The sequence below is a fragment of the Typopeltis vanoorti genome, chromosome 14 (genome assembly GCF_054136105.1).
Source record: "Typopeltis vanoorti isolate ZY-2024b chromosome 14, IOZ_Tvanoo_1.0, whole genome shotgun sequence".
In the NCBI taxonomy this organism is placed as follows: domain Eukaryota; kingdom Metazoa; phylum Arthropoda; class Arachnida; order Uropygi; family Thelyphonidae; genus Typopeltis; species Typopeltis vanoorti.
In genome coordinates this window covers 121454929-122399898 of record NC_143562.1, presented here as the reverse complement: position 1 = coordinate 122399898, position 944970 = coordinate 121454929, and the positions used below count along the sequence as shown (strand labels likewise).

General features: G+C 36.1%; 5 protein-coding genes across 14 annotated transcripts; all 5 read left to right on the top strand.

Moving 5' to 3' along the window:
* Positions 1-52421: 52421 nt before the first annotated feature.
* On the top strand, positions 52422-595077 carry LOC150099873 (protein hu-li tai shao-like). Of its 8 annotated transcripts, none has more exons than XM_090404245.1 (20): positions 52422-52563; positions 89562-89662; positions 117057-117250; positions 132651-132945; positions 172866-173096; positions 195289-195432; positions 234890-234988; positions 252417-252644; positions 281337-281467; positions 281609-281735; positions 312897-312932; positions 313458-313568; positions 349395-349487; positions 380960-381155; positions 421897-422037; positions 475380-475436; positions 488832-488897; positions 501703-501782; positions 533615-533763; positions 591107-595077. In XM_090404245.1, exons 3-19 carry the CDS (start codon positions 117078-117080, stop codon positions 533753-533755), a joined length of 2349 nt encoding a protein of 782 aa, XP_090260371.1. In that variant the 5' UTR covers positions 52422-52563; positions 89562-89662; positions 117057-117077; the 3' UTR covers positions 533756-533763; positions 591107-595077. The 8 variants fall into 8 exon arrangements, with proteins under 8 accessions (XP_090260371.1, XP_090260374.1, XP_090260373.1 ...); XM_090404248.1 differs by having other exon boundaries at positions 52422-52612; positions 117069-117250; XM_090404247.1 differs by having other exon boundaries at positions 52422-52612; positions 592251-595077.
* On the top strand, positions 54683-55267 carry LOC150099874 (zinc finger MYM-type protein 6-like). The gene has a single exon (XM_090403506.1). It carries the CDS (start codon positions 54683-54685, stop codon positions 55265-55267), a length of 585 nt encoding a protein of 194 aa, XP_090259632.1.
* A 34308-nt stretch (positions 595078-629385) lies between the features above and the next one.
* LOC150099871 (RCC1 domain-containing protein 1-like) lies at positions 629386-794641 on the top strand. Of its 3 annotated transcripts, none has more exons than XM_090403863.1 (7): positions 629386-629504; positions 679634-679903; positions 726318-726468; positions 731525-731646; positions 759619-759825; positions 783743-783927; positions 794160-794641. In XM_090403863.1, the coding sequence occupies exons 1-6, from the start codon at positions 629444-629446 to the stop codon at positions 783907-783909; spliced, it is 978 nt and encodes a 325-aa protein (XP_090259989.1). In that variant the 5' UTR covers positions 629386-629443; the 3' UTR covers positions 783910-783927; positions 794160-794641. The 3 variants fall into 3 exon arrangements, with proteins under 3 accessions (XP_090259989.1, XP_090259987.1, XP_090259988.1); XM_090403861.1 differs by lacking the exon at positions 629386-629504 and adding an exon at positions 630638-631072; XM_090403862.1 differs by lacking the exons at positions 629386-629504; positions 759619-759825 and adding an exon at positions 630639-631072.
* Positions 629970-630771, top strand: LOC150099872 (dynein regulatory complex protein 8-like). The gene has a single exon (XM_090403864.1). It carries the CDS (start codon positions 630066-630068, stop codon positions 630606-630608), a length of 543 nt encoding a protein of 180 aa, XP_090259990.1. The 5' UTR covers positions 629970-630065; the 3' UTR covers positions 630609-630771.
* Positions 794642-879694: 85053 nt separating the features above from the next.
* On the top strand, positions 879695-917549 carry LOC150099870 (MORN repeat-containing protein 4 homolog). Its single transcript, XM_090403505.1, has 4 exons — positions 879695-879770; positions 898079-898289; positions 902330-902439; positions 917401-917549. Exons 1-4 carry the CDS (start codon positions 879695-879697, stop codon positions 917547-917549), a joined length of 546 nt encoding a protein of 181 aa, XP_090259631.1.
* Positions 917550-944970: the final 27421 nt, after the last annotated feature.

The window sequence follows — 944970 nt, the reverse complement described above, 5'->3', positions numbered from 1 at the left end:
CGCTACGATCTTATTTCGCTTACTATAACAACAATAGTTGGTTGTAAAATTATATACATATATTTTTCTAAAAAAAAAAATCAGCTAACGCCTTTATTCCTGCATACGGGGAGTAGGCGAGGCCATTTAGCCCTGTCTAACTTTGGAGACAGAGTGGGTAGTTTAATTTCCACTGGTACCCAATCAGAGATAGATGGCCCAAGGCTATCACTAATTAAGCGGCACACAGTGAAGAGAGACGGCTCAACATTGTGCAGCCATCTCATGGTCCCTAACCCTAACACAATATATTTCATGTCTGAAATAATATGGGTTCTACGGTCGATTTTCTTGCGTTTACGGGACGAAAAACCTGAGTTTCCGAAAAAAAAAAACCCCGCTTGCCCGTGCCAGAGATCGACTAACTCGGGAACCGGTCGAAAAAAGGCTTAAAAAAATTTCCTGTAGTCGCCGACTAGAATCGAAAGCAAATCTTCCTTCGTGCGGTTAAGCGCCGTGGTGTGCAAACGCCACATCCACTGAGTATATTTTTATTAACACTAAAGCATCTATGTACAATCAAAATAAATATATATATACAACTTTTTACAATATATACATTTGTACATAGAATGCTTATTCTAATTGACATTTTGATTTACATTTCTTGAGGCTACTTCTACTGAGGTTATTTGTATCAACAACAGCAGCTGTATACATTTAAAAATAAATATATATACAGCTATTTACAATTTGTACATAGGCTGCTAATTCTATTAGGCATTTTCATTTACTCGTTACAATATACTTATGACACCTGTTTTACAATCACTGTTTAAATAAGATACAACATCACATGCTCAATTTCTATTTTCCTTATTGTCCTATTGAATTGCTTGAGCTGTTATTTTTGTTGGTATATGTTACACATAGTGATTTCAGTCTATTTATAGGTTCCATTATCAGATCAGTCTATTCTCGTTTATATATATATATATATATATATATATATATATATATATATATATATATATACATACATACATATACATATATACATACATATACATATATACATACATATACATATATACATACATATACATATATACATACATATACATACATATACATATATATACACATATACATACATATATACATACATACATACATACACACATATACATACATATATACATATACACCCACCCACCCACCCACCCACACACACACATATACAAACATATATATGTTAGCATTGACATTTTCCATATGTACAATTCGTTTTACATATATCTTCATTTTATATCTTTGTTCACATATTTTGGATGACTATTTTATTAACTTAATTTAAATGCACATCTTATTCTTAAAATACATACATTGCTTATGTTTTTATTTACATTTATATATGCATATATTTTGGTAGTATCTCTATATCTCATGCAGCTTTTATTTTTTTGTAGGCACTCTTATTTTTAGAAAAAATAATTCCATCTTGCTTTAACATTATATCGTTTGCTTAACTTAAGAGGTAAATCTGTAATTTCTTATATAGAAAGTTTTCGGAATTGCAGAATTAGTTACAGGTCTATAAATGGATAATATATCCTATTAACATTTTGCGTTATTATCATGTTATGAACTTATGTTATCTACATTTCTTACAATTCACATTTCTACCGTCCTTGTGTCTGTATATACAAGAACATATACATATTTCTGGTAGTATATCTTAATCTACATATTTATTACTAGAGTAGTATTGACTTATCTTACGGAGTAATTTGCTATTTACTTTTCTTTTTTTTTTTCTTACACAATTAGATATACATATATATATATATAACATTCTTATCCCTTATATATAGGCGTACTTATATATTATTATTAATATTTTTATTATTTTTTTAAACTTTTACTTATTTATTTATTTTAATTATTTTATATACATATATACTTTTTTTAATTTTTTTAATTTTAATTTTATTTTTTTATTACATTTGATATCTTGTTGTCATTATTCCTCTCTTTGTGGCGAATGAGCCTACGTTAACAGCACCTTTGTCTGGGATTATGCTTTTTGTTCAGATAGTGGGTTATCATTTTTGTTTACCACTAACTACGGGGGTTCCATTATCGGTATAAGTTTTATTTTTCCTTCTTCTTCTCCTTCTTCAATTAGGCAGAGTTTCCTCCATTGCTGTGTTGTTATGCTTTTGGTTCGTGTGGTGTTTATGATAATTTCCTTTAAATAATTGTTAATTTTTGCTAGTACGTCTGGTCTGGTGTCTCTTCCGTGTATTTTGTCACATCTGTGGGACCATATTGCATACATTGTTATTATTATGATTATTAGTTCTGTTTTTTTTTTCATTTTTTGGTCTTCCAACCAAAATAATGTGTTTTCAGAGAATGGTTGTGTCTTATGTAGGAATTTTTGTATGGTGTTCCATACTGTGGACGTTTTGCTACAGAACATCATAATATGATATATTGTTTCTGGGTCGGGACAGAAATGACACTTCGCTGGGCCTTGTAGTGGGATTTTTTTTGCTACACACCACATTTTTGTGGGGAGACAGGCATGGTGTACTTTATAGAAGAATGTTTTGTATTTTGGTGATATTGGAAGTCGGAAAACTTTGCTAAGAACTGGACTTAGCCTAATTTCTCCTTTTCTTATTTCCCTGTGTTGGGGAGGTGGGAATGTCACTTGACTTAATGTTTTATATAGTTTTCTTGGTTTAATTGTCAGTAAGGTTTCGGTATCTGAGTGATTCATTATATATGTGTACCCTTCGGCTATTTCTTTGAACATTCTCGAGCTTGGTTTTTTTATATCTGGAAGTGAGCTTATAAACCTATGCGGCAAACACTTTTGTAAGAATGTTGCCGCATAGGCATGATAGGTTTTTGTGTGTGCTCGGGCTGCTGTTATTGCCCTGCCGATGAGAGTTTTCAGATGGATGTTTAGCAATGCTAAACCTCCAGCTTCAACTTCATGGAAGAGTGTTGATCTGCGCATGGGTTCATACTGAGAGCCCCAGATGTATGTAGCGCATAGCCTGTGTATTTTTTCGGCCCACCTTCCGTGATACGGGGTGTTGTGTATCTTGTACCACAGGCGAGATGTTAGGTAGATGTTGCAAACCCGGGCCCTTCCTCTGACGGACAGCTGTCTAGGGCGTATTGCATTAATTTTCTTCTTTATGCCGTCATGGAGTTCTTTCCACTGTTCTTCGTGTGATTCTGAGCTTCCGATGTTGATGCCCAGAACTGGTATGTAATTATTCACCTGTATTCCTGAAGGAATCCTTGGTTGGTTTTTTCCCACTTGCCAATTATTTTGCAGTGGGATTTTGCCAGATTCACATTCAGTGCTGAGGCTTTGCTGAAGTCTTTTATTATTTTGAGTGTTGTGTCCAAGGATTTTTGTGTTCCTAGTGTTAAAGTGACGTCATCAGCATATGCCAAAATTTTGGCGTCACATTCTCCGTGTATATGTGTTCCTTTGATATTGTTGTTTGTGTTAATGGCTATAATGAGTGGTTCTAGGGCTAGAACAAATAGAGCCATGGATAGTGGGGTCTCCTTGCCGGATGGAACATTTTATTGGGAAAGAGGCTGAGAGATTTTTATTAATGATCAGCCTACTTTCTGCGTTTCTGTACAAAAGCTTAATCGTTTCTTTCCAGTTTACTCCAACTCCTATTCGGTCTAGTGTTTCAAACAGGTATTGGTGGCTAACTGTGTCAAATGCCTTTTGAATATCTAGACCCATTACAATACATGGATTTTCTGTGAGACTGTAATAATCGCAAATGCATTGGAGGTGCATTATTGTGTCAAGAATATTTCTTCCTTTCACTGCACATGATTGTGCTGGTGAGATAAGTTTATTGAGGTGCTTTTGTATTCGGTTTGTAAGTATTTTAGATATTATTTTGTAATCAGTATTCAGTAGGGTTATGCCTCTCCAGTTTTTTATGTCTTCTAACTTCTGTTGATCCCCAACCTTTGGTAGTAGTACAATGTGTCCTGTGTTGAATTTTGCTGGCGTTGTCTGTGTTGTAATCATCGTGTTGATCATTTTAATAAAAATATGTTCAAATTTTGGGAAGTATTCTTTATAGAATTCGCCTGTTAGTCCGTCTTCACCTGGTGATTTGTTATCCGGGAGCTGTTTCACTATAAGACGGCATTCTGCTACGGTGATTGGTGCGTCGATCTCCTTAGCCTCCTGCTGGGTGATTTTGGGGAGGAGTGAAAGGAATCTTTCTCTTCCTGACTGCTGGGTTTTTCTTGAAATAGTGAAGAAAAGTATTTTTGAACACCACGAATTATTTCGGAGTCTTTATTTAGGGTTTGGCCTTCGTATGTTATGGTTTTTATTCTCTGTTTTGCGTTCCGTTGTTTCTCAAACAGCCATGCTGTCGAGGTCTTCCCTTCATCATTTTCAATTATTTTGAGACCAGCACGTAGCCACGCTTCTTCTATTTCCTGAAACTGTTTCGCTGTTATGCGGTTTTAATTTCTTCTATTTCTGTTCTGATGTTTTCATTATTTCTCTCATGCTGGTGATACAATTTTGATAATTTCTTCGTGTCAGCGTTCTGTTTGTTCCTTTGTTGCTGCTTTTTTATTCTACTAATTTTGATTGCTGTTTGTTTTGCATGTGTTTAAATTTCTCCCAGGCTGTTACAGCATTTTCTATGGATTCTATTTCCTCAACTATTTTCTCTATGTTATTGTTGAATTCATCGTCATCTTTAAGGTGTTTATTAAATTTCCATAGGGGGAAATTTCTGTTTGTAAACTTATCAGCTGTTTCTGTTTGTTGATATTGTAGTTCAGCCATCACCATATGGTGATCGCTGAACATGACAGGTGTGTGTTGTACAGTTTTGACCTTTATATTTCTGAATGTTTGGATGTATATGCGGTCTATTCTAGAGGCGTTTCCAGGTGCAAAATATGTGAATTCTTTCTTTTGGGGATGCAAGATTCTGAAGGCATCTGATAGGCCAGAGTGGGTGAAAACTCTTGTGAAATTTTTTTGCGGAATTAAGTTTGGGTGTTCTTGATCCTTTTGTGGTTGTTCTGTAAAGTTCATATCTCCTGCTATTATTGAGTTATTTTTTTGTTGAATATAGTGTCGCACTTCCTCCCAGAAGGTGGTCTTATGATTATGTGTGGCTGGTCCATATATGTTAATTATGTTGTGTATTTTTTTCTGCCAAAGGAGCTCGACCTCCAGAACTCTATGCCTGATTACGACATTATGGAATAATATTTAGAGGTTACCCGATTTTTTTATTAGTGTAGTAACTCCACCTATTCCATTGGTCTGAGCCTCTTCGGCAACGATATGGTACATTGTTTGTAACTTGTATTTGAAGCTGTTTGATGGGTCAGTGTTGTTGTGTAGTCTAGTGTCTTGTATCATAAGTATATCGGGTCTGTGTTGAAAGATTAAATTAACTGTTAGTTGAATCGATGTTTTATTATTTAGCCCGTTTACATTTAGTGTGATGATTTTTAGATTGTGTGTCATAGTTAGAAAGTTGAAAGTTTTCTAGAGCCTTTCTTTCCGGACACTTAGCTATTTTTTTTTTCCCTTTGGGTTTTGACTTCCGGCTTTTGGTGATGTTAGGCGTAAAATTCATTTTTGCTCTCTTTACTGGGGTCTGTTTAGTATTCCATTCTGATTTCTATACTTCGTTTTCTAAATTCGTTTTACTTTTTTCTGTAATTTGTGTTACCGAGATGGTTTGAATTATTTCACTGTTTGGAAGTTCTTCATCTTCAACCGGGCAATTATTATTTAATTCTTCATTTGTGTTATTCGGAGTAATTTTTTTTTTCTCTGTAGTTTCAGGTTTTGTTACTTTTTCTGAATTTGAAACTGACCTTTGGCTGTTAGTCTCCTCACCCACCCGGATAATCCCTTCCTTTGCCTTTAGCGGAGAGTTATTCTCATTACATTCCTCGTGCCCATGGGTGTTAAGCCCTGGGGTGCTCCTCTCATTGACCCGATTCTCTGCCTCATATTCAATACTTGAGGTTATTTCCTGGAAGTCTTCTGCTTTTTCAAGCTCATCGCATGTGTTCGGTGGACTGCCCGAAGGGCACGCGGCCAACATGGAGGCATATGTCTGCCCTGGACATTGTTTAATATCGTGTCCGATTCTCTTGAATCGCTCACATTTAGATGCTGTACATTCTCTTCTTAGATGACCTACCTGCCTGCATCTGAAGCATACAGGAGGTCTTCCTGGAATGATTACTAAGCCTGGCATTTTAGAAACTTTTATAATGTACGGGATATTTTCTATTCTGGCATCGTCATTCAATGTAATAGTCAATCTTTTTTTGTTGGATAATACATGTGCCCATTCTTTATCTTTTATATTGGATACATTTTCAATACATTCTATTTTACCAAATGATTCAAAAATGATGCCAACTAATCTATTAGATATTTGGGGGGGGCAACCAATGAATTAAAATATCTAATTTTCTAGATCTCACAATGGCGATAATTTCACATGTATGGTTATTAACATTAAGCGATTTTAATTTAGCAAATTTTTCTTTCAAAGAAACATGTTTAAATGAAATTATGAAAACATAACCGAACTTTAAGGAGCCAAGGTGACATACATCGGAACCTCTTACCTTGCCTTTCAAACTTTCGATGATATCCAGTTCTGTATATGGGGCGCCAGAAGGATCACACTTTAGGATGCAGGCCTTGCTCCAATCTAGTTCATCTGGGAGATTCAACGATGAGAGAACATCTGAATTGAAATTCTTCGTTGTACTGGCAGCAGGTGACTGAAAGACGGTCGCTGATGCCTGTTCCATTGTGTTATGTAGATTTGTTACTGTAGAGACTGGGGATGTATCCTTCAGAGATCCAGTAGCCTTGGTACTTGAAGAGGTATTGCCAGATGAAACATTTCCTTCCGGTAGTTGTTGAAAGCTAGTAGCCTTAATAGGTGAGCTTGTATTAGCAAGTGAAGATTTTTCCGCGATCGACGACATGCTGTATGAAAGCAGACGGTACGTTAAGGGCAGCGTGCCCGCACTGGTAAGGCTTAGCAGCACTAATCCTCTTACGCTCGAACACTAAGGAGCACACAAAAACACGTCTGCTCTGGCCACATCCACTGAGCTGCACAGGCTCTATAATAATATTTTTTATATAATAATTACAACATTAATTTATATAATAATTAAAAAAATTAATTGATTTTCTTTTTTCATTTTTTTTCGCTTTGCGGGGCCCTGTGCCACCGCAAACCCATGTTTGCACACCCATGAAAAAATCAAGTGATGCTAGTAGCATCACTTGGTTTTTTCACCAGTTTATCTTGTCTGTAGTCGATGGTCCAACTGTTGTCACCATTTTGACGTTTTTCTTCGAAGCGTCTTTGTTCCCTTTGTGCAAATGATAAGTCTCGTTGTGCACGTATGCACTATTGGGGACAGGTGTCTTTGAACTTGTTGTTGATCGCTGTTATTATTTTTGATATGCTTGTCGGCGTGTCGCAAGTCACTTTTACAAGGCGCGAAAGTTCGTTCCATCCTTCCTTTTATTTATAGGCCCAAAACGATGGCACCTGATGATATTCTCAGGATCGATGTTGCATTCTTCAGCTAGTTTGTTGATGTCCTCTTGTAATGAATTTCCGTTTTCCGTCGGGAAGTTCAAAATGATGGCATTGAGTTTTTTGTGTTTTGCCTCCAAGTCGTTTACCGTTGATGCGATTAGGTTCTTTTACTGGCGAAGTGGAGCTTGCGTTGCGCTGATTTTTAATTTATTCTAGCTTAGCTTCGACTGGATGTATTTTGGAGGTAAAAGTTTCATTTAAAGCAATGATGTGCTGTTCGAGGTTTTCAAAACGTTTACCTATGTTCAGAAGTTGTTTTACCGAAGGGAGCACACAGCGAACGGCTGGTTAATTTCGATAAGTAAATTTTGCGCAGCTTCGTCTATCTTCGGGCAGGAAGCGTGCAGCCAGTGGCAACACCAGAACTCGCAGAATATGCCGTTTTTTTCTGTCTGTGACACCAGTTTTGCAGCTGCGGCACATAATAGGTTTGTCGGCGGCGATCGACGGCACTGTGCTGGCTAGACACGTGGTGCTCGTTCGCTGTTGGCTTTTGATGCCGCCATCTTTGCTGCGTACGGTAGGCATTGTGAGCGCTTACACGTGGCTGATTTTGAATTGGCCACGTGTAAGCGCTAATCCAAACTTGTTCTCCCCAGCACAAGTTTGGATTAGCTGATTCACCGCCTGACGGAGATGTTAATGTCAGCTCTTTGCTTTATGCAGATGATGTTATACTTCTAAATAAATCCGATACAAGTCTGCAAGATTCCCTGACTAAATTGAATAGCTGTTGTAATAGATATGGTGTGAAGGTAGCAATAACAAGACGAAGACAATGAAAATAGGTAGAATCGTTGAAAATATCAAGTGAATTGTGAACGGAGAACCTACAGAACAAGTAAAACATTTCAGCTACATAGGCAAGATTTTTACTGAAGATGGTAAATTAAATATGGAAATAGACAACAAAATCAACAAAGCTGGTATGGCAGGAAGTCAATTGAATAAACTCATATGGAAAAACAGAGAAATTAGTCAAAACACTAAATTAGCTGTACATAAGACAGTGTTCAAACCCAGTTTTAATTTATGGATCTGAGAGCTGGGTCAGAAGTAAAACACTTGACCAAAGAATAGACACCGCAGATATGAGAGTCCTGAGAAAGATTAGGGGTGCGAACAGATGGCATCAATGGCAATATCATATTAAAAATGAGGATATTAGGAAGGAACTTGACCTTATCAGCATCGAGGAATGCGTTAGCAGAGCTAATCTCAGGTCACTTAATGGGCGAGGAAAGATTAGCAAAACAAGTGTTCTCTGCCAAAACGACCCAGAGGAAGACCAAGATATAGGTGGATTGATACGGTATTAAGCGCTTTAGACGATAGAAATATATGATCTGATAATGTTGGAGTCTTGACAAGTAACAGACTGATTTGGAGGAAAATTGTAGATAGGAAGTTAGTAATGATGTAACTTGTGTGTGCGTACTATCATATCCTGTACACCCCTTGCGGGTACATGGCAGGAATTTCATGATGATGATGTTGATGAATTTTACTTCTCATAATCATCTTAAGAATACTCTCATTTTTTTCTATGAAAAACACGTCCTGTCCACTGCAAATTTTTGAACATCATTAAATTAAATAGTGCAGGTTTTTTTATAGCGTTGATGTAACTCGTGTTGTTTTCTGATCCTCGAGAAATCATTCGTTCAGTTGGTCAAATATTTTCGTAAAGCTTTTCCTTTCGAAAGCTGAACACCAAATTTCAACTCTGGCCGTAAATATCCAAGTGCTTTTTGTTGATTAGCTCCACCTCGTATGCTAATTTCTCCAATACCAAATATCTTTCTTCTGGTTTGTTTGGTTTTTGAGATGATGTTAATGTTGTCAGCATATGTTGCAGTCTGTAGTGATTGGTTTATTAGAGCGTCTTTAGTATCTATTGGCAATGACTGAACGACGTATTCCAGAGTTAAATTAAAACGTTTTGGAGCTGGACTATCGCCTTTTCATACTCCGAGTTATCAGAAAACACAAACAATGGAAATTGAAATTTGCCATGTTAGTCTTTTAAGCATTAGTAGCGTATCAAATAGTCCAAATTGCATTATAATCTGATATTTTTTTTCTCTATTAATGCTGCCATATGCTTGGCGGCAATCAACAAAAAGCTGACGAGTATTTATATCAAATTTCCAAATATATAAAAATAACCATAAACACCCCATTCTAATTCTTCGAGTATTCCTGTTTCATCTTTCCTATCTCACACTTTATTTTATTTTATTTCGTATAATTTTATGTTCTTCACATGTTGACGTGCTTGTTTTGTCTTTCGATCTCTGTTCAGTTCATTTTTCTGTTTACTTCTTTACACTTTAATTGGTTTTTGTACCAAATGTTTTTTGTTTTGTTTTTTTTCTGCTTTTGTTGTATTTTGTATAATATATTTTTAAACTTTTTTTTTCTTCTATTGTTCATCTTTTTTCTTTTATTATTTATAATTGATCTTATCTCATCGAAATTCTAGTCGGTATTTTTTTTCTCTGTATCTTGTGTTCAAATTTATTTTAGAATGTCTCTTCTAGTTTTATATTTACTTATTTTTCCCCCAAGTACTAATTTATGGCCATTTCCTATAAATGGATGTTAGAACTTTTATACCATTTTTTCCCTCGTATTTTATGATTTTTAAATAAGGATGCATTATTTATTCTTAATTCATTATTCATACAAAATTGGAGTAGATTTATTCCGTTTTCACTAATTATTTCTTCATTAAATCCTTAGCATAAACTCCGATAATACCTTCACAATTCTCGTATTTTAGTCACACTGTATATTCTTTTCCTCAATTCCCATTTATTCTTTGAGTGTTAGGTTCTGCGGTCTGCTACTGCCAAGTAATCTGGCATCTTTGAAACCGGATTAATGCTCTGATAGGGCGGTTAATCCAATTGGCGAGCGCGCGCGTGTGTCTTCTGTTCCTATAAAACGACCCCAACACGAAATGCTCATTTTGTGCTACACTCGCCGTATAAAGGATGAGGAGAAATTTTTCACTAACTGTTAACAGCTTCTTACTTTAATACAATGTAGGCATAGAAATCACAGCAAGTATTTGCTTTACTATAATTTATGAACGACGTCCTCTAGCACCAGGCGATCTGTAAAATTGTTTATTACCAGTCTAGTTTCATGTATTGTAATTCATGTGATTGTCATGCCAGTGAGGTTTCATTTAGGATTAAAAAAAAAAAAAACATGCTTATCATAATGAACAGATGTATTAAATACAAATATTTATATAAAATATATTAAATACTAATATATCAGTATTAATATTTTAGTTGATTATAATACAGAAGCGAAAGCTTATTAGAACACGGCACACCTGTCTAACCTAAAATCGCTGTCTGTCTCCTGCGGTATACATTAACGTAAGAGGTAGACAACCGCTTGATGACGTTTTCTATCTCCCGAATTCAAAAGTTCAGATTTCATCCATGAAGTATAAGAAGACTTCCAGCATTTTTTAAAACTTTAAATATCGTCTTATACGCCGACATATATGTAGTAATTATATTCATGTTCTCTGATATATCATTATTCCAACTTCTTAATTGCTCTTTCATGTTTTTCTACGACGTTCTCCATCAATTGCATTTAATTACACGATTTCATTTATTTAAAAGGACGGGCCCTTGTATGCAATGGTTATGAGTTAATACTGCCGTGAAAGTTCTCAATTTATTATTAATGATAAATGGCTTAAAGACCAAATCGGTGATGTTTTTTTTTTATTGCTGTTTTAGTTTATTTGCCTTTTTGTTTTCTTTCAAGATATTCGAGTGTGTTCCTAAACATCCCCTAGTGTACATGAAGTACATCAGTCACGCAGTTTGAATAATGTTGGTTGAAAAACATTATTCAGGCAGTTTCAATGCAATGTTTCTGCTGTTGCTCTCAAAATCACTTACCGAAATTTTAAAATATTAAGAATGATTTCGTCTCCGTTCCAGCTCGTATATAGAAGTTGGCTTTCTTTCGATCGAGAAAACTGGAGAACCAGCATTTTGGCAAAATCAATTTGTCTTTAAACCGTTCTTGACAACCGACTTGCTCCTTAACAAATAGAGATTTCAGTTCGTTTATTGCACCTTCTTCCATGTGGCGTACTTCGACTGCAACAATTAACAATAAGAAACAGCAATTGTAACTACGCTACTGGCCAGGACGTATGTATATATACGTCCAAGTTACCATGGATGCGAAGTGCATATTAAAATTGTAATACCATTGACATTACATTGAAATATATGATGGAGCGTATGAGGATGCGTATTTCATTCATAATGGCAGGTATTAAGTTTGGTGCTTTTCGAAAGAAGGCATTAAATCCTTAAAAATAAATTGAACACGATTTTCATTCGAACCATATGTTGTCATTCCGTTTATTAGGTGGCCCCTCATTCCAGTTCAAACTCTAATCTTGCGTAACAGAATAATTAATTTTCGGATTGGCTTTCATTGCACGATTGTGAGTGCGTCTATAAGTCAACTGATCTTCCATTTAAAAGAATGCTTTCTTTAGAATTAGCGCTATATACTGGGCATCTTTCAGCTGTCACAAGTTTCGTTCCTTCTGCTTTCACAATGATCATATTTGACTGAATGTAAATTATATTATCGTGGCCCGCTTGCTTACGAAAAACACACTAGTTCGGGGGGTTCCCGAAACGATCATCGATTCTTCTGTTAATCATCGGCATGCTATTGGTAGTCGGGTCATTTCCGATCTGTTTTTATTGATCTTTGGCCCACCTGCCACGCACATGCACAATTCCCAAATTGCACCCATAAGTAATCAAATAGCAAATGCACATGCGCAGTACATTATGAGTAAGCCACACGAGGGCTCAAATATTCCTAATTGATCAGTAGATATGAATGAGTTCGGTTATTTTTTTTCTGGTGACGCCACTGCGAAAATTTGTTATCGAAATAAATCGTTAAAGAAATATTCCGAATATATTTATTTCACGATGCTGTACCTTTGATAATCTTGACGTGGGTTTAGGAAATGTTTTCAGAACATTTTTTTCCACTTTTAAACCCGGGTTTTGAGTAGGGAGAGGAAGATGACAGTTCAGTTTTCAGTGTATAAAACCGATGTCGAACCTGGGCAAGAATATGAGAGGAGGGGGAAGGGGCGTAAGCCCCTTTATACGAGTATATAAAGTAGCACTGCTACAAGTTTAAGTTTGTTTTTTTTTTGTATTAAGCTATTTTTCTACGAAAATAAGATGTTTTTGTGTTTCTGGCATAAACTTTATTGAACCAAAAACACGTGCTTTGAAGCAAAACGGTAATTTGTAATTAAATGAATTGCTTTTCCATTGAGTGCAATGCTTTCCGAAACAAAGAAATTTTCTAAGCAAATGATTAAAAAATCGATTTCCACAAAAGGAATCCAATCTTTGAAGAAATACAAATAAAAACCAGCAGTTCTGTGTTAAAACGCCCACCCATAATTAAAACGTATTAATGATTCGTGTTTTTTATGTTAATCCTACTCTGAATTGTAGTAAATCTCGACTACACCAATTCTCATAGCGTGTGCAGAGGGTCACAATATGGAATTGCTGCTGAAATTTCTAACGCGGATCTTCTTCCGGCCTTCATTCTACGTGAAGTAGAGGGGTGAGCTCGCACAGAGTGACGAATTTCATCTCCTCCCAAAGTCATCCGTGCCTATTCCAACCCACATCCTGTCGGTTGGAGAGTGGATACGCGAATCACTCGAGAAAGCAGACCAACGAATGCATTTTGTTTCTTTCGGCCTACACAAGTTTCCCAAATAGATCATCATTAAGAGCATCTCCTTTTGGAGAACTGATGGATTGACAAAGAAATAACCGCTCCACGGATGCAAAGGGATATAGATTTGTGTCGAATCTGCATTCCGCTGTAAATCTCTCAGACCGATCCTTTTGTCTTCCGAGTACCGCAAATTTCTTGATGGTAGTTCTTTTTCTGTGAATGCAGCTAAGCTACTTTTACAGCTACATATTTCTGTCGACATTTTTAATGTACTACCTTCACATGTAGGTAGAACTTATTTATTTTATTTTTTGTTTCAAACAGCTGTCTAGCTTTGCCAGTGCCATATATACCAAGTGCAGTTTAATTACTTTAGGAGTCCTTCAAACCTTCTGCTTTTGTTGGCATTCTACCTGTGTATCAGCTGGTAAAGAATTCTTCGTGTTTTGGATTTCCTGCTTTTTTTTTTTTTTTTTTTTTTTTCTTAGTTACTACTTTTTCGTCCTGAATCCAACACTACTTGATCTGACCAACTGAAATAATCCATTCCGTTAGTCTACTTCTTCCCCCGGTAAGCACTTGACGGTGGCATTTAGCTTACTTTGGAACCTTAATTTTGCAAGTAGATAGAAATTCCAGATTTATTTCAAGTGTTTTCAAAAACAAAAATCTTGACGTGTTTTCTGAAAAGGCTTTGTTTGTTTTGGCAATAACTCGAGAAAGAATGAGCGGATTTCATTTTATTTTTATTATTGATTTTTATGCTGTTGTTTAAAGAAGAAGACTGAATAAATAGCATTCTCTGTATTACGATAACAGATTTCATCGTTTTCCAGATATATTACCAGAACGCTTTAGAAATTGTACTTAAAACTGTAACAGTTAGCTGCATGCCCTCTCGTAAATCAAATCTCTAATTTTATGATAGCGTTTATGATTATTACGAACAACCAAAGATTTACTGCTTTTATATATTCAAAAGTTGTATGACATTTAATTTGCATTTCATCGTAAGCGTTGTGTTGCGATGGTGATGAGATGGGGAAATGCGATATAACAACAATTAAAAAAAAAAAAAAAACTTCCTCTCATTCTAAATATGGATTTGTACTTTGGTCGGGAAGTAGCCCTTTTCAGTGGGATTAATATTGTGATGAGACGGTCATTTTTAAGTGACCGTTTCAGGGCTTCTCTGTCTCCGCAGTTGCATTTAGTCACATAACGACCGACTCCCTGTGTACTGCATTGCAACAGTACACATGAGGGTACACAAACACTGCACAGTTTTGAATTCGTCAAAGGGGGAAGGAGGCCCAGGGATTTGGTAGAATTACTTTAGCACGTTCAAAATGGAAGAGAAAAGATATCCGAGATTTGGTGCGCAGGGGATGAAGTTCCATAATGCGGTTAAAAATAAAGCCGCTTTTTGACTGGCATTTTCTCAATTTAAACATTTTGCAAAGATTTTGTTTCCTGAAATATAATTACAACCAATTAGTCGCAATCATGCACAAATTCATCGGGTAGGCATCAATGCAAATCATGTGTATAAGGTATATGCGTTCTCAAAAGACATTGTTTAACATAAATAATAATAATAATAATAATAATAATAATAATAATAAACATTGCTACTACACATCAGTCCTTGTCGAAGTGCAGAATTCATATATTTACATTTCAATTAATATTTATTGCTCGTGTTATTTTTAATCGGTGGCTTCTATTCCTGCTTATACAGCTTTTTTTTTTTTTTTACTAGAATGACACAATTTTTATATTACTATTATTAAGACAAGAAATAGTACAAATAATAACAGAAGATACGAAAAGTAATCCTACATATATCATAATATAACACAATTATTGTTCAATTCTGAATAAAGACCAGAAAATGAAATGGTCTGGAAGGAACTGTACAACGTGTGTAGCCAAAGGCCATAGCCACACTGGTTGCTAAACCATGGATGGATGGATGTGGCCGATATAATCACTCCAAAACGAAACGACTGTATCAGAGGACAAACGTACAACATATGCCTGAGATATAATGTGTAAAAGAGTAAATATGCTATACATTTAAAATAAAAGTCAACATTATTTAATCCCATAAGTTATTATTGTTTTATTCACACAAGTGAAACACAAAGCCAAACAAGATTTAAGCAATTTGCTGGTTATGTGGCACAGTTTCAATTCTACCAGAATCTAAAAATAATCGGTCAGGTCCTATAAAATATAGACTGTTCCAAGTAATGCCGTTTTTTTGTAGATCATACGTGGTTAATGCGTCGATATTTAATTCTTGTCAATAGTTGGAGAACTTCTTTGAAGTTGCATTTAGTCCACTGACTGGGATAACTTTGGTGAGTTCAAGCTGCAGCTGAACAACTTCTGTTGCCAGATCTCGATATTTAGTATTCCCGCCTCCTCTTTTTTTTTTTGTTTGATGTTATTACTGGGTATTGCGATGCCAATAATACAAACTTTATTATTATTAAACCTCAAGGTGTCAAGAATTCATAGAGGAAGGCTATACATCGCCACTTCAGCTGCCATACCTTCTCTTAAACTCATTCATAAACTAGATGCACTTTTGTTACTTCAAGAGGAAAGCTGTTCCACGGTTCACGGTTGGTGAGAAAGAAATGTAGCTCTTCTTCCTTTCTTAACTGCACACAAACTTAAATTCCAACGGATGCCTTTGTCCTCTCTCCGCCTTCCATATAATAGAAAATTTTATCAACCAATATCCTATAACTCCCTCTCAAAAAGTTCATAGCTCTTTAACATATCACCCCTTTTTTTTTCTGTAACCAGTCCACATACTCTCATCTATCCTTGTAATCTACATTCCATAAGCCGGATATAATCTTTGTAACATCTTCTTTGCAGCCTTTCCAAGGGTTCTTTATCCCTTTTTAGAACCCAGAATATCAAATCTGCTCACAATATCTCAAGAGCGATCTTATTAACGCCTTGTAAAGAGGTAAACTGACTTCCATATCCTTACCCATGTTATTATCTTCTGAGTTGTATTTACATTTTTGTAATGTCATCTTTTGAACTTTCCGATCCTACCCACCATAACTCCAATATCATTTAGCATCGTCAGTTACTCCAAGTATAATCCCCTAGTGGTTACTAGAATACTATAAAACTCAATTTTATTCCTCCAATACAATATGATGTTGGATATCACATCACATCAAAGTGCATAACTTTTTACATTTATTAACACTGATTTATAACCATTATTGTTTGCCCACACTTCCAGCCTATTCGCATCGCACTTAAATGTTGTATATCGGTAGCATCTCTGACTGCCCTACCTATTTTTCCATCATCAGCAAGCAACACAAGAACCCCCTGTTAGCTTCTTTCTAATATCATTAATGTAGAGATTAAACAGCAATGGTCCAAGTACCGATCCCTGGAGCACACCACTGGTTGCGTTCAATCTGGCAGATTCACAGCTGCCTGTCCATCACATACCCTCTTATCCAAGCTATTAGTTTCTATTCTAATCCCATATTCTCTAGTTGATGTAACAATCTCTCATGTGGCATCTTATCAAATGCCTAGCAAAGTCCAACGGTATCAGCGTAACATTATTATAGAATATGAGCAAATTGCTCACACATGACCTCCCTTAGTAAACGCATACTGTTCCTTGAAAAGTATATCTTGTTTCTTCGCCCATTTCTGTATGCGATTGCTCTAAAATCTTTACAATTACTCCAGAGTACAAGTACTTTACAATTACTACAGCAGTCTTTGCACCACCCTTGTGCAATGGAATCATCATACATACTTTCCATTTATGTGTGATCTTTCCTGAGTTAAAACTTAAATTATACAAACACGTGAAGGGCCTAGCCAATTCAGCTCAGCATTCCTTTAGCACATGTGCCAAATTCTTATCAAGGTTATGCAATAGCTCCAGGCCTCTTTCTTGTGCTCCTCTATCCCTTCATTTAATGTAGTGGTATCACTCTGCACTATGTTACATTCACCAGGTTGATAGATCTTGGTGAAGTGAGTACTCATTATTTGAACTACCTCATCTTCTGATACTAAGATACTGACTGCACTCAGTAAAGTTGCATTCATTCTTTTACTTGCAGCATAACTAATTTTGGAAACCGGAGTGCGGCCAAATCCATCATTAGCCAATCACAGATGGTAAGCCCAAGACTATGAATGATTTCAAACGGCATTCGGAGACGAGAGAGAGAGAGAGAGAGAGTGAGAGTACGGCAGATAACCGTTGCCAGAGTTAAAAAATTATCTTCCTGTAATATTTTTGTTGAAACATCATGACAGCAACATATAAAAGTTCAGGAGTACTCCAGCATTATGTACTACCCATTCTCTTCCTCCTTTATATGAAGGAAATGCTCTCGCAAACATCAAATTCTATCTATAGCTTTTACAGATAATGATCCTCCATTCCTACGTTTTATTTGACAGATCTCTAGTAGCCAATTGTTAGAATCCTCAAGATTCATAATAATCAATGTCCCGAAATTATGGGCGTGTGAAAATCGCTGTCAGTTTACTGTTAGCAGATGCAAGGCCCTTCACTTCAATGCCATTACCTATCCAACATCATATTATTATATGGGTAGGATTATGCTACACATAACGGCACTTAACTTAGAAGCTTTCATTTAAAACCATGTTGGACCTCCTTTAGCCCGAATTCCAGCAATATGCGGTTTGGCATAGATTCAACAAGGAGTTTTATTGCAACTACGTCTACAACATACCAGGCATTCATCACACAGTCCTTTAACTGATCAAGATTTGATTGAAGAGGACTATGCTTCCGGATCTGTTTTTCTAACATGTTCCATACATTCTCAGTGGGTTCAATCCGGGCTTTGTGGTGGGCAGGGAGGATGATGGAAGTCGCTGTCATGCTCTCTGAACCCTGATGAACAATTCTTGCGCAGTGGACAGTAGCAGTGTCACACAAGAAACAACCGTCAACTGCTGGTTAAAAAGTCGTCATTGCAGAATGGACTTGAACGGCAACAATGTTTAAATATTCTTTGGAGGACACCCTAAAATCCAGCAATCACAGTGGCACCACGCCATTACACTACCTCCAGAAACTTGAGTTGTTGTTACAAGGCAAGCAGGATTCATTGCCTCATGTAGCTTCTTCCAAACTGTCTGCTTATCATCGAAACAGAAGAAGCTATAATGTGATTCGTCGGACCCCACTAATCCTGTGTCAAGTGATGGTGTTCCTGACACCACTATAGATGATCGTTCTGCTTCTTTGAAGAAATCAGTAGGGTTCCGCACAGGCATACGACTGCCAGTACCGATCCTCTTCAATTTCCTGCACATAGTTCAGTGAGATATTGGTCGGGAACTGCCTTCATTAAATGTTTCGGTCAAGTGCTGTGCACAGCAAGTTCTGTTCGTTCATACAAGTCTTCGGATGGCGATCTCGTTCCTGAGAGGCTATCTTAGAACTACAGGTAGGCTTCTTAGACAAGCAAAGTGGGACATTTTTCGATTAAATACCTGGGATATCTTGCCCTTTAAGAAACCAGTCCGCATTCTTAAATGAGTGCCTAGAACAGGTGGCCAAATATTTTACATACAAGCTGCGTAAGTTATCAGGATTGTGGAATACTGATTATGAAGACAGATTGAGAATTTGTAGATTGCAGACACTAGCAAACAGGAGAAAGACGGTTGATATGATTGAGACCTAAAAACTTCTGAAAGGGTCATACAGGATTTCAATTGATGGAATTTTTCTTTTTATGGAGAGCAGAGAAAGAACGAAAGTCATCCTTCGAAACTGAGTTTGAATTCCTTCAAGAAGGGAGTTAGAGCAAAATGTTTCTCTCATAGAATGGCTCTATGAGAGAAAATTCACGTTTCTTGCGTGTGCAAGTAGTGAATGGATTGAAGAACAGGTATGATAACTGGTGCGGGTAGAATGTGGCCTCCCTCGATGAGTCCGACTCTGGTGCTTTATGTTAATATTGATGTTATTATTATTCAATACTTATTCAATATTTACAAATTAACACAATTATACATGGTGGTTCTTTTAGTAATATTTTCGTGCATCTTTTTCCTGGCAAAGAACACTTGTTTTGCTAATCTTTCCTCTCCCATTCTGTTTAAGTCACCATACCACCTGAGATACGAATGCTATGCGTGAGGCATGCTAACAATAGCAAGTTCTCTCCTAATATTTTTGATGTGATACAGCCATTGATGGCATATGTTCACTCCACTAATCTTTCCCAGAACTATCATGTCAGAGGTTTCTAGTCTTTGATTAAGTGTTTTATTTCTATCCCAGCTTTTGGATCCATAAGTTAAAATTGGTTTGAACACTGTCTTGTATACAGCTAATTTAGTGTTTTGATTAATTTCTTTCTTATTCCGTATAAGTTTATTCAGCTGACTTTCTTCCATACTAGCTTTACTAATTCTGTTTGTTGTCTATTTTCATTTTTAATTTACCATCTTCCCTAAATATTGTGCTTAAATAGCTGAAACGTTGTACTTGTTATATAGGTTCATCAATCAGGATACAGTTGTTGTTGTCAACGTCTCTGTCTTTTTATTGCTGATTTTCATACCAAATTTATTACAACAGTTATTCAATTTACTCAGGGAATCTTACAGATTTGTTGGATTTATTCAACTAAGATTAATATCACCTGTGGTTGCGGGTTCGAATCCCACCGTGAGCATGGATGTTTGTGATTGTCTGTGGAAATACTAATGGTGGCAGTTGGTGTAGATGATGCCGTTTGCTATAGTTGGTGGATTAAGCTGTGGAGACGGAGAGCTGTAGAGTAGATCCCTCCCTCAATGAGTCTTTGGACTCCTTGGAGGTGTCACGTAATAATAATAATAATAATAATAATAATTTTATCAACGAACAGTTAAAACAAAATAATACAGAAGATAACAGAAAGAAGTTAATAGAATTTACTCAAACCATAGAAGATGAAATTTCTAACTGCAAACAAAAAAAGTTGGAAGAATTCTGCAATAGACTAGATCCAAGAAAAGACTCACAACACTGGAACATCATCAGATTATTAAACAACGCAATGCTTCCGGATACTGATCACTCTTCAAACACAGTCTTCTCAGGAACTAATACGGCAGCAACAAACAAACAGATGGCAAAGTTACTATCTAAACATTACTCTAATGCAAATAAGCAGCAATACAACAAAGAAGACAAAAAAAAAGTGCAGGAAATTTACAAAACAGCTCTTAATGCAATCCAGAACCTATTCATCTGAAGACATCTTTACTCAGGACCTCACAATGACAGAATTAGATACAGCAATTAGCCAAATTGACTCTGACAAATCACCCGGAATTGATCTTATCTTTGGACATATTATTAAAAACATGGAGAAATAGTCAAAAACTTCCTTCTGAAGATATTTACCACCTCTTGGAATGCAGTTAATCTACAAAAATCTGGAAAACATCAGTCATTATACCCTTACTAAAACCTAACAAAAATCCAAACTGCATACAAGTCTCAACATAGTACAGAAGATCAATTATTTTATTTTTGCCAATCAGTCATAGATGGCTTTCAAGAAAAACCACCAAAGAAGACAACAGCAATATTCTTGGATCTCACAGCTGCCTGCGATTGCGTCTGGAGACAAAAGTTAATAAAAATTGCATGCAATACTGGAATAACGGGGAATGCATTAATCTGGGTTTCAGATTTCATGAAAGGAAGAAAAATGAAAGAATATTTAATGGAATTTATTCCAACATGGATCGAACTTGTGTTGGAGTCCTACAAGGTTCTGTTTTAAGCCCACTCCTATTTCTCATCTATATGAACAATATCCATCCTCACATAATAAATGACACAAAAATAGCATGCTATGCAGATGATATAGCAATCTGGCACACAAGCAGTAATCCTCAACAATCTGAAAAGGTTCTAAATAATTCAATAAAAGGCTTAGAAAGATGGGCAAAGGAACTTAAACTACAGATAAACCCCCCTCCAAAAAAAAAAAAAAACTGAAAATCTTCACTAATAGAAAAAACAGACACAATTACAACCCTCAAATCAAAATATATAATACCAAAATAGAAAAAACAGAGTCTCCGAAATACTTAGTTCTAACCCTGAACTGAGATTTACAACTCATATTACAAATATATCAAATAAAGTTCTTTAAAAGCTTAATATCATCGAAAGGCTTTGTGGAACAAAGCGGGGTGCAAAACCGAAGACACTGAAAACTACATATACAGCACTCGTATGGCCCACTATGGAATATGCTTCATCAATCTGGGCTCCAGCTTCTACTAGCTCAAAAGAAAAACTTCACAGAGTACAATCAAGGGCAGCAAAAATGATCAAAAGTGCAGTCTCATCCACAAATAATTTAAAAGATCAACGAGAGTGTAAGATTCACATATTACTATTCACACACTCGCTGAAGAATGAGACATCGATCCTAAGAATATCGCCAGGTGCTGCCGTTTCGGGCCTATAAATAAAAGGAAGGAGGGTACGAACTTCCGCGCCTAGTAAAAGTGACTTGTGACACGCCGACAACCTCATTAAAAATAATAGCAGCCATCAACAAGTTCAAAGACACCTACCCCCAATCGCGCATACGTACACAACCAGACCTATCTTTTGCACTAAGGGAACAAAGATGCCAGCTTCGAAGAAAAACGTCAAAACGGTGACAACAACTGGACCATCGACTACAGACAAGATAAACTGGAGAAAAAAACCAAGTGATGCCACTAACAGCCACCAATGGGATCAGCATATGAAATACAGGCACCGCATATGAAATGTGAAAGACACATGCGGTCCAACAGAGGACACACAAAACCCTACACATCCACTTCACCAACATCCGTGGCCTAAACCCCTACAGTCTACCAAACCCCACCAACTCTTCTTGGCAGAAACACAAATCTCACCTCCCCGCAACACCACTTATCTCAACCTTGCAAACTACTCACTCTTCAACACCTTTCGTCCAAAGGGTGGTGTCTGCGTACATCCGCTCTGACATACTTTGCCAGAGAGCACCCAACTTTGACCTCCTTTGGTTGAAAATGTCCCTTCCCCACTCAGTCCAATTCATCAGCTGTCTCTATCGCTCCTCCAACATTACCAACCGCCCTGACCTCTTTATTTCCTCTCCCTAAAAATTGCCTTCCTCCAATCCCACTTTCCCAACAGCGAAATCATCCTCCTAGGAGATTTTAACATACACAACACTAGCTGACTTTTCTCTTCCAGCTGTACAGATCTTGCAGACAGAGATGCCGAAACATTTGCCATCGCTAACGACCTTACACAACTTGTCCAGATGGCAACCAGAATACCAGATAACCCAAACCACTCCACAAACACCCTAGTTCTCTTCCTCACTAATCACCCCTCCAAATACACAGTGAGCGTAGTGATTCCCCTGGGCAATTCTGACCACAACCTAGTGCTCATCTCCTGCCCATGCAACAACGTTTACACAAATACCCCATACAAGAGTAGTTAGGCACTATAACAGTGCCAAGTGGGACAGCCTACGCAACTTCCATGCCGCATTCCAATGGTTGGACTACTGCTTCCGGCCTTCCAACCCAAAAATATGCACCGAGCGTACTTTCGATTACTTTCGATACCAAAGTAATCTTCACCAGCATGAATACATACATTCCACACAGCACCCTGAACTGCCATTCCCTAACGAAACCCTTGTTATCCAAAAGCTGTGCCAAGGCTGTAGAGATGAAACACCAGACATACCACAACTGTCTGAAATCAAAAAACCCATCCACCTTCAAAGCTTACACTGAAGCCCGTAATAAATGCAAAAAAACAATAAACACTGCCAAAACAAAGTTCGAAAGACCAAAAAGCAGGAAACTAGCAGCCTGTCCAAACGGCAGCCGAGCCTTTTGGTCTCTCAACAAAGCAATTGGCGCCGTAATTACTGCCCAACTATTCCCTCCCCTATCTCACCCCAATGGCTCTTCTGCATCATCACCCACAGGAAAAGCTAATCTTCTGGCCTCATACTTTGCTTCAAATTCATGCATAACTGACAATGGTAAATGTCCCCCAACCATTCCAGACACCCAACATACAATTCTCCCTATATCCTTTTGCGAGGATGAGATGAGAAAAATACTGTCCAAATTAGACACAAAAAAGTATCCTGGCATCAATGGCATTCCCCCAATTGTTCTGAAAGTTTGCACTCCAGAACTGACCCTATCCTATGTCACCTATATATACTCTCTTACTCCATTGGAATCTATCCCACAAATTGGAAATTGGCCTATATTCAGCCCATTCCCAAGAAGGGTGACAAAGTCACTGCAACCCAATTACTGTCCTTTCCGCTTACCTCAGTTCTGTTGAAGGTAATGGAAAAAATCATCAATTCCCAACTCCTACACTATCTTGAAGACACTCGCCAAATAAATGACCGCCAGTATGGATTCTGCAACTGCCGATCAACAGGAGATCTACTCACGTACGTCACCCATCTCTGGACGAGGGCTATGGAGAGGTTTTGCGAATCTCAAGTGGTTGCACTAGATATCTCCAAAGCCTTTGACTGGGTCTGGCACAAAGGCCTTCTAGGCAAACCGCCATCATTTGGTCTGACTCATGACTTCTGTAGGTGGATCGCTAGTTTTGTATCGGGACGCACACTCTTTGTGATGGTGGATGGCTCCCTATCCTCTCACCACTCAATTAAGGCTGGGGTCCCACGAGGTTCTGTTCTTTCACCAACCCTCTTCCTGCTATATATCAACCTACTGCAATTGACCACCAACCCAATACACAGTTTTGCAGATGACAGCACACTTCACTCCTCGCTTCCATTTGATAAGCCTTACCCTTCACAACTCACCTCAACCTACAGAACTTCAACCACCACGACCCTCAACTCCGATCTCCAAGCCATCCTCCAATGGGTTCAGATAACCTCACAAATTTCAATGCCAATAAAACCCAGTTTGTACTATTTCCCATAAAAAAGAACCATTTTTTCCCAATATCTTTTTTAGTGATACCCAAATCTCCAGACAGTTTGAGACCTCACTCTTTGGAATCACCCTCACATCAAACCTCTCCTGGCATAAACATATCTCAAACATTGCATCCTCAGCCTCAAAAAAACTAGGATTTCTCTTTCGCTCAAGACATTACTTCACCCCCGATCAGCTATCAACATTATACAAGTCACAAATACGCCCAATTATTGAATACTGCTCTCACATATATGGTGGTCTCCAAAAAGCTCTCTCAAAATGCTCGACTTAATCAATCATCATTCCTTAACAACTCCCTCCACCCCTCTTTCACACAGACGTATGGTCTCTGCAGTTTGTATATTCTAGAAATATTTCCATGGGAAATGCTCATCGGAAATATCATCAATAATTCCTCCGCTCAGTACTAAGCTCCGTGGAACACGTACAGCTGCGAACAACATCCCTTCACAGTTCACCTAGAAACAAACAGAACAAGTTCCTTTTCCTCTTCCTTTATCCCTGCAACCGCTGCACTGTGGAACACTCTCCCACCTGATGTGTTTCCCAAGGAATATAATTTAAAGTCATTCATATCAAATGTAAACAAATTCATCCTTCCCCAAACCACTACCCATACACGGTACTAATGTATTATAGGTTGACCAACCAACCTCCTATGTATGGGCTCAAAATAAAAAAAAAAAAAATACTAGAAGACAGAAGAAAACTCTCCACAGTTAAATTCACTAACAGAATCAGGAGCCACCAAAAGGATCACATCTCACTCAAGACTTCCGATGCCTCGACAAAAAAATCTAGACTGAGATAATCTACGTTACAATATGATCATAACATTAGAAAATAGTTTGACTTAGAGCACCTATCCTTTGAAATAAGCAAAGAGCCATTCTTTTCCCCTATTCTACCAAAAATCACAATGATAAGCTTAAATCTCCTCGAACCTTGTCCAAATAAAAAGGATTCACAGCAAGAAAATAAAAGAAAAGGACTTGACACTATTCATCACTTAAATAATCCAAACCATGTCATTGCCTACACCAGGGTTTCTCAAACTTTTTCTACGACGGAAAACTTCACAAATCCTGAAATGTTTACGGAACACCTTGGTTATTTTGTAATGTATTAATTAATAATTAATTGGTAATTTATCTTTTTATTGTTAATTAATAATTGTTAATTAATAATTAATGGTTGGCAATTAATTATTAATTATTAATTAATTACATATCAAGTAAACCATTACTGAATTAATTTGTGCTGATTTTCATTGACGTATCCCATTCTGATCACCAAAAATGTATATTATTATAAGTACTTACGAGTGAATGCAGACTTTTTCTCCTGTGTGCTGGTTTTGTAGGTTAGGTAAATATAAATAAAATAAATGAGTAAATCTAAGCGTTAAGAAAAAACAATCATTTATTGTCAAATGTTAGTTAGTAAAAACAAAACGCATAAAAATAGTAAAACGTATATTGCAAATTAAGCTTTCTTAATGATGCTTTTGGGTCTTTGAATTACAAATTCTTTTGATATCAGGCACAATATTAGAAAGTTGGATTCTCATATTTGGTGTAGCGTCGAATCTGTTCCTGGACTTTCATTTGGTTGTAGCATAATATGAAAATCCTGCCTCGCATAAATATGTCGTTGTAAAAGGAAGTAAAACAAGAACAGCTCGTTTTGACACGCTTGTACAAAAATCATTTATTGGCAGTTCCTTGTATTTTTGTTTTAAATCAGAGTCACTAATTAAGTCAATTAGATTTTCATAGTCACTTGCTCTGAAGCCTGCTCGCTTAGCTGTCACTGTAAATGGATTCAAAACCCAGGAATTATCCTCACTGGATTTTGGGAAATATTGCAAAAGGGTTAATTGCAAGTCATGCAAGTGTTCTAAAATTACGTTAGATACTTCTTCATTTACTTTAGAATTTATTTCAGTCAAAAATTCATGCAAGGTGGGAAAACAATCCAAATTATTCTGTTCAACTATAGAAATCCAGAATTGCAACTTCCTATCAAAAGATGCAATTTTATCTATTGTATTAAAAATTGTAATATTCTTTCCTTGTAATGATAAGTTAATTTCATTGCACTTTATAAAAATATCTGCCAGATACGCAAGACTCATCAACCATGAATAATTTCTTAATAATTCAATAAAATTTTGTCCTAAATAATGTGACATCAAGAAGACCAATAACTCACTACGAAGTTCAAAAAGCCTCAATAATGCTTTTCCTCTGGATAGCCATCTCACTTCAGTATGTAATAAAAGTGCGTTATGTGCACTACCCATTTCATCGCACAAAATTTTAAATAATCTGGATTGAAGTGGTCGAGATTTTACATAGTCATCCAAAATAGTTTTTAAATATGTAGGAATTCTTTTTGTTACTAGTGCTTGTCTATGCAAAACACAATGACTTTTGGTGGCTCTTGTAGCTACTTGCAGGATACGTGTTACAACTCCCTTCATTTTTCCTACCATTGCTTGAGCAGCATCTGTACAAATATCAATACGCTTTTCCCAACCGATTTCCTGTTTTGTAATATAATTATTAATACAGTTGATATCTTCCCCGGTAGTTTTTTCTTGTAGATATTCGCACATGAGTAAATCTTCTTCAATACTTTTATCAAATATGTAACGAACAAACACTAGTAATACAGCGAGTCGTGTGGCATCTGTAGATTTATCCATTTGCAATGAATATTCACTGCAATCTAAGTCGATGAATTAGCTCTTTTTCTATGTCAGCAGAAAGATCTTTAATGCGGCGTGAAACAGTATCATTTGATAATTGTACTGCATCTATTTTTTTAGCAACCTGCTCGTTTAACATGCATGCATGATACAATGTCTTTCACACAAGGCTTAATGAGCGTCTCACCAATTGTATGAGCTTCATCATGAAGTGCAACTCACGCGAAAAGACGCCTCTGTTGCATTTTCAGTTGTAGCAATTGTAGCCATTTAAAGTTTAGATTTTTCTAGCGAGTCACGTCGTCTCTTAAAAATATGTATATCTTTCCCTTTGTAATCAGTGTGATTCGTTTAGAAGTGCCTACGAAATTTAGCTGGAGCCAAAGAACTGTTTACTAGTATTTTATTACACAAAACATCAGGAGCATGTGTATTGCCAATACACGTAAATCCATAATTTAAATAACTTTCATGGTACTTCCGTTTTGGTCTGTTCTTAGATGACTCTTGTTCTTTAATATTAGCGTTTGAAGAAACCACAGTTTGCAATTCCATATCTTCTCCAATCATACGAATGGATGTGTCAGCAGAAGTACTTGCTCCTCCTTGTGTTAAAGTTCCTGTCTTTAAAGAAGAATCCATGGGTATTTTTACAATAATATTCAAATTCCAATATTTGTCAGAGCTATAATAAAAAGAAATAGAACTGTGTTGTAAAAGTAACTTTAGTATGAAAAACAATAAGATTATAAATAAGAAATGTCGAATAATATAAAAGTAAATGAATAATGCAAAATAGTAAAAAAAGACTGCAATACACAAAAGTAAATATGAATTGTAACAATACTTGTAAGAAAAGTACTAAACCGTATCAAATAATATAAAAACAATTGTAATAAAAATTATTTGATAAAATGTTCAGTAACAAAAATTAAACAGTTTTAAATAAATCAGATATTAATTATAAAATTAGTTAAAAGAGTAAGAAGAATTCTTTTTTTTTTTTTTTAAAAAAAAAAAGTCGCCTCGCCTGTTCCCTATATACAGGAATAAAAAGGCGTTAGCTGATTTTTTTTTTCCCCCGAGGGCCCGGTCCAAAGAAATTTACTCGTAAATACCTTTCCAAATTTTTTTAAAGTTCATATATTAACATAAGTATTAATAGTTAATTATGGAATAATCATAAAGAGTATTAGTACACTTATGTATACGGTGTGGCATGTTGACAAATATAAATTACATTTAAATTAGTTATCAATCACTTGACTAATGAAATGTTGTAGCCTGTCGTAGTTTCTTCAGGCAAACATCATTAAATTAATTTGTGCTGATTTTCATTTAGATATCCCATTCTGATCACCAAATATATTTATAATATTATTATAAGTACTTACGAGTGAATGCAGACTTTTTCTCCTGTGTGCTGGTAGTTTTCCCCCTCCTTTTGTACATTCTGAAGATCGCTTTGTAGGCTTCAGGTGGATGACTCACTATCTGTTGCGTCACAAACACCTTCAATAAGAGATTTCTTAATACCAAAATTAAACAAAGTGCCTTGTCTCTTATTCATATCAGATTTTAACTCTGTATTCCTATTACTTTTAAAAAAATCACGGCACTTCGGTTTCAGAACAAGCACTTACACACTGCAATACGAACTTGTGAAGAAAGTATTGAGTAGTAATAGATTTGAGAACCGGATACAGACTACCTTGATCTTCAATTTCAGTGGTAAAATTTTCTTTTACTTCCTTGCTGATTGGTCACTGATATTTGCAACGCAGATTCGCAGATTTCGTTCAGTTTTGAGAACACGCCATCCATTGTTGTAATGGGCTTGCAGGCAATTTTTATGACCCGTCATAAACAGCCTTTCCCAAATGTTGAAAGGTTTCGATGTGTAAAAATTAACGATACACAGATGTCATTAGATGTTCTGGGTCTGAGCCTTTCGACATATTCACGAATATTATTCTCCTCAGAATATTTTTACTATAAAATATTTATTCATGAAAAATGCTTAGAAAACTAAAATGACAAATTTCAGAACTTCTCGCGTAATACATATTCACCATCCGCGGAACACTAGTGTTCTGCGGAACACAGTTTGAGAAACCCTGGCCTACAGTGATGGATCATCTGATGAAGCACTCAAGCCAAGGAGTTTTTCTAACTCTGCTTGGAGGCGAGGAAATGCAAATCAAAACCACAGCTGACAAAATAGTTTCAAACTTCATTTGTAAATTAACAGCCATTCAAACAGATCTTATGTTCTATCTCTCAAATCCAGTAATAAACATTACAGAAGGAATAACTATCTACAGCAACTTAAAATCTGCACTTGAGGCATTAAAAAATGGAACAACAAAACTCACACAGGAAGTTTATGAACAACCTTATATTTGAAAAATAAGAACTGCACACTGCAATGGATACCAGACCATGTAAATATTGAAGGCAATGAAAGAGCAGACATACTAGCCAAAGAAGCAAGTTGCTTAACTCAAAAATTACACACACTATTACTAACTGATGCTAACGCTGTGGCCAAACTAAGATTGGTAAAACAAACTATCAAGAAGAAGAATGAAATCAGCGGTATTAATGAAAATAGAGAAATAACCACAATCATCACTAGACTAAGGACGGAACATTTTAAAGGCATGAAAATACAGCCAGACAGTAGTAGAAGCTATGAAACATGCAAGAATCGTCCAGGAGTTGAACTAACATCTGCCCATATCTATTCGTGTCCAGCAATTGCTGCTCTACAGAAAATTGACAATAACCCTAGAGAAAAGCTCTACTCCACCAAAGTTCAACAGATTGCCAAAGCAGTTCTACAGATCCACAGTCATATCTAGAAGCTCTTCAATGGAGTCCACAACAACATATGATGCTCTTAAGTCAGTGCAACTGGGTCCAGGTGAAATGGCTGCGAGAAGGCAACTGAAAGTCAGGATGCTGATCTGTTCGGCAAATTGTTGACAAATTGGGCCATCCCAAGTCAACAATTATGCGATACCATACTCAGATGGAAGCGCACCGTACGTGACCGTAGGGTGTTATGAAGGATAATATGTAAAAACCGCATTCGTCGAGTGACACGTTGAAGGCGGAGTTTTTAGCATAGACTGGGACATGAATTTGAACAAAAGCATTCGAAAACCGAGGCTCACAACATGGATTTCCATAGTAGGATCGCAATTATTCGAACCAACCTGCAGCGTCGTCTTCAGTGGTACAAAAACGTGTGCAATTGGAAGTGGAATCTTGGAAAACTGTGTTATAGAGCGACGAATCACTCTACATCCTCTAACAGGCAATTCATTCCTGCGTTACAATGTGATCTACGAGCAGAAGGACTAGTTTCGTGTGGCGGATATCCGGTGAACGATTCTTACCAGGTTGTAACCCCATCTATGAAATTCGGAGACGGCAGTGTGATGGTATGATCCTGTTTTTACTGGTTTGACCTCGGACCTCTGTTTCTGGTGTCGGGAACATTGAAATCTGAAAGGTATTTGAACATTGAACAATGCAATGCTTCCTAATTTGTGGCTTTTCTACCCAACTGACTATGTGCCCCCCCCTCTCTCTCACTCAGCGAAAGTTGCTGTCCAAACTGCATGGTTTGTGGACATGAATATCGCCACATATGCTTGGCCTTCAGAGAGCTTGATCTCAAGGCTGTTGAGAATGGGTGAGATTAAACTGGAACGTCGATATCAAGGGGCGCCCGCTCCACAGCAGTCCAGGAAGGATTACATGCCTACAGGAAGAATGGTCCAAAATTCCCATTGATCGTTATCGTGCGCCTGTGGAAAGTATGCCCTGTAGGATTGCTGCAGTCATTGCAACGAATGGAGGTCCTACATCTTATTAACGTGGGCTCCATGGCTGTTTGCTTCTCACCCCATGGTGTCCGTTGATTTCTTTCCAAGTACACGTGTATGTAATCTCCCGTCAGAAGTAAAAGCATCATCGAAAAGAAAATTTTAGAACAAATTAACTGCCTCTAATACCTTAGATGTGCTGTATCATATACAAAAGAGACAGACATTGATATAAAAATTACGAACTTCTTAAAGATAACAAGGATGATCAATTATATTTCCAAACCTAACCAAGTTCTGAAACGTATAAGTAGAATACTTTATAAAGTATTCTACTTTAAAAAGAAGGTTTTATCAAGACCTTCTGTACTGTACTAAGTGAATTTTAGACCATAAAACAGCAGAAGAAAAGAATAGAAATTGCAGAAATGAAATTCCTATGAAGGACATCGGGCTATATAATCTGTGGGACAAAAAAAAAAAAAAAATTAGAAATATGTAAAGAACTAAAAATAGACTCAGCATTGGGCAAAGTTTGTGAATACCGAAAGAAGTTAATTGATAATGTGGAAAGAATTAATAGTTCGAGACTACCCCAAAAGATTTTTCGATATCACCCAATTGGAGGACGTGGAAGTCAGGGATGACTAAGGAAGGAATGGAATGACACAGGAACAGCCATTGGGACTACATTCCATACAGGAGGATGATGAGATTAAACTCGACGTTTCGTCATTTTCAAGTGTAAACATGTAAACTAGTAGACAAACAGAATGGAATAACAAGGTGACAATTACTATGTATTTATACAAGAGTGATGTTTCTAAAATACTTTATTTCTAATTGTGCGTTGCTTTTGCGTACACGCGTTTGGCTCACGACAGCTAGGATGCATTCCGACAAGTTTATACATGGGTTTTATTTAGATGTTTTGGGTCTAATGCGATTTCTAAGGATTCCCAAATTCTTATGTCATAGAAACCGCGTAAGAGTTCAGAATTTTCCCATAACACTTGATATCCCATTGCCAAATCGTCTTGTGGGTCAACTGAATACAATACATGTGCTGACAAAGCTGAGGCCTCACTTGATTGGTATTCAATATCATGGATGCCTTCTTCAATGCGTTTCTCTGTAGATTTTTCTGTATGACCATAGTAAGATGACTGCATTCACACAAAACGTGTGAATCGAAACTCGGATATTTAAGTGGTCCATGTCGAGGTTTTGGGCATCTGAGTACCGAACTTATCTTGATAAATGGGTGAATACCGTTTTGATTTTATGTTTTCTAAGTATCTTTGCACGTTTTTAGACATAGAGGTAACAAACTGCTTGGAAAGAAGTCAACGAACCGCATAGTGTGAGGAACAAACAGCCCTGGCACCCACGTTAATAAGATGTAGTGTAAAAACTCGATGTAGCTTAAAAATACCAAAGCGCTTTACATCGATTTTTTACAGAGGTCAAGCCCCATGAGAATATTGTAAAAATAACCTTGTTTGTCTCTGTATATTTTATGCTAGATATATAGCAAATAACCCTTTGGAAATTAACTGTATATACTCCTTTAACAAGAATATTTTAGAGTGTTAAAAACAGAGGGCAATGTTTTGCCGCCGGAACGTTGTGTAATAGCTCTTTGTGACGGCATAAAAAATGTTGTTTACGAATTTTGTGTATGTGAAAATGCTTATAAGCTGTGCGCATAAACACCTCCAAAGTCAGTGCCTGAGAGACCAGAAAGGTTCAAACAACTTTCCGCTGGCCGGCAACTTACGATTAAAAGATTACACGGGCGAAAACAAAGAGCGGGTTGAACTTAAAAGAAAATGAAAGAGCAATGCCGAATTCTTAAGGGGTTACAACCCTTCGTGCAAGGTCTGAGAGTAGGCATAATAAAAAGAGGCAGGCCCGAGCAGGGAGGGCTTCCAGTCGCTGCCAGAGAAGACTTCCAGTTGTCGGCAGAGAGAGAGAGAACGTAGTTGTCAGTCAAGACAGAGTTGGCGGCAGTTTCAGATTTCTAATTTGATATCTAATAACAAATTAGATATCAAATTAGAAGGTGATATCTAATTTGTTATTGGAAGGGCTTCCAGTCGTCAGCAGAGAGTCATCAGAAGTCGGAATCAGAGTGGAAGCGAGCTGCAAACTATAAGCGGAGTCCGAACCAGAGCAGTGGCTGCAGAGAAAAAACAGGCAAGAACCCAGTTACTAAAGAGGAGAGCCGAGATCCAGGTGCCAAGAGAGAGCAAAGGCGAAGTGCTGTTACCGAAAAGAGCCAGAACCAGTTGGCGGCAGTTACAGTCATCGGCAATTAGTAGCAGAAGTGGCGGCAATTAGTAGCAGAAGTTCCCGAAGTAAGGATCCAGAGGAGAATTTGCCCGTATGCTGAAACCTCTTGTATATGTGCTATTCGAGTACCGCAGATTGCAGTCAAAAAGCCCGCTAATATCCCGAAGTGATACCGCTGTAGCAAGACACTCCTGAAGGAAGCCTGAAACTCGAGATGAAAGAAAAGCCATAAAGACATTAGTAAAAGACTCCTGACTGAATGTGCGATACAGAGCCTCTTCAAGTTACTTCCCTTTGCATATTTTCTCATAATCTAGGAGATATGTTGTATACGGACTGTTAAGAATTAGTTTAATAGTAATAAGAAGCGTCCATAAGAGAGTCAATTGGCATGCTAGAAGCTGATATCTGATTTGTTGAAATAACCACTTTGCGAGTAAACTAGAAGTTTAATAAATTGAATTTGTAAGCAGAGAGTAAATCAGCTTTAGAATTAAGGAGATTATTTAGTGTTGAAGTGAAAGGGTTCAAATTTTATGCTGAAGATTTTATAGATGGGTAGAGAAAGCAATCTCCCTGTCGTTTGATTCATGTATATTTCATATTAATGTAAATAAATGTATTTTAATTATTTCTTAAAAGAGTGTTGCCTGATCCTTTATTTTACAACTGCACTGTTCCTAAATAAAAGGACTTGTGAGCGGGAAACAACTAAGGCATTAAAAGCGCAGTTTTATTACTTAAAAACCACGACACTGTTTATGTAAACTTTGTTGAAGGAAGTTACGCTAGTAAGAGAGACAGAGAGAGAGAGAGAGAGAGAGAAATATCTACCCGAAGTTTTTATTGGGTCACATGCCGAATACTTGATATACTGATGGCGCAGTCTGACAAATAAATTTTTCAGTGTTCATAGGTATACGACTAATTAATACTGAAGGTGGATAACATAATACGCAGTAGTAGAGTGAGTGAGAAAGGTCAGGAGAGGAAAAGCCCCACTGCTAATTATAAAGACAAAACTAAAGAATAAAAATATAAGAGAATAAAGATATTACACTACAAGCATAGGAGAACAAACAAGTATTGGAAAACAACACATATTATTACAGTAGGACCTCCATTCGCTGTGATGACCAATCCTACAGGGCATATTTTCCACAAGCGTATGATAGAGATCAATGGGAATATTGGACCATTCTTCCTGTAAGCATGTAATGAGGTCCTGAATGGTTGTGGGGCAGATCCCTCGAACTCACCAGACGCCCTAGTTCATCCCACAGGTTCAATTTTTAAGATCAGGGATCTATGGAGGTTAGTCAGTTATGGTTACGTTCATGTCCACAAAAACCATGAAGTTAGCGTAGCAGCCTTATTACACGGGGCATTATCTTGCTTAGAGAGAGACAATGGTCAGTTCTATAGAAACGCCACAAATTAGGAAGCATTGCATGGTCCAGAATGTTCCGATATCTTTCGGAGTTCAGTCGTCGTGACGCCACAAATAGAGGTCAGAGGCCAAAGTAGGAAAAACAGGACCGTACCTTCACACCGCCGCCTCCGAATTTCATAGTTGCGTTTACACAGTCTGGTATGAGATGTTCACCGGGTATCCGCATTAGCCGTCCATCTGCTCGGTAGAGGGTGTAGCGTGATTCGTCGCTCGCTCCATAACACAGCTTTGCTAGCGTCCACGACCCAAGAATTTCCTACCATGGAAATTCTTGTTATGAGTCTCGGTTCTAAATGCTTTTGTTCAGATTCGTGTTTCATTCGATACCCAGAATCTGTGCATTCAGCGTGTCGATCAATGAATGCTGGTTTTTACATATTATCCTTCATATTATCGATTCGATAATATGAAGGATAATACGAGATAACAATAAGACGGTAGGATAATATATACATATTATCCTACCGTCTCGTTCTCTGAGTGTAATGCTGCGGCTAGCACTTGCAGTTGAACTCGCAGCGTTTCCATCTCAGTATGGTATCACTAACTGTTGAACTGATATGGCCCAGTTTGTCAACGACTTGTCCAACAGATAAGCAGCATCACAACGCTTATTTCAAATTCCGTCAGTTGTCTTCTCGCAGACATTTCATGCGGACCCAGTTGCAGTGACATGGGAGGATGACATTCCTCCAATTTATACTAGCTACTAACAAGTGACTCGTTATAGTGCACCCCTTGCCCATGGGGTGTGTTAACATCTTTCAAAGTGGTGGGTATGGAAAGGTGATGATGATGCTCTGTTTTCATTAGAAATATGTAATCTCGTCTTGGAGAAGTGGTCTGGTGATAATGCGCCGTTTTGAAGAAATGTGTTTTAATACAGTAGAATCCCTGTATTTTGATCGCGGATAATATTATCAATCTAGTGTTATCAAAATCAGTCGGTCCCAAAATACACCATTTAAAATGAATTAAAAATAATCCGTTTATTATATTCACATTTTCCGTTATTGTTATCAAAATCCTTAGACTTTTGGGCCTCCGAATTCTAAGAAATATGGTTAATCAGGAGAAAATTTGACGAAGACCATTTGTCGAAATCTGACTTTTTTTGTTAATCTTCCTTTAATCTTATTCTTCCGTAAATCTTAAATCTTCCAGGCAAATGCAGGAGTGGGGTATAAATACAGTATAATTGTTATTTTTCGAGTTTATTTTCTTGCTCTCCTTCAGTAAGTGAATTTAACTTTAAGTGCTCTTTTAAACAGCCCTTAGCATTTACTAAAATAAAGAGCCAAAAGGCGATCCAGAATTACATAAATTAGTGGATATTAAATCTAACATAATTTCTGAGCCGAATACAGAAACTATAAAAGTTTTTCGTGCGAAAATTGACCAGAGTGCTTGCAGAAATACACTCGCCGCCATACTAGGAGACACGCACGCTCAAAACGCCCGTATATTCGCCTCCTATTGGTCCATTTTGATAAGGTTTCAATGGTCTGACAGCTGTTTCAAACTCATTGGTTTTCGTCAGAGACCAGGTAGAAACCTAAGAGAGCAAAAACTCTCAGTACTAAGTAACTCGAAGCGTCGGAGAGGTGTATTTTCAGTAAGAGAACTCTCGGTCGGTGCGTAAAGTATTTACTAAAATGAAGAGCCAAAAGGCTTCATTTCGGCGATGCAGAATTATATGGTGGCGAGTGTATTCCCGCAAGATCGCTGGTCAATTTTCGCACTAAACTTTTATAGTTTCTGTATTCGGCTTGGAAATGATGTTGGATTTAATATCCATTTAATGTATATAATTTTGCATCGCCGATGTGAAGCATTTGGCTGTTTATTTTAGTAAATACGAGGGTGGTCTGAAAAGTTCTCGGCCTAACAATGAAAAAACAAATTTATGTTTTCAAAATTAATTTTATTTTTGAACACAATCTCCCTTAAGACTAATACATTTATTTCAGGTACTTAATCAACGATTTCTGGTGTTCTTACACTTTTTGGACGTCTTTCGCGTGGATCTTCAAGGTTGGTACGGCCAGGTTTAAACTCGGCAGTCCATTTCTTAATTGTTGAAAACGAAGGAGAAGAGTGCCCATAAACTTTTATGAACTTCAAATAAATTTCGTTTGGCGTGGATTAAGACCGAGTGGCCAAGGTGTCGGAAATATGTCAAGCTGCTTCCGATGAGAACTTAAAACTGATATAAGAAAGTGAATCTAATACAAGTATATAGGAACAAATTTTAGGAGCTCCTCCAATCAATGTCCAGGTGCAAGAATCTCTATGAATATTTCGTCGCGGTGTGCAACACAGAGCAACAAACTTCGAAAGGCATGAGTATGAGCAATTTATTCATGATCTAATATATTCAAAATCACGACAGACAACACTAGATAAATTTTTTAAATAAATTTTATGTTGTTGCTTATTAAAAAGTTGTTTATAACAATAAATTAAATTAAATAATGTTCATAACAATAAACTGAAATAAGGCGGAAAAAATGAAGAGTCAGGGGTAAAGCTTAAAAATACTCTCTTCTGTTTATATACCAATGCGATAAGTATAAGGAATAAGTCAGAACAGTTTATCGCATTTGTTATTACAGCCCAGCCTCAGAAAACAGGAATATCGGAAACGTGGTTGACCGAAAATGATATCTTGACTGGCATCGATGTTGATGAGTATACAGTATTTTTAGAGAGGGCAGAAATTATAAAAAAGGAGGGGGTGTATTACTGATGACAGCAAATGAGTTGTGTCCATGTAGGTCTGTGGAAGTAGGGGGATAAAAATGAGAGTGATTTTGAAAGTTTCTGGTGTGAGATAAGTGTTACGAGAGAGAGAGAGATTTAGTCGGGGTGTGTTACAGACCTGGAAATAATGAAAGAGATGAGAAAGAAATGTATAGGCAAATTAGTTTAGCTAATGAAAAAAAATGGGTTATATTAATCGGGGATTTCAATTTTCGAAATATATATTTGGAAGAAGAAATAACTTATGGGAGAAATGAAAAAGATTTTATTGAATTCTTGAGGGATCGCTATCTCATACAGTTGATAATGGAAGGAACCCGTGGGCAAAATGTACTGGATTTAGTGATAACATCGGATAACGTTGTTGTTAACAGCATATTAACATTGCCACCAGTTGGTGAGCGTGATCATGTAGTCCTGACCTGGGAGGTGCGAAAGCAAGCAGAAGCACCTAGAGAAAAAGGGCGCATGTGGAACTATGGGGCAGGAGATTATGGAAAAACTCAGAAAACAACTTGAAGGAGTTCTATGGGAAAAATAACTTAAAGGAAAAGAAATTAATATGGCGTGGTTAAGAAAGTCTAGTGTCCTCGATAATCCCTAATGAGTGGAAAGAGGGCACGATTGTTCCATTGCATAAAGGTGAAAGCAAAACGGATGTTTCAATTTATAGACCAGTTTGCATTTCTGGGGTGGTTGTTAAGATCTTGGAGAGATTGGGAAGTCTTGTTTACAAATTTACTTACATTTTGTAATGAGATGACTACCGTTCTGGATATGGGTGATTCATATATAGTGATTCTTCTGGATTTTACAAATGCATTTGACAGGCTACCACATAATAAACTGTTATATAAGTTAAGGCAAATGGGATTGGAAAATCACTTGGTTGATTGGATAGCAGAGTGGCTTTCTAATTGATATAAAACGGTTGCGTACAGAGGTGCCACGTCTCACAGGAGGAGAATTACCAGTGGAGTCCCGCAGGGTTCTGTTCTAGGGCCGCTGCTGTTCAATTTCTTTTTAATCATGTTGCCAGTGGTCTGCAAGCCGATATTCAGCCGTTTGCAGACGATGCTAAACTAGGAAAAGTAATTAGGAATGATGCAGATATACTGGTGCTTCAGAGCGATTTCAATAAAGTGGCTATGTGGGCAGACAAGCAGGGATGTCAATTTAGTAAATGTAAGGTTTTTGCATTTTGGTTCTCAAAAAAGTAGAGCTGCGTGTCATAATGGAGACGTTGTATTACAGGAGGTGGAGGAAGCGTGTGATCTCGGGATACTAGTGGATAAAGAATTGAAGTTCAAGGGACAGATTGAAAAAATAATAAAAACAGCACAATAAAAAATTGAAAAAATAATAAAAACTGACAAGTAGAGATCGTATACTGGCATTTCTTTGGTCACCTGCGTTCCTAGGTAAGAAGCAAGCAGAAAGCAACATCAAGGTTGTGGAATACTGACTATGAAGACAGGCTAAGAAAACATGGATTACAGACGCTAGTCAATAGGCGGACGAGGGGAGATATGAATGAGACATATAAATTGCTAATGGGTGCTTATCAAATAGATACCGAGGATATTTTTCGAATGGTTGAAGGAGGGAAGGGGATAGAGACAAGAGGTGATTCTTGAAAATTGTATGAATGGTGCTGAGTAAAAGAGTGCAGCATGACTTTTTTGCATGGAAAGTGGTTGGTGAGTGGAATTTATTGCCAAATGAGATGTTGACTGTGGAAACATTGAACCAATTTAAGCTGAGGCATGATAAACATTATCTCTGTTAGAATGCATCTTACTATAGCCTCCCTCGATGAGTCTTGACTACAGGGGTTTTTTGTATGATACTAATAACAATAATAATGTTATCAGCCGGTTATTGTTATCGAAAAGCGACTGTCCCAAAGTGATCAAAATAAGCGGCGTCTACTGTATTGGAATTCTTTAGCTAGTTCATCCTTCTCAATAATAAGCCGGTGGGCACTTGCTTCTAGTGGGCACTTGCTTCTAGTCTTTTTGCATAATTTTAGTTTATGACGTTATTCTTCTAGTATTTTTTTTTTCGAATACTTCAATATAAAGATTTGCTAAAACTGATGAAAGAACTACTGCTCATAGCTAGACCAGAGTTCTGTTTATATGTTGCGTTATGGCACATGAAATATCCAGGGAATATACAAAACTTAAGAGTGTAATAACCTTCCTTGAGAATTTATCTTGTAGCAAGATGAGATCATCGATAGGAATGTTTAGTAATTAAATGTACTATATGAAAACTTGCTAAAATGTATTGTTCATCAAGAACAATAATGCTGATGCTGGAAACAAAATGCTCGGAGTTTAACCATAACGGTGCATAGTGCAGGCACCTTTATTAAGAGACATGTGTGACATATGATGCAATATTAATTTTGAAATCTGTGAGATTCGTTAATTTTTTTATACGGTTACTTAGTACAAATAAGCTTACTTTATCCTGAAACTACAATTCATGTTATTTTTGTAATAATAGTAATTATGGAAATAGCAAATGCTGTGATGTGATGAAGATAGCCCATTACAAAATTATGTTTCCTATTCCCCCCCCCATTACCTAGCTTAGTTTAATTTAAGCTTGTGTTTCGTATAAATACTCTTTTTAGTTAAGCTTAAACTAATTTAAATAAAGTTGCATTTTCAACTACTCTATTGTTAAGATATATGCTATATGAAACCTTTTTAAAAAAATAATAATAATAATTACTTTTTTAAATTTTATATAAACAAAATCAGCTAACGCATTTTTCTTCCCGTATAGGAAGTAGGCGGTGACGTTTTTTTAGCCATATCTAACTTTTGGAGACTGAATGGGCAGTTCACTCTCCACTGGTAGCGAATCTGAGATAGCTGGCCCAAGGCTATCACTAATTAATCGGCACGCAATGAAGAAGGAAGCTAGTAAGTGCCACCATCTGGTGGTCCCTAACCCTAACACAATATTTTTAATGTCTGAAAATAGTGTGGGTTCGACGGCCGATTTTCTTAAGTTTAGGGGAAAAAGAGGTTGGGTTTTTCCTCCCGAGTTTCCGGGAGGAAAAACCCGCTAGCCCATGCCAGAGATCGACTAACTCTGGAACCGGTCGAGAAAAGGCTTAGAAAAAGTTGATCTGGTCCTTTAAATTTAAAAAAAAATTTAAACTTAAAATTTATTATTATTATTCCACAGCTAAGTGGAAGTGGCCCTGCATTCTCTGCGATAGCTCGCCAGAGCGATGGTTTTCATTTCAGTCGTTTTCGACCATAAGTGACTTTGTAGGCATTGCCCATAAAGTGTTCTTGGTGAGATTTTTTACAGGGTAGTTCGCCATTGCTTTCCCCAACCTCTACAATTTTATTCGGGCTGGGACTGGCATATGGCTGGGACGTATTCATGACTGTAATCAATGTGTGTTCACGGGGCCAGTTTGCCTGTTCTGAGGGACGAAAAACCCGAGTTTCCGGTGAAACCCTCCCTACCTCCGTATGAGACCGGCTAACTCACCATTCGTCGAAAGAGACCAGATAAAGGTTCCTAACATCACTGACGGCATTCGACTCCAGGTCTTTCTGACCAAAGGGCGTCGTCTATATTGACTGAGCTGCAGAGGCTCAGTTCATCCGAAGATAGACTTAAGTTCAAGTCTAGTTACCTACTGGAGGAACTTTTTCTAAGCCTTTCTTCAACCAGTTCCTGAGTTAATCGATATCGGGGTTGCGCAAGTGGATGTTTTATCCTGGAAACTGAAGAAAATCGACCGTATAACGCATATTATTTCAGACAATAAGATATCCTGTTAGGATTATGTGTCAAGAGATGGCAGCACATGTTTTCCCGTCTCTTCATCGATTGTGGCTTATAAATCTATCTATGGTTGGCTACCGGTGGAGATTAAACTGCCCACTTTGCTTTTCTGCAATTTCCAATACATCTTCATCTTTTTGAAAATCAGGTTGACTAAATGCGTGCTCAGTCTTCAAAAGCTAAATAGAGTTAAAAGGCCTCATTTACTCAGTATATGGGAATAAAAGGCATTAGATGATTTGATCTGGTTATTATTGTTAAACCCTCATAGAGTCAAAAAGACTCATCGCTGGAAGTCCCACTGTCACACACACACACACACACACACACACACACACACACACACACACACACACACACACACACACACACACACACACACACACACAGTTTATCTTATCATACCGTAAAATATGTTTGTTGTCTTTGTCTCACCACACTCTCGGGAAATGTATTCCAGTCATTCACCATTCTCCATGCAAAAAAATCTGCTCCTCACCCCCTTGCTTGCACTCTTGTTATACTGCTTCCAAGGATAACCTCATGTTCTCTCCCTATGTTCACCTATTCTATGCAAAACATCCTGCATATTTATCTGGTAATAATCCCTTAACATCTTATGTCTTGATCATGTCTCCTCCCTCCTTCCTCCTATCCACCAATTGCTGTGTATTGCATTTTCGCAATCCGTCTTCGTAGTCAACATGCCATAGACCAAAACCACCTGACTAAGGTGGTTTTGGTCTATGGAATATTGTCTATGAATTATCTATGAATATTCTATGAATTGTCTATGAATAGTCTATGAATTGTCTCTGGTTCTTTTCCAATACATCTTCATCTTTTTGAAAACCAGTTGACCAAATGTGTGCACAGTATAAAATCTCGCGATAAATTAATTTTTTAGGGAATTTTCGCTAAAGATTTTACAATTGTTTTTGTCTGAATTTCTTAAAAAAATGTACTCAGTAAGATATAAAAATGTAAAATAATAATTTGCTGTTAGAATGCACCTGGACTTTAGACTTGTTTAAGAGCTTAATAAGAATTATGCCGGATTAGTGCCGAATACCACATAAAAATCATACGGTCAAGCGGCCAGTGATGACGTCAGTTCTTTCGTTGCTTCTGGATAATCCGGGAATAAATACTTAAGAACAAAGGAAGGAAAATAGAATAAAAGGTAATGCAGCACGTGGTTCTAGGCTTTGTTTTTGGCGCATAGATTACGATGTTTATGGATTAGATGAGTCGTATAAAGCCTAGTGAATGTAATATCGTTTAGTTTGACGAATACTGTTTGTTGAGTTTTGGTTTAGATTCGGAATCAAGTAGCAAAATTATGTATAAATGAAGTTTTTTGGTAAGTAGTTTTGTTCAGAAAACTTTTAAGTGCAAAATTTTGCTACCTCTGCTGGTAGATCGATTTGATCTAGGATATTTACATTTGGCTGTAGGACCCATTTCTCGAACTTTATTTTAACAGAGTTATACCCCCTACAGACATGTCAAATCCTCTCAATGAAAGCATATTCGAAGAAGTTCACAGAGAATTTCTAAGATTAGGAAAACTATTGAGCGACAACTGGCCAGGGAAAGTAAAGCTGTTAGATACATTCCCCCCTACAGCAGTCACAGAGGATAGGATGGATGATTTAAATGATGGAAGTATGTTGATTTAGGACACTCCACGAATATAGAGAATGCTGCATCCCTAGATAATACTCAGCAGTTTTTGGAAACCAACACAGAATTCCAAACGGTCAAAAAGAAAATGAAAATCTCCTCTACTGCAGATACACCCAAAACAGTGGAGATAGAACCAGATAATGAACTTAAAGAAAGGGTACCCCCCCCCCCCAGTCGTCCTAAGGGCCAAGGAGCACTGGACGTCCGTTGTATCTACACTGAAATCTTCAGATATCGCCTTCATGAAAGCCACAAACACAGAAGAAGGGATATGTATACAACCTAAAACGTTGTCAGACTACAGAAAAATAACCAAACTTTTAGACAACAACAACCTGCCATACTACACTTTTGCACTCAACAGTGAGAAAAATCTAAAAGTGGTATTAAGGGGAGTAACTGAAACATTACAAATAGAAGACCTCACTGCAGACCTCTAATTTAAGGAATTTAGCCCAATTAAAGTCAGCCGAATGCAGAGAGCAGATAAAACACCCCTATCCCCTAATTCTGGTGGAAATAAGTAAACACCAAAAACATATATGCAATCTCCAAACCATCTAGTCATAAACGTTGAGTCGTTGAAACATAAATCAACTACAGCCCAGTGTCGTCGATGCCAGAAGATTGGGCACGCACAACAAGGCTGAATTTCGTTGCGTGAAATGTGGTGGCAAACATGCATCAAATGAATGCCAAAAACCCCGCACACTTCCAGCAAAGTGTGCAACCTGCGGAGGACCACACCCTGCAAACTATGGGGTTGTATAGCATTTCCACAAAACCAAAATATACAACTCAAAACCAGTAAACCTCTTCAAGAACGCACGTCCTCCCATCAAACCGTAGTCTCCACAACGGATGGAAGATCGTATGCTGAAGTTAAAAATCAACTTTCCAAATAGACCCAAAACCAAATCAGTCACAGCAAACCAACAAACTTATTATACTGAACATAACATGCCACTTAGGTGAAATGCTTGCTGAACTCTGACAAACCAACCCAACTCAAGAAGCCAAGGATATCATCTTAAGGCACACACAATCACTCCTTTTGGAAATTCTTAATGGATAAGTCTAAAAGAAAACCGAAATTTTTACAAATTGTTTCAAGAAATGCAGATGATTTATCTATCAAATTACAGGAGCTGCAGGAGTTCAGCAGAAACCCAAGCAGACATCCTCATAAATGAATCACATCTTTGTCCAAGTGGCAAAATCAGAATCAACGGTTATAGCACTTACCGTACAAACAGATGTTTTACTAAAGGTGGAGGCACTGCCATCTTTGTGAAAAGAAACATAACACATAATTCAATAGCCGAACCCCAAACAGATGGTTTTTGGTCTTTATATGGAAACTACAGGAATAGAAATTCATATGGAAAACACAAGGCATTACGATATATGCAGCTTACAACCTCCCAAATAAAAAACTCCTTGAATCTGACTTAGATGTGATACTAAATACAGGCAGAGCAGTGATTATAGCCGGAGATTTTAATGCCAAATATTCAGTCTGGAACAGCAGAAACTCAAATATTAACGGAAGAATACTCAACTCTTACACCACTTCAAGAAATATAACAGTAATAGGACCCACTGAACTCACACATTACTGAGCAACCAGACATCCTGATGTACTAGATATAGCTATATTAAAAAACACAGCGCACAGCTATCAGATGCAAGCAATCAACGACTTAAGTTCTGATCATAACCCCATCATATTACAACTAGGCACCATACAAGATTAAACGGAAAACACCATTTATAAATTGGAAACAACTTCTCTCAGCTTTCAAGGAAAACCTTGTTCCAATACCGCATATAACATCCACCGAAGATATAGAAAAAGCAGTGAAAACTCTTGAAAAACAGCTACTGACAGCTATAACACAGGTAACAAATATAACCAAATGTGCACCATCAAATAAACTCCCAGAGGATATAAAACGTCTTATCCAAAAGAAAAACAGATTAAGAAGACAATATCAGAGAACAATGGACCGAATGTATAAACAAGCAGTCAATAGAGCAACAAACCAGGTACAATATGCCCTAAAGGACCACCGTAACCAACTCTGGAATAACAAAATTCACCAATTAAACACAGAGGATCAATCAATATAGAAAATGATGAAATCACTCCGTTCAAAGCGTTTTACACTTCCTGCAATCCAAGGTGAACCTAGTGTTGTCTACAACGACAAGAAAAAAGCTGAAGCATTTGCTGACACCTTAGAAAAGCAATGTAACCCCAATTATATCAATACAGATATAAATTTCATAAGTAAAATTCACACGCAAGCGCGTAAAATAACTCAAAATGCCTCACTCCAATCCAACAACAAATCTGTGTCACCAACAGAAATATATGAGATTTTAAGAAAACTAAATAAGGCTCCGGGTCCAGATGGAATAACAAACAAGGTGCTCAAGCTACTTCCCTGCAAAGGGGTTATGCATCTGGTAGACATCATTAATGCCATTCTCCGGCTAAATTATTTCCCAGAGCGATGGAAAATTGCCGCCGTTTTCCTAATTCCCAAACCTGGAAAAAATATATTGTTTCCTGAAAATTACAGACCAATCAGCCTTTCATGCATAGGTAAGATAGCAGAACGTGCTATTTTCACACGGGTTCAAGAGGCAACAGATATCGACCATGTCATTCAAGATGAACAATTCGGCTTTAGGAAATATCACTCCACAACGCTACAAATTTATAGAGTTGTTGAACATATAACCCAAGGGTATGAATGGCACCAACACTCTGGGGCAGTTTTCCTGGACATCACTCAGGCATTTTATAGAGTATGGCATCACGGACTAATTTTTAAACTACACGAAGTTGGCATTCCATTACCACTAGTTCTACTTATCAAATCATATCTAAATAACAGAAAATATAAAATAAAACTCAATGGTATCAGATCCACAGAGAGGAGAATCACGACTGGAGTCCCTCAAGGCTCTCTGCTATCTACCTTGCTCTTCTCCATATACATGGCAGATCTCCCCAAATTGTCCCCATCTATCACCACTCTATATACCGATAACACAATCATTATAGCCAGATCTCTCCGTCCACACCTGGCCACAATCAAGCTACAGAGAACAGTCAATGAATTGGAGGATTGGTATACCAAATGGCGTATCGCAATCAATCCAAACAAAAGCTCTCCAGTACTTTTCACCAGACGTAAAGCAGAACAGAATACAAGCATACAAATGTTTGGTAAAATGATCCCTTGGCACAATTCTACCAAATATCTGGGAGTTCATCTTGATAGACGTCTAAACTTTAAGTCACATATGGATAGTGTCGCCACTAAGGCAAGTCAGACCATAGCACAGCTATATCCACTTTTGAATAGGAACAGCTTCCTAAGCGTAAGCAACAATATTCTCCTTTACAAATCGGTAATCAGATTGCAATAAACTTACGCCTCTCCAACCTGGGGTCACACAACTAAAAGCAACATCAACAGACTTCAGATAAATGCCTAAGAATGGCATTTAATGCCTCATGGTTCATCAGAACCATCCAGTTACATCAAGAAGTCAATATTCCAGATATTAAGACCTACATGACAATAATTGCAGAGAAATTCTTCACAATCACGGATAATCACCCAAATCAGCTAATTTGACAAACAGGGGACTACAAACCCTCAGATCGTTTCAAACATGAAAAACCGAAATTGTCCATCGCAAGAGAAAGCAGATACAGCCTCAATGTCACAATGAGCGGCTAAATTACCCACAATAATCTCATCACCCACAAACTAAAATCCAGATGAAGGGATAAAGAGTCTAGGGCTCAGTCCATCAACCAATTAAGTTCAAAGTTCAAAGTTCTAGGCTTTTTGGTCCTTGGCTCTTCACCTATGCGGTCTGCGGAAGCTCCTTCCCGCAATCCAGGAGATTCGTTTTCTCGCCGTCGTCTCCCGCTGTTTTACCGCTGCCAGCTCGCTTTAGGTTTCCTGTAGCTACGGCAGAACCCCAGCGCGTTCGACGAAGAAAAGTTCTCGAGGATCGACTGGATGAAGGACGTTCCAGTTCCAATGTGTATAACGGAATGTATGTCGGACTTTCCTCTCGAGATTGTTAGCAAGTAAGCAATTAATTCGTTGCAGTATTTTCTGTGTATGTAACTCGAAATCGTAAAGGATTGAGAGAGGTTACTTGTTAACTAGCGGGAAAAGTGAAAGTGAAATAACGGAAAAATATGTATTGTTAAGTATGTCTAATTCACAGGTTGATTGTGATAGTGTCTGAATTAGTGTCATTTAAGTTTTGAATATATTGGAAGAAAGTTGAATATAATCCCTCCTGGAATACTAATGCATACTTGTAAGCCAAGTTGTGTCATAGAGGGCACTTTTATATCAAGGAAGAAAACAGGTTTTTCTGATAGTGAAAGCACTATAGTTTCTGTTGCTCAGATGGCAAGTAAATTTGTGTGTTAAAGTGCTTTTGATTAAGTTAATCTTTAATTAACTTTTATGTGCTCTGTATCACATCTTTTAGTTTGATAATAAATATGTTTTTGTTTTGTAACTACCTGGTTCTCATTCCTTAGCCAATGCACTATCCCGAAAATGTTAACGAGCCTGCAGGAATAGAATATAGTAACGAACCACGACTTGCATATAAAAATATTATATAGAGGTATTAACTTAACTTTTGTCATCTTCTTGCCCTGACTTTCAAACATAAAAAAGATTAATTAAGTGGCGCAGTCGTTAAGAAAAAATAAATTTCTTAATTATTATTGTGCGATTGCTCAGGGACTGTCACGTTAGATGGACTTACAACATGATGTCTAACTAACAACAAAAAAAAAGGGGGAGAGGCAAGAATAAGTTTAAGTACGCAGATAAATAAACTGATAAACGAAAAAGACAAAGAAAGTAAATATTTTACACACGTAATCTATACGTGGCCTGATCAAAGCTTTATACAAAGGAACCATAACATCCTTACTTCTACAAGTCAGTCCTCTCCACATCATTCCCATTATCCGCTGTACTGAGTGTACAGTTTTAGGCAATGTGTCACCGAAAGTTTAGGCCTTTTTCCACAATCACTCCCAGATCTGTGATCTGCTTTTCCTCTTCTAAGATATTTCCACCGATTGTGTACTCTACATCCCATCTTTGCTTCCCAAATTCCAAAACCTCACACTTTACAACTTTTAATTGATATCCCCTCTAATTTACCAATTCAGCCACTGTATTCAAGTCCTCTTGTAAAACAACGTTATCTGCTTTGCTCCTCATAGCTCTTCCCAACCTTTTATCTTCTGCAAACAACTGCATACCAGTATTCAAATCTCTCCCAATATCATTTACATACAAATTAAAAAGCGATGGACCCAAAGTAGACCCTTGGGATACACTACTATCAACTTTCCTTTTATGCAATATCGCTCCTCTATGGACAACTCACTGATACTTATCAGATAGCTAATTTCCAATCCATTTAGTCTATAATTCAAAGCCTTAGTCTTAAATCTCCCTAATGAATTGAAACAATTTTGCCCTCTTCCCACTCCTTTGGAATTTGGTTGAGTGCAAAACTTGTGTTAAAAAGATATGTAAAACTTTTGCTAACTCCTCCCTGAAATATTCCCTCAAAACACATGATGAAATAGCGTGAAAAGGTCCTACAGCCTTATTTACATCAAGTTTATTCAATTCCTCATATACCTCTGCTTACCTACTAACAGTTCCTCCTCCTTTCACAAGCATTCATGTTCTGCATGATGTGACATTCAGAATGAAATACTTTTCTATTGCTTATTAAATATCTCTATTATATCCACTGAAGGGATCATCATTCCTCCATTTTCACCAATGAGTGTCACCCTTCCATAATCATTCTTTCTTCTACTGGCCACACATCGAAAACATTCTTAGGATGTTTAAACCGCATTAGCTAACTGGTACTCATTCCTCACTTTTTCTACCCTTATGAAACAAGTGGCCTTCTTTACCTGCCCTTTGTTCTTCTTATACAACTGGTGTTAAACTACTTATCTTGTGCTTCTTCAATAATACCTTCTTCCAGATTGTATACATTGCCTCTTGAAACATCCCTTTCACACCTGCTCTATTTACCTTCTTGATCTTGGGAATACATTCTGATAGTGCCTCCACCAAATATTTCTTGAGTAGGGTCCAAGCAGCATTGATATCCATTCCATCAGTTCCCTTTTTCAAGATATTGCCACATGCTGTTTCCTGAGCTTTTCATAATTACTAGCCTTATAATTTCACACATATCCCTTTTTAACAGAAGTCCTTAAATGACTGGCCACCCTACAAGTGATTACCTCATGGTCATTCCCACCAAATAGTGGAAGATTTGACACTCCATTTTTAATATCATCTGATGAAATGATCAAATCCAATAACCATGATCCTCGTGTACCCTCTGTTACATACCGTATTCACTCAAATATAACTCGCTCTTGCCTATATCTCGCACTCCTGATTTTACATGACGAAGAAAGAAATTTAAACGTATCACATATAGTTCGCACACGAAAACAGTTTGAAATCCTTAAGAAATAGGTAGTGGGTGTTGCTATGGCAGTTTCAGATATTTTGAAATTCGGTGGAAGAGAATCAGCATTTCAACTCAACAATCGCTGGCTTGCCTTTGAGTCGCTCGCTCTTTTGTTAATACCGCACCAATCATATGCACAGAGATGGAGGCAACTTGTAGAGGAAATGTGGGAGTGAGAGCATTGTATTCTATTGATCTTAGATTGCACAGGAAGATTAAGAGACCCATATTAGAACTTTTGTGAAACTGGATTTTGAGAGCTTGGGACTTGATTTCGCCAGAAATAATTAATTTTATTTACAGGAGCATTTTTACAAAAGATTCAAATACATCCTGGGATGCAGTTGATCGCCTAAATAAATTTGATAATTAAAATTTAAATGCATTCATTTTATAAATAATGTGAGCAAGTATAACTTATAATGAATGCTGAGGATTTCAATATAAACGTCAATTTATCCTGAAACTCTTTAGCTAAGCTAACGCCTTTTTTGTTTTCGTATAGGGAGTAGTCGAGGCCGTTTTAGTCTTATCTGACATTTGGAGACTGAGTGGACAGTTTAATCTCAACTGGTAGCCAATCGGAGATTGCTGGCCCAAGTCCAGTGGCGTAGCTAGGGGGTGCGGAGGGTGCGGTCCTCCCCGGGCGCACTTTTCATGTGAGACGAGTTTATTATTCTATTTATGTTAACTTAGTAATTTTATTACTTAATTAATAATTAGTTTTCAACAACTATACTTATAACTAAAAGAAACATAAACGTAGTGTTTTAATTTCTTTCCCTATGTCATTTTGACTTTTTTGTAGTATTTTGTATTGAGAGGGGCAGCAAAAGCGCTAGCTATGCCACTGCCCAAGGCTATCACCAATTAATCGGTACGCAATGAAGAAGGCGGCTGACAAGTGCCGGCATCTTGTGGTCCCTAACACAATATTTTTAATATCTGAAAATAGTGTGGGTTTGACGGCCGATTTTCTTCAGTTTACTGACGAAAAACCTGAGTTTCTGGGAGAAAAAACCCCTCTCTTGCCCATGCTAGAAATCTACTAACTCGGGAACCATTTTAAAAAGGATTAGAAAGTGTTCCTCTAGTCGGCGACCAGACTTCATGCGGTCAAGTGTCGTAGAATGCAAATGCCACTTCTACTGGCTACACAGGCTCCTGAAAGACTTTAGTTTCCGAAAATCCCTGCATATATCTCGCACCACGATTTTTTAACTTTAATGTTAGAGAAAAAAGTGAGAGTTTTATTCAAGTAAATATGGTACTGCCTAAGGTAATTGCCTCTTAAAAACTCCAGAAATTCATTTTCTTTGTCCCCAGATGTAGTCTGTTGATTCCGGTCTAGATTTTCATGATCAAGTCTCCCAATAATGATTAGTAGTTTTTTTGCTAACCAGTCTAATTTGCCTATATATTTCTTTCTCATTACACTCCATATTATCAGTTCTATAGCAACACCAAACTAAATATTTCGTGCTATTCACCACTGTTTCCCACCATACTGCCTCATAACCCAGCCACTATTTTGTAACTTGCAAATCCATCTGCTATCGTCAGCAGTACTCCTGCTTTCTTTCATCCCTGTCTCTCTTCATGAAAAATATCATATCCGTCCATCTCTATTCCTGTCAAGATGTCATCCTCATTTACCCATGCCTCGCTTATATCAACAATTTTGGTGCGAATAAACTCAATGTAACCATTTCGTTCTACTTATATCGAATACGTCAAACATAAAAAATCATTTCTGGTTCTACAAGTCCTACGAACATCACTTCTCCTATGTGACTCTTCAATACCTGTCCCAGTCTCTTCCTCTATACATCTCTATATTATCACAAATTTTACCCGTATACATTTTCAGGAGTTACGTGATTGATTATCTCCGAGAGTTGTTGATTTTTGTTGTTTTAGCATTCTTTGCTTGGTGTTGCTATTTTTTAGATGTTGTGTATTAACTAATGTTAATGTATCGAGTGGACCTTTTAATAATAATTTTACTACTGAGATATTTCTGAAATTTGCCAGAATAGTTTCTTCTTCTTTATTTTTATTTTTTATACAACTGTAAATAATTTTACTTATTTGTAATGTGCTGGTATAATACATTTAAACTGTTTGTCATATAATGTGCTTTGTTTGCTGTTCTTATTACTAAAACTTTATCACACTATTTAGTAAATATATGACTAATAATTTTTTAGTTTTCTTTTCATATCCTTTTCCATTATCCATTTTCTTTTCACTTTCCATATCCATTTTCTTTTCTTTTCATTATTTGTTTATTAAGTTTCATATCCTTTCTAATTTTTAATTTTTTCCCTAGCAAAGAATGCATACCAGAACCTATTCTTTTACAAAAAAAAAAAAAAAGAAGAAGAAAAAAGAAAAAAAAAAGATATATAAAATTGCAGTGTGTGTGTGTGTGTGTACACACATTGATAAAATATATATATACTCTCTGAAAACACTCACGCACACACACAATATTTTTCAGTTATGTTTTTTCTTAATTTTTCTTTTAATATAGAAAAATTTACCTATGAATCATGTGGCTGTTGGATTTGTTGCTATCCCTCCCCATCTTGTTGAAGGGAGAATTCCATTATTTGTTTATTAAGTATTATTATTAAGGACAAGGACATTAATTATGAAGATGCCATTTTTTTTATCAGCTATTGCTTTTAATTTTATTCTACAATCTGTTTATTATATATAAGGTACTATTTCGGTTGCCATTTAATGAATTGGTTTGGAAAAGATACCGTGACGACTAGGTTGCCGCGCCCTGCGAAAGGATCGAAACGCTACATCGAAATATACCATTGGATTTTGTGAGGATAGTTGAATGATAGCTGTTGAATTATTAGCAATAAAATTTGAGTCCAGTCTTTTTTTTTTTTGGTAAGTGTGCTTGCTTTATATGTATTCCTTTGGTGCATTCCTACGTGAGGTATGCTATTGTTTAGTTGTGGTGGAATCAACAATTTTTTTTTTTCTCTTTCTTTATTCTATTTATTTATATAGCTGTTTTTTTTATTGTCGACATTTCTTGTCTTTATTCATATTTATTTCACTTTAGATTTTAATTATTGTATAATCGTTATAAAATAGCTCATTCAGTGAAATTCATATTTTGTCTTTCTTATTTAGCATCTTTACTTTTCACAAAATTTTCCATCATTTGAACTTTATTTGACACATGGAATCCCTGACGCTACGGTTGATTCACCGAGTACTAACGCAGAGGATATGAATAAGAAGGGTATCACATCCGTTGATGTTACTTAGAATGCATCCTGTTTTGTCACTGTGGGTGCATCGTTTAAAAGTAATCTTCGTATACTGACTTTTTTTCTCGTGTAGAATAGCTTTCGAAAATTAGAATACTACGATCGATCATTACGCCTTATTGCAGAACTAAAAATATAAAGTTATGTGTATTTCTTTCAGGCTCTAAATTCATGTTACTTAAAGGTGGGCAAATGGGTAACAAACTATAGCCCAAATAAGTATTATATAGTATATGCTTCGTGATGATTTTATGTAGAATATTATCGATGGTTGTTGCATGTGATATTTTGTTATCTGCTAACAATTTAAGCTATAACATGTCATCCAGAGTTTCGAACACACATGCATAATGATCCCCATAAAACTTTGTAGACTAAATTTAATATTACCCATATTATTTAGTCTAAAAAAACAGTTCATTCGATTTTGAAGCAATCCGCTAAAACGTTGGCATATTGATGCGTGATTATTAATAATCTATATGTCTCTCACTGATATAATTTCAGTCTTGTTAGTGATGGCAAAAAATGACATTTAACAAGAATCAAGTAATGATTTCGTGTGTGCTTCATGTGATTATGACATATGCAGTTGCATAAAATTTTGATTTTATTCTCTGCCACTGGTTCTATTTATTGGAAAACTGGAAATTTAAATTAAAATGGAAAATTTAATTCAGTATTGAATATCCTGTTGCGAATTTGCAGAACAAATTTTTTATTTTCACTTCTTTTTTTTATTTTTACAAGGATCACTTTATTTCTTATTCAAGAAGTAATTAATGAATTCAAATATTTATTTTTGTAAGACTTTTAATGTTAGAAAATTTGCTAATATTAAACGTTGCATTTAAAGACCTGAATAGTTTTGGCTTTAAAAAAAAAAAAATCTCACCAATCCTTAGCAAATTGACTTACCTAAATATTACATAACACGGCCACAAATGAAAATTTTCAAAAATATGATTTAATTATTCAGTTGGAAGTCTCTTTGGAAAATTTATTGTTTTCCACATCGTGCTTTGTATTTGCACAGTACATAGTCCCAAAATTCATCTTATTCTATGTATTTCATGCTAATTTATTGTTTGCTTATTTTTTTCTTTTTATATTAACCACTCAGTTGACTGAGTGGTTAATATGCCCTCTTCAATGAACAAGCTGAGAGTTCAGATAACACTGTGGATATCATGTTCATAATTGTCATTTAGTGGTAGGTGAATTTTATCACTTGGTGGAAGACTACTTCCCTGCTTATCGGAGGTCTGAAGTGGCTGGTAGACTAAGGATACTAAAATAGTATCCTTAGTCTACCCATATAGTACATTAATACTAATATACTATGTTTTCAACTTGTTATGGTTGGGTTCCATCCAGAATTGTCCAAAGCATTTAAGATATCTCTATAACACTCTGACCAAATTTTTCATTTTCTCAGCTGTTCTCTTAATGAGTCTTTTGTTTTAACCACCCACCTGTTTCTATGGATATAGCCTATCTTAGGCTTCATGTCATTTCAGTTTTGATGGACATTGCATCTTTTTGATCTGTAAACATTTCATGTTTAAACATCATTGATGCATAAAAATGCCATGCCTGGCATAGTTTAAGAGTAGTAGCATAGCGTCGCAAAAATTCTTTTTATCGCAGTCGTTCGTATTGTTTTCTAATATTGTGTTGTGGTATTTCGAAAAAAAAGTTTTCTTTTGTAAAATTTGAAACCCTACAAAATGGAGACAAAAGAAGTCAAACAGCAAAATCTTTGCCTCTTCTTTAGTAGAGGCAAGGACAATATTCAGGAGAAAAGTAGTGATGGTACTGAAAGTATGCCAACTACTAGTGCTTCAAGTTTAGAAGAAATAAAGAAAAATAAATATGTTGATACTTCAGAATGTGCAATGCAAACCAAAAAAAGAAAAGGAAACTTTGTTAGGTGTTTCAACAAGGACTATTTAAAGCTTGGTTTCATTGTAGCCCCTGGCAGTGAACTATCGCCACAGCCTTTGTGTGTAGTATGTTCCGAAATTCTATCAAATGATGCTATGAAACCTTCCAAACTTGCTCTTCATTTGCATTCAAAGCATAGAGATTTTATTGATAAGCTACTGGACTTTTTTCAAAGATTACATGACCAGATGAATAGTCAGAAAAGTGAAATGAAAATGATGACGACTAGTGACAAATCGCTGCTTCGAGCATCTTATTTAGTTGCTCTTAGAATAGCTAAAACGAAAAAAACATTTGCTTTTGGAGGAGTTAATGAAGCCTTGCATCTTAGATTTCATAAGAGAAATTTTGGGTCCTCAAACCACTAAAAAACTGGAGGCTATGTTGCTTTCGGACCCCACCATTCAGAGGAGAATAATGATGATAATTATGATATTGATGTGGCCACAGATATTGAAAAGCAAGTTGTAGAGGGGATAAAGAAATCGATGTTTCATGATTTAACTTGATGAATCAACTGACGCGAGTAACCATGCTATCCTACTTTGCTTTGTGAGGTATAGTGAAGATGAAGACTCAAGGGAAGAACTTCTTTGTTGCCTTGACTTACCTGGATGGACCGCTAGTTCAGATATGTGAATGCTCTTGATGGGTATTTTCAAGCACAGGGCTTAGACTGAAGCAAATGCATCAGAGTGTGTACTGACAGTGCTGCGAGCGTGACTGGACTTTGCTCAGGAGTAGTTGCGAAAATAAAGGAAGTCGCACACCTAGAAGTTTTGTCCACCCACTGTATGATCCACCAGGAGAACCTAGCTGCAAAGAAGCTTTCAAGTGAAGTAAACATTGTGATGAATGACGCAGTGAAGATCGTTAATGAAATTTGTAGTCGAGCTATGAATTCCAGGCTGTTCACGACACTGTGTGAGCGTATGGACTCGCACCACCAACATCTCCTTCTCCATGCAGAAGTGAGGTGGTTATCAAGAGGAAGGGTTCTTGCACGCCTTTTCAAACTGAGGGGAGAAGTAAAGCAGTTTCTGCGAGAGCGAAAATTCTGACCTAGTAGAGCCTTTGTTGAATGAGGAATGGATGGCGAAGCTTGCATATGGCAGACATATTTAGCCTTAACGAACTTAATATTTCTCTTCAGGAGCCTTGTACAAATATTTTTACACTGGGAAATAAAATGGATGCATTCAAAAAGAAGCTGGCTCTTTGGGATAGTCATGTACAAGAGAAAGATATAGAAATGTTTCCACTTTTAGAAGAATTTTTGATTGCTGCTGATGCCAACAAGAAAGTCATAGTCAACATTTAAGGCTGTTAGCTGGAAACTTTAATAATTATTTCCCTGAAAATGAGGATCCTTGTAAAGGTAACCTCTGGATTAATAATTCCTTCTTGGAAGATATAAAATTGTGCGCACTTGAACCTCGTGAAAAAAAAGCTGATCGAGTTGTGTTATGGTGTCCAGACATAAAATGCAATAATTGTCTCAATTTTGAATATCACTCGAAAAAGAATATCCATCACTGAGCTATAAAGATATCAAATTGTTGGTTGTTTTTTCGACTTCCTATTTGTGTGAAAAGACTTTTTCAGCCATGTCGGTAATAGAAACCAAACAGAGAAATCGAATGGATGTTATTGCAGCACTTTGTCTCTCAGAAACAACGTCCCAGCAACATACATCAAATTTTCTAACCTCTAAGCAGCAGCAGATGTCGCAGTAACTAAAAATTGTAATTTTATAACATTGGATTTAATAAATAAAATACTATCTACATTGGTTTATGTTTCTGTCTTAGCTTTCAGCTGGTCTGCGAAATATTTCTCCTATTTTCCCCGGTCTGCAGGCGTAAAATGGTTGAAGAACCCTGTTCTAAAGCAGGATTTCCAGTATGTAAAAGAATAAAAAATACAAAAAATTATTTTAAAAAAAATAATAAAAATAGGATGAAAAAAATCCATAGACCACTTGCACTACTAATGTACTATAGGCATACTGCCTATCATGAGTGGGAACCACATTAGGAAAAAAAAATCCCATCTAGTGTTTGCACTGAATGATGAAATTCATCTGCTCCATAAAGTTCTCATAGATCCATGCTCAAACTGTTGGTTGAAGTGCACAGACCTATATCAAATAAAGCATTTAGCCAATCAGACCAGCAAAAGTGTATAAACTTTCTTGTACATCGAGCAACTTCCTTATTACAGAAAATCTTAATATTATATATATATATATATATATATATATATATATATACACACACACACACACACACACACACACACACACACATACATGCACACACAGTTGTTTATTACTAGCTGAAGTGGATTGAATATTTTTCATATAGAGAATATGAAAAGTACTCTGTTTGCAATTTCTTCATTATGAGATGTATGATTGAAGTAACTTATTAGCTACTCCATGGAGTCCTTAGACTCATTGAGGGAGACCCTAAACATCGTACCAAGTACTATTCAACATTTATACACGGTATCTTATCATACTTTGGTTTGAACTCTTTCTCAGTCTTGGCATTCACAACAGACTCTGGCAACTCATTCACCACTCCCCAAGCAAAAAAAAAAAAATCTAGTTCTAACACCCTTGCTAACCACACTAATCCAAAAAATTTCCTCTGTATTGATCTTGTAAAAATCTTTAGTAATTTGTGTCAATCATATCATCACTTTTCTGCCTGTCAACCAATATCTGTAACCCACAAATCTTGAATCTGTTTTCATAAGATTCATTCCATAGACCAGCTCCCATCTTGGTCACTCACCTCTGGATCCCCTCCACTTTCTCATTGCCAAGAAACCCAGGTGACCAGATCTGCATGCTATAGTCAAGATGGGATATTATCAAGGCTTGATAAAAAGGAATAATAACCTGCTCGTCAAAATTTGGAAAACAAAGTAACCAAGTAATCTGAGCTGCTTTAGCCACTTTTGCTATGTGTCCTCTAAACTTTAACTCCCTATCCATTAACACTAGTAAATTTCTGGCTTTGTCAATTTCCTGAAGTACAGTTCCATCAGTGTGGTATACAGCTGGTAATCTTTTCACCCACAAAATGCATAACCTTACACTTTGCCACATTGAATTGATGTCCATTTTCCTTTGCCCAAACTGCTAGTCTATTCAAATGATCTTGCAAAATTTTAACATTATCTATTTTAATTATTACTCTACCCAATTTTGCATCATTGACAAACAACTGAAAAGTTCCTCTCAGATCCTTTCTTAGCTGGCAAAGGTTGGTCGATTGGTAGAGCCTCTGCTACTAATGGCTCAGTTAAGTAAGTTTGAGCGTGGTTAGTAGTTGGAAGGGGCCAATCGTTCGATGCTGTTGGCACACTCTCCCTCGATGAGTCTTTGGACTCCCTGGAGGTGTCTAATAATAATATCATTTATGTACAAATTAAATAGTAGCAGCCTAAGAAAAGAACCCTGTGGCACACCATTAGTCACAGTCCTTCTTCTAGACTACTCAGAGTAAACTACTCTCTCTCTCTCTTCAACTACACTATTTATCCACCTCAGCAACCCTGTATCCATCCCAATGTGCTGTAGTTTATTGGTTGGAATTCCATGTGGCATCCTGTCGAAGGCTTTTGTAAAGTTCAGCAGTATCCTGTCAACCCATTATCTTTATCCAACTCAGCTGTCACTGTATTATAAAACATTAGTAAGTTACTGGAGGCATGATCTACCCTTCACAAAACCCACGTTGCTCCCCCCCCTCTCATACAGTATCCCTATACCTGTATTTTGCACTTGATTTACATCTCCTTCTCCCGTACCTTGACAGCAACTCCATATGCTGATTAGTCAGTAATTTGCTGTGTCTTGGTGTCTCTTTTATGCAATATGAGTATTCCCCCCCAGACTAACCCACAGCCAAGGCTGAGATTAAACAGTGTTGTCCAAGTCGCTGACAATTCCTTAGCACCACGTAAAACTCGAGCTAGTATGTGATCTAATATCATAGCTGTATTCATATCAAGGTTCTGTAATATGCTGTGCACCTCCATTTCATTTACCTCACTTCCCATATGTCTTTGCCTCTCTTGTTACTGCAATACTTGCAGATGATGCAAAGTTGGGACGAAACATAAAGAGTGGTGAAGATGTTGTGGCCTGGCAAGAAGACTTGAATAAATTGAACGATTGGGCACGGAAATGGGGATGCGAGTTCAATGTTGCAAAATGTAAGGTTTTAAAATTTGGAAAACAAAGATGGGATGCAGAATTTATGCTTGGTGAGAATATATTGTTGGAGGTAGAGGAAATAAGAGATCTGGGGGTGATAGTGGATAAGGATCTAAAATTTAGGGGATGCACAGCCAAAATTGTGAAGACAACACAAAGGCTTCTGGGAATGATGCGGAGGACCTTGTTGGTGTAGAAGTAGGGAGATTCTTGTTCCGTTGTATAAGGCTTTGATTAGGCCACACACGTGGATTATTGTGTCCAGATTTGGTCACCGGGTTTTCAGAAGGATGAAGAGATGTTGGAAAGGGTCCAACATCTCTTCATCATGACTAAGGTAGTTTCTGACCTGGATTGTTGAGTATGAGGAAAGATTGAGAAGATGTAATTTGCAGACTCTGGTGGACAGGAGGAAGAGGGGGAGATATGATAGAGACCTAAAAGTTGGTAAGGGGTTGTTATAGGATCAGTGGTGGAGAAGTTCTACAGAGAATAGTGGGAGATCAGGGGATAACCAGAGGGCATCCCTGGAAACTGTATAAAGAGGGTCTGAGTAGGGGAGTGAGAGGCAGGTTTTTTCATGCAGAGTTGTGAATGATCGGAATGCCTTGCCTGAGAGTGTGCTGTCTGCAAGGAGTTTGAGTGTGTTTAAGACACAGTATGATGAGATGTGTGATAAAAGGACCTCCCAGATGAGTCTTTGACTCCATGAGGTCTTGGGATAATAATAATATCTCCACCTGATCCTTAGTAATTCTGCTATTTCAACTGGTTCAGTTACCTCCCTACCATCAGCATTTATTAATATCATTCTGCCATAAATATTCTTCTTTTACTTGCAACATATCAAAAGAACTGTTTGGGATTATCTTTGGCCTGCACTGCTAAATTCCTTTCATACTCTACTTTTGCCCTACTTACCACACCGGTTACACTTCTTGCCTTTACTTTGTTCTGTTCATGTGCCTGCTGGTTGACTTGCTCTTTGAATTCCTACAGAATTTTTTTTTTTTTTTTTAAAAAAAATGTTGTGGGACATCAGTTCAAAAGAATGTTTTAAAAAATATTTGCCCAGCAAATAGCCAAATGCACTGGTGTTATTACGGCAATTAGAGGATTATATGCTATTATTTGCTAACTGTGAAATGATGTTGGGTGGTAGCTGCATGTGTTTCAGTAGATTTGGTAGAGAGGGAATTATCGATGATAGTTCTAAGAAACATTTACCATGGAAATATTTATAGAAAATGCATGCCGTAGGTATTAAATGCCTGTGTGGTAGTGACTGGCAATAATATATTAGTTGAATACTTTCAAGGTAGCACAGAAGATGGCTGATGGTTCTCTCCATTACTTTGGAGAGGACTAAGGTAAGAGAGTTGGCTGATTAGTTTGATGGTAAGAATTTGTCAACATTCTTGGAAATAAATGGGTTTGACATGGACTAATTACCAGCACGTAATAGATGGCAGTGGAATAAGAGAACATAGAGACAACACAGTATAGGAGTAATCTGTGGAGCACAGATTTTCAGGACAATTGGAGGAATGCTGTCATGGCCAGGGGACTTCTTGGTATCTAATTTGGATAGGATAAAGATCAGGGGAAGCATTGGGTGTTTGGAATGTTTGGGGGGGGGGGCTTGGTTAAAATCAAAATCATCTATACAGGAATTTTATATATAAATCCAGGAGATTGGCTTTCTCTGCAGGTGACAATGCATTGGACCCACCTGGGTGCAGTAGTGGTGGTTACAGTGTTGGATCAGAGTTGTCAACTACTTTGGCCAGATACCAAAAAGAATGGCTGCCATTTGAGCACAATACAAGTTTCCTGCTTGTGGCTCTTTGGAGATTGGTTTTTGATGCATTGGTAATTTTCTTGTAACTATTTCAGGCTTTGGTGTAAGTGGTGAGAGAAGGCACAGTTCTTGATAACAAATGTTGATAAAGTTTTTCCACTTGGCTATGTTATCAAATATATATATATTTGGTTTAATCCTTTATCCAACTGTAAGCAAACAAAGTTTGTACCTGAAGTATTTTCAGGACTGGAGCAACTCATAAATGTGGAATAAGTTCTGATCATTTGCCTTAGTATCTCCCATAATGCAAAGCACATATCCTTGCAGACATGAATAATGCTATGCATTAAGGGAAGGGCTACTACCCAGACTGGTTCCGACCTTTATTGAGGTCGCATCAGTGGAAGCCAGACCCAGAGGTGGTGATACTAAGGTGTAAGTAATGCAGAAGTCGCACCATATTCCAGTTGCCAAAAGGTGTCAACACCTTATTATTAAGATTCTCTGGATTAGAGATAGTCGATGGGAGTTTTTACTGCATTACTTCCACCCTAGTATCACCACCTCTGGGTCTGGCTCCCACTGATGAGACCTCAATAAAGGTCGAAACCAGTCTGGGTAGTCGCCATTCCTGTAATGCATAGCATTATACATGTCTGCAAGGAGATGTGCTTTTGCATTTTGGGAGATACCAAGGCAAGTGATCAGAACTTACTCCACCTTTACCAAGAGTTGTCCCAATCCTGAAAATACTTCAGGTGCAAACTTTGTTTGGATAAAGGATTAAACCAAATATATAATTGATAACAAATGTCATATGCTTGGTCTTCATTTATTTAGCCTTGGTGCATCTTTTAGAGAACTAGGTCTTGCTTAGTTGATGGGAATTTATCCTATCCTATGTCGTCTGTACACACTATCTTACTCCACTGGTATATATCCCAAAGCCAAGAAATTGGCCTATATTCAACCCATTCCCAAAAAGTGAGACAAATCGCCACCATCTAACTACTGCCCTATCTCACTCACCTCAATCCTATCTAAAGTGATGAAAAAAACCAATTCTCAACTACTACTCTACCTTTGAAGGTTCCCAGCTATTAAACTACCACCAGTACGGATTCTGCCGATGCCGATCAACAGGTGACCTGCTCTCATATATCATCCATCTCTGGACATATACCATGGAAAAATTTGGCAAATCCCAAGTAGTTGCACTCGATATCTCTAAAGCCTTTGACTGGGTCTGGCACAAAGGCTTAATAAGCAAACTTCCATCATTTGGACTGTCTCAGGACTTCTGCAGATGGATTGCCAGCTTCCTGTCTGGAAGCAAACTATGTGTAATGATAGATGGCTCCCTATTCTCCCACTATCCAAATAATGTTGGGGTCCCTCAAGTTCAGTTCTCTCACCGACCCTCTTCCTTCTATACATCAATGATCTACTTCAGTTGACCTCCAACCCAATACAGTTTTGCCGATGACAGCACATTGCACTCCTCCCTTTCATTTGATAAACCTTACCCTACACAACTCACTTCAACTCACAGAACATCAACCACAACTTCCCTTAACGCAGACCTCCAAAACATCCTCCGATGGGGCTCAGATAACCTCGCGAACTTCAAAGCTAGTAAAACCCAGTTCTGTCTTATATCCCACAAAAAAAAAGAACCATTTTCTCCAATATTATTTTTGATAACACTCAATCCCCAGACAAGATGAAATTTCTCTTCTCGGAATTACCATGACATCAGGCCTCTCCTGGCATAAACACATTGCATCCTCAGCTTCCAAAAAACTAAGTTTTCTCTTTCGCTTTAGACGTTACTTCACTTCAAAACAGCTGTTAACCTTATACAAATCACAAATCCACCCAGCTATCGAATGCTGTTCTCACATTTGGATTGGGGCTCCTAAAAACTCCCTCAAAATGCTTGACTCAATACAGAGGAGAGCAATTAGACTGATAAATGATCCATCTCTTACCGACTCACCCCCCACTTTCACATAGACGTGAAATTGGAATTATTGATCTGTACTAAACCCATTAGAACACGTACAGTACACCTTGAAACCCACAGAACAAGTTTCTTTCCCTCCTCCTTCATCCTAGCTACTGCTGTACTGTGGAACAGTCTTCCTCCTGAGGTATTTCCCAGGGAATACAATATACAGGCTTTCAAATCAAATGTTAACGAGTTCCTCCTTTCCCATCTCACTACCCATATACGATACTATAATGTGACCAGCCAACCTCTCGTATATGGATCCAACATAAAAAAAACATTCACCACTACACTTGATATAAATGTCAAAACTATACATAATTTTGACACCACTGAATTGGATTTTCCTTTATATGGTGGCATATTTTCTTCTTTGCATTCTTCTAGGACTGTTCCCGTTGTCAGACTTTTGTTGAACAACCTAGTCAGGGATACAACTGCTCTTTTTGCATTCCCTTAATATATGTGATGATATTCCATCCAATCCCACAGCCTTATTAACATCAGAATTACTTAAAATTCTAAACACTCCCCATTCTTTAACTGTCAGTTGTCTGTCCTTCTTCCTATTGCTATTACACTACTCTTTCCCATCACATGAAATACACTAACAAGATACTCATTAAACATTTCCATCATATCTTCAGCAGATGTGACTCTTGTTCCATCTCTAGCAACTGAAGTCAGCCTTCTGCATTCACCCTTTCTTCTACTAGCAACATAACTATAGCATTATCTAGGTTTTTTTTTTTTGTTTGTTTGCTGCTTTAGCCTTTTCTTTTCATATGCCAATTTCTTTTTCCTTGCTGTACTTGTCACCTGCCTAGGTTGCACCTTATACTCCTCAAGCTACTGATGGTGACTGTTCTTTATATCTCCTCCATAACATCCACTTTCTCAGAAGTTCCTGCAAAATTCTATTTCACTTGTTTTGCTTTTTTATTTATCCTCCGAACCTTAGAGGAGTACAATGTAATATTTGCATAAGTAATTTATTCTTTACCAATTCCAGGAACTATTGATTTCTTTCCCTTTCAACTTATCGAGCCACTGCACATCATTAACATCTGTTTCCTTAATCGTAAATTATTTTTAACAGTATTAACAACACCAATTTATCATTAGATGTTTCATCTCATCTCATCTTCCTTATATCCTCTTTTACCTTGCGGTGCCGAGGGTCCATTGATCATCGGACCTCACTCTGTTTACAGGATAAGGTGGTCAGCCTTATGCCCCGGTGTATTCTATGGCCTGTAGTGTTGAGTTCTCAAGGCCAGCTTGCCTGCTTTGTGGGATGAAATCAACTGCTTATATTTTGCTGAATTTCAAATCAGTATCATCAGAGCACAACACAGCTTGTATATGCGACAGTGAGTAACTACACTTACTGTGTCGTATATAAGCTGTGTTGGACTCTGATGACACTGATTTGAAATTCGGTGAAATATAAGCAGTTAATAAAACATCTTTTGATAAAATTGTTTGGTGTTGTTGATATCATTTTTTAAAAATGAGTCATGAATAAGTCAGCACCTAAGCTTATCTGTTTAGATTCCTTAATCATAGTCCCCGGCTTGTAATTCCACTCATCTCTTCTTCCATGAAGATTATACCTAGCTAGCCACTTTCCATATGAAAACAACAGGATCATTCTCCACAACTGGTGGCATCATGGTGACATTTTCTATCATCACTGTGAGATATTATTAAATCTTACACTAGAATCCCATATGTTGCTTCAACTACATACTGCATAGAATAATTGTCCCTGAGCAGTTCAAGAAATTCATTCTCCTTATTTACACATTATTATAACCCTTCTGTAGTACCATCCCACTGAATATCTAAAATTTGCTGTAACCTCAACCTCACACCAGATGGCCTTAAGGCCACTGTTAATTGCTTCAAGTTCCACCTTGAGAGGACATTACTGTTCTGAAATCAGTAATGCCTCACCTCCTCATTTATCTTGTCTTTTAGAAAAATGCTATAGCCATCATTCTGTTCATGCTCTCCCCATAAGCATGTGATCCTCTGTTTACCATGTCTCACTGACACCAGTGATTTATGGGGTGATTATTTGTATCAAAGCCAAAACTTTGCATCCTTAAACTCCCTTGCAATGGTATCTAAGCATAGCTGCCTTCTCCTGGTTCCCCTTTTCTTCCCATAATTCCAATAATTTAACTCGGATCCCACTTAGGCCATTCCTGCATCCCTATCTTGTAGTCTTTTGTTCCTTATTTCACAATTTTGGTATCTTGGACTCATGGTGTTCAAATTTATTCCATACAACAAACTCAAGTCCTTTCTTCTTGCACATTCTAGCTATCATACTATTCATGATCATTGGTCTTATCCTCAGCTCTCCACTATTATACCTTGGTAGCACACTCACAATTCTACCACTCATGCTCTTTCACTTCACTGTCTCTAGCAACACTTACAAATCTTGTGGTAATTCATTCACACATCCTTGCAAGTCATTTGTCATAATCAACTCCTTTGCATTCTATCTCCTCTCCACAGCCTCAGTCACTCTTCCTATTTCTGATTCCCTCACATGTACTTTTAACACCTGCACCATTTTCACATCTTTCGCTATAGAATCCTTATACAGCACTGTACTACATTCAACTACAATCATTCATCTCTGACTCATATGCCACTTTCCTTTTTACACCTCCAGCTACCAATCTGTTCTTTAATTGCTCTTTCTCACTCTGCACATGCCTTAATTTTCCTCAACCTTACCAATTCTTTTCTGATATCCTCACTTGTATTCATATCTTTTGTGCTATCTTCTCTACCATTCCTCATTTGTTTTTCTTCCATTCTACCATCTTTCCCATCTTCCTCTGTCTTGCTACATTTTTTATTGCTTTTGTCATTCTTGCTACCATCAATTGTTTTTGTTAAGTAGATCTCTTTTTCACTTTTTTTTAAAAAAAACTATTACACATTCACTGCTCTTTTACATTGTCTCTCTTAGATATCAGACAGATATCTCTTAGATATTGATAGAAACCTGAGGTTCAGGGGACATATTGTGAAGGTAACCCAGAGGATTGTTGCACGGTACTGGGAAGGATACTGACTGGCAGAAATGGAGTTGATTCCATTGTATGAAACACTGATCAGATCACACCTGGACTATTGTGCTCAGATTTGGTCCCCAGGATTTGAAGAGGATAAATTAACTTCAAAGAGTACAGAGGCAGATTACAAAAATTATCAGTACTATACACTGTTAATTATGAGGATAGACTGAGGGTCTATTCTCATAGTAATGGAAATATTTATAGAATATGCATATTGCTGAAACCAAATGTCTGTGCGAAAGTGGAGGAGTGAGTTGGTAAGAGATGAGTCATTGTTTGCCTGTTTAACCAAGTGGTTAAGAATAACTATCTGTGATGGTTTAATTCATATTTGACTTGCTCATTTCTTTTGTATTCTGACCAGTGAGTCTTATTTTTCTTAAGCATTTAATTTCGAATGCTCTGATTTTCTGTATTTCTTTCTGATTGAGCCTCTCCATGTTTCTGCTCCACATGTTGCCATAGATATAATAATGATTTTATAGAAGTTTAGTTTGAGGCTTTTTGAAATGCTGTTACTCCATATTTTGCGTAATTTATTAATAGACCATTCTGTGTTGTTGAGGTTATGGATAATGAGTCTGCCAAGATAGTAAAATGCTTTAACATGTTCAAGTTCATCCAGATATTCAATTCAGATTTAGAATATATACCCTAAGTGAACTACATTGATGTAACAATGGGATTAAATATATTAATGGTAAAAATCTAATTCATTTATATGCTGATGATATTGTAGTAACAGCAGACAACAAAATAGAGCTAGAACAACTGATGAAAGAATTAAATACAGTATCAAATAAGATATATATATTATTTTATATAAGGGGGAATCTGAAATAATAATTATTATGTATCACCTCCAGGGAATCCAAAGACTCGTCGAGGGAGGACACCTACTCTTATGTTTTCCCCAGGACCTTTTGAATGGGAAAACCGCCTGGCTAATTAATGTTGTGAATTGACATTGCTAAATAATGAGCAAGAATGGAAAAATAATTTACGACTTTTTTTTTTAATTAATAGTGATGAGAAATCAAACTTCATTGATACTTGTGAAACCAGCTCAATTTCTTGCATTGCAAGCCAATCTCGAGAGCTTTGGATATTCACTTTGATGCATACCAATCTGTATGCGGAAGAAGACAAAAATTGGGATCTCGAATACAACAGTATCGGTTGCAAAGATCTTTTACGAACGAGACATAATTTTGATGTTTGAAAGAAATAAATTGTGAACATTGAGCGAATTCTAATCGAAGGCAAAAAAAATCGCTGTTAAAAATTTACATTTATTTTTCTTAATGGTTTTTGTCTGAAGATTGTGAATAAAGTATTTCATCTTTTATTTTATAAAAGAAAATAGGCCTACACATCAAATATAGTTATGATCTCGGAGAATTCTCGAAACTCTTGAGGACTATGATGTCACTCTCGAGATACCAATTCCCATTCCTAGTAATTATTACTTATAAATAGTGAAATTGTGACATAACGTGCATTATGTTATGTCACAATTTCACTATTTATAAGTGTTACTGTCAGTGCACAATTCAGTGATTTGTTCTGATTATTTTAATAACCGATATTTTGTATTTATTAAATTACCCAATAATGAGTAAAAAGTCAAGTCAGAAAACTACACTTTTGAGTTCTTTTAGGATGAAACCGATAAGCATAGTAGCAAAGACACCAGACCAATAACATAATCGTAGATTTCTGCAGAGTCTTTCAAATGTAAAATGTGCATCTAAACACCGCTTATCAGGTATTAACAGTGAGTGGTTTAAAACATTCCATTGGTTAGTGGTGAAAGATAATGGAATGATGTGTTCCACATATATGAAATACAGAAAGAGACGACCCACAAACAAGGAAGTGACTTGGGTAACTATGACATGCACAAGACTGAAAAGAAAGCTTGGTTGACCATGAACAAAGCAAGTTACACACTGATTCTTGTTCAGATATAATTGAAAAATGTATATTAGAAGAAACCGGAATAGGGCAAATTGAAAAATCAATTTCAATTTTGTATAACTTGTAAAGAGATGCTTTTCTGGGAGTTTTAAGATCTGTGTATTGGTTAGCAAAACATTATTTGAAAAATTGCTTGAGCATTGCAAGGCTATGGGCTGTTCTTACTTAGAACATTTTAACATTGGTAAAAATGCACATTATACCTCAGAAAGAATAATGCACCAGTTGATATTTTAGCATCAGAAATTAGATCTGAAATACTGAAAAATATACATTCTGCAGTTTATTTCTGTGTTTTATGTGATGAAACCACAGACATCTCAGTTTTAAAACAGCTGAGTGTGTACATTAAATATGTTTGTCAACTTAGAAAAGAGGTCACGGTTAGTTTTGTATCAACTTGTAATATCATTGATGGCAAAGCTGAGACTATAATTAACAAAGTAATTGAAACCCTTGACAGTCTAGGCTTAAAAACTTGTAAACTGGTGGGCCTAGGATCTGATGGAGCAGCTCTCATGATTGGAAAGCAAAAGGGAGTTGCAAAACTGCTGAAAGATAAAACAGATGGACTCATGGTCAACTGTCATTGTGTAAACCACTGACTGGCTCTTGCTAGTGTCCAAGCAGCTGCTGAAGTGCCTTATTTAGTCATGTTTAATGATATCTTAAGGCCATTGTTTTTCTTCCAAAATTCCTCAATCAAGATGGTTGGTTTAACCCAAATATACTGAACATTCCTCAGATTAAACTTAAAATGGCTAGTGACACTAGATGGCTGTCTCATGATTCTGCAATACATTTTCTAATGCATGGTGACTGTTATAGATGCATTGGAAAGAGAGGCCACTGAACGAAATGATATCACAGCTGAAGGTTTAAGTAAATATATCAGAACATACAATTACGTAGCTTCACTAATGATGCTTTCAGATGTGTTACCACATTTATCTAACTTGTCTAGATCATGGCAAAAGCAAGATGTTGACTTAACTGAAATTGAATTTCAGTTAAATATTTCTATTTAATTTTCATTAAATTGTAATTTTAAGCAGTCATTTTCAAAATCTTCATCTTTCAGGTGAATGGTCAGACCTTCACATTGATTATTCAGATTCTAATGTTATTATGTTTAAGACTACAATATATGATAAATACATAAGCACAGTTATTAAACACCTAGAAGCAAGATTTCCAGATATGCCAATCATTTCCTGCTTTTCAGTGCAGAAAGTCATGATCAACGTGAGGCTTCTGAGATTCTTCTTGATTATTCTAGAAATAGAAGTCCTGCAGTTTTAAACTATGAAAGTACTAAACTAGAATGGGCAGTTGCATCAAAAATTATTAATGGACAGTCATACAAAAATCTAGATCCAAGACAAATACTGTTGAAATTAGCCACATCTGAGCTCAAAGAGTCTTTTCCATGTTTAGCAAAACTAGCTGCTGTTGGACTGGCCCATACCTGTGAGCACAGCTGAATGTGAAAGGGATTTCTCTGCATTAAAAAGGATAAAAACTTGTACGAGGAATCGCATCAGTCAGAACACTCTAAATAATCTGATGTTGATTTCACTGGAGGGACCAGCTCCAACAGATTTTAATTACAAAAAAGCTGTTGACAACTGGGCTTCTGAGAAGAAAATTAATGTATAGAATTTTAAGCTGTGAGCATTACAAGGTTTTTCATTACTTAATGAGAAAATAAGAAAAATCCTAGTCTTGTTTGTTATAATTGCTATATAAAATATTATCCTTGTTTGAAGTAATTTCTAATAAAATTACTTTTTTAAGTAACAAATTTTAATTTGTTATGAAAAAGGGTCTTTCTTAATTCATTCAAAATTTTTGTATGCCTGGCTATGCTTCATTCCACTCGGCTGATAAAAATTTCTGGGAAGAACACTGTACTCTACAACTCTTCACCAACTACAACTATTATTATTATTATTTGACACCTCCAGGGAGTCTAAAGACTCGTCGAGGGAGAGTGTGCCAACAGCATCGAATGATTGGTCCCCTTCCAACTATTAACTGAGCCATTAGTAGCAGAGGCTCTACACAACTAAACCAACGCCATCTACCACCACCACTAGTATTTCCACAGACAATCACAATAATACATAGAGCAAATACAAGAATATGTCTACCTATTTTTTTTTTAGGAGCCTTTACATTACGGTTATATATTTCTATATAATCCACACATGAAAGGCCACAAGACCTTCAGCACATTAGTGGCATGTGTGGGCAAGAGGAATAGAAGAATCTGTTCGTATTTTGCTGCTTAAACAGCTGAGGATTCATCTTTGGAGAGGGCAGAGTAGGGGAGACTGTTCCAAAGGACAGAAGTAGATGGAATGAAGGAGGCAATAAAGTTGGTTTGGTGTTTTAAGACTGTAAAAGGATGTTGGTTAGCAGTGGCTCTTTTTTTAATGATGTTGGAGGAGAGTGGAGAAAGAAGCATTTATGAAGAAATAAAAAGAATTCAATTAATTTGAATGGTTTTAGCAAACTAAAAAAAATTGTCTAAAGTAAAACCTGAAAATTGTCATACAAGTTGGAAACATAACCAGTAACAAAAGAAATTCTAGACAGAATAAGGAATGAGCATAAAATGGTGGGGGGGGGAGATGCTAAACATCCGACCACAAGACTGGATGAAGATATAAGAAAAGAAATGATGTTTGGTTATAAGAATTTTTAAGATTAAAAGAAATGGGTAGGACATGTTGAAAAGTGATTGATAGACATTCACCCAGTGGCATAGATGGGAAAGAAGACGAATCCTTGGATGACCAGAGAGAAGATAGAAGAATGACCTAATGGAGATGGTTGGACTACTTAATTTGTCTAAACATTTTACAATCAGTGCTTTCCACATTACTTTGCTTATGTAAACAACCTATTACATATACTGTTCTGTCAATCTCAACTTCACACAAAACAGCTTCATTTCCCACTTGCACTCTTAAAGAATACAATTCCTCTATCATTAACAGCACTCCCCCTTCCTAAAATTCTATATCACTCTGTTTCTATTCCTGACAGTATATCATCCTCAGATAACCAAGTTTCACACACAGTTTTCACTTTGTGCATGCAGAATTAATGCCAAAAACTGGTCCCTTTTATTTCTGATACTCCTTATATTACCATACAAACATAATTCCAAATTCTCATCCCACCATCGCTTCACTCTTGCTGCTATAGTACAACTCTCTTCAATCTAGCTATTCTTGTTTCCCCAATCCTGACTCTGATTTCTGTTTGTATTCCTTTTTATATCCGCCTTTATGCATTGCATCTTGTCATTTGGTATCATTTCCCTTTTTCAATTCACTATTATCATAGTAGTGAATTCACTATATCCTTCACCTCTTGCAATAACTTTTTCATATTGCTTTTCACCTTCCTTATTTAAGTCTTGTTTACTACTACTATTAATTCTGATGCCTCTTCGTTCCTTGTAAAGCAAGAGATTTTTTCTGTTGTACCACCTGAAAATCATGTCTTATGGACCCTGTTGAATCTCCATACAAAACCATCCTTTGATGCTTGCTTCTTAACTTCCTTCTAATTCACATTTGTCAGTTGTCTTTTTTCATATGGTCAGTTTCCTCCATGCGTTTAACTTTACTTCTGATACACCTGAACCTCCAACATCTGTAAAAGCTGGGTGTCTCAACTGTCTTGTTAGGCTGGCTGTACATCTCTAATCAACTGAGTTTTTTTTTTTTTTTTTTTTTTTTTTCCCCCTCTCATGTGGTTTCCACCTGTGAAAGGTTATTAGTAAACCTATAGTACATTTGTAGGGTGGGCTAAGGATCCCCCCTCCCCCATTTTTTATCAGTTTTTTTATTTTATTTTATTTTTATTTTTTTGAATTTTTTATTTATTTTTAGATAGTCTTGGAAACCTTGCTCTAGAGACCAAACATGGAACTTTTTCAGGCCTCTATTAAGTATGGAGGTTGTCTTACATTGAACAATGAAATTCATCTCCAACCTAAAGATAATCCCAAATATCCAAGTTCACGGCATTGGGATTCCAACCCATGAACTTTTCGTTGGAGAGAGCAGATAAGGTAGGCATGCTTTAGATGTTTTGAATGTCAGAAATATAGGCATGCCCAAACTGCCTGTTGTGGCACTGACCTGTGTTCAGTGTGGTAGTAAAGAACATGATAGAAAATTTTTCTCTTCAAAGAAAGCTAAATGTGTCAACTATCAAGGGGATAGTTGACACATTTAGTAAAATTAACTAAATATTAAGATGCAAACAGGAAGCTATCCAACTCCACCCCACCTATCCTGAATCCTTGTATGCTGACAAGGTGGTGGTTAAGAAAACATCAATAGCAGCTGGAACTTGTCTATTCCAACATCTAATAAATTCAGCATACCTGAACTTAATGATTGTGAGTGCTTCTCTGTGGAGCACATCGGTCGCATCACCTGTGGTCTTACTTCTGAAACAACTCCAAAAATGATTCTAGTTGATAACTCACTTGTCAAGAAAATTATGGCAACAATATCACCTAAAGATAAATCGCCAGACACCCCCATTGAAAACAAAAAAATAAATACTTCTATATTCACTGGATGTAAAATTAAACTTCCCAAGTGATCCAGACGCATGAGACGATGGATTAAACATTTTCCAAAGGAAGAGATGGACACTGTCTGTCCATACTTCCTTAAATCAATAGATGAATATAAGTTTGACCTGAGTATAGATGAATATAAGTAAGCCCTCAACATCTGAAATTGGATAGGTCTACAAAGCCAAAACAGTAAGAACATTTTTTACAGTGGAACTGTTGTGGCATTCTCCAAAATAATCGATCTAAGTTCTACTGCAGCAACAAGAATCCTTTTGTCCAGTCCGCCACCTTAAGGAATTTCGCTGTTAGGACAGAACTGAAGATAGTCCCAATTGTGGACTAACTATCCTAGTAGGCAATCCTACTGCATTCCATGATGTCCAAATTAATACTGCTCTGGAAGCGGTAGCGATTTGCTGTTCATGAGATTTCTTATTACAGTATGTTCGATTTGAAATTTATTTATCAAGTAATGAGTTAAATGAGATTGAACTTAATCTTCTATTGCAATTGCATCAGCCCATACTTCTCATCGGTGACGTTAATGGACATAACACACTATGGGATAGTGCCTACACAAATGGATGAGGTTGTATCATCAAGTCAATTCTTGACAGTTAATAATAGTCAGTACCTTCTTTTGTGTGCCTACATGCTCATATTCTGCAGTAGATCTTACAATCTGCACTCCTGCCATTTTTTTTCCATTGCTCATGTGGGATGCCAATGAGAACATCTAGAAGCAATCATGTTCTTGTGATTTGCACTATCCTTATAGGAACTATGTTCTCCTACATAGATGCCATTTAGAAAATGTATCAGACTGACTGGGATACCTTTTTCCCATCATGCAAAATTTAATGCTGTAGTAATTGGTCAAACACCTATCAGTGAAGTATGTAACAAATTGCATTGTCCAGGCAGCAGCAGCCATAATTCTGAAGACATCTCGGTTTCCATTCTATCCAAAGCTTTAGTGGAATCAAAAGTGTCAAAAGGCCATATTATACCACATCATATCTAATAGCTTTTAAACATGCTCAAACAAACCACATTATATGAGATGTCACAGTCAAACAATTTTGGATTCAAACCCAGTACAAAAATTGTATGGGATAAAATCCTGAAAATGAAAGGTAGATATAGAATATATGATTTTTCTACCCTGGAACGTAATGGATGTGTTGTTGCTAATCTCAAAGCTATTGCAAATACTTTGGGAAAAAATTTTATTAGAATCTCCACAGCAGCTTCATATCCTCCTGAATTTTTAATATTGAAAGAGCAGCAAGAAAAACTGTGGTTAAACTTTTCTACCAGTGGTCTAGAACCTTGTAATCAGCCATTTAAGGTAGAACTAAAAAAAGAGCTCTTTTGCTGTTTCATCCCAATGCAGTAGGTCCTGTGACATCATTATGAGATAATAAAACATCCTTTATTGGTCTCCTTCTATTACTTAGAGGAAGACTTCTGGATTTTTGGCATAAGTCTGTTGTCATTTCCATTCCGGAACTGGGAAAGGATCCAACAACTACTTACTGAATGCTCTGACCAGTTGTGTAAGGTATTGGAGAAAATGCTTAATGCCAGACTTCTGGTATTTAGGAACTATGATCTCTCCAACATGCAATGTGGCTTTAGTAAACATTGTTCAACTTTAGACTATTTGGTCTGTTTTTAGAAATGTATAAGAGACATTTGTGAAATGAGAACATCTGGTTCAGTGTTCTTTGACATGGATAAAGTTTGACATTAAAAAAACCTCTAACTTTGATCTCAGAGGACACTCTGTATTTATTAAACTTTCTATTTAGTAGTCTTCCAATTCTGAGTGGGAAGTATGTTATTTTTTTCAGCTACCTTTAAGAAGGGGATGTTCCCCAAGACTAAAGTCTGATACTCTTTGCCATCAGTTAACTGCCACTGAACAGCTTCCTCCCACTGTAGGCCATAGTCTATATGTTGATGACTTCACAATTTATTGTAACATGGATTCTTGTAACATGAGGGTAATTGAAAGACAACTTTAACAAGCAGTTGAAGTTGTCTTTCAGTTACATTCTATGGGCTCTTAGTAATAGATTCAGGTTTTAAGCAGAAAAGGATTTCTGTACATTTCTGCCAAAAATGTACTTGTTTACTCAGATCCAGAGTTAATAATAGGATAGACTATTATTCCTGTAGCAGCAGAAGCTAAGTTCTTAGGACTTATCTTTGACAGAAAGCTTACATACTTTGCACACTTATCAACAAAGGAAAAGTGAAAGAGTATTGACTCCCCCTTTGCACACTATCCTTTACTGAATAGGATACATATCTTCTTTGCTTGATTTTTATCATGCACTGATATGTTCAAGGCTGGATACAGGTCTCAGAAGTCTACAGTTTTGCAAGGCAGACAGCCTGTGATGGCTACTCTCATATGGTACAAAAGCAGATCCTTGGGGGAATTGAATAAATTCTTTAATTTTGCAGGATGTTTAAAAGTAGCATTTCCTGTAGTTTTTTTCTTCCCTTCTCCCTTTTTTAATGTATGGAATGAATAAAGTTTTATTCTAACCTTTATTTTTAGGTGTGATGTTATGAAGAATTTTGTTGATAGCATTTTTGCTGTAACCACTACTTTTAAGAAAGTATTGCTGGTAATTTTTAATTCATGCTTAAGCACATGCTCATTACAACAAATCTTTATAGCACTGCTTTTTTAGCATGTTACTGACACCTAGTTTTTGATATTGGTATAGTTTTTGTGCTTCAAGTATATATTGGCTGGTATGTGTATGCTTATGGTAAACTTACTGTAAACTGCCTTGTTTCCAATCACTAGGCTGCAGGTTCAAATCCTGCTTTGTGCATGGATATTTGTTGGTCTTTAGATAAGGTTCATTGTAAAGTGTGAGGCCACCTCCTTGCTTATTGGAGGCCTGAAGTGACTCAGAAAAGTTCCATGTTTGGTCTCTAGAACAGGGTTTCCAGACTATGTGAAAATATATAATTAATAATACAGTAAAACTTGTTCAAAACAGAATTGCAAGGTACCGAATATATTTTCCACATTGGCCAAGTTTCTGCGTTATACAAAATTGCAAAAAAATTTAAAATCATATTACATGGTATACCTGTTTATGAGAGAATCAGTGGCGCTGCTCTTGTAAATAAGTGATACTTGTAACCTATGTTAATAAAATAATAACACATTATTGAAGTATTAGTGCTCTATTACACAGCACATGTTTCCAATATACAACTCATTGAGATTTCTTCCACAGATCCAACAAAGAAACTTGTTTCCACTTTTTTGTAATCATGTCTTTTTGAATGCAGTCCTTATCTGTATTCAATAGTTCAAGAAGGCTGGAAGAGTTTTTGAATCAATTGCAAACTGCATTACTTCACTAATGCAATGAAGTGCCTGTTCATGTGTATGAATGATATATGCACGTAAACACAAAGATATTTAATTAAAATTTCGGTCTGGAAATAGCAGACCATCCTCAGTGGTATTAAAAGAACAGTTTTAAATAATACAAGGTAGAATACTAACAATAGATTGTTAAAAATAGAACACGTCGCAAGATGTTATATCGCTAAGTATGGAACGGAATATTTTGAAGTAGACATGATTGAAAAAAAAAATTAATGAGTAATCTTGATTAGACTTCCCAGATTTTTGATATAGTTATACAACAGTCATTACGATTTATGTTGGGATGATGGAGCAAGGCCTCTACGCTTTCCTTGAACAAACGTTCAAACCTATAACGGGATCTATGCAAGAGGTGAGTCCTGGACCAAAAGATGCTGTGGTCAGTTTCAATCCAGTGTTGAGCCAATCCAGACTTTTCAGGTTTGTTGTGAAGAATGGAGGATTGATATTCTTGGATTCTTTTTTCAAGAGAATGTCCAGTCTGTCCAAAATAGGAGAGATCACAGTTGCAAGGAATTTGATAAACTCCAGGAAACAAACACAAACAAACACCAAAAAAATAAAGATAAACGCTCTTCTTTAGGAGAAGGAAAATGAGAAGACAATTTGTTAATAGGAGAATACATAGCTGTTAAATCATATTTCTTTAAAATACTTGTGATAGGTTCTGAAATACCGGAGATATAAGGAATAGGCACTCGACGTATTGAAACTTTGTTGTTTTATGGAGGATTATAAGAATTGAGATGTCGAGTACTTTTTTCAGAAAAGCCATTAAGTTTCCTGTGTTGTTGGATAGTAGAAAGTTCTTTCTGTAGATAATCAAAAGCAGAACAATTAGTTTTGGCTCTTCTGATGTGGCATTTTATAATTCCTGTTTTTTGACATGAGTGATAGGCTGATTCTTTAAGATTATAACAACCTGTGAACGTTGGTTTCCTGTATACTGTAGTTGTAAGAGTATTTGAAGGAGAACGTCTAAAAAAAAAGCTAACTGGTTGTTTTCTTCTATTTCCATAGTAAACTTTATATGATGATGCAAGTAATTGATACTGTTTAAAAAAGAAGGTAAACAGTTTTTGCTGTGTGACCAAATAGTAAAGATGTCATCTATATATCTTACCCAAAAGGATGGTTGAGGGAAAATAGATGAATACTTTTTCTAAATAAAAGTTGGTTAAATCAGGAGAGAGGACTTCCCATGGCTGTTCCTTCTGCTTGGCTGTAAAATTTATTTTGACATACGAAATATCCAGAATGTATTACGGAATTGAATAGTTTTATAATGTCTTGAGGAAAGATGTCAGCAAGTAATTTTAAAGTTTCCTTGAGAGGTACATTGGCATATAAAGATTCTATATCAAAGCTAACCATAAGATCTGTAGGTTGTAATGAGACATTTTTTAATTTTTCTAAGAAATCTGAGGAATTTTTTAAAAAATAATTAGAGTTGCCAATGTAAGATTTCAATAATTTAGCTAGATATTTGACTATACGGTAAGTAGGAAAATCAGTACAGTCTACTATTGGATGAAGAGGAAAGTCAATCTTATGTATTTTAGACCATAAAATCTAGGAGGTCTTGCAAAATGAGTTTTTTATGTATTTCAATTGTCTTTATCTAAACTGATGACTTCATCTGAGAGAGAGAATTTAATTTCTTAAGTTGTCTGTTGGTTGGATTATAATCAATTTCTTGATATGTGGAGCGATCTCGAAGCAAAAGACAAAGTTTTCTTCTGTAATTTGCTGAGTCCATAGCTACTGTTGCTTTTCCCTTGTCAGCTTTGGTGATAATGAGGTGATTATTTTTTCTCAAGGACTGTAAAGATTTCATTTCAGAAGGAGATATGTTGGAAGGAGGAAGTTTGGCCTTAAGTAGAGAAGCGACTTTTAGGCGAAGAACATTAGCTTTATCACTAGTTAGATGATTGAGATTATTTTCAATGTTAACTAGGAAATCTAGATATGGTATCTTATTAGGAACAATAGAAAAATCGTGTCCTTTTGACAGGATGAGGGTTTCGCTTTCAGTTAAAGGACGTCCGGATATATTGACAGTCCAATTATCTGGAGTTATGAAGGGCTTGGATTGTCTAGACCAGTGCTTCCCAAACTTCTGGATGTCAGGGCCCCCTTTGCAAAAATTAAAATATTTCACGGGCCCCCCTCGAAAAAAAAATCATAATAGAGAGATGTTATTATAATATTTATTGTATTTGTATTCAATACAAAACATACACAGTGGATATTGCAAAAATCAAATGCATATATTACATTTTTTTTTGCCTCTTACCGTTTGGTTCTGAAGACGATGCAGGCTGTTCTGGTAAAATATGAAATACTGTCTTTTTTTTTTTTTTTTTTTTTGAGTCTGTTTCTACTTCTGATTGTTCGCAGGATTTTTTTTTTTGATTTTTTATCAACCACTTATCCATCTCAGGGTTAAATTTTTTAACGTAGAATAGATCAAATAATATCACCACTTACCAATACTGGCACACCACAGACTGATAACATGAAATTAGTGAATATTACCTGAATAAGGGAATCCCCGGACCAGGAACATTTTTCACTTTTGTGACTTTTCTCCTTTTACGGTAATTAAGCTTAACGCAAAACAGACAGCAAAGGCAGTCTGTTTATTAAAACGTGCATATGATTGGTGTAGTATTAACAAAAGATCGCGCAACCGAAAGATAAAAGCATAGCTGACAATTGAGTTGAAATGCTAACTCTCTTCAACCGAATTCCATATGTGAAACTGCCATAACATTCATTATATATATATTACTTAGTTTTAACACTTTTAAGAATTTTAACACGTTCAGTTGAATTTTATTGCTGCCTTGGGAAATTGAACTCGCATACATCTAATTAATAACAATAGTTTTTAGTTAGATACTGTGTTTGCCCATGCAACATATGGTTTTGTTTTAGTCTATACAGCATAGTTTCTGTATGAGGAGACATGCGATTCATTAATTAGTGTGTTTTTATCCCAGTTGTCTGTAATTGCACTATTTGTTGAGAAATATTACACAGACTCCTCATACCTTATTCACTGGCATAATAAAAGTACTTGTTTTTATTGCCTCTGCAGTATAGTGGCTCTTAGGGAGGGCATGTTGTTTACCACTGCAAGCGAGTTACTATCTCCCCACATGAAATTGTTTAAGCTTTTTTTCATGTGTGAAGTATATGCGAAACTTTCATTGGTAACAGAAAACTAGCTCAGATGACAGTGATAATATAAAACTAGTTTTGATATGTACATAAAGTCAATATCAACAGTCCCTGATTACGAACGCGTTATGAAAGGGACAGGAAGATTTAGAACTTCCCTGGAGAACATTCGAAGTAAATACAATTAACCACTGCTTTGAAATGAAACATATGAATAAGCAATATTTACTAATATTCGTTAAGTGCCGAAATACGCAGGAAGCAAAGTTTGTGAACCAACACTAATGTGTGAATTTTTCCATTAAAATATAAAAAAATAACAAAAAAGAAATAATAAAAGTTAAATACTTTTCTTTTAAAATAAAAAAAAATATACTTAGTCTTAAAACATTTTAAATTTGTTTTCATTATTTCACGGCCCCCCTCAACAAAACCTATGGCCCCCAAGGGGGCCACGGCCCACAGTTTGGGAAGCGCTGGTCTAGACGAAAGAGCTTCATATTTGCAGTTTAGATGTTCACTTAGTTTATTATAAGCACGTTGAGTAGAACATTTAGCCACATTTAGAACTATGTAAGAAAGATGTGGATCCAAATTTGTGGAAATATATAGGTGCATCGATCAGAAATATGATGACTGTGAATAGCAAGGTCACATTTAGCAGCTTTAAGTTGGTTACGGATTAGAGATAAACTGGTGTTCCAGTAAATATTATGAGCTCCAGGAGATTTTATCTTAGCAAAATTGGGAATCTTGTTGTTGCAGCATTTTTTTAAGAAATTGATCTTTGCTCGTAACCTACCTTGTATAACTGGAAGTTTTCCTAATTTACCGGTTATTTTGGTAGCATTTTCCTCGTGAAGGATAAGAATTTGCTGTTTTAAGGATACTTGTGACATAAGACTGAATGATATATGCACGTAAACACAAGAAAGATATATTTAATTAATCAAATATTTCGGTCTGGAAATAGCAGACCATCCTCAGTGGTATTACAAGAACAGTTTTAAATAACACAAGCTAGAATACTAATAATAGATCATTAAAAATAGAACATGCCATGTGATGTTATATCACTAAGTATGAAACGGAATATTTTGAAGTAGAGACATGATTGAAAAAAAAAAAAATTAATGAGTAATCCTGATTAGACTTTCCCAGATTTTTCATATAGATATACAGTCATTACGATTTAGGTTGGGATGATGGAGCAAGGCCGCTACACTTTCCTTGAACAAACATTCAAACCTATAATGGGATCTATGCAAGAGGTGAGTCCTGGAATGATAAAGCTAATGCTCTTTGCCTAGAAGTCGCTTCTTCTCTACTTCAGGCCAAACTTCCTCCTTCCAACATATCTCCTTCTGAAATGAAATCTTTACAGTCCTTGAGAAAAAATAATCACCTCATTATCACCAAAGCTGACAAGGGAAAAGCAGCAGTAGTTATGGACTCAGCAAATTACAGAAGAAAACTGCTTCCAGATCGCTCCACATATCAAGAAATTGATTATAATCCAACCAACAGACAACTTAAGAAATTAAATTCTCTCTTAGATGAAGTCATCAGTTTAGATAAAGACACAATTGAAAGACTTAAACTCATTTTGCAAGACCTCCTAGATTTTATGGTCTTCGTAAAATACACAAGATTGACTTTCCTCTTCGTCCTATAGTAGATTGTATTGATTCTCCTACTTACCGTATAGTCAAATATCTAGCTAAATTATTGAAATCTTACATTGGCAACTCTAATTCTTTTTTAAAAAACTCCTCAGATTTCTTAAAAAAATTAAATGTCTCATTACAACCTACAGATCTTATGGTTAGCTTTGATATAGAATCTTTATATACCAATGTACCTCTCAAGGAAACTTTAAAATTACTTGCTGACATCTTTCCTGAAGACAAAACTATTAGATTCCATAATACATTCTGGATATTTCGTATGTCAAAATAAATTTTACAGCCAAGTAGAAGGAACGGCCATTGGAAGTCCTCTTCTCATCTATTTTTCCCTCAACCATCTGTTTGGGTAAGATATATAGATGACATCTTTACTATTTGGCCACATAGCAAAAACTGTTTACCTTCTTTTTTAAACAGTATCAATTCCTTGCATCATCGTATAAAGTTTACTATGGAAATAGAAGAAAACAACCAGTTGGCTTTTTTTAGACTTTCTCCTTCAAATACTCTTACAACTACAGTATACAGGAAACCAACATTCACAGGTTATATTCTTAAAGAATCAGCCCATCATCCATGTCAAAAAACAGGAATTATAAAATGCCTCATCAGAAGAGCCAAAACTAATTGTTCTACTTTTGATTATCTACAGAAAGAACTTTCTACTATCCAACAACACAAGAAACTTAATGGCTTTTCTGAATAAAGTACTCAACATCTCCTCAATTCTTATCCTCCATAAAACAAAGTTTCAATACGTTGAGTGCCTATTCCTTATATCTCCGGTATTTCAGAACCTATCACAAGTATTTTAAAGAAATATGATTTAACAGCTACGTATGCTCTTATTAACAAATTGTCTTCTCATTTTCCTTCTCCTAAAGACAAACGCTCAACTCTATCTCTTCCTGGAGTTTATCAAATTCCTTGCAACTGTGATCTGTCCTATTTTGGACAGACTGGACGTTCTCTTGAAAAAAAGAATCCAAGAATATCAATCCTCCATTCTTCACAACAAACCTGAAAAGTCTGGATTGGCTTAACACTGGATTGAAACTGACCACAGCATCTTTTGGTCCAGGACTCACCTCTTGCATAGATCCCGTTATAGGTTTGAACGTTTGTTCAAGGAAAGCGTAGAGGTCTTGCTCCATTCTCCCAACCTAAATCGTAATGACTATATATATCAAAAATCTGGGAAAGTCTAATCAAGATTACTCATTAATTTTTTTTATTTTTATTTTTTTTTATTTTTTAAATCATGTCTACTTGAAAATATTCCATTTCATACTTAGTGATATAACATCATGCAGCATGTTCTATTTTTAATGATCTATTGTTAGTATTCTAGCTTGTGTTATTTAAAACTGTTCTTGTAATACGAATGAGGATGGTCTGCTATTTGCAGACTGAAATATTTGGTTGATTAAATATCTTTCTTGTGTTTACGTGCATATATCACTCAGTCTTATGTCACAAGTATCCTTAAAACAGCATGTGGATGAATTTTCATTGAAATATCCTGTTCTCCGGCTGCTTCTTCTCCTTCACATCTTAGTTTTGTGTGTTTCTTACCGCTAGTAGAGCTGTAGCAGATTCAAAACTGTAATGTGTGGCTAGATGATCATCACTACAAACAAAGTTCTTTTCCTTGGCAGAGATTGGATATTGCAGCAATGTTTTCACTCGCCTCCTCCAAATTATCTGCTACATCGCTTTCCCGAAACCCAGCTTTAGTAAAACAATTTTACTGTTTCTGCTTTAATTTTCTTCACTGCCAACCTGATCCAGTTCATAGCATCCAGAACCGATACAGACCTTGCTAATGCGTGAGAGCTATCGGCTCCATCTCCATTCGAAATCAAAATTGCATTAGAAATTGTCTGAAGTGCAATTTGAATATGTAAATAACACCCATATCCAATGCAACACTTGTTGCATTTTCTGGGAACCATGCGATTTTTACATTGAAAGTGTTAACTTTTCGGTGGCAGATAGCATTGTCAAGAAAAAGAATAACATTTCTATCTTCCTCCTTCATTTTTGCATTAAAGTCATTTAACCACTCTTTCCTTGTAGTTGCAGTCATCCAAGCTTTTTTATTGTTTCTCCAAATCACTGGTAAATTATTAATTTTCAGGTTCCTGAAACATCTTGGTTTTTGCTGCTTTTCCATTCACGAGAGGGTTTTCTCCCACCATATTCCCACACAATAACACTGTAAATCTTTCTTTGCACATTTTGCCCCAGTACACTTTTCTCTCTTAAGTGCAGGTGATTTTGTTGGTAATGCCCGAAAAAACAATCCTATTTTGTCTGCATTGTAAATGTTTTTAGGTTCATATGGTAAAAAGTTTTGGTTTCCACTCGCTCACTACACTTTCATCCACATCTTTAGATTTCCCACAGACTTTGTTCCACACAATATTGTGCCTCTTCTTAAAACTATCCAACCATCCTGCAGATGCCTTAAACTGATCATTTTCAAGAGATTTGGCTACTGCGAAAGCTTCACTTTGGACCAGTTATATGAATGATTTTTGATCTTTCATTTGTGAACCACTCCCACACTATTTCATTGCCGGTTACCTTTTGCGTTCCTCTTCATTCGACCGTTTCCTTGCAGCCACTCATTCATTATTTTATCCTTTTGTTTAAGTGTGTTGTATACTTGTGTTTTGCCACGCTTAAACCACATCATTATTTCCCCTACCAAGAGTTTATCCTTTTCTTTAGCTTCGATTTTTAAATTTGTTGCTAATTCTAAAAAAAAGTTTTTCAAATTTATATTTTATTTTTTCATGTTTATCTGTTGATGTTCCAGAGATGATTAAACGGTCATTAAATGTTTTAATAACAAAATACTGTCAGTTAGCATATTGAAAAGAATTATAGTACCAAAGGAAAAACCGCATGAAATACTTTATTAGCATAGAATTTTTGCCTAGTATCATAGGCATCATCAGTATAACATCACAAAATGGCAATTAAACATCAGACAATTGTAAAGTGCCACCTAAGTAGCTAATGCAAGATAGTAAAGTTCTTATTTAAAAAAAAATAAAAAAATTATTTATTTAGACCATATAAAGTTAAGAAAGATTTGCTGATTTAAGAAGTACTATCTTCCACAAAGGGGGATAGACGTAGACCATCGGATCTGTTTAAGTTAGGACAGTGAAATAGAGTTGCACATGTTTCTTTATAAAGCTGTTCTATGAGGAAACTACATTTATGAAGAACCTCTTGTCTTGTTCCATGAACTCTGTTTAGTGTTGATAGCTTGCTTTGCAAGTCCAGAGTGTTCAGGTCATGGTATTTAATAAGACTTTTTCTTCTATCCAAATAAAAGCACATCTTCCTTTTCTTCAAAATAAGATAATCCACAACAGCAAGTAATCTGGATAATTAAGAGAGGTGGTAGGTTATCCTTAGGAGAATCAAGAAATATGGAGATTTTTCTGATGGGGAGAAAGGCAACAAAAATATTCAATGGTTTTAAAACGTTGCTATGCATTCACTAATGCTTTGCACATAAGGGATGGGAACGAGTTACTTCTTCAGTATTTGAAGAGGTAGAGATACCATAACTGTTAAAATCTTTTTTGATGAAAGAATCCTTAAAACCATTAGATGAAAAGGTGGAATTAATATCATAATTCTTTCTGTAACAGTGTCTGAAGAACAAAGAATAGGTATGATATGCTAATATTTTAATAATTCCAGCCTCTTCATTGGGATGGTAATGAGATTCAGCATGGACTAATGACCTGTAATCTTCTTCTGAAAAACTAAAAAATTCATGCTACCATCTGGTTAACAAAAAATTAAAAGATCTAATAAGGCTAACTGCTTATTTAATTCTTTTAAGGTGAATTGGATCCTGGGATGAAGTGCAGTGAATTTAGAAAGAAACTGCTGTAACTCAGGAAGTCATTCCAAATTGCAAAAATATCATCCACATATCTGAACCATTGAGTAGGTCATGGTGAAATGTTATCAAAAATATGTTATTCAAAGTGTTCTATGAAATACATCATGAAAATTATGGAAACAAATATCATCTTAGAGTAAAACTTTAATTTAATATAACCCAAAATAAACACTGGATGTTTCGACCTTCACATTAAGGTCATCATCTGGAGTATACACATAGGAAAAGAAAGGTGTTCCATGAAGAAGTTGGCAATAGCAGGAGAAATAGATTGCCAATGGCTGTTCCTTCGATTTGTTGATATAACTGCTTTTTAAAAGAGAAATAACCAGAATGTAATACAAAATCCAATAGTTTAACTATATCTGAAAGCAAATCTTGAAGTAATTCAATGCTGTCAGATAAAGAAACATTAGTAAACAAGGATACATCCAAACTAATCATAATATTTGAAGTGCCCAAATGAAGATCTGAAATTTTATTTAAAAAAAAAAAAGTTAGGAAATTTACTTACCATTTTTAGTTATTACACAAGTGGCATTTTTTAGAATTGTATATTAATATTTAATTGCCATTTTGTGATCTTGTATGGACGATGCTTATGATACTTAGGCAAAAATTCTATACTAATAAAGTATTTTACATGAGTGTTATAATTGTTTTCAGTGATTAAACATGTTTAATTATTTATGTGCTGTATTTATTCCATTAAACTTTAAAATAACTTCAAGTATACCTCTTTCAAACTGAAGAGTACCAGGTGCTGTTTTGCTCCTTCGATTTTACTTCACTTTTACGCAAGTGAAATGACAACTTAGAGAAGTGAAGAGATTATAAAAAAAAACTTATTTTTATCCTGCAGACCTATTTCCTCCTGACATTGTTCATCTCTTCCATCATTGCCTCTAATCCTTTACTTGGGAAGGAAGATTTTACTAGCAATAGGCTCACCTCTGTTCCCCCCCCCCCCCCATCGCTAATTTATATATGGAAAAATTTGAGGAAGCTATAGCACAGATGACCTTTAAACCCTAAAACCTGGTGGAGATATGTTGATGATATCCTTATTATATGGAAGTACTGTTATACCTTGATAAGTTGGAACATAAGGTATTTCATCTTACCATTGTATAATAGAGCGAACACACAATAAGAAACATTATAACATGCTCGTCTCTAGGTATTAAAATACAGTACTGCTTTGTAGATATATCAAATATTTCAAAATAAAAGAAAACAAATAGTTATTTATATAATATTTTAACAAGGGACCACTCACTAGTTAGTATAAATAATAGTGGAAGTGTAAACATTTAACATTTTGTTAGAGCAATAAGTACTAGAAGTTATAGAATGATTTGCACAAATTGTAAGGGGGGATGCAAGTCCAAAGGTCAGGAAGCAGTAACACGAGGGGAGTGGTTTGCCCCAGGCATTCACGTGCTGACAGTGTACGAAAAACGTAGCGGAGAAGGCTGGATGCTATAACGTTGACCTACGTGACAGCACTAGGTGGACATCGCAGTGGGCGAGAATTGCCGGGAACCAAGGCGAAATATAAGGGTCAAGCACCCCCCCTCCTACATGAGGCTTTTTTATTCCTGATCTCCTGGTGTTAGTGTCGTGAGCGGGTGAAGGGTGGCAGCGCCTCCACTCCGGAGGGTTTTGATAGAGGCATCGCCGGAACTAGAAGGTCAAGGTCATATCTCTGCGGAAAGAGTAAGTCCGGCTGCCAACAGAAAGTCAGATAGGAACCCATGGATATTTCGATTAAGGAGAGACAGATTCCTGAGGACCTCTTAATGTGATGCAGTTCAAGATAGATAAGTAGGCTTTATAGTATTTGTTAACTATGAATGGAAGGATTTGTACCATGCTGTGAATCTAAGGAAGGAACACTAATAATATTATATAGAACTGAACTGTAGTGATCCTGAGAAAATTACCGTATATTTACTGTCTCCTACTGTGATCGAATTATGTTATGTTTAAAGAGGTTCTGATAAAGTTCAGAGTAAAGAATTGCTATTAATGACAAGCTTGTAAAAGATAGATGCTATTTTGAGTGGTTTGATTGAAACTGAATTAGAAAAGAATTATTGAGATTGTTATGGATAATTTAGGTGTTTTAATGTTGATAAGATTTATACTGAAAAAATTAACAGTAGTCAGTCTGAATATCCTTGTGATATTGGAATGTTTTAATGTTAACCTGACTGTCAGGAACTCTCTTAGATTGAGATTTAAGTTTACATGTACTGTATGTATATAATTATAGTATCTAATAAACCTTGCTTTTGAATACAATTAAGTCTATCTATGATTTTGGAATCCGATGCATCGCTTATAAAAACTAACATAAACCTATGCGGGAAATTAGAAGGAAGAGATTTTGGCCATGTCTGCAAAGGTCAAGGTATCACTTAAACACTATCTAGAGATCGCCTCTTGATTGATATTATTATTTAATCTAAAAGTGCTAAGTGGCGCAGCGAAAAAATAAATTTCTTAGTGTTTTATGAGAGGTTGATCTCAGATACTCTGGTATTGGCTCGATCCTGGGACAATTCCATTGTTATACAGGGGTACCACGTGATACCTGAGAAAGGTATCACGAGAATTTGAATAAAAGACTAAAAGAGTAATTATATTAGAGATAGGGACACAACAGTACACTTAGAAAGACCTTGAAGATTTTGTATGTTTCTTGAATAGTTGCCATTCCTAGATATCCTTGCCAACAAAAACATAACTGGAGAATTAACATTAGAAATTTACAGGAAACATACTCATACAGATATTTACATGCAATCTTTCCCTCAACAAACATTGGGTATCATCCAAACCTTAAATAGCATTTTTTATTTAAATTACTCAAAAATGATGAAATTAAAAGAACTTTAAAACTTATTTAACCATTTATTCTAGAAAGGCTACTCAAATAATTTCTTTGGTAACTTGTAATAAACCATCCCATAACCCAGAAATTAGTTACAAAGGCACAGTCTCCCTACCGCTTTACATTGGCACTACATCAAGAAAAATAACAGTTATTAAAATCGGTCAACATCAGAACAACTTTCAAACTAGTTAACACTTTATAAAGTTTTCTGTTGAGAATTAGCTTTCAACTCAACTGTAGGCTTGCCTTTGTCTTTGGTTCACGTGATCTTTTGTTAATACCGCACCAATCATATGCACTTCTTCATAGCTGCTCTATCTCTACTGGCCTACCACTGCTGTCTGTTTTGTGCTCTTTTACTTCTCACTAGTCATTTGTGAAGGATTGTTCATTACATATCTCAAGTATTGTAAATTACTGCCAATTTTTGCTTGAAATAATGGGAAATAAGATGAAGATATTTGGGTAGATGACTGACGATGCACACAAGGAAACTGTTCTCGATGCCAAAAGTAGCGAGAGCGAATAGGAGCTTTTGGTGAGCACACAATTTTCAGATTTTTTCTAAAAACTTTAGTTTCCGAAAATCCCCGCATATATCTTGCACCATGATTTTTTAGCTTTAATTTTGGATAAAAAGTGAGGTTATATTCGAGTAAATATATAATAATTTTTTTAGCTTTCAAATCCTTAAGTATTGTTCAGTGGGTAAAGACTGGATTTAAAAATGCACAAAAGAGAGCAATATAGCAAATACAAGTAGCTGTAAGCAACAAGAAAACATTGATATTATATCTGAATCAAATGAAATTGATAAGGGTGTGTTGTCTGATATCTCTAGAGAACCAACTAGGAAGAAGATGAAAAATCTTAAGTGTGATATGAATTACTTGAAATGTGGATTTTCATGGATGGGAAATGAAGAGGAACTTATTCCAAATTTTGTTCTATTAAAAATAAATCTTATTTTTTTTTTTTTATAAGAACATAGAAATTCAAATAAAATAGTCATTTACAATGAAATATACTTTATTCATTTATTATTATTTTGATAAGAGGGATACTTGGTAATAATCAAAATTTAAGAAGGGGTTACGCGGATATCTGAAGTTTGAGAAACACCGAATTAATATATATAACATTCACAACCTCTTCTATGCCAGCAATCACACACACAGAGCTTGCACAACAATGCATGATGTGCCTAATGATACATGTGGTTAAACTATCAATCCAGTATTTCTCAATTTATAAAAATAACCATTGTTGAGAATCATTTTGCATTTTTTGTTTAGGTCTTGGCTGACAGCATCTTCCTGAAGATGCAGTCAGCCATATATGAAACATGGCTGACAGTGAAACATGTCAGAGAAACATTCAATTTTAATGAATAAAAAAAAAGTAAGAGTCAAACCTGGTTAATTATTAAAGTTGAAGAAATTCATTACTAATAGATTTATATCAATTTTATCCCACACTTAACTAAGTGCTCTGACTATTTTTCTTATATTTAGTCAACTCGAGTACACACACAAACTTCACGCTAAGACATCTAACAGGCTGGACAAATGGGAGGGGGAGGTGAGGAGTGGATATGATGGTAAACAACATTGAATCACGTCTGAACCTTCTTCAGTAGCAGAAGAGTCAAAGATACTTGTAGCCATACAAGTAAGTTTGAACATAAGTTCTGCAGCCTCCAATTATGTTTAGACAAGAGAATTTTAGTGTTACATATAATTCCTGTTTATATCCTGCTCTTGTAATGAAAATTTTTTACTTGTAGGTTTATTCAAATGATGATTCCAACCATACCTAGGAGAAAGATTCATCTTGTGCATATGCAGTAGCACCAGCAAGTAGCCTGTAATTTAGAGCACAGACTAGGTGAGGTTTTACTTTTGTATATTTGAACATAAGCATATTAGTAACTTTAGTAACTAAAATGTTTGGCAGCTGAAATTGCAAGGTCTCAAAATACTGAGCTCGGCATTTTCTAATTTTTCATTGGAAGCCTATAATCCTTACAGAAATTGAATGGAAGACATTTATAAAACTAAAGATTCCACTTTATATCTAGCCCCAAATCTCTTTTTTCCATGTTCTTCTCATCAGTGGTTAGATATCTTGTTCCAGTTTCATTGGTCTTTGTCTTGCAATTGGTCTCTCTCTTAGTCTATATTTAGCCACTTCTTCAGGCAGTATCTTTCCATTTTATATTCTAATTTTTTTCTATATTTTCATTGATCTGTTTTATTTATATTTTCTTTTAATATCTTTATTTTATATGATCTACTTTTGTACATCCTTTAATTGATTTTAATATCATTTCTTCTGCCTGTATTTTACTTTGATGTTTATTTTTAATAGTTTATATTCTTGAACCATATAATATTGCTTGATAATTGTTGCCATTATTTCATAAATTTTTAAGCTGGGTTTCTTGTCTTATTTTATTTTTTTTTTATTCAATGATCAGATTTTTTGAAATTTATTTTTTCATCTAACTTCTCAGCCTAAATAACTTTCAAATGTTCTATGATTTTTGATTTCTTTCTTTTTTTGAGATTTTTACAATGTATTGTTGGCTTATTTTATTTAATCAATCAACTGATTTGAGTCATGTTCGTTATCTTGTAATTGAACATTTTGCATATAGAGAATGGTATCAACAGTTCATCTTGAGTGAAACATGTTACATATTATTATTGAAAATTAACAAACAAATACTTTATACCACTGTTATATATCATCAGTGTAGAACAAGCTGTTCAAAGAGAGACAGCCTCTGATAAATATCTGGTAAACATTGCTTAGAGACAGAGGCAGAAATATGTGTTTTATGGTTGGTAAGAGATCAGAAATTTTATTGATTGGAAAATGTCGATATTTATTAGGTGACACCTTCAAGGACTTTTCACAGAAGGGCACTCCATTCTCCACAAACCATCATCCACACTACCTAAACCTCCATTATCCTTAATGGTATTTTTTATAAATTGCATGTGTACTAGAGCTGATTTGCCTGTATGTGGGATGAAGACTATACAGATTATGAGAGAAAAAAAAACCTTGCTAACTCATCATGACAATATCTCTTCTTTTCCAGTCAAAGAGCATAATGTGCAGTCGTTCTTTTATTAGCAGAATCCATTTTTTAGGATTCTGCCAGTAGATTCAGAAACGCCCAAGGTGTATGGGATTAGAAACCTGTCTGTTGCAACATTCTTTTATTCTTTTATTATCTGATCTCCATAGAGTCGAATTACTCATCACAGTGTTGTGTCCCATTTCCTTTTAATCATATATTTTATGTGTTTCCTTAAAGCCTTGCCTATGTGAGGCACGTTGTATCTCTGGGTCACAAAGGAATAGCCCTAGGGTCGAGCCAAAACCTATGTAACGGACCCTTCGTTACCAACTTCTCGTTTTGTCCTAAGAAAATTTATTTATTGAAGCTGCGCCACTTAGAACTATTAGATTAATTAGAATGTTAATTAAGAAGTGAACAAAGATAACATGAGATATGCAATCGTGACCGTATATTATTTTCTATAAATTTCCCGCCCAGATTCGTAACTAATTTTACAAGTGGTGCATCGAATTCCATAAAGAGACAAAGTAGGTTAAAGAATAGCAAGGTTTATTTAACAAAATGTACATACTACTAATAATACAAAATAAAAGGTTTCATTCAAACCTAGTTAAAGAATGTATCGATTCTGATAACTCCAACACTTTCCACAGAAAAGCACATTAAATTTTTATCAACTTAACTTAACTACCATACACAAAGCATAAATCTCACACCATAATCTTAAATTTTTGGAATCTGTCAACAATCACTCCTTGGATCAAATCCTCTTAAACATATTTTAGACATACTCAATTTTCAAACTTGTATTTTACTTATTCCACTCATAATCTTCTACACAATAACTCTCATTCCTATAGTCCTTTCTAAGAAATCTCTCTGAGTCTTTTGTTTTTAAGTTTACATAACACTAATTCCATGGAGTACACACAAGATAAAATAACAAATTATCTATTCACGACGGTTCCGTTCCTTTGTTGCACTAAACTCCTTCACTGCCTTGTTTCTATAGCACAATTTAGACTTCCAATCATCAATATGCTAACGTGATCTTCTATATGACCTCTTTTGTTACATCTTTCCGGACACGTACGTTCCATGCGGCATAGCCTGCTGCAGTATCTCGGGATTAGACTTCCCGCCGAAAACTGTCCAATCATATGCCAGCAATGGACCTCGCACCACAGAGCTTCGATCGTCATGAGGTGAAAACTAAGAAACAAGAGAGGGAGGGAAGGGGTTTCTAACCCTTTTATACTTCCTCCCTAACGGCCATCGGCATAACTTTGGCCGTTCACACGGCAACTAGAATTTGCCGTTACGAGTGCATGACGTCATATTGTTCGATCGTCTCCCGCTGCTTCTAAGCACGTTCCGCGAGCACGAGACCGCTTGGGGCAACTGTCTGCTTTGTCCCCCCCGAACTTTGAGCTTACGTTTACACAGATTATGTTGGTCTGGCCTTGCATGTTATTTCACAATAAAGTTTATTTTACACTAAAGGTAATGTTAATCTTAACTCAGTATTAAATTATACAATTAATATTGGCACTCTTTTCTGACATTCCTTTTTTACAAGTAAGTAACATCTCATTATTCTAAAATTCTTTCTTTTCTTTTCTTATTAATGCATTCATAACTACTCATATCTAGATAACAGGCATAATCATATGTTTCTTATTGGGTGGTCTCTGTTAGACACTGATAAGATAGATTTCAATATTCTAACTTATCAGGGTATAACAACAGCAAGTCTCTCTCTCATGCCTAAAGATAATTGAGTCATGCCTTGAACTCGTTCGGTTTCCACACTCGCCACTCTTTCAGGCAATAAATTTCACTCTCCATGCAAAGAACCTACTTCTCACTCCCCTGCTCACATCCTCCTTATACAGTTTCCATGGATCCTTCTACTCTGACATATCTTCTTGACATTAATCTGGTAACAACCCCTCATCAACTTATGTCTCAATCACATGCCCCTCCTTGTTTTCTATTCACAAGGCTTTAAGTTGCGTTGTGGTAGAACACTCGTGCTATGTTGGAACCTCTAGATTAAGGCAATCATGACACTATTGCTTTGGGCACACTTACAGAAATGACGAAAAAAACTGCTCATAAACATGTTGTAGGCTTGGACATTAGCTCTGCTAACTCTGTAATGAACAAAAAATAATTCTCAACAGTAAGTCTTTTCTTCAAATGCAAGAATTTTGATTCAACATAAAAAAAAAAATAAAAAAAAAAAACCTTGCCCTCATTCACATTCTCTTGTATAGCTTCCAGTGAGATGGCATAGACTCTACATGTACTCTTCTGTTAATGTCGAACAGCATATGAGAAATACTGTAAAATATCGCGAGAAATTAATTTTTTTAGAGAATTTTTGCTAAATATTTTACAATATTTTTTTATCTTAAATTATAAGAAAAAAAATGTACTTAGTTGTAATAATATAAAAATGTAAAAGTATAAATTGCTGTTAAAATGCACCTGCACTTTAGACTTCTTGTTAAGAGCTTAATAAGAATTAAGCCGGATTAGTGCCGAATGCCACCAAAATCGTAAGCTCAAGCGGCCAGCAATGACGTCAATTCGTTCATTGCTTTTGGCTAATCCTGGAATACTCTTAAGTACAAACAAAGGACTGAGAATAGAATAAAAGGCAATACAGCACGTACTGCCTTTTATGGTTCTTGGCTTTTTGGTCCTTGGCACTTCACCTACGAGGGCTCCTTCCCTAGTTCTGAAATGATCATCCTGATCGTGCTTCCTGCTGCCGATGCTAGATGTTTGTCTGCCGCCAGCCCGCTCTAGGCTTCAGATAGCTACAGCAGAACTGCAGTGCATACGACGATGGAAAACTATCGAGGATTGACCTGATGGAAGTATCTACGTGTGTTACGGATTAAATCTGACTTTCCTCTCAAGATTGTTGGCAAGTAAGCCATTATTTTGTTTGTAGTATGTAATACGATTGTAACTCGAAATCGTAACGGATTGAGAGAGATTACTTGTTAACTGGCGGTTATATTGAATTTTGAATAAGGGTAGAAGTTGTATTGTTAAGTATATCTAATTCATAAGTTGCTTGTGATAATGTATGAATTAGTATTATTTAAGTTTTGAATGTGTTGGAAGAAAGTTAAATGTAATCCTTCCTGAAATACTTATGTATACTTGTAAGCCAAGTTATGTCATAGAAGACACTTTTATATCAAGGCAAAACGGGTTTTTCTGATAGTGAAAGCACTATAGTTTCTGTTGCTCAGATAGCAAGTAAATTTGTGTGTTAAAGTGTTTTTGATTAAGTTAATCTTAAATTAACTTTTGTGCTCTGTATCACATCTTTTAGTTTGATAATAAATGTTTTTGTTTTGTAACTACCTGGTTCTCATTCCTTAGCCAATGCACTATCCCAAAAATATTAACGAGCCTGCTGCGGGAATAGAATATAGTAACGAGCCAGGACTTGCATATAAAGAATTTGTGTAGAAGTGTTAAATTAATTTTGTCATCTTCTTGCCCTGACTTTCAATCATAAAAAGGTCAATTAAGTGGTGCAGTCGTTAAGATAAATTTCTTATTTGACATTGTGCGATTGCTCAGGGACTGTTAAGTTAGATAGACTTATAACACGAGGTCTGACTAACAGCAGAAAGAGGGGGCGGGCAAGAAATAATGTTAGGTAAGGAAGTAGATAGACGGATAAAAGAAAAGATAAAAGTAAAACAAAGTAAATATTTTACAAAGAAGCAACCGACAAGGATTTAATAAAAATAATATAAAAGTAAAATAATAAAGAAAAGATATAAAAATTTCAATATCTCCATGCCTATATCCCTTCTTTATTGAAGTTCTCTTGTGATTGGCTTCTTCCATTCACATGAGTACTTTATTTGGGTAAAAGTATTATCTGTTGAATGTGATGAGGGTTGTAGCCATTTGATTCCATTACAGCTTTGAGAAGTTTTTTGCTGTAAAGATGAAAGAAAACTAATGTTATGCTTTCTGTTTAATTTGGAACAATTGCATTTCTATCCCAAATATTTGTCTTGTGTAAATTTCATAAATGATTGAAAGGATAAATTAAGGGTGATTTTAATTATGGAAGTGTAGATTGGAATGAAGAGCTAGTATTTGGGAATAAGAAAAATAAATTTCTTGAGTTAAGAGACAACCATCTTTAGGCAGTATGTAAAAGAGGACACACAAGGATCGAGAGTTCATTCCTATTTGCACATGGTATTGACCCCCACTCACAATCTGATAATTTCATTAGATTGTGAGTGGGGATTTTGCACTTCTCTCCAGTTAGTGAGTGATCATCGGGGTTATGGCTAGCCATAAGAAGACTTCTGTGAGAAAAGTATATATATGGAGTTACAAGGCAATGGTGATTATGAAAAGCTTAGGAGATGGCCTTGGAGCTAAAGCATGGAATGAGATGCAAAGCAGGAAAGAGATAAATGCTGTATGGGAACTGACCAAAAGATATTTAACATCGATGTATGTAGCTGTATTTGGAAAGTCAAAAGACCAAATAAAGTTGTCAAATGGATGAATGAAAGGATTAAACATGAAATTTGAAAGAAAATACTGTGGGGGGGGGCAGCAGAAGATGAATAATAATAGCAGTCAATTGCATGAGGAGTATAAAGAGTAGACTTGGAAGGTGACTCAGTTGGTAAGAACAGCAAAATTACAATATGAGCAGAAATTAGCAAATCAGACCAAGGAAACCCTAAAAAGCCTTTTTAAATATCCGGCAAGTAGCAGGAAGAATGATTATGGTAAGATGTTAATGGATGAAGATGGTGGAATAGTACGCTACAGAGGATATAGTTGAGATATTCGGTGAACAATTTATAAACGGATTTCATCCTTATCAGGGCAAAATTATGATATCAAGCATAGAGGAAATTGAAAAGGATGGCTTAATTATGAGTGAGCTGAGCAGCATTCATTACTAAACATTATGGAAACACCTACTGTGTTATAGTAAAACTTCAGTTTAATATAAACCAAAATAGTCGCTGTTTTGACATTCATGTCCTGGGTCATCTGGAGTATGCACATATACAAAGAAATAAGCTACATTATAATATACATGGTATGCTAAAGTAATTTGGTCAACCATTAAAACTACTGATCTGACTTTTGGAGGAAAAAAAATACAATGTACTATTGAAACTGAAAATCAAAACTCGCTTCCTTTCCTGGATACATTGGTCTCACATCTTCCCTCAGGCAGTCTATCCTTTACTGTCCTCTGCAAGCTTACACAAACTGGCCAATACATACATGCTAACTCCTATCACTACCTCACAAAAATTTGGAGTCATTAACAAACCCTTGAAAACAGCTATAACAATTTGCTCTAATGAAAAAGTATTACAAATAATTAGCAATACATTAATAAATGGCTATAGCAAAATTACCATGAAAAAAGTTCTTTATAAAATTTCATAAAAAATACATATCATGTAGATTACAGTAAGACTATAGCTATCCTATACATGAAAGGGTTATTAGCTAAAATAAATAGAATTCTATACCATTACAATCTTAATGCTACTATTAAACCACCTATAAAATTGGGTGCAATGGATGGAGGTGTCGGTTTAATGCAGCAAAATGTAAAGTCTTGAAGTTTGGGATATGTCGATGGGAGGTTGCATACTTTATTGGAGCTGTACTGGAGGAAGTAATAGGGGAGACGAGATCTGGGGATGATGATTGATAGAAAACTGAAATTCAGGGAACATATTGCAAAGGTGGTGAAGGTAACCCAGAGGATTGCTGCAATACTGAGAAGGATGCTGACCTGCAGAGATGAGCGTTATCATTCCTTTGTATAAGAACCTGATCAGACCATACTTGTACTGTTTTCAGATTTGGTCTCCCCAAGATTTGAAGGGATAAACTAACTTTGGAAGGATACAGAGGCAGATAACAAAGATGGTTTCTGGACTGTACAATGTTCATTATGAGGATCAGCTGGTGGAATGTGGAATGAAGAGTTTCATAGATAGGAGAGGTGATATGATTGAGAGGTAGTTACAGGGTTGACACTAGGGAATTATTTTGCTTGGTGGAACAGGGAAAGGAGTGATTACAAGGAGCCATCCCTGGAAGTCGAAAAGGAAGCCGTGTGCAAGAGTGTGAGGAGTGGTTTCTTTGCATGGAGGGTGGTTAAACTGCAGAATGCATTGCCTGATAGTGGTGAGAGCAAGAATGGTCTGAGTTCAGAGTGGCATGATAGACTTAGCATTTCCTAGGAAAGACCTCCCACAATGAGTTTAGACTCCATGGAGGCCTGAATAATAATTATAATAAAAATTAAAAAAACATGTTGGACTCATCTAAGGATTCTCTTGTCCCCATTGGACAAGAGAATTCCCATCGTGGAGTATATTGTATTCATTGCACTTGTAACTTACTTTGTATTGGTGAAACTGGATGTACAATTCCTATTTGTTTAAAAAAAAAAAAAAAAAAAAAAAAAAAAATTGAAGTAGGCCTAGTATGTCCATATACGGTAGACATGAAAGAGGAAACTAGTGGCAATGGTTATGAGTCAGTGTAGAAGTTGACAGGAAGACATTTAGTTGGATGTTGCTATAGGGCAGAAAGTGTATAAATAACTTAGGTTAGTGAATCAAGTTAGTGGCCCTCTTAAACATCCTACACCAAATTGATTGGAAAAGTACATCTTTACATCATATACAAACCTGATATGAATGCAAATTTAAAGAAGCCTGTGAAATTTTGATCAACTATCATAATCTTAACAATAACGGTGTCCTAAAAATCCTAAGATGGCACACATTCAGCCCGCTTAAGTTCAAGTTTTCCAGCTTACCTTATCGTGTGATGATACAGTGCAAGTTCCCTTTTTACGGGAAAGCACAGCACCATCTAATTCCCCAAAATTTTATCTGGGCTCTGACGAATCAGACCTATGGCTGGGTCAGTATTCCTGACTGTAGTCTGTGTGTGTCCACGACCGGTTTGCCTGCTTGTGGAATGAAAACCCCCAGATAAACTGCAGGAAAAAACCCTGCAGTTTATCTAGGGGTTTTCCTGCAGTTTCCCATGCCCAAGACCGGCAACTTGGCTATGGCTGAGGAAGATCCTTAAGCTTCTCACGTCATCGACGGGAATCGAACCTAGGACATTCCTTTCCCAGGCATATGGTTGCAAAGCGCAAAGCCACTAGGCTAACCGTGCAGACAGCAGACCCTTGTTTAGGACTCTAAGCAATAATTTCAGCTCTTATTGGCCATTATCTATACTAATTGTTGCTTTCTAGCTTAATATATCTTTTAATGATTTGTAACCAAATAGATAATAATCGGACTCTAGCTTTGATGTAGTAAAGTTTATTCCACCAGAGGTCAGGTCAGTAATTTTACAGTTAACCAAATTACTATAACTTTAGCATACCATGTAGATTGCAATGTAGCTTGTTTCTTTGTATATGTGTATACTCTAGATGATGACTTTCATATGAAGGTTGAAATGTAGAGTGATTATTTTGGTTTATATTAAACAGAAATTTTACTATAACAGTAGTTGTTTCCATAATTTTTTTTAATGAGTGCAGGTGTCTCAAGAGAGCAGAAAGAAGGTAAAATGTACCACTGCTTAAAAGTGGTGATATGGCTGTGGCTACAAATTGTATGGCAATATGGAATTAAGGTATTGGAGAAATTAATGAGAACTAACCAGGATAGAGAAATGGGTTGATAACAGCAGTATTCTCTGTGATTGTCAGCATGGATTTCTTAAATGGAGGTCATTTCTGACAAATTATGGAGACAACCGTGTTAGAAATTACTTTAATTTCGTGACGTTTCGACCTTCATGTTAAGGTCATCTGGAGTATATACACACTTCAGCAAAAGAAAAACCTGTATAATAATTGTAATACTAAATTTTATAGCCATCAAGGGATGAATACAAGTTACCTTTTGACTACAATTACACAAGGTACTCAAAGTGGTTACCATTAGCCTCTAGACACTTATTATTACAACGAACTACTGCTTGGGCAACGTTAGCCAAAGTGTCCGGTGGGATTGTTGCGCAACGTGTTTCAATTTCTTTCTGAACTTCCCCATTGGTGGAAGTCCAAGGGTGTTAAATCAGGAGAACATGGGGGAAACTCAACTGTACTTGTTCATCCTATCGGTTGTCCCAGCAAACAGATCGAGATAAGCTCTCACGTCTGGGTCGCGCGTCATCTTGTTGGAAGAGAACGTGATCATTCCCATGAAGTGCACGAGTGGGGTAAAATGGATGTGCGTAGCATGTCTTGGTACACTTGACCAGTAACAGTACCATTCAAAGAAGAATGGTCCTGTTAAACCCCTAGATGACAATCCACACCAGACATTGAACCCCAATAAATTGACTGCCTTGTCCACATGAATGTCTGGATTTTCTGGAGCCCAGTAAACACAATTAAGCTTAAATTGTGCTTTATCAGACTAAACCATCTTCCTCACAAACTCCTCATCATTCCTATTTGCACACTAGCAATACTGCATTCATCAATCAGGATTGTCTTCATTCATTGCATGTAATAATCTTGGGATGTAAACTTTCTATTTAGCTGCTTTAAGAATGTGCTGTATGCTTGCACTGCTAACTTGTATCTCACATGCACGTTGTGGTAGACTCTGTGGCGAGCGTGTAAACTGTTTCAACCATAGCAGAGGAAGCAGGACTTGTTGCTGTTCGAGGCCTCCCAGCTCTTCCCTTTTGCACATCACATGGTACCATGGGTTTCAAACTTGTCACGAATACAAGCAATTGTCAGGAGTGTTGGAGGTTGTGTTGCAAACTGATGCCTCCATTGTCATTGAACTTCAACAATATTCTCAAATTTGAAATACCACTTTAAAATGGTCTGGCATTCCTTGAACGACAATTCTGCCTTGGCCATTTTGTTCGATTGTCCTACCGGTCACATGTTGATGCTAGTATTCATGCTAGTAACATCTTTTGAGAGAACATCATACTACGCATTGCTACCGTAATTCGATCTAACTTTGAGAAAAGTCCGTAGACTTTTCTAATCCAACATCTCGGATGCACAAGTTAAAATATAGTTTGAACACAGTCTTGTACTATAGCCGATTTAGTGCTTTGACTAATTTCTTTCTTATTCCATATTAAATTCATTCATTTGACTTCTCACCATACCAGTGTTGCTAACTCTGTCTATTACCATATTTAATTTTCAATCTTCACTAAAAATAGTGCTTAAATAGCTGAAATGATTTACTTGTTCTATAGATTCTCCATTCTGGATGCAGTTAATGCTTTAAATGTTTTTGCCTATTTTCGTTGTCTTTCTTTTTATTGCTGATTTTCACACCAAATTTATTACAGCAGTTATTTAGTTTAGTCAAGGAACCTTTGCTGACTTCTACTGGATTTATTTAGGAATATAACATCATTTGCATAAAGATTGCACAAAGAGCTGAGATGAACATATTTCTAATTTTTACATGTTCATTTCCACTTTACTTCATAATGTGATCCATATAAATGATGAATAATAGTGGAGATAATATACACCCTTGTCTCGCATCTGATTTTACATCAAACCATCATCCTGTATCTAACTGCTGACTTACAACTTAAATATAGACTAAGTATGGCTTGATATAACGTCGCATTTACACCATATAACTGTAATGTTTCGAACAGCTTTTCTCTTGACATTGTCACGTGGCTTTGCCAGATCTACAAAACATAGAGAGCCATGTTATATTCTTATTTCTCAACTGTTTGTCTCAAAGTGAAAATCTGATCCTTACAACCTGTTTAGCATGAATCCAGCTTGTTCTTCTCCATGCTTCCCTTTCTCAATTTCTCTTAGCTATTTTTCAAGTATATTTGCATAAATCATACCAAGCACACTTATTATTGAAATTCTTCTAATCTCACGTTCAGTTTTATTTCCCTATTATAGATAGGTACCTTGAAAGTTATGTTCCAGTCATCTGAAATTTGACCTTCTCACCAGACTTGCTGAATTATGCAGTGTAGCTACTGTAAAACTTTTAAACCTCCATTTGAGCATTTCTGGTCAAATATCTACTCCAGCTGCCTTTTTCACATTTCAGGTTTTTGATATGCTTTTTCTACATAAAATGCTGATAAGTATTCCTGATTGCATTCCTGTCAACCTTTTTCTACCACCATGCAGTCACTGCCTATTTCATTTAGCAAGCTTTCAAAGTAATTACTGCAGACATCCAACATATCTTCAGTTTTCACGTCGCCTCGGTCATCTGATTCCTTTAATTTTTTAGCCACCTTCCTGATATTTATTTTCTAGGTTCTTACCAAAGTCTTTCTATGACTTGTTCGGCTAGTTTTGCATAGCGTTTCACTTTCTTACATTTTTCTCTGTATTCTGTAAGAGCACAAGCTGATATCCTTCCAGGAACTTTTGATATGCTTTCCTTTTTTCCTTCACTGCCTCTTTAACATCCTTATTCCACCATGGGATTTGCCATTGAATCTCCAGTGTTTGGTTCTTGTTTTCAAATTGATTTTTTCTTGAATAATGTTTGGGTATTGTAATCTACAGTTCATCTGGAGTACACACACACACACACACACACACACACACACACACACACACACACACACACACACACACACACACACACACACACACACACACATATATTGAAACGAGCTATATCACATTTCAAACAGTATGCCAAAGAGAAATGAGTTGATCAACCATTATTCTACTGGCCTGACCTCAAGTGGAATAAAACAAACATCAAAGCTATATTCTATTTATGACATCATCAGAAAACAAATTCATATAGTTTTATTAGCAAAAGTGGTGTCCTAATTTAACATGAGAGTTCTTATATTAGAGTTAAGATGATGGATTACTTAGTCCTATTTATCTAGCCAAGAAACTAGCATCAACTCTCAAGGAGTTGGGTCATTCCCTGTCCTATATTAAAAACATATAACACTTTGTAAACAAAATGAAAGACATCAAATCAGTTTTGCTGGCTCTGCCCTTTTTACAAATGTTCCAATCAATAACGCAATTCTTCTTTTACAGGACAAATTCTCACCCGATATCACAGCGCTCTTTGCACGTATACTACATTCTGGGTATTTTGCATGGCAAAACATTTTCAACCTACAAAAAGAAGTCACAGCCATGGGCTCTGTTATCTTCCCCAACTGCTACCTTTTATATGGAAGCTTTTGAGCAACATGCTCTAGATTCCTTTACTTTAAAACTCAAAGTCTGCCTTAGATACATTGACGATGCTTTTGCTATCTGGTCTCATGGCCGCCAGACATCAAACACTTCTCTAAGCCACCTAAACAAACAACACAAACGCATGCAATTTGCAATTGAGAAGTCAGAATACACTGCCTTTTTGTAGACATACCTGTCACATGTCTTCCTTCCAGAGGTCTTTCCTTCACTATTTACCGGAACCCTACACATACTAGCCAATATATACATATAAATTCTTACCACCACCCAACACAAAAACTAGGTGTCATTAATACACTAAAAAAAAAAAAAAAACTGCTGTAAAGATTTGCTCCAGTGAACAAAGATGAATTAAAAGTTATCAGCAATACCTTCCTGAAAAATGGCTACAGCCAAAATACTATCAATAAAATTCTTCAAGACATCACTTAAAAACAAACTAGATTACAATAAAATTGTAACCATTCGATACATTAAAGGGATATCAGATAAAATAAACAGAACACTACAGAAATACAACCTTAATGCCACCTTTAAACCTCCTGCAAGATTAAAGAACTTATTCAACTCATCCAAGGATCCACTTCCTTCCTCTGCTGGCCCACCTGGAGTATACCGTATTCATTGCACCTGTAATTTGCCATGTATAAGTGAAACAGGATGCACAGTTCCTATTCGAAAAAAGGAACATAAACTGCACATTAACACAGAGTCCTATCGATGTAAATATACATTGATCACACATGAACCCAGAATCTCATTGATGTATATTTACATCACTGAATTAAAAATTCTGAAAATAATAAAAATATATGCTTGAAATTCATTATCAGGCTGTACTGTAGTTAAATTTGAACCATCAGCTTCATTATCCATGAGGATGGTTGATTTTATCAATAAAAAATGTAATTTATATTAGTATATTGTAACGCCTGCCCATCGGCTGCATCATGTATGATTGCAAGTGGGCATGTTTGTATTACATTGTGCCGTCATAACTCTGGCTGCTCCAATCTAAACAGTATAAGGGATTCATAACTCTTCTTGTGACCTGAGAGATCAGTTTGAATTTCTGTCACATTGGACAGACCAGGACCTGGTGGTGCCCAAAGCAGGGGTGTAAAACAGTTCTTGAGTGAACGTGAATTAGAACAAATGCTCGAGGAAATACTCGATAACGAAGGATCTGAATTAGATGATTGGGCAGACTGATCCAGAACAAGAGGAAGCAGATCTCCCCACAAATGTGAGCCCCAGGTCAAACAAAAGTGACGCAGAACTTCGAATGAGGGATGACCAAATTTGAGGGCTGTCCAGTGAGTCGTTTGCGATCCACATGAGTTTGTGGCATTTCAAAAACTGAATGGCCTAATTCAATTACCACTTGACTGTTGTAGCCAATAGTGGATATTTATAGTGATGCACATGACTATGTAAAATGATATTTTCATCATAATAACACACATAAATTTTATTTATAATTTTTAGCATCTAAGCAATATTTAGACTGAATTTTGAAGAAGTAAATATAAGTAGAAGGCCTTAGTAATAAGGAACTCTCAGACGTTTCAAGTTCCTTAGTACTGAGAGTTTTTGCTCTCTTAGGTCTCTGACGAAAACCAATCAGTTTGAAACAGCTGTCAGACCAGTGAAACCTTATCGAGATGGACCAATAGGAGGCGAATATACGAGTGCTTTGAGCATGCATGTCTCCTATAAGGTTTGGCTAGGGCAACCGATAGTATGGTGACAATGGCAAATGCCCTCCAGTCATTCCAACTGCCCAACATACAATGCTCCCTGTATCCTTTTGCCAAAAATGCATCGCAAACCTGCTGTCTAAATTAGACACTAAAAAGTCTCTTGGCCCAGACGGAATTCCTCCAATTATCCTGAAGGTCTGTGCATCTGAACAGACTCCTATCCTATGCCACCTGTACACACTCTCTTATTCCACTGGTATATATTCCAAAACCTGGAAACTGGCCTATATTCAACCCATTCCTAAAAAGGGTGACAAATTACTGCCATCTAACTACCGTTCCACCTCAGTCCTATCAAAAGTAATGGAGAAAATCATCAACTCTCAACTCTTAATCTACCTTGAAAGTACACGACTATTAAGCGACCACCAGTATGGATTCTGTCAAAGCCGTTCAACAGGAGATCTACTCTCATACATCACCCATCACTGGAGAAACGCTATGGAAAAATTTGGTGAATCTCAAGTAATTGCATTCTATCTCCAAAGCCTTTGACCGAGTCTGGCACAAAGGCTTACTAAGCAAACTCCCATCATTTGGATTGCCTCAGGACTTCTGCAGATGGATTGCCAGCTTCCTGTCTGGACGCACACTATGTGTGATGGTAGATGGCTCCCTATCCTCTCACTATCCAACTACTGCCGGAGTCTCTCAAGGTTCAGTTCTCTCACCGACCCTCTTCCTTCTATTTATCAATGACCTATTTCAGTTGACCTCTAACCCAATACACAGTTTTGCAGATGACAGCACATTACATTCCTCACTTTCATTTGACAAACCCTACTCTACACAACTCGCTTTAACCCACAGAACATCAACCACTGCTGCCCTTAATTCCGACCTCCAAGCCATCTGCCAACGGGACTCAGACAACCTTGTCAACTTCAACGCTAGTAAAACCCAGTTCTGTCTTATTTCTCACAAAAATGAACCATTTTCCCCCAGCATTGTTTTCGATGAAACTCAAATTCACAGACAAGATGAAATTTCTCTTCTCGGAATTACCTTGACATCAAGCCTCTCCTGGCATAAAGACATCGCAACCATTGCATCCTCAGCTTCCAAAAAACTAGGTTTTCTCTTTTGCTCAAGACGTTACTTCACCCCTAAACAGCTGTTAACACTATACAAGTCGCAAAACACATTGGACTAAACACATTGGAACATGTACAGCTACCACCCAACATCCTTTTACAGTACACCTCGAAACCCACAGAACAAGTTTCTTTTCCTTCCTCATTCATCCCTGCTACTGCAGTACTGTGTGGAACAGTCTTCCCCCTGACATATTTCCCAAGGAATACAATATGCAGCGTTTAAATCAAATGTAACCAAGTTTCTCCTTTCACAACCCATCACCCATATATAGTACTAATGTACTATAGGTTGACCAGCCAACCTCTTGTGTATTGGGCCCAACCTAAAAAAGAAAAAAAAGGAGTATTCCCAAATGCTCTCACATCAGTTTTAGCAGGAAACTTTTATAGTTTCTGTATTCGGCTTTGAAATAATGTTGGATTTAATATCTACTTAATTTATGTAATTTTTCATCGCCAAAGTGAAGCCTTTTGGCTCTTTATTTCAGTAAATTAACTTTTTATTTTTTTCAAAAACCTAGATTTCTTGCAACCAGTTTCTGGAGCTCATACCACATGTATAACTAAAATTTTTGTTCCAATTAATTGCCAAAGATGCTGACTAAAAGTCAAAAATTAATTATTTTACATATTCCATAGAAATACTTCACAGCAATTTTTTAAATAGAACTAAAAATGGTCAGGACACAGGGTTCTTTAAGTCCCAGTAGGTCTAGGACTCAGTGTTAAATTTAATAACTATGGTAAATCCAGCCTTTCTGATCATGCCATGAATACTCAACATAGAATTAACTGGAAAGGCACCTGTTTACATCACGCCAAAATGTTTTGTATGAACGTAAAATTAAGGAGGCATGTGAAATTCTTATCAACCACCCTAATTTTAATAACGATGGTCTAAAAATCCCAAGAACATGGAAGGCACGTATTCTACCCACATACTGAGATCGCACGATTGAGCAGAGCGATATATATAGGGCAAAGCAGCAGCTGGAGCATATGCACAAATGTCTAGTGAGTGTATCAGCCAATAAAAAAAAAGTATGATAGGAAAAATAAGAGTGTGATTGTGAATGCAAACAAAATGAAGGAGCGAGTGCTTATGGAGATTCTTTAGTACGAAGTGTGATAGTAGAGAATTTGACAAAATCGTACCAACCTGGTGTGACCATTAAGGACATGAGTCTATTAGGGAGTAAAAGCAAAGGGTGAAAGAAATGATAGTGGTGGTAGGTATGAATGATTTGAAAGGAGATAAAATGGAAATGATAGAGGACCTGAAGGAATTGTTAGAGGTAGCAAAAGAGAAGAGTGAGAGAGAGTGAGGATGATTAGTCTTTTTCCACGGTATGACAGTGAAGAGTTTAGGAGGGCCATAATTGCAAATGACTTTATGCATGGGTTATGCAGGATGAGTGGTGTGGATGTGTGGAGTGAGTTAGATGTGCGAAAGGATCTATATATAAGATGGACGGTTTGCATTTGAATGGATTTGGTGTAAGGAGACTTGAAAAAGTGTTGTTGAATGAAGTGGATGTGCAGAATCAGGGAGGGGGGGGGGAGTAGATATTAAGACCTTTAGGAAGGCAGTTGAGTGTATGAATGAGTATAATATGCCCGAGCGAATAAGGATAACAAATCAGAATGGGATAGTAGTATAAGGCATCACGGTAGGGATGGGGCTAACGGGGGTCTGCAATTAATGTATACTAATGCTAGGAGTATTAGGAACAAGGAAGAATTTTTGGCCTTGCTTGGCACTTGCAGACCACAGGTTATTGGCATTAGTGAAACATGGCTGACTGAAGATGATATAGCTAGTGGGATTGAATGCGAGGGGTATAGTCTGTTCAGGAATGACAGGGAGAATAAAATGGGGGGGGGGAGGAGTATTATTGATGATAGCTGAAATGAGCTGCAGCCAAGGAGAATAGAAGTTGAATTGCAGGATAGAGAAAAGAGCACGTTTGAGGCCATTTGGTGTGAGATTGAGGCTAGCAGAACAAAATATACAATTGGGTGCTGCTATAGACCAGGTGATGGAAAAGATGGTGGAGTATAGAAGTGGTGATATAGAAGATGGTGAAGTATAATAGAAGTATAATGGTGGAGATAAGCAAATAGAAGAAATGAGTGGAAGGAGGGTAATTATTATGGGATATTTCAACTATGGTAGCATTGATTGGAGGGAAGAGAGGACACATGGGAGGAAGGAATTGGATTTTATGCAGTTATTAAGGGATAACTGTCTGCGACAGCATGTAATGGAAAATACTAGGGGTTAGAGAGTGCTTGACCTAGTAATTGCATCTGAGGATTTGACTGTAACGAATATGACCATATTGCTACCAATTGTTGAGTGATTATAGAGTCTTGACTTGGGAGGTGGCTAAAGGTGTGAAATTTACAATTAAGACAGTACATGTGGAATTATCGGGCTGGTAAGTATGACAAGTTTAGGAGTTTGATTGGTTCAGTGCCATGGCATGTACAACTGCAAGGGCTGGATGTTGATAGTGCATGGGAGGTGGTTAAGAAGTGTTTGCAGGAGGCAATGGCTGACTGTATACCTAGAGTCTGAATAATAAATCAGGTAGGGATTAAATGGATGAATAACACCATTAAACTTGATCTGCAAAAAAAGAAACAACTGTGGAGGGAATTTAAGGAGAAAGGTGACCTGCAGGCACATGAACGGTGTAAAGCCCAGGCCAGAAGGGTAATAAGTGTGGTAAGAAAAGCAAAAGCGGATTATGAAAGAACATTAGCCATGCAGGCTAAAGAGAATCCCAAACAGTTTTTTCGATATGTTGCAAGTAAAAGAAAAAATGTATATGGCAGATTGATTTTAAAGAATGCCGATGGTAGAGATGTAACCGAATCAGTTGATATAGTAGAATTACCGAGTGAGCACTTTGCAAGAGTATATCATCCAGGTGGTGACATAAGATAGATCATGCCTCAGTAACTTGCTCACTTTGTATAACACAGTGACGGCTGAACTGGATAAGGGTAACGGGTTTACAGTGATTCTACTGGACCTTGCTAAAGCCTTTGATAGGATACTACATGGAATTCTAATCAGTAAACTGCAGCATATGAGAAAGGATATAGGGTTGGTGAGATGGATAGGTGGGTGGTTGATGGAGAGATATCAGAGATTAGTTTATTCAGGAGTAGAGTCCAGAAAAAGGCTTGTGACTAGTGGCATGCTGCAGGGTTCTGTTCTGGGACTGCTATTTAATGCTCATTAACGATATAGGAAAGGATCTGAGAGGAACTGTGCATCTGTTTGCGGATGATGCAAAGTTAGGTAGAGCAATAGTGAATGCTCAGTATGTCAAAATTTTGCAGGATAGTTTGGAGGACTGGGCTAAAGAAAATGGATATCAATTTAATGTGGAAAAAAGTAAGGTTTTGCATTTTGGGGTGAAAAGATTAGCAGCTGTATGTCACATTGGAACTGTACTCCAGGAGATTGATGAGGCCAGGGATTTGGGAGTGTTGGTGGATAAGGATTTGAAGTTTAGGGGACACGTTGCAAAAGTGGCAAAATCAGCTCATCAAATCACTTGGTTGCTGAAAAACACTTTAACGAGCAGAGACAAACAGGTTATTGTTCCTCTGTATTGAGCCTTGATAAGACCCCATCTAGACTACTGTGCCCAGATATGGGCACCAGGGTTTCTTCTCGATTGGGAGGAGGTGGAGTGGATTCAGTGACAAGTGACCATGATAATAGCAGGACTATGGAATGAACCTTATGAGAACAGGTTGAAGATTTGTGGGCTGCAGAAATTGGTTGATAGGCGGAAAAGGGGTGATATGATTGAGACATTCAAATTACTGAAGGGTTTCTATAAGATTAATTCAGAAGATATTTTTGAGAATAGGACTGGTAGTAAGAGGACTAGGGCCCATCCATGGAAGCTTGGTAAGAGTGTGGTTGGCAATGGTGTTAGAGCTAGGTTTTTACTTGGAGAGTGGTAAATGAGTGGAATAAGCTGCCAGAGTCTGTTGTGGGTGCCATGACTGTAAATGAGTTCAAGGTGAAATATGATAGATACTGTGTGAATGTTGAATAGTTGTTCTTGACATGATGTTGGGCTTCCCTCGATGAGTCTAAGGAATCCTTGGACTCATTGAACAGCCTGTAATATTAATAATACTCTTTTAGTCTAAGAGTTAATTATAAATTGGACTGTACATAACCAAGGATCTTAACTCTAATATAACAGCCCATGTTAAATTAGGACACCACTTTTGCTGTAATAAAGCTATCCACATGAATTTGTTCTCTGATGATGTTATAAATAGAATATACTTTGATCTAGTTTTTTTTTCACTAGACGTCAGGCCAGTAGAATAACCGTTGATCAAATAATTTACTCTTTTTTTTTTGCATACTGTTTGAAATGTAATATAGCTTGTCCATGATGACCTTAATATGAAGGTCAAAATTTCGGGAATTAAAATAATTATTTCTAACGTGGTTGTAGTCTATAATTTGTCTGAAACAAATGCTGATCACTAAAGGACTCCAGCAATGAATATTCACTCCAGATTTGTTATAGCAGTTTTTTTTTAGTAATTATTCATCTGCCTAAACAGCAGATAATTTAGATTTATAGAGTATTTATTTAAGCTGATATGTCTCTTCTTTCTCGGCCATTTTCGATCCACTTCTGAATGAAGGCCTCCCTGATAATCTTCCAATTTTCCTGGTCTTCTGCCTCCACTGTCCATCTCTTTCCAGCCAATTTTTCAATTTCATCTGACCATCTTCTTTTTGGGTGTTCTAGCCTTCTCTTTCCAGGTGTCTTGCCAGTCTCCATTTGGATGCTTTTACAATTTCTATTGCTCCAAGACTTTTGCCTGCGATCTGATCCATTCCTTCCTCTTTTTACTCATTAGTGTTATTCCTAAGATGATTCTCTCAATTCTTCTTTCCTTCACCATTATTTGTTTTTCCATTTGTTCAGTTAGTGCCCAGGTTTCAGCCATAGGAGAGTACTGGTAATGTGAGTACATGATTGAATACTTTACTTTTCAAGCAGATGGGTAAGTTATTTTTGAAGGTGTAGCTCAATTTCACAAATGATTACTAGGCTAACTGTATTCTTCTTTTAATTTCACTCTGTAATCCATTTTCAGTGTCAAAAAGTTATTTTATTATTTCGTGATGCCTCCAAAGAGTCGCTCATCAAAGGAGGATACCTATTCTACACGTTGTTCCAAGTGCATAAGTGGAGACTATTTCTATTGACTCATGAAATTTTATTGTTTAACTTTTGTTTTTTCTCTATTTATTTTAAGACCTTATCTTCTTTCTTTCTATGTTCAATATATTTATCATTTTCTGTAGGTTTTGTGCTGATTTTGCAATTAATATAATATCATTTGCATATCTTAAATTGGTTAATTTTTCACTTTTTTTATTGTTATGCCTTTGGAACTCCAGTTAATTTTTGGATCATTTCCTGAAGTGCTGCTGTAAAAATTTTAGGGGATATAGAAACTTCGTCTTATCCCCTGTTGTTTAAGGATCTTGTTGCTTTCTCTTTGTTGTCTTATAGTTGAAGTTCCATTTTTGTATATTTCTTTTAGCTGTTCCATATATTCACTTGGTATGGATTGATTTTCTAGAGTTTTTCTTATTTCAGGAGTTTTGATGCTGTCAGCTTTTTCATAATCTATAAATGCTAAACAGGCTTTTTGATCTGTTGTTTTTCCACGATTTGCCTCAGTGCATGTATATGGTTGATTGTACTATATTCTTTTAGGAATCTATCCTGCTCTACTGGTTGTTTTAAATCCAGATTATCTTTTTAGTAATTATTTTATACAGAACCAATAATTTGCATTATTTCAGACTGTAGCTATTTTCCCTTTATCAATATATAAGTTGATAAGGTTTGTTAGATGTTTTATTAATTCTTCACCAGCAATCTTTATTAATTTAATTTGCATTTCATCTTCTCCTGGAACTTTTCCATTTTTCATTTGGTATATAGCTTCATGTACTTGTTTCTAGGTTATCGGTAGTTCAAAATTATTTTTAATATTGGAGTTACATTATTCTGTATAGTTTTATCTGATTTATCTTTATAAAGTTCTTTGTAAAGTTCTTCCAGTCTTTTGATAATTCCTTTTTTGGATTTTTTGTTATTGTACCGTCTTTTATTTTGCTGCTGCTAAGTGTTTGTTTCCAATTAAGAGATATCAGAGATTAGTTTATTCAGGAGTAGAGTCCAGAAAAAGGCCTGTGACTAGTGGCATGCTGCAGGGTTCTGTTCTGGGACTGCTATTTAATGCTCATTAACGATATAGGAAAGGATCTGAGAGGAACTGTTCAGTTATTTGCTGATGATGCAGAGTTGGATAGAGCAATAGTTAATCAGATGTCAAAATTTTGCAGGATGATTTGGTTAGATTGGCAGACTGGGCAAAGGAGAATGGATGTCACTTTAATGTGGCAAAGTGTAAAGTTATGTATTTTGGAGTGAAATGATTATCAGCTATATACTACATTGGTGGAATACAGCTACAGGAAATTGACTTTCTAACACTCCTTAGCAACTAGGGAGTATTAGTAGATAGGGAGTTATTAAAGTTTGGGGGGGAACATAACAAAATGGCTAAAGCAGTCATCAGATCACTTGGTTACTGAATAATATTTTGATGAGCAGACACGAGCAGGTTATTGCTCCTTTTTATTGAGCCTTGATAAGACTTGATCTTGACTACTGCACTCAGATCTGGGTGCCAGGGTTTCTTGGTGATGAGGAGGTAGAGAGGATCCAGAGGCAAGTGACCAAGAGGGTAGGGCTATGGAATGAACCTTACTAGAACAGGTTGAAGATTTGGGAGTTACAGAAACTGATTGATAGGCAAAAAAGGGGGTGATATGATAGAGATATACAAATAGCTGAAAGGTTTTACAAGATTAGTTCAGATGAAATGTTTCAGAACAGGTCTGGTGAGTTGGAGAACTCGAGTAAGAGTGGTTAGCAAGGGTGTTTAGAACTAGGTTTTTTGCTTGGAGAATAGTGAATGAGTGAAATAGGTTTCCAGAGCCTGTTATTGAGTACCATGACTGTGAATGAGTTCAAAGCAAAGTATGATAGAAACTGCACAAATGTTGGATAGTTCTTGACATGATGTTTAGGGCCTCTCTCAATGAGTCTAAGGACTCCTTGGAGTTGCCAGTAATAGTAATGATAATCATCAGGCTTCTTAGAATTTTCATATTTTTGTTATCTTCTGTTATTTGTTTGAGTTTTCTAGTGTTCTGATTTCATATCTTACTCTTTTCCTTATAGTTTTGTATAATTCTGGATAATGTATTTTTGAAGTAGTTTTTGTATCTCTTCTCTTTTTCATCATGTTTATGGTTTCCTGTTTTCTTTATTCTTTGCAGATGTTATGATATCTATTATTGCTTGATTTAGTTTATCAACATCCTCTTCAAAAATATTAATAAAAATTTTTTATTTATTGTGTTTCTACATTCTTTTTGCTTTTCAATTATTCTCTTAGGGTCAAGTTTTTTGGTTGTATTTACTAATTTCTTCTTTCTGACTTGCTGAGTGTTCTATAATAACTTTAGCTCTTACTAGTCTAGGATCACTTCCTGTTCTGAACTGATATGACTTGTATCATATATCTCCTGTTACATATATTTCCTGATGATATAAGTAAAGAACTACTTTTGCCACATATCAAAATAGAGTATATTAAATACATCCTATATTTCGATATATTATTAACGGTAATTATGAACTAAGCTGGAAATTATGATCAACTTAGGAAAATACTCTTTCGTCCCATGGTATCAGTTACTGAATGGGAAAAATGTCATCAATGCATGGGATTCTTTAAAAAAAGTGCTTAAATCAGGTGGTATCTAAATGTATCCCAAGTATTCGAAGAATAAATAGGTTGGGAGTGAAATGGATGTGCAATTTTATTAAGCAAGAGATTCACAAGAAGATGATGTGGAAAGAATATCTTGAGAATAAGAATGAGAGGAGTTATGAAATATATAAAGCTCAGGCGAGAAAAGTAATGAGTACTGCCTGGAAAGCTAAATTAGAGTAGGAAAAGAAATGAGGCATGCAAGCTAAAGGCAATCCAGAATAATTTTATCGTTATGCCACAAGCAAAAGAAAGAATGAATGTAGAAAAATGACTTTATTGAATGCAGGTGGTACTTAAGTGTCAGAAGCTAATGAGTTTTCAGCTAATGAGTCATCACTTTGCTATGATATATAAACCAGGTGTATGTAGCATGGTACACAGTGCTACTGCTACATTGGATGAAGAGTTAGAGATGCATGAAAATGATGTTGAAGAGCTGTTGATAACAATTACTCGGATAACAATTTGTCTGTAGGGACAGATAGAATATCAGCCCATTTGCTAAAGGAATGTTCAGCTGAATTGGCTAGGCCTTTCACATGGGTGTATAACTTGAGTCTCGGCCCAGGAATGGAAGGAATGTATGATAGTTCCATTGTACAAGGGTAATACAAAAACTGATGTCTAATTACCAACCTATCAGTATCTCTGGTGTGGTAGTGAAGATTTTAGAGAAGTTGGTAAGAAGTCACATACAGAAATGAGTAGACAAAAAAGTTATACTCTGCAAGGAGCAGCATGGGTGTACTAAAGGAAGGTCATGTTTTAGCAATTTGCTCATATTTTATATTGTTATGTTGTTGGCCGAGTTGGATAAAGGGAATGGATAGACTATGATAATGTTGGATTTTTCTAAGGCATTTGATAGGATACACAAAAATGTATTGCATAAGCTGGGGAATATGGGATTGGAATATAAACTCTTGACTTGGATCAGGGGATGGTTGACAGACAGATATCAAAAAGCGGTGTACAGTGGGTGTGAATCTGCCAGGTTTAAGGTGATCAGTGATGCACCTCAGGGTTCAGTCCTTGAGCCATTATTGTTCACTCTGCACATTATTATTATTTGTGACACCTCCAAGGAGTCCGAAGACTCATTGCAGGAAGACACCTACTATACAACTGTCTCCTCTACTACCAATCAACACCATCTACCGCCCACCACCACCACCACCACAACTAGTATTTTTTGTCTGTAAATTGTGTGTGTTCTGAAGGGATGATTTGTCTGTATGTGGGATGAAAAACCAGAGTTTCCAGGAGAAAAAGCCCTGCTACCTCTGTATGAGATCGGCTAACTCACCTTTGATTGAAAAAGCCCATATAAAGATTCTTCCCGTTCACGACGAGAATCGAACTTAGGTCTATTCCAACCGAAGGGCACAATGTACCGTCGTTCTTCAAATTGCGCTACAGAGGCGTTAGTTAAGTAAATATTGCTTAATCCCACTGCCTCGGATAAAGCTTGGCATTCTACTCATTTTTGAAAATTTTTTACCTTTTGAAGACGTCATCCAACTAGCAACTTCTATATATCTCGGGAAAATGATAAAAGTATTTTACAGAACAAATTAAGACTCAGACCTCAAACAGGTAATCCAGACCAGTGAATGACACCAGGCAGGGTCTAACATCAGATGTGCAATTGTTTGCCGATGATGTGAAGATAAGCAGGCAAATCAGGAATGCTATTGATATTCAGCACTTACAATATGATTATGAATAGGCTGGAAATTTGGGCAAACGAAAATGGCTGTCAGTTTCATGTTAGTAAGTGTAAAGTTATGCACTTTGGCACGATTAGAGTTCCAGCGGCATATTATATTAGCGGGGGGTTATGCTACAAGAAACCGAGGAGGCAAGGGATCTTGGTGGAGAGGAATTAGAAGTTCAAAGGTCATATAGGCAAAGTTGTAAATAAAATGCTGAGGATAATTATGATGTTGAAGCAAACCTGACATGTAAGGATAAGGAAGTCATTTTGCCTCTTTATAAGGCTTCGATAAGACTCCCACCTGGATTATTGTGCGAGATTTGGTTTCCTGGGTTCCAAGGGGATAAAGAAGCTCTGGAAAGGGTGTAAAAGAAGAGTTATAAAGATTATACCTGGATTATAGGATTTAGATCCCATAATCCGGATCCTTTAGAGGTAGTGAGGGCATCTAGTGTGAACTGAGGACAGATTGCAAGTATGTGGATTGCAGACTCTGGTTAACAGGAAAAAGAGGAGTATTATGATACAGGTGTATAAACTTTTGAATGAATGTTACAGGATATCTGAAATTTTTCGTTATATGAAAGGTGGGGAGGGAACATGGGGACATCCATGGAAGTTACATTTATTTGCAGTCAAAGAGGGTAAAGCTAGGTTTTTCTCCCAGAGAGCAGTGAGCGAGTGGAATAGTTTGCCTTTAGGGGTAGTGAGGGCAACTAGTGTGAATGAATTTAAGGGAAGGTATGACAGCTGGTTTGGGTGATTTATAGCCTCCCTTGATGAGTCCGTGACCTCTTTGGAGATTTCAGATAATAATAATGATAATAATTTCTCTTCCTTTTTAAAATCTATACGATATACACAATCTATAATCTTAAACTAGATTTTTAGTGTAGTTTGGTATCTGTCTATTTCTTGAATGCTTATACACATAAATACAGAACTTTAATTATGTCTAAAAATCTATTTTAACATAATATAAAAAACAGCAAGAATATAATTAATCAGAGCAATATTTGTGAATAGTGTTAGTGCTTACTGTGTTGTCATTGTCACAGAACAAACCAGAACTAAATTCCTTTATTAAGGGTGCACAGGAATATATTAAAAAGTGCTTTCTTCCAGCATTATCGACATTTCCTGCACATAAATTGTGCTAGAGATTAACAACTTAAATGCTAATAACAGCTAGGAGTAGACACAGAAAAAGGATGAGTAATTCAAGCATTTTGGCTTAACTTTCTTTAAAATTAATCAAGGAATAAAATAGAAGTTTTATTAACAAGTACATAGATGTACAGTCAGAATAAATATAATTGATATGCTGCCATTTTCAAAGTACTTCTCACAGAATTTTTTTGCTCTAAGTAATGCAAAGTAATTTTTGATGTTTCCTTTTTTTTTCTTTCTTTTTTTTTTTTTGTAACTCCCTTCTGCAAAATTATAAATGTATTAATTTTTGTTTTATGTGAGGAATCAAAAGTGAGGATTTTTTTGCCCTCAGTAGTAGCAAGTCTATGCAAACTATTCCTTAAATAATAAAGCTTTAAGACAACAGCTAATAAAAGCACAAATGGCTGAAAGTCACATATTTGTAGGTTGAGGACTTGGCTGATTGGTTAAACCCTGCAAAATGCAGCAACTGGTATAAGTAAATGTGTTACCTTTCATCATAAATTTGCAAAATAGTTACAAAAATTAGCTATTCATATTCTGCTCTTGTATACAAACACATGATGTTCATAAAAGTTAACTTATATCTATTTTTGGTGGACTGAGAGTAATTGTCACAAGTTAATTTTTATCCAAGGGAAAGAACATTTCTTTTAGAGAGCATTCATTGCCTTTCATTATATTTAAGATTATCGTCTAGACTTGTTTCAGGCTTTATTAACCACACTACCGGCCAAGACGTCTATAGACGTCAAAATTATCATGGATACGAAGTGCATGTTAAAATTTTAATACCATTGATATTACATTGAAATATGTGATGGATACGAAGCGTATGAGGATGTGTATTTGATCCATAATGGCTGGTAAGGTGGTTAAGATCAATTTTAGTGGGTAAATCCACTAAAATGCAACAGCTGGAATATTGAGTAGATTAGGTGCCTTATTTATTTTTTATAAATTTGTATATATATTCAAAGAAATGAGTGAATTATTCAATATTATTAATGCATTAGGTCCATTTTGCTAATATAAAATTCTCTCAGTTGGAAATCTTCAAGTGAGAATTATCTAAAATTGAATCAGTATCCATTAACGTTAATAGTTTTTTTTTTAACCCAGGAAAGCATCTTAAGTGCATTACACAGTATTAATAATTTAATATTTTATGGATTATGCTACAATAACAGTAACATAGGTGCAAAAGTGCAGTGATACTGCATGTCTTTAATTTTGCAGGAATTTATTTAGATTTCAAGGATGTCAGATACAGAAGAAAAGATGAATGGTTCTATTGAAAATGAATCCAAACTAATTGAAACATATGATCCAGATGATCCAGAAAGTCAACGTCAGATGTGGCGTCCTCCTGATATTGAACAAGATATGAAAGAAATGGAACGACGCAAGAGAGTTGAAATGATTATGAACAGGTATTTATTTTTATTACATACATTATGTTCATTTTCAATGTAAAGGTTATTTTTAAGTGTGTGTGGTATGCACTTTGCGCATTTCTCTTAATTTTCAAATTTCAGCTGTGCATACTAATTTCTTAAAATTTCTTTTAGTAATGATATTTTAGACAGAAGGTAACAGCATATTACCAGATAAGTAAAATACAGGGCGTTCCAAAAGTATGCATACAACTTTGCAGGAAAAAGAATAACTCGGAAGATGTACAAAAGCTGAGTGTCATAATATAGTGAAACACATAAATTTTTAGTCATGTAACTTTACCAAATGACAACACTAGATGGTGTGATATGTCACACTATTTGAAAATGGCAAATTTCGATGGTGCAGAGAGAGCACATCGTGTGTTTTGGTTTGAGAAAAAGAAGTCTGCAACACAAGTTCAGTGGAATTTCTGCATGCAATATGGCAAAGAACCTCCTAGTAGACGCACAATCTATACGTGGCACAAGAATGTTGTTGAAACAGGCTGTTCTCTATGTCATCCAAGGTCATTCAGAAGGCTGCATGCTGAATAGATGGGCATCTCAACAGATTGAAATTCCATATGTGACTCTGTGTCATGTTTTATGACAGCATCTTAAGGCCCTAGAAATTTACCCTTGTACTACATTTGAAGAAAGACAATAAGAAGATACGCCAGGATTTCTGTATGGAAATGATCAGTAGGATAGAATAAAATGAGAACTTTTTGGACATGATCGTTTTCAGTGATGAGTGCACTTTTTTCATGTAAGTGGGCAAGTAAGCATTCACAACTGGAAAAGTGAAAATCCGCATGGCATCATAGAACATGTTCGTGGCATTCCAAAGGCTAATGTTTTTTTGTGCCATAAGCAAGAAGAAAGTGTGTGGATTCTTCTTTTTTTTTTTTTTGGAGTCTACCATTACTGGTGGTGTGTATCTGGACATGCTACAAATGTACCTAATACCACAATTAATTAAACGATGATGACCATGATGGACACATTTCCAGCAAGATGGAGTACCTCCCCATTACCTGAAAGATGTAAGATTGTACCTTGACATCCATTTTCCAGGCAGATGGATTGGTAGAGAGGCACCTGTAGCATTGCCACCACGTTCCACCGACCTTACACAGTTAGATTTTTTTCTTGTGGGGCTTTGCGAAAGATGGTGTTTTTACAATTTGGATGAGCTGCATTCTAGAATTACCTCCGGTATTGCTAAAATTTATGCCAGATATGCTCTGCCACGTGTGGCAGGAAATTGATTTATGGATGGGACATCTGCAGAATTACTGGAGGCAGTCATGTGTTGAAAAATTCAAGTGTTATGCTATATTTGCACAGTAATAAAAATTGTTCATCTATTGCTATTTACCTTCTATTGTCATTCAAAGCTGTAACCCCCTTTTTGAAATACCTTGTACTTTAATTACTATTTGATACTTTGTTAATCAAATTAACATCAGGTAAAGATACTACTATGATATATATGATGGGGACTAATGTGGGAACAGAGGTGGATGAATTGGAGGTTCTTAGGATATTCAAGAATCTTCATGTAAATATGGCCATGGATGGGATTAGATGGAATATCAGCTCATGTTTTATGAGAATGTTCAAGGGAACTGGCAATGTCTCAGTTCTGGCACTAGGTGAGTAGAAAGAGAGCAAAATAATTCCCTCAAATTGTACACTAATAATTATCTCAGGAGTGGTGGTATTGGTCACAGAGGGAATTCAGGAACAGGTGTGTAAGAATGACACTATAAGGATTAGCATGGCTTTGTGAAGTGTTGTCATGCTTTAGTAATTTATAAACTTATATAATGGTGGCAGCTGAGTTGGATAAAAGGAATGGTTACATGATCATATTGCTTAATTTTGCAAAGGCATTTGAGAGAATATCACTTGGAACTCAATTTCATATCCAATATGTAACCAGTTTCATATTGGATATGAAACTGGTTTACCGTATTTACTCGAATATAACTCGCACTTTTTTTCCCCAACGTTAAACTTAAAAAATGTGGTGTGAGATATATATGGAGATTTTCAGAAACTAAATTTTTCAGGAAAAAATTAAATTGACATTTATAATTGCTTACATTATTTATAAAATGAATGCATTTAAATTTTAATTATCAACATTATTTACGTGATCAGCCACTCGCCTTCATCACGAGACATATTTGAATCTTTAGCAACATGCTTTTGCAACAGAAATAGTCAAAAATGTATCATTAGATATCTAGCTTATTTGCATACCTGGTAAATGTGTAAAAAAATTTACTAAATATTACAAATTTCTAAATGTGCCATATCTTATGTCACACATCACTGTTAATAAAGATGCCAGTATGCCAAAGCACTGCATACTTTCCCAAAAAAATGCACTGCACTAATGTATTGACCAAGTGTATGCTAATACCCTATGCTTATTTGAAGTGTGGGAGATAATGCTCAAGGGAGAACATGTGGAAATTGCATACTTAAAGAAATAAAGTGTTCTGGTTTTCAAATTCAGTGGCAAACTATATGAAAGTATCATGTTGGAGGCTTAATGGATTTTTTACAACACTCAAAAAGAATTAAAATAGAATTTAATGCTTCCTATATTTCGTCCTAGTCACTAGGACATCTATGGGGATTACAAAAACAATTAATGTAACATGCACACAAATATCATACAATACTAAGCCCAACCACGTGGGTGACACTAAAGTCCTATCTAGGTGGAGCGCCCTCTAAGGGCAGTAGTAGGTGGCCTGGAATGTAAGGTGGGACCTCTGGTGATGAGTGTTTCCCAAATCTTCGGAAGCTTAATGCAACCTTTTTAGGAAACACTCATCACCAGAGGTCCCACCTTGCATTCCAGGCCACCTACTACCGCCCTTAGAGGGCGCTCCACTTAGATAGGACTTTAGTGTCACCCACGTGGTTGGGCTTAGTATTGTATGATATTTGTGTGCATGTTACATTAATTGTTTTTGTAATCCCCATAGATGTCCTAGTGACTAGGATGAAATATAGGGAGTATTAAATTCTATTTTAATTCTTTTTGAGTGTTGTAAAAAAATCCATTAAGCTTCCAACTTGATGTCCTCACAGCACTTAACTCTACACATGTATATGAAAGTATCAACATACACTATGTTGACAAAAGTACTTGGATGTTTAATGTGCCATGCAAATTTTGGATCCTACCACATGCAAATATTCTGGAGTGTCTGTGTAAGTTTGATAATAAAAGATAGTACAGTGCAAAACATGCTGCATATACCATGTCGAGATACCAGGTTCAGCTAAACTTGACAGACTTCCAACATGGGATGGTAGTTGGATGTCACATCAGTGGTCTTTCTAACTGTGACATTGCTACCCATCTCAGTATACCAAAATCCACTGGTATTTGTATATGGAAAGCACAGCAGGAAAATGTCCTGGGAGGGTGTTTTCCAACACTCAGACTAAGAATGACTAGCTCTTCCTCAGAATGTTCGAGCATTCTGCACATCATCAGCAGTAGACCTCAGTCAACCTGGAAAATGCTGAAGGGACATCAAACAAGCCACACACATCACCTTCCCTCTCAGTATCAAGCGATGTTTGGAGTCTTTCACACTGTTCCTGGACTATAGATGACTGGTAAAGGGTTCTGGTCATGTTTAGATCTGGAGATTACCCAGGGAACAGTTCTGGCAGGATTTTTTTTTTTTTTATATATTTTATTTATTTTATTTTTTTATGCTGAGCTCATACATGAGAAGTTGGTTGGTCAACCTATAGTACATTAGTACTGTATACGAATAGTGATTTGGGAAAGGAAGAACTTGTTTACATTTGATTTAAAATATTATATATTGTCTTATTATTCTTATAAAAGAATAATTTATTATTCTTATATATACGAAGGTGGTCGGAAAAGTTTTCGGCCTAACAATGAAAATGCAAATTTATAATTTCAAAATAATTTTTTATTTTTCAACATAATCTCCTTTCAGAATAATACATTTATTCCAGGCGTCATTATCCTGTCCTTTTAGTGGTACTAAGTAAGATTTGCAAAATACCCCTCAACAGCTGCAATCCCCTCTTCATTCGAAGAAAAATTTTGACCAGTGAGGAAGAGTCTTAGTTTTGGGAAGAGAGAGAAGTCAGAGGGAGCCAAATCTGGGAAATAGGGTGGATGTTCCAACAATTCATAGTGCAGATCCCTTAATTTTCCTATTGCCAAAACACCTTTGTGGGCAGGTGCATTGTCCTGTTGAAAGATTTTTTTTCTTCTGCAAACTGGGTCTTTTCTCATGACTATTTTCATCTAGTCTGGTTAAAAGATCAGAATAATATTCCCCGGTTATTGTTTTATCCTTTTCAAGATAATTATAAACAAAATGCCTTTTAACATCCCAAAACACTGATGCCATGACCTTTCCTGCTGATGGAACTGACTTTGTCTTCTTTGGTGCTGAACAACCGGTTTTTGTCCACTGTTGACTGCTGTTTGGATTCTTGTGTGTAATTGTGAATCCAAGTCTCATCCATAGTAATAAATCGACACACAAAATCAGTTTTATTCTTGTTAAAATGCTCCAAGCACTATTCAGAGATTTTCATGCGAGTGCATTTTTGATCTGCTGTGAGCTAGCACAGCACCCATCTTGCACACAGCTTTTTCATTTGTAATTCTTCGTGCAAAATATATCCTACACGTTCTTTTGAAATGCCTATAGTCTCAGCAATTTCATGCACTTTGACTCGCCGGTCATCCAACACCACATCGTGCACTTGATCAATGATTTCTGGTGTTGTTACACTGCTTGGACGTCCTTCACATGGATCATCTTCAAGGCTGTATAGCCACATTTAAACTTAGCAGCCCATTTCTTAATTGTCAAAAACAAAGGAGAAGAGTGCCCATAAACTTTTATGAACTTCGAACGAATTTCTTTTGCTGTTAAACCTTCTTTTACAAAGAATTTTATAGCCGCACAATACTCAATTTTATGCTTTTCAAGGGATACAGACACTTTGGACTACTGTATAAAGCAAACTACTTGATAGAATGACTTGCAATTTCACATAGATGCTTATGACAGATGTACCAACTTAGGGAAAAAAAAATTTGCCGATAGTTTTGTCATCTATGGTCGATGCCCAGAACTTTTCAGACCACATATTATATGTGTTTCCCAGTAATAAATGACATTTTATTATTGAGAAACACATTAGGGGAAGATTGTACTGCAATTCAGCAATAGCAGGTAAGGAGGAGGAAAAGAAACTCATTCTGGGAGGTTTCAAGGCAGCACTGTGAAGGGATGTTGAGCAGACCTGCACCGGTTCTAACGGGCTTAGTACTAAGTGGGGGAATTATTGATGCTATTTCAGATAAACATTTGCAAGAAATATTCATAGAATACACATTGCCGAAACCAAATGTCTGTGTGAAAGTGGGAGGAGTGAGTTGGTAAGAGATGGGCCATTAATAAGTCTAATTCCTCTTCTCTGTATTGAGTCGAGCATTTTGAGGGAGCTCGTAGGGCACCACTCGAAATGTGAGAGCAGTATTCAATAGCTGGGTGGCTTTGTGATTTGTATAAGGTTAATAGCTGTTAAGTAATGTATTGAGTGAAAGAGAAATCCTAGTTTTATTGAAAGCTGAGGATGCAATGGTTGTAATGTGTTTATGCCAGGAGAGGCTTGGTGTCAGGGTAATTCCAAGAAGGGAGATCTTATGTTGTCTGGAAATTTGGGTGTTGTAAAGAATAATACTGGGAGAAAGTGGTTCTTTTTTGTGAGAAATAAGACAGAACTAGGTTTTACAAGTACTGAAATTGACAAGGTTATCTGAACCCCATTGGAGGATGGCTTGGAGATCAGAATTGAGGGCAGTGATGATTGTTCTGTAGGTTGAGGTGAGTTGTGTAGAATAAGGCTTATCAAATGAAAGGGAGGAGTGCAATGTGCTGTCATCTGCAGAACTGTGTATTGAGTTTGTCAACTGAAGTAGGTTATTGATATATAGCAGAAAGAGGGTTGGTAAGAGAACAGATCCTTGTGGAACCCCAGCATTAGTTGAATGGTGAGAGGATAAGGAACTATCCACCATCACACAGTGTGTGTGTATACAGAAAGTTGGCAATCCAACTACAGAAGTCCCGAGACAGACCAAACGATGGAAGTTTGTTCAGTAAGCCTTTGTGGCAGACCCAGTCAAAAGCTTTGGACATATCATGTGCAACCCCTTGAGATTCACCAAACTTTTCCATGGCATTTGTCCAAAGATGGGTGATATATGTGAGCAGATTTCCTGTTGATCGGCAGCAACAGAATCCATACTGGTGGTTGTTTATTAGATGGGTGCTTCATGGTAGTGTAGGATTTGGGAATTGATGATTTTCTACATTACTTTAGACAGGACTAAAATGTGAGTGAGGTAGGGCGGTAGTTAGACAGTGATTTGTTGCCCTCCTTGGGATGGGTTGAATATAGGTCAATTTCCAGACTGTGGAATAGATACCAGTGGAGTAAGAGAGTATATACAGGTGATATAGGTTAGGAGACAGGACCGCATCATTCCAATTGTCAAGTTTGGTGGTGGCTTGGTCCATTGGTGGATGTGCCCAAAACCATAACATCTGATGGAAACCTGGATAACTTCATGCTTCTGATGCTGTGGAAGTACTTCAGCAGTGACCCCTACATGTTTTGCAACAATGCTCCATGCCATACTGCCCTGTATGTCTGAAACTGATTTCCACAAATCAACATTGAAGTGTTGGACTGGCTAGCTTGTAGTCCAGACTCAAACCCCATCAAACATCTCTAGGACAAATCAGAATAAATTTCCTTCAGACCACAGTAGCAGTTATCAGCATTGTGGGTAGTTTTGTGTGAGAAATGGAAGAATATTCCTGTTGTGACATATCAAAAATTGGTTGAAAGCCTGCCCCAAAAGGCAGTTGCTGTCATTCAGGCCAAAGATAGTCCCACTCGGTACTAGAAATGTCATTAAAACTCCATTTTTTTTGTCCACAGCTAGGTGTCCAAATAGTTTTGTCAACATAGTGTATTTGAGCCACACTTTGGATTTTAAAGTAGAGGAATCTAGAGCATGTTGCTCAAAATCTTCCATTGAAAGTTGCCAATAGGAGAAGATAGTGGTCAGCCAATTTGCTGTAGCTTCTCTTTGCAGTAGAAGCTATTTTGCCAAATGAAATAACCAGATCATAGAATGTGGGCAAAAAAAGGCTTTATCAGAAAATTTTTTTTAAAAGGGCAGAAATATTAAAACTAACTAATAAATAATCTTTGAAGAAGATGATGTTCTTAATATTGTTTATGAAGTGTTGTGTGGTTTTTATATAGGAAGGGCAATCACCCACCACATCTTTACTAAAAAAAAAAAAAAAAAATCTTCCAACTCCTTGAGTGTCGTCAATGCTAGTTTCTTGGCTAAGTGATCATTAGGGCTGTTAATACCTTCAACAACTAATTGCATACTCTGTGGATGCATACATTAGTATGATAATTACTTTTTAAAAGTATCTGATAGGAATTATCTACACCTACTACATGAAATTGTGTGTTTTTGGCCATTAGTGATGTTTTGCCATAGTGCGTGGGTACCATATGTTGACTTTCATGTGGTCAAATGTTAGAATTTAAAGCAGGTTGCTCAAATTCTTCCAAATAATTCTTTATGCTAGTCCTTTAAACTTTCACTTTCCTTTCACTGTGTATCCTCCAGATACACAGTGAAAGCAGTGATCCCCCCTAGCTAATTCTGACCACAATCTAGTGCTCATCTCCTCCCCATGCAACAACGCTTACACAGACACTCCCATAAAAGAGCAGTTTGGCATTATAACAGTGCCAAGTGGGACAGCCTCTGCAACTTTTATGTCACATTCCTATGGTTTGACTATTACTTCTGGCCTTCCAACCCAAATATATGCAGCAAACTTATCAATAAAGTAATCCTCACTGGCATGGAAACATACATTCCACACACCACTCTGAACTGCCATTCCCTAACTAAATTCTGGTTTTCCAAAAGTTGTGCCAAGACTGTTCATCCACCATTAGAGCTTATACCGAAGCCTGAAATAGATGCAAAAAAAAAAAAAAAAAAACGATGCTTCCAAAACAAAGTTCGAAAGAGCAAAAAGCAGGAAACTAGCAGCCTGTCCAAATGGCAGCCGAGCCTTTTGGTCTCTCGCCAAAGTAATTGGCCATAACTTCTGCCAACACTACTTATCATACCCAGATGGTGCTATTGCATCATCACAAACAGAAAAAGCCAATTTTCTGGCTTCACACTTTGCTTCCAATGCATGCATAACTAACAATGGTAAATGTTCCCAAAAACCATTCCAGACACTCAACATACAATGTCCCTTTTTCCAGGATGAGATCAGAAAAATACTGTCCAAATTATACAAAAAAGCCTCCTGGCCCTGAGCTTTCCCCCAGTTCAGAAAGTTTGTGCACCAGAACAGACTCCTATCCTATGTCTCACACACACACTCTCACTCACACTCTCACTCACTCACTCACTCCACTGGAATCTATCTCACAAACTGGAAATTGCCCTATATTCAACATATTCTCAAGAAGGGCAACAAGTCACTGCTATCCAACTATCCCTTGTTATTTTACAGCCAGTATGTGAAACTCTAAGATCGACAACTACGATCTACGTGTTTCATGCCGAAGAACTATCAGCGAATCCAAGTGTAAGTGACCACTTGGTTGTACATCACCAAGGCAACTCGAAGCAAAGGTGGAGCAAGCTCCCTCACTATCATTTATATTTTCTCATAATGTGAAAACACAGCTCCTAGGAGATGTAATACTGCTTTACATTATGAGGAGAGGTCACTACCCAGACTGGTTTCAACCTTTTTTGAGGTCTCATCAGTGAGTAGGTAGACCTGAATGATATCAAAGTTTAAGTGAAAAGAACTTGCATACCTTCACTATATGAATGCCAGAGTGGTATGCCTATATATATTATATTATAATTAAGATGAAAAGCCACACGGCTATATTTTCTGGCAACCTTAATTTAATTAAGGGGATAAAAATCCCTTGTTATTTTACAGCCAGTATGCAAAACTCTAAGATCGAAAACTACGATCTACGAGTTTCATGCCGAAGAACTATTGGCGAATCCAAGCATAAGTGACCACTTGGTAGTACATCACCAAGGCAACTTGAAGCAAAGGTGGAGCAAGCTCCCTCACTATCAATGATATTTTCTCATAATGTGAAAACACAGCTCCTAGGAGATGTAAAATCACCTTTTTGATCTTAGAGTTTCGCATACTGGCTGTAAAATAACAAGGGATTTTTATCCCCTTAATTTAATTAACTTTTAACTTTGCCAGAAAATATAGCTGTGTGGCTTTTCATCTTAATTAAAATTTATAGTCATTTAAGTCAAATGTAAACAAGTTCCTCCTTTCTCAATCCACTACCCATACATGGTACTAATGTACTATTTATTTATTGTATGGCATGTACACATGGTTAAAAGACAATAAGATAAGATACACATGTATCTTACCTATATTCACATATAGGTAAGATACACATATATGATAATATAAATAAAAAGTAAAACATCTACATTTAGGCAAATACAAACACGAAATTTATAACAAGCATCAGACAGAAGATTAATCATATTTTAACATTTAGGTTTTTAATCCAATTGATCACCTCTGCAGATAGGTCAAAGATATCCTTAAAGTTACCTGGATATGCTGTCAGCTCACATTCCTATACTATGTACTATATGGCGAATGGTTTGGGTCTCCACTCCACAGGGACATTGGGGATTTGGTATCTTACCCCACTTTGAGAGTAAGTCTCCACATACATACACATACCATGGCCTGTGCAAATCCTGTTAGCCCTCATCCATATATTCCTGGGCAGGTAAAATCCAGATAGTTTTTGGAAGATGTTTATGTAATTATGAACTTCAGGTGATATTGCTTGGGGCCACAGTACATCCCACTACTCAGTATACTGTCATTCTGGCTAAGAAGATTACAGGCGATTTTTATGGCAGGTCTTCTGGATTTTAGTCTATTAGATAAAGCATCTGGAATAAATTCATTTATTAGGAGGTTTTAGTTATTTAAAATTTTTGTATATTCACAAAGCAAGGTTTTCTGTCGTCGCAGTTCCAGAGGAGCAATATGGTTCAAAGTGGAGAGCCATTGTAAGGGTGTACTCGTAATGCAACCTGTTATTAAATGCAGAGTAGAGTAAGTTGAGCATCTAGTTTATTGACATGGTAACTATTGAGCCAGACAGGTGCACCATACTCTGCTGCACTGTAAACTAAACCAATGGTGGTGCACCGCAGAGTTGTAGCACTTGAGTCGCATATAGTACCACAATGCTTCTGAGCTATGTTATTTCTGCTGCAAAGTTTAGCAGCTATATTAATCATATGCTGTTTATATGAGAGTTATTCCGAGATATTTAGGTGTTGGATTAAACGAAATTAATGTTCCATCAGCATATATCTCTGGTTTTTGATTTACAAGTCTGTTATTGAGGTGAAGCAAGAACATTCGGTTTTACCAGAATTTGGTGTTAATCTCCATTTTTTTTTTTTTTTTATAGAACTGCCATAAAGCCGACAAATCATTTGTCAATATTTCTTCAGATCTTTTTACAGACTTGTCGCTGATTGCCAAAGCTGGATCATCTGCATAAGCAAACTTCCTGCTGGCTGTTTCAGGAATATCTGCGATGTAAAGGCTAAAAAGCAGTGGTGCGAGCACCGAGCACGGTGACTATCCTGAAATATTGATCACATAGTAATTTGTTTAGGAGATGACCCAATATTTTACATTGGATGACCTTAAGAAATTTATATACGAGTCCCTCCCTCCACACAGTATCGTAAGCCATTGTTAAGTCAATAAAGACTGCAGTAGTCTTCAGGAATCTTTGAAATCCTGCTTCAATATAAGTTAAGCTGAGAACTTGATCTGTGCAGCTGCGATCTCTTCTGAACCCTGCTTGTTCTATTGGAACACGTTACAAAATTTTCTCACTGATCCTATTGAATAGGATCAGTGAGAAAATTTTGATAGAGGATAGGATCAGTGAGAAAATTTCTCACTGACCCTATCCTCTCCAACAATTTATAGGTTGCACTTAAAAGGGCTATGGGGCGATAGCTTTTAGTTCTGTCTGCTGGCTTTCCTGGTTTTAACACAGCAGTGATTTTTGTCCTTTTAAATTCTTTAGGAACGCAGCCACTTTCATTCCATATTGTTAAATAACTTAGCCAGCCACAATCTTGCATGAGGTCCACAGTGTATCAGGAATTCATTATGAATATTGTCAAATCCAGGAGCCTTCCCCATTTTGATATTTTGAAATGCCGAGGATATATCCTCACGGGAAAAAGGCAAAGAAAATTATTGATTCTTTTGAGGTACAGACTTCATAGCCTTTCATTTGCGTTTTACCTCTTTAGTATGTTTTTTATCTGTCAGAGCTCTAGAAAGCGAAACAACACAAGCAGCTATCTGATTTGGATCGACAAAAGGAGACCTCTTTGGTACAGAGGGGCTTGAACCAAGCTTTTTAAGTAGCAACCAGGCTTTTCTACTAGAGTGTTTGAAATCTAAGCTTTCAGTTATTTGAGTCCACTTTCCCTACGAGCAGCATTGAGACTATGGAGCAGTTCTCCTATCTCGGGATCTTTACTTTCATGGAATTCCCAATACAGGGATTTGCTTTCATTGGTCCATCCAGGCATGTGTTCTTTTCGGTAGACTCGTGGAATGTGTATTTTTGCCACCGGTATAAACTCCAGTGAACCATGTATAGTTTTTGTAAGATGGTGGAATTCTTCTAACCCAGATTTGACATTCTGAAGACGAATGTCAAATCTGGGTTATATTCCTTATTCCAGGCTCTTGACTTATAGGTGCCTTTCTCTTTGGCATCAAAAACCAAGTGGAGATGAGATGGTGTTAATCTGCCCATTCAGCTAATATTTCCCTGTTTTGATCAGGGAAATATTAGCTGAATGGGCAGATTATTAGCTTTTTCGACTGTATTTCCAAGAAGTATGATGACTGAAATCCCCAGAGTACATGGTTGGGTGGAAGTAGAACATCATTTGGCCAAACAGTTGCAGGTGGTTTATATATATATGACAATTGTAATGTCCACTATTTTAACAGCAATCCTATGGATTTTGTCATCAGTAGAAGATATCAGCACAGCATTCTCAATATCATTTCGGACATATGTTATGTTAACGTAGCTACAACTGTAAGTAATCCCAAGAATGTCGTAGCCAGGGATTATTCCTCAAGATTTAACTTCTTCAGTTTCGATATGTGATTCTTGAATGAGAAGTAGATACAAGTTTTTTCTTGTAGAAGGTTAAGACTGACATTTTGATGCACCAATACCCTCAACATTTAACTGACAGATATGGATATTATGTCCAATATTCCTTATCAACTGGTTCGAAGAAGAACCGTTGTGAAGGTTTTGAGTTTCCATGTGTAAATATGGTCAGGAGATTGCACAATTGTCTGGCTGCCAGTTGCTCTAGCTCTTATTGTGACCCAAGGTGCACCACGAGGAAGCAAGCTAGAATTGCGCCCGAAGTACTAATGTACTATAGGTTGATCAACCATTTGTGTATGGGCTCAACATAAAAAAAAGTTGTTTCTTTTAGATCAGAATTTTTTTATATATGCAAATCAGCTTTTCTCACCCCACATAAGCAAGGCTTGCAGATTTGACCATACCTTAATGTTATGGCACATTCCACAGACACATAAGTGATTCAAAGGTGATTTATTCATGAATGATATGAGATTAGAGAATGATTAGTTTCATATTCAAATATCGTAGTTTCTGAGGCTGTCAGAATAGATGTGTTTTAATTATTCCCATCGCTAAAGACTGATTTCCTTTTTTTTTCTTTTCTTTTTATAGTACATCATTTGTTCATGAAATATTAAACATTACTCAAGAATTCCACACCAAAACAAAGCAGCCTATTTTCATTAAAGGAGCTCTGGCATATTCACTGAGTATTCCATTGCAAAGGGATGTTTTCCAACTTTGCAGGAAATGCTCCCTCTATTTGGTGGCATGTAACTGAAGTAGCTGTTATATTTGGTCTCCAAGCAGTAATTCTGTGTCCTCCCCTCTCTTTAACATGCAATGTAATTGATATATGTAAGTGATCCTCTTCAAGAACATGCCAAACACTATAGAGATTGAGAGCATCCTGTATTCAAGAATACATCAATAAAGCTGTTCTGAAGGCCAGCTGCTAGATATTATATGGACCAAACCTCAATGCAGTGCATCAAGACTGCTTAATATTTTGATGTTCTACTGCCAGATCATGTCTGGAAATAGCTAGGTAGTGTGATTTACAGAGGAGCTTTTAGAGTTGTATAGCATGAAGACAAGACTGTATGCTGTCGATAGGCTTCGGGTTTGAATCCCATCATGGATGTTTGTGATTGTCCTACAAACTGTGTGTGGAAATCCTTCTTTTAGTGGAGAACTGTGTGGAAAGGAAATCTATGACTCTACCACTGCCTCTCCCAAAACCCAGGGAGGTATGGGAGTGACCATATGGCATTTACAGGAATCAAATGAGGTTTTTTTTTTTTTTTTTTTTTTTTTTTTTTTTTTATATATAAATAAAACATAAAATTAATGAATTGACTAAAATTACAGTCATGATTAGTGATATCTTTCAACCAAAATTTAGTAAAAAAAAAAAAAAACTGAATAAAAGATTAAGGGTTTTAGCTAAATTATACAGAAGTGAAATATGAACAGTGAAAAAAATAGACCAATAAAAAATAACATCATCAGGATACATTAAAATAGATATACATAAATTGCAAGAACTATAACACAAATCAGCTTTACAACAATACATAATTGTAGAAGTAAATTAATTTAACATATGAAGAGAATGTCATTGAACCAAGAAGAGTTCTGAAATATAAATCAAGAGGAAGACCCTTAAAGATGAGTCTAATCTTTAAAGGCATCTGTGGCATAAAGATTAAGAGAAAAAAAATGTTAATAATAATAAAAAAAAAAAAAAAAAACTAATGAAAATGGCACAACTAGTTTGAACTGAAATTAACAGTACATTGTCAGTATGTGGAACAACAAGAATTTATAGAGACAGGAATACAAGGTAAATGAAACAATTTGGTTGACCATTGAAACGGTTGCCACTTCAGAACTTTTTTTGAAGAGACATATTTAAAACTGCTTCTTTGGAGAAGACAAGCCTCATTCTATATTTTATCAAGATTTTTCAGGTTTAAGATATTCAATGCAGTATTGATGTTTGCCAGTTCTCTTTTTTCCCACAAAACAATATCTGCCCAAAATATGTTAAATTGCATTCACAATGAATCTGGTAAACCCCAGCTAAAGATAGAGGGAACAGTTTATCTGTTGTTAGATGGTAAGAGAGGAGAAATTTTGTTGGTAGGAAAATGTGTGCGGTTGATGTTCAACTTCAAAATTTTGCCAATAGTTTCAGATATGACAGGAATATATGGGATTGGCACCCTGCATTCTAGTGAAGAATGTTTAGGTAGTGGAACATAAAGTTACATTAACCATTGGAATAAAGCTCATATTTTTTTTCTTCTCTGTATACCAACCTTTCATTATCTGAGCACTATCAGTTTTCTATATGATGATTTCTTTTGTGATGTGGTGAAGATATTTGATTTTCTTATACAATCAGGATATTTCAGCTGGAGAAAAGAGATTTATAAATGATAATGAGGATGATAATGACTGAGAGAACAGCATTTCACTTGAGATGAAAGTTGCACGAGATTATGGTCTGTGTTACCGAGAGAGAGGAGGTGATTTCAGCAGTGTATATAGGCTAAGAACATCAAAATCTCTCCATTATCCAGACACAGGGAAACAAGTATCAAGGCAGTCAAACAAGAAAAAAAACAAACAGCATATTGCAAGTAGCTTGAGAAAAAAACTCCAGCTTCATTCTCAGTATATACCAAAGCCATCAAAAACAGAAAAATAACTAATAAATCTGTCTGACTGACTCAAGAAACTCATTTCCTTACATCTGGTTGCTATCTTGTCCCAATCTTTTAAGAGCAAAAATGCTGTGTTCTGTTTTAATTGGATTGAAACAGTCTCTGATAGAGTGCAAGACATGATATTGCTTTTCCAAAAAGTACTTAAAAGATCCAGCAGTTTAGTTATGGTTTACCGTTTTTCTTTTCTAAATAACATATGCATTCATTTTGGGCAGAAAAGAGTTACTTTTTTTTACCTTACGTGTAATGCAATGTTTTTTATTTTTTTACAGTCAAGTATTTCGAGAAGAATTAGAACGAATAATCGAAACACAGATGGGCGAGGGCAGTGTTCCTGAAAACTTGGCAGCTCTACAACAAGTAACAGAACTTTTATTGCCACATAATGCCCGTAGTTCTTCTGTGGTACGTGCTGGTAGGTGTGCAATACCCATTAATGATATTCGTGGTGTAGATGGCTTACGCTATGCAAAAGGCGAGAAACTTCTACGATGCAAATTGGCCTCTGTGTACAGGCTTATTGACGTGTATGGGTGGGCTGATGAAACCATGTTTAATCACATCACGGTAAGGATAACCTTATTATATAATTCTATAATTATTATATCTATTATATTCAGTGATGAACAATGACTTATGAGATTTGCTATTGAATTCTAAAAACCTTATATCCCTATTAATATAATTAACGGCTATTTTAGCCTGTTTTTTTTTAGGAGTGTCCCTTATATTTAATACATTGGCTAACATAACTCAAAAGGGGTATATATATATTTTAGGGCATTATGGGCAAGTATAGAAGGCAATTATGGTAGAATAAAAATGTGGAAAAATTATGTACATACCTTGATTTTGGTTTAAAGATGCCTTCTAAATCCAAGCTCTTGTTGAAAGGTTGTATGTAAACAGGGTGGGGGGAGAACATGGGGATGTGCTTGAGACATGGGAAGTAAGTTTGGGAACCCAGGTTACTGTTAATAATATATATATATATCATCATCATCATCATCATCAAATTCCTACCATGTACCCTCAAGGGGTGTACAGGATATGACAGTACTACATGAAAAAATTACATCATTACTAACTTCCTATCTACAATTTTCCTCCAAATCAGTCTGTTACTTGTCAAGACTCCAACATTATCAGATCTTATATTTCTATCGTCTAAGGCACTTTGTACCGTATCAATCCACCTATATCTTGGTCTTCCTCTGGGTCGTTTTCCTGCCAACCTGGCAGAGAACACTTGTTTTGCTAATCTTTCCTCTCCCATTCTATTTAAGTGACCATACCATCTGAGATTAGCTCTGCTAACGCATTCCTGGATGCTGACAATGTCAAGTTCTTTCCTAATATCCTCATTTTTAATATGATATTGCCATTGATGCCATCTGTTCACTCCTCTAATCTTTCTCAGGACTCTCATATCTGCGGTCTCTAGTCTTTGGTCAAGTGTTTTACTTCTGACCCAGCTCTCAGATCCATAAGTTAAAATTGGTTTGAACACAGTCTTGTATACAGCTAATTTAGTGTTCCGACTAATTTCTTTCTTATTCCATATCAATTTATTCAATTGACTTCCCACGATACCAGCTTTGCTGATTCTGTTGTCTATTTCTATATTTAGTTTACCATCTTCAGTAAAAATTGTGCCTAAGTAGCTGAAATGTGTTACTTGTTCCACAGGTTCTCCATTCACAACACAGTTGACATTTTCAATGATTCTGCCTATTTTCATTGTCTTTGTCTTTTTATTGCTGACCTTCATACCATATCTATTACAACAGCTATTCAATTTAGTCAGAGAATCTTGCAGACTTGTAGCGGATTTATTTAGAAGTATAACATCATCCGCATAAAGCAAAGAGCTGATATTAACATCTCCAATTTTGATATCAGGTTTAATACCGCATTCCTTCATAATGTGATCCATATAGATAATGAATAACAGAGGGGATAATGTACATCCTTTTCTCACACCAGATTTAACATTAAACCATCTTCCTGTACTTCCTTCAATTCTAACTGCTGACTCACAACTCAAATAAAAACTAAGTATTGCTTGATATAATGCCCCATTGACACCATATAACTGCAGCGTATTGAATAGCTTCTCTCTTGGCACCTTGTCCTATGCCTTTTCCAAATCGACAAAACTTAAATACAGATCTTTGTTATATTCCCATGCTTTCTCGACTATTTGTCGTAAAGTGAAGATCTGATCCTGACAGCCTCTATTTGGACTGAATCCAGCTTGTTCTTCACCAAGCTTATCTTCCACAATTCTTCTCAACCGTTTCTCAAGTATACTTGCATAGATCTTGCCAGGAACACTCAGTAGGGAAATACCTCTGTAATTCTCACATTCAGTTTTATTTCCCTTTTTATATATGGGTACTATGAGAGGTCTACTCCAATCATCAGGAATTCGTCCCTCTGTCCAGGCTTTCTGAACTATGCAGTGCAGCCACTGTAAGACTCTTATACCACCATACTTCAGCATTTCTGGTCGAATATCATCTACTCCTGCTGCCTTTCCACATTTCAAGCCTTTGATGGCTTTTTCTACTTCAAGTATGGATATGTATTCCTGACTGCATGCCTGGTCAGTGTTTTTTATCACTGTGCTGTCATCACTGCTTGTTTCATTTAGCAGTTTTTCAAAGTAATTACTCCATACTTCAAGGATATCTTTTTCTCCTGTTTTCATTTCACCTTTATCATCTCTAATTCCTTTTACAGCACTCTTTCCTCCGTTCCTAAGCTTCTTCAACAACCTCCAGAATATTTTGCCACCTTCTTGATATTTATTTTCTATATTCTTGCCAAAGTCCTCCCATGACTTTTGTTTAGCTAGTTTTACACACTGTTTAGCTTTCTTACATTTGTCTCTGTATTCTGTAAGAGTAAAAGCTGACTTATTTGCCAGGAACTTTTGATATGCTTTCTTCTTTTCCTTCACTGCCTCTTTAACTTCCTGTGTCCACCAGGGAGTTCTGATTTTTTTATCCTTGCACACAACCTCACCACATGCCTCTCTGGCAGAATCAATCAATGTTTCCTTCAGAGTTTGCCACTGAATCTCCAAGGTTTGATTCCTGTTCTCAAACTCTTTCATTTTCTTTTCAATAATCTTTCTGTATTTTAATCTACAGTTAACATCTGAGAGCTGCTCAACTTTTATTCGCTTTAAAACTTTCTTACATGTTATTCTTTTCAATATGAAATTCAATTTTATCCTGCTCAAGACTAAATAGTGATCACTTCCAGTTTTAAATCCTCTGTACACTCTGGTGTCCTGCACCACGGAGAAAACATCACTATCAACAATAACATAGTCAATGAGACTTTTCTTATTCCTACCCTCTTCTCTCCATGTGAATTTGTGCACATTTTTATGTTGGAACATGGTGTTAGTAATAACCAGTCCATGTCCTGAGCAGAAATCCAACAGATATTTGCCATTATTATTAGCTTTGCTCTTTTCTCCAAATTTTCCCAAAATATTTTTGTATGTCTCACAATCATTTCCTACTCTGCTATTTAGATCCCCAACAAGGACCAACTTTTCCTTTTTCATTGTGTCAGTTGCTTTTTCTAAAGCCTCAAAAAATTCCTCCACTTCTACCTTAGTAGAACCTTCTGTGGGACCATAGGCACAAATAAGTCTCATTGTCCAGTTCCCCATTCTCATATTTGCCCACATTACTCTACTTGAGACTGACTGCCATTCAAGAAGATTAGCCTCGTATTTTGTGTTGAATACTATGGCTACTCCTTCTTTTCCTTGATTGTCATTGCCTGAATATAACATTTTGTATTTATTGCTCAGAAAGATCTCGCCAGTTTTGGTCTTTTTTGTTTCAGTCACCCCTATTATGTCAATCCCTATTATGGTACTTATCTAATTCCTCAGCTAGCTCCATTTCTTTGCCATTCAGGCTTCTTACGTTGATAGTACCGATCTTTAACTCTGGTGATGTTGAGTTGGGGTATGCTTTCAGCTTTGTTCCAGTAGCTGACTTTTCGCTGTTTGCCCTGGTTCCCTGGCGAAAACAACGGGGGCCTTGTTTAACCGGGCGACGCCCCAGCTGGCATGAAATTTTGTCATGTTGTACCATCATTTTTTATTTTGGTTTAACCAATAAGAATACAATTTGGTCGGCTAAATCCCAAATTGCCAGCCCATCCTCGTTCGTTCAGTATCAAAGTAGATACCCAACAGGGTGCACCATGAGAAGGTGAGGATTGGACATTAGGTCAGAAGCCCTGGTCGGTTCTCCGCATTCCTTTAAAGGCTATGTGGAGGTCTCCTCTCAGTTATATAGCTTTGACCCTTAAGCACCCCTAATATATATATATATATATATATATATATATTTATTTATTTATTTATTTATTTATTATTATTTTGTTGTGGGGAGAGGGGGGGGGAGGAAAAGAAGGGGAAGGGTATCCTTATGTGGAAACTGGGGCAATGATCAAAAATACAGATGACCTATTCTGGAAATTAATCAACACTACTCCATCCCAGGATGACATCCTCTCCTCACTAGATGCAACTTCATTATACACCAACGTGGATGTTCCCAAAACTTTAGACATCATTCACACACTACTCTCCGAGGACCACACCCTACACACATGCACAAAATTAATACCAAATGACATCATTAGTTTGATTAAACTCACAATATCCGCCAACTTCTTTAAATTCAACAACTCCTTATATGTTCAAATTTTCGGTCTCCCAATGGGCCAAAACATCAGTGGACAATTAGCAGAGTTATTCCTGGCACACATTGAATCACTTCTACTCCACCCCAGGCATCACCTTCTATGGCAGATACGTAGACGATATTCTATGCATTGGCAAACCCTAACACATCTCTGCCTTACAAACGTCCCTCAACGATTTTAGCAACAGACTACAATTCACCATGGAAACAGAACAAATCCATCAATTTCTTAAATCTTACATTAATCAGAAGCCATAACTGAATTGCCACGAAGATATTTCACAAACCCACACATGTCGGAAACTACCTCCATTTCAATTCATACCACCCATATTCCGTTAAAAAATCAGTCATCCTATCACAATTTATCATTGCTTACAAATTCTCCACCAACAGCAATTTTCTTAACACTGAACTCAAGTATTTAACACAGGTTTTCAAAAATCGCAACTACCCCACGCATCTAATAAATTACGCGAACTATACGGCAAAATCCCATCTCAACAATAATACAACAAAAGCAGACTTCCCGACACGTATGGTCATCAAATTGCCATACATCCAAAACACATACAAGGCTTACAAATACATTTTCAAAAACACGGACTATAAGCTAGTATTCACCACAAACCATAAATTAGCAACTCTCCTAAAACCTACTAAATCTCTCACTCACAAAGAATTATTCGAACACCACAACATAGTCTACAAATTTTCTTGTCAAAAAGACTGTGACGTCACCTACACGGGCTCTACAATCCCTGAAGTGCTCTTGTAGTCGTTATGGACTAGACTACAAGAGCACTTCAGGGATTGCAATATTCCCATTCCAGAATATCTGAATGCGAAAAAACATCGCAACATCAAAAAGAAAAACAAACCACAGAATACAGGGAAGACAGAAATTGCAGCTCACGCCCTTGAACTAAAACACATCCCCCAAATTGACAAAGCCATAATCATTGACAACAAGAAAACGAAACGATGCTTAGAATATCTGAAACTATTGCCATAAAATGCGATGGAAATTCTATCAACGTCCACCGCCCCTACCTAATTTCCGAATGTTGGACGTTCGAAAACTTACAAATTAAGCCACGCCTCCGGCCATTTAGCGACAACAAATGCCCAAATTTGGCAGATACATCTTGCAGCCTTCACATAGCCCTACAGTCTTTCCCACAAAGTTCCGATAATGGTCAGACGATGACCGAAACGGTCCACACCCCGTAAACCCTTGCCCCAGTTTCCACATAACGATACCCTTCCCCTTCTTTTCCTCCCCCCCTCTCCCCACAACAAAATGATATATATATTTTTATATATATATTATTAACAGTAACCTGGGTTCCCAAACTTATTTCCTGTGTCTCAAGCACATCCCCATGTTCTCCCCCCCCCACCCTATTTACATACAACCTTTCAACAAGAGCTTGGATTTAGAAGGCATCTTTAAACCAAAAACAAGGTATGTACATAATTTTTCCACATTTTTATTCTGCCATAATTGCCTTCTATACTCCCCCATAATGCCCTAAAATATATATATACCCCTTTTGAGTTATGTTAGCCAATGTATAAGGGACAATTAAATATAAGGGACACTCCTAAACAAAAACAGGCTAAAATAGCCGTTAATTATATTAATAGTGTTTAAGAGGAGTAGCATGGGAATTTCCCCGAAATTATACTTATATCCCTTTCTGGGTAAAAATAATAAATTTCTTTTTCATTAATCATATATGCGAGAGAGAGCAAGAGGTGTATGGGGAACTGAGCAAACTTGATGTTAAGGCTGTGGGACTTGATGATTTATGACCACATATTTTGAAGGAATGTGCTGGGAAGTTGACATCTTCCTTGACATATTTGTTTAATGAGTCTTGTATTGGGTCAAGTTCCAAAAGAGCAGAAGGAAGGTGAGATTGTATTGTTTCATAAGAGAGGTAACAGAACTCAATAATCAAATTATAGACCAGTCTGTATGTCAGATGTGGTTAAAGTGTTGGAGAGGCTGGTGAAAACCAGGATCCAGAATTGGGTTGACAACAGTGGTACTTTCTTTGATGGCAACATGGATTTGCTAAAGGGAGGTCATGTTTTAGTAATATGTTTACTTTTTACAATAAGGTGAAAGCAGCATTAGACCAGGGAGGTGAATACACAGTAGTATAATATACTTAGACTTTACAAAGGATTTTGATAGATTACTGCATGATAAGTTGATAGTCAAACTAGAGCAGGTGGGATTGGATATTAGACTAGTGCATTGGATTGGAGATTGTCTGTCTGATAGGTATCAAGAAGTTATATATAGGGGAGCAATATCCCAGAACAGGAAGGTCACTACTGGTGTGCCTGAGGTGTTTGTTTTAGGGCCATTGCTGTGTAACCTGTATGTTAAATATATTAGGGAAGATTTGAATGGGGTATTCAATTGTTTGCTGATGATGCAAAGTTGGTGTGAACTATGAGGAATAGAGCAGATGTAGCCTTACAAGGTGACTTGAATAGACCTAGTGAATGGACAAGGGAGTGGGGATGCCATTTCAGTGTTGCAAAATGTAAGGAATTTGGGAAACAAAGATGGGATGTAGAATTTATGCTTGATGCAGATATATTGTTGGAAATGGAGGAAATAAGAGATCGTGGGGTGATGGTGGGTAAGGAGCTGAAATTTAGAGGACTCATTGCCAAAATTGTGAGGACAACATGATGAATTCTGGCAATGATGCAGAGGATGCTGACAAGCAGAAGTAAGGAGATTCTGGTTTCATTGTATGGAGTTCTGATTAGGCCACATATGGACTACTGTGCACACAGATTTGGTCACCTGGTTTTCAAAAGGATAGAGCTGTTGGAGAGGATCCAGAGGCAATTAACTAAAATAGTTTCTGATCTCTGGAAGAATGTTGAATATGAAGAAAGGTTGAGATGATGCAATTTACATAGTCTGGTGAATAGGAGGAAGGGGGTTGGGTTGATGTGATAGAGACTTAGGATAATGTACACCTCACAATATTTTACCCAGTGGCTGAATTAAGTATTCAAGAAGATAGGCGGGACTCCTTGCGTGACATCTTGGCGAATGTTTTTTTCATTATTATTGGTAGAATTTTTGAGTAGATCATCTTGCTTTTGAACTTAGTAATTTTGAACTAGTTCTCTCCCATTCTGTTAAAATGACCATACTACCTAAGATTAGTTCTCTTCACACATTCTCAGTTCTTTTCTGATACCTTCATGTTTAATATTTCTACAATTAAGGCCTCTTTTTTTTACTCCTGATTTTTCTTGGAACTCATATCTGTAGTTCTCTAGTTTGACTAACTTTATATTTCAAATGAAACTCTCATATCCACAAGTTTAAATTGGTTTAACCATTGTCTCTTATACTAATGTATTGACTAATTGCTCTGTTGTTCTGCATAAATTGTGCAGCTGATTCTTATCATTCCAGCTTTGCTTATTTTGTTATCTAAATTTCCATCTTCACTAAAAATTGTGCCTAAATACTGAAATACATGATAGTGTGCTCTATAGATGCTCCACCTTTATATATATATATATATGTTCATATTTGTTATTGCAGTTACTCGGTTTAGTTTATGAATTCTGAAAACTTGTATTGAACTTATTGAGGAGTATAACTTCTGCATAAGTCAAGAGTGAGTTGGATGTCTCCAATTTTGACATCAGGTTTAATGCACTTTCCTTAATAATGTAATCAAAATAGATGATGAATTATAGGAGAGATAGTGTCATGATATATGCTTTTAGTACCTGAGTGCAGATCAAATCGTATTCTTATACCCCCACCCACTTCCCTACCTCGTTCTAACTGTTGACAACTTAAATGTATATAAATATGGCCCATCACCCCCATATAATTAGTGTTTTGTATAGATTTTTCTCTTGCACCTTGTCTTGTGTTTTCAGATTTACAAAACTTACATGTAGATCCGTTTATATATCCATGTTTCTTGACTGTTCATATTAAAGTAAAAACCTGAAGTCCTATTTAACTGAATCAGTATATTCAAGTTTCTCTTTCACAGTATTTTTTAGTCTCATAGAAAACCATCAGCAAGTAGGGTTAAATTAGGAGAAGAAAAAATGTGGGAGAAAATATGGATGATATGCATTGGCAGATTAGCACAATGAGTGCAGACTGAGTGGTTATCATGGGAGTCTTCAATTATTGGGATATAGATTAGGAGCAGGAAAGGGCACATGGCAAAATGGAATTTATACAATTATTAAGGGCTAATTACCTGAAACGACATGTGATGAAAGGGATCATGGGGTTTGAGTGTGTTGGATCCGGTAATAGCATCAGAAGATCTATCTATAACTGCAGTTGTAATTCTACTCCGATCGGGGAAAAGTGACCATGCAGTTTTGTCCTGGGAGGTTGCTAAACATGTGGAAATTTCAGTCAAGAAAGGGTTTATGCAGAAATACAAAGCCGGTGATTACGACAAGCTTGAAGCAGTGCTATGGCATAAGAAACTATGTGGAATTAATGTTATTAGTTCATGGGAAGGTCAAGGATTGTTTGTGTGAGGCAGTATCAGAGTGCATACCTTCTAAATCATATTTAGCCTTCTAAATATGATTTAGAAGGCTAAATCATATTTTGAGAGAATATCAGCACTAAGCAGGCCAAAGTGAATCCAAAAGATTTTTTTTTTTTTTTTTTGCTGTGTAGAAAGTAAGAGAAAGAATGATTATGGAAAGTTACTTTACTCAGTGCATCAGCACTGAGTAAAGTAATCTTTCCATAATCATGACAGGAAAGTGATAGAAGCAAAAGAAATGGTGCAGTTACTAAGTGATTACTTTGCAAGATGTCATCCAGGTGATGGCTTTGCAGTTACTGATGCGAGAATTATGGTAGATGAACTGGATGTACTAAGTATATTGAAAAATATCAATATGAATACAGCAATGGGTTTGGATGGAATGTCAGCTTATTATTACTATTTCTTATTATTATTTGACACCTCCAGGGAGGCTAAAGACTCATCGAGGGAGGGCACTTGCTCTACAACTCTGTCTTCACCAATGCCATCTACCGCCGACCACCACCACTAGTTTTTCCACAAACAATCGCAAACATCCATGCCCACGGCGGGATTTGAACCCGCAGCCTTTTGGCTGGAGAGCGGATACACTAACCACTCTGCCAACCAGGCTGGCTGGCCGGCTTGGTTGCTGTGAGAATATTCAAGTGTTTGTGTGTATGGTAGTGAAGAATGTGCCATGGCCTCTGACAAAATTGTTTAATCTAATTCTCAGCTATGGCAAGGTTTCCAAGGGAGAGGAATTAGTATCCTTCGAGTCATGGCTAAATTATTGGGAAAGTTGGTTAAAAGTAAAATTCAGTAATGGGTGGATAGGAATGGGATACTCAATAGGGGTTTTTGTAAAAGGTGGATCCTGCCTCAGTAAGTCATTCACATTTCATAATAAGGTGATAGTGGAATTAGATAAAGGAAATGGCTGAGCGATATTACTGCCAGACTTTGCAAAGCATTTGACAGAATTCTGCAATGAAAACTATTGCATAAGTTGGAGCAAATAGGAATGAATATGTCTGATTGAATTGAAAGGGGAGTGTGGCTAATTGGCAGATATCATAGGTTGGTGTATGGTGGAGTGGAATCTAGGCAAATGATGTAACTAGTAGTGCCCTAGGACTCTGTAATAAGACAACTGCTCTTTAATTTGTACATTAATCATACAGTTGAGGTGGGTGGGGATATTCATTTGTTTGCTGATGATGCAAAACTCAGGAAGGCATAGTTGATAAAGGTATTATAGCTATCTTACAGGATGATTTAAATAAATTGGCAGTGTGGGCCAAGGACAGTTGGTGTCAATTTAATGTTGTAAAATGTAAGGTAATATACTTCAGGTTGAAAAGATTACATGCTTCATATCATATTGAGTTCAAGGTTATATCGTGAGTGGTCGTGTAATTTAGTGCTTGTGTAAAATTGGTGATTTTTAATTGTTTTATTGTGTTTTGTCATTAGAAAATTTGTGCTAGATTTTCTTGTTACTAGAGCATTTAGTGTATTTATAACATTTTTATTGTGATATTTTCAGCATGGCACCAGTGTGACGAATATTGGCTGCAAAGACCATGTTGTCCGGTGATTTGAATTTGTGTGATTTTATTCAGTGCGGTTTATGTGAAATGTATTCGTTGAAAAAATTAAAGAATATGTGGAAGGAAATTGAAACTGGAGAGAGTATGTATTAAGTGTTTTGAAAAGTGAGTGTCTCTTAGGTGATGAGAATGCAGCAAATACTGATGATAATGTTGAACATGCAGCTGAGGAAATGGAGGAGAATGAAATGGACATTAATAAAGATATAGCATTATTAAATGTTATCCTTCATAAGACAAAGTGCAAAATTGAAAAATTGCACAAGTGGCAAGAGAAGCAGGTGGTCCAAAGGAATAATACCGACAAACAAGAAAAACAAGTTGAGGAAAAAAATTATGTAAGGAGACACAGTGATCAGAGGAGTACTTAACAAAAGTGTGATAAAATCCTGTTTCCCAGGTGCAAAAATACACTATGTTAGCCACACTATCTGGATACAAAAAAAAAAGGTAGGTCGAAGGAAGTGATTGTCTTGGTTGGTACAAATGATTTGATAGGGGAAGTATTCTATGAGGGGAGGATGTAAAGGAGTTATTATAAGGAACAAAACTGAAAAGCAAGAAGATGAAAATTGTAAGTCTCCTACTACGCTATGGTGGAGGCAAACTGAGGAGGTGGATGTTGGTAGCCAATGAATCTATATGTAGATTGTGCAGAAGGAATGGTGTAGGATTTGTTGATCTGTGGTCTGTGTTTGATGGAAAGAAGGATTTGTACAATGCTGTTGGACTGCATCTAAATGGTTTTTGTTTAGGTCTGGAGAGAGCTTTGTTCACTATGCATGCTGAAGCACAAATTCAGGAAAACTTAAATAATTAGGTTGGAAGCAAGTGAATTTGTGTGAAGGCACCCATGAAGCAAGTGAGTATGCGAATGACCAAGTGTGGAATCTAGTCTCTCGAGCAAAAATATTGAATAGGGTAATCAATTCAGAAAGTAAAGGTGGGTGGGGACTAAAGGAATGCTGCAGTTTCTATTTACTAATGGCAGAAGTATCAGGAACAAGAGGGAGGAGTTTTTGGCATTGGTTAGTGCAACCTTTCCGAAAGTTATAGGCATTAGTGAGACTTGGTTAACAGCAGATGATGTAGTTACGGGGATTGAATGCGAAGGGCTTAGTATTTTCAGGGAAGATAGAGAGAATAGGAGGCAGGCAGGAGGGTGACTGTTCATTTGAAACAATCTGGTGTGAGAATAAGGCCAGTAACACAAAATATGCAGTCGGTTTTTGCTATAGGACAGGGAGTTCCACAGATGATCTGGAAAATATGCATCGCTACTTTAGTACAATGAGTACAGATTGAGTGATTATTATGGGGGGTTTCAACTATGAAGAAATAGACTGGAAGGAAGAAAGATCACCATGTGGCAGGAAGGAAATAGAATTTTTATATGCCTGCTAAGAGATAATTACCTAAGGCAGCATGTGATGGAGGGGACTAGGGGTGGAATGGTATGGGACCTGGTCATGGGATCAGAAGAGCTATCCATAACCAAGATAACTACATTGCCTCCTATTGGGAAAAGTGACCATGCAGTCTTCACTTGGAAGATTGTAAAACATGAGGTATTTCTATCAAAAAGGGATATATGTGGAACTAAAAGGCAGGTGTTATGACAAGCTTAGGAAGGAGCTTAAATCTGTGGCATGGCATGAAACATTACAGGATAAGGATGTTAGTAGTGCATGAGATATAGTTAAGGGTCATCTAGAGCAGCGCTTCCCAAACTGTGGGCCGTGGCCCCTTGGGGGCCATAGGTTTTGTTGAGGGGGGCGTGAAATAATGAAAACAAATTTAAAATGTTTTAAGACTAAGTATATTTTTTTTATTTTAAAAGAAACGTATTTAACTTATTATTTCTTTTTTTGTTATTTTTTATATTTTAATGGAAAAATTCACACATTGGTGTTGGTTCACAAACTTTGCTTCCTGCGTATTTCAGCACTTAATGAATATTAGTAAATATTGCTTATTCATATGTTTCATTTCAAAGCAGTGGTTAATTGTATTTGCTTTGAATGCTCTCCAGGGAAGCTCCAAATCTTCCTGTCCCTTTCATCACGCGTTCGTAATCAGGGACTGTTGATATTGACTTTATATACATATCAAAACTCGTTTTATATTATCACTGTCATCTGAGCTAGTTTTCTGTTACCAATAAAAGTTTCGCATATACTTCACACATGAAAAAAAACTTAAACAAGTTCATGTGGGGAGATAGTAACTCCCTTGCAGTGGTAAACAACATGCCCTCCCTAACAGCCACTATACTGCAGAGGCAATAAAAACAAGTACTTTTATTATGCCAGTGAATAAGGTATGAGGAGTCTGTGTAATATATTTCTCAACAAATAGTGCAATTAGAGACAACTGGGATAAAATCACACTAATTAATGAATTGCATGTCTCCTCATACAGAAACTATGCTGTATAGACTGAAACAAAACCATGTTGCATGGGCAAACACAGTATCTAACTAAAAACTATTGTTATTAATTAGATGTGTCTGAGTTCGATTTCCCAAGGCAGCAATAAAATTCAACCGAACGTGTTAAAATTCGTAAGTGTTAAAACTAAGTAATATATATATATATAAAATGAATGTTATGGCATTTTCACATATGGAATTCGATTGAAGAGAGTTAGCATTTCAACTCAATCGTCAGCTATGCTTTTATCTTTTGGGTGCACGATCTTTTGTTAATACCGCACCAATCATATGCACGTTTTAATAATCTGCTTTTGCTGTCTGTTTCGCGTTAGGCTTAATTACCGTAAAGGGAGAAAAGTCACAAAAGAGAAAAATGTTCCTTGTCCGGGATTCCCTTATTCAGGTAATATTCACTAATTTCATGTTATCAGTCTGTGGTGTGTCAGTATCCGTAAGTGGTGATATTATTTGATCTATTCTACGTTAAAAAATTTAACCCTAAGATGGATAAGTGGCTGATAAAAAAATTTTAAAAAATCCTGCAAACAATAGAAGTAGCAGAAACAGACTCAAAAAAAAAAAAAAAAAAGGATAGTATTTCATATTTTACCAGAACAGCCCGCATAGTCTTCAGAACCAAACGGTAAGAGGCAAAAATGTAATATATGCATTTGATTTTTGCAATATTCGCTGTGTATGTTTTGTATTGAATAAAAATACAATAAATATTATAATAATATATCTCTCTATTACGATTTTTTTTTGAGGGGGGCCGTGAAATATTTTAATTTTTGCAAAGGGGGCCCTGATATCCAGAAGTTTGGGAAGCACTGATCTAGAGGAAGCAGTATTAAATTGTATACCTAAGGTAAGGAGGATTAATATGGGTAAGGGTATACCTAGGGTAAGTAGGAGTTAGATGGATGAGTAATATCATTAAGCATGAGCTGCAAAAGAAGAAAATGCTGTGGAGGGTATATAAAAGAGAAACATGCACAGTACAAGATTCAGGCAAGAAAGGTAACCAACATGGCAAGGAAGGCAAAATCAGTTATAAGAAAAATCTAGCTGAGCAGGCCAAAGGAAATCCCAAAAAGTTCTTTCATTATGTGGCAAGTAAGAGGAAAAATGACTATGAAAGATTAACCTTATTGAGTGATGATGGTCACGAGGAGCCAGAAGCAGATAAAATAGTTGCATTACTGAGTGACTATTTTGCATGGGTATATCATCCTAATGAGGTTACTGCTTTAATATACGTGAAAGACACTGATGTAGGAACAGAGGCTGATGAATTGGAGATTCTCAGGATATTGTAGAATCTCGGTGTAAATATAGCTGTGGGATTAGATGGGATATCAGCTAGGGTTTTGAGAGAATGTGCAAGGGAACTGCCGGTGCTTTTTGAGCCTAAGTCTCACCTATGGTAAAGTTCCAAGAGAGTGGAAAGAGGGCAAAATAATTCCTTTTGCATAAGGGAGGTTCTAAGACTACAGTAGCAAATTATAGACCAATCAGTATCTCAGTCGTTGTGGTAGAAGTTCTAGAAAAGTTGGTAAAAAAAAAAAAAAAAAAATTCAAGAATGAGTAAATAAGAATGTGATGCTGTATGGGGGGTTAGCATGACTGTGAAGGATCAGTCATGCCTGAATAATTTACTGATCTTTTATAATAGAACAGCTGAGTTGGATAAAGTAAATGGCTACATGATGATTTTGCAAAGGCATTTGACAGAATACTTCATGGAACTCTTTATGCACATTAGAACAAATGAGAATAGACATGTCAAGTGTTTTACTTCTGACCCAGCTCTCAGATCCATAAGCTAAAACTGGTTTGAACACTGTCTTGTATACAGCTAATTTAGTGTTCAGACTAATTTCTCTCTTATTCCATATGAATTTATTCAATTGACTTCCTACCATACCAGCTTTGTTGATTCTGTTGTCTATTTCCATATTTAATTTACCATCTTCAGTTAAAATCGTGCCTAAGTAGCTGAAATGTTTCACTTGTTGAACAGGTTCTCCATTCACAACACAGTTGACATTTTCAATGATTCTACCTATTTTCATTGTCTTTGTCTTTTTATTACTGACCTTCATACCATATTTATTACAACAGTTATTCAATTTAGTCAGAGAATCTTACAGACTTGTAGCGGATTTATTTAGAAGTATAACATCGTCTGCATAAAGCGCCAAGCACGGTGACTACCCTGAAATATTGATCACATAGTATGGGGGTTAGCATGACTGTGAAGGATCAGTCATGCCTTAATAATTTACTAACCTTTTATAATAGAACAGCTGAGTTAGATAAAGTAAATGGCTACATGATGATTTTGCAAAGGCATTTGACAGAATACCTCATGGAACTCTTTATGCACATTAGAACAAATGAGAATGGACATGACACTGGTTAAGTGAATAAGAGAATGGCTGCTGGACAGATCAAAAGTGTATATACAGGGGCAGAATCGAGGCGAAGACAGGTGACCATTGGTGTGCTGCAAGGTTTAGTGCTGGGATCATTGCTGCATTAATTTGTACATAAATGATGTGCGAAATAACCTGAAAGGAAATATTCAGTCGTTTGCTGATGATTCAAAATTAGGTAAAGTAATAGTTAATCAAGGTGATGTGGAGAGATTGCAGAAAAATTTAAATAGGTAGTTAGTATGGGCAAAAGATAATGGGCGTCAGTTTGATGTGGAGAATGTGAAGTTGTGCATTTTGAGAAAATTAGATTACAAGCCCTGTATCACATTGATGGCACTGTACTCCAGGAAATAGACAACTAGAGATTTAGGGGTGGTGGTGGTGGTAGACAGAGTTTAAGTTTAGAGGACATATTGCTAAGGTTGCTAATGTGGTCCATAAGATTACTTGGCTATTGAAGTACACATTAACATGTAGAGATAAGGAAGTTGTTATTCCTCTTTATAAGGCCTTGATATACCAAATCTGAATTAGTGCTCAAGTCTGGTCCCTGGGTTTCTTGGGGATGAAGAAGCAGTGGAGAGGATTCAGAGGTGAGTGGTCTGTTGAATGTACCTTATGAGGATAGATTGAAGGTGTGTGGATTGCAGAAGTTGGTTGATAGGAAAAAGAGAGGATATGATAGAAAACCTTCAAGTTGCTTAAAGGATTTTATAGGATAGATCTTCTTCCTTTTTACGTATTAGGCCTAGTGGCCTATTACAGAGCTGTCCTTTTCCCTTCCAAACCATACCCGTCCCAAGGATAAGATGGTTAGCCCTATGCCTCCCGGTATGTCTGTAGATGCTTGTGTTCATGGGTCTGGTTTGCCTGTTGTAGGGGATGAAAAACCTGAGTTTCCAGGTGAAAAACCCCCTACCTTCATATGAGACCGGCTAACTCGCCTTTCATCGAAAGAGACCAGGTAAAGGTTCCTCATGTCTGATGGGAATCGAACTCAGGTCTTTCTGACCAAAGGGCTTAGTCTATACTGACTAATTTTGCTCATAGGATAGGATAGATGCAGAGGAAATGTTTCAGCACTTGGCTATAGGGACCAGAACAAGGGGTCACCCTGGAAGTTGAATGAAGTTGTGGTTAGTAAGGACTATATTTTTTGCTTGGAGAGTTATGAACGAGTGGAATGGGTTGTCAAAGTCATTTGTTGAGTGCTTTGTCTTTTAATGGGTTCAAGGAGAGGTATGGTAGTATGGTAGATTGTGTGGATAGATTGGGTCTCCTGCAATGAGTGTTCAGACTCCATGGAAGTGCTCATATAAAAAAAAAGTTACTAAAGGGATTATATAAGATTGGCACAAAAGAAATTTTAAATACTTGAGGATTAAGCAAAAAACAAGGGGGGGCCACACTTGGAAGTTGTCTAAGATTGTGGTTAGTAAACTTGTGCAGACTAGGTTCTTTACTTGGAGAGTGGACAATGAGTGAAATGGATTGCTAGAGGTTTTTGCATGCTGTATAGTAAGAGTACTATTTAATAATTATAGTAAATGGTCTACACATAATTTTTTTTCCTATTTTTATATATTGGTTTCAAATGTTGATGTTAAATTGAGATCTAGCTTATTCTTGCTATCCTTCTTTGTTATTGTTCTTTATTACTTTTATAAACATTTTTTTAACCCAAGAATGTTATAAATGGGTTGCTAAAAACAAGATTAGAGATTATGTATGATTTTTGTGACTATCTTGGAAATAAAATTCCCAATAGGATACTGAACTATCCATTTACTGAATCTTTGAATATTTATTTTGGTATTGAATTTGTTTTTATTTAACTTTTTTCTACCTTAAACTCTGCATTCATTCACACATGATTCTTGAATGAATTTATAGGTAATTCTGTTCACTGTTTATTGATTTATTGACCCACTCAAATATGGAAATTCTCATAATTATTGGATAATTATATCTTGAAACCAGTATGTTCTCTTCCCCCTCTACATGGCTTCAGATTCCATTGAAAGGCCACAAAAGTTTTGGTTTTATATGTAATATGTAAAAGAAAATGTAAAAAAAAAATATGTAAAGAGAAAAAACAGAATTTCTAGTCTTGACTTTTGAGTATATGCAAAACAAGAGAGTTGATACATGCCTAGTGTGAATGAGTTACATAAAATCTGCAAGAGCTGAGTTTTTTTAATTCTGGCAATACCATGTGAACTCTTGCATGGATCTGAGTGTAATACTTATTTACTACAGATGTATCTTGGAAGGGCAACAGAAATCTTTTAGCTTTTATAATATAGATGAAATATTCAAGAGTTTAGTTTGGACTACTGGGTATAAAGTGGCCATTCGATCTTCAAGAGTTAGTGGCAATTTTCTGGGTATAAGGTGACCAATAAATCAGCAAAAGTGTTTTTATTTGGAATTTTTTGTGTAGCATGTCCTTGGCTCTACCATAAAATTTATAGGTGTTTAATTGAAGTCACTCAGGTAGGAGAGCCCAACCAAACATTACATTGCTTTATTGGATAATAAGTGCAAGTTATATATCATAATTGATATATAACTTGCACTTATTAAGTTTTTGCTCTTAACATTTAAATAAAATCTTCAAATTTTTGTTAGTAAAATTGAATTAAAGACTTAACTTTGCTTTGTAGAATTGATACTAAACCTGTAGGATTCTCAGAACTCTTTACCTAAAATATCACATAAGTCAAATGTTGAAGTAGCTTAATGTCATTTAACTCAATCTTCATAATTGACCGAATATGTGCAGACTGGACCATTAAAAAATTTTGAGGACAAAAACTTAAATTCTAAATCAAACTTAGAATCTTTTAGACACAAAATGACGTTATTTAATTTATACTTCTAAGAGAACAGTATCAATTTATGCCAACTGTACAGTATTAGGTCTTTGTCCAGTTAGGAAGCTGACATTCACAGCAACACGGTTAATCACTTTTCCCTTCCCCTCAGACTGATTAATGTTCATCACTTGTATCCTCTTCCTCTTTGTAATTGGAGGTGACCAATTATAAAGTTAAGTGCCTGCTGAAGTTTACAGGCTATTTTTAATTTTAAGTACAGATTGCACATATTTAATTTATTATGAAGATTTCAGGTTAAATAACATTAATATAAGTTAACATTTTGAAATTTAAACATTATTTCTGGATTTTCGTGTTTATAATTTGTCTTCTGGTTCTTTTTTAGGTTTCCCATTGTTATTTGTACTTGTACTTTTTCATGTTGTCATTTCATGTGCTTCATGTATGGTTCCTACCAGTTCTTAGTGTTCTGTCGTCAATGTACAATTTTCATTTCTCATGATTTTTCCTGTGATTTTTTAAAAAATTTTTTTTTTATTTTCTGTGATTTCTTTTTGTTTCTCACAATTTTTTTGTTTGTTTTCCAACAATTTCCTTTGTTTCATGGGAATGGAATAGGGTGTTCAGTATTTTATTTTATTTTAATTTTTTTTTTTACGCTTGTATAATTCATTGTAGCACTATAACAAACTGTCTTTGGTCCCACTATAACAAGCGTCTTTTGTACTGTGCCCATGGAATTTGAAAATAAATTATTTAAACATTATTTAAATTTAGGGGATATTAAATCCCGCATTTTTTTAACAATGTGGGATTTAATATCCTCTTAATTTAAATGTTTATATCGCCAAAATGAAGCTTATTAGCTCTTTATATTTAAGTAAATTATTTAAATCTTATTCATTTTACACAAATTATGGACTCTACAACTGTGTTATAAATAACTATTTTAATTTCCCGACGTTTCGAACTTCATATTAAGGTCATCATCTAGAGCAGGGATTCTCAACCTATGGTATGCGTACCACTGGTGGTACGTGAGCCACTGCCAGGTGGTACGATAACAGATTTGCTTACTGGTACATCTAATATCTTGAATTAAATATAGTGGTATGCCACTGGAAAAGGTTGAGAACTCCTGATCTAGAGTATACAGATACCAAGTTATTTTAAATATAAACCTGGTTTATATTTCAAATAACTTAGTATCTTTAATATATATTATACCCAAGGTAAAAAACTTTCTACATCCCTCTCTCATCCTGAGATTTTTATTTAATGAGGTCAAAGCACCTTATGGTAACTTGTGTTGGTAAAATATTTATAAGCTCTGTATTACTTAAAACTTAGTATTTCTTAGCCTGGCTCCCACTGATGAGACCTCAATAAAGGTCGAAACCGGTCTGGGTAGTGGCCCCTTGCCTTTAATGCATAGCATCATACGTCTCCTCCAGGGGATGTGCTTTGCATTAAGGGTAAATATTAAGAATAGTGATCAGAGCTTATTCTACCTTTACCACGAGTTGCCTTGGACTTGCACTACGTGCAGGGTCAGCTAGACTTGCAACACTTGCAGCCACAAACTTGACTGACTTGTCTGTTTGCTTACTTGGGAAATGGAGTAAAATACCAGGTTTATATTTAAAATAACTTGGTATCTTTAACATATATTATGCCCAAGGTAAAAGACTTTCTATATGTACACACACAGAGACAAGCTACATTACATTTCACACAGTATGCTGAAGAGACAGATTCGATCAACAATTATTCTACTGGCCTGACCTCTGGTGAAAATAAAATAATTTTATTCAATTGGTAAGGTCATAATTAACTAGTTGATATGTGCTGTTGACTGAGATTATTAGATTCATTTTTTTTTTCAAATAAGTAGTTAGATTTAGAATTTTATCCCTACCACCATAGCAGATAAAGTACTTTTGGAAACCTCTAACATTTTAAATTTAAATTTATACTGAAACAATAACCAGCATCCTAACAAAATCGGAATTAACAGCGGTAAAATCATTAAAATTATTAAAATCATTAAAATCCGAACATCGTAATTACGAGAGCTGATAAAGGCAGTGCCACATTTATTCTAAATCGAACTACTTATTTGGAAAAAATTAATCTAATAGTCTCGGACAACAGCACATATCAACTAATTAACTATGATCCTACCAATCGAATAAAAAAGAAAACTGAGAAACTACTTAAATCACTCGCCACATGCCCCGAAGATATCGTTAAAAAATTAATTCCGTACAACGCTTGTTCCCCGAGAATTTACGGTCTGCTGAAGAATCACAAATAAAACACACCACTCCTGTTGAAGGTATAGACAGCTCCAATTATCACCTATCTAAGAAACTAGTGTCAACACTCAAGGAGTTGGTAGGTCATTCCTCCTCCTATATTAAAAATGCACAACACTTTGTAAACAAAATCAAAGACATTTCACTGGAAAAAGATGATTTATTAGTCAGTTTTGATGTCTCTGCTCTCTTCACAAATGTCCCAATCAATGACACAATCCTTCTATTACAGGACAGATTCCCTCCCGATATCACAGCGCTCTTTGTTCATGTACTACATTCTGGCTATTTTGTGTGGCAAAACACTTTCGACTTACAAAAAGAAGGCACAGCCATGGGCTCACCATTATACCCTCTCCCATTGCTAACTTTTACATGGAACATTTTGAGCAACGTGTCCTAAATTCCTCTCCTTTAAAACCCAAAGTCTGGCTTAGATATGTTGAAGATGTTTTCACTATCTTCCCTACGGCCACCAGACACTAGACACTTTCCTCGGTCACCTAAACAAACAACACAAACGCATACAATTCACAATCGAGATTGAAAACCAGACCACACTTCCATTTCTAGATACACTTGTCACACGTCTTTCTTCTGGCAGTCTTTCCTTCGCTGTCTACCGGAAACTGACACAAACGTGCCAATATATACACAGACTCCTACCACCACCCAACACAAAAACTAGGGGTCATTAATACGCTTAAAAACAGGGCTTTGAAGATTTGCTCCACTTAAAGATAAATTAAAATATATCAACAATACCTTCCTGCAAAATGGTTACAGCCAAAATACTATCAACAAAATTCTGTACATGACCTCACTTAAAAGCAAAATTAAACAAGACTACAATAAAACTGTAACCATTCCATACATTAAAGCGATATCAGACAAAATAAACAGAATATTACAAAAATACAACCTTTAAACTGCCTGCAAAATTAAAGAACTTACTCAACTCATCCAAGGATCCACTCCCTCCACTGGCCCACTCTGGTGTGTACCGTATTCGTTGCACCTGTAATTTGTCCTATATAGAGGAAACAGGATGCACAATTTCTATCAGAAAAAGGAAGATAAACGACACGTTAAATATAACTATGGTCATGCTGGTGTTTCTGATCATACCCTGAACACTTTATATAGAATTGACTGGAAAAGCACCTATTGTTTATATCACACCAAAACATGGTATGAATGCAAATTTAATGAGGCCTGTGAGACTTATCAATCACCCTAATCTTAACAATAATGATGGTCTAGAAATCTCAAGCATATGGAAGGCACATATTCTACCCACTTAACCTTTCTCCGTAAGAGTTAATTTTAAATAGAACAATAGGTAATCCAGGATCATAAATCTAATATAACAATTGTCATGTTAAATTAGGACATCATTTTCACTGTAACAAAACTATCTGTATGCTTCTCTGATGATGTATTAAATAGAATATAGCTTTAATGTAGTTAATTTATTTCATTTATTTATTGTAATTTTATTTTCACTTTTTTGATTAGAGGTCAGGCCAGTAGAATAATCGTTGATCAGATCACTGTCTCTTCAGCATACTATGCGAAATGTAGTTGTTGAAAGTTTTTCTACTTGGTTTTAATATAAATTAAAGATGCCAAGAATTTATATCCAGTCCTATCCAGAGTTATGGAGAAAAACCATAAACTCTCGGCTCCTATTCTACCTTGAAGGTACCAGCTATTAAGCGACCACCAGTACGGATTCTGTCGATGCCGATCAGCAGGAGATCTACTCTGATACATTATCCATCGCTGGACAAATGCTATGGAGAAATTTGGTGAATCCTAAGTAGTAGCACTTGATATCTCTTAAGTCTTTGACCAGGTCTGGTACAAAGGCTTACTAAGTAAACTCCCATCATTTGGACTGTCTGAGGACTTCTACAGATGGATTGCCAGCTTCCTGTCTGGACACACTGTGTGGTGGTAGACTGCTCCCTATCCTCTCACCATCCAACTAATGCTGGGGTCCCACAAGGTTCAGTTCTTTCACCGACCCCCTTCCTTCTGTATATCAATGACCTACTTCAGTTGATCTCCAACCCAATACACAGTTTTGCAGACAATAGCACATTGCACTCCTCTCTTTCATTTGACAAACCCTACTCTATATAATTCACTCCAACCCACAGAGCATCAACCACCAGTGCCCTTAATTCTGATCTCCAAGCCATCCTCCAATGGGGCTCAGATAACCTCGTAACTTCAATGCAGGTAAAACCCACGTTCTGTCTTATTTCTCACAAAAAAAAAGAACCATTTTCCCCAGCATTATTTTTGATAACACTCAAATTCCCAGACAAGATGAGATTTCTCTTCTCAGAATTACTCTGACATCAAGCCTTTCCTGGCATTAACACATCACAACCATTGCATCCTCAGCTTCCAAAAAACTAGGTTTTTTCTTTCGCTCAAGACGTTACTTCATCTCTAAACAGCTGTTTTATACAAATCGCAAATCTGCAAAACTATCAAATACTGCTCTCACATTTGGAGTGGGGCTCCTAATAGCTCCCTTATAACTTGACTCAATACAGAGGAGAGCAATTAGACTGATAAATGACCCATCTCTTACCAACTTGCTATTCTCACTCTGACATAGACATTTGGTCTCTGCAATTTGTATATTCTATTTTTTTATTATTTTCTATTATTATATTTTCTTCCATGGGAAATGTTCATCTGAAACAGCATCAATAATTCACCCACTCTGTACTAAGCCCATTAGAGCATGTACAGCTGCTGCCCAACATCCTTTCACAGTACACCTTGAAACCCACAGAACATGTTTCTTTTCCTCCTCTTTCATCCCTGCTATTGCTCTACTGTCGAACAGTCTTCTCCCGACATATTTCCCAAGGAATGCAGCATGCAGGCTTTTAAATCAAATGTAAACAAGTTTTTTCTTTCCCAACCCACTACTCATATACGTTACTAACGTACTATAGCTTGACCAGCCAACCTCTCATCTATGGGCTCAACATAAAATATATATATATACACACTTGGTTTAATCCTGTATCCAAATGTAAGCAAACACAGTTTGCACCTGAAATATCTTCAGGACTGGGGAAACTCGTGATAAAGGTGGTAGGACTTCACATCGCTTGCCTTAGTATCTCATAATGCAAAGCACATCTCCTTGTGGATATGTATAATGCTATTCATTATGGCACCTTTTGGCAACTCATATATGAGAATATAACTTCTGCATTACTTCAACTTTGGTATCACGTCTGGGTCTGGCTCCCACTGATGAGACCTCAATAAAGGTCGAAACTGGTCTGGGTAGTGACCCTTCCCATAATGCATAGCATTATACATCTCCACAGTGAGATGTGCTTTGCCTTATAGGATACTAAGGCAAGTGATGGGAAGTCATACCACCTTTACCACGAGTTGCCTCAGTCCTGAAGATACTTCAGGTACAAACTTTGTTTGCTTACACTTCGATAAAGGATTAAACCAGGTATATAAATTCTTGATATCTTTAATTTATGTGAAATGTGATTTAGCTTGTGTGTGTGTGTGTGTGTGTGTGTGTGTGTGTGTGTGTGTGTATATGTATGTATATATATATGTATGTATGTATACTCAGATGATGACCTTAAAATGAAGGTCATCATCTGAGCAATTAGTTATTTATAACACGGTTGTATAATTCATAATTTGTGTAAAATGAATGCTGATTACAGTGTAACACTAAAGGAAAGGATTTAAATCTTATATTTTATCTTATTTAAATTACATCTTATATCAGAAAGTTATTCCTCAGTGACAGTGTAGCTGGTTGTTTATTAAAAGATTCAGAGAAAATTTCCTTCTAATTCTATCATTAAGTTGTTCGCGCCATTTTCTTAGATGCCATGTAGGCATCTAAGCATCAATTAACAGCAATGAGGGGATGCAACAAAATTTGTTCTTCTGGTTTGCCATCTGTTGGGACACATGACAAATTATTACATGTGCTTTGTAGAGAAGTTTTAGCTGTAGTAGGGAAATAATTTGTTGCTTTTAGGATATACAAGTAACTGACAATTAAGAGAATTGCTATAATTAGTTGAGGTCTCATTAATTATATTTCACCCTGCATTAATCAGATATAAAGCAGTTACATATGACTAATACATCTAAGGAAAAGAAGAGGCATGAAAACACACACGGATTTGTTACAGCTAAACAAATATCCAGTTTAAAGTTGTTGTATTATGAGTAGTGCAGTAAACTATTATGATAAGGAATGAATTACACGTCATTCTATAATCCATTTCATAAATGCCTGCATTTATGAACAGCTTTGGTTAGGAAAAAAATAGAGGAGGATTTGTGAATATATCATAAAGTGAATACCCCCCCCCCCCTCCACACACACACACACACACGCGCGCACGCAGACTACTGCATTACACAGGTGCATGCAAAACAAAAAAGTTTTACTCTAGCAGAAAATACAGTAGAATACCCTGAATTTGTTGCTACATAATAGGGAACGGAAATTTTTTTCTGAGAATTTTTGATGATCTGATCCATTCTTTCTGTTCTTTAACTCCAAGAAAGAAAATACCTTGTTTTCAGTGTTTATTTCCAAAAAATACATGAAAAGCTTGGCTAATTCTAAAGTATTAGCAAGGTTCATCTTTTTGAAATAAACTGAAGTAAAAATTTAAATAAAGAATTGTGAGACTTTATGCAAAGTTTGCATTTTTAAACTTAGTCTTTAGACTTTGATACTGAAATATATAAGAAATTTTATAGTACAGGATTTTGAATTTTCTTCCATAAATGATATAAAGTGATTCTTTTATGAAAGGAATGACTGGAGTTTTCTGTTTATTTTGATGATTGAACTGAAGAGAAATAAGAATGGAAACAATTCATTCAGTAAACAGTAATATTGCACCAGTATATCAAATAATTGCAAGTTTATACAGAGAGAATCATCTAGAATTCTTTATATATCGATGAAGAATTTGTTATTATTATTTGTGATACCTCCAAGGAGTCTGAAGACTCATTGCAGGAGAATTATAGATTATTAGATTATTAGTACTAATTATAGATTACTAATTATAGAGTATTAATTATTATTACAAATTATAGAGTACTAATTATTATTATGAATTATAGATTATTAGTACTGTTCAATCAACTGGAGACACATGACTAATAGTAATTCTTCCATGCAGCTGCTTTATTAATTACATGATTCATTGGAAGAAGCAGGGGAAGATAATCAACAAATTCTTCAAATTAAGGAATTGCAACAGTGTTCTGAGGATGGGTCACCAGTTGACAAATGGAGTGGGCTTCTTTTGAAACATGTACCTTACATCCAACTTAGTCTGCACAGGTTTCCTTTTCTTTTCTACATAAATTTCTCTGTAGCAAGCAGTTGCAGCTTGTTAGTCTTTTACTTTGCTGAATCTCTGTTGGGATTCATATCCTCAAACAACCAGGAATTTCAGCTTCAAACCCTTGTATATTCATACTCTGCTGTCACTTCATTCTGCATCTACAAGCAGTTATATTCCTTCCAAAACTTTGAGGTTTTCCTTACCCTCAGTTACTTTAAAAGCCACCACCTGTTCATCTACCTCAATGTTGATATGCATTTCTAATATCAACAACTCCAAAATCACCACCTGGATGATACACCTTTGCGAAATGATTACTCAGCAACTCGACTATTTCTTTTATTTCAGTCACCTTTCTACCATTAGTATTTTTTAAAGCCATTCTACCATAGTCATTTTTCCTCTGGCTACATAACGAAAAAACTTTTGGGTTTACTTTGGCCTGTTTGGCTAATTCTTTCTCATAGTCTGATTTGGTCTTCCTTGCCATACTAGTCACTCTTCTTGTTTGCACTTGTTCATGAATATGCTGATCACTCTTTCTTTATTTCCTCCACAATGTTTTTTGCAGCTCTTGCTATATATCACTATCCATCCACTTAATTCCAACTTGATTTATACTCCTTACCTTGGGTATGCAGTCTGGTACTTCTACTCAAGCAATCTCTGACCACTTGTCATGCACTGAAATTCTTCCTTGTAGCTTCTCAAGCCATGGTACTGTTTCAAGACAACTCCTGAGTCTCCCATAATCACCAGCCTTATAGTTGAACATAAACTCCCTTTTTGACAGAGAGCTCCACATGTTAGGCAACTTCCCAGAACAAGATTGCATGGTCACTCTCCCCGAATCGGAGGTAGTGTTTACCGTGGTTATGAGTATATCTTCTGAAGCTATTATCAGATCCAACATTCTCAAACACTTTGTCCCTCTATAAGATGTTTCATGTAATTATCCCTTAGCAACTGTATAAATCCCACTTCCATCTTGACAAGCCCGCTTTGCTCCCTCCAGTTGATTTTTCCCCCCATAGTTAATCTCCCATAATAATTGTTTGGCCTACACTCATTTTGTTAATCTGCCAATACATGGAATCTACATCTTTCTGTGGAACCGCTGGTCTATAGCAGCACCCTACAATGTATTTTGTCCTATTTGCCTTTATTGTTTCGTAAGTCCTAAGACTTACATCATCAGGGGTACTGGGACATAAAGTTTTACACAACAAAAGCCTATTAACAATTAATTACACATATTAGATGTTTTTGATAACTTCACAACTGTTACATATAATTGATAAACCAGAATTCAGATGGTAAATTCATTACTGTATTGTGTTGAAACATTACTAGTTGTTGTTGCTATCATGTTCTTATAGCATCGCATGTATTATATCCTAGGTCTGTGACAGTTAAATTTTTGATGAAAGTAGACCATACTTGATGTAAAATTAAGCCTTGATTTTTATTTTATTGTGTAGTGATCCTAAGCATTTGCAAGGCTTCTTTAAATTTTCTTGTAAACCAGTTATGATGAATATATGCCAAAGTACAAGTACTTGAAGTCCTGTAGTGGTTGTGTGGAATGTGAGGCCTGATGTATGCTCTCTTCTTTTTTTGACGTCTTTTATGTTCAGACATATGGATCTCTCCCAACCTTCCTGTCTAGCCTACATAACAAATGCCACAAGTTCAATGAATCTCATAAACGCCTGGTTTTTTCATGGGTTGATGTCTAGGTTTTGGTAGATGCAAGAATCTTGATATTTTATGTAAAGGTAAAAAAGCCACTTTTCATTTCTACTTGCAGAGCAACACAGCCACTTTGTGACATTCTGGATGTTAGGCCGCATGATTGCATTTTTGAAATCTTGTTTAAGTAAGGGCGTTGCAGGAGATGTATTAAGAATTTTTTTTTTTTTGATAGTCTTAGGTTCATAACCATTAAGTGTGATATTCTGTTTGAGGTACTGCAGTTCTTCATTTCTTTTAATTGTATACCCTGTCTCGTAAAGTTTTAATTATGCCTATCTTTTGTAATGGATAGTGGTGTGAAGTAGCATTTAAAAATCTTCCCATTGTTGGTGGGTTTTCTGTATGTATGGAAAAGGATAACCTTTTTTCCTCTTCGTTTACTTCGACAAGGATATCAAGGAATGACAATTCCTTGATATCCTTGAAAAAGAAAAGCAAAAAATTATTTTTATGCTTTTCTAGTTCAAGAGTGAATTTTATATTGATATACAGGTTTGTTCAGATAATCTTTTGAAAGCAATCAACTCATCCACTGATATCCCGACTAAATGACGAAAATATCGTTAATGTAACATGACTAAATTTTTGGTTTCTTGTGATAGTTTTTTTATATATTAGTTTTGCAATTTTCCATGAACAGTTTGAAATGGAAGAACTTGCCCACAGCATATCCTTCTTTTTGTTCCCAATATTTGTCTTGAAATATGAAAAACTGTTTTCCATACAGTGTTTGAATAGTCCTACTTTTAAATCTTTTCCAACAGGAAAAGATTTAAAAGTAGATCCAGAGTGTCATTTCTGGGTACATTGGTGAAGAGACTGACTGCATCTAATCTTGCTAAGATGTCTGAAGGTTCTATATTTATATCTTTTTCAATTAAATGTAAAGTATTTTTTATAAATGATTTTTTTTTGTAATTCTTCAACTATCATCAGCAATACCCCACTTCCTATCCTGTTCTCTCTATCCTCCCTGAAAATACTATACAATACACTTTACATTCTATCCCTGTATCTATAATTTTCAATCAACCAGGTCTCACTGGTGCCTATAATTTTTGGCCAAATCGAGCTGACTAATGCCAAAATCTCCTCACCCTTATTCCTGATACTTGCATTTGTGTATATGCATTCCTTTGTACCCATAGTTACATCTTACGTAATGTCGTTACCAACCCATTAAAATTGAAACATGAAATCCCATTCGGCATTGCATATACATTACTGTACACATGCTCATTTATCACAGGGGTGGCCAGACATGCTTGATTTCATCCTCCCTAATATCTATAGTTTCCCTGGTTTTGCACAATCACACCCTCACTAAACAGTTTCTCCAAACATCTAACTCTAAAACCATTTAAATGTCTGTTGGGCATATATAAGTCCTTTTTGTTCATCAAATTCATTCCGTACATCAATAAAATATAATAAATTTAGTTTAATCCTTTATCCAAGTGTGAGCAAACAAAGTTGCGCCTAAAAATATCTTCAGAACTGAGGCAAGGTGGTGTCTCTGTTGGCAACTCGCAGCAAAGGTGGACCAAGCTCTCATCACTCCTTGTCTCAGTATTTCCCACCATGCAAAGCATATCTCCTTGCAGACATGTATAATGCTATGCATTAAGGGAAGGGCCATTACCCAGACCGGTTTCGACCTTTATTGAGGTCTCGTCAGTGGGAGGCAGACCCAGAAGTGGTGGTACTAAGGCAGAAGCAATGGAGAGGTCATATTTACCTATGAGTTGCCAACTGGTGTACCACCTTATTAAGATATTTTCATTATATATTAATATTCAAGATATAGTAATAAGATATTTTCAGGGTCGAACTTTGTTTGCTCACACTTGGATAAAGGATTAAACTAAATTTATTATAGTCTAACCAAGTGCAAAATAAACTTCCAACCGTACATCAATAAACTGCACACCATTCCTCTACACAAACTTCTCATTGGCAATCATGGCCCTTCTCAGTTCTGTATCATACCAATGCCTTATCATACTGAGACAGCAGACTCAAAATCTTGACTTTCTTACTCTTCATTTTTGCTTCCACTAACAACACTCTTTCATATCGTCTCATTGCATATTTCTCACCTTTCAAATCATTTATGCCTTTGAAAACATTTAAGTTGTTCGTTTCATTCTTCTGCATACTTACATCTTCACTAACATCCTTTATCTTCTCATCTGGAAAAAATTCTTTTGTCACTTTCTCATTAAGCATACCTCTTATCATTGAATTCCCATACAATACTATCCCTTTTATGCTTTTCCCATTCACTTTTTCTTTCATTCTCCATCCTTCTGTACCACTCGTCAATCATTTCTTCAGTTGATTGAGCTCTCGTTTTGTCCTGCAAAGGAGTCTGTGTTAGCATGCAGTTTCTTTCTGTCCCAGCATCTCATCGACATTATTACTTTCAACACTTCCTTCAAGCTCTCATTTGCATTTTGTACATCATCATTCACGTCTTCCGCTACATTCTCCACAACACTTCGACAATCATGCCTTATATTCTTATCATTCACTTCATTCTTTCATGACTCGTATTTCTTGTACTTGCTTATGAAAGATATCTGACAAATATTTTCACCATTCACTTTCATACCACAAACTATTCGCCCTCGCCAACAAATACATTAAACAACATATGCACTAAATTCCCCATGTTGATATGTCATTGATGTCTTGATCGCCATTTTTCTCATACTTATCGGTGCCATAATGAAAAACAGTTCTGAAAATTAGATCACTTAAGTCGAGTTTTTTAGTCAACTATTATTAACTAAACAGTCAAAATTATACAATAAAACAAGTAGAAAAAAAAAGTGTAGATATTTAGTCTGTTTTAATATTTTAACCGAGATTCTGGTTACCCAGCATACAGCCAGGAACTGTGTTTCTTGCTATAGGTAACTGAGATGCAGCTATGAATGTGAGTTAATCTGTTTTCTTTAGCACTGAAGAATTATCACACCTAGTAATGGAGATGACAGCTGACTTGTACTTCTTATTCCTGTTCTTTTAACAGATAGTATTCATCGTATTCAGGTTTTGTATGTATGTATTTCATTTTGAGAGCATTTTTATAGAAGACAATTTTTTTTTTAGAAGTCAAGAAGACAATTATTATCTAATACCAATTAATTTTTTTTCATGAAATACTGGTATTGAGAAATGAGGTGAAGATTAGTGTTTATCACAGATAAGAATTTTGCCTTAGTTGATTTACACCATGAAAGGATTTGTGTAATTTCACCATTTTCTTTCATATGATTATGCAGAGGTTCACATATGGTCCTACACTATCCCTGTAAAACAATAATAGCCTTCAAAATTTTTTACTATGCAGTAAAAGTGGAGTCATTTCCAAATTACAAAGGGATCCTGTAATTGAAAGCACCTTATCTTCTGAATTAGCTCAGTTTAAAAAAAAAATCAAATATGAATTGAGTGTCTTAAGTGTGTAGGAAAATAGTGACAGGTTACAGAAATAAACATTTTTAAATTTGGTGCTCTTCCTCCCTAAAGAACCCTATGATACTTTTGTATATTAATATTAAATATATAGGGTCTGTAACATCTAAGAAAAAAACATTTTAAGAAATAAACAGAAATTAGGGAACTCGTTGATCATTAAAATACAAAATATTAACTCCACTTTATACAGAATAACAATATAATTTAAAAAACACAAGCAAATAAAATTTTACTAAATAAATAAATAAAGAAATAAGCTATATTTTCTAAAATGATTTGTTTCGGATTTGTTTTCATCTGTGTATCGTTACCATGTTTCATTTTCTTGCCAAGAACTTTCACTGTGATGAATTTATCCACAAAGAATTGTGTGGACATGTCTGGTGAATGTATCCACCTACAGGGTGTTCGGGATAAATTTGACAGTTTCGTAAGGAAAAAGAAAATCTTCTTTGTATCTATTAAATTTAATGAATTGACAAAAAAACATTACAGGCAGAGTTAATTACAATACTATCAACAAGATTTACTCAAAATAACCACCATTAGCATCGATCACAGCTTCAATTCTGCTTCGGAACCTCGAACAAGCTGATGCTACAGTCTCCCTGGGAAGGGCCGCAAAAACTGTTTTAATTTTATCCATTAACTGGGCTTTTGTATTACTGGAAGTGTGATTGGTGTCTTTTTCAACTGTGCCCCATACAAAATAATCCATGGGGTTAAGGTCTGGGGAGTTTGGAGGCCAAACATTTGGACTGGTGAAGTCGTAGAAATTTTCAGACAACCATTTTTGACTTTTCCCAGAGGTGTGGCAAGGGGCCGAATCCTGCTGCCATACATACGGCCTACCATTGGCTACCCTTGTTATCTCCACGAACAAAGCCCGAATTCCAATGCCAGGGTTCTTCAACACCTGTTCCTGCAAATTTGCGAGGAATTCTGCTGTACGAACGCAATCAGATCGTCTGCTAGGGATCTTTCTTCTTGCTACATCCTCGTAGTCACCATTGCAAGTCTCTAGTTCATGCCTGATTGTTTTTACTGTATTCAGGGAGCATTGGGCAGCAGTCGTAATATCCTTATTTTGATGGCGGGCACGAATCATCATGATACAAGTTATTCTCTTCCATGATTCAGGTGGGTTCCAGCTATCCATCCTTTCTGACATCTTGTATATGAATGAAGAAGGGTCCAAACTTTTAAATGAAGAGAAGTGTGTGTTAATACATGTAACTTACGGAAAAATATAATTAATTATAAATATGTCAAATTTATCCCGAACACCCTGTATATATGAGTTTTCTGTAAACTGAGAATGTTCCTCTCTCATCAGTATGGCATTATTAAAATGTACAACGGGGCAAAATTGATTATCTTTGATAATGCCTTCATCACTGAACTTAAACATTTTTAAAACACTTTTTAGCTGATGGCTACAATCTCCATCAAATCAAAAAAATAAAATAAAAATATTTAAAAAAAAAAAAAAAAACTCCCCCCCCCCCCAGAACAGGCTACACTAAATCTCTCACCATTCCATATATCATAGGCATATCTGAAAAACTAGCAGAAATCCTCAAAAAATACAACCTTGTAACTATTTACAGTGCGTGTGCGTATATAATATAAATTAATTGACATCTCTTATCAATCTCTTAAAGACCAGCTACAGTTGCTAGACCTGCAGAATATCTATCATATAACATGCAGCTGTAAGCTGTCCTGCTATGACCAGTCAGGCATTACAACCAGCATCAGCACAGCATTACCAAACACAAGAACTGCATCCCCCCCCCGTAGCAAATTTAAATATGAAAGGCTTTTCCTGGAATCTGCCTCAGCTTTAAGGAACTATCCAAATCTCAATGGAATTGTTTGTATGAAACTGCCTCAAATCTGGGAAGCGCTCATCTTTAGAACTTCTGCCCATCAGCCAAGAACACCTAGCTCACTAAGGAACACTATTAAAACTTTAGACTTGTCTTTATTCTGCTTCTGTCACACTTACCCCATGCAGTGCTTGCATGCATATATCAATTTGTTCCTTGATGACAGCAGTTTGACTTTGCCAAAATACTGGAGATAATTTAGATAATCAGGAGTTGCATTCTTGAGAATTGCTGTATATATTGAATGTCTATGGGATAATAGATGCTGCATTCCCAAACGAGCGAGATTCCAATCTTTCGGCATTAATTTAATTTAATTTAAATTTTCATACATATTAAGGCATAAGAGTAGTAAACAAAATTGTCAGTACTTATAAAACATAACTATTAAAGTAGTTCTTTAATTTCAAGTTTAATACATCTTAATCATATCTTTAGCTGGCTTGCTAAGTTTGAAGGCTGCTTTTCCAAGAATCTCAATAGAAACCTGACTTGCAGTTTTCAACTTAAGATTGTAGTCATTCTTGTAGCACTTTTCTTCCCTTTTCACTTTAGAAATCTTTGTGTGGTCAGTCCTCTTCTTTGAAGAGGATGATGGCACTTAAAAAGCTTCACTTCATTGTGAAAGTTTTCACAGGCTCATCCTTTACAGGACTCAACTCAGATTCCTTAGTGATGTGCTGTTTCATAGCCAGAAGATCTTCATTGCTCAAGTCCTCCTGGTGCAATCCAAGCAATTCTTCCATATTTTCCTCATAGACTTCAAATTCCAACCTGATGATCCATGTTGACAATGATTTTCTCTGGTGTTTATAACATCCTCCAACATTAAACCTCTAACAACATTTACAGCCTCAGGCCAGACTTTTTCCACATACCATTCATATAATAAAGAGTGAGTTCATTATAGGCATCACGAATGATATTAGTTACCATCTTGACTTTAAATTGCAGCCAGAATTCCTCAATGCTAAGTTTATCACATGCATTGCATTCTTTGATAAGCCTGAGAAGGTTGGTTTGTCACAGATAATAGGCTTTACAAGTTGCAATGGTTCATGAGTTGTGGAGGACTGATGTTGTGCTGGGTGAGAGAAACACATGAATGTTTTCAACGAAATCTGCAACATTTCATGGATGACCAGGAGCATTAACAAGAATAAAAGGAAATGTTCAAGATTGTGGCAACTATAGAGGGATCAAGCTGATGTCACACACGTTGAAGATATGGGAAAGAGTAATTGAAGGAAGGATACGGCGGGAAACAAAATTGGTGAGGATTGGTGAGAGGGACAACGGATGCAATATTTGCGCTAAGGCGATTGATGGAGAAAGATGCAGGCAGAGCTACGTATGGTGTTTATAGACCTGGAAAAGGCGTACGACAGAGTGGCCAGACAGGAGATATGGAGGTGTATGAAGAAGAAGGGGGTGTCGGAAAAGTACGTGAGGTTAATGAAGGAGATGTATGAGGGAGCGAAAACTCGGATCAGGTCTAGTGTCGGCATGACAAAGGGGTTCCCAATTGTCGTAGGGCTCCATCAGGGATCAGCTCTGAGCCCCTACCTCTTTGATCTGGTCATGGATGTACTAGTGGAGGATGTCAAGAAGGAGGCGCCAGGGAGCATGATGTTTGCCGATGATATTGTTCTCTGCAAATTATCCTGAGAGAAGCTTGAAAAGACCCTGGAAGAGTGGAGAAAGGTATTGGAGGAGAGAGGCATGAAAATTAACTGGGTAAAAACCGAATATATGCCAACGGGGAGTGACGAGGATATGCTCATATGACTCCAGGGTGAAAGGTTAACTTCAGGGAAGAAATTCAAGTACCCTGGGTCAGTCGGCGAGAGGAATGGTGACCTGGATGAGGAAATACAGCACCGAATAACATGCGGCTGGATGAACTGTAAGAAGATGAGCGGGGTCCTGTGCGATAAGAGAGTGAGTTGTAAGATGGTGGTGAGGCTGGCGATGCTCCATGGCATGGAGACATGGCATATAACAAAGGCACAGGAGAGGAAGATGGAGGTGGTGGAGATGCTGATGTTGAGATGGATGAGTGATGTGACAAAGGAGGACAGGATAAGGAATGACTACATCAGAGGGAACGATCAAGGTGGGACTGATTGGTAAGAAAGTACAAGAAAGCAGGCTGAGGTGGTTCGGTCATGTAGAGAGGAGTGAAGAGTATGTTGGTAAACGAGTGGAGCGTATGGAGGTAGTGAAGGAGGAAAAGAGGTAGGACCAAACTCAGATGGAGGGATAAGGTGGCAGAGGATCTTAGGGAGAAAGGATGGAGTCGGGAAGATGCCCTGGACCAGAGAATCTGGAAGAAGAAGATTAAAGATGGGAACGCCGACCCCGTTTAACATGGGATAAGGCATAGCAAAAGAAGAAGTCTGATTTTCACAATAGGCTTTAGATTCTTCTTGCCTCCCAAAAAAATATATTCATGAAAATCTATATATATATAATGTTATCCTTATTCACTCTCCAAACAAGGCAATTTTTTGCTTGTTGTAACCCTTCAGTGACAGTGGGTTTTCTGAGTGATACACCATGAAAGGTCTTAATTTTGGTAGTTTCTAGAAGCATTGTTTCCAAGCTAAAGACTACTCTACACCTAAAGCAGTGTAGAGTGGTCTTTAGCTTGGGTATATAGGACTGACTGAGCATAATACTTCCAAAATGGGCCAGTTTCATATAGATTAACCACCTGCTTTGGTGTATAACCTCCTACTCTCTTTGCTTTTAAGAGATCATGAAATTCTTCAGCAGCAACATGATCTGCAGCCTTGTTGAGATTGTGGAATGCATAGTGAATCTTGTACTTGAACTGCCCAAAACTTGTAGCAAAAGGTATCAGTTTCTTTCATCAGATCGTAAAATTGTTTTGTTTTCTTTTGTGTGACTGCCCCAGAATAAAGACTTGTTCTGATGCTCAATCTGTATAGCCAGCATCCGTTGCATTTTCTCAATTGCATGAGATCAAGATTTCGTTACTCTGGTCATTCTTAGATTTGTTGACAATTGAGCACTCTTATGAATTGTACTGAATATAGCATTATGAATATCTCTCGCTGTAAATTATTATCTCATGGCCCTTTGAATATTCACCTCTATCAAACAATTTAGGATTTCCAATTTCACCTCTGAAGAATGAGATTTCCTTGTTCTTTCTTTATTCACTTAGTCTTTATTCACGTTCTTTTCACTCTTAATTTCCTTTGCGTTTCTCTTGCCAGACATCTTGTTCAAACAGCACAGAAGTTATTTACAAATATAGTACCACATAGACCAATAAGGCAGTAGAGATACAAAATGGACACTGAGCCATGAGTGGTGGACAGAGGTAGGATAGAAAACAGCAGTAGTCCTTTTGTACCAAAATGAAACGGCATATATGCGAAAATGTGGATAACAAATCTGCATATAACAAGAATTACCTGTGATGAAAACATAACTTTCTGTGGTTTATCAGTTCTGTGGGAAGTTTTTGGTATTGAGACCACATTATTATGTAATTAAAGAGTTTAATAAAATAAACAATTAAAACCTGAAGTTTTTGTAAGTCGTAACACTTACATCATCAGGAATACTGGTACATAAAAGTTTTACACAACAAAAGCCTATTAACAAATAATTACACAGATGTTTTTGATGACTTCATAACTCTAGCGTATAATTGATAAACCAGAATACAACTGGTAAATTCGTTATTGTATGCATGCTGGAACATTGCTAGTTCTTGCTATCACGTTCTGTGGTATCCTAGGGCCATGGCTGTTAAATTTTTGAAAGCAGGCCATACTTGATGCAAAATTAAGCCTTGATTCTTATTGCCTTATTAGGGATCCTAAGTATTTGTGAGTCTTCTTTAAATTTTCTTGTCATATATAGCAGTTTTTTTTTTTTTTTCTTGGAAACTGGGGTTTTTCATCTTGTGTACAGACAACTCTACCTTCAGAACACACACAATTTATAGACAAAATATACTGTTGTTGGTGATGATGGGCGATAGATAGTGTTGATGGCAGTAGTGGAGAGGATGAGATGTATTTAGTGAAGTAGAGTAGTGTGCCCTCTCACAATGAGTCCTTGGACTCCCTGGAGGCATCGCATAATAATAATAATATTGATCATAACTGTTTTACATTTTTGTTTGTTATCAAAGTACTTGATGGCCAGTAGTGGTTGTGTGGAATGCCAGGCCTGATTTATTCTCTTCTGTTTTCAATGCCTTTCACATGTTGGACATGTGGATCTCTCCTGCCCTTCCTGTCTGCCCTACATAATAAATGCCACAAGTGTAACAAATCTCATAAACACCTGGTTTTTTCATAGGATGATGTGGAGATTTTGGTGGATGTAGGAATCTTAAGGTAAAAAAGCCACTTTTACGTTGTACTTGTGGAGCAATGTAGCCACTTTGTCTGGGACATTCTTGATGTAAGGCAACGTGATTGCATTCTTGAAATCTTGTTTAAGTAAGGGAGTTGCAGGAGATGTAGTAAGAATTTTTCTGATCATCTTGAGTTTAAAACCATTAAATACAGGTTCTGTTTGAAGTAGTGCAGTTCTTCATTCCTTTTAATTCTTGTAGATAAACTTATACATTGGTAGTACGTAACTGGCAGATTTTAACTGACCATCCCAAAATAACAACTGTTATTTTGGGACAGCCAGCTTCTTTATGTAGGCCTTTGAAGAAAAAGCCTTAAACTCGGCCCTACTGTTTGGCTATGCTACATAGATGTGTTTGCTATTTGGCCATATGGCTTGGATACACTCCACAATTTCTTAACACACTTAACCACTCCCCAACCGGCCACAACGTCTATAGACGTTCAGCTAAATCTGGATATGAAGCTCTAACACCCATTGAATAACATGGATAAGAAGTGCAATTTGGTTTCACTATTTCATCCACATTGGCCGGATGAAAAGGGAGGTTAAACAATCAACACCCCAGGATCCAGTTTATCTTGGAAAAGGAAAAAACAATAACAGTCTCCCTTTCTTAGACACTGATTACTTGCCAGCCTGATGGATTCCTGGCTTTTCCGTTTACAGAAAACCTATACATACAGCTGGATGCATTCACCAGCAATCACCATCCCTCCCCCTCCCCATCCCAACAATATGGGATTATAAAAACCCTATTTAACAGGTCAAAATTAATCAGTTCAAATAACAATGCCCTAAGTACTGAACTTAACCATATTCTTAACATCTTCATAGCCAATGGCTACAACCCCCAAATAATGTTAAAACCAATTAACCACAACCTCCCCTCCCTTCATAACAAATATTACTCTAATTACTAATCTATCACTGTTCCTTATATCCAGGGTACTTCTGAAAAGCTACTAAAAATCCTAAAAAAATGACCTGACAACTTGCTACAAACCATATAAAAAAATTGGCATCTCTTATCCGCTCCACCAAAGACCAGCCACTTCCTCTAGACCTGCCTGGAGTATAACACATTCCTTGTAGTTGCAAACTGTCCTACTATGGCCAAACAGGCAGGACAGCTAATATCAGGATATCTGAACATATCCACCAGTACAGCCACTCAAGACTTGCTGACCATGCTTTGGACACCCACAAAATACACTGGAAGAAAGCCACTTGACTACTGCAGCAACCACAAATATGAGAGATTATTCCTGGAATCAGCCTCAGCTCTTTAAAAAAAAAAAAAAAAAAAAACCTCCCCAAACCACAACATATTTGGATGCATGAGACTGCCCCAAATATGGGAAGCTTGCATTCTAAGAACATCAGCCCAACAGCCAAGACGATCCAATTTAGCCTACTAGGGGGACACCTTTAGGACTCTAGGACTGACTTCAGTTGTTTTCTTCAGCCATATTTGCCTAGTGTTAGTGCCTACATGCACATATCATTTACGAGACGGGCATACAATATACATTGTATGCCCTGTCTCGTAAAGTTTTAATTATGCTTATCTTTTGCAATGGATGGTGGTGAAGTGGCATTTAAAAAATTTCCTGTTGTTGGTAGATTTACTGTATGCTTTTTTCCTCTTCATTTACTTTGACAAGGATATCAAGGAATGGTAATTTTGTGTTTTTCTAGTTCAAGAAATAGAAATAGTTTTTCTTTAATTGCATAATAATGTGATCTCAGAACTCAAAACTTCCCAAAGAGTTGCCTGTATTTTAATTGATATATAGCGTACATTGTAATTTCCTTAAATAATATCATTATCTTACAGTTTAGACATAGATGAGATTTTATAACTCATGGCAAGTGGTTGATAAAGAACTCATGATCATCCTTGAAAACTTACCAAGGGCATGGTTTTCCAAGCATGTAGTCTTGTTATATCTCATGGTGCAGAGCATATGGAATGGGCAGCAAGTTGATGTGAGTACATCTTTGAAAGATGTGAAGATATTTGGGTTATGTAATATTAAAGAGGCCCTCTCTTGAGTTCTTGATTCAAGGGTAGTCTCTATAAATAGGTTGTACAATCTCATCAGGTTTGTTGATTTCAATCCCCCCCCCCAAAAAAAAAGAAAAAGGGAAAAAAAAAAACACTAGAAAATTTTCCAAAAGTCTTTTCCTGATTAAAATTCATTGTTTTGTTTGTGTTGTCACGTCTTCCATATTACTTATGGATTATATGTCACATAAGGTGGGAAAACCCTATACCCCTCAGGAATCATGGCTGCTGTTAACACAAGGCGAACGAAGTAGTGCCCGGGCGGACTGAGTGCTATGCTACTTTGTTTGCCTGAACCGGGCCAGAGGAGATTACGGGTATATTGGCAATCACTGCAGATGTTCAGTAATAGCAATGTGTAGTGTGTATTCTCACATCGTCTACTCAACTCGTCCCCCTTCCCAAGATTAAATCATGAGTGCACCACTGACCTGATTTATCTAATCACTGAAGTCTCAGTTTTTTTTTTTTTATGTATAGTGTACTCTTTTTTTTTTATGGATGATTATACTCTATCAAAATTATTTTTTCTTTAATAGGTTCGTGTGAGCCAAGATCAAGAGCATTTTCTCTTAAATCCATATGGTCTTCAGTATCACGAAATAACAGCTTCATCTCTGTTGAAAGCTGATATGCAAGGAAATGTTATTGACCCTGGTACTACCAACTATTCTTTCAACCGTTCAGCATTTGTTTTGCATTCTACAATTCATGCAGGTCGTCCAGATATTAAATGTATAATACACATTCACCATCCTTCATGCATTGCAGTAAGTATAAATACACCCAAATGTTTTATGTTGTTAAATTTTTTAAATTTTTGAAGGATAGAAGTTTAATTGGGATATACTCTTTAGAATATAATCTAATATTACTTGAATTTCTGGAGTAAGGTGGTTCAGAAACATCAATAAATCATCTTATTCCATAAAGGTGGTTTAGAAACATCCATAAAAACAGCTAGGTGTGTGAGAGAGAGATCATAGGTTAATATAAACAACATTTTCCTAACTATAATTAAAGAATAATTATTTTTTTTTAAATAAAGGTAAATCATTGTTTCCTGCTTTGCTTAATTATAGATAAGGTTTGAAGACAGCTGTTCAGATGAGACCTCTTTGATTATCAGTTAGCACAGAAAAAATGTTGTGAAGACTGAAGTTGTATGATGTATAGACGTAAATCTGCATCTTATTGCATGTATACTTTTTTCAGCAGATTGAAGAGGATAATAGCAAGAAAGATCTTACAATGTCAAGTGAATAGTTAGGATAAAGTGGGACAGAATGAATTGTATGATACCAGATTGCAAACACTGATATAATGAAAGGTTAAATTGGCAATAGTCAGATCAGTTATTTCTTCCAAACATATTGCTTAATGGAGAGAAACAAAGTTTAAGAAAGATTCTGGCTGCCACAGAACTCTTAAAGGAAGTACAAAGGACTTCCAAAGAAAAACAAACAGAATGAAATGGAGTAATATTTGAACTAGGATTAGAGTCTCCTGGCTGAGACTCACATGAAGGAAGAAAAAAAAAAAGTGTATTCTGATGATTGCCCTTTATGGGGGGGAACTCACCATTACTGCAATTTGTCTTGCCACTCTGTGATATATCATGGACATTCAGAAAGTGGGTAGGGTACCAGGTGATGTGTGCAAAGACTTGTGTGCAGGGAGGACATATAGAGGTTCAATGGAGTAGATACCTCACTGGGGAAGGATTGAAAAACTATTTTAATTCTTCCAATATTTCATCTGTCACTGAGACATCTTCAGGGAGTACAAACTAACATTTGTAAACCACACATACACATCCATACAGATGCCCTTAATGCAACATGTCTTTACTTCTGGAGACAAGTGGCCAATGTTAAAACAGAGACTTATCGAAAAGTATCACTCAGAACTAATTAAATTTGCCAATAAGATCAACTACCAGTCATTGTAAAGTAACATAAATTACTGATATTGTATGAATTATATAGTATAAATATATGTATATATAAAAATATAAATATGGATGTAAGTCGGAATATGTACATATCATCATCAAATTCCTGATATCTACCCTCAAGGGGTGTACAGGATATGATAGTACTACATGAAAAATTTGCATCATTACTAACTTCCTATCTACAATTTTCCTCCAAATCAGTCTGTTACTTGTCAAGACTCCAACATTATCAGATGTTATATTTCTATCGTCTGAGGTACTTTGTACCATATCAATCCACCTATATCTTGGTCTTCCTCTGGGTCATTTTCCTGCCAACCTAGCAGACAACACTTGTTTTGCTAATCTTTCCTCGCCCATTCTGTTTAGTTGACCATACTACCTAGGATTAGCTCTGCTAACGCATTCCTGTATGCTAACAATGTCAAGTTCTTTCCTAATATCCTCATTTTTAATATGATATTACCATTGATGCCGTCTGTTCACACCTCTAATCTTTCTCAGGACTCTCATATCTGCGGTCTCTAGTCTTTGGTCAAGTGTTTTACTTCTGACCCAGCTCTCAGATCCATAAGTTAAAACTGGTTTGAACACAGTCTTGCATACAGCTAATTTAGTGTTCCGACTAATTTCTTTCTTATTCCATATGAATTTATTCAATTGACTTCCTACCATACCAGCTTTGTTGATTCTGTTGTCTATTTCTATATTTAATTTACCATCTTCAGTAATAATCGTACCTAAGTAGCTGAAATGTTTTACTTGTTCCACAGGTTCCCTGTTCATAACACAGTTGACATTTTCAACAATTCTATCTATTTTCATTGTCTTTGTCTTTTTAATGCTGACCTTCATACCATATCTATTACAACAGTTATTCAATTTAGTCAGGGAATCTTGCAAACTTGTAGCGGATTTATTTAGAAGTATAACATCGTCTGCGTAAAGCAAAGAGCTGACATTAACATCTCCAATTCTGATATCATGTTTAATACCACTTCCCTTCATAATGTGATCCATATAGATAACGAATAACAGAGGGGATAATGTACATCCTTGTCTCACACCAGATTTAACATTAAACCACCTTCCTGTATTTCCTTCAATTCTAACTGCTGACTTACAACTCAAATGAAGACTAAGTATTGCTTAATATAATGCCCCATTGACACCATATAACTGTAGCGTATTGAATAGCTTCTCTCTTGGCACTTTGTCATATGCCTTTTCCAGATCGACAAAACTTAAGTACAGATCTTTGTTATATTCCCATGCTTTCTTAACTATTTGTTGTAAAGTGAAGATCTGATCCTGACAGCCTCTATTTGGCCTGAATCCAGCTTGTTCTTCACCAAGCTTTTCTTCCTCAATTCTTCTCAACTGTTTCTCAAGTATACTTGCATAGATCTTGCCAGGAACACTCAGTAGGGAAATACCTCTAATTCTCACATTCAGTTTTATTTCCCTTTTTAGATATGGGTACTATTAGAGCTCTACTCCAATCATCGGGAATTCGTCCCTTTGTCCAGGCTTTCTGAACTATGCAGTGTAGCCACTGTAAGACTTTTATACCACCATACTCCAGCATTTCTGGTCGAATATCATCTACTCCTGCTGCCTTTCCACATTTCAAGCCTTTGATGGCTTCAAGTATGGATATGTATTCCTGACTGCATGCATGGCCAGTGTTTTTTACCACTGCGCTATCATCACTGCTTGTTTCTTTTAGCAGTTTTACAAAGTAATTACTCCATACTTCAAGGATATTTTTTTCTACTGTTTTCATGTCACCTTTATCATCTCTAACTCCTTTTACAGCACTCTTTCCTTCATTTCTAAGCTTCTTCAACAACCTCCAGAATATCTTACCACCTTCTTGATATTTATTTTCTGTGTTCTTGCCAAAGTCCTCCCATGACTTTTGTTTAGTAGTTTTACATAGTGTTTAGCTTTCTTACATTTATCTCTGTATTCTGTAAGAACACAAGCTGAGTTATTTGCCAGGAACGTTTCATATGCTCTGTTCTTTTCCTTCAGTGCCTCTTTAACTTCCTGTGTCCACCATGGAGTTCTGATTTTTCTATCCATGTAGACAACTTCACCACATGCCTCTCTGGCTGAATCAATCAGGGTTTTCTTCAAGGCTTGCCACTGAATCACCAAGGTTTGGTTCCTGTTCTCAAACTCTTTCATTTTTTCTTCAATAATCTTTGTGCATTTTAGTCTACAGTTCACATCTGAGAGCTGCTCGACTTTTATTTGCTTTAAAACTTTCTTACATGTTAATTTTTTTTCAAAATGAAATTCAATTTTATCCTGCTCGAGACTAAATAATGATCACTTCCAATTTCAAATCCTCTGTACACTCTGGTGTCCTGCACCAGGAAAAAAACATCACTATCAACAATAACATAGTCAATGAGACTTTTCTTATTCCTTGCTTCTTCTCTCCATGTGAATTTGTGCACATTTTTATGTTGGAACACGGTGTTAGTAATAATGTCCATGTCCTGAGCAGAAATCCAACAGGTATTTGCCATTATTATTAGCTTTGCTCTTTTCTCCAAATTTTCCCAAAATATTTTTGTATGTCTGACAATCATTTCCTACTCTGCTATTTAGATCCCCAACAAGGACCAGCTTTTCCTTTTTCATTGTATCAGTTGCTTTTTCTAAATCATCAAAAAATTCTTCTTCTACCTTAGTAGAACTTTCTGTGGGACCATAGGCACAAATAAGTCTAATTGTCCAATTCCCCATTCTGATATTTGCCTCATCACTCTACTTGAGCAGGAAGATTAGCCTCGTATTTTATGTTGAATACTGTGGCTACTCCTTCTTTTCCTTGATTGTCATTTCCTGAATGTAACATTTTCTATTTATTGCTCAGAAAACTCTCACCAGTTTTTGTCTTTTTTGTTTCAGTCACCCCTATTATGTCGATCTGGTACTTATCTAATTCTTCAGCTAGCTCCATTTCTTTGCCATTCAGGCTTCTTATGTTGATAGTACCGATCTTTAACTCTGGTGATGTTGAGTTGGGGTATGCTTTCAGCTTTGTTCCAGTAGCTGACTTTTCGCTGTTTGCTCTGGTTCCCTGGCGAATACAGCTGATGCCTTGTTTAATCAGGCGATGCCCCAGCCTGCATGAAATGTTGTCATGTTGTACCATCATTTTGTATATTGGTGTTAGCCAATAAGAATACAATTTGGTCGACTAAATCCCAAATTGCCAGCCCATCCTCGTTCGTTCAGTATCCAGGTAGACACCCAACAGGGTGCACCACGAGAAGGTGAGGATTGGACATTAGGTCAGAAGACCTGGTCGGTTCTCCGCATTCCTTTAAAGGCTATGTGGAGGTCTCGTTATACAGCTTTGACCCTTAAGCACCCCAAATATGTATATTGTTAAATTGTGAATGAAACTATGTTGTGAAATTTTTTTTTTTTTCATTCACATTTAACATTGCTTATTATGTATTAATCATAATTTGTATAAAGATTATTTATTGTTCCTTAATTAAGGATTACTATTTAAATATTTATTCTAAACTTAACCTACTATTAATTTATTAAATAATAATATGTGTAGAAATTTATGATAACTAAAATATATATGTAAAGTAACGAAAATTGTTATTATAAATAATTGTATACGTAATGAAAGAGCTGATTAAGTAGCTCAAATATTCTGTTTATTCTTATTTGTGAAAATTTAACGTTATATAATCACTTATGTAGTAGTAGAGCGTTGTATTACATTAGCGAAATGTTTTCGTTCATGCGTTGTCATGGAGACGCATGAAATAAACAAGCACGAGTCGAAGAGTGCGTGACCTTCGGACGGAAAGGAGAGGAAGGATATTTATATAATTAGAGAGAAGATTTTTAATTAGAGAGAAGAGAGGAAGTTTTTGCGGAGCGGGAAGGAAGGTAGAATACAAGCAAAGGAAGTGGAAGAAAATTATAAGTTCGCTAGGGCAGAAATTCATGAGAATAGTGCTTAGAAGTGAGCCAAAACATAGTGAATCATATACTTAGCTGCAAGTGAAGTCAGCTGTGTTGTATAGGAAAATTAATGCCGTATCCGGATAAATAAAGAACTGGACATTCAATGAAAAATTCTGATTAGTTCCAGTTAATCTAGGATTACGTCTTAATTCTATGTTGCCCTGAGAAGAATCATATTGAAATTAACTAGTTTGAGAAAAGTAAACAAGGAAAGATATCAGTGCCTTATTGATGTGTTTTTTTTTGAGTAGTGAAGCGCAACTAAAAATAGTTCAGTCAAGTCGTTGGAGAATTTTTATTAATGTGTTCCGCTAACGTGAATAAGTTAATTCATAAGTGTGCTCACAATTAATTGATGTTTTGAAGATTGTATCTGGTAAGAGTAGTCATATTTGTCTGTTTATTCTAACATTAACATATCTTGGAAGTTCAAAGTCCGAAATAAGATTGCTTGGAATACTGTCTACCTTGATTAGTGCTTCCTGTGAATTTAAACATTAAGTACAGCTGATGGATATGTGGAGACTGATTAAATAGGAAGTTTCATTTTATTAACTTGAGTTAAGAAAGCTTATGATTTTAAAGCTGTGAATTGTATGTGAAAGTTTAGAACATTGAATTAGCATGAGTGATTTAGCAAGATGTATTAAGTTGATTGTATTGTTTCATTTTAAAGCAGAATTCTTATATTTGTTATATATATCATATATTAAATGTTTTATTTTGTTAATCTAAATATTGTGTTTGCCTGAATCCCTTTTATTGCACCGTTCATAAATATTCGAATCTTGCAGGAACCCCAAGTGGAATAGTAAATAATTCGGCCTAAATAAAATGAAGAGACTGCTAACTTAATTAAGAATTGATCCTACTATTTTATATAGACTAATCTAAAAAAATAGGGTGGCGCAGTTTAATTATAAATTTCCCTACTTTTGGATCGGTGATCAATTCGCAATTATTTTATTTATAAGAGTGACTTGAAACTAGATAGTAAATTAGAACACAACATGAAAATAGAACGTCACGACATACAGCTTTGACCCTTAAGCACCCCAAATATGTATATATAGATGTAAAAATATGAATGTAAATATGAATATTAATACAAAATTTGGAAATGTAAATGTTAATCAGTACTTGGAAGCTACATGTAATATATGCATTGTATGCAACGGAGCATGTAGGAATAAATTACTTCCTGGTAGGATTACTATTAGGAGGAAAATGCAAAAAAAAAAAAAAAAAAAACCTAAATGAAACACTAGTCCTATCTAGTTGGGATATCCTCTGTGGGCATTTGTAGGAGTTCTACATTTGTAATTTGGGATCTCTGAGGATTAATAAATTAAAGATGCCAAGAAATTATATTCTTGGTTTAATCCTTTATCCAAGTGTAAGCAAGCAAAGTTTATGCCTGAAGTATTTTCATGACATGGCAACTCGTATATAGAGGCTAATGATTTCACATCACTTGCTTTAGTATCCCATAATGCAAAGCACATATCCTTACAGACATGTATAATGGCTGTAAGTGCAATGCCATTCCTAAATGTCATGGATATTGTCATGGTTTGGGAGGAATGATTTATTTATTTTTATTTTTTAATTTTTTTAAAAATTCTCTATGAACTGTAGCCATTGGATAGGAAGGTGTATATATGGTTGAGTTCTGTTGAAAGAGAAGCCACTGGAACGAAGATTGTAGATTCTGTTGGTTAGTTTTACTATTTCCATATTATTGGAGGGTTTAATATAGATGATGGGGAAGTTTGTGATTTCACATCACTTGCTTTTGTATCCAATAATGCAAAGCACATATCCTTACAGACATGTATAATGGCTGTAAGGGCAATGCCATTCCTAAATTTCTTCTGAAGATATTGTCATGGATTGGGAGGAATGATTTATTTATTTTTTAATTTTTTTAAAAATTCTGTATGAACTGTAGCCATTGGATAGGAAGGTGTTGTATATATGGTTGAGTTCTGTTGAAAGAGAAGCCACTGGAACAATGATTGTAGATTCTGTTGGTTAGCTTTACTATTTCCATATTATTGGAGGGTTTAATATGGATGATTGGGAAGTTTGTGAATATATTTGCCTGTGTGAGTGTGTTTTCTCTATATAGTGAAGGAGATTACCATTCAGAAGGTGTATAACTAAAGTATCTAGGAAAGGTGGGCTATTATTAGTTCCCTTTGTAAACTGGATTCTTGGATGCAGACTGTGACAGAGGAATGAGTCTAATGTATCTAGGCCATGAGACCAAATAGAGAGCACATTGTCTACATATCTTAGCTAGATAGAATTTTTTTTTTTTTGGGGGGGAGGGGGTTGAGTCTATGGCTTGTTTTTCAAATTCCATGCAAAAATTTGCAAAATTATATTATATTTATTATAATATTTATTATAATATAATGAAATAATATTGTAAACATCAAATCTGACGTTGGCTATTTTAGAGCTAAGTTACAGATTCCACATTCTGCATTGAACATTGTCTAGCACTGGTACATCCTTAGGTGCTATGGCAAAATTGTGGCTAAGGCTTAGGCTGATGTCATTGTCTTTGAGCCTTTTTGAAGACAGATTTAGTACAATATGAAGGGGTTGAATTTGCGGCTAGGATTTAGAATTGCACAGACTGTTGTACTTTTTTTTTATGTGCATATTTCTTACTTTTAAGAACTCTTTGGGTAGATGCTTCTGAAATATTAGAGATTCAGTTAGGGCAAAACAAATGGGAATATTTGTATATATGGAGGGCTTTTTGCTAATAGAACTTGATTTTTAGTTTGATGCAGTTCGGTATTATTTTTGTATCTCAACATTTTTTCTGAAAAGACGATTGATTTAATTGCCTAGATAAACATAATTTTAGCTTACCATATTGTCTTGCCTTGCATGATATCTGTTCACTATGAATAATTATTATTTGTGTGATGTGGCTTAAATAAATACACATGCAAGAACTTCCAAAATTTGGAAAACACTAATCCTCAGAGATCCTGGTATATGACCTAGGTTTATTACAAACATCCATAAAGGCATCTCACCTAGATATCACTCTAGTGTTATACTCATGTTTCATTTAATATTGTTTTGCCTTTGTGTATATATTATAAGTGTTAGTTTCTACTCTTTGAAGATTTCTCAGTGACTGAGATGAAATATTGAAAGAATTCAAATAGGTTTTTAATCTTTTCTCAGTGTTGTGCGTATACCATTAAACCTTCACTATGTGTTCCTGTTTTGGCAAAATGGGCAATCCTTGGATGGCTTGGTCAGGATCAATCATCTAGTTAGTGTGTTCTACCTCCTGAGTTAACAATGTTGTAGTCACTCCTTCCTCATAATTTGGGGAGGACTTATGGCTTACTATAGTGCTAATCTGGTTTTTTGGGATAACCTTAGTGTTTTATTCCCAGGCATATATAAATTCTTATTGCTTTCCAGATAATGGATGTTCATGTGCGTGGCTCCAATAGTAGGATCTTTAGCACTGAATCTAACTGCAAGTGTAAATCCTTCATCCTCAAATTTAACGAGGGCTTTCACAACCCTAACCAAATAGAGAAACCAAAGGAGCATTTGTTAACAAAAGTAAAAAATAGAAAACAAACTTTGCTTGTAAACATCTGACGGAGAATTTTTTGGTACTGATATCATAGAGAATGTCTAAAATATGTACACATAGAATTATGTATTAATCAAATATTTATTAAAATAAAACAAAAGTTGTCTCAATTATTTATGTTAAAAAAATTATTGTAATATATATTTGTATTGTGAAATACTGATAATATAAAAGTGGCCAGTATAGCATCATCTATCATTCCCATGGTTTTCTGTATGATGTAATAGTTGCTGCTATTGTGTCAAAATGTTTTATGCCATAAATAGACGGCAAGAGCTAGTTTTCGCATTTTCATGTTAAAATCACTACGGCTAGTTATATGCAGTTAACACTTTGCAGAAAAAGTATGATTCATGTTTTGAATAGAAAAGGCTATTCCTCTCATGAAATAGCTAGAAGTATATAGTCAATCTACTGTAGTATGACTGCTGTCAAAAGTGAAGGAAACTGAATCTGCTGAAATGATCTGCTAAGATAGAGTTCTAAAGCAGCTCTGCCTCAAAAATCTCTGTGCATCATCAACTGAAACAGGACTGGGAAGAACAAACAGGAGTTGTGGCAAGCTATGTAGGTGTCAGGAAAAGACTCATTCGACAGAGACTAATAGTCAGGCACCCTAAAAAGAAGCCCTTTTTAACCAAAAAAAATGAGATTGGTGCAGAGAGCACTCCAAATGGACTCCTGATTAGTGAAAAAGAGTAATTTTTTCTGATGAGAAAAAATTTTACTTGTGGGGTGCCAACAGCAGACTGACAGTTCAAAGACAATCGGGAAAAATTCAACCCTGGTTTGTTGTATCATGGTGTTGGTTGCTTGCATTTCATGCAAGGTTCAGTGAATGCACAAGTATACCAGAAAATTTTAGAAAAATTTCTGCCTACCATCAGAGACCACTTTATTGTAATGACGAACTACAGCTTTCATTATGACTCTCCCTTGTCATAGGGCAAAAAGTGTAAATTATAACCCTAAAATGTATGATACAAATTGAGTTTAGTACTTGAAAATGCTTTAATTTTTATTGCAGGTTAATAAATAGCTCAATGAACGCTCGATTCAGAGACTACCGTGGCCAGGAAACAGCCTGGATCTTAACCCCCATTGAGAATTTGTCGTAGCAAATGAATACCGAAATACACGAGAAGCCAAAAACATTTCATGAGCTCCAAGAACTATTATAAGAGTATGGAACCATGAATTGACAGTTGCATCCATCAGGAAATTGAATTTATCGAACATAGAATAAAACAGAAGTTTTATTCCTTGTTTGTGTATATATATTCACAATGGTAATTGTGAATATAAAGAATATAAAGCCAGTCTAACTCGTATTGATGTATTTTCTTTTATAATTTAAATTGAAAAAAAGAAAACTGTAAAACTTTTGGCTATTTTTTAAATTCAAGTTAACCAAAATTGGGACACAAATTATGTTTAATTGAAAATCATGCTTTGTATTTTTATACAATACTGAACATTCTGCACCTTCACCATACTTTCAAATCAGGCCTAGCCATTATGACATTTTTCAAAACAAGGGATAGTTGCATAGGGTACCTAACGTTTGTCATGCATCTGTGATGTGCATGTGTTGTGGGGATCATCACAAGCTGGTGACACAGTCCCATTTTAGTGGTGGTTCTCATTGTATGGAAGATTTGAAAAATTTCATACGAGAGTCAGTTGAAAATCTGTAAATATTGTGTTTTCTAATTGCTTGTAGTATCTGAGAGCTTAGAATTTATGTGCAAAAGGTGGAAGAACTTTCTTACTGTTTCAAGTGTTCTGCAAACATTCAGCAGAACTACTTATCATTCTTGACCTGTCAACTGTGCATGTTTTTGTATTTATTACACATTGGGGCTTCATTATTGGCTGATTGGTCTCTCTGTTTCCTAATGATTTCGTGCAGTTTTCATAACTCATGGTTACAATGCACACACTTCTCACTATTTTTTACTAGCACAGGCTATGTGACATATCTGCCAGATTTCTTCTGCTATGGGGGGGGGAAAAAGTATAAATATTTTATACTTTTATAATAGATGTCTTCACATGCCCATGAAATTCAACTGTGTTTAAAAGTTGTTTTGGCAGAGATTTTTTAATGCGAATGTGTGCTTGAGAATACTTGAACTCAGCAAGGACACTGTTTTTAACTGATGGAGATAACCTGAACTTAGCAGTAAAAAGGTTAAAGAAAGTGAAGCAACGGTTGTTGATATTTTGACTTTAATGACTGGAATAAAAGAAACTATTGTTTCTTTTATTCCTGTGTTGTGTAAGTTCTGTTATTCTCATATTACAAGATACAGTGAGTGGTTTTATTAGTGAATGTTTCTCTCTCTCTACTCTGGAAGACAGTACTATTTTGTTTGTTCAATTAAAATTTCTTCAGCTGGAAAAAAAATACATAATTAAGAACACAAATTATCTTAATTCCTCTACTGAATTATCTGTTCTGATTATTCTATGCATAAAACTGAGTGTTGAAATGACTTAAATTTTTTATAGAATGCAGTTTAGGATGGATCAGTGTGCTGTTATTTATAGACTGTATTTCTCATAAGTTTAGTTTTGTTATGTACCATCCAGTTGTTTTTGACTCATGGTGATCTTTGTGAACAAAGGCTCTCCATCCCACTCAGCTCTTGCCCTTTCTTTGAGCAGTTGTAAGTTCTTTTGTGTTGTCCATCCAGCTCTTTTGTGGTCTTCTTCTCATTCCCTCAATTTTCTTCTCCAACATAACGCCTTTTTTAATGATTCATCAGCTTGCATTAATATGTCTAAAGTACATCCACTTCTGTTTAGCGATAATCTCCACTATTGCAGTCCTTGGGTTTCTTAATAGTTTCTTCCACACCCATAATTCAAATGAATCAATTCACTTTCTGTCTTCTTAATAATCCAACTTTTACATCCATACATCACTACTCGAAATACCATTGCTTTGATAATACTAACTTTCGTGATCTTGTTCACATCTCTGTCTGTCATAATTTTTGTCATTTTAACATAGCTTCTTTTCCCATGACTCTCCTTTTAATTTCATTTTCACATTTACCATGATTTCTGATTCTGGACCCCAGTAAATCATAACTTTCAACGATTTCTATTTTATCTCCCTCTATTATAAATTCATTTAAATTGTCAGAGGCTATCACTTTTGTTTTGCTGATGTTTAAATGAAGCCTGGCTTTGTTACTTTCTCTCTTAACCAATAGAATCAAATGCTCCAGATCTTCCTTAGTTTCTGCTATGAGGGTTGTATTATCTGCATATTTTAAATTATTTATTTTTCTGCCACCAGTCTTAATTCCAGCTGGAATTAAGATAGGGCAACAGCATACAACCCTGCTGCATTCTTTTTCCCACTCGAACATTGTTTCTCCACTCCTTCCTTCCATCTAACCATAAGTGAACCAATAATGAAGCATACAAATTCATGTTGGAGGCTTAATGGAAAATATTATCATGCCAGCCTTGCTACAACAAACGCCACCTTTGGCTCGTTACAATCAGAGCTCTCCACTATACTCAATCCTGAACTTTGGTCCATTCTCTTTGGCATCTTGGAAGCTTCCTCTCAGAAAGAATTCCAAAAAATAAAAAATAAGCACATCAAAAAGTTTAATAACCTTTATAAATCTAAACCGCTACCCCAAGTTCAACCGCGCCATACAGTAGTCAACCTATCGTCTAAAAGACTCGGCGAAGACGCTGTTAGTGCCCTAAGCCTCGGACACAATTTTGCCGTCGCACCTAAAGAAGTTCCGGTATTGGATATTATGTACAACATCGAACGTGGAATCTGTCACTTAGCTCCAGAAACATCCAATAACATCCATTTTTGAAATTATGGATTCTACAACAGTGTTAATATAACTCTTTTTATTATCCTGGTGTGTTGATCTTCATATCAAGATCATCATCTGGAGCATAAATAAATATACTTATATATATAGATATATTTTAAAACATAGATTTAATGACTTAAAAACCGATAACTTATAAAGATTTTAATGAGAATACTACAACTAATTTCGGCTTATAACAACCTTCCTCAGGTATTCATAAAGGAAAAGAATAGTAATAAACATTGAAACTGAACTAAAAAAACTGGAAATTGCAGGTAATATTTGCCACACATAATTGATACATAAAAAAACGTATTTTTTCAAGTTGTTCTAACATGCGTGCCATTATTTATTGCAAGTGTGTGTGTGCAGGCTCACATGAACGCCAGTATTGAATAACTGCAGCATGGCTATCTGGGAAGGCTGTTATAAGCCGAAACTAGTTGTATTATTCTCATTAAAATCTTTATAAGTTATCTCGGTTTTTAATTTATTAAATCTATGTTTTAAATTTTAAAATGTATCACAACAACCGAGTAAAAGTCTATGATCACACACACACACACACATACATATATATACGTGTGTGTGTGTGTGTGTGTGTGTGTGTGTGTGTGTGTGTGTGTGTGTGTGTGTGTGTGTGTGTGTGCCGATCAGCTTTTACTCGGTTGTTATACATTTGAAAAAAATAGATTTAATGACTCCAAGACCGAGATAACATATAAAGATTTTAATGATAAATATTACTAGTTTCGGCATATAGCAGCCTTCTTCAGGTATTTGTAAAGGAAAGGAATACTTATAAACATTGAATTATTTAAACAAACTGTAAATTACAGGTACAAATTGCCTCACATAATCGATACATAAAAACGTTGTATTTTTCAAGTTGTTCCAACTGGTGTGCCATTGTTTGTTGCAATTGTGCGTGCAAGTTCACGTGAACGCCAATATTGAATAACTGCAGCATGGCTATCTGGGATGTTATAACTTAAATTATTATTTAAGTGGACCGGGTTCAGCAGGATTTCCCTTGATTCTACGATTTTCCTTTCAAACTCATCTTCACAGCGAAAAATATTTTCTGATCTATTCCAGCATACAGAGTGGCTTTGTTGGTCATCATTAGGATTATTTGAAAAAAGAACATGACTGGATAACGCAGTTGCATGAGAATTTTTTTGTATGAGATGTCTCTCTTATGCTCTTCTATGCGTTGTTCAATAGATTTGTTAGTTTGACCAAAGTATGGGATATTGCAATCACACCACAATTTATGTACTCCAGGGTACTTAAGGTTGTGATGAGTAGGTTTTGGATGGCTGATTAGAGAGCGGATTTTTGGAAGTGTGGTGAAGAAGATCCTGATATTATATTTTTTAAGGACTTTAGCTATTTTCTTAGAGACTGTGCTAATGTATGGAATGGAGATGCTACCTTTAAAATTAATAGTCTCTGTTGTGCACTGCTTAGGAGGGTTCAGAAGAAATTTCTTAATTGTTTTTTCAGAGTATCCATTTTGTTTAAAAATAAGAGTGAGGTGATTCATTTCTTTTTGTAATTCATCTTGTTCATTTAAGAGAGAACGTGCTCTGTGTCCTAAGGTAGATATAATTCCAAGTTTTTGTGGTGGAAAATGATGAGAAAGATTATGCAGATATCTATTGGTATGCGTAGGTTTTCTGTACATAGAGATTTTTAATCTTTCAGAGCATCGTGTAAGCATAACATCCAAAAAAGGTAAAGAGTTATTATTTTCTATATCAGCAGTAAATTTTATATTAGGATGTTGGATGTTTAGATGACGAAGAAAATCTGTGAGAGCTGTGTGCCCGTGATTCCAAATAATGAATATATCATCAACATATCTTTTCCAAACTTTTGGTTTAAATGAGAAGGAAGATTATGGCTTTCTTTTCAAAGTCTTCAAGGAAGATGTTAGCTAGCACTGGGGACAAAGCGTTGCCCATTGCCAGGCCTTGTTTTTGTTGGTAAATGGAGTCCTTATATCTGAAGTAACCAGAATGAATGCAATGCTTTAATAAAGTGAACATTTTTTTGGATAATTTGTCCTGTAGTAATGTAAGTACCTCGTCCGTAGGAACGTTAGTAAATAAAGATATAATGTCAAAACTAGCTAGAATATCATTATCATCGATGGAAATATCTTTAATATGAGAAACAAAATGAATCACCTCACTCTTATTTTTAAACAAAATGGATACTCTGAAAAAACAATTAAGAAATTTCTTCTGAACCCTCCTAAGCAGTGCACAACAGAGACTATTAATTTTAAAGGTAGCATCTCCATTCCATACATTAGCACAGTCTCTAAGAAAATAGCTAAAGTCCTTAAAAAAATATAATATCAGGACCTTCTTCACCACACTTCCAAAAATCCGCTCTCTAATCAGCCATCCAAAACCTACTCATCACAACCTTAAGTACCCTGGAGTATATAAATTGTGGTGTGATTGCAATATCCCATACTTTGGTCAAACTAACAAATCTATTGAACAACGCATAGAAGAGCATAAGAGAGACATCTCATACAAAAAAATTCTCATGCAACTGCGTTATCCAGTCATGTTCTTTTTTCAAATAATCCTAATGATGACCAACAAAGCCACTCTGTATGCTGGAATAGATCAGAAAATATTTTTCGCTGTGAAGATGAGTTTGAAAGGAAAATCGTAGAATCAAGGGAAATCCTGCTGAACCCGGTCCACTTAAATAATAATTTAAGTTATAACATCCCAGATAGCCATGCTGCAGTTATTCAATATTGGCGTTCACGTGAACTTGCACGCACAATTGCAACAAACAATGGCACGCCAGTTGGAACAACTTGAAAAATACAACATTTTTATGTATCGATTATGTGAGGCAATTTGTACCTGTAATTTCCAGTTTGTTTAAATAATTCAATGTTTATTAGTATTCCTTTCCTTTATAAATACCTGAAGAAGGCTGCTATATGCCGAAAGTAGTATTTATCATTAAAATTTTTATGTTATCTCGGTCTTGGAGTCATTAAATCTATTTTTTTCAAATATATATATATATATATGACTACTACTATTAACTCGGAAGTTGGATATGTCCATTTTAATATAAACTGACTAAAAATCTGAGAATTATAACAAATTGAGATTTATTTGAAAAACTCAACATGTTTCGTCGTGATTAACTTCATCAGGCGTTAAGAACATAGAAAGCTATTAAAAGACACTGAAAAAAACATTGAGACATTAAAGCTATAATATTTGACTGTAAATTACAGTTATTATGAACTTGAGCTATAGTCCGTGTTAAAGTTCTATTGTTGTACATTTGTGCGTGTGTGGAATCACGCGGTCTCCAGTATCTGATAGTAGAGCTGAAAGAGTTAGGCAAATAATAGCTGAGATTATTGTTCATATGAAGAGGGTCCAAGGTTAATATACAGGGTGTTCGGGATAAATTTGACAGTTTCGTAAGGAAAAAGAAAATCTTCTTTGTATCTATTAAATTTAATGAATTGACAAAAAAACATTACAGGCAGAGTTAATTACAATACTATCAACAAGATTTACTCAAAATAACCACCATTAGCATCGATCACAGCTTCAATTCTGCTTCGGAACCTCGAACAAGCTGATGCTACAGTCTCCCTGGGAAGGGCCGCAAAAACTGTTTTAATTTTATCCATTAACTGGGCTTTTGTATTACTGTAAGTGCGATTGGTGTCTTTTTCAACTGCGCCCCATACAAAATAATCCATGGGGTTAAGGTCTGGGGAGTTTGGAGGCCAAACATTTGGACTGGTGAAGTCGTAGAAATTTTCAGACAACCATTTTTGACTTTTCTCAGAGGTGTGGCAAGGGGCCGAATCCTGCTGCCATACATACGGCCTACCATTGGCTACCCTTGTTATCCAGGGCTTGACTACAGTTAGCAACTCCACGAACAAAGCCCGAATTCCAATGCCAGGGTTCTTCAACACCTGTTCCTGCAGATTTGCGAGGAATTCTGCTGTACGAACGCAATCAGATCGTCTACTAGGGATCTTTCTTCTTGCTACATCCTCGTAGTCACCATTGCAAGTCTCTAGTTCATGCCTGATTGTTTTTTACTGTATTCAGGGAGCATTGGGCAGCAGTCGTAATATCCTTATTTTGATGGCGGGCACGAATCATCATGATACAAGTTATTCTCTTCCATGATTCAGGTGGGTTCCAGCTATCCATCCTTTCTGACATCTTGTATATGAATGAAGAAGGGTCCAAACTTTTAAATGAAGAGAAGTGTGTGTTAATACATGTAACTTACGGAAAAATATAATTAATTATAAATATGTCAAATTTATCCCGAACACCCTGTATATATATATATATTTATGTATGCTCCAGATGATGATCTTGATATGAAGATAGAAACGTTGGGATAATAAAAAGTGTTATTTTAACACGGTTGTAGAATCCATAATTTCAAAAATGAATGCTGATCACCGTGTAACACTAAAAGAAAGGATCCAATAACATCAGACTTGACATAGCTAACATCCTCTCCTGGTCGTCACCTCCAAAAATTAATTTATCTTGCAGACAACTCTCTGCACTCAGAAAATTACGGAAATAAAAAAGTATTGTCATCACCAGAGCTGATAAGGGTAATGCCACAGTCATTCTTAACGCCTCAGAATATAATTGGAAAATGGATATTATTCTCTGTGATCATGCTATCTACATACCACTTGAACATGATCCTACAAAAATTCAAGTTTAAAAAATTAAAAAAACCTACTTAAAAAAAAAGTATCCTCCTGACATTACAAAAAAACCTCAAAACCATTTGGTTCTCCCCCCCCCCTGTATATATGGTTTACTTAAAATCCACAAACCTAATTCCCTCCTAAGACCTATAGTAGATGCCACCAATGCACCTTGCTACAAAATTGTCAAAGCAGCTAGCTAACTCTTTTATCCCCCTCACTGGTCTTACCACATTGTTGCGTCCCATTTTATGATTTTTATTCTATCTAGTGAAATTCTGCATATCTATGTTCTACTATTATCTATGCACGAGATACCACCCAAAAATACAAATATTTAAGTTATTTCTCCCCTTAGTGTCCCTAATATTTATATTATACTGCGCCTTTTGGGACCTTTACTTTGAGATATTAAATACAAAAACAAGGAGCAATTACTAAAATATGTCTGAATGTGAAACAATATTGCAGTCATGACACTATCTCGTTTTTTAATACATTAATTTCCCGTGTGATTAGGTTCGTACGTTTTTCAAGTGGTGCATTGGGCAGCAATTTCAGACAACTGTTTTATCACCGAACAAAGGTTTATTAAACTCATTAGCATGGTACAATTTCTAATATAATTCAATTCAATACTCAGAAAATATTTACAAAGTAACATTAGCTTATCACAAGTAATTTGGCTATGATCCTATATGAGTAATGGGATCATGCTGCCATGACAAATTCGACTCATACAATCATATGTATAATCCCTTATCTAATTAACACTTTAGCTAACCCTATATTAGTCTGAATACGCTATATGCTGTAGCACATGGACATATGTAATCAATTCACTCTATTTAACTATCCAAAACTATGTAGATTAAATTATCCTTTCACTGTACTAACACATAACTTTGACATTTAAAACTTTCCTATAAGTTACAATATACGTGCATAAATTTTAGGACACATAATTATTTATATAATATTAATATTAACAAGCATACTTTCATTATAATCAGTCATGCACTAATGTCCTAGTATAACTTTCCTTAGTCTCTTCAACAGTTCAGTAATAGAATAATGATAACAATTACAGACGATTTTCAGTTAACATGAGATTTTTACAGTACCTTTTTCTCTTGAGTTTTCTATATTGGCCTCTACCTTTATCCAATTATTCTATCCTAGTATGATCTCTCTAATAATCTGTTACTCCTAAGTTCTTTTGGCACTAAACTGTGCTTACACGATCTTAACTTCTTGTACTTGAATTACGGACACTTTTAGAATCATGTATACAATGGCTGTGAAACTCGCCATGTGGACACCGACTTCTTTACAGATTTCCCCTTTTTCGTAGTTGTCACTGGATGATGAAACACATAAATAGTACTTTCTTTCCTTTTACTAAATGGCATTCCTCGTTTCTTACCATAGGAAATACGGAATCGAAATCCTGCTCACTTTTGTTTCTGTGTTGTGATGACGGAGATTAACTCCAATCCCGCCACTCAGGAAAACCACATGAAACCTATATGAAGGACCTCGCGAAGAAACTATCCGGGAAAAAGCCCTTTGGGGGGGGGGGGTTTCTAACCCTTTTATACCTTGACCCCTAACGGTACCCACTTTAATTTCTTTTTTCCACCCCTTACTCGATTCGACTTCACCAACCAATTAGGGTGGCGTTTTTCTGCCAAACATCCTTTGGTCGGCGAGCACGTGACGATGTCTGAAATCCGGGAATTGACCCTGAGCGAAAGTCTATTGTTTTTCTTTTGCTAGCCTCTAAATTAATCCCCCTTCCAAATTTTTAAGAATTTACTTAATATTTTAATCTCTAGCCCCCTCCACATACAATTTCTTATTACTAATCTTTTCTGTTTTACTTAGCTAATTGTTTTATATCACAACTGTAATATTTTCCTTCTTTTATTATTTAGTTCTTCAAACACTTTTTTGTTATATATTTTACTTGGATGCAAGAATATTTTTCTTTCTTTTAAATAATTCATCTATTAGCTTTTATACAGGGATTTTATTTTATTTTCTCTTCATGTTACACCATGATAGCTGGGAATTCTACATTCTTAAGGTATCAGGGTGTAACAACATCTCATGTATAAAAAAAACTCTACCTACTTTAAAAACTTAATTGAAAATCTTACTTTTAATAATACAGACATATTGGTCACATCATCTCATTGTTTACCAATATTCCCCTAATTGACACCTTGACACTCTTAAGAAACGTTTTTCCTTCTGATATCTTAGATCTCTTTTCCTTTGCCATCAACTCTGGTTATTTTTCTTGGAAGAACAAAATCTACAAACAGATAGAGGGAACTGCCGTGGGTTCACCCCTCTTGCCAATTTTTACATGGAAAATTTTGAAAAACTAGCCCTAGACTCTTCCCCTCTAAAACCTTCTATCTGGCTAAGATATGTAGATGATGTGTTCTCTTTTGGCCTCATGGCCCAGACATATTAGATTCCTTCTTCAGTCACCTCAATAGTGTACATCCAAGAATCCAGTTTACGATGGAAAAGGAAAATAACAATAGTTTACACTTCCTAGACACCTCAGTAACACGCCTTCCTAATGGTAACCTTTCTTTCTCTGTATATAGAAAACCTACTCATACAAGTAGATACATCCACAAACTCTCCCACCAATGCCCATCTCAGCATTATGGCATTATTAAAACTCCCATTAATAGAGCCCACAATCTTTGTTCCAGTTAAACTGCCCTTTCAACCGAATTCAAACACATACACAACATCTTCCTTTCCAATGGCTGCAGTGACTACAGAATTAAAAAAAAATAACCAAGTCCTTCCCCATTCCCTGACGATCTCTTCAGAAGAATTTCAGAAATGCCATCACCATACCTTACATCCATGGTACATCAGAAAAAATAGCCAGATCATTAAAAAAGTACAACCTCCATACAGGTTTAAGCCCACTGTAAACTTGCTACCCTTATCCGTTCCACCAAAGACCAGCTCCCTCCTCGCTCAGTGTGGAGTATATAGAGTACCTTGTGCCAGTAAACTGGCTTACTTCGGACAGACAGATCAGCAACCATCCGGTTAGAAGAACACAAGTCATACATCTACAATCACGATTATTGTCAATCTGGCCTTGAAGACCATGTTTTGGATACAACCCATAGGATCTTCTGGGGAAAAAAAAAAAAAAACACCATCCTCCACCATAGTAAATTCAAAAAAGAAAGACTATTCTTTGAATCTGCATCTGCACTCAGGAATCAACTGAATTTAAACAAATACGGTTGCATTAAATTTCCCAAATTTTGGGAAACATTAATTATCAGAGATCCTTCTTTACATCCTAGGCTACCTGCAAATGCCCATAGAGGACACACCTAGATAGGACTTTAGTTTCACTCATTATTGTATTATATTTGTGTGTGTTGTTACAAAGTTTTTTGTAATATGTCTGTGACGGAAACAAAATATTGGAAGTATTAAAATTAGTTTTAATCCTTTCTCAGTGCTGATAATATTCCATTAAACTTCCAACATGAATTCTTCACATTTCTTAAGCCTCAACACACCAAAACATACAGATAGTGACAGTCTCAACAGAAAAGACAGACCAGGTATAGTATACAAATTATATCAGGATCCTCACTAAAAAATGCTCATCTATGGTACTAGTATGCTATAGGTTGACCAACCTCTCATGGATGGTTTCCCCTATAAAAAAAAATTAAAAAAAACTTTCACATCCACTTTACCAATATCTGTGACATTAACACTTAATAAATGATCATCATGTAGTCCAGACCTCTTACTCTTGAAAGAAACCCAAACTGTAGCTACCTCCACTACTGTCCACCTTCAGTGTCCATATCACAACTTTTCAAATCACACTTCACCAGGCTGGCACTTGTGTGTTTGTGAGATCTTACATGTTTGCCAGAGAATGGCTAATATAGAATCCCTTGCCCCTCAGCATCTAGAGATCTAAAGGAATATATATCTTAATAAAGAGAACACTCAATGACTTGGATATATAGAGTTTGTCTAATACTTCGCTATCATATGCATTTAATGGGACTTTTCTTTTATGGATCTTTCTTTTACTTGCCATGCTGGCCAGGTTGGCTGAGTGGTTAGCGTATCTGCTCTCCAGCCAAAGGCTGCGGGTTCGAATCCCGCCGTAGGTATGGATGTTTGTGATTGTCTTTGAAAGCACTAGTGGTGGTAGTCAGTGGTAGATGGCATTGGTGTTAGATGATGAAGGTTGGTGGAGTAGTGAGACAAAGAGTTGTAGACTTGATGCCCTCTCTCAATGAGTCTTTGGACTCCCTGGAGGTGTGATATAATAATAATGCAAGGGCAAAAATTCTGATTTCTCTGCCTGTTTTGGCTAAGTTCTTTTCATAATCTGATTTTTCTTTCATGGTTGGTGCTCTCATCACTCTGCTTTCTATACTGCTGTCATCAACCTCTCAATACTTGCTCCAACATTTTCTTTTTATGCACTCTTGCTGTAAAGTGTTATTGACCTATTTAATTTCCATGCAATTCATTCTCATTCTGGATTTCTAATTTCCTTGCACTGCTTATTCTTCTACTATGCAGTTTCTCATGCAAGGTTTCAAGCTGCCTTTTTCATTTTATTATAATCTTATAGTTAAATATATGCCACATCTAACTCAAAACCCTTGCATGAATTAAATGCATAACTTTATATATGTGTTTTATTATTATTAAATAGGTATCTGCTACAAAGTGTGGTCTTCTCCCAATTAGTCAAGAAGCTGCAGTATTAGGAGATATTAGTTATCATGAATATCATGGTATACCAGTTGAGCAAGAAGAAAGAGAGCAGATTTCACGAAGTTTGGGACCTTTCAGTAAGGTAATATCTGTATATGCTTGTACAGTTGTACAAGAAAGTTCTTTTTAAAAGTTATTATTATTACGGGCAACTCCAAGGAGTCCTTAGACTCATCGAGGGAGGCCCTAAACATAAGTTCCTTAGCTTTATTTAATTGTAGGTTGAACTTGTAGGAATTCTGATTGCTTTATATGTTTTCCTTTTCTGAGAAAAATAATTTTTTTGTCACCTAGACTTGTAAAGAAAATTAGATAAATAACAAATAAAACATTCTCTGAAAATTTTAATTGATTTCTTGTCCATAATTTGTCCTAATGTGTTTTTTTATATATACGAGGGTATTATGCTGAAAGGTTGTAATAATCACCATGAAAGAATTGAGGTAAAAACCATGTTTTAGGTGTTTATCAGAGCTTTTCACCCCCCCCTCCTTTGTGTGTGCATGCACCCGTGCACATCTCCAAATAAAAAAAATTAGAATAATCAAAGAAAATGTGTTGAATTATTTACAATTCTAATTTATTGCATAGAAAATAATTATTACCAAATATGAATTAGCATCATCTAAATCTATATACTTTGTGGATTATATAACCATGTAAACACATAAATGTGATAAATTATAAGAAAACTAATTTAATAAAAAAATAACTAACACTGGGTTTATAGGTCATAATAATTATTTAATAAACCTATTAGTTTTGCCACTTAAGCTAGTGGCTTCGTCTGGGTTAGAGTTAACACACAAATATACAGAGCATGTTGGAGACATCAATAACAACAGAGAAGATAGCTCAGGTCTGGCATTCTATTTCTCACCACAACATTGAATGGGACAAGGGCTCCATGCCGTACATAAAAGACAACTTCAGCACCTGCAATATGAAAGCGGCTACAATGGTAATCCACTCACAAGGCACTCTCAACAGAAATGAAGGGATGATTTTGTGTGACATTAGATCTTTAAACACATTGGACTTCAATTTTTCTGCAAACTATCGGACGCACTTGCTGAATAATGACTGACCATGTGCTATTCATATTTAAATATGAATCATTACATAACTAAAAACGTGAAATGTGTATGAACCATTACACAAAAATACAAGTAAAATAGAGCAGAATCAGAGCATAACTGTAGGTGGGATTTGAGTTAGTGAAAAAAATCTGTTCACCTACAGGAGAAAGAAAGAACAGCACTCTAGGATACCACAACCACAGCACAGAAATATTAACCACTTAGCCAACCAGATGGCATATCTGCTCTCCATCCAACATGATGCCCTGGGAATTAATGTTTGTGGTCAGGTGAAGATGAATCTCATTGCCCAGTGTGAGACCATCACCCCACTTACCGGAGGCCTCAAGTGACTTGTGAAAGATTCATGTTTGGTCACTAAAACAGGATTTCCTGATTATTTGGAAAAAAATAAATAAATACAGAAAAATATATAAAATAAAAATTAAAAAAATTAGAGAAAAAAATTCTTAGCCCACCCAGGGTACTAATTGGTATTAAAGGTTGTAAACCTTTAATACTAAGGTATTAAAGGTTTACAATCTTTAATACATTAGAACTGTATGGGTGGAAATCACATGAAAAAATTACCACAGTGATTGACCAGAGATGCAACTGCTGAGCTAGTGATAAAACACAGAAAGAAAACAAGAAATGTAGCTTTGCAATAAGCATTCTCTGCTGCACTTGCTCCCATGTCCTGGAAATGTTGACAGAGTAACTATACAAACAAATCCAATACAGCAGTATCTCAATTAATGCACCTCTGATTAGTGCGTCTTTTTTTTTCTACTCCCAAATTCGATTAGTGCACCTATATGCATCTTAAAAATAAATGTTACAGATTTGAAAAATTTTCTATCTATACATTTTTCATAGCTGACTTTCAAAAAATCACTCGCTAGGATGAAATATTTTAGTGACCTATTTAAAACATTTTACAGAGTTATTTTTAATAGCATAGTATACTATTTCCATGTACACTGTTCCAAATTTACTGCCAAAATTTGTCTACTAATTGCATAGCATTTTGATGATCTTATGTCATGCCACCTTTGCAGTTGTCTTCCTTACTTTTTATTTTTATTTTAAAGTATTTTCCCAACCTTTCATCATGAATAAAAGAATTATGGAGCAAAAAAGTGGAAGTGTGACAATGATTAAAACTAATCTCATTGGAAGAAAAACTTGAAATAATAAAGAAAAATGAACAAGGCAAGTGAAGAGCAAAGATATGACAAGAACACAAACATGGGTGAATCAACTATATGAGCAATTTTAAGCAAAGCTGTTGAATACAAAGAAAAAGATAAGGCTGCTTCAAGTTCATCATGCATACAGTTGAAATCAAAGTATTATAATGATTGAATTAGAGAGACTTCTTTCTACATGGATCGAAGATTGTAACCAAAAACAGATCCTGCTAAGCACTGACTTTATTAAATCAAAAGCATTAAGTTTCTTTGCAACCTTGAAAGAAAGGGCTATCAATGATGGAAAAAAAATCTATGCTAGTGCTGGGTAGTTTGAGTGTTTCAAAAAGAGAAATAGTCTACATAATGTTCTAATCACGGGCAAAGCTGTAAGTGCAGATAAGGAGTAGCCACAAATTATCCAGAGATTTTGAAGAAAATTGTGGAAGAAGGGGGACTATTCTGACCAACAAATATTTAATGTCAATGAAACCAGCCTTTTTTGGAAGCGTGAATGCCTTCCAAGACTTTTCCTACCAAATCAGAGAAATCTCAGCCTAGTTATAAACTTCCAAAGTTGAATGAAATTACTTCTAGCAATATACAAGCCATTTGAAAGCACATTTTTCCACATTGTGGAAATGATTTATTTCCACAATGAAATATTTTTGTCAATTAATGTCAATGAAACCAGCCTTTTTTGGAAGCGTGAATGCCTTCCAAGACTTTTCCTACCAAATCAGAGAAATCTCAGCCTAGTTATAAACTTCCAAAGTTGAATGAAATTACTTCTAGCAATATACAAGCCATTTGAAAGCACATTTTTCCACATTGTGGAAATGATTTTGGAGGCTTTTCAAATGAATCTAAGTTAATTAAATCTCATTCTGAGAAATTGAGTGATTCTGACCTGCAAGATTTAGATGCACAGCGGGAAGATCCTGAAGAATACGAAGAAAATAATCACTGACAAGCCCAAAGAGATTTCACTGTAACAATTTGAAAATATTTTTTGCATAATTAAATTTTTAACTAGCAATTCTTAGAGGCTGACCCTGATAAAGAGAGAAGCAGTAAAATTTGCAGAAGACTAGAAGAGGCAATAGGGCCATGCCATCAGTTATATAAAAAAAGAAACAGGATTCCGTCAAACTATGTTAGCTGAATATGTTTTGTTATCTTTTGGCTTCACGGTTTTCCTTTAACTAGGCCTTGAGATATACCCTAATTCGTTTATTTAAAAAAAAACAAAAAAAACTAAGGGTCAAAAAAGAAATTTGAGGAATGAATTATACTTTTCCCATGGGTTATTATATTTGATTAGTGCAATTTCGATTAATGTGCCCATTTTAAACAACACATTAGGTGCATAATTCGAGGGATTGCTGTATTTCAAATGTCCATATCTATCTATAACTGAGAGGAGACCTCCACATAGCCTTTAAAGGAATGCAGAGAACTGGCCAGGGCTTCTGACCTAATGTCCACTCACCTTCTCATGGTGCACCCTGTTGGATATCTACCTGGATACTGAATGAACGAGGATGGGCTTGCAATTTGGGATTTAGCCGACCAAATTGTATTCTTATTGGCTTAAACCAATACACAAAATGATGGTACAACATGACAACATTTCATGCAGGCTGGGGGATCGCCCGGTTAAACAAGGCACCCGTTGTATTCGCCAGGGAACCAGAGCGAACAGCGAAAAGTCAGCTACTGGAACAAAGCTGAAAGCATACCCCAACTCAACATCACCAGAGTTAAAGATCGGTACTATCAACATAAGAAGCCTGAATGGCAAAGAAATGGAGCTAGCTGAAGAATTAGATAAGTACCAGATTGGCATAATAGGGGTGACTGAAACAAAAAAAAGACAAAAACTGGTGAGATCTTTCTGAACAATAAATACAAAATATTATAGTCAAGCAATGACAATCAAAGACAAGGAGTAGCCACAGTATTCAACACTAATTACGAGGCTAATCTTCTTGAATGACAGGCAGTTTCAAGTAGAGTGATGTGGGCAGATATGAGAATGGGGAACCGAACAATGAGACTTATTTGTGCCTATGGTCCCACAGAAGGTTCTACTAAGGTAGAAGTGGAGGAATTTTTTGATGCTTTAGAGAAAGCATCTGACACAATGAAAAAGGAAAAGTTGGTCCTTGTTAGGGATCTAAATAGCAGAGTAGGAAATGATTGTCAGAATACAAAAATATTTTGGGAAAATTTGGAGAAAAGAGCAAAGCTAATAATAATGGCAAATACCTGTTGGATTTCTACTCAGGACATGGACGTTATTACTAACACCATGTTCCAACATAAAAATGTGCACAAATTCACATGGAGAGAAGCAAGGAATAAGAAAAGTCTGATTGACTATGTTATTATTGATAGTGATGTTTTCTCCCTGGTGCAGGACACCAGAGTGTACAGAGGATTTTAAATTGGAAGTGATCATTATTTAGTCTTGAGCAGGATAAAATTGAATTTCATATTGAAAAGAATAACATGTAAGAAAGTTTTAAAGCGAATAAAAGTTGAGCAGCTCTCAGATGTGAACTGTAGACTAAAATACAGAAAGATTATTGAAAAAACACTGAAAGAGTTTGAGAACAGGAACCAAACCTTGGAGATTCAGTGGCAAGCCTTGTAAATAAGTCAGCTTGCGCTCTTAGAGAATACAGAGACAAATGTAAGAAAGCAAAACACTGTAAAACTAGCTAAACAAAAGTCATTGGAGGACTTTGGCAAGAACATAGAAAATAAATATCAAGGTGCAGCAAAATATTCTGGAGGTTGTTGAAGAAGCTTAGAAATGGAGGAAAGAGTGCTGTAAAAAGGAGTTAGAGATGATAAAGTTGATATGAAAATGGGAGAAAAAGATATCCTTGAAGTATGGAGTACTTTGAAAAATTGCTAAATGAAACAAGCAGTGATAGCACAGTGTTAAAAACACTCAACAGGCATACAGTCAGGAATACATATCCATACTTGAAGTAGAAAAAGCTATCAAAGGCTTGAAATGTGGAAAGGCAGCAGGAGTAGATATTCGACCAGAAATGCTGAAGTATGGGTATAAAATTCTTACAGTGGCTGCACTACATTGTTTAGAAAGCCTGGACAGAAGGACGAATTCCTGATGATTGGAGTAGAGCTCTCATAGTACCCATATATAAAAAGAGAAATAAAACTGAATGTGAGAATTACAGAGGTATTTCATTACTGAGTGTTCCTGGTAAGATATATGCAAGTATACTTGAGAAATGGTTGAGAAGAATTGTGGAAGAAAAGCTTTTTGAAGAACAAGCTGTCAGGCGAAATAGAGGATGTCAGGATCAGATCTTCACTTTACGACAAATAGTTGAGAAAACATGGGAACATAACAAAGATCTGTATTTAAGTTTTCTCGATCTGGAAAAGGCATATGACAAGGTGCCAAGAGAGAAGCTTTTCAATACGCTTCAGTTATATGGTGTTAATGGGGAATTATATCGAGCAATACTTAGTCTTTATTTGAGTTATAAATCAGCAGTTAGAATTGAAGGAAGTACAGGAAGATGGTTTAATGTTAAATCTGGTGTCAGACAAGGATGTATATTATCCTCTCTGTTATTCATTATCTATATGGATCACATTATGAAGGAAAGTGGTATTAAACATGATATCAAAATTGGAGATGTTAATGTCAGCTCTTTGCTTTATGCGGACGATGTTATACTTCTAAATAAATCTACTGCAAGATTCCCTGACTAAATTGAATAACTGTTGTAGTAGATATGGTATGAAGGTCAACAATAAAAAGACGATGAACATAGGCAGAATTGTTGAAAATGTCAACTGCGTTGTGAACGGAGAACCTGTGGAACAAGGTTCTCCGTCCAATATCTAGATAAAATAAAACAAAATGAAGAAATAGAATGGCTTAATATAAAAACTATACTAAATGCAGCAGCAAATGAAAGCTTAGGAAAGACCAAAAAATTCAATAAAAGGAAAAAACTGAAGATATGGGATGATACAATCAAAGAAATAATCAAAAAATAAAAAGAAGCCTATCACAAATGGTTAAGCAGTAAAAGATTAGAAGATGAAATAGAATATAAAAGAATAAGAGCCATAGCTAAAAGAGAAGTCAGAAAAGACTTAGAGAATCATGGAACAAATTTGTTTCTAATTTAGAACGTGATATATATAAAATAAGACCCAATGTATATAAGATTTTGAAACACTTAAATGCAGATACCGAAGAAAACATAAAATTAAACACCGAATTGAAATTAGAAGAATTTCTAAATTACTACACAGAATTGTACAGACAAATATTTTAAAAAAGACAATTGGCAAACAGTTAACAAAAATGAAAAGAAAATAACTAAAGAAGAATTAGAAATCAGCCTGAAAGAAACAAGAAATGGAAAATCAGCTGGAGAAGATAAGCTAGGTTCAGAACTATATAAATACGCAGGAACAAGATTCAAAGAAAGACTCTTGTTATTTTTAAATAAATTTATTCAACTGGTATCCCCCCCAATAGAATGCAAAATAGCAATTGTGATTCCTATCTTTAAATAAGGTAATAGAAATGACCCTAAAAACTATAGAGTTATCAGTATACCAAATTCCTGTTACAAAATATATAGCAGAATCTTAAATAGCAAACTAATAAAATATTCCAAAAACTTTAGAAGTACAGAATGGATTTAGAAAAGGACGATTATGTATAGACCTGGGCTTTTGCCTAAAATTAATAATAGAGAAAAGAAGAGAATACAATTTAGAAATGCATATTAAATTGCACTGAAAGAAAAGAAGAACGCATATCAAAAGTTCCTGGAAAATATGTCAGCTTGTGCTCTTAGAGAATACAGAGACAAATGTAAGAAAGTTAAACGCTGTGTAAAACTCTCTAAACAAAAGTCATAAGAGGACTTTGGCAAGAACATACAAAATAAATAAATAGAATGTGGCAAGATATTCTGGGGGTTGTTGAAGAAACTCAGAAATGGAGGAAAGACTGCTGTAAAAGGAATTAGAGATGAAAAAGATATCCTTGATGTATGGAGCAATTAATTCAAAAAATTGCTAAATGAAACAAGCAGTGATCTCAGTACAGTGGTAAAAAAAACACTGACCAGGCATGCAGTCAAGAATACACATCATTACTTGAAGTAGAAAAAGCCATCAAAAGCCTGAAATGTGGAAAGACAGCAGGAGTAAATGATATTCGACCAGCTCAACTATGGAGGTATAAAAGTCTTACAATGGCTGCGCTGCATAGTTTAGAAAGCCTGAACAGAGGGACGAATTCCAGATGATTGGAGTAGAGTTCTCATAGTATCCATATATAAAAAGGGAAATATAACTGAATATGAGAATTACAGAGGTATTCCATTACTGAGTGTTCCTGGTAAGATATATGCAAGTATACTTGAGAAACGGTTGAGAAAGACTGTGGAAGAGAAGCTTTGAATAACAAGCTGGATTCAGGCCAGATAAATAGAGGCTGTCAGGATCAGATATTCACTTTACAACAGATAGTTGAGAAATCATGGGAATATGACAAAGATCTGTAATTAAGTTTTGTAGATCTGGAAAAGGCGTATGACAAGGTGCCAAGAGAGAAGGTATTCAAAAAACTACAGTTATGGTGTTAATGGGCATTATATCAAGCAATACTTAGTTTTTATTTGAGTTGTAAGTCAGCAGTTAGAATTGAAGGAAGTACAGGAAGAAGATGGTTTAATGTTAAATCTGGTGTGAGACTACGATGTACATTATTCATTATCTATATGGATCACATTATGAAGGAAAGTGGTATTAAACCTGATGTCAAAATTGGAGGTGTTAATGTCAGCTCTTTGCTTTATGCAGATGATGTTATACTTCTAAATAAATCCACTACAAGTCTGCAAGATTCACTGACTAAATTGAATAACTGTCGTAATAGATATGGTATGAAAGTCAGCAATAAAAAGACAAAGACAATGAACATAGGCAGAATTGTTGAAAATGTCAACTGCATTGTGAACGGAGAACTGTGGAACAAGTAAAACATTTCAGCTACTTTGGCACGATTTTTAGTGAAGATGGTAAATTAAATATGGAAATAGACAACAGAATCAACAAAGCTGGTATGGTAGAAAGTCAACTGAATAAATTTATAAGGAATAAGAGAGAAATTAGCTAAAACACTAAATTACCTGTATACAAGACAGTGTTCAAACCAATTTTAACTTATGGATCTGAGAGCTGGGTTAGAAGTAAAACACTTGACCAAAGACTAGAGACTGCAGATATGAGAGTCCTGAGAAAGATTAGGGGAATGAACAGATGGCATCAATGGCAATAGCATATTAAAAACGAGGCTATTAGGAAAGAACTTGATATTGTCAGCATCCAGGAATGCATTAGCAGAACTAATCTCAGGTGGTATGGTCACTTAAGCAGAATGGGAGAGGAAAGATTAGCAAAACAAGTGTTCTCTACCAGGTTGACTGGAAAAAGACCCAGAGGAAGACCAAGATATTGGTGAATTGATACAGTAAAAAGTCTTAGAAGACAGAAATATAAGACCTGATAATATTGGAGTCTTGACATTTAATGGAGTGATTTGGAAGAAAATTGTAGATAGGAAGTTAATAATGATGTAAATTTTTCATGTAGTACTATCATATCCTGTACACCACTTGAGGGTATATATCAGGAATTCGATGATGAATCTTGAAAAGGCATATATCAAGGTACCAAGAGACAATCTTTTCAAAACACTACAGTTATATGGAGTATAACTGTTGTTTTCAATTATATCGAGCAATATATAGTCTTTATTATTTAAGGTGTAAGTCAGCAGTTAGGATTGAAAGAAGCAAAGGAAGATGGTTTCATGTTAAATCATGTGAGATAAAGATGTACATAACCTTCACTGTTATTCATCATCTATATGGCTTACCATATGAAGGAAAGTGGTATTAATCCTGATACAAGATGAGAGGTGCTAATCTCAGCTCAAATAAAAAATTAGGCATACTGTTATACTTTATCCACACAAGGCACCTGTCATGCAATAGGCGTTGGGATCTCATGTGTGTTGGGCTGATAAAAACTTTTTAAATGACTACAGTATAAGGCAACAGTATTTTAAATTTATTTAGTAATTAATTTATTTTAGTAATTCAGTATTTTAGTAATAAGGTGTGACACATAGTAGTCCAGTAGTAATGATGTAATTTTTGTCATGTAGTACTATCATATCCTGTACACCCCTTGAGGGTACATGGCAGGAATTTGATGATGATGAGGTGTGACACCTTTTACTACTACTTGTATATGGGAAATATATGGCTTTTGCATTACTTGAACCGTGGTATTTCTTCTGGGTCTGGCTCCCGCTGATGAAACCTCAATAAAGGTCGAAACCAGTCTGGGTATTGGCCCTTCCTATAATGCATAGCTTTATACATGTCTGTAAGGATATGTGCCATGCATTATGGGATACTAAGGAAATTGGTGTGAAGTCATAAGCCTCTATATACAAGTAGTCTAGTTGTGAAGTTAATTCACGTGCAGACTTTGTTTGCTTACACAATTGGATAAATGATGAAACCAAGAATATCATTTCTTGTTATCTTTTAGTACAAGTCTGTATGATTCCCAGACTAAAATGAATAACTGTTGTGATAAATGTCATACAAAAATCACCAATAAAAATATCAAAACTACCAAAATGGGCAGCAATATAAATACTTCTTAGAACACAGAATCAATGTGTAACATAGATGGCAAATTAAATATGGAAAAAGACAACACAGTTAGCTAAACTGGTATGGTAGGAAGTCAATGAATGAATTTATATGGAATAAGAGGGAAATTAGTCAAAGCTCTAAATTAGCTGTAGTACAAGACAGTGTTCAAACCACCTTTTAACTTATGGATCTGAGAGCCGAGTTAGAAATAAAACATTTGATCAAAGACTGGAGACCACAAATATGAGAGCTCTAAGGTAGATTAGGGGAGTGAACAGATGACATCATTGGCAGCATTGTTAAAAATGAAGATATTAGGAAAGAACTTGCTGTTATTAGATTTCAGGAATGTGTTAGCAGCTTATCTCTGATGGTATTGTCACCCACAACAGAATGGGAGAGGAAAGATCTTTGATATAGTAATAAGTGCCTTAGAAAGGAGAAATAATATATGAAAATATTGGAATCTCAACTGATAAAAGAAAACATCACTATCAACAATAACATAGTCAATGAGACTTTTCTTATTCCTTGCCTCTTCTCTCCATGTGAATTTGCCACATGGAGAGATTTTTGCCAGCATAAAATGTGAAATTTTATTTCACATTTTTATGCTGGAACATTGTGTTAATAATAACCAGTCCATGTCCTGAGCAGAAATCCAACAGGTATTTGCCATTATTATTAGCTTTGCTATTTTCTCCAAATTTTCCCAAAATATTTTTGTATGTCTGACAATCATTTCCTACTCTGCTATTTAGATCCCCAACAAGGACCAACTTTTCCTTTTTCATTGTGTCAGATGCTTTCTCTAAAACATTAAAAAATTCCTCCACTTCTACCTTAGTAGAACCTTCTGTGGGACCATAGGCACAAATAAGTCTCATTGTCCAATTCCCCATTCTGATATTTGCCCACATCACTCTACCTGAGAACTGCCTGCCATTCAAGAAGATTACCTTCGTATTTTGTGTTGAATACTATGTCTGCTCCTTCTTTTCCTTGATTGTCATTTCCTGAATATAACATTTTGTATTTATTGCTCAAAGATCTCACCAGTTTTTCTAGATCTATGAAACTTAAATACAAATCCTTGTTATATTTCCATGATTTTGCAGCTATTTCTCTTAGAGTGAACATCTGATCCTGACAACCTATTTGGAATGAATCCAGCTTATTCTTCACCAAGCTTCCCATCCACAATTTTTACCCAATCATTTCTCAGGTATACTTGCATTAATCTTACTAGGAATGCTCAATAGCGAAATACCTTTTGTAATTCTCACATGCAATTTTATTTCACTTTTTAAAAATAGGTACTATGTGAGAGCTTGACTCCTATCATCCAGAATTCGGCCTTCTTACCAGGCTTTCTAAATTATGCACTGTAACCTCTGTAAAATGATGACATTTCCATATTTGAACATGGTTCAACATGGCAGAATCTCATGCTGACTGGGGCATTGCAAAGTTAAACAAGGCCCCATTGATTTTACATGGGAACCAGGGCAAACAGTAAAAAGTCAGCTACTGGAACAAATCCCTAACTCAACATTACCAGAGTTCAAGATCAGTACTATCACCATAAGAAACCTGAATGGCAAAGAAATGGAGCTAACTGAGGAATTGGATAAGTACCAGATCGACATAATAGAGGGCGACTGCAACAAAAGAACAAAAGCTGGTGAGAGCTTTCTGAGCAATAAATACAAAATGTTATATTCAGGCAATAACAATCAGGGAAAAGGAGTAGCTATAGTATTCAACACTAAATCTGAGTCTAATCTTCTTGAATGGAAGGCAATATCCAGTAGAGTGATGTGAGCAAATATCAGAATGGGGAACTGGACAATGAGACTTATTTGGGCCTATGGTCCCACAGAAGGTTCTACTAAGGTAGAAGTGGAGGAATTTTTTTTTGAGCCTTTAGAGAAAGCAACTGACACAATGAAAAAAGTTAGTCATTGTTAGGGATCTAAATAGCAGAGTAGGAAATGATTGCCAGACATACAAAAATATTTTGGGAAAATTTGGAGAAAAGAGCAAAGCCAATAATAATGACAAATACCTGTAGGATTTCTGCTCATGGGCTGGTTATTACTAACATAATGTTCCAACATAAAAATGTGCACAAATTCACATGGAGAAGAGGCAAGGAATAAGAAAAGTCTCATTGAATGTTATTGTTGATAGTGATGTTTTCTCTGATAATAAATTTAGTTTAATCCTTTATCCAAGTGTAAGCAAACAAAGTTTGCACCTGAAGTATCTTCAGGACTGAGGCAACTTGTGGTAAAGGTGGACTAAGCTCTCATCACTTGTCTTAGTATCTCCCATAATGCAAAGAACATCTCCTTACATACATGTGTAATTATTATTATTACTACATGACACCTTCAGGGAGGGCACTTGCTCTACAACGAACCGCATCGACACCAACGCCATCTATTGCCGACCATCAACAATTTTTCATAGACAATACAAACATCCATACTCACGTGGGATTCGAACCTGCAGCCATTTGGAGAGCAGATACCCTAACCACTCAGCCAGCTAGGTCGGCAATAATGCTGTTAAAGGAAGGGCCACTACCCAGACCCGTTTTGACCTTTATTGAGGTCTCGTCAGTGGAGCAAGACCCAGAAGTGGTGATACTAACGTGGAAGTAATGAAGTCATATTTACCTATACGAGTTGCCAAAACGTGTCTCATCTGATTATTAAATTTCTCTGGATTTAGAGAAAGATGTTGGAAGTTTTTTCCACTTGATTAGACTATAATAAATTTAGTTTGATCCTTTATGGAAGTGTAAGCAAACAAAGTTTGCACCTGAAGTATATTCAGGACTGAGGCATCTTGTGGTAAAGGTGGACTAATCTGTCATCATTTGTCTTAGTATCTCCAATAATGCAAAGCATATCTCCTTGCGGACATGTATAGTGCTATTCATGAAAGGAAGGTCTACTACGCAGACCAGTTTAGAACTTTATTGAGGTCTTGCAAGTGGGACCCAGAAGTGGTGATACTAGGGTGGAAGTAATGGAAAAGTCATATTTACCTATACGAGTTGCCAAAAGGTGTCTCACCTTATTATTAAATTATTTTGGATTTAGACTGTAAAACACTGTAAAACTAGCTAAATAAAAGTCATGGAGAGATTTTCCTAAGAACATAGAAAACAAATATCAGGAAAGTGGCAAAATATTCTGCAGATTGTTGAAAGAGCTCAATAATGGAAGAAAAGGAATTAGAGATGATAAAGGTGACAAAAAAAAAACTGGAGAAAAATATATCCTTGATGTATGGAGTAATTACTTTGAAAAATTGCTAAATGAAACAAAGCATTGAAAATATCAGTTGCACTGTGAATGGAAAACCTATAGAACAATAAAAACATTTCAGCTACTTAGGAACAATTTTTAATAAGTTTGTAAATTAAATATGAAATAGACAACAGAATCAACAAAGCTGGTATGTTAGGAAGTCAACTGAATAAATTTATGTGGAATAAGCAGGAAATTAGTCAAAACACTAAATTAGCTGTATATACAAGACAGTGTTCAAACCAATTTTAACTTAATGGATCTTAAAGCTGGATTAGAAATAAAACACTTGATTAAAGACTAGAGACTGCAGGTATGAGAGTCCTGAGAAAGATTACGGGCATGAACAGATGGCAATAGCATATAAAAATGGAGGATATTAGGATAGAACTTGATATTTTAACATCCAGGATTGTGCTAGGCAGAGATAATCTCAGATGGTATGGTCACTTATACAGAATGGGAGAGGAAAGATTAGCAAAAGAAGTGTTCTCTGAGAGTTTAGCAGGAAAAAGACCCAGAGGAAGACCAAGATATAGGTGGATTGATACATTAAAAAGTGCGTTAAAAGACAGAAATATAAGATCCGATAATGTTGGAGTCTTGACAGGTAACACATTGATTTGGAGGAAAATTGTAAATAGGAAGTTAGTAATGATGAGAGTTTCATGTAGTACTGTCATGTCCTTTACACCCTTAGAGGATAACATATCAGGAATTCGATATTTGAGCATATCAATCAGGTTTAGTATCATCCACTCCACCTGCCTTTCCACTTATTAGGTTTTTGATGACTTTCTCCATTCATGTATTGATATGTATTCCTCATAGCATATTAATGTATATTGCTCATTGCATTCCTATTGAGTGTTTTCCACCCCAATCATGTTTCATCTATCAGTCTTTCAAAGTAATTACTGTAGATGTTTAGAATGTCATCAGTTTTCATGTTTGTAACCTTAATCATCCCTGATTCCTCTTTCCTCCATTTCTAAGCTTTTCAATAATGTTTTGCCACCTTCCCAATATTTATTTTCTATGTGTTTTCTAAAGTTTTCCCTTGGTTTAGCTAGTTTTACACAGTGCTTCACTTTCTTACATTTTTCTTTGTATTCTTGAAGGGCACAAGCTGATGTTCTTTCAGGAACTTTTGATATGCTTTCTTCTTTTCCTTCACTGTCTCTTTAACTTCCTTATTACACCATGTGCTTTTGATTTTTCTATCCTTGCAGACAGCCTCATCACATTCCTCTATGGCTGAACAATTTGTGTTTTCATCGTGGTTTGCCACAAAATCTCGAATATTTGGTTCTTGTTTTCAGATACTTTCATTTTTCCTTGAAAAATGTTTGTGCATTTTAGTCTACTGTTCACCTCAGAAAGCTGATTAAGTTTCATTTTAAATATTTCTTATACATTATTCTTTTCAGTATGAAATTCAGTTTTATCCTGCTCAAAACTAAGTGATGATCGCTTTGTTTCAGATCTTCTGTATATGCTTGAGTTTTGGATCAGTGGGAAGACATTGGTATCAGTAATAACATAGTCAATGAGACTTTTCTTATTTCTCGCATCTTCTCTCCATGTTTATTTGTGCAGAACTTTGTTGTCATGGTGTTTAGCAATAAGTAGTCCTTGTCCTGACCAGATACATAGCTTTGCTCTTTTCTCTAAATTTTACCCAAACATTTCTATATGTCTGATGATTATATATTTTTCTCTGCTGTTGATCTCCAGCAAGGACTAACTTTTCATTTCTTGTTGTGTCAGCTGCCTAATCTTGATGGCTTGAAAAATTTTTCTGCTTTTTTAAAATTTTTTTTATTAGAATATTATGTGGGACTAGAAGCACAAATCAGCATGGGGAACTGGACAACTAGATTTATAATTGCCCACATCGCTACTTGATATTGCTTGCCATTCAAGATTATCCTTATATTTAGTGTTGAATATTATAGTGAGGCTTTCTTTTTCATGATTGTTATTGCCTGAATATAACATTCAGAAAGATCTCACCTGTTTTCGTCTTCTTTGTTTCTATTCCACCTGTTATATCGATCTGGTACTTATCTAGTTCGTCTAGTTAATATTCCCCCCCCCCCCCATCAGATGTTGAGTTAGGATTTGTTCCAGTAGCTGATTTTTTGCTGTTCATCCCAGTTCCTTGATGAAAACAGTGGGGTGGGGGAAAATATTTAATCGGGCAACTCAGCCAGCGCCAGCCAGCATTAAATTTTTTTCACATTGTGTCATTTTGCATTATGATTTTAGCCAATAAGAATGCAATTTGGTTGGCTAAATCCCATGTTGCTAGCCCATTCTCATTCATTCAGTATCCAGATAGATACCTAACAGGGTGTACCATGAGAAGGTAAAGATTGGACATTAGGTCAAAATCTGTGGTTGGTTCTCTGCATTTCTTAAAAGGCACAAATTGCAATTTACTACAATTATTAGTAAATTGTAATATAAAATAATAAAACTTTTTTATTATTTTATTTATATATTTTTTTGTTGTAATAATTTATTATTACAATTTATTATAATTCATTAATTACAATTGCACAAATTTAGTAGTCATCATAACATTCATCCCTACTTAAAGTTCACTGTCAAATTAGAAAACAACAGATTATTCATGCTTTTTTTTTTTTTTAGATCTTCTCCAGAAGGTCTCAGAGTAGAAAATACTTAACTGTGTAGTCTGAAAAAAACCAATGTACTTAGAAAGATGCCTCAATGCAATTTCTCTCCACCTTTCATCACAAAAAAACTGGTATTATAAAATCTTTATAAGACAGAGCATATAACAGTTTTATCAGTAATGGAAAAAAGAAGCCAAGAACTCAAACACCTGAATTTTACCTTTCCAAAAAATTGTGAGAATCCGAAAAGAGCCCCTAAGTGAAAGAGATGGAAAGAAAAACAGGAATATAGAGGAGCAGTAGTTACAGAGTAACTACAGCAGCTACATCTAGAAATGTTCGAGATTGCATATGCATATGCTTCTCAACAGCTGAAGTGAACATTGAACTCATATTGAATTTGTTCCCTTCAAGTAAAAAAAAAAAATTCCAGCTGTCATTCACAAAACTTATTACTGCTCTATCTTAATTTTTTCAGTACATTTCTGCATTTAAAATATTAGTTATATGTGAAGGTTGGGAGGGGGGGGAGCAGGTTCACATCTAAAAATTTCCCTGAAAGATTCACATGAACTTCATACCTGCACCCAGTGAACTATGATATATATAGTCCCCATATGTTTGCATGGTTCTCTTAGTTAATAGGATAACCAACAGATTGGATTTGAATTGCATTATATGCATGTTTATCTTTAAATGGCAGATTTTTCATTGGTCAATATGAGACCACATCCACCATGCCTATTAGAGGCCTAAAGTTACTTTAAAAAAAAAAGTCATTCGGTTCCCAGAGTATCTATCCTTTAGCCCAGCATTTCCCAAACTGTTTCATGGAACACTGCTGTTCCATGTAATATGAAGAAGTGTTCTGTGAAAAGTCATAATTAATAATTATAAAATACAATTAATAAATTTTGCATATTTGTAGAATGCAAACTTGAGTATCATTATAATTTTAGACATTTTTTGGGGGGAGGAGGGGATTATTAATATACTGGCATAGGCTGTGGAACACTTCATTTTGGGAGGCTTTGCATAGATAATTATATTTAGAAGTAATGACATCTATGAAAAAAAAGCAAGTGTAGTGATCATATGCCATTCATATGATTAGACTACACGGGTTGAGGGAGGGTGGAAATGAACTAATATCATGCATTGTTTGGGTGTACGAAACAAAGTAGCCTTCTGATGACATGTTCTTGAATGTTTACATAGTGCTGGTGGTGTGGTGCAGGCTGTAAGCCACAGTAGATCATAAGTGTTTTGCAAATATATTGTAAGATGAAAAGTGTTCCATACCTAAAAATAGTTTAGGAAATGCTATCTTAGTGCATGGTATTAATATGGTATTGTAGGTTTCAATACAACAAATCGATAATTAATCTTTAGTTATTCATCACTGGCATGGTAGACAATATTGCAATGAATGGATCTTATGAGATAAATTGTAGAAAAGTTTATTTGCTTGGTTACCAAGCAAATAAACTTTGCTTGGTAACCAAGCAATAAACTTGCAAGAAATGATGCACTTGTTGTATATGGAGGCTGTTGACTTCACACTAATTGCCTCAGTATCCCATAATGCAAAACATGCTTCCTTTTGGATGTGTATGTTGCTCTGCATTATGAGATAGGTCACTACCAAGATTGTTTTTGCCCTTTATAGAGAATTTCATTGATTAATTATGCTCAGGATTTCAAAAATTCAAGAAAAGGCCACTTTCTCATATAGCTCAGAAAAGCTCTTAAAAATCTCAGTGTCTCTTAACTCTACCTGAAGCAGTGTATCAAACCTTGATCCTGCACAGGCAAGCTTGTTGCCATGCAAGCCTCTGGTCTATGCAGCAGTAGGCGGAAACCTACTACATGCCAAGCATTGGCTCCCAGCAGCAGTAGACAAGTCCACAGTGTGCAAAGGCTTGGTGGGAGGAGTTTACAGTCTGGAGCAGGGGGTGGCCAACTATGTGTCCTTTTGGAGCCAAAATAATTCCGGTAAGACTTATAAGAGCTACCTTTGACTGATGCGATGGTACAGGAGTGAGTGTGCACATGGCGAGGTTGTAAACAAGCCTATAAGAACCGCTTTGACTAATTACACACTTAAATTTTAAAGAGCTTACTAAGAAAATGGATACAAGGCCTCTAGTAGTAAATAAGTAACTTTTCGACTTTAAAAATTGTTCAAAGTAAACTTCATTTAATGTTTTGAATTAAACTTTTTTTATTGCAGTAATATTTATTAATCCTGTTTTTCTCTCTCTCTCTTCTCTTTTTTATTTTGTTCCTCTTTTTTTTTTTGTTGTCTCCTCTTCTCTTTTTGTTTATTTCATCTGGTAGTTCGTGAAGAGCTGCATGTGGCTTGTGAGCCACATTGTAGCCACCCCTGGTCTAGAGTTTTGGTCATTTTCCAGAGTGCCTGGTCTTCTGTGTTTAAGGATTGAAGTTTTGTCTCTCACTGTTGATTTAGATGGTTTTTAAATGCATATCAAACTTTTTAGCCCTGTTGAGTGCTAGTCAGTACTTTGTGGTAACTGGCATCTTGCTCTGTTTTCATGGATTAAGTTTTTAATCACATCTGGAAGTCAGTTGGAGTTTGTGTGTGGCAATACTGTTATCTGCTTTTTCAAGTTTGAAATTGAATTGTTGATTTTTTTTCCTTTGAGTTGATTGAAACGAGATCAACAGATTTGTGTAGAGCGGTCATTAGTTTTGTCCCAGTTGACCTGATCTTGGATATTTTCATGTTGTGAGCCCATTTGGAGTAAAACTGGGTTGTGCTCAGAGCTGAGGTCACCTATCATGATTATTTGGTATTGATGTGCGATATTTTGTAGTATCACTGTGTCAAGGACATCACGGGATCCTATAATTGCTATGTTTCTTGTGGCAGCAAATTCATTGAGGAATCTTCCATTTCAATTTGTAGTCTGCTGTTTCAGGCTGTGTGCTTTGCATCATATCTCCTGCTACTAATGCTGCTTGAGCTGTTTCTAGAATTTCCATTAGGTCTGTCTCTAGTAACTTTTTATTTGCAAAGTTATATACAGAGTATATTTCATGGAACTCCCCCCCCCCCATTTGCAGTTTGGACCTCCATCCTTGTGATTTTTATGTTGGTATTGGTGGGATTTACAACTTCATTGTTCTGTGTTCAGCTTCACAAAGATGGCCATGAACCCATATGTTGACTTCCATAATTTTTCTCAGAAAACTAATTCAGTCTTTGATCAAGTGTTTTGTTTCTAACTCAGCTCTCAGAACCATGAGTAAAAATCAGTTTAAATGCCGTCTTGAATACAGCTAGTTGAGTGTTTTGACTAATTTCTCTCTTATTCCATATATACTTATTTACTTTCAGGTTAATAAATTACCTCCTTTTCTTCATAGTTACATGGTGATCAGCATTCATTATTAAAAATTATGGAAACAATTATTGTGTTATAGTAAAACTTTGGTATAAACCGAAATATCACTCAATGTTTCAACCTCTACGGGTATACGAGTGGTGTCACATGGCCATTTCAGTTGGGTGTGCTGTCGTATGAATTATGCAACCCAGACTACAAATTTCACATCGATTTGACCGTATGCATGGATGTGTGCCTGTCAGAAAATGTTTTTTTTTTTTTTGGGGGGGGGGGGCAAAGCTTGGAGACAAATAATTACATCGATAAACGTCTTTTGGCTTTTTCTTATTATTTGTCGATGTAAACTATAAATACATTATATTTTCATTTTGCATCGATTTTAATGATCTTTAATCCTTGGGAAAAAAATATATTCAGAATTAATAGTTTTTAGCACAATTTCATATATAAAAAAAATTGGCTGGCATTTTTTATTAAAAATCAACTAATTAATTAATCCTAAATTAAATTATTTCAGTTTAAAATCAAAAAATATCATAAGACTAATAAGTAAAATAATAGTAAATTACATACACTTACCTTATAAAAATGTATTTTTCTGTTTAAATTTGTTTCACTATAAATTTACACTTCACTCAGTGACTCACTAGACACAGAGGGCAAACTAAACAGTTACTATTCACAAATCAGAAAAAGATGAACCAAAAATAGGAAGAAGTGTTTTATTCCTGCAATAAAACACTCATTCTATTACCCTGCCGTGGGCCGAAACAGGCCAATCCATAAAAAAATTTTAAGACAAAGCGTCTCAGTGTCGAGGGTGTAAGATTACATATCTCAATCAATTTTACGATTATAATTTGTTGAATTTTTTAATAGTTTCTGGGGGGGGGGGAATGCCCATGACTGTGTGATTGCATTTTTATTGATGTATGAAAGCTTTGAGAGGGCATTGCGCATCAGCGCTCGTTTTAATTTGTCCAATGCAATTAATTGCAGGATAACTTTGAATACTTCTGCGTAGAGTTGGGAGCAATCTGTTTTAGGATTTATTAGAAAATGGCAATGAAGGAGATTGATATATTTGAAATACTCAAAGATGAAAATATGTGAACCATCATTTATAAAACATGTAAGAATAGGAAAGAATAGGTGTGAGTAGAAACACTTTCATTAATGGTAAACGAATTATTAATAATTATCATTTGTGATATGTGTGTCCTATAAGTTTCTGGGTAGAGTAAATAGCACGATCCTATAAAGTCTAAACATGAATAAGTGAATTTATGATGGCATAATTTAAAAAAAAAGAAAAAACTTATGGAGAGAGAGGGAGAGAGAGTATTGCAGGAATAAATATGGTTTGATGGAGCAGCAAATCATCTCGTGAAATTTGTTGTAGATGTTGTGTATTTCTCTGGTTTGTGTATATTTCACTCCATTTTCCAAGAATTTTATTTATATTTTACTGAGACTTAGTATACATAACACCCAATCATTATCGGAATTTCGTTCGTTTCGGGAATCCTGCATTCGTAAGTTTTTTCAGTATCAGCAGTTCTTCTGCCTTATCAATCTCACATATGCTGGTATTTTGTTGTAGATCAACATCTTATGATACACAGAATATTCATTTTTATTCAGGAATAGATTTTTTTACTGTCTGTTGTTTCCGAAGACTACAATAAAAATGTTTCTATATACCGTTAAAAACTTTGCAACCTCAACAGATGCTATACTGCACAAGCAAAAGAAAAAAACAATTAGCTTTTTTCTCCTAATATCCACTTTCAAATTTTCAGTGCCAGAAAACATATAACAGCTGTTTGTAATACAGCCATTGGATACAGAAAGCGCTCAACTCATAATAGAGTAATCCTATGTAGCTGTTATGGGACGATCAGTGTATAATGCAGTCTGCTACAATTGATAATGATTTTTCTGAACTGAACATTGACCAATAATAAATCACCACTCCTATGAACGGTGTCAAAAAGTCTGGGGATGATGACAATAATCGAATCCGTCCTATGTCCTCGACACAAAGGATCCAAATAACTGTTTGCAACATGCTTACTTGTATTATTATTTTTTCGTCTATAGAAATTGATACAGTTGCTGTAAGACATCAAGAACGAGCACACAGGGACTCTAGCTAAAGAAACCATGACAATGGACAACGTTCAATTGGATTGATTGACACATTAACCAATCACAGGTGCTGGGTGAGCTCAAAATGTTAGCTTGCCCAGCCTTGCCTTCTCAGCGGTTAAAAAATACTAGAAAGCTAAGAATTTGACCTGCTGCACCCTCTTTAAATCTTTTCGAAGGGCTCAAAGGTGTATGCATTTTGAAAGCACACCCAGGCTATTATTATTATTATTATTACGAGATGCCTCCAGGGAGTCCAAAGACTCATCGAAGGAGGGCACCTACTCTACTACTGTCTCCACCACTCAATCCACCAACTACAACTAACCGCAACTACACTAATGGCATCTACTGCTCGCCACCACCACTAGCACTTCCTCAAACAATCGCAAACATCCATGCCCATGGTGGGATTCGAACCCACAGCCTTTTGACTGGAGAGCAGATACGCTAACCGCTTGGCCAACCAGGCCGGCAATTAACACGAATGCGACGCAATGTTTACCCATTGAAAAGTGCCCTCTTCATGAAGCACTAATGCTTTATTACCTTTGTGAAGAGGACAATGAAGCATTGGTATATTGTGTTCAATTTTAAGTCTGCTTACAATTGGGAGAGTCTTTAATGGGAATAAATGCAAAAATATAATATCAGTAATACTCATTTTGTGGATGAGCACTGCACACCTGGAATATTCGCCCTTGGTGCATACATATGGACACACAACATGTATATGTGTGTGTATATATATATATATATATATATATATATATTTTTTTTTTTTTCTATATATATATATATATATATATAGAAAACCCACACATACCAACAGATATCTGCACAGTCAGTCCCATCATTTCCCTTCTCATAAGCTTGGAATAATTTCCACCTTGGGACATAGAGCCCGTTCTCTTCTTGATGATCCAAATGAACTGAACTGCTTACAGAAATAAACAATCTGAAAACTTCTTTCGAAGTTAATGAATATTCCAAGAAAATCATTAACAATTCCTTCTTAATCCTCCTAGACATTACTCAGAAGAAACAAATAGATTCAAAAGCAATATATCTATTCCTTACATAAGTACTGTTTCACATAAATTAGCAAAAGTTCTAAAAAAATACAATATCAGAACCTTGTTCACTCCACTTCCAAAGATCCGTTCCTTAATTAGCCACCCAAAACCTTGTCATCATCAACTCAAATACCCTGGCGTATATAAAATATTATGTGACTGCGATATTCCTTATTTCGGGCAGACAGACAAATCTGTCGAAATGCGAATGGAAGAACACATGAGAGACATTACTTACAAGAGACAGCGAGCAAGTGCATTATCAAGTCATATCCTTTTCTCAGCTAATCCTAATGATGATAACCAAAGTCACAAAGTCTGCTGGGAAAAATCTACAAACATCTTCCGTTGCAGTGACGAAATAGAGAGAAAAATTGTGGAATCGAGAGAAATCATCTTCAATCCTGTTCATCTAAATAACAACTTAAGCTGCAACCTCCCAGATAGTCATTCAGCTGTAATCATGTACTGGCGTTCACGCGATGCAGCAAGCACGCACTCTCCCAACAATGCAACAAATGAAAGAACAGCTTCAAATACAACTACAACGTTTTCATGCTAATTATGTATAAAGACTGTCTGTGTTGTTCATAGTCTTTTAACCCTCAATGTTTAGTGTTTTTTCTTTTATCATGTCACCTGAAGAAGGCTGTTACAGGCCGAAACTAGTAGTGTGTTTATATTAAAACATTTTTAATTAAATCTCTGTTCTAGTCATTCAATTTTTTTCATAAAACTATGTATGTTAACCGAGTCAGTGATCATTCTGTCATATACACACACACACACACACACACACACACACACACACACGTGTGTATATATACACACGTGTGTATATGTGTGTGTCTGTGTGTGTGTGTATATATATATATATATATACATACATACATACATACATGTTGTGTGTCCATTTTTTTATTTATTTTTTTAAATCTCTGAACTACACATGAAAGGCCACAAGACCTGTAGCATGTTAGTGCCATGTATGGGCAAGAGGAATAGAAGAAAGGAGGAATCTGTTCATATTTTGCTTGAATAGCTGAGGGTTGTAATGTTTGGGGAAGGCAGAGTGAGGGAGACTGTTCCAAAGGCCAGAAATAGATGGGATGAAGGAGAAGTGGTGAAGTTGGTTCAGTGAGTTTCAAGATGAACTCAAGGATTGTTGGCTAGCATTGGCCAATTCAGCAAAGCACTGTCCATGAAAGTATTTGTAGAAGAGGTACAAGGCAGAAACTGAATGTCTCTGAGAGAGGGATTGAAATCGGTATGTGAGAGAGGAATCATTAATTAGTTGGATTGCCTTCTTCTGGATAGAATTTAGCAATCTTAGAGAGGATTTTGGTGCTCCATCCCAAATATGGGAGCAATATTCCATGGCTGGGCAGATTTTGGCTTCGTATAGGGTTAGCATCTGTGAAGGTGTGAAGTAGTCTTGTGTGAAAAAAGTACACCAAGTTTTTTGGCAGCTGCAGAATCAATAGTTAAAATGTGTTTGTGCCAGGAAAGATTCGAGGTGGAGGTCAGTTTAGGAAGAGAAATCTGATTGTGTTTGAATATCTCAGTATACTGAAGGTAAGAAGAAGGGAAACGAGCTCTTTCTTGTGGGACATAAGACAGAATTGAGTTTTGCTGGCAGTGAAGTTGACTAGGTTGTCCTTGCCCCACTGGGATATCGCTAGGAGATCCGATTTCAGGTCATTGTAGATCTTGAGGATTCTAATACTTGAGCACTACAAGGTTTGTTGAATAAATAGGAGGAATGGAGTTTACTGTCATTGGCAAAGCTATAATAGATAAGATTGGAAGTCTGAGAGAGCATGTCATTTTTATACAAGAGGAAAAGAGAGCTGGAAACTACAGAATCCTTGGGTACTCTTGCGTTGGTGGGGAAGTGCGTGCATACTCCAGATGATGATCTTGAGATGAAGGTCAACCCGTTGAGGGATTATTTTGGTTTATATTAAACTGAAGTTTTACTATAACGTGGTAGTTGTTTCTGTAATTTTTAATGAAAAAATTACTTAAGTACTCCTTACCATACCATCTTTTCTAATTCTGTTATCTATTTTCATAATTGGTTTGGTATCTTCATAAAAATACTGCTAGGTGAAATGCTTTTTTTTGTTTTATAAGTTCACCATTCAGGAAGCAATTAATGTTTTTAGTGTACCTGCCTGTTTCCATAGTCTGACTTTTTATTGCTGATTTTCATACCAAATTTATTATAGCTGTAATATTATAGTATAATATTATTCAATTTACAGAATCCTGCAGATTTTAACTGAATTAAAATACTCTGGATCAGAGATAGATGCAGAAAGTTTTTCACTTGGTTATACTGTAAATTGAATATTCCAAGAAATTATATTCTTGGTTTAATCCTTTATCCAGGTGTAAGCAAATTCTGTGCATCAAGCATTGTTATGACTGGGCTACTTGTATATACAGGCTAATGACTCCACATCAATATCTTCATATTAATTTCAATATGTGTGTGTATATATGTATGATCCAGAGTATTTTAATAATAAGGTGACACATCTTTTCACTACTTTTTTATGGGAAATATGACTTGCATTACTTCAACCTTGTTGAAAGATTTTTCCTTTGGTTATACTATTATTATTATTATTATTATTATTATTATTATTATTATTATTATTTGACACCTCCAGGGAGTCCAAAGACTCATCGAGGGAGAGTGTGCCAACAGCATCGAACGATTGTCCCCTTCCAACTACTAACCGCGCTCAAACTTACTTAACTGAGCCATTAGTAGCAGAGGCTCTACCAATCGACCAACCTTTGCTGGCTAATACGATAAATTAAAGATGCAAAAATTATATTCTTGGTTTCATCCTTTATCCAAGTGTAAGCAAACAAAGTTTGTGCATAAAGTAACTTCACTACTAGGCTTCTTGTATATGTGGGCTAATGATGTCACATCAATTGCCTTAGCATCCCATAATGGAAAGAACATATCCTTCTGGACAAGTATAATGCTATGCGTTATGGGAAGGGCCACTACACAGACTTGTTTCAATCTTTATTGAGGTGAAAAAGTAAAGGGGTGCTCATCATAGGCCTAGAGCATAGATGGCGAACCTATGGCATGTGTGCCAGAGGTGGCACGTCCGAGAATTTTGCTGGCACGTCAACGATTTACAGGTGATATCCTTTTATGTGCTTATAAATTATTCAACTTTTTTTTTAATTATTACAATATGTACAAGCTAAATTTTGTTTTATGCGAGAGAGCAGCTATGAAGACATGAATATGATTGGTGTGGTATTAACAAAAGATCATGCGACCCAAAGACATAGGCAACCGACAAGTGTTGCGTTGAAATGCTAATTCTTTTCAACCGAATTCCATAACATCTGAAACTGTCATAACAACATTCACTCTATATTTCCTAGTTTTAACACACGTTCACGACAGGGTGTCGTTTATCGTTCCAACAGAACTTCTGATTACCAGTGGGCTGAACTCGCACGAAGTTCCAACCCTTGGTTGAAGTTTACTCCTACTTGTTTGGGTTGAGTTGGCAGGTGAACTCACACACACACATTATATGTACATTGCCCATATTTTTTTGGAGAAAATAAAGGATAAATCAGAAATTGTTTCATAATAAATAAATAAAAAACAGGTTGCGTTTATTTGTTTCACTAAAACTAAAGTTTTATAATGTTTATTGTAAAATATAAGCATTACATAGCATTTTAAACAATCATATTATTACTTTAAAAAAATTAATTTTGATACTTTACACAAGAATGAACTTTTTTTTAATAAAAATCAGGTTTGTGTTTTAAAAATTCATAAAACTGTATTCAATTCATGTCAAAGTTCCATTTGGTATAAATGCATACTTTCAATGTTTCGAATTTTAATTGGGTTTTTTTCGCTGTCCACATATTTTTCACAAATGAAAATACTTGTTCAGTGGGGCATTAGATCCAGGGAGATACATAAGCAAAATCCAACGATTTTTAAAATGTTTTTCAAAGATACGTGTTTATCTGTGAAATACTTAAAACATTCAACCCTACTACGTTATTTTGTTGTCATTCTTTGATCTTTTCACTGGTGACATAACTTTTAATACATGAAACTTCGTCAAATAGTTTGCCGTCATTTATTTAAGTTCCAGTGACTGTAAATGAACAAAACACTTTCCTTGATTTTCGCCTGCAGAGCGATTTCTCGTAGTAGGACCCATTCAAATACTTCCATTTCCATGAAACAGCTGTCCCAGTTATTTAAATAATCAATGCAGGTTTGATAAAATTTATGAATTGCATCTTTAAATATGTTGGCATTAATATTCAGTTTACTATTTCAATTCACATACCAAAGGACAAAATGGCCATTTTAGAAAAGAAAAAAAATCTAAAGGACAGAGCAGTGAAATAAAGGACTGTCCTCTTAAATAAAGGACGTATCGTCACCGTAATTATATGACATGTTTCAATTCGTGGTAGAATTTTATTTGAAGCTAGTCTTTGTGATGTCATAATGACATCGAGAATTTCAAATGCAATAAAACAAACATTTATTTCATGTAATTGAAAAATTGTACAATAGTTTTTAGTTAGATACCGTGTTCCAGTGCAACATATGGTTGCACTGAAACACAGTTGTTGACTTGAGTCCATACAGCGTAGTTTCTGTGGGAGGGGACAATAATAGTGCAATTAGAGACAGCTGGAATAAAAATGGCGCTATCTAATGAATCACACTATTTGTTGAGAGATATATTACACAGACTGCAAAAGCCTCTGTACCTTATTCAGGGATTCAATAAAACTACACTTGTTTTTCTTGCATCTGCAGTATTTAAAATATTCAACCCTACTACGTCATTTTGTTGCCATTCTTCTATCTTTGGGGAGGGCATGTTTTTAACCGAGGGGGGAAGCGAGTTACTATCGCTTCGACATGAACATGTTTAAACATTTTTCGTGTGCGATATAATATGCGAAACTTTTTTGATGTCTTTTTTCGTAAAGTAAAATCAGAGGTGCAAGTTATATTCGAGTAAATACGATAAGCATTTCACGACAAGTTGAGCTTCCCCTGCCCAGCTGACTTCTATGGTGAGTTTCAATGCATAAATAATTTTCTCACTACCGTTCTTTTTTTTTTTTTAAACCAACATTAAAATCAATTTAATTTAATAATACAATAATCAATTTTACACTGAATAATAATATAAATTTATATATAAATAAGTTTTCAAATCCAGGTTTTTTTCTAAACTTCAATAAATGGTATTTTAATTCATTAATTATAAAAATCAAAATATTCTTCCCATTGCTGATAGGTAGTGGGCATTGTAAAAAAAAAATAATCTTTTCTGTTGTAAGTAATGGAATGCCCAACACATTACGAGGTGGTGTCAAAAAGTTGAGAGACTAGTTTTGTAACATGCCAACAGATGGCAGCACAAGACTGCACACACAGTCACAGGGAGCACCGACCTTCATAAGTCAGTGTGCCAAAAGAAATTGTCCTGTGTACATCGGGAGCTGTGCATCTGGCGCTATTCTGACCACGTGCGTTACCACGTCTGCGATTTCATCATGGACAGCAAGTTAGAAGAAAGAGCAAACATGAAATTCTGCGTGTAACTGGGCAAATCTGCCACAGAGATGTTTGACATGATTCGGCAAGTTTATGGCAATGTTGCGATGAGTCATTAGAGGTGTTTTGAGTGGCACGTGCGCTTCAAGAGCGGAAGAACATCACTGGAAGACAACGAAGAGATCAGGAAGACCTTCAACGAGCTCAACCCCCAAAAATGTCGAAACCGTTTGGCAACTTGTGCATGAGGATTGTCGGAGAACACTCCACAACATTGCTGCCATTGTCAGTGTGTCATACAGAACAGTCCAGGCAATCCTCAAATGTGATGTGAACATGCGGTGTGTTGCTGCCAAGTTCGTCCCCAGGCTGCTGACCCAGGAGCAGAAGGAACACCGCATCAAAGTCTGCCAAGAACTCTGTCAGCTTGCCGTGGATGACCGTCCTTCATGTCGAGAATCAGTACACAAAACTTGGGTATACGGGTACAGATGAAGCAACAGTCTTCACAGTGGAAGAGCTCATCATCTCAATGACCGAAAAAGGCAAGGCAGGTCCACAGCTTAACCAAGTGCATGCTCATAGACTTTTTCGACATTCGTGGCATTGTGCATCGAGAATTCATCCCTAGGGGCCAGATTTTCAGTAGCAAGTTCTAAGCTATTGCCAGGTTTTAAGGGGTCTGAGGGAGGACATTTGGCGAAAGTGACCGGATCTGTGTTGTGCGAAAAACTGGATGCTCTACGACGACAATGCACCCTGTCACCGAGCTCTCCTCACATGTAAGTTTCTCGCCGGAAACAACATGATCTCACTTCCGCACCTGTCCTACTCGCCAGATTTGGCTCCTGCGGACTTTGCCCTCTTCCCGAAGATGAAGATCCAGCTCAAAGGTCACTGTTTTGACGCTATTGCGGAGATCCAGTGCGAATCGCAGAAGGTGCTTGACACTCTTCGAAAAGAAGACTACTTCCAGGACACATTCCAGAAGTGGCAGGAATGCTGTATTGCTATGCAATGGGGACTATTTTGAAGGCGATAGTGTGTAAATGTAGATAAATAAAGTAATTTCTCGTAAACAGAGCTAGTCTCGAAACTTTTTGATACCACCTCATACATAATCTGGAACACAATTTTGAATTTCCAAATATGCAGGGAAAGAGGGTAGCTGTAGAAATGCATGTTCTGTTGTTTCCAATCTGTAACAGATGTCACAGATTTGGATCTCCGATGTTAAAGTATCTCCATTTGATGGTATTGCACATGACTGGAAGGCAGCCATGTGCAATTCTCCAAGCAAGATCCCTCCTGTTTGGGTATCCTTGGAATGTCAATAAGTTATGAAACAGTGTTGTTGTCAGTTCCCAACTGCATAAGTTCATGGCGAATTAAAGATTTCTTTATACCAAATTTTACTTTTTTCTTAATGTCATGCCAGAATGTTGTGGCAATCTTAGAGTTAAGCACAGCATGTTGTAGTATTCAAGAATAATCTCAGCTTTTGGACCTTTCATTAACTCCAAACAGGGGAAGATGAAAACCCTGAGAAACAAAAACCTGATATTATGGCGTTGCAGAGAACCATATAGGTTCTTGTTTAACTTGTCTGTGGAATCCTTGTCCATCTAATGAGGCAATGCAGAAAGGAGATGCTATGATTAGTGAAGTGTCATTGATAAGTCTTTAACTTCTAGATTTTGGATGAATCTATGAAGGAGTAAATTTTATTTATTAACAAATATGTTGTCAATTTCCTTAAAGAATATACGATGCTGGAGAATCAGCTTATAAGCTTAAACACTAGTTCTTACAGAAGTTTTTCCATGACTTTTTTATCCTTTTTTACTTACACATTGCTTTGCTTTCTAACATTTTTCTCTGTATTATCTCCAAGCACATGCTGATTTACTTGCTAGGATTAGTATACTTTCTTTTTTTTCATTACTGCCTCTTCCTGATTGCACCAATGTCTGCTTCCCTGGCTAATCAGTTTTTTTGGCAAACTCCAGAGTTTGCCAAGGTTTCATTCTTGTCTTTTTTCCATTTCATTTTTTCTTGAATAATTTTTATATATTTGAATTTACACTTCACCTCTGAAAGCAGCTTGATTTTCATTATTTTTAAAATGCAAACTTTTTTATTTCAATATGATATTCAGGTTAATCCTGCACAAAACTAAATGGTGATAATTTCCTGTTTCAAATTCCCTGTTTTGTCTTATGACCTGAACCAGAATGTTATCATTATCAACAATACCATTGAGTGAGACTTCTTTTTGATTCTCTCCATATGGTGTGTGCATTTTTATGCTGAAACATAATGTTAGTAATGGCTAGTCATATCCAGAACAGAAATTCAATGTTTTTTCTATTATTTATTTAACATAATTATTAGCTTTGCATTTAAAATTTTCATTAATCATTTCTGTATGTGTGGTATCTATTTCTTACTCTGCTGTTATGACCTGAATGGTGATAATTTCCTATTTCAAATTCCCTGTATTGTCTTATATCCTGAACCAGCATGTTATGTTATCTAACAAAGATCCTTTTTGTATTAGTTTAATGAAAATTAAAGAACAAAGAAAAATCCCAATAACTTACACTATAATGAATGTTTATACAATTTAGTTAAAAGCAGTATGATATGACTTGTGAAAGAAACACTCTACAAAAATTGTGATTTAATTCAGTAACAAATGAAGACAGTGGTCTCATTTACAAGAGGTTAAAATGAGATTGTCGAAATGACTCAGTAAAAAATGTGATCACCCCTCACAGCAATACAGTGCTCACACATTGAAGTTTCATACTATTTATAATGTATCCCAGAGTTCATTTTGTAATAACGACCACTGCTTCTGCAAAGCTCTGAGTCCCTCACGATTTTTAGGGATGGGATGGGTCAAAAGTAGCAAAACATCTACCTAGAACATTACTAACAAGCTCACTAGGATTAAGTCAGGCAACCTAGCTGGCCAGTCCATACTTATACTTCTCATAGATATTGGTTTATGTGCTTTCACTTGATGAGGATGAATATTATTTATCCTGTAGGATAAATATCTCCCCTGTACTTAACATACCTAATGATACATGTGATTAAACTTTCATTCCATTTTTTTTTTTTCATTGTATAAAAATGACTGTTGAGAAACGTTAGGTCATTTTTTACTTATGTTAAATAATTTCCTGAAGATGCTACAGATGCATAGATAGCAAAACATGTACAAGAAATACATCTTGTATTAATTAAAAAAAAAAAAAGTGTACAAGTTTAGACATGGTTATTCATTAATTATTGTCCTTGCATATGGACGAACATGGGGTCCAGGGCTTTGACTATAAATCGAAGCATTCGTGATTGCACAAGGAAGCACATAGTTGGTGTTTCCAGTGCTTCCAGCCAATAAGATGCCTCCTCAATCCATCACACTACCTCCACCATAAGTGTCCCTTTCATGGATATTAGAGGAATGATAACATGCCCCTGGTTTTCTCTCCAGTTTAGAGCACCTGGGATCACTTTGTAGAGTAAATTGGGACTTGTCTATAAACGATACCAGTACCATTGGTCTTTGGTTCAGTTGATATGGAACTTGGCCCATTTCAAATGATCTTTCCTGTTTTTGTGTGGGTATAAAGTATACTCTAATTAAAGATGCCAAGAAATTATACACAGTGGAACCTCAGTTGTCAAACGTCTCTGTTCTCGAATAATTTGGTTCCCGAACATATTTTCCGAACAAAAAAAACTCCCCGGTTCCCGGATAGGCAAACGGCAACCACGTGCTCTGCGTGCCAAGCGGGAAAGCGTCAGTTACGTGGCAGCCTTCGTTTTGTGCAGACACCTGCTCGAATTTGCAGTGAGTTTTCTTGATTTTCTTTTTGTTTTGTTGTTTTTTTTTCATAAATTATTAATTAAGCCACCATGGGGCTGCAGAAAGTGATAGCAGCAAAGCGAAAAGAAAAGTTGTTAGAACCACGATAGAGATGAAAAAAGAAATCGTATCCAAACATGAAAATGGCGTTCGTGTCTCGAATCTTGCTATGCAGTTCAGTATGGCGAAATCAACAATATGTACAATACTCAAAAATAAAGAGGCAATCAAGAGAGCTGATGTTGCAAGAGGAGTGAAAGTTCTTACTAAACAAAGATTGCAGACAATTGAAGAAGTGGAAAAATTGTTGCTGATTTGGATAAACAAGAAACAGCTGGTGATTGTGTTTCTGAGGCTATAATTTGTGAAAAAGCAAGGCTTTTTCACAAATTATATAATATACATATGTATACATGTAGAAAGTATTTTACCTTGGGTATAATAAATGTTAAAAATACCAAGCAATTTTAAACCTGGTTTAAAATTGCTTGGTATTTTTAACATATGTATACATATGTATATATATATATACATATATATACATAATGACCTGTTAAAGAAAAGTTGAAAATTAAAAAAAAAAACTGGTACAAGTGCTGATACTGATGTGTTCAAAGCTAGTAGAGGGTGGTTTGAGAAATTTAAGAGAAGCAGTATATACCTAGTGTGGTTAGGCATGGGGAGGCTGCGAGTTTGAACCGATAAGATGATGAGAAATATGTGCAAGAATTTAGTGACTATGTAAAGGCTGAGGGTTTTCTTACCCAAGAAGTGTTCAACTATGATGAAACCGGCCTATTTTGGAAAAAAATGCCAAAGAGAACTTACATCACTCAGGAGGAAAAAGCATTGCCAGGACACAAGCCAATGAAGGACAGGCTGACTCTTTTGCTATGCGGAAACGCAAGTGGGGACTTCAAGGTCAAGCCATTGCTTGTGTACCACTCTGAGAATCCGAGAGAGTTTAAGAAACATAACGTGCTGAAAAGTAAATTGCCTGTTATGTGGAGGGCTAATAGTTGGGCTTGGGTAACCAGGCAATTGTTTATTGAATGGATCAATGAAGTCTTTGCCCCAAGGAATCAAACTCCCCTTACTCACCTCCTTCCACTTACGCCATCAACCCTCCTCCATATGTATAGTTAAAGTGAAGTTAAATTTTCGTTTTCATTTTATCTATTTATTGTGTTTATTCTTTTTATGTAAGATTTTATGCATTTTCATTATGTTTGTATACGATCTTATGCATGAAGTACTGTTGTAAAGGTTTAAATAAACAATCATCTGGGGTTCAGGAACGGATTAATCCATTTTACATTAATTCTTATGGAAAAATTGTTTCAATTTTTGAACAATTTGGTTTCTGAACAGCCTTCGGGAACGAACTAAGTTCGACAACTGAGGTTACACTGTACTATGTTTAATCCTTTATCCAAGTGTAAGCAAGCAAAGTTTGCACCTGAAGTATAATCAGGACTGGGGAAACTCATATATAGAAGCTAATGACTTCACATCACCAAGTATATAATTTCTTGGTATCTTTAATTTATAGTATAACCAAGTGGAAAAACTTCCGACAATAGGGTACACTAATTTGTATATGATAATCAGACTAGTATCACATTTTTACATAATGCACCCGACTTTCATGTTCCCCAAGGATTATCATGATTTTTCTATTTGTTCCTTAATTGATAAAAACTAATTCTTATTGTCCAATTGCTCTTTTGATGTTTGTCCACCTCACTGTTAGATGTTATTTGCCATTCAAAAAATCTATCCTTTTGTTTAGTCAAATATGTAGCTACTATTGATTTCTTTTTCCAATCATTATTTCTTGAATGTATAACGTCTTATAATAATTATTTAGAAGAATCTTGCTTGTTTCTGTGTTCTTCGTTTCAATAACAGAGTATCTGGTATTTCTCTAGTTCTGCCCATTTCACTACTTTCAATTGATGGTGGCAATCTTGAATGCTGCTAGTTTTGATGTAGAATTTGTACTGGTAGTAGACTATCGTTTGTCCTGTTTTCCTAATGAAAGTAATGAGCCTTGTTCAACTGGGCAATACCTAACTTGCATGAAATTCGATCATTTTGTATTTGGTTTAAGCCAATAAGAATTCAATTTAGATTAACTGAACAAAGGTCAGTCCAATTGTATATAGTATTGTATATCTTTGATCTTAAGCAACACCTCCTTATGCATTTTCAAACGTGAAAAATAGTTGAATGAAATGCATTCTTAAAAGATATTTTTGAAAATTTTAAACATGCATTGAAGCATTAAAGAAAACATACTTATAGTAATTATGGCACTTTTAAATGTAAATTTATTAAAAAAAAAGCAGGTGAGATATAAATAGGAGGTTATTGGTGTTGTGCAGGAGGTTAATAAAAATGAATTAAACTCCAAAATAACAAAATTGAAATACAACAACAGAGACGACGTGGGAATTAGAAAAAGTTGAGAGGCACTTAAATGAGCATAGGGAGAAAATGAACAGCAAAATAAGAAACAAAGCATGGAAACAGGTAAGTCAGGAAGTAACAGAAATCAAGTAAGTGACGTTTTTAGTAAAAAGAAAAGTTATTTGGTATGGTGACTATAATAAAATGTGCTATTGATGAGCGAGTTATAACTTAGTTTTCCCGGAGCGAAAATTGAGAATATAAAGGAAGCAATTCGAAAACAGAAAAGTAAATGAAATCATAATTGTAGTAGGTACTAACGACTTAACTAGCGATAAGTACAGTAAAAGAGAGGATATGAAAGGGTTGTTGGAAGAGGCAAGAGTGAGAAGTGAAAATCGTCAGTATTTTACCTCCATATGATAAAATAAAAATGAATTATGAAGGGCTATGATGGCAAACAGTTCAATGCATGGGCTATGTAGAAGGAATGGATGTGTGGAGTGAGTTTGAGTGAAGATTGGATTTGTATAAGAGGGACGGCCTACAGCTGAATGCATTTGATATCAGGAGTCTAGAAAAACTTATAACTGGTATCGGACCTAACACAGAAAGTCAGGGAAACTAAATTATAAACGGAGGAATGGTGAGAATGTGAGTTTAAGAGCGACAAGGTTATATAACTGTGTTAATGACAGGAATGGGCTTTGTCGTGAAAATGTTGATGAGGAGAGAACAATTTCGACTTGGTATTCATCTTGTTCGAACCCATCAAACGTGCAAATATGTACATGTTTAATGTATAAGGCACTAGAGAAGAATAGAGATCTTCAAGTTGTCCAACTGTGTCATGCAGATAAGAGTATACAAAAGAACATTCAGGTAGATTATTATCTGTACACGAATGCTAGGAGTATCAGACACAGCCGGGTAGAGTTTGTCTTATTCAATATGTTGGGACCTCAGATTGTAGACATTAGTGAGACCTCGCTATCAGAATCAGACATACTAACTGGTATCGAGTGTAAAGGGTACACTATTTTTAGGGAGGATAGGGGAAGAGGGGCATTCTGCTTATGGTATCGTATGACTTGAATCAGTTAGAGTTGAGATCTATGATTGTAATACTACTATTAACAGTATTTCATGTAGCAGTGAGTTTGAAGCTATCTAGTGTCCGGTGGAATCTAACAAGATCAATTACATAGTAGGTGTTGTTACAGACCTGGTTGATCAGTTGCTAGTGATGAAGAAATGCATCACCAAATAGACAAGATGAGCATGAAAAGAGTAATCATAATGGAAGACTAGAATTATCCAAATATTGATTGGGCAGCAGTAGAATCTCATGAGAAGAATGAAAATGCATTTGTTGAGCTGTTGTGGGACAACTTCCTCAAGCAGCATGTGACAGAAGGAACTCGAGGTCAAAGAGTGTTAGATTTGATTATAGTGTCAGTGGTTGTTTCAGTTAAAGATTCTGCCTCCAGTTGGTGATGGTGATCATGTGGTACTTACTTGGGAAGTGACTAAGTTTATGAATGTTCCATTCAGAAAAGGTTTCATGCTGAACTACAAAGCAGGAAATTATGACCAACTAAGGATTATACTAAGTTCAGTGGAGTGGGATTGGTTGATGGATGGGAAGAATATTGACCGTGCATGGGAAACATTTAAACAATACTTAAATGATGCGATATCAGAGTGTGTCCCGAGAGTTCAAAGAATAAATAGGGTAGGAGTCAAATAGATGCTTAATTTTATTAGCAAGAGATTCGTAAGAAAAGGATGATGTGGAAGGAATACAGTGTGCATAAGGATGATGTGCATTATGAAAATTATAATCAGCAGGCTAGAATAGTCACAATGTTGTACAGAAAGTAAAGTCTGAGTATGTATGAAAAGAAACTGACTGTGTGCTAAAGACAGCCCACAAGAATTCTATCTATATACTGAAGAGGTTGTTCAACTGATGAGTGCCCATTTTATTGAAAGCTATCAACCTGGTGTACGTGACATTGAGCTTACTGTTACCTCTTCACTGGATGAAGAAATTCAGGTGTGTGAGGATGAAGTATTAGAGCTGTTGCACAATCTAAATAAGAATTCATCAATAGGGACTGATGGAATATCAGCGTGTGCTAAGAGTGTTCAGCTGAACTGGCTATTCCTTTGACCAGGCTGTTTAATATGAGTCTTAGAACAGGGAAGATTCTGCAGGAATGGAAAGAATGTATGGTAATTCCATTGCACAAGGGTGGTGCAAAGATTGATGTATCCAGTATCCAACTATCAACCAGTTAGTATCTCAGAAGTGGTGGTGAAAATTTTGATAAAATTGGATAGGGCTCACATTCAGAAATGGGTTGACAGTGAATCTCTACTTTGCAATGAGCACCATGGGTTTACTAAGGGAAGGTCATGTTTTAGCAACTTGCTCACATTCTCTAACAATGTTACATTGAACTAGACAAGGGGAATGAATACCCCGTGATACTTTTGGATTTTGCTAAGGCTATTGACAGAATACAGCATGGTAGGCTGTTGCATAAATTATAGAATATGGGTTTGGATTATAGAATGTTAGCGCGTGGGTAGGAGGGTAGGTGACTGATTGATATCAAAAAGTGGTACATGGGGGAGATGAGTCTGCAAGATTTAAGGTAACAAGTGGTGTACCAGGAGGATCAGTGCTTGGTCCACTGTTATTCAATCTATACATTAATGATGTTTATTATTTTAACGGTATAATAGAACACAAAAACTAAGTAAATAATTAATTTATTAACTTGATGCTGATATTTCGCTGGTATTATAACCAGCATCTTCAGAGCACAAAAACACTATTTGTCACAATACGCGAGAACCTCTCAAACCAACACTTTGGCCACATGGCCCTGAGACATTGAAAACATTCTTAGCACATTTAAATAGCCAACACCCAAAAATCCACTTTACTATGGAACTGGAAGCCAACAACTGTCTGCCCTTCCTGGATACACTCATCACATGTCTCCCAGATGGTTCCTTATCATTTTCAGTTTTCAGAAAACCCACACATACAGGCAGATACTTACACAAACAATCACACCATCATCCTTCTCAACAATATGGCATATTAAAAACGCTAACCCATAGAGCGAGAGCAATCTGTTCAAATGACAAGGCTCTTACTGCTGAACTGACTCACTTACGCCACACCTTCTTGGACATCGGCTACAATCCACAAAAAATAAACAAAATACTAAACACTCCTAAGAAACCCCTCCCACCATCCACCACAGAGAACTACAACAAAACAGTCACCATCCCTTACATTAAAGGCACATCCGAAAAGATCTCAAGAATTCTCAATAAACATAAACTACGCACTACATTCAGACCATGTAGCAAATTAGCCACCCTCATCCGCTCACCCAAGGACAGCATTCCTCCTTTATCACATCCAGGAGTCTACCAAGTACCCTGCTCATGCAATCAAGCCTACTATGGTCAAACAGGAAGAACTGTGAATATCCGCATCAGCGAACATAAACGATACGTCCGGAAATATCATTATGGGAAGTCGGGCCTAGCAGACTATGCTCTGGATACCCCTGCACACAGGATCAACTGGATAAACACAAAAGTACTACACAGAAACCCATATAAATCAGAGAGATTGTATCTAGAGGCGACAGAAGCCCTAAAACACACTCCAAATCTCAACAAATATGGCTGTATTAACTTGCCGAAGATCTGGGAGACAGTCATATTAAGAAAAAACTAGCACTTTTCTAGGACTCTAGTAATATATGATAGCGTTTTTTTTTTTTTTTTTTCTTTTTCTTTTTTTTTTTTCAGATAGAGGGCGCCAAAATCAGGACTTTAGTCTTTGTGTTGCTGCTACCATGTTGTTTTAGTCTCGCGTATTGTGACAAACAGTGTTTTTGTGCTCTGAAGATGCTGGTTATAATACCAGCGAAATATCAGCATCAAGTTAATAAATTAATTATTTACTTAGTTTCTGTGTTCTATTATACCGTTAAAATAATAAACAACATGTTCGACGAACACATAAGTCTATCCACACCTATACATTAATGATATTAGGAAGGATCTAACAAGCGAAATACAGCTATTTCTGATGATGCAAAGATAGGTAGGGTAATCAGGAATGCTGCTGATATGTAGTACTTGCAGAATGATTTGAATAGGTTGGAATTGCGGACATGGGAAAATGGATGTCAGTTCACTGTTAGTAAATGCAAAGTCGCGTACTTTGGTGTGATTAGATATCTAATATCATATTATATTGGTGGGATTATGCTTGAAAAAAATGAGGCTAGAGATATTGGAATGTTAGTAGACAGGAAGTTGAAGTTCATGGGCCATGTAGCAAAGATTGCAAATACAACTCAAAAGATAATTGCAATGCTTCAGCATTGCAGTCATTTTTGCCTCTTTACAAGGTGTTGATAAGACCTCACTGGGACTGTTGTGTGCAGTCTGGTTTTCTTTGTGATTCTGATATATTGGAGGGTGCAAAGGAGAATGTTAAAAATGATATCAGGATTGTGAAATAATGATTATGAAAACAGATTTGGAATTTGTAGGCTGCAAGCACTAGCAAACAGGATAAAGAGGGGTGATATGATTAAGACTTACAAACTTCTGAAAGGGTCATACAGGATTTTGATTGGTGGAATTTTTCATTTTTTGGAGGATGACGAAAAGACAAGAGGGTATCCTTGGAAGCTGAAAATAATTGCTGCTAAGAAGGGAGTGACGGCTAGATTTTTCTCTCATAGGGTGGTGCATGATTGGAATTGATTGCCATTGGATGTTATGAGTGCAAGCAGTCTGAATTAATTCAAAAATAAGTATGATAGCTAGTGTGTGTGTGTGTGTGTGTGTGTAGTATGTGGCCTCTCTCAATGAGTCCCTGGAAGTCTCTCTTACAAAAAATTATATCAATTTATTGAATTTTATTGATTTTTGCTTCATTTGCAAAGGATAAAATGTCTATTTACAGTATTCTGTTCCTTTTAAAAAGTGATATAAAATTTTGTAATCTTCATTTTTACAGATTTTAGTGCTAAGAAACAGAGGAATTCTGACATGTGGAGAATCTGTCGAAGAAGCAGTATTTTTATTGCATAATGTAGTTGCTGCTTGTGAGACACAGGTAAGATTTTCTTCCAGAATACAAAGTTAAGGTCCATTGGCAGCCTGAATAAATCATTTCAGGCTGTCACCGTTCTTTTCCATTTATTGTGCTTTTCATTCAGTCTGTAATCCAGAAATTGACTTTCAGTTGGCATATGCCCACATGTGTTATAGATATTCCCTTTGCCATTACTGTTTACACTTTTATAAAAATTAAAGTTTTGGTTTTATTTAAGATAGATGGCTCCTTGAATTGGTAACACATCTTCGTTTAGCATAAGCCAGAATAGTTTTGATAAAATCACTTGTATAATTTGTGATACAGTATTATGTAGCAAATTATGGTTATGAGCAGTGGTTGACAAATTATGCAAAATTCTATTTAAACACACACAAAAAAAAAAAAAACATTTTTAATAATTTTCCACTAAGACAATGGTCTCATAGTAGTACTGCATCACTGTTTGGAGAACATTTTCCTTTGTTTGAGAACCATTCCAAAAAGAATAATAATAGGTTGAAGAGTAAAAAAAATTGAACTTTTTTTTTTTTTTGGAAAATATAATTTTTGATATTAATATAATACATTAACATAATTAGCCTTTTATATTTTACATATTGTTCTGTGTTTTCTTCAAGTTAAAAAAAATATTCGTTTTGCCTAGTCTCCTTCTACTTGCCACAGGTAAGTGGGTGAGCATATTTGTGAAGACCTGGTAATGAGAAATGAGAACATTCTTTGGTGTCTGATATTTATTAACTTGAGTCCTTTCATACATTGTATGCTGTGATATTAATATAATCCAGTATGACCACACAAATTTTTATTCAACTGATTTCCTACACACTATGGCATATTTTTTCAGATGTGTGAAAGATGTCAACAAATTGATTACATATAAAAGCAGAATAAATGTTATATCATGAAAAAAAACATCAGTGTATTTAGTGTTAAAATAGTAATTGATATCTTGTTTCATATATCATATGTGCACTTCATTGTTGATCTGGGCTGCAAAATGTTCACCATAACCTAGTTCTGAATTTTCTATACTTGCTAAAAGCAGTCCATAGCATGAAACTGATTTTTTAAAGCATTGAGTTGGTCTCCACACTGTGATTACTCTTCTCTGTGTTGCTATAGTTGTTTTAGAGTTGGTCTCCACACTGTGATTACTCTTCTCTGTGTTGCTATAGTTGTTTTAGTGTTTAAATTATTCCAATTTTTTTGTGGGTGAGATGATGAAGCGTGTATTTTTCAGTATAGGTAGGCTCTCTGTATACCTAATAACTGAGTTTGTTCTCTTTGGAAATATCTCTCTGGGAGTATATCCAGAAATTTGAATTCCTTTTGTTTTCAAGAGTGTAATGCATGGATGAAAGCTGTTCAGGTAGTTTATGAATTCTTTTACTTGTCCCATCAAACCTCACCAGATGACACATGTAATGTAACCAAATTCATGATGGTAGTTTTCTATGGCTGAATTTTTTCAAATGATTCAAAAAAATGTTGATGAAAAATTGCAGCTTCAAATGATGCATAAATAAACTGGCTAGAAGTGGAGATATAGGAAAGCCCACTTGGTCATAAAGTCTTATCTGTTCAAATCCAACTGTTCAAATGATGTTTTACATCATATGGTATCTGGTGCAATAAACTGAAGCTCCCCCCCCCCCCACAGCAGGGCCATAGTTATGCACAGATGCATGAGGCTCTAGCTGAGTGCCCCAAAACAATGGATGGATCCTGGAGCATTCTAGCACCTTGGCTCTGCCTGTTTCAGGAAAAGTATAAGTATGGCTCTGCCCCTTTGGGGTTGGGGGGGGGGGTTTCATCCATGCATTTTTAAACAGATTTGTGACATCTAGACTTGCTAGGTCTCCAATGGTTCTGTCACCAATTCTCTCATTTTTTGTTTCAATGAAATGTGAATGGTTTATATCTACTCTATATATATAAAAAGATAAGCTGAAATGTTAAACGTTTTTTATGTCATGTTTTTTGTCTTACCTGCTTACCAGCCCAGAACTCGGGGGGGTGCCAGGGGGGAGCCCCTCCTAGTATATATAGATATATATGAGACTTTCTCCTATGTGTTGTGCTACTAGCTGTAATAGATGGTTGGAAAAATTGGAGCTCACAGTGAATATCTCTAGTGTGTATGATTTATGTGGATTAAACTATCAGCTGGAGAATGGAGAAATTAAGTCACATTTTGTAGGGATTTCAGAGGCTCGATGATATCTGTGATATTGAAGTGCATAATGATAACGTTGTCAGAAGAGACTGAATAAATAAGAGAGGAATTGGTATTGTTTGTCAAGTATGATTGACTGTCTGATAATACACGTGCAGGCCACTGAATTAGAGACCTCTATGCAGACGTATGTAAGTGTCCTTTACACAGCTTTTGTGTAAAATACTTGTCACTACATCTTTTAGGAAGCTCTTTAAGAATGCTACTGTCAGTAATCTTCCATCGTGTTGATTACAGTGGGAAAAAGAAATGATCTTTTAGAGTTTGATACAGGGCTGTGCTTTTTGGTGTGTGTCTATCTGAAGCCATGATTTTGGAAACAACCGACTAGTTTCTCAATAGGTGAGATGTCCTGGGTGTTTAATGAGTGAAAAAATAACCCATGTTGCTTGTCTAAGAGGCATAACTATGATCTTAAGACAGTCTGTCAGGAACAAGATCACCATTGTATGAAAAGGCTTGCATGTACAAACAAAACTTCCTGACAAATGACTGGAAAATTTAATGACAGCTGTTCCTGAACTCATATCTCACTGAATTATATGCAGGAAATTGAAGAGGATTGATATTGGCAGCCACATGCCTATATAGAAATCATTGATTTCTGCAAAAGAACTGGAAAGTTCTTGTACATTGGAACAGACTGGAAAAAAAGTCATGTAGTCTAATGAGTCATGATACCTGGTTCTATACTGATACTAGATAGTTTGGTGGGATTCCCATGGAGTAATGAATGCACAGTTATCCCATGGTGCTTTGACACTCTCCTCCTCAGAAAAAGGTAAGTCAAAATACCAAGCGATTCTCGGTCCTTAAAATACCGTTTTTGGCACGTCAAAATTCCCCTCCAGTCTCCAGCTACCGTTCTCTATACTCCCCTGTTCGATTCTGTTTTTACTTACATTTTCGTATCTACTCCTTCCTTTTTCCTGCCAAAAACTGGTTCTCACCCATTTAGCTCACATCAACTTCGCCTTGTGCATAGTATAGAGTAAACATGCGCTAACTAAAAATAACATAATTTCTCATAGTAACCAATCAAGTGATACCACAAAGAATCTTCTGGATATATCAAAATTACATATATTACAGTTTAAAGGAATTAAATTCACAAATTATTTGCTATGAACAGTAGCACTGTTGCACCTTCGTAGTGCAATAATTGTTCAGCGTGCATGACAGACTTCTACCATCTTCCCTGGCTACCCCAAACCTGGATCTGAACCTCATTAAAAATGTATGGGACATGTTAAAAAAACAGATATGGGAGCAAAGTCCTATTCTTTTAAATCTGAACCAGTTTAAAGGACTGTCTGGCAAATGCCTGGTATATTGTAGTTGAAATCCAACATCTTGTGGACTCTATGTGAAACCGTATATGTGCTGTAATTTGGACTAAAGGTTCAACATGGTATTAAATAAATTTCTAATTCAGTGGCTGGTATGTGCTCACTGAATTAGAGTGTAAAGTGTGGTGTATAAGGATTTTATTTTATTTTTTTCCATTACTAAAAAAGAAGAACGAAGGAGCTGGTAATGCAACTAGTTGGGAGTGGGTTCTTCTGGAGATCAATGGGTATTTCATTCATCCTGTGGAAAGGACCTCTACAACCCTACCACTTTTTTTTTCCAGTGACTTCACTCCAAAATCCTAATATGATGGTGCTTTATAATGATATCTATGCTCCATCTGCTGTCAAGAAGTATATTACAGTCTCCAATACAGGTTAGTGTTACTGAGAATGAGGAAAACAGAAGATACAGGATTAACCTCTCTTCTTTGTAAAGTTCTTTTCTTGGGAGACCTTTTATAGGCACATAGAATGGTGGGGAAGGGGGACTACAGTTGGATATGCTTGACATTGTTTGGAGAGAGAGAGAGAGATGAAGAGGTACACAAATGACATCCTTGGAATTATAGAAACTAAATAGAAATGAGAGGGTCTTCTTGAAAGGTGAGGTGGAATGAGAGGGTTGTCTGTTGTCTTTTTATTAGATTTAAGGCTCATCATACTATTGTAACAAATTACTTTTTGTTATTTATGCATTTGACACATAAGCCAATGAAGAGAGTGAGGAGTTCTGTGAAAATCTATTGACCGATTATGAATCAGTGAGTAGATTTTTATGTATAAAAATCTACAGTATAATCAAAACCAAGAGGGAAGAAAAATTTATTAAACTCTCTAATTTCCCTGGTTTTTTCCTAACTAGTATCTTCTGAGTACAGTTATAACTGTGATAGGCACGTAGTTTAGTACTATGTCATCGAAGAAAACAATTTAAATTGTTTAAACAATTCATTTAAACAACTTAGTTATCTGGCACCATCTATGGGCAGGATAACCACAGAGTTAATTTAAAGAAGTCAGGCTATCAGGTCTTATAGTCTCCCAGATCTTTGGTAAATTATCATTTTACTAATTTCATATCTTCCATCTTTTACTGCAAAAACTGCTATATCCTCACTTCAAAATGAAATTAGTCATTAGTCCAATTTGTTACATAGCAGCTTATGTGGACAGTGGGGGCAGGTGATTTTTAGCTAATGATTCAAGTCATTATCTAGCTGTTTTGATACTTGTAGCTGACTTTTTCATGTAGCTAGTGTTATATAAGATTCATTTTATGTTTAAGTTCTCTGTTTTGGGAGCTAAATAAATTGCAATTAGTTTAGTAATAACTCATTTCATGAAATTAATCTTTTTGAGTAAAGCTTTGCTTGGAACAAATATGCTCTGTTTTTTGTCTTCTACTTGCCTGGTTAGCCAAGTGGATACTGTATTTGCTCATCTACCAACTGATGGATTTGAATGCCATGATGCACCAGATGTTTGAAGTTTTAAGGTGGTACAGTTTATTACTCAGTGTGAAACCACTAATTTCCATGTTTGTTTGTTTAGAGAACAAATTTTTCATGTTAAATGCTTCATATTATTTTCAGTTTTAAAAGTTCTATATTGTTTTGCCTTGCATGCTTTTCCGTACGAAGAATTATCATTTGTGTCTTTAAGCTTGGTGCTAGTTGAAGCCCATGTAAAGCTTAATGGAGTGAAAACAGTACCAAGAAAGATTTAAACCACTGGTTTAATGATTCCAGTTGGTCTATCACAGAGACATCTGGGATACAATATGAGAATTGTAATGAGGCACACAAACAACACAAAAAATAACTAGAACTTAAACTCCCTCCTCTCTGTTTCAGTGTATACAAGGTCCTTTAAAAAAAAAAAAAAAACCATCTGGATCTTACTAAGATCTGTATGTTTTTTTAATAAATTGAGTGAAACTTCCCAACATTTGGGAAACAATAATTCTTATATCTTTCACCCAGTAGCTAAGGTTGCCTACCCAATGCCCACAGAGGCTCCTCCTCTTAGGACTTTAGGCGTATCTAATATTTTCAACTTAATTTTTGTGTTGTATTGTGTCATTACATCCTCAGTTATATATCCCAGTGAAGTCTTTGTGAGAGATGTGTTATTGGAACCATTAAACCTGTTTAATTTTTTTTTAAATTCTGTTTTCACTCCATTAAACTTTAACAGAAGCTTCAACCAGCACCTAAATCTAATTACATCATTGCATTTTCTCAATTATATTTCATGTGGATTGACAGAGGCCATTTGATTGCCACTGGGGTCTTTACTTGCCCACTAGTGTTCACTGTGTTTTGTTATTTTTTTTTTTTTTAATGTGGATTGATATAAGATATTCAACTGTTTGATGATTTAAATACTTTTTATGCGTGGATAGGTGAGATGTTTTCATGTAAATGAAAAGTTTTTACACTTTAGAGTATGAAAGTGTAGCACTGTATTGGCAGGACTTTGACTAGGAGATGGATGATATCTGGGTATTGTAGCTGATGGAGATATGAAATTCAAAGAGCATTCTGCAAAAGTTTGGAAGGGTAGTGGACCAACAGCGATAAGGAGACAGTTGCGCTACTTTACAAAGCCTTGAAGAGACCACATCCTTGAAATATTGTATTTAAGTTTTATAACCTTGGGTCTATCTCTTGTGATGAAACATGGGGGTGAGGGAATCCAGAGTAAGTAATTAACGCATCATCAGGACTCATAGCAGAGAGGTAGATAGCGGGAAAAGAGGTGATATGATACTTAAGTTAGTGAACAGGTTTTACTGGATTAATGCAGAGAGTTATATATAAAATGAAGGAAACAAATAAAAAGTCATCCTCAGAGGTTTGAGTTTGGAAGAGAACAAGAGAGTTGGGAGTTGAATTTTTACATTGAGAGAGAGAGAGAGAGAGAGAGTGGGTAATTTGAATGAGTTGACAGATGCTAACATTGTGAATTGTTGGGATATGTTGCTAGTTGAGAGAGACCTTTCATAATGAGTCTCTTGACTTCATAGATATTAGTCATTAATAAATTGAGATCATTATTATGTTATAGCCAGCCTTGAATGGCCAAGTGAATACTATACCTGTATTCACTTAGTCCAGCCAGTAGACTATGGGTTCAAACTCCATAATGGATGTTGGTGCTTTGTGGATTTCTTTAGGTGGCAGATGAATTTCATCACCTAGTGTGAGACTGCTACCATGCTTATTGGAGGGTTGAAGCAACTTGAAATGGTTCTGTTTTTTCTCTGGATTATCTGACGCGCTTTAACCTACCCAAGCTACTAATAACATAGGTTTACAACTCTTCATAGGGTGGGATTCACATAAAAATATATATACAGTCATACCCCAGCTTACGCGAATCCGGAGTTATGCAGTTTCTTATATGTACGTATCACGTCCCTCTCCATGCCTCTAGTCGTATCTTTCTGGCGCCAGTCGCCTTCGCCAATGCTGCACATGCTGTGAACAACCACTGACGTGTTTCTTGTGGTCTCCATTCAAACACGATTTTTATAGTCTACAAACCTTGCGATTGTTTAATGTTATGTTCTTGATCAAAAAAAAATTTATCACATAAAAAATAATAATGTCGTCCAAAAGAAGCAAGTCCGATTCTTCTACAGCTAGCAAGTAAAGAAAAACATTGACTTTGGAAACAAGACTCAACATTATTAAGGATTTTGAAGGCGGAATGAAAATTTGTGAGCTAGCAAAGAAGTTTGATCTACAGGAATCCACAGTAAGAACAATCATAAAAGAAAGGTTTGAAGATTTTGGAGGGCATAGATTCTAACCTAGGAACGAATTGTAGCCACAAGGCAAGGAATAAAAAAATCATTGGCTTGCTATGAAGAAATTTTGCATGACAAGAAAAAGACATTATACCGTCAGACGAATCTATTAGATTTCATGAAACATCGAAATAACTTTCTTTCTTTTATGTACAAAAAACTACAATTATGATTATATCTCTTAAAAAATATAGGTGTTTTTGTAAACCTTTGGTCCCAATTAACTAATGTTTTGTATATTTAAATTACATGCAAAATTATACCCCGAGTTACGCGAATTCGACTTACGTGCTTTTTGTTGGTCCCACCTACCGCGTTACTTTGGGGTATGACTGTATATGTAATATTCAAATTAAGTGGATATTGAATCCAACATTATTTCAAAGCCAAATAGAGAAACTACGTAGGCTGTTCAATAAGTAATAAGACTATATTTATACAGAAAACAGATTACCTTTAATTGTCATCATTTACATGGTCTTTTTCGAAGTAACTACCGTGAGACGCGATGCATTTGTCCCAACGTTGCGTCCACTTCTTAAACACATGTGAAAGTCCATTTTTTGAGAGTTCTTTCAAAACTGCCTCCGCAGCTTTTACACATACTTTGTTGCTTTTGAAATGGCAGCCTCTTAGTGGTTTCTTGAGCCGAGGAAACAGCCAGAAATCGCACGGTACGAGATCAGGACTGTATGGAGGGTGTGATAGGATATCTATGTTGTTTTTCTGCAAAACGTCCACTACACAACCAGCAATATGTGGCCTTGCATTATTGTGGTGCAATAAGAAGCCATTCCTCAGCAATGGATGCTTCCTTTTGACCTGCTGTACTGTAATTCTGCGATCCTCCCTGATGATAATTGCTGCTGTGTTGATCATTGTCTCTGTGATGGACGTTGAAGTCTTCCCTCACGTTCAAGTTCTTCCACATTTTGCCTTCCTTCCTTAAAAGTTTTATGCCAGCGAAAAACACTTGCCCTCGACATTGCTTCATCGTGGAAAGCTTTGCCTATCATGTTAAAAGTGTCCGATGCCAATTTTTGCAAACGCACACAAAATTTAATCGTATAATGCTGTTTCAAGGACGCTTCCATTTCGAAGACTGGTCGTGCCTCGTAGGCCAGCTGAAACAAGTTTGCGTTTAGTCACGTGACACTCTGGCACATCAGCCCGTATATGCCATCTATCAACCTCTTTTGTTAATACAGACAGCAACATTTCTTTATTCAACAGAAATTAATATTGTGATGAGTGGTTTTGCGACAGCAAAATTAGTCTTATTACTTATTGAACAGCCCTCGTACAAGAGTTTCATGCCGAATATAGAAACTATAAAAATTTCGGTGCATCCAAGCTTAAGCAAACCTTTCACGACAAGGGGCAACTCGTAGTAAATGTGGAGTAAGCTCTGATCACTATCCTTAGTATTTGCCATAATGTAAAACACATCTCCTAGCGGATATGTGTGTATGATGTTATACATTATGAGGGTGGGTCACTACCTAGACCGGTTTCGACCTATTTTGAGGTCTCATCAGTGGGAGCCAGACCAGGTATATGTAAATCATCAGATTGTAGTGATGCAGAAATTGTACTTTACCATACGAGTTGCTAAAAAAAGGTGTTCCATCACAAAAGGCACCAAGAATTACAGAAAAAGAGAGCCAGAAGACTTCACTTTGGCGATGCAAAATTATTCAAATTAAGTGGATATTGAATCCAGCATTATTTCAAAACCGAATAGAGAAACTACAAGAGTTTCATGCTGAATATAGAAACTATATGTTTCGGTGGATCCAAGCATAGGCAAACCTTTCATGACAGGGGCAACTCGTAGTAAAGGTGGTATAAGCTCTGATCACTATCCTTAGCATTTCCCATAATGTAAAACATGGTGTGGGTAGCGATTTCCCCCCCCATAATGTGTAACATCATACATCTCCACTAGGCGATGTGTTTTACATTATGGGAAATACTAAGGATAGTGATCAGAGCTTACTCCACTTTTACTACGAGTTACCTATGTCATGAAAGGTACGCTTGGATCTGCTGAAACTTATAGTTTCTATATTCTCTCTTATTTTATGGAGTCTTATTTAGCTAAAACAAACCCATATTGTTTTTTATTAAGTAATATGGCTTTCAGTTGATTTTTGTAAGTATATTTTGCCCACTCAGCACATAACTGAAAAAGCTGAGTTTGAGGATTTCTGTTTTTACTTTTCTGATAACCTTTTTTAACATTACAGGATTTTTGCTCTTCTTGTTCTTTTATGTGATATTGAGCAACAGTTGGTTTTAATTGTCATATGTTGACTAGAGTTAATAGTTGCTATATGTAAAATTTAGAGAGAATAAGGTAAGATTTTTAAGTTGATCTATTCCTACTTTGAAAGTGATACCATCTCTTTCATTAGCCACTTTTCACTATCATTACATGTTCTGTATAATGTGTTACTAATTGTCTAAGGCATATGTACAAAATGAATTTAAAGGAAAATCATTTTGTAGCATCTTTTAAAATTAAGTTCTATACCAAAACATACTGAAAGGATTTACTAAATTCACTTACGAAATATACACCTCTCTGACACTTCAAGTTCCTTAGTACTGCACGAGAGTTTTTGTTCTCTTAGGTTTCTGCCTAGTCTCTGAGGAGAACCAACCAGTTCGAAACAGCTGTCAGCCCAGTGAAACCTTATCAAAATGGACCAATAGAAGGCATCCATATATTTGCCTTGGGAAAGTGATCATGTTTTCTATAAGGTCCGCACTAGGGCAACTCGCAAATGCAGGCGAGTGTATTTCTGTAAGCTCTCTGGTTAAATTTCGTACAAAACTTTCATAGTTTCTGCATTCGGCTTGGAAATAATGCTGGATTTAATATCCACTTGATTTATATAATCCTGAAAGGATGTTTTGGTATAGAACTTAAAATAGCCTACAATAAGGATAAAAGTGAAAACATATAGTAAGAGAAGAAACAAAAACGTATGAAGGAATAAAAATATAAGTTAGAAACAAGGAATGCTAAAAGAATTATAGTATAGACATAATATGGAAACAAGTGAGATTTTGCAGATGATGGAGGCAGAATTCAAAGTCATATGTAGAAACTGGCTAAGGATGAGTGTGTTAGGAAGCATGTGATGTCCATGTTCCTCTTGTGGCATATAGCGAGTATGTTAAATGGGCTACCATTTAGATGTGTGTGTCTTCGGTAAATGGGTAAATGTATTCAAGAAGAGGTATTTAAGTGCGAGTATCTAAACAGACCCTCCATTGATGGGTCTTGGAACTCCCTAGGGGTGCATTCAAAATAGTAATTCAAATATAAGCATAAAAACTAGTTGAACTAGCCAACATGCTAAAATTGCTAAAACATGCTAAAATTGATGGTCTTATCCACTTAGCAAAATAAATAAAATAAGTTGCTCTTCCTTGCTCTCAAGCCAATAAAATCTCACCTTGTTTTCTAATAAACTTCACGTCTAGCTGTTCTCATCATGAATTGAAATGACCATCATTAATTTTGCAGACTTATTACAAGTTTTTTGTTCCAAGACTTATGCGAAGTCTGACACAGCAAAAATGAGACTGTGCCTGTATCTCTTTAACATTTGATTTGATTTGATCTTTCAGAAGAGGTAGAAGTAGTCACAGGGAGCCAGGTCTGGCGAATAGGGTAGGTGCTCAAGTAAAGTGTTGTTGTAATTAGCTAAAAACTGCTTCACAGACAAAGCGTTGTGAGCTGGCACATTGTCTTGGTGCGAAATCCAACCGTTTCTTCACAATTCTGGTCATTCTCATGTGTTTGTGCAATTTTGTCTTCAAGGTAATACTGCTGATTTACTGTCTAGCCACTGGGAACTCACTCTGCCATTACAGTACCCTTTATATCGAAGAAAACAATCTACGTGGCTTTGCACTTCGAACGACTCGTGTACTATTTTTGGTTATGGAGATGTTACTGACTTCTCCTCATTGATTGTTGCTTGGTTTCCAGATCATATGTAAATATCCAAGTTTCATCTCAAGTAATTACCGAATTCAACAACTCTGGTTCATCTTTAATGCGTTGCAAAAGGTCCAACCACAGTTCCTTGCCACGTTCTTTTTGTTGATCTGACAACATTTTTGGAACCATTTTTGCACAAACCTTTTTCATTTTCAATTCTTCCGTTAAAATGTATCAAACACTTTCTCAGCTACAGCTGGAACACCCACCCAACCTTCTGTCCTTTCGAATCACATCTTGCACTTTTTTAATGTTGTCATTGGTAACTGCAGTGCATGGATGGCCTGGGCAATCATCATCTGTCACGCTTTCTCTGCCTTCCTAAAATCGTTTGTGCCATTCAAAAATGCATGCACGAGACATGCACTCTTCACTGTAAGTCTCAGTCAATAATTGAAAAGTTTCTGTCACAGATTTCTTCAGTTTCACAAGAAACTTGATGTTTACTCGCTGTTCACTCTTGCACTCCAACATTTTCTGACCGAGGGTAAGAAAATGTCTATATTTGAACATGTCCACTCGTACTGAGTAAAGCGATGGAGTTGAGCCTTGTCTTATGCTGACAGATTAGAACATGTTCTATAACCATCTCTTTCTCTCTCTCCTCCCACTCTCTAATACCAAGCTATAGGATTTGTCTCATTTTTTTTTTTTTTTGTGTCAGACCTTGTACATTCTTACGCATATTTATCTCATAAATCTCTCTCTCACACACACACACACCCCCTCTTTCAGTAATTTTAGAAAATTCTGCAAAATGATTATCTTCTTTCCTTTCAAGGATGTTCAGGTATCTCTCCATATTAATATATCTTTCAAAAAAGAAAAATTTAACGAGTAACATTTTTAACACATGAGATCTTATTAGCCTTACAGGGCTGTTATGTTGAGGTAGCTAAATATCAAATAAGCCTTGCTAAGCAAATATTAATTTTATTAAAAGGAGCTATGTGTGAACCTTACAGGAATCCTAAACTATTTTATGTGCATTTTTCAGTGCTGTAATGCAATGAAATAGAAATATTATTATAAGAAATATTTTCCTTTCTTGAAATATAATTAAACTGAAATTGTGTATTGTTTTTATATGATGATAATAAAAAAAAAAATAAATAACTTGGAGTGTGTCACTTTCAGATATGCATGTGAGAAGCCCTTTAGCAAAATATTGTCAGAATTTAGTATATAGGATTTTCTGAAATGTACTTCTTATATTAGATAATTAAATAGATTTTGGGTAGAGGGATAATTCTTTTGACTGGCTTATTGTTTCAATAGTTTTAAGTTTTTATTCTGAAGGAACATATTGCTATTATACAAGTATTTCCATGGAGTCAGATGACTCATTGCTGAAGATCCATTATTCACAGATAATAGCAATGATTCGTGCAGTTCCTATTATATTTCTTACACTTATTTACTTATGAAGTAACACCACCACCTCTGGCAACCCATTCCACCCATCACTACCTCCAAGCAAAAAAATCTAGCATCCTTACTAACCACACTGTTACATAATTTCCTTGTTCTCTCCTTTCCTGTCATTGTACTGAAAAATATTTTCAGTATTAATACTATAAAATCCCTAAGTATGAGAAATTTTCTTTTGGATTTATTACTGGACCATAGTTCTTTATAAATATATACAATCGTCGACAAGTTTACAAATATTGTAAACTTGTCAACGATGCAGACATCGTCACACATGCTTGATAGGTCCAGATGAACACAGAATTGTTCTCTCTTCATTATCATTTCCATAATAATAATAATAATAATCATTCCCATCATTAACAGTTACCTAACATTTTCCATCTTACACATAGATTCTCATGATTCCTCCCATCAGAATTCAGTTTCCCAGACTGTGTTAGTTCTTATATCAGTTATTAATTTTTCAAGACTCCTGATGCCAAACACATTCAAGTGTAGGCCATCTCTCTTATACAAATCCAATCTTCCCTCAAACTCACTCCACACATTTAAAATCTTACATCCATTCCTTCAACATAGCCCACACATTGAAGCATTTGCCAACATAGCCCTTCTTTTCCATCATATCTAGGTAATATACTAACAATTTTTACTTTCTCACTCTTCATATGTATGAAGAGTGAGAAAAGTAATCCAGGCTTTATTTAGGGGAACAGTAACTTCTCTATCCCTGCTTGTATTCTTCAACAACTGCATAATCTAAACTTCAACTTCCTATCTGCAATCATCCCCCCCCCCCCTTCACCCAAGTCCCTGTCGTCGTCATTTTTCTGCAGTTCAGTTCCATCAATATAGTACACAGCTTTCTTACCAAAGTGCCATAACCTTACTTACACTTGGCCATGTTAAATTGGCAGCTATTTACCTTTGTGAATACTGCTTGTCTTTGTGCAGGATCTCTACATCACGTTCATTTACTATCACTCTTCCTAGTTTTGCATTTCCTGTCAAATGATTTCCTATATCGCTGATGTACAAATTAAACAATGGAGGACTGAGTACTAAGCCCTGTGGTGCACCACTGTTCACCTACTTTCTCCTGGATTCAACTCCTCCATAAACCACTCCAAAAAGTCTTTGTCTATCAGCCACCTGCTAATCCATATCACCAGAGTTCTATTTGAAATCCTGTCAAATGCCTTTGCAAAGTCTAGCAGTATGACTGAGTAGCCATTTTCCTTATCTAACTCCATTGTCATTTATTATTTAAAAAAAAAAAAAAAAGTAAGGCAAATTACTAAGGCAAGACTAACTTGCAAAAAAAAAAACCATGTTGTCCCTTATGGAGTTTGGGTACATTATTTCATACATAGGGAAGCTCCAAAGGAATGCCACCAGAATTTAAAACTGTGATATACAACTGTAAAGCTAGTTAACTTTTATTAAAGCCTCGACCATTAAATAACAGGTTATTTTCAGTACTCTGCAATGAAATGGGCAGTGAATATATACAACTTTTGCTTCATTCTGAAATTCGCTGGCTTTCCAGTGACAAAGTACTAACAAGGTTATTTCAATTAAGGCACGAAGTTTTATTATTTGTAAATGAACGCATTTCTGATTTTGCATCACTCCTTGTTGACGAAGCATTGTTATCAACACTATCCTATCTTTCAGACATTTTTTCGAAATTAGATGAACTAAATCTCTCCCTTCAGGGAAATTCTTTAATTGGTCTTGATGCCTATGACAAAATAAAGGCATTCGAGAAAAAAACTGGTTTTATGGATTAATTATGTAAAAGACAGACAGTTTGCACCTTTTCCAACATTGGAATCCTTTTTAGTGGAAAATATTTTTGTTGATTCTGAGTTTCTGGAAAAAGTTTGTGACCACCTCAAAAATCTGAAATGGAATTTTGAAACATATTTTTCGAATAACTTTTATAAGAAATTTCTGTGGGTTTGCGATCCATTTCAGGCTTACAGTCACGAGAACGAACCGTTCCATATCGAAAAAGAACAGTTAATTGAGCTTTCAAGTGACAGTGGACTTAAAATGCAATTCCGTGATCTTGCTTTGGCTCAATTTTGGATCTCGCCTTCAGTGAGAAGTGAATTTCCCGAATTATCTAAAGATGCATTGAAAATAGTCATGCAGTTTTCTATAACCTATCTTTGTGAGAAAGGATTTTCATCTCTCCTTCAAATAAAAACAAAATACAGAAATCGTCTTAGTGTGTGTGCCGATCTTCGACTGAAGTTGACCAATATTGAGCCAGATATCCAGCAACTCTGCAAGTGCCGAGAAGTTCAACCATCTCATTAAAAGTAAGTAGTAACATAATTATATCATTTTATTTATTCAGTAATAAAAATTAAAACTTTGTTCAATGATGATACACTTTTAATCGTTTACTTCGAATTTGTTTCCATATGTATTCAAAACATGTTTTTAGATTTATTATGTTATAAATGACAGTTTTTCCGAAATGTTGGTAATTGCTACATAGGTGTTTAAAAAAAATTACAAAAAGTCAAAATGAAATATAGGGAAATAAATTAAAAATTGAAGTAAAACTTTAATTCCAACATTATAAAATGTTATTTTTCTTGCTTTTCTGTTCGCAAAATTGTCGATGACATTGTCGAAGTCTATTTCATCACTCATTTGCTGTTTTATAGACAGTATGGAAAAATTTCTTGAATGCCAAAAAAGTGCCCCCCCCCCCCATGCCTCTGTAACTTAGTGGTCCGTAGAATTGTTTTAGGCATTTTACTGGTCCTTGGGTTTAGAAAGGTTGAGAAATGCTGTACTGGACATATTAATAACAATTGACACATACAGAAAAATAGAATTTACTAACTCATAATTTCTTCATTATTACCCAGACATTGTCAGGAAGAGAGAAGGGATCACTTGACAACATTCAAAAAAACAAGAAAAAAGAAAACTGTGGTTTTAAAAATGAAGAATTAAAAATACAGAACTAAAAACCTGAAACCAATATACACACAAGCCAGCAACACAAATGACTGCTACTGTTCCATTGCACAAATCTACTCTAAAGGGCTTACTTGCTTTATTAATTTTTTTATTGATTAATTTTATTCATGTCTTATTTATTTCATGGTTTTATTTATGTTTTATTTCCGCTATTTGATATATTTCTTTGCCCATTTATTGGTTCTTCACCATCAGCATTATTTACAATCTCATAATTCTGCACTAAATATTGTGGTATCTTTGCCTTCAAAATATCATATGTCTGATTAGTACTCTTTCAAAGAAAATAAATTTTAATTAGTAAATAAACTATTAATTTTAGCTTACCCTTTGGAATAAGGAGAAGAAGCATATCATCCTAAAAGCCTTGCTATTTTCACTATGCTTAAAATTACTTTGTTTCAGAATATAACTTTCCATTTCAAAATAAAAATCCTGCATTATGCATTTCCTGGCATGATTGTCTGAGTGGATATCATCTCCACTTCTAGCCAAGAGATGTGATTTCATATCTTACTGTAGCATGAATATCTGAGTTTTTAGGTAGATGATTTTCATTTCTTGGGATGCAACTATTAACTTGCTTAGTGGAATCCTGAAATGACTCAGGAAAGAGTTCTTCGTGTTTGAACTTTAGAATAGGGATTCCAGATTATTTTACTCAGTCCATCAACATTGGTGGTTTTTTCCTTCAGTCGTTTCCAACCCTGCGTGACTTAACTTAGTAGATTGCTTTGTAGGTTGCAGACAAAGTGTTCCTGGTGAGATTTTTACATGGTAGTTCACCATTACTCCCCCCCCCCCCCCAATTTTTATCCTGGCTTGGAACTGGCATATGGCTGGGATGTATTCATGACTGTAATCCATCTGTGTTCACTGGGCCAGTTTGCCTGTTCTGAGGGATGAATCCCCCCCACACACACACTTCCAAAGGAGACCAGCTAATTTACTGTTCATTGAAATAGACCTACGTCACTGATGGAAATCGAACCCAGGTCTTTCAGACCAAAGGGCTTCATCTATATCAGTGTGTCTCAACGTGGGCAATTTGAATATTTGGGGGCAATTAGAAAATGTACATATTTATATTATACTTTTTCAGAACTTGGCTGACTATTATGCTAGGGGGGGCATCAAAATCTTTGAGACGTTGAGGTGGGCTTCAAGATCTTTAAGACGTTGAGAAACACTAATCTATACTGACTGCGGAAGCTCTCCATCCAATTGCTAATATGCAATACATAACCTTTTGTGAGTAGGATGCACATTGAGAGGAGAGAATAATTCTTTTGACTGGCTTATTGTTTTGATAGCTTAAATTTTATTCTAGTGTTTTTGATATTAATAATGCTTAACAACTTCTCATCAGATGCAAAATAAGTCGACAAACTGGTATATTAAACAAATTTTCTTATTACCTTAAAATATATTTAGTGTAATTTTTAATCTGTAAGATGAACAGCAGGTATCAGCCTAACCCTTTTTATGGAAATTTGACATTTTGTTTTATAATTCTGTTTCTTAATTTTATAAATGCTGACACTAATAAATGGTGTTATTATTAGGTCAGATTAATGCCCATTGGATTAGAAAATATTCAGCTGATGTCAAAGGAAACAGTGGAGAAGGTCCGTGAAATAGTGAAAAACATTGGACAACAAACTCAGGGAAAAGGTGACGAGCCACCAGGTGGTGATGAAGATAAAGAAAAGGCTGAACCAAAAGAGAAACCCAAAAAGTGGAAAGTGTGGGATTTGGAATTTGAATCTCTGATGCGAACATTAGATAATGCAGTGAGTATTTAAGATTGGTTTCACTTTTGTTAAAATTACCATTTTAACTTTTTATTTTTAATGTGACCTAGCACATTAGTGGAGTAAGAGTGGATAACATTGGATAATAAATTAAATTTATATTTTTTCTTCATAATGTGTTTTTAATAAAAATATAAGTTTAACAAAAAAAAAAAACAAGATTTTGTTATAATGTTAGCCTTTATTGAATCTTTTTTTGATGTAAAGGAATTATGTTAAGTTTAAAGAAACGGTTCTTTAAAGAACATTTCAATTTTATTGATAGTTTTGCTCAGTGTTTATGGACATGTCTGGAGCATATCCATATTCCATTTTCCTTGGTAACATTAATAATGTTTAGCTGGATATTTTTGTCATGCTTGTCACTAATATTATCCATAAGGACAAGAGCCTGAAGGACATGCTACCTAGTACGATACTTAGATGTTGATTATCACTGTTTTTTTTTTTTTTTTTTTTTGCTTCAAGGAAGAAACTCATTAAATGGATATTAAATTGCCTTGGCCAGCACCAAAAGGCATTTTCATAGGCACAAAGATATGATATGCAAATACAAACAGGTACAGCCATAAAATGGCAAACATAGACTGGATTTAAAATGGTGTAATCGTAATGTCCTAATGGCACCTCTGTATATTTGATTTTGATTATGGATACACTGTGGGATCTTGATCTTTCGGCTAATAGTTTCATGATAATAGTCCTCCAGAGATAGTGGGACAGCCAAATTACTTTAGATTTGGAAAGTGTTGTCATAGCTTATTTTGTAGCTCAGTCAGTATAGATGAAGCCCTTTGGTCGGGAAAGACCTGGGTTCGATTATCTGGTCTCTGGTCTCTTTCAACTAAATTTGAGTTAGCCGGTCTCATGTGGAGATAGAGGTTTTTTTCATCTGGAAACTGGTTTTTCATCCCTCAGAACAGGCAAACCAGCCCCATGAACACACACACACACAGATTTACATTCATAAAATACATTAGGAGGGCTCAAACCCATCCTAAGGGGTGGGGGAGGAAAGGGGGAACCTCCTTAGGAAATAAATTGTAGAGTATTATCACAAAGGGATCTTGATGACATCAGGATTATGTAATTTGGAATCCAGTTCATCTTTGCTTACCTATATTTGTGACTGCATGCTTATGCATATCATGTCCTTCTGCCTATGAGAATGCTTTGGTCAAAGTGAAATATCAATTAATAATTTAATAAAAAGTTGTTATAATTATTATCCCTTGATGTGCTGTGGTTTTCTTCCTCAAAGCAAAAACATATGTATATATTACATTCTATTGCCAAGTAAGCTTTTGTCAAGAATGTTTTGAAAACATTCCAGACTAGCTCACCGATGGTACTAACTATACCATGAGTGAGTTAGCTTGAAATTTTGTGCTCTTCGAAATTATTACTAATCTCTAATGAACATCTTTCATTTTGTATTTAATTTTGGTTAAAGTTAATTTGTTAATCAAAGATATGTCTTTAATTCTGGTATTTATTAAATCATTCAATGTAGAAAATAACATAACTAGTATAATTAGTATAGTATAATGGAAGAATCTATAAGTACGGACTTAAACATTACATTAGAACTAGTATCTAAAAATGAAATAATGAACATACTATACTATCTGACCACAGATCCGAGACCCTAGTCTGGCAACGTGCCAAGAAGAGTCAATTCATGCTAAAGGGGAGAAAGAAATAAAGGATGTACGAATTGGTCACCAACACCCAAAATCATGTGCTTTATACATAAAATTTTCCAACTGTTATACAAGCAAAATAGTTACCACTTTAAAAAACTACAGTGTTCATAAAATAAAAGTTAATTTTTCGACGTGTAATAATAAACAACTCATCCACAAGACTGATTACCCTATTATCAGAATGGATTCTCCTTCTTCTGACATGCACAGAAGTGTCGAAGGGTCTCGCATCTCTGGGCATACAGTATACTAAAGAAGAAAAATGGTAAGGCAAGTGACATGGATAATGCTGCTGATCAAAGTGAGTAATCTTAATAAAGTGTTTAGAGAGCAAAATAGTGTGTCGGTACTGCTAAATATTTTTGTAAGGTTTGATAAATAAAATTAAAACTGAAATAAAAAAAATATATATATATATATTAAGGCACAAGAAAACGGGTTTTGTAACAAGAGAATGTCACATTTTTACAGTTTGCTGCATCATCATAATAAATTTCTTAATATGTACTCTTAAGTGGTATACAGGCTACTCTGCCAGTACTACATGATAAGTTTACATTATTACTAATCTCCAATGAACAATTTTCATCCAGATAGTCTGGATGAAAATCATTTGATCCACCTAGATCATCTTTTTCCTGCCATCTGGGCACCAAACATGTGTTTGATGCCAATTCCCTTCCTTTGCTACTCTTTCCTCTCCTATTCTGTTTAGCAATTTGCTGTATAGTGTTGGATCTTGAATGAAAAGATTTCCTTAAAGAAATAATTTATTCAGGATTCAACAAGTTTTAGCTAGACAACAACGAAAATGCTTCTACATAGGTAGAGATACAAATTGTTCAATGAATCATATGCTAGTACTATTTTATGTAATATTACTAAAAGGTAAACGATGTCATTTTTTTGGTAAGAATTTATATTGGAAGAAGTATTCTTTATAAGATATATGTTAAGGCATGTAACAGAAGTTCAAAGTCCACTAATGAAAACCTCAGGTGAATTGCATAGCCTACGGCAAATTGTCTACGTGCAGGGCAGCAAGCGCTCAGTGTTTTCCAGGAAGACGTGAATAGAAAAAACGACATGCACAAAAAGAGGGTGCCGGGCAGAAAGGTATGGGAGTGAAGAGGGCGCCAAAGGTAGTGTATATAAAAGGGGTTTGTCCCCCTTTCACGGGTCTTTTTGTCTTTTGCCTGTTTTGCTTTGGATTTGCTTCTGAAGTCGGGGCGAATTACAGTTCGGGATCTTATTCGATAGCGTGTAGTTATACACAGCCATTGTTTTGAGATGTTGTATAGAAGGAATCGACAAGGATATTATTGGCAGCATTCCGAGCAAGCTTGAAGGAACTGACCGCCATATGTCCACATGGATCGATCCGAGCCATGCTGTTTCTAGTCCACAATGGGAAAGAAAGGCAGAGCAATGAGGTCCAAGTCTAGCCTGTGAGACAATCGTCTAGAAGAAGACCTGACATTCCGTGGGACAAAGTAAGGATAAGATGACAGAATGAATATGCTTCCTGGAATATGGTAATGTTAAAACCTTTTGTAATTCTTTGTTAAGAAAGAGAGGAATATGGTGATATAGAAAAAAAGAGATGTTATGTTTTAGAACTCTGTACTTGTAGGAAAAGGACTATAGCAGTGGATAGCAGTGTTTAAGTCTTAGGGCTATTTCTCAAGTAATTAATTGAATGAATTGTAGTTTGAATTGCTATGATAATGATCTATAAAGTTACTGATGTGATTGAATTAATTTGAGAGAATGTGTAGACTAGTAGGGATATTTGGAGGATGCTAACAAAATTTTGTGCTATGGAATTAATCTATGCTTAAATTGTTGAATAAAATACAGTTGATATGCTTTACCTTTTTACTTAGGATGCCTATATTCCAATTGAGTTTATTCTTGTGCATGTGTTACCTTAGGAATTTAATAAATGTATCTTGAATATCTTAACCTGGTTTGTGCCTTGAATTGAATCCGCTTGCTAATATCTGAATCTGAGCGGGATAGAATTATTTGACAGAGGCCATGACAGCAAACTAAAGTAAATTAAGTGACATAGATGAAACTGAGATAAGAAACTATTAGTAAATTGATTAGCTTAGTATATTCTCTGAGGGTTACTCCTTGGTTAAGAGGAATTTCTAACCTAGGGATCTGGCTGGTGCAGCTTGATCAAATAAATATTGCCAGAACTTGATTGAGGAGGTGACTCCAGACCATTATTACTACTGAGGATAGGGCTCTATTCAGAGGTCTACCCTTTGTTAATTATTTAATATACTTGATCATTCTAAAAATTGGCTAATTACTGTAAAATCTGGATAGATTTTACAGTAAATGCGAGAGTGCAGTGTTATGTTAGTTTCATGAGTATAGACCATAGAAGTACATAGTTAAAGTGATAACACTACACACTGATAATCTGAGACTAATAAAATAGGAAGAAAAAGAACACTAATAAAAGTAAGGAAATGTCACGACATAACAATAGCAATAAAATTGTCTTAGATGTCTTTGACTTGATCAGATAACTTTGTAATTTGGTTCTTCTTCATCGCTATTGACTGTCACTCATTTGGCTTTGTGCTTCTCACCTTATTACTTTTCTCACAATATCAGGTCTTTAACATTCTATTTTATGTCTAATTCTGAGGTGCTTCCTTCAGATATCCTGGTCTTAATTCCCAATGCTGATTCCTCTATCATTCAGTTCAAGCTGTCTTCTCAGTTTATTATAATCACCTCTTTATATCTCCACATCTTCCCCTTCATGTATGCATTATCACCTCTTGTCAAAATTGCATGCTTATTCTTACCATTTGGAGTCATAACTGTCACCTAATTTATACCCTTCCATGTGGAGCACCTGTTCGTGGTGGAGGGGACCTCCCAGTGATGGTACTGGCCTTTTTCATTCTTCCTCTTTTTCTTTGCTTTTCTTCCCATATTCTTTGCTCTACTTCTCCTGAGTCTTTTTCACTATCCTTTTTCCAGACCACCATCACTGGGATCCAACGGCGTGCCACCGTGTTTGCCATGCGGTGCGACCTGTGGACATCCGGAAAGGGGAATCCTGTTAGTCTTGCACTACTTTGGCCCCTGCTTTGGCAAGATGGGTGGTCCTGGATGGCGCAGCCAGGATCAATCGGCTAGTGGGTTTGCCTGCAAGGGTCAACGGTGTTGCAGTAAGTCTCTCACCCCATGGTCTGGGGGTCTGGATACTAGACCTGATGCAGTGCCGATATAGCGTCCAGGGTAGCCCTGGCGTTCCATTCATTCCTGAGCGCAGTCTTTGCTTGCTGGGTAGTGGGCGTCCATGTGTGGCTCCGTGGTGGGTGGGGAGCTCTGGCGCCGAATTAAAAATTCCTTAAATATGAATTCTTCATCCTCAAATGTTTCAGGGACCCTAACAAAGTCCCAACCAAGTACTGATAATATGGACACAGCATATGGAAACAGAAGTAAGAAACAAAAAATATCGAATACTAACATAAATGTACCAACCTTTTTTTAATCATTCATGTAACAAGTGAAAAACCAATTGGGAAAATGTCACCCTTCTTTATCCAAAAAGGTTTAGGACTGGCAGGACCTCCCAAAACTGTCAAGAAATTGCGTTCTGGTGATTTCTAGTGGAAACAATGTGCAAACAACATTCCGAGAAACTACTGAGAGTAACGACAATGGGTGGAATACAAATTGCAGTAACACCTCATAGAACACTCGATTCCAGTAGAGGAGTGATATCAGAATGGGATCTCCTTGATGTTCCTGATGAGGAGATATGTTCAGAGTTTTAAAGATCAAGGAGTGACAGGTGTGAAGCACATCCTGATACACATGGATGGTCACCTGGTCTCAACCAAGAACATCATCCTTACTTTTGATACACCTAGGCCTCCGACATCTGTAAAAGCAGGGTATCTCAGCTGTCCTGTTAGAATGCGCATTCCTAACCTGCTAAGATGCTTTAAATGTCAAAGATATGGACATGCCCAAACTGCCTGTCATGGTTCTACTGCTTGTGCCCGATGTAGTAGTAAAGAACATGATAATAAATATTGCTGTGAAAAAAAAGCTAAATGTGTCAACTGTCAGGGAGATCATCTAGCATGCTCTCGTGTATGTCAGAAATGGAAAGATCAAAAAGAGATACAAAAAATTAAAACAGAACAAAACATATCAGGATGCAAAAAGAAAGCTGGGCACCATTACACCTGTTCTACGATCCTCTTATGCTGAAAAAGTAACAATTAAAAAAGTGCCAACAGCAACTCAAACATGTATGTCTATTCCACCATTAGATAATTTCACCATACCTGAACTTTACGATTGCAAGTGCTTCTCTGTTGAGTGCATTAATCACAAGCCCTATGGTCTTACTCCAGAGACGACTTGAAAAATGGTCCCATTGGATGAAAACTCACCTGTCAAAAAAATTATGGAGACTTCACCCAAAGATAAACCACCAGACATTTACACAGAAAAAATGGATACCTCTATACCCACTGAAAGCAAACTAAACATACCAACTGACCCTAACACATTTGATGTTTTGAGCACTCTACCAGAGGAAGAGATGGACACTGGGCATCCATACTTCCCTAAAACAGTGGATAAATATAAATCTGACAAAGGTAAACCCTCAACCTATCGAAAACCAGACAAGTCAATAAAATCAAAACAATAGGAAAATTTTTACAATGGAACTGTCGTGGGATCCGCCAGAATATTGACAATATCAAGATGTTGCAGAAACACAAACCTTTTTATTTCTGTCTGCAGGAAACTTAAGACCCAGTGAGGACCATACCTTTAGGAATTTCACTGTTGTATGTAAGGATAGAACTGGTGATGGTCCTGCTCATGGAGGAGTAGCTATCCTAGTGGGCAGTCATATTCCTTTCCATCAGGTCCAAATTAATACTTCTCTGGAAGCAGTAGCGATTTGCTTCTCTGTGGGATTTCTTATTACAGAGAAGCAAATCGCTACTGCTTCCAGAGAAGTATTAATTTAGACCAAGTATTTACCACCAAGTATTAATTTGGTGGTAAATAAATTGTTCAATTTATTTACCACCAAATGCTGATTTAAATGAAATTGATCTTGATAACCTTATCTTGCAACTGCCTGAACCTATACTTTTGATGGGTGACTTTAACGGTCACAATATACTCTATAAGGTAGTGCCAACACTAATAGACGAGGTCAAATCATTGAAAAAATTCTTGATAATAATAACCTTTCCCTTGTAAATAATAAACTCAATACTTTCTTCCATATGCCTACCCACTCATATTCTGCAATTGATCTTACAATCTGTTCCCCTTCCATTCTTCCACTGCTCGTATGGGACGTTGAAGAGAAGATATATGAAAGTGATCATTTCCTGTCCTTTGTACAATGTCTTCACAGGAACCATGTTCACCCACATGGATACCTATGTTGAAAATGGACCAGGCTGACTGGAACACTTTCTCTCATCTTGCAAAATTTAATGCTGATGCCACCAGTCAAACACCTATCAATGAAGCTGTAAAATATATAACAGAATGCATTGTCCAGGCAGCAACAAATATCATCATAATCAATTTCCTGACATGTACCCTCAAGTGGTGTACAGGATATGATAGTACTACATGAAAAATTTACATCATTACTGACTTCCTATCTACAATTTTACTCCAAATCAGTCTGTTACTTGTAAAGACTCCAACATTATCAGATTTTATATTTCTATTGTCTAAGGCACTTTGTACCATATCAATTCACCTATATCGTGGTCTTCCTGTGTCGTTTTCCTGCCAACCTGGCAGAGAATACTTGTTTTGCTAATCTTTCATCGCCCATTCTGTTTAAGTGACCATACCACCTGAGATTAGCTCTGCTAACGCATTCCTGGATGCTGACAATGTCAAGTTCTTTCCTAATGTCATAATTTTTAATATGATATTGCCATTGATGCCATCTGTTCACGCCTCTAATCTTTCTCAGGACTCTAGGCCTATTTAAATATGCAGATAAAATCTAATTTCTGATTTTTAGTGGAACCTTTGGCATAGTAATTAAATAATAAAGCAACACGAAATATCTGTCCTTTTACTAATTAAAGATATCACTGTGGTTTTTACGTGTTCTTTGGTCAAGTGGTTTACTTCTGACCCAGCTCTCAGATCCATAAATTAAAACTGGTTTGAACACTGTCTTGTATACAGATAATTTAGTGTTTCGACTAATTCTCTCTTATTCCATATGAATTTATTCAGTTGACTTCCTACCATACCAGCTTTGTCGATTCTGTTGTCTATTTCCATATTTAATTTACCATCTTCACTAAAAATTGTGCCTAAGTAGCTGGAATGTTTTACTTGTTCCACAGGTTCCCCATTCATAACACAGTTGACATTTTCAACAATTCTACCTATTTCATTGTCTTTGTCTTTTTAATGCTGACCTTCATACCATATCTATTACAACAGTTATTCAATTTAGTCAGGGAATATTGCAAACTTGTAGCAGATTTATTTGAAGTATAACATCGTCAGCATAAAGCAGAGAGCTGACATTAACATCTCCAATTCTGATATCATGTTTAATACCACTTTCCTTCATAATGTGATCCATATAGATAATGAATAACAGAGGGATAATGTACATCCTTGTCTCACACCAGATTTAACATTAAACCATCTTCCTGTACTTCCTTCAATTCTAACTGCTGACTTACAACTCAAATAAAGACTAAGTATTGCTTGATATAATGCCCCATTAACACCATGTAACTGTAGCATATTGAATAGCTTCTCTCTTTGCACCTTGTCATATGCCTTTTCCAGATTAACAAAACTTAAATACAGATCTTTGTTATATTCACATGCTTTCTCAACTATTTGTTGTAAAGTGAAGATCTGATCCTGACAGCCTCTATTTTGCCTGAATCCAGCTTGTTCTTCACGAAGCTTTTCTTCCACAATTCTTCTCAACCGTTTCTCAAGTATACTGGCATAGATCTTGCCTGGAACACTCAGTATGGAAATACCTCTGTAATTCTCACATTCAGTTTTATTTCCCTTTTTATATATGGGTACTATTAGAGGTCTACTCCAGTCATCGGGAATTCGTCCCTCAGTCCAGGCTTTCTGAACTATGCAGTGCAGCCACTGTAAGACTTTTACACCACCATTTCTGGTCGAATATCATCTACTCCTGCTGCCTTTCTACATTTCAAGCCTTTGATGGCTTTTTCTACTTCAAGTATGGATATGTATTCCTGACACTATGCCTTTTGTGTTTTTTACTACTGTGCTATCACTGCTTGTTTCGTTTAGAAGTTTTTCAAAGTAATTACTCCATACTTCAAGGATATCTTGTTCTCCCATTTTCATGTCACCTTTATCATCTCTAACTCCTTTTACAGCACTCTTTCCTCCATTTCTAAGCTTCTTCAACAACCTCCAGAATATCTTGCCACCTTGATATTTTTTTTCTATGTTCTTGCCAAAGTCCCCCTGTGACTTTTGTTTAGCTAGTTTTACAGTGTTTTGCTTTCTTACATTTGTCTCTGTATTCTCTAAGAGGACAGGAACTTTTGATATGCTTTCTTCTTTTCCTTCACTGCCTCTTTAACTTCCTGTGTTCACCATGGAGTTCTGATTTTTCTATACTTGCAGACTACCTCACCACATGCCTCTCTGGCTGAATCAGTCAGGGTTTTCTTCAAAGCTTGCCACAGAATCTGGAAGGTTTGGTTCCTATTCTCAAACTCTTTCATTTTTTCTTCAATAATCTTTGTGTATTTTAGTCTACAGTTCACATCTGAGATCTGCTAGACTTTTATTTGCTTTAAAACTTTCTTACATGTTATTCTTTTCAAAATGAAATTCAATTTTATCCTGCTCAAGACTAAATAATGATCACTTCCAATTTCAAATCCTCTGTACACTCTAGTGTCCTGCACCAGGAAAAAAACATCACTATCAACAATAATATAGTCGATGAGACTTTTCTAATTCCTTGCTTCTTATCTCCATGTGAATTTGTGCACATTTTTATGTTGGAACATGGTGTTAGTAATAACCAGTCCATGTCCTGAGCAGAAATCCAACAGGTATTTGCCATTATTATTAGCTTTGCTCTTTTCTCCAAATTTTCCCAAAATATTTTTGTATGTCTGACAATCATTTCTTGCTCTGCTATTTAGATCCCTAACAAGGACCAACTTTTCCTTTTTCATTATGTCAGTTGCTTTTTCTAAAGCATCAAAAAATTCCTCCACTTCTACCTTAGTAGAACCTTCTGTGGGACCATAGGCACAAATAAGTCTCATTGTCCAATTCCCCATTCTGATATTAGCCCACTTCACTCTACTTGAGACTGCCTGCCATTCAAGATGATTAGCCTTGTATTTAGTGTTGAATACTATGGCTACTCCTTCTTTTCCTTGATTGTCATTTCCTGAATATAACATTTTGTATTTATTGCTCAGAAAGATCTCACCAGTTTTTGTCTTTTTTGTTTTAGTCACCGCTATTATGTCGATCTTCTACCTTAGTAGAATCTTCTGTGGGACCATAGGCACAAATAAGTCTCATTGTCCAATTCCACATTCTGATATTAGCCCACATCACTCTACTTGAGACTGCCTGCCATTCAAGAAGATTAGCCTTGTATTTAGTGTTGAATACTATGGCTACTCCTTCTTTTCCTTGATTGTCATTTCCTGAATATAACATTTTGTATTTATTGCTCAGAAAGATCTCACCAGTTTTTGTCTTTTTTGTTTTAGTCACCGCTATTATGTCGATCTTCTACCTTAGTAGAATCTTCTGTGGGACCATAGGCACAAATAAGTCTCATTGTCCAATTCCCCATTCTGATATTAGCCCACATCACTCTACTTGAGACTGCCTGCCATTCAAGAAGATTAGCCTTGTATTTAGTGTTGAATACTATGGCTACTCCTTCTTTTCCTTGATTGTCATTTCCTGAATATAACATTTTGTTATTGCTCAGAAAGATCTCACCAGTTTTGGTCTTTTTTGTTTCAGTCACCCCTATTATGTTGATCTGGTACTTATCTAATTCCTCAGCTAGCTCCATTTCTTTGCCATTCAGGCTTCTTATGTTGATAGTACCGATCTTAACTCTGGTGATGTTGAGTTGGGGTGTGCTTTCAGATTTGTTTCAGTAGCTGAGTTTTCGCTGTTCGCCCTGGTTCCCTGGTGAAAACAACGGGGGCCTTGTTTAACTGGGCGATGCCCCAGTCGGCATGAAATTTTGTCATGTTTCACCATCATTTTGCATATTGGTTTAAGCCAATAAGAATACAATTTGGCCGGCTAAATCCCAAATTGCTAGCCCATCCTCTTTCATTCAGAATCCAGGTAGATACCCAACAGGTTGCACCATGAGAAGGTGAGGATTGGACATTAGGTCAGAAGCCCTGGTCGGTTCTCCACAATCCTTTAAAGGCTATGTGGAGGTCTCCTCTCAGTTATACAACTTTGACCCTTAAGCACCCCTGCAGCAACAACCTTCATCCCAAAAACATCATCTCGATTCCCAATCTATCCAAAGCCTTGGTGTAACCCAGAATTTCAGGCAGCCAAAAAAAGATCAACACAGAGCATGGAGCATATTTCGTAGATACCCCACCACATCAAATTTAATAACTTTCAGCGTGCTTGAGCCACAGCACATTATGTAAGATGTCAAAAACAATCATGGATTCAATTTACTACATCAGTTAATCAAATGACCAGTCCAAAAATTGTATGGGATAAAATCTGGAAAATGAAAGGCAGATATAGTACACATTGTTTGTCCACCTTAGACTATAATGGAGGTGTACTTGCTGATCCCGAAGCTATTGCAGATACTTTGGGAGAAACTTTTGCTAAAATCTCAGCAACAGCTTCATATTCTTCGGAATATTTAATACTGAAAGAGCAGCAAGAGAAACGAAGGCTTAATTTTTCTACTAACATTCTTCAGCCATATAATCAGCCATTTGTCAAGGAGGAATTAAAAAGAGCTCTCCTGCAATCTCACCCTGGTGCAGTAGGACCTGATGACATCCATTTTTGAAATGATAAGACATCTACCATCATCTTCTATGGATCTTATTACATAATAGAATACTTGCAGAGGAAGAGTTCCAAATTCTTTGCCTAAGTCAATTGTCATTGCTATCCCAAAACCAGGAAAAGATCCAACACAAGCAAATAATTATCGACCCATTGCTCTGACCAACTGTCTTCGTAAGATACTAGAGAAAATGGTTAATGCCAGACTTCTCTGGTATTTAGAAGGCAACAGTCTTCTCTCCAATACACAATGTGGTTTCCGTAGGCATCGATCAACTTTAGACCATTTAGTTCGGTTAGAGATGCATTTCTGAAGCGAGAACATCTTGTCTCAGTTTTTTTTGACATGGAAAAAAAAGCTTATGACACAGCCTGGAGATACGGCATATTAAAAGACATCTGTAACCTAGGTCTCAAAGGGCACCTTCCTATATTTATTAAAAACTTTCTGTCTACACGAACTTTCCAAGTCAGAGTGGGAAGTACATTATCTTGACCATATCATCAAGAACAAGATGTTCCCCAAGGCTCTGTCTTAAGTGTAACCCTTTTTGCTATTAAAATTAACTCAATTATTGATCAGCTTCCTCCTACTGTAGACAATGCTCTATATGTTGATGACTTTACAATTTACTGTCACTCACGTAACATGAGGGTAATTGAAAAGCAACTTCAGCAAGCAATTGATCTTGTCTCTCTGTGGGCTCTTTGTAATGGATTTAGGTTTTCAACAGAAAAAAGTGTTGTCTACACTTCTCTCGAAAACGCACTCATCACCCTGATCCTGAACTAAGAATGGGACATACTGTTATTCCAGCAGCTACAGAAACCAAGTTCTTGGGACTCATTTTTGACAGAAAACTTGCATTTCTTGCACATATTTGTCAACTAAGAGAAAAGTGTAAAAGAACTTTGAACCTCCTTCGCACTCTGTCCTCTACTGAGTGGTGTGCTGATCGAGCTTCATTGCTCCATCTTTATTGTGCACTTATACATTCAAAGCTGGATTATGGGTCCCAAGTCTATGGTTCGGCAAGACAGAGTAACCTACGATGGTTGGATTTTTACTTTTTAACTTTTTAAGTTAAAAAGTTTTGAGGTGCAAAAGTTAAAAATTTAAAATTTTTAACTTTTGCACCTCACCCACTCAAAGTCTCTGTTGAAGCAAATGAACCGGCTTTATCACTTCGACGGAAACAGTTGTCTCTTAATTATGCCCTAAAAATAAAATCTCTCCTAGATCACCCTACATGGAATAGTATCTTCTCTCTGCATTGGGAAGCTCAATATCACACATATCAAACTGCTATACATCCTTTTGGTATGCGTATTAAAGAAACTGTGCAAGCTGTTAATATAAATGTTGACAACATTAGCTACACTAAACATAACAGCATTCCTCCTGGCAGGTTTGCACACCATCCTGCAATCTGTCACTTTGTCAGCTACAGAAATCTTATACCCCATCATCCATTTACCTGCAATTGTTTAATGCACACAGAGCAGCACACACTGATTTTTTACCCATCTATACTGATGGTTCAAGAACTAACACCTCTGTTGGCTGTGCTTCCTAACATTATTATCTCAAATCAGATCCCACCAGACTGCAGTAATTATACAGCAGAGTTACATACCATTCAGCTTGCACTTGTGCATATAAAAGAAAACTGCTACCAAAAGTGTATAATTTATAGACTCATTGAGCTCTTTACATGCTATCTCCTCTCCTGTGTATAATCCACATCCAGTACTTTATGAAGTGCTACACCTGCTTCACAAAATGAAAATCCTTAATTTCGATGTTCAGTTCTGCTGGATTCCCAGCCACATCGGAATCAAAGGAAATGAGGCTGCAGATGCAGCTGCTAAATCAGCTCATACCTTCTCCACATACTGTTTGACAGTTCCACATACAGACTACAGACAACTTATAAGAGCAAAGCTAATTGCTCAGTGGGAGTTATCATGGCAAGAAGCATCAACAAAATATATAACATTAAAACTGAAATTAAACACTGGCATTCTAGTCAACGTACAAAGAGAAGAGAGAAGGTTGTCCTTGGCTCTGCATAGGTCACAATCACCTTACGCGTTCTCATTTACTGAGAGCTGATGACCCATATGATGAGAGCTCACTATTCATCATATTCTGGTAGATTGTCAAAACACAAGAGTGGAATGAAATTTTCACCTATCTAACCAAGCCGTATACACTCAGGGAAATGCTAGCAGACTCAGGCAAATTGCATGTTTTTAATTTTTTAGAAAGAATTAATTTGTACAAACACATTTGACCATAAATTTGTTTATATGTAAATACTTTTTTTGCTTAACTTAACTTTTATACATGCATATTATTCATTAGGTTAAATCTGACCAATTATGTATTACCATAGGCCTTGATCTTGTATATTTGTATCACCCTGCTGTAATTTTGTTAATATGTAAATACCATAATGCTAAACTTCAATTTTATGCATCAATGCTGTATAATAATTCCTTTCTGACTCTTTAAGTATTAGTATAATAATGTTTGTTGTAATCTTACTAGATGTAGACACTGCTTTCCTTGATTTGTTTTGTATTTACATATGTTAACCTATAGTTATCTATTTATGTATTGCTGAAATCTCTGCAGTAATTTTGTTTATATGTAGATGCTGCATCACTTAACATACATTTTGTGTATGCATCTTATTTACTACTTTATTTTTCGAATAATCATGTAGTGCTGTAGGACATCTTACCTACTTGTGTACTTTCTAATAATTCTGTTTATATGTATTGCTAAATTTAATTTCATCCGTGCATATTGTATAATAATCCCTTTTTGCCTATTTTTGTATTGCTATAAAGGCATCTGTTATAATTTTACATATATGTAGATAACCTTTGACCTTGTGTGTTGCTGTGACCTCTGCAGCAGTTCTGTTTACCTAGAGATGCTGCTTTGTGAAACTAGATTCTTGTACAGACATATTGTTTACAATTTTCTGTAAATGCTAATGTTGTAACCTTTAGTATGGCACAGTATGACCTTTGTAGTTTTTGTGCCAAATAAACTATAAACCAAACCTAATTTATAGATAGATTCTCACACTAGATCTGGTATTCCTACTGCAATTCCTTTCCTTTCCATGCTACTTAAGGTAGAATGTAGTTATCTTTCACTGATTCTATAAATTTTCTTTCACTCTTCTTCCATTTGACATTATGGGTGGTTTCAACTATTAATTCCAACTTCACAGTTGAAATTACCCATAACAATAGTCCTCTTTTTATCCCTAAGATTTACATATTTTTTTCCGTTTAGTACCTTCAGCTGATCCTGGTCTGTAACAACACTCATTTGTGTATTTTGTCCTGTTACCATCTCTCTCTCTCTCTCTCTCTCTCTCTCTCTCTCTCTCTCTCTCTCTCATACTACCACCACCAGTAGAGATTTCTACTTTAGTTGGATTCAATTCCTTGGTAATCATTAGCAGTACTTCTCTTGCAGGATATCTGTATTAAAATTCAGATAGCCTACAAGTTTATTAATTTCTTAACTTTAATTCATTTATTAATTAAATTTAATTAATAAATTTATTAATTAAAGTAATACTTAATTACTTTTATAATTTTATAAAAGTAGTTAAGTATTTGTTTATTTTTATATGTCATGATCAAGACGTTTTGAAAAGTTATTTTTTTTTCCTTACGAGGGAAGCACAGGTTACTGTATTTTCAGGAGTGATTAAACATACCTACCCCAGTGCGTAAAAGATTGTAAAATGAAGAATTGTTATAATTTCTACTTGTTTTGTTTGAAATTATAATTAAATAAACTTTTTTGCACCATGAAGAAAGAACTTTTATTATCATTTCAAGTACAGCACTGAAGGCAGTAATGGTGGTGCATGATGGTGGATTGGAGCAGAAGTTGCTCTAATGTATTTCTGAGCATGTGCAAAAGTGAAAAGAATGGTATGGAACATTGCTAGGCATTCAACTGTTCAGGTAGTAGGAAAGGAACACAGCAGAATAAATCCATATAGGATTTATTTCACTTAAAGCTGAATGAACGATTGATTTTCAGTTCATATAGAAATGGGCCTGGTAAAGTTTGTTTTATTTAGGATTCTCAGGCTGATAAGTGATATGGCCTTAGTTTTTTCTGAAGTATTAAAACTGCTGATAAGGTTTTAAGGAATAATGTTGACTTTCATATAGAAAGTTAATTCATTCTAAAAGTGATGATCATTTGGTTTTAGCAGTTTATTTAATGCAGCTTGCTGCTATTTTCATATAGAAAATGAAGACAAGATAGGTTTTCTTTGGTGTTCTGTTATTTTAAGATGCAAAAAGAATTTGATTTTCTATGTTGCTATCATATAGAGAGCAGTTTTGTGTTAGTCTTTCTCCTTTGTAAATTCAAGAGAGAATAAAAGTTCTGTAGGAAAAAGAGACAAAGGTTCCAGAGGTTATATCCATAAAGGATAATAACTGTTAGCTTATGTTTGAAGAGAAGCTGTATATATTGAGGTGTTTTGTTTGTAATTTGAAATAGTGATGTGAAGAAAATACTTGTTTGTATACATAAGTTGTATAGATTTGATGTGTGTGTGTATTTTTTTTTTTCCAAGTAAAAATTTTATTTGGTTACAAAACTGTGAACTCAACCTCTTAATTGAGTTAATAGGTTAGCTCAAAAGGTAAAGTTACATATGAGATATCCTGGAATATTACTATTATTATCTGAGACCTCCAGGGAGTCAAGAACTCATCGAGGGAGGCTGTAAATTACCCAATCCAGCTATCATACCTTCCCTTAAATTCATTTACACTAGATGCACTCACTACCCGTAAGGACAAATTATTCCACTCGCTCACTCACTGGGAGAAAAACCTAGCTCTTAACCCTTTCTTGACTGAGAACAACCTTAACTTCCATGGATGCCCCTCTGTGTTCTCTCCCTGCCTTCCATAACGAAAAATTTCATCATTTGAAATGCTAAAACACCCATTCAAAAGTTTATAACCTCTTTCTCCTGTTAACCAGAGTCTGTAATCCACATACTCGCAAGCTGTCCTCATAATCTGGATATAATCTTTGTAATTCTTCTTTGCACCCTTTCCACAGCTTCTTTATCCCCTTGGAACCTGGGAGACCAAATCTGCGCCCAGTAATCCAAGTGTGGTCTTATTATCAAAGCCTTCTAAAGAGGCAAAATTACTTCCTTATCCTTACATGTCAAGGTTCACTTCAACATAGCAATTATCCTTTGAGTTGTATTTGCAACTTTTGCTATGTGACCTTTGAACTTTAAATTCTTATCCACCAATACACCAAGATCCCCTGCCTCTTTAGTTTCTTGTAGCATAACCCCGTTAATATAATATGCTGCTGAAACTCTAATCACGCCAAGGTGCATAACTTTACACTTACCAACATTAAACTGACAGCCATTTTCGTTTGCCCAGATTTCCTGTCTATTCAAATCATTTTGTAATTGCTGAATATCAGTAATATTTCTGATTGCCCTGTCTATCTTCGCATCATCAGCAAACAATTGCAAATCTGATGATAGACCCTGCTTGATGTCGTTAATGTATAGATTGAACAATAATGGCCCAAGGACTGAACCCTGAGGTACACTACTGGTTACCTTAAATCTGGCAGATTCACACTCGCTGTATACCACTTTGTTATCTGTCTGTCAGCCATCCCCTGATCCAATTCAATAGATTATGTTCCAATCCCGTATTCTCCAGTTTACTTAACAGCCTATCGTGTGGTATCCTATCAAATGCCTTAGAAAAATCCAACGTTATCATAGTGTATTCATTCCCTTTATCCAACTCGGCCGTAACATTGTTATAAAATGTGAGCAAATTGCTAAAACATGACCTTCCTTTAGTATACCCATGCTGTTCCCTGCAGAGTATAGAATGCTTACCTACCCATTTCTGTATGCGAGTTCTTACCAGCATCTCTAAAATCTTCACTACCACACCAGAGATACTAATAGGTTGGTGGTTAGACACATCAGTTTTTGCATCACCCTTGTGCAATGGAACTATCATACATTCCTTCCATTCCTATGATATCATTCCTGAGCTGAGACTCAAGTTATGCAAATGTGTGAAAGGCCTAGCCAATTCGGCTGAACATTCCTTTAACAAACAGGCAGATATTCCATCTGTCCCTATTGAGAAATTCTTATCCAGGTTATGCAAGAGCTCTTCAACCTCATTTTCATGAACCTCTAACTCTTCATCCAGTGTAGCAGTAGCACCATGCTACATACACCTGGTTGATATATCTTAGCAAAGTGAGCACTCATTAACTGAACAATCTCCTTAGCTTCCGACACTCGTGTACCATCTGCATTCAATAAAGTTATTCTTCCACATTCATTATTTCTTTTGCTTGCAGCATGACAATAAAATCTGTGCACAGTTAATTAGGAGTTAGTTTGGGCATTTCTGTTTTATTTTGAATTTAAGTGTTTTTAACCACTTGGAGAGTGACGGTGAAAGTACCAACATAGTAACTCTCCTCCCATACACACACACAAACACACCACACGTTCACTCTGCTTCTATCTTGTTCACCCTTCCTGAATATACTTAACCTGTCATATTCTATTCCTGTAAGGATAATATCATTATTGACATCACTTAGCCAGGTTTAAGTGATGCCAGTAATTTTTTTTTCCCCCATTCCATTTCCAATGTTATCTCCTTTCCTTTATTCTTAGTGCTTGTAGCATTAATATGTAGTTGAACACCAGGCTGATAAGTGTTCAGCTAAATGAAATTGCTATATAATCCCATCTCTCTCAATGCATTCTTCACTTAGTGATACTGACAGAAATTTCACCAAACTCTCATGGTCAAAGCAGTCCCCCCCCCCCCCCCAATCCTCCTCCCTGCATGCCCCTGTGAACTCATTCTAGGCATATCTTGCAAAATAGTAGTATCAAGATTCTTCATTAGCTGTAGAAAGGATTTTCACCTGGTTACAAAACAAATTATATTTATTAAATTAAGGGGATATTAGATCCCACATCGTTTTAAAACCGATTAAGAAACTCAACGATTGGAATCAGAAAATTTCATGCCGAATATAGCATAAAAAAAACTATGTATCGGCGAATACTAGCATGAGCTGAATGCAAGTAGTCCTAGGACGTAGTACAAACACGGCAACTCATTGCAAAGGTGGGGAAAGTTCTGATCGCTAATCTTGGTATTTTCCATAATGTAAAAACACATTTCCTAGGAGATGTATGCGGTTATTACATTATGGTGGGATTAGTGATCAGAACTTTCCCCACCTTTGCAACGAGTTGCCTGTGTTTGTACTGCGTTCTAGGACTACTTGCATTTAGCTCACGCTAGTATTCGCCAATACTTTTATAGTTTTTTATGCTATATTCGGCATGAAACTCTCTGATGCCGAATATATTGGCTCTTTATATTTAAGTAAATTATATTTGTTGTTTAATCATTTATGCAAGTGTAAGGGAGCAAAGTTTATGTGTGAAGTATCTTCATTACTGGACTACTTGTATGTAGAAGCTTTGGACTTAATATCAGTTGCCTCATTATTCCATAATGTAAATATGGAATAATGCTGAACAAACATGGATGCAGACCATTTTTGACCTTTATTGAGGCACTGTTAAAGTGCAGCAAACCCCTTCAAAAATTGAGTGATATACAAGATCACTCTTAATCTCACTTGAGTGAAAGGATCACTAAACTCATGTTAGAGGCTTAATGGAGTGAAACAGCACTGAGAAGTGATTAAAAATAATATTTAATTCTGCCAGCATTTCGTCTGTCACTAAGACATCAGGGAGTACAGAATGTGACTTGTAGCACACACACTTTACTGCAATGGAGCATGGTGGTCTTCTTTCCAATTGATTCTATGAGATATATCTAAGGCATGGTCTGCAAGGCCTGATTGACCATAGTCATGATTGCAGATGTGCATTTTATTTTTTTCCCATGTTGGCTGATCTTCCTGCCTATCCACAGTCGGTCAACAAGGAACCCTATATACACCAGGAACAGAGAGAGGAGGGAATCAGTCCCTAGCAGAGTGGATAAAAGTAGCTCATTCCAAGTAAGGCTTGAAAGTTGTGTAGAGGTTGTTTTTCTTTAAGATTCTGACTGTTTTTTTCTGAAGTACCTTGGACATAGGGAATGATGATAGCAATACTAAAATCCTTCTGAAGAGAAGATTGAGCATTGGAGGAAGAACTCATTATTTTTCTGATACTGTGTGAACTGCAGCCATTCGATGTTGGTGTGTATGAGTAAGCTCTGCTACAAGAGAGGCCTGATTGGAACAAGGGTTATAGGCTCTATTGGTTAGTGTTTTAATGATACCATGTTGTTAAGAGGGGGGGAGAGCGATATTAAAGTTTATGAATGTATTTGCCTGTGTGAATGGGTTTCATGTATACTGAAAAGGACAGGTTAACATAAAGAAGGCATTACCAAGGTGTCTAGAAAGGCTAGACTACTATTAGTGTCTTTTTCCATAGTAAATTATATTCTAGGTGAAGACTGTTGAGATGAGAAAGAAAAGTCTAATGGCTCTTGGCTATGAGACCAGTTAGAGAACACATTATCCACATATCTTTACTTGACAAAGTTTCAGAGGGGGCTGAGTTAAGAGCTTGTTTTAAAAATTATTCCATAAAAAAATGACAGTGGGAGGGGTGAGAAGGGAGAACCCTTATCTCTCAGTAAATTTAAAAGAGAAAGATGGTATTTAGAATCTGTAGCTGCTCTCAGAAATCAGCCTAATTTGAATAAATATTGTTGCATATAACTGCCTAAAATATCGGAAACGCTAATACTTTGAGATCCCAGTTTATATCCTGTGTTGCTGGCAGGTGTCCATACAGAGCACCCCACATAGTTAGGACTCTAGTCTTCCATCATCGTGTTTCGCTTAGTTTTACTTTGTGTGTGTATGTTACATGTCTCATATTGTACTTCCTGACAGTGTCTCAGTGTTTCACTCCATTAAGCCTTGAACACGAGTTTCTCTCAGCACTTAAGCCTTAACACAAAGATCACTAAATTCATCACTCCTGATCTGATCTCATTCTCTCTGGGACAGGACACTCACTGGTGACTTCACTCAGTAACATGAGAAACCTACTACCAAGCAGAACCACTATCTCAGGAAGCAAACCAAAGACTAATATTATTAAAACATCAGAATGATCAGTCTGTCCATATTAACATAAGCTGCAAGAGCAGGGATTCTGTAAATTTCAGGATAAAAAAAAAGAGGAGGATATTTGTGTTTAGGTGTGATGAAGGTATTAAGTTTCCAAACTGGATGGAAAGAGACTTGTAAGGCAATCTGTTGAAGTAGTCTTGCTATTTTAATATTATGGACAAGACTAGTCATTATGCACAAATTCGTCTTGAAGAACATCAGGAATACATTCACTTGAACCCAACAAATCTGGTTTAGCAAGCCACACATTATCTACAAAACACAGGATTCAAACAGAACAAAACCAAAGAGTTACACAGAAGTTATTTTCTTCTGGAAAGACAGTACAAGAAAATCTGTGAAGCATGCATTCACAACCCAAACCTGAACAAAAATAATTGTCTAAAACTTTCTCAATTTTGGGAAGGTATACTAATACTCTACTCAGTACTTGATCACGTTAAGCCTGAAGAAATCCAACAAGGTAGACCAATTATTTTCAAAGCCTTGGTTGCCAGATTCATGTTGTACTTCAAAGAAAGAAAGATTCAAGAGGAAAGGAAGACCTCAAAAACCATACTTTTTGAGGTCTTTCTTGTTCCCTATTCAAAAAATTGAACAAGGAAGACAAAAAAAACTATTGTCCAATCTGTCTGCTCTCTCACATATATAAAATCATGAACAGAGTAATACTAAACAGAATCCAAAACACACTTGAAGACAACTCCAGAGAGCAGACAGGATTCAGAAGAGGCTTCTCCACAATAGACCATATCCATTTCACAACTAACAGAAAAATGCAGGGAATATCAAATCTCTCTGTTTCCTCTTTATTGATTTTAAAAAGCATATGATACCATAGAACACAAAGCATGCAGTCATCATCAACAACCATGGGTTCAATGCCTGTAGGTGTCTGCTGCCATCTTGATATGATTCTTCCATTGCATTCTATTTTGTGCAAGATGACTCAGTTGGTGTATAGAGTTTCCGCACCATTTGATGATGTCATCGCCCCATTCTCTGTTTGGTCTTTCTCTTTTGTTCTTTCCTTCAATCATTCCAAACAGCTATGTTTTTAATTTTCTCTCATCATTCATTCTACACATATGGCCAAATAAACATAGTTTCCTTTTGATTATTTTCTGAATCAGGTTTTCTTTTGGTTGTATTAGTCTAGATTTCCTTATTGTTCACTTTCTGTATCCAGCTTATTCTCAAGATCTTTCTATGGCACTTCCTCTCAAATGCCAATATCTTCCTTTCAGATTCTCTCAGGAGTACCCAGGCCTCGCATCCATAGAGCATGCTGCTGAAGATACAGGTTTCTACAATGCGCAGTTTAGTTTGCATCTTTATAGCTCGGCTCTTCCATATTTTGTCCTTGGCTTTTAAAATAGTTGTTGCTCTGGCTATTCTAATTTTTATCTCTTTTTTTGGGGGGGGGGGGTACAAGTCATGCGTCATGTGGCATCCAAGATATGTGAAGTGTTGCACATTTTCCAGTTGAGATCTGTCTATCGTCAGTCTCCTATTGTCTGAATATCATTGTTTTAGTTTTTTCAAAGTTGACATTTAGTCCATATCTTTTTCCTTCTGTGTATAGTGTTCCAGTCTTGCTGCGTCTACTTCAATCAGGACGATGTCATCTGCAAAGCAGAGGTAGTTTATTCTCATGCCATTTGTTGAAATGCCTCCACCATCTTCTTTAATCTTATTTAGTGTTCTTCCCAGATGGGTGATGAAGATGATTGATGATATTGGGTCCCCTTGTCTTGTGCCTTGATTAGTGGCAAACCAATCTCCAGTCTCACCTGCTATTCTAATTTTTTGCTTGTGCTTGGCTGTTTATATCTTTCAGCAGGCAGATCAATTTATTGTCCACATCATACGATTCCAAGACAGCCCATGTTATATTTTGGTCAATATTATCAAATGCTTTTTGGAAGCCCACAAAACAGCAATATATCTTTTTGTTTTTTCTTCGAGCTTTCTCTGCTATTAGTCTTAGTGCGAGTATTTGTTGCACTGTACTTCGATCTTGTTGAAATCCGGTATCCGGAAGATGTGCCTCCATATGCCCCTTCAGGCGTTCTGTTAGTATTTTCATCAGCACTTTGTCAAGATGACTCATTAATGCAATTGTTCTGTAATTGGTGCATTCTAAAGCACTGCCTTTCTTATGAAGAACATTGATCAATCTATAAATATAGATATAAAGAGAGGGGTCTGCCACAGCATTGTGACCTCCCCTAATCTATTTACCAGCACTTTAGAATACATTCTGGAAAAAAAATAGATCTAAATGGAGGAATAAGCATAGATGGTGAAAAACTACAAATCCTTATGTTTGCCGATGATCTAGTACTGATGTCTCGCAATCCAAAAGACCTAGAAGAAATGGATGAAAAAATATACACAAACAGTAGTAAGATAGGCTTAGAAATGAATCTAGAAAAAACAATGGATCAAAAACATCTACACAAGTGACAGTCACCTATGTATTAATAACATCCCTATAGAACAAGTTGACTCCTACAATTACTCCTACAAACAATAAAAATGAATAACGATTTATCTGAAGAATTAGCAAAAAGAAATCAAGCTGCATGGCTATCATTCAACAGACTAAAAGAAACACTTACTGATCCAAATCTTGACATCTTTGCGAAGGCAAAACTATTTAATAGTGACATTCTTCCATCACTTGCATATGGATCAGAAATAACACAAGAAAAGAAGAGACTCTCAGAATAACTTGGCTTGCAATAGAACGTAGGATTTGTAACATCAGCAAAATGGAACATGTTAGAAACACGAAACTAAGAAAGAGATCAGGCATAAAAGATGTAGTAACTGCAGTATATGAAAGCAAGATGAGATGGGCAGGTCACATAACCAGACTCAGGGATAATAGATGGACATATAGAATACTCAACTGGCAATGAAGAATAAAGAGAAAACCAGCACGACCACCTACAAGATGGGAAGATCACTAGTGAAATCTATGGGTATAACATGGAAGAGAGAAGATCGAGATCGTTGGAGGCATTTTGTGATCTGCACTCATGGAGAAATCCTGAGTAAAACGCAGGTACATCAAGCAATACTAATACTCACCATTCATGTGTTCCTTAATTTGTAATCAGTTTATTGTTTATATTTAAAAATAATTTATTAACTAAATTATTTTATTGTAATTTATTTTGGATACCTATTTAATGCAGATGTAGCTATTCTCCTGCAGCTAATAGTGCACAAAATATCACTTGCTTTCATTTGAATTGTTCCTTTTTTTATATTTTTCTGTAATTGTATTGACAATGGCTATAAAAACAAACTGAAAACTTTACATATAAAACCATTTAAATTAACGTGATTCCATTATTAATATCGTTAAATTCCGTTATTAATGACTTAAATCCAGTTAGAGTTGAGACCTATGAATGTAGTAATACTACTAACAATTTTTCATATGGCAGTGAGTTTGAAGCCATCTGGTGTGAGGTGGAATCTAACAAGACAAATTACATAGTGGGGTGTTGTTACAGACCTGGTGGATCGGTTGCTGGTGATGAAGAAATCACCAAATAGAAAAGATGAGCATGAAATAATTGATTGGGCAGCAGTAGAATCTCATGAGAAGAATGAAAATGCATTTATTGAGCTGTTGCAGGACAACTTCCTCAAGCATCATGTGACGAAAGGACTCGAGGTCAGAGAGTGTTAGATTTGATTACAGTGTCAGAGGGCCTTTCAGTTAAAGACATCACTATTCTGCCTCCAGTTGGTGACAGTGATCATGTGGTACTCACTTGGGAAGTGACTAAGTTTATGAATGTTCCATTCAGAAAAGGTTAGATGCTGAACTACAAAGCAGGAAATTATGACCAACTGAGGAGTATACTGAGTTCAACGCAATGGGATCGGTTGCTGGATGGAAAGAATATCGACAGTGCATGGGAAGCATTTAAACAATACTTAAATCATGCGATATCATTATGTATCCTGAGAGTTCGAAGAATAAATAGGGTAGGAGTCAAATGGATGTGCAATCTTATTAAACAAGAGATTGGTAAGAAAAGGATGATGTGGAAGGAATACAATTTGCATAAGGATGGCGTCCGTTATGAATGTTATAAGCAGCAGGCTAGAATAGTCAACTGTTTACAGAAAGTAAAGTCTGATTACGAAAAGAAACTGGCTCTGCATGTTAAAGATAACCCACAAGAATTCTATCGATATGCTGCAAGTAAAAGAAAGTATGAATATGAAAGAATAACTTCTAAATCCAGATGGCGTGAGGGTTACAGATGCAGAAGAGGTTGTTAAGTTAAAGAGTGCCCATTTTGTTAAAAGCTATCAACCTGGTGAACGTAACATTGAGCTCACTATTACCTCTTCACTAGATGAAGAAACTCAGGTGTGTGAGGCCGAGATATTAGAGCTGTTGCACAAATTGAATAAGAATTCAGCAATAGGGACTGATGCAATATCAGCACGTGTGCTAAAAGAGTGTTCAGCTGAACTGGCCATTTCTTTGACCAGGATGTTTGATATGAGCCTCAGAACAGGGAAGATTCCCCAGGAAGGGAAGGAATGTGTGGTAATTCCATTGCACAAGGGTGGTGCAAAGACCGATGTATCCAATTATCGACGAATTAGGATCTGAATAGTGGTGGTGAAGATTTTGGAAAAATTGGTTAGGGCCCGCATTCAGAAATTGGTTGACAGTAAATCTCTACTTTGCAATGAACGACATGGGTTTACTAAGGGAAGGTCATGTTTTAACAACTTGCTCACATTCTATAACAATGTTACCATTGAACTAGACGAGGGGAATGGATACACCATGATACTTTTGGATTTTGCTAAGGCTTTTGACAGAATACAACACGGTGGACTGCTGCATAAATTGGAGAAAATGGGTTTGGGTTATACAATATCAGTATGGATAAGAGAATGGCTGACTGACAGATATCAAAAAGTGGTATACAGGGAATCTGAATCTACAAGGTTTAAGGAAACAAGTGGTGTACCACAGGGATCAGTACTTGGTCCACTGTTATTCAATCTGTACATTAATGATATTGGGAAGGATTTGACAAGCGACATACAGTTATTTGCCGATGATGCAAAGATAGGTAGGGTAATCAGGAATGCTGTTGATATGCAGTCTTTGCAGAATGATTTGAATAGGCTGGAATTGTGGGCATGGAAAGATGAGTATCAGTTCAATGTCAGTAAATGTAGTCATTCACTTCGGCATGATTAGATATCCAATGTCATATTATATTGGTGGGATTAAGCTAGAAGAAATTGATGAGGCTAGGGATCTTGGAGTGTTAGTAGATAGGAAGTTGAAGTTTAGGGGCTATGTGGCAAAGATACAATGATAATTGCAATGCTGAAACGTTCACATTGAAACATTCACATATAAAGATAAGGATGTTATTTTGCCTCTTTACAAGGCCTTGATAAGACCTCACTTGGACTAAGCTGCGCAGGTCTGGTTTCTGTTGTGATTCTGATATATTGGAGAGAGTACAAAGGAAAGTGTTGAAAATGATATCAGGATAATGGAATACTAATTATGAAGACAGATTGAGAATTTGTAGACTGTAGACACTACCAAATAGGAGAAAGAGGGGTGATATGATTGAGACTTACAAACTTCTGAAAGGGTCATACAGGATTTTAATTGATGGAAGTTTTCAATTTATGGATGGTGGGGAAAGAACGAGAGGACATCCTTGGAAGCTGAGAATGAAGGCCACCAAGAAGGGTGTGAGAACTAGATTTTTCTCTCAGAGAGTGGTGCGTGATTGGAATGGATTGCCATTGGATGTTGTGAGTGCAAGCATGGTGAATGAATTCAAGAATAAGTATGATAGCTGCTGTGTATAGTATGTTGCATCCCTCTGATTCTCTGACTCCCTGGAGGTCTCTCTTAATAGTAATAATAATACATCATGGTGAATTTTTCCTCTTATGTCTCGATTTTTAAAACAGCGACGAGTATAACTGTTCTATTGCTTTTGAGTAGATATGATCAAAACGAGTCATGAAGTTAAGCCGTTTTATTAATTGTATTCCTAGTATTTAGCTACTGGTTGCAATGGAATTGAGGTATCAAACATAACCACTTCACCCTCTGGGAACTTGTCTTGTGAACAGCACTGCAGTGCTCTTGTCTACATTAACATGAGTTTTCCATTTTTTGAACCATTGTTCTAGTTCTGAGATTGCAATTTTTTAGTTGCTAATCTAGTTTGGAACAGAGCATACCATTTGCTTCCTGTGATAACAGGAAGCCTTGGGGAGGGATATACTTGTGATTTTGTATTAAGATCTAATTCCTAGCAGCTTCACTCGAGGGTTTGTGATTGAGCTAGGATTTGGTAAGTTTGACAAGTCCTAAATGGAAATTTTTTCTCCAGGAGTTTGAAAAGAAGCCCATTGTGCCATATTTTGTCCAATGTTTATCAATGTCCAGGAAATTGCTCCTATGTACTGCTTTCAGTTGTACCCTGCATTGGTGTTTCCCATGATTTTGAGAACTTATTTGACAGAGTGATTCTCAGAATCCAAATTGTTCATTGGGGATGAGAATTAATTCTTTAGTGACTCTCTGCATTCTTGTTATTACCCTCTTGGCTATTTTTCTTAGGCAAGGACTGCAGGCTGATTGGGCAATAGTTTTTGGGGAAATTTTGCTGCTTTTCGTGGTTTGGGGATTATAATTGTCAGCTACTTGATCATGCTGGAAGGTAGTGATATCTTAATATTGCATTAATAATAGCAACAATATGTAATTATGGCTTTATGTTGTTGGCATTTGATTTGTTAGAAATCTCATCTTAGCCTGATGCTTTGCTAATAAGTTTCATTTCATACCTCAACAGAGGAGAATGTCAGTTGGATGAGATTTATGTAGGTCTGTGCATTTAAGCATCCAACCTACTGAGGTGTCTACTGATGTCTTCACCTATATTCTTTAGGCTGTGCAAAGAGCTTTGGCCACACTCAAACTTAAGTGCCTCTCAAACTTTGTTCTTAGCCTTCAGCATTTGTCAGATTGACCCCTGGCTCATCATTTCAAAGATGACGTTTTTATTCTCTTCTGAAAGTTGGTGGCAACTATTAATGCAGTTAACTGCTTTTTCAAGTTTGAAATTGAGTTTTTGATATTTTTTTGAGTCAGTGGTTGGAACTGGGTCAGTAGTTAGTTGGGAGCTGATCTGGAATTTTCTATACCAAGGCTGAATTTATGCAGAAATCATGTTTTCTACATGCAAGCAGTAAAAAGGCGTATCATCTCATTAACATGCTTTGGATCAGAGATAGTTATAGAAAGAATTTCACTTAGTTGCAAAGCAAATTATATTTGATAAGAAATTTTGTCAAATATAAATGACAATATCATTTGTCAAAAAAAAAAAAAATGTTTTTTGACAAATGTTGAAAGTTGAAATAAAACCTTGGGTTCTATTTATCATAATTATAGTGTATATATTTGAATGAGCTGGATATCAGAAATCAGATTTTCAAAAATTCTTCATTTGTGGTGAAAGATTATTTTGATGTTTTCATTATTAATGAATTAATATTTGATTTATTTTCTTCAAGGGTTTCAGAACTGGATATATGTATCGGCAGCCATTGGTTCGAACTGAACAGCCACGCCATAAAACTGATGTAGAAGTGCCTCCTGCAGCGTCATCATATTCTCAGCAGTTTGGAGAGGATAAATGGCTCAGGTAGATATTAGAATTCAGACTCTATGTAAAACATCATTTTAGTAATGATATCAGATGTATTTTGTAATGACCATTTAATTATTAAAATAATTTAATAGGTTATCATAGAATGAAACTGATTCCTATTCATATTTTGTTTAGTCCTTTAAAAAAACTTGTGGAAGGAAGAAGGACGCAAGACAAGTTACGCTGGGTAAACTCACCTAATGTGTATCAGAAAGTTGAAGTGCTGGAAACTGGCACTACAGATCCAAAGAAGATCACCAAGGTACAGGCTTAGAACTGGAACCTGCTTCTCATGTGCTACAGTCAAAATATTAATGTTTAATTTTATTATATTGTTAGGATATGAAAATAGCTTTGTCCTTAGCCTTATTAAAATGCTCATTTTTATGATTATATTTAATTTCATTGGTATCAAGTCTCTGTAATACCTTTGAATTAATGCTCATTGCTAATTACATTCTACTTACTTTTTATTATACCATTTGTTTGTTATTCTTGAAATTTTCATTCATTCCATTAGTTATTTTAATAGGAATACTAGTAATAGCTGTTGTATTATGAAAATGATCAGCATTTGTTTTTAGGAAGAACATTTTAATATTTATTTTTGTAATAGGTATTTGCTCTATAATAAACTATTGATATTTTTTAGAAATTTGTGATATAAAATTTTAGTGCTATTGTACTAGAAATTTATTTTATTAAACTTGGTAAGAGTGTTTGCAGATGTATTTCCAAACATGCTGTATCGATTAGTTTATTTATTTTTTAATTATTTATTTTTTTTCTTCATTTGTAAGTTCCTATATGTGATAATTTTATTGGTTAAAAGCAGCGTGGATCATTTTGAGATAATGCTGTTAACTTTGCCTTAGGCTTTTGCAAGAGATAATTAGAAAAACAAATTCTGTATCATAGTTGTGTAGAAGTTAATATCAGTATGTATTTACATTTAATTAAGATTCATAGGAGTAACATAAATATTTCAGAAGAAATTGTGGGAAGAATTGATTTCAAATGTGAGTTATAAAAAAGAAGTAGTCCTAACTAGTTAATATTTTGAATTTAACTGTGTTATGTTTATGAACCAATTGCATGGAATATTTAGCATATTGATTAATTTTAAACCACTCCCTATGTCAGCAGATATCTTAAATTTATTGTATCTTATTTATTAAAGAATATTAACCTTCTAAGTGGGTTAATATATTAACATTAACTTATCAGCTAACTATTGACATTAGCAGAGAGTACATTATTGCATCTTGCAAACCAAAATTTTGCACTTTTTTAACACTACTTTTGGTATCTGTTTTTGTAAGCTTCAGGCTTTAATTTCAAATGTTTTTTTTTTTTTTAATTATCAAATAACTCTTAATTTCCGAAATTTTATTTAATGTGTTAATTATATTAAATTTCAGTAGAAATACATTAGAATTTAATGTTTATTTTGTCGTTGAGTATGCAATCATTTGGATGGTAGATAATTCCATACTCGCCTCTGCTGGAACAACCCTGTGAGGAAAAACATAATAATAATCGGTGCTCTTAGAAGCATTTTCTGTGATTACAGAGGTATTAATGTGTGCTATATACTTTTAAACTGGAAGAGAAATATGCATGTTGTAGATGAAAATCTATAAACAGTTTCTAATATCAAAATCAGTCATGAGTATACTTTTAAACTGGAAGAGAAATATGCATGTTGTAGATGAAAATCTATAAACAGTTTCTAATATCAAAATCAGTCATGAGTACTGTTAACATTGCAGACATTCCTTATATTGTCTGCACTGCTTCATGACTCAGTGTTAAAAGTAACATGACTGTCATTTCTTTGGTCAACTTTGTGAGTAATTTGTGAGAATAGTGATGAGTAATGCTTGCTGTTGCTGTCATCAGGCTGTGCACTTGTACAGAAATTGACACTGCTGCATATGTAGTCACTCATGTAAGTGGTGCATTTTGTTAATTATCATAATACATTTTAAGTAAATGTATAAGCTGAAAATGGTTTGAATCTTCTGTATAACCTCCTTATTATAAGTTTATGCTGAAGAGGTATGGGGGGTGGCAGAGAGAGAGAGAGAGAGTAAGCAGTTTTTATACATCTGCCTACTAAACAGTTTGATTTTCTTTCTTTGTAAAAAGGAATTTGATTCCAGTGATATTTAGGAGTGCATATAGGTTCAGTTCTGTGAAATAGAAAAAATATCTTTTGTTAGATCTTTTTTATGTTGTGTAAGTTGGAAGTTATGTTATCTCTAGATTAGGTTGTAGAATACCAGTAATTCTGATGCTTATATAAAATAGTAAAAATCATGAAAAAAAAATTTTTTTTAAATTGCTAAATATCAAGATATACATAATTATAACGTGGTTATATACAGTAATGATGAAATTACTAGATAGAAAGTTGGTCATTAAGTTCTTGAATGGGTTATTTTCACTTGTGAGGGCATTTATTGAAATGTAGTTTTGTTTTGTTTTCCAAGGTTTATTTAAGAAACCACATTTTATTCATTCATTTCATATTTATAGCATATTATATCACCAATAAAATGTAACTTTCAGTATATAGTTGCATTTTAAATAGGAAACCTCGCTTAATGTGATTAATTAATCCATCAATTAATGCACGCTAAGCAAAATCACATCAAGCGATTACAACGAACAATAGGAATAATTATAATTCATCCATCAGTTAACGTAAATTTGAAAAAAAAATTTAGTCATCATAGTTAATAAAAATTAATTGCTTAAATTTTTATTTGATGTCTTAACATTTGATTGAGCTACTTATTTTACAAAAAAATTAACTAAATACATTTGAATAGTGTTCAACTTTTTCATCTTGTCATGCAATTTCTGATAGCTGGCAATCTCTTTATCAAGATTTTGCCAGACTTCGAAGCTTTGTTACATATCAGGATCAGCATTAAACAACATTTCTTTAGCATGCTCAATGTGATTGAAAAATAGCTCAAGTTTTTTTGCAGTTAGCTTCTTAGTCATAACATTCTTTTCTTGTTCGTACTCCTTATCTTCTTCATGTGCATGCTGTTCTTTTAGTTGAAGGAGATCATTCTCGCTTAACTGTTCTGAATGGGAATTGAACAAGTTTCTCATATCTTCATTATCCAGTTCATTAAATCCAAGTTCTTTTCCAGTTGTGCCAATTTCTTCAGTAATGTTAGATCTTGGATTTTGCACATGATAAACCAACATAGGCTTGAGTTTAAAGTCGTCTTCTGCATTACCCCCTAATTAGAGCGTAACACGATGATCTTTAGATTTTGTATCCTGGTTGAGATGCTTCAATTTTAGTTAGGAAAGTTTGTTGGTATATGCTTCCAAAAGAGACCAGTTTCATCAACATTGAATATTTGATGGTCATCATAATTACCCTCCTGAATTATCCTTTGCAATTCTTCAGGAAACTTGGCTGCAGAATCTTTATCAGCACTAGAAGATGTCCCAGTTATTCTTACATTATGCAGTCCAGCTAGATTTTTAAAATGGTCAAACCATCCTGAACTCGCAGTAATGCTTTCACATTCCTCTTAAAATTTGGTCTCTTTCAATTATTTAAAAATATTGATCATTTGCCTGAATATTCCTTATACTAAAAGGTGTTCTTTTTTGGTTATAATCATCAATCCAGAGTGATAAAGATGTTCCATCTCGATCATTAAATGGCTTCTATTTCGGGTGATCTGCATGCTTAAAGAAGCAGTAGCAACTTTTCTTTGTATTCTTTACTCTTATTTAATATAGTCCGAACTGTAGACTTGCTGTATCCTGGGTCTCGCACAATCATTGTATTACTAGCACAACTTTCATGTCTCTTAATGACTTCCAGCTTTTCCTCTAACGTAATTACTTTTCTTCTCTTTTTGTTACTGCCACTATCTTTAGCAGTCTTTCTCTTTTCCATATCAGGGGTTGAATATAATAAAGCCTTATAGGTATCTAAATTAAAGCAAAATGAAGGAAAAGTGATTGAGCAAGAGAACAGAGTTTGCAATGATAGCTTTGACTCAACTGCCTAGTGTTGCCGGCCATCACCTGTAGCACTGCCGTTGCCCACTGGCTGCTACATTGACAAATGCCACCACTCGCTGCAGACTAGCGACAAAAAATTTTGTGGAATGTGAAATTTCGTATAACGTAAAAAATCATGTTAACAGATTAATCACTCGCGTGATTGTGGGAAATAGTATCGTTTCACTCAATCGCACATAACAAATTTGCATTAAACAAGGTTTTCCTGTATTTATAAAATAGTTACATTAAATGGTAACTTTTATTTTATTACTGAAGAGACTATTAATAATTAATTAAACAGTATTAATTTTAATAAGTTATTTTTCTCATCATTGAATCTTTCAATTCTTTTTTGCTAGTGCACTTGCCTGCATAACATATTTTACATAATATAATATATAACATGTTATATAACATATATCTGTATGTATGTATGCTTTGCATAATTTTCCAGATAGTCATTACAGATGTATTTCGTGCCGTAAGCAGTTAGTTCAGTTAACTGTTATGACATCTGCTTTATCTGAATTCTTGATATTATTAGGAGTTATAGGAATAGTATTATGACAATAATCTTGGGCACAAAAGAAGTGTTTATCTGTGCCATGCCAAAGTTTTTATAGACATAATCTATATATATGTATATATATATCTATATATACATAATCTATATGTATATATATATCTATATATATATGTATATCTATATCTATATATACATAATCTATATGTATATATATATATCTATATATACATAATCTATATCTTTCAAATATGTATGACAAAAATGTTATAGCATTGTTTCATTTATAAACAAGCCATCTTAAACATCATAATGACTGAAACTTATATAGCAAAACGTACTGAATAAAAAAAACTTGGTTTATTCTGCATCTACACTTTGTCATTAAATTTTTGCATAGTGAAACCTGCTGTAATTTCTAGGCAACACAACAAAATCATATTATTTTCAGTCATTTTCCTATGCCTTACATTAAACTTCTTTAACTTGGCATAATTGTCTTTCCTTATGGAAAGGCAATTATGCCAAAAAAGGCCTGTGTAGCTCATTAGAAGTGACGTTTGCATTTTCTGTGCTAGGCTGCCCAAAGATAGACTTAAGTTCAAGTCTAGTTGCAACTAGAACTTTTTCTAAATCTTTCTTTGACTGGTTCCTGAATTAGTTGATTTCTGGCATGGGAAGAGGGTTTTTTTCTCCCAGGAACTTCGGTTTTTTTATCCCATAAATTCAAGAAATTCAAGACTGGGACAAAAAACCTGAGTTTCTAGGAGAAAAACTATTTTACTATTTCAGACTCTCTATTTTAAACAATAACTTATCCAGTTAGGGTAAGAGACCACGAGATGGCAGCAATTGTTTACCAATCTCTTCATTGATTGCACTTATAATTAACAATAGTCTTGGAATGACTATCTGTGATTGGCTGTTGGTGGAGATTGAATTGCCTGCTACCTATAAGGGAATAAAAGTCATTAGCTGTTTTTTTTTTTGTTTTTTTTTTTTGTGGGGTATTATTTGTCAAGACCGTTGTATGTAATACAAGGTCATCATAATGCATTTCTCAATATAGTGAACTTCTGGGGGGGGGGGGGGGACTATATTAGTTTTACAGTGGTTCACTGTAGTAAACTGAATTTCCTTTAGAATAGCATTATGCCTGTTGGGATTTTTGTTATTTGAAGCAGTTGAGTTTGATATCATTTTTATAATGAACAATAAATTGCACAATAACCACAGTATAACTTTAACGAAATGAAAGTACAGATATTTTGTACTGAAAATAATAGTACATCATCAGTTGTAGAAACAAGCAAATCAAAGGAACAAGAATACAGCAGTTGTTGGTTTGCCAATTAAAAACAGTTTTATTCAGGTGATTGATTGAAATTAGAAGAAAAATTAATTTTAACAAAAAGATATATTTCAGACATATCTTAATCTCATTTGCATGCTTCTATGGTTATTTTCCATTATATGAAATTATTCCCTGTATCCACTATACAATATCTATTTTTAAATCGACTAGTTTCACATGTTCTCTGACCTACTTCCTTATGAGTTGGCTTACTCAAAATATGTTAACTCAGCAGTATACTTTACTACATTGTTTAAAAAAAAAAAAAAAATTCAGACGATCTCAGTAAAACACAGCACAAGCCTTCATGTGATGTCCAATGCAATGGTTGTTGAACATCTGGCTGGAGTATTACCTTCCATATCCTGATCTCTGCTAAATTAAACAGATTTATGAGAGTGGATCACATGTAGTTGAGTGTTAAGTCTTGTTTCTATGTAGATGTAAGAGCATTATTGTATGGATTGCTACTGAATAATGTTATGATCCTTCCTGGTCATACTACATGCTAATCTAGATTTGTGCTTTCTTTTTCAGTTCTTTAAATAGCTTTATCCATTCAGATTTCTCCTGAGTAGCTAGCTGGTTCTTGACCTGCATAATAAATTCTGCAAGTATATCTTAACTCATGTCTTCTTTAATGGAAAATGAGATAGCTTTGTTAATTATAGGATACTAGGGACGAGCCAAGGATTTGGCTGAAGAACCAAATATTCGGCTGAAACATATGAAATTAAATTTTATAAACAAATGAAAAAAAAAATACTCATTAAAAAATTTTAAATTTAATGTATGTGTTTTTTTGTTCAAAACCTTTGTTTATAAAATTTAATTCGGCATGCTTCGACTGAATATTCAGCACTACAGCCCAATTGCAGAATGAAGAAAAGTTAAAAAATGCGTAATAATAATAATAAAATGGAGTATATTGTGGATCCATCCATATTTTATAGCCAAATGTAGAAAGAAATTTGAGTTTTGAAAACTTTCTAGTAAATTTTCAAAAGAAAAATTGTGTACATTTTTTGCTTTTGTTTCCACATTTTGCTATAAAATATATGTATCTGTCTGTAATATTGTCTATTACACTGTGTAAGACAAATATAAGCTTCTCAGTTCTATAGTATAATATTTTATTATACACTCATCTGGAGATCACATGTGATGAATTTAACTCTTTGACATAGCTTATTTACAATGCCATATGACTTTTTGTCTTCATTTCTGCTTGTCAATTTTTTTAAGCTTTCACTTTGAAGCCTGGTATTTCAGGCTAGGGAAACTTACAAGGCAATTGATGTGAAGTAATTAACTTCTATATATGCAAGTAGCCCAGTTGTGAAGCTTGCTTACACTTGGATAAAGGATTAAACTTAGAATATAATTTCTTGGCATTTTTAATTTTTTGTATAACCAAGTGAAAAAACTTTCGTCTATCTCTGATCCGGAGTAATTTAACACTCGGGCGTTCACATCTGATCTGACAGATGCATGCTAATTGTTAACATAAATATTCTTTAACCAATCTATTGTATAGGTTGAAGGTCATGAGTAGCTGCACGTGCGTATGTTACGAGTGATGTTCTGCACTTTTTGTTTTTGCTATCAGTTTGGTTGAGCACCTTTTTTGTAAAGGTTTGTGATATTTATCTGAGAATTGCAAATTGTAGCTGAGAGATACCGCGAGTTCCGATGTAAGTATAGCATTGTTTTAGTTGTTTTATTTACCACTGAAAATGGCTGGAAAAATACGTGTATATCAATTGGATAATCCATCAGATGTTGAAGAGATTTGGCAAATGTTACTGGAGTCCGATGATGAGAATGATTGATTCGAATGTGAAAGTGATTTAGACGATGGTGATTATGTGAAAGTTGTTCAGAAGATTCGGGTACCGAACAAGATATTTCTAGTGAAGAAAGTGAAGATGAATTAAACATGAATGAAGAGTATTTTCTTGGAAAGGATAAAGCATCGAAATGGAGGAAAAATCCAATAAGAAAACAAATTAGAAGACAGCAACAGAATATTTTGCATCAGCTTCCGTTAGTTTGGCCAAATGCAAAACATGCAAAGACAGAACTTGAAACTTTGAATTGTTTTATCAGAGGTGATATTTTAGATCTAATCTTATTATATACAAATAAATACATAGATTCTATTTAGAACCGGTATTCAAGAGAAAGAGATGCTAAATGAATAGATTATGTGAGATTATAGAATAGATTAAATAAATTTGCAGGATTTATGGGCTACAGATGGTAGTGGGATTGAACTTTTTAGATTTATGATGATGACCTTACGGAGATTGATTTAGATTTATTCACAATTGTATCAGTTTGATGACAGACTTACCCGCTTAGAACGCCTGAAAGTTGACAAATTAGCGGCTGTGAGAGACATTTTCTCACTATTTGTAGAAAATTGTAAATTATGCTACTCTATGGGGCAGAATGTAACAATAGATGTAATGTTACCTAAGTTTAGAGGCAAATATGAGTTTAGACAATATATTCCATCAAAGAACTGTAAATATGGAATAAAAATTTTTGCTATGGTCGATTCAAAATTATTTTACACAGGAAATCTTGAAATATATGCAGGTAAGCAGCCAAAGGACCTTACTTGATTAGTAATAAACCAATAGACGTAATGAAGAGTAAATGGGTTCTGCAAGAGACTTGCAGAACCCATTTACTCTTCAGTACATAACATTACAGCCGATAATTGGTTCACTGATATAAATCTTAAATGCTGACTTGAAAAAGAAGCAATTTTCATATGTAGGTGCTATTTCGTAAGAATAAACCCCAACTACCATCTGAATTGTCTCCTAAAAATAGGTCCAAAAAAATCCAACATATTTGCTTTTGGTGGAGATTGCACACTTGTATCTCATATACCAAAAAAGGGGAAAAAACGTAATTTTAGTTTCAAGTATGCACTTTGAAATCACTGTGAATTTAGATTCCCAAAAGCCTGATATAATAGAATATTACAATCAAATTAAGACAGGAGTTGACATTGTGAATAAAATGATTGTTGCATATAATGTAGCCAGGAACACCAGAAGATGGCCTATGGTTTATATTCTACACAATTTTGAATATTGCAGGAATAAATGCTAAGATTATTCATATTCCAAACAACAATGTGAAAATATGGCACAGAATATTTATTAGAAATCTCGTAATGCAGTTAGTGTCAGAACAAATAAAAAGGCGTACAGAAATCTCTACAGGTGTGAATAGGCCTTTACACCTGAAACTTCAATTTCAGACACAATTTGAAGGAAATTCTAATGACGACATAGATACGGCTCCCTCGACAAACAGAAAAAGATGTTTTATGTGCTATGCATCCAAAACGAGTCGCTTATCAAAATATTTCTGCAAGCATTGTAAAAAGTATTTATGCCTTCAGCATAGCAATATTGTTTGCGATGACTGTTATGACAGTTTTGTAAATCCGACTATTGAAGATTCTGATTAATTAATGTTAAATGCATTTGTTTAGTTTTATTTTCTTTCATTATCAATGTTTGCATTATTTTGTAACAAAAATTTTTATTCTTTATATTTCTTTGTTTCAGTAATTTCTAGATTGTAACTGAAAATAAGTAAACCATCATGTATTACTGAAATAGAGAGCCAAAGGCTTATTTTTATCATACATGTCCTCTAGAAGATGTGCTTTACATTTATGGAAAATACTAAGGAAAGTGGTCTGGAGCTTGATCCACCTTTACTACGAGTTGCCCATAAGGCACTACTTATGCTTGCATCTGCCGAAACTTTTAGTTTCTATATATTTGGCACGAAACTCTTGTTTCTATATTCGGCTATGAAATAATGTTGGATTCAATATTCACTTAATTTGTACCATCATGTACTATTTTTGCAGTGTTTTTTCTTTTACATTTTAGCACATACTAGTAATGAATATATCTCTCAGATATACTGCGCCGTATGCTGCAAAATTACTGATGCGAGCTCCTGAGTGTTAATAATAGTCTTTTCACTACTTGTATATGAAAAATATATGACTTCTGCATTACTTCAATCTTGGTATCTCTTCATGGGTCTGGCTCCTGCTGATGACATTTAACGACGTTCGTCTTTAGGCTAGCTTGCTTTCCGGGGAGTAGAGAAGTTCTATTTGGTAGCAGGTTTTTACCTGTTACTAAGTGGAGCCACCATTCAGTTTCCTGTTCTGGAGTGATTCAGGTCAGGATTAATGAGTTTGGTAGTAGTCTTTTAGGGTCACTCCATGAGATTTTGAGTGATCTTGTAGATCATCACTGAGTTTTTGGAAAGGTATCCCTACTTTAACAGACCTCAAAGGTTGAAACTGGTCTAGGTTGTGGTTCTTCTCATATTGCAAGTAGTCTTTGTGTGCTTTGCCTTATGGCACTAAGGCAATTGAGGTGAAGATGTACAGGTAATCCAGTCATGAAGGTACTTCACACATAAACTGTTTGCTACTTGGATAAAGGATTAAACCAAGAATGTAATTTCTTAGTGTCTCTAATTTAATTTTTCAAGATACTTATCTAAGCAAATCCCACACATTTGAAATACAGAGTTAGACATAAAATATTTCAGGGATTTTATTGAGGGAGGGGAGGGACAATATTTTTGCCCACAGGCTTATAGCCAATCTAGGCATGGTGAAGCCTATTCACAGAATAACAAACTTTGCTACTACAAGCTTTCTCTCTCTGCCCTATCCAACTCTCCCAACACTGTTTAGAAAGCACTTTCATACATTATGACAATGTATGTGCTGATAGAAGGCTTGTCAGTCTGTCTCAGTTGCCAATGTTTACATAAAATAACAAGCCTGGGAAGGATGTCACTTAAATCAAAAATGGATTAGATGTGTTGATGACATTTTCCAGACCACTATTCCAGAAACAGCTTGATGAATCTATCTGCTATTTAAATCTTACAAATGCAGAACAAACTTACATATACAAAAGAAAAATGCAGGAAGATATGTATGTGTAACATCATATCACCACTAGCACATGAATGTGGCATTGTCAACCACTCTGAGGACAACTCATATATATATATATATATATATATATATATATCGAGTGATGGGGACAAAGAATTGAAACACTTAAAGGATATCCTAATTTTAAAATAATGGATAAAATTGAATACAAAAAAATATTACAGGAAGTATCTAGAGAGTCGAGCAAATTAACTACAAAAGTACTATTACTTTACCTTTCATTAAAAAGCTAAATAATAGCCCATTTCTTGAAAAAGCACCCATGTAAATGTTGCCTTCACTCCTCTAAACAACATATCTGTCCTTTTGTGATCACCAAAGCTACCTTATCTGCCATTAAAGAAGCCAAAAATATACAAGATATACTATGCTTGTAGAATGTTATGTAGGTCATATGGGTTGCATGGACCTATCAGAAATATATAGAAAAACTTAGCTGCATTGGTTTAACATTATTTGGCAGCAAACCAAAATGCTCTACATCTCATATAATATATAGAAAAACTTTGCATGTATTAGTTTAACATTATTTGGCAGCAAACTAAAATGCTCTACATTTCATGTAATAATTACATTCAGAAGTTCAGAGGAGTTTTAGAAATGAATCACTTACCATCATATGTTGCATAATATTTCAACCACTTGGTTTGTTCATAACTTAGCATTGATGATATACAAAAGGCAGCGCACTAACAAATCATCAATGCTGCTTGTTTGACATTGTTCTATCAGTTGATTAATGCTTTATATATTTTATATATTCTTTTAAGTGTGCTTTATCTATTAGATATACTTTATGTATACCTAATCCTGAAGAAGCAGACCGAAGAGCCTGTAAACCTATTTAAATTAATATTATACTATGAATATGCTAACTAATTTCACACTATAACTTAATCTCATTTGTGATATTAGGTTGTTGTTTGTTTGTGTGTGTGGGGGGGGGGGGGAGGAATTGTGCTCTTTTTTATATCCAGTCTACCATTTCCATTACTCAAGCAATTTTCTGATTATCAGTACATAAGTAATCCATTTCTACATTCTGGAATAGTTGCCTTCATCTAGGTCCTGGATCCTCACTGTATAGACATTGCTTGTTTACTTTTCCAGTGGCTTCTCGTGTATATGGACTTTAATCTCATTATTTGTTATTTTATTATTTTTTAAAATTTCAGTAGTTATTGTCTCATAATTTTAGAAAGACTTCTTGTACAGAAAACCTGCTCTCCAACTAAGTGGCTATAGGCATGGATGTTTGACATTGTCATTAGGTGGGAGATGAATATCACTGTTCGGTGTGAGACCACCTCCCTACTTGTTGGTGGCCTGAAACAGCTTAAAAAAAGTTCCTTTTGGTCTCTAGAGTACTGTTTCTGAAGTATATAAAAATCAATTTGAAAAAATGATATATATATATATATATAAAACTTTGCCAGTTCATGAATGTTTGATTAAAGTTTATATGGCATTCCAGAATCCAGAACACTGGAATAAGTTGATGACATTTATTTACTTATTTACATGACATTTCATCCCATTTGCACAGGATTTCTTCATTAAACAAACTAGTAGACAAAACAGTAAGGACTAACAAAGGTGACAATTCTTATGCAGTTATACAAAAGAGACTGTTATTTTTTTAAAAATCATTTCTAATTTTTCTGGACGTTCTGCATGTTTATGCATTCACATGAACATTCTTGATTAATGAAGGCTAGGATGTTCAGGCAAGTTGATACGTTGGTTAATATTTAAATGTTCAGGATGTAATGCTATTTCCAAAGATTTCCATATTTTTATTTCTGTTATATCATAGCAATGGTGTAATAGTTCTGATTTATTCCATAAAACTTGATGTCTCATTTGTGAAACATCCTGTGGGATCAGCTGAAGAGAGCACGTGTAATGACAAAACTCAGACTTCATTTTTATGGTATTCAGTATCTAAAACATGTTCTTCAATGCATTATTCAGTTGATTTTTCTGTCTGTCCATAGTAAGATGACTGATAATCACACCATAGCTGATAAACATCCAGATACTGAAGTGGACTGTTGAGGTTTCACATATCTCATCCTAAGGGGGTAAATACTACTTTGATTTATATTCCTTAAGTATTTTTGTTAATTTTATGGAAGCAGAGCTAATATATGGGAGTGTGATGAATCCTCTGTTTTCTTCTTCATTAGAAATTTCAGTGGTGTCTCATTTTGTTTGAGTAGTCTGGAGATGGTATGCTCACTATAACCATCTTGAAGGAAAGTTTGTTCTTAAATGTTGAAGTTCTTTGGCTAGTTCATCCTTATCAGTGATGAGTCAGCAAGCTCTTGATCCTAGTGTGGAAATAACATCCAACTTTTGAAATCTATAATGACGAGATGAGGAATGTAGATATCTGTCAATATGTGCAGTCTTTTGAAATATAGAACTTTTAATTTACCCAATTCCTTAGTTAGTAGAAGGTCCAATAATGGAAGTGAACCATTAGATTTTAATTTATAGGTGAATTTTATGTTAGTGTTGATGAATGATTCAGCGAAAAGATGAAGAGGTAGTCTAGTCCTTGGTTCTGGACTAAGAATATATCATCGACATACCTTTTCCATAATTTTGGTTTATGATGGTATTCTTCTAGGGCCTTGTTTTCAAATCTTTTCATATAAAGATTTGCTAAAACTGGCAAAAGAGGACTGCCCATGGTAGACCAGAGTTCTGTTAGTATATTGTATTTTTATATTTGAAGTCCAGATGAAATACAGTGTTTGAGGAGTGCCATATATATATATGTAGAAAGTTTACACACACACACACACATATATATATAAAATTGACCAAAAATCGAAAAAAAATTCTTAGCCCACCCATGGTGCAAAATGTACTATAAGTTTGCAAAATAACCTTTTGTGGGTGAGGGAAAAAAAATAAAAACATTAGTTCTTAGATGTCCAATTAATCTAAGAATGGTAACAAATGATTTTCAATTTCTGAAGTAAATTTTCTTCTGAGGTTTTAGTTATTTAAGTATGTTAAAAACATATCTAATGTGTACTGCCATATGGCTAAGTATCATCTATGTATATACCTATACCTTATATACCATGTATATAGGTATATATACTTAGTATATGCATGTATATACCTATACCTTAGCATATACATAGGTATATGCTAAGGTATAGGTATATACATGCATATACTAAGTATCATATACACATCATCTACGTAGCAGAGACAGGGTTTTAGTGGGGTGGAGCTTGGTATGTTTCAGCAGTTTCTGTGGAAAAAAACTGGAGAGTGGCATTAATCGAATAATAAAACAAGTGTATTGAGGGGGGGGGGGGGCATTTTTCTCGTTAATGTTTCTTGAAGTGAGCTATTTGTTAACAGGTAAATTTACTAACCTAAAAAAAGACTGCACTTCAAAATGACAGGGTTGTTCTAGGAATTTACTTATGCTCTAGTATGCATCTAACTTAAACAATATGGATATAAAAAAAACTTCCAAACATATGGCAGTCTAATTCTACAAATCTTTAAAATATTTGACTTCTGTGTTGTTAAAAACCATCATCAAATTCCCGACATGTACCCTCAAAGGGTGTGCAGGATATTATGATAGTACTACATGAAGAACTTACATCATTACTAACTTTCTATCAACAATTTTTCTCCAAATCAATCTGTTATCTGTTAAGACTCCAACATTATCAGATCTTGTATTTCTATCTTCTAAGGCACTTTTCACCGTATCAATCCACCTATATCTTGGTCTTTCTTTGGGTCTTTTTCCTGCCAAACCTGCAGAGAACACTTGTTTTACTAATCTTTCCCTTCCCATTCTGTTTAAGTGACCATACTACCTGAGATTATCTCTGCTAACACATTCCTGGATGCTAATAACATCACTTTCTTTCCTAATATCCTCATTTTATTTCTTTCTTATTCCATATAAATTTATTCAGTTAACTTCCTACCATACCAGCTTTGTTGATTCTGTTTTCTATTTCTATATTTAATTTACCATCTTCACTAAAAATTGTGCCTAAGTAGCTGAAATTTTTTTCATGTTCTATAGGTTACACAATGCAGTTGATATTTTCAATGCTTCTGCCTATTTTCATTGTCTTTGTCTTGCTGTTGCTGACCTTCATATCTATTACAACGTTTTTTTCAGTTTAGTTAGGGAATCTTATAGATGTGTAGGATTTATTTGGAAGTGTAACATTGTCTAAAACAATGCAAATATTGCTTGATATAATGCCCCATTGACACTATATAACTGTAGCATTTTGAAAGCTTTTTGCTTGGCACCTTGTCATATGCCTTTTGCAGGTCTACAGAACTTAAACAAAATCTATGGTTAATAGATAATACTTAACTATAATGCTTAACCAATAGATTAAGTTCTTAATATAAAAAATAACAAACATTACTATTAATTTTCTGCTTCCATTTTCTTTATTCTTTTCTTCTAAGAAAATTTAGCATTTAAAAGGTAGAATGTATTTTAATATAATGAAACTTTTTACTTGCTATAGCTATGGTTTCTAATTATAATTAGTGTTATATATACATACTATAACATTTAATTGCACAACAATATTTTTCAAAGTAAAATATGGGATTATTGGGACAGACCTTATAGGATGAAGAGTGGAGTGTTACCATGGCACAAAAAAGATGCATATGTTATGAATATCTTTTACATGTGCATACAGTGATTTATGTAATGCTATATTAATAAATTTATAGCATAAATAAAATTTTCATTTTATTTTCTTGAAGGAAAGAATACATGAAAATGCAAATACTCTTGAGTAACTGCATTATAAGTAAATCCATGACAGAAAGCTTGTGATATTCTGTACTCTTTCATTTAGCAGCAGCTTACTGGTCAAGTCCTTGAAAACACAGACTTGTTTTCTAGTAGTTAAGTCCTTTTGTTTTTTTGACATCACTGAGTAAAAATAAAATACTTAAAATATATTACATTATATACTTTTGTAATGTCTACATATAAATACATACACATTGTGCCACATCACACTGTATTTACAGTATTTCTTTCTATGTTTGTATGAATCATCTTCAAAAACCATAAGAATTTTTTTTTTTTAATTTTTACTTTTGAGTCAAATTTTCGAAAAAAAAAATTTTTTTAAATTAAAAAAAAAAACCCTACTTAACTTACAAAATGTGTTAGAAAATGCAAAATTTGTCTCATCAGTATTGGGACAGCCTATATACTTACCTAGATTAGACAACTTATGGAGACTGCAACCATAATCACTTTAATTTCCTGACATTTCGACCTTCATATTAAGGTCATCATCAGGAGTACACACACACATATATACACACAGACATGCTATATTACATTTCAAACAGTATACCAAAGAGAATGATTTCATCAACCATTATTCTTCTGGCCTGACCCTCTAGTGGAAAAAAAAAAACTGCATCCAAGCTATATTCTGTTTATAACATCATTTCATATAGTTTTATTACAGCAAAAGTGATGTCCTAAATTAACATGAGAGTTGTTATATTAGTTAAGACCTTAGATTACTTACTGTCTTATTACTGTCCTGTTTATTTCAAGTAATCCAGTATCTTAACTCAGAATGCACAACTTTTGCTATAATAAAACTGTTTATATGAATTTGTTCTTTGATGTTATAAATGGAATATAGCTTTGTAGGTTTTTTCCTTCCCACTAAAGGTCAGGCCAGTAGAATAACAGTTGATCAAATCATTGCCTCTTTGGCATACAGATACAAGCATAATATAGCTTGTATCTGTATATATATATATTTGCATATACTCCAGATGACCTTAATATGAAATTCAAAACGTTGGGAAATTAAAGTGATTATTTCTAACGCAGTTGTAGTCTCCATAATTTGTTTGAAATGAATGCTGATTCCTGTGTAACACTAAAGGGTTACCAAGATTAGGTTTGCTTTGCATGGTTGGCTGAGTGGATAACACTTCTACTCTCCAGCTAATGGGCCTAGGGTTCAAACCCCACTATGAGTATGGATGTTTGTGGATGTCTACTGGTGATAGATGAATTTTATCACCCAATGTGAGGCCACCGTTCTGATTATTTGGAGGCCTGAAATGGCTTGAACTTTGAACTAGAGCAGGGTTCCTAGAGTATCTAATCTTAGTCTATTCATGGTAGTAATGCATGATATAATTACAGCTATTTATGTGTGAAATTCATATTAAAAAGAGGTGGGGGGGTTGTTTTTTAGTTTATTTTTGTTCTTAGAGATGGGTTATATTTTGAATTAATTCTTTCTCTTTTCTCTGATTATTGACACACTTTCTGATTTGCTTTTCATTCATAGTTTTTGGTAATATCATTAGAAATCTATCAGAATTATTTAGAAATGTGCAAAATATCTAGGCTAAAATTTTTACAATTTTGTAGTTTTAATGTATCGCATTGTTTTATGGAACCTATTTTCAACATATAAATTAGTTTGTTTTCTGTTACTGAGCATGGACTATTACTACTGTGGTGGTGAAAAAAGAAATGCAAATCTTGCTGCATTATTGAAATGTTTGGGATGAACATTCTTTCATACTTTGATATTTTGAAAGATAACAAACTGATATGACTTCATCTGATAAAATTGCTTGATTGGCACTGATGATGCATTATTTCTGTGATGTTTTCTTCATTTCTTAGTATGGCAGTATTAAAATTACTGTTCGATAAACATCTCTATATTGCTTTTGGAAAGCTGATATGATCTTCAGTTGGAGAAAACTAGGTTTAAATCCCATCCAGGATATGACCTACATTGAATGAAGGCAAGTTGTGGTCTTATACAGTGGTACAGGGCTTTTCCGTCCAAAAATTTAAACAGTTACACATGTTGATCTTGGGACTTTAGTTGCCTTCCCTCAAAGATTACAACAGTCAATTGTTCCAAAAAAAAAAAAGAAAAAGTAAAGTTTCCTTCTTAGTTTTTATTCTCTTTCCCACACATGGCACTAATATGCTCATAGGTCTGGCAGCCTTTTGTGTGTGGATCAGATAAAAATTTCAGCTGTTTGACAGGGAGAAAATCTGTTACTCCAAAAATTTAGAAAATAAAACTCAAATTTAAAATAACTAGAATAAAAAATATGGAAACGAATGCATTTTTATTTGAAATATTAATTAGGCTGAGTATTGATGAACAGCCTAGATGATCAAGTAGGTAACTTTCAATGCTCCTATAATGCAGTTGGAAGGATTATATGATATGCCTGTTAGTCGGTAAGGGCTACTATCCAGACCGGTCTGGATAGTTGCCCTTCTGTTTGCTTTGCTTATACTTTGGTAAAGGATTATACTGCCTACTGCCAATAAATGTTGGGAACCTCTTGCAGTAATCACAGTTGCACTTGTCATTATTAATGCCTTTATTGATTTTACAGCAAGTGAGCATGCTTGCTTGCTTGAAATCTCTGGCTACACTTATAAGTGTTAAAAAAAATAATAAAAGAATACAATGTTTTTGAATTTTTTGAGGTGCTGCTCTTATAATTTCCAATGCTTGTTTTGCTTTTTAGATTTCAGTATTACAACCAAAGTTTGATTGTAGTGGTTGTGCCAAAATATTTCATCAGACATCAATGGCAAAACATTGATAAGTCTCTAGCAGTATCCCTATCCAAAGCAATAGCTGTTGTTGCTTTTAGGATATAAAGACAGTAATTATATATCACAGATTATATATTGGTTTGTGCATTCAAGAACATTGCTGAAACTTTGGTAGTTTTTTTTTTTTAACTCAATCTTCAGAATAATTCAATGAATTTTGTATAATGCATCCAACATGTTACCATTTTCATTAATGAATGTCTAAAAATTTATCAAGGCAGAATTTACTGTATAGCTTTGTCACCTAATGGTAGTTGGAATTTTTTCCTTGTATTACTCTGATTAGGTTTCAGAATGGATCATCTGATGTGCACATATCTATTTGTGCCATTTTACGGTGAATAGGTGACTAATCCTGGTCACCTATTCACAAACTGATCACTTGCTGATGTTTTGCAGTTGTTTTTTTTATTTTTACAAGTTCTTTTAGCATTTCTACAAGGTATAGTTTTAATGAAAGTGTCATTTAATTGTAGCATTTTATATTTCTGACTTTTATCTATTGTTGTAAAATTATTTTACAACAGTAAATAAAATTCTTGTATAGATGGCATTATTATTATTATGTCAAAATTTTGTTTTATTTGAATTTACTCATATACAGTCTAAACGTTAATTTTATCACCCATAGTTATTGTATAAAAATACTTTAATTCAATGTGAATTTAATTAAGAGTGGAGCATACTGTACTAATTAATAGTAATTAGTAGCACAGATATTGAATAGGTTTAGCATCTGCAAATGGCAAACTATTTCATGTTCACTTGGTGTTATATCTTATTCATCCAAAAATCAGCTTTCTGTTTTTTAACAATGTAAATAAAGTTTCAGTGATGATTGTTTTGTAATGATATGAAAATAATGGATCATAAAAATTTTATTAATTGCACCTTTAATTTTGTCTCTGATAAGTAGAGGACAGATGCATGTTATAGTGTTCTTTTCATTCTCCCCGTCCCTTGCTCATAAGTTTATCCAACCAACTGTTCTACTGCTGTCCCAAAGGGACTAGATGCTGTGTAATAATCAAATAATTTACTGTAATATTATTAACAGTGCTTCATAATGTGTGATTTCAGTTAAGAAATCATCAAAATATTTTATTTCAGATAAGCAAGTAAAATCAGTCTCCCCCCCCCCCCCCCAAAAAAAAAGCCATATTACATTTTTTCTTACATTAACTTTCAAAGGCAATTCTTTTCTCACTTAACCTGTAGCAGTATACTACAGGACAAATATAATGTCTATCTCACCTTGTTAAAGTTTGTTAAAGCTTCTTTCAAATAGTTTTAGGAATGAAAGATGGAAAAACAAAAGTATACTTGCAAGACATACAGCTTTGTGCATTTATAAAATGATGTGTGCAAAATAGTGTTACTTGTCTATGTGAAGGAAATTTGCTTTGATATCTAAGAGGTGAAATGTAAAGCTTTCTTCACTAACAAAATTACTAATTGATATTATGCACTTATAATGTTACTATGTATATTTGATGCTTTTGTATACCATTTTCCTGTCTTTATTGACATTCATGCTATTTAAACTTAGTTTCAGTTTTATTATGTAATTGCAAACCTAACTTAATAAATTTGCATTTATATAAAAATAAAGTGATGCTTGCATATTGCTCAGAAATTTTATTAAGGAGAAACACTCATAACAATTTATTTTAATTCATGTATTAACATTGCTTCTAATTCTTCTTGGGTACATTGGCTCAAAGTGCACCTTACTTTGCACATTGTTTATCTGCACTTTCTTCATCTCCTTTTCAACCATGCGAACCTCTGAGTTTGTTTGTCAAAATGTTTATTCCGGACAAACTAAACTTGATGGTATTATTAAGAACTAATTTAAACTTGGCTACATGTCTGTGTGAATTGCAGCAACAATTCAACTTAATTTTGGATTATTCTTAAAGAATGCTTTTACTAATCTTTTGAAACAACTGCAAATTTAATATTTTTAGTACTTAAAAATATTAAAATGTTTTTAATATTTTTATAGTGATAATAAAGATGCCATAACAAATCAGTTGGTATGTAATCCACATTACTACCACTAATATAATATGGCTATGCACAGTACAATTTAGATATTTTTTGGTCTGGTTGTAATTATTATTGTGGTTGGCAGGGACCTAACATCTAAGGATAACATGTCCTAAACTGTGATGACATCACAGCAGATTATGGCAATGATAAGGAGGACCTTGGTATAGAGAACCAAAAAGGTTATGGTTCCATTATATAAAGCCTTGATTAGGCTATAGTTGGATTGCTGTCACAAATCTATCTTGTTATTTGATTTTCAAGGGGATGAAAATATAATGGAGAGGATTCAGCAAAGATTGACTAAGGTAATGTTGTTCTATGGAATATTGTATATGAAGACAGAGAAACAGTGCTATTTGCATAGTCTCATTAATAGGAAGGGTACTTATGATGTGATTGAAACATATATAGGTAATGAGTTGTTACCAGTTAAATGTGCAAGGGATTGTTTCATACAGTGGGGAAGTGAGGAAGACAAAGGTAGAAAGAGACCATCCCTGGAAGCCGGATAGGGAGGATGTGTACAGGAGTGAGGAGCAGTTCTTTACATGATTCATGAGTGGAATGCATTGCCAGACAATGTAGTGAGTGCAGAAATGGCAAATATGTTTAAGGCACAGTTCATTGAGTATTATACATGGCATTGGGAATCTTCTATGAGCTTTTTTTATTATCCACAGAGGTCTAATGTCAATAATGTATGCATGTACACTGCAGTGATTACAATTATATATACATACTGCATTTATAAGTGATGTATGTTATTAACATTTACAGTTGGGTAATGAGCTGTTAGAATGTTAATCTAAATATGACATATTGCTTGCCCATAGACCAAGACTCCAAATGCCATAAATGGGAAGGGGGATCCAGATAACATATGTATCTTTTAATAAAGGTCTGTGAAAGTCTAAAGGACTTCACAGACCTTTATTAAATTAGTATAATTAATGCAGGGCATTTTTTACTCTGTACTGTTAGTAAACTGATGCAAGAAAAATGTCTCATTTACCAGCAATCATCTGACAGTATGTAGATTTGCAAATAAAGTGAATGACATGAGGAATCTAATCTTATCCGATGTAAGTTTTTTTTTTTTTCAATGCATATGCACAATGCTTGTTATTTATTAAGCCTGATCCCTGGAATTGCTAACATCAGTACTACTTGAAGCTAAAATAACAGTTAATTTGGTAAGTACAATATGTGGAAAACTAGTGTAGCTGGCTTCAAAAACACATAAGGCAGGCCAGATATTCTGTTCTACTTAACGGCAAGATAGACTTACCCTTTCCACAACCCACTAAATGTGATTAATTTCATTACACAAGATGCCTTTTTAAAACTAATCCTTTTTTAGTTTAGCATGTTTAAATTGTTTTTTTTTTAAAATAATTATATTATTAGATACAACACTGCAATATGCATATTGTTGCAATTTTTCATGTCCTTTTTTAATTATTAACTGATTAATTATAATTAATAGTTATCATGGGAATACTTCAATTATTGCAGATTTATTAATTATAAAAATACTAATGTTGCATATCAAGACATCTCACATCTACAGATAATTTCTCATCTTTAGCGATCAGGAAATTTGTGATTATTCATCCTCTTTTCTTAATTTTGGTTTCTTTGTTTCACTATTTAGTATCTATGGCTTTCAGCTTCTATTTTGATTGGAAAACACACGCATGCATTTATTGTTCCCTTTCCCCTAAAGCCCTGTCCAATCTTGTTCATTTAAATTTCTTAACAAAGAAAACATTGAAAGATCAAGATACCATCATAGATGCATCCAAGTGTACTTTCAATCTTTCTTTCTTTCCTCTTACCTGCTTTAAAATAAGAAAGGGAGTAGGGATAGGAAAGTAGTCATTACACAAGATGCTGCTTATAAACAAAAGAAAGAATTAACATGTATCATGAACAGTTATTCTAAGATTTCAGAAAAACTATTAATTGGAAATCAAGTGATTTGTATTCTGTATTATTTAACTAAGGCATATGTTTTTATTATTATTGTATATAGAAAGAGGAAATTGAAAACATAGATAAGCTTTTTTTATGTAAATTCACTATATAACTTATACCAATTCAGAATCATCACTGCTATGCTGGATAGAATGGGAAGGGTGGTTTATAGTGTAGAAGTTTAGATTTTATTTAAACTGACAAAATATCTCCCTTTCTGATAGTGAAATAATAGAGTAAAAAATAGTTTTAATGGTTCTTTAAATAGACAGAAAATAAATATTTAAATTTTTTAATGCCCTACCCATGAAAGTAAGCCCATAGTATCCATGTTTTGTTAATTACTGATGAAAAATATGTAAAAAGTAACGCACTTTAATAATTAATTGTCAATTTCATACAGCACTTGTATATCTCTTCATATTGGAACAGAACATAGATAAAAGCAGTATTTTCAAAGTGACTTCTGAATTAACAACTAGCAACTTATTTTAATTCTAACATGAGACAGATTTTGAATGTAGGAATGAGATATCAGATGCATGGCTCATTGTTACAAGATATTACATGGCTTGTCTCATAGCCTAGCCAGCAAAGGTTGGTCGATTGGTAGAGCCTCTGCTACTAATGGCTCACGCAAAAAATTAAGCAAGTTTGAGCATGGTCAGTAGTTGGACGGGGTTCAATGCCGTTGGCACACTCTCCCTCGATGAGTCTTTGGACTCCCTGGGGGTGTCACATAATAATTCTTTATGTATGCTGCCCTGAGTTGATTAAGATTAGACTTTGGTTTTTATTACATTGGATCGGACATCATATTAACCTGCTTGCCTTCCTGAATTTATGTGCATAATTATGAAATTCTATGTACAGCAGTTTAGTGAGTTGCCGATTAACTTGTTTTTCATTGTTGGCATGAAAAGCTAGCTTAGATTTTCATGCCAACAATGAAAAACAAGTTAATCAGCAGCTCACTAAACTGCTGTACATAAAATTTCATAGGTTTTGATGATCTTAACATAATGAATACTTGTTATAGCAGTCAAAAGACAACTTTTAAGTTATGTTATTGTAGGATTTTTGCTATTTTGTCTGTAATATTTCTAATATGAGGTAAGGAAGCTGTGCCTTTTGTAGTCTTGAAATATGAGCTGGATAATTCTGATATCATAACCATTTTTTTTAGAAGAATGTGTTTAATATATATTATTTTTTTTATTTACTTTTTTTTTTTTTTTTATCACCACTGGATATTGTAATAGCTCTCTTTGAGAGTTCTGATGATGAGAGATTCTGACCATTATCCCATCCCTGTAGTGGTTCTCAGTAGGATCTGCAAAATACTCCTCTACAGCTGCAATCACCTCTTGATTCGAAGAAAAACGCTGACTGGCTTCTGTGCTAGATAGTGGTGCCAATTAGCATGATGGCTATGACATCAGAACTATCAATAGCATCTTGAATGAACCAGCTTATGCTTCAAGACAATAACCAGACTACAAAGGTGCAGTTTCCTTACCTTACATCAAAAATGTTGCAGACAAAATAGCAAAAAACTTACAACAATAGAACTTAAAAGCTGCCTTTTGATTGCTATGAAAATTATCCATAAGATTGCCAAAAGAATCTGATCAGTAAGATCTGCAAAATACTACTCTACAACTGCAATCACCTCTTGATTCGAAGAAAAGCGCTGACCAGCTTCTGTGCTAGATAGTGGTGCCAATTAGCACCACTATCTAGCACAGGTAGCTTGATAGATACCAAGAAATTATATACTTAGTGTAATCCTTCATCCAAGTATAAGCAAACAAAGCTTGTTCCTGAAATATAATCAGGACTAGGGCAAATAATATATGAGGGTGGTCTGAAAAGTTCTTGGCCTAACAAGGAAAAAACGAATTTATAATTTCAAAATTATTTTTATTTTTCCTTAAGACTAATTTATTACACTACATTTATTTCAGTGCCATTATTCCATCCCTGTAGTGGTTCTCAGTAAGATCTGCAAAATTCCCCTCTATAGCTGCAATAACCTTTTGATTCGAAGAAAAACGCTGACCAACGAGGAAGAGTTTTAGTTTTGGGAAGAGATAGAAGTCAGAGGGAGCCAAATCTGGTGAATAGGGTGGATGTTCCAACAATTCATAGTGCAGATCCCTTAATTTTCCCATTACCAAAACACCTTTGTGGGCAGGTGCATTGTCCTGATGAAAGATGATTTTTTTTTCTTTTGCAAACAGTCTTTTCTTTTTCATCTAGCCTGGTTAAAAGATCAGAATAATATTCACCCGTTATTGTTTTACCCTTTTCAAGATAACAAAATGCCTTTAGCATCCCAAAACACCGATTCCATAACCTTTCCTGCTGATGGAACCAACTTAGTCTTCTTTGGCACTGAATAACCAGCTTTTGACTGCTGTTTGGATTTTGGTGTGTAATGGTGAATTCAAGTCTCATCCATAGTAATAAATCGACACACAAAATCTGTTTTATTCTTGTTAAAATGCTCCGAGCACTGTTCAGAGATTTTCATGCGAGTGCATTTTTGATCTGCTGTGAGCAAGTGTGGCACCCATCTTGCGCAAAGCTTTTTCATTTGCAATTATTCATGCAAAATATATCCTATACATTCTTTTGAAATGCTACAGTCTCAGCAATTTCATGCACTTTGACTCACCAGTCATCCAATACCATATCGTGCACTTGATCAATGATTTCTAGTGTTAACACTTTTTGGACGTCCTTCACGTGGATCATCTTCAAGGCTGGAATGGCCATGTTTAAACTCGGCAGCCCATTTCTTAATTCGAAAATGAAGAAGAGTGCCCATAAACTTTTATGAACTTCAAATGCATTTCTTTTGCTGTTAAACCTTCTTTTACAAAGAATTTTATAACCGCACAATACTCAATTTTATACATTTCAAGGGATAAAGATGACACTTCTGCTTCAGATAACTGCATAAAACAAACACTACTTGATAGAATGACTTGCAATTTCACATGGATACTTATGACAGATGTACCAACTTAGAAAAAAAAAATCTTGCCTATAGTGTTGCCATTTATGGTTGAGGCCGAGAACCTTTCAGACTATACTCGTAAGCTGTAATGTTTGTTGGGCAGACAGGTTGGTCTGGAGAAATCCATCAAAAGGAGCATAGAGATGTGGAGAAAAAAAATAGGTGCATAAATCTAGACTAACTTTTCTCACCACTAGCGAAAAACATAAAGTTAATTGGCAGCTCACTAAACTGCTGTACATAATATTTAATAATTATGTATATAGATTTAAGGAAGGAAGAGTTGATTTGACAGCTGACCCATTATGATAAAAACAATGTATATTCTTAACGATTTCAGCTATGAGATGAGGTGTGCAATATCTTGTAACAATGAACCAAGTGTGTAATATCTTGTTCCTATATTCAACATCTGTTTTGCATGTTAAATGAATTTAAAAAATGACAGTTGTTAATTCAGAAGTCTCTTTGTAAATATTGCTTTTTGTTTGTGTTCTGTCTCAATCTTAAGTACGCTATTGTGCTGTAAGAAACTAGTAATTCATTTTTAAAGTGCTTTACTCTTTACCTGGTTTTGCCATTAATAACAACATGGATACAATGAGTAACAAAAATTTAACTTTGGCATAGATTGTGAATGTGACAGTTTTTGCAAATATCAATAGTCTGAATAATCTTAATTACAGAAAATTTTAAATCAAGATTCTTTAGGTTATTAAAGTATGAAAGTACATCTAATTTAGCAAAAATATATTAGCAATATACAAATATAAATTGACCAGATTTATGTGTAAAATTATGGGACAGTTGTTTATTTTGAGTTTTGGTAAATGGATGCCTGTGATATAAATGCAATGAAATCAAATTTTTATATTTCTAATATATATTGGTAATTACCACAGTATATACTTTTATATGCAACACTGTCATTTTATTAGAAACATTTATGTACTTTACCTGTTTTCCATATGTTATGCAAAACAGGTAACGTATCTGATTATCTGATTTCTAAATTCTTATTTTTCAGTTGCCTTTTTTGAGTTATACCTGCAAAATTAAATTTTTGTCGGTTATAAATCTTGATACATTGATTATGATTATCAAGTTTATATTGATTATAAATCTAAAGGTTTAACCATTCAAATTAGTGGATATTATATTTATCTTGGTTAACTGCTGCTTATTCAGGAATTGTGATGTAGACAGAGATGGAATCAGTTCAATGTTTTTTATATATTCATAGGGGGAAAATGGTGATCAGATGGTTCCTGTTTTGGACTCAAAACAAAGTGAATATTTGATAGAAATGTGTTAAAATGCAGATGTATACTTGCACTTTTCTCAAATTACGAAATTTTTAGTATTCATGATTAATAGGTGACTTGAATCAAGAAGTAAAATAAATTTAGCAGCTAAAGAGAAGTTAGCTGTCATCATAGTCAACTATAACAGGTAACACTAACAAACTCGCTCAGTATAACAGTTTGAGAGTACTAAAAAGTCCCAACTGTGAGGTTCCACGAGCACATTGCTATTCTAAAGAAAATTCTATAACAAATTATTCCTGTAGTTGCTATGATTTTTCTCTCTATAAGTGAAACAACTGTAGAAATGCATAACATTAAAATTTTGCTGTGTGTATGTTCTTGGTTGCAAATTTTATTACAACTATAGAATTTTGGGGCAAAAAAAAATCAAATTAGTATAGCATGATAATGATTATGGACCAAAGCAGGACTTTTAGTTCTTTAAATTGAATCTAGAGAAAGTGAAAAAGTGTTTTTACTCTTTTCAAAAGGACTTTAGTTGTATGCCAATCCAGTCACATTTCTTTTTTGTACTGTTAATCTGCTCATACAGATAAGTTCTTTCAAGTAGTTCTCCACTATCACCTATCCTAAAAATTAAATAGGAGCAAAAATCCTTTCAAATCCAGTCAGCATAATTCTCTCTCCCAAAGCTGATTTTTTTTTAATCAAAAACCTTAAGCATGTTTGTTAATCAGCAAAAAAAAAAAAAAAAAAAAAAAATCAGCTAACGCCTTTTTATTCCCGTATATAGGGAGTAGGCGAGGCCGTTTTTAGCCCTATCTAACTTAATCTTTAACCCAAAAAGTTAATCTTCTCAACCATCATTAGAAAAAAAAAAACATTCTCTTAAACAAACATTACAATATATAATAAACTATTTTAGCACTGAAACATCTTTAAACAAAAGAAAATATCTTAGAAACATTTATTTTGAAAGAAATGTTATATAGAATAAACAAAACATACCAGAGAGAATGATACTTGTGTGCACCTTCATCATTTCCCTACTACTATCTAAATAGGATTAATGTATATAGAACCATATATTCCAGCCTTTTTTTTTTCTATTTAAAAAAAAAAAAAAATCTGATATAAAACACATTCTGATGTATTATTATTAGAAATGTGGTCTCTACGACTACCAACTCAACTTATTTAAGTTGAGTCTTTCATTTTGTAGCAGAACTGTTTTCAATTCAGTATATCGGCATCATGTTTTTTTATGTAGTTTAGCCAAAAAAAAAAAAAAATTCACAATTTACCTTCACTTGAAATGAGCACAATATTTAAAAAAAATTATATCAACAAAAAAAAAATAAAAATAATAGCACCCACTTTCGAACCAATTAAAATTCCTTCTTTTTGTTTGCTATATTAATAGATAATTATTTTTTTATATATCTCCTACCTGCAGAAAGGTTGTAAATGTATAGTACATTAGTGCTGTGTATATATATATATATATATATATAAAATAACATATCCTTGGAACTTTTTTCAAGCCACTTTAGGCCTGTAATAAGCAGGGTGGCAGTTTTACATCAGATGATGAAATTCTTCACCCACCTAAAAACAATCGCAAACATCCACACTCTTGGTAGGATTTGAATCTACAACCTGTTGTTTGGAAAGTAGATCCAATAACCAATCAGATCTTTATGGAAGATCAGAGTAAAGTGTAATGTTAATTTCTATTAATAATCCAATCAGATCTTTGAGCCATGATATTCATTAGACCAGATAATCCATTGAAATTTAGAAATAAATCAAGTAAATTTTTTCCAGGTTTGCACATTTTTCAAGTGCATCATGTATTTAAAATTTACAGCATAACCACAAGCATTAAAATATATCCACAATTTGAATAAACATGACTGCATATCTCTCTCGATATTTTACTTATGACTATATGAGATAAAATAGTCATAGGTAAAAAATATCTGTATAACTTAGTTTAAGTCTCAGTTAGCATGTTAATTCTACTTTTCTTATTATGCTTTATATTATAATTCATGTAGCTTGTTATTTTCAGAGAAAATCATTTCAAATTGACAGAAAGCCCTGGAATAATTTTAATATATATGTTCTGCTTTATTCCAGCACTCATTACCATCTATAATTCAGCAAATAACTTTTCCTTGTGTGGTGATAAAGCAGTTTAATTGAAATAATATTGATGTAATTAGTTGCTGTATTTTATTTTACTGAGGTTATAAAGTGGTTGCATCACATTTGGTAGCATTAATGTGTTTTGACTGGAAACTCCTTTCTTCACATCCTGGACCTTAACTTCTTATGAATGAGTTGACCATCCTTAGCTATAGGTAGCAGGGTTTCCCTCCCAGAAACTTGGTTTCCTGCAAAACACAAACCATCTTATATCTCCACATTCACAGTAGAATATGGAGATATGATTAACCACTCTGTCATAAAATGTTTGGTTTATAAAACAAGATGTACTCGTATGTGGCAGGGCTTTGGTTCTTCACTCTCATTCTGTCTTTCTGACAGAATGAGAATGAAATAGGTAAATGGAAACTATCCTTTGTAATTATAAAATACTAAAATCTATTGTCTATTATTATGAATAAAAGCACAGATTAATTATTTTTTGGCAATTCATAATTATTGAATTGATTATTTATATATATGTGTGTGTAGAAAAAAGCTGTAGAGTGTTAAGTGTTACGGATATTTTGTGGAATACGTCAGAGAAATTAAGCAAAAATGTCAAAGTTTTTCTATAAAAAAATAAAATAAAATAATTTTTAATTTTAGCACCTTTTTAACATGCCATATATCATGTTTTTGGAAATGAAGAATGAGATAACAGATAACAAACTTGATACTTAACCTGAAACCATCAAAAAATAGCAAGCTTCTTTGTAGTGGGCAACTCCAATTCCAAACTGAGTTTTTTTTTTTCTATACTGGTTCTTAAATATAGAGAAAATAAAAAAAAAAATTAATAATTGGGGAAGCAATGAATGGTGACAAAAGTTTAGAAAACTGTAATGAACCTTCAATTCAAAAATAAGAAAAATAAAACTCATAAGATAAACTAAGTTGAAGTACATTTGCAGTAGGTTGTTCTTCACAGTAGGAAATTATTCTATGACTGCAGCACAATATTAATTTATTGCCATTTAAGTTAAGGTAGTCTCACTATATATTTAGAAGGAATCTTCTGAAATTTTAGAGAACATTTTGATATACTATATGTATGAAATTGGAGGAACTCAACCAATGTAAATATTAAAATAAAATATTTTTTGGCCTTGTTAACCAAGTGGATAATGCTTCTACTCTCCATCCAGTAGTCAATGGATTCAGATCCTGTTGTGATAGTGAATTTTCATGAATGTCTTTAGCTGGAAGATAAATTTCTTTGCTGAGCAGTAGACCACCACATTGTTCACCTTATAATCCTTAGCTCACCTATGGTATTAATTGCTATAAGATTTCTAACCTTTCATGGGTAGAACACATACATACATAAAAAATAAAAAAATTGCAGTATATATTTATGATCTGACTGCGATTTTGCTCATAATTGTCATCAGAAATTTTGTTAGTACATGCTATATGCAAAAGTGCTGGTTGCAAATAACATTGTAATTTGCATGGTTATGAAAAAATGAACCTGTACCATTACTCTTCAAGATACCAAGTAGACAAGAGGACACAAGATTGTGAAAGCCTCCAGCCAGCACTTTTATTTTGTCATTATGAAATCAGTGATTGTGACTCTTCATATGGAATAGGAACTTTATCAGAAGTGTTCTGGAAGATTGAGACATCACTTACTAGCATCCACAAATTGTGAGCTCCATATATAAGCGATGTCACATCGTGATTGACAGTTTCATTCATACACTACATAATGGGAGTTAATTTTTTTAAATTTATTTTATATTTATAATATGAATTCTGCTTACAAATGGTTGTGAATCTACTTACATTTAGTACTCGGGATGAAATAATCAACTTGGCCTATAGAACATTCTTCTGTTCTATAGGCCAAGTATAGTGCTTTTTTTTCACAATTCTGGCATCTACCATCTAAAGAATTCTGCAAACATCCATACCACAGCAAGATTCAAATCTTTCCATTGTTTAATATTGGTTTATTTCTTAATAAACTTTGTAATTAAGTAGTAGTATTGTCTTAGTTTTTTTTTTTTTTTCCCATCTGTATTCAAAAATTGATATCAGAAAAAAAAAAATCAATTCGTAATCTATAAATGGGGTTTACCCGTTATACCAGAAGCTTGTTACTTTTTTTTGTTGAAAAATTAGATTTCTTTTAAAAATAAGAACTAAACATTGCTTAAAATAAAAACATAGATCCTCCTAACCTGCTCTTGTTTATTTTCATTTTATTTATTTATTATTTTTTTTTTTTTTTGTATGCTATGTTTGAATTTTTTTTCTTTTTTTCTACAGTGGGTAGGAGTGGCATGTAATGGGGAGAGTGAATCTGTAAGCTTTTTTTTGTTTTGTTTTATTGTTATAAAATTTATTTTCCTTTTTTTAAAAAAAAAATCATTTAAATTCTTGTAATTAAAATCATAACACCTGCATTTTATAGTTGAGCTTTAAATAACAATAATATTAATTTCAATAAAATTTTCAAATTTAGTTCTTTCATCTGTTAGACATTTTTAAAGTTATATTTTGTAATTTGATTAAAGAAGTGGAAATTATTGGATAACTTTTAAATAAATAGCAGTTGTATTCATACACTTTCGATTCTAAACTTGTGAATTCTTTCTTGTGAATATATCATTGTTATGTAAATTAGCATGACTGTGTATCACAGAAAACAGCTTACTTTCATAATGCATGGCTAAATATGTTTATATCCTGGCCTCCTTAATGCTGCTGTTTCAGTAGTCTCATTATCATATGGTTGAGGCTTTTTATGATTTTTATTTGTTTTATTTATTTTTATTTATTTTTTGCTTTAAAACTTATGACAGTACCTTCCCCCTTTCTTTTCTACAGTGGGTTCAGGAGGGCTCTCCATCTCATGGCACTTCTATCAAAATTCAGACTCCTTACCAGTTTGTGCCGAAAACTACCGATCCCAATGAATTTAAACGCAAACAAAAAGAGGTCAGTGCTTGTTTATATTCCTTAATGAATAAAAATATCTGTTAAGAACTTATAATTTTAGATTTCAGCTTAATAGCTTTATACTGCTAATTATTGAATTTGGCAAATGTTAATGCACTAAGTGGTTTTGTAGCGGACTACAAATTTGTAAATTATATTTGAACTTGCAGATATCTTTAGAAAATTGGTATGCTGTTATCATATCTCCTAAAATGTTTTAGATTTTTAAATAATAGAAATTTTCTATTAATATTTCATTATAGAATTCTTCTACTGTATGATATGATAATACAGTGGTAAAATTTATTATTATAGAAATACAAAATTAACTGATTGCAGACTGACTAGTTCTGATCACAATTTACTCTAAAAAATTGGATGGGTTTTTTAACCAGATTGATTACAATATAATTACAGTTGTAGAAAGAAGCTGGACCACTGATTCCATAGATATTATATCCTGACTGATTTAAATAAAAACTGAGCGATTTATTATCAACAGACTCCATGGAGTTGAGACATCTTGGGAGGTCCCACTGTCTCTGCACTCACCATTTTTTCAGGCAATGCATTCCAGTCACTGACTACTCTCCATGCAAAAAAAAATTACTCATCACCTCCCTTTTCACACCTGCTTTATACAGGTTCCATGGATGACATCTTGTTCTCCCTGTCTCCAGATAGTCTATGAAAAATTAATCCACATTAATCTGGTAATTAACCCTTACCAACTTATACTCTTCAGTCACATCTCCTCTCTTCCTTCTATCCACTAACTCTGTAATTTGCATGCTTTCAATCTGTCCTCATATTCAACATTCTAGAGGTCAGAGAAAGGATACCTTAGATACCAGCCAAACTAAATCTAAAAACCTGTCAGTGACCTAGAAAATTCATACAAAATAAGTTTAGGGAGAAGTATAAAATCCTCTGTAAAATAACTGAAGAAATGTAATTGCTTTGATATTTTGGTTGGTAAAAGCCACTGCTTATTAACTGGAAAGGCTACTGGTTCAGATCCATTAAGTGTGTGAACATTGAAAGTCTGCTCAGAATGCACTTACATGTATTCTTTGATTTATAAGACTTTTTGAAATAAGTAATAATAATCTACCTTGGCTTACTAAAGTAATATCTGATTTCATTTCACTAAAAGAATAGTTATATAAAAACTTAAAGAAACTCTTTGTCATATACTGAACATGCAGAAAATTACAGAAAAATAATTCATATCTGCGATCTCCAGTCTTTGGTCAAGTGTTTTTTTAAAACTGGTCTGAACACTGTTTTGTATACAGCTAATTTAGTGTTCCGACTAATTTCTATCTTATTCCATATGAATTTATTCAATTGACTTCCTACCATACCAGCTTTGTCAATTCTGTTGTCTATTTCCATATTTAATTTACCATCTTCACTAAAAATCGTGCCCAAGTAGCTGAAATGTTTTACTTGTTCCACAGGTTCCCCGATCACAACAGAGATGACATTTTCAACAATTCTACCTATTTTCAATGTCTTTGTCTTTTTAATGCTGCCCTTCATACCGTATCTATTACAACAGTTATTCAATTTAGTCAGGGAATCTTGCAAACTAATAGCGGATTTATTTAGAAGTATAACATTGTCCATGTAAAGCAAAGAGCTGACATTAACATCTCCAATTCTGATATGTTTAATACCACTTTCCTTCATAATGTGATCCATATAGATAATGAATAACAGAGGGGATAATGTACATCCTTGTCTCACACCAGATTTAACATTAAACTATCTTCCTGTACTTCAATTCTAACTGTTGACTTACAACTCAAATATAGACTAAGTATTGCTTGATATAATGCCCATTGACACCATATAACTGTAGCGTATTGAATAGCTTCTCTCTTGGCACCTTGTCATATGCCTTTTCCAAATCGACAAAACTTAAATACAGATCTCTGTTATATTCCCATGATTTCTCGACTATTTGTTGTAAAGTGAAGATCTGATCCTGACAGCCTCTATTTGGCCTGAATCCAGCTTGTTCTTCACCAAGCTTTTCTTCCACAATTCTTCTCAACCGTTTCTCAAGTATACTTGCATAGATCTTCCCAGGAACACTCAGTAGGGAAATACCTCTGTAATTCTCACATTCAGTTTTATTTCCCTTTTTATATATGGGTACTATGAGAGCTCTACTCCAATCATAGTGAATTCTTCCCTCTGTCCAGGCTTTCTGAACTATGCAGTGCAGCCACTGTAAGACCTTTATACCACCATACTTCAGCATTTCTGGTCGAATATCATCTACTCCTGCTGCCTTTCCACATTTCAAGCCTTTGATGGCTTCAAGTATGGATATGTATTCCTGACGGCATGCCTGGTCAGTGTTTTTTACCACTGTGCTGTCATCACTGCTTGTTTCATTTAGCAGTTTTTCAAAGTGATTACTCCATACTTCAAGGATATCTTTTTCTCCTGTTTTCATGTCACCTTTATCATCTCTAACTCCTTTTACAGCACTCTTTCCTCCATTCCTAAGCTTCTTCAGCAACCTCCAGAATATTTTGCCACCTTCTTGATATTTATTTTCTATGTTCTTGCCAAAGTCCTCCTGTGACTTTTTTAGCTAGTTTTACACAGTGTTTAGCATTCTTACATTTGTCTCTGTATTCTCTAAGAGCAAGAGCTGACTTATTTGCCAGGAACTTTTGATATGCTTTCTTCTTTTCCTTCACTGCCTCTTTAACTTCCTGTGTTCACCATGGAGTTCTGATTTTTCTATCCTTGCAGACTACTTCACCACATTCCTCTCTGGCTGAATCAGTCAAGGTTTTCATTCATGGCTTGCCACTGAATCTCAAAAGGTTTGGTTCCTGTTCTCATCAAACTTTCATTTTTTCTTCAATAATCTTTGTGTATTTTAGCCTAGAGTTCACATCTAAGATCTGCTCGACTTTTATTCGCTTTAAAACTTTCTTACATGTTATTCTTTTCAATATGAAATTCGATTTTATCCTGCTCAAGACTAAATAGTGATCACTTCCAATTTCAAATCGTCTGTACACTCTAGTGTCCTGCACCAGGGAGAAAACATCACTATCAACAATAGCATAGTCAATGAGACTTTTCTTATTCCTTGCCTCTTCTCTCCATGTGAATTTGTGCACATTTTTATGTTGGAACATGGTGTTAGTAATAACCAGTCCATGTCCTGAGCAGAAATCCAACAGGTATTTGCCATTATTATTAGTTTTGCTCTTTTCTCCAAATTTTCCCAAAATATTTTTGTTTGTCTGACAATCATTTCCTACTCTGCTATTTAGATCCTCAACAAGGACCAACTTTTCCTTTTTCAGTTGCTTTCTCTAAGGCCTCAAAAAATTCCTCCACTTCTACCTTAGTAGAACAGTGTGTGGGACCATAGGCACAAATAAGTATCATTGTCTAATTCCCCGTTCTGATATTAGGCCACATCACTCTACTTGAGACTGCCTGCCATTCAAGAAGATTAGCCTCATATTTTGTGTTGAATAGTATGGCTACTCTTTCTTTTCCTTGATTGTCATTTCCTGAATATAACATTTTGTATTTATTGCTCAGAAAGATCTCACCAGTTTTTGTCTTTTTTGTTTCAGTCACCCCTATTATGTTGATCTGGTACTTATCTAATTCCTTAACTAGCTCCATTTCTTTGCCATTCAGGCTTCTTATGTTGATAGTACCGATCTTTAACTCTGGTGATGTTGAGTTGGGGTGTGCTTTCAGATTTATTCCAGTAGCTGAGTTTTCGCTGTTCGCCCTGGTTCCCTGGCAAAAACAACGGGGGTCTTGTTTAACCGGGCGACGCCCCAGCCGGCATGAAATTTTGCCATGTTGTACCATCATTTTGTATATTGGTTTAAGCCAATAAGAATACAATTTGGTCGGCTAAATCCCAAATTGCCAGCCCATCCTCGTTCGTTCGGTATCCAGGTAGATATCCAACTGGGTGCACCACGAGAAGGTGTGGATTGGTCATTAGTTTAGTAGCCCTGGTCTGTTCTCCGTATTACTTTACTTTAAAGGCTATGTGGAGGTCTCCTCTCAGTTATACAGCTTTGACCCTTAAGCCCCCTTGCAGGGTAATCAACACGTGATGAATCATAGCCTTATGAAGAGGGATAATAAAACCTCGCCATCTTTACTCGACTGTGTTCTTGAGCATGTATGTAATCCTTTGAGCTATGTTGCTAACCATTGGAATACATCTTCTAAACTTCAAACATCTATTTACCATTACCCTAAAGATCCCTAATCTCCTCAATTTTGTATAGTCCAATACCAGGGCATTACCCTACATTTTGCAGCATTAAATTGACAACCATTGTTCTTTGCTCACACTCCCAGTTTATTTAAATCATCTTGCAGGATATCTACCTCACCTTTATCAGCTATTGCTATCCCCAGTTTTGCATCATCAACAAACAACTGAATACTCCTCTTTAAATCTTTCCCTGTATCTTTAATATACAAATTAAAGAGTGGCAGGCCTAATATTCTGCTACAGGAGCTATTTGTCAGCCATGCCCACGCCTACCACACGACACCAACCTAATATGCATTCCCATTTGCTCTAACTTATGTAATAGCGTACCCAGTGGTATTCTATCAGATGCCTTTGCAAAGTCCAGCAGTATCGTGGTTTAGCCATTTCCTTTATCTAATTCTTATGTAACTGTATTATAAAATGTGAAGAAATTACTATAGCAGGACTTACCTTTTACAAAAACCATGCCGCCCCCTCCTCATGCAGTATCATATTACAATCCACCCATTCCTGAATTTTACTATTAACAACTTTTCCAATACTTTTAATGAGATAATCATAGATAATAATTGGTTTGTAATTTGCAATTTCTATCTTGAAGCCTGCTTTATGTAATGAAACCATTTTACCCTCTTTCCACTCTTTTGGAACCATGCCATAGCTTAGACTTAGATTGAAGAACTTCAACATAGGTAATACCATTTCTCATGCATATTCATGTAGTGCATGGACTATTATGCCATTCAGTCCCACTCCTGTATTAACATTGATATTTTTCAATATGCTTGAACACCTATTCATCCACCTGCTCATCTATCTCAATTCTGTCATCAGCATCTGTCACATCAGTAACTGCAAAGTCACCACCTGGATGATCTTTGCAAAGTGATCACTCAGTGACTCAACTAATTCTTCTCCTTCTGTCCCTTTCGTACCATCAGCACTGAGTAAAGTTATCCTTCCATAATCATTATTTTTCTTACTTGCTGCATAGAAAAAAAAACTTTTGTTTTTATCATTTGGATTTACTCCTCAAACAATCCCTGACCATTTCCTATGGAATTGTATACTGACATTCATTCCATGTAGCTTCCATGGCATTGCTCCAAGCTGCCAAGTATCCCATAAAGTAAGGCACATATCCTTAAGGACATGTATAATGCTATGTGTTGGATCGTACTTCTTCTCAATCACGTTTTATCGTCTTACAGTTCTCTCTCGTTGGTATTTATTGGTTGTAGGCTGATATATCAATCGAATATGAAGAAAATTTATATTATACTGCGCCACACCGTATCCAGAAATTGCAAAAGCAACTTAGATAAATCAACCTTCAACTGTACCGGGTTATTATAAAGCTCAATTTAGGCCGAGGTTCTTATTTTTATTACATAGGGTTCCCACCGAGATTCGAATTATTTTAATGAGTGGTGCAATGAAAAAATCAGGCAAATTCAAGATTCAATTCAAACAAAATTATTTAATGCAGTGACACATAAATTACATCATAACACATTATTCCAACAGGGACATTATGATTGAACAAATATAGAGCTCTCATTAAGTCACTAGAATACTACTCAGCTGAGCTTAAACTTCATAATTAAAGATTATATTATACAGATCTTATCCTTCTTATTACAAAGAGCTTATATCATAACTCTACTCTGATTAAGGTTACACTTCAAAATAATTTTAAATATCAAATCAGTTCAAGATATTCAGTAGAATACAACTCTTGGGCATTCAGACTTTCAACTTGTAATTCTCTAAGCTCAGTTAATCAATTTTAGTTCATGTAAGTTCGAGATTCCTAAATCAACAAATAGGCTTCACATTATTCTCATTCAGTTAATGAACACTTAATTCAATAACATAGCATTTATCATTTGAAGAGGGAAAAGTCTTAGCACATCACATATTAAATCTTGACTCGCTGAATACTGCAACTAGGAACGATTTACTTTCGGAGGAATTAATTTTCGTTACTTCTCGCTAAGTATAGTAAAGGTAATCTTACCAGGATATAGCTTCAACACATCATAAGTAGATCGAACAACAATTTTTAAGTCCTTACTGACTTTTATTATGTAGTAGCACAAACTTAAAAGAATCTTCCATTTCTGCGACTGATTTATAGACTCGAGAGAGTATAATCTTTATGCACTTGGTTTAAGTTATCTACTTATTTCTTCATTTTCTCATACGTATTAATCTATTTCTTGCACTGTTTCACTGCTAGGCGTTGGGAAGTTTTGGTAAAAATCCAACTCAGAAAAAGGTAAGTTAAAATACCAAGCGATTCCCGGTCCTTTAAATACCGTTTTTGGCACGTCAAAATTCCCCTCCATTCTCCAGCTACCGTTCTCTATATTTTCCTACTCGATTCTGTTTTTACTTACATTTTTGTATCTACTCCTTCCTTTTTCCTGCCAAACACTGGTTCTCACTGGTTTAGCTCACATCAACTTCGCCTCGTGCATAGTATAGAGTAAACACGCGCTAACTAAAAATAACATAATTTCTCATAGCAACCAATCAAGTGATACCACAAAGAATCTTCTGGATATATCAAAATTACATATATTACAGTTTCTAACATTATATTAAAAGAATTAAATTCACAAAATTAATGATATTTTAATACACAGCTTTTCATAACTGTAATTTATCCCAAACATATATAAATAAATAAATATCGATTAACATAACTTGAAGAAATTACATAAATAGCAAATTATGAGCATGAGACTATTAGTTTAAAAAAAAACAAATGTTGCTCAGGGAATGGTAGATTATGTTGGACTCTGAATGATATATTAACAATTTCCATTTCTCTTCATTCAGAATCCAACATATGCATTTTGGGAAGGGCCACCTAGACCAGTTTTGACCTTTTATTGAGGTCTCATTAGTGGGAGTCAGACCCAGAAGAGAGATACTAAAGTCGAAGTAATGTAGAAGTCAAACTAACCTTATTACCAAAATACTTTGGATTGGATAAATGATGAAACCAAGAATATACTTTTTTGGCATCTTTAATTTATAGTATAACCAAGTGAAAAAAAACTTTCAACATCTTTCTCCAGTCCAGAGTATTTTAGTAATAAGGTGTGACACCTTTTGACTACTTGTATATTGGAAATATATGACTTCTGCATTACTTTGGTATCTCCTCTGGGTTTAGCTTCCACTCTCAGATTTTCAAATCAGACATCTCAGATTTTGGCAATATAAGTACTTTGGTTTTCTTACTTTTGTTTTTCACTTTGATTTTATTTTACTGGTAGTAGTGGTGGTTTCACCCCCACTAACACTGGCTTTTTTACTAACCTAACCTACAACTCTCAGTCTCTACCACTCAATCTACCAACTACAATGAGCCTGTGCCATCTACACCAATGACATCTACTGCCCACCACCACCACCACTAGTATTTTCACAGACAATCACAAACATCTCTATGCTCACAGTGGGGTTTGAACCTATAGCCATTTCGCTGGAGAGCGGATATGCTAACCACTCAGCCAACCAAGCTGGCATTATGGGTGTATCACGGCTACAATTTTATAGTAGCTCAAATATAGCGTTTGCATACCACAGAATTATTTAATTTCTAGTCTTATGACTTGAAAGGTTTTTTCTCTTACAATCACATGCAGAGGTTTTTATTCTTTTCCCCCACCAAGATAATGATGCCAATTCCTCCAAGGGTGCAAACTCTAGGAATTGAAATTCCAGGATGTGAAGAAGTGAGACAGTGACTAAGGTTTTAAAAGAGATGTTGGGGCTAGTAAGATTTATTCATTCATGCCGTATGCAGAGAGAAATATTTAATTGTAATTAAAGATGTGGAAAGAAGGGATAAACTATTAGTTTTACATTTGATGGTAATACAGTAATTCCTGTAATGGTGGGAAGCCAGGTTAAAACAGTAAAAATTCGAGATTTCCAGTGGAATATATATAGAGAACGGTAATGAAATTCTTATTCAGACATTCTTGAAAAGGGGGTAAAATCAGTAATATATGAAAGGACATATCAGGTGAAGGTCAAAACTGGTTTTCTAATAAGGTCACCTTCACAATGGATACGAAGATGCCCATGCTATATTCATACAATCACTTGGGTGTGAACTGTAATGACAGACATCACTAATCAGTGTCTCAAACCCTGTCAGAAATGCAAAAGTTCTGAAGAGAGCATTAACACCTTCCTTTTGGAACTTTTACTGAAAGAGGGGAAGTGGTAGAGCCAATTAGAACAGTGTATATATATTGGCGAGGCATAAAGAAGAGTTCTTGGATCTTCTGATTCAGTCTATTAAAGACAGCACTTTCGAACAAACTATACTTGTTAAAAACACAGTGCACAACCAAACCAGCTAGAAATTAGCTCAAAACTGCAGGGATCATTCATGTTCCCAGTCAAATATGGATGGAACAACATCAGTTGAAATTACCAATAATGAATCTAGTATAACAACTGAACAGATACAAGATGAAATGCAAACAAATGAAGCTGTTATACAAGGGAGAAACAGAAAAGCAGATAGGATAACCAAAAGAACTTGATATGTAGATAAGATCATCAAAAAGAAAAGGTGAATTAATAAAAAAAAAAAAATTGAGGCTAAACAAAAAAAATTAAGACTTATTTAAAAAATTAACTAAATCTAAAAGAAGAAGAAATAATAAAAACAATGTAAATAAGGAGAAGATTGTGGATCGTAAAATGAGGAACCATCTCATGCTAATAAAGGTAAAGCAAGTGATATAATTAAAGAAAAAATAAAGTTTGCTGATTCAAAGTTTTCTCAGTACAATTATCATCTACATGAAAAGAAAATAACTAGCTTCTAAATCAAGAACAGCAGCAATGAAATTAAAATAATGGCAAGCACAACTGTAAAACAGTTTAGAAGAAGCAGGCTACATAATTACTCCACAGATTGAAGACCTCATCAGGTTGATCCAAAATCTAGAAGTCAAAGACTTATGAGTGACATGCCACTAATCACAGCATCTCATTTTTGCATTGTCTCATTAAGATTCCAAGGCAAGTTAAACAAGAAGCTGTATGGAAACTTATGCTGCACCATAATATCAGGTTTTTGTTTCTCCAAGAAACATACTTCTGCAGATATAAAGATGTAAAAACTTTAACAGATGGATATTCACTTTGTTCTTACTGAAACTTTGGAAGATGTAAGAAGGTTGGAGTAGGAGTTCTTATTGTTCCCCCCCCCCCCCTTTATTGGATCATTCTGTAATATCCAAAGGGATGCAGAAGGGAAATCTTGACAATAGACTGGAAATACTGTGGATGTGTAATAAGGTTTATAAATGTTAATACTCCATCCAGTGGAACAGTTAGAGGAAAATTCCTCAGGAATTGCAGACATATTTATATGGTGCCCACTACATCATAGCATCTGGAAACTGGGATTGTATTGAAAACTCGACATTGATACCCCAGGAGTGGAAAAGTGGGATATGCACAGTTAAACACATGTCTTGACAACACTCGACTAGTAGACATGTGGAGGATTTGCAATTCTAATCTCCAGGCTTACATGTACATGAATCAAGGTATTGGTATAGTTCAACCACAGATGCGAGACTATTCGACACTTCTGAACATGGTAGAAGAAGGAATATCCATCTGTAATCAATCTTAGAATGAATTTGTTATTACATGTAGGAAAATTATCTTTTCTTTTATGAACATTCCATCTAATTTTTAAAGTGGTAACTATTTTGCTTGTATAACAGTTGGAAAATTTTATGTATAAAGCATTCTGTCACTGGCAATCAACAATAGATCTGCTCGCATATGTCACCCATCTCTGGTCAAATGCCATGGAGAAGTTTGACGAATCTCAAGCTGTTGGACTTGATATTCAGGAATCAACAGGAGATCTGCTCACGTATGTCACCCATCTCTGGTCACATGCCATGGAGAAGTTTAGCAAATCTCAAGCGGTTGGACTTGATATTCCAAGGTGATTGACTGGGTCTGGCACAAGGGCTTACTAAGCAAGCTACCATCATTTGGTCTATCTCAAGATCTCTGTAATTGGATTGCCAGTTTTCTGTCTGGATGGTAACTGTGTGTGTGGTGGTGGATGGCTCCTTATCCTCTCACCATTCAACTAATGCTGGGATTCCTGAAGGTTCTGTCCTCTCACCAACCCTCTTCCTACTATATATATCAATGACCTACTTCAGCTTACCTCCAACCAATACACAGTTTTGCAGAGGACAGCACTGATAAACTTGACTCCAAACATCTCACCTCAACCTACAGATCAGCAACTACCACTGCTCTTAATTCAGACCTCCAAGCCATCCTACAGCGTTCAGAACTAGATAACCTAGTCAATTTCAATGCAAATAAAATTCAGTACCATCTCATTTCTCATAATAAAAAAAAATAAAAAAAAAAGAACCAGTTTCTCCCAATATTAATTCCAAGAAGAGAAATCTCAGATTGAGATTTCTCTTCTTGGAATTACCCTGACATCAAGCCTCTCCTGGCACAAACACAACCATTGCATTCTCAGCTTCTAAAAAACTAGGATTCCTCTTTTGCTCAAGACATTAGTTCACCTCTGAACAGCTATTAACTGTATACAAATCACAAATCCGCAACTGCTATACTGTGGGACAGTCTTCACCTTGATGTGTTCCCTAGGGAATACATGGTACTAATGTACTATCGGTTGATCTACCAATCTCTCGTGTATGGGCTCAACATAAAAAAAAAAATGAATAAATAGATAAAAAAATGTGATTTTGCATGTTGGTAATGAATATGCATATCACCTTATTCCTTTCTTCCCTTCAACATGAATTGCCTCTTCTTGTCACTGTGCCAACTAAGGTTCTCTCAACTGTGGGCAGACTATGCCTGTCTTGATCGAATTTATCTCTCTTCTCTTATAAATAGGATAATTTAGTAAAACATCTTGACATCAACATACCAGATCATAATCCATTTCTACTTAAATTCCACTGCATGGAACAAGTAGAGATCAGGTCTGGACCTTGGAGACTTTCATCAAATTTTCCGTTGATCTTTTCAACCAAATTCCAGACCCTCTGTTCAAATTGGAATAATGTTACCTGAAACTAGGCTATATGGTTAAAATTCAAACAAGCAGTAAAACAGAATACGATTGAATGGGGAAAGGAACAGGCTTTCCTAAAAAGAAAAAAGTTGAAAGGCCTATATAAAGAGAGAAGCTGGTTTGTAGCAACATTAACGTAGAGAAGTGGAAAGGCAGAAACAAGTAGAAGAGAGAAATTTTAAAATAAGAATACAGCAGCATTTGGCCTTAAGCTGCATTCTTCAATAGACAATTCATAAATTCCATGAAGAAAGGATTATCACTCAAATCTGCATTCATGGTGAAGACATGTCCACCATTCAAGACATCCTTGACTCCTTTCAGAAACACAAAAATCTGTTGGAAGACTGTAGTATTGGTTGGAAATTATAACTCTTGGAATTTTTCATATCCAAGATGGGCTTGACAGATCCATTATAGCATCTGAAGTTACCACAACTTATAAAGAATGCCAGACAATAAAATCCCTAGGACCTGAGAGTCTAGGGATAGAACTTTATTGCGAGGCCTGGGATTTTATTCTTCCCATTCTAGTTATACTCTTTAATTCTTTTTTTCTCTCGTCAAGACACATACCAAGTGAATTTGTATCAAGCCATACTGTCCTCATTCCTAAACCTAATAGAAATCACACCTTAATCAGCAGCTGGAGACCTATTTTGCTATCTAATACTGATTACAAGATATTTTTCTGTATTATCAATAACAGGCTCATGGTAGGAATGAGATACAAAAAAGCACACAGTTGTATGGAGTTCCAGGCCAAGCAGTAGAATTTAATCTCTTTCTACTACATGATCTACTCTGTTTAGTTAATACAAAAAAGCAGCCAATGGCAGCACTATCAGTAGACCTTACTCCCCTCTGCAAACCTACATCCTAGATCTCCACACTTTGGAAACATGCTTTAATCAGTTTCTCATTAAGAATACCTCTTATCATCAAACCTGCAATACCCTCTCCTTTCTCCCAGTTTCTTACACTTTCATGCTTTTCTCATTAACTTTTCTTTCATTCTTCCTCACGATGCACTACATGACAATCGTTTCTCCAGTCTAGCAACTGGAGAATTTCAAGAAAGTGACAATTAAATTTAATCCTGCCCAAGTGCAGTATCTTATTTTGGCTCCAACATCTCTTTAGTTAGTTACTAGCATAGGAAGCAAAATGCTTCCCATGTAAGAAGCTTCATTTCTTACAAATTAGATATACATGTTCAGATTTCAAGAACTTGTAGTCCTGTTGATCCTGTATTTTAACCTTAGCAGAATGGCATATTTGTCCAAAGTAACAAAGCTGACAGATATTCATTAAGCATAGGTAAGGACAGGTAATTTTCTTGTGGTAGAAAAGACAGATTCTAAAATACAATAGTTGGACGGTGCTGCAGATTAAACTTACAAAAAAACTTGTGTGTTCTGATGTTCCTTTATTGTAGGATATGGTGACTCTTAACACCCAGTTGCATCCTTTTGAGGGAGCAAGATATTTTGTCAGGAATACTCAAATGGATACTTTGTTATGAATACATTCTACAAACATAAAAATATACATAAATATACGTGCCGTTCAAGAGGACAGAAATCAATAATAGACCACTTTATAGCAAATGAAAAAGCAGCAGAACTCTTCCTAGATGTTATAGTCAGGAGAGGACTAGAAATAGATGCAGATCATTATTTAGTGTTGACAAAATTAAGGTTTCCAACAAATAACTACAAAATATACAAATAAAATAAACAAAACTGAAGAAACAAAATCTAATTACAAAGTAAGACTACTAAACTATTCAAGTATAAGAAATTTATACCAACAGAGGATTAATAACTACTTAGAAAAAATACAAGTAAATGATGACACTGAGAAAGAATGGAATAATATAAAAGAAATATGAATGTTTAGGAACACACAAAAAAAAATCAAAAATAAATAATTACATATATGGTACAATGAAATAAAAGCAATAATTGAAAATAAAAAAGCTGGCCTTTAAAAGTTCGTTAAGTAGCAAAAACAAGATGAAATTGAATATAAAAAAAATATGAGCAGTAGCCAAAAGAGAAACCAGAAAGCTGGGAAAAATTTGTATCATATCCAGAAAATGATATATACAAAATAAGTCCCAGTGTATATAAAATACTAAAGCACATGAATACAGATATAAAAGAAACTGCAAATATAAATTGCAAAATAGATTTAAAAGAATTATTGGATTACTTTACAGATCTTTGAACAGATAATACTAAATCAAAAAAAAAAAAAATACACCATAAACTTACAAAATGTTTTAAATAATATAATTGCAATGAAAGAATTAAAGGACAACCTAAGTAAAATAAAAAAAAATGGTAAATCAGCCAGAGAAGATGGGATAAACTCCGAACCGTATAAATTTGCTTGAAAAAAAATTTCATCAGAGATTATTAAAATGCCAGCCAGGCTGGCCGAGTGGTTAGCATATCCGCTCCTCAGCCAAAAGGCTGCCGGTTCGAATCCCGTCATGGGCATGGATGTTTGTGATTGCCTGTGGAAATACTAGTGGTTGTGGTCGGCGATAGATGGCATTGATGTAGTAGCAGTCAGTTGGTGGATTGTGAGTGGTGGAGACAGAGTTGGTAGATGCCCTCCCTCGATGAGTCTTCGGACTCCCTGGAGGTGACAAATCATCATCATCATCATACATATCAAGAATTTAGGCCTAGTATGGCCTGTTCCGGCCTTAGAAGTCATCGTTGAATCATTTAAGAGGATGTCCTGGTTTTCTTTTTCCTAATGGCTTGTACTTTAAGGCTTGTTTTGGTAATCTTTCTGTTTTCATTCTTTGAACGTGTTCCGTCCATCTATGTTTATATTTTTTAATTTTTTCAATTACTGGTTCTTGGAGGTGACAAATAATAATAATAATTTTTAAATAAAATATATACCAATGGACAAATACCAATAGAATGGAATACAGGTATAGTAATACCTGTATTTAAAATGGGGGATAAAACAAAACCTGCTAATTACAGAGATATTAGTGTATTGACTACATGGTACAAAATATATAGTAGAATACTTAACGAAAAATTTAAAATATAACTCCCTCCACGACCTGCCCAAGCTGGTACAACTAAATGTACTGGCTGAACTGTAGAAAATAGGTGCATACTATTTGTGACAAAAATGTCGATCTTGATGAGATCTACAAAAAACTCCGTGACAGCATTTCTATATTCTACAGGTGATTTACAATATGTAAAACATAATAGTGTGTCAAGGCACGACGCTATTGAAGCAAATGAAGCAGCCTAGGCATATTGGTAGGATTTCTATATAGCGGAGAGGCTTGCCCTGCTCAGGTAAGAAACCATGGCCTAACATGAGAGTTGCCATGAGTCAAAAGTGACCTGTTCAGGCATATGCGCAGTGAATAGCTTGCCTTACTGTACTGCAATTTAACAATATCTGGCCACTATTTTGCAAAGTTCTCTTGTTCTACCATTATTGTTACTATCATTATATTAATATCAGTGTTTATTAGTAGTTTTTATAATTATTGTCATTACTTGACACCTCCAGGGAGTCCAAAGACTCGTCGAGGGAGGGTACCTACTCTATAACTCTCTATCTCCACTACCCACAATCCACCAACTACAGTGAACCACAACTACACCAATGCCATCTACTGCCTATCACTAATATTTTCACAGACAATCACAAACATAAGCCCATGACGGGATTCGAACCCGCAGCCTTTTGGCTGGAGAGTGGATATGCTAACCACTCTGCCAACCAGGCTGGCAATTATTAGTTAATTATTATTATATTTATTAAATAATTATTAGTAGGTTTTTTTCCCCTAATATGCCACATCGAAGAGCAAGTTCTATAAGTCGCTTGACTCCTGCAGCAAGGCGTATGAGACTAAATAGACAGAGGGAAATTATTCATGTTTTCTGGAATAATTAGGAACTTCTGCTTTCTCTTACAATTGTAATATAAGATATTCCACTGATTCAACAGTTGTGATCAGTACTGACTGTAGTATGTCAGCACTGTAAAGCACTTAAATGCAGACATAAATCTCCCAGAATGTGTTGTTTGAATGGAAAGGTTGTAGGAAATGAAATCACAGCTCGTCCTGAATCATTATCACTTATTACAATGCAACAGCCACAGTTTCATAAATTTATTGAAACTATTCGAGCTTACAATTTCGCATTTCAGATGACATCATTTGGTGCTTCGCACCAAATGATGTCATCTGACAATTTTTCACAGCTTTTAACAAGCTGTGAAAAATCATTCAGGGAAACTTTTTTTCTTGGATGCTCCAGGTGGTACTGGGAAAACATTTTTGCTAAATTTGTTATTATCTAAGTTGAGAAGCCAAGATAAGATCACTCTGTCTGTGGCATCCTCAGTTATAGTAGCGACTCTATTGCAAGATGGTCAAACTGCTCATTCTACTTTCAAAATACCACTTACAAATTCGGCTAATGATGCACCTATGTGCAGTATCTCAAAACAAAGTAATTTGTCAAAATTTTCTTTGGTTTCTTTGATTGTTTGGGATGAATGTACAATGTCTCATAAAACATCTGTTGAATTGGTTAGCAGAACACTGAGGGATATCGGATCACATGATTGAAGAATGGGTGGTGATTTTCAACAAACACTGCCCATCATATCCTGCGGAACCAGGGCGGAAGAAGTGAATGCCTGCCTTAAGTAATCATGACTGTGGCATGATATAGAGAAGTTTTCTCTCAAAACCAATATGTGTGTTCACCTACATGGAAATTCTAATGCACATTCCTTCACAAAATTGTTAAAAAATTGGCAATGGTGAAGTACAGCAAAGAGAGGGAAAAATTATATTAACACACCTATATATTGGGAAAATTGTCCAAACTGCAGACAGACTGTTGTAAAGCATCTACTGCTCTATTGAGAACATAACAGAAAAGTCACCTTGGTTCAGGGGAAGAGAGCTGCATGTTGAGTGATTCAATCCTTGCACATCAAATGAATGACATGTTAATAATGAACAAGTTGGTTCTTAATAGGGTTATTGGATCTGTTAGTGTTTACAAATCATTAGATACTCCTGTGGATGTAGATGATGCAATTCATTTTCTCATGGAATTTTTAAATTTGCTTAATCCACCTGGAGTTGCCTGGTCATGAAATTAAATTGAAAATAGGTGTTCCTGTTATGTTGCTTTAAAATCTGCACCCTCCCCAAGTCTTTGCAATGGAACTAGGCTTCAAGTAAAATCATTGAAACCCAATATGATGGAATCTGTGATAGTAACAGGTCATGGTATTAGAGAAATTGTCCTCATTCTTTCAGAATCCATTTGCATTCAAACAGTTACAGTTTCCAATAAAAGTTTGCTTTGCAATGACGATTAATAAAGCCCAAAGGCAGACCTTTAGATATGCAGGTTTAGATTTAAGAGTTGAATAAAACTGCTTGTGTTTTGGACACAGGCAGTTGTGTAGCATGTTTTTGGGTTAGCAGTCCTGAAAATTTAATTATTTTTGTCGAAGACGATGAAACTTCTAATGTTGCTTACAAAGAAGTGTTATAATGCTCACAATTCTACACATGATAAAAGCACTAGCACCAAATACTCGAGTAAATAACCTGAAGTGAACCACTGGCAGTATAAGTTCACCTTGGAAAAGTGGGAGGGCTCAGCTAGTATCATATGAAGGAGAAAAAGACATAAAATTAAAAACTTAATAATTTTTATGATGCATAAACATTATGGGAAGGTCCACTAGCTACACTTGTTTCAACTTTTATTAAGGTCTCATTAGTGGGAGCAAAACCCAGAACAATGCTAACATTGAATTGATGCATTCACATGTTTTCCATATACAAGTAGCAAAAATATTTAGCACCACATTATTAAAATAGTCTGTATCATAGATAGCTGTGGAAAGGTTTTCACTTGGTTACAAAAGTAAATTATACTTGCTAAGAAATTATATTAAATGCATGGAAAGGCTTATGTGTTGGCAGTACTTGTTAATTATTTTCACAGTATTGATAACACAATGATAAGAAAATAATATTAACTTATTTGCTGATATTTCGTGGGTATTATATCCAGCATCTTCAGAGCACAAAAACAGTTTGTCACAAAATGACATAAAGCATAAAAAAATACATCCAGAACTATCATTATGGTAAGTTTGGTCTAGCAGACCATGCCTTGGATTCCCCTTCACACAGGATCAAATGGAAGAAAACAAAAGTGCTACACATAAGTCAGAGATATTGTTTTTGGAATCAGCAGCAGCTTTAACCTTCCTACCGGCTAGGACGTCTATAGACGTCCAACTAAATCTGGATAAGATTCAGCCCACCTGTTGAAAGAACCTGGATAAGAAGTGCAATTTGACTGTCATGTCCATTTGAAAGTGTGATAATCCCTCACGCTGAAGAGAACGGTTAATCGGATTATCTCCCGTTCGTAGCTGCAGTTGCCTATAACAAGAAACGCACTTCCTTTTTCCATGCTGGATAACTGGATTTTAGTTATATAGGATAGAATAAAATAGAGAAATTATTTACATTTTTGTTTTCTCTTTTTATTCTACAATACAATTTTAATGTCTGGGCAAAATAAAGATCTTGCATAATTTCTTCACTTAAATATTGCCTTACCTTGGAGAACCAATTTAATTTTTTAATTTTTTTGCGCTAATTTTTTTCTAATCGCTTACTAGTCAAATGATTTTTCTTTGTTCTCGAAGAAATTAATTCACGATAATTATTTGAAATATTCTTTAATAAAAAAAAGAAAATAAAACACCGGCTGCCGACGTTCCAGTTTATATTATTTTTATTTTTGCACAAAACCATCGAAAACAAATAATACTTCACAGATTTTCTTTAGGACATGCTGGAGCAACTTTGCTTTATAGAGAATAACATGAAATTGTTTAATCATAACCCTAAATTTTTTCTTCATGTTGTATAGTAATTTATTGTTCTTTGTACACAATCTTGGTTTCCTTGTAGAATTGGTCATTACAAAATGAAATTAACAGTTATGATTAATATTTTCTGCATATTTCAGATATTTTATTCTCCAATTTTTAAAGTAAGTGATACATTTGCTTATTTTTATCATTCAAAATATGTAGATCAAATGTGAAATTTCACTTCCTTTCACAATAGAATTGAACTTTATTTCGCCTCTGATAGTTTAACCCCCCCCCCGTTGTATCACTATCACACACCCGAAAACTGTTATGAAACATAGGTACAGTTTTTATTTAATTCGTTATTTTTCTCTAGTAATTGTTCCACATAACTTTAATTTTTCGATACTGAAACTATGTGGTGATTATTATAAATTAGCAAATTATAAATCAGAAAATATGCATATTATTTCCTCATTATTATAAATCAGGAAATTATGTGATATTCGGATATAGGTGAAATTAATATTTGAAAGCACTGTCATCCTTCAAATGCATTATCAGAATAAAGTGAAAAACCAAACAAGAAATTTCTGCCTGTAAAATATTCAGATATTGCTTGAGGCTCTTCAGTGTGCTGCATGTTCTATTGTTCTGTTTCTCACTGGGGGGTTAGTAATCTCCATTAGCTTTGAGCTGGGCAGAAAGGAACTACTGGGCAGAAAAGAATAATTAATAAGTATATTCAAGACACAATTCATTTACAAGATGGCAAGCAGCAGCAGTAGCAGTGACACTCATGGTAAGAAAAGAAAACTTCGTGGGATGCAGAAAAGTTGGAGCCTTCGCCTTTCGAGCAGCTCTTGTTCTACTGATGAGGAGAGAAATCTTTCTAGCTCTGAAGATAGCGATTCTGCCTGTACTTTAGATATGTCTTCGTGCAGAAAATGGGTGATCGCCACTGAACGTACACCAGCTTGTCCACGGTTTCCCTTCATAGGTAAGCCAGGAATTACTGAAGACTTTGACTCCAGTAATATTTTAAGTTCTTTCCGTCTATTTTTAGACGATGATATTCTTTCCTTCATAGTGGAACAGACTAACCTTTATGCTTGCCAACAACATCAGCAAGTTGAGTACAGTCCGCATTCTCGCAGTAAACTTTGGAGCCCAATAGATATCAACATGCTCCTTACATTTATAGCACTCTTGATTGTGCAAGGTATCGTGAAAAAAAAAAGCCCTCTCTCGAAATGTATTGGTCTACAGACTGGATTCTGAACACGCCAATGTTTCGGGATGTTATGACTGAAAAACAGTTCAGTCTCATCATGAAATATTTGCATTTTCAGAATAACGAGGAATACGATCAGGCAACACATCCTTGCCCAGTCCTCAACAAAATTTATGATTTTCTGATGAAAATCCGTCAGAAATGTAGATCACTCTACATTCCTGAGAGAGACTTGAGTATCGATGAAAGCCTTTTGCTATTCAAAGGTAGACTGAAATGTAAGCAGTATATTCCCAAAAAGAAAGCGAAGTATGGAGTAAAATTTTTTATGCTTTGCGAATCCGAAAGTGGATATCTTTGGGATTTCAAACCTTATACGGGAAAGCAAACTGTAATCGAGCATGATAAATATTCGGATCTCCCCTTGTCGATGCGTGCAGTAATGCAGTTACTAGACCCTTTACTGGGGAAAGGTTACTGCATTACAATGGATAATTATTATATGTGTCCTGAACTCGCTGATTTGCTTTTACAGCATCGTACAGATAGTTATGGTACTGTAAATGCAAAAAGGCGAGATATGCCTCCAGATCTGGCTCCAGGAAAGCTATCGAAGGGGGAAATCCGAGCTTATCAGCGAGGGAAAGTCTTTGCACTACGTTGGAAAGACAAAAGATATGTTTTTCTGCTGTCTTCCCTGCACAATCCATCAACGGAATCCGTGGAGAAGCATGGTTTGAAGAAAGAAAAACCTATTGCTGTGTGTGCATACAACGACACTATGGGTGGAGTCAACAGGTGCGATCAGCAGCTATCATTCTACTCTGTAATGAGGAAACAGCATAAAAATTATTACAAAAAAGTGTTTGGATATGTATTAGATTTTGTTATTTGGAACAGTTTCCTCCTGCACAAGAAAAAATGTTTGTCTACCATAACATATCTAGAATACAGAATAGATATTGCGAAAGCATTGCTGCATGCACATGCGCCTTCTTCAGCAAGCAGAAAAACAGGAAATCCTGCCAGACATCTGAGGTTGAACGCTGCTAACTCCAACCATTATCTGGAAAATCTACCACCAACGGCTAATAAAAAAAAAACTGCACGCAAATGCTATGTATGTAATAAAAAAAAATATCAGAAAGGAAACAAAAATCTGGTGCCCTGAGTGTAAAACTGCTCTGTGTGTTTACCCTTGCTTCAAGATGTTCCACACTGTTCAAGAATTTTAAATTCTGAACAGTATGAAATAAAGAATGTTTGTTTTCAAGGCCATCAAAACAGTCCTTTTCAGGACTACAAATATTGATAGAGGGATACCCGAATGTACTGTTTCTTTTTTCATCTTGAAGGCTAATTTTTAAGTTCTTTTTATGACACAGAATGATATTTTCGAAGGAATAAAATATAAGAGGAACTGGAAAGAGTATTCCAGGTAAAGTATTTCACTAAAACAATAAAAAATAATGAAATAAAATCTACCTTATATATATATACAGGGTGTTCGGGATAAATTTGACATATTTATAATTAATTATATTTTTCCGTAAGTTACATGTATTAACACACACTTCTCTTCATTTAAAAGTTTGGACCCTTCTTCATTCATATACAAGATGTCAGAAAGGATGGATAGCTGGAACCCACCTGAATCATGGAAGAGAATAACTTGTATCATGATGATTCGTGCCCGCCATCAAAATAAGGATATTACGACTGCTGCCCAATGCTCCCTGAATACAGTAAAAACAATCAGGCATGAACTAGAGACTTGCAATGGTGACTACGAGGATGTAGCAAGAAGAAAGATCCCTAGCAGACGATCTGATTGCGTTCGTACAGCAGAATTCCTCGCAAATCTGCAGGAACAGGTGTTGAAGAACCCTGGCATTGGAATTCGGGCTTTGTTCGTGGAGTTGCTAACTGTAGTCAAGCCCTGGATAACAAGGGTAGCCAATGGTAGGCCGTATGTATGGCAGCAGGATTCGGCCCCTTGCCACACCTCTGGGAAAAGTCAAAAATGGTTGTCTGAAAATTTCTACGACTTCACCAGTCCAAATGTTTGGCCTCCAAACTCCCCAGACCTTAACCCCATGGATTATTTTGTATGGGGCGCAGTTGAAAAAGACACCAATCGCACTTCCAGTAATACAAAAGATAAATTTGACAGTTTCGTAAGGAAAAAGAAAATCTTCTTTGTATCTATTAAATTTAATGAATTGACAAAAAAACATTACAGGCAGAGTTAATTACAATACTATCAACAAGATTTACTCAAAATAACCACCATTAGCATCGATCACAGCTTCAATTCTGCTTCGGAACCTCGAACAAGCTGATGCTACAGTCTCCCTGGGAAGGGCCGCAAAAACTGTTTTAATTTTATCCATTAACTGGGCTTTTGTATTACTGTAAGTGCGATTGGTGTCTTTTTCAACTGCGCCCCATTCAAAATAATCCATGGGGTTAAGGTCTGGGGAGTTTGGAGGCCAAACATTTGGACTGGTGAAGTCGTAGAAATTTTCAGACAACCATTTTTGACTTTTCCCAGAGGTGTGGCAAGGGGCCGAATCCTGCTGCCATACATACGGCCTACCATTGGCTACCCTTGTTATCCAGGGCTTGACTACAGTTAGCAACTCCACGAACAAAGCCCGAATTCCAATGCCAGGGTTCTTCAACACCTGTTCCTGCAGATTTGCGAGGAATTCTGCTGTACGAACGCAATCAGATCGTCTGCTAGGGATCTTTCTTCTTGCTACATCCTCGTAGTCACCATTGCAAGTCTCTAGTTCATGCCTGATTGTTTTTACTGTATTCAGGGAGCATTGGGCAGCAGTCGTAATATCCTTATTTTGATGGCGGGCACGAATCATCATGATACAAGTTATTCTCTTCCATGATTCAGGTGGGTTCCAGCTATCCATCCTTTCTGACATCTTGTATATGAATGAAGAAGGGTCCAAACTTTTAAATGAAGAGAAGTGTGTGTTAATACATGTAACTTACGGAAAAATATAATTAATTATAAATATGTCAAATTTATCCCGAACACCCTGTATATATATATATTACAAAGTTTTGTAATAAAAATTTCTGCTACAATGGAGTTTGGCAGAATCAACAATATTATTACTACCTTATTTCTGTTTCTCATGTGGGAGAAAAACAGTAAAATGTCACTCTTATAATTATATGAGATGTTATAATGGCAAAAATAGTAAGAAAAAAGTCATTTGCACTTTCTCTTCAAAACACAAAGAAAGAACATTGTAAATTCAGCCAGTTTAAAATAAAATACTACATATTTTTCTTCTATTATCTGATTTTTTTTCTTGTAGTACAAAGAAGAAATCACTGCATAAACATGAAGTCTGTAGGAGGGAAAAAATCTGGAAATTGGTTACATTATAACGAATAGAGAAATCATGTCAGAAAAAATATTCACGTAAGATTCTAATCTCAGCAGACATGACATTTTCTTCTAGATTAGATATCTAAAGTAACTGAACCTTTGCTACTATTTTACACTAAAATGAATGGGTATGTTCCCCAAGTGATTTATGTTTGTAACAGTTGTCTTACGAACGATTTATGAAATAAATTATCTGAAATATCCGCAGATTGATTAGGTATATACCCCCCTCCCCCCCCAAAAAAAAGAAGATTATGAAACGCATATGCACCTTTTCTTTTAAAATAATTCAAATCCTCTTTTTCAAGATAATTGTATGAAATAATTTATAATTTTTTGATAATAAAAGTGAAATTGATTATTATAAATTAAGAAATTATTTTGGCATAAATAATGTATAAGCATGTAAACAAAATGTCAGCATTTCTGTTAGGATATCGGTAATCAACAATCGAAAAGAAAACAAGACATTCTTGGTGCATTCTGCACTACAGCTTGAGGCAATTTAGTGCGACTTTAGTGTTCTCCCCTTTCTTTCTCAATAGCATTGAGAGCAATAAGCCTTCAGCTTTTCCTCCAGCTAAGAGGATATATACCAAGTATTTATAAGACGTAGATTACTTCAGAAATAGCTTCCAGCAGCAGAAGTAATATTTAGATTTTTTTAAAGAAAAACAAACAAAAATAATACTACCGAACTTTCTTTTGTGTGGTATGCATATAAACAATTTTGCATGGTGAAAATATAGCATATTATTTCTAAAATTTCACATAATTTCAGCGGGCAGTAGAACAGCTGGTTTTACATTGCAAATAAATAGAACAGAATTAGAAGTTTCACAATACAATCTGATTGCCGTATATCTTTTGTCAAAATGGTAAAATGAAGTAATTGATTTTGAATGCTGTCTAGAAAAGCTTTCAAACCTGTGAGTTCTAGGAGAGGATAAGGAGGGGGCGGGAGCATTAGAAAATCTTCAAAATGAAAAAGAATTTTGAATCATTCCGTATATGATATTTTTCCCATTATATTTTCAACATATCTAAGAGGATGTGCACTAGATATTATCGTAATATGCATAATACAAATAAATAAATAAATAAATGACGAAGGCGAAGAATCACTGCTAAAATATCATTGGATATAAATTTTTGATACCAAAAAGACACACAATCGGAAACCGAGTAATGCAATGTAGCAATTTAACATTTTTTTTTGTCTTTATGAATAACAAAAAATCGTTTCTAAAACTGAAATGAGATGATCCATATAATGCTATTTCGCTAGAAACGAAAGAAAAGGGACATATTTATTTCAATAAATATTGTTTAAAATATAAATATTTGACATAATATTTTCAAAGCAAACATTTGAAAATTCTGAAATTCGAAAAAAAAATATTCAATTATTATACGTAAAGTGAAAGATCAATCAGTGCAACTCTTCCAGTTCACTGATTTGTAGAATTACCAAGTATTTATAAGACGTAGATTATTTCAGAAATAGCTTCCAGCGGCAGAAGAAGTAATATTTAGATTTTTTAAAAGAAAAACAAACACAAATAATACTACTGAACTTTCTTTTGTGTGGTATGCATATAAACAATTTTGCATGGTGAAAATATAGCATATCATTTCTAAAATTTCACATAATTTCAGCGGGCAGTAGAACAGCTGGTTTTAGATTGCAAATAAATAGAACAGATTTAGAAGCTTCACGATACAATCTGATTGCCGTATATCTTTTGTCAAAATGGTAAAATTAAGTAATTGATTTTGAATGCTGTCTAGAAAAGCTTTCAAACTTGTATAGAAATTTAGAGTAGGTATGCAATTCAGTTCCAGGAGAGAATAAGGAGTGGGGGAAAGTATTAGAAAATCTTCAAAATGAGCAAAAATGTTGAATCATTCCGTATATGATATTTTTCACATTATATTTTCAACATATCTACGAAGTTATGCACTAGATATTATCGTAATATGCATAATACAAATAAATAAATAAATGACGAAGGGGAAGAATCACTGCTAAAATATCATTGGATATAAATTTTTGATACCAAAAAGACACAATCGGAAACCGAGTAAGGCAATTTAGCATTTTAACATTTTTTTTTATTTTGTCTTTATGAATAACAAAAAATCGTTTCTAAATCTGAAATGTGATGATCCATATAATGCTATTTCGCTAGAAACGAAAGAAAAAGGACATATTTATTTCAATAAATATTATTTAAAAATATAAATATTTGACATAATATTTTCAAAGCAAACATTTGAAAATTTTAAAATTCGAAAAAAAATTATTCAATTATTATACGTAAAGTGAAAGAACAATCAGCCCATCTCTTCCGGTGCACTGATTTGTAGAATAAAATAAACCAAATTCACTATCACTAAATAGATTCATTGCAAAAGCTGATCAGTGGGCATTTCAGGATTGATTTCTTTTTCGCATATGTGAAATTGGTTTCAATTTTTGGGAAGAGACACAATAAATCATTTTAGAGGCAAGAAAGGTCAACTAACTTAGGACAGTAAATGAAATTCTAAGCAACACAACAGACGTAAAGACAGGGGGAGGGGAGACAAAGGTCACTCAGCAACAGTTAATCCCCTAATGCTATAGAATAGCCGTAACGAGATTAACGGCGGAGGAAGGTAATGGCATGATAAAAGGTAGAATGCCGACGAAGTTTTGATCCATGAAAAAAGCTAGGGAGAGTTGAATATTTAATCCACACCGGCCGGTTGGGAGGTTAAAACATACTCCAATCCCCAACAAGTGTGGCTCTATAAATTTACCAAAATGGGGGGGGGGGGAACAGTCATTTTAAGATGTAATGAATGCTTGTTTTCTCTCTTTTTCCAACATAGATGGTGCCTAATTAGGACTTTAGTTCCTTGTGTTGTGTGTCACAATTTTTTAAAGTAGTCCCACTGTTATACCAAATTGTTGTTATTTCATGTACTGTGATTTTTGTGCTCTGAAGATGCTGGTTATAATATCAGCAAATAAGTTAAATATTTTTTTTTTTATTATCATTCTGTGTTGTCATCAATACTGTGAAAATAATTAACAAGAAATTATATTGTTTAATCCTTTACCCAAGCATAAGCAAATAAAGTTTGCATATGAAGTATCTTCAAGATCTTGGTATCCTCCTTTGTCTGGCTCCCACTGATAAGACCTCCATAAAGATTGAAATTGATCTGGGTAATGTCTCTTCCAGTAATGTCTTTGCATTATGGGATACTGAGACAATGGATGTGAAAGCTGTTGCCTTCACATCCATTGCTTCATATTATTATTATCCAGGCCTCCATGGAGTGGAGTCAAGACTCATCGTGGGAGGTCCTTTCTAAGAAACACAAAGTTCATCAAGACTCATCGAGGGGTGGTCCCCCCCCCCCCTAAGAAACACAAAGTCTATCATACCACTCCTTAAACTCATTGACCGTTCTCGCTCTCACCACTCCATCAGGCAATGCATTCCATAGTTCAGCCACCCTCCATGCAAAGTAGCCTAGTACAAATATACAATCACGAAGATACTTCACATGCACACTGCACACTTTGTTTGCTTACACTTGGATAAAGGATTAAACAAGAATAAAATTTCTTGTCAAATATAATTTACTTTAAAAACTTTACAACTTTATTTTTTTAAAAAAAAAATTACGGATACAGCTACTGTGCTGTAGCAAAAATTGAGCTTAATAGAAATTTGTTGATGCCTGGAGTGTGTTTGAAGGCAAAAGAGAGCTGTATGCAAGAGATGGGTTGCATCTGAACATAGAAGGCCATAAGTGCTTGAAGAGGTTGTTTTCTGAGTAAGTTGAAGTATTTGGATAGGGAAACTAAAATTTACAAGGTTGAGAGTAGGAGGGAGAAGCATGTAAGGAATGTGTGTTTGGCGATCTTGTATTGTGGAATAATTTAGAGAATAGAGCAGATAAAAATCAGTATGGGGCTATTGTGAATACTGAAATTAGTAGAATGTATATCAGTTGTAAAGATGGTATAAGAACTAAAGGAAATCTAAAATTTTTATACTAATACAAGAAGCATTCGAAATAAGAGGGAAGAGTTTTTGGCATTAGTCAGTGCAGTCTCACCAAAAGTTATAGGGATTAATGAAACTTGGCTATCAGCAGAAGATTTGGTTATTGTTATTATTACGTGACACCCCCAGGGAGTCAAGGACTCATTGCAGGAGGGCACTCTACTTCGCTAAATACATCTCACCCTTTCCACTACTACTTAATCCTACTACAGCCATCAACACCATCTATCGCCCATCATCACCAACAATAGTATCTTTTTGTTTGTAAATTGCATGTGCTCTGAAGGCCAATTTGTCTGTACATGGGGCAAAAAACCCTAGTTTTGAGGAGAAAAAAAATCCTGCTACCTCCTTATGAGATCAGCTAACTCACCTTCAATTGAAAAAGCCCATATAAGGATTCTCCTTGTCACTGAGAATCAAACCCAGGTCTTTTCCAATCGATGGGCACAATGTTCTGGTGTTCTTCCAATTGTGCTATGGAGGCTAGATTATTGGAATTGAATGTGATGGATACGGTATTTTTAGGGAGGATAGAGAAGATACAATGGGTGGTGTACTGCTGATGACAGCTGAAGAGCTGCAGCCAAAAAAAAAGTATATCAAGAAGATAGGCTTGTCAATGATAGTCCATTTGAGGTGATCTGGTGTGAAATTGTGGCCAGCAGAACTAAATATACATTTGGTTACTGCTATAGGCCAGGGGGTACAAGGGATGATGTAGAAGACATGCATCAGCAAATTAGCTCAATGAGTGCAAGCAAGTGATTATTATGGAGGATTTTAACTATGGTAATATCGACTGGGAAGAGGAAAGATCACCTGGCAAAAAAGAAATGGAATGCAATGGAAATGGAATTCATAAGAGATAGTTACTTGAGACAGCATATAACCGGACTCGTGGTGTGAGAGTGTTGGATCAGGTTATTGGTTCAGAAGACCTATGCATAATTAAGGTGTCCATGTTGCCTCCAATTGGTGAGTGATCATGTGGTGCTGACTTAGGAGGTTGCAAAATTTGTGGATTTCTCTCTTAAGAAAGGGGATATACAGAACTACGGGTTAGGTAATTATAACAAATTTTCGAGGCGGCTTACAGCTGTCGCATGGGATATATCAACGGATATCAATATCAGAATGTATTCCCATGGTCAGGAAGAAAAAATTATGTAGGTGTTAGATGGATGAGTAGTAGTATTAGCCATGATCTGTAAAAAAAAAAAGAAAATGTTATGGAGAATTTACAATGAGAAAGGTGATCAGTACACTCACGAGAAGTACGAAGCTCTGGCTAGAAAGTTACCAGCATAGTAAGGAAGGCTAAATCAGATCATGAGAAGACCTTAGCAAGCAGCAAAGGAAATTCCAAAGAATTCTTTTGCTACATGACAAGTAAATGGAAGAATGGCTTTGTAAGGATTACCTTAGTGAGCTCTGATGGTATCGAGGTGACCGAGTCAGATGTAATAGTAAAGTTACTGAGTGACCAGTTTTCAGAAATCCATCACCTGAGTGTGTCTTCTGTAGCAATAACTGATATGAGAATTGAAGTTAATTGATCAGAGGTACTTAGGATATTGCAGAATTTAATTGCAAATACTGTTGTAGGTTTAGATGGGATATCAACTCAGGTATTGTGTGAATGTGCAAAGGAATTGTCATTGCCTTTTACTTGGCTATTTAACTTAAGTTTGAGCTCTGGTAAGGTCCCTAAGTAGTGGAAGGAAGGAAAAATAATTATTTTGCATAAAGGAGGCTCTAAGACTGCGGCAACAAATTACAGACTAATCACTTTCTCTGTAGTGGTGGTAAAAGTATTGGAAAAGTTGGTTAAAGACAAAATCCAGGAAAGGGTGGATAAGAATATGATACTCTATGGGGACCAACATGGTTTTGTTAAAGGTCAGTCTTGTGTTAGTAATTTATTAACTTTTTATAATAAAGTGACATCTGGGTTGGACAAGTGGAATAAATACCTAGTGATACTGCTGGACTTTGCTAAGGCTTTTGACAGGATACCCCATGGAATACTGTTATGCAAATTAGAACAAATAGGGATGGATATTAAACTGGTGATGTGGATAAGAGAATGGCTCATGGACAGATACCAAAAAGTGTGTAGGATGAAACTGGTAACCAGTAGTGTGCTGCAAGGCTCTGTGCTTGGACCATTATTGCTTAATTTGTATATAGTGATATAGGAAATGACTTGAAGGGTTATCAGTTGTTTGCTCATGATGCAATGTTGGGGAGCACAATAATTAATCAAGCTGATGTAGAGAGCTTGCAGGATGATTTAAATAAGCTGGTAATATGGGCAGAAGATAATGGATATCAGTTCAGTGCAGAAAAGTGACAAGTTATGCATTTTGGGATTAAAAGATTACAAGCTGTATATCGCATTGATGGAACAGTACTCCAAGAGATTAATGAGGCTAGGGACGTGGGGGTGTTAGTGGATAGAGAGTTGAAGTTCAAAGGGCATATTGCTAAGGTGTCCAAGATAGCTCATATGATTACTTGGTTATTGAAGAACCTACTAACATGCAGAGATAAGGAAGTTATTATTCCTCTTTATAAGGAGTTGATACATTCACATCTGATTACTCTGCTCAGGTTTGGTCGCCTGGATTCCTTGGAGTCAATGAAGTTGTAGAAAAGGTTCAGAGGCAGGTGACCAAGTTGGTGAGTGGTGTAAGGAATGCTCCCTATATTGATAGATTGAAAGTTGGTGGATTACAGAAGTTGGTTGATAGGCAGAGAAGAGGGAATATGGTTACTAAAAGGTTTTTATAAGATTGATGCAGGGAAAATATTTCAGCAGTGGGATAGTAGTGGAAGAACAAGATATCATCCCTGGAAGTTAAGTTAGAGTGTGGTTAACAAGGGTATGAGGACTAGATTTTTCACTTGGAGAGTGGTGAATGTGTTGCCTGGCTCATTTGTGAGTGCATCGTCTGTAAATGAGTTCAAGAAGAGGTATGATAGATATTGTGTGGATAGTTTGGGTCACCCACTCTGAGTCCTCTGACTCCATGGAGATGCTTGTATAATAATAATAATCCAAAATAATCAACTGATGTTTCAACCTTCATATCAGTCATCAACACATATATTACAAAAAAAAAAAAAAGAGAGAGGAGTCTAGAAAGAAATTTAGTAAAATGGTACATGGAAGAATTAGTACAGCATCCACAGGATATAAGGGATAACCTCTGTGTGCCTTTTAGAAGACCATAAATGTGGAGGATGAGAATGATGATTACATAATTTCTCAATAACAAATGTATCTCAAATTGTACTTGGTGTGATTGTTTATAATTCATATAATTATTTGATTCAGAGCTGAAACAGTGTGCCTAAAGTTGAAGTGAGCCTGTGATGGAAGAGTCATCCAAATTGCTTTCCCCCTGAACAGAATCGAAATTTTTTAGGAGGTTTAGGTGTGCCATTTTAAATGTGGGAACAGTATTCTAAGGACGGATGGATTTGATATTTGTATAACTTTATTAGCTGGATGGATGTGGAATACTTCCTTGAGCAGAAAAGAATGATTAATTTTTTAGAGGCTAAGGAACAAGTGGATGTGAGGTGTTTGTATAAGATGAGGTGAGAAAAATGTCAGTCCAAGGAGAGAAAGAGATCTGATGCTGGTGGTTTGTACATTATTAAAGACAAGGGAAAGTGAGCTGAGATACCTTTTGCAAGAGAAAAGGCAGAACTGCATTTTGGTGGCACTAAAGATGACCGAGTTATCCTTTTCCCCACAAGGATAGTATGAAGATCCTTGTTTAAGGTGACAGATGAGCTTGACGCCAGAAATGTCAGAACTACATGGTTTGTTAGAAGAGAAGGATAGATGATGTGTATTATTGTTGCAAAGCTATGGATAGGATTAATGCTGATTAAGAGTAGATCATTTACTTATAGATAGAATATAGCTCTGTTGCACTCTTGCCTTGGTGGTAAAACAGGAAGAGATGGTTACATGACATGCAGTGAACAACCAGAAAGAAATTGGGCCATTCAATTACAGAAAGTAGCAATTCAATTGAAGGAATGCATTTTGGTCTTGCTACTCACAACCAAAAATCATGGAAATATCAACCATGCACATTTCTCTCAATTTTCGGTGGCTGATGTAGGCTAAGAGATCATCTGCGGGTCTAGATTGACAGAATCCATACTTGTTGTAGCTGATTAACTGATGGGACTCTAAAGTCAACTTCTATTTGAGAAGTTGACTGTTAACAACTTTCTCCTTTATTTTCGAGAAGATTCGGTGATGGCAATTGGTTCATAGTTGAACGGTAGGCTTTCATCTCTTTTGGAATAGGTTAGATGTATGCTTGCTTCCATTTGTTGGAATAAGTGCCAGCTGAGTATAGAACATAAAGATGATTTATTAAAGGATAGGGGTTATCACTGGAGTATTCTTTGAGTACAATTAAGAGATGCCATTGGAACTAGAAGACTTTATTTTTCAGTGTCCAGGTTATTTACTATTATGTCTTTTTGCCAAAAAAAAAAAAAAAACACAGGAGGCATTCCATGTTCAGTTACTGGCACTTCATAATAAACTGAGTCTGGAGTTCTCATTACATGTTACCATACCAGTGAGGATAATTTTTTTTGCTCACTTAGTGCAGGTGTCTGAGTTAGACCATGGAAAGGACAAGTAGTAGTTCTGGAAGTCATTCCCCTTGGTGCTTTGTAGTGCCAAAAGACACAAGGTTGGGGGGAGGAAGCTATTCTGTGTGAGCGTAAACTTGCTCAAGATTGTGATCTGAGTTGCTGATAAATACAGTCTAATTGTGATTTTTCGAGTTTATTTTCATGCTCTCTTTCAGTAAGTGAATTTGACTTTAAGTGCTTGTTAAAACAGCCCTTGCTCGTTAATCCATGCTTAACAGTAGCAATGTCATGGAAGCAAGTTTCAGAGAAGATTATTAAAAACTGCTTCCAAAAAGGTGGATTTTTTTATAGGTTTTATTTCTGGGAAAATTCCCATGTTGGATTTTTTAAAAACAAACTCTGTAACTTCTTCCGAAGAATTTGAATATCTTACAAATGAAATTTTTGATATAACCCCAGACGGTATCTCAAAAGAATTTGAAAATTGGTTGGATACTGATAACAATGTTGAAGTGGTGGCTACAATGACGGTGTCGGAAATATGTTAAGCTGCTTCCGATGAGAACTTTAAACTAATAGAAGAAAGTGAACCTAATACATGCATAGAATAACAAATTTTAGAAGCTCCTCCAACCAAGGTCCAGATGCAAGAAACTCTACGAATACTTCATTGTGGTGTGTGTGCAATATAGAGTGACAAAACTTCAAAAGGCATTACGAGTATGAGCAATTTATTATTGAACTACTGTATTCAACAACACAATAGACAATACTAGATAAGTTTCTAAAATAAATTTTATGTTGTAGATTATTAAAAAGTTATTTATAATAATAAATTGAAATAAATGATGCAATTTTTTATATGAAAAACGCAATTGTGATTCCTATCTTTAAAAAAGGTAATAGAGAGATGACCCTAAAAACTATAGAGGTATCAGTATACTAAATTCCTGTTACAAAATATATAGCAGAATCTTAAATAGCAAACTAATCAAATATTCCAAAAACTTTATTTTAGAAGTACAGAATGGATTTAGAAAAGGACGATCATGTATAGATCTGGCCTTTTGCCTAAAATTAATAATAGAGAAAAGAAAAGAATACAATTTGGAAACATATATTGCATTTATTGACTTTGAAAAAGCATTTGACAAAGTTAAAAGAAACATATTATTTAACATATTAAAAGAAAGACAAATGCCAAATAATATCCTAAAAGCTATCACAAGTATATATATGAAAATAATCAAATACAAATAAGATTAAATCACGAGCTATCATATACGAGAGAGATAAACCAAGGTGTCCGACAGGGATGTCCCCTCTCATCAACTCTTTTTAATATTTACTTAAATGAAATAATAATAAAATGGAATAAAAATTTACATCAAGGAATTAAACTTTTTCCTACAGTGAACTTAAACACACTCCTTTTTGCCGACGACCAAATAATAATTACAAATTCTGATAACTTACAGAAAGCTATTTTAGATCTAAATGAGATAGCCAAAGATTATGGTATGATAATAACAAAAGAGAAATCAAAAACTATGGCCTTTAAAAGACAAGATCCAGCAAGAACTAAAATAGTAATAGATAACAAGATCTTAGAACAGGTGAATTTATTTAACTACCTAGGATGTATGATCACATATGAAAAAGATATAAATGTAAAAATTGCAAAATATTTTAAAATCACAGGTGTAATTAACTCTATATTTAAACCAAACCTAGTTCAAAAACAAACCAGACTAAAAGTATGCAATACATTAGCCCTACCAGTCTTAATGTATGGAAGCGAAATCTGGTTAATAAAACAAAAAAAAAAAACAAAGGTTAATAACAGCAGAAATGAAGTTTATGAGAAAAACTTTTGTGATCAAATATGTATACCTTATTTGATCACAAAAGAAACGAAGAAATCATGAAAGAATTAAACCAAGAACCACTAATAGAAAAAATTTAAAAAATATAAACATAAACAGATGGAACACATCCAAAGAATGAAAACAGAAAGATTACCAAAACAAGCCTTAAAGTACAAGCCATTAGGAAAAAGAAAACCAGGATGTCCTCTTAAACGATTCAACGATGACTTATATAAGGTCTGAACAGGCCATGCTAGGCCTAAATCCTTGATACGCATGATGCTGATGATTTTTTACATCCTTTGCTTAATGTTATCAGCTGGTTATTGTTATCAAGAAGTGACTGTCCCAAAGTGATCACAATAAGCGGCATCTACTGTATATATATATATATATATATACACACACACATATTAGTTTCACATAGCTTTTAACCCCTGGTTTATTTATGTATGTTCTTATGAATTTTTTTTCCTCTTGTGGGTGTGAAAGTGACTTTTTTTTAGGATTCTGTATGCTTGGAATATTATATTTGGTTTGATTTCTTTGAATCAGTTTTTGAGGAAGATTTGTTTTGTCAGTGTCATAACTATCATTGTTTTGGCTTTTCTTTTCATCCAACAGTGAACTGGAAATGAAAAGGTGGGGACATGCAGTGACAAGAGATACTCTTGAACATGACACTCATACAGAGAGCAGCCAGAGCAACTAACCTTGCTATGACATGGTCTCAACAGTACATTTCACATATCACTATTTCTAAATCACTTAGGGAATTGAACAACGTAGATCCGAATATAAATTAAATTATACTTTAATAAATATCTCTGATATTTCGGCAACGTCACGTTGCCATTTTCAAAAGGAACTTACAAAAAAGGTATGTGCGGCACTACAGCACAGTAACTGAGAATGAAGATATGAAGCTATCGTTCTCCTAGAAGTCCTGATGGTGCCCTCTAGCGGGCTAAGTAGGTGTTCTTGGCCGTTGGGCTGAAGGTCTGCTGATGTATGCCTCCCAAATTTGGGGCAGTCGCATACAACCAAATTTGTTGAGGTTTGGGGAGTTTCTTAGGGCTGAGGCTGATTCTATAAATAGTCTTTCGAATTTGTATTTACTACGGTGTATTATAAGACTATTTATGGAATCAGCCTCAGCCCTAAGAAACTCCCCAAACCTCAACAAATTTGGTTGTATGCGACTGCCCCAAATTTGGGAAGCATACATCAGCAGACCTTCAGCCCAACGGCCAAGAACACCTACTTAGCCCGCCAGAGGGCACCATCAGGACTTCTAGAAGAACAATATCTTCATTCTCAGTTACTGTGTCGTAGTGCCTGCGTGCACCTACCTTTTTTGTAAGTTCCTTTTGAAAATGGCAACGTGACGTTGCCGAAATATCGGAGATATTTATTAAAGTATAATTTAATTTATATTCGGATCTACGTTGTTCATTTCCCTAAGTGATTTAGAAATGCATAACCAACGTATAAGCCTGTCTACGAGAATCACATATCACTACTTGAACATCTTTTCAGGCATGAACTGGCAGAATATGTGGCAGCAGGAGTATGTGTTGTCATACTAGAAGCTTCGAGCCGCTTGACTCGTTACTGACAGGTTCAGGTCTGTATGCTATATGGCAGTCAGCCTGCAGTATCACTATTTTTAGAACCAGGATGTGAAGTACTACCCCCAACCTCAACAAATATTTAAGATCAGGGAGACGGTTATTCTGAGATCAAATTTATAGCCTGAATTCTCCAAATTAACTTCATGGTAATCTGATGCCTAGAAGGCTGCTTATTAGGACATTCGTTCTTTTTCAGTTACAATTTGAATTGTTTTACAGCTGAGTGCTATGTACATACCACAGTTATCATTTGTGTCTTGATGATGCCAGTTAGAAACCAACAAAATATCAAAAGGTTCAATAAATTAATTATGTTAATTATTTTGGTGTTGTTTATACTGGGAAGCATTGTATCAATAACTACCAACACCTATGCCTTTCTATACATATGCAGAACTGTCTCATTTGACTGTTCTGTATTATCTCCTGTCCTCAGTAGGCCTTAAGGAAACTACAAATTATTTAGAAATTACTTTTTACATTTTTAAACTTGGATAAACTCCTAAACCCATAATTTTGTGAGTGTTTATATAAGAAAATCCTAGATGTATAATGTATTTAAATCCATAGTACTATTTAAAATTAAATTAGTTTGGTAAATAAAATGGAGCCTTGTTTTATAGTTGAAAGAAAATCGAATGAAGTCAAAGGTAACAGCTGGACCACAATCAAACATATTGGAGGGTGTCACTTGGGAAGAGGTCCGTAAAATGCAGGTTAGTAACTCCTGTTTCATCCTTTTATATAGTGTAAACTTTATTAATTACGTAATCTGAATGTGCAAAATTAAATTAGCAAAATTAAATGCATAGCAGATGGACTGTCAGACTGGATCAGTGTTCAGGCTTTAGTTTCTTGCAATTACCAGGACAGTTACATGCTCTTTAAAGGGATATCATCACTGGTACTCTGAGAAAGAGGTGCATAAAACCTTAATAAAGTCAGCATTGAGAAAGCACAGTGAAGTATAACTATGGTTGGGAACATTTCTGTTTTTTAAATGAATTAATTAGGAAGTCATGAGAACAAAGAAATTAGAAAGCTAAAGACCTGGAGATTTCAAACAGTTTGCAACTAACAAAATCTCTTGATTTTGTCATAACAGAAAGAAAAGATTATATATACAGCCTACTTATCATTTCATTTTGCTTATATGAACTGTTTCATTTTTAAGACTTTTTTTAAGTTGAAATATATATCATCATCAGCCATTGTTAATCCACTGCTGGATGAAGGCCTTTCCAAGATTACTCCAAAAACTGTCTGTCCATGGCCTCTCCTTTCCCATGTCACTCCTGCAAATCTGTTGATATCATCAATCCAGTGTGATATAAGTCAGCATTGTGGTCGTTTTTCCTCTTGTGGAATCAAATGCAGTATTTCTTTTGTCCATCGTTGATCTTGTCTTCGAGCTATATGCCCAAACCATTCTCACTCCAGATGTTTCACTCTTTCAATGATATCAGACACTTTGGTTTGATTTCTTATCCACATATTCCTTTTGTGATCCAGTCTTGTGATACCAAGCATACTTCATTCCATACTAAATTGTGTTGTTCTTAATTTTTGAATATATATATATATATATATATATATTTCAGCTTAAAAAAAGCTCCTTTCACTGCGATGACCGCAGGAATCCTACAAGGCATGCTTTCCACAAGCATATGATAGCAATCAATGGGAATTTTGGACCATTCTTCCTGCAGGCATGTAATTAGCTCCTGGACTGTTGTGGAGTGGATGTCCCTTGACCTCACCTGACACTCTAGTTCATCCCACAGATGTTCAATAGGATTGACATCAGGGTTCTGTGGAAGCCATCACAACAATTTCCAAACAGATAGGCCTGCAACATGGCTTCCTATCCCAGCCAGCCGTTTCACTCAGGCAGTTGCACTGACTTGGGAGCATCATATTTCTCCAATTTATGTAGAAGTGGACATGCAAGAAAGAAAGGTGGGACAGAATCTAGAGACCTAATTCTGGAGTTGAAACATATCAGTGGTCACTTCACACTTCCAAAAAGGAGGGTGGTGATATTTCACCAGGCAATGAGAGACATCTGTCACAGAGATCTAGTTGACATTTCCTTCAGCTATGCTTTTAAGGTGGTAGTTTGAACAGTTTTTTTCCTTCTTACTTAATCATATGCCTTTTAAAGAGCCCCCCCCCCCCCCCGTTCATGGAAAGAAGCCATACCACAGGAAGGTGGAATTGACTTGGCTGGGAGAGGATATGTAATGCACAATCGCTACCCCTTAATTTTCTGCACATTCAAGCTACCCAAATAGTGATGTCTTCCTTGATGACTTTTAATATCTGCAAATTCTACTGACAACTTCCAATGATTCATCTAATTTCATAATATGTCCCAAGTACATTAACCCCCTGCCCTCTGGAAGAGATGCAGAAGTGTTTATAAGTAATGATGTAATGCATATTGTCCACTTACCTACCAGAATTCCAAATAATCTTCAGTATTCTTCCAGTCTCTTGATCTTTTTTATTAAATTTTCTTTCCATGTATACTGTGCAAAATCACCTCTCCTCTAGTAACTCAAGCAATTACTTGTGTATGTTCTCTCTCTCTCCTTTGTTGTTGTTGTTATTATGTGCCATCCAGTTGTTTTTGACTCATGGTGATCTTGTGAACAAAGGCTCTCCATCTGTTTGGCCACTTGTCTTTTCTTTCAGCAATTGTAAGATCAAGTTGATATGTTTCTTTATGTTGTCCATCCAGCTCTTTTGCGGTCTTCCTCTCCTTCTCATGCCCTCAATCTTCTCCAACATAACTACCTTTTCCAATGATTCATTTAATTTCATAATATGTCCCAAGTACATTAATTAGCTTCTGTTTAGTGATCGTTACCTCCAAGGAGCATTCTGTCTTGATACTCTCTAGAAACCTTCTTATTAATCATTTTTGCAGTCCATGGGATTCTTAAGTATCTCCTCCATGTCCATAATTCAAATGAATTAATTTGCTTTTTGTCTTTCTTCTGAATAATTCAGCTTTCGTATCCATACATCACTACTGGAAAAGCTGTTGCTTTGAAAATTGTAACTTTTTTGGCCTTATTCACACCTCTAGCTTTCATAATGTTTGTCAGGTTTAATACAGCTTTTTTTTCCCCATGACTCTTTTTAATTTCATCTACATGTTTTTCTTATTCTGGAGACCCTAGTAAATTATAACTTTCAATGCTCTCTATTTTATCTCCCTCATAAATTCATCTAAATTGCCAGAAGCCATTACTTTTGTTTTACTGATATTTAAATTAAGCTTGGATTTGTTGCTTTCCCTCTTAACCAATAGATCAACAAGAAAGAAAGATTGTATACAAATAGCAGAAGAAAGAAGAAAAATGAAACTTCAGAGGAATGAAAGGGTTAGACAACTGAATGCAGAGTTCCAGAGACAGACTAGGAAGATAAGGAAAAACATCTAACCAAAAGGTGCAAGGAAATTGAAGAAAGCAGCATCATGGGTAGAAATAGAGATCTGTTTGGAAAAATAAATGAAGTTACAGGGAAGTTTATCCCTAGATTAGGAGTTATAAAAAGTAATGTAGGAAGATGTTTGATGGAGGAAGAAGCAGTAAAAAAAAAAAAAAAAAAGTGGAAAGAGTATATAGGGAATTTGTACAAGAAAAATGTTAATATTGAAGGAGAATTTGTTGAGGAACCCATGATAATGAAAAATTAAATTTCACATACAAATAAAGTTATTCTGAAAAGTATTCAACAAAGGCTGAAGCCATCTGTAAATAGTAATATCCACATAAATATTTTGATCAGGTTTCCGAAATTATTTTTGCCAGAATTGAAGGCCTTCACTGTCTAATCTCATTTCATAATGTTCATTCACTACCTGGCCTTTATTTTCTGTTAATTTTGCAAATAAAAAAAGTTGTAAAAAAAAAATACTCAGTATATCACAAGTGGCTTGAAAGAAAAACTAACTTTTATACGAATCTAAATCAGCTGACTGTCATTATCCTTTATATTTTTGGATGTTTTCAGGGCAGGGATATGGATATTATAACAGCATAATACATGATATAATACTTTATAACTAGTTGGCTTTCTTCCAAATTGGTCTTCGAAATTAGTATTTGTCATATTTCTGATTTCATAAGCACTTATGTTACACTGTCCAAAAGCACTCCTAAATGCATCAACCTCTATATCTGTCTTTCATTTACCATTCACCTTAAGTAATTACCATCTAAGGTTGGTTCTACTTTCACATTTTTGGTTATTAATAATATCAAGTTATAAACGTAAATTTCCGTGATTAAGCAGTTCTGTAGGTAGTTTTCGGTATTGAGACCACGTATTAATATAAAGAGTTTATTAAAAATAAACAATTAAAAAACCCGACAAGTTTTGTGTGTAATAAGACTTGTGTCATCAGGAGTAATGGTACATAAAAGTTTTATTGTCAGTAAGCTTTTGTTGTGTAAAACTTATGTGCCATTACCCCCTGATGCTGTAAGTCTTACGACATACGAAACTTGTCGAGTTTTTTAATTGTTTATTTTTAATAAACTCTTTATATTAATATGTAGTCTCAATACCGAAAACTACCTACAGAATATCAGATTATGTTCTAATACCTTTATTTTAATACGGTTCGGCTAATGATGGATTTATTTTGGAGTATAACATCAGTGATACTCAAAAAGAAATTATATTCTCGATTTTTATAAGCAGATGACTTAATGTCAGATTTATCCCATAATGGATAGCACCCTTCCTTTGTGGGTGTGTATATTGCCATATGGAAATAGTCACTATCTGGACCGGTGTAAAAAAAAAAAAAAAAAAAAAAAAAAAAAAGATCATCATAGGTGTAGAGTAATGCAGAAGGACAAGAGAGTCTTAAGATCAAGAGAAAAAGAGAGACAGATGGATATTAGCAGAGGCAGAGAAAAGGCCTTAGTTCTTTTTTTTTTATCATCATGCAGCCAAAGGTTTTTTTCCCCTCATTTTTTTTTTTTTTTTACTAGGATCACAGTTGTATATTGCATGTGGATAGCCTGCACCCATATTTGCCAGATTCGTAAATTCTCTTCTAAATTGTATTGAATAATAGTATTTAAATATATGAGTTTTAACTTTCCACTAATGATATTTGAATGTGTTATTTACACATCAAAATTCGTTTTTTGCATTACTGACTGGTGGAAGGTGCTACAACAAACAAACTTGTTCTATTTTGATAGAACAAGTTCATTTTTGTAATGGAATGGACTGCCAGCATATTACATGGTCTGTTCCAAAAATGCAGAGCAAGAGGGTGACTGTTGAATGAATGCTCTACTGCATCCAATCTGTAAATGTTGCAAATTGAATCTCTGAGGTTAAAGTTCCTCCGTTTGTTGGCATTTATTGGAGGGGACCATATACTGTTCTTCAAGCAAGATCTCTTCTGCTAGGATATCCTTAGAATTTCTTTAAGTTGTTTAATAGTGTCATTATCAGTGCCCATCTCTAGAAATTCATTGCAGAAAAGGTTGAATATTTCCATATATACCATGTAACTGGTCTGGTTGGCTGAATGGTTACAACTACATGATTATTGGAATTCAGGTATATATGATGATTATTATTATTATTTTTAAGAGAGACCTCAAGGGAGGCCATATTATTCGTACCAGCTGTCATACCTGTTCCTGAATTCATTCACACTACTTGCACACATAACGTCCAAAGGCAGACCATTCCAATTGCACACTACTCTATGAGAGAAAAATCTAGCCCTAATCCCTTTTTAACAGCGTTCATTCTAAACTTCCATGGATACCCTTGTGTCCTTTCCCTCCCTTCCATAAAATGAAAAATTCCCTATGTTACTACTGAATTAGACTCAGTGGTAACATGGGGAATGATTACTCCATGATACCCCATTGTGGTAATAAGCATTGTGAGGAATGGATACCCCATGATATTTTTGGATTTTGCTAAGTCTTTTGACAGAGTTCAGAAGACTGTTGCATAAATTAGAGAATATGTGATTGGATTATAAACTGTTGGCATTGATAGTGTGAATGAATTCAAGAATGAGTATGATAGTGTTCATTGTGTTGAATTTTTCTTGACAATTATTCATAAGAATATTACACTTTTTTTATAATCTTTGTCAAGTAGCTTTATTTTATCCTCCTACATGTTTCGCCAATCCTTTTCTTTTGGCATCCTCAGGGAATACAAACTAGTAAGCTAAAATGAAGGTTACAGACTAGGTTATAACTGATAATTCTAATTCATACAAAAAATTGGTATTGTGCGTGACAATGTGCGTGTCTCGTTAACGTGATTTATTCGTTATGGTTCATTACGTAATTGTTATGAAAGTTCATTTCTTTGATGTTTAATGATCTGATAAAAGTTTTCCAAATTTCTGGTAAAATTAGACCTTGATTCTTGTTTAGGTTTTCAGTTTTATGGGCAACTGTAGCTGCTTCTTTAAAGGTTCTTGAATGGTAGTTATCTTCTATGTATGGCATAAGGTTCTTATCCCACTCAATATGATGGTTAGTAGAGGCAAAGTGGCATGAAAGGCCTGAAATGTCTTGTCTGTTATTTCTGACATATCCTATGTGTTCTTTCTTTCTCTTTTCAAAGCTTCTAGAGGTCTGACCTACGTAACTAATACCACATGAGCAAGGTATATTATATACTCCAGAGTACTTGTAGAATGGGTGAGGATCTTTCGGTGATCTTAAAAATTTCCGAATAGTGTTGATTGGTTTGAATGCCACTCTGATCTTATGCGGTTTTAAAAGGTTAGCTAATTTTTTGGAAAGGTTGCTGACAAAAGGAATCGTAATTGTACTGATGTATTGGACGTCATCACGTTGTTGACCTACTAACGGAATTAACCACAATATCCAGAGAACTTTCTTTAAATGGTTACCCAAAAAGACTCTATAACAAGATTCTCTTTACTGATATACCGCATCAACAACGTGATGACGTCCAATACATCAGTACAATTACGATTCCTTTTGTCAGCAACCTTTCCAAAAAATTAGCTAACCTTTTAAAACCTCATAAGATCAGAGTGGCATTCAAACCAATCAACACTATTCGGAAATTTTTAAGATCACCGAAAGATCCTCACCCATTCTACAAGTACTCTGGAGTATATAATATACCTTGCTCATGTGGTATTAGTTACGTAGGTCAGACCTCTAGAAGCTTTGAAAAGAGAAAGAAAGAACACATAGGATATGTCAGAAATAACAGACAAGACAATTCAGGCCTTTCATGCCACTTTGCCTCTACTAACCATCACATTGAGTGGGATAAGAGCCTTATGCCATACATAGAAGATAACTACCATTCAAGAACCTTTAAAGAAGCAGCTACAGTCGTCCGTAAAACTGAAAACCTAAACAAGAATCAAGGTCTAATTTTACCAGAAATTTGGAAAACTTTTATCAGATCATTAAACATCAAAGAAATGAACTTTCATAACAATTACGTAATGAACCATAACGAATAAATCACGTTAACGAGACGCGCACATTGTCACGCACAATACCAATTTTTTGTATGAATTAGAATTATCAGTTATAACTTAGTCTGTAACCTTCATTTTAGCTTACTAGTTTGTATTCCCTGAGGATGCCAATAGAAAAGGATTGGCGAAACATGTAGGAGGATAAAATAAAGCTACTTGACAAAGATTATAAAAAAAGTGTAATAGTCTTATGAGTATGATAGTTGGTATGTGTAGTATGTGGCTTTCCTTGATGAGTCCCTGACTCCCTGGAGGTCTCTCTCTTAATAATAATATCACTGACAGATATCAAAAAGTCATATATGGGGGCGGGGGGGTGAATCTGCAAGATTCAAGGTAACCAGTGGTGTGCCTCAAGGATCAGTCCTTGGTCGATTGTTATTCAATTGTACATTAATGATATTGGGAAGGATTTCATATGCAACATACAGCTATTTGCTGATGATGCAAAGATAGGTAGGGTATTCAGGAATGTTGCGGAAATGCAGTACTTGCAGAATGATTTGAATAGGCTGAAATTGACTAAAATATAAGTTTATCAGGGGCTGGCTCTAAGCTTAGGCACCATCCTAGAGGCACAATGGCGTTGGAGCTCCATCATAAAAAAAAGTAATTATTATTATTATTATTTGACACCTCCAGGGAGTCCAAAGACTCATCAAGGGAGGGCACCTACTCTACAACTCTGTCTCAACCACTCAATCCACCAACTGACTGCAACTACGCCAACACCATCTACCGCCAACCACCACTACTAGTAATGGTCTTGTAATGTGTTGATAAAAATGGCCCCTAGGCCACTTTTATCAACACAGCTCGAGGGTATGTGGTGCCTAGAGGCACCACATACCCTCGAGCTGACACTGGTTCATGCACTTCAGTGTGATTAGATATAAAAAAAAAAAAAAAAAAAAGCAGACATGCCCTAGAACAGTGGAAGAAGAAAACCCTGTGGTGAGAAACACTGTTCTTAATAATATAATAATTAAGACTGTCCATGGTCCACAACAATGGGACAAGTGGTCCGCAGGCAGACTTAAATTAATTAAATAAATATAAATTTTTTAATTATCCAAACAAAACAAATTAAAAATTGAATAATTAAGTAAAAATTATTGAAATCAAATGGAGACTTAAAAAAAAACCTAACAAATAGCGTCAGAATGTTCAAAGGTGGAAGCAATAAAACTATATTGTAGTTCACTTAACCCCTCTTTTATTATTCGTCATTCTGCCGCTAAAAATTTAGCAGCAAAATGATGAATAATAAAAGAGGGGTGAAGTGAACAACAACATAGTTTAATTGTGTCTGCCTTCCCTTGCTGTTTAGTCAGATTTGAAGTGAACACGTGTTATTTACATTTCAACCAATTGCTTGTTGTTTATTGATTTTTATTATTAAAGGTTTCCCTTTAATATGACCGAATATATGTCAGTGGGGAGTGACGAGGATATGATTATATGACTCCAGGGTGAAAGGTTAACTTCAGGGAAGAAATTCAAGCACCTTGGGTCGGTCGTCGAGAGGAATGGTGACCTGGATGAGGAAATACAGCACCGAATAACATGTGGCTGGATGAACTGGAGGAAGATGAGCGGGGTGCGACAAGAGAGTGAGTTGTAAGATGAAAGTAAAGCTGTATAAGATGATGGTGAGGCTGGCGATGCTCCATGGCGTGGAGACGTGGCCTATAACAAAGGCACAGGAGAGGAAGATGGAGATGGATGAGTGGTGTGACAAAGAAAGACAGAATAAGGAATGACTACATCAGAGGGACAATCAAGGTGGGACCAATCGGTAAGAAGGTACAAGAAAGCAGGCTGAGGTGGTTCAATCATGTAGAGAGAAGGAGTGAGGATTATGTTGGTAAACGAGTGGAGCGTATGGAGGTGGAGGGAAGGAGGAAAAGAGGCAGGCCCAAAGTCAGATGGAGGGATGAGGTGGCAGAGGATCTTAGGGAGAAAGGATGGAGTCGGGAAGATGCCCTGGACCGGAGAATCTAGAAGATTAAAGATGGGAACGCTGACCCCATTTAACACGGGATAAGGCGTAGCGAAAGAAGAAGAAGAAAGATTTCCATCCTTCAACCAAGGCTCAGTATATCTTCAGAAGTGCTAAGTGATACCTGAACAAAGTGTGCCATGAGTTAACCCCAGTATTTATATATTATTCGGAAACGTTTTTTTAATAATGGAAAAGTGGGAACGAGGACTTTGAAAAGAAGAGCAAATGAAACAGATGATGCTAATCCTAATTGTGATACACATGTTGTAACGGTGAATAAATCTGATACTATTAAAGTAGAAGAAACAAGCAGTTCAAAGAAAAAATACAGGAAATATAACAGTTCATATTTGGAATTCAGGTTTACTTGGTGTGGAGATGAAAGTGAACAGAAACCTCAAATGTGTTTTTTGTTATGAAGTGTTGTCGAATGAGTGCATGAAACCTGTGAAACTGATGACATTTAAAAACTAAACAGTGTGATGTGAAAAATAAGCCAATTGAATTTTTTCAGCTATGCTTAAAGACATTAAATCATGGGAAAGATATAGTTTTGGCCATGGTTTCCATTAATAGCAAGGTACAGTAAGCATCCTATTGCTTACAGTTTTGATTCCTCTTTCAAATGACACTTTCGGTCACATAATTAATGATATGGCAGGTGACGTAGAATCTCAGTTAATCGAAAGAGTTAAGAACAGCCCTTATTATGCGTTACAAATAGACGAGCCCGTTATGTTACAAATGATGCACAGTTAATATGCTATGTAAGATATGCACATGATAACATTTATGATGATATTCTGTTTTGTATAACTTTGCCATCCCAAACAACTGGAGAAGAAATATTTCACACTCTCAATAATTACATAATAAACAAATAGATCCAGTGGGAAAAATGTATAGGCTTCTGTTCAGATGGAGCTATTTCAAGGAAGTAGCTCCGGATATGAATTGGGTACATTGTTTCATACATAGGGAAGCGTTAGTCTACATAGGAATGCTACCAGAATTTAAAACTGTGCTATACAATGCTGTAAAACCAGTTTAATTTTATTAAAGCTTCACCGTTAAATAACAGGTTATTTTCAGTAATCTGCAATGAAATGAGCAGTGAATATATACATTCCGAAATTCGCTGGCTTTCCAGGGACAAAGTACTAACAAGATTATTTCAATTAAGGCATGAAGTTTTATTATTTGTAAATGAATGCAATTCTGATTTTGCATCACTCCTTGTTGACGAAGCTTGGTTATCAACACAGTCCTATCTTTCAGATATTTCTTCGGAATTAAATGAACTAAATCTCTGCCTTCAGGGAAATTCTTCAACTGTTCTTGAAGAATTTCCCTTTATGACAAAATAAAGGTATTTGAGAAAAAACTGGTTTTATAGACAGACGATTTGCACCTTTTCCAACATTGGAATCCTTTTTAGTGGAAAATGATATTTTTGTTGATTCTGAGTTTCTGGAAAGGGTTTGTGACCACCTCAAAAATCTGAAGTGAAATTTTGAAACATATTTTCCAAATAACTTTTATAAGAAATTTCTGTGGGTTCGCGATCCATTTCAGGCTTGCAGTTAGAACAACCTTTCTTTATCGAAAAAAGAACAGTTAATTGAGCTTTCAAGTGACAGTAGACTTAATTCCATGCAATTCCGTGATCTTGGTTTGGCTCGATTTTGGATCTCGCCTTCAGTGAGAAGTGAATTTTTTGAATTATCTGAAGAAGCATTGAAAATCGTCATGCAGTTTTCAACCTATCTTTGTGAGAAAGGATTCATCACTCCTTCAAATAAAAACAAAATAAAGACTTCGTCTTGTGTGTGTGTGCGCGCGCGCACGTGCGTGCATGCCTATCTTCGTCTGAAGTTTACCAATATTGAGCCAGAATCCAGCAACTCTGCAAGGGCCGAGAAGCTCAGCCATTTCATAAGTAAGTAGTAACATAATTATATCATATTATTTATTTATTTAATAAAAATTAAAACTTTGTTCAATGATGATACACTTTTAATCGTTTACTTCCAATTTAATTATGTTTCCATGTGTATCAAAACATGCGTTTAGATTTATTATGTTATAAATGGCACAGTTTTTCCGAAATGTTGGTAATTTCTACATAAGTTTTTAAAAAAATTACCAAAAGTAAATGGCGTATAGGGAAATAAATTTAAAACACTATGTTTATTTTTGAAGTAAAACTTTTAATTCCAACATTCTAAAATGTTGTTTTTCTTGCTTTTCTGTTTGCAAAATCGTCGATGACATGATGAAGTCTATTTCATTACTCAGTTGCTGTTTTATAGACCATATGGCAAGATTTCTTAAATGCCAAAAAAGTGCTGCCTGGGCAGATTACCCCCCCCCCCAGCTATGCCTCTGTAACTTAGTGGTCCGTAGAATTGTTTTAGGTATTTTACTGGTCCTTTAGCTTAGAAAGGTTGAGAAACGCTGCCCTAGAAGATAGATAGAAATATAAGATCTGATAATATGGGAATGGTGGTAACTAATGGAATAATATTGGAGGAAAACTATTGGAAGGACATTAGTGATAATGGAAACTGTCATGTAGTACTGTCATAATATCATGTATTCCCCTTTGATACCCTTTGCTCTGCTTCTTGCATGTTTTTACTGTCAGAAGTTAGCTATTCTTCTTTATTGACTTTCCATAAGTAGTACATGATTTCATTATATTGCATGTGGCCCAGATAGCTTTGGAGAAGATTGCTCCATATACTACCCCCCCCCCCATATACTGGATAGAATAAGAAATATTAGAAGAGAGATGACTGAAATAGAAGACACTATGAAGTGTTGTAAAGCATGTAAATCGAGATAGGCTAGCTATATTAGTAGTCTGTCAGACAAAATTAAGTACTGAGTGGATACCAAGAGAAGGAAAGATTGCCAGAGGACAAGATGGAGGGATGATCTACAAAGGTTTGACATGAGATGGTGGACATTGGCCAAAAACAAGAGAATGGAAAATTTAGGGGAGGGCCTATATCCAGCAGTGGATGGGAAGAGGCTAAAGAAGAAGATTCTTTGTTTTGCTCTGAGTATATTAAACTATATACTATAAGGCTCCATCTAGAGTATATAGAGGTATAAGGCTCCTTCTGTCATCTTTCGTTCTGTTTATCTCAGTTCTGTGGAACAGCATTCCCTGTGGAGTATTTCCATATAACCACAACCTCCAACAATTTAAGTAGAATGCTAGTGCTAATCTAAACAGTGGCCATACAAATATCTGTATAAAACTGATATTCCATGAGAAATTGGCTGAAAAGAGTCTGTAAGGGAATGTGTGATTTTTCTGAACAGCATCAGAATATTTAGGAAGCCTTAGGTGCACCATTCCAAATATGTGAGCAACATTCCAAGGTTGGCTGGATTTCAGACATATATAGAATAAGTAAGTGATCAGAATAGAAGTACCATCTTGAGTGGAAAAGAATGCCAAGTATTTTTGGAAGCTGATGATGCTACAGAAGTGATATGATTATGTCAGAAATGGTTTAAAGAAGAGTCAGTACAAGAAGAGAGATTTGAGCTCAACATTATTAAAAGTATCATGTTGGAGGCTTAATGGATTTTTTACAACACTCAGAAAGGATTAAAACAGAATTTAATACTTCGTATATTTCGTCCTAGTCACTAGGACATCTATGGGGATTACAAAAACAACTAATGTAACATGAACACAAATATCATACAATACTAAGCCCAACCACATGGGTGACACTAAAGTCCTATCTAGGTGGAGTGCCCTCTAAGGACGGTTGTAAGTGGCCTGGAATGTAAGGTGGGACCTCTGGTGATGAGTGTTTCCCAAATCTTTGGAAGCTTAATGCAACCATATTTATTAAGATTTGGTTGATTTCTGAGAGCTGCTGCTGCTGCTGCTTCTAAGAATAGTCTCTCTTTCTTGAATTTGCTGTGGTGGAGCATGGTGGTTTTCTTCCATTATACCATGTGGGTGGTGTCCAAGACATGGTCAGCCAAGCCTGAATGACCATAGTTGTGTTTACAGATGTAAGACTTGTGTTCCTCCAGGCAGATGGATGCTGATCTGCCTGTCTGTCCAAAGTATGCCAGCTTACAGGAACAGGGTACTTTGTAAACTCCAGGCAGAGAGAGAGGAGGGAGCTGATCTTTCGTAGAACGGATAAGGGTAGCAAGTTTGCGGTGGGGCTTATATACTGTGTGTAGGCTGTACTTTTTTAGAATCTTGGCTATTTTTTCAGATGTGCCACAGATGTAGGGTATGTTGATGGCATTTTTAAAATCTTGTTGATGGGGAATGGGGGAGGAACTGATTATTTTTTTGATACTGTGTTCGCTGTAGCCATTGGAGAGGAAAGTGCTGTGTATGTGGTTAAGCTCAGTAGTGAGGATGGTTCCACTGGAACAAAGATTGTGGGCTCTCTGGTAACAGTTTTAATAATGCCATATTGTTGAGAGGGGTGGTGGTGGTGGGAGAGTTTGTGAATGTATCTGCCTGTGTGTGTGTGTGGGTTTTCTGTATACAGTGAAGGCAAGTGTATCATTAGGCAGGCGTGTTACTAAGGTGTCTAGGATGGGTAAACAATTGTTCTTTTCCTTTTCCATAGTAAACTGGATTCTTGGATGTAGGCTATTGAGATGACTGAGGAAGGAGTCTAACGTGTCTGGGCCATGAAGCCAAATAGAGAACACATCATCTACATATCTTAGCCAGATAGAAGGTTTGAGTGGGGCTGAGTCTATGGCTCATTTTTCGAAATCTTCCATATAGAAATTGGCATGAGGGGGTGAGAGGGGGAACCCATGGCGGTTCCCTCTATCTGCTTGTAGATTTTGTTCTTCCAAGAAAAATACCCAGAGTTAATGGCAAAGGAAAAGAGATCTAAGATGTCAGATGGAAAAACGTTTTCTAAGAGAGATAAGGTGTCAGTTAAGGGAATATTAGTAAACAAAGAGGAGATATCAAAGCTTACCAATATGTCTGCATTATTCAAGGTTAAATTTTCTATGAGGGCTTTAAAGTGGGTTGAGTTTTTTATATAGGAAGTGGACCTTCCAGTGAGGGGGGGGGGGTCAGAGAGTTGGCCAGCTGTTTAGACAGTCTGTAGCAAGGTGCATTGGTGACATCTACTATAGGTCTGAGTGGGGAATTGGGTTTGTGGATTTTTGGTAAACCATATATTTGGAGGGGACAGGAGCAGAAAGGTTTAAGTTTCTTCGTGATGTCATGGGGCCAGGAAGATACTTTTTTAAGTAAGATTTTTAATTTCTTAACTTGTGTTTTTGTGGGGTCGTGTTCTAGCAGGATGTAGGTAGCGTGATCGCGGAGGATAATATTCATTTTACGATTGTATTCAATGGTATTAAGAACGACTGTGGCATTACCCTTATCCGCTCTGGTGATGACGATACTTTTTTCTTTCCGTAATTTCAGGAGAGCCGTGCATTGGGCATACGATAAATTACTTTTCGGAGGCGAAGAATGTCTTGGACACTACTCACAGGGTATCATGGAAGAAAACCACCATGCTCCACCACAGCAAATTCAAGAAAGAGAGACTATTCTTAGAAGCAGCAGCAGCAGCTCTCAGAAATCAACCAAATCTTAATAAGTACAGTTGCATTAAGCTTCCGAATATTTGGGAAACACTCATCACCTGAGGTCCCACCTTACATTCCAGGCCACCTACAGTCACCCGCATGGTTGGGCTTAGTATTGTATGATATTTGTGTTCATGTTACATTGGTTGTTTTTGTAATCCCCGTAGATGTCCTAGTACTAGGGCGAAATATACGAAGTATTAAATTCTGTTTTAATCCTTTCTGAGTGTTGTAAAATATCCATTAAGCCTCCAACATGATGTCCTCACAGCACTTAAGCCTCTACACACGAATTATTAAAAGTAAATGAAAAATATCTGAAGGGAAAAAAAATAAAACAAGCAAAACTGCTTTTTAAGCATTGAAAATTATTAGGTTTTTTTCTTTCCAATCAAAGATAATCTGGAGATCAGTGTTCAAGGCATTTATTACAGATCATCTTGATGTTTGAATACTTGCAAGACTTGTTGCATGATTAGGATAAGTGGAGAGTGCTATCGTCAGCGAAACTGTGAATAGGACTTTGCAGTCAATGAGAGTAGATTGTTTATATAAATCAGGAGGGTGGGTGAAATGACAGAGCCCTTGAGGGACACCTGCAGCAACAGGAAAAATCTGGAGAGAGAAAGAAAGAGAACACCATCAAACATTACATGTAGGGATCAATCTGAGAGAAAATTGGCATTCTAGTTACACAAGGATGAAGGCAGTCCATATAATGGTAATTTATTGAGAAGTTCTTGATGTCAGACGCCATCAAAAGTCTTGGTGGTGTCAAGTGCAATGACACGAGTTTTCCAAACCTTTTTATGGAATGAGTCCAGAGGTGTGTGATATAACTGAATGAGCTCATGACTTATGAGGAACCAACAGAGAGTTGCAAAAACACCTTATAAACTCAAACAGCTATCAAGTTTGTCTAGAGCAGGCTTTTACTAACATCTACATCCAAAGTGGGATCCACTCAGCCAACCAGGCTGGCCATCAGTATGGATTTAACCAATTTAACTGGCAGTATCCATACTGACAGTCATTGATTAGATGGCAGTTCTCCAACTGTCGAAGTTAATTGTTGATAACATTTTCCATTACTTTGGACAAAATTCAGGTGAGAGCAATAGGTTGATAGCTTGATGGTTAACATTTAGGTGAGAGATGAATTTCATTGCCCAGTGTGAGACCACTGCTCCCTTATTGGAAGCTTGAACTGGCTTGAAAAAGGTCCATGTTTAGTCTCTAGAGCAGGATTTCCAGACTATGCAAAAATAAATAAAAAATTACAAATATATATATAAAATTGACCAGGGTGAGCAGCAAAAAATCAGCTACTGGAACAATTTTTGAAGCACGCCCCAGCTTAACATCACCAGAGTTCAAGATCAGTATTATCAACAGAAGCCTGAACGGCATAGAAATGGAACTGGCTGAGAAATTGGATAAGTAGAAGATCAACATAATAGGGATGACTAAAACAAAAAAGACAAAAACTGGTGAGATCTTTCTGAGAAATAAATACAAAATGTCATATTCAGGCAATGACAATCATGAAAAGGAGTATCTATAGTATTCAGCACTAAATTCGAGGCCAATCTTCTTGAATGGCAGGCATTATCAAGCAGAGTGATGTGGGCAAATATAAGAATAGGGAACTGGACAATAACACTTATTTGTGCATATGGTCCCACAGAAGGTTCTGCTAAGGTACCAGTGGAGGGATTTTTTGAGGCTTTCCAGAAAGCAACTGACCCAATAAAAATAGAAAAGTTGGTCCTTGTTAGGGATCTAAATAGCAGAGTAGTTAATCATTGCCAGACATACAAAAATATTTTAGGAAAATTTGGAGAAAAGAGCAAAACTAATAATAATGGCAAATACCTGTTGGATTTCTGCTCATGACATGGACTGGTTATTACTAAAACAATGTTCCAACATAAAAATGTGCACAAATTCACATGGAGAGAAGAGGCAGGTTATAAGAAAAGTCTCATTGACTACATTATAGTTGATAGTGATGTTTTCTCACTGGTGCAGGACACTAGTGTATAGAGGATTTGAAATTGGAAGTGATCACCATTTAGTCTTGAGCAGGAAAAAATTGAATTTCGTATTAAAAAGAACATGTAAGAAAGTTTTCAAGCGAAGAAAAGTTGCTGTTCTCAGATGTGAACTGTACAAAAAAAAAAAAAAAGTACAAACATTATTGAAAAAAAAAATAAAAGTTTGAGAACATGAAGCAAATCTTGGAGATTCAGTGGCAAGCACTGAAGAAAACATTGATTGATTCAGCCAGAGAGGCATGTGGTGAGGTTATCTGCCAGGATAGAAAAATCAGAACTCCATAGTGGACACAGGAAGTTAAAGAGGCAGTGAAGGAAAAGAAGAAAGCATATCAAAAGTTCCTGGCAAATAAGTCAGCTTGTGCTCTTAGAGAATACAGAGACAAATGTAAGAAAGCTAAACACCATGTAAAACTAGCTAAACAAAAGTCATGGAAAGAACATAGTAAATGAATATCAGGAAGGTGGCAAAATATTCTGGAGACTGTTGAAAAAGCTCAGAAATGAAAGAAAGGGTGCTTTAAAAGGAATTAAAGATAATAAAGGTGACATGAAAACTGGAGAAAAAAGTTAACCTTGATGTATGGAATAATTACTTCGAAAAATTGTTGAATGAAACAAGTAGTGAGAGCACTACTTGTTTCATAGTAAATAAATATCAGGAAGATGGCAAAATATTCTGGAGCTTTTTCTGAGCTTTTTCAACTACTGTTGAAAAAGCTCAGAAATGGAAGAAAGAGTGCTGTAAAAGGAATTAAGGTGACATGAAAACTAGAGAAAAGTTATCCTTGATGTATGGAATAATTACTTCGAAAAATTGTTGAATGAAACAAGTAGTGAGGACCACATGATTAAAAACACTCAAAAAGCAAGTAATCAGGAATACCTATTCATATTTGATGTAGAAAAAGCCATCAAAAGCCTGAAATGTGGAAAGGCAGCAGGAGTAGATGATACTTGACCAGAAATGTGTGGAGTGGAGGTATAAAAAGTCTTGCAGTGACTGCACTGCATAGTTCAGAAGTCCTAGACAGAGGAACGAATTCCAGGTGATTGGAGTAGAGCTCTCATAGTATCCATATACAAAAAGGGAAATAAAACTGAATGTGAGAATTACAAAAGTATTTCTCTACTGAGTGTTCCTGGTAAGATTTATGCATGTATACTCGCAAAATGGTTGAGAAGAATTGTGGAAAAAAAGCTTGGTGAAAAACAAGCTGGATTCAGTGCCAAATAGAGGCTGTCAGGATCAGATTTTTACTTTACAACAAATAGTTGAGAAATCCTTTGAATATAACAAAGATCTTATTTATGTTTTGTATACCTGCAAAAGGCATATGACAAGGTGCCATGAGGAAAGCTATTCAAAGTTCTACAGTTATATAGTGTCACTGGGGCATTATATCAAGCAATACTTAGACTTTATTTGAGTTGTAAGTCAACAGTTAAAATTGAAGTTAGCACCGGAAGATGGTTTGATATTAAACATGATGTCAGACAAGGATGTACATTATCCCTTCTGTTATCCATTATCTATATAGATCACATTATGAAGGAAAGCAGTATTAAATCTGATATCAAAATTGGAGATGTTAATCTCAGCTCTTTACTTTGGAAGAATTGCCTGTATATGGGCTTACTTCTATGCTGTGGGATTGATACCAACTGAGTAAATTTCATTATACAGATGACAAAGAATGGGTGTTAGTTCAGTAACACATCTCTTGAGCACGATAGGTGGGATTCCATTAAGACTGGCTGCTTTTGTGGTATTCAAGTTGGAATGTCACAGGAAAAGGTAAGAAGAGAAGAATGAAGCCAGGACATCAGTCTTGTCTGTAGGTGATGATGTTAGGGTGAGAAGGATTAGATATCACAGATGGACAAATGTTACACTCAACAACTTTGCCAAGGGACCAGAAGGTATGACTGCCAGTGTGCACAAGCAGCAAGTTTTCTACATTTATCCATGTTGAAGTTGGACTTGTCCCTTTTAATGATGGTTTTGCAAATGTTGCAGGCAACTGTGTAGTCTATGAAGGAAGCTGATGTTTTGCCAATTGTTATAAGCTGTTTGCTTTTCTGGGATCACCCAGGCACATTTCTTGGAGAACCATGGTTTATATGTAGGGTGGGAATTTGAAGAGAGTGAAAAATACACGTTTTTTCATTCTAACATCAATTATTTGTGTAACAAAATAACAAGTATTTGGATCTGAAGAATGAAAACAGTAGTCTAACCATGGAAAGGAGGAGTAAAAGTCACTTAAGACTTCCCACTTGGCATTGTTGTAATGCCAGAGTACACATGATTGTAAATGGTTGAAGGAACAACATTTCACCAGAGATGAAACTTCGATGAGAATCTGATATGAATTATCAAGAGGAGCAGTTACTTAAACAGAGTACCTGGAAGGAAAACTAGTTATGAAGAAATCCAGAATGTTCAGTGCAAGAAAGGGACTATCAGGTAGTCTACTGGGGGTGGGGGATGCAATGAATGATCTATTTTAACTCATTGCTTACAGCAAAAATCTCTGCCTCTCTTTCAGCTTGGTCAGTGAAATTTGAATAAGTGATCCAATTACAATTGCTGACATTGAAATCACCAAGAAAGATGACTTCACTGTTTGGAAATTTTGGCTGAATGAAATTGAGTTTCGAAATGGACAATGAAACTTATTTGTGCCTATGAAATCTCACAAGGTTCTTCTAAAGAAGAAGTGGAGGAATTTTTTTGAGTCATCTACAGGCAGCTGACAAAGAAAATGGAAAAAGTGGACCTTGTTGGACATCTGAACAATCAGAGTAGGAAATGAATCCCACCGGGGTTCATTTCCTACAGGCATATAGAAACATTTTTGGAAAATTTGGAGGAAAGGGCAAAGCTAATAATAATGGTAAGTATTTACTGGACTTGTGGCAACATATATAAAATATGACATTTCTAATTATAAGATCTGTGAACCAAGTACCAGCAAGGACATATATAGTGTATCTATTATAATATCTGGTTATACTTTAACCAATTTGTATAAACCTCCCTTAGCTAAATGGCCTGATCAAGTACTGTCCCAGCAACAACATCCAAGCATAATCCTGGGAGATTTTAATAGTCATCACTCCCTTTGGGGCTATAGAAAGAATGACCTAAATGGTACTCTACTAGTGAACTGGATGGAAAATCAAAACCTCTATCTGATCTTTGATGCCAAAGATAAACCGAGCTTTCTCTCCTCTAGATGGGAAAGAGGATATAACCCTGATTAAATGCTTCTGTACTGCAGACAATTATAGCATCCAAATTCCCATCTCTAGGAAAGTATTAGACAGTTTTCCAAATAGCCAACATCGATCTATAAAGTAGGCCTAAATATTCCAATCATAAGAACAATATTAAAACCTAGGTGGAACTTTCTCAAAGCTGACTGGGATTCTTTTAAGAAACAGGTTGACACTGTAATAAGATTCATAAAGCCCACTGTAAACAATTACAATGGATTTGTTGGTATTGTTATTGGTGCTGCCAAACGAGCCATTCCAAGAAGTTTTAGGAGAGAATATATCCCAGGCTGGAATAGTGACAGTGAAAAACTGTATAAAAAATTCTCTACTAATAATAACCCTACAGTAGCCACTGAGCTACTGAAGTCTCTTGACGATGCTAGAAAAGACAAATGGATTAAAACAATGAACAATTTTAATTTTACTCATTCCAGTCGAAAAGCTTAGTCCCTGATTAGGAAGCTTGACCCTAATACAAGGACTTCTGGTAAACTGCCCGCCATAGATCCGAAACACATTGCAAAGCATATAGTCTCAATGACTAAATATCCTCAAGATAAAGTAGCTACAAGAGAGGTGAAACAAAAACTAAAAAATCTCAAAACAGATCTTCCACCATCATCACTATCTCAGGCTTTCACTTCCCAGGAACTTACCCAGGCAGTTTACTCATTGAGGACTGGGAAGGCGGCTGGACTCGATAACATCTACCCTGAATTCATTAAGAACACTGGACCAAAAACTATTCAGTGGCTTACTGCTATGTACAATAACATCCTGGACTCTGGCATACTTCCATCAATTTTTAAAAGATCTAAAATCATTGCTGTCTTAAAACCTGGCAAAGACCCTACAGTTGCTTCCAACTACCATCCTATTGCCATGTTAAGTATCTGCCTGAAACTTCTCGAAAGAATGCTATACAACAGAATTTCTTCAAGTATTCATAACAGAACTCCACAGGAACAGGCTGGCTTCAAACCTAACAGAAGTTGTTGTGATCAAGTACTGGCCTTGACAACTTTTATAGAGAACAGTTATGAAAAACAGTTGAAAACAATAGTGGTATTTGTGGACCTCTCTGCTGCCTATGACACAGTGTGGAGAGAGGGTCTTATCTTAAAATTCCTAGAAACTAGCCAACCTAATTAATCAAATACTAGCAGACAGATGGATACAAGTATCTCTCAATGAATCCCAAAGTAAATTCTTTAAGATTAAAAATGGCCTACCTCAGAGGTCAGTTCTTGCCCCCATTGCTCTTTAACTTATATATTAGTGATATCCCAGAGACAGCATCACGGAGATTCATGTATGCTGACGATATTGCCATTGCAACTCAACACTCAACATTTCAAAAAGCTGAGAACACCTTAACTGAAGATCTGGCTGTACTTGATAAATACTTTAGATGATGGCGATTACAACCTAACCTGAACACAACTGAAGTAGCATCCTTTCATTTAAGTAATATCCAGGCCAACTATATCCCAAAAGTTTACTTCAGAAATAAACAGGAAATTTAACAATCATCCAAAATACCTAGGAGTTACCCTAGACAGAAGTTTGACATTTAAATATCATCTAGAAAATATTGCTGGAAAATTAAAAACTCATAATAATATAATGCATAAACTTGCTGGTACTTCTTGGGGTGCTGATGCCAACACACTGCATACTACCGCACTGTCTGTGGTCTATTCCAGAGCAGAGTATTGTGCTCCTGTGTGGCTGAACAGCGCACACGCTTCTTTAGTCAATGTCCAGCTGAATCAAACTATGAGGATAATCTCTGGAGCTTTAAGATCTACTACTGGCTCCCAACTCTCAGTAATATAATCCCTCCCTCGCTCCGCAGGACCCAAGCCTTAAGCAAACTATGGACAAAAATAATTGGAAACAGTTCCTTGCCTATCCATCAAGACGTTTCCTTCCATATTTCACAAAGACTGAAATCTAGGCACCCTGCCTGGAGGAGTGCAATTCAAATAAACGACCAAAACTTTGACCTATGCGAGTCATGGGGAGAGTATTGGTCTCAACATACCTCCAATCTTCAAATACCCATCTTAAATCCGACATCTCGTCTAGAGGGCTTCAATCTCCCTAGACACGTATGGATCACTTTAAATCGGATCAGAACAGGACATGGGAGATGTAAGCATATCTTGCATAAATGGAACTGGTCCGATACTCCAAACTGTGAATGCGGAAGAGGGATCCAGACTATCAATCACATTGTGCTTGAGTGCCCTATCTACTCATTCTGAGGTTCTAAAGAGGACTTTTTTAAACTGACCCCAGAATCCCTGGAGTGGATCTGGGATTTAAGGATTAAGCACTGACTCCTGATTCTTAATTTTGATGTTTAATCATTTCAACCTAGTGTATCCCTTTTAATGTGATTTTTACAATTGTTTTTATGCTGTTTTATGTAATTTGTATATTTTATTCTGAGACCTGTACATCATATGCTGAATAAAAAAATAAATAACTGGATTTCTGCTTAGGACATGGACTGGTCATTACTAACACCATGTTTCCACATAAAAAAGATGTGTACACATGGAGAGAAGACACAAGAAATAACAAAAGCCTCATTGACTGCATCATTGTTGATAGTGATATCATCATGCTGTTTCAGGATACAAGAGCGCACAGAAGATTTGAAATTAGAAGTAACCATTGCTTAGTACTAAACAGGATAAAAATCGATATCGCATTGAAAAGAAAAGTATGTGAGAAAGATTTAAAAATAATTAATGTTGGGCAGCTTTTACAAGTGAATTGTAGACTCGACTCTTCAAACATCATTGAAGAAAAAATTAAACAAATTGAAAACAAGAACCAAAACTTGGAGTCTCAGTGGCAATCTCTGAAGAAGACACTGATCAATTCAGCTAGGGCAGTATGAGGTGAAGTTGTCTGCAAAGATAGAAAAATAAGAACACCATTCATAGTGAAGAATTTATGGAGACAAAAACACCTGTGTTGGAATAATTACTTTACCCTCCCATAATGCTATGTATTATGGGAGGGTAAAGTAATTATGGGATACTAAGGCAACTGATGTGAGGTCATATCACCTTTACCACGAGTGGCCCCAGTCCTGAAAATACTTCAGGCACAAACTTTGTTTGCTTGCACTTGGATAAAGGATTAAACCAAGTATATAATTTCTTGGTATCTTTAATTTAAGAAAATAAGATTCGATGTGTCAGCCTCTGTATGGAAGCCATCATCAGGAAAACATACAAGTAAGATGAATCCAAATACTTTGTTAATCAATTACCCTAGCCTGACTTGTGGTGAAAAAAAAAAAAATAAACTTTTCATATATATCAGTACAATAATATATTATTATACTGTGATATGTATGAAAAGTTTATTTTATGAATTAATTTGTAATTTTGTATACAGTAAATTCCAGTTCATCGGGACAGCCATTTATTTGAGACAAATAATGAAAAATGAAAAAAAAAGTGAGAATATAACCCAAAGTTGCTTTGCTTATTTAGGCCACCTTATTGCTTTATCGGGACAGTGGCTGTAGATGGCGCATGTGTAGCGAGTTGCATAGAGAGTGTTGCTGTTAGTCAGTGTGGGATATAGAGTAGAGTGGACGAGCATATTTTAACAGCGTAACAATTTGACTTACAATGACTGCTAGGCAACATACTTTTGATTAAAACAGGTGTGTGTTAAGTTTTTAGTAAAAAGTGTAACAAACAGTGTAGCGATTTTTATTTTTATTTTTTTTATAAGGCCCTGTCAAGATGCTAAGTAAAGATCTAATGTTAGCATATAAAATCGCCTTCCTTGACAAAATAAAAAGCCAACCATCTAACATCAGTCGCTGTCAGCTGGCAGAGATAACTGGTGTTCCAAATTCTGCAGTCACATATTTGTTTGGCCAGCAGAACAAATTGTGAGAAAAATGGGCATCGCACGATGGACAACAGGAAAAATCCAAAAAAACGGAAGTGAGGAGCCAAGGATCCAGATGTTGAAGAGATTCTCGATCAGTAGTTCTCTTATTTAATTAACATGCATACCTGGACAAGGTATGCATGTTAATTGTCAAATATTAATAACCAAATCAGGAGAGTTAGCTAGAAAGCTGGGCCATGTGAGCTTTAAAGCTACAGATGGTTGGTTATCGCAATGGAAAACCAGACATGAAATAAAATTTAAGACACACGGTGAGAAGGAGTGCTGATACTGTGAGTGCTAAACAGTGGAAATCAACCAAACTACCCAAACTGCTGCAGAAGTTTAATCCTGATTAAATCTATGTTGCTGATAAAACAGATCTGTTTTACCATGCCACACCAGGCAGTTCCCTGAGCTTATAAATTTGCAGCACTGTCAGGTTCAATAAAAGCATTAGATCAATCCATGTTGTGATGCTGTAACATGTTGGGAAGTGACAAACGAAAACTGTTGGTGATTGAAAAAAGTGCCATGCCTCAATTCTTTACAGGGCTTACAATGGACAGTTTGCTAGTTCTGTATTATGCCAAAAAGAATGCATGGATGACTTGTTATTTTTCAGGAATGGCTAATGAGTTGGGATGCAGAATTGCAATGAATTCAAGAAAAATTCTTCTGCTTCTGGACAACTGTATGGCATACCCTTAATTAGACTGTTTGAAAAACATTTAACTTGAATTTCTTCCTGCTAACACCGCATCCCTGGTACAGCTACTGTCATTGGAATCATAAAAAAATTGTAGGTATTGTATCTCGGAATGTTGGTATATACTACATCCTTGAAACAATCAAAGAATAATTGGTGAGAAATAAGCAGCAAAACAATTCAAAACTACTTTGCTTATTGTGGTTTTAAGAATTCAGACCAGGAAATGCCAGGTATGACTGAAAATGGAAATGCAACACATCAGAAACTATGAAGAGTTTTTATCCATTGACAATAGCCTTCAAGGTTACAATGAAAATGAAGATTGTGAGGATGCAATTGTTGAACAAATTGCAACAAAAAAAACTAAAGACAAGGAAAGTAGAGAGGATGATACAGCTGAACATGAGAGAGTGACTAACCAGGAAGTCTGGAAATTTATTGCTGAATTATGATCCTACTTTATGCAAGAAGGCAATGAAGTCAATCCTTTATCTGAATTAGATATCTGTGCTGATTTTGTTCAGTTGCAGTATAGAAGGAGAACATGTCAGGGTACACATGATAAATTTCTCCAAAAGAATTGTTAGGGAAAATATGCTCCTTTGATAGATACCTACGTATAATTAACCTCTTTAGGGATACCGACACATGTGTATGTCATAGTTTTTTTTTTTAATAAAAACAAGGTCAAGAGAAGAAGGTAAACTGAAGATTTGTTTATTTTTAAACATTTCTAACTTTTTGTGATATTTTAGCTTTTTCTTTAAAATTTTGCATAATTGGGGCAACTGCTTATCTGGAACAAAGTGTTCTAGTCCCCATGTGTCCCCATCTCAATTAACTAGAATCCGCTGTATTTTGTTTACAACTTTTTTCTTTCACCAGAGGTCAAGCTAGGTTAAATAATTAACAAAGCATTCAGATTCATCTTACTTTTGTGTTGTGTCATGTAGCTCGTGTCCTGTACTTATGTATATTTTCCTGATGATTAGCTCAATACAGAGTTGAAATGTCGAACATTATTTTTTTAATTATACGTAAAGTAATTATTCCAACGTGTTCTTGTCTCCATAAGTTCTTCGCTATGAATGCTGACTACTGGATAACCATGAAAGGAAGAAATAAGAACAACATGGCAGGCACAAGTTAAAGAAGCAGTTCTGGAAAAGAAGAAAGCATACCAAAAGTTCCTAGCAAATAAGTTGGCAGATGCCCTAAAAGAATACAGGGAAAAATGGAAGCAAGCTAAGCTGTGTGTATAAGTAGCTAAACAAAAGTCATGAGAAGACTTTGGTAAGAGTATGGAAAATAAATATCAGGAAGTGACAAAATGTTCTGGAGGCTATAATAAATTTAGTTTAATCCTTTATCCAAGTGTAAGCAAACAAAATTTGCACCTGAAGTATCTTCAGGACTGAGGCAACTCATGGTAAAGGTGGACCAAGCTCTTATCACTCCTTGTCTTAGTGGCAACTTGTATAGGTAAATATGACTTCTCCATTGCTTCCACCTTGGTATCATCACCTCTGGGTCTGGCTCCCACTGACGAGACCTCAATAAAGGTCGAAACCGGTCTGGGTAGGGCCCTTCCCTTAATTCATAGCATTATACATGTCCGGAAGGAGATGTGCTTTGCATTATGGGAAATACTGAGACAAGGAGTGATGAGTGCTTGGTCTACCTTTACCATGAGTTGCCTCAGTCCTGAAGATACTTAAGGTGCAAACTTTGTTTGCTTACACTTGGATAAAGGATTAAACTAAATTTATGATAGTCTAACCAAGTGGAAAAAAAACTTCCAACATTCTGGAGGCTATTGAAGAAACTTAGAGATGGAGGAAAGAGTACTGTAAAAGGAATCAAAGATGTCATGAAAATTGAAGACAAGCATATCCTAAATGTCTGGAGTAATTACTCTGAAAGACTGTTAAATGAGCCAAACAGTGACTGAACTGTACTAGAAAATTTTCAAGGGAATGCAAAGAGGAGTTGACAACATGTTGATACATGTTGATAAGTAGAAAAAGCCATAAAAAACTTGAAATGTGAAAAGGCAGCCTGAGTAGATGATATTCGACTAGAATTGCTTAAGTATGAAAGTATAAAAGTTTTGCAGTGGCCACACTGCATAATTCAGAGGGCCTGGTCAGAAGGTTGAATTTCCAACGATTGGAGTAGAGCTCTGCTAGTACTCATTTATAAAAAAGGGAATAAAGCTAAATGTGAGAATCACAGAGGAATTTCTCTACTAAGTGTTACAGGTAAGATTTATGCATGCATACTTGAAAAGAGATTGAGACGTTGTGGAAGAGAAATTTGGAGAAGAATAATTTGGATACATGCCAAATAGTGGTTGTCAATATCAGATTTTCACTTTAAGCTAAATAGTTGAGAAATTGTTGGAATATGACAAGAATCTGTACTTAAGTTTGGTAGATCTGGAAAAGGCATACAACAAGGTGCAAGAGAAAAGCTTTTCAAAACCCTACAATTATATTGAGTGAATAAAATTATATGGAGTGAACATTATACAGAGAAATACATAGTTTATATTTACGTTGTCACTCAGCAGTTAGAATTGAAAGAAATACAGGAAGATGATTTCATGTAAAATTAGGGGGAGACAAGGATGTACATTATCTCCACTTTTATTAATCATCTATATGGATCACATTATGAAAGAAAGTGGCATTAGACCTCTGGAAGCAATTAAATTGGAAGTAAATGATTAAAAGTGTATCATCACTGAACAAAGTTTTAATTTTTATTAAACAAATAAAGGTATCAGTTTCAGATTTGCTGTGGGCAAATGAATGGGTATGTCAGTGCTGTCCCACTGAAACTCCCATTCATCTGCCCACAGCAACTTTCATATTTTATGTGATCCCCCATCCATCTACCCACACTCATAAACTCACCCCCACAACAACATTTTTAGCGCCGTTGGCACCATGGGCAAATGTATGGGGAATGTCAGTGCCATCCCACTGATACCTTCATTCATCTGCTCACAACGTTTATCTTTAATTCCCATTCATCTACCAACAGCAACTTTTATATTTTATATGTTATCCACATTCATCTGCCCATACTCATGAAGCTAGCCCCACAACAAATTTTAACTTCACGCACTCTCCGATTTGACCTACGACATGTAAACTGTTCCATTTGCTAATTGCATTGTGAGACGAGGGAAAAATGTTCTTATCTTACTCCATCATATTACTGAATACGAACTTGACATCCCTTATCCTGTCGAAACCATCCCCTGCATATACCAAAAATTTCACTCAGAACATCCCAAAGCCATTAATGCCCTTCCCCATTCTCTCTCTCTCTCTCTCTCTATCTCACGCACACACTTCCCGCGCTACAAATCGCCCTGAGGAGTTTTCCATGACCAGCAAAAAAATGTAAGACATCCTGTTATGTGAGGTCCTTCCCGATATCTATAAACAGTCCAACCCAAGATGTCAGTCGCAGAGTGCCATCCATGTGCTCGGGAGCATTTTCCTGCCAGCGACCATATGCCATATATACCGTACACATGTGATTTGTACTAATTGTGTTATTATGGTGGTTTTAATTATATCCGTCCTGTTTTATCCAGAGGCACAACAGTGGTCATCGTAAATCTGGCAGATTCATTAATCGTGTGGTGGTTTTATTTATATCCATCCTGTGTGCTGCTTGTATTCGTTACGTTGTGATGTGTGTTTCTGTACAATCCATGACTGTACAGATGTTGTCTGCATGCAATGAATTCGGTGTGCTAGGCTGCATATTTCTGCAAGCGACCGTACGAGATACAGAACTTCGCTAAACGGGTTGCTATCCTCCTTGCCAGCAGAGCTAAGCCTCATCATGACATCACTTTGCGTAACTTCCGGTTTCATCCCCACTTTTGTCCGATTTTGGAAATGGATTAATTCCAAAACCAGTAACGAGCTTAATCGGAAACTGCAGTCAAAATAAATAATATAATATAATATGTTACTACTTACTTTTAATGAGACGGTTCAGCTTCTCGGTCTTTGCAGAGCTGGATATCTGGCTCAATATTGGTCAACTTCGATTGAAGATCGGCATACACACACACACTAAGGTGATTTCTGTATTTTTTTTTTTATTTGAAGGAGCGATGGAAATCCTTTCTCACAAAGATAGGTTGTATAAAACTGCATGACGATTTTCAGTGCTTCTTCGGATAATTCGGGATATTCACTTCTCACTGAAGGCGAGATCCAGAATCAAGCCAAATGAAGATCACTGAATTACATTTTAAGTCCACTGTCACTTGAAAGCTCGATTAACTGTTCTTTTTTCGATAACGAAAGTCGTTCTCGTGACTATAAGACTGAAATTGATCTTGAACTCACAGAAATTTCTTATAAAAGTCATCATCATCATCATCAAATTCCTGCCATGTACCCTCAAGGGGTGTACAGGATATAACAGTACTACATGAAAAAATTACATCATTACTAACTTCCTATCTACAATTTTCCTAAGTTATTCGGAAAATATGTTTCAAAATTCTATTTCAGAGTTTTGAGGCCATCTTTCAGAGTGTAGACCATCCTTCTTACTCAAATCCATTCTTCCCTCAAAGTCATTCCACATGTCCAAAAACACACATCCATTCCTTCTACTCAGATCAAATTGTTTTATCAAATTGTTTGACATCATAGCCCTCTTTTTAATTCATTTCTATCATATCTTGATACTGTACTGATGATTTTCACTTTCTAACTGTTCACTTTTGCATCTTCCAATCCTTCCATAGCCTTGCTCATACTGAACTTATTGCTAGTTAAATCATTCATTCCTACTAGAATTATCATATCTTTTGCTTTGCTTTTCTGTTTTTCATTTGCATTTTTGATTTTTGCTCAGGGAAAACTTGAAGTAATAACCCAGTTATCAGTGCCAAATTCTATAATGGAATTGCCATTTCAAGTAATATCTTTTTTATAGTTGACTTTACCTCCTGATTACTTTTATTCAGTATCTAACCTGATTCAGTTTGTTATTTCTCATTTTTCTGCTTAATTTCTTGTCCTTCCTATATTTCTTTAAATGTCTGTCAAAAGTTTGTTCATTTCCTTGTTATCTGTCTGATGTTGTAATTTTGGAGGTTGATTCATTTTTACTATCAAGTTTCTCTTCCGTTTTTGGGACTTCTTGTTAGTCTTTTGTTGCTTCTCAATTCTTATGCATTTTAGTGCCATTTTATGACACCATTTAATATTGCAAAAAGTTACACTTTTCTAGAAAATATATCCTTTTCTAAATGCAGTTGTCACACATATTCCTTCTGACAGTCTTTTGTTCACTGTTTACTGTAAGCCTACATACTGCCAATACACACACACACACTCTTACCACCACCCAACACAAAATCTAGGTGTTTTTAGCATACTAAAAAACTTCGAAGATTTGCTTCAGTGAACAAGCACTTGAATTAAAAGTTATCAACAGTGTCTTATTGAAAAATGGCTACAGCAGAACTACTATCAACTAAATTCTTCAAAAGTCTCCACTTAAAAACAAAAATAAATTGGATGACAATAAAACTGTAGCCATTCCATACATTAAAGGTATATCGGATAAAATAAACAGAATACTACAGAAATACATCCTTAATGCCACCTTTAAACCTCTTGCAAAATTAAAGAACTTATTAACTCATCCAAGGATCCACTTTCTCCACTGGCCCACCCTGGAGTACACCATATTCACTGCACCTGTAATTTGCCCTGCATAGGTGAAACAGGATGCAAAATTCATATCTCAAAAAAGGAACATAAACGGCACATTAAATTTGATTACTATGGTAAATGTGGCCTTTCTGATCATACCTTAAATATTCTACATAGAATTGACTGGAAAGCATCTGTTGTTTACATCACACCAAAATATGGTATGAGTTTAAATTTAAGGAGGCCTGTGAAATTCTTATCAACCACTCTAATCTTAACAATAATGGTGGTCTAAAAATCCCAGAAATATGGATGGTACATATTCTATCCACTTAACCATTTTGGTCTAAGAGTTAATTATAATTAAGACTGTAAGCAATCTAGGATCTTAACCTAATATAACAACACTCTTGTTAAATTATGGATTAGGCCACCATTTGATGATGTTATAAATAGAATATAGCTTTGATGTAGGGTTTTTCCCCCCCTTCACTAGCTAGAGATCAGGCCAGTAGAATAACAGTTGATCAAATCATTGTCACTTTGGCAAGTTGTTTGAAATGTAATATACTTGTCTTTGTGTGTGTGTGTGTGTATATATATATATATATTTGTGTGTGTGTACTCCAGATGATGACCTTAATATGAAGGTTGAAATGTTGGGAAATTAAAGTAATTATTCCTAACACAGTTGTGGTCTCCATTTTACTGAAATGAAATCTTAAATACTCTACTCACCTGATGCAACATGTTAAGAGTGCAGGCCTAGAGTGCTGATCTGCCACACTATATTTCCAGAATTCACTTATATGCTTTCTTGATCAGAGGAGTGATGCTACGTCACTGATTTTAATGCCAGTGTTTCACACATGTAAACACAATAGAATAAGTTTGCATTGTTCACACAACCATGTCTTTTCAGAGGACAATCGATGTCACATTGTCTGCCTGTTAAGTAACAATAAATAAGAACCTACATGAAAATGCAGTTTTCATGTAGTCACTTTAAATGCACAATACCAGTTAAGAGGAAGCAAATTCAAAATCACAAGTGCAAAACTTCATATGGCTCACAGAATTGTAGCCATACATCATCCTGATCATGTTCTTTATGTTACAACAATCACACCACATGAACCAAGCTATCTCATTGGAAACAATCATTAAAATGATACTCGCCAATTTCGTAACATAATCTTTTTTCAATTGCATGTCGGAGAGTGTTGACCTATTGTAATTCAACAGTGTTTTATATATATTGTAACTTTCTAACTCTGATCTTTTTTTATTCTGCTTTCAAAAATACATGTTGAATCACTTTAAATGTGATTAATTTTTCTTTTCTAGGATGCCATGGTGAGTAATACAAGTGATCAAGTTGTGCTTGTAGGAGCAGCATCTAAAGGTATTATTCAGAGGGAATTTCAGCACAACGCTATGGTATTTAAAAGTGCATATTCTAGGAATCCTTTTGATAACATAAGTGACCAAGAGCTAGATGAGTATAAACGGATTGTTGAAAAGAAACAAAGAGGCGAACCAGGTAAAATTTCACTAATTAACAAAGCTAAAAATTGATTATACTGTTTGTACTTTTGTTGGCTTGGTTGACTGAGTGGACACATCCCAACAAGTTATGGGTTCAAATTCCATTGAGAGCATGGAGGAGTTTGTGAATGTCTTTAGGTGGTACTGATAAATATCATCACCTGGTACTGAGTCTTCATGGCTCAGGTGATACTGGAGATGTTATTTAGTTGAAATGACCTAGGTTTGCATCCTGTTGAGGAGACAAATAAACATAAGGCCTTTTCAGCTGAGGGTTAGCCATCTCATATAGCAGGGGTATTCAACCCGTCGATCGTGGAGCATTTTTTGGTCGATCTCTTGTGTATTCCTCCTTACTTACAAATTTAATTAAAACTGAAAACATAATATTTTATTTATCATTATTTTGTATCATTTTTAATTCACTTTAAGGGTATTGCTATTGTTTATTTATTTTTTGTTAAAATTGTCAAATCAGTAATTTTCTTATAAGTCCGGGTAAATTAATTAATTTGGATCAGTGGAAGTCAAACAGCAAGCCAAGTGAATACGATTATAAGCAAAGTGTAAAAACTCGATTGTAGCTTAAATATTAAATATTCCAAAGCACATTATATCGATTCTTTACTTAGGTTAAGTCCCATGTGAATATTGTAAAAAAATAAACTTTGTTTGTCTCGGTATAGTTTGTATTAGATGTTTTTGTAAATAACTCTTTTGAAGCTAACTGTATATACTGCTTTAATAAGAATATGTTAGTGAGTTAAAAACAAAGGCAATGCTTTTGTCACCGAAACTGTACATGGCGGCATTAGAAAGATTGTTATTGAAACTTGTATGTATGAGAAAGGCTTGCAGGCTCTAAGTGTAGACATCTCTGAAGTCAGTCAGAAAGAGTTCAAACAACTTTCCAATGGCCAGCAACTTACAATCAAAAGAAAGCAGAGGAGAACAAAAGGCGTGTCGAACTTGAAACTTAAGATGAAAGACTCATACCGATTCTTTGGGGGTTGCCAAACTTCATGTGAGGTTGCAGAGGAGGGACTGAAGCAAGCAGAAGGGGTCTTTGACAGCCTCTCTGACAGCAATTCGGTTCCAGAATTGCTGTCAGAGAGAGGAGGCTGCTTGGTCCAGAGTTGCCATCAAAGAGACTGTCTGGATCCACGTTGCTTGAGAGAGGAGTTTCCCGCTTCCAGAAAGGAGCTTCTTGGTTCGAGATGTCGCTAGATAGAGACTACTTCTAAGACAAGGTTTCAAATTGCCGAAAGGAAGAGTTTCAATTGCCGGAGAAAAGTTTCCAGGCCAGATTAATGTCAGACATTCACCAGTATGTTGCGCTTTCATTACAATTTGATGAATCAAACGACGTCACTGATATTGCTCAGTTAATGGTATTTCAAGATTATTCAAGTAAAGAACTTTTGAAAATTATACCATTATTGGGAAGGACTAGGGGAGAAGACATTTTTTCGGCATTTGATGAATTTGTGAAACAACACAAACTTCTGCTTTTTAAACTTGTGTCTATTACTACTGGGGGTGCTCCTGCAATGATAGGTAATAAATCAGGCTTCATTTCATTATGTAAAAACAATGACAATTATCCAGATTTTTTAACGTACCACTGTATTATTCACCAACAAGTACTGTGTAGTAAAAGATTAAACACAAAAGATGTTTTGGATATTACATTTAAAATTGTAAATTCTGTTCGAGGAAAAGCCCTGCAATGGCGGTTATTTAAATTACAGGCAGATGATGAGAGGGAACGTCTGTTGTACAGTGATGCTCGCTGGCTCAGCAGAAGTCATTTTTTAGAAAGATTTCTTGTATTAATTAACGATATAAAAAATTTTCTTGATGAAAAAAGAGATATTTATCCACAATTGAGTGATAAAAGATGGTTGTTACACTTATCGTTTTTAGTAGATTTCTGTACGAAATTAAGCAATTTAAATTTAGAGTTACAAGGTAGAGATAAAAATTTAATTGACACGTTAAGTTCAATAAAAACTTTCCAACAATACTTACTTTTATTAAAGAAAAATATAAATGACTGCGAATTTAGACATCTCCCATGTTTATTAAAAAATTTTGAACAAAATCAAGAAATGCTTCACTATGATTTAAAAGAATTTATTCGTGAAATAGAATTAGTTGAGGAAGAAATAAATTCAAGATTTAAAGATTTTAATAAAACTGAAATGATTGTATCTTTTATCAATAATCCATTTCAAGAAAACTTGAACATCACAGAAATTTCAAATAAAATTAGTGGGCTGTTTGATATAAACCAAGCTGAAGTAGAACTTGAGATAATAAACATTCAGAATAGTTTACATTTAAAATCAATAAACAATGAAGTCATTTGGAAGTATGCACATGAAAAATTCCCAATATTAACTGATATTGCGTGAAAAATTCTGCCGTGTTTCGGATCGACATACTTGTCAGAATCTGCTTTTTCAAATATGACTGTCATAAAAAATCAATTAAGAACCAAATTACAAATGATCATTTGGATGATTGTCTGCAATTGGCCACTTCTTCATATCAACTTGACTATGAAAATATTGCGAGGTCCAAACAATGTCAAATTTCACATTAACTTTTTTTTTTTTAATCAACCAGCATTTCCTGTAACTTATGAGTTTGTAATCAATCTGTTGTTTTTTCTAACTTTGGTTTTCCAAAATAGAGAAATATTTTATTGCAATATATTTGTTTTTTTTTGTTGTTGTATTAAAATAATTAAAAGTGATAAGTAAATTTTTAAAAACACAAATAAAGTTTTTAGTTGTTTATTTGTGCTTAATTAGATATCAGGTTGGGGGAACGTGATCTATATAAGAGAGTAGATCGCCAAATAACTTATATATAAGAGAGTAGATCGCCGAATAACTTTCTATAGAAAAGTAGCTCGCGTAGTGAAAAAGGTTGAACACCACTGTCATATAGCAACAGTAGAGTAGGGTTTCCCTCCTGGAAACTCAGGTTTTTATGAAACCACAGAACAGGCCAGTTTGCCTGTTCTGTGGTTTCATAATACACTGGTTTCATAGCCTTGGTTACTACAGTCATAATTCAAAACAAACCAAACCATTTCTTCTGGTATGCAACTAACCTGTTGATCATAGATCTGAAGTGGCTTAAAAGTTCTCTGTTTGGTCTGCAGGGCAGGATTTCCGTGCTAACTAACCCCCCATACCCACCTGGTGCTAATGTACATTAGATTTATACTCCTTTTAATGGATATGATTCACAAAAAATAAAATAAAAATACAACCAGCTGGAAAGTTGTTTTGTGCTTACTCAAGAAGTATAGAAAACTTTAAAAATTCAGAAATTATAAAATCTAAATCAAGTTACATAAAAAAAACAAGTAATTTTTTATTTAGCTATTCGTTTGCAAAATATCCAAAAAGGTTTATGAAATTTTGGTATACTGTAATTAAATAAATCTACACTCAATATGAAGTTTTGATATCATAATTGTTCAGCTCATGGACTTCTGGTTCAATCAGAAAGAACCACAGGTGTACAGTGGCTGAATCTTTGTTGGAATCCAGTCAATTATTATGCAAAGGATTATATTCTAGTCCTTTTTTAACTTAACTTTTTTAAACTTACTCAGTCTCAGGTGGTATACATGTGTACTTTTAATCCAGCCTGTTAGTATGTTGAAATCTGTGATCAAGCAAGTGATAACTGTGGTATGTGAAAAGATATAAAGGAGTTGCTGGTCCAAGTGAATAAGAAAAGAAAGTAAGAATAAGTCACAGTATGCTATCACTGTGTGATAAGCTGAGATGAAGAGCTATGATTGTCAGTGAATCAGTGTACAGGTTATGCAGAAAAATGATGTTGAGTTTGATAGGTGGAAGGACTTATATAAGGCAGATGGTTTGCATTTGAATAAATTTGGAGTTACTTTTCTTGTGCAAGTATTATTCAGTGGGAAATCAAAAGTGTAGAGTTAGGGAAATTCAAAATGTTTAGGATGAATGAAGGCGAGCGTGAGCTTGCAAACTAGATGCAAGTAAGTGCAAAAATTGTCACAAGTTGCTATATATAATTCTTCAGGTTTTAAACATTGTGCAATGTTTTGCAGTTTATTTATACTAATCTCAGAAGTATTGGAATAAGGGAGTTGAGTTCCTGCACTGGATAGTTCAACTTAGCCAAAAGTTATAGGCATTAGTGGGGACTTAGTTTGGAAAGGATGATATAGCCATAAGAATAGAATGCGTTAGGGGGGATGGGATTTCAGAGAGGACAGTTGAAACAGAATGGAAGGAGGGATTTTGCTAATGATAACAGAAGAATTGAAGCCAAAAAGAGTAAAAGTACATTACAAAGACAGGGATACAGAGCTTAGTTCATCTTAGGATGTTGGGTGCAAGATAGAGGCCAACAAAATTCCTGTCTGTCATTAAACATGGCCTACACGATCGTGGTTTTGTAGTGACTGTAACTTCACGTTTCCACTTCACAATCGCGTCACCAACTGTTGAACCAACTGTGGCAACCAATAACTAGTCCACGTTCGAAGTCACTGGGTTCCCTTGACCTACCCATTCTGTTTGAACTTCTTATCACTGAACAACACACAGCAATAAATACAAAATGTTATATTCAGGCAATGACAATCAGCGAAAAGAAGGAGTAGCAGAGGCATAGCTAGGAGGGTGCAGTCTGCCCCGGGTGGCACTTTGAATCTTTTTGAGCTTTTGCAGTTAATTCTAAAATACCACCTCGAGAACTCATTTCCAAATATTGTAATATTACAGCGAATTTTCCCTGCAATTGCTGTAAGTGTTGCTAGTTGTGAGAGGAGTTTTTCTAAATAAAATTGATTAAGAATTACCTACATTACTAAGAAATAGACTTCGCCAATGTCATCGATGATTTTGCTAACATAAAAGCAAGAAAAATAACATTTTAGAATGTTGAAATTAAAGTTTTACTTCAAAAATAAACATAGTCTTTTAATTTATTTTCCTATACGTTGTTTTGACTTTTTTTTAGTATTTTTAGTGTGTATTGAGAGGCACGGCAAACTCAGGGACCGCCCCGGGCAGCAAAAGCTCTAGCTACACCACTGAGGAGTAGCTATAGTATTCAACATTAAATACGAAGCTGATCTTCTTGAATGGAAGGCAATATCAAGTAGAGTGATGTGAGCAAATATCAGAATGGGGAACTGGACAATGAGACTTATTTATGCATATAGTCTCACAGAAGGTTCTACTAAGGTAGAAGTGGAGGAATTTTTTGAGGCCTTAGAGAAAGCAACTGAAAAAGGAAAAGTTTGTCCTTGTTGGGGATCTAAATAGCAGAGTAGGAAATGATTGTCAGACATACAAAAATATTTTGGGAAAATTTGGAGAAAAGAGCAAAGCTAATAATATTGCCAAATACCTGTTGGATTTCTGCTCAGGACATGGACTGGTTATTACTAATAAAATGTTCCAACATAAAAAATGTACACAAATTCACATGGAGAGAAGAAGCAAGGAATAAGAAAAGTCTCATTGACTACATTATTGTTTATAGTGATGTTTTCTCACTGGTGCAGGACACTAGAGCATACGGAGGATTTGAAATTGGAAGTGATCACCATTTAGTCTTGAACAGGATAAAATTGAATTTCGTATTGAAAAGAAGAACATGTAGTAAGAAAATTTTAAAGCGAATAAACGTTGAGCAGATCTAAGATGTAAACTGTAGACTAAAATACACAAACATTATTCAAGGAAAAATGAAAGAGTTTGAGAACAGGAACCAAACCTTGGAGTGGCAAGCCCTGAAGAAAACATTGATTGATTCAGCCAGAGAGGCATGTGCTGAGGTTGTTTGCAAGGATAGAAAAATCAGAACCCCCATGGTGGACACAGGAAATTAAAGAGGCAGTGAAAGAAAAGTTGAAAGCATATCAAAAGTTCCTGGCAATCAACTCAGCCTGTGCTCTTAGAGAATACAGAGACATATGCGAGAAAGCTAAACACTGTGTAAAACTAGCTAAACAAAAGTCATGGGAAGACTTTGGAAAGAACATAGTAAATAAATATTAGGAAGGTGGCAAAATATTCTGGAGGCTGTTGAAAAAGCTCAAAAATGAAGGAAAGAATGCTATAATAGGAATTAGAGATGAAAAACATGACATGAAAACTTGAGAAAAGATATCTTTGATGTGTATGGAGTAATTACTTCAAAAATTGCTAAATGAAACAAGCAGTGATAGCACAGTGGTAAAAAGCACTCAACAGGTATGTGATCAGGAATACATATCCATACATTGAAGTAGAAAAAGCCATCAAAAGCCTGAAGTGTGGAAACGCAGCTGGAGTAGATGATATTCAACCAGAAATACTCAAGTATGGAGGTATAAAAGTCTTCCAGTGACTGCCCTGCTTAGTTCAGAAGGCCTGGACAGTGGGATGAATTCCAGATGATTGGAGTAGAGCTCTCATAGTATCCATATATAAAAAGGGAAATAAAACTGATAGTGAGATTTATAGAAGTATTTCCTTACTGAGTGTTCCTAGTAAAATTTATTCAAGTTCCTAGTAAAATTTATTGAAAAACGGTTGAGAAGGATTGTGGAAGGGAAACTTGGTGAATTACAAGCTGGATTCAGACCAAATAAACTGTCATGATCGGATTTTCACTTTACAACAAATAGTTGAGAAATCATGGGAATATACAAAGATCTGTATTTAAGTTTTGTAGATTCGGAAAAAGCACGACAAGGCCAAGAGAAAAACTATTCAAAACGCTACAGTTGTATGGTGTAGCGTGGGTGGTCAGCATACTGAAAACTATAAATGTCAGTATAGTCATGGGATTGGATGGCATGTCAGCCCATGTACTACATGAATGCTTAAGAGAACTGGCATTGCCTATGATGAAGTTGTATTAATTCTTATAATTCTCAGCTCTGGCAAGGTTCCAGGAGAATGGAAAGAGGGTAAGATAGTTCCTTTACATAATGGTGGCTCCAAGTAGCAAACTACAGACTATATACTATGTCAGGTGTGCTTCCTGACATAGTATATAGTCTGTTTTGAGTTTGTTTTTGAGTAAGTTTTGCCAGCCTGACCTAGTTCATTCAATGCCGTAACTAAATTATGTCAGAAAGTTAAATTTATCATAATGATATTATGATAAATAATATTATTATCATAGAAATCCCTTATTAACCATAAGGGATTTCTAGGCTGATACATAATGAAATATTAAACTATAGAGTTAAGAAGCTTAGATTTATCTTATATACCTATTGTACTAGACATTATTACAGATTCATTTATATTTTATGGCAAAATATGGCAACGAGGGAAAGTAAAAAATGTTCTTTCTTTTAAAAAAAATGCTATAAATCATATGAGAAGGTTATGTTCTTACAAACACTCTTGGAAAATTTTGAATGTTTTAAGTTTTTTTTCTACAAATGTCTATAAAATATGGATGAATCAATAATATCCTGCATTACAATATCTTACTTATTTCAAATTGAAGCTTCTCAGTTCTGTACTTAAAAATATGGCAGTTATTATATTTAGGGAAATCAAAATTTTATTTTACATTATTATTAAAGATCCTAAAAGCCTTTATTTTGGCAACGTAAAATAAACAGAAATAGGAGATATTAAAGATACATGTTTATTTTGTAGCTAAATTGTGTGTGTGTGTGTGTGTGTTTAGTTTTCTAAACAGACAGAAAGCTACTATTTAATCCACCTCCTCGCCATGTTGAAGATAGAAATGATGTAGAAGGGTGTATCCTGGTGTTTACCTATATATATATATATCTACTGTATATCAGCTCTGTTTCTCTGAAGTTAGCTTAAAGTTGTCAAAAAAATTTTAAATCCAGACTTCTTTCACTCCTTTTCTCCTAGCTCCATTCCTTACTCAGTATACCTAAACAAAAACATAAGTTTAAACTATCCTGGTGTTTACCATGTCTGGTGCAATTGCAACATGCTCTATTTTGGTCAGACTCAAAAATCCATTGAATTACGTCTGAACAAGCATATGAGAGACATCACATATGGCAGAACTAGAGCCAGCGCACTGACTGAGTATATCCTCAATTCTGCTCAGAGTAACGAAGAAAACTGTATCACTCACCCACTCAAATGGAACAAATCAGAGAACATCTTTATATGTTATGATGAGCTCAAAAGAAGAATTCTGGAATCTAAGGAAATCATCCTCCATCAAGTACATATCAACACTAACCTCAGCTATAATCTCTCTGATTGTCACTGCACTGCTATCCAGCTTTGACGTTCACGTGCCCAGCAATAAAGTAGTATACGGAATGCCTTCAAATGTCAATATGTTGGCGTTATAATTTATAGCAATTTTCTCACAATGTTTGTTTGTTTGTATGTCTCTCATTCATGTAATGCACCCAATGAAGCCTTCTAAGAAAGATGAAACTAGTTGTGCAGTTTATTTAAATAAAATATAGTGTTTCTATATTTTTTTTTAATTCTTAACTTCCAGTCATTTAATCTACTTCAAATATAGTATAGAAACCTGGAGAGTTTTGAATAAAGAAGAGATCTTATAGGAATGCAACCTAGGCATCAGAGTTGCCTTAGCTTGCACTACTTAAAAAAAAAAAACTTTCCAGGTTTCTTAAGTAGTGCATGAAATATGAATTGATCTTATTTAAGGTAAGGGATATTATATCCCATATTGTTTCTTAGCCGAATTAGAAACTCAGAGTTTCATGCCGAATATAGAAACTATATAAAGTTTGGCGATTCCAAGTGTAAGCAAATACCTGGATAATGCAGCAACTGACCCTTGAAGGTAGTGCAAGCTGAGGCAACTCATAGAAAGGGTGGAGCAAGCTCTGATCACTACTATTCTTGATATTTACCCATAATGTGAACTTAACTCCTAGGAGCTGTATTATTGTTCAACATTATGATTTAATAGGACACGTCTTGGCAATTATCATAGAAGGGATGTAAGTTCTGTTCGCTACAAACTTGGTATTAACTAGGTCTACCTACTCACTGATGAGACCTCAAAAAAGGTCGAAACCGGTCTGGGTAGTGACCCTCTCTCATAATGTTGAACAATAATACAGCTCCTAGGAGTTAAGTTCACATTATGGGTAAATATCAAGAATAGTGATCAGAGCTTGCTCCACCCTTTCTATGAGTTGCCTCAGCTTGCACTACCTTCAAGGGTCAGTTGCTGCACTATCCAGGTATTTGCTTACGCTCGGAATCGCCGAACTTTATATAGTTTCTATATTCGGCACGAAACTCTTTGAGTTTCTTATTTGGCTAAGAAACAATATGGGATATAATATCCCTTAACTTAAATAAGTTCATGTCGCCGAATTGAAGCCTTTGGCTCTTCATTATAATTATGAATTGATCTGTTTATTTTACAATGACAAAATGAATACATCTAGGTTCTTTGATAGTTACTCTTAAGAACCGACTTCTGTTCACTTATGAAAAATACAATTCTCTGAAAAAGAATTGGTTTGGTTTTGAATGAGAATTCTTGTTATTTTAAGTTTCTGTGATGAAAACTCGCAGTTTGACACAGTTATCAGGCCAGTGAAACCTTAATCAAAGGAACTAGTATACAGCAAATATATGGATGCCTCAGCAATGCATGTCTTTTTTAGTAGTCTTTTTTATTTATTTTTTATTGATGTCTTTTTTAGTAGTGCAAGCTAAGGCAACATCAATGCTGAAGATCGCTCATCAACTCCCTCAGTCAATTTCCAGAACTTTCAAACTTTATATATTGGTTGTACATTTGTTAAAAACTGTAAAACTACAGTATGAGCAGAAATTAACAAATCAGGCCAAGAAAAACCCTAGAGAGTTTTTCAAAGATGTATGTGGCAAGTAGAAGGAAGCATCTTATCATAAGTTATGGTAAGATGATGATAATGGGTGAAAATGATAGGATTCGGTGAACAATTTATAACGGTGTTTCATTGTCATCAGGGGAGAAATCATGAAAAACTCAAGTGTAGAGGACAAAGGAGAGGTTGGCTTAATGTAAGTGAGCAAGATATATATATGAGGAAATAAATAAATTTCATGTCAATAAAGAGATGACATATCACCACCTGTCTTAAGGGAATGTTTGAGGGAATTAACATTGGCATGCCTGTTTAATAAGAGTATTACAACAGCACAGGTTCCAGGAACATGGAAAGAAGCTAATGTTCCACTGCATAAAGGTGGTGATAAGGCTGTGGCTACTAGGCCAATCCGTATATCTGGAGTTGTGGTTAAGGTATCGGAGAGATTAGTGAGATCTAGGATACAGAAAGGGGTTGATAATAGCAGTATTCTGTCCAAGTTTGTTAAATCGAGATCATGGTTTACCAACTTAACTATGAACTTATAACCATAAATAAACGAGTGAGACAAGACTGTGGCTTATCCCCAATTTTATTCAACATTTATATAAACAGAATCTTAAAAGAATGGAAAACAACTGTCAAAGATGGAATTAAACTAATAAATAATATTCAGCTAAATACAATACTTTACAGATGATCAAGTATTAATTTCAGTTTCAGAAGATAAACTCCAAATTGCAACTAACCATCTAAATGAAATAGCAAAAAGATTTAAATTGAAAATCTCTGGAACAAAAACAAAAGCTATGGCAATGTGTGGAAACACCATTCAAAAAGTCAAAATTATGCATAACAATAAAATGATAGGACAAGTTAAGGAATTCAAATACTTAGGAAATATAATCTCGCAATTCAATATTGATTCACAATTTAAAAAAAGACTACAAATTTTCAATAGAATGAATGACATAATTAAAAGAAATTTTGAATAACAAATGACTAAAGAAACTCAGTTAAGATTACATAATATGACCTCTAAAACATCTCTCAAATTTGGAAGTGAAACCTGAATTCTAAAACAAAAAAACAGACAAAGATTGGAATCAGCACAGATGAAGTTTCTAAGACCTCTCCTGGGACTCACTAGATCAGATAAAAAGAAAAACATAGAAATAAGAGAACGATTAGATACAAAAAAACACAATACAAGAAATAAAATAAAATATCAGCAAAATTGGCTATACTGCATAGAGAGAATGAATAACAATAGGATTCCTAAATTAGCACTAAAATATAAACCTACAGGAAGAAGAGACCGTGAATATCCAAGACTAAGATGGAAAGATCAATCACATCTACAGAACAGGACATAAAAAAGCCTATTCCTAAATTGTTCAGATGATGAGATGAACTATGTATTATAAGGTGACTAATGTATTGGACAAAGGAGATGCACATACTTAGATTATGCCAAGTTTTCAATAGACTGCTATGCAACAAGCTGTTAAATAAATGAAATGGATGGGACTGGAAAACAGACTGAGTTGAATCGGTGACTGGTTGTCATATAAGTATCAGAAAGTTGTATATAGGGATGCAGTGTCGTGAAGGAGCCGCCTCAGTAGTGGTGTGCTGCAGTGGTCTGTATTGGAGCCATTGTTCTTCAGTTTGTATATTATTATTATTATTATTCTGGGAAACTCCAAGGAGTCGACAGACTCATCGAGGGAGGCCTAACATCGTGTCAAGAACAACTATCCAACATTCACACAGTATCTATCATACCTTGCCTTGAACTCATTCACGGTCGTAGCACCCACAACAGACTCTGGAAGCTTATTCCACTCATTCACCATCCTCCAAGTAAAAAACCTAGCTCTAACACCCTTGTCAACCACACTCTTGCCCATCTTCCATGCATGGCCCCTAGTCCTCCCACCACCAGTCCTATTTTCAAAAATATCTTCTGGATCAATCTTATAGGAAACCCTTCAGTAATTTGAATGTCTCAATCATATCACTCCAACTTTGCCTATCGACAAATTTCTGCAATCCACAAATCTTCAGCCTATTCTCATAAGGTTCATTCCACAGACCTGCTATCATCTTGGTCACTCGTCTCTGGATCCTCTCCACTTCCTCCCCATCACGAAGAAACCCTGGTGCCCATAACTGGGCACAGTAGTCCTCTTATCAAGGCTCAATACAGAGGAACAACAACTTGTTTGTCTCTGCATGTTAAAGTATTTTTCTGAAGCCAAGTGATTTGATGAGCTGATTTAGCCACTTTTGCAATGTGCCCCCTAAACTTCAATTCCCTATCCACCAACACTCCCAAATCCCTGGCCTCATCAATCTCCTGGAGCATGGTTCCACCAATGTGATATACTGCTGCTATTCTTTTCACCACAAAGTGCATAACCTTACACTTTGCCACATTAAATTGACATCCATTTTTCCTAGCCCAGTCCTCCAAACTATTCAAATCATCCTGTAAAATTTTGACATCCTGTGCCCTCACAATTGCTCTACCCAACTTTACATCATCAGCAAACAAGTGAACACTTCCTCTCAGATCCTTTACTATATCATTGATGAACAAATTGAAAAGCAGTGGTCCAAGAACAGAGTCCTGTGGCACACCACTAGTCACAAGCCTTCTTTTAGACTCCACTCCTGAATAAACCACTCTCTGGTATCGCTCCTTCAACCACCCTCCTATCCATCTCACCAACCCTATATCCATCCCCATCTGCTCAAGTTTACTGATTAGGGTTCCATGTGGTATCCAGTCAAAGGCCTTGGCAAGGTCCAGTAGTATCACTGTAAACCATTACCCATATCCAGTTCAGCCGTCACTGTGTTATAAAACGTGAGCAAGTTACTGAGGCATGACCTACCCTTCACAAAACCATGTTGTACCCCATAATATCCCATTTTCATCTATCCAATCCTGTATTCTTTTCTTGACTAATTTTTCTAAGACTTGACAATGATTCCTGATATGCTAATCGGTCGGTAATTTACAACAGCAGTCTTGGACCACCTTTATGCAGTGGAACTATTTTCCCCTTTTTCCACCCCCTCGGGACTAACCCAGACCCGAGACTCAAATTAAACAAAATGGTCAAGGATACTGACAATTCTTTAGCTGCTTCTCGTACGACACAAGCTGGTATACCATCTAATCCCACAGATGTATTGACATTGAGGTTATGTAATAGACTACTCACCTTCACTTCATTCACCACAATTGCCGTATAATCTACTGGTTCATTTGTTTCTACAATGTCACTACCTGGATGATATATTCTTGCAAAATGCTCACTCAGTAATTCAACTATATCAACTGATTCAGTTACCTCCCTACCATCACCATTCTTTAAAATCATTCTGCCATATACATTTTTCCTTTTACTTGCAACATATCGAAAAAACTGTTTAGGATTCTCTTTAGCCTACATGGCCAATGTTCTTTCGTAATCCTTTTTTGCTTTTCTTACCACACTCGCTACCCTTCTGGCCTGCGCTTTATACCGTTCATGTGCCTGCCACTCACCTATCTCCTTAAATTCCCTCCATGGTTGTTTCTTTTTTTGCAGCTCAAGCTTAATGGTGTTATTCATCCATTTTACTCCTACTTGATTTATTATTCGGACTCTAGGTATACAGTCAGCCATTGCTTCATGCAAACACTTCTTAATTGCCTCCCATACACTATCAACTTCTAGTCCTTGCAGTTGTACATGCCATAGCACTGAACCAATCAAACTCCTAAGCTTGTCATAGTTTCCAGCCCGATAATTCCACATATGCCCTGTCTTAATTGAATATTCCACACCTTGAGCCGCCTCCCAAGTCAAGACCCTATAATCACTCCCACCAATTGGTGGCAGTGTGGTCATATTTGTTACAGTCAAATCCTCAGATGTAATTACTAGGTCAAGTACTCTCTGACCCGTAGTATTTTCCAGTACATGCTGTCGCAGCGAAATATTAACGCTTATATTTCGCTGATTTTCAACCCAGCATCATCAGAGCACAACACACATGTAAACGTGACAGTGAGTGAGTGAAACAATCTGTTCGATATCTGTTAGATTGTCACCACCATCTTTTCCATCACCTGGTCTATAGCAGCACCCAATTGTATATTTAGTTCTGCTAGCCACAATCTCACACCAAATGGCCTCAAATGTGCTCTTTTCTCTATCCTGGAATTTAACTTCTGTTCTCCTTGGCTGCAGCTCATCAGCTATCATCAACAATACTCTTCCCCCTATTTTATTCTCCCTGTCATTCCTGAACACACTATACCCATCACATTCAATCCCACTAGCTATATCATCTACAGTCAGCCATGATTCACTAATACCAATAACCTGTGGTCTGGAAGTACCAACCATGGCCAAAAACTCTTCCTTCTTGTTCCTAAAACTCCTAGCATTAGTGTACATGAATTTAAGACCCCCATTAGCCCCAACCCTACCTTGATGCCTTATATTAACTATCCCATTCTGATTTGTTGTCCTTCCTTATTCCTTTGAGCATATTATATTCATTCATACATTCAACTGCCTCCCTAAGGACTGTATATCTACTCCTCCCCCCCCCCTTAATAAATCTAGTTTCCCTGAATTTGCACATCCACTACATTCAGCAACACTTTCTCAAGTCTCCTTACACCGTAACCATTCAAATGCAAGCCATCCATCTTATATAGATCCTTTCGCCCATCGAACTCACTCCACACATCCACAAATTCCACACCACTCGTCATACATAACCCACGCATAAAGTCATTTGCAATTATGGCCCTCCTTTTAAACATTTCACTGTCATACCGTGGCAAAAGACTGATCATTCTAACTCTCTCACTCTTTTCTTTTGCTACCTCAAACAATTCATTCAGGTACTCTATCATTTCCATTTTATCTCCTTTCAAATCATTTGTACCTGCCACAACAATCATTTCTTTCACCCTTTCCTTTTGGTCTCTAATAGACTCAGTTACATCCTTTATGGTCACACCAGGTTGGTACGATTTTGTCAAATCCTCTACTAACACACCTCGTACTAATGAGTCTCCATACAGCACTCTATCCTTGTTTTGTTCATGTTCACACTCATACGCTTATTTTTCCTGTCATACTTTTTATTATTGGTTGGTTCATTCAGTCGACTTTTTCTCATATGCTCTAGCTGCTGTTTTGCGCTTTGTATCGCACCATTTAACAACACAGTCTCACTCATTGCATCTGTCTCATCTTTTTTATTCTCTGTAAAACCATTAATACTATCATTCACACTTTCTACATTCACACTCTCGCAATTCTCTGGTACAACCTCGCCGTTTCTTGTCATATCCCTATTTTCTTCATTCTGAAGTTTGACAAAAATATCACGCTCACAATCCGAAATGCACTTCAATTCCTCATTCTCCCTACATATTCTACACACGTTCACTCCGTTATTATCATCTAACCGCACTCCGCAAAGCGTACATTTCACAGATAGTACACTGAATCATCTCCTTTACATTACCGTTCTTTAATAAAGATGGTGAACCATCATTACCCGCTGCCATTTTCCTTCATAAGGAAGCCATACTTACTTCTATCGTATTTTATCAAATTGTAAAACGAAACACCAAAAACACACAAACAGACGCACTAAGATACGCAAGGCAAACAAAATTACGCAATATTCAAGTAAATTTATCAACGATAACTGAAAGTAACACTTATCTTATCATTAGCTTTCACGAACACTACACACTACGAATCCCTCTAGCGGCGAGGCTCCATATTAATGATACGGAGATGAGTTTAACTGGTCGTATGCAGCTGTTTGCAGATGTTATGGCCTTACAGTAGTCTTTGGAATGTGGAGTATGAAGACAGATTTAAGAATGTGAATTGCAAAACCTCGTGAATAGGAAGAGGTGGGAATATATGATTCAGACATATAAGTTATTTGTCTGTGGTTGTTATCAGGTTGACATGAAAGAAATTTTTCATAGAATGGGAGAGTTGGTAGAACAGGAGGCCATTCCTGGAAACTGTATGAGGAGGATGTAAGCAAGAGGAGTGAGGAGAAGTTTATTTGCATGCAGAGTGGTTGGTGAGTGGAATGCATTGCCTGAGTGTGTTGTGAATGTAGGCACATTAAATCAGTTGTACAGGTGGCGTCAGTGAATAAGCTACTATAAGATTGTGCTCCCTAATTTACTGTTATTGCGAGTGTTTTTCCATTGAAATTAACCATCAAACAGAAACCTAACAGCGGGTGCCGAGCAGCAGAATACTTCAGTACAACCTGTGAATACTTTTAGTATATTAAAACAGCTATCCTTCCAATTCAACAGCCACGATGCCTACCGTACGCAGCAAAGATGGCAGGACTAAAAGCCAATGGCGAACGAGCACCATGTGTCTTGCCGGCACAGCGCCATCAATCGCCACCGACAATCCTATTACCTGCCGCAACTGCAAAACCGGTGTTTAAAAAAAAAAAAAAAAAAAAAAAAAAAAAAAAAAAAAAAAAAGGGCATATTCTGCAAGTTCTGTTGCCACTGGCTGCACGAAGCTGCACATAAGCTACTTATCGAACTTAACCAGCTGTTCTTCTGTTCGCTGTGCCTTCCTTCGGTAAAACAACTTCTGAACATAGGCAAACATGTCGAAAATCTCGAACAGCACATCAGTGCTTTAAATGAAACTTTCACCGACAAAATACGTGCAGTCTAAACTAAGCTAGATCAAATCAAAAACCAGCGCAACGTAAGCTCCACTCTGCCAGTGAAAGAACTTTGCAGTTTAATCGCATCAATGGTAAATGACTTGATGGAGGCTGAACACAAAAAACTCGATGCCATCATTCTGAATTTCCCCACAGAATACGGAAAATCACTACAAGAGGACATCAAGAAACTAGCCGAAGAATGCAACATCGATCCCGAGAATATCGTCAGGTGCCATCGTTTCGGCCTATAAATAAAATGAAGGACAGTACGAACTTTCCGCGCCTAGTAAAAGTGACTTGTGACACGCCGACAAGTACATCAAAAATAATAACAGCGATCAACAACAAGTTCAAAGACTCCTGCCCCTAATCGCACATATGTACACAACCAGACTTATTTGCACAAATAGAACGAGAGAGAGAGAGAGAGAGAGACGACAGCTTCGAAGACAACTCGAAATAAAATGTCAAAATGATGACAACAGTTGGACCATCAACTACAGACAAGATAAACTGGTGAAAAAACCAAGTGATGCCACTAGCAGTCACTATGGAGACCAGCAGGCAGGCATCGCATAGGAAATGTGCAAGACCCATGCAGTCCAACAAACGTTCCACAAAACCCTACACATGCACTTCACCAACATCCGTTCCTAAACTCCAACCTGAATAGTGTCCGCTACCACCTACAGTCTACCAAACCCCATCTACTCTTCCTGGCAGAAACCCAAATCACACCTCCCCCAAGCACCACTTATCTCAACCTCACAAACTACTTGCTCTTCAACAACTTTCACCCCAAGGGTGGTGTCTGCACATACATCTGCTCAGACATACCTTGCCATAAAGCACCTAACCTGGAATATGACCTCCTTTGACTGAAAATATCCGTTCCCCACTCAGTTCAATCATCTGCTGCCTCTATCACCCCCCCCCAACACAACCAGCCACCCTGAGCTCTTTAATTTCCTCTCCCTAAAAGTCTACTTTCCCCAATCCCACTTTTCCAAAGCGAAATCATCCTTCTAGGAGATTTTAACGTCGACAACACTAGCTGGCTTTCCTCCTCCAGTTGTACAGATCTTGCAGGCAGAGATGCAGAAACACTTGCCATCACCAATGATCTTACACAACTTGTCCAGATGCCAACCAGAATACCAGATAACCCAAACCACTCCCCAAACACCCTAGATCTCTTACTCACCAATGACCGCTCCAAATACACAATGTAGTGAGCCCCCTGGGCAATTCTGACCACAACCTAGTGCTCATCTCCTCCCCCATGCAACAACGTTTACACAGACACCCCCATACAAGAGTAGTTTGGCACTATAACTGTGCCGAGTGGGACAGCCTCTGCAACTTCTATGCCGCATTCCCATGGTTGGACTGTTGCTTCCGGCCTTCTAACCCAAACATATGCACCGAGCTTATTACCAAAGTAATCCTCACTGGCATGAATACATACATTCCACACAACACTCTGAACCTCCATTCCCAAACGAAACTCTGTTTCTCCAAAAGATGTGCCAAGGCTGTAGAGATGAAACACCAGACATACCACAACTAACAGAAATCAAGAACCTCATTATCCTTCAAAGCTTACACCGAAGCCCGTAATAGGTGCAAAAAAAAAAACAATCAATGCTTCCAAAACAGAGTTCGGAAGAGCAAACAGCAGGAAACTAGCAGCCTGTCCAAACGGCAGCCGAGCCTTTTGGTATCTTGCCAAAGCTATTGGCCGTAACTTCTGTCCAACACTATTCCGATCTCTATCACACCCTGATGGCTCTACTGCCTCATCACCCACAGAAAAGCCAATCTTCTGGCCTCATACTTTGCTTCAAATGCATGCATAAACGACGATGGTAAATATCCCCCAACCATTCCAGACACCCACCATACTACAGTGCTCCCTATATACTTTTGCCAGGATGAAATCAGAAAAATACTGTCCCAATTAGACACAAAAAAGTCTCCTGGCCCCGATGGCATTCCCCCAATTGTTCGAAAAATTGTGCTCCAGAACTGACCCCTATCCTATGTCACCTATATATACTCTCCTACTCCACTGGAATCTATCCCACAAACTGGAAATTGGCCTATATTCAGCCCATTCCCAAGAAGGGTGACAAGCCACTGCCATCCAATTACCGCCCTATCTCGCTTACCTCAGTCCTGTCAAAGGTAATGGAAAAAATCATCAATTCCCACCTCCTACACTATCTTGAAGACACCCACCAAATAAATGACTGCCAGTATGGATTCTGCCACTGCCGATCAACAGATCTACTCACGTCACCCATCTCTGGACAAGTGCTATGGAGAGGTTTGGCGAATCTCAAGTGGTTGCGCTAGATATCTCCAAAGCCATTGACCGGGTCTGGCACAGACCTACTAGGCAAACTACCATCATTCGGTCTGACCCAAGACTTCTGTAGGTGGATTGCCAGTTTTCTGTCTGGACGCACACTGTGTGTGATGGTGGAAGGCTCCCTATTCTCGCACCACTCAATTAATGCTGGGATCCCACAAGGTTCTGTCCTCTCACCAACCCTGTTCCTGCTGTACATCAACTACCTACTGCAATTGACCTCCAACCCAATACACAGTTTTGCAGATGACAGCACACTACACTCGTCGCTTGCATTCGATAAGCCTTACCCTACACAACTCACCTCATCCTACAGAACATCAACCACCACCACCCTCAATTCTGATCTCCAAGCCATCCTACAATGGGGTTTGGATAACCTCGTAAATTTCAACGCCAGCAAAACCCAGTTCTGTACTATTTCCCATAAAAAATAACTTTTTCCCAGTATCCTTTTCTACGATACCCAAATTTCCAGACAGCCTGAGATATCGCTCCTCGGAATCACCTTCACATCAAACCTCTCCTGGCACAAACACATCTCAAACATTGCATCCTCAGCCTCAAAAAAATTAGGATTTCTCTTCTGCTCAAGACGTTACTTCACCCCTGAACAGCTACTAACATTATACAAGTCACAAATCTGCCCAACTATTGAATACTGCTCACACATATGGGGTGGGGCCCCTAAAAGCTCTGTCAAAATGCTCAGCTCAATACAGAGGAGGGCAATTAGACTTATCAATGATCCGTCCTTTACCAACCCCCCCCCCCCCACTTTCACACAGATGTTTGGTCTCTGCAGTAAGTATATTCTTCAAATATTTCCATGGGAAATGCTCATCCGAAATAACATCAATAATTCTCCCCGCTCAGTACTAAGCTCATTGGAATACGTGCAGCTGCTGCACAACATCCTTTCACAGTGCACCTAGAAACAAATAGAACAAGTTTCTTTTCCTCTTCCTTCATCCCTGCAACTGTTGCACTGTGAACAGTCTCCCACCTGCTGTGTTTCCCAACGAATACAATTTAAAGTCATTCAAATCAAATGTAAACAAATTCCTCCTTTCCCAACCCCCCATCCATACACGGTACTAATGTACTATAGGTTGACCAATCAACCTCCTGTGTATGGGCCCAACATTAAAAAAAAAAAAAAAAAAAAAAAAACAATTTGAGGTACAGTTAGATGAGTTTTGTGCGTGATACTGTGTACCTCCCACGATGAGTCTCTGACTCCTTGGAGGTCAGATGCTAATAATACACACACACACACACACACACACACACACACACACACACACACACACACACACACATATATATATATTGTTGTTGTTGTTTTTTTTTTTTTGTTTGTTTTTTTATCAGCCTATATCTTCCCCACTACTTGGTGAAGGCCTTTTCCATTACTGGAGGGTTGAGTGTATTTATTCCATGGTGATCCACTCCAGCCTATGAGAGTGTTTATATAGGTGTATGAATGAATGTATGAAGGTGAAAGACAATCATAAACATCCATGCCCTTGGCAGGATTCAAACCTGCAGCCGATTTGGTTGCAGAGCTAACCATTCGACCAACCAGGCCAGCAATATATATATATATCTTCTTCTAGTTAGAGTCACTGTTTTTGGTGAGTCTCCTCCATATCCTCCTGTTTTGGGCTGTAACCACATCCAAGTTCTTCATCCTCAAGTCCTCCTGCATCAGCTCCCTCCATCTCTTCTTTAGCTGCCTGCATTTCCTCCTCCCCTGCACATCCATCTGCATGACCTTTCTTCCCACATATTCATCTTCCCTCCTCATCACATGACCAAACCATCTCAACCTTGCCTCCAGTACTTCGCTCCTAAGTTTGTAACTTTACCGTTCCCCTCTCATAGTCATTTCTCAGACGATCCTTTCTGGTCACACTGCACATCCACCTAAGTATTATCATCTCTGCTACCTCCATCCTGCTGATGTTATTTTTCCTCAGGGCCACAGTTTCCATAGCATATGTCATAGCTGGTCTCGCTACTGTCCTGCAGATTTTGCCTTTTAGATTGATCGGCACCCTCTTACCGCATAGCACTCCAGCCATATCTCTCTCTCCAGTTCCTCCATCCCGCTTGTATCCTTCATCCCACTTCCTTCTCAGCCTCTCCATCCTCTTCCACTGTTGAACCTAAGTATCTAAACACCTTCCTGATGATGTTTCCTTCCAACTTCAGATCTGTCTCCTGGCTGCCATCCACTTTGCAACACATATACTCTGTCTTACTTCTGCTCAGTCTCATACCTCTCTCTCTCTTCCAGTACTTTCCTCCATCTTTTCAGTTTAGCTGCCACTTCTTCTCTTGATTCTGCACACAGCAAGATGTCATCTGCATACAACATTGTCCAAGGCACGTCTTCTCTCACCTCCATCACAATATTAAACAGGAATGAACTTATTTGAATATATATATGTATGTATACATATATGTATAGTCATTTATTTATTTTCATGTGCACACATGATTAGGTGAAGTATTATACATATTTAAGTATAATATAACTTACATATATAAGTAGATATACAGACTTTAGAGAGGCAGTTGAGTGTATGAATGTGTATAATATGCCCGAGCAAGTATGAAGGACAACAAATCAGAATGGGATAGTTAGTATAAGGCATCAAAATAGGGGTGGGACTAATGGGCTTCTGCATTTCATTTATACTAATGCCAGGAGTGTTAGGAACAAGAAGGAAGAAATTTTGGCCTTGGTTGGATCTTCCAGGCCACAGGTTATTGCCATTAGTTGAACATGGCTGACAGCAGATGATATAGCTAGTGAGATTGAATGTGAGGAGTATAGTGTGTTCAGGAGGGACAGGGAGAATAAAAAGGGGGAGGGGAGTGTTATTGATGAAAGCTGATGAACTGCAGCCAAGGAGAATAGAAGTTGAACTGCTGGATAGAGAAAAGAGCACATTTGAGGCTATTTGGTGTGAGATTGAGGCTAGCAGAACAAAATATACAATTGGGTGCTGCTATAGACCAGGTGATGGAATAGATCGTGGAGATAGTATGCATAAGCAAATAGAAGCAATGATGGAAGGAGGGTAATTATTATGGGGGATTTCAACTATGGTAACATTGATTGGAAGGAATTGGATTTTATGCAGTTATTTAGAGATAACTATCTGTGACAGCATGTAATGGAAAATACTAGGTGTCAGAGAGTGCTTGATCTAGTAATTGCATCTGAGAATTTGGCTGTAATGAATATGACCACGTTGCCACCAATTGGTGAGAGTGATCATAGGGTCTTGACTTGGGCGGTGGCTAAATGTGTGGAATTTTCAATTAAGACAGGGTACATGTGGAATTACCAGGCTGGTAAGCATGACAAGCTTAGGAGTTTGCTTGGTTCAGTGCCATGGCATGTAAAACTGCAAGGGCTGGATGTTGATAGTGCATGGGAGGTGGTTAAGGAGTGTTTGCAGGAGGCAATGGCTGACTGTGTACCTAAAATCCGAATAGTAAATCAAGTAGAGGTTAAATGGATGAATAACATCATTATTCATCATTTTTTGCAGCTCAAGCTCAAGCTGCAAAAAAAGAAACAACTGTGGAGGGAATTTAAGGAGAAAGGTGACCTGCAGGCACATGAACATTATAAAGCGCAGGCCAGAAGGGTAATGAATGTGGTAAGAAAAGAAAAAGCGAATTATGAAAGAAAATTAGCCATACAGGCTAAATAGAATCCCAAACAGTTTTTTTGATATGTTTCAAGCAAACGAAAAAATGTATACGGCAGAATGATTTTAAAGAATGCCGATGCTAGGGAGGTAACCAGATCAGTTGATATAGTGGAATTACTGAGCGAGTACTTTGCAAGAGTATATCATCCAGGTGATGACATTGCAGGAATGAAGGAACCAACAGCTTATATGGGAATGGAGGTGAATAGTCTATTACGAAACCTCAATGTCAATACATCTGTGGGATTGGATGGTATACCAGCTCGTGTCATACGTGAAGGTGCTAAAGAATTGTCAGTGTCCTTGACCATTTTGTTTAATTTGAGTCTCGGGTCTGGGTTAGTCCCGAGGGGGGTGGAAAGAGGGGAAAATAGTTCCACTGCATAAAGGAGGTTCCAAGGAGTAGAGTCGAATAGATGGCCTGTGACTAGTGGTGTGCCGCAGGGTTCTGTTTTTGGACCACTACTGTTTAATTTGCTCATTAACAATATAGGAAAGGATCTGAGAGGAACTGTTCATTTGTTTGCTGATGATGCAAAGTTGGGTGAATGCACAGGATGTCAAGATTTTGCAGGATGATTTGGATAGTTTGGAGTGCTGGGCTAAGGAGAATATGGATGTCAATTTAATGTGGCAAAATGTAAAGTTACGCATTTTGGGGGGAAATGATTAGCAGCAGTATACCACATTGGCGGAACTGTACTCCAGGAGATTGACGAGGCCAGGGATTTGGGAGTGTTGGTGGATAAGGAGTTGAAATTTAGGGGGGGGGGGGCACATCGCAAAAGTTGCTAAGATTCCATGATTTCCATGATTTAGAGTCCATGATTGAAAGATTTATAACATTAAAAAAATGTGCTGTTTTAGCTTTGAATGATATTGGTGCTTCTCATATGCAGAATGAAGCTCAATATCCTAAAACCATGGAGCTTTGTACATCTAGCAGCCTTAGGGCAGCGAGATGCCAATTTATTAACAAGTGAAGGCATATTTGAATTTCTATTAAATGAACTAAAAAATTTAAAGACTGAAATTAGTTCTAAATTATTAAATGCTTTAGAAGTAAGAATTCAAGAAAGAAGACAAGTTGGATTGGTAACCCTTTTGTTATATTTGCAAAATCCACAAAACATTTCAACAAAGAAATCTAGTGTATTTTCACTATCTTCAAAACTCGATATTATTGAGTTATCTGGAAAAATAGTCTACAATATATCCAAATTCTTGTATGGAAACAGATTCCGATGATGAATGTATTGGAGACGAGAAAATATTAATCAGGGCAATGCTCTAAAAGAAGCCATGGAAAAATCATTTCATAGGTTTCTTGAGGAACCTAAAGAAATAATATCAAATCCGAAGATGACACTGAAGGCCAAATTTTCAGTATTTGAGCAACCAATAAATGAGCAAATAATTTAGATTTTTTATTTGATGCCCAAAAACAATGAAACCAAGTTCAATAGCCAGTGAGAGAGTATTTTCTGTTTCAGGCAATTTTGTATCTAGAATAAGAACAAGATTAAGTAATCTTTCAGTGGACATTTTGTTTTTTGAAATCATATTTCATGAAGAAAAATACTAAATGAAATAAAAATTTATATTTTGTAAGTACGGATTTTAGTTATTTTAGTTTTTTTTATTATTATTTGGTTTTGTATGGAGTATATTTTATTTTGTTATATTTTTGTAGTTCCATAAATATTAAATAAACTGAAAGTATAAATATTTTTTACTGCTTTAATTATTATTATTATCGTTATTTTTTTTTTTTTTTTGTAAAAATTCGAAAACTTTTTTTTTCAAAAGTCGGTTTTTGTATAAACCCTAATTAATAAGTTTAATTGCTCTCCTGTATACCGAGTCAAGCATTTTGAGAGAGGCCCCACTCCAAATGTGAGAGCAATATTCAATAGCTGGGAAGATTTGTATAAGGTTAACTGCTGCTCAGAGGTGAAGTAACATTGTGAGCGAAAGAGAAATCCTAGTTTTTCTGAAGCTGAGGGTGCAATGGTTTGATGTGTTATTTTGATGTGCTAGGAAAGGTGAGCCATCAAAGGCAAAATACAATTTTAATTCTATTATGAAAATTTTGGAAATAAAATTTCATTTTGATGCATGCACCTATATATGTTTCGAATGATAAACTGTAGGGAAAGTATCACTACTTCAAAATTGCAGCATAATATCAAAATTAGCAGAAAATATGTACATAACAGTTTACTTCATAATAGCCATTCGTTTCAATATGTAATGAGCAATTCCAGGAAACCAAGAAAGTTGAAGTGCAAAGAACTACAGATTACGTTATAAATATTATTCATTATGTGATATGATTCAAGATTTACTTATGATTATCTATAAGGTAATATCGTAAAAAAGCGAACCTTCGTGCAATCTGTGAACTAATTTTCTATCTAAGATTGTGAATAAAAAATAAAACAATTTGTAACAGATGCAGACTGTATTTATTTTAAGATTTGGATTTTTATGAATTTATAAAATAATCGTTTGACAAAAATAATTATGTTGAATCAAGTTCTGGGAGAATAAAATATATTGGTGACTAAGATAATTAGGGGAAAAAAAAAATGATAGTGGCATTGTTCTCCAGAGTGATACAATATTGAGTGAAGAAATATGAAAGGATCTCTTATTTGCACTGGCATTAAAAACTATATACAATAAAACAAGTAGCAAAAATAAATGTAACTTGTAGGTAGTATAATTTAGATTCCAGTTACCGAGCAAACAGCAAGCAACTGTGTCTCTGGCAATAGCTAACTGAACGTAGCTATGTACGCGAGGTTATCAGGTTAAGTGTTCTCGTCGGGGTGAAAGATTATCGCACCTTCTAATGGATATGACAGTCAACTGCACTTGATATCCATGTTTTTTCAGGTTGTCTGACTTGTATCCAGGATTTGCTGGATGTATATTTAAGTCCTTTCTGGTTGGGAGGTTAACCCTGCAGAGGTCTTGGTCGAAAAAATTGCAGCTTAGGTCGTGTGTATCCGAGAGATACATTCATTACTAGTATGGGCTGAAATGCTATAAAACTTAAAAAAAAAAAAAAAAAAAAAAAAAAAAAAAAAACTATAATATAGTACATGTAGGTTTATTTATTTTCAGTTACAATCTGGAAATTATTGAAGAAAAAGAAAAATTCCAACTAAACCAATACTATTCTGGCATCAGAATTTTCGGTATCTCACAATTTACTATCAAATATCACTTTTGCATTCGACTCTATCATTTCATCATCGGACTCGAGTAACATTTGCTGAATCTCTTAAACATCTGATGGATTATCCTGTCGATATATTTTTACAGCCATTTTCAACGGTAAATAAAAAAATAAAAAACTAAACCAATACTGTACCGACATCGGAGTTCGCCGTATCTCTCAGATACAAATTACTATCAAATATCAGACACCTCTACATAATACATGTTAAACTAAACTGACTTCAAATTTTCTAGTGAATAACGCTTTCAGGGAATTTTTTTTGCGATGATTTTTGCTTCAATGAATTTTCCCCTGCGATGATTTTTCTTCTTGATGAATTTTCCCTGCGATCAATTTTCTCACGATGAATTGTCCATGAACCGTATTCCCAACTGCATTCCTCTTCGATGTCTTCCATCCTTTAGGCACTGCTTGTTTCATTTAGCAGTCTTTCAGAATATTTACTCTGAATATCTAGAATTTCTTCATCTTCAGTTTTTATGTCATCTTTATCATCTTTGATTTCTTTTACAGTACCCTTTTCTCCATTTCTACACTTTTTCAGTAGGCTCCAGAATATTTGACGACCTCCTGATATTTATTTCCTGTGTTCTTACTAACATCTTCCCATGAAATTTGATAAGCTAGTTTTACAGAATGCTTTGCTTTCTTACATTTTTCTCTGTATTATTCTCTCAGAGCTTGTCAGGAATTTTTGATATTCTTTCTTCTTTTCCTTAACTGTCATTAACTTTCTAAGTTCATCATGGAGTTCTTATTTTTATATCCATGCAGACGACCTCTCCACATGCCTCTCTGGCTGAATCAATGTGTTTTCTTCGATATCCTGGCACTTAATCTCCAAGGGTTATTTCTTGCTTTCTTTCATTTATACTTTAATAATATGTGTTGTTACTTCTACAGCTCACGTCTCATAGCTGCTTAACTTTCATTCTTTCTAAAAATTTCTTCCATATTTTTTTTTCAACATGATATTAAATTTTATCCTACTCAGAACTAAATGGTGATCACCACCTATTTCAAATCCTCTGTATACTGTTCTCTCCTGAACCAGCATAACGATATCACTATCAGCAATAACCATCATCTATGAAATTGTTTATTCTTTGTGCAAATTTTTGCGCATTCATATATTGGAACATGGCGTTAGTAATAACTAGTCCATATCATTAACAGATTATTACAACATTTACTTCAAATTTATTTATTACATTACAAAAGCTGGAGCAAATAGGAATGGATATGAAGCTAGTAGATTGGGGGGGGGGGGCCTGACACACAGATACCAGAGAGTAGTATATGGTAAAGTGGAATCTAGAGAATGGTGGTGACTAGTGGAGTACCTCAGGGATCAGAACTAGGTCACTACTCTTTAATGACATAGGGAAAGATTTAAGAGGAGATATTCAGTTCATTGATAATGCAAAGTGAGGAGAATAATAGTTGATAAAGGTGATGTACAAGTAGATATCCTGTAGGATTATTTAAATAAATTGGCATTGTTGGCAAAGGATAATGATTGTCAATTTGATGTTGCAAAATTTAAGGTTATGCACTTTGGGTTTAAGGTTGCATATGGTGTATCATATTGATGGTATTGAATTGCAGGAAATTGATGAGGCTAGGGACTTGGAGATAATAGTGGACAAAGAACTGAACTTCAGAGGACATATTTGCAAAAGTTGGTAAAATAATTCAAAGGATTACTTGACTGTTGAAAAACATGCTAGCAAGTAAAGATAAGGAAATTGTTATCCCTCTTTATAATGGTATGATTTGGCTACATCTTGACTACTGCACACAGATTTGGGGACCAGGAGGTGGTAGAAGGGATTCAGAGATGAGTGACCAAGATGGTGATAGGTCTGTGGAATACTCCTGACAAGGATAGGTTGAAGGTTTGTTGGTTACAAAGTTTAGTTCATAGGTGGAAAAGAAAGGACATGATAGTAACTTTAAAGATATTAAAGGATTTTAGAAAATTGATGCACACGAAATTTTTCAATATATGTCAGAGAACTAGGTACCATGTGTGGAAGTTTTGTAATAGTGTGGTTAGTATGGGTCTGCAGACCAGAATTTTAGTGTGGAGAGTGATGGGTCAGTGGAATGAATTGCCAGAATTGGTTGTGAATTCTCTGATGGCGAATGGAGTCACAGAGGTATGATAGGATATGTGTGTATAATGGTTAATTTGAGGTCTCCCATGATGAGTTTCCTAACTCTATGGAGATACCACAAAATAATAATCAAATGCAGCAGGTACAAATAGCTCTGCTTTTTCTCCAAATATTTCTATATGTAGGTTGTTACGTCGTTGTTTTTCTTATTTTATATCTTCCCTTTCTATCTTCATCATCATCATCAAATTCCTGCCATGCACCCTCAAGGGGTGTACAGGATATGACAGTACTACATAAAAAAAATTACATCATTACTAACTTCCTATCTACAATTTTCCTCCAAATCAGTCTGTTACTTGTCAAGACTCCAGCATTATCAGATCTTATGTTTCTATCGTCTAAGGCACTTTGTACCGTATCAATCCACCTATATCTTGGTCTCACCCCTGGATCGTTTTCCTGCCAACCTGGCAGAGAACACTTGTTTTGCTAATCTTTCCTCGCCCATTCTGTTCAAATGACCATACCACCTGAGATTAGCTCTGCTAACGCATTCCTGGATGCTGACAATGCCAAGTTCTTTCCTAATATCCTCATTTTTAATATGATATTGCCATTGACGGCATTTGTCCATGCTTCTAATCTTTCTCAGGACTCTCATATCTGTGGTCTCTAGTCTTTGGTCAAGTGTTTTACTTCTGACCCAGCTCTCAGATCCATAAGTTAAAACTGGTTTGAACACTGTCTTGTATATAGCTAATTTAGTGTCTTGAGTAATTTCTCTCTTATTCCATATGAATTTATTCAATTGACTTCCTACCATACCAGCTTTGCTGATTCTGTTGTCTATTTCTATATTTAATTTACCATCTTCAGTAAAAATCGTGCCTAAGTAGCTGAAATGTTTCACTTGTTCCACAGGTTCTCCATTCACAACACAGTTGACATTTTCAATGATTCTGCCTATTTTCATTGTCTTTGTCTTTTTATTGCTGACCTTCATGCCATATCTATTACAACAGCTATTCAATTTAGTCAGAGAATCTTGCAGACTTGTAGCGGATTTATTTAGAAGTATAACATCATTCCGCATAAAGCAAAGAGCTGACATTAACATCTCCAATTCTGATATCATGTTTAATACCACTTCCCTTCATAATGTGATCCATATAGATAATGAATAACAGAGGGGATAATGTACATCCTTGTCTCACACCAGATTTAACATTAAACCATCTTCCTGTACTTCCTTCAATTCTAACTGTTGACTTACAATTCAAATATAGACTAAGTATTGCTTGATATAATGCCCCATTGACACCATATAACTGTAGCGTATTGAATAGCTTCTCTCTTGGCACCTTGTCATATGCCTTTTCCAAATCGACAAAACTTAAATACAGATCTCTGTTATATTCCCATGCTTTCTCGACTATTTGTTGTAAAGTGAAGATCTGATCCTGACAGCCTCTATTTGGCCTGAATCCAGCTTGTTCTTCACCAAGCTTTTCTTCCACAATTCTTCTCAACCGTTTTTCAAGTATACTTGCATAGATCTTCCCAGGAACACTCATTAGGGAAATACCTCTGTAATTCTCACATTCAGTTTTATTCCCCTTTTTATATATGGGTACTATGAGAGCTCTACTCCAATCAGCGAGAATTCGTCCCTCTGTCCAGGCTCAAAATATTCTTGAGCAGGATAAAAATATCCTGCTCAAGACTAAATAGCGATCACTTCCAATTTCAAATCCTCTGTACACTCTGGTGTCCTGCACCAGGGAGAAAACATCACTATCAACAATAGCATAGTCAATGAGACTTTTCTTATTCTTTGCCTCTTCTCTCCATTTGAATTTGTGCACATTTTTATGTTGAAACGTGGTGTTAGTAATAACCAGTCCATGTCCTGAGCAGAAATCCAACAGATATTTGCCATTATTATTAGCTTTGCTCTTTTCTCCAAATTTTCCCAAAATATTTTTGTATGTCTCACAATCATTTCCTACTCTGCTATTTAGATCCCCAACAAGGACCACGTTTTCCTTTTTCATTGTGTCAGTTGCTTTTTCTAAAGCCTCAAAAAAATTCCTCCACTTCTACCTTAGTAGAACCTTCTGTGGGACCATAGGCACAAATAAGTCTCATTGTCCAGTTCCCCCATTCTCATATTTGCCCACATTACTCTACTTGAGACTGGCTGCCATTCAAGAAGATTAGCCTCGTATTTTGTGTTGAATACTATGGCTACTCCTTCTTTTCCTTGATTGTCATTGCCTGAATATAGCATTTTGTATTTATTGCTCAGAAAGATCTGACCAGTTTTTGTCTTTTTTGTTTCACTCACCCCTATTATGTCGATCTGGTACTTATCTAATTCCTCAGCTAGCTCCATTTCTTTGCCATTCAGGCTTCTAATGTTGATAGTACCGATCTTTAACTCTGGTGATGTTGAGTTGGGGTTTGTTTTCAGATTTGTTCCGGTAGCTGACTTTTCGCTGTTTGCCCTGGCGAAAACAATGGGGGCCTTGTTTAACCAGACGACACCCCAGCCGGCATGAACTTTTGTCATGTTGTACCATCATTTTTTATTTTGGTTTAACCAATAAGAATACAATTTGGTCGGCTAAATCCCAAATTGCCAGCCCATCCTCGTTCTTTCAGTATCCAAATAGATACCCAACAGGATGCACCACGAGAAGGTGAGGATTGGACATTAGGTCAGAAGATCTGGTCGGTTCTCCGCATTCCTTTAAAGACAATGTGGAGGTCTCCTCTCAGTTATACAGCTTTGACCCTTAAGCACCCCGTAGATTGTTACGTCGTTGTTTTTCTTATTTTATATCTTCCCTTTCTATCTTTCAATTGCTATTTTTCTTCTTCAGATATTGGGCCTAATATATTTATATCTAGGATTGTTTCCTCTTCGGATACTGGCAAATTTATATTATCTGCGCCAGCCAGTACGCTATAGCAGAAAAGATCCTTACTCAGGGAGACAGTACTAGATTCTAAGGCATTCTTACACTATATTTTAGTTTAATACAGCTGTATAGATTCAGACTGCAGTCGTGGCCTAAATCTATGATTATATGCACTTTCTGATTCCTTCCCGCCAAAAGAGATTTTATTTTTATAGATGGTAATTCGGAATCGTAATCAGGCATGACTCAGGTAATAGGGAAATAAGTAATTTTATTGGAATATCAAAGAAATTCAGGCATTCAATTTATCTTAATATTAAATAAAGAAACTAGAGTTAAAAGATCAACACACTTTAAATTTAAATCAAAGGTTATAAAGCATATAAGACACAGTGACTGATAATTGGGATAGATAGCAAATGACTAAAATTCCCTTCAGCAAGCTATTCATAAGATAATATAACTAACATTCTAATGTTATTCTGTTACTATAAGTTTACAGTCCTAATCTCGTTATGTCAAATGAATCACATACAACACAAAAGACCTCTTCCAAACAATTCTTATTCTCAAAAGGAGGCTAACTTTCTAATTAGAATTTGTCCACAAAGTTCTTTAGAATAATGTTCATAATTTACATTCACAAGTAATTTTATCTCACCTAAAGAATTCTAAACACAAAATAGAGTAATTCTACTTTACCGAACCTTTTCCGACGTCCTTCTGTACCACGTGTACGTCTGGTTACCTCTTGTCTATTGGCTGTCCTCATGCCAGCGTAGGCGTAAGAGAGAGCCAATACGGCACTCATTCCCTTATATTCTTCGTTCGAGTGTCCCCTTTGCACATGACCTGTATCTTTTCTCCCCTTGGGTTTATTCCTTGCTCTCCCCTTTGCTGTTATACTCTTGTATTTACGGAATTCGCGTCGACGTACTTTTCGTGTAAGCTACTGCCTCCAGTGTTTTGCTGGACGCGTGTAGTTGTATACCTTCTATGAATTGTTACTTAATATCTATCTGGTGACTCACCATCATTCTATACAGCTGAAGTGTGGCTTAAATAATATTAACAAATTCCTCTTTTAAGACAATCTCTAATTCGATCTTGGTATGATCGCAATAGATTAAAATACGTGGTACATAAAATAAAATGCAATTTTATACATATGTGAAGAAGTTTCACTTTAATTTCAGCTGATGTGCAGGTATTTCTCTTTGTGTAGTTTAATATGTTAGACCCTGAATGAATGATTTCTTTGCAAGATTCCTTCATTCAGGATTTAACAAGGTGATGATTTTTTACTGTGCTGTTTAGATTTTCAACAAGGACCAACTTTTCCTTTTTCTTTGTGTCAATTTCGTTCTCTGCTGAAAAATTCCTCTCCCTCTTCCTTAATCAATCCTTCTGTGGAGACTGTAACCACAAATTAGTCACATTTTTCACTTTCCCATTCTGTTGAAAGTTTATTTTTCACTTGGTTAGAGTATAATAAAATTAGTTTAATCCTTTATCCAAGTGTGAGCAAACAAAGTTTGCGCCCGAAAGTATCTTCTGGACTGGGGTAAGGTGGTACAACACCAGGGCAACTCGTTGCAAAGGTGGAGCAAGCTACCAACACTCCTATCTCAGCATCTCCTATAATGCAAAACACATCTCCTTGCGGATATGTCTAATGTTATGCATTAAGGGAAGGGCCACAACCCAGACTAGTTTCAACCTTTATTGAGGTCTCTTCAGTGGGAGCCAGGCCCAAGTGAAGATACCAGGCAGAAGCATTAGCAGGTCATCTCCACCTATAGGAGTTGCCAAATGGTGTGCCATCCTTTTTTAATAAATTACTCTGGATTTAGAGAAAGATGTTGAAAGTTTATTTTTCACTTGGTTAGAGTATAATAAAATTAGTTTAATCCTTTATCCAAGTGTGAGCAAACAAAGTTTTTGCTCACACTTGGATCTTTCTCTAAATCTAGAGTAATTTATTAAAAAAGGGCGGCACACCATTTGGCAACTCTTATAGGTGGAGATGACCTGCTAATGCTTCTGCCTGGTATCTCCAGTTGGGCCTGGCTCCCACTGAAGAGACCTCAATAAAGGTTCAAACTAGTCTGGGTAGTGGCCCTTCCCTTAATGCATAACATTAGACATATCCGCAAGGAGATGTGTTTTGCATTATAGGAGATACTGAGATAGGAGTATTGGTAGCTTGCTCCACCTTTGCAACGAGTTGCCCTGGTGTTGTACCACCTTACCCCAGTCCTGAAGATACTTTCAATCACAAACTTTGTTTGCTCACACTTTCCCATTCTGAGGTGAGCAAACATCAGAATGGGGGAAAAAATAATAATTTTCCTGTCTAGTTTTTATCATTATTACTATTATTAGGTGACATCTCCAGGGAATCCAAAGACTCATCATGGGAGGGAATGCTATTCACTACACCCAACTTACCATCTCCTCTACTTGATCCTCCAACTGCAACACAATGACACTATTACTATCATCATAGAACACCAACACTATCTACTGCTCCCCACCACCACAAATAGTATTTTTTGTCTGTAAATTGTGTGTGTGTGTGTGGTTAATTGCATGTATGTGGGATGCAAAACCCGAGTTTCGACGTCAAAAGCCCTGCTTCTTCTGTATGAGATTGGCTAACACAAAATTTGACTTGAAAAAGCCCATATAAAAATTCCTCTTGTCATGATGATAATTAAACTCGAGTATTTTCCACTTAAAGGATACAATGTCCCGATGTTCTTCCAATTGTGTTATGGAAGCACTTTGAATACTATAGCTACTCCTTCCCTTTCCTTAATCGTTATATCTTGAATATGACATCTCGTCTTTGTTTGTTGCTTAGAAGAATCTCACCTGTTTGTCTTCTTTGTTTCAATAATAATTATTATGTCAATCATGTACTTATCCAATTCTTCTGCTAGTTGCATTCTTTCCCATTAATGTTGACAATGCCAGGCTTGAACTTCTTTGATGTTAAATTGAAGTTTGTCTTCAACTCAATACATTATTCAACCTGGAATCCTGTCATAAGTCAAATTGCTATATGAACCATGTTAACAATTAATATGGCTAAATGCTAAAATGTGTAGGCCTGTTTTGTTATATTTTTTAACTAATTTTATTCTTTGTTTATAGTGATGTAGTACAATGTACAAATTATCATTTCTGTATGCTACTGTACTGTAATGAATTACGAAACACGGGTGTACAGTTCTTCTGTTCACTTGCCAATAAAATAATAAATAAAAATTCATGGAGCAAGAATAATTCATCAAAGCTGCTGCTTTGTTAATTAGACAATCCATCAAAAGAGGCAGGAGACTCTACATAATCAACAACAAACTCTTGAAATTTCAACAAAATATTCTGAGGATGGCTCACCAGATGCATAACTTGGGGAAAGTTACAATTCATATTTGGGTGATGAAGTGACATTGGCAGTGGGGTTCATTAAAAATTTATTACATGGCATCCATGGGTTTCCTTTTCTTTTCAGCTTAAATTTCTCTCTAGCAAGCAGTTGCTGCTTGCATCATTCTGTCTACTTTCCTAAGTCTCTGTGTTGAAATCTTTTTCCTCGAATAACTGAACTACCTTGTAACTGGGGCAAATATCTCTGCAATTTTTTCACTGTAATCCTTTTTGGGGAGAATTGGCTTCCTCTTTTACTTTTGCTTTTTTTTTTCCTCTCCTGCAACTTTCTGGCTATATAATGTCTGCATTTCAGAGCTCTTCTTTCACTGCTTCCAACATCTTCATTGTCAATTTATAACTGTAATAAGTTTAGTTTAATCCTTTATCCAAGTGTGAGCAAAGAAAGTTTGCACCTGAAAGTATCTTCAGGACTGAGCTAAGGTAGTGCAACACCAAGGCAACTTGTGGCAAAGGTGGAGAAAGCTATCATCACTCCTATCTCAGTATCTCCCATAATGCATTACACATATCTGCAAGGAGATGTGCTTTGCATTATGGGAGATACTGAGATAGGAGTGATGATAGCTTTCTCCACCTTTGCCACAAGTTGCCTTGGTGTTGCACTACCTTAGCTCAGTCCTGAAGATACTTTCAGGCGTAAACTTTCTTTGCTCACACTTGGATGAAGGATTAAACTAAACTTATTATAGTCTAACCAAGTGAAAAATAAACTCTCAATTTATAACTCTTTAGCTAACATCATCAGAGTGCATGAATGGTGTTTGGAAGAAGCTGATAAAAATGTATATCATACATTAACAGAATTTAACAAAGACAAAACCTTCCAAGAGATATACATTTTCATCGGCTTCTTCCAAACACCGTTCATGCACTCTGCTATCACCTCAGCCCATGCTGCATCTGCAAGATATTTTATTCCTTTCAAAAGTCTCTGGTGGTTTTTTCTTACCCTCAGTAGTAGCAAAAACATCCTCATCAATGGGTTGCAGGAGTGAGGTAGTAATCAGTGAACATGTTAAGATGGCCATCATAAGTTGCATATATTGTAAGTCAAGGGCTGACTGTATACACAAGCCAACCTATACCTGGGTGGGGAAATTTCAGGGTATGCATATCAGTTTGGCCATATAGTTATATCAGTATGGGTCAAGGGTGGAGAACCCTTGGCACGCATGCTGAACATGGCATGCCAATGACTTTTTTCCATCATGCAACCCAGCCTTACCTTAAAAATGAATAAATAAATAAATACATATCCAACATCTTTGCTGAGTTGTATATTTTAACTTAATAGAATACAATTTTATTAAATACTTATGCTCAATAAGCAGAGTGATACCAAATAAAAATGCAATAAAGAAACACAGTTGATACTGTGTTTCTTTACTGCATTATATATAGTAAGTAATAAGAAAATGAAACAAACATCCTATTTCCAAGCCATCTATCTCTGCAATATACTGACAAGTTTTGTCCTGTTGTTGCATTATTTGCCAGGCAGCCAGACATGGCTTGACTCCTTTACCATCATTTTATATATTTTTCATGTTTCGTGAAGAATTTATCAGTTTTCTAAAGTGTGTATATATGTTGATTTGGATGTAATTAAATTGTAAGTCATTAAAATATGGATTGGAAGCAGTGGTGAGCTATGGAAATTTTAACAAAGGGCTCGCATCGTCGAGCAAAAAAATAAGCTTATTTCACACAAAAACTTTTATTAATACAGCTTGTGTACAAATTGCCAATCAGAAAGTATGAGGGGACAATCAACCTGTAAAAGCTATCATTTTTAAACAAATATTTCATGATCTAAACATAAAATATTTGCACACAATCATCTGTGTTAATTTATCTTACATAAGAAAAACATTTTTTAACTATCAAAATATAATAAGAATAAAATCCTTTATAATCGCACATATGCAATAGTTCGCATTTTTTATAAACAAAATAAATTTGTTTTGTTTGCGATAGAAGTTTTTATGACAAACAATCTATAAATAAATAAATATTTCTAAACACAATAATATTGAAATATGTAATACTGTAATTCGCTTTTGTTTTTATACTGCAAGTGATAATCAACGGTTTTACCATACGATTGGCTACCAGAAGGGAGAAGGGTGAAGATAGTGCATGCGCTTTTTTTGTTTTCAAACTTGGGTGCATTTGTTATAGAGGAGTTTAAAAAAAAAAAAAAAAAATCAGCTAACGCCTTTTTATTCCCGTATACAGGAGTAGGCGAGGCCATTTAGCCCTATCTAACTTTTGGAGACTGAGTGGGCAGTTCAATCTCCACTGGTACCCAGTCAGACAGATGGCCCAAAGCTATCATTAATTAAGCAGTACGCAGTGAAGAGAGACGGCTCAAATGTGCTGCCATCTCGTGGTCCCTAACCCTAACACAATATATTTAATGTCTGAAATAATGTGGGTTCTACGGTCGATTTTCTTGAGTTTACAGGACGAAAAACCCGAGTTTCCGGGAGGAAAAACCTGCTTGCCCGTGCCAGAGATCGACTAACTCGGGAACCGGTCGAAAAAAGGCTTAGAAAAATTTCCTCTAGTCGCCGACTAGACTCGAAATGAAGTCTTCCTTCGTGCGGCCAAGCGCGGCGGTGTGCAAACGCCACATCCACTGAGCTACACAGGCTGTTATAGAGGAGTTGAAACAATAATTCCAAATAATCTATACACTGGCGAATAGATTAATTTTTGTTAGGCTACCGTATGAGTTTGTCACTTAATATGTTTCAAAAAAATTTGTTTTTCTTTTTTTTTTTTTTTTTTTTTGAAAAAATAAAAAAAAGCAAACATGATGAACAAGGGGCTCTCAAGTTTGAGAAAAATTTAACAAAGGGCTCGTGTGAGCCCCTTATCGCTCACCACTGATTGGAAGTATTTATTGTCACTTACTATGTTTATTTGACAATTGGCCGAGTGGTTAGCGTATCCGCTCTCCAGCCAAAAGTCTGCAGGTTCGAATCCTGCTATGGGCATGGATGTTTGTGATTGCCTGTGAAAATACTAGTGGTGGTGGTAGTGGACGGTAGATGATGGTAGTTGTGGTTTGTGGTAGTTAATGGATTGAGTGGTGAAGACAGAGCTGCAGAGTAGGTGTCCTTACTCGATGAGCCTTTGGACTCCCTGGAGAGATCACGTAATAATAATAATAATAATTTATTAGATATAAATGCAAATTTTCTTTACATTGTCATAAGCATAAGTTATTGTTAAAACTATGTGAAATGTATTATCAATATTCAAGATTATGAAGTGTTATTTGCACGTGATTAGATGGCATGCATACCTTTCTCTTTTATTTGTGTGTGTGTGTGTGTGTGTGTGTGTGTGTGTGTAGGTAGGCTTATAATTGTGCTAATTTTTGGTTTGCTTAAACTTGGTAGGTGTATGCAGAGAGTGATCATGATGAGATTTTCTGAGTCCAAATTATAATTTTTGTCGGTGTCCATACATCTCTGTCCATATTTTTACACCCCATGATCCAATTTTCATTAAAGTTGGAAGCTGTATGAAGAAAGCAATTATTTTCTGTATGTATCTTGTGGTTGTACATCTTTAGTCGTTCAGTTATAATTTACTTTTTTCCTTTTGCTTTATTTCCTTCTTGACTTCCTTTCTTTCTTCCTCCTTTTTTCTATTCATATGTATGCTATATATATATATATATATATATATATATATATATATATATATACACACACACACACACACACACACACACATACATACGCCATTATCATATATTTTTATTTGCTTCCTGCCCTTTACAGAATGTCACAACCACGCAAAGAAACATATAATTGTACTAATTATATGTTTCTTTGCTGGTGTTTGTAATTGGACATTCAAATGAAGAGGATATTAGAGAATTTAAAGAATACTGGACTGAAAATTTTGGTATGATTAAGAAAGATAATAAAGCATTCTGCATTTTATGTTCCAAACCAGTTGTTTGTAGGACTTCTTCTGTAAAGAGACATTTTGAAACTGTTCATAAAAACTTAAGCAATAAAAGTGAGCAAGACCCAAAAAGAACATTTGATACTTTGATAAAATTTATTTCAAGCAGGCCTAGTTCCAACTTAGTTGCTGCTAGTTTTGAGGTTTCAAAAATTATTGTCCAACATGGAAAACCACTCAGTGATGGGGAGTATATTTAAAGAAGCATGGCTAGAATGTGATCCTTTCCTTTTTTGACTGTCTTTCAGAAAAGATAAAAATTATTTAGTGTATTAAAGATTTGTCTGCGAGTAGAAAAACAGTTAAGGATAGGATACTTAAGTTGGAAAGGAATACAGCAGAACAATTAACAAAAGATTTGGCTTCATGTAATTTATTTTCTATTTGTGTTGATGAGAGCACAGACATTACATCATCAGATAGGCTAGCATTCTTTGCTTAACATTCGCTACGGGGGGGTCCGCGACATAGCATTCGCTACAGGGGGTCCGCGACTTCAAAAAGGTTGGGAAACACTGCCTTAGACTAAGTAGCTTTATCAATGCATATTTTATGTCCCTCCCACTTTGAAGTTATGTTATCTAGGAGAAATTGGTTACTTGTGAGAAGGGAGGAATTAGGGAACCCAAAACCTAACAGATCCACTTCACAACTCTGTTTGGTTTCAGTTCCGAGATTTCAGTGATGTTCATATACAGCCTGAGGGAAGACTTGTGACGAGTGTGTCTAGAAACAGAAGAGAGTTGTTGTTTTCGATTTCAATGGTGAATTGAATATGTTGGTGTTGTTTGTTCAGGTGGCTAAGGAATGTATTTTATTTTTGCAGCCGTGGGGCCAAATGGCAAAAATATCATCGACATTTCTGAGCCAGACTTTGGGCTTTAAGGTTGGCTGAATCTAGAGCTTGTTGCTTGAAGTCTTCCATGTAAAAGTTAGCTATTGGGGGAAAAAGCAGTGAACCCATGACTGTACCTTCTTTTTGTAGGTAAAAATTGTTTTGCCACATGAAATACCCAGAGCAGAATACAACCCTCTTTGCCCACTTAAATAATTCCTTAGCCACCTGAACAAACAACACAAAAGTATCCGATTCACCATCGAATTCGAAAACAACAATTCTCTTCCGTTTCTAGACACACTTATTACATGTCTTCCCTCAGGCTGTCTCTCCTTCTCTGTCTACTGCAAACCTACACACACACGGACCAATACATACACAAAAATTCATACCACCACCTAACCCAAAAACTAGGAGTCATAAGCACCCTCAAACATAGAGCATTAACAATTTCTTCGAATGAACAAGCTCTAAACCAAGAATTTGAAATCGTTAACCACACATTTGTAAAAAAAAAATGGCTTCAATAAAAAAACAGTTCACAAGATCCTCCATAAAAATACCACTAAAAACTAAAAAGATTACAAGAATGCCATAGCCATTCCCTATGTTAGAGACATTTCAGAAAAAATAGAACACTACATAAATACAACATCAAGACTACCTTCAAACTCCTGACAAAATTTCTGTTCTTCATTTCCTTACTTGAACTTCTGATCCAAACGCTTGTTCTCTATATTTCCAGTTCTTATCCTAGCCTTTGTGCTAAAGTTGTCCAAGAGAAAATGAAACATGTTGCAACGGGCTTTAATTTTAATATCCAGGTTCCCTTCTTGTCTATGCCAAAGCTCATGGTAGTTGGAAACAAATTGCCAACATATAAAAAAAATAATAATTTTGAAACATCTAAAACTGGAAAATTTGCTTCATGTCAAAATGGAAATTGTTCTTTTTGGTCTCTTGCTGTTAGTCTTAACTTTTGTCCATCTCTGTTTTCTGCTTTTGTACTTTTACATCAGAGAGTTGTATTGCATCATTACTTATAGAGAAGGCTAATCTTGTAGCTTTCTATTTTGTCTCCAAGTTCTGTATTGGTAATAATGCTTCCTTGGTTTTTATTATTATTATTTTTTTTTATTTTTTAATTTTTTTTTTTTATGCCAGAAAGAGATCAAAAGAATCTTGTTGAATTCAAAAAGAAGAAAATTTCTTCTTTCTTTTCAAATCTTCTTTCCATCCACAATGTATTGCCACTGTGAATGTAAAGAAATTATTCAGGATCTAGAATATTCTGGTTATTTGATAGTATAATGATGCTTACACTAATAGTGTCATTAAGCTCAGCAGTATTTATTAATTAGATCTTGTACTTTTAAGCTAAAACTTGTATGTGGCCTTTGTTAATTAATATTTAATCTGTGTATTGAATTTTTGACTTCACCAGTGGAAGAAGAGGTACCAGAAGAAATAAAGCCTCTGTTAGTTGAACCAGTAGCACTTCCAGAGCAGCAACAAGCGATTATTACACCTCCTGCATCAAAATCACCACCGCCATCACCTCTTTCTCCTGTGTCAGATGAAGAAGGTAAATAATTAAATTTTTTGTAAATATAATAACTTTGTATGTTTAAGAAAATGTAAGGTTAATATTGAGTTTTCTTTTGCTGATCTATTTTATTTTATTTATTTTCGAAATTTTCAAAATTATTTTATTTGTTCTGTTTATTTGTTAGCATTGCTTTTATTTTTTAAAAAATAGCTTTTTTTTTGTATTATATATTTGTTAGATCTTGGCTTGTCATTTTGCATACGCTGCTGTTTAAATTTGATAATGCCAAATTTATTTTCATGTCCTTCACTTTAAATGCTCGATAGGGCAGTCTTTCTCGAACTTCAGATATCTGCGGACCCCTTCTTAAATTTTCATTATTACCAAGTACCCCCTAATTAATTAATTTAAAAATTAATTAAATGAATAAATTAATTTAAAATATTAAAAAATTAAATATATATTTTATTTGAATTTATATGTTCATGTAAACAAAAAATATTTATTTTTAATAGAACAAACTTTATAAAGATACTATAAAAGCTTTACTTACTTGAAATAATTTATCATCAATGAGAGGAGTGAAGTTGCTTATGGTGAGATAAAATTTCAGCAAAATTTGGCTCTATAGTTGTTAATTTCAATCTCAGATGGGGTTCGACATCTATAACACGATTCCTCTTCTTCGTCTTAATATCTACAAGGGCCGAAAATCCAACTTCGCACAGGTATAAACTTGGAAATAGAAAAATGAACCTTAGAGCTTTATCTGTTAATTCAGGAAATTCATTCTGTATTTGTAGCCAAAATGTTGATAACGTATTCTTGCTGTATTTATTTTTTAGAAAACCATCAGAAGCTAGTTCTAAAAGTTGTTGTTCTTCTATTGATGATAGACCCTTTGGCATAAATTTGTTTTTATTGAAAGGGTATCTTATCCACTCAATATTAATGTCCAATTCAGGGAAATACCTTTTCTAGATTCATTTGTAAGGTTTTTAAATGCTGCATGATAGTAATTTTCACATCATCATCAATTTGTTCATTTGAACTTGTGAGCAATTCATGAAGCGATTGGAAACGTGTCAAATTCTCCATTACCAATCCGCTTTTGCCATAACTTCATTTTTGCCAACGTGGCGTTCACTTTATCTTGGACATGAAATATAGAAATTTCCTTGCCTTGTAAAGATAAATTAAGACTATTTAATACAGTAAATATATCTGCCAGGTATGCTAATTGACTGAGCCATTTCCAATTATGTAAATGCTTTTTCAATTCAAACTTTTCATCAAGAAAAACTCGTAGTTCATTCCGAAGTTCAAATAAACGAGTAACGACTTTTCCACAAGAAAGCCAACGAACATCAGTATGGAAAAGAAGTTGTGTATAGTTGCTTCCCATTTCTTTGCAAAGTTGAGAGAAAAGTCTGGCGTTTAGAGGAAGGCCTTTAATATAATTTATGATTTTTACAGCTTCATCAAGAACTTTTCTTAGGTCTATAGACATCATATGTGTAGCCAAAGCCTCCCTGTGTATGCAGCAGTGTGTCGACTTTGCATTTGGTGCAACATCTTGAATCCTTAAAACAAGCCCGTTTTTAGATCCAAACATGGATTTTGCTCTGTCCGTGCTTATTCCAACACAACTTTTCAATCAAGCTTGTTTTAATGCATAAATGTATTTATACTGTTGAATATTCCTTCTCCTGTTGTACGTTCTGGCAAGGGTTGGCAATATAAAAGGTCATGAATTTTTTGATTTTTTTCATACCTAACGAACACTAGAAGATTTGCAAAATTTGTAATGTCGGTGGATTCATCTACCTGCAACGCATAATAACGACTCTTTCATATGTCGGATAACAATGTTTGTTTTATATTTTCAGCCATTTCAGTGATTCTTCGATGAACGGTACTATTTGAAGGGCAAATCTGATCAAAAGATCTTTTTGCATTATCTCCGATCATAATTTCCGCTATTAATTTTGCTGCAGGCTTGACCAAAGTTTCACCAATTGTTTCCGCTGCACCACTTTTTGAGATTCTTTTAAATTTTTTAGTTTATTTTGAAAAAATTTGACAGGTTTGTCCTTGCATTCATTATGTTTCGATTCAAAATGGCAATTTAAATTACATGGTTTCGTGCTTTCATTTTTTAAAGTTTCACCGCAAATTATACATAATGGAATAGGTTCCTCTTCATTTCCTGTCTGTGAAAATCCACATTTCAAGTAATTTATATCGTACTTACGAAGTTTTCTCATCTTCTTCCTAGTTGGTTCTTGAGAGATGTCAGATGGCACACACTTATCAATTTCACTTGATCCAGATACAATATCAACATTTTCTTGTTGCTGACAGCTACTTGTATCTACTATGTTCCTCTCTTTTGCGCATTTTAAAAATCCAGTCTTTAACCAGTGATCCATACTTAAGAATTTGAAAGCTAAAAAAAATTACTGTATTTAACGAACAGTCCTTCAACAAATGGCTAGTGAAAGCAGAACTCGAAACAGACAGCAATAGTAGGCCAGTAGAGATAAAGCAGTTATGAAGACGTTCATATGCTTAAGATCGTGCTACTAATTGACAAAGGCAAGCCAACAATTCAGTTGAAATGCTAATTCTCTTCAACCGAATTCCTTATATAATATCTGAAACACAATCACTATATATTTCTTAGTTTTAACACATTCACTCAAACAAAACCATATGTTGCCGGTGCACCATATGGTTTTGATTGTCTACTATATAGCATTTTATGTGGGAAGGGTCATGCAATTCATTAGTTAGTGCATTTTTTATCCCAGTTGTCTCTAATTGCACTGTTTGTTGAGAAACATATTCTTATTCAGTGATACGATAGGAACGTTTTACAATCTCAAACTTAAATTTTATTCATGCGTTAATGATGCATAGCAAAATTGCCGCAGACCCCCGGGGGTGCGCATACCACACTTTGAGAAACACTGCTCTAGGGCAATGTTTCCCAGAGTGTGATGCATATATATCAGGGGTATGCAAAAGGTTTTTAGGGAATATGAAGCACTTTTATACGATTACTGTTTTTATTTTATATTTTTTTCTTTGCATTCTTTTGCTGATAAGTGCTCATCTAATCTATTGTAGTTAATTGTTATTTTGTATAAAAAATCTAAAGGAATTTTTGAACAAAAATGTGTCTCTTAGTATGTATCGGCTGACTTTTGTTAGGATTGTGTCTAGTTGATGGCCCAATCACGTTCCAGATGTGTGATTCAAACCGTTTGCATTGAAAGTATAAATTCAAATAGGCAGTTTGAACCAATCAATTGGAATTCTCCACTGAATTTCATTTCATATTAATTTTTTTTTTATTGTTGCAAATTTAAATTTCATAATTTTTGTTTCTACTGTAAGTATATATTGAATTTGTATTGCTAAAATGTATTTAATATTTAAAGAAAAAAATTTTAATAAATGATTAATTATTAATTAATTTTGGGAAACACTGCTGTAAAGAATTTCCCGATGAACTGAAAAGACTTTAAATATGGTTGATGGAAGTTTTTTCACTTGGCTATTTACCAATTATAAATTTAGTTTAATCCTTTATGCAAGTGTAAGCAAACAAAGTTTGCACCTGAAGTATTTTCAGGACCGGGACAACTCATGATAAAGGTGGAGTAAGTTCTGATCACTTGCCTTAGTATCTTCCATAATGCAAAGCACATCTCCTTGCAGACATGTATAATGTGATGCATCAAGGGAAGGGCCACTACCCAGACCAGTTTCAACCTTTATTGAGGTCTCATCAGTGGGAGCCATGCCAGAGGTGGTGATACTAAGGTAGAAGTAATGCAGAAGTCTTATCACCATGTACCAGTTGCCAAAAGGTATCAACACCTTATTAAAATTCTTTGGATTAGAGGTAATTGATGGAATTTTTTTCACTTGGCTATGTTACCAATTATATATTTGGTTTAATCCTTTATCCAAGTTAAGCGAACAAAGTTTGCACCTGAAGTATTTTCAGAATGGGGCAACTCATGTCTGCATTATACGTTCCGCAAGGAGATGTGTTTTGCATTATGGGTAAGGCAAGTGATCAGAACTTACTCCATCTTTACCACAAGTTGCCCCAGTCCTGAAAATACTTCAGGTGCAAACTTTGTTTGCTTACATTTGAATGAAGGATTACACCAAATATATAATTGATAACTTTAAATATGGATCATTGCCTCTTACCTATTGACTCATTTTGAAGGATCTTTTTAATTTTTTTAAATTATGACTGAGTAGGCAACACAAATGGCCTAGAAAATTTTTTAGGTCCAAAAGATTTGAAATTTGAAATCAGATCACTCTACATCTGTGATGTACTTTTTGAAGAAGTTTTGTAGAAGTGAGAGTGAGTTTATCTCTTCGTGTAATTTGATGAACATGTAAACTCACTTTTGGTCATACAGTTCAAATAGTAGAGAGTACTTTTTGTCAATAAGAGGAGCACTGGCAGTCTCAAGGAAGTGGGGGGGGAGGGGTGAAAGGACAAGATAGTCTCACTACATAAAGAAGCTGCAAGGTAGAGGTATCAAATTATAAAGTAATCAGTATTTCACAGGTGGTGGTAGTTTAGTTATTTAGAAACGTTAAGGATTGAATTCAGGAATGGGTGGATAGGAATGTGAATACTATAGGAATAGCATGGCTTTCAGAAGAAACTGTCACCTTCTATAATAAACTGACAGTTGAGTTGGATAAGGAAAATGTCTACACCCATGATGATGCTAAATTTTTCAAATGGCATTTGGTAAGATACTACATGGAAATAGGATTCTATATGATATTGGAGTGTACAGTACATGCAATATGTATTCCGTACATAAATTGAATGAAATATGTATTCATAACTTAATTTTAACAGTATTAACAACACCAAATGAATTATTTTGTGAAAAAGGTGTTTATTTACTTGCTTATATGTTGCTGAATTTCAAATTAGCATCTACAGAGCACAACACAGCATGTATAGGTGACAGTGAGTAAGTGAAACAATTCCAATTGTAATGGAAAGAAGATCTAAAGCCTTCATTTGGCACTTGTAATGTAAAAAATATGTAGTATTACAGCTATATAGGACTCGATCTTAAGATGACAATCTCCCAAATTTTTGGCGAATTAATATTTGCAATCATATTTGTAATCATAGCCGTCTCTGATTCTAAAAATAATTTTTCCAATCTATAACAACTTCTAAATAGCACATTCATTTCCTTCCACCTAATCCTGTGCAAAGGGGTGTCCAAAGCATGGTCTGCAGTTCTGACTTGCCAAAATAATGGTAGCAAATGTGTTTTTTTTTATGTTCTTCCAGGTGGATGTTAACAGATCTTCCTGTCTGCCCATAGTAGGCCAAGTCACAGGGAACTTCATACACTCCAGGATATGCTAGTGGGTTAAGTTTATTCTTAGGAGAAAAGATCAGACTTGCTAATTTAACATGAGGTTTGAATGTGGTGTGAAGGTCATGTTGTTGTTATTATTATTATTATTATACGGGCACCTCTATGCAGTCCAAAGACTCATCGTGGGTGATCCAATCTATCATACCTCTCCCTTGAACCCATTAACAGAAAAAGCACTCACATCTGACTGATTTTACTCATTCATCACTCTCTCCAAGCAAAAAATCCAATCTTCACATCCCTACTGACCATACCTTTATTCAACTTCCAGGGATGACCCCTTGTTCTGGTCCCTCTAGCCAAATGCTGAAGCATTTCCCCTGCATTTATCCTATAAAACCATTTAACCTTGTACTGTTCATGGTCACCTTTCTCTTTATATACCTTCCACAGCACTAGTGGAAATACTAGTATGAAGTCAAGACTGCATAGTTACTTTCACCAATTGAAGGTAACATAGTCAACTTGGTTATGGATAGCTCTTCTGATCCTGTGACTAGGTCCAATACTCTCCCACCCCTATTCCCCTCCATCACATGCTGCTATAAGTAATTATCTCTGAGCAGGTGTATAAATTCTATTTCCTTCCTTCCAGGTCTCTATCTCCATAGTTGAAATCCCCATAATAATCGCTCGACCTCTACTAATTTGGCAATGCATGTCTTTGAGATCATCTGTGGAACTCCCTGGCCTATAGCAACAACCAACTGTATATTTTCTCTTACTGGTCTTAATCTCTCACCAGATTGCTTTAAATGAACAGCCACCCTCTCGCCTGTCTCCTATTCTTTTTGGTTGCAATTTATCTGCTATCATCAGCACTACTCCCCCCCCCCCCCCAATCATATCTTCTCTATCCTCCCTGAAAATGCTAAACGCTTCACATTCAATCCCTGTAACTATATCATCTGCTGTTAGCCAAGTCTCAGTAATGCCTATAATTTTTGGTGAGGTTGCACTAATCAATGCCAAAAACTGCTCTTTGTTCTTGATACTTCTGGCATTAGTATATAGAAACAGCAACATCCCTTTATTCCCCTGCCTATCTTTACTTTCTGAATTGACTACCCTGTTCAGTATTTTTGCTTGAGAGACTAGATTCCTCACTCGGTCATTCTCACACTCACTCGCTTCATGGGTGCCTTCACACAAACTCACTTGCTTCTGCACTAATTGCTTAAGTTTCCTTGAATTTGCATGTCAGCATGCTCAGTGAACAAAGCTCTCTCCAGACACCTAACACCAAAACCATTCAGATGCAGTCCAGCTGCATTGTACAAGTCCCTCTTTCCGTCAAACAGAGACCACAGATCCACAAATGCTACATCATTCCTTTTGCACAATCTACTTATATACTCATTGACTATCAATGCCGTCCTCAGTTAGCCTCTATCATAGGGTGGTAGGAGACTTACAATCTTTATGGAAGTTTTTCCACTTGGCTATGCTACTAATTATATATTGGGTTTTATCCAAGTGTTAGCAAACAAAGTTTTCGCCTGAAGTACTTTCAGAACTGGGGCAACTCGTGGTAAAGGTGGATAAAGTTCTGATCACTTGCCTTAGTATCTCCCATAATGCAAAGTATAGGTAAATATGACTTCTCCATACTTCCACCTTAGTATCACCACCTCTGGGTCTGCTCCCACTGATGAGACCTCAATGAAGGCCGAAACCGGTCTGGGTAGTGGCCCTTCCCTCAATGCATAGCATTATGCATGTCTGCAAGGAGATGTGCTTTGCATTATGGTAGATACTAAGGCAAGTGATGAGAACTTATACCACCTTTACCACGAGTTGCCCCAGTCCTGAAAGTACTTCAGGTGCAAACTTTGTTTGCTAACACTTGGATAAAGGATAAAACCCAATGTATTACTTACTTACAATCTTCATCTTCTCACTCTTCAGTTTTGCAATTGGTTTTATTAGTACTTTGGCTAGGCTATCTTTTCAGATGTACATCTCACATAGGAAATAGTAATGTTTTGTTCTTGTGTATTAGAGGATTGAGAAGTAATCGGCCTGTGTAGTATGTTATCTATTTTGTAGGAATTATAGCCAATTGCCAAGAAAGTATGGCACAGATATTTAAGTTCTGTGTAAAGAGCTGTATCATTAGAACAAATGGCTCTGTGCTTGTGTTTTTAAAATACCATACTGTTGGGCTGGATGATGATATGATTGTTTATATAGATATCTTCCTGTGTGTGTTGGCTTTCTGTAAATGGAAAAAGATAGTGACCCATCTGAAAGGCAAGTGACTAATGTGTCAAGAAAAGGTAAATAGTTATTAGATTCTTTTTCTACTGTAAAGTGAATTTTGGGGTATTGGCTGTTTAGGTAGGTGACAAATGCATCCAAAGTGTCTTGTACATGGTGCCAAATAGCACGCATACCTTCAACAAAGCATAACCACACTAGGGACTTGTAGGTAGCTGTGTAAGTATTTTGTTTTCAAAGTGTTCCATGTAAAAGTTTGCTAAAAATAAAATCCTGTTCATGTTAAACTATCCCATGGCACTCCATGTTATGGAGTAGCAACCATTTCATCTGTTTGTAGATTTTTCCTCTCCCATGTAAAGTAACCTTCATCCATAGTAAATTTGAATAATTCAAAGATATCAGGGGAAAAATTTAGACTTTCTCAAATCAAGTGTGTCTGTTAGTAGTACATTAGTAAATAAAGACGTGACATCAGAACTAACCATTATGTCTGAATTTTTAAGGATATAATTTTTAACTAATGATTTGAAATGGACAGAATTTTTACAGAAGTAGAGGAGTTGCTGGTGGGGTGGGGGACAACAGACTTGGTTAACTGTTGGACAAGTTTATAAGTAGGACCATCTATGCTATCAGTTATAATAGGGCATAGGGGAATGTTATATTTGTGGATTTTCGTTACTCCATAAATGCTGGGTGGTTTAACATGAATACTTTTTTTTTTTTAATCTTGATCCATTATAATCCTTTTAATCCATTGCAGGATTATGACCAAAAAAAAAATGCGAGATCTACTATGTGATAGTTCTATTTACCAAATAATAGATCGAGACCCCCACCCCACTATGTCTCAAAGGGAAAAAGTCTGCAAATTATTGAAATAAGTGACTTCTCAGCCCAAAAAAATCATCAAAAAAAATAAAAACCTGTTAATGTTAAACCATCCCATGACACTCTATGTTATGGAGTATCAAAATACACAGGAACAAAACATTACTATTCCTATTCCCTATGTCAGAGGTACATCAGAAAAGATAGCCAAAGTCCTAATAAAACATGCCTTCATACCACGTTTAAATCTCATGTTAGCAAGTCTGATCTGGTTTCCTAAGGATAAACTTCACCCTCTAGCATATCCTGGAGTGTATGAAGTTCCATGTGACTGTGACTTGGCCTACTATGGGCAGTCAGGATGATCTGTTAACATCCACCTGAGAAAATTTTGACAGGCATTGTGCAAATGGCTATTGTGAATGCATGGGGATGTGTGTAATAATCATAATAAGATTGATATCAGTGTTTTTTCCCCAGCTTTTTGAATTTGTGTTTTTTGTTTATCAGAGTCACATTAAATAATGCAGTTAAATGTTTTGCATTATTCCTATACTAGTACAAATCCTGGTTAGTATAAGTACCTACATTTTAATGTACTTTTCCATTATTCATAGTATTTTGCGGTTTAAAATAAAACAGTCTGTAACTATTTTCACTTTTAAACATGTGTGCCCATTCAATAACCTCAGTAACTTAAATTTTTTTCTTCTGAAAGTTCATAAGGCAGTAATAATCGGCATTCTTAGCACTAATGAGTGTAATAAAAAAAATTAACAATTAGCATTAGATAAAATAGTTTGTTCAGGATTAAATTGTCAGCTTGAGTGACTGCATAGATGGTATCTTCACTCTCCAATTGATAGGTCATGGGTGTAAATCCCACTATGGGCACGGTTAGTTTATTAAGTTGGGAGTTGAACTTCATTGCCAGGCTTCTGCAAGACTGTCGCCTTACTGGAGGCTTGAAGTGCCTTGAAAAAGTTCGATATTTGGTCTTTAGAGTAAAACATTTCAGAGTATTTAACCTTAAGTCCATTCACAGTACTAATGTATTATAGATTGAAACTTCTCAGTGAGTGAGATTCTCTTAAAATTAAATAAATAAACATTTGCCACTTATAATTTGTAATAGTCTTGGGCCAGCTCTCTCTGGTTGGCTACTGGTGGAGATTGAAATGCCTACTCCCTATAAGGAAATATAAGGCGTTAGCTGATTTTTAAAAAAAATAAAAACAGATCCTCAGGCTCCACTGCAATCCCACAGAGGCTAGATAATCTGGAAATCATAACTTAAAGATCAAACATGAAACTTTTCAAGCAACCTTCATATCTCTCCAGTAAGCAGGGTGGTCTCAAACATCAAGTGATAAAATTCATTTACCAGCTAAAGATCTTCACAAATACTTTGTACTCAGCCTTTCAGGTCATCAAGCTATCAATTTCTTTATATGGTAAAACAAATTCCAAATGCAAGCTGTATTTGGTAGTGTTAGAAATATTTTAATAATGTGACCATGCACAACATGAAAGAGTCAGAAAATTCACATACTGACCTTGAAAAATAAAGTATCCTGCTTTATTTTTCTGGCCTGGTTGGCCGAGTGGTTAAGGTATCTGCTCTCCAGCCAAAAGGCTGCAGGTTCGAATCCCACTGTGGGCATGGATGTTTCTGATTGTCTGTGAAAATACTAGTGGTGGTGGTGATGGGTGGTAGATGGCGTGGATGTAGTGGCAGTTCGATGGTGGATTGAGTGGTGGAAACAGAGTTGTAGAGTAGGTGCCCTCCCTCGATGAGTTTTTGGACTCCCTGGAGGTGTCAGATAATAATAATAATAATAAAAAATAATTTTGATATCTAAAAATATACAGAAAACCATCACATAATGGATGATGGAAGTTTTTTCACTTGGTTATACTATAAATTAAAGATACCAAGAAATTATATACTTGGTTTAATCCTTTATCCATGATGCAAGAGGAACAGGGAAACGGGGAGGCTCCTGGTGGACAGGAGGTGCATAGCGAGAGAAAGGTGGTTACTCCAAGTGGATGTGAGAACATGTGTAGACAGGAAAGGAATGGGATGACCTGGGATCAAGAGAAAAAAGTTGGAATTGAAGAGGGTTCTTAAATGAATAAGCAGAAAGGGAAATGGCCCCAGTTGAGCATGGAGAGATCATATCGAATGAGTGGTATCAGTAGAACCAGCTGTAGATCCAGGAATGAGCTGTTGTGTTTGTATACAAATGCTAGAAGTGTAAGAAACAAGGCAGATGAAATGGTTGCACTAATTGAGTCTGTTCACCCGAAAATTGTTGGAATAACTGAGACATGGTTAGATGGGGATGACATCCAGACAGGAATTGAGGTGGAAGGGTATGATGTGTTTCGTGAGGATAGAAGGAGTATAAAGGGAGGGGGGGGAGTGTTATTGATGATAGAGAAAGAGTTATGTCCATACAAGGCAGAGATGCAAGAGTGAATAGTGCCAGTGGTTTTGAGGCAGTATGGTGTGAGATAGAGGTGAATGGAATGAAATACTTTGTTGGATGTTGTTATAGACCTGGTAATGTGGATGGTGGTGATAGTGAAATGTATAGTCAAATAAGAAAAGAGTGATCATTATGGCCGATTTTAATTATGGCAATATAGACTGGATGATGAGATAGCAACTGGAAGTAAAGAAAATGAGCTTCTTGAGTTTTTGAGAGACAACTACCTCAGACAGTATGTAACAGAGGGCATACGAGGATTTGAGGGTCTTGGATTTGGTCATCTCATCAGAGGATGTAATTATAAATGAGGTGTGAAATCACCCACCAATTGGTGAGAGTGACCATGAGGTGATTACCTGGGTGTTGCCAACTATCTAGTAAATGCAATGTCTAAATGCATTCCAAGGGTGAGAAGGTTAAATAAGGTAGGTGGGAAATGGATGAATAAAGAGATTAAGCATGTGATACAGAGAAAAGGGGCATTATGGAGACAGCATAAGAGAAGTGGAAATAACTAATTCCATGAGGATTACAAAGACCAGACAAGGCACGTGAATTGGTTGGTGACAGTAGCTAAAGTGAGGTATGAACAGCAGTTAGCTAATGAAGCCAAAAATAATCCTAAGGAGTTCTTTCGATATGTAGCCAAAAAAAGAAAGAATGATTATGGAAGGATGACATTAATTGGAGAAAATGGTATAAAGACAGCTGTTGCGGAAGATGTGGTGGAGATACTTAATGAGCAGTTCATAAAGATCTTTCAATCTTGTGAATGTGACTTCATGGAGAGATTGAGAGCAGCTGATGATGGGAAGGAGAAACTGACTGTAAGTGAGCAAGAGGTGTATGGGAAGTTGAGCAAACTAGATGTTAATAAATCTGTGAGACTTGATAATATATCACCACATATTCTGAAGGAATGTGTCAGGGAGTTGACAACGGTCTTGACATTTTTTTTTTTTAATACAAGTCTTGCACTGGGTCAAGTTCCTAAGGAGTAGGAGGGCAAGATTGTGCCATTTCATAAAGGAGATGATAAAACTCAAGCATCAAACTATTGGGCTATCTGTGTGTGTGGTGTTGTGGTTAAGTTGTTGGAGAAGCTTGTGAGAACTAGGATCCAGAATTGGGTTGACAACAATGGTATTATCTTTGATGGACAGCATAGATTTGCTAAACGGAGGTTACGTTTTTGTAATCTACTTACTTATTTAAGATAAGGGATATTACATCCCATGTTGTTTCATAGCCGAATAAGAAACTCAGAGTTTCATGCCGAATATAGTAAATATATAAAGTTTGCCGAGTCCAAGCGTAAGCAAATACCTGGATAGTGTTACAACTGACCCTAAAGGGAGTGCATCACTGAGGCAACTCATGGTAAGGGTGGAGCAAGCTCCGATCACTATTCTTGATATTTCCCCATAATGTGAAACCCAGCTCCTGGGAGCTGTATTACTGTTCTACATTATGAGTGGGAGAAGGTCACTACCCAGACCGGTTTCAACCTTTATTGAGGTCTCATCAGTGAGTAGGTAGACCTAGAAATACCAAGTTTGTAGCAAACAGAATTTACATATACCCTACTATGAGGATTGTCATGAAGGTGTCCTAATAAATTATTAATCATATGAAGAGCCAATAGCTTCAATTCGGCGACATATAAACTTATTTAAGATAAAGGATATTACAACCTACTCACTGATGAGACATTTCTATAATATACCTGTGAACTATATCGTTGGACAGAGGAATCTTGCTTATTTTCATTGCTGCTTCATTTCCTAGCATTGTCATGACCATTTTTTTGCATGCAGGCAAAATAAGCGACTCACCTAAAGTATGATCTTTCATATTTTTTGCTATCAGTTCTGAGACTTGATAAGAAGCGATTTGAGCTTTATCAGAAACAGTCATTATACTTTTAAAAAAATTTGCCGCTTTTGTTTGCTGTTCAGACAATCTCTTGAAAAAACTTAGATTTATCTTGTAAATTAGAGTGTATAGTTTTAAAATGTTTACTCAATTTACTAGGAAGCAATGATTCATTTGCCATTTTACATCCACATACTAAACATAGCGGCAAAGGATGATCTTCACTTCCGGTCCAAGTGAAACCAAAGCTTAAATAACTTTCATTATATTTGCGAGTAGGCCACAATTTTGCTTTCTTACTTGCACTTAACTTTTGCTCACTTCCAGAATCTGATTCTTCAATATCACGCTTCTTTTTGAGAAATCTATCCATTTTATTTGGGTGTATTTATCTGAAAATAAGTAATATGCACATAACATCCACTTCCAACACTTTTAAAAAAAGTAATATACACAACAAGAATAAACCATATTCTTGTTCTCTTTGCAAGAAAAACCGCTGTTAATTAACATAATAATGATGTGTTGACAAAAAGGGTTGGTATATCCGTAATGAAAAGGTATAATAGAGTCTGGACACATATTTCTCTGGAATACCACAGGGTGCACCTGGAAATCTTCTAGGGCGCACCCTTTGAGATCCACTGCTATAATGGTTGCAAATGGGTCCTTCACATTCTTGGAATGGTTAGACCATCATTTTTGTTCAGGTTAGGATTATGTTTGAGCATTTCACATGCTACTTTAAATTTCCTCTCGAACCAGGTTTTGGTGTGGTATAGGGACTTGGTACCTTTCCAATCAATTCTGTGGTACGTCTGGAGTGCATGGTCTGAAAGGCCGGTTTTTCCAAAATGGAGGTATTTAATGTACTGTTTGTGTTTGTCCTTCCTAATTGGGATGGTTCGCCCTGTTTCCCCTATGTCTGGTAAGTTACATGTGCATTGTATTTTGTAAACCCCTGGGTGGGCTAGGTGTGGAAGAGTATCTTTGGAAGAACTATGTAGGTGTCTTAATTTTGTCAGGGATTTGAAGGTGGTTTTGATGTTGTATCTGTGTAGTGTTCTGTCTGTTTTTTTCCGAAATGCCTCTAACATAAGGAGTGGCAATGGCATTCTTGAAATCTTTTTTGTAATCTCATATTCCTGGTTTAGAGCTTGCTCATTTGAACAAATAGTTTGAGCTCTGTGTTTAAGGGTGCTTATGACACCTAGTTTTTGTATTGGGTGGTGGTAAGAAATTTTCTGCATGTACTAGCCTGTGTGTGTAGGTTTGCAGTAGACTGAGAAAGAGAGAGACAGCCTGAGGGAAGACATGTTTTTTTCTATTTCAATGGTGAATTGGATACGTTTGTGTTATTTGTTCAGGTGGCTAAGGAATGTATTTAGTACTTCGTGGCCGTGGGGCCAAATGGTGAAAATATCATCAACATATCTGAGCCAAATTTTGGGCTTTAGGCATGCTGACTCTAGAGCTCGTTGCTCAAAGTCTTCCATATAAAAGTTAGCTATTTGGGGGGAGGGGGGGGGGGGGGTAAGCCCATGGCTGTACCTTCTTTTTGAAGGTAAAAATTGTTTTGCCACACGAAATATCTGGAGCAGAGTACGTGGGCAAAGAGGGCCATGATGTCATGTGGAAATATGTTCTGTAGGAGCATAACAGCATCATTGATCAGGATATTGGTGAAAAGGGCAGTTATGTCAAAGCTGACTAATAAATCTTGATTGTTGAGTGTAATGTTTTTAATTTTGCTTATGAAATGTTGTGTATTTTTTATGTAGGAAGGGGATTGACCTACCAATTCCTTGAGTGTGGCTGCTAATTTTTTGACTAAGTGGTAATTCGGGCTGTCGATTCCTTCAACAATTACACATAGTGGAATGTTTGTTTTGTGTATTTTTGGCAGGCCGTAAATTCTGGGCGTGCGGGCATAATGAGGTATTAGTTTTTTGGTAGTTTCTTCTGGCCATGTATGTGTTAACGGATTTAATTAATTCAGTTGTTTTCTTTTTGATGCATTTCGTGGGGTTGTAGTTTACCATTTGGTAGGTGTTGTGGTCCTATACCAGATGGTGCATTTTTTCATGTAGGTTGGCCAATCTAAAACAATGGTAGCATTCCCTTTATCTGCTTTTGTGATTATAATGTGCTTGTTATTTAGGTTGCTGCGTAGTTTTTTGTTTGAGTTTAGTATGCAAGATGTTTCCATACATATTTTGTCAGCTAGACTGGCGGGGAGGGATCTTAGACCTCTCTCGATATGATAAATGATATCCAGTTTGTTTACTGACCTTGGCACAATGGCATAGTTTAGGCCTTTTTCAAGTAGTGAGAGTTCACCTTGCATGAGGTTGTAGTTTGATTTGCTAATAACCAGGCTGTGGTCTGATGGTGGTTGGTTGCTCCTAATTTCGTTTGTGGGTGATCTGCTGTTCCTTTTGATGTCATTTGTGCTTGGGCTGCTCCTTTGGTTATGGTGTCCTGGTGGTCTTCTGCTTTCTTGCTGTTTTAGTGCTTGGAACTTCTTTATTAATTTTCCGTTGTTTTTGAGTAATAGGTGCTTGTCCATATTGTCTGTGATCTTGTCTAAAATATCCCAAATTTCAGGATTAACGTAGCTGGATAGCTCTTATTTTACTTGTAAACCTTTGGGTTGGGCAGTTGCAAAGTTTTTTCGTGCCTCATGGATTTGTTCCCTTAACAATGCTTTTTCCAACCGGGCATAATTACGTAGCGCTTTAGCTGCTGTAAACTTCTTTTTTAGTTTAATGCAGTTGGTATTAAGTTGTTGTCTCTACATCATTTCAGAAAGGCTAGTCGATTAATTAACAAGGAAACACGTATCTTTAGCTTACCATAGAGGCTGCACTGCTTGTGGATCAAATCCCCATGAATTATGATGACTCTTTCTTTTAAGGTTACATGGTGATCAGCATTCATATTTACAAGTTTAGGGATACAAAACACGTGTTGAAATTAATATTTTACTTATTATTAATAAAATAATAATTGATGTTTTGACTCCTGTATTTAAGTCATCATCAGAAAGATACATGTGCATATGAAAACAAGCTACATGCTCTTGCACTCTACAAAGGTAAATTGAATCTATACTGTTAATTGGTCTTTTACTTAGCTTGACCTCTAGTGGTAAAAAAAAAAAAAAAACTACAATAAACCTTGCTAAAGTCCTCTCATACTAAGAGCTGCTATTGAATGTTAAAAAAAAAACATGTCACCAAGTCTTCTTGTATTGAGATTTTTCTTTGGCTTGTTCTGTTGCTATAATGGTTGCAGATGGGTTCTCCACATTCTTGGAATGGTTAGACTATTATTTTTGTTCAGGTTAGGATTATGTTTGAGCATTTCACATGCTTCTTTAAATTTCTTCTCGAACCAGATTTTGGTGCGGTGTGAGGGCTTGTGTCTTAATTTTGTCAGGGGATTTGAAGGTAGTTTTGATGTTGTATTTGTGTAGTGTTCTGTCTATTTTTTCCAAAATGCATCTAACATAAGGAATGGCAATAGCATTCTTGAAATCTTTTTTGTTTTTAGTGGTGTCTCTGAAGATCTTGCGAATATTTTTACTGTATCCATTTTTTATAAATATATGGTTGATGATCTCGTATTCCTGCTTAAGAGCTTGCTCATTTGAACAAATAGTTTGAGCTCTGTGTTTAAGGGTGCTTATGACCCCTAGTTTTTGTGTTGGGTGATGGTAAGAATTTTTGTGTATATACTGGCCTGCATGTGGGTTTGCGGTAGACTGAGAAAGAGAAACAGCCTGAGGGAAGACGTGATAAGCATGTCTAGGAAAGGAAGAGAGTTGTTTTTTTTTTTTCAATTTCAGTGGTGAATTGGATACGTTTGAGTTGTTTGTTCAGGTGGCTAAGGAATGTATTTAGTGCTTCGTGGCCATGGGGCTAAATGGTGAAAATATCAAGCATTTGAGCCAAATTTTAGGCTTTAGGCACTCTGACTCTACAGCGCGTTGCTCAAAGTCTTCCATATAAAAGTTAGCTATTGGGGGTTAAAGGGGGTGAGCCCATGGCTGTACTCTCTTTTTGAAGGTAAAAATTGTTTTGCCACACAAAATATCCAGAGTGGAGTACATGTGCAAAGAGGTCTATGATGTTGTGTGAAATATGTTTTATAGGAGCATAATAGTATTATTGATCGGACATTGGTGAAAAGGGTAGTTATGTCAAAGCTTGACTAATAAATCTTGATCGTTGTGTGTAATGTTTTTAATTTTGCTTATGAAATGTTGTGTGTTTTTTATATAGGAAGGGAAATGACCTACAAATTCCTTGAGTGTAGCCGCTAATTTTTTGGCTAAGTGGTAATTCGGGCTGTCGACAAACATCATACGCCTTCAACAAAGACGTATGGTGTGTTTGTTTTGTGTATTTATGGCAGGTCTGGCTCTGCTGGCATAATGAGATATTAGTTTTTGGTTGTTTCTTCAAGGCAGGCACTACATCTGGAACAGGCTCTACTTACACTTTGGAACATAACAGATACAAAAAAAAAAAAAATCCTTGCTACTCTTCTAAAAAAAAAAGAACTCCCTCTCCCAACCACATTATGTATACACATTGTTATTATTATTGTATTGACACCTTCATGGAGTCCAGAAACTCATTGCAGGAGACCCAAACTCTCCACACAATCTGTCATACCTCTCCTCTCCTTGAACTCATTCACAGACAAAACACTACAACTTACTGTGGCAACCCATTCTGCTGATTCACAACTCATCAAGGCAAAAATCTAGTCCTTACACCCCGTCTTATTACACTTTTATTCAACTTCCAGGGATGACCTCTTCTTGAAGCCTCTCTAGCTGAAACATTTCCCCATGCATCAATCCTATAAAACCCTTTAAGTAATTTAAATATTTCTATCCTATCTCTGCTTTTTTCTCCTATCAGCCAACTTTGGCAATAAACCCACCCTTAATCTGTCTTCATAGGGAACATTCCACGGACCACTCACCATTTTGATCGCTCACTTCTGAATCTTCTTCACCACTTCCTCATCCTCCAAAAAACCCAAGAGACCACATTTGGGCATATCAAGGCCTTATAAAGAGGAATAACAACTTCCTTATCTCTACTTGTTAATATGTTCTTCAATAACCAAGTAATCTTGTGGGCTGCTTTAGCAACTTTAGCAATATGTTCAATAAATTTAACTCTGTCTACCGCCACTCCTAAATATCTAGCATTATCTATTTCCAGGTGTTCATCAATGTGGTACACAGCTTGTAAATTATTTATCCCAAAATGCATAACTTTACATATTTCCACATTAAACTGATATCCATTATCTTTTGCCCATACTGTCAGCCTATTTAAATCATTCTGCAAGCTCCCCACATCCGTAAGGATATGTGTTAATTGTATTGATTAACTATTATTCCACCTAATTTCGCATCATCAGCAAAGAACTGAATATTTCCTTTCAGGTTATTTCCTATGTCATTTATTTATAAATTAAACAGCAGTGGTCTCAACACTGAACCTTGCAGCACACCACTAGTCACCTGTTTTTGCCTTGATTCTGCCCCTCCATATATCACTTTTTGATATCTGTCCAGCAGCCACCCTCTTATTCCCATTTGTTCTAATCCCACAGCTGTATTTACATTGAGATTCTGTAATATCCTAAGAACCTCTAATTCGTCCACCTCTTTTCCAGCGTTAGTGTGTCTCTCAGATATGTTAAAGCAGTAACCTCACTTAGATGACATACTTGCAAAGCAGTCAGTCAGTAACTCAACTATTTTATCTGCTTCTTTCACCTCATGACCATCATTACTCATTAAGGTTAAGCTTCCAAGGTCATTCTTCCTCTTATCATGTAATAAAAGAGCTCTTTGGGATTTTCTTTGGCCCACTTGGTGAGATTCTTTTCTTAATCTAATTTTACCTTCCTTTGCCATGCTTGTCTTGCCTGCTGAGCCTTGTACTGTTCATTTTGCTGGTCACCTTTTTACTTATACACCCTCCACAGCATCATCTTCTTCTGCAGCTCATGCTTAAAGAAATTACAAGGGTGGTCTCAAAAGTCCTCGGCCTAAGAATGAAAAAATGAATTTATAATTTCAAAATTATTTTTATTTTTCAACATTATCTCCCTTAAGACTAATACATTTATTCTAGCGATGCTCCAATGCCATTATCCCATCCATGTGGTTCTCGATAAGATCTGCAAAATACCGCTCTACAGCTGCAATCACCTCTTGATTCGTAGGAAAATGCTGACCATCAAGGAAGAGTTTTCGTTTTGGGAAGAGATAGAAGTCAGAGGGAGCCAAATCTGGGGAATAGGGTGGATGTTCCAACAATTCATAGTGCAGATCCCTTAATTTTCCCATTGCCAAAACACCTTTGTGGGCAGGTGCATTGTCCTGATGAAAGATGATTTTTTTCTTCTGCAAACCGGATCTTTTCTAATTTTTTTGTCTAGTCTGATTAAAAGATCGGAATAATATTCCCCGGTTATTATTTTAGCCTTTGCAAGATAATTAATAAACAAAATGCCTTTAGCATCCCAAAACACCAATGCCATGATCTTTCCTGCTGATGGAACCGACTTTGTCTTTGACTGTTTTGACTGCTGTTTGGATTCTGGTAAATCCAAGTTTCATCCATAGTAATAAATTGATGCACAAAATCAGTTTTATTTTTGTTTAAAATGCTACCAAGCACTGTTCAGAGATTTTCATGTGAGTGCGTTTTTGATCTGCTATGAGCAAGCACGGTACCCATCTTGCACAAAGCTTTTTCATTTGCAATTCTTCATGCAAAATATATCCTGCATGTTCTTTTGAAATGCCCATAGTCTCAGTAATTTTACGCACTCTGACTTGCCGATCATCCAATACTATATCATGCACTTGATCAATGATTTCTGGTGTTGTTACACTTTTTGGTCCTTCATGTGGATCATCTTCAAGGCTGGTACTGTCATGTTTAAACTCGGCATCTTATTTCTTAATTGTCAAAAACAAAGGAGAGGAGTGTCCATAAACTTTTATGAACTTCAAATGAATTTCTTTCGCCATTAAACCTTCTTTTACAAAGAATTTTATAACTGCACGATACTCAGTTTTATCCATTTCATGGGATACAGACAACATTTTTGCTTCAGACAGCTTTATGAAACATTGTACTACTTGATAATATGGCTTGCAATTTCACATGGATGCTTATGACAGATGTACCAACGTAGGAAAAAAAAAATCGTGCCGATAGCGTTGCCATCTGTGGTTGAGGCCAAGAACTTTTCAGACCACAATTGCACTGATTTATCTAATTCCTTACCCTAGGTATACAATTTAATACTGCTTCCTCTAGATGACCCTAACTATATCCTATGCATTATTAACATCCTTACCTTGCAGTGTTTTATTCCATTTTACAGATTTGAGCTTCTTCCTAAGCATGTCATAATCACCCACCTTGTAGTTCCACAAATATCCCCTATTGACAGACTATTCCTCATGTTTTACAGTCTACCAAGTTAAGACCGCACGGTCACTTTCACCAGTTGGAGGCAATGTGGCCACCTTGACTATGGATAACTCTTCTGATTCTGTGACCATGCCAGTACTCTCAGACTCCCTAGTTCCCTCATGGGAGACTTCAACTATGGATATATAGACTGGAAGGAAGAAAGATCACATGGCAGGAAGAAAAAGGGTTGAATTTACTTGAAGCATCTCATGATAACTCAACCTGTACTCATTGTACTAATTTGCTGGTGCATGTCTTCCAGATCATTAATGGAATCCATGGCCTATAGCAATAACCAATTGTATATTTTGTCTTACTAGCCTTGATCTCACACCAGACAGCTTCAAATGAACAGCCATCTTCTTGCCTGTCTGCTATTTTTTTTGGCTTCAGCTCATCTGCTATCATCAGTAGTATCTCCCAATCCATCCTATCTTCTTTGTCTTCCCTGAAAATACTAAACCCTTTACATTCTATCCCTGTAAATACATCATCTGCTGTTAGCCAAGTCTCACCAATGCCTATAATATTTAGCAGGGTTGCACTAACCAATGCCAAAATCTTCTCCCTCTCGTTCTTGATATTCTGGCAGTTTATCTGCTATCATCAGCAGTATCCCCTCACCCCCCCTCCATCCTATCTTCTTTGTCTTCCCTGAAAATACTAAACCCTTCACATTCTATCCCTGTAAATACATCATCTGCTGTTAGCCAATTCTCACTAATGCTAATAACATTTAGCAAGGTTGCACTAACCAATGCCAAAAACTTCTCCCTCTTGTTCATACTATTATGGCATTAATATATAGAAATAGAAGCATTCCTTTAGGTCCCCACCCACCTTTATTTCCTGAATTGACTACCCAATTCCATATTTTTGCTTGAGAGACTATATTCCACACTTGGTCATTCTCACACTCACTCTCCTGCTTCCACCCAATTGTTTAAGTTTTCCTGAATTTTTGTTTCAGCATGCTTGGTGCACAGTGCTCTCTCTAGAACCTAACACCAGAACCATTTAGATGCAGTCCATTGGCATTATACAAATCCTTCTTTCTGTCAAACACAGACCACAGATCCACAAATCTTACATCATTCCTTCTGTACAACCTACATATAGACTCATTGGCTATCAACACTCTTCTCCTCAGTTCATCTCTATAATAATGTGGCAGAAAACTTACAATCTTCACCTCCTTTTCACTCTTCAGTATTTTGCTTCTTCTAACAATTCCTTTACACCCTTCCTCATAGAATACTTCTTGTCTCTCAAATCATTTGTACCAATCAAGACAATCAGATTTTTTGCCTTACATTTGCATCTGGATGGTGTGACTAATATTGTGAATTCTTGCACCAGGGAAATATCATTTTGTCAGACTTTCATTAAGTACTCCCCTAATCATTGAGTTACCACAGATAATTTTCTCCTTAACTTGATTTTTTCATTTGTTTGCTCAGTCTTTATTGTTACTTAGCACCACCTGCTTCTTTCTCTTCTCAGCCTCTTGCCATTTCTGCAATTTTTCAACTTCATTCCTGTGAAGGATAAGATTCAAGCATGCTGTTTCTTTATTTATGTCCATTTTGTTCTCCATTATTTCCACGGCCACACGTTCCACATTAATTCCTACATTTTCCATCATGCTCTAAATACTGTCCACTTTGGTAACATTTGCTTTGTTCTCGTCACTTAATATGCATTCACTTTTAAAACATTTAATACAATCTCTCTCTCTCTCCCGTTTCAATTTCCTTCCACATATCCTTTAAGTTTCGCGATGTATCTCTCTCACACACACACATTGCACTTCACAAAATCCTGCAAATTCAAATCACTTGATGCCATTGTTCTAACATGCATTGGCACCATGCTGACAATATTGTATTTACCCCCCAAAAAAACACAAGGTTTATTTACAAACTAAATAACTCATCCACTCACACTCCTGTTTAAAATAAAATCTACAATAAGTTAACCAATATTATCCTTACCTAATATCAAACATACACTAGATAGTTTACAGATCTCTGGACAAAGTCTCCAGTCATGTTCTACAAAATCCATTGAACTCTAACAGAAATGATGGCGTAATTCTATGTGAATTTTGATGCACTGCTTTGTCTGCCCATCAGCAATAATCACAAAACATCCTTGCAGAGAGAACTACTGTCACCTTCCGTGCACGTGGCTAAACTTGTTCTGGAGGTAATTGTAATTCTAGTCTCTGTAGTGTGTATCATAAAAATGTCTTTGATAATGCTAGCTTTGAACTGCCAAAATGTCACATTATAAATACTTAATTTAGTTAGTTATTTAACTAAATGAAATCAGTTATTTCATTTCTGTGTCTGCATAATTATACAAAAGCATTATACCAATCCAGAAATTTCAATATGAAGCATGTTGTAAGCTAATAGTCTTTTCCATGAAAAAGTATATATTAACATTGGCATTGGTATTGGCAAATATTGCAGAGACGGAACTTGTTTATTCAATTCCTTTGCTCTTTAATGTATTTTTCTTTTAGATAATTTTTATTTTTGTATGGTAGTCTCAATGATGTCTAAAAATAAAGCTACATGAAAAATATAGATATACACTATGTAACAATATTGTCCAGATATCCCTGAAGTTATGGAATATTCCAGGTTTGTTAATAACATAAAAACTGGTGTACAGATAGTATGAAGCAGTATTTCATCATAGCAGTTGAATACAAATGGTATGGCAGCATAACGTCAACTCTTTGACTTTGAGAGAGGTGTTGTTGTTGTGGGCTGTCACATTGGTGGCAAGTCCGTACATGCCATTGCCTCTCAACTGGAGCATCCAAAATCAACAGGTGATGATGTGATCAACAAATGGAGACATTCTGGCATCACTAGTGCAGGAAAACACCCAGGGCAATCACCAAAAATGACTGACAGGGACAGAAGGGTGTTAAAGCAGGTGACATGCAAAAACCAGCTACAATCGGTACAGACCATCCACGATGAGTTCCAGAGCACCAATAACACATATTCAGTTATACCAGGTTAACAGCATATTCAGTTACACAGCACATTCCCTTAAAACGTGGTGAAATGCCATCTATTCCCCTTGCTTTATTGACATTTAGTACTCGGTGTTCAAAATACATCCTCTTCATTCACTTCTAATATTTCAGCCACTCATTATCATTCTAGGAATAAATACTTGTAGTAACAGGATGGAACACTTCGGACCACCTGCTTCTTTTTCTTCTCAGTCCTGCTGAGATTCAAATGCGCTATTTCTTTATTTATATCGGTTTCGTTCTCCTCTTTCCATGGCTGCATGTTCAACATTAATTCTGACATTTTCCCATCCCACCCTCGATACTTTCCATGATATATAGCATCTACAAGAGTAAAAGTCATCATTCACTGAATAAAATGGTTCCTTTCAACATGAATAGAAATAACAAAATGTACAATTATATAATCCTTTATTTTCTGTTTGGAGACAAGCAGAACAGGAAACAAATGGAACTATATTGTCTATGACTGCTTCTTATTGCCATTAGTGATTATGCCTATGAATTGAGCATCTCTGTGATGCATTCAATAGTGGATATCCTTTGATCAGAAAAACCTCAATCATATTGATATCATAATAGAAGAAGAAGAAAAATTAAGGGCTTTTCATCCTGCAAAACAAAGAGAGGTATGCTAAAGAACATGTAATGCACTTTCCTCAAAATCTTAGGTACTCTGCTGCAATCTAAACCACCATCCAACCTTGAAGAATCATTTTCATTGATAAGGTAATTCAAATTACCATCATCATCATTAATAGATTTATATCTTGAATGGGTATATTCTCAAGTGCTCCAATTAATATTTCATTATTGCCGGCCTGGTTGGCTGAGTGGTTAGTGTATCCACTCTCCAGCCAAAAGGCTGCGGGTTCGAATGCCGCCGTGGGCATGGATGTTTGTCTGTGAAAATACTAGTGGTGGTGGTCGGCGGTAGATGGCATTGGTGTAGATGATGTAGTTGCGGTTGGTGGAGATGGAGAGTTGTAGAGTAGGTACCCTCCCTCGATGAGTCTTTGGACTCCCTGAAGGTGTTATGTAATAATAATAATAATATTTAGTTTGCCAAAATTGCTCTGTTATTTATTAGATGCATTTGATCTCTCCATACTTTTTTCACATGCTGAGCAGTAGTAGAAAATATTCAAGAGGAAATACATTTCAGAAAAAAACAAAAAATTGGGTAAGAAATTTCAGAAACATGAAATGTGGAAAAGCATCTGGATTCCAATGATTAGAGTAAAGCTTTTGCAGTTAACATCTAGAAAAAATGGGTAATAAAACTGAATATGAGAATGCCAGAGTAATTTCTATACTCTAGTTAAAATTTATGAAGGCATATTTGAGAAAAAGCTAAGAAAATTATTGAAAAGAAACTTGAAGAACAAGCTTAATTGTGAGGCTTAATTTTGAGTAAGCAGGATGTATATGTGGAAATAAATAAGCTTGATGTCATTAAGAAGGTAGGATTTGATGACATATCACCACGTGGACTAAGAGAATGTTTCATAGAATTGGCAGTAGCATTGACATGCCTGTTTAATAAGAGTCTTACAAAACATAGGTTCCAAAAGAGTGGAAAGAAGGTAGAGATTAGTGAAAACTAGGATACAGAAATGGGTTGATAACAGTATTCTCTGTGAGTGTCAGCATGATTTTGTTAAAATGCATTCACGTTTTACCTACTTACCTATATACTATAAGGTGATAAATGTATTAGACAAGGGAGATTCATATACAGTACTTAGATTTTCCCATTTTCAGTAGATTGCCATGCAATAAACTTTTTATTGCATGGCGAAAATTAAATAAAGTGAAATGGATGGGATTGGATAACAGACTAGTGAGCTGGATTGGTGACTCACTGTCACCAATCCTTCATGGGGAATCACCCCTTTCTAGTCATCAGAATTCAAGGAGAACTGGCCTACAAGTCCGGAACTTGGGGAGGGGTTGGGTGCCAGGGGACAGAACCCCCTTTCGAGTCATCAGAATTCAAGGAGAACTGGTCTACCAGTTCTGCAACATAGGGGGTTGGGCACTGTAGCCCCCCCCCCAGTATATATATATATACATACATAATCCGAAAGTAGGGCAAAAAAAAAGGTGAGAAAGGACTCGTTGAAATAAGAGTATGCCGTGATTCATGGGGCCATTAGTTAATCACCCTGTTGAGAATAGTCTCAAGAAGTTGGTATTCTTAAGAGAGAAGGAAGCTTTGTTAGTTACCTGAGGCTGTAGTTTTCAGGCATATTGTGACTATCTGTGAAATGAGGCAATGCTTCTGTTAGAAAAAATATCCTTCTTCCTTGCACTGTAGTTTGATGAAAACTCTTGTGTTTGTGTTTATAATATGCTGATATATTGTGTTGTAACCACAAATCAAGCAGGACTTTAGTTAGAGAACTTAGCATATCTAATGTTTCCAATAGGGTAAATATTTTGAGCATCTAAAGTTGATATAAACAACTTGATAAAACTTAGTTAATGTTCAACTTATTTGTACTATACGATTAACCTATGTTATTATTATTATTCAGGCCTCCACAGAGTCAAAAGACTCATCGTGGGAGGTCCTTTCTAAGAAACACAAGTCTATCATGACTCATCGAGGGAGGTCCCTCCTAGGAAACACAGAGTCTATCATACCACTCCTTAAATGCATTGACCGTTCTCGCTCTCACCACTCCATTGAGCAATGCATTCCATGGTTCAACCACCCTCCATGCAAAGAAGCCACTCCTCACCCTCTTTCTCACAGTTTCCTTTCGTAACTTCCAGGGATGGCTCCTTGTCATGACTCCTTCCCGCTGTTCAACCAAGTGAAAGAACTGCCCAGTGTCAACTCTGTAACCACCTCTCAACAGTTTAAAAGTCTTAATCATATCACCCCTCATTCTATCCACCAAACTGCAGTCCACACTCCCTCAGCCGATCCTCATAACTAACATTGTACAGTCCCGACACCATCTTTGTTATCCGCTTTTGTACCCTTTCCACAGTTAATTTATCCCCTTCAAATCCTGGGAACCAAATCTGAGAACAGTAGTCAAAGTGTGGTCTGATCAGAGTCTTATACAACGGAATGATAACCATTTTATCTCTGCAGCTCAGTGTCTTTCTCATTATTGCAGCAATCCTCTGCGTTACCTTTGCAATATGTCCTCTAAATTTCAGGTTTCTATCAATCATCAAACCCAGATCTCTTGTCTCTTCTACTTCCTCCAGTTTAACTCCTCCCATAGAGTATGCAGCATCCCATCAATGTGTCCCAAACCTCAAGACCTTGCATTTTGCTGCATTAAACTGATACCCCCCATTCATTTGCCCATCTATCTAGCTTATTCAAATCCTCTTGCAGGGCTATCACATCTGCACTATTACTAATAACTCTTCCCAGCTTCGCATCATTCGCAAACAACCGAATATCCCCTTGCAATCCACGGACAATGTCATTGATATAAAGGTTAAACAATATAGGTCCCAGTACTGAGCCCTGTGGAACCCCACTTGTAACCTTCTGCCTCTTTGATATTACTCCACCATACAAAACTCTCTGATACCTATTGGACAGCCAATCCTGAACCCAGTTGACTAATCTGACATCCAGACCCATGTATTGCAACTTGAATATCAGCTTATCATGTGGCACCCTGTCAAATGCCTTTCCTAAGTCTAGGAAAATGGCAGTATATGATTTTCCCTCATCTAATGCTCTTGTAACTTTATCATAAAAGGCTAGCATATTGCTAAAACAAGAGTGCCCCTTCACAAATTCATGTTGACTCTCACTGATAACATTACCCTCATCTGCCCAATGCTGTATATGGTCCCTCACTACTTTCTCCGAGATCTTATTAACTACTGATGACACACAAACTGGCCTATAATTAGACACTTCCAGTCTGCTACTGCCCTTATGCAATGGCACTATCTTATTCCTTCCATTTCATGGGCACCTTTCCCGCAGCCAGACTTTCATTGAAAAGCCAGGTCAAGGGCACTGTCAGTTCCTTAGTACATTCTCTCAAAACTTATGGTGAAATACCATCCAGTCCCACAGCTTTACTAACATCCAGAGTACTCAGTATGTGGAACACACTCTCCTCCTGCACCTCTAAACCTCGAACCTGCTCTATCTCTCTAGTATTCAAATTGACTCCTCAGGATGAAATACTCCAATAAAGTGTCCATTGAACAATTCCACTATGTCCTCTGCATCAGTCACTCTATTGCCATTTTTATCCCACAATGTCATTCTTCCACAGTCATTTCTCCTCCTACTGGCCACATAGCTAAAAAATTCCCTAGGATTTTCCTTGAATCTAAGGGCCAATCTTTTCTCATATTCCAGTTTCGCCTTCCTTACCATATTAGTCGCTCTTCTGACCTGTGTCTTATATTCTTCATGCATCTTCTCTTTACCTGTCTCCTTATATCTCTTCCATAGCCTGTTTTTCTCATGTAGCTCCTGTTTAATATTGTTTGTCATCCACTTTACTCCAAATTGTGTCCTGTTCTTCACTCGTGGAATACAGCTTACCATTGTTGCTAACAAATATTCCTTCACAATTTCCCAAGCACTAATGATATCCTGGCCTTCCAATTCCTCCCTCCACGAAACTTCCCCAAGTTGATGTCTAAGACTATTATAATCACCTGCTTTATAATTCCACATACGTTCCCATCTCTTTGATACTCCTGCATGTCTATTCATTTTCCAAGTTAAAACCATATGGTCACTCTCTCCAACTGGTGGGAGAGATGTCATCTCAGTTATTACCAGCTCTTCAGATCCTATAACCAAATCCAAACCTCTTGAACCTCTTGTTCCCTCTGTTACATGTTGCCTAAGACATTTGTCCCTCAAGAATTCTAGAAATTCCATTCCCTTATTGCTACATGCATCTTCCTTTCCCCAATCTATACTGCTGTAGTTAAAATCTCCCGTAACCATCGTTCTTCTTGCACTTGCCACGCTCATCTGTCTCAACATCTCCTGGTTCCCCCTCTGTGCTCCTTGGTCTGTAGCAACACCCCACTAAATATCCTGTCTTGCCCACCTCCACCTCACACCATATGCTTTCAAAATCATTAGTGTCACAGCCTTCCAAAGCCACCACTCTTAGAGGACATAGGTCGTCACTTATCATAAGCAGTACTCCACCACCATGCTTTCCCTTCCTATCCTGCCGAAAAATGCTGTACCCAGCAACTTTTATTCCTGTTATTATATCCTCTTCTGTCAAACAAGTCTCTGTGATCCCAATAATCTTTGGCCAGGCTGATGCTATCAGTGCCACCAATTCCTCTCCCTTATTCCGAATACTCCTGGCATTGGTATATAGCATAAAAATGCCATTGTTTCTATACCCAGCATTATCCTCTCTAGACTCCACTGGGCTCAGTGTTACCTGATGTCGTCCCCCCCTTCTCGCAAGTATCCATTCCCACAAGAGGCCACCACTGGGACACACTTACTCGTTCAGAATAGCAATCTCTCCACATGCCTACGTCCTTCCTCATTCAAATACTGGCGGTCTCTCACATACAATTCCTCTCTGCTCTCAAACTCACTCCATGCATCCACATATTCGAATCCTGTCTTCTGACTCATTCTCACTATTATGCAAGAATCTCATGTCTCATATCTAGCATTAAGCAAGAATCTCATATCTCTCGCTGCCCTATTTACACCACCACTCAAGTCATTTGTTTCCACCATCACAATCATCTCATCCACCCTTTCACCTCTCTTAATTGCCATAGTCACACTTTTATCGTTCTTCCTGGCAAACACTCCTCTCGCATCCTATCATGAACACGACGGATCATTGAATCACCATACATTACACCTCTTACCATCATATTCCTCGATTGCTCACATGCATCCCTCACTCTCTCTCTTGTAACAGTTTCTCTCTGTGCTCCCCTACTTACCTGCCTTCCTGACATCACTCTATCTCTAGTCCCTGTGCTCCCTTGCATTCCTCTCATTCCTTCTCTCCTGCTGTTTCCATTTCTCACCTCTTCTATCATTCATACAACTCTCATTCCCTCTCTTCTACTGTTCCCATTCTCTCCTCATCTATCACTCCCATAACTCTCTCATTCCCTCTCTTATACTGTTCTTATTCTCTCTTCTTCTGCCATTCCCATAACTCTCTCTCAATTCCCTCTCCTCTACTATTGTTCCTATTTTCTCCTCTTCTCTCATTCCCATAACTCTCTCTCACCTCCTCTGATTTGCCTTACATTCGTCTCTTCCATTCGCTTAATTTCATCTTTCACACTTCTCATCTCATTCCCCAGACATTCCACATGCTCTTTCAGCTCATCTATCTCTCTCTGTAAGTCACCATTCTTGTTTGCCATTCATCCTCCCAATTGAGACTATCTCCTAAAACTTCAGAATCATTCAACCTTTCCATACTCCCCACTCTTATTTTAATCATACCTCTCTCGCCCTGTCATACCCGTCATCTCTCTCTACATGGAGAATCTCCCGTCTCTGACTCAACGAGGTCAGTTTTTTTTTTTTTTCATTGTCCAGAAATGTTCTCTAAAGACAAATTTCAGGACTTTTTCAAGCCACTGCTTGCAAGCATAACAATTCTCCCCTCTTTGAGCCAATCCCACTACCAACATCATCACTCCATACTCTCTCTCTGCTATAGTATACCTTTCTCTTCATTCTGTCCATCCCAATTTCCCTGATCCTGGCTCTGATTTTATTGCCAGCCTGGCTGACTGAGTGGTTAGCGTATCCGCTCTCCAGCCAAAAAGCTGCGGGTTCAAATCCCATCATAGGCATGAACGTTTGTGATTGTCTGTGGAAATACTAGTGGTGGTCGGCAGTGGATGGCTTTGGTGTAGTTGCTGTCAGTTGGTGGATGAGTGGTGGAAACAGTTGTAGAGCAGGTGCCCTCCCTCAATGAGTCTTTGGACTCCCTGGAGGTGTCGTGTAATAATAATAATAATTTTCATTCATATCCTTAATACCCACCATTTTTCACTGCATCACTCTGCCCGGCCATAATCTCTTCCTTACCTGTTGGAATTTTTGCCATTTTGTTATACTATAAGTTAAAGATGCCAAGAAATTATATCCTTGGTTTAATCCAAGTGTAAGCAACAAGGTTTGCACCTGAAGTAACTTCAAGATAGGGTAACTCAAATATAGAAGTTAATGACTTCACATCACTTGCCTTAGTGCATAATGTATAGCATTATACATGTCTTTAAGGATATGTGCTTTGCATTATGGGATACTAAGGCAAGTAATGTGAAGTCATCAACTTCTATGTATAAGTTGCCATATCCAGAAGTTACTTCAGGTGCATTGCAAACTTTGTTTGCTTACACTTGGATAAAGGATTAAACCAAGGATAATAAACCAGATGGAAAAACTTCCAACATCTTTCTCTAATTCAGAGTATTTTAGTAATAATGTGTGACACCTTTTGGCTACTCATATATGGAAATATGACTTCTGCATTACTTCAACCTAGGTATGTATGACTTCTGGATCTGGCTCCCATTGTTGAAACTTAAATAAAGGTTGAAACTGGTCTGGGTAGTGACACTTTCCATAATGCATAGCATTATACACGTCTGTAAGGATAAGGATATGTGCTTTGCATTATGGGGTACCAATGTGAAGTCATCACTTTCTTTATATGAGTTGCCATGTCTTGAAATTACTCAGGTGCAAAGTTTGTTTGCTTACACTTGGATAAAGGATTAAACCAAGAATATAATATCTTCTATACCTTTGTATCTATCTACTTCCTCTCCTTCCTCAACTTGCCTTTTCATACTTCCATCCATTTTCTGATTATTCCTGATAACACTTTCTCATTTTTGGAACACCCTAATCTTTTATGGCACTTCTCACACACTATAATACGTTCCTTCGTATCATTTTATCTAACACTCCCTAAATCTTTAACATTTTTGGATGCATACATAAAATAATTGTTACATCATATTCACTGTAAGTCCAGGGAAAAGCCCGATCTCCAAATTGAACCCTTTTGCATGGCTACTGTATATTTCTTTACCGTACCTGCCATTTTTGTAACGTTAGCTAGCACTTCCACGTTAATCAAAATAACTGATGCAAACACTTTTAAAATCACAATACCACCGTATACAATGATTATTATATAATAGTGCTCATATGTGACTATCACACGAGCACTATTATAAAAATCCACATGATATAATTAAGGGGGGGGGAGACACTTTTTGTAACACCGTTCAAATACACCTCTACTTCTCCTCTCACCTATATATAAAAAAATGAACTGAATTATTTAGATGTAACATAAAACATTAAGCATTTGCTCCTGAATGTAATATCATTTGGGAAGTTTTCTGAAACAGATTACCCACTCTAAATATGTTCTGCATGGGATTCAATTTTTGGCAATGTAATGTGATCATCTAGAATTAAACCAGCTCGCCGAGGTTTCTGAGTTATTCAGTGTATCCACTATATAATTTTTGTCCCTTTATTATTTTAATATTCAGATCAAATGTCATTTTTTGCAGCTATGTTTTGTATATTTCAGGTTTCTAATATTTTTTGATAAATTGTATTTATATATAAATTGAAATAAGTATATGAAAAACAATGAGCTCACAGTGATAATACAAAACATTAATAATTTAATTTAATTTAAATTATTTATTTTTTCAGTCATTACTTTCCATATACAGAACATTCTTACCTTCAGCTGTTATATCACTTCTTTGATTTCTTTCAACTGTAAGATTTTTTCGTTAGCTTATTTCAGAACATTTTACCACTTTCATAAAATATGTTTTTTGAATGGTTGAATAAAGTTTGAAAAGTGGAGACAGCACTACCATAATTCATGAATACACTTTCTGAGACTGTGATATATTATATGAAAGCAGAACTACAGTTTTCATCTGTAGTATTTTATAAAATCACTTGCAACTTTTATAATTGCAGAGTTTACACTTTTCGTTAACAATGTAAAACAGCTAGTATCATCATGTAATATTGCATTTCTATGTCCTAGTGGTGTGTTATGTTTGTGGGAGAAGGGTTATCTAGATGGCATATTTTCCTCATCCTTCATATTTTTTCCACTCTTCCTGTTCCTTTTTTTTTAGTTAGTATCATGTTTTTTAACCTTTCCTACATTTTCTGGCATCTTTAAGGTGATGTGCTGCTGATTTATTTAATCACCTCTATAGTACAATCATGAGGATGATGTGAGACATTTGCTTATCTTTTGAAAGATCTGGATTCGATATCCTATCTAGAACACTTGGAACCTTTAACAGAAGGTGAGTTAACAGTAAGAAATTGTCAAAATCTTTCCATCCACAAAACTAACAAACTAGCGGAACAACATATGCATATATCAGGCATAATATATTGACTTCCTAGACTTAGTTGCTTTTCTCCATAAGCTCAGCTACACTTAAAGTTGATTTATTTGCCATGCAAATAAATCTGCACGTTCTGCACAATTTCTTCTTTTCCTAGACTACGTGTCATGAGTTGGAAGGCAGCTTCACCATTCTTTGGCTGAGTCAAATAATATTTTCTTCAGATTTTTTCCGTTCAGTTCTTGTTTTGTTTTACTAATATTTGTACATTTTAGTCCGCTGTTCATATATAAATGGTGTTCACTTTAATATACATATATATGTGTGTGTGTGTGTGTGTGAGATAGAGAGCTAAATATGAGAATTACAGAGGAATTTCTCTACTAAGTGTTCAAGGTACGATTCATGCAAGCATACTTTGAGGTTGAGAAAAATTATGGAAGAGAAACTTGGAGAAGAACAAGCTGGGTTCAGGCTAAAGAGGTCATAGAGGTTCTCGAGATCAGATTTTCACTTTAAGGCAAATAGTTGAGAAATCATGGTAATATGACAAGGATCTGTACTTAAGTTTTGTAGATCTGGGAAAGGCATATGACAAGGTGCTCAGAGAAAAGCTTTTCAAAACAATACAATTATATCAGGTGAATAGGAACATTATACAGAGCAATACATAGTCTATATTTAAGTTGTCAGTCAGCAGCTAGAATTGAAGGAAATACAGGAAAATAGTTCGATGCAAAATCAGGAGTAAGACAAGGATGCACATTATCTCCACTCTTATTCATCATCTATATAGATAACATTATGAAAGAAAGTGACTTTAAACCTGATATTTGAATTGGAGATGTCAAATGTACCTCTTTGTTTTATGCAGATGATGTTGTACTCTAAACACATCTAGTGCAATACTCCGGGATTCTCTATCTAAATTGAATAACAGTTGTAACAAATTTGGCATGAAAATCGGCAATAAAAAGACCAAAACTATGAAAATAGGCAGGCACATAGAAAACTTCAGCTACAATCTGAATGGAAATCCTATAAAACAAGTGAAATATTTCGGCTATTTAAGCACAGCTTTAGTAAAGATTGCAGGTTAAACAGCTTATTCTGTTGTCTATTTGAAATAGACAACAGAATAACAGTTGCCAACTGAATAAATTTATAGTGAATAAGAGAGAAATTAGCCAAAACACTGCTAGTTTGGTGTTCAAAACAGTGGACCACAGATATGAGGGTTCTGAGAAAAAATAGGGAAGTGAACCAATGGCACAATCATATTAAAAATGAAAGTATTAGAAAAGGAACTTGACATTATTAGCATTCAAGAATGTGTCAGCAGAGCTAATCTAAGGTGGTGGGGACATGTTAGCAAAACAGGGATTCGATGCCAAGATGGCAGGAAAGAGGAAGATCAAGGTCTGGATGGATTGATTCAGTTAGAAGTGTGTTAGATGCACGAAATGTTAGATATGAAATATTGGAGTGCTCACAAGTAATAGAATGATTTGTAGGAAAATTGTTGATAACAGATTAATAATAATGTAAACTTAATTATGTACTGCTGTCATAGTAACATGAACTGGCCCACTCTGGAGTATACCATATTCACTGCACTTGTAATTTGCCCTATATGGGTGAAACAGGATGCACAATTCCTATCAGAAAAAATTAACATAAACGGCATATTAAATTTAATAACTATGGTAAATCTGACCTTTCTGATCATGCCCTGAATACTCCACATAGAATTAACTGAAAAAGGCACCTATTGTTTACATCACGCCAAAGCATGGTATGAGTGTAATTTTAAGGAACCTGTGAAATTCTTATCAACCACCATAATCTTAACAATAATGGTGGTCTAAAAATCCCAAGGACGTGGAAGGAAACATTCTACCCACTTAATCTTTTTTGTCTAAGAGTTAATTATAATTAGGACTTTAAGCAGTCCAGGATCCAATCCAATCCTGTGGCCTCCTGTTTAAGAGGGTTGCAGCTGATGAACAGTCCGCTTCCATACCTCTCTGTCTCTTGCTTCTGAAAGATTCTTGCCTGTCCACTCTTTGATGTTGTCTTTCCATTGAAGTCTGAGTCTTCCTCTCTTTCCCTTCACCATCCCCTGCAATACTATTCTGGGAAGCTCTCCAGAAGAATCCCTCATCAAATGTCTTGCAAACGCTATTTTTCTTCTTTGGATACTAGCTATATAGTTTCTTTTCATTTTGAATCTTTTAAGAACCTCTTCATTGCTCATTCTTTTAGTCCAGTTGATACAATCCATTTTTCTCAAGTACCACATTTCAAATGCATTCAATCGGTCACTCATCTCCTTATTGATCGTCCAAGACTCGCATCGATGCATCCCCACGCTCCAGATCATTGTCTTGAGGATTTTTACTTTTAACTGTTTGTTCAGATTTCTGTTTCCTAATATGTGCTATATTTGGAAAAATGCTGCTTTTGCTTTTTTTAATTCTGTTCTTAATTTCATAATTAGATATACTGTCTTCTGTTATCCAACTCCCAATGTATTCAAAACTTTTTACATTTTCTATTCTTTGTCCGTTCAAAGTGATTTCTATCCCATCATTTCCTTTCCTTGAAATCTTCATCACTTTTGTCTTCTGAATGTTTATTTTCATTTTATATCTCTCATTTCCAACCCTGTTCAGTCTATTCAAAATTCTTTGCAAGCCTTCCTCTGTTTCGCTCATAAGTATAATGTCATCTGCATATCTTATATTATTTATCCTTATTCCATCCTTCAGATCTTCCAAGGCCTCCCTCATCATCCATTCACTATAGACATTAAAAAGGCATGGGGACAACCTGCACCCCTTGTCTCACACCCTTTCTTATGGGTCCATTCAGTATCCTCTCCTTCAAATCTGGCTTCTTGAGTTTTGTATATTCTGAACAAAATTCTCATAATATTTTTATTTATTCCTATTTTATGCAAAATATCAAATAAAACAGAGTGATTAACGTTATCGAAAGCTTTTTCATAGTCCACAAAGCGTAGATATAAATCTTTATTGCACTCATTCATTCTTTCCCCCAACATCTGTAGTGTTGTGATAGCTTCCCTGTTTCTCCTGAAACCAAACTGTGTTTCATTTAATTCCCCCTCCATCATGTTCCATTCTTCTATACATTATGTTGATTAGGACTTTTGCAACATGGCTAATCAAGCTGATAGTGCTGTGCTTGTTGCAATCCATTGTTCCTGTAGTCTTGGGAATAGGAATAAAAATAGATCTGACGAAGTCTTTAGGTATTATATCCTCCTCCAGACTTCTATTAAAGATGATGGATAGAAGTTTGATCATAACTTTAATATAACACTCTTGTTAAATTATGGATTATGCACTTACTTTGTTGTATTAAAACTATTTATATGAATTTGTTCCCTGATAATGTTATAAATAGAATATAGCTTTGATGTAGTGTTTTTTTTTTGTTTTTTTTTTTTTCCACTAGAGGTCCGGCCAGTAGAATAACGATTGATCAAATCATTGTCACTTTTGGCTTACTGTTAGAAATGTAACATAGTTGTCTTTGTATACATATGTGTATATTCCAGAAGATGATCTTAATATGAAAGTCGAAATGTTGGGAAATTAAACCTAAAGCAGTTGTAATCTGCTTAAATTTACTAAAATGAATGCTGATCACCGTGTAACACTAAAAGGATATGTATCCATAGAATTCCATTAGACCAGAGTTTCTCAACCTTTCTAAGCCAGAGGACCAGTGAAATGTCTAAAACAATTCTACAGACCACTAAGTTATGTAAATTTTTAAAAAATCCTATGTGGGGCATTACCAACATTTGGGAAAAACTGTGACATTATAATAAATAATAATAAATATATAATTAATATATAAAATAAAATATATAATAAATCTAAAAGCATGTTTTGAATACATATGGAGACATGATTAATTAAATTGGAAGTAAACGTTTAAAAGTGTATCATCATTGAATAAATTTTATTAAACAAATAAATAATATGATACAATTATGTTGCTACTTACTTTTAATGAGATGGTTGAGCTTCTCAGCCCGTGCAGAGTTGCTGTATATCTGGCTCAATATTGGTCAACTTCATTCGAACATCTGCGTGCCCACACACACACTAAGATGATTTCTGTGTTTTGATTTCATTTGAAGGAGCAATGAAAGTCCTTTCTCACAAAGATAGGTTGTAGAAAACTGCATGACTCTTCAATGCTTCTTCAGATAATTCGGGAAATTCACTTCTCGCTGAAGGCGAGATCCAGAATCGAGCCAAACCAAGATCATGGAATTGCATTTTAAGCCCACTGTCACTTGAAAGCTCACTTAACTATTCTTTTTTCAATGATGAAAGGTCGTTCTCATGACTGTAAGCCTGAAATGGATCGCGAACCCACAGAAATTTCTTATAAAAGTTATTTGGAAAATATGTTTCAAAATTCTGTTTCACACTTTTGAGGTGATCACAAACCCTTTCCAGAAACTCAGAATCAATAAAAATATCATTTTCCACTAAAAAGGATTCCAATGTTGGAAAAAATACAAATTGTCTTTTACATAACTAATCCATAACACCAGATTTTTTCTCGAATGCCTTTATTTTGTTTCAATGACGAAAGGTCGTTCTCATGACTGTAAGCCTGAAATGGATCGCGAACCCACAGAAATTTCTTATAAAAGTTATTCGCAAAATATGTTTCCAAATTCTGTTTCAGACTTTTGAGGTGGTCACAAATCCTTTCCAGAAACTCAGAATCAACAAAAATATAATTTTCCACTAAAAAGAATTCCAATGTTGGAAAAAGTACAAATTGTCTTTTGCATAACTAATCCATAACACCAGATTTTTTTCTCGAATGCCTTTATTTTGTCATAGGCATCAAGAACAGTTAAAGAATTTTCCTGAAGGGAGAGGTTTAGTTAATTTAATTTCGAAAAAATGTCTGAAAGACAGGATAGTGTTGATAACCATGCTTTGTCAACAAGGAGCGATGCAAAATCAGAATTACGTTCATTTATAAATAATAAAACTTCATGCCTTAATTGAAATAACCTTGATAGTACTTTGTCCCCGGAAAGTCAGCGAATTTCAGAATGAAGCAAAAGTTGTATATATTTAGTGCCCATTTCATCACTGAGTACTGAAAATAACCTGTTATTTAACAGTCGAGCCTTAATAAAATTAATTAGCTTTACAGCATTCTGGTGGCATCCCTTTGGAGGCTAATGCCTCCTTGTGTATGAAATGATGTACCCAATTCATATCCGAAGCTATTTCCTTGACCTAAGAAACAACCCCACTATGCCTGCCTATAAGGGCATGAGCTCCATCCGAACAGAAGCCCATGCATTTTTCCCACCAGATCCTTTTGAGTATTATGTAATTATTGATAGAGTAAAATATTTCTTCTCCAGTTGTTCGGGATGACGAAGTTCTACAAAACAGAATATTGTCATGAATGTTGTTATCATGTGCATATCTTATGTAGCATATTAACTGTGCATCATTTGTAACATCAATGGTCTCGTCTATTTGTAACGCATAATAAAGGCTCTTCTTAACTCTTTCGATTAACTGAGATTCTATGTCACCTGCCATATCATTAATTCTGTGACCGACAGTGTTTTAAAAGAGGAATCAAATCAATATCTTTTAGTAACTTGTTGCCAAACATAGTTTTTACTACATCTTTTATAGTTGGAAGTAGTAAATTTTCCCTGATAGAATGAGGTTTCCCTGCTTTCGCTATGCGCAAACTTAAGTGATAAGATGCTTCCAGTGCCTTGCTGTTAATCGTGGTCAAAACTATATCTTTCCCATGATTTAATGTCCCTGAGCATCGCTGAAAAAATTTAGTTGGCTTATTTTTCACATCACAATGTTTAGTTTCTAAATATTGTTGGAGTTTCGCAGGTTTCATGCACTTGTTCGACAGCACTTCATAACACAAAACACATTGAGGTTTCTGTTCACTTTCATCTCCACACCAAGTAAACCCAAATTCTAAATATGAACTGTTATATTTCCTGCTGTATTTTTTCTTTAAATTGCTTGTTTCTTCTACTTTAATAGTATCAAAATTACTCACCGTTACAACACGTGTATCACAATTAGGGTTAGCATCACCTGTTTCATTTGCTTTGCTTTTCAAAGTCCTAGTTCTAAGCCACTTTTCCATTATTAAAAAAGTTTCCAAAAAAATATATAGATACTGTCCGTGCAGTTAACTGAGTGGTCAGGGAAAGGAGTGTCCTGGGTTCGATTCTTGTTGCTGATGTGAGGAGCTTCAGGATTTTTCTCAGACATAGCCAAGTTAGCCGGTCTTGGGCATGGACATCAGGGTTTTTCTTCCCAGTTTATCTTGGGGTTTTTCCCTCCCGCAAGCAGGAAAACCGGCCCCGTGAGCACACATGGATTACAGTCAGGAATACTTAAGACCCAGCCATGGGCCTGATTCGTTAGCTATGCCAGTCCCATACCTGGATAAATTGGGGGGGGGGGGGGGGTTGAGAAGGTGCCGTACTTTTCCATAAAAGGGGCCTCATGGCCATTATATCATCATACACTATAAAATAAATATAAATACTGGGGTTAACTCACGACACCTTGCCCAAGTATCACTTAGTACTTCTGAAGATGTACTGAGCCTTGGTTGAAGGAAAAAACCTTCAATAATAAAAATCAATAAACAACAAGCAGTTGGTTGAAATGTGGCACGTGTTTTCTTCAAATCTGAAAAAACAGCGAGGGAAGGCGGATAAAACCATATTGGTGTGTTCACTTCACTCCTCTTTTATTACTCATCATTCTGCCATTACAAATTATTGTAGTGGCGGAATGTTCATTCCATGAACATTCTGCCGCTATTTGTTGGTTTTTTAAGTATTCATTTTATTTCAATAATTTTTACTTATTTATTCAGTTTTAATTTGTTTTGTTTTGATAATTAAAATATATATTTATTTATTTACTTTAAATCTGATTGCAGACCACAGGTTGAGAAACACTGCATTAGACCATTCCATTTATTAAAATTAAAAGTTAAGCTTTTCTTATAGGTAAGCTTATGTTGCTTACAGACAGCTTTTAATTTTTTATGAAATGACAACATATACTAGAATATTAATTATAAAATCCTTTAATTAATATCTTCCTATATTTTGGCAATGTTACATTACCATCATCAGGGATCACAAAAAAACAATGCTATGTGCATGCAGGCACTAACACTGGGCAAATGAGGCTGAAGAAAGGCAACAGAAGTCAGGCCTAGAGTCCTAAATAGTGGCCCTAAGTGGGCTAAATCAGTGTGCCTAGGAATCTTAGACACTCACTCTGATTACATCCCAGCCTGATGGATCCCTGGCATTCTCCGTTTACAGAAAACCTACACATACTGGTAGATACATTCACCAGCAGTCACACTGCTCCACCTCCCAACAATATGGGATTATAAAAACCCTATATAACAGGGCAAAATTAATCAGTTCAGATAACAGTGCCCTAACTACTGAACTTGACCTTAACAGTAGATATAAAAGAAAGATAATGCTTAACAATTTCTTAGCCAATTGCTACAATTGGCTAAGAAATTTGGTTTTAATATTTTTTTGGGGGTTGTAACCCCCAAAAAAATATTAAAACCAGGTAACCCCCCCCCCCCTTCAAAGCAGAGATCACTCAAAATTTATCACTGTTCCATATATCTGGGATACATCCAAAAAATTAACAAAAATCCTAAGGAAATTTGACCTTACAACCAGTTACAGACTACATTAGAAATTAGCATCTCTTATTCACTCTACCAAAGACCACCCATTCCCCTCCCCCCTAGATCTATGACAAGTATACCAGGTCTCTTGCAGTTGCAAACTGTTCTATTATGGCCAAACAGGCAGGACAGCTAATATTAGGATATCTGAACACTAGGACTACATCTGGTTCCACTAATACAACCACTCAGAACTTGCTGATCGTGCTTTGGATACCCACTATAGGATACACTGGAAGAAGGCCACTCTATTACACCGCAGCAAATACAATTATGAAAGATTATTTCTCGGCTCTGAGAAATAAAAAAAAACTCAATAAATTTGGGTGCATGAGACTGCCCCAAATGCCTACTACTAGGGGACACTGTTTCAGACTCTTGGTCCAACTTCTGTTGCCTTTCTTCAGCCTCATTTGCCCAGTGTTTAGCGCCTGTGTGCATATATCATTGTTTTTTGTGATCCCTGATGATGGCAATGTAACGTTGCTGAAATAGAGGAAGATATTAATTAAATGTTTCTATAATTAATATTCTAGTATACATTGTCATTTCTCCTGAAAAATTAAAAGCTAAAAGTTAAGTTTAAGCACAATTTTGTTTCGGCTTGCTGTGTGTTATTTTTAAATAAATATAATGAACCTGAATGTGTGCAGCTGTTTTGTTTCTCAACACAGTGTTGCAAAAATTATACGAATATTTTCATTTTTCTTAAATACTTCATGCTTCTGATAAACCATGTGACTTAGCAATGTAGATATAAAAGAAAGATAATGCATGCTTATTGTGTTTCAGTACAGTATTTCACATAGCTGTATACAATATTTTACACTATTGTGCAAAATATTATTGTATACTGTTGTCTTCACTATGGTCCAATATTGTACTTTTTTGGTTGTGACTTTTTTCCCCTACAAGGTATAATTAACTATAGGCTGCAATATTAGTCATCACTCTCTTTGTGCAATTGTAGCATAACTGAAGCATTTTTGATCAACTGTGACTGACATCATTGAAAGATGGAAATATGACTGAAAAGAAATCCAAGAAACAGTCAAGCAGACCATATAAACTAACAGAAAGAAATACACAGAAGCCATCTTTGAAATGATAACATTCCTCCTATCATACATTAATTAACTTGGAATTCAAAGCCATAACTGCAGAGATTTTGCCCAAGTATTGTTTACTGTACTCTTCAACTTTAGTTTCCAATGTAGGACAACTATATATAAATATGTGTGTATATATATATATACATATATATAGTGGCGGTCGTGTTTAGTTAGGCTAGAAAATGTGGTTTTAAATTTAAGTGTAGTGTGGCTTTTTGTCTCAAATTGTGCTGCAGTTCTGCATTGGTTAGATACAAGTGTCCTTCAGTGGTGTTATTGTTTGGAACTGTGTTGTAGTATATATTGTGTTTTTACTGCCGTTTGTTTCACTACATCAACATGTAAAGATGGCGTCCAACAAGAAACGTACATCAGCGGCATGCAGGACTTCTACTTCTACACGAAAGGCTGGCTCAGCGTTAGATTTTTCGCAGTGGATGCATTGCGGCAACTGCTACATGTATGCGCCGAAGAATGTGAAGGATCTGTGGTCGGTCTGGCTAAATGAGAAGAACAAAAATGTCGACGTATGTGAGAAGTGTCGGGATAGGCTGGAGTGTTTAGGAATGGAAGCTGACACCAGGACCATAGCGGAAGAACTTCGGTGGGAGTTCCTGAAAATGAAAAATAACCTTCATCTTCTGCATGAGGAATTGGAAGTGCTCAGTAAGGAGATATTGGAAGTTAAAACTGAGTTTAACATGTTAAGCAGAGAAATTAGGACTTTAGAGATTACTTTAGCTGAAGTAACTAGAACAGGATTACGTATGGGTGAGTCTTTGGTGAATGATGCAGTAATAAATAGTATGGTAGTGATTGGGAGTCAACAAAATAAAACCACAAGAGGTCTAGAAGAAACGAGATGTTGTGAGAGTGGGGGATAAGTAAAAGAGCATTGAGTAAACTGGGAACTGAAACTGGGAGAGTCATGCTGAATAGCGTAGAAAATGAGTCCATGAGTAATGCTTGTGTGGACTTGAATTAAGTTAAGAGTGGTAAGATATATGGTGATTCTATGATTAAAGATATGGAGAGTGGTATACCTGAGGAGTGCTTGGCTGGTGGGACAATAGAAAGAGTGGCTTTAGCAATAAAGAGAGGGCATGATGCAGACAAAATGATAGTTATGGTGGGTACAAATGACCTGAGTGGTGGTATAAATCGGGTAGCAAAAGATTTAAGAACATTGTTAGATATTGTGAAGAGGAAAAGTGTCAATTGGAGGATAGTGTGTGTGTGCTGCTTCGTTTTGACAATTACGAGTTAAGTAGATGAGCAATGATAATGAATTATATGATTGTAAGAATGTGCAAAAAAAAGGTCTGGAATTTGTTGATGTCTGGAGTGTGTTTGAAGGAAAAAGACAGTTGTATGCTAGAGAGGGGCTGCATCTGAACATGGAAGGACAAAAGCGATTGAAGAAGTTACTGTTTTCTGAACAAGTTGAAGTAATTGGGCAGGGAAACTAATATTGAAAAGGTTGAGTGTAAGAGAGAGAAACTTTAGGTGATTGTATATTTATTGATCCTTATTTGCAGAATAAATTGCAAAAGAGAGGGGATAAAAATTGGCATGGGACTACTGAAATTAGTGACTTGTATATCAGTTCTAAAGCCAGTACAAGAACTAGAGGGAATCTGCCATTTTTGTATACCGATGCAAAAGCATTCGAAATAAGAGAGAAGAATTTTTGGCATTAGTCAGTGCAATCTCACCAAAAGTTGTAGGCATTAGTGAAACTTGGTTGTCAGCAGAAGATGTGGTCATTGGAATTGAATGTGATGGGTACAGTATTTTCAGGGAGGATAGAGGATAGAACAGGGGGAGGAGTACTGTTGATGATAGATGATGTGTTGCAGCCAAAGAAAGTAGTATATCAAGATGATAGACATGTGAATGAGAGTTCATTTGAGGCAGTCTGTGTGAAATAGTAACCAACGCAACCAAATATACAGTTAGATGCTACTATAAGCCAGGGGGTACAGCAGGAGATATTGAATTCATGCATCAGCAAATTAGTGCAATGAGTGCAGGTTTAGTGATTATTATTATGGGGGATTTTAATTATGGTGATATCAATTGGAAGGAGGAAATATCACGTAGCAAAAAGGAAATGGAGTTCATACATTTTCAATTACTTAAAACAGCACATAACTGAAGGGACACGTGGTGTGAGAGTGTTGGATCTGGTTATTGGTTCAGAGGATATATGCATAAGTAAGGTGTCCTCATTACCTCCACTTGGCAAAAGCGATCATGTGGTATTGACTTGGGAGGTTGCAAAATCTGTGAATTTTTCTGTTAAGAAGGGGTATATACGGAACTACAGGTTAGGCAATTATAACAAGCTTCGGAGTGAGCTTCCAGCCATCCCATGGCAGAACATATTGCAGGGGAAAGATGTTAGCAGTGCATGGGATAAAATCAGCAGGTATCTGTGGAAAGCAATATCAGATTGTGTCCCCATGGTCAGGAAGACAAACAAGGTAGGCATTAGATGGATGAGCAGTAGTATCAAGCTTGATCTGCAAAAAAAGACAATGTTATGGAGAATGTACAAGGAGAAATGCGATCAGTACACCCATGAGTGGTACAAGGCCCAAGCTAGGAAGGTTACCAGCATAGTAAGAAAAGCTAAATCAGATTATGATAAGACCTTAGCCAATGAGATCAAGGGTAATCCCAAAGAGTTCTTCCGCTATGTGGCAAGTAAAAGGAAGAATAACTTCGGAAGGATAACTTTAGTGAGTGCTGATGGTATTGAGGTGACAAAATCAGATGTCATAGTCGAGTTACTGAGTAATCACTTTTCAAAAACCTATCACCCAAGTGAGGCTATCTCTGTACCTGTAGCAAACTAATGTGAGAATTGAAGCTAAGAAATCAGAGGTATTTAATATATTGCAAAATTTAAATGCAAACACTGCTGTAAGTTTAGATGGAATATCAGCTCGGGTGTTGTGTGAATGTGCAAAGGAATTGTCAACCCCTCTTACTTGGATATTTAACTTAAGTTTGAACTCTGGTATGGTCCCTAGGGAGTGGAAGTTAGGCAAAGTGGTTCCTTTGCATAAGGGTGGCTCTAAAACTGCTATAGTTAAGTACAGACCAATCACCACCTCAGGAGTAATGGTAAAACTTTTGGAAAAGTTGGTTAAAGACAAAATTCAAGAATGGGTGGATCAGGATATGATACTCTATAGAGGCCAACATGGTTTTGTTAAAGGTAGATCCTGCCTTAGCAATCTATTAACTTTTCATAATAGAATGACATCTGAGTTGGACAAAGGAACTGGCTACACAATGGTACTTCAGGATTTTGCTAAGGCTTTTGACAGGATATCCCATGGAACACTGTTATGCAAATTGGAGCAGATGGGAATGGATACTAAATTGGTGATATGGATAGGAGAATGGCTCAGGGAGAGATACCAGAAGGTGGTGTATGGAGGAGCCGAGTCCAGGATGAGGCAGGTGACCAGTGGTCATCTGCCTCAGGGCTCTGTGCTTGGGCCATTGTTGTTTAATTTGTATATAAATGATATAGGAAATGGCTTAAAGGGAGATATTCAGTTGTTTGCTGATGATGCAAAGTTGGGTAGTGCAATAAAAAATCAAGCCGATGTTGAAATTTTGCAGGATGATTTAAATAAGCTGGTAGAATGGGCAAAAGGTAATGAATGTCAGTTCAATGTGGAAAAGTGTAAAGTTATGCATTTTGGGATTAAAAGATTACCAGCTGTGTACTACCTTGATGGAACAGTACTCCAAGAAATTGATGAGGCTGGGGACTTAGGGGTGTTGGTAGATAGGGAGATAAAGTTCAGGGCACATGTTGCTAAGGTGTTCAAGATTGCACATAGGATTACTTGGTTGTTGAGGAACACACTGACATCCAGAGATAAAGAGGTTATTATTCCTCTTTTATAAAACGTTGATACTTCCATATTTGGATTACTGTGCTCAGGTCTGGTTACCTGGATTCCTTGGAGATGAGGAGGCTGTGGAGAGGGTTCGGAGAAGAGTGACTAAGTTGGTGAGTGATGATCAATGCTCCCTACATTGATAGATTGAGAGCTTGTGGATTGTAGAGGTTGGTTGATAGGTGGAGAAGAGGGGATAGGATAGAAACATTTAAATTACTGAAAGGTTTTAATAGAATTGCTGCAGGGGAAATGCTTCAGCTGTGTGATAGTGATGAAAGAACAAGAGGTCATCCCTGGAAATTAAAGAAGAGTGTGGTTAACAAGTGTGTGAGAACAAGGTTTTTGCCTGGAGGGTGGGGAATGAGTGAAATTCATTGCCTGACTTAGTTGTGAGCTCCTCATCTGTAAATGAATTCAAAAAGAGATATCACAGATATTGTTTGGCTAGTTTGGGTCTCTTGCAATGAGTCTACTGACTCCATAGAGATACACATAATAATATATATATATATATATATATATATATATATATATATATGTACTCCAAAGAAAATGTTCAAGTTTGACTTGTATCATGCAGAACTCATGATTAGACAGTAGACCCTGGAAAAACAGAGTTATGGAGGTATAAATAATGATGTGTACCTCTTTCAAATTAGATCAACATGTTTGGATATGTCAAGTGCAAGTAGAATGTGGTTGTGTTGGAGTAAAATGAGATGAAATGCTTTTCTTGTTTTGTAGAATCCCTTTATCATAGTGACCCTGGAAAAATGAAAACAATAAACATTATAATCATGTGCCTGAAATGAGACTTTTGTGGAAGCACCCCAGTTGGGTATCAGCATAATACTGCAGCATATCATATCATACTTCAAGAATTGTGGGTTGAGAAAATTGAAGTGCTCTTGTTAGATCGGCTCACACAAGTCCCATTATGGAGCCCTTTGGGGAAGAATTAGGGTATTAGTTGAACACGAGGTTAACAAGTCCAGTTTCGCATGAACTGGCATGTTCATAGAGAAATGAATTCAAATAGTTGCCTTAGAGGTATGAACTAAAATACTTGTCCTAAAATAAATATGCCAAGAAATACTGGAGATCTAATATTGTCAAAAGTATGGCTGAAAGAAAAAAAAGCTCTTTTTTGTTGGGCATAAGATGGAATGAAGTTTTCAAAACCCATCTGAGAAATGATATGGTGATCAGAATTTGATATTGCAGAAATAGGTTTTTTTTTTTTTTTTTTTTTTTTTTTTTTTTTTTTTTAAGTGCCATAGAATTTTATTTTTTAATTATTTTAAAATTTAAAAAAAAATTTTTCTAGGTGCCATAGAATTGATTTGTAATAGTACAAGATTATGGACAACAGTTATACCTGTTGACTTTAGAGATTATATATGCAAATTTCTGCTTTTGGCACTTTCAAAATCAATTTGGGATGTGTTGATAAATTTAGTGTAGGCAGAAGATAGAAATTTTGTTGAAAAGTATACTTTATTTTGCTCTTGAATAGTCTTGGCACATAGTTTGGAGAACCAAATCTTAGAAAAGAGATGTGAATTTATAGTGGAATGAGGTTACCTGCTTACATTAATTAATTGATTCTGATGTTTTGGCTTATACGTTGATTCTCCAGCATCATGCTGTTTAATGAAATTAACAATGTAAACTAGATAACTAAATATGTTTAATTATTACTTCCTATAAAGTCTATAATTACTCCACCTACTGGTGCCAGCCAATAGTTGGCATAATTATAGAACTTCAGATCTTCCTATTTCTCTCCTGTTACTTCAGGCATACTGAAATATGCCTGTGCGCACATGTTTAATGCCAGTATATTAATCCCTGAAGATGTCGATTTAACCTTGGTGAAATACAGGAAATGTGAATTAAATATTTTTAGTTATTATCTAGTCTATGTTGTTAATTTCCTTAAACAACATGATGCAGTAATTTGTTTAGTGATATGTTATCTGCAAATGTTTGGAAACACTCATTCTGCCATGGTAATTAGACATAGAAATCACAAAGATCATCCTTTTGATGATATTTATAATGCCAGACAACATCCACAGTTTCCCATGGAAGGATTATTGATGAGAAAGAAAACTAGTGTTTAGAAAGTGGTTAGGATTATCTGGTATTCTCATATACGTTGAAACAATTTATGTGCAATCACTGGTGATATCAAATGTCTTGGCATCTATAGCTGTGGGATAAATGCGACTGGAGTTGTGAATATTAAAATCTCCAGGGAATTTCATGCATGCATTTCTTTGAAGTTAAGAAAGTTTAACTGGAAAAATCACATTAACGAAAATAAAATAAAAAACAAATGGTTGGCTGCCATTAGGAGAGCAATAGATAACAGATGAGTTTTATAAAATGAGCGAAAGAAGATCAAAAGAGGAGATTCTAAGTTGACTCCTGAACACTTTGATATCTCAGAAAGTAGCGAGAAGCCACCTTTGAAATGAATAGTAATTGAAGCTGGAAGGTTTTTTTAAAGGAAAAAAATATGTAGAGGAAATGTACAACATTGAGACTGAATCTGTGGCCATATCTATATTTGTGAATTGTATCTTGAAATGTATTGGGAAGACAGATACCTGACTCATTGCATGCTGGAAGAAGTGAAGAAACATGAACTAAAACTTTGACCTAGGGTTCAAACTTGAATTGTCTCCCCAGTAGAAGCGATACCCCTCTTCCACCCAAGGCCAGAGGAAAAAACTATTAGAGGAAAAGCCACTTAGTGGCTTTTCTTCTGACAGATGGGGATGCTGTCCCCCATCCTGCTTTTATAAACTGTGTGTCCAAATAGTTTCCGTCCATCTGATGCCTGTTCAGGAGATTTAGAACTACTAACAGATTCTCTGATGTGAAGATATAGACTGGGAATTTGGTTTCCACAGTTCAAACAAAAATTCACTGAAGATTACATACACTCACATCATCATCATTCAATTCGTGCCATGTACCCTCAAGGGGTATATAGGATATGATAGTACTACATAAAAAATTTACATCATTACTAACTTCCTACTTACAATTTTCCTCCAAATAAGTCTGTTACTTGTCAAGACCCCAACATTATCAGATCTTACATTTCTATCGTCTAAGGCACTTTTTGCCGTATCAATCCACCTATATCTTCGTCGTTTTCCTGCCAACCTGGCAGAGAACACCTGTTTTGCTAATCTTTCCTCACCCATTCTGTTTAAATGACCATACCACCTGAGATTAGCTCTGCTAATGCATTCCTGGATGCTGACAATGTCAAGTTCTTTCCTAATATCCTCATTTTTAATATGATATTTCCATTGATGCCATCTGTTCATGCCCCTAATCTTTCTCATATCTGCAGTCTCTAGTCTTTAGTCAAGTGTTTTACTTCTGACCCAGCTCTCAGATCCATAAGTTAAAACTGGTTTGAACACTGTCTTGTATACAGCTAATTTCGTGTTCTGACTAATTTCTTTCTTATTCCATATTAATGTATTCATTTGACTTCCTATCATACTAGCTTTGTTGATTCTGTTGTGTATTTCCATATCTAATTTACCATCTTCACTAAAAATTGTGCCTAAGTAGCTGAAAAGTTTTACTTGTTCCACAGGTTCTCTGTTCACAATGCAGTTGACATTTTCAATGATTCTGCCTATTTTCATTGTCTTTGTCTTGTTATTGCTGACCTTCATACCATAATCTATTACAACAGTTATTCAATTTAGTCAGAAAATCTTGCAGACTTCAAACGGATTTATTTAGAAGTATAACATTGTCCGCATAAAGCAAAGAGCTAACATTAACATCTCTAATTTTGATATCAGGTTTAATACCACTTTCCTTCATAATGTGATCCATATATAGATAAATGAATAACAGAGGCGATAATGTACATCCTTGTCTGACACCAGATTTAACATTAAACCATCTTCCTGTACTTCCTTCAATTCTAACTTCTGACTTACAACTCAAATAAAGACTAAGTATTGCTTGATATAATGCCCCATTGTCACCATATAACTGTAGCATATTGAATAGCTTCTCTCTTGGCACCTTGTCATATGCCTTTTCCAGATCGACAAAACTTAAATACAGATCTTTGTAATATTCCCATACTTTCTCCACTATTTGTCGTAAAGTGAAGAGCTGATCCTGACAGCCTCTATTTGGCCTGAATCCAGCTTGTTCTTCACCAAGCTTTTCTTCCACAATTCTTCTCAACCATTTCTCAAGTATACTTGCATAAATCTTACCAGGAACACTCAATAGGGATACCTCTGTAATTCTCAGTTTTATTCTCCTTTTTATAAATGGTACTATGAGAGTTGCTCTAATCATCAGGAATTCATCCTTCCAGGCCTTCTGAACTATGCAGTGCAGCCACTGTAGGACTTTTATACCTCCATACTTCATCATTTCTGTTTAAATATCATCTATTCCTACTGCCTTTCCACATTTCAAGCTTTTGATGGCTTTTTCTACTTCAAGTATGGATATGTATTCCTGACTGTATGCCTGTTGTGTTTTTTACCACTGTGCTATCGCTGCTTGTTTCATTTAGCAAATTTTCAAAGTAATTACTTCATACTTCAAGGATATTTTTTTCTCCCGTTTTCATGTCACCTGTATCATCTCTAATTCCTTTTACAGCACTCTTTCTTCCATTTCTAAGCTTCTTCAACAACCTCCAGAATACTTTGCACCTTCGTAATATTTATTTTCTATGTTCTTTCCATGACTTTTGTTTAGCTAGTTTTACACAATGTTTAGCTTTCTTACATTTGTCTCTGTATTCTCTAAGAGCACAAGCTGACCTATTTGCCAGGAACTTTTGATATGCTTTCTTCTTTTCCTTCACTGCCTCTTTAACTTCCTGTGTCCACCATGAAGTTCTGATTTTTCTATCCTTGCAGACAATCTCACCACATGCCTCTCTACTGAATCAATCAGGGTGTTCTTCAAGGCTTGCCACTGAATCTCTAAGGATTGGTTCCTGTTCTCATACTCTTTCATTTTTTCTTCAATAATCTTTGTGTATTTTAGTCTACAGTTCACATTTGAGAGCTGCTCAACTTTTATTCGCTTTAAAACTTTCTTACATGTTATTCTTTTCAATATGAAATTCAATTTTATCCTGCTCAAGACTAAATAGTGATCACTTCCAATTTCAAATCTTCTGTACACTCTGTTGTCCTGCACCAGGAGAAAACATCACTATCAACAATAACATAGTCGATGAGACTTTTCTTATTCCTTGCCTCTTCTCTCCATATAAATTTGTGCACATTTTTATGTTGAAACATGATGTTAGTAATAACCAGTCCAAGTTCTGAGCAGAAATCCAATAGGTATTTGCCATTATTATTAGCTTTGCTCTTTTCTCCAAATTTTCCCAAAATATTTTTGTCTCTCTGACAATCATTTCTTACTCTATTTAGATCCCCAGCAAGGACCAACTTTTCCTTTTTCATTGTGTCAGTTGCTTTCTCTAATGCCTCAAAACAAGTCCTCCACTTCTACCTTAGTAGAACTTTCTGTGGGTCCATAGGCACAAATAAGTCTCATTGTCCAGTTCCCCATTCTCAAATATGAGAATGGGGAACTGGACAATGTCACCACATCACTCTACTTGAGACTGCCTGCCATTCAAGAAGATTAGCCTCATATTTTGTGTTGAATACTATGGCTACTCCTTCTTTTCCTTGATTTTCATTGCCTGAATATAACAGTTTGTATTTATTGCTCAGAAAGATCTCACCAGTTTTTGTCTTTTTTGTTTCAGTCTCCCCTATTATGTCGATCTGGTACTTATCTAATTCCTCAGCTGGCTCCATTTCTTTGTCATTCAGGCTTCTTACGTTGATAGTACCAATCTTTAACTCTGGTGATGTTGAGTTGGGGTGTTTTCAGATTTGTTCAAGTAGCTGACTTTCGCTGTTTGCCCTGGTTCCCTGGCGAAAACTATGGGGGCCTTGTTTAACCGGGCAATGCTCCAGCTGGCATGAAATTCTGTCATCTTGCACCATCATTTTGTATTTTGGTTTAAGCCAATAAGAATACAATTTTGTCGGCTAAATCCCAAATTGACAGCCCATCCTCGTTTGTTCAGTATCCAGGTAGATACCTAACAGGGTGCACCACGAGAAGGTGAGGATTGGACATTAGGTCAGAACCCCTGGTCGGTTCTCCACATTCCTTTAACACGTTCATTGCCAATCACGTGATATCGCGTGATGCGACTTCTCACCTAATGGCCGATCACGCGTTATCACATGGACGTCGCTATCAAATAAAAAAAATTTGGCCACCATACGAAATTCCAATTTTCAGCTTGGCAATGAACGTGTTAAAGGCTATGTGGAGGGCTCCTTTTAGTTATACAGCTTTGACCCTTACTTGGTTGTCAGTTAGAATAAACTATCTGAGAAATTATATTTTCCTTTTATCCAGGTGTAAAGAAGTGTAAATTGTGTACCATATTGATGTATGCCAGGAAATTTATGAAGCTAGGGATGTGGAGGTGGTAGGAGATACACAGTTGAAGTTTACAGAGCATAGTTTGAATACACTTTTTTAATTTATTGATCTGAGACTTAGTGAGACTTTAGTTTATGATCCCACTGAAATTTAGTGGAATCATACACTAAAAGTCTGTGGGTGGAGGAGTCTCAGAGAATGATATCCATTTTAATAAATATTATTTATTAAAATAGAGTGCAACTCCACTCCATTAAACTTTTAACATCTTCATAAACTTCTAGTGCTTCTCCAAGCACTTAAGCCTTGAAACACAGAATGCTAAACACCAGTTATGGCTTTCCATGTTCATTAAAGACATCTAAAAAAAAAATTGAAAGACTATTAATGGATCTGGGCACTATATTTCATATTATAATCATAGTATCACTCTGAGACTAATAAACAGTATTCTACAGCCATAAAATGGTAGGTATAATTACGATAGTTTGGTGCTGGTTTTCATCGTATAGAACCTAATACTAGTGTATAATTGCAATAAATGTGCAATTACAAAAGAACTTTTTCAAACTACTTCACACTTCCAATGAAATGGCCATTGCACACGCCAGACAATATGGAAAGAAACAGTTTTGTTGTGTCAGTTACTATATTTGACTAATCAGTCTACACTCACACCATAGTGGCCTAAATATCAGTTCTAACAGCATTTTAGATTTCAGTTTAGATCATCAGGCACTGCAAAGCGAGAAGAATATCTCTGCTTCCCTTTTAGGTCCATATATTTTAGATTTGTGAAGTTATTTTCACAGATTTTTGGAACACTTAGATGCCATGTTATTTTTGCGGCATTGTGTGCGCACAGAAAGTACATTATTTAAATTACTTTTTTGAGTGTTTCCACTGCTCAGTAAATATACAGTTGTAAGTATGAAACCATATAATTAAGTGAGATCGAAAAAGCTCATAAACTTATTCTCAGTAACAGGGAAAATTATGCATGGCTGGATCAGGTGTACTCGTATTCAGAACCAGTTGGTCTATCTTGAGAAATAATGCACTTGTGTATTCTCTATTGTTGTATTTTAATAAGTACATTGTGGAAACTTTCTGATTTATCTCCTGTCTATATATATATTTCCCATTATATGTTGCATGATACTTGTAGAATGTATAATTTAATTACTGCATGATATATATTTTTCCATGCATGCATTTTTGCTTGTCTAGATACAAAACCTGATGCTACAATTCAAAGATCACTATCTGCCAGGCTTGCTGCCCAAGGTAACTAGTAAATTTGTTAACTCTAGCATAACTTTTTTTTTAATTGCCTGCTGCACCAGTGATAAATAATGATAATATCACATGACCTAGCTGTAGATAAAATAAATAAAATGTATTCCTGATATTTACATACAGTGTTTAGAAAATATAGTTGTTTCAATTATTTCATATACTGAAAATTCGTGGTTGAGTCCCATTAACTTAGTTCTTTTTAGGAGAATGAAAGTAAAGTGCAAGTTCCACTAAGTACCATTGACATCCAAAACTATCCAGAATTGTCATTTGAAATTTTATCTAATGAAATTTCTGCCTTCAATTCTTCAATATCTGTAAAGATCGTTTCTATAAATAGTATTCAGAAAAAATTTACATTTCCGTCTAAAAAGTATGATGGCCAAAATATGTAGGAAATCATTTTGATGGCACTTATTTATAAAATGCTTATTGAGAACTTTCAACAATGCATTTTCCATATGTTGCTTAGCACAATCCTTTTTGGAAAACCTTGAAATTGTTACCCATTCTTTGGAGAAATAGGGGAAAAAAAATTGTGCACATGGAGATGAAGTAGTGACAGTATTGTTTTTCAAAGACATGTTAATTTTATATCATCATATTCCTGTTATATTCCTCATATTCCTCCACCTTTGGTGGAGGTTCAGGATATAATATTGGTTCTGCATGAAAGTTTGCATTATTACTAACTTCCTTTTGCCATGACTCCAATATCATCATATCTTATATTTTGGTCTTCTAAGGCACATATTATTATATAATCTAGATAAGATCTTGGGCATCCTTTCAATTTTCTTTTCCTGATATCCTGGCATAAAAACACTTGTTTTTTTACTAATCTTTCCTATTCTAAATGACCATTCCACTTAAAAATAGTTGTGCTAACATATTCCTAAATATTGTCAATGTCACATTCCTTCCTAATATGATAATTTTTTAATATGATTGTGCCATTGATATGAGCTCTGAGAAAAGATTAGTGGAGTGGACGTAGCCTCCAATCTCTGATCAAGTGTTTTTTCTAACGTAGTCTTGTATACAGGTATAATGTTTAAAGGTACCTGTGGCATAACTATAAAACAATAAAATTACAAAATTCAAATACAAGAATCAGATATGCTAGTCAGTTTTGACATTGTTTCTCTATTTACCAGCATTTCTGTTATCTCTGACTCAATTAGTTTACTATATGATTCTTTCTTTGCTGTTGTTGTGAAGATTTTTGAATCAGTTATACTATACAGATATTTCAGCTTGAAAAACAAGATCTATAAACACATTGAAGGCACTGCCATGGGTAGCTCCCTCTGTCTCCATCTTTGACAAATTATTTTTTGAACAACCTTGAAGATATCTTGTTCTCATTCATTCACCTCTAACCCTCTCTTTGGTTTTGTTACGTCGATGATGTTTTTGTTGTTTGTCCTCATTCTGAAAATCATCAGATCAATAGCCTTCACCGACACATTTAATTCACCATGAAAAATGAAAATGCTGGTGGTTTACCATTCTTCAATATCTTTCTTACTCACACAGCCTCTGGTATTTTTCAACCAATATTTATTAGAAATCACCTTTACTGGCAGATACATACATCAAAAATCTCTCCTCACAACTTCCAAAAAATTGGTATTTATCAAGTCATTAATTAATCGAGCACATAATGTATGCTGCTCTCCCTCAAGCTTATAACAAGAACTTTTTACTTTCAAAACATTAATAGAATTAAATGGCTACAACCCTCATCAAATCCAATAGATAATTGATTCCCACATTCCACTACCTAAGGATTCTTCAGCATATCGCAGAGTTCTAGTCTCTTATATATCTGGTATCTCTGAACCTATTGGTAGAATTTTGAAGAAGTAACACCTTAATCCCACACATTTTGCTATCAACGAGATTTCTCGTCAGTTACCTTCAACAAAAGACAAACTGTGCCTCTATTGTTACCTGATGTTTACCAGATTCTTTGATATACTTTGGGCAGACAGATCATTCTATGGAAAAAAAAAAAAGTATTAATGAACATCAATACTACATTGAATACATAAAACCTCAAATGTCTGGTCTAGCATACTGTAGTATTGATGTTGCCCCATATAAAGTGTCATATTCCTATCAGCCCAGTCCTAAATTCTGTCTTTTACCAATTTCACCAATACTTTTATCACCACTTCAAAGATACATTTGGCCTATATTTGCTATTTCTGTTTTGGAGCCTCATTTATGCTGGGGGTCTCCTTTATTGGAAACTCTTTTATTTTGTTCTCGTCTCACTCCATTAACACCTTCCAAGTACTGAGGCTTAAATTAAACAGGTTTGTCAGAAAAGTTGATAATTTCCTTGCTTGTTCTCATAATGTTTATATGAATTTTTTCAATTGAAGATGAGTTAGTTGATCTCATACGGAGGTAGCAGGTTTTTTGCCAGCCTGGTTGGCCGAGTGGTTAGTGTATCTGCTCTCCAGCCAAAAGGCTCTGGGTTCAAACTCCACCGTGGGCATGTATATCTGTGAAAATACTAGTGGTGGTGGTGGGCGGTAGACGGCATGGGTGTATATGATGATTGTAGTTGCGGTTCATTGTAGTCGGTTGGTGAATTGAGTGGTGGAGGCAGAGAGAGTTGTAGAGTAAGTGACCTCCCTCATTAAGTCATTGGACTCCCTGGAGGTGTCATATAATAATATACTGGATGATATGCTATCTAATCCCATGGCAGTGTTCACATTGAGGTTCTGCAATATTCTAAACACTTTCATTTCTTCAATGTCTGTTCTCCGATCAGTTGATGTCGCATCTGGCATTACGGTATCACCACCTAGATGGTATACATTCTTGCAAAATGATCTCTCAGTAACTAGATTATTTGGTTTGCTTCTGTTTCCTCTCTGCCATTGATACTTTAAAAAATCATCCTTAGCCATTCCTCCTTTAACATGCCACCAAGTCTTTATAATTTATTTTTTCATCTCTCACCTTTCACAGGTCACCTTTCTTGTCTGTGCTTTGTCATATGCCTTTTCCATATCTCATCATCATCATAAATTTCCTGATATGTACCCCCGATGGGTGTTCAGGCTAATCTGACAGCACTACATAATTAAGGTTACGTTATTATTAACTTTCTATCCACAATTTTCCTCGAAATTAGTCTATTATTTGTCACCATTCCAATATTGTTGTATTTAACATTTTGTGCTTTTTACTACAAACTACCATGATTTCTCACCTTTCTCTCTCTCTCTCTTAAAGTGAAAATCTGATCCTGACAACTTCTATTTGGCTAGAACCCAGTTGTTCTTCTCCAATTTTCCCATTCCCACTTATATATATATATATATATATATATATATATATATATATATATATATATATATATATATATATATATATGTCAGTGCGGTTAGCCTAGTGGCTATGCGCTTCGCAACCATATGCCTGGGGAAGGAGTGTCCTGGGTTCGATTCCCGTTGACAACATGAAGAGCTCAAGGATCTTCCTCAGCCATAGCCAAGTTAGTTGGCCTTGGCCATGGACAGCAGGATTTTTCCTCCCAGTTTATCTGAGGTTTTTCATCCCGCAAACAGGCAAACCAGCCCTGTGAACACACACGAATACAGTCATGAATCTGCTGCATCCCCTAAGGTTGATGACTGAGAGGAGTGCCGAACCAACTGCATTAGCACGCCTGTAACCCCCTCATTAGGAAGGGACTCAGCCCGTCCTAGGACAGACGAGAAGGATAGGATATATATATATATATTAGTCCCATGCATGAGAGGCTCTGAAACATATAGCACATCAGTGCTGTCTGTGGGCAAGTGGTGAAGAAAAAAGAAACAGTATGTCTATAAGATAGTGACTGCCATGAATCTGAAGAGATGGGTCACCAGTTAACCAAGTTGCTCTTTCCTGGACAGTGTCAAGCATTTTTAGAGACCATCCCATTTATGTAAGAACAGTAATGTGATGTAATGTAAAGTAAGGTAGATTTGAAATTTGTACAGTGTAGGAGTTGCACAAGTGAGGATGATTGTCTTGAAAGGAAAAGCACACTTATTTTAAAAATTTATATATTTAGTATAAATAATATTTTTTAATCACAAAAAGTAATATGGAGATATAATAGAGGGATATGTCTATTATAAATTATATAATTACAAACAGAACAGTAGAACTACATGAAATATTGGATAATATTAGTTCTAGCATCAACATTAAGTGAGAAAGTGATTATAGACTAGTCCTGACTTATCTATCCTCTCTGTGCCCCTCATGGCACACAAGTCCAAATCTGTTTCTTTCAGATACCTCTGTCTTGAGCCACCAGTTCAGCTTTTTTCCAGCTCTGCTAGTCTGTCATTATTCTTTCCTTTAATTTAGGTTAATTTAGGTCTTCCACTTTTCCTTTTTCCTTCTGGGATCCATGTCAAAGCCACTTTAGGAATCATTTCCTTCATTCCACTCTAGGAATCTCTCTGCTGTCCATTCTTAGTATGTGTCCAATCCATTTTCACCTGTGTTTATTTCATTAGTGATACTTATTTGCTCAGTCAGCTTATATAAGTCATCATTTGTTATGTTTTGGCCAAAATATTTTACACAGAGACATTTTTTTTGAAAAGTATTTAATTTAGCTTCCTGTTTTTTTTGGTCAGCTTCCATGTTTCTGATCCATTGCAACCTTAACACTGATATTGAAGATCTTTATTTTGGTTTTATGATGCTATTTGGTGGATTTCCATATATTACTTAATTTTATGAAATCAGTATTGTAGACTACTGATAGGCTAATTTTTAACTCCAACAAGATATAAATAAAATGAAAAATAAGGAAATCCAAAAGAAATAAATTTAGAGTGAAATTATGAAGACTTTATAAGAGCATTATTGAAAAAGAGACTAAAGAACAGCTTAAAAAAATATATATTGGAAGTTAAGAAGATCGAGATTATCATTGCGAAAATTTAAAAGTAACGTTAAATAATCAATTGAAAAATGACAAAAACAAATGAAAAATTGACACCCTAGTATACAGAAGAAAAAAAAGAACTATTAAAAAAAAAGCATTTCATAAACATTTACAAGATAACATATAATCAAACATGAAGAGTATAAACAGATAAGAAATGAAAGAAATATTAAAATAAAGAGTAATAAAGGAGGAATCTCAGAAAGCTTGTTCTAAAGAGTTGGAATATGACTTTATGAAGTGCAGAAACAAATATGAATCATTTGTTATGTTGTGGCCAAAATATTTTAATGTTTTATACAGAGACATTTTGTGGTATTCAGTGTGGTAAAATAATGTGGTATTCAATATCCACTTAATTTTAAATATGAAGAAGGATCCAAAATAAAAAAGAAGAAAAAAGTAGAATAATGTATTTCTTTTCCAAAGATATGTAATTCATCAGAGAAGAAAAGACAGGTGAAAAGATTTGTTAAAAAATAATAATAATATTTTGGTTTTGTGCATTGGCAATATGGAATCGTGCATATGAAGACAGATTGAGGACATATGGGGATCTTCAGAGTGATAGACAGAAGAGAGAAAATATGATACAAACAAGCTAATAAGGGATATTAGAGGATGTATAGACACAAGTGAGATTTTACTGCTTGTGTAAGTGAGAGAGAATTCAGAGTCTCCCTTCACCCTGGATGCTGAGTAAAGGTGTGTTTAGGAAGCACATATGGTTCCAGCTTCTTCTCTTGCCATGTTTTAATCTAGTGCTGGTAAATGCATCTTCGATGAATGTTTCCAAAGAAACATGCAATAGGTTAGGCATTGTGGGACCTCAAAAAGGCCCTTTCTCAATGAGAGTACTTGACTTCCTGGAGAAGCCTCCATAATAATAAATCTTTACAGGAAAAAGAACAGTAAAATTCACTCCTGTTCAGTGGTGACCGGTGAAAATTTTAAGTGGGGGGTGCTGCATATACAAAATTTTGCTTTTTGGTGGCAATACTGTTATGATCTCCATACAGTATCGCTGCCAAAAAAGCAAACAAAGAAAACAAAATAAAGCATTTCTAGTTTCGTAACCACAAAACCATTTAATTTTTTGATACCACTGACTGTTAAAAGACCTGATGTATTTTTTATTTTTACTTATTCCTTCCTGACTAATAATAATATCTGGAGTAGTCAGATGACCTTTATATTTTATTTCTATTTTTTCATGTAACGATAATTGAGAAAATATAATTCTTTTCATATTTTCAACAGTGACACTCATCATAATTCAGCCTTGTATCTATAATAAATAAATAATTATATGTTATTTTAACAGAATAAAATAAGATTTACCAAAAATATTTCACCCTCACCACGAATACACACCAATAATAAAAGTTTCGTATCTTACAGAAATAATGCGTGCAAGCATACAATTTGTCTGTAGCGACAAATTGTATCTTGTCACTGCACATAACAAGATTCATTTGTTACGTGCAGTGACAAGTGCAAACGAACATGTTAATTCTGATACTGCATTAGATCGCAGTGCATTTGTTTCATAATCTAAAGCATTAATCAAACAATTCCAATTAACTATTCAATCAATGTCAAAACATAAGCTGTAACCTTTAACATGTCTTATTGCATTTATATAATGTTGTAAGCATTGTTATTATTTATAAACACAAACAAAATTTAATTTTTCGTCACAAGCCGCCACTGTTCCTGTTCAAAAGTCTATCTTCATATTTGTTTTACAAAACCGTGTCCTCATTGAACATTAAGTCCTCAACAATAAATTTTAATCATTCCCGTCATTCAACCTTAAATTCATATGATAGTTCTGAACATAACTGAATTTCTTCCCTCACATATACACATGTACAAATCTCTCATTCAAAAGAATACCACCGAGGATGGTCTGCTATTTCCAGACCGAAATATTTGATTAATTAAATATCTTTCTTGTGTTTACGTGCATATATCATTCAGTCTTATGTCACAAGTATCCTTAAAACAGCAAATTCTTATCCTTCACGGGGAAAATGCTACCAAACTAACCAGTAAATTAGGAAAACTTTCAGTTATACAAGGTAGGTTACGAGCAAAGATCAATTTCTTAAAAAAGTGCCACGACAACAAGATTATTCCCATTTTCGTTAAGATTAAAGAAACAATAAAATCTCCTGGAGCTCATAATATTTACTGAAACACTAGTTTATCTCTAATCCGTAATCAACTTAAAGCTGCTAAATGTGACCTTACTATTAACAGTTATCACATTTCTGATCTATGCACCTATATTTCCACAAATTTGGATCCACATCTTTCTCACATAGTTCTAAATGTGGCTAAGCGTTCTACTCAACGTGCTTATAATAAACTAAGTCAACATCTTAACCGTAAATATGAAGCTCTTTCGTCTAGACAATCCAAGCCCTTCATAACTCCAGATATTTGGATTGTCAATATATCCGGACATCCTTTGACTGAAAGCAAAACCGTCATCCTGTCAAAATGACATGATTTTTCTATTGTTCCAAAAAGATACCATATCTAGATTTCCTAGTTAACATTGAAAGGAATCTCAATCATCTAACTAGCGATAAAGCTAATGTTCTTCGCCTAGAAGCCACTTCTCTACTTAAGGCCAAACTTCCTCCTTCCAGCATATCTCCTTCTGAAATGAAATCTTTACAGTCCTTGAGAAAAAATAATCACCTCATTATCACCAAAGCTGACAAGGGGAAAGCAACAGTAGCTATGGATTCAGCAAATTACAGAAGAAAACTTTCTCTTTTGCTTCGAGATCGCTCCACATATCAAGAAATTGATTATAATCGAACCAACAGACAACTTAAGAAATTAAATTCTCTCTTAGATGAAGTCATCAGTTTAGATAAAGACATAATTGAAAGACTTAAAACTCATTTCGCAAGACCTCCTAGATTTTATGGCCTTCCAAAAATCCATAAGATTGACTATCCTCTTCGTCCAGTAGTAGATTGTATTGATTCTCCTACTTACCGTATAGCCAATTATCTAGCTAAATTATTGAAATTTTACATTAGCAACTCTAATTCTTTTTTAAAAAACTCCTCAGATTTCTTAGAAAAATTAAAAAATGTCTCATTACAACCTACAGATCTTATGGTTAGCTTTGATATAGAATCTTTATATGCCAATGTACCTCTCAAGGAAACTTTAAAATTACTTGCTGACATCTTTCCTCAAGACATTATAAAACTATTCGATTTCGTAATACATTCTGGATATTTCGTATGTCAAAATAAATTTTACAGCCAAGTAGAAGGAACGGCCATGGGAAGTCCTCTTTCTTCTGCTGTAGCCAACTTTTATTTAGAACATTTAGAAAAAGTCCTCTTCTCATCTATTTTCCCTCAACCATCTTTTTTGGTAAGATATATAGATGACATCTTTACTATTTGGCCTCACAGCAAAAACTCTTTACCTTCTTTTTTAAACAGTATTAATTCCTTGCATCATCGTATAAAGTTTACTATGGAAATAGAAGAAAACAAACAGTTATCTCTTTTAGCCGTTCTCCTCATCCGGTCACCTTCAAATATTCTTACAACTACAGTATATAGGAAACCAACGTTCACAGGTCGTTATATTCTTAAAGAATCAGCCAATCATCCATGTCAAAAAACAGGAATTATAAAATGCCTCATCAGAAGAGCCAAAACTGATTGTTCTACTTTTGATTATCTACAGAAAGAACTTTCTACTATCCAACAACACATGAAACTCAATGGCTTTTCTAAAAAAAAGAGTACTCAACATCTTCTCAATTCTTATAATCCTCCACAAAACAACAAAGTTTCAATACGTCGAGTGCCTGTTCCTTATATCTCTGGTATTTCAGAACCTATCACAAGAATTTTAAAGAAATATGATTTAACAACTGCGTATTCACCTATTAACAAATTGTCTTCTCATTTTCCTTCTCCTAAAGACAAATGCTCAACTTTATCTCTTCCTGGAGTTTATCAAATTCCTTGCAACTGTGATCTCTCCTATTTTGGACAGACTGGACGTTCTCTTGAAAAAAGAATTCAAGAACATCAATCCTCCATTCTTCACAACAAACCTGAAAAGTCTGGATTGGTTCAACACGGGATTGAAACTGACCACAGCATCTTTTGGTCCAGGACTCGCCTCTTACATAGATCCCGTTATAGGTTCGAACGTTTGTTCAAGGAAAGTGTGGAGGCCTTGCTCCATCGCCCCAACCTGAATTGTAATGACTGTATATCTATATCAAAAATCTGGGAAAGTCTAATCAAGATTACTCATTATTATTTTTTTTTTTTTTCCCAATCATGTCTCTACGTCAAAATATTCCGTTTTATACTTAATACTTAGTGATATAACATCACTCGGCGTGTTCTATTTTTACCGATCTATTGTTAGTATTCTAGCTTGTATTTTTTTAAAACTGTTCTTGTAATACCACTGAGGATGGTCTGCTATTTCCAGACCGAAATATTTGGTTAATTAAATATCTTTCTTGTGTTTACGTGCATATACCATTCACTTGTATCTTTTGTTTCATGTTCTTCTCACCAAATCCCATTGTCTTTGTTTTTTCCAAGTTCATAACAAGTCCAAATCTCTTCCCTTCCTCATTTCACAGTTTCAGTGTTTTTTGTAGTTCTCTTTCATCTTCTTCAATAATAACAATGTCATCTGCAAATCTCAGATTGTTAATTCTCATTCCCTGTACAGATATTCCTTTGGCATCTTTTAATTTGTCCATTGCTCTCTTTCTAAATGTGCGATGAAAATGCTTGGTGATGTTGGGTCTCCCTGTCTAGTACCTCTGCTTGTTTTAAACCATTTCTCCAAATCATCACCTATTCTAACTGCTGCAATTGCATTCTGATAAACATCTTTTAATATAGCTATTAGTTTTTTATCAATTCCATAGGATTCCAGAACTGCTAATGTCACTTTCTGGTCAATATTGTCAAATGCTTTCTGAAAATCAGCAAAGTAAGTATATATGTTTTTGTTTTTTCTACTAGCTTTCTCTGCTATTAACCTCATTGTCAAAATCTGTTAAATTGTAGTTCTATCCTTCCTAAATCCTGCTTGCTCGTCTACAAGGTATGCTTCCAATTGTGTTCTCAATCTTTCTGTCAATATGATCATCATCACTTTACCAAGGTGACTTATCAAGGCAATTGTTCTATAATTTTTACATTCTAGCTTATTTCCTTTCTTGTATAATGTTACTAATATTGATTTCACCCACTCCTCTGGCATTTTCCCTTCTTTCCATACCATATTACATAGTTGGTGCATTTCAGTAACCATACTTTCACCACCATATTTAATCATTTCTCCAGTAATGTTATCGTTACCAGGACTCTTGTTGTGTTTTAGCCATCCTATTGCTTTTTCTACCTCTCCTCTTAAAATGTCCATATCATGCTCATTACCTGGTGGTGATATCTGCTTCAATTCTTCAGTCAGTTTCCCAACGCTATCTGAATCTAGTTTTTCTTCTTATAACTCACTACAGTATCTTGTCCACCACTGTACAATTTTTTCTTTATTCATCAATACTTTGCCTTTTTCATCTTTAATTGTGGTCTGTTTTGGTTGCCACTTTCTATTAATAGTTCTGATCATTTTGTATACCACCCTTATTTTATGCTCTCCATAGTACTGTTCTGTATTGTTGCATTGGGCTTCTAACCATTTCATCTTATCCATTCTGACTGCTTTTTTCACCTCATTACACTTTCTTCTATATTGCTCTTCTATTTATTCTGATGTATCCCTTCTTATCTTCAACATTCTTTTCTCCTGTACTAACTTCAGTGTTTCTTAATGCATAACATTATACATATCTGCAAGGAGATGTGTTTTGCATTATGGGAGATACTGAGATAGGAGTGATGATAGTTTGGTCCACTTTTGCTCTGAGTTGCCTGGTATTGCACTACCTTTCCTCAGTCCTGAAGATATTTTCAGGCGCAAACTTTGCTTGTTCACACTTGGATAAAGGATTAAACTAAATTCATTATAGTCTAACCAAGTGCAAAATAAACTTTCAACATTTTTCTCTAAATCCAGAGTAATTTAATAATAAGGTGGCACACCTTTTGGCAACTCCTATAGGTAAAGATGACCCTCCATTGCTTCTGTCTTGGTATCCCCACCTCTGGGCCTGGCTCCCACTGACGAGACCTCAATAAAGGTCGAAACCGGTCTGGGTAGTGGCCCTTCCCTTAATGCATAACAAAATTCCCTTAATGCAAGACACATATCCTCAAGGAGATGTGTTTTGCATTATGGAAGATACTGAGATAGGAGTGATGTCCACCTTTGCTCCAAGTTGCCTGGTGTTGCACCACCTTTCCTCAGTCCTGAAGATATTTTCAGATGCAAACTTTGTTTGCTCACACTTGGATAAAGGATTAAACTAAATTCATTCTGTTGTCTATTTCTGTATTTAATTGGCCAGCTTCACTAAAAATTGTGCATGTAAATAGCTGAAATTTTACTTCATCTATAGGTTTCCCATTTAGGATGTTGCTTATGTTGTCAACATTCCTGTCTATTTTCCAGTCTTTATCAATACTTGAGATTTAAAAAAAAAAAAATCTCAAACTCCCAAAATACAGCTGGAGTAGACAACATTCCATCAGAAATGCTGAAATATGGAGGTATAAAAGGTTTACAGTAACTGCACTGCTGAATTTAGAAGGCACAACCAGATGATTGGAGTAGAGCTCTCATAGTACCCCTGAATTTGAAAATTAGAAAAGAAAGTCTGTACTGAGTGTTCCAGGTAAGATTTATATGAGCACATTTCAAAAGAAACTATGGAAAACTTGGGAAGAGGAAGTTAGATCACTGCCAGATAGGTTGTATCAAGAACAAGTTTTCACTTTAAGACAGATTCGAACTGATGGGAATATATCAAATATCTGTATTTAAGTTTCATATATCTGGAAAAGTATGTGACAAGTTGCCAAGAGAAAATCTTCAAAATGCTAAAATTATTATTTTAAACAACAAGAGACTTCAATTAGTCATGGACTCATCGAGGAACGCCACATATTGCTCCACATTTATCCATTCCCTGACTCTCTGCATTAGGTGTCAATCCAATTAATAATTTCTCCAAGCTGCTGATGCCAAATCCATTTAAGTTTAGGTCATGGTTGTTATATACATCTTTTTTACCATCAAACTCATTCCATGTCTCTAAAATCTCAGAGTTGTTTCTTCTATTGCTGTCGTAGCCCTTCTTCTTAACTCAGTTCTGTTGTATCTGGGTAATGAGCCAACAATGCTTACTCTGTCACTTTTCTTTCAAGAGTCATCTCATATCCTCTCTCATACTATATTTATCACTACTTAAAGCATTTGTTCCAACCAAATAAAGGAGAACCACTCTGCTTCTTGAAAGGCCGAAATTGCTTGAAAAAAAATTCTGTGTTTGATCTCTAGAGTAAGGTTTCCATGCTATCTAATCCATAGCCCTTCCACAGTACTAATACTAATGTATTTGTATTATTGGCGAATGGTCTTTCGTGGATGGGATTTCCATATAGTAATCTATTTTTTATCTGACCCTACAGTTATCAGAACGGCAAGTGCTAATAAATTATAGGTTGGATAATTGAAGTACAATTACACGGCACTCTACTAGAAGTCAGTTGGCATGTAAGACTTGGTTAATTGAAGGTTGGTTGTTTTGAAGATCAGATAAATGGTAGATTACTGTGTGTGTGTTGAAAGATGAATAAAAGTTTAAAGTTGCTTGCCCATCATCCACATTGTACTGATAGCATGGACTATGAAGAGTGAATGTTGTGAACTTCTCTTCAAATTAAAATCAGCCAATATATGTCAAAATCATTTCCAGCATCAAGACATTGTCTGGTTGCTGTTTAATATTGTTTATATGCTAAATTACATTTTTTTATCTTAATAGGTACTGCTTATTTTGTGCAAGTATTCATGTATAGCTAATTACATTGTTCCTTATGAAGCAAATAGAACCAACTTCCAAATTGGTTTATGAAGTATGAGTTACTATATTTTTGATTAATTCTTCAAAAATACTTCACTTACAAAATTGTAACTTGCATGACACTCGCATGTCCATTCAAATTTGTTGTAAATTCTGATTTATAAATGTTTTTCAAAATTAAATGCAGTTGCTTGGCATGCTGTGCAGAATTGATTCTTGCCTGATTTAAGTTTTACCCTTTTTATATTATGTTCAGCAAATCAGTTTTTCTCATTTTTTTTTTGTTTTGTTTTGTTTCATATATTTATAAAACTTTAGCTAGCATTATGCATCCATGTTTGTGTGCATGTATTGTATTTCTGCATGTTAATGCATGTATGTTGTACTTCATAACTAGCTGCAGAAGAACAACGTCAGAACTTTTTTCGCCGTGCTTTATCTGAACGCAAACCTAAAAACTACAGTAAGTTTGTTAATCACTTAAGTATTTTTAAGTATTATTTTTTTTGTTTTGTTTTGTTTTCTGTTCTAAAAAAATAATTTTGGAATTCTGTTAATGTTTTTATATAGTGTTCTGTATTTTAGTGAGTTACAATTGTTGTAATATTATTATTGAGGACCTCAATAAAGTCATAAGGCTCATCTTAAACAACATAATGTGTATCGTACCATTCATTACACTCATTCACTGTTCTTGCTCTCACCACCCTATCAGGCAATGCATTCCACAGTAAAACCACCCTCCATGCAAAAAAAAGTCACTCCTCACCCTCTTACTCATCATCTCCATTCGTAACATCCAGGGATGACCCCCTTGTCATTGCTCTACAATATGAAAGAGCTCCCCAGTGTAAACCCGTGACTACATCTCAACAGTTTAAATGTCTCAATCATATCACCTCTCTTTCTTCTGTCTACAAGACTCTACAGTTCACATGCCCTCAGTCTATCGTCATAGCTAACATTGTATGCTCCTCATATTCAGATCTTCCTGAAGGGCTGCATTGACACTGTTATTAATACCCCTTCTGAGCTTCAAATCATCTGCAAACAACTGAATCTAAGCGCACTCCTTAACAAATCCATACTGACCTTCACAGATATCATTACCCTCATCTTCCCAATACTGTATGCAATCTCTCACTAATTTCTCAAAAATCTTAACAACTGTAGAAGAAATAAACTGGTCTGTAGTTTGATACTTCCATCTGCCACCACAATTATGTAATGACACACTGTCTTACCCACCTTCCACTCCTTTGAGCACCTTTCCTTTAGCCAGCTTTTCATTGAAAAGACAAGTAAACAGAGCTGTCAGTTTCTTAGCACATTCTTTTAAAAACATGTACTAAAATCCCATCCAGTCCCATTGCCTTATTCCCATCTAGAGTTCTTAATATTTGTAGCACTCTTTCCTCTTGCACTTCCAAACCTTGAACCTATCCCATTCCTCTAGTAATAAAACCTTCTTTTCCAGGAGAAATACCCCAATAAAGTGATCAATGAATAACTCCACTATGCCTTCTGCATCAGTCACTCTACTTCCATTTTCATCTAACAATATCATTCTTCCACAATCATTTTTCCTTCTACTGGCCACATAACAGAAGAATTCTTTCAGATTTCCTTGGATCTCGTGACTAATATCTTCTCATATTAGAGTTGCCTTCCTTGTCATGCTAGTCACTTTCCTGGCCTGAGTCTTATATTCCTCATGTAACTGTCCTCCCTCCTTATACTTTTTCCACAACCTCGTTTTCATCTGCTGGTCTGTTTGATATTATTGGTCATCCACTTTACACTAAATCATGTATTCTTTTTCACTTCAAGTATTATGACTTGCCACCGGTGCTAATAAAAATCTCTTTACAGTTCCCATGTTCATCTATCTCATCCTTCCAGTTCCATCCCCTTACTATTACATGCTGTTTCATCTTCCCAATTTATACTGCTGCTGTTCAAATCTCCCATAATGATCAGATCACTCATTTTTCACTTTTCAAACTTATATGCCTAAACATGTCCTGCTCTTCAAACTCTGTGTTTCCTATAGCAACATCCTACTAAACATCCTGCCCTGCCCATCCCACCTCATATCATATACTCTGAAAACCATTTGTGCCATTTCCCATCAAATCTTCCACTATGGGAGGACACAATTCATCACTTATCACAAGCAGTACTTCACCACTGCATTTGTCCTTCCTGTCCTGCTGAAATATACTCTACTCTTCTACTTCTATTCCTGTCAGTATATCATGTTCCATCAACCATGTGTCATTGATCCCAATAATTTTCAGACTGTCTGAGGCTATCTTTCCACTGATTCATCTCCTTTATTCCTGATACTCCTGGTATTTGTAAAAATAAATATCAGTGCATTCCTATAATGATCCTTTAGGTGAATCATTGTTATTGAATTAGTTATGATCAGGGAATCCCTTCCATGAAAGTTGAAACCTGTCACATGGTGAGCACCATGGATAGTTGCACTAACCTTTAAAAATCTGTTACCTTTATTTTCATATTTTTGGTCCCAAAATCTGCTTAACTTCCTTTTCTAGTATCAGTCAGTATTTCTTTAGCTGCATTGTTATGGAATGTTGGTTGAACTGCTCTTTTCACTTTTATCTGTTTTCAGATTAACCTTTATTGTTGTACTGCAATTTGTGAAGTGTAGTGAAAATCATAAGAACTTGAGCATGATAAAAATGGCCTAATGCCTTTTTCATTGTATTTAATGTACAATATTAAATAGGGTGAAATAATAGTCTGATGTGTGCATTTCCAATGAGTCCAGGACTCGTTGATGGAGGGCCATGGATGGTGTGATTTCCTGAATCACACTATAAATTCCTTGAACCTGGATCTCACCTTCTTCCTGACCATACCCTTGAGTTCTCTACTCCCACCTGTCTTAAGCTGCAAAATTTTACATGTATCTGTGCTGTAAGAACTTCTTATTAACTTGAATGTTTCTATCATATCTCCTCTTCTCCTTCTATCACTCAAACTGAAGAATACACTTCTTCAGTCTGTCTTCATATGCCTAATTCCCAGCCAGATATGATTTTGATTAGCCAGTGCTGGGCCTTTTCCACCATTTCCTTATCTCTGTGGAACCCAGATGATCATATTTGAGCACAGAAATCCAGGTGTGGTCTTATCAAGCCCCCTGCTAAATGGGAGAATTACCTTATCCATAAAAGTTAGTGTTTTTTTCAATATTGCAGTTATCCGATGTGATGTCCTGACCATCTTGGCAGTGTGGCCTTTAATCCTTAACTCACTGTCTACTATTACTCCCAAGTCTCTAGCTTCGTTCATTACCTGTAGGAAGACTACAATGCCTTCAACCAAAAATGGATAACCTTTCCCGTAGCAACATTAAACTGGCATTTATTAATCTGTGTGCAGAGAATCGGTTTTCAAGTCAGCAGCAAGCATTCTGTAACTGAAATGTCCCTTATCACCTGACCCAACTTAGCATCTTCCACACATAATTGAATGCTTTCCTCTAGACTAGTGTTTTTCAAACATTTCTGACCATGATCCGCAATAAAAATACATTTTACATCTCATTTCAGCATAATGCGTGCATGCACGCGCACACACATGGAAATTATGTGGCAGCGGTGGAACAAACTCAAAGCACTTCACCACCTTCCAAAAATCAGTTTATCTAGTAGCATTTATAGGATATCAAGCTTATAAGATAAATGATTGGAGGTAGACAGATATTTGCAATAAGATACGCAGATGGCAAGGGGGCATTACTATCAAACACTGAAACAGGACTACAACATCTGTTGAACAGATTACTGGAAATCCTATATCAATCATGGAAATTAACATCAGAAAAACAAAGGTGATAAAAATAGCAAGGAAAGAGGCAAATATGGATATCAGAACATGTGGGGAAAAATTGAATCAAGTAAAGACATTTAAATATCTAGGAAGTGTTATTAGCAGTGATGGAATATGTAAAAGTGACATAAAAGCAAGAATAGCGATGGGAAGAGATGCCATTTAATAGTAAATGGAATTTATTCAGAAGTAAAATGGATAGAAACCTAAAGAAAAGACTAATAAAATGCATCTGAAACTTGGACATTGAAGAAAGAAGAAATTAAGATTTTGGTAAGCTTGGAGATGTGGATTTGGAGAAGGATGAAAAAAATCAAATGGACAGATAAAATAACTAATGAAGAGGTCTTAAAAAGAGTAGAAGAAGAAAGAAGTCTGTTAAGGAGAATAAAAAGAAGCAAGGGAAACTGGATCGGTCATATTCTGAGAGGGAATGGAATCATCAGAGATGCCATCGAAGGAAAAATAGATGGAAAAAACCCAGAGGAAGAGTAAAGAAAAAAATGCTAGATGACATGCTCAATGGAGACGGGTACACAACCTTGAAAGAGAAGGCGCAGAACAGAAGAGAGTGGAAGGAAAGTTTCTGCTACTAAAAGAAGAACCTGCTCAATTGCAGAATACTAAAGAAGAAGAAGATAAATGAAAAGTTTAGTGTCTTTTATTGTTAGTTTAATATCTCATATAGGTCCCATCAGCCCCTAAAGATATTAAACCAATTTTTTGAAAGGCTGCAAATTGTGTGTAGCTTTCTCTACCTTTATCGCAGGTTACCCTGACATTGCACTATCCCAAGGTCAGCTCTCAGAATCAGAGAGAGGATAGGTTAAGTTATTTGGATTTATGGCCAAATCTAATCAGGCTTATTAGGCCAGTGAATTATGACCAATTTGTCTCATTTGCAGGATGGAAAATCTCAAGCTTCTGGGACCATCATAAAGAAATGAAAAAAAAAAAAAAAAAAAAAATATATATATATATATATATATATTTTTTTTTTTGTTTTTCTGATGTTTATATATATATACAGGGTGTTCGGGATAAATTTGACATATTTATAATTAATTATATTTTTCCGTAAGTTACATGTATTAACACACACTTCTCTTCATTTAAAAGTTTGGACCCTTCTTCATTCATATACAAGATGTCAGAAAGGATGGATAGCTGGAACCCACCTGAATCATGGAAGAGAATAACTTGTATCATGATGATTCGTGCCCGCCATCAAAATAAGGATATTACGACTGCTGCCCAATGCTCCCTGAATACAGTAAAAACAATCAGGCATGAACTAGAGACTTGCAATGGTGACTACGAGGATGTAGCAAGAAGAAAGATCCCTAGCAGACGATCTGATTGCGTTCGTACAGCAGAATTCCTCGCAAATCTGCAGGAACAGGTGTTGAAGAACCCTGGCATTGGAATTCGGGCTTTGTTCGTGGAGTTGCTAACTGTAGTCAAGCCCTGGATAACAAGGGTAGCCAATGGTAGGCCGTATGTATGGCAGCAGGATTCGGCCCCTTGCCACACCTCTGGGAAAAGTCAAAAATGGTTGTCTGAAAATTTCTACGACTTCACCAGTCCAAATGTTTGGCCTCCAAACTCCCCAGACCTTAACCCCATGGATTATTTTGTATGGGGCGCAGTTGAAAAAGACACCAATCGCACTTCCAGTAATACAAAAGCCCAGTTAATGGATAAAATTAAAACAGTTTTTGCGGCCCTTCCCAGGGAGACTGTAGCATCAGCTTGTTCGAGGTTCCGAAGCAGAATTGAAACTGTGATCGATGCTAATGGTGGTTATTTTGAGTAAATCTTGTTGATAGTATTGTAATTAACTCTGCCTGTAATGTTTTTTTGTCAATTCATTAAATTTAATAGATACAAAGAAGATTTTCTTTTTCCTTACGAAACTGTCAAATTTATCCCGAACACCCTGTATATATATATATATATATATATTTGGACGGCTCACTTGAGAGCCGTCCAAAACTTACCCATCATGATCTAAAATATCCAACACGATATCTTGTATACACCTGGGAGGTTGTAGGTTTAACAACCTACAACCTCCCAGGTGTATACAAGATATGGTGTGACTGCGACATTCTTACTTTGGCCAGACGGATAAGTCTATTGAATTGCGTATGAAGGAGCACAGGAGGGACATCACTTACAAGAGAACACGTGCCAGTGCTTTATCCAGCCTTATCCTTTTTTCTGCCGATTCTGATGATCAAAACCATAGTCATACAATCCTTTGGGATAGCTCTAACAACATTTTCCATTGCCATGACGAATTGGAGAGAAAAATTGTAGAATCTAGAGAAATCCTCAACCCTATACATTTAAATAATAATTTAAGCTACAACCTCCCAGACTGTCATTCTGCTGTGATCACATACTAGCGCTCATGAGATGCTATATGCACACACTCACCCAACAATGTGGCCAACGAAGGAACAGCTTTGAATATGTTAACTATAACGTTTTTGCAATAAATATGTATAGTGACTTTCCTGTGCTGTTCACAGTTTTTATCTTCAATGTTTAATGTTTTTTCTTTTCTTTTATGAAAACACCTGAAGAAGGCTGTAAAAAGCCGAAACTAGTCATGTGATACCATTAAACCTTTTTTCCTTTACTCTCGGTTTATGTCATTCGATTATTTTAAAAAATATGTTTAACAACCTAGTAAATCAACCTTAGTGCATCTATAGCTTTCGTGACGAGGCATCTCTTAATAATAATAAAAGAAACTTCAACAAAACACTGAAGAAGATAGGACTGAACATCAACAAGTTAGTCTTTCTGAAACGCTATAAATTCCATGCAGTCTTTCCTAAGTTTATATCTTTTAAAGTGAATATTACTTCGGAACTTGCCAAAAGAATCTAACAAAGCAAAGTTAGGCCGTCTTGCTGAAAGAATATTCGACACAAAACGTACTCTTGCTTTTTTGTTTACCAAAAAAAGTACATTATCTCAAATACTTGAAGAATCTCTAGACAATGAAAGTTGGCATCTCTTTAGTATGCGTAGTGAGTCTCAAGCAGCCCAAATCCAATATAACAACAAATTAAAACTTATTAGGAAATTTGAAGCACTAAAAAGAATAGTACAAAATAACCTGAACTTCTCGAAACCCCACAACCCTGACAAAGCTGTAATTAATAAATCATCTTGTATCCTTTCAGATGCAGAAAAAAGTATCCTCAGCAAGGGTTTAAATTTTATTCTTTATTGGAACGACATGCTCTTAAGAGTTTATAAAATAACAGAAATATACTTATCCTTCCTGCAGATAAAGGTAATGCCACAGTTGTGCTTAACTTGGAAGATTATAAAAATAAGATGCTTGAATTACTACAGAGTGACACTTACTCAATTCTTGAGAGAGAGAGAGATCCCACTCATGAACTTCAAAATCGTACCAACAATTTATTAAAAACAACTTTTGAACTGTCTAGAAACATTTGCCTTTCTCTTTGCTCTCTCCATCCGCTCGTGCCATGCATATATGGAGTTCCCAAGATCCACAAGGCAAATACCCCACTTCGTCCCATTGTTGAAGGCATTGATTCACCAACATACAACCTTTCAAAATATCTCTCAAAATACCTTAAATGTTTTTCTGGCAACTCTTCGTGGATTTTGTATCATACATTAAAGATATTACTGTTCAAAAAAATGAAATCATGGCTAGCTTTGATATAGTATCCTTGTTTACAAATGTTCCCACAGACGAAGTCCTGACACTAATCAAAGATAAGTTATCTAAAAAAATGTTAGCCTTACTTACTCATTTCATCAGGTCTGGATACTTTAGATTTCAGGACGCCATCTACAAGCAAAATCATGGTCTAGCAATGGGTAATCCTTTATCTCCTGTACTTGCCAACATTTATCTGGAAGATTTTGAAGTTAAAGTTATCTCTTCCTATTTCTTAGCACCTAGAATTTGGAAACGATATGTGGATGACATTTTCCTCATTTGGAGCCATGGACTTGATTCTCTCCTGGATTTCCTTGAACATCTCAATAGTCAACACCCAAATATCCAATTCACGGATGAGTTTGAAACTAATGGTTCACTGCCTTTAATGGACGTGAAACTGGCCCGTTCTTCTGAAAAACTTAAAATCTCGATGTACAGTCAGTCCCATCATGTCCCTCCTCAGAAACTTGGAATTATTTCTACTTTGGGACATAGAGCTCGCTCTCTTCTTTACGACCCAGATGAACTTCATAAAGAAATCAATTTTCTTAGATCTACTTTCAGACTGAATGGTTATTCTCAAAAAATTACTAAAAAAATACCTTTTTAATCCTCCTAGTCGCCATACTGAAGAAATGAATAATGTTAAAGGCAATATATCTATACCATACATAAGCTCCAGGCTCTCAAAAATTAGCCAAGGTTCTCAAAAAATATAACATTAGAACTTTATTCACTCTGCTTCCTAAGATCTGCTCTCTAGTGAGCCGTCCAAAGCCTAGCCATCACAATCTAAAATATCCAGGTGTATACAAGATATGGTGTGACTGTGACATTCCTTACTTTGGCCAGATGAATATGTCTTGAATTGCGTATGGAGGAGCACAGGAGGGACATCACTTACAAGAGAACACGTGCCAGTGCTTTATCCAGCCATATCCTTTTTTCTGCTTATTCTGATGATCAAAACCATAGTCATACAATCCTTTGGGATAGCTCTAACAACATTTTCCATTGCCATGATGAATTGAAGAGAAAAATTGTAGAATCTAGAGAAATCATCCTCAACCCTGTACATTTAAATAATAATTTAAGCTACAACCTCCCAGACTGACATTCTGCTGTGATCACATACTGGTGCTCACGAGATGCTATACGCACGCACTCACCCAACAATGTGGCCAACGAAGGAACAGCTTTGAATATGTTAACTACAACGTTTTCACGTTAAATATATATAGTGACTTTCCTGTGCTGTTCACAGTTTATATCTTCAATGTTTAATGTTTTTTCTTTTTCTTTTCTTTTCTTTTATGAAAACACTTGAAGAAGGCTGTAAAAAGCCAAAACTAGTCATGTGATACCATTAAACCTTTTTCCTTTACTCTCGGTTTATGTCATTCAATTCTTTTGAAAAATGTATATATATTAGATACACACACACACACGGTGGCCATAATTAAAGAGGTGTTCAGAGTCCTATAACAAAAAACGTATTGGATATAATTCAACCAAATTTGTTGTAAGTACACTTGGGAGCATGAGTTTTTATTTACAGAAGATAAAAATAGCACAAAATTCTGCCACCAGGAGGCATTTGGCACTATAAGCATGTGATTTATGTAAATCAAGTGGATATTAAATCCAGCATTATTTCATTAAATAAGCTTATTATAGGAAATAAATATTATAGTAAACATGCTTATTTTAGTAAATAAGCATGTGATATTTACATAATCTCACTGTTTCTACTGGCAAGTTGGTGGATATAAGGAAAACCGAAACATGTTTTCATCATTCTGATAAGACTGAAGTGCAATGGATTTCGCCTTTACTAGTCAAGCTTCACTATCAACAACTTGATAACACTAATGCTGTGCTTCAAGAATTCTTGCATTTGAAGGATAGGAGAAAAGGTCCATTGACAAAATCTTAGAAGAATGATTTTACAATTTAAAAATAGCAGATCTTTAGCAGTGAGGCCAGGATGAGGACACAAACAGTTATTCCTCAGCAAGTTGACAAAGTTGGGCATGTCATACTCAACTGTGTGGAAAATCCTGCATTAATTGCTTAGGTTTTTCCCATACTCAAGCTTTCCTTCATGGTAATGTGGAAACTCGACTGCTGTTTGCCCTGCCGTTCTTAGCTTGCATGGAGGTGGATGATGCATGGCCATGGAAGATCTTGTGGGATGATGGGACACATTTTTTCTGAACGGTACACAGTTGCTGCAATTGGGCTGCGAATAACCTTCATGTTCCATCAGACACCTTTACTCACTGAAAGTCACAGTGTGGTATAGTTTCACTGCATTGTTTATCATCGGTCCATACTTTTTCAGAGAACTTCTCCCAACAAGACCAGTGACTTGTATAATATAATATTATAGAATAAAATGGAAAAATAAAACTCTAAATATAATCAGTGCCTATAGCCCTGTTGAAGGAAAGCCAAAAATAGAAATTGAAGAATTCTCTGAAATGCTACAGAAAACTGTAAAAAAAATATCATCAGCTGAATTTTATAATACTAGCAGGGACTTAAATGCGAGTGTAATACCAGGTCACTCAATGAAACAACTCAAAACTCGAATGGAATAAGATTGTTTCAGTTTTGTACAGATAACAAATTTAGAATAAATTATATTTTCTTTAATCACAAGAGCCAGCATAAAATAACTTGGAGAAATAACAGAGGATAGATGTCTACAATATATTATATAATAACAAATAGAACGGTAAAACTAGATGAAATATTCTATATAGGAGTTCTAACAACTGCAGATATCAGAGGTGATCTTGAACTACTCATGGGAAAAAGATTCCAATGTAATATAAAGTTAAAAAGCAAAATAAAGAAATACAGGAAAATAAATTAAGGTTGAATTAATACAAGACAGTATGAGAATACCAAAATAGATAAAAGCGCAATTTTAAAAAAAAATGTTATTAGTTCCCATTGGGAAAAATTCAAAATGAACATTAAACAAGCAGCATATGAACCGCTGGGACGGAAAAAAACCTGAAAAATACAAAACAAGATGGACTCTCTGGTATATTGAAGAAATAAAAGCATTATCAGAAACCAAGAAAACCACATTTAATAAACATTTACAAGATAAAATTAATATAGCCAAATATGAAGAATATAAAAGATAACTAAATAAAATCCATAATATTCTAAACAATTAGAATATGCATTTATGGAGCACAGAAACAAGTATAGAATGATCCAAAATCAAAGAAAAGAAATTTGTGAACACACAAATATACCAACCATAGAAAGAGAACAATAGGAAAACTTCTTTACCAAATTATATGAAGGCGAAAAAGAAATAAAAATGTCTGAAATACCACAGCCAGAAAACACAGATGAAATTAAAATAAATAATAATTTAATAGTCATCTCAAATTTGCAAAATAGGAAATCATTTGGAACTGATGGATTTATAATGAAATGCTGAAATATGGGAGTAAAGAAATGACTGAAAACATGAGAGCGATGGACAAACTGCATTACAGTATTGAAGATGCAACATGCTGAAGCTTTAAAGTAAGAAGAAGAATCTATAATAAACTGCATATTTTCTACAACTAGGTAGCAAGCTGAACATTTAATGGAGCACCCTATGTTTATTCTTAAAGCTTACCTTCAAATGCATAAGCCATAAATTGCAAGAAATTTTTGTTGTACCCCCTTCTACAAAATTCTCAAGAGGAGGACATATCAGTCCTTGAGGTAGAAAAAGCTGTAAAAAAACTTGAGATGTCAAAAGGCATCTGAAGTAGATAATATTCTACCAGAAATGCTTAAGTATGGAGGTATAGAAGTTTTGCAGTGGTTACACTGCATAATTCAGAGGGCCTGGTCAGAAGGTTGAATTCCTGATAATTGGAGTAGTGCTCTCATAGTATCCATCTATAAAAAAAGAGAATAAGCTAAATATGAGAATTACAGAGGAATTTCTCTACTAAGTGTTCCAGGTAAGATTTATGCATGCATACTTGAAAAGTGGAAGAGAAACTTGGATTAAAATAATTTGGTTTATTCCAAATAGAGGTTATCGAGATCAGATTTTCACTTTAAAACAAATAGTTAAGAAATTGTGGGAATATGACAAGAATCTTATCTGCCTTTTCCATATCTACAGATGTGGAAAAGGCATACAACAAGGTGCTCAGAGAAAAGTTTTTGAAAACACTATAATTATATGAGGTAAATGGAACATTATACACAGCAATACATACTCTATATTTGGGTTGTATGAGGGTGGTCTGAAACGTTCTCGGCCCCTCAACCATAGATGGCAACACTATTGGCACGATATTTTTTTTCTAAGTTGGTACATCTGTCATAAGGATCCATGTGAAATTGCAAGCCATTCTATCAAGTAATTTGTTTTATACAGCTATCTAAAGCAAAAGTGTTGTCTCTATTCCCTTGAAATGGATAAAATTGAGTATTTTGCAGACCTTCTTTTACAAAGAATTTTATAAAATTCTTTGTAAAAGAAGGTTTAATGCCAAAAGAAATTCATTCAAAGTTCATAAAAGTTTATGGGCACTCCTCTCTTCATTTTTGGCAATTAAGAAATGGGCTGCCAAGTTTAAACGTGGCTGTACCAGCCTTGAAGATGATCCACGTGAAGGACGTCCAAAAAGTATAACAACACCAGAAATCATTGATCAAGTACACAATATGGTATTGGATGACCGATGAGTCAAAGTGAGTGAAATTGCTGAGACTATAGGCATTTCAAAAGAATGTGTAGGATATATTTTGCATGAAGAATTGCAAATGAAAAAGCTTTACGCAAGATGGATGCCACGCTTGCTCACAGATCAAAAATGCACTCGCATGAAAATCTCTGAACAGTGCTTGGAGCATCTTAACAAGAATAAAACTGATTTTGTGCATCGATTTATTACTGTGTATGAGACTTCAATTCACCAAAACAGCAGTGGACAGAAGCCAGTTGTTCAGTGCCAAAGAAGATGAAGTCTGTTCCATCAGCAGGAAAGGTCATGGCATCGGTGTTTTGGGATGCTAAAGGCATTTTGTTTATTAATTATCTTGAAAAGAGTAAAACAATAACTGGAGAATATTATTCCGATCTTTTAACCAGACTAGATGAAAAAATTCATGAGAAAAGACCCGGTTTGCAGAAGGAAAAAATCATCTTTCATCAGGACAATGCATCTGCCCACAAAGGTGTTTTGGCAATGGGAAAATTAAGAGATCTGCACTATGAATTATTGGAACATCCACCCTGTTCCCCAGATTTGGCTCCCTCTAACTTCTGTCTCTTGTCAAAACTAAAACTCTTCCTTGTTGGTCAGCGTTTTTCTCCGAATCAAGAGATGATTGCATCTGTAGAGCGGTATTTTGCAGATCTTACTGAGAACCACTACAGGGATGGGATAATGGTGCTGGAGTATCGCTGAAATAAATGTCTTAAGGGAGATTATGTTGAAAATTAAAAATAATTTGAAATTATAAATTTGTTTTTTCATTGTTAGGCCGAGAACTTTTCAGACCACTCTCGTACATGAGCAACAGCAGGCAACTGTACTCTATAAAATTATAAAGTAATTTATTTTAAATTGTTTTGCATTATAATATAGTTATGGTTGTAAATTAATTAGAATATTATGATAGTTAGATTTTATTTATATAGGTACTGCCATTGTAAATGGACAAAAGTTGAAGCCTGCTGAAAGTGGAGATGTATCAGCTGCATCACGTAGCAGCAAAGAGGTAATTTTAAAAAATGCTATTTTTTTAAAAAAAAAAAATTTTGTTTAATAGTTAATAATACTGAATCATGACACAGAGAAAAAAGATCCTAAAAACAAATGTATAGACTGAACAAAGACGATTAACTTAAAGGCCACCTTGCTTTGAAAAATCTACATTATAGTAGATTCTTTCTATTGCAAACCCATGGGTACAAGAGAAAGCATGTTATAGAACACGGTTTGGTTGAGTATAGTGAATTTACGTAAAAGGTTAAACACGCGTAATAACCACAGTAATAAGTTTTAATAAGTAAAAACGTGTATTTGTTTAGTCATGAATTCTCCACAGGCTTCATTGTATAATAGGTAAAAGGTACTGGCCCCTATTCCCCACTCCATTCTCATGACAAAGAAATTGCAAGAAATAGAAGAAAAAAAGAGAGGGAGGTAAGTTTAGTCATGAATTCTCCACAGGCTTCATTGTATAATAGGTAAAAGGTACTGCCCCCTATTCCCCACTCCATTCTCATGACAAAGAAATTGCAAGAAATAGAAGAAAAAAAAGAGAGGGAGGTAAGTTTAGTCATGAATTCTCCACAGGCTTCATTGTATAATAGGTAAAAGGTACTTCTATTTCTTGCAAAGAAATTGCAAGAAATAGAAGAAAAAAAGAGAGGGAGGTAAGTAATTGATATTGACTACATGACAAAATGGATTGGCAAGAACCATAAATAAAGCACACAGAATAAAAACATAACAAAATGCAAATACAAACAATAATGGGAGACACAAGAACTAACTAGAAGAATATGAAAATATAAAATTAATATTTGAATTTCAAAATGTTATATTAGCATGATAAATAAATGCCACTTACTTACCACAGTTCTTCATAATAAACTAAATATTTGCAGTTGGCAAATATTTAGGATTTTATATATTTTGAAATATTTTATAATTGGGTGTGACCAATTATAAAACTTTATAATTGGTCACACCCAATTACAAAGCAGAAGAGTGCTGGTAGGTCTTGATTAGTGCAAATAATGAATCCCATGAAATGGTCACATTATTCGAATTTGCACTATTCAGGCTTATAATTATATGTAAAATATGATAATTGATTCTAGCTCAATGGAAATAGTTGATGAAAAATTTTAAATATAAGTTTTTATGTTTATTAACAAAATATTACTGTAAAGGATAAAAAAAAATCCATATACTCATAATTTAAATTTATTGTTAATCAAGTCACAAAATAGTTATAGAGAGCAAAATAACGAAACAAAATAAACCTAAATATGTGTGAAATGTTATTCCTGAAGGTAAGCTTACTTACCTTCAGGAATGACCAAAACATCTTTGTTGCTTTTCAAAATATTTTGACCAAGCCGTTTAGACATAAGTTCTGGAAGGCATCCTTTTCAAAAATAAACCAGTTTCATCTATATTAAATATTTGTTGATCAGTGTATCTGCCATATTCAGTTAATTTTTTTAAACATCAGGATATTTAGATGCAGCTGAATTTTGATTTTTAAATTCATCAAACCAACACTTGCATTAAACATCTCTTTTCTTCATTATTTCTTTCACTCTCCTAAACAAATTTAAAGTTTTTGTCCGAATGGCTGTTCTGCTATGGGGAATGCGTTTTTGATTGCAATTACCAATCCATACAATTAAAAGACTCTCTATTTCTATCATTGTAACACATCTAATCCGTATCGATGTTTGCCTTTTTCTTTTATTTCCCCTGCATTTTTTCAAATATGCCTTACTGTCAATTTAGGCATTTCAACGTCTCATCCTATTTTACAATTACTATGACCACATTCATGTTGTTCAATCACTTAAAATTTTTGCTCTAATGTAATAATGAGACTTCTTTTTTCTGCACTCATAGTGTTTTTATCTGAAGGAATCTTCCTTTTGTCCATTTTGTTAAGGAGTACTTCTTATAAACGATTAAAACAAATCACAAACTAACGTGCAGTGTGAAGTAGCATCGTCTAAAACCTTAACATAACTTGGTAACTTGAACTATGCATGCTCTTACCCTCGCATTAACTGAATTTTGGTTCTCATTAAACATGACCTAGTTATCATTGTATAATTTGCACTAAATCGAATATTGCATTAATCACAACCTAGCTGTACATATTTAATAAACATTAGTGTGTATTAGTCAACATTAGTAAGTCTTGAAGGGAGAGGAAAAATGATTGACACAGCTCATGTGAATGTCAGTTTCATAGCTGGACAGAGATTCAATGAACTACAGCTGCATAAATTGATACTGTTTTGTAACTGTAAATTAAAGAAATATTACACAATATATGATGTTTCTTTAATTCAGAGTTTATATATGTTATGAAATATGTTTGGGTTGCAGCTAAGAGGATGCTAGAGTGCTACTTAGTAAAAGGCCATTCAAAGTTGCTCTTGAAAAGATAAGTTTTATTTTTTGTAGTAAAGTAGCGATTGGATTTGCGTTTTGGTGTAGTTTTGTTTATTTTTATGGCTTAGTATAACTGTGATTGTGAAGCTTTGCCTGTGTTTGAAACAGGTGTTTGTTTTTACTATTTTTGAAGCTTGCAGTGAATGATGACAGAAAGCATTACGAATGAGAGTTGCATGTCGCACAGGATTAAAATCACATGCAATTAATGGAGTGAACTTTTTTTTTGAGAATGTTTGCAACATGTATACTGGAATGTGGAGAGTGTGTTTGTGTAGAGACTGAACAGAAGACAAGGAAGTGTATGGATATGTCAAAAGTGTGATATTCTGTTGGACTATGAGTTATCAGTAAATGCGTAGCTGACAGATGGAATGAAAGAGTAAAGAGTACACTGTATGAATAGCAGAATGGAAGCAAGTTAATTGCAGGAGCAAATGATTGTATAAATCATGGAATGGAAGCAACCAAGTGGTTACTGTGTCCGCTCTCCAACCAACAGGTCATGGGTTTGATTTCCACCATGGGTATGGAGGTTTGTGATTGTCTTTAGGTGTGAGGTGAATTTCATTGCCCAGTGTTGAGACCACTGCCCTACTTATTGGAGACTTGAAAAGTTCATGTTTGGTCCAAGGTTTCTGGACTATGTAAAAATAAATAAAAAATATATAAACTTGATAAAAATGGGGGAGGATCCTTAGCCTACCCACTGTACAAATGTACTATAGGTTTCCTTTTGTGGGTAGGAACGACATAAAAAAAAAAAAAGTGATATTGCAGAAACTAAAGAAAATATAGCTAAAGAAATTAAAGCAAATGACACTGAAAGTGAAGAAGAGTTAGAATGAGGAAACAAAAGAAATGAATGATAGACTGACAGATAAGGATGAAGAAAAGCAGAGAAAAAGAAGTGACAAATGACTCAAAAATAGCAATCTATGGAGATTCCATTATTAGAGTTGTGGTAAATGAGAGATTCCATAAGGTGTGTGTTTTCCAGGAGGGAGAATTAGCAAGATAATTGATGCATTAGATATGACAAGCAGGCAAGTTGGTGGTGGTTGTTGGAACAAATGGCTTCATTGGACATAAAGAGCATTTGAGGATGGATATCAGGAGATTGTGGAGGAGAGTGAAAGATAATTGTGTGATTGGAAAGGTAGTTCACTGTGTTGCCAAGTAATGATAACAAGTTGAGATGAAGAGAAGGGATCATGACTGGTATGTTGGCAGAACTGTGTGAGGAGGAGAGTGGAGTATGCATATTTTTGGGGTGCATTTGAGGGAAGGATGGAAATGTACAAAGGTGACAAGTTGCACTTAAATGGATTTGGTGTGAGTCAGACTGTTGCTGCAAGAAAGAGCAATGAATAATGTGAGCAAGAGCACAGATGACGTAAGAGGTAAAGCAAAAGATCAGGAGAGAAGAACTTGTGACATCAAAGTGGTTGTAAAGGAGAATAGTAGTACTGTGAGTGATAATCACAGAAGAATAATGCAAGGTGGACAGTGAAACTGAAAGAGGCAGGAAGACAGTATAAAGAGAGTGGATGTTACAAGTAGTAGTGAATGTATGTATGCGGATGGTCAGTATGGGAATAAGATATATAGGGTGTAGGTGAGTCTGAAGAGAGAGATTGGGTAAGTGGTGATAAAGGCAGTTTGGAATAATTAAGGTGTGGGGCAATCACAACCTATAAGTGGCATTGGCAGGACAAGTTGTAGTCCTAAAAGCGAATTGCTGTTTGTTTACAAATGCTAGAAGTATCAGAAATAAGGGAGAAATGAAATGGTTCCATTGATTGAATTGAATGGCCCCAAAATTGTTGGAATAAGTGAAACATGGTTGTATAAGGATGATATCTTGACAGGAATAGATATGGAAGGGTATGATGTTTTTGTGGGGATGGAAAAGACAAGAGAGGGGAGGGAAACTGTTGATGATAGCAGGTGAATTATGTTTGTACAAAGTGGAGATATGAGATGTAAATAGTGGCAATGGTTTTGAGTCACTATGGTGTGAGGCGAAGGTTGACAGGAAGAGATATTTAGTTGCCACAGCACATGGAGGGTGGTGATGAAGAAATGTATAAGTAACTTGGGTTAGTGAACAATGGAAGGGTAATTATTATGGGTGATTTTAATTATGGCAGCATACATTAAAATGAAGAGAGAGCATTTGGGAATAAGGAAAATGAATTTCTTGAATTCTTGAGAGACAACTATCTGAGATAGCATGTAAAGGAGAGCACACGAGCATCGAGTGTTTTAAATCTGATCATTTCATCAGAGGATGTGATTGTGAGTGGAGTTTTTCAGTTTCCCCCAGTTGGTGAGAGTTGTATCACTTCATGACTGTAACCCATGTGATCATGAAGTGATCACATGGGTTGTGGCTAGCCATATGAAGACTTCTGTGAGGAAAGGATATATGTGGAATGCTGGCTTGGTTGGCTGAGTTGTTAGTGTACCCACTCACCAAATGGTTGTAAGTTTGAATCCCACTACGACCGTTTGTTTATAATTGTCTTTAGGTGGGAGATGAATTTCATCACCTTGTGTGAAACCACTGCCCTGCTTATCGGAGACCTGAAGAGGCTTGAAAAAGTTCCATGTTTGGTCTCTATGTTTAGTTTCCAGACTTTTTCAATAAAAAATGGGAAAGAAAAATCCTTAGCCAGCCCATGGTACACGTGTATATGCTTTGAAAATAACTTTTTTTTTGTAGCTGGGAATTACATTAAAAATAAAAAATAATAAAAATAAATAAAGGCTGATGATTATAAAAAGCTTAGTTTAGAGCTATAGCATTGAATGAGGAGTTAAGCAGGAGGGAGAAAATTGCTCCATAGGAACTAACAAAAAAAATATGTGAATGTATTCCAAAGGTCAAACACAGAATAAAGTTGGTGTCACTTGAATGAATGAAAGGCTTAAGTATGAAATTTTGAAGAAGAGGATACTGTGGAGGCAGCATAAGATGAAAAATGATAGCAGTCGATTGCATGAGGAGTAAAAAGAGCAAGCCACAAAAGTAACTCAATTGATGAACAGCAAAACTACAGTACGAGCAGAAATTAGCATCAGGCCACGAAAACCCTAGAGGGGTTTTCGTGGCCTGATATGCTAATTCTTCCTTATACTTGCCACATATCTGAAGATATGTGGCAAGTAGAAGGAAAAATGATTATTGTAAGATGGTGTTAATAGATTAAAATGGTAGAATGGTAACTGCTGTAGAAGACATAGTTGAAGTACTCAGTCAACAATTTATAAGGTGTTTCATCCTCATTAGGGTGAAATCATGAGAAACTCAGGTGTAGAGGAAACAGGAATAGATAGTTTAATTCTGAGTGAGCAGGAGGTATATGAGGAAATAAATAAGCTTGGTGTCAGTAAAGTGATAGGATTTGATGACATATCACCACATACACTAAGGAAATGTTCCAGAGAATTAGCAGTTTAGGCATTGGCATGCCTAAACGTTTAATAACAGCACAGGTTCCAAGCGTTTAATAACTAAACGTCTTACAACAGCACAGGTTCCAAGAAATTGGAAAGATGGTAATGCTCCGTTGCATAAAGGTGGCAATAAGGCTGTGGCTACAAATTATAGGCTAATCTGTGTATCCAGAATTGTGGTTAACGTATTGGAGAGATTAGTGATACAGAAATGGCTTGAAAATAGCAGTATCATCTGTGATTGTCAGCATGGGTTTGTTAAAGGCAGATCATGTTTTACCAACTTACTTATGTACTACAAAGTGACAGATGTATTGGACAAGGGAGGTGCATATTCAGTGGTATACTTAGATTTTGCAAAGTTTTCAATATACTGTCACACAACAAGCTTTTAAATAAAGTGAAACAGATGGGATTGGATAACAGATTAGTGATTTGGATCATTGACTGACTGTCATTTAGGTATCAGAAAGTTGTATATGGAACTACAGTATCCTGAAAGAGGAAAGTCACTAGTCACCTTTCACTTTATATTCATTCAACAGTTTCTTTCTTTTAGCAGATCCTGTACTTCGATACCATTCTTTCATTTAATTCTCTCCTGATCCTAAGTATGCATTCTGTTTTTAATGACACTTGTGCTATTATCACAATTATTATATACATGTATTTACAAGAATATAGTAATATTATTACTGCAAATAAATCAAGTAGAAACTAACTGGTCATCATCGTTTCATCACCGTGATCACGAAGTTAAGCTACAACAAAGAATGTCAAGCCTATTTACAAAACTGAGTCATGTGCTAGATGCCATAGTAAGCAAGCGATTATTATGAGAGTAATAAGCCAACATGAAGAGCTAAACAAGATAGTCTAAAATCAGGGAAAGCAAAATATGAACTATCATCATCATCAAATTCCTGCCATGTATCCTCAAGAGGTGTACAGGATATGATAGTACTACATGAAAAAATTACATCATTACTAACTTCCTATCTACAATTTTCCTCCAAAACAGTCTGTTACTTGTCAAGACTCCAACATTATCAGATCTTACATTTCTATCGTCTAAGGCACTTTGTACCGTATCAATCCACCTATATCTTGGTCTTCCTCTGGGTCGTTTTGCTGTCAACCTGGCAGAGAACACTTGTTTTGCTAATCTTTCTTCACCCATTCTGTTTAAGTGACCATACCACCTGAGATTAGCTCTGCTAACGCATTCCTGGATGGTGACAATGTCAAGTTCTTTCCTAATATCCTTGTTTTTAATATGATATTGCCATTGATGCCATCTGTTCACGCCTCTAATCTTTCTCAGGACTCTCATATCTGCTCTCTCTAGTCTTTGGTCAAGTGTTTTACTTCCGACCCAACTCTCAGATCCATAAATTAAAACTGGTTTGAACACTGTCTTGTATACAGCTAATTTAGTGTTCCGATATGAATTTATTCAATTGACTTCCCACCATACCAGCTTTGCTGATTCTGTTGTCTATTTCTATATTGAATTTACCAACCTCACTAAAAATCATGCCTAAGTAGCTGAAATGTTTTACTTGTTCCACAGGTTCTCCATTCACAACACAGTTGACATTTTCAATGATTCTGCCTGTTATCATTGTCTAAATAAATCCGCTACAAGCAAACTTGTAGCAGATTTATTTAGAAGTATAACATCATCTGCATATGAACTGTAAATATGAAATTCTCCACTAAATTAAGTATTTAAATGCAGTAAATGATGCAATGCAATCAAAGCATAACTGCTTAAGTGTGGCACGTGATTAGTATAATACATCAACTATATATGCAAATACATTTCTTCCGTACACTTTCTGTCTAGAATGGTAGTGCTAAGTAATGATCTTTCCATTTTCCTCTGGATAATCCTCAACTTGTTGGTCAATTTTTTTTTTTTTTTTAGTCAACGTCCACATTGCACTACCATATGTCATGACTGGAAGTATATCTCTGTATCCTCCTCTGTTATTCAAGTCTCACTAATTCCAGTTATTTTTGGCCAGGTTGAACTAACAAAGGCCAGAAACTTCACTCATATTCCTGTTCTGACATTATTATCTAAGACATCCTGGGACTCAGGAAGTCATCAGGGGAGGTTGTATATTATCCATACCAGTTGTCATACCTTTTCTTGAATTCACTCACACTACCTGCACTAACCACTTCGAAAGGTAAGCCATTCCAATCATTACTGCTCTACAAGAAAAAAATCTAGCCTTCATCTGTTTCTTGATTGCATTGATTCTCAACTTCTGTGGATGTCCTCTCCCCAGCCTCCATCAAATGAAAAATTCACTGTACTTATATACTGTGTGACGCTTTCAGAAGTTAGAAGTTTTCTCTCATATCACTCCTCTTTCTGCTGATTGCTAGTGCTTTCAGTCCACAAATTCTCATTCTGTCCTCATAATCTACATTCCACATGAATGGCCTTTAACACCCTCTCCTTCATTTCTGTGTGTTTAGTATAATACATCAACTAATTTTTACCTCAAAAATTAGGAGACCAGATCTGCATGCAAGAGGCGAGGTGAGGTTGTTTCATAACTACTGTTTATCTTGTTGTGATTGTTCCACTCAAATTCACAATTCATTTTTGTGAAAACAGGACAGATGGGGCACCCTGCTTAAGCAGAATAAGACATGACGTATTTACAATACAAGTGTTTAAAGCAAAAATGCCCAGAAGAAATCATTATATAGGTGGGTGATGCATTTATTATTGCTTTAGAAGACCAGAATTTGTGTGTCGAGCAAATTTAGAGACCTAAATTGACGAGGGGTGATTAAGGGTTGAAGCTGGATAGCCGAGAGTAGAGCCCAAGTGACCTTTTGGGGAATGAAGAGAACTGATCAATCCTCACCTTCTCGTAGTGCATTCATTTATATCATCATTGGATGATATAAATGAACGAGGATTGACTGGAAATTTGGAATTTATCTGACCAAATTGCATTCTTATCGACAAAGTTCGTGCCTTGTTGGAGATCTCAACAGCAGAGTAGGAAATGATTACAGGACATATAGAAATGTTGTGGGAAAATTTGGAGAAAAGAGTAAAGCTAATAATAATGGTAAGTACCTGCTAGATATCTGCTCAAGACATGGAATAGTTATTACTAACATCATGTTCCAACATAAAAATGTGCACAAATTCATATGGAGAGAAGATGCAAGGAATAAGAAAAGTCTCATTGACTCTGTTATTGTCAACAGTAATGTTTTTCCACTGGTTCAGGACACAAGAGTATACAGATGATTTGAAATAGAAAGTGATCACCATTTAGTGTTGAGCAGGATAAAATTGAACTTCATATTGAAAAGAAGGGTTCGTAAGAAAGTTTTGAAATGAATCAAAGTTGAACAGCTATCTGATTTGGGCTGTAGACTCAACACAAATACACAAAGATTATTTAAGAAAAATGGAAAGAGTTTGAAAACAAGAACCAGACCTTGGAGATACAAAGCAAATCTTAATGAAAACTTTGATTGATTCATTCATTCAGAGAAGCATGTGATCAAGTAATCTGCAAGAATAGAAAAATCAGAACTCCATGATATTAAAGAGGCAGTCAATGAAAAGAAGAAAGCATATCAAAAGTTTCTGGAAAGTAAGTCAACTTGTGCTCCTAGGGAATACAGAGAAGAATGTAGGAAAGCACAGCATGTGTAAAATTAGCTAAACAAAAATCATGAGAAAACTTTGGTAAGAACATAGAAAATATATATCAGGAAGGTGGTAAAATATTCTGAAGGCTGTTGAAAAAGCTCAGAAATAGAAGAAAGAGTACTGTAAAAGGAATTAGAGATGATAAAGGGTACATGAAAAACTGAAGATAAAGATATTCTTGATGTGACTGTAATTGGATGGTAGTCGGAGGGTACAGATGCATTTTCCTTCTTTGGAATGAACGCTGTTCCTGACTGGCAAAGATATGGTGGTAGATATTTGGCAGACAGAAGTTGGTCCACAAAATCCACAAAGCTGATTATCTTCTGAGATCTATAGTAGATGTTACTGATTTTGCCTCATGTAAATTATCCAAGCAATTAGTGAAATCTCTTATTCCCTTACTGCAATACCGACATAACATTTACATAACTCTGTCTCCATTTTTTTTTTTTTTTGTAAATAATTCTGATATATATATTTAAGAAATAAATATATCAGATCTGACATTACACCTTTTATATATATAATGTTTTCTTCCTGATATCACAGGTCTCTTTTCCTCTGCCATCCATTTTGGCTATTTTCCTTGGAAGAACAACATTTATAAAAAGATAGAGGGTACTGCTAGAGATTCCCCCCCCATCTCACACCCCCTTGATACTTTTTTTCATGGAAGATTTTGAAAAGCACACTCTTGACTCACTCTTAAGCCTTCTATCTGGTTAAGATATGTAGATGATGTGTTTGTCATTTGATAAACAATAGTTTAGCCTTCCTAATGGTGCAGATGCATCTCACAGGCCTCATACAGGTGCCCTACGTAGATAGCACACTATTCTTTTGTTCTGTCTGGTTTCACTTATTTTATTGTTGCCTTTGTGTGTTCTATTTTATACAGTTTTGTTGTTTTATTATTATTTTATGTGCTAGTATAAAGTACAGTACACAGAATTACCCCCCCCCCCCAACAATATAATATGATAAAAACTCTAACCAATAGAGCCAACAGTCTTTGTTCCGTATTTACAGCACCTTCTTATCTAATGGCTACAGTTCCTATAGACTCAACAAAAATACTTAACCTTTCCCCAGTCCATCATCTTCTTTTCAGAATGATTTTAGTAATGATGCCATCACTGTTTACCATGTCTGGGGCACATAACTGAAAAAATAACCAAAATTAAAAAATATATATACAATTTCTGCACCACCTTCAATCCTCATTTGATCTTCTATCTGTCTATCCTTATCCATTTCCCTAAGAATCAACTCCTTCTCTCATTTCCTAATGTGTATAAAGTCTTGTTTTCCTGCAAGTTAGCTTAATTTAGACAGATAGAAGATCAACTGTCATTTGCATGGAAGAAGATAAAAATACAACTATAATCATGACTACGTATAGTTAGGTCTAGCAGATTATGATTTACATGCTACATACAGAATCAAGTGGGAAAAACCAGCATGCTCTATCTCAGAGTTTTGAAGCGAGACTTTTTTAGAATCTATAGCTTCCCTCAAAGACCAGCCTAATCTGAATAAATATGGATCTATAAACTTCCCAAAATATGGGAAACATTAATCCTCAGATATTCCATATTACATCTGAGACCTCATACAGGTGCCCTACCTAGTTAGCACACTAGTCTTTTGTTCTGTCTGGTTTCACTTATTTTATTGTTGCCTTTGTGTGTTCTATTTTATACAGTTTTGTTGTTTTATTATTATTATTATTATTATTATTATTATTATTATTTTATGTGCTTCGCAACTATATGCCTGGGGAATGAGTGTTCTAGGTTCGATTCCCGTCAGAGACGTGAGGAGCTGAAGGAACGTCATTAGCCAGGTTAGCCGGTCTTGGGCATGGACAGTAGGATTTTTCCTCCAGTTTATCCTGGAGTTTTTCATCCCACAAAGTAGGCAAACCGGCCTTGAGAACTCAACACTATGGACATATAGGATACACCAGGGCATAGGGCCACCTTATCCTATGAACAGTTTGAGGTCCGATGATTAATAAACCCTTGACACTGCATGGTAAAAGAGGTAAAAGGAGGATGAGATGAGATTTTATGTGACACCTCCAAAGAGTCCAAGAACTCTTGCGATGACAAGGGGCCATCCCTGGAAGTAATGAAAGGAAGCTGTGAGCAAGAGGGTGAGGAGTGGTTTCTTTGTGTGGAGGGTGTTGAACCTTGGAATGCATTGCCTGATAGAGTGGTGAGAGCAAGAAGAGTCAATGAGTGGTATGTGACAGACTTTGTGTTTCCTAGAAGGACCTCCCATGATGAGTCTCTTGACTCCATGGAGGCCTGAACAATAATAATAAAATAATAACTCATCACGGGAGGACACTCTACTCCACTATATGCAACTCACCGTCTCCCCTGCTTGATCTTCGAACTGCTACCATCAACACACAACACTACCACCAACTGTATTTTTTATCTGTAAAGTGCATGTGTTCTCATGGCCAATTTGCCTGTACACTGGAATGAAAAACTTTGCTGCCTCCATATGAGATTGGCTAACTCACCTTCAATTGAAAAAGCCCATATAAAGATTCCTTTCATCACAACGAGAATTGAACCCAGGTCTTTTCCAAAGGGCACAGTGCCCAGTTGTTCTTCCAATTGCACTACGGAGGCACTTATTATTGTATACTCCCTGAAATATCTCTTTGACTAAGAAGAAATAACTATTATCCCTAAATATTCTTAAATATGGTGCTCTTTCTCTTTAACCATCCTATCCCAGTTCTGTAACAATTAATATTCCATCTACAGAGCCTGTAGTAAGAAAGAATATTAATAACTTTATATGGAATAAAAATTTTCAGAAAGCTAAATATAATCGAAATATTAAATATATAAAATATTTCTTAAAATTTTTAAAAGAAATATTTTTTTTTTAATATTTCTTATATGAGAAATATTTTTTTTTTTCACATATATATCCACGAAGAATTTTCTTGCGATTTATTTTGTCCGCGATGAATTGTCCAGACATGGATAAATCAATCAACGTATAAAAAAATAAATCATATGGTATGATGATTCAATAATTAAATTTGTGCTTCATGAAGGAGTCACTACATCAAGCTTCCCAGGAACTAAAATAAATTATGTAACAAAAGTAATTGGTAAACAGAAAAGAAAAGTAAAAGAGATGGTAACGTTAGTCAGAACTAATGATTTCAGATGTGTGATAATGAAAAGTAAAAATGGTTAGTTTATTACCACGATGCAATAGCAGTGAGTTAAGAGGGAGGGCAATGATAGCAAATAATTCAATGTACAAGTTATGTAAAAAGAATGGGTGTAAGTTTTGGAATGTGTGGAGTGAGTTTGATTTTAGAAAAGATTTGTATAGGAGGAATAGCATGCACTTGGTTTGATTTGGCATCAGGTGCCTAGAGAAATTATTTATTAGAATGAGACCTAATACAGAGAGTCAGGGTATTTTGGGAGGAATGCTGAGGATGTGTATGTAAGTGCAGCTGGGATTTGTAGACATAATAGTGATACAAATGGCAGTGAGCACAGTAATGACTCTTCTGAATGGATGGGATTCAATTTGGTTTCAAGTATTTAATGTCTCTACACGAATGCCAGGAGCATTAGAAACAAAACGGTTGAGTTTGTTGCTTTCGTGAATATGTTGTGGCCTAAAATTGTTGGCATTAGTGAAACTTGGCTCTCAGAGTTGGATGGTATAACTGCAATCGAGTGCAAAAGATGTAGTATTTTCTAATGCTCTTGGCATTCATATAGAGACAAAACAAGGCAGAAATTGACAGTGAGCATGCCATACTGACCTGAGAAGTAGCCAACTATACGGACATTCCAATTAAGACAGGTTATATGCTGTACTACTACTCTGGACATTATGACAAACTCAGGAGAATACTATCTTTGGTTCTATAGTATGTGTTGAATTGAATGGAAAGGATATCGGTAATGTATGGGAAACTTGGAAAACATGCTTAAATGATGCAGCATCTGAATGTGCCCCTAGAGTTTGAAGAACAAACAGAATGGATGTGCAATCTCATTAAACAAGCGATTCATAAGAAGAAAAAGATGTGGAAGGAATATCCTGAGAATAAAAATTAGAAGAATTATGAATTATTATTATTATGGGCGACTCCAAGGAGTCCTTAGACTCATCGAGAGAGGCCCTAAACATCATGTCCATCACAACTATTCGACATTCACACAGTATCTATCATACTTTGCTTTGAACTCGTTCACTGTCATAGCACCCACAACAGACTCTGGCAGCTTATTCCACTCATTCACCACTCTAAAAGTAAAATACCCAGCTCTAACACCCTTACTAACTACACTCTTGCCCAGCTTCCATAGATGTCCCCTAATCCTCCCACCACCAGTCCTTCTCAAAAACATCCTCTGAATTAATCCTATAGAAACCCTTCAGCAATTTGAATGTCTCAATCATATCTCCCCTTTTCTGCCTATCAGCCAATTTCTGCAACCCACAAATCTTCAACCTGTTTTCATAAGGTTCATTCCATAGACCTGCTAACATCTTGGTCACTCGCCTCTGGATCCTCTCAATCTCCTCCCCATCAAGAAGAAACCTAGGTGACCAAATCTGGGCACAGTAATCAAGATGGGGTCTTATCAAGGCTCAATACAGAGGAACAATTACTTGCTTATCTCTGCTCGTCAAAGTATTCTTCAGCATCCAAGTGATTTGATTAGCTGTAGTAGCCACTTTTGCGATGTGCCCCCCCCCCCCCAAACTTCAACTCCCTCTCCACCAACACTCCCAAGTCCCTGGCCTCATCAATCTCATCAGTGGGGTACAGTTCCACCAATGTGATATATTGCTGCTAATCCACCCCAAAATACATAACCTTACAATTTTGCCACATTAAATTGACATCCATTCTCCTTAACCCAGACCTCCAATCTATCCAAATCATCCTGCAAAATTTTGACATCTTCTGCATTCACTATTGTCCTACCCAACTTAGCATCATCACCGAACAAATGAACCATTCCTCTCAGCAGGCCAGAAAAGTTACAAGTATTGTATGGAAAGCTAAGTTGAAGCATGAAAAGAAATTAGCTGCACAGGTTAAAGGGAACCCAAAAGAATTCAATCGTTATGCTGCAAGCAAAAGAAAGAATGAAGCAGTACAATAATTTTACTGAGTGCAGATGGTACCCTAGTATCAGAACCAGATGAGGTAGTTCAGATAAGTGTGAACCACCAAGATCTATCAACCTGGTATATGTAACATAGTATACAATGCTACCACTACATTCGATGAAGAGATAGAAGTGCATGAGAAGGAGGTTCTAGAGCTATTGCATAACCTGGATAAGAATTCAGCAGCAACATGCAAATACAAAGCTACATGCTCTGCTGCTATATTTTCCTTAGAATAAAACATCATTTTAACAAATATTTTATCAGCATAGTGATATTTTTATACCTCTTTTATTTCATTTTCAATTACCTAAAACTAATGATAATATATTCAAAAAACAAAATTCTGTTAAGATATTTAAATATCTTAGCAAAATAAAACATTCCATCTAATTAGGCACAATTTTTTTGTGAAGTTGGCAAATTAAATATGGAAATAAACAATAGAATTAACAAAGTTGGTATGGTAGGAAGTTAAATGAATAAATTTATATGGAATAAGAGAAAAATTAGTCAAAGCAGTATACTACCTCTATACAAAATAACAAAATTACATGATAACCATATTAATAGACTTAAATGAAAGTAAAAATATTTTGTACTGAAAATAACAGTATGTCATCAGTTTGTGTAGTCAACAATCAAATCAAAGAACAGGACTACGAGGTACATATAACAATCGGTTTACCCATTAAAAACAATTGCCATATGCTAGAAATTAATATTAATATAAACAAATAATTATAAAACTATTTTTGATGTTTATATAAAATGAGGAGGAGTGCATAAGGGTCAAAGCTGTATAACTAAGAGGAGACCTCCACATAGCTTTTAAAGGAATCCAGAAAACTGACCATGCTTCTGACCTAATGGCCAATCCTTGCCTTCTTGTGGTGCAGTCTATTAGGTATCTACCTGGATACTGAAAGAACGAGGATGGGCTGGCAATTTGGGATTTAGCTGACCAAATTGTTTTCTTATTGGATTAAACCACAAATAAAATGATGTTACATCATGACAGAATTTCATGCCTGCTGGGGCTTCGCCCAGTTAATCAAAGTCCGCATTGTTTTTGCTAGGGAACCAGGGTGAACAGCGAAAAGTCAGCTACTAGAACAAATCCTAAAACACACATCCCAATTCAACATCACCATAATTCAAGATCGGTACTATCAACATAAGAAGCCTGAATGGCAAAGAAATGCAGCTGGCTGAGGAATTGAACAAGTACCAGATTGACATGTTACGGATGACTGAAACAAAAAACGAAAACTGGTGAGATCTTTCTAAGCAATAAATACAAAATGTTATATTCAGTCAATAACAATCAGGGAAAAGGGCAAGTAACTATAGTATTCAACATTAAATATGAGGCTAATCTTCTTGAATGGCAGGCAATATCAAGTGGAGTGATTTGGGCAAATATCGGAATGGGGAGTTGGACAGTGAGACTTATTTGTTCCTATGGTCCCGCCGAAGGTTCTACTAAGGTAGAAGTGGTGGAATTTTTTGAGGCTTTAGAGAAAGCAATTGACACAATGAAAAAGGAAAAGTTGATCCTTGTTGGGTATCTAAACAGCAGAGTAGGAAATGATTGTCAGACATACAGAAATATTTTTGAAAAATTTGGAGAAATGAGCAAAGCTAATAATAATGCAAATACCTGTTGGATTTCTGCTCAGGACATTATTATTATTATTAACATCTGACCTCCATGGAGTTAGAGACTTATCGTGAGGAGGAACACACTATTCTGTGCAATAGTGTGTTCAACTCATCCAACCATGCTTTAAACTGATTCAATGTGTCTGCATTCACAACACACTCAGGCAATGCATTCTCCTCACCAACCATCCATGCAAAGAACCCGCTCCTCACTCCTCTGCTCACACCATCCTTATACAGTTTCCAGTGATAGCCTCTTGTTCTACCCCCCCCCCTCCCATTCTATGAAAAATCTTTTCCATGTCAACCTGATAACAGCCCCTAACTAGCTTATATGTTTCAATCATATACCCCCTCTTCCTCCTATTCACGAGGCTCTGCAACTTACATTTTCTCAATCTGCCTTCATACTCCACATTACAAAAAAGACTGACCACCTTTGTGAATATTTTCTGGGCTCTTTCCAGTATACCCTCGTCACTATGAAGATTCGGCAAACAAATCTGTGAATGGACTGGTTACTAATAACACACTGTTCCAACATAAAAATGTTTATAAATTCACATGGAGAGAAGAGGCATGGTAAAGAAAATTCCCATTGACCATGTTATTGTTGTTAGTGATGTTTTCTCACTTGTGCAGGACACTACAATGTACAGAGGATTTGAAATTGGAAGTGATCACTATTAAGTTTTGAGCATGATAAAACTGAATTATATATTGAAAAGAAGAACATATAAGAAAGTTTTAAAACAAATAAAAGTTGAGCAGCTTTCAGATGCGAACAGTAAACAAAAATACACAAACATTATTCTAGAAAAATTGAAAGAGTTTAAGAATAGGAACTAACCCTTGGAAATTTAGTGGAGTGGCAAGCCCTGAAGAAAACATTGATTGATTCAGCCAGAGAGGCATGTGGTGCGGTTGTCTGCATGGATACAAATTTCAGAACTCCATGGTGGACACAGGAAGTTAGAGACATTGAAGGAAAATAAGAAAGAGCATATTGAAAATTACTGCCAAATAAGTATGTACTCTTACAGCAAATAAGCTTGTGCTCCTAGAGAATACAGAGACCAATGCAAGAAAGCTAAACACTGTGTAAAACTAGCTAAACAAAAGTCATGGGAAAACTGGCAAGAACATAGAAAATAAATATCAGAATGGTAGCAAAATATTCTGGAGGCTGTTGAAAAAGCTCAAAAATGGAGAAAAGATTGTTGTAAAAGGAATTAGAGATGATAAAGGTGACATGAAAGCTGGAGAAAAAGATATCCTTGATGTTTGGAGTAATTACTTTGAAAAATTGCCAAATGAGACGAGCACTGACATCACAGTGGTAAAAAACACTCAACAGGCATTCAATCAGGAATACATATCCATACTTAAACTAGAAAAAGCCAACAAAAGCCTGAAATATGAAAACGCAGGCTGGAGTGGATGATATTCGATCACAAATGTTCAAGTATGGAGGTATAAAAGTCTTGCAGTGGTCGCACTGCATAGTTCAGAAAGCCTGGACAGAGGAATGAATTCCATATGATGGGTGTAGAGCTCTCATAGTATTCATATATATGAAATTGGAAATAAAACTAAATGTGAGAATTACAGAGGTATTTCCCTACATAGTATTCATGGTAAGACTTATGCAAGTATGCTTGAGAAACAGCTGAGAAGGATTGTGGAAGGGATGTTTGTGAAGAACAAGCCAGATTCACCAGATAGATTAAAAATAAATTAGAGATGTCAAGAAATTATATTCTTGGTTTAATCAAGTAAGGAATACTTATCCATACTTGAAGTAGAAACGGCCATCAAAGGCTTGTAATCTGGAAAGGCAGCAGGAGTAGATGATATTCGACCAGAAATGCTGAAGTATGGTGGTATAAAAGTCTTACAGTGACTGCACTGCATAGTTCAGAATGCCTGGGCAGAGGGACGAATTCCCGATGATTGGAGTAGAGCTCTAATAGTACCCATATATAAAAAGGGAAATAAAACTGAATATGAGAATTACAGAGGTATTTCCCTACTGAATGTTCCTGACAAGATCTATGCAAGTATACTTGAGAAATGGTTGAGAAGAATTGTGGAAGTAAAGCTTGAAGAACAAGCTGGATTCAGGCCAAATAGAGGCTGTCAGGATCAGATCTTCACTTTACGACCAATAGTGGAGAAAGTATGGAAATATTACAAAGATCTGTATTTAAGTTTTGTCGATCTGGAAAAGGCATATGACAAAGTGCCAAGAGAGAAGCTATTCAATACGCTACAGTTATATGTTGTCAATGGGACATTATATCAAGCAATACTTAGTCTTTATTTGAGTTGTAAGCCAACAGTTAGAATTGAAGGAAGTACAGGAAGATGGTTTAATGTTTAATCTGGTGTGAGACAAGGATGTACATTATCCCCTCTGTTATTCATTATCATATGGATCACATTATGAAGGAAAGTGGTATTAAATATAATATCAGAATTGGAGATTTAATGTCAGCTCTTTGCCTTATGCAGAGGATGTTATACTTCTGAATAAATCCGTTAGAAGTCTGCAAGATTCCCTGACTAAATTGAATAACTGTTGTAATAGATATGGTATGAAGGTCAGCATTAAAAAGACAAAGACAATGAAAATAAGTAGAATTTTTGAAAATGTCAACTGTGTTGTGAATGGGGAACCTGTGGAACAAGTAAAACATTTCAGCTACTTAGGCACGATTGTTAGTTGATGGTAAATTAAATATGGAAATAGACAACAGAATCAACAAAGGTGGTATGGTAGGCAGTCAATTGAATAAATTCATATGGAATAAGAGAGAAATTAGTAAGAACACTAAATTAGGTGTATACAAGACAGTGTTCAAACCAGTTTTAACTTATGGATCTGAGAGCTGGGTCAGAAGTAAAACACTTGACCAACGACTAGAGACCACAGATATGAGAGTCCTGAGAAAGATTAGAGGCGGGAACAGATGGCATCAATGACAATATCATATTAAAAACGAGGATATTAGGAAAGAACTTGACATTGTCAGCATCCAGGAATGCGTTAGCAGAGCTAATCTCAGGTGGTATGGTCACTTAAACAGAATTGGTGAGAAGATTAGCAAAGGAAGTGTTCTCTTCCAGGTTGGCAGGAAAACGACCCAGAGGAATACCAAGATATAGGTGGATTGATACGGTACAAAGTACCTTAGACGATAGAAATATAAGATCTGATAAAGTTTGAGTCTTGACAAGCAACAGACTGATTCGGAGAAAAATTGTAGATAGGAAGTTAGTAATGATGTAAATTTTTCATGTAGTACTATCATATCCTGTACACCCCTTGAGGATACATGTCAGGAATTGATGATGATGATATCCAATGTAGTATTGTTTTTGTTTTTTTACACAGAACAGCCTGTCTGCCCAAAGTATGTCAGATGACACTCACAAAAACCAGCTATAGATAGAGGTGAAATTTTGTCTTTTGAAGAAAGTATGAAACGAGAAATTTTGTTGATAGCAAAATGTGTGGGGTTAAGGTGATACTACTTCAAAATTCTACCAATAGGTTCAGAGATACCAGATATATAAGATATTGGAACCCTGCGATATGTTGAAAAATCCTTAGTTATTGGAATGCAGGAGTGAACTATTTGTTGGATTTGATGAGGATTGCAACCATTTAATTCCATTAAAGTTTTGATAGTGAGAAGTTCTTTTTGTAAGTTTGATGGAGAGGAGCACACATTATGTTCTCTATTAATTAATGACTTGATAACATCAATTGTTTGGGAGATGTGATGAGCAGATGTTTGATGAAAATATCTACCAGTAAAGGTAGGTTTCTGCTAAACACTAGTTGACAAAATACTGTAGGGTTAAGTGCTGTGTGATTAAGAATGATGTTCAAGAATGGTAAACTATCAGCATTTTCTTTTTTCTTTTTCTGTGATAAATTGTATGCTTTACAAGGGCTATTGTTCCAATGTAGGAAAGTGAGAAATTCATTTCCAGAATGAGGACAAACAACAAAAACATCATTAACGTAACAAAACCAAAGAGAGGATTAGGAGTGAATGGATGAGAACAAGATATCTTCTAGATCCAGCTTGTCCAACCACAGGCTGCATGCGGCCCAGGACGGCCATGAATGCGTCCCAACAAAAAATCGTAAACTTACAAACTTTATGAGATTGTGACTAAAAAATACCATTAATAATACTACAAATACAATTTTAAAATGCTATTAATTTATAAGCAATGAACTTTTGAATTTAACACGTTCTTTAGCAATGAGAGATTCATAAAATCATTCTCAAATAATTGTATTTATTCAAAATTGCCGCTCATGCGAGTAGTTACTTCTCGACATAATAAATGGCGCTAGTGCTCTTGCTTCCTACTTTTACCATGCAATAGATGTCTCTCTATGTGTGCATGGGTACGCTGGTACAGCTTTCAGTGTGCAATTGTAAACACTCGAGTTGACACGGAAGAAAGGTGCAGACGTTATGTGTGTTTGTGGCGATTTGGTGAGTAATTTTTTTAGTAGTAAAAATTTGGTGATTATTAAACTTAGCTTTCTAATTTTCAATCTATTTTTTTTTTTTAATTTCAGCGTGGCTTCCACAGCATCTCAAAAGAAAACCGAACCAAAGAAAAGAAAAATTATAGAAGAAGGAAGATACTTCAACGAAAAGTGAACAGACGACTACTTTTTTTGTCGAGGCAAATACTAAGGCAATCTGCTTAATTTGTAGGGAATTTGTGCCGGTTTTCAAAGACTACAATTTGAAAAGGCATTACACGCAAAAACATACTGCGAAATTTAGTGCGTATCAAGGAATGTGTCGTAAAAGCATAATAGCAGAACTGAAAAAAAGTCTATCATCTCAACAAAGTTTTTTTTAAAAAATAATATCTGAAGCGGATTCTATTGTAAAAGCTAGTTATGTGGTCGCAAACTTGATAGCAAAAAAATTCAAAACCATATGCCGATGGTGAGTTTATTAAGCAATGTATGGAAAGCGTGGCAGGTATAATTTGCCCTGATAAAAAAAGGGGATTTTTCTAAAATCAGTTTATCTCACCAGACTATAGCCAGGCGAATTGATGAAATAGGAAAATCTATCAAAAAAGGTTTGGAGAGTAGAGCTGCTAATTTTAAATTTTATGCTTTGGCGATAGACGAAAGTACTGATGCTACTAATACAGCTCAATTGGCAATTTTTATTAGAGGTATTGATGATGAATATAATATCACTGAAGAAATGGCTTCTTTAGTCCCATTAAAAGACACAACTAAATCAAGAGATTTATACGAAGCAGTGAAAAATACGTTAAAGTAATTTTCTTTGTCCATTGTGAACATATCTGGTATAGCTACTGATGGTGCCCTGGCGATGATTGGTAAAAGAGATGGACTTGTATAATGAATAGAAGACGATGCAATTGCCTCCCAAAATTTAAGTATGATGAAATATCACTGCATAGTACACCAAGAAAATTTATGCGCAAAAGCTTTAAAGATGGATAACGTCATGCAGATTGTCATCAAGGCTGTAAATTTCATAAGGGCCAAGGGATTGAATCATCGCCATTTCCAGGAATTCCTTAAATTTATGGATGCTGACTATGGGGACATCATTTACTTTTCGGAAGTAAGATGGTTAAGTCGAGGTAAAATGTTGAAAAGATTTCATGATTTGCGAAATGAAATCAAGTCGTTTATGGAATCAAAAACAAAATTTGTGCCAGAATTTGACGATGAAAACTGGCTCACAGATTTGGCATTTTTAGTAGACTTGACCGCTCATTTAAATGAGTTAAACATGCGTCTTCAAGGTGAAAACCAATGCTTCAATGTTTCAAACTATAAGAGCATTCGAAATGAAACTGAAACTATGGCAATCTCAAATTAAGGCTAACAATTTTATGAATTTCGACACGTTGGCTAAACACGGTCCTGTGAACAACGAAATATATGCAGCCTTGCTTTTCGATTTGATACAGGAATTTGAGAAGAGGTTTCAAGATTTCCGAAAAAATCATCAATCTTTTGATATATTTGCGACTCCATTTTCAGTTGACATAAACATATCACCTGCCAATTTTCAAATGGAATGCATAGAGCTATAATCTGACATTCAACGTAAAGAAAAATTTAATCATGTCTCTTTACTGGACTTCTAAAAGCTATATCTTCCCAGAGAAAAATATCCCTCACTTCACAATCATGCCTTATTCATGTCATCGCTATTTGGAAGCACCTACATTTGTTAGCAGCTATTTTCAAGGATAAAGCACACGAAGAATAAAACTAGAACCAAAATATCTGATGAACACCTTGAGAACTCACTGAGAATTGCAACTACTTCCATCGAACCAAATATCGAAGCATTAGTGTCTCAAAAACAATGTCAAATATCTCACTGATTTCATGTTGCTGTCTTGTCTTTTACTTTTATAATAAAAAATTATGAATTAGTGAAGTTTAAATTACTTAAATATGTTAACTATACATTCTACGTTTTTTTGCTCATCAGCTATCGTTAGTGTTAGTGTATTTTATGTGTGGCCCAAAACAACTCGTCTTCTTCCAATGTGGCTCAGGGAAGCTAAAAGGTTGGACACCCCTATTCTAGATTGTTCAAAAAATAGTTTGTCAAAGATAGAGACAGAGGGGCTACCCATGGCAGTGCCTTCAATCTGTTTATAGAGCTTTGTTTTTCCAGCTGAAATATCTGGATTGTATAACCGATTCAAAAATCTTCATAAGATCAGCAAGGAAAGCATCATATAGTAAACTAATGATGTCAGTTAACAGAATGTTGGTATAAATATTGAAACAGTGTCAATACTAACCTTGATTTTTTTCAAGAAATTGTGTGGAATTCTTAAGAAATGATCTTGATTGTCCAATATGGGCAGTTAATAACTGTGCAAGAAATTTTGCAATTCTATATGTGGGACAAAGTCATTGCATTAACTAGATAATTCACAATGGGGATTACTGGACAACCTTCTTTATGAATTTTTGGTAGATCATATAAACAAGGACTCCTTCCAAAATGGGTGTGTAATTTATATAAATTATTTTGATCCCAGTGAACAACTTCATTAAGGAGCATATTTAATTGTTTAATCTTTGTTTTTGTTGGGTTATAACTAATTTCTTGATAGGTGGAGGTAATCTGTAAAAAAATAAAAATAAAAAAACAGCCTATCATCTTCACAGAGTCAGCCTTATACATTACCACTACAACTTTTCCTTTATCTACTTTCAAAATAGATATATGGTTCTTTTGTTTTAATGAATGCAGTGCACGGAATTCAGTAGTAGGAGTAGAAATTACATGAACGTAATTTGCCTCTAAAGAGTAAAACAGCAATTTCAAAGCATTGTTTATTAGCATTTTTGCTTGAAGTCCCAACAGATTATTATTATAATTATTATCCAGGCCTCCTTGGAGTCAAAAGACTGATCGTGGGAGGTCATTTTTAGGAAACACAAAGTTTATCATACCACTCCTTGAACCAATTGACTGTTCCAGCTCCACCCACGCTCTCAGGCAATGCATTCCAAGGTTCAACCACACCCCCCCCCCCCCATTCCAAGAAACCACTCCTCACCCTCTTGCACAGCCTCCTTTCGTAACTTCCAGGGATGGGCCCCTTGTCATCGCTCCAACATGGAATAGATCAATATACAGGATGGCTAGCGTGCAAAGATGGATGGAATGAGTGACACAAGCTGTTAAAAATTTGAGATGTAGCAACCATTTTTAATTGGTTGCTGCATGCCAGAAACCAATTAAAATCATCTTGTATTCCCATTTGATTTGCTTGTTGTTTCTACAAACTGATGACACTGTTATTTTCAGTATGGAATATCTGTACTTTCATTAAAATTTATTACTTTGGTTATCATGTAATTTTGGTGTTTTAGTGCCTTTAACCTCCCTACCGTCTTAGGTGGATGAAATAGTTTAGACCAAATTGCACTTCTTATCTATGTTATTCAATGGGTGTTGCAGAATTGTATCCAGATTTATTATTATTATTCAGACCTCCATGGAGTCAAAAGACTCATTGTGGGAGGTCCTTTCTAAGAAACACAAGTCTATCAAGACTCATCGAGGGAGGTCCCTCCTAGGAAACACAAAGTCTATCATACCACTCCTTAAATGCATTGACCGTTCTCGCTCTCACCACTCCATCAGGCAATGCATTCCATGGTTCAACCACCCTCCATGCAAAGAAACCACTCCTCATCCTCTTTCTCACAGTTTCCTTTCATAATTTCCAGGGATGGCCCTTTGTCATGACTTCTTCAACTAAGCGAAAGAACTCCCCAGTGTCAACCCTGTAACCACCTCTCAACAGTTTAAAAGTCTCAATCATATCACCCCTCCTTCTATCCACCAAACTGCAGTCCACACTCCCTCAGCCGATCCTCATGATTAACATTGTACAGTCCTGAAACCATCTTTGTTTTCTGCCTCTGTACCCTTTCCACAGTTAATTTATCCCCTTCAAATCCTGGGGACCAGATCTGAGAATAATAGTCTAAGTATGGTCTGATTAGAGTCTTATACAACGGAATGATAACCATTTTAGCTCTGCAGGTCAGCGTCCTTCTCGTTATTGCAGCAATCCTCTGCGTTACCTTCACTACCTTTGCAATATGTGTAAATGGTTTCTATCAATCATCAAACCCAGATCTCTTGTCTCTTCTACTTTCTCCAGTTTAACTCCTCCCATAGAGTATGCAGCGTCCTATCGACGTGTCCCAAACCTCGAGACCTTACATTGTGCTGCATTAAACTGATAATTCCATTCATTTGCCCATCTATCTAGCGTATTCAAACCCTCTTGCAGGGCTACCACATCTGCACTATTACTAATAACTCTTCCCAGCTTCGCATCATTCGCAAACAACCGAATATCCCCTTGCAATCCACGGACAATGTCATTGATATAAAGGTTAAACAATATAGGTCCCAGTACTGAGCCCTGTGGAACCCCACTTGTAACCTTCTGCCTCTTTGATATTGCTCCACCATACACAACTCTCTGATACCTATCGGACAGCCAATCCTGAATCCAATAAGTTTTAAAAGAGGTAAACCGTGAATAGACATATCGGTACACAATAAATAACGGAAAAAACTCACGTTATTTATTGTGTACCAATCCTGAATCCAGTTGACCAATCTGACATCTAGACCCATGTGCTGCAACTTGAATATCAGCTAATCATGTGGCACCCTGTCAAATGCCTTTGCTAAGTCTAGGAAAATGGCAGCATATGCCTTTCCCTCATCTAATGCTCTTGTAACTTTATCATAAAAGACTAGCATATTGCTAAAACAAGAGTGTCCCTTCACAAATCCATGTTGACTCTCACTGATAACATTACCCTAATCTTTTCCAATGCTGTATATGGTCCCTCACTACTTTCTCCAAGATCTTACTAACTACTGATGACACACAAACTGGCCTGTAATTAGACACTTCCAGTCTGCTACCGCCCTTATGCAATGGCACTATCTTACCTTCCTTCCATTCCGTGAACACCTATCCCATAGCCAGACTTTCATTGAAAAGGCAGGTCAAGGGCGCTGTTAGTTCCTTAGCACATTCTCTCAAAACTCGTGGTGAAATACCATCTAGTCCCACAGTTTTATTAACATCCAGAGTACTCAGTATGTGGAACACACTCTCCTCCTGCACCTCTAAACCTCGAACCTGCTCTATCCCTCTGGTATTAAAACCTTCTCCAGGATGAAATACAATCATACCCCGACCTTACGCGAATCCGAAGTTTCGTGGTTTCTTATATGTACGTATTCCCGTCATTCCTCACCACTAGTCATATCTTTCCAGTGCCGGCTGCATTCGCCAGTGTCGCACATGCTGTGAACAAGCACTGACGTGTTTCGTGCGGTCCCCATTCATGCACAAAAATTATAGTTTACAAACCTTGTGATTGTTTAATGTTATGTTCTTGATATAAATTTTATCACATAAAAGATAATAATGTTGTCCAAAAGAAGCAAGTCCAATTCTTCTACAGCTAGCAAGAAAAGAGAAACATTGACTTTGAAAGTAAAACTCAACATAATTAAGGATTTTGAAGGCGGAATGAAAATTTGTGAGCTAGCAAAGAAGTTCCATCTACAGAAATCCATAGTAAGAACAATCATAAAAGAAAGGTTTACAGATTTTGGAGGATATAGATTCTAACGAGGAATGAATTGTAGCCACAAGGCAAGGAATAAAAAAATCATTAGCTTGCTATGAAGAAATTTTTTGTCACAAGAAAAAGACATTATGCCATCGGACGAATCTATTAGATTTTATGAAACCATCGACATCGAAATAACTTTCTTTTTTTTTTATGTACGAGAAACTACAATTATGATTATATTTCTTAAAAAATATAGGTGTTTTTGTAAACCTTTGGTCCCAATTGTATGTTTGTATATATAAATTACATGCAAAATTATACCCCGAGTTACGCAAATTTGACTTAGGCACTTTTTGTTGGTCCCACCTACCGTGTGGACCAACAAAACTTTATTGGAATACAGTCATGGTATGACTTATTCCATTAAAGTGTTCATTGAACAATTCTACTATGTCCTCTGCATCAGTCACTCTCTTCCCATTTTTATCCCACACTGTCATTCTTCCACAGTCATTTCTCTTCCTACTGGCCACATAGCTAAAAAATTCAATAGGATTTTCCTTGGATCTAAGGGACAATCTTTTCTCATATTCCAGTTTCACCTTCCTTACCATACTAGTCGCTCTTCTGGCCTGTGTCTTATATTCTTCATGCATCTTCTCTTCACCTGTCTCCTTATATCTCTTCAGTAGCCTCTTTTTCGCATGTAGCTTCTGTTTAATATTGTTTGTCATCCACTTTACTCCAAATTGTGTCCTCTTCTTCACTCGTGGAATACAGTTTACCATTGTTGCTAACAAATATTCCTTCACAATTTCTCAAGCACTAACGATATCCCGGCCTTCCAATTCCTCCCTCCACAAAACGTCCCTAAGTTGACGTCTAAGACTATTATAATCATCTGCTTTATAATTCCACATACGTTCCCGTCTCTTTGATACTCCTGCATGTCTGTTCATTTTCCAAGTCAAAACCATGTGGTCACTCTCTCCAACTGGTGGGAGAGATGTCATCTCAGTTATTATCAGCTCTTCTGACACTATGACCAAATCCAAAACTCTTGAAACTCTTGTTCCCTGTATTACATGTTGCCTAAAACATCTGTCCCTCAAGAATTCTAGAAATTCCATTCCCTTATTGCTACATGCATCTTCCTTTCCCCAATCTATACTGCTGTAGTTAAAATCTCCCATAACAATTGTTCTTCTTGCACTTGCCATGCTCAACTGTCTCAACAGCTCCTGGTCCCCTCCCTCTGTGCTCCTTGATCTGTAGCAACACCCCACTAAATATCCTGTCTTGCCCACCTCCACCTAACACCATATGCTTTCAAAATCATTAGTGTCACAGCCTTCCAAAGCCTCCATTCTTAGAGGACATAGGTCGTCACTTATCATAAGTAGTACTCCACCACCACACTTTCCCTTCCTATCCTGTCGAAAAATGCTGTACCCAGCAACTTCTATTCTTGTTATTATAACCTCTTCTCTGTGATCCCAATAATCTTTGGCCAGGCTAATGCTATTGGTGCCACCAATTCCTCTCCCTTAGTCCAAATACTCCTGGCATTGGTATAAAGCATAAAAATGCCATTGTTTCTATACCCAGCATTATCCCCTCTAGACTCCACTGGACTGAGCATTACCTGATGTCGTCCCCTTTCTCCCAAATACTCATTCCGACAAGAGGCCACCCCTGCTACCATCCACACTGGAACACACTGACTCGTTCAGAACAGCAATCTCCAGATGCCTACGTCCTTCCTCATTCAAATGCAGGAGGTCTCTCGCATACAATTCCTCTCTGCTCTTAAAACATACTCCAGACCGCCACATATTCGAATCCTCTCTTCTGACACATTCTCGCTATTATATCGCTCTTCTGCTCAGCTCGACATTATCATACCTAGGCAACACACACACACACTATTTTTCCTCTCTGTGTCTTCTTTTGTACAGCCTGAAGCAAGAATCTCATATCTCTCGCTGCCCTATTTACACCACCACTCAAATCATTTGTTTCCACCATCACAATCATCTCATCCACCCTTTCACCTCTCTTAATTGCCATAGCCACACTTTCTATTGTTCCTCCTGGCAAACACTCCTCCCGCATCCTATCTTGAACACCACGGATCATTGAGTCCCCATACATTACACCTCTTACCACCATCCTCGATTGCTCACATGCATCCCTCACTCTCTCTCTCTCTTGTAACAGTTTCTCTCTGTGCTCCCCTACTTACATGCCTTCCTGACATCACTCTATCTCTAGTCCCTGTGCTCCCTTGCATTCCTCTCATTCCTTCTCTCTTGCTGTTTCCATTCTTTCCTCTTCTATCATTCCTATATCTGACACTCATTCCCTCTCTTCATCTTATCCTATTCCCACCTCTTCTATCATTCATACAACTCTCTCTCATTCCCTCTCTTATACGGTTCCTAGTCTCTCTTCTTCTGCCATTCCCATATCTCTCTCTCAATCCCTCTCCTCTATTGTTGTTCCTATTCTCTCCTCTTCTCTCAATTCCCAAAGCTCTCTCACTCCTCCTCTGATTCGCCTTGCATTCGTCTCTTCCATTCATTTAATTTCATCTTTCACACTTCTCATCTCATTCCCCAGACATTCCACCTGCTCTTTCAGCTCATCTATCTCTCTCTCTCTGTAAGTCATCCACTTTTGTTTGCCATTCATCCTCCCAATTGAGACCATCTCCTAAAACTTCAGAATCATTCAACCTTTCCATACTACCCTCTTGTTTTATTCATACTTCTCTCGCCCTCTATCATATCCGTGATCTCTCTACGTTGAGAATCTCCTCTCTGACTCAACGTGGTCAGTTATGGTCATTTCTAAATCACCAAGTTCCTCCCATTGCCTGCATTTTGCGCATATACGTTTTCCCCCTTCTTTCTCCTGCCACATATACAATCGCCGGGACGCATACATTCCACAAGTCCCGCATGCTACAAAATCCTGTATGATATCGCGCAAAATGGAGTGCTTAAATGGGGGGGGGGGACTTGGCGATACGCCATTTGTAATTTTAACTGCCGCCATTATTCAAAATAGTGTCGCTAATTAGTGTCAAAAAATAAACGCTAAATAAGTACAAACAGTTTAAAAAATAAATGCTAAATAAGTATGAACAATTTCAAACAGAACATTTAAGTACACTAGATATAAATAAAATGAAATAACTAAATAATGAAAAGTTATCTTTAGTCTTGTCTTCCACCGATATGCATTCAATTCTGACCCGTCTTCTCAGTAACCAAAATACACAATATTGCGACAACTAACTTAAAAAATAAATAAATAACCACTGATGGACACTCATATTCCAGAAAACAAATTAGCACTACAAAAACGTAGAAAAAACGGACTATTCACCAATTAATAAGGACTTTCTTCATCACAGCTCAAATTCTCCGCCACGTTGCTATGCCGACTCTAGCGCCACCAAAACTAGTCTCATCATTTAGCTGGATGTCTATAGATGTCATGACTGATTATGGGGTTAAAGATTAAACAAGATATACTTTACAAGGAACAGCATAGGGTTAGTAAGGGAAGTAATGTCTGAGTAATTTGCTCATATTTTATAATAATGTTATGGCAGAGTTGGATAAACGAAATGAATACCCTTGTATACTGTAGGACTTTGCTAAGGCATTTGATAGAATACCCCAAAAGACTGTTGCATTAACTAGATAACATGAGATTGGAATATATACTATTAGTTTGGATAAGTGTAGTGGATGACAGATGGTATGAGAACATGGTATATGGGAATGTGAATTTCTCAGATTTAAGGTGACCAGTGGTGAGCTCCAGAGATTAGTCCTTGGACCATTGTTGTTTAATCTATGTGTTAATGATGTTCAACTGTTCACTTATGATGCTAAAATAGGCAGGGCAATCAGGAATGCTACTGATGAATAGCATTTACAGATTGATTTGAATAAACTGGAACAGTGGGAAATGGTAATGGATATCAATTCAATATTTGTAAATGTAAAGTTATACACTTTTGTGTGATGTGATATCCAACAGCATATTTTATTGGTAGGATTATGCTTAGAATAGCTGACGAGGCTAGAGATCTTGGAGTTATGGTTGATGAAAGTTGATGTTCAAAAGTCGCATAACAAAAATTGCAAATACGGCTCAGAGTATAATTGTAATGTTGATATGAACTTTGACTTATAAGAATAACATGGAAGTTATTTTGCCTCTTTACAGGGCTTGGATATAACTGCACCAGGGCTGCTATGTGTAGATTTGGTCTCCTGGGTTCTAACAGAATAAATAAGCAGTGGAAAGGCTCCAAAGAAAAGTTGCAAAGATGATATCAAGACTATGGAATGTAGAGTATGAGGATAGATTGAGAGTATGTGGAATGCAGACACTGGTAGACAGAAGAAAGAAGAGGTCTGTAAACTTTTGAGCAGGCATTATAGGATATTGGTTGACATTATATGGCAGGTGGGGAGAGAACAAGGGGGGGGAATTCATGGAAGTTAAGTTTGAGCTAGATTTTTCTCTCATAGAACTGTGAGTGCATCTAATATGAATGACTTTAAGAGAAAGTAGAACAGCTGGTGTGGGTGAAGTATGGCCTCCCTTGATGAGTCCTTTACTCCCTGAAGGTCTAATAATAATAAACATCTATTATAGCCAAATTAGCACTAAACATCTATTTTCATCCTTTCTCAGTGCTGCTTTACTCCATTAAGCCTCCAACATGAGTAGCAGATTCTGGTTAACTGTCATCTTATCATTAAATGCTCTATGCTTTCCATATTGGGACATGCAAGAAGCAAGCAAAGAGGGTAAAGCCATCTACATTCAGGCTGATTAAAACAGAAGATTACATAACTTTCATAAGATTCATTGAAGGCCATAATTGTAAGATGCACAGTAATTGCCCTACTACAGATGTGCTATAGTGTGACATAGAACAACAAAACAACATATTATGCTTTCCATATTGGGACAGGCAAGAAAAAGGGAAAAGCTTCCCACATAAACATACTATCTAATGTCACAATCTAACATTAGACAGTAGGTATATTTGGGTGGCTTGGGTAAAAAAACCAAAATACGTCTTTTATATCTATTTTGATATATATGATATATAAAAAATTAATAATAGTTTTTATTTCTGTGAAATTAGTGTTTTCATCTTTTAACTCTTTAGGGTTCTCCAGTTAAAGATGTTAGTGAAGAATCTCCTAAGAAAGAAAAAAAGAAAAAGGGATTGAAAACACCATCATTTCTAAAAAAGAAAAAACATAAGAAAGATAAAGAAAAGAAAGAAAAGGGAGCTTCAGAGACATAAAAATCCTGGTAATGATTATGGAAATACAGAATGATACATTCCTTAAGATAGTAGTGCTATCTCTTTTTTAAAATACAGGGTGGCTGATAAGTCATGAAAGGATTTAAACATTTAATAACTACTTTTTTATTCATTAATTATTTTTAGTCTTTTTTATTTGTTGTTGTTATATTGAAGTGAAGAACCTGAAGATTTTTTTTTATTAGTTATGAGCAGTGACTGATTAAGCCCATGGAATTAAAATTTACAGGGCCCCCTAAAAATAACTATAGCTTCCACTACAGTTATTTTTTTCTCGAATTCGAAGCGCAAATGTTGGATACAGCATCTGCTCCAATGTTTTTTTTTCCTTTGAACTTGGGGCCCCTGGTGGCCACAAAGTCTGATACCTGCTTGATCCACCTCTAGTTATGAGTTATTCACATATTAAATCCCTTCGTGACTTATGAGCCATCCCACAGTATTTATTAGAAGCATGTCATAAAGAAAATACTTCTTTTTAATTTGTAATATGCCTTTGTTTCAATAAGAATTTTTGACTATTAATTTTATTATGTCATTCATAGAGAGCTAGTAGAATTTGTTACTGTTTTGAATGGTCTTGACTCCCCCCTTCCCCAAAGGAAGATTATAACTTTTTATTTAGTGCAAATTGAGATTTGATTACTGAGCAGGTTCCAGTTTTTTATTAATTGAAACAATATCCCTCCCCCATACACACACCAAAAAAAAACAAATAAATAAATAAAAATAAAAAATTGTGAAATCTCCATCCCCATTATAATCCTAGGATATACTTCCAAGCAAGGCTAGAGATTTAAGGAAGACAGAAAGTTGAAGTTGAGAGGGCATATTGCAAAATTTGGCAAAATACCTTAAAGGATTACCTGAATGTTGAAAAACTTGTCGAATAAAGATATGGAGGTTATTATCCCTCTTTATAAGGCTCTGGTTTGGCTGCATTTTGATAATTGTGCACAGATTTGGTCAACTGGGTTTCTTGGAGGATCAGGAGGTAGTGGAGAGGATGCAGAGACTAGTGGTCAAGCTGGTGACATGTCTGTGGAACGCTTCCTGTGAGAATAGATTGAAGGTATGTGGATTGCAGAATTTAGTTGACAGGCAGAAGACGGGGGTGCATGATAGAAACTTATGTTACTAAAAGTGTTTTATAAGATTGACACAAAATAAATTTTTCAATACATGACACAACATAATAAAAAAATATATTCAAGCCATCGCTGATACAAAAACACACCAGAAACAGATTGTATAATGTCCTCTGAACCAACTTTATTATATCAAAGTGAAACATGGACCATAAAAAAGAAAGATGAAAAATGAACTCAAACAGCAAAAATGAAATTCTCAGAAAAAAGCTGGATATGCCAAGTGGGACCATAAAACAAACGAAGAAATTTTACAATCCCTATGTATAAAATCGGTTAACTTCTACATAAATAAATATAAACAAAAATGGTTAGAACATCAAAATCAAATGCATAATAACAGACTGCCATTAATATTATACAAATATAAAGTAAATGAAAAAAGAATTGGATAACCAGTAAAGCAATGGTATAAGACTGGAACAGGCCACTTGGTCTAAATTCCATGATAGGAAGAAGTGACGTGATGAGCAGGGATAAAACAATGGTCACCCCCTGGAAGTTGTGTAAGAATATGGTTAGTAAGGGTGTGTAGATTAGATGTTTTGCTTGGAGAGTGGTGAATGAGTCAAATGGATTACCAGGAATAGTGTGTGCATTCTGGCAGTGAATGAGTTATTCACACAATACCTACATTATGTGAATAATGGTTAGTGTGTGTCTCCCATGATATATTAATATTTATGTGGGCTGTTCAATAAGTAATAAGACTAATTTTGCTGTGGCGAAACCACTCATCACAATATTAATTTCTGTGGAATAAAGAAATGTTGCTGTCTGTATTAACAAAAAAGGTTGATAGATAGCGTATACGGGCTGATGTGCCAGAGTGTCACGTGACTAAACGCGAGCTTGTTTCGGAGCACCTACAAGGTGCGACCAGTCTTCGAAATGGAAGCGTCCTTGGAACAGCGTTATGCGATTAAATTTTGTGTGCATTTGCAAAAATCGGCATTGGGCACTTTTAACATGACACGCGAAGCTTTCCATGATGAAGCAATGTTGAGGGCAAGTGTTTTTCGCTGGCATAAAACTTTTAAGGAAGGAAGGTAAAATGTGGAAGATCTTGAACGTGAGGGAAGACCTTCAACGTCCATCACAGAGACAACGATTAACACAGCAGTGATTATCATCAAGCACGTCAAAAGGAAGCGTCCATTGCTGAAGAATGGCTTCTTATTGCACCACGATAATGCAAGGCCACATATTGCTGGTTGTGTAGTGGACATTTTGCAGAAGAACAACACAGATATCCTACCACACCCTCCATACAGTCCTGATCTCGCACCGTGCGATTTCTGGCTGTTTCCTCAGCTCAAGAAACCACTAAGAGGCCGCCATTTTGAAAGCAACAAAGCATGTGTAAAAGCTGCGGAGGCGGTTTTGAAAGAACTCTCAAAAAACGGACTTTCACATGTGTTTAAGAAGTGGACGCAACGTTCGGACAAATGCATCGCGTCTCACGTTAGTTACTTTGAAAAAGACCATGTAAATGATGACAATTAAAGGTAATCTGTTTTCTGTATAAATATAGTCTTATTACTTATTGAACAGCCTACGTATATTATTAATATTAATAATAATATTAACCTGTATATTAATAATAATATTCCCCCAGATTATCATGGTGCTGTGATAATACAGCACAAGATTTAATAACTAGTAACTGATGTTTGAAAGAAAGTCTGCCATCACTAAAGAAAATTTTAGGAACCAAAGAAAAAAGTTTATTATAAGGCTTGCTGCAGGTTTTATGTGACAAGCACTTTTTAGTATTTCGTTTATAGTGAAAGAGTTCACTATAAAGATGTTTGCTACAGTAGAAATTGACTGTATGTCTCTATCAGTTTATTTTTATTATTTTATTTTTGATGTGATTCCCAACATTAAACATCGTAAACCCTATATATGTATGTAAAAGTTGGACATTAGTAATGTAGGTAGGGTAGGGTGTTTTCCTTTATTTTTCTTATTAATTAAAAAAAACAAAATCATCTTCTTCCTAACGATATTAAGTGAAACATCCATACCCATGATTTAAATGATTTAAACCTGCAACCTGTTGGCTTGAGAGTGGTTATACTATCTATTCAGGTCAGCAAATTAGTTCTTTCATTTTATTTTATATATATATATATTTATTTTTTTTTTTTAATTTTTTTAAAAAACCAGTCCTGCCATCTATCAAGGCCTGCTAAGTAAATTATCTTACCATACTTCAGTTGGCAGTGTAGGAGTGTCTTAGGACTCTGTTCTATAACCTACTTTCTACTGTACATAAATGATTTACTTACAGTTACCACTAATCCTATCCATGTTTTTGCTGATGATGAAACACTCCATTCATCCTCATTTAATAAACAGTGCAGTGTCTTAAACACTGATTTCCATACCATCCTTCAGTGTAGCAAGGATAATCTCATCATCATCTTCAATGCCACCAAAATGCAATCCTGCCTTTTTTCTCAAGAGGGATCTCAGTTAACCTCACCCTTAGTAATACATAAATCACCAGATAGGATCAGATCTCTCTCTCTCTCTCTCTCCTTGGACTGACATTTACTTATAGCTTCTCCAGGCATGTCACATTATCAACTTTCTCAGTATCTAAAAAATTAGGCATTTTTTTCCTGCTCAAAATGCTATTTTTCATCCATCTAGCTACTAACTCTCTACAAATCCCAAATCTGCCATCTTTATAATACTGTTTACATGTTTCTAAACCTCTGTAAAATTTCTCAGTGCTGTCCAGAGAAGAACAATTTGACTCATAGATGATTTCTCTGACTCATTTCAATCTCTGTCTGCAGTTGCTCTGTTTCAGCTCTGTATCTTCTCTACAGGCACTTCCATGGTCACTGCTCCACTGAACTGTCAACCATCATGCCACTTGTTAAAAGAGCTGCAGCAGCTGCCCAACATTGATTTTCAGTATGACAGCAAGCACACTGATGAAATTGCTTTTCCTCTTCCTGTTTTATTCCATTTACCTCTCGAACAGCCTTCTTCACAAAGTGATTCCAAATATTACAATCTATATCCCTGCAAGAAAAATTTCAGTAAACTTCTTTCCCCTTGACTGTGATCCCATCACTCCCGTAACACGGATGTGCTGCAAGTTCTTCTACCTCTTGTGTATGGGATCGATATCAAAAATGGTATCCATCATCTATGCCATGATTTTCCTTTGGGATTTTCATGATTTTTCTTTTGATCTTTGTCCTACCTTTTTTTTCAAACACCTGTCTATTAATCATGCATATCTCATTATGTTTAAATCCTTTTTAACTACAGGCTGCTTGCCTGTTAGATTGGCGTGAATTTTGTTTATGCTGAAACTCCTTATATGGCTGGTTTATGAGCTAATTTCTTTTCTGTTTCTTGAAATAGAATGGGTTAATTCAATTTAATTACTTATGGCATCACTTTAACATTTTCACTGCTAAACTCAAGTGTTCTCTAGCATGCTTTTGTATTTAAAAATCTTTGCTAAAACACATTTGAATTTCGTGAGCATGTTCTGACGTACGGTATGTCACAAAAAAAAACAACACTGAACTTTGATGCCCTCTTCAATAGATGTACTATGAGATATGCCATTTGACTGCATGAACATTAATAGAAGAGCATGTGTAGAGTCTACACCATTACATTTAGCTGTAGCAGTGATGTTGATGATGGAAGAAAAGACATTTATTCTTGAGCATTATTTTTGTTCATACGGAATTGGTAGAGCAAATGGTCCAGGCCTAGGACATGTTTGTGAGCAGTTTGTTTGTCATTTCTGTAAGCGTGCTCCAAGCAATAGTGTCATCAGTGCCTTAATCGAGAGGTTCCAACATACTGGGAGTGTTGTGTTGCAGTGCATAGGGCATTTGGGGGACCACGAACTATTAACACAAATGACAATCACAAGCATGTGCTAGAGTAAGTGTTCAGTCAAATGCAGTCAACACCAAATAGCTATAGAACTTGCGATACCTAGGTGGTTACTACAGAGAATCTTTAAAAAACCAAGTGCCTTTTTGTATATCGTTCAGATGGGTCATTGTTTAACAGCAACAGATTACACTGCATAGTCGAAATCCTGTGTGTGCGTGCATGCATGCTGGCCAATGTTTATGAAGATCCGTCTCCTTCCTCCATAATGTCTGGTCCTTTGACAAAGCACATTTCCATCTAAGCAATCATATAAACAGATGAACCTACAGGTTTCTTGGTTTTTGAAGACTTGAATTTGTCCAAGGGAAACCTCTTCACAGCGAGATTGGGCCTAACTTCACTGAAAAGGCGGTGTAACTGTGACCTTCAATAGTGAACACATCATCGAGAATGTGTTGGTTCTGTTCACCTAGGATTTGCATAGGATAGGTCATGCAAAAAACATTCCATTTTATGCACACGAACCACACAATATGTGAGCAACCTGTCACATATTGTGTGGTTCTAGAGCATATTTATCAGAACACATTCCCAGGAGGCTTATTTTGAGGTTCACAGAATTCCCATACCCATCATGTTCTCCTGAGCTCATATCACTTGATGCCTTTGTTTGGAATATGTTGAAAGAATAGGTATTCCACCATGACCCATCTTCAAACCTTGATGAACTAAATGATAAAATTACATGATATATCCAGCAGATGCTCTGACCCTTTCTCTAAGATGACAGAGAACCTTCGCATGTGCTCCGAAACCTGTCTTGAACGAAGACAGGTTTCTAAACTCTCAATTATCATCGTTAATGCTTTATTCCATCAAGATTCCCTGATAATTGTGGATGTACATATTATCATGTGTAAAGATATATTTCTTTATTAATAAACCCATCTACTCCATAACGTATATCATTTTAGTTGTTCAGCTTTTTTTTTTTTTTTTGCGATACGATATTATAAATATAATGCAGTTTGACTTGAGCACTTTCCCCTCTCTTACAGATGTGTGTTATTTGAACAGAAATATTTGTACTGATGCACAGAGCAGACAAAAATCTCCAGACATTGTGTCATATGGTCCATTTTTTTCTCAGGGATAGTAAATTCCAGGAGTGTGGTGAAAGCTGACCACAAATCATGAAAATTTCATTAAATCATCAAGAAAGACAGACAGTTAGACCAATCAGCCATCAATGAAGTCTCATTGTGTAACAAAGTATAATATGAATGTGAGAACAATTGAACAGGTCAGACTGATAAGCTGCGCTGAATATTTTCATACAAAAATGGTACAGAAAGTCTTTTTTACCTCTTGTGCACAACTGTTCTAAATTCTCAGACATTGTACAAAGTAAAAACAGGGAAAAACATAATACTTGCAAGATTTTCAACTAAGAGATATTTTTCAAAACTTGCATACATTGCAAGGAACCACTAAAATGGCCTCCAATCCCTTGGAACGAGAGGAAGATACTTCCCATCTATGGTTTTTCACATACCAAAAAAGAAAATTTCCACTTGTTATTGCCACGTATTCAAATACCCTACTTGAAGACAAGAATTGGAGTGAAAGGAAGAGGGGGGGGGGGCAGATATGTGACAAATGTTGCACTACCCTATTTATGTTCCCTGCATCAAAAAAATAACACTGGCTAAATTTTGAAATTATGGTGCTTGAAATTCTTGAAAATTTCAACATTTTTATATTGAGCAAGATTGTCAGTGAATCATTTATTTATAATTTATAAATATCACATTTTGGGTTTATCTTTGATTTGAAAGCAAATAGCATAAAGTTTATCATGTTCCTTGGAATGAATAAATTATAAAAAAATTGTGAAAATAAGTCAGCAAGAAAAGGTGGCTTGGCGTTGTTTTTTGTTGAGGTTATATTAGTCAGGAACATACAGACATTCCCGTTGTCCGATAGATGAGTGGTTGTGTTTACGAAAGTTTTCTTGTGGATGTTGCTGTTGCTTAAGGAAAATTTTTTTTTCTTCCTTGAATAACATTTTTCAGTTACTAATTATACAGGAAACTTTATTTACAGTGATCAGAAATATTGCTAAGTCTATGAACGTAATCTTGAAAAACTAGAATTTAAAAAAAAAAAAAAAAAAAAAAAGTAAGCACCTATAATGATATAGCAATGTTCTCAAAAACTGAAAAACCAAAAGTAGTCCTTTGTCTCTGTTTTGTATGGTCTTCATATTTAACGATTTTGTCACCGATGATATATACTTGCTCCCCTAAATTTTCTCGGAACTTTCATATCCATGACCTTTCCTTTGATCTGGTATTTTATTGACCCAGTTCTCAGATCAGTAAGTTAAAACTGGTTTGATCACTGTCTTGTATACTGCTTCAGTGTTTTTGGCTAATTTCTCCTTATAAAGTTGACTTCCAACCATACCAGCTGTACTATATTCTGCTGTCTGTTTCAAAAACTTAATTCCCATATTTACTAAAAAGTGTGCCTAAATAGCTGAAATATTTTACATTTCTGTAATTCTCCATTGTGAGTGCAGTTGAAGTTTTCCATGTTCCTTTCTATTTTGATAACTTTTGTCTCTTTTATTGCTGATTTTCCTACAAATTTGTTATAGCAGTTATTTGATTTGGAAAGAATGCTAGAAACTTGCACTGGATTTGTTGATATCTCCAATTTTAATATAGGATGCTACTTTGTTTCATAATTTGATTCATATAGATGATGATTAAAAGGAGGTGGTATGCACCCTACAATTACACTTCATTTTATATTAAACCACATTCCTGTCTTTTTTCATTTCTAACTCTCACAATTTGAAATACAGACTATTTATTGCTCTGCACAATGTTCCATTTATCCTCTATAATAGTGTTTTTGAAGAGCTAGTCATATGTTTTTGCCAGATCAACAAAAATATAGATCCTTGTTATATTCTCCTAAAATATTTGTCATAAAGTGAAAATCTGATCCTGACAACTCCTGCTTGACCTGAACCCACTTGCTCTTCTCCAAGTTTCATTTCCACAATTTTTCTTAGTTTCTTCTCAAGTATGCTTGGATAAATCTTACCGGGAACACTCAATAAGGAAATTTTACTGTAATTCTCACATTCAGTTTTATTTCCATTTATAACGATGGAAACTATGAGAGTTCTTTCCATTTATCCAAAAATCCATCTTCTGAATTATGCAGTATAACTAACTTCATATTTTAACATTTTAGGTTGAATATCATCTACCTCGTCTACTTTACCCATTTCAGATTTTCGATGGCCTTTTTAACTCATGGATTGATGCACTCTTGATTACATTCTTATTGAATATTCCTCACCACAGTTCTGTCACTGCTTATTTCTGTTATTTTATAATGTCTCATATAATGTCTCATGTTGTATTCAAAAACCATATTTTTCTATTTAAAAAAAATAATCTGAGTTGTATTTAGACTCATATTCCAAAATAAAATAAACTTAAAGTAGAGTTAGTCTTTAAGAGATGGGTGGTTCATGTGTCATCATTAACACCAAATTCATGATATGTATCCTCAAGGAGTGTATAGGGCAAGCTGATGGGACGACATGAAAAATTTACATTATTACTGATTTCCTGCTGACAGTTTTTCTCCAAATTAGTCTATTATCTGCCATGACTTTAGTATTGTCAGCTCTTATATTTTGATCTTCTAAAGCACTTCTAACTGCATCAATCCACCTATATCTTGGTTATCCTCTGGGTCTTTTTCCTCCTAGCTTGACATCAGACACCCTTTTTATTGATCTTTCCTCTCCCATTCTGTTTAAGAGATTTATACCACTTGAGATTAGCTATGCTCACACTTCCTGAATGCTACAATGTCATGTTCTTATCTAATATTATTTTTAATATGATTCTGCCATTTATACCATCTGTTCACTCTGTAAAGTTTTTGTAGAACTCATCTCTGTGGTCTCTAGTCTTGGATCATCTGAGATGCTACAGTTTAGTAGGTTCAAATTTGATCATCTATTTAATGAATCATGTGAAGCCCTATGCCACTATCCTAATCTTAAGCAGACAGACTGTATGCCTATCTATAAGTTTTGGGAAGTGATTGCTGTTAATTGTAATTTTTTAATTGATCAATTAATTAATTACACATCTATACCCACTTCTCTGAACTCTACTGGCATTTTCTCCTGCTTGTACAGCTGCAACTGAGACTCGTTCTTGTATTCAGAATTTAAATGTTGGTACCAATTCTTCTGTCTTCTCTCTGAATGAAGCTCATGACATTTGAGTGAAATATATAGGAGTAATAAATTCTATTTAGTTTTCTCTTACATGTGTGAAGCCATTATTTAAAACATATTATACTATGTCTAACACTCATGTTGCTATTAAACACCTGGTAATTGATTCATATATTTATGCAGTTGCCTACCATGCCAGCTATGTTAATATTGTTTTCTATTTCTATATATAATTTGCCATATTCATTAAAATTTGTGCCTAAAAAGCTAAAACATTTTTTTTGTTTATAGATTCTGCACTCAGAATGCAGTTGAGTGCATTATCTGTATATATTCCTCTCTGTTTTAATAATTTTTTTTCAATTTAATGAAGGAGTCCAGTAGACATGTACTGAATTTATTTAAGAGTATAACATCACCTGCATAAAGTAATGAGCTGAGTTGAACATCTGCAGTTTTAATATCAAGTTTAATGCCATCTCCCTGCACCTCATTCAAATTTATCTGCTGACTTACAAATGAAATATAAGAGTATTGCTTGATATATATGTCCTATTTATCCCATATATTTCTAGCATTTTGTAAAGCTTCTCTCTGGATGCCTTTTCCAGATCTAAAACTAAAGTACACATCCTTTTTTATATTCCCATGATTGCTCAACTGTTTGTCCTAAAGTGAAAATCTGATCTTCACAATCTCTATTAGGGTCTCGGCCTAACAATGGAAAAATGAATTTATAATTTCAAAATTATTTTTATTTTCAACATAATCTTCCTTAAGACTAATACATGTATTACAGCAATGCTCCAACACCATTATCCCGTCCCTGTCATGGTTCTCAGTAAGATCTGCAAAATACTCCTCTACAGCTGCAATCACCTTTGAAGAAAAACACTGACCAGAGAGGAAGAGTTTTAGTTTTGAGAAGAGATAGAAGTCAGAGAAAGCCAAATCTGGAGAATAGGGTAGATGTTCCAACAATTCATAGTACAGATCCCTTATTTTTCCCATTGCCAAAATGCCTTTGTGGGTGGTGCATTGTCCTGATGAAAGATGATATTTTTCTTCTGCAAACCAGGTCTTTTCTCATGAATTTTTTTGTCTAGTCTGGTTAAAAGATCAGAATAATATTCCCCTGTTATTGTTTTACTCTTTTCAAGATAATTAATAAACAAAATGCCTTTAGCATCCCAAAACACTGATGCCATGACCTTTCCTGCTCATGGAACCGACTTTGTCTTCTTTGGTGCTGAACAACTGGCTTCTGTCCACTGTTTTGACTGCTGTTAGATTCTGGTATGTAATGGTGAATCCAAGTCTCATCCATTGTAATAAATGAATGCACAAAATCCATTTTATTCTTGTTAAAACGCTCCAAGCACTGTTCAGAGATTTTCATGTGAGTGCGTTTTTGATCTGCTATGAGCAAGTGCAGCGGCCATCTTGCGCAAAGCTTTTTCATTTGCAATTCTTCATGCAAAATATATCCTACACATTCTTTTAAAATGCCCATAGTCTCAGCAATTTCATGCAGTTTGACTCACCGGTCATCCAATACCATATTGTGTACTTGATCAATGATTTCTGGTGTTGTTACACTTTTTGGACGTCCTTCATGCAGATTATCTTCAATGCTGATATGGCCATGTTTAAACTCAGCAGCCCATTTTTTAATTGTCAAAAACGAAGGAGAAGAGTGCCCATAAACTTTTATGAACTTCGAATGAATTTCTTTTCGCATTAAACCTTCTTTTACAAAGAATTTTATAACTGCATGATACTCAATTTTATCCATTTCAAGGGATAGAGACAACACTTTTGCTTCAGACAGCTGTATAAAACAAACTGTTTGATAGAATGACTTGCAGTTTCACATGGATGCTTATGACAGATGTACCAACTTAGAAAAAAAAAATCTTGATGATAGTGTTGCCATCTATGGGCGAGGGCGAGAACTTTTCAGACCACCCTCGTACTTGGCCTTAACTGGGAGAAGAATTGAGCTAGTTCTTCTCCCAGTGTCTCTTCCACAATTTTTTAGCCTTTTCTCAAGCATACTGCATTAAATCTTACCAACAATGCTCAGTAGGAAAATTCCTCTGTAATTCTCACATTCTGTATTTTCCTTTTTATAGATAGGTACTATGAGCTCTTCTCCAGTCATCTGGAATTTATCTCCTAAGACCATAGCTTTTTTGTGCAGTGTTGCAACTGTAAAACTTCTATACCTCTACGTTTGGGCATTTCTGGTCATTTCTACTGCAGCTGCCTTTTCACATTTCAAATTTCCAATGTATTTTTATGCTTTAGTTTTGATACATACTCACTGCTTGTTTAATCTCTCAAACTACTTCTCCAGCTATATAGGATATTTTCACCTCACTTTTATCATCTGATTCTTTTACTCTACTATTTCTTCCATTTCTAAGTTTTTCAGTAGCCTATAGAATATTTTATCACCTTCTTGATATTTTTCCATGTTCTTACCAAAATCTTCCCATGGCTTTTGTTTAGTTAATTTTACAAGAGCTTCACTTTCTTATCTTTTCTATGTGTTCTCTCCTAGCACAAGTTGATTTATTTGCCAGGAGATTTCAATATCCTTTCATCTTTTCCTTGTCTGCCTCTTTAACTTCCTGAATCCACCAGAGTTCTGATTTTTCTATCCTTGCAGATGGCTTCATCACGTTTCTCTTTGACCAAATCAACCAGTTTTAATAATTAACCAGATTTGGCTCATAGACTTTTTTATTCAATAAAACTGAATGTTTCTCTGTTATGAGTGTTTGTGTGGCCAACATACATTGGCAACACATCAAGAAAAATAGCCCAGTTATGAAAATTAGTCAACATCAAAATAGCCTTCAAACCACTTAACACCTTACAAAGTTTTCTACATTCTCCTAAAGATAATTTTCTACAACCATTCTGGGATATACAAGATTCCTTGTTCTTGTGTTAAGGTAAACATAGCTCATACTGGGAAGTTTTGAAATATATAAAAAAGAACATGTAAGCGATGTTGAAAATGAAGAAAGATATAAAGAGAAGAAGAGAAGCATACTCGCAGCACACATCCTTGCAGAATGTCACATGGTAAATTGGCAAGCCTCCCCAATGCCTTACTTAGAAGAAAATAATTTCGTCAGATTATTCAAGGAATCTTCTGATGTCATTCACACGGCATGCTAAACAGAAAAACCAAGGACTTGTACTTAGTAACATCTGGTAGTCATCATTAATGAGTATATGGAATATTCACAACTTCTCCTATGCCAGAATTACCCAATAATGTATAGACTGTGCAAGATGTGCTTAATGATGCATGTAATTAAACTATTAATCTAGTATTTTTCAATATATAAAAATAATAACAGCTTAAAATAAAGAGCCAATTGGCTTCACTTCGGCGATGTAACATTATTTAAATGAAGGGGATATTAAATCCCACATTATTTCAAAGCCAAATAAGAAACTCAAAGATAGGAATCAAAGAGTTTCATGCCGAATATAGCAAACTATAAAAGTTTCAGCGGATTGTAGCGAAAGCTAAAGCACATAGTTCAACACTAGGGCAACTCGTTGCAAAGGTGGGGAAAGTTCTTATCACTATTCTTAGTATTTCCCATAATGTAAAACACATCTCCTAGGAGATGTATGATGTTATGACCTTCCATCATACATCTCCTAGGAGATGTATGATGGAAGGTCACTGTAGCGTAAATAAAAGTTTCCTATCTTTGGAAATTCATATCTTTTAAAGATTCCTATCTTTGAGTTTCTTATTCGGCTTTGAAGCAATGTGGGATTTAATATCCCTCTTCATTTAAATAATGTTACATCGCCGAAGTGGAAAAAACTTCACCCAGACCGGTTTCGACTTTTATTGAGGTCTCATCAGTGAGTAGGTAGACCTAGGTAATACTGAGGTTATAGCGAAGAGAACTTTTATATACTTTGCTATATGAGTTGTCAAAAAGGTGCGCCCATAAATTACTTAAAATAAAAAGCCAATAGGCTTCACTTCGGTGATGTAACATTATTTAAATGAAGGGGGATATTAAATCCCACATTGTTTCAAAGCCAAATAAGAAACTCAAAGATAGGAAACTTTTATTTACGCTACAATCCACCGAAACTTTTATAGTTCACTATATTCGCATGAAACTCTTTGATTCCTATCTTTGAGTTTCTTATTCGGCTTTGAAATAATGTGGGATTTAATATCCCCTTCATTTAAATAATAACAGCTGTTGGGAAACATGTTTGTTTTTTGTTTGTGTTAAATATCTTCCTGAAAATGCTTTCAGCCATGTAGGCAGTGAAGCATGTAGGAAAAACATTCAATTTCAGTGAATAAAAAAGTATGAATCAAATATAGTTCATTATTAAAGCTGATATATTAAATCTATATCAGCTTTAATAATGAATTTTCATGCGTTACTTCAAAATGTTTATTTCGGTGTTTGCAATGGTTTTGTTCTTGTTTTAAAAATCTTTCATTTTTACCTAAATAATGTTTGTGTGTTTGAGTCTACAGTTCATCTCTGAAACTGACTGACCTTTGATGCCTTTTAAAACTTTTTACACACTTTTCTTTTCAATATGATTCAGTTTTATTTTGCACAAGCTAAGTGGTGATTGTTTCCAACATGAAATCCTCTGTATACTCTTGTGTCTGAATGAGCTGAAGATATCATTACCAACAATAACATAGTCAATGAGACTTATTTCTTGCTATGTTTATTAGCTATGTGGCCAGTACTAATAGTGTCAGTACTGGGACCTATATTGTTTAACCTTTATATCAGTGAGAAATGACTGTGGAAGAATGACATTGTGGGATAAAAACAGGAATAGAGTGACTGATGCAGAGGACATAGTGGAATTGTTCAATGAACACTTTATTGGAGTATTTCATCCTGGAGGAGTCAGTTTTAATACTGGAGGGATAGGGCAGGTTAGGTTTAGAAGTACAGGTGGAGAGTGTGTTTCAAATACTGAGTACTCTGGATGTCAGTAAAGCTGTGTGACTGGATGGTATATCACCACGAGTTTTGAGAGAATGTGCTAGGGAACTGACAGTGCCTTTGACATGGCTTTTCAATGAAAGGCTGGCTGCGGGAAAGGTGCCCATGGAATGGAAGGAAGGTAAGATAGTGCCATTGCATAAGGACGGTAGCAGACTGGAAGTGTCTAATTATAGGCCAGTCTGTGTGTCATCAGTAGTTAAAATCTTGGAGAAAGTAGTGAGGGACCATATACAACATTGGGCAGATGAGAGTAATGTTATCTGTGAGAGTCAACATGGATTTGTGAAGGGATGCGCTTGTTTTAGCAATATGCTAGTCTTTTATAATAAAGTTACAAGAGCATTAGATGAGGGAAAGGCATATACTGCCATTTTCTTAGACTTAGTGAAGGCATTTGACAAGGTGCCACATGATAAGCTGATATTTAAGTTGCAACACATGGGTCTGGATGTCAAATTGGTCAACTGGATTCAGGATTGGCTGTGCGATAGGTATCAGGGAGTTGTGTATGGTGGGGCAGTTTCAAGGAGGCAGAGGGTTACAAGTAGGATCCCACAGGGCTTAGTACTGGGACCTATATTGTTTAACCTTTATATCAGTGACATTGTCAGTGGATTGCAAGGGGATATTCAGTTGTTTGCAGATGATGCGAAGCTGGGAAGGATTATTAGTAATAGTGCAGATGTGGTAGCCATGCAAGATGATTTAAATAAGCTAGATAAATGGGCAAATGAATAGGGGTATCGGTTTAATGCAGCAGAATGTAAGGTCTTGAGGTTTGGGAAACATCGATGGGACGCTGCATACTCTATGGGAGAGTTATATTGGAGGAAGTAGGGGGGAAACAAGAGATCTGGGGTTGATGATTGATAGAACCTGAAATTTAGGGTGCAAAGGTGGTGAAGGTAACACAGAGAATTGTTGCAATAATGAGAAGGACACTGACCTGCAGAGATAAAAGAGTTGTCATATCATTGTATAAAGTCCTGATCAGACGACACTTGACTGTTGTGCTCAGATTTGGTTCCCAGGATTTGAAAGGGATGAATTAACCTTGGAAAGAGTGCATATTTGTTATCAGCCTCTGCACTCTTTCCAAGGTTAATTTATCCCTTTCAAATCCTGGTAACCAAATCTGAGCACAATAGTCCAAGTGTGGTCTGTTTTAGGACTGTACAATGTTAATTATGAGGATAGACTGAGGGAATGTGGACTGCAAAGTTTGGTAGATTAGGTAATATGATTGAGACATTTAAATTGTTGAGAAGTAGTTACAGGGATGACACTGGGGAGCTCTTATATTTCATGTAACAAGTGGAAGAAGTGAGGACAAGAGCATTGTGAAAGGAATTTGTGAGTGATGGGGTGAGGAGTGGTTGCTTTGCATGGATGGTGGTTGAACCATGGAATGCATTGAATGATAGAGTGGAGAGCATGAATGAGTTCAAGGAGTGATATAATAGACTTTGTGTTTTCTTGGGTGGGTCTCCCATAATGAGTATTGCGACTCCATGGAGGTCCTGAATCATAATAATACTAATAATTTTCATTAATATTCTATAAGAGATGTATCAGGTTCCTGTCCACCTCATAAGATTCAGGCTCATCCCATCCTTTCAAATTTATGCTGTTAAATGCTTACTGAAAGTTGACTAAGTCAATATGAATATTTATACCTTTATATGGAGCACTCTCGGACATCTTAATCGAATGGAAGAAGAAAGAATAGCAAAAATTGTATATGAAAGCCAGAAAATAGGAAAAAGAAACATAGGCAGGCTCAGGAAAGGTAGGCAAAAGGAAATTAAATAAAAATTGGAAAAGAAGAGAATTAGCTGGGAAGAAGCAAAAGAACAAGCCTTGGACAGGATGGCATGGAAATCTCTTTGGCAAAATCTCGATGCTAAAAAGCACAAGAGATCATAGATGAAGAAGAAGATGGAGCACTCTCCACATTTAATCATAACATTAATATTTGGTACACTGTACTCCTATTGCTTCTGAATTCTATTTGTCTTCTGATTTTCTTCCATTTATTTCTTTATTCTTTTTTTTAATGTCACAAATACTTGATCTACGTGAATTGTTTGGATAACTGTTCTGTAATTTTTGCAGTCCATTCTGTTTTTTTTTTTTTTCCGTTCTTTATTAACTGTAACTTAATTGATAAAACTCTTCTTGTTTTGTGTTTTCACCAGATGAAATTAATGAATTTTTTATGACTGGTGTGCATCCTGAACAGAAATCTGTCAGCTATTTAGCATTATTATTAACTTTTACTCTTTTCTCAAAAATTTTCCCAAAACATTTCTTGTCTGGGATTCAACAAGAACCAGTTCTTTAATATTAGTAGCATCATCATCATCATCATCAAATTCCTGCCATGTACCCTCAAGGGGTGTATAGGATATGATAGTACTACATGAAAAAAATTACATCATTACTAACTTCCTATCTACAATTTTCCTCCAAATCAGTCTGTCAAGACTCCAACATTATCAGATCTTATATTTCTATCGTCTAAGGCACTTTGTACCGTATCAATCCACCTATATCTTGGTCTTCCTCTGGGTCATTTTGCTGCCAACCTGGCAGAGAACACTTGCTTTGCTAATCTTTCCTCGCCCATTCTGTTTAAGTTACTATACCACCTGAGATTATCTCTGCTAACGCATTCCTGGATGCTGACAACATCAAGTTCTTTATTAATATCCTCGTTTTTAATATGATATTGCCATTGATGCAATCTGTTCACGCCTATAATCTTTCTCAGGACTCTCATATCTGTGGTCTCTAGTCTTTGGTCAAGTGTTTTACTTCTGACACAGCTCTCTCTCAGATACATAAGTTAAAACTGGTTTGAACACTGTCTTGTATACAGCTAATTTAGTGTTCCGACTAATTTCTCTCTTATTCCATATGAATTTATTCAATTGACTTCCCACCATACCAGCTTTGCTGATTCTGTTGTCTATTTCTATATTTAATTTACCATCTGCAGTAAAAATCGTGCCTAAGTAGCTGAAATGTTTTACTTGTTCCACAGGTTCTCCATTCACAACACACTTGACATTTTCAATGATTCTGCCTATTTTCATTGTCTTTGTCTTTTTATTGCTGACCTTCATACCATATCTATTACAACAGTTATTCAATTTAGTCAGAGAATCTGGCAGACTTGTAGCGGATTTATTTAGAAGTATAACATCATCCGCATAAAGCAAAGAGATGACATTAACATCTCCAATTTTGATATCATGTTTAATACCACTTTCCTTCATAATGTGATCCATATAGATAATGAATAACAGAGGGGATAATGTACATCCTTGTCTCGCACCAGATTTAACATTAAACCATCTTCCTGTACTTCCTTCAATTCTAACTGCTGACTTACAACTCAAATATAGACTAAGTATTGCTTGATATAATGCCCCATTGACACCATATAACTGCAGCGTATTGAATAGCTTCTCTCTTGTTATATGCCTTTTCCAAATCGACAAAACTTAAATACAGATCTTTGTTATATTCCCATGCTTTCTCGACTATTTGTCATAAAGTGAAGATCTGATCCTGACAGCCTCTATTTGGCCTGAATCCAGCTTGTTCTTCAATAAGCTTTTCTTCCACAATTCTTCTCAACCGTTTCTCAAGTATACTTGCATAGATCTTGCCAGGAACACTCAGTAGGGAAATACCTCTGTAATTCTCACATTCAGTTTTATTTCCCTTTTTATATATGGGTACTATGAGAGCTCTACTCCAATCATTGGGAATTCGTCGCTCTGTCCAGGCTTTCTGAACTATGCAGTGCAGCCACTGTAAGACTCTTATACCACCATACTTCAGCATTTCTGGTCGAATATCATCTACTCCTGCTGCCTTTCCACATTTCAAGCCTTGAATGGCTTTTTCTACTTCAAGTATGGATATGTATTCCTGACTGCATGCCTGGTCAGTGTTTTTTACCACTCTACTGTCATCACTGCTTGTTTCATTTAGCTTTTTCAAAGTAATTACTCCATACTTCAAGCATATCATTTTCTCCCATTTTCATGTCACTTTTATCATGTCTAACTCCTTTTACAGCACTCTTTCCTCCATTCCTAAGTTTAAACATCCTCCAGAATATTTTGCCACCTTCTTGATATTTATTTTCTATATTCTTGCCAAAGTCCTCCCATTACTTTTGTTTAGCTAGTTTTACACAGTGTTTAGCATTCTTGCATTTGTCTCTATATTTTCTAAGAGCTGACTTATTTGCCAGGAACTTTTTGATATGCTTTCTTCTTTTCCTTCACTGCCTCTTCAACTTCCTGTGTCCACCAGGGAGTTCTGATTTTTTTTATCCTTGCAGACAACCTCACCACATGCCTCTCTGGCAGAATCAATCAATGTTTTCTTCAGAGTTTGCCACTGAATCTCCAAGATTTGTTTCCTGTTCTCAAACTCTTTCGTTTTTTCTTCAATAATCTTTGTGTATTTTAGCCTACAGTTCACATCTGAGAGCTGCTCAACTTTTATTCGCTTTAAAACTTTCTTACATGTTATTCTTTTCAATATGAAATTCAATTTTATCCTGCTCAAGACTAAATAGTGATCACTTCCAATTTCAAATCCTCTGTACACTCTGGTGTCCTGCACCAGGGAGAAAACATCACTATCAAAAATAACATAGTCAATGAGACTTTTCTTATTCCTAGCCTCTTCTCTTCATGTGAATTTGTGCACATTTTTATGTTGGAACATGGTGTTAGTAATAACCAGTCCATGTTCTGAGCAGAAATCCAACAGATATTTGCCATTATTATTAGTTTGCTCTTTTCTCCAAATTTTCCCAAAATATTTTTGTATGTCTCACAATCATTTCCTACTCTGCTATTTAGATCCCCAACAAGGACCAATTTTTCATTGTGTCAGTTGCTTTTTCTAAAGCCTCAAAAAATTCCTCCACTTCTACCTTAGTAAAACCTTCTGTGGGACCATAGGTACAAATAAGTCTCATTGTCCAGTTCCCCATTCTGATATTTGCCCACATCACTCTAGTTGAGACTGCCTGCCATTCAAGAAGATTAGCGTTGTATTTTGTATTGAATACTATTGCTACTGCTTCTTTTCCTTGATTGTCATTGCCTGAATATAACATTTTGTATTTATTGCTCAGGAAGATCTCACCAGTGTTTGTCTTTTTTGTTTGAGTCACCCGTATTATGTCAATCTGGTACTTATCTCTAATTCCTCAGCTAGCTCCATTTCTTTGCCATTCAGGCTTCTTATGTTGATAGTACCAATCTTTAACTCTGGTGATGTTGAGTTGGGGTGTGTTTTCAGATTTGTTCCAGTAGCTGACTTTTCGCTGTTTGCCCTGGTTCCCTGGCGAAAACAACGGGGTCCTTGTTTAACCGAGCGACGCCCCAGCCAGCATGAAATTTTGTCATGTTGTACCATCATTTTTTATTTTGATTTAACCAATAAGAATACAATTTGGTTGGCTAAATCCCAAATTGCCAGCTCATCCTCGTTCGTTCATTATCCAAGCAGATACCCAACAGGGTGCACCACGAGAAGGTGAGGATTGGACATTAGGTCAGAAGCCCTGGTCGGTTCTCTGCATTCCTTTAAAGGCTATTTGGAGGTCTCCTCTCAGTTATAAAGCTTTGACCCTTAAGCACCCCTAATATTGGTTGCTATCTTTTCTAATTTATTCTCTACTGAACTCTTCATTGGGAACTTAAGCATACATAAATCATGTTATCCTATTTTGAAATTTGCCCTCAATCACTCCACATGAAATCAACTCCTATTCAAGTAGTTTTATCTTCAAGTTTAATACTGCACTTCGTTGAATGTTATATCTTCTCCAGCTTTCTCTGATTCCTGTCACCTGAGTATACCTTCTTATACTTATTATAGGTATTTAAAAGAATCTCACCTGTTTGCCATATTTATTTCAGTAGCATTAGTTGAATTGTAAACCAAAAATATGTTTGTATGGTATTTCTGTAATTCTTCTACATCTCATGTTCAGTGATGCTTTTTTATACCTTGATAGTACCTGATCTTGAGTTCTCTTCAGGTGTTAGTAAAATGTCTAACTGAATATGGAGGGACAATAGAAAATGTGGCTATGGCAATTAAGAGGGGTGAAAGGATGATGAAATGATTGTGATGGTGGGCATCATAATGACTTGAGAGGCAATGTAAATCGGACTGCGAGAGACCTGAGATTCTTGCTTGAGGTAGTGCAAAAGAAAATGCAGAGAGGAAAGATTGTGTGTGTGTGTTGCCCAGGTATGATAGTAACAAGCTCAGCAGAAGAACAGTAATACTGAATAGCATAATAGCCAGAATGTGTCAGAAGATAGGATTGGAATATGTGGATGCTTGGAGGGTGTTTGAGGATAGAAGGTAACTGTATGCGAGAGACCTTGCATTTGAATGAGGAAGGACGAAGGCATCTGGAGAAATTGCTGTTTTCTGAATGAGTCAGTGTGTCATTGCAGGGAAACTAGAATTCCCAGGGTGGATGGTAGCAGGGGTGGCCTGTTGTGAGAAGGGGTGACGACATCAGGTAACACTGAGTCCAGTGAGGTCAAGAGGGGACAACGTTAGGTATAGAAGCAATGCCATTGTTATTCTCTATACTAATGCCAGGAGTATTCAAATAAAGGAGATGAATTGGTGGCGCTGATAGCATCAGCCTTGCCAAAGATTATTGGGATCTCTGAGACTTGGCTGAAGGAGGATGATATAATAACAGGCATTGAAGTGGCAGGGTACAGCATTTTTCGGCAGGATAGGAAAGGAAAACGTGGTTGTGGTGGAGTGCTACTTATGATAAGTCATGGCTTATATCCTTTAAGAGGGCTTTGGAAGGCAATGACACTAATGGTTTTGAAAGCATATGGTATGAGAAAGATGTGGCCATGACAGGATATTTAGCGGGGTGTTCCTACAAACCAGGGAGCATGAAATGTTTAGACAGTTGAGCTTGGCAAGTGCAAGAAGACTGATTGTTATGGGAGATTTTAACTACAGCAGTATAAACTGGAAGAGGAAAATGCATGTAGTAATAAGGGGATGGAATTTCTAGAATTCTTGAGGGACAAATGTCTTAGGCAACATGTAATACAGGGAACAAGAGTTTCAAGAGTTTTGGATTTGGTCATAGTGTCAGAAGAGCTGATAATAAGTGAGATGACATCTCTCCTACCAATTGGAGAGAGTGACCATGTTGTTTTGACTTGGAAGATGAATAGACATGCAAGAGTATCAAAGACAAGGGAACATATGTGGAATTATAAGGCAGGTAATATAATACTCTTAGGTATCAACTAGGGGCAATTCCATGGAGGGCAGAATTGGAAGGCCAGGATATCATTAGTGCTTGGGAAATTGTGAAGGAGCATTTGTTAGCAGCGATAGTAAGCTGTATTCCACGAGTGAAGAAGCTGACACAATTTGGTGTAAAGTGGATGAGAAACAATATCAAACAGTAACTGCAGTTGAAAAAGAGATTATGGAAGAGAAATAAGGAGAGGGTGGAGGGCAGATACTTCAAGAATATAAGATGCAGGCCAGGAGAGTGACCAGTATGGTGAGGAAGGCAAAACTGGAATATGAGAAGAGATTGGCACTAAGATCCAAAGAAAATCCTAGGGAATTTTTTTAGCTGTGTGGCCAGTAGGAGGAGAAAGGATTGTGGAAGAATGACATTGTGAGATAAAAATGAAAATAGAGGGACTGATGCAGAGGAGACATAGTGGAGTTGTTCAATCAGCACTTTATTGGAGTATTTCATCCTCGAGAAGAAGGTTTTAATACTAGAGGGATAGGGTGGGTTTAGAGGTGCAAGAGGAGAGTGTGTTCCAAATACCGAGTACTCTGGATAGCAGTAAAGCTGTGGGACTGGATGGTATTTCACCACAGGTTTTGAGAGAATGTGCTAAAGAACTGACAGCTCCATTGACCTGGCTCTTTTATTGTTCAATAAAAGTCTGGTTGCAGGGAAAAGTATCCAAGGAATGGAAGGCATGTAAGATAGTGGTGCTGCACAAGGGCAGTAGCAGACTGGAAGTGTCTAATTACAAGCCAGTTTGTGTGTCATCAGTATTTGTTAAGGTCCTGGAGAAATTAGTAAGGGACTATATACAGTGTTGGGCAGATGAGGGTAATGTTATCTGTAAGAATCAATATGTATTTGTTAAGGGACCTCTTGCTTTAGTAATATGATTACCTTTTATAATAAAGTGACAAGGGCATTTGATGAGGGAAAGGCATATACTGCCATTTTTTTTGCATTTTGCTAAGCCATTTCACAGATTGCCACATGATAAGCTGATATTTAAGTTGCAGCACATGGGTTTAAATGTTGGGTTAGTCAAATGGATTCATGATTGGCTGTCTGATAGGTATCAGAGAGTTGTGTATGGTGGGGCAATGTCAAGGAAGCATAAGGTTATTACAAGTGGAGTTCCACAGGGCTCAGTGCTGGGACCTGTATTGTTCAACCTTTATATCAATGACATTGTCAATGGATTGCAATGGAATATTCAATTCTTTGCAGATGATGTGAAGCTGGGAAAGGTTATTAGTAATAGTGCAGATGTGGCAGCCCTGCAAGAGGATTTGAATAAACAAGAGAGATGGGCAAATGAATGGATGTGTTGATTTAATGCAGCAAAATGTAAAGTCTTGAAGTTTGGGATCCATCAATGAGAGAATGCATACTCAATTGGAGGAGCTATACTGGAGGAAGTAGGGGAGACAAGAGATCTGGAGGTGATGGTTAATAGAAAAACTGAAATTCAGGGAGCATATTGCAAAGGTGGTGAAGGTAATCCAGAGGATTGCTGCAATACTGAGAAGGACGCTGACCTGCAGAGATAAAAGAGTTATCATTCCATTGTATAAGACCCTGATCAGACCACACTTAGACTATTATTCTCAGATTTGGTCTTCAGAATTTGAAGGGGATAAATTAACTTTGGAAAGGGTACAGAGGCAGATAACAAAGATGATTTTGGGACTGTACAATGTTAGTTATGAGGCTAGACTGAGGGAATGTAGACTGCAGAGTTTGGTGTATAGAAGGAGAGGTGATATGATCGAGACTTTTAAACTGTTGAGAGACAGTTACAGTTTACACTGGGTAGTTCTTTGACTTGGTGGAATGGCGGGAAGGAGCGATGACGAGGAGCCATCCCTGGAAGTTACAAAAGGACGCTGTGAGCAAGAGAGCGAGGAGTGGTTTCTTTGTTTGGAGGGTGGTTGAGCTGTGGAATTCATTGCCTGAGAGAGTGGTTAGAGCAAGATCGGTCAATGAGTTCAAGGAGTGGTATGATAAACTTTGTGTTTCGTAAAAATGACCTCCCACGATGAAGCTTTTGACTCCATGGAGGCCTGGATGATAATAATAATAAATAATATGAATATAGATCAGAGAATACAGCTGGTATGGTGACAGTCTTTTATATCAATCCACAAAGATTGTAAACTTATTTTATGCATTGGGACTATGGGTACACTAAGGATAAGATAATTCATACACCCTGTTCCTAGAACTCATAGAACTATAGAACTTTTTCAAGTCACACTAGGCAAAAACATTCATCTGCAGCCTATAATTATATGAGAGAAGTAAAGACAAATCAACTAAAACACAACTAGCAGCATACAAGACAACTTTCAGACCAGAGAATATTTTCCTAGCTCTAAAAGATGGATTTTATTATTATTATTATTATGTGGGCACCTCCATGGAGTCCGAAGACTCATCGCAGGAGACAAAATCTATCCACACAATCTATCATAACTCTTCTTGAACCCATTAACAGACAAAGCACTCACAACTGACTGTGGCAACCCATCCATCTCATTCACCACTCTTTAAGCAAGAAATGCATGTCCACTGGAGTAGATCTTCAAAGACCTGTTCTGTAGAGTATTACTGACACCTAGTTTTTGTGTTGGGTGGTGGTAGGAGTTTGTGTGTGTGTGTATATATATATATATTAACAAAATTCTTTACAAGACCTCAATAAAAAACAAAGATAAACCAGACTACAATAAAACTATAACCATTCCTTACATTAAAGGGATATCAGATAAAATAAACAGAATACTACAAAAATACAACCTCAAAGCCACCTTTAAACCTCCTGCAAAATTAAAAAGCTTACTCAACTCATCCAAAGACCCACTCAACCCTGGAGTATAATATATTTATTGCACCTGTAACATACCATATATAAGGGAAACAGTACACACAATTCCTATCAGACAAAAAGAATATAAACGACACATTAAATATAACTATGGTGAAGCTGGCCCTTCTGATCATGCTCAGAACACCTTACATAGAATTGAGCGGAAAAGCACTAGTTGTTTACATTACACCAAAACATGATAAGAATGCAAATTTAAGGAAGCCTGTGAGATTATTATCAACCACCCCAATCTGAACAATAATGATGGTCTAAAAATCCCAAACATATGGAAGGCACATATTCGACCCACAGAAACCTTCCTCTCTAAGAGTGCCTATAAACAGGACTGTAAATAATCCAGGATCCTAAATCAAAAATAACAATTGTAATAAGGCATATTCCAGTAATTGGACCACATTTTTTACTTTTTTTTTTTTTAATTATTATTAAGCTAAAAGCACAGTAAAGAAATAAAACCCGACAAGTTTCATAAGTCGTTTGACTTGCATCTTCAGGGGTAAAAAGTAACTGAAAGTTAAAACAACAAAAAAGAGAAATTAATAGTTCATACTATACAGTTGTAGCCGTCTGACTGTTTATAAAATTAAAAAATCAGAATGTAGATTCAAAGCAGTGCTAAGTTTAAACAATGCTGGATGATGCCACGTTCTGTTGTTCATGATCATAATGTCCGAGGTCTGACTGAGGTATATTTTTTATCAAAGCTGACCAAATTTGTGTAGAATTAAGCCTTGGTTTTTATTGCATTGTGTTGGAATTCCAAGCATGTTTGCAGCTTCTTTAAATTTCCTTATGTAACAGTTTTTTTCTATATGAGACATGTTTGTTTAGTGCTAGAGTACATTGTGGCTGGTGGAAGTGGTATGGAAAGCTAGACCTGATTTGTGTTCTCTTCTGTTTTGTACATCCTTTTGGTGTTCGTTCATGCGTATTTCCCCAGATCTTCCTGTTTGTCCTACGTAGCAGATGCCACAAGAACAATAAATTTTATAAACACCTGGTTTTTTTAAAGGATGATGTAGAGGTTTTGGGGGATATAGAAATCTTGAAATATTTTCCAGTGGCAGAAAGGCTACTTTGATGTTATGTTTGTTTAGTAATTTAGCCATCTTGTCTGTAACATTCTTGATATATGGAAGCGTGATGGTGTTTTTGAAATCTTGTTTCTGTGGAATGCTTGTAGGAGGTGTGTGGAGGATTTTTTTTGATAGTCTTGGGTTCATAACCTTTTTTTTTTTTTTTTTTGAGGATCTGTGTTAAATATTCCAATTCTTCATTTCTCTGTTTTTCTGTGCTGGAAATATTATAAGCTCTGTCCCTCAGGGTTTTTATTATCATTAAAGAAGCTGCAAACATGCTTAGAATTCCAACACAATGCAATAAAAACCAAGGCTTAATTCTACACCAAGTTTTGGTCAGCTTTGATAAAAAAAAAAAACATACCTCAGTCCGACCTTGGACATTATGATCATGAACAACAGAACGTAGCATCATGCAACATTGTTTAAACTTAGCACTGCTTTGAATCTGCATTCTGATTTTTTTAATTTTATAAACAATTAGACGGCTACAACTGTATAGTATGAACTATTAATTTCTCTTTTTTGTTGTTTTAACTTTTAGTTACCTTTTACCCCTGAAGATGTAACCAAACAACTTACAAAACTTGTCGGGTTTTATTTCTTTATTGTGCTTTTAGCTTAATAATAATAATAAAAAAAATGTGGTCCAATTACCGGAATATGCCTTATGAACTTCTAAACCACAGAAACCTCCACTTACAACAATTGTAATGCTAAAAATAGGACATCATTGTTATTGAAAGAAAACTATCTATAAGAAAGAATGTTTGCTCATGTTATCAGAAATAAAATTTAGCTTGATGTAGTTTCTAAATAATTAATTTGTAATTTTTTTTTGTATATGCTCCAGATGATGATCTTAATATGAAGATCGAAACGTCGGAAAATTAAAGAATTATTTATAACACGGTTGTAAAGTCCATAATTTCTAAAATGAATGCTGATCACAGTGCAACACTAAAAGAAAGGATTGCTGGTGTACTCTTAGAACCTAGCTTATGCAAAGGGATAATTTTACCCTCTTTCCACTCCCTTGGAACTCTACCAGAACTGAGACTTAAATTAAACAGCTTAGTCAAAGGCATTGTCAGTTCCCTTGAACATTCTCGCAAAAACCCTAGCTGATATCCCATCTAATCCCACAGCTGTATTTATATTGAGATTCTGCAATATCCTAAGAATCTCCAGTTCATCCACCTTTGTTCCCACTTTACTGTCTGTTACATAGGTTAAATCAGTAACCTCACTAGGAAGATATATGCTTGCAAAGTGGTCACTGAGTAAGTCAACTATTTTATCCACTTCTGTCTCCTCATGACCATCATCATTCATTAAGGTTAATCTTCCATAGTCATTCTTCCTCTTACTTGCCACATAATGAAAGAACTCTTTGGGATTTCATTTGGCCTGCTTGGCTAAATTCTTCTCATAGTCTGATTTTGCCTTCCTTGCCATGCTGGTCATCTTTCTTGCCTGAACCTTGTGTTCATGAGTTTGCTCGTCACCTTTCTCTTTATATACCCTCCACAGCATTTTCTTCTTCTTCTGCAGCTCATGCTTATGATATTACTCATCCATCCATCCATCCATCTAATTCCTACCTGATTAACCCTCCTTACCCTAGGTATACAATTTAATACTGCTTCCTCTAGATGACCCTTAACTATATCCCATGCACTACTAAAATCCTTACCCTGCAGTGTTTTATGCCATATTATACAGATTTAAGCTTCTTCCTAAGCATGTCATGATCACCTACCTTGTAGTTTCACAATTTATTTTTATTATTATACCAGATCATATAGGTCAAATTCATCTATTTTATATAGCACCTTTTCTGGGTTGTTATAAAGTTCCCATTTGGAAATATTCATATAATTTAGTAAATGCATTGGCAATGCTTCCTTGACGTTACAGATTTTGCAGATGGGGAAGACTTTTATGCTATTGCTAAACTTGATTGGTCTTCTGTGGCTGGTCTTGAGGCGAGAGATCATGGTAGTGGCACAACGATTACACTTGGAGTTGATGGTAGCTCCCAGTTTTTCTGCTGAATACCAGTGGTGATTCATTTCCTGAGAATTGTTCTTTTTATGTTTTCTTTTTAAGTGGTTTTAAAAACACCGAAATCTGTGGTATCACTTGATGCTGCAGCCATTTTTGCTACTTCATCTGCAGTTTCATTTCCCTTTAATCCCATATGGGATGGGAATCCTTATGTAGTTTGTTTATGTTTTTTGCTATGTCTCTAAGTATTTCTTGATGGCTAGGATAGCAGTTCTTAATAGCTTGAAGGGCTGCTAAGGAATATGTGAAAAATATAAATTCCTTTGGGTTTTGTTTATCCAAATATTGCAGTGCTGTGTTAATGGCTATTAATTCTACATGGTATGAGTTGCATCCAATACTATTAGTTGTTTTTAGTTCTATATTTTGAGAGCCATAGATGAGTACACCACTCCCAGAATTGCCATTTGGATTTTTGGAGCCATCTGTGTAGATCTTTATTAAATCGGGACCATATTCCATTATTTTTGAAAGAGCTAATAACCTCAATATTTCAGAGTTTTCTAGGCTTTTTTTTTCTCACGTTTCCCTATTTCAAAATTGATAACTATATTTTTCCTGTCTTGATTTGGAGGAAATGCTGGGTAGTTAGATATTTTATTTGAACAATTCAAAGAAATTTTATTTTCCATGATTTCATGCATTGTTGATTTGTTTCTTTATTCTGTTTGTTGGTTACTAATTTTTAAAAAGTTCACTTGTTCTATGATGTGCAAGGTTGGCTCTTTTTTCTACAAATTTAGTAAGATTTTCTTGCCACCTAATTTTTAAAAGAACAAGGTTGGATTCAAATTCTGCTATTTTTCCAGTTGTATTCCTTAGTCCACATATGATTAGCTGCATTTTTCTGAATTTTTATAAGCTTGTCTAAACTGGTTTGTGATGTTTGCATCCAGATAAGTAAAGCATATTCCATTATGGATAGGATAATAGAGGTGTATGTGACTTCTAAGGTTTTAGCATTGGCTCCCCACTCTTTACCTGAGATACTTTTCATGATATTTAGTTTTCCTTTTACTCTGACTGCAACACTGTTGATATGTTTATCGAAGCTTAGTGATGGATCCAAAATAACTCAAGGTATTTGGGGTTTTCATTAAATGTAATTAGTTGACTGTTTAGCTTAATTGTCTTCAACTCTGAAGTGGTTATTAATGGTAAATACACAAATTTCTGATTTAGTAGGGTTAATTTTGATTTTTTGGTTTTCACAATATGCAGATAAACTTTCAATGGCTTTGTTTAAGTGACCTTCTGCTGTTTCTAGGTTGTTGTGAGCTGAGAATAGGACCAAATCATCAGCAAACATAGCTATCTTTGTTTATTTATATTTTTATCTAAGTCGTTTAAGTAAATGGAAAAAAGGAATGAGCTCAAAATGCTGTCTTGAGGGAGTCCCTGTCTTATTTTCACTTTCTTGGAAAAGATATTATTTATTCTAACTCAAATTGTTCTGTTTCTTAGAAAGTCATAAATCCAGTTTAGAACTTTCCCTTCTATTAGAATATGACAAAGTTTGGAAAAGAGTTTCCACCTCCACACCTTTTCAGAGGCATTGCTAAAATCTATAAAACTGCAATGTTGGATTTGGTAGGTTTGTTCTGGAAATTATCTTGAATTGTCTGGGTTAAGTAGAAAAGTTGATCAGTTGTTGAGTGAGTTCTTCTAAAGGCAGCCGGAAAATGTGGTAGTATACTATTTTTGTTTAGATAGTAATTTAAATATTGGAGTAGCATTTTTTCCATCAATTTGCCTGGAATTGAAGTCAGCGAAATTGGTCTATAACTCTTGAGCTTTGTTAGGCTTTAAGATTGGTATGATTGTGGCTGTCTTCCAGTCTTTTGGAGCTTTTCCTTGTTTTAAGGTATTGTTGTATAGGCGAAGTAGCCAATTTAGGGCTAAGGAAAGAAGATGTTTGATCATAATTCCTTGTACATTATCTGGTCCACATGATTTATTTACATTGTTTCACAAATATCCCTACCTACTTGATAGAATGTTCCTCATGTTTTACAATCTCCCAAGTCAAGAATGCATGGTCACTTTCACTAGTTGGAGGTAATGTTGTAGCCTTGGTTATGAATAGCTATTCTTATCCTATGAACAGGTCCAATACTCTTCCACCCCTAGTCCCCCTCCATCACATGCTGCCTTAAGTAATTTTCTCTCAGCAAGTGTATAAATTCTGTTTTCTTTCTGCCATGTGATCTTTCTTCCTTCCAGTCTATATCTCCATAGTTGAAGTCTCCCATAATAATTACTCAGCCTGTATTCACTGTACTAATTTGATAATGCATGTCTTCCAGATCATCTGTGGAACTTCCTGGTCTCTAGTAACAACAACTGTATATTTTGTCTTACTGGTCTTAATCTCACACCAAATTGCTTCAAATGAATAGCCACCCTCCTGCCTGTCTCCTATTCTTTTTTATTGCAATTTATCTGCTATCATCAGTAGTATTCCTCTCCTCATCCTGTCTTCTCTATCTTCCCTGAAAATACTAAGCCCTTCACATTCAATCCCAGTAACTATATTTTCTTCTGTTAGCCAAGTCTCACTAATGCCTATAACTTTTGGCAAGGTCGCACTAACCAATGCCAGAAATTCCTCCCTCTTGTTCCTGATACTTCTGGCATTTGTATATTATTATTATTATTATTATTTGACACCTCCAGGGAGTCCCAGGACTCATCGAGGGAGGGCACCTGCTGCATTCAATCACCAACTGACTGCAACTACACCAACACCATCTACCGCCGACCACCACACTGGTGTTTCCACAGACAATCACAAACATCCATGCCCACACTTGTATATGAACCCTCGGCCTTTTGGCTGAAGAGCGGATACCCTATCCACTCGGCCAACCAGCTGGCGTGGTTAGAAAATATAGAAATGGCAACATCCCTTTAGTCCCCCCCCCCCACCTTTACTTTCTGAATTGACTACCCTACTCGATATTTTAGAACATTCTATATATTAAAACACACTTGTTTGGGAGACTATATTCTACACTTGGTCATTCTCACATTCACTTGCTTCATGGGTGCCTTCACGCAAACTCACTTGCTTCCATCCCAATTGCTTAAGTTTCCCCCTTAATTATCACTGCAGCATGCTCAGTGAACAAATCTCTCTCCAGACACCTAACACTAAAACCATTCAGATGCAGTCCATCTGCATTATACAAATCCTTCTTTCCATCAAACAGAGACCACAGATCCACAAATTCTACATTATTCCTTTCGCACAATCTACATAATAGACTCATTAGCTATGAATGCCTTCTCCTCAGTTTGCCTCTATCATAGCATGGTAGGGACTTACAATATTCACCTTCTCACTCTTCAGTTTTGCCTCTTCTAAAAATACTTCTCACCTCTCAAATCATTGGTACCAACCAAGACAATCATTTCCTTCGACTTACATTTTTGCATCCGGATGACATGGCTAATATTGTGAATTTTTGCCACTTTAGAAACACGATTTTGTCATACTTTCATTAATTACACCCCGATTTTTGAGTCTCCATACATAATTTTCTCCTTAACTTGTTTTTCATGTTTGCTCAGTTGGTCTTTTTTATTTTTTCAGATCACCTGCTTCTTTCTTTTTTTCAGCCTGCTTAACTCTTGTTGCTTCTGCAGTTTTTTAATTTCACGTTTTGTCGTATGAGGGATAACATTTAAGCGCACTAGTTCTTTATCGATATCCATTTCAATTTCTTCTATTTCCACAGCCACATGTTCGACATTGCTAACATCATTTTCCATCTTATCATCAGTATTTGTTGTGTTCTCGTCACCTAACAGACACTCACTTTTAAAACACTTGATACACACTCTCTCCAGTTTCAATCTTCTTCCACGTATTCTTTAATTTTCTCGACACATACATTTTGCATACACTACACTGAATAATATCCCGCAAATTCAGATCACTGCACAACATGGTCTTTGCCACAGTTGTTCATTGCGTTGGTGCCATGTTGACAATATAACAATAAAAATGTCATAATTATACTAAATACTCTAAAAACATGAAAATCTACACTAACACACTATAATACTCTAATTTTCTGAGGAAAAAACACAACAAAACAAATAAAAATTGCTAAATTAGACTAAGAGATCACAAATATGGGAGTTCAGAGGGAAAATCAGAAGAGTGAAGAAATTGCATCAATAACAGATCCATATTAAATGTGAAGATTAATTTGAATATTCAGCAATGTGTAAACAGAGCTAATCTTTGAGATATAGCATAGTCACTTTTTTATAATTGTAAGATTACTTACCAGCCTGGTTAGCCGAATTGTTAGCTTATCTGCTCTCCAGCCAAAAGGATGCGGGTTCAAATCCTTCCTAAGCATGAATGTTTGTGATTGTGTGTGAAAATACTAGTGATGGTGGTGGGTAGATGGCATTGGTGTAGATCAGCGTTTTCCAAACTTTTCCTACAACAGAACATTTCACAAATCTTGAAATTTTAACGGAACACCTTGGTTATTTTGTAATCTATTAATTAATAATTAATAATCATAAAGAGTATTATGTATACGGTGTGACGTTGACAAATATAAAATTACATTTAAATCAGTTATCTATCACTGGACTAATGAAATCTTGTGGCATATTGTAGTTTCCCAGGCCAACATCATTAAATTAATTTGTGCTGATTTTCATTGCCATCTCCCATTCTGATCACCAAAAATTTATAATATAAGTACTTACGAGTGAATGCAGAATTTTTCTCCTGTATTCTGGTAGTTTTCCTCTCCTTTTGTACATCCTGGAGATCGCTTTGTAGGCTGTGGTCGATGACTCACTGTTTGTTTCATCACAAACACCTTCAATAAGAGATTTCTTAATACCAAAATTAAGCAAAGTCCCTTGTCTCTTATTCATATTAAAATTTAAATCTGTAGGCCTATTACTTTTAAAAAATCACAGCACTACGGTTTCGAAACTTTCATCCTACAATATGAACTTGCGAAGAAAGTATTAGTATTACTAGATTTGAGAACCTGATACGGACTACCTTGATCTTCAATTTTAGTGGAAAAATTTTCTTTATACTTCCTTGCTGAACTAACATTTGCAACACAGATGTTATTTCTTTCAGTTTTGAGACCAGAGGATACGCTGCCCATTGCTGTAATCAGCTTGCAGGCAATTTTTATGACCGGTCATAAACAGCGGTATTCCCTTTCCCAAATGTTGAAAGGTTTTGATGTGTGAAAATTAACGATACACAGATGTTATTAGGTGTTCTGGGTCTGAGCTTTTCGACATATTCACGAATATTATTCTCCTCAGAATATTTCCACTATAAAATATTTATTCGTGAAAAATGCTTAGAAAACTAAAATGACAAATTCCAGTAGACTTCTCGCAGAACACTTATTCACCTTCCGCAGAACACAATTTGGGAAACCCATGATTTTAGTTTGAGAAATCTGGGAAACCCATGATGATGATTTTAGTTTGAGAATTGGGCAGAGACAGAGCTATAGAGTAGTTGCCCTCCCTCAGCGAGTCTTTGGACTCCCTGTAGGTGTCACGTGATAATAATAATTTTTTTTTCATATCACTTGCCCCGCTACACACACACACACACACACACACACTCCTTTATAGTACTTGGGTGGGGTTGAGATTGGGTAATCCAAAATCCCACTCTTGAGACATGGTATGTTTTCATGCCACTTCAGCAATCTCTTAAGCAGCGGTGGTGATCTCACACTGAGCAATGAAAATTATCTCCTACTTAAAACCTTTCACAGCCCCACAGCCTGTATTGATTGTAAAGTGGAAATCCTGTCCACTTAGTCATACCTAACTTATCCTCTTCGCTCTGTGCAGGGCATAGGGCCTCAGCCATCGGCTTCCATCTGACTCTATTCAGTGCTTCTTTTTTGATCTCTTTCCCGGAACATCCCAGCAGTCTTGCCTCTGTTTCTAGTTGTCTTCTCCATCTTATCCTGGGTCTACCTCTTTTCCCCTTGCTGTGGGGATTCCATTCTAGTGCAATTTTTGCTATTTCTTTATTTGGGTTCCTGATTGTGTGACCTATCCAATTCCATTTTCTTTTAGTGATTTCATTTCTGATGCTGGCTTGACCTGACTTGTTCTCTCCCCAAGTTCTATGTTTGTTATTTTATCTTGCCAGTATATTCCTGGTATCTTTCTGAAGCATTTGTTTATGTGGACCTGTATTTTATTTATGCTTTCCTTTGTCAGTGACCATGTCTCAGCTCCGTATAGTAAAACTGGTTTAACATTAGTGTTAAAGAGCCTAATTTTGGTTTTTAATTTTATTTCTTTGAACCCCCAAATTTTCTTCATACTGAATGCAATCTGTACTTTCTGAATTATATTTTGTATGTCCTGTTTGGTTCCTCCTTGTGTGCTAATCACTGATCCCAGGTAGATAAAGTTATCTACCTGTTCCAGTGTTTTCCCTAGTATTTCAAAGACAAATTCTTGTTTGGGGTTTATCTTCATTATTTTAGTCTTGTTATGATTTGATTTTTAGTGGAACCTGTGGCATAGTAATTAAATGAAATCATATTTTACGTGAAATCATAAGATTTCACGTAAAACTACAGTGAAATCTTATGATTATGATTCCTGGTTTAAAGTATTATTATTACATAACACCTTCAGGGAGTCCGAAGACTCGTCGAGGGTGGGCACCTACTTTACAACTCTCCATCTCCACCACCCCCAACTACCTTCATCATCTACACCAACGCCATCTACCACCAACCACCCCACTGGTATTTTCGCAGACAATCACAAATATCTATGCACACGGCAGAATTCGAACCCACAGCATTTTGGCTGGAGAATGGATATGCTAACCACTCGGCCAACCAGGCCAGCAAATCCCCCTGGATTTTATTTGACCATCCCTGTTGAATTCCAGTTCTTTCTTCGGATGTTTTCCTCGTCATCCAATCAATAACAATCAGAAAGATTGTCTGGGAGAGTATACATCATCTGGTCTATACAAGATCTGTTTGGCCTGAACCCAGCCTGTTCTTTCCTCAATTTAGTTTCAATTTCTTGTTTCATTCTTTCTAGCAATATTCTAATAAATATTTTACTTCCAACATTTAGAAGTGAAATCCCTCTCCAATTTTTAGAAAGTATTATATCTCCGTTTTTTGGTTATTTCACAAGGAGTTCTGTATTCCAGTCTTCTGGCCATTCCTCCTTTTCCCATATTTCATTAAATGGGGGGTAGCATTTCAACAGTAGTGTTTATATCTGCTTTAAATAGTTCAGCCTATATATTGTCACTCCCAGCTGCTTTATTATTTTTTGTTTTCTTTACTGCCTGAGTTATTTCTAGTTTAGATATAGTTCCTGTATTTATTTTAAGCATTTCTTCTTCTGGTGTTTCTGGTATCTCTTGTTCTAGGTTTTCTGTTTCTCCATTTAAAATTTCTTGGAAATGTTCTACCCATCTTTTTTCTATGTCTGCTTCATCTGTGAGTAACTTTCCTTGTTTATTTTTTACAAGTCTTTGTCTCTTAAAACTCTTCCCAGCTAACTTTCTTGCTATCTCAAACAGCCTCTTTGAGTTAAATTTACTTGCTGCTTCTTTGGCCTCTTTACACATTTCCTCCAGGAAATCTCTTCTATCTTTCCTTGTACTTTTTTTTACCTGTCCGTTTTTAAGCCTGTATCTTTCATTTATCCTATTTCTTTTGTTTCCTTCTGTACTTTGCAGAAGTGTATTCCATAAAGCTTTCCTTTCTTCACATAATTTGATGGGGTTTTTTCAGAGATCCATTGTTTGTGATTCCTGCTCTGCCTTCTCAGAACTTCTTTGGCGATGTTATTATATATATTCTTTATTTTAGCCCAGTTCTCTTCGATGTCTATTTCCTTATGTTGTTCTATAAGGCTTCCATGTTTATTCCTTAATGTTACTTTATATTTGTCTTTTGTATCATTGTTTTTCAGTTTGAATATATTGTATTTAATTCTTTGGTTCTTGCCTTTAAATATTTTTCTTAGTTTCAATTTTTGCAATCAATAAGTGGTCTGTAAAGGCATCTGCACCTATCCAAACTCTTACATCCATTAAAGAGGTTCTCCAAGGTCTGTTTATTAAAATATGGTCTATTTGATTTTTGGATTTCTTATCAGGTGATATTCAAGTCTGTTTATGGATGTTTTTATGTTTAAATAAGGTTCCTGCTATGATCATATCATTGAAAGTGCAAAAGTCTTTTAGGATTTCCCCATTTTCATTACAGTTTCCTAAACCTTCTTTTCCCATCATTCGTTCTTATCCCATGTTACTTTCTCCTACTTTTGCATTCATGTCCCCTATAATTAAAAGTATATCTTTACTTTTTTACTTCATCCACTTCTTTTTGTAGCATATCATAGAAGTCTTCTTTCTCTTCTGGTTTTGCATTGTTTGTTGGTCCATATATATTTATTATAGTCAATTTCTGTACTTAGTTTTAAATCTAGCTTTGATGATTCTTTCAGAAACTAGTTTCCATTCAATTAGTGCTCTTTTAGCATCTGTTATTAGCATGAAAGCTACACCTTCAATGTGTGTCATCTTCTTTCTGGTTTCCAGAATATAAAATGCATTTGTTTGTTGTTAGCTGGATTTCTCCACTACCGTTCCATCTTGTCTCGTTTAGACCTAGTATTTCTATTTTGTATCTGTTCATTTCTCTGGTTAGTAAATTAGCTTTTCCACTTTCGTACAAAGTCCTAATATTCCAGCATCCATTTTTGATTAAACGTTTTGGGCTAAAGAGGTTTTTTCCTTGGGGTTTTCTGCCTGTCAGCTTCCTCCCATGGAGCTTTCACTGGCTTGCTTCATTTTCCCCAGTACTTCTCCTTCTTGGCATTGTGTTGGTTTTCCAACATTGGTTGAGGTTTCTGTAGGGATATGTTTTTTCCATATTGTGATTGCTAGCCACAAGTACAACCCTCCTCCTTTCTCATCCGGGCTTGGGACCAGCAATGGTAGAGTTCACTAAGTCATTATTATTATTACATGACACCTCCAGGGAGTCCAAGAGGTAGGGAGGGCACACTACTACCATCAACACCATTTATCGCCCATCATCACCAACAACAGTATTTTTTGTCTGTAAATTGTGTGTGTTCTGAAGGCCGATGTGCCTGTGTGATAGGCTAACTTAAACACAATAAGGAGACAAGAGAACTGCAAAAATCAGTTATATATAGAAATAATGACAGGAAAAGACCCAGAAGAAGACTGAAATCTAGATGAATTGATTACTTATCTCTGAAGGTTGAAAGGCTGCCCACTTTCACCACACTTATTTAACATATACCTAGAGAAAATATGCAAAGAAATCTCCAATGAACCAGAGATAAATATAAATGACATCAAACATGCAGGTGATATAGTAATCCTGGCAGTATCCAAGCTATAATTGGTAAAAACAGTCCATCTTTTAAATGAAGCATGTAAAAACTTTGGAATGAGGATGAACAGTAGTCAGACCAAAATAATGAAAATATGAAGAGAAGTTGAAAACATCTCAATAATCCTGGAGAACCAAATCCTAGAACAAGTAAAATCCTTTGTCTACTTAGGAAGCACCATTACACACAATTAAATAGTGCTGAAACATTAAAACATAGAATTAACTTTGGATGGTCAAACATGAATAAATTAAACAAAATCTGGAACAATAACAAACTCTTGAAACATCTTAAAAATCAAACTATTCAAAGCCATGCTTATCCCTATAGCAACATTTGGAAGTGAGTCGTGCCGACTCACTAAGAAGGAATGACTCAGAATAAGTGCATTCCAGGGAAATGCCTAAGAAAATTAATCAAAACACACTGGACTGAACATAAAACCACAGAACATGTAAAGCAGGATCTCAACTATCAGGACAACCTCACAGACACTATTCTTCAGCAACAGCTCCGATGGTTCAGCCATGTCCAGAGAATGCCTCCTCACAGACTTCCAAACATTGTGCTAAATGGAAGAACAGGAAAACTGTGTACACCTGGAAGACCGAGGAAAAGTTGGCTCAGATCCTTAAAATAAAGAGGCAAATTCCCCAACTTCATTACTATGTTTGTGAAGACTAGAAGTAGAACCATTTGGAGACAGATTGTACGAAGGGGACTTAACCCGTCACCAGACCAGTGAGATGAAGAAGAAGAAAAAGGTTGAAGAAGGGTGATCCTCCTTGAAGACCTCAGTGTTCACAATTCAATATAGGAATAGGAAGAAATACCAATGCATTTGTTCATAATAATTAGCTAACACATATTGTCCATCTATCAACCAGAACAGTGGATAATTTCATCTTCTTTCCAGTCCTTTCTTTTTTCCAATTCTTTCCAGGAGAGCTGATTATGAACATTTTCATAATCAGCTCTCCATCCAAATATACTGTTGATTTTAGCTCTTCTTCTGGAAGTTCAAACTATAACCTGGTCCATGTCTTGGTTTCTATGCAACAACCTCCTTCCAGCCAAATTCAGTTTTGTTAATTGTTTCCACTCTCTCTTGATCCAAACACCTACTCCAACCAAATAACTAAATAATCCTTACTAACTGGAATGAAGGTTTTCATCCTCCACCTGGATACAAAATTTCCAGCCACCATCCAAGCAATGATTCTTCAACAAGAATCATTGCTAGAAATCAAATGGCTACATTGCAGCCTGCAATATGGGTTATTTAAAAAAATAATAATAAATTATTGATAAATTAAACAGACTTCTGAAAGGGCCAAGTGCAGAAAATATATTGACTGCTCTTCAAGCCTTCAGGTCCCTTAGTAAGGCTATTTGGCATAACTCCTGCCTATCTTTTTCACATGCAGGTGGTACCCTCACAAACAGCACTCAAAGATAGACTAACCTCTTAGCATCAGTCCTCCTCCAACTCTTATGTAGATGACAAAGGCAAATCACCTCATCCTGTGTGCCTCCCCTGACTTATGGAGGTGGCAGGGTTTTTCGTGCAAAACTGGAGAGGATGTTCTAACAGTGATAGAAATTGAAGGGTATAGCCTATTTTGGCAGGATAGGGAAGATAAATGTAGGGGGGGGTCTCATTAGAAACAACACCGATGGCTTTGAGAGTATATGATGTGAAATACATGTTTATAAGATAAGATATTTAATGAGATGTTGCTATAGATCAGAGAATATACATGATAATGAGCAGGAAATGTTTAGACAAATTAGTTTGGCGAGTGCAAAGCAAGTAATCATTATGGGGGCTTCAACTATGATGATATAAACTCGGTAGAAGAGGCAGCATGCAGTAATAAGGGAACCGAATTTTTGGATTTTTCTGAGGACAGGTGCTTTAGATAGCATGTAGTGGAGGGAACACAGGAGTCAAGAGTTTTGGATTTGGTCATTGCATCAGATGAACGGATTTTGGAAGTTTTTTTCACTTGGTTAGACTATAAATTATATATTTAGTTTAATCCTTTATCTAAGTGTAAGCAAACAAAGTTTGCGCCTGAAGTATCTTCAGGACTGAGGCAACCCGTGGCAAAGGTGGACTAAGTTCTCATCACTTGGATAAAGGATTAAACTAAATATATAATTTATAGAGGAGCAGATTGTGACTGAGATGACATACTTTGCCCCATGTTGGTGAGAGTGTCCATGTAGTCCTGACTTGGGGGATGAATAAGCATGTGGGGGTAGCAAAACAAAAAGAATTTATGTGGAATTATAAGTAAAGCAACTATCATAGACTTAGAAACCAGCTTGCAGCAGTACAATGGATGAAATAATTTGAAGCAAGAGGGGTCATTACTGCATGGGAGATACTTAAGAAAAACTTGTTGGCAGCAATGACAGATTGTATACTTGAAGTGAAGAAGATAAAACAATTTATAGTGAAACGGATGACAAAAGGAATAAAAGGGGAATTGCAGAAGAAAAACATATTATGGAAGGCATATAAAGAGAGAGGTGGAGAACACTTACATGAGGAATATAAGGCTTCAGCTAGGAAAGTGACTAGTATTGTAAGGAAAGAAAAATTAGAATATGAGAGAAGACTAGCACTGCAATCCAAGAAGAATTCTCAAGGAGTTTTTTTCTTCGCTATGTGGCAAGTAGAAGGAAAAATGATAGTGGACGGATTACCTTGCTGGTTGGAGATGGGAATTGGACCAATGCATATGACATAGTTGAGTTATTTAATGATCACTTTATTTAAAGTGTTCCATGCTGTTACTACAGGCTTTATTCCTAGTAGGATAATGAGTGGTGAAGTGAATGAAGAGGATGTATTCTGAATACTGAGTACACTAAATGTCATTAAGGCAGGGTGACTAGATGTAATGTCATGTGTTTTAAGAAATGTGCTATGGAACTGATTGTGCCATTAACTTGGCGCTGTTTAATGAGTCTTGCAATGGGGTAGGTTCCTGAAGAGTAGAAGGTAAGATAGCACCAATTTCATAAAGCTGTGTACACTAAATTAATCAAACAATAGGCTTTGTTGTTTAAGAGAGTTAGAAACTATCATAGTTCCTATGATATATGAACTATGATATTTTCTAAAAGAATACCTTACTTAGATTTCCTCTTCAACATTGAATGGAATTTATTCACTCTATCTAGTGAGGATGCTAATAAACAAATTTCATCTGGCCTATTGAAATTCAAGCTTCTACCTACAAACATCACTTTAGCTGAAATGAAAGCATTACAATCCTTAAGATGCAACAGTCATTATTACTGAGTCTGACAAGGGTAACTTTGCTGTTGTTATGAATTCTGCTAATTATTAAAAAAAAATAAAAATAAAAAAAGACAAAAAAAAAAGTTGCTCTTTTATTATGGGATCAATCAACGTACCAAGAATTGGATTACAGTCCTACTAACAGCCATCTCAGAAAACTGAGCTCTTTACTGGATGAAGTTGTAAGCCTTGATGGAGACACCACAGAAAAACTTATAAGTTATTTTTCTAGAATCCCTAGGTTTTAAGGTTTACCCAAAATACACAAGAACTATTAGAGCAGGAGCTCTAGGAACTCTTAAACATCAAATGATATATGAAACTCTATGGCTTCTCCGAAAGGACCATGCAACAGCTTTTTATTCCTATAATCCCAGCTCAAATAACAAAGAAATAATACATTGAGTTCCAATTCCTTACATTTCTGACATCTTAGAACCCATTTTCAGAATTCTTAAGAACTACAGTTTAGTGGCACTTTCTTCCTATCAACAAATAATCAGCATAGTTTCCATCTTCAAAAGATTAACTGTCTCCTCTTGGTCTCCCTGGCATCTACCAAGTTCCTTGTACTGTCATCATATGATATCACTTGATATGAAGATTGAAACGTTGGGATAATAAAAGTCTTTTTTTTAAAACAGTTGTAAATTCCATAAAATTTTTAAATGAATAACTATTGTTACCATTGATGATGGCCTGTAATTTTCAGGTTGAACTATATGGCCTTAAATAAACAGTATTACTTTTTTTTTTTTTTTTTCCTGTGTTAATTGAAGAAAACTATATGCCTGTTTGTAATTTTATGTAGTTGTTAAGATTTTGGAGAAATTGGTAAAAACTAGTATACAGAATTAGGCAGATGATGGTGATATTATTTATGCAGGCCAGATGAATTTCTTAAATGACAGTCTTGTTTTAGTAATCTAGTTACTTTTTACAATAGAGTAACAACAGCAGTAGATGAGGGTAAAGCATACATTGCCATTTTATTTTTCAAGGCATTTGACAATGTGTCACATGACAAGTTGATTTTTTAGTTGCGTCATATGGGTTTGGATATCGGGTTACTGGATTGGGTTAGTGGTTAGCTCAGAGAGCTAACCACTAACATCAGAGAGTTGTATATGGGGAGCAGTATCAAATTATTATTATTATTATTACATAACACCTCCAGCGAGTCCAAAGACTCATCGAGGGAGGGCTCTTTGACACTCCACCCATCTACACAAACATCATCTACTACTGACCACCACCACCACTAGTATTTTCACAGACAATCACAAACATCCATGCCCACAGCGGGAGTAGGAAGGTTCCACAGGGTTCATTCCTGGGACAATTACTTTTCAATCTTTGTCATTGGTATTGTCAAGGGACTACAGGGAGATGTTCAGTTGTTTGCAGATGATGTGAAGCTTGGAAGTATTATTAGTAATAGTGCTGATGTTTTGTCTTTCAAGAGGATTTGAATAAGCTGGAAAGGTGGGCAAATGAATGGAGGTATCAGTTTAATGTAACTAAATGTAAGATTTTAAAATTTGGAATCTGCAGATGGGATGCTTCATACTCACTTGATGGAGTTATACTGGAAGAAGTGGAGGAAGTAAGGGATCTTGGGGTGATTGCGGATAGATATTTGAAGTTCTGAGGACATATTGCAAAAGTTGTGAAACATCTCGGCGATTGCAGCAATGTTGAGGAGAACATTAACTGTGAGGAATAAAAGTGTGCTTGTCCCATTGTGTAAAGCTTTGAGCACAGACATCAAGATCACATCTGAATTTCTGTGCTCAGATCTGGTCACTGGAATTTGAAGGGGATAAGGTAACCTTGGAGAGGGTACAGAGATCGATAGCAAAAATGATATCAGGACTGTACAATGAGGATAAACTGAGGACTCACTATGATAGACTGTGGATACCTTCTATCCACCAAATTCTACAGAATTTGGTGAATAGAAGGTAAAGCGGGGATATGGTCGAGGCATTTAAGCTGCTGAAAGGTTGAGTGGTAGGAGTGGATGCATTGCCTGAGAGGGTGGTGAACGCAAACTGTGGATGAGTTTAAGGAGTGGTATTGATAGACTTTGTATTGACCAGTGGTGACCTCCCACAATGAGTCTTGTGACTCTATGGAAGTCAGGAAAATAATAATAACAAAACATCAAACTAACAAGTAGATACTTTCACTTTAAAATCGCAGTGCAGGCTTAGTTGCTTTGGCCATAATTGCAGCCAACTACAACCAGCTCTCCCTGATATTTAGGCAGAAGAGCATCAGAAAAATCCTTAATAGTATTGGAAGTTTATTTTTCACTTGGTTAGATTATAATAAACTTAGTTTAATCCTTTATCCAAGTGTAAGCAAACAAAGTTTGTGCCTGAAAATATCTTCAGGACTAGGGTAAGGTAGTGCAACACCAGGCAACTCAGAGCAAAGGTGGACCAAGCTCTCATCACTCCTTGTCTTAGTATCTCCCATAATGCAAAGTCCATCTCCTTGCGGACATGTATACTGCTATGCATTAAGGGAAGGGCCACTACCCAGATCCTATATTGCTTCTAAGTTATCATTCTTGTATAGTATCTCTCCTGCTACAGAGAAGCAAACTTGCATCCAACCATGAAATTATCATTCGTCTCATGTTTCAAAAATAACGGAGAAGGTCATCACCCAACTTCACTACCTGACAACCACAAGTTAATGAGTGATCACCAATATGGATTCCTCTAGTATTCCTCCATAGCAAATCTTCTGACCAACCTTGACCAGACTCATGTAATTGCTTCTATGCCATACCTGATCAAATGTCTGGGAAATGTTAGGAGAGATTATATGAATTGCTCATCACATTTCCAAGCAATTGTCAAAAATGGCTCATAGCAATTAACAATTAGAATGGCAAGGAGGTGAACATTTAAAACATTGCCCATGTAAGATCTTGAATCATTTGGGCACTTTGTCAGTGTCTGCACTAAGGTCTCTACTTTCACTTGGTGAAAGTTTCACTTACTCTCTCAAACTCAAATCACAAACCCATCCAACTGTTGAACATTGCTCTCACATTTGGAGTAGTTCCCTTAAAGCTCCCTACAAATACTTGACTCAGTATTGAAGAAAGCAATTAAGTTAATGACCCATCTCTTACCATTTCACTCTGTCCACTTTCACAGACCTTTAGTTTCTGCAGCATGCACCTTCTATAAATATTTCCATGATAATTGTTCATAAGAACTAGCATAAATAATTCCACTAATCTCTACTAAAACCCATTGAAATGTGTGCAGCTACCACCCAAACTTTTCATCCCTTTCTATTATTCCTTCTACTGCTGTATTCCAGTATTCCCTCTGATGTATCTCCCAAGGAGGAATACAGTACACAGCATCCATCTTCAAATTAAATGCGAACAAGTTTCTCTTTGCCCAACTCACTACCCATGCATCATACTATAGATTGACCAGCCAACCTTGTTTATGGGACTAACATAAAAACTGCAGCAGCAGACCATAACATAACATGGTAGCTTTGTTTAAAGAGCTAATGAACCAACTTCTCATCATTCTATTTCATTTCACTCCCTCTGACTTCTGTAAAACTTTCCTAATACTGAGAATATGACCTTCAGTTATTCAAGAAACACATCAACAGACTCCTTCTTTCTCCCTAACCATCAGCCTACACATGGCTAATTTTGTCTCAAAAGCTGATTTAGCCTTTCTTACAATACTACTTACCCTTCTTGCTTGTGCTTTATATTGCTCATGGGAATGATGATCACCTTGTTGGGTTTATATTCCTTCCACAACAGCTCCTACTTTATGTCGCTAGTCATCCACTTAGTCCCAACTTGGTTTATCCTCCTGACCCTGGATATGCACTCTGGTACTGCCTCTCTCAAACAATCCTTGATTTCTTCCCATGCACTGATGACATTCATTCCATGTAGTTTTTTATGCCATGGTACTGCTCCATAAACCCTTTCTTGACTGTATTTCCACATGTTGAGCAACCTCCCAGGATAAGACTGCATGGCGACTTTCTCCAGTCGGAAGGAGAGTTGCTACTATAGTTATTTATAGATAGATAGATCTTTTGATGCTATTACCAGATCCAACACTCTCAAACCCCTGGTCCCTTGCAGCATGTGCTGATTCAGGTAATTATCCCTTAGTAACTGTATAAATTCCATTTCCATTTTGCCATGTGCCCTTTCCTCTTTCCAGTCTATATCAGCATAGTTGAAGTCTCCCATGATAATTGCTCAGTCTGCACTCATTGTGGTAATCTCCTGATGCATGTTGTCCACATCTTCTGAACCCTGGGTCAATAGTAGCAACCAACAATATATTTTGTCCTATTGGCCTCTATCTCACACCAGATAGCCTCAAATGAACCATTTCCATCAGATCTACATTCTTCCTTAACTTTGTTTTTGTTGGTTGAAGTTCTTCAGCTGTCATTAATAATACCCCTCCTCCTGCCTTATTTCTCCTATTTCTCTGAAAATACAATATCCATTATATTCTGTACCTGTAACTTAAGGTGACCAAATTTTCAAAACAGAAAAGGGGACATTTTGAATTTTTCAGCAATTAAAAAAAGGGACAAAAACGGGACATTTCTGGTATGCTTTACATAAAAATGGAATAACATATAATTATAATTACAGTACACAGGACTGAAGTGTTCATTATAATTATGACGTATCAGCATTGTTATTATATTTATGTGAAGACATTATTTCTTCCAAAAGTGTTGGTTCTTTTAAGATGCACTCATAAAAGTCAATACACGAAATGTCAAAGTGTGTCTTGATCACAATTATTGCTTTCACAGTCTTGGTGTTGAAGCAGTTGTTTTCATCAGATCACAAAGAACTCATGAGAGAAAAAATTCTCTCTACAGCTGCATATGTTTCTGGGATTGCCATAACAAATGCAACAACTGGCAGTATGTTTTTTTCTTGGAGCACCTTAAACACTTCAGCATTTGTGTCCTTCCATTCTTCCATCTTGGAGTTCACAACATTATTTATATGGCTGACTTTATCAAATAATTCATCTTCATCAACAATATTGAATATTTTGCTGTCAACATCACTGATTGCTTTTAGGCTGCTTGCAACTTCAGCCCAAGTTACTGGAGTTTGCAACTTAATCCAGTGAAATGCTTTCAATGGCTGGAATTGATAAGTCCATTTGCTTAAATATTCAAGGAAAGTATTAAAAAATAAATTTGTAGTGCCTAAAAATTATTTTTCATCAAAAATGCCCTCATCTTTGAACTCTGAAATAATTGATGACATTTTAAATGTTTGAAAGTTCTCAGCTTTTTTATTTGTCTGAGAAATTCCAATTCTTCTACCATTTCAGTTGCCGAAATATTTTCCCTTTCTATTTTCGTTATTGTTGCTGAGAATATTTTCAGCTGGCTTTGCATGAAATGGAGCCAAAGTATTGATTGTTGGTTACTGAAAAATTATTTCAACAATGTAGGGCATTTATTTATCTTGTGATAAAAAGTAAGATCTCAGTCTATCATACATGTCAATAATCCTATTCACAGCTGATAGTAATGATAACCATCTTGTTTTTTTACACTACCTAGAACACACACACACTTGTATTCAATTTCTGTAAATGCACAGAAATTCTTCAATTCCTGTACTCTCACGGTGTAAATGTGAAAATACTGAAATATTTTATTTACAATTGTTTTGATATCAATAGGCAAAATATCAGCACTTGTCTGAACACCATTATGAACAACATGAGCAACACTGCTAATAGCATGAATGTTCATTCATTTTTAACCCTTTGTTGAGTCTTGAAAATACATTGTTGAAACCACCTCGTTTGTATCCACCGAAGTTGGTGTTGCAGTTATGTGTGGAAAATGCAATAATTTTCTCATACAGCTGCTGTTTCTCCTGTTATGTTCTGAAAATCTATCACTTTTAAACTGAATACCTTTATTTGGGATGAAGTACCTAACAAGGATAAGCACCAACTTCAAATCTCTGTGGTTTGATGTGTCTACCATAACTGACACATATTTGGCTTGTTTCAATTCAGTTGCTATTTCTCGCATTGCATAAGGTGTCAGGACATTCACTGAAATTGATTGGCACTTTGTTCGCCCACATGCAAATTTCTTTTGAAATAAATTTCTCACTATTGCAGAGGTGCAGTCCATTGACCTCAAAGAAAGGTTATGTTTCACTGCATGAAATGCAAACAAACCTTCTTGAGCTGCAAGACATTTACTTTCGTCAGTTAATTTCCCTTTTGAATTTTTCATGAAAAATGATGTAACATCTTGACCTGAACTGCAAGCTGCAGCTGCCAATTTATACTTTTGCTTCGTCAAATGCTGTTTTATATCAGAACGGCCTCCATGTTCAATTGAAAAAACCGAACAACACACAGTACATTGCAACTTGTTTATTGTTTTGTCATCTTTCAAGAAGGGATATTCTTCTTTGAAATCCTGAGTGAAACTACATTTCCTTTTCAGCATGATAAAATCTGGATGAAATATCACCACTCACAATATATACTCGCTTTAACTTTCACAATTACTAACAGACCAGCATAAGAAGCATAAAACAATGGTATGGTAGACAAAGTAACCTTGTTATCGCACGGCTGCAGCAATGCTGCCACTGGTTGCAGTATTTTCATCCTGTCGCAGAGAGAGTGCGTTCATAATGGTTTCTTTTTAAGATTCAATAGCAACTTGAACTGTACAAGTCCAGAAGAAAATTGTAGTGTATAATAATCTGAACTGTAAAAATCCAGAAGAATCTTAGTACAGGAGGACTTTAGCAGAGTTTATTGTAGTTTTTTATTTTTTTTATTTTTTATCACTAGAGGTCAGGCTAAGAAAAAGATCAATTAACACCATTAGTGTAGATTTAATTTAACCGCACCCTCATCAAGGATGGGTGCGGTTAAAGAAGCGAGCCCAGCAGGTGGAGAGGATGTTGCGAGTGGGAACACTGAATGTTGGAAGCATGACTAGAAGGGGAAGAGAGGTGGCAGACATGAAGAGGAAGGTGGACATTTTATGTGTGCAGGAGACAAGGTGGAAAGGGGGAAAGGCAAAGGAACTGGGAGATGGATATAAATTGTTCTACTCTGGAGCGAATAACGAGGGAAGAAATGGTGTAGGAATTGTGGTGTGTGGCAGAATGAAGGGTGAAGTACTGGACGTGGGTAGAAGGAACGACAGGATCGTGCGAATGAAATTGGGTCTTGGAGAAGAGCGGGTGGTCGTATTATGTGTATATGCCCTTCAAGTTGGTTGTACAACAGAGGAAAAAGATGAGTTCTGGAACGTGTTAGATGAAGAAATGAGGGAATTGGAAGAAAATGAGATGGTGATTGTCGGAGGAGACTTGAACGGGCACATAGAAAGACAGAATAGAGACTGTGAAAAGGTGCATGGTGGTCACGGAGGGGGAATGATGAACCAGGAAGGAGAGAGGGTAGTGGACTTTGCAGTAGCGTTTGATCTGGCAATTGTGAACTTGTTTTTCTACAAGAGGGAAGAACATTTGATAACATTTAGGAGTGGTAACAACAGCTCACAAATTGACTACATTTTGACTAGAAGAAAACATCTTAAGGTTGTGACAAATTGTAAAGTAATTCCAACAGATCAAGTAGCACAACACCAACTGCTGTGCGCAGACTTTAAAATAAGATCGAAGATAAGAACTTCTGGATGCCATGGGATGAAGACAATTAAGTGATTTTGCTTAAAAGAGGAGAGCGTGAGGAATCGTTTTAGGGAGAGGGGTGTTAGAGAGGATTTCGGATGGACTGGAAAGTGTACAAAATTGGTGGAAACATAATTCAAAAGTAATTCTGAGCTGTGCAATCGAGGTGCTTGGTGAGACATCTGGAAAGATTAGAGAGCAGAAGGAGGGTTGGTGGTGGAATAGTGATGTACAAGTGGCAGTGACAGCTAAGAGGAAGGCAAAGCAGAAGTGGGATGAGTCAAGAGTGGAAGAGGACAGAGAGGTGCACAAAGAGAGAAAGCAAGAAGCCAAGAGAGTTGTGGCACAGGCGAAGGCCATGGCATATCAAGATCTGTATGATCAATTAGAAACAAAGGAAGGACAGAGAAAAATTTACCAACTAGCGAAATGTAGAAATAAAGCAGCAAAGGACATCTTACATGTGAGGCAGATCAAAGATGCTGAAGGAAGAGTATTATGGAGGGATGTGGACATAAGAAACAGATGGAAAATATACTTTGAGGGACTTTTGAATGAGGAAAATGCAAGGATTCACAGAGGAGATGGGCAGCCTTCTGAGGGGATGGTGCAGAACATCAGTAGAATGGAAGTGATGGAGGCAATGAAGAGGATGAGGAATGGAAAATCGGTGGGCCCCGACAGAATTCCAGTGGAGGCATGGAAGGCACTGGGGGAAGAGGGAATTGACCTGCTGTGGGACCTGTTCATGAAAGTTTGCCAACAGGAAAATATACCCGAGGAATGGAGGGAGAGTACTCTTGTTCCCATCTACAAGGGTAAAGGGGATGCACAAGACTGTAAAAATTAGAGGAATAAAGTTGATGTCCCACACAATGAAGATCCTAGAAAGGGTTCTTGATGGTAGATTGAGGAAGGAGGTGGAGATTGCAAAGGAACAATTTGGCTTCATGCCTGGTAGATCAACAACAGATGCTATCTTTGGGTTACGACAGATGATGGAAAAATATCGAGAGAAACAAAGGGAGCTACATCTGGTATTTATTGATCTGGAGAAAGCATACAATAGAGTGCCAAGGCAAGAAGTCTGGAGGTGTCTGAGGGAGAAGAAGGTGCCGGAGAAATATGTCAGGTTGGTGCGGGAAATGTACAGAAATATGAAGACAAGTGTTCAGACCTGTTTGGGACAGACAGAAAGTTTTCAAGTAACAGTTGGCTTGCATCAAGGGTCAGCATTAAGTCCGTTTCTGTTTAATATTGTGATGGAGGTGGTAACAGAAGAGGTGAGAGAAGCTGCGCCTTGGACAATGTATGCAGATAACATCTTGCTGTGTGCAGATTCAAGAGAAGCGGGAACTAAACTGGAAAGATGGAGAAAAGTACTGGAAGAGAGCGGTATGAGACTGAGCAGAAGTAAGACAGAGTATATGTGTTGCGCAGTGGGTGGTGGCAGCCAGGAGACAGATTTGCAGCTGGAAGGAAATGTCATCGGGAAGGTGAGAGACTTTAGATACTTGGGTTCAACAGTGGAAGAAGATGGAGGAGCTGAGAAGGAAGTGGGATGGAGGAACTGGAGGGAGATGGCTGGAGTGTTATGTGATAAGAGGGTGCCGATCAATCTGAAAGGCAAAATTTATAGGACAGTAGTGAGGCCAGCTATGACATATGCTATAGAAACTGTGGTCCTGAGGAAAAATAACATCAGCAGGATGGAAGTAGCAGAGATGAGAATGCTTAGGTGGATGTGCGGTGTGACCAGAAAGGATCGTCTGAGAAATTACTATGTCAGGGGAACAGTGAAAGTTACGAACTTAGGAGCGAAAATACAGGAGGCAAGGTTGAAATGGTTTGGTCATGTGATGAGGAGGGAGGATGAATATGTGGGAAGAAGGGTCATGCAGATGGATGTGCAAGGAAGGCGGAAGCATGGGCAGCCAAAGAAGAGATGGAGAGAGCTGGTAGAAGAGGACTTGAAGATGAAGAACTTGGATGTGGTGACAGCCCAAGACAGGAAGGTGTGGAGGAGACTCATTACAAACAGTGACCCCACTTAAGTGGGAGAAGCTGCAGAAGAAGAAGAAGAAGAAGTGTAGATTTAATTTACCTTTATAGAGTGCAAGAGCATGTAGCTTGATTTCCTATACACATGTATCTTTCTGATGATGACCTCAATACAGGGGTTGAAATGTCAAGTGTTATTTTACTAATAATAAGAAAAATAAACATTTTGACATGTGTGTTTTGTGTCCCTAAATTCATAAATATGAATGCTGATCACCGTGTAACCTTAAAAGAAAGGGGGGGGTTGTGTTTTTAATCAGCATATAGTGTAGTATTTTGTTGCAAATTGTGCTAAAGTTTTTCAATTTGATACAGGTGTCCTTCAGTAGTGTTGTTATTGGATTTTTTTGTTGTTTATATTGTGTTTTGCTGATGGTTTATTCTTACCAAGAGGGTGAGGTCACAGTCAGATGTATTCAGAGATAGCAGAGAAGGAAATTATAAGTTTTTGTTATTTTTATTAGAGTTTTCTACTTTAAATAACACCACATAAAGTAATTTGCAGTTGGGGAAATTCTTAAAAACATTAAATTTTTAGTATAGTTGTAGTAGTTCTTAGTACTTGGTTCTTCTTGCACTATTTGAATAATGGTGGCGGCCGCAGCTCAATATACTGATGGCTTGTCACCAAGTCCTCTCTCTTTAAGGACTACATTTTGCATAGCATACTACAGGATTTTGTGGTATGCGGTGCTTGTGGCATGTATGCATATCAGCAATTGGATATGTAGCAGGTGAGAGATCGGGGAGTGCATATATGCGGAAAATGTAGGAAATGGGAAGAACTTTGTGAGTTGGAGATTAGTATAACAGACCTCAGCAGCATTGTGTCAGTGGCAGGAGAATACCAACCTAGAAAGCAGAATGTAAATGTAAAAATGAAAGTCGGGAGTGTGGAAAGTTTGAATCATTATGAAGTTTTCGGAAATGATTTTAGTTGGGAGATTGAATGACAGACAAGAGTGGGTAGCTAGCAAAGAGAGATAGATGCTATGAAAGAGGAGATGGAATGTCTCAGGAATGAGTTGAGAAAGAAGAGATTAAGCGATTGGAAGTGATGAATGCAAATCGAATTAGAGTAGGAGTAAGAGAGAGTTATGGGAATGATAGAAGAGGAGAGAATAGAAACAGGTAGAAGAGAGGAATGAGAAAAATGTGAGAGAGTGCTGGAACCAAGGATAGTTCAATGCAACAAAATGTAAAGTCTTGATAAAAGATTTGGGATACATCAATGGGAGGCTGCATACTCTGTTGGAGAAGCTGTACTGGAGAAAGTAGGCAAGGGATCTGGGGGTGATGATTGATAGAAACCTGAAATTCAGGGAACATACAGCAAAGGTGTTGAAGTTAACCAGAAGATTGCTGCAATACTGAGAAGGATGCTGACCTGCAGAAATAAAAGCGTTGTCATTCCATTGTATAAAGCCCTGAACAGATCACACTTGAACTATTGTTCTCAAATTTGGTCCCCACGATTGAAGAGGATAAATTAACTGTGTAAAGGGTACAGAGTTGGATAACAAAGATAGTATCAGGACTGTACAATATTACTTATGAAGACAGACTGAGAGAATGTGAACTGCAGAGTTTGATAGATAGAAGAAGGAGAGGTGATATGAATGAGACTTTTAAACTGTTGAGAGGTAGATACAGGGTTGACATTGGGAAATTCTTTTGTTTGGTGGGGCAGGGGATCGAGGATGAGGAGTGGTTTCTTTGTATGGAGGGTGGTTGAACCATGGAATGAATAATAATAATTATTATTATTCATTTCCCTTGTTCCTAGATTCTCTCTCTTCATTCCAGCCTATCTTTCCACAATGATCATTCTCCTAACCCAGACTCTCCACATACCAGAAGAATTTCATTGCTTACTGCGAGACTACCACTGTGTTCATTGGCTGGCCTGAAGTAGCCTGGGAAAAAAAAATCCATATTTGGTCTCTAGAATAGTTTCCTGGCATTACTAATCCTAAGTCCACTGGCAGTATTAATACTAATATACTATAAGCCAGGCATGGGCAACCTTTCCTAGTTCAAGGGCCAAATTATCATTCTGTCTCCGAGTCAAGGGCCGGACCATATTATTAAATAAAATAAATTAATATTAAATGAATTAAAACAAGTTGCTACTTCATATTTCATTTATTTATAATATAATTCTTTGGTATAAAGCTCTACATAAATTTTATAATATAATGAACGACATAATTTAATGTGAAGATTGGCCTTGTACTTCAACTACGAAACTATCGATATTGACGTCAATATTACTTAAGGATAATCGCATAGAATTTTCAAGGTTTTCGTCCGTTATTCTTGTCCGAATTTTTGATTTATTGTATAAATTTGTATATTTTTCTTCCACCAAATAAAATTTATAAAAATCCATCAAAGCAATGGTGTTAAATTGTGATTTTAGCACTAAATCCACCTGAAGCTCATTAAGTTCTATCTATAAGTTTTCTGACACATTATTTACATCAGCATCCATCGGACAAGCAAATATAGCGAATGTGGAGTCTTTTTTTTTTTTTTTTTTTTTTTGAAGTCTGCAAACCTTGTATCAAATTGCTATATTAGTGCCTTCAATTCATCTTTATAACAATTATTATTACTATTACTATTATTACGGGCAACTCCAGGGAGTCATTAGACTCATCGAGGGAGGCCCCAAATCATATTCATCACAACTATCTGACATTCATGCAGTATCTATCATACCTCGCCTTAAACTCATTCACTGTCACAGCATCCACTACAGACTCAGGGAGCGCATTCCACTCATTCACTACTCTAAAAGTAAAGAACCCAGCTCTAACACCTTTACTAACCACACTTTTGCCCAGTTTCCATGGATGTCCCCTAGTCCTCCCACAACCAGCCCTGTTCTCAAAAATATCTTCTGAATTAATTTTATAGAAACCTTTCAGTAATTTGAATGTCTCAATCATATCTCCCCTCCTCCGCCTATCAACCAATTTTTGCAACCCACAAATCCTCAACCTGTTCTCATACGGTTCATTCCACAGACCTGCTATCATCTTGGTCACTCGCCTCTGGATCCTCTCCACCTCCTCCCCATCAAGAAGAAACCTAGGTGACCAAATCTGAGCACAGTAGTCTAGATGGGGTCTTATCAAGGCTCGATAGAGAGGAACAATAACCTGCTTGTCTCTGCTTGTCAACGTATTCTTCAGCAACCAAGTGATTTGATGAGCTGTTTTGGTCACTTTTGCAATGTGTCCCCTAAATTTCAATTCCTTATCCACCAACACTCCTAAATCTCGTGCCTCATCAATTTCCTGGAGCTGGGTTCCACCAATGCAGTAAACTGCCGCCAATCTTTTCACCCCAAAATGCATAACCTTACATTTTGCCACATTAAACTGACATCCATTCTCCTTAGCCCAGACCTCCAATCTATCCAAATCATCCTGCAAAATTTTGACGTCATCTGCATTCACTATTGCCCTACCCAACTTCGCATCATCCGCAAACAAATGAACTGTTCCTCTCAGATCATTTCCTATATCATTTATGAACAAATTAAACAGCAGTGGTCCAAGAACAGATCCTTGTGGCACACCACTAGTCACAGGCCATCTTGTGGACTCTACTCCGGAGTAAACCACTCTCTGATATCTCTCCGTCAACCACCCTCCTATCCATCTCACCAACCCTATGTCCATTCCCATATGCTGCAATTTACTGATTAGAATTCCATGTGGAATCCTGTCAAAGGCCTTGGCAAGGTCCAGTAGAATCACCGTAAACCCATTACCCTTATCCAGTTCAGCCGTCACTGTGTTATAATACGTGAGCAAGTTACTGAGGCATGACCTACCCTTCACAAAACCATGCTGTCCCCGATACAGTATCCCATTTTCTTCTATCCAATCTTGTATTTTCCTCTTGACTATTTTCTCTAAGACCTTGACAATGATTCCTGATATGCTAATCGGTCGGTAATTTACAACAGCAGTTGTAAAAATTTGTGTTGTATAAGGGATATTTTTATGAGTTGCTAGAGTAGGAAAATGATAACAATTTTTAGCTCTTACCTGACTTTCCAACAATCTTAGTTTATTACAAAAAGCTTTGATATGTGCAGTTCATGAACCAATTGTCCTTGTTTTTGGAATTTAAGATTCAGTTCGTTTAGGTATCCAGTGACATCTACTAGGAATGTTAAATCACATACCCACTCATCATCTTTTACTTGTTTAATTGTGTTTCCTTTTATGTCCATAAAATCTGCAATGTCTTGTCTCAGATCATAAAACCGTTTTAACATTTTACCTTTACTCAGCCACTTCATTTCACAATAATAAGACACATCTTCATAATCCGAAAATAGGTCTGCCAAATACTCCTTAAATTGGCAGTGATTAAGTGTGCATGACTTAATAAAGTTAATACTGGCTACTACAACTTCCATAACATTTGTGAATTTAATCGATTTTGCACACAGATTTTGTTGGTGGATAATGCAGTGAAAATTTGTTAAATTTTCCGGATGGATCTGTAGTTCTATTGCTCTTCCATGAACTATTCCAATAAATCCATTCTGTGCACCAACCATTGCAGGGGCTGCATCAGTGCATATGCCAGATAGTGAACTCCATTTAAGCCCAAATCTCTCGAAGACTGTGTTGACTGTTTCAAATATATCTTCACTGGTAGTTGTTCCTATTAATGGCCGAAGCACCAATAATTCTTCTGTGATGTCGAAATCTGCATCAACTCCTCGAATAAATATTGCTAGTTGTGCTGTATCGGAGGCATCAGTGCTGTCATCCAAAGCAATTGAAAATGCTTCCAATCTAGCAATCCTCTCTTTAAACTTTTTTTGATATCATCAGCCATCATTTCTATCCATCGGACAACAGTACGTCTCGACAAACGAATATTCTCGAAGTCTTTTTTCTTTTCAGGATATATTATACTTGCAACATCCAGCAGACATTCTTTGATAAATTCTCCTTCACCAAATGACTTAGAATGCTTAGCGATTTTTCCGGTTACCACAAAGCTGGCTTTGACAATGCTGTGGTGCTGCGTTCTTTGCTTGTTGAACATTTGCTGCTGGGTATCCAAGTTCTTCAACTTCTGTATTTCATCTTATCGTAGTTGTCCATCAATTTTTGGGTGATCCGCATGTCTCGAAGTAAAGTCTCTTCAAGTTGTATTCTTTGTTGACGAATACGGATTCGTTGCACAGCAAACATACAAGCAAACCTTTATTCAGAATAAAATAATAATCCTCCATCCAGTTGTCTTGAAATTGACGATTCTCTGCATCTACTTTTCTTTTTTTTGCAGTAACCCCTGACCAAATTTATAAGCGATATTCAGAACTGTCAAACAAAACTGTCTTCTACACTGCAGACACTGAACAGAACACAAAATCAACGCAGGCACCGAACAGAACATAACATCAATGCAGGCACTGAACAAAGCACAACACCAACGCAAGTACCGAACTGACACGTTTTTTTGACTTGTGCATATGACTTGCGCAAAACACATATGACGCAAAAAAACACGCAAAACACATTGACGTCATATGACTTGCGCAAAACACAATGTGTTTTGCGCAAGTCATATGACATCAGCTTGATGTGAGTTAGTAGAACACACAATGTTTTCTCCCACCATGAATCAGACAAACTTCACTGAAATAGATTAGGTTCGGATCAAAAGAAGTAGAGGGCCAGATCTGGGCTGGGGGTTGCCCATATGTGCTATAAGCTAACCTTTTGTTGATGAGATTCTCCTAAAAAAAATATAAAAAAAAAGTTCACATTACTTGTACTTACCTCAGCATTTCCATATATGTGTAGTAACATCTAACTAAACACTACCCATCTTGTCTACCTCATGCCATACTGCCACAAAAATACTAATAATCTCCATCCTACTTCTAAACCTTAGCAAACATAATTCCTCTGCTATCAGCAGCATTTCCTCCCCTTTCCCTCTTGTCCATCTCTGTTCCCATCACAACATTATCCTTATCCAACCATATTTCACCTATACTAAAAATTTTCAGGCAAATCATTTCTTATTTGATATAATACTCAAACTTGTTAACAGTATACTCTACACCAAGAGTAATCATGGTACCCATAACTAGAGCATATAAGATGTGACCAAGTAATTGCTAAAGTTGATTTAGAGTCTTGAAGAGTCTGGATATACAGAGAAAAGGTATTATTAATAGAGATATTTACATTGGGGGGGGGGGGGGGGGGAGATGGGTATTCATATCATTCTGGAAGATAAGAAACATCTTCCAAAGCTGTTAGCAAGAGAGTGAGGAATGAATGTTTTTACATGGAGACCAGTGTATGAGTGGAATGTGCTGCAGAGGGTGCCATGGATTATGAGAGATTTTTTTCCTAAATATGTTTACCTTTTTTTTTGAGAAAGATTTAAGAAGAAAATTTGAAGAAAGAGAATATTACTTACTGTAATTAACTACTGCATGTGTGTGATGTTCTTCTAGCTCTGAAAATATCATCCAGTATGATTTGATGAAATATGGAATATTCACATTATTTATTTATTAATTGTTATTTTGCTTCATGCTTTTTTCTTTTGTCTGTAATAACTGCTACATCCTTAACTTTTAAATTACATGTCAGCATTAAAATCTTAGGAAAGAAAACTTTAAAAAAATTTTATTCAAATTTTATATATGAGCATTGCCAGAAATTGACAAAAATTTCAAGTGAAGCACTGGTTACACAAGAAAACAAATAAAATTATCTCCTAATAATTAGCCGTCTTTGAAGTGATGTTCTTTTATCTATTGGTGTTCTCAGGGCCGGCTCTACCGACAGTGCAAGACGTACATTTGCACGGGGGAGCAAAATTCCTAGGATAGTAGATAGAATAAAATCAGGAAACAAATATAAAAAATTAAGTCATTTTATGATTTCTTTAAGCATGTCTATTACTTCTCCACAATTTTTTAACATGCTTTTTTGTTTATATCTCATATTAGCATTAAAAAATTAGTCATTATTAATATTTAATATTAAAGTTGGTTTTCTTTGTGCAGGTTTTTTTTTTTTTTTTTCTTCTCATTTTTCAATTGAAAAGGACATTCAAGAATAGGATACCTCCCATCTCCCTCTGTTGAGCTTTGGCTGGCTGCTTGAATGATATGTATGATCAGACCCTGCCATATGTGCTTTTTTGTGTATTGTTGATTTTAAAACAATTTTAAATTTACCTTTATAGTACATGAAACACCTGAAAGCATTGAAGAAACACATTCAGCTAATAGCTGAACACAAAAATTATTTGACTGTTGGTGTATTTAGTTGTGTTGAAAAGACATTGAAGAACTGTCAATTTCGTTGAACTCGACCTTTTAAACATCTAATCTAAACGCTGTGTTTCCAATTTCCACTTCATCTGCTTTGTCAGTAATAATGAGTGTTTACAGCTGACTTTATCACATTAGTAACATCAACATTTGTGCATGACTGGGTAGATGAAAGCACGTGTGAATGAGTTCACATAGATTCACTGTATGCCTACCATCACACCATACTAAGTTTTTTGTATTAGTTTCACCATTACACTTCCATTAAATGTATAATGGGTTTTGCTTTTATAATTTTTTTGTATATGTGTATTATGCATTATCATTTTCGAATTTATATTTGTATATTTAACTTTAAAGCAGATTTTTTTTCCCTTTTTTTTGGGGGGGGGAGGTACAGACCTTTTTAAACTTCAATTTTTATTACATGAATATTTATATACACTATTCTCATTGGTCAGTTTAGAAAATTTGGGTCATTAAATCATGGTGCAGATTACTTCAGATGTGAGTAGCATCTAGTTAAAACATTTTTTTATTGTATTCTACACTTTTTTGTAAAGGTTTCTATAGAACTTTAGATTACGATGGATGTACATTATACCTTTTTACAGTTAATTGTGGTTATGAATGTACTTGTTGAGCTATATTTTATTCACATCAATGCCTGCGTTTTAGGTTATTTCATTATAGAATTAATGTTATATTGAAGGTTTCATAATCTCAAGGATTGCCTGGTTCTTTATTAATGGACAGTTAAAGTTTGTAAATATCAGAAGAATTATTTTTTTTTTAATTTTTTTTTTTTTTTTTACTTCCTGAAGAATTACAATAGATGGAAAATAGTATTTTATTTATTTATTTCTTTATTTAGACTCATCATTCCTGTCCTTCCTCTGTGCGTGTGTGCGCGTGTGTTCATTCTTATAATGGCTTGAATGTGAGAATGACATCAAATAATGAGAAAGAGACAGCTATTTTAAAGAAAAACTAAATTAAATGCAGTGCTTTTTTATAAAATTTAAATTTCAAGACTGAATTATTTTTTCACCCTTCAATCTTCAGTATATTAATTTCATTTGTGTTATTCTTCAGTCTTAACTGATTTACAATAGTATGTGATAATGTAAATAACAATCATATATAAAAATATGATCGATTAAGTTTAGGATAAGATGAATTTTAATTAGCATTGAAAATCATTCATTGACTTAATGTATTTATTTTAACATATGCTGATAATATTACTGTGATGTGTAAAGAGCTTGTACTGTCCATTCATCTTATGCATTTGTTGTTAGGTTAAAGTTATAATAATGTAAGAATTTTAGAAAATTATTTGAAGTAACTTTGGATTGTGAAGTTTATCTTTAAATAAGAATTTCCATAATAACTTAATTTAATCAGGAATAAACATTTTGAATGCACTTATTTTTAACAATTTGATAATGATCATGAATTTTACCATTGCATCTTTTTGCTCAATAGAAATATTTGTAATATTTACATCTTATAGTTTTCCAAGCATACTGTTTACACACAACTTTTGTAGTTGCAAAACTTAGAAAAAATTTAGCTTATACATACATATATATATATATATATATATATACACATACATATATATATTGGACCACCAATGTCTAAGAAGAGTTTTGAAGAAAGAAAAAAAACGTATATTTGTAATTATCATTTAGACTTGCAAATTTTATTGTTTGGATTCTGAAATATATTCTAGTATAGTTTAATTGCTTATCCTATCTGAATTTCTATAATTTTTGCTACCCTAGTATGATCAGTAGACACTTTGTGGAATTCAAATGCAAGTGTATAAAGTAACCTATTTGAAGTACACATAGAAATTATATTTATTTGTCCTTTAGCATATCCAAATTGTGTATAATGAACATTTTCCCCATGACATTTAGATAGCACCATTTATGTGTTTTATGTAATATTTATGTGTATTCCATTGCCTGTGTAATATATAATTCATCAGATTCATTAGTGTTGAGCCAGCTTGTGCTAGGTCATAGACTTAGCAGGGTGATTCATTTGCACCCCTTGCATGCCTTGGCTTTTATATTTGATTCATAAAGGATTTTAAACAAAGTGTTCAACTGAAGGGCAAATGTTTTATTTACTTATGTCCCAGTGACAAATTTGGTGTGTGTGTGAGTGGAGGGAGGGGAGAGAATTTGATAATAATCATTTTTTTTATTTATCCTTTTTGTTAAAAAAAAAAAACACAATTCAATGGACTGTTGTTTGAGAGAATTGAGAGCACACACACACACACACACACCATGTGCATAGTTTACCATTTAGTTTGAAATGCAAGTTAACTATAACAGTATAATAGTGGTTGTTCAGAGTTATATTTACAGAACAGAGAGAGAGAGAGAGAAAGAGCATTCATGAAGTGTGGGACTGTTCTGAAATAATACAATAAATGTTTGTACAGTTTGTTTATATTTTCTTCTTTTCATTACTCTGTTATCAATGTAGTGATAGTTATTGGAAAAAACAACGTATTTGGTGAATTTGTTTTGTTAAATGTATATTTAGTTTAACTCTTGGATGGAGAAAGATCTGAATTTTAACATGACAATATTATTTTACTTTTTTTTTTTTTTTTTTTTCAATCGATTAAAAAAAAGCTATTGAAAGAGATACAAAATTTAGTATGGTAGAAAGGCTTAGTCTTTCTATACATTTTGTAGAAGAAATGCTTTGTAATTATATTTTAGATTGCGAGGCTAAAAAAATTAATATTTTTTTAGCCTCGCATTAATATTAATATTTTTTAGAACTAGAACAAAAATACTCTGGCTATACTTTTATTAATTGTGACTTTTTTTACATAACATTCAATTATTACTGCTGCAAAATATGAATACTGTTGAAAATAATGAAGACTTAAGGTTCTGTGAAATCTGCACATTTGAAAAAAAAAAAGCACATCTAATTTTTGAAAGACTATGAGTTAATTGTTACATTATGGAAAAGAGCATCTAATAAATATGAAATAATAATTTCCTGTGGATTGGAAAATATTGCTATTTGTTTGTGATCAGTACCTCTTGTTATAATATGATGACTAATAATTATAAAATGCTTAATGCAGCATTTCGCTGTCATCCTTTAAACATCTTCTTTTTTCTTAGTATGACTGTTTTTTGTTTTTTTCATGTGATAGTAAACAAAACAAATTTAAAAATTACTTTGTTGAAAAAAAAGATGAATATGAATCAAGATTGTGATAACCCTTTTAATCTGTGTGTGTGTGTTATGTATTGTGTGTATACAGACACACACACACACACACACACACACACACATGCATATTTATATATTATGTGTATTCATATGATAAAGAACAATGCACTGCCACTATTTCCTTATTCTGTTAAGCAAAATATTCTTAGAAACAGTTGCTCACTGCCATTTTTTGCATTACTGTGTAAAGTAAAATAATCAGCAGTGAATCATTAACAGTTAAACAACATAAATTCTTGGTGTCTCTCTTAAGGTTATTATATTCCTGACAAGTAAACATAAATAACAGAATGAGTATTTTTAATATTATATTTGAGTTTCCTCCTTTGTGTAAAAGTTTCACTAATAAATGGCATTTATGTTGAAGTGGAAAAAGAGCAGTTCAGATTATTAAAAAGAATCATTCACTGTTTTGAAGTCTTTATTCATACTGTGATAACTTGCCTAAATAGTACAATTTTTATGTTAACAGGTTTCTTCTTTTCATCAACTTTTTCTCTGCTCACAGTACTAACATATTGTAGGTTGAACAAACTCCTTGTGTGAGATACTCTCATTAACACACAAAAACTATTATTAAATCTTTCATTGCTAGAAATGACGTGAGGAGAACCCTAGTCCAAGAAAGTATGATCCAAGAAAAGCTTTAGTAGTCAATCAACCATACTATCTGCCACTTTTATCTAGAAACTGAAATGCTTTCCAGCATAATTTTAATTTACAAAAGGTATCTAACTTTTTAACTAGACATCACTTATCCATAATCAGTTGATACTTTTGTTCTTTTTTTTTCTCCCCTATTTCTCTCTCTTTCTCTCTCTCGTCAATGAGTTTGGCAACAGCATTGGCATTCTTGTTTAATAAGTCTTACAACATGGATCCCAAGAAATTTGAAAGAAGGTAAATTGTTCCACTCCATAAAAGTCGTTAAGGTATTGGAGAGATTGGTGAGAACTAAGATACAGAAATGGGTTGATAACCAGCAGTATTCTCTGTGATTATCAATATGTGTTTGTTAAAGGGAGATCATGGTCTACCAACTTATGTAATATAACAAGGTGACAAATGTACTGGACAAAGCAGATGCATACACAGTGGTACACTTAGATTTTGCAAAAGTATTTGATGGACTGCCACATGACAAGCTGCTAAATAAATTGAAATGTGTGTGTGGTTGGATAACAGACTAGTGAGATAGATTGGTGAGTGGCTATTACTTTATTAAACATTTATCAGAAAGATGTATATGGGGGTGCAGTATCCTGAAAGAGGAAAGTCATTCATAGTATGCTGCAGGTGTCTGTATTGGGGCCATTGTTGTTGTTCAGTGTATATTTTAATGATATTAGGCTGGGTTTAAAGTTAATGGTGATATACAACTGTTTGTAGACAATGCAGAGTGAAGCAGATGTTATGGCCTTACAGGGAGACTTGCATGATTATATGAATGGGCAAGTAAGTGGAACTGCAGTTTTCAGTGTTGCAAAGTGTAAGGTTTTGAAATTTGGTAAACAACAATGGGATGCAATGTATATGCTTAATCAGGAAACTTCGATGGAAGTACAAAGAGATGTGAGATTTGGGAGTGGTTGTGGATGGGGACCTAAAATACAGGGGGCCACATTACACAAGTTGTGAAGTGGAATTGAATAATGGCAACGATGTGCAGAAATAAAGTGGCTATGATTCCATTGTATAAGGGTCTTGATCAGGCTTCATATGGATTATTGTGCACAGATTTGGTCCCCTGGTTTTCATGGTGATGAGGATATGCTAGGAAGGGTCCATGCAAGACTCACAAAGATGGTAACTATTCTTTAGAATGTGAGATATGAAGACAGAATGATGGAATCTAATTTGCAAAACCTCATTAATAGAAGAAAGGGGAGTGGATATGATTCAGACATATAAGTTGGTCAGGGGTTGGTACCAGGTTAACATGAAAGAAATTTTTCATAGAATGAGGGAAGGGTAGTCAAAGAAGCCATCTCTGGAACCTGTATAAGGAGAGTGTGTGAGCAAAAGAGTCAGGAGTTTTTTTGCATGGAGAGTGGTTAGGATGGAATGCATTGCCTGAGCGTGTTAAGAATTCCAGACATATTGAATCAGCTTAAGGCATGATTGGATTAGCTTTTTTGTGATGTTCCTCCCATGATGAGTCTCTGACTTCATGGAGGTCAGATGTTAATAATACTGTCCCTAATTTTTAGTTATTGAAAATTTAGAAGTAAAACAAGAAGTTAAAATGATTAAATTATCTAAAATTCTCTAAATCTCTTTGAGGTTGGATTAATTTCAGTCAAGTACTAATCATGTTATTCAAATTAACAATAAGTAAGAAGAAGGGTAATTAAAATGGATTAACAAAATGAAAATCAAATTATTAATACTTAATACCACATTTGCATTTAATTTTATTATTACTAATATGTGACCTCCATGGAGTCAAAGGAATCGCATGGGAGGTCCATATACTCTCTCATGCAAAAAGATCATCGAACTGAAGTAGAGTAAGAAAGAGACTATAGTTGCTTATGAATGAAGTGGGTAGCATGACTATAGTGAATGAGAGAACAAGTGTGCAAGATGAACAGGGAAATGGGGAGACTCAAGATGTACAGGGGAACACAGCGTGAGAAAGTTTGATGCTCCAAGAGGATGTGAATGCATGTGTGTGTGTGTGTGTGTGTGTGTGTGTGTAGAAAAAAAAGGGAAGATGACCTGTGATGTAGGGAAAAAAGTTGGATATCAAGAAGGTTCTGGGATAAATAGAGAAACAGAAATGGGTCGACAAATCACATTAAAGTGGTATCAGTGAAACTTGTTATAGATCCAGGAATGAGCTGTTATGTTTGTATACGAATGCCAGAAGTATTAGAAACAAGGGAAATGAAATTGTTGTTGCATTAATTGAGTTTGTTCACCCAAAAATAGTTGACATAAGGGAGACATGATTAGATGAAGATGACATTCTGATAGGAATAGAGATGGAAGGGTATGATATATTTCGTGAAGATAGAAAAGGTAAAAAGGGAAGTGGAGTGTTATTGACAATAGAAAAAGAGTTATGTCCATACAAGGTAGACATGCAAGAAGGAAATAGTGGCAGTGGTTTTGAGGTAGTATGCTTTGAGATAGAAGTTAATAGAATGAAGTACTTAGTCAGATGTTGTTATGGACCTGGTAATGTGGAGGGTGGTGACCAGGAAATGTATAAGCGAATTAGCCAAGCAAATCGGGAGTGGTTTAAATTACAGCAATATAGATTGGGATGATTAGATAGCAACTGGAAGAAAAGAAAATGAGTTTCTTGAGTTTTTGATGGCAATTCCTCAGCCAGTATGTAACAGAGGACACGCGAGTATTGGGGGTCTTGAATTTGATCATCTCATCAAAGGATGTTATTATAAATGAGGTGTCAAATCTTCCTCCATTTGGTGAGAGTGACCATGAAGTGATTACCTGAGTGGTTGCCAGCCATGTGAGGAAAGGGTATATGTAGAACTACAATATAGCTCAGAAGACAGCTTGGGGGATCTGTAGCATGGAATGAGGAGTTGACCGGATAGGAAATCAGTGTTACTTGAGTGATATTCAAGAGCTATCTACTAGAGCAGTGTTTCTCAACCTTCCTAAACCCTAGGACCAGTAAAATGCCTAAAACAATTCTACGGACCACTAAGTTATGCAATTTTTTTTAAAAACGTATGTGGGGATTACCAACATTTGGGAACAACTGTGCCATTTATAACATAATAAATCTAAAAGCATGTTTTGAATATATATGGAAACAATTATATTGAAAGTAAACGAATAAAAGTGTATCATCATTGAACAAAGTTTTAATTTTTATTAAACAAATAAATAATATGATATAATTCTGTTACTATTTACTTTTAATGAGATGGATGAGCTTCTCGGCCTTGCATGGATGTCTGGCTCAATATTGGTCAACTTCAGTCAAAGATCGGCACACACACTAAGACGATGTCTGTATTTTGTTTTTATTTGAAGGAGCGATGAAAATCCTTTCTCACAAAGATAGGTTGTAGAAACTGCATGACGATTTTTGATGCTGCGTCAAATAATTCAGGAAATTCACTTCTCACTGAAGGCGAGATCCAGAATCGAGCCAAACTATGATCACGTAGTTGCATTTTAAGCCCACTGTAACTTGAAAGCTCGATTAACTGTTATTTTTTCGATAACGAAAGGTTATTCTCATGACTGTAAGTCTGAAGTGGATCGTGACCCTACAGAAATTTTTTATAAAAGTTATTCAGAAAATATGTTTCCAAATTCTCTTTCAGAGTTTTGAGGTGAACACAAACCCTTTCCCAGTGGTTAAATTCTAAACGAATAAGTTCCGAGGCCCTATACAAAATAACCAATTGTATTTACTTTTGAATACTATCTCGGGAAGCTCCAAACCTCCCTGTCGCTTTCATCACTCGTTTGTAATCAGGCGACTGTTGCTATTGACTTTATATACACATTCAAAACTGTAAGCAATTGTTGAATAATAACAATAATGTAAATATAATTACCGTAAAGGGAGAAAAGTCACAAAACAGAAAAATGTTCCTACAAAATAACCACTTGTATTTACCTTTGAATGCGATCCACTGGTCGAGTGTCCAGCAAGTCGACTGACTAAGGTAGTTTCTGACCTCTGGAATGTTGAGTATGAGGAAAGATTGAGAAGATGTAATTTGCAGAGTCTAGTGGAGAGAAGGAAGAGGGGAGATATGATAGAGACCTACAAGTTGGTAAGGGATTGTTATAAGATCAATGGTGCAGAAGTTCTACAGAGAATAGTGGGAGAGCAGGGGAGAACCAGAGGTCATCCCTGGAAACTGTATAAAGAGGGTGTGAGTAGGGGAGTGAGAGGCAGGTTTTATTCGTGCAGAGTTGTGAATGATTGGAATGCCTTACCTGAGAGTGTGGTGTCTGCAAGGAGTTTGAGTTGTTTAAGACATGGTATGATGAGATGTGTGTGCTATAAAATGACCTCCCAGATGAGTCTTTGACTCCATGAGGTCTTGTTTAATAATAATAATAATAAGTCAGCAAAGCTTTCCTTTCATTCAGCCTATTAATATTATATTGCAACTGACGGGGATTCGTTACAGACCTCTTTCTTTTCAGAAACTACACACAAGCTGTCATTACAAACTCGTTTTGTATTATCACTGTCATCTGATCTATTTTTCCGTTTAAAGAAGGTACCAATGTACTTACCCATAATTGAAATACTGTACTTACTTGCATATACCTCGCAAATGAAAAAAAGCTGAAACACGTTCACAGCAAGGCAATAGTAACTTGCTGGCAGTTCCAAATATTATTGGAATTCAGTTGAAGAGAGTTAGCATTTTAACTCAATTGTCAGCTTGCTTTTATCTTTCCGTTGCGTGATCTTTTGTTAATACTGCACCAATCATATGTATGTCTTAATAATCTGCCATTGCTGGAAACGCGTAAGACTTAATTACCGTAAAGGGAGAAAAGTCACAAAACAGAAAAAGCTCCAGGGCTGAGCCCCAGCTGAATTTAACCACTACCATTTCCAGAAACTCGGAATCAACAAAAATATAATTTTCCACTAAAAAAGATTCCAATATTGAAAAGGTGCAAATTGTCTGTCCTTTACATAAGTAATCCATAAGACCAGTTTTTCCTCGAATGCCTTTATTTTGTCATAGGCATCAAGAACAGTTAGACTTTCTCTGAAGGGAGAGATTTAGTTCATTTAATTTTGAAAAAATATCTTAAAATAGGATAGTGTTGATAACCATGCTTCGTCAACAAGGAGGGATGCAAAATCAAAATTATGTTCATTTACAAACAATAAAACTTTGTGCCTTAATTGAAATAACCTTGTTAATACTTTGCCCCTGGAAAGCCAGTGAATTTCAGAATGAAGCAGAAGTTTTATATATTTTGTGCCCGTTTCATTGCAGAATACTGAAAACAAGCTACTATTTAATGGTCAAGCCTTAAAAAAATTAACTAGCCTTACTGCATTGTATAGCACAGTTTTGAATTATGGTGGCATTTTTCTTTGGAGGCTAATGCTTCCCTATGTATGAAACAATGTACCCATTTCATATCCAGAGCTACTTGACCATAGCAACAACCCCACTATGCCTGCCTGTAAGGGCATGAGCTCCATCCCAACAGAAGCCCATACATTTTATTTCCCCCACTGGATCCCTTTGTGTGTTATGTAATTATTAAGAGTGTAAAATATTTCTTCTACAGTTGTTCGGGATGACAGTTCTACAAAGCAATATCATCATTAATGTTGTTATCAAGTGCATATCTTTCATAGTATATTAACTGCGCATCATCTGTGACATCAGCAGTCTGGTCTATTTGTAACGCATAATAAGAGCTCTTAACTTTTTAGATTAAATGAGATTCTACATCACCTGCCATATCATTAATTCTGCGATCCACAGTGTCATTTGAAAGAGGAATAAAATCATCTTTTAGTGACTTGTTGCCAAACATAGGTTTAACGACATCTTTTATAGCTGAAAGTAGTAAATTTTCCCCAATAGAATGAGGCTTCGCTGTTTTCGCTATGCAGAAAGGTAAGATTATTAATCGAACCCATGGCTGAAACTATATATTTCCCATGATTTAATGTCCCTAACTGTCACTGAAAAAATTCAGATTCACATCACAATGTTTAGTTTCTAAATGTCGTCGGAGTTTCGCAGGTTTCGTGCACTCGTTCAACAACACTTTATAACACAAAACACATTCAGGTTTCTGTTCACTTTCATCTCCACACCAAGTAAACACGAATTCCAAATGTGAACGGTTATATTTCCTGTTGTATTTTTTCTTTCAACTGCTTCTTTATTCTACTTCAATAGTTTCAGATTTACACACCATTACAACATGTGTATCACAATTAGGGCTAGTGATATATTTTCTTATTCCTATATTCTTTATCTTATCTTATGTATATGTCTTTATTTCTTTTATACCTATTAAATTTTTAGTCATACAAACTCCACTTTTATATACTTCTTTATGTGTGTGCCTAACTAGGAATGATTCCTTTTCGGACACTGGCAAATTTATATTTTTTTGCTGCGCCAGCCAGTATCCTATAACCTGAGTTTATTCAGGTTCAGGGAATATTCCTAGATTGGTTGACATTCACTCTAACACACTCTAAATAGATATTGGTACTAATTGCAATCGTAGCCAATGATCTATTACTTAAACACATTCAACAAAATCCCTCCCGCTATGGTTCTAATTTTTATAAGTGGTAATTTGAAATCTCGAATTCAGGCATGAGTCAGGTATATGCAACAAAATGTTTATTGGAGCTAATGACAATCACAACTAAAATTGGATTAAAATACTAAAACTTCCAAATCTCTTACTAGGTTAATATCTCATGCTATGCTAGTTACACAAAGCTAAATTTATCAAAATGCACTCAGATCACAATACTAATCATACAAAACAATAGAACTAAAAGACAATATTACTCTAAATCAATTCTCTTATGCATGCTACTCATAAAGACATTTTATACAACTTGTTACTATCTGATAAAGGTCATCCACTAAATACAAATACACATATAATTTCAGTCACATGCAACTATATAGATTCATTCCTGACATTTCTTTGTTCAACAGAATTATGCGATCTCAAATTACGAATTCTTATCAGAGTCCTCTATGGATTGTCCACATAACTTAATCTAACATTAAGTTCTATCTCTTTCAAAACACACAGTAAAGGTCTTCACATTACCCAGTTCCTTCCGAAGGTCTGTTAACTGCCATGTGTTGTTCAGGTCATCCTTCGATCGGTTGTCTCGGCGCCTGGCTTTTGGCTACATCGTCCCTTCTACATTTTTCCGGACTCGAACTTAATACTGCCTCGACTGAGGGTTATCTCCACTCCTTATCGAATGGGACATCCAGCAACTGGCACATTTCTCTGTAGGCCAATGATTCGTGAGCGGATCATGGGATCTTGTTCAGCATACTCAGAAAGACTGCTTGCTGTCCAACATTATAGGACCCTCGCTCGTCCTTTTTCCGTCCACTGGTCAGGAATCCTCGAGGTGAAGTCGTGAACAAAAAGCTCCGCAATATCGTGCGTATTGCCTTATATTCTCTCTTCTTTTTTGCACGACCCTTAATTTTTATGCCCTCAAGATGATCCTCAATTTCCTTACTGCTGTTAGGTGCTGTCTTCTAGGGAAGCGCGCTTGCATCATCTTCCATGTATGCATTACCCTGCGGCGTTACGGCCAACGAGTGCGTTTCAGACGTGACCTTTGCACTGATGCTCTTTACTGTCTGGTGATATACGAAGTTTCAGACAGCTTAATAGGACAAAATTTAACTATTTCCCTTTTTACAAAATTTCACAAATCTGATAATTCTCCAGTTTAGTTTTCGACTATAAATATTTCTGATACAATTCATATACTATTACACAATTTCCTTTACAACAAATCAGAACTTTCTGCTGATGAGTAGGTATTATCTAACTAGAATGCTCATGTTAGATTCTGAATGAATAATTTCTTAAAATTCATCCATTCAGGATCTAACAGAGGGCCCCTCCTTTCTATAAAAAAATTTTCTAGATAAATTTTTTTTTTCTTAAGCATCCCTCAATTCTGTGGGGATGACTTACGCTCTGCCCGATATCAGCATAATTAATTACCAGTATATTGTCACTTGTTTCATGCACGTCCCTGTCTGCAACACCTTCATCTGATTGTCTCCTTCCTTCTGCATGGCTTAATACTTTAGGTTCCTCTGAGACCAGTCTAGAAAAGTCATCACTCTGTTCTGAATTTGTACTTGTATTCTTTTTATGCACGCCATCTCCCTCAGTTGGTCTGGGCCTTCGCTTTCTCTGGTGTTTTCCATACATATAAGCATCCTTCCTCATCTGTGCCTGTAATCCCTTTCCAAGCTCTACTGTTTTCTTCCTCCTTTTGAACCAAACTTCCTTACTAGCATAATCACAGGAGAAATTATACTTATATAAAAAATCATTTCCCAGGATTAATCCTAAATGAGGGGAAGAGCATATTGGTAAAACTAAAAAACTGTGCCAAGGGCTGGTAGGTTGATTTTCAGTCTTATTGACCTCGTGGCTTGGGTAGCTGGGGGGGGATATTCCCAAAAGTCTTTTGAACCAAACTTCCTTACTAGCATAATCACAGGAGAAATTGTACTTATATAAAAAATCATTTCCCAGGATTAATCCTAAATGAGGGGAAGAGCATATTGGTAAAACTAAAAAACTGTGCCAAGGGCTGGTAGGTTGATTTTCAGTCTTATTGACCTCGTGGCTTGGGTAGCTGGGGGGGGATATTCCCAAAAGTCTAATGGGCTCTCTCAGAACCTTTATCCTCCCCTTTACATGGGGCTCTACTTCCCTGAAACAGTGTTCAGATATGAACGAGGCCTGTGAACCAGTGTCAATTAACGCTCTAATTCTTTTTTCGCATACCCTTCCTTCAGCCGTCATCTCGAAGCTGTCTCTGACCTTCCCCCTTTTTCTCCCCTCTTCTTGCTTACTGCAAACATGAGACTTAGCCTCTGAGAAATCTCTATTTGTTCTGCCTTGTCTGATGAAACAGTTCCTGGCTATATGTCCCAGCTTGTTGCAGCTGTAACACCTTGGGATTTCTTGATGGTATCTCCTTGCATTCTCTAAGTCCGAGGACCAAGGAGGATTGCTCTTTTACTGTGCAGATAGCTCTGACAGTCTTCATTATAGAGTCCATCTTGCTAATTAGTGGTTCTTGCATCCTTTCAACCTCTCTACGAATTAGGTTAGTAGTTCTTTCGTCTTGGGAGCAAGCATTCTCTGTTTCCGTAGTGCCTGACTGAAGTCGATTAAGCACCGCATCGAGACACTCTATAACAGGCTGTTGTAGTCTTCCGACCTCCTGTTTAATTATGGAATGGATCTCGCTTTGATCGGGAATGCCTGTGGTGATCTGACAAACTGACATCTCTACTCTCCTCACTCCGTATATGTGCTATTTGTTGCTCACTCTTTCTCTTATCTCCCTTTGTAGTTTTTATGTCCCTGCCACTATCCTTTCCTCCTTCAATTACCCTGACATGCACAGAAGCAGATGCAGGACTAATGTCTCCTAGCAACTGTTCTCGTTCTGTCACAACCTTGTAGCATTCAGCTAAATTGGTTATATCTTTTCCAAAGGCTGTCTCTCTCAACTCCCGTCTCAAGCCTATTCGAAAGTGCTGGAAGACTGCCCAGTCTAAGTGGTGTTTGTCTTCACTGGGGACGTTAAAGGTATTCGAGAGAGTGAGTATTCTGTTATAAAATTCAGATATCCTCTCCCTATCCCCTTGTATCATCTTTTGCAGCTTCCAAAGGTTTGGCCCTACATTTTTCACTCTGGAAAATTGTGAGATTAAGACCTCTCTAAATTTTCCGTAATCACGCGTTTCTTTCAGGACTGGCGAGGATTCAAAGTAAATCTTGGCCTTCCCTACCAACTTGTTGCGTAACAGCACAAGAACTTGGAAGTCAGACCATCTGCTAATCCTTCTTAGTTCTTCTACAAAATCAAAAAACGTGACCACGTCATATGTCTCCTCCCCAGAGAACTGTGGAATTTCTTGCTGGGGATTTATTATTCGGAAAAATTCCGAATCATCCAATTCAGAACTGGTCGGATGAGACATACCTGCTATCAGCTTACACTTTACAAAATTTTAATCCTTTTTCTTCAAAATTTTCAATTCCAATAACTGCCTAATGCGAGTTCAAGACCAACTTACAGTGCTTTAGGATCTATTCAATTAATTTATTTGTGCCCTAAACACATCCTACGCTGCGGAATTGTCATGTTTTCTTATTCCTATATTCTTTATCTTATTTTATGTATATTTCTTTTATACCTATTAAATTTTTAGTCATACAAACTCCACTTTTATATACTTCTTTATGTGTGTGCCTAACTCGACCCTACCTAGGAATTATTCCTTTTCAGACACTGGCAAATTTATATTTTTTTGCTGTGCCAGCCAATATCCTATAACATGAGTTTATTCAGGTTCAGGGAATATTCCTAGATTGGTTGACATTCACTCTAACACACTCTAAATAGATATCGGTACTAATTGCAATCGTAGCCAATGATCTATTACTTAAACACATTCATCAAAATCCCTCTCGTTATGGTTCTAATTTTTATAAGTGGTAATTTGAAATCTCGAATTCAGGCATGAGTCAGGTATATGCAGCAAAACATGTTTATTGGAACTAATGACAATTACAACTAAAATTGGATTAAAATACTAAAACTTCCAAATCTCTTACTAGGTTAATATCTCATGCTGCGCTAGTTACACAAAGCTAAATTCATCAAAATGCACTCAGATCACAATACTAATCATACAAAACAATAGAACTAAAAGACGATATTACTCTAAATCAATTCTCTTATGCATGCTACTCGTAAAGACATTTTATACAACTTGTTACCATCTGATAAAGGTCATCCACTAAATACAAATACACATATAATTTCAGTCACATGCAACTATATAGATTCATTCCTGACATTTCTTTGTTCAACAGAATTATGCGATCTCAAATTACGAATTCTTATCAGAGTCCTCTATGGATTGTCCACATAACTTAATCTAACATTAAGTTCTATCTCTTTCAAAACACACAGTAAAGGTCTTCACATTACCCAGTTCCTTCCGAAGGTCTGTTAACTGCCATGTGTTGTTCAGGTCATCCTTCGATCGGTTGTCTCGGCGCCTGGCTTTTGGCTACATCGTCCCTTCTACATTTTTCCGGACTCGAACTTAATACTGCCTCGACTGAGGGTTATCTCCGCTCCTTATCGAATGGAACATCCAGCAACTGGCACATTTTCTCTGTAGGCCGATGATTCGTGAGTGGATCATGGGATCTTGTTCAGCATACTCAGAAAGACTGCTTGTTGTCCAACATCATAGGACCCTCGCTTGTCCTCTTTCCGTCCACTGGTCAGGAATCCTCGAGGTGAAGTCATGAACAAAAAGTTCCGCAATATCGCGCGTATTGCCTTATATTCTCTCTTCTTTTTTGCACGACCCTTAATTTTTATGCCCTCAAGATGATCCTCAATTTCCTTACTGCCGTTAGGTGCTGTCTTCTAGGGAAGCGCGCTTGCGTCATCTTCCATGTATGCATTACCCTGCGGCGTTACGGCCAACAAGTGCATTTCAGATGTGATCTTTGCACTGATGCTCTTTACTGTCTGGCGATATACGAAGTTTCAGACAGCTTAATAGGACAAAATTTAACTATTTCCCTTTTTACAAAATTTCACAAATCTGATAATTCTCCAGTTTAGTTTTCGACTATAAATATTTCTGATACAATTCATATACTATTACACAATTTCCTTTACAACAAATCAGAACTTTCTGCTGGTGAGCAGGTATTATCTAAGTTAACTAGAATTCTCATGTTAGATTCTGAATGAATAATTTCTTAAAATTCATCCATTCCGGATCTAACACTAACATCGCCTGTTTCATTTGCTTTGCTTTTCAAAGTCCGTTCTAAGCCATTTTTCCATTATTAAAAAACATTTCAGAAAAATATATAAATACTGGGGTTAACTTACGACACACTTTGTCCAAGTATTACTTAGCTCTTCTGAAGATATATTGAGCCTTGGTTGAAGGAGGAAAACCTTCAGTAATAAAAATCAATAAATAACAAGCAGTTGGTTGAAATGTGGATAACACATGTTCACTTCAAATCTGACAAAACAGCAAGGGAAGGCAGAAACAATAAAACCATATTGCTGTTCACTTCACCCCTCTTTTATTACTCATCATTCTGCTGCTACAAATTAAAATAGTGGCAGAATGTTCGTGGAACGAACATTCATTCATTCTGCTGCTATTTGTTGTTGTTGTTTTAAATATCCATTTTATTTCAATAATTTTTACTTATTCAATTTTAATTTGTTTTGTTTGGATAATTAAAAAATATAGATTTATTTGATTAATTTAATTCTGCCTGCGGACCATAGGTTGTGAAACACTGTACTAGAAGCAATGTCTAAATGTATTTTGAAGGTCAGAAGATTAAATAAGGTAAGTGTGAAATGGATGAATGAAAAGATTAAGTATGCCATACAGAGAAAAAAGGCATTATGGAGGCAACATAATAGGAGTGGTAATAATCACTTCCATGAGAAATACAAAGAACAGGCAAGGAGAGTGGCTCAGCTGATAAGGGTAGCAAGAGTTCAGTACCAGCAGCAGTTAACAAATGAAGCCAAAAAAATAAATAAATAAATCCCAGGGAAATCTTTTGATATATATAGCCTTCAAAAATAAGAATGATTTTGGTAAAATGGCATTGATTGAAGATAATGGTCTAAAGACAACTGCTGCAGAGGATATAGTTGAGATTTTTAATGAGCAGTTCATAAAGGTCTTTCATCCTTGTGAATGCAATATCATGAAGAGTTTCAGAGCAGTTGATGATGAGGAGGAGAGATTGACTTTAAGTGAGCAAGAGGTATATGGGAAATTTGCTTAATTAAGCAAACTTGATATTAATGAGGCTGGGAGACGTGATGATATATCACCATGTATCTTGAAGGAATGTGCCAGGGAATTAACATTTACCTTGACATATTTGTTTAATATGAGTCTTGCACTGTATCAAGTTCCAAAGGAGTGGAAAGGAGCAATATGGTTCCCTTCATAAAGGAAGTAACAGAATTCAAGTATCAAATTATAGACCAATCTGTGTGTCAGATGTTGTAGTTAAAATGTTGGAAAGACTGGTAAGAATTAGGATCCAGAATTGGGTTGATAACAGTGATATTATCTTTGATGGACAACATGGATTTGCTAAAGGGAGGTCATGTTTTAGTAATCTACTTACTTATTACAATAAGGTGACGGCTTCATTGGACAAAGGAGATGGATACACAGTAGTAATGAGACTTGCAAAGGCTTTTGATAGATTACCACATGATAAGATAGTCAAACTAGAGCAGATATGGGGTTGGATATTAGACTAGTGCATTAGATTAGGGATTGACTCTCTGATAGGTATCAACAAATTGTGTATGGAGGAACAATATCCCAGAAGAGGAAAGTTATTAGTGGTGTGCTTCAGGTGTCTGTTTCAGAGCCATTGCTGTTTAACTTGTATGTTAATGATATTGGGGAATATTCAGTTGTCTGCAGATGATGCAAAGTTGGGACGAACTATGGGAAGTAGAGCAAATATGGCCTTACCAGAAGACTTGAATAGACTGAATGAATGGGCACGAGAGTAGGGAGTCAGTTCAATGTTGTGATATGTAAGATTTTAAAATTTGGAAAGCAAAAGTGCAATGTGCAGTTAACTCTTGGTTGGGATGTATTGTTGGAGGAGGAGAAAAGAAGTCTTGGGATGATGGTGGATGAGGATCTGAAATTTAGATGGCATATTGCCAAAATTGTGAGGACAACACAATGAATTCTGGGAATGATGTGAAGGACACTGACTTGTAGGAGTAAGAGGATTCTGTTTCCATTGTAAAAGGCACTGATTAGGCCACATATGGACTATTGTGCACAGATTTGGTCACCTGGATTTCGAAAGGATGAAGAGATGATGGAGAGGATCCAAAGGTGACTGAATAAGGTAGTTTCTAATCTCTGGAATGTCGAATATGAAGAAAGGGCGAGACAATGCAGTCTGGTGGATAGAAAGAGGGACGATATGATAGAGATGTACAAGTTAGTAAAAGGTTGTTATAGGATTAATGTTGAAGAGGTTTTCATAACATGGTGAGAAAAGAGGTCATTCCTGGAAGCTTTATAAGGATGGTGTGAGCAGGGGAGTGAGAAGCAAGTTTTTTGCAAAGAGTTGCAAATGATTGGAATGCATTGCCTGAGAGCATAATGTTCACAGAATTTGAATGTGTTTAAGGCATGGTACGATGAGCTGTATGAAATGGGGACTCCTAGATGAGTCTGAATCTATAATAATAACTGCACTTTAAACCCATTCACAGTTTCTGCAATCACCAATCACTCCATGCAAAGAACCTGCTTCTCACACCCTCCTTATACAGCTTCCAGAGATGGCCTCTTGTTCTGCCCTTGTCTCCTCCTCCTCTATTAAAAATGTCTTCTGCATTAATCTGGTAACAGTCCCTCACCAACTGAAACAACTTTTAAAAATTATAAAATTTTATAAGTTTATGAAATTTAAGGGATGGAGCTAGATAACTGGAAAGAGACCTAAAGTATAGCCTGTAATAAATGCAGAAACCCAACTTGGTTTTCTCACCCAGTGTCCACTTCTCACCTTTTTTGTGGTGGACCCTGTAGTAAGGTCCATCTGGATAATACATGAAAAAATGGATGACAGTTCTAGAACAATGGTAAACTTTATAGACATATATACGCATGATGTCGTAGCATAATCAAACGTCCAGCCCTCTAGAATTTGACCATTTAAACAAGGCCTCTGCTGTTTTTCTTTTAGGAACAAGGACAAACAGTGAAAAGTCAAGTAGTAGAGTGATTATTCTCTCTACTTTTACCGTTTAGAACAATGGTAAACTTTATAGACGTATACACATGATGTTGTAGCATAATCAAATGTCCAGTCGTATAGAATTTGACCATTTAAACAAGGCCTCTGCTGTTTTCTTTTAGGAACAAGGACAAACAGTGAAAAGTCAAGTAGTAGAGTGATTTTAGTGATTCTCAACAGAATTCAAGATATGCAACAGAAACAAAGCTAGTAGAAAAATTACAGGAGTGCTATCAACATAATTCCTGTTTTTTTTTTTTTTATGCCTATAAAAACATCAGTATTAGAGAACTTTTATTGGGTATTGCACAATTAAAGAAGACTGACTAATTTTGCAAATGCCTATGATATAGTAGCTTCATCAGGACTTTTTATGGAAAAAATACCTAAGAGATCTGATTAGTGATTTTACAGAAACAAAGAGTTTCTGTTAAGATAACTATGTGAATGCATTATTATTATAATACAGGTATCTTCATCCATAGAATCAGAAGGCTCATGTCAGGAGAGATCTATTATTCTTACACTAGCCATTGTTCACACAGTACCTATCATACGTCTATTTAAATTCATTGACAAAACACTCTCAACCACCTCTGGCAAACCATTCCACTCATTCGCCATCCTTCGAGCAAAAAATCTAGTCCTAACACACTTGCCAACCACACACTTAAATAATTTCCATGAGTGACCATTCATTCTCTCCCACTTGCCATATACTAAAAAGTCTTCAGCATCAATCCAATAAAATCTCTTTAATAATAACTTAATTGCTTCTATTATGCCTCCTCTTTTTCACCTATCAGCTAGTTTCTGATGTATTTGAAAACTTGAACTGTTTTACAAAATTATGATGTATATCTTCCATGGTATTATGTTTCACCTGAATTATCTTGGAATACAATGTTAAACTATACCTAAATGGAATTAGAATTAAAAGACATTGATACCCTAGGACAACATCTTCACCTTGTCGTGGTGGAGGGCTTACACTTTCCAATCACCTGGAGAGGTATGTTGGCAGTAACATAGTTACTGGCAGGGCCTTCCTTGCCAGACAGGTCAAAGGATAGGAACCAGACTAAGAGACACCCTCATAACTCCAGGTTGGGGATTGTTATGATGGGCTGAGTAACCATTTAACAGGACACTGCTGGCATGCGAAGATGAATGCAACAAGTAATGCAAGCTGTTAAAAAAAGATAAGTATTAGTAGCAAGGAAAGATATTCTCGTGTTTATTTTGTGACAATATTGGTATTTAAGTTTGTGCTATTCGAATTGATGATTTTTTGTATAATTGTGTGGTATTTGTTTGGTATTTAGTTAGGAGGATGGAGAGAATGTCAAAGACCTACATGTAGGTATAGCCTTGGATAGTTTAGCGCATGGAAATGGTTGGTTTGATTGACCATGATTGTGTGTGAATATCAATTAAAAGCAGATTGCGAGGAGAGAGAAATAGAACTGCTGAGAAAAGGAGATGGAAGGAATGAAGATCTTGGGAGGATAGAGAGGTTGGCTAGTGTGAGAGGAATGAGAATAGGTGTAAGAGAACAGCATCAGAGAGGAAGAGAAAATAATGGGAGAGATAGTAGAAGAGAGGAAATTGCAGTAAGATGGGAGAGTGTGGAAGCAAGGGATAGAGAGGGGATAGGAAGAAAGGAGAGAGAGTTTGCAAGTCGTAAGTCAGGGATGCCAGTGAGAGAAGAATGAATGAATCTCTTCCAGAGTGTCATTTATGGAGATTATGCAGAGTGGAGCACCAGAGAAGTGCTTGCCTGATAGAACGATAGTATGACAATGACAGTGAAGAGGGGTGAAAGTGTGGAGGAATGATAGTAATGGTTGGAACTGATGACCTGAGGTAGTGTGAATCATGTAGCATGAGATTTGAGGTTGATGTTAGACATAGTGCAGCAGAAATGTGTCTGAGGAATGATATGATAATGGGAAGTGAAGGAGAAGAGCAGTGAAGACAAATGAGATGACAGTGAGAATATGCATGTAAAGGGATCTGGAATATGTGGATGCCTAGATTATATTTGAGGATAGATGGGTTGAATTTTAATGCAGAAGGCACAGGTATTTGGAGAGACTGTTTTCTGATCAAGTGTGTCCCAACAGGGCAACTAGAATTGCACAGATGGATTGCTGCAGGAATGGCCTCGTGGGGGGGATAGTGGCTTGGGAAATCACTGGATGTACACTATATTAACAGAGATAGGTGGAGTATGAAGGGAGTAATAATAGCTATAAGAAAGCTGGCAATATACTGGATTTTCTGTATACAAATGCAATGAGCAGTAGAATTAAAGGGAATGAGTTTGGAGCATTGATTGACTCACTCTCACCAAAGGTTGTTGGTATCAGTGAAACTTGTTTAGCTCAGGAGGATGTTCTAACAGGGATAGAAATTAAAGGTTATAGCACATTTCGGCAGGATAGGGAAGGCAAACGTGGTGATGAAATGTTACTCGTGATAAGAGATGAATTGTGCACTCTCAGGGTGGAGAATTGCAGTGAAAATAACACTAATGGCTTTGAGAATACAGTATATGGTATGAGGTGGATATTTATAGAACATGATATTTAGTGGAATGTTGCTACAGACCAGGGAATATAGATGGTGATGAGCAGGAAATGTTTAGGCAAATTAATTTGGCAAGTGCAAAGCAAGTGATCATTATAGGGGACTTCAACTATAGTGATATAAACTGGACAGATGACACAGCATGCAGTAATAAGGGAACTGAATTATTGTATTTATTGATGAGCATGAGGATCGAGAGTTCTGGATCTGGTCATAGCATCAGATGATATCTTACAGGATGGAGATGAAAATGAGGTGATTTAAGCAGATAACATAGTTGAATTATTTAATGATCACTTTATTACACTTCCATCCTGATACTACAGACTTTATTTCTAGAAGGATGAGTAGTGAATGAAGAGGAATACAGACTACACTAAATGTCAATAAGGTGTGTGTGTGGGGGGCACTATATGGAATTTTGCCACGTGTTTCAAGGGAATTTGCTATAGAACTGACTGTTTAATGAAAGTCTTTAATGGAACAGGTTCCTAGAGAATAGAAGGAGAGTAAAATAGTACCATTGCATAAGGGTACTATTTAATACTTCCATTTAACGCTGGTTAAATGGAAGTATTAAACTATAGGCCTGTTTGTATTTCTTCTGTAGTTAAGATTTTGGAGAAATTGGTAAGGACTCATATACAGAACTGGGCAGGTAAGAGCAATAATATTTATGCAGGCCAGTATGGATTTGTTAAATTGCACTCTGGGAAGAATGCAATTTAACAATGTCTCCCCTGTAGGGAGACGTTCAGTTGTTGAAAGATGTGAAGCTTGAGAGGATTATTAATAATAGTCCTGATGTTTTGTCCTTCCAGAGGATTTAAATAAGCTGGAAGGATGGGAAAAGGCATGGGGTGTCACTTGCAACTAAATGGAAGATTTTAAAATTTGGAATCCACAGATGAGAAGCTTCATACTAACTTTGGAGTTATACTAGAAGTGTAAGAAGCAAGCGATTGTGGATAGTGATTTAAAGTTTCAGAGACATGTTGCAAAGGTTGTGAAGTTGTTTCAGGGAATTGCACCAGTGTTGGAAACATTGATCACAGAAATCCAGAACACATCTGGGTTTTTGTGCTCAGATCTGGTCACTAAGATTTGAAGGGGATGAAGTAAGATTGGAGAGAGTGTGCAGAGATGGATAACAAAAATGATATCAGTTGTACAACATTGATTATGAGGATAAACTGAAGGCATTCCAACTGCAGTTTGATGGATGGAAGACAGGGAGGGGGGTGATTTGATCAAAATATTTAGCAACTGACAGGTTTCAAGTTAAACATGGATAATAAAAATTTTGTTTAAACCTGGAGATCTCTTCAATGTATTATTGATGCAATAGAAAAGTACAATATTCAGATCTTAGCTATACAAGAAAAAACAAATGGCCATGACATCGAAACCTACAGACAAATAATAGGGCAAAATTCTACAGTGGGACATTATTATCCTCAGACCTACATGAAGTAGTTCCCCCTTTTCATACACAGCTCATCATACCGTGTATTAAATACATTCACATTCTCTGTACACACTCTCAGCCAATGCATTCCAATCATTCACCACTCCACATGGAGAGATATTAGTATGTTATTTGAAAAAGGAATAATGGAATAAATTAAAAAGTTGTAAAACATATATATGAAAGCAAATAATAAATGACATTTATGGTAGAAAATCCACTGTAGAACTCATTACTTCAGACAATATATATTAAGTTGGTATTAGATTAGAGAACATGAGATAGCAGTCCTTCCATCTTTTCATCAGCCGTCTCTTCACCAGATGTCATTTATAATTAGTGCAGTCTCAGGCCAGATATCTCTGGCTGGCTACTGGTAGAGTTTAAACTAATCGCTGCTAATTTAAACTTTCTGCTTCATCTACTATAGGGAAATAAAAGGTGTTAGCAATTTGTTTTTTCACTTATATTGTAAAAAATCTACTTATTTAATGTACTTAAATGCAACCAACTTAAATACTTAGACAATGGCTCGATATTTACCTTACAAAGTTTTTAAATGCATGGAATATGACATGAAGTTTTTGATCTCTGGCATGGACAAGCAAGTTTTTACTCCCGTAAACACAAGAAAATCGACCGTAGAACCCACATTTTTTCAATTAAAAAATATTGGGTTATGATTAGATACCACGAGATGGCAGCACTTGTTAGCCGTCTCTTCACTGCTTGCCGCTTAATTAGTGATAGCCTTGGGCCAGCTATCTCTGATTGACTACCAGTAGCAATTGAACTCCCCACACAGTCTCCAAAAGTTAGATAGGGCTAAAGCGTCCTCACCTACTACCTATACGGGAATAAAAAGATGTTAGCTGATTTTTTTTTTGTAATGGAACATGACATAGAATATAATGAATAATTATTATTGTTACAGCAACTCCGAGGAGTCCTTAGACTCATCGAGGGAGGCCTTAAACATATCAAGAACAAATATTCGGCATTTGCACAGTATCTATCATACTTTTCTTTGAATTCATTTACAGTCAAGGCAACCACAACAAACTGTGGCAGCTTATTCCACTCATTCACTACTCTCCAATTAAAAAACCTGGTTCTAACACTCTTGCTCAGTTTATATGGATGGCCTTAGTTTTTCCATCACCAGACCTGTTTTGAAAATTTTCCTCTGAATTAATCTTGTAAAAACCCTTCAATAATTTGACTGTCTCAATCATATCACCCGTTTACTGCCTATCAACCAATTTCTGATAAGACAGATCTTCAACCTGTTCTTGTAAGATTCTTTCCATAGACCAGCTATCATCTTGGTCACTTCCTCTGGATCCTCTCTATCTCCTCCCATCAAGAAGAAATCCAGGGGCCAGATCTTGGCACACTTGATAAGACCCCATCTTGACTACTGTCAAGATGGGGTCTTATCAAGGTTCGATAAAGAGGAACAATAACTTGCTTAGCTCTGCTCATCAAAAGTATTCTTCAGTAACCAAGTGATCTGATGAGCTGATTTAGCCACTTTTGCAATGTGCCCCCTAAACTTCAACTCGCTATCCACCAACACACCCAAATCTCTGGTTTTGTCAACCTCCTGGAGTACAGTTTCACTAATGTGATATACTGCTGCTAATTTTTTTGCTCCAAAATGCATAACTTACACTTTGCTACATTAAACTGACATCCATTAATTAGCCCAGACTGCCAATCTATCCAAATCATCCTGCAAAATTTTGACAGCATGTCCATTTGCTATTGCTCTACCCAACTTGGCATCATCAGCAAATAAATGAACAGTTCCTCTCAGATCCTTTCCTACATCACTAATGAACAAATTAAATAGCAGTGGTCTAAGAACAGAACAGGCCTTTTGGACTCCACTCCTGAATAAACTACTCTCTGATATCTCTCCATCAACCACCCTGCTATCCATCTCACCAACTTTATATCTATCCCCATGTGCTGAAGTTTACTGATTAGAATTCCGTATGGTATCCTTCTCAAAGGCCTTAGCAAAGTCCAGCAGTATCACTGTAAATCCATTACCCTTATCCAGTTCAGCCGTCACCATATTATATATTATAAAACATGAGCAAGTTACTGAGGCATGATCTGTCCTTCACAAAACCATGCTGTCTTCCATACAGTATCCCATTTTGATCTATCCATTCTTGTATTTTTCTCTTGACTAATATCTCCAAAACCTTGACAACAATTCCTGATATGCTGATCGATCAGTAATTTACAACAGCAGTCTTGGAACTTCCTTTATGCAATGGAACTATCTTTCCCCCCTCCCCTTGGGACTAACCCAGAGCTGAGACTAAAATTAAACAATATGGTCAAAGGAACTGACAAGTCCTTTGCCGTTTCAGGTAAGACTCAAGCTGGTATACCATCCAATCCCACAGATGTATTTACATTAAGGTTCTGATATACTATTCACCTCCATTTCATTCACTTCAATTTGTGTATCAGCCATTTGTTCTCTCATTCCTGCAATATCACAGCCAGGTTAGTAATTCTACTATTTCAGCAGATTCAGTTATCTCCCTGCCATTGGCATTCCTTAGAATCATTTTGCCATATATATATTTTTTTTCTTTTACTTGCAGCATATCGAAAGAACTGTTTGTTATTCACTTTAGCTTGCATTGCTAATTTCCTTTCATAATCTGCTTTTGCTTTTTTTAACACACTAGTTACCCTTCTGGCCTGTGCTTTGTACTGTTCATGTGCCTGCAGGTCACCTTTCTCCTTAAATTTCATCCACAATTGTTTCTTTTTCTCTCTTTTTTTTTTTTTTTTGCAGCTCAAGCTTAATGGTGTTATTCATCCATTTAACTCCCACTTGATTTACTCTCGCACTCTAGGTGTCCTGTCAGCCATTACCTCCCTCAAACACTCCTTAACCACTACCCATGCACTATCAACATCCAGCGCTTGCAGTCTAACATGCATGGCACTGGCCTAAGCAATCTCCTAAGCTTGTCATACTTACCAGCCTGGCAATTCCACGTGTACCCTGTCTTAATTGAAAATTCACACATTTAGCCACTTCCCAGGTCAAGACCTTATGATTACGCTTACTAATTGGTGGCAATATGGTCATATTCATAATAGTCAATTTCTCAGATGCAATTACTAAGTCAAGCACTCTTGAACCCCTAGTATATTCCATTACATGCTGTCTCAGGTAGTCATTCCTTAGTAACTGTATAAATTTCACTTCCTTCCCCATTTGTCCTCTCCTGCCTCCAGTCAATGTTACCATAGTTGAAATACCCCATAATAATTACCTATCCTCCACTCATCGAGTCTATTTACCTATGCATACTGTCTCCATCATCTATTACATTGTGTGGTCTATAGCAGCACCCAACTGTAAATTTTGTTCTGCTGACCTCAATCTCACACCAGATAGCCTCAAATGTGCGATTTTCACTATCCTGCAGTTGAACTTCTATTGTCTTTGGCAGCAGTTCATCAGTTATCATCAATAACACCCCCCCACACACACACACACACACACATTCTTTTCTCTGTCTTTCCTGAACACACCATACCCCTCATATTCTATTCCACTAACTATATCATTTTCTGTTAGCCATATCATGATTATCATAATGATTTACCTTTGTCTGTATATATAACGTAGATTGATACTTACTTTCTGTGATAAAAAAAAATGTGAAGTAAGTTACAGAAATGTTTGGAAAATATTTGGTACCGGCATTAAAAACATTAAAAATACAGTCTCTAAACATTAGATAGGGATAAAAACACCTTTGCCTATTCCCTATGAGGGAATGAAAAGCTTTAGCTAATTTTTTTGATAGAGTAACTAAATCTAAACAATCTCCACTTTCCTCTAATGCCATTTATTGCACTATAGGTAAGCCAGGCTCTTATCTAGCTTTTTGAGACTGGGGAACAGTCAATCTCCACAGCAGCCAAGCAGATATACTATAAATTATCTATAGTATATCTTCTAGCCAAGACCTATCTACTGATGGAGAGAGAAACACAAGTGCTGACCATTGCTTTTTAATTTTTACGTAAATTATATAAGTTATATAGGAAATATTCAGTTGTTTGCTGATGATGCGAAATTAAATAATAGTTAATCAAGGTGCAGAGCTTTCAGGACGATTTCAATATGTTAGTGTGGGCAAAAGTTAATGGGTATCAGTTTAATGTCGAGAAATGTGAAGTTATGCATTTTGGGATAAATAGGTTACAAGCTATGTATCGCGTTGTACTCCAGGAAATAGATGAAGCTAGAGATTTAGGAGTAGTGGTAGAGAGTTAAAGTTTAGAAGGCATATTGCTAAGGCAGTTAGCTCATAAGATTGCTTGGCTATTGAAGAACAGATTAACAATTAGAGATAAGGAAGTTGTCGTTCCTCTTCATAAGGCCTTGGTATGCCCACATCTCGATTACTGTGCTCAATTCTAACCCCCTTTCTCGGGGATGAGGAAATGGTTGGGAGGATTCAGAGGTGAGTATCCTGTGGAATGCTTCCTATGAATATATGAGGTCTGACAGAAAAAACGAGACTGTATATCTCATTATTTAACAAATTGAGAAAATCAACTACGATCTTCAAAATAGTTCCCTTGCCTACGATGCTGCCAACGTTCAAAGCAATTCTGCAGATTATTTTTTGAAAGGCTGTTGAGGATCTCCGTCATTTTTGCATTCACATCTATTGACAAAAAATGGGTTCCTTCGAGCAGCGACTTGATCTCTGGGAAAAGGTAAAAGTCGCAGGGAGCCAAGTCTGGAGAATAAGGTGGGTGCTCAAGTACAGTAATGTGACTAGCTTAAAACTGTTTCACAGACAAAGCGTTGTGGGTTTGGTGCATTGTCTTGGTACAAAATCCAACCGTTTCTCCACAATTCTGGTCATTTCCTTCTCATGTGTTTGTGCAGTTTCGTCAAGACTTCAAAGTGATACTGCTGATTTACTGTCTAGCTGCTGGGAAGGAACCCACTCTTCTATTACAATACCCTGGAGATATCGAAGAAAATAGTCGACATGACCTTGCATTTCGAATGACTCACGAGCTTTTTTGGTCTTGGTGATGTTGCTGACACTTCCACTGCATTGATTGTCGCTTGGTTTCCGAATCACACAATTCAAGTTTCATCACAGGTAATTACTGCATTCAACAAATTTGGTTCATCATTAATGCATTGCAAAAGGTCAAAACGCAGTTCCTTGTAATGTGCTTTTTCATCTGATTTTTTTTTTGACACTGTTGCTCAGTAGAAATGGCGTTTGCACTGTACCATGCTTGACCGCGTGAAGAAAGAGACTTGTTTTCAAATCTAATCACCGAATAGAGGAAGCATTTTATCAAACGGCTCCCAAGTATAGTCACTCTCTGGCATGGGAAAGTGGGTTTTTGCTCCCTGAAACTCGGGTTTTTTGTCCCGTAAACTCAAGAAAATCGGCCTTTGAACCCACACCATTTTCAGACATTAAAATATATATATATTGTGTTAGGGTTAAGGACCACGAGATGGCTGCAGTTGTTAGCCACCGCCTTCGCTGCGTACCGATTAATTAGTGATAGTCTTGGCCCAGCTATCTCTGATTGGCTACCAGTGGAGATTGAACTGACCACTCAATCTCCAAAAGTTAGGGCTAAAACGGCCTGCCTATTCCCTATATGGGAACAAAAAGGCATTAGCTGATTGTTTTTTTATGGCAATTTTTGGAACCATTTTTGCAAAAACCTTTTTCATGTTCAATTCTTCCATTAAAACATGTCGAATACTTTCCCTCTCCAAACGAATTTTCTCAGGTATAGCTTGAACACCCACCCAACCTTCGGTCTTTTTGAACGAAGCGTTTATACCCTATCTAGCTTTCGGAGACTGAGTGGGCAGTTCAATCTCCACCGGTAGCCAATCAGAGATAGCTGACCAATGTTCGTGTTAGAGGTTTAATGGAATATTAACAGCACTGAGAAAGGATTAAAACTAATCTTAATGCTTCCAATATTTCCTCTCCATCACAGAGACATCTTCGGGGATTACAAAAACTTTTTGTAACAACACACAAATACAATACAAAGTGAAACTAAAGTCCTATCTAGTTGGTGCGCCCTCTCTCATACTTAAAGTTTCCCAAATTTTGGGATGTTTAATGCAACTGTATTTGCTTTAATTAGGTTGATTCCTGAGTGCAGATGCAAAGAATAGTTTTTCTTTTTTGAATTTACTGGTGAAGCATGGTAGTTTTTTCCAGGAAATCCTGTGGGATATACCCAAAACATGGTCTGCAAAGCTGGACCGACCATAATCATGCTTGCAGATGTAAGAGCTGTGTTCTAACTGGATGGATGCTGACCTGCCTGTTTGTCCGATGTAGGCAAATTTACAGGAACAAGGTACTCTATATACACCAGGCACTGAAAGAGGAGGGAGCTGGTCTTTAGTGGAGCTGATAAGGGCAGCAGGTTTATGGTGGGGCTTAAAAGCTGTGTGGAGATTGTACTTTTTAAATGATCTGGCTATTTTTTCTGAAGTACCAGGGATGTAAGGAATGGTGATGGCATTTCTGAAGTCCTTCTGAAGAGATGGTCTGGGAATGGGGAAGGAATTGTTTATTTTTTTTTAATTCTGTAGTCATTGTAGCCATTGGAAAGGAAGTTGTGTGTGTTTGAGTTCGGTTGAAAGGGCAGTTTTACTGGAACAAAGATTGTGGGCCCTATCAGTGCGAGTTTTAATAATATCATTTTGCTGGGAGGGGTGGTGGTGGGAGAGTTTATGAATGTATCTGCCTGTATGAGTAGATTTTCTATATGCAGAGAAAGAGGTTACCATTAGGAAGGCATGTTACTAAGATGTCTAGGAAGGGTAAACTATTATTATTTTCCTTTTCCATCGTAAATTGGATTCTTGGATGTAGACTATTGAGGTGATTGAAGAAGGAATCTAATGTGTCTAGGCCATGAGGCCAAATAGAGAACACATCATCTACATATCTTAGCCAGATAGAAGGCTTTAGAGGGAAAGAGTCAATGGTTCGTTTTTTAAAAATTTTTTCCATGTAATAATTGGCAAGAGGGGATGAGACCGGGGGGGGAATCCATGGCAGTCCCTTCTATCTCTGTAGATTTTGTTCTTCGAAGAGAAATAACCAGAGTTGATGGCAAAGGAAAAGAGCTCTAAGATATCAGAAGGAAAAACATTTTTTTAAAAGTGCTAAGGTGTCGATTAGGAGAATATTTGTAAACAAAGAGATGATGTGAAAGTTGACCAATATATCTGTATTATTTAAAATAAGATTTTCAATTAAGTTTTTAAAATGGGTGGAGTTTTTTTACATAAGATGAGGTAAGACCAGTGAGAGGGGTCAAAGAGTTAGCTAGCTGCTTTGATAATTTGTAGCAAGGTGCATTAGTGGCATCTTCTAGGTCTTAGGGGAGAATTAGGTTTGTGGATTTCGGGTAAGCCGTATATCGGTGGGAACGAGAACAGAATGGTTTGAGTTTTTTTGTAATGTCAGGAGGCCAGGAAGAAACATTTTAAAGTAGGTTTTTTAATTTTTTTAACTTCAGTTTTTGTGGGATTGTGTTCCAGTGTTATGTAGGTAGCGCGATCATGGAGAATAATATCCATTTTCCGATTATATTCTGAGGAGTTGAGAACAACAGTGGCATTACTCTTATCAGCTCTGGTGATGACAATACTTTTTTTCTTTCCGTAATTTTTTTTAGGCAGCGAGTTGACTGGAAGATAAATTAACTTTAGGAGGTGAAGAACGGAGAGAATTTTAGCTAAGTCAAGTCTGATGTTATTGGCTGTTTCTGGAGCTAAGTGACAGATTCCGCGTTCGATGTTGTACATAATATCTAATACCGGAACTTCAATAGGCGCGACAGCAAAATTGTGTCCGAGGCTTAATGCACTAACGCCATCTTCGCTAAATCTTTTGGACAATAGATTGACCACTGTATGGAACGGTTGAACTTCAGGTAGCGGTTTAGATTTGCAAAGGTTATTGAACTTTTTGATGTGTTTATTTTTTATTTTCTGGAATTCCTTTTGAGAGGAAGCTTCTGAGATGCTAAGGAGAATAGACCAAAGTTCAGGATTGAGTATAGCGGAGAGCTGTATCCGTAAAGAGACAATGACGGCGTTTGTCGTAGCGAGGCTGGCGCGAGTTTCAGTAATCTGCTCTCGTAATTGTGCCAGAGTAGGACATTTGTATATCCAGAGGGCTTTATTAGATTTAAATTTGGTTTTAAGCCTAACCCAGTTAGGAATAACTCTTGAGTTCCGACATCTTTTTAAAAAGGCAAGCCGATTTAAAGCCTCGATAAGCGTAGTTTCAATTTTCCTTTGCCATCAACTCTGATTATTTCTCTTGGAAGATCAAATCTACAGACAAATAGAGGAAACTGCCATGGATCCCCCCCCCTTGCCAATTATTGCATGGAAAAATTTTTTTAAAAACGAACCATTGACTCTTCCCCTCTAAAGACTTCTATCTGGCTGAGATATGTAGATGATGTGTTCTCTATTTGGCCTCATGGCCTAGACACATTAGATTCCTTCTTCAATCACCTCAATAGTCTACATCCAAAAATCCAATTTACGATGGAAAAGGAAAATAATAATAGTTTACCCTTCTTAGACACCTTAGTAACACGCCTTCCTAATGGTAACCTTTCATTCTCTGTATATAGAAAATCTACTCATACAGGCAGATACATTCACAAACTCTCCCACCACCACCCCTCCCAGCAAAATGATATTATTAAGACTCGCACCGATAGGGGGCCCACAATCTTTGTTCCAGTAAAACTGCCCTTTCAACCGAACTCAAATACATACACAACACCTTCCTTTCCAATGGCAATAATGACTACAGAATTAAAAATTAATCAATTCCCTCCCCATTCCCTGACCATCTCTTCAGAAGGACTTCAGAAATGCCATCACCATTCCTTACATTCGTGGTACTTCAGAAAAAAATAGCCAGATCATTAAAAAAGTACGACCTCCACACCGCTTTTAATCCCCACCGTAAACTTGCTACCCTTATCCGCTCCACTAAAGACCAGCTCCCTCCTCTTGCCTACTTCGGACAAACAGGCAGGTCAGCATCCATCCTGTTAGAAGAACACAGCTCCTTCATCTGCAAGCATAATTATGGTCAATCCGGATTTGCAGACTATGTTTTGGGTACATCACACAGGATCTCCTGGAAAAAAAACGACCATGCTTCATCATAGTAAATTCAAAAAAGAAAGACTATTCTTTGAATCTGAATCCGCACTCATTAATCAACCTAATTTAAACAAATACGGTGGCATTAAGCTTTCCAAAATTTGGGAAACTTTAATTATCAGAGATCCCTCTTTACATCCCAAGCTCCCTGCAAATGCCCATAGCGGGCGCGCCACCTAGATATCACATTAGTTTCACTTTGTATTGCATTTGTGTGTTGTTACAAAAAGTTTTTGTAATCCCCGAAGATGTCTCTGTGACGGAGATGAAATATTGGAAGTATTAAAATTAGTTTTAATCCTTTCTCAGTGCTGTTAATATTCTATTAAACCTCTAACATGAATTCTTCACAACACTTAAGCCTCAACACTCGTAAGCTGACCAATGCATGCGGTGGCTGCTATAATTAGTGAATTATAGCAGCCACCGATGAAGAGGCTGGCAAACAAGTGCTGCCACCTCTTGGTATCTAACCGTTACAAGATACTTGTTACTGTCTGAAATAATGCGGGTACTGCTGTCGATTTCATTGCGTTTACTGGATAAAAAAACCAGAGTTTCCGGTAGGAAAAACACGCTTGCCAGTGCAGAATTCGACTAACTCAGGAATAGGTCGAAGAGATGCTTAGGAAAATTTCTCCAGTCGGCGACTAGATTTGAACTTAAGTCTGTCTTCGAGTGACCAAGCGCAGAGTACGCAAGCGCCACTTCAACTAAGCTACGCTGTAATAGAACACAGATGTATTTATTTTTTTCCTTAAACACTGAAAAATTTCATGTGGGGTTCGGTATGATCTGCTGTTTCAGGTATCTGCAGGGTGTCATAGAATGTGTCCCCCATGGATAAGGGACTATGTATCCTGGAAGGCAAGATCAAAATTTTTGATCTTGCATAATGTACAACTTTCATTTTGTTTTATCATCATTTATATTGTGGGCAGAGGTACGAATTCCAAACGACTGGAGTAAAGCTCTCATAATACCCTTATATATAAAAAGGGAATTAAAACTGAATGTGAGAATTACAGATGTATTTCTCTACTCAGTGTTCCTGGTAAGCAAATATGCTTGTCAAGGATTGTGGAAGAAAAGCTTGGTGAAGAGAACAAGCTGGATTCAGGCCAAATAAAGACTGTCAGGATCAGATTTTCACTTTTCGACAAATAGTTGAGAAATCATGGGAATACAACAAAGATCGGTATTTAGGTTTTGTAGACCTGCAAAATGCATATGACAAGGTAACAGGAGAGAAACGCTACAGTTGTGTTGTGTGAAGGAGACAATATATTAAGCAAAGTCTTTATTTGAGTTGTAAGTCAGCAGATAGAATTGAATTTAGTACAGGAAAATTTTTGATGTTAAATCTGGTGTCAGACAAGGATGTACATTATCCCCTCTATTTTTCATTTCTGTATGGATCACCTTATGAAGGATCACCTTATGAAGAAAAAAACACCTTATGAACCTAATATCAAATTTGGAGATGTCAATCTCAGCTCTTTGCTTTATGCTGATGATGTTATACTGCTAAATAAATCCGCTACAAGTTTGCAAGATTCCCTCACTAAATTGAATTACTGTTGTAATAGATATGGTACGAAGGTCAACAATAAGTCAAAGACAATGAAAATAGGCAGAATCATTGAAAATGTCAACTGCATTGTGAAAGGAGAACCTATAGATCAAGTAAAACATTTCAGCTACTTAAGAACGATTTTTAATAAGATGGAAAATTAAATATTAAATAGACAACAGAATCAAATAATCTGGTATGTTAGGTAGTAAACTGAATACATTTATGTGGAATAAGCAGGAAATTATCCAAAACACTAAATTAGCTGTATACAAGAGAGTGTCAAACCAATTTTAGCTTACCGATCTGAGAGCTGAGTTAGAAATAAAAAACTTGACCACAGATATGAGAGTCCTGTGAAAGATTAGAGGCATAAAGATGGCATCGATGAAAGAACTTGACATTGTTAGCATCCAGTAATGTGTTAGTAGAACTAATCTGAGATGGTGTGGTCACTTAAACAAAATGGGAGAGGTAAGATTAGCAAAGCAAGTTTTCTGTGAGGTTGGCAGGAAAAAGATCCAGGGGAAGACCAAGTTGTAGGTGAACTGATACAGTAAAAAGTGCCTTAGAAGAGAGTAATATAAGGTCTGATAATGTTGGAGTCTTGACAAGTAACAGATTGATTTGGAGGAAAATTGTAGATAGAAAGTAATGATGTAAGTTTCATGTAGCACTATGATAGTATTCTGTGTACCCTTGAGGGTACATGTCGGGAATTTGATGATGATGATGAACTTAAGATGTTATGAAACGCAAATATGAAAATCATATTTAAATATATTGGAATTTAATAATAATTTATTATTATTATTAAATACCGGAACACTGATTCATTGTTTTTCACTTAAATACTGAATATTTTTATGTAGATATGAAAACCGCAATTGAGCTCTTTAATACCTCTGATTATGCTATTAAAAAGCAATGTGTAGAGTATACCTCAATATCATTAGAAAGTATTCGGTAAAATGAAGGACTAAAATAATGGAGAAAAAAATGAGAGCTTGTATCATCAAGATCTAAATTATATTTATTAAAAGTAAGCAGAAACTATGAAAAATTAGGGAATTGAAATGTGTAATTAAAAGCAGAATAACATTTAGTGATTATAAACAATGCTATTTAACCTGCTTACAAGCCTTGATATTTACAGGTCAATAATTATGAATATGTGAATTAACCATTTAAATACCATGAATAGAATTATTGTTATTATTATTATTCGTGACACCACCAAAGAGTCCGAAGACTCATTGCGGGAGGACACCTACTATACAGCTGTCTCTACCACTACACCGAACCTCTACTACCTATCATCTACATCAAAGCCATCTACCGCCCACCACCACAACTAGTATTTTTTGTCTGTAAATTGCGTGTGTTCTAAAGGGCCGATTTGCCTGTATACAGGATGAAAAATCCGAGTTTCCGGGAGAAAAAACCCCTGCTACCTCCGTATGAGATCGGCAAACTCACCTTTGATTGAAAATGCCCACAAAAAGATTCTTCCCGTCACGAAGAGAATCGAACAGAATATGTTAGTTAATTTATGTTTCATTTTGAGTAGTTAAAGAAACTGAATAGCGTATTACACTGAATTTAATGAAAGGTATGAAACAAATTCGGTAGAAGTATTTAAATAACAGTAAGTTCGCATGATAATAAAAGATAATTTACCTTCCTGGACCTGTGTTTCACTTAGGATTTCTCCATGAGTGCAGGTCACAAAGTTCTCTAACGATCTCGAACTTGAGCCTCTCTCTTCCATCTTATACCCATAGATTTCACTAGTGGATCTTCCCATCTTGTAGGTGGTCTTCCTGCTTTTCTCATTATTCTTTGTTGCCAGTTGAGTATTCTATATGTCCATCTGTTATCCCTGAGTCTGGCTATGTGACCTGCCCCATTTCATCTTGCTTTCATATACTGCAGTTACCATATTTTTATGCCTGATCTCTTTCTTAGTTCTGTGTTTCTAACATGTTCCATTTTGCTGATGTTACAAATCCTGCGTTCTATTGCACGATGAGTTATTCTGAGAGTCTCTTCTTTTCTTGTTGTGTTCAATGTTTCTGATCCATATGTGAGTGAGTGATGGAAGAATGTCACTATTAAATAGTTTTGCCTTCGCAAAGATGTCAAGATTTGGACCAGCAAGTGTTTCTTTTAGTCTGTTGAATGATATCCTTGCAGCTTTCTTTCTTTTTGCTAGTTCTTCAGATAAATCGTTATTCATTTTTATTGTTTGTCCTAAGTAATTGTAGGAGTCAACTTGTTCTATAGGGATGTTATTAATACATAGGTGACTGTCATTTGTGTAGATGTTTTTGAGCCATTTTGTTTTTTCTAGATTCATTTCTAAGCCTATCTTACTGCTGTTTGTGCATATTTTTTCACCCATTTCTTCTAGGTCTTTTGGGTTGTGGGACATCAGTACTAGATAATCGGCAAATATAAGGATTTGTAGTTTTTTCATCATCTATGCTTATTTCTCCTTTTTGGTCTATTTTTTTTTCAGAATGTATTCTATAGTGCTGGCAAATAGATTTGGAGAGATATCATCCCCTTGTCGGACCCCTCTCTTTACATCTATATTTATAGGTTGATCAAATAGGGTTATTTGTGTGGTCTGATTTTTGTTAATTTCTTTTATTATGTGGATGTAGTAGGGTCCACATTTATTTCCAGTAAAGCACTGATGATTGTATTGTGTGCTATCGTATCAAATGCTTTTTTAAAATCAATAAAAAGGAAACAGAGGGATTCGAAATTCTCTGCATTTTTCTGTTAGTTGTGAAATGATCTGAATATGATCTGTTGTGGAGAAGCCTCTTTTGAATCTTGCCTGCTCTCTACTGGACTTGTCTTCGAGAGTATTCGAGATTCTGTTCAGTAATACTCTGATCTTGATTTTATATATGTGATAGAGTAGAGAGATAGGACGATAGTTCTTTATGTCTTCCTTGTTCCCTTTTTTTAAAATAGAAGTACGGTTTTAGGTCTTGTCTTCCATTCCTCGGGAATTTTTTTTCTTTGAAGTAACACGTGAATCTGGCAGCCAAGGCTTTGAGAATAATTGGTCCACCTTGATGGATTTCTTCCGCCTTAACATGATCAAGTCCCGAGGCTTTATCTTTTCTCATTTTCTTATGGGCATGTTCTATTTCTTCTGAAAGTACATCTGCTATATTGCTTGGTTTTGGAATGATAGGTTCGAAAACTTGGCACTTATTGCACAGAGATCATTATAAAAATTCTGCACAATTTCTTCTATGTTTTTATGTATGTTTTTCTCCATTTTGAGTATTAGTATGTTTTTCTCCATTTTGAGAAAAAACGTATTGGAAGGCATCCGCTTCCAAAAAAAAAAAAAAAAAAAGACCGGTTTCATCGACATTAAATATTTGTTGATCACAATAGTCTCCTTCTTACACAATTTTCTTCAAAATCTCTGGATATCTCCTTATCTGCACTTGTAGCTTCTCCTGTGATTAGAACATTATGTAGGCTATTTCTTTTTTGATAAATCACCCATCACTAACGTGGAATTCTTCTTCTTTTCAATCATTGATAGCCCTTTCCTTCCAGGTTACAAAGAGACAATGCTTTTTATTTAACAAGGTTTAGCAGAATCCATTTTTGGTTACAATCTTCGATCCATGGAAAAAGAAGTCTCTTTAATTCAATCACTATAATACTTTGATTTCGAGTGCATGCATGATGAACATGAAGCAGCCTTACCTTTCTCTTTGTACCCAACATATGATTCGCCCATTTTTGTGTTCTTGTCCTATCTCTGCTCTGGACTCGCCTTGTTCATTTTCTTTATTATTTCAAGTTTTTCTTCCAATGAGATTACTTTTCGAATCATTTTCACAGTTCTATTTTTCGCTCACTAATTGTTTTACTCATGACAGGGGCGCGCCGACCATATGTGCAATGTGTGTGACGGACACAGGCGCCAAAGAGGAGGAAATATTTTTTTTAAAAAACGTTTTTTTAAAAGTGATTTTTTTATTGGAGGGAGGGATAGGGGCGGCTACTAAAGTTTTGCACACTGGCGCCGGACACTACTGGCATGCTACTGGGTATAGGCGCGTCAACTAAAGTTTTGCACACAGGCTCCGGACACTACTGGTGCGCCCCGGACTCATAATTAAAGGTTAGGAAAATAATTTAAAATAAAAACTTAGGAAAACAATTCCACATGATATGATCAGCAAAATTCTATGTAAAGCAGACGACATAAATTTTGGCGGTAAATTTGGAACATGGTGTATATGGAAATAGTGTAGAATGCCATTAGAAAATAACTTTGTAAAATATTTCAAATCGGTAACTAAATTATTTCATCCTGGTGAGTGAATTTTTAAATAGTTAGCCATAAAAAATGTATAGATCGAAAATGTTTAAAATCTGTAATATTTATTTTTAAGATGTATATAGGCGCACTAATCGAATTTGGACATAGAAAAAAAAAAATGACGCACTAATCGGGGACGCATTAATTGAGGGATTGTTGTATATATTATATACAAGTAGATAGATATAGGGATTTAGAGGAAAATGCGTGTTTTAGAATGAAATGTTACCTTTAAATTCCTATCCATAACCTTCGTGCAAAATAATACGAAACTATTTAATAGTAATAATTACATGTTTTCTAATTGCAATTATCTCTGAATGCTTATCCTTGTAAACATACGGAACTGCACGCTTTCTAGTTGCATTTACCTCTAAATGCCTATCCATACCCCCCCCCCCCCCTTATAAAAAATAAACTATTTGCATGCTCTACGTTTCCCATGAAGCTGATTCGTATTTGGTACATTCAAATAGAAAAACATTTCAAGGTTAATAGAGGCGGAGAGAGTGTTCTACTTATCGGTCGAATTGCTGTAATAAAGTAAAGAAAGAAATGCAAGAAAAAAATGAATTGTCATTGCAGGAGTCCACTCAGCCTGTGAAATCACAACTAAAACCTTCTGGTAAAACGTCATATGAATCAGATATTCAAAGACAGATAATAGCAGCGTTTGAAATATTTGACGTAGATCAGACTAGAACAATTGACATTAGGGAGGTTGGTACCGTAATCCGATCTTTAGGTTGCTGTCCAACGGAAACGGAATTACAAGATCTTTTGACCGAGATTGAAGATGAGGATTCACCAGGATATGTGCATTTAGCTAAGTTACTTCCAGTTCTGACGAACATTCTACTAGAACACAGATTCAAGCCTTCCGGAAAAGAGGCATTGTTAGAAGCTTTCAAAGTTCTCGATGTCGAGGGTAAAGGTTATTTAACCACTGATGAATTATTCGCATTTCTTACAGACTATGGAGAACCATTTACAGATGAGGAAATGGAAGAAATGATGTTGGCGGCACGAGACTCTGACACAAAAAATATTGAATATCTGACATTCGTGGACAAACTAGTGGTGCCAGATACTCTCTAATTGTTCTTGAAGGATTGTTTTATTAAATTAACGAGTTACGGAAAGCACTCAAAGTAGACAATTTTGCAGAATGTTTTAATTTCATTTGTTAAGAGCGATAGTAAATAAATAACTTTATATACCATTCTTATTAATTTAGGTAATGAAAAATGTGGAACATTTCAAATAAATAAATTTCAGTATGGCTGAAATAAAAAGTAATTTGAAAGCTATTGAGAAAATGTTGTTTTTTGGTTTTGATGAATTTCATTTACTAACGCTTCTGAAGTTAAAAGCAGATCAAGAAGTACAAACTACAGTGAAAAGTGTTTCTAAAAATAATGTGGCAGTATCTCAATCAGACAGAAATAAAAGTTCATTTCAGACATTGCCATTCATAAACACTAACATTTGTTTTGATGGCAATACATATGATATTCAAGAAGTATATGTGGGATGGTGTTGTTTATTTATTCTTACTACAGGTAGGTTGGTAAATTATTATTATTATGTAATAATAATTAGATTAATACATAATTATTAGATTACTAGAGCTCCATAGAGTCATAGACATATTGTTGTATTCCCTGACTGCATGATCTGCACATAAGCTAGACAAGCTATAGCTTAGTACCTCACATTACAAGGGGCCTTGGTATAGATAATCTGAAATTTACTCGGTACATGACCCCCCCCCCCATTAAAAGTTATAGTTTAGGGACTACAACAACCTTAAATCTGGTTCTGTGTGATTGTTGCATACAAACTTGTCAAACCATGTCTTAAACTTTTTCACTCTTTCTTCCCACACCACACTCTTGGACTATGTATTCTGTTCTCCATACAAAACTGTGCTTGTTAACCCTCCCCCCATTTGCAACTTCCCGTGATAGCCTTTTGTTCTACTCCTGTCATCCCACATCCCATTCTGTTTTCATATCTGCCATTTCTGAGACCTGACACCACATTACTTTAGTAACTTTCTGGATTTTTTTCACAATATTTCTCTGATAACTAGGTAACCAAATTATGATTATTTTATTTATTAATTTTTATGAATTTACTGACAGTTTGAAAGTTAAAAGCAGACCATGAAGTGTAAACCACAGTGAAAAGTGTCATTGAAAATAGACCCATATATTAGAAGTGTTGTTATTCAGGTAGTGAAATGTTATGAATAGTATTATTATTAATGGGTATCTCCATGGAGTCAAAAGACTCATTGTGGGAGACCTACAGCATAGTTCACAATATGCTTATCACATCACATCATCCACAGTCTCACCAAAATTTTGCAATGGGAGGCAGAAGCTAACCATTATTCAACAGTACCTATCATACCTCTCCTTAAACTGATTCACTGATGAAGAACTAACAATCACCACAGGCAATCCATTCCACTTGTTCACCACCCTGGTAGCAAAAAATCTAGACCTCACATCCTTGCTGACTAAAGCTTTATTCAACTTCCAATGATGACCTCATATTCCATGAAATCATTCCTTGTTTGATTTATTGTAATTTGTAAAACTCTGAGCATTGATGTAAGAATGTGTGCAGTATTTTAAATTACCTGTTGTCTTCTCTTCAGATAAATGAATACTATCATTTTTTATGACAGTATTCATTTATATCAGTACTATCATTATTATTACCCAGCATCTTTATTGAGTCCCACTGCAGGAGAGCTCTCATGTACCATTCCATTTTGCAATCCATCATTGTATTTCTCTGTTTATGGATCACATATGTTGTTCTCTGACTGGTTTGCCTGTTTATGCAGGAGAGAAAAAAAACTACAACCTTGTGTGACATCAACTGGCTCGCTTCAATTGAAAAACTTTTTATAAAGCATCCTCATGTTATTATAATAAGAATAAAAGTGTATATAACATGATTATAATGTTTAAAAAAAATATAGCAACAGAATGTTATGCATATCAATGCAAAACTTCTATTTTTAATTTAGATTAATAATTTGCATTTAGCCTAGTGATTCATCAATTTTTATCGAAGATTGACTATGAAATTATGCAGATTAATAATCCAGCACAAATTATGTAAATGATATGGACTCTGTCATTGTCTGATAGAGTGCAGATGGTGAATATGTTTAAAGAGTGGTATGATAGACTGTATTGTCTAAGATGGACCTCCCACGATGAATTTTATGACTCCATAAAGGTTCTGATTAATAATAATAAATCACTTGCATCCATCAAAACAGTCAGTTTTTTTGCTTCCCTCATTGCATTCTGACATCTTTCATCATCTTCTATTTCTTTATCTTAGACCTATTGAGACAATGCTTGGTGCAGTCCATCTTTGAAAGTTTTTTTTTCACTTGGTTGTACTATAAATTAAAGATGCCAAGAAATTATATTCTTGGTTTAATCCTTTATCCAAGTGTTAGCAAATAATGTTTATGAGTGAAGTATCTTACCAGTTATATATTTGGTTTAATCCTTTATTCAAGTGTAAGCAAACAAAGTTTGCTCCTGAAGTATTTTCAGGACTGGGGCAACTTGTGGCAAAGGTGGTAAAACTTCTCATCACTTGCCTTAGTATCCCATAATGCAAAGCAAATCTGCTTGTTGACATGTATAATACTATGCATTAAGGGAAGGGTCACTACCCAGACTGGTTTCAACCTTTATTGAAGTCTCATCAGTGGGAGCCAGACCCAGAGGTGGTGATACTAAGGTGGAAGTAATGGAGAAGTCACATTTCCATATACCAGTTGCCAAAAGGTGTCACACCGTAGTTGCCCCAGTCCTGATTTGCTTACACTTGGATAAAGGATTAAACCAAATACATAATTGGTAGCATAGCCAAGTGCAAAAACTTCCATCAAGTGATTCATTTTAGAAATTATGGACTTTACAACCGTGTTATAAATAACCCTTTTAATTTCCCGACGTTTCGATCTTCATATTAAGATCATCATCTGGAGTATATACAAATATAAAAGGACAAGCTGAGTTACATTACACACAGTAAGCTAAAGAAACAATGATTTGATCACTGGTTATTCTACTGTCATGACCTGTAGTGAAAAAAAAAAAAATTATTTATTTAGAAACTACATCAAAGCTAAATTCTATTTAAGCTAACATGAGAAAGACATTCTTTCTTATAGATAGTCTTCTTCAGTAACAATGATGTCCTATTTTTAACATTACGATCGTTATTTTAGATTTAGGATTCTGGATTATCTACAGTCCTGTTTATTGTTAATTCTTAGAGAGAAAGGTTCCATGGGTAGAATATGTGCCTTCCATATGCTTGGGATTTTTAGACCATCATTATTGTTCAGATTAGGGTGGTTGATAAAAATCTCACAGGCTTCCTTAAATTTGCGTTCATACCATGTTTTGGTGTGATGTAAACAACTGGTGCTTTTCCAATCAATTCTATGAAGTGTTCAGGGCATTTGGGCATATTGGCCAGCTTCACCATAGTTATTATATTTAATGTGTCATTTATGTTCCTTTTGTCTGATAGGAATTGTGCATCCTGTTTCCCCTATATATGGTATATTACAGGTGCAATAAATATGGTGTACTCCAGGATGGGTCAGCAGAGGGAGTGGGTCTTCGGATGAGTTGAGTAAGCTTTTTAATTTTGCAGGAGGTTTAAAGATGGCTTTGAGGTTGTATTTTTGTATTATTTTGTTTATTTTATCTGCTGGCCCTTTAATGTAAGGAATGGTTATAGTTTTATCGTAGTCTGGTTTATCTTTGTTTTTTATTGAGGTCTTGTAGAGAATTTTGTTAATAGTGTTTTGGCTGTAACCATTTTTTAGAAAAGTATTGCTGATAACTTGAAATTCATCTTTCAGCACATGTTCATTGGAGCAGATCTTCAAAGCACTGTTTTTTTTTAGAGTATTAATGACACCCAGTTTTTGTGTTGGGTGGTGGTAGGAGTTTGTGTGTATATATTGTCCAGTATGTGTCAGTTTCCGGTAAACAGTGAAGGAAAGACTGCCAGAAGGAAGATGTGTGACAAGTGTATCTAGAAACGGTAGTGTGTTCTGTTTTTCAATCTCAATTGTGAACTGTATGCATTTGTGTTATTTGTTTAGGTGGCTAAGCAAAGTGTCTAGTGTCTGGCGGCCATGAGACCAGATCGCAAAAACATTGTCAACATATCAAAGCCAGACTTTGGGTTTTAAAGGAGAGGAATCTAGAGCATGTTGCTCAAAATGTTCCATATAAAAGTTAGCAACGGGGGGGGGGGGGGGGGGGGAATTATGGCGAGCCTATGGCTGTGCCTACTTTTTGTAGGTAGAAAGCATTTTGCCATACAAAATAACCAGAACATAATACATGCACAAAGTGTGCCCTGATATCTGGAGGGAATTTGTTCTGTAAAAGAAGGATTGTGTCATTGATTGGAACATTCGTAAAGAGGGCAGAGATGTCAAAACTGACTAATAAATCATCTTTTTCTAATGTAATGTCTTTGATTATGTTTGTGAAGTGTTGCTTGTTTCTGAAAGAAGACTATCTATAAGAAAGAATGTCTTTCTCATGTTGTCTTAAATAGAATTTAGCTTTGATGTAGTTTCTAAATAATTAATTAATTTGTATTTTTCCCCCCTTTTCACTAGAGGTTATGCCAGTAGAATAACTGGTGATCAAATCATTGTTTCTTTAGCTTACTGTGTGTAACGTAACTCATATTGTCCTTGTATATTTGTATATACTCCAGATGATGATCTTAATATGAAGTTCGAAACGTTGGGAAATTAAAAGAGTTATTTATAACACAGTTGTAAAGTCCATAATTTCTAAAATCAATGCTGATCACCGTGAAACACTAAAAGAAAGGATTTCATCAAGTGAAGTATCTTCATGACTGGGCTACTTGTATATAGAGGCTAACGACTTCACATCAAATGCTTTAGTATTCCGTAATGCAAAACACACACCCTTTCATATGTATATAATAACCAGAACGTGGGAAGGACCACTACCCAGACTGGTTTTGACCTTTACTGAGGTTTCCCACTGATGAGATACAAGTAGCCTGGTTGTAAGATATACTTCACTCACAAACATTGTTTTCTTACACTTGGATAAAGGATTAAACTAAGACTATAATTTCTTGGCATCTTTAAGCATTCCAGTTTTTTCATTTTTTGGTCTTCCAATACTTGCTTTCCATTTTTCAGTTCATCTAATTATTTTTTTATTTTTATTATATTTTTTTTAAATTCCATCTAACATGTTGCTCTTACTATTTCTTTTTCCTTCTTGCTACATATGTGTTTACCGGTTGTAAGGCACACTTTGTGTATATTCCTTGTTTTCTGATCTTATTGAATATTGTTTTTCCCACAGCTTTCCTAACAGTTTTCATTTCTGTAATAGTGTTTAACTGTTTGATATTTTAAATGTTTCAGCTCGCGTTTCAAATACATAAGTTAAAACTCTTAGGAAAACTGTGGGAAAAACAATATTATTATTATGTGACACCTCCAGGGAGTCCAAAGCCTCATTGAAGAAGAGTGTGTCAACAGCATTGAACGATTAATTCCCTTCCAACTACTAACCGCACTCAAACTTGCTTAACTTTTTTTTTGCTGAGCCATTAGTAGTAGAGGCTCTACCAATTGACCAATATTCAGTAAGATCAGAAAAGAAGGAATATACACAAAGTGTGCCTTACAACTGGTAAACAGATAGGTAGCAAGAAGGAAAGAAGAAATAGTAAGAGCATGTTTGACAGAATTAAAAATAAATAAATAAAATAATTAGATGAACTGAAAAATGGAAAGCAAGTACTGGAAGACCAAAAAAAAAAAAACTCGAATGCTTAAAGATGCCAAGAAATTATAGTCTTAGTTTAATTCTTTATCCAAGTGTAAGCAAACAGTGTTTGTGAGTGAAGTATCTTACAACTGGGCTACTTGTATCTCATCAGTGGGAAACATAAAAAAATTCATTAAAAAAAGTTGCATGTGTTCATTTAAATATCCAGAAATCTTTTGTCTTTAGTGCTTGACCTTTTACAGTTAATGCCTTCTGAGTTAATCTGAATTCCTAAGTATTTAAAATTCATCACTTGTAAAGTTATTTTTCTGTTTTCTTCCATATAACTTATACCTGATTGGTTGCGTGTTAATCAACAGTCTTCTTTTTTTTTTTTTATGATAAAAAGTTATAAGTTACTAAGGGGGTTCAATAAAAATGACACAAAAGGAATTTTCAGCATTGACAAACAAAGAGAAAGAACTAGGGATCACCCCGGAAGTTGTGTAAGAGTGTGCAGACCAGATTTTTTGCTTGGAGAGTGGGGAATGAGTGGAATGGATTGTGACAGATAATTGAGAGTGTCCTGACAGTGAATCAGTTTAAGGAGAGGTATGATAGGTGTTGCATGTATAGAGGTTTGCATGGGTTTCCCATGATAGGCATTCTGACTCCATGAAGATATCCATATAATAATAATAATATTTCCGTATTACATTTTTTGACATATCTGTAATTCTGTACCATTGAAAGCTTTATGTAGATCTATAAAACACGTAGTTTCTTCATTAATATCACAGATTCATTTGTAGAATATAATTTGTAGATTAAGTTTCAGGAAAAAGAAATACTTGGCTACAATGTCAGTTATACTTGACAAGAAATCATATTCTTGTTTTAGTGTTATACCCAAGCATAAGTATCAAGTAACTTCACTAATAGTCTGTTTATATATAGATGTCGCTGACTTCATATCGGTTGCCTTAGTATCTCTTAATGCAAAAACATTATGGAAAGGGTCACTACCCAAACTGATTTCAATCTTCGAAGTCTCATCAGTGGGAGCTAAACCTAAGAAGATACCAGGCTACTCTGGATGAGAGATAGTTGTGGAGAGTTTTTTCACTTGTTTACAGTATGTGTATATATATATATATATATATATATATATATATTGTACTTGACACGAAATTATATTCTTGTTTTAATTCTATATCCAAGCATATGCATAAGCATGAAGTAACTTTACAATTATACTAGTTGGGTATTTACACTGTTGATTTCACACACCTTTTTTCTACTTATATACAGTTTTACAGAAGATACCAAGGTTAAATCAATGAATAAGTCATATTTTTATATGACTTATTCATTGATTTAACCTTGGTATCTTCCAATGCATTCCAATCACCCACCACTCTCCATACAAAAAAAAACCTACTTCTCATCCCCCTTGCTCACACCACCTTATACAGCTTCCATTCATGGCATCTTGTTCTCTCTCCCCCCCCCCCCCCATTTCCAGAGATTCTATGAAAAACCTGATCCATGTTAATCTGGTAATTATCTCTTACCAACTTATACTTCTCAAGCATGTCTTCCCCTCTTCCTTCTTTTCACTAGGCTCTGTAATTTGCATTCTCTCAATCTGTCTTCATATTCCACATTTCAGAGACCAGAAACCAACTTAGTCTCTGCACTCCTCTCAAGATAAGACCTCAGTAAAGGTTGAAATCAGTCTAGTAGATACCTTTCCCATAATTATTATTATTATGTAACACCTCCAGGAAGTCCAAAGACTCATTGAGGGAGGGCACCTACTTCTACAACTCTCTGTTTCCACTAACTGCAACAACCTTCATCATCTACACCAGGGGTCAGCAACCTTTTTTGGATTGAAGAGTCATTTTTAAAATTGTATCTGTTAAAAAAAAATTTAGGGAGCCGCATGCAGTGATGAGCAACCAATGGTTGCATGCGGCCCTCTCAGGTTTTTTGTGCGGTCCACGGTGTTCATTTTGTACAGCAGAATTAGTATATTTTAATTAAGTCTATTTTATGAATGTTTATTTTTACATGTGGATTTATTTGTGCAGGTTAAAAAATTAAAATATAGCTAAATAATGGAAAATAAATTAATACTTTCTTATCAAAGAAAAAGAAAACGTTCTTTATGCGGATCGAACCGAGTATTTGATTTTTTATTTAATTGCTTTAAATTTAGAAACTACATAAAAAAATATTGTAATTAAATTATTTATTCAGTTTTTTTTTACAGTAACACGTTTACTTGTAAAACACAGGGGTGGCATGCACAAGAAATTATGATATTTTTAAATATTAAATAATAAAACAAAGATTTGCTCCTCCTCACAAAAACATATGTATAAAATCCAATAACATACCTATTTCTTTAATTTTTTTTTTTTAAATTTAAAATATCTTCTTGGGATAGTTACTTAATATGTGGCGAATATGCCATAATTTTCATTTTCAAACATGACGAAAGACTCATGTTTAGTAGGTTTCTCAACTTTTAATAAAAATCATATTAGAAAATATTTGCTCACAGAAATATATCGATCCGAAAATCGATAGAAGTCCAAATGCATCTGTTTGAAATCACTGAATGTAAGTGTCTGGTAAACAATTCCACATGTCAAATACAATCTGATCTTGCTTTTTAAGATCTTCTATTTTAGACCATTTTTTTGTATTGCAAAAGTAGATTTTTGTCTCTCCAACTCCTCCAGGTCAGCTTTAAGATTTCTAAATTTTGAATTCCACAAATCCTGGGTTTTCAGGTCCTCTAATGCAGCCTCATCAATTCCAGCAAAAGATGAAAAATTTAATTCGGCAGGATTAATTTCAAGTGGTTGCAATAAAAATGACATAGTTGCCTTGTTCTTTCTAAATGCCTCAAATCTCCCGTTAAATGCAGATCACATATTTACCACAATTTCTTTTGAAAAAGGTTAAATTTATGGAATTATCAGCTTGTTATTGTTGATATTTCTTCAACGTAGGAAAATGTAATAATATGCCTTTCTCTAAGTCTGACGCAAACAAATATAATTTTTGTTCAAACGAAATCACGTCTTCTAAAAGCAAAACTGCTGTATTTCCCTGTAGTTTCTTATTTAGTGCGTTTAAATGGGAAGTCATATCCACCATAAAGTAGAATTTTTGTGAAATGTAAATAGAATGTAAAGAAGGATTATTGCATATGATTTCGAAGAATTTAAACATGAAAGTATTAAATTTTTCAGCATCACATGTACTATTTTTAATTGTAAAATATCCTTGACTTAATGTCAAATGTCCTTAATTTATTGCAAATGCTAAATTTAGGGTTTTTAGTTTCTAATTTAATAAATAACATTAATTTTGCATTATTGAAAAATAGATTGTTTAATAACGAAAAAAGCCGCAATCATTCATTCAAAGAGCCGCAGGTTGCTGATCCCTGATCTGCAGCAACGCCATCTACCACCACTAGTATTTTCACAGATAATCACAAACATCCATGCCCACGGTGGGATTCGAACCTACAGCCTTTTGGCTGGAGAGCGGATACGCTAACCACTCGGCAAACCAGGCCGGCATACAGTGGTATACTTAGATTTTTCAAAAGCATTTGATAGACTGACTATCAACTTATCATGTGGTTAACTAGAGCAGATAGGGCTGGATATTAGACTAGTGCACTGGATTGGAGATTGGCTATCTAATAGGTATCAACAAGTTGTGTACAGGGTAGCAATATCACAGAAGAGGTAAGTCAATTAATCAACTATGGAAAATCAGGTTAGTGATTTTGCATAGCTCCTATCTAGAGCAGAGTTGTACTCTGTGAACAGACAAAATGAATTTATAATAAGGTGTGCTTATGAATTTTGCAGAACTCACCTTAAATATGACCTCAATCAATCTGGAAAGTCAAAAGGTTGTTAATGTGGATATTTTAATACAAGTAATCCTTTAATTACCTTACCACAGCAGGAAATCAATTTGCTGTTCAGTTAATTGAATGGTAAGTTAGCCAACAGTACATTTACAAGGTGCTATATTAAAGATGGCTAACACACTAGTCATTCAAGGGTCATTATTATTATTCAGGCCTCCATGGAGTCAAAAGACTCGTCGTGGGAGGTCCTTCCTAAGAAACACAGTCTATCAAGACTCATCAAGGGGAGGTCCCCCCCCCCTAAGAAACACAAAGTCTGTCATACTACTCCTTGAAATCATTGACCGTTCTTGCTCTCACCACTCCATCAGGCAATGATTCCATGGTTCAACCACCCTCTATCCCTAACTTCCAGGGATAGCCTCATCATCACTCCTTCCCGCTGTTCAACCAAGCGAAAGAACTCCTCAGTGTCAACCCTGTAGCCACCTCTCAACAGTTTAAAAGTCTCAATCATATCACCTCTTCTTCTATCCACCATACTCTGCAGTCCACATTCCCTCAGCCGATCCTCATAACTATAATTGTACAGTCCTGAAACCATTTTTGTTATCCGCCTTTGTACCCTTTCCACAGTTAATTTATCTCCTTCAAATCCTGGGGACCAAATCTGAGAACAATAGTCCAAATGTGGTGTGATCAGGGTCTTATACATCTGAATGATAACTGTTTTATCTGAAGGTCAGTGTCCTTCTCATTATTGCAGCAATCCTCTGTGTTACTTTTGCCACCTTTGCAACATGTCCCCTAAATTTCAGGTTTCTATCAATCATCAATCCCAGATCTCTCGTCTCCCCTACTTCCTCCAGTATAACTCCTCCCATAGAGTATGCAGTGTCCCATCGATGTTTCACAAACCTCGAGACCCTACATTTTGCTGCATTAAACTGACAACCCCATTCATTTGCCCATCTATCTAGCTTATTCAAATCCTCTTGCAGGGTTGCCACATCTGCACTATTACTAATAATCCTTCGCAGCTTCGCATCATCTGCAAACAACTGAATATCCCATTGCAACCCACTGACAATGTCATTGAGCCCTGTGGGACCCAACTTGTAACCCTCTGCCTCCTTGAAACTGCCCCACCATACACAACTCTCTGATACCTATCGGACAGCCAATCCTGAATCCAGTTGACCAATCTGACATCCAGACCCATGTGCTGCAACTTAAATATCCGCTTATCATGTGGCACCCTGTCAAATGCCATCGCTAAGGCTAAGAAAATGGCAGAATATTCCTTTCCCTCATCTGCTGCTCTTGTAATTTTATCATAAAAGGCTAGCATATTGCTAAAACAAGAGTGCCCTTTCACAAATCCATGTTGACTCTCACACATAACATTACCCTCATCTGCCCAATGCTGTGTCACTGCTTTCTCCAAGATCTTACTAACTACTGATGGCACACAAACTGGTCTATCATTAGACACTTCCAGTCTGCTACTGCTCTTATACAATGGCATTATCTTACCTTCCGTCCATTCCATAGGCACCTTTCCAGCAGCCAGACTTTCATTGAAAAGCCAGGTCAAAGGCACTGTCAGTTTTCTAGCACATTTTCTCAAAACTCGGGGTGAAATACCATCCAGTCCCACAACTTTACTGACATCGTGAGTACTCAGTATTTGAAACACACACTCTCCTCCAGTATCTCTAAACCTTGAACCTGCCCTATCCCTCTAGCTCAGGACATGAATTTTGAATGGAGAGAAGATTAAAGTTACTCCTTAAAGTATGGATAATTTCTAGTTCAGTTATTACAAGGTCAGATAATTGAGAGATCGCTGTAATTCACACATTGGTAAGGCAGTTTTCGGAAGAAGTACATCCATAATTTTATATGTTTGGGCTAAACACTTTGAAGGGCTTTAAAAAAGGAAGAGAGGTGAGTTGACTGTTTTTCTTTTTGGTAGGCATTTAGAATTGTTATACACTACTTTACATAATCAGCTGTCATAAGGGAACACATCATTTCCATTTTAGAAAGAGATATTCAACTTTTCAGCAGAGTACTGTATAGAAAGGAATGTCCAACCCGTGGCCAAAAATATGCTGCCTTTGTTTCCGTTTTGATACAGGAATTTGAGAATACGTTGCAAGATTTCAGAAAAAATTATCAATTTTTTTTGTATATTTGCTACTCCATTTTCAGTTGACATAAATACATTACTTTCGAATTTTCAAATGGAATGTATAGAGTTGCAATCAGATATTCAACTCAAAGAAAAATTTGATCATGTCTCTTTGCTAGATTTTTATAAGACCTATTAATGTGAAGTCAACATGTAAATGTCTCATTTTTAAAAATTGGCACTGTAATAATTTTTCTTTATTTATCTGGTATTTGTTTTGAGATAGCACGTTTAATGTAATTAACTGAAATTATTTCTCTGTTTCATATTCTTACAACTCATTCTGTATTTTGTCTGTTCTGGTTGTTTTCTCTATTTCTTATTTTTCTTAAAATGTTTATTTATTTAAGGTTGCAAGTGGTGTTGATGGTGAACAAGCATGTATAGCTGGCAATAAAATTGAGAGTGAAAAAATGATGCAAGATTTGAAAGTTGAGTTGGTTAAGATTAGGCAAGAGATGAAATAGATGTGGAGTGAAATGAAGAGAATTCGAGATATGTATGGAAGAGTGAAGAAGATGAAAACAAATTATGTCAATATGAAAGACCTGCGAGTGGTGTTGTATGGGGATTCAATTATTTGGGGTGTGGTAAATGAGAAGGTGCACAAGATTTGTTTTCCAGAATATAAAATGAATGGAATGATTGAGGCGTTGGATATGAGAAGTAAGCGAGCAAAAGAGTTGACAGCAGTAATAGGGATAAATGACATGACTGAGAACAAGATACATATAACATTGGATATCAGGAGGTTGTGGAGAAGGATAAAAGATAATAGTGTGATACGAAAGATAGTCAGTGTGTTGTCCAGGTATGACAGTGATGAATTGGGATGGATAGCGAAGATTCTGAATGATATGTTAACATAATGTGTGAGGAGAAAGGAGTGCAGTTTGTTAATGTGTGTGGAATGAGTTTGAAGGACAAATCAAACTGTATAAGAGTGATAGACTGCATCTGAATGATTTTGGTATGAGTCATTAGGAAAGACTACTGCTGGAAGGTAGAGAAATGAGTGCAGAGAATGAAACTGATCAAGTAGGAAGCAATGTGAAAGAGCAAGACAGTAAGAAAGGAGAGGTGGTGGTTATGAATGAAGAAGTGGCTAGCATGACTATAGAAAATGAGAAAACAAGTGTGCAAGACAAATAGGGAGGCTGGGTGGACAGGAATACAGCATGAGAGAGGTTGATGCTCAAGAGGATGTGAATGCATGTGTAGACCAAAAGGGAAGGTGATGGGAAACCTGGGATCAAGGGATCAAGGGAAAACAGTTGGATTTGAAAAAAGTTCTAAAATGAATAAGGAGAAAAAGAAATGGCTGAAATTAAGTATGGGAAAGTCACATCTAATAAGTGGTATCAGTAAAACTTGTTATAGATCCAGGAATGAGTTGTATTTGTATGCAAATGCTAGAAATGTCGTCGTCGTCATTCGGTAGCATCCTCTAGCAAGAGGGTTGCAGCAGATGAGCAGCTCTTCTCCATTTCTCTCTGTCTGTCGCTTCCATCATTCTTAAACCAGTCCAAATCACGATGTCATTAAACCACTCTCTAGTTGGTCTTCCACGTCTTCTCTTCCCCTCAACTTTCCCTTGTAATATAGTTCTTGTCAGGTGTCCCAAAGAACCTCTCAGAAGATGTCCTGCAAATCTAGTCTTTCTTTGCATAATATTCTTTAACAGTGTTCTTTCCATCCCATCTTTACTGCTAGAAATGTAAGAAACAAAATCAAGGCAAATGGTTGCATTGATTCTGTTCAGCCAAAAATTGTTGGAATAAGTGAGACATGGTTGGATGAGGATGACATTCTGACAGGAATAGAGATGGAAAGGTATGATGTATTTTGTGAAGATAGAAAGGGTAAAAAGAGAGGAGAGTGCTATTGATATAAAGAATTATGTCCATACAAGGTAGAGATGTAAGAGGGAAATAGTGGCAGTGGTTTTGAGGCAGTATGGTGTGAGATAGAGGTCATTAGAATGAAATTCTAAGTCAGATGTTGTTATAGACCTGATAATGTGCATGGTAATGACCATGAAATGTATAATTATGCATTTGGCTAATTTGATTATAATCAAATTAGCCAAGCAGAAAAGAAAAGGGTGATCATTATTGGTAATTTTAACTATGGCATTAAGGCTGGTATGATGAGTTTCTCATGTTTTTGAAGGACAACCACCTCAGGCATAATGGAACAGTGGGTACACAAGGATTGAGGGGTCTTGGATTCGATTATCTCATCAGAGGATGTTATTATAAAAGAGGTGTCAAATCTTCCTTCAGTTGGTGAGAGTGACCATGAAGTGATTAAGTGGATGTTTGCCAAACATATGAGGACTTTTGTGAGGAAAGGGTATATGTGAAAGGGAAAAAGGTCAGGAGACAACTTGTAGGTGTAGCATGGAATGAGGAGTTGACTGGAAAGGAGATCAATGCTGCTTGGGTGTTATTCAAGAACTGTCTAGTAGAAGCAATGTCTAAATGTATTCCAAGGGTCAGAAGGTTAAAGGTAGGTATGAAATGAATGAATGAATGAATGAAGAGATTAAGCATGTGATACAGAGGAAAAAAGGCATTATGGAGGTAACATAAGATGAGTGGTAATAATCAGTTCCATGAGGATTACAAAGAAGAGGCAAGGAGGATGACTTGGTTGATAAGGATAGCAAAAGTGAAGTGTCAGCAGCAGTTAGCTAATGAAGCTAAAAAAAAATTGTAGGAAGTTCTTTTGATATGTAGGTATAAAAAAGAAAAGAATGATTATGGAAGAATTACATTGATTGGAGAAATGGTATAAGGACAACTGCTGTGGAAGATATAATGGAGATACTTAATGAGCAGTTCATAAAGATCTTTCATCCTTGTGAATGTGACATCATGGAAAAGCTTGAGAGCTGTTGATGAGGAACTGACTGCGAGTAAGAAATATATATGAAATTGAGCAAACTTGATGTTAATAAGCTTGTGGGACTTGATAATTCACTGCTCAAAATAATTAAAGGATATTTTAGTTTGTCAGATAATTATAAATTTCTGCAAATAATTATAACTATTGGGTACTTTATACATAAATATTTTTTACTTATGGATAGGGTGTAATTGATGAGATATTGTTTAAATAATCGATATTTATTACAAATTTAACAAATTATACATTTTAGCATGAAATAATTTTAACAAGAATAGCCAGAAATGCTTTTGTTAATTTTTAATGGGCATATGGTCTCCATTAACAGCAAAAACAGCAGTACATCTTGATTGCATGGACCAGATAAGATGATCAAACAGTTCTTGTGGAATAGTTTCCCCACTCTTCTGTGAGAGCAATTTTGAGCTCTTGAAGCGATCATGGTGGCACCAGTCAAGCAGAAATGTGCCTACCTAAAGCATCCCAGGCATGTTCGATTGGATTACAATCCGGTGAAGAGGCAGGCCAGTCCATTTGTTCAATACCTTCTTCCTCAAACCACTCTTGTACCAAATTTGTGGTTACAGGAAAATTCATCGAAAGACAATTCATCGAAAAGGCAATTTATTGATTGAACAATTCATCGAAAATGCAATTCATCGAAAAACAATTCACCGAAAATTTTAAATTTTCGATAATGTTATGGTAAAAGTAATCCATTTAGAACAAAAACTGAACCGTGCAGACAGCTTCTTGTACCGGCAACTTCTACTAAGTCATTTAAGTCAGAGAGTTTTCGTAACACATAATTTGGACACGTTATTTCTTTGTCACCCCGAATATAGCTGAACTGAAAACTGGAACAACTGTTCGACATTTTCTTGTAAAAATTTCTAATAGCGGATCCGAGTAAAATTCATCCCATAATAATTGCTGTATTGAGGTCACTTATTACTACTAGTAACAACAATAATAATAATGGAGCTTGCATAGTTCAGTCAGTATAAACGAAGCCGTTTAGTTAGAAAGACCTGGGTAGTTGAATCCCATTTACACATAATTTTCATCAGTCCTGTTCTGCTAAAGGTAAGTTAGCAGGCATAATACAGATATGGCTGGGCTTTTCTTCCGGAAACAGGCAAATCAGTCCCATGAACAGATAGGAAACAGTTATCAGACAAGAAAGACAATAAGAAACCATATTAATTTATAATTATTCCCTATGAATGTAGCATTGTAATCTCCTTATTCACGGTTCAGGTTTTGTTCTGAATGGATCAATTTTCTCATAACATTTTCGAAAATTTTAAATTTTCGGTGAACTGCTTTTTCGATGAATTGCATTTACGACGAATTGTCGCAAATGCAATTTGCGACAATTCATCGCAATTCATTCATTGATGAATTGTCTTTCGATGAATTGTCTTTTCAATGAACTCTCTGGATACCCAAATTTGCAGTGTGGATGAGCATTGTCATTCATAAAAATGAATTCTTGGCCAGTTGCAGCAGCATATGGACGAACTATAGATTCCAAAATATCATCGCGATACCTTAGGGCTGTTAAGGAACCGTTTCTGATAAAATAGAGATCAGTATGGCTACCTATACTTATTCCAGCCCATACCATCAAACTACCACCTTGATGTCGGGGTCTTTCATGAACAAACTGTAGATTATTTCTTGTTCCACTTTCATGCCATATCAAGATATGTCGGTTATCTGGTTGCAGACTGAACCTGGACTTGTCACTAAAAAGTACACGAGCCCAATCCTCATTTGTCCAATTGCAGTGTTCCTGTGCCCAAATTCTTTGGGCTCTTTTGTGATTTGCAGTAAGTGAAATGCAAAACATTGGTCTTCGAGCATATAAACCTATGGCATGAAGACGATTCTGAACATTTCCTGTCTCCGGAAAGTGATTCCAAAGTCGTGAAATTATGCTTTGAGATACACCATACTCTTGAGCGACAACTTGCTGCATTTGTCCAGCTTCTAATTGACCAATGGCTCTCCAAGCCATGGATTCCGGGATATCATGTTGCTCCACCATTATTAACAAAATAATGGGTGGTAGGTGACACAAGTTTACAATTGAAGTGATAATTATGCATTGTGGAAGTGAGCGCAACAAGCCACGCTTTTATACCCCCACATGCTAACATGGCTAAGACATGTTTTGACAAGTCTTAACATGATTTTGTATGCAGTTGCATGTTCTACACTGTTGTGTATTAAGAATATTTTAAAATAAATGTGTTACATTTGTAAATTATATTTATAACTTTATAATTTACAAGAAAACCAAAATATTCCCTAATTGTTTTGAGCAGTGTATATAACCATGTATTTTGATGGAATGTGCCAGGGAGTTAGCATCTGCCTTGATATATTTGTTTAATATGAGTCGTCTTGCACTGGTTCAAGTTTCAAAGGAATGGAAGGGGAAAGATTATGCTGCTTCATAAGGGAGGTGGTAGAACTCAAGCATTAAATTTAGGCCTATCTGTGTCAGTTGTGGTTAAAGTGTTGGAGAGGCTGGTGAGAACCAAGGTTCAGACTTCGGTTGACAGCAGTGGTGTTATTTTTGATATATACAACACAGATTCGATAAAGGGAGGTCATGTTTTGTAATAAGTAGATTACAATAAGGTGAACAACAGCATTAGATGCAGGAGATGGATACACAGTAGTATACTTAGACTTTGCAAAGGTTTTTGCTAGATTAGTGCATGATAAGTTGATAGTCAAACCAGAGCAGATGGGGTTGGATATTAGAGTAGTGCATTGGATTTGAGATTGCTATCTAATAGGTATCATTAAGTTGTGTATTGGGGAACAATATCTGGGAAAACGAAAGTCACTAGTGGTGTGCCACAAGGGTCTGTTTTAGAGCAATTGCAGTTTAACCTGTATGATATTGGGGAGATTTGGATGGGGATATTCAGTTGTTTGCAGATCATGCAAAGTTGGGATGAACTATTAGCAGTACAGCAGATGTTGTGGCCTTACCAGAAGACTTGAATAGACTGAGTGAATGGACAAGGGAGTGAGGATATCAGTTTAGTATTGCAAAATGTAAAGTTTTAAAATTGGGAAACAAAGATTGGATGTAGAATTTTCACTTGGTTGGGCTATATCATATTTTTTTTTTATTATTATTCGGGCCTCAATGGAGTCAAAAGACTCATCGTGGAAGGTCCTTTCTAAGAAACACAAGTCTATCAAGACTCATTGAGGGAAGTCCCTCCTAGGAAACACAGTCTATCATACCACACCTTAAACGCATTGACCATTCTCGCTCCCACCATCAGGCAATGCATTCCATGGTTCAACCACCCTCCATGAAAAGGAACCACTCCTCACCCTCTTTCTCAGTTTCCTTTCGTAACTTCCAGGGATGGCCTCTTGTCATGACGCCTTGCTGCCGTTCAACCAAGCGAAAGAATTCCCCAGTGTCAACCCTGTAACCACCTCTCAACAGGTTAAAAGTCTCAATCATATCACCTCTCCTTCTTCTATCCACCAAACTCTGCAGTCCACATTCCTTCAGCCGATCCTCATAACTATAATTGTACAGTCCTGAAACCATCTTTGTTATCCACTTTTGTACCCTTTCCACAGTTAATTTATCCCCTTCAAATCCTGGGGACCAAATCTACTGTGGAAGGGGTACAAAGGTGGAGGAGTTATACTGGAGGAAGTAGGGGAAACGAGAGATCTGGGATTGATGATTGATAGAAACCTGAAATTTAGGGGACATGTTGCAAAGGTGGCGAAAGTAACACAGAGGATTGCTGCAATAATGAGAAAGGCACTGACCTTCAGATAAAACAGTTATCATTCAGTTGTATAAGACCCTGATCAGAACGTGGTCTGATCAGGGTCTTATACAACTGAATGATAACTGTTTTATCTGAAGGTCAGTGTCCTTCTCATTATTGCAGCAATCCTCTGTGTTACTTTCGCCACCTTTGCAACATGTCCCCTAAATTTCAGGTTTCTATCAATCATCAATCCCAGATCTCTCGTCTCCCCTACTTCCTCCAGTATAACTCCTCCCATAGAGTATGCAGTGTCCCATCGATGTTTCACAAACCTCAAGACCTTACATTTTGCTGCATTAAACTGACAACCCCATTCATTTGCCCATCTATCTAGCTTATTCAAATCCTCTTGCAGGGCTACCACATCTGCACTATTACTAATAATCCTTCCCAGCTTCGCATCATCTGCAAACAACTGAATATCCCCTTGCAGTCCACTGACAATGTCATTAATATAAAGGTTAAACAATATAGGTCCCAGTACTGAGGCCTGTGGGACCCTACTTGTAACCCTCTGCCTCCTTGAAACTGCCCCACCATACACAACTCTCTGATACCTATTGGACAGATAATCCTGAATCCCGTTGACCAATCTGACATTCAGACCACTGACTTGTAGAAGTAAGTAGATTCTTGTTCCATTGTATAAGACTGATTAGACCAGATTTGGTCACCTCGTTTTCAAAAGTATGACGAGATGTTGGAAAGGGTCCAGAAGTAATTTACTAAGGTCTGATCTCTGGAATGTTAAGTATGAGGAAAGGTTGAGAAAATGTAATTTACAAAGTCTAGTGGATAGGAGGAAGAGGGATGATATGATGAAGATGTTCAAGTTGGTAAGGGGTGGTTATATCAATGTTGTAGGTTTTCATGAAATAGTGGGAGATCAGGGAATGTCATCCCTAGAGTGTGAACAAGGGAGTGGGAAGTAAATTTTTTTGCATGCAGAGTTGTGAATGATTGGAATGCCTTGCCTGAGAGTGTGGTGTCTGCAGAGAATTTGAATGTGTTTAAGGCAAGGTATGATGAGCTGAGTGTATGATAAAAGTGCCTCCTAGATGAGTCTATAATCCTTAGACCCTATAATTTCTTAGGATTTAAGGATAATAACAATATATAATTATTATCTTTATATATTAAAATAATAATAATAATATATATTATTATTATATATAATTATTATAATAATAATATATAATTATTATCTTTATCTTTGTATTGCAAAGATAAAGAAGTTTTGAGATCAAGTTATTTTTTCTTCATGCTAATAGAATTTAGTGAAGTGTTTTTACCAGTGTTTTTATTCTATTAAGGGTATGTTTATGTACCCACATAATTCATTTCTTTGGTTTTATTTAATCTTTATGTTTTTACTTATGTGTGCTATATAAATGCCATGTTCAAATTTTCTATCTGTTATAATTTTCATTAGATTTATATTGTTACATGTGTCCATTTAGACTATTCATATTTGGTCTTTATATACTTAAATAAACATAAAAACTTATTCTGATTGTAAAACCATCGGTTTAATACAATATGTACAAGAATGTTGACTAGTTTCACTGGCATACTATCTAGCTTTGTCAAGATTAAAAAGGTGAAAGAAAATAAATGCAAAAAAAACTAAAGAATACAGTAAACCGTTAACAACGGTTAGGCAACCAAATTTGACTGCTCATGTGACAACGTATGCATGAAACGAGATGCTTCAGTCATTATTGTGAATATGCGCTATATAGTTTTGGCATACTGTAGTTCTGCTATACTTAATGAATTAAATCAGATTTTTCCATGTATCTTTCAATACTGCTCCTTGATTTCTGTTCAGGTTATTACCTGTTCATGGGACCACTGCTGCTTCTTTGAAAATTCGACATCTGTAATCGTCTTCTATATATGGCATTGAGCTGTTTTCCCAGGCTATTGCATGGTTAGAAGTTGAGAAGTGATGTGCCAAACCTGAGGTATCTGACCTGTTGAGATCGTCTACTCAACAACTTTTCGTCTCACTACTCCACCAACCTTCATCATCTAACACCAACGCCATCTACCACCACTAGTACTTTCACAGACAATCGCAAACATCCATGTGCACCCGGGATTTGAACCCGCAGCCTTTTAGCTGGAGAGCAGATACGCTAACTACTCGGCCAACCTGGCCGGGTTTTAAAAAGGTTTTTTTTTTTCTTTTTTTAACAATAGTTCTTCTGAGTATCAAGAAGCCCATCTCTGCCTGTGTCTTCCCCCCCCCCCAAGGCTTCATATTGGAAGAATGATGGTGTGTTGCACTCCTTGATTGTAAAAACCTAAGTTCAATTCTATAGTGATTAGAAGAATCTTTATATGGCTGCGAGTTGCCCGAGATTGTAGTATGTACTAGGACTACTTGCATTAGCTCACGCTAGTAATCGCCGATACTTTATAGTTTACTATATTCAGCATGAAACTCTTGGATTCCAATCTTTGAGTTTCTTATTCAGTTTTAAAACAATGAGGGATTTAATATCCCCTTAATTTAAATAATGTTTCTATCGCCAAAATGAAGCCTATTGGCTCTTTATATTTAAGTAACTTAATGCATGCACCTTTTTGACAACTCGTATAGCAGAGTATATAAGTTCTTTTCGCTATACCCTTTGGTATTAATTTGGTCTAGCTACTCACTGATGAAGCCTCAATAAAGGCTGAAACCGGTCTGGGTAGTGACCTCCTACCATAATGTAATAACAGTATACATTTCCTAGCAAATGTGTTTTTACATTATGGAAAATACCAAGAATAGCGATCAGAACTTAACCACCTTTGCTGCGAGTTGCCTGAGATTGTACTACGTACTAGGACTACTTGCATTAGCTCACGCTAGTAATCGCTGATACTTTATAGTCTACTATATTCGGCATGAAACTCTCTGATTCCAGTCTTTGAGTTTCTTATTCGGTTTTAAAACAATGTGGGATTTAATATCCCCTAAATTTAAATAATGTTTATATCGCCGAAATGAAGCCTATTGGCTCTTTATATTTAAGTAACTTTATATGACTTTTTTTTCAATTGAAGGTGAGTTAACCAATCTCATATGGAGGCAGTGGTGTATTTAGGTATTTCCTGTCCCTAGGCCTGTAGAGAGTGCCCCCCCCCCCCCATATTTAATGAATATGTTGCATTATATACGTGCATAACCTATTTATATCATAAATTCGTAATATAAATATAATTACAAAAATGAGAGCCCGGAAATTTCCACTGCCCCTCAAAATTTGCTGCTCTAGGCCTGAGCCTATACCTAAATACACCACTGAATGGAGGTAGCAGGGTTTTTCTCCTGGAAACTGAGATTTTTCATCCTGCATACAGATGAATCAGCCTTGAGTATACACACAATTTACAGACTAAAAATACTAGTGATGGCGTACAGTAGATGGCATTGGTGTAGATGATGTAGTGGCGGTTTGCTGTATTTGGTGGATTAAGTGGTGGAGAAAGTTGTAGAGTATGTGCCCTCCCTCGATGAGTCTTTGTCTCCTTATAGGTGTCACGTAATAATAATAATATGATTTTAAAATATTTCCTGCTTTTGATTCAGTTCTGTGTTTTCATTGAAACAGTTTTTGTTATCTGCTCTTTTATTCATTGTTGATATAGCTTTTTTAATACTTTTTTCTTGTAACAGTTATTACTTTTTTGAACCTTTAATCATGCTCATCTGTATTACTTTTATCACCTGATGGTAGATTTTAGATATCAATTATTTTTTCAGGTCTGTTTCTTGTAGATAAGAATTATTGATATGTTTCCTGAGGTATTTTTCCATGTTATGATTTTCTTTATGACAGTGGAATGTGTTATTTTCAATTCACTGTCTGCACAAAACTGCATTAATTTAATTCCATTTTTATTTTGTACTGGTTCATTAATCCTTGACATGTTCCTGGTATTATCTTGTTTCCAATCTGTTCATTTAAATCTCTGACTGTAGTGATTATTTCATGTAATTCTTTGTAAAATGCATTTATATCTGTTTCTTTTTTCCTCTCCTTAGGGCTATAAGCACAAAATATATTGTCTTTTTTTATCTTTAATCACTTAAGAATGATTTTTTCTATATTATATTACTATATTTATATTACTATATATAGTAACATTCATTTATATTTAACTTCTTTTGATCTTGTAGTATTATTACTACTTCTGCTTTTGTCGTTTCTTCCTTACTCCACTGTATGCTATTACAGTGGAGTAAGTAAGTTTTGTATTTTGTGTTTTTATTTCATAGTTTTATGCTTTATATTTCTTTTTCTTTCTTCTTAGTTTCTGATAATGCTGCTCTTTAATATTTCTCTCACCAATATCTTTAATTAGCCATCTTTCTTCTATTTTATTTTAATGATTTTGCATTCCAAATTGCTATTTTTAAATCATTATCTCCAAGCTTTCCATATCCTTGTCCAAGCCATCAGTTCTACATGGTCAGTCTGATTACAGTCCTTCATCTTCACATTTTGAAGCATGATTTCACTATACTGAAATCAGGTTAACTTCTTATCATGGAATCACCATATAATACTTTCTTTCTCTCTCATCTCCATATACCACTTGGAAACATTTCTGCAGTTTATCAAGCTCATGCCTGAGTAAATACAGAAATTTCCAGAATTGCAGAGAGTCATCTTGAAATTTCATCATGATGGTAATGGTACAAGTTGTCACCAGGTTAGACACACCTCCAGTGTTTTCACCAGTTCCAATTCAGAGTGAACAGTTAAAAGTTAGCTGAAATGAAGCCTTTATTTTATTCCTGGAATAAAGGACTTTTATTCCCTTGAACTCTGAAGACGACTCGTATGTTGAAATGGCTCGCACACCATAAAAGGCACATTTTTATTTTTTTTTAAATTTTTCTTCCCAATGTGGTTGCATCAAAAATGTTTAAAGTAAATACAAGGGTCCTTCAAAGGTTATTATTTTTTTAAAAGATTATTTTATTCAGTTATTTCTTTTTAAATATATGTTTGAAAGTATACCATTCATGTCTTAATTTTAATCACAGATAAAGCCAATGGTTTAATACTAGGGGTGCCCCTTTAGAAAATAAGCAAAAAAAGATGCTATAAGTACTGCTGTTTGAAATGTTACTGTTATGTGGTGTAAATGGTACATTATGTTGTACATTACATAGTCTACATTTGAGTTATAAGGCAGTTGTTAGAATTAAAGGTGGTACAGGAAGATGGTTTGGTGTTAAATCAGATGGATGCACATTATCTCCTCTGTTATTCATCCTCTATATCAGGAGTGTCAAACTGGTGGCCCATGATGCCTCAAGGAAAGATTTAAAAAAGGATGGTTGCTTTTTATAATAAAACAGAAATATTGTATTTACTCGAATATCTTGCCCTCGCGTATGACTCGCATCCCTGATTTTACTTTACGAAAAAAGAAATTAAAAAGTTTTGCATATACATCGTGCATGAAAATAAAGTTTAACCACTTTCATGTTGGGGCGATAACTCGCTCCCTGCCGTAAACAACACGCCCTTCCCAAATGCCACTATATTGTAGATGCAAGACAAGTACAGACACATTTGCTGTCTATGTAACATATTTCTCAACATGTGTAATATATTTCTTTAGTGAAATTAGAGACAACTGGAATAAAAATGGCACTAACTAATGAATCACATGTCCCTCCCATATTAACCATGCTGTTTAGATTCAAGCAAAACCATACGTTGCATCAGCAAACACAGTATCTAACTAAAAACTATTGTTTTTAGTTAGATGTGTATGAGTGCACCCATTAACTCAAATGCAAAGCTGCAATAAAATTCATAAATGTGTTAAAACTAAAGCATATAGAGTGAATGTTGTCATGACAGTTTCAGATATTACGGAATTCGGTTGAAGAGAATTGGTGTTTCAACTCAAAAATTGTTGGCTTGACTTTGTGTTTTGATAATGCGATCTTTTGTTAATACCACACCAGTCATATGCACATCTTCATAGCTGCACTATCTCTATTGGCCTACCATTTCTGTCTATTTCACGCTCTACTTTCACTTCTCATTAGTCATTCGTGAAGAGTTGTTCATTACATATCTAAAATCTTGTAATTTTTACTTGGAATAATGGGAAAGATGACGATATTTGGGTAGATGACTTTGACAATGCACACAAGAAAACCGCTCTTGAGGCCAGAAGTAGATAACAAATAGGAGATTCTTGGTAAGTCATTTTCAGTTTTTTCCTGAAAACTTTAGTTTCCAAAAATCCCTGCAGATATCTTGCACCACGAGTGCGAGTTATATTTGAGTAAATACAGTATTGATTTATTCCTTTTCATACGACATTTATAGTTACAATATGGATGCAACGACCTGCTATAATATAATTGCAGTAATAAAAATTTATATTGCAATTTCAATGTTAGATCTCATCCTAATCAATCGTAAACTATATTTATGCTTTCATTGTTAATTTATAGCAGGCTGAAAAAAATGAATTCTATTGGCTACAGCTGTTCATGTGATGCACAGAATACACACTCATGTGTATCCAGGCTATGAGTTTAAAATTGCCTGCTACAGTCAATCAGGGATCTTTGAAGCACATGTCAGTGTGCTGAACACGATTCAACGACAACCTAGCAGTGAGAGAATTCCTTTTTTTTACTTGCAATAGTATTTTGCACTGGTCTACAGTTTTGTGCATTTTTATTTAAACATTTTTATAAAAATTGTTATTAATAATATATTTATTCACCCAGGCGATGTTTCTTTCTAAGACAACAAGAAAAAGAAAAATTGCTGATGAGGGGAGAAAATTTCAAGAAAAATATGAATTGAATTACTTTTGCACTGAAACAAAGGACAAAATTGTGTCCATTATTTATAATGAAACAATTAGTGTCACCAAAGAATATGATATAAAAAGGCATTACGATAAAATTCACAAAGAACAATATTCACACTTTGAGGGTAAACTGAGAGAAGAAAATTACAATAAATAACTTTTATTATTAAAAGACCAGAAGATAAATGATAAAATATATATACAAAGAGCCAACAAGTTTCACTAGCCACTGTCTAGCATTTTCAAGGCTGAACTGGTGTGAAAACAAATGCATTGAGTTACATTTCAAAAAACATACACTTTGGTAACTGTTAGGCCATTACATTTGATCCTTCTGTTTGAAGGCGTGCATGTGTTCGAAAGCTTCAGTCAGATACCGGTACATGACCACGTGTTTTGTAGTTGTTTGCATATTGTAATTCTGTTGAACTGAGAGAGATGATGAGATTTTTCCATATGTCTTTAAGAACAATGCCCTGATTTCTATTTAAATTATTGCCGGTGCGTAATACCACAGCTGCTTCTTTTAAAATTCTGTATCTGTAGTCATTCTCGATGTAAGGCATAGAACTGTTTTTCCAATCTATAGCGTGATTTGATGTTGAGAAATGATGTGCTAAACCAGATGTGATGATTCTATTATGATTGACATCCCCCACATGTTCCTTCTGTCTTATTTCAAATTCTCGAAGTCTGACCAATGTATGAAAGGCCACATGTGCATGGAATTTCATATACTCCAGGACATTTGAAGAAAGGTACCTCATCTTTAGGTGATCCTAAGATTTGTCTGATCATGGTAGTTGGTTTAAAAACCACTCTGATGTTACAGTACCCCAATATGTGTCCACAGCTGTCATTCCATATATTAATTCAGTTTCCACAAAATTGGCAAGAATGTTAAAAGCTCATAACATCAGAGTGGTTTTTAAACCAACTACCATGATCAGACAAATCTTAGGATCACCTAAAGATGAGGTACCTTTCTTCAAATGTCCTGGAGTATATGAAATTCCATGCACGTGTGGCCTTTCATACATTGGTCAGACTTCGAGAAGTTTTGAAATAAGACAGAAGGAACATGTGGGGGATGTCAATCATAATAGAATCATCATATCTGGTTTAGCACATCATTTCTCAACATCAAATCACGCTATAGATTGGAAAAACAGTTCTATGCCTTACATCGAGAATGACTACAGATACAGAACTTTAAAAGAAGCAGCTGTGGTATTACGCACAGGCAATAATTTAAATAGAAATCAGGGCATTGTTCTTAAAGACATATGGAAAAATCTCATCATCTCTCTCAGTTCAACAGAATTACAATATGCAAACAACTACAAAACACATGGTTATGTACCGGTATCTGACTGAAGCTTTCGAACACATGCACGCCTTCAAACAGAAGGATCAAATGTAACGGCCTAACAGTTACCAAAGTGTATGTTTTTTGAAATGTAATTCAATGCATTTGTTTTCACACCAGTTCAGCCTTGAAAATGCTAGACAGTGGCTAGTGAAACTTGTTGGCTCTTTGTATATATATTTTATCATTTATCTTCTGGTCTTTTAATAATAAAAGTTATTTATTGAGAGAAGAAAAATTAAAAAGTATGAAAAAATTACTTCAACGTCAACAACAAATATTTTCAAAAATTATGAAAGACAGTGAATCAGCAGTGAGAGCCAGTTATGAAATCAGCTATTTATTGGCAAAACATTCCAAACCTTTTAGTGATGGTTCCTTGGCTTAGGAGTGATGAAAGCAGCTGAAAATGTATGTCCGAAAAATGTGCAAGTATTTTGCGATTTTTCTTTGTCCAGAAATACTGTGATCGAAAGAATATCTGAAATGGCAGATAATCTGCGTGACCAGTTGCAAGAAATATCCGTCAACATACAGTGCTTTTCAGTCGCACTTGACGAAAGTTTCGCTATTCACGATGTGGCTCAAGTTGCTCTATTTCTTTCAGGCTTGTGACAACAATATGAATATTACTAAAGAGTTCTTGGAAATGATTCCCATCTATAGAACCACTACGGGGGAAGACATTTTTGATGCTGTGTGGAGCATTTGGCATTATGAAAAATACCAACTTCCTCTGAACAGGCTCATAGCAGTGACAATCGATGGTGCTTCAGCAATGACAGGCAAAAATAAACATTTTGTATCAAGACTTACAGCAGAGTTAAAGGAAATGTATCCAGACATTGCAAAACTGCAATCTTTCCACTGCATTATTCATCAGCAGGTCCTGTGCTCCAAAGTATTGGAAATGAGCAGCATACTCAAGCCTGTAACAAATACTGTGAACTTCATCCGATCCAGAGGCCTCAATCACCGCCAGTTTGCACAATTTCTTAAAGACTTGGAGAGTGAATTTGAAGGGCTACCTTATTACACAGAGATTCATTGGTTATCTTGTCATAAGGTTCTAAAAACTTTTTTTTACTTTTAGAGGATATCAAATTGTTCCTAGAAATGAAAAATCATGATGTTACATTTCTTAATGATCAGACATGGGTACAAGATCTAGCATTCTTAGTTGATATTACAGGACATGTGAATGATTTAAATGTCAGCCTTCAGGGGAAAGATCAGTTAATAACACATTGTATGATGCAATGGCAAGTTTTACATGTAAATAAGTTTTGTTTCAAAATCATTTAAAAGAGAATGTTCTAAATTACTTTCTAATGTGTGAACAGTTGAACAATAAGAATCAAAGTTTTACCATTTCTCAATATTGTCCCAAACCAGAAAAGATTAAAGAAGAATTTGATAGGCGATTTTAAGGAGCAAGAAGAATTTTTTTCGCTTTTTACAGATCCTTTTTCTTTAATTTCGAAAAAGCTCCTATTTGTATTCAAATGGAACTTGTTGATTTCCAAAATGATTCCATTCTAAAAGTGAAATACCAAGAAGTTGGTTTTTATGATGGTTATTAATGAGAGTTTATACTTTTTTATAGGCTATACAAATATTTGATTTATTCAAATAAAATTTAATTTCGGTTTAATTTGGTTTAAATGCTATCTATTGTAAATATTAATATAATAAAAATATTCTTTATTACTTATTTATTTTTTGAGTTGTCATAATCATTATACTATTATTTTATGTCTTATAATGACTTAGAATAAATAAAATTTTTGTTATTAATTTTCCAGTTTATTTATATTCATTCTTTCACTTCCTTTTGATTCTAATTAGTGCAGGTTTTTTTAGTCGAAAATTTTTTGCAGCCCACTTGAGATACGGTTTTTTGGCAAATGGCCCGCAGTCCAATTGAGTTTGACACTTCTGCTCTATATGGATCATGTTGTGAAGAAAGCACCATTAAACCAGATATAAAAATTGGAGATGTTAATCACAGCTCTTTAATTTATGCAGATAATTTATGCCAGCCTGGTTTGAATCCTGCTGTGAGCATGTATGTATGTGATTGTCTGTGAAAATACTAGTGGTGGTGGGCAGTAGATGACCATGGTAGTTGCGGTTCGTTGTTGTTGGTGGATTTGAGTGGAGAGAGAGAGAGTTCTAGAGTAAATGCCCTCTCTCAATGAGTCTTTGGACTCCTTGGAGTTGTCACGTAATAATAGTAAATATGTTTGATTTTTTAACGATACTTGTGACATAATGATTAGAAATATATACACATTTGTACAAGAATAATGTTTAATTTGCCAAATATTTCGGTCTGCATATTACAGACCATCTTCAGTGGCTACATAGGAATAGTTTAAAAAAACAAAGTGGAATACGAACAATTGATCATTCACACATAGAACGAGCTGCATGATGTCATATCGCTAAGTATTAGAAGAGTAAACATTTTAAAAGTCATAATTAAAGATATTAATTCAGAAATTCATATAATAATCTTAAATAATGTTAGACTAATATAGGGGGAAAAAAATAAAATAAAATAATGTGTTATCCTGATTAAACTTTCCCAAATTTTTGATATAGATATACAGTCATTACAATTCAAGTTAGGACGTTGAAGTAAGGCCTCCACACTTTCTTTAAATAAATGTTCAAATTTGTAGCGACATCTGTGTAGGAGGAGAGTCTTGGACCAAAGGATGTTGTGGCTTGTTTCTAATCCATGCTGAGCTAATCCAGATTTCTCAGGTTTGTTGTGTTGAATTGATGACTGATGCTCTTGAATTCTTTTTTCTATAGAATGTCCAGTTTGTCCAAAGTAGGAAAGATTACAAGGAACTTGATACACACCAGGTAGAGACAAGGTTGAGAGCATTTATCTTTAGATGAAGGAAAATGGGTGGATAATTTGTCTGTTAAATCATATTTCTTCAGAATTCTTGAAATTGGTTCTGAAATCCCAGAAATGTAAGGAATTGGAACTCGACTTTGTTGTTCTGTGTTGGATTGTAAGAAGTCCTGTTCTCATCTATATTCCCTCACCCATCCTTTTGGGTATAAACGACATCTTTGCTGTATGGCCTCACAACAGCGACTCCTTACCTGCCTTTTTAAGCAGTATCAATTCCTTACATCCTTGTATAAAGTTTACCATGGAGATTGAAAAAGACAACAAGTTATCTTTTTTAGACGTCCTTCTCATCTGTTCACCTTCTGGTATTCTTACAACAACAACAGTTTACAGAAAACCAACTTTCACAGGTCATTATATTCTCAAAGAATCTGCTCATCATCCTTGTCAAAAAACAGGAATCATAAAATGTTTAATCCGATGAGCCAAACCTAACTGTTCAACTTCTCATTTATTAAAGAAAGAACTTTCGACTATCAACATTACATGAAACTAAATGGCTTCTCCGAAAAGAGTACACAACATCTTTTCGATTCTTACAATCCAACACAGAACAGCAAAGATTCAGTACGTTGAGTTCCAATTCCTTACATTTCCGGGATTTCAGAACCAATTTCAAGAATTCTAAAGAAATATGATTTAACAGCCACTTATACACCTATTAACAAATTATCCACCCATTTTCCTTAATCTAAAGATAAACGCTCAACCTTGTCTCTACCTGGTGTGTATCAAGTTCCTTGTAATCGTAATCTTTTCTACTTTGGACAAACTGGACTTTCTATAGAAAAAAGAATTCAAGCGCATCAGTCATCAGTTCAACACAACAAACCTGAGAAATCTGGATTAACTTAGCATGGATTAGAAACAAGCCACAACATCCTTTGGTCCAAGACTCTCCTCCTACACAGATGTCGCTACAAATTTGAACGTTTATTTAAAGAAAGTGTGGAGGCCTTACTTCAATGTCCTAACTTGAATCGTAATGACTGTATATCTATATCAAAAATTTGGGAAAGTTTAATCAGGATAACACATTATTTTATTTTATTTTTTTTCCCGTATATTAGTCTAACGTTATTTAAGATTATTATATGAATTTCTGAATTAATATCTTTAATTATGACTTGGTATTATGACTAAGTATTAGAAGAGTAAAATGTTTACTCTTCTAATACTTAGTGATATGACATCACGCAGCTCATTCTATGTGTGAATGATCAATTGTTCGTATTCCACTTTGTTTTTTAAAACTATTCCTATGTAGCCACTGAAGATGGTCTGTAATATGCAGACCGAAATATTTGGCAAATTAAACATTATTCTTGTGCAAACGTATATATTTCTAGTAAATATGTTATACTCCTAAATAAATCCAATACAATTCTTAGGATTCCCAAACTAAACTGAATAACTGCTGTAATAAATTTGATGTGGCAATCAGTAAGAAAAAGACCATGAAAATAGATTGGAACTTTGAAATCATCATCAACTGCGTCCTGTATTTGGGACATGGCAAATTAAATATGGAAGGTAGACAATTGAATAAGTGAAGCTAATATGGTGGGAAGTCAGTTGAATGAATTAACATTAGAATAAGAGAGAAATTAGCCAAAACACTAAACTAGTAGTGTATAAGACAGTGCTCAAAACTAGTTTTTACTGATGGATCTGTTAGTTGGATTATTATTATTATACAAGTATTTTCATGGCATCAGAAGAATTGTCGTGAGAGACTCATCCATTGTAACCATTATCCTCAATGATACCTATCATACCTCTCCATAAACTCTTTCACTGTCATCATCCTCATGACTAATTCTGGCAACTCATTAATTAATTTGCCACTCTCCAAACAAAAAATCTCATCCACATACCCATAACTAACCACACTCTTGTACAACTTCCAGGGGTCACCCTTAGTTCTCTCTCTCTACTCATCATGTATTGAAAAATTCCATTTATGTAAATCTTATAGAACCCCTTTAGTGACTTAGAAGGTTCTATCATGCCCTCACTTTTCTGCCTGTCACCTAGACTTTACAATCCACACCCTTCAGTTGATTCTCATATAGATCATTCCACAGACCTTTCACAAGCTTGTCACTCATCTCTGGATCCTCTCAGCAACCATCACCTCATTTACAAGAAACCCACGTGATCAAATCTGTGCACAGTAGGCAATATGTAGCTATATCCTGGCTTTATTAAGAGGGGATAATACTCATCCTATCTCTACTTGTCAGTGTTATTCAACATCCAAATAATCCTTTAAGTTATGTATATTATTTCTGGGAAAACTCCCATGTTATGGGAAAACTCCCTTTAAGTTATTTTACCAACTTTTGCTAAATGCCTTCTGAACTTTAACTCTATGTCCATCATCATTCCCAAATTCCTGGCATTAGCAGTTTCCTGTAGTCTAGTACTACCATCAGTGTAATGCAGTTTGTAACCTTTTCTTTATCTTTACATTTTGCATAATTAGATTGACAACCATTAACCTTGCCCTACAATGGCAATTTATTTAAATCATCCTGCAGAATGTCTACTTCACTTTTATTTTCAGTTTTGCATCATCAGTAAACAATTTACCCCCCCCCCTTCCTTAAATCATTCTCTATATTATGAATGTACAAATTGAACTGTGGTGGTCTTAGTACAGAGCTTTGAGGTGCCCCACTACCCTCATTTTCCTGGCTCTTGCTCCACCATATAACTCACTTTCTGGAGTGTGTTGGTCAGCGACCAACCAATTTATGTCACTAACTTGATATCCATTCCTATTTACTCCAACTTATGCATAGTTTTCCATACTATATTCCAGGTGTTGGTGTTCAACCTTTTTTACTATGTGAGCTACTTTTCTATAAAAAGTTATTCAGCAATCTCCTCTCTTATATAGATCATGTTCCCCACCTGATATCTGATTACGCACAACTAAACAACTAAAAAAAAATGCACAACTAAAAACTTTATTTGTGTATTTAAAAATTTATCACTTTTAATTATTTTAATACAACAAATATTTTAATCCAACGAAAAAAAAAACAAATATATTGGATTAAAATATTTATTTCTCTATTTTGGAAAAAACCAAAGTTAGAAAAAACAACAGATTGATTACAAACTCACAAGTTACAGGAAATGCTGGTTTATTTAAAAAAAAAAAAAAAAGTTAATGTGAAATTTGGCATTGTTTGGACCTCACAATATTTTCGTAGTCAAGTTGATATGAAGAAGTGGCCAATCGCAGACAATCATCCAAATGATCATTTATTTGGTTTCTTAATTGATTTTTTATGACGTTCATATTTGAAAAAGCGGATTCTGACAAGTATGTCGATCCAAAACACGACAGAATTTTTCACGCAATATCAGTTAATATTGGGAATTTTTCATGTGCATACTTCCAAATGACTTCATTGTTTATTGATTTTAAATGTAAACTATTCTGAATGTTTATTATCTCAAGTTCTACTTCAGCTTGGTTTATATCAAACAGCCCACTACTTTTATTTGAAATTTCTGTGATGTTCAAGTTTTCTTGAAATGGATGATTGATAATACAATAATTTCAGTTTTATTAAAATCTTTAAATCTTGAATTTATTTCTTCCTCAACTAATTCTATTTCACGAATAAATTCTTTTAAATCATAGTGAAGCATATGAGTCTTTGGACTCCCTGGAGGTGTCAAATAATAATAATAATAATGTCTTGATTTTGTTCAAAAAATTTTAATAAATATGGGAGATGTCTAAATTTGCAGTCATTTATATTTTTCTTTAATAAAAGTAAGTATTGTTGGAAAGTTTTTATTGAACTTAACATGTCACTTAAATTTTTATCTCTACCTTGTAACTCTAAATTTAAATTGCTTAATTTCGTACAGAAATCTACTAAAAACGATAAGTGTAACAACCATCTTTTATCACTCAATTGTAGATAAATATCTCCTTTTTCACCAAGAAAAATATTTATATCGTTAATGAATACAAGAAATCTTTCTAAAAATTGACCTCTGCTGAGCCAGCGAACATTATTGTACAACAGAAGTTCCCTATAATCATCTGCCTGTAATTTAAATAACCGCCATTGCAGGGCTTTTCCTCGAACAGAATTTACAATTTTAAATGTAATATCCAAAACATCTTTTGTATTTAATCTTTTACTACACAGTACTTGTTGGTGAATAATACGGTGGTACTTTAAAAAATCTGGATATTTGTCATCGTTTTTACATAATGAAATGAAGCCTGATTTATTACCTATCATTGCAGGAGCACCATCAATAGTAATAGACGCAAATTTAAAAAGCAGAAGTTTGTGTTGTTTCACAAATTCATCATATGCCAAAAAAATGTCTTCTCCCCTAGTCCTTCCCAATAATGGTATAATTTTCAAAAGTTTTTCTTTACTTGAATAATCTTGAAATACCATGCGAATACATACCATTAACTGAGCAATATCAGTGAAGTCGTTTGATTCATCAAATTGTAATGAAAATGCAACACATTGGTGAATGTCTGACATTAACTGAGTATTCAGATCGGCACTTAAAATTTCAACTCTTCTTATAACCGTTGTTCTGGAAAGTTGTAAATCTTTAATACTCAAAATGATTTCATTATGATTTTTAAAATCATAAAATAAAGATATAAAGAATAATATAATAAAATAAAAGAATAATAATAGAATAGAATAATAATAATAGAATAATAAAAGAATAATATATAAAGAATAACATGTAATAATAACATGTAAGAAAGTTTTAAAGCGAATAAAAGTTGAGCAGCTCTCAGATGTGAACTGTAGACTAAAATACAGAAAGATTATTGAAATGAAAATGAAAGAGTTTGAGAACAGGAATCAAACCTTGGAGATTCAGTGGCAAACTCTGAAGAAAACATTGATTGATTCTGCCAGAGAGGCATGTGGTGAGGTTGTGTGCAAGGATAAAAAAATCAGAACTCCCTGGTGGACACAGGAAGTTAAAGAGGCAGTGAAGGAAAAGAAGAAAGCATATCAAAAGTTCCTGGCAAATAAGTCAGCTTTTACTCTTACAGAATACAGAGACAAATGTAAGAAAGCTAAACAGTGTGTAAAACTAGCTAAGCAAAAGTCATGGGAGGACTTTGGCAAGAATATAGAAAATAAATATCAAGAAGGTGGCAAAATATTCTGGAGGTTGTTGAAGAAACTTAGGAATGGAGGAAAGAGTGCTGTAAAAGGAGTTAGAGATGATAAAGGTGACATGAAAACAGGAGAAAAAGATATCCTTGAAGTATAGAGTAATTACTTTGAAAAACTGCTAAATGAAACAAGCAGTGATGACAGCACAGTGATAAAAAAACACTGACCAGGCATGCATTCAGGAATACATATCCATACTTGAAGTAGAAAAAGCCATCAAAGGCTTGAAATGTGGAAAAGCAGCAGGAGTAGATGATATTCGACCAGAAATGCTGAAGTATGGTGGTGTAAAAGTCTTACAGTGGCTGGACTGCATAGTTCAGAAAGCCTGGACAGAGGGACGAATTCCCGATGATTGGAGTAGAGCTCTCATAGGACCCATATATAAAAAGGGAAATAAAACTGAATGTGAGAATTACAGAGGTATTTCCCTACTGAGTGTTCCTGGCAAGATCTATGCAAGTATACTTGAGAAACGGTTGAGAAGAATTGTGGAAGAAAAGCTTGGTGAAGAACAAGCTGGATTCAGGCCAAATAGAGGCTGTTTTATTTGAGTTGTAAGTCAGCAGTTAGAATTGAAGGAAGTACAGGAAGATGGTTTAATGTTAAATCTGGTGTGAGACACGGATGTACATTATCCCCTCTGTTATTCATTATCTATATGGATCACATTATGAAGGAAAGTGGTATTAAACCTGATATCAAAATTGGAAATGTTAATGTCAGCTCTTTGCTTTATGCGGATGATGTTATACTTCTAAATAAATCCGCTACAAGTCTGCAAGATTCTCTGACTAAATTGAATAGCTGTTGTAATAGATATGGTATGAAAGTCAGCAATAAAAAGACAAAGACAATGAAAATAGGCAGAATCATTGAAAATGTCAACTGTGTTGTGAATGGAGAACTTGTGGAACATGTAAAACATTTCAGCTACTTAGGCACGATTTTTACTGAAGATGGTAAATTAAATATGGAAATAGACAACAGAATCAGCAAAGCTGGTGTGGTGGGAAGTCAATTGAATAAATTCATATGGAATAAGAGAGAAATTAGTTGGAACACTAAATTAGCTGTATACAAGACAGTGTTCAAACCAGTTTTAACTTATGGATCTGAGAGCTGGGTCAGAAGTAAAACACTTGACCAAAGACTAGAGACCGCAGATGTGAGAGTCCTGAGAAAGATTAGTGGCATGAACAGATGGCATCAATGGCAATATCATATTAAAAATGAGGATATTAGGAAAGAACTTGACATTGTCAGCATCCAGGAATGCGTTAGCAGAGCTAATCTCAGGTGGTATGGTCACTTAAATAGAATGGGAGAGGAAAGATTAGCAAAACAAGTGTTCTCTTCCAAGTTGGCTGGAAAACGACCCAGAGGAAGTCCAAGATATAGGTGTATTGATACGGTACAAAGTGCCTTAGACGATAGAAATATAAGATCTGATAATGTTGGAGTCTTGAGAAGTAACAGACTGATTTGGAGGAAAATTGTAAATAGGAGGTTAGTAATGATGTAATTTTTTCATGTAGTACTGTCATATCCTGTACACCCCTTGAGGGTACATGGCAGGAATTTGATGATGATGATGATAAAATAAAGATTCTGCTGCTGCAAAAAAAATTCTTTTATTAACTCTCCATCAGTAAAAGGCTTTTTTTTTGCTTTTGCTAATAAATGACACACTTTCAAAGATGCAATAGTGACTGATATTGGTTTATTTATTACTTTCGAAATCATATTTTGTTGTCCCGAAAGTCCTGACTTTAAATTTATAATTTTTGATTTATGTATTTCGGAATTTTGGGGAAAATCTTCATCATATTTTGCATGTAGCAATCGAAAATGTCTCTCAATATTACCTTTTTTTTTTTTTTTTTTGGAATTGCTACAGATGAATTACAAATCAAACAACAACACTTTCCATTTACCATTGTAAAGAAAATATCCATTTCCCATGCCTTGTGAAAATGATACGTCTTCGATTTCTTTGATACACTCATGATTATCCTCAAATTAAATGAAACGCATACGATGTGCTTTTGATATACGTCTACTTTTGCTATCCAGTTGTTACTGCGACATCGTAAACTTTTATTATTATTTAACTTTGTATACTTGTAATTTCTTTGAATTACTTGTGATGTCTTTTACTCTATACTTTATTCTCCGTTATTCTAATTTGCTGTGTGCGCTTTCTCTCTCTCAGAATCTCTCTTGTGTATCTTATTACGTGCTATGTTTATCTATCTTTCGCATTACGAGTCTTATGCCTAAGATATTAGAAAATTTATTTAAAATGAGACTGCGCCACTTTAATTAGTAAAAAGAACTCAAATATATGGCTGGTAGATTTCTCTCTTTCTCTAACACAAATTCCTACATTAAAACTTTCACAAACAGTCATGGTCTATTCTTTTTCTTAATTTCATGCTTTGGCCAACTCACTTAGATTCCAGCTCAACAAGTCTGATTTATTTTAGAAACAGTGCAGTTGTAAATAAACAAACAGGCAGCACTCTTTTAGGAAGAAAGTCAAATAACAGTTATTTATGTTACTATGAAATATACACAGTTTTAACGTTAGGGAGATTGCTTTCTCTATCCATCTATAAAAACTCTTTAGCAAAAATTAGAACCTTCTTTCTTCAACATTAAATACCTTCTTTAACACATAAGGTTACCTACTCTCAGTTTACAAATTTTTACTTATTAATCTCTAAGCTTACTCGTAAAGAGGTTACCCAAATCTGTGTTAAGTTATCTTTACGCATTTGATATCAACCTCTAACATGCCAGTTGATTCTCTTATGGACATTTCTTAACACTATTAAACATATATCTTAAAGTCTTTCTTGTATCAACTATAACAGGAATTATATAAAAGTTTTGAACTTACAAAGGCTCTGTATCTCACATTCAGTCAAAAGTCTTTTACTAAAAGTTCTATGGCAATTCTTTAGTCTCAGATCTTCTTCAGGAAATTTTGGCTCGGCTGCATCTCATCGGGAACGCTGTGGGCTCATTCAGCTCCGGCAAAAGGTTACTCTCCCTCGGCGAAAAGAAAAACTTACGAGCGAAGGTTCTTCAGGAAATTTGCCTTGCCTTTTCTCCTCTGCTTGGGCTTGCCAAAAATGCCTGGACAACTGCCTTCTTTTTCTGCCATTTCAACAGCTAGAACTGCTGCCAACTGTTAACTGGATGCTTCTCTGGTCTGCAAACTTTTCTCTGGCAATTGGAACTCTTCCTTTTGGTAATTTGAAACCTTGTCTGCAGCCTAGAAGTAGTCTCTCTCTGTAGCGATGTCTCGAACCGAGAAGCTCCTTTCTGGAAGCAGGAAACTCCTCTCTCAAGCAACGTGGATCCGGGCAGCCCCTCTGTTTCTCTGACGGCGACTCTGGACTGGGCGGCCTCCTCTCTGACAGCAATTCTGGAACTGGGATCCCTTCTGCTTGCTTCAGTCCCTTTTTATTACGCCTCCTCTGAGACCTCGCATGAAGTTTGGCAACCCCCCAAAGAATCGGTATGAGTCTTTCATTAAGTTTCAAGTTTGGCACGCCTTTGGTTCTCCTCCACTTTCTTTTGATTGTAAGTTGCCGGCCATCGGAAAGTTGTTTGAACTCTTTCTGACTGACTTCGGAGATGTTTACACTTCGCGCCTGCAAGCCTTTCTCATACATACAAGTTTCAATAACAATCTTTCTAATGCTGCCATGTACAGCTTCGGCGACAAAAACATTGCCTTTGTTTTTAACACACTAACATATTCTTATTAAAGCAGTATATACAGTTAGCCTTCAAAAGAGTTATTTACAAAAATGTCTAATACAAACTATACCGAAACAAAGTTTATTTTTTTACAATATTCACATGGAACTTAACCTAAGTAAAAAAATCGATGTAATGTACTTTGGAATATTTAAGCTATCGATGTTTTTTTACACTTTGCTTATAATCGCATTCACTCGGCTCGCTGTTTGACTTCCACTGATCCAAATTAATTCATTTACCTGGACTTATAAGAAAATTTCTGATTTGACAATTTTAACAAAAAATAAATAAACAATAGCAATACACTTAAAGCGAATTAAAAATAATACAAAATAATGATAATGGTACTATATTTGTGTGTATGCATAAGCATAAAACAGAATTTCTGTCATAAGCCATTGCAAAGTCCAACAGTATCATGGTGTAACCATTTACTTATCCAATTCTACTATCACTTTATTATAAAATGTGAATAAATTGCAAAGGCAGGACCTGTCATCTACAAAGCCATGCTGCTTACCATAGAGTATCACATTCCTATGTATCCATTCTTTACCTTTCACCAATTTTCCAATACCTTAGCTACCACTCCTGAGATATTAATTGGTCTGTAATTTGCTACTCATGTCTTGGAAGCAACTTTATATAATAAACTATCTTACCTTCTTTCACTCTTGGATCCTTCCCCACAGCTGATTAAACAGCATTGTCAGAAGAACTGCCAGTAGTCTTGCACATTCTCACAGCATACAGGCCAACATGCCATTCAATCCCACTGCTGTATTTATGTTAATATTTTTTAATATGCTGAGCATCTCAAGTTCATGTGCCTCAATTTTCACATCAATCTCTGTCATATTGCCAACTGCAAAATCTCAACCTTTATGATGCACCTTTGCAAAGTGATCACTTAGTAACTCAAGTATTTCTTCTGTCACTTTCCTACCATCGGTACTCATTAAAATTATCCTTCCATAATCATTCTTTCTTTTACTTGCCACCTAGCAGAAAAACCCTTTAGGATTTCTTTTGCCCTGTTTAGTTAATTTTCTTTCACATTGTGATTTAATCCTCCTTACTATACTAGACATCCTTCTTGTCTGTACTTTGTTGCTGAAGAGCATGCTGATAATCTTTTTCTTCATATTCCATTGACAGCATTATTTATATATTTATTTATTTATAATTCTTAAGTTTCTGCTTAATATTGCTATTCATCTGTTTAATCCCTACATGGTTTATCCTCCTGAATCTGGGTATGCAGTCTGATACTGCTTCCCTTACACAATCGATTACCACTTCCCATGCACTATTGACATTCTTTTCTTGAGCTTCTTATGCAATGCACTATTCCAAGCTGTCTCCTAAGTTTTTCATAATCTTCAGCTTTGTATTTCCACATAAACCTGTTTCTGACTGAGGATTCCACATTTTTATCAATCTTCCAGAACAAGACTTCATCCTTGCTTATCCTGAATGGAGGCAGAGTGGCTACTTTAGTTGTGGATACTTCTTCTGATGCTGTCACTAGATTTAGCACTCTCATACTCCTGGTCCCTTCCATCACACACTGTTTCATGTAATTATCCCTTAGTAACTGTATAAAGTATTTGCATTTTGCCATGCATCCTTTTCTTCTTCCAATCTATGTCCCATAGTTGAAGTCTCTCATAATAATTGATTAATCTTCACTGAGTGTGTTTATCTGCCAATGTGAAACATCTTTTGCTGCAACACCAAATTAGAAATGAAGCAGTTGATCAAAGATTAGAGAATGCAAATGTGAGAGGCTTGAGAAAAATTAGAGGAATGTGTATATAGTAGCATCATATTAATAATGAAAATATTAGGAAGAAACTTGAAATTGTTACTATTCAGAATATGTGAGCGGAGCTAATTTCAGATGGAATGGTCATTTCAACAGAATGATAAATATTAGCAAAACAGGTGTTTTGATGTCAGGATAACAGGAAAATACCCATGGAAGGCCAAGATCTAGGTGTATTGATTGTAGCTGGTAATGCTCTAGAACAGCGTTTCTCAACCTTTCTAAGCCCAAGGACCAGTAAAATGCCTAAAACAATTCTACGGACCACTAAGTTTTGTGATTTTTTTTTTTATGTATATGGGGATTACCAACATTTTGGGAAAACTGTGCCTTTTATAACATTTTAAGTTGGAAGTAAACAATTAAAAGTGAACAATTGTTTGTGTGTGTGTGTTGTGTAAAAGGTATCAGTTTCGATTTGCTGTGGGCAAATGAATGGGTATGTCAGCACCATCCCGTTGAGACCACCGTTCATCTATCCACAGCAATTTTTATATTTTATATGTAATCCCCATTCATCTGCCCACACTGATTAAGCTCAACCCACAACAACTTTTTTTTAGCACCATTGGTACCATGGGCAAATGAATGGGTATGTCAGCGCCGTCCCGCTGAGACCACCGTTCGTCTACCCACAATGACATTTATCTTTAATCCCCATTCATCTACCCGCAGCAACTTTTATATTTTATATGTCATCCCCATTGATCTGCCCATACTCGAACAACTTTTATCTTCACACACTCTCTGATTCGACATGTAAACTGTTCTATTCGCTAAGTGGGTTGTGAGACAAGGGAAAAATGTTGTTCTGACAGAAATGAACTGAAAGATCTGTATCGGTTAGCTGATACTCCATTCATCATAATACTGAATACGAATTTGACATCTCTTGCCCTGTCCAAACCATCCCCTGCATATACCCAAAAATTTCACTCAGAACATCCCAAAGCCATTAATGCTCCCCCATCAATCAATCCATCCACACACACCACATCCGGCCGATACGAATCACCTTATTTCCCTGACCAGCAAAAAATTTAAGACATCCTGTTATGTGAGGTCATTCCCAGTATCTATAAACAGTCCAACCCATGAAGTCAGTCGCAAAGTGTCATCCATGTGGTCAGGCGCATTTTCCCACCAGCGACCGTATGCTGTATATATAGTATGTATGTGATTTGTACTAATCGTGTTGTGATGGTGGTTTTAATTATATCTGTCCTGTTTTATCCAGAGGCACAACAGTGGTCAGTATAAATCTGGCAGATTCATTCATCGTGTAATGGTTTTATTTATATCCGTCCTGTGTGTTGCTTATATTCGTTACGTTGTGAAGTGTATTTCTGTATAATGCATGACTGCACGGATATTGTTGTCTGCATGCGACGGATTCGGTGTGCTCGGTCACATATTCCCGCAAGCGACCATACGGGATACGGAACTTTGCTAAACTGGACGCAGACAGCTATCCACTTCGCCAGCAGAGCTGAGCCTCACCATTGTAAAAATAATCATAATTAAAATTCTGAATATTTTTATGAATTGTTTATGTTAAAATGTTTATTAGTTTTGTTTTCATAACACACATTGTCGGCACTTGCGATGTACCCGTTATGGAAATTGTTTTGTCAAAAGTGATATGGAAAGAAGTTAAAAAAATTGATGTGCTTACCAGATTCGATATTTGTATGACTTACAGGAATTTTATTGTAATTTAAAATATTAAGTTTTGTGTTTTTATGAAGACATTCTCTTGTCGCTAACGGAGACAACATGTCAGCCATTATTTATACCTAACTTCTTCCTTACCAGTTTCATGGAGTGCACATGCTTGCTGAGAAGTTTGATGTGTGATTGACAGCTGACAAGTTCGGTATCGAAGCAACGAGAGAGTAAACAAGAGAGCGTTCGGAAGGAATTTAGAACACAGGCTGGCAGATATTTAGATTAGGAGGAACTTAAGTTTTAATGTGACAGTCGGAGGAAAATTAATAGTATATTCCGAGAAAGGAATTGTGGAACTATTAAGTTTCAAAGTGGAATCAGTATTGATAAATAAAAGAGAAATATTGCTATAGGCGTTTTAAAAGGAATATCGGAGGAAACACAAACTGGAAGATTTATAGGAGATTCCGAAAAGAAAATTGTAGAACTGTAAGTTTTTTTTAATTGGAAGAGTTAAGACTGTCAATAAGCATTTAGTGAATAAAAGAAGAATTTGCTATTTACGTTCTAAAGGAATGTTCGAGAAAACTGATTAGGAAGTTTCATCTGTATTAAGGACGCCGGATCTAACTATTATTTCTACTAAAAAGAGACAGAATTAAGTCAGGAAGAATTAATGTGTGCTACATAAGTGATGAGAAAGAATCCTGTAAAAATGAAGAATAAAGTCATATGTCTTCGGAAAAGGGCCTTCACAGAGAGAGAAACTGACTATGAACATTTTGTCATTGTACAAATATAGTGTTTAGTCTAGTCTTAAGTGTAAGTTTATTTTTAAAAGGCCTTGGATCCACTTAATTTGTAGTTATGTAATATTTGTTTGACGTGCATATATGTTGTTTTTGTTATATTAAATATGTTTATTTTGTATTTTGGTCTTGAGTCAGTGATTATTTGGATTCTGAAAGAAAGAGTTAAGATCATTGCACCAATTGGAGTGAACTCTTGTGCATATAATAACATATAGGTACACTTTGAAATAAATTAAAAATAATTGTTGAACAGAGATCATCTCTATGGTAGGATTAAATATTAAGATAATATCTATGAATATCCTTTTATATATAAAAATATAAAAATATTGTTGTTCACTTCATCCCTCATATTATTCGTCATTCTACCGAAAAAATTATTGTAGTACCAGAATGAAGAGTAATAAAAGATGGGTGAATTGAACAACAATGTAGTTTTTTATTGCTTCCACCTTTGAACATTCTGAAGCTTTTGTTTTTTTTTAACTAAACATAACTAAAAAATATATTTTTATTTAATTAATTTAAGTCTGCCTGCGGACCACCCGTCCCATCGTCGCAGACCACCTGTGGTCCACAGACCACAGGTTGAGAAACACTGCTCTAGAAGACTGAAATATAAGATCTGACAATGTGTGAATTCTTTTGTGAATTGCACTATATTTGTTTCTTAGTAACACAAGTGTTCATTAGTGGTGCTGCTTTTGGAGTTTCGTTGTTATGTATTGTGTTATTTTAGGCTACAGAATGGGAGGCCAGAGTCGGACTCTTTTTCGATGGAAGAGAAAATAAGTTTGCACTATTTAGTATAGTTAAAGATAGCGTTTATATATATTTAGCATTATATATATAATATAGTGCTTGTATATATTTAGTGTTTAGTAGTTCCTCAGCAATAAGTGAATGATGGCAGCCACAGCTCCAAATACAAATGAGGTGTCACCAAGTCCTCCACCATTTTAGGACTCTATTTTGCGTAACATAATAAAGGATTTTGTGGCGTGTAGTGCTTGCAGTATGTATGTATCCAGGGAGTTGGATATGTGGTGGGTGTGAGAGGAGGGAGTGCATATATGCGCAAAATGTAGACAATGGGAAGAGTCGGGAGTGTGGAAGGCTTGAATGCCTCTGAGGTTTTCGGAGATGGTCTTGATTGGGAGAATGAATGCCGAGTAAGTGCGACTAACTTGCAGAGAGATAGATGAGCCAAAAAAGGAAGTGGAATGTCTCGGGAATGAGATGAGAAGTATTAAAGATGAGATAAGTGGAATCAGAGTAGGAATGAGAGAGGGTTATGAATATAGAGGAGGAGAGAATAGAAACAGAAGAGAGGGAATGAGAGCGAGAGAGAGAGGTATGGGAATGATAGAAGAGAGAATAGAAACAGTAGGAGAGAGGGAATGATAGAAGAGGAGAGAATGGAAACAGTCAGAGAGAGAGGGAATGAGAAGAATGCAAGGGAATGCTGTAACCAGGGATAGAGTGATGCCAGGACAGCAGGTAAGTAGGGGAACACAGAGAGAAAGGGTTAGAAGAGAGAGTGAGGGATTCAGGTGAGCAATCAAGGAACAGAGTGGTAAGAGGTGTGATGTATGGAGACTCGATGATCTGTGGTGTGCAAGATAGGATGCCATAGGAGTGTTTGCCTGGAGGAATGATAGAAAGTGTGGCTATGGCAGTTAAGTGGGTAAAAGGGTGGATGAGATGATTGTGATGGTGGGCATGAATAACTTGAGAGGCAGTGTAAATCGGGTGGCGAGAGATATGAGATTGATGCTTAAGGTTGTACAAAAGAAAACGCAGACAGGAAAGATTGTGTGTGTTACCCAGGTATGATAATGACGAACTGAGCAGAAGAGCAGTAATAATGAATAGAATAATAGCCAGAATGTGTCAGAAGAGAGGATTGAACATGTGAATGCATGGAGGGCATTTGAGGACAGAAAGGAACTATATGCGAGAGACTGCTCGCATTTGAATGAGGAAGGATGGGTGCTTTGGGAGAAGGGGAAAACGGCATCAGGTAACACTGAGTCCAGTGGGGTTGAGAGGGGACAATGATAGGTATAGAAACAATGACATTTTTATGCTCTATACTGATGCCAGGGGTATCCGAAATAAAGGAGATGAATTGGTAGTTCTGATAGCATCAGCCTTGCCAAAGATTATTGGGATCTCTGAGATGTGGCTGACGGAGAATGATATAATAACAGGAATTGAAGTAATAGGGTACAGCATTTTTTGGCAGGATAGGAAAGGAAAACGTGGTGATGAGTACTGCTGATGATAATTGATGACTTATGTCCTCTAAGAGTGGAGGCTTTGGAGGGAGTGACACTAACAGTTTTGAAAGCATATGGTGTGAGATAGAAGTGGCCAAGACAGAATATTTAGAAGGGTGTTGCTACAAACCAAGGAGCAAAGAGGTTGGGGAGCAGGAGATGTTTAGACAGTTGAGCTTGGCAAGTGCAAGAAGAATGATTGTTATGGGAGATTTTAACTACAACAGTATAAGCTGGGAATAGGAAAATGCATGTAGTAATAAGGTAATGGAATTTCTAGAATTCTTGGAGGACAAATGTCTTATGTAACATGTAATAGAGGGAACAAGAGGTTCAAGAGTTTTGGATTTGATCATAGCATCAGAAGAGCTGATAATAACTGAGATGACATCTCTCTCTCACAATTTGGAGAGAGTGACCATATGGTTTTGACTTGGAAAATGAATAGACATGCAGGAGTATTAAAGAAAAGGGAACATATGTGGAATTATAAGGCAGGTGATTATAATAGTCTTAGATATCAACTTGGGGCAGTTCCATGGAGGACAGGATATCATTAGTGCTTGGGAAATTGTGAAGGAATATTTGTTAGCAGCAATAGTAACTGTATTCCACAAGTGAAGAAGAGGACAGAATTTGGTGTAAAGTGGATGACAAACAATATCATACAGGAACTGCAGGTGAAAAAGAGATTATGGAATAGATATAAGGAGAGGGGTGGAGAGCAGATGCATGAAGAATATAAGATGCAAGCCAGGAGAGTGACTAATATGATGAGAAAGGCAAAACTGGAATATGAGAAGAGATTGGCACTTAGATCCAAAGAAAATCCTAGGGAATTTTTTAGCTGCGTGGCCAGAAGGAGGAGAAATGATTGTGGGATAAAAATGGGAATAGAGTGACTGATGCACAGGACATAGTGGAGTTGTTCAATGAGCACTTTATTAGAGTATTTCATCCTGGAGAAGATGGTTTTAATACTAGAGGGATAGGGCAGGTTTAGAGGTGCTAGAGGAGAGTGTGTTCCATATACTGAGTACTCTGGATGGTATTTCACCATGAATTTTGAGAGAATGTGCTACAGAACGGACTGCTCCATTGACCTGGCTTTTCAATAAAAGTCTGGCTGTGGGAAAGTACCCAAGGAAGTAAGGTAAGATAGTGCCATTGTATAAGGGCGGTAACAGACTAGAAGTGTCTAATTATAGGCCAGTTTGTGTGTCATCAGTAGTTGTTAAGGTCTTGTAGAAATTAGTGAGGGACTATATACAGCATTGGGCAGACAAGTGATGTTCTCTGTGAGAATCAACATGGATTAGATAAGGGGTGCTCTTGCTTTAGTAATATGATTGCCTTTTATAATAAAGTGACAAGAGCAGTTGATGAGGGAAAGGCATATACTGCCATTTTTTGGGATTTTTCAAAGGCATTTCACAGGGTGTCACATGATAAGCTGATATTTAAGTTGCAGCACATGGGTTTAAATTGTTGAGTTAGTCAACTGGATTCAGGATTGGCTGTCTGATAGCCATCAGAGAGTTGTGTATGGTGGGACAATATCAAGGAAGTAGAAGGTTACAAGTGGGGTTTCACAGGGCTCAGTACTGGGACCTGTATTATTCAACCTTTATATTAATGACATTGTCAATGGATTGCAAGGGGATATGCAGTTATTGCAGATAATGTGAAGCTGGGAAGGGTTATCAGTAATAGTGCAGATGTGGCAGCCCTGCAAGAGGATTTGAATAAATTAGAGAGATGGGCAAATGAATGGATGTGTCGATTTAATGCAGCAAAATGTAAAAGTCTTGAAGTTTGGGATCCATCAATGGGAGAATGCTTACTCGATTGGAGCAGCTATACTGGAGGAAGTAGGGGAGACAAGAGATCTGGAAGTGATGGTTAATATAAAACTGACATTCAATGAGCATATTGCAAAGGTGGTGAAGGTAATCCAGAGGATTGCTGCAATACTGAGAAGGATGCTGATCTGCAGAAATAAAAGAGTTGTCATTCCATTGTATAAGACCCTGATTAGACCACACTTGGACTATTGTTCTCAAATTTGGTCTCCAGGATTTGAAGGAGATAAATTAACTGTGGAAAGGGTACAGAGGCAGATAACAAAGATGGTTTCAGGACTGTACAATATCTGTTATGGGGTTCTGCTGATGGGATGTGAACTGCAGAGTTTGGTGTATAGAAGGAGAGGTGATATGATCAAGACTTTTAAACTGTTGCGAGGCAGTTAAGGGTGGACATTGGGGAGTTCTTTCGCTTGGTAGAACAGCGAGAAGGTGTGATAACAAAGGGCCATCCCTGGAAGCTATGAAAAGATGCTGTGGGCAAAAGGGTGAGGGTGCTTGAACTGTGGAATGCATTGCCTGAGAGAGAGTGGTGAGAGCAAGAACGGTCAGTGAGTTCAAGGAGTGGTATGATAGACTTTGCGTTTCTTAAGAAGGACCTCCCACAGTGAGGCTCTTGACTCCATGGAGACCTGATTAATAACAATAATATTTGGAATCCTAAGAAATAACAGATTAATTTGGAGAAAAATTGTTGATAGGTTCCTGTCGATCCTTTCATTTTAAGAGTTTTAAGCAAGAGTTGTCAAAAAGGGTATCACAGGGAACTGGCATGTTATCTTCCAATCATTGTGCATAGCATAATTTTCCAAGCATGGGATTGTTCATCCACTAATAGGGAATATGAGCTGGGTTTAGACTGTTGTGAGACAGGTTAGTTTTACCCTACAGACGACTAGTTGTTGCAATGGTATAATCCTGCTAGTGCAAGAGGAGCTGCAGGTTCAGACGCTTAGTTCATGTGGTTGGTTGAGTGATTAGTTCTGTGAAGAACCTACCATCTGTGGGATTATGACTGAATGTAAGAAGTCAGAATATATCCACTGCAACAATACCATTTATGCTTCACTTGTCTAAATCATACCCCTTGTCTAGGGGTATGATTCTCACTTTGGGTGCGAGAGGTCCCGGGTTCATATCCCGGATGACCCTGAAATTTTTGTCGACATGGTTGACTGAGTGGTTAGTGTATCCACTCTCCAGCCAAATAGCTACGGGTTCGAATTGCTCCGTGGGCATGGATGATTGCGATTGTCTCTGGAAGTACTAGTAGTGATGGTTGGCAATAATGGAGTTGGTGTAGTTGCAGTCAGTTGGTGGATTGGGTGGTGACAGAGTTGTAGAGCAGGTGCCCTCCCTTGATGAGTCTTTGGCTCCCTGGAGGTGTCAAATAATAAAAAAATAATAAAGGCAATACTAACCTGAGTTGCTTTCATACTGTTGTGATCAATCACTCTAGCAATGAGACTACTAGAACAGAAACATGGAGGCATCAAATTATCTGCAGATGACTTAGGTAGTGGTTACATACAGTAATGTTATAGTATCTTGTACATATCCGGAATTTGATAGTGATGATAATATATGCAATTTTTGAAATACTTTGCATTGAATTTTTTTTTTTTTTTTTTTTTTTTGGATAATCATAAATCTTATAGAACCCCTTTAGTAACTTATATGTCAATTGGCAATAAGTGTGACTTGACACTGCACCATGATGATTTATTTATGAATTTGATCATGTATTTTGCAGAGTACTTCAGTATATCAGATATGCCACTTTATATAAACACAATACTACAAATCTGTAAATATTCCATTTTATTTATTTGTTTTATTTTATTTTAAATTTTTATTTTTCAGATGGAAGACTTTTCCACTGTGGTTTTGATAATGATGTTAGTAGCATTTCTGATCCTGTCACGAAGTTAACATCTGATATTGGTTATGAAGTTAGAAATGTTATTTGCGGTTGGAAAGATACTTTTATATTAACAAAAGAAGGACATTGTTTATTTTGGACTAAATGGTATCATAATGTATCACCTGATTTTTTAGTTAAAGCAGATTCCAGTAGTTTAAAGATTAGTAGTATAGCCACAGGAGAAATGCATACAGTTATGATTTCCTATGGTAATATTTTTCTTATTTTTTTTTCATATTGTTTTAAAATGATATTAATATATGTTGATACAAAGAAACATGCAGGTATTCATAATGTAGACATTCTAAAATAATTCCCAAAGGCTGAGGCTCCTTTAGCTGTAACTATGTTTTTGAAGGTGGTCAGCTTGCCCACCCTTTAGCATGATAGCTGAACTTAAGGCTCTCAATTAATCAAGACTTTCAGGAAAGATATTACAGGCAGTGAAGTGTTGCCATCTCATAGACCTAAACCTTGACAGATATATCTTATGTATATGGAGAACTAAACTAGTATAGTTCTCCAGTTATTTTTTTTTGTGACAAAGATATGACTATCTTGGGAACTGGCTGAAAAAAAGACCTAGATAAAATTTCTGTAGTCAGTAAAGAGAATTTAACTCATAGTGTTCTTTCTTTAGGTAGTTTAATATTATGGAAGTAAATGCCACTTCCACAGGGCTACATACTACACAGACATCTAGAAATTCTGGAAGACATTAATATCACTTCATGTATAGATAAAAATTATTTAATGAAATGATTTGATTCTGATTTTTTTTGTGTGGATGTCATGCACATTTCATCAAAGAAAATCACAAAGAAATATCCATCATGTGCCATTGCTGACCTGGTTGGCCGAGTGATTAGCATGCCCTTTCTCTGACCAACAGGTCGCGGGTTTGAATCCTGCTATGGGCATAGATGTTTGTAATTGTCTTTAGGTGGGAGATGAATTTCAATGCTTGATGTGAGACCATCTTCCTGCTTATTGGAGGCCTGAAGTAGCTTGAAAAAGTACCATGTTTGGTCTAGATCACGGTTTCTGGACTATGTAAAATTAAATAAAAAAAATATAAAAATTGATAAAAATGGCAAAAAAAAAAAATTCTTAGCCCATTCATGCAACAAAATATACTATAGGTTTATAATAACATTTCATGAGTGGAACTGCACATAAAAAAAAAAAAATGGATACTAGTTCTAGCAAGTGTAAATTTGATAGAGAAAAGATTAATTATTAAATTAAATGACAGTACTAAGAGTATTAGTAATATAGAAGTGTTGAGCAAAGAAGAGAAAAAGTGTATCTTGATTTAGCAAGAGTGTTTACCATAACCTTAAAAAAATGATAGAATTATTTCATTGAGATTTGGAATATTCTGCAAGTCCTCATCTCACATTACTCATCTCTCTCCCAAACACTCACTGAAATGATTATAATTTTTATTGTAATTGTCTCAGTAAGTTATTTTTAAGTGTCACATAGTCACACTTTTTTGCATACATTAGTTGATCAGACAGAGATTATATTTTATGCTTGAGAAAGTGAAGTAGTAAGTGATGGTGCATATGATGTACACTACTATCATTTACAGATATCTAAACCCATTTTGAGTGAAGCTCAAATTGATGCAACAGTCACTATTCACCAAACTACTTTTTTAGTTAAGATGGACTGGTTCCCAAGGACAGTATATTTATGCTTTTCATTCAGTGAAATTCAGCCTTTTTCAAAGAAATGAAGGAGTTAAGTTTATGAGAGTGCTTACTCGAGGTTGTTGAGGCTTGACAGAGTTTTTTTAGAAGTTTAGCAAATTTGATGATGTTCTGACTTTTTTATTTTTAGAAATTCTTTGGCAGCTGATGAGTTAGAGACATCTGAAAGAATTGTCCAAAGGTCAGCATTCAACATTCCGGTGAGTTTCTCTTTTAGTAGCAAATAGCTTCGTTAGTGTCGGCAAGTAGAATGTGAGTATCACCAATCTGTTCACATAAAAGGGTGAAGCTAGTGCGTCTGTATATGCTGAAAGCCTTTGGTGAATTAAACCGGTATTTCAGTTTAACACAATCAGGGATGACGTTATTATCCTGGCAGTGTTTTAGAAAGGCTAATCTATTCAGTTGCCTAGAAAGCTTCATTTTTTTCCACTTGGCTGCATGGCCTAGATGTGGGAAGCTTTCATTCTCTATGCTTCATCCCAACAGCTAAGGACACCAAATTTAGCACACTAGGAGGCACTATTAAGGACACCAGGCTCACTCTCAGTTCACATGTTTTATCTTCATTATTTAGCATAATGCCTGCATTCTCGTATCTTATTATACGAGAGTGGTCTGAAAAGTTCTTGGAGTAACAATGAAAAAACGAATTTATAATTTCAAAATTATTTTTATTTTTCAACATAATCTCTGTTAAGACTAATACATTTATTCCAGTGATGTTCCAGAGTTTGAATGCACAAAATCAGTTTTATTCTTGTTAAAACGTTCCAAGCGCTGTTCGGAGATTTCATGCGAGTGCACTTTTGATCTACTCTGAGCAGCGCGGTACCCATCTTGTGCAAAGCTTTTTCATTTGCAATTCTTCATGCAAAATATATCCTACATGTTCTTTTGAAATGCCTATAGTCTCAGCAATTTCACGCACTCACTTTGACTTGCCAATCATCCAATACCATACATGCACTTGATCTATGATTTCTGGTGTTGTTACACTTTTTGGACGTCCTTCACGTGGATCATCTTCAAGGCTGGTACAGCCATGCTTAAACTCAGCAGCCCATTTCTTAATTGTTGAAAATGAAGGAGAAGAGTGCCCATAAACTTTTATGAACTTTGAATGAATTTCTTTTGGCATTAAACCTTCTTTTACAAAGAACTTTATAACCACACAATACTCAGTTTTATCTATTTCAAGGGATACAGACAGCTGTATAAAACACAAACTACTTGATAGAATGACTTGCAATTTCACATGGATGCTTATGACAGATGTACCAACTTAAAAAAAAAATCTTGCTGATAGTGTTGCCATCTATGGTTGAGGCCGAGAACTTTTCAGACCACCCTCTCATTTTGTTCTCTGATAATGTCAATTTGACTTTGCCAAAATATCAAAATATTTGCATGAAATATTGGAAATAGGAAGAGCTCGGCAACATAGATGTCACTTTCAATTTAAATGGCTGCAGTAGTGCTATGTCAGAAATGAGTGAATGCTGTCAGAGAGAGAGAGAGAGAAGAGCAGCATGATTGAGGGTGAGGAAGAAGAATATGTTATGTGGAAATAGATATTGCATCACGAAGTGTAGTAGATTTAGAGGATGGTAATGATTGGGTTGGTGCTTGTTGAACAAGCGGTAGGTTGCTTGAGAGAGAAAGACTAAGAGAAGTGGAATGTATGAAAAATAAGTTTAGAAGCTTGAAAGAAGAAATTAGGAGGCTGGAAGGCTAACTGATATGAAGTGAACAAGAGTCGGAGTACGAGAGTATTATGAGAATGATAGAAGGAAAGGGAATAGGGAAGAAGAGAAGGCAGGTAAGTGGAAGTGCATGAGAGAGAGAGAGAGAGAGAGAGGAAAGAGTGTGAAGAATGCAAGTGAATAAGAAATGAAATGAGCAGTGAGAGGTGTGGTGTATGGAGATACAATGATTCATAGAGTGCAAAATAGAATGCCAGGGAAGTGCTTGCCTGGAGGAATGATAGAGAATATGACTATGACAAGTGAATATGACTAAGTCAAGTGAAAGGTGTACGCGATGATTGTGATAGTGGGTACAAATGACATAAGAGGTAGTGTGAATCAGGTAGTGAGAGATTTGAGGTTATATGGTATAAGAGTGTGAGAGGAAAGATAGTGAGCATGTTACCTAGATATGATAATGAGAAGAGCATCAGTAATGAATTGCGTGATAGCAAGAATGGGTTAGAAGAGAGGCTTGGATTATGTGAATGCTTGGAGTTCATTTGAGGATACAAGAGAGCTGCATGCTAGAGAGCAATTGAATTTGAACAAGGAAGGGCATAGGCATCTGGAGAGAATATTGTTCTCAGAGCAAGTGAGCAGGAAAATTAGAGTTTTCAGGATGGATTGAAACACAGTGGCAACTTGTGAAAATAGACACTGGGGGGGGGATGTATGGTGTAATGCAGAGTCAAATGGAGTCTGGAGTGAAGAGTAATAGATATAGAAATACTGGCAATGCATCAGTGTTTCTTTATACAAATACCAGGGATAAAGTGGCATTGATAGCCTCAGCCAGTCCAAAGATTATCGGGTTCCATAGTTGACAGAAGTAATATGCTCAGTGGTATAGAAGTAGAAGACTATAGCTTATTTCAGGAGAATAGGAAAGGTAAATATGGTGAAGTACTGCTTGTGATAAGTGAGCTGTGTCCTCTCAGAATAGTGGATTTGTTGAGAAATATCGCTAATGTTTTTGAGCATATATAATGGGGGATGGGCAGGATAGGATGTTCAGTGGGATGTTGCTGTAAGCCAAGAAATACAGAGTTTGAAGAGAAGGAAATGTTTAGGCAGTTGAGTCTGACAAGTGAAAAACAAGTAATCATTATGGGAGATTTTAGCTACGGCAGTCTAAATTGGGAAAAGGAAACAGCATGTAATAGTATGGGAATGGAATTCTTGAGGGACAAATTCCTTCTACTACATCTTGTGTAAGGCATTTGTCCCTTATGAGGCTCAATATGAGGCTCAAGTTTGGATTTGGTCCTAGCATCAGATCTGATTCTAACTGAAATGTTATTTCTGCTGCAATTGGAGAGAAAGAGTGACCATGGAGATGAAATGACATGCAGGAGTATCAGGGAGAAAGGAATGTATGTGGAATTGTAAGTTAGGTATCATAATAATCTTAGAAATGAGCTTGGGCAGTTAATGGGTATAACAATTGGAAGGGTAAAATATCACCAGTACATGGGAACTAGGGAAGAAATTTTTATTAGCAGCAGTGGCAAGTTGTATACTTGAAGTAAAAAAGAGAACATGATGTAGTGTAAATTGGATGACCAGTGCTATCAAACAGGATCTGCAGATGAAAAAGATGCTATGGAAAAAGTATAAGGAGAGGGATAAGAGCAGCTGCATGAGGAAGAAGACTCGGGCCAGTAAAGTGAATGTGAAAAGAGATTAGCACTGAGATCCAAAGGAATTCTGTCATTATGTTGCCAATATGAGAAGAATGACTGTGGAAGAATGAGACTGCTAGATGAAAGTGGTAGTAGAGTGACTGATGCAGAAAATATAGTGGAGTTATTTATTGATCACTTTATTGGAGTATTTCATCCTGGGAATAGAAGGTTAGGAACTGTAAGAGGAGATTGTGTATGTGTGCTTCATGCTCTGGTCAATAAGACCATGGAACTGGATGGGATTTTACTATGTATTTTAAGAGAAAGTGCTAAAGAACTAACAGCTCCTTTGACTTGAATTTTCAGTTGGACTCTGGCAATGAGAAAGGTGCCCAAGAAGTGGAAGAAGGATAAGATAATGCCATTGCATAAATGTGGTGGTAAAATGGAAGTGTTAAACTATAAACTATTAAACTATCATAAAGATACCAAGAAATTATATACTTGGTTTAATCCTTTATCCAAGTGTAAGCAAACAAAGTTTGCACCAGAAGTATTTTCAGGACTGGGGGCAACTCTTATATAGAAGCTAATTACTTCACATCACTTGCCTTAGTAAGTGTAACTTGAACCTGACTTGAATAAATTGAGTGATTGGGAAAGCAAATGGGGATGTGAGTTCAATGTTGCAAAATGTAAGGTTTTAAAATTTGGAAAACAAAGATGGGATGCAGAATTTATGCTTGGTGAGAATATATTGTTGGAAGTAGAGGAAATAAGAGATCTGGGAGTGATAGTGGATAAGGATCTAAAATTTAGGGGACACATCGCCAAAATTGTGAAGACAACACAAAGACTTCTGGGAATGATGAGGAGGACACTGACGTGTAGAAGTAGGGAGATTCTTGTTCCATTGTATAAGGCTTTGAATTAGGCCACACATGGACTATTGTGCCCAGATTTGGTCACCTGGTTTTCAGAAGGATGAAGAGATGTTGGAAAGGGTCCAAAGGCGACTGACTAAGGTAGTTTCTGACCTCTGGAATGTCGAGTATGAGGAAAGATTGAAAAGATGTAATTTGCAGAGTCTAGTGGAGAGAAGGAAGAGGGGAGATATGATAGAGACCTACAAGTTGGTAAGGGGGTTGTTATAGGATCAATGGTGGAGAAGTTCTACAGAGAATAGTGGGAGATCAGGGGAGAACCAGAGGTCATCCCTGGAAACTGTATAAAGAGGGTGTGAGTAGGGGAGTGAGAGGCAGGTTTTTTTCGTGCAGAGTTGTGAATGATTGGAATGCCTTGCCTGAGAGTGTGGTGTCTGCAAGGAGTTTGAATGTGTTTAAGACCTGGTATGATGAGATGTGTGTGAGATAAAAGGACCTCCTAGATGAGTCTTTGACTCCATGAGGCCTTGTTTAATAATAATAATCACCCCTGGGTCTGGCTCCCACTGATGAGGCCTCAATAAAGCTTGAAACAGGTCTGGGTAGTAACCCTTCTCATAATGCACAGCATTATACATATCTGTAAGGATATGTGCTTTGCATTATGGGATACTAAGACAAGTGATGTGAAGTCATTAGTTTCTATATACGAGTTGCCCCAGTCCTGAAAATACATCAGGTGCAAACTTTGCTTACACTTGGATAAAGGATTAAACTAAGTATATAATTTTTTGGTAACTTTAATTTATAGTATAACCAAGTGGAAAAACTTCCAAAAACTATAGACCAGTTTGTATTTCTTTTGTAGTTGTTAAGATTTTGGAGAAATTAGTGAGAAATTGTATACAGCATTTATCAAATTAGTTTAATCTTATGTTGAAGGGTCAGCATAGACTTGGTAGAGGATGCTTTTGTTTTAGTAATTGAATTTCCTTTTATAATATAGTAACAAGTGTGGTTGATGAGAGAGAGAGGCATATACTGGCATTTTTTTAGATTTTACAAAGGATAGATGTCACTTGATAAGCTGATATTTAAGTTACAGCATATAGGTTTAGATATCAGATTAATGAATTGAATTGGGAATCAGTTTTGTATTGTACAGGATGATCATAAAGTTGCAGAACCCAGAAACAACACATCTGTTTTGAAGTGAATTACAAGTATATTAAAAATGAAACAGCTACAAATACAAATTATAATTGGATCTTTATAACAATAGAAAAATAGGAACCTCATCATAACGTATGTTGAAAGTGACTTCCTCCTTCGTGAATGTAAACGCGCACTCCTTTTACTAGGTTTTTGATGCCACCTTGTGAAGCACTCCTGATGTTTTCAATTGATGTTGAAATATTCATTTTTAGTTCATCCAGTGTGTGAAGGTTATTTTGATAAATAACACCTTTGAGATACCTGCAAAGGAAAAAATCTGGTGGTGATAAATATGATCTTGGAGGCCATCATTCTTTTGAGACGAGATGATCACTGAAAAATTCTTGCAAAAAATGTACAGTCCTATTTGATAGGAAGCATGTGGCACTGTCTTGTTGGAACTAACAATGGTGTTTGCTGACATCAAGGAGTTCCATGAACTGTGTGATAATGTCTTGGTAGACACTATTCACTATCATTTTTCAAAGAAAATGGGTCCCATTATACAACACCAAACTCCAATTTTTCGAGAATGTAAAACTTTTTCGTGAAAAGCATGTGGATTTTCACATGACCAGATCCTATTGTTTTGACTATTCATATACTCACTGAGGCGAAATCAGGCCGTGTCACTGAAGAACATTGTATCAAGCATCTCAATACCATGTTCTTCAACTAATGATCATAACATCTGCAAAAAATGATTCATTTGCCTTTATGTGGGTCCTTCATTTCATGGATTGAGTGCACATGATATGGATGAAGGAGATAATCTGTCAGCTTTCCGAGCACTACTGTATGACATTGATGATTACATAACAAGTTTCCTGAGGCTTTTTGTTGGGGACTGCTGCAATGCTCTCTGTACTTCATCCATTTTATCATCAGTCAAAATGAAGGGTCGGGTCTTCTGGAGAGATTCCTATCTGCAACAGGTCCAGTTTTCTGAAACACTGCACTAATCTTGTCCACTTTTGCGGGACTGCTGTATCTGGATAATTCTTGCAAAATTCGCCGACTACACGTGCATAAGAACAATTAGTGAAATAACTTTCCAAAATGAAAACTCATTGTGGCTGGGAAAAAGACATTTCACTTCTACAATGAACGAAGCCACACTGAGATAAATCTGTACAGTGAACTCAGCATCTCCAATAGTTTGTAATAATATGATGGTGACATCTAGTGGTGTGTGGAATGATTATAACAATTTGGAAACAATTGGTACAAATTCAAACTTTTGGCTGCACAAGTTTACGATCCCAGCAATACATAACACTATATATTGCTTTGTAGAATATTCCGTTTATCCCATATAATTGGAGTGTTTTGAAAAACTTTTCTCTGGGCGCCTTGTCATATGCCTTTTTTTTTTCCCAGATCTACACAAATTAAATGCAGATCCTTGTTATATTCCCATGATTTCTCACATAGCAAGTTTCACTTTATGACAGAGTATTCCTCTGTCATAAAGTGAAAATCTGAGGCCTGAACCCAGCTTGTTCTTCTTCAGTTTTCTCTTTCAGAATTTTTCTCAGCCTCTTCTCGAGTATGCTTGCATAAATCTTACCTCAAACTTAGTATAGAGAAATTCCTCTGTAACTTCACATTCAGCCTTTTTTTTTTTCCCTCTTTTTATAGATGACAGCTTGACTCCAATCATCTGAAATTTAACCTTCTGACCAGGCTTTCTGAATTATGCAGTGCAGCTACTGCAAAACTTTTATATCTGCATATATTGGGTCATATCGGTCAAATATCATCTACTAAAGCTGTCTTTCTACATTTTAGGTTTCTGATAGCTTTTCTACTTCATGTTTGCCACCGAGATTACAAGGTTTGGTTCTTATTTTCTAAATATTACATTTTTTGTTGAATATTAACTGGTAATTAGCTTACGGAATTAACAACGCATATAAAGTATATTAATTAAAGGTAACTTTAATGAATAACTTCTATATTTCGGCAATGTCACATTGCCATCTTCGGGAACATAAAGATATGGTATGTGCACTCAGGAACTAACACAAAGCATGTGTCAGGAACTAACACAAAGCATGTGTTAGTTCCTGAGTGCACATACCATATCTTTATGTTCCCGAAGATGGCAATGTGACATTGCCGAAATATAGAAGTTATTCATTAAAGTTACCTTTAATTAATATACTTTATATGCGTTGTTAATTCCGTAAACTAATTACCAGTTATGTCTAACCAACGTATAAGTCTTACTACTAGAATTTGTTGAATAATGTTTGTATAGTCGAGTCTACAGTTTTTATTTTTACCCTATTCAAACTAAGTGATGATCACTTCTAGTTTCAAATCTCTGTATACTCTTGTATGTCGAATGAGCATTGAAGATATCACTATCAACAATGACATAGTCAAGAGGCTATTCTTATTTCATGTGTCTTCTCTCTACATAAACTTGTGTAAATTGTTATGTTGGAACATGGTGTGAGTAATATGATGAGTCCATATTCTGAGCAGAAATTCAGCAGCTACTTACAGTTATTATTATTAGCCTTGTCCTATTCTCCAAATTTTCCCAAAATGTGTGTGTGTGTGTGTGGGGGGGGAATTCATTTCCTACTCTGCCATTCAGATCACCAATAAGAACTCTTTTTTTAAATTAATTTATTTTTATTTTTTTATTTTCTTTGTCAACCGACTACTTTAATGACTCAGAAAATTCCTCCACTTCTTCCTTAAGATAGAACTTTTGGTGTGATCATAGGCACAAATAAGTTTCATTGTCCATTTCCCCATTTGAAAGTTTTACCCCATAACTCTACTTGAAATTTGGTATCTTCGTGGTGTTGAATGCTATCGCTACTCCTTCCTTTCCTTGATCATTATTGCCTGAATATAACATGCTATATTTATTATGTATTAGCATTTCGCTTGTTTTAGTCTTTTTATCTCAGTAATGCCAATTATGCCCATTTGGTATTTTTCTAGTTTTTCTGTAAGTTCGATTTCCTTTCCATTGATACCCCTTATGTTGATGGTTTATATATTCAGTTCTTTTGAGATTAAGTTTGTTCTTTTCTTCTACATGTTGAATTTGAGTTTGTTGCAGTAGCTGAGTATCATTATTATGAGTATCTAACTCCAGGGAGTTAGATACTCATCGAGAGAGGCCATACTATTCGCACCAGCTGTCATACCTGTTCTTGAACTCATTCACACTACTTGCATTTACAACATCGTATAGCAATCCGATGTTGTTCACACACCACTCTATGAAAGAAAAATCTAGCCCTCAATCCCCTTCTTGACAGCATTCATTCTCAACTTCCAAAGGATGCCCTCGCATCCTTTCCCCCCCACCCTCCATTATATGAAAAATTCCATTTACTGAAATTCTGTATAACCTTTCCAGAAGTTTGTAACTCTCAATCATGTCACCCCCCTCTTTCTCCTGTTTGCTAGTGTCTGCAGTGTACAAATTCTCAATCTATCTGTCTTCATAATCAGTATTCCACAATCCTGATATCATTTTTGACACTCTCCACTGTATCAGAATCACCATGGAAACCAGGAGACCAGACCTGTGTGCAAGTGAGTATTGTACTACTTTGTACAATGCAGTGTAATTATTCATGATATGTATGTACAATTTTTGCTATATGACTCTTCAACTTCGATTTCCTATCACTAAAACTCCAAGATCCCTAGCCTGATCAGTTTCTTCTAGCATAATCCCATCAAAATAATATGACATTGGATATCTAATCACACCAAAGTGCATGACTTTACATTTACAAACATTGAACATTACCACAATTCCAGCCTATTCAAATCATTCTGCAATCAACAGTGGTCCTGATTACCCTACCTATCTTTGCATTATCAGCAAATAGCTGTATGTCGTATGCCAAATCCTTCCCAATGTCATTAAGTATGGACTATAGTGTGTTATTATTACACATACACACGCACATGCATACATATTATACACCTATACACAATATTATATAATGTACAGATTGAATAACAGTGGACCTTGATCCTTGAGGCACTCCACTGGTTACCTTGAATCTTGCAGAACCCATATACAACCTTTTGATATCTGTCAGTCAGCCATCCTCTTATCCATGCCAATAGTTCATAATCCAATCCCATATTCTCCAGTTTATGCAATAGTCCTTCCATACTGTATTCTGTCAACAGCCTTAGCAAAATCCAAAAGTATCATGGTTGTATCCATTCCCCTTGTCTAATTCATTGGTAACTTTATTATAGAATGTGAGCAAGTTGCTAAAACATGACCTTACCCTAGTAAACCCATGCTGTTCATATTGATTTCTGAATGTGAGCCCTAACCAACGTTTCCAAAATCTTCATCACTACTCCTGAGATACTGATTGGTCAATAGGTGGCCTTTTCATTTATCTTTTCAAGTTGGTCTTTGCACCACCCTTGTGTAGTGGGATTATCATACATTCTTTCCACTCCCATGGAATCTTCTCTGTTCTGAGACTCAAATTATATAGACTGGTCAAAGGAATAACCAGTTCAGCTGAACCCTCTTTTAACATCTGTGCTAATATCCCATGAGCTCCTATTGCAGAATGTTATTCGCTTGTGGAACAGCTCTAGTTCTTCCTCATACACGAGTTTCCTCATGCAGTGAAGAGGTAGCGGTGAGTTCAATGTTGCACATACCAGGTCAATAACCTTTAGCAAAATGGTTAATCATTAGTTGAACAATCCCTTTGCATCAGTCACCCACATACTGTCTACATTCAGTAGAGATATTCTTTCATATTCATTCTGTCTTTTACTTGTAGCATAACGATAGAATTCTTTTGGATTGTCTTTAACTTGCAGAGCCAGTTTCTTTTCATACTCAGACTTAGCTTTTCATACAACTCTTGTGACTCCTCTGACATGCTGCTTATAACTATCATAACTGACATCATCCTTATGCACATGGTATTCCTTCCACATTATCTTTTTCTTATGAATATCTTGTTTAATTAGATAATACATCCATTTCATCGAAATGAATCCATGGAAAATGACCCTGGAATGGAAAAGGTAAAATGAAAATGGAAACGACAAAATATAATACATATAGCAAACTGGAACGTAAGTGGAATAGTGTATAAAGAAATAGAATTAGATCAAATATTAAATGAAAGAAATTTTAAAATAGCAGTAATCACTGAAACAAAAAAGAAATTAAAAGGAAATGTGAGAACTGAAAATTTTAATGTAATATAAGTGGAGTGGACAGAGACCAAAGAGCACAAGCAGGTGTTATGATTTGGATTCATAATTCCTTTCAAAACAGTTAACATATTATAAATTATGGAATGAATGAATAATAGGAGCTAGAATAAAAATAGATTGAGGTTATTTATTATATATAATTCTTTATATATAATTTATGTTTATATAATTCTTTCTATAAACATAAAGACATAAATATACTTGGGCAGCAGGGGGATAGAAATCAATATTAGATTACTTTATCTTAAATGAAAAGACATCAAAGTTCTCTTTAGATGTTAGTTCACAGAGGATATGAAATAAGTAGTGACCACTTCCACGTTAAAATAAAATTAAGATTTCCACCTAAATGGCTACAAATAACAAGAACAGAAGGTTGTTTATATAAAACATTGTTTATAAAACTAGATTATTAAATGACACAAATATACAATGGCTATGTGAACAAGTTCATAAACTTAACCACTACCCAAGTGAGTACCACATGATCACTGTCACCAATCAGAAGTAGAATACTTGTCTTTAACTGAAAAACTCTCTCTGACACTATAATCAGATATAAGATACTTTGACCGCAAGTTTTTTCTGTCACATGCTGCTTGCAAGAGCATCTACTCAATGTTCAGATAATTAACCAATATTTAGATAAAATAAAACAATAAAGAAATAGAAATAGAATGGCTTAATATAAAAACAATCCTAAATACAGCAACAAATGAAAGCTTAGAAAGACCAAAAAATTCAATAAAAAGAAAAAACTGAAAATGTGGGACAATACAGTCAAAGAAATAATCAAAATGAAAAAAGAAGCATATCATAAATGGTTAAGCAGTAAAAGATTAAAAGATGAAATAGAATATAAAAGAATAAGAGCCATAGCTAAAAGAGAAGTCAGAAAAACACATAGAGAATCATGGAACAAATTTATTTCTAATTTAGAACATGGTTTATATCAAATAAGACCCAATGCATAATAAGATTTTGAAACATTTAAGTACGGATACTAAAGAAAACATAGAGAATTAAACACCAAATTGAAATGAGAAGAATTTCTATACAGAATTGTGGACAGATAAATAATTTAAAAAAGATAACTGGCAAACATTTAAGGAATATGAAAAAGAAATAACTATAGAAGAATTAGAAATCAACTTGGAAAACAAGAAATGGAAAATCACCTGGAGAAGATAAGTTAGGTTCAGACTTATATAAATATGCATGAATAAGGTTCAAAGAAAGACTTATTATTTTTAAATAAAATTTATTCAACAAGCAACCTACCAATAAGTATTCTAAATTCCTGTTACAAAATATATATCAGAATTTTAAATAACAAATTAATAAAATATTCTGAAAGCTTTATTTCAGAAGTACAAAATGAATTTAGAAAAGGATCTATACAGATCATGTATAGACCTGACCTTTTGCCAAAAATTAATAATAGAGAAAAGAAGAGAATGCAATTTAAAAACACATATTACATTTATTGATTTTGAAAAAGCATTTGACAAAGTTAAGGAAGTATTTTATTTAACATAAGAAAGACAAATACCAAATAATATTCTAAAAGGCTATCATAAGTATATATGAAAATAATCAAATAAAAATAAGATTAAATTATGAACTATCATATCCGAGAGAGAGAGATATATACCAAGGAGTCAACAAGGATGTCCCCTTTCAGCAACTCTCTTTAATATTTATCTAAATGAAATAATAAAATGGAATAAAAATTTCTATCAAGGTATTAAACTTTCTCCTACTGTAAACTTAAACACTCTCCTTTTTGCTGATGACCAAATAATACTTACAAATTCTGAAGATAACTTACAAAAAGAAATTTAAATGAAATAGCCATAGAATGGAATGATAATATCAACAGAAAAATCATAAACGATGGCATTTAAAGGACAAGAACCAATAAGAACTAGAGTACTAATAGATAACAAGATTTTAGAGCAGGTGAATTCATTTAACTACATAGGATGTATGATTACATATGAAAATGAAAACGATATAAACTTATAAATTGCAAAATATTTAAAAATAACAGGTGTAATTAACTCTATATTTAAACCTAACCTAGTTCAAAAACTAACCTGACTAAAAGTATACAGTACATTAGCCCTACTAGTCCTATTGTATAGAAGTGAAATCTGGACAATAAAACAAAAACGACAAATGAAGATCAATAACAGCTGAAATTAAGTTTATGAGAAAAACTGAAAATATACTCTATTCGATCACAAAAGAAATGAAGAAATTATGAAAGAATTAAACCAGGAATTAGTAATAGAAAAAATTAAAAAATATAAACATAAATGGATGGAACACATTTAGATTGAAAACAGAAAGATTACCAAAACAAGCCTTGAATTACAAACCACTAGGAAAAAGAAAACCAGGACATCCTCTAAAGAAATTCAACGATGACTTCTAAGGCCAGAATAGGCTGCTTTAGGCCTAAATCCTTGATAAGCATGATGATGATCCATTTCACTCCTACTCTATTTATTCTTCAAACTTTAGGGACACATTCTGATATTGCATCATTTAAGTATTTTATAATGACTTCCCATGCACTGTTGATATCCTCCCCATTCAACAACTGATACTGTGGCACAGAACCCAGCATGCTCATCAGGTAGTTATAATTTCCTGCTTTGTAGTTCAGCATGTAATCTTTTTAAATCTTAGATCACAAGCTCAGTTCATAAACTTAGCCACTACCCAAGTGAGTACCACATGATCACTGTCACCAATCAGAAGTAGAATACTTGTCTTTAACTGAAAAACTCTCTCTGACACTATAATCAGATATAAGATACTTTGACCGCAAGTTTTTTCTGTCACATGCTGCTTGCAAGAGCATCTACTCGATGTTCAGATAATTAAAGTCCCACATTATGATTACTCTTTTCACACCTATTATATTTATTTGGTGATGCCTTTCTTTGTCACTAGCAACTGATCCACCAAGTCTGTAGCAACACTCCATTATGAATTTAATCTTATTAGACTCCGTCTCACACCAGATGGCTTCAACCTCACTGCCATATGAAAAATTGTTACTAGTATTGCAATCATAGGTCTCAACTCTAACTGGATTCAAGTAATCTGATATCATTAGCACCATTCCCCCCCCCCCTCCTATCATGTCTATCCTTCCTGAAAATGCTGTACTCTTTGCACTCAATATACCAGTTAGTATGTCTGGTTTTGAAACATTTCGTTAATCAGGTGCCAGGTTTCCTTTATGTCGTTCTGAGCTGTTGTTAATTTGTTTCTATAATAGTTTCATTTTGCAGTTCTAGTCTGTTAGCAGATTCTGTTTTCTTTTGTATTCAGCGACCTCTTAAGTTGTTTCCATAGGGCATCTTTTCTTTTCATGTCTATTAATGTGCTGTCTGTTATCCATGGATTCCATCTGGTTTAGGAGCATATTTTTATTTTTGGTAATGCTTTGTTATATATTTTATTAAATATAAGTTTAAGACTAGTATATAGAGCATCAGCAGTCTGAAGATGCTATCTGCATCCAGTCTGTTTTTCTGATTTCGTCATTTATTATAGTTTGATTTAATATAGTATTATACTGTTTTGTAGTCTCAAGGCTTCTGGTTTAGTATGCAACCGTTGTTCTGATTTCGTCATTTATTATAGTTTGATTTAATATGCTATTATACTGTTTTGTAGTCTCAAGGCTTCTGGTTCAGTATGCAACTGTAGTGCAGTGAGATAATGGTCTACCAGTTTACACGTTATGATGGCTGCTGTATAACTTTTTGGAGGGGGCTCATATATTTATATGGTCAATACAGGATGAAGTGATTGTATTTTCGACTATCTCTTCTCATGTACATGACTGTATGGATGGGGTTATGCTATATGCTGATAAGAGGTCTAGGTATCGTGCTGTGCTGTTATTTATGTTCATAATGTTTATATTTATGTCACCTATTATTATCAGGTATTCTGAGGTGCCTTCTTCCATGGTAGAAAGCCATATGTTTAATTTATTTAGAAATTTTGTGGTGCTTAAATTGGTGGTCTGTATATTGCATTTAATATCAAGGAGTTCTCTTGTTTGATATTTTTAACTTCGATGCATATATTTTCTGCAAATTCTAATTTATAGTTTATTTTTATTACTTCTAATTTATGTTCGCTAAATATTATTATACCACTGTCTCATTTAGTTTGTCTGCAGTGTTTGTGTTGTTGAAATTTTGGCATTTGGTAGATGGTTGCCTCTTTGTTTGTTGTGGATACTTCTTTTAGTAGTAAAATATCTATGTTGTCTATATCATCCTTCAGATAAGCTTGCAGGGTCAGCCAGTATTTTTGAATGCTGCTGATGTTGACATGAAGTCCTGATAGTCCTTTTTTTTGGGGTAATCAGTTGTTTCCATTCTGTTATCGAGTTTAGAATGTGGCAACTGTCATGTTATTAGATCTGCTTGGTGGTCTGTATGTGCATGGAGATTGGTATGTTGTTCCCTTCTTTAAGACTCATCAGAAGACTTGACAAACTTCCGACCCATCAGTCTACTATTAGTGGTTTACAAAGTGTTTAGAAAAGTCATGGCTCATAAACTTGGTATGACTCTATACCTAGCACAACCATTAGTACAATGGACCATGTTCAAGTTGTACAACAGATTATCGAATGATGTAATGAATATCATTTACCATTATGTCTTGGTTTTATTGATTATGAAAAAGCCTTTGATTCAGTAAAAACTTGTGCAATACTTAAAGCATTACGAAACCCACAGGTGGAGGAGCCATATGTCAGCACCATCAAATCAGCATACACCAATGAAATAGCAGCAGTTCATTTCATTGGCAACATCTGTACTGTGAAAATACAGAAAGGTTCAAGGCAGGGTGACACAATCTCTTCAAAATTATTCATAGCATGCCTAGAAGAAATATTCAAATTTCTTGATTGGGAAGGGAAAGGCGTGAAGATAAATGGAAGATCTTTAAGACATTTACACTTTGCAGATGACCTAGTTATCTTTACTTCAACTGCACATGAATTACAGACTCGTATCCATAAACTTCAGATTGGTAGCAAAAGAGCTGGCCTACAGATAAACCAAAAGAAGACCCAAGTTATGTGCAATAGTTATGTTCAACCAGAAGTAATAAAAATCAGTAATGAGGAAATTAAACAAGTATACCATTACATATACTTAGGATAACAGATATCAATGGAACAAAATATCAATGATGAAATTAAAAGACACGATGTTTGAGTGGAAAGCATTTGGAAAATTATAGTCAATATTCAAAAGCCAACCACCAATTTTCCTGAAGAGAAAAGTTTTTAACCAATGTATTTTTCCTATATTGACATATGGCTGTGAAAAATGCAAAGGAAATTCAAAAATTAAGAACAACACAATTTAGTATGAAAAGAAGTATGCTTGGTATCAGAAGAGTGGATCACAAAAGGAATACGTGGATAAAAAATCAAACCAAAATATCTGATGTCGTAGGAAGAGTGAAACATCTGAAGTGGCAATGGGCTGGGTATATTGCTCGAAGACAAAAAAAAAATGGACATAAGAAGTACTGGATTGGATTCCACAAGAGGAAAAACAACCACAACGGCAACCTAAATCACTTGCAGGAGTGACATATGAAAGTAGTCATGGACAGGGAGTTTGGAATAATCTTGGAAAGGCCTTCATCCAGCAGTGGATTGGCAATGGTTGTATGTGTTTTTTTTACATCTCCCATCCATGGAAGGTTATTTATAAACCTATAGTGCATTTGTGCCATAGATGGGCTAAGGATTTTTTTTTCCACTTTTTAAATTAATTTTATATATTTTTTATATACTGTTTTTTTACATAGTCTGGAACTTGATCCAAAGACCAAACAGAACTATTTTCAAACCATTTCAGATTTTCAGTAAGAAGGGTGGTGGCTTCAGCTGTCTGATGAAATTCATTTATCTAAAGACAATCGCAAACATCCATGTCTATGGCAGGATTCAGACCTGCAGTCTCTTGGTCTGATAGTCAATACGCTAACCACTCAGCCAACCAGGCTGGTACCTGGTTGGCCGAGTGGTTAGCATATCTTGATGGAGCTTGTTTCCCATATATACACCGGGAGGACACATGATACACTGTAGTAAGTTACAGCATTACTGCTGTGGTTAGGCATTGAACACAGCCTGAGCTCTGGTGAGAGAAAGGAGAAAAATTAAAAAAGTAATATTTAAATATTTCAATATGAGGAACTATATCAATATCAGTGGTTAGAGTTAAATTCTCTAGAATCCTGTTCTTTTTTAAGTTTTGTTTATTATCCATTGACAATATGTTCCATATTGATCTATTCTGTTCTTTCTTTTTTGTGTGTGTGTGTTTGGAGATTTTTGGTGTTAAGTCATCATTCTTGTTGAGATTGGGAGGACAGATTGGAATCTCACAGGCTTTTCTTTGAATTTTCTTTTATACCAAGTTTTAGGGTTGAGTGCCTTTCCAATCAACTGTGGCATGTTTAGAATTCATTATCAGAAAGACCTGATTTTCCAATGCATCTGTATATTCTGTTTCTCCTACATAGGGGAAACAGGATATACAGATGCATTGGATGTGCCATACCCCTGGGTGGGCAAAGGAAGGGAATCTTTAGAGGAGCTGAGTGAACTTTTTAATTTTGTGGGTGGTTTGAATGCGACCTCAATATTGTACTTTGTACAGTATTCTGCCTGTTTTCTCAGATATTTCTCAAATGTAAGGAAGAGCTATGTGCTTATTGTAATCTTTTTCAGTTTCATTCTTATAAAGAATTGTTTATTGTTTCCCTGTTGCAGCCATGCTTTATAAATATGTTGCTTATTATCTGAAACTCATTTTTCAGAATTCCGCTCATCAGCACACATTGTTGGAGCACTATTTTTGAGGATTCTTTTCTTTTATTTTCTCTCTCATGTGTACTCAGTTCAAAAGATATTCATTGGAAGACTAAAGTAAAAATATATAAATCGATAATTTGTCCAGTTGGTACCTATTGATGTGAAACCTGGATACTTATAGCAAGAGGGTAGAATTTGATTTCAGCTTTTGAAAGGAAAATCCTTAGAAAAATATTTGGACCAGTGAATGATAATGGTCTCTGGAGAATCAGATACAACCATGAGTTATATCAACTTTATAAGGAACTCACAGTATCCAGTGTAATCAAGTTCAAAAAGGTTGCACTGGGCAGGACATGTTTTTCATATGGAAAATGACAGTATTCTTATGAAGACATTTGGTAGTAAAATTATTGGTAAAAGACCAAAAGAAAACCTAGAGCAAGATGGATAGACATCTTAGTCAAGATAGCAACATCATACTACAGCGAAGAAGTAGAATTATTAGGACAGATAGGAATCTTCTTATGACTCTACAGTCATAAGAAGAAAAAGAATGATATCTAGCATTTGTATTGGATGATGATACGAATCTTTGTGTTGGTTGGTTTAGACCAGTGATGGCGAACCTATGACTCGCGTGTCAGCACTGACACACTTGAGGGTTTCAGGTGACACACCTTGGATGTTGAAAGATATTGGTGTTCTGAAAGACTGCGATAAATCGTGTAAGATCGCTCTCAGTTAAAGCGAAGGTAGGTATCAGTTCATTGAAACAATTATATTTTATAGTTAGCCTATTTCTATTTTATTTTGTAGTTAGCTTATTTCTATTTTATTTTGTAGTTAGCTTATTTCTATTTTATTTTGTAACTAGCCTATAAACAACTAGCGTTTTAAGTTTACGTTTTCTTTTTTAATCATTATAATTTCTGCATAGTCATATGATATTATAAAAACTTATAAAAATTATTATCAATATTATACGATAAATACATGCTTTATATATTATAAACTTAAAGTTTACATTTGACTTCTGTGTGAAATTCGTTCATGCATGCATTCCAAGTCTCTCGACTGAGTAATACAAGTTCTAAACATATTTAAAACCACTTTAACAGAAAATATAATTCACAGCATTAAATATTGAATTTATCTGAGTAAATAATGAAAACATTTTTATAGTTGCAATAAATTCAGTAAATTTTGTTAAATAATGCAAATAGCAACAACTTATGATGACGTCGCAACAAAACCTATTAAATAGCTGCTATTTAGTAGCATGATAGAGAGTAAAACGTAACAAGGTTGCTACAAAGGTATCGGTAATAAATCTGGCAACCCTGCTGAAAGAAGTAGTGTAGTCTTGCATGGTTTGCCACTTAAGTAATTTGAGTTGCTGGTGTATAATTCATTTCCAGTAATTGTTAGTTCTTATTAATTATTACTGCTTAATTACTGCTGTATATAACTGTGTCTTTTTTAATTTGTAAACCCTTTTACAATGGCTGCTGGCACTAATAAAAAAAACTAAAATTATCACAGAAAGGAAGTGGAAGAAATTTCCAAGATGCCTGGACTGAACAATATGGTGTTATTGATAGAGGTGATAAAGTTCTCTGTAAATTGTGTGGTGAGCTATCTGTGAGTAGAACTTGGAATGTAAGAAGACATTTTGAAATTAAGCACAAATAGCTCCTAGAAAAAAATTTTGAAGAACGTAAAGAATACATATCGCAACATCTAAAACTGGCAGAATCAAAATCAGGGACTTTAATTAAATTTCTTTCAGGACCTTCAAATTTAGTAGCCCAAGTTACAGTATTTCACATACCATTGTTGAACATGGGAAACCACTTAGTGATGGTGATTATATTAAAGAAGCTTTCGTAAAGTATGCACCATTTTTATTTGAGGACTTTCATAATAAGGAAGCTATTGTAAAGCGCATGAAAGAGTTACCATTAAGTAGGAATACTATTAAAGACAGAGTTATATCAATGAATGCTAGTATAGAAAATCAAATACAACAAGACTTGAACTCATGCCATTGTTTATCCATTTGTTTCGACGAAACTACAGATATTACGTCATCAGCTCGATTGGCTATTATTGCAAGGTATGTTGAAGGTGATTCTATGCATGAGGAATTATTATTATTATTCCGGGCAACTCCAAGGAGTCGACAGACTCTCGAGGGAGGCCCTAACATCATGTCAAGAACAACTATTCGACATTGACACAGTATCTATCATACCTTGCCTTGAACTCATTCACGGTCGTAGCACCTACAACAGACTCTGGAAGCTTATTCCACTCATTCACCACTCTCCAAGTAAAAAACCTAGTTCTAACTCCCTTGTCAACCACGCTCTTGCCCAGCTTCCATGCATGGCCCCTAGTCCTCCCACCACCAGTCATATTTTCAAAAATATCATCTGGATCAATCTTATAGAAACCCTTCAGTAATTTGAATGTCTCAATCATATCACCATTCCTTCGCCTATCGTCCAATCTCTGCAACCCACAAATCTTCAACCTATTCTCATAAGGTTCATTCCACAGACCTTCTATCATCTTGGTCACTCGTCTCTGGATCCTCTCCACTTCCTCCCCATCACGAAGAAACCCTGGTGCCCATAACTGGGCACCAGGGTTTCTTCGTGATGGGGAGGAAGTGGAGAGGAAGGAGGAAGTGGAGAGGAACCTCATCAATCTCCAGATGGGGTCTTATCAAGGCTCGATACAGAGGGACAACAACTTGTTTGTCTCTGCATGTTAAAGTATTTTTCAGAAGCCAAGTGATTTGATGAGCTGATTTAGTCAGTTTTGCAATGTGCCTCCTAAACTTGAATTTCCTATCCACCAACACTCCCAAATCCCTGGCCTCATCAATCTCCTGGAGTACGGTTCCACCAATGCGATATACTGCTGCTATTCTTTTCACCCCAAAGTGCATAACCTTACACTTTGCCACATTAAATTGACATCCATTTTTCCTAGCCCAGTCCTCCAAACTATCCAAATCATCCTGTAAAATTTTGACATCCTGTGCACTCACAATTGCTCTACCCAACTTTGCATCATCAGCAAACAAGTGAACGCTTCCTCTCAAATCCTTTCCTATATCATTGATGAAGAAATCGAAAAGCAGTGGTCCAAGAACAGAGCCCTGTGGCACACCACTAGTCACAAGCCATCTTTTAGACTCCACTCCTGCATAAACCACTCTGGTATCTCTCCTATCCATCTCACCAACCCTATATCTATCCCCATCTGCTCCAGTTTACTGATTAGGGTTCCATGTGGTATCCTGTCAAAGGCCTTGGCAAGGTCCAGTAGTATCACTAAACCCATTACCCCTATCCAGTTCAGCTGTCACTGTGTTATAAAACGTGAGCAAGTTACTGAGGCATGATCTACCCTTCACAAAACCATGTTGTCCCCCATACAATATCCCATTTTCATCTATCCAATCCTCTATTCTTTTCTTGACTAATTTCTCTAAGACCTTGACAATGATTCCTGATATGCTAATCGGTCAGTAATTTACAACAGTAGTCTTGGAACCACCTTTATGCAGTGGAACTATTTTCCCTTCTTTCCATCCCCTCGGGACTAACCCAGACCTGAGACTCAAATTAAACAAAATGGTCAAGGGTACTGACAATTCTTTAGCTGCTTCTCGTACGACACGAGCTGATACACCATCCAATCCCATGGATGTATTAACATTGAGGTTATGTAACAGACTACTCACCTCCACTTCATTCACCACAATTCCCGTATAATCTACTGGTTTATTCGTTTCTGCAGTGTCACCACCTGAAAGATATATTCTTGCAAAGTGCTCGCTCAGTAACTCAACTATATCAACTGAATCAGTTACCTCCCTACCATCGGCATTCTTTAAAATCATTCTGCCATGTACATTTTTCCTTTTACTTGCTACATATCTAAAAAACTGTTTAGGGTTCTCTTTAGCCTGCATGACCAATGTTCTTTCGTAATCCTTTTTTGCTTTTCTTACCACACTCGTTACCTTTCTGGCCTGCGCTTTATACCGTTCATGTGCCTGCCGGTCACCTTTCTCCTTATAATTCCCTCCATAGTTGTTTCTTTTTTTTGCAGCTCAAGCTTAATGGTGTTATTCATCCATTTAACCCCTACTTGATTTATTATTCGGACTTTAGGTATTCAGTCAGCCATTGCTTCATGCAAACACTTCTTAACTGCCTCCCATGCACTATCAACTTCTAGTCCTTACAGTTGTACATGCCATGGCACTGAACCAATCAAACTCCTAAGCTTGTCATACTTTCCAGCCCGATAATTGCACATGTACCATGTCTTAATTGAAAATTCCACACCTTTAGCCACCTCCCAAGTCAAGACCCTATGATCACTCTCACCAATTGGTGGCAATGTGGTCATATTTGTTATAGCCAAATCCTAAGATGTAATTACTAGGTCAAGCACTCTCTGACCTCTAGTATTTTCCATTATATGCTGATGCAGATAGTTATCCCTTAATAACCACATAAAATCCAATTCCCTCCTCCCGTGTGTCCTCTCCTCACTCCAATCAATGCGACCATAGTTGAAATCTCCCATAATAATTACCCTCCTTCCACTCATTTCTTCTATTTGCTTGTGCATATTGTCACCACCATCTTTTCCATCACCTGGTCTATAGTAGCACCCAATTTTATATTTAGTTCTGCTAGCCACAATCTCACACCAGATGGCCTCAAATGTGCTCTTTTCTCTATCCTTCAATTCAACTTCTATTCTCCTTGGCTGTAGCTCATCAGCTATCATCAACAATACTCCTTCCCCCATTTTATTCTCCCTGTCATTCCTGAACACACTATACCCATCACATTCAATCCCACTAGCTATATCATCTACAGTCAGCCATGATTCACTAATACCAATAACCTGTGGTCTGGAAGTGCCAACCATGGCCAAAAACTCTTCTTTCTTGTTCCTAATACTCCTAGCATTAGTGTACATGAATTTAAGACCCCCATTAGCCCCAACCCTACCTTGATGCCTTATATTAACTATCCCGCTCTGATTTGTTGTCCTTATTCGCTTAATCATATTATATTCATTCATACATTCAACTGCCTCCTTAAGGACTGTATATCTACTCCCCCCCCCCCTTAATGAATCTAGTTTCCCTGAATTTGCACATCCATTACATTCAGCAACACTTTCTCAAGTCTCCTTACACTGTAACCATTCAAATGCAAGCCATCCATCTTATATAGATCCTTTCGCCCATCGAACTCACTCCACAAATTCCACACCACTCGTCATACATAACCCACGCATAAAGTCATTCGCAATTATGGCTCTCCTTTTAAACATTTCACTGTCATACCGTGGCAAAAGACTAATCATTCTAACTCTCTCACTCTTTTCTTTTGCTACCTCAAACAATTCATTCAGGTCTTCTATCATTTCCATTTTATCTCCTTTCAAATCATTCTTACCTGCCATAACAATCATTTCTTTCACCCTTTCCTTTTGCTCTCTAATAGACTCAGTTACATCCTTTATGGTCACACATGGTTGGTACGATTTTGTCAAATCCTCTACTAACACACCTCGTACTAACGAGTCTCCATACAGCACTCTATCCTTCATTTTGTTCATGTTCACACTCATACGCCTATTTTTCCTGTCATACTTTTTATTATTGGTTGGTTCATTCAGTCGACTTTTACTCATACGCTCTAGTTGCTGTTTTGCCCTTTGTATCACACCATTCAACAACGCGATACAAATGGCAAAACCGTTTCTTGTCATATCCCTATTTTCTTCATTCTGAAGTTTGACAAAAATATCACACTCACGATGCGAAATACACTTCAATTCCTCATTCTCCCTACATTTTCTACATACATTCACTCCTTTATTATCATCTGACCACACTCTGACCGCACTCCGCAAGGTGTACATTTCGCAGATAGTACACTGAATCATCTCCTTTACATTACCGTTCTTGAAAGAAGATGGCGAACCGTCATTACTGGCCGCCATTTTCCTTCGTACTGGAGCCATACTTACTAGTAACGTATTTTATCAAATTATAAATTATAAACACCAAAAACACACAAACAGATGCACTAAGATATGCAAGGCAAATAAAACTACGCAATATTAAAATAAATTTATCAACGATAACTGAAAATAATGCTTATCTTATCTGGAGCTTTCACTAACACTACACACTACGAATCCCTCTAGCGGCGACTTCCCGACATAGATTATGTTATAAAACACTTTAATACACTGACTACACTAATAAATAGTACACTAACAACACTACAATAATATACTAAAATTACACAATTAAATCTAACAAAATATTAATAAATCAACAAAAATCACAAATCTTTCAAGAGCTCTACGACAGTACGTTGTTTCACCAGTTAGCCTCGATACCAGTCGAGGATAAAGTTAGAAAAAGATAGAATTGATAAAGTTAGAAAATTTATCTCAAAACACGACAGGTAAAGACATATGCGCTGTGTTGTTAAAGTTTTCTGTGAGAAACAGATAGATTTATCGAAAATATTTTCGATTACAACTGATGGCACATCTAATATGGTTGGCCGTAATGTCGATTTTATCAACCAATTTACAGAATATGTTGGTCATCCCCTGGCTTGTTTCCATTGTATTATACATCAGGACACAGTGTGCGAAATCAGGCTTAAAGGATTTGGATGATGTGATGAGAATTGTGACAAAGGTAACTAAATTTATTGCTGCAAGGGCTTTAAACAAATGAGAATTTAATTCACTTTTAAGTGAAGTCGAATCAGTGTACAGTGTTCTATTAATGTAGAATAATATTCGATGGTTAAGTCGTGGCCAAGTACTTGAACGGTTTGTTGAATGTTTAAATGAAATTAAATTATAATTAAATACGAAGGGCATGGAGCACGAATTTTCTCAGTTGAACGATTCTGCTTGGCTCAGTAAGCTGATGTTTTTCACAGATTTTTCATTGCACCTGAATGAACTTAATATACAATTGCAAGGTTTCGGAAAATATATCGATGTTATGTTTGGCACGATCCAGAGCTTTGAGAATAAACTCAAAAAATATTTCAACGTGATTTAGAAAAAAGTAACGATTTTAAGTATTTCCCAAGAGTGGAATTTTTTTTAATGAAACCAGCCTCAAAAATCGTGAACAACATATCGACCAATCTATCGAAGTTCTAAAGTCAATAACTGAGCAGTTTTCTTCTAGATTTGAGCAATTTCGAATGTTGGAACAAACAATCCAATTCATAAAGTATCCTGATGAAACAGAATTCATGGCTCTTAAATTAGATGGGTTTGAGTGCATTTAAAAGATCTAGAAATGCAACTAGCTGACTTCCAGTGTAATCCTATCTGGAAAAGAAATCTTATTGCTCTTAGAAATGAATTAGAAGAACTTGAGTGGGAACGTCTGCATGATACCACGTGTAAAAAATCAGACCGTGAAATTCTAAGCACGTGGAATAGCCTTCCTGAAAACTTTCATGCTCTTAAAATCTTTGCTAAAGCTCTTCTAACAATTTTCTCTTCTGCATACATTAGCAAAGCATTAGCAAAGTCATCTCTACCTATAAGAGTTGCCAAGAGATACCCGTCAGAAGCATTTGCAAGGTCGTCTCTACCTATAGGGGTTGCCAATTGGTGTGCCACCTTTAAAAAGGTGGCACACCAATTGGCAACTCCTATAGGTAGAGATGACCTTGCTAATGCTTCTGACAGGTATCTCCACTTGGGCCTGGCTCCCACTGAAGAGACCTCAGTAAAGGTAGAAACTAGTCTGGGTAGTGGCCCTTCCCTTAATGCATAACATTAGACATCTGCAAGGAGATGTGTTTTGCATTATGGGAGATACTGAGATAGAAGTGTTGGTAGCTTGCTCCACCTTTGCAAAGAGTTGCCTGGTGTTGTACCACCTTACCCCAGTCCTGAAGATACTTTCAGGCGCAAATTTTGTTTGCTCACACTTGGATAAAGAATTAAACTAAATTTATTATACAGATGCATGTAGTTTATTCAGGTGACATAGGAAGGTGTTTAAAGTTTGGACCAATTGTATATTGTCAACATATCCGAGCCAAACTTTGAAAAGAGCAAAGCTAATAATAATGGCAAATATCTGTTGGATTTCTGCTCAGGACATGGACTGGTTATTACTAACACCATGTTCCAACATAAAAATGTGCACAAATTCACATGGAGAGAAGAGGCTAGGAATAAGAAATGTCTCATTGACTATGTTATTGTTGATAGTGATGTCTTCTCCCTGGTGCAGGACACCAGAGTGTACAGAGGATTTGAAATTGGAAGTGATCACTATTTAGTCTTGAGCAGGATAAAATTGAATTTCATATCGAAAAGAATAACATGTAAGAAAGTTTTAAAGCGAATAAAAGTTGAGCAGCTCTCAGATGTGAACTGTAGACTAAAATATAGAAAGATTATTGAAAAGAAAATGAAAGAGTTTGAGAACAGGAATCAAACCTTGGAGATTCAGTGGCAAACTCTGAAGAAAACATTGATTGATTCTGTCAGAGAGGCATGTGGTGAAGTTGTGTGCAAGGATAAAAAAATCAGAACTCCCTGGTGGACACAGGAAGTTAAAGAGGCAGTGAAGGAAAAGAAGAAATCATATCAAAAGTTCCTGGCAAATAAGTCAGCTTTTACTCTTACGGAATACAGAGACAAATGTAAGAAAGCTAAACAGTGTGTAAATTTAGCTAAACAAAAGTCATGGGAGGACTTTGGCAAGAATATAGAAAATAAATATCAAGAAGGTGGGAAAATATTCTGGAGGTTGTTGAAGAAGCTTAGGAATGGACGAAAGAGTGCTATAAAAGGAGTTAGAGATGATAAAGGTGACATGAAAACAGGAGAAAAAGATATCCTTGAAGTATGGAGTAATTACTTTGAAAAACTGCTAAATGAAACAAGGAGTGATGACAGCGCAGTGATAAAAAACACTGACCAGGCATGCAGTCAGAATACATATCCATACTTGAAGTAGAAAAAGCCATCAAAGGCTTGAAATGTGGAAAGGCAGCAGGAATAGATGATATTCGACCAGAAATGCTGAAGTATGGTGGTATAAAACTCTTACAGTGGCTGCACTGCATAGTTCAGAAAGCCTGGACAGAGGGATGAATTCCCGATGATTGGAGTAGAGCTCTCATAGTACCCATATATAAAAAGGGAAATAAAACTGCATGTGAGAATTACAGAGGTATTTCCCTACTGAGTGTTCCTGGCAAGATCTATGCCAGTATACTTGAGAAACGGTTGAGAAGAATTGTGGAAGAAAAGCTTGGTGAAGAACAAGCAGGATTCAGGCCAAATAGAGGCTGTCAGGATCAGATCTTCAATTTACGACAAATAGTCGAGAAAGCATGGGAATATAACAGAGATCTGTATTTAAGTTTTGTCGATTTGGAAAAGTCATATGACAAGGTGCCAAGAGAGAAGCTATTCAATACGCTGCAGTTATAAGGTGTCAATGGGGCATTATATCAAGCAATACATAGTCTTTATTTGAGTTGTAAGTCAGCAGTTAGAATTGAAGGAAGTACAGGAAGATGGTTTAATGTTAAATCTGGTTTGAGACAAGGATGTACATTATCCCCTCTGTTATTCATTATCTATATGGATCACATTATGAAGGAAAGTGGTATTAAACCTGATATCAAAATTGGAGATGTTAATATCAGCTCTTTGCTTTATACGGATGATGTTATACTTCTAAATAAATCCGCTACAAGTCTGCAAAATTCTCTGACTAAATTGAATAGCTGTTGTAATAGATATGGTATGAAGGTCAGCAATAAAAAGACAAAGACAATGAAAATAGGCAGAATCATTGAAAATGTCAACTGTGTTGTGAATGGAGAACCTGTGGAACAAGTAAAACATTTCAGCTACTTAAGCACAATTTTTACTGAAGATGGTAAATTAAATATAGAAATAGACAACAGAATCAGCAAAGCTGGTATGGTGGGAAGTCAATTGAATAAATTCATATGGAATAAGAGAGAAATTAGTCGGAACACTAAATTAGCTGTATACAAGACAGTGTTCAAACCAGTTTTAACTTATGAATCTGAGAGCTGGGTCGGAAGTAAAACACTTGACCAAAGACTAGAGACCACAGATATGAGAGTCCTGAGAAAGATTAGAGGCGTGAACAGATGGCATCAATGGCAATATCATATTAAAAATGAGGATATTAGGAAAGAACTTGACATTGTCAGCATCCAGGAATGCATTAGCAGAGCTAATCTCAGGTGGTATGGTCACTTAAATAGAATGGGAGAGGAAAGATTAGCAAAACAAGTGTTCTCTGCTAGGTTGGCAGGAAGACGACCCAGAGGAAGACCAAGATATAGGTGGATTGATACGGTACAAAGTGCCTTAGACGATAGAAATATAAGATCTGATAATGTTGGAGTCTTGACAAGTAACAGACTGATTTGGAGGAAAATTGTAGATAGGAAGTTAGTAATGATGTAATTTTTTCATGTAGTACTGTCATATCCTGTACACCCCTTGAGGGTACATAGCAGGAATTTGATGATGATGATGATGATGAACTTTGGGTTTTAGAATTACTGAAACTAGAGCTTGTTGCTAGATGTTATGACCGATCCATGGTCATACTGTCCTTTTGTAGGTAATAGTTGTTTTGCCACATGAAGTAACCCGAGTGAAGTATGTGTACAAAGAAGGCTGGGATGTTGGGCAGTAATTTTTTTTTTAAGAGAAGAACCACGTCATTGATGGGGACATTCACGAAAAGGGCAGTTTATGTCAAGACTGACAAATCTTTGTGGTTTAGTATAAAATTCTTAATTTTGTTTATGAAGCATTGCATTTATGATAGTGTGTATGGGGGGGAATGACCTACCAACTCCTTCAGCACCAACGAACACTAGATTCTTGGCTCGAGGATAATTAGGACTTGTCATTTCCTTCCACTATTTGCATTGGCATGAATTTCTGTTTAGTTAAGTATAAATTTCTTACTTTTAACATTTAATTTTTTATCTCTTTTTTTTTTCCTCATCAGAGTCAACTGTTGAACAGAACAGAGAAATAATAATAGTAATTTTTTTTTTAATTTATTTAATGTGGATCCCATCTATGTAACATTATTAGTAAACCTGTTGTACATATGTACCATGGATGGGCTAAAGATTTTTTTTTCCCATTTTTATCAATTTTTTTTATAAATATTTTTTGTAATGTTTTATTTATTTTTATGTAGTCTAGAAACCCTGATCTAGAGACCAAACATGGAGCTTTTTCAAGCCACTTCAGCCTCCAATAAGTAATTTATTCACATTTTATAATAAAGTGACAGCAGAATTGGATTAAGGAAATGGCTAATCCATGATACTACTGGAACTTGCAAAGGCATTTAAAAGAATACCACATGGAAACCTATTACTAAAGTTGGAGCAAATGGGAAAGGATATGAAGCTAGTAGCATGGGTAAGGTGGGAGTTGCTGACAGACAGACAGACACCAGAGTAGTATATGGTAGAGCGGAATCTAGGAGAATGAGAGTGATTAGTGGAGGAGGTTCTGTACTAGGGCCACAACTCTTTAATTTATATATCAGGGATGTAGGGAAATATTTAAGGGGGAAGACATTCAGTTGTTTGCTGATGTTACAAAACTGGAGAGAGAGCAATAGTAGATAAAGGTGATGTAGATATCCTGCAGGATGATTTAAGTAAATTGGTATTGTGGACAAAGGATAATGATTGCAATTTGGGTTGAAAAGGTTACATGCGGTGTATCATATTAATGGTACTGGATTGCAGGAAATTGATGATGCAAGGGACCAGGGCTAGAGAATGGTGGATGGAGAGTTGAAGTTTAGAGAGTATATTGCAGAAGTTCGTAAAATAGCTCAAAGGATTACTTGGATGTTGAAAAACACGCTAACATAGGGATGTTATTATCCCTCTTTATAAGGCTATGGTTTGGTCATATCTTGACTGCTGTACACAGATTTGGTCAACTGGGGTTCTTGTTGATCAGGAGGTGGTGGAGAGGATTCAGAGATGAGTGACTAAACTGGTGATGACAGGGCTGCGGAATATGCTCCCTATGAGGATAAGTTAATGGTGTGTGGGTTTGTATGTAGGCAGAAAAGAGGGGATATGATAGGAATTTACTTACTGTCCTCTTCCATCGGGGACGGGTTGAATCTTCTGTGTTTCCACAGTAACCTCCAGGAGGCTCAGTTTCTTTCATGACTGGTGAGCTGTCTATAGGTTTGTAATCTGGACTTAACCTTTATTGATGTTATCCATTAAGTTCTTGGTCTTCCTTTTTTTCTTCTAATTTTGCATACGAGCAAGATTGGATAGCCATTTTGGTGGCATTCTTTCAACATATCCATACCATTGAAGTTATCTTCTTTTGATCTTTTCTATTAACCCCCTAACCGGCTGTGATGTCTATAGACATTCCAGCTAAATCTGGATACAATTCTGTAACATCCATTGAATAACATGGATAAGAAGTGCAATTTGGTCTCATTATTTCATCCACCTTGGCCGGTAGGGAGGTTAATGAGTGTATAGTTTAGGTCTTGTCTTACAGTCATTTGTTTTCTTTTCTGTCCATTTTGTCTGATTTATTTTTTTTTTGAGATATTTCATCTTGAAAACCCCCAGTTTTCTTATCTCTGTCTTCTTGAGTGTCCAAGTTTCTGAAGCATATAGCACAGTGGGTATTATAATTGCATTATATAATTTTATTTGTAGAGGTTTGGAAATTTTATTATTTTTTCAGATTTTACCTAATTTTATTAAATGACCATGCAGTTGATAATCTATGTTTAATAGTGGTCATGGTATCTAAGTATTCTGTTATTACTGTTGAATTGTTTTACTTACTCAATTGTTGATCCATTCAAAGGAGAAGTTTACTTTTTCTTCATTTTTTCCAATGACCACGATTTTTGTTTTGTCCGTATTTATGGTCATGCTGTGTTGTTTAGTTTGGTTATTAGGTTCATCATATTTTCTTTTCTGTTTCTGTTTTGATATTCTTAATAAAGTTACTCTATTTATTGAGTCGAACACCTGTTTTAAATCTATAAAACCGTAATAGATAGTTTTGTCATGTTCCCAGTATAATTCTGTTAGTCTTTGTATTATGAAGATCTGCTCCAATGTGGAGTGATTCTTTCTGAAGCCTGCTTGTTCTTCATTAAGAATGATCTCGTATCTGCTCTTTATTGTGTTCTGTAATACTCTTGTAAATATTTTGTAAGTATGGCTGAGTAATGTGATTTGTCTGTAATTTTTACAATTTTTCTTATCACCTTTCTTGTAAATTAGTATGATAAATTCCTGTTCTCCAATTTTCTGGTATTTCTCCTGTTTTAATGATTTTTTGAAAAATGTGGTAAGGAATTTTAAAGTTGTTTGCTTTTCTTCTTTCCAGAGTTCTGATGGAATTTGGTCTATCCCTGGTGCTTTGTCAGATTTAATTTGCTTTAGAGCATTCTCCACTTCAGATAGAAGGATCATTAAGGCATCATGTTTTGAGTTAGTACGGGACCTTGTTATTAAGCAGTTACTGCTTTCATTCTTAAAGGTTTCTTGATAGTATTTCATCCATATGCTTTTGTTGCATTTGGATTTCCTGTTTTCTCACCCCCGATGGTTGATCATTGTTAGAAGTATTGGTGAAAAGTTTTTTGTAATTTCTTTAATCATGTTATGTAATATTTTTGAGTTATGGTGTTTATATGCCCCATTACATTTTTCTGCTTTTTTGTTTATCCAGTTTTCTTTAGCCTGTCTGCAGAGTCGGCACCATCTGTCTTAATTTATTGCCCATTAGACATTCATGGCAAAGGACTTAACACAGCACACCATGCCGGCTCAGACGTCGCCCGGTTCAACAAGGTCCGCGTTGCCATTTGGTAGCAGCCCCAGGGGTGGCAATGAGAAGTTAGTGACTGGCGCTAGCATCACCACTACCACTGACAAAAATAATGGAAAAACTGGATCCAGATTAAGCAACCATTTAATGACTGGAACTTGGAATATTTGGACTCTACTACAATCAGGTCAACTCAAATTATTACAGCACGAACTAAAAAGATATGAATGGACTGTTATGGGACTTTGTGAAATTCAGTGGCTCAAAACAGGAGAGCTAACAACAGATGAAGAACATTTGCTTCTTTACTCTGGATGTGACTGCAGCAGAAAAAAAGATGTCAGGTTTTGATACACAAATCATCATGAAATTCAGTCATGGAATTCAATCCTATCAATAGCAGAATTGCTCTAGTCCGCCTAAGAGGGAAACCACTCAATATCACCATCATACAGGTCTATGCCCCAACCACAGGCCACAAGGACTCCGAAGTAGAGGAGTTTTATAGTCAACTTAATGCAACAACCACTGGAGCAAATAGAAAAGACCTTTTGATTGTACAGGATGATTGGAATGCCAAAATTGGAACAGACATTGGCTAGTATTATCTCCCATTTGTTGGACCGTATGGCTATGGAGAAACAAACGAAAGAGGTTTTGAACTGATCAATTTTGCCTCACAAAATGAACTCGCCATTACTAACACTCTATTTACCCATAAACCTTCCAGAAGACGAACATGGACTTCCCCTGATGGTAAAACACACAACCAAATTGACTTTATCTTTATAAGCACAAGATTTAAAAACTCCATCAACCTCACAAGAACCAGATCATTTCTTGGAGCCGACATTGGCAGCAACCACAACATGGTCATCACAACTGTGAATATGAAAATGAAGGAAAGATTACCTACAAAATCAACTCATAAAAGATATAATATAGAAAAATTAAAAGATCCCCAAATAAATATACTATATAAATACAAATGAAAACAAATTTTTGACGTATGCTTCAATAAATATAATAGTATCGAATCTAAAACCAAATACTTCTCACAAAAGATAACTGAGGCAGCTGAAGAAATCCATGGATACAAAAGGAAAATAAATAAACCATGGATAACCAAAAATATTTTGGACCTATGTGACAAAAGAAGATATTTGAAATCTCATATTAATAGTAGTGATAATAGAGAACAGTATAAAAATATTACTAAGATTATTAAAAAAGAAATCAAACATGCTAGAAACTTATGGATATTGGATGAATGCAAAAATATAGAAGAGGACTTAAATAAAAATAATTCTGAAAGTGCTTTTCAGATTATCAACAAGTTAACCAAACCTTTTACTACAATTAATTGGAGCATAGAAGATGAAGACAGAACTCCTATCACAGATAACCAGAAAATAGTTGATAGATGGAAATGTTATGCAACCAAGCTTTTTCAAAAGGACCCTCAACTGACTGATGATATTTTGGATGGAATTTTGCCAGGTTCGGAGGAAGGAGATTACCTGATATTAAAAGAAGTCATTGCAGCAGTTAACTCCTCAAAAATAGGAAAATCACTGGGAATTGATGGTGTCACAATGGAACTAATATGCGAAGGAGGTGACATCATCACAGACACCTTGCTAAATTTATTCCAGGACGTATGGAACACAGAGACTTGGACTTCTGATTGGCGAACTTCTGTCCTTGTACCTATTCCTAAAAAGGGAAACAGCAATAAATGTAGCAACTATAGAACAATAAGCCTTATTAGTCATCCAAGCAAAATCCTGTTAAAAATACTATTGTCAAGAATCGAAAAGAAAATAGAAAGCAGACTATCAGATCAACAAGCAGGTTTCCAGAAGTCCAGAAGTACAATCGACCATATCTTTACAATACACATACTAGGCGAAAAATACATAGAACATAACAAAATAATCTGTCCCAACTTTTTAGACCTTCAAAAAGATTTTGACTCAATACGGCACGCGGCATTATGGAAGATTCTAGAACATTATGGTATTGACAACAAAATCATTAGGATTATTAAATCTCTTTATTCTTCATCTGATATGAGAATTGAAATTAAAAATTACAGCAGTGAATCATTCCTGGCGGAACGGGGGTAAGACATGTTGGAAATGGACAGTTTGAAATTGTCCATTTCCAAGAAGACAAGGTAACAATTTCAAACTGTTCATTTACAAAAAACCTACGGACACTGGATGATATCTACATTACTCTTCAAACCATCATAGGTCACATAAACAGAGCATCATCCACATGTTGAGAAATCGAGCCAGAAACTTTATCTCCGACGATGAAGAAGTTCAAACAGAACTGTCTCAAATTGCTATAACATTATCGCAAAATGGTTATCCTCGAAACATCATCAACAAATTTATACAAAGATAACCAACAAGAAAGAACAGTCTCCCAGCAAATTTCAACAGCAGTCATCCCCTTTATGGGTTCAATTTCCACCAAACTTGTGAGATTGTTAAAGGCGCATAACATTAGGGTTGTATTTAAACCAACTACTAGCATCAGACAGGTTCTAAGATCTCCTAAAGATAGTGTTCCATTTTATAAATATGCATGTGTGTATTATATTCCATGCACTTGCGGTCTTTCCTACATTGGACAAACTTCGAGAAGCCTGGAAATAAGACAGAAAGAACATGTTGGCGATGTAAATCACAACAGAATGATCACCTCCGGATTAGCACATCACTTTTCAACTTCGAACCACACTATAGACTGGAATAACAGCTCTATGCCCTACGTAGATGAAGATTACAGACATCGATTATTTAAAGAAGCAGCAGTAGTGCTACGTACAGGCAGCAACCTAAACAGAAAGCAAGGGGCTATACTGAACGATACTTGGAAAAATCTAATTAATTCCCTCAGTTCCACAGAACTAGAGTACATGAATAATCATATTACGCATTTGCATGTAATGCGTGTTCATGATACTGAGTAGAAATGTCATGCGAACGTGTTACCTTAGCTACCTAACAGGTACTAACATTTTTTTTTTTTTTTTTTTTTTGTATTCTTAAACTTTTTTTGCATCTATCATTTTTTTGTACTGTGCAAGCCTTGGAAAAGCTAGGCAGCTACTAGCGAAACCAGTAGGCAATATTGTACAAATTAAAAATCTATGGTCAGTTTAACAATATCTTATATTTTGTAACATTTTACGACCAAAAACATGTATAATTTAGACATGTTCCTAGTTAAGTAGGAGTTTTGCGATGAATCTGCTGACTCCATAGAGTACATGGTAGTAATGATAATAATTTGTAAACTTATGTTGGTTGTTGATTTTGATTTCTGATTTGATTTTTTTTATATCCCTCCAATTACCAGTACATATGGTAATTGATTAATAGTACAATCACAAATATCCATGCCCACAGTGGGATTCGAACCCACAGCCTCTTGGCTGGAGAGTGGATATGCTAACCACTCAGCCAACCAGGCCAGCTATTGGTGGTTCCAATGCTTATTATGTAATCATAGGAGAAATAAAAAACAATATGAGAAATATCATTGCTTAGGCTTCTGTGGAGAGAGGACATGCTAAGAATTGTAGAGTAATACTGGCAAAAACATTCCTAGCATCTTAATATGAGAAATATTTTAGTGAACCTTCGAGAAAAATTTTCTATCACATAGCTTATTTTATATCCCTCCTTATTGTCATAAATGGTGAGAAAATTATTACCCTTCCTTCTCCTCCTAAGGATATTATATAATTTATATATATAGATTCTTTTTAGGTACATATTACAAAATGCATAAGCATCTGTGAGTTATCTACACACAAGTTATTTCAGAACCCTTGCCAGACGATTTTTTTTTTCATATTTTGGTATTTTGAATCCATGCAAAAATTTCTCAAGCTATTCTGAATTTTATTTTAATCATGTCATTTTTACTAGGGCATGATGCTTCACAATTATTGCATTATCTCCTTTTTGGCTGGAGTGAATTTCATAAAAGTTTTGATTTATGACACACATAGGATGTCCTTTTGATTCAGTTTTGATCTCATTTGGTGCATTTTTAATGGAAAATTTTGGGGAAACAACTCAAACTGATATTAATAATTCTGTACCATCTCTGTGAATTTCAGTAAAATTTAGTATTTAGCATCTCTGCTCAAATTTGTTAGGTCCTTTCAATTTTGGCTTCAGCTTGACCATTTATAGTGCAAAATTAGGAACAAACCAAATTATATATCTAGAGTACATAAACCAGAAGTCCATTAAAATGCAATATAAATTTTAACACACGTTAATTCTGACAGGAGCATTGTTTGATGTTAAATCTGGTATCAGACAAAGATGTACAATATCTCCTCTGTTATTCATTATCTATATGGATCACATTACAAAGGAAAGCAGTATTAAATCTAATATCAAAATTGAAGATGTCAATCTCAGCTCTTTACTTTATGCAGATGATGTTATACTTTTAAATAAATCCAGTAGTGGTCTGCAAGATTCCCTGACTAAATTGAATAACTGTTGTAATAAATTTGGTATGAAAATCAGCAATAGCAAGACAAAGGCAATGAAAATAGGCAAAAACACTGATAACATCAACTGCATCATGAATGGAAAACCTATAGAACAAATAATACATTTTAGCTACTTAGGCACAATTTTTAGTGAAGATGGTAAATTAAATATGGAAATAGACAACAGAATCAACAAAGCCAGTATGGCAGGAAGTCAACTGAATAAATTTATATGGAATGAGAAAGAAATTGGTCAAAATACTAAATTAGCTGTACACAAGACAGTGTTCAAACCAATTTTAACTTATGAATCTGAGAGCTGGGTTAAAATAAAACACTTGAACAAAGACCAGAGACCACAGATATGAGTTTCCTGAGAAAGATTAGGGGTGTGAACAGATGGCATCAATAGCAATATAATATTAAAAATGAAGATATTAGGAAAGAGCTTGACATTGTCAGCATCCAGGAGTGTGTTAGCAGATGGTGTGGTTGCTTAAACAGAATGGGAGACGAAAGATTAGCAAAACAAGTGTTCTCTGTCAGGTTGGCAAGAAAAAGACCCAGAGGAAGACCAAGATATAGGTGGATTGATACAGTAAAAGGTGTCTTAGAAGACAGAAATATAAGATCTGATAATGTTGGAGTCTTGACAGATAACAGATTGATTTGGAGGAAAATTATTGATAGGAAGTTAGTAATGATGTAAGTTTTTCATGTAGTAATCATAATATCCTGTACACCCCTTGAGTGTACATATCAGGAATTTGAATGATGTTGATATTTACAGAACAAGACTGATCTCTGAGAAAAGAAAATTTCACTTCATTAAAATTCATTTTTATTTTCCAGAATCAATTTGAAGTAATAATGATTTTTTCCTCCTGTGTAATTTGATTTTTTTTATTGAATAATTTGAAACAAGTAATAATTCGCAACATTACTCTCTGGCTTGATTAAATTTAATAAAATTTGGTATTTAGAATCACTAGTAAAATTTGTCAAATTGTTCCAATTGTACCATTTTAAAGGAAAATGAAAAAAAATCAAAATTATTTTTATAGTAAGATTGTGATGAAGAATATCACTGTACAAGAATGCAGTTACAAAGTATACTGTTGCCATCTAGATTGGCCGAGTGGTTAAGGTATCTGCTTTCCAACCAGCACGTCGCAAGTTTAAATCCTGCTGTGGGCATGATGTGATTGTCTTTAACTGGAAGATGAAATTCATTGTCCAGTGTGAGACCACTGCCCTGCTTATTGGAGACCTGAAGTGGCTTCAAAAAATTTCATGTTTGGTCTGTAGAGTAGGAGTTTCAGATTATGTAAAAAAATAAATGTAAAAAAGCAAAAAATATATACACTTAATAAAAAATAGAAATAACTCCTTAGCTCACCCACAGTACTCATGTACTGTAGGTTTATAGAAAAACCTTTCATGAGTGAGAACCACAAAAAAAAAAAAAAAAAATCTGATTGTCTGTTGACCATTTCCTTGTTAAAAAGTTGATATTATAACTTGTACAACATCTTGTCATGCTTTTAACAACACATTAATCATTTCTACCAACTGGTTGATATTTATAGGGGAATTTTTTAATTAATTTGTGAACAGAGCACTAATAATAATCAAAACTGCCTAGTTTTGTATATTTTGTTTAGCCTTCAGGCAGGGCTTTTTTTTGTTGTTGTTTATGGGAGAAATTTACAAAGCAGTTGATGTTAAAAACCTAAATAAATTGTTAGAAGAGAAAAGAGTTCAACACAAATATTTGTGTTTTTTCTTCTGACGGTTTATTTAAGTTTTTAACTTCAACTGCTTTCTTTATTTCTCTTATAAAAAAGCTCAGATGAAGCTATCAGATTATATGTTTGCAGAAAACATTGCAAAACTAGTTAGTTCAACTGACTAGTTTTAAAAATAGTTTTAAGGAACTTTTTTAAAATAAGTTCCTTAGTGTTTTATTGTTATTATTACTTGGCATTTCCAAGGAGTCATCGAGAGAGGGATCCCTATTCTACAGTTCTCCATCTCCAATATTTTAATCCACCAACTACACATAACTGCTACCACCATCATTATCCACACACAACACCATTAATTTCCCACCACCACCACCACCAGTAGTATTTTTCATCTGTAAATTGCATGTGTTCTCAAGGCCGAGTTGCTTGTACATGGGATGAAAAATCCAAGTTTCCAGTTGAAAAAATCCTGCTGTCTCTGTATGAAATCAGCTAACTCACCTTCAACTGAAAAAAATCCATATAAACATCATCATTCTATGGCAAAATCAAACCGGACCTGTTCCTTCCAATTGCACTACAGAAGCACTATTTTTAGTCATAAAATATTATTAAAGTACTGATTGTTATGCTAGTTGGTAGCAATAACTAGTCTGTTTCAACTAGGAAATGTGTAGCTGAATATCATGTGAATTACTGTGATTGCACTTCTGAAAGGAAGTGTGTTTTGCATATAGGAACTGGCAGTTTATACAAAGTGAGCAGCTATATACAGCTAGCCTAGTCATGAAGATATTTGATGTGCATGTTGAGGCTTAAATGCTGTGAGGACATCATGTGAGAGGTTTAATGGAATATTTTCAGCACATGGAAAGGATTAAAACTAATTTTAATGCTTCCAATATTTTGTCTCAGTCACTGAGACATCTTCAGGGATTACAAATAACTTTTGTAACAACACACTTAAATGCAATACAATACTATGTGATCCACCTACGAAAGCTCTCTATAGGTACTTGTAGGTGGCCTAGGATGTAATAGGATCTCTGATAAAGTTTTGTTTTCTAAAGTTTTATTCTCTGATAAAATTTTATGCAACCGTATTTATTTAAATTCAGTTGATTTCTGCGTGCTGTTGCAGATTCTAAAAACAGTCTTTCTTTTTTGAATTTACTATGGTGGAGCATGGTGGTTTTTCTCCAGGAGATCCTTATTATTATGTTGGAGGTTTAATGGATTTTTTACAACACTCAAAAAGAATTAAAATAGAATTTAATACTTCCTATATTTCGTCCTAGTCACTAGGACATCTACGGGGATTACAAAAACAATTAATGTAACATGCACACAAAGACTTACAATACTAAGCCCAACCAGATGGGTGACACTAAAGTCTCCACCCTCTAAAGCCCTTAGAGGGTGGAGCGCCCTCTAAGGGCGGTCGTAGGTGGCCTGGAATGTAAGGTGGGACCTCTGGTGATGAGTGTTTCCCAAATCTTTGGAAGCTTAATGCAACCGTATTTATTTAGATTTGGTTGGTTTCTGAGAGCTGCTGCTGCTTCTAAGAAAAGTCTCTCTTTCTTGAATTCGCTGTGGTGGAGCATGGTGGTTTTCTTCCATGATACTCTGTGGGTGGTGTCCAACACATGGTCAGCCAAGCCTGAATGGCCATAGTTGTGTTTAACGATGTACGACTTGTGTTCCTCCAGGCGATGGATGCTGATCTGACTGTCTGTCCAAAGTACACAAGCTTACAGGAACAGGGTACTTTGTAAACTCCAGGCAGAGAGAGAGGAGGGAGCTGATCTTTTGTAGCCCGGATAAGGGTAGCAAGTTTGCAGTAGGGCTTATATGCTGTGTGTAGGTTATACTTTTTTAGTATCTTGGCTATTTTTTCCGAAGTGCCACGGATGTAGGGTATGGTGATGGCATTTTTAAAATCTTGTTGACGAGAGGGATGGGGAATGGGGGAGGAATTGATTATTTTTTTGATACTGTGTTCGCTGTAGCCATTGGAGAGGAAAGTTCTGTGTATGTGGTTAAGCTCAGTAGTGAGGGCGGTTCCACTGGAACAAAGATTGTGGGCTCTTTTGGTAAGAGTTTTAATGATGTCATATTGTTGCGAGGGGTGGTGGTGGGAGAGTTTGTGAATCTGCCTGTGTGTGTGGGTTTTCTGTATACAGTGAAGGCAAGTGTATCATTAGGCAGGCATGTGACTAAGGTATCTAGGAAGGGTAAACAATTGTTCTTTTCCTTTTCCATAGTAAACTGGATTCTTGGATGTAGGCTATTGAGATGACTGAGGAAGGAGTCTAACGTGTCTGGGCCATGAGGCCAAATAGAGAACACATCATCTACATATCTTAGCCAGATAGACGGTTTGAGTGGGGCTGAGTCTAAGGCTCGTTTTTCGAAATCTTCCATATAGAAATTGGCAAGGGGGGGTGAGAGGGGGAACCCATGGGGGTTCTCTCTATCTGTTTGTAGATTTTATTCTTCCAAGAGAAATACCGAGAGTTGATGGCAAAGGAAAAGTGATCTAAGATGTCAGAGGGAAAAACGTTTTCTAAGAGAGATAAAGTGTCAGTTAAGGGAATATTGGTAAACAATGAGGAGATATCAAAGCTTACTAATATGTCTGTATTATTCAAGGTTAAATTTTCTGTGCGGGCTTTAAAGTGGGTCGAGTTTTTTTTTATATAGGATGAGGAATTTCCGGTGAGGGGGGACAGAGTGTTGGCCAGCTGTTTAGCCAGTCTGTAACAAGGTGCATTGGTGACATCTACTATAGGCCTGAGTGGGGAATTGGGTTTGTGGATTTTTGGTAAACCGTATATTTGGGGGAGATGGGAGCGGAAAGGTTTAAGTTTTTTCGTGACATCAGGGGGCCAGGAGGTTACTTTTTTAAGCAAGAAATTAAAAATCTTGCTTAAAAAAGTAACCTCTCTGGCCCCCTGACGTCACGAAAAAACTTAAACCTTTCCGCCCCCCCCCCCCCCCGAATATATGGTTTACCAAAAATCCACAAACCCAATTCCCCACTCAGGCCTATAGTAGATGTCACCAATGCACCTTGTTACAGGCTGGCTAAACAGCTGGCCAACTCTCTGTCCCCCCTCACCGGAAATTCCGCATCCTATATAAAAAACTCGACCCACTTTAAAGCCCTCACAGAAAGTTTAACCTTGAATAATACAGACATATTAGTAAGCTTTGATATCTCCTCATTGTTTACCAATATTCCCTTAACTGACACTTTATCTCTCTTAGAAAACGTTTTTCCCCTCTGACATCTTAGATCGCTTTTCCTTTGCCATCAACTCTAGGTATTTCTCTTGGAAGAATAAAATCTACAAACAGATAGAGAGAACCCCCATGGGTTCCCCCTCTCACCCCCCCTTGCCAATTTCTATATGGAAGATTTCGAAAAACGAGCCTTAGACTCAGCCCCACTCAAACCGTCTATCTGGCTAAGATATGTAGATGATGTGTTCTCTATTTGGCCTCATGGCCCAGACACGTTAGACTCCTTCCTCAGTCATCTCAATAGCCTACATCCAAGAATCCAGTTTACTATGGAAAAGGAAAAGAACAATTGTTTACCCTTCCTAGACACCTTAGTCACACGCCTGCCTAATGATACAGGGTTTTCTGTATACCTTCACTATATACAGAAAACCCACACACACAGGCAGATACATTCACAAACTCTCCCACCACCACCCCTTGCAACAGTATGGCATCATTAAAACTCTTACCAAAAGAGCCCACAATCTTTGTTCCAGTGGAACTGCCCTCACTACTGAGCTTAACCACATACACAGAACTTTCCTCTCCAATGGCTACAGCGAACACAGTATCAAAAAAATAATCAATTCCTCCCCCATTCCCCATCCCTCTCGTCAACAAGATTTTAAAAATGCCATCACCATACCCTACATCCGTGGCACTTCGGAAAAAATAGCCAAGATACTAAAAAAGTATAACCTACACACAGCATATAAGCCCTACCGCAAACTTGCTACCCTTATCCGGGCTACAAAAGATCAGCTCCCTCCTCTCTCTCTGCCTGGAGTTTACAAAGTACCCTGTTCCTGTAAGCTTGTGTACTTTGGACAGACAGTCAGATCAGCATCCATCGCCTGGAGGAACACAAGTCGTACATCGTTAAACACAACTATGGCCATTCAGGCTTGGCTGACCATGTGTTGGACACCACCCACAGAGTATCATGGAAGAAAACCCCCATGCTCCACCACAGCAAATTCAAGAAAGAGAGACTTTTCTTTGAAGCAGCAGCAGCTCTCAGAAACCAACCAAATCTAAATAAATACGGTTGCATTAAGCTTCCGAAGATTTGGGAAACACTCATCACCAGAGGTCCCACCTTACATTCCAGGCCACCTACGACCGCCCTTAGAGGGCGCTCCACCCATATAGGACTTTAGTGTCACCCACGTGGTTGGGCTTAGTATTGTAAGTCTTTGTCTGCATGTTACATTAATTGTTTTTGTTATCCCCGTAGTGTCCTACGGGGATAACAAAAACAATGTCCTAGTGACTAGGACGAAATATAGGAAGTATTAAATTCTATTTTAATTCTTTTGAGTGTTGTAAAAAATCCATTAAACTTCCAACATGATGTCCTCACAGCACTTAAGCCTACACAAGAATTCCAGGAGATCCTATGGCTTGTATCCAAAACATGGTCTGCAAGACCAGATTGACCATAGTCGTGATTGCAGAATTATGATTTGTGTTCTTCTAAACGGATGGTTGCTGATCTGCCTGTCATTCCAAAGTAATCCAGCTTGCAGGAAGAGAATACTTTCTACATAGAGTACCCTGTTCCTGCAAGCTGGCTCTGAGAGAGGAGGGAGCTGATCTTTGGTGGAAAGGATAAGGGTAGTAAGTGTACAGTTGGGCTTAAATGCTATGTGGAAGTTATACTTTTTTTGTAACTGGCTATTTTTTTTTTGATCTGCCATGAATAAGGGTATGGTGATTGCATTTTTGAAGTCCTAAAGAGATGACCGGGGAATGGGGAGGAACTGATTATTATTTTAAATTCTGTAACATATTTTTTTTGGAAAAACAAAATCTACACACAGATGGAGGGAACCGCTATGGGTTACCCCGTCTTGCCAATTTTTACATGGAAAATTTTGAAAAATGAGCCATAGACTCAGGCCCCTCCCAAACCTTCTATCTGGTAAGATATCTAGATGATGTGTTCTCTATTTGGCCTCATGGTCCAGACACATTAGACTCCTTCCTCAGTCACCTCAATAGCCTACATCCAAGAATCCAGTTTACGATTGAAAAGGAAAATAACAATAGTTTTGGTAACTAATGATAACCTTTCCTTCTTTGTATATAGAAAACCTACTCACACAGGCAGATACATTCACAAACTCTCCCACCACCACCACCACCGCCCTTCTCGACAATATGGCATTATTAAAACTCTAACCAATAGAGCCCACAAGCTTTGTTCCAGTGGAACCTCCCTTTCAACCAAACTCAACCACATACATAATACCTTCCTTTCCAATGGCTACAGCGATTACAGAATTAAAAAAATAATCAGTTCCTCCCCCATTCCCTGACCATCTCTTCAGAAGGACTTTAGAAATGCCATCACCATACTGTACATCCATGGCACATCACAAAAAATAGCCAGGTCCCTAAAAAAGTACAACCTCCATACAGTGTTTAAGCCCTGCAATCTTACTACCCTTATCCGCTCCACTAAAGATCAGCTCCCGCCTCTCTCAGTGCCTGGAGTATATAGAGTACCGTGTTCCTGCAAGCTGGCTTACTTCAGACAGACAGATCAGCAACCATCCATTTAGAAAACACAAATCGTACATCTGCAATCACAACTATGTTTAATCTTGCCTTACAGACCACGTTTTGGATACAATCTGCAGGATCTCCTGGCGAAAAGCCATCATGCTCCACCATAGTAAATTCAAAAAAGAAAGACGGTTTTTAGAATCTGAGCGGCACTCAGAAATCAACCGAATTTAAATGAATACGGTTGCACAAAATTTCCCAAAATTTGGGAAACATTAATTATCAGAGATCCCGCATTGCATCCTAGGCCCCCCCACAAATACCCATAGAGGGTGCACGACCTAGTTAGGACTTTAGAATCACCCACATGTTTCACTTAGTATTGTATTTGAGTGTGTTGTTACAAAAGTTATTTGTAATCCCTGAAGATGTCAGTGACTGAATCGAAATATTGGAAGCATTATATTTTAGTTTTAATCCTTTCCCTGTGCTGAAAATATTCCATTAAACCTCCAATGATACTTGATGTACAAACTTTGTTTGCTCACATTTAGATAAAGGAATAAACAGGAATGTAATTTCTTGTTAAAGTATAATTTACTTTTAACCCAGTGGTGGGGGTGGATTTCTACTAAATCTTTCTAAAACTTTCTAAACTGTTTACTTGAAGTCATTTGTAATTCAAGAGTTTTAGTGAGGGTTTATTGTTATCCCAAATATATATGTATTTTAATAATCAAATTGGCAGCTTATATGCAATTAACTCTTTCAGTATAAACTAACCAGAACAGCAACTCTCCAGGATGGTGTGTAGGTTATTATTTCAGCTTTCTACCAGAAGAGCTTAGTCCATCAAGGGTAGCAGCAGCATTAGCTATCAATTATACATGACATATATTGAGTTATTGTCAAAAATAATGATAACCACTGTGGCAATAACTGAAACACATATTAAGGTTCCAAAATTCTCAGCCTTGAATAGGATGACATGAACTTCCTTGTATTATTAATAATGATATTAACATGCTCAACAGTGGTAATTATATATTACTGTCAAATGTCATAATTATTCCATTTTTTCAATGTTCATATCAGCTGCATATTATAAAATTACTCTCAGTTTATCAATAATAATAGTTAACGGTAATATTCATAACACATCCATTGCTAGTTACTTATTAATTTACTGATCACTTTAATATATTTCATTTATTAAAATACATCTTCATATCTCAAACTACATTGAAGTTTTTGGTTTTATTTTAGATGGAAAACCTTATCATTTGATGAGCAAAGAATTTTCATACATACTTGAACCCATCTGCTTATCTTGTCACGTGATTTCTGTATCCTGTGGACATGAGCATTCTATATTTCTTACAATTGAAGGCCTGGTTTTTACATCTGGTATAGGAAGGTAAAGAATTTATTTTCATTAATCTTGCATTAATTAGGCTGTCTTTTTTTAATCGCATGAGATTACATAGAGTAATTGGGTATAAAATTAGGAAAACTGTGCCATTTACGTTAAAGGATTTCAAAAGAGGTTGATTCAGATTACATTGTTACACATGTATTTAAATACAGCTTTCATAAGGAAAATTATAGTCCCCTTTAAGGTGGATAAAACATTCCATTTTTAATATCAATCCCACACATGAAAGGTCACAAAACCTATAACACAATAGTATTTATGTATGCAAGCAATAGAGAATATCTATTAATGTTGTCCTAAGTTATTCATTTTAGATGTATTCTTCAACATCCATTGTGGCACTTGTGGCTTTTGCTTTGTTTGCTTTTATATGTATTATGCATATGGTCTCAAAAATCATTTTCCAATGGATGCTGTCTGACTCTCCACACAAAATTCATTTTCTCCCAGTTTCAAAAAAGATATAGCAAAGAAGAGGCTAGCAGTTGGCTCACTTCTACCTCTTCTTATAGTCAATTTTATTTGCAGAATAATTTGAAAAGGAAGAAAGCCCCAAAAATTGCTGTTAAAAAAACAAAACTATGGCTTCATTATGTGGATGAAGCCTAAGCCTATGCCAAACAGCCTATGCCCACATATAAATTTCACTCTTCAATTTGAAAAAAACAGGATTCTACCATTTCTTAACATACACCTGGAGATCTTTCACCTTTCGAGTCTTCAAAATTTGACTCATCAGAATTCAAGGAGAACCTGCCTACCAGTCTGGAACTCAGGTGGGGGTGGGGGGGGGGGAAGAACCCCCTTTTGAAGACTCGACACTCAGGGGCTACCCTAAATGTCAAGTCTTCAAAATTCGAGTCATCAGAATTGAAGGAGAACTGGCCTACCAGTCTGGAACACGAGGGGGGGGGCACAGCCCCCTAGTATATATATATATAAAGAAAAAGCTTTGTGAGACCCCAGCATTAGTTGTACAGGTAGAAGATAAGGAGACATCTACCATCGCTCAAAGTGAGCATTCAGTCAAAATGTTCCACACAATTGCAGAAGTTTGGACAAACCAAATGATGAGAGTTTACTTAATAAACCCTTGTGCTAAACTCAGTCAGAAGTCTTGGAGATATCAAGAACAACATAGGTTAGTAGATCCCCCTGTTGATCAGCATTGATGGAATCCATACTGTCAGTCATTTATTAAATGAGAATTTTCAAGGTAGTGTAGGAGATGGGTGTTTATGGTTTGTTCCATTACTTTAGAAGAAAGTGGAGGTGATAGAAATTGCATGGTTGTTTGAATGTAAAGATTTGTCACTCTTAGAATAGGTTGTATATGAACTAGTTCCCAGACTGCAGGATAGATACCAGTGAGAAAGTGTAAATAGGTAGCATAGAGTGTGAGTCAACTCCAGAGTGCAGATCTTTAGAGCAATTGGAGGAATGCCATTAGGGCCAAGAGACTTTTTGATATCCAATTTGAGCAAAATTTTCAGGCGAAAGGTCAAACGCAATGTTGAGTGTTTGGAATGGTTGGGGGACATCTACTTTGATCAGCTCTGCAAGAATTGGAGAAGTAGGAAGCCAAGAGGTTGGGTTTTCTGTGGGTAATGATGCAGTAGTACCAGCTAGGTGGTAATAGTAATAAGGGCAGTGTTGGGAAGAAGTTACAGCCAATAGCTTTGGCTAGAGCCCAGAAGGCATAGCTGCCATTCAGGTAGAATGCAAGTTTCCTGCTTTTAGCTCCCTCAAAACCTGTTTTCAGTGTGGTGATAATTTTCTTATAGCTGTTCTGGGCTTTGTTGTAGGTGGTATAGGAAGATGGGGTTTTGGATGCAAATCTGTTTTGGTGTGTCTGACTCTTCTTTTGCACAGCCTTGGCACACTTGCAGGAGAACCAAGGCTTAGATAGGGGATGGAAATGTGGGGTTGAGCAGGGAATAAATGTTTCCATGCCAATGAGAATTATTTTGGTGATTCATTCTATTCATAGGTTTCGCTCAGGTGGCTGGAAATAGTAATCTTACCAAGAAAATGAGGCATAGAAATTGCAAAGATCATCCCACTTGGCTTTCCAGTAATGTCATACAATGTGGATGTGAGTGGTTGTGTATGTGTTGCTCCATGGTCAAAGAGATCTGCTCTGCATTGTGGTCTGAGCTGGCTAGAGGGCAGAAAACATTCATAGCATACTAGCGAGAAAGAGATCCAGGGTGTTTGGGGAATGGTTGGAGTTGTCTGGCATTCTGATGGGCATGTGTACAATTTGTGTGAGATCATTTGCAATTCCAAAATTCTCAGTCTCTACCTGTTTGATCTGTGCAGTTGAAAGAGCTCAACTAGTTGGTGTTGTGGACATTGAAGTCTCCGAGGAAGATGTCACTGTTTGGAGAGGGCTAGTTTGACACACTGCTTCACTTTCTTACATTTTTCTCTGTATTCGCTAAGAACAGAAGCAGACTTACTTGCTATGAACTTTCAATACGCTTTCTTCTTTTCCTTATCTACTGCCTTCTTAACTGACTGAATCCATCATGGAGTTCTGATTTTTCTATCCTTGCAGACAACCTCATTTCAGGCCGCCTCTCTAGGCTGCCTCTGGCTGTGATTCAGAGTGGTATGCGGTGAAGTTGTTTTCTTCAGTTTGTCACTGAATCTCCAAGGTTTGGTTCTTGACACAGATGCAGATGTGTATGTACAAGAAAGGATTGAGGTGATGGAGGGGGGGGGCAGGTCTGAGGAGAGGTGTAAGATTAATGGTGATAGAAAAGAGCGGCCAAGGGTGGCAGGGGGAATTGAGGAACTGGAATAGGGTATAGTGGAATCGTATTGAGAAGTGGGGTTGGTGGGACTTATTATAAAACCAGAAATAAGCTAGCATGCATGTTTACAAATGCCAGAAGTATTTGAAATAAAGGAAATGAAATTGTAACATTAATAGAATATATTTCACCAAATATTGTTGGAATGGGTGAGACATGGTTAGTGAGGATGACATTCTGATAGGAATAGAGATGGATGGATATGATATTTTTATGAAGATAGAGCAGAGAGGAAGATGACTACTGTTGATAGTAGCAAAGGAGTAATGAAAGGAGCAACATAGTGGCAGTTATTTGCAAGCAATATGGTGTGAGGTGAAGGTCAACAAAATGAAATATCTAGATTGGAATGAAAGGATAGCATCTGGTGGCAAAGAGAATCAATTTTTTGAGTTTTTGAGTGATACCTTGATCCTCCATGTACCCTGTGTTACTTGTTGCTAGGCAACAAGTAACACAGGATATGCAGAGGATCAAGGGTCGTGGACTTGATTATCTCATCAGAGGATGTTATTGTACATGAGGTGTCAAATCTCCCTCCAGTTGCTGAAAGTGACAAAGAAGTGATTATTTGGATGGTGATGAGCCACATGAAGGACTTCTGTGAGAAAGGGATACATGTGGAAGTATAAGGCTGGTGATTTTGACCAGTTCTGGAGACACATGAGCTGCTTGGGACCTGGTCAGGAGGTCAGATAAGATAGATGAAAAATGGATGAACAAATAGGTGAAGCATGCCATTTGGAAGAAGACATTATGGAGGCAGCACAAGATGAGTGGTAATAGTCAGTTGCATGATGATTACAAAGAGCAAGCAAAAAAAAAAGGTAAGGGTAGCACTATGAGCAGCAGTTTGCTAATGAAGCCAAAAGAAATCCTAGGGAGTTTTTTGAATACATGGATAAATGGTATATCACCATTTGTGTTGAGATAATGTTCCAAGGCGTTAAGAACATCTCTCTTTAGCATGACTCTTAGATTAGCACAAGTTCCAAGGGAGTGGAAAGAGGTTAAAATTGTTATGCTTCACAATGGTAGTGATAAGACTAAGGTTTTGAATTATAAGTCATTCTGTTTGTCTGGAGTTGTTTAGATAAGCTAGTGAAGGCCAGGATTCATATGACAATGACAACATTCTCTTTGATGGACAACATGGATTTACTAAAGGAAAATCATGTTTTAGTAGTCGACTTATTATAACAAGGCGACAAATGCATTGGACATAGACAGTGGTATATTTAGATTTTGCTAAAACCTTTGATAGATTGCCACATGATGACGGGTTAGTAATTAAATTGGAACAGATGGGTAGTAGATTAGTGCACTGGATTGGAGATTGGCTGTCGGATAGACATCAGCAAGTCACATAGTTTTTTTTTTTTTTATGTGGAGAGTGGTGGGTGATTGGAATGCATTACCTGAAAGTTTGGTGAGTGCAGAGAGTGAATGCATTCACTCTCATGCACTCACTCATTAAGAATGTAGTTTGCAGAGTCTAGTGGATTGAAGTAGGTGGAGGGAAAAAATTGGTACATATAAGTTGGTAAGAGATTTTTACTAGATTAATATGGATCAGATTTTTCATAGAATGGCAGGGAACAGGAGGAGAATAAGAATTATTCTTGGGAACTGCATAAGGAGGGTGTAATGGGATGATGAGTAGGTTTTTTTTATGTGGAGAGTGGTGGGTGATTGGAATGCATTACCTGAAAGTTTGATGAGTGCAGAGAGTGAATGCATTCAAGTCATGGTATGATGAGCTGTGGGTGTGGGATAGTGGACTTCCTGTGAGGAGTTGTTGGACTCCATAGATGTTTGATGATAAAAAAAAAACAATTGGGACCATTGTTTAACCAGTTGATGTCCCAGTTGGCATGAAATTCTGTCATGTTGTAGCATCATTTTGCATTATGGTTTAAGCAAGAATACAGTTTGGTTAGTTAAATTCCAAATTGCCAGCCCAGCCTCATCTGTTCAGTATCCAGGTATGAGATGGTGATGATTGAGCATTAGGTTAGAAGCCCTGATTGTTTTTTCACATTCCTTGAAAGACTTCAACTCTTAGGTAATAACAGATTTCCTATAGTAAGTTTGTTGGACTTGATTTAGCATTGGCAGTTAATAATTTTTAATGTTTTTGCTATAATAAAGAACAGTTTTTTTCTTTGGATAAAAAAATAATACTGTTAAAATAAACTACAATATTAATGCTGCTTTAGTCGTGGACAACTAGGGCATGGCACTGTAGATAAGGAAGATACACCAAAAGTAGTTGAAGCTATTGAAGGTATCCCTATTAAAGCTGTATCTGCTGGTGGATGGCATTCTTGCGCCCTCAGTGGTAAGAATGTTTTGTAATATATATATATATATATATATATATATTTTTTTTTTTTTTTGGACTAAATTTTAAAGACAGAACATGGAATAAGTTGATAACGTTTATTCTAATTGACAACATAATGTTTCATCCTAATTGCACAGGATTTCTTCAGATGTAAATATACAAGCTAGTAAGCAAAACAGTAAGGACTAACAAAAGTAACAACTATATGCAACTAGTTATAGAAGATACTGATGTTATTTTTAAAATATTTCAAATTGCTTAGAATGTTTGTGCATGTATATGCATTCACGTATTCATTTCACTAATGAAGGCTTCGATGTACTCAGACAAGTTAATACTTTGGTTAATATTTAGATGTTTGGGACCTAATGCTATTTCTAATGACTCCCAAATTTTTCTCTCTGTTGTGTGTATATATATACATATGGGGGGAGGTCTGGAAAGTTCTGATAAATGCCTAGAACAAAAATTAATTAATTTTATGTCTTCTTATATTTCCTAAAAGAAAAAGAACAAATAATTACAATTTAATGAAACATGAGGGTTAAAGGGTTTTAAGATATGTTATTTCTTGTGGTTACATCAGTTGTTTAATATCATTTTTGTTCTAGGTGTTTATCAGAACTTTTCAGACCCCCCCCCTCCACTTGTAAAAGTAGTCTTGGGTGGACTCTCTCTGATTAGCTACTGGTGGAGATTGAGCCAAAGGGACCTGTAGATCAAATTCACAACTGCTACTACCAGATCAATATACACCGATGATGTCTGGGTCAAAATCCAAAAGATGAAGAGCAGATGTTTCCACTTACATGCTTTGTGCTCCTGGAACAGAATATATGTGCAATTGCAAATATTTTCAGAAGACGTTTTGCTAAAGCATCAATAACCTCTTGTACTCCTGGATTCCTTGCCCTAAAAAAGCAAAGCATAAAAACTTCAAATTTGTTCACTTTGAATGGTCTGAAAGATCACAACAAATTTTTTGTGAGAAGAACTGAATCTGATTTGCTTCAGTGCTGGCAATTGCTATAGGACCAGATAACATCCGGTAGTTGAACATTTGTTAACATCTTCCATAGGTTCACAAATCTGCTTATTCAGCAGAATTTTCTTTGAGAATGACTTTCCAGAAACCTAGCAAAAGGCAATTCTTATTACACTTCCAAAGACAAGTGAGGATCCAAAAATTAAAATTATCTTCCAATTTCTCCAACCAGCTGCTTATACATGGTTTTAGAAAAAAATAGTCTGGCTACTGAAAACATCATGCTGCAGTAGATCATTTAATCTGATTGGAAAATCCATTATTCTTTATTAAAGCATAAGCACTTAGTATTGTTTTCTATGACATGGAAAAAACATGTGACACAACTTGGAGGTTTGACATGTTAAAAGATCTGCACAGCTTTGGTATGAAAAAATCTCCATTATTTTATCATCATCATCATCAAATTCCTGATATATACCTTTAAGGGATATACAGGATATGATAGTACTACATGAGCAATTACATCATTACTAACTTCCTATCTACAATTTTCCTCCAAATCAGTCTGTAACCTGTCAAGACTCCAACATTATCAGATCTTATATTTTTATCTTCTAAAGCACTTTTTACTGTATCAATCCACCTATATCTTGGTCTTCCTCTGGGTCTTTTTCCAGCCAACCTGGCAAAAAACACTTGTTTTGCTTATCTTTCCTCTCCCATTCTGTTTAAGTGACCATACCACCTGAGATTAGCTCTGCTAACTATTCCTGGATGCTGACAGTGTCAAGTCCTTATCTAATATCCTCGTTTTTAATATGATATTGCCATTGATACCATCTGTTCATGCCCCTAATTTTTCTCAGGACTCATATCTACGGTCTCTAGTCTTTGGTCAAGTGTTTTACTTCTGACATAGCTCTCAGATCCATAAGTTAAAATTGGCTTGAATACTGTTTTGTATATAGCTAATTTAGTATTCTGGCTAATTTCTCTTTTATTCCATATAAATTTATTCAGTTGACTTACTACCATACCAGCCTTGTTGATTCTGTTGTCTATTTCCATATTTAATTTACCATCTTCACTAAAAATCGTGCCAAAGTAGCTGAAATGTTTTACTTGTTCTATAGGTTCTCCATTCACAATGCAGTTGATATTTTCAATGTTTCTGCCTGTTTTCATTGTCTTTGTTTTTTTAATGCTGACCTTCATACCATATCTATTACAACAGTTATTCAATTTAGTGAGGAATTCTTGCAGACTTCTAACGGATTTATTCAGAAGTATAACATCATCTGCATAAAGTAAAGAGCTGAGATTAACATCTCCAATTTTGATATCAGGTTTAATACCACTTTCCTTCATGATGTGATCCATATAGATAATGAATAACAGAGGGGTAATGTACATCCTTGTCTGACAGATTTAACGTTTAACCACTTTCTAACTGCTGACTTACAACTCAAATAGAGACTAAGTATTGCTTGATATAATGCCCATTGACACCATATAACTGTAGCATTTCGAATAGCTTCTCTCTCTTGCCACCTTGTCATATGCCTTTTCCAGATCTATAAAACTTAAATACAGATCTTTGTTATATTCCCATGATTTCTCAACTATCTGTCGTAAAGTGAAATTCTGATCCTGACAGCCTCTATTTGGCCTGAATCCAGCTTGTTCTTCACCAAGTTTCTCTTCCACAATCCTTCTCAACTGTTTTTCAAGTATACTTGCATATATATCTTACCAGAAACACTCAGAAGAGAAATACCTCTGTAATTCTCACATTCAGTTTTATTTCCCTTTTTAACTATGAGAGCTCTACTCCAATCATCGGGAATTCGTCCCTCTGTCCAGGTCTTCTGAACTATTCAGTGCAGCCACTGTAAGACTTTTATACCTTCATACTTGAGCATTTCTGGTCAAATATCATCTACTCCTGCTGCCTTTCCACATTTCAGACTTTAGATGGCTTTTTCTACTTCAAGTATGGATAAAATATATACAGTGAACATAATAGTAGTATGGTTATGTATTCCTGACTGCAATCAGCTGGAATCAGTGGCTTTCAGCCAGAATAAAATTTCTGCCAGACCATCCAACATGGTGAATTATTTTTTGTCCATGGTAGTCAGAGGGGCCAATACAGCATGGGTGCCAAAATAAATAAACCACTGTGGCACTGCTACATATCATCATACAACTTCTTCTTGTGCAAATTGGTTAAATTCTCTCATCAGTAGCTCTTTCAGATTCATTCACAGTATTCTGCTCTCAAAAAGAGAAGAATACTGTGATTTTGTACCTTTTTATACAGCCAGTTCAAGAACAGTCTTGTGAGATCTGTAGCTGTTTTTCCAGATAGCATAATATCTAATCAGATCCCATCCACTTTACCACTACACAGTACCAACTATACTGCTGAACTACATGAAATAGAGATTGCATTCAATGACAAAATTAAACTGCTGCCAAAGGTGCAATTTTTGTACCAATTCAAGTTTTCTTTAGGCACTTAGAAGCCTAGTATACCGATAACATCCGTGCATTTTGAGATACATTTGTTCTATCCGATAGGCTCCATCTGCATGTTCATGTCTGTTGGATCCCAAGTCATGTTGGAATGAAGGGAAATGAGGTTGCAGACATAGATCAGCTCGTTCCTTAAGATACCATCATCTGCTTTACTACATGGATTACAAGCATATTATAAGACAAAAGTATCTCAATGGCAGACCATGGCATAGAGAGTGAACTGCAACAAGCTATACCAGATTAAGCTTGAAATTAGATTTTTGCAATCCATTCAGTATAGGGTTCAGGAAGCTGAGAGGAAGTTCTTGTGCAACTCCACATAAGTCATAATCATCTAACACACTACTCCCTTTTGAGAATAAAATGTTATGCCTGTGTGTGAGTGTTGATCATCTTCTCTAACCATTCATCTAATACAGTGATGGCAAACCTATGACATGCGTGTCAGCACTGACACACTTGAGGGTTTCAGGTGACACACCTTGGATGTTGAAAAATATTGGTATTCTGATGAAAAAACTAATTTCAATAATTTCAGTTTATTAAATTAATTGTATAATATGAATTCATAGATTGTATATCAATGTCCTATTAAATAAATAGCCTAATATGATATGTATAAATCACCATCTATAAGTAAGTAGTTAAATTTATAATGCATGTATGCAAGTGGCACATCAACAACATCAATATTTAAAAAAAAAAATATGTTTGACACACCTGGGTAAAAAGGTTTGCCATCACTGATCTAATATAATATGATTAACTGCCCTCATTATTTTCATCAGTACAGCTATTTTTTTTTTACTGCTTTTAGTAATCCTACGCCTCAACAATCTTTATATACTTAAGCAGTTTTATCCGAATTGAGCTGAATAATTGGAAAGAGATTTCCATGTTGTCTTTTAAGGAATGTGGCAACCAACCAGGACTTCTGGTCTAATGTCTAATCCTCACCTTCTTGTAGTGCACCCTGTTGGGTATTTACACGAACAAGGATGGGCTGGCAATTTGGGATTTAGCCAACCAAATTGTATTTTTATTAGTTTAAATCATAATGCAAAGTGATGGTACAACATGGCAGAATTTCATGCTGGTTGGGCGACATCCCAGCCAGCATGAAATTCTAAACAAGACCCCGTATTGTTTTTCTCAGGGAACCAGAGTGAACAGTAAAAAATCAGCTACTAGAACAAATCCCACCTCAACATCAGCAGAGTTCAAGATTGGCACTTTCAATATAAGAATCAATGGAAAAGAAATGAAACCACCAGAAGAATTGGATAAGTACCACATTGAACATAATATGTGCTACCAGAACAAAGAAGACAAATAAGCAGGTGAGATCTTTCTAAGCAACAAATACAAGATGTTATATCAGGCAACAACAATCAGGGAAAAGAAAGAGTAGCTATGGTATTCAACACTAAATACTAGGATAATCTTGAATGGCAGGCAATATTACGTAGAGTGATGTGGACAAATATCAAAATGGGCTGGACAATGAGACGTATCGGTGGCTGTGGTCCCACAGAAGTTTCTACTAAGGATTAAGTGGAGGAATTTTTTTGAGGAATTATAGAAGGCAGCTGACACAACAAAACAGGAAAAGTTGGTACTTGTTAGTGACCTAAACAGCAGAGTAGGAAATGATTACAAGATATATAGAAATGTTTTGGGAAAATTTCAAGAAAAGATTGAAGCTAAGAATAACAGTATCTGTTGAGGACATGTACTAGTTTTTACTAACAACATATTTCAACATAAATCTGCAGAAATTCACATTGAGAGAAGATGCAAGAAATAAGAAAAGTCTCACTGTAAATTAAAGATACCAAGAAATTATATACTTGGTTTAATCCTTTATTATTATTATTATTATTCAGGCCTCCGTGCAGTCAAAAGACTCATCGAGGGAGATCCCTGCTAGGAAACACAAAGTCTATCATACCACTCCTTAAATGCATTGACCGTTCTCGCTCCCACCACTCCATCAGACAATGCATTCCATGGTTCAGCCATCCTCCATGCAAAGAAATCACTCTTCATCCTCTTTCTCACAGTTTCCTTTCGTAACATCCAGGAATGGCCCCTTGTCATCACTCCTTCCTGCTGTTCAACCAAGCGAAAGAACTCCCCAGTGTCAACCCTGTAACCACCTCTCAACAGTTTAAAAGTCTCAATCATATCACCTCTCCTTCTTCTATCCGCCAAACTCTGCAGTCCACATTCCCACAGCCGATCCTCATAACTAACATTGTACAGTCCTGAAACCATCTTTGTTATCTGCCTCTGTAACCTTTCCACAGTTAATTTATCCCCTTCAAATCCTGGAGACCAGATCTGAGAACAATAGTCTAAGTGTGGTCTGATCAGAGTCTTATACAACGGAATGATAACCCTTTTATCTGCAGGTCAGTGTCCTTCTCATTATTGCAACAATCTTCTGTGTTACCTTCGCTACCTTTGCAATATGTAACCTAAATTTCAGGTTTCTATCAATCATCAACCCCAGATCTCTCTCGTCTCCCCTACTTCCTCCAGTTTAGCTCCTCCCATAGAGTATGCAGCGTCCCATCGATGTCCCAAACCTCAAGACCCTACATTTTGCTGTATTAAACTGACAACCCCATTCATTTGCCCATTTATCTAGCTTATTTAAATCATCTTGCAGAGCTACCTCATCTGCACTATTACTAATAACCTTCCCAGCTTCACATCATCCGCAAACAACTGAATATCCCCTTGCAATCCACGGACAATGTCATTGATATAAAGGTTAAACAATATAGGTCCAAGTACTGAGCCCTGTGGAACCTCACTTGTAACCTTCTGCCTCTTTGATATTGCTCCACCATACACAACTCTCTGATACCTATCGGACAGCCAATCCTGAATCCAGTTGACCAATGTGGCACCCTGTCAAATGCCTTTGCTAAGTCTAGGAAAATGGCAGTATATGCCTTTCCCTCATCTAATGCTCTTGTAATTTTATTATAAAAGGCTTGCATATTGCTAAAACAAGAGTGCCCTTTCATAAATCCATGTTGACTCTCACTGATAACATTACCCTAATCTTTTCCAATGCTGTATATGGTCCCTCACTACTTTCTCCAAGATCTTACTAACTACTGATGACACACAAACTGGCCTGTAATTAGACACTTCCAGTCTGCTACCGCCCTTATGCAATGGCACTATCTTGCCTTCCTTCCATTCCATGTTCACCTTTCCTGCAGCCAGACTTTCACTGAAAAACCAGGTCAAAGGCACTGTCAGTTCCCTAGCACATTCTCGCAAAACTCGTGGTGAAATACCATCCAGTCCCATAGCTTTACTAACATCCAGAGTACTCAGTATGTGGAACACATTCTCCTCCTGCACCTCTAAACCTCAAACCTGAACTATCCCTCTAGTATTCAAATTGATTCCACTATGTCCTCTGCATCAGTCACTCTATTCCCATTTTTATCCCACAATATCATTCTTCCACAGTCATTTCTCCTCCTACTGGCTACATAGCTAAAAAATTCTGTTAAAGATACCAGGCAATTTTATAAACTAGGTTTTTAATCCTTTTTCCCAATTAAGGAAACAGACAAGTAAATCAAGTTTGCAGCTGCACGTAGTGCAACACTAGGCAACTCGTTATAAAGGTGGATTAAGCTCTGATCACTTTCCTTAGAATTTTCTCCTAACGCAAAGCACATTTCCGTGCTGAGATGTATGATGCTATGCATTAAGGTAATGGTCACTACCCATACCGGTTTTGACCTTTATTGAGGTCTCATCAGTGGGAACCAGACCTAAAAAATGCCAAGGGTGAAGTAATACAGAGCTTATAAATATTTTACCTAAACAAGTTGTCATAAGGTGCTTTGACCTCATTAAATAAAAATCTGCAGATGAGAGTTTACATTAGTAAATTAGTAAAGTACATTAGTAGTGACCATTACCTTAATGCATAGCATCATACATCTCTGCAAGGAAATGTGCTTTGCATTAGGGGAAAATTCTAAGGATAGTGATCAGTGCTTACTCCACCTTTACAATGAGTTGCCTAGTGTTGCACTACGTGCAGCCTCAAACTTGACTTACTTGTCTGTTTGCTTACTTGGGAAAAAGGATTAAAAACCTAGCTCATAAAATTGCTTGGTATCTTTAACATAATATATATCCAAGGTAAAAAATTTTCTACAGCTAAAAAAATTCCCTAGGATTTTCCTTGGATCTAAGGGCTAATCTTTTCTCATATTCCAGTTTCGCCTTCCTTACCATACTAGTCACTCTCCTGTGTCTTATATTCTTCATGCATCTTCTCTTCACCTGTCTCCTTATATCTCTTCCATAGCCTCTTTTTCGCATGCAGTTCCTGTTTAATATTGTTTAATATCATCCACTTTACTCCAAATTGTGTCCTCTTCTTCACTCGTTGAATACAGTTTTCCATTGCTACTAACAAATATTCCTTCACAATTTCCCTAGCACTAATGCTATCCCGGCCTTCCATTCCTCCCTCTACGAAACTTCTCCAAGTTGACGTCTAAGACTATTATAATCACCTGCTTTATAATTCCACATACGTTCCCGTCTCTTTGATACTCCTGCATGTCTATTCATTTTCCAAGTTAAAACCATATGGTCACTCTCTCCAACTGGTGGGAGAGATGTCATCTCAGTTATTTTCAACTCTTCTGATGCTATAACCAAATCCAAAACTCTTCAACCTCTTGTTACCTCTGTTACATGTTGCCTACCCTCAAGAATTCTAGAAATTCCATTCCCTTATTGCTACATGCATCTTCGTCTCCCCAATTTATACTGCTATAGTTAAGATCTCCCATAACAATCATTCTTCTTGCACTCGCCATGCTCAACATCTCCTGGTTCCCACACTCTGTGCTCCTTGGTCTGTAGCAAAACTCCACTAAATATCCTGTCTTGCCCACCTCCACCTCACACCATATGCTTTCAAAATCATTAGTGTCACAGCCTTCCAAAGCCCCCACTCTTAGTAGGGTGTCACTTATCATAAGCACTACTCCACCACCACCACCATGCTTTCCCTTCCTATTCTGCCGAAAAATGCTGTACCCAGCAACTTCTGTTCTTGTTATTATATCCTCTTCTGTCAACTATGTCTCGGTGATCCCAATAATCTTTTGTCAGGCTGATGCTATCAGTGCCACCAATTCCTCTCCCTTATTCCGAATACTCCTGGCATTAGTATAAAGCATAAAAATGCCATTGTTTCTATACCCAGCATTTTCTCCTCTAGACTCCACTGGGCTCAGCGTTATCTGATGTCATCCCCCTTTTCCTCGTTCAGAACAGCAATCTCTCTAGATGCCTGTGTCCTTCCTCATTCAAATGCAAGCGGTCTCTCGCATATAATTCCTCTCTGTTCTCAAATGCACTCCAAGCATCCACATATTCCAATCCTCTCTTCTGACACATTCTTGCTATTATGCCATTAAATATTACCGCTCTTCTGCTCAGCTCGTCACTATCATACCTAGGCAACACTCACTATCTTTCCTCTCTGTGTCTTCTTTCATACACCTTCAAGCAAAAATCTCATATTTCTCGCTGCATTACCACTCAAGTCATTTGTTCTTACCATCACAATCATCTCATCCACCCTTTCACCTCTCTTAATTGCTTAAACGATAGAAAGTGTGCCATAGCCACACTTTCTATTGTTCCTCCTGGCAAACACTCCTCACGCATCTATCTTGAACACCACGGATCATTGAGTCCCCATACATTACACTTCTTACCACCCTATTCCTCGATTGCTCACATGCATCCCTCAGTTTCTCTCCTGTAATACTTTCTCTCTGTGCTTCCCCACTTACCTGCCTTCCTGACATCACTCTATCCCTAGTTTCTGTTGTCCCTTGCATTCCTCTCATTCCCTCTCTCCTGCTGTTTCCATTCTTTCCTCTTCTATCATTCCTATATATCCCTTGCAATACACTCATTCCCTCTCTTCCACTTATCCTATTCTCACCTCTTCTATCACATAAACAAAGAATCTCTATTTTCTAGTCCTTTACCTTCAAATACGTCTATAAATCTAAACCTTACCAAACTCTGTACAAAAAAAAAAGAACCAAAAGAAATGCTCAAAGAAAAAGGCCAAAATACTATCAACCTTCTTTCATCCTCCAAACAGGTTATTTGTTACACCGATGGATCGCCAGACACCAATATGATTAATGGAAACGCTGGTGTTCTCCTTCTACTCCCGAAAGGTGAAAAACTTTCAATAAAAGTTGGATCTGGGAGAATCACTTCCAATTTTACCAGCGAACTCTATGCAATAAATAAAGCACTTGAAGCCTACTTAAAATTATCATCATCTCAACAATCTGAAGGAATTATAATTTAAGTGACTCAAGATCAGCTATCGAGGCAATCAAAAATGGCAATACCAAGCTCACACAAGACATCCATAAACTCTTAAATCAACTAAAGTGTTTAGGAAAAAGTTGCATTTTACAATGGATTCCTGCTCATGTAGGCATTGATTACAATGAAGCAGCTGATAAATTAGCAAAAGAGGCCAGAGAACTCAACCAAGAAACTCACATGATAACTCTTGTTGATGCCAATGTACTAGCAAAAGCTAAACTAATTCCACTGAAATCAGTGATACAACATCAAATTCCCGAAATCAGTGCTGACAGAAAGACCTCCACCACGATAACAAGACTACGAACAGGACATTACAGAGGAATGAAGATCAATACAGATGATATAAGAACATATAGAAACTGTAACAACTGCCCCAATACTGAACTGACACCCACTCGCATCTTTACCTGCCCAGAAATTACAGCAGCCTTGCAAGAAATAGATCCTAATCCTAAACAACAGTTCTATACAAACAAAATTATTGACATAGCCAAAGCAGTACAAGGAGCACATGGAAACATCTAAGACTCTTCAAAGGACAAGACAACAACAACCTCTTCTATCATTCATACAACTCTCTCTCATTCCCTCTCTTATAATGTTCCTATTCTCTCTTCTTCTACCATTCCCATAACTCTCTCTCATTCCCTCTCCTCTTCTCTCATTCCCATAACTCTCTCTCACTCCTCTGATTTGCCTTGCATTCATCTCTTCCAACCGCCTATCTCATCTTTCACACTTCACATCTCATACCCCAGACATTCCACCTGCTCTTTCAGCTCATCTATCTTTCTCTCTGTAAGTCATCCACTCTTGTTTGCCATTCATCCTCCTAATTGAGACCATCTCCTAAAACTTCAGAATCATTGAACCTTTCCATACTTCCCACTCTTATTATTTTATTCATTCTTCTCTCGCCCACTATCATACCAGTCATCTCTTTACGTGGAGAATATCCTGTCTCTGACTCAACAAGGTCAGTTATGGTCATTTCTAAATCACCAAGTTCCTCCCATTGCCTGCATGTTGTACATATACGTTTTCCCCCTTCTCTCTCCTGCCACATATACAATGGCCGGGACGCATACATTCCGCAAGTCTCGCATGCTACAAAATCCTGTATGATATCGCGCAAAATGGAGTCCTTAAATGGGGGGGGGCAAACTTGACGATACACTATTTGCAATTTTAACTGCCGCCATTATTCAAAATAGTGTCGCTAATTAGTGTCAAAAAATAAAATAAAATAAATGCTAAATAAGTATTAGGGAGTATAACTATAAGAAAAAGTACAAACAATTACAAACAGAACATTTAAGTACACTAGATATAAATAAATAAAATGAAATAACTAAATAATGAAAACTTATCCTTTGTCTTGTCTTCCACCGCTGTGCATTCGATTCTGACCCCGTCTTCTCGCTAACCAAAATACACAATATTGCGACAACAACTAATTTCAAAAAACAACTACTGAGGGACACTTGAATTCCAGAAAACACTTACCACTACAAAAATGTAGAAAAACAGGCTATTCACCAATTAAAAAGCGCTTTCTTCAGCACAGCTCAAATTCCCCGCCACATGCTACGTAGACTCTAGCACTGCTTTATCCCAGTGTAAGCAAACAAGGTTTGCACCTGAAGTATTTTCAGAACTGAGGCTTCACATCACTTGCCTTAGTATCCGAAAATGCAAAGCACATCTCGCGGACATGTATAATGCTATGCATTAAGGGAAGGGTCACTACCCAGACCGGTTTTGACCTTTATTGAGATGAAAAAGTAAAGGGTTGCTCATTAAGCCTAGAGTAGTTTGTATAGGAGTGCAAGAGAGTCTGATAGTATTAGGAGAAAGAAAAGACAGATAGATAGCATGAAAGATAGAGAAAAGCCCTCAGCTGTTTTATATCATCATATAGCCAAAGGCTATCAGTTTTCCTTTTTCACCAATCTCATGTAGATGAAGAACCAAAAGACCAATTGAAACTAAAGTGCAAAGATGACTGATATACCCAGGTGGTTAGCCACATCTGGGCTAACTGCCTTGAGTTGGCCTTTTCTGCCTGGGATTGCTCTCCAGTCATCCCTGCAGACTATAAGACCGCATTGAATTAAGAGGATGGAACTATTTAAAAAACCTCTCGTAGCAAGAATAGACAAAATTTTATCTCCCCCTGGTGAATATTGCATAATGTGGGTGGTCTACACCATCTAGTCATAAATTTGATATCTCCTAGAATGCTTGTTTCTAAATACAAAAATTGTCTGACTAAACAATAAAATTTCCACAATACAATATTATAAAGCATTTGGATGTCATATTGCTGGTTTACAAATCCATGTTTCTTTCTAACCTTCCATGAATGGTATTTTAATTCATTAATTATAAAAATCAAAATTCTCTTCCCATTGCTGACAGGTGGTGGGTATTGCAAAAATAACCTGTTATTTTGTAAGTAATCGAATGCCCAACACATTACACAATCTGTTCCAAATACACAGGGCAAGAGGGCAGCTGTAGAATGCATGTTCTACTGTTTCCAATCAGTAACAGATATCGCAGATTGGACCTCTGATGTTAAAGTACCTCCATTTGATAGTATTGACTGGAAAGGTGGCCATATGCAATTCTTCAAGCAAGATAAGATCTCTCGTGTTACAGTACCCTTGAACTTCATCAAGTTATGAAACAAAATATTGTTGTCAGTACCCAACTGACAAACTTTGCAGTGAAAGAGATTAAAGATTTCTTTATACCAAATTTTACTTTTTTTAATGGAAAGAATGTCAATTCCAGAATGTTTTAGCAGTCTTAGAGTTAAGCATAGAGCGTTGTAGTATTCAGGAACAATCTCTGCTTTTGGATCTTTATAATTATTAACTCCAAACAGGGGAAGATGAAAACCCAAGTAGTACCAGTGAAGGTCTGCACATGTGTGATTAGTCTGCAATATTTTATGGATTTTAGAAGCTGTATTGCTTAAATAGCAGAATTTTAAGACTGGAAGTCCAAATCCTCCATGCTTTTTTGATAGTGGAATAAATTCCTTTTTAACTTCTTGGTATCAGCTGGACCAAAAAAGTGCACAGGTTTACTATATAATTGATTGTCTTCAGCTTCTGTGATGTCTGTAATATTTATTATGTACAACTGAGCAGGAAAATATTATGGGTATTTTAAGTACTATGGCTTTAGAAGAAAATGAAAGTGGCCAATTTTCCAGTCTTCTAAGGTTTCAATGCTCTTGTATATAAGTTCTTGAACTGGTAATATTGGATAAGTGGAGAAGGGAATTCCAAGTATAATGAAGGGTTCTCTCTTAGGGGTTAATCCAAAAGAGGAATGCCTCCAAGATCCCACTTTTCATAAACTTTTAATTTTGTCTTGTCTGCATTAATAATTAATCCACTACTTTTGCTGAATTTTTCCAAAATACCAAAAAGAATATATATATATATATATATATATATATATATATATACTGTTATTCCTCACACAGCATGTGTATTGTCGACTTCCTGTACGAAAGTTCAAGTATGCCTGGAGATTAGGATTGCGAATCCTCCATATGTCTACTAGTTGAGCATTGGTGAGACATGTCTTTAACTGTGCATATTCCACTCCTGGGGTGTCCTCCTATTTTGTGTAATGTGGGGTTTTCAATACAATTTTAGTCTCCAGCTGCTATCATGTAGTGTGCATCATAAATATGGCTCCAATTCCTGGAAGAATTTTCTTCTTTTCTGTTGGATGGAGCATAAACATTTATAAACCTTATTACACATCCACAGTATTTCCAGTTTATTGTCAAGCTTCTCTCTTCTGCATCCCTTTGGATATTACAGAATGACCCAAGGAAGGGGGGGGGTAGAATAAGAACTCCTACTCCAGCCTTGTTAAATCTTCCAAAGCTCCAATAAGAAAGAAGTGGATCTGTTAAACTTTATATATCTTTATATCTGCAGAAGTATTTATACCTGTTGAAGAAACAAAAACCTGATATTATGGCATAGCATAAGTTTCCATACAGTTTCTTGTTTAATTTGCCTGTGGAATCCTTGTACATTTAATGAGGCAATGCAGAAAGGAGATGCTAAGATTAATGAAGTGTCACTGGTAAGTCTAACTTCTAAATTTTGAATGAACCCAATGAGGTCTTCAATCTGTGAAGGAACAATTGTGTAGCCTGCTTCAACAGGTGGTCTGACTCGTATCCAGGATTTGCTGGATGTATATATACATCCTGGCCAGTTGGGAGGTTAACCCTGCAGAGGTCGCGGTCGAAAAAATTGCAGCGGAGGTCACTTGTATCCGAGAGATACATTCATTATTAGTATGTACCAAAATGCGATAAAACTTAAAAAAAGAAAAAAAAAAACTACAAATATAATACATGGCAGTTTATTTATTTTCAGTTACAATCTAGAAATTATTGAAAAAAAGAAACATAAAAAAAAAAACTAAACCAATAATATACTGACATCAATTTACTATCAAATATCACTTTCGCATCCGACTCTATCATTCTTATCATAGACTCGAGTAACATTCGCTGAATCTCTTCAACATCTCATGGATTATCCTGTCGATATATTTTTTCAGTCTTTTCAACAGTAAATAAAAAAAATAAAATAAAATAAAGCAATACTATACTGACATTGGAATTCGTCGTATCTCTCAGATACAATTTACTATCAAATGTCGCACACCTCTACATAACACGTGTTAAAACAAACTGACTTCAATTTTCTAGCAAATAACGCTTTCAATGAATTTTTTCTGCGATGATTCCTGCTGGCCTCATATTCCACATTTCAGAGACCAGAAACCAACTTAGTCAGTTTTCTCTAGACATTCTCCAACATCTCATGATCCTTTTGAAAACCTGGCAACCAAATCTGTGCACAGTTATCCATATGCAGCCTCATTAAACTCTTGTACAGTGGAATCAAAACATCCTTAATTCTATATGTCAGTGTGCTCCACTTCATTCCTGTAATCCACTGTGTCGTGCTCACAATTTTAATAAAATATCCACAAAATTTCAAGTCCCTATCCACCACAACCCCCAAATCCTTTATCTCCATCTCCTCCAAAATATCTCCACCAATCCTATACTCTGCTTCCCATATTTTCTCCCCAAATTTTAGACATCCTTACACTTTGCAATATTAAACTGATATCCCTGCACACTTGCCCATTCAGGCAGTCTATTTATGTCCTCTTGCAAACTACATCTGCTCTACTTCTCATAATTCTCCCCAACTTTGCATCATCTGGGAACAACTTTATATCACCATTTAAGCCACTTCCAATGTCATTTACATACAAATTAAACAACAATGTCCCCAACACAGATCCCTGGGGCATGCCCTAGTGACTTTCCTCTTCTGGGATATCACCCCCTTCCCCTTACACAAACTATTGATACCTGGCAGACAGCCAATCTCTAATCCAACACGCTAATCTACTGTCCAACCCCATCTGTTCCAGTTTAACTACTAGTTTTTCATGTGGTGATCTGTCGAAAGCCTTTGCAAAATTTAAATATACTTTTTATTTATTTTTTATTTATTATTATTATTATTATTATTTTATGTTTGTTGGGCCCATACACGAGTGGTTGGTTGATCAACCTATAGTACATTAGTATCGTACATGGATAGTGGGCTGGGAAAATAGAAACTTGTTTACATTTGATTTAAAAGACTGTATATTGTATTCCTTGGGAAGCACAACAGAAGAAAGACTGTTCCACAATACAGCACTTGCAAGGATAAAAGAGGAGGAAATGACGCTTGTTCTGTGGGTTTCTGTGGGTGCACTGTGTAGGGATGTTGAGCAGCAACTGCATGTGTTCCAATGAGCTTAGTACTAAGTGGGGGAATTATTGATGCTATTTCAGATGAACATTTCCCATGGAAGTATTTGTAGAATACACATATTGTGGAAACTAAACGCCTGTGCAAAAGTTGGGAAGAGTGAGTCAGTAAGAAAGGGGTCATTAATAAGTCTAATTACTCTCCTCTGTATTGAGTCAAGAATTTTGAGGGATCTTTTAGGGGCCCCACCTCATATGTGAGAGCAGTATTCAATAGCTGGGCAGATTTGTGTAAGGTGAAGGGATGAAGTAACGACTAGAGCAAAAGAAAAACCCTAGTGTTTTTAGAAGCTGAGGATGCACTGATTGTGATGTGTTTGTGTCAGGAGAGGCTTGATATCAGGGTAATTCCAAGAAGAGAAATCTCAAATTGTCTGGAAATTTGGGTGTTGTCAAAAATAATACTGGGCGAAAGTGGTTCTATATTACTACTACTGCATGTACTACTGTATATTCATCTCCCTTGTCCAGTATATTCATTACCTTGTTATAATAAGTAAGAGATTGCTAAAACATGATCTTCCTTAACAAATGCATGTTGTCCATTAAAGATAATTATACTACTGTCCACCCAGTTCTATCCTTGTCCTCACTAGCTTCTTCAACACCTTTACTATAACTTAACTCCAGACAAACAGGTTGGCCTATAATTTGAAACCTTAGCCTTACACCTCCTTTATGAAGTGGAACAATTTTGCCATCCTTCCATTCCATTGGGACCTGGGCTAATCTAAGACTCATGTAAAAAATGTACGTTAAAGTTGTTGTTAACTACCTGGAACATTCCCTCAAAACGTGGTAATATACCATCAAGTCCTGTGGCCTTGTTGACATCAAGTTTACTCAGTTCTTTATATACCTCCTGCTTACTCACTATCAGTGGTTCCTCCCCCATTCTCACTACTCTCAAGTTCTGCATTATGTCAATTACAAGGATGGAATACTTTAATGAACGTGAATTGCTCATTATACACCTCTATTATATCCTCAGTGTTTATCATTCTCCCATTATCACTGACCAACATCATCCTCCCATAATCATTCTTCCTTCTACTGGCCACATATCAAAAAAACTCCCTAGGATTGCTTTTAGGGTCATTTGCTAACTGCTGCTCATACTGTACTTTTGCTACCTTTATTAACTGAGTCACCTTCCTTGCTCTTTGTACTCCTCATGTAACTGATTATCTTCACTCATCTTGTGCCATTAAAGATAATTATAATGCCTTTTTCTTTCAGATTTCATGTTTCACCTCTTCACTCATCTATTTTTCACCTACCTTACACTCAGTCATTGCCTCTGCCAGATTATTCCTGGGTAGATACCAACAAGCATCGATTTCCTTACCATGTTATCACCATCTCATTAGTTATACAAGTTATGCAGTTATACAGGTGAGGCATAAGTCCACCCAACTTTGTGAAAGAGGGATCATCAGTTAATCAGATTGACTTCTATCTTAGAAATGTTTTTGGTGCACCAGCCTAAATGTGCGAGCAGAATTCCAGACTCGAATCACTCTCTGAATATCTTTTGTTTATGCGTTAGTTTCTCTTTGATATTTATTTCCATGGACGATGGAAATACATATCAAGCTTCAAAAACTGTTATTTCCCTCTCATTAGTTATGCAAATGAGACATTATGTCTCACCTACATATATTGTTTGCACTTTTTGCAGTTATATGCTGAATATTACTGCATCTGCCATGTGTTTAAGTGGTAGCCGTACAAAGGAGACTCAAATGTATTTAACTAATAAACTTGCTTACAGTATGTTGTAATCCTTAGAGATTTACATAGAAATAACAATGCATGTATATAATCGTATTTTGTATATAGTAGTGTTCTTATGCCATACACTATAAGTAATGGCAGCTACATTGTCACTAGAGTTTCATTTTTGGTAACAGATATACACTTCAGTTGTGAGTTTTTAGAGCAGCTATTGCTAGGTAACATGGTCACTAGTGAGCTAAGAAGCAAGCAAGAGGGAGAAGAGCTACAAAGGAGTAAAAAAAAACAATTGAGGTAAGTTCTGTGATCTCGGAAAAGCTTTTTTATATGCATCTTTAAATACTCTCCAATGAAGAACAGTGAAGTTAATATTGAAGGACAATATAATGTATCAAACCATCTAGTAACCCTCATAAAGAACTTATATCAACGAAATCAAGCAACAGTAAGAATTGAAAACCCAGTGCCCCTGCATTCCAATTTGAAAAAGGATCAGGACAAGGATGCATACTTTCACCGAAGTATGCATCCTTGAGATCTTTTCATTACAGCGAAGCTATAATGAAAAGATCTCTAGAAAAGTGGAATGGAGGCATTAAATTAGGTGGCCAAACAATCACTAACCTATGATACACAGATGACACAGTGATAATAGTAACAAATGAACAGGAATTAAAATCCATCCTAAATCAATTAAAATGGGAAAGCTTAAGCCATGGTTTACAAATAAAGTATTTGCAAACCATGATAATGGTTTATCATGGCTTACAAGACAAAACCAAAATAATGGTTTTAAACAATGCAGAAGAGATAGATATAGAAGGAATTGAAATTGTCAACAATTTCAATTACCTTGGAGTGATAATAAAAAGAAAATGGATGTAAAAAAGAGATAAGAAGAAGAATAGCACTAGCTAATAAAGCGATGACTGATTTAACTAAGATCTGGAAAGACAGGCACATCTCCAAAAAGACCAACATTAAGCTTGTAGAAACCTTAGTTTTTTCGATCTTTCTCTATGCTTCTGAGTCTTGGACAATGACAGAATAAGAATTGAGATGTTTGAGCTCTGGTGCTGGAGAAGATTGTTAAGAGTGTCTTGGACAGAAAAACGAACAAACAAAAGTATCCTAGAAGAACTGAATATCCACAAAGGACTGATAAACATAACTGACAAGAGAATAGTGCAATATTTTGGACACATGTAGAAGGGAAGGCAGCTGCCGGGAAAAAATAATCATGCAGCGTAAACCGTGTGGGAAAAGAAAAAGAGGACCCCCCCCCCCCCATTACAGGTGGATTGACCAAATATCAAGAAGCACATGGGAGAAAGAAATGGCAAAGCATCATCAGGAAGATCACGAGTCCTCAGATATGAGTAGATCCGAGAGAGAGAGTTATCTGCTTAATAAAAAATGAGTGGTCTATGTTCCAAGAAGCAAGATGGAATTTGGAGTAAAGTTCTTTTTATTGGAAGTACATTTAGATCTGCTCAATTAATGTATTTTTATTGTCAGCAATTATTCTTCATGCCTACTTCAGAAAAATGAAATTTTTTTACTAAAAAAAGACATATGCAAGTATAATAATCAGCTGAGGTCCTTCACTTCTTTTATTTGTGATTAAGGAATTTGAAGAATTAAGTTTGAATGAATAAAATAAAGGAGGATAAAGAAGAGAGTAATGAAATAAATGTTACATATCATTAAATGCTACAGAACTTGTAGCTGAATGCTATGTTCTTATTTTTGTATAATATTTGGTGCTATCTCTCAGAATTGAATTGAATTGTGAATCAGAGAATGAAAGATTTTCTTTAATCTCATATTTAGAAATTCTAGCAGAGCCAATATAGTTAGCCTTTGTATTTAATTAGAATTTAAGTTAGGATGTAGAGAATAAGAATGTCAGATCTCCTTAGAGAGACAAAGATAAATAGATTAATAGATATTAATGATAGCTTAGAATAAAGATATTCTTCATTCGAAGCTTTATATTATAGTACAAAATTTTGGGATTGACCTACAATTCTAATCATGCAAAAATAATTGTGCATTAAGTTCCTTGTTTTATTTCGCAAATTAAATAATCGTGTGTAACCTACACTGACAGACAGACAGAGAAATGGGGAAGAGCTGCTCATCTGCTGCAACCCTCTTGCTAGAGGTTGCTACCGGATGACGACGACATGTGTAACCTAAGAGCAACACCTCATCCATGGTTATGATATGCATAGTTACAAAAGTTATGTAATGCATTATCATTATATATACATATGTACATCCATATAATATGCATATTATATATTATAATACAATAACAATAAAATCACAGGAGCATAAGATCAATCAGAGTTGCATAAGATTTAATTAGGTTTTGGAACAAAATAAAACAAAGTTGTTAAATAGCATTTAAATTTTTACATTTTACACAATTTCCTAACAGAACTAGAAAAGGATTTATTTAAGCCACAACCCAAAACCTATAAAGTAATAAAATACACAAATAAAGAAATAAAAGAAAAGATAAAAATACAAACAATAGATTTAGAAAAATGGGTGACCTATTTCCAAAATCTCTGGACAGATGAGAACAATGGATTCAAATTTTATAAGACAAAGAATGACTAATAGAAAATATCATAATGTTAGAACTGAAAAATATAATAAAGAAGATGAAAAATAGGAAAACGCCAGGAGAAGACAATATAAATATAGAACTATACAAAAATGCAGGTGAAAAATTTAATGAAAGACTTATGAAATTTTTTAATATGGTTTGGATGTCCGGAAAAACCCCTAACTCTTGGAAAAAAGCACTGGTTATCCCAATCTATAAAAAAGGAAATAAAGACAATTGCAATAATTATAAGGGAATTAGTCTGCTGAATACAGGATATAAAATATATGCAGGAATATTAAAAGAGAAACTAAGCAGCATTGTAGAAATAGAAAACAAATTACTAGAAGAACAAAACGGTTTCCGAAAAGGCCGATCCTGCATAGATCCAATTTTTACTTTAAAATTATTAATAGAAAAGAGAAGAGAATTTCAAAAAGAAACACACGTGCCGCTTATTGATTATGAAAAAGCCTTTGACAAAATTAGTAGACAAAAATTGTTTAAAATATTAACTGATTTAAACATACCAAACCAACTTTTACAATCTATTCAAGAAATATATACAGGAAATAAAATAGCAGTTAAATTAGAACACACCTCAGAATGGAAAGATATATCAAGAGGAGTACAACAAGGATGTACCCTCTCACTTCTGCTTTTCAATATATATATAAATGAAATATTAACAATCTGGAAACAGCATAACCCATTTGGTATACAAATGACCCTACAAATGAAGATAGATACACTACTATTTGCAGATGATCAAATAGTATTAGCTACATCAGAAGATGACTTACAAAGATCATTAAAATCATTAAATGATATCTCAAAGCAATATAATATGACAATATCCAAAGAAAAACCAAAAATAATGCCATTCAAAGGAGAAAACCCAATAAGAAGTAAAATAGTAATAGATAATAAAATACTAGAACAAGTAAACACTTTCAGATACTTGGGATGTGATCTATCATACGAAGAAGAAAAAGACATAGACACTAAAATATCAAACTTTGTCAAAGTAAATGGCATAATAAATAATATATTTAAGCCATCCTGGTACAAAAACACACTAGAATCAGACTATATAATGTCATGTCAAAACCAACTCTACTATACAGAAGCAAAACATGAACCATGAAAAGGAAAGATGAAAAGCGAATTCAAACAGCAGAAATGAAGTTCCTCAGAAAAACAGCTGGATATACCAAGTGGGACCACAAAACAAATGAAGAAATCTTACAATCCCTGAAAATAAAACTAATTAATTACTACATAAGACAGTATAAACAAAAATGACTAGAACATTTAAATCGAATGGACAACAGCAGACTACCAAAAATATTATACAGATACAAAATAAGTGGAAAAAGAAGAATCGGAAGACCAAGAAAGAGATGGCATGAGACCGGAACAGGCCACATGGCCTAAATTCCATGTTAGGAAGAAGAAGAAGAAGACATTTTACACATGAAACTGGATCTTTGAATACAAATATGCTAAAACCATTTATTTATACAATTATTTTGAACAGAGCTTCCTCATTTCTGTATGAAAATAAATATTCTTGCATTCGAGTTTTGTATTTGTTTAGGTTAGTTTCATTTCAAGGTAGCGTATTGAATATTTTTGGCACTAATAAGTATAATGTTTGTATATTGCTTTTTTATTTGATTTAGGAACTATATATTTTATGCCTTTATATCTACTAAGGAAAACATCTTGTTTAATTACTTAAATTAAGGGGATATTAAATCCCACATAGTTTTAAAACCGAATAAGAAACTCAAAGATTGGAATCAGAGAGTTTCTTGCTGAATATAGTAAACTATAAAGTATCGGCGAACACTTAGCGTGAGCTAATGCAAGTGATCCTAGTACGTAGTACAATACCGGATGACTAGTTGCAAAGGTGGGGAAAGTTCAGATCGCTATTCTTAGGTATTTTCCATAATATAAAAACACATTTCCTAGGAAATGTATGCTGTTATTACATTATGGAGGGAGGTCACTACCCAGACCGGTTTCAGCCTTTTTTGAGGCTTCATCAGTGAGTAGCTAGACCTAATACCAAAGTGTATAGCGAAAAGAACTTATATACTCTGCGATACGAGTTTCCAGACAGGTGCAACCATTAAGTTACTTAAGTATAAAGAGCTAATAAGCTTCATTTCGGCAATGAAAACATTACTTAAATTAAGGAGATATTAAATCCCACATAGTTTTAAAACCGAATAAGAAACTCAAAGATTGGAATCAGAGTTTCTTGCCGAATATAGTAAACTATAAAGTATCGGCGAACACTTAGCGTAAGCTAATGCAAGTGATCCTAGTACATAGTACAATACCGGACGACCACCTTTGCAACGAGTCGTCCGGTATTGTACTATGTACTAGGATCACTTGCATTAGCTTACGCTAAGTGTTCGCCGATACTTTATAGTTTACTATATTCGGCAAGAAACTCTCTGATTCCAATCTTTGAGTTTCTTATTCGGTTTTAAAACTATGTGGGATTTAATATCCCTTTAATTTAAGTAATGTTTTCATTGCCGAAATGAAGCTTATTAGCTCTTTATACTTAAGTATCTTGTTTAATATTTACATATTTGTTATCGTTCCTGAATACCCTATAAACGTATAAATATCTAAGGGGTAGTATGTTTAGTATGGTGTATTTATTGCACATTGCAGTATCCATGTATTTTTTCTATAAAGTAAAATATCCATGTATTTTACTTTATTCTGAGTCAAAACTAGAGGTTTCAGTGTAGTGCAGTCGATTCCTCCCCAGCTTAAAATACCATTTTGTAGTGTACTTTGAATCCATGCAGAATATAATATTTTTAACACATTTAAATTTAAGCATCTATTTAGGTAGTAAAGTCTGTTTAACATTATCCTTACTTTTTTTACGATATCAGTGATGCATTTCCAACTTAAATTACTATCAATTTTTAATCCCAAGTAAGTTATTACATTGACTTTTTCTATTTCTGCACAGTTGCAATTTGAATTTGTCCTGCAATTCCAATCATGCAAAAATAATTGTGCAGTGAAGTTCATTTTACTTGTTTTATTTCGCAAATTAAAATTCACATATTTAGTTCTTGAGACATTCAGACTGAGTTTATTTAACTGGAACCAATTTGTTACTTTTGAAAGGTCAGCATTCACTATGGTTTGCATTTATTCAGCTGTGTTTGTAGAGAAAATTAGGACAGTACAATCTGCAAAAGCGTTTGAGTTTTTTTAGTTTAAGATTGCAGAAGTCATTGATCTAATTACTAAACAAAATTGTTTCTAAGACAGATCCTTGTAGTACATCGCAGTCTGTCTTTTTGGAACTGCTATAGTTGTTTATTTTTACAGTTTGTGATCTAACATTTAAGTAATTTTTGAACCAGTTTACAGCAGTACCTCGTGTTACTATGACTTCTAATGTTTTTATTAAAATTTCAATGTCAAAAGCTTTGTGTAGATCTAAAAATACTGTTTGATTCTTTGAAAAGGAGTTGTTTTTGTCCAAAAATTTCTCCTTAGTATCATGCTTGAATAACATCAATATTATCAATTGCCTTAGTATCTCATTATTTATGGAATACTAAAGCAGTTGATGTGAAATCATTTGCCTTTATATACAAGTAGCCAGTCTTGAAGTTACACTTACAAACTTTGTTTGCTTACACTTGGATAAAGGATGAAACCAAGAATATAATTTCTTGGCATGCTTAATTTATATCTTTATGGAATAATACAGCTGCTGGTTGATATTATTGCATCACCCCCAAGGTATTCAAGGACACTGTGTGAGGCACTCCACACCCTACAAGGCACTGTCTACACTACTTAGTCATCCATCTACATATTAGCCATATACCATTACCATTTACTAATAGTATTTGTATCTGTTAATTGTTTGTGTTCCCTAGCCAATTTGCATGTATGAAGGTTAAAAATCCCAATTTTCCCAGAGAAAAATCCTGCTACCTCTGCATGAGATCATCTAACTCACCTTAAGTTGAAAAAGTCCATAAAGAAAAAGTTCATCATGTCATGATGAGAATTGAACTTAGGCATTTTCCAATCAAAGTACACAGTATCCACATTGTTATTCCAGTTATGCTGTGGAGGCAAAGTATATATGTTTACTATCTATACTGAAACTTACCAGCCCAACTTCTGTTCTTCCTCTTTCATTCTGTCTCAGGTGGACACAATGATAGAGGAAGAAGAGAAGTTGCCTCCATATATTCTCAAGGAAGGCTATTCCTTTGGAATATCCTCATCTCTGTCTTTCCTAGTGAATACTGCCTTCAACTGTTCAAGAAATACATCAGTAGATAATTTCATTCTCTTTAACCTCTTACTTATACAAGAGCACTTGTATGCAACATTTGAGAGTTTGATATACATATAAAATTTTCATTGGGATCAGTATAATGTAGTTTTCGTTGCTACCAAAACACAGTCTTGCTATCTTTCTCAAAAAACATCTCATTTCACCTTCCCTTGTGTTCGATGGTATCATTCTTATTATTATTATTACTTGGGCATCTGTATGGTGTCCAGAAACTCATCGCAGAAGGTCCACACTCACTATTCACATAATACCTGTCTTTTTTTTTTTTTTGAGCTCATTTTTTTAAGAGAGCACTCATAACAGACTCTGACCATTCATTTGCCACTAATCAAGTGAAAAATCTAGTTCTGACACCATACTCTTACCTTGTTCTCCCCTCCCCAGTCATGTTCTGAATAATATCCTCTTACTTAGTCTTATAAAACCCTTTTAGTATCTTATACATTTCTATTATATCCCCTATTTTCCATATAATATCCAACTTCTGCAACTCATAAACCCTCACTTTGCTCATAGGGAGTGGATCAAGAGTTTATGGGTTGCAGGGAGCATTCTGTAGACAAGCATTTCCCAAATTTTTCCTACGATGGAACACTTCACAAATCCTAAAATTTTAACAGAACACCTTGGTCAGAGTCGAGTATCAACAGTCTCGTATTCAATGTAAAGCTAAACACACACTACCGCCGGAGCAGACTGTATTGTATCGCAAAAATGCGACAGCGCACACTATAGGCATGCCAGGCAGCATCGCATCGACCTTGCTTGTGACTGCATGTTTCCTAGAATAGATACCTCTGTACTTCACTCATGCTCAGAGGTGTCAACAACCGTGGGTGGCTGAGTCAAGACCAGTGCACGCTGGCCGTATCCACAATCCACACCAAAATACGGAGCGCCTGATTTTTAAACATCTTTGAACTTGTTGCATCATTTAAAACCATTCCAGGCTCATATTAATTTTGATAATTTTTCACAGAACACTTATTCACTTTCCGCAGAGCACCAGTGTTCCGCAGAACACAGTTTGGGAAACCCTGCTATAGACCATTCACTATCATTTTTTTACTCACCTCTGGATCCTCTGCCACTTCCTCATTGCCAAGAAACCCAAATAATCAGATTTGCATACAGTAATCTAGATATTGCCATATCAAAGTACTCCTAGGAGATTCTTTGACTAATTTTGCTTAGTCTACTAAGCAAACTTGAACTCCCTATTTACCGTTATCTTCTAGATCCATAGCCATCAATTTCTTACAGTCCTATTCTAGCAATGTAGTACACAGTTTGTAATCTTTTTCATCCCCAAATGCATAATCTTAAAACTGTTCCACATTAAACTGGTACTCATAATCCTTTGCCTCCATATTGTCAGCCTATTTAAATTATTCTCCAGAAACTCTGTATATTGCCTTCATTAACTCTTACTCTTCCCAGTTTTGCAAACAAGTTAATAGCTCCCTTCAGATTATTTCCTATATCATTAATGCACAAATGAAATAGCAACTGTCCAAGTGCAGAATCCTGCTAGTAACTGCTAGTCACATCTTCTCCTGCATTCTACTCTTCCATATATTACTGTTTGATATTTGTCCATCAGCCACCCACATATCCATATCACAACTTATCCATCCACATATGCTCCAGTTTGTGTAATAGAGGTCTATTATACATATCCTGTCGAATGCTTTTGCAAAATCAAACAGTATCATAGTGTACCCATTTCATTATCCAACTCAGTTGTCACTGTATTATAAAAAGTGCATAAATTATTAAGGCATGACTTACCCTTTGCAAAGCCATACTTTTCTCCCATAGATCATATTCCTGTTCTCCTTTCCTGAATTTTGCTTTTAACTTCTGAGATGCCATTAAGAGACAGGAGGAGGAGGGTTCTAGAAAATCTAACCCTAGAACAGATTTTTGGATTATCTAATGTGTCCATCTACATCACTAATGGATAGAAGTTTACAACTTCTCATGGATGAGATGCACATAAAAGAAAAAAAAAACTCATATCCAGTACAACCTTTTTAAATGGTGTTCCAAATAAAAATGTCTGTAGATACACACAAGCTAAAGTTTTTTAGCTTTCCATGATTATTTTCTAGGATATTAAAAAGGTGTGTAATGAAAAAAATTTTCATAAGTTTTGCTATTGTTAATATTTATATATAGTTACACATATAATTGGTTTTGTTAATAAGATAAATGAAATACATATTCAAGATAAAATTACAATAATAGAATTATAGTAACACAATTCAAATATACTTCAGTAATAAGAGTTGTAATATTTTATTTTTACATTATCAGTAAATTGATATCTGGATCAATACATTTGAATAAATACCTTCATAAAAACAAAATGTAAATCCTCTCCAAATTATTTACTGTTATCTGTTGATTATGTGCTGATTTTTAATGCACGCTATGCTAACCTTGCAGTCATATTCTACAAGGCTAAGAGTCCAGGCAACCAACTAATGACTCCATATGGAAGACTATGCCTGGTTACAAGTGTTGCCAGAAGCTATGCTTGCTCACTGTTTTGCAACTCTACTGCTTACTTGCATTGTGATCTAGGCAGAAATTCAAATGATTCACAGACATCACACAATCAAAATGTTTAAAAACAACTTAATAACAGTGGATATAATAAAAATTATAATCAGCATACTTTCCTTTAATACATTTCATGATACACATTCTTCAGTGGGCTGTTTATTATTTATGTTTTGAAAATGACCATGGACTGGATTATACATCTTCATCAATCAGGGGTGGCTTGTGGACCACAGTTGCCTATCCCTACAATACTGTATTTCTTTTCCAAAATAGTGACACAGTCAATAACCACCGTATAAGTCTACCAAAGAAAAATAACTTCCCTTAAATATAGTTTATGATTTGAGAAAGTGACCTTGACAAACCTGATAATCTCTGTAGTGCAATTGGAAGAATGGTGGTGTATTGCATCCTCAATTGGAAAAGGCCTAAGTTCGATCTTGTTGTTATGAGAGGAATCTTTATATGGACTTTTTCATTTGAAGGTGAGTTAGCTGATTTCATACAGAAGTAGCAGTTTTTTCTTCCAGAAACTTAGGTTTTTCATCTTGCATACAAGAAAATTGACCTTCAGAACACAAGCAATTTACAGACAAAACAAAAAATACTATTAGTGGTGATGGGCAGTAGATGGTGTTGATGATAGTTGTGTATAGTAAGAGAATTAAGTACTAGGGGGAGACAGATGTGTGTAGTGGAGTGAAGTTCCCTCCCATGATGAGTCCTTGAACTCCTTGGAGGTGTCATTACAATAACAATAATAATTAAATTATTTATATTTAATTATTAAGATATTTAGAATAATGTGGTTTTTAAACTATTTTAAATTTTACTAGCTATTGGTGATCTGTATACATGGGGATGGAATGAGAGAGGACAAATTGGACAACCATGTGGAATCCGTGCAAATATAAAAAATAAAAGATTACCTCATTCACAAAAAGAATATGTAATATTTCAAACAATTCCACATTTAGTAGAAATAGAAAATGCTACCTTTGTATCCATAAGCTGTGGCTCGAGGCATACTGCTGCTATTACTGGTAAGTTATTGATGAACGCTTATTATTTTTTTTAATCAAAAGAATTATATTTACAATTTTTTTTGCCACCATGGGATTCAAACCCACGATCCCTGAGAGACAAGTCAAGGGCTTTACACACTTGTCCCAACAAGAAATAAGAAAACATTGATAATAAACAAATGATTCACATCTTTTATTATTAGTAGTATTATAAAATATAGACTAAAATACACAAAGATTATTGAAGAAAAAATGAAAGAGTTTGAGAACAGGAACCAAACCTTGGAGATTCAGTGGCAAGCCTTGAAGAAAATCCTGATAGATTCAGCCAGAGAGGCATGTGGTGAGGGTGTCTGCAAGGATAGAAAAATCAGAACTCCATGGTGGACACAGGAAGTTAAAGAGGCGGTGAAGGAAAAGAAGAAAGCATACCAAAAGTTCCTGGCAAATAAATCAGCTTGTGCTCTTAGAGAATACAGAGACAAATGTAAGTAAGCTAAACACTTTGTAAAACTAGCTAAACAAAAGTCATGGGAGGACTTTGACAATAACATAGAAAATAAATATCAAGAAGGTGCCAAAATATTCTGGAGGTTGTTAAAGAAGCTTGGAAATGAGGAAAGAGTGCTGTAAAAGGAGTTAGAGATGATATGATTTCAATAACACCATATTTCATATGGTGATATGAAAACAGGAGAAAAAGATATCTTGAAGTATGGAGTAATTAGTTCGAAAAATTGCTAAATGAAACAAGCAGTGATAGTACAGTGGTAAAAAACACTCAACAGGCATACGGTCAGAAATACATAGCCATACTTGAAGTAGAAGAAGCCATCAAAGGCTTGAAATGTGGAAAGACAGCAGGAGTAGATGATATTCGACCAGAAATGCTGACGTATGGTGGTATAAAAGTCTTACAGTAGCTGCACTCAATAGTTCAGAAGGCCTGGACAGAGGAGCAAATTCCTGATGATTGGAGTAGAGCTCTCATAGTGTATAAAAAAGGAAATAAAACTGAATGTGAGAATTACAGAGGTATTTCCCTACTAAGTGTTCCTGATAAGATTTATGCCAGTATACTTGAGAAACGGTTGAGAAGAATTGTGGAAGAAAAGCTTGGTGAAGAACAAGCTGGATTCAGGCCAAATAGAGGCTCAGGTTCAGATCTTCACTTTACGACAAATAGTGGAGAAAGCATGGGAATATAACAAAGATCTGTATTTAAGTTTTGTCGATCGGGAAAAGGCATATGACAAGGTGCCAAGAGAGAAGCTATTCAGTATGCTACAGTTATATGGTGTCAATGGGGCATTATATCAAGCAATACTTAGTCTGTATTTGAGTTGTAGGTCAGCAGTTAGAATTGAAGGAAGTACAGGAAGATGGTTTAATGTTAAATCAGGAGTTAGACAAGGATGTACATTATCCCCTCTGTTATTCATTATCTATATGGATCACATTATGAAGGAAAGTGGTATTAAACTTGATATCAAAATTGGAGATGTTAATGTCAGCTCTTTGCTTTATGCGGATGATGTTATACTTATAAATAAATCCACTACAAGTCTGCAAGATTTCCTGACTAAATTGAAACTGTTGTAATAGATATGGTATGAAGATCAGCAATAGAAAGACGAAGACAATGAAAATAGGCAGAATCGTTGAAAATATCAACTGTGTTGTGAACGGAGAACCTGTGGAACAAGTAAAACATTTCAGCTACTTAGGCATGATTTTTAGTGAAGATGGTAAATTAAATATGGAAATACACAACAGAATCAACAAATCTGGTATGGTAGGAAGTCAAAAATGGAATAAGAGAGAAATTAGTCAGAACACTAAATTAGCTGTATACAAGACAGTATTCAAGCCAATTTTAACTTATGGATCTGAGAGCTGGGCCAGAAATAAAACACTCGACCAAAGACTAGAGACCTCAGATATGAGAGTCCTGAGAAAGATTAGAGGCATGAACAGATGGCATCAATGGCGATATCATATTAAAAATGAGGATGTCAGGAAAGAACTTGACATTGTCAGCATCCAGGAATGTGTTAGCAGAGCTAATCTCAGGTGGTATGGTCACTTAAACAGAATGGGCAAGGAAAGATTAGCAAAACAAGTGTCCTCTGCCAAGTTGGCTGGAAAACGACCCAGAGGTAGACCAAGATATAGATGGATTGATACGGCACAGACAATAGAAATATAAGATCTAATAATGTTGGAGTCTTGACAAGTAACAGACTGATTTGGAGGAAAATTGTAGATAAGAAGTTAGTAATGATGTAAATTTTTCATGTAGTAGTATCATATTCTGTACACCCCTTGAGGGGTCCATGGCAGGAATTTGATGATGATGATGATGATTATACAATATCTCCATGAAATCCAGAGACTCATCGTGGGAGACCCAAACTAACTATTATACACACAAATCCTGTCATACCTTTCTCCTTAAACTCATTCACTGTCAGGACACTCACAACTATTTCTGGCAATCAATTCCACTCATTCACCACTCTCCATGCAAAAAAATCTGGCCTGCACACCCCTACTAACCACACTCGTACACAACTTCTTACACTCTTACACAATTTTGATATGCATCTCTGTCACATCAGCAACTGCAAAGTCTTCACCTTGATGATACGGCAATACAATTATTTCTTTTGCCTCTGTCACCTTCCTGCCATAAGTATTGTTTAAAGTCATCCTACTATAGTCATTTTTTCTCTTACTTGTCACATAGGAAAGAAACCGATTTTTGGGTTTACTTTGGTCTGCTTAGCTAATTTTCTCTCATAATCTTATTTGGCCTTTCTTACCAAACTAGTTACCCTTCTTTCTTACACTTTGTACTGATCATGAGTATGCTGACCACCTTTTTCTTTATATTCCCTCCACAGTGTTTTTTTTTCCAGCTCTTGCTTTATATCTCTACTCATCCACTTAATTCCCACTTGGTTTATCCTCCTGATGTAGAGTATGCAATAATATACTGCTTCTCTCAAACACTCTCTGACCACTTTCCATACACTACTGACATTCTTTCTTTGTAGCTTTTGAAGCTTTGCCACTACTTCAAGATGACTGCTAAATCTGTCATAATTACAAGATTTATAGTTCAACATTTGGGGTGCTTAAGGGTCAAAGCTGTATAACTGAGAGGAGACATAGCCATTAAAGGAATGCAGAGAACCGACCAGGGCTTCTGACCTAATGTCCAATCCTCAACTTCTCGTGGTGCACCCTGTTGGGTATCTACTTGGATACTGAACGGACGAGGATGGGCTGGCAATTTGGGATTTAGCCGACCAAATTGTATTCTTATTGGTTAAACCAAAATATAGGATGATGGTACAACATGACAAAATTTCATGCCGGCTGGGGCGTCGCCCGGTTAAACAAGGCCCCCGTTGTTTTCGCCAGGGAACCAGGGCGAACAGCGAAAAGTCAGCTACTGGAACAAATCTGAAAATAAACCCCAACTCAACATCACCAGAGTTAAAGATCGGTACTATCAACGTAAGAAGCCTGAATGGCAAAGAAATGAAGCTAGCTGAGGAATTAGATAAGTACCAGATCGACATAATAGGGGATGACTGAAACAAAAAAGACCAAAACTGGTGAGATCTTTCTGAGCAATAAATACAAAATGTTATATTCAGGCAATGACAATCAAGGAAAAGAAGGAGTAGCCATAGTATTCAATACAAAATACGAGGCTAATCTTCTTGAATGGCAGTCAGTCTCAAGTAGAGTAATGTGGACAAATATGAGAATGGGGAACTGGACAATGAGACTTATTTGTGCCTGTGGTCCCACAGAAGGTTCTACTAAGGTAGAAGTGGAGTAATTTTTTGAGGGTTTAGAAAAAGCAACTGACACAATGAAAAATTGGTCCTTGTTGGGGATCTAAATAGCAGAGTAGGAAATGATTGTGAGACATACAAAAATATTTTGGGAAAATTTGGAGAAAAGAGCGAAGCTAATAATAATGGCAAATATCTGTTGGATTTCTGCTCAGGACATGGACTGGTTATTACTAACACCATGTTCCAACATAAAAATGTGCACAAATTCACATGGAGAGAATAGGCTAGGAATAAGAAAAGTCTCATTGACTATGTTATTGTTGATATTGATGTTTTCTCCCTGTGCAGGACACCAGAGTGTACAGAGGATTTGAAATTGGAAGTGATCACTATTTAGCCTTGAGCAGGATAAAATTGAATTTCATATTGAAAAGAATAACATGTAAGAAAGTTTTAAAGCGAATAAAAGTTGAGCAGCTCTCAGATGTGAACTGTAGGCTAAAATACACAAAGATTATTGAAGAAAAAATGAAATAGTTTGAGAACAGGAATCAAACCTTGGAGATTCAGTGGCAAACTCTGAAGAAAACATAGATTGATTCTGCCAGAGAGGCATGTGATGAGGTTATCTGTAAGGATAAAAAAATCAGAACTCCCTGGTGGACACAGGAAGTTAAAGAGGCAGTGAAGGAAAAGAAGAAAGCATACCAAAAGTTCCTATCAAATAAGTCAGCTTGTGCTCTTAGAGAATATAGAGACAAATGCAAGAATGCTAAACACTGTGTAAAACTAGCTAAACAAAAGTCATGTGAGGACTTTGGCAAGAATATAGAAAATAAATATCAAGAAGGTGGCAAAATATTCTGGAGGTTGTTTAAGAAGCTTAAGAATGGAGGAAAGAGTGCTGTAAAAGGAATTAGAGATGATAAAGGTGACATGAAAACGGGAGAAAAAGATATCCTTGAAGTATGGAGTAATTTCTTTGAAAAACTGCTAAATGAAACAAGCAGTGATGACAGCACAGTGGTAAAAAACACTGACCAGGCATGCAGTCAGAAATACATATCCATACTAGAAGTAGAAAAAGCCATCAAAGGCTTGAAATGTGGAAAGGTAGCAGGAGTAGATGATATTCAACCAGAAATGCTGAAGTATGGTGGTATAAGAGTCTTACAGTGGCTGCACTGCATAGTTCAGAAAGCCTGGACAAAGGGACGAATTCCCGATGACTGGAGTAGAGCTCTCATGGTACCCATATATAAAAAGGGAAATAAAACTGCATGTGAGAATTACAGAGGTATTTCCCTACTGAGTGTTCCTGGCAAGATCTATGCAAGTATACTTGAGAAACGGTTGAGAAGAATTGTGGAAGAAAAGCTTGGTGAAGAACAAGCTGGATTCAGGCCAAATAGAGGCTGTCAGGATCAGACCCTCAATTTAAGACAAATAGTGGAGAAAGCATGGGAATATAACAAAGATCTGTATTTAAGTTTTGTCGATCTGGAAAAGGCATATGACAAGGTGCCAAGAGAGAAGCTATTCAATACGCTGCAGTTATATGGTGTCAATGGGGCATTATATCAAGCAATACTTAGTCTTTATTTGAGTTGTAAGTCAGTAGTTAGAATTGAAGGACGTACAGGAAGATGGTTTAATGTTAAATCTGGTGTGAGACAACGATGTACATTATCCCCTCTGTTATTCATTATCTATATGGATCACATTATGAAGGAAAGTGGTATTAAACATGATATCAAAATTGGAGATGTTAATGTCAGCTCTTTGCTTTATGCAGATGATGTTATACTTCTAAATAAATCTGCTACAAGTCTGCAAGATTCTCTGACTAAATTGAATAGCTGTTGTAATAGATATGGTATGATGGTCAGCAATAAAAAGACGAAGATAATGAAAATAGGCAGAATCATTGAAAATATCAACTGTGTTGTGAATGGAGAACCTGTGGAACAAGTAAAACATTTCAGCTATTTAGGCACGATTTTTATTGAAGATGGTAAATTAAATATAGAAATAGACAACAGAATAAGCAAAGCTGGTATGGTGGGAAGTCAATTGAATAAATTCATATGGAATAAGAGAGAAATGAGTCGGAACACTAAATTAGCTGTGTACAAGACAGTGTTCAAACCAGTTTTAACTTATGGATCTGAGAGCTGGGTCAGAAGTAAAACACTTGACCAAAGACTAGAGACCACAGATATGAGAGTCCTGAGAAAGATTATAGGCGTGAACAGATGGCATCAATGGCAATATCATAATAAAAACGAGGATATTAGGAAAGAACTTGACATTGTCAGCATCCAGGAATGCATTAGCAGAGCTAAACTCAGGTGGTATGGTCACTTAAACGAATGGGCGAGGAAAGATTAGCAAAACAAGTGTTCTCTGCAAAACGACCTAGAGGAAGACCAAGATATAGGTGGATTGATACTGTACAAAGTGCTTTAGACGATAGAAATATAAGATCTGATAATGTTGGAGTCTTGACAAGTAACAGACTGATTTGGAGGAAAATTGTAGATAGGAAATTAATAATGATGTAATTTTTTCATGTAGTACTATCATATCCTGTACACCCCTATGATAGTTCAACATAGGCCGTTTTGTTTGGTAACCTACCAGAAGACATCATAGACACTACTCAAACGGAGGCAGTGTGTCTACCTTAGTTATGGATATATCTTCTGATGTTATTATGAGATCCAACATCCTCAAATCCTTATCCTCTTTATAATATGTTTTTTCATGTAATTATTCCTTAGAAGTGTATAAATTCTACTTCCATCTTGCCAAATCCTCTTTCCTCCCTCCAATTTATGTCTTCATAGTTAGTCTCCCGTAATGATTGTTCACCGTGCACCTATTGTGCTAATCTGCTGATACATGGTATCTAGACCTTCTTCTGGACCCCCTTATCAATAGCAGTGCCCAACATCATATTTTGTCCTACTGGCCTCTATCTCACACCAGATAGCCTCAAACGAACCAACTCCTCCATACCTAAAATCCTCTTTAACTTCTAATTTTGTTTGTTGTAATGCTTCAGCTGTCATCAGCAATACCCCACCGCCTATCCTCCTTGAAAATACAATACCCTTTACATTCTTTTCCTGTAGTATATCATTTTCTAGACCAGGTCTCACAGATGTCTATATAATTCTTTGGCCAAGTACAGCTGACCAATGCCAAAAACTACTTCGCCTTATTCCTGATACTTCTTGCATTTGTGTGCATGCATTTTAACATCCCTTGTACCCACAATTACCCTTATGTAATGTCATTACAAATCCATTTAAATTGGAAACCTCTGAAATCGCATTCAGCATATCATTTCTTTATATGCTCATTTATCACAGGGGTGGCCAGACTTTTAAAAACATAGTTCTTACATTAAATGTTGAAAGTTTATTTTTCACTTGGTCAAACTATAATAAATTTAGTTTAATCCTTTATCCAAGTGTGTGCAAACAAAGTTTGCATCTGAAAGTATCTTCAGGACTGGGGTAAGGTGGTACAACACCGGACGACTCCTTGCAAAGGTGGAGCACGTTACCAACACTCCTATCTCAGTATCTCCCATAATGCAAAACACATCTCCTTGCAGATATGTATAATGTTATGCATTAAGGGAAAGGCCCTTAATGCATAACCCAGACTAGTTTCGACCTTTATTGAGGTCTCTTCAGTGGGAGCCAGGCCCAAGCATTAGCAAGGTCATCTCCTCCTATAGGAGCTACCAAACAGTGTGCCACCTTTTTTAAATTACTCTGGATTTAGAGAAAGATGTTGAAAGCTTATTTTTCACTTGGTTAGACTATAATAAATTTAATTTAATCCTTTATCCAAGTGTGTGCAAAAAAGTTTGCGCCTGAAAGTATCTTCAAAGGACTGGGGTCAGGTGGTACAACACCCCAGTCCTGAAGATACTTTCAGGTGCAAACTTTGTTTGCACACACTTGGATAAAGGATTAAACTAAATTTATTATAGTCTGACCAAGTGAAAAATAAACTTTCAACATCTTTCTCTAAATCCAGAGTAATCTAAAAAAAAAAAAAAAGGTGGCACACCATTTGTTCTTATAGTTCTTATAAGAACTTGGCGATGGACTGAGTCCTTGACTCTTTATCCCATCATCTGAATGAAGTAAACCTGTGTGGATGGAGTGTTATTGAGCTAAGAAGCTCTAGTCATGGCTGGGTAACGGCAATAGCCGAGCCTCAGTTAAAACTTCATTGGCTACAGCATTGCCATTTGTTACCCTGGAAGTCCTAAAAAGGACTTTTTTCCTATTCGCACACCATTTGGTTGAAGTAATGCAGAAGTCATATTTTCATATATGAGTTGCCAAAAGGTGACAGAACTTATTATTAAAATACTCTGGATTAGAGACACTTGCTGGAATTTTTTCCACTTGGTTATACTAGATATTAAAGATACCAAGAAATTATATACTTGATTTATAGTATCTTCTTCTTCAGTATTCTGCAATTGAGCAGTTCTTCTTTTAGTAGCAGAAACTTTCCTTCCACTCTCTTCTGTTCTGAGCCTTCTCTTTCAAGGTTTGTACCTATCTCCATTCAGCATGTCATCTAGCATTGTTTTCCTTAATTTTCCTCTGGGTCTTTTCCCATCTATTTTTCCTTCAATGGCATCTCTGATGATTGCATTCCCTCTCAGAATATGTCAGATCCAGTTTCCCTTGCTTCTTTTTATCCTCCTTAACAGACTTCTTTCTTCTTCTACTCTTTTTAAGACCTCTTCATTAGTTATTTTATCTGTTCATTTGATTTTTTCCATCCTTCTCCAAATTCACATCTCAAAGCTTTCCAGAATGTTAATTTTTTCAATGTCCAAGTTTCAGCTGCATAGAAGGCAACACTCCACACATAACATTTTATTAGTCTTTTCTGTAGGTATCTATCCAATTTACTTCTGAATAAATTCCATTTTCTATTAAAGGCATCTCTTCCCATCGCTATTCTCGCTTTTATGTCACTTTTACATCTTCCATCACTGCTAATAACACTTCCTAGATCAGGGTTTCCCAAACTGTGTTCCGCAGAACACCAGTGTTCTGCGAGAAATTCTCCTGGAATTTGTCATTTTAGTTTTCTAAGCATTTTTCATGAATAAATATTTTATAGTGGAAATATTCTGAGGAGAATAATATTCGTGAATATGTCGAAAAGCTCAGGCCCAGAATGCTTAATAACATCTGTGTAGCAAATGTTATTGACCAAGCCATGTATTTTTAAACATGGAAGTATTCATGAATTATCGTTAATAATAATAATAATCCTATGATGATACATGGCCGTGAGTCCCCTTTACGTGGAGGTACGGTACTATCTCAGTCCCTCCAAATTTTATCCGGGATCCGGAACCGGCATAGCTGATGAATCAGACCTATGGCTGGGTCAGTATTCCCGACTGTGTGTTTAGTCAGGAACACATGTCATCCATGTGTGTTCACTGGACCGGTTTGCCTGCTTGCAGGATGAAAAACCCCAGATAAACTGGTGGAAAAAACCCTGCTGTCCACGTCCAAGACCGGCTAACTTGGCTATGGCTGAGGAAGATTCTTAAGCTGCTCGTGTCGTCGGTGGGAATCGACCCTAGGACACTCCTTCCCCAGGCATATGGTTGCGAAGCGCATAGCCACTAAGCTAACCACGCAGGCATGAATTATCGTTCATTTTCACACTTCAAAACCTTTCAACATTCGGGAAAGGTAATACTGTTGTTTATGACCAACCATAAAAATTGCCTGCAAGCAGATTATAACAATGGGCAGCGTATCTTCTGTTCTCAAAACTGAAGGAAATGACATCTGTGTATCAAATGTCAGTGACCAACCACATATTTTTAAACATGGAAATATTCATGAATTATTGTTAATTTTAATACATCGAAATCTTTCAACAATCGGGAAAGAGAATACCGCTGTTTATGACCAATCATAAAAATTGCCTGCAAGCCGATTACAACAATGGATGGCGCATCCTCTGTTCTCAAAACTGAATGAAATAACATCTGTGTTGCAAATGTTAGTGACCAATCAGCAAGGAAGTATAAAGAAACTTTTTCCACTAAAATTGAAGATCAAGGTAGTCTGTAGTCCGTGCGGTTAGCCTAGTGGCTTTGCGCTTCGCAACCATATGCCTGGGGAAGGAGTGTCCTAGGTTCGATTCCTGTCGGTGACGTGAGGAGCTGAAGGATCTTCCTCAGCCATAGCCAAGTTAGCCAGTCTTGGGCATGGACAGCAGGGTTTTTTCTCCAGTTTATTCTGGGGTTTTTCATCCCGCAAAGCAGGCAAACTGGCCTCGAGAACTCAACACTACAGGCCATAGGATACACCGGGGCATAAGGCTGACCACCTTATCCTGTAAACGGAGTGAGGTCTGATGATCAATGGACCCTCGACACCGCAAGGTAAAAGAGGGTATAAGGAAGATGAAGATGAAGGTAGTCTGTATCTGGTTCTCAAATCTAGTAATACTGAATACTTTCTTCACAAGTTCATGTTGTAGGATGAAAGTTTCGAAACCATAGTGCCATAATTTTTTAAAGGAATAGGCCTTCAGATTTAAATTTTAATATGAATAAGAGACAAGGGACTTATTTAATTTTGGTATTAAGAAATCTCTTATTGAAAGTGTTTTTGACGCAACAGATAGTGAGTCATCCACCACTATCTGTTGCGTCAGGGGGAAAAAGGAAGGAAAAACTACCAGCACACAGGAGAAAAAAGTGTGCATTCACTCATAGTACTTATAATAATATTATACATTTGGAAGTTTATTTTGGACTTGGTTAGACTATAATAAGTTTACATATTAATTAAATTAGGGAAACAAAATACACATGTTAAAAATATTATTTTACTGATTAATAATAAAATAATAACTTTATGTTTCAACCCCTGTATTGAGGTCATCTTCAGAAGGATACATTCAGAAGTATAAGAACAAGCTACATGCTGTTGCACACTACACAAGTAAATTACATCTAAGTTGTTAACTAATTTCTTAGCCTGCCCTCTAGTGGAAAAAAAAATAAATAAAATTAAATTAAATTAAAAAAAAAAAAACTACAATAAACTCAGCTAAAGTCCTCATGTACTAGGATTCTTCTGGAATTATACAGTTATATTATGATTATCTTCTGGATTTGTACAGGTTGCTATTGAATGTTCAAGGGGAAAAAAAAACAAAAAAAAAACACTTCACTAGGTCTTGTATTGAGATTTTTCTTTGTGGTTGCTATGAAGGTTGTAGATGGGTCCTCCACATTCTTGGAATTGTTAGACCATCATTTTTATTCAGATTCGGATCATGTTTGAGCATTTCACATGCTTCCTTGAATTTCCGCTCAAACCAGGTTTTGGTGCGGTGTAGGGACTTTGTACCTTTCCAGTCAATTCTGTGGTATGTTTGGAGTGCATGGTCAGGAAGGCCGGTTTTTCCAAAATGGAGGTATTTTATGTGACGTTTGTGTTCATCCTTTCTGATTGGGATGGTTCGTCCTGTTTCCCCTATGTACGGTATGTTATATGTGCAATCTATTTTGTAAACCCCTGGGTGGGCTAAGTGTGGCAGGGGATCCTTGGAAGAATTGAGTAGGTGCCTTAATTTTGTCGGGGGTTTGAAGGTGGTTTTGATGTTGTATTTGTGTAGTGTTCTGTCTATTTTTTCTGAAATGCCTCTAACATATGGTATAGCAATAGCATTCTTGAAATCTTTTTTGTTATTAGTGGTATCTTTGTGGAGGATCTTGTGAATAGTTTTTATACTGTATCCATTTTTTATAAAGGTATGTTTGATGGTCTCATATTCATTGTTAAGAGCTTGTTCAGTTGAACAAATGGTTTGAGCTCTGTGTTTAAGGGTGCTTATAACCCCTAGTTTTTGTGTTGGGTGGTGATAGGAAGTTTTGTGTATGTATTGGCCTGTGTGTGTAGGTTTGCGGTAAACTGAGAAGGAGAGACAGCCTGAAGGAAGACGTGTGACAAGTGTGTCTAGGAATGGAAGAGAGTTGTTTTTTTCTATTTCAATGGTGAATTGGATGCGTTTGTGTTGTTTGTTCAGGTGGCTAAGGAATGTATCTAGTGCTTGGCAGCCGTGGGGCCAAATGGCGAAAATATCGTCGACGTATCTGAGCCAAATTTTGGGCTTTAGGCACGCCGATTCTAGAGCTCGTTGCTCAAAATCTTCCATATAAAAGTTCGCTATTTGGGGGGGAGAGTGGAGAGCCCATGGCGGTACCTTCTTTTTGAAGGTAAAAATTGTTTTGCCACACGAAATATCGTGTGGCAAAACAACAAAAGAGCGGAGTACGTGGGCAAAGAGGGCCGTGATGTCGTGTGGAAATATGTTCTGTAAGAGTAGGATAGTATCATTTGATTGGGACATTGGTGAAATGGGATGTTACGTCAAAGCTGACTAATAGATCTTGTTCGTTGAGTGTAATATTTTTAATTTTGTTTATGAATTGTGTATTTTTTATGTAGGAAGGGGAATGACCAACCAATTCCTTGAGTGTGGCAACGGTATAATAAGTTTAGTTTAATCCTTTATCCAAGTGTAGGAAAACAAAGTTTGCGCCTGAAAATATCTTCAGGACTGAGGCAAGGTGGTACATCTTTTGGCAACTCGTAGCAAAGGTGGACCAAGCTTTCATCACTCCTTGTCTTAGTATCTCCCATAATGCAAAGCACATCTCCTTGTGGACATGTATAATGCTATGCATTAAGGGAAGGGCCACTACCCAGACCGGTTTCGACCTTTATTGAGGTCTCGTCGGTGGGAGGCAGACCCAGAAGTGGTGATACCAAGGCAGAAGCAATAGAGAGGTCATATTTACCTATACAGATGTACCACCTTGCCTCAGTCCTGAAGATATTTTCAGGTGCAAACTTTGTTTTCCTACACTTGGATAAAGGATTAGACTAAACTTATTATAGTCTAACCTAGTGCAAAATAAACTTCCAACATCTTTCTCTAAATCCAGAGTAATTTAATAATAAGGTGGTACACCCTCTGGCAACTCGTATAGGTAAATATGACCTCTCTATTGCTTCTGCCTTGGTATCACCACTTCTGGGTCTGCCTCCCACTGACAAGACCTCAATGAAGGTCGAAACCGGTCTGGGTAGTGGCCTTCCCTTAATGCATAGCATTATTCATGTCTGCAAGGAGATGTGCTTTACATTATGGGAGATACTAAGACAAGGAGTGATGAGAGCTTGGCCCACCTTTGCTACGAGTTGCCAACCGATGTACCACCTTGCCTCAGTCCTGAAGATATTTTCAGGCACAAACTTTGTTTTCCTACACTTGGATAAAGGATTAAACTAAACTTATTATAATATTATACATTGTTGGTGATCAGAATGGGATATGTCAATGAAAATCAGCACAAATTAATTTAATGATGCTTATGATTTAATTGATGTTTAATTAATTAATAATTAATTGTTTATTAATGACTTATTAATATGACTTATTAATTATTAATTAATACATTACAAAATAACCAAGGTGTTCCATGAAAAATTTCAGGATTTGTGAAGTGTTCCGTCGTAGGAAAAGTTTGGGAAATGCTGTCCTAGATATTTAAATGCTTTACTTGATTCAATTTTTTCCCCATTTATTCTGATATCCATATTTGCCTCTTTCCTTGCTATTTTCGTTACCTTTGTTTTTCTGATGTTAATTTTCATTCCATAATTGATACAAGATTCCAGTAATCTGTTCAACAGATGTTGTAGTCCTGTTTCAGTATTTGATAGTAATGCGTTATCATCTGCGTATCTTATTGCAAATATCTGTCTGCTTCCAATCTTTATTCCTTCTTCCAAATTCTCCAGTGCTTCTTTTAACATTGCTTCGGAATACATGTTAAACAAAATTGGTGACAGAGAACAGCTTTGTCTTAATCCTCGTCCAATGATACCTGTTTCTGTTGTACCATATATGTCTCTCATCATCATGGCAGTTTGTCCCATATATAGTGAAATAATTAGCCTTCTGTCTTTCTAATCTATACCAATCTTTTCCATTACTTCCACCATCTTATCCCATTTTACAAAGTCAAAAGCTTTTTCAAAATCTATATAACAGATATTAACTTCTTTATTCACTTCCAGACTTCTTTCACTTACTATTCTTAACAGTCCAATCGCATCTCTTGTTCCCCTACCCTTCCTGAAACCAAACTGTTCTTCTCCAAGAAATTCTTCCACTTTAGATGCAATTCTATGTGTTAAGATTCTCATAAGTATTTTTGATGTATGGGAAATGAGACTTATTGTTCTAAAATCCTTGCAGTTCACTGCATTACTTTTCTTTGGTATAAGTATAAATATTAAGTTCATAAAATCTTTTGGTAGTTCTCCTTTGTTATAAATTCAATTTATTATTTTGGTTATTTCTTCAGTTCCTTTCTTCTGAAGTTGTTTCAGGAATTCTGCAGGTATTTCATCTATTCCTTCTGCTTTTCCACATTTTAGTTCTTTAATGGTGATTCCTACTTCTGTCTTCAAAATCTCTGGATCTAGATCATCTTCATTTACCTTCTTTATATCTTCTAATGGCAACTCATTTAGGTCTATTTTCCTTGCCATATAGATCTTTAATGTATTCCTTCCATCTCATTTGGATTTTATCTTCAGTTATGATTTCTCCATTCTTATTTTCTATGCCTCTAGCTCGAATTCCATTTCTCTTGTGATTCATGCTTCTTGCTTTTACATATAAAAGATCTTACCTTCCCACTCTCTCATAATTTTCCATTTCTTCACATTGTTTTTTAAGCCAATCTTTTCTACTTCTTTCTGCTTCCCTTCTCAATTTGTCATTCAGGGTTCTATATTGTATTTTCCTTTCTGGGGTGTCTTTATTTTTCCATTTTCTTCTTTCTTCCATTAGAGAAATCATCCAAGGTTTTTTTATTCTTTTGGCTCTTACATATCCAATTTCTTCTTTTACAATCTTCTTTATTTTCTCTTTAACTTGTTCCTATTTCTTTTCTGGATCTTCAGTTTTGAAAAAACTTGTTTCCTCTAATTCTTTCTCCAATCTATTTCCAAATTTCCTGGTATTTTTTAATTTCTCTAAGTTCCATTTTTTCCCTTTTCATAGCTTCTTTAATTTTCTTTAGTTTCACATTTATTTCTATGAATAGTAGGTTATGGTCAGAGTAAATAGCAGCTCCAGGATATGTGCATACATTTTTTACACTATTCTTGTATCTTTGCTTTACTATAATGTAATCAATTTGATACCTTTCTGTATCTCCTGGTTTTTTCCATGTGTATAATCTTCTCTTAGTTTTTTTAAACCAAGTATTTGTAATTATTAGCTTATTTTCTTTACAGAATTCCACTAACTTTTCCCCTCTCTCATTTCTATTACCTAGTCTGTATCTTCCTACTACACTCCCATCCTTTTCTTCTCCTACAACTGCATTCCAATCTCCCATTATAATCATATAGTCTTTTCTTTTTTCTTCCTTAATTAGTTCTTGTAATTGTTCATACATTTCCTCTATTTCCTCATCTTGAATGGTCACTTGTTGACATATATATACCTACATTATTGTTATGTCCACCAGTTCAGCCTTCAATTTTACCACCATAATCCTGTCATTCAGACAGTTTATGCTAATGTTGCTCTTTGCTGTTCTTTTATTAAAAACGAGTGCAACTCCTTTTTTCTTTTTTATCTCCACCCGAGTAAATTACTCTTACTTCTCACTATAAAAATCACCTATTTTTCCTTTGTCCATTTCTTGTTTGAGATTTTCTAATTTTCCACATCTGTTCATTGTTCTCACATTCCATGTTGTAATTTTGATTCTCTGACGATCTTTCATTTTCAGTTTGTTTATAGCTTGTTTTAAGTAACTTTTAGAGGATTGATCGGGAGGAACATCAGCCCTTGAAGCATTCATATTTCCTGATATTGTATCCATTCCAGCGTGCACCTTCTTTTCCTCTCTGTGCCAAGAGACACCACCTTGGTTTGCCGGGCTGGTAGCTGTCCCCTTATAAGTTCTATTCATTGCTACTAAAATTTTCAAGGGATATTAGTGGAGTGGTTTCCCATTGCCTTCTCCACCACAGTACTCCAGCAAGTACTAGTAGAGCTGCTGCCATCTACCAGCTAGAGTAGAAGTTTGGAAAAGGAGAGACACTCTTGAGCCTCGAGTACTCTAATACCCATGAAGTAAGCAAGAGTTAGCCAAGTGAGGCCATATAGGAAAGAATATAGAAGGAACCTGACACAAGTAAGTGGAAGCAATGTCAATCTCAGCTCGAGACCCCGTTGCCACTAACCACGTACTCCAAAGATAGAAGCCCCTGGGGATAATTTATAGTATAACCAAGTGGAAAAACTTCCAACAAGTATCTCTAATCCAGAGTATTTTAATAATAAGTTGTGTCACCTTTTGACAACTTTTGTGTAAGCAAACAAAGTTTGCACCTGAAATATAATCAGGACATGGCAATTTATAGTATAACCAAGTGGAAAAACTTCCAACACCTATCTCTAATTCAGAGTATTTTAATAATAAGATGTGTCACCTTTTGGCAACTCATATATGAAAATATTACTTCAACCTTAGCATCACATCTGGTTCTGGCTTCCACTGATGAGACCTTAATAAAGGTGGAAACCGGTCTAGGTAGTGACCCTTTCCATAATGCATAGCATTATACATACCTGTAAGGATATGTGCTTTGCATTATGGGATATTAAGACAAGTGATGTGAAGTCATTAGCTTCTGTATATTAGTTGCCCTGTCCTGATTATATTTCAGGTGCAAACTTGGTTTGCTTACACTTGGATAAAGGATTAAACCAAGTATATAATTTCTTGGTATCTTTAATTTATAGTATGACCAAGTGGAATAAACTTCCAAAAATTCTTACATATTTTTATCTTACCAACTCTACTTTATAATAGATTCAATGCTTTTCTTGAACATCTTGAATATTTTTTACATTATTTCTTATAAGGCCATCTTCATCATTACTGGCTACATTATATATCACTCTCCATATACTATACAAAACTCATTATTACCAACATGGGTAATAACGAGTTTCGCTTGCTGAACCTCTCATCTGTCATTCCTTTCCTGTCCTTAATTAAATTTTTTTATGTATTAATGCAGCATTAGTAGTTTAATCTTTCTTTTGCAAATGTCTTTAGGGTGGCAGATGATTTTATCACCTGATGTGAAAAATTCTAAAGTAGTTTGAAAAATTCGATATTTGGTCATCTCTAGAGCACAGTTTTGAAGGTTCTGACTCTTAGTAGACCAACAGTAGACCAACTATTGTTGGTCTACTAAGAGTTTCAAGATTACTGTTACTGTTACTAAGATTACTGTTTCCACTCTCCAGATCCAGATACATCCTGCAGATACCTGGATCTTGAATACCTGTTACAAAAATTATTCATGTCTCAAGTTCCTCTGTTCAGACTTCTTCATCCAGTATTCAAACTATATTTTTCCATGAAGTATTCCAAGATTGTCTAGGTGGGAGGTGGATCATAAGTGTCTTGAAACAAAACTACAGTTTCATTTACACTCTAAACTGAAGCCCACAAAAACTGCAAAACAATCGTTAACAAAGCTAATTATTAGCTGCTTGTTTACTCCTCAAATGCAAAACTTCAATCACTCTACTTGTCCTCCTTCCTAGAAAGCAAATCTTATATATCCTCTTATTCATCATACCTCTAATAATAGAATCCTCATACAGTGCCACTCTTGAAATTTTTTTTTTTCTTCTCCTGGCTGTGCTTTGTCTGATTCTTTTGCACCCATTCATTTCCATCTACTAATAATGTAATTTCATATCGCAAATGTTTTACCTCTTGCACACTGTTAATGCATTCACTTACTTACATTTACTTGCTTACCGTTATTCACCATTTCATCACTATTATGTTCGTAAACATCCTGATCTGTAGGCCCATTTATTACAGATCCACTTTTTCATATCTCTTATTCAACCTTTCAATATACACATCCTCAAACCCCCCCCCCCCAAGATACACACATGCTACATGCCTGACAATGAACCATTCTCATGAATTCCATGGCACTTGATCTATTCGATTTATGAGCTACATGAATGCAGTGATCTCCATTTTGGCATCTGTGTGTGTGTACTTTCATGTGTACTGACAAATTTTCAATTAAGCACCTCTACAAATCTAACATGACTAACAATGAAAAATCATATACAATAACTCACACTAAACACTATTTGTAATCAAACTGCAACTCAAATAATCATTAATAAACTTCCTCACATTTATTTTATATTTAAAATTTGAAGCCACTAGAAAACATGCTCATATTTTACTGAGTGCTACTGTAAGCTATATAAACTGTACTAATGCAGGCATGCTGAAGAATTAGAAGAGATAAACATTTGAAGGATAATAACAGTGAAGAAAACATTTGATTATGCAGTTATGGAATAATGTTTTTGCATGGAATGTGATAATTTTTTATGAATCCCCCTAATTAAAGGATACAAGGTTACGATTATTATATGGGTATTTCCATGGAGTCAAAGACTCATCACAGAAGACCCGCATTAACTATTATTCAAACAATACCTATTATACCTCCCCTTAAACTTATTCACTGTTGGGGGATACCCACAACTACCTCTGGCAATCCATTCCATTATTTCACCACTCCCCAAGCAAAGAACCTGGCCTACACTTCCTTACTAACCACATACTTACACAACTTTTAGGGGATTCAGAGATAAGTGACCAAGCTGGTGACAGAATGTAGAATGCTCCCTATGAGGATAGGCTGAAAGTGTATGGGTTGCAGAGTTTGGCTGACAGGCAGATGAGAGGGAACATGATAGAAACTTAATAAGTTACTATAATGATTCTATGAGATTGACATGAAAGAAATTTTTCAATACATGAAGAATAGAGGGAAAGCAGTACCATTAGCGTGATAACCTGATATTTTGCAACATTAAACTGACAACCATTATCATTCCCGTACACTGCCAATTTTTTTTTAAAGCATCCTGCAAGATATCAACATCACCTTTATCAATAATTGTTCTTCCCAATTTTTTTATTGTCAGCAACGAATTGAATATCCTCCTTAAATCATTATCAAGATGTTCACCTTGATTCTGCTACACTATATACTACTCTGGTGTCTGTCTGTCTGTCATTTCCCCCCCCCCCCCTCCCATCCATGCTGCCATCAGCCCCATATTCATCACCATTTGTTCCAGCTTATGTAAGTTTTCCATGCTGTATTCTGTCAAGTGCCTTTGTAAAGTCCAGCAGTATCATAGTGTAGCCATTTCCTTTATCTAATTCTGCTGTCACTTTATTATAAAATGTGAATAAATTACTAAGGCAGGATCTTCCTTTTACAGAACTGTGTTATCCTGTATAGAGTATACCTATTCCTGACTTTTTCCTTTAATTAATTTTTGTGATACTTTACCACCACTCCAACGATCCTAATTGGTATCTCTGGTTTCAGGTAATTATCCCTTAGTAACTGTACAAATTCCATCTTGCCATGTGACCTTTCCTCCTTCTAATCTATATACCCATAGTTAGTCTCCCATGATAATTGCTCGGCCTGCATTCATTGTGCTAATCTGCCAATGCTTAGCATACACATCTTCCTCTTAACCCCCAGGTCTATAGCAGCAACCAACAATATATTTTGTCCTATTGGACTCTACACCAGACAGCCTCAAATGAACCATTTCCCTCAGATCTACAGTCCTTTTCCCCTTCTATTTTTGTTGGTTGAAAATAGAGTATCCCTTAAATTCTATACTTGTAGCTCATCATTCTCTGTCAACCAGGTCTCACTGATGCTGATCATTTTCAGGCAAGTTGAGCTGACCAATACCAGCAACTCCTTTCCTTCATTTCTGATACTTCTGGATTTGTGTAGCTGCATTACAGCATCTACACAAATGCAATAAATTAAAGATGCCCAACAGTTATATTCTTGGTTTAATCCTTTATCCAAATGTAAGCAAACAAAGTTTGTCGAGGAAGTAACTTCAAGACTGGGTAATTCATATATACAGGCTAATTACGTTCACATTACTTGCCTTAGTATTCTGTAATGCAAAGCACATATCCTTACGGACATGTACAATGCTATGCATTATGGGAAAGGTCACTACCTAGACCAGTTTCGACCTTTGGGTTTCATCAGTGGGAGCCAGACCTAGAAGTGATACCAAGGTTGAATGCAGAAGTCATATTTCCTTATACAACTAGCCAAAGGTGTCACACCTTATTGTTTGCTTATACTTGGATAAAGGATTAAACCATGAATATAACCAAGTAGAAAAACTATCAACATCTTTCTCTAATCAGAGTATTTTAGTAATAAGGTGTGTCATCTTTTGGCAACTTGTATATGAAAATATACCTTCTGCATTAATTCAACCTTCATATCACTTCTGGGTCTGGCTTCCACTGATGAGACCTCAGTAAAGGTTGAAACCGGTCTTGATAGTGACCCTTCCCATAACGCATAGCATTATACATGTCCATGAGGATATGTGCTTTGCATTATGGGATACTAAGGCAAGTGGTGTAAAGTCATTAGCCTCTATATACGAGTTGCCCAATCATGAAGTTACTTCACACACAAACTTAGTTTTCTTAAACTTGATGAAAGGAAACCAAAAATATAATTTCTTGGCATCTTTAATTTATAGTATAACCAAGTGGAAAAACTTTTTACACGAATGCAAGATAAGTACATATGAAGCCCCTGGGACCCACAGTTACCCTTACATAATGTCATTATCAGCCTGTTGAGATTTGAAACCTGGAAAACTGCACTTAGCTGTTCATCATGGAGGGTGTTCCATTAAAGATTAAATTTGATAAGATTATGATATGAATTACCAAGAGGAGAGGTCGCCTCACATTGTCCTAGGAAATAGAACTGGTTAAGAAAAGATCCAGAGTGAGTTGAGAGGATTGTCTGATATTCTCTTTTATAGTTGAACAATTTGCTTAAGAGCTATAGGTCATTTCTTACAGCAAATAGCTCAGCCTTTCATCCAGCTTGCTCATTAAAATCAGAAAAAAGGAGCCAGTTGAAGTTTTGGACATTAAAATCTCTAAAGATGTTAAAGTCTCTTCTGTATTGTTAGAGTAGTTGGATTGTAGGAAACAAGTTTTGAGATTAAGAAGTCAGAGGTTAGAGCGATTTCAGGGGAGTGGTATAAACATCAGATGAATGATGCATAATGGGAATAAGTACATTTTACGCCAGTGATCTTCAGAAAGAAGAGGATATTGAAGATTTGGCATTCTTTGGCAAGAAATATTAGACTACACCATGGCATTTAAGGTGGACTGTGGTTGTTGTGTTAGTAATTTAGGGTTCAGTCAAAAAACAGAGATCAGGTTTTCATGTCTATAAGTAATAGTGCACATCATTAAGTTGGTGTTTATGCCCTGAATGCTGAAGTGGATGTGGAAGAGATTTTTTTGTAAGATTTTTTGAGTTTTTTTTGGGAGATTTTTTTAAGGGAGGGTTTTGTTTTATTTTAACTGCAGTAATACTACTATTTGAGTACTGTAATGTAAAGTATTGGGGGATGGGGTGAAGGACTACTGAACATGTCGCCTATACAGAGAGAGCATTCAGTCTGTGCCATGACATGGCCCTTGACAGTATCCCCTGTAAATCTCAACATGTTGTGCATACTTGGAACAATCTGGTAGTGTACATGGCAACAGGATTATGTGCCATGCGATTGATGAATCACTTTGAATATGGAGAAGAAAGACTCTAGATCTCTCCACAGTATGTTTGAAGAATGAGAGAGGTGCAGATAAAAGCCAGAACCCCTACTTCAAACACAGCTTCAGGATTGCAATAAGCAAGGTAGTGGCAGTGTTTCACTGTGCAATAAAGACCATTTATCACCTAGTAGGACTAGTTGACATTTCCTCCAACTAGGAAGACATTCTTTGATAGTGATTTATTATATTAGTTCTGTTTTTTGTTAAAAATGTCATAATTATATATATGCTATTTTAAAAAAATCCCTTATCGGTATTATTTGTTATGTTCATTATTTGAGGCTAAGCAATGCCTTGCTGTGCTTTATCAACATTTGTCTCTACTACACTATCTGATCAAAAATATCTGGACACCCCTTTCATAGTAGTGGATATAGATCACTACCACCATATGGTACTGTTTATTGTTCAAAAATTATTAACATAAGAAACCTAGTTACTAGAAGATAGAGATATGTGCACATAGGAATAGGACTGGTGTGAAATGTTAATGATAGCAAAGAATCATCGAGTCTATCCATCACAAGTGGGAATTTATCAGTAGGTTTGCTTGGGACTATCTGTTATAAAGTAGAAGCAAACATTAGTAGCATGCTATAACCTTGGATGCTAAGCAAACACGTGGAAATACGTGGGCAAATTAATTTAGTGAGTGTGAAGTATGAGAAGTCATCATAAATAGTTTTTAACAATGGAGAAGAAATAATATATATAGACATTTAGGAAACCCTGTTGATTTAAATTTTGGACCTAAAGTGACCCAAATTATGTTGCTGACTTCATGCTAAACATTTGTAACACATTCTGCATTTCTTTTTTAAGAGTAAAATTAAATTAAACTTGCCAAGTAATTATATTCTTGTTTTTATCCAAGTGTAAGCAAACAAAGTTTGCATGTGAAGTATCAATCATCACGACTATAGAGACTGAAGACCACACATAGGTTGTCTTAGTAAGAGTGAAATGTTTAAAATGTAAAATACTTGGCATGGCAATAAGTGCTTCAAATATGGAAATTAATTTATGTAATTATGTATTAATAATTATTCATGGAATTATGCAGGAAGTGAAGGAAAATAAGAGGGTACCTTTCAGTGGCATGAGAAGTATAAGGTTCAGACTAGAAAGTAGAATGTGAGTGTAGTGTAAAAGAACAAATAGACATATGAACGGAGATTGGCTGAATCATCAAAACATATCCTACAGAATTTTGCAGTTATGTGACCAGAAGAAGAAAAAAAAGGTAAATATGGAAGACTGAATTTAGTTGCTGGAGATGGTACACAGGTGATATGGTCACAATTCACATACACTCACAAAATACTCACTGAACATTCCCACTATAACTTCAGTTATAGTGGGAATGTTCAGTGAGTATTTTTTGAGTGTACTTTGAGTAAAATGTTTTTGCTGCATTGTTCTGTTGGGAATTTTATAAAAGAATTTTCATAAATTTTCATTCCTTGTATTTGCATACTTTATTCTTGTTACTTTATATTTCTTTGCCATTATTCCATTCCATTATCCAGACAATTCCCAATTTCCTGTAATATCAGATTGTGAGGACAATTTGTGAAAATATACCATGAAGCTCATTATACAAGAAAAAAAAAAGAAAATAAAAAGGAGGATTAATGGTTAAAATACAGAGTCGAAAGGCTTCGATTTAGCATAGGTAAGATAGTAAAATGGAGGATATTATGAATCGAGACATATTTTATGGCTAAATATCTTCCATTTTGCTAACGGATTAATTTTTTCATTGCCTTTTTTTACAGGAGATTCCAAGATTTGACTATTTCATATGTTCAACTTTTATAACCCTTCCCATAATTTGACTGCATGATCTCTACACTTGTTTGACTGTGAGAAGTGGTTAAAAGCACTGAAATAAAATTAAAACGCTGAATTTGAGTATAAAAAAAAAACAGAATTTAATAAATATAAGTATATTTAATAATTAAAGGCAAGTAGTGTGAGTGATGAGAACAGGAATTCAAGCTGGAACAAAGAAATAAGGGGAGGATGAAAGTTGGGATGATCAGGGAGAGAGGTTGGTAAGGGTTAGGATTCAGAATTAGGAATAGGGAATATATTTCTCCATTCTGTCATGATATTATGGAAAAGATTCAACATCATTTTTTTCTGGAACACATTTTGGCCAAATATTGGACTCCTGTGCAGTTTAATTTCATAAAATATGTTAAATTATTTCATTTAATGAATTTTCTGATTTTAGAGGATGGCCAACTGTGGACTTGTGGATGGAATGGTTATGGTCAGTTAGGCTTGTGTGATATTCCTGTAGCTGATCAGTTTATTAATGTTCCACTTCCCTCTGGAATTGAAGCAAAGTCTGTCAGATGTTCTAGATGGACTACATTAGTTAAAGTATCTACTATTTAAAAAGAAATGAATTTGCAGGTAATATTATATAGCAGTGATTGGTTTTAATATTTTGATTAAAAAAAAATATATATATATATATATATAAAGGGGTGCTTAAGGATCAAAGCTGTATTACTGAGAGGAGACTGCCACGTAGCCCTTCAAGGAATGCAGAGAACTGACCAGGGCTTCTGACCTAATGACCAGTCCTCACCTTCTCGTGGTGCATCCTGTTAGGTATCTACCTGGATACTGATGAAATGAGGATGGGCTGGCAACTTGGGATTTAGTCGACCAAATTGTATTCTTATTGGCTTAACCACAAGTAAAATGATGGTACAACATGACAGAATTTCATGCCAGCTGGAACATCACCCGGTTAAACAAGGCCCTTTGTTTTTGCCAGGGAATCAGGATGAACACCGAAAAGTCAGCTACTGGAACAAAGCCTGAAACACACCCCAGCTCAACATTACCAGAGTTCAAGATTGGTATTATCAACCTAAGAAGCTTGAATGGCAAAGAAATGGAGCTAGCAGAAGAATTGAATAAGTACCAGATTGACAAAATAGGGGTGACTGAAACAAAAAAAGACAAAAACTGGTGAGATCCTTCTAAGCAATAAATAGAAAATGTTATATTCAGGAAATGACAATCAAGGAAAAGAAGGAGTAGCCATAGTATTCAACACAAAATACGAGGCTAATCTTTTTGAATAGTGAGCAATATCAAGTAGAGTGATGTGGGCAAATATCAGAATGGGTAACTGGACAATGAGACTTATTTGTGTCTGTGGTCCCACAGAAGGTTCTACTAAGGTAGAAGTGGAGGAATTTTTTGAGGCTTTAGAGAAAACAACTGACACAATGAAAAAGGAAAAGTTGGTCCTTGTTGGCGATCTAAACAGCAGAGTAGGAAATGATTGTCAGGCAAAGAAATATTTCAGGAAAATTTGGAGAAAAGAGCAAAGCTAATAATAATGGCAAATACCTGTTGGATTTCTGCTCAGGACATGGACTGGTTATTACTAACTCAATGTTCCAAAATAAATATGCATAAATTCACATGGAGAGAAGGGGCAAGGAATAAGAAAGGTTTCATTGATGCAGGACACTAGAGTGTATAGAGAATTTGAAATGCACTCTATACACTATTCTCTATAGCAGTGGTTCTTAACCTTTTCAAAGTCATGGAACACTTTTGATTATAAGAAAAATTTGGGGAACACCAAAAGCATTAGGGTAATAAAACTAACAATAAACATATGCATGGACTTGCCTTTTATAAAAATAGAACTTATTTTAATGTGATACTTGAGCTTGTCAGCTTTTAGAGGTATTAGCAATATCAGGTCTAAGATGTGATATAGCTACCCTTGTATCTTTGTCTATATTAGTAAGTCTTTCACTCTTTTTATTTTTTATATGGGTAATATTGAGAAACCAAGCTCACAAAAATATGATGTTGAAAACTGTAACAAACTTTTAAGTGCTCTTGTGGAGAGAGCTGGGTATTCGGCATGGACAAAATTACAAAATTCCTCAAGAGTTATTTCAGAGAATTTGATTTTTAGTGTACGATCCGTTGACAAGGTAACCTAATTGTTCTTCTTCTTGTAACGAAAATTCACAACTCGATGTATTAACTGTGCCAAATGGATTTCATATCCAGTCATAATTGTGTGTATTTCAGGAAGGAAAGTAACTTGAAAACTTTTCTTCCAATATTGTTAATTGTTCTGTTATAACGGAAATAATTCCCTTGACATTTTTGTTCAGAGTAGCCAATTGTACTCAGAACTGTGTCATGTCACATCTTTCACTGGAAGAGCACTTGTAACCAGTTCGCAGAACACTGGTTAAGAACTACTGCCCTATACACCCTAGTGTCCTGGTGCAAGACGCTTGAGTGTATAGAGAATTTGAAATTGGAAGTGATCACCATTTAGTCTTGAGTAGGATAAAATTGAATTTCATATTGAAAAGAAGGACATGTTAGAAAGTTTTAAAGCAAATAAAAGTTGAGCAGCTCTCAGATGTGAACTGTAGACTAAACTACACAAACATTATTCAAGAAAAAACAAAAGAGTTTGAGAACAGGAACCAAAAACCTTGAAGATTCAGTGACAAATCCTGAAGAAAACATTGATTGATTCAGCCAGTAGGAATGTGGTGAGGTTGTCTGCAAGGTTAGTAAAATGAGAACTCCATGATGGACACAGGAAGTTGAAGAGGCTGTGAAGGAAAAGAAGAAAGCATATTGAAAGTTCCTGGTGAATAAGTCAGCTTGTGCTCTTAGAGAATATAGAGATAAATGTAAGAAAGCTAAACAAAAGTCAAGGGAAGACTTTGGCAAATACATGGAAAATAAATATCAGAAAGATGGCAAAATATTCTGGAGGCTGTTGAAAAAGTTAAATGGAGGAAAGAGTGCTGTAAAAGGAATTAGAGATAATAAAAGTGACATGAAAACTGGAGAAAAAGATATCCTTGAAGTATGGAGTAATTACTGTGAAAAATTGCTAAATGAAACAATTAGTAATAGCACAGTGGTAAAAAAAACACTGACCAGGCATGCAATCAGGAACACATATCCATATTTAAAGTAGAAAAAGCCATTAAAAGCATGAAAAATGAAAGGCAGCAGGAGTAGATGATATTTGACCAGAAATGCTCAAGTATGGAGGTATAAAAGTCTTACAGTGGCTGCAGTAAATAGTTCAGAAGGCCTGGACAGAGGGATGAATTCCAGATGATTGGAGTAGAACTCTCATAATACCCATATAAATAGGGAAATAAAACTGAATGTGAGAATTACAGAGGCATTTCATTACTGAGTGTTCCTCGTAAGGTATATGCAAGTATACTTAAGAAATGGTATGAAAATTAGCAATAACAAGACAAAGAGAATGAAAATAGGCAGAAACATTGAAAATATCAACTGCATCGTGAATAGAGAACCTATAGAACAAGTAAAATTTCAGCTACTTTGGTACAATTTTTAGTGAAGATTGTAAATCAAATATGGCATTAGGCAACGGAATCAACAAAGCTAGTATGGTAGGAAATCAACTGAATAAATTTATATGGAATAAGCAGGAAATAAAGTCAAAAAACTAAATTAGCTGTATATACCCTCTGTCCAAAAAGAAACTGAACTTTTGATAGAAAATAAAACACAGGCCAATTATAATTATTCAAATCATTTATTTCAATCAATATACTCTCCTTCAGCTTCGATACAGCATTTGGCATGGTCAATTAATTCATTAAATGAGTTTTTTATATCGGTTTTTGGAATACTGTTGAGGGGTGTCGTTGCTGTCTTTTGAATGTTTTCAATGGTGTCATATCGCTTTCTTTCATCGGCAAAAGGAATCAAAAGTGGAATGAAGAGAAAGAAGGCACAGGGTGCTAAATCAGGTGAATATGGCGAGTGATCGAACACAAAAACTTGGTTTTTGCTCAAAAACTGTCTCACAATGTTCAAACAATGAGATGGTGCATTATCGTGCAAAAGTGACCAGCTGCGTGCATCACGATATTCATGCTGTACTCGACGAATTCTCGCTATCAGTCACTTCAAAACTTCAAGATAAAACTCACCATGGACCGTTTGGTCAGGCGGAACAAGTTCCTTGTGGATAATGCCCTTGGAATCGTAGAAACAAATCAGCATTGTCTTTACTTTTGAGCTCTCTAAGCAACTTTTTTTCAGATGCCCCTCTTCTGGTGGTCTCCACTCAGCACTTTGGTGCTTTGTTTCGGGCACATACTCAAAACATACTATGTTTCGTCACCAGTAACGATCATTTCAAGGAAGTTTGAGTCCTTAGAGAGTTTTAATGAGGTCCTTGCAGTGTTCAATTCGATACATTTTTTGGTCGTTGGCCAACTTGTGGGGAACAAATCGCGAATTCAATTTATGAAGGCCCACTCTTAGTCAAAATGTTGTGCACAGTTCATTTTGGAATCCCAATTCATCTTCACTCAATCTCACAGATGATTTTGGGTTTTCTTTGAAGAAATACGGGTCGCCGTAGCACGTGGCGGTGAATTTGAGCTGTGCAGAAGAAAGTGATTTTTAATCGGTGAATAGTCCGCTTTTTTCCCTGTTTTTCTACATTTTTGAGTGCTAAATTGTTTCTCTGAATACGAGTGTACTTCAGTGGTTGTTTTTTGGAAGTTAGTTGCTGTCGCGATATAATATATTTTGGTACCGTCGGAATCGAACGCGTAACGGTGGAAGACAAAACGAAGCTAAGTTACTGTATTTAGTTATATTTCATTTTATTTAATTATATTTAGTGCTTAAATGTTCTGATGTCTGTACTTTTTTTTCCTCTTATTTATTAATTGAATAATTATTAAAGATTACGCTACTTGGCAGTAAGGAATGATGGTGGATTCAGCAGCAGTCACAAGTGGCGTAACGACAAGTCCTCCGCCATTTAAGAACTCAATTATTAGCAATATCATAAGGGACTTTGTGGCATGCAGTACTTGCGGCATGTATGCGTCTCGGGAATTACATATGTGGCTTGTTAAAGAGAGTGGAGAGCGTATGTGCCCAAAATGCAGACAGTTGGAGGAAATAAGTACATTAGATATATCGATATCCGACTTTGTTGCTCCAGGAACGGTGAATGAATGTAGGAAGACAAGTAGGGTGATAGGAGAGAATGAGAAAATAATAGTTGATAGTGTGGAAGGTGTGAGTGACTGTGAAAGTTTAGGAGATGGTTTTGTTTGGGAGAGTGAATTTAGATTAAGAGTGACTGGCCTGCAGAGGGAGATAGATGAGTTGAAAGAGGAGGTGGAATGTCTTGTGAATGAGAGCAGAAGTATGAAGGATAAGATTAGGAGAATGGAAGAGATAAATGCAAGGCGAATCAGAGTAGGAGAGAGAGAGAATTTAGGGAGTATGAGTGAGAGGTATGGGGGTGCTAGAAGAGGAGAGAATGGAAACAGTAGAAGAGAGGGAATGAGAGAGAGGTATGGGAATGCTAGCAGACGAGAGGACGGAAACAGTAGGAGAGACGGAATGAGAGAGAGATATGGAAGAGGAGAGAATGAAAACGGTAGGAGAGATGGAATGAGAGAGAGATATGGAAGAGGAGAGAATGGAAACGGTAGGAGAGATGGAATGAGAGAGAGGTATGGGAATGCTAGAAGACGAGAGGATGGAAACAGTAGTAGGACAGACAGAATGAGAGAGGGATATGGAAGTGCTAGAAGTGGAGAAAATGGAAACAGTAAGAGAGAGGGAATGAGAGAGATGTATGAGAGTGCTAGAAGAGGAGAGAATGGAAACAGTAGAAGAGAGAGGTATGGGAATGAAAGAAGAGGAGAGAATGGAAACAATAGGAGCGAGGGAATGGTAAGAGGTATAATGTATGGCGACTCAATGATCCGTGGTGTTCAAGATAGGATGCGTGAGGAGTGTTTGCCAGGAGGAACAATAGAAAGGGTGGCTATGGCAATTAAGAGAGGTGAAAGGGTGGATGAGATGATTGTGATGGTAGGAATGAATGACTTGAGTGGTAATGTAAGTCGGGCAGCGAGAGATATGAGATTTTTGCTTGAGACTGTACAGAAGAAGACAGAGAGAGGAAAAATAGTGTGCATGTTGCCTAGGTATGATAATCATGAGCTGAGCAGAAGAGCGGTGATATTGAATGGCATAATAGCGAGAATGTGTGACAAGAGAGGACTGGTATATGTGGATGCTTGGAGTGCGTTTGAGGAAAGAGAGGAATTGTATGTGAGAGACCGTTTACGTTTGAATGAGGAAGGACGTAGGCATCTGGAGAGATTGCTGTTCTGAACGAGTCAGTGTGTCCCAGGGAGGATGATAACAGGGGTGGCCTCTTGTGGGAATGGATACTTGGGAGAAGGGAGACAATGTCAGGTAACACTGAGCCCAGTGGAGTCTAGAAGGGATAATGCTGGGTATAGAAACAATGGCATTTATATGCTTTATACTAATGCCAGGAGTATCCGGAATAAGGGAGAGGAATTGGTGGCGCAGATAGCATCAGCCTGGCCAAAAATTATTGCGATCACTGAGACATGCTTGACAGAAGGGGATATAACAACAGGAATAGAAGTCGCTGGGTTTAGCATTTTTCATCAGGATAGGAGGGGAAAGCGTGGTGGTGGGGTACTGCTTATGATAAGTAATGACCTATGTCCTCTAAGAGTGGAGAATTTAGAAGGAAGTGAGACAAATGATTTTGAGAGCGTATGGTGTGAGGTAGAGGTACGCAAGACAGGATATTTAGTGGGGTGTTGCTACAGACCCAGGAGCACAGAAGATGGGGACCAGGAGATGTTTAGACAGCTAAGTTTGGCAAGTGCAAGAAGAATGATTGTTATGGGAGATTTTAACTTCAGTAGTATAAATTGGAGAGAGGAAGATGCATGTAGCAATAGTGGAATGGAATTTCTAGAATTCTTGAGGGACAAATGTCTTAGGCAACATGTAACAGAGGGAACAAGAGGTTCAAAAGTTTTGGATTTGGTTATAGCATCAGAAGAGTTGATAATAACTGAGATGACATCTCTCCCACCAGTTGGAGAGAGTGACCATATGGTGTTGACTTGGAAAGTGAATAGACATGCAGGAGTATCAAAGAGACGGGAACTTATGTGGAATTATAAGGCAGGTGATTATAATAGTCTTAGACGTCAACTTCGGGAAGTTTCATGGGGGGAGGAATTGGAAGGCCGGGATATCACTAGTGCGTGGGAAATTGTGAAAGAATATTTGTTAATAGCAATGGTAAGTTGTATACCACGAGTGAAGAAGAGGACGCAATTTGGAGTAAAGTGGATGACAAACAATATTAAACAGGAATTGCATGCGAAAAAGAGGCTATGGAAGGATACATGTGAAGAGATGCATGAGGAATATAAGACACAGGCCAGAAGAGTGACTAGTGTGGTAAAGAAAGCGAAACTGGAATATGAGAGGAGATTGGCCCTAAGATCCAAAGAAAATCCTAGGGAATTTTTTAGCTATGTGGCCAGTAGGAGGAGAAATGACTGTGGAAGAATTATATTGTGGGATAAAAATGGGAATAGAGTGACTGATGCAGAGGACATAGTGGGATTTTTTAATGAACACTTTTTTGGAGTATTTCATCCTAGAGGAGTCAGTTTTAATGCTAGAGGGATAGGACTGGTTCGAGGTCTGGAGGTACAGGAGGAGAGTGTGTTTCAGATACTGAGTACTCTGGATGTCAGTAAAGCTGTGGGACTGGATGGTATTTCACCAAGAGTTTTGAGAGAATGTGCTAGGGAATTGACAGTGCCTTTAATGTGGCTTTTCAATGAAAGCAAAGGTGCCCAGGGAATGGAAGGAAGGTAAGATAGTGCCATTGCATAAGGGTGGTAACAGACTGGAAGTGTCTAATTATAGGCCAGTCTGTGTGTCATCAGTAGTTGTTAAGATCTTGGAGAAAGTAGTGAGGGACCATATACAGCATTGGGCAGATGAGGGTAATGTTATCTGTGAGAATCAACATGGATTTGTGAAAGGACACTCTTGTTTTAACAATATGCTACCCTTTTATAATAAAGTTACAAGAACATTAGATGAGGGAAAGGCATATACTGCAATTTTCTTAGACTTGGCGAAGGCATTTGACAGGGTGCCACATGATAAGCTGATATTTAAGTTGCAGCACATGGGTAGGATTCAGGATTGGCTGTCTGATAGGTATTAGAGAGAGTTGTGTATGGTGGAGCAGTTTCCAGGAGGCAGAGGGTTACAAGTGGGGTCCCACAGGGCTCAGTACTAGGACCTATATTGTTTAACCTTTATATTAATGACAGCCAGTGGATTGCAGGGGGGATATTCAGTTGTTTGCGGATGATGCGAAGCTGGGAAGGATTATTAGTAATAGTGCAGATGTGGTAGCCCTGCAAGAGGATTTAAATAAGCTAGATAGATGGGCAAATGAATGGGGGTGTTACTTTAATGCAGCAAAATGTAAGGTCTTGAGGTTTGGGAAACATCGATGGGATGCTGCATACTCTATGGGAGGAGTTATACTGGAGGAAGTAGGGGAGACAAGAGATCTGGGTTTGATGATTGATAGAAACCTGAAGTTTAGGGGACATATTGCAAAAGTGGTGAAGGTAACACAGAGGATTGCTGCAATTATGAGAAGGACACTGACCTGCAGAGATAAGAGGGTTATCATTCCGTTATATAAGTCTCTGATCAGACCACACTTGGACTATTGTTCTCAGATTTGGTCCCCAGGATTTGAAGCGGATAAATTAACTGTGGAAAGGATACAAAGACGGATGACAAAGATGGCTTCAAGACTGTACAAGGATAGTTATGAGGATCGGCTGAGAGAAAGTGGACTGCAGAGTTTGGTGGATAGAAGAAGGAGAGGTGATATGATTGAGACTTTTAAACTGTTGAGAGGTGGTTACAGGGTTGACACTGGGGAGTTTTTTCGCTTGGTTGAACAGCGGGAAGGAGTGATGACAAGAGGCCATCCCTTGAAGTTACGAAAGGAAACTGTGAGCAAGAGGGTAAGGAGTGGTTTCTTTGTGTGGAGGGTGGTTGAGCCGTGGAATGCATTGCCTGATGGAGTGGTGGGAGCGAGAACGGTCATGAGTTTAAAGAGTGGTATGATAGACTTTGTGTTTCTCAGGGGAGGACCTCCCCTTGATGAGTCTTGACAGACTTTATGTCTTAGGAAGGATCTCCCTCGATGAGTCTTTTGACTCCTTGGAGGCCTGAATAATAATAATAATAATAATAAAATCACACACTTTTTGGATGTTAACTTCACTCAGTTCAGTTTTTGGATGTCCCTGCTTTTCGTCTTCCTCAAGCATCCCACGACCACTTTGAAATCGGTTAAACCACTCGTAAACTTGAGTATCGGATAAGCATTCATCACCATATGCTTTTTGTAGCATTTGATGCGTTTTGGTAAAACTTTTACCAAGTTTAACACAAAAGTCAATTGCAGCTCTCTGTTTGAAACTCATTTTTCGACCGTTCGTCCAAATCAAAACACTGTCAGTCTTGGCACTATAACTTGAATTCTAATGAAACAAATGTCATAAACAGGTGTCACAACACTAATGAAGGGTTGCTGCTTTCAACAACAAAAAGTTACAACAAGTGGTGCCACTAGTTTCTTCTATGTTCGAAAAGTTCTGTTTCTTTTTGGACAGAGGGTGTACAAGACAGTGTTCAAACTAGTTTTAACTTATGGATCTGAGAGCTGGGTTAGAAATAAAACACTAGACCAAAGACTAGAGACCATATATATGAGTCCTGTGAAAGATTAAGGGTGTGAAGAGATGGCATCAGTGGCAATATCATAAAATCAAGGATATTATGAAAGAACTTGACTTTTTTTAGCATCCAGGAATGTGTTAGCAAAGCTAATCTCAGGTGGTATCTCAGAATGGAATAGGAAAGATTAGCAGAACAAGTGTTCTCTGCCAGATTTGCAAGAAAAAGACTCGGAGGATAACCAAAGTATAGGTAAAAAGTGCCTTAGTAAACAGAAATATATGATCTAATGTTGGAGTCTTGACAGATTACAGATTGATTTGGAGGAAAATTGTTGATAGGAAGTTAGTAATGATGTAAGTTCTTCATGTAGTACACTATCATAATATCCTGTTCAACCCTCCGTAGCGCAATTGGAAGAACGACGGTACATTGCAGCCTTCGATTGGAATAGGCCTAAGTTTGATTCTCGCTGCGATGGGAGGAATCTTTATCTTGACGATTTTCAATCGTAGGTGAGTTAGCTGATCTCATACGGAGGTAGCAGGGTTTTTTCTCCCGGAAACTCGGGTTTTTCATCCCGCATACAGACAAATCGGCCCTTCAGAACACACGCAATTTACAGACATAGAATACCAGTTGTGGTGGTGGGCGGTAGATGGCGTTGATGGAGATGATTTGTAGTAGAGGTTCGGTGTAGTGGTTGAGACAGTTGTAGGTGTCCTCCCACAATGAGTCTTCGGACTCATTGGAGGTGTCAGGAATAATAAACCCTTGAGGGTACTATATCAGCAATTTCTTGATGATGATGATATAAAAAAACTATATTTAAAACATTTAGTAATACTAATTAGATAAATTAAGCAAAAGGGATTATTTGTTCTTAAAAATAATTAAGAAATCTTTTTATTAAAATAACACAATAAATGTTTATATACATGGTTGATATTACATTATTAGTATGATACATGATAATATTATTAATTTCATTTTTTTAGGTGTGGTGGGAGGGATTACTATACTGCAACTGAAATCTTTTGTAAAAGCAATATATAGTATGTATATACCACTGTGGATGTTGATTCTAATTCTTGCCAAGAAATTCTTGTTTCATCCATATTTATCAAAAAAAAGCAAACAGAAACTTGTGTTACAATGCGAAGCACATATCCAAGTTATGAATGTTACTTATGTTATAGAAAGTCAGACAGTTTAATTTTTACTGTGATATTTTGTGAGTTCAGGTTTCTCATTCTTGGCCTTTGTATAGTATAGCAATTTTTCATTTTACATGGTTGATGTATTTCATGAAAACATGTTAATCGAAATATAATAAGCATAAAAAAAAATTGTAACTCATCCATGGACTTTCAAAATCTATGCTAATTTTTTTTTTGATACATTTGTTTCTATTGTTTTTACTGCCAGTATAACTATAAAGGATTGTAAAATGTTTTTAAAATATTTACAAATGATATAATAAAATGTATTTAAAAGAAAATTATGTGAAATATTTGAACAAAGTACTTCACACTGACTTTTGTTTTTTTTTTCCATATGTGTATACATCTCGCAGTAACATAATAAATTTAGTTTAATCCTTTATCCAAGTGTGAGCAAACAAAGTTTGCACCTGAAAGTATCTTCAGGACTGGGGTAAGGTGGTACAACACCAGGAAACTCGTTACAAAGGTGGAGCAAGTTGACATCACTCCCTTAATGCATAACATTATACATATCTGCAAGGAGATGTGTTTTGCATTATGGGAGATACTGAGATAGGAGTGATGTTAGTTTGCTCCACCTTTGTAACGAGTTTCCTGGTGTTGTACCACCTTACCCCAGTCCTGAAGATACTTTCAGGCGCAAACTTTGTTTGCTCACACTTGGATAAAGGATTAAACTAAATTTATTATATTCTAACCAAGTGAAAAATAAACTTTCAACATCTTGCAGTAATAGCTCATCGATTTGTCTACATTCCAGTAGATTTGTATACAGTGATTAAGGTCAATATCCATAAGTTGTTCTAAAGTTTCAGCAGCTTCGAAACAACAGTCTAAATTCTTTAAAATTATGCCCTTTGTTGGTACAATTTCTTCTGCATGGCAGTCATCATATGATTACCATGCATAAGAAAATGACCTCAATGTAATGAGGTTATCATCACTCAATTCTTCTGAATACGAGTTTAATAATTTCCAAATATTTACTGAATCAAGCAAAGGTTCACACTGTTGGTGAGCACTATTTTATGTTTTCTATATACAGCATACTAATTTGTATGGTTTCAGTTAAATTTTGTTTGTAAAATTTATATTTGTAACCCTTTTTTTTTACTATTACTATTATTACGGGCAACTCCAGGGAGTCATTAGACTCATCGAGGGAGGCCCCAAATCATATTCATCACAACTATTTGACATTCATACAGTACCTATCATACCTCGCCTTAAACTCATTCACTGTCACAGCATCCACCACAGACTCAGGGAGCGCATTCCACTCATTCACTACTCTAAAAGTAAAGAACCCAGCTCTAACACCTTTACTAACCACACTTTTGCCCAGTTTCCATGGATGTCCCCTAGTCCTCCCACAACCAGCCCTGTTCTCAAAAATATCTTCTGAATTAATTTTATAGAAACCCTTCAGTAATTTGAATGTCTCAATCATATCTCCCCTCCTCCGCCTATCAACCAATTTTTGCAACCCACAAATCCTCAACCTGTTCTCATACGGTTCATTCCACAGACCTGCTATCATCTTGGTCACTCGCCTCTGGATCCTCTCCACCTCCTCCCCATCAAGAAGAAACCTAGGTGACCAAATCTGAGCGCAGTAGTCTAGATGGGGTCTTATCAAGGCTCGATACAGAGGAACAATAACCTGCTTGTCTCTGCTTGTCAACGTATTCTTCAGCAACCAAGTGATTTGATGAGCTGATTTGGCCACTTTTGCAATGTGTCCCCTAAATTTCAATTCCTTATCTACCAACACTCCTAAATCTCGTGCCTCATCAATTTCCTGGAGCACGGTTCCACCAATGCTGTAAACTGCCTCCAATCTTTTCACCCCAAAATGCATAACCATACATTTTGCCACATTAAACTGACATCCATTCTCCTTAGCCCAGACCTCCAATCTATCCAAATCATCCTGCAAAAATTTGATGTCATCTGCATTCACTATTGCCCTACCCAACTTCGCATCATCCGCAAACAAATGAACTGTTCCTCTCAGATCCTTTCCTATATCATTTATGAACAAATTAAACAGCAGTGGTCCAAGAACAGATCCTTGTGGCACACCACTAGTCACAGGCCGTCTTGTGGACTCTACTCCTGAGTAAACCACTCTCTGATATCTCTCCGTCAACCACCCTCCTATCCATCTCACCAACTCTATGTCCATTCCCATATGCCCCAATTTACTGATTAGAATTCCATGTGGTATCCTGTCAAAGGCCTTGGCAAGGTCCAGTAGAATCACCGTAAACCCATTACCCTTATCCAGTTCAGCCGTCACTGTGTTATAATATGTGAGCAAGTTACTGAGGCATGACCTACCCTTCACAAAACCATGCTGTCCCCGATACAGTATCCCATTTTCTTCTATCCAATCTTGTATTTTCCTCTTGACTATTTTCTCTAAGACCTTGATAATGATTCCTGTTATGCTGATTGGCCGGTAATTTTCAACAGCAGCCTTGGAACCACCTTTGTGCAGTGGAACTATTTTCCCCTCTTTCCACCCCCTTGGGACTGACCCAGTCCTCAGGCTCAAATTAAACAAAATGGTCAAGGGCACTGACAATTCTTTGGCCGCTTCACGTACTACACGAGCTGGTATACCATCCAATCCCACAGATGTATTGACATTGAGGTTCTGTAATAGACCAGTTACCTCTACTTCATTCATCACAATTCCAGTATAAGCTGTTGGTTCCTCCATTCCTGCAAAGTCACCACCTGGGTGATATACTCTTGCAAAGTGCTCGCTCAGTAATTCCACAATATCAACTGATTCAGTTACCTCCCTACCCTCAGCATTTTTTAAGATCATTCTACCATGAGCATTTTTCCTTTTACTTGCAGCATATTGAAAAAACTGTTTGGGATTCTCTTTAGCCTGCGTGGCCAATTTCCTTTCGTAATCTGCTTTTGCTTTTCTTACCACCCTTGTCACCATCCTGGCCTGAGCTTTATACTGTTCCTGTGCCTGATGGTCACCCTTCTCCTTTTAATGATATACAAGGGTGGTCTTAAAAGTTCTCGGCCTAACAATGAAAAAACGAATTTATAATTTTAAAATTATTTTTATTTTTCAACATAATCTTCCTTAAAATTAATATATTTATTCCAGCTATGCTCCAGCACCATTATCCCATCCCAGATCTTACTGAGAACCACTCAGTAAGATTTGCAAAAAGAAAAATGCTGACCAGTGAGGAAGACTTTTAGTTTTGGGTAGAGATAGAAGTCAGAGGAAACCAAATCTGGGGAATATGGTGGATGTTCCAACAATTCATAGTGCAGATCCCTTAATTTTCCTATTGCCACCAAAATACCTTTGGGCAGGTGCATTGTCCTGATGAAAGATGATTTTTTATCTTCTGCAAACTGGGTCTTAACTCATAAATTTTTCTGTCTAGTCTGGTTAAAAGATCAGAATAATACCCCGGTAATAATCGGGGAATGTTATTTTAGTTTTACCACTTTTCAAGATAATCAATCAACAAAATGCCTTTAGCATCCTTAAACACCTATGCCATAACCTTTCCTGCTGATGGAAACCGACTTTGTCTTCTTTAGTGCTGAACAACCAGCTTCTGTCCCCTGTTTTGACTGCTGTCTGGATTCTGGTGTGTAATGGTGAATCCAAGTCTCATCCACAGTAATAAACGACACCCAAAATCAGTTTTATTCTTGTTAATACGCTCCAAGCACTGTTCAGAGATTTTCATGCGAGTGCGTTTTTGATCTGCTGTGAGCAAGCACGGCACCCATCTTGCACAGAAAGCTTTTTCATTTGCAATTCTTCATGCAAAATATATCCTACACATGCTTTTGAAATGCCTATAGTCTCAGCAATTTCACGCACTTTGACTCACTGGTCATCCAATACCATATCATGCACTTGATGAATGATTTTTGGTGTTGTTACATTACACCAAAAACCATTGATCCACCACTACTGGCTTAATTGTCGAAAACGAAGGAGAAGAGTGCCCATAAACTTTTATGAACTTCAAATGAATTTCGTTTTGCGTTAAACTTTCTTTTACAAAGAATTTTATAACCGCATGATACTCAATTTTATCCATTTCAAGGGATACAGGCAACACTTTTGCTTCAGACAACTGTATAAAACAAACTATGTGATAGAATGACTTGCAATTTCACATGGATGCTTATGACAGATGTATCAACTTGGAAAAAAAAAAAATCTTGCCAATAGTGTTGCCATCTATGATTAAGGCTGAAAACTTTTCAGACCACCCTTGTAGATAATCTCAAATGCAATTCTGATTTCAAGTTTCACACACACACACACACACACACACACACACACACATATATATATATATATAGATATAGATATATAAATCTTTATTTGGTTTCGGTTTTAGACATGCTACCATGTATTTTCTGCAACTGGAAATTTGAAAGAGAATGTTAGGACAAATTTATTTATTTAGTTAGTGCTTCTGTTAGATGTTTAGTTACATACTGTGGCGCTACGTTAAAACTTTTATTTGCATGTATGCAGTATAGTGTCTGTGGGAGAGGAGGTGTTTTCATTCCAGTTGTCTTTAATTACACTAATTTTTGCTAAATATAGTACATAGACTTGTAATGTCTCTGTACTGTATTTAGTAATACAATAAAGATAAGCCTCACCTGAAGTTCAGGGACAGTCCAGACTAGCATTTGAAAAGCGTGTTACTCAAAGCCATATAAAGTTAGGGATTACCTTATAAAAACTGCTCAGAATTAGTCAGGGGGTGGGGGAGATTGGGAGGAGCCTCAGTTGATTAGTTTTGCTATTTGACTCAAACGTTATTGCTAAAACTGTCATCAAACTGCCCATTCCTGACAGTTTTCCATCTGACTAGTGAATAGTGAGGTTTAGTTTAAGGTTTAGTGTTTTGAGGAATTTTGTCCCCAAAACACTAAACCTTAAACTTCTCAAAACTTATCATCAGGAAGTTAGACCTTTAAAGATAATTTTATATTAGTCTCATCCAAAAAAAATCTTGTAAACTTATTATACTTTTTTATTTTCTGTTTATTTTCTTTTTTTTATTTTCTGTCTTTTTTATTTATTTTTTTATTCTGGGAACCCTGCTGCTGCCTAAACAGAACTTTTGAAGCCACTTGAGACCAATAAGCTGTTGGTATAGTTATTTGCTACATTACGCAAATTTTATCTTCCTGTATATGAAAACTCATAGATCCCTAGCATGGTAAGGTTCTTCCTTCTAGAAAGAACCCAACAATGTAATGCCATTGGAAATCTCATCACATCAAGTACATAACTTTACATTTACTGACATGAACTGGCATCCATTTTCATTTTCACAATTCCAGCCTGTTGAAATCATTCTGCAAGTGCTGAATGTCAGTTGCATCATTCCTGATTACCTCACCTCTCTTTGCAATATCAGTAAATGGCTGTATGTTTCCTGTCAAATCCTTCCCAGTGCCATTAATGTAAAGTTTAAATAACAGCGTGCCAAGAACTGATCCCTGGGATACCTTAAATCTTGGAGACTCACATCCCCCATACACCACTTTGATATCTGTCAGTCAGCCATTCTCCTAGCCAAGCTAATAGTTTATAGATTGGTAGAGCCTCTGCTACTAATGGATCACAAAAAGTTAAGCAAGTTTGAGTGCGGTTAGTAGTTGGAAGGGGTCAATCGTTCGATGCTGTTGGCACACTCTCCATCGATAAGTCTTTGGACTCCTTGGAGGTGTCACATAATAATAATAATTCAATCCCATAGCTTCTGCAACTGCATTCCATGCTGTATCCTGTTTAGCTTAGCAAAGTCCAGTAATATCATAGTATATCAATTCCCCTTGTCTAACTCAACCATAACATCATATTATAAAATGTCAACAAGTTACTCAAACCTAACCTTTTCTTAGTAATCAGAAAGGATGAAATTAGCTCCAGATTTTTTTTTTCAATGCCATATTACTATATATTCTATCCCCAGCAAAGGAAGTAGTAATGTGAAAAGATAGTGACCGTGATTTTATTATTATTATTATTATTATTTGACACCTCCAGGGAGTCCAAAGACTCATCGAGGGAGAGTGCGCCAACAGCATCGAATGATTGATCCCTTCCAACTACTAACTGCGCTCAAACTTGCTTAACTTTTTGCGTGAGCCATTAGTAGCAGAGGCTCTACTAATCAACCAACCTTTGCTGGCAAAATAATTAGTGCCCCAGGTGAGGAGGATTTCTTGGTCTTTTTTTTTTCCAAGAAGCTCAATATGCTACTTTGGAATTTTTCTAGAGATTCCACTGAAAGCTCTAAATACCTTAGAAAATATTTGCACATTTACATATACAGACAGTCCCCACTTATGTAAGTGTTATGTTCTGCAAACTTTACATAACTCAAATTTTATGTAAGTCAGATTTAACTCCCTGCCATTAATCACACACCATTGTTAACGCGTTTGCTGCCATGCTACTTCGGCATTGTCTGTTCCCGTACGCCGAGCAATTTCACTTCTCGAAGGTCAGTACGGTAATCTCGTTGCCGGTGGTAAGCGTCATACGAGTATACTCGTAGCTGGCTTGTGCAAGGCATATAACATCTATGAGAATACACAGTTTTGATGGTAGCTCCACAAGCCAAGTATTTTCCCTTCTTCAAGGTCAGTACAGTAATCTCATTGCCGGCGGTAAGCATCATATGAGTATACTCATAGTTGGCTTGTGTAGCTGGTTTACCAACCACGAGTATACTCGTAGTTGACAGTGAACGTGTTAACATATTTACAGCACATATATGCAGTAGTGCATTAGCATGTTTTAAAGGTTATTTCTGTAGTGTAATTCACAGGAAGCATACAAATTAGATTTTAGTATGTAATTGGACATATGCAATGTAGTTGGACAGGGATCAATCGTTTGATGCTGTTGGCACACTCTTCCTCGGTGAGTCTTTGGACTCCCTGGAGGTATCACATAATAATAATAATAATATTTAATTATTAATGGAAAGTAATCTAATAAAGTATAAATAGTATGAGAAAATAGAGAAAAAATTTAATTTGGCCATTCAACTTTATGTGAAATTATCAAGCAATGACTGAATGGCAGCATCTTTCTTCTCTTCATAAAACTCTTGTTAATAAGCTAAAAGTGTCTATTTCTCTTTGGACTTTTAAATAAGACCACGAGTCATTAGGATCTATTGTCCAATTGTTTAGTCAATTGGACGAACGGAGTTGATTGCTTCATACTTATGTTAAAAATATAGCTTTACTGGCATTATCCAGAAACTTCCACATAAACAAGAGTTACATTATTGAAGCGTTGCATTCAAGAATGTTGTGTGCACACATAGCAAGAGGAAACCAATGGCAAAGATATTTTTAATGCCTGCCATGATAGAAAAATCAACTTTCAAATCTTCTAAGTGTGCAACACACATTATGTACCTGAACTGGCAGCTGAATACCAGATAATTTTTTCTTTATACTTTTCATATGCATCTCTAGAGCAGTTTTGATGTATTTACACAGGTCATTTTTTCCACTTCTGTTCCTTTTTTCCAGTCATGATTGTACTCAACTCAAGCACACACAGATACTAAAAATTAGGAAAATCTATGAATACCAATACACAGCATCCATGTTCAGCAGTAAGGAAGGAGAAATACATACACCACATAGATTGTCCTTCTATACAAACATTATTTGGAGTGCAAGTAAAATTTTTCTAACTCAGATTTTTTTCTCGGCTCTTTTAGGATAATTTGAATAAGTCCAAATTTACATAAATCTAATTTATGTAAAGGGATCACTTAAAGGTCAAAGCCGAATAACTGGGAGGAGACCTACACATCACCTTTAAGGAATGCAGAGAACTCTGACTGGGACTTCTCACTTTATGTCCAATCCTCACCTTCACATGGTGCATCCTGTTAGTAGGTATTGACTGAGTACTGAATGAACAAGGATGGGCTGGGATTTCAGGACTTAGCCAACTAAATTGTATACTCTATTGGCTTAAATCACAAATACATATGATGGTACAACATGATGAGATTTCATGCCAGCTGAGTTAAACAAAGCTCCCACTGTTTTCATCAGGGAACCAGGGCAGATAGTGAAAAGTCAGCTACTGTTACAAACATCGACTAAGCATCTAGAAGAAGGATAAAACCCATTGTCACAAGAACTGAAGATAGGAACCATCAATATTAATGGAAAGGAAATTGAACTCACAGAAGAACTAGAAAAGTACCATGTGGAAGTACTTTGTGTAAGTAATTGGCTTTACTTACACAAGGAATATAAAAACAGGTAAGATTTTACTAAATAATAAATATAGGATGAAGTGTTTTTTTTTTCCTCCCTAACATTCAATAGCAACTTGAACTGTACAAGTCCTGAAGAAAATCATAATATAACAATCTGAACTCTACAAATCCAGAAGAATCTTAGTACATGAGGAGTTTAGCAGAGTTTATTGTAGTTTTTTATTTATTAATTATTACATTTTTTTTTTAAATTTATTGATTATTTATTTATTTAATTTTAAAAAAAATTTAATTTTTTTTTCATTTTATTTAATTATCGCTAGAGGTCAGGCTAAGTAAAAGATTAAGTAACAGCGTAGATTTTATTTACCGGTATAGAGTGCAAGAGCATTTAGCTTGGTTCCCTATACATATCCTTCTGATGATGACCTCAATACAGGGATTGAAATGTCAAGTGTTATTTTATTACTAATTAGCAAAATAATTATCTCAACATGTGTGTTTTGTGTCCCTAAATTCCTAAATATGAATGCTGATCACCATGTAACCTTAAAAGAAAGAATAAATATAGGATAGTTGAAAGTGCTGTCTAGATTGGAAGGCACTTTCAACTAGAGTTATGTGAACAAACTTCAAAATGGGGAAATGGATAATGAAATTTAAAAGCACCTATTGTTCCCCAGAATGTTCTCCTAAGGAAGAAGTGGAGGAATTTTTCGAGTTACTAGAGCAGGAAACTGACATAAAGAAAATGGAAAAAGTGGTTCTTGTTAGAGATCTAAACAGCAGAGTTTGATATGAATCCCACCAGACATATGGAAACATTTTGGAAAAATCTGGAAAAAAGGACACGCCTAATAATAATGATAAGTATCTGCTATATTTCTGTGCAGGATATGGACTGTCATTACTAACACTATGTCCCAACCTAAAGATGTTCACAAATTTTCATGGAGAGAAGACACAAGAAATAAGGAAAAACCACACTGACTGTTGAGGCTTTGTTGATATTGATATGTTCATGCTTGTTCAGGATACAAGAGTGTACAGAGGATTTGAAATTGGAAGTAACCATCACTTAGTTTTAAGTAGGATAAAAATGAATATTATTATTATTATTAATAGACTAAAGTCTGAAGTCTCCTGTTTGTCTCCTGAAATGAAGACTCATTGCAAGAGACAAACACTGTTACACACAAAGCCTGTCAAAGCATACTTTAAACTCATTCAATGTATCTGCATTCACCACAATGTCAGGCAAAACATTCCACTGACCAACCACTATCCATGCAAAGAACCTGCTCCTTATACCCCTGCTCACACCCTCTTTATACAACTTTCAGATATGTCCTGGAAGTATGTCCTAGTATTCCCTTCTTCTACTCCATTCTACAAAAAATTTCTTCCACGTTAATTTGGTAACAACCCTTTACCAACTTAAATGTCTCAATCATATACCCTTCTTTCTCCTATTCACAAGGCTTTGCAAACTGCATTCCCTCAATCTGTCTTCATATCCCACATACCAGAGACCAGTTACAACCTTAGTCTTCTCTGAACCCTTTCAAACATATCCTCATCACCATGAAAACCAGGGGACCAAATTTGTGCTCAATAATCCATATAAGGCCTGATCAAGGCCTTATACAATGGAATCAGAACCTCTTTATTTCTACAAGTTAAGATCCTCTGCATCATTGCCATAATCTAATGTGATGTCTTTGCAACTTGTGCAATATGACCTCCTGAATTTCAGATCCTTGTCCACCACCACTCCAAAGGCTCTTATCTCCTCAACTTCCTCCAAAATTTCCTCATGAAGTGAGGAAATTTTGCATCCCTTGAATTTGTATACCTTGCATCCCATTGTTGCCTATCAAATTTCAGAACCAGACGTTACATTTGGCAACATTGAACTTGAAGCTTCACTTACCTGGCCATTCATATAATCTATTCAAGTCCTCCTGTAAGGCCACAACATCTGCTCGATTCCTCGTACTCTTCCCAGTTTTGCATCATCTGCAAACAGTTGTATGTCACCAGTTAAACCTATCCCAATATCATTAATATACAGATTAAATAACAATGGTCCCAAAACACTCTTGCAGCACACCACTAGTGACTTTCCTCTTTGAGATAGTGCCCCTCACACACAATTTGCTGATACCTATTCATTTCACTAGCCTATTATTCATTCCCATCTGCTTCAGTTCAGTTACCAACTTGTGGTGTGGCAATCTATCACAAGCCTTTGTACAATCTAAGTATACCACTGTATAATGTATCTTCCTTGTCCAATACATTCGTCACCTTGTTATAGTACAGTACATAAGCAAGTTCGTACAACATAACTTTGCTTTAGCAAATCCAATGCCGGCAAGCACAATGCCATTGTTATCAATCCACTTTTGTATTCTGTATCTCACGAACCTCTCCAATACTTTAGCTACAACTCCAGATATACAGATTGGCCTATAATTTGTTTCCTTAGTGTTATCACCACCTTTGTGAAGTGGAACAATTTTGCTTTCCTTCCACTCCCTTGGGACTTGTGCTATTGCAAGACACTTGTTAAACAGGTAGACCAAGGCTGATGCTAACTCCAACTATAAAGGTCTTCCACTTTCATCCATTAACAGCATCTTACCATAATCATTCTTCCTTCTGCTTGCCACATATCGAAAAAACTCGTGGGGGTTTCTCTTGGTATGATTTGCTAATTTCTGCCCATACTGCACTTTTGTTTTCCTTACTAACTGAGTCACTCTCCTGGCCTGTTCTTTATACTCTTCATTCAATTGATTATTACCATTATTTATCTTGTGTTGGCGCCAAAGTGCCTTCTTCCAGATTTCATGCTCAGTCCTCTCGTTCATCCATTTCACACCTACCTTATTCAGCCTTTTGATCTTCGGAATACATTCACACATTGATGCTGTTATGTATTTCTTTGTCATTTCCCAAGAAGCATTTATTTCCTTACCACTCAACTCCTTATTCCATGCTATAGCTCCAAGCTGTTTCCTAAACTTGTAATCTCCAGCCTTGTACTTCCACATATATCCTTTTCTCATTGAAGACTTCATATGGCTAGCCACAACCCATGTGATCATTTCATGATCACTCTCACCAACTGGAGAGAGAAGTGCAAAACCCCACTCACAATAACACCCTTGATGAAATGATCAGATCCAAAACTCTCACCTCATGTGCCCTTCTTTACATATTGCTAAGATAGTTGATTCTCAAGAACTTGAGAAATTCAATTTCCTTATTTACAAATGCTATCTCTTCATTCCAATCTATATCACCATAATTAAAATCACCCATAATAATTATCCTTTTTTCTTGCTCACTAAGTTGCTTATACATTTCTTAATCGCCACTCTCCACATCCCCTAGCCCAGTGTTTCTCAAAGTGTGGTACATGTACCCCTGGGGGTAAGCAAAAGGTCTTCGGGGGGGGGGGGTATATGGCAATTTTTGGCTATGCATCATTAACGCATGGAATCATTATTAAGAAAAAAAGAATTATTCTAGACATATATATTTCTCAATAAATTATATGTTATGTATGAATTCTACTTCTGAAATTGCGAGTTATTATTGCCACGATGTTCACATCCTGACGATAGTAACTCCCTCCCTGTGGTAAACAGCACACCCTTTCCAACAGCATCACTATACTGAAGACCAAGAAAAACAAGTAGTTTTATTGTATCCCTGAATAACGTACAGAGACATTTGCAGTCTATGTACTATATTTCTCAACAAATAGTGCAATTTAAAGACAACTGGGATAAAAATGGCACTAACTAATGAATCACATCACCAACAGAAGCTGCTGTATAGACTCAAACAAAACCATATGTTGCCTTTAATAAATTGTATTAAAGGACATCCTCTAAATGCCAGACGTTTCTCTCAGCTTTGCAAAGAAATGGGAAGTAATCATACCAGTGTTCGTTGGCTTTTTCGTGGAAAAGTCCTTACTCGTTTATTTGAACTTAGGAATGAACTATAGATCTTGCTAATCTGAACTAATAAAAGCCGTGCTTGTTCAGATTAGCGAATTTTCACCCAAGAGACAACAATAACAGCGTTTAAGACAAAAATAATCAGATTCTAATGGTACATCAATTTAATTCTGTAAACAAATGAAGTATAACAAACTATAACAAAGATCTGTATTTAAGTTTTGTCGATCTGGAAAAGGCATATGAAAAGGTACCAAGAGAGAAGCTATTCAATATGCTGCAGTTATATGGTGTCAATGGGGCATTATATCAAGCAATACTTAGTCTTTATTTGAGTTGTAAGTCAGCAGTTAGAATTGAAGGGAGTACAGGAAGATGGTTTAATGTTAAATCTGGTGTGAGACAAGTATGTACATTATCCCCTCTGTTATTCATTATCTATATGGATCACATTATGAAGGAAAGTGGTATTAAACATGATATCAAAATTGGAGATGTTAATGTCGGCTCTTTGCTTTATGCGGATGATGTTATACTTCTAAATAAATCCGCTACAAGTCTGCAAGATTCTCTGACTAAATTGAATAGCTGTTGTAATAGATATGGTATGAAGGTCAGCAGTAAAAAAACAAAGACAATGAAAATAGGCAGAATCATTGAAAATGTCAACTGTGTTGTGAATGGAGAACCTGTGGAACAAGTAAAACATTTCAGCTACTTAGGCACAATTTTTACTGAAGATGGTAAACTAAATATAGAAATAGACAACAGAATCAGCAAAGCTGGTATGGTGGGAAGTCAATTGATTAAATTCATATGGAATAAGAGAGAAATTAGTTGGAACACTAAATTAGCTGTATACAAGACAGTGTTCAAACCTGTTTTAACTTATGGATCTGAGAGCTGGGTCAGAAGTAAAACACTTGACCAACGACTAGAGACCACAGATATGAGAGTCCTGAGAAAGATTAGAGGTGGGAACAGATGGCATCAATGACAATATCATATTAAAAACGAGGATATTAGGAAAGAACTTGACATTGTCAGCATCCAGGAATGCGTTAGCAGAGCTAATCTCAGGTGGTATGGTCACTTAAACAGAATGGGCGAGGAAAGATTAGAAAAACAAGTGTTCTCTGCCAGGTTGGCAGCAAAACGACCCAGAGGAAGACCAAGATATAGGTGTATTGATACGGTACAAAGTGCCTTAGACGATAGAAATATAAGATCTGATAAGGTTGGAGTCTTGACAAGTAACAGACTTATTTGGAGGAAAATTGTAGATAGGAAATTAATAATGATGTAATTTTTTTCATGTAGTACTATCATATCCTGATAGAGCAACTATACTGTAATGTAAAACTTAAAAAAATAATACAATACACAAGTTTATTTTAGTAAAAAATTTAGTTTGTATGTACCTGTATTGTTGAGGATTCTGATTTAATAAAATTGCATAGTTCAGCACATAACTTAATTTGCATAAAAAATATCACTTTCTTGTACACAACACATAAAAAAAAAGTTCCACAAATTAACACAAAAAAGTTTTTTTTTATTTCTTTGTTAAAAAGTCACTGATTTTCTTTTGCTTCTTGGAAGCTAAATTTTTTTTGAATGCTTCTTCTCGGAGCTGCATTAGCAATAAAATTTTGTGGAATGGTGTATCATTATTCTTAGCCCATTCTATACACACATTAAAACTGTCAACTGCCTCTTCATGTTTTACTTTTTTTTCCTCCGAGTTCTTTATCGTCGTCTTCTAATTCATTCTGTAGCGTCATATTTATAATTTCAGCATCTGATTTGATTTCGAATTCACTTTCAGTTCTACTTGTAATCCATTCCGTAACATCTGTATGTGAAATTTCAACATCTGGATTTATATTTTTAACTAAGTTATGCACGGTTTGAATTTCCTCTTTTTGTGTATCACCCATAGTTATCTTGGTAAATTCTAGACGGCCACAGTTTTTTCCATGATGCTCGAATTGCTATAGATTCGATGACTTCCCAGGCAATCGTGAGTACACAATAAATCAAAATAGACCTACAGTATAACCATACAATTGACAGTATGAAAAAATACTCTACTGTAATAATAAAAAAATAAATAATAATAGTTAAAATAATAATTATTAAATAAAAATAATAGTACACAATATAATAATACGTAATAAATAAAACTTTTTTTCTTTCAAACTGCAGTTCAGATTACTGGAGGTTCGGACTAAAGAAGTTCGGATTAGCGAGATACCACTGTACAAATTTTTCTTGATGAAAAGTTTGAATTGAAGAAACATTTACATAATTGGAAATGGCTCAGTAAAGTAGCATACCTGGCAGATATATTTACTGTATTAAATAATCTTAATTGGTCTATACAAGGCAAGGAAATTGCTATATTTCATGCCCAAGATGAAGTTATTGCAAAAGTGGGTTGGTAATGAAGAATTTGACGCATTTCCATCTCTTCATGAATTGCTCTCAAGTTCAAATGAACAAACTGATAATGACGTGAAAATGACAATCATGCAGCATTTACAAAGCTTGTAAATGAATCTAGAAAAGTATTTCCCTGAATTGGACATTAATATTGAGTCGATAAGATAACCTTTAAATATCAACAAATCTATGCCAAAGAGTCTGTTGCCAATAGAACAACAACTTTCAGAAAACTAGCTTCTGATGGTTTCCTAAAAAATAAATACAACGCGAATACATTATCATCATTTTGGCTACAAATACACAAGAATTTAATTAACAGATAAAACTCTAAGGTTCATTTTTCCATTTCCAAGTTCATATCTATGCGAAGTTGGATTTTCAGCCCTTGTAGATATTAAGACGAAGAAGAGGAACCACATTATACATGTCAAACTGCATCTGAGATTGAAATTAACAACTACAGAACCAATTTTTGCTGAAATTTTATCTCACCATAAGCAATTTCACTTCTCTCATTGATGATAAATTATTTAAATTAAGTAAAAATTTATGGTATCTTTATAAATTTTGTTCTATTAAAAATCAATCATATTTTTTGTTTACATGTACATATAAATTCAAATAAAATAGACATTTACAATGAAATATACTATATTTATTTATTTATTATTTTGATAAGGGGGTAATTTGTAATAATGTATATTTAAGAAGGGTACACTGGATTCAGGATTGACTGTCCGATAGGTATCAGAGTTGTGTATGGTGGAGCAATATCAAAGAGGCAGAAGGTTACAAGTGGGGGTTCCACAGGGCTCAGTACTGGGACCTATATTGTTTAACCTTTATATCAATGACATTATCCGTGGATTGCAAGGGGATATTCAGTTGTTTACGGATGATGCGAAGCTGGGAAGGGTTATTAGTAATAGTGCAGATGTGGTAGCCCTGCAAGAGGATTTGAATAAGCTAGATAGATGGGCAAATGAATGTGGGTGTCAGTTTAATGCAGCAAAATGTAAGGTCTTGAGGTTTGGGACACATTGATGGGACGTTGCATACTCTATGGGAGGAGTTAAAATTGGAGGAAGTAGGGGAAACAAGAGATCTGGGGTTGATGAGTGATAGAAACCTGAAATTTAGGGGACATATTGCAAAGGTAGTGAAGGTAACACAGAGGATTGCTGCAATAATGAGAAGGACATTGACCTGCAGAGAATAAAATGGTTATCATTCCGTTGTATAAGACTCTGATCAGACCACACTTAGACTATTGTTCTCAGATCTGGTCCACAGGATTTGAAGAGGATAAATTAACTGTAGAAAGGGTACAAAGGCGGACTGTACAGTCTGCCTTTGTACTGTACAGTGTCAGGACTGTACAGTGTTAGTTATGAGGATCGGCTGAGAGAGTGTGGACTGCAGAGTTTTGGTGGATAGAAGGAGAGGTGATATGATTGAGACTTTTAAACTGTTGAAAGGTGGTAACAGGGTTGACACTGGGGAGTTCTTTCGCTTGGTTGAACAGCGGGAAGGAGTCATGACAAGGGGCCATCCCTGGAAGTTACGAAAGGAAACTGTGATGAGTGGTTTCTTTCCATGGAGGGTGGTTTAACCATGGAATGCATTGCCTGATGGAGTGGTGAGAGCGAGAACGGTCAATGTGTTTAAGGAGTGGAATGATAGACTTTGTGTTTCCCAGGAGGGACTTCCCTCAATGAGGCTTCATAGACTTGTGTTTCTTAGAAAAGGACCTCCTGCGATGAGTCTTTTGACTCCATGGAGGCCTGAATAATAATAATAGCTGAAATGTGAGAAACACTGCCCTAGCCTATAACAATATCCAACTAAATATCTCTTCCTGTTTACCTCACACCACACTGCTTCAAAACCATTGGAACTTTTTCCCTCTTTCATGTCTATCATATGACATTTCACTGCTATCATAGCAGCACTCCTCCTTTTCTCTTCTTGTCATTTCTGTCCTCACAAAAAACACTGTATATCCTTCAAATTCTATTCTTGTTAGGTTATCATCTTCATTCAACCATATGTACTAATTCCAACAATTTTGTGGTGAATAAACTCAATCAGTGAAACAAATTCATCTCCCTTATTTCTGATACTCTTGGCATTTGTAAATAAACACAGCAGCTCACTTTTAGGTCTATAACCAGTCCTACCCAAGCCACTTGTTGTTTGTAATTTTCCTACCACACCTGCTTTTCCCTAATCACCTGTATTATCGCTTGCCACATATATCCATTGAGTCTCAACTACACTACTCACATCTAGATTTTTTTCCATTTCTTTCTATCATCCCCATACACATATTTACTACTCCCAACATCCACTCTCCCTATGCCATGTCTCCCGGTCTATTCGAGTTCCCCCCCCCCCCCCCCCCGTATCCTTGTTTCTCTTGCATTCCCATTCTCTTTTCACCTCTCACACGACTACTGTTTCCATTACCAAGTACTTGAGTCGCTTCGATACCACTCTCCTGATCTTTCACTTTACCTTTTATTTCATCTCTTGTTTGCATCACACACTGCACTTCCATCCAACAACAGTTTCCCCAGTTCACTCACTCTACAGCCATTCAAATGCATTCCATCACATCTGTATAATTCCATTCTTCCCTCAAATATGTACCACACATCCACAAACTGCATTCCCTTCTCCTCACACAGCTCTTCTAGCATATCATTCATTATTCTTTTCTCTCCATCTCAACTCATCACTGTTATATGTTGGCAACACACTGACATCCTTTACCACTATGTCCACTGAAATCATTTGTTCCCATACTCACCACTAATTGTTTTACTCATTAACTGCTCATGTCCAAATGCTATCTCTTCATTTAACTCTTGTTAAACATTTAGGCCAAAACTAACGTTCCTCCAAGACACGTGATATGTCATCAAATCCTAATGCCTCATTTAGCTTACTTAACTCCTCATATATACCTGTTGCTCACACACACCATTAAGTCTTCTCTCATTTTATTCTCTATACCTGAGCTTCCAATTTTACACTGAGGATGAAACACCCTGAACATATCACATTGAAATATGATGATGAAATAGCCTGATCATATCACATTGAAAATAATGGTATGTAAAAAAGTTTTAAAAAGAATTAAAGTTGAGCAGCTTTTACAGGTAAAGTCTAGACTCAGCTATACAAACATTATTGAAGTAAAAATGATACAATTTGAAAACAAGAACCAAACTTTGGAGTCTGATTAGCAAGCTCTGAAGAAAACATTGATTGATTCAGCTAGAGATGCATATGGTAAAATTGTTTGCACGGATTGAAGAATAAGAACATTATGGAGGACACAAGAAGTTAGAGAAGAAAGCTTACCAAAAGTTCCTAGCAAATGAGTCAGCAGATGCTCTAAAAGAATACAGAGAAAAATGTAAAAGTGGCTAAACAAAAGTCATGGGAAGACTGATAAGTATATAGAAGATAAATGTTAGGAAGGTGGTAAAATATTCTGAAGGCTATTGAAAAAGCTTAGAAATGGGGGAAACAGTACTATAAAAGGAATCAAACATGACAAAGGTGACATGAAAACATAAAGATGAGGATGTCCTAGATGTCTGGAGTAATTACTTGAAAGACTGTTAAACAAAACAAGCACTCGCAGAATAGTAGAAGAAAATTTTCAAGAGAAATGTAAACAGGAGGACATATCAATAATTGAGATAAAAAAAGCCATCAAAAACTTAAAATGTGGAAAGGCAGCTGACTAGTGATATTCAATCAGATATGCTCAAATATGGAGGTATAAAATTTTTGCATTTGCTTCACTGCATAATTCAGAGGGCCTGGCCAGAAGGTTGAATTCCAGATGATTGAAGTAGAGTTCTTATCTGTAACAAAGGAAATAAAGCTGAATGTGAGAATTACAGAATAATTTCTGTACCAAGTATGACAGGTAAGATTTATGCAAACATACTTGAAAAGAAGCTGAGAAAAACTGTTGAAGAGAAATTTGGAAAATAACAAGCTAGGTTCAAGCCAAATAGAAGTTAGGATCATATTTTCACTTTATAACAAATAGTTGAGAAATCATGGGAATATAACAAGGATCTGTACTTAAGTTTTGTACATCTAGAAAAGGCATGACATGGTGACCAGAGAAAAGCTTTTCAAAACACTACAGTTGTATGGGGCAAATGAAACATTATACAGAGCAATACATAGTTTATATTTAAGTTGTAAGTCAGCAGTTAGAATTGAAGGTAATACAGAAAGATGGTTTGATTAAAATCATGGGTAACACAAGGATGCACTTTATTCTTATTCATTATGTATGTGGATCTCATTATGAAAGAAAGTGGCATTAAACCTGATATTAGAATTGGAGATGTCAAACTTAGCTCTTTGCTCTATGCAGATAATGTACTCCTAAATACATTCAGTGCAAGTCTTGAGGATTCTGTAACTAAATTGAATAATAGCTGTAACAAATTTAGCATGCAAATCAGCAATGAAAATAAAAGCCAAAGATGATGAAAATTATCAGAAACATAGAAAACTTGAGGTGCATTCTCAGTGGAGAACCTATAGAAAAAATAAAATATTTCAGCTATTTAGGACACAATGCAAAAACAGAATTAGCAAAAGTGGTATTACTAGAAGTGAACTGAATAAATTTATATGGAATAAGAGAAAAATTAGCCAAAATGCTAAACAAGCAATATACAATATAGTGTTCAAACCAGTTTTAAGTTATAGATCTAAGATTCGTTAAATATAAAACACTTGATCAAAAACTAGAGACCGTGGATATGAGAGTTCTGAGAAAGGAAGTGAACAGATGGTAGCAGTGGCAGAATGATATTAAAAATGAAGATATTAGAAAGAAACTTGACATTGTTAGCATTCAAGAATGTGTGATCAAAACTAATCTAAGGTAGTATGGCACTTAAATAGAATGGATAAGGAAAGGCTAGCAAAACAGTTTTTGATGGCAAGATGACAGGAAAGAGATCTAGAGGAAGACCAAGTCTTGGTGGATTGATTCAGTCAGAAGTGCCTTGTAACAAAATGTTAGATATGACAATATTGAAGTGCTTACAAGTAATAGACTAATTTGGAGGAAAATTGTTAGTAGGAGATAAAAATAATGTACTCATTTAGTGCTGTCATTGAGGGTGCATATCAGAAAATTGATGATAATGAATGAATTTATATAAGTTGTGAACTGCCTGTATTTACATATTATTTTATTATTATTCAGTCCTCCATGGGGTCAAGAGACTCATCGAGGAAGGACCTTCCTAGGAAACACAAAGTCTATCAAAACACTCCTTGAACTCATTTACTGTTCTGGCTCTCACCACTCTATCAGACAATGCATTCCACGGTTCATCCACCCTCCACACAAAGAAATATGGAAAGACCATAGTGTGAAACCTATGAACTACTGGTTGTATGTTATAAAATCATATTATTGCAAGAAATCTATAACAGAAAAATCAACACAAGATGAAAAAAAATTGAACTAAAAAAAAAAAGTGTATATGAACTTTGTTTGCTTATTTATTCGCTTGCTTATTCATTTGTTTGCTAATTGACATTAATATCAATGAAAAAAGAAAAAGGGAAACCTTCAATAATCTGATTTTTATTTTTAGCCAAAAAATCTTTGTGATGGCTTTTCATTGGAAGATGAATTAGCAGTTTTGTACATACATGGTAAAGTTTTATTTTTCCAGAAACTTGAGTTTTTCTTCTTGCAAAACAGGCAAGCCAACCAGAAATACTCTTACTGTTAATAGCTGTAATACACTAGCATCAAGAATTGCTGTAATTCAAAACATCTGAACTCAGTCATGTTTTCCTTTATCACAGTGTTTATCAATCTGTGGTACATTGATCACTTGCTATTGATTTTTTTTTTTTTATTCTGAGAAAACCTTTATAACAAACCAGCACCAATCACATCTACTAACCTTAGAAACACATGTATACTTTAATCAGCATTCTTAACTTGGTCCTCACCTTGTCAACTGTAATTACCACTTGCCCTCAAGACCACTTAGGGTGGATACACATATACCACACTCCTGTCCTTATAGTATATCAGAAACAGGAGTAAATAGCTGTGGAACATGATTTTAACATCTTTTTGAATGATATAGATGGAAACCTACAAATCAATGGTGGCTCATACATAAGCACTATGACACTGCAGCACCCCCAAGGAAAAAATGAAAAAATTAAATTTTGTTTGTGTTTATAAATAATAACAATGCTTACAACATTATATAAATGCAATACAACATGTTCAAGGTTATAGCTTATGTTTTGACATTGATTGAATAGTTAATAATTGGAATTATTCGATTAACACTTTAGATTATGAAAAAAATGCACTGCGATCTAACTCAGTGGCGGAATTATCACATTCGGCCAATTGCAGCTAGACTCGCTGATATTCGTTTGCGCTTCTCATTGCATGTTACAAGTGATTCCGACACTGCTCGTTTGGGCAGTGTATCGTATGCTTGCGCACATTATTTCTGTGAGATACGAAACTTTTATTATTGGTGCGTGTTCGTGGTAAACTATTTTTTGTAAATCTTATTTTATTTTGTTAAAATAACATATAATTATTTATTTATTATAGATACAAGGCTGAATTATGATGAGTGTCACTGTTGAAAATATGAAAAGAATTATAATTTTTCAATTATCGTTACAAATGCACTGCGATCTAACGCAGTGTCAGAATTATTGCACCAATTGCAACTAGACTTGACGATATTCGTTTACGCTTGTCATTGGGCAGTGTTTCTTACAGATAAATTGTATGCATGCGCACGTTATTTCTGAGATACATAACTTTTATTATTGGTGTTTGTTCATGGTGAGGGTGAAATATTTTTAATAAAGCAATTTTTTAATATGTAAATTTAATTATTAATAAATTGATTACTGATTAAGAAAAAAAAATATTTTTTTATTTTTATTTTGTATATGCAGCACCCCCCCACTTAAAATTTTCACCGGTCGCCACTGCTACAAATACTCGTAACATACTTCATTCCCAAAAATATATTTAGGTGATAAAATATACATCCTATAGTATTCTTAGTATCCACACCTTGTCGACTATGTTTACCACTCTTTCCCTAGAGGATACTCAAGGTTAAGGCCATAATGTACTGTCCCTAAGGGTAGATCACTTCCTCCTCATGACTAACTTTGTATGCAACACCTTTATTTAGTAGCTTAGTTACACTGAACTAATGCCTACAGTAATATGCACTAGCTGTATTGTAGTAATCAAGTAAGGAATCCTGTTATCTCTATATCAGTCTGTTATTGTTTTGTTATTATTTGATTTTATAGTTTTGCATGAATCTTTTATTTTATTTTATTTTATTTTTTTTACTTGTTGAAATTTAAGTTAAAATAAAATACATACATAGTACAAATTATTATTATTATTACACCCTCTATGGAGTTGGCAGACTCATCGTGGGAGGTTCATTCAACTGACAACATATTTATCATATAGAATCTTAAATTATTTATCATATAGAACCTTAACACTCCTTGCATTAACAACACATTCTGGTAATGCATTCTATTCACTGGCAATTCGCCATGTAAAAAATCTACTCCTCACACCCTTCTTCACCACGCTTTTACATAACTTCCAGGAATGACCTCTGTTTCTTCTCCTCTTGCCTTTTACTCTTTTTATAATCCCCTCTGGATTAATCTGATAAAATCCTCTCAGTAACTTAAACGTCTCTATCATATCACCTCTCTTCCTCCTATCCACCAAACTCTGCATTCCACATCTCTTCAACCTCTCTCCATAGCCAGCATGCCAAACTCCTGATATTGTCTTAGTCACTTGTCTCTGGACCCTCTCCAATGTCTCCGCATCACATTGAAAACCAGGTAACCAGATCTGAGCACAATAGTCCAAGTGTGGTCTGACCAGTGGCACAACCACTTCCTTATCCTTGCATGTTAGAGTACTTCTTATCATAGCAACACTACGATGTGCAACCCTAGCAATATGCCCTCTAAACTTCAGTCTACTGTCAACCATCACTCTCTAATCTCATCCACTTCCTACAGTATGGCACCATCAGTATAGTGCATAGCCTTATATTTCTGCACTCCAAAATGCAATACCTTGCATTTTGGAGTGCCAGCAGTTCAACGCCCAAAGATACTGTCTTAGTCACTCACCTCCAGACACTCTCCAATGTCTCCACATCACACTGAAAACAAGGTGACCAGATATGAGCACAACAGTCCAGGTGTGATCTGACCAGTGCTTTATACAGTGGCACAACCATTTCCTTATTTCCAACATGTTACAGTACCATAGCAGCCTCATAGTGGCTTATCATAGCAGCACTACAATGTGCAGCCTCTTTGCAAAATCCCTTCTATACTTCAGTCTACTGTCAACCATCACTCCCAAATTTCTAATCTCATCCACTTCCTGCAGTGTGGCACTGTTGATACAACCTTATATTTCTGCACTTCAAAATGTAGCACCTTGCATTTATTGATATTAAAACTACAACCCCCACTCTTTTGTCCAAGTAAAAAGTCTATTTAAATCTTCCTGAAGGGATTCAGCATGAGCATTGCTACTTATAATTCTTCCCAACTTTGTATCATCAGCAAATAACTGAAGATCCCCAGTCAGTCCGCATGATATATCGTTTACAAACAAGTTAAACAGCAGGGGCTAAAGAACAGAACCCTGGGGGCACACACTGGTCACCCTTCTTTTTTCAGAAACTGCTCCATCATACACAACCTGCTAGTATCATTCAGAGAGCCAATCTCTGATCCATCTATTCCCATCCTCTGCAGCTTGTACACCAACTTATCATGTGGTAATCTATCAAACGCTTTTGCAAAGAATATCATTGTATTTGATTTTCCCTTTACAAATCCATGTTGACCTTCACATAGGATGCCCATCAACCCAATTTTGTATTCTATTCCTTATCAGTCTCTCCCAACACCTTAACCACAACTGCAGTTTATACTGACTGGCCAATTATGACACAAATGAAAATTTTCATCAGAATTCAGCTGATGTCCTCTACGAGTGGAGGCTTTGGAAGGAAGTGAGACAAATGATTTTGAGAGCATATGGTGTGAGGTAGAGGTAGGCAAGACAGGATATTTAGTGGGGTGTTGCTACAGACCCAGGAGCACGGAGGATGGGGACAAGGAGATGTTTAGACAGCTAAGTTTGGCAAGTGCAAGAAGAATGATTGTTATGGGAGATTTTAACTACAGTAGTATAAATTGGAGAGAGGAAGATGCATGTAGCAATAGTGGAATGGAATTTCTAGAATTCTTGAGGGACAAATGTCTTAGGCAACATGTAACAGAGGGAACAAGAGGTTCAAGAGTTTTAGATTTGGTTATAGCATCAGAAGAGTTGATAATAACTGAGATGACATCTCTCCCACCAGTTGGAGAGAGTGACCATATGGTTTTGACTTGGAAAATGAATAGACATGCAGGAGTATCAAAGAGACGGGAACTTATGCGGAACTAAAATGCAGGTGATTATAATAGTCTTAGACGTCAACTTCGGGAAGTTTCATGGAGAGAGGAATTGGAAGGCCGGGATATCGTTAGTGCGTGGGAAATTGTGAAAGAATATTTGTTAGCAGCAATGGTAAGTTGTATACCACGAGTGAAGAAGAGGACACAATTTGGAGTAAAGTGGATGACTAACAATATTAAACAGGAATTGCATGTGAAAAAGAGGCTATGGAAGAGATATAAGGAGACAGGTGAAGAGAGGATGCGTGAAGAATATAAGACACAGGCCAGAAGAGTGACTAGTGTGGTAAGGAAAGCGAAACTGGAATATGAGAGGAGATTGGCCCTAAGATCCAAAGAAAATCCTAGGGAATTTTTTAGCTATGTGGCCAGTAGGAGGAGAAATGACTGTGGAAGAATGATATTGTGGGATAAAAATGGGAATAGCGTGACTGATGCAGATGACATAGTGGAATTGTTCAATGACCACTTTATTGGAGTATTTCATCCTGGAGGAGTCAGTTTTAATGCTAGAGGGATAGGACAGGTTCATGGTTTAGAGGTACAGGAGGAGAGTGTGTTTCAGATACTGAGTACTCTGGATGTCAGTAAAGCTGTGGGACTGGATGGTATTTCACCAAGAGTTTTGAGAGAATGTGCTAGGGAACTGACAGTGCCTTTAACCTGGCTTTTCAATGAAAGTCTGGCTTCGGCAAAGGTGCCCAGGGAATGGAAGGAAGGTAAGATAGTGCCATTGCATAAGGGTGGTAACAGACTGGAAGTGTCTAATTATAGACCAGTCTGTGTGTCATTAGTAGTTGTTAAGATCTTGGAGAAAGTAGTGAGGGACCGTATACAGCACTGGGCAGATGAGGGTAATGTTATCTGGGAGAGTCAACATGGATTTGTGAAAGGGCGCTCTTGTTTTAGCAATATGCTAGCCTTTTATAATAAAGTTACAAGAACATTAGATGAAGGAAAGCATTATACTGCAATTTTCTTAGACTTAGCAAAGGCATTTGACAGGGTGCCACATGATAAGCTGATATTTAAGTTGCAACACATGGGTCTGGATGTCAGATTGGTCAACTGGATTCAGGATTGGCTGTCTGATAGGTATTAGAGAGTTGTGTATGGTGGAGCAGTTTCAAGGAGACAGAAGGTTACAAGTGGGGTCCCACAGGGCTCAGTACTAGGACCTATATTGTTTAACCTTTATATCAATGACATTGCCAGTGGATCAAGGGGATATTCAGTTGTTTGCAGATGATGCAAAGCTGGGAAGGATTATTAGTAATAGCGCAGATGTGGTAGCCCTGCAAGAGGATTTGAATAAGCTAGATAGATGGGCAAATGAATGGGGGTGTCAGTTTAATGCAGCAAAATGTAAGGTCTTGAGGTTTGGGAAACATCGATGGGATGCTGCATACTCTGTGGGAGGAGTTATACTGGAGGAAGTTGGGGAGACAAGAGATCTGTGGTTGATGATTGATAGAAACCTGAAGTTTAGGGGACATATTGCAAAGGTGGTGAAGGTAACACAGAGGATTGCTGCAATTATGAGAAGGACACTGACCTGCAGAGATAAGAGGGTTATCATTCCATTGTATAAGTCTCTGATCAGACCACACTTGGATTATTGTTCTCTGATTTGGTCCCCAGGATTTGAAGGGGATAAATTAACTGTGAAAAAGATACAAAGACAGATGACAAAGATGGTCTCAGGACTGTACAAGGATAGTTATGAGAATCGGCTGAGGGAATGTGGACTGCAGAGTTTGGCGGATAGAAGAAGGAGAGGTGATATGATTGAGACTTTTAAACTGTTGAGAGGTGGTTACAGGGTTGACGCTGGGGAGTTCTTTCACTTGGTTGATCAGCGGGAAGGTGTGATGACAAGAGGCCATCCCTGGAAGTTACGAAAGGAAACTGTGAGCAAGAGGGTGAGGAGTGGTTTCTTTGCATGGAGGGTGGTTGAGCCGTGGAATGCATTGCCTGATTGAGTGGTGAGGGCGAGAACAGTCAATGAGTTTAAGGAGTGGTATGATAGATTTTGTGTTTCTTAAGGGGAATCTCCCCTTGATGAGTCTTGACAGACTTTATGTTCTTAGGAAGGACCTCCCACGATGAGTCTTTTGACTCCATGGAGGACTGAATAATAATAATAATCTCTGTAAGAAGTTGGTAAATAATGTGCTTCTTGAAGGAATGCGGAAAATATTTGGATACTTTTTTTTTTTTTTTGAGAAAGAGAGAGATTGTTTTTTTAATCAAGATACCAATGAATCTGGCAATTTACAGAATAATGCCTTTTTTTATTTGTTTTTCAGTGATGATATGAATTAAGCTGATGATTTGCAGAATAATTCCATAGGTCAAGTGTAGTTTAGTTTGCTTAATTCGTTTTGTCACTTGTGAGTTCCAAAACTGATTAATTATAATAATGGTGAAAAAAAATGCAGTTAGTCTTGCAACTCCATGTAGGCCTAAATGATAAAAAGAAAGAATGAGATAACAGCCAGTTATTTAAAAATGAAACCAAAAAATTCCTATAAATAATATAAAAAATACTAGTACTCATGAAGATACTTCATGTACAAACTTTGTTTGCTTAAATAAATTACAGATGCCAAGAAAATATAAGAAATTGGCTTAATCCTTTATGCAAGTGTAAGCAAACAAAGAATGCACGTGAATTAACTTCATGACAGGGCAACTTGTATATAGAGGCTAATGACATCTCTAAAGCATATGTGCTTTGCATTATGGGATAGGCAAGTGATGTGAAGTCATTGGCCACTGTATTCAAGTAGCCCAGTTGTGAAGTGACTTAATGTGCCAGCTTTGTTGCTTACACTTGGATAAAGGATTAAGCGAAGAATATTATTTCTTGGCATCTGTAATTTATAGCATAATCAAGTGAAAAACTTTCAATGTGTATCTCTAATCCAGAGTATTTTAGTAATAAGGTATGACATATTTCCATATAAGGTTATATATGGAAATATGACTTCTGCATTACTTCAAGCTTGGTCACTTCTGGGTCTGGTTCTGCACTAATGAGACATCAATAAAGGTCAAAACCAGTCTGAGTATTACCTTTCCCATAATGCATAGCATTTTACATGTCTGTAAGGATATGTGGTCTTGTGTACTCAGGCAAGTGATGTGAATTCATTAGCCTTTATACAGGGTGTTCGGGATAAATTTGACAGTTTCGTAAGGAAAAAGAAAATCTTCTTTGTATCTATTAAATTTAATGAATTGACAAAAAAACATTACAGGCAGAGTTAATTACAATACTATCAACAAGATTTACTCAAAATAACCACCATTAGCATCGATCACAGCTTCAATTCTGCTTCGGAACCTCGAACAAGCTGATGCTACAGTCTCCCTGGGAAGGGCCGCAAAAACTGTTTTAATTTTATCCATTAACTGGGCTTTTCTATTACTGGAAGTGCGATTTGTGTCTTTTTCAACTGCGCCCCATACAAAATAATCCATGGGGTTAAGGTCTGGGGAGTTTGGAGGCCAAACATTTGGACTGGTGAAGTCGTAGAAATTTTCAGACAACCATTTTTGACTTTTCCCAGAGGTGTGGCAAGGGGCCGAATCCTGCTGCCATACATACGGCCTACCATTGGCTACCCTTGTTATCCAGGGCTTGACTACAGTTAGCAACTCCACGAACAAAGCCCGAATTCCAATGCCAGGGTTCTTCAACACCTATTCCTGCAGATTTGCGAGGAATTCTGCTGTACGAACGCAATCAGATCGTCTGCTAGGGATCTTTCTTCTTGCTACATCCTCGTAGTCACCATTGCAAGTCTCTAGTTCATGCCTGATTGTTTTTACTGTATTCAGGGAGCATTGGGCAGCAGTCGTAATATCCTTATTTTGATGGCGGGCACGAATCATCATGATACAAGTTATTCTCTTCCATGATTCAGGTGGGTTCCAGCTATCCATCCTTTCTGACATCTTGTATATGAATGAAGAAGGGTCCAAACTTTTAAATGAAGAGAAGTGTGTGTTAATACATGTAACTTACGGAAAAATATAATTAATTATAAATATGTCAAATTTATCCCGAACACCCTGTATATGAGTTGCCCAGTCGTGAAGTTACTTCACATGCAGACTTTGTTTGCTTACCCTTGGATCAAGAATTAAACCAAGAATATAATTTTTTGACAAGTTTAATTTAAATCACTATAAACCATAAAAATTACAAAATTTAACCATTGGAAACTAATATCGAAAACAGTTTATTGTGAAAAACATCACTCTTTTGTGTTGTAGTACCTTGCCAGCATTTCCAAAATATTGTGTTCATGAAATTTCCAATCAATTATCATGGCATGTTTACTGATTTTATCTTTTTACACTTCAAATAAGAATCTTAGCATTTTGCAATTGCAGTGTAAATACTCGATAATATTCAATCCATATGTTCCTCATTAAATGCCTAGTAAATAATAAATTATTATTATTGTTATCATACAAAATCCATACATCAGTTATTATTGGATGAATTTCACTTGAATTTGGTGAAACTTTTACAAAAATTTCTCAAACCATTCCAGTTTTCAGTTTAACTATTTTCATGCTAGAAAAGGACAATGTGTCAAAATTGCATATTGGTGGAATTTGGGAAACGTCCAAGAAGTTGTCTGCTTGGTTCACTTTTGGTTACAATTGGCTCACTTTTATTAGAAAATTTTGCAAACAAGTTCTGAAATGATATTAATAATTTTGCTCTAGCTGGATGAAAATGAATGAAATTTTGTTGTTAAGCTCTATATTAAAATTTGATTTTGATATCAACCTGGCCATTATTATTATTCATTCATTCATTCATCTTCAAGGCCCACCTTTCCTAATTGGGTTTTGGGGGGCAGCAGCTGCAAGAGGAACTTCCAATGGTCACGATCCTCTGCCACCAAGCTCAGGTGTTCTGGTGGAACTCCCAAACGTGTCCGCCCAAGGTTTTGGATATAATCTATCCAGCGAGTTCTTGGCCTTCCACATGCCCTTCCACCCTCTGGCTTGGCAAAGAGGGTCTACTGGGGGAGCCTCTCTTGTGGCATTCTGACCAGATGCCCATACCAACATAACTGTGATCTCTCAACACGGAGAAGCAGTGGTTGTGTATTGACGGTTTCCCAAATTGCAGAGCTTCTGACTCTGTCGAGTCTTGTCAGCCCCACAACTCCTCAAAGGAACCTCATTTAAGCCGCTTGGATTGGTGTCCACATTCTTTCGGTCATTACCCAACTCTCATGACCATAGGTGAGGATGGGGACATAGACTATCTTCAATACAGTCAGCTCTGCCTTCTGGCTTAACTCTAGCTTCGATACTACTGAACAGCCAAGCTCCTGCAATATTGTGCTTGATGAGCCAATCCGAGTATCTAGCTCTATGTCCCACTTTCCATCACTCGTGAATATGGACCCAAGGTATTTAAGCTTCTCCACCTGCTTCATTGGGACTCCACTCACATGTAGAGTGCACTGGGATGGTTGTCTTGAGACCACAAATGTTTCATCTTTGGCCACACTTCATTCTGGCTTCTGCACAAACAGCTACAAACCTATCCAGGGTCCACTGGAGGTCATCTATGGAAGAGCTAAGCAGAACTAGGTCATCTGCAAAAAGCAGACGTCCAATGCTGCATCTTCCAATTCTGACACACTCACTTGCTCGGCTGTGCCTTTCAATCCAGTCCATAAATATTATGAAAAGGAAGGGTGACAGAACACACTTTTGGCAGAGGCCAACGGAGACTGTGAAAGGTTCGACTTTGTGCTGTTTACCCTGACACAAAACTCCAGGCATTCATACAGAGACTTGATGGCAGCTAATAGTTGGCTATCCACTCCATACTCCTGTACTACTTTCCAAAGCTTATCCCGAGGAACCCAGTCATATGCCTTCTCCAAGTTCACAAAACATGTAGATATTCTTGGCATATTCCCAAGATTTCTCAAAGACTTGCCTTAAAGTGAAGATTTGGTCAGTTGTGCTTCTACCAGGACAAAAGCCACATTCTTCTTCCTGGAACTTTGACTTAACTTGCATATACTTTTCCAGGCAGGCTGAGCAGAGAGATGCCACGATAGTTGCTGCAATCTCTCTGGTCTCCCTTCTTGAAGACTGGTATTATTATTCCTGTCTGCCATTGCTTTGGTGCTCGCCCAGATATCCAAGCAACCTGACAAACTCGAGTTAGCCAAAGAACGGCATCTCAATTTAAGGCTTTTAACATTTTGGGCCAAATTTCATCACCAGCAGCCTTGCCTGATTTTAGTGATTTTACTGTGAGACTAGTTATCGCCACCCTGATCTGCACCTCTTGGATGTCCACAACTGCTGGGCCACTTCTCTCCATCTGTGGAGGATATCCTCCTCGGTTGTTAAGAGTGCACCATCATCCTTAATTGCCCTTGCTGTGCACGATCTCCTCCCTCGAAGGTGGCAGATAGTCTGCCAGAATACTTTGCTTGCATTTGCATAAGATCAGTCTAATTTTTCTCCAAAGGATTCCCAAGCCTTTTGCTTTGCTGTCTTTACTCCCTTAGCAGCAGTTTTTCGTGCCTCAGCATACCGGAAATGCATCTCAGGTGACCTGACCCTAAGCCATGTTAGGTAGGCCTCCTTTTTTGCCTGGACAGCTTTTTGGACCTCTTGGTTCAACCAAGGTGTCCTTTTCTCATTGCCTGTCACCACGCCAAGCTGCTTTTTGCCACGGCATGAGAGTGCAGAGACAGTTATTACAGCTGTTTTGAACAGCTCCCTCTCCTCCTTAACATCTGCAGTATGCTTGAGAATCTCTTTGAACCTGGAAGAAATGTCATCTGCAAAATTCCTCCTCACATCCTCATTTTCCAGTGCCTCCTATTTCAAGCGGTATAGCTGCTTAGGCCTACCAGCATTGATGGTAACATCTGGTTTCTGAAGCTGTAGAGTGCAGACAACAAGGTGGTGGTCAGTCAACAGTTCTGCCCCTCTCCTCACACGAACGTCCAGCACTGAGGAAAATAGGTCTGCTGAGACTATAAAAAAGTCAATCAGAGACCTTTGTCCAAGTGTATCCCTGTACCAGGTATACTTATGGACTTCTCGGTGCTGGAAGAAGGTATTCATTATGGACAAGCTGTTAGTACAGCAGAAGTCCAATAATTTCAATCCATTCGTATTAAGGTCAGGGTCTCCGTTTCTCCCAACAACACCCCTCCACGTCTGGTCATCTGTTCCAACATGTGCATTGAAGTTACCCATTAGCAGGACTGATTCCATGTCTGCCACCCTCAAAAGCAGCATCCACTTCCTCTAGGAAGGCAGAGTATTCTGACTCCAGATTTGGTGCATAGGCTTGCACCACAGCCAAGTCGTGGTGCAAGCCTATTTTTCATCTGGAGTCTTAACACACACACCCGTTCCCCCCCCCCAATGGGATCCACTCAGCAACACAGTCTGACAGCCGGGGGCTTGTGAGTATCCCCACACCTGCCTGAGCAGACACTGTCAGGCTCACACTAGAGTAGTAGAGCTTCCACCCCTCATCCAGGTCGACAGTTCCAGAGCCTCTCCTCTTGATCGAAGAAAACCTGACTAAATCTAGTTGGTCGCGCTTTATTATATCATTATTATTATTATTGTAGAACAAAAATTTGTGTTTAGAGTCTACACTATGAGGTATTAGGTACACTTATAGAATAATATTCAAAAATACAATAATGTAATTGTTAAACATGTAGTCTTAGAGCTTGGTTAGAAATAAAATGATCATAGTCTGGAAATTGCAGATATCATATTAGAGTTTTTAGAAAAAATATGGGAATAAACAGATGGTGCCAATAGCAGAATCATTAAAAATTAAAATATTCAGAAGAAACTTGATGTAGGTATTCACGAACATGCGAACAGAGCTAATCATAGATCAGGTATTTGATACCTAGATGGGAGGGAATGATGTTGTTGTTCCTCCAAAGAATATCTAGGTATACTGATGCAGTTAGAAGTACCTTAGATCTGACAATATTGAAGTTCTAACAGATAGCAGACTAATTTGGGGAAAATTATCAATTAAAAGTCAATGATATAAAATTTTTGTGTAGTAGTATCATTATATTTTGTACTCTTTATCTCCCCATGAGTGTACATATCAGGAATTTAATTATTATTATTTTATTTTTTGTTCAGCCATTGAGTACTGAAACAATCCATCTTTCACAGAAAACTTAATCCAGTTATTTTCTAAAGTAGTAAGCTCAAACAAAAGCAGTTTACTATTTATACCCTTAGTGTCACACGGTATTATATTATCTAATCAATAAGCTATGTGGAGACTAATAGCACAGAAGAGTTGATATGCTACGAGAATAGCCTGTCAGAAAAACTATATAACTTTTAGTGTTTCCATACTAATAAAAATTTAAATCTGAAATTAAGAGAACATCATTAAAAGCCAGATAATTCATCAATCTCATGCAGGCTATTTCAGCGTGCAGAATTCTGTGTTTGTCTCCTCTCTAAAATTCTCATAAACATTATGTTTCCGATTATGCATCTGCTATAAGTATTTTCATGGGCACTGTTCTGCCAAATGGCCACCATCATTCCTCTCCATTGTTTTAGCTTGTAAAATCATGAGCAGCTGCAAATCAAGATACATTTAGTCCAGCTTCGAACTTAATGAAACAGCTTCATTCCTCCTCTTTGTTCCACCTACCTCTGTTCTTTGTTCCACCTACCTCTGTTCTTTGAACCCCTTCCTCACACTGTTTTCTCCCTTCCAAGATTACAACTTCTAATTGTTCAAGAAACATATTAACAGGTGATTTTTTTCCTTTCCTAACAACTTGCCAATATATAGCATTACTAAGGGGGCCATAGGTTTGCAATCTGTTTCGCCTTTCCTGCACTGATCTTCTTCACACACAGATGAACAATACATTTAATTTTACATTAATTCTTGCCAGTATAGTTTTTCTTGTGACACAGTAGGTGTCTTCTTAATGCCATGCTGCTTAACATGATATTCACATAAACATGTTTTTTTAAATACATTAATACATTTAATATATCAATTACAGTTAAATGACCATGATTTTCCAAAGCATGGGATTTTTTTTCTTTTTTTTCAGTTGAAACATACAGCCTATTTTATGACTGATATTTACTTGAGAGTAAAGAAGGGAGGGAAAGTTCTGATTATTAGGTGATAGCAGGAGAATCATGCCTGCACAGGAGATGCAATGGTTTGAGGCAGTATGGTAGGAAGTGTAGGTTTACAGATATTCAATTGGATGTCACTATGAGCTGTGGAATATGGAGGTTGGTGAAAAAGAAAGATATAGGTAAATTGGCTTAGCAAAGAAAAGAAAGGGTGATTATGGTGATTTTTTAATGGATAATTTTTAATTATGGTAATGTTGTTTTAAATCTTACAATACTGAGCCCAACCACGTGGGTGACACTAAAGTCCTATCTAGGTGGAGCGCCCTCTAAGGGCGGTAGTAGGTGGCCTGGAATGTAAGGTGGGATCTCTGGTGATGAGTGTTTCCCAAATCTTTGGAAGCTTAATGCAACCATATTTATTAAGATTTGGTTGGTTTCTGAGAGCTGCTGCTGCTTCTAAGAAAAGTCTCTCTTTCTTGAATTTGCTGTGGTGGAGCATGGTGGTTTTCTTCCATGATACTCTGTGGGTGGTGTTCAAAACATGGTCAGCCAAGCCTGAACGGCCATAGTTGTGCTTACAGATGTAAGACTTGTGTTCCTCCAGGGGGATGGATGCTGATCTGCCTGTCTGTCCAAAGTACACCAGCTTACAGGAACTGGATTTTTTACAACACTCAAAAAGAATTAAAATAGAATTTAATACTTCCTATATTTCGTCCTAGTCACTAGGACATCTACGGGGATTACAAAGACAATTAATGTAACATGCACACACAAATCTTACAATACTAAGCCCAACCACGTGGGTGACACTAAAGTCCTATCTAGGTGGAGCGCCATCTAAGGGCGGTATTGGGTGGCCTTGTAAGATTTGTGTGTGCATGTACATTAATTGTTTTTGTAACCCCCGTAGATGTCCTAGTGACTAGGACGAAATATAGGAAGTATTAAATTCTATTTTAATTCTTTTTGAGTGTTGTAAAAAATCCATTAAGCCTCCAACATGATGTCCTCATGGCACTTAAGCCTCTACACACATATGGTAATGTAGGTTAAGATGAAGAGATAGCAACTGGAAATAAGGAAAATAAATATTAATTAAATTAAGGGGATATTAGATCCCACATCATTTTAAAACCGAATAAGAAACTCAAAGATTAGAATCAGAGAGTTTCATTCCGAATTTATAGTATAAAAAACTATAAAAGTATCGGCAAATACTAGTGTGAGCTAAATGCAAGTAGTCCTAGAACGTAGTACAAACATTCTGGGCAACTCGTTGCAAAGGTGGGGAAAGTTCTGATCGCTAATCTTAGTATTTTCCATAATGTAAAAACACATTTCCTAGGAAATGTATGCTGTTATTACATTATGGTGAGAGGTCACTACCCAGACTGGTTTCAGCCTTATGAATAAGTAAAGCCGTCTCTAAAAATTTGGACTATCCCTAGGCCACTCAATTGTGTGCGAAAGACCGTCCATCTCAGCGTTGGCTCCACTCAGTGATGGCCTTCCACCCACCACCACCACCACCGAGCAGAACCGCTCATATTCTGAAGAAAAGCATTAACCGACAAAGCCCCTCACCGGGCCGTGCCGGAAAACACTTTCCCCGGAGACTCAAATTGCTCCCTTAAGGCAAAAACCTTAAGAGAGCGAACTCATAATAGCCCCCACCGGTTTCAGCCTTTTTTGAGGCTTCATCAGTGAGACCGGTTTCAGCCTTTATTGAGGCTTCATCAGTGAGTAGCTAGACCAATGAATACCAAAGGATATAGCGAAAAGAACTTATATACTCTGCTATACGAGTTGTCCAAAAGGTCACCCATTAAGTTACTTAAATATAAAGAGCCAACAGCTTCATTTCAGCGATATAAACATTAATTAAATTAAGGGGACATTAGATCCCATATCGTTTTAAAACCGAATAAAAAACTCACAGATTGGAATCAGAGAGTTTCATGCCGAATTTATAGTATAAAAAACTATAAAAGTATCGGTGAATACTAGCGTGAGCTAAATGCAAGTAGTCCTAGAACATAGTACAAATACGAGCAACTCGTTGCAAAGGTGGGGAAAGTTCTGATCGCTAATCTTGGTATTTTCCATAATGTAAAAACATTTCCTAGGAAATGTATGCTGTTATTACATTATGGCAGGAGGTCACTACCCAGACCGGTTTCAGCCTTTATTGAGGCTTCATCAGTGAGTAGCTAGACCAATGAATACCAAACGGTATAGCGAAATTTAAGGAAAATAAATTTTTTGAGATATGGGAGAATAGCTGTTAGCATGTAACAAATGCTGACAAGGATCAAGTCTGATTTGATTATTATTATTATTATTATTCAGACCTCCATGGAGTCAAAAGACTCATCGTGGGAGGTCCTTCCTAAGAACATAAAGTCTGTCAAGACTCATCGAGGGGAGGTTCCCCCTAAGAAACACAAAGTCTATCATACCACTCCTTAAACTCATTGACACTGTATCAGGCAATGCATTCCACGGCTCAACCACCCTCCATGCAAAGAAACCACTCCTCACCCTCTTGCTCACAGTTTCCTTTCGTAACTTCCAGGGATGGCCTCTAGTCATCACTCCTTCCCGCTGTTCAACCAAGTGAAAGAACTCCCCAGTGTGAACCCTGTAACCACCTCTCAACAGTTTAAAAGTCTCAATCATATAACCTCTCCTTCTTCTATCTGCTAAACTCTGCAGTCCACATTCCCTCAGCCGATCCTTATAACTATCCTTGTACAGTCCTGAGACCATCTTTGTCATCCGTCGTTGTATCTTTTCCACAGTTAATTTATCCCCTTCAAATCCTGGGGACCAAATCTGAGAACAATAATCCAAGTGTGGTCTGATCAGAGACTTATACAACGGAATGATAACCCTCTTATCTCTGCAGGTCAGTGTCCTTCTCATAATTGCAGCAATCCTCTGTGTTACCTTCACCACCTTTGCAATATGTCCCCTAAACTTCAGGTTTCTATCAATCATCAAACCCAGATCTCTTGTCTCCCCTACTTCCTCTAGTATAACTCCTCCCATAGAGTATGCAGCATCCCATCGATGTTTCCCAAACCTCAAGACCTTACATTTTGCTGCATTAAAGTAACACCCCCATTCATTTGCCCATCTATCTAGCTTATTCAAATCCTCCTGCAGGGCTACCACATCTGCACTATTACTAATAATCCTTCCCAGTTTCGCATCATCTGCAAACAACTGAATATCCCCTTGCAATCCACTGGCAATGTCATTGATATAAAGGTTAAACAATGTAGGTCCTAGTACTGAGCCCTGTGGGACCCCACTTGTAACCTTCTGTCTCCTTGAAACCGCTCCACCATACACAACTCTCTGATACCTATCAGACAGCCAATCCTGAATCCTGTTGACCAATCTGACATCCAGACCCATGTGTTGCAACTTAAATATCAGCTTATCATGTGGCACCCTGTCAAATGCCTTTGCTAAGTCTAAGAAAATTGCAGTATAATGCTTTCCTTCATCTAATGTTCTTGTAACTTTATTATAAAAGGCTAGCATATTGCTAAAACAAGAGCGCCCTTTCACAAATCCATGTTGACTCTCCCAGATAACATTACCCTCATCTGCCCAGTGCTGTATACGGTCCCTCACTACTTTCTCCAAGATCTTAACAACTACTGATGACACACAGACTGGTCTATAATTAGACACTTCCAGTCTGCTACCACCCTTATGCAATGGCACTATCTTACCTTCCTTCCATTCCCTGGGCACCTTTGCCGAAGCCAGACTTTCATTGAAAAGCCAGGTTAAAGGCACTGTCAGTTCCCTAGCACATTCTCTCAAAACTCATGGTGAAATACCATCCAGTCCCAAAGCTTTATTGATATCCAGAGTTCTCAGTATCTGAAACACACTCTCCTCCTGTACCTCTAAACCTTGAACCTGCCCTATCCTTCTAGCATTAAAACTGACTCCTCCAGGATGAAATACTCCAATAAAGTGGTCATTGAACAATTCCACTATGTCCTCTGCATCAGTCACTCTATTCCCATTTTTATCCCACAATATCATTCTTCCACAGTCATTTCTCCTCCTACTGGCCACATAGCTAAAAAATTCCCTAGGATTTTCTTTGGATCTTAGGGCCAATCTCCTCTCATATTCCAGTTTCGCTTTCCTTACCACACTAGTCACTCTTGTGGCCTGTGTCTTATATTCTTCACGCATCCTCTCTTCACCTGTCTCCTTATATCCCTTCCATAGCCTCTTTTTCACATGCAATTCCTGTTTAATATTGTTTGTCATCCAATTTACTCCAAATTGTGTCCCCTTCTTCACTCGTGGTATACAACTTACCATTGCTGCTAACAAATATTCTTTCACAATTTCCGACGCACTAACGATATCCCGGCCTTCCAATTCCTCCCTTCATGAAACTTCTCAAAGTTGACGTCTAAGACTATTATAATCACCTGCATTATAGTTCCGCATAAGTTCCCGTCTCTTTGCTACTCCTGCATGTCTATTCATTTTCCAAGTCAAAACCATATGGTCACTCTCTCCAACTGGTGGGAGAGATGTCATCTCAGTTATTATCAACTCTTCTGATGCTATAACCAAATCTAAAACTCTTGAACCTCTTGTTCCCTCTGTTACATGTTGCCTAAGACATTTGTCCCTCAAGAATTCTGGAAATTCCATTCCACTATTGCTACATGCATCTTCCTCTCTCCAATTTATACTACTGTAGTTAAAATCTCCCATAACAATCATTCTTCTTGCACTTGCCAAACTTAGCTGTCTAAACATCTCCTGGTCCCCATTCTCCGTGCTCCTGGGTCTGTAGCAACACCCCACTAAATATCCTGTCTTGCCTACCTCTACCTCACACCATATGCTCTCAAAATCATTTGTCTCACTTCCTTCCAAAGTCTCCAGTCTTAGAGGACATAGGTCATCACTTATCATAAGCATACCCCACCACCACGCTTTCTCCTCCTATCCTGACGGAAAATGCTATACCCAGCAACTTATATTCCTGTTATTATATCCCCTTCTGTCAACCACATCTCAGTGACCCCAATAATTTTTGGCCAGGCTGATGCTATCTGTGCCACCAATTCCTCTCCCTAATTCCGGATACTCCTTGCATTAGTATAAAGCATATAACTGCCATTGTTTCTATACCCAGCATTATCCCTTCTAGACTCCACTGGGCTCAGTGTTACATGACATCGTCTCCCTTCTCCCAAGTATCCATTCCCACAAGAGGCCACCCCCTGCTATCATCCTCCCTGGGACACACTGACTCATTCAGAACAGCAATCTCTCCAGATGCCTATGTCCTTCCTCATTCAAATGTAAACGGTCTCTTGCATACAATCCTCTCTTTCCTCAAACGCACTCCAAGCATCCACATATACCAGTCCTCTCTCGTCACACATTCTTGCTGTTATGCCATTCAATATCACCGCTCTTCTGCTCAGCTCATCATTATCATACCTAGGCAACACACACACACACACACACTACTTTTCCTCTCTCTGTCTTCTTCTGTACAGTCTCAAGCAAAAACCTGATATCTCTCGCTGCCTGACTTACATTACCACTCAAGTCATTCGTTCCTACCATCACAATCATCTCATCCACCATTTCACCTCTCTTAATTGCCATAGCCACCCTTTCTATTGTTCCTCCTGGCAAACACTCCTCACGCATCCTATCTTGAACACCATGGATCATTGAGTCGCCATGCATTATACCTCTTACCATTCCCTCTCTCCTATTGTTTACATTCTCTCCTCTTCTTTCATTCCCATAGGTCTCTCTCATTCCCTCTCCTCTACTGCTATTCTCTCTTCTAGCATTCCCATACCTCTCTCTCCTACTGTTTCCATTTTCTCCACTTCTAGCACTTCCATATCCCTCTCGCATTCTGTCTCTCCTACTGTTTCCATCCTCACGTCTTCTAGCATTCCCATACCCCTCTCTCATTCCATCTCTCCTACCGTTTCCATTCTCTCCTCTTCTAGCACTTCCATCTCTCTCTCTCCCTCTCTCATTCTGTCTCTCCTACTGTTTCCATCCTCTCGTCTGCTAGCATTCCCATACCTCTCTCATTCCCTCTCTTCTACTGTTTCCATTCTCTCCTCTTCTAGCACCCCCCATAACTCTCACTCATACTCCCTAAATTCTCTCTCTCTCTCCTACTCTGATTCTCCTTGCATTTATCTCTTCCATTCTCCTAATCTTATCTTTCATACTTCTGCTCTCATTCACAAGACATTCCACCTCCTCTTTCAACTCATCTATCTCCCTCTGCAGGTCAGTCACTCTTAATCTAAATTCACTCTCCCAAACAAAACCATCTCCTAAACTTTCACAGTCACTCACACCTTCCACACTATCAACTATTATTTTCTCATTCATATATATCTTTTTTTCATTCTCTCCTATCACACTACTTGTCTTCCTACATTCATTCCCCGTTCCTGGTGCAACAGAGTCGGATATCGATATTTCTAATGCACTTATTTCCTCCAACTGCCTGCATTTTGTGCATATACTCTCTCCGCTCTCTTTCTCAAGCCACATATCTAATTCCCGAGATGCATACACGCCGCAAGTACTGCATGCCACAAAGTCCCTTATGATATTGCTAATAATTGAGTTCTTAAATTGCAGAGGACTTGGCGATACCCCACTTGCGACTGCTGCTGAATCCGTCATCATTCCTTACTGCCAAGTAGTGCAATCGTTAATTATTCAATTAATAAATTCTATTAAATAAATAGAAAAAAGTACAAACAATTACAAGCAAAACAAAACATTTAAGTACACTAAATAAAATGAAATATAACTAACTACAGTAATGAAAACTTAGCTTTGTTTTGTCTTCCACCGTTATGCATTCGATTCCGAAGGTAACCAAAATATATTATATCGCGACAGCAACTAACTTCCAAAAAACAACCACTGAAGTACACTCGTATTCAGAGAAACAATTTAGCACTCAAAAACGTAGAAAAACGGGGGAAAAAATGGACTATTCACCAATTAAAAATCACTTTCTTCTACACAGCTCAAATTCACCACCACATGTTATGTCATTAGATAATGTGAATGGGATATTACATCTCCCTCCAGTTGGTTATGGTGACCATGAGGTGATCATTTGTATAGCAGCCAGTCGTATTAAGACTTCTTAAGAAAGGATATATGTAGGACTACAAAGTCAGCAATTATGAAAAGCTTAGGAGGCAGTTTAGAGCTATAGCATAGAATAAGGAGTTAGGCATAATGGATATAAATGCTGCATAGACAGCAATCAAGAAATATTTAACAGCAATGCCTGAATGTATTCCAAGGGACAGAAAGCTAAAAGTATGTTTAAAATGGATGAATGAAGAGAAGACAGCATTAGATGAATAACACTAATAATTTGCATGAAGAACAACGAGCAGGTCAGGAAGCTGACTTGGTTACAGCAAAAGTGCAGTATGAGCAGAAATTAGCCATTCAGGGGCAAGAAGAATCCTAAAAAAATTTCTTTTTGATATGCGGCAAACAGAAGAAAGAATGACAGTTGATGGAAATGGTAGACTGGTAACTAATGCAGTTGATATAGTTAAGATATTCAATAAACAGTTCATTGAGATGTTTCCTCCTCATAAGTAAAATCTGAGAAGCTTGAATGTTGAGGAGAATGGGGGGAGGATGGACTATTTGTGAGCAGGGCCGTACTTACACTTTTCCCAAGGCAGGCAGGTGTGCTTGAGTGCTCCAGGACCCCTCCCTCATTGTTTGGGGCCCTTAAATTGGCCCTAATTTTTTGGGGTCCCCTGCAAGAGTCTCGTGTGCCTGTGCCTAAGTACGGCCCTGCTTGTAAGTAAGAGGTATATGAGGAATTAAGTAAACTTAATATCGATCAAACATTAGGACTTGACAGATCACCATATACCATAAAGGAATATGGCAGTCTTGGGCAAATCCCAAAGAAGTGTGAAGTGGGTAAAATTGTTCCATTTACAAGGTAGTGATAAGTCAGAGTATAAATTATAGGCCTGCCTTTGGAATTGTGGTTAAGAGATGTTGGAAAAGATGGGGGAGTGCTAGAATACAAAATTGAGGTTGATAACAGCATTGGTCTCTGTGATGTTTACCATTGGTTTTAAAAACTTGTGTTTTACCAATCTCTTTATATAGGACAAGTGCATACAAATACAGTGATTTACTTAGATTTTTCCAAAGCCTTTGATAGTGTTAGATCTTGAATGATGGAGCAGTTCTATCAAGAATAGAACTGCTCCATTCAAGATTTAACAAGAACAACCATATCAAGCAAAAGCACATTTGTATTCTTGGCAAAACAGACATAATATGTAAAAATGCAGATGTTAACTTTGCTTAAGAAGGGAATTAAAATATAAAGGAAGAAATTGAATCCTAAATTAAAATGAAATTGAAGAAGGAAATAAGTATTAGATTGTACTATGTTTAAAGTATTGTCTAAAATAGATGGAAATCTTAAACTTTCAAAAGCACCAATATTAAACTATGCCATGTATAAAATTGTGTATTGTCGTGTGAACGAAAGTACAACGGTTGCTGTGTGACCACCAAAGATGACGTAATGAACGATGAGTAGGCATTCGTGGAAGGTGCTCGAATTTTGCATTCCCCGAAGAGAGCGATCCTCGTTCAGCGAGGAGGTGACAGCCAATTGGAAAGCATCATAGACAAGCTTGGAGTACGGAAGAGGGCGCTATAGAAGAGTTTAAAAACAAACTCACGGGGCTGGAGGCTCTCTTAGTTCCTTCTACGTTTCTGGTTTTGGTTACAGTGGTGTTCCCCGGTCGCGGGTGCCCTCCCCCCCCACGTGGGTTACAGGCTCGTAGTTCCGCAGCGGGTCAGCATGGCTGATATCTGATAAGATGGCAGGGCGGCAGCGAGTTTATTGTTCATAATTCTGAAGCGGGTCAGCATGGCTGATATCTGATAAGACGGCTGGGCGGCAGTGAGCTTATTGCTTGTAGTTCTGAGGCGGGTTAGCATTGCTGATATCCGATAAGATGGCATGGCGGCAACGTGTTTCTAGTTGCTGAGTGGTGCAAATCGAAGACGTTGAGCATGAGATGACGACATTCTTTTGAGTTTCGGCCATCGGTCTGGTTCTAACTGATGAGAAGGCAGCAAAGGATTCCCTTTGAAGATAATTTGTGTTAAAAGCAGCGTCACAAAAATTTGTAAGCCCAGAGGAAACAAAGAAAAAAAATCAGGACCAGCATGTGACTCCACGTGGCGGCAGATCACCGTAAAAGGGGACAATCCATAACAAAGAACAGACGGAAGGATTGAAAAATCGTCTAACAAGGTGGTAACGTACAAAATCTTCATTTTTGTATTATCTATTAGTGATGAGTGTAAAAAAATGGACAGAGATTAGAAAAGAAGATAGTGAGAAATTAGATTAAATTAGAAATTAGAATTGCAGATGATGTTAAGTTGATTGAATTGGACTGGTAGTCTACATTCTTAGATTGTCTAAACCCTAGTTAATGTGTATGGGTCGTTAGTAGCACTAATTTAATTTGATGTCGGGAACCATGTTTGTGATTTAGATGAATCATGAGAGTGTATAAATAACTTGCCTGTTTGATTACCACTGCCTTGTTTTACCTGTTTTTTAGTATTGATCTTGATTAGCTTTGAATATACGTGTTAGTCATATTGATCTAGTAGTCTGAAAGCATGAAAGCATGCAACACTTAGTTGAATGTGAATTGCTGTTAGTTAGCAAGTTTTATTTAGAATTTGAACTAGTGTTTTATGATGAATGTGTACTTATTTAACCTAGAGATGTAAGAATAGAGTATTTTGATAATTAGGATGTTCCTTATTGTTTAGCTAGTAAATTGGAATTTTGATATGACATATCCTTGATGTGTGGAAGCTTAATGTATGTAATCTTGATAATTAATAAACATGTTTTTCCTATGTAAGTCTGAGTCTGTCTGAGCATGAGATTGAAATTACCAGTCGCTAAAGTTCGAACCTGTGAATAAGGGGAAATTAAAGAAAGTTTAGGCCATGACTGCAATGTTGAAGTTTCTATAGGCACTTAATACTTTAATAAGATTAGGTAATACTTAAACTCTGGGAAGGTTTCTTTGTACAAGAACTCTTCTGTACTAGGACTCTGGCTGGCGCAGCTAAAATAAATAAATTTTGTCAGAGTTCCAAATAGAGAAGCAGCCCCAGAGAGATAGGTTAGAGATTTCAGGCTTAGTTGGTACTAAAGGATTTAAGATAGAAAATTAACAAGAAAGTGACGCCATGCAAAGACAAAGAAAGAAGAAGATATAACAAAAGGTAGCTACATGACAATTTGGTAACTGAATCAGAACAGATGGACCTGGTTGGTCGAGTGGTTAGCACACCCACTCTCCAACCAATAGGCGGTAGGTTCGAATCCTGCTGCAGATGTGGATATTTGTTATGATCTTTAGGTGGGAGATGGATTTCATTGTTCGGTGTGAGACCACTGATCTGCTTATTCGAGGCCTGAAGTGGCTTGAAAAAGTTCCATGTTTAGTCTCTGGAGTAAGATTTCTGCACTATGTGAAAAATAACAAATAGAAAAAATCTTTAGCCCACCCAAAGGTTTACAGTAAAACCTTTTGTGGATTGGAGCTACATAACATAAAAAATAAATAAATAAATAAATATGGTGACACAGTAATCCAAAACAGAAAGTCACTTGTGTTGTGCTGCAGGATCTCTTTTATGGACATTCTGTTTAACTTGTATATTAATGATACTGGGACAGGATTAACTGGAGATATATAACTCTTTGCAGATGATGCAAAGTTTTTTTTTTTTTTTTTGGAGGGGGGTGTGAACAGTGGTGAGTCAAGCCAAGGTTGTGTCCCTACAGGAGGATCTGAATAGATTGTATGAATGAACAAGAGTTTTGCAAAGAGTAAGGTTTAGAAATTTGTTGAAAGTTTATTTTTCACTTGGTTAGACTATAATAAATTTAGTTTAATCCTTTATCCAAGTGTGAGCAAACAAAGTTTGCACCTGAAAGTATCTTCAGGACTCGGGTAAGGTGGTACAACACCGGGCAACTCGTTGCAAAGGTGGAGCAAGCTAACATCACTCCTATCTCAGTATCTCCCATAATGCAAAACACATCTCCTTGCGGATATGTCTAATGTTATGCATTAGACATATCCGCAAGGGAAGGGCCACAACCCAGACTAGTTTCGACCTTTATTGAAGTCTCTTCAGTGAGAGCCAGGTCCAAGTGGAGTTACCAGGCAGAAGCATTAGCAAGGTCATCTCTACCTTTCTCTAAATCCAGAGTAATTTATTAAAAAAGTGGCACACCGTTTGGCAACTCCTATAGGTAGAGTTGACCTTGCTAATGCTTCTGCCTGGTATCTCCACTTGGGCCTGGCTCCCACTGAAGAGACCTCAATAAAGGTTGAAACTAGTCTGGGTTGTGGCCCTTCCCTTAATGCATAACATTAGACATATCCGCAAGGAGATGTGTTTTGCATTATGGGAGATACTGAGATAGGAGTGATGTTAGCTTGCTCCACCTTTGCAACGAGTTTACCGGTGTTGTACCACCTTACCCCCCCCGCCCTGAAGATACTTTCAGGCACAAACTTTGTTTGCTCACACTTGGATAAAGGATTAAACTAAATTTATTATAGTTTAGAAATTTGGTAGGCAAAGATGGTAGGTAAAATACTAAGTTCCTGGTGAAATTTTGAAGAATGTGGAGAAGATGACAGATTTGGAGTGGTGAACAGAAAAGACCTGAAGTTTAGTGATCACATTGTATTACCTTGATAAAATTGTGAAGACATCACATCAGATGATGGCAGTGATGAGACCATAACATCTAAAAGTAAAGAGGTTATGATTCTATTGTACTAGGCCTTGCTCAGGTTGCACATGAATTATTTCTGTGCAGATTTGGTCATCTGATTTTTATGTGGATAAGAATATATTAGAATAGGTGCAGAGACAGTTAACTAAGGTGGTTTGTGGTCTGTGGAATATGGGGTATGAAGACATTGAGGGAGTATCATTTTCAGAACCTTGAGAGAGTGGAAACATTGAATGAGTTTTTCAGTTTTTACTGACATTTTATCGAGGCACCTCCTATGATAAGCCTTTTGACTATGTGGAGATCTAATGTTATTAATACCTATTTATTATTTTAGAGAATATCAGATATTTAAAAACCTTACCGGTTTACATATACACAGATAACTCTTGAGAGGATATTTTCTCATAAAAGCTTCCAGCCCCTATCTTAAGTGACGTTCTTGGACTTAGCAGTCTGAGTTACCAATAACTCCTAATTTATTTTTGTAGATAAGTTGTTGGCTCTCACTTTTCAGTCGGAAAAAATGTGCTGATGTGCTCCATTCCATCTGTAATGGGACTGCTAAAGTGAGTATGGATAGTACATTGATGGTTTGGGTGTTGGGGCTTGTAGATGGCAACATGGCATCTCAAAGAGGAGGGAGAGAGAGAATTGAGAAATAAGTGCTACAGAGTACTGTTTCTTGTGCTGCTTTTGTTTAATATGTATGTTGACAAAATATGTCTCTGTTTATGCATGTGTGTGTGTGTGTGTGTGTGTGTGTAAAACCTATGATCAGAAAGGAGGTATTAATTCATTTGCAAATAATGCAAAATTGGAGTCATGAAAACAAATTCTGATACTGTGTCACTTTAAATAGGTGGTTATAGGGTAGATGGAGTGGAGAAATCAGTTTAAGGTGTTTTTATGTGACTCCTTCCCATAAAAGGTTGTAAATCTGTAGTACATTAATATTGTTTGGGTGGGAGGGAGCTAATGATTTAGTTTTTTGTATTTTTATTCATTTTTTTACCTAGTGCAGAAACCCTGTTGTAGAGATCAAGCCTCTTCAGGTCTCCAATAAGTAGCACAGTCGTCTTGCACTGGGAGATGAAATTCATGAGCATAATTGTCCACTTAAGACAATTATGTTCATTCATGCTCATGGTAGGATTTGAACCTGCAGCCTGTTTGTTGGAGAGCAGATACACTAGCCATTCAGCCAAGAGATGTTCAATATTGTGGAACTGCACTCTATGCTCATGAGGTAAGTGATCTAGAGATAATGTTGAACAAAACACATTCCAGGTATGGACTACACAAAACCTGCATGTAATACAACAAATTCCTTTGCATTCACCAAATGTTACTGTGAAAGTTAAGAGGTTATGATTCTATTGTACTAATCCTTCATCAAGTTGCACATGAATTATTTCTGTGCATCTGATTTTTATGTGGATAAGAATATATTAAAATGGGTGCAGAGACGGTCAACTAACGTGGTTTGTGGTCTGTGGCAAATGGAGTATGAAGACATTGAGGGAGCGCCATTTGCAGAACCTTGAGAGAGTGGAAACATTGAATGAGTTTTTCAATTTTTTGTCTGGTACAGGTTTACAGCTTCATTTATCATTGGACCATTCTTCTTTGAGGACATTCACCAGTCAGGTTACTGGCGAGAGGTATTGCAATATGAGAAATAATTTCATTGTGCCACAGCTATACAATGCCTGTGCATGGATTCAGTCATTTTCATGAAGGATGGAGCCCTTCCACACGTCGGATGGTCCATACAGGAGTTTCTTCTAGAATATTTCACAGAGGCCAGAGTGACCAGCCATGCATATCCCACTGGTATTGCCTCTTTCACCTGATCTGGGTCCCTGTGACCTGGCTCTAGGGGATTTCTCAAAGACAGGGTTTATTAGGATCATCCTGATAACTTGCTAGTGCTGATCAGCTGCATTCTGCCATTGAACACACACTGTGCAAAAGATGCAGTTTGTGGCATACTAGGAAAGGCAGTAGATTGAACAGTACAGCCTATGAATGCATAATAGGAGTGAATACAAATTGTGTTATTTATGCTTCTGTCACTTTTCTCCTTACACAAACACAGAAAAATTAATACATCTACATTCGTACATCATTGTGATCAATTTTGATCATCCTGTATGAAAAAATTACTAATATTAAGCCCTAAATGAAATATGGCAAGAAATTATAGTCTTGGTTTCATCCTTTATCCAAGTATAAGCAAACAAAGTTTGCTCATGAAGCTACTTAACAACTGGGCTACTTGTACATAGAGGCTAATGACTTCACATTATTTGCCTTAGTATCACATAATGCAACACACATATCCTTATGGATATGTATAATGCCATGTATTATAGGAAGGGCCACTACCCAGGCTGGTTTTGACCTTTATTGAGGTGAAAAAGTAAAGGGGTGCTCATCATTGGCCTAGAGTGGTTAGTATAGGAGTGCAAGAGAGCATGATAGTATTAGGAGAAAGAAAAGACAGATAGATAAATAGTATGAGAGATAGAGAAAAGATCTCAGCTCTATTATATCATCATATAGCCAAAGTTTATCAGTTTTCCTTTTTTACCAATCTTATATAGTTGAATGACCAAAAGACCAATTGAAATTAAAGCACAAAGATTACTGATACCTAGCTTTATCTGAGTTAACTGCCTTGAGTTGGCCTTCTCTGTCTGGGATTGTGCTCCAGTCATCCTTACAATTAACTGTAAGAAAACTGCATTGAATTTAGAGGATGGAGCCATTTAAAAAACCTCTCATAGCAAAAATAGACCGAATTTTATTTCCCCCCCCCCCCGGTGAATATTGCATAATGTGGGTGGTCTACACCACCTACCCAAAAATTTCATATCTCATAGAATGCTTCTCTCTAAATACAAAAATCGTCTGACTGAACCGTAAAATTTCCACAATACAATATTATAAAGCATTTGGATGTCATGTTGCTGGTTTTCAAATCCATGTTTCTTTCTAATCTTCCATAAATGGTATTTTAATTCATTAATTATAAAAATCAAAATTTTCTCATCATTGCTGACATGTGGTGGGTACTGCAAAAAAAATAACCTTGTTTTGTAAGTAATGGAATGCCCAACACATTACATAATCTGTTACAAATACTTAGGTCAAGAGGGCAACTGTAGAATTCATGTTCTGTTGTTTCCAATCAGATGGCAGAGATTGGATCTCTGATGCTAACGTGCTTCCATTTGATGGTATTGACTGGAAGGTGGCCATATGCAATTCTCCAAGCAAGATTCCTTCTGTTAAGGTATCCTTTGAACTTCAATAAGATATGAAACAAAGTGTTGTTAGTACCCAACTGCAGAAGTTCACAGCAAAAGAGATTAAAGATTTTTTTATACCAAATTTTATTTTTTCATTAAAAAATTTTCATTACTTGACACCTCCAGGGAGTCCAATGACTCATCGATGGAGGGCACCCACTCTACAACTCTCTATCTTCACCATTCAATCCACCCCAACTACAGCGAATGAACCGCATCATCTACACCATTGGCATCTACTGCCCACCACCACCACTAGTATTTTTACAGACAATCACAAACATCCATGCCCACAGCGGGATTTGAACCCACAGCCTTTTGGCTAGAGAGCGGATATGCAAACTACTCGGCCAACCAGGCCTGCAATGGAAATTTTAATGGAAAGAATGTCAATGCCAGAGTGTTGTAGCAGTCATAGTTAAGCACAGAACGTTGTAGTATTCAGGAACAATCTCACCTTTTGGACCTTTATAATCATTTACTTCAAACATGGCTGAGAAATGAAAACACAGTTAGTACTGGAGAAAGTCTGTACATATATGATTAGTCTGCAATATTTTATGGATTTTTGAAGCTGTTTAAATAGCAAAATTTTAATACTGGAAGCCCAAATCCTCCATGCTTCTTTGAGAGATGAAAGCCAATACCAAGAAGTTAAAAAGGCTGAACTAAAAAAAAAAAAAAAAAATTGCACAGGTTTACTATATAATTGCTTTTCTTCAGCTTCTGTGATGTTTGTAATATTTATTATGTACAACTGAGCAGAAACAATTATGGTTTTGAGTATTATGGCTTTAGAAAAAAAGGAAAGTAGCCCCATTTTCCAGTCTTCTAATTTTCAATGTTCTTGTATATAAGTTCTTGAACTGGTAATATTGGGTAATGGAGAAAGGAATTCCAAGTATAATGAAGCGTTTCTCTTAAGGATTGGTCCAAAAGGAATGCCTCCAAGATCCCGCTTTCCAAAACTTTTAATTTTGTCTTGTCTGCATTAGTGGTTAATCTACTGATCTTGCTGAACTTTTCCAAAATACCAAATAAAATAAATTAAAAAAAAGATATATATGGAATCATTATCCACTACATCTTTGGCATATGCTAATACCTTATTTTTCTTCATAGTTTTGAAGGAACTTATTTCTCGAACAGCACATGTATTATGTTACAGATACCAAGCAATTTTAAACCTGGTTTTACTCCATTTTTCCCAAGTAAGCAAACAGACAAAAATGTCGAGTTTGCGCCTGCAATTTATGCAAGACTAGCTGATCCTACAGGTAGTGCAAGACCAAGGCAACTCGTGGTAAAGGTGGAGCGAGCTCTGATCACTAATCTTAATATTTACCCTTAATGCCAAAACACATCTCCAAGAAGGGGATGTATGATGTTTTGTATTAAAGGCAAGGGGCCACTACCCAGACCGGTTTCGACCTTTATTGAGGTCTCATCAGTGGGAGCCAGGCTAGAAATACCAAGATTTAGTAATGCAGAGCTCGTAAGTACTTTACCAAACATCCATACATCCTCTTCTTGGAGATGTGTTTTGGCATTAAGAGTAAATATTAAGATTAATGATCAGAGCTCGCTCCACCTTTACCACGAGTTGCCTTGGTCTTGCACTACCTGTAGGATCAGCTAGTCTTGCATAAATTGCAGGCGCAAACTTGACATTTTTGTCTGTTTGCTTACTTGGGAAAAATGGAGTAAAACCAGGTTTAAAATTGCTTGGTATCTGTAACATAACTATACCCAAGTTAAAAATACTTTCTAGCACATGTATTGTTGACTTTGTGTAAGAAAAGTTCAAGAACCAATGCAAAGGGCAGTGGACTGAGTGGGCAACCTTGCTTGACTCCTTTTTGAATTTTGACTGGGTCTGACAGGAACCCATTAACTAGGAGGCAGGTAGTTGAATTGACATAGGCTCCTTTGATAACAGATAGCAGCTTTTTACCTATACCATTTTGCTGGAGGATGTGGAGCAGAAAGGGATGCCAGACATTATCAAATGCTTGATTATGGTCTACTAATAGCACTGTCATCGACTGTTTTTCGTGTTAACTAAGCGGATTAAATCACTTAGCATAAAGAGATTAAATTCTACTGTTCGGCTTGGAATTCCATACACCTGTGTGCTTTTAATTATGTGTCTTATTCCCACACTGACCCTGTTCACCTTTATTGAGATCTCATCAGTGGGAGCCAGACCCAGAAGTGATACCAAGGTTGAAGTAATGCAGAAATCATATTTCCACATACAAGTAGCCAAAAGGTGTCACACCTTATTACTAAAATACTCTGAATTAAACATACATGTTTAAAGTTTTTTCACTTGGTTATAGTATAAATTAAAGATTCCAAGATATTATATCCTTTATCCACGTATAAGCAAACAAAGATTATGCATGAAATCACTTCATGGCTGGGCTACTTGTATATAGAGGCTAACGATTTCACATCAACTGCTTCTCTTCACCAGATGCTGTGTATGATTAGTGATAGTGATATGCGAACTATTTCTGATTTGTTCCCTCAGTTCCCAAAAGTTAGATAGGGTTAAAACGTCCTTGCCTACTCCCTGTAGAGCAGCGATTTTCAAACGATGTGCTGCGGCACACCAGTGTGTTGCAAAATGTTCAGATGTGAGCCACAAGATTTTGATATAAATGAATAAAAATTTATGTAAAGTTTTTTTTGTGTATTTTATCTACAAAGTATATGAGGAGTCCATAATGTTTATATTGCATCAAACAGCATTGATAAGAGTGAATAAAATTTATGATTATATTGGTATAATATAGATTTATTATACCTGTTATTATATAGATATATAACGTATGTGTTTACAGGTTCCTCCAGTTGTGCAACAATTATAGCACTGCACTTACACTGTAGCGTTGCGACTGTATAAAGATGAGACAGGTTTAATCATTGAACAACTTAAATCTTTGAGCATTTTTTTTGTTGACAATACTGAATCGGTTTCAATTGTGTAAGATCTGTTCCATTGTGTTTCAATGGTGTTGAATTTTAATGAAAATTATGAGTACTGCACTTTTAAAACGTTATGAGACCATTATTTTCAAGTGATAAAAGTTTCAAAGAGATGTTTCAAAAAGAGGGTTGGTTCATAAAGCAGGTTGCACCACCATATCCTCATCCTATAACAGAAATGTTATGGGACTAACACTAATAACATTTCTGTCTGTTAGTTGCGGTGTGTATTCTTTGGTCGATTTTACTATATCATCATCATCATGTGTATCAAGGATTTAGACCTAGCATGGCCTGTTCCAGCCTCAGAAGTCATCGTTGAATCGTTTAAGAGGACATCCTGGTTTTCTTTTTCCTAATGGCTTGTACTTTTAAGGCTTGTTTTGGCAATCTTTCTGTTTTCATTCTTTGAACGTGTTACATCCATTTATGTTTATATTTTTTAATTTTTTCTATTACTGGTTCTTGGTTTAATTCTTTCATAATTTCTTTGTTTCTTTTGTGATCAAATAGGGCAGCTTCCCAAACTGTCGGCCACGGTCCCCTTGGGGGCCGTAGGTTTTGTTGAGGGGGGCCGTGAAATAAAACAAATTTAAAATGTTTTAAGACTAAGCAGATTTTTTTTTTATTTTAAAAGAAACGTATTTAACTTTTATTATTTATTATTTCTTTTTTGTTATTTTTTATATTTTAATAGAAAAATTCACACATTGGTGTTGGTTCACAAACTTTGATTCCTGCGTATTTCGGCACTTAATGGATATTAGTAAATATTGCTTATCCATATGTTTCATTTCAAAGTGGTTAATTGTATTTACTTCGAATGCTCTCCAGGGAAGCTCCAAATCTTCCTGTCCCTTTCATCACGCGTTCGTAATCAGGGACTGTTGATATTGACTTTATATACATATCAAAACTCGTTTTATATTATCACTGTCATCCGAGCTAGTTTTCTGTTACCAATAAAAGTTTCGCATATACTTCACACATGAAAAATAGCTTAAAGAAGTTCATGTGGGGAGATAGTAACTGCTTGCAGTGGTAAAAAACAGGCCTTCCCTAACAGCCACTATACTGCAGAGGCAATATAGCAAGTACTTTTATTATGCCAGTGAATAAGGTATAAGCAGTCTGTGTAACATATTTCTCAAAAAATAGTGCAATTAGAGACAACTGGGATAAAAACACACTAATTAATGAATCACATGTCCCCTCATACAAAAACTATGCTGTATAGACTGAAACAAAACCATATGTTGCATGGGCAAACACAGTATCTAACTGAAAACGATTGTTATTAATTAGATGTGTGTGAGTTCGATTTCCCAAGGCAGCAATAAAATTCAACCGAACGTGTTAAAATTCGTAAAAGTGTTAAAACTAAGTAATATATATATATAATGAATGTTATGGCAGTTTCACATATGGAATTCGGTTGAAGAGAGTTGGCATTTCAACTCATAACGGCATAATGGTACTGACTTGATGGGTGAAGCATAAATGCTTTTCATTATTCCCTTCCATCTGAAAAGGAAAGTTCTTTGGGTGGAGAATTATTGAGCTTTAAGCTCACCCTGAAAGGGCAGTGAGATTAACTGTGTTCAGCTGAGCATAGAATTGACTTGGGTCTCTTGTATTTGCAGAAATCTGCTTCATTATAGTCTGATGCTTGTTTGATCAGTGGGTTCGGATGATTAATTGTCTTATTGAAGAACTTTTCAGCTAGGTCATGAAGAAGAGATGTGATGTAGGGAATGCTGACGTCTCTGTGAATTTGGGAGTTTCTGATGAGCCACGGAGCATCCAAACTCATTCTCAGACATTTGTTTTGTATTCTCTACAGCTTTTGAATATTTGTTTTAGAAGTATGACTCCAAGCAGGAGATGCATAAGTTATGACTGGGCGTATTGCCATCTTGTATATGAGCAGTTTGTTCTGAGTATCGAATTTACTTTTTCTGTTGATCATGGAGTAGAGCTGCGCTATTGCTTTGGACGTCTTTGAACTTATGTGTTCTATATGGTTGGTGAATTGTAGTTTTTTTTATCTAGAATTACTCCAAGATATTTGACTGTATTCTGCCATGGGACTTTAACACCTAGTAAATGTATATCTTCCTTGATTTGAGGCTTTTTTCTAGTGAACAGTATGGCTGAGCTCTTCTGTGGATTGGTTTGAATTCTCCAGTCCATAAACCATCTTTCCAGCGTGTGAATGCTGCTTTGAAGTCTCTTAATAGCTAGTTTGGGACTGAGAGATCTTGCTAATAATGCAGTGTCATCAGCATATAATGCAGTGATTGTTGAACTTGGGTATTGAAGGATATCAGCAATATAGATAGAAAACAGCAAGGGGGCCAAGAGTGAGCCCTGCGGCACTCCTGCCAGAACCTTGCGTCTGGTTGATACAGTTTCATTTATTTTGACTTGTATCTGTCTTTGAGGTAAGAGTGAATTATTTTAACTAGATTAATAGGCATATTGAATGTGATGAGTTTGTAGAGAAGACCTTGATGTCACACCTTATCAAAAGCCTTTGCGGCATCTAAAAAGACTGCAGCTGTATGAAAGTTCCAGTTGAAGCCTTCGGAAATGTATTCGATCAGCTTGTGAATCTGCTGAACGGTGGAGTGGTTTTTCTAAATCCAAATTGCTCATTTAGGATTATACCTAGTTTATCCATTTGTAATTGAAGTCTTGTGAGGATTACTTTTTCTGCAATCTTTCCAAGGTTAGACAGAAGACTGATAGGTCTGTAGTTTTCAGGGAGTTGAGCGTTTTTTCCCATCTTTTTGATTGGTGCGACATCTGCTATTTTCCATGTTAAAGGGAAATACCGGAATCTGAGGATGGCATTAATTATGTTGACTAGATGTACAATTGCTTTTCTGGGGAGTAGTTTAATTATTTTGTTTGTAATTCCATCTGAGCCTGGAGCTTTATTGTTGTTCAGGTAGATTATAATGTCTATAACTTCTGTTGGAGAAGTAGGTGTGAGAGGTTCTAGGTCATCTTTTTGTTGTGTTATGGCCTGCCTAACTCGGCGGTGAATCTTGTAGATGAGATTGATGTTCAAATTTTCATATGAGGGGTTGCATTGACTTTCCAAGCTGTCAGCCAGAGCCTCTGCCTTTTCCCCATCAGTGTGAGCTATACCATTCGAGGTTTGAATTGGGGATAAAAGTTGTCTTTTGGTGCGGAAGATTCTCAGAAACTTCCATATGGAGTTGTCCTCAGGGTTTAATTTTGTTAGCTTAGATTCCCATTCTTGGTTTCGATGCTTTTGGAGGGCTTCACGTACATATCTGTTTAATTGATTCAAGTTTGCTTTATCTTGAGGGGCTCTTGTGTTGTGATACCTCTTTCTGGCCTTGTTTTTCAGTCTAATCAAATCCATAATCTCCTCGGGGATCTATCCACCAGGGTGAAAGACTGTAGTTTGGGTAATTGACTTTATTGCATTTTTGATTTGACTGGTAAAGTTGTTTGCAGCCATTTCTATCTCCTCTTTAGTGTGAATAGTAGGGACTGGGCCAATGTGATCAGGTAGGATTCTGGAGAGTTTGTCCCAAGATATGAAAGAGTGGGGAGGGGAGAATTGTTCTTGTGTACCAAGTTGAAGCAGAATAGGGTTGTGATCTGATGAAAGTTCATTTATTGTTTCCAGCTGATATTGGTATCTGATATTTTTGAGGACAACTATGTCAAGTACATCTGAACTTCCAGTTGAGCTGTGATGGGTGGGCTCTGTGGGTCCGGGTACAACAATAGAATTTTGCGTTGAGTTCGACTCAACTAGAATTCGACCTTTATCGTTGATTGTGGAGCTATGCCAAGCTGTATGTTTGGCATTCAAATCACCAGCCATGATGATGGAGTCAGTGAAACCGAGAAGGGAGTCCGAGTCAGATACCAGCAATGGAATGCTGGGTGGATTATATACAGCATAGATTTTAATATTGCCAGCATTGTTGGTATTAACTTCAATGCCTGTTATCTCTAGGTTCTTGGTTTGGGGATTGGTCAGAACATTGTGGCTTAGGTAGTTTTTAACGTATATAGCTGTTCCTCCTCCGCTTCCGGTTAGTCTATCTGTTTTGTACATAGTATAGGTCCGTAATTTGGGATTATTTGCTGGTCTGAGATGTGTTTCGTTTACCAGTATTATGTCAGGATTATGCCTGTGAGAGAACTCTTGTAGTTCTAGAGTTTTATTGCTGAGTCCGTTGGCATTCCATGCCGTGATCATGAGAGAGTTGGGATAGAATTTTCTTCTATTCATTGTTGAGGGCTGTCAGAATTGAGTGGGTACCTTGTAGGAATCTTTTCGTGGAGGACGGCGAAGGATTCGTCATACTGAATTCTTGTAGCATGGTAGCTAGTGAGGCGAGCCTATATGATCATGAGATGGAGTAGCCTTTGTTTGTGCTGCCTCTGCATAAGTTTTAGGCATTTGTTTCCTTTCTTTAGTTGTTGGGCTAGAGATAGTTTGGGCTGGGGTGTGACTGGCACGGCTGTCTTGAGTATCGCTGAATTGTGTTGGAAGGGTAGTTTTTTGTAACCCTCGGTTATTTGGGTGTGTAATGCATCCTTTGTAGTTTGCAGAGTGAGGTGCTCCACAATTGGCGCATTTAGCTGGAGTGGATCTTGGTTTTGTACACATGACTGTCTGGTGGCCCTCGCCACATTTTGAACACCTGTAATTTGCCTTGCAAAGTTTTTGGGCATGGCCAAACCTTTGGCACCTATGGCACTGCCCAGCTGTTGATCTCTTCCTTAGTGGTTCAGTAGAAATTCTGAGGCCACATATCGTTGTTAATTCATAGATCTCTTTTTGTGTCTTATCAATTTCTACAAGTATCAGTGGCATTGGCCGTTTATCTGCTCTAAGCATCCTGCTCACTTTCACTGGTGTTAGGTTCCGACTCATAAGGTCAGTGGTGACTTCTTCACAGGTGACACCCTCAGTCACTCTGCGAAGCACAACCTTGAGATTTTTCTCACTGGGTAAAGAAAAAGTATGATATGGGAGACTTTTTGTTATCCATTAGTCTTGTCAGCTGTCTGTAGTCAGTGACTGAGGCTGGTCGGATTTTGACTCCATCTTAATTTCTTGCCCAGGAATATGCAATTTTGCGTTCCCTAAGGGCTGTAGTGACAGTGGTCCATTTGTCCTTGTCTCTTAGTATTACTGGTGGAACCTTTTCGGTGTTCCTTGGGACTTCTAATGTTGGTGTGTCTTCATCCATCTGGTCTTCTATGGTTCTTCTTCTTTTGTAAGAGTGCTCCCCTTGAGAGATGTTTTGACAGGGGGATTTTGGTGACAGAGCAGCAATGAGATCCTCTTGTGAGATCTCATTCTCCTCATCCTCTCATCATTAGAGTGCATGTACTCTTTTATGAATCCTGGCCAGTCAGTTTCTAATTTGCTTATTATAAGTTTGAGCACCTCTAGAGACTGCTCCTTGTTAAGGAACTGGATGTGATCTTTGATGTTGTCCATCTCAAAGTGGCGATTTCCTGCCAGCAGAGATGGGTTAAAAGCAGTATAATAATCCCGCAGGGCCGGGGGCCTGCCAGCAAAGTATCCTGTAGACCTAGATGGACTACTAGCAATGTTTGATCCCGCAGGGCTTGAAGCTTGCAAGCAAATGTCCTGTAGACTGAGTTAGTCTACTAGCAAAGTCTTCTTAGAACCTACTAGTTTGGGAAAAGGAGTATCAATATCTCACTTGGCCACAGTTAGAAACCTACCTCCCTATAAAACCTTAATACCACCACTGGTCCTCATTGCGGGTGGGGCCTGCCGGCCATTTAACCTCTTGCACTTTTCGTGCAGAGGGGGGAGACAGTAGGAATCACTGTGTTAGCACCAGTGCAATGTGAGATTACTGAGAAACCTTGTATGCAATATAATCAGGCTCAGTCTAAAGTAACACGTCCGTTCTCATCAAAATCCGGTGAATCCCTCATTGATACATTCCGCTGAACAAATAATCTATATTGTTGTTCACACTCTTCATTGAAGTTCATTCTAGCATTTCAACTCAATTGTCAGCTATGCTTTTATCTTTCGGTTGCGCGATCTTTTGTTAATACCGCACCAATCATATGCATTTCTTAATAACCTGCTGTCATTGCTATCTATTTCGCGTTAGGCTTAATTACCGTAAAGGGAGAAAAGTCACAAAAGAGAAAAATGTTCCTGGTCTGGGGATTCCCTTATTCAGATAGTATTCACTAATTTCCTGTTATCAGTCTGTGGTGTACCAGTATCGGTAAGTGGTGATATTATTTGATCTATTATACGTTAAAAAAATTTAACCCTGAGATGGATAAGTGGCTGATAAAAAATAAAAAAAAAATCCCGCGAACAATCAGAAGAGGCAGAAACAGACTCAAAAAAAAAAAAAAAAAAAGGACAGTATTTCATATTTTACCAGAACAGCCCGCATCGTCTTCAGAACCAAACGGTAAGAGGCAAAAAATGTAATATATGCATTTGATTTTTGCAATATTCGCTGTGCATGTTTTGTATTGAATATAAATACAATAAATATTATAATAATATATCTCTCAATTACGATTTTTTTTTTCGAGGGGGCCGTGAAATATTTTAATTTTTGCAAAGGGGGCACTGACATCCAGAAGTTTGGGAAGCACTGAAATAGGGTATACTTTGCAGTTTTTCTCATAAACTTCATTTCTGCTGTTATTAATCTGTTTGTCTTGTTTTATTGTCCAGATTTCGCTTCCATACATTAAGACTGATAGGGCTAATGTATTGTATACTTTTAGGCTGGTTTGTTTTTGAACTCGGTTTGGTTGAAATATAGAGTTAATTACACCTGTTATTTTTAAATATTTTGCAATTTTTACGTTTATGTCTTTTTCATTTTCTTATACATCCTAGGTAGTTAAATGAATTCACCTGTTCTAAGATCTTGTTATCTATTGCTATTTTAGTTCTTGCTGGATCTTGTCCTTAAAAGCAGTGCTTCCCAAACTTCTGGATGTCAGGGCCCCCTTTGCAAAAATTAAAATATTTCACGACCCCCTCGAAAAAAAATCGTAATAGATATATTATTATATTTATTGTATTTATATTCAATACAAAACACACACAGCGAATATTGCAAAAATCAAATGCATGTATTACATTTTTTGCCTCTTTCCGTTTGGTTCTGAAGACGATGCGGGCTGTTCTGGTAAAATATGAAATACTGTTCTTTTTTTTTTTTTTTAAGTCTGTTTCTGCTTCTGATTGTTCGCGGGATTTTTTATTTATTTTTTTATCAGCCACTTATCCATCTGAGGGTTAAATTTTTTAACGTAGAATAGATCAAATAAAATCACCACTTACCGATACTAGCACACCACAGACTGATAACAGGAAATTAGTGAATACTACCTGAATAAGGGAATCCCCAAACCAGGAACATTTTTCTCTTTTGTGCCTTTTCTCCCTTTACGGTAATTAAGCCAAACGCGAAACAGACAGCAAAGGCAGGTTATTAAAACGTGCATATGATTGGTGCGGTATTAACAAAAGATCGCGCGACCGAAAGATAAAAGCATAGCTGACAATTGAGTTGAAATGCTAACTCTCTTCAACCGAATTCCATATGTGAAACTGCCATAACATTCATTATATATATATATATATATATATATATATATATATATATATTTCAAAAAATAGATTTAATGACTCCAAGACCGAGATAACATATAAAGATTTTAATGATAAATACTACTAGTTTCGGCATATAGCAGCCTTCTTCAGGTATTTATAAAGGAAAGGAATACTAATAAACATTGAATTATTTAAACAAACTGGAAATTACAGGTACAAATTGCCTCACATAATCGATACATAAAAACGTTGTATTTTTCAAGTTGTTCCAACTAGCGTGCCATTGTTTGTTGCAATTGTGCGTGCAAGTTCACGTGAACGCCAATATTGAATAACTGCAGCATGGCTATCTGGGATGTTATAACTTAAATTATTATTTAAGTGGACCGGGTTCAGTAGGATTTCCCTTGATTCTACGATTTTTCTTTCAAACTCATCTTCACAGCGAAAAATATTTTCTGATCTATTCCAGCATACAGAGTGGCTTTGTTGGTCATCATTAGGATTAATTGAAAAAAGAACATGACTGGATAACGCAGTTGCGTGAGATCTTTTGTATGAGATGTCTCTCTTATGCTCTTCTATGCGTTGTTCAATAGATTTGTTAGTTTGACCAAAGTATGGGATATTGCAATCACACCACAATTTATATACTCCAGGGTACTTAAGGTTGTGATGAGTAGGTTTTGGATGGCTGATTAGAGAGCGGATTTTTGGAAGTGTGGTGAAGAAGGTCCTGATATTATATTTTTTAAGGACTTTAGCTATTTTCTTAGAGACTGTGCTAATGTATGGAATAGAGATGCTACCTTTAAAATTAATAGTCTCTGTTGTGCACTGCTTAGGAGGGTTCAGAAGAAGTTTCTTAATTGTTTTTTCAGAGTATCCATTTTGTTTAAAAATAAGAGTGAGGTGATTCATTTCTTTTTGTAGTTCATCTTGTTCATTTAAGAGAGAACGTGCTCTGTGTCCTAAGGTAGATATAATTCCAAGTTTTTGTGGTGGAAAATGATGAGAAAGATTATGCAGATATCTATTGGTATGCGTAGGTTTTCTGTACATAGAGATTTTTAATCTTTCAGAGTATCGTGTAAGCATAACATCCAAAAAAGGTAAAGAATTATTATTTTCTATATCAGCAGTAAATTTTATATTAGGATGTTGGATGTTTAGATGACGAAGAAAATCTGTGAGAGCTGTGTGCCCGTGATTCCAAATAATGAATATATCATCAACATATCTTTTTCAAACTTTTGGTTTAAATGAGAAGGAAGATATGGCTTTCTTTCTTTCATCAAAAACACCACAGATTTTGTTTCTCATATTAAAGATATTCCCATCGATGATAATGATATTCTAGCTAGTTTGGACATTATATCTTTATTTACTAACGTTCCTACGGACGAGGTACTTACATTACTACAGGATAAATTATCCAAAAAAATGTTCACTTTATTAAAGCATTGCATTCATTCTGGTTACTTCAGATATAAGGACTCCATTTACCAACAAAAACAAGGCCTGGCAATGGGCAACCCTTTGTCCCCAGTGCTAGCTAACATCTTCCTTGAAGACTTTGAAAAGAAAGCCATATCTTCCTTCTCATTTAAACCAAAAGTTTGGAAAAGATATGTTGATGATATATTCATTATTTGGAATCACGGGCACACAGCTCTCACAGATTTTCTTCGTCATCTAAACATCCAACATCCTAATATAAAATTTACTGCTGATATAGAAAATAATAACGCTTTACCTTTTTTGGATGTTATGCTTACACGATACTCTGAAAGATTAAAAATCTCTATGTACAGAAAACCTACGCATACCAATAGATATCTGCATAATCTTTCTCATCATTTTCCACCACAAAAACTTGGAATTATATCTACCTTAGGACACAGAGCACGTTCTCTCTTAAATGAACAAGATGAACTACAAAAAGAAATGAATCACCTCACTCTTATTTTTAAACAAAATGGATACTCTGAAAAAACAATTAAGAAACTTCTTCTGAACCCTCCTAAGCAGTGCACAACAGAGACTATTAATTTTAAAGGTAGCATCTCTATTCCATACATTAGCACAGTCTCTAAGAAAATAGCTAAAGTCCTTAAAAAATATAATATCAGGACCTTCTTCACCACACTTCCAAAAATCCGCTCTCTAATCAGCCATCCAAAACCTACTCATCACAACCTTAAGTACCCTGGAGTATATAAATTGTGGTGTGATTGCAATATCCCATACTTTGGTCAAACTAACAAATCTATTGAACAACGCATAGAAGAGCATAAGAGAGACATCTCATACAAAAGATCTCACGCAACTGCGTTATCCAGTCATGTTCTTTTTTCAATTAATCCTAATGATGACCAACAAAGCCACTCTGTATGCTGGAATAGATCAGAAAATATTTTTCGCTGTGAAGATGAGTTTGAAAGAAAAATCGTAGAATCAAGGGAAATCCTACTGAACCCGGTCCACTTAAATAATAATTTAAGTTATAACATCCCAGATAGCCATGCTGCAGTTATTCAATATTGGCGTTCACGTGAACTTGCACGCACAATTGCAACAAACAATGGCACGCTAGTTGGAACAACTTGAAAAATACAACGTTTTTATGTATCGATTATGTGAGGCAATTTGTACCTGTAATTTCCAGTTTGTTTAAATAATTCAATGTTTATTAGTATTCCTTTCCTTTATAAATACCTGAAGAAGGCTGCTATATGCCGAAACTAGTAGTATTTATCATTAAAATCTTTATATGTTATCTCGGTCTTGGAGTCATTAAATCTATTTTTTGAAATGTATAACAACCGAGTAAAAACTAATCGCCACACACACACATATATATATATATATATATATATATATATATATATTTGTTAAGAAATATATTACACAGACTCCTCATACCTTATTCACTGGCATAATAAAAGTACTTGTTTTTATTGCCTCTGCAGTATAAGTGGCTGTTAAGGAGCGTGTTTACCACTGCAAGCGAGTTACTATCTCCCCACATGAACTTGTTTAAGCTTTTTTTCATGTGTGAAGTATATGCGAAACTTTTATTGGTAACAGAAAACTAGCTCGGGTGACAGTGATAATATAAAACGAGTTTTGATATGTATATAAAGTCAATATCAACAGTCCCTGATTACGAACGCGTGATGAAAGGGACAGGAAGATTTGGACTTCCCTGGAGAGCATTCGAAGTAAATACAATTAACCACTGCTTTGAAATGAAACATATGAATAAGCAATATTTACTAATATTCATTAAGCGCCGAAATACGCAGGAAGCAAAGTTTGTGAACCAACACCGATGTGTGAATTTTTCCATTAAAATATAAAAAATAACAAAAAAGAAATAATAAAAGTTAAATACGTTTCTTTTAAAATAAAAAAATCTGCTTAGTCTTAAAACATTTTAAATTTGTTTTCATTATTTCAGGCCCCCCCGTCACCAAAACCTAAGGCCCCCAAGGGGGCGCGGCCCACAGTTTGGGAAGCGCTGCTTTAAAGGCCAAAGTTTTTGATTTTTCTGTTGATATTATCATACCATAATCTTTGGCCATCTCATTTAGATCTAAAATAGCTTTCTGTAAGTTATCTTCAGAATTTGTAATTATTATTTGGTTGCTGGCAAAAAGGAGAGTGTTTAAGTTCACTGTAGGAGAAAGTTTAATACCTTGATGTAAATTTTTATTCCATTTTATTATAATTTCATTTAAGTAAATATTAAAAAGAGTTGCTGAGAGGGGACATACCTGTCGGACCCCTTAGTTTATCTCTCTCGTATATGATAGCTCGTGATTTAATCTTATTTGTATTTGATTATTTTCATATATATTTGTGATAGCTTTTAGGATATTATTTGGTATTTGTCTTTCTTTTAATATGTTTCTTTTAACTTTGTCAAATGCTTTTTCAAAGTCAATAAATGCAATATGTGTTTCTAAATTGTATTCTCTTCTTTTCTCTATTATTAATTTTAGGCAAAAGGCCAGGTCTATACATGATCGTCCTTTTCTAAATCCATTCTGTACTTCTAAAATAAAGTTTTTGGAATATTTCATTAGTTTGCTATTTAAGATTCTGCTATATATTTTGTAACAGGAATTTGGTGTATTGATACCTCTATTTTAGGGTCATTTCTATTACCTTATTTAAAGATAGGAATCACAATTGCTATTTTGCCATTCTATTGGGGAGGTTACCAGTTAAATAAATTTTATTTAAAAATAATAAGAGTCTTTCTTTGAATCCTGTTCCTGCGTATTTATATAGTTCTGAAGCTAGCATATCTTCTCCAGGTGATTTTCCGTTTCTTGTTTCTTTTAGACTGATTTCTAATTCTTCTTTAGTTATTTCCTTTTCATTTTCGTTAACTATTTGCCAGTTGCCTTTTTTAAAATATTTGTCTGTCCACAATTCTGTGTAGTAATTTAGAAATTACTATTCTAATTTCAGTTCGTTGTTTAATTTTGTTTTCTTTGGTATCTGTATTTTAGTGTTTCAAAATCTTATATACATCTCGTCTTATTTTATATAACTCATGTTCTAAATTAGAAACAAATTTGTTCCATGATTCTCTATGTCTTTTTCTGACTTCTCTTTTAGCTATGGCTCTTATTCTTTTATATTCTATTTCATCTTCTAGTCTTTTACTGCTTAACCATTTATGATAGGCTTCTTTTTTCTTTTTGATTATTTCTTTGATTGCATCATCCCAGATCTTCAGTTTTTCCTTTTATTGAATTTTTTGGTCTTTCCTAAGCTTTCATTTGCTGCTGCATTTAGTATCATTTTTATATTAAGCCATTCTATTTCTATTTCTTCATTTTGTTTTATTTTATCTAAATATTGGTTAATTCTTTGTTCATATAGCCATTGTACATTTGTCATTCACTTTTACTATATGCAAGATCAAAAAGCAGTGTTTCCGAGGGGGGGGGGGTATATAGAGAAAGGGATGCCAGAAATTATGAAATGCTTGAGTATGGTCTACTAATAGCAAAGTGAGCACCGCAGAAAGTGGGAGTCCCAGCGGGATGATGCTTGAAACTTTCTAACTTAATAACAATAATAAATATTGAGATATTTAAGCAGTTTTTTTTTTTTAATTTATTATTATTATTTTTTTTTTAACATAAAGCGCAGGGCCATACTTACACTTTTCCCGAGGCAGACAGAGCCGGAGGCGCTAGAGTTCTGAATCCCCTACCCTCATTGATCGGGTCCCATACAATTAAATTGGCCCTAAATTTGGTTCCCAGCTAGAGCCTCGTGCACTTGTCCATAAGTGCAGCCGTGGTGGACGAGTGGAAGACATCAATGTGATGTGAATGCTGTGTATATGAATGAGCTTAAGGTTCCCTCTGTTATTTGAATGAGGCCTCCCATGATGAATGTGTTGACTTCAGGGCCGGTCATCTCTTGAGTGCAGTAGGTTCAATGTACCCGGACCCCACGATCGAGTGGGCACAGTCGGTACACATTTGCGGAAACGTATTATATTTCGAATGTTTGTTTGTTTTTTTTTTTTGTGCCAAAATCATTTGCAGGTAAGAGGTTTTACAATACGTTTATTTCGAATCCTTTAATTTTTACTTTTGAAAAACTTTTAGGGTCCCAAAAGGTTTCTTGCATCCTGGACCCTTTTTAGAGAAGGCCTGCCCTGGTTGACTTCCAGGAATGCACTCTTGTTTTGCCCATGTTTTCGTATATGCTCTGAAAAATCTCCTCCGTGCTTACTGTGGAAGTCGGTAGATTCTTGCTTACTAATGTGAAGAATCAAGGTTCCACATATTGCTGTCTGACAACAAACAAATAGACCCAGTATCCTGCAGGAATCTAGATGATTTCAAATCATGCATGAAGTTCATAGAACACTAGTAGATTTCTACCGAACTCGAATAGCGTTTGGAACCTTGGTGGTTGTGCTGGTTTATTAACACATTTCCACCTCAATGAAGGTCAAAAGCGGCCTGAATAGTGACTGTTTCCATAATGCACGGTTCTACAGTATCCTCTCCCGAGAAGAAAGTTATGCTGTGCATTATAGGATACAGCTTCCCGTGAAGTCACCTGCCCTCTGTATACAATCGGCGCCTTACTTAGATGAAAGCACGAATATAATTTTCTTGTCAGGTACTTGTTAAATTACAACGTCAAAATGGCTTCGTTGTAATGACGGTGGTTTAGTAGAAATGCTGCAATGCGAAAATCCTCTCTACGAGATTAACAATTAATCTTGTTTGCTTTCTGGTATGAGTGAGCGTATCGTTTTTGCATAGAGTTGCTTATTCTTTGAACATCAACGACAAGAATCGACGCTTCTCCGTTCATCAGAGTAAACTATAAGTGGTTTGTTCTTTTTTCATTTTTTTCTTTATTTATATAATTTAATGCTTATAAAATTTAACTTTTATGGTGATTTGTTTGAATTAACATTAACTGTAACCCGAAGAATAGTTACTTTGGTTCATTGATGGCTATCATTCAAATTAGGCATTTATTTCTGAAAACTTTTTTTAAGGGGGGGGGGGGATAGCTGTTCCTATTTTAATGATCTAATAATAAATATATCATTATTATTAAATTATCTTTCACGAAAATTTCTTGATCATTTCATTTTAGGCTTTAATCAGAACAAATGGAAATAGTGAAATTTTGTGTTCGAGACAATTTGGAAAATTTGTCACTTCATCTCCAGTTCGATTGCAAGCGAGTCAATTTTATAATAACCATTTTCCATTTTTATAAATGACGATAAATATACTATTTCCTATCCCAAACTAATTTCTCAAATTTGTATACTGGACTTATACAGTTATTATAAATATGTTATAAAACATTTATTAAACTATTTAACCCGAATAAAACATTTATATCTTTTATTCCGTTTTTCTCTTCTTTAATCACATTTGATTTCTCACACTGAAACAGTCCATTGCCAATCACTATCGGCATTCTGATTTGTCTGTTCGTCGTGACTTGATAACATTGCTTTCTGATTTCATACTACAAGCATTCCATTTCGTTAACATTAGAAAAGGAAGACCTATATTTCTAGTTTTGAGGGATATGATATCCTGTTCGGGAATCCACTGGTTATAGCTTTTCAAGAAAAAAAAGGTTTTATGGAACATCTTCAGCGGGTTAGCTTACGAAAGCATGCGCTGACCTTTTCAGTTCAATTTACTATACCAAGATTACTTTTTTCCTCTCCTCCTCCGCGGAAAAATTGTACTGTTATGTTTTCTAGGGCGATTACAAATGAGCATTCCTTTTGGGGAAACAAAAGGTGTTAAAAGATGTAGGTTTATTTATTATATTTGATTGAGTTATAGGTTATATAGTGAAATATTTAATACTCAAGCGAAATAGGTGATTTTTATGATCTCTGATCTGTTCTGGTATATAAGTTTGGATTTTCATCTGTTCTGATCTCAGCTTTGTGACTCATCGAGATTGTGATGCATTCTGTCTTCAGTGACTTTGGATACGAAACTTCTCCGGTCCTCCTTTCTCAATCCAGGTACACCTGGATTGAGAAAGGAGGACGATCTTATTCAATTCTGCCAAGAAGAGGAGCTAATAATCACAAACGCATGGTTTAAGCAACCAACCCGAAGGCTGTATACTTGGCGATCACTACAGGATAATAATGGGAATATAGTCAGAAACCAAATTGATTACTTGCTAATTAATCAACGATTTCGAAGTTCTATGAAGAGTACAAAAACCTATCCTGGTGCAGATATTGTTTCTGATCATAATCTACTGGTGACAGCGTTAAAATTTAGACTGAAAGCTATACTTAAGAAACATCAACAAAAAAGGTTTAACTTAGGAAAGCTAAAAAACCCAAAGATAAGAAACAAATTGAGTCAAGATCTGAATCAAGAGCTAGCACTTATCAAGAATGATGACATCATGAAGGTTGATTAATCATGGGACAAATTAAAATCTGTCTTCATAGGGAAATGTACCAATATCTTGTGTCCTAATAGAGCAGTAAAAAAGAAAGATTGGATAACTGACGAAATTCTTTCTCTCATGGATCAATGCAGATCAGTAGTAGGGTAGTCACTCTGAACAAGATCAAGATTAAGGAATCGTGATGTTATAGTGGGCGTGACGTCATGAGATTGGAATGTTTGGAATTTCTGGTAGAGATAAGGATTCGTGTTGTGATTAGTGGTGCACTTCTGACAAGATCAAGATAAGATAAGGAATCTTGACGTGGGTGGGTGTTGTTATGAGATGTAGATAAGTGACGTCATTTGTTAGTTATAAATAAGTGACATTATTGTTTGAATGGAAAGGATGATATTAGTAGAGAAGGAGTCGTGTTGTGATTGGTGAGACACTTCTGTCAAGATCAAGATAAGGAATCGGGATGTGAATGTATGTTGTTATAGATGGAAAAAAAGTGACGTCATTTGTTAGTTGTAAATAAGTGACGTCATTGTTTTGAATGGAAAAGGGAGATATATTAGTGGATAAGGAATCGTGTCATGATTGGTGGGACACTTCTGACAAGATCAAGATAAGATAAGGAATCGCGACGTGAATGTTTCTTATTATAGAGTTTAGAATGTTTGGAATTTTTCTGGGGCCCCTCGTCTGTCAGGGACACGATAATAATCGTGACGTTATGTGTTTGGAAATTTCTGAGGAACATATGTCTCTCTTTGGTATATGTTCCCCAGAAATTCACCCATAATTCCACAAAGAGAACATATGTTCTCTGGAATTGTGGGTGATGTTTTTGAGATAAGATATCTTGGAATTTAACCAGGGTGACACACATCCGTCATTGTCGTCATGTTTTCTGTTTGGTTGTCTATAGATGGGTGTACTAATTTTCCAATACATTTTGGGTATTTCTTTCTTGTTAAAGGGTGGGAATTTTTAGAGTATAGTAGAGTCTAGTGGCGGCTGTGATTAGACTTTTCTGAATAATTCAATTATATGCTGGTGTCCCTCATACATACACTTTTTTTTTTTGCTCTGATGTTATCACTATCAGTTGGAGGTGACATCACTAAAAGATTATTGGCAAATTACAACCTCATTTCGAATTAACGTTATCTTGTTTACTAATGTGTTAATGGTGTCTTTAGTTTACATGAAGAGAAAAAACCAAATGGCAATTTTAAAAAATAAATTAAAAATAATGCTTACAATAACTAATGATAATTTAAATTTACTTACAGGCTTTCCAGAATGATTCTTCTTAATGAAATAGATATTCCAAAATAGTTGAATTTTTATCCACAGCAGAACACACACACACAACAACAAAAAAAGCTTGAAAGAACGAAATTTCTGTAATAACCTGAAAAACTATTTGACCGTCAATTCCTTCGCCTAAGGTCATTCTGTCTTTTGCTCACTAATATATCTGGCAGCGATTGGTAACTATTTTGTCTACTTGTGAACTTTTCTGACTGGGAGGATTTGGAATTCTTCAGGTCTTACTCAAGGGTTTGATAATAGATTCCAAACATCTTTTTCATTACTTATATTCTTCCTTTGATGTTGTGCATAGTATTATCCGTTTCTATAGTTGACTACTTAATTTAGATTACTGTTGGTTTAGTTCCCTATTTAAGTACTTCCCACAGTTGCTTGTTATGTTTCCCTAAGCTTGGTGGTAAAGTCTATGTGCCTTTTTTGATTACGGTAAGTGTTATTTCCTGTTTCGAATTCCGAGTGCTGTTAGGGATGGAATTCTGAAAAATGAAATGATTTTTTTTTTCAAATTGAATGGTTATTTTCTGTATTTTACTTTTACAATTCAGTTTAACTACATATTCTAACAGAAGAACTGAGCAAAATTAATAAATAAATAAAATGTATGTGAATTATTTTTCCAACACTGTAGATTTCTCATTAAGTTTTATCTTAAAGATATCTCTCTTATCCAGTCACCAAATTGTTGTACCTAGGTGAGAAATCGCGCATTTAGGTTGTAACTCTTCATTCTCGTGGGAAATTATTGCTGTAGTAAATAATGCTTGCATTTATTTTTTTAAACCAATATGCCTATTAATTTTACCTTAGATTCCTTGTACACTTAACCTATTTCTGTAACTGGAGTTTATTTATTTTTTCTTTAGCATTAGTAATTTTAAGTAACGGATATGAGACAAACAAGGTTTTCAACTCTATATAGCGTTTTTCTACAGCAATCGTTTTAAGAGTTTTAATAATGTGTTAGTTTTAAATATCTAATGGCTCTGTGAAATAACCAAATTCTAACAGTATTGTGACTTTTCAGGTGAAATCCTCTCCAATAAAATTCTGGCTATTAATTTAATAATCGAATATTCCTTTTGCTTTCAAGAGTTGAGAGTTTCATGAAATATTTGAGGGGTTACATGGACAAATAAGACTTTTAATTCACTGAGTCAAAAAAATATCTCTGGTTAGTTTGTGGCATGAAATTTCACAAGGAAAAAAATGTTATGGTCTTACTTAAATTTCTATAACACATCAACAACACCCAATTTGTTCATTTAAATTTACACATTTTATTTTAATGATATATTATTTACAAATTATATTTACTGAATCTAACATACAGAAAATAAATAAATTGAAAAATACATCAAAGGTTCTTTGCATGCTTGTGGAATTGCCATCATGTGGTTTTTGACAATGTGACTCTCATCTGAAAGTCAATTTTTCATTTGGTGATCGTTGGGAATTTATTACTGTAGTAAAATTAAGAGTTGCATATTTATTTTTTTGAAACCAAATACATATACTTCTGAGAATTATTAAGAGCACAGAATTTTTCGTTATGTTTCCAAAAGCATTTAAAGGTATGTTATGTTTTCATGTTTTGGGCATCCAATTTCATTTAAATCGAGAACAGGCCTCCCTATTAACCTCGTTAATATTTTTGATTTTTCTCTTCCTTTGGCGAGGAATATTTGATATTTGCATGTTGATTCTATCATCCAATTTCTTAGTTTGTCCAGAGATAGTGAATAAATTTCCCACTTCAGCTGATGGTTATATTTTATTAACCAAGAATTCTGTTTTTTAACTCTTTCAGGTAATTCTTTCCAACTACAACATGATTTTGTCAACACATATCGTACAATAATTCCATTAGAAATAGAAATATCTTTTGGAAATAAATTTGAAGTCTTATTGAAAAGAAATTGGCAATCAATTATAGCAATGATAACCAAAAATTCCTATTTTTCACACTGTCGATTTTTCATAATCGTTTTCTTCATTCTTCTTCTTAGATTACTTCATATGGCATCACAAATAAATAGCTATTTATTATTATTATTATTATTATTATTTCACTGAATATTTGCTCTGATCTTATATTTTATGTCAACTTTCTGTTAAAATATTTTAAAAAATGCTTTTTTATTTTTTCCCTAAAAAGTTATTAGTATAAGTTAGAGGTGAAGAGCTCAGTCATCTCCACAAGCCTGAGCAGACATCTTCTGGCAGAGAGGAGGTGAGGAAGAATATTGCAGGGAAGACCTCTGTCACCCTCTGGATGACCTTTTCACTTTCACCATCTAATGCTATTTTTCCCCCTTCAAAGTCCTCCATATCAGTTGGAGGTGATATCACGAAAAGATATCTACAAAAGATGAGCTTGCTCATCTCCACTAGGCTGAGCAGACATCTTCTGGAGGAGAGGGGGGAGTTAGGGGTTGGCTGGGGGAGCATTGCAGGTAAGACTACTGTCACTTTCTTAACCTTTTCACTTCCACCACCTAATGCTATTTTTTCCCCATCCCAACAATTTTGGACATATGAGTGACAGAAATAGTCACATGGTCTAACATCAAAAACACTTTTGAGGATAAAATACTTAACTTAATAAGGACAAATAATATAGAATACCGTTTGAGCCACAGAGATAAGATTTGCCCTATGCTGTCTCAAAGTAAGATAATCTCACATCAACATCATATCCAACAGCATGTAGAAACATGTCTGTGAACCATCTGTGTGAAAGTTTCATTTTCTAAGGAACAGTCAGGTTTAGGGGTCAGGTAAACTGTACTATAAGGAAAAACAAATGAGTCAAGTGTCTTTGCAGATACAGCAATTTGTTCATCCCTTGCAGTTATCATAATGTGTTGTGATGATTGGTATCCAGGATAGTAAAGTAAAATAATGGGTGAGCCACAAGTCATTTAAATTTTCTTTCTTCAGGAAAATAGCACTAGACAAAACTTTTCACTTAGCTCTAAAAGGATGGAAACAGATTATTATTTTAGAAGACACGTATATTGTGATGTATTTATCCAGGTCCACTTGGGAAAAGTTATGCAGGAAGTGGTCTGATATCCTCAGCTACTTGAAAAGAAGAGTTGATTAGGAATTGGACCATGGTGAGTGTTATATTCTGAAATGCCAAGATGGGGAACTAATACTTGATGATACAGGAGCTGATTTAAATAAAGTTTTTTCTATTAGTCGTGAAGAAGCTGAAAGATTTTCACCAAAAATGTACGACATTGATAATCATTTACTATTTTTGGAAACTTAATTACCATCTATTCATACCATGGTGAAAATTATCGCTAATCATTTAAATTCATCAATGGTAAAATTAGACTTACAAGATTTTATCCAATTCGATAAAGATTCTTTATTTTGGGACATTTACGAATATTTTACAAAACCTTTGTGTATATTTGCTGAAAAAGAATACACAATGTTTAGGGAGGCAAGGTGTCATTTCCAGACTGACACAATATCAAATGTATGGAGCTGTGCTTACCATGGTATCTGTTCTAAAAATCCTTTATGCATGACCAGCTATTTGGATATAATGTAACCAAGAAACAATGAGTAACAAAAATTTTCTTTATTGAACTTTTAGGAAAATGTTAATAGTGTAAACTAAATATTGTGAAATATTTTTAGGTAATTACAGATTTCGAATTTTTCTCCATGAATATACTTGTAAATAGTATTTCAGCAAAATAAAATATGCATTTGTAAACTTAAATGAACAAAGATGTGAGCTTTTGTTCTTGTGTTTTTCCACAGTGAATTTTTTACTCAGTTATTCTGCTTAGAATTTGATATTTAAATCGATTACTTTATACCTTAATGCAATTCTGTTTAATTATTGTTAAAAAAATCACTACTGTGAAATAAATGCTAGGAATGGAAAAAAGTGCTGAAAACAATCTATTTATTGATTAATATAGAAATTTTCTAATATGTCAAAGCATGTCATTGATTTAGCTGCGCAAAAGGTTCATTTTTGAACGAATGATCAGGGTAGAGCATATAGTAAGAGTAAACAGTACTATATGAAAAAAACATAGATTCAAGTGAGTTTGGACTTAAGGTAATCGTTCATTCACTGCAGCTGCTGTTTTGTGTTTGGTAATGTAAAAATTACTGGTGAGCCACAAAATTCTTTCAAAGTTTTCTTTGAAAGAATTCGTTCGTTTAGAATTTTTAATAGAAAGTTAACATAAAATATAATAAGCTCAGAGCAAATAATCAGTGAAATAATAATAATAATACTAATAACTATTTATTTGTGGTGCTATATGAAATAATCTAAGAAGAATGAAGGAAAACAATTATGAAAAATCGACAGTGTGAAAATACGAATTTTCGGTTTTATAACTGCTATAATTGGTTGTCAATCTCTTTTCAATACGACTTCAAATTTATTTCCTAAAGAAATTTGTATTTCTGAGGGAATTATTGTAAGATATGCATTGACAAAACCATGTTGTAGTTGGAAAGAATTACCTGAAAGAGTTAAAAAAACAGAATTCTTGGTTAATAAAATATAACCATCAGCTGAAATGGGAAATTGGTTCACTATCTTTGGACAAACTAAGAAATTGGATGATAGAATCAATATGCAAATATCACATATTACTCGCTAAATGAAGAGAAAAATCAAAAACATTAACATGGTTAATTAGGGAGACCTGTTCTTGATTTAAATGAAGTTGGATGGCCAAAACATGAAAAATTAATGTGTACTTTTAAATTCTTCTGGAAATATAGCAAACGTTTCTGTGCTTTTAATTGATTTTGTGTGTCTTTATAACATATTTTATTGGGGCTGTCGCCGCTAGAGGGATTCGTAGTGTGTAGTTTTTGTGAAAGCTCCTGATAAGATAAATATTAATTTCAGTTATCGTTGATAAATTTATTTAATATTGCATAGTTTTGTTTGCCTTGCATCACTTAGTGCATCTTTTTGTGTTTTTGGTGTGTTATAAATTATAATTTGATAAAATACATCGCAAGTAAGTGTGGCTCCAGTACGAAGGAAAATGGCGGCCAGTAATGATGGTTCACCATCTTTATCAAAGAACGGTAGTATAAGAGAGATGATTCAGTGTACTAGCTGCGAAATGTATGCTTTGCGGAGTGTGGTTAGATGATAATAAAGGAGTGAATGTGTGTAGGAAATGTAGGGAGAATGAGAAATTGAAGAGTATTTCGCATCGTGAGTATGATATTTTTGTCAAACTTCAGAATGAAGAAAATAGGGATATGACAAGAAACAGCGAGGTTGTACCATAGAATTGTGAGAGTGTGAATGTACAAAGTGTGAAGATAGTATTAATGGTTTCACTGAGAATAAAAAATATGAGATAGATGCAATGAGTGAGATCACGTTGAATGGTGTGATACAAAGGGCAAAACAGTAGCTAGAGCGTATGAGCAAAAGTCGACTGAATGAACCAGCCAATAATAAAACATATGACAGGGAAAATACACGTATGAGTGTGAACATGAACAAAATGAAGGATATAGTGCTGTATGGAGACTCGTTAGTATGAGGTGTGATAGTAGAGGATTTGACAAAATCGTACCAACCTGGTGCGACCATAAAGGATGTAACTGAGTCTATTAGAGAGCAAAAGGAAAGTGTGAAAGAAATGATTGTTGTGGCAGGTACGAATGATTTGAAAGGAGACAAAATGGAAATGATAGAAGACCTGAATGAATTGTTTGAGGTAGCAAAAGAAAAGAGTGAGAGTTAGAATGATTAGTCTTTTGCCACGGTATGACAGTGAAATGTTTAAAAGGAGGGCCATAATTGCGAATGACTTTATGCATGGGTTATGTATGGCAAGTGGTGTGGAATTTGTGGACATGTGAAGTGAGTAAGATGGGCAAAAGGATCTATATAAGATGGATGGCTTGCATTTGATTGGTTACAGTGTAAGAAGACTTGAGAAAGTGTTGCTAAATGTGGTGGATGTGCAAATTCAGGGAAACTAGATTTATTAAGGGGGGGAGTAGATATACAGTCCTTAGGGAGGCAGTTGAATGTAAGAATGAATATAATATGCCCAAGCAAATAAGGACAACAAATCAGAGTGGGATAGTTAATATAAGGCATCAAAGTAGGTGTCATCAATGGGGGTCTTAAATTCATGTACACTAATGCTAGGAGTATTAGGAACAAAAAGGAATTGTTTTTGGCCATGGTTGGCACTTCCAGACCACAGGTTATTGGCATTAGTGAAACATGGCTGACTGTAGATGATATAGCTAGTGGGAATGAAGATGATGGGTATAGTGTGTTCAGGAATGACAGGGAGAATAAAATGGGGGGAGGAGTATTGTTGATGATAGCTGATGAGCTGACAACTACGGAGAATAGAAGTTGAATTGCAGGATAGAGAAAAGAGCACATTTGAGGCCATTTGGTGTGAGATTGTGGCTAGCAGAACTAAATATATAATTGGGTGCTGCATTAGGCCAGGTGATGGAAAAGATGGTGGTGACAGTATGCACAAGCAAATAGAAGAAATGAGTGGAAGGAGGGTGATTATTATGGGAGATTTCAACTATGGTCGCATTGATTGGAGTGAGGAGAGGACACACGGGAGGAAGGAATTGGATTTTATGCGGTTATTAAGGGATAACTATCTGTGATAACATGTAATGGAAAATACTAGGGGTCAGAGTGCTTGACCTAGTAATTACATCTGAGGATTTGGCTGTAACAAATATAACCACAATGCCACCAATCAGTGAAGTAATCATTGGGTCTTGACTTGGGAGGTGGCTAAAGGTGTAGAATTTTCAATTAAGACAGGGTACATGTGAAATTATTGGGCTGGAAAGTATGACAAGCTTAGGAGTTTCATTGGTTCAGTGCCATGGCATGTGCAACTGCAAGGACTAGAAGTCGATAGTGCATGGGAGGCAGTTAAGAAGTGTTTGCATGAAGCAATGGCTGACTGTATACCTAGAGTCCAAATAATAAATCAAGTAGGGGTTAAATGGATGAATAACACCATTAAGCTTGTGCTGCAAAAAAAGAAACAACCATGGAGGGAATTTAAGGAGAAAGGTGACCGCAGGCACAGGAACGGTATAAAGCGCAGGCCAGAAGGGTAACGAGTGTGGAAGAAAAGCAAAAAAGGATTACAAAAGAACATTGGACATGTAAGCTAAAGAGAATCCTAAACAGTTTTTTAGATATGTAGCAAGTAAAAGGAAAAATGTACATTGCAGAATGATTTTAAAGAATGCCGACGGTAGGGAGGTAACTGAATCAGTTGATATAGTTGAGTTACTGCACGAGCACTTTGCAAGAATATATCTTTCAGGTGGTGACACTGCAGAAACGAATGTACCTGTAGATTATACGGGAATTGTGGTGAATGAAGTGGAGGTGAGTAGTCTATTGCATAACCTCAGTGTCAATACATCTGTGGGATTGGATGGTATACCAGCTCGTGTTGTACGAGAAGCAGCTAAAGAATTGTCAGTACCCTTGACCATTTGGTTTAATTTGAGTCTCGGGTCTGGGTTAGTCCCGAGGGGGTGGAAAGAGGGGAAAATAGTTCCACTGCATAAAGGTGGTTCCAAGACTGCTGTTGTAAATTACCGACCGATTAGCATATCAGGAATCATTGTCAAGGTCTTAGAGAAATTAGTCAAGAAAAGAATACAGGATTGGATAGATGAAAATGGGATATTGTATGGGGGACAACATGGTTTTGTGAAGGGTAGATCATGCCTCAGTAACTTGCTCACGTTTTATAACACAGTGACTGCTGAACCAGTAGGGGTAATAGGTTTAGTAATACTACTGGACCTTGCCAAGGCTTTTGATAGGATACCACATAGAACCGTAATCAGTAAACTGGAGCAGATGGGGATAGATATAGGGTTGGTGAGATGGATAGGAGGGTGGTTGAAAGAGAGATACCAGAGAGTGGTTTATTCAGCAGTGGAGTCTGAAAGACCGCTTGTGACTAGTGGAGTGCCACAGGGCTCTGTTCTTGGACCATTGCTTTTCAATTTGTTCATCAATTGTTCAAAACTTGTTTGCTGATGATGCAAAGTTGGGTAGAGCAATTATGAGTGCACAGGATGTCGAATTTTTACAGGATGATTTGGATAGTTTGGAGGACTAGGCTAGGAAAAATTGATGTCAATTTAATCTGGCAAAGTGTAAGGTTATGCACTTTGGGGTGAAAAGAATAGCAGCAGTATATCGCCTTGGTGGAACCTTACTCCAGGAGATTGATGAGGCAAAGGATTTGGGAGTGTTTGTGGATAGTTAATTGAAGTTTAGGGTGCACATTGCAAAAGTGACTAAAACAGCTCACCAAATCACTTGGCTTCTGAAAAATACTTTAACATGCAGAGACAAACAAGTTGTTGTTCCTCTGTCGAGCCTTGATAAGACCCAATCTGGACTTCTGTGCCCAGTTATGGGCACCAGGGTTTCTTCGTGATGGGTAGGAAGTGGAGAGAATCCAGAGACGAGTGACCAAGATGATAGCAGGTCTGTGGAATGAACCTTAGGAGAATAGATTGAAGATTAGTGGTTTCCAGAAATTGGTCGATAGTTGAAGGAGGGGTGATATGATTGAGACATTCAAATTACTGAAGGGTTTCTATAAGATTGATCCAGAAGATATTTTTGAAAATATGACTGGTGCTGGGAGAACTAGGGGCCATGAATGGAAGCTGGGCAAGAGCGTGGTTGACAAGGGTGTTAGAGCTAGGTTTTTTACTTGGAGAGTATTCAATGAGTGGAATAAGCTTCCAGAGTCTGTTGTGGGTGCTACTACCATGAATGAGTTCAAGGCAAGGTATGATAGATACTGTGTGAATGTTCGATAGTTGTTCTTGACATGATGTTAGGGCCTCCCTAACATCATGTCAACATCCCTAACTTCATTCCGGGCAACTCCAAGGAGTTGCCCAGAACAATAATAATAATAATAATAATAATTCTCAGAAGTATATGTATTGGTTTCAAAAAAATAAATATGCAACCCTGAATTTTACTACAGTAATAAATTCCCAACGATCACCAAATAAAAAATTAACTTTCAGATGAGAGTCACATTGTCAGAAACCACATGATGGCAATTCCACAAACATGGGAAGAACCTTTGATCATCATCATCATCATCATCATCATCAAATTCCTGTCATGTACCCTCAAGGGGTGTACAGGATATGACAGTACTACATGAAAAAACTACATCATTACTAACTTCCTATCTACAATTTTCCTCCAAATCAGTATATTACTTGTCAAGACTCCAACATTATCAGATCTTATATTTCTATCGTCTAAGGCACTTTGTACCGTATCAATCCACCTATATCTTGGTCTTCCTCTGGGTCGTTTTCCTGCCAACCTGGCAGAGAACACTTGTTTTGCTAATCTTTCCTCTCCCATTCTATTTAAGTGACCATACCACCTGAGATTAGCTCTGCTAACACATTCCTGGATGCTGACAATGTCAAGTTCTTTCCTAATATCCTCATTTTTAATATGATATTGCCATTGATGCCATCTGTTCACGCCTCTAATCTTTCTGAGGACTCTCATATCTGCGGTCTCTAGTCTTTGGTCAAGTGTTTTACTTCTGACCCAGCTCTCAGATCCATAAGTTAAAACTGGTTTGAACACTGTCTTGTATACAGCTAATTTAGTGTTCCGACTAATTTCTTTTTTATTCCATATGAATTTATTCAATTGACTTCCCACCATACCAGCTTTGCTGATTCTGTTGTCTATTTCTATATTTAATTTACCATCTTCAGTAAAAATCGTGCCTAAGTAGCTGAAATGTTTTACTTTTTCCACAGGTTCTCCATTCACAACACAGTTGACATTTTCAATGATTCTGCCTATTTTCATTGTCTTTGTCTTTTTATTGCTGACCTTCATACCATATCTATTACAACAGCTATTCAATTTAGTCAGAGAATCTTGCAGACTTGTAGCGGATTTATTTAGAAGTATAACATCATCCGCATAAAGCAAAGAGCTGACATTAACATCTCCAATTTTGATATCAGGTTTAATACCACATTCCTTCATAATGTGATCCATATAGATAATGAATAACAGAGGGGATAATGTACATCCTTGTCTCACACCAGATTTAACATTAAACCATCTTCCTGTACTTCCTTCAATTCTAACTGCTGACTTACAACTCAAATAAAGACTAAGTATTGCTTGATATAATGCCCCATTTCCACCATATAACTGCAGCATATTGAATAGCTTCTCTCTTGGCACCTTGTCATATGCCTTTTCCAAATCGACAAAACTTAAATCCAGATCTTTGTTATATTCCCATGCTTTCTCGACTATTTGTCCTAAAGTGAAGTTCTGATCCTGAGAGCCTCTATTTGGCCTGAATCCAGCTTGTTCTTCACCAAGCTTTTCTTCCACAATTCTTCTCAACCGTTTCTCAAGTATACTTGCAGAGATCTTGCCAGGAACACTCAGTAGGGAAATATCTCTGTAATTCTCACATTCAGTTTTATTTCCCTTTTTATATATGGGTACTATGAGAGCTCTACTCCAATCATCAGGAATTCGTCTCTCTGTCCAGGCTTTCTGAACTATGCAGTGCAGCCACTGTAAGACTCTTATACCACCATGCTTCAGCATTTCTGGTCGAATATCATCTACTCCTGCTGCCTTTCCACATTTCAAGCCTTTGATGGCTTTTTCTAGTTCAAGTATGGATATGTATTCCTGACTGCATGCCTGGTTAGTGTTTTTTATCACTGTGCTGTCATCACTGCTTGTTTCATTTAGCAGTTTTTCAAATTAATTACTCCATACTTCAAGGATATCTTTTTCTCCTATTTTCATGTCACCTTTATAATCTCTAATTCCTTTTACAGCACTCTTTCCTCCATTCCTAAGCTTCTTCAACAACCTCCAGAATATTTTGCCACCTTCTTGATATTTATTTTCTATATTCTTGCCAAAGTACTCCCATGACTTTTGTTTAGCTAGTTTTACACACTGTTTAGCTTTCTTACATTTCTCTCTGTATTCTGTAAGAGTAAAAGCTGACTTATTTGAAAGGAACTTTTGATATGCTTTCTTCTTTTCCTTCACTGCCTCTTTAACTTCCTGTATCCACCAGGGAGTTCTGATTTTTTTATCCTTGCACACAACCTCACCACATGCCTCTCTGGCAGAATCAATCAATGTTTTCTTCAGAGTTTGCCACTGAATCTCCAAGGTTTGATTCCTGTTCTCAAACTCTTTTATTTTTTCTTCAATAATCTTTGTGTATTTTAGTCTACAGTTCACATCTGAGAGCTGCTCAACTTTTATTTGCTTTAAAACTTTCTTACATGTTTTTCTTTTCAATATGAAATTCAATTTTATCCTGCTCAAGACTAAATAGTGATCACTTCCAATTTCAAATCCTCTGTACACTCTGGTGTCCTGCACCAGGGAGAAAACATCACTATCAACAATAACATAGTCAATGAGACTTTTCTTATTCCTAGCCTCTTCTCTCCATGTGAATTTCTGCACATTTTTATGTTGGAACATGGTGTTAGTAATAACAAGTCCATGTCCTGAGCAGAAATCCAACAGATATTTGCCATTATTATTAGCTTTGCTCTTTTCTCCAAATTTTCCCAAAATATTTTTGTATGTCTCACAATCATTTCCTACTCTGCTATTTAGATCCCCAACAAGGACCAACTTTTCCTTTTTCATTGTGTCAGTTGCTTTTTCTAAAGCCTCAAAAAATTCCTCCACTTCTACCTTAGTAGAACCTTCTGTGGGACCATAGGCACAAATAAGTCTCATTGTCCAGTTCTCCATTCTCATATTTGCCCACATTACTCTACTTGAGACTGACTGCCATTCAAGATTAGCCTCGTATTTTGTGTTGAATACTATGGCTACTCCTTCTTTTCCTTGATTGTCATTGCCTGAATATAACATTTTGTATTTATTGCTCAGAAAGATCTCACCAGTTTTGGTCTTTTTTGTTTCAGTCAGCCCTATTATGTCGATCTGGTACTTATCTAATTCCTCAGCTAGCTCCATTTCTTTGCCATTCAGGCTTCTTACATTGATAGTACCTATCTTTAACTCTGGTGATGTTGAGTTGGGGTTTGATTTCAGATTTGTTCCAGTAGCTGACTTTTCGCTGTTCGCCCTGGTTCCCTGGAGAAAACAACGGGGGCCTTGTTTAACCGGGCGACGCCCCAGCCGGCATGAAATTTTGTCATGTTGTACCATAATTTTCTATTTTGGTTTAACCAATAAGAATACAATTTGGTCGGCTAAATCCCAAATTGCCAGCCCATCCTCGTTCGTTCAGTATCAAAGTAGATACCCAACAGGGTGCACCACGAGAAGGTGAGGATTGGACATTAGGTCAGAAGCCCTGGTCGGTTCTCCGCATTCCTTTAAAGGCTATGTGGAGGTCTCCTCTCAGTTATACAGCTTTGACCCTTTGATGTATTTTTCAATTTATTTATTTTCTGTATGTTAGATTCAGTAAATACAATTTGTAAATAATATTTCATTCAAATAAAATGTGTAAATTTAAATGAACAAATTGGGTGTTGTTGATACAAATTTAAGTAAGACCATAACATTGTTTCTTCTTGTGAAATTTCATGCCACAAACTAACCAGAGACTTTTGTTTTCACTCAGTGAATTAAAAGTCTTATTTGTTCGTGCAAGCCCTCAAATATTTCATGAAACTGTCAACTCTTGGAAGCAAAAGGAATAATCGGTTATTAAATTAATAGCCAGAATTTTATTGGAGAAGATTTCACCTGAAAAATCACAATACTGTTCGAATTTGGTTATTTTACAGAGCCATTAGATATTTTAAACCAAAACGTTACTAAAACTCTTAAAAAGATTGCTGTAGAGAACGCCGTGGAGAGTTCAAAACCTTGTTTGTCTCATATCCGTTACTTAAAATTACTAATGCTAAAGAAAAAAATAAATAAATTTCAGCTACAGAAATAGGTTAAGAGCACAAAGAATCGAAGGTAAAGTTAATTGTCATATTGGTTTTAAAAAAAATAAATAAATGGAAGCATTAATTTATTATATCAATAATTTCCCACGGGAACCAAATCTGGCGACCGGATAAGAGAGAGATATCTTTAAGGTAAGACTTAATGAGAAACCTACAGTGTTGGAAAATAAATTCACGTACATTTAATTTATTTATTTATTAATATTGCTATGTTCTTCTGTTAGAATGTGTAGTTAAACTGAATTTAAAAAGTAAAATACAGAAAATAACCATTAAATTTAAGAAAAAAAAACATTTCACTTTTCAGAATTCCATACTCTAACAGCACTCGGAATTCGAAACGGGAAATAACACTTACTCTAAACAAAACGGCGCATAGACTTTCCCGCCAAGCTTAGGAAAACATAGCATGAGCAACTGTGGGAAGGAATTAAACAGATAACCAATCGGATAGTAATCTAAATATTAAATAGTCAACTATAGAAACTGATAATGCTATTCACAACATCAAAGGTAGAATTTGAGTGGTGAAAAAGATGACGTTTGGAATGTATTATCAATCCCTCAAGTAAGACCAGGAGAACTCCAATCCTTCCCAGTCAGAAAAGTTCACAAGTAGACTCAACAACTACCAATCGCTTCCGGATATATTAGTAAGCAAAAGACAGGAATGACCCAATGCGAAGGAATTAACGTTGTACCAAACGGACTGAAAATCTAAGGAACAAAAGTCAAATAGTTTTTCAGGTTATTACAGAAATTTCGTTCATTCAACCTTGTATTTTGTGTGTGTGTGTGTGTGTGTGTGTGTGTGTGTGTGTGTGTGTGTGTGTGTGTGTGTGTGTGTGTGTGTGTGTGTGTGTGTGTGTGTGTGTGTGTGTGTGTTCGTTCGTTCGTTCTGTTATGTTCTGCTCTGCTCTGCTCTGTTCTCTTCTGCTCTGCTCTGCTCTGGATAAAAATTCAACTATTTTGGAATATCTATTTGCATTAAGAAGAATCATTCTGGAAAGCCTGTAAGTAAATTTAAATTATCATTAGAATTTCTAGACTACATACAAAAAAGTTATTGTAAGCGTTTAAGTCTCCGTTTATTTTTAATTTATTTTTTAAAATACCGTTTGGTTTTTTTCTCTTCATGTAAACTAAAAAAACCATTACCCAAACATTAGTAAAGAAGATAACGTTAATTCGAAAAGAGGTTGTCATTTACCAATAATCTTTTAGTGATGTCACCTCCAACTGATAGTGATAACATCGGAGCAAAAAAAAAGTGTATGTTTGTTGGACACCAGCATATAATTGAATTATTCAGAAAAGCCTAATCACAGCCGCCACTAGACTCTACTATACTCTAAAAATTCCCACCCTTTAACAAGAAAGAAATACCCCAAAATATATTTAAAAATATATATATATGTGTTTGAGGGATAGATTATTCAGAAAATCTTGAAACAGTGCCGCCACTAAACTCTACTGTACTCTAAGAATTCCCACCCCTTAACAGGAAAGAAATACCCCAAAATGTATTGGAAAATTAGTACAGCCATCTATAGACAACCAAACACAAAACATGACGACAATGACGGATATGTGTCACCCTGGGAAAATTCCAAGATATCTTATCTCAAAAACATCGCCCACAATTACATAGCCAAACCAAAACACCATGTGATATCACAGAGAGACATATGTTCCCCAGAAATTTCCAAACACATAACGTCACGATTCTCATCTCTAAAAATCACCAAACACACCACGTGATGTCCTTGACAGATGACGGCCCCAGCGAAATTCCAAACATTCTAAACTCTATAATAACAAACATTCACGTCACGATTCCTTATCTTATCTTGATCGTGTCAGAAGTGTCCCACCAATCACGACACGATTCCTTATCCACTAATATATATATATATCTTCCTTTTCCATTCAAAACAATAATGTCACTTATTTACAACTAACAAATGACGGTCACTTTCCTTCATCTGATGATAACAAACATTCATGTCACAGTTCCTTATCTTATCTTTTCTTGTTAGAAGTGCACCACCAATCACAACACGAATCCTTAACTCTGCCATCACCCATAATCACCCATACGCGAACCAAAATACAAGACCTCACGTCACTGACACATATGTCCCAGGAAAATTCCAAACATTCCAATCTCGTGACGTCACACCTACAATGATGTCATCTTCTTATCAACCAATGACATCACGATTCTTTATCTTATCTTGATCTTGTTCAGAGTGACCAACCTACTTCTCAGATCATATAGAAATCATAGTCCAACAAAATATAAAGAGGTTCAGAAAATTATTAAACGCAAGATCAAACAAGCAAAAGAAATTTGGATGAATGAAATATGTAAAGAAATAGAAATTCTACGGGAAAAGGATGACAATTTTAATCTAAAAAAAAGGTGAAAGAGACCTCAAGTATATTTAAGAAAAAACAGTTCTGTATCATTCGAAACAAAAAGGAAGAAATGATATCCGAATAGGATGACAAAATACAAGAAAGGGTAATTACTGATAACAGACAGAACCCGGAAAATACTTATGAACAGTGGTGGCTCGTGCATAGGAACTGTAGCAACTCCAGTTTTTCTCGATATATATAAATATATTTATTAATTTATTTATATTTGCTTGTAATTGTTAATTTTATCAACAATTCTATACAATTCTCTTATTTTGTATAAAAATTAATAAAAATCCATCTTGTAGCACTCAGGAGGGCGAAGGACTCTAGCAGCACAGTGTTTACCACAGTGTCATATTGCTACACGCGCAAGCAAGCATATACACGGCATAGTGAGTTGCGAGCTATTAGTGTAATGCGGCACTGTCCGTCCCGCAGTTCCACTGTTGTTTAATGCAGTTTGCGCCAGTAGTAGAGTGTTCGTAGTGCTTATCATGTTTACTCCGTCTCTTTAAATATTTGGACATTACAATTAAATCCTTTAATTTTAATGTCAAAAAATTGTGATTCCATTCCTTTAATTACAATTAAAGGAATGGATTTTAATTTTAAGTAATTTTGAATTATACTAAACTATAATTTTATCGATAAGAAACAATATTTTTTCATGTTTAAATTTGTTTTTAAAATATTTACTATAATTTTGATATTTTATCCAAACACGTATACACTATACTTATAATGTGTATGTATATTTCGAAAGTTGCAGCACCTCTGTGATTTCAAGCCACGAGCCGCCACTGCTTATGAGCATATGGAAGATCCATGCATTCTGAGATCAGAGGTAGAATGTGCCCTAAACTCAGCAAAAAATGGTAAAGGCTTAGGCCCAGTTAGAATACCAGCAGAAATAGTAAAGATATTAGAAGGTAACAACATTAATATATTAGTAAAGCTATTTAATAAGATCTACGATACAGGCATAATCATTCAAGTCTGGTTACAGTCGACCTTCATCATGCTACCTAAAAAAGCAAATGCATAAACTTGTAATGACTATAGAATGATCAGCCTAACGAGTCACTTTCTCAAGATATTTCTGAAAATAATTCAAAAAAGAATATACAGAAAATGTGAAGACACCATCAGTGATACCCAATTCGGCTTTAGAAACGGTTTGGGAACAAGAGAGGCTCTTTTCTGTTCTCAAATCTTATTCCAAAATATCTTGACCAAAACAAGGAAATATTCATTTGCTTCATGGACTTCGAGAAAGCATTTGATGAAGTTCCACATGCTAAAATGATTGCACTATCAAAATTATTTGGATTAGATGGTAAAGACATCAGGATCATTCAAAACTTATATTGGAACCAAAAGGCATCTGTTCAGGTTGATGATATTATTATAGACTCCATTAACATCAAACGAGGATTAAGGCAAGGATGTGTGCTTCACCTCTTCTTTTTAACATATACTCAGAAGCCGTATTTCAAAAAGTCTTAAAAGGAAGGAATTAATATAAATGGTGAAATTATCAGTAACATCCGATATGCTGATGACACAGCTCTCTGGCTGACAATACTCAGGATCTTCTGAAACTAGTGAAAAAATGGGATTAAAAATAAATATCACCAAAACTAAATTCATGGTCATAAGCAAGAAACCAATTCTTAATTCAGTACTTTCTTTAAATGGAAAACAAATAGAAAGAGTGGCAAAGTTTAAATATCTCAGATGCTGGTTAAATGAAGATTGCAATCCAGAAATGGAAATAAAAGTTAGAATTGAAATGACAAGAAAAACATTTTCTCTTGATGAAATCAAAACTGTAACCGCAGTTTAAATCTACAGCTTAGAGTATGCATGGTTAAATGCTATGTATGGTCTGTACTGCTGTATGGTGCAGAAACTTAGACCTTGAAGACAACATCCATAAAAAGACTTGAAGCCTTTGAAATGTGGTTATACAGATGAATGTTTAAAATCCCATGAACAGCAAATCAGAAAGTACTGAAAGAAATGGGGAAATCATATGAACTTTTAGATACCATAAAAAGAAGGAAAACTGAATATCTTGGTCGCCTGCTTCGTAATGAAAATTATAAGATACTTCAATTGATTATAAAAGAAAAGATAAATGGAAGAAGAGGACAAGGAAGATGAAGAAAATCACGGAAGGCAGAGACTGGACTGGCATGAACTCTGAGAGACTGCTCAGAGTGGCTGAGGATCACTCAAAATTTGCCAAGGTGGCCGCCGACCTCCGATAGGAGATGGCACTCAAAGATGAACTCAGAATTTAGAATTACTTGATGAACTTTTTTCGCTGTTCGCCCTGGTTCCCTTGCGAACAGCGAAAAGTCAGCTAGTGGAACAAATCTGAAAACAAACCCCAACTCAACATCACCAGAGTTAAAGATCGGTACTATCAACGTCAGAAGCTTGAATGGCAAAGAAATGGAGCTAGCTGAGGAATTAGATAAGTACCAGATCGACATAATATGGGTGACTGAACCAAAAAAGACAAAAACTGGTGAGATCTTTCTGAGCAATAAATACAAAATGTTATATTCAGGCAATGACAATCAAGGAAAAGAAGGAGTAGCCATAGTATTCAACACAAAATACGAGGCTAATCTTCTTGAGTGGCAGTCAGTCTCAAGTAGAGTAATGTGGGCAAATATGAGAATGGGGAACTGGACAATGAGACTTATTTGTGCCTATGGTCCCACAGAAGGTTCTACTAAAGTAGAAGTGGAGGAATTTTTTGAGGCTTTAGAAAAAGCAACTGACACAATGAAATAGGAAAAATTGGTCCTTGTTGGGGATCTAAATAGCAGAGTAGGAAATGATTGTGAGACATACAAAAATATTTTGGGAAAATTTGGAGAAAAGAGCAAAGCTAATAATAATGGCAAATATCTGTTGGATTTCTACTCAGGACATGGACTGTTTATTACTAACACCATGTTCCAACATAAAAATGTGCACAAATTCACATGGAGAGAAGAAGCTAGGAATAAGAAAAGTCTTATTGACTATGTTATTGTTGATCGTGATTTTTTTGTCCCTGGTGCAGGACACACTGGAGTGTACAGAGGATTTGAAATTGGAAGTGATCACTATCTAGTCTTGAGCAGAATAAAATTGAGTTTCATATTCAAAAGAATAACATGTAAGAAAGTGTTAAAGCGAATAAAAGTTGAGTAGCTCTCAGATGTGAACTGTAGATTAAAATACACAAAGATTATTGAAGAAAAAATGAAAGAATTTGAGAACAAGAATCAAATCTTGGAGATTCAGTGGCAAACTCTGAAGAAAACATTGATTGATTCTGCCAGAAGGGCATGCGATGAGGTTGTCCGCAAGGATAAAAAAATCCGAACTCTCTGGTGGACACAGGAAGTTAAAGAGGTAGTGAAGGAAAACAAGAAAGCATATCAAAAGTTCCTGGCAAATAAGTCAGCTTTTGCTCTTAGAGAATATAGAGACAAATGCAAGAATGCTAAACACTGTGTAAAACTAGCCAAACAAAAGTCATGGGAGGAGTTTGGCAAGAATATAGAAAATAAATATCAAGAAGGGGGCAAAAAATTCTGGAGGTTGTTGAAAAAGCTTAGGAATGGAGGAAAGAGTGCTGTAAAGGGAGTTAGGGATGATAAAGGTGACATGAAAACGGGAGGAAAAGATATCCTTGAAGTATGGAGTAATTACTTTGAAAAACTGCTAAATGAAACAAGCATGATGACAGCACAGTGGTAAAAAAAACACTGACCAGGCATGCAGTCAGGAATACATATCCATACTTGAACTAGAAAAAGCCATCAAAGGCTTGAAATGTGGAAAGGCAGCAGGAATAGATGATATTCGACCAGAAATGCTGAAGTATGGTGGTATAAAACTCTTACAGTGGCTGCACTGCATAGTTCAGAAAGCCTGGACAGAGGGACGAATTCCCGATGATTGGAGTAGAGCTCTCATAGTACCCATATATAAAAAGGGAAATAAAACTGAATGTGAGAATTACAGATGTATTTCCCTACTGAGTGTTCCTGGCAAGATCTATGCAAGTATACTTGAGAAACGGTTGAGAAGAATTGCGGAAGAAAAGCTTGGTGAAGAACAAGCTGGATTCAGGCCAAATAGAGGCTGTCAGGATCAGATCTTCACTTTACGACAAATAGTCCAGAAAGCATGGGAATATAACAAAGATCTGTATTTAAGTTTTGTCGATCGGGAAAAGGCATATGACAAGGTGCCAAGAGAGAAGCTATTCAATATGCTGCAGTTATATGGTGTCAATGGGGCATTATATCAAGCAACACTTAGTCTTTATTTGAGTTGTAAGTCAGCAGTTAGAATTGAAGGAAGTACAGGAAGATGGTTTAATGTTAAATCTGGTGTGAGACAAGGATGTACATTATCCCCTCTGTTATTCATTATCTATATGGATCACATTATGAAGGAAAGTGGTATTAAACATGATATCAAAATTGGAGATGTTAATGGCAGCAATTTGCTTTATGCGGATGGTGATGTTATACTTCTAAATAAATCCGCTACAAGTCTGCAAGATTCTCTGACTAAATTGAATAGCTGTTGTAATAGATATGGTATGAAGGTCAGCAATAATAAGACAAAGACAATGAAAATGGGCAGAATCATTGAAAATGTCAACTGTGTTGTGAATGGAGAACCTGTGGAACAAGTAAAACATTTCAGCTAATTAGGCACGATTTTTACTGAAGATGGTAAATTATATATAGAAATAGACAACAGAATCAGCAAAGCTGGTATGGTTGGAAGTCAATTGAATAAATTCATATGGAATAAGAGAGAAATTAGTCGGAACACTAAATTAGCTGTATACAAAACAGTGTTCAAACCAGTTTTAACTTATGGATCTGAGAGCTGGGTCAGAACTAAAACACTTGACTAAAGACTAGAGACCACAGATATGAGAGTCCTGAGAAAGATTAGAGGCGTGAACAGATGGCATCAATGGCAATATCATATTAAAAAAGAGGATATTAGGAAAGAACTTGATGTTGTCAGCATCCAGGAATGCGTTAGCAGAACTAATCTCAGGTGGTATGGTCACTTAAAGAGAATGGGCGAGGAAAGATTAGCAAAGCAAGTGTTCTCTGGCAGGTTGGCGGCAAAACGACTCAGAAGAATACCAAGATATAGGTGGATTGATACGGTACAACGTGCCTTAGACCGTAGAAACATAAGATCTGATAATGTTGGAGTCTTGTCAAGTAACAGACTGATTTTGAGGAAAATTGTAGATAGGAAGTTAGTAATGATGTAATTTTTTCATGTAGTACTATCATATCCTGTACACCCCTTACACTTACAATCTGGTTCATATTTAACCCTGCGGAGTTCGCGGTCGAATAAATTGCAGCGTAAGTCGCGTGTATCTGAGAGATACATTCATTACTAGTATGTGCTAAAATGCGATAAAACTTAAAAAAAAAAACCTGCAAATATAATACATGATGATTTATTTGTTTTCAGTTACAATCTAGAAATTGTTGAACAATAACAAAAAAAACAACAACAACCAATGTCATCGGAGTTCGCGGTATTTCTCAGATAGAATTTACAATCAAATATCACTTTCGTTGTCAACTCTATCATTCTCATCATCGGATCCGAGTTACAAAATAATCGAATCTCTTCAACATGTGATGGATTATCCAATCGATATATTTTTCCAGCCATTTTCAACGGTAAATAAAAAAAAAAATAAATAAACGAATACTCTACTGACATCGGAGGTCGCCGTATCTCTCTGATACAATTTACTATCAAACATCACACCTTTGCATAACACGTGTTAAACCCAAACTGACCGCATAAACAGTGTGGAAAATCACTCGTAATATATGCATGAGCAGCTATTCATGACCTCCAAGTTATACACTGGATATGTGTAAGAATATTTATATTAACAATTTGTTTGTATCTGTCAGATCAGCCGCGACCTCCACAGGGTTAACTGAGGAAATAGCTGAGGAACAGGACTGGTTCTAAGAAGTCAGAAGGAAAAAACGATGCAAAGAAAGAAGCAGGTTCGGTGTGTTTGCAGTCGCACAGTGAAAGAATGCTGGGCAGCTGCTGCTCTTGTATTAACGGGTGCAACAGAAAGTGGAGGAATGATGGTCGCCAGTTCAGTGGAGTAGTGACCGTGGAAGTGCCTGTAGAAATGACAGTGGTAAAACACTATCTGTGAGGTACAGACTGACTTGAATCTGTAAGAGAGCGAACATCTATGCGCCTAATTGCTCGCCTCTGACAGCGTCAAGAATGTTAAGGGAAGTTTTAGCAGCTGCACCACCTCATACATTGAGCAGTAGTTTAGGTTACCATGAATATTTTGGGGATTTGTATATAATTAAGAGTTGAGTGTAAAATTCGTGAACTAAAGAGAAAGCCTAGTTTTTTGGATGCTGAGCAGGCTATTGATGTGATGGGATGTGTTTATGCCCGGAGAGACTGGAGATTAGTCCAAGCAGAGAGATCTGATTTTGTGTAGTGATTTGTGTATTACTAAGGGTAAGTGAGCTGAGAACTTTGCTAGAGAAAAGTACGACTGTGTTTTGGCGGCAATGAACATGACAAGTTTGTCCTCGCTTCATTGAAGGATAGTACAGTCCGACACCACAGATGCGAGAGCCCTACACACTTCTGCGCATGGCAGAAGAAAGGCGAATCCATTCAGATAATACGGTAGCCAATGCATTTCATGGAATGGGTGTTTATTATTTGAAATCAGAAAATTAGCTTTTCTTTTATAAAAATTCTAGTTTTTAAACTGATAACTATTTTGCTTGTATAACAGTTGGAAAATTTTACGTATAAAGCACTTGATTTCGCGTGTTGGTGACGAATTTACATAGCCTTATTCCTTTCTCCCCTTCAACATGAATTGATTCTTCTTAGCACTAGCTACGGTTCTCACAGCTGTGGGCATGCTATATGTAGATCGGTGTTTAAGGCACTGTTGTAGTCTGGGATGTCAGAGTATTGCTTGGTTTGTCAAATGAATAGGATGAGTGTGGAGTACCATTATCTGCAAATATGTGAATAGGATTAGTGGTATTGTGAGTAGGTCATTCATCTACAGGAAAAAACAGGGTAGGTGATAGGACATCCTTGAGGTACTCCAGCATTGGCGTGAAGCTCGAAGAGAGTGAGTCATCTATCATGAGTTGCAGAGAAAAAGATGGCTACCCAATTATAAATGGTTGAAGACCAAAGGATGACAATTTGTTTAGCAGACCTAGATGCCACACACAGTCGAATCCTTTGAAAATGTCAATGGCAGCAGCACAAGTTTCTCTGAACCTTTTCATGCCACGTGTCCATCGGTGAGTGACGTAAACACTGAGCTCAGCTGTGGTTTTGAATAGCGGAATCTGTACTGGTGGTTGCTGGTTAATTGTTGGGCCTCTAAATACTGAAGGATTTGGCTATTGATGACTTTTCCATTATTTTAGAAAGGACAGATGATGACAGTTGATTGGTAATTTGATGGTAGGCCTCTGCCATGTTTTTTGGAATAGGATGGATGTAAGATTGCTTCTATGCATTATGATAAGTACTAGCTATGTATAAAAGTTGTAGAGACGATGCAGAATGAGTGTGAGCTCTGAGCACATTTTGAGAACAGTTGGAAGAGATGCCATCAGGATCAGAAAACTTTAATGCTCAAGTTACTTAATAGTTTTCTGATGTCTTTAGCAAGGGACCAGAAGCGACTTCATTTGGACGGGAGTTTTCTGCTGTTGGCCTTTATGAAATTGGATTTGATGATAACTGATTTGCATATGTTGCAAACATTTGCACATAAGGAAAGTGTTACTCCTGTTATCCTGCAAGCCAAGGAAACAATGGACGAAAGTGGCTACAGCCCTCAAAACCGTAAAATAAATTTCACAAAAGCTAGGAATACCGACGAGGTGTTCCAAATATAACCAGAGACGGTAGTCGACTACCGTGTACTCATGGTACCTAGTGCCACACGTTTGCTTTAAAAGTGAAAAGAAAAAAAAAACTACAACCTGGTGCTGCACATTAGCTTGGAGTATATCAGAATTCAGTTCCACCAAAAAAGTCACAAAAGACCTTCAAAACTGCGAACTAGACCTTGAAGTTAATCGTATGCTTCCAGTAGGTAAATGGTCACTTGTTCTAGTGGAAATCAGCAAACAATACCGTGAAATCTATGTTTCTAAAACCAGAACCATTACGACTGAAGCCATCAACTCGAAAATATCACCGGTGTCAAAATTCGGCCACTCTCAATGCTATTACAAAACCGATTTCTGCCTTAATTGCCCAGAAAACCACGCAATGGTTTCCAGCAACAACAAAAAAAAAAGTCAAAATCAAAAAAAGAGCCACCAAACTGTAGCCGACCACATCCTGCGAACTATAGAGCTGCAAGCAATATTTTGACATCCAAAAGTCAGCTAAAGAAAACCGGAGTCACCAACAATTGCACGGACAATCAGAGCAAACGCTTATCCTCCACACACAATGAAACAACAAGCCATCCAAGGACGAGCCACTTATACAGAGATGGTGGCTTCAAAACCGGCAGAAAATGCGAACCGCAACACCCAACCAAATCCAGCAAAGCTGCAATCGTAGCAGCCACTCTGGGCGAAATGGTAATCGAATTCAGCAAGGTAATTCCATTGAGGACTCCACAAACAATTTTCTGAGACATACAGAAACAATCCTTACTGCGCTAGCCAATGGTTATTAAACGTAGAATGTGAAACTCTCTACATATTGTTTTGTGGAATAACAACAGTCTAGGAAACAGTGTACCAGCTTCAGGAATTTATGACATGCTAACAATGCTGATGTAATCCTTTTAAACTGAATACCAGCTGACAAACTTTAGCACAAAAATTGGCGAATTTATGTTAATACAAACAAAAGTACTACAGTGCTATTCACAAGAAGACGAATATCCTCGGGGTGGGGGGGAAGAAGTGGTCATGTTTGGCATTCCATTTCATGGCAAGCAAGACTAGATAAAGGCTTCTCTTCACGATTCATATCGATCATGAATCAGGTATATTCGGGAACGGGAATAGCTGTACTACTGCCATGTCTGCTCAAAAGCAAATAAGGCAATACGACAGCTATATCCGTTATTTAATGGTCGTGGTCAGCTAAACACGGAACTTAAACTGTTTGCATACAAGATGCTAATCAGGCCAGTCCTGATCTATGGCTCATCTGCGTGGAGTCTACACAGTGGAATCAAACATTAGCCAAGTACAGCTAATCCAAAAGAGATGTTTACAAATAGCTTTCAACGCACCATGCTTTGTAAGAAACATACATCTTCCTCGAGAAGCCTGAATCCTGAATCCCTGAGATCAAAACCTTCCTACGTGAAAGGTGCAAAATCCTTTGCAAATGCTACCATTCATTCTAACCCATTACTCCGCCAAGCGGTAGACTATATGTTCGCGTCCTAGACAGGATTCTAACCAAAGGTCATTGTCGAAACTGGATAAGCTACGGAGGGCTCCACATTTTACGATTATGGTCAAAAAGAATGCTCGTGGCACGATGGAAGCTGATTTTGAACTTTGCTTCAAGTAGTATCATGTGGTGTCTTCTGCAATCAGTTCAGTGGCCCTTTTTATCTCACAAGTGACATTTATCTATTATTTCTGCAAGACTATTTGTTCCTAAGGTCGAATAATGTGCCTACAGCTTATTTCTGCTTTGCAGTGGAAACACATCTTAACCAATCCGTTTTCTTGGTAGGCAGATCGGTCTTGATACTACACAAAATCGGTCACTATGTTTCCAGAATTATAAATTTGGTTTGAAATGAGATGAGTGAAAAAAATCGGCATGCATTGCATTGCTGTGTCCTATTTTGGATGCTGCGGTGTATATAAAAGCAAGTTCTGATGCACTGTTGAGGCGCTAATGTACGGTTGAGTTGCCTTGTATGTTAAGGCAGGATGGCCATTTTGAGCACCGTTATAAACATGAATTGTAAACATTTGAATAAACAGAACCAGATATTTGTCTATTTTAATGTTTACCATCGGAAACTCCATAGTCATTTCATTTTAAATGCAATCGGTCATAGCTTCGTAGCCAGACTTATTTCACAGGAAGTTATTTTTACCCAATAGGACCTCAACGTTAGATTCCGAAATTACTAGTATTCTTTCTGACTCATTGTCTAAAACACGTCGTAAGTAGCCATATTTACCTCTCAGATCTCCAAGAGTGAATGCATTCCCGATGTACTAGAATGCAGAAAGTTTTCTCATCAATACTGATATTTATCTGCATGTATTCGCGCCGCGCACACGTGTAGTTCTACGGTCGAATTTGCTCAGTTGTTGCTCTGTTAAAAATGTCACAATTACTGTATAGAGATACTTATTTGGTTCTTGAAAGAAATCTAACTCTAGAACTCCACAAGCGTATTGATAATCTCCTAAAGACTATTATGAAATTTCCTCGAAATTTAAGATTATTTCTTCATTCGTTACATCCTCTGATTCCTTGACTGTATAGCATCCTAAAATACATACGTAAAACACTCCACTAATTAGGACCTATTGTGCAAGGCATTGACTCTACTACATAAAAGCTTTCAAACAATTTAGCTGAAGTTTTAAAAGGTCCAATTACCTCCTTCATCAAGAATTCTGAATATTTTGTGGATGAGGCAGCGGTGGAGAAGATTCAGAAGCGAGCAACCAAGATGGTGAGTCGTAGGTGGAATGTACTCTATGAGCATAGAATGTGGGGGGGGGGTTAATTGCAGAAGTTGGTTGATAGGAGAAAAAGAAAGGATATGATCGAAACATTTAAGTTGCTTAAAGGGTTTTATAGGAGTGATGCACCGGAAATATTTCGGCACTTGGCTCGAGGGACCAGAAAAAGAGGTCATCCCTGGAAGTTGAATAAAGGTGTTGTTAGTAGGAGTATGAGGACTGGATTTTTTGACTTGGAGAGTTGTGAATTAGTGGAATGGGTTGCAGAGTCAGTTGTGAGTGCTTTGTTAAGGGATTTAAGGAGAGGCGTGATAGATTGTGTGGATAGGTTGAGTTTCACAAGATATTTTAATTGTAGTATTAAAAGATAATACTACAATTTTTCACTTGTGGTTCAATTCAGATTCCAATTTATCGCATACTTTGTATAGTGCGCAAGTCATATAGTTCAACAATTCCTGTGTTATAGTAATAACGATTTTAGTAACAGTTTATAATCAGTTTAATGTTCAGTTACACAGGATAGATTAAACAATTATCTATCTATCTATATAATTTTTTTTCAGTACAGAATGCTAGGAAAATATCTAATTTAAATTACATAAATTATAATGTTAACAATGTGTTTTACATCTTTTTTCACATTCATATTTACAGTGATTCATTTAAATTTACGATTCATTTTTTATTAAATCGATTATAATATTTACTTGTTTCTTTGGGTGGCTTCTTCCTCGAAGATTTGCAGAGCTTATCTGAATAATGTTATCAGTATCGTCATTGTTGTTATACACCTTACTAGTTGTTTTGTTACATAATCTGCAGTCTTTGATTATGAGGATTACGTGTAGATGAATGAGGCGGATTAATCCCATCTACTTCGAAGATTGGGTTAGCTTGAGACGGTCGATAGATATCAAAGAATGGTTTACTGAGGAGCTGAGTCCAGGAGAAGGCAAGTGACTAGTGGTGTACCTCAAGGGTCAGTGCTTGGTCCTTTATTGTTTAATTTGCTCATCAATGACATTGGGAATACTTTGAAGGGAAATGTCCACTTGTTTGCTGATGATGCAAAATTGGGAAGAGCGATGGTCAATTCAGATGATGTAGATATCTTGCAGGATGACTTGAATAGGCTGGCGGTATGGACTAAAGTAAATGGCTGTCAGTTTAATGTGGCTAAGTGTAAGGTGATGCACTTCGGGAGGATAAGATCACATGCTGTTTACTATATTATCGGAACTGAACTACAAGAAGTTGATGAGGCAAGGGACTTGGGAGTCATTGTGGACAGAGTACTTAAGTTTAAAGGGCATATTGCAAAGATAGCCAAAACATCACATGAAATTACATAGCTGTTGAAGAACACACTAACAAGCAGGGATAAGGAAGTAATTGTTCCACTTTATAAAGCATTAATAAGACCGCATTTGGATTATTGTGCACAGATCTGGTCAGCTGGATTTCTTGGTGATGAAGAAATGGTGGAGAGGATTCAGAGGCGAGTTACAAAGATTGTTGCGGGTCTGTGGGATGTTCCCTACCAGGATAGATTGAAGATCTGTGGGCTCCAAAAACTAGCTGATAGACGTAGGAGAGGAGATATGATAGAAGCATATAAATTATAAAAAAAAAAAAAAAAAAAAGCAATATTATCGCATAGAGGGCGCTGTGTAGGCAGACGGATGCACTTACGCTATATCGCAGCTGCTGGTTTTATAGGTTTAAAGTGTTAATTAACTCATGTTTCTAACTTGAAAGTGCTACTATTTAATTCTACTAGTCACGCTGAAGACAGGAACGTTCAAATTACCAAATTTGGATAAGTAAGAATTCAAATTTTCAGTGTTGGAAGTTCATAGAGTGTACTGCAGGCACCAGCCAACGAAGAATTTAAATTTAAAATTTTAAAAGTCGCACTATAGTCGCTAACGGGAAGAAAGGCTAAAGGTCACCGAGACAGCGAAGTTCAAGCAAAATGAGCTGTAATAAATGCAATAAGCCATTAAGCGATGAAGGGGACGGGCCGCATTGTTCCGGATGTAACAAAAAACAACACCTCCACTGTTCAGGGATCTCAGAAAGCACGTGGAAAGCAAAAGGAGCCGTGAAACGGACCGAATGGCGATGTCAACAGTGCCGCGAGAACACGAAGAACAAAGACCAGACACCAAGGAAAAGTAACGACGCACATCAAGGTAAGCCGCTTCCGGATCCTAAAATTATAGATAACTTTGATTCATTTAAACTCATGGTGAAAGACCTATTAAATGCACACATGGAACAAATTAACAAAAAACTCGAGGAGTATGAACATTACATACAGTTCAATAATGAGACCTCTGAAGAAATGTTAGGAACCTTGCGAGAAATAAAGACGAAATTAACGGTAGCGATAGAAACGCAAGAAACACTCCAACGCGAAATTCAAGAATTGTGGAAAGAAGTAAACACACTCAAGTGTCAAATGGAACACATGCTATAAAAAGAAAGAAAAAAAGATCTTCAAATTGAGGGAATAACGAAAGAAAATACAGAAGACTTAAGCAACATAATGCAACTGATCGGCAGCAAAATTGGAATTCAAATCGCAACCACAGATATCACCTATATCAACCGAGGCCCACAAAAAAAAATAAAGAGAGAGACCGCCACCAATCATCGCTCGTTTTAACAACAGAAATCTGAGAGACTCCATTCTTGCAGCAAGCAAGAAAACAAGGCCGACAACAACGATCCTAACTGATAAGAAACTCCCAACACCAATCTATATAACGGAACACTGGACTCCATACTTCAAAAATCTTCGATACCAAGCAAGGAAGACAAAAACAGAGAAAAACAAGTTCCTGTGGACAAAGAATTCCCAAATATATTTGAGAAAGAATGAAAACACCCGAGTATACATAATTACAAGCGAATCCGACTTACACAGCCTACCAATATAAAAGACTAACTTTTCACATCCTTAAGAATAAGATTATAAGTCATTTAAAAACTATATAATGGAGATCTCAAACATAGGCGAACATATCCAGTCAGACAACATAAACTTCAAGGTCTTTGACTCTTTGAAGAAATGGTCAGACAACATTTTCACCAACACCAACTTCACTATCATACACACAAACATAAGAAGTATAAAAAAACATTGGCTTACATTGATAACACAGCTCAATTATACCATGATAAACATAGATGCGCTAATACTGACCGAAGTTGCAATAAACGACACAGACATTTACGCATACAACATAAATAATTATCAAACCTACAACTTATGTAGACCAAACAAAAGAGGAGGTGGCATTGTGGCATTTATTAAAGAAAAATACAATGTGACAGAAAAACAAACTCACTTCGAACATGCGGAAACACTAATTTTGGAAATCACAAATAGCCACACTAGTATCAAATACACAATATACAGACCCCAAGATAATAATTCACTCAGTTTTCTTCACGAGTTAGAAACATTGCTAAGCGGCATCGAACCGCGTACATCACACAGGCTCATCCTAATAGAAGACATTAACATAAACACTCTTGACCACGCTTCTTCAACCACTAACACATATCTTGATATACTAAGTCAGTACAACCCTACCATTAACTCCCCAACAAGAGAAGAAATACTCAGTAACTCACTAACACAATCATGCATTGATCATATCAACATACGGGCTCCCATCCATACATATACATCATCAGTAATTAACGTAAAAATTGCCGATCACTACTTCGTCTCAACTTCGTTTTATTACGTTTCCTACCCACCCTCCCATCACCACAAAGGTCGACAAAACTCGATCATACTAAAGAGCATTGTCGATAACCAAGTAAAAAATACAGACTGGAATTCCCTACTTAAAATAAACGATCCTGTAACATTATACGAGAATTTTCAACTAAAGTTCACAGAAATATACAAAAAAGCAACAAAACCTACACAAACGAGGCGACAAACAGACAACAATCCACGGATAAATGACGATATACTAAATACTGTACTATTACTCAAAAGAAAATCTATGAAAAAAACTTAAAAATTCACCCAGTAATACACATTTACAAACCTTATACAAAAACACAAGAAATAAACTAACAACAAAAATTCGTAGGGCAAAAAAACACTACTACTTTCAAAAATTCATGGAATATAACGGCAACATGAAACAAACATTTACTACACTCAACAAATTAATAACTCGAAGAAAAAAACTTCAGCACAATATTTTATTGAAAAAGTTTCGGTCAGGGCACAAACCAAGAGGAACTAGCAGACTCATTCAACCATACCTTTACAAACAATATCACACAACTCAAAAAAGACACTACCAACGATCAACAAAAAACTACCGACACAAAGTCAACAACAAACGATGTATTTTCCACCCATAACAAAACAGGAACTGAAAGAAGCAATCCTGCAATTAAAACCAAAGACCACTCCAGGAATAGACAAAATAAGACTCACAGACCTTATAACACACTTTGAACAAATAAATCCAATACTTTTGAGACTCGTGAACATAATATTCGACACTGGCATTATTCAGCAACAACTGAAAACTGCAACAATTACTCCAATTTAGAAACATGGTAAAAGAAACGATACTCCGAACTACAGACCAATAACTACCTTACCAGTCATTTCAAAAATTCTAGAAAAAATAACACACACCAGCCTACAGAACTATTTACAGAAGTACAACATCATCTCACAAAACCAATACGACTTTCAGAAAACAAAAAGCACCATCACATTATTAGAAGATATCGCCGACGCAATAAACAAAGCTCTCGACAAAAACAAGTACGCCGTCCTTATACTGCTGGACCTAACCAAAGCATTTGATACACTTGAATATGACATACTACTCACCAAACTATACTCAATAGGTATAAAAGGAACGCATGGTACAGGAACTACCTCTCAAACATAACACAAGTAACAAAAAAATTAATAGTTACATGTCACAGCCGGGGTATACAAATAAAACACCGTGTCCCTCAAGGCGCGATATTATTAACCACGGTATTCAACATATACATTAACGATGTTCATAACATGGCCATAAGAAGTCAAATATTTCAGTACGCAGATGACACCGCATTAGTAGCAATCCACACAGACATCAACACGGTTCTCTTCAAAGCACATCAAGACCTAAATGAAATCACAACATACTTCTACCAAAGCTCAATTGTAATGAAGGGCACCAAAACACAGATGTTGATGATACACAACCCATGAAGCATGCGCCCCGCACCACTATCGATACACTGTCGCACATAACGCTGCGTTAACAACAAAAGTACCTGCCAATGTCCCCAAATCAAACCGGTAACACATGCAAAATACCTTGGTCTCTACATAGATTGCCATCTTAAATGGACCAAACATGTAGAATACCTACATTCCAAACTCCGGATCATCGCAGCAAAACTCTTCCAAGTAAAAGACATTATTCCATCTAACATAAAAAAAAAAAAACTCCTATATCACGGTATCTGCGAATCCCTACTCAGATACGGAATAATAGTCTATGCAAACACATCAAACAGCCACCTAACAAAATTAGAAATATTACATAGGAAAATTGTGTCAACAGTGATTTGGACACCTTATATGCAACAACCAATATCCGACAAGCACATGGCGACGCACAGAATCCTGAGCATTAAAAATCTGAAACACTAGATAACATTGTTGTTCATATTAGAAGAACACGTTGTAAATATAGATGCGATAAAGTAAAAAAAATAATAATTAATTCAGCTAACGTCTTTTTTTTTATTCCCGTATATAGGGAGTAGGCGAGGCCGTTTAGCCTATCTAACTTTTGGAGACTGAGTGGGCAATTCAATCTCCACTGGTACCCACTCAGAGATGGGTGGCCCAAGGCTATACGACTAGATTCGAAACAAAGTCTTCCTTCGTGCGGTCAAGCGCCGTGGTGTGCGAACGCCATATCCACTGAGCTACAGAGACTCTTCGATAAAGTATTATTATCAAAATTTTAATTGAAATGCAAGTAGAAAATGAATTACATATGCAGCACTCAGTGCTGAATTTTCTAAAAAAAAAAAAATTACAAGCTGGAATGTCATTTAAGACAATCATTGTAATTGTGTAAAAAAGATTTCAGAAATCAATGCAATTATTATAATCTTTAAACTTTGTAATTTCTCTAATTTATAATGTAATTATTATATGTATGCAAATAAAATAAAGTGTTAAAAAAATTATTATTATAGCAATTGTTCTGTAGTAATGCGTAGTTTGTATTTCACTTATTCTGCTTCCATGGTATGCACCTGATACAGTCTTCTAGTATGACAAAACTAATTGTATGCTCAAAATAATATATACCTAGTCAGTATTGTTATAATTTGAATAGCGCATAATCCTTTAATCTATCAGTAAATTATTAACAACTTTCACCACATAGAAACCCCATGTACATGTTCGAAATGCCCCCGTTTGCCTTCATGCACGCCCGAAGTCTGTAAGGCCACATATCGATGGTGGCACGCACAACATCCAACGAAAACGCTGCCACTACCCGCTCAAAATCCACCTTCAGGCTGGAGATGCTGGAGTATTGTTACTTGTACGCTACTCTCCCGAGCTCCTACCATAATTTGAAGTCCAACGGATTCAGATTGGGACTTCCAGGTGGCTAAACAGATGGTGATATGTGGACGTGCACATTCGCCTCCAACTACTGTTGTGTGGTCCTCGCCTTGTTTGCAGGGACTGAGTCCTGTTGGAAGATCCACTGCCTACCATGAAACAAGCTGTTGTTCAGGTGCCATAGCACAGGTTCCAGCATGGTACCTTGATACATTTTGCGGAGGTTTAGAAATGCAACTTGGATACCCTCTTATACAATACATCATCCCCACCAAACTATGTGACAGGGGTGATGACCTCTCTGAATCCTGGGTGCACTGCCACATGCTGTGCGACCATCCGGGGAATATACACGATCATTTTGGTAGTTATACGACTCTTCAATTATAAAAATCTTCTCATCTGTGAAGGGGATATCTCTGTGTTTGTTCGTGTATCGCCGGAGGAGTGCCTTTGATTTTATCACCCTCTGCCACATAAGTTGTGGTGTTAGGAAGTGTCCATTAGAACGACGATGGGCTCTCATCTCTAGTCATTAGTTAGTACACCTGACATCGTTCTCAACACAACATTCATCTCTCGCGACATCACTTTTTCTGTAATCTCACAGGATTACGGCAGAGACGTGCCTTTACAAGCTGTTGCTTCCTAATGCAACGTAGTCGACCTGTACTTTAGTGGACAGATAGTGTTCTGTATCGTTATAATGGTTAATAGTCCAATACAAAAACATCCTACTGATTTCGAGTGTTTTTTAGCATGTTGAAAATAACAGCTGGCTGCATTCCATCCTTGTGAAGTGCTATTACAGCTACCCACGATTTTTATAATCCCCACTGCATTTTAACCCGTACAGCTAGACAACTCTCTTTCTCTCTCTCTGTAATAATAATAAACACTCGAATGCTGACTGCGCACAGCGCTCCTAACGGAACGAACTGGGCTCTTGCATTTTTGTGGCGGTGTGCGGAAGTTGTGACAAATTTATTGGAAGTCATTTTAACTTCTTCTACAGACACACACAGTCTGGTCAAAATATTATCATCACTTTTAGCAGATCGTAGTCCTCAACTTCCCCTGTTGCTAGCAGAACTGCCTTTACGCGGTTTGGCATGGACAATATAAGATCTATGAGCATTGCAGGTGGTATGCTGTATCACGTCGTCAAGATTATTTTTGTAGTTCTGCGAGTGTTTTTGGTGAAGGATTCAAACACCATATCAATCGAGCCACGTAATCCCACAGATAATCTATCGGATTCTTTGTTGTTTTAGTTTGTTGTTTTAAGGTGAGCAGAAAATTATATCATTTATCGGATTCTTATCTGGTGAAGTCGTTGCCAAACACTTCCTTTCTTCTTCGAGTTAAATTCCACAGTCAGTCATTCCAAAGATTTATTTCTTGAGCTTGAATACAAGATTACCACTTGTATTCACACGAGTATTTAATGAGTTATGGGCCTTTGGCCCCAGTGACTGCTGTTTTCTGCTCACCTTCCACTGTTGGAACACCTTAACTACCTTCCGTGAACAGCCTACGCCACTGGCAGGTGCCTAGATATTTCGCTCTTGAAGCGGTACTCTACAATCCTGCCTCCTTTGAATTCCGTCAGATCACCTCTCTTGTCCTTGTCGGTCATCAACCTCGAATGAACAGTATATCACACACTTTCTTATCACGCTTTCACCATGATAAGAATACCCCCCGCCAGGATGGAATGGTTTATAATGCGGATGGTCATACCATTTTGACTGAAATGTATATAAGCCCTAACTTTTAGAGGATGGTCTAAATATACGGGAAGCAAACCGCCAATCTCCCATATTCTTAATATTATCATTATCATGTGATGGTAAAACATGTGTTTTACGCGATTTTATTTAATTTGCGAAGTTAAAATCTGGTTCTAGTTGTTTTTCCTCTTGCTTTGCAATTCTGCCTAATTTCACATCCATTTACTTCATTTACTGTGTTGTTTTTGTTTATTGTTTGGTAGTATGTTTTTGTTAAAAAGGTAATTTAATTTTTTAATTGCGCCACAGGTTCATGCTTTAAAATATTGGTTGTAAAATTTGCGGTTGACAACCGCAAATTTTACTTCCCGTTTCGTGTGGCCGTGTTGGCGCTGCATATTGTGGCCACTTGTTGCATTATCTTCTATCAAATGCATTTAATTAAAATAGAAATTAACGTTGATTTATTTTTTTTATCTCTGTATTTCAGATAAATCCAGTGATTTGAAGATGTCAAGTGCACAGATTCTTGGCTACTATCACTACCAGGACGGAACAGTATACACCGGCGAATGGAATGACAAATGCGTAAAGCATGGAATGGGACATATCAAGTTTTCAAATGCTAACTTTTATATTGGACGGTTTGAGAATGGTCTTCCATCTGGACTGGGTTTAATGTACTTTGCAGATGGTTCAAAGTGAGTAGAAAATTTTAACTTAACTAAATTAATGCTATCGTTATGATTTCCCGGAATATACCTGGAAACACTGCGGTCGAAAAGAACGATATATATGCTTCATTTGGAAAAAAAAAAAAAAAATCTCAGTTAGAATTGAAGAAACAATAAACATTTGAAGGACTTTTCAGCTCAAGTGTAGTTATTTGGTCTCATTGAGTAGTGGGAATACCCCCCCCCCCCCAAAAAAAAAAAAAGTTGACTGCAGAAATGCGCACCATCTTATGTCATTTATTACTGAGATTCTGTGTGATGGCCTATGATGGTGTCACATCGGTGGCCTGACTACTGCAACCGAGAGAGTCTTCCATAAATAATCAATTTTCTTTTAAGGGGAGGGCAAAAAAAAATGGGCCCTTCCCTCAATGCATAGCATTATATATGTCTGCAAGGAGATGTGCTTTGCATTATGGGAGATACTAAGGCAAGTGATGAGAACTTATACCACCTTTACCACGAGTTGCCCCAGTCCTGAAAGTACTTCAGGTGCAAACTTTGTTTGCTTGTACTTGGATAAAGGATTAAACCCAATATATAATTAGTAGCATAGCCAAGTGAAAAAACTTTTATAAACGTATCTCTAATCCAGAGAATTTTAATAATAGGGTGTGACACCCTATGGCAACTCGTATAGGTAAATATGACTGCTCCATTACTTCCATCTTAGTATCACCACCTCTGGGTCTGGCTCACACTGATGAGATCCCTAAGGATTGAAACCAGTTGGAAGCTTGGGTGATGGATAGCAATGCTGCAGCCAATGAAGTTCTAACTGAGGATCGGCTGTTGCTGTTACCCAGGTAGAGGAGTAATGGATGGCAATGCTGTAGCCCATGAAGTTAACTCAGGCACGGCTGTTGGTGTTACCCCTATTGTGAATGAAGATATTTATAATTAATAATACTTCATTCATAATTAACATCATCTACTATGTCATAAGCAGGACGTATTTAAATTTATTCTGGTAGTTTCTTGCTTATAAAATGTTATTCATGTAATTCCTATTGAGTTTTGTTAGTTAATTTTATTTATGTGATTTTAAAATATATTATAGACATGAAAAGTCTCTATATTAAATTGTTCATTTATTTTATTTACTTTATTCCTTTGATAATAATATAAGAAATTTTATTTTATTTTATTTTATTGTAATTTTAATATATCCAGAAGATTCTTTGTGATATCATTTGATTGGTTGTTGTGAGAAAACATGCAAATTTCTCCTAGCGCGTGTCGAGCGAGCGTGAACTACTATATACGGAGAGAAAAACAAGTTCGATATGAGCTAAACCGGTGAGAACCAGTTTTTGGCGGAAAAAAGGAAGGAGTGGATACCAAAACGAAAGTAAAGAGAGAATCGAGTAGGGGAGTATAAAGAACGGTAGCTGGAGACTGGAGGGGAATTTTGACGTGCGAAAAACGGAATTTAAAGGACCAGGAATCGCTTGGCAATTTAACTTACCTTTTTCTGAGTTGAATTTTTACCAAAACTTCCTAACGCCTAGCAGTGAAATGGTGCTAGAAATAGGTTAATACGTATAAGAAAAAGAAGTAATAGGTGGATAATTTAAGCCAAGTGCATAAAGGTTATATTCTTCCAAGTCTATAAATCAGTTGCGGAAATGGAAGATTCCTTTAAGTTTGTGTTACTATAAAGTAAAAGTCAGCAAGGACTTTAAAAATTGTTGTTCGATCTCCTTAAGATGTGATGAAGCTATATTCTGGTAAGATTACGTATACTATACTTAGTGAGAAGTAACGAAAATTAATTTTGCCGAAAGTAAATTGTTCCTAGTTGCTGTATTCAGCGAGTCAAGATTTAATGTGTGATGTGCTAAGACTTTTTCCCTCTTCAAGTGACAAGTGCTATTTTATTGAATTAAGTGTTCATTAACTGAACGAGAATATTGAGAAGCCTGTTTGTTGTAATTTAGGAATCTCGAACTTACAAGAACTAATTTTGATTAACTGAGCTTAGAGAATTACAAATAAATGTCTGATGGTTCACGAGTTGTATTCTTTCTGAATATCTTGAACTGATTTGATATTTAAATGTTTTGAGATGTAACCTTGACCAGAGTAAGGTTATGATAGAAGTTCTCTGTAATAAGAAGAATAAGATCTGTTAAATATAATCTTTAATTATAAAGTTTAAGCTCAGCTGAGTAGTATACTAGAATCTTAATGAGAGCTTGTTAAGAGCTTAATTATATTCGTTTAATTATAATGTCCCTGTTGGAATACTGTGTTATGATGTATTTTATGTGACACTGCATTAAATAATTTTATTTGACTTGAATCTTGTATTTGCCTGATTGTTTCATTGCACCGCTCATTAAAATAATACAAATCTTAGCAGGAACCCTATGTAGTAAGAATAAAAACCTCGGCCTAAAATCAGCTTATGATAACCTAATACAGTTGAAGGTTGATTTATCTAAATTGCTCTTGCAATTCAGAATATGGAGTGGCGCAGAATAATAGAAATTTTCTTCATATTCGATTGATATATCAGCCTACAACTAGTTAAATGCTAACGAGAGAGAATTGTAAGACGATAAAATTTGATTGAGCAGAAGCTACGATCCAGCACCCCTCATATTTCTCAGTGGCAGGGTGAGTCTGTTACTGAGGGGAACAACTTGAGTTTATGATCCTTTGGGTGACTCATTGATTGGTGATCTGGGGGATCTCACGAGTTTTTGGAGAGGTAACCCCACACTTAATACAGGAAAACCAGTCTGAGTTTGTTCCCTTAATGCATAGCATTATACTTGTCCACAAGGAGATGTGCTTTGCACTATGGGAGATACTAAGGCAAATGATGAGAACTTATACTACCTTTACCACGAGTTGCTCCAGTCCTGTTTGAAATGTACTTCAGGCACAACTTTGTTTGCTTACACTTGGATAAAGGATAAAACCCAATATATAATCATACAAGAGAGTATATTTCAGTCTTCTGCACATGTGGTTGCCTCTTGGCTTAATTAATGTGTTGCCCACTAGCTTAATTAGTAATGACTGATAACTGGTCGCATCAGGCTTGATTTTTACCATCGGCGAGCAAAGATTCTGATACAGGTATATTTGCAACCAATTGATCCCCCCCCCTCTCTCTCTCTCAATAATAAATTGTACTAATTATAACACGTCTTTGGCTAACACTCACTAGCGATATTTTCGATTCGTACAAGCTGAAAGTATTTATTCCTCAAGCGTTATCTTTCAGTCCAGACCTGAATGGGCTGAAATATTGAAATATTTTGATGGTAGTAGTGTCGTTGTGTAGTTGGATGGAGGATTAAGTAGAGGAGAGTGGAGTAGTGTGTCTGACCATGAGGCATCATTAGACTCCTTGGAAGTGTTATGTAATAATAATAATGATAATATTTAGCTGAAAGCTGATCCTGTCCGTTATTTTCAAGATTCAATCTCCTCATATTTTATCGGAATACAGAATTAAAAATTAAAAAAAAAAGCCATTTTTTAAAAATTTTTTGTTAAAAGGGTAATTTAATTTTTTAATTGTGCCACAGATTCATTTTTTTGTTTTGTAATATTTTCTAAACCACTTTTGGGAAATCTATAGCCATAAGAGTCTTTTTTTTTATATAACACTAGTCCTCTCAGAGCACCCGCGTATCTAGCATATTGAAAATATGAAAACAATCGGTTTAATTTCCATCATAACGCTGTATACCGCCTAGTGTGGGGACCAACTCCGTATACGGTACACGATATTGTATGACGAGACGACATACTACAAACTTGCGGAGTATTGTTGTCGAATGCCCCTTTTACTCAACTTGTAACGATGGCCTATTACTGTCTCTCTCTCAGTGTGTGTGTGTGTGTGTGTGTGTGTGTGTTTACACTTATAGAATTGATTTTAAGTGAAAACGTGAGTAAAAGTCTTAAGCTAGAGTTTATAATCGATTCTTAAAAACAGCGTCATTTGACCATTTCTGAAATTATTCTTTCTTTCTCTTCGCTATTAGGTATGAAGGAGAATTCATGCAAGGATGGTTTCACGGGCACGGCACTTTCTGGCGCAGTGATGGCATGAGATTTGAAGGAGAATTTCGTGGAGGACGAGTTTGGGGAAACGGTACGTAATGATAATGGAATGAACCGTAGATTTAACTACGGTTTTCCAGGTCCTGGTAACAAACTTTCATTCTTTTATCCATGAGAAAGCATCATTAGGTTTGCGTGACTTTGTGTTTAATGATTTGACAGCGTTTCTCAATATGGTAGTTAATTTTTCTTTCTTTCTTTTTTTTTTAATAGTCATTTATAATTGACTCATATCAGACATATATTATTATAATATTGGGGAAATTTATCGACTCCTTGGCTTTCTTAAACACTTGTCTCTGTGTCCTAGAACAGTGCTTCCCAAACTTATAGATGTAAAGGCCCCTTTGGAAAAATTAAAATATTTCACTGCCCCCATCGGAAAAAAAATCGTAATACAGACATATTATTATAATATTTATTATATTTATATTCGATACAAAACATACACAGCGTATGTACATATATTGCAAAACTCAAATGCAAATATTACATTTTTAGCATCTTATATACACATTTGACATGCTACATTATCTTATATTTTTATATAGATAGAGATATATTATTAGTGTACATTTGCGGTACAAGCACATGAAACTTAAAACGATTAGTAATAAACAAAGTAAGAATTTAAAAAAAAGTTTAATAACAATTTAATGTGTTTCAATACTGCTACACAAGTCAATATCAGGTGAAATATTTGAAACTGCAATTCTTAGATTTCTTTCCAATGCATCCATTGATAAGCAGGACCTGTTTATTTTTAATTACTAATAACGATGAAAATGCTGTTTCACAAAGATATTTGTCGCCATTGGAGATGTAGATGCGAAAGGCTGCGTTTGCTAATGAAGGACATTCTTTTTGTCGTTCAATCCAAAATTCGGATAATTCAACCCTCGAATCACTGATTCGAGTTGAATCTGTTCTCATATCAGTTAGTTCTTTTGGGGATGACCTTGGAAGATTGCTAAATTGTAGAGAAGGTGCAAATGGTGTTCCTATCCAATCATATTCTTCATCTTCATTCAAATTAGGAAAATATATTTCGAAAAAACCGTAGAATTTGTGAGATGGTTAATTATTAACCTTTTATTTTCTGTTGGTAGTAAAATATTATTTTCTTTAACATACTTATGAAGAGAAGCAAACATTTCCGTTTTATTATCCTTAAAACTTTTTAACCACGCAGAAAGATTAAATTGCAAGCATTTTAATGCTTGCAATTTAATGTTTAGTGTTAATAATACTAGTGCTTTTTCCTTGCAGAGAAAGATTCAATTCATTAACTTATTCGAAAAAATCCGACAGATAGAAATAAAACACAACCAATTTTGATCATAAAAGTGAGATGCTAATATGGGATTCTTATCAAGAAGAAAAATTCGTAGTTCTTTCAATATTAAAACTCGTTTTAGAACTTTTCCGCCGAACAACCACCTTACTTCTGTGTGATATAAAAGAGTGTCGTAATTGGAATCCATCTCTTGGCATAAAATACGAAACAGTCTTGTATTAGTAGCATTACTTTTTATATAATTAACTATAGTAGAAACTTCTGATAACACTTTACTCAGCAATTCTTCCATTTGTCGAAATACAAAGTTTTCTCTATGGATAAAGGCAATGAACATGTCTTGCATTCGGATAAACTTTTTTTACTTCTGCTAGAAAACCCTGAAATTCTTCCCGTCGTGGCTGCGGCACCGTCAGTACAAATTCCGATGCACTTTTGCCAATCAAGTTCATATTCTTTAAAAAAAAGTATTCCCTTTTTCAGATATATCTTTTTCTTTGGTTGTACTCGAAAGATTTCTGCAAAACAGTAGATCTTCATCAATTTGAAAATTATAGAGATATAGTTCGCCCACCGTTTGTAGGTCTCTCCTTGGCATTTTGCCAAGAATAGTCGATTCATGCTGAAGGGGAGAAAGAAATAAAGGATGTACGAATTGGTCGCCAGCATGCGAAATCACGTGCTTTCTTGTCTATTGCTGTGTATATGTATAAAAAGAACTATTCACGAATTTTACGTGGTCGAGAAAAGAGCGCTAACTGTTCCGAAATTGATTCCTGTGCTTAAAGAAAAAATTAATTTTTTTTTGGAAAAGAGAAACTTTAAGGAAAATGCTTCATAAAATCGGATTTTGTTTTAAAATGTTCCAGAATAAAAGGAAACTTAATTGAGTGAAGTGACATTGTTTTATCTAGAACGCAGTATTTGAGAGCAATAAGACGTTTCAGGGAGGAGAAAAGACCGATTATTTATCTAGGTGAAACTTGGATTGATAGTAATTTAACTTATGGAAAATGTTGGCAGTCTAAAGAAGAATGTGGAGTGGTACAAACCGGAAATGCCTCGCTGTGCATAATAATTTTGTGTGGGGGTGAAGAAATTGTTTTTTTTTTACCGAATTTAAACTTACTATACAAAACCAATTCAACTACTGGAGATTACCATGGACAAATTAATTCTACGATCTTCGAAAACTGGGCAGAACAAAAACTGATTCCAAACCTTCCTAAAAATGCGGTTGTTTTAATTGATAACGCTTCATATCACTCTATTCGATTAAAAAAAGTTCCAAATTGGTCTAATAAGAAGCAAGTTCTTATGGATTGGCTCTCTGCAAATAACATTTCTCATTCCCCAGATATGCGAAAAATTGAATTGCTCAATTTGGTCAAAAGAAACTCGCCCACAACGAAACTATTTAAATTCGACACAATGCTAAAAGAGCATGGATTTCTAGCTTTGAGGCTGCCATCATATCATTGCGATATTAATGCTACTGAGTATGTTTGGGCAGAAGTGAAAAGTTTCATCCGCCATCGCAACATAACTGGGGATATTGACATGTCCAAACTTTTTAAGCTTTCAGAACAGGCGATTGAAAGTATTACAGTTCAAAACTGGGGAAAATATTGCTCTCATGTTACCTCATTGGAAAATATGTATTGGGACAGAGACGGAATTATCGAAGAATTATGCGAACCTTTGGTGATCAGTTTAAGTGAAAGTGATGGCTATTTGACACCGATTCAGATGACTGAAGATTAAAAGGATTTGATTATGGTATTTTTTTCCAACATTTTTTTTGCATGGGTTTGTTAAAAGAGTCGCAACAAGTCATAAATAATTAATCGGTTTCGGACATTAAAGTGTCTCGGTTCTCTCAACTGTAAGTTTAGAATATCTAAGTTCATTTGAAAAAATTTCTGTTTTTCTGTATAATTATTTTTATTTTATAGAAAACTTTCTTAAAAATAAACTTAGTTAAATTTTTGTTTTATGCTATACCTTTTTTAATTTTGTTAATACTCTACGTACATTTTTCCAACTGTTATACAAACAAAATAGTTACACTTTAAAAACGGCAATGTTCGTAAAAGAAAAGCTAACTTTTCCTACCTGTAATAATAAACAAACTCACTCTAAAAGACAGATTGATTACCCTATTATCGGAATGGATTCTCCTTTTTCTGACATGCGCAGAAGTGTCGAAGGATCTCTAATCGGTCATTTGTAATATCCGTAGATTCATCAAGTTGAATGGCAAATGTATTACTTTGTTTGATTCGTGAAATTAATGTACATATCTGCAATGCAATCTGTTCTTCCTTTAATTGTGTTATTAGACACAGAAATTTTTTTAAAGGTTCTGATATTTCGGAACTATAGATAGTTTCGCAAATATTTATTGCTCCTGGTAAGACGAGGTCTTCACCAGTATGAGGTTTCTTTGTTTTTGCAATTTACAAAGCAATTTCGAAAGATACTTTTACTAATTTGTCATTCAATTTAGTATGTTTTGAAAAACATTTAGTTTGTCGTTTTAATTCTTCAGCCTTTCTTGGAAAAAACTCAATTGTCTTACTCTTATATTCCCCATGAACAGTATCTAAATGGCGACAAAGTTTTCCGGATCGCATGCAATCATTTCCGAACTGTTTCCAGCAGATTACACACATAGGTTTGTTTGGATCATTATATGATAATACAAACCCATATTTCAAATAAGAAGGATCGTATTTTCGATTTTTTTTTTCATACGGCGTTCATTTCCTGTTACCGTCTGGCGCTGAAGATGATGCGGACTGTTCTGGTAAAATATGAGATACTGTCGTTTATGAGTCTGCTTCTGCTGACGGTTCGCTGGATTTTTTTTTTTTTTTTTTTTTTTTTTTTTTTTTTTTTTTAATATCAGCCACTTATCCATGTCAGGGTTAAATTTTTAACGTAGAATAGATCAAATAATCACACCACATATCGATACCGGCACACCACAGACTAACAAGATGAAATGGTGAATAAGGGAATCCCCGGCGTTTATAGTTCTGATGCATGTGATGTGTGCTATCAGCGCAGTCGCCCTGCACCCCAAACGTATTTCTTTCCCGCCCATCGTTTGCACCTGTGTACGCTAGCAATCAAATACAGTATTAATTTAAAGCGCGAAAAACTTAGTCGTTATAAATGAGCTCAAGAATTTGCGTTTGTAGGCTTTTTTGTGCTTCTTACCAATACCTTTGAAGTGAAACCGATATGAATAAGCATATATTTACTAATATTCATTAAGCGCCGAAACACGCAGGGAGCAAGATTTGTGAACCAACACCAATATGTGCTTTTTTCCATTAAAATATAAAAAATAACAAAAAATAAATAATAAAAATTAAATACGTTTCTTTTAAGATAAAAATAAATATCTACGTAGTCTTAAAACATTTTAAATTTGTTTTCATTATTTCACGATTGGGAAGCGCTGTTTTAGGATATATAAGAATACTGGGGGGGGGGGGTACCCCCCGCCGTCTGCGGTGCCCAACCCCCCCCCCTGTGTTCCAGACTCTGGTAGGCCGGTTCTCCTTGAATTCTGACTCGAATTTTGAAGACTCGAAAGGGTCCCCCCCCCCCTGGCGCCTACGGTGCCCAATCCCCGAGTTCCGGACTGGTAGGCCGGTTCTCCTCGAATTATGAAGATTCGACACTCAGGTTAGTCAAAATTGGGTAGATATGTCAGAGGTTTTGAAGAAATTCGATGACACAGACGTGCGTGCCGTCATCAATTTTTTTGTGCTGCAAGCACTGGTGTAGCTAGGGCTTTTGCCGCCCGGGGTGATCCATGAGTTTGCCGCCCCTCTCAATACACACCAAAAATACTAGAGAAAGTCAAAACGACGTATAGGGAAATAAATTAAAACACAGTGTTTATTTTTGAAGTAAAACTTTAATTGCAACATTATAAAAATATTATTTTTCTTGCTTTTCTGTTAGCAAAATCGTCGATGACATTGGCGAAGTCTATTTCATAGTAATGGAGGTAATTCTTAATAAATTTTTATTTAGAAAAACTCCACTCACAACTAGCAACACTTACAGCAGTTGTGAGAAAAATTCGCTGTAGTATTACAATAGTTGGAACTGAGTTCTCGAGACTATTTTAGAATTAACTGCAAAATTTCAAAAATGTTCAAAGTGACCCCCCCCCCTCTAACTACGCCTCTGGCTGCAAGGAAAGCCCGCAACTTATATTCTCCAAACTTTGTGTGGACTTTGGGGAATTGTGCCCCAGCATATCTAACAGTTACCAGATGGGTGGCCAAGTTTAAAATTGAGCATCCTGAGATAACAGAAGCCCCAGTTCAGGAAGACCTTCACTTCCTGTATGTAGAATAACGTGTGATACACTGTTCTACCTCAATTCCTTTATGGTGATTACCACAGCTTTTCAGCACACCCTCGTACATCTTGTCTTCCTCTGGGTTTTTCCTTTGCCAACCTGGAAAAGAACACTTATTTTGCTAATCTTTACTTTATAAAAAATATTGTATACACTGTATTTAAAAAGTATTTAATATTTTAACAACCACTTTTCCTAGGTTCCTATTCATATAGAATAGATAATTTACGAGAGTGTGCTAAGAGTTGTGATAATCACATTGAAAGTTATATCAGTTGCTTTAATATCATTTTTGTTCCAGATGTTTATTAGAACTCTACACCCCCCCCCACACACACACTTATATTCTTCCATCCTTATACGCATTTGAATCATGAATAACACTGGCCAACAAAAAAAAAAAAAAAAAAAATCTGCTGATTATGATCTGACACTTTTTTTTACCAATTTGGGTGCGCTGATTTCAAATATCAAATCCATTTTTCTCTATCACGTCAGGTTTTTCCTCTATGGCATTTTCTTTTTGCTAATTTGTAAGTTTTTGATAGTTTTAAGGAGGCAGTATTTAGAGGATCAAAAAAATATATTTTTTAATATTATTTTCTGAAAGTATGTGCTTTTAAAAATCACTTCCTAACTTTTTATCGAGAAATTCGAAAAATTCCCGAAGCTATAGCCTATTATTCAAAGCGGTGCGCAGATCAGAATCGGAGCGCTCACCGCTCTCGCTTGTTAGTAAACGAATAAATGCGCAAGAACCTGCAACGGTACGTACTGGCGCTTTGAATGCGAGAGAGGCCGATAACCGACCTAATACATTTAGGTGATGAAAAGTAGGCGATTACAACTGCCTAAAACAAATGAATGCTATATGCGTCATAGCGGACCAAGAACGATCGAAATCAGTCAATCGTTAATCGATCGTGAAAGTATGATGCACGCTTATAACGTTTCAATAAAGTCTCTGGTTTTTTTTGTCTTGTTAATTGCATGTTAGTCGGCAGTGAAGAAAATACACCATGTCTACTACTCGAAATTGTGTCAATAGTGTAGATTCCTTCTTTACTGTTCCCAGTCAAAGGACAAATATCACTGATTTCGTTAAGAAAGTGTACTTTGCGTACTTTGACGTAAAAATTGCAGATCAGGACAAGTCATGGGCTCCAAATAAAGTGTGTAAGTCATGTGTAGAAAATTTACGACAGTGGAGCAAGGCAAAACGCCAAAAATTAGCTTTTGGCATTCCAATGATTTGGCGTGAACCGAAAAATCACGTAGATGATTGCTATTTTTGTTTAGTTCAGACTTCTGGTTATAATAAGAAGAATAAGAAAAAAATTGTGTATCCAAATCTCGACTCAGCAATTCGGCCAGTTGCTCATTCCAATGAAATAGCCGTGCCAATTTATAAAGGACTTCCTTTACTTGAGAACGAGCATGATCGGGATATGCCAGATGTTCTTCAGGAGCAAGACCCGGATATTGATTTAGACAATGAAAATTTAATTCCTAGTTCTGGACCGCAACGTTTTACTCAAGCGGAATTGAATACTTAGTAAGAGATTTGGACCTATCAAAGGAATCATCGGAATTGTTAGCTTCAAGATTAAATGAAAAAAACTTACTGGAGCAAGATACGAAGATAACTTTTTATCGTAGCAGGGAAAGTAATCTTGTACAATATTTTAAACACGAGTGTGGGTTTGTTTACTGTAACAATGTGTCAGGTTTACTAACTGAAATGAGTGTTGTACAATATCATCCAAATGAGTGGCGTTTATTTATCGACAGTTCAAGCAGAAGTCTCAAGTGTGTCTTACTACACCATGGGAATGTATATGGCTCAATTCCTATTGGCTATTCAGTCCACTTAAAGGAAACATATGAGGACATTGAGAAGGTTCTGAAGTTATTAAAATATACAGACCATAACTGGATCATCTGTGTGGATCTTAAAATGGTAAACTTTTTACTTGGCTTTCAAAGAGGATATAGAAAGTTTCCGTGTTTTCTATGCTTCTGGGATAGTCGAGCTAGAAACCAACACTGGAGTCGGAAACATTGGCCTCTTAGAATATCCTTAAATGTTGGAGAACAGAATTTATAAATCAACCTTTAATCGACAGAGAAAAAATCATTTTTCCACCTCTACACATCAAACTAGGTCTTATGAAGCAGTATGTTAAAGCTTTAGATTTACAAGGTGACTGTTTCCAATACATATGTGACAAATTTCCACGACTTAGTTATGAAAAAATTAAAGCCGGTGTATTTGATGGACCGCAAATTAGAACTTTAATGAGAGACCCAAATTTCATCAACTCTATGAACGAAATTGAGAAAGAGGCCTGGACTTCATTTACGATGGTTGCGAATAGTTTTCTTGGAAACAAAAAAGCGTGCAATTACAAAGCTCTAGTGGAAACAATGCTTGAAAAATTCCAGCGCCTAGGTTGCAACATGAGCATAAAGCTTCATTTCCTATATCTTGATAGATTTCCCGAGAATTTAGGTGCTGTAAGCGATGAACAAGGCGAAAGATTTCATCAAGACTTAAAAACTATGGAAGATCGGTACCAAGGAAGATGGGATTCTCACATGATGGCCGACTACTGTTGGAGTATTCAAAGGGATTGCCAAACAGAACACACAGCAGAAATTGCTACAAACAAAAATTTATTCCCTGAAACTCGTGTGTAAGTAAAATTGTTATTTTTTTATAAATATTCTTGTAATTTTTAATGAATATTGTTAAGTAGTTATGTATCTAATTATCGGCCTCTCTCGCATTCAAAGCGCCAGTACGTACCGTTGCAGGTTCTTATGCATTTATTCGTTTACTAACAAGCGGAATCGGAGCGGTGAGCGCTCCGATTCTGATCTGCGCACATCTCTGAATAATAGGCTATATCTTCGGGAATTTTTCGAATTTCTTGATAAAAAGTTAGGAACAGATTTTTAAAAGTACATACTTTCAGAAAATAATATTAAAAAATCGATTTTTTTTTTTATCCTCTAAATAGTACTGCCTCCTTAAAACTATCAAAAACTTACAAATTAGCAAAAAGAAAATGCCATAGAGGAAAAACCTGACCTGATAGAGAAAAATGGGTCTGATATTTGAAATCAGCGCACTCAAATTAGTAAAAAACAAGTCTCATATAAATGTCAGCAAAAATTGTGTTGGACTGTGTAATTCTTCAACAATTTTGAAAAATAACGCCTTTAAATACATGTTGGGTTTCGGTATAATAACGAAGAAAACTAATTACCTGCAGTATTGAACAACTATCAAGAATGATGGGGAAAGACTGTTGCTATTTACTGACAAGAAAAGTCACAAGAAGAAAACAACTAATGGATTTAGTCAGAAGAGCATGCCATTTTCCCCCCTTGTAACTTCCGGTTTTTGTTACATTTGCTATTATAATGTGAGCCTCGGATGCTTTAATAATGATTACATGTTTGTTCGATAAACACGAGTATTTGCCGAAATGCATTATAAAGGGGGGGAAATTCATATATTTTGAATGCAGATGTAAATTTGAGAATAAAAAAGATGGCATACTGATGACATAGTTCACTTGACCTGTCTGGAAAGTTATGCCTTGTATTCACAAAATCTGAATCTTGTATCATGATATTGCTTCATTAACAGTTAGCAATAACAATCGTAGCAAAATGAATCACCTCTGCATATTGCTACTAATAGATCTTAGTGTATCTAATTTGTACTGATGTTTACTTCAGGTAGTACACATACCGGCCACTGAATTAGAAACCTTTATGCAGATACATTTAAACATCACTTACGCAGCGTATATGCAACATACTTTGTCAGGTGTGTCACCACGTGAATTCTAGGCAATCCTTTAAGAATGCTGCTGGTCAATAATCCAATAGTGCTCACAACGAGAAAACCAAAGGATCTTTCGAAGTTCGATAAAGGACTTATCGTGGGTGCCTGTCTAGCTGGAGTCATGATTTTGAAATCAGCAGAGCTGACCGGTTTCTCAAAAAGGTGAGATATCCTGGGTGTTTAATCAGTGGACAAATAACCCACATTGCTTTTCTAAGAGGTGTCACTTTGGTGCTAAAACAGTCTGTCAGAAACTAGATAACCTCTTCTGAGAAGGCTTGTACGGACAGACAGATCTTCATGTATGCAGCAATTGACCATTTAATTGAAAGCATTTAATGAAGACTGTTCCCAACTTATATCTCGTCGAAGTATGTGCAGGGAATTGAAGAGGATCGGTATTGGCAGTCTATACGGAAACACGATATTAAATAATTTTCTAATTCATTGGCTGGCATGTGTAGGTTTTTATCCCCAGATGCACTAAGCAGCAGAAAATACACACTCCCAGATTTCTCAATCCACAGTAACAAGTGTAATTGAAAGTTTCCATCCTTTTATGGGTGAAGTTTCCTTTAAGTGTTTGATGTTGCCTGCCCTCAGATAGCAGAGTTATTATGAATTCACTAGCACACTGAGCCATTGACAGGATCGTGAATTGTGCGTCATTGTACATCTATTTTATTATAGTATTCTACAGTTTCAAAACTTCGTGTATAATTAATATAGGCAGATTAGCTGTTTTCCAAACGTGACAGGATAAACAGCTTCAACCATACATATTATGTGCTGTTTTTGTCCCTACCACACATGTGCCAGTTGATTTTGTTAGATAGATGAAATGCATGTTTTTAACTTCAGAATTCAAGAGGTACATGGCCACTATCAAGCCGAAACGATTTGAAAAAAAAAAAAATCATTCTTCAAACTCTCAAGGAAGCCCAATTTCGTAACCATCATATGCTATGAATTTTGTGTGCGTGTATATATATATATATATCTGTTCCCTTCTGCCATACGGCCAGGGGAGGGTAGCTATATATGCTACCATACTAGGGAGATGATTATGAGCAAGGTGGTTTCCCGTTGCCTTCCTTGCCGTGAGTATTCTTTATGACTGTAACCTGTGTGTTCACGGGTCCGGTTTGCCTGCTTGCGGGATGAAAAACCCCAGATAAACTGGCGGAAAAAACCCTACTGTCCACGCCTAAGACCGGCTAACTTGGCTATGGCTGAGGAAGATCCTTGAGCTCCTCACGTCTCCGACGGGAATCGAACCTAGGACACTCCTTCCCCAGGCATATGGCTGCGAAGCGCTAAGCCACTAGGCTAACCGCGCGGATATATATATATATATATATATATATATATACACACACACACACACACACTATAGAGCTACTACACACACACACACACACACACACACACACACTATAGAGCTACTACACACACACACACACACTTTCCAGAATTCTCCATATTTACCATGGAATGTTGTTAGCAATTCTTACCTTTTGCAACCTTCGCTGAACACGCACAGTAGAATTATGTTCAGCTTTATTGTGGATTTTTTCAATTGAAGGTAAGGTAGCCGATGTCGTACGGAGGTGCAGGGCTTTTCTCCCGGAAACTCGGGTTTGTCATTCAGTATACGGGCAAATGAGTCAACAGGACACACGCAATTTTCAGACACAAAATACCATTGGTGGTAGTGGTGGTGTCGTAGTATGTAATCGGAGGATTAAGTAGAGTAGACGGTTAGGTGTTGCATGGTGAAGTAGTATGCCCTCCCACGATGAGTCCAAAGACTCCTTGGAGGTGTCACGTAATAATAATAATTAACCAAAATTCTCAACGTGTTTCTTACTGTGTTAAGCTTTACTTCATTGGAGTACTGGACTCGAATAAAATCTCAACATATTTATTGTTTGGTGAAAACTAGCTACCATTCTTCAACTTTTTCGTTCCGTCCACTGCAGGACGAAGGTCTCCTCGGTTTTCTGCCTCTCCCATCCATCTCACTCCTGCAATTTGTACCAGTTCATTCCTCCACTTTCTTCTCGGTTTCCCTCTTTGTCTTCTTGCTCCATCCATTGTTCTCCACTCTGTTGTTTTTCTAGTCCATCTCCCGTCACGGCATCTGGCAATATGGCCAGCCCATCTCCACTTAGCCTCTTTAATGTATTTTGCAATATCCATGACACCTGTTTGAGATCTTATCCAGGTATTTGTCTTCCTATCTCTTAATGTTATTTTTAGCATACTTCTTTCCGTGCGATGTTGTGTTGTTCTCAGCTTTCTGTTTAGGGCTTCTGTTAAAGTCCATGTTTCTCCTCCATATGTTAGGACAGGAAGTATGCGCTGGTCGAAAGCTTTCCTTTTTAGACTCATAGGGATGTCACTTCTGAATATGTCTCATTTTTCCATAGGCCATCCATCCAAGGTGAATTCTTTGTTCAATCTCTTTTCTTAGCTATGTTTAAGTTTTTTCTTTATTTTCTTTGGCACTCCTAGAAGGATAACAATTGGCCCAAATATACATATGAAGTAACTTGTTCTATTTCATGGTTTTCAACTTTGACAGTTCTATGGTTAATATATTTAGTCATTATTTTTGTTTTTTCTCTATTTATTTTTAATCCAATTACTCTGGAGGCTTCATTTAGCTGATTTAGCCTTTCTTCCAAATCTTCAAGATTATCTGCTATTAGGACAATATCATCTGGAAATTTCAGATGATGCAGGATTTCTCCATTTATGTTTATTTCTTTTGTTTCCCAATCAAGGCTTCTTAAGACTTCCTCTAGTGCAGCTCTAAATAATTTGGATATGGTGTCACCTTGCCGGATGCCTTTTTGTATTGGGAAATTTTCACTGTTTTTATATAATTTAATTACAGAAGTTGCATTATTGTAAATATGTTTTAGTGTTTCAATATATGGTTTTTCAGTTCCCTGGGTTTCAAGTGCTTTTAGTGTTGCAGATGTTTTAACTGAATCAAATGCTTTTTCATAGTCTATATAGGCCAGACATAAGGGTTTATTGTATTCAATTGATTTTTCAATGAGCTGTCTTAATGTGTGAATATGGTCCAAAGTATTGGAATTCTTTCTAAATCCAGCTTGTTCACAGGATTGCATTCCCTCTAGTTTAGATTTTATTCTATTATTTATAATTTTTGTGAAAACTTTATATATGGTGGGGAGTAGGCTTATAGGTCTGTAGTTTTTGATTTCTTCCTTATTGCCCTTTTTAAAAATTAATATTAGAAGTGAATTGTTCCAATTTTTTAGAATATTTCTCTGTTTTAGGCATTTATCAAAGAGTTTAGTCAGCTGTTTGATGACAGGGCTTCCTCCCAGTTTTAAGAAGTCTACCATAATTCCATCTTCTCCTGGGGCCTTTCCATTCTTTATTTCCCACAGTGCCATTTCCACTTCACCTTGTAAGATCTCAGGGGCATCATGTTCTTCCTCACTCGAATCATCCATAGATGATTCTTGGATTTCCCGGTTTTTGTCTTCATAGAGTTCAGTATAAAATTCCTGAATTCGTTTGATTATTGCATCTTTATTTTTATAAGTTCACGATTTTTTCCTCTTACAGCAGCTATTTCCTTTGTTCCAACTGATAATGTTCGTCTTATTAACTTCATATTACTATTGTTTCTTTAATTTCTCTTAGTATTATACGATCTAAGTTCGTGTTTTATCGTTTTACATATAGTTTCACAAATTTCCGCATATTCTATTTTATTGGTGTCATTCAAATCTCTTTTCATATCTCTTCTTTTTTTCATCAGATTTAAGGTTTCCTGTCTTAAATTTTCCTCTCTTTGGTGCCTTTTTACACCTCCTATTTCTAGTGCACATTTCAAGATAGATTTTGTTAATATTTCATTAGCATCATCGATGGTCGTAGCTGTGTTTAACTTTTTTGGTTCATTTTTGAGTGATTCTCTATAACAGCTTTTTATTGTGGTGGAGATTTTGTAGATTCACTAAATTTGACTTTTCTTATGAGCTTATTCCGTTCCCATTTTTTGTTGATCCATACTTTTGTCCTTACTAGTCTGTGATCACTTCCTATTAAGCACTTCGGTATTATTTATTATATATTTTCTGTTGGAGAGGATGAAGTCTATTTCATTGTACATTTGTCCATTTGGGCTTCTCCAAGTCCATTTTTGGTTGATTTTTTTCTTGAAAAAGCCGTTCATGATAAAGAGGTTATTTTCTTCTGCGAATTCAATAAGTCTTTTTCCTCTTTCATTCCTCTTTCCAAATCAAAATTTACCGATGGAGTTCAGTTGGTCATCTCTGTTTCCAATCTTGGCATTAAAGTCACCCATTATGGCTAGCATATCCGTTCTCCAGCCAAAAGGCCGCGGGTTCGAATCCCGCCATGGGTATGGATGTTGTGATTGTCCTTGAAAGTACTAGTGGTAGTATTCGGCGATAGATGGCATTGGTGTTAGATGATGAAGGTTGGTGGAGTAGTGAGACGAAGAGTTGTAGAGTAGATGCCCTCCCTCAATGAGTCTTTGGACTCCCTGGAGGTGTGATATAATAACAATAATTATGTAGAATTCTTTCGAATTATTTAATATGGATTCTAATGTTTCATAGATTTTTTCTGTCTCTTCTGGATGGTCCATAGTTGGGGCATATACCTGTATAATTTTCAGTGGGTATCTTATTTATGAAGTGACTTAGTTCAGCTATTCTCGATGTTATTTTATTAACAAACAGGACATTGTCCTTGCTTGTTTTATTTATTAGGAATCCTACACCACCAATTGAGTTTCTGTCACAATCACAGTGGTAGAGTAGATGTCCATCGTTTAATCGCATGAGAGTTTCTTCTTTCCTTCTTATCTCTGAAAGGCTCAGAACGTCCCATTTTATATGTTTTCCAATTCCTTCATCAGTTCTTCCAATCTATCATCATCCCGTAGAGATCTGCATCAAGAATAGCTGAACTAAGTCTCTTCATAAATAAAAGATTCCAACTGAAAATTATACAAGTATATGCCCCAACTACGGACCATCCAGAAGAAGAGATAGAAAATTTTTATGAAACATTAGAATCCACATTAAATAATTCTAAAGAATTCTACATAATTATTCTACAAAACTAGCTACCACTCTAGCCATTGCAAAATTCTTAAGGATTCTATCATACCATAAAATAAGCATATGAAAATTTTAAAGGCAGGAAATTAATTTTCACGGTTATTTAATTTAGTCTGTGGACTCGGTGCTGGTTGAGTGGCACTTTGTGTGAGGGAAAATCCAAAAGCCATCCTCAAACGTATATTTTAATAATGACCCCTTTATCTCCTTTCGCTTGTATTTTGAATTTTTTAATTTATAAATCCTCTTCTTTAATTTACCAGATGCACTATGTAAAAGCATTTCCCAACTTGATTATTCTCTATTTCCAGGCCTTATAACTTACGCAGACGGATCACATGGTTTCCCGCGTGAGGAAGGTTTATTTCAAGATTGCCGCTTTATTCGCAAATACCGATGTGCTGATGTCATATGCAAAGCTCAGAAAATATCTTTAATTGCACGAGCGCAGTGCCAGTAGATAAAGAAAATGATATTGTATAAGTGACAATTCCAGTGCATTAATAAACATCGATGAAGTAGTTTCGTATTGCAGTCTTATTTTTTGTAGATTAATGATTTTTTACGATACGAAAAAAATTCATAGAATTATGATCACTTTGTAATTAAAAGGAATTTCATATAAAGAACCCACTAAAAAAGGAAGTTCGGCTAATACGAATAATTATTATAACAAACTGCCTCTGCAAGGAATCATCAGAATGAGCACAGCGCAAAAGCATTTTTACTGCGATACAAGTAGAATCAAGATTTAAACCATAGATCTCTTCACCTGCAAATGTATATTAAAAACAAAAACGATTAGCTATTTAAAAGAAAGCACTTTCTGTATTTTTTATTTTACTTGTATCTGATACCAACAGCAGAAACTGGTATTCAGAATGGCTTCAAAAGATTCATTATTGAAAACAGCCACTAATTTCTTACATGAGCTCACTTTAAAATTTTCAGTTTCACTTTGGATTATAATTGGAGGAGATTGTAATGTTACAATCTCCCCCAACCCTAAACAACAGGATCAAGCATATTTAAATAGCTCATACACTTTACATTAATCAAATAACTATGTGCGTGATTTCTAGTTATAAATTTTGTGCTACAAAAATTTCCAAGTTCATCAACATAACACATTCTAAATTCTTTATGTGCTTGTTTTCATACATTGCCATTAAAAGAGATAAAAAAAATAAAATAAAAAAAAAACCTAAAATCACTGTTCAGGGAATTTAAATGATTATAAAGAAAATTTAATACAGATGAGAAAACAAAGGGATTCTTCTTCTTTTTTTTTTTTTAATAAACGATTTTTAATACGATTAAAAGATTATTAAGCACCTTTAAGGGGTACTTAAGAGTCAAAGCTATATAACTGAGAGGAGACCTCCACATAACTTTCAAAGGAATGCGGAGAACCAACCAAGACTAATAACCTAATGTCCAATCCTCACATTCTCGTGGTGCACCCTGTTAAGTATCTACTTGGATACTGAACAGACGAGGATGGGCTGGCAATTTGGGATTTAGCCGACCAAATTGTATTCTTATTGGCTTAAACTAAAATTTCAAATGATGGTACAACATGACAGAATTTCATACCGGCTGGGGTGTCGCCCATTTAAACAAGGTCCTCGTTGTTTTCGCCAGGGAACCAGGGCAAACAGCGAAAAACTAGCTACTGGAACAAATCCCAAAACTTACCCCAACTCAACATCACCACAGTTCAGAATCAGTACTATCAAAATAAAAAGCCTGAATGGCAAAGAAATTCAGCTAGCTGAAGAATTAGATAAGTAGCAGATCGACATAATAGGGGTGACTGAAACAAAAAAGTCAAAGGTGAGATCTTTCTGAGCAATAAATACAAAATGTTATTTAAATTAAGGGGATATTAAATCCCACATAGTTTTATTAGTTGAAGCTTATTAGCTCTGTATACTTAAGTAATAAAATGTTATATTCAGGCAATGACAATCAAGGAAAAGGAGTAGCCATGGTATTCAACACTAAATACGAGGCTAATCTCAGGGGGCACGCTAGTAGCATCCGGCACCTGTGGGCAAAACTTTCGTTGGTGCCCCTATACTCCCTTCCAATAAAAAAATCACTTTAAAAAAACGTTTTTTTTAAAGTATTTTCTCCTCTTTGGTGCCTGTGTGCATCGTACACATTGCACGTATGGCCGGCACGCCCTTGGCTAAACTTCTTGAATGGCAAGCAATATCAACAAGAGTGATGTGGGCAAATACGAGAATGGGGAACTGGACAATGAGACTTATTTGTGCCTATGGTCCCACAGAAGGTTCTACTAAGGTAGAAGTGGAGGAATTTTTTCAGGCTTTAGAGAAACAGCTGACAAAATAAAAAAGGAAAAGCTGGTCCTTGTCGAGGATCTAAATAGCAGAGTAGGAAATGATTGTCAGACATACAAAAATATTTTGGGAAAATTTGAAGAAAAGAGCAAAACTAATAATAATAGCAAACACCTCATGGATTTCTGCTAAGGATATGGACTGGTGATTACTAACGCAATATATCCAACATAAAAATGTGCACAAATTCACATGGAGAGAAGAGGCAAGAAATAAGAAAAGTTTCATTGACTATGTTATATTTGATAGTGATGTTTTCTCCCTGGTGCAGAACACCAGAGTCTACAGAGCATTTGAATTGGAAGTGATCACTATTTAGTCTTGAGCAGGATAAAATTGAATTTCATATTGAAAAGAAAAACATGTAAGAAAGTTTTAAAAAGTTGAGCAGCTCTCAGATGTGAACTGTAGACTAAAATACACAAATATTATTCAAGAAAAAATGAAAGAGTTTGAGAACAGGAATCAAACCTTGGAGATTCAGTGGCAAGCCCTGAAGAAAACACTGATTGAATCAGCCAGAGAGGCATCTGGTGAGGTTGTGAGCAAGGATAGAAAAATCAGAACTGCATGATAGACACAGGAAGTTAAAGAGGCAGTGAAGGAAAAGAAAAAAGCATATCAAAAGTTCCTGGCGAATAAGTCAGCTTGTGTTCTTAGAGAATACAGAGACAAATGTAAGAAACCTAAACGCTGTGTAAAACTAGTTAAACAAAAGTCATGGGAGGACTTTGGAAAGAACACAGAAATAAGCAGTGATAGCACAGTGGTAAAAACACTCAATAGACACAGTCAGGAATACATATCCATACTTGAAGTAGAAAAAGCCATCAAAGGCTTGAAATGTGGAAAGGCAGCAGGGGTTGATGATATTTGAACAGAAATGCTGAAGTATGGTGGTATAAAAGTCTTATAGTGGCTGCACTGCATAGTTCAGAAAGCCTGAACAGAGGGACAAATTCCCAATGATTGGAGTAGAGCTCTATATATAAAAAGGGAAATAAAACTGAATGTGAGAATTACAGAGGTATTTCCCTACTGAGCATTCCTGGCAAGATCTATGCAAATATACTTGAGAAATGGTTGAGAAGAATTGTGGAAGAAAATCTTGGTGAAGAACAAGCTGTATTCAGGCCAAATAGAGGTCAGGATCAGATCTTCACTTTACGACAAATAGTTGAGAAAGCATGGGAATATAAAAAAGATCTGTATTTAAGTTTTGTCAATCTGGAAAAGGCATATGAGAAGGTGCCAAGAAAGAAGCTATTCAATACGCTACAGTTATATGGTGTCGATGGGGCATTATATCAAGCAATACTTAGTCTTTATTTGGGTTGTTACGTCTTCGTACTAGCCCTGTTGTTATTAGTTATATTGTTTACTTATCTCACTTATTCTCAGCTATTCCGTTGCCGACAAATTTATATTCTTTTAAGTCGACTGCACCAGCCATCAACTGAATTCTGACACACAATTTAAAACTACTGAAAAATAATATAGGGATCAAGTGGTTTGCAATCGTGGTCCCCCTTTCTTAGTTGCTAATGGATTCCCCTACTAATTATGCATGGTCCGAAATTTAACAAGTGGTAACTCAATTCTCAGAACAATGACAGACTCATGTGGTTTGAATTAAAGAAATACATTTATTTAGACAAATACATATATACACTTTAGTTAGAAATTCCAATTCTAAAGATTCTGAGCTTCCCCCCCCCCCTTTTAAGTTAATGTATCCAAAAGGTTTACTCTAAAATCTTATACTAGCAATCTCATACTCTTCTTAGTGTAACTACGTTCAGGCTCGGTTAATTCTTACAGAGTGCTCATTTCCCATATATAGGAATAACACATATACATAGATACATTCTGCAATCCTAGTATGGAGCACATCAGACGTACTCCGTCTTGCAAAATTCACATGGGATAATATCCTCTTTTATGCTCAGGCTTTATCCTCCCCCAAAATTCAGTTAATATTCAAATTTGAGTTCAACACAATGATATAAATGTTTCTTCCAACATAAACAGTCCGAAACGTTGGTTCCCAGCTCAGCTTAAGCTTAGGGTGTCACTTGCTCCTTAGACATAGACAGAATGTCCAAAAGGAATACAGTTCTTTAGATACAAAATAGAAGCTGACTATATGGAGCTCCTTAACCTTCTGGTTCCTATACCCTCTTTGGTTATTATTCAATTTTAATACAAAAACTTGCACCTTACCGTTCTTGCTTTTCTGGTAGTTGTTGGAATTTCCTTAACTTCCAGGTTTCCTCGCCGTATATTTCTTATGGCATCTGCGACATACTTCTATTCTTTTCGAAAGAGGCTCACCTCTTTGCTGATTTATACGTTGACATGGCTAACCAACGGCTATTTTCTGGAACTCTGGCCGCATTCCTCAGTTGTGGCTACGGTCAACACGGCACGTACAGCAACGGGAGAATGTTGCTGGGTACGGCAGCAAGCTTCGCAGCTATCCAGCACTTGGATCAGTAACCAGGAACAGAAAAAATAAGAGCGATTGAATTACTTGCCGAAAACTATATAGCTAATGTGAGTGCCCTCTCTTGGTGACTATGTCATGCACATAGCGGCGGCCGATTGGTCACCGCAGCTCCGAACTGTTTTTGACATGGCTTAATATATATATCATCTTATATACATCTTTCAGCATTTATACTTAATTTTCCTTTGTTAAATAATCCACAAACATTATCTATTTAAGTTATGGGTTTCTCAAAATTCACTTAATATCTACTAGAAAAATGGTTAGACATAGTTCTGAATTACCAAGATGCATATTTTCTTCTGGAGGCATAAGCATGTCCATATCCATGGTTTTTAACATTACCTTATGTTGGGTCAGAAATAGGATGACTCATTAAAAGGGAATCGGCACTTTTTTCGACACAACAGAGTTGTAAGTCAGCAGTTAGAATTGAAGGAAGTACAGGAAGATGATTTAATGTTAAATCTGGTGTGTGACAAGGATGTACATTACCCCTCTGTTATTCATTATCTGTATGGATCACATTATGAAGGAAAGTTGTATTAAACCTGATATCAAAATTGGAGGTGTTAATCTCAGTACTTTGCTTTGTGTGGATGATGTTATACTTCTAAATACATCCGTTACAAGTCTGCAAGATTCCCTGACTAAATTGAATAACTGTTGTAATTGAGATGGTATGAAGGTCAGCATTAAAAAGACAAAGGCAACGAAAATAGGCAGAAACATCGAAAATATCAACTATTGTGAATGGAGAACTTATAGAACAAGTAAAACATTTCAGCTGCTTAGGCACAATTTTTTTGGAGATGATAAGTTAAATATGGAAGTAGACAACAGAATCAACAAAGCTGGTTATGTAGGAAGTCAACTGAATAAATTTATATGGAATGAGAGAGAAATTAGCCAAAACACTAAATTAGCTGTATGCAAGACAGTGTTTAAACCAATTTTAACTTATAGATCTGAGAGCTGGATTAGAAGTAAAACACTTGACCAAAGACTAGAGACATTTCCTTTTCTACAGATCAATCTTCTGCAGATATGAGAGTCCTGAGAAAGATTAGGGGAATGAACAGATGGCATCAATGGTAATATCATATCAAACACGAGGATATTAGGAAAGAACTTGATATTGTCAGCAACCAGGAATGTGTTAGCAGAGCTAATCTCAGGTGGTATGGTCACTTAAACAGAATGGGAGAGGAAAAATTAGCAAAACAAGTGTTTTCTGCCCGGTTGGCAGGAAAAAGACCCAGAGGAAGACCAAGATTGTCAGATAATAATAATAATAATAATAATAATATCCAGGCCTCCATGGAGTCAAAAGCCTCATCGTGGGAGGTCATTTTTACGAAACACAAAGTTTATCATACCACCCCTTGAACCCATTGACCGTTCCCGCTCCAACCACTCTCAGGCAATGCATTCCAAGGTTCAACTATCCTCCACGCAAAGAAACCACTCCTCACCCTCTTGCGCACAGCCTTCTTTCGTAACTTCCAGGGATAGCCCCTTGTCATCGCTCCTTCCCACCATTCTACCAAGTGAAAGAACTCCCCAATGTCTACCCTGTAACTGCCTCTCAACAGTTTATAAGTCTCGATCATATCACATCTCTATCTACCAAACTCTGCAGTACACATTCCCTCAGTCAATCTTCATAACTCATATTGTACAGTCCTGAAACCATCTTTGTTAACTGCCTCTGTACCCTTTCCACAGTCAATTTATCCCCTTCAAATCCTGGAGACCAAATCTGAGAACAATAGTCTAAGTGTGGTCTGATCAGGGTCTTATACAACGGAATGATAGCTCTTTTATCTCTGCAGGTCAGCATCCTTCTCAGTATTGCAGCAATCCTCTGAGTTACCCTCACCACCTTTGCAATATGCTTCCTGAATTTCAGTTTTCTATCAACGATCATAGGTGGATTGATACAGTAAAAAGTGTCTTAGAAGACAGAAATATAAGACCTCATAATATTGGAGTCTTGACATTTAACAGACTGATTTGGAGGAAAATTGTAGATTGGAAGTTAGTAATGATGTAAAGTTTTCATGTAGTACTATCATATCCTGTACACCCCTTGACGGTATATATCAGGAATTTGATGATGATGATGATTAAAAGATTATTCCCATCAGCCAGCAGGCTAATTTTGATTTGGCCACTTTTTTTTAATTGAAAAATTACATTTTTCTCAAGGGTTGAAAATCAGAGCAGAATTTTATGATGTTTTTTCCTTACTACTTTGTTTTCTGGACTTCATGAAAAATAGTCAAAGAGAATTAATCCTAATCAAACTGCAAATGGCATTCTCCATAACTGCAATCCACCTTCAGCCATTGTAACTACATATTTGACAAAAAGGGAATAACATAAGCTTTTGTCAATTATGCATTCCTTGACCAAACATTATCAAACCTGGAATTCTGATTTATGATCAACATTTCACTACCTCAGTTTACAATTTTTATTTGCTAACTTTTCACTCTTCTAAATTAGATAACCATGCTATCCCTCTTTACTTATCTCAAAAATCTGACTTCATATTTTTGCTGATTACTCAAACAATATTTGCTTCCTACAATACTAACATTCATAACACTAAATCCCCTTTTATAACTTCACAGATAAAGCTGAAAGGGAAGCTGAATCATTTGCTGTCAGTCATGCTCTGGCACAAATTGCTAACCTGTCAACCAGAATTCCAGATAATGCTCATCATTCTTCCAACACTCTGGACCTTTTCTTAACCAGCTCTCGCCAGGTTTGCTCTCCTCTTGGCAACTCCAACCTTAACTTTATTCACATCTCCTTTTCTATAGCTCAATCTTCTCCCAGCTATCATTCATCATTAGTGCATTTCGTTACTGTGGTATAAGGATAGACTACTTATGTTCTATATATATATATATATGTTAAAAATACCAAGCAATTTTAAACCCGGTTTTACTCCATTTCCCAAGTAAGCAAACAGACAAACAAGTCAAGTTTGCGCCTGCAAGTGATGCAAGTCTAGCTGATCCCACAGGTAGTGCAAGACCAAGGCAACTCGTGGTAAAGGTGGCATAAGCTCTGATCACTAATCTTAATATTTACCCTTAATGCCAAAACACATCTCCAAGCAGGGGATGTAGGATGTTTTGTATTAAAGGCAAGGGGCCACTACCCAGACCGGTTTTGACCTTTATTGAGGTCTCGTCAGTGGGAGCTAGGCTAGAAATATCAAGATTTAGTAATACAGAGCTTATAAGTATTTTACCAGAACAAGTTGCCATAAGGTGTTTTTAACCTTATTAAATAAAAATCTCTGGAGGAGATATAAATGTAGAAGGTATTTTACCTTGGGTATAGTAAATGTTAAAAATACCAAGCAATTTTAAACCTGGTTTTACTCCATTTCCCAAGTAAGCAAACAGACAAACTTGACTTGTTTGTCTGTTTGCTTACTTGGGAAATGGAGTAAAACCAGGTTTAAAATTGCTTGGTATTTTTAACATTTACTATACCCAAGGTAAAATACCTTCTACACATATATATATATATATATATATATATATATGTAGAAAGTTTTTTACCTTGGGTGTAATATACATTAAAGATACCAAGAAATTTTATACTTGGTTTTAATCCTTTTCCCAAGTAAGCAAAACAAAGTTTTGCACGTGAAATGTATCACGTCTGAGCTACTTGTATATGAAGTCAATAGCCTCTATATACAAGCAGCTCAGACGTGAATATATTTCATGCACAAAATTTTGTTTAGCTTAAAAAAAAAAAATCCTTTTTTTTGTCCTTTTAATCCTTTTGCTTGGGAAAAGGATTAAAACCAAGTATGAAATTTCTTGATATCTTTAACATATATATGTGTGTGTGTATAACTTTTGCAAAGAAAACCAGTACAAATAGTAATAGTATTTCATCCATCCTAAGAATCAGCTTTGTATAATAATGAATGAAAAATAACAAATATCATTATGTTAGAGATGCTTATTTTGGATTCAGTGGTTCTGAATATGTTCATTTTTGGTTTAGCAGTGTATTCAGTCAGAGCTTCCTGCTGAACATTATATTTTAAAATTTAAAAAGGAAGTTATAGGTTTGCTTATTATAGTGCTTCCACAATATACTTATTTCAGCATAGTGTATCTAGGATGTATGCATTACAGGGAACCACCATCAGTATCAAAGACATTCAACATTATACTGCCAATCAAAAAAATATGGTAACAGCTTCATTCTGATGAAGTGAGTTTCATCAACAGGCATAATAATTTTTACCACAAACTGGGTAATTCCTTGTTAGAACAGAAGTTAGTATTCCTGCTTGTCGCATAGAGCCAGAGGTTTGATTATCCATGAGGGGGAGAAATTTTTTACTAGGTAGTAGATGTCACTAAACAGTGAAAGACTACTAGGTAGTAGTCTTTCACTGCTTAGTGAAATACCTTACTGGAAGCCTCAAATGGCTTGTAACTATGTTTGGTTGCTTAAGTGAGGGCTCCAGTTTCCATCATCCTCTTCTTCTGCCCATGCAGTGTAGTGCAAGTAATATTCTCAAGAACATGTCGATCACTCTGTAGGGGGCCTAGACCATCATCATTGGAGGATACAGCAGGAAAACAGTTCCACAGGCCAGTTTCTAGATAGTACAAATCTGCAGGCTTCACCAATCAGTTAGTGCTAAATCCTGCTGCCCCTTACTTTGCCAGTTCATGCAGAGTGGTGTGCAGGGGGAATCATGAAGGCCACGTGGACAAGTAACTAGGTTCCCTGTGTGTTGGGTTGTTATATATATATACACATATGAAACTGTACATTCAAATCAATGTTTGGTAGAACCAACATGATATTCTTTTAAATAAGATTCACTCAAAACTACATTCATTTCTCATTACAGCAAACTTGAAGGGACCACTGGAATATTTTGTTAAGTGAAGCATTTTCAACTATGAATTTCTTGTACCATAAGAATTTCAGTGTTGAAATAAAATAACAAAATTACATAGTAACCAGTAATTGGCTTTAATGAGGGTAGAGATATTTTGGGCAGAAGTAGCAGTGCATCAAAATTGTGTGGAGACAGCGGGGCAGGTCGTGGAGTGGAGTGTGCAGAGTACATGCAACAATTGGTTTATCAATTAAAAACAGCTGTTGTGTGCTAGAAATTAATATTAATAAATAATAAGATTAAAACTATTTTTGATGTTTTCATATAAAATTTTCCTATCAACAAAATTTCTCATTGGTTATCATCTACAAAAGACAAACTTTTGCCTCATCTTCAGCTGCTTTTTACCAGATCCCTTGTGAATGTAATTTGACATACTTTGGGCAGACGAGCCATTCTGTGGAAAAAAGAATTAATGAGCACCAATACTACATTGAAAACCTAAAAAGTCTAGTCTGGTACAGCAGACCCGACCTTCATCTTTTGGGATGAAGCTTATCTTCTCCATAGAAGCAGTTTTAAATATGAATGCCTTTTCAGAGAAAGTTTTGAAGCCCTTTCACATCAGCCTAACCTGAATCAGAACAACTGTTTTTCTCTCTCTCCCAAAAGTTTGGGAGATTCCCATTTTATGTAAACATCAAAAAATGTTTTATTATTTTTAATATAAATAATGGTTCCAAGAGGATAAAGAAGCTGTGGAAAGGGTGCAAAGAAGAGTTTTGAAGATTATATCCGGATTATGGGATTTAGATTTTGAGGACAGATTGCGAGTATGTGGATTGCAGAGAGGTTAATAATAGGAGGGGTGATATGATAGAGGTCTATAAAATTTTGAATGGGTGTTATAGGATATGCACTGATGACATTTTTCGTTATATTGAAGGTGGGGAGAGAACACAGGCATCCATGGAAGCTAAATTTATTTGCAATGAAGAAAGGGGTAAGAGCTAGGTTTTTCTCCCAGAGAGCAGTGAGTGAGTGGAGTAGTTTGCCCTTAGGGGTAGTGAGTGCATCTAGTATGAATGAATTTAAGGGAAGGTATGACAACTGGGTGATTCATAGCCTCCCTCGATGAGTTCTTGACTCCCTGGAGGTCTCAGATAATAATAATAATAATAATAATAATTATTATTAAATATTGAGATCTGGCAATCGAAGTTGGCCGGCTGTGGCTTAAACACACCAAAGTCATCCCAATAGTTATCGGTGCACTTGGTGCAATTTCAAAGACGTTATCCAACTATTTACAACAATTAAACATCAATGAAGTGACCATAGGTGGCCAACAGCAAGGCTGCATGCGGCCCGTAGCATGATTTTGTGCTACCCGCGGCAGGATAAAAATTATATTAAATTATATGTACAGTATTATCAATTTAGCTATTAGTTTCGACCGCTGATTTTCTGATTGATATACCAGTTATGTTCATTATTTTTGATGACGGAAACAATTTATATTCTGAACACGGAATCAAAATTGCTTTAAAAAGATTACTCAATTTATAAAATCTACTACTTCTTTGTGCAAGTTGTAGTAGTGGGAGTGGTAGATTTCTATGCAGTCCACAGTAACGCATTATTGAAAGTCACTTGCTCTGCTCTGGTTACAGTGATCAGTTTTAGAGACTCAGTTTCACAGTTAATGGTGTTATTGTTACAGTTTGTATCCCCGGGTCAGTTACTTTGTGTACTATGAGTAAGAAACATAAGATATGTGAAGAAAACAGGTCATTTCAGAAGAAATGGAAAAAATGAATTCCTGTTTATAAACACACGGAATTTAACCTCAAACGCCACCACATACAGCACAGCACGATGCCGCTAAATACCAAGAATACGTTGGACAAGTATGTACTGAAATTGTACGTAATTTGAAGAGAAAGGTTAGTGCTCCGAAATCTATTTTCACTAAACCATCAATACAAAAAAGCTCACTCTTGGCATCGTTTGTTGCAAGCGCAGAGATAGTAAAAGCAAAAAAAAAAAAAAAATCATTATCTTATGGTGGATTTGTAAAACACTGTTCTGGGAAAATGACACGTGCATTTGGGGAAGATAAAATTGCCAGTGAGTTTGAAAGCTTCCCACTATCAAAACAAACTGTAACAAAAAGAGTCGAGGAAATAAGTTCTCACATATTAAACAAATTAAAAAGTGTTATTACAGATTCAGCTTACTTCTCATTGGCTCTGGATGAATCAATTCACATAATAGATACAGCTCAACTTCCAATTTTCATTAGAACTGTTTCCAAAGACTTTATTATTAATGAATAAATTAATGAATAAAAAATAATAATGAATAAATTGGAGTCATTGCATAACAGGCAAAGTCAAGACATTTATGATGCAGTTATGAAGGTTGTAAATGGTATTGGTGACATCAACAATCTCACAGCTATTGTGACAGATTGCACCAAATGAATGTGTAGTACTCAAACAGGCTTAGTTAGCTTACTAAGGAAGGCTGGAATCAATTGCCCTGTATTGAACTGCATTATACAAGGTGTTTCAAAAAGAATGACCTGATTTCAAATAATTATATTTAATAACGAAAATGTGGTAAATTTTCATGACAGCAGTCGTCATATCAAGCTCTGGGCCAAGACCGTTCACATAGTACAAGTCGTATTCATTTGTGGTTCGCGGTGGCAGAAATATACAATTTTTCAAATCGGAACATTCTTTTTGAAATACCCTGTGCATAGGAGGCTCTATGTGGTAAAATTCTGGAGATAAAGGATGTTATGAAAACTGTAATGAACTGTGTGTGAATCTAATTAAAGGCAGGAATCGGGTCTTGACACAGCGCAAGTTTCTTTCTTTTCTAACAGAAATGGAGGCAGAATATAATGATTTAGTGTTGAACACAGAAATACCTTGGCTAAGCAGAGGGAACTGTATGAAAGGTTTTTTGCTTTGAGATAGGAAATAAAACAGTATTGAGAACTGTTTTATTTCCCAAATGAGAAATAAAACAGTTTTATTTCCCAAAACAGTTTTTAGAACTGTTAAAATGAGGACTATGTGATCCTCATTTTAACAGCTTACTCGCCTTTCTAACAGACATCACACACCATATGAATGTTTTTTATTCACAATTACGTGAATAAAATAATAAATAGGTATAATAATGAGGGGTAATTCTGTGTATGTTAATTATAATGAAATGGATGCGGAATGAAATTAAGAAAATTCGGGTAAAAACTATTCAAATAAATAATGATGGCTTGAAAGAGTTAACGAAAGATGAGCGAGTGGCGTTGTATGGCGACTCCATTATTAAAGGTGTGCTGGAGGATAGAATGCACAAGGTATGTTTTCCAGGCGCTAAAATGAGTAGAGTGATTGAGACATTGGATATGAGGCAGGAGCGAGCAAAAAGAGTTAATAGTATTAATAGGTACGAATGATTTGAGAGAGGACAAAGAGTGTGTCAGAATGGATATCAGGAGGCTGCTTAGAAGGATAAAAGAGAATAGTGTGACAGGAAGGGTAGTTTGCATGTTGCCTAGGTATGACTGTGGTGAAATGAGGCGGAGAGCAAGGAATATGAATGATATGCTGGCTGAAATGTGTGAGGAGACGGGAGTACAGTTTGTTAATGTATGGAATGAGTTTGAGGGACGAAGTGAGCTGTATGGGAGCGATGGACTGCATTTGAGCGGTTATGGTGTGAGTCGCTTGGAGAGACTGCTGCTGGAAGGTAGAGAAGTGAATAGCGAGAATGAATCAGATCGAGTGGGAAGTGATGTGGAAGAGCGGGAGAGTAAGATAGGAGAGATTGAAGAGATGGTTATGAATGGGGAAGTGAGTGGTATGAGTATAGAAAATGAGAGAATGGGTGTGCAAGAGGAGCAGGGAAACAGGAAGGCTCAGGGTGGACAGGGTACACAGCATGAGAAAGGTGGATGCTTCAAGGGGAGGTGAGCATGTGCAGGCAGGAAAGGAATGGGATGACCAGGGATCAAGCGGAAACAGTTGGAATTGAAAAGGGTTTTAAAATGAAGAAGCAGAAAGGGAAATGGCCCCAGTCCAGCATGGAGAGATCACAGAGTGAGTGGTATCAGTGGAACTAGCTGTAGATCCAGAAATGAACTGTTATGTTTGTATACAAATGCTAGAAGTATAAGAAACAAGGCAGATGAAATAGTTGCACTAATTGCGTCTGTTCACCCAAAGATTGGCGGAAATAAGTGAGACATGGTTGGAAGAGGATGACATCCTGACAGGAATAGAGATGGAAGAGTATGATGTGTTTCGTGAGGACAGAAGGGTAAAATGGGAGGGAGAGTGCTATTGATGATAGAGAAAGAGTTACGTCCATATAAAGTAGAGATGCAAGAGGGAAATAGTGCCAGTGGTTTTGAGGCAGTATGGTGTGAGATAGAGGTGAATGGAATCAAATACTTGGTTGGATGTTGTTATAGATCAGGTAATGTAGATGGTGGTGATAATGAAATGTACAATCAAATTAGCCAAGTAAATAAGAAAAGGGTGATCATTATGGGTGATTTTAATTATGGCAATATAGACTGGAATGATGAGATAGCAACTGGAAGTAAAGGAAATGAGTTTCTTTAGTTTTTGAGCAATAACTACCTCAGACAGTATGTAACAGAGGGTGCACGAGGATTTAGGGTCTTGGATTTGGTCATCTCATCAGAGGATGTAATTATAAATGAGGTGTCAAATCATCCACCAATTGGTGAAAGCGACCATGAGTTGATTACCTGGGTGGTTGCAGCAGTGCAAGGACCCCTGTGAGAAAAGGGTATATGTGGAACAACAAAGGGGATGATTATGAAGAGCTCAGGAGATAGCTTGCAGGTGTAGCGTGGAATGAGGAGTTAGCTGGAAAAGAGATCAATGCCGCTTGGGGGATTTTCAAAAACTGTTTAGTAGATGCAATGTCTAAATGTATTCGAACGGTGAGAAGGTTAAATAAGGTGGGTGAGATGGATGAATAAAGAGATTAAGCATTTGATACAGAGAAAAAGGGCATTGTGGAGGCAGCATAAGAGAATTGAAAATAACCAATTATTCTGAAATATATCACCACGTATTCTGAAAGAATGTGCCAGGGAGTTGACACCTGCCTTGACATATTTTTTTAATATGAGTCTTGCACTTGGTCAAGTTCCTAAGGAGTGGAAGGAGGGCAAGATTGTGCCACTTCATAAAGGAGGTGATCGAACTCAAACATCAAACTATAGGCCTATCTGTGTGTGTGTGTCAGGTGTTGTGGTTAAGTTGTTGGAGAAGCTTGTGAGAACTAGGATCCAGAGTTGGGTTGATAACAATGGTATTATCTTTGATGGACAGCATGGATTTGCTAAAGGGAGGTCATGTTTTAGAAATGTACTTTCTTATTACAATAAAGTGACTGCTTCCTTGGACAGAGGAAAAGGATACACAGTAATATACTTGGATTTCGCAAAGGCTTTTGATAGAGTACATCATGATAGGTTGACAGTCAAACTAGAGCAGATGGTGTTGGATATTAGATTGGTGCATTGGATTGGAGACTGGGGGAGCGATATCCAGGAAAAGGAAAGTCACTAGTGGAGTGCCTCGGGGGTCTGTTTTAGGTCCATTACCGTTTAACTTGTATATTAATGATATAAGTGAAGATTTGGATCGAGATATTCAGTTGTTTGCAGATGGTGCAAAGTTGGGATGAACTATGAAGTGTAATGAAGATGTTGTGGCCTTACAGGAAGACTTTAATAGATTGAGTGATTGGGCACGGAAATAGGGATGCGAGTTCAATATTGCAAAATGTAAGGTTTTAAAATTTGGAAAACAAAGATGGGATGTAGAATTTATGCTTGGTGAGAATATATTGTTGAAGGTAGAGGAAATAAGAGATCTGGGGGTGATAGTGGATAAGGATCTAAACTTTAGGGGACACATTGCCAAAATTTTGAAGACAGCACAAAGGCTTCTGGGAATGATGAGGGAGATTCTTGTTCCGTTGTATAAGGCTTTGATTGGACTATTTATTGCACACATGGACTATTGTGCCCAGATTTGGTCATCGGGTTTTCAGAAGGATGAAGAGATGTTGGAAAGGGTCCAAAGGAGACTGACCAAGGTAGTTTCTGACCTCTGGAATGTCGAGTATGAGGAAAGATTGAGAAGATGTAATTTGCAGAATCTGGTGGGCAGGAGGAAGAGGGGGAAATATGATAAAAACCTACAAGTTGGCAAGAGGTTGTTATAGGATCAATGCTTGAGAAGTTTTACAGAGAATAGTGGGAGATCAGGGGAGAACCAGAGGTCATCCCTGGAAACTGTATAAAGAGGGTGTGAGTAGGGGAGCGAGAGGCAGGTTTTTTTTTGTGCAGAGTTGAGAATGATTGGAATGCCTTGCCTGAGAATGTGGTGTCTGCAAAGAGTTTGAATGTGCTTAAAACACAGGATGATGAGCTGTGTGTGTGTGTGTGTGATAAAAGGACCCCCCAGATGAGTCTTTGACTCCATGAGGTCTTGGGGTGGTAATAATAATAATAATAACAACGATGTTGACAATCATATTATTACTATTACTATTATTACGGGCAACTCCAGGGAGTCATTAGACTCATCGAGGGAGGCCCCAAATCATATTCATCACAACTATTTGACATTCATACAGTATCTATCATACCTGACCTTAAACTCATTCACTGTCACAGCATCCACTACAGACTCAGGGAGCGCATTCCACTCATTCACTACTCTAAAAGTAAAGAACCCAACTCTAACACCTTTACTAACCACACTTTTGCCCAGTTTCCATGGATGTCCCCTAGTCCTCCCACAACCAGCCCTGTTCTCAAAAATATCTTCTGAATTAATTTTATAGAAACCCTTCAGTAATTTGAATGTCTCAATCATATCTCCCCTCCTCCGCCTATCAACCAATTTTTGCAACCCACAAATCCTCAACCTGTTCTCATACGGTTCTTTCCACAGACCTGCTATCATCTTGGTCACTCGCCTCTGGATCCTCTCCACCTCCTCCCCATCAAGAAGAAACCTAGGTGACCAAATCTGAGCACAATAGTCTTTTTTTATAACTGGATTACCCAAGCTATACGTGATTGTTAACATTACTTTCAGATATCAAAAACTGATATGTAATTCCGTTGCTTGATACATACAGATATTTCGCACTGCATTACGTTACACATAATATAAAAGCATGACACACACACACACACAGTCACCCTGAGTATAATTCTTTTTAATCTATCATGCAGTCCTAAGAGCTTCCGTAGCTCAGTTGATATAGACGAACCCTTAGGTTGGAAAGACCGAGATTCGCGTCTGTGATTAGAGGAACCATTATCAGGTTTCTCAATCAAATGGTGTTAGTCGGTCTCATGAGGTGGCAAATTTTTCCTCGGTGAATTGAAACGTGGATTTTTCACTCTCAAAACAGGAAAACGTCCCCGTGAACACACACATCTATAAGAAATAGGATGATAACTGCGAGATTTGAAAGAGAAGAGCCTCGCCATCTTATCTTTCTACTGCACGTTATGGATCTTTATCGGAGATGTCACTTGACAAGACCGGATACACAGTCCTATAAAAAGGTTTCTCATTTTAAATACCTATCAGAGATTTAAGGGAAATCAAATACTTTTCTCGATTGAACACTGCTCTAGAAAATCGCATTCTAAGAGGATGTAGTGCACAGTGTTGCAGGGTAAATAAAAACCAAAGCACAGCATATAAAGAATAGACGTCTCCTTAGCGCAATTGGAAGAACAGCGGATCATTGCATCTTTCGATTGGAAAATAGCTCCGTTTGATTTTCGCGTCATGACGAGAGGAACCTTTATATGGGTTTCTGTCAATTGAAGGTAAGTTATCTCATTCGGAGGTAGCAGGTTTTTTTTTTTTTTTTTCAGAAACTCGGGTTTTTCATCCAGCGTACAGGCAAATCGGTCATGAGAAAACTCGCGCAATTTTCAGGCAAAAAATACTGTTCTTGTAATGGGCAGTACTAAAAAAAAATATTCACAGTAGTAGTATCGTTGTGTGTTGTTGGAGAATTAAGTAGTAGGGGTGAGATGTGTGTAGCGGAGTAAAGTGGACTGCCCTTCTTCAACGCCTGAAACTGGTTGATGAAGGTGTTCCATGGGGAGAACTGATATGAAAGTCGCAAAGAGGTGAACTGAATAAACATTGTATTTGGAAAGGGGTCTAATAAAAGGTTACGAGTGTTAGCACTTGAGCTTCTAGTGGGGGGGGGGGTCTCATTTCAGAATGTAGCTGCAAAAAAGACCAAAAACGGGTTCAAAATCAGGGACTAGAACTGTTTTTATTGTTATTATTATTATTTTTTTTTTCAGCTGGCGATTTTGCCTTAAGTTAGTAGAAGCATTACGATAATGCTGTAAAACCGTTTTTTACTAAAAAAAACAATTGTTTAAACTGTGAAATATAGCTTTATGTGTATTTTCAGCAGTGAGAGTAAGTTTATTAGAGTGGAACCATTGGTCACTTATTCGGAAATGTATTTATCATGATTTGTATTCTAAGTAGAGAATCTGCACTATATATTAGTCCAGTGTTGCAAATTTTGAAAGCTCTTAAACAACAACAACAACAACGTACTGGCTTGCTGGATGAAGCATAAAATGCTTTTTATTTTCCCCTTTATCTGTGTGGAGAAGCTTGATGGGGGAGGTTGTGAGACTTATGCTCGCACTTTGTGAACTATGGAGTTAGCTCTGTTCTGCTGAAAGCAGGATTGCCTTGGGTCTTTTGTGTTTTTGATAGTCATGTTCACTATAACTGGAAGCTTGTCTGATTAGTGGATTGGGATGAGAATGTGCCTTGCTGAAGAACTTTTCCGCATGGTCATGAAGGAGAGAACGGATGTCAGGGGTTCCAGTTTCTCTGTGGATCTGCGTGTTTCTGACGAACCATGGGGCATCTAAGATCATCCGCAGGCATTTGTTTTGTATCCTCTGTAGTTTCTGGATGTTAGATTTGGATGTGTGACTCCATGCCGGGGATGCATATGTGATTACTGGTCGAATTACCATCTTATATAATAACAGCTTATTGCGTTTATCCAATTTGCTGTTGCGATTGATCAGGGGATAGAGTTGGGCTATGGTTCTGGATGTCTTTGTGCCTATGAGCTTGATATGGCTGTTGAAATTTAGCTTTTTGTCTAGCTGTACTCCAAGGTATTTGGCTTCTGTCTGCCATGGTATCTTTTTTCCGAGAAGTTCAATATCATCTTGGATGAAGGCTTTGCGTCTGGTGAACAGTATAGCTGAGCTTTTGACGGGGTTTACTTGTATCCTCCAGTCGGAGAACCATTTCTCTAGCTTTGTGATAGTATCCTGGAGACGACTGATCGCCAGGTGTGGGCGGAGAGATCTTGTCATTATGGCTGTGTCGTCAGCATATAGGGCTGTGATGGTAGTCCTCAGGTTCTGTAGAATGTCCGCCACGTAGATTGTGAAAAGTAAAGGAGCCAAAAGAGATCCCTGTGGTACTCCTGCCAGGATTTTGCGCCTAGTTGAGATGGTGCCATTTATTTTTATCTGCATGGATCTGTCAGTGAGGTATGATTTTATTAGACGGGTAAGGTTTGTTGGAATGTTGACCTGAATGAGTTTATAGAGTAATCCTTGATGCCATACCTTATCAAAGGCCTTGGCAATATCCAGAAAAACTGCAGCTGTGTGAAAGTTCCAGTTGTATCCTTGAGTGATATGCTCCACTAGTCGGTGTATTTGTTGCACTGTGCTGTGCATACGGTGGAAGCCGAATTGTTCGTTTGGAATTATTCCTATTTGGTGTGATTTTTCTTGTAGTCTTGAAAGGATAATTTTTTCAGCAATCTTTCCCAGGTTGGAAAGCAGGCTTATTGGACGGTAGCTTTGCGGGAGTTGCGGATTGTTTCCTGGCTTTTTTATTGGTATGATGTCTCTGTTGTTTTCCATGCAGAGGGAAAGTGTTGTATCCTCAATATTGCATTGGTTATGTTAACCAGGTGCATAATAGCCTTTCTAGGAAGTAATTTGATTATTCTGTTAGTAATTCCATCTGGCCCTGGAGCTTTTTTGTTGTTTAGATGTTTTATGATGTTGGTTATTTCAACTGGAGTAGTGGGGGTGATGCTGGCTGGTTTGTCTTCGGACTGACTTAAGGTACGCTTGACCTGCTGGTGGACTTTATATATGTGGGTGATGTTTATATTATCATATGACGGGCTGCATTGTTTTTCTAGGTTTTCTGCTATTGCTTCTGCTTTTTCTTTATCAGTGTGCGCCGTTCCATGAGCAGTTTGCATGGGCAGTAGGGGATTGTGTTTAGTGCGCAGAATCTTCAGAAATTTCCATATTGTGTGATCTTCTGGGTTGAGTGATGATAGTTTATTGTCCCAATCCTGGTTCCTGTGGATTTGAAGTGCTTTTCTGAGTTGATTGTTCAACTTGTTCAGAGTTTTCTTGTCCTGTGGGGCTCTTGTGTTGTGGTATCTTTTCCTGGCTTTGTTTTTTGTTCTGATGAGGTCCATTATGTTTTCTGGAAGCAGACCGGATGGGTGGTTGGTTGTGGTTTTGGTGACTGCTTCTAGTGCTTTTTTAATTTGGCTTGTTAAATTGCTTATTGCTTCATCTATTTCTTCTTTTTTGTGGATGATTGGTTCAGGACCAATGTATTCTGGTAGGATTTTAGCTAGCCTATCCCACGATATGAAGGTGTGCTGGTGGGCCAGTTGGTCTTGCGTGCCAAGTTTGATCAGGATTGGGTTGTGGTCGGATGATAGTTCACTGAGCATCTCTAGTTTGTATTGATAACTGATGTTTCTAAGGATAGCTATGTCAAGTGCATCTGATCTGCCATGAGGGCTGTAATGAGTGTGCTCAGTGGGTCCTGCTACCACAACTGAGTTAAGTGTTGAATAGTTGTGTAGAATGCGACCACTTCTGTTGTTGGTGGTGCTGAACCATGCTGTGTGTTTGGCATTCAAGTCACCTACTATGATGGTGGGGTCTGTGGTGCCAAGGACTGCATCCAGATCTGTTGTCAGTAGAGGATTGCTTGGTGAGTTGTAGGCAGCAAATATCTTGAGGCTTCCAGCATTGTTTGTGTGGACTTGTATTCCTGTGGTTTCCAGGTTTGTAGTCTGTGGGTTGGATATGGCATTGTGGTGGAGGTATGGTTTGATGTAGATGGCAGTGCCTCCCCCTCTGGAGCTGAGTCTATCCGTTCGGTATATTGTGTATCCTCTCACTTTTGGGTTGTTGGCAGGTCTTAGGTGGGTCTCGTTGATCAGCATTATGTCTGGGTTGTGTCTTTGTGCGAATTCCTGTAGTTCTAATGTTTTGTTGGTGAGGCCATTGGCATTCCAGGCTGCAATTAGAAGCGAGTTAGGTTTTACTTTTGTTTTATTCATAGTTGGGTGCTGTGAGTATGGAATGGGTTCCTTGCAGGAATCTCTTTGTGGAGGATGGAGTTGGGTTTGTTCTGCTGAATTCCTGCAGCATAGTGGCTAGCGAAGCAGTCAGTATTGCTGTGATGTTGGAGCCTATTTGATTGCTTTGTATTGTGTCCTTTGGGCGGGCTGCTTCTGCATAGGTCTTGGTGGAAGGTTGAGCCCTTTCCTGACTTTTATGGATTGGGTTTTGGTGGTTTGATGACTGTGCAGCAGAGATGCTTTGAGTGGTGGTCCAGATTGGGGGAGGTTGGATGGGTCTTCTAGTTCCGTGATTTCTGGGATGGTGGCTGCATCCTTTGTAGTTTGCTGGGTGGGGACCTCCACAGTTGGCACATTTGGCTGGTGTGGTTCTTGCTTTTGTGCATGTAATGGTTTGATGCTTCTCGCCATAGAGTTGGGATCTGAACTCAGCTTTACAGAGTCTTTGGGCATGGCCAAACTTTTGGCAACGATGGCATTGCCCTGCTGATGCCCTTTTCCTGAGTGGCTCTGTTGATATTTTAAGTCCACAGACTGCAGTTATGTCATAAATTTGTCTTTGTGTGTTCTGTATCTCAACCAATACTAATGGCATCGGTTGTTTATCGGATCTGTACATCCGGCTGACTTTGATAGGTGTTAGGCCCTGCTGGGTAAGGTCAGCCGCGATCTCCTCGGAGGTAATGCCTTCGGTGACACCTCGCAGTACAACCTTTAGATTTCTTTCGCTGCTTAGTGCGAAGGTGTGGTACTGTAGTTTGTTGTTATCCATCATTTTTGTTATTCCTCTGTAGTCTGTGACTGTTGTTGGTTGAATTTTTACACCTTCGTCGGTGTTTCTGGCCCAGGAGTATCCAATTTGATGTTCTCTTAGGTTTCTTGCAACTGTGGTCCATTTTTCCTTTTCACGGAGAATTACCGGGGGGACCTTTTCCCTTTTTTCAGGGACTATTTGTGAGGGTGTTTCGTTTTCCACATGATCATCCTCGATTCTACGTCTCTTTGCCCGTCTGTTCTCCTGTGAAGACCGTCTGACTGAGGCTCTCGGGCAGGGAGATGGATGTGTCATTGATCTCTTCCACTTCGCCCTCCATATCATCGGATTCTTCCGGCTATGTTTACAGGTTTAGGAAACCTGGCCATTCAGTATCAAATTTTTTAAGCAGTAATTTAAACAATTTTAATGCTTGCTCTTTGTTTAGATGCTCTAGCAGATCAGTAATATTATCCATGTCTGTTTTATTTGTTGTTATATCTAGTAGGTAGTGATTGGAAAATTGCTAATGATCGCAATTAGAAATCCCGCAGGTCTTGAGACCTGCCAGCAGAAATTTTGTAGAGGATATTGCAGATGAAAAGGATTGCCAGCAATATCGAGCGATTAGCTAAATGCGCAAAGGGACTAGGCGAGGCCAATCTAATCTTATCTCACATTTTGAGATTGAGGGGGTGGGTTCAATCTTCGCCTGTAGCTAATCACAGAAGTAGAAAGTGCCGCCATCTCGTTATGGCGGCACTTTCTGCTTTATCGTTGTCCCTAACACTACCACGGTATAAAAGGAATAATGTTTATGATAAAACTATTTTAATGAAAGGCAAATACTTATATGGGAGCCGAGATAAATGAAATGGAGATGCATACCATATTACAGAACCTTGATGTGAATACAGCTATGAGATTAGATTGTATACCAGCTCGAGTTTTATGTGAAGATGCTAGGGAATTGTCAGTTCCCTTGATCACATTATTTAATCTAAGTCTCAGCTCTGGGTTCATCCCAAAGGGGTGGGAAAAGGGGGAAGTACCCCTTATCAAACTAATAAATAAATAAATAAAGTATATTTCATTGTAAATGACTATTTTATTTGAATTTTTATGTTCATGTAAACAAAAAAAAAAAAAAAAAGATTTATTTTTAATAGAACAAAATTTGGAATGGGTTCCTCTTTATTTCCCATCCATGAAAATCCACATTTCATGTAATTCATATCATACTTACGAAGATTTTTTATCTTCCTAGCTGGTTCTCTAGAGATGTCAGACCACACCCTTATAAATTTCATTTGGTCCAATGCAATATCAACGTTTTCTTGTTGCTTACAACTACTTGTATTTGCTATATTGCTCTCTTTTGTGCGTTTTATAAATCCAGTCTTTAACTAACGCATTTTTCCCCAAAATTAAAGCTAAAAAAATCATGGTGCGAGATATATGCGGGGATTTTCCGAAACTAAAGTTTTTAGAAAAAACTGAAAATGGTGTGACTTACCAAGATGTTTCTATTCGTTATCACTACTTTTGGCATCGAGAACAGTTTCCTTTTGTGCATCGTCAAAGTCATCTACCCAAATAGTTCCATTTTCTTCCCATTATTTCAAGCAAAAATTTCCAGTAATTTACAAAACTTGAGATATGTAATGAACAATCCTTCACAAATGAGTAATGAGAAGTAAAAGCAGAGCGCGAAACAGACAGCAATGTAGGCCAGTAGAGATGGAGCACCTATGAAGAAGTGCATATGATTGGTGTGGTATTAACAAAAGATCGCGCGAACCAAAGACAAAGGCAAGCCAACAGTTGAGTTGAAATGCTAATTCTCTTCAACCGAATTCCATAATATCTGAAACACATTCATTATATATTTCTTAGTTTTAACATGTTCACGAAGGGGTGGTGTCAAGCAAAACCATATGATGCACTGGCAACATATGGTTGTGTTTGAGTCTATACAGCAGCTTCTGTTGGAGATGTGATTCATTAGTTAGTGCCATTTTTATCCCAGTTGTCTTTAAATTGCACTGTTTAATATATTACACAGACTGCAAATGTCTCTGTATCTTATTCAGTGATACAATAAAACTACTTATTTTTCTATAATAAATTTAGTGGCCCTTCCCTTAATGCTTAACATTAGACATATCCGTAAGGAGATGTGTTTTGCATTATGGGAGATACTGAGATAGGAGTGTTGGTAGCTTGCTCCACCTTTGCAAGGAGTGCCCTGGTGTTGTACCACCTTACCTCAGTCCTGAAGATACTTTCAGGCGCAAACTTTGTTTGCTCACACTTGGATAAAGGATTAAACTAAATTTATTATACTCTAACCAAGTGAAAAATAAACTTTCAATATTTATTTTTCTCGTGTCTTCAGTATAGTGACGCTGTTTGGGAGGGCATGTTGTTTACCACAGGGAGCGAGTTACCATCGCCAGAACGTGTCGCTGCGATAGTAACTAGCAATTTGAGTAGGAGAATTCATACATAATATATAATTTATCGAGAAATATACACTTTTAAAATAATACTTTTTTTTCTTAATAATGATTCCATGCATTAATGATGTATAGCTGAAAATTGCCACGTACCCCCTGAAGACCTTTCGCGTAACCCCGGGGGAACGCATACCACACTTTGAGAAACACTGGCATAAAGGAAGCTAAGACTGATTTAGCAAATTCCCTACTGATCAGCATATCGGGAGTCGTCAAGGTACTGGAGAAGCTGGTCAAGAGAAAAATTCAGGAATGGATAGACAGAAATAGGATACTACATGGGGCAACATAATTTTATGAAGGGTAGATCATGCCTCAGTAACTTGCTCACGCTTTGTAATAGAGGTTATTTATTCGTGTGGAGTTCACTCCCCTATCCTCCACCATCCCTTAGGACTGGTTGAGCCCTCCTAATGAGGGATTAAATATGTATTTTATGACTGCAGATGTGTGTATTCACAGGACCGGTTTGCTTGTTCTGGGGGAATAAAACCCCAAGTTTAAGGGTGAATAAACCCTCTACTTCAGTATGTGACCGGCTGATTAACCTTTGGTGGAAAGAGATCAGATAAAGGTTCTTCACGTCACTGACGGGAATCGAACCCAAGTCTTTTCGACCAAAGGACTTCGTACCGACTTAACTACGAAGCCTCTTATAATACAGTGACAGCAGAGTTGGATAAATGTAATGGGTTTACAGTGATACTGCTGGACTTTGCAAAAGCTTTTGAACGGATACTGCATGTAATTCTAATCAATAAATCGCAGCACATGGGGTTGGATATAAAGTTGATGAAGAGGATAAGAGAATGGTTGATGAAGATCAGAGAAAGCTTATTCAGGAGTAGAGTCCAAAAAAAAAAGGCCTGTGACTAGTGGCATGCCGCAGGGTTCTGTTTTGGCCGCTGCTGCTTAATTTGTTCCTTAACGATATAGGAAAGGATTTGAGAGGAACTATTCAGTTGTTTGCTGGTGATACAAATTGAGTAGTGCAATAGTTAATACAGATGATATTAAAATTTGCAGGATGATGTGAATAGACTGGCAGTCTGGACAATGGAGAATGAATACCAGTTTAATGTTGCAAAGTGAAAGGTTATGCATTTTAAGCTGAAAAGATTACGGACAGTGTACCAAATTGATGGAACTGTACTCAAGGAAATTAACAAAGCCAAGGATTTGGGTGGCCAACAGGGTTTTCCCCCCAGTTTATCTGGGGTTTTTCCTCCCTCAAGCAGGCAAACCGGCCCCGTGAACACACGCAGTTACAGCCATGGAATATACCTGGAGGCATAGGGCTAATCTCCTTATTCTCGGGACGGGTACGACTTAGAACTTACGATAGCTCTGTAACAGGCCAGTAGACCTAACACGTAGAAGGGAGAAGAAGTGAATTGGGGGTGTTTGGATAGAGTTAAATTTTAAAGGGCATATTGCCAAAGTGGCTAAAGAACCTCATTCGGATTACTTGGCTAATGAAAACAGAGGAGCAGCGACAAGCTTATTATACATCTTTATCGAGCTCTGGTTACAGCCTATATTTATTAATGCGCACAGAACTGGTCGCTTTGGTTTCTTGGCGATTAGGAAAAGGTGGAGAGGATCCAGAGGCAAGTGACCAAGATGGTAATAGGTCTATGGATGAGCCATATGAGGAGAGGTTGAAGATGGTGGGTTACATAAATAAGTTGATAGGCAGAAAAGGGTGATATGATTGAGCCATTCCAATTACTCAAGGGTTTTTACAAGATTAATACAGAGAGAATTTTTCAGAAGAGGTCTGGTGGTGAGAGTACCAAGGTCATCCTTGGAAACTTAGCAAGAGGGGTAAGGACTGGATTTTTGCTTGGAGAGTGGTGAATGGGTGGAATAGGTTGAGAGGTTGATAGGTTGACAGGCAGAAAAGGGGTGATATGATTCAGCCATTCAAATTACTCGAGGGTTTTTACAAGATTAATACAGAGAGAATTTTTCAGAACAGGTCTGGTGGTGAGAGAACTAAGGCCATCCTTGGAAACTTAGCAGAGGGGTAAGGACTGGATTTTTGCTTGGAGAGTGGTGAATATGTGGAATAGGTTGAGAGTCTATTGTGGGTGCCTTTGCTGTGAACAAGTTCAAAGTATGATAGTTACTCTCACATATTGCACAGTGCTTGGCATGATGTTTAGGACCTTTCTAGATGAGCAAGGACTCCATGGAGTAGCCGACAAGAATAATATGAATCATATTTATTTTGGTTTTGGTGATTATTAAGAACATCTGTGATGAGGCATAGTAGGGGCAGATTCGTATTTTGTTCAGTTTTGATTTGAATTTGCATGATTTATTAAGTTAGTCACGCTCTTAGTTTGCATGGTCCAAAACTTTACATTTACATGGATTGAAACAAGCCTCTATCATAGCGTGGGAACAGACTTATAACCTCCCCCTGTCTTCTCTTGTTTTTTTCATTCTTCGAATAACTCTTTCATATCTTCTGTGATACCGCATTCTTTTGCCTTTCATTACTGACACCCCCCTGAACAGTGAATTTTTGTACCTTACCTTTACATTCAATATTATAATTCCCTATTATAATTAATTTTCGAACTAGGAAAGGATATTTAGTCAAGTACTCTTATTATCAGAGAATCGCAGTAAAATATTTTTCCTTATTATTTTTCTCTTGCTTATGATACGTTCTTGTTTCTTACATTGCATTTTCTTGCATTTTCTCTTCTCATCTCATCATTCTGTTGGTTTTCTGCAATATTTCTGTATCTCATTTGACCCTGCGAAGGACTACACTACACATGTGGGCTATTTCTTCTATGAACTCTTTATTCTCCTGACCTTCAACGACCACACTTTCAACATTATCGCTGATAGTAACATTGCTTAGACCTCTGTCAATCTCTTCTACTATGCTATCACGTGCCTTGTACTCTTCACACGACTGCCACTCTCACTTTCCAAACACATTTAATCATCAGTCTCGCATTCCTTCCACAAATCTTTCAACTTTCTCAAATACATTTTATGCGTATTATTCTGAAAAAAATTTTTTCGCACATTCAACTCTCAACAAAGACGCCTTGACCGCCAGTATTCTACTATGCATTGGTGCCATATCAAAAATATGTTGTGCTTTAGCCTCTTTCCATCCACTGCTGAATATAGGCCTCTCCCTTAGTTTTCCAGTTCTGTCTGTCTTGAGCCAATTCCCACTATCTCATGTTAAACCTAAAATAAATAAACAAAAAATCAGCTAATGATTTATTTATTTATTTATTTTAGGTTTAACATGAGATAGTTGCCACTAAGAGATAGCTGGCCAATAAGAGATAGCTGG

Excerpts from the sequence above, each read along its gene's own strand:
- LOC150099873 (XM_090404245.1), top strand. The coding sequence starts at position 117,078 with ATGTCAGATACAGAAGAAAAGATGAATGGTTCTATTGAAAATGAATCC. Across the intron at positions 195,433-234,889 it reads GTTTGGGACCTTTCAGTAAG|ATTTTAGTGCTAAGAAACAG; the intron begins GTAATATCTGTA and ends TCATTTTTACAG. Across the intron at positions 501,783-533,614 it reads CATCACGTAGCAGCAAAGAG|GGTTCTCCAGTTAAAGATGT; the intron begins GTAATTTTAAAA and ends TTAACTCTTTAG.
- LOC150099871 (XM_090403861.1), top strand. The coding sequence starts at position 630,790 with ATGGCTGAAATAAAAAGTAATTTGAAAGCTATTGAGAAAATGTTGTTT. Across the intron at positions 679,904-726,317 it reads TACAGTTATGATTTCCTATG|ATGGAAAACCTTATCATTTG; the intron begins GTAATATTTTTC and ends GTTTTATTTTAG. Across the intron at positions 759,826-783,742 it reads GCATACTGCTGCTATTACTG|AGGATGGCCAACTGTGGACT; the intron begins GTAAGTTATTGA and ends TTCTGATTTTAG.
- LOC150099870 (XM_090403505.1), top strand. The coding sequence starts at position 879,695 with ATGGACTTCGAGAAAGCATTTGATGAAGTTCCACATGCTAAAATGATT. Across the intron at positions 898,290-902,329 it reads TACTTTGCAGATGGTTCAAA|GTATGAAGGAGAATTCATGC; the intron begins GTGAGTAGAAAA and ends CTTCGCTATTAG. Across the intron at positions 902,440-917,400 it reads AGGACGAGTTTGGGGAAACG|GCCTTATAACTTACGCAGAC; the intron begins GTACGTAATGAT and ends CTCTATTTCCAG.
- LOC150099874 (XM_090403506.1), top strand. The coding sequence starts at position 54,683 with ATGGAGACAAAAGAAGTCAAACAGCAAAATCTTTGCCTCTTCTTTAGT.
- LOC150099872 (XM_090403864.1), top strand. The coding sequence starts at position 630,066 with ATGCAAGAAAAAAATGAATTGTCATTGCAGGAGTCCACTCAGCCTGTG.